The following is a 1,153,433-nucleotide window of genomic DNA, read 5'->3' as shown; positions in this document are numbered from 1 at the left end:
ACCATAGAAACATAGTTTCAATCATATAAACAGATGAATTCCCTCCCCATCCCCTCCCTCCCCCCTTCAGTGTTAATCTGTCCAGAATAATGTATGTATCCTCTCATTTATCACAGTACTGTTCATGTTCATCTTTGCCTACATTCGTCCATCCCCATTGCCTCCTTCCCCCTCATCTGCTAATGTGTTTTTGGAGTCAGTCCACCTAAACTATACCTTCCTAAATTTCTTGGGGGCCCCCCTCGCCTCATATGTCATCCTATACAAGGGTATATCTGCATTTATTATTTTCATCCACATTCCCAAAGATCAATTTTCGCATTCTGAAGTACAAAAGTCTGAGAAACAATTTTGTATACACATTCATCTCTTCTTGGTCAAAGACACCCAACAGACATCTTAAGGGAGAGCATATATTTGGAAGGTCAAAGTGGTCGGACATGAACTCAGTCACCTGAGACCATAGTGGCCTTATCTTAGGACAGTCCCATATCATGTGAAAGAAAGTTCCCTCATTTCCCTTGCATTTATGGCACTCTGCAGTGTCTCTTCTATGCATTTTGAATAGCCTGGTTGGAGTGTAGTACACCTGATGTAAATATCGAAGCTGTATCATTCTATCCATGGAAGAAATAACCGAGACAAGGTATGTATCGAGCATCTCCTGCCACATTTCCTCAGTCAGTTCTGGTATAATCGCTATTCATCTATTTCTAGTCCTAGCAGTCAGGTCGGGGCCTCCCAGTCCTATCCCCCTATAGTACCTGGAAATACGTTTAGTTGGTTCCGGGTCAATCAGGACCTTTTCCAAAGTCATGTTTTGCACTTTCACCTCCCCCCTCCCAAACTGGGCTGTCGCTGCATGTTGCAGTTGAGCATATCTAAATTGCCAGGTTCTAGGTATGCCAAACTGTTCCCGCAGACGTGTAAAGGAGGACAGCTTACCATCTTGGTATATCTGGTGAAGATATTTTACCCCATATTTGGCCCATCTATACCCATCCTCTATTTTGTAGAACTCTCTTAGGGATTTATTGCTCCACAAAGAACAATTAGGTGACATCCATAAAGGGTCATCCATTATTCTCTGCGCACATAGGTGAAACACCCTTCCTGGTAACGCCATAACAGACCCCACCTTTCTCCCCGGTATCTCCTTTCTAAACAGCATATTCAGTAGTGTTTCCTGAGATGTGGCCACCGCCGCCTCTAATAGAGTTGTGGCATTAGGTATCTGAGGGAAGCATCGCCAGTGCAAAAATGTCAGTTGAGATGCAAAAAAATAGGATCTCATATCTGGCATATCCAGACCCCCCCCCCGTGCTATCGGTAACTTCAGGACTGCCAGAGATATTCTGGGGGCCTTAGATCCCCACAAGAACTCCACCACAATAGAATCTATGTGTCTGAACAGTTTCACCGAGACATACACAGGCGAGTTTGAGAGAATGTACAACAACTTTGGAAGAAAGATCATTTTAATCATTTTTGGTTTATGCGATCCATCATTGTCAACGGCATGTTTCTCCAATGCTGTACCCTCTCCCGAAGAGCCCCCATGACTGGTCTCAGATTGAGGTCCAGATACCCAGAAATGGGGAGTTGAATCACCACCCCCAGGTATTTAAATGACTGGGACAGTTGAATAGGGCAATCCACTGGGACCGGTACTGTGCTGTCAATAGGGGTGATTTGGACCACGGAATCCAGAATAGTCTCCAAACTCCTGTATCAATTGAAAAGCCGTGGACAGCGAAGCACCTGGATCCTGTAGGTATAGGAGCATGTCATGTCATAAAGGGAGACTCGTTCCTCGATCCCTCCCACCCTAAGTCCGGTCATACAAGGATTGTCTCTCAGTTTTGCTGCCAGGGGCTCTATGGCCAAGGCAAACAAAAGAGGGGACAACGGGCATCCCTGTCTGGTCCCCCAGAGGACAGGGAAGGGTTCAGATATAATTCCATTTACTCTCACCCTAATTAATGGTTTTGTGTATAACAGCTTCACCCATGAGATGAATGTGGGTCCAAATACCATTACCTCCAGAAGCCCAAACAGGTAATCCCACTCCACTGATTTAAAGGCCTTCTTGGTGTACAAAGAGGCCACTACTCTCTCCCCAGAATTGTCATGCTCAGTTTTCAGGTTAACAAATAGTCTCCCTGCCAACACTTTTGCAAAAATTTTGGTGTCGACATTCATCAATGAAATAGGCCTATAGGACTCACATTCTTTAGGATCTTTTCCCCCTTTATGTATTAAGACCACTAGGGCCTCCCGCATAGAGGGGGGTAGTCTTCCCTCCCGCCTAGCAGCCGTAAACACACATAAGATTCGGGGAGCTAGTCCATCACCAAAAGTAGTATACCATTCCGAGGGCATACCATCCAGGCCCGGAGATTTCCTAGGAGCAAAGGAAGATATCGCTCCCTCAACCTCCACCACAGTTATGTCTGCTTCTAGGGTATTACAATCCTCGCTTGTTAGCCGAGGGAGATCAATGTCATCCAGATAATTTTTCAGTGTACTACCCCCGGGAGGGACGCATGACTTATAAAGTTCTTTATAAAAGTGGGTAAAGACCCTCAGTATGCCCTCGGAACTGCTCACCTCAACCCCACTCTGGTCATATATACTCATTATACAGGTGAGAACATAGTCTGGTTTTGCCAAGTATGCTAACAGTCTACTATTTTTGTCTCCGAACTCAAAAATGCGTCTACACTGCGCAAGTCTGAGCTTGGTAGTCTGGTCGGTCAGTATCTCCTTATATGCCTGCGTCTTATCCTGAAGAGTGCGTAGTCCTTCCTTAGTCGGTCGCCTAATGTATTCTGCTTCTGCTAGTGATACCTCTCGTTCCCTGTCCAGTATTGAGGAGGCCAGTTGCTTCTTGAAGCCACTCACCTCCGCTATAAATACCCCTTGTAGGGTAGCTTTGAATGCCTCCCACTTAAGTAGGTCAGATCCAGTGTCCTGGTTTTCCTTCTAGAACAGCTGGATAGCCTCTGTACATTTTATTTTAACATATTCTTCCTGCAACCAGCTAGCCTCCATCTGCCAGTGTGGGATCCCTTGTCTCTGTCCCAATGTGATATATAAGAGCATATGTGAGTGATCTCAGTGCACTCTGGGTATCTCATCTCGCCCACCATTTGCAGCCCCTCAGGTTCAACCAACACTGTATCTATTCTGGACAGCGTCTTATGCGTCTCAGAGTAACAAGAATATTCCCTATGCTCTGGATGTCTCACATGCCATGCATCACAGAAGCCATTAGCTGACAGCCATTTTGCCAGTGGTACTGGAGTCCCCGGTGGTGCCTCCAACCTATCCAGTGTCGGATCCGCCACCGCGTTCAGGTCTCCTAAAATGAAAATCCTCCCCTCCACTATCTCATAGACCGCGTGTAGCATGTCATTCAAATGAGACAAGGAGAAGGGAGGTGGTACATATACATTCACAAATGTCAGAAATATATTATGGACTTTTTTCACTAGAACAACATATCTAACCTTTGTATCAGTTTTAATTGCATGAATACAAATGGGCAAAGATTTTGCTACTAAAGTGGAAACTCCCCTAGCATATGAGAAGTAGCTGGCATGGTACACCCCCGCAATGTGTGCCCTTTTTAGAGAGAGAGTCCTGGAGCCCTGCAGGTGTGCCTCCTGCAACAAAATCAAATGCGGTTTATATTTTTGGAGGTAATCAAACACCAATGATCGTTTAAATTTAGAGTTAAGGCCTCGAATGTTCCAAGAGACTACTCTAAGGTTCACAGCCATAGTAAATAGAACAAGAGCTTCTCCTCTCCCTCCCCCCCCGATCATGGGATAGGGTATCTTCTAGGGCTCCACCACTCCCCCTCCCTGCCCTGCAGGGCAACAGCACAGAAGGTAGATGACATATATTTTTAAACATACTTGAGATCAAGAGCATACAGAGAACATAATGACAATTATCCCAGTTTCTTCCCCCTCTTGCCCCCTCCCCCCACCCCGCACCCGACCCCAACTTGCCAGGCACTTCATTCCCCAAACCTTAGTCCCAAAAAAAGGTATAACGGATGTGAGACTTAAAAAAGTCACACAGGCTCCAACACTGTGAAGAGTAAGTTCAACCTTGAAGAAAAAAACAACCAAAAGAAAAAAAAAACTTTTAAGAGGAGAGAAAAAAAAACTTTTAGCCTTCGCTCTCTCTTCGTCCTGTTTCAGTCTTCACAAAAAAAAAAAAACACATCCCAGAAGGAGAATCACCTGCAGATTCCATCAATGCTATAGGTGTGATTGAGCAATTAAACAGAAAAAATGGTCATAAACCATCCAGAAAACAAGATACTGTAGTTCCCTGGACTGCCAGTTGAGTAAGGCCACCCCTCATGTCACTAGTCAGTTCATCCTGAGATTAGGGAAATACATCAAGGGAAAAAAAAACGATAAAAAAATGGCCCATCAGTATTTCAGAGTTCTTCCTTGTACAACTTTCAACCTCCAGGACCTTTGCCATAGTTAGATACGTAGCTAAGGGGGTCTCGGGGAGCTCCCTCCTTTCGGTCGCCCTCTAGCATCCAGCCATTCAGAAGCCTCCGTGGGGTTGGTAAAGAAATGTGCCTTGCCATTATCCAAAATGCGCAATTTTGCTGGGTATAACATACTGTAGATCAAGTTCAATTCTCTAAGCCGTTTCTTTATCAGGTAGAAGGAAGCCCTCTGTTTTTGCGTGGTGGTTGAAAAATCTGGATAAATAGATATCCAGTAATTATTAAACTTCAGTTCAGGCCCTGTCCTGGCCCCTTTCAGGATATTCTCTCTGTCCCTGAAGTGCAAGATCTCTGCTATCATGGGTCTGGGGATTGCTTCCTTCGGTGGGGCTTTACCTGGGGCTCGGTGTGCCCTCTCTATAGCAAACATACCAGTAAAAGTTCCAGGGGTCACATGTACTTTCAGCCCCTCCTCCAAGAACTCCTCAGGATGGTTATCCTCCACTCCTTCAGGGAACCCCACCAGCCTTATATTATTCCTTCGCATGCGGTCTTCCATGTCGGCCATTTTGTGAGTGTGTTCAGAGAGGGGTTTTTTAATCACTTGGGTGTCTGTGCTCATAGGTCTGACAGTGTCCTCCAAAGCAGCAATGCGGTGATCAGTAGCCTGTGCCTTTTTTTCAAAGCTTCTGCATATCATGCTTCATAAAGGAGAATTCTACCTTCAGCTCCCCAAAATGATCTAGCAGCTTGTTTTGGCACCCCTGTATGGCAGCCATAATTTGCTTGAGGGACGGCTCCTCATCCTCTTCTAGGACCCTGTCAGCTTCATGATGTGTGCTCATCTCCCCTGTCCAGTGATCTCCCCCTGCGTATAGTGTGATCTCTCTGCACTCTGGGACTCACCCGATCAGGGGTAGCAGGCAGCTGTCTATCTGTGTCCTCATGCCTCTGGAGCGGTGGCCATTCCTCCTCCTCCTCCTTTCCCTCTGGCGTGGCGGCGCCATCTTGAGATCCCCAGGCATAACAAGCCAACCTCTCTCCTGGCGTTTTTGGCCAGGGTGGCCCATATTTCACCATCACCAGAGGCTCTTTCGAGGATCCTCCACTCATGCCCCAGCAGTCCAGGTCAAAATTCAGACTGTTAGCTCACTGGATTAGGTCAGGATCCAAAATCTGCAGAGAGAGCTCCTTCCCTGCCGTCCTCACATGCTGCGCGCCGGCTCCGCCCCGAGCATCCCACCTTACACTCCTGCTGGTACACATGTATAGGTCCCTTTGGCTTAAACATTGGGCAGCTGAAGCCTCATGCAAAAGATATTTAGCTGGGTTCCCGTTTCTTGGGGAACGCTTGTTTGGGGATGATCTGGATAAACACATCCAGAAGATTTCTAGTGGCAAGACCACCTTATTGCCAGTGAAAAAGAAAGATAAACTTCCTTCTTTTAAAAGTTCTCTTTCCCCACCCCAGAGCACCTAGGCAGTGGCAACAGCCTTCCCAGTCCAGTACAAGAGGAAAGGTCCAAGGCCAAGCCCATGAGCAAAAGAGGCCTTGGGGTCAAAGGTCTGCTAAGCAGAATCCCAAAGCCTCCTTATGAAGGGGCTCCCCCGCTCAGCCGAGTGGGGGGAAGGCTTCTGGGTTTTGCGGGTGTTTGGCAGAAAGAGATTCAAGACAAATGGGTATCCTCCACCAGCAAACTAGTACGCCATCACCTTTGCGGTCTGTGATTATATGAAACTTTTCCGGGACTGGTTTCTTCTATAAGTTTGATACCAGTTATATGTACATAAAGTATCTTATCTATTTCTATGCTCCTGAAGAAGCGTATCCCTACGCGCAACATGTAGAGCGAGATAGCAATTATTTTGTGCCTGGATTCACATTCTGACTCACATCATTCAATGTTTACATCCCTATCTGGATACTATTATGGGAATCTCAATCAGTGTCCTCTTTGATGCATCATTGTGATTTTTTACATTGTTAAGTGGTGTTAGAGCAATGGTTCTCAACTCCTATCCTCGGGACCCACCAACAGGTCAGATTTTAGGTATTACCTTAGTGAGATGCAGACTAGAATACTGCAATCACTAAGCAGAAAATTATATCACCTGTGACGTATTTCAGTTATCTTGCAAACCTGGCCTGTTAGTGGGTCCTGAGGACAGGAGTTGAGAACCAGTGTGTTAGAGTCTGTTTGTGGGCTTTACAATATCTATTCTAGTGATTTTATATATATCTATATGTAACAATGTTCCCTTCTTTTAATAATTTTCTACAAAAACTAAACAAAATATAATTATTTTTTATAGGGTCTACCTGTGTGCCTTTAAAGTCCACCTTCTTAGCTTCTTGTTCCTAGATACCCATTATAGGGATGTTGGCACACTAATACCTGTGTATTCACAGTGTTACCCTGTGAGAATACACATAAATGTTTGTTCAAATTTCTTTCAAGATACTTGGAGTATCTAGGCTGGGTCCTCAACCTGGAAAAATCACCATTATAGCCCCTAAGAAGGCTGGAATACTTGGGCATGGTCATAGACACACTCCAAAGCAGGGTATTCTTGCCCAAGGCAAAAGCCAAAGCCTTAAAGGATTTGATCCAACTAGTCAAGGACAGGAAGAATCCTTCCATTCGTCTCTGTATGAGATTATTGGGGAAGATGGTAGCCTCATTCGAGGCTGTTCCTTACGCCCAGTTCCACTCAAGGCCTTTACAGAACAGCATTCTGTCTGCCTGGAACAAAAGAGTTCAAGCCTTGGATCTTCCAATGCACCTGTTACCATCAGTGCACCAGAGCCTCAATTGGTGGTTACTAGACAAGAATCTACAGAAGGGAAAGTCCTTTGTTCCAATTCTTTGGAAAGTCGTAACTACAGATGCCAGCCTCTCAGGCTGGGGAGCAGTTCTGGAAGAAGCTTCGATCCAAGGCAAATGGTCCAGAACCTAAGAGTCCTTACCAATCAACATTCTGGAACTTCGGGCAATCCATTTAACCCTGAAGACCTGGAAAGGCAGGCTAAAAGGTTGTCCTGTCCGAGTTCTTTCCGACAATGCCACAGCAGTGGCCTATATCAATCACCAAGGGGGCACCGGGAGTCTGAGTGCCCAGAGGGAGGTGAATCATATTCTCACTTGGGCAGAGAAACATGTTCCTTGTCTGTCAGCAGTCTTTATTCCAGGTGTGGAAAATTGGAAAGCAGACTTTTTAAGCCGCCAGCAGCTGGACCCAGGAGAATGGTCATTACACCCCGCCATATTTCAGGCAATATGCCAGAGATGAGGTACCCCGGATGTAGACCTACTAGCCTCCAGGTTCAACAACAAACTGGATGTCTTTGTATCAAGAACAAAGGACCGGCTAGCACAAGGTTCAGATGCCTTGATAGTTCCGTGGGATCAGTTTTCTCTGATCTATGCATTCCCTCCAGTTCCGCTTCTTGCTCGGTTACTTCGCAGGATGAAGTCAGAAGGGAAATCAGTAATCCTAGTAGCTCCGGCATGGTCCAGGAGGTCCTGGTATGCAGAGATCGTGAGGAAGGCCATGGGTGCTCTCACTGCGACCAGACCTGCTCTCGCAAGGGCCAGTATTCCATCCTTCCTTATAAAGTCTGAATTTGATGGTTTGGCTGTTGAGACCCACGTCCTAAAAAAATGGGGGCTCTTGGGTCCAGTCCTAACCACTCTGGTTAATGCCAGGAAGCCAGCCTCCAGGCTCATCTATTATAGAATCTGGAAGGCATATGTCTCCTGGTGTGAGTCCAAAGGATGGCATCCTAGAAGGTATGCTATTGATAGAATTCTTGCTTTTCTTCAATTAGGGGTAGAGATGAAGCTGGCCTTGAGCACTATCAAGGGTCAGATCTCGGCTTTGTCTGTATGTTTTCAAAAAACGCTTGCCTTTCATTCTCTAGTCCGGGCCTTTATTCAGTGGCACTGCGTTTAAATCCACCAGTCAGGCCGCCCGTGTGCCCATGGCATTTGAATTTGGTTCTGTCTGTTTTGCAAAAACAGCCTTTTGAATCATTATGTCATGCTTCTTTCTTTATTTATTTATGTCTTTTGACCAAGAAGTTGTTTTTTCTTGTTGCCATATCCTCTGCCAGGAGGGTATCGGAGTTAGCGGCTCTTTTATGTAAAGAGCCATACGTAATTATTCACAAAGACAGGATGGTGTTGCATCCTCACCCGGCTTTCTTACCCAAGGTAGTATCAGGGTTCCACCTAAACCGAGATGTGGTCCTATCATCCTTTTTTTCCAGATCCGCAGTCCGCGGAGGAAATGTTGTTACACTCTCTAGATGTTGTTAGAGCAGTCAAAATATAGACTGTTTGTACTGCCAAACAGTCCCAGAAAGGGCCAGGTAGCATCGAAGTCCACTATAGCTAGGTGGATTCGACAAGTTATTGTTCAGGCCTATGGTTTGGAAAAGAAGATTCCTCCTTTTCATGTCAAGGCGCACTTGACTAGAGCAGTAAGTGCTTCATGGGCAGTGCATCACCAGGCCTCCTTGGCTCAGATCTCCAAGGCTGCAACTTGGTATTCGATCCATAAATTCACTAGATTTTATCTGGTGGATGCAAGAGCGCATGAGGATACTGCCATCGGGCGCAGTGTACTGCAGGCAGCAGTGTAGGTCCTCACGTCCTTTTTTCTGATCTGTGTCTCCCTCCCCTCAATTTGGGCATTGCTCTGGGACATCCCATGATGTAATGAATAGAGCTCTGTGTCCCGTGATGTATGAACAAGAAAATAGGATTTTTTAAAACAGCTTACCTGTAAAATCCCTTTCTTGGCATTACATCACGGGACACAGAGCTCCCTCCTCGGGATTTATGAATATATATATGCATCGGGATACTTATTGCTTTGCTACAAAACTGAGGTACTCTCCATATGGGATGGGTTATATAGGGGAGGAACTATCCTTACAATTAGAGTTGCCAGTGTCCAACACTCAAGTGTCCAAAACACTTCAAAGGTGGCTATCTAATCCATGATGTAATGAATAGAGCTCTGTGTCCTGTGATGTAATCCCAAGAAAAGGATTTTACAGGTAGGCTGTTTTTAAAAAAATCCTATTTTTGCATGTAGCTGCCCAGTGAGCAGAGCATTTAAGTCAACTTGCAAGCTAAAATGTAATGGTCCAAAAAATGAACCTTGGTGTGCACCTTATAAAAACCTATATATAAATATATAAAACATATAAATTATATATATATGTATGTATATATATATATATATATATATATATATATATATATATATATATATATATATAATATGAATGGTTTCCCCATGGGGTTTTGTGTTGCAGCAAAAATTTCAAAAGTAATTTAGAAAAATATAATTTTTTTTTTAAAAAAGTAATAACATACAAAAGCATGAATTGTGTTAAAACATGAGCTCTGTGGATGCAAATGCATCATAATACAGCCGTTAAAAGTACATGAAAAACATATCATGATATATATCATGATATAGGTATATGTATTCATACTGAAAAAACACTGATGCGTTTTGACCATTATCAGTAGAGGTCTTCTTCTGGGGGAAAGAGTAAAAGAACTTTAAAGAAAAATACATTGTGGACACGTTAAAGAGTCAAACAACAATGTGTATTAATATTGACACATTAGATTGTCTACTTTTGAAATTTTTGCTGCAATACAAAACCCCATGAGGAAACCATTCCTTTCTATAGTCTAATCGAGGCATGCAACAACTTCTTATCTCACAAACAGTATTGATTTTTCTAAAATATAAAATATATAAAAACCTTATATAAAACCTTGTGTCATTTATATTATGAAGCAATAATCAGAGGTCACTGAACCTAGATGTTCAGGTCAAATTTAGCACCGTAAGCATGTATTGGTTAACTAGACAATAACTCTGTGACTGATTTGCTCAATTATTTCTGGGCCTGTTGGTGTAAACTACCTGGAAATTGTTTCCTGACCACATTTTGAGCTACTGTGGTCCAATATTTTGACAATGGCAGAATTATAAGGAATTTACTGTTGCATGCCTTTGATTAACTGGTTGTCGCCCGCCCACTGTCAGATGATGGTGGGGCGGTGCGGCTCTTGTTCTGGGATGCCATCACATGACGGCGTCCCAGAACGGCTGCTCTCGCGGCTGCGCCATGTTGCTAGGACACGGCGCGACCCCGATCTGTGGAAAGAGACGCGTCCGCGGTTCTTTACACATGTGTCCAATCACAGCCAGTCACATGTAAACAAGGAAGTGCTGGTAATCGGAGCTCCTCGCCTCACACTGACAGAGTGTGTGGTGAGGAGAGCCGATCAGTGGCTCCTCCACACAGGGAAACATTTAGGAATGTAATCAGGGCACTGATCATCAGTGCCCAGATTACAATAGTGAAAAATAGTGTCACCATACAGTGCCTACCAATGCCCACCAATGACAGCGATCAGTCCCCACCAGTAGCAGCAATCAGTTACCACCACTGCCCACAGGTGCCACCAATCAGTGCCCATTAGTGATGGTCAGTCAGTGCTGGCAATCAGTGCCACCTATCAGTGCTGCCCATCAATGCCCATCACTGCTGTCAATCAATGCCCATCAGTGTCGCCCATCAGTGCCACCCATCAATTTCCATCAGTGCCCATCAGTACCGCCTATCCGTGCCGCCTATCAGTGCCCACCAGTGCCGCCTACCAGTGCTCACTAGTGCCACCTATTAGTGCCCACCAGTGCCACCTATCAGTGCCCACCAGTGCCACCTAACAGTGCCCATCAGTGCTGCCTAACAGTGCTCATCAGTGCCACATATCAGTGCCACCTATCAGTGCCCATAAATGCGGCATATTAGTGCCTCCTCATCAGTGCCACCTCATTAGTGCCCATAAGTGCTGCCTCATCAGTGCCCATAAGTGCCACCTCATCAATGCCCACCAGTTAAGCCTATCAGTGCCAACCAGTGCCGCCTATCAGTGCTCACTAGTGCCGCCTATTAGTGCCCACCAGTGCTGCCTATCAGTGCCCACCAGTGCCACCTAACAGTGCTCATCAGTGCCACATATCAGTGCCACCTATCAGTGCCCATAAATGCGGCATATTAGTGCCTCCTCATCAGTGCCACCTCATCAGTGCCCATAAATGCCACCTCATCAATGCCCACCAGTTAAGCCTATTAGTGCTCATCACATGAGTGCACATTAGTGAAGGCGAAAAGTTACTTAGTTACAAAATTTACTGACAGAAAAAAGTGAAAAACATTTTTTTTTCAAAATTTTTGGTCTTTTTTTTTGTAAAAAATGAAAAGAACCAGCAGTGATTAAATACCACAAAAAGAAAGCTCTATTTGTGTGAGGAAAATGATAGAAAATGTGTTTCGGTACAGTGTAGCATGACCGCGCAATTGTCATTCAAATTGTGACAGTGCTGAAATGGCTTGGGCAGGAAGGGGGTGTTAGTGCTTGGTAGGCAAGTGGTTAAAGAGAGTACTATAATATGTCTACACTTGCAGTTATACTGTAGGTAATGTTAAGTCTGTAGATTAAACAGCTCAGTGATGATGCTGTTTCTGTTGTGAGTTAGACCTCTGATTTTTGTGCATCCTGTTAATTTGTTTCTGCAGAATGTTCTCACTTACATTGTTTTTCCCTTGCTATGGCTATCCAGCATCCACATATTCTACAGATATTGAAAAGCTCCAGGATAACCTTTTAACATGTAACTTCAACATGTCACCTTCAAGAAGGCTACCTATTCCCTCCTATGCTACATTGTCAGGCTCTATTTAGCCTATATGGCATCCATCATCGTCCATTATCATCCAGACATCAACAAGGCCAACTGGGACCACTACCCCACCCAACAAATCCCCTGGACTACATTCTCGAGGTGTCAACATCACTAGTTGAAGTTTTATGTGACAGTAAAGAGAAAGTACAGAGAGCAAAGTAAGTAAAACATTTTTTTTGCATCTAAAGAAGAATTCTTTGGGAGGGTTAAGTCAATTGACCAGAGCTGGGCCTTACAGGACTACAGTTCGGCATTAGCATATTGTTTCCCTTCCCTTTCCTCCTTCCTTCTCCCTTTCCTTTACCCCCTCCCCCTCTTCCCCTTCTATTCCGTTCCCCTGTGTTTTTTAAAGTACTGTGACCCCAGTAAGTAAATGTATATTCTTACTGCCATCTTTGTCAGCTTAAAAATCGGTTAAAACACTTAGTATCCTACTAGTGATGAAAGTCTCATGAGAAAAGTGACATCTTCTGGCCAATTTGTGATCTTATGCCTCAGCCAGGAGAATTAAGGCAATGTAACAAGCCCCCCTGTCCTGAAGAAGCCTGATTCTATTGGCAGGCGAAACACATCAGCGTGATGTCATCACGCACATGACATCATCACGCATGCTGGCTGCTGTGAGCATGCACACCTACGGCTCTTGAGGCTTGAGATCTATGGCTGGCAAGGGCGATTGAGGTCAAGCACCACCTGCTGACCGGAGAACTGTCCTGGATCCTTTGGACTAAATAGCAGCAGATCTGTCACAGACCACGGTGGATTGGTGAGCCTCAATAGCTGGGTTACTGGCAGTTTGACTGTGTATGTTTAACCACACTACCCTAGTGGGCTACAATGCAGCTTTACAATACCACTAATGCCGCGTACACACGAGCGGACTTTACGGCAGACTTTGCCCGGCGGACTTTTCGGCAGACTTTATGACGGACTTTCTGAATGAACAGACTTGCCTACACACAATCCACCAAAGTCCGTCGAATTCGTACGTGATGACGTACGACTGGACTAAAACAAGGAAGTTCATAGCCAGTAGCCAATAGCTGCCTTAGCATGGCTTTTTGTCCTAGCATACAGACGAGCGGACTTTTCGACCGGACTTGAGTTCGACGGATTGATTTAAAACATGTTTCAAATCTGATGCTGCGTATACACGAGCGGACTTTACAGCAGACTTTGCCCGGCGGATGGGATTTCGTCAGGCAATTCGATTGTGTGTGGGCTCCAGCGGACTTTGTTTGCTCAAAAGTTGGACAGACTTAGATTTGAAACATGTTTTAAATCTATCCGACGGACTCAAGTCCGGTCGAAATGTCCGCTCGTCTGTATGCTAGTTCGACGGACAAAAAGCCATGCTAGGGCAGCTGTTGGCTACTGGCTATGAACTTCCTTATTTTAGTCCGGTCGTACGTCATCATGTACAAATTCAATGTACTTTGGTTGATTGTGTGTAGGCAAGTCCGTTTATTCAGAAAGTCTGTCGTAAAGTCCGTCGAAAAGTCCGCTGGGCAAAGTCTGCCGTAAAGTCCGCTCATGTGTACGCGGCATTAGTCCGTCCAACTATTGAGAAAACAAAGTCCGCTGGAGCCCACACACGATCAAATTGTCCGACGAAATCCCATCCGCCGGGCAAAGTCTGCCGTAAAGTCCGCTCGTGTGTACGCTGCATTATTGTCTTTAATCCCTATTGTTTACACCTGCCTCACGTGCCATGCCACGCCGAGCTCTAGCCCATGTTATGGTCCTTGGCTGGGTAGTGGGACTTACACTTATCAGGATACAATTGTTCCGAGTGTACTAGTGCTATAAGTGACTATGATCTTCACCTAATTCTCCTGATGTGATGGAGTTGCTAGTCATTTAAAGAGAGGACCTCATCAGCCCCTGTATTTCATTGAGGTTTGGGGCTAAATGATAGGATCACATACTGCAGGTATACTGCAGGTATATCTGCGTGATGACAACTGTCTGTCCCTGTTCTCTTTTGAAAGGAGGCCTACTTTCACTGTGACTTGTCGGTGTGTGCGGTATGAGCAGTTGCTACTTTTGCTTTTGACAACATTGTCATTTTAATTACAGACTTGATTGAGTTTTTTTTATCTTTTTTTGTATTTGATAAATTGTTTAATAAAGCCTTGTTTCTACTTACTGCTTGAATCTTGAGTGACTACCCTTTCAGGTTTTCTTTCAGACCATTTTTTTCCTATATACAATTGGGCATTGACTGTATTTTAAGGTTGCAAAATGTAAAAAAGAAGACAAATAAATCAGTCATTGTTGTTGATTTTATGTCAAATGAGTTCACAAATACAGAAATAGTCACTTTCATTTGGAGCTAATGTATTAAGATAGCGGCTAAAGTGTAACAGCCTGTCTTGCAACATCTTGTGATATCAGGTCTATTTCCAAGTATTGCTTCAATTATTGAAGAACTATTCTAAGCTCTTCCCATGTTTACTGCATAAGCCTTAATAAATAATCAGTGAATTTATAATGACTAAACTCAAGAAAGAGTGCCTACAGCCTATAACGCATAGGTCCTGAGTTACTACAGCGTGAAATGAAGTGGAGGAAAATGAACATGTTTCCACTTCAAACAACTAGTCATGTGCATTTTTTTTAATGAGCTTCTTTCATTTAATCAATTCGTTTGGATGTTTGAAAGGAATACAGGTATCCATCATATATGTATTACGCATGTATTACGCTGCCTTGGACAAAACATTGTTGGATCAAACATTTAACATTTAACTTTATCTTATCTTGAACTTTATCCTGTTGCCCCCTCTTGCATTGCATGCTGTCCAGGCCAGTTGTAAACCCCACCCACCCACGAGCCTGGTTTTATCAGCTCCTAATTAAAAAATTGTGAATCTTCCCCCCACACCATCCCTGTATAAATGTAGTTCATTGCTTGGGACGGCTGGCGAGGGTTTGGGCTGGTCACTTCTTGCGCAAAGTGTCACTCTGCCGACAAGTGTTTGGCACTTGTACACTGGCACTTTGACTAAGGCACTGCTACATAAAAGTAAGTACAAACATTAGTGTTCCACATCTATTTTACACAAAGTTTCTCTTCATCCTCTAATATTCCTCAGCCTTCCTTCTATCCCATCTCCCCACCCTCCAACATGCTCACACTAATCTTTGCTATAACGTCCTCTCTCCTCAAACTCTCATTTCTTTACCACCCCTCCTCCAGCCCCCAACCTGTACATATCTCCCTCTCTTCTGCCCACTCAATATTACTGCATTTATCACTTCCTGCTCATTCTAAACCCACACAGTATCACCACTTCCACCTCACCCTCCTACTACTCCTAATGTCTGGGGACATCGCACCAAACCCGGCCCTCCCACACCCAACTCCCACCCCCAAAATTATGTAAAAAACAGCAAGAAGCGCCAATCTAAGTGCAGTATCATGAAACTTTAATGAGATAATTATAAACGGACAAACAGCCAAATGGCTACTCACAAAGATGAAATAGGTTAAGGCAAGGACAAGTAATGGGTCCAGGGACGTCCTCCTCAGATGTGGGCAAAGTGCATGGTGCAGGTTCTCCTGGAAGCGCTGTCCACGTTAGGATGTGCAAGTAGTCACCGGGGTCATCGCTGGGTGCTGGGCTGCAAAACGATGGAGGTGTCCGCAAAGACAACCAGCGTCTAAGTGGACACGGAGAGCCAGAGCCGTCTCAGTAGACAGGAACCGGAAGACAAGCGTGGAACGCAAGGCACTTAGTCCAGGAACCAACAAAGCGGAAGTGACGTATGGACGTGTTGGATCCAACACGTCCATACGTCACTTCCGCTTTGTTGGTTCCTGGACTAAGTGCCTTGCGTTCCACGCTTGTCTTCCGGTTCCTGTCTACTGCGACGGCTCTGGCTCTCCATGTCCACTTAGACGCTGGTTGTCTTTGCGGACACCTCCATCGTTTTGCAGCCCAGCACCCAGAGATGACCCCGGTGACTACTTGCACATCCTAACGTGGACAGCGCTTCCAGGAGAACCTGCACCATGCACTTTGCCCACATCTGAGGAGGACGTCCCTGGACCCATTACTTGTCCTTGCCTTAACCTATTTCATCTTTGTGAGTAGCCATTTGGCTGTTTGTCCGTTTATAATTATCTCATTAAAGTTTCATGATACTGCACTTAGATTGGTGCTTCTTGCTGTTTTTTACATTGTTTTTTCAGAGTTGCCTGCTTCCACTCTCAAGTGAGCTGCCGCTGGTGCTTTTTATCAGATCTTTAATTTCAGTGACTTTTTTTATATATATATATATATACATACAATTTTTCTATATATATATAATTTTATTGACTATCACACCCTGGATGTTTTTTCACATTTACTTTGGACTCTTTATACGCATGTTTGTATGTTCTAGCGCCATTTATCCTTTTTTGCCCACCCCCAAAATTGGCTGTCTACCTCCTCCAACAGTAGTCTTAACTCCCACCTTCTCATCCCAATTCTCCTGATTCTACAAGTCAGCCCCCCTCTTTAATACGTCCTCTGGAATGCCCGCTCGGTCTTCAACAAACTAGCTTATGTCAATGACCTTTTCCTCTCCAAATCTCTTAATCTATTTGCTATAACCGAAACCTGGCTCCAGGAATTTGACACTACCTCTCCAGCTGCCCTGTGCCACAGTGGCCTCCTCTGGACTCACTCCACCAGACCCAGTGGACGAAAAGGAGGTGGCGTTGGACTTCTCCTTTCCCCACAATGCACCTTCCAGGTTCTTCCCACACCTCCCTCTATTTCCCCCTGCTCTTTCGAAGTACACTGCATTCGTCTTTTCGCTCCAGCTTGCCTGAGAGTCGCAATCATTTATCGGCCTCCTGGACCAGTGTCACACTTTCTGGATACTTCTCTGCATGGCTACCTTCTGACCTGCCATCATCCTAGGTGACTTTAACATTCCAATCAATATTAATACTGCAACCACTTCTCAACTGCTCAACTTAACCTCCTCTTTTAACCTAACACAATGGACACAAACCACCACTCACTCCAACGACAATATTCTCGACCTCGGATTCTCCCATCGCTGCACTCCCTGCAATTTCTCTAACACCCCCTTTCCTCTCTCTGATCACAACCTTATCCGTTTTACACTCTCCTTGTCTCCTACCTCCCATGCTGCCAACCCACAAACCACTACCCGCAAAAACCTTTGCAACCTCAACCCTTCCCTTCTTCATTTTGCTACTAAATTGCCCCCCTGTCCTGCTCAGACCTACCACTTCCATCTACAACAACAAGCTGTCATCCTCCATAGACGTACTTGCTCCTCTTTCTACATGCAGAACAAGACCCTATCTGCCACAACCCTGGCAAACAACGACACCAGAAGTCTCAAGAGATGCAGCCGTGCTCTTGAGCGAGCATGGTGTAAATCTAAGTCCCTGCAAGACTTTACCCTCTACAAATCTGCCATTCTCAAATACAACTCTTGCCTCCACACTGCTAAACAAACCTACTACAACACTCTCATCAAAAAACCTCTCATTCAAACCTCGTCAACGCTTTTCTACCCTTAATTTCTTACTTCACCCACCCACTGCTCCCACCCACCAACTTGCTTACCGCTCAACAGATTGCCAACCATTTCAAAAGCAAAATCAACACAATTCGCAAGGAGATATCCAGCATTCAACTTCCTCTCCTACCCAACACATCAGGTCCAACACCACACTCAATACTCTCCTCCTTCTGTCCAGTTACCACAGATAAAGCTGATAAACTCCTCTCCATAGCCCACCTCACCACCTGTCCCCTGGGCCCTGTCCCCTCACAATTACTGCAACCACCTTCCCACTTTATCCTAAACTCCCTAACCCACATCTTCAACCTCTCCCTCTCCTCCGGCACCTTTCCTTCCCCGCTCAAACATGCACTGGTTACCCCCATACTTAAAAAACGCTCACTAGACCCTACCTGTTTGAATAACTTAAGACCCATCTCCCTGCTCCCATTTTCCTCCAAGCTCATCGAACGTCTTGTCCATGACCGAATGGGTCACAACATCTTTCTCGACCCCCTACAGTCCAGCTTCTGTCCACAACATTCCACTGAAACTGCCCTACTAAAACTCACCAATGACCTACTAACTGCTAAAACCAATGACCATTACTCCATACTCATACCCTTAGACCTCTCTGCTGCCTTCGACACAGTTGACCACCTGCTCCTCCTCAGGAAACTACACTCCCTTGGCCTCTGTGATTATGCTTTATCCTGGTTCTCCTCCTATCTATCTCAGCGCACTTTCAGTGTCACTTAGAACATCTCCTCGGCTCCTCTTCCTCTCTCTGTTAGGGTACCCCAAGGCTCCGTCCTTGGCCCCCTCCTATTCTCCCTCTATACTTCTTCCCTGGGCAAGTTGATAACCTCTCATGGCTTCCAATACCACCTCTACACCGATGACACCCAGATCTATGTCTCCACTCCTCAACTCACCCCCTCAATCTCCTCACGGATCTCAAACTTACTGAATGACATCTCGGTATGGATGTCACATCACTTTCTCAAACTCAATCTTTCTAAAACTGAGCTTGTTATATTACCTCCTTTCCAGTCCCCCCCCATGACTTTACCATTAAGAGCAACAGCCCAACCATTGATCCCTCCACACATGCCAGGGTGCTGGGTGTAATCCTTGACTCTGACCTCTTCTTCAACCCCCACATCCAATCACTGGCTAAATCCTGCTGCCTTAACTTCCGCAACATCTCCAGAATTCAACCCTTCCTGACTAATGACACCACAAAGTAACTTATTCACTCCTTGATTATTTCCCACCTTCACCTACTGCAACTCTATCCTTAATGGCCTACCCTTACGCAGGCTATCCCCCTTTCAGTCTACTATGAATCCTGCTGCTTGACTAATACACCTCACTAATCGATCCGTGACTGCTGCCCCTCTCTACCAATCCCTTCACTGGCTTCCCTTACCCCACCGTATAAATGTAAAAATGCTAACCACAACATACAAGGCCATCCACAACATCGCCCCCAGCCATATCACCAACCTCATCTGCAGATATCGCCCAAATCATCCCCTCCGCTCCTCCCAGGACCTCCTGCTCTGTAGCTCCCTTGTTACCTCCTCTCATGCTTCCCTTTAGGACTTCTCCAGAGCCTCTCCTATCCTCTGGAGCTCCCTGCCCCAGTATATCCGATCAGCCCCTAACCTGTCCACATTTAGGAGATCCCTGAAAACTCACTTATTCAGGAAAGCCTATCCCACACCCACCTAACATCTGTCCTCGAGTCTGCATGCTCGGAAAAGGGTCTGGTATGGATTTTGTTGGGGACCCCATGCCATTTTTATTTTAAATTTTGTGTGGGGTCCTCCTGAAAATCCATGCCAGACCCAAAGGATTGCGGGGGGCCCCATACTATTTAAAGAAAAATGCATTGCTGGCAATGTTTTTTTTTCATTCAGCTGCCAGTAGGGAAGCCCATTGCCAGCTAATGACTCATCCATTGTTAAGGATGCCACAGCCAGTTTCCCTTCCCGCGCCTTAACAACCAGCTATTCACTGTGCCCTGATTGGGCAAAGCTTCAATGGGCCTATCAGTGCCCATAAGTGCAGCCTCATCAGTAACCAACAATGCAGCCTATCAGTGGCCATTAGTGCAGCCTATCAGTGCCATGAATGCAGCCTCATCAGTGCCCATCAATGCAGCAGAAATTGCAGCAGGAATTACAGGACGGAATCAGCAGGATTGCCAGCCAAATTACACAGAGCGGGGATCTCCCGCTGTAACACAGCTTGGAGATAAAACGCCAGCCGCTGTCAAACAAAGTCCTGTCTCTTGGACTGGCATTGGACCAGTGTGCTGCCTCTCATAGGAGCTGGTCCAGGAGGTGGGAATTTGTTTGACAGCAGCCAGCGTTTCATATCCAAGCCATGTCACAGCGGGAGATCCCCGCTCTATGTGATCTGGCTGGCTCTCCTCCTGACAGTTCCCTGGCTGATCGTTTCTGGCAGAATCATTCCAGCCCGGGGGGGGGGGGCAGGAGACAATTGCTCCTTGGGCCACACTGATGCCCTGTAAAAAAGCCAGAAAACTGTTGCCCAGTCCACCCCTGCTCCACAATCACCCCCCCCAGCTAATTTCCACTCATCAAATGTGAACAGGCGAGTGGAAATTTGAGGGCTGCTGTATATATTTGAGTTTCAAAATGCCAATTCAATATGAAGCCTACTTTTAAAGCAATGTGTTAGCTGAGAACTGTGGGACAAAGTCAAGATTAGACTATGTTACTTAATGGGTTTTCTGACCCTTCTCTGTAGCTCTCATGTCTGCTTGCCCCAATTTTGTTATTGGATTTAGCTACTAGTGTTTAGTTGAGACACGCAAGAAATAACAAGTAAAACCAGAGCACATATTTTACATGGGTGCTATTCTTTCAAACTGATGCCCAATGAGTTGACCATGACTCCTAAAGATAAATACAGGGCAGGCTCAGCTTCATATTGCTGGGCAAATTTCCATTAGAAGAAAACTGCAACAGATTGAAGATTTCAATAAATAGAGATTAGATTAGCAATCAAAAGTACTTAGTGTAAGCATTAGACACAGTGGAATTTAAAACCCAATTAAATTCTTATACCTTGTTTTTCCATTTATAGCCCTCTACTGCCATGTGTTATGATTTTAGATGCATTTCACAAAGACATTCTTTAACATACCTTTTTCTGTAACTGGAAGCGTTTTTCCTGTCCTCCCACTTCTGTGTGCTTTGTAGTTTAATAGATGAGTAACTGCCCTAGCTGTTATCACAGATATTCTTATACACGCTTTCATTGCAAAGAAACACTGGACAGCCTGAGCAAATTCTGTTACCTTTTGGATTGCACAATCATATATTGATGGTTCAAATGCTACAACTGGAAAGTAGGGGTCAAACTATTAATATAGAGGCTCTTAATATAATGTCTACTTGAGATCAAATGGATTCTAAAGAGGGCCATCCTTGTAACCTATAACATGTACATGTGTAAACAAGCACATATACCTCTCAACTTTGAACCTTGAGAAAGAGCGACACCTAGAGAAGGAGAAGACTTCTGTGGAGCATGCCATTGGAAAGAAAAGTGTGATAAAGTATGCTGAACATTGGGTGTGGTTTAAAAGAGCATGGCTAAATAGAGTCTAAAGCTGGCCATACAAAAATAAGAAGAATGAAGGAATCTCCCCTGTCGAGACATTGTATTCTGACAGCTGCAACCGCAGATGTCAGAATACACTGGTCAGCCGCTGATTGAGGAAACATTTCCAACATGTCCCTTCAAAAAAAGTAAATCAAACAAGCAAGGAGTGGCACCTAGTAATCGAATATCAGCTGTCCTTACTGAGCCTGATGGATTTCGATCAGTGTATGGCCAGCTTAAGCCTACATACTGTATAGGCAGCAATGGCATGTGGTCAGTGTTAGGGTTTATAGAGAGGTTAATGTGAATCAATGATCACTGAGAAGTAAATAAATGTACTAGGATCTGTGGGAGGAAAAAATGGCCAGTGCTGTGGTCAGTGGGAGGAAAAAAATGCCAAGTGTCAGTGTCAATAGGAGGAAGAATGCCCTGATGTCAGGGGTCAAAGGGGGAAAAAAAAAAGATGCAATTGTATCAGACAGGGGTGGGAGGAACAATAGTGCCCAATAGAGGGTTGGGAAGACTAATAACATCTAGTATAGTGTGTGGGTTAACACTAGTTCCCCCTTGGTGGTTGGCAGAGAACAACACAATGAAGGACTGTTGGGAAGGATGCATACACAAGTACACAGGCACATACAGTGAGGGAAAAATGTATTTGAGCCCCTGCTGATTTTGTACATTTGCCCACTGACAAAGAAATGATCAGTCTATAATTTTAACGGTAGGTTTATTTTAACAGTGAGACAGAATAATTACAAAAATATCCAGAAAAAACGCATTTCAAAAAAGTTATAAATTGATTTGCATTTTAATGAGTGAAATATGTATTTGATCCCCTGTCGATCAGCAAGATTTCTGGCTCTCAGGTGTCTTCTGTACAGGTAATGAGCTGAGATTAGGAGCACTCTCTTAAAGAAGCAATCAATCAGATACCAATCCCTCCACCATGGCCAAGACCAAAGAGCTGTCCAAGAATGTCAGGGACAAGATTGTAGACCTTCACAAGGCTGGAATGGGCTACAAGACCATCGCCAAGCAGCTTGGTGAGAGGGTGACAACAGTTGGTGTGATTATTCGCAAATGGAAGAAAAGCAAAATAACTGTCAATCTACCTCAGTCTGGGGCTCCATGCAAGGTCTCACCTCATAGAGTTTCAATGATCATGAGAACAGGGAGGAATCATCCCAGAACTACACGGGAGAATCTTGTCAATGATCTCAAGGCAGCTGGGACCATAGTCACCAAGAAAACAATTGGTAATACACTACGCCATGAAGGACTGAAATTCTGCTGCGCCCGCAAGGTCCCCCTGCTCAGGAAAGTACATGTACAGACCTGCCTGAAGTTTGCTAATGAACATCTGAATGATTCAGAGGAGAACTGGGTAAAAGTGTTGTGGTCAGATGAGACCAAAATCGTGCTCTTTGGCATCAACTCAACTCGCCGTGTTTGGAGGAGGAGGAATGCTGCCTTTGATCCTAAGAACAACATCCCCACCGTCAAATATGGAGGTGGAAACATTATGCTTTGGGTTGTTTTTCTGCTAAGGGGACAGGACAACCTCACCACATCAAAGGGACGATTAACGGGGCCATGTACCATCAAATCTTGGGTGAAATCCTTCTTCCCTCAACCAGGGCATTGGAAATGGGTCGTGGATGGGTATTCCAGCATGACAATGACCAAAAACACACAGTCAAGGCAACAAAGGAGTGGCTCAAGAAGAAGCACATTAAGGTTCTGGAGTGACTTAGTCAGTCTCCAGACCTTAATCCCATAGAAAATATGTGGAGGGAGCTGAAGGTTCGAGTTACCAAATTTTAGCCTCAAAACCTTAATGACTTGGAGAGGATCTGCAAAGAGGAGTGGGGCATAATCCCTCCTGAGATGTGTGCAAACCTGAGGGCCAACTACAAAAAAAGTCAGACCTCTGTGATTGCCAACAAGGGTTTTACCACCAAGTACTAAGTCATGTTCTGCGAAGGGGTTAAATACTTATTTCACTCATTAAAATGCAAATTAATCTATAACTTTTTTAAATGCATTTTTCTGGATATTTTTGTTGTTATTCTGTCTCTTACTGTTAAAATAAACCTACTATTAAAATTATAAACTAATCTAAACTACCCCAAACACACCTCCGAGACAACTACTGCCTTGCTAAAGAAGCTAAGGGTAAAGGTGATGGACTGGCCAAGCCTGTCTCCAGACCTAAACCCTATTGAGCATCTGTCGGGCATCCTCAAACAGAAGGTGGAGGAGCGCAAGGTCTCTAACATCCACCAGCTCTGTGATGTCATCATGGAGGAGTGGAAGAGCGCTCCAGTGGCAACCTTTGAAACTCTGGTGAACTCCATGCCCAAGAGGGTTAAGGCAGTGCTGGAAAAAATGGTGGCCACACAAAATATTGACACTTTGGGACCAATTTGGACAGTTTCACTTAGGGGTGTACTCACTTTTGTTGCCAGCGGTTTAGACATTATTAGTGTGTTGAGTTATTTTGAGGGGACAGCATATTTACACTGTTATACAAGCTGTATACTCACTACTTTACATTGTACCAAAGTGTCATTTCTTCAGCATTGTCACATGAAAAGATATAATATTTACAAAAATGTGAGGGGTGTACTCACTTTTGTGAGAAACTGTACTCTTGTGCTACAGTTGCCCGGTATTTTCAGTGGGCTCAGTATACTCTATTTTACTAGTGTCTTATGACATTCTGTTTAGTTATACTTTTGTTCTCTACTCCAGCTAGTGAAAGGTCATTGCTTTTTTCTATAATTACAGTACTTTTCACTAGTTTAACATACTACTTTCTGCTAAACTAATTGAATGTGGTGTAATTATGCCACCCCAGGAGATTGAATTATCTTAGGTATGACAGTTTCTTGTGACTAAAAGCTCAGAAGACAACTTGAAGCTTCGTTTTGCAAGTATATTTTTTTTTTGGGGGGGGGGGGGGGGTATGTTGAAAGTGTTGATTATACAGCATTAATAATATTATATAAGGTTTACATTTTTTATTAATGTACAGTAAATAGCTGTACTAATGTACGGTGATGTAGTAAACAAAATAAGTGTTTCTATGGTAAGTTTGTTTGTGGTTGTGTCTTCCTTTATTTTAAGTCTTCTAGATTGCTTATAGATGTTTGCACCTGGCAAATATTTCACAAGATCAGATGCTGACTATGAACCTTTTTAAGTCAATAAGAGCTGAATCTGTAAAACCAATTATCCTAATTGTCAAGGGTAATAGGCAAGGGATTTGCAAAAAGCGCATGTAGAGTTGGACACTACCGTGGGGGAACTAATGCAAAAAGAAATGCACTATTCCTTTAAAGAAACCTATAAATGGTTACATTCACAAGGAAAAAAAGACAATGCCATTTACAGTAATTTACATTTTCCTACAAGCTTCCTTTAGTGAAAAACAGCACGAGGATGCCCACAAATTACATACCAGACTTTGATCAAGGAGGATAAGGGTCTGGTATATATTTTGCGTTTGTTTATGTAAATTACTGGCATTTTTTTTCTGTCACTTTTTTTGTAAGAAAGTGTAGGACCCCTTCACAATTTATACCATGCCCTTTAGATCTGGTATTGTTTTTAGAGGGGTCGCTACAAAACAAATGGCATTGGGTCCCCTCTAAAATCACTACAATACCTTTCTGATCTGGTACAGATTCTAAAATTGGTGCAGAGTTTCCCAAAGGAGTTGGGTTCCCTTAAAAATCTATACCAGACCCTAATCTGAGTATGGAGCCTGGCAGGCCAGGAAAAAATGTGAGGGGCAGTGTGGCTTCTGACCCATGCCAGGCCAATATGTTCTCAATATGTGGAAGTGCGGATTTTGATTAGAACAAGTGCCTCTCCCCCACAACCCTGGCCTAGTGGGTATGGAGGGACATATAGGAACCCGGAAGCCATCTTTAGGATAAGATCCCTCTGCAGATATCTTCTCCCTTATTTTGTAATGTGTAAAGGGTTCTTAATATCAATATTTATTTAAAAAAAAGGACAATAGTAAATAAACACACATAAACGTATTAATTAAACCCCCCCCCCAAAAAAAAAAACAAAAAAAAAACAAATAATTAAAAAATATATATAATTGAAAAATAGCATTGTAAATTCAACATCAGTCACAAAGGATAATTCACACTGATCACCGATTGCCAAATGAAAAAAATACATACAATTCCTGCCAACCCATCAAGCCTCTAATGATAGCTCATGAGATGCACACAAAGGGACAGGGATAATGGCCAACATCATTGATTAGAAGGAAGCTATCATATATAGTAGCAGTAGAAATACAAACAAAGTTTGCACCAAACTTGGGTTGGACTAGAAAGTAGCAGATTTTTAAAATAAAAAAATAAATAATTTTTGCAAATAAGATGAATAGGATTATAAAGAATAAAATGTTTAATGCATGCTGTAGTTACAGTGTTCTGACACTCAGCTTAATTATAGGCATTTTAGCGATGCCAAAAATGAGAGTATACTACAATGTGTATGCCCTGCTGCAAGTATATACAAAATAGTTTTCTTTTTTTCTTTTTTTTTATTTTGGGATAACAGATATGTACAGTCTTATCTGTCAACCAGCTTTTCCTCCTTGGAAATGATTTCCTGATCTAAATGGTAACTCCACTTTCGTATAGAAAAAAGATATCAAATAAAGACAAAATAATATAGCGTATACAATTGAGACAAAAGTCATATTGTAATTGAATGTCATTAAAAACTTACCTTTCCTTTTTTATGTGCAGCCTCTGTAATTTGTGCTTGTGTGATTGGCTCACCAATTTTTCCAGAAGTCTGCACTAAAATACAAGTCAGATTTCCGGCATCCCCTGCAACAAAAATGTAATTTTTGGTAAGATACTTTCAATAGGAAATCACGGCTAAATGGATGCAGGCCCAGCACCCATTAGAGGCCTGCAGTTGCTCAAACCAGGCTTGCTCAATCAGCAGTTCCAGCTATTTGTCACTGGCTAGGAATTCATGTCTGTGGAAGATACATATTTTAAAATCATTATATGTCTGTACTTCTAAAATAGATCTTTGCTGTCTCAGTAGATACCTCCATGTACCTGTCTATTTCTGAGATTTGCCAAACTGTTGCATTATCTCCCTTTTTTTCAAAGCTGAAATTTTAGCAGATATAAAAGACAAATTATTGCAGCTGTGTAATTATGTGAATTTGACCTTGAGGTCCCTGTACAGAAGAGATGAAGTGTGAGAGGAAGAAGCAACACAAGAAGCCAATCAGTTTATGTGTTAAAAAGCAACATGCTGATAGGAAGAAAGAGCAGAGTGACAGAGAAATTAGGTAATCATTGTACTGCTTCTCCGTTCACTGTCCAGGCTAGGGCAGGTCCAGGATCATCAAATTGAGAACATACAGCAGGACAAGAAAATACTGTGGGGAATCTCTGTATTGAAGGTGAATACTGAAGCAAAATCTGGTTTGGTTATTTTATCTTTTAATGGACTAATCTTTTTCATCTTGCAATTTAAGCTAGAGGTCTGCTTTAAGTTTCCTAGCTCATAAACTCACACAGATTTCTAGGTCAGCCCCATAGTCTTTCCTTGTACCTGAGGAAGATACGCTTCACTTGCTGTAGCATACAAGTTATTGTCTTGATACAGCTATGAATTATTCATCCATGCCTTATCTTGTGGAATATTGTGTGTTACAAATAAACATGCACTTGCTGCTCCAGTAACCCCATGTAAAATCTTCCCTCAAGATAACCTAGTGAAATTCAAAGCAAATACAATACAATAAGGCACAAAATCAACACCACTAACAATAAGATCCATGTAACAAGGCAACAGTAGTTTTGTGTTTGCTTGAAGATTAACTGGGGGGCAGGGGGGAGAACGTGATGGGTGTCTCAGCTAAGTTTTGATATTGGCATTTGGCGAGCTGACAAAGAACCGCTTCAGTTTTTTTTTTTTCTTTCCAAAAAAGGCTTTTCTCCATTTCATTCAAGGCCCTAATCTCTAAACAACAAAACACACTCTAGAGCTAAAAATTCATAAGACAAAGCGCCTAGAGTATCTGTTAAATCAGCCTTTCCACTCTGCGGTGATTTCATTGTTTACTGCTCGATGCTGTAATGTTGAAACCAATCATTTTTTAATTTCTAAGTGACATCCATTGTTACGGTCCAAGGGCCTTTATCCTTCCCACTCATAACAGCATGTATTAAATGTTTTGAATTTGTATGTGCCTCATATCTATTGTTATATTTAAACATAAGAATCGACAAATGGTAGTAGAGGGTTTCGGTTAACGAGGTAGACACTGTTTGCACTAAAAGATTGAGACTGGGATTTTGTTTAAAACCATTTAGGTTTACATTAATCCTATCCTATTCCGGTTTACTTGTCAGCAGGAAGTCATGTATTTAGATTTTACAACACTTTTTACCTTGTGGGACTGCTGTATTAAGCTGCATATTACACAATTATGTGTTTATATTTATTTTTTTGCATTTAACAAGTAATGCTCTAGGTCATCACTTATGTTAAGAAAGTTGTAATACAATGCCTGTAAAATTGTAAGCTATTTGGAAAGTATTTCCATCAAAATAATTTTTGAAACAGTTACTGCATATAAATTATGTCGCAGTGTGCAAATGTTCCATGACAGATTCAAAACTAAATACTACATTATTATATTAGAGCACAAAAGCGCTCACTAACATACCTCTCCTCAAGCTTTGTTATCCGCCGTCAATCAAAACCCCATGTTCTGTCTCACCGCTTGTCAAAATAAAAATAACTAATCATAGTAAGCAGAACATGTAGCATGGGTCAAGAAATATGAAAATAGACACATACAGGGAGCCACAGCAGACAAGGTACCATACACAAATATGTACACTACAGCACAGCTTCTCAGACAGTGATGTGTTTGCCCCTTGGGATAACTCTTTCAGGCTCAGGTACACATTTGCTTGTACAGTTCAGCTCCGAATAAGAGTTTACAGCTTTTACAAATAATCATTGCAATTCAAATCATTAAGAAGTAATTTTATATTCTCCCACCAGTGGATACTTGGCAAATATTCAATGTTACAACAAGCTGTATAATTTAGGAACTCTCCATTACACGATACACCTGTAGTGCTTACCCCCGCAGGAGCCACTGGTGATAATGGGTTCTCTGTTCTGCCATGATTCCCAAAAAGCCCGGTCCCTACTGATACACCTGGTTATAGGATAGAGGCCGTTCACACGTGTGACTAAAAGAGGAAGCCTGCAAATGAAAAGCATAATGGGCTAGTATGCATCGCATACTAGCCCAATATGTGCCACTTACCTGCAAAAGAATCCAGCGATGTCCCCTGTGTAGGCAGCGTCCATCTTCTGGCCCCTCTTCCTTCTGGGCCGCGAACTCCGGCTCTGTGATTCGCCGGAGCCGCTTCACGTCACTACCGCGCATGCGCACGGGAGCCGCGATTAACAGCACAGGCTAGGGAAGAAACGGCACTTAGTTTCGTTTCTTCCCGCTCATGCGCCATTGGAATTTTCAGCAGACTACAAGTGAAATATCTTCAACGCACGTTTAGGAGATATTTCCACTACCTATAGTTAAGCTGTATTCTAGGCTTACCTATAGGTAGAAGTTCAAAAAGTGGGTTTACAACCACTTTAAGCATTAGTAAGCTACCACTCTATAATGATGCACAGAAATTAGGCCGCAAGCAACTTGGTGGTAGATGTATTATTGATTAGATGTATTATGGCAATGCTCGGGTGCCCTCACAGTAAGTTGCTCACTGTGGGGGGACTCTACAGGAGGGAGGGGCCAGGAGCAGTGATGAAGGACCCGAGAAGAGGAGGATCCAGGCTGTCCTGTGCAAAACCACTGCACAGAGCAGGTAAGTATAACATGTTTGTAATAAAAATAAACAAAAAAAACGAGAATTTACAATCACTTTAAACTATAACTAATTTAACTAAAGTTCAGGTAGTGGCATCAACTAACTCAGGAAAATAAAGGTCCCGCTGTACACACTATGGTAGAGTCCCAATAGCGGGGGGTTGGAATGTGCATTCCTATTGTCTCTATTGTGGTAACAGAGTGTGACAAGAGTTTAAGATGTGTAGTTCAGCTCACCACTCCAGGTAAGTGACAGGTCTGGGTCCGTATGCTTGGTGGTTCTCTGAAGTCAGGTCCCAGCGGCTCAGTCTCTTTGCTCTGGTATAGGCACTCATGGCAGCGGGTCTCCCAGCTCTGGTACCAAAGCACAGCAAGAGATCCCACTGCAGATCAGGCTACCATGAAAACAGCAAGAGCACCTGGTCTCTGTACAGACTCAGCAAATGTCCATTCAGCTCGACCTCTCTCTAGAAAAGACCCCAGATTTGCCTGGGAAAAAGTCCCCCTCTCCTCCCTTGAGTCCAGGGATTTGTGGGTAGAGAAGTGTACAGCCCATCAGCCTTCACTGACATGTATGGTGCAGCACCCCTTTAAGAACTATAGTACCCATGATCAATGGCTTCTGCATAGCAAGTCCACTGCTTGGTTGAAGCTCTCCTGATCCCTGATTAGCTTAAGCCCTCTGCCAGATGGAGGGGGGTGCAGCAGAAATGGGGAATCCACTCCTGTCAGCTGCAGTGAGAGAAGGGAGAGAAGCTGGCTCCACACACACAGCCCAGTGCTCCTTTCATGATATATAGTGTCTTGGTAGGGGATGAGGTGAGCAAGGAGGGTGGACACTGGCACACACACAGCCTGCTTGTCACACAGCTGGTGGCTCCAGCAGTGGGGGGTGGGGGCACAGAGAACCTCACAACTACTCGAGCCACTGCTACGCACTACATATATTGGGCCACACATTAAGCCATACATATACACAACTATGTTGTGAGGCAATTGCTGGTAAAGTTGTAGATGGTGTACATATGTCACCTAGGTTTCTCATCTACACATGATGAGGGGCTCTGGGGTATTTGTCTGCTATGGATAAAGCAAACTCTGTTGTTTTTTTCAAATCTTAAAGTGGTTGTAAAGGCAAAATGTTTTTTTTTTCCTTACTGCAGTCTATGCGGTAAGGTAAAAAACCTTCTGGTTGCAGTTTCCCTCACAGGTCCCCACCCAATATATACCTGAGCCCGCTCTCAATCCAGTGATGTACACAAGAGCTCTCTCACTCCTGGCTCTCTCACTCCTCATCTTGGGCACCCCAGAAGAGGAGGATCAAGGCTGCTCTGTGGAAAACCATTGCACAGAGCAGGTAAGTATAATATGTTTGTTATTTTAATTTAAAAAAAAAACAAGATTTGCAATCACTTTAATAAGTCTGGCCTGGGTCCCAGAGCCTGGGAGCTTTGTAAAGCTCTCTGAGTGAGATAAAGCCTCCAGTCCTAGGTCAGTTTTCTGGTTGGACTGGAGTTCAAGAATAAGCTCTCCATTTTATGCTAGTCCACCTAGAACAGGTACACAATTAAAGATGAATGGGTTTGCTCCACATACTATCTTGGCAGGCCATGGTGTAGATGATATGGGCAGTGCCTCATTTTTTATTGGAACTTACAGCAGCACTTAGCAGACTGCAGCTTCTGTGGACATACTGCAAAGGCCAGAGGCAGCAGGCTGGCATAAAAGGCTACAACAGTAAGAAGAAACAGTGAGGTTGAATTACTAAAGGCAAATAGAATGTGCACTTTACAAAGTGCAGGTGCAGTTGCCCCAGAGCTTAGTAAATGAGCAGAAGCTCAGCAAGTGTAGAAAGATGGTCCTCAATATTATGAGTTACTATTCCTATCCTGCTCACAGGCTATTTATCCCCTTTCCTTTAGGTGGGAAGTTATGCAGCATTAGATCTTGAACCATAATTTGGATATATCCGAATCTCTGAATAACGAGGAATTTGTCAGAATATTCATTTGAAACTAAAGGAACCGCACATGTCCACTTGCTACACATTTCCTTTTGTGTAACTCAACATGCAGCTAAACCCTCCTATTCTTCAACAAGCCTGAATGTAATCTTGATGCTTTATTGACAAAAACTTGGTGGGTGAAACTATCGGGAAAAACAGATGCAAAATGCATATAATCAATGTATTAAATATACAAAAACACAATGAAATAACTAGACCGTGGATAGACTTGCTCACCAGTGATGCTGCCTGTAGGGGATGTAAGTTTAGTCCGCAAACTGTGCTGCAGGTATGATGGCTGGTTTCCTCTCCCTCAGTTCATAAGATGGAGTCTGAGCTCCCAGGATGCATCTGTTTCCTTTTCTCAGATTGAGGGATGATGGGAGCTCTTATTAAAGATGAACAGTCTCTACCTTCTGTAAATCAGTACATTTATTTTGGGCTCCATCTAGTGGCCACATTTAATATTGTAGAGAGATCAAACATAATTAATTTCCTTCTAAAAGCAGAACAGGTAGTTTAAGATTATAATTTGTCATCATCACACATTTTTTTATCTATTTTATTTACTTTTTTGCCTTGATTTTATTATTGTTTATTGAGTCCTGAGTACCTTATTTCATTCCTTCCATGTATAACATGATTTTGGAATGACAATAAAAATATCCTTATGGTATATATAGTTTTCACCTTAAAGTTAGACTGTGCATTACCTATTTGTGAAGTTTGTATGCATAGAGAAATTGCTTTTTTTGATATTACAGCATTATTGTATCTTACAATTTGAATGTACCAAAGTAAACTGGAGTTGATTTTATTTCCAACATTTATATGGCAAATTCATAAAACATTGTATTTTACAGGTGTACGTAGAACCATTTACATCTGCCCCTGCTCCAAAAAAGCTTACAGTCTACTATCCCTACAACAGTCATATAAAGTCATTTGGTTAGAAGCTAAATAAAGATTCTATTTTTTGGGATTATAAGAAAAACATTTTTGCTAAGTACAAGGAGAGCTTGTAAGTAATGTCCCTGATGTAACTAAACCAAGGACCCTGACAGTGCAAGTGCTATTCAATATTGTTTTCACATACTGCAGATATGTGTTCTATGTTTATCTACATACATTTGTATCTAATTTAATTGTAAATCAATTGCTCCAGAACCTTGCCAAGAAATATTCAGAGAATCTCTCCAAATAGAGCACTGAACAGATTGCCTGGGTGGTGAATTATGTGATCCGTGAGAATCCTTTGCCATCAAATGCTTCAGTTAATTTTTATCCATTTGCACAAAACAATAAACCTTTAATTCAATCTCTTCAAACAGCAACTTTCAGTTGACTTAGCTTTGTTGCCAACATCAAAATGCTAAATATAGGGGGATTTTGTTTTATTTTAGGTCTGTAGTAATGAAAGTAGAAAGTATTGCTCAGTACATTTTTAAATCACTAAATATACAGATTAAATTTATATATGGGACTCGTTTTACCTACCAACTGAGTTGTATTTTTATCCATTTATTTAATTATTTATTTTTATTCCACAATATTGTATTGGTAAAAGGTTTACAATTAATATATATATATATATTTTTTTTTTGCTGCACGTAACACATACAGGTCTTGTCCCTCCCCTGGCCTGTTACTGGACAGTGAAAAGAAAGCAGAAGACTGATGAGCTCATCTATATGACAGCTCTGCTCTATTGGCAGCATGTACCTTATTAGCACATACTGTAAACACTGCAACACAACTGACTGACTCACCGTGCTGCTTCTCCCTTTCCCAGTTTGAATTCCAGGAATGCAAGATAAATATTGATAAATATATAGCTGCATTAATTTCTGTCTGCCTGGAGTTCATCTTTTGGATAAGGCTACAGGGCTAGCATTCTGATTCTTAGTCCCCTACCTAATGGGTCAGATTTGCTAAAAGAAATGTGAAACAATAGGGAGAAATTGCTATAAAGATACCGTATATACTCAAGTATAGGCTGACCTGAATATTAGCCAAGGCACCTAATTTTGCCACAAAAAACTGGGAAAACGTATTGACTCAAGCAGCTACTGGGTAAACAATGCCCATCTGCAGCCTCACTGTGCCCATTTGCAGCCTCACTGTGCCCATTTGCAGCCTCATTGTGCCCATATGCAGCCTCAGTGTGTCCACCTGTATCATCAGGGACCATCTGCAGCCTCATTGTGCCCATCTGCAGCCTCACTGTACCCATCTGAAGCCTCCCTGTGCTAATCTGCAGCCTTACAGTGCCCATTTACAACCTCACTGTGCCCATTTGCAGGCCTCACTGTGCCCATTTGCAGCCTCACTGTGTCCAACTGCAGCCTCATTGTGCCCATCTGCAGCCTCACTGTGCCCATCTGCAGCCTCACTGTGCCCATCTGCAGCTGTACCTTTGATAACTAAAACAGCCAGTGTCTCCCGCTGTGTCATGCAGTCTGTTCGGCGGCCGTCCATTGTAACAAAGTCCCGCCTCCTCCTCGTCCGTGATAGACAGAACACTGATACAGTTTCCCAGCATTGTATCAGTGTTCCATCTATCACGGACCAGGAAGAGGCGGGGCTTTGTTACAATGAATGGCCGCCAAACAGACTGCATGGCACAGCGGGAGACGCCCACTGTTTTTGTTAGCAAAGGTACAGCTTCAGATGGGCACAGTGATTGTCACTTTTTTTGTTTATAGCGCAAAAAAAAAAAAAAAAAACGCAGAGGTGATCAAATGCCACTAAAAGAAAGAGCTATTTGTGGGGAAAAAAGGACATAAATTTTGTTTGGCTACAACGTTGCATGACTGCGCAATTGTCAGTTAAAGCAACACAGTGCCGTATCGCAAAAATGGCCTGGTCAGGAAGGGGGCAAATCCTTCCGGGGCTGAAGTGGTTAGGGACCGGGCCTATTTTTCAGACTCTGTGTATACAAGTTAAAATCATTTTTTATTGCTAGAAAATTACTTTGAACCCCCAAATATTATATATATACTTTTTCAGACACCCTATAGAATAAAATGGCGGTCGTTGCAATACTTTATGTCACACCGTATTTGAGCAGCGGTCTTACAAGCACAATTATTGGGGAAAAAATACACTTTTTTAATTTAAAAAAATAAGACAACAGTACTCCACTATGCTGGAGATGCAATAAGGCCTGAGGCTCCCTATTCCACATATAGTGGAAATGCCATTATTACAACCCTACTGGAAAGAAATACACTGCCTTACTGTTAAACCTGTTAAAGTGGTTGTACACCCACAAAAAAAACAAAAGAAACCAAAAACCTGCAAGATAAAGGCATAATCAGCTAGCTCATTATGAAATACTCACCTTAGATCGAGGCCCCCGCAGCAGTCCTAGTACACAGCTCCAGCCGGCAACATTGCTCCTTGAGTTACACCTGGGTATCGCGGGCTCTGGGGCTGCGATTGGCCGGAGCCACAATGACGTCACGCTTGCGCGCACTAACTAAAGCAACGGCACGAACATGCCATTGCTTCAGTGCGCATGTGCCGATAACGTTGGCACATGCTGATACAGGGGATATCTCCTAAACCGTGCTGGTTTCGGGAGATATCTGGGTAGCTACAGGTAAGCCTTATTATAGGCTTACCAGTAGTAAAAAGTGGATTGTAAGGGTTTACAACCACTTTAAATTAGAAATCCCGGGTCAAAAAGACCTCAGATCTCATATTTACAGTAGGATGCAAAAAAAAAAAAATACATGTCTTTTGCCATCCAATGCTATGGAGATGAGTGAGGGCCATCTTTCCCTCACTTGGCATCCAACCTCACAGGGGAGCAGACGTGATCATCTCCACCGCTACTGACAGCCCCGGTAAGCGGCGGAGATGACCAGAGCGTGGTGGCAGGGCGGGGGCCCTCTCCCACCACCGATAAAAGTGATCTTGCGGTGAATCCGCCACCGAGACCACTTTTATTTGAAAGCCAGCCGCCTGCCGATTTTAAAAATGCCAGGGTTGTGGCAGCTAGCTGTGGCCATAACAACGATATTTAGCATCAAAGTAGCAATGTAAAACGACGCTCCCCCCCTCCGCGATCCCCACCCTGACAGATCACGGAACTCTGTGCAGGGAGAATATATAAAGCAAATAATGTGGCGCTTCCTCAATACAATAAATACATTAAAGTGCATGAACTAAAATAAATAAATAAATATACGCGTATACAATATATTGCAAATAATGTAATAAGTCTTCAGTGCAAAAATAAATGTTCCTATAGTGATGTCACTATCCAAAGTGCACACATAGATGCGCATGTGCAGAACGTCCGTGGTGGACGTCTGATCTTGGAGATCCGTCCCGCTCCGGTCTCCCCGGCCACACAGCAATCAATAGCAGCGGCACCTGCACCTCCCACAGGCCTCATCCGATACCGGAGCCCACTGGGAATACCCCCATTTCCTCAGACACAGTGAGGAGAGACCTCTCCCGGCTACCTGAATTCGGCCTGTCGGCTGAGGGGAATCCCAAGATGGCACCTAGAGCGCTGCACAATGAGGAGTAGGGGAGGATGAAATGGACGCGGGCACAGACTCAGCTGCACTGGCGATTCAGATGCAGGGCCCTAAGTCTGTCACAGTGAGTAACCTATACCCCACTATCCTATCCCCGGCATTCACAGAATAGTTTTTGGAAAGGACCCTGGATGAGCTCATAGCCACCCCATGAAAGGATATGCGGCCTGCCCCTGACATATCAATAACAAACAATGCTCAGCCCACAGTCTCCCTCAGGCCCTCTGGATTTGATAACATTAATGGATGCCTTCTCTAAGATGTTGTCCAAACGGCTGCCCAAATAATTTCTACAAAATTTGGGCACCAGCATTGAGGCAGCTGAACAAAAAGTGGAACAAACAATTTCCAGAGCTAACCAGAATACAGCCCATATCCAGGATTTACAGGACCAATTAGACACCACTATCTCTAAATTGATGACCTGGAGAATCGCTCCAGGTGTTATAATTTCCGCATTAGAGGGCTCTCGGAAGTAGTCAAGGACACCCACCTAGCAGTCAAATCTTTTATCAAAGGACTTTTCCCAAACATCAAGGACCACCGTCTGGAGCTAGACAGGGCTCACAGAGCTCTCCACCCCCTCGCTCAGATGGACTGCCCAGAGACGTGATAGTTAAATCACAGTTCTATGGGGTTAAGGAAGAGGTCATGCACCTGACCAGGAATGTGGAGCAGCTAAGCATCCAGGGACACCCTGTCCAAATTTTTGCAGACCTCTCTCCTCTCACTATACAATGCAGGAGAGCACTGAAACCACTTTTGCAAATCTTGTCTCAAAAAATAATTAAATATCGGTGGTCCTTCCCCTTTCGCTTGTCATTCTCCTACAAGGAAAAAACATACGGATTTGCCTCTATCCACGAAGGGAAGCGCCTGTTGGTGCACCTGGGTCTCATTTCACTGGACTCTACATCCTCTGCCAGCCAAAAGAACACAGGATCCGCTAAAGGCTCATCTCCAGAGAGCCCGATCGCCCCAGTCTGGAAGAAGCAGCATTCCAAGCGCTCAAAAGAATCTCATCCCTCATGAACAGCAGGGATCTGCACATCTCATACATTATTCCGGTTCTCTTGGGAGGTTCCCCTCTCGGTCACTTCACACATGCACAACTGGAGTGCTTCTTCCAAAGAGGGACATAAAATCTCCTTTGACCTGAGTCGGGCTGTCCATTAGGAAACCTAACGAATCTCTCCTGATCAAATGGACATTGCCTTCCCGAGTTTATCCTGACACCTACTGGGGATTCACCTGAAGGCCAAAAAACTTTCTACATGCATTGGGACAGAACTTTAGAGCCCTTGCATGGTGGTCCGGGGGGGGAGGTTTGGGTGGGTGGTCCGGGATGAGGCCCTTTCCGCTACCCCCTTGGCCGCCCCGGCCATCACGTTATTCACATTTCTTGGTTACTTTCATTTATTCTACTTGCTTTTGTGAAGATATGAAATATATGAGCCATATCTTTTTATGTATCCAGAGTTCCTCTTCAACATGAATTTGTATTTCTGATATTTCTTATTATTCTTGTTTTTCTCTAAGATGTTTCTGAATTCTTTTGGTATTGCAACACAAGTGGCTGACCAGCTGACAATTAAATGTTCTGCCAATGACATGACACAATTCTCAGAAAGGATGTGATATGGGAAGATGTTGACATAGAAAGTCCCTGTCTAAAAGTCAAATTAACCTTTCCCAAATAATATTCTTCCTTTTTTGTCAAAATAACTCGTCATTTAAAAATAGTCAGGTCAAGATGACCCAAAAGCTGGCCAAAAGCTGTGTTGAAATACTTAGTAAATTGCGTACATGTGATGTATAATTTTGGGCTTTTGCCCAACATAGAATGTAATGCTAGGAGTTTCTATAAAAGTCTGAACCACTCTGTAATCTGTATCACATTCCCTTGGAAGGTGTGATCCGCTGTATGTACAGTGCATATTCTGAAGTAAGCATAGATGAGACGAATGCAGCTCTATTGGCGTTGATGTCCTTTATTTCAAGGTTCAACTTAACACTTTTCATTAGTTCTGATTGCTACGGTTTAAGCTTATAGTTTATTCTAATATTTAGTTGCGCTTAATCGTCTTGTTTTTGTTTGTGGGCGCTCCGCTCCTGGGGGGCTCGGGGGGTGGACATTGCCCCTATCAGGGGTGGGTCTGCCCTTGTGGGTGCCCCAGGACCGGAGCGTCATCTGGGAGAAGGGAGAGGGGGTGGACCTATTCAATGCAACAGCTGAAAATGTTATAAACTAATGGGCCCTTTTCTCCCACTAAAACTACATAGGTGGTAGGCGGGGCCAGAGTGGCCATAGTGCACCTCCCTTTGCCCTCGCATGCAGGCAGGTACTCTGCGCGACGGTGGTTGTTGATCTGCCTCACTGGAGATCGCAGTGGTAAATATTTGTCAAGAGGCAGAGTGGTCGACTCTGCTCCCCTCTTATGGGCACTGAGGAGGTCCATGATAGGGATCCATCATGGCCATCTCGGCCCCTCTCGCCACTTTACTCTTAACCTCTCTTTATCCTTTTTCTTTGTCATCTCGCCCTCCCTTTACTTTAACCCTCTATTTTACAAGCATCAGAGAGGATTAGTACACAAGTACCTTTATAGAAGTGTACCCTCCTTACTGGGTCTACGAAGGTTTCCGTCTGGAATTATGTGGTGGAAGGTAGGTCTCCACTCAGAAAGCATCCAATCTCCCCTCTGATCCATGGCACCACATGATGGGAAATTAGCATCCATTTGAGTAGCTTCCCATAATGTACAGGGACTGAACTCCCCACTGAAACTTAGAAAATATTTCCAAAATGCCTCATCTATGCAGATGGAGGTGCTTCTCCTCCAGGAGACCCACTTTCCCCGATCATACAGCCCCTCATTTGTCCACACTAGGTTCCCGCGGTTCTTCCTACCAAACACGGAAGATAAAACTAAAGGGGTGGGTATCTTCCTGTCTAAAGCAGTCACCTTCTCTCAAGGAAGTCATTCAGGACCCGGAGGGCAGATACATCCTCGTCTCTGGCTCTGTGAATGGGACCCTGTATACATTCATCTCATATTATACACCAAATCACAATCAGGCCAGATTTTTCACCCCTATGCTAAAAGTTCTTGCCCCTCACTTCGTGGGGACACTAGTCATGGGGGGAGATTCTAACATAGCCTTGGACCAAATGCTAGATCAGTCAGGTAGAGGTCATTCTAGAATGCTCAGGCCCACAAAACAAAGCCTACATATAGCCAAAACCCTCCATACCCATGGCTTGGTGGATATTTGGAAAGTGCCTAACCCAACTAAGAAGGACTATACCCACTATTCGGCACCCCACCAAACCCTGGCAAGGATTTATCACATATTCGTGGCAGCATCCTCTATTCCTCAAGCAACTATTCCATCTGAAAAGGATGGTACTTTCCGTTGGCGATTGAATGAATCACTTCTTAGCGATCCGGTCCAATGCACCATACTGGACAATGAAATTAAAGAGTACTTTAAGGTCAACGACAATGGTGAAGTCTCCCCAGCAATGCTCTGGGCTGCACATAAAGCGGTCTTACAAGGTAAGATAATCCAAATATCCACCGAAACTAAAAAGGGAGTGAAGGGCAGACTTAGACAAACTAGAGCAGGATTTTCAGAAACTCTCCAAAACACACAGATGTAACAACCACGACTGCATCGTGGAACCTGTTGGAATCAGGTAGAGTTGCCCTAAACTTAGCGCTTACAACCCAAGCTGAAAAGAGCCTTAGATGGTCCAATGCCCGCTTCTATCTTCACAAAGATAAGATGGGGTCTGGTTTGGCCTCAAAACTGACGCCCAAAACCTGTATATTTTCCTTCCCCAAGATACGTGACTCTACAGGATCACTCACGCAAAATCCGAAATCAGATTATGTCAGCTTTCCGTGACTTCTACGCAGACTTATACAAATCAAAAGTGACACCCAGTCCCCAAAGCCTCACGGACTTTCTAGATGAAATCCCCCTCCCCACACTGACACGGGAACACATCATGTTGCTTGATAACCCAATTACTGAAATAGAAGTTTTTTGGAGTAATTAAAAACCTTTAAGAAGGGGGTCAGCCCCTGGACCAGGTGGTTTTTCCACCTGTTTTTATAAAACCTTTTCAACCACGCTAGCTCACAATTTTATGAGATTCTACAATTCCCCTCCGCGGTAGTTCCTCCCTAGATAGCACCGCCAACCTAGCTTATGTGTCTGTTATTCCCAAACCAAACAAAGATAGCTCTGAAGTGAGCAACTACAGACCCATTTCATTGATCAACAATGATCTCAAGATTTTAACCAAAATCATGGCCAATAGACTTTCGGAATGTATAGGGGGATATATCCACAAGGATCAGGTAGGCTTCATCCTGGGGAGGCAGGGTCTGCTGAACAATTCTAATATAAGCTTATGGTCATTGAAGTGACCATATACTTATAGGAGAGGGAGAAAGGAGGTCCATACGCCGTACTGACTTGGCCTATCTGCGGGCACTTCTGTAGGTCCATACGGTGTAAGGACTTGGCAGTGAAAGGGTTAAAGGAATTTTTCATTTTTATTGTTTCACTTTAAGCATCATTAAAATCACTGCTCCTTTAAAAACGATTGTTTTTTTTTGTTTTTTTAAATGCATTGATACATGCCCCTTGGGGCAGTACCAAGGTCCCCATAAACCTTTTATGGCAATAACTTGCATATAAGCCTTTAAAATTAGGACTTTTGATTTTTCATGTTCATGTCCCATAGACTTAATTAGAGTTTGCATTTTCGCTAGAACTTTCTCCCTGTTTGAGATGTTGAGAAGTGAACGTGGGGTTTTTCATCCCATCCCTGCTCCAGATGAATGATACAATGTCCAATTGCAGGGACCCCTGAGGATGATTATGATGCGTCATCTGTGTTGGTGTTGATGAGTATAATCCTCCAACCTTTGTCCAACTGGCCTGGAATGTAGCTTCTCAGCAGAAACTATGGTGTGACACTGGAATTCAGGGTCAGCTTATCTACTCTGTTTCTTAGTTCCTAGTAATGATTCAACCAGACCTCTAACTACCTGTGGACCATCAGAGGCCTAACCCGGGCTTATCCTATGCAGGTTACTAAGCTCTGAGCCAAAACTAGCTATAGAATCCAAGACCAGAAGGGACAGGGTTAGCTAAAATATTGGGAGCTGCATATACCTGTAAATGTTATTGCAATAAGCAAGTTCACCTACTAACAAACAGCAGGTGACCACTACATACTCATACTGTATCACAGTCTCAGGTATTTGTTATAGTGCAAGAGAAATAACAAGGGGGCAGATATACAGGTACTTCTGTCACTAGTCTTAGATATATACTACTTATCCACCCAGAAGCTATGGGCAACAATAGTAAACTGTTAACATAGGAACACTTGCCTAATAACCCCTTCTTCTGTCCTGGGCTAGCAACAGCTCTTCTATGGGGCATATGGTCTCAGCTCCTTTCTCTTTCTCTCCAGTTCTTTCGTCTGGGGGTTCTAACCCAGCCACACAGAGACAGGAAGTGATGTACATAAATATCTCCCTGTAAAGAGCAACAACTATTTACAAATACAGCCAGTAGAGAGCAGCGGACTTGTTACACTTGTTTCATGTCATTAACATGCTAGATAACCCAAGCTTAAAGTGGAATTCCAAGCTATTACTAACTAAACTTAAATCTGCTCCCATCCCCCTTCTAACTCCTTTAATAACTTCTCTGTTAAAGGAAGATGCTTATACTTATCTACTCTCAGAGTGCTCCATGACAGTCACATGATTTCACCAGCAGCTGGTCAGGGGAGAGAAGGGAGCAATGACAATGGATGCAATGTCTGGGCAGTGATGTCACAAAGACTTGCTATCAGCCGTTGTTGGCTTTCCCTCCTCTCTCCTGCTGTTGGAATTTGATAACATGACCAAGCCCTGAGAATAGGTAAGTATAAGCATCTTCTTCCTACAAGGTAGTTATTGTAGGATTTAGAAGGGTAGTGGAACCAGTTTAAGCTTAGTAATAGCCCTGGAATTCGACTTTAAATCAGGAATATAACCACTGAGCTTGCGCCTTCATAAAAAGCAAAGTCAACAGATGTTCACTTCAACATTCAGGCATTGATTTCTTGCGGTCGCAGATAAAAGCAATTTAAACTTTTTATCAGTTTTCGTGATAATAACTGCTTTCAGGTTAACAAAATACACTTTAAAAAAGCATGAAAAGAATAACATTTTTAGTGGTTATAAACCACAAGTCTATTTTCCTAGAGTAAAACATGTGAATTGTATTGTAAGAAATGCATTTCAAGTGGGAATCCTATTCTCTCTTTTGTGGCTTAGAATTTCATTTGCTTCCTCACAATTTTAACAATGTATGGCAAGCTTTACATACAGATAATAAAGTAAGAAAAAAATATAAAAGGTAAAAACTGTAAAAGTTAATGTTCCTGGAACTGTGCTTTAGGCCACTTTCACACTGAGTCGCTTTACAGGCCTTTGCGCAAAAAATAGCACCTGCAAAGCGCCTGTAAAATGCCTCTCCTGTCTCTCCAGTGTAAAAGCCCGAGTGCATTCACACTGGAGCACTGGAGCAGAGCGCTTGCGGGATGTTAAAAAAAGTCCTGCAAGCAGTATCTTTAGGGCGGTTTAGGAGCGGTTTATACACCACTCCTAACACACTGCCCATTGAAACGAATAGGCAGCGCTGCCGAAGCGCCTGCAAAGTGCTTTGGCAGCGGCACTTTGCAGGCACTTTTAATCCCTTTTTAACCTGTTCAGGGAGTTAACAGCTCACCACTAGTGGTGGCAAAGCTCCGCTTAAACAGCGGTAAAGTGCCACTAAACCTAGCGGTGCTTTACCGCTACCACCCTCACCACCTCAGTGTGAAAGTGCCAGCTCTCACTGACCACTGTATCTGCAGATAACAGTTGTGAAACATTTCATAATTAAAATTCACACGTGGTTTGGTGAAGTTATTCAAATCAAGTCTCAGCACTACCTACACCAGTGGTGTACCTAGACACATCAAAATTATTTTTATTAATAATCATGAAATTAAATAAATATTAATATAGACAGATTGTTTTTGCACTAAATGATTAAAATTGCAGGCAAATTGAACCCAGCCAGATTCATATATTACTGATTAGTAATACTAAGCAATTGAAATTTCATTTTAATTCATGAAATAGTTTAGAATGCTTGAGCACTACAGTTTTGTTTTATACTTGGACTGTTTACATTTTAAGAGCGATTTTACAAAGAGAGGCCTAAATGCACAATAATATTTCAATAAAATTTCCTTTCAAATATAAGTACAGAATTTTGCTATAGCATTGTTGTTGTACTACTCAGACTTCAGTATAAAAATCTACATTATTGTCATTCTATTATCCCAGTTACACAGTTTTTTAAAAGTTCATCATTTTAGCTTCATCATAATGAATCCTCTTGGTGGTGTCTTGCTTTCATGCATGAGAACCACTCATTAATTAACAAAATTTCCATTCCATGGAATTAAAATTTCAGCCATATATTTTTCTCAGGTCTATTGCAATTTAACTTTTTTTTTATATATTATTATTTCTAATTAAAAATTGCCAGTAAAGGAAAACCTGAAGGAATTTTTATAATGAAATTAAAAAGCTCAATTGGTTCATTTTAATTCAATAACACCTTTTTCATTACCTTGGCCAAAATGACACTTGAGGCTCCCTATAAATTAATTAGCAATGGAATCGAGAATCATGTTAAAGCGGAGTTCCAATAAAAAAGAATAAATAAAAGTCAGCAGCTACAACTACTGCAGCTGCTGGCTTTTAATAATCGGACACTTACCTGTCCCAGGATCCAATGATGCGGGGGAACGAAGCCCCGCTCATCTCCCCCTCCTCTCTGCAGTGCCAGCATTGTCACTGTGGGCGCCAGTCTGTGGCTTCACAGATGGGCATGCACAGTGCATGCGCGAACCGCGCTGCTCGCTGTGACTGGCTGGGGAATCATTTGGGACCTATGACCTGTCCCAGATGATTGCCGCGAGGGAGGGGGGAGAGGTGATCTTCCTTCTGGTGCCGCAGGTGCACCAGGAGGAAGTGGGAGCTGGAACCCTCTAAAAAGAGGGTTTCCGCTCCCCCCCCCAAAAAAATGACATGCCACATGTGGCATGTCAGGGTATCATCCATTGGACCAGCTTATTATATCAGGTAATGGTTCTTTAAATGAGAACCTGAGTAAACTTAGTGATGGCTATTTATGCCCTCATGTTCTGAGTATCCCAAGCTATATAAGCTATATATTCATCTTCTCCAAAACATTGATGGTCTGCAGGTTCCAAGCAATGCGATCCTTGCAGCCATCGATGTCAAAGCCTTATATAGCTCCTTTGGTTTCCTTACATCGATGATATTTTCATGGTTTGGAGTGGCTCCGATGAGTTGCTACATACTTTTGTGCAGCGGCTTAACACCAACACCTTTAACCCCAGTTTCACCATGTTCTGTGATCCAGATAAAATTGAGTTTCTAGATGTACATATCCAAAAAGACAAGGAGGGCCCTCTGTCACGTAGCCTCTACCATAAACCCACTGCCGGTAATGGCATTCTACATGCCACCAGCTTCCACTCTAGAAATCTGGTCAAATCTATTCCTTTTGGCCAGTACCTTTGTATTAGACGAAATTGCTCAAATGATAGAACATTTAAAAAAGAAGCAGACAAGCTTAGGTTGAGACTTTTAGCTCGTGGGTACTCACATAAGTGCCTTAAGCAAGCTTTCAAAAAAGCCACTATCAAAACTAGGCAAGAACTGCTATATAAAACCAAAACTCAGAAACCTGATAGGAACCAACTAAGAACCATTACCTGTTTCTCTAATCAACAGGAACATTTTAAACAAATAATCAACAAATACTGCCCCCCCCCGGTTCGGTTTGCACCAGAACATGCGAACAGGCAAAAAATTAGTTTGAACACGCAAACACCATTAAAGTCTATGGGACAAGAACTTGAAAAATTCTAATTTTAAAGGCTTATTTGCAAGTTATTACCATAAAAAGTTTTTGAAGACCCAGGTCTTGCCCCAGGGGACATGTATCAATGCAAAAAAAGTTTTAAAAATGGCCATTTTTTCGGGAGCAGTGATTTTAATAATGCTTAAAGTAAAGCAATAAAAATAAAATATATCTTTAAATATCATGCCTGGGGGTGTCCTTAATATGCCTGTAAAGTAGAGCATTTTTCCAGTGTTTACAACAATACTAACTAAATGACATTTCTAAAGGAAAAAAAGTCATTCAAAACTACTCGTGGCTGTAATGTATTGTCGGGTCCCAGCAATATAGATGAAGATCATTGAAAAAACGGCATGGGTTCCCCCCACAGTCCATTACCAGGCCCTTTGGGTCTGGTATGGATATTAAGGGGAACCCAAATTTATAATAAAATGGCGTGGGGGTCTCCCAGGCCCCCAGGCACTATATACTCTGAACAGCAGTATATATACTATATGGCCTGTCCTATATACTCTGCAGAAAATTGGGCCTTAGGTGTTGGTGGTACCAGAGCACTGTAAGCCCTCACAGTTACTCTTGGTGGGCACAGTAACCGGCCCTGCTGTGAAATACTATATCAAAAATTGTAATTACATGCCCCTGTTAAACAGGGGCAGAAAAATTGGGCCTTTGGTGGTGGTGGTACCACAACACTATAAGCTCTCACAGTTACTCTTGGTGGGCGCAGGAACGGGCCCTGCTGTGAAATATTATATCAAGAATTGTTATTACATGCCCCTGTTAAAAAGGGGCAGAAAAATTGGGCCTTGGGTGGTGGTGGTGGTGCTACAACACTGTAACCCCTCACAGATACTCTTGTTGGGCACAGGAACGGGCCCTGCATTGAAATATGATATCAAAAATTGTAAGTACATGCCCCTGTTAAACAGGGGCAGACAAATTAGACCTTAGGTGGTGGTGGTGGTGGTGCCACAACATTGTAACCCCTCACAGATACTCTTGTTAGGCACAGGAATGGGTCCTGCATTGAAATATTACATCAAAAATTGTAATGACATGCTCCTGTTAAACAGGGGCAGACAAATTGGGCCTTGGGTGGTGGTGATGGTGCCACAACACTGCAACCCCTCACAGATACTCTTGTTGGGTGCAGGAACGGGCCCTGCTGTGAAATATTAGATCAAAAATTGTAAACACAAGCATCTGTTAAACAGGGGCAGAAAAATTGGGCATTTGGTGGTGCTGGTGCCACAACACTGTAAGTCCTCACAGTTAAAAAGGGGCAGACAAATTGGGCCTTGGGGGTGGTGGTGGTGCCACAATACTGCAACCCCTCACAGATACTCTTGTTGGGTGCAGGAATGGGCCCTGCTGTGAAATATTAGATCAAAAATTGTAAACACAAGCATCTGTTAAACAGGGGCAGAAAAATTGGGCCTTTGGTGGTGGTGGTGCTGGTACCACAACACTGTAAGTCCTCACAGTTACTCTGGGTGGGCGCAGAAACGGGCCCTGCTGTGAAATATTAGATCAAGAATTGTAATTACATGCATCTGTTAAACAGGGGAAGACAAATTGGGTCTTTGGTGGTGGTGGTGGTGCCACAACACTGCAACCCCTCACAGATACTCTTGTCAGGCACAGGAACGGGCCCTGCTGTAAAATATTAGATCAAAAATTGTAATTACATGCACCTGTTAAACAGGGGCAGAAAAATTGGGCCTTGGGTGGTGGTGGTGCAACAACACTGTAACCCCTCACAGATACTCTTGTTGGGCGCAGGAACTGGCCCTGCATTGAAATATTATTTCACAAATTGTAATTACATGCCTCAGTTAAAAAGGGGCAGAAAAATTGGGTCTTGGGTGGTGGTGGTGGTGCCACAACACTGTAACCCCTCACAGATACTCTTGTTGGGTGCAGGAACGGGCCCTGCATTGAAATATTATATCAAGAATTGTAATTACATGCCCCAGTTAAAAAGGGGCAGAAAAATTGGGCCATGGGTGGTGGTGGTGGTGCAACAACACTGTAACCCCTCACAGATACTCTTGTTGGGCGCAGGAATGAACCCTGCATTGAAATATTATATCAAAAATTTTAATTACATGCTCCTATTAAACAGGGGCAGACAAATTAGGCCTTAGGTGGTGGAGGTGGTGCCACAACATTGTAACCCCTCACAGATACTCTTGTTGGGTGCAGGAACGTGTCCTGCATTGAAATATTGTATCAAAAATTGTAATTACATGCCCCTGTTAAACAGGGGCAGACAAATTGGGCCTTGGGGGTGGTGGTGGTGCCACAACACTGCAACCCCTCACAGATACTCTTGTTGGGTGCAGGAATGGGCCCTGCTGTGAAATATTAGGTCAAAAATTGTAATTACATGCACCTGTTAAACAGGGGAAGAAAAATTGGGCCTTGGGTGGTGGTGCAACAACACTGTAACTCCTCACAGATACTCTTGTTGGGCGCAGGAATGGGCCCTGCGTTGAAATATTATATCAAAAATTGTAATTACATGCCCCTGTTAAACAGTGGCAGGAAAATTGGGCCTTGGGTGGTGGTGGTGCAACAACACTGTAACCCCTCAAATATACTCTTGTTGGGTGCAGAAATGGGCCCTGCGTTGAGATATTATATCAAAAATTGTAATAACATGCCCCTGTTAATTGGGGGCAGACAAATTGGACCTTGAATGGTGGTGGTGGTGCCACAACACTGCAACCCCTCACATATACTCTTGTTGGGTGCAGGAACGGGCCCTGCTGTGAAATATTAGATCAAAAATTGTAATTACATGCACCAGTTAAACAGGGGCAGAAAAATTGGGCCTTGGGTGGCGGTGGTGCAATAATACTGTAACTCCTCACAGATACTCTTGTTGGGTGCAGAAATGGCTCTGCATTGAAATATGATATCAAAAATTGTAATTACATGCCCTTGTTAAAAAGGGGCAGAAAAATTGGGTCTTGGGTGGTGGTGGTGGTGCCACAACACTGTAACCCCTCACAGATACTCTTGTTGGGCGCAGGAACGGGCCCTGCATTGAAATATTATATTAAAAAATTGTAATTACATGCCCCTGTGAAACAGGGGCAGAAAAGTTGGGCCTTGGGTGGTGGTGGTGCCACAACACTGTAACCCCTTACAGATACTCTTGTTGGGCTCAGGAACGAGCCCTGCTAAGAAATATTAGATCAAAAATTGTAATTCCATGCCCCTGATAAACAGGGGCAGAAAAATTGGGCCTGGGGTGGTGGTGGTGGTGCCCTAAACCAAAAATATTGTTGGAAGCTAGCATCATCAAGATTGAGGAGGAATAGGATAGTCAGTATTGGCAGTCTTCAAGGGATACCACATCATTAGCAAATTCAGTTAGCTTCATCAGCATCAGGTGCTTGATAGCTGCTGATCCAAGACTGATTAATTTTTATGAATGTGAGCCTATCAACGGAGTCTGTGGACAGGCGCACTCTGTGATCGATTACAAAGCCTCCAGCAGCATTGAATGTGCGTTTAGAAAGCATGCTGGATGCAGGACAGGCCAGTAGCTCAATTGCATATTGAGCTAGTTCTGGCCAGTGGTCCATCCTCAAGACCCAGTAACCCAGTGGATGCTCTGTTGGAAAGGTCTCCAAGTCTGCTCTTGCCCCTAGATATTCCTGCACCATGTAATGCAAACCCTGGCGATGGTTGCTTGAACTGATCAGACCTTGGCGCTGAGGACTGAAAAATTGTTTAAAGGCATCGGTCAGCCGGCCACCTTCTCCACCGCTCTTCCTCTGACTGAATGAAACCTCAGCAACATGTTGTCCAGCACCAGGAAACTGTAACCTCCCAGGGTCTGGAAATGCAACAAACCTTTCTTGAAGGCCTCCTAAAGATGTTTCATCCTCTGCTATCTCTGCGAAGACAGGATGAGTTCTGCAACCTTACCCTTGTAATGTGGACCAAGAAGGGTTGCCAGCCAGTAATGGTCCTTCTCCTTGATACCATGAATCCTAGAGTGCTTTCACAGGCTTTGCAGAATCAGGGAGGCCATTCAGCGTAAGTTTGCAGAGGCATTTTAATTCTGAGTCTGGGTCACTAAGGAGCACATGATCTGTAACTACCTCCTCCCAGCCACGTACAACTACTTTGATTTCTGGGGACTGAAAACCTTACCTTGAAGACTGCTGCTGAGTGTTATCCTTTACATCCATGCTGACACAATCCTCCTCCTCTTCTTCTTGTGTGTTTGTCAGGCCCGCAGGAATGCTATCTGGATAAAGGGGGCCTTGAGAGGTAATGAAGTCCTCCTCTTCTTCCCGCTGTTCTGCCTCAAGTGCCCTGTCCATGATTCCACAAAGCGTTTGCTCCAACAGGAAGACTAGAGGGACAGTGTCACTGATGCATGCATTGTCACTGCTCACCATCCTTGTGGTTTTCTCAAATGGTGACAGGACAGTGCATGCATCCTTGATCAGTAGCCACTAGCGCGGCGAAATGAAGCCAAGCTCCCCTGACCCTGTCCTGGTGCCATGCTCGCACAAGTACTCATTGATGGCCCTCTGCTGTGTGTGCAGTCACTGCAGCATTGCCAATGTTGAGTTCCACCTGGTGGGCATGTCACAAAAGAGGCGGTTGGTGGGCAGGTTGCATTCCCTTTGAATGTCAGCCAGCAGAGCACTGGCATTGTATGACCGGCAGAAATGACCACAGACTTTTCTGGCCTGCCTCAGGAGATCCTGTAAGCCTGGGTACCTGCTCAAGAACCTCTGCGCCACCAAATTCAGGACATGTGCCATGTGGAAAATGGGTCAATTGTCCCTGTTGGAGGGCGGGGAGAAGGTTGGTGCCATTGTCGCATACATCCATTCCTGGCTGAAGCTGGCGTGGCGTCAACCACCTCCTACAAAGCTGACATAATCTCTGCCCCAGTGTGGCTCCTGTCCCCTAGGCAGACCAACTCAAGCACCGCATGGCATCTTTTAGCCTGACAGCTTGCGTAGCCCCCTGAATGCTTACGGAGCACCGCTGGTTCAAAGGATAAATCTGCACAAGAGGCCATAGAGGAAGAAGAAGAGGAGAGGGTGTGGTGGTGGAACAAGCTCCAACAACACTGAACCCTGTCCTGCATCCTTCCCAGCTACCAGCAGAGTTACCCAGTGCGCCATGAAGGAAAGGTAATGTCCCTGCCCATGCCTGCTGGACCATGAGTCAGTGGTAATATGCACTTTACTACTGACAAAATTCACGAAAGGGGCAGAGTCTACCAGCTGAAAAAGCAGCAGTTGCAGTGCTAGCAATTTGGCCAAGCTAGCATTTAGATGCTGAGCATGTGGATGGCTGGGACCAAATTTCTTTTTACAGTTCAGCAACTGGGGTAGGGAAACTTGCCTGCTAAAATCAGATGGTGCTGTACCGCCAGCAGATTGGCTGCAAGTACTTGGGGACACCTATTACTATACCTTCATTCCTCTCAGTGCAGGTTTTTGAGAGGACTGGAGGTATAGTAGGGTTGGAGATCCCAGATGAGGAGCAAGGAAAAGTCCGCCTTTTTCTTTGATGTGGGTCTTTCAAGTGCTGTTTCCAATGGACTGCATGGCAGGTCGCCATATGTCTGGTTAAGCATGTGGTGCCCAAGTGGCTGCTGTTCTGGCCACGCTTGATCCGCTTCAGACATAGGTTGCAAACAGCAAAGGTGTGATCTGCTGCACACATGTCGAAAAAGGCCCACACCAAGGAACTTTTAGAAGTCAGTGGGAAGTCAGCAGCGTGCTGCACCTGTGGAGCTCTGGGGTGTGATGCAATAGGGTGGCTGCCCTTAAGCTGCCCCCTAGAGGACATCCTGCCTCGTTGGAGTTGTGCCTCCTCCTCCACTCTTCTCTCAGGCACCCAAGTACAGTCAGTGACCTCATCATTCCCTCCCTCCTCATCACTGGAGCTAACTTGGCAGTATGCTGCAGCTGGGGGAACATGACTACCAGTTTCTTGTCCTTCTTGGGAACCCCTTTTCTCTAGGCTCACGTTACTCCCTTCCTCAACCTGGGAACCAACATTGGAGCCTTCAAATCGCTGCACATCCTCCAGCAGCATGTACCCAACACTGTGGTTGAATAATTCTGGGGACTCCTCCATGCATGATGGTGGGGCTACAGAAGGAGTTACTGTGGACAAGGAGAAGGTGGAATAGACCATTTTGGTAGTTGTGTTGGAAGGAAAACTACTCTAAGCCTGGGTGACAGAGGATGAGGAGGATGAGGATGGCTTTGTTATCCATTCCACAAACTCTTCTGCATGTTCTGGCTCAATAACAAGGCCAGCAGCAGAAAAAAAGGACAAGCGTGCACCATGGCTTTGTTATCCATTCCACAAACTCTTCTGCATGTTCTGGCTCAATAACAAGGGCAGCAGCAGAAAAAAAGGACAGGCGTGCACCATGGTGGACATGGTGCACCAGAGGATGCACCATGTCCATGACCAGCACTGTTACCTGTAGACACAGAGGCTGCTTGCCCTCTTTTTAGTGGCCTGTGAGCATCTGCCTACAGACGCTACATGATATATATTTTGTTTTGGAATACCACACTACACTGTATTAGATATCGTCCATTTACTGTATACCAAATATTTGAGTGGAAGATACCCATTTACAATGACCTATCACACCTAACATACTTTATCAACTTCTGTTCATTGTCCTTATACTTGGCCATAACAGTGTTCAGCAATTTGTTATTAGATTCATTCCCTATTTCCAATAGATGCCATTATTTCCCTATGTTTTATCTTCGACCCATTATCCTTTCCAGACCACTTCCCAACCCCTTGTCCGGTTCAGCTTGGGTTTGAGAGGGGTCGGGTGTTTTCTCTGTCTCTGGGGTGGCGATGTGTAGCAGCCCACTCCCCCACCCTTTGTTGGAGGTGGGGCTTGTGTTCCTGCTCATCGGCGTCATGCTTCGACGCTGCAAACAGCGGTGGCATCGATGTTGATTTAACGTCTTTTTTCCATCCTTTCCACGCACGAGATGGGTGGGAGACCCACTGCTGATGGCTCCTCCACATGCAGCTGGGAATCCCCTTCCCAACTCTCTTGTGCAGATTGGCCAAACAGGCATGACGTTGACGGGGCCCTTCCCTGGGAATGGGAGTATATAGTAGCCGTGGAGCAGCCGATGGTTAATTTGCTTGACTCAATCACAAGGAAGCACACACTGATCCCACACACAGGTTACCCTCTTCGCTGGGAGATCAGTCATCCTCTTTTGGTATGTTTTTTCTTCCCTCTACTTGGTTTTATCTCACATACACCCACTTATGTAGACCCCTTGTGGGAACACATAGACATTTTGTCACATTATCTTTACACTTTTAGACATTTAATTAATCCTTTTTTGACACATTTTTTTCTAGTAACACTATGCACTTTTCGTGCACACATAGTCTACTGGATCATGCTGTGACCACTGTTTTGTGCTCCAGGTGCTGTTCTTCGTCCTTGGAGGGTTCCCTGTCTCAATCCCAGGGGAGACATCATGCCTGTTACCCCATCTTCCTTGGCGGATACCGGACCTGGCCTTGAGGCTGTGTAGTAAGTATCCCAATCTGTCTCCACCTTGTTGGGATATAATCCCTCTGTCCTCCCTTATTCTAAGGGCATTATCATTAACCCCTGTTCATTTTCCAGTATATTACTTCACAACACTCCTGATAAATGGCTGTAATGCCAGGAATCGCGCTGAGTGCCACTAGATGCCAACAGTTACTTGTCTCTATTACATATGTTTTTCAGTCGATTTATTATACCATGTATATTTGCCATGTCTATTTTCTATCTGTATTGCATGCTATGAGCAGTAGGGATGAGCCGAACACCCCCCGGTTCGGTTCGCAGCAGAACATGCGAACTGGCAAAAAATTTGTTTGAACACGCAAACAGCGTTAAAGTCTATGGGACACGAACGTGAGAAATCAAAAGTGCTAATTTTAAGGGCTAATATGCAAGTTATTTTCATAAAAAGTATTCGGGAACCTGGGTCCTGCCCCAGGGGACATGTATCAATGCAAAAAAAGTTTCAAAAATTGATGTTTTTTCAGGAGCAGTGTTTTTAATAAAACAATAAAAGTGAAATATTCCTTTAAATTTCGTACCTGGGGGGTGTCTGTAGTATGCCTGTAAAGTGGCGCATTTTTCCCGTGTTTAGAACAGTCCCTGCACAAAATGACATTTCTAAAGGAAAAAAAAAATAATTTAAAACTACTCGCGGCTATAATGAATTGTCTATGGGAGAAATCAAAAGTGCTAATTTTAAAGGCTTATATGCATGGTATTGTCATAAAAAGTGTTTGGGGACCTGGGTCCTGCCCCAGGGGACATGTATCAACGCAAAAAAAGTTTTAAAAACGGACGTTTTTTCGGGAGCAGTGATTTTAGTAATGCTTAAAGTGAAACAATAAAAGTGAAATATTCCTTTAAATTTCGTACCTGGGGGTTGTCTATAGTATGCCTGTAAAGTGGTGCATTTTTCCCATGTTTAGAATAGTCCCTGCACAAAATGACATTTCTAAAGTAAAAAAATTCATTTAGAACTACTTGCGGCTATAATGAATTGTCAGGTCTCGGAAATACAGATAAAAGTAATTGAAAAAAAACGCATGGGGTCCCCCCAAAAATTCATGCCAGGCCCTTTAGGGTCTGGTATGAATATTAAGGGGAACCATGAACCAAAATTTTTTAAAAAATTGTGTGGGGGCCCCCCCAAATTCCATAACAGGCCCTTCAGGTCTGGTATGGATATTAAGGGGAACCCTGCACCATTTTTTTTTTTAAATGGTGTAGGGGTCCCCCTCATAATCCATACCAGACCCTTCAGGTCTGGTATGGATTTTAAGGGGAACCCCGTGGCAAAATAAAAAAAAAACTGGCCTGGGGTCCCCCCAAAAATCCATACCAGACCCTTATCTGAGCACACAACCTGGCAGGCCGCAGGAAAAGAGGGGGGGCGAGAGAGCGCCCCCCTTACTGAACCATACCAGGACACATGCCCTCAACATGGGGAGGGTGCTTTGGGGTAGCCCCCCAAAGCACCTTGTCCCATGTTGATAGGGACAAGGGCCTCATCCCCACAACCCTTGCCCGGTGGTTGTGGGGGTCTGCGGGCGGGGGGCTTATCGGAATATGGAAGCCCCCTTTAACAAGGGGACCCCCAGATCCCGCCCCCCCCTTTTTGAAATGGTAACGGATACATTGTACCCCTACCATTTCACAAAAAAAGTGTCAAAATGTTAAAAAAACACAAAAAATAAAAAAATAAAAATGTCCCACGAAGTCCATTCATCTTCTTCTCTTGCTCCGCCGTTGGACCGAAAAAAAAAAAGGCACGCCGCCACCGATCCGCAATACCAAGCATATAAGGCTTTAAAATTAGCACTTTTGATTTCTCCCATAGACCTTTAAAGGGTGTTCCGCAGCTTTTGAATTTGCCGCGAACACCCCAAATTGTTCACTGTTCGGCGAACAGGCGAACACCTGATGTTCGAGTCGAACGTACATGGGGCTCATCCCTAATGAGCAGCATATTTAGTGTAAGCCTTGTGACTATCTATCTATTTGATACAAAATATCTGATATGTATTCTAGATTGTAATAAATAAATCATGTACTGTAACTCCAATTCTATGTTGTTATTTTCTCCTGACATGGCGTTCCCTCATTTAAAGTCCCACAATCTCTTCCTTTACCTACCAAATCAGGGATGGAGGCCACCATGTGTTTTATATAGTGTGTGTGTCAGGTCAAGTCCATTTACTGTATACTGTATTAGATACTGTGTACACCGCCTGCACTGTATTAGCAACTGTACTACGGCTGCACTGTATTGTGTACTGTGTACACCACCAGAAGTGTAGTAGAAACTGCACACACTGCATTAGATACTGTGTACACCGCCTGCACTGTATTAGAAACTGTACAATGGCTGCACTGTATTTTATACTGTGTACACTACCAGAAGTGTAGTAGACACTGTACACACTGTATTAGATACACCACCATAAGTGTATCTAATACAGTGTGTATTAGATACACACTGTATTAGATACACCACCATAAGTGTAATAGAAACAGTACACCATGAAATTCACTGTAGATATAGGTTACACTGGATGCAGAGTATATATATATATATATATATATATATATATATATATATATATATATATATATATATAACCTGTCTGCTTAATTTAAATCAAGCTATCTCTCTGTCCACACCAACAACACTACACACGGCCGCCGTGTAAGCAGCCTTATATAGTGTGGGGCGTGGACTTAGTCCCCATGAGCCATGATTGGTCAAAGGCACCCTGCTACACTGCTACAGTGGGAACAACGTTGGATCTTCAGACTAGACATGTGCACACGGAATTTAGTTTTTGTCTGAAAAATACATTTATTTAGTTACTCCCGAAATTCATTTTTATTTATTTTGATTCATTAAAAAATGCATTCGGCCGAAAATCCGAAATAATTAAGATTGAATCTGTCATTGAAGGCTTATGGTGTCTGTCGAATGTTTTAAGAAGATTTGACGGAGCAGCTAAACTGTATGAATCCGCAATCGTACATTTCCGGTTGAATGTTCTGCCTACAAGCTATAGTAGAATTCTAATGTCGTATGACACTAGTAATAATTATATTTATTCATTATTATTACTAGTCAACCAACATTAGAATTCTTCTATAGCCTATGGGCGGAGCATTTGACCATAAATGTCCGCTCGCGGCGACTGCTTAGTCAAATCTTCATGTCGAATCTTTTCTCTCTATGTCGAATAATCTTGGACTAATAGAGTTAGGTTAGACACAATTGACCTTTTTTTCTATTTTCTCTATATTGTTGAATCTTTTCTCTCTATGTCGAATCTTTTCTCTCTATGTAGAATAATCTTGGACTAATAGAGCTAAGGTTAGGCACGTTCAACCACAGGTTCGATGGACACAGATCGCTATTGTCAGCGTCATGTCGAATCTCCTATCTATATCGAACTGTTGTCGCAACGAAAATGAAAATAAAGCATTTGTTTATGTCGGATCTTTCGGTTTTTGGATTCTGCACGTTCGTTATCGTTTGTTAAAACAATAACAAAAATACCCGAAATTCGGACGAAAATGCATTTGGAAGAAAACTAATGCACATGTCTACTTCAGACTAAATGCTACCACGTTTCCTGGCCTGAATGAGACAATATCCTACAAGCCCTTTTTGGAGGGATTCGTCTTGGGGGGACCAGAGAATGATTAGTCCCCTTTGCAGCCAACCATAAAAAGAAAAAAATATTACCGCGCTAACACAAAAATAAAAAATACATAAATTAGCAGCAGTTCTAAATTGTGGGATATACACAATCAAATAGAATAGTGGGTGGGTAGGAACCGCGCTGTAACCAAATTGTGTATGGATCTCTGAAGGATCACATAAATAATAGATAATAGATAATATAATAATATAATATATAATAGATAATAATAAAAAGAAAAAACACAAACATAACTGTGTATAGAAAATATTAAGTCAATAAAATAATAAAGTCCAAAAGTGAATTTTCAAAAAAAGTCCCATAAAATGCAATGAAATGGGCAAATCCTTCCAATAACACCACGTGAGAAAAAATCCGCCACCAGATAAATTGAATGCTTACCAGCAACAAGCTGGGAAACAGCTTATATATAATCAGGCACACAATCGCAATGGTGTCCTATTAGGATCAACAGTATGGAGAGAGGATGACCAGAATAACCAGGCAGCCAAGCACATCAGGGTAGCTCCATCCGAAAGATCAGTAAGATGTGGATGATGGATCTGGCAACCTCTGAGTTAGCTTGCGGCAAATATCCATCCTACCATTAAGGGCTTTTGTACCTCTGTGGTACTATCATAGATAAAAAAGTCTGATTCCCAGGATGGATGCTCAGGCACAGACTGTTTGTAGCATTTATTTTCTGAGTTACAACTCAGGTCAAGGAAGTTGTAACTCAGAAAATACATGCTACAGACAGCCTTCAGAGATCCATACACAATTTGGTTACAGCGCGGTTCCTACCCACCCTTTGCAGCCAAACCCTTCCTGTCCCACCTACCAACATTTCCATCGCTAGCTCTCCATATCAATTTTAATATCTGTTTTGCACTATACTGCTGTTTTATACGTTATGGGTTTGTGAGTTTATTTCATAGTGGTGATGCTTAGTATATAACTATCATGCCTATATATATATATATATATATATATATATATATATATATATATATATATATATATATATATATATATATATATATATATATATATATATATATATAAAACACTGCTTTTATAGGGTTAATATACTGACCTCATGTCTGAGTCATCACTTCATGATAATTCTTTACTTATATTTTTTCTTCTTCCTTTTCTATCCCAGTCCTCCCCCTTTTTCCCCCCTTGTTTCTCTTTTTTTTCTTTATTTGAACTTTGTTTTCCGGGCATCTACTGCTGGGATTCTTGTGTTTTTTCACAACATTCCGTGCATATTTTTTTTTGTAAGTTTTGTTTGCTCTGTATTCTTGATGGCCGGTCTGCAACCTTCGCAGCCTCGTGTTTTTTCCATAGCACAATTGTGTGCCTTCCCCCTGTGTTCTGTTATGTGCTCTCCCATCTGGTGCACCCAGGCCGTGTGGTCCGCCCCCTCGTGGTGCGGTGATGGTGCCCTATCTGGGTTCTGGTGCTCGGGGATTCCCTGTGCGCCTGCGTGCCCCATGTGCGTCAGTGGGTGGATGATGCAACTCGCCGTCATGTGGAGGGGTCCGGCGCTCATTCGCGATGATGTCATTTGCGGGGGTCGCTCACAATGATGTCATTTGCAGGCGATGCCGAGGCCCAGCCTCACCGCGATCAGGTACACCTGTGTTGGCGGCGTGGCACGGTGCACTATTGGCTCAAGGGGACGATTCCAGGAGCAGGACTGAGGGACTGCCACAGGATAACATCACTGACCACACCCCCTTTCCATTATGGCTACTAGATAAAAGCACACAGGCCTGCTATGCTCCTTGCATCCTCTGGAAACATAAGGAACTGCTGCACTGATGAAACCTATAAGGTAGGATATACTTTATTGACATGTGGGGCCTGTTGGTACCCAATGTCTTTTGCACTTATGGGATATCTTCCCCTTTGTAATATCCATTTTTACCATATCTGACTTTAGGTCTGGTTGTTGACCGTTCAGACATTTCATAAAGACCTGTTAAATAGATTTTTAGCATGGCACTCTCTCATGGCCATGTCTGTGGTACAGCCCTGTTTCAATCATAGTAGCCATTATGAGTTGGATTAGGTTTCTGGAAAAGCACCTCTATAGAACTAATTGCATGGTATTGTATGACTGGTTCCATAAACCTCAAAGCTATAGGTATGCTTATCATTGCATATTTGGATAACTTCACAGAGCGTTCACTCGTGTGTATTATTCTATGCCCTGTATATTATAATCCATTAATTAATTATATACTTCTTCTTCCATGTATCTAGATTCTCTGTGGCTTGTCCCTCTGCACCGCTCCTGCCCCCTTTTGGGCAGGCTCATTCAGATACAGGGGTCTGTTGGACACGGTCCATACTCATCATGCTCTGGCCTCATGATGCTGTATTAGTGTTTCAGTTTCCTTTCACTTGTCGAGTTATAATCTCTCCTAATTGAAATACATAAAACATGAGATCAGTATCTATACTTATCTTAACGTCTTTTCTCTTGTCTGCAAATGCCTTGAAATATGATCAGCTTATGAACTATGTGATATTATGATATTGTAGATTGCATGTATACATCTGTAAATCCTCAGCCCATTTTACCTGAAGAAGACTTCTACCTCACTCGTTGAAACGCGTTGGGTTTCCTCTGTCTCCTCGACATGCAATTTGGGCTTTTCCAGCTGTCTTTCCTGTTTGTTTATTTCATCATATGTTCACCCTTATAAGATTTTTGTATTGTTCAATTTTTTGTGACAACAATAAATTTGTAATTTCATTTATAAATATCACATTATTCATACTGTTCATGGTTCATTAAAGTCCCACCTTTTGAGGAACCTGGTTTTTACACTTCATATTAGGGATGCGGACCTGAACTAGTCTTATCCAAACAGTTGGCAAAAACTTTTGTATGAAGGAAAAGGAATAGTCTGCAAGCAAGGAAAGTGCTGAACGAGACTGAAATGGTAACTTGTACAGAGAAGTGTATATACAGTTGTGCTCATAAGTTTACATACCCTGGCAGAATTTATGATTTCTTGGCCATTGTTCAGAGAACATGAATGATAACACAAAAACTTTTCTTTCACTCATGGTTAGTGTTTGGCTGAAACCAATTATTATCAATCAACTGTGTTTACTCTTTTTAAATCATAATGGCAACAGAAACTACCCAAATGACCCTGATCAAAAGTTTACATACCCAGTTCTTAATACCGTGTATTGCCCCCTTAAAAATCAATGACAGCTTAAAGTCTTTTTGTGATATTTGTGGATGAGGCTCTTTATCTTCTCAGATGGTAAAGCTGCCCATTCCTTTTGGCAAAAAGCCTCCAGTTCATGTAAATTATTGGTCTGTCTTGCATTAACTGCACCTTTGAGATCTCCCCAGAGTGTCTCAATGATATTGAGGTCAGGAGACTGAGATGGCCACTCCAGAACCTTCACTTTATTCTGCTGTAGCCAATGACATGTCGACTTGGCCTTGTGTTTTGGATCATTATCATGTTGGAATGTCCAAGTACGTCCCATGCGCAGCTTCCTGGCTGATTAATGCAAATGTTCCTCCAGTATTTTTTGATAACATACTGCATTCATCTTGGGATCAATTTTGACCAAATTTTCTTTGCCTTTGTAGCTCACACATCCCCAAAGCATCAGCGATCCACTTCCGTGTTTAACTGTAAGCATGGTGTACCTTTTATCATAGGCCTTGTTGAGTCCTCTCCAAATGTAGCATTTATGATTGTAGCCAAATAGCTAAATTTTGGTCTCATCACTCCAAATGACTTTGTGTCAGAAGGTTTGAGGCTTGTCTCTGTGCTGTTTGTGTATTATAAGTGGGATACTTTGCAGCATTTGCATAGTAATGGCTTTTTTCTGGCGACTCGACCATGCAGCCCATCTTTTTTCTTTCTTTCCATATGTTTTCAGAGAGTCCTGTATTTCACCTGAAGTTATTTGTGGGTTTTTCTTTGCATCCCGAGCAATTTTCCTGGCAGTTGTAGCTGAAAATTTAGTTGGTCTACCTGACCGTGGTTTGGTTTCAACATAACCCCTCATTTTCCACTTCTTGATTAGAGTTTGAACACTGCTGATTGGCAGTCTCAATTCCTTGGATATCTTTTTATATCCATTTCCTGTTGTATACAGTTCAACTACCTTTTCCCACAGATCCTTTGACAATTCTTTTGCGTTCCCCATGACTCAGAATACAGAAACGTCAGTGCAGCACTGTATGAAAGAAGCAAGGATCTGTCAGGAATCCAGAAACTCATTGACTTTTTATACACACACACACACTAATTACAAGCAAACAGATCACAGATGAGGATGGTTACCTTTAATAGCCATTCAAACCCCTTTGTGTCAACTTGTATAGATGTTTTCAGGTCAAAAACACCAGGGTATGTAAACTTTTGATCAGGGTCATTTGGGTAGTTTCTGTTGTTATTATGATTTAAAAAGAGTAAACACAGTTGATTGATGATGCATCGCTTCAGCCAAACACTAACCATGTGTGAAAGAAATGTTTTTGTGTTATCATTCATTATCACTGAAAAATAGCCAATAGATCATAAATTCTGCCAGGATGTGTAAACTTATGAGCACAACTGTAGTTGTCCCAATTGATTGAATATCAATCAATTGGTAGATTGTATATCAATCAATTGGCGGATTTTATATCAATTTACTAATTGACTGATATACAATTCACCGGGCATCGCATATTTCCCTTACCCCATCCAAGTTAAATTCCCTCAATAAAACAAACAAAAAACAAGCACATGGGCTGTTTTCTGCATGAGAGTGACTGCGGAGTGAACGCCTGGCTGGGCAGAGTGACAGGTGGACCACAACACTCAGCAGCTCCTACGGGGGCACCACTACACAATCAACAAAAGGGTCAGTCAATGGAAAGAGTTCCCTATCTTTCAATAGATATAGAGTGCTCTGTTTTCACCACAGCCACTGATATAGTAATAAGAATTGGTTATGGAAACTCCCAGCTCATGGTCCCAGATTTGCATCATGAGCAGTTCAGAGAGAGGACAGTAGGCCAAATCCAGAGGAAGAAATATCACAGCTTAGTAATGGATCAGGCCAATGTAAGCAGCAGAAGTTACAAATTGCAGTACCAAATTAGCAGGCATGAATGAGGGGAGGAAGCAGACCAGTATCGTCCGCAGAAGACTGATAACAAGATACAAGACAAGAATGGAAGAAAGATGAGCCAAGAACATAAGCTGGTTAACAATAGGGAAGCAGGACAATAAGTATCATGGTATCATATAAAGCAAAAGACTGGATCAGGAACAAGTTTTGTTAACTCCTTGCATTTGGTGTGAGGATGTACAGAATAAAGGTTGGGAGATGTATTATTGCAAGACAGGTGCCAAAGTTTTTTAAGGCTAATGGGGTCTGATATGTGCTAGCTTAATCAGTGCTAGCTAGGGGAACTGATGGCATCAGCTGTTATCTAAGAAAAAATGAAATAAGTACATTTAAATTAGAGAACAGAATAAGAATCTAGGAAACACTGTGACAATACTGCTTAAAGTGAGAACAGCCATGCTCAGTCCCAAGGCTAGGGAGGATTGTTTCTGTTGCATACCCCTGATGTAAATCTTTTTACAGACTTTTATTTTTCTTGAAGGAGTAATCATAATTGCCAATAATTTATGCTTAGGTATTTTTGTGATCATCTTTAATAGCCGTTAGAAATTTTTATTTCCCTTTTCAGACTTTCTATCGTGATGTTCTTCCTCTTTTACAGACTTTTGGAATAGAATGAATTTAGTTGGGGAAGCTAAATGAAAGCAAATTGATCAGTCTAAGAAGCTTTGTGTAATAAAGAAATGTGGAGAGTATTGGGATTAGGATTTAGCAGCTAAAATAAGAGGATAGTGCTGTAGATGCTTTGACTGTATGTGTTTGGTTCCCTTAATGACTCCTAATAACATCTTACGTTAAAGGTTATTGGTGAAAGGCACCAGAATTTGTTCTAACTGATCAGTTCAATGAATAACAGTGTTCAGCATAATTCTGATGTTTGATTTTGATGAAAGAAAATGAATAGTGGTTTTGTGAATATTTTCTTTCTATATTAGGACATAAAAATAAAATCCTTTTTATTTTAGTTAGAAATGTATTAAATATTGCATAATAATATTTTGTATTGTCATTTTGTGCTGTCAGGTAGAGCTTTAGCTTCCCTGTCACAGATAGGGGTAGATATAGAAAAAAATGGAATTTACAACATACATTCAGAGCAGGTGTTTAAAATAAAAGTGATAAGGGGGGGCAGGAGGCGGAGCCTAGCGGAGCAGACATGCATTGTTAGAGCTCCACACCGCTGAGGAGAGAAGAGAAGGACAAAGCGGAGCCTGCAGGCTCAAAAGGTATCCGTTTGAACCTTTTTGCCCCAGGGAACAAACAGTGAAAGTTTGGGCAGGAAATATGGTACTGGGAGGAAACCGTGGCAGAAATAAAAATCACCTCACAAAGAGCTCACAGGCACTCACTGCAACTAAAGCAGCTCCAGTCACCTCACAAGATACAGCACCAGGGCGCTCTCACAGACAGAAAATGTCACAGCAAGACTCTCCATTTGAGTCAGATACAGAACAAATCCTCTCACAAACTTCTCCACAAGCCTCCTCAGCATCCCCAGTAATATTATTACAATTTGAAAAGATGCTTCATAAGGCTTTAAAACAAACCTCAGACCAAATAACAAAAAGCCTAACCAAAGAAATAAGAGAGCTGGGAAACCGCACCGCAGCCTTAGAAATAAAAATGGATGAAATTGAAATTACAACCCAAGAAAATATAACAGAATTGGAACAATTAAAAAAAGAGAATTTAATACTTCAAACTAAGCTCGAAGATTACGAAAATAGAGCCAGACGTTCAAACTTGCGCATAAGGGGAATACCTGAAACTGTGACAGACCTGCAATCTACTATTACTGCTCTATTACAAGAACTAAAGCCAGATATCCCTATTGAACGTTTAGAACTGGACAGAGTACACAGAGCCCTCACAGCCAAAAAGAAAGATGGACCCCCACGTGATATAATCACAAAATTTCATTATTACAGAACGAAAGAACAAATACTAATTGCTGCAAGAGAAAAAAAGGAACTTAATTTTCAAGGACACAATTATCAAATTTTTGCTGACCTATCCCAACTTACTATTACTAAAAGACGATCCATGAAACCCCAACTAATGGAACTGCAACTCCACAACATTATGTATCAATGGGGCTTCCCCTTTTCAGTCAGATTTAACCACCAAGGTACAATTTACAGAAGCAGATCAGCAGATGAACTACAACAAACCCTTTTAAAATTAAATCTGACAGAACCCACAAGCAGCAACACTCCCACACGCAGAAGAATGGCATCATCTTCACCTTCAGGCAGCACCCAGAAAATTTCAGAACAAAATGGGAATCATCATTCTCACAAAAGAGGCCGTTATGCCACATCATCCATGGACCAAGAAGATTCAATGGACTGACATCCTAATTCCTGATATCTCTTCATTTATTATACTAAGAGATGGTTCTCTATAAAAAACCTGTATTTATAACTGAATGTAACTGCATTCTGATAGTCACACACTGTGTGGGATCATGTTACATTCCAGTTATATTTCTTATTACTTCTGATTCATATAGCCTTAGAATATATAAGTGAAATAAGGAAATTCTTGTTCAGTTATATATTATCAGGTAATAACAATAGATTTATTACTTTTTAGGACAAATATGTTCAATAATCCAGAAGTAATGGAAGCTTTTTCTTTCTTTTCTTAAAACAAATATATTATTACCTAACTAGTTCCTAGAATTATGTTTTTGTTTATTCTAATCTGAAGCAATACAACCTCAATTTTATGAGTTAACATATCTAAACAGTTACATATGAATAAAATATGTAATTGTTTACTCTAAAAGGGTTAAAATCCCAAAATAATTCAAACTATCTTCATCAATACCAAAGTTATTAACAGTACCTTTCTAACTGAATTATTTAGCCTAGGGCAAGACTAACCATATACAACCACCCTGGAATAAATAATTTCAACAAAAACTATATTCTGCACTCCAATTAATGAAACATCATTTTGATGTCTTTTGACATAGCACTTCTCTCCTGTAAGCAGAAGATCCGTGTACCCCCATTAGCCCTCCTCATTCTCCCAACCATATTATGTGGGAGTGTGACGAAGGCACTTATTCCCCTGAGAGAGATATTTATTCTCTTTCACGGGTAAATTGTGATTACTTGCAAAAAATAATTTATACAATGTATCATCTAATCTCATATGTTTTTTGTTTACTCTTTACTCCAGAATTCACTGGTTTCTTTTCTATCTATACATCTCTTCAGTCCACACAGGTTGATCTGCGCAGTCAGCTCTGCATAACAAAAAGTAAGTCAAAACTATTTGATCTATTGCCATGGCACCACTGAATATACTTTCCCTGAATGTTCAGGGAATAAATGTCCCTCAAAAAAGGACCAAAGCCTTCCGTACTTTCCATAACAAGAAGGCTCACATAGTATGCCTCCAAGAAACACACTTCACTAAAGATTCTACTCCAAAATATATTTCTCCTTTTTATCAACAAATTTACACGGCTTCTGCCTGTACCAAGAAAAGGGGAACTCTAATTGCATTTTACCGATCCACACCATTCACCTTATCATCAGAAATTAAAGACCCAGAAGGTAGATACCTGATACTCATGGGTTATATAATGGATACAGCAATCACTGTGATTTCCTACTGCGCTCCTAACAAACAACCTACACCATTCCTCTCACATATATTACAAGTGATTAATACACACAAAATAGGAACAGTGATAATGTGTGGGGATTCGAACCAGGTCCTCCTCCCATTTCTAGATAAATCACCTTTTACACCATCCAAAATAACCTCTAGATTACCTTTTTCTCAACTTCTTTCCAAATACAATCTGGTAGATTCGTGGAGAGAAAGTAACCCAATGAAAAAGAAATTCACTTATTTCTCGCACCCTCATCAAACCTTCACCAGAATAGATCATATTTTTCTAACAATAGGAATGATACCAGAAATTATTGCATCAGATATAATTCCGATTCCGTGGTCTGACCATAATGCAGTATACACTACTATAGCCTCAGCCATACCAAAAGCGCATGACCCAACGTGGTACTTACCGGACATAATGCTCAAACACCCACTACATCAGATGGCCATTGAACAAGCTTTAAAGGAATACATATCAATTAATAATACAACAGACATCTCCCCAATAACACTGTGGGAAGCTCATAAGCCTGTCTTGCCTGGTACAATACAAAGACAAATGGCACTATTTAAACGGGAACGCAAAAATCTAGCAAAAAAACTGGAACTCAATTTTAATGCAGCCTACATATCATTTCAAGATAATCCATCTCATAGTACAAAATCTCATCTGGAAAAATCTAGATTGGAATACGATCTATTTCTCACTGAGTCAGTTGATAAATCCCTCAAACGCTCCAAACACAATTTCTACATGAATACAAACAAACCAGGTACATATTTGCCTCGGTTATTAAATTCAACTAACAAAGCTTTCAAACCAATACGTTTGAAATTATCAAAAAATGTTTACACTTGTAATCCAGTTAAAATAGTCCATAAATTTCACTCACATCTCGCAACTTTATACAAGACAAACAATGAATTTAATCCTACAGAGGCTGAATCCTTCTTCTCAAAAATAACCTTACCTGAGTTATCTCAGAATCAAAAAAGCAGTTTGGATGAGCCTATAACTATAGATGAAGTTGCTAACGCCATAAAAGACCTAAAACTTAACAAAAGACCAGGCCCAGACGGCTACTCGGCTTTATACTATAAAACATTCTCAGAAATACTCTCTCCCATTCTCACTGAAACTTTTAACAAACTTCTAGATGGACATTCTTTTCGGCAAGAAACACTAATGGCAATTGTTTGTATGATCCCAAAACACCTTTCTGATGATACTTCCTGTGTGAATTATCGGCCTATCTCTCTGTTAAACCTCGATATTAAATTATTAGCAAAAATAATAGCAAAACGCCTCAATAGCATTATAGGAAAATTAATACATAGAGATCAAGTAGGCTTCATGCCAAATAGACAGGCAGGCGATAATATACGCAGGGCAGTGTTATTGGCACATATTGCTAAAAAACGGAAAATCCCTTTATGTTTTCTATCTCTCGATATTAAGAGGGCATTTGACACAGTATCCTGGCAATATATGCAATATTCATTACAAAAATGGGGTTTTGGACCCCACTTTTTAACATGGATCAAAGCATTATATAATAAACCCAAAGCCTATATAAAATATGCTGGATACAAATCTGAAGCCTTTAATATCGAAAGAGGTACCCGACAGGGTTGCCCATTATCTCCCTCATTATTTGCCCTTATACTCGAACCCATGGCCCAATACATCAGAACAAACCAAACTATAACTGGCATTGAAGTAGGAGGTATTACACACAAATTATGTATATTTGCAGACGATATATTACTTTTTCTATCATCACCACAGGTCTCTGGTCCTAACTTAATACCAGCTCTTGATGGATTTGCAGCCCTATCCGGCCTTATGATTAATCCTAAGAAATGCCTAGTGCTTAATATTTCACTCACAAACATGGAATTGATCCCGGCTAGGGCTGCACTCCCATTCACATGGGCAGAAAAATCAATCCCATATCTTGGAATTCATTTAACAGCATCTCATTCTGACTTATTCTCAACCAATTATCCTCCTGTATTAAGACAGATCACAAATCTAATAAAACAATGGTCGCAACTTCCTTTATCCTGGATAGGGAAGATTAATGCAATCAAAATGACTATTCTACCCAAATTGCTTTATCTATTCAGAGTCCTCCCTATTCCAATTCCTTCCTATTTTTTGAGAATAGTACAAAAAAGAGCAACTTCGTTTATATGGGGCTCTTCTAAACCACATATACCTATACACACACTACATCTTCCCAAAAATAAAGGAGGCCTGGAATACCCTAATTTTACTAACTACTACAGAGCAGCACATTTGGCCAGTCTGTCCAAATACCATGCAAAACAGGAAATCCCATTATGGGTATTTATAGAGGCTTCAGAAAATGACCCTCTATTAATATTAAATTTATTATGGCTTGATCCTAAAGACCGCTTTAAAATTCATAATCCCATAACTAAACACTTCTTATCTCTCTGGGATAAGCTAAAAACCAAATATCAGTTACAATCTCCACACAATCCTCTCCTTTCTTTTATCAGAAATCCGGCCTTTTATCCGGCATGGATCTACCCAAATTCTTTTAAAGCTTGGACAACATTAGGCATTCAGACACTAAATGACTTCATAGCATCTAAATCATTCCTTTCATTCCCATCGCTTACAGAAAAATATGATCTACCAAACTCTGAGATATTTAGATATCTCCAAATCAAAAATTTCTATACACCATTCCTAAAGGGGGATACACCATTATCCCAATTATCCATTTTTGAATCAATCTGTACAAAAGATCCATTTGCTAAAGGTACAATTTCATCACTTTACAATCAATTCTATGGAGTAGTAAATCTTAATAGACCCTCTTACGTTCAGAGGTGGGAGGGGGACCTGGGACGAACTTTAGAAGACACGGACTGGTCTAACATATGGCTCACATCTAAGTCATCTTCACCCAACATCTTAGCACTGGAGACAAATTATAAAGTCCTAACTCGCTGGTACCTTGTACCCGCTAGAGTGGCAAAATATTCACCTAATACCTCAGCTCTTTGTTTTCGAGGATGCCCAGAAATAGGCACATATTTACACATATGGTGGACGTGCCCAGTAATCCAAACCTTCTGGAAGGAAGTCTTCGTGATTGCATCTAAAATATTTAAAAAAATAATACAACCAGATCCATATTTAACTTTACTTAATCTAAAACCGGAATGGTTAACACTCTCTCAATTCAAACTTATGATCCAACTAATAACGGCTGCAAAACAAACAGTGGCCAAGGCATGGAAATCTCCTACATTGGTACTAGCAGAAACAATTCACAGAATGAATAATACAATGTCCCATGCTAAGATGGTAGCCATCGATCAAAATCAAATTCCAAAATTTGAAAAACTTTGGCATCCTTGGATAAAACAACAGTTCCTGTCAAACTTCAATGACTCTGTCCTGTTGCCATGGTAACGGATTAAATGACTTACAGAGACACCCATTCTAAGGCTTCAAAGAGAACTAAAAAGAATAATAAACTGACGAGCGGGACAACCTTGTGGACCATACCTCTACCTTTCTACCCTTTTTCTTCTTTCTCTTTCCTTTTCTCCACCTTACGATTAAAGCTCATTATCAGAATTTATTTGACCTATATACACTCTACTTGTAAACAATATGTATAGTAGGTATAAATCATTTAAATACCTACAAAAGTAACTAAGGAAATTATATATATCTTTAATTTAGGTTTACGTGAACCCAATGTTTAATATTTGAAATTTCATGATATTTACCAATATAAACCCTACTGTAAAACAATGAGCTTACTTTATAGATCCTTGTAAACTTACTTTATGTATCTTTATAACATTGTATACTCAATAAACTTCTTTTGACAAGGAAAATAAAAGTGATAAAACAGACATTACCTCATTACTCCTTTGCCCTAGAGACTAGAAAAGGAAACTGGAGGGGATATCCACAGTCAGCTTCTGAACTCAAAGAATATGGACAATAATTACATTTCAGGCATCTGACTATATGCTGTTTAGGGTTAAAATACAACCCCTTCCCAATGAAATGTGTGGGTTTGTCATGGCATGCTAACCTTATTTCCATAGGCAAGGCAAATCTTAGCAAATGCTTTAAACCTACATTTATATTCAAAGTAATTTTTTTATTACAAATACTATATGTAACTACATACAAGCTCTCCCCTATCTCAAGATTTTTTAGAGTTGGGGTGCCTTTTTTTTTTTGCTCTTTTAAAAAAAAAATCTCTCCATGCAACCAATCTTGTGTGTTACTTTTCTAACTGTATAATGCCAGGTATGGAAGTTATGAGTCATTAAAAAATGTGTACCCAGAATTTTGGATCATGATGAAGAAATGCATTTGGAAAAACAGGATGAAAGCAGTGACATCTCATGAGCACAGAAAACTTTTGGATGCAGGTCTAGGTTAATTGTCTCATTCTATGAGTACATCCACCTTTGCTTAGCATAGTGCTATTTAATAGTTATTTACATGGTAGAATTGCAACTGCAGTAATGAACAACATTTTTAAGATGCATCTCTTACTTCCACCTTCTTTCCCCCTGCCGCTTCTACTGGCAATTATTGACAATTACCGGCTGTCAAAATGACAGCCTTTATTACCCATTAGTTAACTCCAATCAGACCTAATTAACTCCTACCCCCTCCCCCTTTCTCCCATTAACTATTATTTTTCTGCTAATTTACTTGTATTTCTACTTGTTACCATGTATATCTTTCTTTAGTGACACAACACATAATGAGAAAATGCTAAAAAGAAAAAAAAAAACTTTACCATGCTTAGTATCAGGAACATTATATTTTGTCATTTAAACAGGACAAATTATAGAATAAAATGTGTACTTTTTATTTACAGTAAAACTACTTTTTTAAATGAACACTGGTCAAAATAAAAAATAATGCATTTTTTTTCTTTTATATGCCCTTTTGTCTATAGATTCCACAGAAATTAAAATCATGTTTTTCAAAATAACATCTGCCAAAAGTAAGTCTAATTTTTCCCTCTCAAAAAAACAAATTATGTATTAATTTAGTATCTTAAGCAATGATAAAGTAATTGCCAAATAAACAGTTCTATAGTGAAAATGTAAAAATTGCTCTGGTCCATATTGGGTATATGGGTATGTGAGCAAAATAGTTAAAGAGACCTGGTCAGACCTATAGCACAAATGTACTATAGCCAAGAAGGTTAATTCAGTAGAATAAAAGACAGTGTGGGCTATAAAACTAAAAGAAACTAAAAGAATCAGCCTGGCTGTACTGAAGGTGATTATTAAAGTAATAGTTGCTATGCAAGCATTTTATAGTTATAAAAATCACTCTTCATACAGGATACTAACAAGTAACTGTGTATTTAATGTTTTTGCTTTTCCAAATGTGCAGCAGTTAAATACAAAAAGATAATATGAGTCTTTTAAGTGGCCAACCAAATGAAGACAGTCGCTTTTACTTCAACAATCCCAATTACATGTCACACATTATTCCTTGCACAGAGCTGTAATTGCTAATATGCCAGAAAATATCAATTTGCTGCGTCTACTTCCCGTTTTAATTGCTAGTTCTTGAAGTGACATTCTCCCGTCCTCAGACCATCCTCAGCTAATTTTGCAGGCCCTTGAAGAGTTTATCTACCATGTTCCCACATAGATATGTAGGTTTCCTTCTCTTAAGATGTTAAGCAGAATGATTAATGGGTCGCTGTACATTTTTCATAATGAGCTTTATCTTTGACAGTTTGACTGACTTTCTTCCTTCTGAAAAGCTTTGAGAAACCCAAGAAACAACTCTTTTTTGACAAAAAAAGAAGACATTTACCCTGGTTCCTCATTGTGCTTATTTTTGAATAAAAAAAAATCCTGTGTTTTGCAAAATAAACACTACTCTCTAGCAAAGAATGTTAAATAAAGGAATTGTGTAAAATGAAAGGTTAGTTTTGGTATAAAGTCTATACTTTTCTTAAACTGCCTATTCACAGCAATATTCTAAATATTTAAAGGGGGGGGGGTTCTCTTTAGTAACTGAATGTAACTAAGGATGAGCTTTGGGTTTGGGTTGAAAGACTGTTCGCAGTTTGGCAGAATGGCAAACTAACTGACCAGATTTGGCTAAATCACATGCCAAATTGAATAATTAAAAGCAAACATAGTATCCACTTTCCACAAGTTGCTGAGGTCAACATGTATAATTACTAATTACCGATTTGTCGATTTGACGGGATACCTGTGGATCTGCTGACTTTTGATGGTTTCCAGAGGCTGCCTTTCCACCCGCGGATATATAACATAAAGTGAAAAGTCATTGGATGAGTAGTATGTGATTCAAACTGTTCATATAGGGATGGACTGGTTGTTGAGCATATTATATTTGGTTTGACATCATTATGGGTATGTACTGACCCATTACTTTTATCTATTTGAACATTGCTATAAGCTCCTGAAGAAGCGCTTAGTCGCGGAACATATCAAGCTGGATCTAGATGCCTGAGGTTGCTGCACCTCCCCTACCAAGTGATATTTTTAAGTCTGTTCACACCATTTACAACGATCATGTGTGCAAAATGCATTGACATAGGCAGCACCAACTCTGCCCCACGCTCCACCATGGGTTCCAGCAACAGTGCGAGTTAATCCCACACCGCCATCTCCAAAAGGACTGACCGGATAAGCCTGCTTCACAATTTACCTACGGGCCACCATAGCCAGCAAACTTGACACCTGACCGGATGCCTAGAGCATAGACACTCTATACAAGACTGCCGTTGCAACACGCTAACGGACCCTATAAGCGACCATCCATATGCTGATTCAGCATCTATCTACAGGCTGACTCTGGAGGGGAATGGACTTCACGTATCATGGCCATCTTAGCCATCATCCTGGAGTGGTGAGAGCCTTCAGGCAAACAACATCCTTTCTCCCCCCATCCTTCCCCTCCACCTCCTGTTGATACCTAGTGAACTTACCATAAGTGTGCACTGCTTGAGATAGAATACTTAGTCAAGGGACACCGTAGCTGATGCACGCATATCTAATATGCTCAATCACCAGTCCATCCCTGTATGACCAGTTTGAATTAAATACTACTCATCCAGTGACTTTTCACTTAATGCTATATATCAGCCCTCAAATTTTCCACTCACCTACTCGCATTTTGCGAGCGGAAAATTGTGGAGCTTGGCTGTCAGGGAGTGGGGGCGAGTACCGCCGGCATGCGGGGTTGAAAGGAAGCCGTTCTACCATTGATCGCCCTGGGGGAAGAGAACATGGATCACAGAGCGATTGCCTGCTGTTACAGTTTACATTGCAATTGCCTCCGCTCGTGATTACACACAGCCCCGCCCTCCTCATCCGGCACCTGTGATAGACAGAACGTCAGTACAATTCTGGGACATGTTCTGTCTATCACAGTGTCTATCACAGGTGCGGGGTCAGGAGGGCGGGGCTGTGTGTAATCACAAGCGGAGGTAATTGCAATGTAAACTGTAACAGCAGGCTATCGCTCTGTGATCCGGCGGCTTTCCTCATCCCCATGATGATCCTCTGCACAGGTGAGCTGAGACTGCAATGGTGGGCACAGGTGAGGTGAGGCTGCAATGGTGGACATAGTGAGCTGAGGCTGCAATGATGGCATAGGTGAGGTGAGGTTCCAATGGTGGGCACAGTGAGCAGAGACTGCAATGGTGGGCACAGACGAGGCTGCAATGGTGGGCACAGTGAGCTGAGACTGCAACCGTGGGCACAGTGAGCTGAGACTGCAATGGTGGGCACAGGTGAGGCCAGGCTGCATTGGTGGGCACAGTGAGCTGAGGCTGCAATGGTGGGCACAGTGAGCTAAGACTGCAATGGTGGGCACAGGTGAGGTGAGGCGAGGCTGCAATGGTGGGCATGGTGAGCTGAGGCTGCAATGGTGGGCCCAGATGAGGTAAGGTGAGACTGCAGTGGTGGGCACAGATGAGCTGAGGCTGCAATGGTGGACACAGTGAGCTGTGGCTACAATGGTGGGCACAGTGAGCTGAGACTGCAATGGTGGGCACAGTGAGGTGAGGTGAGGCTGCAATGGTGGGCACAGTGAGCTGAGGCTGCAATGGTGGGCACAGTGATCTGAGACTGCAATGGTGGGCACAGTGAGCTGAGGCTGCAATGGTTGGCACAGGTGAGCTGAGGCTGCAATGGTTGGCACAGGTGAGCTGAGGCTGCAATGGTGGGCACAGGTGAGCTGAGGCTACAATGGTGGGCACAGGTGAGGTGAGGTGAGTCTGCATTGGTGGGCACAGGTGAGCTGAGGCTGCAATGGTGGGTACAGTGAGCTGAGGCTGCAATGGTAGGCACAGTGAGCTGAGGCTGCAATGGTGGGCACAGTGATCTGAGACTGCAATGGTGGGCACAGTGAGCTGAGGCTGCAATGGTGGGCACAGGTGAGCTGAGGCTGTAATGGTGGGCACAGGTGAGGTGAGGCGAGACTGCAATGGTAGGCACAGTGAGCTGAGACTGGAATGGTGGACACAGGTGAGCTGAGGCTGCAATGGTGGGCACAGTGAGCTGAGACTGCAATGGTGGGCACAGGTGAGGCGAGGCTGCAATGGTGGGCACAGTGAGCTGAGGCTGCAATGGTGGGCCCAGATGAGGTGAGGTGAGACTGCAATGGTGGGCACAGGTGAGCTGAGGCTACAATGGTAAGCACAGTGAGCTGAGACTGCAATGGTGGGCACAGTGAGGTGAGTTGAGGCTGCAATGGTGGGCACAGTGAGCTGAGGCTGCAATGGTGGGCACAGTGATCTGAGACTGCAATGGTGGGCACAGTGAGCTGAGGCTGCAATGGTGGGCACAGTGATCTGAGACTGTAATGGTGGGCACAGTGAGCTGAGGCTGCAATGGTGGGCACAGTGATCTGAGACTGCAATGGTGGGCACAGTGAGCTGAGGCTGCAATGGTGGGCACAGGTGAGCTGAGGCTGCAATGGTGGGCACAGGTGAGGTGAGGTGAGTCTGCAATGGTGGGCACAGGTGAGCTGAGGCTGCAATGGTGGGTACAGTGAGCAGAGGCTGCAATGGTGGGCACAGTGAGCTGAGGCTACAATGGTGGGCACAGTGAGCTGAGACTGCAATGGTGGGCACAGTGAGGTGAGGTGAGGCTGCAATGGTGGGCACAGTGAGCTGAGGCTGCAATGGTGGGCACAGTGATCTGAGACTGCAATGGTGAGCACAGTTGAGCTGAGGCTGCATTGGTGGGCACAGGTGAGCTGAGGCTGCAATGGTGGGCACAGGTGAGCTGAGGCTGCAATGGTGGGCACAGGTGAGGTGAGGTGAGTCTGCAATGGTGGGCACAGGTGAGCTGAGGCTGCAATGGTGGGCACAGTGAGCTGAGGCTACAATGGTGGGCACAGTGAGCTGAGGCTACAATGGTGGGCACAGTGAGCTGAGACTGCAATGGTGGGCACAGTGATCTGAGACTGCAATGGTGGGCACAGTGAGGTGAGGTGAGGCTGCAACAGTGGGCACAGTGAGCTGAGGCTGCAATGGTGGGCACAGTGATCTGAGACTGCAATGGTGGGCACAGTAAGCTGAGGCTGCAATGGTGGGCACAGGTGAGTTGAGGCTGCAATGGTGGGCACAGGTGAGCTGAGGCTGCAATGGTGGGCACGGGTGAGGTGAGTCTGCAATGGTGGGCACAGGTGATCTGAGGCTGCAATGGTGGGTACAGTGAGGCGAGGCTGCAATGGTGGGCACAGTGAGCTGAGGCTGCAATGGTGGGCACAGGTGAGGTGAGGTGAGTCTGCAATGGTGGGCACAGGTGAGCTGAGGCTGCAATGGTGGGTACAGTGAGCTGAGGCTGCAATGGTGGGCACAGTGAGCTGAGGCTGCAATGGTGGGTACATGTGCTGAGGCTGCAATGGTGGACACAGTGAGCTGAAGCTACAATGGTGGGCACAGTGAGCTGAGACTGCAATGGTGGGCACAGTGAGGTGAGGTGAGGCTGCAATGGTGGGCCAGTGAGCTGAGGCTGCAATGGTGGGCACAGTGATCTGAGACTGCAATGGTGGGCACAGTGAGCTAAAGGCTGCAATGGTTGGCACAGGTGAGCTGAGGCTGCAATGTTGGGCACAGGTGAGCTGAGGCTGCAATGGTGGGTACAGTGAGCTGAGGCTGCAATGGTGGGCACAGTGAGCTGAGGCTGCAATGGTGGGTACAGTGAGCTGAGGCTGCAATGGTGGACACAGTGAGCTGAGGCTACAATGGTGGGCACAGTGAGCTGAGACTGCAATGGTGGGCACAGTGAGGTGAGGTGAGGCTGCGATGGTGGGCACAGTGAGCTGAGGCTGCAATGGTGGGCACAGTGATCTGAGTCTGCAATGGTGGGCACAGTGAGCTGAGGCTGCAATGGTTGGCACAGGTGAGCTGAGGCTGCAATGGTGTGCACAGGTGAGCTGAGGCTGCAATGGTGGGCACAGGTGAGCTGAGGCTGCAATGGTGGGCACAGGTGAGGTGAGGTGAGTCTGCACTGGTGGGCACAGGTGAGCTGAGGCTGCAATTGTGGGTACAGTGAGCTGAGGCTGCAATGGTGGGCACAGTGAGCTGAGGCTGCAATGGTGGGCACAGTGATCTGAGACTGCAATGGTGGGGACAGTGAGCTGAGGCTGCAATGGTGGGCACAGGTGAGCTGAGGCTGTAATGGTGGGCACAGGTGAGGTGAGGCGAGACTGCAATGGTAGGCACAGTGAGCTGAGACTGGAATGGTGGACACAGGTGAGCTGAGGCTGCAATGGTGGGCACAGTGAGCTGAGACTGCAATGGTGGGCACAGGTGAGGCGAGGCTGCAATGGTGGGCACAGTGAGCTGAGGCTGCAATGGTGGGCCCAGATGAGGTGAGGTGAGACTGCAATGATGGGCACAGGTGAGCTGAGGCTGCAATGGGTACAGTAAGCTGAGGCTGCAATGGTGGGCACAGTGAGCTGAGGCTACAATGGTGGGCACAGTGAGTTGAGACTGCAATGGTGGGCACAGGTGAGGCGAGGCTGCAATGGTGGGCACAGTGAGCTGAGGCTGCAATGGTGGGCCCAGATGAGGTGAGGTGAGACTGCAATGATGGGCACAGGTGAGCTGAGGCTGCAATGGGTACAGTAAGCTGAGGCTGCAATGGTGGGCACAGTGAGCTGAGGCTACAATGGTGGGCACAGTGAGCTGAGACTGCAATGGTGGGCACAGGTGAGGCGAGGCTGCAATGGTGGGCACAGGTGAGCTGAGGCTGTAATGGGTACAGTGAGCTGAGGCTGCAATGGTGGGCACAGTGAGCTGAGGCTAGAATGGTGGGCACAGGTGAGCTGAGGCTGCAATGGTGGGCACAGTGAGCTGAGGCTACAATGGTGGGCACAGTGAGCTGAGACTGCAATGGTGGGCACAGTGAGGTGAGCTGAGGCTGCAATGGTGGGCACAGTGAGCTGAGGCTAGAATGGTGGGCACAGGTGAGCTGAGGCTGCAATGGTGGGCACAGTGAGCTGAGGCTACAATGGTGGGCACAGTGAGCTGAGACTGCAATGGTGGGCACAGTGAGGTGAGGTGAGGCTGCAATGGTGGGCACAGTGAGCTGAGGCTGCAATGGTGGGCACAGTGATCTGAGACTGCAATGGTGAGCACAGTGAGCTGAGGCTGCAATGGTGGGCACAGTGAGGTGAGGTGAGGCTGCAATGGTGGGCACAGTGAGCTGAGGCTGCAATGGTGGGCACAGTGATCTGAGACTGCAATGGTGAGCACAGTGAGCTGAGGCTGCAATGGTGGGCACAGGTGAGCTGAGGCTGCAATGGTGGGCACAGGTGAGCTGAGGCTGCAATGATGGGCACAGGTGAGGTGAGGTGAGTCTGCAATGGTGGGCACAGGTGAGCTGAGGCTGCAATGGTGGGCACAGTGAGCTGAGGCTACAATGGTGGGCACAGTGAGCTGAGGCTACAATGGTGGGCACAGTGAGCTGAGACTGCAATGGTGGGCACAGTGAGGTGAGGTGAGGCTGCAACGGTGGGCACAGTGAGCTGAGGCTGCAATAGTGGGCACAGTGATCTGAGACTGCAATGGTAGGCACAGTGAGCTGAGGCTGCAATGGTGGGCACAGGTGAGTTGAGGCTGCAATGGTGGGCACAGTGAGGTGAGGTGAGGCTGCAATGGTGGGCACAGTGAGCTGAGGCTGCAATGGTGGGCACAGTGATCTGAGACTGCAATGGTGGGCACAGTGAGCTGAGGTTGCAATGGTGGGCACAGGTGAGTTGAGGCTGCAATGGTGGGCACAGGTGAGCTGAGGCTGCAATGGTGGGCACAGGTGAGGTGAGTCTGCAATGATGGGCACAGGTGAGCTGAGGCTGCAATGGTGGGCACAGGTGAGGTGAGGTGAGTCTGCAATGAGCTGAGGCTGCAATGGTGGGTACAGTGAGCTGAGGCTGCAATGGTGGGCACAGTGAGCTGAGGCTGCAATGGTGGGCACAGTGAGCTGAGACTGCAATGGTGGACACAGCTGAGGTGAAGCGGGGCTGCAATGGTGGGCACAGTGAGTTGAGGCTGCAATGGTAGGCACAGTGAGCTGAGGCTGCAATGGTGGGCACAGTGAGCTGAGGCTGCAATGGTAGGCACAGTGAGCTGAGGCTGCAATGGTGGGCACAGTGAGCTGAGGCTGCAATGGTGGGTACAGTGAGCTGAGGCTACAATGGTGGGCACAGTGAGCTGAGGCTGCAATGGTGGGCACAGGTGAGGTGAGGTGAGGCTGCAATGGTGGGTGCAGTGAGCTGAGGCTGCAATGGTGGGCACAGTGAGCTGAGGCTGCAATGGTGGGCACAGGTGAGCTGAGGCTGCAATGGTGGGCACAGGTGAGCTGAGGCTGTAATGGTGGGCACAGGTGAGGTGAGGCAAGACTGCAATGGTGGGCACAGTGAGCTGAGACTGGAATGGTGGACACAGTTGAGCTGAGGCTGCAATGGTGGGCACAGGTGAGCTGAGGCTGCAATGGTGGGGACAGTGAGCTGAGGCTGCAATGGTGGGCACAGTGAGCTGTGGCTGCAATGGAGGGCACAGGTGAGGTGAGGTGAGGCTGCAATGGTGGGCATAGTGAGTTGAGGCTGCAATGGTGGGCACAGTGAGCTGAGGCTGTAATAGTGGGCACAGTGAGCTGAGGATGCAATGGTGGGCACGGGTGAGCTGAGGCTGCAATGCTGGGCACTGATAAGGTTGTTGTCAATATTTATTTTTGTAACTTAATTCTGCATAGAACATTTAGGTATAATTTCATGAGATCATTTACGAGGGCGTGTAAACAGACGGAATTAGGGGCAGTGCATGGTAGGGATTGGATGGGGCAACTCGTGGCGAGTATCCCTTAAGGCCTGGCTAGTAGCTGAGGACTTGAAATTTTGAGCCCTACTATATATCCACAGGTAGAAAGGCAGCCTCTGGAAACCATCAAAAGTCAGCAGATCCACATTGCAACTTAGGATATGGCTTCCCTTCATAGCTCCACGTGTTTGACTTACCTGTTAATACAACCTCTCTACACAATAACCGCATTAGCCCGGTATACAGACATGCAGCATTTGTAGTTCTGGTACTCTTGATTATACAGGATTAAGTTCTTATACTGGCTTAATTATATATAGCAGCATTTTTCCCCTTTTTCCCTTAGCTGGTTCATATATGTGTATGTATGTGTGAGGCCCCGAGATTGGCGCCATATTGTGACAACGTTGTTATATTTTTTACTGTATGTGTTTTATATTGATATATAAGTGTTTCACCAGGCCTGCAGAAACACCGCTCAGCGCCAAACACCCAAACAGACCCAAGATGTAGATATATTAATATTAAATAAAAAAGAATAAGTAAATATTCAAAGGTGCATAACCGTGAATAAACATCAGTATGCAATTAAAAGTTAGAAATAAATAAGATTGAACTCCACTGTGTCTGTCTAGGCAGAGAGACAATCTAGTGAGCAGCAGCCGTCTCAAACCAGAGAAAAAAAGAAACAAATATAAAAGCAGTGTTATAAAGTAATCACCATTTAGACTAAATTATCACACTAGACAGCGCTAATGTTGAGCATTTGAAACTTGTGGCCAACAACACATATATGGACAGTCTTATATCAGAGAAGAGTCCTTTAAAAGAAAATCCCTTATAAAGGGAAGTGATGAAAAGTTCAGGGTGTAATTCAGATAATCAACAGGTGATCTTGAAAAAAACAATCCTCCACATGCACCTTCCACCGATCACTGTGAAATCCACCCGGTGACAAACACTCTCCCCCTAGGGGGTTAAACTCACCAGAAAAGGGGAGTAATAAAACCTTCAGAGTCAGCACTCTTTAGAAGTAGTATGTTGCCATCATTACTATACACAGGGTCACAGGTTTGCAGGGCTCATAATGAATCAAAAAAACAGAAAGAATGGTGCACATAGCGTAATCCTGTTTATTGATTCAAAACCCCTTGCACAAAGACAGACAGAGAACCCCCCTTCAATAAAAATACGTACATCAAATAAAACAAACAGTGAGCAATCAATCAAACAGGCAGGTATTGCCAGTGTGTACACTTCACCCAAAGCTGTCAGCGCCGCTACACAGGAAAGGCTCAGTACTTCCTGGTTTTGCAGATGATTCAGGTGGAGCGCACACGTCACTTCCTGCGTCGTGTTGGCCACGCTCTGACGCGTTTCGTCATATCATTGGCCCTCTGTTGAAGTCAAAGGATATGACGAAACGCGTCAGGGCGTGGCCAACACGACGCAGGAAGTGACGTGTGCGCTCCACCTGAATCATCTGCAAAACCAGGAAGTACTGAGCCTTTCCTGTGTAGCGGCGCTGACAGTTTTGGGTGAAGTGTACACACTGGCAATACCTGCCTGTTTGATTGCTCACTGTTTGTTTTATTTGATGTACGTATTTTTATTGAAGGGGGGTTCTCTGTCTGTCTTTGTGCAAGGGGTTTTGAATCAATAAACAGGATTACGCTATGTGCACCATTCTTTCTGTTTTTTTTATTCATTATGAGCCCTGCAAACCTGTGACCCTGTGTATAGTAATGATGGCAACATACTACTTCTAAAGAGTGCTGACTCTGAAGGTTTTATTATTCCCCTTTTCTGGTGAGTTTAACCCCCTAGGGGGAGAGTGTTTGTCACCGGGTGGATTTCACAGTGATCGGTGGAAGGTGCATGTGGAGGATTGTTTTTTCAAGATCACCTGTTGATTATCTGAATTACACCCTGAACTTTTCATCACTTCCCTTTATAAGGGATTTTCTTTTAAAGGACTCTTCTCTGATATAAGACTGTCCATATATGTGTTGTTGGCCACAAATTTCAAATGCTCAACATTAGCGCTGTCTAGTGTAATAATTTAGTCTAAATGGTGATTACTTTATAACACTGCTTTTATATGTGTTTTATATTGTTGGGTACACTGGGGGATGTTTCCACTATTTATGTCGTCATGACATTCTAAGTGGACCTATTTTACATTTGTAACTTTAATAAAGTGATTTTTCTATATCATATACCGTGGTTGATCCTCCCTATTGCTACTTTGGGGACATCTCTTTGTTCCACTGCCATCAATTTTTTCATATTAAATCACATGCCAACCTGTCAAAACTCTGGCTGATGCAGCCGGAAGTCTGAAATTTAGAGGCAGTATCACTCCCATCTCTAAATGATAGATTGCTGCTGGCTTTTGTTTCAAATTCAAGCTGGTGCGGATTCTGAGTGATGCCATTGACCAATTATTGCTACCAAGGACCTGTATCGGGGGGCCCCCTTATTCTAAAGAGAGCTTCCAAATTTTGATAAGTCACCCCCACAGTCCCCATCATGTTTTTGGGGGACAGGATGTGAGTATGAGACCCTTGTCCCTGTTAACATGGTGACAAAGTTTCTTGCAAGGGTGGGGGGCTTTACAATTCTCTTGTACATTACCTTCTGAATAATGTTGAGAGCATGTGGTTGGGTATGGTTTAGGAAGGAGATTGCACAGTTGATGTTCCCCACTTTCCTTGACCAGACAGACTAATTGATCTGCAAAAGGGTCTGGTTTGAATGCCAAGGGAAACTCCATGTGTGTATTTTGTGTTTTTCTTTATATTCTTAAAGGTACAGAACACGTTGTTGCCAAAAATGGGTACTGTACCCTTTAAGGCATGCACTCTAGGTGGCCAGAAAAGGGGAAGCAGCAACCATGTGCCCCCCTCTCCTGTCATATACTCTCAACATTTGGATGGTACCTTACAAGGGCTGTGGCCAAGCCTCTCCAGTTAAAAAGTTACCTTGTCCCTATGTTGATGGGAGAAGGGGCCTTATTCACACATTCTGTTTCCCAAAATAGATGTGGGGGTCTGAAAGGAGGCCCCAGCTATCCCCTAGTTGAATGAGTAAACCATTGTTTGTGCCTATCTCATATCCATATTTAATATGAGCAACTCAAGATGATGTGTAGACCCACTAGCAAAAATGCCCGCCACCATCATGATGCTGCCCCACCACTTCTGCCATTGCAAACAACATAAATCTGGATTATTAATACATGTGAGTTAGGGGTGAGTGGCGCTGCCTGTAAGTTAAAAAGTGATCTTGGTGAATCACTCTTCTCATAGAGCGTGCACTTAAGTGAGTTAACACCAGGTGTGAGAATTGGGTGTGCACAAATACTCCACCTTCTAAGGATAATAGAGCCTTGTGTAAAAAAATGTGCATTCATCAAAATCTCATTATGTATATTTTCAACAAAATTAAATATTCCTAGAGTTTCCTTTTCGACATAAATTGTAAACTGATAAAAAACAACACATGCAGGTGTTTTTAGTTACACACAAAGTGGTAAGTGTGACCTTTTTAAAAAACTTAAACTAAACACAGTGCAAAAACAAGACCAAAAGAGAAGAAAGTCAATGTATATATCAAGTATTAAAAGGCAGCCCAATCTTATATGATCGCTGATAACACAATTTTCAAGTGACTTGTGCAATATTCGTAGTGACTTGTACTGGAATTTGTTTCCAATCCTTGAGCAGAGTGATGGGTGACTTTTGTGCTCCCCTTTTGAATCCCTACTAACCAGATCCTAGCACCACTGCAGGGGTAAACCGCATGTAGTGAGTATGTGGTGGTTGCCAGACCGATCACTCCCTCCTTCCGCATATCCTGAGAAATCCAAGGCTTCCAGCCTCCCAAAGGATCATTGGAGTGTTCTTTTAACCCTGGATCAGAGCGTGGTTGTCTCCTTCTCTATACCCCCGATATTGTATCCTCATACAGAAAAGAGATGAGCTCTCATAGTGTAAATCCGAAAAGTTGTTTTTATTAAAAAATAGATTTCAAAACAATAATCTCCTTTAAAACAAAAATGGGTGATAGTCTCCAACCCAATACAGCTTAAAAAGCAACAACAAACCCTCTAGGTTAGCGTACGTTCCACAGACCGAAACTTTGCTAAACCAAAAAAATTACGTGGATTTGCACCAATGTAAGCAAGAGTGCAGGTGAACTTTGGTGAAGAAATTGATTAAATATGGTCATGATCTTATCTGGTCATCTGTCACCCTGGATCCCACCAGCTTGTTTACAATTTCAGACATAAGCCAGGAGAATCTGTCAAATAGAGGCCTGTCATATAGAACTGGAGGTTCGAGCAGACATGTAAACTGGTCAATTTTGAACTTCAAACAGGTTGGGTTCATGGTTGCTTATGTTATTTAGTACAGTATAGGCATAATACTCATCGTATAGGTTTGTATTAATAAAGTTGTTCAGAAGACTTCTGTAATACTGTACACAGAAACCCATTAATAATGTATTTATTATCTTTGTAAATGTATTTTTTCACAATGAAGGAATTGGGTTTACAGTAAAATGTGTGCTTTAAATGTGTGCATAGAGTCTATATTTACCTTCCACATTAAAAGTGCATTTGATGAACATTGTTACACAGAAGCAGATTTATAGTTTCTCCCGTACAGAGCACCTGGAACACTGTGTATGAACACCAGAAATCAATGTGTCTGTATCACACAGCTAGGCCCTGATCAGTGTACTACAGCATAGCTGCAGAATATAAATTATTTGGAGGATGAGAAAAAACTGTGTACCTTGGTTACAGTTCCTTGGGCTATTGGAATTTCTATCAGGCTGCTGCTTTATTGCTTTTTTGCAGACGTATTATGAGTGCCCACTTCATCAGTAGTGTTAATGTACTATTTGACATTGGTCGGAATGAACTGGTATTTCCTCAGTGTAAATATATTCCCGCGATATGAATAGGGCTACTATGTAAGTAATTTTCTAGCCATTTAGGAAATATTTTCTACATCTTAAAGAAAGAAAATATTACCCTAGTTAGCCAGGTAATGCTTGTTTTTTATATTAGCCAGAGTTTAAAATTTAACTCATAAGCAGTTTGACATTTAATGCAGAATGAAAACCATTAAATAATCAACAAAAAAACACACAAAGGAAAATGGAATTTGAAGGCACCACAACTATAATTTGATTAAAATCAACTGTCTTTATTTCACATGTTATTAAGACATATACGTATTATAATAACAATTCCACTAGGCATAGAAACATTAATAGTAAAATGATCTGCCCTGTCTATGGTTGTCTGGGCCACCTAACTTAACCGGTAAATGATGTGAACAGACTTAAAAATATCACTTGGTAGGGGAGGTGCAGCAACCTCAGGCATCTAGATCCAGCTTGATATGTTCTGCGACTAAGTGCTTCTTCAGGAGATTATAGCAATGTTCAGATAGAAGTGATGGGTTAGTACATATCCATAATGATGTCAAACCATGTACCGTATATTATGTAGTATTCTCAATACTTATTGAAAACGTACAAAATCAATATACACCTATAACGCACAAACAGGCGGAGGTAAGGATCAATCACATGCAGTATGAGCCTCCAGGTGAACATGGGGGATAACCTAGGGGCAATGATCAGGGAGATGTTATAAGGAGGACAGAGGATCACATGTAACCAGACTAAGAGCATAGTACTTATAGACCACACATACAGGTGCATTACAGGTATGTTAGCGATTCTATCGACTGAAAAGGCCCAGCGTTAAAGGGTTAATTCCTATATTCTAAAACTTAAAAGGTCCACTTATAGAAAGGGGAGGAAAACAACACGTAATCAACTCATGAATTGTAACTGCTGTAAGTCCTCCAAAAGGGGGATTAAGTCAGTCAGTAGTACCATAAGCTCACCTGAATAATACCTGAATAAATCCAAGTACTGCTCCTCTTAAGCTCTTGATTACCAAAGAGAGCCCATCTAGGGAGCTTAATATGTCAAATAGTCCCACCAGGAGTAGATACCAGGACCATCTACCAACAATAGGTTGCATGAACTGTGGATAATAACAATGAAATACTATTCAATTCTGTACACCAACAGGTGACAAGTTTTGTCTCACACTCAGCTGGTCTACTCACCACTAGTGGGGTACTGCAAAAAGAAATTGCCTGTGAGGGGTGGGCAGTCCTGCCCTGTTCTGTCACCTTCTGCCCATGACCCTGGCAGCCTCTCATATAGTAAGCCCTGTGAGCCAGTACTCTGTTATTCTCCTGCAGAGATGATGCCTTCTAGCCAGAGCAGTCAACAAGAGTAGGATAGACAGCCCAGCATGCACTGTACATAATGCAAAATAATATATATATATATATATATATATATATATATATATATATATATATATATATATATAACATAAGAGTTTATACTGTGAACCTAAACAAACTTTAGGGTCCTTGTTCCAACATCTATGTCCTCCATTCGCAGGTGCAGGTCAGGCTAGAAGTCCGCCCTGACCCCATGTAATCCCCAGAACAATTAGAGAAAAATCTCAGCACACCATACAAGCCCAGCATGTAATAAGTGATAGCAGCCTCAGGCTAACTGGTCACTGGTAACTGGTCCATCAAGGTCACGCCCCCAACATGTTTCGCCCCATCCACGGGGCTTAGTCATGAAGGTCTGTGACTATTTTGCTCTATTTGTTCTGTGGATAGCAATGTACAATAAAAATAACTTTCAAATGTTGTGTATACATACATGGTTGTATATGTATATTTATTTAGTATTATTTATATAGGATTTATTTAATGGTGGTATATGTAACAGAGGAAGTAGTAACGTTGCATTTAAAGGTATATACCAGAAAGTGCACTGCTACTGTATATCTCAGGAGCAATTCAAGATAAACTGTAACTTTTTCAGGATACTGCTTAGGCACAATTTATTTTTTCTAGATGTTCCCTGTAAAACAGGAAAACTTCACTTTTATGAGTTTGGGTCCATATTAAGAATGAATAATCTTTATTAATAAGCCCTAAAGTCTGATTAACTATCATCCAGTGCATTACATTTTTTTTTCCAATACATTTTTATTGAGTTTTACATATTACAGGTTATGAAGTCATAGTAAGGAACAGGAACATGTAAGTTTACAGACTAAATATTGTAAGTATAGTCTGAATAGCGATTTTATGAATAACGTTCTATGAGAAAGAAAAAATCGTTAACAAAGTGATTATAAACATAGGGTAGAACAGTTGACCTGGAATGATAGGAGGAGGGGTGTGGTAAGGAGGGGAGGGGTGCAAGAGGAAGGAGGGGCAAGGAGGGATAAGGGAAGGGGGGGGAGGAGAGCTTCAAGTGGAAGGCGAGTAGAGAGACAGGGCATTCAATTGTAAAACCTTACTTCAATCGTTAATTCTTTTTTGAGTACCAAAGGACCCATGGGTTCCAGCGAGTTAGTGTCTTTGTATGGGATTGTTTGCTGCGTGACAAAAGGGTTTCATAAGTGAAATGGGTTTGTACTAAGTTAGTAACTTCCGTAAGGGAGGGAATGTTGTCAGATTTCCAGTTTCTAGTGATCAAGAGTTTGGTAGCTAGGAGGACGTGAGTAATCACTGTTCTTTGGTGTATGGGAAAATCTTCTATTGTCAGATTAAGAATGGTTAAGTGTGGAGTAATTGTAACCGAGCTATGGAGTATGTCTTGAGGTATGGATTCCACATTTTTCCAAAGCTGGGTTACATTTGAGCAAGACCAATGAATGTGGAGGAGGGTGCCCGTATGGCCACAGTTTCTCCAGCAGTCATGTGAGGCATGTTTGTGGAATTTGGCCAGTCTGGACGGAGTTAGGTACCATCTCATTAGCGTTTTTTGGGTGATTTCCCAAAGGGAGGTGCAAGTTGTTGCTTTGTAAATAGATGTGATTGCCTTTTGCCATTGGGCATCTGTGAATTGTGTCTGTAGGTCAGTTTCCCAGTCAAGGAGAGGTTTGGTTTTGCTGAACATGTTTTTTTCCTGTAGGAATGAGTATATGAGGGAAGTCCCTTTAGTGTTAGAGTGTTCTGTAAAGAAGTAGTTCCATAGTTTCAAGGGTAGTTTTCCTTCTAGAGATGTGTGTGCCTTCAAGGAGTTTTGTAATCTGAAGTAGCTGAGGAAGTATTTGGAGGGTGCATTAAGGTCTTTGCCTATTTGTGAGAAGGATTTGCAGGTTGTTAGATCGCGAAGTTCTTGTGTGTATGTTACCCGGTCAGTAATCCAGGATGGGAGTGTTAAGTCAGGAGTAAGAAGCTTTAAGGTGTTTAAAGGAATGTGTAGTGGTTTCGTCAGTACGTGTGACCATTTGGTATTGTGTAGTGTACGCCACACTTTAACTGAGGCTTAGACAGTGGGTGAGTAATGGAAAATGTGAGGATTATGTGTAGAGGTACAAATAACCAGTTGGTGAGGTTTGTGCCCGGTGTCTTGTGATTTTCTATATCGCTCCAGAGAGTTTTGGGTGAGGTATTCATCCATTCTTTCATTTGTGATAGAATGGAGGCATTGTAGTAGTCTTTGATGTCTATGTATCCCATTCCCCCCGCGGATCTGTGTTTAATAAGTTTCGTGTGACTACATCTAGATTTTTTCCCTTGTATCAAGAGTATATTTTGCGCTAACCTTATGTAAAAAAGCAACAAAACGGTGCAGCTGCTCGTGTAAGTCAAAAATACAAAAAGGACCCAAACAAAGTAACAAAAAAATACAAGCGCGCCACCAATAACTATGTATCTGATTACAATGTATACAACTACATTTCCGTGATTTACCACTATTCTCGTGAAGAAATGTTTTAAAAAAAATAGATACATTTTTCAAACTAGCTGAAATATCTTGTTTATGCAAAGTGTTTATATGTCATAAATAAGGAGCAACTAATTTACTCCATTTACTTTTACTTATACCAATGGGTTAAACGAATAACTATTCAAATGGTGAAATATAAGTAAAAAGTTACCAAGTGCCTATTAAAACTGGTGCTTGTGTGAAAAAAATCAATTGTATAGATCTATGCGTTCATAATCTTTCAACACACCAATTAAATTACTTGTTCCTCTTCCTCAAAAAATGACATGTCTCCGTTCCCAGTGGAAGCCTGTTGAGGGGAAACGCGCGTCGGATGGAGCAAGTGGCTGTGATGCCATCACGTTTTATTCATTTTTTCCCTATGCAGTGAGAACCCTCTGCTGCCTGTGAAACATTTTTATCCAGTTGCTTTTGCTGTGCACTATTTGCGGTGATGTTGCTGTGCAATTTGATTTGACTTTTTGGCTTGCAGTTTCCGAAATGCTGTGTTCTTAGTGCTGTGTGCAATTGCTGTGGAATTACAAGTGACTTTTAATACATTTTTACATCTACACTATGGAGTTTCCCCCTTATTGTTTTCATTGAGGGGTCTGGATGTGTGGAGGATTGAGGGAAGATAATTGACCTTCCCTCCCACAGCTGTGGAAGTTTAACACCTGAACCCAAAGAAAGTGTCTTTTGGTTATTCCATTGAAGAAAAATAGGAAAAACTTTCTGGATTACTACCCAGGTGGAGATCACAGATCCGGCAGGCAAATGCAACAAGCCTTTAAGATCTCTATAATTTGAGATCCAACAGATTCGGTAAGCGAGCATTTCTACTTTACCTATAGCGGGAAGATCATTTATTTGTTTGTTCTAAAGCAGAAGATTCATGATTGATCTACAATACAAGATATCCTCATATGGACTTTATCTTTTATGACACATCACAATGTTGTTTATTTCTGCTATTTTTTTAAAGAGGAACAAGTAATCTAATTGGTGTGTTGAAAGATTATGAACGCATAGATCTATACAATTGATTTTTTTCACACAAGCACCAGTTTTAATAGGCACTTGGTAACTTTTTACTTATATTTCACCATTTGAATAGTTATTCGTTTAACCCATTGGTATAAGTAAAAGTAAATGGAGTAAATTAGTTGCTCCTTATTTATGACATATAAACACTTTGCATAAACAAGATATTTCAGCAAGTTTGAAAAATGTATCTATTTTTTTAAAACATTTCTTCACGAGAATAGTGGTGAATCACGGAAATGTAGTTGTATACATTGTATTCAGATACATAGTTATTGGTGGCGCGCTTGTATTTTTTTGTTAGATTTTTTTCCTTGCCAAACAAATTGGCTTAGGATGGATTGGAGAGATTTCAGGTAGGTAGATGAAAGTGGTATAGGAAGCGTGCGAAATATGTAGAGCAACCGAGGCAATACCATCATTTTAAAGACTGCCAGGCGGCCTGACCATGAGAATTCATGTTTGGAGAGTTTTGTGGTTTCAGTAAGCATCATCTGTTTGGCGTCTGTGTAGTTGTGTGCGAAAAGACCTCTAGTGGATTTGGTGAGATTAATGCCGAGGTAGGGAATACTATCCTCCGCCCATGGGTAAGGATATTGAGTCTGGAGTAGATTACTAGTGGTTGCATTAATGCCCAGGTCTAGAATGTAGAATTTATGTTCATTAACTTTGTAGTAAGATAAAGTACTAAACCTTTTCAGTAGCGACTGGACTGAAGCCAGGGAAGAGTGAGGGTTTGTGGTCATCATTATCAGGTCGTCTGCAAATAAATTTATTTTGTGTTCTGTGGTACCAATGGTGAAGCCTGATATTGTAGAGTGGGATCTGACATGTTCTGCTAAGGGTTCCATATTTAGGTTAAAAATGATTGGTGAGAGCGGACAACCTTGTCGGGTGCCATTAGTGATGGAGAATGGCTTAGACAGCATCTCCGACATATAGACCTGTGCTGATGGGGAGGAATACAGAGCCATTATGGCTGCCAGAATGGGGCCCTGAAAACCAAATTTGCCAAGGGTTGCTTCAAGATATTTCCAATGGACCCCATCGAACTCCTTCTCTGCATCCAAGGATAGGAGCAGAAAAGGCGTTCTAGATATTTCAGCGTGATGGATTATGTTGATAATTCTGCGAGTGGCATCAGTTGTCTGCCTCCCTTTTGTGAAGCCTGATTGGTCCTTATGTATTAGAAGGGGCATTAGGTTGAGTAATCTGTGGGCTATTAGTTTGGCATAGATTTTTGTGTCCACATTGAGAAGAGATATGGGTCGGAAGTTTTGTGCAGAGGTAGGCTCTTTCCCCAGCTTCGGTAGTGTAACAATTAAGGCACTTAGCGTTTCTGGGAGGAGAAAGGAGGAGGAGGCAGCGTCATTTTTACACTTTGGTCAGATATGGAGTTAGCACAGTTCCAAATTGTTTGTAATACTCTCCTGTAAGACCATCTGGGCCAGGAGATTTGTTAGAGGGAAGTGATGAAATTATATTTTTGATTTCTAGATCTGTAAATGGGGTGTTCAGGGAGTCTAGTTGTTCTGTGGTCAGTTTAGGGAGGTTGATCTCATTGAGAAATGCCTCTATGTCAGGTAGAGATGGCTGTGTGACAGATGTGTCATCTTTTAAATTATAAAGTGTATTGTAGTAACTAAATGCGTCTGCAATAGCTTGTGGATCTTTCCGTTTCTGTTTATTAGCTGGGTGGAATAGATGGGTAATTTTGGTTTTGGAATAGTAACCTTTGATTCTATTGGCCATTGCCTTTCCGGCTTTGTTACTAGTAGAGTAGTGTTGAGCTCTAAAATGCTTATGTGCTCTTTCAAAGGATTCTAGAAGAAGAGATTTTAATTCCTGTCTAAGGGAGTCTAATTTAGTCTTGGTTAATGGATCTGGATTAGTTTGGTTTTGGTGTTCTAGCATTTTAATATCAGCAGTAAGTGTGTTTAGACGCTGTGATCTCCTCCTCTCTCTAGCAGTAAGTTGAATAAGGATCCCCCTTATGAATGCCTTATGGGCATTCCAAAGAACGGTATCATTGCTAACAGATCCAGCATTAGTATTAAAGTATTCTGTTAAACGCTCTTTAATATAAGAAGAATGGATCGGTGAGTGGAGAATCGCAGCATTCGCTCTCCATATCCGTGTATGGGAAATCTTCGGCGAGTCTTCTATGGTCATTGTAACCGGAGTGTGGTCAGACCACGTAATGGTGGATATCTCCGTGGAGGAGATTTTGGGCAAAGTCCATTTATCCACTAGGAAGTAGTCAATCGGAGTGTAAGACTTGTGTCTAGGGGAGAAATAGGAGTAGTCCCTTTCGGTGGTGTGATGGCATCTCCACACATCAAAATGGTCCCATAGGGGATGTAACTCTGGTTGAGTGGGAAGAAGAGTCGATGGAGTTGTCAGGTACTATGTTAAAGTCCCCACACATGACAAGGTGTCCTTGTTTAAAGCGATTGATTTTTTTCATCAATTTGGACAGAAAGTGAATCTGTTTCTTGTTGGGGGCATATACTGATACGATGGTGTAATTATCTTTGTTTAATGTACAATTCAATGCCAGATATCAACCATCAACATCCTGAAGGCTGTCATGTAGGGTGACTGAGCATGTAGATTTAATGGCTATCATAACTCCGTTTTTTTGTCAGGACCCGAGGCTTTAAAGATATTTGAAAAATTCTTATTGGAGCACTGAGGTTCGGCGTTGGTTCTAAAGTGCGTTTCTTGGACGCACAGGACATCGCAGTGAGAATCCTGTGCAGTTCGCCACAGAGATGTCCTTTTGGCAGCGTGATTGAGTCCTTTTACGTTCAGTGACAGAAATTTGGGCATTTTGAAAGTGGTGCGTATAGGTAGTGGAGTAAGGTACTACTTACAGTTACTCAGATGGGTAAATTGCTCGAGGAGGTTGGTTGTTGTTAGAAGTCCTGGATCTGATGGACTTGAGCTCTCGTGGATAAGGAAGGAAGGGAGAAAAACAGCAAGGTAGTTAGTGATAAACAAGAGGGTAAGGGAAAACAAGTGTCAGCAGTGTGTTAGGGACTGCTGAATGTGGCTGAGGGTAAAGTTCGTAAACTAACTGCAATGAGCAGGCACTGAATCGGAGTGCTTATCTTAGATTGGATTCACAGCATCACTGATTTGGAAGTCATTTGTTCTAGTGGTGAGAATGACCGGAGTTGAAGGATTGCGTGTTTGATTTGTGGGTCCCTGGGGTTGGAGGGTCGCCGTCAGGAATGATACCCCATGTTTTGAGCAATTGTATGCCCTCTTCGACGGTATGGATATTGTGGCGTGTTCCATTTCTGGTAACCATCAGCTTGGTTGGGAACCCCCATTGATATGGGATCTTATGATTATTGAGGGGTTTTGTGATTGTTTGCAGTTGACGTCTCTGTTGACGAGTGTATTGAAAGATGTCAGCAAAAAGTTGTAGCTTTGCGTATGGATGTGGGAGCTGTCCCAGGCGTCTGGATTGTGTAAGAAGCATGTCCTTCGTGTGGTAGAAATGGATGCGCATCAGAGTATCCCGAGGTACTCCTGCGGGTAGGTGAGGAGGTTTTGGGAGACGATGGATGCGATCGATGATCGTCTCGATCGGTGAGAGATCTGGGTGAAGTGTTGAGATCAACTTCCTAGCGTAGGAGTTGAGATCTGCTGGTAGGATAGTTTCAGGGATTCCTCTTATCTTGATATTTTGGCGCCGTGAGCGATCTTCAAGATCCGCCATTTTGGCTCGCACCCAGCGCTGTTCTTCCCTGGTGTGGTCATGTGCGTCTACCAGGTCATTAACTGTTTCTGTCATGACGCTCATCTGCTTTTCAATAATCCCCACTTTCTGCCCTGTGTTCAGCATTTCTGTTTTAAATGCTGTAAACATTGAAGGAATGTCAGACTGGAGGGAGCTGTGAAGTGACATCAGCATTTCTTTCAGCATAGCGTCTATGACAGGCTGATTTGTAGTAGGGAAGGCTGCTATGGGGGAAGCTGCAGAAGGCTGTGTGAGGAGATTTTCTAATGCAGGCCTTACCTCCTGTGACTGATCTGCTGTATCCAGTCGCATCCTTGCTTTTGCAGGGCTGTTGGAGGTGGATGAGGAGCCTGAGGATAGCTGGGAGCCCTAGGAGTTGTGCTGGGCTGAAATGGAGGATTCTTCATCATCAGGCAGGTCAGTGTAGGAATCCTCTGTGTGCTGTGCAGTGCCGTGGTGGCCATCTTGGATTTTATCTCCCTGAGGGAAGATGAGGAAATCTGTGATTTTTGTGGGAATCCTGTATTCTTTCCTGTTTCTAGAGGTTCTGGTCTGGTTCCCCAGGTTGTGGGGGTCTGAGGATTGCATTTTGTGGGGTCTGAGGCAGTGATTTGAGGTCTGGTTCTCCGTTCAGTGCAGAAGCTGTGAGATCAGGCTTCCATTCAGCTTGACAGCTAGCCACGCCCCCCTGCATTACATTTTTTTGTACGTTGTAATGAGGCTGCATCAATTAAGGGTCCACCTAAAACTGACATGTTAGTTTTAAATGAACACTAGGGTGTTGAGGCTTCAGGAGGCTACAGGAAAAAGAAAGTACAGGAGATTTTCTTAGGGTGATCTCATTGTTGAAGTCCTTGTGAGGTGTGAGAAGCTACTGGGTGAGTCAAATTGTGATTTACCCTCAATTTTTTTCACCATTGCTGTTTCCCAGGAATAATCAACTGCTGAAAAAAAATATGTTAGGCAACACATTCTTTTTAAATAATACAACAGAAAAACACAGAATTAGAAAGGTTAGATGGTTTACTGTTCTCGAGCAAGACACATATTACATTCTGAGTCTCTTGTTAATGCTTTGATTTGACTACTGTAAAAGTGCTCACTATAAGATGGATCTTAATTAGAGGATTTAATTCCACAGTTTGCAGCGTCATTAATGCTTTTTGCTAAATGTCCTTTTCTATTGATGCTGCGTGGTGGCCTTGCTGAGCAGCCTAATTTACGCTGCTCTTATTAGTAACAGTTTTGTATTTAAAAGGGAAATGATATTAGAACTGTGATAGCTAAAAGTATATTTATGTAACTGTGCCTTACATATCAGGCTGATCTGAAACATATATCTCTCATGCTGCGGGTGCTTTATACTCAATTTCACTCATGGCTGCTGGTTTCTGCGGGCATGCAGAGACTTTTATGAGGAACCCTAATGAGTGATTGCTCTGGATGCTACTGAGTCATGACTTTAGGGCTTGTGTACAAAAAAAAAAAAAGAAATAAAAAGATTTGATAGTAAGAACATGTGTCTGCAGTAAAATTATTATCACCATTTATACTGGACAATTGATCACTACTCTTAAGTCTCTAAGGGACCCTCATTTGGAAATGATACCTTCTTCCACTTGAACCTGTAACGTGCATTGTGCCTGTAGATACCAGTTAAAGCTGTGGTAGTGCCTTACTGCACTGTGCTGAAAACAGATGTGAGATGCTTTTCATGTTGCAGTTCAATTAATTTCTTTTACAGCAAGTGTGTATATGGGGTACCCATTCCTAGTTTATGACTAACTGTTAAATGGTTCCTATTAAAAGCCCTGGCAGAAAAACTGTGTGCATGCAAACATGCAAAGAGAGCAGTTAGACAGCTGCTGCACAAGTAACATGTTAAAAGGAACCTCACGCCTGCTACTATGACAAAGGCAGTGCCAAAGGTTTAGAGATTAGTTAAGATTATGAAGCACAAGTCTTCAGTTCACATTTACTGCCATTCTAAAGACATGGAATTTTTGTTAAAGGAGAAGGACAACCAAAGTTTGTTTGGCTATACTTCTCCTGTAGATCACAGGAGTGCAGTTCATTCTGGACTCCTGTGACCCATTTTCAGCTGACAGTGGGCTGAAGCCCCCTGTTGGCTGACATCACAGAGCCGGTCCAGACTTTTGCAAGATCGCAACAATGAAGCTGGGTTTGTCCACATGCCTGGACCTGCACCCTGCTCAGCCTCTCAGCGAGCCGCTGAGAGGCTGAGCCGGTGGCTCCCACCCCCTCCACAGTCCAGCACTCCAGTGAGCGAGGGGGGCAGAGCAGACAGCAGAGACTGACAGCCACCAGTAGGGATGAGCTTCGAGTTTGAGTCGAACCCATGTTCGACGCGAACATCGCTTGTTCGACCGTTCGTCGAATTGCGAATGATATGGGCCGTTCACGCCAAATTCGAGTGGCGCGTCACGGCCCATAATTCACTGAGGCATCGCAGTGCATTGCTGGCTGATGATTGGCCAAGCATGCACTATGACCCGCATGCTTGGCCTATCACAGCGCCTTGTGTAGATAGATAGACAGAGAGACAGTGTCATTTGATTTAAGTTAGAGTAGGCAGGTCGAGTCAGTTAGCTGCACTTACAGTGTATTGTGTATATATATGCATCCCAGGTGTTGTATATATATATGTATATGTATATATATATATATATATATATATATATATATATATATATATATATACACTGTATTCAGTTTAGCTAGATCCATTCCTGTTATTCTCTTCCTAATATACTGACAGGCAGGCAGGTGTTTTTACAGTATTTACAGTTAGTGTACTGTGTACCCTGCACAGTTGCACCTATATCTACCTGAAGACAAGTGCTTGTGTGCTTCTTCTGATCCTATTAATAGCACAGGCAGGCTCTTGAAGTATTTACAGTTAGTGTACTGTGTACCCTGCACAGTTGCACCTATAGCTACCTGAAGACAAGTGCTTGTGTGCTTCTTTTGACCCTATTAATAGCACAGGCAGGCTCTTGAAGTATTTACAGTTATTGTACTGAGTACCCTGCACAGTTGCACCTATAGCTACCTGAAGGCAAGTGCTTGTGTGCTTCTTCTGATCCTATTAATAGCACAGGCAGGCTCTTGAAGTATTTACAGTTAGTGTACTGTGTACCCTGCACAGTTGCACCTACAGTATAGCTACCTGAAGACAAGTGCTGGTGTTCTTCTTCTGAGCCTATTAATACCACAGGCAGGCAGCTTGAAGTATTTCCAGTTAGTGCACTGTGTAGCCTGCGCAGTTGCACCTATAGCTACCCGAAGACAAGTGCTTGTGTGCTTCTTCTGATCCTATTAATAGCACAGGCAGGCTCTTGAAGTATTTACAGTTAGTGTACTGTGTACCCTGCACAGTTGCACCTATAGCTACCTGAAGACAAGTGCTTGTGTGCTTCTTCTGATCCTATTAATAGCACAGGCAGGCTCTTGAAGTATTTACAGTTAGTGTACTGTGTACCCTGCACTGTTGCACCTATAGCTACCTGAAGACAAGTGCTTGTGTGCTTCTTCTGATCCTATTAATAGCACAGGCAGGCTCTTGAAGTATTTACAGTTAGTGTACTGTGTACCCTGCACAGTTGCACCTACAGTATAGCTACCTGAAGACAAGTGCTGGTGTTCTTCTTCTGATCCTATTAATACCACAGGGAGGCAGCTTGAAGTATTTCCAGTTAGTGTACTATGTACCCTGCACAGTTGCACCTATATACCTGAAGACAAGTGCTGGTGTGCTTCTTCTGATCCTATTAATACCACAGGCAGGCATTCTGCTAGCTGCTGTATAATCAGTATATATATACATCCCAGTTTTGTGCAGCTACATCTCACTGCAGTGCAGGCCATTAGTATGTCTGGAAGGCCAACAAAGAGAGGCAGACAGTCACAAGCCAATAAAAAAGGCAAGCAGGCTCTGTGTCTAGAGGCAACAGTGCTGGTCGTGGACAGGGTGCATCCTCATCAGCACGTGGCTGTGGGACACGCTTGTCCTTTTTTTCGGCAGCTGGCCGCGTTGAACCGCAACATGCGGAAAACTTGTTAGAGTGGATGACCAAGCCATCCTCATCCTCTCTCACCCAGGCTCTGGGTACGTTGTCTGGCAAAGCAGCTGCCAACGAGGCCTCTTCCCTCGGCTCAATGGCATCAGTCACTCCTTCCCTAGCCCCACCATGTCCTCCTGAGGAGTCCCCTGAACTGTTTGACCACAGTGTTGGGTACATGCTCCAGGAGGATGCCCAGCATTTTGAAGGCTCCGATGATGGTACTCAGCTAGAGGAAGGCAATAATGTGAGCCCAGACAGAGGGGGTGCCCAAGAAGGACAACAATCTGGCAGTTATGTTCCCCCAGCTGCAGCATACTGCCAGCTTTGCTCCAGTGATGAGGAGGGAGGGGATGATGAGGTCACTGACTCCACGTTGGTGCCTGATAGGAGAGAGGAGGAGGAGGCACATTACCAAAGAGGCAGGATGCCCTCCAGGGGCCAGCTTAAGGGTAGCACACCGACTGCATCACACCGCAGAGCTCCGCATGTGCAGGGCGCTGCTGTCTCTGCGCATTATTCCAAAAGTTCTTTGGTGTGGGCCTTTTTTGAGACGAGTGCATCAGATCCCACCGCTGCTATTTGCAACATATGTCTCAAGCGTATCTCGCGTGGTCAAAACATCACCCGCTTGGGCACCACATGCTTGACCAGACATATGTTGACCTGCAGTTCATTGGCAAGTGTACCTAAAAGACCCACATCAAAGAACAAAGAGGACCTCTCCTTGCTCCTCATCAGCTGGGATCTCCAACCCCACTATACCTTCAGTCCTCGATGAGACCTGCACTGAGAGGAATGAAGATGTAGAATTAGGTGTGTCACAGCCAAGTACTTGCGGGCAATCTGCTATCGGTACACTGACGTCAGATTGTACTAGGCAAATTTCCCTGCCCCAGCTGCTGCACCACCGAAAGTTTACTCCCAGCCATTCACATGCCCAGCGGTTGAATGCTAAATTGCTAGCACTTCAACTGCTGCCTTTTCAGTTAGTAGACTCTGCCCCCTTCCAAGAATTTGTGGAATGTGCGGTTCCTCAGTGGCAGGTTCCCAAATGCCACTTTTTCTCATGGAAGGAGATTCCAGCTCTCTACCGGCATGTGGAAGGCAATGTCTTGGCCTCGCTGGACAGGGCAGTCAGTGGTAAGGTGCATATTACCGCTGACTCATGGTCCAGCAGGCATGGACAGGGACGTTACCTATCTTTCACGGCGCATTGGGTGACTCTTCTGGCAGCTGGGAAGGGTGCAGGACAAGATGCAGTAGTGTTGGATGTTGTACAGCCACCATGCCTTCAAAATGCTACTACTGGTGATTCTGCCACACCTCTCTCCTCCACCCCCTCCTCTTCTTCTTCCTCCATTGCCTCTTCCTGTGATTTGTCCTCGGAACCAGCGGTGTTCCGTAGGCGTTCAAGGGGCTACGCAAGTACGCAGGCCAAAAGATGCCATGCAGTGCTTGAGCTGGTGTGCTTGGGGGACAGGAGCCACACTGGGGCAGAGATTCTGTCAGCACTACAGGGGCAGGCTCAGAGGTGGTTGACGCCATGCCAGCTTCAGCCAGGAATGGTGGTTTGCGACAATGGCACCAACCTCTTCTCCGCCCTCCGACAGGGACAACTGATTCATGTGCCCTGTTTGGTTCACGTCCTTAACATGGTGGTGCAGCGGTTCTTGGGCAGGTACCCAGGCTTACAGGATGTCCTGAGGCAGGCCAGGAAAGTCTGTGTGCATTTCCACCGGTCATATAATGCCAGTGCTCGGCTGGCTGACCTCCAAAAGGAATTTAACCTGCCCAAGAACCGCCTAATCTGTGACATGCCCACCAGGTGGAACTCAACGTTGGCCATGCTGCAGCATCTGCACAGGCAGCAGAGGGCCATCAATGAGTACCTGTGCGACTATGGCACCAGGACAGGGTCGGGGAGCTTGGTTTATTCCCCACGCCAGTGGGCCATGATCAGGGATGCATGTCCTGTCACCATTTGAGGAGGCCACAAGGATGGTGAGCAGTGACAGTGACACTGTCCCCCTTGTCCACCTGTTGGAGCACACGCTGCATGGAATAATGGACAGGGCACTTGAGGCAGAACAGAGGCAGGAAGAGGAGGACTTCCTTACCTCTCAAGGCCCCCTTTATCCAGACAGTGTTCCTGCATGCCCGCCTGTTCCTGGACGTGTTGCTGAGGCTCCGGTCAGTCAAAGAAGGAGCGGTGGAGAAGGTGGCTGTCTGACGGATGCATTCAGACAATTTTTTAGTCTGCAGCCCCAAGGCATGATCGGTTCCAGCAACCATCGCCAGCATCTGTTTTACATGTTGCAGGAATACCTAGGGGCAAGATCTGACTTGGACACCTTTCCCACCAAAAATCCTCTGGGTTACTGGGTCTTGAGGATGGATCACTGGCCAGAGCTTGCACGGTATGCAATTGAGCTACTGGCCTTTCCTGTATCCAGCGTTCTTTCGGAACGCATTTTCAGTGCTGCTGGAGGCTTTGTAACCGATCACAGGGTGCGCCTGTCCTGTCCATAAAAATGAATCAGTCTTGGATCACCACTAGCTACCAAGCACCTGATGCTGATGTAACTGAATAATTTTTTTTGAAATGTCAGATCCCTTCAAGACTGCCTATGCTGACGCTGAGTGACTATCCTGTTATGCTGAGTGACTATCCTCTTCCTCCTCAATGATCATGCTAATAGCTTGTAAGAATATTTTTGGTTCTGAACACCACCACCATTGGCTAAGGCCCAATTTTTCAGCCCCTGTTTAACAGGGGCGTGTAATTACAATTTTTGATGCAATATTTTGCAAGGAGGGTTCATTGCTGCGCTCAGCTAGAGTATTTGTGGGGGGTTGCAGTGTTGTGGCACCAGCACCAGTGCCTAAGGCCCAATTTTTTCAGCCCCTGTTTAATAGGGGCATGTAATTACAATTTTTAATGCAATACTTTGCAGCAGGGCTCGTTCCTGCACTCCAACTAGAGTATCTGTGAGAGGTTGCAGTGTTGTGGCACCAGTGTCTAAGGCCCAATTTTTCTGCCCCTGTTCAACAGGGACATGTAATTATAATTTTTGATCTAATATTTCACAGCAGGTCCCGTTCCAGCACCCACCAAGAGTAACTGTGAGGACTTACAGTGTTGTGGCAACACCACCACCAAAAGCCAAATTTTTCTGCCCCTGTTCAACAGGTGCATGTAAACTGTGAGGGCTTACAGTGTTGTGGCAACACCAACACCTAAGGCCCCAATTTCTGCAGAGAATATAGGGCAGGCCCCGCCTTTCAAACATCCAACTTACAAACGACTCCTACTTGCAAATGGAAGGAGACAACAGGAAGTGAGATGAAATCTACCCCTAGGAAGGGAAATTCTCTCCTGTAAGAGTTAATATGGGAAAAACGTGTCTCCTCTCCATTGATGCTTTATCAACAATCCTTGTTTCACTAAAAACCTCAAATTGTCAAAAAACATTTGTCATTGGGACAAAAAGTGAGGTGAAATCATCTGAAGAGGTGCACAGACAGCAAAACAAATGTCCCAGGGGTGATAACCCTTCCCTATGTTTTCCAAAAAGCTTAAAATAGATTTTTTGGCTGGAGCTACACTTTAAAAATGTACCAGTTCAAAATTACAAACAGATTCTACTTAACAACAAACCTACAGTCCCTGTCTTGTTTGCACCACCTGTATACTGCTGTTCAGAGTATATAGGGCCTGGGTGCCCTACGCCTTTCCTTTTTTAAATTTGGGTGCAGGGTTCCCCTTAATATCCATACAAGACCCAAAGGGCCTGGTAATGGACTGGGGGAGGGGGGGTACCCATGCCATTTGTCACACTGATTTTCATCCATATTGCCGGGACCCGACTATACATTAAAGCCGCAAGCAGCTTTAAATTACTTTTATTCCTTTAAAAATGTCATTTTGTGCAGGGACTGTTCTAAGCATGGGAAACACGTGCCACTTTACAGGCATGCTGTAGACACCCACCAGGTACGATATTTAAAGGAATATTTCACTTTTTTTTCACTTTAAGCTTAATTAAAATCACGGCTCCCAAAAAAACGTTTTTAAAACTTTTTTTTGCATTGATACATGTCCCCTTTTTAGGACAATATCATGCAAATTAGGCTTTAACCACTTAAGGACCGCCTCACGCCGATTTAAGTCGGCAAGGTGGCACGGACAGGCAGAATCACGTACATATATGTGATCTGCCTTCCGCGGGTGGGGGGTCCAATCGGACCCCCCCCTGGTGCCCAAGGCGGTCCGCTTCTGACCAGCGACGATCAGAGATGAGGGGGAGACCATCCGTTCATGGCCCCCCCCTCGCGATCACCGCCGGACAATCAAATCATTCCTTTGCTGCTGTATGCTAAACAGCAGCAAAGGAAATAATGTCATCTCTCCTCGGCTCAGTATTTTCCGTTCCGGCGCCGAGGAGAGAAGACTGCAATGTGAGTGTAAAACACACACACAGTAGAACATGCCAGGCACACAAAACACCCCCCTTTACCCCCCGATCACCCCCTAATCCCCCCTCCCCCCCCCCCCCGTCACACTGACACCAAGCAGTTTTTTTATTTTTATTTTTTATTTTTTTTCTGATTACTGCATGGTGTCAGTTTGTGACAGTTACTGTGTTAGGGCAGTTAGTATTAGCCCCCTTTAGGTCTAGGGTACCCCCCTAACCCCCCCTAATAAAGTTTTAACCCCTTGATCACCCCCCGTCACCAGTGTTGCTAAGTGATCATTTTTCTGATCGCTGTATTAGTGACGCTAGTTAGGGAGGTAAATATTTAGGTTAGCTGTCAGCGTTTTATAGCGACAGGGACCCCCATATACTACCTAATAAATGTTTTAACCCCTTGATTGCCCCCTAGTTAACCCTTTCACCACTGATCACCGTATAACTGTTACGGGTGAGGCTGGTTAGTTTGTTTATTTTTTATAGTGTCAGGGTACCCGCCGTTTATTACCGAATAAAGGTTTAGCCCCCTGATCGCCCGGCGGTGATATGCGTCACCCCAGGCAGCATCAGATTAGCGCCAGTATCAGATCTATACTAGCGTCCCCAGCAGTTTAGGGTTCCCAAAAAACGCAGTTTTAGTGGGATCAGACCAGATACCTGCTAGCACCTGCGTTTTGCCCCTCAGCCCAGCCCACCCAAGTGCAGTATTGATTGATCACTGTCACTTACAAAACACTAAACACATAACTGCAGCGTTCGCAGAGTCAGGCCTGATCCCTGCGATCGCTAACAGTTTTTTCGGTAGCGTTTTGGTGAACTGGCAAGCACCAGCCCCAGGCAGCGTCAGGTTAGCGCCAGTACCGCTAACACCCACGCACGCAGCATACGCCTCCCTTAGTGGTATAGTATCTGAACGGATCAATATCTGATCCGATCAGATCTATACTAGCGTCCCCAGCAGTTTAGGGTTCCCAAAAACGCAGTGTTAGCGGGATCAGCCCAGATACCTGCTAGCACCTGCGTTTTGCCCCTCCGCCCGGCCCAGCCCAGCCCACCCAAGTGCAGTATCGATCGATCACTGTCACTTACAAAACACTAAACGCATAACTGCAGCGTTTGCAGAGTCAGGCCTGATCCCTGCGATCGCTAACAGTTTTTTTTTGGTAGCATTTTGGTAAACTGGCAAGCACCAGCGGCCTAATACACCCCGGTCATAGTCAAACCAGCACTGCAGTAACACTTGGTGACGTGGCGAGTCCCATAATTGCAGTTCAAGCTGGTGAGGTGGCAAGCACAGGTAGTGTCCCGCTGCCACCAAGAAGAAGACAAACACAGGCCCGTCGTGCCCATAGTGCCCTTCCTGCTGCATTCGCCAATCCTAATTGGGAACACACCACTTCTGCAGCGTCCGTACCCCATTCACATTCCCAACCAAATGCAGTCGGCTGCATGAGAGGCATTTTCTTTATGTCCTCCCGCGTACCCCTACCCAGCGAACCCCCCCAAAAAAGATGTTGTGTCTGCAGCAAGCGCGGATATAGACGTGACACCCGCTATTATTGTCCCTCCTGTCCTGACAATCCTCGTCTTTGCATTGGTGAATGTTTTGAACGCTACCATTCACTAGTTGAGTATTAGCGTAGGGTACAGCATTGCACAGACTAGGCACACTTTCACAGGGTCTCCCAAGATGCCATCGCATTTTAAGAGACCCGAACCTGGAACCGGTTACAGTTATAAAAGTTAGTTACAAAAAAAGTGTAAAAAAAAAAAAACACAAAAAAAAATATACAAAATAAAAAAAAATAGTTGTCGTTTTATTGTTCTCTCTATTCTCTCTCTATTGTTCTGCTGTTTTTTACTGTATTCTATTCTGCAATGTTTTATTGTTATTATGTTTTATCATGTTTGCTTTTCATGTATGCAATTTTTTATACTTTACCGTTTACTGTGTTTTATTATTAACCATTTTTTTGTCTTCAGGTACGCCATTCACGACTTTGAGTGGTTATACCAGAATGATGCCTGCAGGTTTAGGTATCATCTTGGTATCATTCTTTTCAGCCAGCGGTCGGATTTCATGTAAAAGCAATCCTAGTGGCTAATTAGCCTCTAGACTGCTTTTACAAGCAGTGGGAGGGAATGCCCCCCCCCACTGTCTTCCGTGTTTTTCTCTGGCTCTCCTGTCTCAACAGGGAACCTGAGAATGCAGCCGGTGATTCAGCCAGCTGACCATAGAGCTGATCAGAGACCAGAGTGGCTCCAAACATCTCTATGGCCTAAGAAACCGGAAGCTACGAGCATTTCATGACTTAGATTTCGCCGGATGTAAACAGCGCCATTGGGAAATTGGGAAAGCATTTTATCACACCAATCTTGGTGTGGTCAGATGCTTTGAGGGCAGAGGAGAGATCTAGGGTCTAATAGACCCCAATTTTTTCAAAAAAGAGTACCTGTCACTACCTATTGCTATCATAGGGGATATTTACATTCCCTGAGATAACAATAAAAATGATTTAAAAAAAATGAAAGGAACAGTTTAAAAATAAGATAAAAAAGCAAAAAAATAATAATAAAAAAAAAAAGCACCCCTGCCCCCCCCCTGCTCTCGCGCAAAGGCGAATGCAAGCGTCGGTCTGGCGTCAAATGTAAACAGCAATTGCACCATGCATGTGAGGTGTCACCGCGAACATCAGATCGAGGGCAGTAATTTTAGCAGTAGACCTCCTCTGTAAATCTAAAGTGGTAACCTGTAAAGGCTTTTAAAGGCTTTTAAAAATGTATTTAGTTTGTCGCCACTGCACGTTTGTGCGCAATTTTAAAGCATGTCATGTTTGGTATCCATGTACTCGGCCTAAGATCATCTTTTTTATTTCATCAAACATTTGGGCAATATAGTGTGTTTTAGTGCATTAAAATTTTAAAAAGTGTGTTTTTTCCCCAAAAAATGCGTTTGAAAAATCGCTGCGCAAATACTGTGTGAAAAAAAAAATGAAACACTCACCATTTTAATCTGTAGGGCATTTGCTTTAAAAAATATATAATGTTTGGAGGTTCAAAGTAATTTTCTTGCAAAAAAAAATAATTTTTTCATGTAAACAAAAAGTGTCAGAAAGGGCTTTGTCTTCAAGTGGTTAGAAGAGTGGGTGATGTGTGACATAAGCTTCTAAATGTTGTGCATAAAATGCCAGGACAGTTCAAAACCCCCCCAAATGACCCCATTTTGGAAAGTAGACACCCCAAGCTATTTCCTGAGAGTCATGTCGAGTCCATGGAATATTTTATATTGTGACACAAGTTGCGGGAAAGAGACAATTTTTTTTTTTTTTGCACAAAGTTGTCACTAAATGATATGTTGCTCAAACATGCCATGGGAATATGTGAAATTACACCCCAAAATACATTCTGTTGCTTCTCCTGAGTACGGGGATACCACATGTGTGAGACTTTTTGGGAGCCTAGCCGCGTACGGGACCCTGAAAACCAAGCACCACCTTCAGGCTTTCTAAGGGCGTAAATTTTTGATTTCACTCTTCACTGCCTATCACAGTTTCGGAGGCCATGGAATGCCCAGGTGGCACAAAACCCTCCCAAATGACCCCATTTTGGAAAGTAGACACCCCAAGCTATTTGCTGAGAGGTATAGTGAGTATTTTGCAGACCTCACTTTTTGTCACAAAGTTTTGCAATTTGAAAAAAGAAAAAAAATGTTTTTTCTTGTCTTTCTTCATTTTCAAAAACAAATGAGAGCTGCAAAATACTCACCATGCCTCTCAGCAAATAGCTTGGGGTGTCTACTTTCCAAAATGGGGTCATTTGGGGGGGGGGGGTTTGTGCCACCTGGGCATTCCATGGCCTCCGAAACTGTGATAGGCAGTGAAGAGTGAAATCAAAAATTTACACCCTTAGAAATCCTGAAGGCGGTGATTGGTTTTCGGGGCCCGTACGCAGCTAGGCTCCCAAAAAGTCCCACACATGTGGTATCCCCATACTCAGGAGAAGCAGCTAAATGTATTTTGGGGTGCAATTCCACATATGCCCATGGCCTGTGTGAGCAATATATCATTTAGTGACAACTTTGTGCAAAGAAAAAAAAAGAAATTTGTCACATTCCCGCAACTTGTGTCAAAATATAAAATATTCCATGGACTCAACATGCCTCTCAGCAAATAGCTTGGGGTGTCTACTTTCCAAAATGGGGTCATTTGGGGGGGGGGGGTTGTGCCATCTGGGCATTTTATGGCCTTCAAAACTGTGATAGGTAGTGAGGAGTGAAATCAAAAATTTACGCCCTTAGAAATCCTGAAGGCAGTGATTGGTTTTCGGGGCCCCGTACGCGGCTAGGCTCCCAAAAAGTCCCACACATGTGGTATCCCCGTACTCAGGAGAAGCAGCTGAATGTATTTTGGGGTGCAATTCCACATAGGCCCATGGCCTGTGTGAGCAATATATCATTTAGTGACAACTTTTTGTAAATATTTTTTTTTTTGTCATTATTCAATCACTTGGGACAAAAATAATAAATATTCAATGGGTTCAACATGCCTCTCAGCAATTTCCTTGGGGTGTCTAATTTCCAAAATGGGGTCATTTGGGGGGGTTTTGTACTGCCCTGCCATTTTAGCACCTCAAGAATTGACATAGGCAGTCATAAACTATAAGCTGTGTAAATTCCAGAAAATGTACCCTAGTTTGTAGACGCTATAACTTTTGTGCAAACCAATAAATATACGCTTATTGACATTTTTTTTACCAAAGACATGTGGCCGAATACATTTTGGCCTAAATGTATGACTAAAATTGAGTTTATTGGATTTTTTTTATAACAAAAAGTAGAAAATATCATTTTTTTTCAAAATTTTCGGTCTTTTTCCGTTTATAGCGCAAAAAATAAAAATGGCAGAGGTGATCAAATACCATCAAAAGAAAGCTCTATTTGTGGGAAGAAAAGGGCGCAAATTTCGTTTGGGTACAGCATTGCATGACCGCGCAATTAGCAGTTAAAGCGACGCAGTGCCAAATTGGAAAAAGTCCTCTGGTCCTTAGGCAGCATAATGGTCCAGGGCTAAAGTGGTTAAAATTAGCTTTGATTTTGAATGTTCAAGTCCCATAGACTTCAATGGGGTTATAAAGTTCAGGCGAATTTTCGGTCCGCGTTCGCAGGTTCTGGTGCGAACCGAACCAGGGGGGTGTTCTGCTCATCCCTAGTCACCAGCTCTCTGCTCAGGGAGCACTGAGCGATGGGCAGTGTTTAATTGCTCAGTTCTCAGTGTTAGACCTGGCGGGGGACAAATGCAGCATCGGGCCAATGCTGCATCCACCTAGGTAAGTATGATTATGCAAAAAAAAAGCCCATACTTCTCTTTTTAGTATTGCTGATGTTTATTATTGCCCTCTATATAAATAAAATACATGATTAAAAATACAAAATAAAATTGTATTTTGTTCCTCCCAATAACCAGACCCTCATCCAAGCATGCAGTCTGGATTGCCAGGAAAGGGTCCTCAACCTTTCTGCATCAAACCAGAACACAAGCCTTTCAATATTGTGTGGGTATTTTGCAGATAGGATGGCAAAGCCTCTCCCCCTTGCAAAGTACTCTTGTCCCAATGTTTAAGCACACTTCCCCACCTCCGTGTGGCTCAAAAATGGGGATGGGATTAATAGAAAAATGGGAGTTTAGGGTAGAACCTAGAAGCCCCTATTACAATAAGGGAATGACTTGATAGCTACCCCTTGCCAAAGGAATGAGTACAGACATAAATTAGTATCCCTTACCCATTCCCACAAAGAGTTAAAAGTAAACAAACACACACATTTTTCTTTCCATGTGACTGGTTGTGGTAAGCAGGAAGTTAGGGCAGGGCTGTAGCCATGGATATCTCTTCTAGGTTCTAGAGTCATGTGGGGTAAGAGCATTGTTTTTCATGACTGGGAAGTTAGTTTTTGCATCATACCCTCAGTAGTTTTAAAGTAAATCCAAGATAACTAGGTCGATCTAAACTTTTCTTCAATTTTTTTTGGTGGGTGTCAGTGCTTTCATATGTAAGACTGAATTAATTTTCAGGAACTAGAGTTGCTTAGAGGGTGGGTTTGCCTCCACAATAGAGGGATTCAACTTTTTGATGCATTGACCAGATGCCTTGTAAGAGATGATTTGTATTTTTAGAGGGGTTTGTCTGTTAGTTGTAGGTAGGTCACTGGGTTTTGTCCCAGGTCTACTTTAAATAGATGGCAGACTATGTCATGGACCGTATTCCAAAACATGTGACATTTTACACAGGAACAAATGGGTCATTGTACCTGGTGCTTCCCGCCATGGCCAACAGGAGGCAAGGCTCTAGTCGTTTATCTTATGTAGTATGTAAGGGTAGATATATATATATAATATATTTGAGCCTTGTTGTCAAAATTTTTTTTGGATTTATAAAGTATAGCATACAGTCTCATTACTGTAATGAAAATTAGTAGTAAAGCTCAGCTTTCCATATTTGGATAAATAAACGGTAGAAGTCTATAGAAAGAGTGCAAGATTTACTGCATGTCTGTATGGAATCTTACCACTACAAAGTTGTTAAAGAGCGACATAAGTTTTGAATTTCAGGCACAGAGCTGAGGAAGTGTCTGAACTGGTATGAGCTCTGGGTGTCCAATGGGGAATCAGGTATGTTTTAAATGTCTGTCTGGGATCAACATCAAATAGTTTGAATTTGTTGCCAAAGAGTAAGTGGTTTAAATGTTTGTTGTCTAAACCTGGGGAGAAGTCTGGGTAACCTACCACAGCAATTAGTGGGGATGGGAATGTAAACAGTTCAGTGGCAAGAAATATTGTTCTTTCTATCTGGATTGTTGTTTCAATAGTCAGATGGGAAAGGTTATTATTTGGGGGCAAGGTAGAGAAGATCCATGAAAGACCAGAATCTGGCATGGAGAATAATTTTGAGGCTCAGTTGCAGTACCAATCCATGACTCTGATGAGATGAACTGCTTTATAGTAAAAGTAGGTGATTTGAAGGCCCACTTCACCCAACTGTTAGGGTGCTGCTAAGAGTGCTTAATTTTTTTGTAGGACAAGTGCCAGGTTGCCTAGTAAACAGGGTTGATTGGACTGATTTTGTCTTTGGTAAAAATTCAAAGATGTGAAAAATCTCAAACTTGTGCATTTGCTTGAAAAAAACAAAAACTATTGTTTTCCCTTTATTTAGAGTGTGTGAGTTTTGGTGAAAAAATCTGTGTATATTATTTAGTCTGTATTAAAGCTATCAAGTGTGCAAACTATGGTATATACAGTATCTCACAATAATGTGTGAGTACACCCCTCACATTTTTGTAAATATTTTATTTATATTTTTCATGTGACAACACTGAAGAAATGACACTTTGCTACAATGTAAAGTAGTAAGTGTACAGCTTGAATAACAGTGTAAATTTGCTGTCCCCCCTCAAAAAAACTCAACGCACAGCCATTAATGTCTAAACCACTGGGAACAAAAGTGAATACACCCCTAAGTGAAAATGTCCAAATTGGGCCCAATCAGCCATTTTCCCTCCCCAGTGTCATGTGACTCGTTAGTGTTACAAGGTCTCAGGTGTGAATGGGAACCAGGTGTGTTAAATTTGGTGTTATCAGTCTCACTTTCTCATACTGGTCACTGGAAGTTCAACATGGCACCTCATGGCAAAGAACTCTCTGAAGATCTGAAAAAAAGAATTGTTGCTTTACATAAAGATGGCCTAGGCTATAAAAAGATTGCCAAGACCCTGAAACTGAGCTGCAGCATGGTGGCCAAGACCATACAGCAGTTTAACAGGACAGGTTCCACTCAGAACAGGCCTCGCCATGGTCGACCAATGAAGTTGAGTGCATGTGCTCAGCATCATATCCAGAGATTGTCTTTGGAAATAGTTGTATGAGTGCTGCCAGCATTGCTGCAGAGGCTGAGGGGGTGGGGGGGTCAGCCTGTTAGTGCTCAGACCATACGCCACACACGGCATCAATTTAGTCTGCATGGCTGTCATCCAAGAAGGAAGCCTCTTCTAAAGATGTTGCACAAGAAAGCAGAGGCTGAGGGGGTGGGGGGGTCAGCCTGTTAGTGCTCAGACCATACGCCACACACTGCATCAATTTAGTCTGCATGGCTGTCATCCCAGAAGGAAGCCTCTTCTAAAGATGTTGCACAAGAAAGCCTGCAAACAGTTTGCTGAAGACAAGCAGACTAAGGACATGGATTACTGGAACCATGTCCTGTGGTCTGATGAAACCAAGATAAACTTATTTGGTTCAGATGGTGTCAAGCGTGTGTGGCGGCAACCAGGTGAGGAATACAAAGACAAGTGTGTCTTGCCTACAGTCAACCATGGTGGTGGGAGTGTCATAGTCTGGGGCTGCATGAGTGCTACCAGCACTGGGAGCTACAGTTCATTGAGGGAACCATTAATAACAACGTGTACTCTGACATAATGAAGCAGAGCATTATCCCCAACCTATGAAGCTCTGGTGAACTCCATGCCCAAGAGGGTTAAGGCAGTGCTGGAAAATAATGGTGACCACACAAAATATTGACACTTTGGGCCCAATTCGAACATCTTTACTTAGGGGTGTACTCACTTTTGTTGTCAGCGGTTTAGACATTAATGGTTGTGTGTTGAGTTATTTTGAGGGGACAGCAAATTTACACTGTTATGTGAGGGGTGTACTCACTTTTATGAGATACTGTATATATATGAAAATTGATCAATCCTGATGTACTGACGGCCTACCTCATTTCTTGAGGCCCAAAAATGCCAGAACAGCACAAATATCCCCCAAATGACCCATTTTTGAAAAGTAGACAGTCCAAGGTATGTAGTAAGAGGCATGGCTAGTTTTTTGAAATTGTCATTTTTTTGTCATAAGTTTTTGGAAAATGAAGAAATGTTTTTTGTTTTTCACATACTGTTACCGGTGCAGTACAGCTTCATCATATAATGATAATGTATGTGGCGGTAATCAGGGGCACTGACAAATGACAGTAGAAATAAATATATATATATATATATATATATATATATATATATATATATATATATATATATATATATATATATATATTTATATATTTTTTTTTTCTCTTCTATTATATTTGTTTTCTTTTTTTACAATTTTTTTTTAACACACTCTGACCAGAGCAATATTATGTTAACACAGTAACATTGTACTACTCCGGGAAAGTGATCAGTATTTTCTTTTTCTTTTTTACACATTTCATTGCTATATGATTCATTCAGTTGTTTTGCTGTGATTGGCCCAGTCTGTACCTTTGATCACACTGACCAATCACAGCTAGCAACACAATTGTATACAAGGATGGCTTAAAAGGAAGTCATCCATTGTTTATATCTGTCATGTGATGTGCTGTGATTGGTTACAGCAGTCACATGGTACAGTGATCAGTCATTGGCTATGTGCAGGGTGTGATCCGGGAAAATGTCATATGTCGTCCACCCAGATCGACCTGCCGTCGTCAGCTTGCTATAGGCCAGGGGAGAACAGGTTAACGCATTTCATTAAGTGCTCTTTATTTTATTTTTATTTGTTTGATTAACCACCTGGACCATTTGGCTGCCTAAAGACCAGAGGACTTTTTACAATTTGGCACTGCACTGTTTTAACTGGTAATTGCACAGTCATGCAATGTTGTACCCAAAATTTGTGTCCTTTTTTTCCACAAATAGAGCTTTCTTTTTATGGTATTTGATTGCCTCTGCGATTTTTATTTTTTGTGATATAAATGGAAAAAGACCGAAAATTTTGAATAAAAAATTATATTTTCTACTTTTTGTTATAAGAAAAATACAATAAACTCAATTTTAGTCATACATTTAGGCCAAAATGTATTCAGCCACATGTCTTTGGTAAAAAAAAAGTCAATAAGCGTATATTTATTGGTTTGTGCAAACGTTATAGAGTCTACAAACTAGGGTACATTTTCTGGAATTTACACAGCTTTTAGTTTATGACTGCCTATCTCATTTCTTGAGGTAATAAAATTGCAGGGCAGTACCAATTGCCCCTAAATGACCCCATTTTGGAAAGTAGACACCCCAAGGAAATTGCTGAGAGGCATGTTGAGCCCATTGAATATTTAATTTTTTTGTCCCAAGTGATTGAAAAATGACAAAAAAAAAATGTTTACAAAAAGTTGTTACTAAATGATATATTGCTCACACATGCCATGATTTTATGTGGAATTACACCCCAAAGTAAATTCTGCTGCTTCTCCTGAGTACGGGGATACCACATGTGTGAGACTTTTTTGGAGCCTAGCCGCGTACGGGGCCCCGAGAACCAAGCACCACCTTCTGGATTTCTAAGGGCATAAATTTTTGATTTCACTCCTCGCTACCTATCACTACCTATCACAGTTTTGAAGGCCATACAATGCCCAGATAGCACAAACCCCCCCAAATGACACCATTTTGGAAAGTAGACGCCCCAAGCTATTTGCTGAGAGGCATGTTGAGTCCATGGAATATTTTATATTTTGCCACAAGTTGCGAGAATATGACAAACCTTTTTTTTTTTTTTTTTTTTTTTTTTTTTGCACAAAGTTGTCACTAAATGTTATATTGCTCAAACATGCCATGGGCATATGTGGAATTACACCCCAAAATACATTCTGCTGCTTCTCCTGAGTACGGGAATACCACATATGTGGGACTTTTTGGGAGCCTAGCGGCGTACGGGGCCCCGAAAGCCAATCACCGCCTACAGGATTTCTAAGGACGTACATTTTTGATTTCACTTCTCACTACCTATCACAGTTTCGAAGGCCATAAAAAGGCCATAAAATGCCAAGATAGCATTTTTTTTTCTTTTTTCAATTTTCAAAACTTTGTGACAAAAAGCGAAATCTGCAAAATACTCACCATAACTCTCAGCAAATAGCTTGGGGTGTCTACTTTCCAAAATGGGGTCATTGGGGGGGGGGGGGTTGTGCCATCTGGGCATTCCATGGCCTCTGAAACTGTGATAGGCAGTGAGGCGTGAAATCAAAAATTTACACCCTGTAATTTCACATATGCCCATGGCATGCTTGAGCAATATATCATTTAGTGACAACTTTCTGTAAAAAAATAAAAAAAAATAAAAAAGAAACATTTTTCCAGAAACTTGTGGCAAAATATAAAATATTCCATGGATTCAACATGCCTCTCAGCAAATAGCTTGAAGTGTCTTCTTTCCAAAATGGGGTCATTTGGGGGGGTTTGTGCTATCTTGACATTTCATGGCCTCCGTAACTGTGATAGGTAGTGAGGAAGTGAAATCACCATTTTACGCCCGAGGAATGCCTGAAGGCGGTGATTGGTTTTTGAGGTCCTGTACACGGCTAGGCTCCCAAAAAGTCTCACACATGTGGTATCCCCATACTCAGGAGAAGCAGCAGAATGTATTTTGGGGTGTAATTCCACATATGCCCATGGAATGTTTGAGCAATGTATCATATAGTGACAACTTTGTGCAAAAAAAAAAAAATGTCTTTTTCCCGCAACTTGTGTGAAAATATAAACTATTCTATGGACTCGACATGCCTCTCAGCAAATAGCTTGGGGTGTCTACTTTCCAAAATGGGGTAATTTTGGGGGGGTTTTGACCTTTCCTGGCATTTTATGCACAACATTTACAAGCTTATGTCACATATCACCCACTCTTCTAACCACTTGAAGACAAAGCCCTTTCTGACACTTTTTGTTTACCTGAAAAAATATTTTTTTTTTTGCAAGAAAATTTGAACCCACAAACATTATATATATATTTTTAAGGCAAAGGCCCTACAGATTAAAATGGTGGGTGGGTGTTTTTTTTTTTTTTTCACAGAGTATTTGGGAAAAAACACACTTTTTTAAATTTTAATGCACTAAAACACACTATATTGCCCAAATGTTTGATGAAATAAAAAAGATTATCTTAGGCTGAGTACATGGATACCAAACAGGACATGCTTTAAAACTGCACACAAATGTGCAGCGGCAACAAACTTCATACATTTTTAAATGCATTTAAAAACCTTTACAGGTTACCACTTTAGATTTACAGAGGAGGTCTTCTGCTAAAATTACTGCCCTCGATCTGACCTTCACGGTGATACCTCACATGCATGGTGCAATTGTTGTTTACATATGACGCCAGCCGACGCTTGCGTTTGCCTTTACATGAGAGCAGGGGGGACAAGGGTGCTTTTTTTTTTTAATTATTTATTTTGCTTTTTTATTTTATTTTTAAACTGTTCCTTTCATTTTTTTTTATCATTTTTTATTGTTATCTCTTATCTATTATTGTTATCTATTGATAGCAATAGGTAGTGACAGGTACTCTTTTTTGAAAAAATTGGGGTCTATTAGACCCTCAATCTCTCCTCTGCCGTCAAAGCATCTGACCACAGCAAGATCGATGTGATAAAATGCTTTCCCAATTTCCCAATGGCGCTGTTTATATCCGGCGAAATCTAAGTCATGAATTGCTCGTAGCTTACGGTTTCTTAGGTCATAGAGATGATTGGAGCCATTCTGGTCTCTGATCAGCTCTATGGTTAGCTGGTGGAAACACCGGCTGCATTCTCAGGTTCCCTGTTGGAACAGGAGAGGCAGAGAAAACCATGGAAGACGGTGGGAGGGGGGACATTCCCTCCCACTGCTTGTAAAAACAGTCTAGAGGCTAATTAGCCACTAGGATTGCTTTTACATGAAAGCTGACTACTGGCTGAAAAGAATGATACTAAGATGATACCTAAACCCGCAGGCATCATTCTGGTGTAACCACTCAAAGTCCAACAACATACCAGTACGTTGCTGGTCCTTGTTGGGCATATATTGTAATCTTTTTTTTCATGTAGCCTGTCAGCTGAAAGGAAAGAATGAGATTGATCGGTGGGTATGCCTACCATTAGAATACCTCCCTTCATCCACCCACTTCTAATGATGGGCATACATGCACCATTTTGTTTTAAACTGTGGTGGTGAAATCACCTCCTACAGCGCTGGAGTCACGGCTTTATGTATCGTGGGAGCAAACGCTGTTGCTGTCAAGATAAGTAAATCCGCGCTGCAACTGAATGGCGTACCTGCTAAGTAAATGATGATTAACAATAAAACAAAGTAACATTACAGTATAACAATAAGACATACCATACCTGCAAAGCAAATTAAAAAAAACAGTACAAAATAAAACATTTTTTAACGCAATCTGTGCCTAAAATATATATGCCGAAGCATGGGGACATCCGCCCCAAAAGTTAGGAGCAAATCGCTCCTCCACTCCTGCTGCCCCCATGCTTCGGCATATATGCTCTTTTTTTAACTGTGGTGGTGAAATCACCTCCTACAGCGCTGGAGTCACGGCTTTATGTATCATGGGAGCAAATGCTGTTGCTGTCAAGATAAATAAATCCGCGCTGCAGCTGAATGGCGTACTTGAAAACAAAAAAATGGTTAACAATAAAACACAGTAAACAGTAAGTATAAAAAAATTACATACCTGAAAAGCAATCATGATAAAACATAATAACAATAAAACATTTCAGAATAGAATACATTAAAAAAGAGCAGAACAATAGAGAGAAAATAGAGAGAGAGAGAACAATAAAATAACAACTATTTTTGTTTTTTTATTCTATATATTTTTTTTTTTACACTTTTATTTGTAACTGTAACTGTAACTCTAACGGTTCGGTTACAGGTTCGGGTCTCTCAAAATGCTATGGCATCTTGGGAGACTCTGTGAAAGTGTGTCCTATTCTGTGCAGTGCTATACCCTACGCTAATACTCCACTAGTGTAGGGTAGCATTCAAAATATTCACCAATGCAAAGACCAGGATTGTCAGGACAGCGTGGACAATAATAACGGGTGTCATGCCTATATCCGTGCTTGATACAGACACAACATCTTCTTTGGGGGGCTCGTTGGGTAGGGGTACCAGGGAGGAAAATATCTCTCATGCAGCTGGCTTACTGCATTTTAATTGTGATGTGAGGTTAAGCACTGTCTGGAAACAGAAGGGCTCTGACGATCTCTTTCTGGAATTTAAGGAAGGATCCAGTCCATCCTGAAGCTCTGTATAGCACATGAGTGTTCAGCAAAGCCAATTGAAATAAGTATACAGACACTTTTTTGTACCAGCGTCTGGCCTTACAGGCAACTAGGTACGACGCCAACAACTGGTCGTTGAGGTCCACCCCTCCCATATTTTGGTTATATTCGTGGACACAGAGGGGTTTCTCCACAACACTAGTCGCCATGTGAATTTGGACCGTCGTGTCAGCGTGGAGGGAGGACAGAACGAAAACATTCTTATTATCCCTCCACTTCTCAGTGAGCAAATTATTACACTTCAAGCAGGCTCTCTCCCCCAGCCTAAGACGGGAATCTACAAGCCTCTGGGGTAAGCCTCGGCAATTAGATCGCACGATGCCACATTTGCCAAACAAGGCTGCAAGTGGTTTACGAGGGGCCGAATTTTGTAGAGCCGATCATATCCAGGGTCTCCACAGGGATCACAGAGTTCATTGTCGTTGAAGTGCATGAACCGCAAGATCTGCTCATATCGTGCCCTGGCCATGGAGGCAGAGAACAGGGGCATATGGTAAATTGGGTCAATGGACCAATATGACCGCAACATACTCATTTTAACTATGCCCATGTCGAGGGATAGGCCCAGAAAGGTCTTAAATTCGCAAACCGTAATTGGTTTCCAATCTCTGGCAAGGGAGGACTGGGGATTAGTGATGATGCATTGACCAGCATACAAATTACTTTGGTCCACAATAGATCTATAGAGATCTTCTGTGAAAAACAGCGAATAAAAATCAAGTGATGTAAAATCAATGGTTCCCACCTGAATTCCGTGTTGGCCAGTGAATGGGGGAAGTACCAGAGCTGTAGAAGTGGTGGGTGTCACGAATTTGCACCCCAACGGCGACTAACTAACCGCGACGTGCTTTCCGTGACTGGGGTATATGAGGAACTAAGGGAATAAGGGGGAACTTATACTGCGAATGTAAGACTGGCTGTAGTATTTTCACAGCCTGCACTACCTTTGGCCACCACTAGAGGGAGACTCCACTCCAATCCAGCTAGCTGACCACACACAGGCAGATACAAATCTTACATACAATCTGGTGCACTCTAAGGGTTGGGGAGCAGTCTAGCAATTACTATACACTTCTAGGGTTCCTCCAGCTATCCTGCAAGCTTGAACCCCGGTGTTAATCACTCTTCCCACTGTCCCCACACCCACACACCAGACACACAATAAACGATAGCCTGCCACCACCCAACAGTTTGTCCGCAGACTGGTCTGCTGAGCCACCACACACACAGATCTCCGTCTGGAAGATCTGTTAGCTTACAATCTGCATGCAATCTGCCAACACACAGTGCAATTGCATACCGATTGGTACGTAACTTAAACCGAGTACTTAGGCACTAAAATACAACAACCTCTCCAGAGATATGAGTCCTAGCTTAGTACACAGAAGTCACTTATTAATTTTATCATTTAATATCCCGAAAGTGGGCAGTGCATATAAGATATACAAAGAAAAAAGATTTACCAAAAAAGATACAAAGAATGCAGAAAGACACACCAATTGGCAATTTGCTATGAAAATAAAAAGGGATAAAAACAGAAATAAACTTTACCAAGAAAATCTATCCGTTAGTAGAAGCATACTGGAACATGTGGGAACTCCCCAGTTTCGAACTGGCTTCGTGGAAGAACCATGTCCATATCTCAGGCTACCCAATTTATTGAAATATGGATGCGGGCTGGACTTTAGCCCTTGGCCAATCAACCCTGGGGGGTGTTCCTGTCTCAGCCCACAAATGTTTTGTGTTCTGAAATGACCAGAGTCAAATTGGCCCAGAACGGCACTGATTGCTGGGTCATGGATAGGATTTCCTATACCAGCGCATCATGCCGATCGCAACAGTACCAATCATTGCCTGCCTGCCGCAATCAGGCGCCATATAACGGTTTTGTGTGGTTCTCTAGGATTCCACACCTGCTAAACATACCGAGTTACATGTACACGTAACCCATCAGGTGTACGATCAAAAGGAATTATTTTCATCTCTCTGTCGTTAATATTTTAGCTTTTATGAGAGATAAAAATGGTTCCTTAGATCTCTTGATATTAATCAAAGCTTACAGACTGTCCGGAGCCTTGTGAATGCCCCCTGCAGATCCGTGTGGCCAAGATGACTAGCAGATTTCTTTGAGCCTCAGGAAGCTGGCAATCTATGTTTACTGTAATGGGAGCTTTTATTGGCATCTAGGTGTCACATTGATCCTAGAAAAAATCTCTGTCCTTTTCAAATGCTAATGACAGAACATATGTGCATGACTGACATAGAATACTATATTTCTAATAACCCAGAATTAAACTACATCTACAATTACACTACTACAGATCACACCACATCTAGTTAAGGCAAAACTATCCTACGCTTATATTTTCGTCACATCTCCCCCTTCCAGATGACGCACAGCTGAGCCTAAACGGGTCAGCTAACGCGTCTGCATGGAAGATTCCCTAAGATGGGGGTGAAGGTTCCCCCAACTGAAGCTTGGCACCACCGACATTTCAGCCTGTCCCTTTGCAGATAGGAGAGGGCGACCGCACCCCTCTCTGACTGATCCTAACGGGTCTGGATCAGGATTGGCCAGCAGATTGCCCTGCGGATCCACTTCATCCACTGGCCACTGACTACCTACTGAAAGGGTACAGACAAATTTGTCATTGTGTGTTGTCAGCATTCTCAGCCATTGGCCCTGGCCATCTGGTGGTACTCTATGAGCTACCACAACCAGATGTTTGAGCCTGGCATAAGGCCGTCCCTGGGTGGTCCGGGCCTGGTTCCATGACTTGGGTACCAGGGCCTCCACTCTTTGGCCTGTCTCCCACACTTTTTCTCGTTCTGCCTCAACAGAAGGCCTGCCAGCACAACCCCTGAATTCCTCTACGCTGACACCAAACATATCAGCCTGTAGGAACGCAGTGCCATCAGCTGCAGCCTCTGAGAGAGCAGATTTAGATGGGGTCAGTTTTCCTCCATAATCCTGCGGTTCTTCCCCTGTTATGCACAGCAACGAATCCTCAATTATGATACTCATAGCTGTGGGGACAGAGGATAAAGCCACAAAACACTTTATTCTGCCAGGGGTCATGCTCTGACCCGTGTCATACTCTCCTACTCTGTCCTCCTCAGCAGAAGGCCTGCCAGCACAACACCTCAGTTCCTCTGGGCTAACATCAGACTTATCAGCCAGAAAGTACCCGGTGTTGTCAGCTGCAGCTGCTGAGATGGTAGGCCCTGATGGGGCCAAATTTGCCCTGTCACCCTGTAATATTCCCTCAGTGACACACAGCAATGAATCCGCAATAGCAGTACTCGCAACTATGGTGACAGAGGAGAAGATCACAGAAGACTGAATTCCACCTGGGGTTGTCCTTTGACCCACATCCCATACTCCTACTCCATCCTCAGCAGAGCATCTGTTGGCACAACACCTGAGTTCTTCTGGGCTGGCAACAAATGTATCATCCCCTAAGAAATCAGTGCTGTCAGCTGCAACTGCCAAGGGAGTAGAGTCAGATTGGATCAGATTTGCCCCCTCACCCTGTGGTCCTTCCTCTGTGATGCACAGCCCAGAATCCACAATGGAAGTACTGGTAGCTGTGATGGCAGAGGAGCAAGCCACAGAAGACTTTGCCTCACATAAGGTTACAAGCACACCTTGCTTGTCCTTACCAGGATCTACTGAAACACAGTTTTCCTTTTCAGCAGGTACTTCAAAACATTCCTTTTCTTTACAAGTGGTTACAGAGTCACAGTCCTGTTCCCCATACACCCTCATCCCGCCATCCCCAACTGGCAGTCCATCAGCCAGACCTCTGTACTCCTCCAGGCTGATGTCAATTTTAACAGCCTCAGGGGACTCAGAGCGATCTGCCACAGACGCCAGGGAGACAACAGGGTGAGGGGACCTCAGGCTTGCTTGACCAAGTCCACAAGGGTCCGACCCAGTTGGATTGGGCCCTTTCACAGACAGTCCCTCTGTAGCAGTGGGCAATAACCAGTTCGGGGCAGCCCGGTGGGCCCCGGGAGTCACCACTGCAGTAGAGGGAACGTCTGCACAGCACAGATCATGACTTTTTACATCACACAAAACATTATCAATTTCAGAGTTCATTCTGACTTTAGTTTCCTCTCTGGGCCTTGGCTCCAGAAACCCATTAGGGCCTGGACCTGGCACACAGTCACTAGTCCCCTGACCCTCCCCAGAGTTCCCAACGTGCACTGAGTCACCCAACAGTACTTTACGTGAATCCGGGGCTTCAGGTGGAGATGCAGGTTTCAGGGGGGATGAATTTGGCTCATAGCGGGCTACCAACTGCACCCGGTCAGTACCCAATAGTACATTACTGGCATCTGCTATGCCTACTTCTCTCACTTTGCTTTTTGATCCTCTGAGCAAAGCAACACAAGCTGTTGGTAACACAGGGATGACTCCTCCAACCCCTGTGATAACTGTGGCTTTCTTTGGGACCACATCCTCATGGCTCCTCGATCCTGAAAGAGCTAGGACATCCGTGGATCCCGTATCTCGGAGTCCGACTGAAACATTATTACCTGCGGTAACCAGCTGCAGGGTATCCGCATGGCCTCTTACATTTGTGGGATCTGCTCTGCCCACTTCTTTCACCTGGCTTTCAGATTCCTGGTTCAACGAAACACAAGCCATAGGCATGGCAGGGATGGCTCCTCCACCTCCTGTGACAACCATGGCTTCCCCTGGGATCACATCCTCACAGCTCCTCAATCCTGGAAGAGCTAGGACATCCCCTGATCCCATAACTTGGAGTCCAACTGTAACACTGTTACCTGCGGTAACCAGCTGCAGGCTTTCCGCATGGCCTCCTACATACGTGGGATCTGCTCTGCCCACTTCTTTCATTTGGCTTTCAGAGTCCAGGTTCAACGAAACACAAGCCATAGGCACGGCAGAGATGGCTCCTCCACCTCCGGTGACAAACATGGCTTCCCCTGGGATCACATCCTCACAGCACCTCAATCCTGGAAGAGCTAGGACATCCTCTGATCCCATACCTCGGAGTCCGACTGTAACGCTGTTACTTGCGGTAACTGACTGCAGGTTATCCGCTCGGTCTCCTACATTTTCCCCAACAAGCAACACAGTAGGGAGAGCACTTTTCACACTTGCTGGTGGGCTAGGCCTCCTCCTCTTTGGACAAAGGCTTGAGTAATGTCCACCTTGGTTACAGACAAAACACTTCAAGGTTTCCACAGATGTAGGTCTGGCTCTTGTAGTTCTTGATGCAGATGGAGGTGATGTTGCATTTCCAGGCTGGATTTGGGGACTGTTCAGTTTGTGCTCTCTCTCTCTTTGCTTCATCTGCTGTAGTGATTTCTTCCGCTGAGAGGGTTTGAGAACAGAATCATGCTGTCTCACACAGTCATCTGGAATGGCACAGTCTCTGGGTTTAGATGCCATGGTGAACTGTTCATGGTCATCCTCTATCAACGCACATAAAAGCTGGGTCCTCGTCTTGCCGACTGTACTGATGCCTCTTAGCTCACAGAGGTCAATCGCGGTCTCTTCGGATTGCCTCTTGTACCAGCATATCATCTCGTGGGTTACCATCTCCAAGTTTTTTGTCCAAATAAAAGATAGAAAAGAAAAACAAGAGGGGGTGGGGAGCAAATAGCCAAGTATGTCTTCTACAAAACAAAAATTATGCACTGAGTGAGCTTCTGTAGGTCAGTTGCTTCTAACAAGCTTCCAACCTTTAGTACATAGGTTAAATGAATAAACCATGTACTAATGTACTAAGCAAATTCCGCTCGCTGCCGCCAATCTGTCACGAATTTGCACCCCAACGGCGACTAACTAACCGCGACGTGCTTTCCGTGACTGGGGTATATGAGGAACTAAGGGAATAAGGGGGAACTTATACTGCGAATGTAAGACTGGCTGTAGTATTTTCACAGCCTGCACTACCTTTGGCCACCACTAGAGGGAGACTCCACTCCAATCCAGCTAGCTGACCACACACAGGCAGATACAAATCTTACATACAATCTGGTGCACTCTAAGGGTTGGGGAGCAGTCTAGCAATTACTATACACTTCTAGGGTTCCTCCAGCTATCCTGCAAGCTTGAACCAATGTGTTAATCACTCTTCCCACTGTCCCCACACCCACACACCAGACACACAATAAACGATAGCCTGCCACCACCCAACAGTTTGTCCGCAGACTGGTCTGCTGAGCCACCACACACACAGATCTCCGTCTGGAAGATCTGTTAGCTTACAATCTGCATGCAATCTGCCAACACACAGTGCAATTGCATACCGATTGGTACGTAACTTAAACCGAGTACTTAGGCACTAAAATACAACAACCTCTCCAGAGATATGAGTCCTAGCTTAGTACACAGAAGTCACTTATTAATTTTATCATTTAATATCCCGAAAGTGGGCAGTGCATATAAGATATACAAAGAAAAAAGATTTACCAAAAAAGATACAAAGAATGCAGAAAGACACACCAATTGGCAATTTGCTATGAAAATAAAAAGGGATAAAAACAGAAATAAACTTTACCAAGAAAATCTATCCGTTAGTAGAAGCATACTGGAACATGTGGGAACTCCCCAGTTTCGAACTGGCTTCGTGGAAGAACCATGTCCATATCTCAGGCTACCCAATTTATTGAAATATGGATGCGGGCTGGACTTTAGCCCTTGGCCAATCAACCCTGGGGGGTGTTCCTGTCTCAGCCCACAAATGTTTTGTGTTCTGAAATGACCAGAGTCAAATTGGCCCAGAACGGCACTGATTGCTGGGTCATGGATAGGATTTCCGATACCAGCGCATCATGCCGATCGCAACAGTACCAATCATTGCCTGCCTGCCGCAATCAGGCGCCATATAACGATTTTGTGTGGTTCTCTAGGATTCCACACCTGCTAAACATACCGAGTTACATGTACACGTAACCCATCAGGTGTACGATCAAAAGGAATTATTTTCATCTCTCTGTCGTTAATATTTTAGCTTTTATGAGAGATAAAAATGGTTCCTTAGATCTCTTGATATTAATCAAAGCTTACAGACTGTCCGGAGCCTTGTGAATGCCCCCTGCAGATCCGTGTGGCCAAGATGACTAGCAGATTTCTTTGAGCCTCAGGAAGCTGGCAATCTATGTTTACTGTAATGGGAGCTTTTATTGGCATCTAGGTGTCACATTGATCCTAGAAAAAATCTCTGTCCTTTTCAAATGCTAATGACAGAACATATGTGCATGACTGACATAGAATACTATATTTCTAATAACCCAGAATTAAACTACATCTACAATTACACTACTACAGATCACACCACATCTAGTTAAGGCAAAACTATCCTACGCTTATATTTTCGTCACAGTGGGCACCCAATCAGGATTGGCAAATTCTGCAGGGAGGACACTATGGGCACGACGGGCCTGTCTTTGTCTTCTTGGTGGCAGCAGGACACTACTTGTGTTTGCCACCCTGCCAGCTTGAACTGCACTTATGGGACTCTCAACGTCACCATGTGATACTGCAGTACTGGATGTACGGCCAGGATGTACTAGGCCGCTGGTGCTTGCCAGTTCACCAGAAGGATGAGCGGCACTAGTACATCTCTGCTCCATACAAGAGCTCTGTGGTTCTTGCACCTCAGCAACAGCAGAATGGGGTGAGGTACGCCTGATCTTGGCAGGGACCGCAACTCTGTCATCAGAGCTATCTGTCATGGAGCCGCTGTCGTCTACAGGATCATATTCTGAGCCTGAATCTGACAGATGAGTGACTTCCTCTTCACTATCTGTCATGCTCAGAAACTTGTAGGCCTCTTCACTAGTTTACCTTCGATTTGCCATTTTGGGCTCTAAATTTACTGGTACAGTAGTAAGATTCACAGGAAAAAAAGCTCCTAGACTGTCAGCAACTGTATCAAACGCTGCCAAAAAACTGTTAGTGATTGCAGGGATCAGGCCTGACTCTGTGAATGCTGCAGTTATGTGTTTAATATTTTGTAAGTGACAGTGATCGATCGATACTGCACTTGGGTGGGCTGGGCTGGGCGGAGGGGCAAAACACAGGTGCTAGCAGGTATCTGGGCTGAATCCACTAACACTGCATTTTTGGGAACCCTAAACTGCTAGGGATGCTAGTATAGATCTGATCAGATATTGATCCGTTCAGACACTCTTCCACTAAGGGAGGTGTATGCTGCATGTGTGGGTGTTAGTGCTACTGGCACTAATCTGACGCTGCCTGGGGTGACGCCAACCCTAACTGACCCTAAAACCTAACTGATATCACCCACCGGGCAATCAGGGGTTAAACCTTTATTGGGTAATAAATGGCGGGTATAAAAAACAAAATAACTAACCAGTGTCACCCGTAATACAGTGATCACTGATGAAAGGGTTAACTAGGGTGTTAAAACCTTTATTAGGTAGTATATGGGGGGTACCTGACGCTATAAAAAGCTGACGATGAACCTAAATAACTGGCTAACTAGCGTCAGCTGTGACACTAATACGGCAATCAGATATAAGATCGCTTAGTGACACTGGCGACAGGGGGTGAAAGGGTTAACTGGGGATGATCAAGGGGTTAAACCTTTGTTAGGAGGGGTTAGGGGTGTACCCTAGACCTAAAGGGGCCTACCACTAACTGCCCTAACACTTTTTACAGTTACAAATGACACCAAATGCAGTGATCAGTAAAAAAATGAATACTGCAATCGGTGACACTGTGACTGGGGGTGCAGGGAGTGATCGTGGGTGATTTGAGTGCCAGGGGGTGATCGGGGGGTGAAGGGGGGTGATGTGTGTGCCTACGTGTACTAATGTCAGTGGTCTGTTGGTGCACTTACTTGTGATGTCTTCTCTCCTCGGGTGCCGGACGAAAAGACCGACATGATGACATCACTTCCTCTGCTTCTGTTTACAATTTCAGAAGCAGAGGAAGTTTCTCATTAGTCAGGAGCGATCGTGAGGGGGTGGCCATGAATCAGTGGCCTCCCCATTCGGACGGATCGCTCCTGCCACGATGCCAACCGCCTCGGGGGGGATTAACGTATATATGCGTTACTCTCCCTGCCCGTGCGATTCTGCCAACATGGTAATTAATGATAAGGCTAAAAAAGGCACATTGTTTTGGCACAATAATAGGTCCAGGTTAGTTGAAATAAGCTTCAGTAACCCTGTGTAGCTATTTACATTTTGTAGCACGCTTAAAAATCAACACAATGTATTGCATCTTCTCTACTGAGTCTTATGTACTTTGTCAAAATAGTGAAATTTCATCAAAATCTTTTTTTTTTTTTGCCAAACTTTCACAAAAATAAGCCTCTTCAGGACACCAGTCACTCTTTCCCTCCAATTATATGTTTTGTCTGTGGCTCCACTGGGAGAACTCTTCTAATTTTCCGTCACCATTACACAAAGGCAAGACACAATCTTTCAATCTTTCTCCACTTTACTTAAAAAGTGTTTAGGGCTAGTTCTCACAACAAAAAAGCACTCCAGATCCATTCTGGATGCGTTTCTGGATGCGCATTTTTAATGCGTTTGACACGTTCTGGGGCGTTTTTGATGCGCTTTCAGATGCTTTTTTCTTTTTTTTCCACTGTACTGGGGTCCAGTGCATTTTTGATACGTGTTTGATGCGTTCCAGTGCATTCCGGTGCATTTTTGATGCATTTTACAGTGTTCCAGCACCGGACACCCTGGAACTGACCGCACTGGTATGTAGTATACCATTGGAAACCATATACTGTTACCCACTTTCCATGCGTTTTTGATGCAAAAAAAATGCACTGGACTGCATGAGGCCCTAAAATGGCCCTAAAATTTCAACTTTATACATTGAGGTTACAGTGGAATTGGGCTTCAAAGCTCTTCACCTGGCTTCCATCACAAATCCCTTTTCTCCCTCCAACCCCTCTAACTAATCATTCCCATAGTGTGAAAAAATCCAAATACCCCTTTTACTCACATAAATCCCTGGTCATGCGGCATTCTGGTTCAGGGTAGAGCAGGGAAGCAAATTTTTGCTAAGAAATGGGCGTTAAAAGATAACTTTAATTAGCCATAAAGAGTACATCACTTAACAGAGGCTAACAATGATTAAAGCTTAGGCAAACTAGTCAAACCAGGTTAGCTTATACTGTTATAAAAGATGCTGCAAAAGAAAGCCCTTTAATATTTGCAAATATATTCATGAACTCTCTACATTTTGAACTGAGTAGGTGACAAGAGGACCTCCATCGTGACAGGAGGAAAGAAATGTCACTGCCAGCATAGAAAGGAACCTTTGGAGTTCAGTTGACAGTCTGTGGAATTACTTAATAAGTGATAAGTAGTGAAAGATTAACGGGTTGTAATAATAGGTTTGATGCATTTCTTAACAAGTTTTGACTTGAGCTGTAATTAGAAAGAATGACAGAGTTCTGGGGTTATATGTGGTCCCACTGATCACAAAATTTGTTTAGATTTTATATTAAAAAATAATTATTTATTATTGAATACACTATGGTTGTTATTATTATTATTATTCATTATTAATATCATAATAATAACAATAATAAGGCTGTATGCACATGGATGTATCCACCCATGCAGCATAAAGACACTACGCATTTCTGGTGTCCTAGATGTCCTAGAGCTGCTTACAGCCTCCCATAGACATACAAAAATGTAGTATCTTTATGCTGCATGGGCAAATGCACCCGTGTGCATGTAGTCTAATATAATATTAATAATAACACCAACAAAATGGTTTTTAGACTTCTTGGGGACAAATTGAGCTTGCTGCATCTGCATGCAGCCTTAATACCCATTAAAACTTACATCTACATTCCTAGATAAACTGCAAACCTGACATATATTTATATATAAATTATAATTTACCTATATTACCTATTAAAATTATATGCACATATTTAAAAACACAATATTAGAACATCTTCAGTGTATGTTATTAGTGTTTGCACAAGTTCTCACTTGGAATAGCACCCTCTTAATAGACTGCTTCTCTCATTGATTCCTTTCTAGAAGTAAAGTGTTGCAGCAAAGGGGTATATATACTTTCAGCCCTTCCTGCCATCAATACTGTGTTTCAGTAAGCCTGGAGTTCCCCATAGGTAAAGGGAAAATGATATTACAGAAGTGTAACCATATTGAAGTGAACAGAGTCTGAAGCATCACTACAAATTTATGCTGGAACTGCATTCATTTTTAATTATTACACTTTTGCATTGACTAAGCATGGGTCAATTTAATTGTATATAATGCTAAATATATGGTCCTCAGAAAATACAGTACCTAAAACACAGATATGCTGCTTCAACCTGTAAAATGAATGTATTTGAAAAAATGAACAGCAGATGTGCAATGAATGTGACATTCCTTACATTATAAATAAGGTGACTAGTACAGTAAACAACCTTTCCCACTGAGCAAAGATGCTGGTAAATGCTGGCAGGGAATGATTTACAAAACAGGCAGACATATTAACTAAGGTGCCAATTTATTAACATTTTCACCCAAGATTTAATTTTTTTTTTAGCTAGGACCCACTATGTTTTTGATTAAATATAAAAACAATTAATGAATGGGGGTAAAAGTTGTGAGAATCTCAGGTGCAAGTATAAACAGATAAGTATATAAGAATAAATAGAAAATTAATGAATAGACCCCTAGGTCTGGCACTGAAGATACTGGCACTGGTCACAACCATATGTGAGTAAAGACATCGCCAGTGTCCCTGTCTCCTTTGTATATATTTAGCTTTTGGCTGGGGAATCTCCTGGCTTACAGCTGAATAGTGTCAGAGATAGAGACCTGTGTGGGAAGCTGTAACATTATTGACAGCTTCTTAGCACAGACATACCCCACTCTGAGCACTGGTGAACTTCTGCACGCCAGCTCAAAGCTGGTCTTATAGTGGTTCAAAAATCAGGACATTTTTTACCTTAATGCATTCCCTGCCTTAAGGTAAATATGCCCAAGTAATTGTATTCATCCCTCACTTCCCTAAATACTTACCTTAATCCCTGTACACACAGGCAGAATGTCAGGAGAAAGAAATGTGTATGTCGGTCTGTTGGACATGCATGCTGGAAAACCAGCAGCCAACCGACTACCGATTAGCACTCTCAGCCAATAGTAGACAGTGCTGATCAGAGTGTTCTGGCGGGGGGCCGTCCCCTTGTCAGAACACAACAACTCAACAGGGGAGATCGCTGGACTAACCTCGCATTGGTAGTACAGTGTCTCCGACCAGAGCCAACAGTTTTTTTTTTCATGCAACCAGTTGGGTTGCACAAAAAAAACTAATAGTGTAACCCGACTTAAGTCATGTATCGATTCAGCGTTGTGCCCAGCTGACAGTCTTCTGTCCCCTCTCTCTGCTCTCAGTACACTACACAAATGCCCTGTACACACGGTCGGACATTGATCGGACATTCCGACAACAAAATCCATGGATTTTTTCTTGATGGATGTTGGCTCAAACTTGTCTTGCATACACACGGTCACACAAAGTTATTGGAAAATCCGATCGTCCTGAATGCGGTGACGTATAAACAGGGCAGTAGCCAATAGCTTTCGTCTCTTAATTTATTCTGAGCATGCGTGGCACTTTGTGCGTCGGATTTGTGTACACACGATCGGAATTTCCGACAATGGATTTTGTTGTCGGAAAATTTTATAGCAAGCTCTCAAACTTTGTGTGTCGGAAATTCCTATGGAAAATGTGTGATGGACCCTACACACGGTCGGAATTTCCGACAACAAGGTCCTATCACACATTTTCCATTGGAAAATCCTATTTTGTGTACAGGGCATAAGAGTAGAAGTGTCAGTAAAACCCTGTGAGCAGGGCTGAGCTGGTCTGCGTGTGTCTATGGACACATACAGCCCAGCTCAGGAACAAGTCTGCATTTCTTTCCCCACAACAAGTAGCTTGCTATGGTGGCAGGCACAGAAGAGGAGGAGCCAAGATTTCTGGCAGGGGCCCCAGAAGAGGACATTCAGGGCTGCCCTGTGCAATACCAGTGTATAGAGCAGGTAAGTATAACATGTTTATCATTCTAGGGGAAAAAAATTGCTTTATAATTACTTGTATTGCTGACAGTTTCTTAACCCCTTCCCACCAAAAGCTTCTCAAGCCTTTGAGGGTGCCAAAAGCTGGGAGGCGGAGGCAGGTAATCGGTTCATGTGACTGCTGTAATTGGCTTTCACAACAGTCACATGATCGGAAAGCTTTTGATAGCTAGTATGCATTGGGAGATTTCCAGGACATGCTGGCTACTGCGCTGAGAGCATGCAGGGACCACGCTCTCAGCATTGAAAGAAGTTTTAAGAGTGACAAACAAATGTGGCTGCTTAACATTAAGGCATAGGGGTGTAGGGGTTAACCTGCAAACTGGCAGTAATACTTCAAGAATCTGTTGCTGCCATAGTTACAGGTTCTTAAAGTGCTAGCAGTTAGAACTACCTGAATTTGTCGCTAATGTCAGTAATGTTATTGCTAATGCTTACCTGACTTAGATGCAGCTAGTTCCAAAAGGAACTACCACCAGAAAAGGGACATGAGTGCTTTATTTAATTCCCCTAAATGTGCTTGCCAAAGTACATTAATGCAGGAAATGCTGCTCCTCTCTCCCTTCACATTCTATGAGTGAAAAGGCAAAAAAAAAACAAAATACGTATTTGTTTTATGCATGTATTTTCATTACCAATGCTATTCCTTGCAGAGGTGGTATATTCATATGTTTAGAATCCTGACTTTGTGAGTGCTTAAACCAGACTTTAAAGCTGAAAGTAGAAAATTGGATTGAGGCACTGAGGACTTTGTGAACTCACAACACACTAATGCCGCATACACACGGTCGGAATTTCCGACAACAAATGTTCGATGTGAGCTTGTTGTCTGAAATTCCGACCGTGTGTAGGCTCTATCAGACATTTGTTGTCAGAATTTCTGAGCTGGTTCTCAAATTTTCCGACAACAAAATCCATTGTCGGAAATTCCGATCGTGTGTACACAATTACAACGCACAAAATTCCACATATGCTCAGAATCAAGCAGAAGAGCCGCACTGGCTATTGAACTTCATTTTTCTCGGCTTGTCGTACGTGTTGTACGTCACCGCGTTCTTGAAATTCAGAATTTCCAACAACATTTGTGCGACCGTGTGTATGCAAGACAAGTTTGAGCCAACATCCATCGGAAATAAATCCAGGATTTTGTTGTCAGAATGTCTGACGTGTAAGTTTAAAAAATATACAAAATTGTATCACATCAATCAATATCATCAATCAAATTAATTGTCCATTTACGAACATAAGGACAGTTCTTATGTCCGTCAATGGACAATTCATTTCCTTGATTCTTATTCTGGTCCTGCGTGCACTTTTTTTATATGTTTATTGATGTAATAAAATTTTGTATATTTTTTAAACTTAGTGTGTTGTGAGTTCATAACATACCATGAAAGTCCTCAGTGCCTCAATCCAATTTTCTACTTTACATTTGAATTGATATGACAAAGGTATAGTTTCTTTTTGTATTTCGTATAGCACTTATCCCAGACTTTAAAGCTTTTTAAGTGGACCCACTCTGCCTTTAGAAAAGAAAAAACAGTGAGGGGTTGATTACATACTCACTTTCCCCCAACTTCTGCCCATGGCACCTAGGTGAGGGTGATGTCACCCTTCTTCCATCAATTGCTGGAGAAAGAGGTAGGGTACGCCACATATTACGGGGAACATGCTCCCAGCACTGTGTCGCAGTATCTTCTCATGAGATTTGTAGTACTGCTCATTCACCAGGATCTCATTGGCAGGAGAACCACAGAAGTTGGAGGAGCTGCCCCATGGAAGCTGGAACCATCGACATTCAGTCATTGCTTGAAGAAGGAACCAATTTGCTGTTCCAAAACGCATTGCAGTTTAATGACATCACTTCCAACTTGCGGTCCACGCTAGTTGCTGGTCCCTTGCCCCTGACGTCATTTCCGAGATCCGGTTTCCATGTTGATGGATTTGATTTCCATGCTGTCTCCCCAGTATCTAGAGAACTTTGGCTTCCATCCGCTGGTCTCTTCAGAACATGCTGCCTTAGAATTACACCTTCGGATATTCCTGGGACTCCTTGGGACTACCAGAACGTTGGACCACCTGCCAGATTATTAATATGATGTGCTCCTACCTATCTACCCTTTTGTAAGTGTTTTAACCCTTTTGGGATACATAAAGTTTTACTTCTGCACTTAGAGGCACCTTCTTTTATCTTTTTATTTTTCTGTCAGATTGTTTGTGCCCTATGTGCTGTGTGTGCTCTCAGATTGTGTTAGCCCTGCATGCTGTGTACTCTCAGAATGTGTGTGCTGCATGTGTTCTATGATTGTGAGTTCTGCAGATACATATTCTCTGACAGTGTGTTTTCTGACTGTGTATCGTCTGTATGCATGAGCTGTATATGCTTTGTCACTGTGTTAAATAACTGCTCTTTTTGTGTGTACAATTTGTTTGTGTTTGTTGTGTGTGTGCTTAATGCACGTGTTATTCATGCACATGCTCTGCATGCATGTGTGTCCTCTATATGTGCACTTTGTCTGCATGTACTTCCTGTCTGCATGTACTCCCTGTCTGCATGTACAAAGACAGCATGCAATTACCTATTAATGTATGTACACCGACAGGGGATACAACACTACAAAGTGGAAGAGAAGTAGCCACAGAAGAGGATAATGGCAGGAATTTACAAAGAGTTATGCAAGCATAATGCTAAACTTAAGACTGGTACACATAGGCAGAATATCAGCTAGTATTGGCTGGTTTCTGTTGTTATTCTGCCCGTGTGTACAGCAGCCTGTCAGACAAAAGCCAGTCTAACGTAGCACCCTCTAGTGTGTGCTACTATTATTATTATTATTATTATTATTCAGGATTTATATAGCGCCAACAGTTTACGCAGCGCTTTACAATATAAAAGGGAGACAATACAGTTATAATATAATACAATACAATACAATAGGATTAAGAGGGCCCTGCTCAGAAGAGCTTACAATCTAATAGGGTGGGGCAGGTGGTACAAAAGGTTGTAACTGTGGGGAATGAGCTGGTGGAAGTGGTAGGAGATTAGTTGGAGACGTGATAGGCTTTCCTGAAGAGATGAGTTTTCAGGGATTGCCTGAAGGTAGCAAGAGTAGGGGCTAGCCGGATAGATGGAGGTAGCGAGTTCCAGAGGATGGGAGAGGCTCTGGAGAAATCCTGGAGACGAGCATGGGAGGAGGAGATGAGAGAGCTTGAAAGCAGGAGGTCTTGAGAAGAGCGGAGAGGACGATTTGGGTGATATTTGGAGACAAGATTAGTGATGTAGCTTGGGGCAGAGTTGTGAATGGCTTTGTATGTTGTGGTTAGAATTTTGAATTTAATTCGCTGGGTGATTGGGAGCCAGTGTAGGGATTGAAGTAGAGGGTTGGCAGACACTGAGCGGTTGGTAAGGTGGATAAGTCTGGCAGCAGCATTCATGATAGACTGAAGAGGGGATAGCCTATGGAGCGGTAGGCCAATGAGAAGGGAGTTGCAATAGTCAAGGCGAGAGATAACAAGGGAGTGAATGAGGAGCTTGGAGGTTTCATTTGTTAAAAAAGGGCGAATTTTAGAGATGTTACGGAGGTGAATTCTACAAACTTTTGACAATGATTGGATTTGAGGCTGAAATGACAAGTCGGAGTCTAGGATTACACCTAGTACCCTGGCGTGAGGGGAGGGACTGATGGTTGCATTGTTGATTTTGATGGAAAAGTCATGGAGGGGGGCACGGGCGGGGGGGAATATTAATAGCTCAGTTTTAGAGAGATTTAGTTTAAGGAAGTGGTGCGACATCCATGCTGATATGTCAGTTAGTAAGTTAGTAATGCGAGAGGAGACTGAAGGAGTGAGGTGAGGAGTAGACAGATAGATTTGGGTGTCATCAGCGTATAAGTGGTATTGGAAGCCGTGGGCAGTTATTAGGTGACCAAGGGAGGTGGTGTAGATAGAGAAGAGAAGGGGTCCAAGAACCGAGCCTTGGGGGACCCCCACAGAAAGGGGCAATGGAGAGGAGGAGACAGAGTTGTAGGTGACACTGAAGGAGCGCTGTGATAAATAGCCAGAGAACCAGGATAGAGCAGAATCTCGGAGGCCAAGGGAATGTAGTTTATTGAGAAGGAGCGGGTGGTCAACAGTATCAAAGGCCGCAGAGAGGTCAAGTAGTAGGAGTATGGAGTACTGGCTGTTGGTTTTAGCAGTTAGTAAATCGTTAGTGAGTTTTAGTAAGGTAGTTTCCGTGGAGTGCTGCGAGCGAAAGCCAGACTGTAAGGGGTCAAGAAGGTTATTTTCATTGAGGTAGGAGCTAAGACGGTTGTAGACTAAGCGTTCTAGAAGTTTAGAGGTGAATGGGAGTAATGAGATGGGTCTTAAGTTGTTCAGGTCGGTAGGGTCCAGTGAGGGCTTTTTAAGAATGGGAGTGATCTGTGCATGTTTTAGAGGGGAGGGGAAAATGCCACTAGAAAGGGAGAGATTGAAGATGTGGGTGAGGGAGCATAGGATAGAAGAAGAGGGTGACCGTAGTAGTTGTGAGGGAACAGGATCCAAGGGACAATTGGTTAGGTGGGCATTCGAGAAAATTTTTGTAACCTCTTCCGTAGTAGCCAATTCAAAAGAGGAGAGGGTTGAATGTGCTGCTGGGCAAGGTATGATGGGTGGGGAAGATGTACGCACAGTGGAGATGTCCTCACGAATTGCATTGATCTTGTCTTTGAAGTGATTGGCAATCTCTTGGGCAGTGAGTGAGTTAGTGGGTAGAGGGGGTGGTGGACGAAGCAGAGAGTTAAAGGTTGAGAAGAGCCGACGGGGACTGGATGACAAGGAATTAATAAGAGAGACAAAGTAGGCTTGTTTAGAATTAGAGTAGGCAAGCTATAGTCTGGCCCAAGGATAAACCTAAGTCACTGAATCTGGGTCAGAGTTATTAGAGGCCAGGGCTGGATGACGCAGCTCTCTGGTGCCTCCCCCTGTTTTGGAGAATGTTCTGGAAGATAGTGGGCACAAGCTAGGAGGGGTTGCCTTGAAAATTTAGTGGCCCTTAGCCCAACCCCAGGTTGGGGGCCTGGCAGGGAACTAAGGAGCCCTTAAATAGACATGAGCCATGCCAGAGGGGGAGTCGTGTGGAATATGGAGAATCAGTGCTGAGGGAGTCTGTCAGTGGCCATTAAAGGACCCCTGCCAGGGCGGGGCTTTACCTCTGGCTGGAGCTCGGCAGGCTGGCCTGGAAAGATCAAATAACAGAAGGCAGTTGGAGGGACCCTAACTGGAGAGGCAGTGGATTGAGCAAAGAGAGACAGTGAGTAGATCAGTACAGTGCAGGAACAATCAAGAGAGAGACTTCCAGCTGCAGCAGGTCTCTCTTGAGGACAACAGTGCCAAGTCTTCATCCAACCTTGCCCTGGGGAATCTCTGTGTGTGTCAGTCAGGAGGACTGGAAAAAGACAGCAGCCAAGTGGGCTGGTGGCAGATAGGCGGGCTACCATTTCTGCAAGCAGTAGAACTGGGATCAGTGTCTACGGAGAGGAAGAAGGTGGTGAGAGATGCTGTTCACATGTGCTACTTTCCTAGCCTGTAATGAGCCTATCTGTTGCTGAGCTAACAAGAGACTGTTGAGCTGGGTTCACACAGGTCCAGCTGTCATATGCAGTCCAGTGACCTGTGCGTGTGTTCACCAGTTCAGGTGCGATTCAGGTGCAGATTTTTCTCTGAATTTGCACCTGACTTGGACCCAAAAACACAAAGGTCCCTTTTCAAATTCGCATTGCAGCCACCCCGGACATGTGTGAACTGGCTGTGTGAAAGCAGGTTACACTTACATGTTATGCTATTTGGATGCTGTGTAAAAGCATACAGTTCGCATATGTGTGAACCCAGCCTTAGTTCCTCCAGGAGTGATCCAGCAGAAGCTGTACAAAAGGGAACCAAGTTTGTGCAGGAGAAAGGAAGAAGAGGAATCTGTAAATAGGGAGGACGTTGTCCCTGTTTAATGGATATTTGCAAGTTGGGCATCCCATAATCCCTTACACCATCCAAGTTATCATCCCCTAATAAAACTACAAAAACAAGCCAAAGGACTGATTTCTGTGTCTTATGCAAGAGAGAAATGCTTTGTTACTGGCTGTGTAGCAGTGGTGAACCATGACTCCTACGGGAGTAGTGCTACAGTAACAACCGGCTTTTATTAACCACTTCAATACTGGGCACTTTCGCCCCCTTCCTGCCTAGGCCAATTTTCAGCTTTCAGCCCTGTCACACTTTCAATGACAATTGTGCAGTCATGCAATACTGTACACAAATGAGTTTTTTTTATCATTTTGAAAAAAATAAAAGTTTTTCATAAATTCCCCTAGAACATAGGTGGCATTGTTAGAACTGATGGACAGCACTGATGGGCACTGATGGGCAGGCATTGATGGGCACTGAAAGGCAGCACTGATTGGCATCACTGATGGGGACAGATTGGCTTCACTGATGGGCACAAATTGGCATGATGGGTAATGACTGGTGTCACTGATGGGTACAGGTTGGCATCCCAGATGGGCACAGATGGGCACAGAGTGACATCCCAGATGGGCACTGTTGAGGCTGCACTGTAATCAGGGCACTGATGATCGGTGCCCTGATTAACTATACATGTCTCCCCTGTGAGGAGACGTGGCTGATTGGCTCTCCTCACCTCACACACTGTCAGTGGAGAGTGAGCCATGTCCCTTTTCCGAGATTGTGGTCACAGCGGGCGTGCAATCACAGCAAGACTGAGCAATGACGTTGGTCTCAAACGAGTGCTGCCCCGCCCTGCCATCATTTTACTATATGGCGGGCGGGAGGTGGTTAAATAGAGAAAACCTTTAGTAACACTTTAATAAATTCCATGGTATGTAACATTGTAAAAGAGAGGGTGAAGGTGGGAAGGGGAGGGACTCATAAGCCCTGAGGGTGTAAAGATGTAACATACAATGCTCCAGCTGAAACCTGGAACCTTTTTTTTGACATCATATGCTGGTTTGACACCATTTGTGGTTGACCTAAGCTGAATATACACTGTGAGATTTTTTTTTTTTTAAACCAGCTGGTTGAGTGAAAAAAACTCACAGATCTCTGCATCCACATACGTGATGTGTATGCAGGGTTCTACCCAGCTGTGCTATTGTATTCTGACAGCAAGACTCGCCTCCCCCATCAGAATACTATTTTAAAAATTAAATGAACCCCTATTGCTCCATTACACACCCAAGTGCAAAGGCATGCAGGGAATGCATGTGTACGTTAATATAAATTGCATCACACTTATGAGCCATCACCATGAACGTCAGAGAAAGAGTCATAATTCTAGGGGCATAATTCATGGTTAACTCTAAACTGACAACCTGAAAAGGCATTTAAAGCATTGCTTATAGAAAAATTTGGATGCCATATTTTTTTATTAAAATATCAGCACTGTCAGCACTGTTGTTATTTCATGTGTGGGAAATTTTAAGGCTTGACATGTGTGGTATTTAGTTACTCAATGTAACCCTATCTTGTATATTTTACAAAAAAAAAAAAAAAATGGGTGTTATATTGTGTTTGGAACCTTTTTTGACAGCATATCCTTCTCTTTGTGGTTGACCTAAGCTGGGTATACTGTACACCAGCAGGTTGAATGAAATAAAACTCACAGATCCCTGAATCCACACACGTGATGTGCAGGGTTCTTCTCAGCCTGGCTATTGTATTCTGACAGCAGGATTCCCCTCCTCCATCAGAATGCACAGATAAATGCTGCAGGGGCTGATCGAATGCTGGTTTTCAAGCCGGATGTTTCAACAGAAATTGGTACAACAACCGGCTTCTGTTAGGCTGCTTTTACACTGATGCAGTTTTCAGGTGTTTTAGAGCTAGAAATAGCTAGAATTAGCCTCTAACTAACGCCTGAAAACCGCCTTCCCATTAATTTCGGTGTGACTTTTCACACGCTTGTGGGTGGTTCTGAAAAGTCCTGCAAGCAGCATCTTTGGGGCTGTGCGCGAGCGGTGTATATAGTGCTCCCAAAACGCCCTGCTCACTGAAATGAATGGGCAGCGCTGCCGCAGCACCTGCTAGTGGGAGTTAAAAGTGCCCCGCTAGCAGTCAAAAAGCACAGCTAAAACGAGGGTAAAGCGCCACTAAAACTAGCAGAGCTTTACTGACAACTCCCGGCGCTGTCAGTGTGAAAGTAGCCTTAAAGCGGTTGTAAACCCTTACAGACCACTTTGCGCTACTGGTAAGTCTGTAATAAGGCTTACCTGTAACTACCCAGGATATCTCCTAAATCTGCACGGTTTAGGAGATATCCCCTATTTTTGCATGTGCTGACGTCATCGGCATATGCACACTGACACAAACTGAAGCAACGGCATGTACATGCCGTTGCTTCAGTGAGTGTGCAGTTACCGCACGCATGCGCGGGAGTGACGTCATCGCGGCTGTGGCCAATCACAGCGCCGGAGCCGCGATACTCAGAAGTAACCCCCAGGAGTGATGTCGCCGGCCGGTGCTGTGTACAGGCACCGCAGCGAGGGCTTCGATCGCAGGTGAGTATTACATAATGAGCTAGTGTGCTATGCATGCTAGCTCATTGTGCCTTTGTCTTGCAGGTGTTAGTTTCTTTTTTTTTTCAAAGTGGGTTTAAAACCACTTTAAACAGACAGGGCTACACATACATGGATCGAAATTCATCTGGTTCCTGCTGAACTGTACAAATTTTGATATGTGTATACCCATGTTGACTAAAGTGAGGCTGTTTGCATATCATACATGAACATGCTGAAATCTTTTTTTCTTATTTTGCTCATGATTGTTCCTTTGGAGTGGATACAGTACAGTTTCACTTCCTTCACTGTGCTAAGTGAATATTCCCTTTAAAAATATTCTTTATTCTTTTAGTAAATCAAGCCTTTTGACTTTTGGAAATGCCTGGCTTGCGACATAATGCTAAACATCACAGAAAGAACCGGTGCAATCAATAAAAATGATACATATTTCAAGACATTTGTAATCTCCGCTGTGATATACGGTACAGCAGTGCTGACATTTTAAGTCTGGACTTTTTCATACAGTGGCAGCGTTCTGTGTCAATTAGAAACAGTGACCTGGTTTTACTGCTTCGTGTTTGTGAGAGGATAAACCAGAGCAGCTAGTACTGAGTACTTGACACATTCGGAATGTGCGAATGTGTAATCCTTGCTTTTTTTTGTTCCCTGTCTCATTTACTCTGGCACATGACAAACACTTCGCACTCTGAGCTTTTCTTTTTTCTTTTGATGCCAGAAGGTCAAGGCTAGGGTAACCAGCTTCAGAGTCAGTTTCATCTTACTAAGGGGATTAGAGCTTGTTAGTGGGAAAGAAGAGTGTGTTCTGACAATGAACTTGTTGCACTTCATAATAAGAGACGAGTACAGTGCAGTGCAAGTTTTCTCAGAGAAATATTTCTATAGCTTGCATTGATCACCCTTCCAGCTATTACCACGTGTCTGCCACCTATTTAGATTTTATACGTGTGGTTACATCCCTGTAAAGAGACCAAACCAGTAATGCTTTCCAAGAGTAGCCATTTGGTCCAGTTATACTAAAGCAGACTTTACTCATCAGGGAAATATCTGAGAAAATATTACAGTATGGCTAGTCCCTGCAGACCAGCTAATGCTGGCTCTTAACCCCTTGTCTACCAAGGTATGTTTACAAATATCCTGGTATTTAATAAGGGGTTACATCAAACTCATGGATGCTGATGAAGCTATGAGCTTAGAAAAGATTTTTTCAACTGGTGCTCAGCTTTCACTTAAAAGTGATTCTGGCAGCTTCAGATCACTTATTTGGGGTTCTGAAGGAGCTTGTTAGCCCCCTGTGATAACAATAAAGTTTGATGAAAAAAAAGCCTTACAAAAACAAATAAAAATAATAAAAAATTTAAAAGAACCCCATTGCTCCTTTACACACCACACAAGTGCAAAGGCATGTAGTGAGTGCATGTGTACGTAAATATATTATTGCACCACATTTATAAGCCATCATCACCATGAACGTCAGAGAAAGAGTCATAATTCTAGGACCATAATTCAGGCTTAACTCTAAACTGATAAACTGTAAAGACCTTTAACCACTTAACAACCGGCCCATAGCCAAATGACGGCTACAGGGCGGTTGTTTAACTCTGGGAGGACGTCCAGGGACGTCCTCCCAGAATTCTGCTCTCGCGCGCCCCCTAGTGCGCGCACTCGAGAGCATCCGTGATCGCCGGGTCCACAGGACCCGGCGCATCACAGATCCCGGTAAATGGCCGCTGATCGCGGCCGTTTACCATGTGATCGCTCCGTCAAATGACGGAGCGATCACATGTAAACAAACCGGCGTCATCTGATGACGCCGGTTCCTCTCCTCCCCCTCTCCTCCCCTCCTGTGTACCGATCGGTACACTGTGACCGAAGAGGCGGATGGATGGATGGCTGCAGCGTTGTGGGCTGCATCTGTAGTGCCCACAGCGCTGCACAGAGACATCCAGCCATCCATCCATCCATGCTCAGCCATCCCTACTACTCTGCATGCCCTGCAATGCTGTGCAATACTCTGCAATTCCCTCTGCAATACCCCGCAATACTCTGCCATACCCTGCAGTACCCCGCAATACTCTGCCATACCCTGCAGTACCCCGCAATACTCTGCCATACCCTGCAATACCCCGCAATACTCTGCCATACCCTGCAGTACCCCGCAATACTCTGCCATACCCTGCAATACCCCGCAATACTCTGCCATACCCCGCAATACTCTGCCATACCCTGCAATACCTCGCAATACTCTGCCATACCCTGCAATACCCCAAAATACTCTGCCATACCCCGCAATACTCTGCCATACCCTGGAATACCCCGCAATACTCTGCCATACCCTGTAATACCCCGCAATACTCTGCCATACCCCGCAATACTCTGCCATACCCTGGAATACCCCACAATACTCTGCCATACCCTGCAATACCCCGCAATACTCTGCCATACCCTGCAATACCCCGCAATACTCTGCCATACCCTGCAATACCCCGAAATACTCTGCCATACCCTGCAATACCCTGAAATACCCCGCAATACTCTGCCATACCCCGCAATACTCTGCCATACCCCGCAATACTCTGCCATACCCCGCAATACTCTGCCATACCCTGGAATACCCCGCAATACTCTGCCATACCCTGCAATACCCTGAAATACCCTGAAATATCCCGCAATACTCAGTGATACCCAGCCATACTCTGCCATACCCAGCCATGCTCTGCAATACCCCACAAAAATCTGCAATACTCTGCCATAACCCGCAATACTCTGCCATAACCCGCAATACTCTGCCATACCCAGCCATACTCTGCCATACCCAGCCATACTCTGCAATACCCAGCCATACTCTGCAATACTCGGTGATACCCAGCCATACTCTGCAATACCCAGCCATACTCTGCAATACTCGGTGATACCCAGCCATACTCTGCAATACTCGGTGATACCCAGCCATACTCTGCCATACCCAGTCATACTCGGCGATACTCTGCAATACCCAGCCATGCTCAGCCGTACCCAGCCTCTGTATGTGGCCAGGCTGTGGAAGTCTCACACATGTGGTATCGCCGTACTCAGGAGGAGCAGGAGAATCTATTTTGGGGTGTCATTTTTGGTATGTACATGTTATGTGGTAGAAATATTGTATAAATGGACAACTTTGTGTTAAAAAAAAAAAAAGCGTTTTAACCACTTCCCGCCTTCCGTCATACGACGTCCTTGACTTTGTGCGGGGATATCTGAATGATGGGTGCAGCTACAGGCATCATTCAGATATCATCTTTTTCAGCCGGCGATTCCCTACACCATAAGAATGATCGTAGCGGCTGTTACACTGCTTGATCGTTCTTACGGGAGGCGAGAGGGGACGCCCCCCCCCTCCCGCCGCCCTCCGGTGCTTCTACCGACTCACCGCTACGATCGAAGCCAGGATCGTTTTTTTTTTTTTTTTTTTTATTTCAGGAACAGCCTAGAGGTGAGATGTGGGGTCTTATTGACCCCATATCTCACTGTAAAGAGGACCTGTCATGCCATATTCCTATTACAAGGGATGTTTACATTCCTTGTAATAGGAATAAAAGTGATCAAAAATTTTTTTTTTTTGGAAAAAAGTGTCAAACTAAAATAAATAAAGTAAAATGAACAATAAAAAAAAAATAAAAATTTTTTTAAAGCGCCCCTGTCCGTGTGCTCGCATGCAGAAGCGAACGCATACGTAAGTCCCGCCCACATATGAAAACGGTGTTCAAACCACACATGTGAGGTATCGCTGCGATCGGTAGAGCGAGAGCAATAATTTTGGCCCTAGACCTCCTCTGTAACTCAAAATTTGTAACCAGTAAAAAATTTTAAAGCGTCGCCTATGGGGATTTTTAAGTGGTGAAGTTTGGCGCCATTCCACAAGCGTGTGCAATTTTGAAAGGTGACATGTTAGGTATCTATTAACTCGGCGTAACTTCATCTTTCATATTATGCAAAAACATTGGGCTAACCTTACTGTTTTGTTTTTTTTTAAAGCAAAAAACATTTTTTTTCCCAAAAAAAACACGTTCCAAAAATTGCTGCGCAAATATCGTGCGAGATAAAAAGTTGCAATGACCGCTATTGTATTCTCTAGGGTCTTTGCTAAAAAAACATATATAATGTTTTGGGGTTCTATGTAATTTTCTAGCAAATAAATGATGATTTTTACATGTAGGAGAGAAATGTCAGAATTGGCCTGGGTGCTCCAGAACGCCTGAAGGTGCTCCCCTGCATGTTGGGCCTCTGTATGTGGCCACGCTGTGTAAAAGTCTCACACATGTGGTATCGCCATACTCGGGAGTAATAGCAGAATGTGTTTTGGGGTGTAATTTGTGGTATGCATATGCTGTGTGTGAGAAATAACCTGCTAATATGACAATTTTGTGAAAAAAAAAAAAAGAAAAAAAAAAAACTTGATTTTGCAAAGAATTGTGGGAAAAAATGACAACTTCAAAAAACTCATCATGCATCTTTCTAAATACCTTGGAATGTCTTCTTTCCAAAAAGGGGTCATTTGGGGGGTATTTGTACTTTTCTGGCATGTTAGGGTCTCAAGAACTGAGATAGGCCGTCAGTACTTCAGGTGTGATCAATTTTCAGATATTGGTACCATAGCTTGTGGACGCTATAACTTTCACAAAGACCAAATAATATACACTAATTTGGGTTATTTTTACCAAAGATATGTAGCGGTATGAATTTTGGCCAAAATATATGAAGAAAAATTACTAATTTTCAAAATTTTATAACAGAAACGAAGAAAAATTTATTTTTTTACAGATTTTTCGGTCTTTTTTCTTTTATAGCGCAAAAAATAAAGAACCCAGCGGTGATTAAATACCACCAAAAGAAAGCTCTATTTGTGTGAAAAAAAGGACAAAAAATTCATATAGATACAGTGTTGCATGACTGAGTAATTGTCATTCAAAATGTGAGAGCACCAAAAGCTGAAAATTGGTCTGGTTATTAAGGGGGTTTAAGTGCCCAGTGGTCAAGTGGTTAAACAACATTTCACATATTACTTTTTACCTGTAGGTAAGCCTATAATAAGGCCAGGGCTGGGACAAGGGGTGGGCAGGAGGGGCGGCTGCTCTGGGCACTGTGAGGTTGGGGGGGCACCATAAGGACATTGAGGAGGAGGGGATTTGTGTTGGAAGGGGAAATTTGGGGGTAAATATTGTTCTAGGAGGGGATATTGAAGAGGGGTGGGGTTGCTAAAAGTGGTGTGGTGATTTAGGGGGATTTGTGTTGGAGGGGGGAGAAGATTTGTGCTAGGAAGGGGGGATTTGGGGGGAATTTGTGCTGTGAGGTGGGGGGATGTGTACTAGGAAGGGAACCTTTAGGGGTAGAAGATTTGTGATAGGAGGGGTGATTTTTTTTTGGGGGGGGGGGATTTGAGCTGGGGGGTATTGGGGTATGGCAATGATTTCTGCTGAAAAGGGGTATTTCAGCACGGGGTGGATTTGTACTGGGAGGAGGCAGAATTTATGCTTATGCTTAGGGGGTAAGCATGCAAATTAGTGCTCAGTGTTTTTGTGGGGGGATTTTTGCTGACACATAATGTGCATACATCTTGGAGGGGGGTGTGCAGTTTGGCATGTTCGCCCTGGGCTCTAGATGACCTTGTCCCAGCACTGAATAAGGCCTACCTATAGGTAGTGTAAATATTTCTAAAATGTGCACCGTTTAGGAGATATTTACATTACATGCAGCCAGTAACATGACTGGCGCATGAGCTCTGAAGGAACGGCCACCCGTGCCGTTCCTTCCGAACCCTGTGCTGTAATTAGCGGTTCCTGCACACATGCACAGGAGTGACGTCATCGTGGCTCCAGCCAGTCACAAACCCGGAAGTAAGACAGGTGAAGATGGGAGCCTGCTGCAGTTCTGAGATCTCAGTGCAGGAGGGCTTCATTTTAAGGTAAGTTTAACATAATGTGAAAGTATGCGATGCATACTAGCACAATATACCTTTACCTTGCAGGGAGTAAAAAAAAAAAAAAAAACCTGCGGTTTACAACCTCTTTAAAGCATTGTCTATGGAAGAATTTGGGTGCCATTGTTTTTTATGATTTCATGAGTGTGGGAAATTTTAAGGCTTGACATGTTTGGTAACTATTTACTCAATGTAACCCTATCTTTTATATTTTACAAAAAAAAATAAAAAATGGGTATTATACTGTGTTGTGTTTGTTTGCACTAAAATTAATTTTAGAGTATTATTTTCCTGAAAATATTTGCTTGATATACATATCATGCAACTAAAAAAATTGCAACTGTCACCATTTTATTCTACAGGACCTTTCCTTCCAGAAAACATACACATGTTTGGGGAGTTTAAAGCGGAGTTCCACTTAAAAAAAAATTTTAAAGTCAGCAGCTACATATACTGCAGCTGCTGACTTTTAATAATCAGACACTTACCTGTCCCAGGGTCCAGCAATGTGGGGGATCAAAGCCCCGCTAGTCTCCCCCTCCGCTCTGCGGCGCCGGCATTGTAACTGTTGGAGCCCGGCTGTGGCTTCACAGCCGGGCACCCACTGCGCATGCGCGAGCCGTGCCGTGCGCCATGACTGGCCGCGAAATCATCTGGGACCTGTGACGTGTCCCAGATAATTGCTGAGAGAGAAGGGGGCTGCTGAGGGTGCACCAGAAGGAAGTGGGAGCTGGAACCCTTTGAAAAGAGGGTATCCGCTCCCCCCCAAAAAAATGACATGCCAAACATGCAGGGGTCACCTTCTCTTAAAGCGGAAGTTCCATTTTTGGATCAAACTCTGCTTTAAAGTAATTTTAGCAAAAAATGCAGATTTTAAAATGTGTGCAAGTACCCATAGCTATTTGTATCCTATTGCAACAAGACAAAACAACAGGGATCTCTCTGTGTAAATTCAGATCTAATCAAGAACCTTTTCCCAAAATATCTCAGGAGAGGGTTGGTGGTATCTCAGCAGAAACACTACTGGTGCACAGGTAGGGCTACCTATACATTGAACAACAGCTAGAAAGACACCTTACTTAATACATCATTCAATGTACAGTGCTACTGATTTGACTTGGTTTTAGTCTTCTAGAGCTCAGAGAGTGGGGAGAAGAAGCAGCACTAGGAGACAATCAGGTGTGCTTCACTGCAAAGATCATACTAATGGAAGGAGAGAGAAAAGTGACAAAAAAATTAGATCATCTGTTTGATGATTCCCCTTCCACTGCCCAGTGAAATTTTTGCACATGTAAGTGAAAATGAAACTGCAGCAGAGAAACATCAGTTAACAGGATTGCCAGGAAAAATAAAGAAACAATTCAGAACATTTTTTTGGTGGCCAATACGATCGCTTCTCCTCTCTCTTCTCGGCCAATCGTGTCTCAGGACCCACTTCCTGATTGGCCGGGAGTAGAATCAGGAAGACGATATTGAATATTAATTCACTATCATCATACAACTGGGTGGACTCAAAGCGCAGTGCTCTGTGCCCAGAGCCCAACCTTTTTTGAAGCCAATTAGAGCCTCAGGCTCTTATCATGTGCTTCAAAAAAAAAAGAAACCCCCGTTGGAATCCATGTGTCTGGTGCCCTGCATGTAGATTTGTGGCAGAACACATGGATTAGAGGGCAGTGCCCCTGTGCCCCTAATGGACTGGCCGCCACTGGTTTAGACATGTTTTAAGTACATACTATATTGTATGCTACAAATTCTTGACTGCTGCACTATATACACTAGGTTGTATGTTACCTAGCCCTACACTGCACTCTTTACACAGTATTGTGCATTACAAACTCCTGCATATTTTAAGCTATGTTGTACATTGCATACCTATGACTACCACATCCTTTATGTTTTATTGTACTTCATACAGTCTTGACCCCTGTAACTGATTATGTAATGTAACATTATGTTGTGCATGTAATAATTCTGACCTAAGTGTTCATTGTCTCAACAGTTGCTGGTTACCAAGTGAATTCCATCTGATTTGATTGTTCCATTTGTTTTTTGATTGTTTTGAAAAAACATCCAACACATTTCAAGGGCCAGTAAACACTCCCCCTTCACCCGGGCTTTAGTTAAATTAGGAAAATTGAATGGTTTAAAAACAAGGCATTCCTGTGTCAATCTATGTAAGCACATATGAATTACTGGACTAGGAGTGGTACTAGTTAGCAGCATTCTCGATTGCTCACACAGATGCCTCTGGCTAGTAAAGCCGGCCATAGACAGAACAAATTTTGTCCAGTTTAATAGGAATGGGATGGATTTTGATCCATGTATGGGCAGTCAGGTTGTACTGAAATCATAGTTACATAGTTACATAGTAGGTGAGGTTGAAAAAAGACACAAGTCCATCAAGTCCAACCTATGTGTGTGATTATGTGTCAGTATTACATTACATATCCCTGTATATTGCGGTCATTCAGGTGATTATCTAATAGTTTCTTGAAGCTATCAATGCTCCCCGCTGAGACCACCGCCTGTGGAAGGGAATTCCACATCCTTGCCGCTCTTACAGTAAAGAACCCTCTACGTAGTTTAAGGTTAAACCTCTTTTCTTCTAATTGTAATGAGTGGCCACGAGTCTTATTAAACTCTCTTCTGCGAAAAAGTTTTATCCCTATTGTGGGGTCACCAGTACAGTATTTGTAAATTAAAATCATATCCCCTCTCAAGCGTCTCTTCTCCAGAGAGAATAAGTTCAGTGCTCGCAACCTTTCCTCATAACTAAGATCCTCCAGACCCTTTATTAGCTTTGTTGCCCTTCTTTGTACTCGCTCCATTTCCAGTACATCCCTCCTGAGGACTGGTGCCCAGAACTGGATAGCATACTCCAGGTGCGGCTGGACCAGAGTCTTGTAGAGCGGGAGAATTATCGTTTTATCTCTGCAGTTGATCCCCCTTTTAATGCATGCCAATATTCTGTTTGCTTTATTAGCAGCAGCTTGGCATTGCATGCTATTGCTGAGCCTATCATCCACTAGGACCCCCAGGTCCTTTTCCATCCTAGATTCCCCCAGAGGTTCTCCCCCCAGTGTATAGATTGCATTCACATTTTTGCCACCCAAATGCATTATTTTACATTTTTCTACATTGAACCTCATTTGCCATGTAGTCGCCCACCCCATTAATTTGTTCAGGTCTTTTTGCAAGATTTCCACATCCTGCGGAGAAGTTATTGCCCTGCTTAGCTTAGTATCGTCTGCAAATACAGAGATTGAACTGTTTATCCCATCCTCCAGGTCGTTTATGAACAAATTAAATAGGATTGGTCCCAGCACAGAACCCTGGGGAACCCCACTACCCACCCCTGACCATTCTGAGTACTCCCCATTTATCACCACCCTCTGAACACGCCCTTGTAGCCAGTTTTCAATCCATGTACTCACCCTATGGTCCATGCCAACGCACCTTATTTTTTACAGTAAACGTTTATGGGGAACTGTGTCAAATGCTTTTGCAAAATCCAGATACACCACGTCTACGGGCCTTCCTTTATCTAGATGGCAACTCACCTCCTCATAGAAGGTTAATAGATTGGTTTGGCAAGAACGATTCTTCATGAATCCATGCTGATTACTGCTAATGATATCATTCTTATTACTAAAATCTTGTATATAGTCCCTTATCATCCCCTCCAAGAGTTTACATACTATTGATGTTAGGCTAACTGGTCTGTAATTCCCAGGGATGTTTTTTGGGCCCTTTTTAAATATTGATGCTACATTGGCTTTTCTCCAATCAGCTGGTACCATTCCAGTCAATAGACTGTCTGTAAAAATTAGGAACAACGGTCTGGCAATCACCTGACTGAGTTCCCTAAGTACCCTCGGATGCAAGCCATCCGGTCCCGGTGATTTATTAATGTTAAGTTTCTCAAGTCTAATTTTAATTCCGTCCTCTGTTAACCATGTAGGTGCTTCCTGTGTTGTGTCATGAGGATAAACACTGCAGTTTTGGTTACTGAAGCCCCCGATTCACTCGTGAAGACTGAGGAGAAGAATAAATTCAATACCTTTGCCATCTCCCCATCCTTTGTAATCAGATGTCCTTCCTCATTCTTTATGGGGCCAATATGGTCTGTCCTCCCTTTTTTACTGTTTACATACTTAAAGAATTTCTTGGGATTTTTTTTGCTCTCCTCCGCTATGTGTCTTTCATGTTCTATCTTAGCCATCCTAATTGCACCCTTACATTTCTTATTGCATTCTTTATAAATTCTGAATGCTGAGGATGATCCCTCAACCTTGTATTTTTTGAAGGCCTTCTCCTTTGCTTTTATATGCATTTTTACATTGGAGTTAAGCCATCCAGGATGTTTGTTCGCTCTTTTAAATTTATTACCCAATGGGATACATTGGCTAATGCCCTTATTTAATATGCTCTTAAAGCAAACCCATCTCTCCTCCGTATTCTTTGTTCCTAATATTTTATCCCAATTTATGCCTTTTAGCAAGGTTTGTAGTTTAGGGAAGTTGGCTCTTTTGAAATTCAGTGTCTTTGTGTTCCCTTCATGTTTCCTATTTGTGTGATTTATACTGAAACTAATTGACCTGTGATCGCTGTTACCTAAATTGCCCCGTATTTCCACATCTATTATCAGGTCTGTATTGTTGGTAATCAGTAGATCTAGTAATGTTTTATTTCTAGTTGGTGCGTCTACCATCTGACCCATAAAATTGTCCTGCAAGACACTAAGGAACTGGCGAGCCTTAAATGAATGCGCGGTTCCCTCCGCCCAGTCTATGTCTGGATAATTAAAATCCCCCATTATGATAACACTTCCCATCCTTGCTGCTAATCCAATTTGTGATAGGAGATCCGTCTCCACTTCCTCCCTCAGGTTAGGGGGCCTATAGCATACTCCCAGTATTATTTTCCCCTTAGCTTCATCCCTTTGGAGCTCTACCCATAAAGATTCCACCTCCTCCCTAGCCCCCTCAGTGATGTCATCTCTCACATTCACTTGTACATTATTCTTGATATATAGGCATACCCCTCCCCCTTTTTACCCTCTCTATCCTTGCGGTATAGGGTATACCCTTGAATGTTTGCCAGCCAATCATGAGAGCTGTTGAACCAGGTCTCTGAAATTCCCACAAAATCCAAATCCTCCCTGTACAACAGTATCTCTAGTTCACCCATCTTGTCCGCCATGCTCCTGGCATTGGTGAACATGCCACTTAGTTTAGACCGGTCGCATATTGTCCTCGTATTGGGTGTTTCAAGATTGCAACTAGGACTTGCTACTATACTCACCTTATGTTTTTGTGCTTTGGTTAACCTACCACTAATTCCCACAATACTACCCTCTGGAATATCTTCCGCGCTGGCTATCACTGTCTCTGGACCCTCCCCCCCATCGCCTAGTTTAAAAACCCCTCTAACTTTTTGGCCATCTTCATTCCCAGCAGATCTGTACCCTCCTCATTTAGGTGCAGTCCGTCCCTTCTATAGTACCGGTTACCGACTGAGAAGTCGGCCCAGTCCTCCAGGAACCCAAACCCCTCCTTACTACACCAGCTCTTCAGCCACTTGTTTACTTCCCTAATCTCCCTCTGCCTTTCTGGTGTGGCTCGATGTACCGGTAGTATTCCTGAGAACACTACCTTGGAGGTCCTTTTCCTCAATTTAGCTCCTAAGTCCCTAAAATCGTTCTTTAGGACACTCCATCTGCCTCTGACTTTGTCATTGGTGCCAACGTGCACCATGAGAGCCGGGTCTTCCCCAGCCCCTCCCAGTAATCTGTCCACAAGATCCGTGATGTGCCGAACCCGAGCGCCCGGTAGACAACATACTGTTCGGCGCTTCAGGTCTTGGTTACAGATTGCCCTCTCTGTCCTTCTAAGAATTGAGTCCCCTACCACCAGAATCTGTCTTTCCTTTCCCTTTGCTGCCCCCCCACTCTCACTGGAGGAGTTCTTCCCCTGGCAGCTATTGATCAAGTTCAGAATAACTAGCCTGTATGATTTTTTGCAATCACTGCTAGCGGCTATAGCTGCCAGCAGTGATCATTGAATTCTGACAGCTGGGAAACCTCCCGCTGTAGGAATAGAATAGCTTTATGGGAGGTTGATGAGTGTTGATAGGGGAATCAAGCAATTTTCTTTCCTTTTAAATCTAATGCCGCGTATACACGATCAGACATTCTGACAACAAAATCCTGGATTTATTTCCGACGGATGTTGGCTCAAACTTGTCTTGCATACACGCGGTCGCACAAATGTTGTTGGAAATTCCGAACGTCAAGAACGCGGTGACATACTACACGTACGACGAACCGAGAAAAATTAAGTTCAATAGCCAGTGCAGCTCTTCTGCTTGATTCCGAGCATGCGTAGAATTTTGAGCATCGGAATTGTGTACACACGATCGTAATTTCCGACAACGGATTTTGTTGTCAGAAAATTTCAGATCCAGCTCTCAAATTTTTGTTACCGGAAATTCTGACAACAAATGTCCGATGGAGCCTACACACGGTCGGAATTTCAACAACAAGCTCACATTGAACATTTCTTACTGTAAATTCCGACCGTGTGTACGTGTCATTAGTCCTACAATTGACTTCCCTACATAGATTCACACATGAAAGCACTCTATTGAGTTAATTCAAGCTTCTTATTTTAGCCAAAACCCTTATGAAGGGGACGTGCTCTCTGGTCCCTGAAACACGTTGGATGTTTTTTAGTGCAAATTAACAAATTAATTTGGGTTCTTTTATCATGTGTTCTGGAGCTCCTTCCATTGGTGCTTATTTTTTCTGGTAGCCCTGTCTGTTGTGAGCAGCCTAATCTGAGCCAGTGAACTCTTCAAATGTATTTTTTTTATCTCACTACTTTGTATGAACTGACACGAAAGTCCCAGCTTCTTTTGAATACTTCTTTTTTCACTGTGTATTGTAGCCCCAAACCCTTGTATATGAGCCTTTCCATATTTGGGAATATATAACAATATTTTGAGGGAAGTTATGCTTGGGGACCCATTCTTCCTTAAACTGAGGGCAGTTATGCCTGACGTTAGCCATACACAAGAAGCCCAGCACAGCACAATGGCAGCTGAGGGCCTCCAATATGGCCCCACACCAATTTTAGCCATTTTAATACAAGTTATTATTGAATAAGTTGAACCCTTCCTTATTAGATCATGAGTCATTTATTGATGTAACTGCTCCAATCAATTTATAACCAACTTTTAAAGTAAGATGCACAGGAAGGGTTTTGCAAAGAACAAAGAAAACAAGAATTTTCCAAATTAGTCATAAAAAAAAAAAACACTCGCCCATGCTTTTTGTCGGTTCCAGTGCGCAATTCATTATGTCACCAGGCCGATTCCTAAGCTCACTTCATGTTTGTGAGTCCATTGTTCCCGAATATAGTGTGTTGCGATTGCTTTATTTGTGGTTTTCGATCAAGTCTTGCTCACTGTCGCAGGTAGGATTCGTTACTATGTATTCGTATCATGTTCCAATCGTTGCCATTCATTGTAACCCCCATGTCATGTGTTCAGTTCCCACACCTCGACCATGGTTCTTTTCCCGTCTACTTGCCAAAACCAAAGTTGTTGTCATGTGCGTCATGCACGCTACACCACACTTCTCCTGATTCATACCGGATACATTGCACACCCGCTACAGTCCAGTTCAAACCTAGTTGCACTGCTCACTGTTGCAGGTAGGATTCGTTACTATGTTTTTATGTCAGATCAATTCTTTGCCATTCGTTGTGTCCCCATGTCGTATGTTAAGTTCCCACAGAGGAACTTACGAATGGCACGAACACTGTCCTTATCCCATCTACTTGCCTGGAACCAAACGTTTCTTCAGATGTGTCATGCACAGTGCTACACCGCACTTCTCCCAGTTCACACCGGACATGTTGCTCACCAATTACAGTCTGATTCGAACCTAGTCGCACTAGCGGCACAACGGTTACACATCGGATGCTTTGCACACAATGAATCACATCAGGTCGTGTCTTTTTCCCTAACTACCATTTCGCATCGGCCTACCTCATTTACCCTGTTTAGGCATCCACCCCAACTACTGTTATACCCCACAACCATTCATATTGGATCCATTTGTTCATCATAGACACTTGCAGTCATTGCAATCACGTCTACTGTAGTACAGGCACTTGCAGCAGTCGCAACCACGTCTTCAGCACTCCTGACACTGTTAACATTGAAACCACGTTTCCTGCAGCACAGACACTTGCAATCTATGTGACCACGTCTCCTGCAGCATAGACACTTGTAACTCATTTGCAACCACATCTCCTGCAGCACAGACACTTGCAGTCTCTGTAACCATGTCTCCTGCAGCACAGGCACTTGCAAACTATTGAGACATTTGCAACCATGCAACCATGTCTCCAACAACCAGTCACTCATAACCCTTTGCAACCATGTCTTCTGCAGTGTAGATACTTGCAGTCTGTAACCACGTCTCCTGCAGCACAGACACTTGCAAATCATTGATACACTTGCAACCACATCTCTAGTAGCACCTACGTGCAAGAACGCATACAAGCTTAACTTCTTGTTATCATGGGGCATCGGGTTGGTGCCGATGCTAAGCCTGAGAGGCCTGGCATCTCCCCCCTTGTGATGTCGGCCTTGGCTTAGACATAGGCCGTGCCTTTACTCTCCACTGACCCCACAAACACCCCCCAGCCCGGAGCGCATGTCCCTCCGACATCTCCGCCGTTTAGCTGCAGTGGGACTGAGCAGAGCAAGCACTCGATGCACATGCGCATGGCAGACAAGCGAAGCACGAGGCTAATAGGCACGCTGGGCGGTATGATTGGATTCCTCCTTGACATAGCCAGCTGATTATTTCGAACACCTGATGGGGTAAGTAAGAACCAGGTTTTAAATTGCATATTTTGAAGTGACCCTTACTGGGTCTATATGGATCCATAGTCCATTATTCTGGTGGCATCTGGAGACATTAACGTTGTGTTAATCTTCTACCTATATAATCAGAGGTAGCTGTATAGCCCATAGGAGGATACATAAGCCCGAATCTCCACTCTAGTAAAAGTGGGTTCCCCTGGGAGACTACCCTCACACAGCAAGTTTTTAACACCTAAAAGCCTTCTCTATTGTAGGGAGTACTAGGAAGTGTTTATTTGTGACTGTGGGTCGGGAGAGGGGGCTGAGGTGAGCAGGAGGAAAGTGGGAACTGGTTCTTGACGTTCTAAACGTTTTAACGTAGGCATAGGTAAAGCGCAGAAGGGGGCATCAGCTAACTTGCCTAGAACAAGTGTAAGCCCGGGAACCATCAGAAAATATATGGTACATGACAGCGGCAAAGAAAGCCCGGGAAAATCAACAGGGATTAAAAGTAAAACCCCCGAGTGTCCATCCAAAATAGGGACAAGAAGACAGCTGGCTGAAACAGATATTCACATCATAAGTAGGGAGCAAATTGAAGATGTAACAATGGAACCTCAACAAAAAAAAACAGCTTCCAACAAAGGGAGAAATGGCAGAAATGTTTGCGAAGCTTGAAACATCTATAAAAGGGGAAATTGAAACTTTGCGTGAAAATATGAATCATATTCTAAAAAGAGTTGAAGACGTTGAAATAACGATGGACAGGCAGGGTGCGGAGATAACGGGTAATAAGAACCAGATGGAAGAGATTCAGAAAGAACAGAGAAACATACTGTATAGATTGGAAGACCAGGAAAACCGGAATAGAAGGAAAAATCTTAGGATTAGAGGTCTACCAGAAATCCAAGGAGAAAAAGAGGATGTAATTTTTGGAGGCCTATTAAATCCACCTAATACTGATAGCAAAATAAAACTTGAAATAGTGCACAGGATTAGAAAACCTGCTGAAATAAGGGGGGACATCCCAAGGGACGTCATCAATAGATTCCATAACTACCAAGATAAGGAGCAGATCAAGGTTAACATGAGAAAGAACCAACCAGTGAAGTTCGGTGACACTAATCTGCAGATCTTTCAGGATCTGGCAGCTGAGACACTATCCAGGAGAAGAACCTTGAAACCATTACTAGCTCTGCTTAAAACCCACGATGTCCAATACTCCTGGGGCTTCCCAGCCTGCCTAATCGGACGCAAAGAAGGTCGCTCAGCAACATTAAGATTCCCTGAAGAAACCCCAAAATTCTGCCAAGGCCTAGTTGTGCCATTAGCTGAAATCCCGGGCTGGTGGGAAAGAACAGTAAACGCAGATACTACTGAGGAACCACCAGTCTGGAAACCCGTTTACTTAATGAAAAGACCAGTAATGAGGATGAATTAGACGCAATAGGACTTAGAATACATGTATTAGATTTAAAAGATTTAAAAGTATACTAGATGGGGTTGTCGGGGGGATGTGAAGGAGTGGGGGGGGCGGGTGGGGGGGATGTGAGGGGATGGGGGGGGCGGGTGGTGGGTTGGGGACAGGGGGGTAGATGTTGGCCACAGGAACCTCCCAATTCCCAGGGGGGAGTGTCGGACCCGAAGATGATCACTACGAGTTCAACCTCCAGGGGGTCAACCGAGGGGCCGAGTGGAGCAAGTGGGGCCACAGTTATTTGGGCCAGGGGGAGGCCCGCTACCCCTATCCGAGTAGGGGGGTGAGGGGGGCGTGGGAGGGGGGTGGGGGAGTCAGGGTAGATCGAGTTATCAAGATACGGGCTCCTACTTCTTGGATTGGTTAAAAACTCCAGAATAAGGGAAGATGTCTAGTCTAAATATAATTTCCTACAATGCAAGGGGCCTGAACTCTCCCATAAAACGGGCCAATATATTGAGAGAATTGAAATTTCTGAAAGTTGAGGTGGCAGTGCTCCAAGAGACATACCTTTGTCTTAGTAAGTGTCAAAAAAATTTTTCTAGAGATTTTCCAGTATGGTTTTACGGAGACTCCCCGACCAGGGGTGCAAAAGGAGTTGCCATAGGTTTTGCCAAGGAGGTTAGGTTCGAGCTTGAAGAGAGAGTGACTGACCCTGAAGGATGATATCTCTTTTTGAGAGGCAAAATAAATGGCTCAGATTGCTCACTGCCAAACATCTATGGCCCGAATAAGAATACAACTAGATATATAATGGGAGCTCTGGCAAAGTTTGAAGAATTTAAGAAAGGGGGGCCATAATAGCTGGGGATTTTAATTTATGCCTGGATCCAGTGAGAGACAGTACGTCTCATGCACGGGGGACAGGTGGGGATTGGGTGAACAAACTGAAAAAGAAGTTGCAACAATTCCAACTCGTGGATGTTTGGAGGATGCAACATAACAATGTAAGAGACTATACATTCTATTCCCCCATGCATGCAACATACTCGAGAATAGATTTCTTTCTGGTAGAACACCGGTTACTGGAGGCGGTCATTGGTACAAGTATTGGTAACATGACCTTCTCAGACCATGCGCCGGTGAGTCTACAAATGAAAATAGGGGAACGCCAAACCCAGGGCAAAAGTTGGAGACTGAACGAGGACCTCCTTCAAGATAAGGATATTGATAAGAGTATTAAAGAAGAATTAGATCTGTATTTCAAAATAAATGTGCCCGGGAGATCGCAGAGGCAGTTTGGGAGGCCTACTAAGCTTATATCAGGGGCATCTTAATGATGGTGGGATCTGAAAAAAAAAATGGTAAAAGAGAAGATTGCCCTGTCAAATGAAATCTATGAGTTGTGACAGCAACATAAGATATCGGGGGACGGGGAGGTGTTAGCAAGGCTACATAGGAGAAGAGAAGATATGAGGGACCTAATTGAGCAAGAAACGCGTAAGGCTTACAACCTCATGAAAAAAGAAAGATATATAAACGGCAACAAACCGGGTAAATTCCTGGCAAGGGCCTAGAGAAAAAAGAAAAACATCAACTATATTGAGAAAATAAAGACAAAATCAGGGGAAATCAGATATAAAACGAGGGATATTGCGAAAGCATTCCAAGAATATTACGGAGCGTGAAACGCAATTAATAAAAACAACTCGGGGGGTGTGGCTTAGCGATGGCCGAGTAAAGACGTGAGCTGAAGGAGCTCCCGGCCCGATCCGCGCTTCACCGGCCACACAACCCACTTATACCGCAGGTGAACATGGCATGACCACCCCTAAACATTACAGGACAAGAGCGACGGCAAGAGGGACAGGAACCCCAAATTTACAGCTCGGTATAAGACGATACCTCAGAGACAGGCAGGAGCTATCCCCAGGCGCCATTGTATCCGTGCCACATGCACTCCACACTGAAAGGAACCCCGCTGAGTCACAGATACTTTCCATGGCCAATACTATGGACACTGACCCACACATGGGGACCCCGGCCGCATTCCGGTCCGAGATGGCAACTTCTCCACACAGCCAGATACGGATAGAGGATGACCTCCATGCCATGCTGCAGGCTCTACCTACCAGGGCAGATATCGAGGCCTTGATACAGCGTGTGGAGGAAGCACACAGCAGGGACATACAAGAGATCAGGTCAGAGATACACACGATTAACCACCGAGTGTCCGCAGGGGAAAATCTGACCTCTACACTGGAGTCCCGGGTTTTATCTCTAGAGAAAGCCCATGAGTCCCACAATATGGAGATACTGGAGATGCAGCTCCATCTTGAAGAAATGGAGGACCGTAGCCGCCGCAACAACCTGCAGTTACGGGGGATCCCAGAGGCGACGGGACCGGAGGACCTAGCGGAGACGGTAACAGCCATCTTTCACAGACTTTTAGAAAAACCCCCACCTTCTCTGGAAATTGACAGGGTCCACCGAACTCTAGGTCCAAAGTCTACAGACCCGGCAAGACCCCGGGACGTCCTCTGCCGCCTACACCGGTATGCTCAAAAGGAAATCATCTTGCGCAACGCTTGGGACAACGGAGACATAGAATTCGACGGAGCACAAATACAGATGCTTCCAGATATATCCAGAGCCACGCTCCAACGCCGAGCTATGTTAAAACCTCTATTGAAAGCTGCTAGACAACATGGTTGCACATATAGATGGGGGTATCCCCTGGCGGTGATATTCCGCTCTAACCAGTCTTCATTCACGCTGCGATCGCCGGCGGATCTCCCTGCCTGTTTTACTTTCCTGGGGTCTGACCCGATCCCAGTACCCAACTGGCTGCTGAAAATACCGAGACCGACGGGCCGTTCAGGACCACTTACGTTCAGATCCAACCAGCCGGCCAGATCTCAGAGGAACCGGGGACGCTCTAGAGCCTCCAACAGCAGCGGTGCACGTGAGTCTTAACTTTTGAGATATACTAGTTAATGATGTGTGGGATGCAGGCATGGACATTGTGATACCTTTTTCCTGTTAAACCCTGGGGGTGGTCCCCCGCTTTCCGGCACCCTGGACTCCTTGTCTGCCACCCGCTCTGTTTGCCACCAAGACCCAAACAGGGCGGGAGGTCCGCATACTTTGAATGGGGAGAGGCGGAATGATTTGGAGTTGATTTTCCCCACTACTGGCTCCAATACATGGAATGAAGGCAGACGCACTGGGAGGGGACAACAACCTCCCATTCCATTGTCAGGTCACCCTGAGTTATAAGGGGACCATGTGACTGTTGCTGTCTCGGGACCATGTTACGGTTAAGGTTGGTCTATGCAACTCCACAGGGCCGGATGGTGATGTGCATGGGTGGACTCTCACCCCCTCCCGCACAAGGAGCATATATGGAATGTGTAAAGGGACACTACTTCTAGAACATAATATGTGCACCCAACCCACCGGAGTACTGTTTCCACCCCAACATGAGCTGCGAGTCAAGGCAGAAACTCTCAGTGACAGCATACTCACTGAGAACATGCCAGCCCATGACGCACAACGGAGGGACACATGCAGAGGAATTAGCTCCTCCCACCCTGCAGCTGGACTAACATCACATAGCCGGTCAGTACACCAACTTGAGGACTGGTAAGGAAGTCATACCCCTAATGCCAATGTGAACTCTAGGCCTTGGAACTCCGATTATATTACTTAATCTAGGGAGATGTTTAATTGCAACAATTGAGACTTTGGCAGAGAGGGGGAACCTTTGCACAGATAAGTTGATGCCTCATTGCCAAGAACATACATGGTTGGGTGGTGGTGTGGTGGCTGCGGGGGGGTGGGCCCGTCGGCCCCTGACTCGCGGTCTGTCCCCTGTCACATACGGAGGAGTGATGCTGGTTGATTATTGGTTTGGTTCCGGGGGGTCGGGGGGGGATGCCCCATCGGGGAGATGTTCCAGTTTTCGTTTTAACTGCATGTCCAGCCTGCTCTTTAACCATACACATGATGCCGTTTGTGTTAAGATGCGCAAGAACTGTTGTATAGGAATGTTGCTTTATGAGGTTCCTACACCTGTTTATCTCTTGCCTACTGTATAAATGCCAATATACCACCTGCCCTACCTTATATATGAATCAGGGCCGGGGGGGAGCGGACGGTGTCCGGGTGTCTCCCAGGCCCCTCGCTGACCACACTCCCACTTAGGTCTGCGCTCAATACGCAGGTTCTCCTGTAGAGCGTATAAGCAAGATTTTGCTGCTTTATTAGAAACTTGAAATACTGTCAGATGGATCCTTACCCTCTTTTCTATTCTTTTTCTGATTTTTCTTACTTTCCTTTCATTTTCCTACTGTCCTTCTGATTACACCTTCCCCCTCCTTTATCTCCCTGCCCCCACTCCCCAGGATCATGGACAAACTTCACATTGTAACCTTAAACGCTAAAGGACTTAACGTCCCCGAAAAAAGACGAATGCTACAAAACGATATGAAACGCATGAAGGCAGACATTGTTCTGCTGCAAGAGACCCACTTCCGGGAAAATGCTTTTCCCATCCTGAAAATCAGATACTACCCGACGGTATATCACTCAACGTACTCAGAGGCCAAATCCAGAGGTGTCTCCAATCAGATATTGGCTAAAATCCCCTGGTCCCTGACTGCTATACAGACAGACCCGGAGGGAAGATACCTCTTCCTCAAGGGCACAATAGGTGACATGAAGGTGACTATAGCCAATTTATATGCTCCCAATTGCCACCAAGATGTTTTCATCAGGAAGCATCTGAAACTACTTCAAAAATTCTCAGAGGGCCAGCTTATTGTGGGTGGAGATCTAAATATCCCCCTTCTCCCTTCAGAGGAAACCTCGACGGGATCATCTTCCACACACAAAGGAACACACAAAGCTATTTACTCGGCTCTGCATACGGCACAATTAATAGATGCCTGGCGTCTATTACACCCCGGAGAACGGGACTATACATTTTACACCCACCCACACCAAACCTACTCACTTATAGATTATCTCTTGATACCCCATAGACAACTACAAGCAGTCAGGAGCACCACTATAGACTCCATTACATGGTCAGACCATGCCCCAGTCATGATGCGCTATCTTTTGACAGACTTCTACAAGGGACAAAGAAGCCCTTGGAGACTGAACGAGAGCCTACTACAGGACCCAGAGACGCTAGCAGCTGTCACCAGAGAGATAACACAATATTTCCAAACCAATCACACTACGGACAGCGACAAGGGTCTTGTATGGGAGGCCCACAAAGCAGTGATACGGGGTATCCTCATACAACATGGTTCACGACTTAAAAAACAGAGGACTGAACAAATGACCTTACTGATAAATAAGCTACAGACACTAGAAATCGCGCATAAACAGACCCAGACCAGACAATTGGAGATTGAATTGGACACGGTCCGTACACAGATCACTGACTAACTTCATTATAAAGCTAAGGCTGCGATGCAAATTACCAGGAAAAAAATATACGAATCTGGCAACAAATGTGGCAGAATGCTGGCACAATCCCTACAGACTCAAAGGTCAGCATCTTACATACCTCACATTACCTCACACACGGGCCATAAAATGACCCTTCCCCAACAAATTACAAATGAATTTCAATCTTTCTACGAAAAACTATATAACATCCCCACGACATGTCCACCAACAGAGCGTATGAGGAACTACCTGACTAACTCACGGATGCCCACACTGTCCACTGAAACACGCGACCTTTTAGAGGAACCTATAACACTACCTGAATTACAAGCGGCAATAGGTAACACCAAACCGGGGAAAGCTCCAGGCCCAGATGGCCTAACAGTTCAATACTATAAAACTCTTTTGCCATCCCTGGGAGCCCACATGGTGGAGCCGTTTAATAGTCACACGGAGGGGGGCGGGTTCCATGGCTCTACCTTGCAGGCTCAGATCTCGGTCATCCCAAAAGAAGGGAAAGATCCAACCCAGTGTGGAAGTTACCGGCCAATCTCCCTGCTCAACACAGATATCAAACTGTTCACCAAAATAATAGCTTCCAGACTACAGCTACACCTTCCTCACTTAATACATTTGGATCAGGTAGGTTTCATGCCCACTAGAGAGGCGAGGGACAACACCATTAGGGTACTGAACCTAATTCATACAACCAACCACACAAAAACGCAGAGTGTCTTCGTCAGCACAGATGCTGAAAAAGCACTCGACCGCGTAAACTGGGCCTTTATGTTCGAAACGCTTAGACACGTGGGAGTTGGTAGTAAGATGTTAAGATGGATAATGACAGTCTACACAACACGGACCGCCAGAGTCAGGGCAAATGGGACGCTTTCGAACCTGTTCCCAATCACCAATGGGACGAGACAGGGTTGCCCTCTTTCCCCCCTCCTCTTCGCTCTATCTCTTGAACCCTTTCTATGCCACGTAAGACTAAACCCCAACATTAATGGGGTGGAGATAAATCAAACCCAATACAAACTGTCCGCATATGTGGACGACCTCATGTTCTCACTTACAAATCCATCAACATCCCTCCCGAATCTGCTTAAAGAGTTTGAACTATACGGTAATCTTTCTAATTTGAAGATAAACTTCGCTAAATCAGAAGCTATGGGAGTTGGAATACCACATACACAGCTACTACACCTTCAATCCAGCATTCATTTGAAATGGAACAACACGGCCCTTAAATACTTAGGTACACAGATTCCCCACAATTTATCACAGCTTTATGATCTAAATTTTCCACCACTACTTAAAACGATAAGGGAACTTCTAAACAAATGGGGCGCGGGCTTGCACTCCTGGGTAGGACGGTGCAACATACTGAAAATGTCCATACTCCCTAAATTCTTATGCAAGCACTACCTGTGAACATACCTGCACCTGTTTTCAAGAAGGTACAATCGACTTTTGCGGAATTTGTATGGGCTAAACAAAAACCGAGACTTGCTCACAAAATATTGGTTCTCCCCAAACAGTCCGGTGGCCTAGCACTACCAGACGTTCGTGCCTACTACCAGGCAGTTCATCTGGGAAGATTGATTGATTGGTGTCGGCACCAAGACACCAAGCTCTGGACTAGTCTGGAACAAAACCAAAGCCAAGTTCCTCTTCGGAGGGCTCTTTGGTGTTACTCGGCTATCCCGGCAGAGATTAGGAGACACCCATTAATAGGAAACACTATACAAGTCTGCGCTCGACTTCTTACACGGGCAACCCTGTCTTCGTTGAACTCCCCTTTATACCCAATACTAGGAAACCCGCTGTTTACACCAGGACTACAAGATACGGTATTTGGGAACCTAGTTGGGTTGGACCTTAATCAAGCCTCCCACTTTAGTGCTGGAGGATGCTGGAAAACAACTGCAGAACCTACTGATCCAACAGGTACATATAGACTGGACTTTCTGAGGGCACTTCAACTGAGTCATTTCCTCAAAACTATTCAACCCCCTACGAGCGGACAGATACTCACCACATTTGAAGACATATGCTCAACCCTGGGGATCCTACCACACACACTTTCTCTGACCTACAGTATCCTCAATACACCCCCATCAGACTTTGTTCCACCAGGACTAACCAAATGGGAAAAGGAACTGAACTGTAGCTTTAGCTTAGCCAAGAAACAACAGATACTGAAACTCACACACAAATCCTCCATATGCGCCAAAACTCAAGAGACGAACTACAAAATTCTATCGCATTGGTACAGAACCCCAACACAGTTACGTAGATTCTTCCCGGCGGCATCTGACTCTGTTGGCGATGCCAAACGGAAAAAGGGACACTATTACATGTCTTTTGGTCATGTTCTAGTCTGACGAATTTTTGGCTAACTGTTAGACAGACGATACAGAAATTTACAGATTACACCATTACTGATGATCCCACCTTCTTCCTCCTGCATGCAGCAAATATTCCCATAAAAACATATAAAAAGTCAGTGCTTCGTCATCTGCTAGATGCAGCTAAGGCCTGCATTCCATTACATTGGAAGTCTAAAACTCCACCATCCATAGCATTATGGATCAAAAAAGTAGAAGAAATTAAACATATGGAAGACCTCATCCATACGGCACAAAATAGACAGGAGAAATTCTCCAAAACGTGGCAGTTGTGGAACATGTTCATATACTCTAATGAAGGTCAAGCTCTAAGAGAGACTACCCCGACTTAACTTAGTTTGCTGCATGCTGGACACAAGGAAATCAACAATACTGTTGCATTACAACATATACTCAATACGCTCCATGATCCTGGAGACCTTCCCGTCCCCCCCTCCCTACCCTCTCCCATCCCTTATACTTCTCTCACACTATATTTTTCCTTTTCTTTCCTTTCCTGACTACAGGACCTTTCTATAATTTTTTGAAAAAAGGAAAAAGGAGGGAGGGAACACATGGGACTGTTCTAATCAATTTGCCACGATTCCGCAAACACAATGGCCTTGTAGTAACAGGGTCTCACGATACTAACATATACACTCCCAGGTGGAAAAAAAAACTCCGGGATGTCATATGGTACCTGAGAGTGATCCTATTTTATTTTATCTGTCAATAATAAGGATTGTTGTACCATGGTAGTATGTTATGTAATAATCCGTGGTGAAGATATACCGTATGTAGTATTATGTTGGTCTGTGTGGGCCCCCTCTGTCTGTTATAAATAAAAAATTAAAAAAAAATAAATAAAAATAAAAACAACTCGCAAGAGGCCGATGGGAAAAAAGAGAGAGAATAAAACATTTTCTGAAAGATGTGCGACTACCTAAAATTGCGGAAAGCGATAAAGTCACCTTAGAGGCCTCTTTAACAGACCAGGAGCTCAGGAAAGCTCTCCAGGAAACTCCAATCGATAAAAGTCCAGGGCCCGATGGGTTGACAGTCCTAGATTAAAAAAAATATCAGGACCTATTGATCCCCAAAATGTGTTCATATATGAACGGGATAGGGGAGAAATGGGAGATGAGGAAGGAAGCACTAAATGCCAGTATTGCTATCATATTGAAAGAAGGAAAAGACAGCACGCTATGCTCCAGTTATAGGCCCATATCACTCCTAAACGTAGATACGAAATTATTCGCTAAAATTCTAGCCGATAGGATGAAACAGATAATTAATGAGATCATACACCCAGACCAGGTGGGATTTGTACCAGGTAGAGAGGGGAGGGATAATGGTATCAAAACGTTATTGGTTGCCCAGAAAATCAAAGATAGTGGAGCCCCAGGACTACTCCTGCCAATTGATGCTGAAAAAGCTTTTGAAAGGGTAGACTGGGGCTTCATGTGGGGCACACTAGAGGAGATCGGACTGGGGGATAGAATGCTTAGCTGGATAAAGGCCCTATATACCCACCCCACAGCAAGAGTGAAGGTGAATGACACTCTCTCTGAATCATTTAAAATGTGCAATGACACAAGACAGGGGTGCCCACTTTCCCCACTGTTGTTTGTGATGGCTTTGGAACCCCTCCTATCTAAGATAAGGCTAAGCCCAGATATTAGTGGGGTTAAAATAGGTGAAGAGGGGTACAAATTAGCCGCCTTTGCGGACAACATATTATTTTATGTCACCCGCCCGAGGACTACCCTTCCGAATCTGATAGCGACCATAAAAGACTACGGGAGGCTGTCCAACTTCCGGGTCAACCCGACTAAGTCGGAAACGTTAGACATCAACATAGGTAAATTAGGTGACGCTGCATATCAAAAGTTTTTCCCATTTAGATGGGGGATAAAAGAGCTTAATTACTTAGGAGTCAAAATATCCTTATCAAAAGAGTCATTAATCCAGGTCACTCCTTAACGAGATCAAGATTGATTTGAACAGAATCTCACAAAGCCGACTTTCACGGGGAGGAAGAATTAATTTATATAAGGTGACAACCCTGCCAAAAATAATTTACAAGATGCAAATGCTTCCAATCCCAATCCCACAGGTCTACTTTAATAGTTTGCACACCATGTTTTTAAGGTTCATTTGGAGAGGGAAAAAACCCCGAATAAATTTTACACAATTAACTAAAGATAAGAGGTATGGGGGATGGGGGGCACCTGACATTATAAAATATTATGATGGTGAAAATAGAGAATACAATGAGTGAAGCAGAGCTGGGTAGGATAGTATGGACACCTCCACAGTGTAGAAAATTGAGCACGGAAATAAAGGAGATCACAAAACATGCACTTAAAATTTGGGATAATTTGCACAAAAGGGAGCACTGGGAGTTTAATTCACCATTAATCCCGTTTAAGGACACAGAATATTTTGCACCGGGGAAAGAAGACTTGTTTGGGAAGTGGATATTAAAGGAAGACGCCCAATTAAAAGATATCATGAGACAGGGCAAAATGTGTACATTTCAAGAACTAAAAGATAAGGATGAATGGTTTGTCATAGACTTATGGCGGTATAAGAAATTGAAACATTTCGTTGACTCACTCCCGCAGCCAATTAGGTCGACGGAGAACCTGCTCCCTCTGGAGAAAATATGTATGGAGAAAAAAGGGAAGGGGGGAGTTTCCAAGATGTATAGAGTACTGAACGAATCAGGGGGTGCGGTGATTCCACCATATATTGAGAAGTGGGAGAAGGAATTGGATATCAAGATTAACGAAAGGGAGGTGTGGCTGATTTTGATAAGGGTGAACGCCACCTTGGTTAGCTGTAAGTTATCTGAGATGAATTATAAGTGTTTGGCGAGAATGTATATTACCCCCGATAGAACACATAGAATCCAGAAGGAAACATCGCAATTATGTTGGAGGGGATGTAAAGAAATAGGGAAAATGGCGCATATTTGGTGGCAGTGTCCGGAAATAAAAAAATACTGGGGTGAGATAAGGAGAAACATCAGTGAGATTACTAATATCGATATCCCAGACGACCCCTGGGTGTGCTTACATCATGGGAGCAAAACCCCCACGAAGATATACCTGAAATCGCTATTACCACAGCTCCTTAATGCAGCCAAAAGCCTCATTCCTAGATATTGGCAAGATAAAAGGAGACCTACAGTGTGGGAGTGGTTCAACATAATTAATGAAATTTATTGTCTAGAATATTTGAGGTACAGTGAAGGGGTGGAAATGGAATTCTTCGAGATGAAATGGAGGGATTGGGTAAAATATAAGTACTCACCCCAAGCGGCCAAGGCATGGGGAATATAGTTTGATGCCTCATAGTAAACATAGAAACTAGACGATCAACATTAGAGAAAATGTGAAGAACGAAGACTGGATTAGACAGGAGTAATGGTAATAGGTGTAGGAGGCGGGAAGGTAACAAGAGATATGAGGGTTAGGATTGGGGGGGTGGGGGATAACTGGGTTGAGTAGGGGGCATGGTATAGGAGGGTAGTAGGGAATAGACAATCTAAAGGGGTTGATTTGAATTTTTATATTATCATGAATAACTGGTTAATAAAGATCGATGATAATGCCACAATGATGTGATAATGTAAAGGGATGAGATTGAACTGTAAAGTTGAAACAACAGCCCCGGAAAATACTTCGCTGAAGTGGCAAAAAAAAAAAAATAAATAAAGGAACTTCTTGTAATCATTGAAAGCACAATCCAGTAACACACAATCAGCCACAAAAACATGTAGTGGCACTCAGTTGGCTATGGACAGCTGGACTCAATTGAAGGTGTAGAACTATCTCAAGGATGATCAGAAGAAATGGACAGCACCTGAGTTAAATATATGAGTGTCACAGCAAAGGGTCTGAATACTTAGGACCATATGATATTTCAGTTTTTCTTTTTTTTAATAAATCTGCAAAAATGTCAACAATTCTGTGTTTTTCTGTCCATATGGAGTGCTGTGTGTACATTAATGAGGAAAAAAAACGAACTTAAATGATTTTAGCAAATGGCTGCAATATAACAGAGAGTGAAAAATTTAAGGGGGTTTGAATACTTTCCGTCCCCACTGTATATTATTTGAAGATGTTCAGCCCCTGATCCAGTTATGTGCAAAACCAGCCCTGTCATGCATTCCTGAAGGAAGCGATGATTTTTCTCCCCCCTTCAATTATGGCCATGTTGAATCCCTGGTATGGTTATTAGAAGATGATCCAGCTTTCTTTATGGAACATTATTCCGCTTGTTCACAGCAGGTGTTGTCTGATTGCATCCATTCAGTGCAATCCCTGGTTAGTCAGGCTGGGTGTGAATCAGCGTTTGTTCAACCTGTGCTACAGACATGGTCAGATCTCTTGCACTTAACTAAGCCTCAACATTCCAGCCCTGCCATTAATCACCTGCCTTCCCAAAAATCTATCTACCCGTCACCTATGGCAACCTCAGCTGCAGCCCAGTTTACTCAGCTCCCTACCAAATACTATTACCCAGTCTCCAAGTGTAGCACCTATCCTGCCTTTAATCCACCTGCCTCTTCTTCTCCATCTGTGACAACCCCACAGAACCCTCCTCTAGCCACTGTTCCTCGGTCTTCCTTTTGCCCAGCTACATACTTTTCTTATGACCCTGCACCTACGTACAAAGCTGCAGTGGCTAAACCAAAAAAGAAACTAAAGTTCTTCTCGACCCACACCATCCTGCCAGTAACCCAACCTGCTTCCACACCAACCAACCTGTTTCAGCCTGCATTCATGCCAGTTGAACTTGATGAACCACCTAAACCTGTAAACTCAGTGCCTGCTATCCAGTCTGATGTGCCTGCCTTCCAGTCTGATGTGCCCGCCTTCCAGCCTGATGTACCTACCTTCCAGTCTGATGTGCCCGCTTTCCAATCTGACGTCTTGATGCCTGCCATCCAGCCCAAAGTCTCGGAGCCTGCCGTCCCGCCTGATGTGCCTGCTTTCCAGTCTGATGTGCCTGCTTTCCAGTCTGATGTGCCCGCTTTCCAGTCTGATGTCTTGATGCCTGCCTTCTAGCCCAAAGTCTCGGTGCCTGCCTTCCAGCCTGATGTGCCTGCCTTCCAGCCTGATGTTCCCGCTTTCCAGTCTGATGTTCCCGCTTTCCAGTCTGATGTGCCCACCTTCCAGCCTGATGTCTCGATGCTTGCCTTCCAGCCGGTTGTCTCGGTGCTTGCTGCCCAGCACGATAAACTGGAGCTTGCTGCCTAGCTCGACGACCAGGAGCCCGCTGTCTGCTCTGATGTGCCCGCTGTCTGGTTTGATGTATCCACTGCCCAGTCTAAGGTGCCTGATGCCCTGCCTGAAGTACCCAATGCCCAGCCTGATGTGCCCTCATCTGTTGTTTGGTTTGAGGCTATAAACTTTGGACAATTTCATCTAGTTGGAGCATCTGAAGGCCGCTCCTTTGAGGGGGGGTACTGTCATGAAAAGGTTCACACATTGAAGGTGATATCGGTCTCTTGGATCGCAGTACCAGTGTCCACCAGTGGGTGTCTTCCAACACCTAGGACCTGTAATAAGAGGACTCACCTGCTGGTTGCACTGTTGCTTCCTTGGGCTGTAGTACCGGTGTCCACCAGCGGGTGTATTCCGGCAGTTTGGAGCAGACGGCACCCTCTGCTCTCAGGTGTAACGTGAGGTCAATTACTGCAGTCTTATAAATACCCGGCAAGCCCTCACATGCTTGCCTTGGTATCTTTCTCCCTGTGCCCTGACCTCGCTGCTTGTATCCTGACCTTGAGCCTGTTTCTGATCTGATCTGATCTCATCCGATCCCTATCCCGAACCCATCCTGGACCTGTCCCTCCTGTGTCCTGATTTCCTTGTATCCCTACCCTGCAGCCTATCCATCCATCCTCTACCTGTCCTGTTGGTTTCCCATCCTTACCCATCTGCTGACCTCCCTGTGTATGACCTCGGCCTGGCTTGTTTACGATTCCGGTATCTCCAGTTATTTGTATATATTATTTGTAGTTTGTGGGTCTGTGGTTGGTTTTGCACTGTTTATATTTCACTTATTTTTCACCTATTTAATAAACACCATTTCACTTACATACCTTCCAGTCTGATGTGCCCGCTTTCCAATCTGACGTCTTGATGCCTGCCATCCAGCCCAAAGTCTCGGTGCCTGCCGTCCAGCCTGATGTGCCTGCTTTCCAGTCTGATGTGCCTGCTTTCCAGTCTGATGTGCCCGCTTTCCAGTCTGATGTCTTGATGCCTGCCTTCCAGCCCAAATTCTTGGTGCCTACCTTCCAGTCTGATGTGCCCCCTTTCCAATCTGATGTCTTGATGCCTGCCTTCTAGCCCGAAGTCTCGGTGCCTGCCTTCCAGCCTGATGTGCCTGCCTTCCAGCCTGATGTTCCCGCTTTCCAGTCTGATGTTCCCGCTTTCCAGTCTGATGTGCCCACCTTCCAGCCTGATGTCTCGATGCTTGCCTTCCAGCCGGGTGTCTCGGTGCCTGCCTCCCAGCTTGATGTCTCTGCTTTCCAGTCTGATGTGCCCGCTTTCCAGTCTGTCCTGATGTCTGCCTTCCAGCCCGAAGTCTCGGTGCCCGCTTTCCAGTCTGATGTGCCTGCTATCCAGTCTGATGTGCCTGCCTCCTAGTCTGATGTCCCGATGCCTGCCTTCCAGCCCAAAGTCTCGTAGCCCGCTTCCCAGTCTGATGTGCCCGCTTCCCAGTCTGATGTGCCCGCTTTCCAGCCTGATTTGCCCATTTTCCAGTCTGATGTCTTGATGCCTGCCTTCCAGCCCGAAGTCTCGGTGCCTGCCTACCAGTCTGATGTGCACGCTTTCCGGTCTGATGTGCCTGTTTTCCAGTCTGATGTGCCCGCCTTCCAGCTGGATGTCTCGGTGCTTGCCTTCCAGCCAGATGTCTCAGTGCCCGCCTTCCAGCTTGATGTCTCTGCTTTCCAGTCTGATGTGCCCGCTTTCCAGTCTAATGTGTCCGCTTTTCAGTCTGATGTCCTGATGCCTGCCTTCCAGCCCGAAGTCTCAGTGCCCGCTTTCCAGTCTGATGTGCCGCTTTCCAGTCTGTTGTCCTGATGCCTGCCTTCCAGTTTGATGTGCCCGCTTCTCAGTCTGATGTGCCCACTTCTCAGTCTGATGTGCCCGCTTTCCAGTCTGATGTGCCCGCCTTCCAGCCTGATGTCTCTATGCCTGCCTTCCAGCCTGATGTCTCCTGCCTGTCTTCCGGCCAAATGTCTGTGGGCCTGCCTTCCAGCTTGATGTCTCCATTTTCCAGTCTGATGTGCCCGCTTTCCAGTCTGATGTGCCCGCTTTCCAGTCTGATGTGCTTGCTTTCCAGTCTGATGTGCTCGCTTTCCAGTCTGATGTGCCCGCTTTCCAGTCTGATGTCCTGATGCCTGCCTTCCAGCCTGAAATCTTGGTGCATGCCTTCCAGTCTGATGTGCCTGCTTTCCTGTCTGATGTGCCTGCTTTCCAGTCTGATGTGCCCACCTTCCAGCCTGATGTCTCTGTGCTTGCCTTCCAGCCTGATGTCTCGGTGTCTGCCTTCCAGCCTTGTGTCTCGGTGCCTGCCTTCCAGCTTGATGTCTCCACTTCCCTGATGTGCCCGCTTCTCAGTCTAATGTCCTGGTACCTGCCTTCTAGCCTGATGTCTCGTTGCCTGCCTTCCAGCCAGGTGTCTCATTGCCTGCCTTCCAGATGAATGTCTTGATATTGGTGTGTCAGCCTGAAGTTTCGGTGCCCGTGTTCCAGCCTGAAGTTTCGGTGCTCATGTGTCAGCCTGAAGTTTCGTGCCCATGTGTCAGCCTGAAGTTTCGGTGCCCGTGTGTCAGCCTGAAGTTTTTGTGCTCGTTACCCAGTCTGTAGAACTGGTGCCCATTACCCAGTCTGCGGAACCGGTGCCCATTACCCAGTCTACTGAACTGGTGCCCTTTACCCAGTCTGCTAAAGTCCGTTAAGCTAGTGCAAGTTATTCGGCTTGCTGGACCAGTGCCCTGTGTCCAGCTCACTGAACCAGGGCCCATTACCCAGCCCACTGGCCCGGGGCCCGTTACCCAGTTTGTTGAGCCAGTGCCTGTGATCCAGCCTGCCCTTATGGTGCTAGCTGTTTGGCCTGAAGACCCGGAGCTTGCTGCCCAGCTCAACGACCAGGAGCTTGCTGCCCAGCATGATAAACTGGAGCTTGCTGCCTAGCTCGACGACCTGGAGCTTGCTGCCCCGCTCGATAAACTGGAGCTTGCTGCCTAGCTCGACGACCAGGAGCCCGCTGTCTGCTCTGATGTGCCCGCTGTCTGCTCTCATGTGCCCTCTGTCTGGTTTGATGTATCCACTGCCCAGTCTAAGGTGCCTGATGCCCTGCCTGAAGTACCCAATGCCCAGCCTGATGTGCCCTCATCTGTTGTTTGGTTTGAGGCTATAAACTTTGGACAATTTCATCTAGTTGGAGCGTCTGAAGGCCGCTCCTTTGAGGGGGGGTACTGTCATGAAAAGGTTCACACATTGAAGGTGATATCGGTCTCTTGGATCGCAGTACCAGTGTCCACCAGTGGGTGTCTTCCAACACCTAGGACCTGTAATAAGAGGACTCACCTGCTGGTTGCACTGTTGCTTCCTTGGGCCGTAGTACCGGTGTCCACCAGCGGGTGTATTCCGGCAGTGTGGAGCAGATGGCACCCTCTGCTCTCAGGTGTAACGTGAGGTCAATTACTGCAGTCTTATAAATACCCGGCAAGCCCTCACATGCTTGCCTTGGTATCTTTCTCCCTGTGCCCTGACCTCGCTGCTTGTATCCTGACCTTGAGCCTGTTTCTGATCTGATCTGATCCGATCCCTATCCCGAACCCATCCTGGACCTGTCCCTCCTGTGTCCTGATTTCCTTGTATCCCTACCCTGCAGCCTATCCATCCATCCTCTACCTGTCCTGTTGGTTTCCCATCCTTACCCATCTGCTGACCTCCCTGTGTATGACCTCGGCCTGGCTTGTTTACGATTCCGGTATCTCCAGTTATTTGTATATATTATTTGTAGTTTGTGGGTCTGTGGTTGGTTTTGCACTGTTTATATTTCACTTATTTTTCACCTATTTAACAAACACCATTTCACTTACATACGCTTCTGGTTTCCTCTGTGCAGTCCACACAGTCTGGTCTACTAAATTCCTTGACAGAGACATTTGCACCATGTTATATCATGCAGGTGTAGCTTTAAAAAAAAGTCAAAAATGTCTAACAAAATGTAATAATAAAAAAAATAAAAAACTATAGAGATGACCCCTTTATTTTAGAGGATTGTACTGTACTGCTATTCAGTAACATTTTGAATATACAGTACCTAGATTGTAATAGTAACCCATGAGCTCAGCAATACATTTGGCAGACATTTCAAAGCTTTAGCAACCTGTTTACCTGCTGCAAAGGAGATTCCTATCCTGATGAAAAGTCCATCTGCACAAAGTTTTAATCATACACGTTTGCATGAAGTCATGGAAAAAACATATTGTTCTTCATAGTGTATATAGTACAGCAGATGCTAACAGACACTCAAAAATTAATTACACATAGAACTAATCATTTCAACTTCTAGCCTTGCAGAATAATTCCATAACATACAGGAAAATTACTCTCAGTCAGTAAAAGCACAGCAAAACACTCTGAGATTCTATTTTAGCAGTATCTAAAACCACTTAATCTTAAATTGGAATGACACATTGATCTAGTATGCTTGTATTAAAACATTGTTCCAATTTGTCACATGACTGCCTCCTCTCCGCCCTATTTGCTAAATGAAGCTTATCCTGTGAATCACTCAATGGGTTCCCATTAAACTATACAGCATTCCACTTTGAAACTGCAACATAAAACAGGAGACGCCAATTATCATTCAGCAACTAGTTGTAAACAAATTGGCTTTGCCACTAATTACTCAGACAATCTAATAAAAAGATGTTATCTCTGGGAAAAAAGGAGAGGATAAAAAACACAGCCCTCCCCAAGATACACAATTAACCAAATTATTTTCGGCAAGCTGGTAAATGTTTGCTTTTAATTGTGTCTTGATGTGAAATTGGAATTGTCCTGTTGCCTCCACTGCCTCCCTGCAGTCTGCATTTTATGCTCCCTATTGGAAATGTGATTTTACTCTGTTGGCTTTCTTCTCACTAAACTTGCCTCTTCTGGGACATTTTGGAAAGGTATTGTCTTTGTCTGTATCTTTCTCTTTTTTTCTGTGTCTGCATATGCTGTGTTATATGTAGGAATCTTAGGATTCCTACATATGTATAATATGACAACACGTGCTGGGTGACCAGAAGTTGACAGATCCCATATTACAATAACTGACCTACCCAGATAGCAAGCAATTGTGCTGCAAGTTTGAAAATGGCTTGCTAAGCTATTGCTAGACTTGCCAGGTTCACAAGTCTGTTGCACAAGTCCGCATTGCATGACTCCAAATCAATTTTCTATGCAAACATTCTGCAAGTCTGCTGCAAGTTCTGGTTCAGTTATGTTGTGCAATAGTCATTCCACCACAGGGGGTCACTGTGGATGATTTTTCATGCTGTAGACTTGCAGAGCTCTTGCTGTAGACTCACCACTGAAACTTTGCTCTTGCTAGAGACTTGCCATGCAAATTTGCTACAAATTGGAAAAGTTTCAACTAGAACCTGTGCTTCAAGTGCTCTGTAAGTGTTCAACATGCCAGTGAAAATGTGCAGCAAGTTAACAGACTCACAATTTAACGCTGCCACACATTTGTGGCAAGTTATCCTTACTATCTGGGTAATAAACTACAGCTAATAGACTGCAGGGTTTTGAATAATGTTGTCCTACTTAAGTAATGGCATCATGCTTGGTTATAGACATAACAGTAAAAATTTTCTGCAGTTAGATAATGCATCCACAATCCCATCACATGTTTTCTATTGCCAGTTGTGTTCTTTGCTAGTAAACCATATATTGGTCATTCAGACCACTTTACATTCCCTTCTTTTTATGACCAGTAATATTTTTGGCTATCTCTATTTTAAAATAAATGTATGTATTACATGCTAACACCAAAAGCGAATATTGTGCAACAAGATTAGAAGTGGCCATACGAGAACCACATACAAACAACAAAATAACCTGGTATTGTTCAACCTGGAAAGTTGTCCAAAGCAGAAAGACAGGGCAGTTAACAACTTAAAAGTGTTAACCACTTGAGCTCCAGAAGGTTTTACCCCCTTCATAACTAGGCTATTTTTTGCTATTCGGCATTGCACTACTTTAACTGGCAATCACACGGTCATGCAACAGTGTGCACAAATGAAAATTTCACACATATAGAGCTTTCTTTTGGTGGTATTTTTCACCACTTGTTTTTTTTTATTATACAAATAAAAAAAGACTAAAGATTTTGAAAAAGAAAAAACAATATTTTCTACTTTCTGTTATAAAACATATCCAATAAAATCAAATGTCTTCATAAATTTAGGACAAAATGTATTCTGATATATGGCGTTGGTAGAAAAAAAATCCTAAAATAAGTGTATGCTAATTGGTTTGCATTACAGTTATAGCGTCTACAAACTATATACTGGAATTTATGCAGCTTTTACTTTCAGACTGCCTATCACATTTCTTGAGGTGCTAAAATGTCAGGACAGTACAAATACCCCACAAATTACCCCTTTTTGGAAATTAGACAGTTTGAGGTATTTAGTAAGAGGCATGGTGAGTTTTTAACAATTTATTTTATTATCACAATTTTTGAAAAATTACGAAATTACAGTGGTTCTAAAGCCTAAACATTTTTTACCTTAATGCGTTTAATGCATTAGGGAAAAAATGTAAAATGTTTTGACATCAGCATCCCCCATTAACCCCCCCTATGTACCTGAGCCCTCATTCAATCCAGGGCTTTGCACGTCTTTAGCTATTCTCTCCCTTCATTTCTGGGTCTCATGGGCTTAGCTGGGACTCCAGGAGCCATTGGCTCCAAGTACTGTCAATCAAAGCCAGTGACAAGGGAGCGGTGGTGGGCAGGGCCAAGTCCCGATGTCTATGTCAATATGGCTTTCAATGGGGGCACTGCACAGAGAAGAGGGGCGAGGAGTGCCAGGGGGGTACCAGGGAAGAGGAGGTTCATTGCCACTCTGTGCAATTCCATTTCACAGAGCAGCTAAGGATAGACATGTTTGTTATTTTTTTTTTAATTACCTTTACAATTTTACAGAATCATCATATGACTGGTGACAGTATGTTACAAGAAAAAAAAAATGTATTTCCATTAAACATGTGTTTCTTTTAACTATCTTTTTACATATGCTCATCAGAGCAGTTCAGTGTCACCATGGTTAACACTCTACTTCTCTGGGAGGGGTAAATCAGGATATTTTTTTTTTAACTTTGACTGCTGTTACAATGATCATCACTGTAACAGCAATGTTTTGTACTGTTATGAATGGGTTACATTCATAACAGCTGTGATTACTAGTAATCTGTCATTGGCTACCGCTAATCACATGTTACAGGGTGCTGTGATTGGCCCAGGTACCATGTGATAGCTGTAAACCAATCACAGCATCAGTTGTTCTAATAATTCCCTATTAGGGATGAGCTTCGAGTTCGAGTCGAACTCATGTTCGACTCGAACATTGGCTGTTCGCAAGTTCACCGAACAGCGAACAATTTGGGGTGTTCGCGGCAAATTCGAATGCCGCGGAACACCCTTTAAAAGTCTATGGGAGAAATCAAAAGTGCTAATTTTAAAGGCTAATATGCAAGTTATTGTCATAAAAAGTGTTTGGGGACCTGGGTCCTGCCCCAGGGGACATGGATCAATGCAAAAAAAAGTTTTAAAAACGGCCGTTTTTTCAGGAGCAGTGATTTTAATAATACTTAAAGTCAATCAATAAAAGTGTAATATCCCTTTAAATTTCGTACCTGGGGGGTGTCTATAGTGTGCCTGTAAAGGGGCGCATGTTTCCTGTGTTTAGAACAGTCTGACAGCAAAATGACATTTTGAAGGAAAAAACTCATTTAAAACTACCCGCGGCTATTGCATTGCCGACAATACACATAGAAGTTCATTGATAAAAACGGCATGGGAATTCCCCAAAGGGGAACCCCGAACCAAAATTAAAAAAAAAAAATGACGTGGGGGTCCCCCTAAATTCCATACCAGGCCCTTCAGGTCTGGTATGGATATTAAGGGGAACCCCGGCCAAAATTTAAAAAAAAAAATGACGTGGGGTTCCCCCTAAATTCCATACCAGACCCTTCAGGTCTGGTATGGATTTTAAGGGGAACCCCGCGCCAAAAAAAAAAAAAAAAAAACGGCGTGGGGTCCCCCCAAAAATCCATACCAGACCCTTATCCGAGCACGCAACCTGGCAGGCCGCAGGAAAAGAGGGGGGGACAAGAGTGCGGCCCCCCCTCCCTCCTGAACCGTACCAGGCCACATGCCCTCAACATTGGGAGGGTGCTTTGGGGTAGCCCCCCAAAACACCTTGTCCCCATGTTGATGAGGACAAGGGCCTCATCCCCACAACCCTGGCCGGTGGTTGTGGGGGTCTGCGGGCGGGGGGCTTATCGGAATCTGGAAGCCCCCTTTAACAAGGTGACCCCCAGATCCCGGCCCCCCCCCTGTGTGAAATGGTAAGGGGGTACATAAGTACCCCTACCATTTCACGAAAAAAGTGTCAAAAATGTTAAAAATGACAAGAGACAGTTTTTGACAATTCCTTTATTTAAATGCTTCTTCTTTCTTCTATCTTGCTTCATCTTCTGGTTCTTCTGGCTCTTCTGGTTCTTCTGGTTCTTCCTCCGGCGTTCTCGTCCAGCATCTCCTCCGCGGCGTCTTCTGTCTTCTTCTCCTCGGGCCGCTCCGCACCCATGGCATGGGGGGGAGGCTCCCGCTCTTCTCTTCTTCTCTTCTTTTCTTCTTTTCTTCTTTTCTTCTCTTCTTCTCTTCTTCCTATTCATTTTCTTCTCCGGGCCGCTCCGCAATCCATGCTGGCATGGAGGGAGGCTCCCGCTGTGTGACGGCGCTCCTCGTCTGACAGTTCTTAAATAACAGAGGGGGGCGGGGCCACCCGGTGACCCCGCCCCCCTCTGACGCACGGTGACTTGACGGGACTTCCCTGTGGCATTCCCCGTGACGTCACAGGGAAGTCCCGTCAAGTCACCGTGCGTCAGAGGGGGGCGGGGTCACCGGGTGGCCCCGCCCCCCTCTGTTATTTAAGAACTGTCAGACGAGGAGCGCCGTCACACAGCGGGAGCCTCCCTCCATGCCAGCATGGATTGCGGAGCGGCCCGGAGAAGAAAATGAAGAAGAAGAGAAGAAAAGAAGAAAAGAAGAAAAGAAGAAGAGAAGAAGAGAAGAAGAGAAGAGCGGGAGCCTCCCCCCCATGCCATGGGTGCGGAGCGGCCCGAGGAGAAGAAGACAGAAGACGCCGCGGAGGAGATGCTGGACGAGAACGCCGGAGGAAGAACCAGAAGAACCAGAAGAGCCAGAAGAACCAGAAGATGAAGCAAGATAGAAGAAAGAAGAAGCATTTAAATAAAGGAATTGTCAAAAACTGTCTCTTGTCATTTTTAACATTTTTGACACTTTTTTCGTGAAATGGTAGGGGTACTTATGTACCCCCTTACCATTTCACACAGGGGGGGGGCCGGGATCTGGGGGTCACCTTGTTAAAGGGGGCTTCCAGATTCCGATAAGCCCCCGCCCGCAGACCCCCACAACCACCGGCCAGGGTTGTGGGGATGAGGCCCTTGTCCTCATCAACATGGGGACAAGGTGTTTTGGGGGGCTACCCCAAAGCACCCTCCCAATGTTGAGGGCATGTGGCCTGGTACGGTTCAGGAGGGAGGGGGGGCCGCACTCTCGTCCCCCCCTCTTTTCCTGCGGCCTGCCAGGTTGCGTGCTCGGATAAGGGTCTGGTATGGATTTTTGGGGGGACCCCACGCCGTTTTTTTTTTTTTTTTTGGCGCGGGGTTCCCCTTAAAATCCATACCAGACCTGAAGGGTCTGGTATGGAATTTAGGGGGAACCCCACGTCATTTTTTTTTTTAATTTTGGCTGGGGTTCCCCTTAATATCCATACCAGACCTGAAGGGCCTGGTATGGAATTTAGGGGGACCCCCACGTCATTTTTTTTTTTTAATTTTGGTTCGGGGTTCCCCTTTGGGGAATTCCCATGCCGTTTTTTATCAATGAACTTCTATGTGTATTGTCGGCAATGCAATAGCCGCGGGTAGTTTTAAATGAGTTTTTTCCTTCAAAATGTCATTTTGCTGTCAGACTGTTCTAAACACAGGAAACATGCGCCCCTTTACAGGCACACTATAGACACCCCCCAGGTACGAAATTTAAAGGGATATTACACTTTTATTGTTTGACTTTAAGCATTATTAAAATCACTGCTCCTGAAAAAACGGCCGTTTTTAAAACTTTTTTTTGCATTGATCCATGTCCCCTGGGGCAGGACCCAGGTCCCCAAACACTTTTTATGACAATAACTTGCATATAAGCCTTGAAAATTAGCACTTTTGATTATTCATGTTCGTGTCCCATAGACTTTAACGGTGTTCGCATGTTCGAACGAACTTTTTTCCTGTTCGCATGTTCTGGTGCGAACCGAACAGGGGGGTGTTCGGCTCATCCCTATTCCCTATGCTATCCAGAGCTAAAAACGTTTTGATTTTATAAATGTGTACTTTATCATTTACCTCTTTACTACTTTACTTTTAAAGCCAAGCTTTGGACTTCCCAATACAAGACTCAACATCCAAAGGAAATCATACCCTGGTTCTTTCAGATACTTAATATCCTTTTTTATCCAAAGTACACAGAGACATAAATACACCTTACATCAACATTTTTCATATAATGTGCATTGCAGGTAGATATGGGCCGTCTGTATTAATTAGCTATTTGACTAATATTAAAATGTATTTCCAGACAGTAGTTCTGCTTAAGGTGAAATGCTGATGGTATTACTGTGTTATATGGAAGAAAGAGGATCCTGTGGTCTCATTTATTACTTCAGCACCAAGAAGAGATTAGATTGAAGGTCAGCTGGATTTCTGCAAACATCTTGTGTCTGTATTGTTTCCTGCTACCAACTCAATAGGTGTTAGAACAAATAATGTGTCTTTAGCATCTTCCCTGTCTTGAAGCTCTCTATATCTACCCTATGTGTTTATGGCTTTTAAACAATAAAACTGTTAATGTAGCAATCATAAAAAGAGCAGAATTTCCTTTAATAGTATCATAGTAAGTTGATGGAAACTGGTAGATCTTTGGAATAAAACTGCTGAGAAAAAAGTTTCTAGTTATATATTTTTTAGTTGTAAAAAAAAACATGTAAACATATATTATGTAAAAAGGTATATAGTATGTCACCTACAGTAGGTATATAAAAGCCAATATATACATTCTTTTTTTAAGCATACAAAGTTCCCCATCAGGGACGTGCAAACAGGGGAGGCAGGTGAGGCTCTGCCTCACCTGCAATGAACATTAAAAAAAAGCAATTGGAGGGAGGAGTCTGAAAATGGCACCATCAGGCTGCATGCCGTGAGGAGTCCAGGATCTCTCCCTCTGCCTCCAGGATGAATGACTGCTAAATGCCGTTATCCCCCTGTTGTCCCCCCCACTGTTCCTCCTCACCTGCACTTTACACATGAAGATCTCCCCCCTCCCTGTCGAGAGAGGAGACGCCGAAGAATTGCTGGTAAATAAGTACGGGTGATGGTGAGGGAACGAGTGGACGACCTCTCCTGCTGGCCCCGGCTGTCTGTTGCGAATCTCGCTTAGCGTTCGGCTGCCGGGGGAGCCGACAGAGTGCAAAGAGCAAAGAGAAGGACGGAGGAGAACGAGGAGAGCCAAAAAAAGCCAAAAAGAGCCGAAAAGAGCCAAGCGAGGGGACGGATAGAGGAGAGTGAGGCTGCAGGCTTGAGGTAACAGACGACGGTGGATGTGCTCTCCCCCTCACAGATAAGTAAAGCTCTATTAAAGATAAAGAACAAGGGAAAAAGAAAACCTGAAAAATGTGATTGTGCTAGAGAAAAAAAAACACCTGGTTAGCCTGATTAAGGCATATCTGTGCAATAATCATGCTGTCTAATCAGCATTTTGATATGCCACACCTGTGAGGTGGATGGATTATCTTGGCAAAGAAGAAGTGCTCACTAACACAGATTTAGACAGATTTGTGAACAATATTTGAGAGAAATAGGCCATTTGTGTACATAGAAAAAGTCATAGATCTTTGAGTTCAGCTCATGATAAATAGGGGCAAATACAAAGGTGTTTCATTTATAATTTTGCTCAGTATATATAATGTATATGTATACACTGTATATCTATGTAAATCTATATATCTATATAGATCTATATATATATAGATAGATCTATATAGATCTATATATATAGATCTATATATAGATCTATATATATATATATATATATATATATATATATATATATATATATATATATATATATATATATATATATATATATATATATATAGACATAGAAGAGCTTGTGATATTGAAGGAAAAAAGTTTATAGAGGAGACATGGAAAAGAAAATACAGTGTACTAAATTATACTAAAAATTCAGATGCTACTAAGTGATGCAATATAGAAGTACATAAGATAGTACACAAGCTGCAGCAATATATTTGTAGGGTACACGCAATTAGTAGCAGATTATTTAAATGATCAAACAGAGATTGATGGATAACAAATAAACAATCGATTAAGGATTCGATGAATAAAAGAGTGGTGCTTTAAAAGGATTTTTTTTTTCCTTTTTTTTTCTGTACTGGAGGTCTCACAGGGCTGTGTGTATAAGGAAAACGGAGACACAAGGGAAAATATTTATATCTTAGAGATATTACCCAAGACATACTCTGTGAGGATGGGTTTTTTTTTTCCTCTCTCCCTGTCATTCCGCACTAAATGAGGGGTAAAATGGCAAGAAGTGGCGGTGTGATAGCTAAATCACCACGGCCTAGCTTAGGCCCCAGCCCCGGCCCCATGAATAGATATTTAACACAAGAAGATGGTGAGGGTGAAAGACAACAGAGTACAAGGGGTCGGAAGACAGATATCAAGGAAAAGAAGGAAAAAAAGGAGAAAAAGGGCCAGAGCAAGACTACAGTGGAAATCAGCCTACTCTCAGAATCCAGAATGGACCAAAACTTGGGAGTAGATGGAGAAGGAGCTATTAGAAGCGAGGAAGATCAACATGCAGCTCAATTACCAACAAAATCTGATATGGAAAAAATGTTTGCAGCCCTGGAAAACTCTTTAAAGGCAGAGATGACAACAATTCATAAGGATTTGGGCCATATGCTCTCAAGAGTCTGAAGATGACATTACAGGGGGAATCCGCTGGGAAAGGTACATGGAGAATAAATGAAGACTTAATTGAAGATAAGGAAATGGAAAAAATTATAACAGAAGAGATCGATAAATATTTCCAGGAAAACAACACCCCAGAACTGTCAAAAGCAAATATCTGGGAGGCACATAAGACCGTCATTAGGGGTAAATTAATATTCATTGGAGCAGAAAAAAAGAAGGAAAGAGTAATAAATATGATTAGAACTATAAAGAAAATACACGAACTGGAACAAAGGCATAAAAAGCAAGCAGAAAAGGAAATATATCAGACCCTAATCTTAAAAAGAGAACAACTCAAGGAGTGGATGGAACTCGAAGAGAGGAGGGAGTTCAACAGGGTATTACAAGAGAGATTTAAATGGGGTAATAAACCAGGAAAATATCTTGCAAACATGGTAAGAAAAAAGAAGTCTCTAAATTATATTGAGAAGATCAAAAACAAGAAAGGAGAACTACTAAACAAGACATCGGATATTGCAATAGCCTTTCAACAATATTTCAGCTCATTACATAATATAAAAAAACAGGAATCACAACTAGAAGAAGAAACAAGAAAAAAGAAGATACAAGTCCATTTAAAAAAAAGCTAAATTACCAAAAATTCAACCTGAACAATTAAAAGAGCTGGAAAAGAAAAAAACACAAGAAGAGATTAAACTGGCTATAAAAGAAACGCCAGTAGGAAAAAGCCCAGGACCAGACGGGTTTACGATCAAATATTACAAAAAATTTCAAGAACAACTAATCCCAAAGCTATATGAATATTTGAACAACATAGGAGAAAAAGAAGAAGTAAGATGAGAATCATTATTAGCCTACATTACAATCATACCCAAAGAGGGAAAAGATAAAACCAACTGTTCGAGTTATAGGCCAATTGCCTTACTAAATGCCAATACAAAACTGTATGCAAAAATTTAGCCACTAGATTAAAAAAAATAATACCACTTTCGATAAACCCTGACCAGACTGCATTTGTGCCAGGCAGAGAAGGACGGGACAATAGTATAAAAACAATTTTGATGTTACGTAAGGGGAAACCAAGAGGATCCCCAGCTCTACTCCTGTCATTAGATGCAGAGAAAGCATTTGACAAGGTAGACTGGGAATTCATGATGGACACGCTGCGACACCTAGGAATGGGTTCAAAAATTGTGAAGTGGATAAAAAACCTATATAATGGCCCAACAGCAATGGTAAAGGTCAACGGGAAACTCTCACCTGTGTTTGAGATGTTCAATGGAACACGGCAAGGGTGTTCGCTTTCCCCATTATTGTATGTACTGGCAATGGAACCATTCTTGGCGACACTCTGAAATAATCAAGATGTAGGAGGTGTGAGAGCTGGAGAAAAAGAACACAAAATCGCAGCATACGCGGATGATATTCTGATGTTTGTAACCAACCCAAGAGTGACTTTGCCAAATATAATTAAAGAGGTGAAAGAATATGGGGAACTCTCAAATTTTAAAATAAATCCAGTAAAAACAGAAATACTAAATATTGGAGTAGGAAAAAGCGAAGTACAGATCCTCCAAAAAGAATTTCCATTTACATGGGCAAAAGAAGAACTAAAATACCTGGGAATTAAACTAACATCAACAGTCAAAAAAATATATCCAGCAAATTTCATACCATTAATTAATGAGATCAAAGAAGAAATAAAAAACTAAGTACACAACCAATATCATGGATTGGTAGAATAAACATGTTTAAAATGATATTATTACCAAAAATAATATACAAATTTCAGATGTTGCCAATCGTTATTCCACATAGTTTTTTCAAGATAATTAAAACAATATTGATATAATACATTTGGCAAAACAAAACGCCGAGAATTACATTTGCACAAATCACGAGGAAAAGGGAACATGGATGGCTAGCAGCACCAGACATAAACAGGTATTATAAAGCAATAGTTTTGTCACGAATGATTGAGTGGACGAATGGAAACAGTGAAAAAAAGTGGGTGGAGATGGAAAACACAATAAGTAGGACCACATTGCACAAAAATATATGGATACCACATAAGTTTAGAATAATTGACCCACAAACTCACAATTTGACTAAAAATGTTTTTAAAATTTGGGACACAGTACACGGGAAAAATTAATGGATATATAATTCACCGTTAATGGCTCTTACGGGAACAAATTTTTTTATACCAGGGAATGAGATATTTGCTGGTCACGAGGGAAGAAATCCACAACTGAAAGATATTATCATAAAAGGAAGGATGAAAACATGATTAGAATTAGAAGAACACAATGGTTGAAGATAAGTGAATGGAAATTTTACTAATTAAGGCACTTAGTAAATACACTACCACATCCAATTAGAGGCGAAGGGGAATTAAGCCCATTGGAAAAACTCTGCTTTACCCAAATGCCACTGAAAAATGGAATATCAAAAATTTACGGAATATTGACAGACCTAGAAGGACAAGGAAGACCAGCCTATATTGAACAATGGGAAATAGAACTGGAATTAAAGTTAGAAGATCACCAAGTGGAAAAGATGATAAGAATGGGATACAATAATGCATGGGATATGAATACCATTGAAATGAATTATACATTTTTAGCAAGAAGGTACTTGACCCCAGAGAGAACCCATAGATATCAACCAGAGAGTTCACCATTATGTTGGAGAAACTGCAAGCAAAGGGCAACGGTGGTTCATATATGGTTGGAGTGTCCAAAAATAAAGGAGTATTGCAAAAAATACTGAGTAATATAAAGGAGATAACTGGTGAGAAAATAGAACAAAATATATGGACTTATGGACTATTTCATGATTCTAAAACCCCAAAGAAACAATACATGTGAACAATAACCCCAAAACTTCTGAATGTCGCAAAAAGCTTGATTCCAAAAAAATGGCTAAGTAGTGAAAAACTAGGAATAAGAGAATAGTTTGAACAGATAGATTAATACTGTAAAATGGATCTATTGAGCAGTAGGGATAGAGGACACCATAGGAAGCATACTAGCTCCTGGGAGGGTTGGAAAAACTTTAAAGCCTTGGATAATTATTTGGAAAAGATGAAAGAAGGTAAAGGGCCGCGAGTTAGAAATTGAAGGGACCTAGAAAGAAACAAACCAAATAAGGGGGGACCGGAGGGATAACGGGAAGAAGGAAAGAGAGATAAGGAATAGGTAAGGTAGTAGGAGCAGTTTTATAATATAAGTCTTTCAGAAAATTTCATTGAAGTGGAAAAAAAAAAAAAAAGAACATAAAAAAAAAGATTGAGCTTCGAGGGTTGTAGCTCAGTGACCTGGGGTCACAGAGACCCTAAATTTGGGGGGTGGGTCCTACCCCACTACTGGTCAAAATTTGGGGCTCCTGCCACCTATGGTTCCAGAGATAGGGAGCTCCTTGCACAGCCTGTCAGAAGCTACATACAGAGAGGCCAGTTTAAATACAAGCTGGTATACTCTCTTTGCAACAGACAGAGAGGATGAGCTCACAGAGCCTCTGATTTCTTGTCAGAGGCACTGAGCTCAATGGACAGGTCGGAGCTTTGGACCAATAGTAAAGTACCATTGGCCCAAGCTGTCCAAAAAAAAATGCTGCGGTGGAGGCTCTCCTCTCACCGTAGTGTCATAGAAGGGGGCATGTGTCTAAAAGGCACATGCTCCCTTTCCAGCCCAGCCCTTTTAACTGCAAGGAAAAAACATGGGTTTATTGGTATAAGATGTACCCATAATCCCATGTTTTTCTCACACAGTTAGGAGGGAGAATGAGAATCTTCTGCTGCTGAAAAGGTACTGTTTTAATCAAGCTAAATCATATATTATTATGCTATATGTTTTAAGATAATAATTTATTATTTATCTTTTTACTGTGAAAGTAATGGGTTGGAAGTTATAAATTTAAACTTCAGTAATTTGTCTGTCAAGCCACCTGCTTGAGTACAGTTTTTGAAAATATAGTAAATTACCTGAAAACAATACCAAAAAAGTGGGGAAATGGCAGTGCATCTTAAGGAGCGAAAATAGAACAGGCCCCCAACCCCCCCCCGCCGCCGCTAAATACCGGGCCGGCCGCTCGGCTCCTCAGCTGTAGGTTGCCTGCTTCTCCCTGTCGGGACCGGATTGTCTGTTAGTCTGTGACAGGTAGTGAGGCAGAGTGGGCTCCTTGTGTTCCCCCTCCTTCTCCGGGGCAGAGCAGGCCTCTTTGTACCCCCTTCTTCCCTGGACAAAGTGGGCTCTTTGTGCCCCCCCCCCCCTTTTCTGGGCAGCAGCACGAGCCGGGAGATCAAAGACACACAGAGCAGGCTGTGTTTGCATTCTATTTCCTCACCCTTCCTCTGGCAGGGGTGGGGATTAATAAAGCAGTGGCAGAACTGAGCAGCTTGCAGAGGGGGACACTGAGTTGCAGGCAATTAGTGTGCAGTAACCTCTAGCAACTGAATGGTGAGTGGCAATGTGTAGTAACCTTTAGCAACCAATCAACGTGCAGTAATATGTAGTAACCTCTAGCAACTTAATGGTGAATGGTAATGTGTAGTAACCTCCTCAGAATACTTTTTCTTGTTTCCCTCCCCTTAAACCTAGGTGCATCTTATGGTCAGGTGCGTCTTATGGAGCAAAAAATACCGCAATTATTTGTATATTACTTACTTATGGTAATTAACCACTTGCCACCCAGGCCAACTCTGACACTTCTCTCCTACATGTAAAAAGAACCTCCAAACATTATATATATATTTTTTGTCAGACACCCTAGGGAATAAAAAAGTGGTTGTTGCAACTTTTTATGTTACACGTTATTTGCACAGCAATTTTTCAAAATTTTTTTTTGGAAAGAAACTGTTTCATGAATAAAAAAAAATAAAGAAAACACTAAAGTTAGCCTGATATTTTGCATACTATGAAAGATGATGTTTGGCCGAGTAAATAAATACCTAACATGTCATGTTTTAAAATTGCACACACTTGTGGCATGACGCCAGACTTCAGTACTTAAAAATCTCCATAGGCAACGCTTTCAAATTTTTTACAGGTTACACGTTTAGAGTTACAGAGGAGTTCTGGTGCTAGAATTATGGCTTTCGCTCTAACGTTTGCAGTGTATGTAACCTGTGTTAATCTGGTTCTGATACTAGCCAGCGCATCACCAGCCACTGACCTCACCACACGTTCCTGATCACCGTATACTGTACCTTACAAAAAAGCTATAGAGATATGTTGTCATTATAGAAGAATTACGATTTTCATTCTAACAAATTATATGTAGTTAAGTATACTTCAAGCAAGCCATTGATGTACTAGTTCTGAACAGAGATGGGCCGAACAACCCCCTGTTCGGTTCGCACAAGAACTCTTGAACATCGAGAAAAGTTTGGAGCCTATTTACAAACCACATTGAAGTCTATGGGGCCCGAACTGGAAAAATCAAAAGTGCCCATTTTGAGGGCTTTGATGCAAGTCATTGGGCATACAAAGGGGTGGGGGTCAGGATGCTGCCCTGGGGAATATGTATCAATAAAAAATACTTTTGTAAAAAACATAATTTTTAAATGAGCAATGATTTACTGATGCTTAAAGTGAAAGCAGAAAAATGAAAAATTTCTTTAAATATAGTGCCTGGGGGTACCCCTTAGTCTGTCTATAAAGTGATGCAGTTGTATCGTGTATAGAACCTGCTGCAGCAAAAATTACATTTATAAAGGCCAAAAAATTACATTTTCCCTGCAAGCTGTCTTCATTTTATAAACAACAGCTTGGAGAGCCAGTCTGTATGATGAGGCCACAATTTAGTGTACTCGGAACAAGATTCAAGATTTTTTGGCTAAATTCCAGTGTCTGTTTCCCAGACTTTGGATAGAAGTAACAGGTGCAGAAAAATTAGGCTTTGGGTGTTGGTAGTGCCTTCACACCGTAACCCTATAGAGGTACTGTTGATGAATCAAGTAATGTATTGTCAATGGAACAGCTGATTCCTCCATGCATGATGCTGGGGCTATGGCATTAGTAGCTGTGGACAAGGAGGCAGAATAAGCCGCTCTGGCATCTCCTGTGGACTGAATAATAGTCTCTGCTTGGGTGAAAGAGGATGAGGAGGATGAGGATGGTTTATTACGCCAGTCCACCACCTCCTTTGCATGCTGTGGCTGGATAGCATGGGCAACATCAGTAAACAGAGGAAATGGTGCCCTGCCTGAGGACAGACCACATCCACCTTGTCTGTGGACACAGATTCTGCTGGCTCCCTTAATTACAGTGCCATGGGAAGGTCTGTATCTCATTTTTGGCCGCCCAGACACGATGGGGGGGGCTTATTACCGAAATGTAAAAGAGAATGGGAAATGATGCACTTTAATCAATTGAAAGTGGTGTTTGGTACACTTTAACTTGAGTACTCACTGCACTCAATATACTGCAGTAAAACTGCACTAACGCACTTCAATATACTGCCATATACTGTAAGTGCACTAATGCATTTCAATATACTGCCATAGAAGTGCTCTAAGGCACTTTAATATACTGCAGTCAAAGTGCACTAGACTTCTATATGCTGCAGTAAATGTGCACTAATGCATTTCAAGATACTGCAATAAATGTGCACTAATGCACCTCAATTTACTGCAGTAAATGTGCACTAACGCAGTTTAATATACTGTAATAAATGTGCACTATTGCAATATACTGAAATAAACATGCACTAATGCACCTCAATATACTGCAGGAAATGTGCCCTAATGCACCTCAATATACTGCTCTACCCTAAAAAACTAAACTGACACTAAAGTAAAACTGGATAGTCGCACTATGCTGCACCAACACTATATTCACACTACACTTACACTCTACACTAACAATAGAATAACAAAAGCACACTATAGCACACTAACTTGCTTGTAGCAATGAACTGAGCCCTGTTCTATCTATCGCCACTCCAATATCACACTGCAAATGACTGCTCTGGGAAGGATTCTTTTATAGTGAGGAGTGGGTCTATGAGCAATGAGCCATGTTTGGGAACAGTCATCATTACTTTCTTCAACCATGGCTCTGATGTTGTTTTGTCCCCTGATTGGGCAAATCCTTCATTGCTTCAGCCAATCAGAGCTTCCAATGCACTATATGACGCGCAGTGCATTGTGGAGCACTTGGCGGGCCGAACAAACAGTCGAACGCCCTGACAATTCGAGTGTTTGACAAATGGCCGAACAGCCAATGTTTGGCCCGAATTCAAAACTAGTTCTGAACTGAAAACTTTTTTTGTGGTTTATAGATGGAAAGGTTCAAATGTATACCATTATTACTGTTAAGCAGGAAACTATTGCCACTTCATACAAGGTCCAATTTTTTTAGTGTGTCCCCCTCTCCCTGGCTGGAAGGCCACACTAAAATTAAAAAGACACCTGCAGAGTAAAAAAAGGATAGAAAATATACTTACCTTTCCACTGGCTTCCAAACGGCAGGGGATGATGCCTCAATTTTGCACAAAGCAAAAAATTGTCATCTCATTGAAATTTGGACTATTCAACCTCTCTGGGGATCTTGCTGGAATTATGATGTTGTCACTTTCATATCGGCACTGAAAACATGAGAAGGGTGCATTATATACTCAGGAATTAGAAAAAGAATACTCTTGTGTTTCTTCCTGCACCACAAGGACTTGGGGGTGTGGGAGATGAGACATAAGGTGTAATACTGACCTTATACTTACCTTCATCTATGCTACTGGTCCCCCAAAGCCTCTTCAATAAAGACCTCTGGATTGCAGTTGCATGATGACATCATCAAGTACAATGCATGGCCAAAAGCCATGCACTGTAAGTGAAGATGATGAGGGGCCACCCACAGGCCAGAGCGGATGAGAGCACCGAAGCCTGCTAAAGTGAAGAATAAGGTAAGTAATACACCTATCAAGCATTTGCAAAGCAGGGTGTCCCAGCAGCAAGGATAATTATTTTGTAATTTTGTAGTTCCTTGAGTTCCAGCAAGAGGGAGAGGGACCATATTAAAAACAGACCTTGCTATTAATGTGTATGTCATATCTATGACTAATGATGATTAAAACATGTTTCCAGTGGATGTAATTTATTGGACCAATTCTATAACCTTTATTAACCCCAGATACTGTATATGTCTGCTATTGCCAGCATATAATGATTACAAGCAGTGTTGTTTGTTGGACCAAAAATTATTTTACCCAAATCTAGTCAAATGCCTATTTTGATGACAGTACATTTATTTAATGGACTGAAAAATAATTTAGGGGTTATGTTGCATGGTTTGTGTGTCAGTGGATGTACTTTAAGGATAATCAGAATACAGGAACATTATGTCTGGCATATGAACCTTAAGGGTGAAACATTGTCTCTTAACCTCCCTGACGGTAATCCCGAGTGTGGCTCAGGGTTAAATTTCAGTCCCATTAGCAGTAACCCCGAGCCACACTCGGGACTACATTGCAGGATCCTGGTGCAGCGTTACTTACCTTGTCCCCAGGATCCTGCGATGTCCCCCGCTGTGTCTGCAGGCTGTGTCTCCTCCAAAACCTCTCCGTGCCAGGCTCCGTTCCCTGCGAGCGGCGCGACGCACGGGGGCGGAGCCTGGCGGCAAATTCAAAAAAATTTTAAAACCATAACACATACAGTACTGCAATCTTACAGATAACAGTACTGTATGAAATTATTTCACATCCCTTTTGTCCCCAGTGCTTTGGCCCATGCCCTGCATGCAGTTTTATATGATATATACTGTTCTTTCTACCTGGAAACTGGAGATTGTCCATGGCAACCAAAAAGTGTCCCTTTACGTCAAAAGTGGCTTTAGATCAGCTAGAAAACAGCGATAGTAAATTAGAACACTTGCAGAATTGAGCGATAGTGAATGGTGGGGAAATTTATTTTATTATTATTATATTATTTTTTTTTTTAATTATTTATATTTATTTATTATATTATAATTTATGTTTTTGTGTTTCAAACTTCATCATACCCGGGATATCTACTAGACTCTTGTTTGGACAGATTTAAGTGTGTTATTGTTAAGAATTACAGGCCTACAATATAAAACGCCAAATTTCCATGCAAAATAATTGTACAGCTTTCAGCACCTAAAATCTGAAATAATCATACTGCCAGGGAGGTTAATGGCAACTTGGTGCTTCACGAATGTTCCAGTGAATGGAGTGGCACACAGTAATAAACGACCAGGAAGTGATTGTCATCAGAAGCATAAAACTAATGTGTCATACTGCAAAATGTATCTCGATGTGCTCGAAACAGCACAACGAGATAAACAACGTCATCCGTAAACACTGGTCTATACTTTTAGATGACCCGAAAGTCAGTAGGTTCATTTCAAATACCCCCTCCATTACTTACAGATGAGCTACATCATTGAAAGATAAGCTGGTTCAGAGTGAGTTCAAAAACGCACAAAAAAGACGGAAACACTGTTCTGTTCTGGGATCTTTTCCCTGTGGGCACTGTTCGTATTGCCAATATATTAGACGTGAAAAGGTCTTTCATCTTCCAAATGGGTCAATTTTTAAACCCAGGCATTTTACCAATTGCCAAACAAGAGGGGTGGTATACCTTATGTCCTGCGAGTGTGGAGCGCATTATGTGGGCAAGACCAAGCAAGAATTCCATCAGCGGATATCAAAACACATCTACCATATGCAAATTAGTAATCCATATTTACCCCTTGGACGCCATGTAATGGAAATCCACAACTCTATAATGCCTAAGGTATCCTTCGCCGCACTCGATCGAGTTCATATACCCGTTCGAGGCGGCGATTGGAACAAAACTTTGTTGCAACGCGAACAGAGGTGGATCTTTATGCTCAATTCCACCTCGTTCCCAGGACTCAATGAGGCTATCTCATTTGCCCCCTTTTTAAAGGGTTTCGTTTCTGGAAAAACACAATAGTTAGTTTCCAATGAAACTATATATAGCTCACAAAAATTGGTGACAATAAGCCTTGCCCTTTATTGTTCTGTTTTATTTTGTTTTGTTTCATTTTATTTTATTTTATTTCATTTCATTTCATTTTATTTTATTTTTGTTGGTTCTTTTTTCTTATGCTTCCTATTCCCCGGTTATCTCTTTTAATAATTGGATATTCTATTATATTAGTATGTGTTATCAATTCATATACCCTACTTATCCATTATCACTTTTTCCCTTATCGGGATGTTATGTAGATGCCAACATATGCATTTGAAGTTTTCCTCCTGTACTGATGCTCCTTACGTATAGATATACATGCCAATGTTAGTATGAATGACATTGCTATGAATCAACAGATATATGTTATGTACAATTTTTCAATCGTTTTTTGTATACTCTTTTCCACTTGGAACTGACCCCCCCCTCCCCTCCCGATTGAGGGAGTCCTGCGGTGCTGTCTCCGCCCCCATCTCAGGATCGGGGGTGATCCGCGATCTGGCTTCCCGGCAAGGTGGGGGGGGGGAATGAGCCGGCCCCTATAGGTGGCTCCTCCCCCCCATGTTTCCCCATTGGATGCCCGGATGGCCACCGGGCGCTGCATTGGGGATTACTTCCTCCTTGCCGGCGGCATTCCGGAACACTCTCGGATGCCGCTCGCCACTGCGCATGCGCGGGGCCCCGCGCGTGCGGCGTGACGTCATCGGCATCGCGAGATTTCGTCGAGAGTGACGCTGAGCCGGAGCTATGCTCTTCCGGAATGCCGGGGAAGCCACGCTCGACTGCCTATATGGCGGTCACGCCGCCCACCGCAGAGCAATCAGGGATGGCGCACACACCTGGATTGATCATAAGTGAGTACACACCCCCAGTAGGCAGTATATAAGAGGTATACTCGCAGCACACCCTCAGTCTCTCTTCCTCCCTGGTGAACAGCAGGCACTTTTCAATTTACACCAAGTAAGTATCACTTCTATTACTCTGTATTTGGTCCTCGTCTAGGCACTACTTTTTGTCCTATACAATGGGGGCTCATGCGAATATTATTTGATTCTGCATTGACCCCCGTTTATTCATAGTGGCCTTGCTGTACAATGACTTGGCCACCACTCGTTATCTACAACTTACACTTTGATGTTTACCTATTTTTCAGACTGGTGGACTCAGTGTGGGATACCAATCCACCGAGCCCGCTATACCCTATGACCAATCCCGGGTTTGGTTAACAGGCACCAGTCTTGTATATGGGGCAACACAGTGCCTAAACACGTGTCCTTTAGTACCCCTTGAGGTAATTAATTCATTTTTAACTTTTTGTGCAATCTCTTTTTCTTCCCCTTTTTACCCCTAAACACCCCAAACCCCCCCCTCCTTCCCCTCCCTTTCCCCCCCCCTCCCCTTCCCATTTTCTCTCCCCTTTTCCCCTCTCTTTTTCCACATCTTTTCTCCCAGCAATTTCGGTGCATTCACTTCCTTTCACCATATTCCTATACTCAGTCCTCACTAGCCATTACCTATTTTTCATCCTTTCACTCCACTTTGGTCTTCTTATATTTCACGTTTTCACACGGATCGTCATCACATTGAGCACACACTGAGGTGCTGCCCATAACTTATACTGCCTCTGGAAAATTTCATATATATATATAATTTCTGTTTTCTTGTCCCTTCTTGGACATATAATCAGTACCATGTAAATGACTGAGTTTATTATGAGGAACTTTTTGATTACCCTCACAGGTGTAACCCTCTGTGCTCCCTGGTTGTTTTTGTTAGTCTGGTGGGTGGTATCCAAGAGTGTGACCTCTCGCAAGCCACGTCGCTGCTTTCACTACCCCGGCCTGAACCGCGGTTGGCGGTAGGGGTGCCCGGTGTCCTTCTCCTGGGGGGGACAGGAGGATAGTCGTTCCAAGGGATCTCCATATGGGAGGCCTCGTTCTCCTTTCTGCCGAACATATATTACTGGGTAAATTATTACTATTGTATCCATATTCTACATGGTAAATGTAACTACCATTATACTAATGTAATTTATTTACATGTATCAATTTTCATCTATGTATATTTCTCAGCAGACCAATCCTCTGAAGAAGACCCCAAGTACAGCGGTTGAAACGCGTCAGGTTCAAATATTCATGCTACCGAGTGTTGTTGTGAATATATGTCTGCCAATATATGTTCAGCCTATTAATATGTAATGTAATTTTATCTCAAATGCCCCCCACTGGAGCTCATTGTTTTAACTTTTATGGTATACTTTAATAAATTTGTTATATTTTTGATACTGAATTTGATTTCCTTTATCATTGTGCTGCCAAAAAACCCCATTCTGGGGGAACCTCTCTCTTGTTTATAACTTTCAAGGGGTGAGCAGCAAATTCCTGGTTTCCCCTCTGGTGTCTCTCTATACCCTAAAAAACTAAACTGACACTAAAGTAAAACTGGATAGTCGCACTATGCTGCACCAACACTATATTCACACTACACTTACACTCTACACTAACAATAGAATAACAAAAGCACACTATAGCACACTAACTTGCTTGTAGCAATGAACTGAGCCCTGTTCTATCTATCGCCACTCCAATATCACACTGCAAATGACTGCTCTGGGAAGGATTCTTTTATAGTGAGGAGTGGGTCTATGAGCAATGAGCCATGTTTGGGAACAGTCATCATTACTTTCTTCAACCATGGCTCTGATGTTGTTTTGTCCCCTGATTGGGCAAATCCTTCATTGCTTCAGCCAATCAGAGCTTCCAATGCACTATATGACGCGCAGTGCATTGTGGAGCACTTGGCGGGCCGAACAAACAGTCGAACGCCCTGACAATTCGAGTGTTTGACAAATGGCCGAACAGCCAATGTTTGGCCCGAATTCAAAACTAGTTCTGAACTGAAAACTTTTTTTGTGGTTTATAGATGGAAAGGTTCAAATGTATACCATTATTACTGTTAAGCAGGAAACTATTGCCACTTCATACAAGGTCCAATTTTTTTAGTGTGTCCCCCTCTCCCTGGCTGGAAGGCCACACTAAAATTAAAAAGACACCTGCAGAGTAAAAAAAGGATAGAAAATATACTTACCTTTCCACTGGCTTCCAAACGGCAGGGGATGATGCCTCAATTTTGCACAAAGCAAAAAATTGTCATCTCATTGAAATTTGGACTATTCAACCTCTCTGGGGATCTTGCTGGAATTATGATGTTGTCACTTTCATATCGGCACTGAAAACATGAGAAGGGTGCATTATATACTCAGGAATTAGAAAAAGAATACTCTTGTGTTTCTTCCTGCACCACAAGGACTTGGGGGTGTGGGAGATGAGACATAAGGTGTAATACTGACCTTATACTTACCTTCATCTATGCTACTGGTCCCCCAAAGCCTCTTCAATAAAGACCTCTGGATTGCAGTTGCATGATGACATCATCAAGTACAATGCATGGCCAAAAGCCATGCACTGTAAGTGAAGATGATGAGGGGCCACCCACAGGCCAGAGCGGATGAGAGCACCGAAGCCTGCTAAAGTGAAGAATAAGGTAAGTAATACACCTATCAAGCATTTGCAAAGCAGGGTGTCCCAGCAGCAAGGATAATTATTTTGTAATTTTGTAGTTCCTTGAGTTCCAGCAAGAGGGAGAGGGACCATATTAAAAACAGACCTTGCTATTAATGTGTATGTCATATCTATGACTAATGATGATTAAAACATCCAGTTTCCAGTGGATGTAATTTATTGGACCAATTCTATAACCTTTATTAACCCCAGATACTGTATATGTCTGCTATTGCCAGCATATAATGATTACAAGCAGTGTTGTTTGTTGGACCAAAAATTATTTTACCCAAATCTAGTCAAATGCCTATTTTGATGACAGTACATTTATTTAATGGACTGAAAAATAATTTAGGGGTTATGTTGCATGGTTTGTGTGTCAGTGGATGTACTTTAAGGATAATCAGAATACAGGAACATTATGTCTGGCATATGAACCTTAAGGGTGAAACATTGTCTCTTAACCTCCCTGACGGTAATCCCGAGTGTGGCTCAGGGTTAAATTTCAGTCCCATTAGCAGTAACCCCGAGCCACACTCGGGACTACATTGCAGGATCCTGGTGCAGCGTTACTTACCTTGTCCCCAGGATCCTGCGATGTCCCCCGCTGTGTCTGCAGGCTGTGTCTCCTCCAAAGCCTCTCCGTGCCAGGCTCCGTTCCCTGCGAGCGGCGCGACGCACGGGGGCGGAGCCTGGCGGCAAATTCAAAAAAATTTTAAAACCATAACACATACAGTACTGTAATCTTACAGATAACAGTACTGTATGAAATTATTTCACATCCCTTTTGTCCCCAGTGCTTTGGCCCATGCCCTGCATGCAGTTTTATATGATATATACTGTTCTTTCTACCTGGAAACTGGAGATTGTCCATGGCAACCAAAAAGTGTCCCTTTACGTCAAAAGTGGCTTTAGATCAGCTAGAAAACAGCGATAGTAAATTAGAACACTTGCAGAATTGAGCGATAGTGAATGGTGGGGAAATTTATTTTATTATTATTATATTATTATTTTTTTTAATTATTTATATTTATTTATTATATTATAATTTATGTTTTTGTGTTTCAAACTTCATCATACCCGGGATATCTACTAGACTCTTGTTTGGACAGATTTAAGTGTGTTATTGTTAAGAATTACAGGCCTACAATATAAAACGCCAAATTTCCATGCAAAATAATTGTACAGCTTTCAGCACCTAAAATCTGAAATAATCATACTGCCAGGGAGGTTAATGGCAACTTGGTGCTTCACGAATGTTCCAGTGAATGGAGTGGCACACAGTAATAAACGACCAGGAAGTGATTGTCATCAGAAGCATAAAACTAATGTGTCATACTGCAAAATGTATGTGTAATAAAGGTCACCTAAGAGTTCTGATTTTACAAAAGTATAATGACAAATGCTTGTATACAGCTCATGGTAGTCCAAGGTGACTTCTAATATCTTTTTTTCCTCTGCAATAGAAAGGTATGTAGCATTCCATGTTAATGTTTCAAGTTAAAAACATACATGAGCCAATATCAACATGACTATTACTCCTAATGAGAATTGTGACCTTCACAAAGGAATGCATAAAATGAATCAGATGGCAAGTCATGACCATTCTTGTCCTGATTGGATTGAAAGCATTATTACACTAAATAAAAAAAATTTAAAAAAGATCCGCAACTTTAGGAAAATTATTTTATATGCAATCAGTTAATGAATTACTGATTGTTTTTTTATGTAACTCAATTTCACTTCATTATATAATACTGATATTAAAAGAAATGAATACTTTCTAAAGTGAATGGAATTAATAACTCAGGCCCTATGTTTAAGCCCAACTCCAGGAAGTAGAAAAAAGTCAACCCCTGCAGTGAGTCCTTATCTCACACTACAAGGGTGAAATGCTTGGTAAGGCAGGCCATACACAATTCAAATCTCAACTGGTTCAGCAGGAACTGGACGAGATTTGAACCATGTATGGGTTGGCTAAATGTAGAAAGTTGATTGATCAACTTGGGTACACCTAGCATGCCAGGGTTTACCTGTCATTATTTCTAGCAGCTGCTATGCTATAGTTGCTAGCATTAATCATGGTCTTCTCCTGGCAGGGATGGCTTTCCATGTCATAAGAAGACAATAGCCTGGCAGGAGGGATTCCCACATCAACACTGTCTGTGCTGATGGGAGAATCAAGCACATTTCTTTCCTGCAAACACTGGTTGCAGGAAAGAAATGTGCTCCATGGCCGGCTTTAGTATAGGGGGGAAAAAAAGTGACAGTATTATTTACCTTACAAGCCTCTTCATCCCATAGCTCAGATCTGTAGGTCCCACAGTTTCATCACATACAATGCAGAGCTATTAACCCTGCATTATACATAATTGGGGCAAGTGTGTGACCATGGCCATAAGCAGCTTAGAGAAGAAGCTTCAGGAGACCAGTTGCACTGCTGTAGCACAAATATGATATTTCTTCGTATTCGGAAACCCTTAGACATATTAAAGCATTTAGCCATTTTTTAGGAGACACTGCTGATTGGCATTCTCAATGTATTTTTATTTTTGTTGTGCCCAGAGTTGAGTTTAAACCCCTTCCCATTGCTTCCTTCCAGCCCTTTAAGTGGATCTAAATACTGGGAGGCGGAGGTGGACTTTCCCATCATGTGACCACTGTGTTTGGCTGTCACAGTGGTCACATGATTGGAAATCTCCCGATATCAAGTATGCATCGGAAGCTTTCGGGTACCCATTCATTACTGTGCTGGGAGCACACAGGGAGCATGCTCTCAGCACAGTAAAGTGTTTACCTAGGGCTGCATATGTGCACCAGGTCGGCAGGAAGTTAATAACTAGAGGTAGTAAAAGTGAAGGTGTTGTTGATATTAATAGCCGTGCATTTTTTACTTTTCCCAATCTTATGCCCCGTACACATGGTCGGACTTTGTTCGGACATTCCGACAACAAAATCCTAGGATTTTTTCCGACGGATGTTGGCTCAAACTTGTCTTGCATACACACGGTCACACAAAGTTGTTGGAAAATCATTCTGAACGCGGTGACATAAAACACGTACGTCGGGACTATAAACGGGGCAGTGGCCAATAGCTTTCATCTCTTTATTTATTCTGAGCATGCGTGGCACTTTGTCCGTCGGATTTGTGTACACACGATCGGAATTTCCGACAACGGATTTTGTTGTCGGAAAATTTTATAGCCTGCTCTCAAACTTTGTGTGTCGGAAAATCCAATGGAAAATGTGTGATGGAGCCTACACACAGTCGGAATTTCCGACAACAAGGTCCTATCACACATTTTCCGTTGGAAAATCCGACCGTGTGTACGGGGCATTATAGTGATTTTGAAATATATAATATGATAGGATGATTTGATTTGTACACTTTGTCTTGCAAGTGTGGGAGGAACCATGTTCCTGTATACTTTGCACCTCTAGGTTACAAGAGGTGTCACAAATTAAGTGGAGTTCTTTTGCCAACCCTTAGAATTAACCTATTATTAAACCTAACACTTACAATGAATCAGTGGGTACATATAAGAAATACCAAATCTAGGAGAATGCCAGGCTGGAGGTATAGTGTGGCATTTTCACCCCATTTAATACTAAGAAATATTGGGCTGGTGGCCCTGAGTAGATACAGTTGTGCTCATAAGTTTACATACCCTGGCAGAATTTATGATTTCTTGGCCTTTTTTCAGAGAATATGAATGATAACACAAAAACTTTTCCTTCACTCATGGTTAGTGTTTGGCTGAAGCCATGTATTATCAATCAACTGTGTTTACTCTTTTTAAATCTTAATCACAACAGAAACTGCCTAAATGACCCTGATCAAAAGTTTACATGCCCCAATTCTTAATACCGTGTATTGCCCCCTTTAACATCAATGACAGCTTGAAGTCTTTTGTGGTATTTGTGGATGAGGCTCTTTATCGTCTCAGATGGTAAACCTGCCCATTCCTCTTGGCAAAAAGATCCTGTAAATTCTTGGGCTGTCTTGCATGAACTGCACATTTGAGATCTCCTCAGAGTGGCTCAATGATATTGAGGTCAGGAGACTGAGATGGACACTTGCTGGGAGGAGAAGTACAGAGTGTAGACTCTGCAGTTCTCCTCCCAGCAAGCCACCACAAAGCTCCCCTTTTTCTCTTTCCACGTTTCTACACTGAACTACCATCTCCGGATCACCCCCCCCTGAAAACGGGGAATGTGAGGGGCAGCCGCTCAACTCCCGCCTGTGTCTACCATCATCCATCGGGGCTCGTGGCCCACAAGACACCGTCTGGTTTGGACATCACGGGAGATCCTCACTATACCTTTCTGACGCACTGCTATAGGGTATGTGCGTCCTACGGATCTGGTAAGGGTATCCATTCACTTTCATTGGATATCCACACGTCTTCTGGTGTTCACTGTTGTCTTCCAACTTGAGGAGATATCCCTTCACCATTTTTCACATGGACTTTTACTATTTGCTGTTCCATATTTCACATAAGGACATCTGATTATAATTTGTTGTTTGTATTTTTTGCATTTGAAAGGGTGTTTATTTTATACTTACACATTTATTATCACATGTTAGATATTTTTAACGCTGCACTTTTTGTTGTCATCACTCCAACTGACTTTGTGCCAGAAGGTTTGAGGCTTGTCTCTGTGCTGTTTGGGGTATTGTAAGCGGGATACTTTGTGGCATTTGCATAGTAATGGCTTTCTTCTGGTGGCTTGACCGTGCAGCCCAACTTTCTGCAAGTGCCTCCTTATTGTGCATCATGAAACAGCCACACCACATGTTTTCAGAGAGTCCTGTATTTCACTTGAAGTTATTTGTGGGTTTTTATTTGCATCTCAAACAATTTTCCTGGCAGTTGTGGCTGAAATTTTAGTTGGTCTACCTGACCGTGGTTTGGTTTCAACAGAACCCCTTATTTTCCACTTCTTGATTAGAGTTTGAACACTGCTGATTGGCATTCTCAATTCCTTGGATATCTTTTTATATCCCTTTCCTGTTTTATACAGTTCAACTACCTTTTCCTGCAGATCCTTTGACAATTCTTTTGCTTTCCCCATGACTCAGAATTCAGAAATGTCAGTGCAGCACTGGATGAAAGAGGCAAGGATCTGTCAGGAGTCCAGAAACTCAATGACCTTTTATACACACACAATAATTACAAGCAAACAGATCACAGGTGAGGATGGTTACCTTTAATAGCCATTCAAACCCTTTGTGTCAACTTGTGTGCATGTTATCAGGCCAAATTCACCAGGGTATATAAACTTTTGATAAAAGTCATTTTGGTAGTTTATGTTGTTAATATGTTTTAAAAAAGAGTAAATGTTGATTGATAATAAATGGCTTCAGCCAAACACTAACCACGAGAGAAAGAAATGTTTTTGTGTTATCATTAATATTCTCTGAAAAATGGCCAATAAATCATAAATTCTGCCAGGGTATGTAAACTTATGAGCACAGCTGTATGCTCTCCCATTCAGGCATCAATCAGACTGTGACCTACAGTCCAATGTCACACATGCTGAACATTACATGGATACCTACCTACTTACTCTTTAGACCTGTAGTCATAGAATTTGTCAGAGGAAACCCTTCCAGCACAAAATTCCTTGTAAATTGAGGAATTGCTACCAGATGCTGAGAGTCAAAAAAATATCCTGAAAAGGTGTGTCACAATGAACCTTTCCTTTGGAAACATTCATCTTTGATCAGGTACACTAAAAAATGCTGCACCATGATACAACTTTGTGTGGTATCATTTAGCCAACATAAATCTGTCCTTGCCATGAAAGTGCTTGTTGGTTGTGTTTGGCCCCAGTTTTCCCCTGACCAAACCACTTTATTTTTCTGAGTTTTAAAAAATGCACTTCTTTCTTGCTGTGAATAAAGAAACATGGTGCCTGGCTATCAATTATTAAAACAGAAAACCTGTTTCTTTCAACATACAATAAAGTAGGAGGATAGAATTGGCTGCCTCCAAGTACATAGATACATTTAAAGTGCAAAATCAAAGCTTTTTAATACAGGCATTGATAAAATTGTTCAAATGGAGCTGGTCTGTAAACCATAAAAAGACAACAGCTTTTACTTTAAAATGTTTCATTAGAAAGAACAAAATAATTTACACCCACTAGGAAACTCACACATTTAGAATATTATTTAAATAGTAACATTTCACAAATCAAAGTAATGCCTAAAGTCTACAGCTCCTATACATTGTTTCTGGAAGAACTTTTTTGCAAATGTAAAATGTTTAAACTAGCAAGCTAAAAATTTCTAACACTTGCCGCATATTGCACTCACACGGATAAATCCATAACACTTAACTAGCATACCTCTGCTAAATTTTGTGGCCTTTTTTTTATAGTCGACAGAAGGTGCTACATAACCTATAGTGATGGTATAGTCTCAAACATATAGTTAAAAGAAATGACAAAAAAGTTCAAGCCGACAACTGAACCTTTATAGTATAACAGCTGCAGCAAATGAGAAATATATCTGTGGAGAAATCTGACAGGTCCATAAATCGCCCGCACTGTGTACCCTCGACAAGTGGCTTATGAACTTGTCCATGAAGGGAAAAGATTGCCCCCCCAGGTCTTCTTGTAATGGATAGGTTGTAATTCATAACCAGTCGTCTACAATGGAATGAAGCCAGCGAGCAGTAAATAAGAGATGCAGGCACACAATGTGGGGGCGGGTAAAAGGGGCTAGGTTAACTTTCCCAAGTCATTGCACAAAATAAACACATAGCAATAGAAAGGACCGTCAAGAAGAGATATATAAAATTCCACTCTGCTACAGCCTATTATCAAGAGTGTCTGCTGAACTCTAGTAATCTTCTGATTTTAACAATAGTGCTGCTGATGTATAGCAACTACAGGAACGGAAGAAACAGGAGCATTGCTGCAATTTTCTGACATGCTCTAGAAAATAACATGGGGATCCAACTGGTTGCTTTAGGAAACATGATTACATATTGAATAATCTTTAAGCACATTCCATAATATAATCTAGGTTAGTGCCAATTAATGCCAAAGAAATACTTAGTTTTTGATTTTTCTCAGATATTTCCTTTTAATACTTTGATATTTTGATATTTACAGAGTAGCGCCATAAACAGGTTGTACATATCCTCTTACAAAATACATTTAAATAACAAAGTTAGCATGATACACAGTAGCATGTCTGTAGTCTTTAGGGAAATTCTTGGTTGTCAATGACATCCATACAATGTGCCGTTTAGTTGCTTTATTTCCAATGTTTGCTATTTCATCTATTCATTTGTTATCCTATTTTGTGATAATATTGGAACCATTTCTTGTTAAGTTATTTTTTTTATTGCATGTTTGTTTCAGTCATAACGTATTTACATTGATCATTTTCTCTAAAAAAAGCCTACAATAGTCAGTTTGCTAAAAATGCTTTCCATTCGACCTGCATTACATTCTAGCAGTAAAAGTTTATTTTTTTTGTCTTTGTGCACATAAAGGAAAAAGTTTTAATGTTTTCAATGTTTAGAATGGGGAAGAATTAGACCCTCTGTTAACTTTTAAATGCTGTCTATGTCACTCCTAGGTAGATCCATTCATTTATTTGTCCTGGTGAGCATTGTCACTAAGACAGAACAATGAGAAAAAAATCCAGAATTTAACAGTTGTCCTAAAAAAAAGTCAATTTTTAAGAGGGGAATTCCTTAATTTTTGTGAGATATTCCCTCACTGAGTGAAGGAAAATTTCCTAACAGGACACAGTCAACAAAAAAATAACCCAGTAGGAGTTTTACTCCTTCCACACACAATCCAAAACAGAATAAAAAAATTGGTTAAAAATACACTTTAATATATCTAATTTATTAGATGGTCTTACATTTTAGCTTTCTTTTCTGTCATCGTTATAACAGACTAGGGAGAATAAGCAATCTAATTTACTAATGTTATATTATAGCATCAGTGGATCAGAAGGTACTGTCAGCCTTTGTAAAAGTAATTCTACAGGAATAAGATGAAAAAAGGATTTTTTTTTTATTTTCTAGAAAATCAAAAGTACATAGTAGAAATGCAGAAACAACACCGAGTCTTTGAATACAACCTATCCATTATTAAAAGCCAGAGAAACTGTTTGACAAATATCTTTTTGTAAAATAGATGCATCACTATGCTTTATCATATTTTTTCTGTTTTCTTATTGTAATGTAGTATTTAGTTAAAGATGAATGAAGGAACATGAAACTATTTCCTTAATACCACATGCGAAGAGCTAGCTAGAAAGTCACTTTTAAAGTAAATGCATTAAATCTTAATAGAAGCTCTGCAGTGAGTAATAAACGGAAGAGAGTAATGCAGTACATACTAGCGGCCATTTGTATCTTGCATCACAATTCTTAGAGTTGAGCAAAATGATAGTTAACTTTAAACAATAGTGACTGTGGCAGTTTTTACTTCATTAACTATGATTATGGGAACATTTTGACATTTTATAGTTGGCCAACCACATTTATCTTTTACAAAAAGATAGCCATTGATTGACACGTGGCTTAGTTTGGATCATATTTATAGTCGCTACTGCCATACTTACTTATCAATACCACTGAGAATTCTAATTCTTGTGACATAGCAAAATATACTTATTTTCAAGAAACTGTCAAAAAAGTGTGTTATGTACCAATTTCATCTCATTTTTAAGGAAACCAGATTGCACTTCTATAATTAGCAGATGGCTTATCATGTGATATATTTGAAAATACTTGTGTTGTAATACTAACCCCAATTCCAACTTAAAATATTCCTCATCCAGGTTGACTGATGTCCAACATCATTCAACCCACTTCCTACAAGTTCAGGGCATCAAGGACCTGCCCTAGGTCTCTCTCAGCTCACAAGTATGTTCTGCGGGGAACAGTGCCACATGAAGAATAAAAAAGATTTACGTGCAATTTTTTTTTTTTAGTTATTAAAAACAGCAAGGAAGGAGAACCAAGGCATGGGCTTTTGCCAATTTGATCCTATTGTGCAAAGTCACAGGTTTTCTTTACATACCTTACCTTTTCTGTGCTGTCTTCCATCAGTATTTCTTGACAGCAAGCCATGATATCCGCCCAGTGTTGAATTGTTAAGAAAGCCAAAAAACCCTATACAGTTTTGCTCAGTTCACCTGCCTTCCTGAAACCTCTGGCTGTCACTAATTTAGTAAAGGTATTACTGCTGTCACAAAATGACAGCTTCCAGTACCAAATTTTAAGCAAGCCAGCGAGCATCCCAGGTGATTTCATTTACCAAGTTAGGCCATGGTCTAATTTGTTTGTGAATGAGTAACAGGGGGTACTAGGTACCTCATAATCATTCATTTAGGGAGAGGGTTTGATATTTGAAAAAAATAATAAGATTTGTCTTACATAGATTGTAATAGATTGTAATAACTTTATGTTAGGGGATTGTGAATGTCAGGCTGGGTTCGTAGATCATCCCGTGAACAGAACCCAGTCCAGTTCACTCTTCACAACTTATGATTCCATGAACATTCTGTGTATATTAGGATTCTGCAACTATTGCATCTAAATGAATATAGAGTATAGTATAAAAAATTCTGCAAAATACTGGGTTTTTAGAAAATACATTTAGGTCTCCTCCACACTGGCACTGTCAAATGTACATTTATATACATTTAGAGGACATTTATAGATGTATAAAAAAGGGGAAGTAAACTCAATTTTTGAATGGTGCCAGTTGAGCCAGTAGGTGTGGTCACTAGGTGTGGTCAGTTTAGCAGGAAATTCCTAATGCAGAAAAAAGTGATCTGGGAAACATAAAAGTTAGTAATATTTCCCACATAACTTCTGCATTTAAAAGTTAGTTGCAGAAGTGCAAGTGTGTATGTACCCTTAGTGCCCATTCACTTGGGGGCTCAACCCTATTCAGGGTGAAAAGCCCACTGTTTACTTTTCTATCTTTGAACTGAGCTGCATACAGGCAGCCGATATTGGTAAATGAACATGCATCATCTAAATCACCTATGCAGCTGAGTTTGACAGGTAAGCAAGGACAGGTGCATGGCCCTGGATGCACATGCTCTGTGTCGGGGTCTGTGCACCTATACCTGCATACCTGTCAAACTTGGCTGTGCAGGTGTCCACTCACTAATATAGGATAGCTTCACGTAACTAGGACAGAAAGTAAGCAAAGGCTTTTCACGCTGTATGGAAATGAATGCTTGTGCGAATGAGCCCTTACAGTGAAAACTATCAGCCTTATAATGTATATTTCTAAATTTTTAATCTGTTGTTTATATGTTGATTTGTGTTCCATCTTCTCTATGGCAATGCTGACCTGTAGCAATTGCTCTATTGATGTAATTTGAGCTAAATTATTTCACAACTGCTTTGTGAAATCTTCACAAAAAAATCCATATTTTTAATAAATCTCACAATTTTCAGAGATACTGTACATGAATGAAGGAATTGAACTCATGACTTTAAAGCTCATCTCTGGGCAGATACAAAAGACACAATTAAAGCAGCTCTCTGTATTCATAGCATATTCAGGATTCTCCTGCTGTAATTCACCACTCCATCACCACAAGCCACTTCCCACACCACCATCTTCCCCTCTGACAATGTTGGCAGCTAGCCCCAGATGATGCACACCAGATCTGCTCTTCTCTGGTTATTGTATGGAAGCTATTCCTCCTGCATATCCCAAAAGGCATCAGGAGAGGAATAATTGGCATGAAGGTAGGGAGTGGGTCAATTATGAGTTAAAGAAAAAAAGAAGAAAAAACTTTTTTTGTAAAAGGTCTGCTATTTTATGCTGCGGAAGGGAAAGATTGGGATAAAGGAAAGTGTATTTTTTGAGTGAAGGTCCACATCAATACATTTACATCAATACATTGTTTTAAATGCAGGCAATGTAAGTATCTGAATTTGAATTGTGCTGTGTGATGGAGCTGTACACATTTTAGAACTGGTTGATCAGAAATGTAAATTACTTGGCAGATTAAACAGCTGCTGTCTATGTATTTTATCTGTGTATTAAGCCTTTTGCCTTGAGTTAAGCCTTAAACAAGTCATTAAAAATAATACATGTACAGTTATAGTTTTAAGTTTTAAGGTGATGACATGCAGCCTCTAATGGCTAATCCATAGCTCTTTGACACGTAGGCACTACCCAGTTGCATGTTTGGCTGATTTTTATGATATAAATATAGGAAAAACAGTTTTGGGATGCAGATGTACCTTGCACTGTTTCCCTGCTATCCATAAAATCTGGTGAAAGCTGGAGGCAAGATGGCAAACTCATCTCACGTCAACCATAAGCCACGTAAGGCATTTTCCTCCTTGCCTCATGATAAGGATAGTCCATTTCACAAAGACATTGGGTTGATTTATTAAAGGCAAATAGTCTGCTTACTTTTTAAGGGAAGTTGAACTTTGCAAGGGAATTTTCTAGCTTAATGAATGAGGTGAAGCTCTGTTGACTTCCATCATCCAATTATGTGCAAGCAAAAATGCTTTTTTTTTCCTGTGATTAGGTATTCTTTGCAAAATTAAATTTAACCACATTCACTAATCTCTGGGAAAAATGTCCTGGCAAAGTTAAATTTCCCTTGCAAAGTGAACAGCCTGTTTGCTTTTAGCAAATCAATCCCATTATGACATTCTAGTGTTCTGGCGTGGGGCAGCATCTACTCCCTTCTCCTGATTTGGACTAAATGTATTGGTGTTACTAAGGGCCTGTTCACACTAATGCATTACTGTAACACAATTGCTTTTAATGTGAGGTATTTGCGCTTTACTCTGCATTAAGTTAAAAGCCTATTCCTTTTGAATGGGCTGCCAATGCAACACAATGCACTTAACACTTGACATTAAATATTTTGTGTATTGTGCTCTACAATGCAAGTTTGCCATGGTTCATGATGTTGGTGTGTTAAGGTGCCATTCAAAAGGAATGGCGTGTTACTGTGTTGCTACAATTCACTCATTCATTCAATTCACTCATGTGAACAGGTTACAGTATTACTGTACTATAACCTTTTTTATATATATATATATATATATATATATATATATATATATATATATATATATATATATATATATGCTTGTGAAAGAATATGGTAGAAAAAGTAGAATTGTTACTCACAGTGATCAATGAAGTTTATGTTTAGAGACCCATTTACACTTGTGAGCTGCAGGTAACATGCACATGTTACATGAGTTGCAGTGCAATACATTTGAATGGCACTCTAATGCACTAATACAATGCACCTGCAGTGCATTACAAAATTTAGGTCATGTCCAATTTTTGGGACTTTTTTGAGGTGGAAGTCCTCATTTCAATGGGCTGCCTTAATGTGATTCATATTAACACACATCATAACATGCATTAATGTACAAGCAATAACACACTGTAAAAATGTGACGTGTCCCATATACATTAGGGTGCTGAACATGGAATCTAACTGGCCCTTAGTAGCAGAACTTGTGCCGGAAGAGGCAGAAATGTCTGAAAGAATGGTGCTTGAAATTATTGGAAGCTGAAAAGTCAGTTTATAAGCAGTTTGTCACATCAACTTCTACCCAAAACCAAATTCAATAAACGTAGAATTTTTGACTGTATGTACAATTATAATTTGGCTATGAAAATAATACATGAATGCAATTTTTTATTGTGGTGGATCTGCGTATGGTCCACAATAATACTAAACAAAAAAAAAAAAAAAAAAAAAAATATATATATATATATATATATATATATATATATATATATATATATATATATATATATATATATATATTTATTATGTAGTAAATACTACATGAAAGTCTCTGTATCATTTGAGGGTGCAGGAAAAAGCTTTGTTAACTTTATTTGAACTTTGATGCATTATTTCTTCAAACTAAACCACTGGCACAGGTAATAATTTAGTGTATATTCAATTATACTTACAGTTCCTCCAAGAATATAAAAAAACAAAAGCTCTTATCAATGTTAAAACAATAACTTCCTTCCAAAATGTATTCTAAGGTCAGTCTGTCATTTCATAATTAGTTGTTTCAAAAGGCCTAATATGATTTCCAGTGCTGTCCTGTATAGGAATCTAATTTTCCAAGCAACAGCAATAAGATTTGGGAGTTGAAGAGCAACAAATAAAATGTCAATATGAGACTTCTGCTTTAACGAAATCTACTGGAAATCACAATAACAAGACCCATCAAACTGGAATGCAATTGATTAAAACGGATTAGGTTTTTGGATGCGTCAAACATCTAATAAAATGTAATTCTTTCTAAAATTCTCCTTAAGGAAACTATTTAATGACCAAAAAATGTATATAGGACAACAAAATCTTTCCATGGCCCTGACCAATTACAATTGTCTCTAACAAATGATGCAACTAGCCAGCATAACATTTTTTCCCCCACCTAAAGGAAATGTATATTGGTGCATCCAAGCTAAAAATGCTGCCCATTCTGGCTACTGAGGCCTTGTTATTTGACTGTTAAAGGACAATTTAAATGACATCAGAGGGGTTGATTTACTAAAACTGAAGAGTGCAAATTCTGGTGCATCTGTGCATTGTAGCCAATCAACTACAAACTTCAGTTTGATTATTTAAGCTTTAACAAAAACTTCTGGAAGCTGATAGGCTTCAACCAGAGCTGCACCAGATTTAGCACTCTCCAGTTCTAGCAAATAAACCCCACAGTGTGAGGGCATAGTCAGTGCTGAAGAGATTTTTTATGTCAGGTTTAAAACCCTGGAGGAGGCTACAGCTCTGGTAAGTAACCAGTCATGGCTAGATGGGCAGAGGTTGTGTACTTTAGGATGGGGAGTGGTATTAGCTATAGTTAATATAAAGGCAAAGCTGCTCTTTAAATGTTGGCGGCAGGATTTAGCTCCAAGTCAGGCTTAAGTGAAGATTTTGGGGTTGATTTACTAAAGGATGAAAATGTTTACTTAAAGGATAAAAAAAGGCAGGTTTGCAGGTTAAAAATATGCATTTATTATTTTTTTATTGGGAGGGTGGAAAGCATTGCACCCACGATCAGAAGATCGTGGGTGCTATGCAGGGCTCTTGCAGACTCTGTGTGTAGGCTGTCTGCCCCATACATCGTAAAGCCAGGCAATTACACACAACCAGGAAGCATCAATGAACTACCACAGCAACAACGTGTGGTAGTTCATTGAGAACCACAGGCCAACAGCCGCAAAGGCTGCTGGACCTTGTAGTTTTCCATTCATACAACACTGTGAAAGGATGTTGTGGCCAGGCAGACAGAGCCCTGCATGGCCACGTTCTTTTCAGATTATGACGGGGGGATCTTCCACTCCCTATCACAATGGGGAGCCTGGGGGGCGCAGGAGCTGGTGGATTTGTAACATGTTACACCCTGGATATGGGTCTAACATGTGTCATGTTACAAAAGATGAACTGATCCTTTAACTTAGGGAACCTGTCTTAACATCAAATGGGCAGGGGAATTTAAAAAAGATGGGAATTTACTTCACATAAGATTGAGTGATTGAAGTGACACAGCTTTACATGGCTAAGTGACCAGTATACTTCTTTAACAAACACCTCTGTTTATAGTGAACACCTAAGATCCAGGTGATCTAAAATTGCTTGGAGGATCATTTGCTATTTACAAATAACACAATATTACTGAAACATAGCATATTCAGAAAAAATGATGCAATGGTTACATTGATTTGACCAGCAAATATAATATCTAAAAAATAAAATGATCACTTTGACCAAAATTCACATAAGAGAAACATCTATTACCAAAATATAAATAAAATCTTCTCTTGGGTCTGGAGTTCCTGGTAAAAAAAATCAACAGTTAAACCTTCTACAGGCCACCTTCAAAAACTACTCTCAATTTATATAAAAATACATGTAGATAAAAAGAAAATATTAATAATTAACAATATTATTAATAATAAAGATTTTAAGGCAAGGAATGTAATCTCCTTTAAAAACCTGATTTATTCATACTCAAAAAAAAAAAAAAAAAAGAAGAAAACTATCGACATTCCAATAGCATGTTTTTACTTTTATGATTATGACTAAAACAGCTTTAAAAAAGGGATTGCACCCCTAATCTTTTGGTTTATAAGCTTTATTATTATTTTCTTTGTATATACTGTCTATTGAGAGTAATTTTTCAAGATGGTTCATAGAAGTCTGAAAGTCAGAGATTTTGTAACGTTTAACATAAACATCAAATTGGAGCCTAGAGTGGTACTAAAATCCAAATAAAATGAACTTTATTGTAGCTTACCATTCCTTATGTGTGGTGGATACATTTGTTTTTCCTTTTTTTTTTACTTTTTTTCTATATGTTTACTATCCAGCCAGTAAGTCTGTTATTTTCAACTTCCTTTACCAACCCAAGCTGTCCAGAAAAAGTGATAGTTAGAGGGTTGAGAAAGATCATTTACCACTGACAAGGGTGCTTACAATTGTTCAGATTTTGTTAATTTATTTAAAACTTTTATCCAAAAAGGGAAAAAAATAACTTTTCCTCTAACTTTTCAAATAATGTTATCTGGATTTCATTTTTAATTTGTTAGTCAAGTTCATCTAAATTTACTAGTGCATATAACACTATCTTTTCTACTAATTGAAAATGCTGCTGTCCAAGAGAGGCTCCGCTTCTCCTTCATAGAGTGGAGCCACCCTAAAGCCCTGTACACATGGGCTAAATGTCGAGCGACATATGGCCCAGTGTACTGCAGCTGGTTTGACAGAATCCGGCCATTCGGCCAGGTTCTGTTGAAGAGGCATGACCGAAAAAGGTCTGCTGACTGGCTCACGGTCAGCGCTGACTGGAGTGTTCTGGCGGGGGAGCCGTCCTCCTGTCAGAAAACAACAGAACAGCAGGGGAGACACCTCTACTAACATTGGATTGTTAGTACAGCGGCTCTTACCTGAGCTGTCAGGTTTTTTTTTCATGTAGCCCACTGGGTTGAATGAAAAAATTAGCAATGTGTACTAGGCTTAAGACAGGAAGTGTGTTACTGGCTGCATCATTAGGTGAAAATAAAAGGAAAATAAATCCACAAAAAGAAAACAAATTCAGTCCTCAGATTTAGATTTAAACTGCAATATCTTACATTTTTGTTTTTGAGATTAGTATCGCTTTAAATATGCTTTATGTCAAAACATGTTAAAATTACTTTTTTTCTTTAAACCAGAAACTAATAATGAACGAATTTGTTCAATAAAATAACTTTTGCAACATGGATAGCAGGATTATCACAGGTCTACCCATTCATGCAGTGTCAATGAAAGATGAATCCCAATAGGGATTATACAGCATGTTTTTTTTTTAAATTATGGGAGCAGCTTATTTTTTTGCCTACCTTTAGCTGAGAAACTGCACATGGATGTTTTGATAATAATAAAAAAAAATCAAACTTACTTTTAAGTAGTTTTCCTAATTTTTTCAAAATTTATTTTTACGCATATAAGCTATAACACAGGCAGACAATGTATTCTGAATGGCATTTACGACAACCTGATTTTATTACACTGCAGGAAATCAAGTTCTTTTGGAGAGTAAGTGAATAAGTGTTCTACAAAGTAATAGGATGCAGTCTGCTAGTTGCATTACCCTGCATGTGTCATGTGAAGAGCAGGAATCTGATGTTATGTGCATATGCTAATTATTGTCATTTAATGGTAGAGAAGCAATTTTGCCAAGATGAAAACTCCTCCTGTGACACAACTTGTTTACTGCCCAGTTAAGAGCTAGCACCAATACGGCATCTACATTCGCAGCCAGCAGCAATTAAAGCAAAGAACACAAGCACAGAATTTTTTGTACATATTTCCTTTTTACAATTTCTTTGGAAAAATTGCACTCTTTCACTCAAAGAACTGAAAATATTGTTGAGCAGGTGCTGTAAATGTAACTTTAGTCCTTACATGTTGATTTGACTATGAATGAGAGAAGGATTTAGATTGAAGCTTCCTTTACCTTGTTATGTGTGGCTTTGAAAGTACGTAGTGCATTGTCCTGCAGTGCACTCAGCGGACCTTGACTGACAGGAAAAAGCAAATTGAACCTTGGTCCCTATGGTCAATGCTTTAATGATACCCATTTCTAGCAAACACAGGATGGACAATTTATGCTGCTGGCCAAGTTCCTGGTCCATACAGCCTGCATTAAAACATGTGTCATGAGATTTAAAATTACTATTTTATGTAGATCCAGCTGTGGCCATGAACTATTAAATGTTTTGTAAGGCAAGGTAGATATAAAACCTGCAGGTAGACTAATTTGAGTTGATTTACTAAAGAGAATGTTTGTTTGTTTATTTAGCTTAGTGAAAAAAGTGAAACCGCGTTCACTTTAAATACTCAATCATGTGCAAAATGAAAAATAAAAACATAAAAAAGCATCTGATTGGTTGACTGAAATAAACATGGTCTTAAGATATTTACTATGCTAACTGAACAGTCACTACTCCTTTAGCAAATCAACTGTATTGATTCAAACATCACTAATTATTAGGACATTTGATGTAGATTTTAACTAAAGATAACTAGTAAGAATTTGATGCTAGCTCGCCAAACCCTAAGCAATTCACTATAGATATCACGTGCTATGCTATAACTATTTTAAAGTCCAAGTTAGCTTTTAGTTTAAATCAGCTAAATACATTCCAGGTGCACCAAAACAAAAGGTACACAAAGTCCTAAAGTTCCTTTTCTTTAAAAAGCAGCCGCCATTTCAGTAGAAAAGCCTGTCTTCTCCTTGCAAGAGCAGAGATGGACCTCTGTGGGGAAGCAGTGGTCCAACTCCAAACTAGAACTCACCAATCAGCAGGGAGGATCATGAGCACAACTCTAGCTCTAATTCAGCACGCAAGGGTCTTTCTCTCCAGCATCCTGGCAGGGGCAGACTTTTATAACCAGGATTTAGATGCTTTATAAACAAAATCATCCATATGGCTTTAATAACCTTTTGTTTTGATACACCTGGAATGTATTCATCCAAATTAAGCCAAGAATTCAACTGAGCTTCAACTTTTGCTTTTATATTGATCCTGGGCATTCAGGATTTTGTTAGCTAACCAAATACATGTGTCTGCTAAAAGAGCCACTAAACATTGATTTTAGGCGAATAAGCCTGGCTTATGTAAAAAACATTTACAGGAACCAGTCAGAAATATTCATAGCGAAAGTAATAGAGTAGAGATTGAGTTCTTCCAATGCATAGTAGGCTTTCTGTACAGTTATGTTGTTGAAGAATAGTCATTTGTCAATTCCAGTCTTCTTTCAGACTAAAATGGCAGCTAATAGAAACAGAAACTGTGCAGCAAATTATATCATTTTCAAGTATCATATTGAGTATGAGTACAAACTCTTTTTATACTTATTTGTGAATGTGATCATTATATTCTTTCCCATCAAGTAACTATTTTTGAATGCTTTTGTTTTAGATTAAGTGGTCATTTACATACTTTTAACAATTGCTTACGAGTTTATATTTAGAATTCTTATGTATTTTATAATAAATCAAAATTTTTAGGCAATGTGCTTCCATTTTTATATGTATCTAAATAAAAGAACTAATGCAGTCAGGTTAAAAAAAAGTATTTGCTCTTGTAAAATGCAACTTATGACCCAGTTAATTACATTTGAATAAAACATGTTATATAAAAAGAATAATCTATATCCCCCCATGCTATAGTCTGAGACTGTATATTTAGCACTTTGGAATTAAGAACATTGATATGGAAATAATATATTGCTATTGGCCAAAACATTTTACATATATAACACGCGCTTCCTTAAAATCATGATATGTTTCAAGAATTAGCACATCCTAAAATTCATACCATACAAACGCATTGAAATAAAATATATACGTGATGTGTAAAACATTCGACCCAGCTTGCTTTGCCAATCACTCCCTGTTAATCAATTTCACAACATTGGGACTGCAAATTATCATATAATAAATTGTATTTTCTTCGGCTTTCACTTGACAGAAGGGTAAAAAGTCACAATTCCAAGTCATAAACTGTAGACATAGTGAGATAGAACTAAATAGCTTCTTGGAAAGAATAAAATATCAAAGGTCAAATAAAGTAGTTAAATTACAGCTAAATTGGGTGTTGGTATACTGCACACAAACTGTCTCTTGTAATACGCATATTTTATTTCAGAGTAGTCCAACATGTTTGGAAATCAATTCATATGATCCATGTTGCAACTAATTAGTCCATAGGTTCTGTTGCAGATTTCTTGCACACTTTAAATGTCATCAAGTTGGTCCTCTGTTTTACTTTGTACATGATTATTGTCCTCCTCTTTAATGTCAGTTAGGGCTACTATCCAAATGTATCCACGCATCAGAACAAAGATACTTTGCATGGGGATATACAGTATGCCAGTGTAGAACTTTGGCCTGTCACAGCATTTGTACCCTCTGGGTGTTCGCTGCGTATACTCCAGACACTATCGTGTAACCTGTGTAGAAGAGAAAAAAAAAACAGTCTAAATAAATGATCTCCAGAATTACAGGACATTTCAGTAATAGTAGATAACACGTGATCTATTTAATTTAACTTCAACACCATATTATATTTAGCAAATGATAACGTAGTTAACCATGGCATCAAATCAGAATTTATCTTACACTAATGTGTAAAACCAGTTTACTACTAGTGGCCACATCATTATTGCTTTTTGGTTGGATTATTAAAATGAATGTTTAGCCAGGCTATGGACATAAAGTATTTTAATATTCTTGACAAACAATACATGAGCTTTAAGACAAGTCCTTCATAACTCATGAAGCTGCAGTGGAGCAATTCATCATCAAAGTTCACATCTGAAGTACCAAAGCTATCTTTGGGCAGCTCTGCTCACATTACTCATTCCTCCCAGAGAGCTCACGTGTACAATAAAGCTTAGACGGTTGCTGTCTTACTTTTAGAAAATGGAGCAGGGGGAGTTTAGCTGACTTAGAAAAGACTTCCATTTTTCTGTTGTGAATTTTTAAGATTAATTGCTCCACTACACTTGCAGCTGCTGAGGTCAGCTTGTTTTAAAACTCATATACTGCTTGACAAGAATATTTAAATACCTGAATGTTCATAGCCTAGCCTCACATATACTTTAAGCAAGAAAACACTTTGTTATTGCTCATCATCCCCAGGGCAGCCATCAGAAATGTTTGGGCCCCTTACCCAGCTTTAGACCTGAGCCCTCACACCCCCCCCCCCCCCAGCCTGACCACCAACATTCCCCAGGGCTTGCCAATGGGCCATCTTACCGAATAAAAACAAAACACCGGACACCTCACCTGTACGCACTTAGCCCCCCTCAATCCTGTATATGTCAACCCCCTCACACCTGTATATTTTTCAGCCTCCCAAGCCTATATATTTGTCAGCCCCCTCACACCTGTATATATGTCAGCCCCCCCCCCACACACACACACTTATATATATGGCAGCCCCCCTCACACACACCTGTATATATGGCAGCCTCCCTCAATTACACCTGTATATATGTCAGCCCCCCCGCACACCTGTATATTTGTCCGCCCCCCCCAACCTGTATATATGTCAGCCTCTCTCACACCTGTATATATGTCAGCCCCCCACACACACACCTGTATATATGGCAGCCCCCCTCACACACACACCTGTATATATGTCAGCCCCCCATACACACACACACACACACCTGTATATATGTCAGCCCCCCATACACACACACACCTGTATATATGGCAGCCCCTTCACACACACCTGTATATATGTCAGCCCCCTCATACACACACACCTGTATATATGGCACCCCCCACACACACCTGTATCTATGTCAGCCCCCCATACACACACACACACCTGTATATATGGCAGCCCCCTCACACACACCTGTATATATGTCAGCCCCCCATACACACACCTGTATATATGGCAGCCCCCTCACACACACCTGTATATATGGCAGCCCCCCTCACACAAACCTGTATATATGTCAGCCCTCCCACACACCTGTATATTTGTCTGCCCCCCAACCTGTATATATGTCAGCCCCCCTCACACCTGTATATATGTCAGCCCCCCCCCACACACACACCTGTATATATGGCAGCCCCCCTCACACACACCTGTATAAATGTCAGCCCCCATACACACACACCTGTATATATGGCAGCCCCCTCACACACACACACCTGTATATATGTCAGCCCCCCATAAACACACACACACCTGTATATATGGCAGCCCCCCTCACACACACCTGTATATATGTCAGCCCCCCCATACACATGCCTGTATATATGTCAGCCCCCTCACACACCAGTATATATGTCAGCCCCCCCATGCACCTGTATATATGTCAGCCCCCTCACACACCTGTATATAGTTCAGCCCCCCCAGACACACACCTGTATATATTTCAGCGCCCCCCCACACACCTGTATATATGTCAGCCACCACTCTACCCACCTTTATATATGTCAGTGCCCCCCCCACACACCTGTATATATGTCAGCACCCCCTACACACACCTGTATATATGTCAGCCCCCACACACACACCTGTATATATGTCAGCCCCCCCACACACACACCTGTATATATGTCAGCCACCCCTCCACACACCTGTATATATGTCAGCCAACCCCTCACACACACCTGTATATATGTCAGCACCCCCCACATATGTCAGCGCCCCCACACACACTTGTATATATGTCAGTGCCCCCCCCCACACCTGTGTATATGTCAGCACCCCCCCCACACACACCTGCATATATGTCAGTGCCCCCCACACACACCTGTAGAAATGTAACCCACCCCCCCACACACACACACACCTGTATATATGGCAGCCCTACATACACAAATGTGTACACACACAAGCCTCTGGCCCCTCCCTGTACACAAACAGCCCCCCTCCCTTTCCTTCACAGCCCCCTCCCTTTCCTTCACAGCCCCTACTTGTAACCTCCTACCTGGTCCCAGCTCATATTTACAAAGCTGACATGTTGCTGTGAAGCATAGTACAGGCAGATCACCGTCACATGAGGGGTGCACATAGTAGCCAGAGGTGGCAGTAAAGAGATCAATATCTAAAATCAATGACACGAGAACTGTAGAAACTGTGAGATCGTTTCTATACTGCACAGCATGGAAACCCTTCACCTGTCCTGCCTTCTTTTGGCCTGGGCAGGCCCCCTGGGCCCCAGGGCCCCTTACAGTTGTAACGGCTGTACCCCCCTGATGGCTGCCCTGATCATCCCTTAACATTTTTGTACATTTTTGTGAATGCTCAATATAGCATCTTTGCTTCCGATGGCAGAGAACTCAATTTTTTTTTAGCAAAATTCTACAACATGTCTTTGTTTTTTGAAAACACGCATATATGAATTAAAGCTGAGCTCCAGGAATTCAATCACTTTGATAAACATGTAGGTACACTATGGGGTTGATTTACCAAAACCAGAGAGAGCAAAATCTGGTGCAGTTGTGCAGGGTAGCTAATCAGCTTCTAACTTCAGCATGGTTGATTAAGCTTTGACAACAAAACTTGGAAGCTGACCAGATTTTGCACTCTCCAGTGTTAGTATATGAATTATGTCTACTGATGTGCATGTCACCTGATAAACTTATCTCTTTAATTTAGATCTGATAGTTTTATGGCACTCCTGAAGGGTACACTTTGGGGCTCTGAGAAGAGAGATTCTATGTCCTTGCACACACACAGCATCTCTGCCCGCCCCTCCTCTCTGCTGCCTATTCATGGAAGCCTTTGTATTTTGTGAATGAGTTCACAAAATGAAAAAGGCTTCTGTGAATGGGCAATAGAGGGGAGGGACGGGCACAGCAGCTGAATGTGACTTACTGCTGAAGGAGCAGAAACTAGAAGGTCCAGTGATGAAGCTCCAGAACTAGAGATCTGTGAAACAGTCAGATAAATTAAAGGTGGGATTAACCTCGCTGGACATACAGTAACTCATAGGGGTTGATCTACTAAAGGCAAATAGACTATGCACTTTGCAAAGTACAGTTGCTCCAGAGCGTAAATGAGGTAAAGGTTTTCTTTACAAAGAATACCCAATCACATGCAAGGAAAATAAAAAAAAAAAGCATTTTTACTTGCACATGACTGAATGATGGAAGTCATCAGAGCTTCTGCTCATTTGCTAGGCTGTAGAGCAACTGCCTTTATTTGCCTTTAGTAAATCAACCCCATAGTGTGCCTGCACATTTATCAAAGGTTTAAAATTCAAAGAATTCAGCTCTAACACTGCAGGTGTGCGTTTATTATTACAATATATCTAGTCAAATGTAGTGCCATTGGCTCTGATGGCACATGTTTTATCCAAAGTTCTAATATTGCATTTTTTTTAGTTTGAACATTATGTTGAGAAATGTTTAAGCTTTGGACAGTGTGCAGAAAGATCAGGACCCCTTTTAGGATTTACTGTTATCTGAAAGTTGTTAGAGAGATTTCCTCTAATTTCCAGTCCCATTCATAATGGTTTCCTAAGGCAGGAAAAAAAGCAAAATCCTGCAACACAAAAAAGCTAGAATCCCTGTCAGCTTTTTATTGTTGTATGTGCACTGGTTACAGATTTTTCTCTTACTTCTTGGCTGCTAAGGCCAATGCTGCCACGAAATTTTCAAAATCTCTCTAATAGGTCACTCTATTCATAACTGAAAAAAAAAGTTTTTGCTTCACACAAATTGGAGAAGTTTTTTTTTTTTTGATTGCTTAAGTAGTTTTTCTGTAGTGTTTTCCACAAAGTAACTTAATTTGACCTTCACAATTTTTACATGATTCCTCTTTCATATTTTTATTGTATGTAATAATTATAATGATTTGTCATGAGAGGGAGCTTTCAGTGGCTTATTGCTTCCATATAAGTTTTGATAAGATTAGGGATGAGCTCAAGGTTCAGTCCAAATACAAGGTTAGAATTCCCATCTTTTTGCTCATTCAGAAGGAGCCAAACATATGTATTAGTGGTATTTCTACTGCTACTGTGCATGACAGTTTCCTTCCTGTAAATGATTGTTAAGGAAGCAGTCATTTTCTGGCACCCATCTTGTCCTTAGCAACCAGGGATGTCTCACGGCCCATTCAAATACTGATCTTGGATATTCTCAACCAGGTAAACAAAAGAACATATAGCCATGACCATATATGGTCAATGACTTCACCCAGAAGACCCCACCCCCTTGTTTACATTTAGTCATAGAGACCAGAAGATGCCATTCAGTGTGAGTGAGGGACAGAAGCAGATCCTGATGGTGATTAATGGGATCTATAATTTCGGTGAGTCTGCTGTTCATTATGACTAATGTGGATCTGAATTGCTGGATGACATGATTGACGTTAGATGTACAGTGCATGGTGGGACTTTTTGTTTTTTTATTTTTGATTAAAGGACCTGTTATCACTTGCGGTTTACATTTTTTTTTAATGAGTAGTGGTACTGTACACCCATTACTTATTCACATGTGGTATAGAATCTGGGGTTCCCCTTGTGGTTAAGGAGGGGGTGCAATTCCACCCTTCTCTTTCCTGACCAGCCAGGCTACATGCTCAGCTAAGAGTTTGGTACCAATTTTTGGGAACCTCACTTTCTTTTTTTTTTTTGCACGGGGCTCCCCCCTAAAATTCTTACCAGACCTGAAGTCTCTGGTATAAAATTTGAAGAGAACCCCACTCCATTTTTTGTATCGGGTCCCCCATTAACATCTATACCAGACCCTCATCTATGATAAGGGTCTGAGATAGTTACATAGTAGGTGAGGTTGAAAAAAGACACAAGTCCATCAAGTCCAACCTATGTGTGATTATGTGTCAGTATTATATTGTATATCCCTGTATGTTGCGGTCATTCAGGTTCTTATCTAATAGTTTATTGAAGCTATCAATGCTCCCCGCTGAGATTACCGCCTGTGGAAGGGAATTCCACATCCTTGTCGCTCTTACAGTAAAGAACCCTCTACGTAGTTTAAGGTTAAACCTCTTTTCTTCTAATTTTAATGAGTGGCCATGAGTCTTGTTAAATCCCCTTCTGCGAAAAAGTTTTATTTCTATTGTAGGGTCATCAGTACGGTATTTGTATATTGAAATCATATCCCCTCTCAAGCATCTCTTCTCCAGAGAGAATAAGTTCAGTGCTCGCAACCTTTCCTCATAACTAAGATCCTTCAGACCCTTTATTAGCTTTGTTGCCCTTCTTTGTACTCACTTCATTCCCAGTACATCCTTCCTGAGGACTGGTGCCCAGAACTGGACAGCATACTCTAGGTGCGGCTGGACCAGAGTCTTGTAGGGTGGGAGAATTATCGATTTATCTCTGGAGTTGATCCCCTTTTTAATGCATGCCAATATTCTGTTTGCTTTGTTAGCAGCAGCTTGGCATTGCATGCCATTGCTGAGCCTATCATCTACTAGGACCCCCAGGTCCTTTTCCATCCTAGATTCCCCCAGAGGTCCTCCCCCAGTGTATAGATTGCATTCATATTTTTGCCACCCAAATGCATTATTTTACATTTTTCTACACCTCATTTGCCATGTAGTTGCCCACTCCATTAATTTGTTCAGATCTTTTTGCAAGGTTTCCACATCCTGCGGAGAAGTTATTGCCCTGCTTAGCTTAGTATCATCTGCAAATACAGAGATTGAACTGTTTATCCCATCCTCCAGGTCGTTTATGAACTCTTTCGGTTTTGCTGCAGTATAATGTATATATATTTTATACGTATTTGCACGTTTAACCGTTAGGCCCCTTTCACACTGGGGCGGTAGGGGCGTCGGCGGTAAAACAGCGCTATTTTTAGCGCTGTTTTACCGCGGTATTCGGCCGCTAGCGGTGCGGTTTAACCCCCCGCTGGCGGCCGAAAAAGGGTTAAAACCCCTCGTATAGCGCGGCTATAGCCGCGGTATTACCGCGGTATAGCCGCGCTGTCCCATTGATTTCAATGGGCAATAGCGGATTAGGAGCAGTGAATACACCGCTCCTTCACCGCTCCAAAGATGCGGCTTGCAGGAGATTTTTTCTTCTCCTGCCAGCGCACCGCTTCAGTGTGAAAGCCCTCGGGCTTTCACACTGAACAAACAGCGGAAGCTGTTTAGGGGCGGTTTGCAGGCGCTATTTTTAGCGCAATAATGCCTGCAAACCGCCCCAGTGTGAAAGGGGCCTTAAGTTAAGGGCAAATTAAGGTCATACATACAGGATGTTCTTTGTTTTTAAAGTTTCACATTTTCAAAATCCCTACCCCCCACCAAATAGATTTTTTTTTTTTTTTTTTACAATTTCTTCCTTTTTTTGTTTTAGTACATGTTGGCAGTGCCCAGCCCCATACCTTCTTGCCTATTATCCTAAAAAAGTGGTGGTTACTGTTCTATGATTAGAGCTCTTTGGCCGGCCCCATTGCTCACCTCTAATGTTATAAACACACTGTTTTCTACATAATACCTACACATAGGCATGCTCAGGGGGTGTGCCAGGTGTTCCCCCTATTGCTTAGGCTTCTTCCCATGTTGGGTCAGCAGTACTGCTGGCTTTCCTCCTCTCTTCTCCCCGGGCTAGTAAATATGTAATTTACCCATGCCTTCCCTTTCTAAATGAACACAGTGAAAACACTCTCTCACTGTGTTCATTCATAACTGAATCATAGTAAACTGTGTTTACTATGTTTTAGTTTCTGAATGAACAGGAAGCCGCTCATCACAGAGTACTTTACATTCATTAACTGTCCCATGCCGCTGAGGCTGCAGAGAAAGACATGCCCACTGGCTGACGTGTCCTCGCAGGTGACAGTTCTTATATAACTGAGGGTGGGGCCCTCTGATGCCACGGGGAAGCCATTGGGAAGTACTTCACCATGTGGCCCCGCCCTCACTTATATAAGAACTGTCACCTGCGAGGACGCATCAGACAGTGGAAGCCTCCCATGAAGGTGGATCGGTGGCGGCCTGTGGGTTTTTTTTTTTCTCGGTCCATCGGCGGAGCGAGAGAAGAAGATGAATGGACTTCATGGGACATTTTAATTCTTTTATTTTTTAACAAATGACTTGACCCAAAGTGTGTCTTGTGTTTTTTTTTAACATTTTGACAATTTTTTTGTGAAATGGTACGGGTACAATGTACCCTTTATCATTTCAAACAGGGGCGGCTGGGATATGGGGGTCCCCTTGTTAAAGGGGGCTTCCAGATTCCAATAAGCTCCCCACCGGCAGATCCCCGACAACCACCGGGCAAGGGTTGTGGGGATGAGGCCGTTGTCCCCATCAACATGGGGACAAGGTGCTTTGGGGCCTGGTATGGTTCAGGAGGGGGGAGGCCGCTCTCTCGTCCTCCCTCTTTTCCTGCGGCCTGCCAGGTTGCATGCTCGGATAAGGGTCTGGTATGGATTTTTGGGGGGACCCCCACGCAATTTTTTTAAAAATTTTGGTGCGGGGTTCCCCTTAAAATCCATACCAGACCTGAAGGGCCTAGTATGGAATTTGGCGGGACCCCCACGCCTTTTTTCTTTTAAATTTTGCTTCAGGGTTCGCCTTTGTATTCATACCAGACCCAAAGGGCCTGGTATTAGACTGGGGGGATCCCATGCCATTTTTTTCAATGACTTTTATCTGTATTGCCGGGACTGACAATTCATTATAGCCGCGAGTACTTTTAAATTACTTTTTTTCCTTTAGAAATGTCATTTTGTGCAGGGACTGTTCTAAACACGGGAAAAATGCACTACTTTAAAGGCATACTATAGACACCCACCAGGTACAAAATTTAAAGGAATATTTCACTTTTATTGTTTCACTTTAAGCATTATTAAAATCACTGCTCCCGAAAAAACTTTTTTTCTGCATTTTTACTGTACATGTCCCCTGGGGCAGGACCCGGGTCCCCAAACACTTTTTATGACAATAACTTGCATATAAGCCTTTAAAATTAACACTTTTGATTTTTCATGTTAACCACTTGAGCCCTGGACCATTATGCTGCCTAAGGACCAGAGGTCTTTTTCCAATTTGGCACTGCGTCGCTTTAACTGCTAATTGCGCGGTCATGCAATGCTGTACCCAAACGAAATTTGCGTCCTTTTCTTCCCACAAATAGAGCTTTCTTTTGATGGTATTTGATCACCTCTGCGGTTTTTATTTTTTGCGCTATAAACGGAAAAAGACCGAAAATTTTGAAAAAAAATGATATTTTCTACTTTTTGTTATAAAAAAAATCCAATAAACTAAATTTTAGTCATACATTTAGGCCAAAATGTATTCGGCCACATGTCTTTGGTAAAAAAAATGTCAATAAGCGTATATTTATTGGTTTGCGCAAAAGTTATAGCGTCTACAAACTAGGGTACATTTTCTGGAATTTACACAGCTTTTAGTTTATGACTGCCTATGTCATTTCTTGAGGTGCTAAAATGGCAGGGCAGTACAAAACCCCCACAAATGATCCCATTTTGGAAAGTAGACACCCCAAGGAAATTGCTGAGAGGCATGTTGAACCCATTGAATATTTATTTTTTTTGTCCCAAGTGATTGAAAAATGACAAAAAAAAAAAAAATATTTACAAAAAGTTGTCACTAAATGATATATTGCTCACACAGGCCATGGGCCTATGTGGAATTGCACCCCAAAATACATTCAGCTGCTTCTCCTGAGTATGGGGATACCACATGTGTGGGACTTTTTGGGAGCCTAGCCGCGTATGGGGCCCCGAAAACCAATCACCGCCTTCAGGATTTCTAAGGGTGTAAATTTTTGCTTTCACTCTTCACTGCCTATCACAGTTTCGGAGGCCATGGAATGCCCAGGTGGCACAAAACCCCCCAAAATGACCCCATTTTGGAAAGTAGACACCCCAAGCTATTTGCTGAGAGGCATATTGAGTCCATGGAATATTTTATATTTTGACACAAGTTGCGGGAAAGTGACACTTTTTTTTTTTTTTTTTTTTTCATAAAGTTGTCACTAAATGATATATTGCTCACACAGGCCATGGGCATATGTGGAATTGCACCCCAAAATACATTTAGCTGCTTCTCCTGAGTATGGGGATACCACATGTGTGGGACTTTTTGGGAGCCTAGCCGCGTACGGGACCCCGAAAACCAATCACTGCCTTCAGGATTTCTAAGGGTGAAAATTTTTGATTTCACTCTTTACTGCCTATCACAGTTTCGGAGGCCATGGAATGCCCAGGTGGCATAAAACCCCCCCAAATGACCCCATTTTGGAAAGTAGACACCCCAAGCTATTTGCTGAGAGGCATGGTGAGTATTTTGCAGCTCTCATTTGTTTTTGAAAATGAAGAAAGACAAGAAAAAACATTTTTTTTTTCTTTTTTCAATTTTCAAAACTTTGTGACAAAAAGTGAGGTCTGCAAAATACTCACTATACCTCTCAGCAAATAGCTTGGGGTGTCTACTTTCCAAAATGGGGTCATTTGGGGGGGTTTTGTGCCACCTGGGCATTCCATGGCCTCCGAAACTGTGATAGGCAGTGAAGAGTGAAATCAAAAATTCACGCCCTTAGAAAGCCTGAAGGCGGTGCTTGGTTTTCGGGGTCCCGTACGCGGCTAGGCTCCCAAAAAGTCTCACACATGTGGTATCCCCGTACTCAGGAGAAGCAGCAGAATGTATTTTGGGGTGTAATTTCACATATTCCCATGGCATGTTTGAGCAATATATCATTTAGTGACAACTTTGTGCAAAAAAAAAAAAAAAAAATTTGTCTCTTTCCCGCAACTTGTGTCGCAATATAAAATATTCCATGGACTCGACATGCCTCTCAGCAAATAGCTTGGGGTGTCTACTTTCCAAAATGGTCATTTGGGGGGGTTTTGAACTGTCCTGGCATTTTATGCACAACATTTAGAAGTTTATGTCACACATCACCCACTCTTCTAACCACTTGAAGACAAAGCCCTTTCTGACACTTATTGTTTACATGAAAAAGTTTTTTTTTTTTGCAAAAAAATTACTTTGAACCCCCAAACATTATATATTTTTTTAAAGCAAATGCCCTACAGATTAAAATGGTGGGTGTTTCATTTTTTTTTTTCACACAGTAATTGCGCAGCGATTTTTCAAATGCATTTTTTGGGGAAAAAACACACTTTTTTAAATTTTAATGCACTAAAACACACTATATTGCCCAAATGTTTGATGAAATAAAAAAGATGATCTTAGGCCGAGTACATGAATACCAAACATGACATGCTTTAAAATTGCGCACAAACGTGCAGTGGCAACAAAATAAATACATGTTTAAAAGCCTTCAAAAGCCTTTACAGGTTACCACTTTAGATTTACAGAGGAGGTCTACTGGAAAAATTACTGCACTCGATCTGGCCTTCGCGGTGATACCTCACATGCATGGTGCAATTGCTGTTTACATATGACGCCAGACCGCCGCTTGCGTTCGCCTTAGCGCGAGAGCAGGGGGTGACAGGGGTGCTTTTTTTTTTTTTTTTTTTTTTTTCTTTATTATTTTTTTGCTTTTTTAATCTTACTTTTAAACTGTTCCTTTCATATTTTTTTTTTTAATCATTTTTATTGTTATCTCGGGGAATGTAAATATCCCCTATGATAGCAATAGGTAGTGACAGGTACTCTTTTTTGAAAAAATTGTGGTCTATTAGACCCTAGATCTCTCCTCTGCCCTCAAAGCATCTGACCACACCAAGATCGGTGTGATAAAATGCTTCCCCAATTTCCCAATGGCGCTATTTACATCCGGCGAAATCTAAGTCATGAAATACTCGTAGCTTCCGGTTTCTTAGGCCATAGAGATGTTTGGAGCCACTCTGGTCTCTGATCAGCTCTATGGTCAGCTGGCTGAATCACCGGCTGCATTCTCAGGTTCCCTGTTGAGACAGGAGAGCCAGAGAAAAACACGGAAGACGGTGGGGGTGGGGGGGGGGGCATTCCCTCCCACGGCTTGTAAAGGCAGTCTAGAGGCTAATTAGCCGCTAGGATTGCTTTTACATGAAAGCCGACCGCTGGCTGAAAAGAATGATACCAAGATGATACCTAAACCTGCAAGCATCATTCTGGTATAACCACTCAAAGTCGTGAATGGCGTACCTGAAGACAAAAAAATGGTTAACAATGGTTAACAATAAAGCACAGTAAACAGTAAAGTATAAATAATTACACACCTGAAAAACAAACATGATAAAACATAATAACAATAACAATAACAATAAAACATTGCAGAATAGAATACAGTAAAAAAGAGCAGAACAATAGAGAGAGAGAATAGAGAGAGAGAGGACAATAAAACGACAACTATTTTTTTTTTAATTTCATATTTTTTTTTTTTTTTACACTTTTTTTGTAACTAACTTTTATAACGGTAACCGGTTCCAGGTTCGGGTCTCTCAAAATGCGATGGCATCTTGGGAGACCCTGTGAAAGTGTGCCTAGTCTGTGCAATGCTGTACTCTACGCTAATACTCAACTAGTGAATGGTAGCGTTCAAAACATTCACCAATGCAAAGACCAGGATTGTCAGGACAGGAGGGACAATAATAGCGGGTGTCACGCCTATATCCGCGCTTGCTGCAGACACAACATCTTTTTTGGGGGGTTCGCTGGGTAGGGGTACTCGGGAGGACATAAAGAAAATGCCTCTCATGCAGCCGACTGCATTTGGTTGGGGATGTGAATGGGGGAAGTATGGGCGCTGCAGAAGTGGTGGGTTCCCAATTAGGATTGGCGAATGCAGCAGGAAGGGCATTATGGGCACGACGGGCCTGTGTTTGTCTTCTTGGTGGCAGTGGGACACTACTTGTGCTTGCCACCTCACCAGCTTGAACTGCACTTATGGGACTCGCCACGTCACCACGTGTTACTGCAGTGCTGGTTTGACTACGACCGGGGTGTACTAGGCCGCTGGCGCTTGCCAGTTCCCCAAAACGCTACCAAAAAACTGTTAGCGATCGCAGGGATCAGGCCTGACTCTGCGAATGCTGCAGTTATGCGTTTAGTGTTTTGTAAGTGACAGTGATCAATCGATACTGCACTTGGGTGGGCTGGGCCGGGCGGAGGGGCAAAACGCAGGTGCTAGCAGGTATCTGGGCTGATCCCGCTAACACTGCGTTTTTGGGAACCCTAAACTGCTGGTGACGCTAGTATAGATCTGATCGGATCAGATATTGATGCGATCAGATACTATACCTCTAAGGGAGGTGTACGGTGCGTGCGTGGGTATTAGCGGTACTGGCGCTAACCTGACGCTGCCTGGGGCGGGTGCTTTCCAGTTCACCAAAACGCTACAAAAAAAACTGTTAGCGATCGCAGGGATCAGGCCTGACTCTGCGAACGCTGCAGTTATGCGTTTAGTGTTCTGTAAGTGACAGTGATCGATCGATACTGCACTTGGGTGCGCTGGGCTGGGCCGGGCGGAGGGGCAAAACGCAGGTGCTAGCAGGTATCTGGGCTGATCCCGCTAACACTGCGTTTTTGGGAACCCTAAACTGCTGGTGACGCTAGTATAGATCTGATCGGATCAGATATTGATCCGTTCAGATACTATACCACTAAGGGAGGTGTACGGTGCGTGCGTGGGTGTTAGCGGTACTGGCGCTAACCTGACGCTGCCTGGGGCTGGTGCTTGCCAGTTCACCAAAATGCTACCAAAAAAACTGTTAGCAATCGCAGGGATCAGGCCTGACTCTGCGAACGCTGCAGTTATGCGTTTAGTGCCTTGTAAGTGACAGTGATCGATCGATACTGCACTTGGGTGGGCTGGGCGGAGGGGCAAAACGCAGGTGCTAGCAGGTATCTGGGCTGATCCCGCTAACACTGCGTTTTTGGGAACCCTAAACTGCTGGGGACGCTAGTATAGATCTGATCGGATCAGATATTGATCCGATCAGATACTATACCACTAAGGGAGGCGCATGCTGTGTGCGTGGGTGTTAGCGGTACTGGCGCTAATCTGACGCTGCCTGGGGCGACGCATATCACCGCCGGGCGATCGGGGGGCTAAACCTTTATTCGGTAATAAACGGCGGGTGCCCTGACACTATAAAAAAAAAAAAAACTAACCAGCGTCAACCGTAACGGTTATACAGTGATCAGTGGTGAAAGGGTTAACTAGGGGGCAATCAAGGGGTTAAAACATTTATTAGGTAGTATATGGGGGTCCCTGACGCTATAAAACGCTGACGGCGAACCTAAATATTTACCTCACTAACTAGCGTCACCAGCGACACTAATACAGCGATCAGAAAAATGATCGCTTAGCGACACTGGTGACAGGGGGTGATCAAGGGGTTAAAACTTTATTAGGGGGGGTTAGGGGGGTACCCTAGACCTACAGGGGGGTAACAGTAACTGTGCTAACACAGTAACTGTCACAAACTGACACAGCAGTAATCAGAAAAAAAAAAAAAAAACTGCTGGTGTCAGTTTGTGACGGGGGGGGGGGGTGATTGGGGGGGGATCGGGGGGCGATCGGGGGGGGATCGGGGTGTAATGTGTGCCTGGCATGTTCTACTGTGTGTGTGTGTGTTGGTGCACTCACTCACATGTCGTCTCTCCTCGGGCCGGAACGGAAACTACCGACCCGAGGGGAGATTACATCACTTCCTTTGCTGCTGTTTAGCATACAGCAGCAAAGGAGTGTTCCCATTGGCCGGCGGCGATCGCGAGGGGGGGGCCACGAACGGATGGCCTCCCCCTCGTCTCTGATCGCCGGGGGACAGAACGGGACCGCCTCGGGCGGCGGGGGGGGTCCGATCGGACCCCCCACCCGCGGAAGGCAAATCACGTACCCTGTACGTGATTTTGCCTGTCCGTGCCGCCTTGCCGACGTACATCGGCGTGAGGCGGTCGTCAAGTGGTTAATGTCCCATAGACTTTAACGGTGTTCCGGCGGCTTTCGAACTTGCCGCGCACACCGCATATTGTTCAATGTTCGCAGAACATCCAAACAACCAAAGTTTAGCCCAAACTTATGCTCGGGCCGAACCGTTCGCCCATCCCTACTTATCATCAGTACATTATGCAATGCCCAGTCCCTGCAGGTGCAATGAGAGGACATATTCACTGTGTTGTGTGCCTATGGTCAACATACGAGAATCTGAATATGTTATTTGATTGAGAAATTAGTGCACAGCAGCATACTCCCCTTACAACTGGATACAATCCATCATGATTGCTAAGTTTCCCATCTCAACAGGATCTTACCACATGACACTGTAGTAAGAAATGCATATTTAGGATCAAAGAGCAAATTAATATCCGATCATTGGGGTGTCAGTGCATTAACATTTGGGACATAAACAAGGAGTAGAACCCTTGATGATATCAATATCCCATCATCAGTACACCTTTTCCTAGTCATTCCTTAAGATGCAGTGAGACTTTTTTACTAATGGAGTTTAGAATACGGACTCAATAAATAGTGTGAATATTCAATTTTTCAATCATGCAAGAAGCGAATTCCTATTTACGTCACCTGCATACGATTAGATGTTCAAAGTAAACAGGAATTGCTTTTCACTGAATGAATAAATGAAATGAACATTCACACAATCCACTATGTAAAGATTGTCCACTCCATTAGTAAAAATCAGCTCAAATATGTCTGCCATATAGAAGATAACTTGTGCCTGTATGAGTTAGCATAATAAAAGAGGTTGTAGCAGATCAAGCCAGAACCAGACCAGTGGCTCTTAGCATTTTAGGTGGTTAAACAACAATGATGAAGAAAAGCACTTCCACTATTACAGTTATTAAAATAGAGTTTAAAAAAAGTGATCAAAGATTCCTCTCTACCTTGTAATCTCCACCTTGTAATTTTCTTACATCAGACATATTAAAGGTGACTGCATCTAGAAAGCAAGTCTTTGCTGTATGTACAGTAGCTGAGATGTGCATGCTGTAAGCAGGAATGCCACATATGGTAGTTTTCAACAGAATTGGGCTAATTTGAAGAGCCGCTGGCTATTTATTGCTAACAAGCTAGCAAAAATACTTTCCATAAATCTTTAGAGACCATGGTACAGCTAACATATTAAGCCTTTATTTCATCAATCAGTAGCCTGTCTCACATGAGCTAGAAGATGTCTTCTTAATTAAATTACTCATCTTGGCATTATTTAAATTTTAGGTGATAACATTTGGAAAAAAATAAAAAATAAATAAAACTTGTCACTCTTTGGGCATAAGTCGTAGAAGTCACAAAATTAGGAGCTGTATGAGCCACACCTTCTCCTCAGCCATAGCTGTAAATAATAGGGGCAGAAATAGAGACAGTATACCTCTATGACCCAGTTCCTTTAATCAGGACAGTCTAAGTTTACGTAATTTTTTTTTTTTTTTTTTTAAATCCGCACAAGGGACAGTGCTTATATTTAATACAAAGTCGGGTTGATGTACTAAAACTGGAGAGCGCAAAATCTTGTGCAGCTGTGCAGGGTAGCCAATCAGCTTCTAACTTCAGCTTATTCGATTAAGCTGTGACAAAAAAACCTGGATGCTGATTGATTTCTAAGTGTAGCTGCACCAGATTTTGCTCTCTCCTGTTTTAGTAAATCAACCCCGGTGTTCCTTGTGCTGGTGCTGACTGTCATAATTGAAATCTTCTATCGATCCTTCCACTACCCTCATACCGTGCAGTTGTATTTTTCCAGTGCTGCAGGAGTTAATGGAGCCGAGGGACATGTCACAGGCACTCATCAAGACTGCTAATTGAGCCTGCCCTTTTGCCAAAACTTAGGTTTTAAAGTGGATGTAAACTCAATGTCATACTTTCTAAACTACTGCCATAGGGGTTATCTATAAGGATATACATGCCTCCTGCATGTATCTTTACCTGTCAAATGTCTCCCCTCTGTCTGTTATGAGACCCAAAAAACTGCATTTTCTGTGGGTGGGTCTGTTGTCTGGAGCTAGGTGGGTGGAGTCGTGATGTCAGTAGACTCCCCGCCCACCTCTACACTTCCCTGTGTATTTCTAACACTGAACTTCTGCTATGATCTCTAACATCCAGTGAAAAGGCAGGAAAGTAACCACATGACTTCAGCATGCCAAATCATGCTGAGGTGTGGAACAGCCAATCCTTGCAGAGCTGCTGAAGAAAGGAGTGGGGGAGGGAATTAAAAAATACTGCATGTATCTTAGGCTGTCACTCACAGCAAGGGGGAGTATTTGACAAAGTTTTTCTCAGTTTGTCAAGATTTATCTCACTGAACAATAAAAGGGGATTGCTCAGAGATGGATTAACACTGTGTGACAAGACTGGGCTCAAATGATAGGAAATCTTATACTCTACAGTATGATATATATATATTAAAAAAATTTCAGGTTTACATCCACTTTAAAGTATTTCTAAACACTTTTTTTAAATACAATAGTAAAAATTGTATAATTAAAGTGATTGTAAAGTCTAGTTTTTTTCCTATAACAATAACAAACATGTTATACTTACCAGTGGATTTGCACAGAGCAGCCCAGATCCTCCTCTTCTCGGGTCCCTCTTCGGCTCTCCTGGCCTCTCCCCCCTGTTGAGTGCCCCCACAGCAAGCAGCTTCCTATGGGGGCCCCCAAGCCAAGCTGCAGCTCCGTGCCATTCAGAAACAGAGCTGCGGTTCAGACCTTCCCCTTTCCTGATTGGCTAACTGACTTTGATTGACAGCAGCGGAAGCCAATGGCATCGCTGCTGTGTCTCAGCCAATCAGGAGGGATAGTCCCAGGTGGCTAAGACACTCGTTGACATCACAGTACAGAGATGGGATTTAGGTAAGTATTAGGGGGGCCGAGGGCAGCTGCATAGAATGCATTAAGATAAAAAAACCTTCTGACTTTACAACCACTTTAACCACATGCTGACCGGGCCATAGCCGAAAGACGGCTACAGCGCGGTTGGGTTATCCTGGGTGGATGTCCGTGGGACGTCCTCCCAGAATCCTGCTCTCGCGCGCCCCCTGGGGCGCGCACCCGAGAACATCCGTGACCGCCGGGTCCGCATCACGGATCACGGTAAATGGCCGCTGATCGCGGCCGTTTACCATGTGATCGCTCCGTCAAATGACGGAGCGGTCACATGTAAACAAACCGGCGTCATGTCATGACGCTGGTTCCTCCCTCCCCTCTGTGTACCGATCGGTATAGAGGGGGAGGAGAGGGGGAGGGATCAGATGGTAGCAGCGTTGTGGGCTGCATCTGTAGTGCCCACAACGCTGCTCAGTGACAAATACAGTCACATGCAGCCATCCCTCCATACTATAATGCGATGCAATACCCAGGAATACCCTGCAATACTCTGCAATACCCCACAATACTCTGCAATACCCCACAATACCCTGCAATACCCCGCAATACCCTGCAATACTCTGCAATACCCTGCAATACCCCTCAATACCCCGCAATACCCCGCAATACCCCACAATACCCCACAATACCCCACAATACTCTGCAATACTCTGCAATACCCCGCAATACTCTGCAATACCCCACAATACTCTGCAATACCCCCACAATACTCTGCAATACCCCCACAATACCCCGAAAAACCCTGCACTACTCCAAAACACCCCGCAATACTCTGCACTACTCCGAAACACCCCGCAATACTCTGCACTACTCCAAAACACCCCGCAATACTCTGCACTACCCTGCAAGACTCTGCACTACTCCGCAACACCCCGCAATACTCTGCAACACCCTGCAATACTCCACAACACCCCGCAATACTCTGCAATACCCTGCAATACCCTTCACTACTCCAACACCCCGCAATACTCTGCACTACTCTGCAACACCCCGCAATACTCTGCAACACCCCGCAATACTCTGCAACACCCTGCAATATTCCGCAATACCCTGCACTACTCTGCAATACCCAGTCATACCCAGTCATACCCAGTCATACTCTGCAATACCCAGCCATACTCAGCCATGCCCAGCCATGCTCAGCCATGCCCAGCCATGCTCAGCCATGCTAAGGCATACTCTGCCATGCTCAGCCATACTCGGCTGTACTCGGCCTCTGTATGTGGCCAGGATGTGGAAGTCTCACACATGTGGTATCACCGTACTCAGGAGGAGTAGGAGAAACTATTTTGGGGTGTCATTTTTGGTATGTATATGCTTTGTGTTAGAAATATTGTATAAATGGACAACTTTGTGTTAAAAAAAAAAATGTGTTTTAACCACTTCCCGCCCGCCGTCATAGGATGTCATTGACTTTGTGTGGGGATATCTGAATGATGCATGCAGCTACAGGCATCATTCAGATATCAGCTTTTTCAGCCGGCAATTCTCTACACCATAAGAATGATCATAGCAGCTGTTCCACTGCCTGATCATTCTTATGGGAGGCGAGAGGGGATGTCCCCCCCTTCCCGCCACCCTGCGATGCTTCTACCGACCTCTACGATCGAAGCCAGAATCGTTTTTTGGGGGTTTTTTTAATTTCAGGCTTCCCAGCCTAGAGGTGAGATGTGGAGTCTTATTGACCCCATACCTCACTGTAAAGAGGACCTGTCATGCCATATTCCTATTACAAGGGATGTTTACATTCCTTGTGATAGGAATAAAAGTGATCAAAAATTTTTTTTTGGGGGGAAAAAAGTGTCAAACTAAAATAAAGTAAAATGAACAATAAAAAGAAAAAATATTTTTTTAAAGCGCCCCTGTCCGTGTGCTCGCATGCAGAAGCAAATGCACACATAAGTCCCGCCCACACATGAAAACCGTATTCAAACCACACATGTGAGGTATCGGTGTGATCGGTAGAGCGAGAGCAATAATTTTGGCCCTAGACCTCCTCTGTAACTCAAAACATGTAACCAGTAAAAAAATTTAAAGCGTCGCCTATGGGGATTTTTAAGTAAAGAAGTTTGGCACCATTTCACGAGCGTGGGCAATTTTGAAGGGTGACATGTTAGGTATCTATTTACTGGGCGTAACTTCATCTTTCACATTATGCAAAAACATTGGGCCAACTTTACTTTTTTTTTTTTTTTTAAACCACAAAACTGTTTTTTTTCCCAAAAAAAGCGTTCAAAAAATTGCTGCGCAAATACAGTGCAAGATAAAAAGTTGCAACAACCGCCATTGTATTCTCTAGGGTCTTTGCTAAAAAAAACATATATAATGTTTTGGGGTTCTATGTAATTTTCTAGCAAATAAATGATGATTTTTACATGTAGGAGAGAAATGTCAGAATTGGCCCGGGTGCTCCAGAATGCCTGGAGGTGCTCCCCTGCATGTTGGGCCTCTGTATGGGGCCACGCTGTGTAAAAGTCTCACACATGTGGTATCACCATACTCGAGAGTAATAGCAGAATGTGTTTTGGGGTGTAATTTGTGGTATGCATATGCGGTGTGTGAGAAATAACCTGCTAATATGACAATTTTGTGAAAAAAAAAAAAGAAAAAAAAAATCTTGATTTTGCAAAGAATTGTGGGAAAAAATGACAACTTCAAAAAACTCACCATGCCTCTTACTAAATACCTTGGAATGTCTTCTTTCCAAAAAGGGGTCATTTGGGGGGTATTTGTACTTTTCTGGCATGTTAGGGTCTCAAGAATATAGATAGGCCGTCAGTAATTCAGGTGTGATCAATTTTCAGATATTGGTACCATAGCTTTTGGACTCTATAACTTTCACAAAGACCAAATAATATCCACCGATTTGTACTTATTTTTACCAAAGATATGTAGCAGTATAAATTGTGGCCAAAATTTTAGAAGAAAAATTACTAATTTGCAAAATTTTATTTTTTTTACCAAATTTAGAGTGTTTTTTCTTTTATAGCGCAAAAAATAAAAAACCCAATGGTGATTAAATACCACCAAAAGAAAGCTCTATTTGTGTGAAAAAAAGGACAAAAATTTCATATGGGTACAGTGTTGCATGACTGAGTAATTGTCATTCAAAATGTGAGATCACCGAAAGCTGAAAATTGGTCTGGTTAGGAAGGGGGTTTAGGTGCCTAGTTGTCAAGTGCTTAACTGCTCTGTGCATAGCACAACTTGGTCCCACTCATCACTCCCTTCTCACAGCATTTGATTGACAGCAGCAGAAGCCATTGGCTTCTGCTGATTGCTGTAAGTAGTGGGAGAGGGAAGAGAAGATATGCAGCCGCACACAGCGCTAGATTGATTAAGGTAAGTATTTAGGGAGGGGGCACACAGCAAGTTGATTTTTTTTTAAATGAATGCAGGGATATTAGCATAAGAACCACTTTACAATATGAACCTGTTGTTTCATGATGCGTTTTGATTTTTATCATTTTCTAGGAAAGTAAATAAATAAATATCTACATTTAGGCTCGGTTCACAATGGGGCGACCTGTCAGGCGATGAAACTGTTCTAATTGGAGCTACTCCAGTCGCTCCAGCTTAGAAAAAGGTTCCTGTACTACTTGGGGGTGACTTCAGAGTGGCTTGCATTGACTTCTATTAAAGAAGTAATTTGCAAGCTGCGCTGAAGTCGGGCCGTGCGGGACAGATTCAGAGTCGGCGACTTTGAAGCTGCCCGAGTGTGAATCGAGACTTACTGTGAAATAGTTTGTGCTTTGCCCCTTCATGTTTGTGTATTTTAGCTAGATTTGGACCAGGGTTGACCAGTTATATAAATGATACACCTAGAAATTCCTGCCAGAGGTTTGCATATCCTCTTTAACCACTTCAGCCCTGGAAGGATTTGCCCCCTTAATGACCAGCCCATTTTGGGACTGCGACGCTTTAACTGACAATTGCGTGGTCGTGCAAAGTTGTACCCAAACAAAATTGATGTCCTTTTTTTCCAACAAATAGAGCTTTCTTTTGGTGGTATTTGATCAACTCTGCAGTTTTTATTTTTTGCGTTTTAAACAAACAAAAAGTGACAATTTTGCAAAAGAAACATTTTTTTAACTTTTTGCTATAATACATATCCAAAAAATATATAAAAAAACAAATGTATTCATCAGTTTAGGCTAATATATATTCTTCTACTTATTTTTTGTAAGAAAAATTAGTATATTGATTGATTTGCGCAAAAGTTATAGTGTCTACAAAATAGGGGATAGATTTATGGCATTTTTATTTTTTTAATTTTTTTTATTAGTAATGGCGGCAATCTGCGATTTTTAGCAGGACTGCGACATTGCGGCGGACAGATCAGACACTTTTGACACTTTTTTGGGCCATTGAAATGTATACAGCAACCAGAGCTAAAAATAACCACGGATTACTGTGTAAATGTCACTGGCAGGGAAGGAGGGGGCGATCAGGGGGTTAAATGTGTTTCCTAGGGAGGTGTTTCTAACTGTAGGGGGGATGGGCTGCCTGGGACATGACAGAGATCACTGTTCCTGATCACTGGGAACAGTAGAACCCTGTCATGTCACCTGTCAGAATGGGGAATCGCCTTGTTTACAAAGTCAGTTCCCCATTCTGCCTCTGTAATAGGCGATCGCAGGTCGCCGGCTAACAACGGCGGCTAGTCGGCAAGTGGTTAATGTGACCTCACTGTGATCTGTTTAGATTGAAGATAAATGAAAAATTAATTTAACCTTGTAAGAAAAGATCTGTACAACTTTGAGCTATGACAGCTACTATGTGACTCAAAGTCCCAGCATAGTGAATTTTTAAATACCATATTAGCCAGACACATATTTGCTCATGCTTACAATAAAAAAATGCTTTAACCATTTCAGCCCCGGAAGATTTTCCCCCTTAATGACCAGGCTATTTTTTGTGATACGCCACTGCGTTGCTTTAACTGACATTTGCCCGGCCGTGTGACACTGTACCCAAAAAAATTTCCACATCCTTTTTTTTCCCCCACAAATAGAGCTTTCTTTTGGTGGTATTTGATCACCTCTGCAGTTTTTATTTTTTGCACTATAAACAAAAAAAAAAAAACAACAATTTTGAAAAAAAAACAATATTTTTTACTTTTTACTATAATAACTATCCAAAAAAAAAGTAAAAAAACTAATTTCTTCATCAGTTTAGGCCAATATGTATTCTTCTACATTATTTGGGTAAAAAAATAGCAATAAGCGTATATTGATTGGTTTGAGCAAAAGTTATAGCGTTTAAAAAATAGGGGATAGATTTATGGAATTTTTAATTATTTTTTTTTTCACAAGTAATGACAGTGATCAGTGATTTTTAGTGGGACTGCGACATTGCGATGTGACAGATCGGACACTTTTGACACTTTTTTGGGACCAGTGACATTTATACAGCGATCAGTGCTATAAAAATGCACCAATTACTGTATAAATGACACTGGCAGGCAAGAGGGTTAACACTAGTGGGGATCAAGGGGTTAAACGTGTTCCCTGGGAGGTGGGGGGAGTGGACTGACTGGGAGTATAGAGAGATCGCTGTTCCTAATCACTAGGAACAGACGATCACTCTGTACTTCCCTGTCAGAACAGGGTTCTGTTTGATTACATTGACAGATCCCGGTTCTGGCTCTCTGTGGAGTGATCGCTGGTGGCCGGCGGGCAATGCAGTAGCCAGCCATGTGCCTGCTATAGCTGTTAAAGGAACCGACATACAGCTATGGCGATTTGTGGGAAGGAGCCGACCTGCTGCAGCATAATGACGGCAGCTGGTCGGCAAGTAGTTGAAGAAAACGCCAGTCCAAAAAATCTGAGCGGAAACTATTTACTGTTTTAAGCAGATTTAACCACTTGTCGCCCGCCATATAGCAGAAGTAAAGTGGTTTCAATATCCTGACTGGACGTCTGACACCCCGCAACACCGATCTAGGTAAAGAGCCTCTGACGGAGACTCTTTACCACGTGATCAGCTGTGTCCAATCACGGCTGATCACGATGTAAATAGGAAGAGCCGGTGATCGGCTTTTCCTCACTCGCGTCTGACAGACGCGAGTAGAGGAGAGCCGATCGGCTGCTCTCCTGACAGGGGGGGTCTGTGCTGATTGTTTATCAGCACAGCCCCCCCTCGGATCCTACCCAGGACCACCAGGGAAGCCGCCCAGGACCACCAGGGAAACCAGCCACACTGGACCACCAGGTATGCCCCCTAGACCCCCAGGGAAATACTAATCTGTGCAAAGGCAGCTGCCAATCAATGCCCAGGCAGCTGCCAATCAGTGCCCACTCCCATGCCTACCACTGCCAGTGCCACCAGGCATGCCCATCAGTGCCATGTATCAGTGCCCATCAGTGCCACGTATCAGTGCCCATCAGTGCCACATATCAGTGCCCATCAGTGCCGCCTATCAGTGCCCAGCAGTGCCGCCTATCAGTGCCCATCAGTGCCACCCATAAGAACCCATCTGTGCAGCCTTTCAGTGCCCATAGGTTTTGCTTAACAGTGCCCATCAGTGCCCACCAGTGCCACCCAGTGCCACCCATAAGTGCCCATCAGTGCCGCCTATCAATGCCCATCAGTGCTGCATATCAGTGCCACCCATCAGTGCCGCCTACCAGTGACCATCAGTGCCGCATATCAGTGCCCATCGTCAGTGCCCGTCAGTGCCCGCTCATTGGCGCCACCTCATCGCTGCCGCCTTATCAGTGCCCATCAGTGCCGCCTTATCAGTGCCCATCAGTGAAGGAGAAAACTTACTTATTTACAAAATTTTTAAACAAAAACAAAAGCAAAACTTTTATTTTTTTCAGAATTTTCTGTCTTTTTTTATCTGTTTCGCAAAAAATAAAAACCGCAGAGGTGATCAAATACAAACAAAAGAAAGCTCTATTTGTGGGAACAAAATGATAAAAATTTAGTTTGGGTACAGTGTTGGATGACCACGCACTTGTCATTCAAACTGCGACAGCACTGAAAGCTGAAAATTGGTCTGGGCAGGAAGGTGTCTAAGTGCCCTGTATTGAAGTGGTTAAACCTTAACTAGATGATATGTATTTTACGTAAGCACTGGATATCATAAACAATTACCATTTTTAATGAAATACAATTTGTTAAATAAAAGAAAAAAAACTCAGTGCTCTTATTCTTCTACAACCTTTTAGTAACCACTTCCTCTATACTTGCACTCCAGCGATGGATGCATGCTATGTCTAAGGCCAAGTTTCCAAATAATGACAATAGTGGACCATGCTTAGACAATGTGTGTGGATTTGGTATGCAATTACAGTTGGAAAATCTGACAGCCTCCTAGCAACCAGTGATGCTGCGGTAGGTAGATCTTGATGGGGAAGCTAAGACACTAGTTCCCCATCAGGTCCACTCTCTCCTTGTAATTGACAGCAGACAGTGTGTGGATTCTATAGCCAGTATCAGGCTGTCTATTGGTTAATGCTCTGACCTCTCAAGGGGAGCTGACCTGATGGGAAACTAGAGTCTGTGTATCCCTATTAGGCTCCACACCCCAACATACAAAACTCCTCATCACTGTACTGTTTGTATGACAGCTGCAGCAGTGAGGTGAATGCACAGTTGCACTGATGCTGGAGTGTCCATAGAGACACACTGGCCTGGTGTGTAACCCCAGATTTGCATACCAGCTTACAACAGGTACAGGCTTCTGTCACCCACACCGACATTTGTCATGTGGGGGTACATAGGAATTCTAAGGAGTGTCTTAGACACTCTTTATGAATTTGCCTGTTTGCGAACATGTATCCTACTTCTAGGGAATAGAGCAATACAATATCCATTTTTCTGTTCCCAGCCAATCAGATTCATAAATTCTACATCAAATGAGAGCCTGAACTGGTTATAGAGAATGTATGGTCTTTTCAATGAATTTTAGATATGTGTGTATAGGAGATCAGCTTGATGTAAATCATCTTATCAATGCTTGAAGTTTGAATAACTTGTGTTTCTGTATAAATATGTATGTGCATGGTGACAGTCTTTTCTGCTTTTTACATGTGTGTGTTCTTGTTTCCTGCTTTGCAGTGCTTCACAAAAGTTTGGTGTTACCGTTCTTCCTTACACTGTAGATCAATGAATCAGCCTGCCTTGTGATTTTCTTATCTCTACAGTTCGGCAGAGGAAAACAGTGTGATTGCAAATTGAGTGTTTGCTCCATCCAGTGGCTAATATACAAACCACTATATTTAACACAAAAATAACTATATAGAGTAACAAATACATAAAAAATATTAAAGTCACATCACAAATGACTTGAGAAAAATATTGCAATAATACTTGACTATTTGTGCTTGCTGAAAATTCCTTCTACTTTCCCTTTGGAAATCAGTTCAGATTGCCGCTTTAACGATGTAAGCTCATTATCAGTTGACAAGTATTTAACTCATTTTATCTACATACTAGACACCAGTCATGCTGCATATATGATATGGCACCTTTCAACTTCTCTCATTGTTACCAAATAACAAAAGCAGAGACCTGTAACAATATCCAGTGTAGCTTGCAGCTAATTAAGTACATTTAGGTCACCTCTATAACACATATCTCAGTTTGCAGGTTTGCAATGTAATGTGTACTGAGGACTAATCGCTTCTATTTAAATGTAAAATTAAACTCATGTCACTTTCACCATCACTCTTAATTCTGATGTTACAAAAAGCTTTCTCAATTACTTAAGCCATGTATGTCTGCTAATCCAAATGTGCACCAGTTGCATTTCTATTTAATAAAGCAAATCCAAAACCAAACTTAGATGTAATGGCTTTTTTTTTTCAGGCTTTTCCACCTTTAATTTCACCTGACGATCCTGCCAACACAATTCTATTCTAGGCAGACATCACACTTTCAGTACAAAAACCTTATTTTGTGGCGCAAAACACTGAGAACTATCTAGAAAGGGATGTCATGTAAACATCCAAGAGATGCGGTGATTAAAATAAATAACAGGGAGTCCAGAGTGGAGGAGATGGACGTACCCGTCACCAACTTCAGTGTGTATAAACAACAGCACTCTCCACCATGTAAACCATGTCATGTAAACAACAGTCACTTTTTCTAGATGTCTGGTTGCTCCTCCTAGCCCAGAGTAAGGGTAAATCCTCTGAAGTACATGACTTAAAGTGAATGTAAAGTCTCATTTTTCTCAATAAAAATAAGAAACATCTTATACTTAGCTGCTCTGTGAAGTGGATTTGCACAGAGCAGCCCAGATTCTCCTCTTCTCGGGTCCTTCTTCGGCGCTCCTGGCCCCACCCTTCTGTTGAGTGCCCCCACAGCAAGCAGCTTGTTATGGGGGGCACTCGAGCCGAGTCAAAGCTCTCCATGTCCATTCAGACACAGAACTGTGGCCCGGACCCACCTCCTCTCTCTCCTGATTGACTTACTGACTTTGACTGACAGCAACAGGAGCCAATGGCACGGCTATTGTGTCCCAGCCAATCATAAGGGAGAGTCTCGGACGGCCAAAACACTCAAGGACATTGCTGGACAGAGATGGGGCTCAGGTAAGTATTAGGGGGGCTGAAGGGGCTGCTGAATGCAGAAGGCATTTTATGTTAATGCATAGAATGCATTAAGAAAAAAAAACCTTCTAACTTTACAACTCCTTTAAACAAAAGAAAAATACAGAGGGTGCAACCATCTAAGTGTAGAAATTCATCGTACTATGGTATTAAAAAAAGTAAATGCAGTCACATGCAATTGTAAAACTATAGGCACATCATCATAATATTCCAAGGGAACACCACTAAAGGGATCTGAAGATAAACATACTACATCAAGGAAGCAGCCAGGTACTGCAGAGAACACCTGGAAGAGGCTAAGGTTATTGCAAAGTTGCACAAGAAAGCAGTTGTAAGTGGATGGAAACCAGTAGAGCCAGCTTGGAATGCACAATGGGATTGGAAGTTGGGTAACGATTCCAGTTCCGGAAGGACGGATAGTTGGGTAACGATTCCAGTTCCGGAAGGACGGATAGAGTCAGACACAGGGGCCAAAAAGCTGTCTGTCCCTGTATGTAGTGTAAAAGAGCAGTATATCTGCATATTTGTTTTTTGGCTTGAGAAATGGGTATATACAGCTTTGAAATCCGTAGTCACACCCCCTGAATCTGCCATCATCTGCTCCTCCGGAACTGGAATCACTATCCAATTTCCAATCCCACTGGCATCAAGCTGGCTTTACTGGTTACAATTAGGGATGAGCCCGATGTTCGACGCAAGTTCGACTCGAACATCGGGTTTTCGCCTGTTCGCCCAACAGCGAACAATATGCAGTGTTCGCAACAAATTCAAAAGCCGCTGGAACACCGTTAAAGTCCAACGGGTGACCCCGCCCCCCCTCTGATGCCACAGGGGTTTCCCCGTGGTGTCAGAGGGGGGCAGGGTCACCCGTTTACGTCACCGTTTATGTCACCGCACAACCGCACAATTGTTAGTTAAAGCGATACAGTGCTGTATAGCTAAAAATAGCCTGGTCATTGAACAGCCAATTCTTCTGGGGCCGAAGTGGTTAAATGACAATTACTCAGCCATGCAACACTGTACCCAAATTATTTTTATATCATTTTTGAGACAGGTAGAGGTACAACCCAGGGTTTCTTTTGGGTTTTTTTGCTAAAAAAAAATTTAAAAATGTAGATCTATCTATCTATCTATCTATCTATCTATCTATCTATCTATCTATCTATCTATCTATAGATAGATAGATAGATAGATAGATAGATAGATAGATAGATAGATAGATAGATAGATATAGATAGATATAGATATAAATGTATATCTATATCTATCTATCTATCTATCTATCTATCTATCTATCTATCTATCTATCTATCTATCTATCTATCTATATAGATAGATATATATCTATATCTATCTATCTATCTATCTATATATATATCTATATATATATAGATATATATATATATCTATATATATATATATATATATATAGCCTTGAAAAAGTATTCATACCCCTTCTTAAAATGTTCCACATTTTGTCATGTTACAACCAAAAACGTAAATGTATTTTATTGGGATTTTGTGTGATAGACCAACACAAACTGCCACATAATTGTGAAGTGGGAGAAAAATGATAAATCATTTTCAGAATTTTTTACAAATACAAATCTGAAAAGTATGGCGTGCATTAATATTTAGCCCCCTGAGTCAATACTTTGTAAAACCACCTTTCGCTGCAATTACAGCTGCAAGTCTTTTTGAGGATGTCTCTTCCAGCTTTGCACATCTAGAAAGTGATATTTTTGCCCATTTTTCTTTGCAAAATAGCACAAGCTCTGTCAGATTGGATGGAGAGTCTCCGTGAAAGGCAATTTTCAAGTCTTGCCACAGATTCTCAATTGGATTTAGGTCTGGCCTTTGACCGGGCAATTCTAACAAATGAATATGCTTTAATCTAAACCATTCCATTGTAGCTCTGGCTGTATGTTTATGGTCCTTGCCCTGCTGGAAGGTCAACCTCTGCCTCAGTCTCAAGTCTTTTGCAGACTCTAACAGGTTTTCTTCTAAGATTTCCCTGTATTTGGTTCAATCCATCCTCCCATCAACTCTGACTAGCTCCCCTGTCCCTGATGGTGTGCTGTGCAGTGCTGTGCAGTGTTAGTTTTCCGCCACACATAGCGTTTTGCTTTTAGGCCAAAGATTTGTGGAGTGCGCGACTAATAGTTATCCTATGGACAGATTCTCCCACCTGAGCTGTGGATCATTGCTGCTTCTCCAGAGTTACCATGGCCCTCTTGGCTGCATTTCTGATTAATGCTATCCTTGCCTGGCCTGTCAGTTTAGGTGGACGACCATGTCTTGGTAGGTTTGCAGCTGTGCCATACTCTTTCCATTTTCTAATGATGGATTGAACATTGCTCCATCAGATGTTCAAAGCTTGGGATATTTTTTTATAACCTAACCCTGCTTTAAACTTTTCCACAACTTTATCCTTGACCTGTCTGGTGTGTTCCATGGCCTTCATGATGCTGTTTGTTCACTAAGGTTCTCTAAAAAACCTCTGAGGGCTTCACAGAACAGCTGTATTTATACTGAGATTAAATTACACGCAGATGGACTCTATTTACTAACTAGGTGACTTTTGAAGGCAATGGGTTCCACTAGATGTTAATTAGGGGTATCAGATTAAAGGGGGCTGAATACAAATGCATAACACACTTTTCACATATTTATGTGTACAAAATTTTGAAAACCATTTATCATTTTCCTTCCACTTTACAATTATGTGCCACATTGTGTTGGTCTATCATATAAAATCCTAATAAAATACATTTATGTTTTTGGTTGTAACATGACAAAATGTGGAAAATTTCAAGGGGTGTGGATACTTTTTCATGGCACTGCATATATTTGAATATTGATCAATCCTATCTAATTTCTAGAGGCCCTTAAATGCCAGAACAGTGCAAATACCCCCACAATGGCCCCTTTTTGTAAAGAAGACAGTCAATGGTGCTTAGTACCACCCCTCCCCACATGTTAGGGTGCTACAGTAGGTGTTATCCTGGACTCTGAACTCTCCTTTCGGCCCCACATCCAATCACTTTCAAAAGCTTGCTGCCTCAACCTCCGCAACATCTCCAAACTACATCCTTTTCTAACCGATGAAACCACAAAGCTCCTGATTCACTCCCTGGTTATCTCTCGCCTCGACTAGTGCAACTCCCTTCTCATTGGCTTACCTTTAAATAGACTATCCCCCCTTCAGTCCATCATGAATGCTGCTGCCAGACTCATCCACCTTACAAACTGCTCAGTGTCTGCTACCCCTCTCTGCCAATCCCTCCATTGGCTGCCACTCGCCCAACAAATTAAATTCAAAATACTAACAATAAGTTACAAAGCCATCCACAACTCTGCCCCCAGTTACATCACTAGCCTAGACTCAAAATACCAACCTAATTGCCGTCTCTATTCCTCCCAAGACCTCCTGCTCTCTAGCTCCCTCATCACCTCCTTCCATATCCGCCTCCAGGACTTCTCCCGAGCCTCGCTCATACTCTGGAATTCCCTACCTCAATCTGTCAGACTGTCTCCAAATGTATCCACCTTTAGGCGATCCCTGAAAACTTTCCTCTTCAGAGAAGCCTATCCTGCCTCCATCTAACAACTGCACTATTTTCTCCATTAGCTCATCCCCCACAGCTATTACACTTTTGTATAACTTGACCCTCCCTACTAGATTGTAAGCTCTAACGAGCAGGGCCCTCTGATTCCTCCTGTATTGAATTGTATTGTAATTGTACTGTCTGCCCTCATGTTGTAAAGCGCTGCGTAAACTGTCGGCGCTATATAAATCCTGTATTATAATAATAATAATAATAATAATTTAGTAAGAGACATAATGAGTTTTTCAAAATTATTTGCCAACATTTTTTTGAAAATGATGAAAGTAAATAAAATTAGTTTTTGTTTTTCTTCACAAAGTTGTAATTTTAACAAGTTATTTTTCACACACAGCAAATGCATACTTTAAAAAACACCCAAAGAAACATCCTGCTACTCTTCCTGACAGTATTGTCACCCTAAGGAGGCATCTATAACACTGAATGGAAGTGTTCTATAGTCCAGAAAAAGACTCAGAAACAATGCAAACTGATAACACTAAGCAGTGGTTACAACACTTACACACAGTGTGTATTATTCATTCCCAAATGCACCAAAAAGGCATCCTAATTGTGTTGGTAATTAACAATCTTTTTTTGCAATCGAAAATAATAATAACAATAACATAAGGAAGGATGAATGATAGTCTAAAATAGATATAAATGCATCAAAAGAAAGCTTACACAATTAGCATTAGCTGTAATAACAATGTAAGAAAACCTTACACAGATAAGGGAAGGCAAATCATTTGGTAAAGTTTCTGGTGATGCTTCTTTACTCAGTAATTTACCTCATTAATATAATATTCCACAATTACCTTTGAAATAAAGCAGTGCAGCAAATTATTTGTATAATAATTAATACATGAAAAATTCAGAACTATGTTAACACATTATTTCAATGTATCATTTGGACTTGGTGTTTAGTCTTCTTCTAACCATACTTAAAGTAAACCTGTATTACCAAAAATAGGTAAATAAATAAATAAAAATAAGGCCCAGTCTAAGGCAGACATCCTTCAGTACCTGAACTAACCTTAAAGCGGTAATACAATCCACTTTGTGATTTTTACGTATAGGTAAGCCTATAACAAGGCTTACCTGTAGGTAAAACAAATATCTCCTAAACGTGCACCATTTAGGAAATATTCACACTGGATGCCGCCGGTAACGTCAACGACGCATGCGCTCTGAAGGTCCGGCATGCCGTGCCAGACCTCAGAGCACTGTGCCGTAACTGAGGACTCACTCGCACATGTGCGAGAGTGACTTCATCGCGGCTCGAGCCATTTACACTGCTGGAGTCCGCAAACCCGGAAGGAAGACTGGGGGAAGATGGAAGCCCTCTCAGCAGTGACAGTGCGCCATATGTGATGTATGTATCATGTAACGCATACTAGCACATTATGGTATTATTTTGCAGGGGAGAGGTTTTTTTGTTGTATTATTGCAATGGTTTACTTTCATTTTAAGCTTTCTTCCATGACCAGAATTCTCGCTATTGCCACTTAAAAAAAAATTACATGTATTTCTTGATATAGGGGAACATGTAACCCTTCTCATGCTCTTCCACAGTGCAGTGCTTTGAGCCTATTTGAACAGTCAGCATATCGGACTGTTTACACATGGAAGGGTGGGGTGGGGGGTTCAAGCCTGGCAGCGCGCAGGCACTGCCCATCAGGCTATGGTTGGTATTTGCCTATAATCTGTACAGAGGATGTAGTGAGGATAAGGACAGCAGATATGCAACTGGGATGTTTAAACAATATCTATTATTATACTTTTTTCTACAATTTTGTCCCCTATGGGGAAAGTACACTTAAGCACTTTAATTATCAAGGATGTGAAATAGTGGATTATAATGGAATGGCACAAGGAGCACATGCACTTTATGTCTTGATTTGTTTGCACATATGTTTGTATATACATATGAATTTGTTTTAGGTAACTTTTTTTTATACATCTCCTTGGTCTTAGCGCTGCACTGTTTTCTGGTTTGTTTACATGTAGTACTTTGTCCCATGTTTCTAAGTGCTTTCCAACCCTAGTTATGAGGTTTAAACTGCTCCCCTTCCCTCTTGACATGCCCAATCTGACAACAGCTATGAAGGAGCCAGCTGATTCGTAGCAGCTTTGCCCATGCATTTTTCCTACCTTTGCTTGTCTTGAAAAAATGCTTGCAGCTGAGACAAGCTGCAGCTATGAATCAGTCATCTCTTTCATAACTGTGGTCAGATCAGTGACAGGAGAAGGAGGTGGGGGAAGGTCAGACCTCATAACCAGAGTTAGAAAGCACTTAGAAACATTACTACATGTAAACCAACCAGAAATCAGTGCAACGCTAAGTCCAAGGAGATGTATAAAAAGAGTTACCTAAAACTACAGTAATTCATGCGTATATACAAACATAAGTGCAAACAAATCAAAACATAAACTGCATATGTGCTCTTTGTGCCATTCCATTATAATCCACAATTTCACATCCTTGATAATTAAAGTGCATAAGTGTTTCATGTAACACACTGTGAAAACTATTTCAAAACGCAGTTCTCCTCTGTGAATCCCCACTGTTTTTCACACACTCTGGGGTTGATTTACTAAAACCAGAGAGTATGTAAGGATTGAGAATATATCTCAAAGAAACAGCAGACTTTTTAGGCACATCATGAGGCAAAATATGTACAAAATGATATACTTTTACAAAATAATTTAAAAAAATATACACATTGAGACAATACTCTATTATTTGACAAGGTCAACAGATACCCAATAAGGCAAACATGAAGGTTGGATCCTGTTGTATATGAGTAAGTACTTGTGAAAAATATATAGATGATTGTATCTGTATAGAAAGATATGATCCAACACCACCTCCACTCTTGCTTGTCAATGCATTTCACAATTAAGTAGCTTCCTCAGGACATACTGGGAAGGTGCTGATAGGCCTTGGATTCAAACATAAGGGGACACCATATATCACAGACTATGACTCAAAACAGCAATCCTGCCGGGGACCAGATTCAAAATGTAGTAAATGGTCAATATATATATGTATATGACTCCTCCGTGTAAAGGACTCACTGGACTCACTTGTGATTGTGGTCTCTGTGGAGGCTGCATATGCCTTTCCGTCCATTCCTTCACACGGATGAGTCATATACATATATATATTGACCATTTACTACATTTTGTATCTGGTTCCCGGCAGGATTGCTGTTTTGAGTCGTAGTCTGTGATATGTGGTGTCCCCCTATGTTTGGATTCAAGGCCTATCAGCACCTCCCCAGTATGTCCCGATGAAGCTAATTAATTGCCAAATGCGTTGACAAGCAAGCGCAGAGGCGGTGTTGGATCATATCTTTCTATACAAATACAATCATCTATATATATTTCATGAGTAGTACTGAGTATTACCAGGGAGGTGGACTTTTTAGGCTAAGAACCAGTGGAGAAGATATAGCAGTATAAAAAATATAAATGTATTGAAAAATACAATATCTAAAAAACAATGACAATTGTAACATATAGCATCTATGATTATTGTGCAGTGAGCCCTTGTATGTTTACACGTTTCACTGTTAGGCTTCCTCAGGACATGGCCAAGGTTCACAGATGAGACAGTGAAGGAAATATGTCTCTCTATCTCAAATTGGAATGCAAAATTATGCAAGTCACGGTAGCATGAGAAAGTTCAATCAGCAGTAAGAAAGTATATTAGATATAGCTAAATATCTCAGCATGGGCATGTAAACCATATTCCTAATTAAGGGAGCAGCCATTAGAGGGAGGAGGGCCAACAACGGATTCACCACTTAGATCCTGGATTTAGTATCAGCAATGCTGGAGGCTCAATACAATCCTATCGCTGCACATTCAGGATACAAATAATCCAACGTGCCCCTGGGAGACAGCAATACACAGCGTGTATTGCGTGCAGTGTATTGCCGTGAAACGCGTAGACATACAAGGGCTCACTGCACAATAATCATAGATGCTATATGTTACAATTGTTATTGTTTTTTAGATATTGTATTTTTCAATAAATTTATATTTTTTATACTGCTATATCTTCTCCACTGGTTCTTAGCCTAAAAAGTCCGCCTCCCTGGTAATACTCAGTACTACCTTATTTTGTATCCCCAATGATTTATGGACATGGCTTATTTTTGGTGCACTTTCCTCTTTTTTTTTTTTTTTGTGTATATTTCATGAGTACTTACTCATATACAAAAGGATCCAACCTTCATGTTTGCCTAATGGGTATCTGTTGACTAGGGATGAGCCGAACACCCCCCTGTTCAGTTCGCACCAGAACATGCGAACAGGCAAAAAATTTGTTTGAACACGCGAACAATAAAGGAATTGTCAAAAACTGTCTCTTGTCATTTTTAACATTTTTGACACTTTTTTTGTGAAATGGTAGGGGTACTTTTGTACCCCCTTACCATTTCACACAGGGGGGAGGGCTGAGATCTGGGGGTCCCCTTGTTAAAGGGGGCTTCCAGATTCCAATAAGCCCCCCGCCCGCAGACCCCTACAACCACCAGGCAAGGGTTGTGGGGATGAGGCCCTTGTCCCCATCAACATGGGGACAAGGTGTTTTGGGGGCTACCCCAAAGCACCCTCCCAATCTTGAGGGCATGTGGCCTGGTACGGTTCAGGAGGGGGGGCGCTCTCTCATCCCCCCTCTTTTCCTGCGGCCTGCCAGGTTGCGTGCTCAGATAAGAGTCTGGTATGAATTTTTGGGGAGACCCCACGCCATTTTTTTTTAATTTTGGCGTGGGGTGCCCCTTAAAATCCATACCAGACCTGAAGGGTCTGGTATAGATTTTAAAGGGGACCCCACACCATTTTTTTTCTTTAATTTTGGCCGGGGCTCCCCTTAATAACCATAACAGACCTGAAGGGCCTGGTATGGAATTTACGTCATTTTTTTTTTAAATTCTGGTTCAGGGTTCCCCTGTGGGGAATTCCCATGCCGTTTTTATCAATGAACTTTTATGTGTATTGTCGGACCGGCAATTCATTAATAGCCGCGAGTAGTTTTAAATGATTTTTTTCCTTTGAAATGTCATTTTGCTGTCAGACTGTTCTAAACACAGGAAACATGTGCCCCTTTACAGGCATACTATAGACACCCCCCAGGTACGAAATTTAAAGGGATATTACACTTTTAATGTTTCATTTTGAGCATTATTAAAATCACTGCTTTTTAAAACTTTTTTTTGCATTGATCCATGTCCCCTGGGGCAGGACCCAGGTCCCCAAACACTTTTTATGACAAAAAGTTGCATATAAGACTTTCAAATTTGCCGCGAACACCCCAAATAGCTCGCTGTTCAGCAAACTGGCGAACAGCCGATGTTCGAGTCGAACATGGGTTCGACTCAAACTCGAAGCTCATCCCTACTGTTGACCTTGTCAAATAATAATGTGCTGTCTCAATGTGTAAATGTTTTTTAATTATTTTGTAATAAAGTATATCATTTTATACATATTTTGGCTCATGGTGTGCTTACAAAGTCAGCTGTTTCTTTGAGATCTATTCTCAATCTTTACATATACTTATTGAATGTGAGCATAGTGGGGGTCCTCCCTTTCTATAAAACCAGAGAGTGCAAAATTGGGTAAGCTGAAGTTAGAAGCTGATTGGCTACCATGCACAGCTACACCAGATTTTGCATTCTCCAGTTTTAATAAATTAACCCCTTTGTGTTTTCCACCCTTTGTAACATCCACTTTAATGCGTGAAATCATCCAGATTTTATGCTCACCTCCTTTGCTAGATTGCTTGATTCCTTATACAAATGAAGGTCTGCACACACTTTAAATACCACCATGGATTTTTTTAGTTAACCCTTGTGTCTCCTGGTATAAGGTACTACTCATTTCCTTATACACATTAGTCCCATGCAAACATAATGTAGATCGATAGTGCTTTCCATCACAAAAACCTTTATTAAAACAAATACACTCACATAGTAAGGTGCATATCAACCTGTGCATTTGATACAATCACCTGTGCCAATCTGCCTCAGTGTCTAACTACAGATACTGCTACTTCCATCCTTGGAAAAACTTCCTCTCAGCCTGCTGTGCAGAATGACTTCACTTTGGCTCCACCCTATATTTGTTGTCACTGGACTTTCGTCAGGGGCTCCAATATCCCAGGACAGCAGTAGCAGTATCTGTACCTGCAGGTAGACATTGAGGCAGGTTAGCTCAGTCAGCCCCTGACTTTTCATGAAACGTTAATAGCACGATCTACCTGCTAAAATTCTTAATACTCCTTGTGTCCTTTTTTAGTATTTCCACCTAAATGTACATGTTCCAGCTGCTCTCTATGCATGCTTTATGGCACTAAATACATGAATAATCCAGTAGGGAGAACAATACCCTTTTATGGCCATGGGCTACAGCAATTGGGCAGACACAGTGGGGTTGATTTACTAAAGGCAAATAGGCTGTTCCTCTTGCAATGGAAGTTGCACTTTGAAAGGGAATTTTCCCCAAGAGCCTATTGAATGTGGTAGCATTTCACTTTGCAAATAATAACCAATCACATGCAAACAAAAACAGCATGTTTGCTTGCACAGGATGGCGGAAGTCAGCTGAGCTTCACCTCATTTTCTAAGGCCTGGGAAAAATTCCCTTGTAAAGTGCAACTTACCTTGAAAAGTGAAAAGCTGATCTGTCTTTAGTAAATCAACCCCAGTCACTCAAGCACAGAATTCTCACCAACAGAATTCCTGAGAGATATAAGAAACTGTAAGGTATTTTACCTCTCCGTATCCATAGAAAATAAAAATATAATTTTAGGTGGAATTGTCTTTTACTTGAGTGCAAAAAAACCCCCAAAACATTGCTATACATATCCCTTTGACTAAATCTGTCACGGTAGATTTAATTTCTATTGCATACATTGTCAAGTTTAGATGTTTCTCTAATTAAACCCCTACCACCACCAGAGAACCTGCCTGCAAGTTACTGCTGTTTGGATCATGTATTAAAGGACCACCAACTAAGCAAAACATATGCCACAGATCAACAGTAACAGAACTTCACTCTCCATGTTGTTTACAATAGAAAGACGGCATGATCAATACGGTGCTGGCAGGGCTAACCAACTTTCTTAATGTATTTAAAAGAGCTAGTAAAAAACAATGGCGCAGAGGTTCAAACATGTTAATTGTTCCTAATTAAATCTATTAATTGGAATTTTCTTCTGTAGACTGCACTTTTCTTTAGGAGTATGCACTTGTAATATTCTATATTGTTTATTTCCTACCAGAGCATTTCTATTTTTTTGATTTATGCGTAGAATTAATGATGCAGATCTTTTAATGGAGTGGTTTACCATCTGGTCAGATGTCTTAGCTAGTCAGATCATACTGAGAATGAATGTAAAATTAAAATCAACAATGATGCTGTGAACTCAACGGAACAATCACTTCATTTTATCTGAGTGAGCAATCCTTAACATTTCAAATCAGTACCACCTCTCCTGCCAGAAGGACTTGAATCAAATTAATATCTAACTGCCGTAAAGATGTGCCTATTATTGTGTAAAGACAACAACCAAAGAGACTGGGCATGTCACTCCACATTTACTTATATTTTATGGAATGTCTGCAGAACTTTCTCCTTTTATGCGATCAATAGAAAGTACACTCCTGTTATTTTGGTGAAAGAATCTTTCATATTGTCTTATGGCAATTGCTGTCATTGCTATACATTAGAAAAAAACAAATCTCTCTACATGCTATTTTAGGTATCCAAAGGGACGTGTGCAGTGAATAAACAACAGCTGAATTTACAGAGTATAAGGGGTTGGTTTATTAATGATAAATAGGTTGTTCATTTTGCAAAGAAAGTTGCACTTTTCAAGAGAATTTTCCCTAGAGCCTAATAACTGTAATGACATTTCACTTTGCAAAAAATGGTCAATTACTGGCTGGAAAAATGAAAAACAGCACGTTTGCTTGCACATGATTGGATGATTGAAGTCATTTGAGCTTCATCTCATTCACTAAGCTCTGGGGAAAGTTCCTTTGCAAAGTGCAACTTCCCTTGCAAAGTAAACAGTCTGTTGTCTTTTAGTAAATCAGCATATAAACCACTTAGAAAATACAGTATAAACATTTTTCAGAACACTGCTCTTAATATTGTCAATTGATAATGAGATTCTCTTTAGATTAATTTGTTACCGTTGGCTTAAATTTTAAGGCAACACACACTTGGCTATAGATCCCTATTTTTAAAAAGTTCTTTTAAGCTGAGTCTAATGAAATGTAAAATTACAATCACATGGCTGAAAAAATATCCTTTTCTTTGTATAAAGCTTTGTGAATTGAGTCCTTCTAAGCACATATATCATACCAGTGGTTCTAAACAGAGAGCTCCGTGGCTGCCTGGAGGCCCTAGTATATTTCAAGGGTCCAGAGTTAAAAAATGATAATAAAGGTCATGGCACATACCAAGGAGCCATAGAAAGACAACATGTATAATACTGCAAAAATTGTCATAGTAATCGATTTGAAGTGAATGTTGTTGACATTACAATTCAAGAGCTGCTTACGCTACATTCACATGGGTGCATACTTGTAGATAGTTTGTTGTGTTCAAAATCAGCTAAATGCTACCCCTATATGCAGCAATACTTTGTGCTATGGCTGCATAAAAACTGGCCAATTAGCTGCAGCTAGTTTGTGTGCGACGAGAACTCTGCAGAAATGCTGACCCTGGCTGGGATATAGGATCTGTATTTAGGGTCAGCCAGAGGCTCTTTTGGAATGTAACCACTTAAGTGTTTACATGTGAACAGCAGTGGTGCCGGCCATTGATTCTTACAAAACAAAAATCTGACAGCTGTTACTGGTCACATACAGCCTGTGCAGGCAGAATGTACGAAAGCCATCAAGAAACAATAGGTTATGCATACTGCATGCAAACACTGTGTTGGCCTCCCTTGAACACTGCTATTTAGCCCTGTGAATGCATCTAGGCCTCATTTACATGAACATGCAATTATATAAATGCTTATAATGATTTTAAATGGTATAATACTAATACATACTGTGAGTTTACTTGCATTCAGCTTCATTCACTTTAGCTGAGTTTAGAAAAAACAGAAATCTATGCATCCAGTGACAGATTAGATACCCTAAATGAATGTCATTGCAGGTACATTTGGTGCCCATTTACACTATGTGCAGTGACTGGTGTTTTTGTTCACAGGATCAATTCCAGTCACTGCAAGGCACAGGGAAAGCAAATGTTTTCTTTGTGCCTGTTCACACCACAACACTAGTGTTATGCCCGGTAGCTCACTTTATGTGAGCACCAGTCACCTCATTACAGCTCCACTGTGGTAGATAGTTGTGAATGGAATGTCACTTTGACATGGCAATAAATAAAAAAAAAAAAAAAAAAAAAAGATAAACAGTACCATGTGTTGTTACAATGCAAAGCACTTCTCCCGACTACTGGCACAGAACAAGGCAGGTATGTGTGAAAGGGGCTTTTAATGCAACAGAAATTGGTCTGGGAAGTATACTGTCTGTGTATACTTGCCAGATCAATTTGGTCATGGATTTAAATAAAACTAATGAAGGAGGCCCATATGATAATGCACATTTTAATACTTACTACCTAATATAACAAAACATGCATCTGCTTTTGCTGATTCTTTTTTTAAAATGTTCCCAGGTCGCTGTGGCCAACGAAGGAGCTTATGAAAAGCAATCTGTGCTCCATTAGCTTAAATAGAGGACAAGTGTGACATCAGGGGTCAAAAAGATCCCTGATGTATGATTAAAGACAACCTGTCATGACAAAATTGGATTGCATAGGAGAATGTTGGTCCTCTATGCAATAATAAAATACATTTTGGAACAAAAAAAGTGTAAAAAAAAAAAAAACATTACACCCAAGCATTTAAATCCCTCCTAAAATGTTTGAGCCTCCACCCCTAAACCCACATACAAGCACATGCATACAAGTGTAAAAACATCTGTTGGGGGCACCTACATATGAAAACATTGATTGAGCTACATGTGGTACATGTCACCATGCACATCTGAATGAGAACAATATAGGACCATTATGCCTGGGTAACTCTAAACTGATAATCTGCAGGGGGCTTGAAAGTGACACTGAACTCTAGTTTTACAAAAAAAAGTATGCAGTATCTCACAAAAGTGAGTACACCCCTCACATTTTTTTTTATATTTTATTACATCTTTTCATGTGACAACACTGAAGAAATGACACTTTGCTACAATGTAAAGTAGTGAGTGTACAGCTTGTGTAACAGTGTAAATTTACTGTCCCCTCAAAATAACTCAACACACCATTAATGTCTAAACTGCTGGCAACAAAAGTGAGTAAGAAAAGGAGAGATTTAGGAGCTTACTTCTCATTGTACAAGAAGCAAAAAAGACACAATAAGAAACAATTAGGTGAAAAATAGATTACAGTAGTGGATGCGTATGGATTATTTTTGAAAGTAAGGATATTGTTTATTGTCACTTTTAAGCATCTGAAGTTTGTCGCCATTTCACAGGCATGTGCAATTTTAAGATTTGACATGCTGGGTATTTATCTACATAGAACAACCTCATCTACGATATTTTACCATAAATAATTTTTGTGTGCCCTAAAACTCATTTAGGTGTATCTTCTACTGAAATTTTGATAAACTGTTGCTCTAATATCACATGGCAAAAAAATGGAATATCACCATTTTATTCTCCAGGGTCTTGACTTTCATAAAATATGTAATGCTTTTGGTGGTAATGTCCAGTCCTATAATGATTTTTTAAACATGTGTATAAAAAACACAAAAATGGCTTTGGCAGCAAGAGGGTTAAAAGTTTGTGTATATGACAAGAAATAAATAGCTGTTCCTTGAAGGATGTATATATGGCATCAACCTACATCTTCAAATATATCCTTGCATCTTTATATGCATTAGCCTAAATATAAAACATTGTTTAAATTAAATTTGTACTTGTCTGAATTCTGAAAATAAATTTGAAATGGCTGCCATGCAGTTAACACAATTTGTCTTCTTCCTTTTTTTTCATTGCATTTTATTGAATGAACCCAACTATGTAATTATTAAAAATGTAAGTAACTATTTCCTGAAACAAACATAAAATATACCCAATCCTGCTCATTCTTTACAAAATGCTGAAACAGTTTTTAGATTTGATGAATTCCACTAAAACGATGTACTTTATAAAAGCTGATAAACTTGTATGCCCTTTTACAATGTAGTTAAATGATTCAATGTTTAACATTCACAAATCTATATGCTGTTCAACTTTATAGCAAAATCTTTTCCAGACTTCTCAGAGACTGCACTGATTATTTAAATGAATGTGCCAGCATCCTGTGGATTGATAAAATATGAGACACATTTAAAAGCATTTGAGGATAGTAATTTTAATGGGTACAGTAACATGGTTTTTCAAACTTACGAGCAGATAGAAAAAATCACAATGGCATAAAATGTTCAAACCATTTCTTTGGGCATTTTTAGAAAGAATGCAAATTGTAGGGAAATATATCCCAGTATTAAATTATTAAGAGGTCATGCCTGAGACACTTGTGCCCATAGTTCCATAAAAAAAAAAAAAAAAATCAAAGAAAAGACACTTAAGAAAAGCAAGCAGTCAGTCAACAAATAAAAATTAATTGGCTGCTACAGACAACAAATTCCTTGAGAAAGTCATGCTAAATAACGTTGTGTCATTTCAAACCAATTAAGATAAAAATTCCATACTATTTGTTCAATTTTTTTATTGGACATTATAATTCTTTGTTTTAACCCTTTCACAATTCAAGCTATTTTTTTTTTGTTAGCTTGTTTTTTGCACGCATGCTAAAATGCACATTTTATACATAAAAAACGCTAAAACATATATTTTCTGAAATCAGAGGACCCATAGAATAAAATCATGGTATTTGCAAATGTCTATGTTACACAATATTAACATTACTGTTTATCAAATCCATAGTTTCAGTGAAATTAATTTAAGTGGAGACCAACACAAAATCTCCAAATTTTCTATAAATTATAAAAGGTGAGACAGAGTCCAGTAAAAAGATATCAGACATGTCAAGACTCAGAACTGTGTGTGCCTGTGACATGACAACAAACTACTATGCCCAAATTTTTCATTCCCAGCACTTTAAAAGCCTTCACAAGTCATCAAATGAGAGTTAACTGTAAATGATGGCATGGTATTATTCCTCTTTTTTATGCCATATGTATTTAAGGGGAATTTTTAAAATGTATTTTATAATATAATTTTTTTTATTTTGCACTTTGTTCACTTTAAATGATTGTGAATTCTAATTTTGTTTTATTAAAGAAAAAACAGGTTTATAACTACTACTATACTAATAGTATTGCACAGAGCCGCCCCTTACATCCTCTTCTGGGGTACCCCTCTGGCGGCTTGGTTCCTCCTCGTCTGTGCGGGCTCATTCCAGAGCCAGGCTGTGTGTGCTCATAGACACACACAGTGCAGTTTGGCCCTGCCCCCCCCCCCCCCCCCACTGTCTGCTTACTGGATTTGACTCACAGCAGCAGGAGCCAATGATAGCATTTTTGAGAAACAAGTACCCTTAACAGAGACATCAGGGGTCTTATGCCCCACTGTACTCAAATAACTCAGACTGAGGACACAACATCCTCGATCTCTGCTGCACCCGACTCGCCCAGCTGGAAACTGATAGCTCCTAATGCAGAAGTGCACATAACTGAACACTTCTGGGTTTGTACTTCACAAGAGAAATGGAGGAATTAATATTTTTAATCTCTCTCTCAGCTTGTCATCCTGATCTGTTTCTTTTTGGTCTTGGTCTCCCAAAAGAAGCAAATTAGCCCAGGGACCAAGGAGGGGGTGCTGAAATGGAAGGGGCATGAAAAAGTGATCTGGCAGCTTTCAAAGCATTCTCTTTTTTCTCTTTTTTTGTTTTCCTTTTCCTCCTCCTTCTTAAGGGTGGAGAGCAGCAACTTTCCTTTCTTTCCTTTGAAGTAAAGGATTTTTTTTTTATTATCATACATGTCATATACAACAATTTTATAAAACAACAGTGGTGGTACAGATACAATCAAGGGTCAACATATAGTGCTAGTGATATTGTGCCATAAGACTTAATTGTTTCAAATAAGGCACATCAGCAATAAACAGCAGTGTCAGGGGAAGGAGGGGGGTCCAAATTTCCTTTCTAGTGCTGTTTTTGCACCTTTTTTCTACCTCCTCCTACTCCTTCAGTTATCCCCAGGGCCAGTCCTCAGACCTTTGCAGTGTTGCTGTGGGAGTGGAAAAAACAACTTTCACAAACACTTTCATCCACATGCCTAGTATCCTCATGCCAGCAATGCCAAACACTCTGTTTACATATTTTTTGTGTGGCCTGTGCTTCATCACAGTGTCAGGTATACAGCCACCACTACTACTTTTCACAGATGCCATCCCTGCCCTCCACCAGCATGTGGAATGCCATGTGGCAGGAGGAAAAAAATAGGCATATAAGGAGGGGAGGGGGTTAGGGGTTGGAAATCAAGAATATGAGGGTTGATGTGCAGGTGATAAAGATGAGGAATGTTGGTGTGCTGGTGGTCAGGAGAAAAAGCAGGAGTTTAGGGGTGATGGCAGTTAGGGGGAGGAGCATTTGGGGGCTGGTTGAAGAGAAGGAGAAAACATGTTGTGGCTTGAAGAGGGATGTTTCACCCCTCCTTGATATAAGGTGAAAATTGGTGGACCTACTGCCACCATCTCAGAGAAAGCCCAAAATGTGGCACTCTGAGGATATGCTGTGACAATCTCTTTGTCAGTTTTCTGATGGTGAACGGATCTCCCAAAATGTAGACATAATTGTAGGGCTAAAACCTGTGACCATAGCCTGCCCGTCCCCCCCTCTGTTAAAAAAGGTCAGCCTTGCTTAAAGTGACATGCGGAGGTTCTGCACATAGAAATATAGTTTTTTCCAGTATTTTGTAATTATTAACACATACTGCAGAGATGTAAAACAGATTGATGAGATTTGTCTTATAGAAGCCAAAAAATATAAGTGTTTACCCAATGTTGATCTCAAAAAGAATAATTTAAGTGAAAGCTGCATATTCTAAACATTTGTTTATAATGACTTCTAAAATTACATTACCAAGTTAAAACTTACAGTATATGAGGTCTTAGAGATCATGTGGGCAAATACTTTAAATATTGCATTGGCTAATCCCAATGAATCCTGACCTGATTTTCTTGTTTAATATTTTTTATTCAGTGACAAATAGAATTATTGTTACATCTCAGAACATAGGATAGTAGCACCCCGTAATAATAATAATTAATGTCTGAAACCTGCCAAACCGGCCCCCATCTGGGACTTCCACGCTATATACAGTTGAACCATGAGGGATACCTGGGTGCACTTCGCAGTCCCTGGGGGAAGGGTCTTGGCATGGTATGTGAAATTATGTGATATTGATATGACTATTCATTTAAAATACATTTGTCACTCTATTTAGATGGTAGCAACAAAAGTCTGTTAGCTCCTGATGAAGAGGACCATGTCCAAGAAACTCATTGGGCAGAAAGACTATGTTGTAGAAATTACTGCTGTAGTTGAATTGTTTTATAATTGAATTTTACTATAAATCTGTCATTATTATATGTTTAATGTTAAGGAAGGATGTTATATTTTTTACTAAGATGCTATGCCTCAAAAGTCCCACACTTTTTTACTATAATTATAGTTTCGATGCATCAATCCAGTGATGGTGTACGAGAGACTCAGCTGTCCAGGACTCTCCCTCCTGAATGGCTGAGACGCAGCAGCGGGCGCCATTGTCTCCCACTACTGTCAATCAAATTCAGAGAGGCAAAGAGTAGAGAGAGGGGACAGGGCCGAGTCACAGCTCCGTGTCTAAATAGACACACGAAGCTGAGGCTTTACTATGGGTGCCCCCATAGTATGCTGCTTGCTATGGGGGCACTCAGCAGGAGGGAGGGGCCCGAGAAGAGGAGGATCTGGGCTGCTCTGTGCAAAACCACTGCACAGAGAAGGTAAGTATAACATGTTTGTTATTTTCATACTATAAAAAACAAGACTTTAGTATTACTTTAATGTATGGAACCTGATTTTCTAAATAAGGACGTGAAATAAAGAATTATGAAGTGAACATGGAGCATATTCTCTGGAATGTAAAATAAAGTGATTTGAACCTGTGTTCATTTCAAACATCCAATTATTTGAACAAGAACACAATTACAATCAAAACAAATTTGCAGACATACCTGTTTATTCCTAATGCTATGGTAATGGTATATTATTTAGATGAAAAAAAATAATGTTTAAATTAAAACATACTGTATTTAAAATAGTATTGCCCATGAAATAAAATCAATGACCGAATGGATAAAAGAATTCCAAAACCCATAGGACAGTGCACTTAGTCCTGGACAGTTATTGGAGGTGCGGCCAGGCTAAGTGCACATAACTGAACTGGCTATATATTTTTTGGTCCTGCTCTAAACTCTCAACCCTATGGCAAGGAGTAAACAACATATCACAGCATTTTACTGACTATCATGTCCCATGTGAACCCTCCTTTTTGCTCCCTCATAACAATCTAATCCTAATCAAAATATACATGAAATGGATCCTGAGACATTTTTTGAATGTGGCTAAAGCTTGCATCCCAACTTGCTAGTGAGAGGAAATGCCTCCCTTGATCCAGCTATGGCTAAACAAACTGGAATAGATCAAGAGGGTGAAAGATATAACACACGCACAAAACAATGTGTCGAATGTGTTTAACAAAATCTGTTTTTACAGGCATACATTTGCCTATTCAAAAAAAAGTGCCTCCTAGCAGGGCAGGAGTAACCTACTGACCCTACCTATCACAGATAGATCTGCTCTAAAGACTCACTCTCATTCATTCCTTCTCCCCCCAGGAGACAGCAATAGCTAATTTCCCCAAGGGTTCTTTCCCCGTCCCCTCCCTTCCCCTTTTCTGTTCGTTGTCCCTAGGACCGAACCACCAGACCTTCACCACTGTTCACCAAACCCCCTTTCTCCCTGTCCCAGCAGTAAGAGCATTTTTACCTGCCTGGTAACAGGCTTTAGAGCCTTTTCCACATCATTTCCACAGATGCGACATTTCCGTACCATTTCTTTCTCTCCTGTAACCCTATCATCTTATTTATAATAGTAAAACTAAACAATCCAGAGAAAACTTTATTTATAAGAGTTTTTATTTATATTTATATTATATTAGCTTCTTGTGGTCCCTGCACACTAGGACTTGGAGTTTGTCTTGGCAGCAATGTGAGCTAAACAGACTCTAGGGCTTTACATACTGGTGTTGTAAGTTCAAATGTGCAGCGCAAGGACTCAAAGAGTTCAAGTAATATATTCACTGGGCCACAAGGCTCCTAATAGAATGCATGGTATATGTCACATTAGCAGATTGACCAATCCATCCAAATAATCATAAAATGCTTTAATAAAGTTCAGGAAATAAAATTAAAGGAAGTCCATTCAGCCCTGTACACAGACGTGGCCTCAGGGAAGTGGGTCTTTACCCCTGAGGCCACATATATGCGTACCTGTGTTTGTGCTGGGAGCGCACTGCACTGCATTGCACACTCCCAGCACAGAGACCAGCATCTCACTGAGAGCCTCAAGTCTTGTACTAATGATCAGGAACCAGGGGTCCTGGTTGCTAATCACCTGATTGAAGTGATAGCCTTTAGGACTTTACATACTGTTGTCAGTCTAAATGTGCGAGCTTACTGGCAGAAGGTACAAGAAAAATCCTCAGCGCAGGGATTCAAAGGGTGAAAGTAATAATCTCATTGGGCCATAATGCTCCTAATAGAATGCATGGTATATGTCACATTAGCAGATTGTCCAATCCATCCAAATAATCATAAAATGCTTTAAGCACTTGCCTACAGGGCACTTACACCCCCTTCCTGCCCAAGCCATTTTTCAGCTTTCAGAGCTGTCACATTGAATGACAATTTTGCGGTCATGCTACACTGTACCAAAACAAATTTTTTTATAATTTTCTTCAAACAAATAGAGCTTTCTTTTGGTGGTATTTAATCACTGCTGGGTTATTTATTTTTTTACTGCTGGGTTTTTTATTTTTTACAAAAAAAGAGACCAAAAATTTTGATAAAAACTTTTTTTTTGCTTAGTTTCTGTCAATAAATTTTGTAACTAAGTAATTTTTCTCCTTCACTGATGTGCGCTGATGAGGCGGCACTGATGGGCACTGATAGGCTGAACTGGTGGGTATTGATAACGTGGCACTTATGGGCACTGATGAGGCGGCACTTATGGGCACTAATGAGGAGGCACTAATATGCCGCTCTTATGGGCACTGATAGGTGGGCACTGATAGGTGACACTGGTGGGCACTGATAGGCGGCATGGATAGGCGGTACTGATGGGCACTGATGGGCATTGATGGGTGGCACTGATGGGCAACAATGATGGACATTAATCGACAGCATTGATGGGCAATGATGGGCAGCACTGATAGGCGGCACTGATAGCCAGCACTGACTGGAATCGCTAATGGGCACTGATTGGTGGCACTTGTGGGCAGTGGTGGGCACTGATTACTGCCACTGGTGGGCACTGATTGCTGCCACTGGTGGGCACTGATTGCTGCCACTGGTGGGCAATGGTGGGCACTGATTGGTGACACTGTTGGCACTATATTCTAATTAGGGCACTGATGATCAGTGCTCTGATTACATGTGTAGATGTCCCCCTGCGTGGAGATGCCACTGATCGGCTCTCCTCGCCACACACTCTGTCAGTGTGAGGTGAGCAGCTTCAATTACCAGCATCTCCATGTTTACATGTGACCAGCTGTGATTGGACACAGCCAATCACATGGTTAAAGAGCCGCGGATGCAGCTCTTTACAGAGATCGGGGTCGCGCCGTGTCCTAGCAACACAGCACGGCTGCGATCGCCGCGTGAGAGCGGGCATTCTGGGATGCCGTCATATGACGGCGTCCCAGAACGAGAGCCGCATTGCCCCACCATCATTTGATGGTGGGCGGAAACTAGTTAAAGCAGTAGTAAACCGCAGTGGATGGGAAAAAAAATGCATCGCATACTAGCACGTTATGAGAGACTTATCTTAGAACAAACCCCTCCAGTGCTGCGCTGTCAGTGCTGAGAGGGCTGTCATCTTCCCCCGCGTCTTCCTTCAGGGTTCGCATCCTCCGGCTACATAAGTGGCTGGGCACTGTACACCTGACCTTCAGAGCACATGCGTCGGTAACATTACCGGCTGCATGCACTCTGAATATCTCTTAAACTGTGCACGTTCAGGAGATATTCACAGTACCTACAGGTAAGCCTTACTATAGAACAGAGTTTACTACCACTTTAATGAAGTTCAGGAAATAAATTTAAGGAAGTCCATTCAGCCCTGTACACATAGATGTGGCCTCACAGAATGGGTCTTTACCCCTGAGGCCACATATATGCGTACCTGTGTTTGTGCTGGGAGTGCACGGCGCGCTCCCAGCTCAGAGACCAGCCTCTCACTCAGAGCCTCAAGTCTTGTACTAATGATCGTTAACCAGGAGTCTCAGTTATTAATCACCTGATCAAAGTGATAGCCTCTAATTAGTCACTGTATAGCCCACAATGTGTTTTTTTTTTGCTCTTAAAAAGAGAAAAAAATCCATTGTCTCAACCACCAGACCTTCATCACTGTCCACCAAACCCCCCTGTCTCCCCTTCCCAGCAGTAAGAGCACTTTACCCACCTGGTAACAGGCTCTAGAGTCTTTTCCACATCACTTCCATAAATGTGACATTCCCATATCATTTCTTTCCCCCTGTTAACCCTATCATCTTATTTATAATAGTGAAACTAACAATGCAGTAAGAGAAAACTCCAGTTCTGGAATATTTGCTTCACTGCAAGGATTGCATTATATCATATGATCTACACTATATTACCAAAAGTATTGGGACACCTGCTTTTACACGCACATGAACTTTAATGGCATTTCCGTCATAGTCCGTAGGGTTCAATATTGAGTCGGCCCACCCTTTGCAGCTATAACAGCTTCAACTCTTCTGGGGAGGCTGTTCACAAGGTTTAGGAGTGTGTCTATGACCATTCTTCCAGACGCACATTTTTGAGGCCAGGCATTGATGTTGGACAAGAAGGCCTGGCTCGCAGTTGACGCTCTAATTCATCCCAAGGGTGTTCTATCGGGTTGCGGTAAGACTCTGTGCAAGCCAGTCAAGTTCCTCCACCCCAAACTCGCTCATCCATGTCTTTATGGGCCTTGCTTTGTGCACTGGTCCAAATAATTTGGTGGAGGGGGGTTAATTGGTGTGGGGTTGTTTTTCAGGGGTTGAGCTTGGCCCCTTAGTTTCAGTGAAGGGAACTGTTAAGGCATCAGCATACCAAGAAATTTTGGACAATTTCATGCTCCCAACTTTGTGGGAACAGTTTGGATGGCCCCTTCCTGTTCCAACATGACATGATTGCACATCAGTGCACAAACAAGGTCCATAAATACATAGATGAGTGAATTTGGGGTGGAGGAACTTGACTGGCCTGCATGGAGTCCTGACCTCAACCTGATGGAACAACTTCGGGAAAAATTAGAGCAGAGACTGTGAGCCAGGCCTTCTCGTCCAACATCAGTGTCTGGCCTCATAAATGCGCTACTGGAAGAATGGTCAAACATTCCTATTGACACACTCCTAAACCTAGTGGACAGCATTCCCAGAGGAGTTGAAGCTGTTATAGCTGCAAAGGGTGGATCAACTCAATATTGAACCCTACAGACTAAGACTGGGATGCCATTAAAGTGCATGTGGGTGTAAAGGCAGGCATCCCAATACTTTTGGTAATAGTTACATAGTAGGTGAGGTTGAAAAAAGACACAAGTCCATAAAGTCCAACCTATGGTATGATGGTAGTGTATCCCTTAATATGACCTCAACATCATTGGTTATTTCTTGTACCTTGTGTCCCTATTCAGATAACGCTAACAATGTAATGCTTTTGGATAAAAAACGTCTTGTACCTTTCCTGTACTGTATATCTGCTGAAAAATAAAGAATTTAAAAAAAGAATACTAAAACCCTTAAAAATGTTAATATTATGCATATAATTCATAATAAAATGGAGATAACTGATAAGGATGGTGTTTCTAAATGCATTCATAAGTATTTTCTGAAAGTATATTAACAAAGCCAGCAGTCAGTTTACCAGCAAAGGACCATAAGTCAATTATAAGTCTATTCATAGGCATTTTTGCTTGGCTAGGTCATAGTTCAAGTCATTTTCCATCAAATAAGATGCATTTTCTAAAATCAATATGACTTTCTAATGCCATTACAAAAGATAACACAAGTCATAAAGCTTCCAATTAAGGAGTCTTTAGACTACAAATAATTTTAGACTGGTGTAGAAGTCACAAACAGCAAAAAGATCAGATTCAGGTATAACAATTTAAATTAGTTTTCTTACAATCTTTATCCTATTCAATAAACCAAGCTTGTAGTATGGAAAATGCCAATTAAAATGGGATGGTGGTGTCTGACAGTTCCAAAATAACATATTTGGTATAAAAGAACAGCCTTTTATGCATTTAAATGTTCCTTAGAATAGAATTAAAAGCAACTTTCATACAGCTGACATATATATGTGAGGTTTTTTTTTAATATATAATATATTAGCTTCGTGGGGTCCCCTGCACACTAGGACTTGGAGTTTGTCTTGGCAGCAATGTGAGCCAAACAGACTCTAGGGCTTTACATACTGGTGTTGTAAGTTCAAATGTGCAGCGCAAGTAATAAACTCACTGAGCCATAAGGCTCCTAATAGAATGCATGGTATATGTCACATTAGCAGATTGTCCAAGCCATCCAAATAATCATAAAATGCTTTAATAAAGTTCAGGAAATAAAATTAAAGGAAGTCCATTCAGCCCTGTACACATAGATGTGGCCTCACAGAAGTGGGTCTTTACCCCTGAGGCCACATATATGCGTACCTGTGTTTGTGCTGGGAGCACACTGCACACTCCCAGCACAGAGACCTTGTACTAAGTCTTGTACTAATGATCGGGAACCAGGAGTCCCGGTTGCTAATCACCTGATCAAAGTGATAGCCTCTAATCAGTCACTGTATTTTATTTTCTATTATTGTACACACATTCATGTGTTTTTTTTTCTCTTGAAAAGAGAAAAAAAAAACATTGTATCTTTTTATCCCTGCAATAAAAGAAGAAAAACAAAGGTGTGGTACAATAATAAAAAATATAATAATAATAATAATAGTGAAAAATAAGCTAAATCAGGGTTTGATCTAGGTTAGTGCCAGGATTAGGATTAGGGTCAAAGGTCATGATCAGAGTCAAAAGTCAATGTCAAAGGTCACAGTCAGTGAATTTTAGGGGTAGGATTAAAATAAAATTAAATAAGTATCACTGTCAGTTAATGTCAGTGTTAGCTTATTGGGGTGCCGTTCAAACTTAATTGCGCTGCCCCACTCGCTTTGTACACTGGTGCACAGTCATGTTGGAACAGGAAGGGGCCATCCCCAAACTGTTCCCACAAAGTTGGGAGCATGAAATTGTCCAAAATGTCTTGGTATGCTTCACTGGAACTAAGGGGCCAAGCCCAACCCCTGAACAACTACCCCACACACTATAATCCCCCCTCCACCAAATGATTTGGACCAGTGTACAAAGCAAGGTCCATAAAGACATAGATGAGCGAGTTTGGGTTGCAGGAACTTGACTGGCCTGCCCTCAAACCAATAGAACACCTTTCGGAGGAATTAGAGGGGGGACTGCGAGCCAGGCCTTCTTGTCCAACATCAGTGCCTGACCTCACAAATGCTCTTCTGGAAGAATGGTCAAACATTCCCATAGACACACTCCTAAACCTTGTGGACAGCCTTCCCAGAAGAGTTGAAGCTGTTATAGCTGCAAAGGGTGGGTCAACTCAATATTGAACCCTACGAACTAAGACTGAGATGCCATTAAAGTTCATGTACATGTAAATTTGGCAATACAGTGTATGTACAGTATGTTGCCATATGCTGTGATAATTCATGAGATAATATGTGTTCCAACACGTTATTGTGACAATATCACACTTTTGATGTGGCACTTTACACAGAGATGATACATGGCAGTAAACAAAATATTTGTCCTACAATCATAATGTGATTTAAAAAAAAAAAGGTGGAGAATCGGGGGCGTGGCCTGACCGGGGTCTGAATAGGACGTGCTGCTGCAGACCTCCTGTATTCCTCATGCAGAATCCTTGGCATCCATCCTCCAGCAAGGCAATCCTGCTCCCCACGAGGCATCCAGGGCTAACCAGACATCCAGTGAGCCGTTCGAGACAGTATCGCGGCTTTCTTCAGTGTTCGAGGTCACCTGGGAGACAGGCCACGGCTCTGGCCTAGCTCCGGGAGCGGCGGCCATCTTGCTACACCCGGCCACGCTCCCGGTGCCGAATCCTGGCCCCCCCAGACCTCCCTTTAAGCGGCTCATCCTCCACACGGAAACCGGAGACCACCCACCACCCACTGAGGCCTCTCCACGGTGGCTTGCAGACAGGAAAATGGCTTTGGCCCTGTGAACGGTGGCCATCTTGCTGCACCCGGCCACGCTGCTGGAGCCTAATCCTGGCTTCCCAGACCTCTCTATCCACGGTTAGTCCTCCCCACGGTAACCGGAGACCACCCACCACCTGGGGCACCCACTGACACCCCTCCACGGCGGCCTGCAGGCGAAAAAACAGCTCCGGCCCTGTGAACAGCGGCCATCTTGCTCCACCTGGCGGCCATCTTGCTGTACCTGGCGCTCACCATTCTGATTCCTCTGAGACCAGTAAGCCGCCCCTGGAAGCTGGAGCACTCTGGCCGGTCAGGCTGTGAGCCCCCCAGGGATGGACAGATTGATTCTACCCTGTAACGAAAGCTAAAAAATCGCAGCCCTAGGGGGTGCATGCGTGTGAACAGGGAAAATGGCTGTCTGATTCCCCTGCTCCGCGCCAACGGAATGGCAAACCTCGGCTGGCATAGCACAACCCACACCCGGCACACACTGAAAGCTTCCTGCAGCTCCGGAACACATCAGACATCCGGCGGTTATGTACCGCTCGACGAAGAACCGTCACAAGTGTAACACACAGCCCAAATCAGCTCTGGCCACAGGGAAGGGGAAAAGGACAATGGCTCCAAATCCACCGGAACCTGATGACTCCTCACAACACTCGGCAGTGGACCCTGCCTCCCCAGCCGACAGCCTGCACCAGTTCCCTACGGACCTGGTAAGTCCCCTGCATGCAGACTCAGATGCCCTGCTGAACAAATTTCGCTCAATTGTGAGAGATGAAATCACACAGGCCTCACGCAAGCTCTCCTCTGACCTTGTAAAAGGATTTAAAGAGATAGGCCACCGCACTAACCAGTTAGAGCAAATAATGGACTTAACAACCACTGTGCTTGAAGGCCATGAAGAAGAGGTGGATAAATTGTCTGCAGAGCTGGAGTCCCTGCGAGATAAACTAGAGGATGCTGAAAATAGGGCCCGCAGGCATAATCTCTGTATCCGTGGAATCGCGGAACAAATCACTGATTTGCAGGGTATCCCTGGAGAGACTGGAATTTTACCGTATACACAGATCCCTAGCACCCAAACCATCAGAAGGCCCCCCAAGAGATGTCATCATCAAGGTCCATTTTTACCGCACCAAGGAGCGGCTCCTCCAAGCTGCACAGGAACGGCAAGACCTCTCTTTCCCGGGTAACCCCCTTCAGCTTTTTGCGGATCTCTCTCCAGCAACCACTGCAAGGAGAAGAGGCCTGAAACCCTATCCCCAGATCCTGCAGACCCAAGGGATCAAATATAGATGGGGGTTCCCTTTTAAGCTCTCATTTTCGCATCTCGGCCGCCAGTTCCACGCATCCTCCCCCTCCGACCTGAAACGTCATTTTCAGGAACTGCAGCTGGATATACCACCTTCCCAGGGAGATGCACCCTCTTCTTCCTCCTGGCCCAGATCCTTCCAGCCTCCTCGCCAGGCCCCTCAGCCCCTCCAAAGGTCTCAACCCGGCTCATAGGCCTCGCGAGACCTGCAGGCCCAAAGGTTCATGGCAGGCCCTAAGGGCTGATGGCATATAACCCTTCACGTGGACGGTTCTTCACAGAAAAGTTACAAATTACTCCATGAAACCCTGAGCCCTGGTTCACACTGGGACGACTTGTCAGGCGACCTAGTCGCCTGACAAGTAGCGTCCCGTTCTGTGCAATGGAACCATTCTAATCGGAGCGATGCAAGTCGCTCTGACTTAGAAAAAGGTTCCTGTACGACTTTCGGGGCGACTTGCATTGACTTCTATAGAAGTCGTCTTGCAAGTCACCGCTGAGTCATGTCCTGAGTCGCCTGAGGCAGTCGCGCTGTAAGTCCTGCTGCCTCAATGTGAACCGACCCTAAGCCTGCCTCTGGCTGCTATCGGACTTACATTATGTCTAGCACCCGCTGATACCCAGCATGTTGTTACTGAGTTGGTAATAGGCAGAACTGACCTCACAGATGCTAGTTTTTTCCATTCAATTGAACCTGATCTGACACTCAACTTCTTGCAAGAACTTCACAGGACTGGGCCCCCCCTGAGGTGCCCCAACTGCAAGATGGTGCCTCCGGGACATGACGGCCTCACTGAGGCAAGACATTGAGCCCTCAGTAAGGCATGTCACTTTGGCCTCCCTTACAGGGGTCTTACGTGGTGGCCACGGAGTGTTCAGCTGACTGCTTACTGCCGCCTCCGTAGCGGGGTGCACTCACACCCTGTTACACAGCGGGATAACAGAATTTTGACAGGTTCTACTTTGTTTTTTCCTGCTCTGTCGAGTTTTTTTTTTTTTTTCTGATGAAAATATGCTGTTTCCCTCAGCTCTCAGGCAGCCGTCAATGTGCTGCGGACTGGTGACAGTAGTTTCCCGTCCCCGCGGGGAGGCGGGTGGGTTTCAAAATATGTTGTTATTTTCTCACCCTGTTAGTGTTGTGATTTACATTTTATTTTATTTATTTATTTTTTTAGATTGATTGCCTCTCCCTCTCTATATATTTGGTAGCCATATGGGACTACCTCAATGTCATTTTGGTCGCTTGCTTGCCATGGGCCCCCTCAACAGTGGAGGGGAACCCAGGGCGACTTAGAGACCTATGATAAAAGGCAACCACATTATTATTATTATACGAGATTTATATAGTGCCAACTGTTTAAGCAGCGCTTTACAATGTATAAGTGGGACAACACAATTACAGTACAGTTCAATACAAAAGGTACAGGAGGGCCCTGCTCATAGAGCTTACATTCTAAAGGGAGGGGGTGGTGGTACAAAAGGTAATAGCTGCAAAGAATGATTTGATGGGGGTGGCTCAGGGACAGTTATGTGGGTGTGGGATAGGCTTCCCTGAATAAATGAGTTTTCAGGGATCTCCTAAAGGTGGACAGGATAGGGGCTGATCGGACATACTGGGGCAGGGAATTCCAGAGGATGGGAGAGGCTCTGGAGAAGTCCTGAAGGTGAACATGGGAGGAGGTAACAAGGGAGCTAGAGAGCAGGAGGTCCTGGGAGGAGCGGAGGGGGCGATTTGGGCGATATCTGCAGATGAGGTTGGTGATGTAGATGGGGGTGATGTTGTGAATGGCCTTGTATGTTATGGTTAGCATTTTTAATTTTTCACGGTGGGGTAGGGGAAGCCAGTGAAGGGATTGGCAGAGAGGAGCAGCAGTCACGGATCGATTAGTGAGGTGTATTAGTTTAGCAGCAGCATTCATAATAGACTGAAGGGGGGATAGCCTGCTTAAGGGTAGGCCATTAAGGAGAGAGTTGTAGTAGTCGAGGCGGGAAATAATCAAGGAGTGAATAAGTTGCTTTGTGGTGTCATTAGTCAGGAAGGGTCGAATTCTGGAGATGTTGCGGAGGTTAAGGCGGCAGGATTTAGCCAGTGATTGGATATGGGGGCTGAAGGAGAGGTCAGAGTCAAGGATTACACTCAGGACCCTGGCATGTGTGGTGGGACCAATGGTTGTGTTGTTGATATTAATGGTGAAGTCACAGGAGGGGAGCTGTGAAGGAGGAAATATAACAAGCTCAGTTTTAGAAAGATTAAGTTTGAGGAAGTGGTGTGACATCCATACCAATATGTCATTCAGCAAGCTTGAGATCCGTGAGGAGATAGAGGGGGTGAGTTGAGGAGTGGAGAGATAGATCTGTGTGTCATCGGCATAGAGGTAGTATTGGAAGCCATGTTGTGGGCGGAAGCCAGACTGTAGGGGGTCGAGAAGGTTGTTGTCCATGAGGTAGCGACTCATTTAGTCATGAACAAGGCGTTCGATGAGCTTGGAGGCAAACAGGAGCAGGGAGATAGGTCTTAAGTTATTCAAACAGGTGGGGTCTAGTGAGGGTTTTTTGAGTATGGGGGTAACCAGTGCATGTTTGAGTGGGGAAGGAAAGGTGCCGGAGGAGAGGGAGAGGTTGAAGATGTGGGTTAGGGAGTTGAGGATAGAGTGGGAAGGTGGTTGCAGTAATTGAGAGGAGACAGGGTCCAGGGGACATGTAGTGAGGTGGGCCATGGAGAGGAGTTTATCAACTTCTTCTGTTAGCTGGGCAAAAGGAGGAGAGTATTGAGTGTGGTGTTGGACCTGATATGTTGGGTAGGGGAGAAATTTGAATACTGGATATCTCCTTGCGAATTGTGTTGATTTTGCTATTGAAGTGGTTGGCAATATGTTGAGCGGTAAGCAAGTTGGTGGGTGGGGGAAGTGGGGGGTGAAGTAAGGAATTAAGTGTAGAAAAGAGTTGACGAGGTTTGGATGAGAGGGTTTTGATGAGAGTGTTGTAATAGATTTGTTTAGCAGTGTGGAGGCAGGAGTTGTATTTGAGAAGGGCAGATTTGTAGAGGGTAAAATCTTGCAGGGATTTAGATTTACGCCATGCTCACTCAAGAGCACGGCTGTGTCTCTTGAGACTTCTGGTGTCGTCTATTTGCCAGGGTTGTGGCAGATGGGGCCTGGTTCTGCGTGTAGAAAGAGGAGCAAGTACATCTAGGGAGGACGACAACGTGGTGTTGTAGATGGAAGTGGTTAGGTCTGGGCAGGACAGGGGTGTGATTTTGTCATAAAGGCCATCAGTAGCAGAATGAAGAAGGGAAGGTTTGAGGTTGCGAAGGTTCCTGCGGGTAGTGGTTTGTGGGTTGGCAGCATGGGATATATGAGACAAGGAGAGTGTGAAACAGATAAGGTTGTGATCAGAGAGAGGAAAGGGTGCGTTGGAGAGATTGCAGGGAGTGCAGCGATGGAAGAATACAAGGTCGAGAGTGTTGCCGTTGGAGTGAGTGGTGGTTTGTGTCCATTGTGTTAGGTTAAAAGAGGAGGTTAGGTTGAGTAGTTTAGAAGTGGTAGCATTATTAACATTATTAACATTATTAACATATCTCAGGATGTTTGTGTTACTCTTTAGTGCCTTAAGCGGTGCACCAAGTGTTGTGCTTAAAGATTTCAAGTTAATTTTACTATATAACAATGCCGAGCAGTTCCGTTGGGTCACTGCTCCCCCCATGTGTTGGCTCTTGGTTCGGACGTTAGTCCCGACCAATATTCAACCCCCCTGTGGGCCTTTAGACCCACAACCAGTTCCACTCATACGTTTTCAGTACTATATGCTACAATTTTTACTGGCCATTATATGTACTACAGTATGCCCTTCTACCTTGTTCTTTTCTTTGTTTCACTCCCTCTCTACCTCCCTTTTCCCCTTTTCAGGTCCTCGCGGTGGGTGAGTAAAGTAGTTTTATGGCTAACTTCCCATGTACCATGACACTTAATTGGTTATCCCTGAATGTGCAGGGAATGAACTCCCCCCAAAAAAGGGTTAAAGTTTTTAAATATCTTAAGCAACAGAAAGTGAACATAGCATGCCTACAGGAGACCCATTTCTCATCTTCTTCTTGTCCTAAATACTTAAATGCCATGTACCCTCAAGTTTTTCTGGCTAATGGCCCGACTAAACAGAAGGGCGTTTTGATTGCCATACACAAGTCGGTCCCCTTCAATTGCAGTAGAGAGATTACTGACCCATATGGTAGGTACCTTTTACTACACGGCACTATTCAGGACACGGAGGTCACCATCCTAACATATTATGCTCCAGATAATAACCCGGGACCCTTCCTCTCCCATATCTGCTCCCTGTTGCAGTCCCACCAGTCAGGCACTCTCCTCTTAGCGGGAGACTCCAATGTTACCCTGAACCCTGCTCTGGATAAGTACCCCTCGGAACACAAAGCCCCATCACCCGATGCAAAACAATTCACGCATTCTTTACAAAGTCGTGACCTGGTAGATATCTGGAGGGAGCTACACCCCATTGGCAGGGACTACACCCATTACTCCCATCCTCATCATTCCCATTCTAGAATTGACCATATGTTTGTTCTGAGGAAACATCTCCCCCTGGTTGTGTCTGCTTCCATTTTAGCAGCTCCTTGGACAGACCACGACCCTGTTTTGGTTATATGCCACTCACTGCTCAGCAAACCCCAATATTCCCCTTGGAAATGAATGACTCTCTCTTATCTTTTAAGGAAGTCCTCACCGATATTACTCAAGTCTCAGTGGAATATTATAGGCTTAACGCTGGGTCGGTTTTCTCCAAGGCTCTACGCTCCTCTCACGAAATCCCGTTACGCGAACACTACAGCTACCTACAGATTTATCACTTTCTCCAGGGGCTTATAAAATCTCAACCGACCCCTTATATTTTGACCCCCTTTGAGAACTTCTGCAGAGCAAGACCCCAAACCTCGGGTTTAATATTACTGATCTATTCCATCTATTATTACCTCTAAAAACCCACCGACACAGCTCTGTCACCTTCAATGGGAAAGGGAACTAAGAAAACAGCTTGATCCGGAGGACTGGCAGGTCATGACTTTAGCAATATCCAAATGCTCAAGGAATGTCATCTTTTTAGAAAATGCCTAAAAGGTACTTTACAGGTGGTACTGCACACCTTCTAGACTGGCCCGGTTCATCCCAGCCTACTCTCCCTTGTGCTTCCGAGGGTGCTCCCAGGAGGGCACAATGTCACACATCTGGTGGACCTATCCGAGGGTACGCAGGTTATGGATCAGAGTTTACTCCCTCCTCCGAAACATACTCCATGCTGACCACAAAAAGGATCCGTTCTAGGCACTTCTCTGCAACCCAATTGCGCCAGCTGGTTCTGCATCTCTTTACTGCAACCAAACTAACGCTAGCTAGGGCATGGAAGACACAGACACTAAGTTTTGAGGCAGTTAAGAATCGCATGGACGATATAATGGTTAATGAAAAGCTGACTGCTGTCCTTTCGGACACTCATGATAAGTTCCTGAAGGTATGGAGGCCATGGGTCGAATATACTAAACCCACCAGATTTGATACCACCCTTCTTCGGATTTAATGCACTCTTGCTCCCCACCGCGAGGACCCACCCTCCTCCCTTTCTTCCTCTTCTCTCCTTTCCCCCTATTCTTTACTCCTCCCTTCTTAGCTAATCTCTGCCCCTAGTTCTTCTTTAACCTCCCTCTCAAAACTGTTTTCAGCCTCTGTTATATTCTTATTGTTTTGTTTTTCTTTGATTTACTAGCATACTTATTTTATTTATAAGATGCTAAACTTTATGTTATGTTTATTCATGATGCATTATCTACACTGTTAAACTGTGAAATTGCTATGATTATCAATAAAACCCTTCGTAAAAGAAAAAAAAGTGGAGAATCAAGTCAAGATAAGAATCCCAAATGTACATAAGATATATACTTGCTGTTTTTTTTTTTTTTTTTTTTTACCATGAAGGGCAGTACCACCTGCAAAGAATAGTGCTTCACAGAATTTCAGAGCTTCTTCAGTGCTCATAGAAAATGGATAGTGTGGATTTAGTGCTGCATTAAAATGCTATGTGTATAATGGGTGTGTGTTGTTCATAGTCTAAAAAATCAGGAAATTATATTAAATCTATTTTATTCCAAGCTACAGGCTAGGGTTGCCACCTGTCCGGGATTCACCCGGACCGTTCGGGTTTGGAATCATGCGTCCGGGTTTGAGATTGCCTGAAACCTGGACACATTATTCAGACTGGACTATGGCTTCCCAGCATGGTCTCTGGCTACAGTTGTTTAAGCTGAGAGTGTCTGTTTTACACACTCTTTCATGCTGCCCAAAGCCAGCACTAACAATTCCCCACACAGATGGGGAGGAGAGAGGGCTTGATCTGCACCTCTTCCTCTCAGCCCTACCCCTCTGTGTTTGCCCACACTCCTTAGAAAAGGAAAGTGGGGGGCTGGAAATTTGAAGTCCAGCAGCCTCAGATACATCTGGATGAGAGGTGCTGACTGCCAAGGGGTCCAAGGGGTGAGTGAGCTCACCATCCATCCCTGTCTGTGACTGAAGTCTCCCCCTTCTATCTCCTGCCTCTGAGTGACTACACTAAGGTAAATTAGGGTTCTCAGAGCATCCTCTTTATACCAGAGGTCATAGGTTTTCCCCCTTCAATCAGAGTCCTCTCTGTACATCAGGATTCTCAGTGTTCCCTCTTAAATAAGGGTTCCCAGAGCATCCCTTATGTTAGAGTCCCCAGTGTTCTCCCTTACATCAGAGTCTGCAGAGTCCCCCCTTACAGTGAAAGGGAACTCTGTGAGCTCAGTAGAACAGAGGAACTCTGGACTCTGATGTAAAGGGTTACTCTTGTTATTAACTTCATATGATTATCACAACAAAATTACAACAAAATGGTTGCCAAATCCTCTTCTTTGAGGACAACGAAAGTGATAATCTTTTAAGGTATCCTTAAAGAAGAAGGTTCAGTGGCCATTTTGATGTAGCCCAAGTGTGCTTGCTACTGTGATGCTGGGACTGAGGGCCCGATGACTGCCATGCCCTTAAAATAAACAAGGATGTAGGAATGTAAACAATGGGAATATTTTGGCCAAGCTTCATGAGTGACAGAAAAGGCCTACAAGTATGGCATTTGCATTAAAAAATATTTTTACAAATGGCACAGTGTACTTTTAATCTACTGGATTCCCTTGTCTGCATGGACTAGTTTATGTAAAAGGTGAACTTAGTAATGAAACATTATTTCGTAATACAAATGACGCATTTAAAAGTGGAAAAAGACAACTGACTATTCATACTGTATATACAGTAGATAACAAGCAGTGAGGGGGGGAAACTAATGAGAAAAAAAAAGCCCAGACCTCTTCCCTTCAAAGGCAATAAATATGCTCTATATGTAGTTTAGGTTTACACATATAATACAAGTTTATATGTATCACTCTGTTGTTGTTTTGGAGGTCTCTTGTTACTGCCAGAATAAGCTCTAGAATGATTGTGTTACAGTGGGTGTTAATGTGAGTAGGGATATGAGTACTGTAGTGGAATAACTGATTTCACTACAAATGTAGTGCTTTTATTTGTTATTTTGTTGTTATGTTTTCATTTTATTTATGTAAAACCTTTATCCCAAAAGGAACAAAACTGTAATGCCCTGTACACACGAATGGTTTTGCCGTCGGAATAAACTATGAAGGTTTTTACGACGGAGTTCCAACGGAATTCTGCTCAAGTGCACACACACGGTCACACCAAATTCCGACCGTCCAGAATGCGGTGACGTACAACACGTACGACGGAACTAGAAAACGGAAGTTCAATAGCCAGTAGCCAATAGCTTCCGTCTCATACTTGCTTCAGAGCATGCGTCGTTTTTGGTGCGTCGGAACAGCATAGAGACGAGCGGTTTTTCCGATAGTAATTTGTTCCGTCGGAAACATATAGAACATGTTCTCTATCTAATTCCGTCTGAATTTTCAACAGAAAAAGTCAGATGGTTCATACACACGGTCGGAATATACGATGAAAAGCTCCCATCGGACTCTTTCTGTCGGAAATTCCGCTCATGTGTACGCGGCATTACTGTAACTGCTTAAAAACTGTGAGTTGGAATTTGTGTGAAGATAGAGGGAAAAAGCCTTAAAAAAGAACAGTGATGCTTTTAATGATTAGTAAAATGCAATATGTTACACTTTTGGTATTGGGTTCAATACTGCTTTAACCTCCCTGGCGACGTGATTATTTCAGATTTTTTGATGCTCAAAACGGTACAATTATTTCGCATGGAAATTTGGCGTTTTATATTGTAGGCCTGTAATTCTTAGGAATAACACACTTAAATCTGTCCAAACAAGAGTCTAGTAGATAAAGTTTGAAACACAAAATCATAAATTATAATATAATAAATAACTATAAATAATTATAACAAATAATAATATAATAATAATAAAAAATATTCAATAATGTAATCAAATCAAAAACACTGAAATTTGCTCAATTGCAGAATTGTTGCTGTCATTACTTTCAGTGTTTGATGATGGATTTCCCCACGAATCACTATTGCTCAATTTTGCAAGTGATTCTAATTTATTATCGCTGTTTTCTAGCTGGTCTAAAACCGCTTTTGATGTAAAGGGATGGTTTTGGTTGCTATGGACGATCTCCAGTTTCCAGGCAGAAAGAACAGTATTTATAATATAAAACTGCATGCAGGGTACTGGACAAACCAATAGGGACAAAAGGGAGGTGAAATTATTTGATACAGTAATGTAATCTGTAAGAATACAGCGTGCTGTATGTATAGTGTGTTTCACTTTTTGAATTTGGCGCCGTTCTCCATCCCCGTGCATCGCAACGCTTGCAGGGAACGGAGCTCGGAGCTGGGATGAATCGAGCGGAGAGCATGGCTGGCACACACAGCGGGGAGACATCGCAGGATCCTGGGGGCAAGGTAAGTAACTGTACCTGGATCCTGCAATGTGATACCGAGTGTGGCTCGGGGTTACCGCTTTTGGTACTGAAAATTCACCCCGAGCCACACTCGGGATTACCGCCAGGGAGGTTAAGTTCAAGTAGAAAAGGAATAAAATAATACAGCTCTATATAAACTAGATGCAGACCACCCTACGTACATTTACTGCGACAGGGTGGCCTTTCTGGGCAGAATCAGGTACCTGATTGTGCAAACCAATCAATATATGCTTAGTGGGATTTTTTTTTTACCAAAATAAATGTAGCAGGATACATATTGGCCTAAATTGATAAAGAAATTTGATTTTTTAATTTATTTTATTGTGTATGTTTTATTGCAGAGAGTAAAAAAAATATAGTTTTTTTTTTTTCTCAAAATAGTTTTTTTGTCTTTTCTTGTTTATAGTGCAAAAAATAAAAGGTGAGGTGATCAAATTAAAAAAACGACATACATTTTATTTGGGTACAGCGTTGCACAACCACACAATTGTCAGTTAAACTATAGCAGTGCCGTATCGCAATAAAATGACCTGGTCATGAATGGGGGGGGGAGAGACTTTTCTGAGCTGAAGTGGTAATTAATACATTATATATTTCTTTCAAATGTAACTAGTGCAACCAAATTGATTTGACTTGGTATCAGGCTCTTGCAATTCCTTATCACTGTACCTAGGCTAGGAGGGGGATAGACAGGACTCGAAGGCAATCAAATATGCTGCTTTAAAATGTGTTGACAAGGAACATGCTAACATGAGGATGCAAAAAATGAGCAAAGTGAGCAGAAGGATGACTTTATAAATCTGCTGCTGTTTTTGTTGCTGCTATTCTGCAGTCAAAAGGCTGCTGTGGTGAGAGGACACCACTGTATTCCATAAATGTGGTTGGTTCCGGCTTTCAGGCTTTTCTGTGCAAGGGGGCTTTGTAAATCTCATGACTGAATGAACAGAAATGCAAAACCTTTGGCCAGTAAAACTCATATCTATTTCATCTTTGTATTTAGTTGTCTGCCTGGAGCAGTTGTAATGCTGTATACTTGTTCTAGGTAAGGTTGCAGGAGGTCAGAAGTATTTCACGCATTGCATTGTGTTTACAGTTGTTCTGTGGTTTAAAGATATTGTTTCCTTTAATATGCAATAACACAATGCATATGTTTCATATTATAATTATTCATTTAGATTTCCATGCAAGGATAAAGGTGCATCCACCCTCAGACAATGAAATAAGCCTAGGGGGCTTTAGTTTTATATCTCTGTTCATTTTCATTAGTCTCAGGAAAATTTCTTAAGCTCCTTGCCTGTAAAAGTATTACTGTTAAATGAATATTCTAATATAGGAAATACATCTTTTTGTCATCCATCTGTCTGGTCCTTTTAAACTAAGGAAATCTACATTGCTCAACCAAAACTCCATGTCTTTTCAATTGTGTTTCAAAAAAATGCTCATGAGTGCATTTTCATAAAGATAATCAAATGTATCTAGCACAAAACGTTTGCTGCTTCCTTTCTGTAATATGTGCTTATAGGATATTTCAATATAAAGGTACAACAGACCAGCTGGCCTATCACACCAAGGTAAATATTTTTTTTATTTGCATTTGCTTTCATTTGGCTGTTTAAAGTAAAAATCAGATTTCCATTATAAAAGCCTTTTCCCCATGAGTAAACTCCAGTGGGCGGAAGGTAAAACACATTGAGGGCGTGACCTGGCGAGGGTCCAGGCTGAGACTGCCACTTGTCTACACACAGCAGGTCTTGTTATGATGTTCAGCTCCTGGGATCTTCTGCTCTTATCTGTCATTTAAAAAAGCCTTGTCAGTGCTAGTTACCATCCAAAACTCAGCACTGCCGTTACTCCTTTGGCATGAGACCATTCACAATTTCTGGTTTTACCCAAAGATTATGGCAACAGTGGAACATGCAACCAATCAGAAGGTGGGCTTCTCTTCCTGTCAGACTGCAGTTAATCAGAGCGGCCACTTTATCTGTCCCACCTTATTTTATGCTTGTTACCAACTAGCTGCCGAGCACTGTTAAGTGTTTCAGGTGTATCTAACCTATACTCTTTTGACCCCTTTTTACCAATATTTGGCTTATATCCTGATTATCCCTGTCTGCTACCTGGCCTGAACTTTGGCTTGTATCCCAACTTTCCCTGTCTGTTCCAGTGTATCTCTACTTGGTGTGCTCCTGATCTGAGTACTCCATGGTCCATGGTGACTAGAGCAGGGTGAACCCAGGGGCTGTGACCTGGGGTCATCATGGAACTAAATGCAAATTCCTTTGAGATGGTCCCTGGTGAACTCCAGCTGGCCCTTGAACTCAATGCCCTGGGGTATACCATGTCACCTGCTCTCTCAAGCACCTTGTATGCTGTCTTGTGTTTGCCTGTGTTATTGATTTTAGTGTATTTGTATAAAAAATATTATTTTGATAAACATTTGCACAATTATCATGGGATATACAAAATCAACAATACCATCTTTTTATTCTACTGGTCCAGTGAATTCATAAAATGTAATTCCAAAGCTGTTAGTACAGTACAGTAAAACCTAAAAAAAAAACACTGTTTAAAAAGAAAAAAAAATGATTTTTTACTTGTAAATAAAATCTGTTTTTTGAAATACAGTATGGGACACAGGATCTTTAGTCTTTAACCCTGGATTATATACAGCTACCTTCCAATGATGAAACATTGGCAAAAAAAAGAAAGCTGCAAAAACAGACCCCTATATAACACCTTCCACTTCCATCTAGCCTCAGTTTTGTAGCAAGTTATAGGGAGATCATAAGAACAGAGGGGAAGAATCTGCATTGTGTACTGTACTCCGTGAAAATTTACTGGTAAGTCAAAAATCCTATTTTCCTAGTCTTACAGTACAGGAAATAGGATCTGTAGCCTTTAAGCATAGGGTGTCCAAAAGGAGTCCAACTGAGGGGTGGGCAATAGGGCAAACAACTCCAACAGGGCCACATAACAAAAAGATCTGGAAGGGCTCCACAGAATTTGAAGTAGAAGACAGAATTGATTCAGACCAGACTAGATAGAACAGGATGGGGGTTATTTACTAAAGGCAACTTCACTTTGCGCTACAAGTGCACTGAAAGTGCACTTGGAAGTGCAGTCGCAGTATATCTGAGGGGGACATGCAAGGAAAATAAAAAACAGCATTTTAGCTTGCACATGATTGGATGATAAAATCAGCAGAGCTTCCCCTCATTTCAGATCTTCCCCTCTGATCTACAGAGGACTTTCAGTGCACTTGTAGTGCAAAGTGGATTAGCCTTTGGTAAATAACCTTCCATGTGTCTCAAGGAGTGCATCCAAGGATTGAATTTCCTAGCCTCACACCACACAAAATACATTTTTCCTGTGGGATGACAGACTTTCCAAAAAGTCAATTTCCTAGCCTTCAAGAGGGTAGGGATGACTGCATCTGATAAGCCTCTTTCCCTCAGTACCTGGGCTTCAAAAGTCATGCCTGTATATGAAGCTGAACTAGCGAAACATAACCTCCTGCGCTCAGGTGTTGTGCTTATGGGGGTAAAATGGACTCACCTCTCAGCTCCATCTTGCAGGTACAGAGCACACACGTCTTGCTGCCCTCTTAGGACTGTCGGTATCCTTGCACAAACTAAAAAACAACAAGAAAGAGGGCGCACCAACCTAGTGCATTATCATAACTAAATCTTTATTAAGAAAGTAAAACAACAATTGGGTATTCACAAACACGTGTTTGACACAAGCATGTCTAGAGACACAGATGAGACCGTCTCCAATATACCATACTCAACTGATGGCATGGGAAGACCTCTAAACGTCCATAGATGGCCAACGTGTTTTGAGGGTCAGGCCCTTTTCCTCAGAGCAAAACTCATGGATCATACACCACCTACTTATATACCATATTGTGTCATCAGCCATACCCCAATGTCCCTCCCCCAGCCAGGAAGAGGTGGGGAGGAGGAGAGGGGACCATGGAGGGGATGAAAAAGACAAAGAGGGTGGAGTACCAAATCGCATGGACACCATATCAATATCAATATCTCAAAGTTAAAACCTTGAATGCCTTACGCAGTGTACCAGCGTGGATTTAAGAGTGCAATGTTATATATACAGGTCATATCTTTATTAATAATAATTATTTAAAAAGATAAACCTCATGGTGGCCATTACCTTCAACCCAGCCAAACGTGCTCTGGTTGTATGTGGAAAAAATGGCTCCTGGCGGGCTGCTGCAACACTGTAAGCAGCTGAATAATAATAATAATCCAATAATAATCCAACCATGGCAGCTTCACTCCGCTCTGGAGCGCACGCCAAACAGCAGAGCCATGTGCTGGAAGTGTGGGTGTGTTTGTGTTCCATCCGACACTTCCGGAATGAATGACATCACACGTGACTCCCCTGTATTACTGCAAATGATCGCCCCGGGTACTGGGAACCAATCAGAGCAGAGCTGGAGCCAGGAGAAGCAGTGTCCCCCTGTGGTCGGCCGGTGGCACTGCAGCTCTGAATACAATGAAAAAGAGAAGAGGCATAAACTATTGGCTCCACGTGGGACCATGTTCCTAGTCTGCACACTAAAAATAATAACAATAATAATAATATTATTAAATAAATAAATACATTCAGGCTGAACTGATCCCACTAAGTCACTAGAGCAGCCACTAAGAAAATCCAAGGGTTTGTGGAACTGGCGACAAATTTGTCCAGTTTGTTGTTGAATCTGATGTCACAAGGTCCACATCTTCCATCTGCAACAAAGGGCTTGAAACACCTCCAGGTGTAGAGCCTATTTCCGTGGATTCCGACATTGACAGCTGAAAAAGTCTGTCTGCCAATTTACTATGCCTGGGATGTGAACATGGAATGGATGGGAATATGAAGTTCTGCCCATGAGTGGATCTACTTCTTTTTAAGTGGCATAACGTCTGGTGCTTCCTTGATGGTTGATGTCTTTCATGGAGAATGCATGTCTGATTGGGAGACCTCCCAAATGAGGGGTCTAGTGATGGAGGAACAACAAACTTGCCCTGAATTCCAGGATCTTATTTTGAAAAAGCCTTACTTCCTCCAATGACCAAGTGCCTTGTATAGAAAGGGCATCAAGACATCTAAGACTCCTCCCCAACCCTACAGGCAGGCATCCATCATAAGAACTTCCCCCATCTTTAGAGGAAAAGTTTTCCCTGACTCCAGTGTTGGTTTGGAAATTTACCATGCCAGGGAGATTCTGACTTTGCAGGTTAATTGCATGGGGTGGTGCAAAGGGCCATGCCTGTTTATCCCACAATGCCAAAATGTTGAGTTACAATGGGCATATGGCATTTTCTCCAAGGAGGTTACCATCAGGCCCAAGTTTCTCATGCAGACACAAATTGAGGGTCAGCACTGGGACCAGAGGGCCTGGCATGAGAACAAAGAGACAGAAGTTTTTCCTGGACAGGGCTGTATCCAATATCAGGCCCAGGTACTCTAAATGATGAGTCAGTTCCAGTGATGACTTCCAAAGTTTGAAGACCCAACTGAATCTCTGCAGGGTCTGCTCTGTCCCCTGGATATTGGCGAAATGGAGAAAGCACCTTTATAAAAAACCAGATGGGGGAATAAGGGTGAGACATGAACAGGACAAAAAGAACAGTGATAAATTGGTAATACTGATTATCCACCACAATATGCAGATGGTGTTGATGAGGAGGAAAGATGGTAATGTGCAAGTAAGCTTCTCGGCTGTCTACTGATACCAGAAAATACTCCAGAAGGAGGGAGGCAATGACCGACCTGACCAAAAATGTAAAAGAAAAAATTAAATTTCACTTACATGTTGTGCTGAATATAAAATGTATAGGAGGGAGGTGATTTTTTTCAAACAAATAAGTGTATATGTGTAAAATATTTTGGGAAATTTCGACAAATATCCAAACCATGAGTATGTATGCAACCATTCTAGGGTGTACCAGTTCTGGGGTGGCAATTCTAGTGGCAGCAGTGGAGGTAATGTTCAAGTGTGCCCAGCATACTTGCAGATTTTGACAAACTTTTCCTTGGTTTACCATGTGGAATCTATAACATCTCCATGCCCTACACTGTCACTCGAATCATGCCATCTTTTCTGATGATTTTTCCACAATCTTACCCATTCAGAGAGCATACACTACACTGTGCATGCTCCTCAGGTAGTGTAAGGCAGGCCATACACGGTGCACATTTCTTTCCTGCAACCACGGGTTACAGGAAAGAAATTTTCATGATTCCCGCAACAACACAGACAGTGCTGACAGGGTAATCCCTCCTGCCACGTAATTGGGAGAAGACGGTGTATTGCTAGAGGCTATAGCAGCCACTAGCGATAATTGCAAGATAATCAGGCAGGCTGGTTGTGCCCAAGTTGATACATTCAGCCTGCTCATTAACGGTTAGATTTGAACCGTGTATGGACGGCCTAAGAAAACAATGCTAATAGAAAGGCAAAGGTGTTTTTTGCCAGAAGAGATATACAAAGTCTCTTTTACTGCAAAACTCTGGCAATTAGCATTTTATTTATTTATTTATTTTGCTTCTGTCCCATTATAAACAAATGAATGCCTTGCTATCTCTTACTAGTCCTAAATATTTCCATCCTTGTTTGTTCAATATAATATATATATATTTACAGTATGATTCACAAGTGTATATTAATTCCTAACGTAGTTATTGCTGATTAGGCTCATAGCTTAAATGTAAGAACAGCTCTGGAGTTCATGTAGCTAAGATATACATAATATCTTCATAGTACATGCAACAGTTTACTTTACTGCATCTGATTATTTCTTTTACCAAAAATCTATATTCAGTGGTATACATATAGTATGGTTCTAAGGATATAACCACATGCAGTGCCTGTATAGCTTCCTACATCAATTCTACTCACTTGTTGCATAGAATGCAGTCTCACTTCAGTTCTGCCACAAAACCGAAAAAAAATACAACCAGCTGATTGTTTAATATCCTAAATATTGTATTAGATCGATCATTCAGGTAGATAGCAGAAGGTTGAAGGATAAGTCTTATGACAAAGATTATACTGAAGCAAATTTCATAAATAAACTACGCTGCTCTAAACCTTCATAGACAAAATATAAAGCATGGCCATAACAGACATGCTATTGCAATACAAAATAACATTAAAACTAATTAATTATATAAACAGTGAATAAGTCAAAGTAAGAAGTCCCAGATTAAAAAAGTGCTTGTGCAGATGTAAACAAAGCAAATGCTCCACTTCTCAGTGCCTCCAGTGTTCCCATACAGACAGACAGACACTCACCAAAAGTTGTTGGCCTACTATTGCTAGTCAGGTCAGTAGTGCTTGTGTTTGGGTGTATATCCCTAAGTCTCCAATGGCTTGTTCTTATGGGTCCTTCATGGTGCACTGTCATACATGCAAATAAAATATCAGGGAGGATCTCACACTCACATGTGTAGGTGCCTATAAGAACCAGCACTGGGTACGTATGGCTTGCATAGGGTGGAAAAAATGTCCGTGACTGTGCATGTACAGAAAATCAGTGTGTGCTCCAACAGGAGGATATGTCGTTGCCGGAAATGACGTCAGCACATAGACCCGGAACTTTTTACTTGGACTTATTCACTGTTTATATCATTACTTAGCCTTATAACATGTCTGTTATGGTTATGCCTTATATTTTGTCTATGAAAGCTTAGAGCAGTGTGATTTATTTATGAAATTAGATTTTGAATTCAGTGTTTTGATTATATAGCACTTGTTTTAATCAGCAGCAGCTAAATTCACAGCAATTATTTATTTACACATTTTATACACTTTAACTTATTAGTTCCAGGGTGCGAGATCTTTTTAGTTTTTTAAAGATTATACTGATAGTGATAGGTGTCATCTCATCTGCATACAACTGGAGTTGTCATAATGGAAATACCAGAAAATTAAAACCTTCTACTGTAAACTGCTAATGGGGCTACCTCATACAACTATAAATGTAATCACTTTCAAAGTATGTTATTACTTTTTTTACAGACATTTTCCCATTAATACAATACATACTGCTTTAATGATTTTATCAAATCACTATTTAAACAACAAATCCTTTATACATTTTTTTACTAAGCTTTATCCCAGCTTACTATACTATTACTTTCAAATGCGTCATTTTTCTCATCCTGTGGGACAGCCTCATTATTTTGCCAGGGGGGAATTGTAACTTTTCCTTTAAACAAAATGTATACATTCTGTATATCTTGATAATAGAATGTACAGATGTACACACGAGTATTTCTAAAAGTGTAATCCATGTAGGTCAGAAGGAAAAAAAATCTTTCAAGAATGTAAGCACCTCAGTAATTGCTATATTTTCCATATAAAAACTTTTACTTGGACATTTATGAACAAGATAATAGAAGTGCACCTCTTCCTTCCCTCTAAAGAAGTGCCACTCAGACATGCTACATATTAAGGCAAGGGCTCCAACAGCCACCTCCTTTTACCCACATTCTGCATCTAATTATTTTCCTGTTACACCACTTTTTTTGCACTATGGATCATGTGTGAATCTATAGTCTTTGAATTCTTAAAGTGTTTTATGTTTACTGCACTCTATATTTTTATTTTATTTTTATTCACAGTTTCATCTGTTTCACATTATCTCAAACATCCTGTATATGTACTGTTAATGTTTTTTTTTGTTTTTTCTATTATCAGAAATAGATGGGAGATGATTGAGAACATGTTCTGGCCAAATAAAAGAAAGAAATTGCTATAAAAAGTTATTTACTATAAAAAATAATTTGGCTAGCCTACAATATTCACTTTGGATGAGACTAGGGATGTGAGTTGGACACGTAGTATTCTCCTCAGCATGATGGGAGATCAAATCCCGCCTGGCATGGTAAAAATCTGGGGGTGAGAGAGAGTCAGTTGACTCCCTTTAGCCTGCCTATGGTGGTGGAGTCGAGGTGGTAGCGTCAGGAGGATTCTCCCCTCCCTGTTTTTTTTTTCTTTTTTCCTTTAGATTGATTTTTTTCCCCCTTCTAAGGTCAGGATCTGGACGAGGCTAATACAGACTTGGATTGTTTTCCACTAATGTACAGCGCACTGCCTTCTCTGTATTTGTGACCGGCCGTGATAGGAACTTAGGACCGTCCGAACGCTTGTGCGCATGCACAGGGTTTCAGTTTCGTTTTCGGCCGGCGGAGGGATTGTGCTTGCGCTGTGGCATCCGCCTGTCAATATATGCATCCTGGAGGTTAAACATCTTCCCTCACGCTGCCCCAGCTGGTGCTATGTTAGGTGCTGATTTGAGATTGATTTGATTTGAGCGCCAAACTGACTATATAAACAGTGTGGGCTTGGTCTGGTAAGTGGTGTGTGGTCTAGGAGTGAGGCACATACATGGTAAGTTATGCCTGAGCTGCCTTTTATCTATATGAGGCTATTTGTGTTTCTGTCCCCACTGGTACAGTGTTATGCTTTATTTATTTCTCTATTAGTATGGATTGTTTTTTCATTTTAGTGATGCTTTCTGGCTCAGCTGGAGACTGCTTATCTGCCATACCAAGCACATTGGATTTAAAGCAGTGTTTGTTTGGACTTCAGAACGGCCATCATCCTGTGTATCAGCAGCCATTATTCCCCCCCCCCCCCTTTTCTCTGTGTGGAGCATATTGGCTCCCAGATGTGTTTTGCACAGGTATTTTACTTGGTTCTCTGATCATATGTCATATGTAAATGATTCTGAGGAAGCGATTATGTGAAACGTGCCAACCATCTTTACAGACAGAAATTTGAGAAACATGTATTTATGAATTTCAAGAAAACATCTAAATGCATTTATAAATTTTTTTATGTATATTCAATTTTGTATAAATAAAATTATTTAACCACTTGAGATCCGCGCTATAGCCGAATGACGACTACAGCGCGGACCTGCTTTGCCGGGACTACGTCCATTGATGTTGTCCCATGCAGTAGTGGCCTGCGTGCCCCCTGCAGGGCATGCGCGGCGTACTCTGTGATCAGCGAGTCTATGAGACTCGCCTGATCACAGATCGGAGTAAGGGGTCGATCCTGACCCCTTAACACGTGATCAGCTGTCAGCCAATGACAGCCAATCATGTGAAGTCAACAGAGCCGGAAATGGGCTATTTTTTCTCCTCGCACTGACAGCGTGAGGAGGAAAAAAAAGCCGATCACCGGCGGCCATGAGATGGACATCAGTCCCGATCATGGAGATCTGCCGCCAGATCACCAGTGCCCACCTGTGCCACCTGTCAGTGCCACCAAGCAATAGGAAGCAGTGCCGCCTACCAGTGCCCATCAGCGCCACCCATCAGTGCCCACAGTGCCACCTATCAGTGCCCACAATCAGTGCCTCAACAACAGTGCTGCACATCAGTGCCACCTATCAGTGCCCATCAGTGCCGCCCATCAGTGCCCATCTGTGCCACCTATCAGTTGGACCTATCAGTGCCCATCCGTGCCACCCATCAGGGCCCATCAGTGGCCGTCAGTACCGCCTTATCTGTCCCCATCAGTGCCGCCCTAACTGTGCCGCCTTAACTGTGCCTATCCGTGCCCATCAGTGCAGCCTATCAGTGCCCACCAGTACCGCCTCATCAGCGCATATCAATGAAGGAGAAAAATTACCTGTTTGCAAAATTTTATAACAAACTATGAAACACGATTTTTTTTTTTCAAAATTTTCCATCTTTTTTTGTTTGTTTTGCAAAAAATAAAAATCCCAGCTGTGATTAAATACCACCAAAAGAAAGCTCTATTTGTGGGAAAAAATTATAAAAATTTAATTTGGGTACAGGGTTGTATGACCGCGTAACTGTCATTCAAAGTGCGACAGCACTGAAAGCTGAAAATTGATCTGGGTAGGAGGGGGATTTATGTGCCCAGTAAGCAAGTGGTTAAAATTACTATGTATAACTCCTCACTTGGTACCGTGATAGTTCGTTATGCTGGTTTGGTTTTGTGAATTTTATATAGGATGAGGTACCCCCATAGCCTTTATATATTTATTTCCATCCTGTATATATACCGTGTGTGTGTGTGTGTGTGTGTATATGTATATATGTATATGTGTGATATGTTGGTGGTCCGGATCACCAGTGAGTTGTATTGATAAAACAATTAGTGTTTATTTTCAAACGATACAAGAAAAACAGCTTATTTTAAGTGTGAAAATGAGAGTATTTCATACTGTTTCTTGCCGCCCCCCCCCCCCCCCCCCCCCAAAAAAAAGGACCACAACCCAAATAGCAGAGACACAAATCTCCCATCCAAGATCTATCTCTGTACAACAAACAAAAGGCAGGGGGTTGGCAGCAGAGAAAGTACTATTTATTGCTCACTAAATTGAAATATAATCCAGCAATGTTTGAAAAATCACTGCCCTTGACTTAATTTTACAATATTACACTTAATTTAGATACTGTATGTATGTTGATGTATGTCATATGTACTGCTTTATAGTGTACACAGTATACCATTATGTCATAGGTACTGCTTGATAACTGTATACTTTTATGCAGGGCTTTTTTTCTCAGAGGATAGGTGCAGGAACTTAACCATGCCCCCCACTTTCCCCTGAGAGGGGCAGGATAGCACACCACAGCAAATGGTGGGTGTGGCCAAATTGCACTAAGAGTGGGAGAGTCTTAAAGGTGCAATAAAGGGGGGGCGTGGCTAGCCGGCAGAGAGTATGGACGCTCACTAACACAGCTTGTCTCCGCCACGGACCAATAGGGGGACATACAGTGGCTAGAAGCCTCGTTTCACAGTGCCACCGAGCTATCTTGGAGCGGGGACACACCAGGATGCGTTCCCGCAAAAGAAAAGAGGGCTCACAACTGGGTAAATTACCTGATTACTTTATGTTACAGTGCCGTTATGTGGACCAAGATGGTGGCGGTAAGCAGATAGAGCGCACATGTGGCTCTCACATTCAGAGTAGCGCAGCCTCACAACCACATTCAGGACACCACAACGGCAGCCTGGGGAGGGGACCAACACCTCCGTCAGCATCATCCAGCCCAGCCAAAAGCAGGCAAAAGATGGACAACCCGGCAGCAGAAGGCCTGTAGTCACCTCTGCATGATACTAGGGAATTACAGGACTCAATCACTGACTTCCCCACTGCTAACATGCCAGTAATGGACACAATGCTCAAAGACATGCTGGTGTCGCTGAGGTCCACATTGCATACTGATATCCTTACCCTGACCAGACAATTTAAAAATGAAATATTCACTGTTAATGAAAGGGTTTTGCATGTGGAGAAGAAAATGGGGGAATTTGCTTCTACCTTCAATGAACTAGTAGATGCTCACAACAACAGAGATGATGAAATGATGCAAATGAAAATTAAGTTAACAGATTTAGAGGACAGGTCTAGGAGGAATAATATTAAAATCAGAGGAATCCCTGAGACAGTGAAGCCCCGATGACCTGAAAAAATACTTTACTGATGTCATAAAAGCAGTCCTCCCCGATGCACCCCTGGAAGATCTTCTGATAGACAGGATCCACAGGTTGCCCAAACCTAAACACATTGCATCCCATCTGCCCAGAAATACTATTGTCAGGATCCACTTCTACCACACAAAAGATCATTTTATGCAGACCATCAGACATCATGACTCACTACCATCTGACGTGCAAGACCTGTCCTTCTTTGCGGACCCGTAAACCATCACTATGCAACAAGGCAGGCAATTGGCCACCATAACGAAGCCCATGAACAACCACAATATAGCCTACTGCTGGCTGTATCTGGAAAAGCTACTAGTAATGAGGGAGGGCAACAACCATGTGATCATGAATATAAAAGAAGGCATCCGCCTTCTGCGAGAATGGCAAATTATTGCCCCCGAATTAATGGCTGTTAGTAACACCAGTTCACCTGTGTCCACCCGTGAAAATTCTGATACTGAAACAGGCTGATCATCTTACATGTGCAATGCACACTTGTTCACTCCCTGTTGGCCCAGTAGATTGCCGCATTACTCACAGTTAACCCCTCAAGTTGAGCGGTTGTTCTACCGCACAGATTCTCTGTAGAATCGCAAGTTGTTTTCTATTGATTTTATCATTTTACTTCCTTTGTCTTTTACTAACTGTTTCCTTAAAGGGTTTCTCCAATGGATCCAATCATTTTTGCCTCATCACAGAAGGTTCCCTCTCACCCTCCAACAGACATCCACATACTGGGTCTGCACCCGCAGCCACTCAAGAGCAGGTAAATTCACACAACATGCTGCTCAAAATCTCTTCACTTAACGTTAAGGGTCTGAACAGCCCTTATGCCGCGTACACACGGTCCGACTTTTCGTCTACAAAAGTCCGACAGCCTGTCCGACAGACTTCCGACGTACCTTCGGCGGACTTGCGGCAGACTTTCTTACGAACGGACTTGCCTACACACGACCACACAAAAGTCCGACGGATTCGTACGTGATGACGTACACCGGACTAAAATAAGGAAGTTGATAGCCAGTAGCCAATAGCTGCCCTAGCATGGGTTTTTGTCCGTCGGACTAGCACACAGACGAGCGGATTTCGGGGTCCGTCGTACTTACGACGTAAAGATTTGAAGCATGTTTCAAATCTAAAGTCCGTCGGATTTGAGGCTAAAAAAGTCCGTTGAAAGTCCGGAGAAGCCCACACACGATCGGATTACCAGCCAGCTTTAGTCCGTCAGCGTCCGTTGGACTTTTGTAGACGAAAAGTCCGACCGTGTGTACGCGGCATTACAAACGGCAGATGGCTTGGAAAGAGGCGAAAAGACTCCATAGTGATGTAATATGTTTCCAAGAGACCTACTTTGTTTCTCACATGCCTCCTTCTTTCCAACATCGCAAATACCCACATATCTTTCAGGCTAATGGCACATCCAAAAAAAGGGGAGTGACAATTGCCATCAAGTACTCGGTTCAATTTTAAAAATTGGAGATTTTCCTGGATGATACAGGCAGAAACATAATTCTTGTAAGCGAGCTCAAAAACTCCAAATACACACTGGTTAATGTATCCCTTCCCAATATAAAACAACTAACTTTTTTGAAAAAAATCTGGAAGAAAGTGTCTAACATGAGGCAGGGAAATGTAATTTTATGTGGTGACTTCAACGCAGTTCGTGACAAAGACTTGGATCTGTCCAGCCACACTAGGGTCCAACAGCGCAGAGTGACTCTGGACAGCTTTATCTCTTCCTCAGGCTTATATGATGTATGGAGATGTCAGCATTCGTCAGAGAGGGACTTCACATTCTTCTCTAATGTTCACCATACATACTCTCAAATAAACTTGTTCCTAACAGACAAATTCCTTTTGCAATAGGTTGTTAAGTCGGAAATACATTATATTACGTGGTCAGACCACGCACCAATTTCCATTAGTGTGGGGGATCATCGTGCCATGACCAGGGCAAATAGATGGCACAATGACATTTACACTTTATCGCAACCAACTCACTTGGACCAAATAGGCAAAGCACTTACAGAATTTTTCATTATTAATGCCCCCTCGGTCGATGATCCCTTCACGCTATGGAATAGTCATAAAGTCTATATAAGGGGACTGCTCATACAGCTGAGTGCAAAGCGTAAGAGACAACGCTCAGAGTGACTTAATGAATTACTAGCTAAAATCCGCTAGTTAGAAAACCTTAACAAACAAAATACAGCACAAAAAACAGGGAATCACTGTTCATTAGGGATGGGCGAACAGTTCGGGCCGAGCATAAGTTCGGGCCGAACTTTCGTTGTTCGGAGAACAGCTGAACAAACGGGATGTTCAACCATTTGTTCGCCCCCCCTGAACTGACCACAATGCATTGTGGTGTTGAACAGTGCATTGCAAGCCCTGATTGACTGAAGCAGTGAAAGCTTTAGCCAATTGGGGCACAGAGCACTGTCAGAGTCATGATTGGACACTGTCATCATGACTTTATCCAATCATGGCTCATTCCCGACCCACAGTATAAAAGTATTCTTTCAATGGCAGCCATTTTCAGTGTGATTTTGGTGTGGAGAGAGATAGAACAGGGCTCTGTTCAGTGCTATTAGTTAGTGTGCTATACTGTGCTATTTTGCTTCAATTGTTAATGTAGAATATTAGTTTAGTGTCAGTCTAGGGATAGTGTGAGTGTAGTGAGGAGGATCATCATTCAGCTTTTCATAGTGTGCAGCTAGAGTAGGGACAGATCAAATAGTTTCAGTGTAGTGTAGTGAGACCGTGTCAGTAATCTTTACATTAGTATAAAGCTAGAGTAGGGACAGTTCAGATAGCTTCAGTGTAGTAACAGTTGAATACCGTCTATTTGATTGCGCTACTGCCAGTTTAACGTTATATAGTTTTGCGTGCATTACTTCCAGTTTAGTTCTGTGCATCACTGTACATTTAAATTGCAGTATATTATATTGTATCCATGGAGTGTGTCTGTGTATTGTGAGTACTCAAATTAAAGGGCACCAAACTCCTCTTTACATTAATTAAAGTGCATCTACGTACAGATTTCAACTTCTCCTTTACATTTTCTTATAAGCACTGCCCCTAACTCCCAATAATTTCTGGGAGAACAACAAGGAGAGGCAGATGTTCCCTTGGCACTGTAAGGGGGCCAGCAAGCTGCCTAGCTTTGAGGGTGTTCAATCATTTAACCTGGAAGAATGTTTTTGATATAGGTTTCATGGGCACAATTAACACCCAAAGATCAATTTTTCTGACAGGTGCATATCATTGTAAATTTCTTTGCCTTCATCAAGGCCACCTATATGGGGTTACGGTGGGAAGGCGCCCCGACACCCAAAGAGTAATTTTTCTGCACCTGTTTGACAGGTGCATATCATTGCAATTTTTTACAACAAGGCAAATTCTTGCTTTCATCAAGATTATCTCTATAGGGTTACGGTGGGAAGACACCACCGACACCCAAAGACCAATTTTAATGCACCCGAATGTATCCAAAAAATCTCTAATCTTGTTCCCAGTGCACTACATTGTGGCCTCATCATACACACTGGCTCCCCAGCTGTTGCTGAGCAAAATAAAGGCAGCTTGGAGGACAAATATCATTTTTTTGGCTTTATAAATTCAATTATTGCTGCAGCAGATTCTAGACATGGTACAGATCTGCCACTTTACAATTAGACTAAGGGGACAACCCTGGCACTATATTTGAAGGAATTTTTCATTTTTAGGCTTTCACTTTAAAAATCAAAAAATCACTGCTCATTTAAAAATGACGTTTTTCACAAACTTTTTTTTATTGATCCATGTCCCCAGGGCAGGACCCAGAACCCTCTAACCATTGTATTGTATGCCTACTTACTTGCATTTAAGCCTTCAAAATGGACACTTTTGATATTTAATGTTCGGGTCCCATTGACTTTAATGGGGACTCGGTATTCGGGTCAGAACGTTTGCGGTGTTCAGAAGTTCCGGTCCGAACCGAACAGGGGTCCGTTCGGCCCATCCCTACTGTTCATTACTAGACAGGAACTACAAACACATCTGATAGCCAAACATGACTATCAGATGCGTTCTTTGAAGGCCCAATCATATAGATGTGGAAACAAACAGGGAAGCTACTAGCAAGTCAACTAAAAGAAAAAATTGCTAAACAAAAAATCCTGTACATTATGAATCTGAAAACCAAGTTAAAGGTCACAAATCCCAAAGAGATCGCAGATGCATTTAGTGATTATTACGAGGAGCTTTATAATCTTAACAATGATCCTAATACCTATCAACCTAATGAGGATATTATTACAAAATTCCTAACCTTGGTAAACCTACCTACATTATCTCAAACTGACCTACACTTTCTGAACCAACCTTTCACAGTACAGAAAATAGAAACCGCAATTAAAAACCTTCCCCACAATAAATCTCCTGGGCACAATGGATATTCTTCTGAATATTATCAACTGTTTAGCCACATATTATCACCGTACTTATACTGAATCTTTGAAGCAGCAAAGGATACTACAAGTTTCCCCCAAGAAACGGCCACTATAATTACTCTCCCTAAACCAGGCAAAGAACCCAACCTAGCGCAAAACTTTAGACCAATTTAACTATTAAATGTGGATGTGAAATTGTATGCTAAATTGATAGCACATAGACTGATGACTTTGCTGCCTAAACTGATCAATTATGACCAAGTGGGATTTGTAATAGGCTGCCAAACCACAGATGCCACCAGAAGGATGGTAAATCCTCTCCACATGATAGAGAGCAAAGGAGAGCCTTCTCTGCTTCTTACGTTAGATGCAGAGAAGGCTTTCCATGGAGTTCACTGGGGGTATCTCAGCAAAGTTTTGTAGAAATTTGGATTGTCCGGCCCAATACAAAATGCGATAATGGCATCATCTCCCTCAGCATTTGTATTTACAGAAGGAATGTTCTCTAAAACATTCAGAATAACTAATGGGACCAGGCAAGGGTGCCCCCTGTCCCCTCTAATTTTTGCACTCATTATGGAACCCCTTGCGGTAAAAATAAGATCAGATCCGGACATTCAGGGCATTATAACCCACAAATATCAGCATAAAATATCCTTGTTTGAGGATGACGTGATTCTATCTCTATCTAACCCGACCAAGTCATTACCCACAGCCCACGACATATTGCAAATGTTCGGTAGAGCGTCCTTCTACAAAGTTAATGCCATAAAATGCAACATATTAGGAATAGCCATGGACAGAAACACGGAAAATATCCCTGAAAAAGAATCTTCCATACCCATGGACTAATGATTCCATCACCAACTTAGGAATAAAATTAACTTCTCACCTTTCGAGACTATATCACGCTAATTACTTACCACTCATTAACACCTTTCAACAGGAATTCTCTAGACTCCAAAAATATTACTTAACCTGGTCAGGGTGGCTGGTGGCGTATAATAACAATGGGGAGATAAGTACAGCGCTGCGCTAAATCAGAAAAAACACAAAAATAGCAGCTAACACAGCTATAGATTTAAGGTAGGGGATAACAGCAAAAATAAAAGTGTAGCGCTATATATTATACAAACATTTTAATCAAAAAAATCCATAAGTGTATACAGACAGTAAGTGGAACCTTATCACACCTTGTATGATCAAAAATGTGAGATGCATAGTAAAGTAACACTGTATTAATCAGTGAAACCGTTAAGGTGAAACATTAAATAGTAGAATTAATTAACAATTATGAGCAATAACTTAAATTTGAAAAACCGTAAAGGTTCAGCAAATCAGCCACCCAATTTACACAAAAAAAGAAGTCCACAATGTAAAATATATAGCGCTACACTTTTATTTTTGTTGGCTGGCGGCGTATAAAATGTTGCTACTACCAAAATTGATTTACTACTTCAGAGCATTGCCTATTCCTATATCCGCATCTTTCTTCACAACAATGCAGAAGCAACTATCGAAATTTATTTGGGCAGGGAGAAAAGCTATATGTTCTCCTCTCATACAAAACAGGCCCAAATCTGTTGGGGGTATGGTATTACCGGTATTGAAAGACTACTATAGAGCAGTGGTTATAGATCAACTCAAAACTTGGTTCCAGAAACCCATTATAAAACCCTGGTGTCAAATAGAACATATGTAGTTGAACAACAAATCCCCACTCTCCCTTCTAATGCCCACCAAGTTACCAAAAACAGGTGATTTAGCGGATCCCCCTACCATACAAGCTGCAGTCCAGGCTTGGACTGTTCTAAGCCCAAAAGGAACTGAAGTATACCCAACCACTAAGATTCCCATCCCTCTCGAGTCTCTTTGGTGGATGATTCCCAACCTAAGGTTGAATACATGGATAGGGAATGGCATTCTGAACTTAACAGATATATTTAGTGAAAATAAATGACTGCCCTTTCAAATGCAACCACCAGTTCTCGAGATGTTCAAATTACGAGGAACTAGCACAAACTTACGCAGAGGTGGTACTTTACTCCCTATATAGTCGCTAAATTCTCAAAAGATAACTCGAACCTATGTTGGAGAGGATGTGGGCAGGTGGGTACCTTAACACACATGGTATGGTCCTGTGCCAATCAACGTACCTTCTGAGCAGAAATTTTCACATTAATTTCAAAGGTGACAGGTGTTTATGTTAAACTGAATATTGAGCAGCCCATCCTCAGTATAAATGTGTCAAATCTTCCTACTGCTGTTAGGCCTATAACAACCAATATCTTAATGGCAGCTTGCTCTGCTTATGTACAGATGGAAATCTACAGACATCCCCAGACTAAGGGATATAACAGCTAAACTAAACATGATAGCTGAATATGAAAGAATACTGGCGATTAGAGATGGTAACACATCTAAATTTGAAACCAACTGGTCCACTTGGAGATCCTTCTCTCTTACTTGTTAAACATTTAGGTAGCTACATGCTACATCTTTGTTTTTTCCTTTTATTTGTTTTTTTACACTAAGTGTTCTTAGCCCCTGATGATACATGTTCTGCTTTAGTGATGGGGGGTTGGCTCATCCCTTCTCCAGGGTGTTCCCATAGGGGTGCCTGGGGGTGGGTTCCCTCACCCAGCGATCTCTTTAGGTGCGACTCCTGTCCTCTCGAGGAGCAGGGTCGAATACCTCTATAGGGGCAAGTATTACCTAATCATATGCACAGCAGAGACAATGGAAATTGATATGTGAATGGAAATTGTTTTGTGAATTATTTGCTCTATTGTCACAACAGAACAGTTAAATGTGATTTCCTTTGTAACACTATCCTTTAACTATTCAATAAAAATGATTGAAACTAAAGGTGCAATAAATACCAGGAGTGTGCTTAATACAGAATGCAGAGTGTGTGGTGTGCAGAGTGCAGGGTTTAGGCGTGTGCGGCGTACAGAGTGCATAGTTTAGGAGTGCGCAAAGTACAGAGTGCAGGGTTGAGGAGTGCATGGAGTACGGAGTGCAGGGTTTAGGAGTGCGCGGTGCACAGAGATCAGGAATGCATAGTGTACAGAATGCAGAGTTTAAGAGTGTGCGGTGTACAGAGTGCAGAGATCAGGAATGAGCAGTGTATAGAATGCAGCGTTTAGGAGTGTGCAGTGTACAGTGTGAAGGGTTTAGGAGTGTGAAGTACAGAGTGCAGGGTTTAGGAATGCATGGTGTACAGAGTGCAGGGTTTAGAAGTGCATGGTGTACAGGGTGCAAGGTTTGGGAGTGCATGGTGTACAGAATGCAGGGTTTAGGAATGCGCGGTGTACAGAGTGCAGGATTCAGGCATGTGCGGTGTGCAGAGTGTAGAGCTCAAGAGTGCGCTATGTACAGAGTGATGTACGTGGTGTAAAGAGTGCAAGGTTCAGGAGTGTACTACATGCAGAATGCAGAGTTTAGGAGTGCGCAGTGTTCAGAGATCAGGAGTGTACGGTGTACAAAATGCAGAGTGAAGGGTTTAGGAGAGCGTGGTGTACAGAGTGCAAGATTTAATTGTGCGCAGAGTGTGGAGATCAGAATTGTGCGGTGTAAAGAGTGCAGGGTTCAGGAGTGTGCTGCATACAGAGTACAAAGTTAAGGCGCATGTTATGTATAGAGCAGTGCAGTTCAGGACTGCATTTCCTACTTGCCACTTTAAAACAAAAATGAATCCCCCCCAACTTGCCTCCCACCCCCAAACCCCAATTCTAGAAGGGACTGACAGCCCTCTTCTAGCACAAGCCCCCCCCCCATCATAATAAAGCCTTTCCCCCTGCCATAAATCCTTTTGTTTCTCCTCTAATCAAATCTCCCAACCCAGACCTCAGATACAGCATGGGCTTGGTCTCCATGCGGGTGGAAGATGTTCTTTCACCCAGGCTCCTTCTCGTGTGGTCTGTCATAGGACAGAGCTGAGGAGGAGCCTGGGGTAAGCTTTCTCAGCTCTAGGGTAACAAGGGGCAGCTGGCAGGGGAGATGTTGTGGGTGCCAGCAATTGCAGCAGGGAACACATGGATGGATGCCTGGCACTAGTGATGTCATTGGAGCCCCTCCCGTTACGCCAACTGCACCTGGGCAGGGAGGGTTCAGTGCAGCCACCTGGAGAGTTGTGGTGTCACTTCTAAATGCAGAAACCAGGCCTCTGCATTTAGAAGTGACAGCAGTAAGCGGAAAGCACAGGGCTAGTGCCAGAGGTGGCGGAACTCCGTTCCACCACATTCTGGCTGCTAAAAAACCCTACTTTTATGCAATGGTATGCCTGTTGCGCTAAGCACTTTATATGATCTCAGCATTTTCTGGTACAGAACCAGATTTGATCTGAATGGAGTCAAATTTACTACATTTACAAGTTAAAGGGTAAAACAAGAAGACAATGGACTCAGAAGAAAAGAAAAATAACATGGCTCCAGTAGGGGCAGAGCAGATGTGGGGGGCTCAAACCTCACATCACTAGAAGAGAGCAGACTATAAGGGGTAAGTGTGTCATAAGGTACAAGAGTGCTGTTCATGCTTGCACTCTATGGCAAATTCTGGCCATCCACATCAATTATATTTTAAAGAGGAGCTCCAGACTTCCCCTAAAAAAATAAAGGTCAGCAGCTACAAATACAGGAGCCGCTGACTTTTAATATAAGGGCACTTACCTATCCAGGAAAACCAGTGATGTCCTCACCCAAGCCAATTCTTAAATTGGCTTCGGGTGCAGGCGCCGACATCGTAAGTAAAGGAAACCAGCAGTGAAGCCTTCCTAATGTGCATGCCATGCTGTACTTTGTGAATGGTTCTGTTGTCCTGTGATGTGTCCCAGAAGTAGGGTCGAACTTCTGGCTCAGATCGCTGCAGTGCATCTGACTGGATGTGGGAGCGGGTACCTGTCAAAACCAAGCACCCTCTCCCCCTTTCACCTAAAAAGTACCAAATGTGCCAGTGGAAGGGGGGGGGGTTGAAAACAAGCGGAACTTCCCCTTTTGGGCTTTACTTGTTCTGTAATGATGATGTTTCACCACCTATCGAAGTAGGTCAGACTGGAATTCAACAGAACATTACAGAATAAGTCTAGTTAAAGATAACTAACTACTACTAGCTAAGCAATTAGCAAATATATATTTTCTGTTCACTTATCTGGACTATGCATGTTACTTTTATATCAGGTATTGGAATCTTTAGGGCAATAAAGATGTGTAATCATAGGAGGGATGCTGAGAAGTATGTTGATGAAACCACATATTAGTAATCTGTGCATATTTTATTCCTCAAATGAAATTAATACAATACAATGCATAATACTAATGTCACTTCTTTCTATGTCAATGACCAACCCAGTTTGACAATCAACTAGTTATTATGTGTCAAACATAAGGCATGCTTAATAAAACCACTATATTTTAGTACTGAAGAAATATTGCTTGTCTGTTTTGATGGAAATGGTAATAAATGCTAAAAACTGATTAGGAGAAATCACGCCTCTAGTTGAATTAAGAACAATGATTGCAGTATTACACAACTGATTAACCGTGACACATCAGTCATTATTTATTTCATCTCATTTAATTGCACCTTGTCCTGGAGGACATCTTGTAAGCCCACAAGAAGAACACAGGCACGTCTCTTTCTGATGAATGTGTGTATGAATCAAACACACCGTGAAGTTGCTGAATATCTTTGAGATAAATGTGTTCCAGGATCTAGTAGAACAAATGAGGAAATGAATATGTACCGCTGTTTAAAATGGATATCATGATGTCACTGTAAAATATGCATTAGCCTATTAAACGCTTTTTTGGCTAACATTATAAGCTGCATTTAATAGATATGTAAACCCTACAAGCTAAATACTTTAGTATCCATTTTTTTTCATTGAGTGACCTTTGGTCTGGTAAATACAGCATTTAAGGTGTTTTATGTCTAATTAACATATTCCTCAAAAAAATCTTGTCAGCTGATTTATCAAGCAGATAAATATCCCAGATATCTCAGACAACAATAGAAGACTTCCTCTCCATATTATGTAGAAGAAGATAGAGGGAGGTTATTGTACTCCTGTCTATAGGTGACAATGCTGCTTCTCCATAGACGCAGTGCAGTGAGGGAGTGTTGACATCCTAGGAAAGGTAGTGTGGTAATGGCATTATCACAAAATAAAAAACAATGGGGAAAAAAACAAAAAAAGAACAAACAACAAAAACGACTAATGCAACATCCATATTTCAGGATTGGTAAGCTGCATATATTGGTTGTGTTTTTAAGTATTTTTAGGTCACTACATATTTCTGAGTACTGGCATCCTTATGCCACTTGTTTTTTTCACCAACACTGGCACCTAATTTGATTAGTGGCACGTACAATACAAAAGTTAGACCCATTAGGCTTGAATACGCAGTTAGCATGTAAATAGGCTTGCTCATATTTGGCATATTGGTTAAAATAATTTGATGTTTGTTACCAGACCCAAAATGATTCACAACAGATTTAAAAGTTCTTCATTCATTATTGCTCATTATTTTTGTTTTGAGAATTTATGTAAGGCAACAGCAGGCATTGATGGCCAGCTTTGTTGCACATTTAACTTGGCACATAACTTCAAACACTGAGAGGCTGTTTTACTAAAGGATTAAGAATGTTCACCCAACAGTCACTTTAATTATAAAATCATGTGCAGGTGAAAACAGGGTTTTTCTTGCAGATGATTGAATAATTGGAACTGAAACTTTACGCAATTTGTTGTAAACCATCTTCTGAATTTTGTACTCATTGGGAGTTCTTTTAGAACATTTGGTCATTTTTAGAGAAATACAGCAGCTCATCATAGATACCATAGGTAAAATAAGATACCTTTTGTCTGATATATGCAACTTTTGGAGGGCTTTAAGCCAATGCTGCAGGAAGTAATATCTGGAAAGTGCACAAATGATGGATCTGCTGTATTTTCACAATAGAGAAATAAGTTAGTTGGCATGGGTCACAGCACATTATAGTTTGAATTTGCTAAGGTGCTTCTCCTGGGAAGCAGCAGGGATGTATTTGCGGGATTTACTGTGCTTATAGTCAATCCCTATGGACTAAACAGTCCTTTACTGGGCTTACGCTTCCTCACCTAAATCAGATGTTTTAGAAAATTGTAATAAATAATTTTTACAATGCTTTATGTGGGGGGGGGGGGGTAAAACACATACACTAAATGTAATCATGTTGAATTATTGGGTGGCAAAGTGGTGTAGTGGGTAGCACTCTCACCTAGCAGTAAAAAGGGTTGCTGGTTCAAATCCCAACCACGACACTACCTGCCTGGAGTTTGCATGTTCTCCCTGTGCCTGTGTGGGTTTCCTCTGGGTACTCCGGTTTCCTACCACACTCCAAAGACATGCTGGTAGGTTAATTGGCTTCTGTCCAAAAATTGTCCCTAGTATATGAATGTGAGCTGGGGACCTTGGATTGTGGTCTCCTTGAGGGTAGGGATGTGAGTGTGCAATGTATGTGTAAATTGACGGTGTTATATGGGTACCTTAAATAAATAATAATATAATAGATGAGCATCTTAATGAGATGCAATGTACAGGGTTAGGGATAATTGTAGACACGCACACTCACTCAGGTTGAACTGGATGGACTGCTGTCTTTATTCAACCTTACTAACTATGTAATTTACAGAATTTGTTTATTAAAGCGGAACTCAAGTGCCAAAAGGGAGTTAGTACCACTTTAACATTCACCCCTCCTCAAGCTGAATTGCAGTAATCTTTTTTGTATTTTTTTTTCTAGCCCCTACCCCTACTGCCATTAAAGCCTAAGCCAGAATGACATGTACCTGGTCCTGCAGCCTCCCGGGGTACTTACATTATATATCCCAGGAAGATGCAGAATTGGCACCCAGAGGGGGGCAGTCTGGAGGGTGGACCAGGGGGCATCATCGGAGCTGTCTGCCTAGACCCAAAAGAGACTGCCAGCTAAAGAGGACCAAGATGGTGGTGTGGTACCCGAACAGTCGATCACAGAGGGACAACTCTGAAATTTATTCAGGTAAGTATATGATTGAAAGACACTACAGCACTACAGGTACTTGGGAAAAAAACATAGGGGGGGTGCAGAGATTTGAGTACCGTTTCAATCTATGCCCAGGAAAAAAAACCTGTCCAAGTTTGCAGACACCTAAGCAGATCAATTTGTATGTGATTCCAAGGCTTGCTTGCCAGCTACTAATCACAGGTAGGGAATAGGGATGAGCCAAACATATCTGGGTTCAGTTCAAGGTGGGTTTGGCAAACTGTACTGAAATTTGGGTGCTCATTGAAGTTATTAGGAGCCAAAAAAAAACAGTAATGGATATTTCCATCTTGTCAGAGTATTTTCAAACAATGGCATGGATGCCTGAGCAAAAAAAAAGTTAAAAAAAAAAAAAAAACATTTGGTGGGGAGATTCTGTCATTTACAAGAGATTTAAACTGCATTATTTAAAGTGTCAGTTTTGCTGCAGTCTAAATCTTCTGTAAATGACAGCATTGGCCTTCTGTTTACAAACAAAGCAGCTGAGGATTCCATTCATCTATGCCAGACCTTTATCCGAGATGAGGGTCTGGAATGTTAATTAGACATCTCACAAAAAAGGCATGGGGTTTCCCCTAAAAAAAATACAGCAGACCCTTATCAGTGATATGGATCGGGTATGGATGAAAAAATAAAATGGCACGCAGACACAATCCATTCTTGTCACTTACTTGCATTAAATGACATCTCCTGGACCCTGCTGCTAAATGTAAACAAAGGGATGGAGTCTCCTGGGTAATGTCATTTACCAAATATGGCTATGTGGCCATCTTTGATCAGTGATGTCAGTGCTATCCCCAAACCTTTGTTTACATGAATTTGTTTTCTATTTTCAGACAAGAAAACTTTAGGCTAGTACAGAAATATCTGTTGATCTTGTCTTAAATGTGGTAAAGTTGTTGCATCCTATAGGCTGAGCTGAAAGGAAAAATCAATGTTAAGTTTCTTCCGTAAGGCACCAAACCATCCACTAGGGATGAGCTTCGAGTTCGAGTCGAACTCATGTTCGACTCGAACATTGGCTGTTCGCAAGTTCACCGAACAGCGAACAATTTGGGGTGTTCGCGGCAAATTCGAATGCCGCGGAACACCCTTTAAAAGTCTATGGGAGAAATCAAAAGTGCTAATTTTAAAGGCTAATATGCAAGTTATTGTCATAAAAAGTGTTTGGGGACCTGGGTCCTGCCCCAGGGGACATGGATCAATGCAAAAAAAAGTTTTAAAAACGGCCGTTTTTTCAGGAGCAGTGATTTTAATAATACTTAAAGTCAATCAATAAAAGTGTAATATCCCTTTAAATTTCGTACCTGGGGGGGGGTGTCTATAGTGTGCCTGTAAAGGGGCGCATGTTTCCTGTGTTTAGAACAGTCTGACAGCAAAATGACATTTTGAAGGAAAAAACTCATTTAAAACTACCCGCGGCTATTGCATTGCCGACAATACACATAGAAGTTCATTGATAAAAACGGCATGGGAATTCCCCAAAGGGGAACCCCGAACCAAAATTAAAAAAAAAAAATGACGTGGGGATCCCCCTAAATTCCATACCAGGCCCTTCAGGTCTGGTATGGATATTAAGGGGAACCCCGGCCAAAATTAAAAAAAAAAAATGACGTGGGGTTCCCCCTAAATTCCATACCAGACCCTTCAGGTCTGGTATGGATTTTAAGGGGAACCCCGCGCCAAAAAAAAAAAAAAAAAAACGGCGTGGGGTCCCCCCAAAAATCCATACCAGACCCTTATCCGAGCACGCAACCTGGCAGGCCGCAGGAAAAGAGGGGGGGACAAGAGTGCGGCCCCCCCTCCCTCCTGAACCGTACCAGGCCACATGCCCTCAACATTGGGAGGGTGCTTTGGGGTAGCCCCCCAAAACACCTTGTCCCCATGTTGATGAGGACAAGGGCCTCATCCCCACAACCCTGGCCGGTGGTTGTGGGGGTCTGCGGGCGGGGGGCTTATCGGAATCTGGAAGCCCCCTTTAACAAGGTGACCCCCAGATCCCGGCCCCCCCCCCCCCCCGTGTGAAATGGTAAGGGGGTACATAAGTACCCCTACCATTTCACGAAAAAAGTGTCAAAAATGTTAAAAATGACAAGAGACAGTTTTTTTTTGACAATTCCTTTATTTAAATGCTTCTTCTTTCTTCTATCTTGCTTCATCTTCTGGTTCTTCTGGCTCTTCTGGTTCTTCTGGTTCTTCCTCCGGCGTTCTCGTCCAGCATCTCCTCCGCGGCGTCTTCTGTCTTCTTCTCCTCGGGCCGCTCCGCACCCATGGCATGGGGGGGAGGCTCCCGCTCTTCTCTTCTTCTTTTCTTCGTTTCTTCTCTTCTTCTCTTCTTCTTCATTTTCTTCTCCAGGCCGCTCCGCAATCCATGCTGACATGGAGGGAGGCTCCCGCTGTGTGACGGCGCTCCTCGTCTGACAGTTCTTAAATAACGGGGGGCGGGGCCACCCGGTGACCCCGCCCCCCTCTGACGCACGGTGACTTGACGGGACTTCCCTGTGGCATTCCCCGTGACGTCACAGGGAAGTCCCGTCAAGTCACCGTGCGTCAGAGGGGGGCGGGGTCACCGGGTGGCCCCCCCCCCGTTATTTAAGAACTGTCAGACGAGGAGCGCCGTCACACAGCGGGAGCCTCCCTCCATGCCAGCATGGATTGCGGAGCGGCCCGGAGAAGAAAATGAAGAAGAGAAGAGCGGGAGCCTCCCCCCCATGCCATGGGTGCGGAGCGGCCCGAGGAGAAGAAGACAGAAGACGCCGCGGAGGAGATGCTGGACAAGAACGCCGGAGGAAGAGCCAGAAGAACCAGAAGATGAAGCAAGATAGAAGAAAGAAGAAGCATTTAAATAAAGGAATTGTCAAAAACTGTCTCTTGTCATTTTTAACATTTTTGACACTTTTTTCGTGAAATGGTAGGGGTACTTATGTACCCCCTTACCATTTCACACAGGGGGGGGGGGCCGGGATCTGGGGGTCACCTTGTTAAAGGGGGCTTCCAGATTCCGATAAGCCCCCCGCCCGCAGACCCCCACAACCACCGGCCAGGGTTGTGGGGATGAGGCCCTTGTCCTCATCAACATGGGGACAAGGTGTTTTGGGGGGCTACCCCAAAGCACCCTCCCAATGTTGAGGGCATGTGGCCTGGTACGGTTCAGGAGGGAGGGGGGGCCGCACTCTCGTCCCCCCCTCTTTTCCTGCGGCCTGCCAGGTTGCGTGCTCGGATAAGGGTCTGGTATGGATTTTTGGGGGGACCCCACGCCGTTTTTTTTTTTTTTGGCGCGGGGTTCCCCTTAAAATCCATACCAGACCTGAAGGGTCTGGTATGGAATTTAGGGGGAACCCCACGTCATTTTTTATTTAAAATTTTGGCCGGGGTTCCCCTTAATATCCATACCAGACCTGAAGGGCCTGGTATGGAATTTAGGGGGACCCCCACGTCTTTTTTTTTTTTTTAATTTTGGTTCGGGGTTCCCCTTTGGGGAATTCCCAATGCCGTTTTTATCAATGAACTTCTATGTGTATTGTCGGCAATGCAATAGCCGCGGGTAGTTTTAAATGAGTTTTTTCCTTCAAAATGTCATTTTGCTGTCAGACTGTTCTAAACACAGGAAACATGCGCCCCTTTACAGGCATACTATAGACACCCCCCAGGTACGAAATTTAAAGGGATATTACACTTTTATTGTTTGACTTTAAGCATTATTAAAATCACTGCTCCTGAAAAAACGGCCGTTTTTAAAACTTTTTTTTTTTCATTGATCCATGTCCCCTGGGGCAGGACCCAGGTCCCCAAACACTTTTTATGACAATAACTTGCATATAAGCCTTGAAAATTAGCACTTTTGATTATTCATGTTCGTGTCCCATAGACTTTAACGGTGTTCGCATGTTCGAACGAACTTTTTTCCTGTTCGCATGTTCTGGTGCGAACCGAACAGGGGGGTGTTCGGCTCATCCCTACCATCCACCCTCCATGTACATTAAATAAAGAGAAGAAAACACGTGTGAAGTCTAACCTGGGTGATAAACATGGCTTCCCTTATGAATCTATTGGAGGAGTGACTGTAGCCCCCTAAAAAGGCAGTATTTTATTCCTAAGATTAACAGGTGAAGAAAATGGAAAAAACACCTAATTTAAAGACTGGTAAGCTGCAATATAAAAAAAATGTTTGCTTTCAGGTTTAAATACATTTTAATTGTGTGATGCATGTATAAATCATCAGGCAGATCAAAATATATGAGCTGCAGATTCTTTTGATCACAACTAACAGCAGACTTTTTTTGCAGAATAAATGCAAATGTAGCTGTCATTATTTCCAAATGACCTAAAAAGTGAAGGTTTGATGTATGCTTTGCCAAGTTTGGCTCCACTGAATTAAATTTAACAGATAGAAAGAGAGGTAGGATTTAACACCTTGTCAAAGACAAGTCTCTGGTAAGTATTACATACACTTGTGTTCTGCAATTGATTCGAGAATGCTGCCCAGCCAATCAGAGTATAGGTGTTAAAGAGAACAGCTAGCATATGTCAGGTGGTTAATTGTGTTAGAGAGGACATATTAAGCAGTTGCCCTTTTATTTCAACACAAATAGCAATACAAACCTGACATGAATTACTATTTGTTTAGCCTGCGGGAGTGTATTGTAGAGGAATATTTACCTTAATGCTCACTCCTATAGCAGTGATCTTCCTGGCTTCCACTCCAGCCCAGCAGGCCCTTAACATAATCATCACATACAATGTAGGACCAGCAGTGGCATTGTACAGTAAGTGTTACATCTATCAGGGGGCAGCTGCATGATTGGGACAAAAGGAGTGGCTTTGCAGGACTTGTCATCCATCCTTGAACTGGAGGGGAAGACAAGAGTGAGGAATAAGGTAGGTATTTATATGCATTACACCCCTAAGGATTAAACACGTAACAATTCATTAAAAACATGAATATATTTGAGCAGAATTCAGCTTTAATGTACCTAGAAATGTAAGAGATCATTGGCCCAAACTGGTTCCTCTCTATAGGCATAAACATGGACACTTACTCATCATTTCAGAAGTTGGTAAAATGTTTTGTAATCAACTTTAAGGACTTGGCAATAGGTAATATGGCACAAACAGTATGATACAATGTATTTCTTTGGAGCCAGAGCTATCCTAAAATGCGCTGCATGGTTGATATAGTGCTTTGTTTACAAAGATGGCTTGAGATACCATGTTATAAAGAGCAAACTGATGCCTTTTCTATATTGTAAAATTCCAAAACAGTGCTGTGTTACCAGAGGTGTCATGCTGAAAAAAAATCTGAAGGAATATAATGGCCCATATTTATAAAGAGTCAAATTATAAATTTTACAAATAAAGTGCTGCTCTTTTGCGGGTTACTGAGGTTAAGCACATCTGCTGTCTAGGTTTGCCTTAAGGATACAGTGTATGTTTTAACAAACATATGAATAGTTAGTCAGATTAAAATCAAATAAAAAGATACAAATCTATTCAGTTCAACCAACAGAAACAAATAACCCACAGTTGACCCAGAGGAAGGCAAAAGCCCCTCATAAAGCATTGTCCAGTGTGCTACCAAGAGGGGAAAACATCCTACCTGAACTTCTAAGGCAGTGGTTCTCAACCACAATCCTCAAGCTTACCCAACAGGCCACATTTTGAAAATTTACCTTAGATAAAATAGCTGTCATAAATACCAAGCAATTGACAATGGAAAGGTGAAGGAAATCCTGAAAACATAATCTGCTGGAGATACTTGAAGACTGAGGTTGGGAACCACTGCACTATGGCAATCAGACATTCCCTGGATCAGCAATCCCTAGTGTTATTACTTATGAATGTTAATATCTAGTTATATTCTGTGCATTTAGGAATGCATTCATATGAAGAATTTTAATAAGTGTATGACCAGTTTAAGAACTGTGGAAATGTGGAATAAGCTCCCTTGTGAACAAGTTTTAGTCAGCTCTATTGATTGGATGTGGCCACCCTTGCTCAACAGAAGTTGATCATTTGATTGACTTCTGTCGAAGGGACATGCTGGAAAACTTATGTTGATCAGCAGCTTCGGTGTATTCTGCCAGCAGCAGGTCCAGCTGTCAGAATACAATATCTTGACAGGGGGGATTCCTCTACCAAAATTTAAAAAATATAAACTGTTTATGGCCAACGTTTGCTGTGAAGATGCCTTTCAATATGCAAAGGTTAAACCTCCTTTCCTCCAAAAGCAAAGGGTGCAAGCTTGTCCCTTTGCTTTTGGCGTAGTGAGTAGTGAGTAACTTTGCACCAAGTTCACTATATGGACCATTTATGTATTTATACATGTTAATCATATCCCCTTAAAAAGCCTCTTCTTAAGGGAGAATACATTCAGTTCAACTAATCTGTCCTCATAGCTGAGCTTCTCCATGGCTCTTATCAGTTTGGTTCCCCTTCTTTGCACCCTTTCCAGTTCCCCAGCATCATGTTGTGAACTGGTGCCCAAAACTGAACTGCATATTCCAGATAAGGTTTATTAATTCTTTGTACAGGGGCAATATTACATCCCTCTCTTTCTTGGGTTTCTACTTCTTAGAATACAATAAAGTATTTTGCTTGCTTTAGAAATTGCAGCTTGGCATTGCCTATTATTATTATTAAGTCTATGATCTACCAGAACACCTACATTCTTTTTTTATTATTGATTCCCCTGGTTGTACCTTCCTAGAACATTTTATGCATGTATGTTTTTTGGGCCTCAATTGCATAACTTTACATTTATTAACATTAACCATTTGTGTACAATCCTATAATACCCCTTTGTTACCAGGCCATTTTTCAGTTTTCTGTAGTTTGACCGACAATTACTTGTTCATGCAGTGTTGTGCCCAGATTATGTTATACCATTTTTTGGGACAGATAAGAATTTCTTTTGGTAATATTTAACAACTACATTTTTTTACTATAATAAGAAAAAAAAGACCATGTTGTAAAAATAGCAAATGAGAATACCAGAACAGTACCAAAACCCCCTTTTTTGAAGTAGATGCCCCATGGTGATCTCATTTTTTGCCACAATCTGAAGAAACATGCCAATATTGAGGGGATTAAAACATGGAGCTTGGTAGAGGTGCATTAGATGCATTATTGTACAGGCCATACACAGAGAAGAGCTAAAAGTGTTAATATATAGATCACAGACAGTGGCAGGATGGAGTTAAAGTGGAGTTCCGGACACATTTTTTATTTTTTTTAATTGATCCGAGCATAATGCATTATTAAATAAAAAAAAAAACGACTATACAAGGTTAATAGTGGATGTCGCTAAAATAAAAATGTAATACTCACAAGTTTGTCCCTCCTGTTGTGGTCGTTGCCATCATGATTGTGGGCATGTGAAGCCCAATCGATAACTCTCCCGATTTAAGCGCTGGAAAGGTGCATGCTGGGTAACCTGGCATGCGCGATTTACTGGCAGCCATAGCGCTGATTGTTTCTAAAGTTGCCATAACAATAGGCGGTGAGGGAGGAAGGTCCTGCCCCATTGTTTATATCAACATAGATAAACACATCTCAACATAGTAAAACAAGGAATCCCTAACCTTCCAAGCAGCTGAGATCGCAGCTCCTTCAGCTAGGCTGCTCTGTCTAGGACATCCACATGTGTTCTGGCAACAAAGGGCATTCTTCCCTTTTTAAAAATGGCGCTGTGATCCGCCTTAAATCGTGTTATCTCCTGTCAGGAAATAACACAATTTTTGATCACAGTACTGCCCACAGACTCCTGGGAAATGTGTCACAGGCGAGGGAAGAAGTCACGAGGAGCTCCATGGACCAGGAAGTGGCAGATTAGGAGGACTACATAGCAACAGGGCGTTTCTGGTAAGTATAAAAAAATCTTTTTTTCCAAATGTTTCTTTATAGGTTTAAAGGGGTCTGATTATGGAAAAAAAATTCAGAGTAGAACTCCGCTTTAAATAAGTTAATGTGCAGATGTGCAGGAAAATGGAGATGATGGGTTAATATATTGTTTAACTACAGAGCTAGCATTTAGATCAGATGTGTAGGGGAAAAGGAGTGGAGAAAGGGTTAAAAAAATCTCCAAATTGGTGAACCTAAATGGATGGATCTACACCTGCTGTTAGTAATCCATTCATTATTTCTGAGTTCAGAAATTACTAGGGTTGCACCGATACTACTTTATAAGGGCCGAGTACAAGTACTGATACTTTGGCACTTGTACACGTGTTTGGCACTTGTACACGGGCACTTTGACTAAGGCAATGCTACAAAAAAGCAAGTACAGACATTAGTGTTTCACACCTATTTTACACGAAGTTCCCCTTCATCTTCTAACTTTCCTCAGCCTTCCTTCTATTCCCATCTCCCCACCCTCCAACATGCTCACACTAATCTTTGCTATAACGTCCTCTCTCCTCAAACTCTCATTTCTTTACCCCCTCTCCAGCCCCCAACTTGTACATATCTCCCTCTCTTCTGCCCATTCAATATTACTGCACTTATCACCTCCTGCTCATTCTAAACCCACACAGTATCACCACTTCCACTCCACTGCCCTCCTATAAATCCCACTCTCGCCTTACCACCCTCACCCTCCTACTACTCCTAATGTCTGGGGACATCGCACCAAACCCCAGCCCTCCCACAACCAATTCCCACCCCCAAAATTGGCTGTCTACCTCCTCCAACAGTAGTTGTAACTCCCACCTTCTCATCCCAATTCCCCTGATTCTACAAGTCTGCCCCCCTCTTTCATGTGCCCTCTGGAATGCCCGCTCAGTCTTTAACAAGCTAGCTTCTGTCAATGACCTTTTCCTCTCCAAATCCCTTAATCTATTTGCTATTACCGAAACCTGGCTCCAGGAATTCGACTACCTCTCCAGCTGCCCTGTCCCACAGTGGCCTCCTCTGGACTCACTCCACCAGACCCAGTAGATGAAAAGGAGGTGGCGTCGGACTTCTCCTCTCCCCACAATGCACCTTCCAGGTTCTTCCCACACCTCCCTTTCTTTCCCCCCGCTCTTTCGAAGTGCACTGCATTTGTCTTTTCTCTCCAGCTTGTTTGAGGGTCGCAGTCATTTATCGCCCTCCTGGACCAGTGTCATGCTTTCTGGATGACTTCTATGCATGGCTATCCTACTTTCTCTACTCTGAAGTACCTGCCATCATCCTAGGTGACTTTAACATTCCAATCAATGTTAATACTGCAACCACTTCTCAACTACTTAACCTAACCTCCTCTTTTAACCCAATGAACACAAACCACCACTCACTCCATTGGCAATACTCTTGACCTAGTATTCTCCCATCGCTGCACTCCCTGCAACCTCTCTAACACCCCCTTTCCTTTATGACAAAATCGCACCCCTGTCCTGCCCAGACCTAACCACTTCCATCTACAACATCACATTGTCGTCCTCCCTAGACGTACTTGCTCCTCTTTCTACACGCAGAACCAGGCCCCATCTGCCACAACCCTGGCAAACAGACGACACCAGAAGTCTCAAGAGACACAGCTGTGCTCTTGAGCGAGCATGGCATAAATCTAAATCCCTGCAAGACTTTACCCTTTATAAATCTGCCCTTCTCAAATACAACTCCTGCCTCCACACTGCTAAACAAACCTACTACAACACTCTCACCAAAACCGTCTCTTCCAAATCTTGTCAACTCTTTTCTACCCTTAATTCCTTACTTCACCCCCAACTGCCCCCACCCAACAACTTGCTTACCGCTCAACAGATTGCCAACTATTGCAAAATCAACACAATTTTTAAGGAGATATCCAGCATTCAACTTCCTCCCCTACCCAACACATCAGGTCCAACACCACACTCAATACTCTCCTCCTTCTGTCCAGTTACCACCGATGAAGTTGGTAAACTCCTCTCCATGGACCACCTTACCACCTGTCCCCTGGACCTTGCCCCCTCACAATTACTGCAACCACCTTCCCACTCTATCCTAAACTCCCTAAACTCCATGACTGAATGAGTCGCTACCACATGGACAACAACCTTCTCGACCACCTACAGTCCGGCTTCCGTCCACAACATTTCACTGAAACTGCCCTGCTAAAACTCACCAATGACCTACTAAATGTTAAAATCAATGGTCATTACTCCATACTCATACTATTAGACCTCTCTGCTGCCTTCGACGCAGTTGATCACCTGCACCTCCTCAGCAAACTACGCTCCCTTGGCCTTTGTGATTCTGCTTTATCCTGGTTCTCCTCCTACCTATCTCAGCGCACTTTCAGTGTCACTTACAACTCCATCTGCTCCGCTCCTCTTCCTCTCTCTGTTGGGGTACCCCAAGGCTCTGTCCTTGGGCCCCTCCTATTCTCGCTCTGTACATCTTCCCTGGCCCAGTTGATAACCTCCCATGGCTTCCAATACCATCTCTATGCTGATGACACCCAGACCTATCTCTCCACTCCTCAACTCACCCCCTCGATCTCCTCGTGGATCTCAAACTTACTGAATGACATATCGGTATGGATGTCACATCACTTTCTCAAACTCAATCTTTCTAAAACTGAGCTTGTTATATTTTATCCTTCTCGGTCTCCCTCCATGACTTTACCATTAAGATCAACAGCACAACCATTGGTCCTTCCACACATGCCAGGGTGCTGTGTGTAATCCTTGACTCCGACCTCTCATTCAGCCCCCACATCCAATCACTGGCTAAATCCTGCTGCCTTAACCTCTTCAACATCTCCAGAATTCAACCCTTCCTGACTAATGACACCACAAAGCAACCTGTTTACGCCTTGACTATTTCCCGCCTTGACTACTGCAACTCTCTCCTTAATGGCCTACCCTTATGCAGGCTATTCCCCCATCAGTCTATTATGAATGCTGCTACTAGACTAATACACCTCACTAATCGTTCAGTGACTTCTGCCCCTCTCTGGTAATCCCTTCACTAGCTTCCCCTACCCCACCGTGTAAAATTCAAAATGCTAACCACAACATACAAGACCATTCACAACATCGCCCCCAGCTACATCACCAAACTCATTTGCCGATATTACCCAAATCGTCCCCTCCACTCCTCCCAGAACCTCCTGCTCTCTAGCTTCCTTGTTACCTCCTCTCATGTTCGCCTTCATGAATTCTCCAGAGCCTCTTCCATCTTCTGGAACTCCCTGCTCCAGTATATCCGATCCGCCCCTAACCTGTCCACCTTTAGGAGATCCCTGAAAGCTCACTTATTCAGGGAAGCCTATTCCACACCCACCTAACACCTGTCCCCGAGCCACCCCCATCAAATCATTCCCTGCATCTATTAACTTTTGTACCACCATCCCATCCCATTAGAATGTAAGCTCTACGAGCAGGGCCCTCCTGTCCCTTCTGTATTGAACCAAACTGTAATTGTGCTGTTCCCCCTCTACATTGTAAAGCACTGTGTAAACTGTTGGCGCTATATAAATCGTGTACAATAATACTTTTTTCAAGTACTCACTGATACTGATTACCAGTACTTTTTTTATATGTCATGTGACAGTGGACTACGTCAGCAGTTTTTTATTTTATTTATTTTAGGAGGAGTGGATGTGTCAGTGTTTTTTTTCATTTTTTTGAATTTTTTTACAATTTTACTTCTTAAATATTTATTTATTATTATTTTTTTATCGGTCCTGTTGTGGGGGCTTTGGTGAGATATCAGGGGTCTAAACAGACCCCTGACATCTCCCCTTTGAGACAGGGAAAGGGATTGAGGACACAGATTCTCAAATCCCTTCCTCTGCAACCTCAGCTGCACTTAAATTGAATGGACAGGAGACAGCGGCTCCTGCCCATTCATAAACTAAAGCATCATAAACACAGTTTTTTCTGCTCAGTTATGAATGGACAGAATCAGTGATTACTGACTGTGCATTCAGAAAAGGACAGAATCAGTGATTACTGACTGTGCATTCAGAAAAGGAAGGAGCCAGTAAATGACAGATTTATCAGCTCCTTCCTCCGCTCCCCATCCTGACAGATCTGGGACAGGGGGGGGCTATAATGGGACCGGAGGAGCATGGAGGACATGGAGGGGGACTGGAGGAGCATGAAGGACACAGAGAGGGACTGGAGAAGCATGGAGGGGGACTGGAGGAGCACAGAGGAAACGGAGGGGGACTGAAGGAGGACCGGAGGACCACAGAGAGGGGGACCGGAGGAGCACACAGAGGAGGAGTATGGAGGAGGACATAGGAGACAGTAAGGGATGATCGGTGCAGTGGTGGGGGAGTTACAAGCACAGATCTCCCTGTATAGATTTCAATAAAGCAGCTGAAAGCCGCGGGGGGGAGCGGCTGTCAGCTGCTTTATTGAAATCTATACAGGGAGATCGGTGCTTGTAACTCCCTCTAACACCGCACCAACCACCACTGACTGGCCAGTTATCGGGTTAAGCATCAGAGCTTCTGCATGAGTACAAGTACTCGTGCAAATGCTCGGTATCGGCACCAATACTGATACTAGTATCAGTATCGGTGCAACTCTAGAAATTATGATTACGACCTCTCCTCCCCCTGTAGAAAGAGAAAGGAAAGAGATCACTATCCCTATTACGAACTTTAAGGCCACCATTTTCCTTTTGTAATACACAGATTTGAAGAAGGTATTTAATCTATTTTTTTATCTTTGTTCCCAGTCACCAACTCTGAGTTGTCTTGTAAGGGGCCTACATACTCAGACCTAATCTGTTTCCTATTTAAATACATGTTTAGGGTTTGTCTAACTTGATTTCATTTTTACATGTTTTCTTTTAATCCTTTCAAATGCCCTTCTCCTATTCTTTGTAGCTTTTTTAACATTGAACATGAGCCATATAGGTTCTACTATTAGCCCTTTAAACTAATCCATGAGATATATTTTGCAGTGTGTTTGCATACAGTTGATTTGAAACATTCCTATTTTTGTTCTGTGTTTTTGATGATAATATTGCCTTCCTTTCCAAGTCTTGGGATTCAGCCCTGATCATTGGCAAATTTGCTCTCTAAAATTAGGTGTTTTTATCTTTCCAGAGTGTATGTTTACAGCTCAAACTGAAATGAAACATAAAATGGTCACTACTACCTAGGTTTGCTTTATATGATCATTGGATATTGAACATCCAAATATTTTTTGTTTTTCAATCTAAGGCACTACATTTACTTGCAGCATCTATTTACTATTCTCAACGGGCAAATTCTCAATGTTATCAATTTCCAATAGAGATGCCCATGCTTTATAATCTAAATTCAAGTTTTCTACACTTTCACTACACTGTAAAGGAAGATTTTACCTTAAAATTGTAATTTGCATAACTACCTTTGCCTTCCATAGTCACTGTTCAAAATCTTTTTAAATATAATCTTACCTTTTTCTGAGAAAAAAAAAAACATTTCTTCCCCAGTCAGTTTTAGAAATGTTAAGGATTTTAGTAAATTTCACTGATCAGTCTCACCTATTAACTTTTATTTAAAAAACACACATGTACTCCCCTCACATCCTACATCTTCCATTATTATTATTATCATACAGGTTTTTTTTTTACAGCGCCAACAGTTTGTGCAGCGCTTTACACAATGAAGGCAGACATTACAGTTACAAGACAATTTGGTACAAGAGAAATCAGAGGGCCCTGCTCGTTAGAGCTTACAGTCTAAGAGGGAGGGTCAAGTGATACAAAAGGTAATAACTGTGGTGAGGGGGAGCTGATCAAGAAACTGAGAAAGTAAGCATAGTGTATTAGAATCAGGATATATTCCTTTAAAGAGAAGGGTTTTTAGAGATCGTCTAAAGATGGATAGATTTGGAGATAGTGAATTAGTAGCTTTGTGGTGACATTAGTTAAAAAGGGGTGTATTCTAGAGATGTTGCAGAGGTTGAGGCGGCATGATTTGGACAGGGATTGGATGTAGGCCTGAAAGGACAGTTCAGAGTCCAGAGTTAGCCCTAGCACCCTGGCATGACACAGAAGTCAGGGGAAAAGGCACGTGGGGAGGAAATATTATGTGCTCAGTTTTAGATAGATTGAGTTTTAGATAGTGGTGTGACATCCAGTCTAATATGTCTTTAAGTAAGTCAGTGTTACATGAGGAAACTGATAAGGTGAGCTGAGGGGTCTGAGGGGGATGGGGGATTTGGGTGTCATCGGCATAGAGATGGTATTGGAAATCATGGGAAGCTATTAGCTGACCCAGTAAAGAGGTATAGATCGAGAAAAGGAGGGGTCCAAGGACAGAACCATGGGGTACCCCAATTCTAAGAAGAGTAGGAGAGGAGAAAGCAGAGCTGTAAGAGACACTAAAGGTGTGTGAGATAGGTAAGATGCAAACCAATGGAGAGTACAGTCACGGAGACCAAGAAAATAGAGTTTTTTTTTAAAGAGGAGAGGGTGGTCAACTGTATCAAAGGCAGCGGAGAGGTCCACGAGTATGAGTATGGAATAGTGACCGTTGGTTTTAGCTGTTGGTCATTTGTGAGTTTTAGGAAAGTAGTTTCTGTGGAGTGTTGTGAGCAAAATCCAGACTAAATGGAATCAAGAAGGTTATTCTCAATGAGGTGGAAGCTCAGCTGGTTGTAGACTAGATGTTCAAGCAGTTTGGAAGCAAATAGCAATAAGGATATAGGTCTTAGGTTGTTAAGATTGGTGGGGTCCAGTGAGGCCTTTTAAGTACGGGGGTGACTAGTGCATGTTTTAGAGGCTTGGAAAAGAGGCCAGTAGAAAGGGAGAGATTGAGGATATGAGTTAAAGAGTGTAGGATAGAGCCAGAGGGTGACCATAGTATTTGGAGGGCACAGGGTCCAGGGGGCAGGTGGTTAAGAGAGCGTTAGAAAAAAGTTTAGTGACTTCCTCTAGAGTAGCTGGGTTAAACAAGGGAAGTATTGATTGTGCAGGTGGACAAGGAGTGTAAGGTGAGGGAGATATCTGTATAGTGGAGATTTTGTCATGAATTGTATCAATCTTATTGAAGGACAAAGTAGAGAGTTGAAGGTAGAAAAGAGTTGATGGAGACTGTGTGGGAGGGTGTTAATGAGAGTGATAAAATAGGTTTGCTTGGCAGTGCGGAGGCAGGAATTGTATTTTGGTTGAAGTCTTGCTGGGACAGATGCTCAACAGCGTGGCTATGTTTTTTGAGGCTTCTGGTATTGTCTGTTTGCCAGGGTTGTAGCGGGCAGGGCCTGATTCTGTGTGTAGTGAGGGGCCAATGTGTACAGGGTGGATGACAGAAGTGGCCAGGTTGGGACAGGACAGGGCTGAGATTTTGTCATAAAGACAATCTGTTGCAGAAAAAAGAGGAGGGTTAAGATGGCAAAGGTTTCTATGGGTAACTGTTAGGTAGTTGAAAGGCAAGGAGGAGGAAGACAAGCAGAGAGTGAACCTAATAAGGTGGTCATCAGAGAGAGGAAAAGGATTGTTGGAGAGTAGAGCTTGGCGAAAGGTTCAGGCCGAGCAAAAGTTTGGCCCAAACCCATTTGGCGAACACCTGAATTAGTTGTATTTATTCACTAAAAAGTATCACAAATAAAGAAAAACAGTAGAAGTAGGTTTTTGACAAGTCCTTTATAAAAAAATAAACAATATCCCAATGCAGATCCATCATCAATAACGCCGCCCGCCACACCGCAGGACCGTAAAAAAAAAGCTCCGTCCGCATCAAAGGCTAACCACCAAATGCCTACTCCACCGGGTGACAGTTCTTAAATAGGTAAGGGCCGGGGGCCACCTGGTGACTTTCCCATCAACATGGGGACAAGGTGCTTGGGACTGCCCCAAAGCACCCACCCCCCATGTTGAAGGTATGTGGCCAGGTATGGTTCGTGGGTGGGGGGGGCGCTAGCTCGCCCCGCTTTCCTACCAGGCTGCATGCTCAGAGAAGGGTCTGGTATGCATTTTAGTGGGACCCCTTACCATTTTCATTTTTAATTTTGGCATGGGGTTCCCCTTAAAATCCATACCAGGCCCATTTTTTTCTTTATTTGTTTTAAATACCTGGGCCGGTAGCTGAAACCATGAGTCAGGTTAAATGTGATTTGATTCCTTTTTTTTTTTTTCTTTAGAAATGTCATGCCACTTTACAGGCAAATTAAGGGGACCCCCCAGGCACTAGATTTAAAGGAATTTTTCATTTTTATTGTTTCACAAAAAATTACAGTCAGTGTCCCTGATTACTGCCACATCAGTTAAATGATGATGCTATGCTGCTCTGGTGACAGTATGTTAAAAAAAAAGTGAACAAAAAACATTTTCTAAATGTATTCATTTTAATTTAAAAAACCTTGCTATGCCTCTTACGAAATACTTTGGGCTGTCTACTTCCCAAAAAGGGGTCATTTGTGGGGTATTTGTACTGTCCTCCTTTTGTTCAGGCCTCTAGAAATTAGATTTTCAGAGATATTTATACCATGGTTTATGGACTCTATAACTTTCCTACAGATTAAATAATATACACAGATTTGGGTTATTTTTACCAAAGAAATGTAGCAGTATACATTTTGGCCTACATTTATGAAGAAAGATAATTTTTTTGCAAAAAATAAAAACAAAACGGGGGGCGTGGCAGGACATTGAACAGAGCAGACGTGTGTGTGTGAGGAGCTCCAGCCTTCCAGAGGCCTTTGAGAAGGGGTAGCGACCCCCTAGCAGCCTTACCTGAACCTCGGCTCAGACCCCTGTGTCCTTCAGCCTGTCGGGGGACCGCCGGGTCTCGAGAGCACAGATCGCGTCTTTGCCCCAGCCATCTGTAGGAAAGTCAGCGGCTTCGGTCTACTTGCGGGGAATGGTGGCCATCTTGGTCCACCCGGAGGCTACACCACTGCCGCATGCAGACATCCCGGACTCTTCAACACCTGTATCTCTCCCCGGGGGCGGAACGTAGTGGCTCAGCCTTACACCCGCGGCCGGTGGAATCCACAAAATCTGCTCCTGAGCCCACTGAACAGGTCACCAGAGACACAGGTGAGGAGTGGCCATTTTACTACACCCTGATATAGGCCAGCAGCCTCCTCTTTCTCTCTCCTTGGCCCGAACCGCGCTGCACCGCACAGCCAGAACATCCTGACCATACAAAACCAGACACTGGTCCGGGATTACAGTGGTGCCTACACTTTCATTAACATAAATGGAGGTCGAGGCCTAGTCCCCATAGCCACATGCAGCGGCCATCTTGCTCCACCCGGCAGCACGATTATTAGGACCTCTCTAACACCCCTGAGCTTGGATCGCCCCCTGCGAAGATTCTAGCACTGAGGGGCTCGTGTGCAGCATGTAAGATGAAGATCATGTAGAGCTCCGGTCCCCGTCTCCCTATTCATGGCTCCTGCACAGCATCCGCAGTCTCATTAGATCCAGGAGTGACATTATAGTCTGTCAGCTAATCCCGGGCATCTTATTAGAAAGATTGGCCTCCAGAAAGCAATTTATCATGGATTTGTCCTGCCGCCATCTAACCAAGTCATGCAGTGTTACCTGTATAGATCGCAATCCCCGGCCTCGAATACTGTGGCCGGCCCACCGGACCCGTCGACTCCTGCCTAACGGCCGAAAAAGCACCTCCGTCGGACCATGGGTCCCAGCAATCCAATACTACAGATGTGGTAACAGTAGCTCTGCAATCACTGCTCCAAGACCTGACCCACAATATAGCTAAAGAGGTGGGGAAAATAGCACATGAACTCCGAGGGGAAATAGATCAACTTGGGGAATGTACAGACACCTTAGAGAACAAATTTGACAAGTTGACCCAATATGTACATGCTCTGGAGGAAGATAATGCTACTATGAAGCACACAGTCTCCCAACTCCAGTTGCAACAGGAAGATTTGGAGAACAGAGAAAGATGCCAGAACCTAAGAATCCGAGGGGTACCTGAATCTATCAGTGACAAGGAGCTCCGCCCATACCTCCTAGGCCTATTTGTCACTCTAGCCCCCCACATCCCGGACATTGATTGGCACCTTGACCGGGCTCACAGATCTTTGGCTCCTAAACCTCCACCTGGCTCTAACCCCAGGGACATTATTGTCCGTTTTCATTATTATGAGAGTAAGGAAGCCCTCACCGTCACAACTCGCAACAAATCTTGCATTGACTTTAAACAAGCCAAGATCCAAATTTTCAGTGATCTCTCCCCTATTACCTTGGCCAAAAGACGCAGCTTTCGCCCGATTACCACCCGCTTACAAAACCACCAAGTGCCTTATCACTGGGGATTCCCCTTTCATCTGTCTGTATCTAAAGATGTCGTCCAATTCTCGCTATGAGACCTTTATGAAAGTGAAGCCTTTATCCACAACCTAGGTCTCCAACCCATCCCTGAGGAGGATCTTCAGCTTCCTGCCCAGAACCCAAAGCCTCTCACGACACCAGCCAAGATCTGGACCCCCATTCAACGGAGATCGCAGAAGACCTTCTCTACTCCTCAACGAGCTAACCCCACCAGATTTCCTACCTGAAATGGCTCTCTCCTCAATGTTTTCCTTTTTTTTTTTACCACAGCCGGACGATATTTCATCTGGTTGTGCGAGTGACCCTATGGAACTGGGTCATTCTATTTTCAATAGGGACTTTTTTCTAAATCCTGTCTTGAAGCATTTATCAACTTTGCTAATCTTACAGTAGATTACATCCCTTTTGTTATACTACTGGCTAGGGCTGCAACTAACGATTATTGTCATAATCGATTAGTTGGCCGATTATTGTTTCGATTAATCGGTTAATAACTTTAAAAAAAAAGTGTGGTGTATAATTTAGTTAATATGTAAAGTTTAAAAAAAAAGCAATTTATTCTTAAATATCTCTATGCAGTGGTGAATATAAGTAACCAACTATATGGTTAGGGAGCAAAATATCTAATCCACTCTGAGAATAACAGACAGAAGAGATATTCTGTACATACTATTAGAGGAGATATACTGTGTATATACTATTAGAGGAGGTATACTGTGTATATACTATTAGAGGAGGTATACTGTGTATATACTATTAAAGGGTGAATCTGGTAAATATCATCAGACTCAGAGATCTATTTTTTATTTTAAAAAAACAAACAATGTCTTCCCCGACAAATGACAAAAAATGTCATTTTAAGAACGTTCGTTCAATTTTCTAATTGTTAGTGGGGTCAAAATCGAATTGTCAAAGGATCTGCGGGAAAAGGTAGTTGAACTGTAAAAAAAACAGGAAAGAGATATAAAAAGATATCCAAGGAATTGAGAATGCCAATCAGCAGTGTTCAAACTCTAATCAAGAAGTGGAAAATGAGGGGTTCTGTTGAAACCAAACCACGGTCAGGTAGACCAACTAAATGTATTTATTTAATTTATTTACAGTAGAGATTATTTGCTCTATTTGTACTATAAAGAGCTCATTTTAGTTTTTTTTTTAACCCCATTATGTTATAGGCCGATTAATCGATTATGAAAATAGTAATCGATTAATTTCATAATCGATTAGTTGTCGATTAATCGATTAGTTGTTTCAGCCCTACTACTGGCCCTCCACTAAACAGTGTTGACTGCTCTCTTTGAAGAGACGGGAACCTACCGTCAGATCATGCAGGCTGCCATGCCCCTCACAAAAACCCCGGGCTTTTGCCTGGGTTCCCTGAAGTTTTCTTTTTCTTCAGGGTTCTCAAATATTCCCAAATATTTTTTTCAATTTTTTTTTCTTTTTTTTTTTTTTCTTTTATGTTGTTGTTTTTCAATATATCATTTCATTGGTCCTTTTTCTGACCTTTATTTTGATTACTAGTGCTTTTTTTTGGCACCATTTCAACTTAACTGCTTACATGTTTCTATATATGTTGCACCGTGGTTATATTACTGTTGGTTTAATGTTTATGTTACTTTAGCTATAGACACATTTGATTTAGTATGGCTCTTAAAATATACTCCTGTAATGTAAAGGGGCCTGAATTCCATCAAGAAGAGATGGCAAGCTTTGAGAGAGTTCAGGACCTCCAATGTGGAGGTGATTATGGCTCAGGAGTCCCACTTCAGACCGTGTGGATTCTTTAAATTTGCCTCTAAACATTTTCCCTCGGCCTATATGGCTTCTGACCCCTCTGGGAAGGCCGGTGTGGCAATTCTTATTAAATGTTCCTGCCCGTTACTTGTCCTTTCTACCTATCAGGATCCCCGCGGTCGTTTTGTGCTCCTGAGCTGTAGTCACCTGAATACTCAACTCACTCTGGCTAATATATATGCCCCAAATGTGGGACAGATCAGTTTTATTACAAAAGTTTTAGAGAAACTACAATCATTTTCTCAACCCTTTATGATTATAGGAGGAGATTTCAATGTGTGCATGTCCCCGGCCAAGGATAGACAAGTCCACGTGTCGCTGTCCAGAAGCTTTCCACCTCCTTTCATAAATTAACTAGATCACATAACCTCTTCGATATATGGAGAGTGAAACATCCTACTCAGAAAAGTTATACATTTTACTCCCCCTCTCACAAATTATATTCCAGATTGGACCATTTCTTTGTAACTGCCCCTCTCCTTCCTTGTATTGTCTCTTCTGAGATCAACCCCAATACTTGGTCGGATCACGCACCCATTGAACTTGACATTGTCTTGACAGCTTCTACCCCCAAAACCTGTCACTGGCATCTTAACGAATCCCTGATCAAAGACCCAGTGATCCAAACACAATTGCAACAAAAACTATCTGAATTTTTCCAACTGAATGACGGTTCGGTTGCGGAAGTTTCCACCTTGTAGGAAGCCCATAAGGTTTTTTTCAGGGGTGAATGCATATCTGCGGGGTCTCGCCTTAAGCGGGACTCCACAAAATAAAAAACTGATCTTCTCGCTCAATTGAAAGTCGCAAAGATGCACCTACTTCAATCCCCCACCGTGGAATGACTGAAAGTAGTCACCTCAATCCGTAACTGCATCAAATCATTTGACATGAATAGGATATCCAAATCTATGCTATGGGCCAGGCAAAAGTTCTACGAATTTGCTAACAAACCACATAGAATGCTTGTTAATAGATTGAAACCATGCCCCTTCCTTTCGATACCTGACCATTTGATGCAACCAGATGGTATTCCTACATACTGCCCTAAAGCTATGTAACAGGTATTTGGTGATTTTTACAAGAAACTTTATAACTGCTTAAGTTCAGATTTGATACCCCAGTTTTCACAGACGAAATTTGATGATTTTATGTCTTCCCTAGATCTACCCAAATTGTCCATCGCACAAAATTCTATGCTCAACACCCCTGTCACTGTAGAGGAGATAGCGGCAGTGATTAAAGCTCTACCGGCTCACAAATCCCCAGGCCCGGATGGGCTCCCTTATGTTTATTACAAAATCTTTTCCCCAATTCTAAACCCCCATTTGCAGACTTTATATACCTCTTTGCTCAAGGGTTCCATCCCACATTCGCAGTTTCTACATGCTCATATAACTATCATCCCTAAACCAGCTAAAGACCCGTCACTACCAGATAACTACCGCCCTATCGCATTATTAAATTCAGATTACAAGATCTTTACTAAAATACTGGCCAATAGACTTTCCCCATTACTAACGATGATAATTCATAAGGACCAAGTAGGTTTTGCCCCAATGAGACATGCGGGTGACTATAGACCTGATAGATCTTCTCACTAAAACCAAACAACCTGCCATTGTCCTAAGCTTGGACACACAAAAAGCATTCGACCGCCTAAGCTGGCCTTTCATGTTTGCGGTTCTTTCCAGATATAGATTCTCAGGCCCTTTTATACAAGCCTTACGGGCTCTATATTCTATACCTTCCTCTCAGGTTCAGTTGTCCTCATACTTGTCGCAGCGGTTCCCCCTCAGCAATGGCACCAGGCAGGGGTGTCCTTTGTCACCCCTGTTGTTCATTATTAGCTTAGAACCTCTGGCATCGGCCATCAGGTCCCATCCAGATATCCAGGGGTCTCGCTGCGACAACAAGACTATAAGCTATTACTTTTTGCTGATGACATTTTGTTGACGCTCATCCGCCCCTTCACCTCTTTACCTTCTTTACAGGACACTCTCTCCACCTTTGGATCTCTATCGGGGTTTAAAATTAATCAGTCAAAAATGGAGGCCCTACCCATTAACATTTCACCAGCCCTGCTTAACACTCTCCAACACACCTTTAAATATCGTTGGTGCACTTCTTTATTGAAGTACTTGGGCGTTCATCTCACACCCTCATATTCTTCCCTCTATCAGGCAAACTTTCCCCCTATGTTCACCGAAATAACCCGTCCTTTAAATCTTTGGACTCCCCTTCCTATCTCTTTTCTCTGTAGAATTAATGTCCTCAAGATGTCGACACTCCCTAAATTACTGTACCTATTTGAAACACTTCCAATCCCAGTCCCACTGTCACAATTGAAACTTCTCCAGAGAAAATGCCTCAAGTTCATATGGAATAATGCATCCCATAGGATTGCACGCTCAGTAGTTTACGCTTTAAAGAATAGAGGAGGACTGGCTGCACCAGATATCATCAAATATTATTATGCCTCTCACCTTCGGGTATTATCTTCCTGGATCTCTAGAAAAGCTCCAAGTAGGTGGGCTGAGATTGAAATGGGGATTACTGCTCCGGTACATCTGTGCTACATGCTATGGCCTTCCTCAGCTAAGTTTATGCCTCAACTGAGATCCCTTTGCTTGGCACCGATGCTTTTTACCCTTGCTATTTGGAAGAGATGCGCGGAACGGTTTTCCCTATCCTCTAAATGCTCTCCACTCTTCAACCCGGGCATACCTGATGGACTGTCCTATACAAGGATGCTTCCTTGGACTCAGGCAGGAATGTTTCAGTTGCGACATCTCGTACACCCAGCAACCCGCAAACTTATGTCTTTTTCAGATCTGCAAACTAAATATGAACTCCCTACCACTCTTCTATACTCATATATACAATTTAAACATTTCTTCCACTCTAACTCCCCCTTACTCTCATTGGAGAAACCTACTGATTTTGAGACCCTGTGTGCCAATGGCCCCTACGAACCCAAACAGATTTCCTCTACAACATTTTGCATGAAACCCCACCTTTAATGGAACTCACACATAATTACATGAAAAAATGGTCTCGCATACTGCAAAGACCAATCTCTCTATTAGACTGGGGAAAAATTTGGGAGTCTGCATCCAAATTTTCACGTTGTGTAGTGCAGAAGGAAACTGCCATTAAGATCTTGCTGTTTTGGTACAGGACCCCGGACTTGCTGCATGCCCGCAACCCAACCACCTCCAATATTTGCTGGAGATGCAGTGAGTCTATAGGTTCTCATTTTCATATATTTTGGGATTGCCCTCTCATTGGCCCTTATTGGACTAAAATCCAAGATCTTCTACAAACGTTATTATCTACACCCATACCTTTGAATCCCATGCATTTCCTTCTACGCCTCCCTTTCCCGGGAATATCTAAAGCATCACAGAAACGTATGTCCTTTTATCCTTCTGGCCGCTAAGAGAGCTTTCCTTAGACACTGGCTCTCCACTTCTCCCCCCACATTCCATCATTTTCTTTCCATAATGGCAGATATACGTAGGATGGGACACTTGACTGCTAAAACTGAGGACACACTACCCTCCTTTTATAAAATATGGAAGACATGGGACGACTCTGTGTACTCCCTTGAATCTGATAACCCTTAAGCCTCCTGAATCTCCTGGTGCCATCTCACGGTTATGTTGTACCTTGCTTCCTTTTCTCTTTTGTATTGTTATTATTCAAAACTATATATCCCTTTCCCTCTTTGTTTACCATACGATACAGTATGATAACTATACTTGAATAATCTATAGTTGGAAGACGCTTATTTATGAACATACCTGTATCTACGTTCAGTTCCACGAGTTTATATATACATTACTCTGTACCATCAGAAGTTGAAATGCTTTCTCTTTACATTGTCGTGTATAATTTTTGAAAACTGTTATAAATAAACAATTAAAAAAAAATAAATAAAAACAAAACAGTGGTGATTAAATACCACCAAAAGAAATCTCTATTTGTGTGAAAAAAAATGACATCTTACTTTATATAATCTACTCTGTCTCCTAATAATATGTCCCCCTGTGTGTGTTGTATAAAAAATAAGCCGTATATACCTTATCTGTGAGCGCTGATCAGCAGTCACGTGCTGGCTCTCTCCTGTTCTCCCCTCCTCTCCTGCTCCCCTCCTCCTCCCCCCCAGACTAACGTCAGCAGGGGAATCTCGGCCCCTCCCACTGCCTCTGTCAGATGGGGAGAGGAGAGATGTGCATAACAAACCCACTAAGTCCAATTCAAAAGAAAAATATGATTATGCGGTATTTACCAGAAAAAAAATGTGCCAGTAAATATTGCATAAAAAGCCCTTAAGTCCAATTCACAAACAGACCAGAGAGTAAACAAGCATGCAGTATTTACCACCAGGGTATTGCTGAAGGTTTCACATGCAGTGTATGTAAAAAAAAGTGTGGGGTCGAGGGGACCCCCACGTTGTTTTTTGACAAATATCTAGTTGCTAAGGAGCTGGCTGGGAAGCTCATCAACATGGGGACAAGGTATTTTGGGGCGGGGGGGTAGAACCTCCCCCTGCCCCAAAGCACCCACCCCCCCATGTTGAGGGCATGTGGCCTGGTATGGTTCAGGATGCTTGATATCTATTGTATTATTAAATGTAAATAATTAATTGTTACCTTAGAATATTTGGTACTTTCCATTACTTTTACCATTGTACATGAGTACAGTGTACTTACTATTATGAGAAATAGAAAGCTTTTTCTTTGCAAATCAGATCAAAGCTTATAATGTTTTTGCTTAGAGAAATGCTGCCTATTTAACTCTAAGAACATTGTGCCACATTAACCTATACTCTTTTTTGCTAATTAATGCATTCTATTATTATTATCATTTTTTATTAAATGCTTTATTAAGCATGATCAGTTTGAACCACACTGGATATATTGAGAATATAAATAATACAAATATATAAAATGTTGGCAGTGACAAGCTAGAAAGCAAAATCCATACAGTAGTAACAAGATAAAACAGAGTAGAAAGCCTTGCGCATACAATCTTACAATCTAGATGGACAATGAGAATTAATTCAAAGGAAATGTAAAAATTGTAAGCAACTGCTTAAAATGCTAAGGAATTCAATGCACTAAATGGAATATATTTAAAAACATCATAAGATTCTGAGTGTGGCAACTAGCAACTATCCAGTTCTTTTTTCTTTTTGCATTTTATTGTTTTCCTTCTTCCTTCATTGTTTTCCCTTTCTTTTTTTTTTTCCTTTCGTTTTTCACACAAAATCTCAAAATGCAACCTAACCTGAAGTTTTATTTATTTAAAAAAAATCTAAATACATAATTGATGCATGAAAATAAAAGGTGTCTAAAGTTTAGCAGTTGATTTTCTTCAGAAAGCAGCCACTACATGACTGGAAAAGGCTATCCCCTACCAGCATGCTGCAGGGAATGACCCTTTATTTCTGCCCGAAAGAAACAGTTGTCCCCTGCTGTATAAGAGCTAGAGCATTCCCATCAGCAAGGAGCATGAGCTTTGCTGCATGGGAAACTATATATCTGACTACACCGGGTGTTTGTTGGACCTCTGCAGGGAGACTAATGTTTCTATACAAAGAACAATGGTCCTTCATGGCAGTATGCCGCCAAGGTACACACTTTTCTATTCAGGCTGTGGCTATTTTTTTACAATCTACAAGACTTTGCATACAGTTTGTTTTTATGTACCTGGAATGCCCAACATTTATCTGGTATCTACAAAGGCGCAATCAGGCTTCAATTAATGCATAGTGAAAATTGCCGGTTGGTTCATGCCCTGCGTTGTTATTTCCAAAGTAAACTTGATTTGTAAATTTTTACATTTGTTACTGTATCCCTCTGGCCATGTTATTTTACCTGAAGCAAAACCAAACTTACACTTGTCCCCTTAGGTATATGGATAAAATAATTGGTTTTGTCACACAAATGCTAAGTAAGATGCAATCTACCTTATAAAATGTTAACAGAAATTTCTGGCTCTTAAAAGAAAAAGTGTGCTTTCCACTTGATGGGACAAATATTCCCCTACTGTATGCTGAGACACTATTACACTTTATACAGATTGAGAAAAAAGAAAAATATCAAAAGAAATTCTTTACAGAACTTAAAAAATGCCTCCTACTGTTGTCCCAGCTTTCTAGATGTTTTTGTGTTTACGTTCCCCTCAGAGGCACAGATGAGTGTGGAAAATAAAAGAGGGAGTAAGAAGTTTTTCAGTGTCATTTCATTTTTACAGTGTTTTATTTTAGATCAATACACAGCACAGTAAAACAAAAAAAAAAGAAAGTTATATAAAGAAAGCAGATTAAGTGAAATATTTGTCTAGACGTTAGCTCACAAAACCTGTTCATTCGTCCTACAGAAGCAAAAAAAGTTGGAAACAAAAGGGTAAAAATTGTCAAGAGATCTCTGCTTACTTAGTGTAATTTAAGCATTTAACGAAAGATAATGTAACAAAACCAGCATTTGCTGCAATATTCATCTTCAGTCCAACGATTTGCACCATAGTACTTTTTTCCACCACTAGATATCCTCATTCTGATGGCCTTAATTCAACTCGCTTCCTCTAAATCCAGGTCATCCTTGACCCACCTCAGCCTCTGACCGGGCAATGAAAGAAAGAAACAGCACAGTGTTGAGCTCATCTTTCTGTCGCTCCTTTTAGTATACTTTTTGTCAGCACATGAACTGATTCTGTGCTGCTTCTTCCCCTCATACCCCAGCCCTGCTGTTCAGGGACTACAAGATTTCAGCTTTAACCTAAAACCAGCCACTACTGACGCAAAGGCTGCCATGGAGATGAAAAAGTTTGATGTTAAGGTTTATGTGAATCCTACATATTTAGTGGTCATAAATCAATAGTTATAAGCACATCTATTAAAATATGGTTTAACCCTATTTTGGCAAGTTAAAAAAAATCCAAACTCAAAAAAATGTAACCTAACCCCTTGATGCCTGCTCCTCCTGACCCTTTAAAGGGTTTGAGATGCCAGCAGGCAAAACAGATGTATGTATGTGTGGAGTGCTGCGTGAATTGGCAGCGCTATATGGGTACCTTAAATAAATAGGGATGATTGTAGATATGCACCCACACTCACTCAGGTTGAACTGGATGGACTGGTGTCTTTATTCAACATAACTAACTATGTAACTATGTAACAGGGTTTATGATCATGTTACCGCCATGATTAGTTGTCACAGCCGTCACATAATCGGAAAGCTCCTGATTGCTAGTATGCATCGGGAGCTTTTAGGTACCTGCAGGCTACCGTGCTGGGAGCGCATAGGGAGCACTATCCCAGCATGGTAAGTTGTTTTAACAGGGCCATATACATGTGGCTGCTTTGCGTTAATGCCCACTGATCAAGCAGGCACATATATGTGGGTGGCCGGACAATGGGTTAATATGCATTAAAGTTGATGGTAGACCATTTTTCTGTTTCACCTTTTAGCCAATGGAGTGCTGCTAGGTGAGCTTTAGGTATCCAGCTGGCATATGGATTTTTACCTCCTCCCTGCACCTGGTTTATTAACCAGTTCACTAGGAAGGGGATTAATAAGGTACCTGCTAGCACCAGAATACTGCATAAAGACCCACACATTTTCTCCACATGCCCCTAGGTATCAGAGGTGCAAAAGAGTCAAGTGCCTAGTAACAAAGAGTTTATTTTTTGGGAGGGGAGCACTTTACTTGACCCTCCTCTTGAAATATCTAGCTGACATTGATGGACATTTAGGCTAGGTTCACACTGCTGCAGTGTGAATTTAGCACGATTTTGATCCGATTGCGTTGCAAATTTGCATTGCGAATTCTTTGTGTGTTCTTGCGATTCTACTGCAAATTTTGCAATCTATGGAGCTGAATTCGCATTGCACACGGATCAAACTCGGACAGGACCCTTTTTTTACGCAGGTTAAATTTGCAACGCATTGATGTGAACAGCACTCATGGAAAACAATGTTATTAAAATGACTTGCGAATTTGAGCGATCGCAGCGGCTCAAATTCGCAATAAAATTCGCAGCAGTGTGAACCTAGCATGAAGCTGCTTTTGACAAAATAGGGTACTCATACATTTACCATGCACTAAGTTATATTTTTGGAGGAGAAAATACATGAAAACTTTTGAAAGTTATATTTTAAAAGTGTTCATAAAAAAATAAATATAGTCTGCTCCAAACTCTGCAAACAGGATTGCAAGAACATATCATGTCAACTGCTGTCAGAGCTTATGTCTTTCCCAGACTGAAAGATACGCACATCGGGTATATGTAGTAGTGCAACTCTTCCTCAAAATGTCTGCACAGTGGATTCAAACACTCAAACCAGCTGGGCAAAAAAAAAAAAAATGAAATGTTATGTTAAAATTGTACCCATTATTCTACTATTATATAACTTACCTTAGTTTTTTTTTTTTTTTAGAAATATGTATAGCGTATATACTCAAGTATAAGCTGAGTTTTTCAGCACATTTTTTTGTGCTGAAAATGCCCCCCTCAGATTATACTCGAGTCAAGCACTTTTCTGCAGCACAGAATGACATTTTCTGAACTGACTTTGGGACCCAGTATCTCGGGGTCACTTGGTGCTAGGAACCCCAAATTTGGTGTGCAAACCCAGTGGAACTATCACTACAAGTGGCCCCAAGACATGGGGCCCCAAAGTTGGTTCGGAAAATGTCATTCTCTGCTGCAGACGTGCTTGACATTTTCTGAACCAAATTTGGAGCTCCGTATCTCGGGGACACTTGGTGCTAGGAACCCCAGCTTTGGATATGTTGTAGTGCTATTTCCACTGGGTTTGCACACAAATTTGGGGTTCCTAGCATCAAGTGGCCCTTAGATACGGGGCCCCAAATTTGGTCAACTGTGTCCATCTGCAGCAATGTCATTTCGGGACCCTTTGGGTCCAGAGACCCCAAATTTTGGCTGCAGCTAGGGGGCATCTAGGAACCCTTAACTACCGAGTTTGAAGTTCGGGGGATCTATGGCTGCAAATGGGCACAGTGAGGCATGCAAATGGGCACAGTGAGGCTGCAAATGGGCACTGTTGACCCTCTTTTCCACTTACAGTAGCTACGCATTTCTCACCCTATGCTTATACTCGAGTCAATACGTTTTCCCAGTTTTTTGTGGTAAAATTAGGTGCCTCGGCTTATATTCGGGCTGGCTTATACTCGAGTATATACGGGTATATTTATTGTGATCTATTTAAAATAAAATGTTTTGCTATGAATTTACAGTATTCACAAAACATATTTATAAATTCTAAAACTATTTATTTTTTTTAATGTGATTGTTTGACTGACAATTACTCATCCAGCACAATAGAGCATCCATACAGTTTAGTTTAAGGTTCCAATACCACATATTCAGAATAAATAATAGTGTTTAGATTGTATAATATCGCTATTGCTTTTACGTGTATGGCAACAGGATGTTCATAAATAAATCAAGTACTTCACAGAAAACAGAACTTAACAGTAAACTAAAACATGGAGTGCATTGTTATTTCCTTTATAACCAAATCCATAACCAGAGTATCACTTCCACCAGTGCACCTATGATGAGTACTTATATGTGTAGAGGCAAATATGGTCCCCAACCTGCCACTCAACACTGAACTGATCCTTGCCTTCCTCCCTGTATTCAACCCTCTCCTATGGTAGCCTGTGTGGCCACCCACCTATACCATATGTTGTTGAATTTGTGGGACAACCCCTTGCTCCATAGGTCATTCTATATAATGGCAGATCTAAGTCAATCAGGTTTTTCCATGCCTCAGTACGAACCTGGACCCACTGGATCACTATCAATTTCCTGGCATAATAATACAATATTTAAAGAAACCATTTTGTTGCAGCATTCATTTAATTTTCTATGATTCCCAGTAGGCATCTCTCTCGGCTGCAGATATTGGAAAGGTCAAAATTGCTTGCTACGAAAGTAGTTACTTGAGACCAGAAGGGTCTTTTCCTGTCACATGACCACACCATATATATAACCTCCCTGCCATATTCATATATTTGTGACTTAAAGAGTTATTTCTTTTCCTTATCTTGAATAGTCTCTTTGGCATGTAATATGTCTGGTGAAGAAATATCATTTGAATCATCTTATCTTTAGATGATATGACTGTCTCTAAATAAGTATTTAAGACTTCCTGTCAATCTTCTAACATATCTGGGAGGGACTTAGCACATCTATCTCTGGTTTGTCTACTCTTGTAATCCTCGATGAGGGTAAAAAAAAACATAATATCAGGATGTTAATTTGGAGTGATCTGAAGACACGAGGAGCTGTTCTAGCCTAAAAGTCTGTAGAGTCTCTCCCATCCCAAACTGTGTGGCAGTCATATTAACTGAATATACTGAAATGACCAGGAGGTCAGGAACCCATACTCTAGCTGTAATATCTGGTGGGAGTTAAGGGTATGACTTCTACATAATTAATGAGCACATTTAATGCTCATATAAAACTCCTTCAATTGTGGGTTAAACCATAAGGATGCAATCGGTGATTGGGTCAGAGAGGAGTCCTCCACTACCTTAAAAGCTTTTCAAAGACAACAAGGGTGTCCTCAGTCCCACTTTTCTAGGCATGTCTTGTCTATATAAAGAATTCAATAAGGATCCATAAGAGAACACCACTGCTGAGTCACTACATTGTTCAGTAGTGGAAACATCCACCAATGTACATAAACCAGTTGTTTTGCAAAATAGTACATATGCAGATCTGGAAGAGCTAGCCTTCCTCTACTAGTGGGCAATTGTAAGGTCTATAACAAAATTCTTGGGGGAGAGGACCCCCACAAGAAAGAAGTAAGCACTAAGTTAATCAGTTGAAATGTCCCTTTTGACATAAACCGAAGAATTGGACAAAATAGGAATTTAGGCAGGAAAATAATTTTGAACGAATTTATCTTAAGCCACGACCATAAGCAGAAGGTATTTTCAATTCTGAACCCTGTTTATAAAAGCCTGAACAATCAGCGACAATTTATTAGAAATGTATGTGGAAATGGAAAGCTGGATCACAATTCCTAGAGATCACCATTGGGCATGAATATGGCAAAATTAAACCCGGTTGGGGTTCAATATGAAAAAAAATTTATTTAGCCTAATAAATACAGAAACTAGAGGAATCATTGAATTATTTAATAATAGAAAAGGCATTAGCCAAAGATGAGTAAGGATCATTCAAATACTGGAGCATATTGTCTGCATTTAGAGTTCCCCAGTCTCAGCCCTTTGTATGCTCTCAGCTGTTTTTCTGCTGAAGGCTCAACCACCAGTCCTAATAGTAGTGGAGATAATGAGCACTACTGGCAGGTCCTCCATAGAGATCTGTAATGTATCAGAGATGATTCCATTAATTTGGAGTCTCACTCCTGGGTCTGTATAGAGTAATTTAATCAATTAAATAAAACTAGGTCCAAAGACAAATTGTTTAAGTAAGGGAAATGGGTATGGCCATTCGACTGACTCAAATGATTTTTGACACCAGTATTCTAGTTCATGGGTTGTCATGTGTAAACTGTAAATTGACAACCAATTGGAGAGGATTAATAAGGGCACATCTACCTGGCATAAACCCGGTCTGGTCAGAACTAATCAGAGAAGTAATAATATATTGTAACCTTCTAGCCACAACCTTTGCTAATATTTTTATATCATAATTCATCAGCAAGATAGGTCGGTAAGAGTCACAGTATAGGAAATCGTTTGCTTTGACAATAAAACTATGAGTGCCTCTCTCATGGAGAGTAGTAACACTCCCTCCATTTTAGCAGCGTTAAATAATCGTAACAAAGGTGGAGTAAGAATTTCCCCTTATCAATATCATCTATGGTATGTTCTTGTTCTATAGATTCCTGTTAGGCAGCAGACACACATAGGAGTTCAACGCAGGATAAATATGTATTTACTGCATCCTCAGCAAAGGAAATCCTAGATGTGTATAATGTTTTGTACATTTTGTAAAAAGGTGTCTAAATCATCTTTCTCTGAGAAAACTAGAACACCCTGGTCTGGCCATAGTCTAACAATGGAGATTGGAGTATAGTATTGACTTACCAGCCAAGAGAAGTGCATGTTATACCCATACTCAATGATTCTTCTATGTTGGTACATTTGCCTCATGCTGGATTGATCATTTAACCACAACAAATAAGAGCAAAGCTGTTCCTGCCAAATTAGGTATCTGGTTAAGGATGGGTCTCTCACATATGTTGGCTTTGCTTGAGTCACTTCTCCCTCTTTGGTTACTATCTTTTCATATAAAACCTTTGCAAAACCTTTAACCTCTTTGGAGAAGACCCCATCATAGTAGACTTGAATGCATCCCACTGAACAAAATCAGAAACCTTTCTGTTGTTTTATAGCCAGTAGATATTAATAGCCATCAAGCAACCATATTTTATGTAGTCCTCCTGTAGTGAGCGAGCATTCATTTTCCAATGTTTGATCCCAGGTTTAGGGCCCAGATCAAAACACACATCAATGGGGGAGTGATCGGATATTGCCCTCGGCAAATACCAAACCTCCTTCAAAATCTTCACACTATTAGTGATTGAGAGTACCATGTTTAGTTGCAACAGAATGGCAGAAGTAAATCTGCTTGGTTTAGCTAATGCCATAAATAAATTTAACCATATGTCCCCATCCAGGAATGAAGAGGAGACGGGCCAAAAGAGGCTCACCCCTGTCTATCCCAGGATGGGTCAAGCTCTGCATTAAAATCACCCTCCAGAACCAGGCCACCCATGGACAGGGCTGCCATCATATTTGAGATCAAATGAGTAGAGAATGGAGGTAGCATATACAGATTCACCACAGTTAGAACAGTGTTGTAAATTTTAGGGTCTGTTTTAACTGTGTGGACACAGGCATTTAGGGATTTAGCAAGTAAGATAGAGACCCCTCTGGAATAGTTTTAACAGTTAGCATTAATGACATGATATGTTTGAACAATATTTGGACATTTCATCGCCATAACCCTGGATTAATGCAGGTAGGTTTCTTGCAACAGAATATGTTGCAGCTTATACCGTCTTATATAAAAATAAAGTAGTGATCTTTTGCTCCTAGAATTAAGGCCCCCAAATTCTAGGACATCATATTAAACGAGTAGGCCATTATTAGAGGCATATTCGCAACCAAGGAACCTTTCCTCGCCTGGGTCCAGGTCCATGGTCCACAGTCAAGGAAACAGGGCCAAGGCCTAACCGTGCATGGAAGACTTATATTCAAACAAAAAGGAAAAAAGACCAAAAATGAAAGTAAAAAAAAATCCCCTTATTTAGTGTAAGTGGAAGGATCAGCACTATAAATAGCACCACGTGATCGCTGTGATGACCAATCAGAGTAATCACATGATATTCAGCCACTCAGATCAGCTGAGAACAGTGTCTCTTAGCTCCCAACTGTCTAATGACCACAGTGATCACCTAGATTGGCTGCCTGACAGCTATTTATCCAGTGCCATTCATAAACATGTATGCTCATTCAATTTGTGTGCTGATAGATATCAAAATTAGAACATGCTTTAAGAAAATATATAAAAAGGGAAGGTGTTGACCAACCCCTTGATGATTACAACTGTATCAATTTTATTTTCCCTAAACTGGCTGCTGCAAGGCAAAAAAAGAACAGGTTAGATAAAATCTATAAAATTCCTTCAGTTGTTAGACAGATTATCTTTACTACAACAGCCCATACCGTCATAAACTGCTCACATTTTCAAAGCCTTTAATATTCCAACCATTAATACAGCATCCACCTGCGTTCCTATTTTAAAAAAATGTGTGTGCCACTGTGTGAAAGCTCCAGTGATAAACTACTGAGTAAGTAGTACAACAGCTGCCCTGATCTATTGTTACTGATTCTCGGTAATCTGCGGCTCTGGGTATTATAATGCCGTGAAATCAATGGGCTTAATAATTCTTACCCTTGTGCTGTAGAAAGACTTGTCTTTTTCCACCCACCCTGTTTTTCCATCCCGTTCATGCTGAGATGATAAAAACATTACTATTTATACATCCCTGGCACTTCCATGAAAAGCACGAGTAGAGAAAAATATTTCTATTTTCCCCCATAATATGTTTTTTTTATAGGTTCAGCTGGCTTTCTTTTCCAAGAAACAAATTGGCTCTTCCTACTGGGAGGTATTCTAGAATTATGTATTTTCCTCCTACTCATTAGAAACTGGACTCTATTCAAAAAGGTCTGTTTTTCATGTTCTTATGGTTTTGTTTCCTATTTTATTACCTATGTATAACTGTTTGATTTCAACACTTTTTTGGTATGTTTTGCATCACGTTTAATGACCAATCTAAAATAAATGAATATGGTAGTAAATGCAACATTACAAATTTAGACCTATATTTAAAAATGCAAATACATCTTTTATTAGGCAAAATATGCTGTTGATGCATCATAGAAAATTGTATTGCCCCTTCCTCCTTGCACATCATATCTCCTCTTCCGGGAGTGTCTAATTATGACCCAGCTCTTCTACCAATCACTTCACCTCCCTACATACAGTATCCTTGTATGCAGTTGCTGGGAGAGAAGCAAAGGGTAACATTATAGATTGTCACTTGAGTCACCTGAGAGTCTGCTGGGACTGCTGACATCACATTTAAGCAGCAGTTTCAGGGATTTTGGGTGCCTACAAAAGAAAGGCTTGCACTCCTAAATATCATAAATAAAATATGTTTAATGCAGTTATAATGGATTTTTTTTTGCTGTAAGAAATGTACTAATGACAGGGTCTCTTCAAAGAAGAATTTAACAGTTGTAAGACAGACAGAATTTGCCATAATGTGCAAGTATGCATAATGGTCTCCATTGCATTTATCTTTGTGGGTGGTGCCCACAGAGCCAGTGCAGCAGTCCAGGATTTTGCACTCCATTCTTCTTCCTCTTTGGTATGGCTTCCAGGACAGATCAGAGATCAGAGCAATTCCGATTGGCCAGTGCTAACACATGAAAAAAAGCAACTACTTCTTTCAGAGGTCCTCCACAGTGGGATAGGACTGGGCATCAACAAAACTATAAAAATCCAGAAAGTCTGGAGGCTGCAGCCCTCCTTGGATGGAGAATCCAAAGAAGCTACAAAGAAACAGACTGGAAGGCTCAAGCACCAATAAATTATTTTCGCTAATGCACTAGGTGCTTGTGACTTCCTGTCAGTTTCTTTTTAGTGCTAGCACATGACTGTTTTGACCAATTAGAATCATGGTGATCCATCCCAAAAATCCTACAAAAAAAGGAGGCAGAAGAGCAATCCACTATACCCACAAAAGGTAAGTACAGCAGGCATATAATGTGCTAGTTCACCTTTTTAATTGTTTGTGAAAAGGTGATCTTAGACTTTAAAGTGGTTGTAAAGGCTCAAGGTTTTTTACCCTCATGCATTCTATGCATGAAGGTAAAAAAACCTTCATTTGTGCAGCTCCCCCCTTTAGTCCCCCTAATACCTAAGGCCGATCTTGATCCAGCAATGTGCACAAGACCTGGTGCTCTCCCGGGTCAATCCCTCCTGATTTTTTGAGATGCAGCAGCAGGGGCCATTGGCTCCCGCTGCTGTCAATCACAACCAGTGAGGGGTCGGGGCTGAGTCGTGCTCTCTGTGTCTTATGGATGCAGAGAGCCAGTTCAGGAGCGAGCACACATTAGTGCCATCACAGCAAGTGGCTTGCTTGAAGACACGCAGCAAGGGGGAGGGGCCCATTCCACAGAGCAGGTAATTATAACATGTGTGTGATTTTTTTTTTTTTTTTTTTTTTTTTTTTTTTTTTTATAAAAAAAATTCCTTTACAATAACTTTAAGTGTAGATTCTAGTGGACCGAATCTTAAGCCGTGTACACACGCTTTGATTTTCGGACGACAGAATGTCCGATTTTTGTGGCATGCTAGTCTCAAGTCAAAAGTGAAGAAGTTACTAACAATACGAGAATTTTCGTTTGACAGAATACAACGTCAGAAGTGACGTAACGTGTTGAATAGTTTTGTATGTATTCTTCCATTTCTGAGCATGTGTAGTCTTTCTCTTATGATTTTTTTCGTATGAAAACCATACTAATAAATAGAAAATCATACGTTGAGTTCACATCCAACAAAAAATTTATAGTCTGCATAACTAGCTTTTGTCTGACGAAAAAGCGAAATCGGTTGTCGAAAGCACTGTACTAACGGTGATATTTCCAGACGATCGATCGTCGTAACACGATTGATGTTCGAAAATCAAAGCATGAGTATGGGCCTTTACACTGGCTGCTAATAAAATCTACTGCCACTTTGTTCCTAGCCCTGCTGAACTCTAAACTCCCACATCTACATACTGCAGTAAGGTAATCAATTTCCTTAATGTATTCTCTTGGATTTAAAATATCTGGAAAAAAAATTGTGTCAGAAACTGAAAAGTTGGTAGCTGATTTAAGCTCCAAAAACCCAACTGTAATTAAGTAAGCAGACTGACTTTTTAAATCAGTAGGCATATATATTGTTGTCAGTTCTTGGAGGCACAGAGTCTGTTTTTAAGCACTTAGTGTTCTGTGTTCCTCCAGGTGCAGATACATGTGTCTTCCCTTAGAAAGCAGATGGCGGTTTTCAAGTCTTACACAGCACAAGGTGCTGTTCATCAGCAGAATGCCTAAATACCACAATGTCCTTTTTCATAGCTTGTTCTTAGCTATTTTCATTTCACACCCTATAAATAACTGTCTGCTCCCGAAGACAGTGCTTCATTTACAAAAAGTCAAATTTACACTGCAATACACTTTACACTCCCTCCCACGCAAACAGAATGATCTTTATTTTCTTATGAAATCCTGAGCATGTACACACTTATTTACATGGGTAAAAAGGGCCATACTCAATAGGCGATCTCTGGGATGTAGGTTATTATGGACAATTCACAAACAATTTATTAAAGCAGAACTCCTAATACTGGGGAATTTTCACAAAAAGGTATGCTTGAAACAATCTAAATACAGAAATAATTAAAGCAGCTGTATAATATATATAATAGCCTAAAAAAATAATAATCTGCTTTAGTCAGCCAAATTCTAATGGAAATGCAGCCAAAAGTGTGTGTGTGTGTGGGGGGGGGGTTCAAGCAGCACAGCCAATTTTGCCAATCTAAGAAGCAGTAAGCAGGGCTAGGTGTGGCCAGCTGTTGCCTGAAAAGCTGTAGGCCACACCCACATCAAAGCAGGCACGGGGTAACAATACTGCTTTTAATTCATAAGCAGTGCAGCAGTGTTGTACACCATAACTGGAAGGTGCAGGAGGTGGATTTCACCGGCAGGAACAAGTATTTGTGATACTGTACTAGGCAAATAAAGGAAGATGTTACTTACAACTACTGTTGTAATGCCGCAGCATTTGTATTTTTTATTTTTTTTGGAGGGGGGGGGGGGGGCATATTTCTACTTTAAAATAATACCTGATACTTTTGCCATGAAGAGTCCTATCAGGCCTTCCTTAGGGTTACAGGTAGAGATGTCCCTGTCATCTAACTGTGTGCCTGCCTTGTCATTCTGTCACACAAGATTGGTTTTTATAGGTGTGCTTACTTATCTGTCTGCTGCCTGTTGTATTGATTTAGAGTGTTATTCATCCAGGGTGATGGTGAACTGTTCCACAAAATTATAGAGGAAATGCTGATCAGTGATGACTGGCAAGCAATATTTATGAGTGTGTACATGTGCATTGCCAACCAGGATTGGGAGCACACATGCTGCTAGAATATTTTCAGGTTAGCTAGCTCTGATCTGTCTCATACATATGTTCATGTACACACTTGCCGGCAGAGTCTGGCTTCATAAATTAATTAGTGCTCTGTTTAATATTTCGCACTTATGATTTTCCATTGTAACTGAGGAAAAAATACAAACCTGTTTATTAGCCTATAAATAAATGCTTTGAATGAATGATGTAATGCAAACACACACACACACACACACACACACACACACATATATACTGAGCAAAATTATAAACGCAACATTTTTGTGTTTGCCCCTATTTATCATGAGCTGAATTCAAAGATCTACGACTTTTTCTATGTACACAAAAGGCCTATTTCTCTTAAATATTGTGCCTCACGAGTGTAAGGCTGACCGCAGGTCAGCCTGTAATTGTAGGAGGAGTCAGGCTGCATAAAGCCTGCCCTCCTTTGCCTCCTTCCCTGTGGTCGTAGGATCTCGTGTCTGACTTGGGATGGTCAGAAGGGGGTGGAGGTGTGCCTCATTTCACATCACTTCCGGGTCCATTGCGGAGCGATAGTCGGCTGCTACAGTGGTTGCGGCGGTGGTTTTGCTCTCGGTGTTCACACCAGGCACCACCTGGGAGACCGCCCGCCCACCTTTGTATCACCCCATGGATATCTGGCTCCACGAGGGGGACACCTGCCTGCTTCTCCCGGTGTTCACACCGGGGGGGAGGGGGGTGTTCAGCCACCCTCTGCTCCTCTCCTTGTGCTGCTCTGATTCCATAAGGGGGCCGCCTGTCCGCTCCTCCCGGTGCTCATACCGGGGGGGTGATCCGCCATCTGTCTGCTTCTCTCCCTGTGCAGATCCAGCTCCACGCGGGAGCCGCCATCCCGGTGCTCACGCTGTGGGGGAAGGTCGGCCGCGTGCCTGCCTGCTCCTCTCTCCATATTGGCGGTTATGAGCACAATGGGGATTATGTCACTGTTTTTTTTACAAGGTAACAGCTGCTTTTGCAAAGGTATTTAATGCATTAATGTGGATGGGGGTGTCCATGGTAGTAGAGTTTGCAGACAGGGCAGCCTGCGGGTGCTGCCTTTTCACCTGCATGGGGCCACGCTACTAGTGCCCGGTTACCTCATGCCACGCATGCATAAGCACAGGGTTCAGGGCTTAATTCAGGCTGTGGGGTTGTCGTGTCACTTGCTCATTGCCTGTCATCTCATTATATTCTGTGGGGGTCCTTTGGGGGCATGCAATTTACGGTTTCTCATGTAATTTATGGTTTCTCGTGCATTTTACGGTTTTCATGCGATTTACGGTTTCTCATGCATTTTACGGTTTCTCATTCATTTTACGGTTTTCATGCAATTTACGGTTTCTCATGCAGTTTACGGTTTCTCATGCAGTTTACGGTTTCTCATGCAATTTACAGTTTCTTATGCATTTTACGGTTTTCATTCGATTTACGGTTTCTCATGCATTTTACGGTTTCTCATGCATTTTATGGTTTCTCATGCATTTTACGTTTTTTCATGCAATTTACGGTTTCTCATGCATTTTACGGTTTTTCATGCAATTTACGGTTTCTTATCCATTTTACAGTTTTCATTCGATTTACGGTTTCTCATGCATTTTACGGTTTCTCATGCAATTTACGGTTTTTCATGCAGTTTACGGTTTCTCATGCAATTTACGGTTTCTCATGCATTTCACGGTTTTTCATGCAGTTTACGGTTTTCATGTGATTTACGGTTTCTCATGCATTTCACGGTTTCTCATGCATTTTACGGTTTTCATGTGATTTACGGTTTCTCATGCATTTTACGATTTTTCATGCATTTTACGGTTCTCATGCGATTTACGCTTTCTCATACATTTTACAGTGTTTCATGCATTTTATGGTTCTCATGCATTTTACGGTTTTCATACAATTTACGGTTTCTCGTGCATTTTACGATCTCTCATGCATTTTTACGGTTTCTCATGCTATGTTACGGTTTCTCATGCAATTTACGGTTTCTCATGCAATTTACGGTTTCTCATGCAAATATGGTTTCCCATGCAATTTGTCATTTCTTATGCCTATTCATGTTTTTATTACATTTCCGATGTTTCTCACGTTTTCCCATGTTTCTCACGTTTTTCCATGTTTCTTACGTCTCTCACGTTTTCCCATGCTTCTCATGTTTTCCCATGCTTCTCACGTTTTTCCATGTTTCTTATGTTTCTCACGTTTCTCATGCTTCTGTCGTTTTCCCATGTTTCTCTCGTTTTCCCATGTTTTTGCTTTCTTACGTTTTCCATGCTTTCTTACATTTTCCCATGCTTTCTCACGTTTCATGTCATATGGTTTTTTTTTTTTTTTTTTTTTTTTTTTTATATCATGGCCTTTCGTTCGCTGCATTTCCGTTAGCTAGTGCTCACATTTAGGGTCTGTCACATCTACTGATCCATACTGGCTGAGGTTTCGTTTTAATTGATTGTTGTCCCACAATCTTCCCGCCTGTTTTCCATACGTCATACGTGCACGTTCACCATTACACCTTTACTACCACAGTCTGTGGGTACCTTAGCCCTGAGTGTTCGTTTTAATTTCCTGTCCTGGCGTTGCAGGTTGCTCTGGCTCGCTTACTGCATACAGTAGGGTGGTGTCGTCATTAGGTTCACATTCTTGCGCTTTTGGTCTTGTCATTTCTGCACCCACATCATCATACTTGTCAGGTATCAGGGGTGTTATGTCATGGGCTGGTTGTCTGTAATGTTATCTGGTTGCTTTCACACAGCTGGGTTGTCCATGTTCTGCCACTGCAGGTTACCCATCACGTCTATGGGTTTAACAGATTGAGCTGTTTGTTTTTAATTGGCTTGTTCGGTGGCAAGTCTCCTCATCTGTTCTTACGCTGCTTATGTATTTCATACAAACTCACGTTTCTCATGCAATTTTCATTTCTCATGCAATTTACGTTTCCCATGCAATTTCCGTTTCTCATGCAAGTTACGTTTCTCATGCAATTTGTTTCTATGCTAAACTCACATTTTTCATGTTTTTCTTGTTTTCCCAGGTTTCTCATGTTTTCCCAATGTTACTCTCGTTTCTCAAGTTTCTCATGTTGTTCATCAATTCACGTTCTCATGCTACCGGCGTTTCTCATGTAGTTTGTGGTTTTCTTGCAGCCTCGGTTCTCATGCTGCTCACGTTTTCGTCAGCTCGCGCCATACATGTGTTTCGTTCCTTCACGCAGCTTACGTTCCTGTCACAGGTTTCTCAGTTTACTCACGTTTCTCTCGCAGTTCATGTTGCTGACCCAGTGGTGTGTCATTTCCACTCAGTTCATGGTTACTATTTTCATCATTTTGTGGGGTACCGTTCATATGTTTTGTCCTCTCGGTTGAGTTGGTCCGTTTTAATTGGCATGGGCAGCAGCAATTCTTCTCATCCAGGTTACTTTCTTATCTCGGTTCTGTTTTATAAATTTACATCTTACAACTTACTTCAGCACCTGGATACGTTTTCAGGTTGCAAATTCCGGTTTTGCAGGACATGTCTCAAGCAGCGGATATTGGGGACTTTGCTTCTATCCCTCCTTCTCCAGCTGGTTGGGTCGGAGCACAGTAGCTCACCCTCTCTCAGAACCTGGTTCGTCCCAAGGCTTCATTTTTCACATGACCCGATGGCAGTATTCCTACACAGTGGATTGCTTTCCCGACTTCGGCACGGAAAGCCCATTTTTTTTTTTGTTTTCTTTTAAGTTACTGTTCCCTTGCTCGTCGAGCGCAAGTGCGGAGCAGGTTACCCAGCTGACTGCGGTTCTTCCCTGTCCCAAATGCACACTACCTTTTATTTCCTAGCTACGTCCAGCCAGGATTGGCAAAAGTATGGAACTATTGGTAAGTCAGCCTATGGCAGCTCCAGCAGCCTCTACGGGCTCAGGGGCTTTAGTGGATTCCTGAACATTCTCAGTGCCTAGGCCAGTACCAGTAGGCTCAGATCTTGGAAGCAGATGCTGGCGTCACGCCTTCTCTTCGGTTTCCAGTATTTGTGATGGATTGGGTTTCTATTTGGCTGACGCAGCAGCCTTGATCGTTAAGTCTTTATTTTGAATACCAGGAAGGCTCATGACACTGCTTGGGATGTTTTCCAGTCAAAATTTTCCCAGTCCTGATGGTTAACATCCAGTTCCTACTTGATTTTTGTTTTTTGCCTCTTTTAACTCATATCGGCCTACTAGCACGTATTTGGCTGGGACTCAGCATTCCATGTTGTTGGTAGACCCCGACAGGCCTTTCTTTATTTTCTGAGCACTCTATTTAAGCCGTCCTCAGGGATCCTGAAGAGTAGCCCTCCTGCTGTGCTCAGCAGACTTCTCATCATGGGTCATATTTTCGTGTCGTATCTGTCATGCTCTCAAGGTCTCCTTTGCGTTGGGTACCAGCATGGTGCTCAAGGCAGCGCTATACCCGGCCTTTTGGGGATCCTGAGGCCAGGGAAGTTGCTCTTCTGACCCAGGGTCTCACTTACTTGTGGCCAAATCAACGGGTTTTGCGCCCTGGCATTTTCTGTTTACATCTGCATGCTCGCAAGATGCAGCAATCGGGTGGCGGCACTGTCATCAGGTTTTTGGAGCCTGGCAAGGCATGGTGCCTGGTGTTGGTTTAAACCAGCTCGGCAGTGCTACAACTAATTAACCTAGGGATGGTCCTCGGTTGCCTTTTCCTAGCGCTCCCCTCTCCGTAGCTCAATGCATACTTCATTGCTGCCCCTTTTTTGGCCAATCAGGGTCTGGACCCTAAGGCATACTTTGGCATTCATTCAAGATAGGAGCAGCTTCTGTGAATTTGCGCCAGGGGGCCCCGGCCCTTATTTGGTATTTGGGTAGGTGGAGGTCATCTTGTTTCTCTGGGTATGTCCCAGAGCCACTTTTAAGATGCCACAAGCGGTTGTCAATTTGGCAGATTGTACGTTAATTCAGTGGGTAATAAATCTGGCTGTCAAAGCTTTCATCCTACTGGGTTTATTTTTGCCCCCTTTTAGGCATACTGACCACGTGACCCAGGCACACTTCAGGTCTATGTTCTCTGTTGCTCTTTGTTCCTTTCCTACACTATCCACAAATTGACTCCGAGTACAATGGCAGACCACGTGTAACCAAACCAGCCCAGGACCTTCACATCTAGCATCTTCACCTCCAAGATCATCTGAGACCAGCCACCCAGACAGCTGCTGCAACAATCGGTTTGCATAACTAAAGAATTTCTGCAAAAACTGTCAGAAACTGTCTCAGGGAAGCTCATCTGCATGCTCGTCATCCTCATTGGGATTTTTACCTGACTGCAGTTCGTCGTCGTAACCGACTTGTGGGCAAATGCTCACATTCGATGGCGTCTGGCACTTTGGAGAGGGGTTCTCTTCACGGATTAATCCCAGTTTTCACTGTACAGGGCAGATGGCAGACAGCAAGTATGGCGTTGTGTGGGTGAGATGTTTGTTGATGCCAATGTTGTGAATCAAGTGGCCCGTGGTGGCGGTGGGGTTATGGTATTGGCAGGCATATGCTATGAACAACGAACACAGGTACATTTTATTGATGGCATTTTGAATGCACAGAGATGCCGTGACGAGATCCTGAGGCCCACTGTTGTGCCGTTCATCCATGACCATCACCTCATGTTGCAGCATGATAATGCACATCCCCATGTTGCACGGATCTGTACACAATTCCTGGAAACTGAAAACATCCCAGTTCTTGCATGGTCAGCATACACACCGGGCATGTCACCCATTGAGCATGTTTGGGATGCTCTGGATTGGTGTATAGGACAGTGTGTTCCGGTTCCTGCCAATATCCAGAAGCTTTGCACAGTCTTTGAAGAGGAATGGACCAACATTCCACAGGCCACAATTAACAACCTGTTCAACTTTATGCAAAGGAGATGTGCTGCACTGTGTGAGGCAAATGGTGGTCACACCAGATACTGACTGGTTTTCAGACCCTCCCCCGATATAGTAAAACTGCACATTTTAGACTGGCCTTTTATTGTGACCAGGCACACCTGGTTAGCCTGATTAAGGCATATCTGTGCAATAATCATGCTGTCTAATCAGCATTTTGATATGCCACACCTGTGAGGTGGATGGATTATCTTGGCAAAGAAGAAGTGCTCACTAACACAGATTTAGACAGATTTGTGAACAATATTTGAGAGAAATAGGCCTTTTGTGTACATAGAAAAAGTCATAGATCTTTGAGTTCAGCTCATGATAAATAGGGGCAAATACAAAGGTGTTTCATTTATAATTTTGCTCAGTATATATAATGTATATGTATACACTGTATATCTATGTAAATCTATATATCTATATATATATATATATATCTATATATATATATCTATATCTATATCTATATCTATATCTATATAGATAGAGAGATAGAGAGATAGAGAGATAGAGAGATAGAGAGATAGAGAGATAGATCTATATATATATACTATATTTTCAAAAGTATTGGGATGCCTGCCTTTACTTGCACATAAATTTTAATGGCATTCCAGTCTTAGTCCATAGCGTTCAATAATGAGTTGGCCCACCCTTTGCAGCTATAACAGCTTCAACTCTTCTGGGAATGCTGTCCACAAGGTTTAGGAGTGTGTTTATGGGAATGTTTGACCATTCTTCCAGAAGTGAATTTGTGAGGTCAGGCACAGATGTTGGATGAGAAGGCCTGGCTCACAATCTCCACTTTAATTCATCCCAAAGGTGTTCTATTGGGTTGAGGTCAGGACTCTGTGAAGGCCAGTCAAGTTCCTCCACCCCAAACTCGCTCATTCATGTCTTTATGCACTGGTGCACAGTCATGTTGGAACAGGAAGGGGCCATCCCCAAATTGCTCAAAGTAGGGAGCATGAAATTGTCCAAAATATCTTGGTATGCTGACGCCTTAATAGTTCTCTTCACTGGAACTAAGACGTCCAAGCCCAATCCCTGAAAAACAACCCCACACCATAATCTCCCCTCAATTGATCTGGACTAGTGCACAAAGCAAGGTCCATAAAGACATAGATGAGCGAGTTTGGGGTGGAGGAACTGCACAGAGTCCTGACCTCAACCCGATAGAACACCTTTGGGATGAATTAGAGCAGAGACTGCGAGTCCTGACCTCAACCCGACAGAACACCTTTGGGATGAATTAGAGCAGAGATTGCGAGCCAGACCTTCTCGTCCAACATCAGTGCCTGACTTCACAAATTTGTTTCTGGAAGAATGGTCAAACATTCCCACACTCCTAGGACACACTCCTAAACCTTGAGGACAGTTTTCCCAGAAGAGTTGAAGCTGTTATAGCTGCAGAGGGTGGACCAACTCAATATCAATATTTACACTTTGCAAAGTGCACACTCTTTTTGCCTTTAGTAAATCAACCCCTTTGTGTCTTGTGGCTTTTCTGGCTGCTGTGCAGCACAGTGTAGAACCTGGGATTCCCTCTAATTTATTTCTTATTTTATACAAGTGGTATAACAATGCATGGTTGAGCTGCATTTTTCCCATTCCCAACAGCTCCCCCATAGCTACAAAGGCAGTCATACAGGGATAAACACATACAGCAACTGCAGTGGCCAAAATACTGTCCACCAAATGTGACCCATTCAAATGAATAGGACTGCTCTGCAAACTGCCCCGCAGCCACCTGCATTACATGCAGTTGCGCCATGGTGGTGTGGGCTTTTACAGGTTAAAACAGGTGGCGAGAAGGTGACACAAAACCTCCTCACCTCCTGTAAGACGTCCTCTGAAAAGCGACTCACCATGAATAGCTCTTTAGTCAACCATTACTGCACAGAATATTTTGGCTCCTCCTAGTTCTGTTCTGTGTTCCCCTTTCTCATTTGTTGAAAGCTTCATTTTTTTAAATCAAGTAACAGAAGCGGATAAAAGAGCAGAAGAGGGCAGGATTTGAGAGGAATAGAGCTGTCCTATTACTCTGTTTATGGCAAAGAATAAAATAGTTGCTGCAGAAAACTTCCCGTGAGAAGATAATTACATCACTTCCCATACTGTAGCACCCCTTCATCAAATCCCACTATTTTTATATTGTATATCAGGCATACGGTAGCATACGGTAGCACAGATTTGTAAGTATACATGAATGCACATTTTTTTAACTTGCCGTTTCCAAGGTTTTGCATTAAAAGAAAAAACATAATTTAGTTCTGTTCCAGCTTATTCTAACCTATATATCTGAATATTTGTCTTATCCTAAACTGGGAGCAGCAGCAACATAAATATTAATACTCATATTTATTTTTACCAAATCAGCGTAAAACATATCTGCTCTGTCTTTGGAGACTTGTAGCTTAACAAGCCAGCCTACAAACTTTGAAGTATATGTAAACTCAATCAGCAATATGTTATTATAGCTTTATCATGTTAAAATAATTTAAAATATCATTCTAATTATTTTATGAACCTGTAGCTTTCATTAAAAAAACAAATTGTGGTGATCCTGCCATGAAGATCCCTGTGCAGGCACTTCCTGTCCCCTAATTTCTCTCTCGTGTAATCACAAACCTAAAACACACTTTCCCAATGCAGACTACAACCTGCAATGCCAGCACACATTGCACAGGCTTGGTTGACTGTTGTCTCTCTCAGCAAACATGCCCTGGGAAAAGTTGCATACCTCTCAACATTTTGAGATGGGAATGAGGGACACCTACTGGCAAATGTATGTAGGCATAGGACACGCCCCCTGCCACACCCCCTTAAAGGTGAATTAACCAAAAACAGGTTAATTAAATTTACAAGGGCTTTTTTTTTTACCACTACTATTCCTTTACATTGCCTTTTAAAATTTACAAATGCAGCCATTTAGAATTTGGATAAAAGGTTTAGCACTGGGAAACACTTTTTTAAAGATAAAAAGTGCATTTAATATAAAACTATATAGATCAGACCAAAATGAGAGACAAATGAGAAGGAAAGAGGGACGAGAAAGGGGCAATACTGAGAGTACTCCCAAAACCGGACTTTATGGGCCAGGAAACAATGGATAAAGGAATATTGCAAAAAAAAATCATCATATTTATTGAAAAATTACAAAATATACACAAAATAATGAAGATAAAAACCATCATACATATGCATTTTAATATTGTACAGTGAGCCCTTGTGCATCTACGTGTTTCACCATTAGGCTTCTTCAGGACACAACCAAGGAGTACAGCGTCAGGCTGTCTCCCAGGGGCATGCTTCCTCAATATATGCTTTATGCACAGCATGGCTTGTCAGTTTTTGCCAGCTTCAAGCAGCATTTAATCCCGTTTAATCCAGTTTTTTGTGATATACACTTTATATCTTTGCTCTGTTGGCCGCCTTTATTCTTGCAGTGAAGCCGTTACTTGCTCCTGCTATTTACTGTGCTACTTTAGCGATGATTTTGAATTGTGAATATCCATCGCCTACCCTAAGCTTTTGAGAGATATATATATATATATATATATATATATATATATATATATATATATATATATATATATATATATATATATATATATATATATATATATATATATATATATATATATCTCTATCTATCTCAGTATACTCCAACTCAAGATAGTGAGATTTTTTCTCTTATCTGTTGCGTCTTTGAACCTTGGTCATGTCCTGAAGAAGCCTAACGGCGAAAGACGTAGACGCACAAGGGCTCACTGTACAATATTATAATGCATATGTATGATGGTCCTTATCTTCATTATTTTGTGTATATTTTGTAATTTTTCAATAAATATGATGATTTTTTTGCAATATTCCTTTCTCCATGGTTTCCTGGCCCATAAAGTCCGGTTTTCGTAGTACTGCCAGTATTGCCCCTTTCTTTCCCCTATATTATGGATGCGGCTTGGAAGCGCCTTCTCTCTATTTAGGGACAGAGGGACATTGCTCCAAATCAGGGACAGTCCCTCCAAATCAGGGACAGTTGGGAGCTATGAAGTTGTGCAGTTTTTCTGGAGTGTATGCATGTAGACAGGAAGTTGAATAAAAGAACCTGCAGATATAGAATCAATGTTAAACCATGCTAAAAATGTTAAGTATTCTATTAGGAAAAATATGGCATTTGTTATATAAGATTATTTATATTAAATATTATTAAAAAATGTCATAAAAAGAAAATGATTATAACAAGTGCCATAAAAAAAGACACTTTTATAAAAGATTATTTAGTGATATAAAATTATTTAGGTAGACCCTCTCATAGTTGTCAGTAAATCTAAAGGAAATCTTACGTTTGATGATTTTTTTTTTCTCCCAGTAGTAAAAAGGGTGGGATTTCGATGATCAAGTATAATTTTAAAGCCCAACTATGCTTTCAGTTTTAAACAGTTAAATACATTCCAGATGCATCAAAATAGAGGTCAGACAACACCCTTGTAATTATCTAATGCTCCATGCTGATTGGCTCTGATTTAGCAAGGACCATTGCATGGAGACTACTGATTCCCTGAAGTGATCAAGGGTCCTTCTTTGCAGCATGCTGGTAGAGAACAGGCTTTACTACTCGGGCCAGGGTGCTTTCTAAAGAAATCCAACTGTAATGCCCCGTACACACGGTCGGATTTTCCGACGGAAAATGTGTGATAGGACCTTGTTGTCGGAAATTCCGACCGTGTGTAGGCTCCATCACACATTTTCCATCGGATTTTCCGACACACAAAGTTTGAGAGCAGGATATAACATTTTCCAACAACAAAATCCGTTGTCGGAAATTCCAATCGTGTGTACACAAATCCGACGGACAAAGTGCCACGCATGCTCAGAATAAATAAAGAGATGAAAGCTATTGGCCACTGCCCCGTTTATAGTCCCAACGTACGTGTTTTACGTCACCGTGTTTAGAACGATCGGATTTTCCAACAACTTTGTGTGACTGTGTGTATGCAAGACAAGTTTGAGCCAACATCCGTAGGAAAAAATCCTAGGATTTTGTTGTCGGAATGTCCGAACAAAGTCCGACCGTGTGTACGGGGCATTAGACTTTGCATACCTTTTTGTTTTGATGCTTCTAGAAAGCAAGAAAGTTTAGAACAGTTTTATAAAGAAATATATTTAAAATAAATAAGAGTGTATTTAATGGTATGGCAGGAAATTAATAACATTTTCTTATAATTATAATACATTTGGAATGACTAGTTGCAAGCACACAAACATTAGAATGATCTGGGTTACATTTTGATTAGTTATTCATATTTCCTCATTATAGCATTTTGGCAAACCTTTAGGTTGGATACACACTAATGCGAATTGGATGAGGGTTACCCTCATCCAATTCACAATAGCAGGAGATTTTGACCGGCTCTCTATGGGGCCGATTCACATATCTCCGCCGTGGCTCTGGTGCAAGTTTGCATAGGAGCCCTGTGTGTCTTTTGGTCCGTTTCAGGTCTGAATTCAGCCAAAAATTCAGGTTCAAATTGGACCTGAAACGGTGAACGGGGATGCACCGGACCCCTGCTGTTAGCCGCATGCGAAGATAGTGTGAACCCAGCCTTAAAGGAGTCAAGTAAAGGGGAACACTCTAGGGGAAAAAGTCAGCCTGTCTGCTTTGCTCATATACTGTATAAGCAGAGTTTTGTTTAGTATGACAAATGGTTTAGCATTCTTTCAAGCACCACATTGATAGTATTTTTGTGCTCCATAATACAACTAAAAATATAGCATAATATATTTGACCATTCAGATTCAACTCATTTCTGATCTCCAGACAACACAGCCTGCTACATAAAACGTCTACTACTCTATGAAATGTAAATATTTGAATATACTAACCAATCAGAAATATTTGTTACTAACCTTCATTACCCATATAAAATGATTGTTTTGTTTTAGCAAGCATATTGGACTTTCCATAGCTAGCAATCACCACAATCCAATCCATATTTACATATTATATTAAGACACAGAATAACTAAAACAATGTATGGATGTATAGAAACATTGCCATATATCTAGGTATGAGATTCAAGTTGAATATGAGTTTCATCTGAACCCAGCCTGTTTGCAGTTCTGCAAACCACCAAACAAACTGGCCATAACTAGCCAGTTCACCCACCTGAATCCCTTGCTACTAGATTGCAAGCAAACAGATGGGGACCCCAGGTGATGTCATTGACTAAATGTAGCCATTGCCATTTTTGGGACAATGACATTAACCAACATTGTGCTTACATTACTGCAGCACTGATGATTCTATCGTTTGTGATATGCATGTGATGGAGAAGCATCACTGGGCAGAGAAACATCACCAGGCAGCAGTTTGTGGTGATTGGTGTTAGATTCACACCAGAGGACATGGAGCCTGGGTGTTGATTTACTTTTCACTTTTTTGGGTAATGAGTAATAAAGAGTACTAATGCAGCCCTTTTACCTCAATACTGGGACAAGAAGCAATGCAAGCAGGAAAGCTTTGCTTTGCTGCATGCCTGGATACAGGTCTAGTTTTAAATTTAAGGGGGAACCGTGCTGTTTTTTCCATTCTTATAATGTGTACTGTACCCTTTAAAAATACGAGAAAAAATGTTCTGGGGTTCCACCTAAAATTTAAACCAGATCCTTATGCAACCTGGTGGTGAGGAAAGAGAAGTCACTGTTCTGCAACTTCATTTGCAGCTTTAAGGTATGTTATTCAAAGGATGTGTATATTTATAGTACTGCCCTTTAAGCCATATGAAAGCACATTCACACTGCTGAATAGTATTTTTAACTGGGCCTCCCATGAACTGCTCGGCTTGCTCATCCCTACATATAACAGAGACATGCAGACAAATATATTTTGTTCTCCAGTGGGACTAGTAAGGCTACTGTAAGTACAGATTCTGGGCCAGCAGAGCATAATTGTTCCCAAGCTGAAGATCCAGGGCCATCTTTAATATTGGTTGGACCCTGGGCAAACATTTTCTTGGGCCCCCCCTTCCATATAATTTCGCTTCTCACCTGCTCTGAGACATACAATAAATAGCAGCTAGACTCAAAATCAGTTTACTGAATCAGATCAGGCAGCGATTGTGATTGGTTGCCAGAGGTTACAGTGTATCATTACCGCTCACTGACTGGCTGCTAGAGGTTACAGCACACATTATGGCTCACTGATTATTTGCTAGAGGTTACAGCACATGACTTCTGCTTGTTTTGGTTGCTAGAGATTACTGTACATCAATACTGCTCACTGATTGGTTTCTAGAGGTTACTGTACATCTAGAGGTTTCTAGAGGTTACTGTACATCCTTACCACTCTCTAATTGGTTTCTAGAGGTTACTGCACATTATTACTGCTCACTGATTGGTTGCTAGAGGTTGCTGCATATCCTTACCGCTCAATGATTGATTGCAAGAGGTTAGTGCACATTATTACTGCTCACTGATTGGTTGCCAAAGGTTACAGCACATCATCTCCTCACTGCCTGCACACCATGAACTGGGCAGGGGAAGGGACCCATCAATAACAGTAAACTCCTAGGGATCCTAGGACTCCTGGGATCAGTGGCAATGCTGGGGGAGGGAGGTGTATTCAGTGGCAATGCTGGGGGGTTGATGGGATCTGTGGCAGTGGTGGGGGGATAGGATTAGTTAACAGGCAGTACACTGCGGCAAATTCTGAATCATGTAGAGCAAAGCTGGAAATCTTTGGCAAGTATATAGTGGGAGATTCTACACTGACTACCAATGTGAGGGGGGAATTACACTGATCACCAATGTGAGGGGGAATTTGCACTGACCATCATGTAACGGGGATGTTACGCCACCCACCAATATAAAGAGGGATTTCTACACTAACACCAATGTAATAGGAGCATTTACACCAACCACCAGTGTAAGGGAGAATTTACAATGACCTCCATGTAAGCAGAAATTTAAACTGACAACCACAGATTTGTACTTACCACCAATGTAAGGTGACACTTCTACACTGACCACCAATAATTAGATTGGGTTTACACTGACCACCAATGTAAAGGGGGATTTACACTGACCACCAATGTAAGGTCAATTCTGTACTTACCACCAATGTAAAGGGAAATGTACACTGATCACCAATGTAATGAATAATTTACACTTACAACCAATGTAAGGGGGACCTTCACAATGACCACTAGTGTGAATGAAAGGATTGTACACCAAACCCCAATGTAATGTGACGATTTACACTGACCATTAATGTAACTGAGATATTTAGCCTGCTTTCACATTTCTTTGTGTCGGGATCGCATGCAAAATTGCTTTCCTGACATCACAGAAACGTGCTGCCCTTTAGCAGATACACAGCAGTGGCATTAATTGTTAATGACACCCTTACACATCTGCTGAGATGTGCTTATTCACATCCACCAAAATGCACAGTGCTGTGGCACCATGTTATTTTGAAAAAGGGTTCCACCTCCAATTTGCTTACCTTTGCAGAACAGGCTGATGTTAGGCTTTATAAGTACAGTTGTAGGCAGGACTTTCAAGCATGCCCCTTTACTACCCAGTGGGCAGCAATCAGCAGAAGTGATGGTGGATATGATCTCGGGGGGGGGGGGGGGGGCATGATATACATATGAATGCTGCCTCTATTTACATATCAATGCTGCTGGTCGACAGATATTTACACATTACTGCTGCCACTATTTACATATCAATGCAGGATATTTACATGTAAACACAGGGTCTGCAGGTGAGTCATCTGTACATGGCAATAGGGCAGAGCTGGGCAGCATTAGTAACATAACTTCACACTGAGATATCGGGACACAGCACGGGACTAAAATTTCAAGGGACAAGGACATTTAAACTGGGATAGTTGGCAAGTATGAGGCAGCTGCTTTGAGCCCCACATAAATGATGGGGCCCAGGGCAGCTGCCCCTTTTGCCCTGCCTTAAAAATGGCTCTGTGAAGAACTATAACGAAATATCTACACATTTGAGTCATTTTTTAACCCTTACCTGGGATTCATTTTCTTTATTTACAGGTGTCAGTTTTTTTATATACAGTAAATAATTCAGTGAAAAGTTAATTCCCACTACCTAAACACCTTGTTCCTGGGTATCTAGGTTTCTTGTAGCACCATAACTTTCTTGATTTATTTAGGCTCTACAGTTACCACACCCACTCAATTATATTTGATGGGTCTGAGCAGCCTTTGGTGTCTTCCCAACAATTTGCACTGATCCTAGTTTCCTATACAGTCCCCAGCTTTATCATTATATTGCATCTTGCACTGCAGTAGGCTCCTCACTGCTTCTAAACCTCCCTGCATTATCCCACATGCTGCACCTAAAAAGGATACCTGCACCTTTAGTAATAAAATAATAAATGCACATGATTTTACAGGTAAAAACATGGCATTTATTATATTTTTTTTACCTCAGAGCCTACAAAGCATTGCATCCCCAATCAGTGGGTTATGGGTACAATGTCATGCTAGCATAGCACTGCTGGCATCACCTCGATAAGGGCATATTGTTCCTCAATTGTGGGAAGTGTCAGTGAATTACAAGGGTGCTGATGAGCGTCCTGGTAGTTCATTGAGAACTACAAGCCATCTGCTGCAGTTGCAGGAGGAACTTGTAGTTAATTCATCCACAGATCACTGTGAATGAATGACAAGGCTATACAGGAGGAGCCCTGAATGGTTGTTCTGTTTTTAAAATGTGACAGTGGGTGTGGGAGAGGATCCCCTGCCTGCTATCACGGAGGGGTGAGGGGGTAGGCGGCAGTGCTGCATATTAATATTTTACATGTTACACCCTAACTACAGTTGTAACATGTTATATGTTACTAAAGGTGAACTTACCCTTTAACCCTTTCCCTGCCAAATCTGTACACCGTACGGACCTACAAAAGGGTCTGCAGATGGCCAGGTCAGTGCGGTGTACGGATCTCTTTTTTCCCTCTCCTATAAGCTTATGGTCACTTCAATGACTACAAGCTTATTTTAGAATTGTTCAGCAGACGGATTACAACCCGCTGATCAGAGTTATTAACCCCTAATGTGACAACCCCCTCTCAATGCCATCGCTTCCTTGTCCCCAGCCTCTCTACCTCCTGCAGCTCCATTCCACCTAAAACTACTACCTCCACTCTCCTCTCCTATCCCCTTCAACCCCCTCCCCCCCAGCACTGACCCCTCCCAGACCCGACCTGACCCGCCCAAATTCGATCCTCCTGCAGCCACCATCATAACCCAGCATCCCTCCTCTGCCGCTCCCACCAGCTTCAGGTTCTGCTTGGGGCTGGGGGGGTCCAGATGTGTCCCCCCATCACTCAGATAGCCCCCAATTCTGGCCTCCGCACACCGATCCATCTCTGCTCCGGCAGCATCCCCCCTTCTCCTCCCGCAGCCTGCAGCTTCTGCTCCAGTAAACTGACAGGCTGGGGATTGCGGCGGGGGAGGGGGGGAGTGGTGCGAGTGATGTCTGGGCTTAGGGGGGCTTGGTAAACATGTGTTTACCACCCTCCTAAGTTTGGCACCCTGGGCGCATGCAGCGATCACTGTGATTGCTGCTATGTGCCCACTGACATCTGATAATAGTAACTGCAAGAGTTACTATGTATCAGACTGTCAGTTTATAAATGAATTGAATCTCTCTACAGATTCCATTTTAATTAAGGTGATACAAAGAATACGACTATCTTCTTCAGTCCCTTTCTCTGTCTCAAAATAAGAGATATGGGGGTCTGTTTAAACCTCCGATATCTCACCAAAGACCCCCCAAAAAAAAATTATCAAATGACTAAAAAAAATGTGAAAAGTTAATATATTAAAAAAAACCCCACAAACATAGTAAGACCCCCCAGGTCCACCCACACTCACCCCACCATGGTGACACCCCCCCACACCCACCCCTCAATGGATACCTCAGATTCTCCTCCCGGCTAACCTGATCCCTCCTGATTGGCCAGGAGGAGAAGACGGAAGATGATAGCGAATATTAATTCGCTATTGTCACAAGTAGGTGGGCTTGGGGTGCAATGATCTGCGCCCCGAGCCCAACCATTTGTAAGCCAATTAGAGCCTCAGGCTCTAATCATGTGGCTTGAAAAAAAAAACTCATACAAATGTATGAGTCTGGCATCCTGCAGGGGGGCCCCCAATGGACTGGCCGCTCCTGGACATGGAGCGGACTCTGTCAAGCAGATCTGCCTGCTCAGTGGGGGATTTGTCTGCTGATCCTCCACTGAGCAGGTGGATGACAGGTCCATGTCCGCTCCATTGATGCAGATCGGACACGGACACAGCCCGCTGTTCTCTATGGGGCGGTCAGATGGAAATGGACCGCCTGTCAATTTCCATCAGATGCCATACGATCCAATCTGCTAGATGGATGGGTAATGGAATCCCCATCCATCTGTTTTTAGCGGACTGGACTGGATGCAGGCTGGTGTTAACGGACACATGTCAATTTACATCAGTCTCTCCATAAAGAACAATGGGTGGTCTGATTTGGGCGGCCTGAAAAATGGACAGGCAGACCCAATCAGTGTGCTTGTGTGAAAGGGGCCAAAGGCCTTGTTCACACAGGGAATACACAGAGTACCTTTACAGGGATGCACAGGTGTTCTGTGCATCTCTGTGCAGGCAGTCCCATTGATGTCATTTGGCATGTAGCAATTGCACGAGCAGAGCCGTTGCTCCCAATTTTATATCATCCATGTAGGTCCGCATGCATGTCCCTGAGCTCACACTGTCTGAGTTCCGGGTCATGTACCCACACCCACACAGATGTCAGATTGGGAACAGCAGCTATGCCTGTGCAGTCGTTGCATCTCAATTGACATAAATGGGACTGCCTGTACTGGGATGCACTGAAACATGGCCCTCCATGGGAGTACACTTTAGTATGCCACATTTGAATGATGCTTTAGTACTAATTTATCAGGAATTTTGTAAGCTACGTTGTGTTTATGTGCAATATTAATGATTTTAGTGTGTTTTTAGTGAAAATAGAGATATGATGAACATTTACTCAATTATTGCAGGGCCTAAAAAATCTGTAGCACTTTTTTTATTCTACAGGTCATGTGCTTTTAGAAAATGTCTAGTTTGAGGGGTCTTTTCAAATTCTTAAAGCTGTAAGTGAAAAATTAAAACCTCCAGATTTTTAGAGAAATTTTTGGGTACGTTCGATTTTCACAATTTTGCAAAAAAGGCGCAATTTAAAATTTACAAATATTTGTTATTTATTAACTCCATGCAGGTTAAGCTTTTATATTTAGTAAGGATTTAGCAGGAATTTTGTAAAATTAGCTGTATTTTTATCTGCTAATAATTGTTTTAGTGTATTTTTTTGAATACATTGGTTTGATAAACATTTGCGCAAATACTGTGGGGTATAAATAATAAGTAGCACCTGCTTTTTATTCTAGAGGTCATATGCTTTCAGAAAATATATGGTTTTGGGGGTCTTTCACAAATTCTGAAAGCTGTAAGGGAAAAATTAAAACCTTCAGATTTTTAGAGAAATTTGGATATTTACATTTTTGCGTATGTTCGATTTTCACCATTTTGCAAAAATTCGCAATGTAAAAATTAAAACTTTTTGTTATTTATTGACTCCATACAGGTTAAGCTTTTATATTTAGTAGGGATTTAGTAAAAGTTGCTGTGTTTTTATCTGCTAATAATGGTTTTAGTTTATTTTTTGCAAATATATTGATTTGATAAATATTATATATTTATATAAATAATACCGTGTGGTCTAAAAACTCAGTAGTACCTTCTTTTTATTCTACTGATCGTGTGCTTTCAGAAAATATATGATTTGGGGGGGGGGGGGGGGGTCTTTCACAAATTCTGAAAGCTATAAGTGAAAAACCAAAAAGCAAAGGAAAAAGTGCAAAAATGGACTGGCCACATTTTTACTTAGGGGTGTACTCACTTTTGTTGCCAGCGGTTTAGACATTAATGGCTGTGTGTTGAGTTATTTTGAGGGGACAGCAAATTTACACTGTTATACAAGCTGTACACTCACTACTTTATGTTGTAGAAAAATGTAATGTATTCAGTGTTGTCACATGAAAAGATATAATCAAATATTTACAAAAATGTGAGGGGTGTACACTCACTTTTGTGAGCTACTGTTACTGCACATGTCTGTCTTTAATTTGTTGTTTATCTATACAGTTTGTCTAACCACTTACTTCTTTTGGCAACACAATATTACCCCATTGCATTCTTAATATCTTTCTGAATAATCAAACTTCAAAAACATATTTTTTTTTTAAACAATTACAAATACCATGCCCTGAGCATATCAACATCATATCATACTGACACCAAGCTACTTTTGAAGGCTGGAAGAATCATTCCTGCCTTCCGAACTATTAACTCATTCTATTTCTTTCTCTGCTTCATGCCCTTCACTGCTACTAAATCTCCAAACAAGCTCCCATTATGCTGTGTGCTCTTTAACATCCACAGGGCAGCTGGGAGTTGGATGAAGTCTTAACCTTACTGGAGATCAGTCAAGCTGCAGCAGCCTTATTGTTTAGTTTTAACCCCCTGAAAAACAGTCCATCTAAACACAGCTGAAGGTCTCTGCTATGGATGAGACCCAAAACATCCTTTAGTATTCATATGAAAGTCACAAAGCTGCAGGTTTAAATTGCCAAGCATACCAAGAGTTTAACTACTTTTTTTAAGAGTACCACCTTGTCATTCAAATGGGACAACACAGTGGATTAGCAAGCACAACAATACAGCTACAATCACCCTAACCATTCCAATGTGACAAATAAATAATCTACATTTGTACTTTTTTAGCCTTACCTTTGTTGTTTTGACTTTGTTCCCACTACTACAACTCCAACCTGTCAAGTCTGGTAGAACTTTGCAGTCTTCTCCTTCTAAACAAGGCTGCATCTGACACCACCATTTCTGGATAACTATAGAAGCTTAAAAACATAACACATGGTAATGATTACTGAAACATAGAAGTAAATGTGATATGTAAAATCTGCTGCAGCTTATGTGAGGCATGGTTTAGGTATTGGTATTTTTATTTATTTTTCTTAATGGCAAACTATAATGGGTTTTGGTTAACAGGCAGTACTGAATGGGGTGGGGAGAGTTTTTAGGGGTTAAAACGAGTAGTGAGGAGTCAACATAAGGCCTCCTCACCACCTGTCAAACACCCTCTGAAATGTGATCCACCATGGATCATTCTTTAGAAGGTAACACTTGTATAAATAAGACTTTAATGCAGCCACCACATATACTATATTACCAAAAAGTATTGGGATACCTGCCTTTACATGCATACACATGAACTTTAATGGCATCCCAGTCTTAGTCCGTATGGTTCAATATTGAGTTGGCCCACTCTTTGCAGCTATAACAGCGTCAACTTTTCTGGGAAGGCTATCCACAAGGCTTAGAAGTGTGTCTATAGCAAAGTTTGACCATTCTTCCAGAAACACTTTTGTGAGCTTAGGCACTAATGTGGATGAGAAGGCCTGGCTTGCAGTCTCCACTCTAATCCATAGGAGAAACAGAAGAGAGAGGCGCCTCTGGGTGTAGACTAAAAACAGATTTTATTCATAAAAAGATAGTGATGGTCAAACTCACATGTTGGAGGTCATCAGAAAGGCATAAAATTGTGAGCAGATACTGGAGAAGACATCATCCATCAAGAAATCAAATCAGTCAAAACGCTCCTGGCTGGGGGCTCTGCCTGTGTGTGAGGAGAGGTACCGCTGAGATGTATGGCCGGCCGCAGCGGTGACAGATCACAATACAAGGCAGAGAGCATGGAAGAACGAAAACATCCGGCGAGGAGTGATGACGTCACAGATCGAGCGACGCGTTGCAGGGCGTACGGGCTGTGGTGACGTGACAGCCGCGCCCCTTCATCAGGCTCCACTCTAATCCATCCCAAAGGTGTTCTATCAGGTTGAGGTTATGACTCTGTGCAGGCCAGTCAAGTTCCACCTCAAACTCACTAATCTATGTCTTTATGGACCTTGCCATTCCCATAGACGCACTACTAAACCTTGTGGACAGTCTAAAGTGACAATGCTGTTCCTTCATAGATACAGTACAGTGAGTGAGCATTTTCAACAGGAAGTGTGTTATTGGCAGAATCACCAGGTGAAAATAAAGTGGAAAAAGTGTGAAAAAAAAAAAGGACTGTCATCCCCTTGTACAAATGTGGGCAGTTGGTGCAGGGTGAAAATAAGTACAGGGGGTCCCCGGGTTACGAACGAGATAGGGACTGTAGGTTTGTTCTTAAGTCGAATTTGTTTGTAAGTCGGAACAGTACCTTTTTTAAGTACAAATCCAGTCTCAGAGTCAGGAAGTGAGATTAAATCCATCTAATGAGGATACAGACAGTATAATTTTTTTTATTTTAATTATTCTTTACTTTTTTTAATTACTTTGTTATTTTTTTTTTAATTTAATTAATACTGTATTTCTTATTTTTTTTATTTTTTTATAAATTTTTTTTCACTTAACTTTATTGCTATCACACAGGAGAAAACAATTCCCTGTGTGATAGCAATTGGAGGTGACAGGTTCCCTTTATTGACCCTGTCACCTCCTAGCACTGCTAGATTTTCTGTCAGAGCTGAGAGGGGAAGAGCACAGCTCTCCCCTCTCACTCTTTACATGGCGGCAGGGACAGGAGGAACAGGTACAGTACACTGCATATTACAGTACTGCTCACAGGCTGTTACAGGCTGCTCACCTGATGGCACAGCAGGGAGATGGATAGATGCTGTGTCCAGGCAGGCCGGCCGCGGTGCACCTCCGCGGGGCAGCGCTCGTAGGAAAGACCGGGGATCCTGGAGGCTTCACTAGGCCGGACAAGGCCGCGGTGACGTCACTCGGGCCCCGTTCGTAAGTAGGGGTCGTTCGTAAGTCGGATGTTCGTAGGTCGGGGACCCCCTGTATAGAGCAAAGCATGCATTCTCGCAAGCAATTTTATCTTCTTTAATAAAAAAGCTCTTAATTCATTAATTTATTGATTTATTGATTTATTTGGGCAGATAGTGGATTTCCTATCTCCTGTTCCTGTATTTTATTTTATCTTTTTTATCTCAATTAGGACCCAAGCAGGTGGCAAGTGGAAGTATACATCCCAGATTCCAGTGATGGACCACACTTTCTCGGAGAAAGTCTTTACGGCCAACCCTTACTGCCCTTTGTTCATGTAGAGAGATTTACTGGTGTATAACCATCCTAATTTTAAACTGCACAAAACTCAATGAAAACTAGCTTATTCTGCATGGAAATGCACTGATCGAAAATGATGTGCAAAGTCAGTAACAAATAGCAACCCACCAGATTTACTTAATTATAATATAAGCCACTATAAGACCACATTTATGATTGATTGCTCTGATTTACAGCTTTTCACATCCTTGTTGTTCTTTTCTTTCTTTCCTTGCTAGATACATTTGATAGTGATCATAGATAACATCCACAAATTATCAACTGCAAGTTGGTACCTAATTTTTACACTTTGTTTTATCTTTTTCAGTTCAAGAAAAAACATATTTAATGCTGCTCTTGATTTACATTGATGTTTACAGTGTAAATAATGGTGGGTGTACGTGTTAAAAAGGATTGATATATTGCTATGTGGAGTGCTAATGAGCACATGGATGTTAATTATGCATATGAACTAGCTTCAGGAAAAGGATCTGTTACATGGATGGATCAGTAATGGGTACTGCATATGTAATGAAACATAAAAAGCATTTTCACATTGCTTTACCTTGTTCTACTTACTGAAAAAAAACGTGATGTCATAATACCTTTAATGCACTGTAATTATTTCCACTGGGCTAGCTAGATTTAATTAAGGCTTTTGTACATGTGTATATGAATATACCGATGTAAGTTTATTTTATCTAGTAGCATTCAGATGTCCTTATCCTGCAGTGCAGTATTATTTGTGGTGCTAGGTGAACATGAAAAAATACTAGCATGCCATATAGTAGCAAGAGCAGAAACATCAAATGACAACAAAACTCTTTTTTGTATCAGGCCATTATTAATATTTGTACATAGACCCCATGCAGACAGTGAATGTGGTACACATAGCAAAAAAAAAAACATATTACACAAAACAAGACAAAGTGAAAGCTAATGCTGAACAGCTTAAATCCTTCATAAGGACCTCAACTTTAGAAGCTGTAACCAAAAAAAGAAGGAAAAGATAGACTAGTGCCAGCATTGTCTGAGAACTCTTGGTAGCTGATCATTATCCCATTATTGAGTTATTATGCATTGGTCTGCATTGTGTCTCTCTGTGACGATCTTGGTAGAAATGCAGGGCCTTTGCTTTCTTGTGTTAGAGCTGTCACTGCTGACCTGATTGGGTATTATTTAAGACTCAGGTGCACAGAGCACGGCTCCATACAATGAAATAAACATACAAAAAGATGCAAACAGTGCAGATTTTTGTCCAGCAAACAATAGTGACATCATTAGATCTCACTCCAAACCTTGTAGAAGTAGCAGTCAGTCAGAAGCAACAGTGCCTTAGCTGATCTCACACTGCAAATATGCAAATATGAAGGTGTAGGCACAGAGCACTGCTAAGGCACAATTAAAGATGTAATTTAGGTAAAACAAAACAATAACAAAATGGCAAAAGGGATATTACTTACCTTCAATGTCATGTGTAACTTAGGCTGCTGTCTTTTGTGGAAATCTTCACCCTCTGATGCCCCTTACCCCCATTACCATAATCTTCCAGTGTGGTGGGGGTTGACAGAACTGGTACCCAACTATGTCCCCCCTTTCTGCCTAGCTCTCCCATTCATAGTAGCCATAACTTCATCCATTCATAGATCACGTTTCATTCATAGAAGCTGTAATTAAGGCTTTAATGAATGGAGGAGATGGGCAGAAAGGGTGGGGATAGTCAGGCACACCAGAAAATTATGACAACAGGGTGTTATCAGAGGAGGAAGATTTCTACTAAACAAAAAGACAGCAGCACAAGGAGTACATTAGATTGAAGGTGAATAATGTCCCTTCTGATAATTTTTATATATTTAATCATTTATTTATTTATTTTGCTTTTTGCTTTAACTAAACTTAGTCTTTAACAATTCTAAATGTTCCCTACAACATAGCACAGCTTTTCTTTTTGAGTTCAGGTCAAATTAGTGCAAAAATAAGTATTTATAATTTAGTCATGTGATTTTAATTCCTCATTGAACTTAGCTGAAAATAATGTCATAGTTGTTAAATAAGTATCTTGGTGGATTAACATTATGAATTGAGGTTTTTTTTCATAAACAAAATCTTATAGGGACAGAATTTTAAAATCTATGAGTGTAGACGGGACATAGTGTGTTTGTTTCTGCTAGGTCTTGTCCTAAAATATGGAACAACCTCTGTAGCAGTTAATATGGTCACTAACCTCCTTTCCTTTTTTCACTTAGTTTGTCATAGTCACTGATAATATATACATTTCTTCAAGCAACTGACCACTTTGTAAGAAACAAATTAAAGAGATGCACCTTTTTTTTCTAGAGACCTTAACGTGAGCCTGTGAAATATGTTTGGACATTCAAGTATTTACATATTTTAGTAAATCAGGTTTAAAACAAACCCTCACTAATTCTCTAGCTGCAGGCACTGTGTCACAATGTATCCCTCAAATTCCTTCATTCAATCCTTCATTCAAATTTCACAGCATAAGCACTAAAGTCCTTCAAGTCTAATCTCTCCACAGTTCAGCTTGCCCCGAATCTCCCTCCCAAAGCGCTGGCTCTGTGTTTACCTTAGAGATCGGAATACTTGAAGAATTTCTAAATCACGGTTGGGTAGGGAGAGCAGGGTACTTGTGAAGATCATGTTAATAATTAAATGACATGGTGACCAAATGCTCATTTTAAGGTTTACAATCAGTAAAAAGTATTGTGCCTTAATATACAGCATAGCTATTTATAAAATTTGTATTTTGAATTCATTCTTACCATCTACACAAGATGGGGCTGCTCTCGTAGTCCCTGCAACTTGGCCAGGAAAACAGGAACATTTTACTGTTTGTGACCTTTCTTCAATCTTGTTCTTATTGCAGCATCTGTGAGCAGCAATCACTTCACATGTGCCAGGTTGTACATGAACTGCAAGAACAAAAAAAACAACAGATATTTAACAAAGCAAAGAACTACAGTGCATCTCCAGAGTGTCTATGGTTAAAATTCTCCAAAAAAATTATGTAAAATATTGCATTTTTAGTATTCATTTTATTCAGAAAATTAGCATAAAGGGCAAAAATTGTATAGTAGTATAGTAAACTGAAATCTGATTATTATTCTGGACAGCCTGATTACTTTTTTAACCTATTAAAAAAGCAAGCATATGTCAATCTACAAGCTGGCAATTGTTTAATTCTGTGTATCATATCTGACATTCAAGCAATGCCTAAGAACCTACAACTTTTATATAATATGCTCAAAGTACAGTGGTTATATATCAGTACATAAATGAAACTGTTTATTACAGTGAGCTGGGTCATGCTATTACCTTGTGTATGTATGCCTATGACTTTGTATACCTGAGTACAGCTTTGTATACCTGGGCAAAATTAAAGAAAAACATATGCAGTGCATTTATCAAATACATGCATATTTGTCTCTTTATAAACCTTAAAAATAAAGAAAATACCTGGTAATGCTGCCGGGTATCCAGAAATAGGCTGACAATGTTGCCTCTGATACACTGAAATCCCAAGCAGTGTTGTCACTTCTACTTAAGTTCTACTCTGCAGGACTCCAGAATTTCTCCACCTTATGCTATGAAGGTAAGTAGGATGGGAGGTTTTAACAGTCAGCAGAAAATAATCCATTTAGGCCTGAAATGTTGCTTAGGACTTTAGTGTTGAGTAAGTACTGTGTACTGAGGAAAAAAATGTGTAGACTGCTATATGTGGTTTCCGATCAAAAATGCTAGCTGCTTGGTTGTCTATGACTTCAATACTATCTAAGTCACTGACATAGAACAGGTACAAAGCAACTAAAGCTGGCCAAAAATGGATTCAAATTTGTCTGGTTCAGCTGGGACCGGACAAATTTCATTCCATGTGTAGTTGTCCATCTGTAATTAAACATACCAAATATATTGTAATATTTAGCGCATAACTAGCATAGACTGTGAACTTTGCAAGTCCAGTTGCACTCATTTTTCCCAGAGCTTAGTGAATGTGGTGAAGCTTCACTTTGTGTAAGAGAATCATCTGCAAGGCGAATAAAAAAACAGCATTTTTGCTTGTACATGATTGGATGATGGAAATCAGCAGAGCCTAGAGCTTCACATTTAATACTCTCTGGAGAAAATGAGTGCAACTACATAGTCGATTTGCCTTTAGTAAATAATTCCCACTGTGTACATTTTTACAGCACTATGGGTTGTTCCTGTGTCCTTCTTTAGCTAAATGGAGAATAAAAAGAGATTGTCACTGACAACTTTAAAATGACAATTAAAGCATCCATTTGAGTTTTATTTCCCATATTAATACAATACAAACATTATTAAGGGTTTTAAAGAATACATAGAATCATTGCTTTCAGGCTCTCCCTCCTAAAGGATCTTCCTAACATACCTACTATACTTACATTAACGTTGTCTTACATTACATTGTCTTGAATGGGAGCCAATTATCCTACTATATTTTTCAGAAGTAATCAGAAGAACAGAGGAACCAAATAAACAATGAGAAAACATGCAAATAACCAAAAGATAATGCTCTTGGTGGAAGTCAAATTCCAGACATAACGCTGAAACACCAGAAAGCAGCCAATGTTAAAAAATAGTACTAACAGTTCTATTTACTTGTATATATTTTTGTGTAAAATTAATTGTTTTATAATTTTTCCAAATGTTGTAATTTCTTTGGGAGGTCCTTTAATTTGAGCTGCTCTCTCCACTCTGTAGAAATGTGTTATTCTTGAACATTTTTAGTTATTGGAGTTTACATTATTCTCCAAAATGAAGCATCACAGGGAGACACTGGGATTCAATCTCCCCAAAACTATTCACTCTTCCCATCAGGTTGAGGCATTAATATTACGCTGTGAGGCTAGGTTCACACTATTGCTGCATGTGGCTCACAGCAGGGGTTCGGTGCGTTCCTGTTCACCATTTCAGGTCCGATTTCAGCCTGAATTTTGGGCTGAATTCGGACCTGAAATGGACCAAAAAAAAAAAACACACAGGACACCTGTGTAAATTCGCTCTGGGGTCGCAGTGGAGATATGTGAACCAGTTCCGTAGAGAGCCGGTCACAATCTCTTACCATGCAAATTGGATGCGGGGATGCAGCACTGCTGTTTAGCACTGCTTTCAGTGCTCTCAACAAACATAAACCATATATACAGCTATTATATTCTCCACAATGGAGTCTGCCTCTCTTGCCAAGACTATCTCCAGCTAAGCCTGTGAAGGTTCCAGGTTAAAGGTGATAGCAGGTATGGTTAGTGATCAAAATATTGATCAAAAGAGGGGCGATTTTAAAGGAAATTTGTAAGTTCTGTATATAATTGTATTCTATTTGTATGTACTACACACTGCACTCATTGTGCACATGGCACTAATAATGCTTTCATTACATGTCTGCATTCTTCCAAGATTAGAATTAGCCTGCCTATGTTACGCCCCTTGTTGCCATAAAAGTACAATTGTAATATTAATGTGATATCTACATAATCATGTGTATAAAAACCTTCAATTGCGTCATAATGAAACAGAACAGTTATTTGGAAAGATGCTGAGTGTATCCTTTGTGTCTGTTCCCTACTGCAGTAGCTATTATTAATTTGGAACCACTAATCAATATGAGGGTAGGAGTTACCTATCTGTAAAATACCCAGAACAATCTTAAAAATAAAATGCATCAAGTTTCAATTAGGTTAAAATCAAGTTCTTATAAATTCTGTTTTTTCACAACTTTACTTACAGTATTTTCTCATTACCTTCACATGTGCTGGTGCTCACCCTTTTTGTATACCTTCCTGTCACAGAAAAATATACAGGCTTCATAGACTGAAGGTGAGGGTTGGTCTTGGGTGATGCATAACATCATATCTTGTTGATGATTTTGTTTTGTTTTTTGCTCTGTTTGCATGTGTTTTTTTTTTTTTTTTTTTTTTTTTGCTACTGTAGAATTTTTTGACCTCTTGGCTCCTGATGAAGCAGAGTTGTCAGTAAGGGGAAACGCATAAAGCTATTCCCATCCATGACAACCACTATAGGAGTGTAATACTTTAATGTGAAAGGGACTGTGTCCTCCTACATTTTGATATATTCCAATTAAGTGGGTGATTTGGATATGTGCAATTTATAGAGCTCTCTATTGTATGAATATGTGTTATTTCTTAGAAACATTTTGTGTATGTGATTTTACATTTTGTAAAAATAAAGATATCTTGTTTAAAAAAAAGTGTTTATTGTGGTACCTTTTCAAAAATAAGTCTTCTATAGGCAATTGTTGGTATGTGGCACCTATAGTGAGAGCCTTTCTCAATATTTTCTGCATAGACTGAAGTTAAAAAATCAATTTATGTTAGGTGGAATGATTTTTAACCACTTCAGCCCAAGAAAATTTGGCTGCTGAATGACCATTTTTTGCGATTCGGCACTGCATCGCTTTAACTGACAATTGAGCGGTCGTGCGATGCTGCACCCAAACAAAATTGACGTACTTTTTTTTCCCACAAATGGAGCTTTCTTTTGATGGTATTTGATCGCCTCTGCGGTTTTTATTTTTTGTGCTATAAACAAAAAAAGAGCAACATTTTTAAAAAAAAATCACAATAGTTTGTACTTTTTGCTATAATAAATATCCCCATTTTTTTTTTTTTTTTTAAAAAGCTAATTTTTTCTCAGTTTAGGCCGATATGTATTCTTCTACATGTTTTTGGGAAAAAATCACAATAAGTGTATAAAAGTTATAGTGTCTACAAAATAGGGGATAGATTTATAGTATTTTTATTATTATTTTTTTTTTTACTAGCAGTGGGGGCGATCTGCGATTTTTATTGGGACTGCAACATTATGGCGGACACATCGGACACTTTTGACACATTTTTGGGACCATTGGCATTTGTACAGCGATCAGTGCTATAAAAATGCACTGATTACTGTAAAAATGTCACTGGCAGGGAAGGGGTTAACACTAGGGGGCGATCAAGGGGTTAACTGTGTTCCCTGTGTGTGTTTCTAACTCTAGGGGGAGGCGACTGACTTAGAGGAAATGACAGATCGTGGTTCCTAGCTACTAGGAACTCACGATCTGTCACTCCTCACAGAACAGGGATTTGTGTGTTTACACACACATGTCTCTGTTCTGTCTCTCATGCCCACGATCGCTCATGGCCGGCGGTCATCGCCACCATCGGCCACGAGCACCGGCACCCCCCACAGTGCAGCAGCATGCGCACGCCTGCTATCCGATCCCGCGAGCCGACGTATAGCTCACGGGATTGTGCCGACCTGACGCAGTATAATGATGGCGGCTGGTCAGAAATACAAAGCTCTACCACTGTATACCTTTGGAAATTGCTAGTTTCTGGACCAACTCTAGTTTCAAAACGTTTTAGGTATGCAGATAAGGGTATTTTACTTTCCTGTTGCGCTTTCTGTTTCCTGTTGCATTTTCCTAACTTGATGTGCTAAAAGTGGGTGAGTTGGCACAGCAGCCATACAACATTTTCAGAATTGGAACAGCAATGGAAGCTCCTAACCCCTTGAAAGTCTTTTGGTCATATTGGCAAACATCTCTATAGCAGTCTCTTTATTTTGGAGTTTGGAGAGGGAAACATGGACACTGGAGACAAAATACTTGTACAGCATATTTGTTTGCAGTGTTTGGCACACACAGGAGTGATCTTAAACTTTTCAGGAGATTTTATGGAACTGTAATGTGTTATTGTACTTCTTAGTTGGAGTGACATGATGGCAAGGCTTATTCCATTACTGTCCATGGTTAGCCCCTTTTTCTCCTAGTAGAAGACAAAGGGTCTGTTCAACATTACTTCCTGTGGCATGTGGCGCCAATGAATCTTGGAGCATTTACAATGTATGATAGCATTTTCTTTCTTAGCCAACTGCCACTTCCATTAGAAGATTTTCCCTCATCTTTTGTTCTGGTGATAAATGTAACATTTTGGATTTCCCATTACTTTCAGAAAAAATAGGGACACAGACATAAGGAAAAACCTAACAAAGATTCTAGCCAGTTCGTTCTCTATCCAAAACTTCGAAAGTATGATTTGATTAGACACATAGTTTAGGTTCACTTACAGGAAGTCATTGTGCAGTATATTTATTTAGTAGAAATATTTTTTTAACTGCATGACAAAAAACACAGCCAAGATTAATCACATATTGGCTACACACTGGGAGTGCTACCAAGCAGATATAGGAGTACATGTTTAATATTTGTTATCTAATGCCTGCATAGTTATATGTTCTAGAAATGGGTTCCTTCTTGAAAATTATTTTCTCCTGGTCGGGTAGCACATTGTGTATGATCAAGGTAAAGGTGTCCAATGACAGAGGATGATTGTTCTCTGGTCAAGATCAGGAAACAATTGTATGTCTAACAGCTATATACCACTCCCAGGCTCTTAATGCATGATTTTATTCTACATTATACCATAAATAAATCACTAAACGCACACTATTTTTAATTAAATACTGTCAAGATACATACACTAAGGTGGTGATATATTTCAAGAGGCGGAGTGATATTGGGTATGCATTTCTGAAAATTTAGCAAACATCAATAATATGCTCTAACAAATAGTCAAATGTGAACAGTCAATAGTATGGTATAGCCAGAATATAATCAGACAAATTCTGCTGTTGACTGTTGGTGACTGTATTGTTGCACATTACCAAATTAATTTCCAAATGTATTTGTGTTTGATTTTGTAAATATGGTTCATTAAAACCATCATTAGCATCATGTGCTGAATTTTTGCCTAATAATTGAAGTATTTATATTTTTCCTATCATAGGAAAGTGTTCTGCACATTTTTTCTGGGAATTTTGGCAACTGTGTTACCTCCTCCGGGGAAAAAAATAATAAAATGAGCACAGATAAACGTTACTATTCATACATTAATTTATAAAAAAAAATAAGAAGAAATGCTTTTTATATTTTTTGCATCGGTATAAGAAGTTGTACTTTACACCATTATCAAGCTCTCAGGATATGAGTAAAAAGAGGAAAGAAGCATAATTTTACAACTCAGACATTAAATGAAAACTGTATTCTATGGTGATAAACTGAGTACAATTATAAGCTGATTTTATGTTGCTTTTGACCCAGGAGTAAATTCACCCTTCATCTAAGTCTCTCTGGCATTCAGATCAGGAAGCGTGCCTTCATTTTATGATCTGATCTTCTTGTCATTAAAATTCTTGCTGTGTTTTCACTATGTGCCATAAAATAATGATGACCTATGATAGCATAAGGAAAGCACAGCAAACAGCGCATACAATGGGCCTGTCCGCCAGCTCTGAAGGTACTGATCCACATAACAAATTGGGACAGAAGAGCACTTAAATGAAAAAAGCCTCTTTGCCAGATTTTAATGGAAGTCGCAGACATTTGGAGATATAAAGATGCAGCAATAAATAACATATTGGAAAACACATAACGCACAAAATTGAGTTAAGAAAATTTCATGGCATTCTGTATTAAGAAGCTTTCTGCTGCAGAGGTAATCTTTAAGCTGGCCATACACTAGACAATGGTCAGTCATTTGAAAACAATCTCACTGCCAAATACTCTCTTTTAACACATTGTGAGCATATTATGTGAACATTCATCTGCTTGCACACCTAACACTGCTATGGCTGTTATTTTGGAAAAATTCAGAGAATAAAATTACTTACACTGAACAATTATTATGTCCCAAGAACTGTTAGGCAGGGTTATTTGCTGAGGTCTGAGGATGTTTACAGATATTCAGATGAATTCCTATTCATACCATGATTGGTGGTTCTGAGAAACAATTACCTAATGTTTATGGATACCTACATTTATACTACCTGGAAATATTGCTGTAAAAACAAGTATACTGTTATCTGTAATTCAAAAATTTTTGCAGATGCAGAAACCTACTTTTTTTCTAATACAATCTTTTCCAATGCTATTTTGTAATGAAAGCCAGGGAGCTATGCAGGCAGAATAAGTTCCATACACAGCTTGTCAATTAGTATGGAAACTATCCTAATGTCAGTTTCCCCCAGTGAGGACTTTTTCTTAGGGACCAGATATGAAGCTGAGGTCCTTGTTCTATCAACATGGGAGCAACAGGCAAAGGGGAGGCTCATCCTCCCTTGCAAGGTACACTTCCAATATTGAAAGGCATGTAGCCTGGTATGATTCAGGAAGATGGGGTCTGCACATTCACTGCCCTCCCTTTCCTGGTTACCAAGGTTGCATGCATGGATAAGAGTCTGGGTAAAATTTTAAGGGGAGCCTCCATGCCATATTTTTTTCCTTTTTAAAGGTATAGTACAAAATCAGCAAAAAATAACACTGGGTTCTCCTTAAAGTTCATACCAGGGCATTATCCAGACATGCCCCTTGCAAAGTACCCTGTCCCTGTGTTGGAGGTCAGTGATGTCACTCAGGATCCTCATCCAGCTTTTTTACAAAACAAAGCAGGGGATCTGACTGTTCAGTAGTGGTTGGGAGGTCATCAAAACATTAGGCAAACATCTTTAGGCAACAGAAAAATATCATTGGGTGGCAGATTATTGTGGACACACTTCTGGATGACATGATTGATAACACATTTACATCTGGGGACAATGTTTTTTTTTCCACAGTCGAGGGCTTTAATTTACTTTTTTTTTTACAATGAGTAATAAGGAGTACTAATGTACCCCATAATCAGTTAGCTGGAGGCAGTGGCAGGCTCTCTGGGGGGGGGGGCGGCGACTACTCTAAAGGGAAATTCCCAATTCTTATAATTCCCCCCCCCCATATATTTGTGTAGATAAGATATGGGGAAGAGGTCCTAGTCCCCTAACATTGAGACAAGGTCCCTTGCAATAGGGGGAGTCTCGTCTAACCCCTAGCAAGGTAACCCTGAATGTTGAAAGGCATGTGGCCTTATTTTTGTGGCCTTATAGGAAGGAGAAATGCACACTTGCTGCCCTCCCTTTCCTGGCCACCAAAACCAAATGTCTGCATTAGGGGTCTAATTGGGATTTTAAGGGGAACCCCATGCCATTTTTACACCCCTTAATAAGCATAAAAAGACCATCTTTGCACTAAATAGTATTTTAAAAAATTTGCATTGGTGCATGGCTCCCTTAATAGTACCCTTTAATATCAATAGCTTGCATATTAACTTTAAAAAATGTCAGAAAAATGGCAAAGTATGGTTCCTAAAGACTTTATTAAGGTTTCATATTCAGAATTTGTGAACTTCCCACTGGGTGTGCCAAACCGCATGTAAACTGGTTCACTTATCCATACTAATTGGCAATCACAATATGTACAACTGGCAAAAATAAGCTATATAGAGAACAAATTTATTAATAATTTTAATTTTAATATTAAAAAAATGTGAACGTAAGCTCTGCTGTAAGAAAATTACTGGACATATCATAATTCATATAACAATTACGAACTATAGCAACATACTGAAATAAATGTTACAATTCCATAATCATATTAAATAATTCATAACCATTCATACCCATCAATGCTTTACATTAGATTGGTTTGATAATTGTGCGTTAACACTCTGCAACCACCGTTTTCCTTAAGCACTAACTACTCTTCCTGGCCCAACTTCCATCATGTAAGAATGCATTTGATATGATCCAATAACATTAGCTGCTTACTACTTGACTGTGTACTTAAAATGTATTGAGATTTTTTTTTTCATTTGCTTGCACAGCTTATGAATCATGATTGTTTGGATTCAACAACTGTGAGCTTTTCTCTACATCTGACAAATATATGACTCCGGTGACTCTGCAGAGGGTACCCCCTGAGTTATACGCACACCTTACCATATTTTACTTGCCACTGCACTGAAATGACTGTCACTGCTGCAATAAACCTGGGTGGTGGAGGTCACTCCCCAAGTTATGTGATAGTGTTTAGTCGTAGAATATAATTTCTAGACCTAATCACTGTCACAGGGGAGGAGGTCACGTGCTCTTCTATACCTGGAATATGCCTGATATTGTCACCAACTGCTAAGAAGAAAGAAGCAGAAGTGAAGTGGAGAGTTGGTAAGGTACTGTATGTATTACAGGGTAGGGGGTTCCTTTTGTAGATGCACTGCCACTTGTCTTGCACATGCAAGGTGACAGCATCTCTTCAAGTAGAAAAGTAAAAACAAAAAAACCCCAAAAAGTATATATATATATATATATATATATATATATATATATATATATATATATGTATTAGGGTTGCACCAATACCACTTTTTTGACAACGAGTATGAGTACCAATACTTTTTTTTAAGTACTCGCCGATACTGATTACGAATGCCTATCACCTAGGAAGAGTAGGTAAAGGGGTGGTTTGGGGGGAGTTGGGGGAGGCTGGGGTGAAGATGTGCTAGATGAGAAAAAAAAGAAAGGCTGATAAAGTAGGGAGGGGAGTCACAATCCTGGCTACTGCTCTCTATTCAAATAAAACAAAACAAAATGTGTGCACTGCCACGTAAATAAACATGATTGAAAACATTCAGCTGGTGCAAACACCCAGTGTATGTTCCCCACCAAAAATAAGTAAAAATATACGTGTTGCGCTGCTGTGTCAAATTCTAATTATATAATAAACTAGCAAATGAGGATGGTGCTGCGCTAATAAAAAAAAATAAATAAATAAATAAAAAATAAACGACGCTCTACAGTGCTCAAAGTGTGAATGTATATCCAACTAGCCCAAAGGCATGGGCATAGGGTGTATTGCCAGTGGATGCAATAGTATAAAGTGGTATGAGGTCTAAGTTACAATTGGATAAAACTAATCTCAAAGAGTGATCAATCAATATATCCGGACTTGTGCATATAAGTAAAATGCAATATCATCATCATAAACAATATAAGAGATGCAGTGTCAGTCAAAACGTGCATATAAGGGTGTGTGGATTACACAAAATAAATAGCCCAATATGCGGCATATATAATATTAGGAAAAATACAATGTTACACTGTACGTCCGGGGAGATCACGGAGCGTACTTGATGATCTAAAGTGTCCAGTGCAAACAAATCAGTGCTCAGACGGTAAAACACATACAGGCATGCATACAATCCAGAGAAAGTGACTTGTGCAACAAATAAATAAAAGTCTTCAAAAGCTCATCAGTCCTTAAGGTGCCAATCAGTGCAAACAGCAAACTTTCTTCATAGACCAATCACTTGAATGGGTGGGAGAGGACCCAGTAACCCTTTCTGGTCTTTGCACTTCACAACTCCCACCCATTCAAGTGATTGGTCTATGAAGAAAGTTTGCTGTTTGCACTGATTGGCACTTTAAGGACTGATGAGCTTTTGAAGACTTTTATTTATTTGTTGCACAAGTCACATTCTCTGGATTGTATTCATGTCTGTATGTGTTTTACCGTCTGGGCACTGATTTGTTTGCACTGGACACTTTAGATCATCAAGTACGCTCCGTGATCTCCACGAACGTACAGTGTAACATTGTATTTTTCCTAATATTATATATGCCGCATATTGGGCTATTTATTTTGTGTAATCCACACACCGTTATATGCACGTTTTGACCGACACTGCATGTTTTATATTGTTTATGATGATGATATTGCATTTTACTTATATGCACAAGTTCGGATATATTGATTGATCACTCTTTGAGATTAGTTTTATCCAATTGTAACTTAGACCTCATACCACTTTATACTATTGCATCCACTGGCAATACACCCTATGCCCATGCCTTTGGGCTAGCTGGATATACATTCACACTTTGAGCACTGTAGCGCGTCGTTTATTTTTAATTTGATTTATTTTTTTAGATTAGCGCATCACCATCCTCATTTGCTAGTTTATTATATCAATAGGGGCCGTCTAGGACCCTATCCAGTGCAAGCGGCTTTTCCTTTGCTAGCATATTTCTCACATGGTAGCGCAGGAATAAAATACTTTAGATTGTCTAATTATATAGTTTTAATAACAAAAAACAAAAATTACTGGCAAAGAAAAGTGAATATCGATGCCTAAATATAGCTTGGCGTGTTAATATTCTGAAAATTAGCAAATATATAGTGTCCATACATAAACAAAATATCATACATAATACATATTGTTCAATTTCCAACTTCCCACTGGTTGGTGAAACCAAAACTCCAGTGCAAACAGTCCAATTTGCTGCAATTACATAGACAATATAGATGCTAATTTTCAGATATTAAAATGCCAAGATATATTTAGGCATTGCTATTAGACTTCACTTTTCTATGTCAGTTTCATGTATTTAACACTATATAAATAATTTAGTATTTGACACATGGGGGGATCTAATCACACACTGACCTGCTGCAGTGGTGCTGGCCGTGTGTCTGTGAACCTGCTTGCTGGAGAGGGGGAGAGGGGGGCTTCACCAGGCTGAGTATGGACACACAGGTCACGGGGAGAAATCTCACTGTGTGCAGAGCCGTGCAGCTGACAAGGAAAGGACAGATCTGTTCGGAGGTCACACAGAACTCACTGTTGCTCACCAAACTGTGACAGAAATAACAGAGCGGAGCAGAGCTTATTGTGAGAGCTGCACCCATCAGGAGGGGGAGGACAGTGGGATGGGGGGAGCTGGGCTTGCTCACCTCTAATGCAGGAAGTTTCCACAGACCTGCGGTCCCGAGCCTGGTAATAGCTGGCGAGAGGGAAGGAGGAGGTGGGGAGGGAAATCCTGAGGACACGTGATTGGTTGTTAAGGACACGGCAGCCTCCGTTCCTTAACAGCCAATAATTGCCAGCATTTTTTTCTTTACTTTTCAGCTGTTAGCAGGGAATTCCTGTTGACAACTGAAAGTACCGAGCCTGAAGGTATCGGTTTTGGGTATCGGGGCATTTGCACAAGTACCGATACTCGTGCAAATGCTTAGTATCGGCACCGATACCGATACCAGTATTGGTATCGGTGCAACCCTAATATATATCTATATATATAGATATATATATCTATATATATAGTATCTCACATGAGTGAGTACAAACCTCACATTTTTGTAAATATTTTATTATATCTTTTTATATGATAACACTGAAGAAATTACACTTTGCTACAGTGTAAAGTAGTGAGTATACAGCTTGTATAACAGTGTACATTTGCTGTCCCCTCAAATTAACTCAACACAGAGCCATTAATGTCTAAACCGCTGGCAACAAAAGTGAGTACACCCCTAAGTGAAAATGTCCAAATTGGGCCCAATCAGCTATTTTCCCACCCTGGTGTCATATGACTCGTTAGTGTTACAAGGTCTCAGGTGTAAATGGGGAGCAGGTGTGTTAAATTTGGTCTTCTGTTCACATATTTTCTAAACTTTACCAGGTCGATTTTTAGGCCTTATCTGGTGCCAGCTTCCAGCATAAGGCCCTCCAGGCAGATCAGTGAGCTGCAAGCAGATCCCAGTTCCATTATGTGGGCCTGTTAGTGTTTTTTGCTGTTGCCCATCCCTTAGCTGGACTGTTTTTGGATGTCCCAAATGTCTCTGAACCATGTGGTCCTTAACCGCTTCCCATCCAGCCAATGTACATAAACAGCTGGGTGGGAGCTTCCCCGTTCTGAGTTGACATGAGTTGCTCAGAACAGGTGCTGGCGTGCGGTCGTGAGGCCATGCAGTGGCGCAATCCTGTGATGGCTGTGATCTTCTGCCATAGCCAATCACAGATTGGGATATGGGCTCCATGACTGGCCTATGACTTCCGATCATGTGATGACTGTGTCCAATCACAGCCTTCAAAGTGTAAACAGAGACACGCGTCTCTGTGTCAGCAATCCCCTCTGAGCTCAGTGAGAGCTCATTGCGGGGGGAGCGGGGGATGCTGCAGCCTGTACTTCTACTGTACTACTCTCTGTGTGACTGATGATTTTACACAGAGAGCTGTCACAGATCACACAGACTGCAGCCATCCCCACACCACAGTCCCTGCCCCAATGACATATGTCCAAGTACCCAATGCACCAGTACCAGTGCACAAAACATCTGTCAGTGTACCATCAACATCTGTGCCAGTGCACAAAACATCTGCCACAGTGTACCAGTGTCCCCATCAACATCTGTACCAGTGTACCAGTGTACAAAAACTTCTGCAATAGTGAAGTAGTGTTCCTATGCAAAATCATCTGTCAGTGTCCACCGGTGGACGATCAACATCTATCATAGTGTATAAGTTCACAAAAACATTTGTCAGTGTACCAGTGTCCCACCAATAAATAAATATCCCTCCCCCCTCCCGTGCTCACATAAATGAAAGCACACATTAGTCCTGTACGCATACATAAATGCCAATTGCACTACACATGTGAGGTATCACTGCAAACATCACAGTGAGAGCTCCTGTGCAACATATAACTGGTTACCAATAAAAGCTAATAAAGTGTCACCTGTGGAGTTTTTTAAATGCCAAAGTTATTTCACAAGCTTGTGCAATATTAAAGCTTGACTTGTTTGGTATATATTTACCTGGTACAGCACCATATTTTATATTTTACCAAAAATGTGGGTATTATATTGCCTTTGTGTGCATTGAAATTCATTAAAATGTATTTATGCCGGTAAAATTGTGTTCTAAAAACTGTGTGACACAAAAATTTGCAAATTCCATCATTTTCTTCCCAAGGGCCCCTGCTACAAAAATGTATAATGTTTGGGGGTTTTATGTCATTTTCTAGCAAAAATATGGATTTTTACTTATAAACAAAAGTGTCAGAAGAAGGCCTGGTCCTAAAGTTGTTGTAAAGTCAGAAGGTTTTTTTATCGTAATGCATTCTATGCAATAAAGTGGGTGTAAACCCTCACATATACACATAAACACCTCATATGATACCTCACATAAACAGCCTCGTATGATACCCAGGGATAAAACAAATATCCCTACATAAGTTTTACATGTATATCTACTGTCTTCATCTTTATATACTGTTTAGAAAGTGCCCATCGTGTTAGGAGAGTGTCTCTTCCTGGTTAGCACTGCGGTGAAGCCTGGGCATACAGCCAAGACAGCTGATTGGAGGAAAAGCACACACCCCCTCTCCTGATAGGTAGAGACTTTCAGCTCTGTTTGTTGAATAGTTCAGCTAAGTGCTAATCTATTTATAGCATCCTCCCCAACACAAAACTCAGGCTGCTTTTATCATATGTGACGGAGAACTTGTCCAGAGTTATAAGGGGCTGCACATACAGGGGGTTCTTCCAAAGAAGTGGGGTTCTTTATATAAGTTGCACTTCTGCTCTTGCACCATCCATCTGAACATTTTCTGCTCTCTTCACAGGTAATCTGCTTTTATATTCCCATGTGCAGCAAACTGAAAATTGACTGACCGCTTATATACATTTTTGGTAATCTGTGTTTATATTCCCATGTCCTGCAAACTGAAAATTGACTGACCGCTTATATACATTTTTGGTAATCTGCGTTTATATTCCCATGTCCAGCAAACTGAAAATTGACTGACCACTTATATACATTTTTGGTAATCTGCGTTTATATTCCCATGTCCAGCAAACTGAAAATTGACTGACCGCTTATATACATTTTTGGTAATCTGCGTTTATATTCCCATGTCCTGCAAACTGAAAATTGACTGACCGCTTATATACATTTTTGGTAATCTGCGTTTATATTCCCATGTCCTGCAAACTGAAAATTGACTGACCGCTTATATACATTTTTGGTAATCTGCGTTTATATTCCCATGTCCTGCAAACTGAAAATTGACTGACCGCTTATATACATTTTTGGTAATCTGCGTTTATATTCCCATGTCCTGCAAACTGAAAATTGACTGATCGCTTATATACATTTTTGGTAATCTGCGTTTATATTCCCATGTCCTGCAAACTGAAAATTGACTGACCGCTTATATACATTTTTGGTAAATCTGTTTGTCACCACTGTCTCAACTCCATCTGTAGCCATGCTCACATTATTTCAATGTTTATTTAGCCATTAAGTCTTACCTAAATTTTGCAGTTTGATTGTGGTGTGAAAGTTATGCCCTGCTTGCTGTGTTCCTAATATGCCCTCCTAATTGATTAATTGCCAGATTCCATCCACACCCAACACAGTATATAACAAGGCTTTCTTTACGGGGGAACATACAGGGGGCTACACATACAGGGGGTTCTTCCAAAGAAGTGGGGTTCTTTAAATAAGTGGCACTTCTGCTCTTGCACTCCAGGAATTTGCACAAAGCTAACTATAACAGACTGCAGGTGACCTCATTTTCATATTATCTCACCTTCTCTGAAACATGCACTCTTTACCTCTCCTCCTCTTCACAATTGCAGCCTCTCTCCTCAAACTCTCTTTTCTACATCCCTCTGCTCCACCACACAATCTGTACACATCACCCTCACTTCTCCCCTCCCGCTATTACTGCACTCATCACCTCTTTCTATCTCTAAGCCCACTTGCTAACATACCCCCCAGGATACTGAAGCATGTCCCCTCATACAAATCATATTCTCATATTACCTCCCTCACTCTTCTGCTTCTCCTAATCACTGGAGATATTTCCCCAAACCCTGGGCCTCCCTTATTTAACTGTGCCCAACACACCCATCACCATCACCCTACACCCTCTGGTAATAGTCGCAATCTACACAATTTAGTCCTCTTCTTCCAAACACCAGCCTCTCTCTCTCCTGCGCCCTCTGGAACACCCGCTCTATCTGCAACAAACTCACTGCTGTTCATGACCTCTTTGTCACTAATTCCTTTAATCTGCTTGCTGTCACCGAAACCTGGCTCCACGAATATGACACCTGCTTCCCTCTCCCAGGGTGGCCTTCACTGGACTCACTCCCCTAGGCCTAATGGATGCAAGGGAGGTGAAGTGGGATTCCTCCTATCCCCCCAGAGCACCTTCCAGGTTATTCACCCTCCTCCCTCTTTTTCCCTCTCATCATTCGAAGCCCACTGTATACGTCTGTTCTCTCCTACTTCCCTAAGAATTGCTGTGATCTACCGGCCCCCTGGACCATTATCAACTTTCCTTGATGAGTTTTCTGCCTGGCTACCCTACTTTCTCTCTTCGGATCTTCCCACAATCCTTCTCGGTGATTTCAACATCCCTGCTAATACAAACACTCCTGCTACTTCTAAACTTCTTAGTCTAACCTCTTCATTTGACCTGAAGCAATGGGTACAGGCTTCTATTCACTCTGATGGCAACACCCTTGACCTTGTATTCTCCTACTTATGCACTCCATGCAACTTCTCAAACAATCCTTTTCCTCTCTCCGACCACCACCTTATTAGTTTCTCTCTCCCCCTGTCTTCCACCACCTTTCCCTCCAATCGCCTAACCATCACCCGTAGAAACTTTCGCAACTTCAACTCCTCTATTCTGCTACTGACCACCTCTATGACAAAATCTCTCCCCTGTCCTGCCCCAACCAAGCCACATCCATCTACAATAAATCTCTGTCCCCCGCCCTGGACAAGCTCGCTCCTCTCACTACACGCAGAATCAGGCCTCGACCTCTACAACCCTGGCAAACAGATGACACTAAAATTCTCAAAAAACGTAGTCGCGCTCTTGAGCGTCTGTGGCACAGGACTAAGTCTCTCAAAGACTTCAACCAATACAAATCTGCCCTCCAAAAATACTATTCTTTCCTCCACGCTGCCAAGCAAACCTATTTTACAACTCTTATTAACACCTTCTCATCCAATCCCCATAAACTCTTCTCTACCTTCAACTCTCTACTTTGTCCTCCACCGCCTCCACCCACTGACTTACTCACTACCCAGGAAATCGCTAATCACTTCAAAAACAAGATTGATACAATCCGTGAGGAAATCTCCATTCTACAGGTATCTCCCCCAGCTAAGACCCCATGTCAACAGGTACAACTGACACTCCCCCTATTCAAATCTGCTACTACAGATGAAGTTGCTAAACTCCTTTCTATCGCCCACCTAACCACCTGTCCCCTGGACCCTATTCCCTCTCAAATGCTACGGTCACCCTCTGACCCCATCCTACACTCTCTAACCCACATCTTCAATCTCTCCCTCACCTCTGGAATCTTCCCCGATGCTCTAAAACATGCAGTGGTCACCTCCATACTCAAAAAGCCGTCCTTGGACCCTACCAATCTTAACAACCTACGCCCTATCTCCTTGCTCCCCTTTTCCTCTAAACTCCTTTACAACCAACTGAGTGACCACCTCATTAAAAACAACCTTCTTGATCCCCTTCAATCTGGATTTCGCCCTCAACACTCCACAGAAACTGCTCTTTTAAAACTCACAAATGACCTACTAACTGCAAAAGCCAACGGACACTATTCTGTACTCCTTCTTCTGGATCTTTCAGCTGCCTTTAACACGGTTGACCACTCCCTCCTCCTCAAAAAACTTTACTCCCTTGGTCTCCGTGACTGTGCTCTTCAGTGGCTCTCATCCTACCTATCCCAACGCACCTTCAGTGTCACTTACAATTCTACTTACTCCACTCCTCTTCCCTTCTCTGTTGGGGTCCCCCAAGGTTCTGTTCTTGGACCTCTTTTATTTTAAATCTACACCTCTTCCCTGGGTCAGCTGATAGCCTCTCACGGCTTTCAATATCATTTCTATGCTGATGACACACAAATCTATCTCTCCACCCCTCAACTCACTCCATCAGTCTCCTCACGCATCACTAACTTACTAACCAACATATCTGTATGGATGTCACACCACTTCCTCAAACTCAACTTGTCCAAAACCAAGCTTATAATATTTCCTCCCCCAAGTGCCTCTTCCCCTGACTTCTCTGTCAAGAGCAATGGCAAAACCATCCACCCGTCCCCACATGTCAGGGTGCTAGGTGTTATCCTGGATTCTCTCCTTTCAGCCCCACATCCAATCACTTTCCAAAGTTTGCCACCTCAACCTCCGCAACATCTCTAAACTACGTCCCTTTTTAACCAATGAAACCACAAAGCTCCTGATTCACTCCCTGGTTATCTCTCGCCTTGACTACTGCAACTCCCTCCTCATTGGCTTACCTTTAAATAGACTACCCCCCCTTCAGTCCATCATGAATGCTGCTGCCAGACTCATCCACCTTACAAACCGCTCAGTGTCTGCTACCCCTCTTTGCCAATCCCTCCATTGGCTACCACTCGCCCAAGGAATTAAATTCAAAATACTAACAATAAGTTACAAAGCCATCCACAACTCTGCCCCCAGCTACTTCACTAACCTAGTCTCAAAATACCAAACTAATCGCCATCTCCGTTCCTCCCAAGACCTCCTGCTCTCTAGCTCCCTCATCACTTCCTCCCATATCCGCCTCCAGGACTTCTTCCGAGCCTCGCCCATCCTCTGGAATTCCCTACCCCAATCTGTGAGACTGTCTCCAAATTTATCCACTTTTAGGCGATCCCTGAAAACTTTCCTCTTCAGAGAAGCCTATCCTGCCTCCATCTAACAACTGCACTATTTTCTCCATTAGCTCATCCCCCACAGCTATTACCCTTTTGTATAACTTGACCCTCCCTCCTAGATTGTAATCTCTAATGAGCAGAGCCCTCTGATTCCTCCTGTATTGAATTGTATTGTACTTGTACTGTCTGCCCTAATGTTGTAAATCGCTGCGTAAACTGTCAGCGCTATATAAATCCTGTATAATAACAATAATAATAATAAGGCTGATAACAGAACAACAGAGCAGGAGACAGCTACGGGACATAGTGATTTGATGAGAGATAACAAAACACTGCAGATATATGTGCCCAGCTCAAATTTCATGAATCGGGTTTACATTCACCTTAACATAAAAAGCCATTTGTGTGCAGCAGCAGCCCCAGCACCCCCTAATACTTACATGAGCCTCATCATGGGTTGTTATGCCTGTCTTGCCACCATTTGATTCTAGTGCTTTTTTATATTATTTTACACCTGACTCTTATCTTCAAGCCAGTGTGTGTTTTATTGCTTTGTTTTTAAATAAAGCTTTTTAAAAAAGCTGATTTACACTATGGGGAAGTCTTCTTTTTGATCCCTATCTCATTTGAGGACCTATACCCACCTATACCCACTTCATGGAGCCAGTGCTTTTGTGAGCAGTTCCAGTCTTTGAGACCAGAGAGGTCCGGTTGGTGAGTGCCACAGTTTTCCTCATCGCCTCCAGCAGCCGTGGAATCAGCCCTCCTGCTCCATTACAAGCTTGTCTGACTCCCAAGCCGCTGGCTCGGGAGTCCACCATTTCTGGTAAGGGTATTTCTTCCTATCCCTCTCACATATAAGTCGGATTCCGTATCCTGTGGACGCCATCCCTGGATCCAAGGGCCCTACACTACCGCTCTCGGTCACTGTTGATGGTCCCAGTCACATCCTCATATGCCTATCTTCCTATACATGTTTGACTTTTAATTATGTCAGTTACCCATACGTTCATGCTGGGTTTTTAGGACGGATAGCAATCCATGTTACTAATGTGTCTTATCACGTGTTTATTATGTATTTTTGTCACTGTATCTTTTGAGATGATTTAGTTAACTCACCGTTTGATTACGTCCTTCAACTATTTCACAGGGACTTCTGTTAGTGGTTAGCTATCAGATTACATACGGTCCTTTTTTAGTGTTATATTAACACACTTCATCACACAGATTGCTCTTATTCCCACTTTGCACCTCTCACCTTTATTGGTGCCTAGCTATGAGCTTATATACGATTAATTTCGTGTTTCATTAATACACTTTGTTGCGCATATTGTCTTTCAGATGTCCATTCTGTCAGGCTTTGCTCAATAATGCACAAATAGATTTCTTTTAGCACCACACTTACCTACATTATATTTTTGTTACAATTTGTCTGATTATTGTGTTGGCTGCTCTTTTCACATTTTTTTGGTTGGCGCATTATTAATTTTTAATTTTAGGTTCTGTTCAGCGATGTCCACAAGTGACTCGGCCATCCAAGACGCTCCCTCCTGATTGACTGAGACACAGCAGCGGTGCCATTGGCTCCCGCTGCTATCAATCAAAGTCAGCTAGCCAATCAGCAGATTGGGGGAGCGGGCCAAAAACAAGGGCTCCATGTCTGAATGGACACAGGGAGCTGTGACTCGACCCGGGTGCCCCAATAGCAAGCTGCTTGCTGTGGGGGCACTCAACAGGAGAGAGGGGCAGGGAGAGCCAAAGAGGGACCTGAGAAGAGGATGAGCCGGGCTGCTCTGTGCAAATCCACTGCACAGAGCGGGTAAGTATATACTGTTTGTTGTTTTTTTTTTAGAAAAAAACTGCACTTTACAATCACTTTAAAGTGGAAAGTCTATGGTACTTTTTGGATGTTGCGCCTCTCACACAAGCAGTATCGCCATACTCAGGACGAGTAGCAGAATGTGTTTTGGAATGTAGTTACAAGTATGCCTATGCCGTGTGTGAGAAATAACTTGTTAATATGACATTTTTGTTAAAAAAAAATTTAGTTACTTTAATTTCCAAAGAATTGTGGGAAAAAATGACAGCTTCAAAAAATTTGCCATGCCTCTACCTTGGACTGTTTATTTTCCAAAAAGGGGTCATTTGGGGGGTATTTGTACTTGTTAGGGCCTCAAGAAATGAGATTGAGGCTGTCAGCACATCATGTGAGATCAGATGTGATGAATTTTCAAAAAATCACCCCAATATAACTTTCACATAGACCAAATGATATTCACTGATTTGGATTATTTTGATCAAAGAAATGTAGCAGTATAAATTTTGGTAGCAGTATAAAATTTATGAAGAAAAAATACTTATTTTACAATAGAAACTAAGACAAATGCGTTTTTTTCAAAATTTTCAGTCTTTTTTCATTTGTAGCGGAAAAAAATGAAAAACCCAGCAGTGATTAAATACCACCAAAAGAAAGCTCTATTTGTGTAAAAAAAAATTAAATAAACTTTTATATGTGTACAGTGTTGCATGACTATGCAATTGTCATTTAAAGCGTGACAGCACTGAGGGCTGGTTTACACCACAAAAACGCACTCTAGATCCATTCCAGGAGCCTTTCTGCATGCACATTTTTAGTAGGTTTTTGACATGTTTCAGTGCATTTTTGATGCATTTCTGGATGCATTCCAGATGCTTTTTTAGTCTTTTTTCAGTACAGTACAGTGCAGGAAAAATGCAGCAGGTTCTACTTTATTTTCTGGAACTGGAACATCCTGGAACTGACCAAACTGGTGTGAACTATGTTAATGGAAACCATTTAACCTACTTTCTATGCATTTTTGATGCAGAGAAAAATGCACTGGACTGCATGTGGTGTGAACTGGCCCTGAAAGCTGAAAATTGGCCTGAGCAGGAAGGGGTGAAAGTGCCCAGTATTAAGGCAGTTATGAGGAGATTCATCCTCCCCCAAAAAAATTCATGTCAGCAGCTACAAACACTGTAGCTGCTGACTTTTAATATAAGGACACTTACATGTACAGGGATCCAGTGATGTTCTCATCTGAGCCGATTCTCCAATCGGCTTCAGGTTCAGGCACTGACATCTTGGGTTAGGAGAACCAATAGTGAATCCTTCACAGCCAGTTAACTACTGCACATGCGTGAGCCGCGCTGTGCTTTGTGAAGGGTCCCGAAGTCTTCTGGGACTTGTGGTATGTCCCAGAAGGCTGCAAGGGGAAGGAGGAGGTGGGCAAACTCCTGCACAGATTGCCACAGTGATCTGACCAGAAGTGGGAGCTAGTACCTGTCAAAACCAGGTACCCACTCCCCCTTCCCCCTCAAAAAGTGCCAAATGTGGCAGAGGAGGGAGAAGGATGCAAACAAGCAGAACTTTCCCTTTTGGGTGAAGTTCTGCTATAGTGCCAGCTTTCAAATCCTCTTGTAGGTGGCAGTATAACCGGATTATCTTTGAATCCTGTGTTGTTCGATAAACTCATGGAAACAGATTTTACAGTAAGTACAATAAATGTTTAGCTATCATTGAATAGCTAACACAACATCATTTTTCTTTACTGTTATTCAACAGATGGTGACTGTAGGCAGACTTGGCTTTATTTAAATTTAACACATATATTAGACCCCTTTCACACTGGAGGCATTTTTCAGGCCCTAAAGGGCTAAAAATAGCGCCTGTAAAGCACCTGTAAAGTGCCTGAAACATGCCACTCCTGTAGTCCCAGTGTGAAAGCCCGAGTGCTTTCACACTGGTGCGGTGTGATTGCAGGACATTCGAAAAACTCCTGCAAGCAGCATCTTTGGAGCAGTTTAGGAGCGGTGTATACACCACTCCTCCACCACCCTTGCCCATTGAAATCAATGGGCACCGCTGCCGAAGCTCCTGCAAAGAGCTTTGGCAGCGGTGCTTTTTGGGCGCATTTAATCCTTTCTTCGGCCACTAGGTTAAAAGCTCCCCTCTAGCAGCTGACAAAGCACTGCTAAAACAATGCTAATGAGGGCCTGTTGACCCCCCCAGGGAAAGTGAGCCTTGACTGATGGGGGCATGGCTAGGTGCAGGACACGGTAGCTAAGTGGTCACCAGGGATTGGTTGTTATGGGGGATGGGCTGGGCCTGAGCTCAGGAAAGCTTGTTCCCAGGGAATCCTGGGTCTTTCGAGGAACGTGGCTGGAAGAGCTGCCCACCTTCCCACCCCTTTTTTCTATGGTATGTCACAGCTTGCTGCGATTTCTTGACCTTGCCAGCATAAAAGAGGCTGTAATGGGCTATGCCAGTGATGGCGAACCTTGGCACCCCAGATGTTTTGGAACTATATTTCCCATGATGCTCAACTACACTGCAGAGTGCATGAGCATCATGGGAAATGTAGTTCCAAAACATCTGGGGTGCCAAGGTTCGCCATCACTGGGCTATGCCCTTGATGGAAATTGGAAGTAGGCAGTCTGTCCAGCACTTATGGTAAGGACAGCCCCCCCCCCCCCCTTTGGAATTGTGTGCATGCTATGTTTGGATTTTTGGATTTTAATAAAGCTGTGGCCTTGCCCTTTCCAACCTAATGGTTGTAAGTGTGTTGATTTAATAGGGTGAAGGGGCAAGGGTGAAGGTTTTTCTATACATTATGTTACATTTAATTCGTACAGGGCCCATTGCGCCTCAGCAAAAACTAGCGGCGCTTTACTGCTAACGTGGCCAGCTGGCAGTGTGAAAGGGCTCTTACTGTCTAAATAGGTTAGGATCAAGAGTCTACCTTGCAAAATGTTCTTTCAAGACTCCTTTTTAACCCTTGAAGTCAAAAGTTAAGGCAGAACCACCTGCCTTAATATGTTAGCTAAGGTCATTTTTATCTGCCACAATCCATACATATATTTGCATGTAACCTGGAATCTCAACACTCAACCATGGAATCTCAACACTCAGTTGCTATAATCAATGTATCAGCACTCAGTCACTGGAATATGCACTCATTTACAAGTGAGAGACTTCTGCTTCTACTACTGAATTTGATCAGAAAAAGGCTATGATCCTGAGATATTGTGTTGTCATCAGGGGTCTTTTGTGCAGCAACATCCCATGCATGCCCTTTGCATTCTCTCTCATGCCTCTTCTGGGGTAATTTAAGGTCTATGAGGGGGCTGAGCAGGAAGACCTTAACTGTGTACAACAGACAGGGGCCTGAGCTAAGGAAGGGTTCTGTCTGCAGAAATACAGGTACACTTAGCACAGATCTTAAAGTTTTGACCACTCCTGTAACACCCCGGCAAGATAAAATCATCAGCAATAAAATGGCAGAAATTTTGTGACTTCTGCCTTGAAGGTTTTTGATGAACATCCAAGACACTTCTCTAATGAGCCATGTTTTTAGACTAGTGGTTTGACTTTCATGTTCATGTGAATGGTCTTTTATAGTAAGATGAGCTTACTGTACAAAGACTGGTCTTGAGAAAAGTGTATAAACCTTAAAAAAGTTCCTAAAGATGTCAGATCTCCGCCCATACAGATTTATACAGGATATAGGAATTTGTTGAGCTAGCACTGTCTCAAATCTTTTTAGAAACACATGCATGTCCATGCATGCCTCTAATAACGTATGTGGAGATCAATATTTAAAGAAAAACATTGTTCACAGACACACTGTAATTTATCAGTTGAAAATTGATGTCCTTGTTTTATTTTTATCATTGTCATTTTATTTTCCAGTGTTTGACCAGGGAGAACTCAAAACTGAACTAACAACAACTTACCATTTCAGGCAATTACATTTGACACTAGTCAGCTCTAGTCATTTGCAGTAAAGTAAATCTATATAGCTCATAGATTTTTTAAGCTTTCTGCACAAGAATACCAAGTGCCTCTTCATCGTAATTTGGGATTTGGAAACCTTGATTTTTTTTTCCCTAATCCTACTATACTGTATTTATGGTGTTGAGAATGAGGTGCCATTGTTTATCAACATCCACTCATGATCACCAGGTCAAGGGAAGATATGGTGATCAGCAATGGATTGCGTATAAACAAACATTGCTTGCTGTGATCACAAAAAGGAAAAAAAATATTTTTTATCAAAAAGCATTTTTAGCTATTTTACAATTAGCAGATTTAATCAAAATGCGTATCATTTTTAAATTAACTACTTAAAGGATATCTAAAGGTTTGGTTTAAAAAAAAAAACAAACAAACATGTCATTCTTACCTCCTCTGTGCTGTTGTTTTTGCACAGAGTGGCCGATCCTCCTCTTCTGGGGTACCTCAGCGGCGTTTCTGTCTCCTCCTCTTCTCGAATACCCCGTTGGAGAGCCGCTTTCCCTCGGGGCACTCATGCAAGCACGCTCTCTCGTGTCCTGCTGCTGCGTTTATAGACACAGATGGCAGGACTCGGCCCCGCCCCCTCAATGGCTGTGCTGCTATCAATCTATTCAATCAGGACCCGAGACACCAGCTGAAAATGGTGTGCTCGTCACCATCGCTGAAAAGACCGGGTTCAGGTAACTAAAAGAGGGCCTCTGGGAGGCAGCTGCATCACAGGAGGTGTTTCACCTTAATGCATAGAATGCATTAAGGTGAAAAACCTTGAGGGTTTACAACCCCTTTAAGATCTACCCTATATCAGTTTTAGTGCTACAGGGTGGTACCTGTGTATTTATATGTGATCCGGCTCTTCCAGGTAGGGGGAGTGCATACATTCTGCAGCTGGCTTGCTTAATGTCTGCCAACACCTGCCGATGATCAAGCAGAGAGGTAGAACGGTGGTCTGCCTATGTAAACAAGGCAGATGGTCGTTCTGGCAGGAGGGAAGGCATGGATCCTGTGTCTTTGCAAAGCAGGGACTAGGATCCATGTTTTCCCCTACTAAAAGCACCTCCCACAGTTTTAAAACAACCCAGGATAGGCACACAGTTAACCGCTTGGTCGCCCCTGATGTTAACCCATTCCCAGCCAGTGTCATTAGTACAATGACAGTGCATATTTTTGATCACTGTATTAGTGTCCCTGGTCCTCAAAAAGTGTCAGTTAGTGTCAGAATGTCCGTCACAATATCCCAACCCCGCTATAAGTCACTTATTAGTCACCCATTACTAGTTAAATAAATAAATAAAAATATCCCATAGTTTGTAGACGCTATAACGTAAGCGCAAACCAATCAATATATGCTTATTAGGATTTTTTTAACCGAAAATATGTAGCAGAATACATTTTGGCCTAAATTTATGAAGAAATTCGATTTTTTAAATGTTTTTATTGGATATGTTTTATAGCAGAAAGTAAAAAATATTGTTTTTTTTTTGTTTATAGCACAAAAAATAAAAAACACAGATAATCAAATACCAACAAAAGAAAGCTCTATTTGTGGGGAAAACAGTACATACATTGTATTTTTTGTACAGTGATGCATGACTGCGCAATCATCAGTAAAAATAATGCAGTGCCGTATAGCAAACAATGGCCAGGTCATCAAGGGGGTACATTTCTTGAAGGGCAAGTGGTTAAAGTAGATTTATATCATAAATGGATAATATTTTACTTCTTAAAGCACTCTATATCCTAAAAAACTGTATTTTTCATAAAATATTTTCACCTTTTCTCACTTTTTTAACACACTATCTTAGTGCTAGATACCATTGGTCTGGTCAGTCTACCTGATGTCTGCACAGTGTGAACTGATACTTTCACTAGACTTCATCATCAGGGCACATGTAGCAGGGTGACAATGCAGTAGCACAGCTGAAAAAAAAAGAGTACCTTTATTGCCGGAATACCAGATATTATTTTAATGAAAGCTGTATGTTTAGAAAGATGGAAACAGATTTTGAAACTACATTAACATGTTAAAACTATTTATGAGATTTTATTTATTAGGTTTAGATCTATTTTCTTTTGCTTTTTCTATTTTGTTATTTTACTAACTATAGTACATAGTAGCAGTTGAAGCAGAAGGTCTGAGTGTAAACAAAATGCATGTTATTACTGTGATTGGCTAGCATGGTGACCACTTGATAGGGAACAATACTAATTGGTGTCCGATAATTAGTATAAATCAGCAGCCATCAAGAATAGCATAGTCTTAGAACTTGGGGTGCACACAGCTATGTGCTTCTTTTCATTTTTGAGGTTTATAGTAGAGATTTTGACCCCAAGATAGATGTTTTCTAACAGCACCAGGGAACCTTAAAGCCAATCTAGGGGTTTGAATCTTAGTAAACCACCTATGTGATAAAATAAGTAGCACCTGCAGGATCTTTTACATAACTTCAGTTATGTATGAGTGCTAGTTCACAAAGACTTTTGGTATTGCAGTAGTACTGTTATCAAAACCAATACAAGTTCCACAGATCTGAAAAAAATACACAGAGAACACCAAGATTCAAGTAAACATACACATGCTTCTAGTATTTATACAATATTTTTTTAGCCCAGAGTTCAACTTAAAGAGGTTTTGACTACTATGCAGTTGGTATTTTTGTTGTGGTTTTTAGCAGTTTCTTAGGTTTGTATACTTTCCACTGATATTAAGGTTGGTCCTTCTAGTTCTGCTAGCCCCACAAAGGATTACAGAATAGATTGCAATATAAATAATTCCCCAAATAAAAGGGAATCAACATCAGATTCTTCTGAAACACTACCCCTTAATGCTGTACAGGCATTAAGGAAGCATGTCAATTGACTTCTATTACAGGCAGCATAAAGTGTCCACATGCTTCAGTACCTGACAAATGTTCCTTGCAGCATCCAAATTAAAGTACAACAATTCAATAGGTGCAAATGCTTATCAGAAACAAGGACATATATTAACACATTCAATTACAAATTCAGTACACTGGCAAGATCAGGCAAAACATTGAAAATCACGTTAAATGTTTCCAAACTTAACCCCCACTAATAACACTCTAGCAAAAACTATATTGAACTACCTCATTTATCCCAAAACCAAATATTATTTTATGTGAATGCTAACATGATCTATGAATTTGCCTCTATGATTAACCCTCCCACACCCCCTTCTACCTTACTACTGGTCTGGTAATGTGATATATAGTCATACTGACCAATAGTGAGACATATGAGTGAAAACCCAGAGTTCAAGCTTCCTAGCTGAAGGTGTTATTTGCATAAGACTGAATAAATGAAGATTTGTGCCTTCCAAAAGCAGTTTGCTAGGACTAGAATCATTACTGCCACACAAAGTAATAAACATTATGGCTTTACGTCTTGCACAGGGATATTTATGACCATTGCTGTCTATTTATTTAAAATGTTTCAAGAATCATTTAAAAGAGAACAGAAAATATTAGAAGAGGAAGCTATATTGATTGTAAGAAAATGAAAAATAAAAGGTAAGTGGTCATTAAACACAAGAGAGCAGGATGTGGCATGTCATGTGGTGGTCAGAATGCACAGACACTGCTAAAATATTTAATAAAGGAAATAAACAATATATTCATAATCACGATTTCTTAACAACCCACTTCCTTGTAAATGATAAATCTACCTTTAAAATGTCTCAATGTTTTTATAATCTCAGTATTCTTAACATTTTTAAAGGATTGCACTGTTTAATATTGATAACGTATTTTTTGGTAGACGCTGGTCAATTGATATTAAATCACTTAAAATGCTCTTATATCACACTCTTTATGTTCCAGTGCTGCACTATGTGACCTCTTCCATTATCTTCAGAGTTAAATAACCCCTGTGTCATTCAGCCCACTTCATGAGAGCCTAGACTGTCAAAGGCACACCACCTGAGGTATGTTATGAGGCCACTCTAGGCTTACAGGAGACTGAACCCACCCACCCCAAACCCTCGGATATCCCATAACCAAGTTGAAGATAGCTTTGAATTAAATGCACAGTCATTTAAATACATTTAACAAAGAGAAATGTGGGGGGGGGGGGGGAGGGAGAAAGCAGTTTCCGTAGTGTTTTATTTCATCCCGTGAAATAAAGCTTTAAGCTTGTTTAATCATTTGGGAAATAAACAAGCCAACAAACAACGTGTCACTTATAGTTCAAGATTTTTTAAAAAATTTTAGAATTTTTGTAGAAATAAAATTGTAGTAGCATTTATCAAAAGTAGAAATGTATATGGAATTATTATAGAATCAAGAAGTACATTGTTGTAATAATGCCTAGCATCACATGAGCAATAGCATTTCTATATACAAAATATAGATGATTAAGTATTAATTGTACACTAGTTCTATTCAGAATGAGTCATACTTAATGCCTTAAATTCTGATATAACTGAGTGGAAGGAGAAAGTCACACTACCCTACCTGCCAGTAAAGCATGCAATCACTAAAACTTCAAGGACCGCCATTCACAGTCATTACAGCTGACATAGTTTCAAAGTCCTCCCACCCAACAATACATCACTGCTGAAATTTTCTCAAGTTCCGAAGCATGTGCTTTAACCTAGCAATGACCTGTTTTGGCAGAACACATCATCTAAAAATCCAAAACCTATAGTTCTACACTTGGTGGATGCAAATGAATCATTTTATTAGATGTTTGGTTATGAATATATACAGAAAATATAAACTTGAAGATATATACTTTTACAAGTCCTTAGTGTGCATCTATTCAGGTGCCGATGGCTAGATGGCCTGTTATGTGGTTAATCGCAAGACAATATCATTTTAAAGTGACTCTTGAAACAACCACAGTTGTGTTTGCTGGAGGGCATAGCTGGAAGTAATATGCCTGATTTCATTTCTGATGCAGATTGAACATCACATAGATAGTGATATTGTCTACCATATGTATAATTTCTTTTAGTTTTATTTAGCCACATGCAGCTGTATCAGTAAGAAAGAAAAACCTGGTGACATAACACTTTTAAATCAGAGTAAGTCTGAATGATATCAAAAGATACTTGATTTATTAATCATCAAGGAAAAGCTGTTCTGACCATATTTTACAAAGATAGATTAAAAATTCATGACTGAAAAGCAAAAAGCGAGAACCTGAGAGCGATTCCTACTACCTGCAAGGAGTCAGAAGCCAAATACTAAAAAACACTTTTATTAAATTCTTATATTTACCTATGACACTGACAAATGCTACAGCCTTGTCTGTTTTTACTATATTAGATTAAGCTGGCATGTGCTTCTGCAGCACAGTTTAAAAAATTCAGATAAATTGATTTATGTTCAGTTATTAAAGCTAACATCCACATTTTTTGGAGATTTCATTAAAGGGGTCTAATCTGCAAGTATAATATTGTTCTGAATCTAAGAATTTCTTACAGATACAGTATGCCACAATGAAGTAATAGGTAGATAGCATATGTTCTGTTGACTAAGAGTGTTTCTAGGATCCTAAAATGCACAGGGCATCTTTGGGCACCCCACATTGTATGAAAAGTTGTAGAATTCCACTGTAAGCAGCACTCAATTCCTTTTATATTCTACCTATCTTGTCTCTTAATCGTCTCTTTGTCTTTTCCCAATTGCATTCTACTAGTGTTTCTTCCCCTCCTGTAAGCATTGTTCATCCCTAGGAGAGACAGACCTACTGTTTGGCCTACAGTAACAGACTTGAAGCCACTAATTAACTTTTTGTATCAACATTGGAGGCATTCAAGGATGTTTGTGCACAACTTAAATGGAAGGATGCAAGCACCCTTCACCCCCTCTAGGAAGTATTTGCAGTAAGCCTGTGACCCGAGGCACTTGGCTGAAGACCTAGGGTCTGTACCCCAGGTACCTGGGCTTAGTAACACTGTTGACCTTCATTTGTATGGACCTTTTGCTTTAAGATGAATCTGGCTAGACACAACAAATGAAAGCCATGAAATAGTTGAGCCCAGGGCACTGATAAAGTCAGTTGCCCATCCTTAAAAATCCACGTAGTGTTTGTAGACAATTGCTTCATATTTCCTAAGCGAAAAACACGGATATATTTAAATATTTACTAATAAGTTAGTATGTGTTTTTCATAATTTAGAACGTTTTAGAGGGCTGAAATGCATTTACACTCTCAATAATATTTTTGCCCACAGAGTTTGACATCTTCACAGGGTTCCAAATGTTCCCTGTTTTCTGTTCTATTCTGTGTCACAAATCTACTATGCCCTCCAGTGTGGATGATGCACTGAAAAAATGAGCAGGAGCACTGATAAATTGCTAATGAATGCATGCACTGCAGGCTGGCATGTGGATGTATGCAAACATAGCAAATGCAATCCATGCACATAGCAAATCATGCCCTAATATTCAAAGCATACAGTGTGGTTTCAGCTTCCATTGGACATTTAGACAGCTTTCATTCTTTTAATCTATGTTTAAACCTAAAGTCAAACTTAATTTTTCAAGATTTATTGTTCTGGATCAGTTTACGCAAGCACATGCACCCTTGCTTCTGGAGCAAGCTCTATTTCTGCTATGTCCCCAACACTGCACTCTATCCCGCTGGAAGTTACAAAGTCCTAAAACTGCAAAAAGTGGCCCTGTTTTTTTTGGTATACCTTGGTTTTGTTAACAAGTTCACATAATCATATTATACCTTTTTTTTTTTTGGTAGCTTTACAACAGCTGTGGCATAATTTTTAAAGATCAGAAACAAGAGCCATCACCAAACTGCCATATGTTCAGACACTGAAGTTAACACTTCATAGCAATCAAACTTTATGGTAAATTTACCATATGTACAGTATGCTACAGCCTTCTAAAGCCTCATACACACGATTAGATTTTCTGACGGGAAATGTGTGATGACAGGCTGTTGGCGGAAAATCCTACTGTTTGTACGCTCCATCAGACAATTGTTGGACAACTTTCCATGGACAAATGTTGGATGGCAGGTTTATACATTTTCCGCGGACAAATGTCTGTTGTGGGATTTTCCGGGCATGTGTACACAAGTCCGTCAAACAAAAGTCCAATGTACAAACACGCATGCTCGGAAGCAAGGATGAGCCAGAAGCGGTCGGTCTTGTAAACTAGCATCGTAATGGAGAATTAACATTCGTGACGTGGCAAATTATGAAATCTCGAAATGCAGTGCACATTTTGTTCTTCTTTAATGGGATAATAATGAAGCTGCTTTGCTGGTGATACTGATGGAGTTATTGCAAACGCATTTTCAAAGGCTTTTTTTTCTAGTGATATCAAGAATAATATTATTATTATTTTTTTGGGGGAGGGGCAAGTTACTACAACACGATTATCCCGTAGTTTTTAAGTTCAAAGATACAACTATGTTGCTGTCCCTTGTCAATTTTACATTGCGTTTTTTTTAAATGTAACTGCCTACTCCCAAACTGTAATTTGAAGTGAAACACATAGCCAAGTATTATTCTCCACAATTTTTTTATTGTGCATTAAAAAAAGAAAAAAAATAAAATTAGACATGCTATCTGCCAATAGAACTTAACCAAAAAGTGCACTCTATGCATCCATACATATAGAAAATATAACAAATCAAATCATTATTATTCAACCAAAAAATAAAATAAAAGCCTCATGCATGTGTCCTGCTTCTTAATTTAGGGGGTCGACAATCCTAAGAGTTGGTGAAAGCAGGGGCCCGTCATCCGGAGATAATTCCAAAAAACATCTGGATTAGTCTCCTAGAGCTCCTGCAGCAAAGGCATATGACATAATTGGTCAGGATTAATAAAGCAACCAATTTTTGGTCCAAGAACTCCTCCTCCTTCTGTTCCTGGACTGGACTTGGGTCAAAGCAATAACTCCAAGGCCAATAATAAATAACACATTATCTCCTCCGATTCCGCAACATGACTGGTTGATAAACAGCCGTTCAGAAACAGAAAATGAAAAGCGCAAACTGAAAAGCGCAAAATGAAAAGCGCGAAATGCAAAGCGCGAAATGAAAAGCGCGAAATGAAAAGCACGAATCAACACTCACCAAACTTCTACTAAAACGAAATTAGCAGAAGGAGCCCAAAGGGTGGTACTAAAGAGCTGAAAAACCACGTAGTACGTCACTATGTTCGTGTTTGTTGGTTGACAATTCCTTTCCATTTGTATGTAAGACAAGTTTGGGCCTTCGGACAAAAGTCCACGGTTTTGTTGGCGGAAAATCCGATCGTGTGTATGAGGCTTAACACAGACCCAAACATGTTGAGATTGCATAGTAAATACTATGAGACTGAGACCCGGTTGTCTGTGCACAATTAATGAGTAAGCATACACACATAAGATTTAGTAAACCAGGCACAATGCATATAACCAACCCGAGTTACTTCCCCATCCTTGCCCTATAGGTGTTCTCTTAGAGCGTGGCCTGAATAATCAGTCCTTGACAACATTTCTTTGATGACCTTGACAAATTTTACTCATATTGGACATGAAACCACTTAAGGACTGCCCTATAGAATATATACTGCTACAGGGCGGCCCTCCTGTGCAGAATCACGTATATATATTCGTGATTCTGCACTTCTGCCTAGGGGACGCACCAATGATCACCGTCATTACTAGTATAAAGAAATAATAATAAAAATTCAAGTATTTACAGTATACCATAGTTTGTAGATGCTATAACTTTTGCGCAACATTAAAAAAGCAGTGGTGATCAAATACCACCAAAAGAAAGCTGTATTTGTGGGGAAAAAAGGACATCTTTTTTTTTTCTGAGGGGTACAGTGTCGCATGACCGCACAATTGTCAGTTAAAGTAATGCAGTGCTGTATCGCAAAGACTGGCCTGGTCATAAAGGAGGGTAAATCTTACAGTCAAGTGGTTAAACAAGGTCTTTAATTGTGGCCTGTAATTTAGCAAAACTATAATGTATTCAATAGGCATACTACTTTGTTCAAAGTTAATAATAAGTATTAAGTCTGGTATGTTACTAGGTAAATATACCACAAGTACGTTTTTAACAAATTCAGTCACTAGGTCTTTGAGTCCCAATGTTTTTTTTCTTTTCTTTTTTTTCTTTTTTGGCAATGTCTCTGATGTAGAGTCAATTCTTTTTATTTTCTTTGCTTTCATCTTGAATATATAACAAAAAAAAAGAAAACAATGAAATTTCCTGTATATTTAGCCCAACACAGTATTTATGTAATTTGTGTACCCCACCATATTTATTCAAAAATATAATCAACAACATTTGCTGATTAAAGCAGAGTAGTAAAGCGAACAAAGCAAAGCAAAGGGAAGTGAGCATATGTGTTTTACTTTAGGAGAGCTTTATTCCCCTTTCAAGGCTACATTGCGACACACAGGAAAAAAAAAACATATTTGTGTAAATTGTTAGCACAACATTACCATGAGATTACGTTGGGTTAATACTTTTTTTTTTTTTAAACTTTTTTACATGAGGGGACTGGATCTGGTCAGTGGAGATCAGATCCCCAGATCACTATATCAACATCAACAGATCATCAGTATCAACAGATCAGTTCTAATAGTCATCCTTTGCTGGCTGCAATCAGCAATCAATAGACCACTAGAGCAGCGATCTATTGCTGCAAGGAGAGGAGTGACAGAGATAGATCTGTCCTGGCCTCTTTATGTGAAATTATTAACCACTTGTATACCAAGGTACCTTTTTAAATGGCAGAGTAAACAAGAGGTAAATTAAGCTCACAGCTGCTACTCCAGCTGTGCCATGGTAGTTTCCAGGTTCTCCTGTTCCTCCGGGAGCTCAGGACCATGGGAAACTGCATCCCTATCAACTACAGGAGGAACTCAGAGAAAATCTGTTCCCCAATCCCTCCTGAAACTAATGACCCCAGAAGCGATGTGTATTACGTCACTTACGGGGTCACAGTTGTAATTTGTCGGCTAGCGTAACCAAGGATGCAGCTATTCCAGCAGTATCCATGTAGGAATAGTTGCAGCAGAGGTCAGGGAACAAATTGGGGGCTAATAGACCCCCAATGTCTCTATAAAGAGGGCCTGTCACCTGCCTATGTAATCACATAAATGGATAACAAGCAAAAAAAAGCATAAAAAAGAATTGTACAAATGAAATAAAAATAATGAAAACACTTTTAAAGCACCCCTGTCACCCCCACACACACCCCATAAAAAAGCAAGGGTAGGGAGAGCACGTGTATGTAACATTATTTGCATTACGCATGCAAGGTATGATAAACCAATTTGTAATCCCATGCTGTCACTCTAAAACCTAAGAGTAAACAGTGTGACCGTTGCAACCAAATATTTGTGTTCCCACAACTCCAAAGTTAATATAATATTGCTTATTGGGTGTGCTTGTCCAAAATAATTTGCAATCCCTGAGGACCCCTGAGGAAGTCACGTGTTAGTGACAGCATGTGTTGGGCAGAGTCGGGTGATGGAGTACATCGGTATTTGGGAAGGAACGAGTACACACTTTGTCTTGATTTTAAATGTAAGTAGATACTTTTCAAAAAATGTCATAAGGTTTTAATACTACACAATGGAAGCTTATTAATTTTGATTGAGGGACAGTGGAGGAGAAAGGAGGAGATTTTTATACAACCTCTTAACAGCTCTAGCTAAACCTGAAGAGGGCAGAGGAGGAGAGGATATCATACCATTCATTGGAGTATACTCCAGCTGGGGAAGGCGCTGTCAGACCTTTTAGGTCTGTAATCAAGGTGAGCGCAGTGGTGAACTGGTGGTGGACATCATCATGTATGCATGTTTAAACCAACATATGGTGAAAATTGAAAGAAGAGTCACAGTTTTAAGGAGAAAAGTGTGAAGATTGATGAATTGTTTTATCACATATGAACTTTACCTGAATATCACTAGACAGACTTTATATAAAAAACTTTTTAATAGATGAGTGTACATATTCTTTTTTTTTATTTCAATCATTTTTATTGATTTTTTCAAGGTAACAACAAACAGGGAAATACACACATTTGCAGCAGTGTACATTTGATTATCACTTATATATTCAAACATTTATATCATGACAACGTTGGTGTGTAATATTTATAACATTAACATTTTTAGTAACCTAGCTACTATGGACCACTGTAGCTGTTCGTCCAAATTTTCCAGTTCTTATAGAATGATGTACATGAGAAGGGATTACTAACTGTTCAAGGGTGTAATTTTGATGGACTAACTTTAGCATATCTGATACATTGAGATTGGGCATCCTCCCAGTTTCTGAGTACTAGAGTATGAGCCGCTAATAGTTCATGGGAGACTACCTGTCTAAAGTTGTGGGGGAATCGTTCTACTCCTGTGCAGTATTGCCAATTCGGGGTTGGGGGGAGTTATGACACCTGTGAGTGATGAAATTACTTGAAATACTTGTTTCCAAAAACTTGTTAGGCTCCGTATTAGATCTTTTGATGTTACACATTATTTTGGACAAGTGCAACCAATAAGCAATATTATATTCACATGCAAGGTATGGTCCTAAACGTCAGAGAGGGAGCAATAATTCTCCAGCCATAGTTCATGGTTAACTCTAAACTGATGACTTGTAAAGGCTGTATAGGTGTTGTGTATGGAGAATTTCGAGTACCATTGCTTTTTGTGATTCCACAGGCGTGCAAAATTATCAAACTTGACATTTTTGGTATCTATTTACTTGATGCAACCCTATATTTTATAAAATAGGTAAGAATTCCTGTGCTTATTCCTCTACCACTTAAGTAAAATAAATGAATGAATAAATGATTAATAGCCTAACCACACATGAATAAACGAATGGTCATTGGAAGATATATGTGAAAAAAGAAAAATAATCTTTTAAGGAAAATGTGTCCATACATAAGTCCAAAGAGTTAAGATAGATAACACCCAACCCAGTAATAGGAAAAAAATGTGATGAATTATTAGTATTCCTAATGCAAGCCAGATAAAAATGGCATTCTGATATTTTCCTTGACCACAAACACTCGCCTCTTACCAGAAATAGTGGATCTCAGGTAATAGAGATCACATGCGCTTGTTTAAATTCCAATGGATTCAACAGTCAGGCAGGAGGAGAGATCCAATTCAAATGGACTCAGCAGTTAGGCTGGTGGAGAGATCTGATTCTCGGGTGGTGATAATGCCAAGGCAACCAATGCTTGGGAATCCAATAGCAATACTCCCAATATGTGCGGAGAGAAGAGGAAATCCTTGTAGTGCAATATGTTTAAAACATTTATTGAAAAATGTAATATACACTTACAATTAAGCAGCTTCAGATCGGCATAAAACAAACAGCACCTGCCTGCCCATGCGGGACGACGTCACACATAGTGGCCCCGCCCAACGCTTTTCCCAGTAACAGGCTTCAATTGGGAAAGGAGACTTACCCCATATTTTATATCTTACCCAGAATTTTGGTATATCATTGTGTTTGTTTGCCCAAAAATGAATTTAGTGTATTTTTTTCCTGAAAAAATGCATTTGATAAATAACCTTTGCAGCCATTGTGCTATTGCTGGGTGTTTGGTGTGCTCCTGTACCTTTAGGGAGGGGTGGGCTCCCCTCCAGTCCACCTGCTCTCATTTATCCATTAAAATGCATGTGCCTCCACTGTGGGGACACTCATAGTTTAGTGTTAGGACCACAGATACAAGGGTGCCATGACGTGGCTCTGTGGCTCACGCATGCGTTTGCAAATACGTGCAGACTAAACCCCTTTTTTAACACTTACTGTTAGATAGGTCAATTTGGTTGTCTGCAAGCTGGTGGTATGTAGACTTTGGCTTTTTCCTGGGCATTCCCCAGACTTTGTTGATAAATAACTATGCATGACATAAAAACTTTCAACTATTACCATTTTATTCTCCAGGGTCTCTACTTTCAGAAAATATAATTTTTTGGGGGAGTTTACAGTAATGTCTATCAAAAATGCTGATTTTAACATGTGTGCAAAAATTTTTTAAAAATTACACCAGTAGATAAGTGGTTAATCTTTGCCTGGAAATAGTTTTAAAAAATAAAAAAATTGTAAATGCCAACTGAAAAAAAAAAAAAATCAGCATTGCTGTAGTATAGTAGTCAGTAGTATAGTACCCTATGAAACATCTGTTCGGGCTTATGCTGAGAAGGGTTCATTTAGACTGGTATAACATCATAGTTGCAAGGGCAAGCATGCCAGCTGTTGTTTCATATTTATTAGTTCATACTTCATGCAATAAATATCAAAACTGTTTTTCTTTTACATTTTTCAGGACTCTCGATAAGAAGCGGGATTATTTCTGCTGGAGAAAAATCAAATGACCACTGAGGGAGAGAGAAGAGAGGCTTACCAGAACGATATGGCTCCCAATTAAGAGTGGTCAACCAGTGATTGTGTATTAATCCAAGTTATCCAGCTTTCCCTAAAACCACACGTCAAACGATGGTACTGCTGTGTTGTACTAGATCTCTGTGCATATATACTCAGTTGGACATAGTATCATGAAAAAGAAAAAGACACGCTCACTATAGTGTAATGCCAATTAAAACACCAAGTGAATGTGGTAAATGCACTTACAATGAAAATATGACAATCAGGCACTTCATATCATATAAACAACTCATATTCCAGAATCCAAGATGGCTGTGGCAGGATTGCATATTCGTAGTGTTGTGTGTTTTGTCTCTGCCCAGTGCATTTTTGCCCAGAAGAGAGGTATGACAAAAAGGCTTTGCCCATACATCTCTTTTAACTCTGGTGCCTTTCAGACTGCCCAGTTATATTTAGACACCCTGCACAACTGCCGAAACAGAAATGTGGAGGTAACACTGTGAAGCTGGGGGTTACTAGTACAGTCTCCTTTTAGTTGCATATACTTCCATTTCTTTAAATGGGTTAAATCTCTTACTCTTATCAGTTAGCTCTACTATTAGAGCCAACATACTATATATTTTTACTTTTCACTATCTACACCAATGGGGTTGATTTACTTACCACTTCAGCCCCGGAAGGCTTTACCCCCTTAATGACCAGAGCATTTTTTGCGATACGGCACTGCGTCACATTAACTGACAATTGAGTGTCCGTGCGACGCTGTACCCAAACAAAATAGATGTCCTTTTTTCTCACGAATAGACCTTTTTTTTGGTGGTATTTGATCACTTCTGTGGTTTTTATTTTTGTGCTATAAACAAAAAAAGAGCAACAATTAAAAAGACAAAACAATATTTTTTACCTTTTGCTATAATAAATATCCCCAAAAATGTTTTTAAAAAACAAAGTTCTTCATCAGTTGAGGCCAATATGTATTCTTCTACATATTTTTGGTAAAAAAAAATCGCAATAAGCATATATTGATTGGTTTGCACAAAAGTTATAGCGTCTACAAAATAGGGAAAAGATGTATGGCATTTTTATGGGATTATTATTATTATTTTTTATTAATTTTTTTTTCTGGTAATGGCGGCGATCTGCAATTTTTAGCGGGACTGGGACATTGCGGTGGACAGATCGGACACTTTTGACACTTTTTTGTAATCATTGACATTTATACAGCGATCAGTGCTATAAAAATGCACTAATTACTGTGTAAATGTCACTGGAAGGGGTTAACACTAGGGGGCTAGCAAGGGGTTAAATGTGTTCCCCACTGTGTGGTGATGTGACTGACTAGAGGAGGAGCCAGATCGTTGTTCTTACTTAGTAGGAACAGACAATCTGTTTCTCATCCCCTGTCAGAACAGTGATTTGTGTGTTTACACACACAAATCCCCTTTCTGGCTCTCGTGCCCGCGATCGTGGGTGGCCAGCGGCGATCTTGCCATGGCTCTTGAAGGAGCTGCCGTACATATACAGCCATTCTCACAGGAGAGCCATCCTGCTGCTGTATATGTATACAGGAGGCGGTCTAGAAGTGGTTAAAAGAGAAATATGGCTTTTCTACAGAATCATACTTACCTAGGTAGCTGCATCAGTCCAATTCTGCATCTGTCCCGTCCCCCCTGGCTCTAAGACTGAGAACTGAGCTATCAAACACTGTCGATCACTCAGTTCTCAGGGCTCCCTTAGCAGAGAGGTGGTGACTGTCAGTCACCACCTCTCTGCTCTGCCCCTCCCACGCACTCACTGGAGCACTGAGCTGTGGAGGGGGTGGGAGCAGCTGGCTTAGGCTCTCAGCAGCTCACATGTGGGTGGATCCCCACTTCATTGTCGTGATCTTGCCTGAGCCTGGTCTGGCTCTATGATGTTAGCCGACAGCGAGCTTTAGCCCACTGGCTGCTGAAAGTGCATCACAGGAGTACAAAACTAACTGCACTCCTGTAATCCATAGAAGTACAGCCAAACGAGCTTTGGCTATACCTCTCCTTTAGGACAAATGGGCTGTTCACTTTGCAAGGATACCTGCACTGTGCAAGGAGATTTGTCATAAAAATTTGCAAATGTGGTGAAAATTTACTTTGCCATGAATTTCCAATCACATGTAAATAAAAAAAAAAACATAATTTTTATTTGCACTTGATTAATTGATGGTTATCAGCAGAGCTTTAACTCATTCACTAAGCTCTGGGGTAAATTACCTTGAAAAGTGCAACTTCCCTTGTGAAGTGAATAGTCTAATTGCCTTTAATAAATCAACCCTAGTGTGTCCTGCTGGATCTGTCAGCCATCACGTCTTATGAATACATTTTTATACACCCCTTTCTTTTTAGAAAAAAGAGGAAGTATTAAACAGCGCTACAAGTAAATTGAATTGATCACCCATATGTCATGCCGCGTACACACGGTCGGACTTTCCGGCATACTTGGTCCGGCGGACCAGAGTGTGCCGGACAATCCGCCCGTGTGTGGGCGGCGGCGGACTTTTCCGGCGGACTTCTTCCCAAAAGCCCGCCGGACCTAGATTTTAAACATGTTTGAAATCTTTCCGTCGGACTCAGTTTCGGGCGGAAAGTCCGCTCGTGTGTGTGCTGGTCCGACGGAAAGCCCGCTCGTGTGTAGGCTGGTCCGACAGACCAAATACGACACGAGGGGATGGTATTGCATCTCGCGCTCGCTGCAATAGGAAAAACAAATCTTCCTATTGCGGCGAGCGCGGGGCATACCAGGCCCTTAGGTCTGGTATGGATTATAAAGGGGAACCCCGCTACGCCGAAAAAACGGGAGAAGATGAAGCGGAGGGACCCCCGAAGCCGGAAGAAGACCCCCGAAGCCGGAGGAAGATCCCCCCCCCGGAGCTGTTTAATAAAATATTTTAAAAACCTGTGTAGTGTGTTTTATTACTTACACTTTTTTCCTAGGTAAATGGGTAGGGGTACCATGTACCCCATACTCATTTACATAGGGTGGGGGGCCGGGATCTGGGGGCCCCCTTATTAAAGGGGGCTCCCAGATTCCGATAAGCCCCCGCCCGCAGACCCCGACAACCAACGGCCAGGGTTGTCGGGAAGAGGCCCTTGTCCTCATCAACATGGGGACAAGGTGCTTTGGGGGGGGGGGCGCAGGGCGCCCCCCTCCCCCAAAGCACCCACCCCCCATGTTGAGGGCATGCGGCCTGGTACGGTTCAGGAGGGGGGGGGGCGCTCGCTCGTCCCCACCCCCTTTCCTGACCGGCCAGGCTGCGTGCTCGGATCGGGGTCTGGTATGGATTTTAGGGGGACCCCACGCCGTTTTTTCGGCGTAGCGGGGTTCCCCTTTATAATCCATACCAGACCTAAGGGCCTGGTATGCCCCGCGACGGGGCTAGCAAGGTGTCAATCTCGCCGATAAAAGCGGCAAGATTGACATCCTTTTCTAGTCCCGTCGCACCTGAGTCACGTTCAAAATGAACGGACTTGTCCGTGTGTGGGCAAGTCCGTTCATTCTGAAAGTCCGCCGGAACTCCGGCGAAAGTCCGTCGGAAAGACGGGCGGACTTAGCCCGCCGGAAAGTCCCGGCGTGTGTGGGCAAGTCCGTCCGTTTTAAAGTCCGGCGCACCTGGCGGACAAAGTCCGTCGGAAAGTGTGCCGGACCAAGTAGGATAGAAAGTCCGCTCGTGTGTACGCGGCATCAAAACATATAGTGCTTGAAAAAAAATATATATAGTGCATGAAAAAATAATTATTGAGTGAATAAAATAAAATTAAAATTAAAATTGAACTGTTCCTTTCTAATGACAGACCACCTGCCAATGGTGGATCTGATATATTTGATCCGGAACAGCCGTATCAGATGTGCTAATTATACACTATCCTGGTAGCTACTAAAGTGCTATTGCTCATAACACAGAAAGTATACATTAAAATACAATAAAATATGTAAAAATAAAATATAATAATAAAAATGTAAACAAGTCCAAAACACTCAGTCAGCGTGACTATGTAATCAATACAGAGGGTGATGTAACAAGTTCTTTGTGAGAAAGCAACGTTTCATGCATATAGTCTCTAGCAGTTCAAGACTTCAAAGTAAAACGGAGTACACAATCCTAGGGCTGCTACACCATCACCGGATCACCTCATGAAAACCATTTAGGGTATCTGCTTACCAGAGGTAACTGTCAACAAAGCCCGTAGTGGTAGCTTCCTGGTGGTAATCTACTCCTCCACCACTACATGGATCTGCTCTCACCAGCATAAGATTTCTTAAACATATAGATGTTCAGCGTGTGTCTCTCCAACTGGTCTCATGTGAACAGGTTGCATCACGTCTTATGGCAGAAAATATAAGTCAAGTGCCTTAGAGCAACTCTTATGTTTTTAGACACACTCCTCTAGACTTGGGCAACTTGTCTATGTTCCTTAGTAGCTATCAGCAGCTATCAGCATAACAACATCACAATATGTGTGAAATCATATCACACTATACTTACTGTGATGTAGTCAATGTTGAAAAACATTACTATTTGATTTTGAAATCATTTGAATTAGTCAGTTCAGCTTCTGAACTATTGTTCTTGTTACAATAAGGTTTATGTGAAATTGCCTTTAACAGATGTATATAATCACTTACATAACTATATCATTAGAGTTTGATTAATATGTGTGTAATCTATGTGCCTATCTGGGCTATCTTTCTGTTCTTGGGTTAAAGAGGGAGTCCACCTGAAAAAAAATTATTAAAAGCCAGCAGCTACAAATACTGCAGCTGCTGACTTTCAATAAACGGACACATACCTGTTCAGGAGTCCAGCGATGTCGGCAGCCGAAGCCGAGCAATAGCTGCCGCCGCCATTCTCGGTGAGGGAATAAGGAAGTGAAGCGTTGTGGCTTCACTTCCCGGTTCCCTACTGCGCATGCACGAGTCGCGCTGCACGTCCTAAGTGGTCCCCACTATCTCCTGGGATCTGTGTGTTTCCCAGGAGACAGCGGGGGGTGCGGGAGGGGGCGTGACTCCCGCTGGAGTATATTCCCGGAAGTGGGTGCAGATACCTGTCTAATACAGGTATCTGCACCCCCCTCCCCCCTGAAAGGTGCCAATTGTGGCACCGGAGGGGGAGAGAAATCAGATGAGCGGAAGGTCCACTTTTGGGTGGAACTCTGCTATAATGTCAATGTATCTGAATGCGAAACAAATGCCAGAGTGGATAAAGTTAGGTCCATATAATATGCTAAATAAAAGACAATAGGCTTGGAGCTATCTTACAGCCTGGTCAGTGCCCGATTAGTTTATCTAATCAATGGGAGCAAACTTGCCTTTCTTGTCTCCGGATACCAACTTAAAGCAGTGGTAAAAAGGGGGCTTATAATAAAGCTTACCTGTAGGTACAAGTAATAACTCCTAAATGTGCACAGTTTAAAAGATTTTCTCTGTTTCTTCAGCCAGTGATGTCACCAGTGCATGCACTCTGAAGGGACAGCATACTCATGCCATCCTTTCAGATCTCTGAGTTCCGGCTGTGACTTCTGTGCGCATGTGTGGGAGTGACATCATCGCAGCTCGGCCATTTTAATGTCTAGACCCCACAAACCTGTAAGGAAGGATATTTTTTTTTAATTGGTGAAAGTTTATTACCACTTTAACCTCTTGCCAACTGTGTAACACATATTTGTGCGGCAAGAAAGGTGAGCTTTCACATCCAGCCATTGCACATAGACATCCACACCAGTGGTATTCAGAGGTTAAAAGCCTTCCTTTGTTTACATAAACAATAGGGATAGCTGGCTTCTGTCATACATAAATTGACCTGGTTATAACTTGTACCACTTATGCATCATTAGTTTATCCTTGAAAACGGAGCAGTTAGCTCATTAACACTTCAAATGAAAATGGGCAACTTTATAGTAAAGACTTTGAAAGTAACTAATCCTTTGGGGACTAGTCTTATGTGATTAGGCCAGTGATAGTTGGGCAATCAGAGCCACAAAGTATTAATTTATGGCAGTTGGTTCTATATTAATGGAGACACCTAAGGTTCAAAATATTTTTTTGACCACCAAAAGTTAACAAGAGGGGCCCCTACACACAACTAACTGGCAATTATTGGGTATGTATTGGTACTTTGTTATGTATCTTGTCTATTTCACTGTTCCATACTCAATATGTTATAGCGATCATGATAACTTCCTTTTATATAAATAGGTTTCTGGTTTGCCATATTTAAGTACTTTTAGTATGTATTTTTCTCAAGTATCTGAATTTTATACCTGTAGATCTGTTGGCTTAAAAAGTGTTCAAATCTCTAGGTAAATCACTTTGGCTAACAGTTTTAGGCTGGGTTCACACTATGGCAAATTGGATGCGGGTTATCTGCATCCAATTCGCAATAGCAGGAGATTTTGACTGGCTCTCTATGGAGCCGGTTCACATTTCTCCGCTGTGGCTCCGGTGAAAATTTGCATAGGGGCCCTCTGTATCTGTTGGTCCATTTAAGGTCCGAATTCAGCCAAAAATGAGTGGGCTGAAATCAGACCTGAAACAGTGAATGTGGATGCACCGGACCCCTGCTGTGAGCCGCATGCGAAGATAGTGTGAACCCAGCCTAAAGGTAAATCTAAAGCCATTTTTTTTTCATTTTGGGTACAAAATTGTTAAAACCCCTGTCAAGGTTTTTCTTTACTGTCTTGGGACATTTTTCTTTACTTTTTATCGTGTAAACACAACATGAAACAAGAAGCAATCTCTACATTGTGAGGGATAATCCCCTCTTAGAAAGCCGTGACTGGAACACGTGTTTGCAAAATTTCAACTCTTTTCTGTACTGGTTACAACTCAAAATTCTGTATTTTTCTTTATTTTCAGTACCAGTGAGAGTGATCACCAGGACAAATAGAGGAAGTTAATCTCTCTAGTGGGGACACCAACAGCAAAAAAGGTGTTCTAACCGCTTACCATTGTATAAAAACTCAAATAAAACCTTAAAATATAATTTAAAATGCTACCCAAGAGATGCAAGCGACTAAAAGCTTGCTTTGTGTCTAATAACCAGCTTTTGCCGTCTTAAACTGCATTACCACTTTGCAGTATCTCAGACTCGAGCCTGAAGTGTGAAATTCTATGGCTGATGGTTACCTACCTCCAGGCAGAGCCACCAACGCATCCCTCTAATTACAGACTTTAGTTACAGCTACAGTTTCCAATTCAGATTCAGTCAGTGTGATACCTGCGTTTAATTGGTCACAGAACATGTGTAAACTATATGTGTCAGTAATTAAAGTGATAAGTTGACAACCCTGCCTCCAGGGCTCTAGTGCAATAGCTAAATGGTTAGTATGTCTGCTTTACAGTGTTTGAGTCCTAGGTCCAATTTGCAACAGAGATACTATAAGATTTTTGCTTTACCCATATTTGTGCGAGTTTCCTCCCATGACCTAAAAACATACTGGTAGATTAACTGGCTTCTAACCTGGCCAATCCTTTACTGAGTGTGCTTGTATGACAGCCCAGCAGTAGTGATATTAGATGGTAAGCTCTTCTGGTATAGGTAATGTTGTGAATGGTTTTATGCACACTAAAAAATGCTGAAGAATATGTTTGTGTTAATAAAAATAAGGGCTATAAATTGAATGCATTTGTAGTTGTATATTCACATATTGGTTTTGAAAACTCACACTTATATTAAATATAATGAGCTGAAGCTGCCACAAAATACAGTGGAATAAAATTGTTTTTGAATATTATCCTCCTTTTTTTCCTGACTGTGTTAAAGTTAAGTCATATATTTCAGCAACATGCAGCCTTCAATCTGTTTTTTACCTCAAACACAATTTACTATGTATCATTTATATATAATATAGTACGTGTGTCTGCAGCAACTAGATTTCAATTTGTAGTTCTCTAGCATATATTCTATGTATTTCTGTAAATAAATTTGTAAGTATAAAACAACACAGCTTTGAAATATGCTGTGTGAAATTGCAGCCAGAGAGGAGAGGTAGTAATATATTGGTAACTGTAGTGAAAATTGCCACTATCCATCCAGGGTTGGAAATGCACACAACTAAGCTTATATGGCTTCTGAAAAATGAAGAAAAGATTTGTAATGTGGAAGGAAGGTAGGTGGGTCAATATCAAATGTTTCTTGAGGTTTTTCTAAAGGGAAAATTAACTTTATCACGAGAAAAAATAAAAAAGCACCCTTCTAAAGATTAACCACTTGAACTCTGGAAGAATTACCTTTATTTTTTTTTTTTCTCAAAAATAGAGCTTTCTTTTGTTGGTATTTGATACCAGTATGTTTTTATTTTTTGTGCTATAAACAAAAAAAGACCTACAATTTAAAAAAAAAAAAAAAAAAAAAAAAAAAAAAAAAATATATATATATATATATATATATATATATATATATATATATATATATATATATATATATATATATATATTTTTTTTTTTTACTTTCTGCTATAAAACATATCCAATAAAAATCTAAAAAGTCAATATTCCTAATAAATTTAGGCCAAAATGTGTTCTGCTACATATTTTTGGTAAAAAAAAAATTCCCATTAGGCGTATATTGATTGCTTTGTGCAAAAGTTATAGCGTCTACAAGCTATGTGATATATACTGGAATTTGTATTTATTTATTTATTTTTTACTGGTAATGGTGGCAATCAGCAACTTATAGCGGGACTATGATATTGTGGTGGACATTCGGACACTAACTGACACTTTTGATACTTTTTGGGAACCAGTGACACTAATACAGTAATCAGCGCAAAAGACATGCACTGTCACTATACTATGAAACTGATTGAGAAGGGGTTAAGCAGCTAGGGCAATCAAAGGGTTAAATGTGTGCCTGACCAGTGTTTATGTGTATTTTGTGTGGTGCTTTCACAAGGGGAAGTAATATATTTTATTACCTGCTTTGCGGGGAAAAAATATGTATCACTTTTCCAATGGCAGGACAGGGCTCTACCTTGTTTACATAGGCAGACCCTGTCCTGTGTGAATTCATGATGATCGGCAAGTGTCAGCAGTAATCCATTGGCCGGCACCCAGCGATGGACATCTGCTGTGTTTAATCACAGCACGGCAGGGTCGTCGGCAGTGCAGCTGAGCAGCATTGCCGCTGTATATCTAAGTTATACAGTTGGCAAGCAGTTAAAATGAACATGAGCTCAAAAATTTAAGATTTGCTATGTTATAGTGAACATTTTGGAATGTTAACCTGACCTAAGCAGTGCCCTGAAAAAGTATCGTTTGTCCTGAATTTCTCCTGAAAAATGCACCTGTGCCTATAGACTCATTGCTGTTTATCTGCAATGTGAGATGTATGGCATCTACTGCCTCTGACTGCTAGTCTCACATGATTTGAAATTAGACTTGGCAATGTCATTACTGTGCTATTTACTGTTCTCTTTGCTGGAGAGAAAGCTGTACCTGAGGACATGCAGTGCAGTGCTTTATCATAACCCCACCAGTCATCAGATCACCAGTCATAAGGGCACAGCTGGGACATAAGGAAGCAAAGCTTTGCAAATATGAAGATGGCCACCTCCACATAGCTCTACACAGCATCATAGTGGTTGATTTACCAAAGGGAAATAGGCTATTCACTTTGCAAGGGAATTTTCACTTTGGAAGATAACTTTTACCTTAGTTAGTAATTGTGGTGAAAATTCACTTTCCAAAGAACACTTATCACATGCAAGGACAATAAAAAACAGTATTTTTGTTTACACATGGTTGCATGTTGGAAGTCAGCAGAGCATCACCTCATTTACTAAGTTAAGTTAACCACTTAACATACGCCCCATAGCAGTTTACTGCTACAGAGCTGCTTTTCTGTGCAGAACCATGTATATATATATATATATATATATATATATATATATATATATATATATATATATACATGATTCTGCACTTCCGCCTGCAGGGGGCACGCACGAACTGCTGGTGGACAGCTTCTGCTTTGATAATTCACAGCAGAAGCCAATCAGCAGGTGCTGGGCACTCGACGTCCACCGATCGTCTGCAACACACAGAGTACTGAGATATGCCTATGTAAACAAGGCATTTTGCAGTTCTGACAGGGGGGAAGGGATGTATTATGTGTCTTTGAAAAGCGATAGAATCTCTTCCCCTAGTAAAAGCAGTACACTGTGTACACATACACACTGGCTAGGCACACAGTTAACCCTTTGATCGCCCTAGATGTTTAACCTCCTCCCAGCCAGTGTCATTAAATTAAAGTAAATTGACAGTGCATATTTTTAGCACTGATCACTGTATTAGTGTCACTGGTTCCTGCAAAGTGTCAAAAGTGTCAGTTACTGTCCAATTGTCATATAACAAAATAAATATTACCCAAAATGTATGAAGAAATTTCATTTTTTAATTGGATGTATTGGATGTATTTATTGGATGTTTTTTATAGCAGAAAGTAAAAAATATATATATATTTTTTCAAAATTGTCAGTCTTTTTTGTTTAATGTGCAAAAAATAAAAAACACAGCGGTGACCAAATAACACCAAAAGAAAGCTCCATTTATAGGAAAAAACTTACGTACATTTTATTTGGGTACAGTGTCGCACAACCGCACAATTGTCAGTTAAAGTAACGCAATGCCGTATCGCAAAAATGGCCTGGTCACAAAGGGGGGTAAATCTTTTGGAGGTCAAGTGGTTAAAATTCACTTACTGTTTGCTAAGTAAATCAATCCAACAGTGTAATACAACGCAAGCTAAGTCAGGGTGCCTTTACTCAATACTAGCCGGTCACAATCTCCTGCTATGTGAATTGGATGCAAGGAAGCCCGCAACCAATTTGCATAGGTGTGAACCCAGCCTTAAAGTGTTTGTAAACCTCAGACATGAAAAATGAACAAAGCATATCACAGTATAGTGTGAACTAACCTGACTCCAAACCACCGAGTCTGGTTGCACTCTGATCCCTCCTCTCTCTGCTATCTGCTTGACTCACGTCTAATAAATTAGGCCAACACCACAGCCTCCCGGGAGAGGATGTGTCTCCTCTCCTGCACACAGCAGACCCATACCCTCATCTCTTTGTTTCTATGTGAAGAGGGGGGTGTGTCACTTTCCTCCACTCAACTCTCAGATTACACTCAGCTCTGTGCTCTTGTTCTACAGTGTGCATTACATCAAATCCCTGCCCCCTGCTTTCTGTTGCTAAGTAAAATCATTTCATCAGTGTGCTGTAGAATTCTGTACAGGAGAAATGGCTGCAGATAAACAGGTACAGTATATAGTAGGATTTGTTTCATCTCTATGTATCACCTGAGGCTAATCATTTCACTAGGTATATGTGAGGCTTTACAACAACTATAATGGTATACATGTGTTCTCTTTCAATAGCAATTATGTGCAGCAAAAAAAAAGAATCTTTGCAAGTATGTGATTGTGTATTTAAAGGGAACACAAGTTTTATTTAGTAACATTTACTTTGCAAGACAAACATACACTTTGCAAAGTGAACAGCCCCTAATATTTTAGTGAACCCCATTCAGCTTCTTTAGGTCACACATGGTAAAATGAGTCTTCTGTGACTGCTTATATGGCCTTTCCAAAAATCTGGGCCCATAGTCTTTTGACACATTGGGGTTGATTTACTAAAGACACCTAGGCTGTTTAATTAGCAAAGTGAATTTTCCCTTTACAGGAAAACTGCCCCCCTTACTTAGTGAATGAGGTGAAACTGCTCAATTCTATCATCCAATTATGTGCAAAAATGCTGTTTTTTTTCCTTGCTCTTGATTGCATATTCTTTGCAAAGTGAATTTTCACCACTTTGTTAAAAGCAACAGTGAAAATTCCCTTGCAAACCATATAATGCCCTTATCATTGGCCTGCAACTGCCCAGGCGAACTGCTTAACTGCTTCAATACTGGGACTTTTACCCCCTTCCTGCCCAGGCCAAATTCTGTCACACTTTGAATGACAATTGCGCGATCATGCAATGCTGTACCCAAATTACATTTTTATATTTTTTTCATACAAATAGAGCTTCCTTTTTGTGGTATTTAATCACCACTGGGTTTTTTATTTAAAAACCAAAAAAATACCGAAAATATTGAAGAGGTTTTTGTCAGAAAATGTTGTAAATAAATAATTTTTTACCTTCACTGATGCTGATGAGGCGGAACTATTGGGCACTAATAAGCGGCACTGATAAGGCGGCACTGAAGGGCACTGATTAGATGGCACTGATGAAGAGGCACTAATATGCCGCACTGATGGGCACTGGTAGGTGGCACTGATATACGGCACTGATGAGCACTGAAAGGCAGCACTGATGGGGACTGATAGGTGCCACTGATGGGCACTGATAGGCGGCACTTATGGGCAATGATATGCGGCATGGATGGGCGGCACTGATGGGCATTAATGGGCACTGATGGGTGGCACTGATGGGCAGCACTGATGGGCGGCACTGATGAGCAGGCACTGGTGCACACTGAAATGTAGCACTGACTGGCATCACTGATGGGCACTGATTGGTGTCACCGATAGGCACTGACTGGTGTCCCTGATGTCACTGATGAACTGCCATCACTCCTGGGCACTGCTGGGGCTGCACTGATGATCAGTGCCCTGATTACCTATACAGGTCTCCCCTGCGAGGAGATGCCACTGATCGGCACTAATCGGCTCTGACAGAGTGTGAGGCGAGGAGAGCCGATTAAGAGCCTTTCCATGTTTACATATGATCGGCTGTGATTGGACACAGCCGATCACATGGGTAAAGAGCCACATAATTGGCTCTTTACCAAGATCGGGGTCCCTAGGATGCGGTGCGCCCACGATCACTGCGCTGCGTACCCCCGCGGGTGCTAGAAATTGGTGACACTGAGGCAACGTCATATGATGTCTTCCCAGAACAAGAGGGGATCCCGCCCGCCATCATTTTATTATACGGCGGGCGGGAGGAGGTTAAAGAAACAAATTGGAGTAATCCTTCACATATGGCTGCAGACCTGCAAACCTTTTTTAACCGAAGAATGTAACACAACTTAAAGTATGTACTTATAGATTTTTGTTACCTGCAAGAGATGGCACATTGCTCACAAAATGTATCTCTGTTAGCAGGAACATCAAGGCAGTAAAAGATAAAAATAATGAACATAAAGCCACCACACATTAAATTGCTATAACATAGTAATGCATGACTAACGCATTGATTTTAAATTAATTAGAAAGTCAGCAGCTGTAGAATAGCTTGGTTCAATATCAGCCAGACAGTTACATTACACATCTAGCCCCTAGTTTTAGTGGCAGCCTTCAATCGAGTTGAAATTCTCCCCTGAGGAAAATATTTTTCCCTTAAGAAATGTACAATTTTCAGTGTGTAGGAGTTTAGCTAGTTGGCCTAGGCCCCGTGTTCAAGGGCAGTCAATGACATTTCAGCCAATTAAGGTGTCAGGACTGTGGGATGAAAAGATGTAATTGAGACGATAAAGGCAGAGAATGTTAAGTAATTACCACTACCTTTTAGCTACGTAAGACCCAAGAAATCTAAAATGTGGCATAGTTAGTGGTAAATGTCAACAGCCATGGCAACCGTAACGCAACTATAATGGGTTTTGTTAACCTATGCATTGCCAAAAGATAAATGTAGTCATTGCATTCATTAAGGCTTGAGTTGCAATTGAGCAAGCTTTGATGGAACTGAGTCTTCTAAATGTTTAATGATAATGTTTGAAGTAAAATTATACTCAATTTCCAAAGAGACGATTCACTACACACTAATAAACAGGCCTTCTCTCTTTTTTTGCTTTGAGTTACTTATCTTATTTATTATAGTACTTTAAATGAGGACCATCTCTCTTAACCCAGAAAAAACAAACAGATTGAATCCTTCAGTGGAAAACAACAGCTGTAATATCTAAGTTTAAACGTGATGTTATGGAGTAACACAAAAATAATTTTTCATTTCAGAAACTTTGATAAATTAGGTCTACTTCAGTTTATAATGGGTTTGGGTTAGTTTTATCCTATTTTGTTTCTTTTAAGTTTAAAGCTGTAATCAAAATAAGATGACATGTATTTTCAATAATTTTTCAATCAAATTTTTTAGTGACATAAAAGTTTCACAAAAAAGAGTTGAGACTTATTTTTGCTAAAAAAAAATATTATACATTTAGAAGTAAATCACATTTTCCCTAATATATAGGGGTTTATTTACTAAAGGCAAATCCACCTTCTACTACAAGTGCACTGCAAGTTCACTTGGAAGTGCAGTCGCAGTAGATCTGAGAGGGACATGCAAGGAAAATAAAAAACAGCATTATGATTAGATAGTAAAATCAGCAGAGCTTCCCCTCATTTCAGAGCTTCCCCTCAGATCTACAGTGATCTACAGTGACTGCACTTACAAGTGCACTTTTAAGAGTACTTGTAGTGCGCTTGTAGTGCAGAGTGGCCACTGGCAGAGGTTTCTGTGCTACGAGTGCAATAAATCTGGCCATACATAGAACTGAACTGACAATGAACCAATTCCCCCATGCACACATTTCAGATGGATGGGGGAACCTTCCCCACTGTGCTATTGTATTGTGACATCTGGGAGACTCCCCCCACCCCCCGCTGTCAGAATATACAGATCAGTGCTGCAGCCTATTACAGCTTTTATCTGACAGGACATTTTTAAACATAAGTCAATTAGTACAACTCAGTGGCCTCATATAAACCTAAATTCCACCGGTCTCCACTGATCCGGCCTAATTTTGATCCATGTAGTGTAGCTTAACTGTGCTTTCCCAGCACATTGGCAAGCTGTCAAAGGCAGCTTCTGGTCTCTAGCAATGATTGTGAGACAGTAGGACCGGCTCCTGATCATGTATCCACTGTGGCAGGCAATCACAGTGGTCAAATTATAGGGCAGACCTTCCTGCCCCTGGGACATAATATGGCATTAAAGGGGTGCTGGGACTGGACAGGAAGGAGTTAAGGGTTCACTGTGATGCAGGCAGGCTTTTATTTCTTTTTTTTCTGTGTCTGATATACATGTAAAATTCAGGTCAACAGATAACCCTTTACTTCAAAGGTGTAGTATAAATGACAATTGTGTAGCTGCGTTTGCCCTGCTTTGCATCTATTGCCTCTACTGAGTTGAATTTACATTGCAGTCAAAGTAAGTCAAGCAAAAATGTTGTCGCTTCTTGCATTTAAATGTATGCCTTGGAGCAGCAATACATTCAAATGCAAATTGCGTGATTTCACAACAGTCCTAAAATGTAACAATTATAATATACAAGATAGTCTCATAAATCTAATTTCTTTATTGTTCATTGAGGGACACAGAAATTCTGAAAAAGTTGGATTATATTGCCACCTAAAGGAGTTTGAGACACTGGCAAACAGAAATAAAACATTGTAAGCCAGCCCCCCATATAACTTCTATTTTAATCAGTATTTTTTATATTACCTTCTTTAATGCCTGCAATCCAACAGCTGTGGTGGCCATACTAAAACCACGCTGGACTGTTAGAAAGTTGGGCTAGCCTGGAATGTGATCTTCAGGCACTGGACTCTGTATTGTGGTGCTCTCCAGACTTCTGTGTACTGTGTTAGCTGCAGAGTGCTTTCCAGGTCCAGATCTGTTTCACAGCCTCTGATGTGACACTATCTCTCAAAAATAATTTAGTGAGTAAGGCTGGTTGAGCTGAAGCACTAGGGGCTACCTCACAGTTGGGCATTTTTTAAATTTACTACTATTGCTAGTTTCACCACAGTAAGGGTTAAGGTTGGTGAAACTGAGGGCTGATGATATTCACTAACTTGAGTGTTGCATGTACTTGCTCGCAGCTTCTTTTCCTGCCATTCAGTCTAGAGAAGGCACCATTCTGCTTCTCCTGAAGCAGCATGTAGATCATCCAGTTTTGTTTCACTGCCCACCTGCAATGACTTAGTATGTAAGTCCATAAAAGAATGGAGGTTCAGATATCTGCTATTTGTGTAGCCACATTCCTAGGATATATGGAAAGACAACATTTCCCTCTTTGTAATGGGACTTTGAAGGCATACAAGAGTGGTCAATATTTCCATTAAAATTCAAAGTTTGTAAATTAATTTGGAACTATTAAACTTTGAATTTTGTCTTTCCATAGTAAGTAAGGCCTTGCCTTACTTACTTTAGTCATTTTCTGCTATGTGGTGCAGCATGTCTGGGCTCTTCCAGGGAATATGGATGAGCTTTTCCCCTTTGAGAGGGAATGTATTGCTCGGTGTTCTCTCCCCACCATAAATGTTTCAGTAATACACGTTAACAGGCATTCTACCAAACAGGTTGATGGTGTTCTCACCTTCTTGGAGTTCACTGATCAGTATTTGGATCTCAGTTTGAAGCAACTGGAGTGACTCAGTGTTGGCAGTAAATTTGATATGTAAAACTGTGTCACAATGGATTAAAGCCTAGTACACATGGGCCGAATGTCGGGTTAAATAAAAATTGCCCGACATTTGACCCGTGTATATGGCAGCCGGTCCAACAGGAGCTGGCCATTTGGCTGGCTTCTTTCGAAGGGTCATGACCGAAAAAGGTCTGCCGACCAGCTCCCTGTCAACATTCTCAGCTAATGGCTGAGATCACTGACTGGTGTGTTCTGGCGGTGGGGCCGTCCCCCTGTCAGAACACAATAGCTCAGTAAGGGAGATCACTGTACTAACATTAGATTGTTAGTACAGAGGTTCTGACCTGAGTTGTCAGTTATTTTTTTGTTCTCGCTGGATTGAACAAAAAACTAGTAATGTGTATGAGGCTTAAATATCTTACAGAGGACCTCCATCATCAAGGTAGGCCATCATTTCATTGGGGTAGATACAATTTTTTGTTCTTGGTGAGATACTTTAAAAAAACATTAAAGGGATTCTGGGGTGGTTAGAATAATGATTAAACAATGGAACTCCAGGAGTTTAAAATGTATGCATTCTTTCCTAGCTGTCAGCTTATCATGCTAAGGCGTATGTTAGTTTCATCAAAATAAGGCATGAATCTGCAGTGTACTGTAGTTTCTTAAAATAATTGCAATGTAAATAGTAGCCTGGGATTTTTTTTCAGCAAAACTTATTGCATCAGTTTTAACTTTTTGTGAATCTGCAGTGTCATCAGTGATAAGCATATGAGGCATTTGAAGAATGTATCCTGCTTTTATTATGGATTACTGCTTACAAATGCAAAAAAAGTAACTGATAAATGTAATTTTTATGCCCTGCAATTTTAGTTTTTTTTCTCTCCTCTTGCAAAGTGTACAACAGACAATTCAGTCACAAGGTCTGTTTAACTGCTGAGAGCTGAATGTATTGAAAAATTATTGTACAGCTTTCATAATAACATTACCCAAAAAGGTCAACATCACTCACACACCCAGCACAAAAGGACAGAACACGAGAACAGGAACAGTAAGTCCCCCCGCTCACTCTGTCCACAACCTTCAAGTCAAATTCTGTCCTGTTATTTTTTATTTTTTTATACTAAATTCTCTATGTTGTGAGATTTTATACCATTGTACAGTTCTAAGGCAGAGTTTACAACCCTGAAAATCTCACTTCCGACACTGTAAATATTTATTATGTTAGTATTACACAGTTTAAGGTACAAATTAGCACAAATAGTTAATTCATGAGCAAATTCAAAGTATGCAAACAATTTTAAATACATATGACAGGTAAAATGACACAGTTTGTGTTAGAGCTGTACTTCCCATTGTGTTCAGCCAGTGTAGCAAGTGGGTGCACGCACATCACATATCTTTTGGAAAGTGGGTGCGGGCTGCAATACGTGGGCAGAACAACCAGAAGATTGAGGATCAGACTTAGAGAACACATCAACAATATAAAGAAGGGATTCAGACAACACAGCCTCTCAAATTATTTCAGAATACATCACAACAAAAATCCGGCAAGTCTGAAATTTTTTGGTATAGACAAAATAGAGAAACATTGGTGGGGAACTAATCTGAGAACAGCAGTCTCACAAAATGAGACAAAATGGATATATCAGTTAGGGACAATGACGCCGAAAGGTTTAAACGTGGAGTTGGACATCAACTGTTTTATTTCTAATTATTAGGTTTTATAGTACATGAAAATAATCTATAAGAGAATTGGGCTTATGTAACATGGCCGCTTATGGATTGAAGCTGCTTACATCAATAATATCTATAATGGCTGCAAAAGGAAGTTAACATGAGACTGAGGCTTGGCTACATGGGACTGAGTAGGGGGAGGAAATAAAGGAGTGGGAGGAGTGGTAGCATACATAAAAGAGACCCTATCCACTGCAGCCCAAGCTTCTAAAGATGCCCTTTGGGAGGGGTGAAACGTGTAAGGCAGGGTCTATACCGGTGACAACAGATCACACACGTGAGGCGCTTCCGGACTGTTTATGCTTTGTGTGTTAAAAGACCCTTTACAAGTGAGTGCAATCTTTTTTTAAGAATTGTTTTGAAATAAAGTGTATTTACACTATGAGAGCATTCCCTTGTTTGTCTATATATATATATATATATATATATATATATATATATATATGAGACACAAGGGGCTTCCACACAATCATGTTTTTGTCAAAAACATGGAAGGAGAGAGTGCCAGCACCTGCCTAACGAACTTGGATTATACGGACCGCTATTAGATGCCTTTTTTCCCCTTGTCTCCTATCATATTGCATTGGATTTCCATGTGTGTGTGGAGAGTCACTGGTGGGGAATCAGTGATGTCAACCAGAGGATCGGAGCAGTGGGGACCCTGAGTGTATGGAATCCATGCCTGTAAGATTCTACTATCTGGTAAGCATATCATATACACCTTTAGCGGAGAAGCTTTCTGTTCCATAATAAGAAGAAGTTTTACTGAAGGAAGTTTTTACCTCAGGAGGATTGTGCTTCTTGTTCATATGGACTATCATTTCCAGTACATATCATATAGTTTTATAATATAGTTTTATAATATTTGAGCTGCACTTAATTTAGTTTTTTAATACATATGTTTTTCAAATGTCAATAAATTGTCAACTATAGGAAGTTTTTATGTTCAATATTTATGAGGTTGTATAAACATTTTTATGAGTGGTTTTAGTAGATCTGCTGCATAAGTATAGTTTAGATTTGAGGTTTACTGATCAATTTATTAGAATTTCCTGTAGGGCGAATCCCTAGGGAGAACAAATAATTGTTTGGAGATGCAAACTAGAGCAAAATAGTAAAGTTATTCATCTCCCCCATTCCTCAATCACAAATAAATACCTTCTGTTTTCAAGTTAAAACACTAGAGCTTGATAAAAATGACTGTTACATGGATGAACATAAACACACAAAGGTTCTATCATTACGGATTTCAAACGGGCTCATCTAACACAAGAAAGGTTTAAGGTCTCCCGAACCAGAGATCCCTTGGTGTATATTTAATTAATAAGAGGGCTAGCACTTTGAGGGGCCCTTTAATTTTTGATTCAACAAGAACTCCCCTGTGATCATAAAAGAATACTTTCTCTTTCTGTTATTCCTGGCGTTTTTTATTAGTCATGTCCCAGGGACCATATAAGTCTGTTAAAATATTCATTACAAGCAGTACAGAAATAATGCGTGACAAGAGGAATTTTCTTTGGTAGAAGACAATCATAAATGTCAGATGATGCCTACAATGTTTTCTGAAATGTAAAAAATCTACATTTATTAAATTCTACCCACAAACAATAGCCCTGCTTAAATCTAAATGATACTTTACATTAGTGCATACTTACTTGTATAAAAAGGTTATGTTAAATTATGAACAGTATATTGAAGAGATTTTTTTTTCACAGAAAATAGAAAATGAACTCATTTAACATGTTTTGTGAACACAGAATATAGCTTTTAAGTAATAAGGAAAAAAACACTGTACAAAGAACACCCTTGCTAGCAATTATTCATAAATTACATTGCAATCGTCTTGCAATTCAAAACTTGCAAAAACTGCATTTTCAAAATACCGGTAACTAGCAGAGCAGATTTTCTATTGCGTGTACATTTGTAATGCTGAACTAGAAGCTAAATACAATATACCAACCTAGGGCTGTTAGTGGATTAATGTTTAGCTCTGTTCAAGTTGCTTCTCATTGATAGTTGATAGGGATATGTCTGAGGCAACAGGTCCTTTCGGTTTTGAATATCAAGGAGACAGAAGCTTGGTCTTACTAAGGACATTTTTTCACCTTCATAAATAGCTGATTTGACCAGTTCAGTCCTCTACATAAGGATGTAAGCCCAAATAAGGTTCAGTCTCATGAATAATTTCTTGTGGCCATAGGTCCACAAGAATGTGTTTTAAACCGATTCAATAACTCAGACACAACTGTAGAACCAAAGACAATATATATGTTGTAAGTAGATAGATGAGTAAATGTGGCCCAACTAGTTAGAATGAAGGATCTGGAAGCAAAAGCTAAAAAAAGGGACAGAACATGTCACGCCAATGCTTTAAGGATAGGTTCACACCTGTGCGGCCGTGCAGGCCATGGTTTGCGTGGGCACAAGAGCCCATTTATTTGAATGGGCTGCCATGCCCCAAAACACTTGGGAAAGAAGTTCCTGCACTATTTTTGAAATTGCAGTCTGCACGGGAACCAAGGTTCCCAGTATGGGTGCGATTTCCAGTGCTGGCAATGTGCCATTAGGATTTATGGCACCTGCCCATGGGTACCGCATTTCTCTGTGTGGGTGGTTGCAGCTGCTGGTATTTGTGCGGGTCCTGCAGCAGCACCATCCGCACAGATGTGAACCTAGCCTCAATAGCCCCAAAGTTCTCAAAGAGTAATGCCCTGTACACATGGTCGGATATTGATCGGACATTCCGACAACAAAATCCATGGTATTTTTCAAATGGATGTTGGCTCAAACTTGTCATGCATACACACGGTCACACAAAGTTGTCGGAAAATCCGATCGTTCTGAACGCGGTGATGTAAAACACCTACGTCAGGACTATAAACGGGGCAGTAGCCAATAGTTTTCCTCTCTGAATTTATTCTGAGCATGCGTGGCACTTTGTGCGTCGGATTTGTGTACACACGATCGGAATTTCCGACAACGGATTTTGTTGTCAGAAAATTTTATAGCAAGCTCTCAAACTTTGTGTGTCAGAAATTCCTATGGAAAATGTGTGATGGTGCCTACACATGGTCGGAATTTCTGACAACAAGGTCCTATCACACATTTTCCATCGGAAAATCCTATCTTGTGTAAAGGGCATTACACCTTCAAATGTGTCTCAAGTATAACTCTTGCACATGACATCTTGTTATCGCTATAACAAAGTTTGCTAAGAATTCCCTCTTCAGCATAACATAGGTCACAATTATGCGTCACCCCTTGCCATTCTTATAGGGCGTACACACGGTCGGACTTTGTTCGGACATTCCGACAACTAAATCCTAGGATTTTTTCTGACTGATGTTGGCTCAAACTTGTTTTTTCTACACACGGTCGCACAAAGTTGTCGTAAAATCCGATCGTTCTAAACGCGGTGACGTAAAACACGTACGTCGGGACTATAAACGGGGCAGTGGCCAATAGCTTTCATCTCTTTATTTATTCTGAGCATGCGTGGCACTTTGTCCGTCGGATTTGTGTACACACGATCGGAATTTCCGACAACGGATTTTGTTGTCGGAAAATGTTATCTCCTGCTCTCCAACTTTGTGTGTCGGAAAATCCGATGGAAAATGTCCGATGGAGCCCACACACAGTCGGAATTTCCGACAACACGCTCCGATCGGACATTTTCCATCGGAAAATCCGACCATGTGTACGGGGCATTAGAGAAATCCTCACAAATTCCCAAGATCTCTATCGCTTACAAATGTCTATTGTGCTACGGTCAATTCAAAAATTATATTTTCCCAGCGCCTGACACCCATGACTGGTACAACCTTTTGCACCAGAGGTCCTCAAAAACTGTTGTACATAGCAAAATATGGATTCCACCCAATATTCCAGCTTAGGAACAGATCAACTTCTTCTTATTTATTGGCCTATTCTCAGGAACTCCACATTGCTTGAAAACTTTTAGTAGGCACAATGAGGGAGATTTGCTAAAATTGGTGAACTCAGAGTCTGGTGCAGCTATGCATGGTAGCCAATCAGCTTCTTACTTCAACTTGTTCAATTAAGCATTGACAGTAAAACCTGGAGACTGATTGGTTTCTATGCAGAGCTGCACAAGATTTTTCACCATGCTGTTTTAGTAAATAACCCCCAATGAGCTTGATTTACTGAAGAAGGAGAGCATGTTCACTTTTAAAATGAAATTTCTCCTTCATTTCTTTAGGGAACGTATAGACCAGCACAGATCTCTCCAACAAAATGTTCTTTCTTTTCTTTTCTAGATATTTGCTGATGCATCACGCTATACAGACTCAATTTACCACTCTAACTCCAACGTAAAACCCCTTTCCATGGAGCAATCATTTTTCACAACAAATCAAACAAAATTCTCCATTAGCCCCTACAAATGCTTACAGCTGAAAGAAATACTGCCATTTGCACACTATTTTACAAAATGGCAAAAGAAGGGTTATACCAGTATTGTGGCACACCCATGTAATTCAGTAATAACCTGACACAACCAAAAACTTGTCTGCAGAGACACAGTCAGTTCTGCAGAGACACAATCAGAAACATCCATAGAGACAGAATCAGTACCACAGTGACACAAGAAGAAACATTTCCACAAAAGCTGAATTACTACCATACTGACGCAAGCAGAAACATGTTCACAGAGACACAATAAGTACCATACTGACACAACCAGAAAAATATTTGCAGAGACACAATCAGTTCGGTAGTGACACAGTCAGAATCATGTACAAAGAGACACTAAAAGCCTCTTACTGACATGACCACAAACATATCCAGATGGGCATGATTGGATAGACAATCTTTAACTACCTCCTGCACACCGTATTGTGAAATGACGGGTGCAAGGTGTCTCTCTTATTCTGGGATGATGTCATATGTCGCGGGGCTATGCAGCGTGGCGAACAATCTCGATAAAGAGCCAATGATGAGACTCTTTACCCATGTGTTCAGCTGTGTCCAATCACAGGAAAAATCCACTAAATACTTATGTCTTAATTTCTTAATCTTCCATCACATTGGGTAACTTAGGACCAAGGCGAATCAAAGTTACTACAATAAATGGATCCAAACTACATAAATCCCTGAAGCAACCAGGTAATGGAGCCTCATAGAGGGAGAGTGAAATACAATCAGGGAAAAATATTCCGGATTAATAAAAATATTTTAAAGACTCATCAATTAGATAATGTGCCTAACCATAATTAATGACACAATTGTGTATATAAATAAATAACATAAGCCGGGTTAATATAAGATCACAATAAGTATATAAATAATAAATGTAAACGATAAAGTGCAGATAGTGCAAATTGTGCAACCTAAATATAAATAATTCTAATAAATCTCATGTGACACTTCACAAATGTGAAAATCAATAATAAAAATGAATGTGTTTAATAGTGAAAAATAATTTTAAAGTCCCATAAACAATGCAATCTAGATTGTGACAATATAGAGTGAAAAAATGAGTGTCAAAAAGCGACAAATCCCATACATAATGCAATCCAGATTGTGACAATTGAATTGAGTGAAAAAATAGTTCATCCAAGATTCCCAGTGTCAGCACTCAATCATAAGTGTAGATAAGGTGAATCCAGATATAGCTCCCCCAGCCTCTCACCTCAGGGCTGAGCGATAACAGCCTTATGGATGAATTATAATAATCCCCTCTGTTTCACAATCTCCTTAACGGTAGTTTTCCCAGGGGTTTACTGTCTAAGTTCTCCGCTCTCAGAATGCCCCAGTTAGACAATGTGAATCATGTAAGAAAAGGAGAGGACGCACTCCATAGTGAAGTAGTTTAAAACCAACAATTTAATAAAAGTATCATACTAGTTACATACTAGTTTGTACAAGCAAGCAAAACATTTGATAACAGCGCAGCTGTTTCCCGAACCCAGCCGTGATCGGGAAGCTGAACCACGTGACCCGCCTCTCTTCCCTCACGCGTAGCGTGACCGTCACGCCACTTTATCAAAGGGTATAAGGATGGGTATGGCGAGGATAGCTTATTATAGCAGAAGGGTTACCTTGGCAACCACTGCTCGGTATATAATCAACATAATAGCCAATGACGCTTAGCATAAAATAGCATACAAATATCAGATACCGGCATAATTAAAACAATAATAATTATTTCATTTAATAAAAAACAATCCTAAATAGTACTAATGTATTAAAAACGGCAATATATATGTTAAAGACATACACCCTCCAGTGGGCAACTGAGTTATTGTAGACAACGCCACTTATACATTTCTTAATTATGGCATTACAACTGCCATCTAGTGGACAGAATAAAAAATTCTGAAACATGGCAAAAAATATAAAAATTATTAAAAGATATGTTTAGGTTTACACTAATTGGCTCAATAAGCCACAATAGAATTATAAATGAAGTGATATTAAAAATAATGCTAAAAATATTTATGGTTTATCTAAAATTAGGACGATCAATAAAATCACTTTCTAAATAGCTACATAAGGACCAAATACATTAAGGTTCATATCAAACTAACATTACATGTAATCTCATAATCTGCACTTTATCGTTTACATTTATTATTTTTTTACTTATTGTGAATTTATATTAACCCGGCTTATGTTATTTATTTATATACACAATTGTGTCATTAATTATGGTTAGGCACATTATCTAATTGATGAGTCTTTAAAATATTTGTATTCATCCGGAATATTTTTCCCTGATTGTATTTCACTCTCCCTCTATGAGGCTCCATTAACTGGTTGCTTCAGGGATTTATGTAGTTTGGATCCATTTATTGCAGTAACTTTGATTCGCCTTGGTCCTAAGTTACCCAATGTAATGGAAGATTAAGAAATTTAGACATAAGTGTTTAGTGGATTTTTCCGGTTTTTGAACTTTCATATATACTTAGTTGTTTTACATCTTTAATTGTCTTGATTGAGCGCCACTTTAATTATTTTGATTGATCTCCTGATTGGTGTGGGAACACCCTTATGGTGGCAGCTTTTTCATTTACTTTAGTCTGATGCTTTGAATAATTGGTCTGAGATTTGTGGTTTGCGCATTAGTACTTGTCATTATTTGTGTCCAATCACAGCTGGTCACATGTGAACCAGGAAATTCCGGTTATCCGCATTCCTTTCCTCCTCTCACTGACAGCGTGTGAAGATAAGAGAGCCAATCAGTGGCATTTCCTCACAGGGGAGCTCTACACAGATAATCAGGGCACTAATCATAAGTGCAGCCCCAACAGTGCCCAGAAGTGATGCCAATCAGTGCCCAGCAGTGATGCCAGTCAGTGCCCAGCAGTAATGCCAATTGGTGCCCATCAGTGATGCCAGTGAATGCTGCCTTACAATGCCCTTCAGTGCCTGCTCATCAGTGCCACCCATCAGTGCTCATCAGTGCCCATCAGTGCTGCCAATCAGTGCCCATCAGTACCGCCAATCAGTGTCGCCAATCAGTGCTCATCAGTGCCACCTATCCGTGCCACCTATCAGTGCCCATAAATGTCACCCATCAGTGCTCATCAGTGCTGCATATTAGTGCCTCCTCATCAGTGCCACCTCATCAGTGCCCATAAGTGCAGCCTATCAGTGCCCATCAGTGAAGGAGAAAAATTACTTACTTACTAAATTTTATAACAGAAACTAAAAAAATTATAAAAAAAAAAAAACCCAGTGGTGAATAAATACCACCAAAAGAATGCTCTATCTGTCTAAAAAAAAGATACAAATTTCGTGTATGACCTCGCAATTTTCATTCAAAGTGCAACGGCACTGAAAGCTGAAAATTGACACGGCCAGGAAGGGGGTAAAAGTACCCAGTAGGCAAATAGTTAAAGTACTGGCACAATCACAACCATGTCCACAGAGACAAAATCACTACAACAGTGATGCAAGAAGAAACAGATGCAGAAAAGCAGAATTAGTGCCATATTGACACAAGTAGATGACACATGGAGAAACATGATGGCAGAGACAGAACCCATACCATACTGACACAAATATGTCCACAGTGACAGAATCAGTATGTTGCCGGCACAACTAGTAATATGTCTGCAGCTTGTTGCATATTTAGCTTATATCTATATATATTATGTTCATTTAAAAAAGATAGATGCAAAAACAGTCAAGAAAATCTATCATATTTTTATGTTTCTATATGTTTGACATGTCATGGCTGGCATACAGTATGTGTGAATGTTGGTGTGTGCATTCCACACCAAACCACACCTGTTAGTTAATTCTGCATATGTATGCTGTACACATATCATTTAATACATTTGGACATACTGGGGTTGATTTACTAAAACCAGAGAGTGCAAAATCTTGTGCATCTCTGGATGGTAGCCATTCAGCTTCTAACGTCTCTTGTTCAAGTAAGTGTTGACAGAATAAACTGGAAGCTGACTGGTTTCTATGCAGAGCTGCACCAGATTTTGCACTCTCCAGTTTTAGTAAATCAAACCCACTGTCTAAGTTACTGTAGCAAGGTCTTAAAACACTGAAAACATTGAGAGCACATGAATAATGTGCTCTGCAATGCTTTCTAAATGGGGGTTGTGTTAGATAAAATAACCACATATAAACCACATATAAAATGCATGTTTACTCTAGAGAAAAAGGGCAGGAGCTACAGAAGCTAGAATAGCTAATGAAGAAGCTGCACCCAAATGTCACGGGGCAACTAGTAAAAATATGTGTACAGTACATCCACTTGAGGCTATTTAGTAAATTCTGGTTTGGTCATCTCTATTACCTAAACACTAAATGCATAAGACTGGCCATAGACAGATCGATTCAAACCATGTGTGGGTAGCCTGAATGTACCAAGTTGAACGATCAATCAACTTGGGTACAACCAGCCTGCCGGATTCAGTTGCGATTATCACTAGCTGCTGCTATAGTCTCTGCAATATTCACTGTATTCTCCTTTAGGGTATGGCTTCGTATCCCCCCCCCCCACACTGGGAGCAGAAAATTGCTCGGCAGGAGGGATTCCCTTGTCAGCAAGGTCTGCGTTAATGGGGAAATCATGCAATTCGCATCTATGGCCTGCCTTAGTTAGGTGAATGAAGCATTTATTGATTGTCACACCTTTGTACAGAAATGACCAAGCTCAGGGTAGGTACAGGAGGTTGCAATCATCCAATACTCAATCATCTTTTTATCAAGAAAGTTTCTGATGAATTTAGAAATCACAGGTGAATATGTTGCTTGTTGCGATATTAAAGCTGAACTCCAACCTTACCTTTAGTCTTGTACAGTTGTACAGGCGCCTTTGCTCTACTGAAATAGCTTCCTCACTGCACACTGTGAGCAGTAAACTAGCCCACTGCTTGCATCAGGACTGAAAACCCTGCAGGGGAGTACTGAGGCAGGATGCTGTGATGTTTTTAAGAAGCAATGCACAGCATTCTGCAGGCTCCTCTGATTAATTGGCTGTATTGCAAATAGAATAAATAAATAAAATAAGTTGTAAAAAAAAAAAAAAAAAAAAAGAAAAATTAATTGGAACATTTTATTTGTTTGTTGATGAAAAGAGGAATATATATATATATATATATATATATATATATATATTTATATATATATATATATGTATAAGCAATACACACTTCATCTTTGTACACTGTGAAGACCTCTTTGCGCCCGCGCTATAGCCGAAAGACGGCTGCAGCGTGGACGCTAATTGCTGGGAGGCCGTTCCTGGACGCCCTCCTGTTTACTTCCGCAATGCGCGCTCCTGCAGGCGCACTTCAGGGAAGTTCTGTGCTGGCCGTGTCCCTTGGACACAGCCAGTCACAGATCGCTGAAAACGGCCAATCATAGCGGCCGTTTTCAGTGCGATCGGCGGTGCCAATAAGAGTTGATCTCATATGTAAACATATGAGATCATCTCTCATCGCCGGCTCTCCCTCCTCACACAGAGACAGCAATACACACTTCATCTTTGTACACTGTGAAGACCTCTTTGCACCCGCGCTATAGCCAAAAGACGGCTGCAGCGTGGACGCTAATTGCTGGGAGGCCGTTCCTGGACGCCCTCCTGTTTACTTCCGCAATGCGCGCTCCTGCAGGCGCACTTCAGGGAAGTTCTGTGCTGGCCGTGTCCCTTGGACACAGCCAGTCACAGATCGCTGAAAACGGCCAATCATAGCGGCCGTTTTCAGTGCGATCGGCAGTGCCAATAAGAGTTGATCTCATATGTAAACATATGAGATCATCTCTCATCGCCGGCTCTCCCTCCTCACACAGAGACAGCAATACACACTTCATCTTTGTACACTGTGAAGACCTCTTTGCACCCACGCTATAGCCGAAAGACGGCTGCAGCGTGGACGCTAATTGCCGGGAGGCCGTTCCTGGACGCCCTCCTGTTTACTTCCGCAATGCGCGCTCCCGCAGGCGCACTTCAGGTAAGTTCTGTGCTGGCCGTGTCCCTTGGATCGCTGAAAACGGCCAATCATAGCGGCTGTTTTCAGCGCGATCGGTGGTGCCAATGAGAGTTGATCTCATATGTAAACATATGAGATCATCTCTCATCGCCGGATCTCCCTCCTCACACAAAGACAGCATGTGAGAAGGGAGAGTGAACCGCTGCAGCGGTAAGTGTAAAAAAAAAAAATGAAAAAAAAGTGTCCCCACTGCCATCTGTCCCTGCCATCTGTCCCCACTGTCATGTCCCTGCCATATGTCCCCACTGTCATGTCCCTGCCATCTGTCCCCACTGTCATATCCCTGCCATCTGTCCCCACTGCCATCTGTCCCCAGTGCCACGTATAAGTGCCATCTGTCATCAGTTCCATCTGTCATCAGTGTCACATATTAGTGCCATCTGTCATCAGTGCCACCTGTCAGTGTCATGTGCCATCTGTCGTCAGTGTCACATGTCATCAGTGCCATGTATCAGTGCCATCTGTCATCACTGTCATGTGTCATCAGTGCCACGTATTAGTGCCATCTGTCATCAGTGCCACATATTAGTGCCATCTGTCATCAGTGCCACGTATTAGTGCCATCTGTCATCAGTGCCACATGTCATCAGTGCCACGTATTAGTGCCATCTGTCATCAGTGCCATCTGTCATCAGTGCCACGTGTCATCAGTGCCACATATTAGTGCCATTTGTCATCAGTGTCACGTGTCATCAGTGCCACATATTAGTGCCATCTGTCAGTGCCACGTATTAGTGCCATCTGTCATCAGTGCCACGTATTAGTGCCATCTGTCATCAGTGCCACGTATTAGTGCCATCTGTCATCAGTGCCACATCAGTGTCATCAGTGCCACGTATCAGTGCCATCTGTCATCAGTGCCACATCAGTGTCATCAGTGCCACGTATCAGTGCCATCTGTCATCAGTGCCACGTCAGTGTCACGTGTCATTGTCCTAGTGCTCTAGGGCCTTCAAAAGTGTAATAGGTAGTCAACAAGTTAGATGTGTAATTTATGCTCCTAGAACACCTGATGATGCTCCCTGCATTTTGGGCCTCTCTATGTGGCCAGGCTGTGAAAAAGTCCCACACATGTGGTATCGTAATACTCAGGAGGAGTAGCAGAATGTATTTTGGGGTGTTATTTGTGGTATACACATGCCATGTGAGAGAAATAACCTATTACAATGACAATTTTGTGGGGGGAAAAAAAAAAATCTTCATTTTGCACAGAAGGAAAAAAATGACAACATCAAAAAGCTCACCATGCATCTGACTAAATACCTTGGAATGTCTACTTTCAAAAAAAGGGTCATTTGGGGGGTATTTGTACTTCCTGGTTTGTTCATGTCGCAAGAAATGAGATAGGCCACCAGTACATCAGGTGTGATCAATTTTTTTTGTGATTTGCACCATAGATTGTAGACTCTCTAACTTTCACAAAGACCAAATAATATCCACTAATTTTGGTTATTTTTACAAAAGATATGTAGCAGTATAAATTGTGACCAAAATGTATGAAGAAAAATTAATAATTTGCAAAATTTTATCACAGAAACTAAGAAAAATTCTTTTTTTTTCAAAATTTTCGGTCTTTTTTCATTTATAGCGCAATAAATAAAAAACCCAGAGGTGATCAAATACCACCAAAAGAAAGCTCTATTTGTAAAAGGACAAAAAATTAATTTAGGTACAGTATTACATGACTGAGTAATTGTCATTCAAAGTGTGAGAGCACTGAAAGCTGAAAATTGGTCTGGGCAGGAGGGGGGTTTAAGTGCCCAGTTGTCAAGTGGTTAAAGATAATTTTCTCACCCTCCTTACAGTATAATTTTGTAAATTATTGTTTTGTCATTCTGGTTTCTTAAACAAAGAAAGAGGGCTAAAATAAATTTGAATATTGAAAGAAAATATAGCCATTTCCATTTTGACTGTTAACATTGTGCATGTTATCAATAGATTTAAATAGGGGCAGTACTTTTAAAGTACAGAAAATTAACCAAACTGAGGGAATGGGGTTGTTATATTGTATCAAAATATATAAGAAAAAGTGTTTGTTTTCTGCTTCGGGGCAAATGAGGAATGGATTATAACCTCTTGGGTTTTCGTAGCTGTATGTGTCCCTAGTGGGGAGATTTGCCCCCTTGCTTTCTATCCTAGTGACAGGAATTTGCAGTCTTTCTAATGACAGCACCAACATTTTTAGCAGCTTAATTCCTTTGCTTGTCTTTTATTACTATCTGTGACATACTGTCTTAGCCTTACTCGTTCTGCCGATTTCTTATTTCATTATCAAAGGGATAGAAAAATGTAGGTTATGTAGGTGCATACACGACCAAACTATAAAGTTCTAACATGCTGGTGTCTTGTTATACCTGCAAGAGACAACCTTGCATATATTGAGCGATCCTGGACATTGAAATTCTGGCGGAATCAACAGGTTTCACCTTAACTTGTAGAAAGTGTACTTAGCCTTAAAAGAGAAAATGAATGCAAGTGTCACATTTACAGACTGGTAAACAGCAATATATTACATTTATGTTTTTGGGTTTAGTTCTTCTCTAGAGCTATACCATTTGTACATCGTATTGGAACACTTAAGCTTTGCTGAATCATACATAACCAATCTGTCTCTACATGTAAATAATTTTCACATACAAATATATAGGATCAAATATCTCACATTTGAATGAAGGAAATGTCTTCATCCTAATAAGGCAACTGCATATTCCAGTTTAAAGTAAACCTACTTTGAATGGCTACCAATATAAGCCCTCATTGAAAAGTCTTGTTGCCTGGGTATTTTGCTCACTTAGGCCGGCCATACACGGTTCAAATCTCCACCATTTGACCAGCTGAGATTCAAAACAGTAATGGGCAGGCTGAATGTACCAAGTTGATTGATCTCTTGTAATTATCGCTAACGGCTACTATAGCCCCTAGCGATAATCACTGTCTTCTCCCAGCGGGAATGGCTCTCTGCCCGCCCCCACGCCGGGAGCAGACAATTGCAGGAGGGATTCTCCTGTCAGCACTAACTGTGTTGCAGGAAAGACATTTACACCGTGTATGGACTGCCTAACTGGCTTGAATACTGTCTGAGTTGTTAATCACAAACAAGTATTTAGATAAGAAAGCTCTGAATAAAGTCAACAGTATTTCGTTGTATACTGGTCTTGGATCAGTGACTTAAACTATTGAAGTCTGACAGATGGCAATTTCAATTAGAGAGGTCAACAAAGGTAGCCTTCATGTTCCTCTTATGACAATTCTTCTTTAACCAGCCAGGTAACAAAAAAAATCCAATATGTATGGGACTTTGAGGGTACACAGATTGAATTTTTAAAGATATTGAAATGTCAATCACATTCATGACTTATTTGTGAATCCACTAAGCAATCAGCAATAAAACGTAATAAATTGTTTCACACAAGCTTGTTGATCTTCCCACCCTACTATGCTGATATCTTTACTTGCATTCACCCCAATGATTTCAAGGATATAATCAGCTGGCAATTTCTGTTAAAGAGGTCAGCAAAAGTAGCTTCAATGTTTCTCTTGTGACAATTTTTCTCTAACCAGCCAGGAACTCTACCTACTGTAAATACCTAAATACCTTGGGTGTACTCTGCTGTTGGGTTGAGCCGAACCCCCCCCCCCCCCAGTTTGGTTCACACCAGAACTTGCGAACAGGCAAAACATTCGTACGAACACGTGAACACTGTTAAAGCCTATGGGACATGAACATGAAAAATCAAAAGTGCTCATTTTAAAGGCTTATATGCAAGTTATTGCCATAACAAGTGTTCGGGGACCTGGGTCCTGCCCCAGGGGACATGTTTCAATGCAAAAAAAATAGTTTTTCAGGAGCAGTGATTTTAGGAATGCTTAAAGTGAAACAATAAAAATGAAATATTCCTTTAAATATCGTGCCTGGGGGGTGTCTATGGTATGCCTGTAAAGTGGCGCATCTTTCCCGTGTTTAGAATAATACCACAGCAAAATTAAATTTCTAAAGGAAAAAATGTACCGTATATAGTCGTGTATAAGCTGACTTTTTCAGCACATTTTTTATGCTGAAAAAGCCCCCTCGGCTTCTACTTGAGTGAGGGTCTCCCGCTGTGTCATTCAATCTTAACTGTTCAGTGGCTATCCACTGTAACAAAGCCCTGCCTCCTCCTCGTCTGTGATAGATGGAACACATATACTTATCTGAATGTGGAAGCCCCTTTAACAAGGGGACCCCCAGATTCCGCCCCTCATGTGGATGGGTATCGGGTACATTGTACTCCCCCCAAAAATTGTCAAAATTGTAAAAATGACAGTAGACAATTTGGGACAAGTCAGTTATTAAAAAATAAAAGTGTCCCGCGATGTCCATTCATCTTCAATCACAGCGTCCGACGGACCGAGAAAAAAAAAAAACTTAAAAAAAATCTGCCTCCATGGGAGGCTCCCGCTGACTGCAGGCTTTCTGCATTGACAGCTGTTATATAGCTGAGGGCTGGGCCACCCAGTGACGTAAACGGGTGACCCTGCCCCCTCTGACGTTACGTGACGTCACATGAAGGGGGCAGGGTTACCTGTTTACGTCACTGGGTGGCCCCGCACTTTCTCATCCCCCCTTTTCCTGCGGCCTGCCAGGCTGCATGCTCGGATAAGGGCCTGGTATGGATTTTGGGGGGACCCCCACACAATTTTATTTTAAAATTTTGGTGCGAGTTTCCCCTTTATATCAATACCAGACCCAAAGGGCCTGGTAATGGACTAGGGGGGCCTATGCCTTTTTTTCAATTATTTTTTTCTATATTGCCAGGATTCTGCAATACATTACAGCTGTGAGCAGTTTTAAATGACATTTTTTTCCTTTACAAATGTAATTTTGCTGCTCTCATCATTTCGTTCATAAAACTATGTACGGCTGCCGTGCAAGCAGACTTACACAGTGTGGGGCAAAGCATGCAGGTCAGGTGCATTCTTTGGCCAATCAGCAGCCATCAAAGCACTGCAATCTCCTTATGGCGCGTTCCACGGGCGCTCAAATTTCCCGCGAATGACCCATAATGGTCGGTATTTGGCGAACACCCGATGTTCGAGTCGAACTTATGTTCGACTCGAACCGGGCGCTCATCCCTACTCTGCTGTGGCCATTTTGCCACTATATTCGGTAATACAGTTGGGTCCTGCTCAGAGCTCTACAAACACTAAAGAAAAAAAAAATGTGGTTTGTTTTCCTTTTTGTTTGCTCAAAAACTAGAACTAACTAGTTAGTTAAAAAAAAAGTTTTTCCCTTACTTTGGTAATCTTTTCTCTCCTTACACTATTCACATCTTCTGGGCTCTTTCTATGAATGCCTACTTGTATAAACTACAGTTTTACTGCAGCGATTATGGCTATTTGTAATCCAACTCAGGAGTGTGCAGGAAAGGGTGATAACCTGTAGCTAAACTGAATAAACCCTAGGAGATTATGGGGCTGAATTACTAAAAATGGAGAGTGCAAGTCTGATGCAGCTGTGCATAGTAGCCAATCAGCTTCTAACTTCATCTTGTTCAGTTAAGCTTTGACAATAAAACCTGGAAGCTGATTGGTTTCTATGCAGAGCTGCACCAGATTTTGCACTCTCCAGTTTTAGTAAAGCAACCCCAAAGTGTTTGTGGATACACCTTGCTTGTATGTTTTAATTTAATGTAGGATATATAAATAATTCAACCATTCTTATACAGAAACTTTTTTAATTTCTATTAATTAAATTCCAAGTTTGAAAATGTACATTTCTGGCAAAAAGCAAGTTATTTTGTTGTCATAAACAGGACAAATTATAAAATAAAGTTTGCACTTTTTTTTTATATTTATTTATTTGTAAGGCGCCATGCACACTAGCATTTTTTAAGCTCCTAGAAGCTGTCATTGGCAATTTTTTTGCTCCTAGAAGCTAAATAGTGTTATCCTATGTGTCCATGCACACTACTTTAGGCTATTAGCATTTTTTTGAGCTTCTGCAGCTAGGAGCAGAAAAAATGTTTTTTTTGTTTTTCCAGCAGAAACGCTGCTAAACCCTCCTAAATGCTACTAATAGTGTGGTCTGAACTTTTTTTCTCTTTTACTGCAAAAACGCCAATAAAACGCTAATGCTGCTAAATGCTCCTAAACTCTCTAAGATGCTGCTAAAATGCTACTACAAAAAGCTGTTACCAGCATTTCTGTTTTTTTAGCTTAACCACTTCACGTACCAGGCACTTTCGCCCCTTCCTGCCCAGGACAATTTTGAGCTTTCAGTGCTGTCGCACTTTGAATGACAATTGCGCAGTCATACAACACTGTACCCAAACTAAATTTGAATAAAGCTTTCTTTTGGTGGTATTTGATCACCTCTGTGTTATTATTTTTTGCGAAACAATCTAAAAAATACAGTAATTTTGGAAAAAAAAAGTTTTTCTTTGTTTCTGTTATAAAATGTTGTTTTCTCCTTCACTGACGGGCACTAATGAGTCGGCACTGATGGGCACTGATGAGGCGGCATCTATGGACACTGATGAGTTGGCATTCATGAGGAGGCACTGATATGTAGAATTGATGGGCACTGATAGGCGGCACTAATATGCAGCACTGATGGGCACCGATAGGTGGCACTGATATGCAGCACTGATGGGCACTGACAGACGGCACTGATGGGCACTCACAGACAGCACTGATGGGCACTGACAGGCAGCACTGATGGGCACTGACAGGCTGCACTGATGGGCACTGACCGGCGGCACTGATTGGCACTGATAGGCGACATTGATTGGCACTGACAGGTGGCATTGATGGACACTAATAGATGGCACTGATAGCCAGCACTGATTGAGCAGGTACTGACAGGTGTTAATGCTGGACACTGATTGGCACTATGATGGGCACTGATTTGCACTGTGGTGGGCACTGATTGGCACTCTATTGGGCACTGACAGGGGGTTATCATGGGGAACTGATTATCAGCACAGACCCCACCGATGGCTTTCCCTGTCAGCGCGAACCGTGGACTGGGACTTCCTGGTTCACACGATGATCAGCTGTGACTGGTCACAGCTTATCACGATCGGAGATGCAGAGTGTCAGACTGACACACTGCACTCTCGATCGCTGCACTGCGCGCCCCCGCGGGCGGGCGCCGGCATGTTATCCTGCTGGACATCATATAACACCCAGTCAGGATAACAGAACCACTTCCCGGACGTCAATCTGTTATAGGCTTGTGGTTTTTCCCCCCCTTTCTTCCCCCACTCTCCCCCCCTTTCCCTCCAGAGTGGGCATTATCTGCCACCAGTCCTGCGGGCGGTTGCTTCCCTTCCCTGCCATCATGTCCCACTTCCACAGCCGTCTGGCTGTCAAAGCGATCACACACAATTCCTGTGTGTGCGGCTGTTTTTCAACAGCCTGAGGAGACCCTTCACCATCCTTTCTGCCCCCTCGGCGTGCTGAGTGGTTTCCCGGGTGACCGCGCATGCATGTCAGTGGGGGCGCGGTGCATGACGTCACTCCTCCCGCATCGCCATCTTGTATGTGGGCAGGGGGTGGCATCGTGTACCGCGCTCCTGGGGGACCGCGTTGTAAACTCTACGCACGTGCGAGGTGCTCACCATTAGGACAGATCACCCACACCTGCAAGGAGGCTGGGGCCGGCCTTGGGAGTCTGTGTATTTAAAGCCATTCCAGCAATGGCGTATCCAGCGCTGTGATCTCCACAGGACGGTGTGTTCTTGGAAGGGCACTTTCAGGTAAATAATACTTTGCATTTAGGGTGCTTTGGGCTCCATGAAGTGTGGATTTTGTTTATACCACCTTCTTTATCTATTTACAGATGATTCTTTGGGGGATGAGTGCATATGTGGGATATTTGTAAGGCTTGTTCTGACCTCCTCTAAGCTTTATTCATATATATGCACTCCAAAACGAACCTACTATGAATTTCTACTCTTCCTGACTTGGCACCTGTCCATCATCTACCACCTGTGCCTATGCACACACAGCACCTTGCTTGAGGTATATACCGCATATATTGTGTATATATACTCATTATATATACTTGGGATATAGATATTATTTCTATATTATTATTATTTTTTTTTTTTATATACTTCATATGATGTGGTTTTTTTATGACCTCCTTATATTCTACTCCTCCCCATTTCCAGCCTCCTTATGTTGCGGTCCCGGTTTGCGTCCGGTTGTTTTCCGTGTCCACCTTCTCCATCTGACGGGAATCTCCTTTCTTTTGCTATTATTCAAATCTGATTGTCTGGGCTCTGGTTGCTTTTTTGATGCATAGGTACAGTAGTTTGACTGACGTGATTTTTATATCATCTGTTGTCTCTGATGGATATAAGTACTGATCTATCTATGTTGTTGATAATATGTATATATTTTTACATTTTAGATAGTTAAACGCACAATATGCATGCATATCGAATTATCCCTGAAGAAGTGTGAAACACTTCGTAACATGCAGGATTTATCGAATGCTCACATGTTACTATATTTTGGGTGTTTTCTGTCTTTTCTAGTCTTTGAAGACACCAGGCATTCCAAAAGCTTTACTCAGTAACAATTTTATAAAAATTTGTTTGTATTTATCAACTTTCTTTGCTAATACTTTTTAATATTGTTCAAATAAAATATATTTTTTATCAATTTTTGTTGACAATCTATGCCTTTAAAGTCCCACTCGTTTTTTGGGGGAAAACCTTGTCTATACCAATTTGGGATGTTGGCTAACTCCAGCAGATGAGTTGTTGTATCTACACCTCCAATTCTTTAATATGTTATAGGCTGGGCGGGAAGTGGTTAAAATAAAAGCTAGTGTGCATGCAGCCTAAAAGCAAACCTGGTTATATCCATGACATATGCATTCCCTTGGTATCATTATTTTCTCAGAATTATCTCTGTATTCCACAGATAACCCCAGCAACTTGCTTGATAATAATAAAAAAGGCAGTATCTTAAAGTTAGGAAACACATAAATAATACAGATGCTTGTGTATTTTAGTGTAACTTGATTTACTTGCTATCCCTTCAAAAATAGTCCAGCATTCTTTATAAAAATAGCAACATTTTTTAAAAGGGCCCTGATTCATTATTACTTAAGAAGAGAAAATAATAAAAAACATAGATATGTTAACAAATAAGCAATAAGCATGTAAATTGAAAGTTAAATCTGACTGCTTGCTATTGGTAACAGATCTTTCTGTTTAAATTTGTTTTCCCAGTTTTTAATAAATTAGTTGTTAACCAGACTGCCAGTGATTCTGTAATCTGACAGACAGCAAAATTCACTAAGCTTTCTGCCATAGTTAAGGATAGATTCATTTTTTTAACGTTTAGTTAATATGCCAGCTCAAGCTTTGCATATCACTAAGTAATTTTAGAATTTAATAATGATTAAATACTAAATTACTAAATACCAATCCTTCTAAACTCAAATCTTCTTATTCAGATTTTCTAGCTTTTATTAAATCTCTTGGTTTGTATTTGAGGCCTATATTTTATTTATAGGTAGACCTGGTTGGCCTGTGTCAGCTCCTTGCTTCTTGTAAGTTTTGGGTACTGCAACACTGAGATTTGTCCACAATTAGTTATCAACTCTGTTCCAAAACATCTGAACATTTTAGGTGGTCCCTGTATACTTTTGAGGGCATTGCGTTCTCTATAACTTAAAACAAATAAAAAATCCATTGCGGAAAGCGGGAACCCCAATGGCAGGGTTGCAAATCCCAGAAAATGATGGAAAATTCACTGCAGAGTTCTTATGAGATACACAGTATGAAAGCATTGATTGGATTAACTTTCTATCATCTGCCCCCCCAAAAAAACCTCTGTTACTACTGAAAGGGATGCTGGAGTCCAAGCCCCTATAGTGGTTGTAAACCTCAGATATGAAATATGAACACATCATATTCCTCTACAGTGTGTACTTGTCTGAATTAAGAACACTGAGTGTCATTTCTGTCTGCTGCTTCATTCTTCTGCTATCAGCATGAATCACTTATAAGTTTTCCCAACACCAAGAGAAAAAAGGGGACAGCGGGGAGCTTCAGCACACAGCCCATGGTTGACAGCCTCAGCTCTGTTCCTGTGTGCTGTGTGAAGGGGGTGTGTCCCTGCTCTCCAATTAGCTCTCAGAGTTTTCACTGTAATTTCAGCTCTCTGCCCCTGTTTTCTGAAAACTCAGACAAGCTTTATAAATTATTGACTTTAAATGGATGTTGAGGAGAGAAGACTGCAGGAACATCTTATGTAGGAGGATTAATTACATCTCTGTGTATCAACTGAGGCCAGTCATTTCACTGGGTATGTGTAAGATTTTACAACCACCTTAAAGAGGTACTTAATCCCTGTAATATTAGTTTATTACCCTCATCTTCCATGTTTTAAAAATCTCTGCGCACATGGGAAATCCACTTGATGTGCAAACCTGATGCAGGTCTCTGCCAGGTCCCAAATATCTACACATCTACAGATATCATGGTGGGAATACACCCCCTGTGAAAAATACTACCTCCTGGGATGTGACCTGGCAATTCTATGTACCGTATTTATCGGCGTATAACACACACTTTTCCCCCCTGAAAATCACGGGGAAATGATGTGTGTGTTTTACGTCAATTCCTGCTGCCTCGGAGTGGAAGGAGGGTACAAGCGCCACTGGATTACACAGAGCCGCGATCTCCTCTGTAATCGGCGCTCAGTTACACACAGTCCCGCCCCCCTGGCCTGGTATTGGACCCCTATTCTGTCTATCATATGAGCCGGGCAGGACTGTGAGTGACTGATCATATGAGCCGGGCAGGACTGTGAGTGCCTGAGCACCGGGAACACAGGAGTTTGCAGATCTGTGTAATCCATCACTGGCAAGGCTGCAAAGATCAGCAAAGGGGAGGCTGTAGATGGACACTAAGCAGGCAAAAATGATGGGCATGTTAGAGGCTGCAAATGGGCACTAAGCAGGCTACAATGATGGGCATATTAGAGGCTGCAGATGGGCACTAAGCAGGCTACAATGATGGGCATATTAGAAGCTGCAGATAGGCACTAAACAGGCTGCAATGATGGTCATATTAGAGGCTGCAGATGGGCACTAAACAGGCTGCAATTATGGGCATATTAGAGGCTGAAGATGGGCACTAAGCAGGCTACAATGATGGGCATATTAGAAGCTGCAGATGAGCACTAAGCAGGCTACAATGATGGGCATATTAGAGGCTGCAGATGGCCACTAAACAGGCTGCAATGATGGGCATATTAGAGGCTGCAGATGGCCACTAAACAGGCTGCAATGATGGACATATTAGAAGCTGCAGATGAGCACTAAGCAGGCTACAATGATGGGCATATTAGAGGCTGCAGATGGGCACTAAACAGGCAGCAATGATGGGCATATTAGAAGCTGCAGATGGGCACCAAACAGGCTGCAGTGATGGGCACTGATCAGGCTGCATTGATGGGCACTGGTGAGGCTGCAGATGGGCACTGATAAGGCTTCATTGATGGGCACTGATCCTTATTTTGCTTCAAAGATCTTTATTTAAAATTTAAGTTTTTTTCCTATAACTTCCCTCTTAAATTTAAGGTGCGTGTTATAGCCTATAAATACGATAATTCTCATCTAGGTGAGAAATCCAGAAGTGCTGTGCTATAGCACAAAAAAGATAACTGACTTTTGTATAAACATTAAAAAAAAATCCAGTTATGTTGGGAGGAAGCTGGAAGGAACCAGAAAATGAAAAGTTAATGTAATGGATTAAGGTTCACTTTGATTTGACCTACAAATGTATTAATTATATTATACCGCCAAAGAAACAAGTGTCGTTAACAGGGATGAACCCAATGTTCGACTCAAATGTAAGTTCGAGTCGAACATTGGGTGTTCACCGAACAGCGAACATTATGCGGTGTTCGCAGCAAGTTCAAAAAAGCCAAGGAACACTGTTAAAGTCTATGGGACACTAACATGAAAAACAAAAAGTGATAATTTTAAAGGCTTATATGCAAGTTATTGCCATAAAAAGTGTTTGGGAAACCAGGTCCTGCCCCAGGGGACATGTATCAATGCAAAAAAAAGTTTTAAAAACGGCAGTTTTTTCAGGAGCAGTGACTTCAATAATGCTTAAAGTGAAACAATAAAAATGAAATATTTCTTTAAATATCGTGCCTGGGGGTCCCCCCTTAGTACGCCTGTAAAGTTGCGCATTTTTACAGTGTTTAGAACAATACCACAGCAAAATTGCATTTCTAAAGGAAAAAATGTCATTTAAAACTGTAATGTATTGTCGGATCCCGGGAATATAGAAGAAATTCATTGAAGAAAATGGCATGGTGCCCCCCCCCAGTTTTTTACCAGGCCCTTTGGGTCTGGTATGAATATTAAGGGGAACCCCTCACCAGAATTAAAAAAAATGTGTGGGGATCCCCCCAAAATCCATATCAGGCCCTTCAGGTCTGGTATGGATATTAAGGGGAACCCTGCACCAATTAAAAAAAATGGTGAAGGGGTCCCCACCCAAAATCCATAACAGACCCTTATCTGAGCATGCAACCTGGCAAGCAGCAGTAAAAGAGGGGGGGACGAGAGAGCACCCCCCTTCCTGAACCGTACCAGGCCACATGCCCTCAATATGGGGAGGATGTTTTGGGGTCCCCCCAATAAATCTCTTTCGCCATGTTGATGGGGACAAGAGCCTCATCCCCACAACCCTTGCCCGGTGGTTGTGGGGGTCTGAGGGTGGGGGGCTTATGGGAATCTGGAAGGCCCCTTTAACAAGGGGACCCCCAGATCCCGGTCCCCCCCATGTGAATGGGTATGGAGTACATTGTACCTCTACCAATTCACCAAAAAGTGTCAAAAATAGTAAAAATTACAGGAGACACTTTGGAAAAAGTCCTTTATTAAAAAATGTTTTTTAAAATGTCCCGCAATGTAAATCCATCTTCGATGACAGCACCAGAAGGACCAAAAAAAGAAAAAAAAACAACTCCTCCTCCATGTGAGGCTCCTGCTGACTGGCCCTTCGTCCCGATGACAGCTGTTATATAGCTGAGGGCGGGGCCACCCGTTGACGTAAATGGGAACCCCACCTTCCTCTCATGTCACGTGGCAGCAGAGGGGGGCAAAGTCACCTGTTTATGTGACCAGGTGGCCCCACCTTCCTCTGATGTCACGTGGCATCAGGGGGGGCAAGGTCACCTGTTTACATCACCGGGTGCCCCTGCCTTCCTCTGACGTCACATGGCATCAGAGGGGTTCGGGGTCACCCGTTTGGATTTTGGAGGGACCCCTACGCCTTTTTTTTTTTTAAATTGACGCAGGGTTCCCCTTAATACCCATACCAGACCTGAAGGGCCTGGTATGGATTTGTGTGGGACCTCCGCGCATTTTTTAAAAATTTTGGTGTGGGGTTCTCCTTAATTCTCATACCAGACCCAAAGGGCCTGGTAATGAACTGGGGGGAACCCATGCCATTTTTTTCTTTTTTTTTTTTTTTTTTTTTTTTTTTTTTTTTGAGTTTTAAAGAAGTTTTATTGAATAACAGTACATTACACTTCATAGATTGAAAATGCTGTGGGGCGCAGCCCACATCTGTGTACAGGCTCAAATAATGAACATAAACAGAGAAGTTGATCAACAACGTAGGATAATACGAAGTGATAGGGAGAGAAAAAGAAAAAAACAAAGAAATAGGCACCCTCAGGAATGGCAAGGCAAGACCTGGTGCTGGATGAGGACTCGACACCCCTAACGGGAACAAACTGTGTCGAGAACCGGGGAGTGGCCTTCGATAACCATAAGGTGAGTGGCCAATATGTTGAGGCCCGTCGCACTTTCCGGGAAATTAGATGTCCCAGACTGCGTGAGGGATCCTTCCCAAGCTCTCTCTGGCCAGAGGGCCAAAGGGGCTAGGGGAGCCATAGAGAAGTCCCGAGGGTTCCAGCTTGGAAGATCGATCCATGGGGAATGGATCGAGGTACCGTCTAAGTACAAACAAGTGCATATAAGACTGGAAAGAACCGTGCAAAACCATATGTTAACAGTAAGAATTTACTAACAACTTCCTGAGATTTAAGAAGAAGGAGAGAAAGGAAAAGTGGGAAGAAAGACAGAGGAGAAGAGAGGATGGGGGTAGGGTGTGTTGACAGACTGCGAGAATACAATAGCGCCAGGTCATACTTCAACTCCCGGTGAAAGAGAGATACCTACATGCCGAGCCCAGGGTTCCCAAACCGCCAAAAAAGCTTTATTTGAGTCTGCTATGGTACTAACTAAATTTTCCTGAGACATGATCCATGAGATCTTTCTCTTGGCAGACGCCAGAGAGACCCCTGGTTGTTTCCAAGCCTTTGCTATGGAAATTTTGGCGCCTGTCAGAATAAAAGCGATAAGTTTAGCAGTTGTTTTGGAAATTTTGGGAATATTACCATTTAATAGAGCTATTTGGGGGGATTTTGGAATGGGAGTGTCCGTGATTTTCCTGATCAAGTGAAAGATACCGTTCCAGAACCCCCTGATTTTCGGACATTCCCACCAAATGTGTAACACGGTACCCTGGGCTTGGCAGTTTCTGAAACATAAAGGAGACGAGGAGGGGAACATCAGTGCAAGTTTGGAAGGAACCAGATACCATCTCGTAAGGACTTTCGTGTTAGCTTCTATTAGTGCAATATTAACCATACCTTTGTAGGCTCTTGTGTTCATTCTATTCCAGATCTCCAGGTCCCAAGACTCGCCCAAGTCCCTCTCCCAATCTGTCATGTATGTGAGTTTGGATGTGGGGGTTGATAGTGCTTCATAAATCAGGGATATGCCTCCTTTTTGTTCTGTTGCTTGTCCACACCATTGTTCATAAGGTGTGCACACTAGGGGGACTGATTTGACTTTCCAAATGGTGTGAAGGAAATGGGAGATTTGATGAAATCTAAATTTCTCGGAATCTGGAAGGTCTAGTTTATCAATGCACATTTTCAGGGAGATAGGACCGGAGGCGAGGAGGTAATGTCCGATACGGTACATTCCTTTATCAAGCCACCATTGAAAGGATTTGATGTCTAAGCCTGGCTTGAAGAGGGGGTTGCGAAAAATGTGTGAGAGAGGGCGGAGCTGTGAGGTCAGAGCTGAGTTTTGAATCAGGGAGTCCCAAAGTCTGAAGGAGTGTGAGAGTGTGGGTGCCATGATGGGCGGTCTACATGCCATTTTTTTCAATGATTTTTTTCTATATTGCCGGAATCCAACAATACATTACAGCCACGATCGATTTTAAATGACTTTTTTTCCTTTAGGAATTTAATTTTGCTGTGGTACTATTCTAACCACGGGAAAAATGCGCTACTTTAAGGCATACTGAGGACACCCCCCATGCAAGATATTTAAAGCAATATTTCATCATTATTGTTTCACTTTAAGCGTTATTAAAATGTTATCCTAATGTTGTAAAGTGCTGCGTAAACTGTTTGTGCTATATAAATCCTGTATAATAATAATAATAATAATATTAATAAAAATAAAATAACTGCTCCTGAAAAAACGGCCATTTTTAAAATGTTTTTTTGCATTGATACTGCATGTCAATAACTTGCATATAAGCCTTTTGATTTTTCATGTTCATGTCCCATAGACTTTAATGGTGTTCGCGTGTTCTTACAAATTTTTTGCCTGTTCGCAAGTTCTGGTGCAAACCGAACCGGGGGGTGTTTGGCTCATCCCTAGTCTTTAACATGAGTAAATAGAAGCTATGGCTTTAAAGTGCATCTAAACACAACATACTTAAAAAAATTTGTTGTTTCACATCATTCTGTAGTTTTAAAAAGGGTAATTTTTTTTTTGTATATCTTTCTTAAAAAGAAAATAATATTGTGCCCACAAGCTCTTCCTTACCTAGAATGACAATGCTTGCTCATCTGGAGCTGCAGCGCTGTCACCTTTTCCTGTGCGCTCCTACGTTGGACTATAGGCAGCTGATTTAATGCACATTCTGCCATAGTCAACGTAGTAAAACTATAATGTTTGCCCTTTGCTGCAAGAGTGTTCACAGGAAGTTGATACAAAAAGTCTACAGAATCCTATTTAATTTACAGTGCACTACAAAGCAAAGCATTCTTTTGTGAGCGTCTAGTCCTACTTTAGCTTGTGCCAAAAAAAAGGAAACAACCCAAATTTTCGTTGCCTCCGTTTATCATCAATGACCGCACACTACGACCTGGTGACTTGTTTATAGATTTTTTATCGACTTTTATTGTTTTCTGCTTTCCTCATAAAAGTGTCACCTTCGTTGTGACTTTTGTGACAGATGTCCCTATGATTTCATAGAAATGACTCCACTGGGAGATCCTGCAATATTTTAGAACTAATTTACTGTATCCAACGGGCAAAATCTCTTTTCTTTCACGGACGTGCTGTCAGTAAATAAGCACCTACTGCGCATAAAATGAAATATTTACATCCTCTTGACCAGGGACGTGTACATATGCATCATAACACTGTGCAGAATACTGCGTTAAATTGTGGCTGGGATAAAGGAATAAGTGCTGCACAACAATGTGCGCTGAGTTTGTAAGTGCTGGAAACTTTATGGACCATATCTATTAAGTAGAAAAACATCTTCCCTTCAGAAAATGTATTCAAACACAGAATTTACCTTCCATATGTTTGGCAAGATTGCCACTTTAGACTATATTGTAATATAAATTGTATATACATGTCTAGCAAATGAGAAATTTCTTCTTTAGAAAAAAGTACTACTTCCCAAGTTGTTTTTATTTTTTTTACACTTAGAGAATTTTACTTTTTCAAACTGATTGATAGGTACTTAAGACAGAGTTCTAGGGAAACAAACACACAGCTGAAATTCACATATGTGAGTCTAATCTGCCAAAAGATTTGTAATTTTGTTAAGTCTCCATTTTTTTTAAACCACCAGACAGCACAGCCAAGTGACACCACTTCCCCTGTCAGAGGTAAAGAACACAGTAATGTCAGCTTCTTGCCTGCAGCCTGCTGATTGGACAATGAAGGAGCAGCATCAGGCTGAGAAGTCATCATCTTTGCTCACTCTGCTCCCTCTTTTCCCTGTTAGTACATGCTGAGTCTGATTAGATTCTACTGTCCTCTCTCCTAATCTGAGGCTAGGTTCACACTGGTGCGATGCGGGAACCACAGTTATTCCTGTGCGGATCCCCGCACCGCGCCAGAATCGCAGGCAGTTCACTGCGCTCTGCGGACTGCTGCAGGTGTCAATATAAAGTTAATGACACCCCCAAATCGGTTCGACGAACGCAGTGCGAACTGTGGAATTGGATGAGATTGGATTGCATGGGTCTGAATACCCATGTGATCCAATTCCAGCGCAGACAAAAAAAGGATCCTGCTTTATTTTGGTGCAAATACGATGCGATTTCAGCCATACAAACAAGCAATGTCTTGATATACAGGTAGCGTCATGTCACAACTGAGTAAAAAAGAGAAGAGTGGCGCCACTAAGGGTAGCAGTATGGTTACACGGTCTATGTGGACAGCTTTACCCCGGATGCCTGCATAATTAGATGTGCCTTTTATAATCATCAACCATGTGAGATTCTAAATGTTGTACCTTCATTAAATGTAACCATATTGTTACACTTAGAGGCGCCTCTCTTCTCTTTTATACTCCGTAGCTCCTGCTGGATTTTGCTTCTAATCCCCTTGTGGAGGCTTCCATTTGTGGATGGACATTTTATGGTTACACAACCTATCACATTGCTATATTCTTTTTGAAATGGACTATAAACCGAAGGACTTATAAATAAATGGTTGTAGAACGAATCATTTGAGTTTCCATTATTTCTTATGGGAAAATTTGCTTTGATATAAGAGTGCTTTGGATTATAAGCATGTTTCTGGAACAAATTATACTCGCAATCCAAGGTTTTACTGTATAGAAATGTATATGGGACTATACGAGATCATAATTGACACGGAAATTAATCATCTATTAAAAATAACTAATCTGAAAATAAGAAAATGGTGTAATAATAACATACAGAAACTATACCATATTTACCAGTATTGCACACAACACTAAAAATAATAAAAACCATGAAAAAATTAAAAAAACAAACTAACTGGAATGCCGTGAACATAGCTAGAACCAGAGCATAGATGCTTTTATCTGACCTGAATTAACATAAAGAATGCCATAAGCATGACTAGAAAAGTTTCTGATGATATGACTAACAGTTCCAAAAACACAAGAACACAGTTTAGTACTATATTAGCCAATTATCACTTAAAAACCATTAATACACAATAATACTAGAAGCACAAAAAATAATGATACCAAAACAGAAAAGGAAGAGAGAAAAAAAGATGCCTCGAGTCTCATATCAATAAAGTATGTAAAAATTGGTGCTGCGCTGCTCTTTAAGAAAAAAAAAAAAACTATGCTGCTAGAGGTAGTAGTACAAAGCTAAATGAACACGAAAATGATATAAATATATAAAAAAAACAGAAACAATATAAGAATAAGTACAATCAATATAGAGCACTTCTATACCAATCGCATTGGACTACATTCCCAGTCCCATTATATATTTTGCACACGTTTGCCTTTGTTTGAATTTCTACAAGTTCTACAGTGGACTTATTTTGGTTATATGTTTATTATACACTGCATTTGCAATTTTTGCACATATTGATTGCACGTTGCACATTTAATTTATTAATTGCTGTTTTTTGCACAATGTTTTTTGCCTATTTGCACGATCCATTGAGGTCTTTAGTAATTGTATATTGATTTTAGTGTTTCCAGTAAGATACTTATCACATCTGGCCTTAAGTCTTTATTGAATGATTTTCTTGCACATTGCACTTTGCTATTACCACCGATTATTGTGGAATATCACACTGTACCTATTAGGTATAGAAGTGCTCTATATTGAGTGTACTAATTCTTATATTGTTTCTGTTTTTTTATATATTTATATCTTTTTACATGTTCATTTACATTTGTACTATTACCTCTAGCAGCATAGGTTTTTTTTTAAAAGAACAGCGCAGCACCAATTTTTACATACCTTATTTCTATTGCTGTATGAGCTGAGTTTGACTTATATTCGGTGCTTGCAGCAGTTCAACGTTCATTGCCCTTCATTTACATGGTAGCGCAGGAATAACTATACATTTCGAGTCTCATATCACCTTAAATATGGCTAGACTCATTTGGATTAACAATAATAATTGTGATCTGGAGGGTGGTAAGAAGAAAAAAAATATACAATTATGCATCTATAAAATGAATAATGAAGATAAATAATGGAAAATAAATGCACAAAACTATGTTAACAAGAACACTTACATCTATGTGGTAAGAGCTAAACCACAGGCAGCTTATGCAGCATGGAGCTAACTTACAATGAGTATGGCACCATTTAAAACAAAAAAAAAGGTGCCAGACTAAACATGAGAACATGGCTATTGGAGAGAAGACCAAGGGAAGTGGAGGAAAGAAGACTGACAAGTGGGAGGAGTGCATAGATAAAAGTTACTAGTTGGAGGTATGGCTAAGTTACAAGTGGGGGGAGTAAAGTTTGACAGGTGGCAGAAGCTGGAAGATGGGGGAATCAAAAAAGGATGGAAGAGTGAAAAGAAAGCAATGAGACTTCTGCCACAACCTGGACATCCAGACCATTTATTTATAAGTCCTTCGGTTTATAGTCAATTTAAAAAGATTATAGCAATGTGATAGGTTGTGTAACCATAAAATGCCCATCCACAAATGGAAGTCTCCACAAGGGGATTAGAAGCAAAATCCAGCAGTAGCTATAGAGTATAAAAGAGAAGAAAGGCGCCTCTAAGTGTAGCAAAATGGTTACATTTAATGAAGGTATAACATTTAGCAACTCACATGGTTGATGATAAAAAGAGGCACATCTAAGTATGCAGGCATCCGGGGTAAAGCTGTCCATATAGACCATCCTTAGCACAGCCGCCTCTCACCGCTGTCAGTCTGCAAACGTGACCGGGAAGACTACCCTGCAGTAGAGCGATCTGAAAGCGAGTCTTGAAGCGCTTATGGAGCACAGAATGAAAGGGTTGACGTTGAAGGCAGTGCGGAGGATGGTCTATGTGGACAGCTTTACCCCGGATGCCTGCATACTTAGATGTGCCTCTTTTAATTTCTTGCCGACCACCCACCGTCTTTTGGCAGGGGAGAGGAAACAGATTGTGTGTTCCTAGTATATAGGAACAACAATCTGTCTCCTCCCCCAGCCATTCCCCCACCCTACAGTTAGAACACACTGAGGGAACACATTTAAACCCTTGATCGCTGCCTAGTGTTAACTCCTTCCCTGTCAGTGACATACAGTAATTAGTGGCTATTTTTAGCTCTGATCCCTGTATAAATGTCAATGGTCCCAAAAAATTGGCCTAAACTGAGAAATATTTTTTTTTTAAATGTTGGGATATTTATTATAGCAAAAAGTAAAAAATATTGTGTTTTTTTCAAAATTTCAGTCTTTTTGTTTATAGCGCAAAAAATAAAAACCGCAGAGGTGATCAAATACCACCAAAAGAAAGCTCTATTTTTGGGAAAAAAAGGACATCAATTTTGTTTGGGTACAGCGTCGCACGGCCGCGCATTTGTCAGTTAAAGTGATGCAGTGCCATATCGCAAAAAATGGCCCAGTCAGGAAGGGGGTAAATTCTCTCAGGGCTGAAGTGGTTAATCATCAACCATGTGAGTTGCTAAATGTTGTTCCTTCATTAAATGTAACCATATTGCTACACTTAGAGGAGCCTCTCTTCTCTTTTACACTCATATGTGACACAGCACTACTTGTATATCAAGACATTGCTTGTATATCAAGTCAAAATTAATTGAAAAATTTAGCTTGTCTTGCAAAACGCTCTCAAACCAAGTTACTCTCAAACTGATGTTTTACTGTACTTTGTTCTCTTAGTTCTCTTAGATAATGTTATTCTATATTGTGCTGCCACCTAGCAGCCTTTGAGGAAACTGCTCCTAGGAGGCCCTGTACTACAGCAGTGGCACTGCTTGGTATACTTTGCCTAATGCGTGTTACCTTTACCATTTTATTGGCATTGTCCATTTATCTTGTATTCATACAGTCAATTTTAAATAGCACTTTACTGTTTGTCTGATCATTTGGCTGATTGCTCTGCATAACAGTGACAAAAAAACAAATGTCTTTTAGGTTAAATGAACCACATCATTTGCATTTTGTGATGTATGAATGTGGCAGTGCCCATTACTCTAGGTAGGACTAGTCAGTGAGTTCCAGCAGCCCAGCTAAAGCTAAAGCTAAAAATTCACATTAGCTTCTAAAGTGTGAGAGGCGTGAGATATAAGGCTGCTACATCTACCAGCAGATATTAATTCAGCTAATAAATAATTGTCACAGAAACTATAGCAGCCAGCTGGGGCTGAATGAGTGAATTCCTGTGAACTACTTTTTTTTTTATTCCTGCCACAAAAGAACTGCTACAGATCATACAGTACAATATATTTCTGTTCTTGTTCCTATAAGTAGCTTTTATTACAAAAACAATGACAAACAAAAACAATGATATCTGCCTATTAATTTATAAGAAAAATCAGCCTTCTTTTATAGCTGGTGTTGTTTATTGCTTGCTGTATTACCAGTGCTATCCTGCAATTCTACCCAAGCAAACACAACCAATGCTTATACATTGAAAAGGCTAGATTTACATTATTCTCTATGTATGTAGCTTGGATGGTAACACAAAGGTTTAGGTATTAGGTATGGATGGGCCCAAGGTGTTTGCCTTTGTCTTTTACACTAAACTGCAGGGCATAGAATTGACCCAACCACATAGGATGGAACAGGATTTCTACTTGACACACATTTTCCTGCAGAAAAATGTAAGTGTTTTGCTACATCAAAATAGACAATGGGGGTTATTTACAAAAGGCAAATCCACTTTGCACTGCAAGTGCACTTGGAAGTGCAGTCGCTCTAAATCTAAGGGCCCTTTCACACTGGGGTGGGGGCGGCATCAGCGGTAAAGTGCCGAGAAAGGGTTAAAAACCACCGTAAAGCGCCTCTGCAGAGGCGCTTTGCTGGCGGTATAGCCGCGCTGTCCCATTGATTTCAATGGGCAGGAGCGGTAAAGGAGCGGTATACACTCCACTCCTTCACCGCTCCGAAGATGCTGCTAGCAGGACTTTTTTTCCCGTCCTGCTAGCGTACCGCTCCAGTTTGAAAGCCCTCGGGCTTTCACACTGGAATCAAAGCAGCGGCACTTTCGGGTCGGTTTGCAGGCGCTATTATTAGCGCAATAGCGCCTGCAAACCGCCCCAGTGTGAAAGGACCCTAAGGGGTAGATCTGAAATGAGAGGAAGCTCTGCTGATTTTATTATCCAATCATGTGCAAGCTAAAATGCTGTTTTTTATTTTCCTTGCATGTCCCCCTCGGATCTACAGTGACTTTACTTCCAAGTGCACTGCCAGTGCAAAGTGGATTTTCCTTTAGTAAATAACCCCCAATGTGTCTAGGCAAATATATTTTTGCTGTTGCTATTATTTGCTGCATTTTTTACATTTCAACATGCTTTCTTTTCCTTTTTATTAAATGTAGACATTTTAAGATTCACTTCTAGAAGAAGGGTAAATGACAACAACCCTAACTTCTAAGCAACTTCAAAAATCTCAGCTACACAGTGGAGGAGATTTACTAAATCTGTACACAGAATCGGGTTCAGCTGTGCAGAGTAACCAGCTTCTAATTTCAGCTTGTTCAATTAAGCTTAGGCAATGAAACCTAGAAGCTGAGTGGTTACTATCCACAGCAGCATGAGATTCTGTGTGCATGAGTTTTAGTAAATCTCCCCCAGTGAGATTTCGGTGAGTTGACTGACTCTTGGGGCTTTATTTATTTATTTATTAAAAAAAAGTGCTTGTACATTCATTCACAGTGAATAGGGGCAAAAAAAAATGTTATTAGACTATTTCCTGTGATGGTCGATTGTTTTTTTTTTCGATTTAAAAGGGAAAATACCACATATGACCACTAGATAGCACTAAGCATCTAAAAAATGTCCTAGGATACTTAGCATCATCTACTGGCTACAATCTGTATTCTATGTCTATTAATCAAAAACAATTGGCAAGCACAGGAAATAGCCTTATATTTGTTTTTGCCCCCCATGCACACTGAACAAATGTACATGCACTTTCACTGGCCAAAATGAAAATTGTTTAATAAATATACTCTTTAGATTTGTTTTATGAAAGGAGCTGTAAAGCACAACGAATGTGTAACACTTCAAATCACACATACTGTATGTAATGGCCAAATATGGTTGCTCATGAAATAACCAGTTATCCATAGATTATTTATATCAATCTCGTTTTGTTTTATACCTTAATAAACTGAACAAGCTATACATTCCCGTTAAACTATACACATGGAAGTGTTTTTTTTTCATTAGGTGTTTATATTTGATCATAACATGGGTTTAGCGTCTTCTGCATCCAAAGTCCACTAAGCTACCCAAGCACAGATCCCATGAATCAGAATCATTCAACAGCTAAATAGGCATGCAAGGCAGTAGGGTATTTTTTCAGGTTGGAATTTTGAGCTTTTTTTATTAAAAACTTTCCATCTTCAATTTATTTTAACATTAAAGGGATTGTAAACCCTCATGTTTTTTCATCTTAATGCATCCTATACTTCTGTCACTGACAGCCCCCCCAGCCCCCCCCCGTTTTACTCACCTGAGTTCTGCATTCCCCTGCCAGAGATGCACTCTTCCCCTCTCCCCGTTGTCTTGGCTCTTGATTGGATAGATTGATATCAGTGCAGCCATTGGCTCCCGCTGCTGTCAATCAAATCCAATGACGCAGCGGCGGGGGCCGAGTCCTACATTTGGCATCTATGGATGCCAAATGCTGGACTCAGGAGTGCACCTGCAAGGTAACCCCCTGGGAGAGCGCTTCTCCTAGGGCAGCGATGGCGAACCTTGGCAACCCAGATGTTTTGAAACTACATTTCCCATGATGCTCAACTACACTGCAGAGTGCATGAGCATCATGGGAAATGTAGTTCCAAAACATCTGGGGTGCCAAGGTTCGCCATCACTGTCCTAGGGGGTTATAAGATGCGGGGAGGAGCTACCAGCGCTGCAAGGGGACCCCGGAAGAGGAGGATCAGGGCCACTCTTTGCAAGACAAACTGAACAGTGGAGATGAGTATGACATGTTTGTTATTTATAAAAAAAAAAAACAAAACCCTACAAAATTTTAATATTGTGAATCTTACTTCACTGTATTAACTGTGAACAATGATTGTGTTTTAGAAGCTCTAGTGGTTATCACACTTGGGCAATTCATTAGAAAAGTAAGAATAAAATGGCTCTGTCAAAACCTGCATTTACTAATTCAAACCATGGTGTCTATTAAATGAGAACAATAGCTTAAATAGACTGCCAAATCTCTTCCCAGATTGTGGGTCACTGCTGCTCACAATGTACAGTAAACACAAAACCAAAGCCAAATGTTCAGCTTATGAACAACTTTATTTGTTCTTAGGGAAAACCTGTCAACACATATTACCCTTGGGGCAATTATCTAATTGACAAACACAGAGGAAATGTCAACAGAGGTAATTGTGAATCTCATCTCTTTTACATCAGTCACATAGCAGTCAGAGTTCAACAGACTAAATATAAGCTTTTATTAAAGTTGAACTCCAGACAAAAATGAAAAACCAACAATGAAAAGTGCAGGTTCTATTTAATGGTGAAAGTAAAGGTTCAACTGATAAGTCCGTGCACTTGAAGTATAGCACTGTAATTTTCCTGTTATCCCCTGTACATTTTGAAGTCCCTAAGTCATTTTAAAGTCCAATAATCCTTTCATTGAATTACTATACAAAACACCTGAGCTTTCCTATGCTGCTAGTGACAGAGATAAGCACTGTGTAATGTGGCTGTACTACCGATCTGGGCAGTTATATGTGCAGTACTGTTGTCGCTCAAAGCGCCACTTAATGTATGTAAACCCTAACAATGAACTTCTTTTACTTTTCCCTTTTGGAATGTTAAATAAACCATTAAAAGTGATTTTTTATATCTTTTCGATAAGTGCCAACATATCTGTGCTATCTCAAGGAGAGGAAATAGCCTCTTCGGTCCTGATATTAGGAATACAAAATGATTAGCCTTTATGTAGTGGAGAATGGAGAGAACAGTGATACCTCGGTTCACGAACACTTTTGTTCATGAACTCGGTTCTCGAACAGAAGAGTACACAAAAATGTGCTTCGGTTCATGAACTCCGCTTCAGTTCACAAACACGAGCCGCGGCCATCTTCCCTGCTCTGACACGTTCATATTGAGAAGAGCAGTAGTGCAAGATGAGAGTCTAAGGCGAACCAGTTCACTCAGATAGGGGTTTCTACCCCCTGACTACCATGAGGGTGCGCTCACTTGATTGGGAATCATGGAAAAATAGTTCATATGAATGCTACAACTTTATCATGCACTCAAATGATCGTTTCCTGGATGCACAGTGCTGTTTTCTGGCCCATAGATTAGGAATTTAAATTGGAGCTTAGGATTGTTTCATACAAGTATTAAAGAGGAGATATAGTTTTTTATTTTATTTTTAGATGTACAAATGAAAGAGGTCAGCTTAATTTAAAAGACCGTATGTAATATATGTTTAAAATCCTTTTTTAGTACATACATTGAACCCTATAGGAAAATTTGCCTCGGTTCACAACCAATTCTTTTCACGAATTAAGTTTGTGAACTGAGGTACCACTGTATGTGAGTGTATCACCCAAATCCCACACCCACCTAAGAACTGTACCCAAGCCACCCCCATCTGACCATCCCCTGCAGCTATTACCTTTTGTACCGCCTCAAGCCCTCCTGTCCCTTCTGTATTGAACTGTACTGTAATTCTGCTGTCCCCCCTCTACATTGTAAAGCACTGTGCAAACCTTTTGCGCAATATAAATCCTGTATAATAATATTATAATAATGTGAGTCTGAGTAGTTTGGCAAAAGAAAAGTAGGCAGGGCTAAAAACACTCCACAAAAGTGCTATGTGTTGTTAGCCTATAACATGAGTTTTGAGTGCATTTTCAGGAGGTATTTTTCAATATTTGCAGGGTCCTTAAAGGTATAAAACATGGGGAAACTGGGGGGGACTCGAAAATAGGAGGATCTGGGCTGCTCTGTGCAAAACCATTGCTTAGAGCAGGTAAATATAACATTTTTATTATTTGGCTGACAGCGCTGATCAGGAGCCTGTCAGCAGACCCCTTTTGGTCATGACCAAAGCCAGCTGAATGGTCGGCTTCTGTTGGACCAGCTGCCGTACACACGGCCTGAATGTCGGCCGGTTTCTATTGAACCGGCCGATTTCATCTGTCATTCACCCCCTGTGTACTAGGCTTTGGGGATTGAAACCACCTTGTGAATATTCTGTTTCAAACTCTGAAAACTCTTCTGAAAAGAAAGCACATCATTCTGGTACCAAGTCATTAGTGTCAAGGTGCACAACAACATCAACACTGCACTCTTGACAAGTTTTCTTGACAATATTTAAAATGTGCTTTTATATCTCTTAACAGTAGCACCAGGTAAACACTTAACTTCTTCATACACTTCCACACCAATTCCTAACAAAACACCTATTGCAATAGAATCACCACTAAGAAGATGACTTCTATTTTTAAAAACCACATCAGTGACAACTGCCTGTTTTGAACCACAGATACAAATTTACCTTTGGCAAAGCAATTTCTTTCTCAGGGACCTCCCTCCCATCTCCAGAAAGGTGGTAATTCTCACAAAAATCTGTGCTTGCTTATCTAACCTCTGTATTGCCATCTAGTTATGGCCTCCGTGTTTATGGCCCACAGTCCTTACTCTTCCAGCCCCCAATGACTAGAATAAAGTGACTGAGTTACCTATGAGGCTTGCAATGCTGTTTCTAGCACACATTAAAACAGAGGAAGTTACTTCAATAAGCAACAAGACATCTTCAAGCAGCTGAATGTGACTAACTACTACTGTATATACTGTAGAATGGCGATAGTAGTAAAATATTCAACAGAAACATAAAAAAAAGACCAAAAGGAAGAAAATGTGAATATTTCAGAGAAAAAAAGTGTAAGTCTATGGCATCAAGATTGAGAAAGGTGTACAAACAGATAACTAATTGCAGACTCTGGACAATGCACAGAGTTGGATGTTGTCAGTTAATTCAAGGTGAGATGATTAAATTGACAGCACCATGCAATCATAATGGATTTAATAACAGCATTTAAAAAAGTATTTTTGCCCAGACACTGGAAGACAGCCACTACGCCACCATTATCCTCCTGGGCTGCAGTCATGAACGACCTAATACATACAAGGGGCCTGATTGCAGGAGAAACAGATAGAATGGACCACATGTGGTCAAACTCATCATTGTTTAGAAACCTTTCAGGTTTTCCAAACCTTTTGACACCTTAATCAGCAAAACCGTTACCGCTTGTTGGTGATTACTTAAATCCAGGGCTTTTTTTCAGCTGGGACGCACCAGAACTGCGTTCTGGAACCTTTGGCAGCCCTCTCCTCTCCTCTCCAAGCCTGTCATTTAATACTGAAGCCAGTAGAGGAAGTTTTCTACTTGGCTTCTCTGTGCTAGCACTGGGTACTCAGGGCTGCTGCCCTCGATCACTGGGGAGGTCCCAGGTCCCAACCTTCAACTGCTGCAGTGATTTGGGAGGAAGCTTCCATCCCTGCTTGACGCCGCTACTCAGACTTTGTAGTACGGAACCGAGGAGCCCTGAAACACCTCCTCAGGTACACAGAGGAGAGCTGGGGAAATTTGTGCAGAGATGAGAGCTGGGGAGATTTGTGATGAGAGAAAAGCTGGGGGAGATATGTGATGAGAGGAGAGCAGGGGAAATTTGTGCAGAGATGAGAGCTGTGGAGATTTGTGATGAGAGAAAAGCTGGGGGAGATTTGTGATGAGAGAAAAGCTGGGGGAGATTTGTGATGAGAGGAGAGCTGGGGGAGATTTGTGATGAGAGGAGAGCTGGGGGAGATTTGTGACGAGAGGAGAGCTGGGTAGATTTGTGATGAGAGGAGAGCTGGGGTGATTTTTGATAAGAGAAATGCTGGGGGGATATGTACAGAGAGGAGAGCTGGGGGGATTTGTGATGAGAGAAAAGCTGGGGGGATTTGTGATGAGAGGAAAGCTGGCAGGAATGTACAGAGAAAAATAGCTGGGGGGTGTGTACAGAGAGGAGAGCTGGGGGGATTTGTACAGAGAGGAGAGCTGGGGGGATTTGTACCTAAAAGGGAGCTGGGAAATTTGTACAGAGAGGGGAGCTGGGGGATTTGTACAGAGAGGAGAGCTGGGGGGATTTGTACATAAAGGGGAGCAGGGAAATTTGTACAGAGAGGAGAGCTGGGGAGATTTGTGATGAGAGAAAAGCTGGGGGAGATTTGTGATGAGAGGAGAGCTGGGGGAGATTTGTGATGAGAGAAGAGCTAGGGGAGATTTGTGATGAGAGGAGAGCTGGGGACGTTTGTGATGAGAGGAGAGCTGGGGTGATTTGTGATGATAGAAATGCTGGGGGGATTTGTACAGAGAGGAGAGCTGGGGAGATTTGTGATGAGAGAAAAGCTGGGGGAGATTTGTGATGAGAGGAGAGCTGGGGGTGATTTGTGATGAGAGGAGAGCTGGGGGTGAATTGTGATGAGAGGAGAGCTGGGGGAGATTTGTGCTGAGAGCTGGGGACATTTGTGATGAGAGGAGAGCTGGGGTGATTTGTGATGAGAGAAATGCTGGGGGGATTTGCACAGAGAGGAGAGCTGGGGGAATTTGTGATGAGAGAAAAGCTGCGGGGATTTGTGATGAAAGGAAAGCTGGCAGGAATTGTACAGAAAGAAAAGCTGGGGGGATTTGTACAGAGAGGAGAGCTGGGGAGATTTGTACAGAGGAGAGCTGAGGGATTTGTGCAGAGAGGAGAGCTGGGGAATTTGTACAGAGAGGAGAGCTGGGAGATTTGTACAGAGAGGAGAGCTAGGGGGGATTTGTACATAAAGGGGAGCTGGGAAATTTGTTCAGAGAGGGGAGCTGGGGGATTTGTACAGAGAGGAGAGCTGGGGGATCCATGTAAATTTGTAGCATTTATTAACATAATACCTAGTCATTTTGCCATGGAGATATTTGTTCAAACACTTCTACCTAGGGTAACATTGTCTCCCAATTGTGTTCCTATATTGTAATACCTGCCACACAGGCTTCCAGTGGCTGTTTCTACACATATTTTTTAGGCATTATACACTGCTATCACCATCAGGAATTCCACCCTGAGAACTGTCATGCAGCCATTCTGTGTAGAAATAAAATGGTAGCAATGTAAATTCAGGAGATCAGCAGCACTAGCTGCAACAAAGGAGAAAAAAAGGTAAAACAAGTATTTTATTAGAGGCCCGTATGCACTGCCCTGTAGCTGTAAGCTCTGCTACCCAGGCTATTTTTTTCTGTGTGTCATTCCAGTCATTTGTGTTTTTCCTTGAGGAAAAAAGCTGGTAACTGCTAGGGATGAGCCCAATGTTTAAGTCGAACGTAAGTTCGAGTCGAACATCGGGTGCTCGCCTGTTCGTCGAATAGCGAATAATTTGGGGTGTTCGTGGCAAATCCAGAGCCACGGAACACCCTTTAAAAGTCTATGGGAGAAATCAAAAGTGCTAATTTTAAAGGTTAATATGCAAGTTATTGTCATAAAGTGTTTGGGGACCTGGGTCCTGCCCCAGCGGACATGTATCAATGCAAAAAAAAGTTTTAAAAACGGACATTTTTTTTCGGGAGCAGTGATTTTAATAATGCTTACAGTGAAACAAAAAAAGTGAAATATTCCTTTAAATTTCGTACCTGGGGGGTGTCTATAGTATGCCTGTAAAATGGCGCATGTTTCCCGTGTTTAGAACAGTCCCTGCACAAAATGACATTTCTAAAGGAAAAAAAGTCATTTAAAAGTACTCACGGCTATAATGGATTGTCAGTCCCGGCAATACAGATAAAAGAAGTCATTGAAAAAAACGGCATGGGATCCCCCCAGCCCATTACCAGTCCCTTTGGGTCTGGTACGAATATTAAGGAGAACCCCGAATCAAAATGGTCTTCAGGTCTGGTATGGATTTTAAGGGAAACCCCTTGCCAAAATAAAAAAAATTGCATGGGGGTCCCCCCAAAAGTTCATACCAGACCATTATCAGAGCATGCAACCTGGCAGGCTGCAGGAAAAGAGGGGGGACTAGAGAGCACCCCCCTTCTGAACTGTACCAGGCCACATGCCCTCAACATGGGGTGGTTGCTTTGGGGTAGCCCCCAAAAGCACCTTGTCCCCATGTTGGCCACATGCCCTCAATATGGGGAGGATGTTCGGGGGCCCCCCCAAAACATCTTGTCCCCATGTTGATGGGGACAAGGGCCTCATCCCCACAACCCTTGCCCAGTGGTTGTGGGAGTCTGCGGGCGGGGGGCTTATCAGAATCTGGAAGCCCCCTTTAACAAGGGGACTCCCAGATCCTGGCCTCCCCCCTGTGTGAAATGGTAACGGGGTACAAATGTACCCCTACCATTTCACAAAAAAGTGTCAAAATGGTAAAAATAACAAGACACAGCTTGGGACAAGTCCTTTATTAAAAAATAAAAAAATAAAAATGTCCCATATGTTTACGTAACTGGGTGGCCCCGCCTCCTCTGATGCCCCGGGAAAGCCATAGGGAAGTCCCCATGTGTCAGAGGGGGGCGGGGTCACCCGGGAACGTCACGGTGTGGCCCCGCCCTCAGTTATAAAAGAACTGTCAAAGTGAAGATGCGTCATACGGCGGGAGCCTCCCATGGAGGCGGGTGGGTCATGGCTTTTTTTTTTTCTTTTTCGGTCCGTCGGCAGAGCAAGAGAAGAAGAATGGACTTCGTGGGACATTTTTATTTTATTTATTTATTAATAAAGGACTTGTCCCAAGCCATGTCTTGTCATTTTTACCATTTTGACACTTTTTTTGTGAAATGGTAGGGGTACATTTGTACCCCGTTACCATTTCACACAGGGGAGGGGGCCAGGATCTGGGGTTCCCTTGTTAAAGGGGGCTTCCAAATTCCGATAAGCCCCCGCCCGCAGACCCCCACACCCACCGGCCAAGGGTTGTGGGGGTGAGGCCCTTGTCCTCATCAACATGAGGACAAGGTGCTTTGGGGGGCTATCCCAAAGCACCTTCCCCATGTTGAGGGCATGTGGCCTGGTACGGTTCAGGAGGGGGGGTGCTCTCTCATCCCCCCTCTTTTCCTGCAGCCTATTTTTTGCCTATTCGAATGTTCTGCTGCAAACCAAACCGGGGAGTGTTCGGCACATCCATAAAGTGGAGTTCCACCCACTTTTACAACTCTTCAGCATCCCTCACTAAGCTGTGCACTGTAAACAAATTGGATATTTTTAAAAAAAAATTCTCAGCACTTACTGTATATCTGCTGTATTCATTTTTCACTTCCTCCTCTCTGGCCGCGGCCCATCACATCATTTCCTGTTTACATTGCCTTCTGGGAAGGGGGTGGCAACTTCCTCTGACACTGCCGTTGCTATGGAAACCTGACCTGAACCCTATTACACTGCTTGTGCTGCACTTAGCATGTGCAAGATCTGCAAGGATGAGATCCAGGAAGAAATACAGTCTGGCTTCAGATGCCCAGACTTAAGATGGCCACGGCCTGCTGTAAGTTTATAAAATAACAAACTACTCCTATAAACTAACAAAACAGACCTTAGTTTACAGACTAACTTTAATAGAATACATTAAGCTTGTGTATTATATGGGTATTTTTATTTAAAAAGTATAATTTCGGCCGAAACACCACTTTAATAACTGCACGTAGAGTGAATGGACCCTTAAAAATAGACATGGCTATATACCTACACACTGGGAATATATCTTTGTTTCATTATTTGTACTTTATAATGTATATGGAAGCTCAGATTGCATTGAGCTGTGTAAGCAAATAGATGTCTTCTAACCTGCACAATTATAGTGTTTCTTATTCTGTTCTTCCTAAATAATTTGGTTTGTAAATTGTTTTTCTGTAAAGTATATGAGGTACTCCTTTCTTTAAATAAAGAATGTTAAAAAAATAGACATGGCTATAATTTATGGCACCCAAGTTCTTTAGCAAACTACATTTTAAATTTAGATAGGATTTACATCAACTTTAAATATACATTGCTCATTGGAAATGTTTAAGGGTGCACTTTCATTGGAAAATTTAGCAAATAATAAAAAAAAACATATAACATATACAATTGCAACACAAGTCATATTGTAACTGAATGCTATTAAAAATGACCTTTCCTTTTCAATCTGCAGTTCTGTAAAATGCAATGCAATATGGTTACCTGGTGGTGTTCTGTACACAGAATGTGCACTCACCACTCCCCAGAAATGTCATTTCATGCTTGTGTGATTGGTTTACTCATTTTCCCAGAAGTCTGCTCTAAGATACAAGTCAGATTTTGAGCATCCCCCGCAACAAAAATGCCATTTTTGGTGTGATACTCTCAAAGGGAAAACACATCTAAAGGGATGCAGACCATACCACTTTCCTCAATAGAGCCCTGCAGGTGCAGTAGCTGATTGATAATTATAAAACCACTCCCATACAGATTCACTCAGCACATAGGCACAGACAAACAAACAGCTATTCAGAATAACAAAAGGTAGGAATCTGCTACAAAAGTTTGGTAAAATCCCTGCACTGTAGATAGATCCCCGAGAGGGGAATGTTTTTTTTTTCCACTCTTTAACACTTTAAGAGCTACTCTTTAATTTCATCTTCACAGCTGAATATCATGCTATAAATGACTGCATTAGTTTTGTTTGCATGTGGAAAACTTCCAGCTAGTTGAAAGTTGGGTAAATCTATCATATCTGTACATCACTGTCAAAGACAAATTATTTAAATAACTGGATTTTTAGTGTATTGGACCAAGGAGAATTAGTTTTTAATGGGAAAACTCACATTTCAAGTGATGAACTGTACGTTTATGATAGCACTTAAAATGAAGGAGGTTATCCTATATTCTGCATAAACTGGGATTAATAAGGCTATCTAAGTAATGGCTCACCTTTCATGGCACAGATTTTAATAAGGTATTTATCAGTCGAGCTGGCTTACCAAATGAAATGAAGAGAAAGAAGAGAAAGCAAATAAACCACATCAAATATCCAGCAAACACACCATGACTTCACCAGATAATTAAAAGTATGCTTGTGTTGTTTAATCAACTGGCTAAAATAGTCATATTAAGCAATTATGTTTTAAGTGGTTATTAAAAACAATGGCATTTATAGCTATTAAAGCTAGCTAGTAAATGCCCAAGTGATCAAGAGAAGATGAAAATTACAAATGTTACCAAAATATAACAAAATGTAATATAAATACTGTATTATTAAACATACAAGAGTATCTATGTTAGAGTCTGGGTATGTGCAATTTTGTGGATTCAACAGACTTTCACCAATGGATACATTTGAAATGCTAGAATTCATGCTTTATTTCATGTATACAGACATGCAATAATATTGGGCTGCATATTCATGGTTAAAGTGATATTAAAGCTTCCACGTTTTATTAAAATACCAAACATGTTATCCTTATCTGGTCTGTGCAATGGTTTTGCACAGAGCAGCCCCGAACCTCCCACCGTCGATGGTGCTTCTGGATCCTCCCCCTACCCAGTCCCTCATGTGGGCTCGCTCCCGAGCCACCTTGTCTGCATCTATTGACACAACCAGTGGGGCTTAGCTCCATCCTGCTCCCTCATCATAGGATTTTATTGACAGGAGCAGGAACCAATGGCTATCAATCTCCTCAGTAAGCAGGGACAGAGACAGGAGAGCCACTGCTCTCATGCACGGCACTGGATAGAGATTTCTTTTTTACCTTAAGGTAGAAACTTTAAGACTTTAGAACCACTTGAGGATACACGCAGGGTCCATTTAGGTTTAAGGGGTTTTAAAGTGGATAAAAAAGACTAAAGATATGTTGATATATATGTTATGATATATAATATTAATGATTACTCAATAATAGATATAGTTGTTTACCACTGGTATACATTTCTCTTTGGGGCAAAGCTCTATTACATCCTCTGCTGTAAGTGATATTTTTACATCATTTCAAGATAATTTACAGTATGCTCCCAATAACTAGCCTTCTCCTTTGCACTGGGCCACAGCGATACATACGCATATTATACAGTTACCTCATTTCATAATTAAAGGGTGATATTTATGTGGTACACAATAGCAAGAGGTGATGTTGATAATGCAGTCCTAGAGAATGTCAGATTGTTAGTGACCCAGAATTTAAATCAGGATCTGGTTGACTGTCAAGTAATCTGTGCATTATTTTATTAAGTATGTATATTTTTTTCTAACGTTCTTTCTACTATTCTGTCAGGTGAATAATTTGCAAGGTTTTAGCAAATGCTAGAAATTGTCTGGTATCCAGGCTGCTCTGGTTTTACACATGTCCTATAGTGTGACTCCTGCGTGCACCATGAATAAAAAAATACACTTTAAGTCATAAACAAGTGAAATTTGCATATTCCTAAATGTCATTTACAGTCATGGTTCACAGCGGACAAAAATATGCATACTCTAAATACTAATGAACACAATGACCTCTACTCAGTAAGCTGGTTTATATTTGCATGCTTTAAACCTGCTGTATACAATGTGTCAAGTAGTAGTTTTGTGTTTGGCTTACCATCTGGAATAAAATTTAAAAAAATCACGTAAAGGAATAAAGCATATATGCGCATGTATACTCACCAGCACACAATAGGTAGTGTATGTGTGTGTGTATTTTATTATCTTCTTGAATTATACTGCAGCTGTTATTCTCTTTGTATCACCTCACCTGGGTGCTATGGCCTGTCTCCCTCTGGACAGAAACAGCAATGTAATGCATCCTACACTGCCAATTATGCTTCATAAAATATTCAGAGATCTGTGTAGCTCTTAGTTTGTGTGCAAAATGTGTTTTAAAGAATGTCATAAAAATAGCTACCATGCCATCAGCGGGGATAATCTTACATCTCGCCAACTCTAAGCACTGTAACAACATCTTAACACTATACCTCCTGTTTAGTTTATTATTTTTCATACTAACATGTTTCGCCTTTTTTTCCCCTAAGTTTTGTTCTTTTTATTCAAAACTGCTGACACAACGCGCCCCAAATAAGGAAAATTCAGGAGGTAGTTAACAGAAAGAATTTTGATATACAGGGGTTGATATACAAAAGGAATGTGAAAGATTTATGTTTAAAAAATACATCTTGCCAGTGGCGGCCCATCCATAAGGGGCGCATGGGCGCCGCTCTCTCTACCCATGCGTCCGGCCCCTAATCAACAGTATCTCCCAAAAGTGCGTACACCCCTCACATTTTTGTAAATATTTTATTAAATCTTTTCATGTGACAACACTGAAGAAATGACACTTTGCTACAGTGTAAAGTAGTGAGTGTACAGCTTGTATAACAGTGTCAATTTTCTGTCCCCTCAAAATAACTCAACAGTCATTAATGTCTAAACTGCTGGCAACAAAAGTGAGTACACCCCTAAGTGAAAATGTCCGAATTGGGCCCAATTAGCCATTTCCCTCCCCGGTGTAATGTGACTCGTTAGTGTTACAAGGTCTCAGGTGTGAATGGGGAGCAGGTGTGTTAAATTTGGTGTTATCGGTCTCACTCTCTCATACTGATCACTGGAAGTTCAACATGGCACCTCATGGCAAATAGCTCTCTGAGGATCTGAAAAAAAAATTGTTGCTCTACATAAAGATGGCCTAAGCTATAAGAAGATTGCAAAGACCCTGAAACTGAGCTGCAGCATGGTGGCCAAGACCATATAGCGGTTTAACAGGACAGGTTCCACTCAGAACAAGCCTTGCCATGGTCGACCAAAGAAGTTGAGTGCACGTGCTCAGCGTCATATCCAGAGGTTGTCTTTGGGAAATAGACGTATGAGTGCTGCCAGCATTGCTGCAGAGGTTGAAGCGGTGGGGGGGTCAGCTTGTCAGTGCTCAGACCATACGCCGCACGCTGCATCAAATTGGTTTGCATGGCTGTCATCCCAGAAGGAAACCTCTTCTAAAGATGATGCACAAGAAAGCACGCAAACGGTTTGCTGAAGACAAGCAAACTAAGGACATGGAGTACTGGAACAATGTCCTGTGGTCTGATGAGACCAAGATAAACTTATTTGGTTCAGATGGTGTCAAGCGTGGGTGGCAGCAACGAGGTGAGGAGTAAAAAGACAAATGTGTCTTGCCTACAGTCAAGCATGGTGGTGGGAGTGTTATGATCTATGGCTGCATAAGTGATGCTGGCACTGGGGAGCTACAGTTCACTGAGGGAACCATGAATGCCAACATGTACTATGACATACTGAAGCAGAGCATGATCCCCTCCCTTCGGAGAGTGGGCCGCAGGGCAGTATTCCAACATCATAACGACCCCAAGCACACTTCCAAGACGACCACTGCCTTGCTAAAGAAGCTGAGGTCAAAGGTGATGGACTGGCCAAGCATGTCTTCAGATCTAAATCCTATTGAGAATCGGTGGGGCATCCTCAAATGGAGGGTGGAGGAGCGCAAGGTCTCTAACATCCACCAGCTCCATGATGTCGTCATGGAGGAGTGGAAGAGGACTCCTGTGAAGCTCTGGTGAACTCCATGCTCAAGAGGGTTAAGGCAGTGCTGCAAAATAATGGTGGCCACACAAAATATTGACACTTTGGGCCCAATTTGGACATTTTCACCTAGGGGTGTACTCACTTTTGTTGCCAGTGATTTAGACGAATAATGGCTGTGTGTTGAGTTTTTTTGAGGGAACAGCAAATGTACACTGTTATACAAGCTGTACACTCACTACTTTACATTGTAGCAAAGTGTCATTTCTTCAGTGTTGTCACATGAAAAGATATAATACAATATTTACAATTAGTGAGGGGTGTACTAACTTTTGTGAGATACTGTACATGCAGGGTGCTGGACGTATGAATTCCAATGGGGGGGTTAAGCACATGATTAGAGCCAGAGGCTCTAATGAGCTTCAAAATAGGGTGGGATCGGGGCACAGAGCACTGCGCACGAAACCCACCCAGTTGCGTGACACTAGCGAATGAATATTCGCTAGTGTCACACTAATTCCCCTCCCGGCCAATCAGGAAGCGGGTCTGAGACCTGTTTCCTGATTGGCCGAAAGGAGAATCTACACTGGCCGCCAGGAGGAGGAGGAGGGTGGAGACGCAAGGAGATGCAGGGGAAGCTAGCCAGCCGCCCGTCCATCACCCAGAGGGAAGCCTGAGGAGAAGCTACGCTGGCCACCGGGAGGAGGAGGAAAGAGACGCGAGGAGAGGAGGACAGAGGGGAAGCCAGCTGCCTGGCATATAGTCCAGGGTAAGTGTTGCGGCTGGGTGGCCAACCAAACCCCCCCAAAAAAATACCACCGACCGCTATTGTTTCTGGCTAACATTATATAAGCAATAACACTATAGAATGTTGATTGATGGAGTGCCTAATTGCCTTTGAAGTTCAGTAAGAGTTGTTTTCCATGTCAGAGCAAGTAGGATAATGCTTTCTAAGAGGTTTTAACTTCCTTTGGATCAAATGTGGGTATATGATTTATGTTTCTAAGTATGTAAGTTGTTTTTTCTTTCTTTCATTTTTTATGGCTAAATTAAGGGGGGCATGCTTCTTTTTTTAACCTTATTACACATGTAATTATGCAGAGAACACAACTATATGCAGAATAAGGTATACTATCTACTTTATTTAAGTGTAAATGCTGTTTAAAGTGATATTTTGGTTCAAGTTGAAGTCTGCTGGTCTAAGTCAGCCCCTGGCTTTTTGCATCACTTGGATACTCCAACAGCGAGATCTCCCTGTCACCTGGGAGTTTTTAGTGAGCCCACTGACCTCTGCTACTAAAGAACAATAGAGAACAAATCCCATTGACTTTAATTGAACAGTACACATGACAGCTCAAATGTTGCATTTGATCTGTGCTGTACTGCATTTCTTGGGAGCAACATGTCTAATTGGGGTGTGTTTGAACTTCAGGAACAACAGGTCAAACACAGAGGTAGATTTACTAAAACTGGAGCACTCAGAATCTGGTGCAGCTGTGCATGGTAGCCAGTGGTGGCTGGTGCTAAACTTTTTTTTTGGGGGGAGGGGGGCAGCAAACATATTCTGCCCATGGTAGCCAGTGGTGACTGGTGCTAAACTTTTTTTTTGGGGGGAGGGGGGCAGCAAACATATTCTGCCCCCGGGTCCGCACTCACCCCTTCACGGTCGCAGCACCGTGGCTTCCTCAGCTTCTCCTCCCGGCCAACCCGATCTGCCTCCTGTCCTGATTGGCCGGGAGGAGAAGCTGGAAGGCAATAGCAAATATTGATTCGCTAGTGTCACAAGTGGATGGGTTTGGGGCGCAAAGCCCAACATTAAGCCCAACGTTTTTCAAGCCAATTAGAGTCTCAGGCTCTAATCATATGGCTTGAAAAAAAAAATCATAGAAACCTATGAGTCCGGCACCCCGCATGCATCCCCTCATGCAAACTAGGGGGGCAGCACTCCTGCGCCCCTTTTGGACCGGCTGCTCCTGATGGTAGCCAACCAGCTTCTAACTTAAACTTATTCTACTAAGCTTTGACAATAAAACCTGGAAGCTGAGTGGTTTCTATGCAGAGCTGCACCAGATTTTGCATACTTCAGTTTTAGTAAATCCCCCCCACAGTCTTTTCCTGTCAGGCACTCCTCATGTTTAAACATAAAATGGATTAATTGACAAGAATACCAATCCAAATGAACCCTTAAAGCAGGGGTCTCAAACTGGCAGCCCTCCAGCTGTTGCAGAATTTCAAGTCCCATGAGGCATTGCAAGGCTGAGAGTTACAACGATGACTCCCACAGGCAGAGGCATGATGGCATAGCTCCCAACTATCCCTAATTTTGAGGGACTGTCCCTGATTTGGAGCAATGTCCCTCTGTCCTTATTCCCCCTCATTTGTCCTTCATTTTGGTCTGATTTATATAGTTGTATACAGGGCTTTTTTCTCAGAGAATAGGTGCAGGAACTCCCCCTTTCTGAGTCACCCCTTTTCTCCGCCTCTACCCACCTCCGAGCACCCTCTACCTACCTCCCATTACTGCCCTTTTAGAGACTACAGAACCAAGTATCATTTTGAGGTGATAAGTAATTTGTATGGAATTTGTAAATAACAAGAAAACAAGTAAAATAGATCCCCTGTAGCCAGTAACAATAAAGCCCCCTCTAGCAACAATAGATCCCAACATTAACATTAATGGGCCACCTGAAACAAAATCCCCCGGCAGCAAAAACAGAGCTCCTCATAGCCAGCATCAATAGACTCTCCAGCAGCCAGCAACAATAGTTTCCTCCCTCAACAGTAGATCTCTCCCAGCCATAACTGACCCCTCAGCGATATAAGACCAACCCCCAGCAACAATAAGTCCCCCACCAGTAAGAATAGACCCCCTGCAAAAATAGAGCCCCTCCAGGTAAAATAGATCTCTCAGCAGCCAGCATCAATAAACCCTGCAGCACACCCCAGCACCCCTTACCATTACATACAGTCAGTGCTGGAGGTGCCAGAACTGCATTCCCCTGTGTTCCTGCTGAAAAAAAAGTCCTGTTGTATATAAAATTCACTTTTTATCTTTCAAAAAGTGTTTCCCAGTGCTAAACCTTTCATCCAAATTCGTAATTGCTGCATTTATAAATTTTAAAAGTCATTATAAAGGAATAGTAGTGGTAAAAAAGCCCTTGTGGATATAATTAACCTTTTATTTTGGTTAAGTCTCCTTTAAAGGGGTGCAGCAGGAGGCAGGTTCTATAACTACATACGTTTGCTAGTAGGTGTCCCTCATTCCCATCTCAAAATGGTGGGAGGTATGATAATGGGACTTGTAGTCCTGCAACAGCTGGAGGGCCGCCAGTTTGAGACCCCTGCCTTAAAGTATATGTAGCCAAGAATTACATTTGGTTTGATAGACTATTATTTATCATAAATATACATGCAGTAAATATATATAGATATATCTAGATCTAGATATATCTATATAAAACAAAAGGCAGCAAATTTGAGGCAACTTTGGACTTTCATGGTACAGTAAAGACTCAAATACGTAATTATATAAAAATATAAATTTATTTAAGACAGAACATGATTAAAATAGCCCTTTAGGGAGAAAATACATTTCACATAAGCTTGAATCTCTGAAAAAGAAAAGAAAACAGATAATAAAAGAACCAATATACTCTGCGGTCAAATGTTATTAGGACAGACTAAAGGTGCTATTAACCACGTCTGTATAGGTTAGAGATAATTGCTAACACCGACCGTATGTGGGTGTGTTCCTCTGAATTCAAATGGCATATGACAAAAAACAGAAGAGAAAAGAGAATTCTTCAATGAGGAACGCGCAATGATCAATATTAAAAAATATAAATACTAATTTTATTGAAAAAATCACAATAATCACCAATCCAAAAATATACTGTAAAAACAGGTACCATCACCAATTAAAAAGGACAACATTGTCATGGACAGACACAGATGGCCACCTCTCACAGCCAAACTCTCACACCAAGCAATTAAATTCATTCAGAAATTTGTGCATGAATGGTTACAACAATGAATTAGATGCACTGATATGCTGAAAGTCCTTGATAATCAGGAGAGGGCAGCAGATTGAGGCAGATGAATATTGCTTGGGTGATGGGGGAGTATGAAGACCGACCTGGTTATCAAGGTGGAAGACTCCTGAGATCAGGAGACCCAGAGCGGGGAAGGAGGGGAGGTGGGGGAAGGGTAGGGGGGCCTATGGTGGGGAGACCACCAACAGAGGGACCCAAGGCTGTTTCAACAGCAGCTATAGTGAGTATACACGCCTGTGTATTGAGTGTCTCTCTAGGCCTGTGGTGGCTCACAATGTTGGAGGCCAAATGCACATGACTTGGAGCTGAGCTGGGTGACTGTCTCTGTTAGCTGGATGCAGTGTGGTGGACACAAGGTGCTAATATTAATAACTGTCCCAGAGCTGGGATGTGTACAGGTTGAATCTCACCCAGTGTCGACTGCAGTCCTCTCCAGGAGCACGAGTTGTAGCTGTCACCGTCTCCAGCAGGTGGATTAATACGATTGCAGATTGCTGTATCTTCCACAGGGTCATTTAATGTGCACGTCCGTTGGCGGTCCCGTGGAGGTAGGGATGGTGGTAAGCCTGGAGGGGTACCGCACCGGGGCCGGGTAGACTGGCGACCACGTTCCTCCCCTCGTTCCGTTTCCGCGGATATGTACGGGCAACCGTTGTGGTTCAAGCCGGTGGTTATGGGGCTGGTGGGTGGGTCTGCGAGGCTGCCGGGACGCTATGGGCAGCGTGATGGCGTCATGCTGACGCGTTTCATCCGTGATTTGGATTTCATCAGAGCATGCGCAGTAGCAGGTAGTGTCGTCTAATATAGCGTCAGAACGGAACCACATAAGGGCTTCAGCGTCTGGTTGTCATAGCTACAGCGTAATTTCACTGACAGCCACGCACACATGTAAACAAGACTTAGAAACATGAATAGCAGAAAGAAACCGTAAATACCAATACCCCCTAGGGGGGATAAATAAGGTTATAGCCTACACACCGGAGCCAAAGGTGAACAGAGTAGAGGAAAGCTGGGAACAGGGGAGTTGGGAAAAGGGGGTGGGGCCACGTGAAAAATAGAGGAAATGGTAAAAGGAACAGAAACGACACAGGGGAAATCAGAAGAAGTGGAGGAAGAGAGAAGAGACAGGAAGGTAAAACAAAAAAGGGGGGAAAGGGGTGAAGGAAGGAAGGGGGGGAGGGGGGGAAGGGGAAAAGGGGGGGAGGAAGGAAAAGGGAGGGGGGGAGGGGGAAGGAAAGGAAAAAAGGGGGGGAGGGAGGAAAAGAGGAAGGAAAGAAGAAGGGAAGGGAAGAGGGGAGGGGAGGGGAGGGAAAGGGGGGGAAAAAAGAGAAAAAGGGGGGGTAAACAAGGATATAGTTAGTGCACCGTCATAGGGACACTTGAGAGGATGATAAAAAATTAATCTAATATTAATATTAAGGCCTGGGTTCAGTGGATATCACGGATATCACTAATACTGTAACACGGGAGTTTATGGTGTAAGGAATACAGCAAGATTGCATTCATTGTTTAACCCCTATTGATGCATACTGTTAGTATTATATATCCACATTTTCTCCTTTTGGTACAGTATCCTGTCAAAATCGCCTCTTCTTTGTGGAAGATTGAGCCTGTAAATACCTTTGAACGTGAGCCCAACAGGACTTCCACCGTGAAATTGGAGGAAGTGTAGTGGAATAGGTCGCTCGTCATCCTTACTGAGGATGCTCTGGACATGTTCACCGATTCTTACCTTCAACTGTCTCTTGGTCTTACCAATATAGTGTTTGCCACAGGGGCAAGTGAGCATATAAATCACTCTGGTAGTATTGCAGTTGATAAAATTATCAATTTTAAAGCATTTTTTGCCTTCAGAATCGGTGAACATGTCCGTACATTCAACGAATTTACAGACCGAACAACGGCCACATCTGTATATCCCCTTCAGGGGAGGGAGTTGAGTGAGCCAATTAGGAGTAGGAGATCTTTTATACTCTGAGTGGATAAGGCTGTCTTTTAAATGTCTAGAACGGCGGGCAGTCAGGAGGGGTCTTGTACCTACAATTTTGCCCAGGATGGGCGAATCTGACAGAATGTGCCAACGTTGATTAAGTATGGACCTAACTTGGTCCCAATGAGCACCAAATTTGGTGATGATCCTCAGAGGTCCCTGTGACTCCTTTTGGAGCTTATGGTCTTTTTTCTCAAGGAGTGTTGGCCGATCTGTCTGATTCGCCCTCCTTCTGGCCTCCCTAATGCAGGAGTGAGAGTAGCCTCTCTCTCTAAATCTGTTATAGAGCTACTTTGATTCAGCAGAAAAATCATCTTGACTAGAGCAATTTCTACGGGCTCTGAGAAATTGGCCTACTGGAATAGCCTTTAACAAGGATTTGGGGTGGTCACTGGAGGCCTGGAGGAGGGTATTTGCTGCTGTGGGTTTTCTGAAGGTCTTCGTCTTGATCATACCATTATCTACTTGTATAGTCAAGTCAAGGAATGGAAGGGAATGGGGATGAGAGGAAAAAGTGAGTCTTATGTTCCTGTCATTAGTGTTTAGCTCATCCATAAACATCTGGAGCTCATGTTCGGAGCCCCCCCAGATCATCAGAACATCATCAACGTACCTCAGCCACATGTGGCAGTGGCCGAGGTACATTGATGCAGGATAAACCATCTCCTCCTCCCACATACCAAGATGTAGGCATGCATATGAGGGCGCCCATGGGGCTCCCATGGAGGTCCCCCTTATTTGCTGGTAGAAGGTTCCCAGGAATTGGAAGCAGTTATGTTCGAGTAGAAAGGCAAGGATCTTGCCAATGAATTCATTCTGCTTCCCAAGAGAGGGGAACCTCCTCTCAAAGAAAAATTGAACTGCCCGTAGGCCCCATGTATGGGGTATTGATGTATATAACGATTCAACATCAATCCCTACCAGAAGTGCCCCAGGTGGCATGACCACAGTGTCCAGTCGCCGCAGTACGTCCCTTGTGTCCTGCACAAATGAGGGCAGGTCGGATACTAGATCCTTAATAAGGGCATCAACGAACTTGCCGATTTTCTCAAGGGGACCATTGACGGCGGAGACTATGGGTCTGCCGGGTGGATTCTGCAGGGACTTATGGAGCTTGGGGATAATATAAAATGTGGGGGTATTGAACTGTTGTATCCGTAGATAATTAAACTCTTTTTTGGTGATCAATTTTTCTTCCAAACCTAGGCTAAGAAGGTGGTTAAGGGCATTGACAATGGCAGTGAAGGGGTTGGAGTGGAGCTTCCGGTAAGTGGATTCATCCATAAGAAGTCTTTTAACTTCATTTTCGTATTGATTCTCAGTTAGGAGAACCACATTATCCCCCTTGTCACTGCCCTTGATGACAATGCCGGGGGCTTCAACAAGTTCCTTCAGGGCTTTTCTTTCTTCTCGTGAGATGTTATCCAGTCCCCTGTATTTCCAATTTACTTTTGAAAGGTCCCTCTTGACTTGTGACAAGAAGAATTCAATAGGTTTGTATTTAGAGAGTGGAGGCATTTTAGTAGACCTAATAGGTAAGTTTGCCGAACGTGTCAATGCATGTTGGTGATTGGAAATCTCTGTGTCTGAATCAAAGTCAGGGTTCTCTTGTAAGAGGGAAACCAAAGCGTCAAGGGCCTTTCTTTCTTCCGCAGCTATTGGTGTGAGTTGAGACTCATCCTGTTGTGATGCGTGCCAGTATTTGAATATGACCTTTCTAAGATAAAGGGAGATGTCTTTGTAAACTTCAAACTCATTCATCCCAGATCTGGGGGAGAAGGAGAGGCCTTTTTTAAGTAATGATAGATGATGTTCATTAAGGGGAAATTGAGTAAGGTTAACCACCTTCATGTCCAGGGGAGAGCTCAGGGAAGTTGGATCAGGCATTTTACTATGATATATTATGTTCTGTGTGATCTGTTCCTGAGTTGTCGCTGGCTCCTGCGTGTTTCTCTTGCCCTTCCCTGATGAGGTGGGGACTGATGTGTAGTTTTTTGTCCCTTTAGATTTGGCTTCACTTTTCCCGTAGTTGTGATAGGATTGTCTGGGGGAAGTGGATGCTTGTCTAAAAAAGTCACTGAGAGTTCTTTATGTTCACTATCGCTTTCAGAAGAAGAAAAGTGATTGCGATTGGTTTTAGAACTATGGTGTCTTCCCCTGCTTCTACGGGATCTACTTCTACCTACATGGAATGTGGGATCAAAAAGATCACCACGCTCCAGGTCTTGTAGATTCTGTTTGAACTTCTCCTGTTTATGACTTTTTAGATTTTTTTGTGTTTTTTCTACTTCTTTTTTAAGGAGTTCGTTATGTTTGTCAAAAGCGGGGTTTGTTTTAAAGGGCTCAAGTAGCCCGGCACTTACTTCTATATCTGCCTTAATTTCATTCAACTGAATTTCTTCCTCATCAACTATCATTTGCATGATTTCAAGGCCACGTTTGACACAGCTGGCCTTCCATGCCTCAATAAATCGAGGAGTATGGAGGTGTCCGACTGGTGTGACCCGTTCTCTCAAACCACGTGGTATGATGCGGTTCTCAATGTGGGATTTTAAGGACGAAATGTCCCACTTTCTATTTAAGAACTTAATAGTTGATTTTTTATGGTTTCTAAACAGAGTCTGAAGTGAATCAACCATCCTTCGGGGCGGATTGTTCACTAGAAAAGGCAGACTGAATCTCTCGTTCAATGTCGTCATCCAGTTGGTAGGCCATGTCCCAGAGGGTGGGGGTAGCAGTAGAGGGGTGGTCAATGACCGAATAGAAAAGAAATAGGAACAACAGGAGTTAGAAAAGGTAGTAAATGTGAAGGGGTAGGTATTTACGGACCCTCCTGCAAGTTAAAAAAGAAGAGTGAATGGTACGGATTGGCGAAAGTGGACGCAGAGTGCGGTTCAAGAATGGAAGTTTAATCCCACAAATGTATACTCAAAAGAAAACAGATAATAAAAGAACCAATATACTCTGCGGTCAAATGTTATTAGGACAGACTAAAGGTGCTATTAACCACGTCTGTATAGGTTAGAGATAATTGCTAACACCGACCGTATGTGGGTGTGTTCCTCTGAATTCAAATGGCATATGACAAAAAACAGAAGAGAAAAGAGAATTCTTCAATGAGGAACGCGCAATGATCAATATTATAAATATAAATACTAATTTTATTGAAAAAATCACAATAATCACCAATCCAAAAATATACTGTAAAAACAGGTACCATCACCAATTAAAAAGGACAACATTGTCATGGACAGACGCAGATGGCCACCTCTCACAGCCAAACTCTCACACCAAGCAATTAAATTCATTCAGAAATTTGTGCATGAATGGTTACAACAATGAATTAGATGCACTGATATGCTGAAAGTCCTTGATAATCAGGAGAGGGCAGCAGATTGAGGCAGATGAATATTGCTTGGGTGATGGGGGAGTATGAAGACCGACCTGGTTATCAAGGTGGAAGACTCCTGAGATCAGGAGACCCAGAGCGGGGAAGGAGGGGAGGTGGGGGAAGGGTAGGGGGCCTATGGTGGGGAGACCACCAACAGAGGGACCCAAGGCTGTTTCAACAGCAGCTATAGTGAGTATACACGCCTGTGTATTGAGTGTCTCTCTAGGCCTGTGGTGGCTCACAATGTTGGAGGCCAAATGCACATGACTTGGAGCTGAGCTGGGTGACTGTCTCTGTTAGCTGGATGCAGTGTGGTGGACACAAGGTACTAATATGCCCCCTACCCTTCCCCCACCTCCCCTCCTTCCCCGCTCTGGGTCTCCTGATCTCAGGAGTCTTCCACCTTGATAACCAGGTCGGTCTTTATACTCCCCCATCACCCAAGCAATATTCATCTGCCTCAATCTGCTGCCCTCTCCTGATTATCAAGGACTTTCAGCATATCAGTGCATCTAATTCACTGTTGTAACCATTCATGCACAAATTTCTGAATGAATTTAATTGCTTGGTGTGAGAGTTTGGCTGTGAGAGGTGGCCATCTGCGTCTGTCCATGACAATGTTGTCCTTTTTAATTGGTGATGGTACCTGTTTTTACAGTATATTTTTGGATTGGTGATTATTGTGATTTTTTCAATAAAATTAGTATTTATATTTATAATATTGATCATTGCGCGTTCCTCATTGAAGAATTCTCTTTTCTCTTCTGTTTTTTGTCATTGAATCTCTGAAAAAGAACTGAAAGAGTAAACGTATATCCATCTGTGAAGGGGGGATCAGATTATCGTCCTTTATCAGTTCAGCCTCCATAGTTGCCTCAAATTTGCTGCCTTTTGTTTCTTCAATTGATAGGAGGAGGGTACATTACTATATCTTTATTTCTTCAGTAATATATATATATATATATATATATATATATATATATATATATATATATATTATTGTGTATCATGTGCTGTATATACCATATATATATATATATATATATATATATATATATATATATATATATATATATATATATATATATATATATATTTTTTTTTTTTTTTTTTTTTTTTTCAATCTTAGTGCTGGTTATTTCCCCCAGTCTCTTTCAGCTACATCTTGTCTTTATGAACTCACTCCACCATAGGCTGCACATTATTGCTTAGAACCAGATCCCTGAGCCCCGCTTCACGCATATGCAGATTCTATGTAGATCAGGTGCGATCCGAAAAGCATAGATTTGCATGTTATGTAAAAAAAAGCATTATTCCAATGAAGGCTGTTCACATATATGCGGTGCGAATTTGATCTGGTAAAAAAAGGGTCCTGTGCGAGTTTAGTGCGGTGCCGTTTAAATTTCAGCTCCATAGACTTCTAAGGGACGGAATTGAAATTGCAGTCCAGTGTTCACATCATTGCAAATTTTTAATTTTTTTTTGCCTAGATTTTATAGAAAATAAAATTGCAAATGTGACCACTCCCCTCACAAATTTGCATTAAATTTGCATGGAAACCGCACATGCTAAGCAGAATTTGCATAGCAATTATAAAAAGAAATGGCAATACAAAGTTGTCCTGTACTATTTTAAATTTACACCCAAACCCCACCACATCAGGGCTAATAGTGACATTGGTGAACCAAGCTGGTGGAATGTATGTTGGCATGGTTGCTTTTAGTTTAAAATGGGTACATGTGACAGGGTGACAATGCAGGGGTACAATTGGGAGACAGCTGTTGACCCATTACTAGACATGCCTTAACAAGAACCTTCATAGCAGGATCACCAGCTATTTTTTAGGAAGTAGTAAACCCCAAACCAAAAATGTAATATATTGCAGCTTACCAATCATTAGTTGTGGTGTCGGTACTAGTTTTCTTTTTTTCCTCTGTTTTCTTTCACTAGGTAATCCAGCCAGTGACACACCTCCTGTATTAGAGTGCCCTCCACTCTGGATGAATGAGCACAATGGGCACCTTTGGAGTGTTAAATGTAATAGCAGGTTTAAATACACTAACAAATTGAAGCCAAACTCCCGCTGACTCTTTAGAATCAGTTACAGCAAACTTTTGTTTTTCCTTTTGGGATAAAAATGTCACTGTACATAAATAAATAAAAGCCTGTCATTGTTAGTACCCCTGCCATCGTTGAATGGATTGTCAAATGCCTGTAAACTGATACATCAAAGAAAGCCTAAAAAGAAAACGAATCACATTTAAGAATTGGTAGTCTGCAATATAAGAAAAATGGGTTTAATATTGCTTTAACCACTTAAGGACCGCCCCACATACATTTACTGCGGCAGGGTGGCCCTTAAGCCACCTGTATTTGATTTTCTTCTTCGACTCCCACTGTGATTGGACACAGCGGGAGCCAATCAGCGGGTTCGGCAGATGCCGGCCACCCCCGATCGTTCTGAGGAGAGGCAGAACAGTGGTCTGCCTATGTAAACAAGGCAGATCACCATTCTGCCAGAGAGGAAAATGGAGATCTTGGAGAACGGATCCCTGTTTTCCTTTAGTGAAAGCACATCCCCCACAGTTAGAAAGCACTCATAGGGAACACACTTAACCCCTTTGATTGCCCCTGATGTTAACCCCTTCCCTGCCAGTGTCATTAGTACAGTAACAGTGCATTTTTTTTAGCACTGATCACTGTATTAGTGTCACTGGTCCCCAAAAAGTGTCAAAAGTGTCAGTTAGGTGTCCGATCCATCCACCTCAATGTCACTGTCCCGCTGAAAATCACTGATCGCTGCCATTACTAGTAAAAACAAATAATTAAAAACTCCATAAAAATTGTCCCATAGTTTGTAAACGCTATAACCTTTGCGCAAACCAATCAATATACGCTTATTGGGATTTTTTTGTACAAAAAAAAACTAAAAATGCTTCATGTTTAAAAAGATCGAAAGCAACATTTTACATTAATTTAACATGTTAAAGATTGTATGCACTTTAGTGATTGAGTTTAAATACATTCTCCCTGTTTATGTCCAAAAGCTCATGCATGGTATGGTTCAGTGGACCTGAAATGTAGTGAACAACATTAGAATTCCACTACACATCATTAAAAACATTATGTGTATTTAACTACATTTTACGCTTTAGTAAATCGGGCCCAATGAGTATAGATGTGTGTTTTCAGATAAAGTCTCATCTATGGGGCCCACTGAAATCATTTTCCACCTCTTCTTTACACATTATAGGTTTGCCTGAATAAACATACAATTTAACCCGCTTCTACAAATGGTATCACAACTTTCACAGATTCGCTTTTTCACCATGCCCATTAGAACCAATACAGCTGTGCAAGGCAGAGGCATTTAAATGGCTGTAAACTAAATTTAGTCTTACTTACTGCTATTTCATGGTCAGTTTGTCCTAATGAACCATACCTTTCATCCTCGCCTCAAATAATTACACAATTACCCATCTCTAAAGTATTTGGTAATCACAACTCTTGAAGCAAATATTGCTTTCTGTTAAACGCTATCCAATTTTACATGTAATGAGGCTTCTCTTGCTAGAATCTCAAATAGAGAAGTTTCTTTAAAAACACAATACTTTGCGACTTTGCGTACAAGTTTGTGCATGTGTCTGTGTGTTTGGCTTACTTTAAAACAGGCTTACTTTAACAGATGTCACTTGGTTTTCAGTATATTTTTTATGATTGAAGTAGGCTAAAGACTTAACGGGAAAGCAATTGAAAAACAATACACACTAATTTAATTACGGCGTGGGACCTTCAGGTGCGTTAACACTTAAGCCTTTTTTAATTTCCTTGCTCAGGTTTTGATGAGAAGGGGAGAAATTAAACTGTGTTTGTCAGGGATGTCTAATTACTTTTATAACTTAACTGAAATGTGAGCCTTACAAATCCATTACTGTGAACCTATTTTTTTTTTTTAATCGTATTTTTTTTTTCCATTACTGACACCTCATTAGTAAAGAGATAATGCTTTGCTCTTTGATTCTCTCTCACCACCTTAATACATTATGGATGGATTTGGGTGACCCTTACTTTTAAGCTGCTTGCCTAGTCTGCCTTCTTTTATCACCATAGCAACCAAACGTTAGACTATTTTTACCATTGTATTAACACATCAGCTGTAAAGCAATCAGTTAAAAGATCCCACACCTTTCTGCCGAGACTCCATTTTTGCGAGTAATACTGTAGTTGGTTTAGGCACTACCAATGAATAAGCTAAAGTTTCTGAGAAAAATAGCTTCTAATTAAAGAAATTATAGCCACAGGCTTAGCTATTTAATCTTTAAGATGCCACTTGCTGAAGTTGAATAGTTATAACTATGAAAAAGGTGTAAAAAGCGAAGTTTTTTTTTTTTTTATCTGATCTATTGCAAAATGTGTGGAAGGCACTTAATGAGGGATTCAAAAACATCAGCCAAGAGTAAATTTGTTTTCAATGTATAATTTTTTACTCCACATAATTACACATCCATTTTAATGCAGTTGTAAAAAGGAGAGATGTCCACTCAAACCAATTTCACACTGCTCTGACAAAGGGAAACATTTAGGTCTAGCTATCGACTATCTGAAGATGCTCTTCTGTTCAATCAAAACTACTTAATTAAAGAAATCCAATCTGAAAAAGAATATTCAGGCAAAATATCAACCATAACCAAAGGCTCTTCAGTAGACCACAGGCTCAATTAGAGCACAAAGGCAAGATCTACTAATGGTAAGGCTTATTAAATTGTAAATGTAATGTAGCAAAATATAAAAAGGTTTCAGTGCTTACATAAAAAGAAAGTCGCTTGCAATTGCAGTCTGCTTTGAGCTAGAAGGGAAATAATCCAAAATGTCATATGGGGTATTACATTTCCATCTATTCTCCAATCTACAGTAACTAGAACTTACATAAATCATGGCATAGCATTACTGACTACAGCAGAAAGAATACATGTATGATTAGAAGAGAAGTAAAAAGTATTGTCTTTCCTAGTTGTTAATTTAACCAACACCCTCAGATATGTTTTGTCAGATTTTTTTTTTTATTTATCTTAAAGTGGATGTAAACCCCAATTTTTTTGTAATTAAGACTTCTACCTGGTACAGTAGAGGATGTCATGTCATCTATGCCCTGTCTTGCCACGAAGAGTTAATCCAGCAATTCTCTTATTTTTTTTCAGTAAGAAAATAAATGACACACAGATAAATGTGTGCCGTTTCTTCCCCCATGCTGTGAGTGACATAGCATTTACTTATCTGATGCATGAGCAGTCCCAGCTTCACATCCCCCCTCCTTTCTTCTAACAGTGTATAGCACATGCACAGGTGTGACAGGTGGCCGTGAGCGCACTCTGCTTCTTTCCAGAACATGCTCTGTTAATATTGTGCATGCACTTTCACTGAACAAGCACAAGGTTCATCCTTGCGATGCTGCCTTGCCAAGGGGAGTGTAGAGGTGGGCGGGGAGTCTGGTGATGTCAGTAGTCTGCCCACCGAGCCCCAGAAAATAGACACTACCATCAATTTCAGAGATTTGTGGGGCTCATTGTGCAGAAGGGGTGACATTTCAAAGGTAGGGATACATGCAGGAGGTATGTATACACATGTAGAGTAGTACTGTGGCAATGGTTTGTAATGATGAGTGGTGATTTTACATCCACTTTAGGTGGGGTACACACTATAATAAAATTGGGCGAACAATTATTCGACTTTCCTCGTTGTTTTACAGCAAATCGGAACCGATTAACGAAAATTTGTACGAAAGTTCTCGTACAACGCTTTTTTTTTGTTGTTTATTGTTGCTGATCATGCGCAGTCTCTCTTTTCTGATTTTTCCTGTACAAAAATTGGATGAAAACAAAAATTAAATGAAAATTGTTCGCTCTGTTCCCGTACGAGAAAAATTTTATAGTTTGTCCCTTCAAGACTTTTCATACGAAAAGTCAAAATTGGCTTTTGAAAGTTGTGTACACACTATACGAAAATCATCTGAAAATTCCTTGGATTAAAATGTTCACCCAATTTTCTTATAGTGTGTACGAGCCTTTATTAATCAAGCAACAATTTCAAAAATGAATTATGGAAGTACAAATTCAAGGCTCTGGCATGTACATAAGGGTTTTCAATGGGTACATTATAGTGCCTGCAAAAGTGAGGGGTAAATGGCCAAAAACCGTAAAATAAAATGAGCATCTAATATAATTTCTAAAACTAGGAATTTTTTAAAAATGTTTTCACACAAGATCCGTAACATTTCTACCCAGAATTCACATATTTTCCCAACTGAATCCAATTCGAAAAATGTGTGAATTCTTGGGTGAAAACATTTACAATTAGACTCCATAGTGTACGGGTAATAAATAAGTTAAAACTTACAGGTATCCATTGTCTCCAGAGAAGAGGGGCATTTTAAAGATGCGTCAATGTTTATTAAAGTAGAAATACAGGCGCTATTTTTCATTTTGGGTAAAGTAAGGGAGGGCTATAACCCTTGCCAGATTTATTTTTTGCCATCTGTGCCCCATTGAGGAGAATTCTCAAGGTCTTAAGTTATACTTTTATAATATTTAAGATGTAAATAATACATTGAAAAATCGTAATATTATGTATAGATTTCAGAGGCGTTGAGAGTCTCAATTTCTTCATATAATAAAATACATAAAAGTGAAAAAAACAAACAGTCCCACTGGAAAATTAAGTGTGATAAACGTAGGTATCATAAAAAGTCCCACGTGAAATTCAATCTCTTTTTAAATCACCAAATAAAGTGCTCCACCCTATCCCCTTTGTCTGTCAAACTCACCAGAGGGATTTGCCTCACATGAATGTTCAGCAAATATTGCTTAGGTGTATGCTAATCACAATATTTCATCTGGCTGCAGGAAGGTCCAAGTATTACCAACATTTCACCTTCATATATTCCTCAAATATAAAAGTGCTTCCATAGTTCATTATTGTAATAAAAGTTGCTGGGATGGCGCATGACGTCACCACTATTCGCTGTGCAGCTACACACTGATGCAACGTTTCCTCCACTGACTTCAAAAGGGCAAAGCTGCACAGCTAGGTGACAGAGTGTTATATAACCATTCCCTCCAGAGAGTCAACACCTAAGGCACTGAAAACTCAGCGCTCCAGTGCAATCGCCCCTCACAGATCTTACTTTGGGAGTGAACTCGCAACAGGTGTGTATGAGCTTATCCCACATACTATTAAAAACATGATAAGCAATCCTATTAACAATGCACTTGGGAATCTTATAAACAACTCAATATGTACTTCTAAAACAGCAATCTCATATTTGAAAAAAACACTAAATGTTCAAAGCTCATTGTCATTAATCACTAGACGGTTATACCCATGACACTTATGTCAGAAATCTACTCAGCTCACTTAAAGCTAATATTAATAACAGTTACAATCTTTCCAATATTAGTTAATATAAAAACATTAATAAAACAATTTAGATCTGGTTCAACATTGATACCTTCTGGGGTAAGGGACCTCAAAGTGTAAATCCACTTTGTTTCCATCCTGGAGAGGTCCCTGATGAGATTGGATCCTCTCCAGGAAGGATAAACAGTATCAAGAGCCCTTAATTCCAGAACTGAAGTGTCCCTATTGTGTATATTCCTGGGGACCTCAATCATTGTCATTGGAGGTCATATATTTAGTTTGTTAAAATGCTGTGTATCATAGGCACTTGTCATATTGTAAATCAAATGTAAAATTAAATATGTGTTTCTACCTTTTTTATCCTTGCATTTCAATGCTTCTAAACTTTCGGTCTACACAAATGCACTCCATTTATGGCTGCAATTGATTTCTTTGGGTGAGTTTCCTAACAGTAAGAAAAGTAGACCATGCCTTTGCAATGTGTGTGGAAACAACCACTTGTAGTCTCCATCAGAAGACCATGTGACATGATGACAATACAGGACCAAAATTGTGAGGTTGGTCAAAACATCTTCACCTTATAACAGGAAGTGCCTGAGCAAGGAACTTCATGGTAGGACCATTAAGTATTATTTTAAGGAAAGCTGCAGATTTACCTGCTTGCCGACCAGCCACCATCATTATACTGTGTTAGGCTGGCAGGGCTGTGTGAATCGCAATAGGTGTACATCTGCCGCTTTAAGAGCTAGGAGCCAATGCGCATGGCCGGCGGCCGCGATGTCCACCGGGACCCACGATCACTCCTCAGAGAGCCAAAACGGGGATCTGTCAATGTAAACAGACAGATCCCCGTTCTTTCAGGGAAGTAGAGAGAGATCTGCTGTTCCTAGTGATCAGGAACAGCGATCTCTCTCTACTCCCAGTCAGTTCACTCCCCCCACAGTTATAAACACCTCTCTAGGGAACACATAACCCCTTGATCGCCCCCTAGTGTTAACACCTTCCCTGCCAGTGACATTTATACAGTAATCAGTAGCTATTTTTAGCTCTGATCGCTGTATAATTGTCAATGGTCCCAAAAAAGTGTCAAATGTCTGATCTGTCCGCTGCAATGTCACATTCCCACTAAAAATCACTGATCGTTGCCATTACTAGTAAAAAAAAAAAATATATAATAAAAAGCCACAAATATATCCCCTATTTTATAGACGCTATAACTTTTGCGCAAATCAATCAATATACGCTCATTGCGATTTTTTTTACCAAAAATATGTAGAAGAATACATATTGCCTGAAACTGATGAAGACTTTTTTTTGGGATATTTATTATAGCAAAAAGTAAAAAATAATGTTTTTTTTCAAAAGTGTTGCTTTTTTTTGTTTATAGCGCAAAAAATAAAAAACGCAGAGGTGATCAAATGCCACCAAAAGCAAGCTCTATTTGTGGGAAAAAAGACATCTATTTAGTTTGTATACAACTAAATTGCTGCGCAATTGTCAGTTAAAACGACGCAGTGCCGTATCGCAAAAAGTGCTCTGGTCAGGAAGGGGGTAAATCCTTCCGGGGCTGAAGTGGTTAACTGACAATTGCGCAGTTGTGCAATGCTGTACTCAAATAAAATTGACGTCCTTTTTTTTCTTACAAATAGAGCTTTCCTTTGGTGGTATTTGATCACCTGTGCGTTTTTTTTTTTGCGCTATAAACAAAAAAAGCTTGACAATTTTGAACAAAAAAACAATATTTTTTACTTTCTATTATAAAACACATCCAATAAAAAAAATATAAAAAATCGAATTTCTTTATCAATTTAAGCCAGTATATATTCTGCTACATATTTTTGGTACAAAAAATCCCAATAAGCGTATATTGATTGGTTTTGTGCAAAAGTTATCTTGTCTACAAGTAATGTCAGTGATCAGTGATTTTTAGGACGACTGCGACATTGCGGCTGATAAATCAGACATCTAACTGACACTTTTGACACTTTTTTGGGGACCAGTGACATTATTACAGTAATTAGTGCTAAAAATATGCACTGTTACTGTACGAATGACACTAGCAGGGAAGAGGTTAACATCAGGGGCGATCAAAAGGTTAACTGTGTGCCTAGCTGGTGCTTGCTATCTGTGTGGGGGTTGCTCTGACTGAGTGAAGACAGAAATCGGAAGCAGGAACACCGATCTCTATCTTCTCCCCTGTCCAAACAGCGATATGCCTTGTTTTCATAGGCAGACCGCTGTTCTGCCTCTCTCGGGAATGATCATGGGTGGCCGGTGGACATCGGGTCCACTAGACCCACTGATTGGCGTCCCCTCTGTCCACTCAGCACGCGATCGTGCCTACATCTGTGCGCACATGCCCCCCCAGTGTCTATTGCATGAAATTATGCACAGGTACGTGATTTTGCGCAATAGAGCCGACCTGTCGCAGTACAAGTACGTTAGGGAAGTTTCACTTTGCTAGGGAATTTTCTCCAGAGTTTAGTGAATGAGGTGAAGCTCTTTTTACCTCTGTCATCCAATCATGTACAAGCAAAAACATTGTTGTTTTCCTAATTTTGTTTGCATATGATTGAATATTCTTTACAAAGTGAAATTGCATCACAATCACTAAGTTCAGGGAAAAAAATCACTTGCAAAGTGCAACTTCCCTTTCAAAGTAGACAGGTGAGTTTGCCTTTAGTAAATCAACAAACTGAAAGAACAAACTTAAACTCTATATATTGCTTTTACAGGTTTTGACATTAACATGTGTCCTTAGTTATTCATGGGTACCTGAATCCTTTTCAAATCAAGGTTTGATTGGATTCCAATGTTTTTTATTAATATTTATTTTATAATAATGTATCATATCTGATATAACTGTGTGTAAATTTAAATGCTTTTTTTTGTAGTGCTAGATAATATAAATGTGGAGTGTTTTTTGTAGAGCTATACTATATTGATTGCATGCATTAAAGTGGTTGTAAACCCACTTTGAGAAAAAAACAAAAAACTAATGCCTGCAGGACAAAAGCATAATGAGCTAGTATGCATAGCATACTAGCTCATTATGTAATACTCACCTGAGATCAAAGCCCTCGCCCACAGCACCGGCCGGCGACACCACTCCCGGGGGTTACTTGTGGGTATCATGGCTTCGGCACTGTGATTGGCCAGAGCCCCGATGACGTCACTGCCGCACATGCGCGTGGGAGCCGACGGTAACGGCACACTCACTGAAGCAAACGGCACATACATGCCATTGCTTCTGTGCGCATGTGCCAATGATGTCGGCACATGCAAATATAGGGGATATCTCCTAAACCGTGCAGGTTTAGGGGATATCCTGGGTAGCTACAGGTAAGCCTTATTATAGGCTTACCTGTAGCACAAAGTGGTCTGTAAGGGTTTACAACCACTTTAATGTTTGTATACACAATATGTACAGGGGACATATTCTTCCTTCTAGAACAACAACTATAGTGATACAGATGTGCTTAAGAGCCATAAAGGACAGCCAACACTTCCAAGCAGATACATCACTAAGTACTTTCACATGAATACAGGATGGCATTATTTATGCCTCCACTAATAGGGTCAAAATAATCACACACAGTTGGTTATTTATTAAGAAGCAGCTGCTAGAAATAGCCCCTGTAAAAAGTCCTTAAGCATTTTCATTAATGACCCTTTTAGTGTAACAAGCATGAAGGAGCTCTAGCAAGTACGACGAATATAGCACACACCAATATAAACAAGAGGATTATATTTTTTATGATGATTTGCCTTAAAAGCTTACCACATTTCATCCATTACCTCCGCAGACTAGCATTATTGAGCATTGAGGCAGAACTCTCCAATGGAGAAAATAACATTTCCATTTGATGTACTGCTCATCTCACATAAAAGCATGAGAATTAAACATTTTTGAAGGCTTAAAATGTAGATACGCTTTACTATTTTAAGTTATGTGAAAGCAACTATGCTCTTTATACTTTGATTTCCAAAGCGAAAAACAATAAGGAGAATAGTAAGCCTCATGAGAATTTCTTTGTAACTATTGTGAACCTTTTCACAACCAGGTTCTGTGTATTTTGTGCCAGCTAGAGTAAAAGCTATCATACTGAACTTAAGCCTAATGCCAAGAACTGCAACTAATATATAGTGTTCCAATTTTGAAACAGAACATAGCATTGGGTTTTCATTAACTGTAGCAATGAGACTGTCAACCAAGTGGAGGTATCTGGAATTGCCATTTGCTTGAACATAGACTTCCCAGCTGTGTTTGTGTAACTTTCTTTTTGATTGATGCACAAACTTTTCTAGTTTCTCCAAGGGATTTTACTGTTATAGTAAAGCCATACATTTCTCATGAACTAGAATAGATGTTCCTCCCATTCCTTTGTTAAGAATTACCTAGTCACATTGCACTTCCACTACGTAAATCATTTAATTATGAGGATACCATGTGTGCCTCAGAGGAGCTTTACATATCAGAACCAATCATAAGCTGCAATATGCAAAAGTATAAATATTCATTATTAAATTTGTATAACTGTATGGTCTTACTTATGACAGATTTATATTTCTCTCTTTACGTAGCTTTACTTACTAAAATAAAGTATGTAATATGTTCTCTTGGGTACATTAAATTGATATTATACTTTTTTTTTATTTTTATAGACTTGGTGATCATGCCAATATTATTGTTTCAGGATGAAACCATCAATGACATTGTCATGAAGCTGATCGATGATTTTCAGGCATCCCTGGAGCAAGAGCATGTAGGGTTTTGGATGAAAAAGGCTGAAGGAGATCAGCAGCATTTAGATGCAAAGAAACCTCATAAAAGGTCAAAACTGTACTTTATGACTTGCCATGGAAATTGTTTATAGCACACAGTGCCTCAAAAAGTGAAATGCCATTAGTTAGGGTTCAGATTTACCAGGGAGTGATATGTTTAGTTCCTAAAATGTATCCAACCCCAAAAACACAAACATTTCAAACACCACCTTACCTATTCCTGCGGGGTTGATTTACTAAAGCTGGAGAGTGCAAAATCTGGTTCAGCTCTGCATATAAACCAATCAGTTTTCATTTTTTTTTATTTTTGCCAAAGCCTAATTGAACAAACTGAATTTAGAAGCTGATTGGCTACCATGCACAACTGCACCAGATTTTGCACTCTCCAATTTTAGTAAATCAACACCTTTGTGTCTACATTTATTTATTTATTTTGTACTTATGGAGGGAGTCATTGTTGTCACACAGGCTGGACTGCCTTTGTTCATCGCCTTTACATGGTGGACAAAGGGGAATAGTAGTTTACACAAGAAAGTCAATTATATTTTTCCTTTTTTCAGCTGACAGGAACTGACAATGATTCTGCAGTTATGGTAGGATCAACAGGTATTTTCTGTACTTGCAAAAAAAGTTTATTAGCCTGAAAAATGAAAATGATTACAGCTATCATATCTAAGGCTTGGTAATCTGCAATTGATTACATTTTTGGTTTTAGGTTTATATAGACTTTAAAAGATGAGTGTTAGGCCTTATGCGTCCTGGGTGTTTAACTATGTCAAACTGCCGGCAAACTCTACGAGAGGCAGAAATCTGCTGCAGCTCAACTGACCTGGATGGTGCAGCAATTGGTACTTAAGTTTAGGGCACTGTGCACCCAGGGATGAATACCTGAAATGCAGACTGCTTGCATGAGGCCTTATTGAGAGATGGCAATCAAAGAAAATAGGTGTTTATACAATAAATCAACATTTTCAGCCCCAAAAAAGCTCCATGTCCATATATACTGCAGTGTCCCCCTAGCGCCACAACTGAGCATTTAAAGAGAGAAGGCAAATGTAGACTGGTGAACAAACAACAAATAAACAAAAGAGCAAAATTAAAACAATTCTTGCCTGTGTAAATGCATGCAAGCTAATATTTAAAGACAAATATTGTGTCAGTAAATTCATAGCTATATATGACTGTATAAGAAACTATAAAGCTATTACATTATTTTAATGCACCCTTTTTATCCTTCTTATTTCTTTTTTTAAGGATCTTAAAAACTGTAATTAAAATTGCAATAATGTATATTTCTAATTCCTGTACTTTTCAGTTCTTTTTCCTACAGTGATCATTTATGCCACACAGAAAGGGGTGAGTGTGTCTGGAAAATATTTTCAGTGAGTCTCTTTTGACAATAATCTCCTTCTTCATAAATGCAGTGAATCTTCATTTCACACTGCAAGACAGCTGGTATCAAATAGCAGGGGAAAAGAGAATGCATAGTTTGAAAAATGAAATCAAAGTACAGTATATAAATCACTCAAACAAAAAAGGAGCAAAGAATTGATAAGAAAAGGTGAAAAGGATAATTCAGTCACTGTGAAAAGGAACTATAGTTTCCATGCTACTGAATGCCAGAGTTCTACAGAAAAGCTTTACCACAAATGTCATAGTCAGGATGTTTTGCAGGGATCTCACCAGAGGGAGAAGACCCAGAGGGCACAGAAGACTTTCACTTTGACCCCAAGCTCTTACACAACTACAAGACATGAGATGCTGCCCTACTCTTGCATTGTAACAAACATGTAAATTGAAGCCCCACACCACCACTAAGAGGTCCAGATACAACTTTATTCAAATAAAAATCTGCTTTGGCAGCCAAACCAGCAGCTAACAATGCCTATGCTTGTAATCACACTGGAAGAAATATTGTTAAAGGTCCAACTCACTTCTAGTCCATTCACCTTGTCAAGTCTGGATGAGCAGGAGTGTTTTGGACCCATTGGACATATTGGTTATTCTTTAGGTTGTCCCCCAGACCTTTATTGGAATAAAGTTTTGCCCGGACATCTTAGCAGCATTGTTAGGCTTCAATTTAAGTTTTTGTTGCAGTACACTACAAGCCAAAGAGACCATGGAATTCCTCTGGAGTGTAGAAGCTGTCTGTCTGGGAACCAGATTATTTACACCAACATTAATACTTAAAGCTAGCAATACCAATAAGATAACTTTATGGGTTCAGGACTATTTTTCCACTTTCCGCACCTCCTTTTGCTTTGACTGTGCTGCATTGTCTTCTTTTCCTTGCTAAAAAAGTCTCCAGAGGTAGTTACTGATAGATATACAGAGTACGATGAAAAGGTAAAAATATATGAGCAGCAACAGCAGAGAGTACTGTAAGTGGTGCAGATAAGCTATGAAGGGCACAGATAGTAGTACTAGGGAAAATAACAGGTAACAGTCCACACTTCAACTTCAAGGTTCAGGGGAATGTGTTTTGTATTTATAGTGGATGAAATGTGCAAATAGCATGCATAGCTAAAAATTATTGTTTGGTGTTTTATCTCAGTGGCTAGAAATTGCTTTTCTATTGACATACTTTTTTGAAAAACAGATGTTTTTTTTAACCCTTGTACAAATACAATTCTAAAATATCAAAAACCATCATTCACATACGTTGTACAAACCCAAATCAGTGGAGCTTGCAGACACCTTGATGCCCTGCTCCAATATTTCTTCAAGCTCTTCAAGTTCAACAAATAGATTTGTGTAGTAAAAACAGCAATAAGATACCGTAGTAGTAAAAACAGCACAATTCCATCTACGTATAATTAATAAATGTTCGTTTCCCAAACCCAACAGCACCGCCGTTCTCATTCACAATCTGGTCACTTCTCGCGAAGATTACTGCAAATCCCTTCTTTTTGGTCTCCCTTTCAAGTCCCTCCATAAACTGGTTCAGAACTCTGCTGCTTGCATCATCACCAGAACCCCTTCCTTTAATCACATCACTCCTGTCCACCACCTTCACTGGCTTCCGGTCAAATATAGTATTGATTTCAAGATTTTGTTAATTACCTTTAAGGTCATTCATAACCTTGCTCCTCTGTACTCTGAACTCCCGCACTCTTAGGTTTTCTTCTGCCATTTATTTCAACGTTCCATCCACCAGCCTGACCAATATGCAACTAAGAGCTTTTAGCTGCTCTGCCCCCGACTTTGGAAAATCCTGCAACCTGACATCCGCAATATTGATTTCCTTCCATCTTCAAATCATGTCTCAAAACTCATCTTTTTAAACTAGCATACTCTGTCTGACTTAATTTGTTGGTTTTTGTAATTTAATGGTTATGTAATGTATGTTTATTTTATTTATTAACATTTTTGTTGCTCTGTTGCTATCTTTGTAAGGTGACCTTGGGTGTTCTGAAATGCGCCTATAAATAATATGTATACATATTATAACTGCATGTGTGATTATAAAGCACCATCATCATTAAACAACTTTATATACCACCTACCAGTATATTACTCTGTGCTTTCAGAGAAGTTCTGGAGAGGTGTCAATGTTGCTGATCAATCACTCAGCTTGCACCAAAATTGATTTCTGTAAAATGTTACAGAACATAACATCTGTATATATTGAAAATGTCTGTAACAAAATCACCTGCTGTTGGCTTTTCTACTCAGCCTGCTCATCGGGTACTCATTAATGAATTATTTGCTTCATATAGTTTCCTTTTTTACAACTCTGCAAAAAAAGTGGACCATCTATCTATCATTCAGATTTAAAAGTTCACATAGACATGCCATTGGGTGCTGTCAAAAGAATAGATATTCTCTCCCTACAATAATCTCTCCCTCTCCTCCATGGCTCAGAGTCACTGAAATCTTGATAGTTAGTAGATAATGTTTTGTTGAAGTGTATCTTAACCATGGAAAAAATGTATATACACTATACAGTATATAATATATAAAATATTATTGCAGCTTAACAGTCCTTAGATGTGGCGGCTGCAATATTTTCTTTCTTAACGTTATTTTCATGCTCTGATCCTGTCAGTAATACACTTTTTGTCCTAGGGTGGCACTATTAAAGGGGTTGGAAACCCTCATTTTTTTTTTTTTTTTAAATAACAAACATATCATACTTACCCCCAGTGTACAATTTGTTTTGCATAGTATGGCCCCGATCCTCGTCTTCTGGGGTCCCCCAAAGGTGCTCTCGGTTCCACCTCGCATAGGTAAACCCCCCAGGAGTGGTGCTCTCCCTGGGGGTTAATTTGCGGGGATAAGATGCATTAAGGTGAAACAACACAAGGGTTTACAACCCCTTTAACTCACTGTACTGCATCTATGCAGGAGTTGCATTTTCACTTTTCACTTCGAGGGTCATGCAGGATGAAAAAAAAAAATCTGTTATTTTTTTATAGCAGCAGAATAAAATAGAATTTGACAGGCTACTGGCAATTGGGCTGGATGGCACACCTGTATCCTCCACCTACACCTAAACACCAGAGCCTTATGCACTGGGTCTGCATAGAACCTTACATCTGTGTCCCCATCAGAGCCCCTCCACGCATTTGTGTACCCATCAGGATCTCACCGCACAGTTGTGCCACCTTAACCCAACACAGCCTCCCCACAAATTGGTCTCCCCATCTGAGCCCTCCCCACACATCTGTGTCCCCTCAGAGCCGAGGGGGATGCACACTTATGTCCCAATTAGAACATCCCTGCTTATTTGTGTTCCCCTCAGAGCCCTCCTGCACATGTGTGTCCCTCTCAGAGCCCCCACTTATTTGTGAACCCCCTGGGGGACACCACACACACATTTTTGCCCCCATCAAAGCACTATGCACATTTGTGTCCATATCAGAGCCCCACACACACAATTGTGTCCCCATCAGAGCCCGCATACACATTTATGTCCCCTTCAGAGCCCTCCCATGTACATTTGCGTCCCCATCACAGACCCCCTGCACATTTGTGTCTCCTCAGAGCCCTCACACACAAATTTGTGTCCTTCCCAAAGCCCCCACACAATTTTATGTCCCCCTCAGAGCACCCCTATGCACATTTATGTTCCTCTCAGAGCCCCGTCGCTTATTTGTGCACCCCTCAGAACCCACCATGCTCATGTATGTCCCTATCACAGCCCCCCTCAGACAAATGTGTGTCCCTCAGAGGCTGCCCATGCACATTTATTTGTGAACCCATGGAGCCTCCCATTTATTTGTGTCCCCTTCAGGGCTCCCCATGCACATTTGTATCCCTCTCAGAGCTCCCTCCCTGCACATTTGTGTCCCCATCTGAAAAAACACCCTCCCCCCGCACATTTATTTCTCTATCAGTCTCCTCCACATTTGTATCCACCTCACATTACCCCATTACATCAGTTTTAACACTGTACAGTGTGCCTCTTAAACAGCTAGCGACTGGCTTTGCAGATCATTACACAGCCATGCTGTTTAAAAGACCCTTATGTTAACAGCGGGTGGGAGTCAGGAGGTGCAGCGAGTCTGCACTGAAGTATTTCATTGGTTTCTAGGATGCCAGCTTGAGCAGAGACCGTCCCTGCAGTAATTCTGGGGACTTAAGCTGCAGGCTGGAAAAAATGTTCTAGTAAACAAGATGTGGCCCGAGGGTTGTATTTTGGAGACCCCTGTCATAGGGGTAGATGTTCTGTAGTTCACAGAAGAGAACTGGTAAAAGTTGGTAGCTTTGAGATTTCAGATCAGTGCACAGGATGTCACAAGCACACTTAATGTCTAGCAGAATGAATGGGTATTTTTCTGTATTTTGTAGAAAATGTACTTAGTTTTAAAAAAGGAAAACAAATGGCCCTGTTTACGTCTCTTTGTGTACACAGTCATGCTTTTTGCTTGCTTTTCTTTGAGGGGGGCTGGAACATGTTACACCCTAAATACGAGAGTAACATGTAACATTTTTTGTAGAGGTGAACTTTTACTATGTGTGGCACTTCTTGGATAGCAACTATGAGAAGCTAATTTGATATGCTGTATATTAGAAGGTAAAACAGTCATTAAAAAAAGAAAACATTAAAACAACCACATGTCCATTTGTGTATGTCAGTAAACAGGTTTATCCAATAGGCTAAGTTCAAATGCACCATTAAAGGGAATTATATATCATGCTCCACTGGTATACCTTTAACAATCTAATTAGACGCTATAGGTGATTGCTCAAATAATATTACCATTGCTTTTTGCTTTACCTTATTATAGAGACCCATTATCCGTATTTATAAGGCACTTACAAAGAGGAATTCATTTCTGTTTAAACTGTAAGGTTTGAGGTATTTGTAGCTTTAGGAAGATTGCTTCATTTGTGTTTGATGGCTCCCTCATTGATTTTAAGGCATTGGAGACTTTGATATATAACCTGAGTATTCACTACATTATCAGTAAACAGATGATCTTCTTAAATGCACTGGCTGTGTGTGCAGGAAATGTTTGTAACAGAACCAATCTTCCTAGGGATTCCAGTGTAATGATTTAGGGTTAACACTAAGACGCAGCTGAGAGGATTTGTGTGTGGGATTCTCAGCCTTGCAGAATACTAAAACCTGCTTAAATTGCCTGGCAAACTCTCCATGTCCTGCTTGTTTAATGTAATCTGCCATGTGCCTATCAGAGTTCAGTTTTAATAACCTGTGAGAGATTTAAAGCTGATACAGCCTCAACAGGAAGGCACCCATTTTTCACAGCTTTGGATTCTCTCCAGTTTGGATAAATGTACATTCCCTGGCTCTTTCCCCCTGTTATAAATAAAGATGAGTAGCAGTACAAAGTTCACTAAATAAATATTCATCTGTAGTCACTGTTCTTTTCTTCGTAAATTTGCACAGGTCATTTCTGTCTGCTCTCCTTTATGTGTACACTGCGAGAAATGTATAGGAGTCATCTATGATACAAACAGGTATTTGGGATTTGATGGTGTCTGAAGAAGCTGGATTGAAGATCATGTCTTATAAGATAATATCTAAATACACTATCGCAGGTTTACTGCATTTTCTGAATAATACAACAAAAACAGAAAAAGCTATCTGTATGTTTAAAATGACACTAAACATATTCACCTAAAAATAATCAATGTACATCTACTACTTAATGTCCCTGTAAACGTTTTTTACATGAAATGGTTTCTAAGGCCAGCCATACGCGGTTCGAATCTCTAAACCATATGTTCAGACACTGGAGTTAACACTCCATAGCAAAACAAACTTATTTGTAAATTTACCATATGTATGCTACAGCCTTCTAACACAGACCCAAACATGTTGAGATTGCATAGTAAATGTTATGAGATTGAGACCTGATTGTCTGTGCACAATCAATGAGTAAGGCAGGCCATACATGGTTCAAATCCGTGATTCGAACCGTTAACGGGCAGGCTAAATGTATCAAGTCTAATTTTACGATTATCGCTAGCAGCTGCTGCAGCCGCTAGCGATAATTACTGTCTTCTCCTGGCGGGGGTGTATTAGGGTGAATGGCCTAGAGCCTGGAATTTGTCTTAATAGACTCGCACAATAAGGCTAAGCTAAACGTAGCATTATTAATGTGTGGCTGTTTGTTTAACCTCCCTAGCGGTATGATTATTTCGGATTTTAGGTGCTGAAAGCGATACAATTATTTTGCATGGAAATTTGGCGTAATTCTTAACAATAACACACTTAAACCTGTCCAAACAAGAGTCTAATAGATATCCCGGGTATGTTGAAGTTTGAAACACAAAAACATAAATTATAATTTAATAAATAAATATAAATAATTAAAAAAAATAATAATATAATAATAAAATAAATTTCCCCACGATTCACTATCGCTCAATTCTGCAAGTGTTCTAATTTACTATTGCTGTTTTCTAGCTGATCTAAAGCCACTTTTGACATAAAGGGACACTTTTTGGTTGCTATGGACAATCTCCAGTTTCCAGGCAGAAAGAACAGTATATATCATATAACACTGCATGCAGGGCATGGGCCAAAGCACTGGGGACAAGTGATTCAATTTAGAAATATTGTGGATGACATATTGTAAATTTCATTGATTTCCATGAATATATTCATGCAGTTTGTCCAAACAGTAATCAATCATATAAAATTTAAAACACCAATATTTAGATTCCTGATTGGGTTGATTCTTTGCACATCAGGCAATACTACCGGGCAATATTACCGATTAGAGAATCTGAAACTTTACAGATCCCAAATTTCTGTTTTGCCCAAATATTTCCATGCAGATCTCTCTGGAGTGTGGAGAATCAAGCAATTCATGAACCCAAACAATTGTGAATTGTAAAGTTTTGTTTTTTTATAAATTCACTCATCACTAAGTGTCTATGTTCTCTTTCTGTAGACAAGTGGACACATGCATGCATTAGTTTACACTGGCACACATACTGTAAAGGAAAATCTCCAAATGGGGACAACTCTCCTGGTGACAACTGTCAAAAGTAGAATTTCTTACTTCAGGAAAATTTTCACTATCCTCCTGTTGTGTCACTGGGAGAAGAAACAAAGGGAATTTTTGTGTTCCGTAAAGTAACAAACACATAAAAATGTGTTCATTAATCATTTTCACTGAAATAATAACAGTTATCTGAATATGTTGAAAACAGTGTCACATTAAATTATAAAGCAAAAGAATCTTAATTGAAAGTATTAAAAACCCTACTACTAATCGGTGTTTTAAAATAAATATATTGCAATGTCACAGTGCATAATTTAACCACTTACGTTCATGGTGCCATTTTACAATTGGATAGGGGACAGCAGGAAAGTCCTAGCACCAGTTTAAAACCTTACTCAGACTTCTCGGTTTCTGTGCGTCCCGGCAGCGTCTAGCACTGAGACCACAGGCTGTCAATGACAGCTGGGGTCCAGTGCTAAGCACAGGAGCTGAAGTGATCTGTTCTTGAGCTTCTGGTTCTTCTACAGAATGTACAGAGACTCAGTCAGAGCTGTTGCAGCCCAATCCAAACACTCCTCTGTCACAGTACATCACTGTAATTGTGATCTGTTGCTGGCTGATTACAGTTAAGGTGTAAAAATGAATATAAAGGAAATAAATAAATAAATATAACATGTGTGTGTGCACATGGGTATATAGCATATATGTTCTAAAAATACATAAATTATATTATAGATAATCTATATTATAGATTATCTCTCAGTTTCCAACAAGGACATTGAATGTTCTGGATGACATTTGTGTTTACTGTGGATATGCTCGCATAAGTAAACGCAAAGTCTTTAGAATTTGTTAGCAATTGCAAGCCTGTGAAAAAGAATTTGTTTTGCTAATTAGTGCTTTCGACAACCCGTCTGAATCTAATCGTAATGTTACACTAACAATTTAAGCAAACATTTCCCCCCCTGCATGTGTCACAATGTAGCATTAAAAGTTGAGCTTTTCTAATGTAAAATGTTTACTTTAACTTTGAGCTTTGCCAATCTGCTGTGCTACATAAATGTCACACCCATCTGAATCTGCAGACTTTGTTGTTATATTTTGGGACAGGGTGTGCAAATTATGTAAATGTTACTTTTGGAAAAATGACAGGAAATGCATTTATTTTAATGTATTCTTATTCATAGTCTTATTGGTTCCCCAAAAAAGATGTATAATATGTTAAGGTAGACTACAAATGCTAACATATATAGTGTGCACAGCTGAGAGAATGCCTGAGAAAAAGGCCTGGGGACTAAAGAGGTGCAATATGTAGCATACTTAAATAAAACAAAAAAAAAACTGTTTTTACTTAAAGCTGATCTTTAGGCAGATATAAAATACACACATGAATGCAGTTCTGTAATCAGTAATACATTATTAAATGTATGTTTTAAAAACAAACAGTGTACATACATCAATATGACCTGGTTTCAGCCTCCTCTCTGTATTGCAGAGCTGGAGTGTGAGAGAAGGAATCAAAACGAGGAGTCAATCACTTTATGTGAAGTGTAGTCGAGGTAGATCTAAGGGGACATGCAAGGAAAATAAAAAACAGCATTTTTGCTTGCACATGATTGGATGATAGAAATCAGCAGAGCTTCCTCTCATTTCAGATCTTCCCCTTAGATCTACAGTGACTGCAGTGCACAGTGGTTTTGCCTTTAGTAAATCAACCCCTTTGTGTTATTTAGACAGACTTGATAGGTGTTAACATGTTGTACTCCAACTAATACCCATATTATCACAGTTAACACTAAAAGTGAGGCAATAATCTGTGTGAATCCTTAAAGCACAGATTCAGCACACTATACTTGCAGTGTTTACTGTCCTAATCTGTCAGCCTGTCTGATAGCATGACATACATCTTTCCAAAAGATGGAACCAATGTTGCTGGCTCTCTAACTCAATCCATTATCTTTCACCTTTGGGGAAACACAGAAATCTGTTCAATATTATTGGTTTGGTACTTTGTGTTCATTGTTAAAGGTTTGCATCTGCAGGAGACTGAGTTCCAACCTTCATGAGCCTGTTGCAGAGACCTGCAAGCTGGATTAAGGTTGCGACTTTTAAATAATAGGAAGTATTTATTCCTGCCCCACAATTCAACCCATGCTCCCTGCAGTTGTATTCATCTTACTGAGAATGAATCTGAAGGTACCTTAAAAAAGTTCAGCTACAAGGTAGCTGCTTAGTATCATATTTAAAACTTATATGCTTTACATAGCTTAGTGAATTCATTTTCCAGCTGCAGGCTCATAGTCACATAACAGTTTCCAAATGCCAGCACTCACCATTGCTATCTAAAATAATAAAAAAAAAATCTTAATTAAATAACAAGGAATACAAGTTACAAAAGCCAACACCTTGTTGATGCATATTAGCTGTACCTAACCTTAGTCTTAGTCAAGACCCCTTGTCAATAATAATATAACACTCTCATTTCAAAACACATTATACCCCATAATACGGGTTGAGTTAACACTTTCTAGATATGTGTTTTAGCCAAAACAGTATAGGTAGCTTTTCCATTGTTTTTAATTAAAAAATGGTAATATTCATTTTAATAGGGGAGAATTCATGATTTGCTTGGAATAATTCAGACTACGTGGTCAAATTTTGCAAGGTTCGTTCATCTCTGTTGCCCCTTTGAAGTAAGCATATAAATACAGGAAAAAAAAATAACATCATGGAATACTTCAAAATCTATTTACCTATATTATTAATGAAGCTAAATGTTACATAAGCAGAAAGACACTGAAGCTGGTAATTATGCTCATGACGAGGATGTTTGCTTAGAACTAGTGTAGGCATCATACACACACAAGATATACCCACACTCTGTACCCATATGCATATTGTTCATGCATTTATAGAATCAGTGTGATATCCTGAAATGATTAGCCCAGTGAGAGAACACATCTTTAGTAAATAAAGCTCCTTACAGCACACTTTTGCAGAATACACGTTCCACATTGCAGTTCATCCACTAAATGTGAAACTTAATAAATAAGCCTATTTTATTTGTGCATCATTTAAACTGCAGTGGCAATCCTATTACTAATGAATAGTATGTACTTAGTAATCATATTAAAAAGAAAATTATATTTGTTACTCCTTTACATACTGACCTATTGCAATCTGAACATTTACTGCATCTGCAGCAATACTGCTTTGATTAATCAACCCTGGATGGTAAAGATATTGGTGTGTCTTATTTGGAGGAGAAATATCATTAGGAAGAACAGATGGTACCCTTTATTACAGTGAATTACAAATATACTCCAATGAGAACTAACAAAGACAGAAGCATATTGGAACAGATGTTGGTCAGCACAAGGCTTTCTTTAAATAAAATAGATGCATTCCCACTGAAAGTGAATTAGTTAAGTTCAAGTCAGTCAACACTGCCTACAGATTTTGCTAAAGCGTGATGTAATTTAAAGCAGACAAAACCTACTCAATGCAAGTCACGCTTCTCTAACTTCAAATAGCTGAAAATTGTGGCTGTTCTTTCCACCTGATTTTTAAATTTAGGATTTATCACTTTTTTTTACATTCTGACAGAGGTAGAAGATGCATTATTTTTATGGAAGAAAAGCACAGGACTGGTTACAGACACAAGTAAAACTAAAACATCACACACACATCTTCTGGAGAACAGTCACAAATATATACCTATATATGTATTTTAGGTATATTACCAAACTTAGGTAACTACAATGTTCTAATTGCCAAAACATACCACACAAAGCTAAAATGTAGACTTTTCTTTTACTGTTGATTTATTTTAATAGTACCTAATGAAGAGGAAAACAATGGCAAGCAAATTCACACAAGCTAAGCTTTAGAGATTGAGAAAACTGGAGAAAGCCACATGTAAAATGCAGAAATTAATTATGGCATCTGAGATTTTTTTAATACAAAACTTCTAATGTTAATCAAGACTTACAATGTCTTAACCTCGTCCTATTCTGAAGAAGCATAAGTGTTGGAATAATAATGTGGTGGTAGCAATAGGAAAAAGATTTAAAGGAACAAATGGTCCTTTTACATGTTCCTACTTACATATGTGAAAACATTTTTTCTGCCCTGAAGTTATACAAGGAGCAATGGAGCAGACTTCTAAGCTTTACAAATTAGTACATTTTTTTTCTGTAAGCAGAGCTGCAAGCAGCCACAATTAAGGATTGTGATGATGCTTCAGGTAAAGCCTAGAACGCACGTGCCGAATGTCAAGCAACATTCGGTATGTGTGTACTGGAGTCGTTCCGTCAGAAGCCGGTCTGACAGCCTGCTTCTGTCGAAGGGGCATGATGGAAGAAGGTCTGCTGATCGGCTCCCGATCAGTGCTTTTAGTCAATGGCTGGAGGGTTCTTGCGGGGGGCCATTCCCCTGTGAGAACACAATAGCACAACAGGGCAAATCACTGCACAAACATCGGATTGTTAGTACAGCGGCTTCAACCTGAGCTGTCAGTTTTTATTTTTTTCGTTCAACCCTCCAGGTTGAACGGAAAAAAAAACTAGTAGTGTGTACCAGGCTTAAGAGTAGATATGGAACACAGGAATGAGGACTAAGATTTACAAGAAAAAAAGGAAGAGTCCATGATCTCCTAGCACAGATCTGCATTGTATTTGTCACAGTAATCTTTGTATAGGCTTTTGTCTTACACAGGGACGACTTGCGATTGTTTCGATTCAAGGCTGCAAGTAATAGTAGTAGGACAGAAAAATTACCACTGTTGTCCAAAAATAGGAATTATGATCATACTTCTGTATGCAAACAAATTATGAAATCACATACAAATACAACGCATTATGAGGATCTGCATCCCCTTCATTAGGGCATTAAAATATGTGATCAAGAGGAACATTTGAATTGAGCAACTCAAGAAAGTGACCGGGCTCTGAAAGACTGAGGGCATGCAACAGCTTTGGCAGACCAGATAGAGTAGGAGTGCTTTTATGAATAAAATATTCTCTTACATTAAGTTTGAGACTGTAAATGTTGGAAGGTATTGGAAATGCACCTCAACTCGAAACATGAATGCTATCTGTGAATGCCCTACCCTTGTTAAATGGTTGCAAAAAATGTACAATGCCATAATTCATTATACATTTTAAGTACTCTTTATTGTTTTCAGAATAATGTGAATCTTGATTTAAAGGGCTTTGGTAGAATTGTTGTATAGTGTTATATTCAGGAAAAGAAAAAAAAAACATGATAAAGCATGCAGTTCTTCCTATATGCAGATTCCTTTGACAAGCTAATAATTCTTAATAATATAAAGGATCTGCCATTAATCTATGACTTTTTTTAGGACTTCTCAAGGTAAATGCCACTCATATATACTGTATTTATTGGCGTATAACACTCACTTTTTCACCATGAAAATCGGGTGCAAATAGCGTGTGCGTCTTATACGCCAATACTTCAATTTTAGCTGCCTCGGAGGGGACAGGGAGGGGGGCGGGACGAGCGCCATCAGATTACATACAGTGAGAATCTCCTGTTTACTTGGCGGCCTCTGTAATAGGAAGTCCCGTCTCCTGGGCCGCCATTGGACCACTGTTCTGTCTATCATAGGAGATTCTCACTGTATGTAATCTATGGTAAGGGTGCTACATTGATGGCAATAGTGAGGCTGCACATAGGCATTGATCAGGCTGCATTGATGGCAATGGTGAGGCTGCAGATGGGCATTGATCAGGCTGCATTGATGGCAATGGTGGGGCTGCAGATGGGCATTGATCAGGTTGCATTGATGGCAATGGTGAGGTTGCAGATGGGCATTGATCAGGCTAAAGTGATGGCAATGGTGAGGCTGCAGATGGGCGCTGACCCTTATTTTGCTTCAAAGTTCCTTATTTAAAATTTAAGTTTTTTTCCTGAAACTTCCCTCTTAAAATGAATGTGCGTGTTATACGCCTGTGCGTGTTATATGCCGATAAATATGGGTAAATATTTACGTGCTTGAAATGTCCTTATTTTCTAAATAGCCCTAAATCTGAGCCAGTAAAAATGCAGGACAGGTGTTCTCAGAGATCGATGATCCACAGCTTCACAGCACATATTTATGTGACAAGAGACCACTCTTGGACTCAAAACCCATGTGATATTCCTGCCAAGTCAAGCTACACTGGATTATTTAAATGCATAGTTCACCTAGGTCCAGGCTATAGATGCAGCCTCAATTTCTGCTGAAGACAAGAATAAGCACACTTCTTGCTATTCAACCATCAATTACCAGCACCTCTATCACCTCCTGAATGTCTGTCATTTGATAAGTGATAGTCAGGAGCAAAAGTAAAAAAACACCAGAAACATTTATGACATATTCTTATGTTGAACAGATGTTGACATCCTATTCACAGACTGGGCCTGACATCCAAGGGGATCCAAATCCTAGAAACCAAAGTGCCTGCATGCCAACACAGTTGTTAGCTAAACCATTTTAGGCAAGCTCCAATTTACTTTAAAGTACATTTGATATGTTTTCTGAATTTGCATTTACTCAGTTAAAGAAAATACTAATTTTACTAAAACATTGATATAACATACTGTATTTCATTGGGTCACAAGCAAATGTTATTAAATATGATCCTGCCATTTCAATTTGCAGCAGCTTTTAGAGTAGTCAAATAATTAAAATTTCTCTCTCTTTCAAGGATGATACATTCAGAATTTTACTCACAGTAATTCAATTCTCCTAGGAATACACTTCCCTGCTCATGTGATTGTCTTGTTGATTTACTCCAAATCCTGCACAGCACCTGACCAAGGTTTGAAGATACCATCAAATATGTCTGGTTAAAGAAGGCAATGGTTGCTCCTTTGCTATTTATAACACCAAGCATGATTGTGTAGTTATAATGAAATATGATCCTGCCAATTAGTAAGCAGTTAAAGGAAAAATAATTTCTGGTGTGATGTTATCAAAGCGGAACTTTTTGACTTTTTGGCACAACATTTTATGTGTGGAATTTAGTACTGCTCAATTCCCTGACAACACCATCCAAAGGGTGGTAGCATCTTGCTGAGGGAATGCATTTCTTCAGAAGGTTCTGGGAAACTGGACACAATGACAGGTAAAATGCATAAAGCCAAATGCAGGGCAATTGTAGAGTAAAAAGACAAAGTAAGCAATTAACCCTTGCAGTACAATGGGATGGGGCACTGCCTTGATCATTTTTGAAAGATGACTGGTATCCAGCTTTACTCATACTATGGACAACAAACATGGTAATATTTCAAAATGTGAAACAGTCCAACATGGTAAATACGTAAGCAAAGCACTGTATAGCATATCAAGTATTTACTTACAACATAATAGTCCATATTTTCTTTTAGGTCTCCTATAACTAAATATGTGTATGTACCATATATTAGCTTGCACAGTGTTTACTGAACTGCAGCCTATATAATGACCAATTGATTTTATTCCATGTTAGAATTTAAATCAATCGTCAGGACAAAAAGGTAATACAGGACATAATTAAGCCATACAATATTTATACTACATAATGACTTTTGTCAACCCCTCATGCTACCTAAATTCGTTTTTGTTCAGAGAAATATCCAAGAAGCATTATAATTGTATTGCTTCAGAATGTACAATATATTCAATTAAAATTGCTGTGTGTTTTGCATTTATATGACACCAAATAATTTTATATACTTTTTGTACTGTTTACCAAACTAAAGTTATTTATAATTTTTCATAAATATTCACCTAAAAAATGCATTGTTTATTCTTTTTTTATATATAAAACAATACAATTATGTTTTTAGGCATCCCCTGCAATAGCAGGTTCATGTTTTGTAAGACACCTTTAAATAAACTGAATGTGTAAAAGGATGCACTTTTTAATTAAACTAAAGAGGATCCTGCCACTTAGCAAGCAGTAATGTAATTGTTGACAAGGCTTATATGAATTAAAATATTGGTTTACATTTGCTAAAATACAATAAATGGATAGTATACCATATAGTTTACTTTGATTAGACCATGCTTTCCTATATTGTATAAAACTATTAGAATGTGCTAAAATCAATTAAAGCTAAGCTTTTTTTTTTCTTTGAGTTTTTGTTAAATTTATTTTTTATTGATAAACAATATACTGTAGCTAAAGTGGCTTGTGACTATAAGCCTACATTTAGCAAAAGTCCTGGACCTCCTTTCTCAATTATGCAACTATGGATTTAAATAAAATGTGAATGATAATTGTAAAATGATGTTTAATATGCCCTATTAAAAATATTGTGTTTGTTAGTGTATAAGGTTTTTTAATAGACATTTTTACCAAGATATAGCATGAATACTAGTGCATAGCCACTTTTTCATAAAGTGAACTGAACTGCCTGTATCCTCTTCTGTTTAATCTTAAGCTATGATATTTTAGATCAAAAGACATATTTTAAAAGCCTTGGTATGTGGTTTAGTCCCATAAAATAGAAGTACAGATATTTTTCAGAATACTTTGCCAGTCACCTTTAATAATTTAAGAATATGGATTTAAAAGAGTGCCGTTTTTTAACTAGCAATTAGTGCATTGCATAATCTCACTTGATTAGTTAGACTTAATTCATGAAAGTATATTTTTAAATTAAAAACAGCCTTATCTCAGTCTCATTAAAACAGACATTGTAAAGTTAAGTCACAATTAAAACATTTCTTTCAGCTTTATAATATGAGGAACTGCCCCATCCAAAATTAAGTTTATTTTAAAAGTCTGTTCAGTCTTCAATAAATGTTCAGTTTCAATTTATACTTCTAGGAGATTTGAATGACTCTGATCCCAGGTCCATCCATTTACCAACATATGTAATTTCCTTTTTTCTTTATTTAATTAATTTACAGAAAATTGGACTGATACTTCCAAAAGAGCTTTACCAATAGAAGGCACACCAGACTAAATGATGAATGAGTTCAAATAATTTTTTTAGTTTACACTAAAAACAGCCAATGCATTTCAGGGGCCAGAAAGCCCTGCCCTTTCATCAAGTTCAAATAAGAAACTTGAATGGACTCAAAATAGGGCTTTCCTATGTGAATCTATGTGGGGAAGCTAATTGCTGGACTAGGAGAGTGACCATCCAGCAGCATCTGCATGAACAATCAAGATGCTGAATGTTTTTGTCCTCTCACTACTTTGTGTGAGCTCACATCAAAGTCCCAGTGCTTCTTGAAAGCTTTTTTTCTTCATTGGACTTCCAAAAGAGCCGACCTGTTGGTAAGGCCAGGAATCCAGGTGACATAGACCCATTACTAAAGTTTCAAAAAGATAGTATTCGGTAAATTGATCCACCATCAAACATGTGAGCCACACATTATAATGAAAGATGTGACTCAGCTGATAAATTGATGCATCTTTCTTTTAAAAAGGTAAATTAGCAAAGAAATTACCATAAGTGTTTTCACATGTTGGATGATAGATTACCCTATTGCGACGCTCTCGGTGGAAATGTCTAGTAGAACTGTAAAGCACATCATGGGTGTGGTAGAGACCTAGCTACACAGTTTAATACTGGGTTGTGCTTTCCCTCTGTTTCTTGAACTATAAGGAAAAAAAAACAAGTATCCAGTTCTGAAAATGTGTCTGAAGTAAATGTATGTACTATTTTGCCTGAACTTGAAAAGAATGTTGGCAACCCTTTACCAGAGGTACTTGACAACTAGGGATGAGCTTCGAGTTCGAGTCGAACTCATGTTCGACTCGAACATTGGCTGTTCGCAAGTTCGCCGAACAGCGAACAATTTGGGGTGTTCGCGGCAAATTCGAATGCCGTGGAACACCCTTTAAAAGTCTATGGGAGAAATCAAAAGTGCTAATTTTAAAGGCTAATATGCAAGTTATTGTCATAAAAAGTGTTTGGGGACCCAGGTCCTGCCCCAGGGGACATGGATCAATGCAAAAAAAAGTTTTAAAAACGGCCGTTTTTTCAGGAGCAGTGATTTTAATAATGCTTAAAGTCAAACAATTAAAGTGTAATATCCCTTTAAATTTCGTACCTGGGGGGTGTCTATAGTATGCCTGTAAAGGGGCGCATGTTTCCTGTGTTTAGAACAGTCTGACAGCAAAATGACATTTTGAAGGAAAAAACTCATTTAAAACTACCCGCGGCTATTGCATTGCCGACAATACACATAGAAGTTCATTGATAAAAACGGCATGGGAATTCCCCAAAGGGGAACCCCTAACCAAAATTAAAAAAAAAAAATGACGTGGGAGTCCCCCTAAATTCCATACCAGGCCCTTCAGGTCTGATATGGATATTAAGGGGAACCCCTGCCAAAATTTAAAAAAAAAAATGACGTGGGGTTCCCCCTAAATTCCATACCAGACCCTTCAGGTCTGGTATGGATTTTAAGGGGAACCCCGCGCCAAAAAAAAAAAAAAAAAAACGGCGTGGGGTCCCCCCAAAAATCCATACCAGACCCTCATCCGAGCACGCAACCTGGCAGGCCGCAGGAAAAGAGGGGGGGACGAGAGTGCGCCCCCCCCCTCCTGAACCGTACCAGGCCACATGCCCTCAACATTGGGAGGGTGCTTTGGGGTAGCCCCCCAAAACACCTTGTCCCCATGTTGATGAGGACAAGGGCCTCATCCCCACAACCCTGGCCGGTGGTTGTGGGGGTCTGCGGGCGGGGGGTTTATCGGAATCTGGAAGCCCCCTTTAACAAGGGGACCCCCAGATCCCGGCCCCCCCCCTGTGTGAAATGGTAAGGGGGTACAAAAGTACCTCTACCATTTCACTAAAAAACTGTCAAAAATGTTAAAAATGACAAGAGACAGTTTTTGACAATTCCTTTATTTAAATACTTCTTCTTTCTTCTATCTTCCTTCATCTTCTGGTTCTTCTGGTTCTTCTGGCTCTTCTGGTTCTTCCTCCGGCGTTCTCGTCCAGCATCTCCTCTGCGGCGTCTTCTATCTTCTTCTCCTCGGGCCGCTCCGCACCCATGGCATGAAGGGCCTGGTATGGAATTTAGGGGGACTCCCACGTCATTTTTTTTTTAAATTTTGGTTCGGGGTTCCCCTTTGGGGAATTCCCATGCCGTTTTTATCAATGAACTTCTATGTGTATTGTTGGCAATGCAATAGCCGCGGGTAGTTTTAAATGAGTCTTTTCCTTCAAAATGTCATTTTGCTGTCAGACTGTTCTAAACACAGGAAACATGCGCCCCTTTACAGGCATACTATAGACACCCCCAGGTACGAAATTTAAAGGGATATTACACTTTTATTGTTTGACTTTAAGCATTATTAAAATCACTGCTCCTGAAAAAACGGACGTTTTTAAAACTTTTTTTTGCATTGATCCATGTCCCCTGGGGCAGGACCCAGGTCCCCAAACACTTTTTATGACAATAACTTGCATATTAGCCTTTAAAATTAGCACTTTTGATTATTCATGTTCGTGTCCCATAGACTTTAATGGTGTTCGCGTGTTCGAACGAACTTTTTTCCTGTTCGCATGTTCTGGTGCGAACCGAACAGGGGGGTGTTCGGCTCATCCCTATTGACAACTAGTGATTATGGTCAGAGTTAACAGATATACCAAGGAAGATTTTGAGGCAGTATAGTTGCAGGATCCCAGTGTGGGCAATGCATGAAAAAGTCAGGACAGGAGTATGAGTGACAGACAGTGAAACCGTGGGAGTGGGGTGCAGGTTTTTTCTTTCAGCAGGTGATGTTCATTATGATTTATGCTGAATTTACAATGCTGGATTTTTTCTTGGAGGGGGGGTTGTAATAAAGAACTTTGTATGTGTTTATTTATTTTTTTGTGAATTAGTAAGGGTACTATGTACACTTTACTCATTTACAAAGTGAGAGTGGATAGCTGGGATCCCCTGCACCCCCACAACCAAGGTGCCAGGGTTTAGTAAAGATGTGCTTGTTCTCATCAACACCACCTCCCTCCAAAAAACAGGGGGTTGAGGGCATGTGACCTAGTATCGTTTAGGAAGGGGGAAAAAGTTCTCAGATCAAGTGTCTGATATGGCCTTGGGTACCCAGGCTATTACATGCTTGAAATCCCCCCTTAAAATCTGTACCAAATCCAAAGGCTCTGACATTGATTTTGTGGGGACCCTGTGTCTTTTTTTTTTACATGTATAGCAAACATCACATATAGAAAAAACGCAGTTAGTCAACATTTCCCTGAAAGCTTCCTCTATTTTGCAAATAGTGTAATGCATACCAGACCTCCTTAACCACCTCCAGTCTGGGCCAAATCTGACATTTCTCTCATACATGTAAAAATTGGCATTTTTTGCTAGAAAATGACTTAGAACCCCCGAACATTATATATTTTCAAATGCAAAAATTCAGGAAAAAAAATAATTTTAATGAATATACTAAAGGTTACAAAGCTACCCCTCTTAATATATCTCTAGATATATAGATATATATATATATATATATATATATTGACACATAATAATGTTCACCCATAGGCTAATATTCTCCTATATATCGCCTGTGTGTTTCTTTAACTACTTAACGACTGCGACATAGCCGAATAATGGCTACAGTGCGGCTCGATAACTCTGGGATGGCGTACATTGATGTCCTCCCAGAATTGCGCTCCCGCACACCCACTGGGCCATTAATCGGGGAATATCCATGACCACCGGATCCGGAGGACCCGGCGCATCACGGATCATGGTAAATGGTTGCTAACAGAGGCAGTTTACCACATGATCACTCTGTCACTGACTGTTTGGTAGCACTGATTGGCACTGATAGGTGGAACTGGTGAGCATTGATAGGTGGCACTGGTGGGCATTGATAGGTGGCACTGGTGGGCACTGATTTGCACTGGTAGGTGGCAATGGTGGGCACTGGCAGCTGGCACTGGTGAGCACAGATGAGGCGGTGGCAGCGGCTCTCCATGATCGGGACGATGTCCCTCAAACAGAAGCCGGTGATCAGGTTTTTTTTTCTCAAACAAATAGCCGCTTACTGGCTCTGTTTACATCACCTGATCAGCTGTCATTGGCTGACAGCTGATCACGTGGTAAGGGGTGGAGATTGGCCTCTTACTCTAATCTATGATCAGCCAAGTCTCATTGACTCACTGATCACAGTACTCGCCATCAGTGCCCCGCAGGGGGTGCACAGGCAGCTCATGCACAGGAGGACGTACACGGACACCCTCCCGGCAATTTAGGCCCGGGCTGTAGCTGTCTTTCATCTATAGCGCTAAGGGGTTAATGAATATTAGTGCATACAAACAATATAATCCCCAACTTTGTAAAACATAAAAGATGACATTACACACAGTAAATAGATACATAACATGTCATTCTTTAAAATTGTGCATGCCCGTGGAATGGCAGCAAACTACATTCAATTTTCTATAGGCAACACTTTAAAACCTGTTACAGATTACCAGTTTAGAGTTAAACAGGAGGCCTGGTGCTATAATTATTGCTCTCATTCTGCGGTTTGAGGCAATACATGTGTGGTGCGATTACTGTTTACATAAGGATGAGGGACCTATGTACGCGCTTGTATTTGCCTCCTGTTTCTTAAATTTTTCTTTGGATTGAACTTTATTTCTATACCAATAGCATGGGCCATAACAGGTCCAGAGATCTGAGTCTATTGGACCCCAAATCTCTCCTCTACCCTCAAGAGCAGCTGATCAAACCAAGATCGGTTTGATCATCTGCTTTACAAGCCGGTAATGGCTTGTAAACAAGAAACAAAAACCGGAAGTAACTAAACCCTCATTTCTGATGTCACAGATGGGGAGGAATAACAAAAGTTCCTCCCATTATGTCTAGTGCTTCCAATGTGACAGGTCGGATTGGTACAAGGCACCCCAGTGGAATAGGACAGCCTGGTATAGGTGATTGGTGGTGGTGAGGGGGCTTTTGCTACCTGTAAAAGTGATCAGATGGCTGTATACAGAATCACTGGCAGAAAAAAACAATATCAGGATCTTGGCTGGTAAGGAGTCCATATTACATTATTCACAAAATAGATGTAGCTTGCAGTGAAAAGAGAATTAGCAGCAATTTAGGCAACTTTTTCCCTCTGTAAATGTCACTTTTTCTATACTACTTTGCTTACATGGTAGAGATGTGCTGCTTCATATGCAGGTTTAAGTGTGGGGGGCTGCCCAAGCATGTTTTTTTTTTTTTAAGGAATAGGTTTTTTTTGGGGGGGGGCACTTTTTTCCAATCCCTTGGCTATTAGATTTTGACACCTATTAACTTCAATGGGGTTCAGATTTGGCATCCAGACTTTTGATTATGTTTAGCCAAACCTCCACAATTTAAACCCAGGCGTGTCCCTTCCTCCCTATTTATGAAACACAGTGCTTTAGAAAAAATGTCATTCATTAAAGGTTTAAATCTACTTGATTTGCTTTCCATTATAACATATTTAAGGTTAAATAAAGAAAGCAGATATCCCAAAGACCATAAAATCCCCCCATCTGGAAATGATTATGCTTTGCTTTCCTTTCCAACATTTGACACCTGTGCAGGTAAAGGTTATGTTTAATTTTTACATACAGTCTATAGTCCAAATACTGCATGCAAAAAATATAATGATACAATAATAAATAATAATTATACTAATAAAATAATATGGTAATAGATAAAGTGTACACCAAATGAATGACTCTGCTATGAAGAAAGAGATGTGATCAAAACAAGAACAGGCACTAATACAACTTACAATGTAAGCCCTTGCTCGCACTGGCATTAGCAATAGGCATTGAAATCTAGTTTTTGCTGATACCCAAACACCTAGCAAAGCAGCCTACAATGTATGATATGGACAATGGACAGAGCTGTTTACACTTACAAAACATGTAGCATTTGCATCACTTGCATCACACAAGTGTGGAGGAGTCTGGAGAAGTTTATGTGTGAAGTCTGGGAGTTATTGAAGCTTATTAACTCCTTTCATTCAAGTCTATGGTACAAGCGCATTTACCATGCATTAACAGGGCATTTGAAGAACGTTTATAAAATAAAAACGAGGTGGAAAAAACACCCCTTGAATAAAAAGAAATGCGCAGGGCATCTGAGGTGAATTTGTAATGTGCCTTTATAGGTGCAATGATTTACCTTAGGGTCAGCATTAGAATTTTTTGCAAGTGTGAATACCTACCTTAATAGAAGAACACCCTTATTATATCACAAACTGTGGTTTGCAGCCAGTACGGCAATGAAGATGAGCCCAGTACTTGTCACTGATTCTGACAATAAGAGGTGCCTCCCTTGCTACACATCTTGAGAACAGAGTGTTAATGAAGTGTTGTTCCATCATGACTTAATTATGTTAATTCAAATTTGCAAATCAGTATACACAAAATTAACACTGAATAGTTATTTTACCTTCAACAAACATGTGCGTTTTAGAATTAGTTTAAACCAAATAACATTGGTGCTATAGATACAGAACACAGAGTTATGATAACGCTGACATACATTTAAACTGTTGCTCAAAACTAGAACAAGTGACTGCCTGCAAATGGCAAGATCAGCATTTCCCACTAATTGAGTATAGCAGTGATATCTTCTTTTTTTTCAGTGGCATTTGAACATTTCAAAGCACATAGCACCATCAAACCAAGCTAGTCAATTATTTTAAGAGATAGTGGTACAGTATGAATTGCATTGTTTATACTTTGTTCTGCAATGATTACTTAGCAGATAATTAATGAACTGTTTACTTTATCCATTCAAACTTCTTTTTTAACTCCTTTCCACATCTGGACTGCTATGCAATCCCAGTTGGCTACATCCTGGTATAGAAATAGAGTACATTAAAGCTGAACTCTAAGCAGATATAAATACACAATTAATGTAACTATGTAATCATTATTGTGACATTAAAAGTATTTTTAGGTATATTTAGGTACCGAAATTAGAGCTATTATTCGCTTCTTGCAGTCACTTTACAGTGGGGCTGGACTGAAAGCGAATAAGGCAGAATAAGGTGCCAGTAAGTTCATGGGCTGACAAGGAACATGGAGACAGAAAAAATGCAGAGAGACAGAGTGATAAACTCATTTGTGTGCTACTTCTCCTTTCACTGATTAATGACAGGTTGGGGCGGGTGCAGCAAGACTTGGGCTCAATGAAAGTCCATTGATTGAAGCTGGTCAACAAATTGAGGACATTTAGTGGCTGAAAAAAAATTGCAGGGGAATCTCTGGAAGGATCAAAGGTGGATATTGAATTTGTTATTTTATTTTTATTATTTTTATGTTATTGTTTATGGCTGCTTTAACCTCTTATAATTCAATGATCATCAACACTTTCTTTTCAGTACAGTTAAGTCTTGTATACAAAAGCAATCAGTACTCCTGCTCTTGTATGATAGAATATACCACTCAACCAAGAGGTATATTACGACTATGCTCACAGTAAAGATACAAAGGGGTTGATTTACTAAAGGCAAATAGACTGTGGACTTTGCAAAGTGCAGTTACATGTGCAAGAGCAGTTGCTCCAGAGCTTGGTAAATGAGTAGAAGCTCTGCTGATTTCCATCATCCAACCATGTGCAAGCAAAAATGTATTTTTTTTATTTTCCTTGCACGTGATTGGCTATTGTTTGCAAGTGAACCTTTATCTCATTTACTAATCTCTGGAGCAACTGCACTGCAGAGTGAAACTGCACATTGCAAAGTCCACAGTCTCTTTGCCTTTAGTAAAGCAACACCATAAGGTCAGCAAAAATGATCTGTATCTGTTGATAAAATGTTGTGGACATTGCTGTGGTCTTACTGCTGGTATATTCTCCTTCCTTTATTCCCAGTGCTTTTTTTTTTTTTTTTTTTTTTTTTTTTACTGTCTTTAGCTACGGGTCGCTTTTGTACACTCAGACACAAGTTTTGGAAGCTCCACCAATCTGTATGAAAATCCCACGTTGTTGATCCAAGAGTGATGAGAGTCTCAATGGGAGAAATAAGAACAAATGGAGACCACTCCATCAACATCCAAAGATACTGCAGTTTGCATTCATTTTAAAACAGCTCAGAGGTTATGTTTACTTTTACCAGTCCTAGGTGTTGGGTAGAACTTGGCCTCTACAATGTATAAAGAATAAGCACAGCGGGCTCCTTTGTGACATTAGAGCGACAAGACTAATGTTGTCTGTACTGAACAAAAAACATTTATTTATAAAGGTAGATAACTTTTGAGAAAATTCCAGAGCAGGTCACATGTTGCACAAGTGTCCCCACATGCAATCCAGTCTAAATAAAACCTAAATATATATGAATTTAGGCATATTTATAATGTAATATAGAACAAGTACCCGTTTTAGTCTGAACACAGGTTTGAATTGAAGTTTGCTTGTTCTGACGTTTGTCCGATGGGTGAACTTTTAGCACATTCCCCAAGAGGATCATTTATAGGAGTCATTTATTTGATAATCCCTTTCCTATTAACTTAACACATGGCCAGAATTGATTTTTAATATTCAGCTCCCATTGAATTCAATGGAGTTTGGATTTGGCACCTGAGCTTCTGCAATGCTGGCTGAACCTGCCTCAAATCAAACTAGGGTATGTTCCTCTCAGTCCTATAATTTAAACAGAGATCTTAATTTCATATGTACACTTAGGCAAAGTGTGGCCCCTAACTGTAATCGTTGTCACCCAAACTGGAACTTATACAGTATAAAAATGAATAAATCCAGAAAATATCATATACTGTATACTTTTTCAATAAATAAATTCCTAATGCCCACTGTTCTAAAGCAAAACTTTTTTTTTGGACAAATCAAACTTAGTATACACTAAACCTAAGGGCTTGTTTACTCAGTGTGCCCTCTGAAGAGAGATCTGTGGTGGATCACATTTCAGAGGGCATTTAACAGGCAGTGAGGAGGTGACATTTCTCAACCTCAACCGCACCCTATTTCAGGATACTTGTGGCACAACCCCAGTGAATTTATTGGGTTGTGTTAAGCTGGTGGTACTGTCTGCCAAATGTAATAGGGGGGGGGGATTAATTTTTGCCACACATTGCAGCCTTGGCATGTGTATGCTCCAATATGGCTTCCTTTGCAGCTTGGAGGTGATTGAGGGGGAGGGGCGGTGAAAATGTGTCTCAACTGCCTAAATTTCTGACCATTCAACCTCAAGTGTAAACCAAGCCTTACTGTAAGGCCCCTTTCACACTGGGGCATCGGTGCCTTCAGCTGTAAAGCACCTCTATTTTTAGTGGCGATTTACCGTTGTTTTTGTGGGGGTTTTCAGCCACTAGCGGGGTGCTTTTAACCCCCGCTAGCAGCCAAAAAAGGGTTAAAATGACCCCAAAAGTGCCGCTGCACCGGCGCTTTGCCGTGGTTCGGCAGCAGTGCCCATTCATTTAAATGGGCAGGATCGGTTTAGGAGCAGTGTATACACTGCTCCTTCACTTCTCCAAAGATGCTGCAGGCAGGAGGTTTTTTAACATCCTGCCAGCGCATCGCCTCAGTGTGAAAGCCCTCCGGTTTTCACACTGAGACTGCAGGGGAGCCGTTTTTTCAGGCGCTTTACAGGCGCCATATTTAGCCCAAAAGCGCCTGAAAAATGCCTCAGTGTGAAAGGGGTCTTAAAGCAGTATTAAACCCAAAAGCAAACATTTATTATATTTCAGCTTACCAACTCTTAGATGTGATGGGTGTATTTGTTTTCTTTTTTAGGCTTTCTTTCTTCTATTTTCATCTGGTAATCTAGACAGCAAATCTATTGTTTTTCACAAGCTCAAGCTCTCTAGCAGAATATATCATTTTAAATGGGTGAGACAAATCATTTAACACTGGCAGGGTGATGAAATCGACCAAGTTTTATTTATTTATGCAAAACATTTCCCAAAAGGAAAAAAAAGTTTGCTGTAACTGATTATAAAGTGTGAGTTGGAGTTTGGCTTTAATTTGTTAGTGTACCCCCCCCCCCCAGACGAACAATGTTGCTGTCTGCTATACCTTCGCTGCTCATTTCTTCAGGGTTGTGTTTTACTAATACAGGAGGTGTGTTGCTGGCTAGATCACCAGGTGAAATCAAAGGGGAAAAAAGCCAAACAAAAAAAAAAATATAACGCAGTCACCACATCTAATGATTGGTAAGCTGCAGTATAATACATTTTTGGTCTTGGGTTTAACCGCTTCCGGTCCACCCACCGCACATTTACTGTGGCAGGGCATCCCAGCTGCGTGAAACAACATGCTTGAACGTTGTTGTTTGTTCCGGGTCTGGGGCACTCCCTAGGAGCACACTTAACCCTTTAATTGCTCCAGATGTGAATCCCTTTCCTGCCAGTGTCACTAGTACAGTGAGAGCCTTTTTTTTAGCACTGATCACTGTATTAGGGTCATAGACAGACAATGAGAGCTAATGTGAGGAGGGTTGAGGTAGTGTCTCAGTCCCAAATTGGTATGTACAACACAGAAAAAAAAAACATTTTGCCCCTGGGACTTTTAAAGAGTCACACCTCAGACAGTAGATGTAAAAATGTGAAAAATGTATTATCATACATTTAAAAACATGTGTACCACAATAATAAAGAAGACATAATTGATGAGCATGAATGTTGCTGCATAGAGTTCATATGAAAAAATTAAATATGCGGGACCTGAAGGCACTATACAGATACCCCAATTGATCTAGAGCTGCTGCTTGACTGATCTTTACGTGTTTCGCAAGGTAATTCTCCAGTTGTGCTTCCAGCAGTGCAGAAGTTGGCTGTCCTGTGTTGGTCTTTCTTCCCCTAGGGGTGTGTGGCTTTTTTTTTCCTTCCTTTGGTTGCATTTACATTGACCACCAGGATGTCAGATCTGTAAACACACCACGTTGTTACCATCTCCCCACCCCTTCCCAGCTCCCATGGGGAAAAGGAGTTGACTTCTGGATACACCCGGGGGAGACCCTCTGTATGTTACCATAAATATTGCTACACATAAGCTTGCCTTCTTTATCCAACCGGATTACTTTTCCGGCGAGAGTTGACCAGCATTTGTCACTACTTATACCTACCTGCGCCTCTCCTGAGGAAGCAAGAATTACCTCACGAAATGCATAGAGATCAGTCGCTCAGCAGCTCTAGATCAATTGGGGTATCTGTATGGTGCCTTCAGGTCCCGCATATCTAATTTTTTCATATGAATTCTATGCAGCACCATTAATGTTAATCATTTATGTCTTCTTTATTATTGTGGTACACATGTTTTTAAATGTATAATAATACATTTTTCATATTTTTACATCTACTGTCTGAGGTGTGACTCTTTAAAAATGTCCCGTGGGAAAAATGTTTTTTTTTTTCTGTGTTGTACACTGTATTAGTGTCACTGGTATGCAAAAAGTGTCACTTAGTGTCCGATTTGTCCGCCGCAATGTCGCAGTCCCGCTAAAAACCGCTGATCGATGTCATTACTAGTAAAAATAAAAATGCCACAAAAATATCCCATAGCTCGTAGACACGTTACCTTTTGCACAAACCAATCAATATATGCTTATTGTTTTTTTTTTTTTCACCAAAAACATGTAGCAGAATACATATTGGCCTAAATAGGTCATATGATGTCCACCCATTCTTGTCGTACAGAATGTGTCCATAGGACACAGCGCATCACCGATCGGGTTAAAGAGCCAATGACGATGGCTCTTTACCATGTGATCGGCTGTGTCACAGCAGATCAGGATTTAAACACACTTGCCGGTTATCGGCATTCCTTTCCTCACACTGCCACAGTGTGAGGAGAGGAGAGAGCCCGTGACCGGCTAGTCTGAAAGGGGACATCTGCCCTGATAATCAGTGCAGCCCCAACAGTGCCCATCAGTGCTTCCTATTAGTGCCAACCTGTGCCCACCAGTGCTGCCAATCAGTGTCTGTAAGTGCTGCCAATCAGTGCCTGTCAGTGCTGCCAATCAGTGCCCATCAGTGCTATCAATCAGTGCCAATCAGTGCACATCAGTGCTGCCAATCAGTGCCTCCTCATCAGTGCCACGTATAAGTGCTCCTCAGTACCGCCTATCAGTGTTGCATATCAGTGCAGCCTCATCGGTGCCTCCTCATCAGTGCCCACCAGTGCCGCCTCATCAGTGCAGCCTATCAGTGCCCATTAGTACTGCCTATCAGTGCAGTCTTATCAGTGCCCATCAGTGTCGCCTCATCAGTGGCCATCAGTGCAGCCTTAACACACATCAGTAAAGGAGAAAAATTACGTGTTTGCAAAATTTTATAACAGAAACTAAGAAAAACTTTTGTTTAGCAAAAAATTTAAAACCCAGTGGTGATTAAATACCACCAAAAGAAAGCTCTATTTGTGTGAAAGAAATGATAAAAATATCATATGAGTACAGTGTAGCAAGACTGCATAATTGTCATTCAAAATGTGACAGTGCTGAAAGTTGGAAATTCGTCTGGGCAGGAAGGGGGTAAAAGCACCCAGTAGGCAATTAGTTAAATAGTGTAATAACAGCATGATATAGACTTTCAAAAAATTGAAAAAGAATTCATGTATGCACAGAAAAAAAAAAAATATTTTCTGAAATGTTACTCACAGCAAAAACATCATTTTAACAGGTGGCATGGTAGATTGCTTTAAGTAAGACAACAACAGTGTAAAGTTCCTGCGAGGTGCTGAGACAAAAAAAGAAACCAAGTACAGTAAGTGGTGACATATTACTGATTGAACCCCGTCCAGAACAGATGTTCATACTATCCCATAAGAATCATATAATGAGAAAATCTTGTGCTTCAGTTTGCTAATGGACATAAATTGTTGACAGTAACTAGGGAAAGGTGAAAAATCTGGTTATAATGTTCATGCTTACTTTAGTAGAAGCGTTCTTTTATAGCCTGCAGTTTACTGCTCAGTAAAAGCATATTACAGGCTCCAAACTGTATATATTTTTTTTTCCGCTAAACTGTTCACAATTCACAGGTCCCTGTTGGTAATTATAATACTCAAACTACCAGACCACAGGTGTTTGACAAGTCACTTCGTGATTGCCCATGACGTACACATTATTTATAGCACATGTGGCAAATTGTGTCTGCAATGTCACAAGGGTGTCGTGCGTAGTAATGTTTGTGCTCTTTTTAGCTACATACTATACATTTTAATTTCTTCCTTCTACTTTTAGCAAAGGAATGCAACTACAAATTCTAACCAAAAAAATATAGTTTGAAAGAATACTTTACCACATTTCATCATCAGCAGGGTCAGTTAAACCTTAACTTTACCCATAAAAAATGATGTTCTTTAGCAAGGAACATACATTCCACATTAATATGTATGCTACCAAAATGAGTGGTTTTGTAAATTGCCTCCAGCTCTGTTCCCCTATCTTCTTGCAGGAGGCTGCCATTTTGCTGAAGCCCAGAGCCCCTGAGCAGCAGTAAATCTTTAGGCTGTGAGCAGATCGGCCTCTACAAATTTGTAGAATTCTGTACAAATTTGTGGCACAGTGCTGAAAAATAGAGAGCAACTGAGCATGTGCAGAGCAGGGTGACAATGTGTGCTACTGAATTCTAAACAGTATAGGCACTTATTTTTAATGTTTTACATAGCTATACCTGCAAAAAGGGGCAAGCCTAAAGTGATCTAGTAATGCCGCGTACACACGATCGAGATTTTGGTCGGAAAAAGATATGATGGCTTTTCCGACGGGATTCCGCTCAAGCTTGCCTTGCATGCACACGGTCACACAAAAGTTTGCTGAACTTTCGACCATCAAGAACGCGGTGACGTACAACACTAAGACGAGCCAAGAAAATTAAGTTCAATGCTTCCGAGCATGCATTGAATTGTTTCCGAGCATGCGTAGGAATTTTGCGCGTCGGAATTGCTACAGACGATCGCATTTTCGGATAGGAACTTTTTCCCACCGAAAAATTGAGAACCTGCTCTCAGTCTTTTGCTGGCTGGAATTCAGCCAGTGAAAATCTGATGGAGCATACACACGGTCGCATTTTCTGACCAAAAGCTCACATTGGTCTTTTGCTGGCCGAATTTCCAATTGTGTTGTGTATGCGGCATAAGACTTAATTTTCTGACTAAAGCTCCACTTTAAACTCCATGGACACCATTGTGCCACTCAATCATTCTGTCCAAAGTGGTCTTCATCAAGCTAAACTCCAGACAAACAGCCTACCAAAGGATTTGCAATTCCTTTCAGCAAATCATGTTACTCAAGGACCCCTTCTTGACAGCATAGCTATGTCGGTGACCTATCTTTTCTCTAATGCAATTAAATAATATATCTTGGTCACCAATCTTCTCCAGACTTATGAATTGACATTAAAGAAGCAAAATAATGAGGAGGCCACTACTCATCATTGAAAATCTATTATTTCAGTGGAACACAGGATAAGTGGTTAGCACTTCTGCCTAGCAGCATTATGTCCCGTACACACGGTCGGATTTTCCGATGGAAAATGTGTGATAGGACCTTGTTGTCGGAAATTCCGACCATGTGTAGGCTCCATCACACATTTTCCATCGGATTTTCCGACACACAAAGTTTGAGAGCTTGCTATAAAACTTTCCGACAACAAAATCCGTTGTCGGAATTTCCGATCGTGTGTACACAAATCCGACGCACAAAGTGCCACGCATGCTCAGAATAAATAAAGAGATGAAAGCTATTGGCTACTGCCCCGTTTATAGTCCCGACGTACGTGTTTTACGTCACCGCGTTTAGGACGATCGGATTTTCCGACAACTTTGTGTGACCGTGTGTATGCAAGACAAGTTTGAGCCAACATCTGTCGGAAAAAATCCTAGGATTTTGTTGTCGGAATGTCCGATCAATGTCCGACCGTGTGTACGGGGCATTAGAGTTGTTGATTTGAATGCCAACCATGGCACTGCACAGAGTTTGCATGTTCTGCCTGGCGAGTTTCCTCCCATGCTTCAAAGACATGCTACTAGGTAAATTTATCCTTGTATGCGTATGCATGAATGTAAGTTAGGGACCTTAGATTGTTAGCTCCTTGAGGGCAGGCTCTAATGTGAATGTACAGTATATATGAAAAATCAATGATGTAATAAATAGTGTTTTTTTTTCCATGTGCGTGTAGTTAAGATTTAATAGTCTCTGTGCTTAACACATACAGTGCATATACACTGCTTTGAGGTTATAACTGCCCCTGTCCACCAAAAGTAATAGGATAGCTAATGCAGACCAAGTATTATTCCTCATTGTCCATAGAGATAGAAAGTAGTTGATAGTATAAGATACGAAATAGAGGAGCTCATCTCTTGCCACTTCTAGATGTTACTCTCTGAAACAAATTTCTAAGCTTTTCTAAAGGTTGGGAGAATGCGGTATTCTAAATTACTGTTTTTTTACTGAATAAATCACATAATGCTAAGTACTAGCACAGAGTTAACTGACTGCAAATGATTTATTGGTGTCTGCAGATAAGCAGAGGGTGGATTAAGCCACTCTCTCTTTTTTGTGTATCTTATTAGCTATTTTGATATTCATTAGCACAACAGGCAAGCCTTATCTTAGCAGATAAACTATTGAATAGTTTGGCAGTTAGTACTAGTACATACTCCTTAACATATTTCAAGTATTTGCCTAGAAAATTCTGCATTCAGTAGTGACTCATACAATAGTTTTCAAAACCATTACTCTCAAGTTTCCCGACTTTGTAGCATGAGAATGCTTTAAAGCTGAAGTTTAAATATTGACTATTTTGCATGGTTATATTGATCCAGCTTGGACCAATGTAAGTATGCATGTACTATACCTGGCCAAACCCTGTGGAAGTTGGAAATCACTGTAGTAGTCACTGCTACTACAGCGATCACCGCTAGCTTCTGGGTCCTCTGCCAAGCGACTGCCCTGCTACTTAGTGAACACAAGAGTTCGCTTGCTTGGCACTGGCCTCATTCAGTGAATACTTTTTTCAATTATTACAAAACATTTTCTAAATGGACAAGGTGGAGATTGTGATGTCACCACTCCTCCTCACCACCTTGTCCAACCAGAGAACACTTTGCATTATTTAAGAGAATGCAAAGTATCATCTGAATGGTGCCCTGCTGCATAGTGAACACAGGAGGTCGCACATAATACAGAGGATAGCGGCTACAGTGATTTCCAGCTTCCTAGGAGCTTCAAAGTAAACCCAATCACAAATATCACATATACATTTTGATATATTAACATAATTTCAAAAGTTATTTTCAATTGGGCTCCTACATTGACGCAATGTCACATCATGTGGCATGGTCCACTGTTGCTACTTTTAATGAACCAGTGTAGAGCAATTATGTGCAGACAATGCTTTAATGCATGCATGTGGAAAGGAAATTGCAGAAAAAGACTGGATGAAATTAAGATGCCAAGCAGAAAAAAAGGTAAAAACGCCACTTTATTTAAAAAAAAATGACAATTGCTTATAATACACAGCACTTGAGCAAACTAAATGTCATCCAGTTAGGGTTCAAATACACTCTAAATTCTTCAGTATGTCTTACCTATTGAAGCTCCATGTCAGTTAAAGTCATTACCATTATAAGTCATTGCCTGTACGTTTTCAGTAAACTGAAATCTAATTTGGTTTTTATCGACTATTGCATTTTGCACACCCTAATTTTTTTTCTGCATTATATGGACAATTATTACATTGTGCATAAAAACATGCATGGCTGTATGCATTTATGTATAAGCTTAAAGAATTGCTTGGAGGACATTTTTTTTTTTTTTACAGTACTTACATAGCAACAACATACTATGCATTTATAACTATTCATATTTGTCCCTGTCCTCCAAAACAGCTTAAAATCTGGCGCTACCAATAAATTTAGGCAGGGTGACCCAGAACAGGCTGTATTTGACAAAAATTCATTAATTTTACAGGGTATCATTCACATGTCCAGTTAAGAGGCTGACTATGTTTTATTGTGGTAAACTCAACAGTCTGTAAACCCCATAAAAAGCAATAATAATCCAACATCTCCTACTGCTATTAATGGCCATCCACATGTAATCAGACATGATGCAGCAATTACTTGTGAATGATCAGCCCAGTCCGCATACAGATCTTCCACAATGAGCCAGCCTTTTATTGCTTTGTATGGGGCTTCCCACCTTCAACTCTCTGCACAAATCCCTATTGAATCTCCTGCAGGAAATCATAGTTGGCCCCTAAGTGCACATGTGAATAAGTCCTAAAGTAGGCCATATATTAATGTTGCGAAATGCTGGAATAAACCATATTTGTAGCATTTCTTGCAGCAATCTTCTCTTAGCTGCATAAGTTAATATTTAGGCCAGCACTTCCAGGATCAGCCACCTATTACGTTCTGTCCTACTGTGACCATTGCGACAATGTAACACCTAAGTGACCTTTTTTGTAGAAAAGTGAAACTTCTTCGTTTCTTTTTATAAAGGCATTGCATGAGAAATACGGCTTTGGATGGCTGAACCAGGGAAAATGGAGCTTCAAACACTATCTCTATAGATATTTGGAAGCATGCAAGATGAACATAAAATGCATTTAAAGTTACTTTTGTTTGTGAGACCCTTCCATTTAAAATGACATTGCACAGTTCTCCGTATGTCTTATATACAGTAGGGATTATTGTATTTGCTCAGCTCTGTTAATGTGTCAGGAAGAACCATCCTATGTGAAATTTCCTACAGGCTTCTTACATTGTTTAGGTTTATTCAAAACAGCAATGCAAATAGTGAAATAGCAATGGTGATGTGCAAGTGCAAACCCACAACACCCAATTAGAAGCCATCACTAATATGATCTGACTACAATAAAAATGAAGTCTTATGGTTCGCTCTTAGTTACTGAGCTTGGAACATCATCATTGCTATGTGCAGCTTCTATTCCCTACCACAATATAACTGATACATTTTTCACTATTGCTGCTATTGTTCTAATAAAACAAGCAATAAATCTTTTTCTAAAACTCAGAATGATTTTTTTTTTTTTTTTTTTTTAAACAAAGGGTGAAGGAAGTGGAGAAGCAAACAGAAAAAAAAATAGTTAAGTGCTGTAGAGAACTCTGTGTCTTCACAGCACAAGTTATTCTATCTTAGCTCAGTTTCCTAAATATAGAATTTAAAAAAGAGAAAAACATAGAGAGAAGAAAGACTTTCACAAATAAAATATCTGACAGGATATATCCCGTTTAGACATATGCCAAGGCACCTGCCTTTAAATCCCACGCGATATATAAGACTTTATATAATATGCGGGTGGCACTAATGCATAGGATGACAAGGGCTGTGAAAATTTGTCAGATGTCAGCAAGGCACTCATATCATTTGGTATGTGCCAGTTTATACTCACAGAAAGCAAAGCAAGAGCATATCCAGATAAATCTATTTTTGGTGTTTTAAATGACACCTGGACAAGTACAACAGAGTCAAAAGAATCTGTAATTGGTCATAAAAAACAAGCCACTAAAAAAGTCAAACCTTTTTCAACTCAGAAACTTTAGAGCAGATGAACATATATGAACTTATGTGATAAAAACATCATGATATCATTAACAAAAAAAGGAAAAAGAGATGACTACACTGGATCAATAAAGATGGCATGCTAGTTCTCAGCAGTGGTAGAACAGAACAGGTTACTTGCATAGAGTATTTGGCACCAAAAGCAAATGAAAAAGTGAAAATCACCAAGGTACCTTAAGTGATCATACAAGTCAAGTGACATCCTAACACTTCACCTTCCCCCTACCTCAAATTGTACCCATATACAATTCCTGAAATAAAAATTAATTAATTAATTAATTAATGTGAAATTCTACTTTTGTAAAAAAAACAAAAAAAATCCAATTAGCCGACACAGCTGTGCCGAGAGTGTAAGTCCTACGTGCTTCTAACGGAAAGCTTTCCAATCATGTGATTGCCATGACAGCCAATCACAGCAGTCACATGATCATAAACCTTGCCTCGACTCCCGACATCTGAAACCTCTTAAAGGGCTGGGTGGCACCGGTGCAAAAGGGTTAACAAACTTTGTTGCAGAGCCCTACCTTTTGTTTTTTGACCATACCCTGTGCAGACTGATTCTACAAGGGAGAGTCTGGTTCATTATAATTGACAGGTGCATTCTCAGTTTTCCAATGAGAAAAGCTGAACTGTTACCATCCCTTTATAAGTATTTAACCCTTGAGGAATATCTCACCAAAAATGTATTTTCTATTGTCGGGGGTGTCTAAAATTTGACATGTAACTTAGTGCAGACTTCCGGGAAAATCATTGAGACAATCACACAAGCAGAAAATAACATCCTTTGAGGCCTTCTGTATACCAACGGTAACAATTGCCATATTGCACTGCATTTTACAGAATACAGAAAATGACAGCAGTTGCAGATTGAAAAGGACATGTATTTTTTAATAACATTAAATTACAATATGACCTGTCTATCAATTTCATGTGTTATTTTTTTTTTTTATTTGCTATATTTTTTTCCACAAAAGGGGATTTATCTATTGATTTATCTATTGAAGTACAGTTGCCTTCCAATTATTCCCCCACCTCTTTAAAGGCAGCTCACCTGGTCAACTACTTACTTTCTTTTCAGCTTCCGCAATTTTCACTATGTAGTCCTGTTCTGCACAGCTTACCAGTAAAAACATCACTGCCAGATCCTCATCTTACTGGGCATGCATGCCCCGTAATGAGCCTGAAAATTTGAAGGCTGTTCCAAAGTCATACCCGTTAAGATCACTGTTAAAGTTAAGATCACTGAAATGGATAGAAAGGTAAATATTTTACCTGTCCAACTGAACTCAGGGGGTTTGGGGGTTAAATAAAGGAAAACTGTACCATGGCTGTGGTTGTTTGTTAACTCATTAATACATCATTTCAAACCTAGCTCTTATGACTTATCTGCGAACACTTCCAACATTTAACCCATATGCTAAAACTAACACTTAACCTTAGCCCTAAAATTATCCATCAACTTCCTAACTCCTGATTCTAACACTACCCCTCTAAACTAAGCAACTGCCCAACTCCAACAAACATTTTGTTCTTGTACAAATACAAGGGAGGGGAAGGGTTAGCAGCTCTGTCAGCTTTTCATTTCTATCTACTGTATATCCTCACTGGATGATTTACCACCATTTGCTGTTCCAGAGACAGAGAGGTTGGCTGATCACTGCACAAGGGAGTTTTCAATTTGCAAAGGAATTTTCCCTTAGCATAGTAATTATAGTGGATACATTAAAGGTTCACCCCTTCATTCAAAGAATTTTCATTGTGGAAAGCACTACAACAATTTTTATGAAGGGAGGAGGTTGGGGGACAGAGAGGGCAGGCATAGTTGTCACTCTTGATGGGTGCCTATTGGTTAATTACACACCTGAATTTCAAATTTAGGTTGAAACACAGTCATTAACTGAAACAGCTGTGTAGAAGGCTTAAAACTGTGTGAGGAGCAGTCAAACTCTGCTACTAAGGTGAGGTTTTAGAAGACAGGTTCACGTCACAGGACATGGAAAGGACTAAGCACAGCAACAAGATACAAGGCAGTAATACTGTATTATCAAAATCTCTCCCACGCAAAGATTTCAAAGCATACTGGGGTTTAAGGGTGTGCTGTTCAAGCTCTTTTGAAGAAGCACAAAAAAATGGGCCACGTCAGGACCGTAAACACAGTGGTCGGCTAAGGGATCCTAATGCACCAGATGAAAGACACATCATGCTTACTTACCTTCCTTATCAGAAGATGTCCAGCAGCGCCATCAGCACAGAACTGACAGCAGAAACCAGTTGGACCCTAGTACACCCATCTATTGTCTGGAGAAGTCTGACCAGAAGTGGTCTTCATGGAAGACTTGCAGCCAAAAAGCCATACCTCCAATGTGGAAACAGGGCTACTCAACAACTCAACTCAGCAACTCAATTATGCATGAAAACATAAGAACTGAGGTGTATAAAAACGGCAGCAGGTGCTCTCGACTAATAAGTCAAAATTTGTAATATTCAGCTGTAGCAGTAGGCAGTTTATTTGCATAGGGCTGGAGAGCGGAACAGTAATGAGTGTCTGCAAGCAACAGTGATGCAAGGTGGCAGTTCCTTTCAAGTTTGAGGCTGCATCAGTGGTGTCCGTGATGCTGAGAAATACAGGCAGATATTTATCCATAATTCCATACCATGAGGGAGGCATGGGATTGACCCCAAATTTGTTCCACAGCAGGACAATGACCCTGAACATATAGCCAATGTCATTAACGTAATGAACTATCTTTAGTGTAAAGAAGAACAAGGAGTCCTGGAAGTGAAGGTTTGGCACCCACAGAGCCCTGATCTCAACATCGTTGAGTATGTCTAGAATTATATGAAGAGATAGAAGGATTTGAGGTTTGAAGATCCGTGGTTAGTTCTTCAAGATGTTTGAATTAACCTTCCTGCCAAGTTCCTAGACAAATTTATGCTGTTTTGAAGGCAAAGAGTGGTCACACCAAATATTGATTTGATTTGGATTTCTCTTCTGTTCATTTACTTTCCATTTTGTTAATTGATAAAAATAAACTATTAACACTTCTATTTCTGAAAGCATTCTTAATTTACGGCATTTTTTCACCTGCCTAAAACTTTTGCACACTAGTGTACAGTATATAATCAGGGCCGTCTTTAATATTGATTGGATCCTGGGCAAACTTTTTCTTGGGGCCCCCCATGAAATTTCGCTCTCCACCCCAACATCTCAAAAAAACTTTAATAGTGTAAACGTAAAGAACTGGTCCACACTCATGTATTACTTGCTAGAGGTTACTGCACTCCCTTACTGCTCACTGATTGGTTGTTAGAGGTTACTACACATCATTACCACTCATTGATTGGTTGCTAGAAGTTACTGCACATCATAACCGCTCATTAATTGGTTGATAGATGTTACTGCACATCATTACTGCTAACTGGTTGCTATAGGCTACTGCTTATCATTGCTACTCACTGATTGGTTTCTAGAGCTAACTGCACATCGTTACCACTCACTGATTGGTTGATAGAGGTTACTGCACATCATTACTGCTAACCAATTAATTGCTATAGGTTACTACTTCTTATTGCCACTCACTGATTGGTTTCTAGAGGTTACTGCACATCATGCATGCCTGTGGAGAAATAATAAGTAGCATACTTATGCACCAAAATAAGTAGCATACAAGTACCAAGTAGCATACTTATGCACACACAGGAACATGTCCGCAAGACAAAGAGTCAGTACCATACTGACACACCAGAAACATGTCATAGATTACAGACTTAGCAATAACATACAATGCCAGGCCGCAGCTAACAACGCCAGCAGACTACTCTCATGCAGTAAAAAGTGCATACATTCCAGAGGTTAATCAATTATTCTACCCTTTTACAAAACACTGGTTCATGCTCATCTGGAATATGCAGCTTAGTTTTGGTCACCAGGTCACCTGCGGCTGCATTTTGAAAAAGGTGGAGGCACCTTTTATTTTTTTGCAGAAAACGCAGGCAAAAAAACCCATTCAAATCCGCTCAAGTGTGAACCTAGCCTTAGGATATAGAGCAGTCTATAGAGGTCAGTAGTATGTAGGGCAATGTACAGAGGTCAGTAGTATGTAGGGCAGTGTACAGAGGTCAGTAGTATGTAGGGCAGTGTAAAGAGGTCAGTAGGATGTAGGGCAGTGTACAGAGGTCAGTAGTATGTAAAACAGTGTACAGAGGTCAGTAGTATCTAAGGCAGTGTACAGAAGTCAATAGTATGTAGGCAGCGCACATAGGTCAGTAGGATGTAGGGCAGTGCACAGAGGTCAGCAGGATGTAGGGCAGTGTGCAGAGGTCAGTAGGATGTAGGACAGTGTACAGAGGTCAGTAGTATGTAGGGCAGTGTACAGAGGTCAGTAGTATGTAGGGCAGTGTACAGAGTCAGTAGTATCTAGGGCAGTGTACAGAGGTCAGTAGGATGTAGGGCAGTGTACAGAGGTCAGTAGGATGTAGGGCAGTGTACAGAGGTCAGTAGGATGTAGGACAGTGTACAGAGGTCAGTAGTATGTAGGGCAGTGTACAGAGGTCAGTAGTATGTAGGGCAGTGTACAGAGTCAGTAGTATCTAGGGCAGTGTACAGAGGTCAGTAGGATGTAGGGCAGTGTACAGAGGTCAGTAGTATGTAAAACAGTGTACAGAGGTCAGTAGTATCTAGGGCAGTGTGCAGAGGTCAGTAGTATATAGGCAGTGCACAGAGGTAAGTAGGATGTAGGGCAGTGTACAGAGGTCAGTAGGATATAGGGCAGTGCACAGAGGTCAGTAAGATGGAGGGCAGTGTACAGAGGTCATTAGTATATAAGGCAGTGTACAGAGGTCAGTAGTATGTAAAACAGTGTACAGAGGTCAGTAGTATCTAGGGCAGTGTACAGAGGTCAGTAGTATGTAGGCAGTGCACAGAGGTCAGTAGGATGTAGGGCAGTGCACAGAGGTCAGTAGGATGTAGGGCAGTGCACAGAGGTCAATAGTATGTAGAGCAGTGTACAAAGGTAAGTGGGATGTAGGGTAGAGGTCAGTAGGATGTAGGGCAGTGTATAGAGGTCAGTAAGGGGGGCAGTTTACAGAGGTCAGTAGGCTGTAGGGCAGTGCACAGAGGTCAATAGTATGTAGAGCAGTGTACAAAGGTAAGTGGGATGTAGGGTAGAGGTCAGTAGGATGTAGGGCAGTGTATAGAGGTCAGTAAGGGGGGCAGTTTACAGAGGTCAGTAGGATGTAGGGTAGTGTACAGGGGTCAGTAGCATGTAGGGCAGTGTATAGAGGTCAGTAGGCTGTAGATGCAGTGTACACGGAACAGTAGGGCAGAGGACAGGGGGTCAGCAGGGCAGAGGGCAGGAACTGACAGGTCAGAGGATAAGAAGTCAGTAGTGCACAGTACGGGGGGGCGGGAACGCAAAATATGGGGGCATGGAGGGCACAGTACAGGGGACAGTAGGACACATACGAGGAGGGCACACACCATGGGGGGGCACAGTATGGACGTCAGGAGGTCACATACTACAGGGTTGGGAGGGCACGTACCAGGGGGTCAGGAGGACACAGTATGGGGGTCAGGAGGGCACACAGTATGGGGTTAGGAAGGCACACACACGGAGGTCAGGAGGGCACACACTATGGGATTGGGAGGTCACACGCCAGGGGGCAGTGAAAACCTGGAGGCAGTGACAATACTTTAATTATTGCTACATAAAAAAAAACTTCTCATTTGTCAGCTAGCAGGCAACATGCTATTGCTACACTGTAGTAGCTCAACAGACTTAGCATAGAAGTGTCTGCAAGCCAATCCACAATGAACTGCTAGGTGATTTTACCTCCAGGCACACTCCCTTGGCTCGGCTCCCTCTGCCCAGCTACTGTCACACCACCCTCTTCCAGGCAGGCGTGATCTCGGAGACCAGGCACATCCCCATCCTGCCCACTCAAGCAGCTGAAGCCTGGAGGCTACACCTCGGGGATGGTCCTTAGTTCTGCAGAAGAACGATAAAACTACTGATGAGTGATGTAGGGCGAGGTGCAGGGGGTGGAGATGTGTGAGAAGGTGGGCAGCAAAACTTAATACAACAATAGCAAAATAAAAAGCAAAAAGTGAAATGGCTGTAAGCTGTCCCGATCACGGCCCTGCTTTCTGGAATGCAGCTGGGGACAAGAGCATGGCGGGACAGGTGGCTCAATAAATATGTGACTGTTGGCAACTTGGCAAGTATGGAACGTGGGCTAATGGGACATCAGCTGCTTTGGGCACCCAAATAATGACAGGGCCCAGGGCATCAGCCCCGTTTATCCTGCGTTAAAGACGGCCCTATATATAATGATGTAAGATATGCCCCCCGTTTGTTTGTTTTTAAGCAGTAATATCAAGGACAGTTGTATAGTGAAATGGTGAAAGAAACTGCGCTAAAAACCCAATGTAAATAGAATACTGTGAAAAGCAGCAATCCTCACAAAAACATCAATTGTAAACAAGCATAAGAAAAATAAGAGGTTGCGCTAATGCTAATAAAACATAGTGAATAATTTACAATGAAGAAAAATTCATATAGTGATCATAAATAAATCAATGTGCAGAACTTAGTGATAAAAAAGAAAAGTCCATAAAATGAAACATCAATTAAGTGTTATAAAAAATCCATAAAGTAAAACATCAGTAAAGTGTTATGAAACGTCCAAATCACCAACAATAGGTAAAAAAAGTCCAAGTGATAAAAAATGGAGATCTGTGACAGCAGGGAAGGGTCCACCACCAGATATGGAAGGGGTTGCTCCTTACCAGAGCGGAGCCAGACGACGCACTGACGTCACCCCCAAGCGAGTTGCTTCCCAGTAGGACGGGTTTGTCCGAGCTCCGGTGGCCACGGAGCCGGACTTAAGGCTGTTTATCCATTGACACTCTGTAAGTGTACATCTGTATTTTAATCTATTTTATTAAATGTAAGTGGTTTTACACTATGTGAGTCCCTTTTATTTTATGGTATCTATGCCCCGGGTCGTTGGAGTGGCTGCTGACGAGATGACCTCTGGTGGACACTGCTGATAATTCCCATTTTGGCTTTAAAGATCTCTGTTTGCTGTGATCCTCTGTAGTGGGGGGTCATGGCCTTCTGGTAAGGAGCAACCCCTTCCATATCTGGTGGTGGACCCTTCCCTGCTGTCACAGATCTCCATTTTTTATCACTTGGACTTTTTTTACCTATTGTTGGTGATTTGGACGTTTCATAACACTTTACTGATGTTTTACTTTATGGATTTTTTATAACACTTAATTGATGTTTCATTTTATGGACTTTTCTTTTTTATCACTAAGTTCTGCACATTGATTTATTTATGATCACTATATGAATTTTTCTTCATTGTAAATTATTCACTATGTTTTATTAGCATTAGCGCAACCTCTTATTTTTCTTATGCTTGTTTACAATTGATGTTTTTGTGAGGATTGCTGCTTTTCACAGTATTCTATTTACATTGGGTTTTTAGCGCAGTTTCTTTCACCATTTTCCTATATTTACCTGTAAACATCCTAGTAACTGCTGCTCTTAACCTTTTAGACTTTAGTAGTTTAAACACATGGATATTTTTGAGTTTAGGGCGCAGAGGGTGGTTGACACCACCGGGGTTTTTGACTCTAACCCCTCTTCTGTCGACTCAGGAATAAGTGGTCTTTTTGTTCGTTTAAAGAATTTAACCATATCTGAATTACACACACAATGGGACATAGCCTATCTTGAGACTTACATCAGGGAGGCTATGGTTCCCAGGAGTCTGAGGTGGGAAATACCCCCTCAAAAAGGAGACGTTGATCTAGAGGGGTGGTTTAAATACTTCAATGACTCCGGACTTGGCCTCCTGCGTTTCCTCGTCCAGAGGAAGACTGATAAACTAGCCCGTCTGGACGATGAGATCAAGATGGTCAAGGAGAAATTGACACCTTCTACCTCTAGTGATGAGTATAGGGATTGCTCTAAAACCCTTCTCAAAACATTAGAGAAGGAAGAAAGAGACCAAAAGGTCAAAAAAAAGAAAAAATACCTAAGGGACAAGGAAGACTACCGGGCGGGTCTAGTCTTTGTCTGGCAGAAAAAACTTGCCTCAGAACAGGCAGAGGATACAACTATGGACACTCAACCGGTGAATGGGGGGGGTTTGATACCCATACCGAAACCTACCCCTGTCCACAGAGAAAGGGGGTATCAACACTCCCCGGTGAGGAATACTTCCAATAGGAGTAAAGATAAGAGGAATAATAGAACTAAGGGCAAATTCCCGGTACCTACACCTATGTATCCTCACTCAGGTTTAACCCCCAACACACACAGTAATCATTATGATTATAGCTACTCCAACCAATTTAATCGTCAGAGGGTCAATTCACCACGCCCTTGGGGTACCCCAAGGGGTGGACCAAGACCAGGTGCTTTTCAGCGTCAACCTGGTCCCGACTACAACAACTACACTCATTATCCGATTCAAGATAGGGATTTTGGGTCCAATATCCCTATTCGAAACCGCTTTTTCCCCCTTTCTGACGCTGAGGCTCCGGGCTTTTATGACCAGCAGTCCCAGGGATACACCTACAATGAGGCTGAGAGAAACGGGGGGCCTCACTACCCCGCTAGGCATGTAGGTGACTATGATCAACCAAGACCGAACCCCGTCCCCGGACCACAAGGGGCACGGGATAATTCGGATTTGGGTTTTTCCAGGACCAATCAAGGCCAAAAAAGGCCAGGAGAACGAAAAGAGGAGTCAGAGGGGGGAGGCGGACCCAACAAACCAAAAAGAAGGCGCCCTTAGGAACCGGAGTGTTTAACTTGAGCAAACAGACATTGACTGATTCTGAGTTACAACTATTAGATAAAGGTTTGAAATTTGCTCCGCCTAGAAATCTGAGCAAGTTCCAAACTTATATGGATATACATAAATATATACGAAAAATCAATATTAAGAGGTATATATTAAATAACCCCATTGCGAGCAATACGAGTGGTTCAGGCTCAGGTTTTAGGCACTCAGACCTTGCTAATGCCTCACTCTTCAACCCTCCAGGTTCGATTGCCCCAGCTGTTAAAACCTTTAAGGAGGTGGTTTTGAGGGATTTGGAACACATTAGAGTTAAAAAAACAAAAATGAGTGCGACTTTGGAAGCAGGTTTAGACTCTCTGTGTAACAATAAATCATTGGTTATCCGCCCAGCGGATAAGGGTGGGGGAATAGTCATCCTTGACCGAAGCGATTACCTTGAGGAGATGCATCGCATCGTAGATGACCCGGACACGTATACCCCCCTTGCTAGGGATCCTGGGGCTAAGTATAAGAAAGAACTGGAGGTAATAGTGGACAGGGGTTTTCACCAGGGTATCCTGGATAAGAGAGAGAAACTCTTTCTAATACCGAGGGCCCCTCGTACCCCAGTAATATATTATCTCCCCAAGGTTCATAAAAGTCTTACTTGCCCCCCGGGACGACCGATTGTCAGTGGTATTGATTCGGTAACGTCCCGGGTGGGCAAGTATATAGACCACTTCCTACAGCCCCTCGTTCAAAAGGTTCCTTCCTTTATCAAGGATACCACACAGGTTATAAATATGCTGTCCCATGTTGTGTGGAAACCAGGTATAAGGCTAGTCACTGCCGATGTGACTTCACTTTATACCATCATACCCCATGAGTTGGGGTTTGAGGCAGTAGAGATGTACTTAACTCGAGACTCTGATCTCGTCCCGCCTCAAAGGAATTTTATCATGGAGTTACTCTATTATGCGGCGAGCCATAACTATTTTTGGTTCAATCACCAATTTTTTCGCCAGGATAGGGGAGTGGCTATTTGGGGCTAAGTATGCCCCCAGCCTGGCCAATCTCTTTATGGCCAAGTGGGAGGAGGATGTCGTCAAGGCCTGGACTAGACCACAGGTGGTCCTGTGGGCCAGGTATATTGACGACGTCCTCCTCCTATGGGATGGCAGTGAGATTGAGCTTGAGAATTTTATGACCTTTTTGAACGATAACGATAGGGGCATTAGGCTGAACTTTGAGATGAGCACGGAGGAAATTAGCTTCCTTGATCTTAGGGTTAAGGTTCAGGGTGACAAACTGGTGACGTCTACTCATTTTAAGGCTACAGACAGAAATTCCTTTATTCCCCTTGACAGTTGTCACCACGAGTCTTGGCTGAAGGCGGTCCCGATGGGGCAATATACACGCCTCTGGCGTAATTGCACCGAAATCCAGACCTTCGACAATCAAGCAGCTTCCCTAACCAAGAGGTTTGTTGAGAAGGGCTACGATCAGGCTGTATTATTAAGATCGCTGGCACAAGTTAGGGACAAAGATAGATCCCTGCTACTAAATACAAGCCAACGACGTGACAACGAGGGGGACTTTAGTTTACCTTTTATCACCACTTTCTCCACCCAACATCGCCAGATCAAGGACCTAATAAAGAAACACTGGCACATTTTAACCACAGACCCAGTTTTGAGTACGGTCCTACCTAGTAACCCTCGTATTATATTCAGGGGTGCATCCACGTTGGGCAACAAAATTGCCCCAACGGTGCAGGATCCACCCATTACTGACAGGTCCTTTTTCCATGACCTCACAGGGTACTATAAATGCAGGAATTGCCAAGTCTGTTCCCTTAACAGTGATAGAGGTAGAAAAATAAGTCAATTCACGTCTACCAGTACCTCACGGGCCTATCAGGTTAAACCCTTCATAACCTGCACGTCCGAGGGGGTCATTTACCTTATTCAATGCCCCTGCGGATTGCAATATGTGGGCAGGACTAAGAGGGCCCTCAAAGTGAGATTGTCCGAGCATATTGGTAATATCCGCAGGGGTTTTGATAAGCACCCTGTGTCGAGACATTTCGACGAGATGCATGGTAGGGACCCCTCCAATACTCTGTACGTTGGGATTGATAAGTACAGACCACATTGGAGGGGGAGTTCTCTCGTAAGGGAAATTTCCAAATGTGAAATGTCTTGGATTTACCGACTTCGAACTTATACCCCTTTTGGGTTAAACGTTGATACTGACGTCAATGCGTTTATTAATAACTCTTAACGCACGTTGACGTCAGTACCTGTGGGGTCATATTGTAGATCATATATATGCACAATTTTCTGTCTTATCTTATGGTGTGTTACCTCCTTGCACATCATATAATGTTTATGGGCTGAAGGTTATTCCTAATTTTGTTTATGTATATCTTTTTTATTTTTCATTTTTATTTTTTACCTCACTTTATTTTTTAATTTCAAATTGACATATTTTTAGATATACCTCTTTGGGAGTATATGATATCCACCTGGTAGTGGTTTACACCAGTGGGATATATTTTGATATTCCCATTTAGAATATGGATTTTGTTGTATTTTCTGACATATCCACTAGATGGTGCTATCCATTAAGTGAAGTTGGTTGGTGACTACAACCATCATAATACTCCACTTCCGGCTCAACCACTCCGGTGTTTAAGGTAGAGAGGAACAATTTTGGAATCACTAGATTGTGTTAGAGCCACCGGATATTGGTTTTTTTGAGGACCCCCTCCGCTCTAGTTCCTATCTAACCACCTGGAGTAAATGAGTTTTATTTTGTAACTCATGTTGTGCTATTTTTTATTTTTATATTGGTTAAAGTTCACTTCTTCCTCTGATCACTAGGGAGAACCACATACGCCTTCTGGCGCTGTCGTTCGCAGAAGATGGGATCAGGTTGGAGGCCTTTATTGGCCCCACACTAACCCCTCTTTTAGAGGCCTTTATTGGCCCCTTACTAGCCCCCCTCTAACTTTATTGAGACTCGGTTGGTCCATGGCCCCGATTGGCCCAACCTATTCAACCCAGATCGTTTGTTGTTGATTGGCCCAACCTATTCAACCCAGATCGTTTGTTGTTGATTGGAGAGTCTATGGCGGTATGAATTGGAGGGATTTTTTATTTTTATTTTTATATTTTTTTATTTTAGTATGTTCTGTCCTCTTTGTGTTGAATTGTGCATATATGTGTATATATATTGGATATGGGATTCATCCTGCACTAGGCACCATGTTGGGCAGTTGTTTAATGTACAATATTTTATAGACATGCATCGATTTGAATGTGCTGTCTGGGCTGTGTGGTCTCCGTTGGTCGCTTGCACTGTGGAGCGCACTTGGATACCGGAAGTGTGCGCGGCGGTCCGTGCGGTCCATCGTGTACAGCGATCCAAAGCGAGGCTTGGTCCCATCCGGCATTACTTAAGGCGGGTGACGCAGCGCGCCGCCTGTGCCCCTGGAAGACGTGATGATGTCACGAAACGCGTAAAAACGGGCGGAGCCAGACGACGCGCTGACGTCACCCCCAAGCGAGTTGCTTCCCAGTAGGACGGGTTTGTCCGAGCTCTGGTGGCCACGGAGCCGGACTTAAGGCTGTTTATCCATTGACACTCTGTAAGTGTACATCTGTATTTTAATCTATTTTATTAAATGTAAGTGGTTTTACACTATGTGAGTCCCTTTTATTTTATGGTATCTATGCCCCGGGTCGTTGGAGTGGCTGCTGACGAGATGACCTCTGGTGGACACTGCTGATAATTCCCATTTTGGCTTTAAAGATCTCTGTTTGCTGTGATCCTCTGTAGTGGGGGGTCATGGCCTTCTGGTAAGGAGCAACCCCTTCCATATCTGGTGGTGGACCCTTCCCTGCTGTCACAGATCTCCATTTTTTATCACATGGACTTTTTTTACCTATTGTTGGTGATTTGGACGTTTCATAACACTTTACTGATGTTTTACTTTATGGATTTTTTATAACACTTAATTGATGTTTCATTTTATGGACTTTTCTTTTTTATCACTAAGTTCTGCACATTGATTTATTTATGATCACTATATGAATTTTTCTTCATTGTAAATTATTCACTATGTTTTATTAGCATTAGCGCAACCTCTTATTTTTCTTATTACAGTTGTATAGTGCCATAGGAGAAATGGTCATACTTGAAAAGATGATCCAGATGCAAAGACACTTTATGAAAGGATGTGCAGCACAGACAAGCATCAAGTCATCCCTCTTGGAAGCACTGAACTTTATGAATTGAGTGAGGTTAGGTAAAGCATTGACATGTGATCTCTTTAATGTGACCCTAGAGAACGGTATTAACTAGACATGCATACAAACCACAGGTCACATCTTTAACCACATGAGTCCCTGTGCCTATTATCTCTAAATCCCCTAGAGTTCCAGAGCGTTTTTTTTTTTTTCATTTTGGTGATGTCTCAGTTCTGTACATATATACACATAAACCTTTTAGTGTTTTGTAGTTTTCTCCAACATATTTTTTTGAAACATATAGTGCTATATTTTGGTAGAAAAATTGGACACATATGTTTTTATTTACTTGATGTTTATAGGACATCAAAATTAAAACAAAAAAAAAGTGCATCTTCCTGTAATTTTTTTGGAACGTTTATGTAATTTGAGAACCAATATATTTATTGAAAAATATAATCAACAAAGTCTACTGATTTAAATATTATAATATTTGTGTGACTTTTATATAACATAGCAGCATAATAAACCTCAAAGTGACTGCATGTGCATTACTTTAGAAGAGTTATGCCCTTTCAATGCTATATTAAGACACATTCAGGGTGGAAAAGTTTGCCTAAATTGTTAGAGCAACTTTAAAATAAATGAAGTGAGCTTGATGTGGTAACAAATTAGCACAATGGTAATTTTTTCACAGGTTTGCAATTGATAAAAAAGTAAATGATATTGTGACATTACGTGTGTAAACACAAATGTCATCCAGAAGTACAATTGTTGGTCTAGAAGGTATGGAAATATTTAGATGACCATCACACCATCTGATCGCTCCCAGAGGGGGAATTGATTTTCTGCTTCAATCAGAAGGGCAAGTGGGTGTAACCTTGTGAGCTGCCTAACTCCTAACCTGAAACTAAAAATAAAATAAATATAAAAATAAAATAAGACTACAAGAAAAAAAAAACAAATGAAAAAATAATAAATGAAAGAAAAATAAATAGATAAATGAAAAATAAATAAATGAAAAAATAAACAAATAAACTTAAAATAAAAATAAAATTAAAAATAAAAATAAAATAAAAATAAATGTAAAATAAAATAACAAAAATAAACAGCTGCCAACACTGCCCACACTTCCCAAATGTGATAATACAAATTGATATACCAATTGTGCGGCGCTAAAAGTAAATAAAATAAAAAAAATGAATATTTAACTAATAACTTATGCATAAAACCTATAATGTGAAACAAACCAAACATAAATAATATAATTAAAGTGCGCGTGCTCTGTGTGATGCACACAAATCCCCAGTAATGTAAAAAGTCCATAACACAAATATAAACATTAGAACAAGATGATAAAACCGTATCTGCAGATTCGCTCTCCAGGTGACATTATCACCCACCTTGTTTTATCCATAAGCATATCAAGGCTTGTTTTTATTGTGCTAAATGTGAGTGTACATCTATGTGGGATTTTAAGTTTAATAAGCCTGTTTTAAAACGTTATCACACCATTGCAAGTTTCTATTGTCTTTCACATGTGTGATATATGAGGAGGTAGCCAGATTGTGATCAGGAGGAAGGAGTGATCTATGTAGCAGCATTTAAGCCATAACTAACCACTACAAAAAAGAGGAGCCATAGGAGGATCTTTCCAAGCTGATAATATTATTTATCACAGGCTTTTTTAAAAAGCCCTTAAGGTAAGGGTACACGTGGTGGGGGGGGTGTGCCCACCGCATGAAGAAATCACCATCACGGTTTGTTATGTTTGAACCGTTGAAATATTAAAGATTTCCTGTGCAATACACGGAGCACGTGTACTTTCTTTATATGCAGTATCTCACAAAAGTGAGTACACCCCTCACATATTTGTAAATATTTTATTATATCTTTTCATGTGACAACACTGAAGAAATGACACCTTGCTACAATGTAAAGTAGTGAGTGTACAGCTTGTATAACATTGTAAATTTGCTGTCCCCTCAAAATAGCTCAACACGCAGCCATTAATGTCCTCACCGCTGGCAACAAAAGTGAGTACACCCCTAAGTGAAAATGTCCAAATTGGGCCCAAAGTATCAATATTTTGTGTGGCCACCAATATTTTCCAGCACTGCCTTAACCCTCTTGGGCATGGAGTTCACCAGAGCTCCACAGGTTGCCACTGGAGTCCTCTTCCACTCCTCCATGATGACATCACAGAGCTGGTGGATGTTAGAGACCTTGCGCTCCTCCACCTTCCATTTGAGGATGTCCCACAGATGCTCAATAGGGTTTAGGTCTGGAGACATGCTTGGCCAGTCCATTACCTTTACCCTCAGCTTCTTTAGCAAGGCAGTGGTCATCTTGGAGGTGTGTTTGGGGTCATTATGTTGGAATACTACCCTGCGGCCCAGTCTCTGAAGGGAGGGGATCATGCTCTGCTTCGGTATGTCACAGTACATGTTGGCATTCATGGTTCCCTCAATGAACTGTAGCTCCCCAGTGCGGGAAGCACTCATGCAGCCCCAGACCATGACACTCCCACCACCATACTTGACTGTAGGCACGATACACTTGTCTTTGTACTCCTCACCTGGTTGCCGCCACACACGCTTGACACCATCTGAACCAAATAAATGTATCTTGGTCTTATGAGACCACAGGACATGGTTCCAGTAATCCATGTCCTTAGTCTGCTTGTCTTTAGCAAGCTGTTGTGGGCTTTCTTGTGCATCATCTTTAGAAGAGGCTTCCTTTTAGGACAACAGCCATGCAGACCAATTTGATGCAGTGTGTGGCGTATGGTCTGAGCACTGACAAGCTGACCCCCCCCACCCCTTCAACCTCTGCAGCAATGCTGGCAGCACTCATATGTCTATTTCCCACTCATATGACGCTGAGCACATGCACTTAACTTCTTTGGTCGACCAGGATGAGGCCTGTTCTGAGTGGAACCTGTCCTGTTAAACCGCTGTATGGTCCCGGTCACCGTGCTGCAGCTCAGTTTCAGGGTCTTGGCAATCTTCTTATAGCCTAGGCCATCTTTATGTAGAGCAACAATTCTTTTTTTCAGCTCATCAGAGAGTTCTTTGCCATGAGGTGTTATGTTGAACTTCCAGTGACCAGTATGAGCGAGTGAGAGTGATAACACCAAATTTAACACACCTGCTCCCCATTCACACCTGAGACCTTGTAACACTAACAAGTCACATGGCACCGGGGAGGGAAAATGGCTAATTGGGCCCAATTTGGAAATTTTCACTTAGGGGTGTACTCACTTTTGTTGCCAGCAGTTTAGACATTAATGGCTGTGTGTTAAGTTTTTTTGAGAGGACAGCAAATTTACACTTTTATACAAGCTGTACACTCACCACTTTACATGGTAGCAAAGTATAATTTCTTCAGTGTTGTTACAAAAATGTGAGGGGTGTACTCACTTTTGTGAGATACTGTATATGTTTTGGACATTGCATGCAGATTTTATCATCTTGTTCTAACGTTTATATTTGCATTATGGACTTTTTACATTACTATGAATTTGTGTGCATCACACAGAGCACGTGCATTTTTAATAAATTATTTATGTTTGGCTTGTTTCACATTATAGGTTTTATGCTTAAGTTATTAGTTAAATATTCTTTTTTTTTTATTTCATTTACTTTTAGCGCCGCATATTTGGTATATCAGTTTCAAACAGAAGGGGCTACTTTGAGCTACTAAGAGACATTAGTTAATAACGAATGATATATGCACTGTTCCCTCTGTCAATGGGACATTAAGAAGATCACCTCTGCCCCTGCAGCAAGGATTCCAGGGGTGGCTTGGTTACAAGATCATGGTTGCTGAATTGATTTTGATGTTCTCCTCAGTAAGCCTTGAAAAAACATGGGTCTCACTCTGCAGCTATTGGCAGGGGACAGGATGTTCTACTCTATTTTACAAAGAGAAAGTATTGCAAGAATATGAACATCTTTTATTTTCATGCACCTGGAATGTGTTTAGCCAATTCAAACTAAGCCCCATTTACACTGAAGGCGGGTTTGAAATCGTTCAGCTGAACTCGCACGATTTCAAACCTGCAACAAACCTGCAACTCTTCTGTGAGAGTTTAGGGGGAAGGGTTTGGGCAATATGAAAGACATCTGGGCTGGTTCATACACAGATGTCTATTGAAATCTCCCCGAAGTCGCCAAAAGTAGTGCAGGAACTACATCTGGGACTACATTTTAGGACCGATTGGGACAGTGCTGTCAAATCACATGTCAAATTGCTCCGATGTGTCAATGGATACAGTATAGAAATAAAAGTATACTGATATATGATTAAAAGTGTACTTTTTCACAGCATTGTATATATATATATATATATATATATATATATATAGATATATATCGATATATATCTATATATATATATATATATACAATGCTGTGAAAAAGTATTTGCTCCCTTTCTGATTTTTTTTTTTTTTTGCATATTTGTCACACTTAAATGACTCAGATCATCAAACAGATTTTATTATTACACAAAGATAACTCTAGTAAATACAAAATGCAGTTTTTAAATGATGGTTTAATTTATTAGGGCAAAAAAGCTGTCCTGGCTTTATGTGAAAAAGTAATTGCCCCTAAACCTAATAACAGGTTGTGCCACCCTTGGCGGCAACAACTGCAATCAAGCGTTTGCGATAACTGGCAATGAGTCTTTCACATTGCTGTGGAGCAATTTAGGCCCACTCTTCTTTGCAGAATTGTTTTAATTCAGCCACATTGGAGGGTTTTCCAGCATGAACGGCCTGTGAAAGGTCATGATACAGCATCTCAATTGGATTTAAGTCTGAGCTTTGACTAGGCCACACTAAAACCTAAATTTAGCTTTGTTTGAACCATTTGGAGGTGGACTTGTTGTTGTGTTTTGGATCAGTGTCCTGCTGCATAACCCAAGTGCACTTGAGATCACAAACTAATTGGCCGGACATTCTGCTTATCAATTGTGGTAAGTCGTCCAGGTCCTGAAGCTGCAAAGCAGCCCCAGATCATCACGCTACCACCACCATGTCTGACTGTTGGTATGATGTTCTTGTTATGAAATTCTGTATTAGTTTTATGCCAGATGTAACGGGACACATGCCTTCCAAAAAGTTACATTTTTGTCTCATCAGTCCATAGAATATTTGCCGAAAAGTCTTGGGGATAATCAAGATGTTTTTTGGTAAATGTGAGATGAACCTTTGTGTTCTTTTTGGTCAGCAGTGGCTTTGGCCTTGGAACTCTCCCATGAACGTCATTTTTGCCCAGTCTTTTTCTTATTGTTGAATCATGAACTCTGATCTTACCTGAGGCAAGTAAGGCCTGCAGTTCTTTAGATGTTGTTCTGGGTTCTTTTATGACCTTCTGGATGAGTTGTCATCATGCTCTTTGATGTAATTTTTGTAGACCAGCCACTCCTGGGAAGGTTCACCACTGTTCCAAGTCATCTCCATTTATGGATAATGACTCTCCCCGTGGTTCACTGGAGTTTCAAAGCCCTAGAAACGGCTTTGAAACCCTTCCTAGACTGATACATGTATAGTACTTTGTTTCTAATCTGTTCTTGAATTTTTTTAGATTGTGGCATGATTTGTGGCTTTTTGTGATCTGTTAGCGTGCTTTATTTTGTCAGACAGCTTCTATTTATGTGATTTCTTGATTCAACAGGTCTGACGGTAAACAGGCCTGGGTGTGGCAAGTGAAATTTAACTCTGCTTTCCAGAAAATTGTGGTTAATCACAGTTCATTCATGATTCAGCATGGGAAGGGGCAATTACTTTTCCACATAGGGCCAGGCAAGTTTGAACAGTTTTTTTTCCCCCTTAATAAATGAAATAATAATTTAAAAACTGCATCTTGGATTTACTCGGGTTATCTTTGTGTAATATTAAAATGTGTTTGATGATCTGAATCATTTATATATAATATAAAATCAGGAAGGGGGCAAATACTTTTTCACAGCACTGTGTATATATATATATATATATATATATATATATATATATATATATATATATATATATATATATATATATATGTTCTTACATGTATGTCATATAGTTTACTTATTTCCAAATAAGTTGCAGCATCTCCTATTTATGTGTTGTTCTTTCCTTCACTTGTATGCACAGCATAACAAAGACTTTAAAAACACCCTAGACAGCATTTGTCTTATTCATGCTGGATTGAAAGCCTAGCTCAGAGAAACACATTGCTAAGATGCAGAGGCACGCGCAGTGCACAGAACATGCTGCCAGCTGTCTGTGCCCAGTGGACTCTAGTAAGCAGGATCCCAGGGGCCCTTTGTGGATAGAGTTTTGATGCATGGTCATGAGACAAGACAAGCTGTGCTACCTCAGATACTGTTGTACTGATAACAACATTGTTTTTTTCTGAAGGAAAAAAAATACAACGTCTGTCAGAAATTTTATGGATTGCACCTTCTAGATATTAAAGGTTAAACAGAACTAGAAAGATATGGAGCTTTTTCTTATTGCATTGCATACAAAGGATGCCAGGCTAGTTTCATATCATTTGAATGTATGCTATCCCATAATAATAGTAAACTTAAAGCAGAACCCCAGCTGAAAATAATGAGATAAAAATAAATAGCCCAAACAAAGATAAAATAGAAAACCAGTCCAGGCAATCTTGAACTCAAGCCTGTGAGTGGACAGTGAAATGAGTGACAGCACAATGATTCTCTAATGCTCATTTCACTGTCACTCTGCTTGTATTTTGGCCATGTACCTCTCATTTTCAAATCTCATTAGATGCAGCTAAAACTGATTGTCACTTTTTTAAAATATGTATTCCTACTTCGGTGTGTTAGTTTTAACTTTGATTTTGGATATTACACAAGTTGCAAGTAAACTGACAGGTAATGCACATTTAAATACCAAGTAAGAAAGTTTTACCCTGTTCCTTTTATGACTCTTGTTCCTTTTAAGACTCTATACAAGCCACACTTCGAAATGTCTACACTTGACAAGTTAAATTCTCTTCTAACAGAAATAGCTGGATATACAGTAACAAAGGGGAAATTACACATTGGATCTGAATTTTTGCACTTTTATAAGGATTGATGTAGACAGGTTGTGTTTCTAGAGTACAAATAAGACATAAATGTGTCTATAAAGGTTCTCAAGTGCTGGGGAACGTTCCTGAAACTCATTAGAACTGAAGAAGCTGCTTGGATAAGCAGCAAAATGCTATAAACATTACAGAAGTTTAGCTGAATGTGACTAACCACTACTAAGCCATAAATACAATAAATGCCATAGGTGCTCCATGCTTTCAAAATGTATTAGTAACTGTACATTATACTCAAAGCATAGACATCAAGCTATTAAGTAAGATACCAATTGCCATGAAGTTTTCATGCATTAGCACACTAACTGTAAATTTTTGTATTTATTTTTTTCTTTATGTGGGCTTTTTAAAAGTTGGTATTGGTCAGAGGAAAAAAGTTCACCCTCTTATTACTAGTAAGGTGTCGCCAGCTGGCAAATTGCAAATCATCTTGATCGCTAGACATATGCATTTGTTTTCGTCCGAATGCATTTTTGTCCGAATTTCAGGTATTTTTGTTATCATTTTAACAAACGATAACAAAAGTGCAGAGTCCGAAAAACGAAAGATCACACGTCTGCACATGCACATGTCTATTGATCGCCTTTAAAGAAGGGTGTACATATTTAATACTTAATAGTTTATTAGATAAGATCAAAGCACTCTTTTTACTCCCTATGCGCAAATACCCTCTGCAGAAAAAAGAAAACTGTTTATGGTTAAGGCCTGTATATAAACATTGTGGTGTTACACAACAGGAATGTTTTCTAGAATGGTGGGTGTGTTTAATACGATCAAATGATGTCCTCCAATAAAATTCCATAGGGGCTACGTTTTATAAAACATGTACTATGATGTAATTGGAACTTAATTGAAAAGTTTTCTTATAATGCCATCTTCGGAAGATCAGATATTTCCATTCTATTTTTCTGTTTTTTTTTCAATGTATTGCAAACAAAAACTACTCCAATTAAGATCAATAAAGGTCACATTTCTAAAAGTCTATAAAATGTAGTAAACAAATTACTACAGATTAAAGTAGCAAACACCTGAACTCATTGACTGCAACCCAGACTATGGGAGTCATTTGCTGCTTTTGGCTTAAAGTTTAGAGAAAAATGCAGAAAAGTGGCCAAAACTTGTAGCCTGCAGGCTCCAATTATGAAAATCTGACCAGTGATTTTCCAGTGTCTACAGTTTGGCTGCTTAAGCAATTAGCACTGCTGTTTGAGAGGAAGGGCAGAGAGTAAGGTTGGCCATACATTGTTCCATTTTTTCAATTAGTTCAAATTTAAAAAATTGATCTGATTCCCCCATCCACACATTTGAGGTGACTAGGGGAATCCTCCCCACTATGTCATTGTACTTTGACATACATATCAGAGCTGCAGCCTATTGCCTGAAATTGTGAAAATATACTTACAGGGCGGTTGAACAGAAATCAGTCAGAAGAATGACTTCTGTTCACCCACAGTGGTAACACATGGATCAAAATTTTGCTGGTCCTAGCTGAACCGGACAAATTTTATTCCATGTATGGCCAGCTTTACATGGCTCTCAAGTCTAATAATGTATGACAGCAGTCTCCAACCTTTTTGGCACCAGAGACTGGTTTCAGGGCAGCCAATTTTCCCAAGGACCGGGAAGGGGGGGTGACCTGGAGGATGATAGTGGTAGTGATGGATGGGTCAGGGGATGGCATATTCATGAAGTCTGTCCTCAGCCCCCTTCACACCACAACCCCCCCTTTACAGCACAGTCCCCCCTTTATATCAGCGGGGACTGCACTGTAAAGGGGCACTATTACAGCCTGCAGTTTGCCCCTGCAGTCTGCCCCATCTCCTCCTTTCCTCTATAACATCAATCTCTGCCTCCCCTGCTCAGGACTCCTACCTGCAGGGCAGAGGCTGTTAACAGTCCATGTGTCCTCTCCCTGCTCCTTCGCCCACCAGGATGGCAGACTATGTCATCCTATGAGCAGGGCAGGGGGCGGGAAGATCTCTCTATTCTGATCTGCAACTCCTCCCGCCCCCTGCTAATAGGATGACATTGTCGGTCGGAGTAGTCGGGAATGGACACGCGAGCATGGCTGCACAACAGGAGGTGAGCGGCGACCGCTGTTTGTGATAGCCCTGTGCGGACCACAGTTGCCGCTCATCTCCTGCTGTGTGGCCTGGCCATCACCAGTCCACATGTTTCTTTACCCTGTATGGCCAATGCACAGATTAATTTTAATTCAGCCCTGCATTGCATATCGCCTTATTATCCTATTTCAGATAACATATATTTTTATAGTACAACATTTGCAGCAAACCCACCTTGCTCCCAGAAAATGACAAGAAAAGATTATTCAGTCTGTGTTGGAGTAAAGCTACAAAACTATCAAATTAATTACAGTGCCTCTTTCATCCTAAAACACAATAAACATAGGCACAATAAAAAAAATTACACAGCACCTTTACAAAGCTTACACTAATTAATAGCTTGCATGGTTGTGTGGAGAAGGAAGAAATCCTTTGTGCAACCATGAAAAAGAGTCAAAACCGTGAGGTTTCTGGTATTGTAAAAATAACACCCATTAAATCATTAACTAGCCAGACATGTAAAAAGACACATGTACAACAATGGCATTAAGTAGTTAGCACAAGCTAGGTAGGGACTGCAATAAATATACCCATTTACAAGGGCACTTGAAAAGTGAATTGTCACTTATACTTTCAATTCATGTCACGATAAAATTATTGTTCTGTCATTGTTATAGGGTTAGAAGACAAAAGAATGGCAGGGATATAGATGAAAAAGCTTGACAAGTATACTGTAAGAGAAAGAGGGGAGTAGACATATTACAAATTATTTAAAAGTAGGAAATAATGATGTATTCTTAATAAATATTGTAGTTCAGAGAACACCGCAATTTACCAAACTTTTATTCTTTTGAATCATTTGCAAAGTCTGTTTTTTTTAAACTTTGAATATGGGGTGTCTATCCTTAATTGTTATGGAAGCAGTGCTGTTGTTTTTAATGTTCCTGTTTTTTAGACCCCTTTCACACTGAGGCAGTTTTCAGGTGCTTTAGCGCTAGAAATAGCCTCTGCTAAGCGCCTGAAAACCACCTCCCATTCATTGCAGTGTGTCTTTTCACACTAGGGCGGTGCGTTTGCGGGATGTTACGAAAAGTCCTGCAAGCAGCATCTTTGGGGTGGGTTGGGAGCACTGTATTTAGCACTCCCAAAATGCCCTGCTCATTGCAATGAATGTGCAGCACTTCCAAAGCGCCTGAAAAGCGCTTTGAAAGCACCACAAAACGGGAGTTTTTATCCTTTTTTTGGTGCAAAAACCACCCCGCTATCGGCCGAAAAGCGGCACAAAAACAGAGCTAAAGTGCCGCAAAAACGAGTGGCGCTTTAGCTCTAACGGCCTGGCGGCTCAGTGTGAAAGTAACCTTACGGTTTCAGAAATAAAAGATGCAGGCCCACCCCTTCCTCAAGATACCATCCCTGCATATCAGTCTGTTAAGTCTTTAGCTAAAGGACTATAAATGTACAAACCCTGTGCTAAGCTAATGCCAAGTTCATCTGTGAAAACATCAGTCAACGGTACTTTTGCATCAGTGGTGATCTCTTGTTAAACTAGAAAAGGGGTCCTTAGGAACCCTTAAACTGTTCATCAGTTTTATAAATGACAGTAGAACCTCGGATTACGAGCATAATTCATTCCAGGAGTATGCTCGTAATCCAAAGTACTCGCATATCAAAGCGAGTTTTCCCATTGAAGTCAATGGAAACTAAAATAATTAGTTCCCCATTGACTTCAATGGGATGCAATACCGCAAGCGGCCAGAGGCGGGGGGCGCCGTAGAGCCTCGGAAATGGCCGAAAAGGCCCGAGGACACTTTGGCGGACCTCAGCAAACCTCAGTAAGATTTCCTACCCGAGATTTGCTGAGGTCAGACGTGCTGTACTCGGGCCTTTCTGTGCTTTTCCAAACGTGACGTTTGGCTCTGCTCGGCTCTGTTTGGCTCCGGCGTCCCCCAACCTCAGGCCAAAAGCGGTACTGCACACCGCTTTGGCCTGAATCGTGCTCGTTTTGCGAGACAACACTCGCAAACCGAGTTACGATTTTTAAAAAATACAGTGCTCGTATTGCGAAACGCTCGTTAACCGCGTTACTCGTAATCTGAGGTTCCTCTGTATTGCATATACATATATATATATCGCATGTTTTCTTATCTATCTCCGAAGCCCTGAGTCCTATATGTATTTATGCTGCTTTGTTCTTCTGTTATCAGTGTAACTCATAACTTTTGATAAGTTCTCCAACAACCGAGATAAAGCCAGCCTGAAATTTGTGTCGGGTGGGTGCTATAAATAGATTAGCAGAGAGCTGGTCTATTCACAGCACAGCTCTGCAATTCCTTCCTGCCTTTGCCTATGTGGAGAGGATGTGTGTGCCTTTTCTCCAATCAGCTGTCACACAGTGTATGCCAAGAATCCACACCCAGTGCTGAACAGGAAGAGAAAATCTATAACACGATGTGCACTTTCTAAAGAATATAGCAAGCTGAGGACAGTAGATATACATGTAAAACTTATGTAGCACCCTTGTCCCAAAGCAGGGCTACAGGTAAATTTAGTTGTGCTGGGTGGTAGCCAGCCTGGCTAATTTGTAGTATTTAGTGGTCAAATGGCTTTCTTCCTAATAGTGTTTAGCTGAGGTTTCTCCCTTTGTCAGTAGGTGGTGCTGTTGCCTTTGACATTAGAGTGATGAGCTACAGTGAGTCCAGGTTATGAATAAACATACCTTTCTCAGCCAATAAGATTTGGTGCAAAATCTCAACCTTGTCCTGCCCCGACTTGGCCACTTCTGTCTACAACAGTTCACTGTCATCCACCCTGGATAATTACGCCCTCCCTCTACACACAGAATCAGGCCCTCCAAAAATACCATTCCTGCCTCCACACTGCCAAACAGACCTACTTTATCACTCTCATTAACACCCTCTCACACAGTCCCCGTCAACTCTTTTCTACCTTTACCACTCTACTTTGTCCTCCATTACCTCCACCCACTAACTTACTCACTGCCCAGGAGATTGCTAATGACTTCAAAAATAAGATTGAAACAATTTGTCTCGAGATCTCCGCTCTACAGATATCTCCCTCACTTTACACTCCTTGTCCTCCTGCTCAATCAATACTTCCCTCTGTTAACCCATCTACTATAGAGGAAGTCACTAAACTTTTTCCTAACGCCCACCTAACCTCCTGCTGACTGGACCCTGTTCCTTCTCAAATACTACGGTCACCATCTGACTCTATCCTACACTCATTAACTCATATCTTCAACCTCTCACTCTCCACTGGTATCTTCCCCAACCCTCTAAAACATGTGCTAGTCACTCCCATACCAAAAAAGGCCTCACTAGACACCACCAATCTTAATAACCTCAGACCCATCTCTTTACTCCCTTTTGCCTCCAAACTCCTTGAACATTTAGTCTATAACCAACTGAGCGGCCACCTCATTAAGAATAACCTTCTTGATTCCCTTCAGTCTGGATTTCGCTCACAACACTCCACAGAAGCTGCCCTCCTAAAACTCACAAATGACTTACTAACAGCCAAAACCAATGGTCATTATTCCGTACTCTTACTCTTGGACCTTTCTGCTGCCTTTGATACAGTTGACCACCCCCTCCTCCTCAAAAAACTCAATTTGTTTGGTCTCCATGGCTGCACTCTCCGTTAGTTCAAATCTTACCTATCTCATTGCACCTTTGATGTCACTTACAACTCCATTTCCTCCTCTCTAATTCCTCTTACCATTGGGGTCCCCCAAGGTTCTGTCCTTGGACCTCTACTATTCTCAATCTACACGTCCTCCCTGGGTCAGCTGATAGCCTCCCATTGCTTCCACTACCATGTATATGCTGATGATACCCACATCTATCTCTCTGCCCCTCAGCTCACCCCATCAATCTCCTCATGCATCACTGATTTACTAACAGACATATCAGCCTGGATGTCAAACCACTTCCTCAAACTGAATCTATCTAAAACTGAGCTCTTAATATTATCTTCCCCACGTGCCCCTTCCCCTGACTTCTCTGTCAAGATCAATGGCACATCTATCAGTCCATCCCCACATGCCAGGGTGCTAGGGGTAACCTTAGACTCTGAACTGTCCGTTCACGCCCACGTACAATCCCTGTCCAAATCATGCCGCCTTAGCCTCCGCAACATTTCCAGAATACGCCCGATTTTAACTAATGACACCACCAAGCTTCTAATTCACGCCCTGGTTATTTCTCGCCTCGACTACTGCAACTCCCTCCTCATTGGATTACCTTTACATAGACTATCCCCCTTCAGTCCATAATGAATGCCGCTGCAAGACTGATCCACCTTACCAACCATTCAGTGTACTCCACCCCTCTCTGCCAATCCCTCCACTGACTTCCACTCACCCAACGAATAAAATTCAAAGTACTAACAATAATTTACAAAGCCATCCATAACTCTTCCCCCAGCTACATCACAAACCTAGTCGCAAAATACCAGCCAAGGTACTCTCTTCGGTCCTCCCAAGACCTCCTGCCCTCTAGCTCCCTTGTCACCTTCTCCCATGCTCGCCTCCAGGATTTCTCCAGAGCTTCTCCCATCCTTTGGAACTCCCTACCCCAATCTGTCCGACTGTCCCCTAATTTATCCATCTTTAGACAATCCCTGAAAACCCTTCTCTTTAAAGAAGTCTATCCTGCTTCTAACTAACACTGTTTTACTTCCTCCATCAGCTCATCCACCACAGCTATTAACTTTTGTATCAATTGACCCTTCCTTTTTAGTTTGTAAGCTCTAATAAGCAGGGCCCTCTGATTCCTCTTGTACCACATTGTAATGTAACTGTAATGTCTGCCTTTATTTTGGAAGGGATGCGTAAACTGTGGCGCTATATAAAACCTGTATAGTAATAATAAAAAAGTAATAATTTATATTGTCGGGATGAATTCAATGAATTGTAATAATAAAAATTATTTGATAAAATGTAGAATATCAATAAATGTGTTTTTATATGTGTTAGAAACAAACTAATATAAATGAACCATTTATAAAAGCTAACCTGTACATATCTTATCTTTCAAATGTTCACAATTCACTCTGTTATTACTTGGCTGTATGATAACACCAGCTCAGTGATGGCCTTATCAGACTCCAGATTTCTTAATAAAAAAAATGTCTGAACAGCTTTGTGAATCTGACTTTCTTTCAGCTGCCACTGATAATAAGAATAGGCGTTGATAAAAAATTTGTTTGCATGGTGTAGACAGGTGTGTGCCTGTGTAGACAGGTACATAAATCTGTTGGAGACTGGGACTTAGGTCAGAGTGTCCATACTGGACATTTTTTCCTTGGTGTGTTCCCTCCCTGGCCAATGCACCATCACATTAACAAGTGCACGGTCGAAGAACTTTGTATTTTGGTGGGCAGAGACTAGTTCACCATCAAGTCAATCTTGCTGATGATTGACAGTGGAAGGATCCATAGCCACTATTTAGTTCAATAGTGGCTTATCAATCTGCCCACTGCCACTGAAGATTCCCTGGCTGAAAGCAAAATGTAAGCCAAGGGCCAGGTGAAAAATGGTGCTAGAGAGAGAGAGCTCTGTGCACATTCATGACAGCTTCCCAGCACAGACATGTCCCCTACTCTGAGAACTGTTATACCTCTGTTAATTACTGCCAGTTTGCTAATCTGTGAACTGCTGGTTATTAGAACTACATGAATTTGGTTCACATGTTGGTAATGTTATGAACTGGTGCAAATACTTGCCTGAATTAGGTCGTTCTAAAGGAAACTACCACCAGAAAAGCTACTTTGAAGCTTTACTGAATTCCCAGACATAGTTGTTCATAGTTTGGTACTGTTTTTGTTTTTACCCTAAAATTAAGATAATGCTTTTACTCTTTACAGGATTTGATTTATCATTCAGTGCCTTGAAAAAGTATTCATACCCCTTGACATTTTCCACATTTTGTTGTGCTAAAACTAAAAACATAAATGTATTTTATTGGGATAGACTAACACAAAGTGGCACATTATTTTGAAGTGGAAGGAAAATGATAAATGGTTTTCCAAATTGTTTACAAATAAATATCTGAAAAGTGTGGTGTGCATGTGTATTCAGCCTCCTTTACTCTAATATCCCTAACTAAAATCTAGTGGAACCAATTGCCTTCAGAAGTCACCTAATTAGTAAATAGAGTCCACCTGTGTGTAATTTAATCTTAGTATAAACACAGCTGTTCTGTGAAGCCCTCAAAGGTTTGTTAGAGAGCCTTAGTGAACAAACAGCATCAAGAAGGCCAAGGAACACACCAGATAGGTCAGGGATAAAGTTGTGGAGAAGTTTAAAGCAGGGTTAGGTTATAAAAAATATCTCAAGCTTTGAACATCTCACAGAAGAACTGTTCAATCCAGCATCCAAAAATGGAAAGAGTATGGCACAACTACAAATCTACCAAAACATGGCCGTCCACCTAAACTGATAGGCCAGGCAAGGAGAGCATCAATCAGAGAAGAAGCCAAGAGGCCCATGGTAACTCTGGTGGAGCTGCAGAGATCCACAGCTCAAGTGGGAGAATCTGTGCACAGAACAACTATTAGTCATGCACTCCACAAATCTAGCCTTTATGGAAGAGTGGCAAGAAGAAAGCCATTGCTGAAAGTCCAGTTTGTAGTTTGCAAGAAGCCTTGTGGGGGATACAGCAAATGTGGAAGAAGGTGCTCTGGTCAGATGAGACAAAAATGTAACTTTTTGGACTAAAAGAAAAACACTATGTGTTGCGAAAAACTAACACTGCACATCACCCTAAACACATCATCCCCACCGTGAAACATGGTGGTGGCAGCATCATGTTGTGGGGATGCTTTTCTTCAGCAGGGACAGGGAAGCTGGTCAGAGTTGATGGGAAGATAATTGGAGCTAAATACAGGGCAATCTTAGAAGAAAACCTGTTAGAGTCTGCAAAAGACTTGAGCCTGAGGTAGAGGTTTACCTTCCAGCAGGACAAGGACCATAAACATACAGCTAGAGCTACAATGGAATGGTTTAGATCAAAGCATATTCATGTGTTAGAATGGCCCAGTCAAAGTCCAGACCTTAATCCAATTGAGAATCTGTGGCAAGACTTGAAAATTGCTGTTCACAGACACTCTCCATCCAATCTGACAGAACTTGAGCTATTTTGCAAAGAAGAATGGGCAAAAATTTCCCTCTCTAGATGTGCAAAGCTGGTAGAGACATCCCCAAAAAGACTTGGAGCTGTAATTGCAGCGAAACGTGGTTCTACAAAGTTTTGATTCAGGGGGGATGAATATAAATGCACACCACACTTTTCACATTTTTAATTGAAAAACATGTTGAAAATAATTTATCATTTTCTTTCCACTTCACAATTATGTGTCACTTTGTGTTGGTCTATCACATAAAATCCCAATGAAATACATGACAAAATGTGGAAAATTTCAAGGGGTATGAATACTTTTTCTGTATACATGTGCATATAGGCAGCAAAGGTAAAGAAGCAGTGTTTCCCTGTATAGTTATCACATCACATGCCCCACAGTCCTGCCTGAGAGAAAAGGGAACATGATCCTACTCTGTTGCAGCTTTACTTTCATCTGCAGGTCTTCTTTCCACTCATGCCTTTTGACTAGTTCATTAAATGAGAATCAAGACACTGGGGGGAATTTACTAAAAGTGGAGCACTCAGAATTTGGTGCAGGTACCTTATGTAGCCTTCCAATGCTGCTTACTGCGATGGTCAGCTGTAGATGGGGGCAGTGGCGTCTTTTTTGTAACACTGTCGTGTATATTCGTCAGGCAGCGCACTGACACCTTCGCAGTCATTGAGCTACATGCTGGGTGTTTGGTGTGCTCCTGTACCTTTAAGAAGGGGTGGGCTCCCCTCCAGTCCACCTGCCCTCAACTATCCATCAGAATGCATGTGCCTCCACTGTGGGGGGCACTTATAAGTTAGTGTTAGGTACCACAGATACCAGGGTGCCTTGACGAGGCTCTGTGGCTTACACATGCATTTGCAAATACGTGCAGACTAAACCCCTGCTTTTAACGCATACTGTTAGACAGGTTTAATTGGTTGTCTGCGAGCTGGTCCATAAGTAAGCTTGTTTTTTTCCCTTGGATTTATCCTTGGCCCTGTTTATACCAAGTGTGCATAGTAACTAATCACCCTCTAACTTCAGCTTGTTCAATTAAGCTTTGACAATCATGTAACTGTAAAGTACATCTTGTTATCTTGTATTTGTCTCAATAAAACTTGTTTGGAATGAAAAGCTTTGACATTAAAACCTGGAAGCTGATTGGTTTCTATACAGAGCTGCACCAGATTTTGCACTCCAGTTTTAGTAAAGCACCCAATTGTTTAGCTCATCTCTCTGTCACTCATACCATATTTAAAGCCTATTTCCACTTTTGCAGGGACAGCCAGACCCAGAAAATTTACATAGCTACAAAAGACTACACATGTATTCATGGGAATTTCATATGTTCATTCTTTAAATATTTACCTTCCATTCTCTTATAGCGTATATTTCCACAGTTGCATATTATTTCTTATGCCCCGTACACACGATCAGACTTTTCGACAACAAAAACATGGATTTTTGTTCAAAAGGATGTTGGCTCCAACTTGTCTTGCATACACACGGTCACACAAATGTTGACCAACAATTACGAATGTGGGAATGTGGTGACGTACAAGATGTATGACGAGCTGAGAAAAAAGGAAGTTCAATAGTCAGTGCTGATCCTTCTGCTTAATTCTGAGTGTGCGTGAACTTTTGTGCGTCGGACTTGTGTACACATGATCGGAAATTCCGCCAACAAAGTTTTGTTGGTGGAAAATTTGCAAACATGGTAGCCAACATTTGTTGGCGAAAAGTCCAACAACAAATGTTCGATGGAGCATACACACGGTCGGACTTTCCGCCAACAAGCTCACATCCAACATTTGTTGTCGGAAAATCAGATCGTGTGTACGGAGCTTAAGGCTTGATTCACACCTGAACATATCAATTTACTGAAGTTTTTTGGTTGTTTTTGTAAGCATGTTTGCATCTTCTACAAGCTTTTTTAAAGTGTTTTAGACATGTATTACAAGTGTTTTATAGCTTCAGGCATTTTTGTTTAGCCAAAAGGAAGCACTAGGGGGAGGAGAGGGAGAGGAAATTGGGGGGGGGAGCTGCTATTTGAGCAGAAAATGCCCGTAAAACGCTTGTAAAACACACAACTCAGCTATTTCTATAGAAGTCTATGGGGCCAAAAATGCTTGTAATCAGCCAAAAAGAAGCTCATGTACTTTTTTGAGCCTCAGGCATTTTGCTTCAGGCGACAGAACATTTAGATGTGAATAGGGGCCATTGAAATTAATGGGATTTGGCTTGTTGAGCGTTTTAGAGCTACAAGCGTCAAGCAGAAAATCACTGGACCTTACTGTTTAGCTGTTTCTTGGGAGAAGGTGTCATGGCTGTCTGCAGGGTTTTTTTTTTGATTATGTCAAAGTGAACCTGTCCCAAAACTGTCCTCATTAACATACAATGCAAGAAGCTCTGCCTCTACATCGTTAACCCTTTCTTAGGACAGATAGTGTTCAAATCTAGTTACAGTTAATAATGAAGATATTTCTGTACAGTACATACAGGGTAATTTCGCAAACACAGCTGGTAAGCCCCCTTATAAACAATGAAAGTATTTAGGATTTTTCCTTGCTGAGGGGTCCAGAATAGAGCACAAAAAAAGGAAAGCTGAGATTAAAAAAAATAAAAAAAAATAAAAAAAATTAAATTAAAAAAAAAGTTATGTTATGTGAATGGCTACATATAACAAATATGAAGTAGGTATTATCCCAGTTTGGCTGCAAACATGGAAATACACTTTTGTGATTATAGAGCTGCATTCACTTGTGTATGTGTGTTACCTTCTTATGTGTGTTACTTTCTTTTTTTTTTTTAAAGGCATACAACATAAAAAAGAAAAGAAAGGGATAGGCAAACGAGTACCCTGCTGTAAGCTGACTGTATGAAAGATATACTTTTTTAAAAAAAGATGTAAATACTGGGATTAAAATAAGTACCATCTAAACTACCTACACATCATCTATGTGCCCAAGAAAACACACCAAAGACAACATCACAGTGTATAACATTAATATAAAACTGTTTTACAACCTTGGCGGTCAGTATATCATTTTATAAGCAGACATTCACATGTAATGCAAGGTATAATTGTACTTTTCTTTCTAGAGGGATAAACTTATCATAATCGGGAAATAGATCAACCAAAAGTGTTTGTTTTTTTTGGCAGTTCCAAATAAACATAATAGTTGATTAAAATGTGTAATAATCATTCTCTGTCTGTAAATTCAGTGTTATTTGAACACTTTCAAACAATCTTTGATATCGAGATGGTCTCCACCTCTAGTGGGATTCATTCATCTCTCTTATTGTAGGAATACAAAGCATGAAATCCCCCAGCATTTTAATCGATAGAGGTGGATCAGTCACCCTATATCTCATTTTGAATATGGGATGCTGCAACAGTCATGTATCTATTCACTGACCCTTTTATTTAATTACATATCATTAGTTCCATAAAATAGCAACTCCACCTTAAATAGCATTAACTTAATAATCTGTTTAGAAAGTAATCAACTTACTCTTTCTAAAAGGTCTCAGTATTACCAGCAACTTCAGCAAACTTACATGCCCAGATCTTTACCTATAACAAGTCTTTCTTGTTTCAACAGTACAAAACATAAAATCCCTCATCCTGTTGATTAATACAAGCATGTCACTGCATACCTCACTATATTTATTGAACATTGCAATAGTAATGCATCTATTTACTCATCAGTCCTTTTACTGTCACTGAACATCATAGGAACCATATAGCAGCAAATACACCCTAAATGGCATACTGAGATCCTCCACCTTGTAAAACATGTAAATCAGCTCATGTAATATCTCAGTTAATTCATTCATACAGCAGAACAGAGGGATTACAAAACTCAGCTGTCACAAGATCATAGCCCAAACAATTCAATCCCAAGAATGGTCCTGTATTTCATGATTCTGTCCCATTCTTCCATGCATATTTGATTTCTGCTTTCAGTTCTGTGAACATCATTCCTCATGTCTCCATTCATCCCATTGTGGCAGGGACAGCCAGATCCAGTAAATGTGCATAGGTAAAAAGGACTACACATGCATTAATTACAATTTCATGTGCTCATTCATTATCCATTAACCTTCCATTTTCTTAAAGAGTATAACATCTTTTCCAGTCAAATTTGAAAAATTCTTATCTGTTCCTATTCACATAGCATGTCCAACATTTTTTTTTTTAATATTTCTTATTTTTTAGAAGTTTCTCAGGGAAGGCTTCATGGTTGACTGCAAGACTTTTTGAACAATGTCAGAGTGTGTCTGTCCAAAGTCTGCCCTCATTACCATGCAATGCAAGAAGCATAGCCTCTAAACTGTTAACCATTTGTTAGGACAGACAGTGTTCAAATCTAATTGCAACTGATAATGAAGATCTGCCTGCACAGCACAGACAGGGTTAAAAACACAGCTGCCCAGCCCCCAATAATAAAGCAAACTAGTTTGATTTTCCTTGTTGGAGGGTCCAGAAAATCCATAAAAAAAGGTAAGCTATATTTTTAAATATATATATTTTTGAATGGTTCCCGACCGTCTCATGCAGATTTACACCAGCTCTCCTGGGCAAAATCCCATATATATATATATATACAGGTCTCCCTTTAAGAGCCACCAGAGGGTGTGTGTGTGCCACCGGAAGCACTCACGCACGCCCGCTGAACGACGGGGGACCCGATGCCAGTGGAGAGGAGACAGATCGTGTGTTCCTACTAAGTAGGAACAATGATCTGTCTCCTCTCCTAGTCAGTCCAATTCCCTCACAATTAGAACACACCCAGGGAACACACAGTTAACCCCTTGATCTCCTCCTAGTGTTAACCCCTTCCCTGCCAGTGACATTTACACAGTAATCAGTGCATATTTTTAGCACTGATGGCTGTATAAATGTCAGTGGTCCCAAAATTGTGTCAAAAGTTGCCGATCTATCCATCGCAATGTTGCAGTACCGCTAAAAATTGCAAATTACCGCCATTACTAGTAAAAAAAATAAAATAATAAAAATGCTATAAATCTTTCCCATAGTTTGTAGACGTTATAACTTTTGCGCAAACCAATCAATATACGCTTATTGCGGTTTTTTTTACCAAAAATATGTAGAAGATTATATATTGGCCTAAACTGATGAAGTTTGCTTTTTAAAAACATTTTTGGGGATATTTATTATAGCAAAAAGTAAAAAATATTGTTTTTTTTCAAAATTGTCACTCTGTTTTTTTGTTTATAGTGCAAAAAAATAAAAACCGCAGAGGTGCTCAAATACCACCAAAAGAAAGCTCTATTTGTTTTTGGAAAAAAAGGATGCAAACTTTTGTTTGGGTACAGCGTCGCATGACCACGCAATTGTCAGTTAAAGAGACGTAGTGCCAAATTGTAAAACGTGCTCTGGTCAGGAAGGGGGTAAAATCTTCCGGGGCTGAAGTGGTTAAGGTATGTGTATGGGGACATGTAACAAATCTAAAGTAGGTATTATCCCAATTTAGCTGCAAAACAGGAATCCAGGAACGTATGTATGGTAACAATTATTAATGGATATAACTACACTTTTTTCTGTCCTATTAATAAATAACACTTATGTCAAGTCAAAGTGTATCACTTGGTAAAACACTGAATAATCAAAATTACTTTTAATTAACTGATGAAATTACTTGATGAAATTTTATTTTAAAGATAGTTTAACAGTCCAATTAAAGTGGCAGTCATCTTCCCAACTGAATCTAAGTTTGTTACGTGGGTGGCCTTATGAGCTCTTTTGCATGTGTTGCATTTGTGTGTGAAGTGTTGTCAGGCTTCTGTCAATCAGCTACAATTAGCATTACCGTTTGAAGCTAATTTTCTCATTACGATTGACAGTAATGCCCACATTAATGTTACACACTCTGTAGTATAAACATACAGTGGGTGTGTTCTAGATGTCCAAGACTCAAAGAAAATCATTGGATCAAGAGTAGATGTATGTTGCAGGAACACTGGACCCGTGAGTTCATGTGGAGCAAAGGTCGAAAGTCTATTTCTTTGAAGGCAGCTCTCAATTGGTGGGGGGTTATCCCAAGGGGTTACAGTAAAAGCCTGTAGATTATTGGAAGAAATAGAGCACCACAATGATTGGATAAGTCCATTAAATGTTTTTATCAAGCACACTATAAAACAAGTAAAAATGTATATAAAAAAAAAACAAGTATAAAAAAGGTACAGTGGGGAAAATAATTATTTGATCGCCTGTAAATTTTGTAAGTTTGCCCACTTACAAATAAATGAAGGGTCTATAAATTTTTATCATAGGTGTATTTTAAATGATAGAGACAAAATATCAACCAAAAATCCAGAAAAAACACAATATAAATGTTATAAATTTAGTTGCAGTTCAGTGAGTAAAAAATTTGATCCCCAAGCAAAACATGACTAATGCCCCGTACACACGGTCAGACATTGATCGGACATTCCGACAACAAAATCCTAGGATTTTTTCCGACGGATGTTGGCTCAAACTTGTCTTGCATATACATGGTCACACAAAGTTGTCGGAAAATCCTATCATTCTGAACACGGTGACATAAAACACGTACGTCGGGACTATAAACGGGGCAGTAGCCAATAGCTTTCATCTCTTTATTTATTCTGAGCATGCGTGGCACTTTGTGCGTCGGATTTGTGTACACACGATCGGAAATTCCGACAACGGATTTTGTCGGAAAATTTTATAGCCTGCTCTCAAACTTTGTGTGTCGGAAAATCCGATGGAAAATGTGTCATGGAGCCTACACACGGTCGGAATTTCCGACAACAAGGTCCTATCACACATTTTTCATCGGAAAATCCGACCGTGTGTACAGGGCATTAGTCCTTGGTGGAGAAACCCTTGTTGGCAAGCACAAAGGTAGGGCGTTTCCTCTAGTTAGTGACCAGGTTTGCACACATCTCAGGAGGGATTTTGGTCCACTCTTCTTTATAGATCTTCTCTAAATCCTTAAGGTTTTTTGGCTGTCGCTAGGCAACTCGCAGTTTCAGCTCCCTCTATAAATTATCTATAGAATTAAGGTCTGGAGACTGGCTAGGCTACTCCATGACCTTAATGTGCTTTTTCTTGAGTCACTTATTTGTTGGCAGTATGTTTTGAGTCATTGTAATGCTGGAAGACCCATCCACGACCCATCTTCAGTGTTTTGGCTGAGGCAAGAAGGTTCTTATCTTTTATCTTCTTCTTTTACAATACATGGCACCGTTCATTGGCCTATCAATGCAGAAAAGTTGGCCAGTACCTTTAGAAGAGAAACAGCCCCAAAGCATAATGTTTTCACCTCTGTGCTTAAATGTAGGGATTGTGTTCTTAGGATCATAGTCAGCATTTTTCTTCTTCCAAACATGGCGAGCCGAGTTAATGTCAAATAGCTCAATTTTGGTCTCATCTGACCATAGCACTTTCTCCCAATCCTTCTCTGAATCATTTAAACATTCAATGGCAAACTTCAAACAGGCCTTCTTGAGGATGGAGACCTTGCAGGCGCAGGATTTTAATCCATGACGGTGCATTGTGTTACCAATGGTTTGTTTGGTGACTGTGGTCCCAACTGCCTTGAGATCATTCACAAGCTCCTCCTATGTAGTTCTAGGCTGATCCCTCTCTTTTCTCATGATCATCCTTACCTCATGAGGCAAAACCTTGTATGGAGCTCCAGACCGAGGGTGATTGATGGCTATTTCGTGTTTCTTTCAGTTGCAAATAATCACTCCAACAGTTGTCTCCTTCTCACCAAGCTTCCTGTGATGATCTTGTAGCCCATTCCAGCCTTGTACAGGTCTACAGTCTTGTCCGTGATGTCCTTTGACAACTTTTTGCTCTTGCCCATGTTGGTGAAGTTTGAATGGAAGGAAGATTCTGTAGACGGGTGTCTTTTATACACATAACGAGTTGTTGTTAGGAGCACCTAAATTGACAGGACTAATCTGTGTACCACATGAGCATATGCTGTAGCTAGTCTGTGGGAGCCAGAATTATTGTTGGTTGGTAGGGGATCAAGTACTTATTTTATTCACTGAACTGCAACTCAATTTATAACATTTGTATTGTGTTTTTCTGGATTTTTGGTTGATATTCTGTCTCTATCATTTAACTACTTGCTGACTGGCCGCAGTACATATACTGCAGCAAGTCAGCTCTATTGCTGTACCTGTGCCTCCGGTGGCACATGCACGCTGGTTGGCCAGAGGGGGAGCCAATCAGCCGGTCCGGCGATTGCGATGTCAGCCAGCCACCCATGATCACTGCCTAGAGAGATAGAATGGCGGTATGCCGATGTAATCAAGGCAGACCGCCATTCTGTCAGAGATAAACTCAGTGATCTTGTGTTCCTGCTAATCAGGAACATGGATCTCTTTGTTCATCTAGTGAGTCCATACCCCACACAGTTAGAAATGATCCCCTAGGGACACATTTAACCCTTTGATCATCCCTGGTGTTAACCCCTTCCCTGCCAGTGTCATTAGTAACTGTGCATTTTTTAGCACTGATTACTGTAGTAATGTCACTGGTTCCCAGTGACATTAAAGTGTCAGTTAGGTGTCTGATTTGTCCACTGCAATGTCGCAGTACTGCTAAAAATTGCTGATTGCCGCCTTTACTAGTAAAAAAAAAAAAAAAAAGAAATGCCATAAATCTATCCCATAGTTTGTAGAGGCTATACCTTTTGCATATGTGGCAGAATACATATTGGCTTAAATTGATGAAGACATTCGATTTTTTACATTTTTTATTGGATGTATTTTATAGCAGAAAGTAAAAAATACTTTTTTTGTTTGTAGCGCAAAAAAGAAAAAAAACTGCAGAGGTGTTCAAATACCACCAAAAGAAAGCTCTATTTGTGGGGAAAAAGAGGACATCAATTTTAGTTAGGTACAGTGTCGTACGATTGTCAGTTAAAGTAACGCAGTGCCGTATTGCAAAAAATGGCCTAGTCAGGAAGGGGGTAAAACCTACTGGGGCTGAAGTGGTTAAAATACACTTATGATAAAAATTATAGACCCTTCATTTCTTTGTAAGTGGGCAAACTTACATAATCTGCAGGGGACCAAATAATTATATTCTCCACTGTATATGTAAAAATCATACATATGAAATACTTTTTTATACTACTTTGTTTTTCTGCCCTAATGAAGAGGGAGCTGTTATCCCCAAAACACATTTACATTGTTTTACATATACAACATTTTTATTGGACTTATCTAACTATTTTGGTGCTTTCATCTGTTGATCCAGGAGGTGGGAGGGTAGTACAAGAATACTTCACAATTATGTAGCAGCTCCGCAACATATACAAGGTAAGTAATTATAGCAGGGAAAAAGATCAGAAAAGAGAATAAAAAAAAAAAAAAAAAACTAAAAAAAAAACCAAAAAAACAAGTGGGCTTTAAAATATACAACTTATTTTTGGTTTTCTGCTCTTCTGCTCTGGAAACACAGGGCATTTTTTTAAATTAGCTCTCTACATGTAATGATCATTTTCTCTCAGACACAAAAAAACTGTGCTCATTGAAACTTATCAGTGAAAAGTTCATAATTAAGGACTATAAAATAAAAAATTGAATTCACCATATTTACAGTATTAGATATATTCTGTGGTTTTGTCACAGTAACTTTCCCTTATTTCAATGAAATGTTTGTGATGTGTGCCCATCTCTTCATCTTAATTATAAAATTGTTTTATAAAAATCAGCAGTAGAGCCTGTGCTGGAATCTTATCTGGGCTCCCTGAAATTTTATGTAAATTTACCTTCTCAATTATCTTGTGTTCTTACATTTATGAACCTCTGAGCCACTCCATAACCTCATCTGCTATGCTTGCTATGCTAGGAATATTAAACCTACATTACTTACAGCTATAACAGGCAGAATATTTACCACATATATATTCCACATTGGGACAAATATCCTATTAAGGGAGGTTTGTGTACAAGCCATAAGGGTAAAAGCTGCTGATATAGTGAACATAAAGCGGAACTAAATCCATCATTTCAACGGTTTCAGAAAAACAGTTACATTCCCAGCATTCTGGGGATGATAAACGTCACATTTGCTTGTGTTTTCAACCAAACCGTAAAACCATCAAATGGCTGAAGTCATAACTGATCACATGTGCAGCGCCAGTTACAGATCAAACAGGGGCTAAAATGGCAGCCTCCTTGAGTGAAAAGTATAAGAGGGTTTAGTTCCACAGTAGTAAGAGAAGAGAGATGGCGGCACTTCCAGTGTGTAAAATCAGTTCTTTATTATAAATACAATAAAAGTAAAGACATGCCATACACATGCTTAGTACACATATTTACTTTAGTTCCACTTTAAGCTAGCCAAAGATGGATTCAAATTTGGCTTCTTCAGCAGAGACTGTCCAAACTTTGATCTATCTATGGTCATTCCCGTTCAAGAGTAGTCAATCTAAGGACCCACAGCTCTTGAACTGGTTTGTTTAAATGCAAGCAGTATCAACGTTTTACCCGTTAAAAACTTCTTACAGTCCTTGTACAGATGAGCTCAGACAAGGAAGCCAGAAGAAGCATAAGGAGCCAATAAGCATGTTAATAGGGGAGAAAGCAGAGAGACAAAGAGATACGCTTGCCAGTGAGCTGTTTTTTTTTTTTTTTACTGGGGAAGGGAGGGGACCCTAAGGGAAAGTGAAACTGCAACAGGGAAAGATCCCATCTACTGCCCTGCTAGACAGGGCTTCTGGGCTAGACGGGGCTTTGCTGTGTAGCAGAGCTGTGTAAATCGCAGGACTGTGTAAATCGCAGGACTGGATCAACAGTAATACCAATTCTTTGGCAGGTGTAACAGGTACTATATATGTTTTTCATCTGTGTATTTATCTGTTGGCTTGGAGATCAGATTTACCAGGAAAATATTCAAATGCCCTCTTGGCACAATTTAACACAGACTGTTAGAGGGTATGGTATGGAACCTTAAAAGAAGCAGTTTTCATTTTTTTTTAGCAGAGAGACTGAGGTAAGAAATATTTAAAAAATTTTTATACTAAAGCCATGCCACACAAGCAACTCTGTTGTTGGTTAAACCTCTGCCAGTAACCGAATGACTAAACTGCAGCTTTAGGCATCCTTTAGATTCAACTATTTATAGTGTATTTAAACCCCAAAACAAAAATGTATTATAGTACAGTGAATATAAGCTATGGTCTTTAAATGTGGTGGCAGCATTAGTTTTCTTTTTTCAGACTTTTTTTTTTTTTACATTATTTTCACTCAGTAATCTTACAAATAACACGCTTCCTGTCCTTTTATTTCTATACTTTTTTCTCTATTGTATCTGTAAAGAAGCCATGGTTGTCACATGGGCTAAACTGTGAACAGCCACCACATCTAAGAACTGGTAAGCTGCAATATATTCCATTTTTGGTTTTGGGTTTAGATATACTTTTTTTACACAGTCTTCACTGGTTCCTCAGTAGCAATAAAATATCATCACTGTTTATGTAACTATTAACAGTAGTGATAGTTAAATTACATTTTGGTGGTTTTAAGGCTCGCCTAACATGGGACTAATGCCCCTACACACGGTCGGCTTTGTTCGGACATTCCGACAACAAAATCCTAGGATTTTTTCAGACGGATGTTGGCTCAAATTTATCTTGCATACACATGGTCACACAAAGTTGTCGGAAAATCTGATCATTCTGAACGCGGTGACGTAAAACAGGTACGTCGGGACTATAAACGAGGCAGTGGCCAATAGCTTTCATCTCTTTATTTATTCTGAGCATGCGTGGCACTTTGTCCATCGGATTTGTGTACACACGATCGGAATTTCCGACAACGGATTTTGTTGTCGGAAAATTTTATATCCTGCTCTCAAACTTTGTGTGTTGGAAAATCCGATGGAAAATGTGTGATGGAGCCTGCACACGGTCGGAATTTCCGACAACAAGGTCCTATCACACATTTTCCATCGGAGAATCCGACCGTGTGTACGGGGCATAAGATTGTTAGGACCCCTTTCACACGGGCGCCTCCGCTAAGTGCAATCCACTTGTTTAGCGGGGAATCTCTCCACTGATCCCCACTGAGCAGGCGGATGACAGGTCCAACTCTTCTCTATGGGGTAATCGGGTGGAAACAAACCACCTGTTCGTTTCTATCCGATGCCATCTGATCTGATCCACCAGATAGATGGAAAATAGGACCACCATTCGTCTGTTTTTGGCAGACAGGATCGGATCAGATGGCGGTGGGTGTCAGCGGATATTTTTTGTGTCCACTGACATCCGTCACTCCATAAAGGACAATGCAGTGTCTGATCAGATCCGCCTGAAAATCTGACAGGCAGACCTGATCAACAGGCAGGCATCCCATATGAAAGGGGCCTTAGAGCTTCTTGAACTTTACAAAAAGTCCATTATTTTACAGGAGGTAAACAAAAAAAATGATTTCTCTCAGGAATGATTGAAAGCGTAACCAAAGTTTAGTTGGCCAATAGTGCAAAATCATAACCGGATGGATAGGATTCATGGAAAAGATAGAAGGAAAAATGAACGAAAGTTGAGATGTATACCAAAAATAAATTATGATATTAGTAAAACAACCAAAGAAATATGTCAAGCAAATAACTGACAACATCACCTTTTCTTTCTGGATTTACTCCCCTTCATGACCAGGCCATTTTTTGCGATACGGCACTGTGTTACTTTAACTGACACATTGCGGTCATGCAACGTTGAACTCAAATAAAATTTATGTCATTTTTTTTCACATAGAGCCTTCTTTTTGGTGGTTTTTGATCACCACTGCGATTTTTATTTTTTGCACTATAAACACAAAAAGACTGACAATTTTGAAAAAAAAACAAAAACAAAAAAACAATGTTTTACTTTCTGCTATCAAAACATATCCAATAAAAAAATTTAAAAAAATGACTTTCTTCATAAATTTAGGCCAATATGTATGCTGCATGTTTTTGATAAAAAAAATCCCAATAAGCATATATTGATTGGTTTACACAAACATTATAGCATCTGCAAACTATGAGATATACACTAGATTTTTTTATACTAGTAATGACGGCAATCAGCAACCTATAGCGGGACTGCGATATTGCGGTGGACAATCGGACATTATCTGACACTTTGCAGGCACCAGTGACACTAATACAGTGGTCAGTGCTAAAAACATGCACTGTCATGGTACTAATGACAATGGTTGGGATAGGGTTAAACATCTAGGGTAATCAAAGGGTTAACTGTGTGCCTAGCCAGTGCTTGTGTTTATTATGTGTGCCGCTTTTACTAGGGAAAGAGATGGCTTTTAGTCTCTACTTTGCAGGAACACAAAGTCTATCCCTTCCCCCTTGTCAGAATGGTACTCTGCCTTGTTTACATAGGCAGGGCTCCGTTCTGAGTCTCTGCCTGTCAACTGGCGGGTGCCAATGGACTTCAAGTGCCCTGCACACACAGATGAGCTTCTGATGTAAATAATCATAGCAGAAGTGGCCCGCCAGCGGTGCGCGTGCACCCCTTGCAGGCGGAAGTGCAGGATCACGTATATACATGATCCAGCGCACAGCTGCTGCCCTGTAGCAGTAAAACTGCTATAGGGTGGTCAACAAGTGGTTAAACAAAAGTATACAAATAAGCATTTACTTTGAAATTATTGTAAAGAGCAAAAATGCAAGCTGCTAATCTACCTTTACAAAAGTGTCCCCCATTGACATAAAATTTCAAATGAGTGTTAAAATTAAAACTACCAGACATTGTTGATTCTTAAACAGAACAACAAGCTGTTTGTTGATCAGGCAAAGGTTAGTTATTACAAGATAAGTGGCTAGAAAGTTATTTCCAGCTTTAGACACAAATGTTCTGGACTCTGTAGCTGACAACATGAAATGCAAAATTCTTTACAAATGTGCCTAAGGGACTCCATTTACTTTACAGCTTCTAAGCCTTTAATAGGCTAAAAAGCTTACAGGCAATTATTATTTTGCAGTTTTCCTACTGTTTTCTACAACCCAGTTCTACAAAAAAAAAAAAATCACTGACAAAATCTGTTAAAAGTTTTTTTCAGTATCAAAACTTAAAATAATGTTGAACAAAAATTACATAGAAAGGCGCACGGCACTTGCTGCAAGATATGAAAATATGGATCATTTTCAAAGTGTTGAATTTTAATGAAAAAAATGCAAATCAAACAAACTGTCAATGTACAATGCAAGCAGAGTGACATGGTGATTAATCTACACCAGAATTATGTATATTTCTAAGTAATTTGGATACACATGTAAAGAAAAGAAAAGTGAAATGGTATTTAAATGAAGTAACAGTGAGCAATAACAAAAGATAACACTTTCCTATAACTTAGCATTAAACAGAAGGTAACTTTTCAACTGACATATTTAAACATAAGCTAATGCACAGCTGGGTGGATTTACTAAAAGCAAATAAACTGTGCACTTTGGAAGTGCAGTTGCTAAAGCGCTTAGTAAATGAGGGGAAGCCCTGTTGATTTCCATTATCCAGTCATGTGCAAGCAAATATGTTGTGTTTTTTATTATCCTTGCATGGGATTTGGTTATCTTGGCAAAGTGAATCTCATTAACTAAGCTCTGGAGTAACTGCATTTGCAAATGCATAGTCTATTTGGCTTAAGTAAATCCAATGGGTCCTAACTGTAGACTAGAATTAGAAGTTTGAGTAGATGCAAAGAATGTAATGTTTGACCACAGATGCAACATACACATTGGCAACAGTATGGTTGTTGGAGCAGGTTTGGCATCAGTCATTCACAATGCAAGACATACAATAATATAAATATGTTTTGATTTCCATGCTTCCTATTCCACAACAAAATGTAATCAGCTGCTGTTACTACATGACATTATCACTGCTTAAAATATACAGTATACAGTAAATATTATAATCAGCTTATAAATGTAAATAGTGCACTGTAGATTTAAAGTAATGCTAGATATAAGGGTTGACTTACTAGGAAAATAGGCTGTTCACCTTGAAAGGAAAGCTATACTTTGCACAGGAAAACACCCCTAAGCATATCAAAGGAATTGAAGCTGTACTGGCTTCTGTCATCCAATCACGTATCAGCAAAAATGCTGTTTTATTTTCCTTGCACACAGTTGTGCATTATTTGCAAAGTGAAACTTCATTACATTCACTAAGCTCTGGAGCGACTTAGCTTGCAAAATGAATAGGGTATTTGCCTTTAGTAAATCAACTCCATAGGCTCCTTTGAGGTGTAGAATTTTTAACATGCCCAGTGTTTCCCAAGGACCCTAGCATAGGGGTTTGGATCCTGCTGCATGACCCAGGTCATCGCCTATACTCCATGGCTGTTGGCTGAGGTTCAACAGCCAATGATCTGATAGGCAACTGACCTAGTGTACTAAATCATCTGTATCAAATAGAGCAGGTATTACTAAATGGCAGACCGCTGTCCGGATCTGGACCAAGTCACTGTCCCATCCAGACCCAGGGGGCAGAAAGCACTACTGGGGGGGTTAAGTAAAAAGCAAAGGGGCACTGATTTCTACTGTGGGGGGTTTATGTAAAGGGGCAGAGAGCCCTACTGAAGGGAAGAGGGGTGATGTAAAGGGATGGAGAGCCCTACTGTGGGGGGTGATCTGAAGGGATAGAGAGCCTTGTTGTGAGGGGGGTGATGTAAAAGGGGCAGAGAGCACTGCTGTAGGGGGGGTGTAGGGGGTAATGTAAAGATGGGATGTTGTGAAGGAGGACACTACTGTGGAGGGCAGAGGACACTACTGTTGGGGGGTGATGTGAGAGGGGAAGAGGAAACTACTGTGGGGGGGTGATGTGAGAGAGGCCGAGGACACTGCTGTGGGGGGGTGATGTGAGAGGGGCAGAGGTGATGTGAAGGGGGGTATAGAACACTACAGATGACACTGATGTAAGAACAGGATTGTTATATACGAGGAGGGGGCCTGTGATGTGAACTACCTGAGGCAATGGACAAACATGCAATTCGGACCTTTGCTGGATGAAAACTTTAATGATTGGACCTCCTTGAATTTTTATTCAATACCCCTGAGTTAGAGATTAGTTAACATGGTGTTCTATTAAAGTTCATCAATATATAATAATAGGATATGACAGTAAAAAGGAATCCATAAAGAATCCACTTAAGAACTTCAGTGATAGTGACTCTCAGTGTTGCTATTCATTCACTGTGCAACCAAAGTGCTGTGATCCTTCACCCTTATGCAGTCACCAGATAGCTAATGGGTATATAATGTCAGTCATTCATACAAGCACTTGGAGTCCACCCTCAAAGCCCTACTCCAGATCGTTTCAGTTGAAACAGGCCCTATGCAGAAAGCGCTCACCACATGGAGCCCAAAGATAAAGGTATACAGTGTAGTATTTATTTATTAAAATTAGCCACATAAAACCTTATACAGCTTCCACGTGGAGACAAACAAAATAAAATTAATCTGGACTTACTAATATGGCTGCCGACCTGGAAATCGAAATGTCAGCACATAAGGCCCCACCTAACATGTTTTCATGCACACGCACGTCCTCAGGGTATTCACAGTGGTGTATTTAGGTTTTGTGCTGCCCTAGGCCTAACTAAAATCGTGCACCCCCTAAAGTGGTAGTAAACCCTGTACTACCACTTGTACCTACAGGTAAGTCTATAGTAAGGCTTACCTGTAGGTAGTGTGAATATCTCCTAAACTTGCACCGTTTAGGAGATATTCAGAGTGTGTGCAGCCATTGACACCATCGACGCATGCACTCTGCAGGTCCAGCTTACAGTGCTGGACCTTCAGAGCCTTTGCCAGAAATGGCGGCTCCCGCGAACAAGATCGGCAGTGACGTAATCGCGCCCCTGGCCACTCATGTAGCCGGAGGCTGCGAACCTGGAATGAAGACCAGGTAGACGTCAGCCGTTTCAGTGGTAATATCACGGTACTGTTGGGCTTCGTTCTAGGGTAAGTTTCTCATAACCTGCTAGCAAAAAACAGATTTCTCCATTTACATGAAGGTCAGGCTAAAAAAACCCAGCACAGGGTTCTTCTTTACAATATAAGGGGGAACTCTTTGGACCCCCGATGTAAAGCAGAACTCTGACAATTCTGATGTAAAAGGGACTGCTGCAGACTCTGGTGTAAAGGGAAATTCTGATGTAAGGGGGTCTCTGGTAACCACAGCCCTTTCTTTACACAAGAGTCCATAGGGCTCCCCCTTACATCACAGCCCACAGAGACAGCGGGCATGGCACAAGGGACGGTCAGAGACTGCGGGCATGGCATTAGGGATGGTCAGAGACTGCGGGCATGGCACAAGGGTCGGTTAGAGACTGTGGGCATGGCACAAGGGACGTCAGAGACTGCGGGCATGGCACAAGGGACGGTTAGAGACTGCGGGCATGGCACAAGGGATGGTCAGGGACTATGGGCATGGCACAAGGGATGGTCAGGGACTGCGGGCATGGCACAAGGGATGGTCAGGGACTGCGGGCATTGCACAAGGGACAGTCAGAGACTGAGGGCATTGAAGTATATAATAATGGTGCTGCGCTGTTGAATATCGGCCAGTGTATAGTATGTGACAAAAACTTCTATAAAAAGGGCCAGGGTATAGTATGTGACAAAAACTTCCATAAAAAGTGCAAGTGCAGTGCTAAAAAATATGCATCAATACGTACAAGTAAATATAAATGTAAAGGTATTCCTGCAGTAAGCTTGATATGTGCAAACAGTCTAAAACTGAAGGTGGGTCAGCGTATAATAGTGAGAAACATAATAATCATGTGCAAGCACAGCAAGTAAAAAGTATAGATTAGTAAAGAAAAAACTAAAGTGAAATAAAATCAGATGTCCCATATAGCACTCAGAGTGCCTGAGTGGATAATTGCAATCAAAAAACAAAATATGAGTCCATAAATCAATCAACAGTTGATGGATGGGTGGTGGATCCCTTCACCATAAAAAATAGTGAATAAATAGCTGGTGCCTGGCCAATCCAATGTGATAACTCAGTGTGCACAATATTTACTTGTATGTATTGATGCATATTTTTTAGCACTGCACTTACACTTTTTATAGAAGGTTTTGTCACATATGATACAGAGCAAGCTGTCCCTGTCTGTCACCTCTGTGCTGTGCTTGTCAGCCTCACCTGGTGCTGACAGTTTTTTTCGTGACCACTCTACTCGGCTTCTTCCTCTCCTCCAGTAGATCTCCCCCCTGACCTCCGCACAGAGAGCCAGAAACTCTGCCTCCCGCCGACTTGTACAGTGCCTCCAGCATCCTCATCTGCCGGGACTTCAAGCTCATACAGGCCCCTCTTCCGCCGCTGCTAGTGACATTATGCCGCCTCTGGATTGGTGCAGGACCCAGCCCACTGGCGGAGCTGCTCCTTCTGCCTGCCCTGATGAAGGTCGCGCTGCACTGATTTGCAGTTTGGCAGCGTAGTGTGAGGTGGTACTTTTTTCATGCGGGGGGCAGCTTATTTGCCGCCCCCCGTGAAGTGCCGCCCTAGGCCTGGGCCTTGTCGGCCTAGGCCATAATACAGCGCTGGGTATACACCTGCTGCTAACATCAATTCTTTCATCCTTAAAATGCCTGCGGGCACGGGAAAGAGCCTAGAATCAGAGGTACCATTTTGTTGTAGACAATGCAGCAGAAATTTTCTCATAGTCAGAATTACCAAACCATGGAGAATGGCACAAAACAAGAAATGTAAAAACATCTCTTTCAATCAATAAGCGGTTGCCATGGAAACAACCAAATGTTCTGAAAAGGTGAACTAACCCTTCAAAGGATAACTAAACTCAAGAACAAAAATGTAATATATTGCAGCTTACCAGTCCTTATAGTCATGGGTAAAAATAAAAAAAGCCAAAAATAAAACACAATTGCAGCTATCACATTCAAAAACTGGTCAGCTGTATTATATTACATTTTTGTTTTTTAACGTCTTTTTAGTCCTTTGCTCACCACACTGTTTTACCATGACATGGGTAGTATATAGAAGGGTTTTATGGCCTCACATAGCAAGGTAGGATATGTTACAAAGGGTAGAATGTACCATCATCCAAGTTTAGTTAGAATAGAAATTTGGGCGTAAGGACCCCAACTCCAGACTCACCAGGATAAAGTGTAAGCAGACTATCTTGATACATATAGAGGGAGATATACAGCAAAATACAGGAAATATATCTAAAACAAGGTTTATTTATACAACAGTCAAAAATGATACAAAATATGTTAAAATATGCACAGATGACATGGAATTTCGACTAGTTTCGCGGAGTAAGCGCTTCATCAGGAACTATGTCTGTGAATAAAATACAATACAATGAGATATACAAGTTTTCAAAAGAAGAGAAGAATATGACATGGTAGGTTGAGGGAGCATAAGGCATGAAAGGTTTAACTGTTAGTCAAACGTTCCACCACCTAATATTATAACATTAATATGCAAAGGGAAAAGACCTGTAGTGTACCTTAGCTGATGTGGTTGGGCATTGCTCAATCTGTACATGAACCAGAGTATATTATTTGCTTTATAATACATCTTTGTAACAAGCTAGAGTTTTCCACCTACAAACTGCTAAAGCAGCCAGTGAGCATATTCCTGCATAGCCAGGTCCTGTCCAGCATGTTTCTTGCTTACATGCTACAACTGCACCAACTGCTTACTTTAGTGAGTATATTTTGCTGAAACTAATGTAGGATTCCTTTTGATCCTTTGAGGTACTTTAGTACCCTGATCTACATCTTTCTAGTTATGACTCTGCTTAGAATGTTTTAACATTACATCACAGGTCTATTGAAATCTTTTTTTAAATATTCTTTCCAAAATATAGAGGCCTGCATTCTATTATTATCTGTTTGCAAATTTACTCCCTTCTCCATTTAATTGCAACCTTCTTTATCTTGGAATAAACTGACACACTATTAAAGGTAAAAAAAGTAAATAACATTTAGCAAAAAGAACTGACTACAAAAACAATTTATGTTGACTTTATTGGAGCTTTACAGACTGTACTGTAATCTTAAATTGGCCTTACAGAATTAACGTAAATGTAAAGCCATGCAAAGAAAGTTAAGAAAACTAAGACTACACTGGACAAATGAAACCCTCATACAAGGGCATTACAATCATTGACATTTGATACTTGACCAGATCTTTTTTAGGCTACATATTCTAGGATAGCTAGCCATCAAGAACCCGTTACGGCAGCAAACAACCATGTTATTTTATAATTAGGCAATGTTTGGGTTGTGTTTAAATTCAGGCTTTACATTTCATTTCAAATTGTAAAAATGTAATGTAAAATGAAAAAAAAAATTACATTTTAGTCTTTATCTTCAGTGTTAAATAACTATATGGCCTACTGTGTTTAATTAGCAACTTCAACTGATAACTTATTATTATGAAATCATTTTATTTCTTAACATTCCATTCTAAAAAAGCATATTCAACTTTCAAGCTATTTTAGAGCCATACCCATTTGATTTTTTCACAGTAAACACAAATTAGATGGTTTTATTCCATTCTAAATTTCACCTGTGTATTAGTAGATCTATTTGTCATAGCCATCTAAAATTGTATTTTATATATTTAAAATATGCCTATTTGAAATAGAATCATGCTCAGAATCTTTTTTTTACTACTGGGGTAAGCTTTCAAAAATGAATCATGAAGGCAGCTTATTAACCAATGATCCATATCATATCTGACTGCCTGGGCTGATAATATTATTTCATCTCATATAGATATCACATTCAAATAAGATGTTAATCTAGTTTGCTGACTTTTCAACCGCAACATAAAAAAAGTAATTGTTTTTTTTTTTATTATTATTTTCTATTTTCATAATAGTGCAGATAAGGCAGTTATGTTTATTGTGTATCTTTTTAAAGTTTAACAGATGATTTTACAGAAGGGTTACAGGACCAGTAAGAATAAAGTAGTTATCTATGTACAAACCAGACGTGTTTCCAAATAAACCACCAAAATAATTAATAAATAATATAAGAGGGTTACAGCATAGAAAGCATAAAGGAATAGCTTCATCGAAAACTACAACTTCATATATATATATAGATATATATATATATATATATATATAGATATATATATATATATATATATATAGATCTAGATCTATATATATATATATATATATATATATATATATAGATCTAGATCTATATATATATATATATATATATATAGATCTAGATCTATATATATATATATAGATCTAGATCTATATATATATAGATCTATATCTATATATATATAGATCTATATCTCTATATATAGATCTATATATATATAGATATAGATCTATATATATATAGATATATATATGAAGTTGTAGTTTTCGATGATATATATATATATATATATATAGATCTATCTATCTATCTATATATATATATAGATAGATAGATCTATATATATATATATATATATATATATATATATATATATATATATATATATATATATATATATATAGTCAGGGGTTAGCTCAAGGGGGATCACCTTCCCTGGGAAAAAAGGTGGTCCAAACGACAGGTTTTCTTAAAAATCTGACTTGTAGCCTGTTGTAATTTGAAAGGTTGCATGAAAATTAAACAAAACAGAAAATAAATCCTTGCCATCCAGGCACTAACTGAACAATGCAGGTTCCTAACTCAGAAGGTGAAGGGCTTCTCCCAGTCCCCCAGAGAACAAAGATAATGCAAACCTTTTCTTTCTCTCACACAACAAACTTCGCATAAGCAGCTCTCTCAGGTTTTTAGCTTCCCAAATCTCAGGCCAAGATCAATTATTTGCGCCAGTCCTGCTTTAATTATATCCTCTGTTGGTGGACACAAGCGGACCGGAAAATCTGGTTCGGGACCAAGCCCTGCCAAGGTGGCTGGTAAAGCCCGGACCTGATTCCACCTTAGTTCTCAGCAAATGAACGCATGTGAGGTGAAACATAATGTCCATCAATCACCTCACCTTTCATAATGACACTTGACACTATATATATATATATATATATATATATATATATATATATATATATATATATATATTATCCAATGGTTTCCACTGCACACATATCAGAGATAAAAAAAAAAAATGGGCCCCGGGTGCACAGCAAAGTGTGTAGTGCATATAATCTAAAAGAAAGAGCAGCACTCACAGGTCTTGAAAGGTGAACGCACAATGAAGGTTTTATTTCGATGTTTCGATGACACACAAGCTCCTCTTCATCAGGACAACAAACAAGTGAAGAAACACAACATATATACCCTAAAACCCCTCCCATCATTATCACCCACTCTTCATTGATGTCTATTTTGCAGGATTTTTTTGTTGCTGTTTTTCTGTTCTCCCAAATTTGGACATTTTTCCATCATTACTTTTAGCTGGAACTTTGACATTTGCACTTGCTGATGTGTTTGACTAGGTGCAATATATCTAAGCTAAGAATTCCCATTTTAGAAGCAACAGTTTGTTATATGTAAGAATGGTTAATAAGTGGTTATGACTCTTTAGTATCCCTTGTGTTGTATGTATGGAAGACATATAACTTTGGATTTTACAATAGGATGTCAAATGCATCAATTATACACATTGCTATATAAATATACCCAAAATTTACAACTTACGAATTAGACATCCTATTGGAAGATCACAATCTATTAAACGTCACAAAGATTTTCATGCTGATAAAAAAGAATGCAACCAATGTTTAGTAAACTAGGTTGGTTGACGTCCACTCAGAATGACAAAAGTCCCTCCCGGCCATTATTTTGCTATAGCCCGTCGTCCATCGTTCTGAGTGGACATCATATGACACGGACACAGCTTATGACTGATCACTATGCTGGCCCACTGCTAGTACCATGTGATCAATGTGACCAATCACAGCAGATCACATGACAATTGTAGACAATGGATGGCTTCCTTTCATGTCATCCATTGTATACAATTGTGCTGCTAGCTGTGATTGGTCACAGTGATCACATGGTACAGAGAGGGCCAATCACAGCCTATCTGTATCATGTGTTTAGTGTTGGCCAATCACAGCTAATCACAACAAAACACACTGAATTAATCCTTCAGTAAAAATGGTTGCTTATACCAATAAAAATTAACTGGTATAATCAATCATAATGTGTAAAAAAAAATAAAAATAATTCTTATCACTTCCATAGAGTAGTACAGTTTTGCTATGGTAACACTGTATTGCTCTGGTCACAGTGTGTTAAAAAAAATCGGAAAATAAAGAAAAAAAAATAATAAAAAGAGAAAAAAAATTGAGAAAAAAAATAGAAAATGTTGTTCTTTTTTGTTAACTTACTGTCATCAGTCAGTTTCTCTGATCATTGCCACACCAGTTATATGATAACACTGTACTGTACTGGTTACAATATGAAAAAAAAATGATTTTTTTTATTTACTTATTTTCCAAAACAATTTGACAATAAATTACATGGTCAAAAAATTGTCATGCCTCTTACTAAATACCTTGGACTGTCTACTTTCCAAAAAGTATTTGAGAAAGGTTTTTGGGATTGATCTACTAAATGAATAGAAGCTGTTTACCTAGCAAAGTGAATATTTACTTTGGAATGTGGATTTTCATTTTGCTAAGTAACGTTAAGGCTGCATTCACACCTGAGCCTTTTCAGCTCATAAAACACTCGTAAAACGCCCAAAAAATGCCTGAAAAACTCCCAACAAGCAAAATCCCATTCATTTCAATGGCACCTGTTCACATCTGAGCGTTTTGTCACCTGAAGCAAAACGCCTGAAAAAGGCCTTAAGCTCAAAAAAGAACATGAGCTTATTTGGGGCAGATTACAGGCATTTTTCTGCTTTTTACATTGGTGACCTGTACAAAATCTCGACAAAAACTTAGCAAAAAACGCACGACTTTGAAACTCTCAGGTGTGATTGCAGCCTAATGATTATTGAATAAAGCAAGGCCCCTTTCACAAATGTGGACCGTTCAGGTCCGCCTGAACGGACGCTCCAGTTCTAGCGATGCGATGGATGTCAGCGGTAACATGTTCACTGACATCCGCTCTGCTCCGATTCACTAAATTCAGATGGAAACCCTATTTTCCATCCATCTGGCGATTGAATCAGATGAAAACAGACAGGCGGATTTCATTTTAACTAGTTCCAGTCCAGGCTAATTCTGACACCCCTCATCTACATGTAACCATCAGCATATTTTTGCTAGAAAATTACTTAGAACCCCCAAACATTATATACTTTGTAAGCAGTGACCCTAGAGAACAAAATGGTGGGTGTTGCATATTTTTATGTCACATGGTATTTGTGCAGCGTTTTTTCAAAAAAAAAAATTGGGGGGGGGAAATACACTTAAATTTCAAAGCACAAACAAAACATATAATGCCCAACTGTTTGGTAAAATATAAAATATGCTGATATATCTAGTAAATAGATACCTAACATGTCACACTTCAAAATTACGTGGAATAACACCAAACTATGATACCCAAAAATCTCCAAAGGTGACACTTTAAAAAGCCTTTACAGGTTACCAGTTTAGAGTTACACAGGAAGTCTGGTGCTAGTATTATTGTAGTGGTGGTGTGATTACAGTTTACTTATGTGTGCGGGACCTACATGTGAGTTTGCATTTGCATGTGAGCATAAGGGGGGCACTTTAAAAAAAATATTTTGTTATTTATTTTATTTACATTTTTTTTTGCGGGGGGGTCAACTTTATTGCTTGTGATAGCACTGGCCATGACAAGTCCTCTTTTTGGAGAGATCTGTGGTCTGTTAGACACCATCCTCTGGCTTCCAAAGCATCTGATCAAACTGAGTTCAGTTTGATCAAATTCTTTCACAATCTGGTAACAGCTTGTTTGCATGAAACCAAAATCCAAAGTGATGAAAGTGATGAAATCCTTGTCGCTTCCAGATCCTGACGTCACACTGTGGGAAGAACATCATCAGATCTTTGTCCCAGGAAGCGGATGCCACCAGTCACATCCTTACTAGGCTCACCCATTCAATCAGTGACAGCGATGGGAGGGGGGTCTATAGCCGCTTGGATTACATTATAGGGAATCCTCCGCTGAAAAAAGAAATAATACCGGGATCTTGGTTAAAGTCTCAACCATGATCTCAGGATAATCACTTAAACCTTAGACCATTTGTAAACGGCCTAATGACGGGGAGTGGTTAAATACAAAATCAAGTGCTATGGAAGATATTGTCCTCTGTCATTTATTTGTAGGTATTCTGTTGTCCTCACACGCTTCCAGAGCACAATGTTTGGGATAACCCTGCAAAATGTCCGGGGTAGCACTAGATTTCCAGCGTGATCACCAGATTTTTGCTATATCTATCAGAACAAAAGGGAACAAACAAGAGAAGCACATTTTAGAATTTACAAATACTTGTGTAGAAAAATGTTATCAAATACTGTACCTAAAAAATAATATGTTTTATATGGATATTATACAGTTAAAATACAAGCCCCCCCAAGAGATGAGAACTTTCAAAACACTAGACTATTTTAGTTGTGATTGTTTAAGGCACAAAATCTGCCCTGTACCTTGTATATTTCACAAGGTGGCACATTTCTAGGATTTTTTTCCCCTAAAACAATGCTCTAGTAAGGGAAGTAAAACAAGCTCTAAGGTGTATTATGTATGCATAAACAAAGGCAAAGATTAATGCTGAATACTCATTAATATATGGGAGTTACTATGATAAGCACTAATGAGTTCAATTTAAAGTTCCTGTCAACATCCCACTAATGGGCCTATGAGAAGATACAAACTCCAAGCACCAATTACAGCCTGTCAACTTGTGTGGAATTAATTTCCAGATGAGTCATTCTGGAGCGAAGCCTTCCCCTGTTTCATCTCAAAATGTCTTAATCTCCGATCTGCAGAGACTCTTTGAATACGGAAGCCAAATTAAAATACGCGCTGCTAATCAGGACATTTAAAATCCTTTGTCGATAAGAAGGAAGAAAGGAGGAGATAGGTTGGATGTTAAGAGTACACAGAAGTTTCCTGCTGGGTTTTGATGTGTAATAGGCTTCAAGAAAAGATTGTGGCTAGAATAAATTGTGTTAACACTTTAAATGCCAAAGTGGACACCAGTAAACAATAAACTTGGAACAAATTAAGGTTTACATTTGATGCAGTTATATACTACATAGAACCATTCTGTTATTAACCTTCCCACTAAACTTTGCTTATTGTTTAAGTTCCCATTGGATGAGCATATTCTAGCATATATGTCTTAACACAATAAGATGGTTATAAAACTGTCTATGGAGTACAGCATATTGCTTTCTCAAGGGACCATCATTAGAAAAAAGATCATTAAAATATGATGGACTTCTAGTCTAATGCCGCGTACACACGGTCGGACTTTTCATCTACAAAAGTCCAACGGACGCCGACGGACTAAAGCTGGCTGGTAATCCGATCGTGTGTGGGCTTCTCCGGACTTTCAGCAGACTTTTTCAGCCTCAAATCCGACGGACTTTAGATTTGAAACATGCTTCAAATCTTTACGTCGTAACTACGACGGACCCCGAAATCCGCTCGTCTGTGTGCTAGTCCGACGGACAAAAACCCATGCTAGGGCAGCTATTGGCTACTGGCTATGAACTTCCTTATTTTAGTCCGGTGTACGTCATCACGTACGAATCCGTCGGACTTTTGTGTGGTCGTGTGTAGGCAAGTCCGTTCGTTAGAAAGTCTGCTGCAAGTCCGCCGAAAGTCCGCCGGAAGTCCGCCGGAAGTCTGTCGGACAGGCTGTCGGACTTTTGTAGACGAAAAGTCCGACCGTGTGTACGCGGCATAAGAGACGATTGCCACCAGATAACTAACATACGGTCATAGTCTTGACATCTAATTCCAGTTTGCTCTTTAACTTTTTTTGCTTGTAAAGTATATCTACAGCCTAATAGTTTATATATATATATATCTATATCTAGATATAGATATATATCTATATATATAGATATATACTGTATATCTATATCTATAAATAGATATAGATATATATATCTATATATATATATATATATATATATATATATATATATAGATATATATATGTGTGTTTAGTGATACCCCGGAGGGAGCAGCTTAAGTTTGTTCAGTCCATTACTCTGCCTCTCAACCCTAATAATAGCCTCAGCCCCCTCTGGCACACCTGGCAGTAGTGTAAGTGCAATGACCAATGAGAAACACACACGTTATAATAAAACACAGAAATTGTCTTTACTGCAATATTACTGTGGAAGAATAACAAACAGTAACAGTATATAGTCAAGTAATTGACAAGATATCAATAACTGAGATTTAAAAGCAATACAACTCTCAATCCTATATTCAAGGAATCCTATATTCCTGAAACAGGCAGGCTTTCATGGCGACCCGACCGGTCCCCTCACACTGAAACGGTTCACTGTTAGTGGAGATGTGCCTCAATATTCACCTGGGATCCCCTCTCTCAGGCTGGAAGTCCCAACTCATCATAGAGGCCTGAATCGTGCAGGGAGATCATCTGAGAGACAACACCTCTCCCTCAGGTCTTGTCTCTTTACTCCCTCATCGCTGACCAAACTTTACCTCAGGACATAAAATGGAGTCTTTTACTTACCTGTCAGCAAAGCCTGCTGGGATTTGTATTTCTCTCTGTATACCAGTCTATGGGGCCATTTTACGTGGGAACTGCATGTCCCAGAATCCATTGCTGCTCTCCCTGCAGTTCAGTACAATCTCTTCCATTAGCTGTAACAGTGCCTTTAATTGTTTTTCCTCTTCCGGCCAATAGGGGCACAAGAGAGGCCACTGAATGCAGAGCTCTGTGTGTGTCAGCTCACATTACGTTAACTCAGTCAGTAAAAAACAGGGAGAAGGAGGGGGGGGGGAATCTTCCTTACAACTGTGAGCGGGCAGTTCTCCCTTACTCAAGCTGGAAAGCTTGTGGTGTACATCGTTCCAGCCAGCTTGGCGGGATTGCAAGTTATAGAATAAGACACCCTGCAAATGGCTTAAACATCTATCATGCTTTTCTTGTCTGTGTCCCATTAGATAGATTTCCCTTTATGTCTTGCCTATTAGACCCAACAGGAAGGAGAGTCAATTTGTAATGTAAGGAAAATCCTCATTAAGATGGGAGGGACATCATCACGGCTCCGCCATTCAAGCGACCAGGGCCCACAAACCCCGAAGGAAGATTGGGAGAAGATGGAAGCCCTGCCAGTGGTGACAGCACACCAACGGAGGACTTTGTTTCAAGTATTTCATAATGTGTTAGTATGCGATACATACAAGCACATTATGACTAGGGATGAGCCGAACACCCTCCTGTTCGGTTCACAGCAGAACATGCGAACAGGCAAAAAATTTGGCAGAACACACGAACACTGTTAAAGTCTATGGGACACGAATATGAATAATCAAAAGTGCTAATTTTAAAGGCTTATATGCACGTTATTGTCATAAAAAGTGTTTGGGAACCTGGGTCCTGCCCCAGGGGACATGTATCAATGTAAATTTTTTTTAAAAAAAAACAGCCGTTTTTTCAGGAGCAGTGATTTTTTTAATGCTTAAAGTGAAGCAATAAAAATTAAATATTCCTTTAAATATCATGCCTGGGGGGGTGTCTATAGTATGCCTGTAAAGTGGCACAGTTTTCCCGTGTTTAGAACAGTACCGCAGCAAAATGACATTTCTAAAGGAAAAATTGTCATTTAAAATTGATTGCGGCTGTAATGAATTGTTGGGTCTCTGCAACATAGATAAAACTCATTGAAAAAAAGAGCATGACATCCCCCCAGTCCATTACCAGGCCCTTTGGGTCTGGTATGAATATTAAGAGGAACCCCAAATCAAAATTAAAAAAAAAATGTGTGGGGGTCCCCCTTAAATCCATACCAGGCCCTTCAGGTTTGATATAGAAATTAAGGGGAACCCTGCGCCAAATGAAAAAAAAATGGCTTAGGGGTACCCCTCAAAATCCATACCAGACCCTTCAGCTCTGGTATGGATTTTAAGGGGAACCCTGCGCCAAAATTTAAAAAAAAGCTTTGGGGTCCCCCAAAATCCATACCAGACCCTTATCTGAGCATGCAACCTGGCAGGCCGCAGGAAAAGAGGGGGGACAAGAGAGGGCTCCCCTCCTGAACTGTACCAGGCCCTATGCCCTCAACATGGGGCGGATGCTTTGGGGTCTGACCCCAAAGTACCTTGTCCCCATGTTGATGGGGACAAGGGCCTCATCCCCACAACCCTTTCCCGGTGGTTGTGGGGGGTATGCAGACGGGGGAGCTTATTTGAATCTGGAAGCCCCCTTTAACAAGGGGAACCCCAGATCCCAGCCTCCCCCCATGTGAATTGGTAATGGGGTACATCGTACCCCTAGCATTTCAAAAGAAAGTGTCAAAATGGTAAAAAAGACAAGAGACAAGTCCTTTATTAAAAAAATAATAAAAAAAAATGTCCCACAATGTAATTTCACGCCGCCCGATGGACCGAAAAATAAAAAAATAAAAAAGAAGCCGCAACCGATCCGCCTCCATGGGTGGCTCCCGCCGAGTGATGCATCTTCTCTGTGACAGTTCTTATATAACTTCCCCATGGCTTCCCCGTGGAATCAGAGGGGGGCGGGGTCACCCGTTTACATCACCAGGTGGCCCCGCCCTCAGTTATATAACAACTGTCACAGAGAAGATGCATCAGTCAGCGGGAGCCACCCATGGAGGCGGATCGGTTGCAGCTTTTTTTTTTCGGTCCGTTGGGTGGCATGAACTTACATCGTGGGACATTTTTTTTTATTTAGTTTTTAATAAAGGACTTATCCCAAGCTGTCTCTTGTCTTTTTTACCATTCTGACACTTTTTTTGTGAAATACTAGGGGTACGATCACTTCATTACCAATTCACACAGGGGGGGAGGCCGGGATCTGGGGGCCCCTTGTTAAACCCTACCCTCCCCATGTTGAGGGCATGTGGCCTGGTATGGTTCAGGAGGGAGGCACTCTCTCGTCCCCCCACTTTTCCTGCAGCCTGCCAGGTTGCGTGCTTGGATAAGGGTCTGGTATGGATTTTGGGGGGACCCCTATGCTATTTTTCAAAAATTTTCGCGTGGGGTTCCCCCTTAATTTCCATATCAGACCTGAAGTGTATGGATTTTAGGGGGACCCCCATGCAATTTTTTTTTTTATTTGGGTTCAGGGTTCCCCTTAATATTCATACCAGACCCAAAGGGCTATGGGGGATCCCATGCTCTTTTTTTTAATGAGTCTTATCTATATTGCCGAGACCCAACAATTCATTACAGCCACGATCAGTTTTAAATGACAATTTTTCCTTTAGAAATGTCATTTTGCTATGGTACTGTTCTATACACGGGAAAAATGTGCCACTTTGCAGGCATACTATAGACATCCCCCAGGCAGGATATTTAAAGGAATATTTCATTTTTATTATTTCACTTTAAGCATTAAAAAAAATCACTGCTCCTGAAAAAACGGCTGGATAATAAGGAGCCAATATATGCAATAGATATTGGATTTTATCCTTTTCACCCTCAACTCCCTTCTCTAAGCTGTGCTGTATGTGACATCAGATTCCTGCCATTTGAAGCTCAGAAATGCTGTGTAAAATGTGTGCTTTAGGAGGCTGTAAAGGAGAGAGGTACAACTTACATAGCAGGATTTGTTTTATCTCTTTGTATCACCTGAAACTAGTCACTTCAGTTGCTATATGTAAGGGTTTACAACCACTTTGGGATAAATCAGAACATCAGTGGATCAGTAACCACCAATCAATAAAATAAAAGATATAGAGATAAAAAATTAACAATAAGTGCTCAACTTTTTCATCACATTATGCATAGGGGGTTGAGTTATGAGCAAAGTCTCAGCTGAATCAAGAACTGATTAAAGCAATATATACTTACCAAAACTATTATTTGTACAGCAATCACTTGAACAGTTTATTCATTGTTGTAAAATAAGGTTACTATTACATGTTTAATTAGGATGTTCACTGTGAATATAAATGTATGCTGATTGTATTGGAACAACTTAGAATCCAGAGATGAGCAAACTGGATATGACAAATTGGGATTTGACCTTCATCAAGTTCTTTTATCTCTACCCCTGATTATAATAGGAATAGATGAATCACGGTATTACTATAGGTCTGGATTGCACCAATCTGTCTGCATGCAAATCAGTCATGGAGTGGATTTTTTTTACGTTTAGAACCACCATTATTTTGTCACTTTTGCATTGACATTTTTTTAGGCATTATTTTATATTAGTATGATCTTTTGAATGTGCACTGGGCTAGCTATACCATCATACTGCTGATTTCTTAAAACCAATAATCTGAACTGATTTTCATAGTTTTTTACTGGCGACAATGGACAAAAAAAGGAGTTTTTCCAGAAAATTGCATCAATCAAAAAAAAAAAAAAAATAGACCTGCCACCTGCTGTGACTTTCACTGTATGTTTTTAGATAATTATTATGTGTTGCAACAAATGTCCATTGTACCGTTAATTGTATGTCCCCAATGAGCAAAGTGCTGAACCACATAGCAATCAAGACATTTCAGCTTGCTCTCAGTGAAACAGAAGGGAAATAGAGTTTGAATTGATTGCTTTGGATGATTCCATCTTTCCAATTATCGTCATTTTAATCTGAAATGTTTTACTGAATATTCCAAGACTCTTGTGATGCTATACAAAAAGAGATAAGTTTCATCTGGTATAAATATTAAAAGTATGTTAACAATAGTAATTGTAAATAAAGTATTTTTCACTTTAGCAGGAGATATACTAGTAGTGTCACCCCAGCCCAAGTTATATGAGCTTCTGGTGTACAGTATTTTACTTTTAGCATTCAATTTACCAGGTACTATAGGGTGCCCGCAAATATATTGAAATATTCCAAAAAAACAATTAAGTAAGGGTTTAACCTGGGCTCTGACTTCTAAGTTTTGGTACGCATTCCATTAACCAATGGTAAACCTTTATTTTTTTTTTATTTTCCACAGAGGAGCCTCATTTGTTAGTCTGATGTCAGGAGCATGCAAGAGCTCTAACGTTGGAGCCAAGTTGAGGCCTCTGCCTTCTGTATATGGTTAGTTCCAGACAACCCCAGGCTTTAGAAAAGATGATATACAGTATATACAGCGGGTAAAATAAGTATTGAACATGTCACAATTTTTCTAGGTAAAAAGATTTCTAAAGATGCTATTGACATTACATTTTCACCACATGTCAGTAACAACCCATGCAATCCATACCCACAAAGAAAACAAAACAAATAAGTTCAGAAATGAAGTTATGTGTAATAAAATGGAACAACACAGGGAAAAATTATTGAACCGAAATGTATTTAATACTTGGTACAAAATTGTTTGTTGTTAATGACAGCTGCAAGGCGCCTTGAGAAACTAGTATGGAGAAACTAGTCAATGTATTGCTCGGGTGTGATTTTGGCCACTCTTCCACATAAACAGTCTTCAAATCTTGAGGCTGTGTCAGGGCTGGGCTCAGCCCTGCCTTCTCTGAGCTGGCCGCTCAGCTGTTGGCTAATTGCCAGCTCCCATCTCTCTCCACAGTTACTCAGCTGTTGATGATATCCTGCTCACCAGTCCTGCCTACTTAAGTCATCCAGTCCAGGAGAGCTATGCCTTTGCCTTGGTCAACATCACAGAAACGCTCTCCTGCGATCCTGTTCAAGACTTGCTTTACTGACATTCTGGCTCCAGATCCTGCTTGCTGTTCAACTACATTGATCCCTGACTTCTGGCTTGGCTGACTATCCGTTCTGGTTACTGAACTTTGGCTATGTTTTGACTATGTTTGTTCTTTTTACTTTAATCATTAAACAAGTGTGATTTAACTGTACTTCTGTCTCGGCCTGATTTCATGGTTTCTGACAGGCTGGGTTCAGATCATCACCGCATATGGCTCACAGCAGGGGTCAGGTGCATCCTGGTTCACCATTTCAGGTCCGATTTTAGCCCCATTTTAGGCTGAATTCGGACCTGAAACAGACCAAAAGATGTACAGGGCTCCTGTCCAAATTTGCACCAGGGCCACAGAGGAGATATGTGAACCAGCTCCATAGAGAGCTGGTAAAAATATCTTGCTATTGCAAATTGGATGCAGGGAACCCCGCATCCAATTCGCAATGGTATGAACCCAGCCTTATGGTTCTGTGGGTCTCTTTTATGAACTCTGATCCTTAGTTCTTTCCATAAATTTTCTATTGGATTCAAGTGAGGTAATTGGCTGGGCCATTCTAGCAGCTTTATTTTCTTTCTTTGAAACCAATTGAGAGTTTCCTTGGCTTTGTGTTTGGGATCATTGTCTTGCTGAAATGTCCACCCTCGTTTCATCTTCATCACCCTGGTAGATGGCAGCAGATGTTTATAAATAATGTCTTGATACATTTTTCCATTCATCCTTCCTTCATTGATATGAAGTTTGCCATTACTGTATGCTAAAAACAGACCTTCATCATGTGCAGTGCCATTTGATCTCCAAACATGGTGTGTATTATAGCATCCAAATAGTTTCATTTTGGTCTGACCTGACTAGAATATATTCTCCCAGTATTTCCCAGGCTTGTCTAAATGTTGTGCAGCAAACTTTAAACAAGATTTAACATGCTTTTTCTTCAATAATGGAGTCTTGCGTGGTGAGCGTGCATACAGGCCATGGCAGTTAAGTGCATTACTTATTGTTTTATTTGAAACAATTGTACCTGCTAATTCAAGGTCTTTCTGAAGCTCTCCACAAGTGATCCTTGGTTCATGGACAACTCTTCTGATAATTTTTTTTCACTCCTCTGTCAGAAATCTTGTGAGGAGCTCCTGGTCATGGCCGGTTTATGGGGAAATGATGTTCTTCCCACTTCCGGATTATGGTCCCTAACAGTGCTCACTAAAACATTCAGAAGTTTAGAAATCCTTCTGTAACCAATGCCATCAGTATGTTTTGCAACAATAAGGTTGCAAAGGTCTCGAGAGAGCTCTTTGATTTTACCCATCATGAGAAGTTTCTTGTGTGACACCTTGATAATGAGACACCTTTTTGTAGGCCATCAGTTAAGACTGAACCAGCTGATATTAATTTGCACTGACAAGGGGCAGGATTACTTTCTAATCACTGATAGATTTCAGATGGTGTCATGCTTTTTTGCACCTCCCTTTCTTCATGTGTTCAATACTGTTTCCCTGTGTCATTCCATTTTATTACACATAAGTTAATTATTCGGAACGTATTTGTTTTGGTTTCTTTGTATGTGTGGATTGCATGAGTTGTTACCGACATGTGGTGAACATTTCATGTCAATCACATCATTAGAAATATATTTACCTAGAAAAATGGCGACTTGTTCAATGCTTATTTTACCCGCTATATATTTAAAGGTATATTAATATTTGATTTTTAGCCTTGGTTCAAGATTAAAGTGAAAAAAATATTAGAACTAAGAATATGATAAATTCAAAGACCTTGACAATAGTTTAAAAAAAAATATGTAAGGTAGAAGAGCAATATTTGAACAATGGCTTATCTAACAGCTTACAGATGAAGGAATTGATTAGTAAGCAATATTATTTTTATTTATTTCAGAGAAGGACATTAGATCACAACTCATAAATTGTTTTACATTGTTGAAATAAATACACATAATACAAGCTCTCAAAATAGTATTGTAGTTCTGAGGGCTAAGTTTCAATGAAATCTTAATTGCCAATATTGCTGCTGATTTCCAATATCTCTGTTTTATGCTAATTTTAAATGTGTCCAATATGATGGCTTGCTCAGCAACATGTATGCTAATTAAAATATAGATGGATTTCTCATAAGAACATAAAGGTTCATTTACACTTTAATCTCTGTCTTGCGTTTTCTTGGGTAATATAATGCTGTCATGGTCGAAAGACACAAATGAGGGAGTTTTCAGGGTTCTGGACCAAGAAATGACATTTTAATGGAATGGTTCTAAGTTCAATGAATGGCACTCCATTAAAGTCTATGGAGCTACTGATGCAAGGAATTATTAAGGCAGCCTTCCACTCTAGCAGGTTTGACTTTGCCAATGTAATACCAATGCAGTGTTTCAGATGACAACTCTCTCTGCAGAAAAGATGTGATTCTAATACTCTTAGCAACACTTAGTATTACAAGCATCATGCATGTTGTTAAGGATAAGCCTGGTTTATAATAGTTATATTCCAAAGTCACAAAAACAATGAAAATAGTAAGAAAATGTAGCTTCCCCATTAATAGGACAGGGACACTGATTATAAAGGTTAATGCAGAGAGACAAGGGTTTTCAGTAATAAAATCAACTTAAGAATCACAAGATAATCATATATTAACTCAGTCTGTACATTTCTGGCCCATTAAATGTTCTAATATCAGAAGTGTGGGTACTTATCTACTCTAATTGCTGAGCAATCTTTTTATTAACTAATATGTCTCAATTATGCCCACTTACTATATATCACTCAAGCATACCTGCCTATGCACTGACCACACAACCCCATGGCAACCCACAGAATGTAGAAAACCCATAAAAATAGTCAATAAAAGCTAACACTGACAACCAGCTTTTCTTGTAAAGAGAAAGCTAAGAATGCTAGGAGGCTAAGTAGAACAAGGATTGTTTCACCAGGTAAATGTAGACCAGAGTGCAGAGATGCATGCTAGTATAACATCAAATAAAATAAAAGCATTTTAGAAAATATAGATTGCACTAATCCATTTGTGTTGCAAAAAAGCAACAAAAGATGTCTATGCAGTTTTTAGTGTTACATGGGAAGCACTTTTGTAATGAAAGTTCTGAAATTAAACGATAAACCACTGTTACTGTTATGGTATGCATCTATATCTTTAGGCCATTGGGCCCATGTGAATTATGGTATTCTTTATCCAATCATCTCTGTATATATACGTTGAATAGCCTTAATAAAATTTAATGGAAACAAAATTTCAGAAATGTAATTTGCCAGGAGGTGGTCCAAGGTGAGAAAAGAAATTTGGTAGAAAGGAACTCCACTGAAGAAATTAAACAGACATGGATTATGCTGTAAGAGTTTAATATATTTAATAGAGTCATCCCATTTTATTCATCCTTATCCTCCATTGGCAACTAAATGAGCTTTTGGATAGAGTGTAGAAGACCACATTTTAGAACTTTTGAATTTCAAAATATTACACTTTACCACATATAAAATGTTAGTGTTTTATTGTATACAAGTATTAAAATAGTACTGTTTTCATAAAAATCTATGTGAGCAGAAGAATATCACCTCTCACTCATATACAGTATATATGTATCCAAGATGCTACTTAAAATGATAACTTAGAGGTCTGTGAGAAACCTTGCGTCTTATACCTCCAGTCAGTACATTCTGCCTTCAAGACTGATATACAGGTTTTTGAAGACCTAATAAACATTGCTCTCAATGGCAGTTACAGGTTTTGCTAAATCATGCAATAGAGTTAGCACTAACATTTACTCACAGGCTCTTCAGATTCATGCATTTAGAGCAACCAAAAACCAGCTTATTCATTTTATATTTAATTTTTCCAGATGGGCAGTGCATAGAAAGTTACAAAAATTATAAAACCAAAAAGATAATAAGTAAGACACAAATGAGCAAAGAGCATTCAAAATTAAATTCATAACTCACAGAAAATTTAAAAAAAGCCACACCCAACACAGCCATTAATGTCTGAACCGCTGGCAACAAAAGTGAGTGCACCCCTAAGTGAAAATGTCCAAATTGGGCCCAAAGTGTCATTATTTTGTGTGGCCACCATTATTTTCCAGCACTGCCTTAGCCCTCTTGGGCATGGAGTTCACCAGAGCTTCACAGGTTTCCACTGGAGTCCTCTTCCACTCCTCCATGACGACATCACGGAGCTCGTAGATGTTAGAGACCTTGCGCTCCTCCACCCTCCATTTGAGGATACCCCACAGATGCTCAATAGGGTTTAGGTCTGGAGACATGCTTGGCCAGTCCATCACCTTTACCCTCAGCTTCTTTAGCAAGGCAGTGGTCATCTTGGAGGTGTGTTTGAGGTTGCTATCATGTTGGAATACTGCCCTGTGGCCCAGTCTCCGAAGGGAGGGGATCATGCTCTGCTTCAGTATGTCACAGTACATGTTCCCATACATGGTTCCCTCAATGAACTGTAGCTCCCCAGTGCCGGCAGCACTCATGCAGACCCAGACCATGACACTCTTACCACCATGCTTGACTGTAGGCAAGACACACTTGTCATTATATTCCTCACCTGGTTGCTGCCACACACACTTGACATCATCTGAACCAAATAAGTTTATCTTGGTCTCATCAGATCATAGGACATGTCCTTAGTCTGCTTGTCTTCGGCAAACTGTTTGCAGGCTTTCTTGTGCATCATCTTTAGAAGAGGCTTCCTTCTGGGATGACAGCCATGCAGACCAATTTGATACAGTGTGCAGCGTATGGTCTGAGCACTGACAGACTGACCCCCGCTTCTTCAACCTCTGCAGCAATGCTGGTAGCACTCATACATCTATTTCCAAAAGACAACCTCTGGATATGACGCTGAGCATGTGCACTCAACTTCTTTGGTCGACCATGGTGATGTCTTTTCTAAGTGGAACCTGTCCTGTTAAACAGCTGTATGGTCTTGGCCAAAGTGCTGCAGCTCAGTTTCAGATTCTTGGCAATCTTCTTATAGTCTAGGTCATCTTTATGTAGAGCAACAATTCTTTTTTTCAGATCCTCAGAGAGTTCTTTGCCATGGGGTGCCATATTGAACTTCCAGTGACCAGTATGAGAGAGAGAGAGCGATAACACCAAATTTAACACACCTGCTCCCCATTCACACCTGAGACCTTGTAACACTAATGAGTTACATGACACCAGGGAGGGAAAATGGCTAATTGGGCCTAATTTGGACATTATCACTTAGGGGTGTACTCACTTTTGTTGCCAGCAGTTTAGACATGAATGGCTGTGTGCTGAGTTATTTTGAGGGGACAGCAAATTTACATTGTTATACAAGCTGTACACTCACTACTTTACATTGTAGCAAAGTGCCATTTCTTCAGTGTTGTCACATGAAAAGATATAATAAAATATTTACAAAAATGTGTGAGATCCTGTATACAGATCATACCCCATGGCATGGATGGGGCTCCTCAGATATGACCAGGATTTGATTGCAGCGGATGTTTGCTCCATCTTACCTAATTAGCATAGGTAAGATTGTTGTGATCAAACTCTTCAAATACTGTGTAGAGGTATAAATTATGAATCCCAAATTAAGAATAATTGTCTTCTTTTCTGATATGCATAGAGACTAAATACGGGTTTACACCTAGCAGTACCAGTACCAATGTAAAAAGACCCGAAAAAATAATAACTCTTATTCACATAATCACAAACAAAAAAAAAAACTGGCATGTTTGCAGTCAAACATCGTTTCTCTTCGCAACCAAGTTCTTGCAGTAAGTTTTATAATTGTACACTGCAAGGGATGAGAGGTATGAGATTAAATGCTCCAGAACTCTCTAGAATTGAATTACACAGATTTGTCTCAGAGACTACTGTGCTAATTTTGGATGCAAACACATAGATTGGTGTCCAGTGAGAACACACTTAAGGTCTAAATGGATCCCTGCTGTAAAGTATACAAATTAAACTTGTTGTGTACAATTTAAATAACCCTGCACTAACTGGATCATGACAGATCTGTACTGTGATTTTCAAAATGTTTTTTAGAAATATGATCCAGACCTACTCATTTTGCTGGCTCAAGACATACTTCCACCTGTCCTCATCTCCATAACATAGAGATTAGGTGTTCTTGAATCCACAGAGAGAGATGCTAACTGAATACAGTACATTCAACAGAGGAAGAGGGCACAGGAATTTATTTGCTCAAAATATTTTTCGTAGGATCAACAGGCATTTTTTGTACCTATTGAACAGAGATAACAAAACGCTTGGTCTATATTTAACAAATCAAAAGGAAGCAAATACAAGAGGTTCATGGTTAGGGTTTACACTCCACTTATTATAAACATTTTTAGTGAACAAAACCTTTATAGTTTTTAGAATAGCAAAACTGCCTTGCCGTAGCAATCATGTAGGATAATAATAACAGTTCTTTCTTGTGTGTCGTTGTCAGCTTGGATCACACATGTAATCAGCTGGAGTTATGTATTACTGGCTGTGAGATGTCACTAGTTTTAAATTGCAGGTGATGTGAAGAAGCAGCAGGAAACTATTATCACATGTAATAACACAAACGCTAAATGAAAAAAGATATTAGTGTATATATGTTATAAAAGTAAATTATAGTATCACTTCAGTTCAAAATAGCTTTGTTTTTTTCTGCTACTGACATATGTTACAGGTAATGCCCCGTACACACGGTCGGATTTTCCGATGGAAAATGTCCGATCGGAGCGCGTTGTCGGAAATTCCGACCGTGTGTGGGCTCCATCGGACATTTTCCATCGGATTTTCCGACACACAAAGTTGGAGAGCAGGAGATAAAATTTTCCGACAACAAAATCCGTTGTCGGAAATTCCGATCGTGTGTACACAAATCCGACGGACAAAGTGCAACGCATGCTCAGAATAAATAAAGAGATGAAAGCTATTGGCCACTGCCCCGTTTATAGTCCCGACGTACATGTTTTACGTCACCGCGTTTAAAACGATGGGATTTTCCGACAACTTTGTGTGACCGTGTGTATGCAAGACAAGTTTGAGCCAACATCCGTCGGAAAAAATCCTAGGATTTTGTTGTCGGAATGTCCGAACAAAGTCCGACCGTGTGTACGGGGCATATTTCTGTGCCTATAAAGATAATACATTGCATTTAAACTATGCAAAATATAAGAACACATTGTAATAAAGTTTTTCTAAATAGAACATAATCTTACTACTGATTTTATCAATGTGTGCATCCCATGGTGAATAAATGCCAGGTTGAATTAGGGTTGGGGGGAGAAAGATAAGTGACAGGGGTTATTTGGAGCCCTGAGAAGAATCCCAGTGGGCAACAGTGCTTAAAATCTTAAATCTAGCACTGATCCTGCAGAATATATATATATATATATATATATATATATATATATATATATATATATATATATATATTAACACACACTCACTGACCACTTTATTAGGTACACATTGCTAGTATTGGGTTGGACCCCCTTTAGCTTTTAGAACTTCCTAAATTCTCCATGGCATAGATTCAACAAGGTGTTGGAAACATTCCTCAGATATTTTGGTCCTTATTGACATGATGGCATCATGTAGATGCTGCAGATTTGTCTGCTGCACATCCACGATGTGAATCTCCTGTTCCACCGCATCCCAAAGGTGCTCTATTGGATTGAAATCTGGTGACTGTGGAAGCCATTGGAGTACAGTGAACTCATTGTCATGTTCAAGAAAAGAGTGGTGAGATGATTTGAGCTTTGTGACGTGGTGCATTATCCTGCTGGAAGTAGCCATCAGAAGTTGGTTACACTGTAGTCATAAATGGATGAACATGGTCAGCAACAATACTCAGGTAAGCCTTGGTGTTCAAATGATGCTCAGTTGGTAGTAAGCCCCCACACCATTACACCACCACCACCAGCCTGAACTGTTGATACAAGGTAGGATGGATCCATGCTTTCATGTTGTTTATGCTAAATTCTGAGCCTACCATCTCAATGTCACAGATGAAATCGAGACTCATCAGACCAGGCAACTTTTTTTCTAATCTTCTATTTTTATTTATTTTTATTTCCAATTTTGGGGAGCCTGTGCGAATTGTAGCCTCAATTTCATGTTCTTACTGTAGCTGACAGCAGTGCCACCTAGTGTGGTCTTCTGTTGCTGAAGCCAATCTGCTTTAGGGTTCAATGTATTGTGCATTCAGAGATGGTATTCTACATACCTTGGTTGTAACGAGTAGTTATTTTAATTACTGTTGCCTTTCTATCATCTTGAACCAGTCAAAGTAAAGTGGCCTGTGAGTGTGTCTTAAAAAATTTGAATCTCATCAAAAAGTTAATTTATTTCAGTAATCCAATTCAAAAAGTGAAACGCATATATTATATAGATTAATTACACACAGAGTTTTATATTTCAAGCCTTTCTTTCTTTCAGCTTTGATGATTATGGCTTACAGTGAAAACCCAAAATTCAGTATCTTAGAAAATTAGAATATTGTGAAAAAGTTTATTATTGTAGACTCATGGTGTCACACTCTAATCAGCTAATTAACTCAAAACACCTGTAAAGGTTTCCTGAGCCCTTAAATCAGGGGTCTCAAGCTGGCAGCCCTCCAGCTGTTGCGAAACTACAAGTCCCATGAGGCAATGCAAGGCTGACAGTTACAAGCCTGACTCCCACAGTCAAAGTCATGGTGGGACGTGTAGTTTCGGAAAACAGCTGGAGGGCCACCAGTTTGAGACCTTTGCTTTAAATGGTCACTCAGTTCAGTAGGCTACATAATCATGGGGAAGACTGCTGACTTGACATTTGTCCAGAAGACAGTCATTGACACCCTCCATAAGGAGGGTAAGACACAAAAGTGCATTGCTAAAGAAGCTGACTGTTCACAGAGTGCTGTATCTAAGCATATTAATGGAAAGTTGAGTGGAAGGAAAAAGTCTGGTAGAAAAGGGTGCACAAGCAACAGGAAGAAGGAATGGGCTACAGCTGGTGTCAGTGCTTCAAGAGCAGCCACACACAGACGTATCCAGGACATGGGCTACAACTGTTGCACTCCTTGTGTCAAGCCACTCCTGAACCAAAGAAAATGTCAGAAGTATTTTACATGGGCTAAGGGGAAAAAGGACTGGACTGTTGCTCAGTGATCCAAAGTCCTCTTTTCAGGTGAAAGTAAATTTTGCATTTCATTTGGAAATCAAGGTAGAGTCTGAAGTGAAGAGGTACAGAATCCAAGTTGTATGAGGTCCAGTGTGAAGTTTCTACAGTCAGTGATGATTTGGATAGCCATGTCATCTGCCAGTGTTGGATGACTGGGCCAATGCAGCCCTCCACCAGGAAATTCTGGAGCACTTCATGCCTCCCTCTGCTGACCAGCTTTATGGAGATGCTGATTTCATTTTCCAGCAAGACTCAGCACCTGCCCACACTGCCAAAAGTATCAGTACCTGGTTTAATGATCATGGTATCATTGTGCGTGATTTGCCAGCAAACTCGCCTGGCCTAAACCCCATAGAGAATCTGTGGGGTATTGTCAAGAGGAAGATGAGAAACACCAGACCCAACAATGCAGACAAGCTGAAGACCGCTATCAAAGCAACCTGGGCTTTCATAACACCTCAGCTCTCAGCACCTCCATGCCACGCTGCATTGATGCAGTAAATCATGCAAAAGGAACCCAGACCAAGTACTGAGTGCATACTATACTGTACATGGACATACTTTTTAGTAAGCCAACATTTCTGTATTAAAAATCCTTTTTTTTTTATTAGTTTTATGTAATATAATTTTCTCAGAACTGCATTTTGGGTTTTCACTTGCTGTAAGCCATAATCATCACAATTAAAAGAAAGAAATGCTTGAAATATATCACTCTGTGTGTACCGAATCTACATAATATATGAGTTTCATTTTTTGAATTGAATTACTGAAATCAATTAACTCTTTGATGATATTCTAATTTTTTGAGATGCACCTGTATATATATATATATATATAGATATATATATAGATATATATATATATCTATATATATATCTATATATATATATATATATAGATATATATATAGATCTATATATATATATATATATATATATATATATATACACACATATACATTATATGTCATGGTACTTGCAAATAGTTAATTGTATAATAACCAATGCTGTCTTTTAAAATGTGTCAAACACCCCTTTTAATTAGTTTGATTAATTATAACCAGTAAATTGTTCTAAAGTTCCAATTGCTTGTGAAATAATAACAGAATATAAATAAGCTTTAAAGCCTTGTGCGCAGAAATCTCAAGATACAGTCTGCATCCCTTACTTGTTAAGTCAACCTACAGAAGCCGATGTGCTTCACAGAATACCAACATTATGCTAAATCTGCTTTTCAATTCCTCACTGGAGTTGGAAATGAAATGTCCTAAAAACCAGAAGGGTGTTTGCAAATCACATTTTCATTGACTTTTGTATGTGCATCTCGAAAGACAAATAAGTCTGCAACGATTCAGCAAAATGCTGCTGACAATATTAGAACCAATATACAAGACGATGTATGATGCTTTTATTGATATTAAGCTCAGTTTTCTGCCTATGTGAGTTGATTCTCTTGATACACTGCGGCAGTACACTGCATGGGAGTTTCTAAAATATGCTTTGTGCTTTTTGTAGTAGAAATGGCAGTACATGCATCGCTTGATGCTTACTGAGTTATACATTTTAATTTCAGAATCATAAAAAAAATACTGATTACATAGTTTAGGGAATTCTTTCTATGAACAATGTTTACAATAGATTTTAAGGGATTAGGATGATGTGCGCGCTGAAGAGAAGGCAGTCACATATGCAGGTGTTATAAATTCAGCAAACAAACATCCACAATCTGCCAATTAAATTGAAACAAGTAACAAGGGACATCAAATTCACACAGGTTCTGTGTTTCCATTCAAAATAAGTGATATAGGTATAGTATTATTCATCATCTTCTGTTGTATCTGTCAGCCATATTCCTTAGTTAAATGAGTTCTTGAATTATATCATTGCCTTATGTCAATGTAGGTAACATTTCTAGCTCTCAAGACAATCTTGGCATATATAAAGTTGTCAGAATGAAGAATATGGCTTGGATTTGTGGAAATACACATAGGCTTTAGAATTACTAGTCATTACCAGTGAAATCTCCATGAATAAGAAAAATATCCTAAGCTGAGATATATGGCTACCTTCATTTCTTTATATATAGTATATAGCTTTAGGCAGATGCACTAAAAGCAACAAAAGCATTAGAAAAACTACTAGATATGAAATGATTCCTCAGTGTGCATACTGGTACCAACTCAGGGCTGGACTTAAGTTATCTGCTCCCTATGATTGATCTCCTTATACCACAACCCCCACCCCAACCCTTGAACGCTATACAAATATATATACACTATAATACAAATAGCGCTCTTAAAGCACAAGGGACATACTGTAACTTGCAGTCAGTAAAATGTGTCCCTTGTGCTGATTCTTTTGATGTTAGTAGTAATTCTCTATTTTGCAGCCATACTACAGCTTCTACGAATGGAATAGAATCCAAGAATAGAGGCTAGACGGATTAATGTTAGCTCTGCCCCTTCATTCTTAGATCCTGTTCCATTCATTGAAGTTGTAGTAAGGCCGTGAATGGCGGAGTTGGGTAGAAAGGGCAGGCATAGTCAGACCTTCTTGATGAGAGCCTGTGACAGTCCGCTAGTTGTAATAACTTTTGAAAAAATGGAAGATTACAGAGGCAAGGATGGAGCAGAATTACTACTAACAGTAGAGGAATCAACACAGTGGACACATCTTACTGACTGTAAGACAAAAACAGCAATAGTAAGCACAGTTGTACAAACATTTTAAACAAAATACAGGTTTACAGGTAGATTTTACCATTTGATTAAACATACAAATCAGTGTTGCAATAGCTTCTCTGCCACCTGCCCTATGCTACAACATTATAACATATTTATTAGCTCATGATGTAGAAGAGCAGTTTGTGTAATAATGGGGAAGAGGTGAGCACTGACCAATGCCTACACCAGAGTGGTTAGAATAGCATATTAGCAAAGGTATGGTACGTGGAATGGTACAATATTACCATAGCAAAGACAGAGTTTTCTTACAAGGGAAGTACCATATTTTCTGACTACAGTTAATGTCATGCAGAACACACCACCAAATGATGACATGATAACATGACAAAAGAAAAGTGTTCAAATGTTGCTTCATTTTAAAAAATATCACTGTGAAATTCAGTCTACACTCTTTCAGCTAGATAAAAAAGAACTTTAACAAATTTCAAACTGGTCATGCATACAGATATTTGATAATATGGGACTGAAAAAACAAATTCTCATAAGACACCCTTTTAAACCAACATGTCCATCCACATGCTTGTTGTGAGGTCTTCAAAATACTGACCATTTTCTGTTGTCTCACATTTTAGCACAAATTAACACAATATCAATAAAAGAAAACTCCAACCCTGAACTGTGAGCTTTCAGAGTTTTCATAGACTGAATATTGAACAATACCCTATAGTGAGTGGTGTGTCTATGTTTTCCTGATTCTACTCTTCTTAGAATAAATATACCGTATAAGGAAGGACTACTTTTATGCTAGCCATCAGAGAAAGTTTTTATTTGACACTAAAGTGGCATTCTTATTTTTTTTTTTTTACTCCTAGGTACATCTTTAGGGGGGGGCAAAGAAAAATAATATATATGTAGCGGGCACCTACTTTTATGTAGGTGACTTTTCTTTCATTGGCTTACAATTTTAGGTAAATTTAGACAGGCTTGTATCATATAGCAGTCTTGTTTGTTCATTTGGGATTTGAGTGGCAGGTAGTTTGTATGCGAGTCCCGGCCAATCATTAATTTGTTGAGCAATGCCCCGGGACTCTCATATAAAAGCCGGGTCACATGGTCAGAGAGTAGTTGTTTCCTGTTTGAGCTTGGAGAAGCCCAGCCTGGTTTTCAGAGGGGAGAGGTTCTCCCTCCAGGGAGCCAACGGAGCCCCCCCTTGCGAGGAGGGTGGGGAACCGGCATCCGTGGAGGAGTGGATGACAGCATACAGCATGTGGTCACTGGTGTCATTGGCCGCCCTTGCGGGGAAGGGAGCGTGCCATAAAGAAGGAAAGGGAACAAAGAATCATTGCGGAAGAAGTAGCAACAAAGCGGAAGGAAACTGGGCGATCGATCATTTATGAGTGGCACATGAACTATTGATCATGTGAGTGACAGCCCAAGGGAAGGGTACTACCAGAGGCTGAGGGATGTTGGTACGCAAGTCAGTGAGACAGGTGGTTGTGGCCTGTGACTTTGGGTTCAGCAATGCCCCAGGATTCCAATCAGTCAAGCGGGAGGAGTTATTCAGAGTGACTTTTCTTTAGCTCAACTTGGAAGTACCATGCAGATGGGAAGTAGTGGTAAAAAGGTAGCGGTAGAGCTGCAAGCACACATATAAAGATACAGACTGTTCTTAAAAAGTCCTGCAGATGAAGAGGTTATTCAGAGTGACTCTTTATTGATTATTCTCTATCAAATCTACTTCCATCTTCCCTGATGAAGAAATTGCATAAGTGATTTCATATTATCCGCAATGATTCTAGGTCCTTGCATAAGACAGTGAAAAGATGATAAAGCAACAAAAGAGCATCTCAAAAGAAACCCTTCTCCTGTCCCAGTTCATGTTACTTAATAAAGCAAGAGAAAAATGCAATGTGGACTGTTTCTGGTTTTATGGGCTGCGATGAGTTAGACGGTAAATGTGAATTACGGATATAACAATTAATTAGTCGCTCTTTCGGGGGTAAGCGATACACACATATATATATTTTTATATATATATATATATATATATATATATATATATATATATATATATATATATATATATATATATATAGTATATACTATGTGCTGCTCCCCTAGAGATATTAAATATAAAATGAATAAGCTGTTTTTGTGGCTCTAAGGAATGCATGAATCTGAAAAGACTGTGAGTGGGTGTTAGTACTAACTCTATAAAGAGTATTGGTTTGTTTAGTTAATCTGTACCTGCTGAGAGCAATGTGTATGTGGTCTTCAAATACCTGTGTATCAGTATGCTTGAGGGCAGAATGTACTGACTGGAGGTGCCAGAAGCCAGGTATCTTATAGGTCTGTAAATTGAAAGTGGTAGTATCACACATATATATATATTTATTTTATTTTATTTATTTCAGGTACTTATATAGCGCCGTCAATTTACGCAGCGCTTTACATATATATATTATACATTCACATCAGTCCCTATACCCTCAAGGAGCTTACAATCTAAGGTCCCTAACTCACATTCATACCTATACTAGGGCCGATTTAGACAGGATCCAATTAACCTACCAGCATGTCTTTGGAGTGTGGGAGGAAACCGGAGTACCCGGAGGAAACCCACGCAGACACAGGGAGAACATGCAAACTCCAGGCAGGTAGTGTCGTGGTCGGGATTCGAACCAGCGACCCTTCTTACTGCTAGGCGAAAGTGCTACCCACTGCGCCACTGTGCCGCCCGTTGTATATATATATATATATATATGTACACAGAAGGGCCCCAAAAAAGTATACGCACTTTAACAGTTGTTATCTATGTCCTTTTTTAAGACCCACATTTAATTATGGCAATGTGTAATATTATGTTTCCCGTAAAGATGTCAGCAGGCGCCCCATTGTTGATGTCATCATGTGACCGAGACATGAGAGCCTATCTCGATAACATTCTGCTAGGACGTTGGCTAGGATATAGAGGTGCTGTTGAATTCCTTCTCTGTTCCCTGGACTTAACACCCCTCAATTTCTATCTGTGGGGAACACTAAAGGATGTGGTGTACTGTAGAAAAACACCTTTACTCTGATACCCCTAACTAAAATCTAGTGGAACCAATTGCCTTCAGAAGTCAACTAATTAGTAAATAAAGTCCACCTTTGTGTAATTTAATCTCAGTATAAACACAGCTGTTCTGTGAAACCCTCAGAGGTTTGTTAGAGAACCTTAGTGAACAAACAGCATCATGAAGGCCAAGGAACACACCAGGCAGGTCAGGGATAAAGTTGTGGAGAAGTTTAACCTCCCTGGCGGTATTCCCGAATTGTGTTCGGGGTTAAATTTCAGTACCATTTCAGGTAACCCCGAGCCACACTTTGGATTGCATCTCAGGATCCTGATGCCTACCCTGCTGTGTCTGCGGCCTGTGTCCTCTGCCCGATGCCTCTGTGTGCCGGGCTCCATTCCCTGAGAGTGCTGCGACGCATGGGGGCAGAGCCCGGTGGCAAATTCAAAAAGTGCAAATTTCATAAAACACACAATACACTGTGATCTTACAGATTACATTACTGTATCAAATCATTTCACCTCCCTTTTGTCCCTGATGCTTTGTCCATTGCCCTGCATGCAGTGTTATATTATATATACTGTTCTTTCTGCCTGGAAACTGCCTGGAGATTGTCCATAGCAACCAAAAAGTGTCTCTTTGCGTCAAAAGTGGTTTTAGACCAGCTAGAAAACAGCGATAGTAAATTAGAATTACTTGCAGAATTGAACGATAGTGAATCGTGGGGGAAATTCATTTTATTATATTTATATTATTATTTTTTTATAATTATTTATAGTTATTTACTATATTATAATTTATGATTTAGTGTTTCAAACTTGATCATACCCAGGATGTCTACTAGACTTTTGTTTGGACAGATTTAAGTGTGTTATTACTAAGAATTACAGGCCTAAAATATAAAACGCCAAATTTCTATGCAAAACAATGTACCACTTGTAAAGTATTGACTCAGGGGGGATGAATACAAATGCACGCCACACTTTTCACATATTTATTTGTAAAAAAAAAATTGAAAACCATTTATCATTTTCCTTCTACTTCAAAATTATGTGCCACTTTGTGTTGGTCTATCACATAAATTTCCAATAAAATACATTTATGTTTTTGGTTGTAACATGACAAAAGGTGGACAATTTCAAGGGGTATGAATACTTTTTCATGGCACTGTTTGTGGTTATATAAAGGATAAAAACATTACACTGTCAGGCCCATATTTACTAATAAAAGAACCACTCATGCTTCTGTGAGGATTTACAGAAGTGTCCAATTTGGGTATATTGAACACTAGGGAGCAAAACTCAGTTAGGAATTGTTAAATGTCTTCTGAACCCAACCAGATTAAATTATAGGGTACAGAAAATACAGCGGTCATCATAACCTATAATAACTGAACTGTGAAGACTGTTCCATAGCTATTACTTGTCTATAAGTAAAAAAAAAAAAAAAAAACATAATAGCATGATCAAACGCACATGTAGCCAATTTATGTCTACAGCTGCTAAATATGTAGGTTTATTAAGAAATATTAGTGTGAGATTGGCTTTTCTACTCTATAAGACAATAGTAGCAGCTGACTTTTGCTGCATTTGCCAATGAGAATAGCTTTAAATTATATCATTTGTCAGTCGACAGAACAGATAAAATGAAAAAAAAAATCATGATGATTTCTATTACTTTTTTTCTTTCATAGGATGTGGATGAAGCAAATGTGTAAAGGCATACAGCATACTGTATAAAGGTACAGTGGGTCTAAAAAGATTCAGTGGGTAATGTACTAAAAGGTGCAGGTTTAGGTAAATATGGAAAACATAATCCCAGATTTCAAACAGTGAATAATAATATGCATATGAAATAAATCATGTTTATGTTAGGGTATGTTAATCTTTTTAGGGTGCCCGTTGTATAGTACAATAATCAATATTAACAAACATAAATAAATAAATAATTCTAGCCAATCAGGCAATAGCTAAACATTTACAGGAACCTCTCTGTTAGTTGGTGGGCTAGACCCAGCCATCTCTAAACCCAAGGTCTTAACAACCTTAACCACTTCAGCCCCAGAAGATTTGACTGCTGAATGACCAGGCCATTTTTTGCGATTCGGCACTGCGTTGCTTTAACTGACAATTGCGCAGTCGTGCAAAGTTGCACCCAAACAAAATAGATGTCCTTTTTTCCCACAAATAGAGCTTTCTTTTGGTGGTATTTGATAATCTCTGCGGTTTTTATTTTTTGCACTATAAACAAAAAAAGAGGGACAATTTTGAAAAAAAAAAAAACACAATATTTTGTACTTTTTGCTATTATAAATACCCCCATTTTTTTTCAAAAAAGCTAATTTTTTTCTCAGATTAGGCCGATATGTATTTTTCTACATATATTTTCTAAAAAAAAAAACGCAATAAGCGTATATTGCGCAAAAGTTATAGCGTCTACAAAATAGGGGATAGATTTATAGCATTTTTATTATTATTATTTTTTTACTAGTAATGGCGGCGATCTGTGATTTTTATCAGGACTGCAACATTATGGCAGACACATTGGTCACTTTTGACACATTTTTGGGACCATTGGCATTTATACAGTGATCAGTGCTATAAAAATGCACTGAATACTGTAAAAATGTCACTGGCAGGGAAGGGGTTAACACTAGGGGGCGATCAAGGGGTTAATTGTGTTCCCTGTGTGTGTTTCTAACTGTAGGGGGAGGGGACTGACCTGGAAGAAATGGCAGATCGTGGTTCCTAGCTATTAGGAACTCAGAATCTGTCTCTCCTCACAGAACAGAACAGGGATTTGTGTGTTTACACACACACACATCCCTGTTCTTCCTTTTGTGCACGGGATCGCTCATGGTCACAAGCAGCGGCACCCCCCAAGTGCAGTGGGCGCGCGCGCCTGCTATCCCGCTTAAAGGAGCTGATGTATAGCTACGACAGCTCGCGGGATTGTGCTGACCTGCGGGCGGCAGTATGACGGTGGCTGGTCGGCAAGCGGTTAAAGAGTAACTCTGGGTGATCTATGTACATTACAAGGATTTTAACAAACTTTGTTGCAGATTCTTACCTTTTGTTATTCTGAAGAAATCCCTGTGTGTCCATGTGGAAAGTGAATCTAATGGGCGTGGTATTATAATTATCAATCAGCTGCTGGACCTGTAGGACTCTAATGAGGAAATTTGCAGGGTCTGCATGATTTCCTATCGAGAGTATCTCATCAAAAATTACATTGTTGCAGGGGATGCCTGAAATCTGATTTGTATCTTAGTGCAGACTTCTGGGAAAATCAGTGAGCCAATCACACAAGAAGGGAATGATGTTTTTGATGGGCATGCTGTAGACATTCTGTGTACTGTGCAGAACAACTCCAGGTATTGCATTTTACAGAACATTACAGAGCTGCATATTGAAAAGGAAAGGTAATTTTTAATAACATTAAAGTGGTGTTCCGGACGAAATTATACTTTTTAAATACAAATACCCCTATAATACACAAGCTTAATGTATTCTAGTAAAGTTAGTCTGTAAACTAAGGTCTGTTTTGTTCGTTTATAGCAGTAGTTTGTTATTTTATAAACTTACAGCAGGCTGTGGCCATTTTAAGTGTGGGCATCTGAAGCCAGACTGTATTTCTTCCTGGATCCTTGCAGATCTCGCACATGCTCAGTGCAGCACAAACAGTGTAATAGGTTTCAGGTCAGGTTTCCATAGCAACGGCAGTTTCAGAGGCAGTTGCCACCCCTTCCCAGAAGGCATTGCAAACAGGAAATGATGCAATGGGCCGTGGCCAGGGAGGAGGAAGAGAAAAATGAATACAGCAGGTAGGTGCTGAGAAAAAAAAAATAAAAATATCACATTTGTTTACAGTGCACAGTTTAGTGAGGAATGCTGAAGAGTTGTAAAAGTGGGTGGAACTCCACTTTAAATTACAATATGATTAATGTCGCAATTGTATATGCTATATTATCTTTTTTTATTTGCTATGTTTTTTCCCCACAAAAGTGGAGTTACCCTTTAACTATACAGTCTTTTGCAACTATCACAATATCAAAACCTGGCCTGTATTAGAAAAAAACACAAACAATACAATTAAACCAAGTACATATTTATAAGCCCTAATCTCTCATATATGACAGAAGATTTGGAGTAATAAACCTGCCCTCAATGATCAGTGCCTTTGCATTGTCACTAAATATATAGGAGCAATCTTTAATAAATGTCATTTTGCTAATAGATCTAGGCCAGGGTTGCTGGGTGTTCCTTGAGCAACAAACTATTTCTGCCACTCAGATAAGTAACCACTGACACCAATAATATTTTTAGGCAAGGCAGAATTCTTCTCAGTGACCACAAATGTAAGAAATATTATTCACACTGACCATCACTCTAGTGTACTATAAGCTGTACATTTAATAATTATTAGCAGGGATTCCCTGAAGATAGTTGAACATCTTGAAGAAGTTGTTTCATGGGTTCCTCCATATTAAAAAAAGATAAAGAAAGGCAGATCTAGACATTCATAAAAAAAAGCTACGTGCAAGCTAAAAAACAAAACATAACTTACAGTACATGCTTGTCCGAAATGTTAAACATTTTACAATTGTTTTACTATATGTTTTTTAGGTTTCTTTACTGTCAAACATGTGTAGCACCCTGGGGTTTAGTCAGGGATGCTCCTCACAAAATGACTTGCCAGGAGTAGTTACCCTGGTCAATTGTTAAAGATCCATTGATTTCTCCCTAAGCTTGGCCTGGTTGTACTTTTCTCTTCTACCACTAGGTGGCCGGGCACATGGTGGTACTAGATATGAGGAGGACAACTCAAGGTCAAGTTATGGGTATATGGGGTATCTTAGCTAATGGGCAGTGGTTTTCTTGAATCCCTTGGCCTGCTGGGAGAACCATATATATTCAGGTGAAGTCAGGTGATCTATGTTCTGTGCCACCTCTATAGCTCTCTAGGTGGACGTGTGTTGTGTGCCCCGGGTTGCTAGGCTGGAGATTGGGCCTATCCCAGTAGCATCTGGCTGCTAGGCTGTGTGAGGGCCTATCCAGAAGCAAGAGAGCAGTGCAGGGTTAGGATTGTGGCTTGCAGTCCAACCAGAAGTGACGGTTCTGCCAGCCAGAGAACCTGTCATTGGTCAGAGGTAGAAGGGAAGTTGTGACCACAAAGGGACCAACCACGTTATTACCAGGGACCACAGTAAGTAACTGAAGCAAGAACCAGAGCAGCTATAAATGGTGTAGTACCTCTCTTAAATACTTGGGTATTCTACTTACCCCTCACTACTCCTCCCTCTATAGCACTAACTTCCCTCCTCTGATATTGGATATAAATAAGTCCCTGTCGTCCTGGACCAAATATCCCTTGTCTCTATTGGGCAGAATTAATGTGTTAAAAATGTCTATCTTACCCAAGCTACTTTATTACTTCGAAACTCTCCCAGTAGCTGTACCCGCCTCACAATTAAAAACACTTCAAAGATCCTTTTTAAAATTCATATGGAATGGCGGTGCCCACCGCATAGCAAGCTCCGTGATGTTCTCCATTAGGTCCAGAGGAGGCTTGGGAGCCCCGGACATCACTAAATATTATCATGCAACGCACTTAAGGGCCATCACCTCTTGGACTTCCTTAAATGCACCTAACCAATGGTCTGCCATTGAGAAGGGGGTACTTTATCTGGTCGTTCCGAGCTCCTTGGTTTGGGGCGCTCCCCCTGTTTTAGACCCTATCTATAAACGTCAGTGTACTGGCCCAATGGCACTAACTTTAACCATTTGGCGCAATTGCCTCAAACGTTATCCTCTCATGTCCCCCTGCTCCCCTCTTGTAAATGTACTACTTAATCCCCTCATTCCAGATAGTATGTCCCTGGGCAGGATCTTTTCATGGATAAATGTACATCTCTTCCAGCTGCGGAACCTAGTTCATCCCATAACGAGGAAGCTATATTCCTTTGACGTTTTAAGAGAGAAATTTGATTTACCATCACATTCCTTCCACTTCTACTTACAGGTTAGACATTTCTTTCATTCTAAATCACCATCCCTGACCCTAGATAAACCAACTACTTTTGAGCACTTGTGTGCTCAAGGCCCCAATCAATTGCACTTAATTTCATGTATCTATCGTATCCTCCATGAGCCGACCCCAATTTCGGAAACATTACACCATTACATGCGCAAGTGGTCTCAGTTGGTGGGCCATTCTGTCACAATACAAATGTGGGATAGGATCTGGTCCTCTACCTTTAAATCTTCTAAATGTGTCACTCAGAGGGAGACAACCGTTAAGATCCTCATGTTTTGGTACAGAACTCCCGATGTAATCCATAAGTATGATCCTTCAGTTTCACAGCTCTGTTGGCGGTGTGGATCTGATATAGGCTCACTATTCCATATCTTCTGGCAATGTTCTTTGATACAACCTTTTTGGAATAATGTGCATTTGCTTATACAAAAGGTAACTGGGGTGTCTCTTCCGTTAGATCCTTTGAATTACCTTTTGGGCCTTCCCCCCTCGGGGTAGCAAAAAAGACAAACAAACTGATATCCTATATAATGCTAGCCGCCAGGAGGATTATCCCATTGTTCTGGTTATCCAATACACCTCCCCCATGGTCCGGGTTTCTACATTTAGTGGCTGAGATTCGGACAATGGAGTTCTTGACGGCTTCGGTACATGACTGCACCCCCCAATTTAACAAAATATGGGAACCATGGGATCTTTCGGAATTCGGGACCCCCATACTACCAAATATGCCCTATTCCTAACATAATTTAATTCTACGTTGCCTGTGTATATACTCTGAACTACTTGCGGGATTTTGGGTACTTTCCCACAGTATGTTTATCGCATACATCATAAAGATTTGATTTAATACATATATGTGCCTTATTCATGTGAACACTCTTTTATCACTTATATTTGTTTGTTTTTTGTTTTTGTTTTCATTATGTTTGTTTATAATGCACTTTTGTTGATAGTGCAATGTACACCTTGATACAATTTTGTACCTATTCTTTGATACTTCAATAAAAAATACAATTAAAAAAAAAAAAAAAGAACCAGAGCAGCATTCTCACCAAACCGGCACGGTGGAGAATCGGGAAACTTCAGGTGGTGATCAAGGCAGGGACCCAACCAGCAAAGATGACATTTGCAGAGGAGCCTTGTGCGTCAAGCCACGGACCGAGCCAGTCAGCAGGGGTGAAGCTTGAGAAGTATCTGGAGTGCCAAGCTAGGGACCCAGCAGGGAAGCGTGGGTGATGCTTGAGGGAGATACCACCGCAGAGATTGGAGGAGCTCAAGGGATTCAGAGTCAGTGAATCAGAGGGTCTAGTGAGAGACTGGGAGCTCAGTGTTGAAGAACTGCAAGAGGCAGTTGTAGTGAAGCTGAAGGAACTGTTACGTTTGAGTTATTAACTGTTGCCATAGGTGACAGCATTCCTGCATTTGCAGATGTGGCATCTTGCTGGGGCCTTTCCTGCACCGCTGTCCTCCTATTAAAGTCTCGGAGTCTGCCAATTAAATCTACAACTACTTAAGGGTGTCCTGGCCCTAACCCTCTTTCCCCCCAAAATTAAAAAAGGACTGTTAAGAGATATAAAACCTCTTTTACATCCAAGAAGTGTCTGGCACCCAATAACTTTGTCCACCTTGCACCCACTATGCCTCTCAACCCACCACATACAGAAGGATGTAGCTATCTTTGGCCTGGGAAGTTCTCATTAGAATGAACAAGGCCAGAGACTATGCTACACATGAAATTCACTGTGTCTTTAATTTCCCATATTAGCTTTGAATTCATAATATATTAATGTTTTAGTTTGTTTCTTATTATACTGTAAATACCTGTTGATCCTACCAGGTATCTGTTTAGTAGGAGTCTCTGTGCAGGGTCAATATTTCTATGCAGCTGTCATTCTAATAGGTAATCCTACAGCATTGTGGGAGCCCAGAAGCATCCCTACCTCACTGACTCGGTATGTAGAACTCTTCCTGACAATCGTGAGCTATGATTCTAGAGGAATATCCAGCATTGCTCAGTCTGGACTGGCCCTGAAAGCTCTTCTCCTCCTTCCTGCTTTGAAGTCTTGAAGGGTTTGAAGGAAACTCTTGAAGGGTTTGTGGTCACCTGACACATAGCTATAGACAAATATGGTATTTATTCAGCAATTTTTAATGGTTTAATAAAGAAAGACACCAAGCAAGGTTTGAAGTGCCATGGGGACAACGGATTCATTTTATCTCTTCTTCTACATTTAATGTGTTTACGACCTTTTTCTACTGCTGTTCTCCTGCACATAGGTCATGCAAAAACACTGCAGTAAGGTTTTCTGTCTGTACCAGATGTAATATTTTCCTTAGGATTTTTACCACAGGCCTGGGGAAGTTATATCCTTGTTCTATAACCTGATGTGTACAAAGGTTTATGTCAATGCATTATTCAGTGGATAAAGTAAACAGCAGTCACTGGGTAGACAGCTGCCCTTTGATTTGCCCTGTTAGACAAATAAAGCTTACTAGCTATGACTCCAAAACCTTTATGTGAACAAGTCTTAACAGACACAAAACAAAATTTGAGAAGGGTAAAATATATTGTATCGCCCCCAAAATAACATATTTTTTTCCTTAATAAGTCATAAGGATCGATCCACTAATATTCTATTGCAATTTTGGGTAAATATCAGCTTCAGAAAATGCATGTGTTCTTAGTTAAGACATGCGTCAGAAAGGAGTATGCAACTTTTTTTTTTTTAAAAATAACAATTTCAAACTGGGTGGAAACTGGCTGAAAGACTCTACAGCATTTAAAAAAGACATTGGTATTGATCTACTAAAACTGGAGAGTGCAAAATCCGGTGCAGCTGTGCATGGTAGCCAATCAAATGTTAACTACAGCTTGTTCAATTTAAGCTTTGACAAAAAAAAAAAAAAAAATGGAAGCTGATTGGTTTCTATGCAGAGCTGCACCAGACTTTGCACTCTCCAGTTTTAGTAAACCAACCCCATTGTGTTACTAAAAAAAAAAGACCATTTACCAGAACTGGAGTAAAAGGTAAGCAGCTATCGACAGCAGCCAAAAATATATATTGCCTACTTGTTGGCAGCTGTACAACACTGCTGTTATTTTCTACTTATTCTTCCTTTTTTTTCTTATCCCATTTTCATAAAATCATATATGCTGTCTACTAAAAGAGTTACCTTTCAGATAAATGTAAACACACTAGAGAAACTGGTGCCACTGGCTCATTCACACACTGGGGTTGACTAACTAAGCAATGGAGGCGGTTTACCTAGCAGACTGAATGTTTACTTTGAAATATATAAGTTCACATTGCAATGGGAAAAAAGGTGAAGTTCTGTTCGTTTTAATACCCATTTATTATGAGTGAAACAGGCAAAGTTTGGGATGTGAAAGGTTCAGTAAACCAAGTGGGAAGTGGGCAACACCAAACACAGTACAGACCCTATTAAAGTCTAAGTTGAATCTTGCTATCGTTTCTGTCCTTTTTCAAAGCTAATTTGCAAGCTATTGTTAAAAAGGGCATGGGTAGTTGGGCACTGCCATGGGTGTGACATATACAAATGCAAAGCAAAACAAATTAAAAGAAGTTCAGCAGGGATAGGTTATTTTCATGTGGCAAAACTGAAAATACACAAGCCATTTAAAGCATAACTCCACTTTTGTGGAGAAAAAAAACATTCCCCTCTGGGTGATTTATGTACGTTACAGGGATTTTAACTAACTATGTTGCAGATTCCTAGCTTTTGTTATTCTGAAGAAATCCCTGTGAGTCTCTCTGTGTCCATGTGGAAACTTAATCTAATGGGAGTGGTTTCATAATTATCAATCAGCTGTGCACCTGCAGGGCTCTAATGAGGAAAGCTGCTGGGCCTTCATCCCTTTAGACGTGATTTCCTATTGGGAGTATCTCACCAAAATGACATTTTTGTTGCAGGGAATGCCGAAAATCTGACTTGTATCTTAGTGCAGACTTCTGGGAAATCCAGTGAGCCAATCACACAAACAGGAAATTATGTTTCTCAAGGGAGTAGGCAGCCATATTGCAGTGCATTTTCAGAAAATTACAGAGCTGTAGATTGTAAAGGAAAGGTCATTTTTAATAGCATTGAATTACAATATGACTTGTGTCGCAAATGAATACGCTACATTATTTTTTCTTTATTTGCTATTTTTTCCCCACGAAAGTGAAGTTACCCTTTAAATAACATAGTTGGGGGAAATCTTAAAACTACAAATTAAGTTAATGAACAGTATTGAATAGTCCCTACCTTTTTTGGCTTTGGGTTTAATACCGCTTTAAAATTCAAACTAGATCCTTTTGCAGGCATGAAGTCTGGGTGGCCAGGAAAGGAAGGACAGTGATCCCTCCCTTATTCTAAAGAGAGCTTTCAGATTTATATAAGTCCATCCACAAAACCATACATCACTTTGGGGACCGGATGTGTGGAAGAGGCCCTTGTCCTTTCAGCATAGGAAAAAGGTGACCTGCAAGGGGGAGGCTAAACTGCATGTCCTGTGCAAGGTAACCATCCAATGTGAAAAGAATGTAACTTTATATGGTTCAGGAAGGGGGCGCACATACTTGCAACCTGCCTTTTCATGGCCACCCAGGCTGCATACCTGAATAAGTGTCTGGTTTGAATTTTAGAACAAAACACCACAATGCTTATTTTTCTGAGTTTTATTTTAAAGCCTAACTTCAAGTTTTGATGAACATTAAATATGAAAGCCGTGGAACACCCTTTAAAAGTTTATGGGAGAAATCAAAAGTGCTAATTTTAAAGGCACGGTATTGTCATATAAAGTGTTTGGGGACCTGGGTCCTGCCCCAGGGGACATGTATCAATGCAAAAAAAAAGTTTTAAAAATGACCATTTTTTCGGGAGCAGTGATTTTAATAATGCTTAAAGTGAAACAATAAAAGTGAAATATTCAGGTCTGGTATGGATATTAAGGGGAACCCCACGCCAAAATTAAAAAAAAAACGGCGTGGGGTTCCCCCAAAAAATCCATACCAGACCCTTATCCAAGCACGCAACCTGGCAGGTCGCAGGAAAAGAGTGGGGACGAGAGAGAGCCACCCCCTCCTGAACCATAGCAGGCCACATGCCCACAACATGGGGAGGGTGCTTTGGGGTAGCCCCCCAAAGCACCTTGTCCCCATGTTGATGGGGACAAGGGCCTCATCCCCACAACCCTTGCCCGATAGTTGTGGGGGTCTGCGAGCGGGGGGCTTATCGGAATCTGGAAGCCCCCTTTAACAAGGGGACCCCCAGATCCCGGCCACCCCCCTGTGTGAAATGGTAACAGGGTACAAATGTACCCCTACCATTTCACAAAAAAAGTGTGAAAATGGTAAAAATTACATGACACGGCTTGGGGACAAGTCCTTTATTAAAAAATAAAAAAAACTGTTCCACGAAGGCTTCTTTTTCTTCTCTTGCTCCACCAACAGACCGAAAAAGAAAGAAAAAACGTGACTGACCCACCTCCATGGGAGGCACCCACCGTAATGACCATCCTCTCAGGTGACAGATTGGTCATTATGGCGGGTGCCTCCCATGGAGGCTGGTCAGTCACATTTTTTTTTCTTTTTCGGTCCATCAGTGGAGGAAGAGAAGAAGAAGAAACCTGCGTGGGACAGTATTATTTTATTATTTTTTTAATAAAGGACTTGTTCCCAAGCCGTGTCATGTCATTTTTACCATTTTCACACTTTTTTTGTGAAATGGTAGGGTACCCCGTTCCCCCCGTTGGGGGGAAGCCAGGATCTGGGGGTCCCCTTGTTAAAGGGGGCTTCCAGATTCCGATAAGCCCCCGCCCGCAGACCCCCACAGCCACTGGACAAGGGTTGTGGGGATGAGGCCCTTGTCCCCATCAACATGGGGACACCGTGCTTTGGCTACCCCAAAGCACCCTCCGCATGTTGAGGGCATGTGGCCTGGTACAATTCAGGAGGGGGGGCGCTCTCTTGTCGCCCCTTTTTTCCTGTGGCCCACCAGGTTGCATGCTCAGATAAGGGTCTGGTGTGGATTTTTGGGGGGACCTCCACACCATTTTTTAAAAAATGTTGGCACAGGCTTCCCCTTAATACCCATACCAGACCTGAAGGGCCTGGTATGGAATTTGTGGGGACCCCCAAGCAATTTCTTTTTTAAATTTTGGTTCAGGGTTCCCCTTAATATTCATACAAGACTCAAAGGGCCTGGTAACATGACTTTTTTTCAATGACTTTTATGTGTATTGCCGGGACCGACAATTCATTATAGCCGCGAGTACTTTTAAATGACTTTTTTTCCTTTAGAAATGTCATTTTGTGCAGGAACTGTTGTAAACACGGGAAACATGCGACACTTTACAGGCATACTATAGACACCCCCCAGGTACAAAATTTAAAGGAATATTTCACTTTTATTGTTTCACTTTAAGCATTATTAAACTGCTCCTGAAAAAAGGGCCATTTTTAAAACTTTTTTTGCATTGATACATGTCCCCTGGGGCAGGACTCAGGTCCCCAAATGCTTTTTATGACAAAAACTTGCATAGAAGCCTTTAAAATTAGCAGGTTTGATTTTTCATGTTCGTGTCCCATAGGCTTTAACGGTGTTCGTGTGTTCAAAATGTTTTGCCTGTTCGCATGTTCTGCTGCGAACCAAACCGGGGGGGGGGGTGTTCGGCTCATCCCTAATCACTGGGAGTGCTGTATAAAATGCATGTAGCATCGGTGCTGTTTTCCGGCAAAAGGAAGGATGGGAACTTCCTGCCACATTCTAGGAACAAAGTCAAGCGGGGTTGTGCACTGTTCAACCAATAACAGGACAATTTGTATTTTATGAATGAATACAAGGCTTACTCTGATTGGCTGATATTGAGATCATGATATCATCTTCCTGCTTCTCCACCTCACCCAATCAGAGTAAGCCTTGTATCCATTCATAAAATACAAAGCTTCCTGTGAATGGAAGAGCAGCACTCAGCCAACTCAGTTTTGTTCCAAGAGGGGTTAAGAAAGTTCCCATTCTGCAGAACTGTATACTGTATGTAGCTAATGCTACATAGAATTTATACAGCGGGTGCATCTATTTAGCCCAAACAAATTATTTACAGTTAAATTAAACATTAAATTAAACATTTCAAAGTGAACATTTACAGTACATTGCTAGGGAAACACACTCTACTTTAGCAAATTACCCCCATTGACTGCACTTTCTACAGTATGTACATGATATTTCAAAGATAACATTTTTGAGCAGCCTTGTTAGTACTAGTACTAGTAGCATCACATTTCTCCTCAATGCCTCTGAGGTCTGGTAAGAAGACAGAGAAATTGTGCAGTAGATCTCAGGGAAGCGATATTGCTGGCTTCACACATGAAAAGTAGGGCAAAAAAAACAAGTTGAGCTCAACATTGTGTAAATGACAGGGTTAGGCTCTCCACACCATCATAAAACACAGATAATATTTTTTACACGTTTCAATAGCTTTACAAAGCAGAGAAAACAATTCACATTACAGTTTAAGTCATTTTTCATGCCATGTCTGCTATAAATTGTTCAGTTCAAATAAATTAGAACACTGAAATATAGCAGTGAGACATATTTATGCTCTGCTCAATCTACCAAAAATATTTCCTGACTAGATTCACATTTCATCAAACCACACCAGCATCTTACAGTTAGGAGGCTAAGCAATGTTGACAGACTATAATAGGTGAAACAGCTTTTTCATAGGACATTGTTTCCCTCCCCAAAATCACCAAATACTACTATAAATAAATGCTCTTAATGTTTTAGACTGATGAATTCATTATTATTTAACCATTTAAAGGGAACCTGTCATGAAAAAAGTAATGTACACATTGTATGTCAATGTGTGATACGCACGTGCTGGTTCCATTACAAAGGTTGCTTCCAGTTCTGCTATAAACTACATATTATAATTTTAATGAGCTTTAGTACTTTTCTTTAGTACCCTTTGCTCCAATAACAACTACTTTTAGAATTAGGAAATGGTGTTAAATATTCTTTCCCAGTGACAGACAACTAGTAGATCTCCAGCTACAAGTCTCAGGCACCTCCACCAGCTGGAAAGTAAGTCAGCTAGGCAGGTTGTAGTGCATTATGTTGCCATGTAGTTCCATAGCCTCTACGTTTCCTCTGAGAGAGGTTCTTAGCCAATGAAAGGAGTATTTGGATTACTTCCCACAGGTACAAGAGGCATTTTTTGTTGTTAAGGACATGTAATTGTTACCATTTTAAGCTGATAGTAAATACCATTTTCATTTAACAAGCAATTAATAGGTAAACACTGGACTTCTGCAACATGGACTGTAGTCGAAGACACCAGATCTACTAGAGGGGAAAGTGTGGGCACATTAAAATTGCTATGTTTTTAAAAGGTTTTACTGAAGCTTTTGCCAGCAAACTATCTGTTTCTTCATTGTTGGTGACTCTTCACAGCTTGTTAATTTTTGTTGGTGGCATAATACAGTATATACAGTTCAGCTGCTCAGGATGAACTGTCAGTGTCTCTATTTATCCACGCCCCCAGCATGTCCTGTGTGGCTTTGGCATCTGATCCTATTTCTGTGTTTTAAGGCTAGCCCACTAGGGTTGGAGGGAGGTAGCACAAGATAACTGGCCCAGGGATGCAGGAAGTCTAAATTTGGCCATGGTCCATGAAATAGAGGAACTTACTCCCATGAGAGGTACAATATCAATACAGTCAAGAAACACTGCCCTTTGGCAAAAAAAGAAAGGGTCTTAGTTAAAACTAATAGGATATCATTATTAAACCACAATCAACTCTCAACAGAGAAGTGAAAACAGTTGAAAAGCATTCGTCAGGCACATTTCCAAGTCTTTTTCAAAATGCATTTTGTTACAGCTTTAAACATACAGTATCTTCATTGCAGGGGAACATAGCTATAATCAAAACATTTCTCAACCTTATTTCCATTTGCACAAAAGAAGAAACCACAGCTACATGATAATACAATTATTGCAACATGACTAGTAATATCAAGCACAGTAACTATCAATGATATACTCGGTAAAATTTCCTTAGTTCCTGGATGAGCTTTTGTTGGTAGCGAACACTGAAAATCAGAAATAAAACATTATATTCTATGCTATGAAAAAAAACTTGCTATGAAAAAAACTTGAAAATGAATATTACTTAGCAACACTGAAATCGTACATACCATTTGGTAAAGACAAAAAAATAAAACAAAAACTACCTATGCAATGCCCATCCACCCACCACCCCCTACACCCCCCCCCCCCCCCGTTCCCCATCACTGGAAGCATTAAATGTTTGTTAAGTCTAGGGGTAGTGGAACAAGCTATAAAACTTTATTCTGCTCTCCAGCAGGCTCCCTCCACCTGTATGACTGTTCCCCGAAAGCCTCTTCCCTAAGACACTCCTACATATGGACAGGGATAGCCTGCCCTCAGCCTAAAGCATCAGAGGGAAGAGGTTAATGCCCAAATCCTACCAGGGTGAGGTGTAAAGTAATTATTACACCATATTCCTTTACCCCTAGACTTATTATACATTTAGCCCTTGCAGTGCAAGGGCAGTTTTTGTGTAATTCCTGGAGTTTGGCTTTAATATAAAATATGCATGTTTGGTAGGTTTTCCTAACCCTTTCCATGAAATCCTCAAAGCAGACCGTGCAGTAAAATGCAGGATTTGCTCACATTGCCTGGGTTCCCTCCCAATTAACAAAGTGCCTTGTGTTAGTAGGTGTATAATAAAAAAAAGATTACATTTACTTTACCGCTGTCCTCTTCATCACTGGATGTGACATCACCGTTCTTCTGGGTTGATTCCTGGGAAATTCAGAGCAAGTGAAATCTCACGAGAAGACAGGTTCTATGCAAAAGTGTTTTCTTGCAAGATTTCGACTGCTCTGTATTCTCCAGGATCTAGCAGGAAGGGGTGTGATGTTATCCTCCCTTTGAATACAAGGAGTGAGGTAAATATAACCTTAACCTTTTTCTTTAAAGGTACATTTTTATACCCATTAATAGTATTTGGTAAGATAAGTGTACCTTACAAGGTCCACTTTAAGTTGCTGAAAGAGGTCAATTAGGCTTTTTAAATTGTCAGTCTGTGATTAGCGTTATATGACTCGGCATTAATCTGCTAAAAAGGCCTACCTGAATGAATTCTGTGATGTGTTGATGCTGATGTTATCCTTCCCCATAGGGTTAAAAGGCAAAGCGTGAGAACCAGTAACCATCTGATAAAGCTTTGTATCTCTCTTTTACCCATTCTGTAAAACAAGAAAAAAAGACATTAATTTAACCCAAAATATCATACAAATCATTCTTACTCACACACCTGTTACCTATAAAAAATGTTTACAACAGTGATATTATAAATCTGAGTCATGAAAACAACAATTTATAGATGGTAACAACAAAAATGTATTTTTATTGCAATAAGTTAAAAAGTAACTACTACTAAAGATGACCAAAACAATTACCATATTTATCGGCGTTTAAGAGGCACAGGCGTATAACACGCACCCCAATTTTAAGAGGAAAAATGTTTTCACAGCCCCCTTTACAGTACACAGTCCCCCTCCCCATACACAGTACATAGCCCCCCTCCCCACTACACAGCCCCCCATCGAGTACACAGCCCCCCCCCTGCACATTACACACACCCCATCCAGTATACAACCCCCTCCCTCTGCACAGTACACAGCCCCCCCTCCAGTACACAGCCCCCCAATCCAGTACACAGCCCCCTCCCCCTGCACAGTACACAGCCCCCATCCAGTATACAGCCCCCCTGACACAGGAGGAGCAGTGTAGGAGAAGGTGATTTTTTTTCAGAGAGGAAAAGTGTGTTATACGCCGATAAATACGGTAACTTAATATGAAATTCAACTTGGATCTGTCTGATTTGTAACTGTTGTATATTTTCAAATAACAGTTTTTTACAATTCTAAATAAAAAAAAGTAATAATAATAATAAAAAGTGCATAACCATTACAGATGACCAAAATGATTTACTCTATATAAAATTCACTTTGAATCACTCTGATTTGCAATTGTTGTATAATCTCAAATAAATATTTTTGACATTTATAATTTAACTAGTTGCCGCCCGCCCACCGTCAAATGACACGGGTCGGTGCGGCTCTTGTTTAGAACGGCTGCTCTCGTGCGCGTGCGGGGGTTGTTGTGCTTGGTTCTCCTAGTTATGACGTCACTTCCGGAGAGGAGGTGTCCTGGCCCACACTGTGTCCCCGCTGACCGACCAACCCTCCAGCTGCCGCTGCTTCTGAGTAAATCCCCCCCCCCCGTGATCTCCTGCACACTCACTCTGTACCCTTCAGCCCTCCGATCCAACCCCCAACCTTGATTGACAGTGGCCTGTTGAGAGAAGCCAGAGCTGGAGCACAGCCTATGCTGACACAGCAGAGAAATAGGTGAGCACTGAGCTGCGGTCTGAGGAAAGTTTGTGCAGATAAGCAGGTAGCCGTTCATGTCAGGATACAGGACGGATTTGTTTGCAGGGGACATTAAATACTGACAAGTAGGGTCAGAAGAGTAGGGGAGTGTGTGTATGTGGGGTGGGGGGAAGGGGAGAGCGGGTTACTAAGTCTGCAGTCTCCCCATAGCTGATATACATCTCTCAAGCTGGCACACATTCACTATTAACAACTTGCTACCCAAGCCAATTCGGACACTTCTCTCCTACACGTAAAAATCATATTTTTTTTGCTAGAAAAATACTCAGAACCCCCAAACATTATACAGGTTTTTTTAGCAGACACCCTGGAGAATAAAATGGTGGTCGTTGCAACTCTTTATCTCGCACGGTATTTGCGCAGCAATTTTTCAAAAGCTTTTTTTTGCATTTAAAAAAAAACTAAACAATAAAGTTAGCCCAATTTTTTTGTATAATGTGAAAAATTGTGTTACGCCGAGTAAATAGATACCTAACATGTCACGCTTCAAAATTGTGCACACTTGTGGAATGGCGGCAAACTATGGTACTTGAAAATCTCCATAGGCCACGCTTTAATTTACATGTTTAGTGTTACAGAGGAGGTCTAGAGCTAGAATTATTACTCTCACTCTAACGTTTGTGGTGATACCTCACATGTGTAGTTTTAACACCGTTTACGCTGACAGGTGAAGAGAGAAAAGCCAGGATTACCCAGTGTCCTACCACCAGTATGCTCTAGTGGCAAAAAAACAATGTATTCTGAACCGTGGTGAATTAAGCTCTCGGGTACACAAGGATTTCCGTAGGAGTCAGATGACCCTTTTTGGAAGACTAGCCAGCCAATCATATGTAGGGTTCTGAGAACTCACTCTGTATTCTTGACAGGAATCTTTGTCTAGCCACTTCAGCCCCAGAAGAATTTACCCCCTTCCTGACCAGGCCATTTTTTGTGATAGGGCACTGCGTTATTTTAATTGACAAGTGCACAGACGTGCGACGATGTACCCAAACAAAATTTACGTCCTTTTCTTCCCACAAATAGAGCTTTCTTTTGTTGGTATTTGATCACGTCTGTGGTTTTTATTTTTTATGCTATAAACAAAAGAAGAGTGACAATTTTTAAAAAAACACAATTTTTTTTTACTTTTTGCTATAATAAATATCCCAAATTTAAAAAAAAAATAAACAATTCTTCATCAGTTTAGGCCAATATGTATTCTTCTACATATTTTTGGTAAAAAAAATTGCAATAAGCGTATATTGGGTGGTTTGCCCAAAAGTTATAGCATCTACAAAATAGGGAATAGATTTATGGCATTTTTATTATTATTTTTTTACTAATGTCGGTGATCAGCGATTTTTAATGGGACTGCGACATTTTGGCTGACAGATTGGACACTTTTGACACTTTTTGGGACCATTGACATTTAGACAGCAATCAGAGCTAAAAATAGCCACTGATTACTGTATAAATGTCACTGGCAGGGAAGGGGTTAACACTAGGGGGCAATCAAGGGGTTAAATGTGTGTTCCCTAGGTGTGTTCTAACTGTGAGGGGATTGGACTGACTGGGGGCGGAGACATATCGTTGTCCCTACTTAGTAGGAACAGACGACCTGTTTCTACTCCCCTGATAGGACAGGGATTTGTGTGTTTACATACACAAATCCTCGTTCCTGCTCTCGTGCCCACAATCACGGGTGGCCAGCGGGGATAGCGCCTGCAGGCCATGCACAATTGGGTCCCCTGCCGTACAGTGGGCACACCTTCTATGTCTCTTAAAAGAGCCGCAGTATATATACGGCTATTCACGCATCAGAGCCATTCTGTCGCTGTATATATACAGGAGCTGGTCGGGAAGTGGTTAGAGAAGGAGTGAATCAAGAATCCAACCAGCAGACATGTATGCTGCATAATGTCTTGACCCAGGTAGAAACAGAGGTACATCAGAAAAGACAGCTCTGGGAGTTGGAAATAGGCATCCCTCTGAGTACTCATCCTAAAATCACATCTGCTGGAATTGAAATTGCCATTCCTAGAGACGGTAAGATGGACGTTGGCTTGCAGAATTTGTCTATTATTGTTGGAGCAAAGGATTCTTCCTGGCACAGTCCGAGGCTTGAAGGTGACTGATTGTCCAACATGGTCTGAAGTGTTTGTCCTGAGGGTCCAAATGACTGAGACCAAGGCTGTACCCTCCTATTAGAAGTGGTAAACAAATTAGAGGTTAATTTTCTACTTGATATGGCAATGTCCCTGGGATTAGTAAAAAAATTATGTACCTCCTACTAGAAATGGGACTTTATAGGCTCAAAAAGTGTACACTTGTATTCAGTATTTAAAACATACAATATTTATAAAATATCAAAAAGATTTGTGTGCAATATTAAAATATACATACATATAAAAAAATATATTGTAAAAATGGAGAGTATAATATAACACAATATTAACAGAAGTCAGTTGTACTATCATTTACACATATGCATAAACTAATCCAACACGTTTCAGAGTCCTTGGACTCCTTCCTCGGGGAAAGTTTAAGAATTGTTGTGCATGTGGTCTATAAGATGAAATAGGTATTAGAACATATATCAACATTTTTGTACACATGGCATCATTCAAGAGCCAGAATGGGAAAGGCCACATTACTAACAGTGTCTCCATGAACAGTGAGGAAAGAGTGTTACTCCAGCAGAGTCAGCAGAGCCAGGGAAATGTGTTAAGTAGGAAAGTGGATGGCCTCCTCATGCAGTGGTTCAAGATAGCGCACACTGGGATCACCTAGCATTGGCGGAGAGAGACACACATATAATAATAATTAAGCCGGGAACTGCAGGAGCAAACCTCTTTGGAGTTAGACACTGACTCTTGAACTGCAGTCTTCTTTCATTTGGCAGACATTTACTAGACATGTGCAGTTCGTCTCATTCTGAATTGAAATTCGGACAAATTTTCGGAAATTGGCGTGTATACCGAGTTTAAACAAATCCGAAATAACTAAAAAAAAATTCGGAAGAAATTCGAATTAGAATCGATTCGAATAGTTTTCGAATTCAAAAAGTTTTTGAATTTGAATAATTTTCAAATAGTTTTCAATTTGTTTTCCAATTTCCAAAGAGAGTAAAACAGAATAGAAAATAAAAGAATAGAATAGAAAAAAATAAAATAGCATATACTAGAATAAAAAAGATATAGAATAAAATAGAAAGAATATAACCATCTTCTGAAATTCAAATTTAAAATAGAATAAAATAGAATTTGAATACATAAGAAAAGAATAGAATAGAAAAGAATATAAAAAAAGAACGGAATAGAATAGAATAGACTATAATGGAATTGAAAAGAATATAATTAAAAAATCAATAGAATAGAATAGTATAGAAAGAATATAACCGTTTCCCAAAATTCAAATAGAATCAATTTGAAAACTATTCGAATTCGAAAACTATTATCTCAGCGCACCTTCAGCGTCACTTACAATTCTACTTCCTCCACTCCTCTTCCCTTCTCCGTCAGGGTCCCCCAAGGTTCTGTTCTTGGACAATTTTATTTTCAATCTACACCTCCTCCCTGGAAAACCTCTCACGGCTTTCAATATAATTTCAACGCTGACGACACACAGCAAATATAACTAAACAAATTTATGTAGATAACGAATCGAAACAAACCAAATGTTTTGGTTCTGCACATGTCTAACATTTACTCTGAGGCAGGAGACCAGACTAAATGCAATCCCAGCTCTTTGCTATCAAGTGAAGCTACCTCTTGAAGGTGACAGTTTAAACTCTTGCAATGCAGACAAGATTGCCCCACTTGTCAGGATTATTCCCAGCTCTATACTGTCAAATGAAGCAAGCCCTTGAAGGGGACAGTTTAAACTCCCACAATGCAGACAAGATTGTCCTACTTGTCAGAATTATTCTTTAGGGTAGAATGAATATTCTTCATCTCAACTCCATTGCATTGGAAGAGAGGCAAGGGTTGTGGCAGGTTCACAGGCTGCAACTAGGGATAAGCCCAATGTTCGAGTCGAATGTAAGTTTGACTCGAACATCAGGTGCTCGCCTGTTCGCCAAACAGCGAACATTATGCGGTGTTCGCGGCAAATTCGAAGGTCTATGGGACATTAACATTAAAAAAACAAAAGTGCTAATTTTAAAAGCTTGCATGCAATTTATTGCCATAAAAAGCATTTGCGGACCCGGGTCCTGCCCCAGTGGACATGTATCAATGCAAAAATAAGTTTTAAAAACTGACGTTTTTTCAGGAGCATTGATTTTAATAATGCTTAAAGTGAAACAATAAAAATTAAATATTCCTTTAAATATCATGCCTGGGGGGTGTCTATAGTATGCCTGTAAAGTGGCGCCGTTTTCTTGTGTTTAGAACAGTACCACAGCAAACTGACATTTCTAAAGGAAAAAAAGTCATTTAAAACTGACCGTGGCTGTAATGAACTGTTGGGTCTCGGCAATGTAGATAATACTCATTGAAAAAAACATCATGGGTTCCCCCCAGTCCATTACCAGGTAATTTGGGTCTGGTTTGAATATTAAGGGGAACACCGAACCAAAATTAAAAAAAAAGTGCGTAAGTGTCCCCCCAAATTCCATACCAGGCCCTTCAGGTCTGGTATGGATATTAAGGGGAACCCTGCACCAAATTATTTTTTAAAAATTGCGTAGGGTCCCCCTAAAATCCATGCCAGACCCTTTAGGTCTGGTATGGGTTTTAAGTGGAACCATGCGCCAAAATTAAAGAAAAAAATGGCATAGGGGTCCCCCCAAAATCCATACCAGATCCTTATCTGAGCACGAAACCTGTCAGGCCGCAGAAAAAGAGGGGGGACGTGAGAGCACCTCCCCTGAACCATATTAGACCACATGCCCTCAACATGGGAAGGATGCTTTAGAGTAGCCCCCAATGCATCTGGTCCCCATGTTGATAGGGACAAGGGCCTCATCCCCACAACCCTTGCCCGGTGGTTGTGGAGGTCTGCAGGCGAGGGGCTTATCAGAATCTGGAAGCCCCCTTTAACAAGGGGACCCCCAGATCCCGCCCCCCCATCTGAATTGGTAACGGGTGCATTGTACCCCTACCAATTCACAAAAAAGTGTCAAAAATAGTAAAAATGACAGGAGACACTTTGGGACAAGTCCTTTATTAAAAAATAAAAAATTAAAATGTCCCGCGATGTAGATCCATCTCACGCTACCCGACGGACCGAAAAAAAGAAAAAAAAGCGCAACAGCTCCGCCTCCATGGGAGGCTCGTGCCAAGTGAAGCTTCTTCTCATTGACAGCTGTTATATAGCTGAGGGCAGGGCCACCCGGTGACGTAAATGGGTGACCCCTCCTTCCTCTGACATCACGTTTATGTCACCGGGTGGCCCCGCCACCCTGTCTGCTAGGTGAGAAAAACCCCTAAAGGGTTAACTACTGCTAAAGGTATACTGGCACTGCAGCTTCTCACATCAGAGCACCATGACTCCAGCAGGTGATTAATGAAACAATTATCTGCTCAGGACAGAAAAAAAAGACAAAGATAGGTGACTGCACCAAACTTTGATAAAATGTTGCAATTCACATCAATCACTCAGAGAGTATAGTCATCTCCATATGTTTTTGTTTTTTTTTTTTTTTAACATAAGTGGAGTTACCCCCTAACAGCTCGCATGGCATCTGGTCCCTTCTGCTGACCTCAGGCCAAAGATACTCACATATCCTAGACCTCTTCTGCAGTGCAATCGCTGCATCTGCAGGGCGACCCAGATCCCAGCGGAAGGATTGCAGCTGCTGTATCTACGCTGGGCAGATTTAACGGCCACCCGCTAATAGCAGGGCTCCAAGCCAATGCAATCACCCACCGATGGCAGGGCCCACTCTCTAGGTGCCATAACACCCACCCGCTGGGGACTCAGTGACCACTCGAGCCATCCTGGAAGACTTCTGGATACCACATAGGATGCTCCTGACATCCGCACGATACTTCCAAAAGGTAGGAAAACTTCATACAAAATTGGTCCTATGAGTGAAGAGGACAAAAAAGGAATGCGGCCTCTGTCTCAGCCTGAACATTTATGGGAGTGGGGTCCTATGGGAGAGGAGCAAGTGTGGGGCTACCCAAACGTATGCTGCCATGGAGTCTGTCAGGAACTTTAAGAAAGCTTGTAAAGTTAATCAAAGTATATATTCTAATTCTAACTCTAACTGTATGTGTAGTCTGCTACACATAAAGACAGCATACTTGTTTTCAACTTGACTGGCAACTAGCCCATCAGACACTTTCATTACAAGTAACATCCACTTGCTGTCAAAAAACAATATCAATAAATTAACATCTACAACAAAGAGAGTAATCCCAGCCCTGCCGACCTGTGCAGTCATTAAGCTGTAAGTAACTTGCTATCTTTTCCCCGTCCCTGCACAATATCAATAATTGTCGCTTCCTCATTCTGCTGGACTGAGCTTTGCCGAAAGGACTTATTAGTAGAAGCTACTGGGAAACAAAGTTCCTTCTAATGTGCTGGTTTCTTATTAAGTCAACACACCTGGGAGTGTGACAAAATCTTCTTGTAACATGCTGGGTAACTTTTAAAGAAATCGGCATATTGGGAATTGCTCAACAAATGTCAAAGGTGAAAGTAGTCAACATTTGCAGGAGAATAGTCAGTTGCTTTTCTCAAGTAAACATACATGTGTGTGTATATATATATATATATATATATATATATATATATATATATATATGGATGAGCCCAGGGTTTGAGTCGCTTGTTCTAATACGAACCGAACATATGGGGCGTTCGTGGAAAGTTTGAGCACCGCAGAATGCCCCATAATGCACTGCAATATCACAGTGCATTGCTATATGATGATTGGCCAAAGCATGCACCTGACCTGCAGCGCACTTTGCTGAGAGAGCCATAATTGGCCAAAGGCAGGGTGCCTTTGGCCAATCATGGCTCAGGTGGACTAAGTCCACGCCCCACACAGTATAAGGCTGCTTACAGAGTGCTGTTGGCGTGGACAGAGTTAGTGGCACTGTATTTGATCAGTGCAGGCAGTGTACTAATATATACAGTAGATACAGTCTCTTGTGTGTATATATATATATATATATATATACACTCTGCATCCAGTGTAGCCTATATCTACAGTGCATTCCATGGTTTACAGTTGCTAATACAGTGCAGGCGGTGTACACAGTATCCAATAGAGTGTGTACAGTTTTTAATACACTTCTGGTGGTGTATACAGTTTATAATACAGTGCAGCCATTGTACAGTTGCTAATACAGTGCATGCAGTGTACACAGTATCTAATACAGTGTGTACAGTTTCTAATAGACGTCAGGCAGTGTGTATATATATACTCTGCATTCAGTGTAGCCTATATCTACAGTGCATTCCGTGGTGTACTGTTTCTAATACACTTCAGGCAGTGTGGACACAGTATCTAATACAGTGTGTACAGTTTCTACTACACTTCTGGTGGTGTACACAGTATACAATACAGTGCTGCCGTTGTACACTTCCTAATACACTTCAGGTGGTGTACACAGTATCTAATACAGTGTAGTGTGGTGTTGCAAAACAAAAAATACATCATGTCCAGGAAGGCCACCAAGGAGAGGCAGATGCTCACAGGCCACTAAAAGAGGGCAAGCAGCCTCTGTGTCTACAGTTATGAGTGGTGGTTGTGCTTGTCCTTTTTTTGCTGCTTTTTTTGCTGCTGTGTTATTGAGCCACAACATGCAGGAGAGTTGGTGGAGTGGATAACAAAGCCATCCTCATCCTCTGTCACCCAACCTCAAAGTAGTTTGCCTTCCAACACAGCTGCCAAAGCGGCCTATTTCACCAGCTCCTTGTCCACAGTCACTCCTTCCCTAGCCCCACCATCATGCACGGAGGAGTCCCCAGAATTATTAGACCACAGTGTTGGTTATATGCTGCTGGAGGATGCGATTTGAAGGCTCCGATGTTGGTTCCCACATTGAGGGAGGGAGTAACGTAAGCCTAGAGAGAGGGGGTTTCACAGCAAGGCCTGTTCCTGTGCCCAACAAGAGTATCTGTGAGGGGTTACAGTGTTATGGCACCACCACCACCCAAGGCCCAATTTTTCTGCCTCTGTTTAACAGGGCCATGTAATTACAATTCTTGATATAATATTTCACATCAGGGCCAATTCCTGCACCCAAGAGTAACTATGAGGGCTTACAGTGTTATGGTACCAACAACACCTAAGGCCCAATTTTCTGCAGAGTATATAGGGCAGGCCATATAGTATATATACTGCTGTTCAGAGTATATGGGGGACCCCCACACCATTTTTTTTTAAGTTTGGGTGCGTGGTTCCCCTTAATATCCATACCAGGCCTGAAGGGTATTTGGTATTTGGAATTTGTATCTATATTGCTGGGATCCGACAATACATTAAAGCCGCAAGCAGTTTTAAATTACATTTTTTCCTTTAGAAATGTAATTTTGCTGTGGCACTGTATTTTCTTATAATATATATTACTGCCATGTGAAGATAAAGGGCAAACAGGTTTTTCATACAGGCATAGTTTCCTACTACATACTGGTCACCATTTATGTCATTTCTACCATGGTTTTGTTTTTCAACATCTGTGTCATTGCTACTGCTGTTTTCATGTCACTACCTATGTCCAATACCATCATACTTTGGGATGATGGGCGCCACCTTTTTCATCACTATCACAGGTACTGTTTCCATGTTAGAAATTTTTGCTTCCACAGCACACTTGGGTAGGCACTGTTGGTTCCACTCAGGTATGTATCACTTGTTTCCCAGGGGTGTCAGCAGGTGCACCCAGTAACAAGGGGAATCAGGGGGGGTTGGGTGGGCTGTTTCGGGTGGGTTACTTGGTTGGGGAGTGTTGCCTCAGAGCAGATGCTGGTCAGCTCGGCCGGGGCTGTACAGGCCCGGGGGGGCCTCTGCTACTGCCACAGGGGGGTTCACATATTTCAAGGGGCATGTGTTAATTTCAGGGGGGAACTTTCTCACATTTTTTGTTTGTTTGTTCAGGTCCCATCAGACACCATGTCTCACTCCTCCTGCTGCTTTCATGGTTTTGTGGTTTTAGTTTGATTTACATTCCAGGATATGGCCAGTGGGGCACCCCAGTTCCGGGGTAAGGGGTCATGAGCATGTACGTCTCCACTGCATACATAGTGTAGAGGAATCCTGGTCTTTGATTAGTCACATACATGTCGCATGCATTCATACTGAGTGATAGTTTTGTATGTTTATGTGCCTTTTCCAGAGTTGGCTTTCTACACATCAACAGGACTCAAATGTTTTGCAGTTTCAGCAACTTTTTCAGGTATATATAGATTCTTTTCCTTACAACGGATTTTCAGGGGTGGTTATGTTCATTTCTCCTGACTCGTTGGTACATACGCGTGGCTTCTAAGTGGTAGTTTCGTGTTTTGTTTTCTTTCCATAGTGGTTTTATCTACGATTCAACATATTTTCGGAGTTATTTTGTTTTTTGTTTTTCTTCCTGGATCAGTTAATTCCAGGTTGGTTTCCTGTTTTACCATTTCACGGTACATATCATTTCTTACAGCTTGGGTCTCATGGCCATACACAACTCGAGGTTCACCCATCACGTCTATGGGTGCTGAACGGATTGAAATTATCATTTTTAATTGGCTTGTACTGTGGAAAGTATCTCATCCGTTCAATGCTGCTTATGTTAGTTCTCACGTAGATACATTTCGCTACTCGTGTCATTTGGCTGAGCACATTTAGGCTCCTCAGGCTTAAGTTTATGTTTGAGAAGCCTACTAGGTTTCAGGGGTGTCACAAAGCGGACTTGTTAGTTTCAACACATACTTCCCAGCATTACGATTAGGTCATGGCATTACCACTGCAGCACTACCTATCACGGTTATAGGTATGTACAGGTTGAGAAGATGGTCATTTCTAATTGGCTTGAACGGTGGTTTAGTCTCCTCATCTGTTCTCACACGTCTCATGCTACGATCATTTCTCTACTCACATCGGTAGCCTGACATGTTTTCAGGTTTCAAAGGCCTGAGTTCTCGTTGTTAATTTGCCTGATTATGCTTCAGGTAACTGGGCCTGGTTAAATTCACAAGGCTGTCACATTTCAGTCCTGTTCAAATGTACCCTTTTCATTTCACAGAAAAAAAAAGAGGGCGGGGCAGCCGGTTGGTCTAAGATAGGTGATGGGTATGGTTAATTTATTTTTCTTGGCTTGCGATGTTGTTCTCGGTTTTATGCAGGTCATGTCACAGGCTGTGGACATCGAGGACTTTGCATCCATCCCTCCTTCTCTGGCTAGGGGTTCCAAACATGGTAGCACACACTACTTGAGAACCTGGACTGTCCCTAGACTCAGGGCTGAACTGCAGCGCAGGGGTATTTCATACCCGGCTTCAGCGCACAAGGCTGCACTGTTCAGGTTACTGTTCCCCTGTGCTTTAGGCTCTAGCTCGGAGCAAGTTACACTTCGGACTGTCGCCTCATCCCTTTCTCAAATCCACGCTACCCTGAGTTCCCTGGCCTCTTCCTGCCAAGAATTGCGTGCAAGGATGGAGGTGTTGGAGGCTCAGCCGAACCCAGTGTCAGGACTGTCTACCACTCCAGGGACATCTGCAGGTCCCGGGACCCCCTTTGTACCAAGCCCTGTACCTGTAGGCCCAGGTAATAGTATGGGTGTTCCTCCCATTACCCCGGCTCATCATTTTATTCCCGCAAACATCAGGAAGGACATTCTGGAGGACAAAGATGTTAATTTAGCATCACTATTGATAGCTGCCCACGATGTTGCCGATAATAGGTCATACGCTTGCAGTGATGATTCGGTGGTTGTTAAGACCAGGGATTATAGGCTCAGCTGCAAACTTTCTTTCCCAGAGTTTGGCTTTTAGTTTGTTCAGAGAACTCATTTGCTCGGTGAGTCCACTCAGGAGGGAAGAGCTGGACCATTACCTTTACACAGTGGTAAAGTAAGGTCAGAAGTATGGGGGGGTCAAATTTTTATGACTATCATCAAGGCCGCTGCCTGTTTTGCTCAGTTCCAAGTGGTGACGGTGTGGAGTAACATGGACACGGAGTTATTTTGCTGGCATTTCGCTGGGCTTAGATCCCCAGTTTGTGCTACTTGCCAATCATCCATTCACACTGCTTACTTGGGCCCCAATTCGGAACTCCCCCTGCTACCAGGGACATCCAGGGATTCAGGCACTGCACTCCCGACCCCAGTCCATCCTGCACCTTGTGACAAGTTAGGCCAGCCCATTCATTTTCTAGGCAAAACACAGATATGAAATAATTTCAATCTTGGTTCATGTAATTACAGCCAGCGCCGTCTTTTACATATCTGTACCAGTTGTTTCAGGGCTCACCCCAAGTTGGCCTGTACACTGAGACAGAACAAATCCATGTGACTAAGTCGCATCAATGTGCCTTTTTTACAGGCTTGTTTAGCCTCCCATCCATCACCATGGTTGAGCAAATTTTTGGTGGAGGGTTTCACGGGGGGATTCCACAATGAGTTTGTCTCCTTGCCAACAGGCACTTTTGAGTGTTGGAATCTGAGGTCATCTTCCAAAGATGTAGAAGCGGTGGATGTGTTACTCCAGTCTGAACTCAGGAACGGTTTTGTCATTGGTCCTTTTCCAACATCCCCTTTCCAGGTTTGGAGCGTCAACCCCTTGGGCCTTGTTAAAGGGAAATTTTCTAATAAATTAAGGTTAATTTACAATTTGTCAGCCCCTCATTGTTTGCAGGTGCCTAGCCTTAACTCTTTAATGCCATCAGAGGAGTTTTCACTTAAATATGCTTCAGTGGATCAAGCAATTCAGTGTATCATTGGGGTAGGTGAAGGCGCTTGGCTGTCCAAAGCTGACATCGCAGGCGCCTTTAAACTTCTTCCAATTCTGCCATCACTCTGGCAGTGGCATGGTATTAAGTGGAGGGGAATTTATTATTTTGCCACCAAACTTACTTTAGGCTTCAAGAGTAGTCCCTGGCTGTTTGATTGTTTTGCACAAGCACTCAGTTGGATCCTCAAACACAGAGAGAGTTGTCAGGAAGTTATCCACTATTTGGACGATTTTCTCCTCACTGAGAGTGGTGAACCGGCCCCCGCCAACCTTCAAAAACTGACATCAGTTTTTGGGGCTTTAGACATCCCACTGGCAGTTAAGAAAATAGAAGGTCCAGTTACTAAATTCACTTTCCTGGGGATCGTGCTTGATACTCAGTCCATGCAGGCCAGTCTTCCCACAGACAAACTGGTAAGGATCAGAGAATGCATACATGCATCAGTCAGTGCTGGGAATGCTGAATTTTGCGATGAGGATTATCCCCCAGGGGAGGTCTTTCATTTCCAGGTTATTGTCTTTGTTACCTTCAGCTCCTGACTCTGATTCTCGTGTCAAATTAGATCCTTTCACTTTGTCAGATTTACACATGTGGGATGAGTTCCTGCAACATAGGAATGGTGTTACTATGTTTATTCCTGCAGTGTCAGGGTTTTCCCCTCAGGTTGTTACAGATGCAGTGGCCACAAGGGGCTATGTGGCTATTTGTGGCTCACACTGGCTGGCGGGACCTTGGCCAGATGAGGTTTTATCTATTCCGGGGTTCACAGAGACGTCAGCCTTGTTCGAAATCTACCCTATTGTTGTGGCAGCACAGGTGTGGGGTCACTTGTGAGCAAGTCAGACTGTGTTTTTTTCCATGGATAATCAAGCCACGTCAGAATTTGTCAACAAGGGCAGATCTAAGTCTTTACTTATAATGTCTTTTGTGCATAGGCTCATTTGGCTCTCCCTCTGATTTAAGTTCCACATACACTGTAGATTCATCAATGGTGTAGAGAATGTAGCGGCAGATGCCCTGTCCTGGTTTAATTACCCACTGTTTTTCCAGCAGGTCCCAGACGCCGACGCTGGCGCCACTCCAGCCCCACATTTTCTTCAATTAATGATGGACTAGATACCCACTGGGCCTTCGCGGCAGCTTTGATCAGTCATTGTCGGTGAACACCAGGAAGGCATACGTCACAGCCTGGAATGTTTTCAAGGCCTTCCAGTCACGGTATCCTGGGGTTGATCACTACAGCATTCAGTATTTACTAGCTTTCACTGTCTATTGCCAGTCTCAGCTTAAGTTGGCCCATGGCACCATTAGGACATAATGTCAGGGTACCATTGGCGCCGGACCTGGGCGTCGGCGTACGCCTATGCACCGGCGCGCTCTATTACGCTCTTTTCAGCAGGTCTCTGTTGTTCCCAGGCGTCAGCGCGGCGCTAGGGCGCGCGGGGGTACGCGGCGCTTGTGCACGCGTGCGTGTGCACGTGTGCGCGTACGGGCGTGCGCGCGTTCGCGATAGCGCCGGTTTGGCGCCAAAGTGCACATAAAAGTCCCTCTGTGCCTCTGGCACATTGCTGCTTCGTCTCAGCTTCGTGATCCGTGTTATTTGAACTTGATTATTTGCTACTCATCTGACCCGGCTTGTCTGACCATCTGCCTTGCTCCAATCCGACCCCGGCCTGTCTGACTACTCTTCTTCTGCCTGCCTGATACCATTGCCGACCTCTGCCTGCCTACCGACTCTGCCTCTGCCTGCTGTTTGCCTGTCTTATACCCCTGCTGACCCGGACCGTCTGACTCTGCTTGTGCCTGCTGTTACCCACGCTGTTGCACCTTCAGCTTCAGCTCCAGTGATCTCTGCATCTCCAAGTGTTCCAGCTTGCTGCCTCCAGCCTCACCAGATCTGCAGTCCAGCCATCCCTGAGGGATCTCTCATCACTTCTGCATCAGAGACTCTGCTCTTCAGGCACTCCTACCCCACTGTGCTCAGGAGACCACTGTTCCCACTCCAGTGGCTCCTGAACCAGCGTTGTATGAGAGGTCTTCTCCTACAAGTCGGGCTCTACTACCAGGTACCTAACAGTACGAAGCAGCCATGTCTGAGCCTGCAGGAGATACCTCTCCCATGAAGGAGATATGCACACATCTGGCGGCCCTCACTCAAGCAGTGCAAGCCCTTCAGGATAATTATAACAGACTGGAGGGACAAGTCCAGAATCTTGCAGGGCCAAACCCTTCAGCCTCTTCTTCAGCTTCTGCCCCAACACAGACTGTTCCAGGACCTTCAGTTGTGATGCTTCCGCCTGAACCACGAGTCCCCATACCTGAAAGGTTCTCTGGAGACCGGGCTAAGTTTCGAGCCTTCCGCAATGCTTGTCAGCTCTTCTTTGCCCTACAGCCCAGAACCTTTTCACTGGAAGCCACTAAAGTTGGATTTGTAATTTCCCTCCTACAAGGGGAACCGCAAACTTGGGCACATCGTTTACTTGAAGGGGACTCTGCTCTAACCCAATCCTTATCTGCTTTCTTTGAAGCCATGGCACAATTATATGAGGATCCTCAACTGACTGCCACGGCTGAATCTGCCCTGTTCGCGCTCCAACAAGGCCACAGACCTGCGGAGGACTATGTTACTGAATTCAGACGTTGGAGCGCGGACACACAGTGGAATGACGCGGCTCTGCGTAATCAGTTCCGTATTGGACTGTCTGAAAGTTTGAAAGATGAACTTGCTCGAGTAGGTATTCCAGATACTTTGGAGGCCTTGATCACCCTAACCATTCAGATCGATCGTCGTCTCCGAGAACGCCGATCTGAACGATCAGTGCAACCTAACCGCCCAACCTGGATGACACCACGAGCTCCGATTCCTGCAGCACGCTACCCACCTGTGCCCAGTCCAAACTCTGTCAATACCACACCAGATACCTCCGAACCCATGCAGCTAGGTCTGATGCGACCTGCCCTGTCTTCTGAAGAGCGTGCCCGACGTCGACAATTAAATCTGTGTCTGTACTGTGGAGGAACCGGGCATTATGTCTATAATTGCCCAGTCAGAAGTAGTAAGTGTCCATCTTCTATACCTACCAGTCTCTCTGCTTTATCTACAAATTCTACCCATCTTGCCATTCCTCTCTCGTTACAGCTTCAAGAAAAGACACTTCAAGTCAACGCAATTATTGATTCCGGGGCATGCAGTTGCTTTATAGACTTAAACTTTGCCAATCAGCACAACATTCTTTTACGAACTAAAGCCCATGGACTGTCTGTCTTTCTTGCCGATGGCTCCCGTATCAGATCCGGACAAGTGACACAAGAGACCCTGCCATTATCCACTACAATTGCTTCTCAACATAAGGAATGGCTGATCCTTGACGCTATCTCCTCCCCTATGTTTCCCATTATCCTGGGCATTCCTTGGCTACAGGCCCACAACCCACACATCCATTGGGCCTCAGGAGAAGTAAAATTTCTGTCATCTTACTGTCAGGAACACTGTTTGACGAAAGATTTGGATTCTCAAGCTACCCTGCTTTGCCTGGACTCCGACCAGAAAAATTGTCAGGTCATTCCCAAACAGTATCATGACTACATTGATGTCTTCAGCAAAAAGGGGGCAGACTCTCTTCCACCTCATCGTCCCTACGATTGTCCCATCGAATTGCTACCAGGATCCGAAATTCCCTTTGGACGCATCTTCCCCCTATCTGAGAAAGAACAAGAAGTGTTGAAGGCATACATTGATGAAAACTTGGCCAAGGGATTCATTCGCCATTCTACTTCTCCAGCAGGTGCAGGAATATTCTTTGTTGCTAAGAAGGACAAATCTCTCCGCCCGTGTATTGACTACCGGGAACTGAATAAAATCACGGTCAAGAATCGCTATCCCCTACCCTTGATACCCGAACTATTCCAGAAATTAAGGACTGCCGTCATTTTTACTAAGCTCGATTTAAGAGGTGCCTATAATTTGATCCGCATTCGGGCTGGGCATGAGTGGAAAACAGCTTTCCGGACCCGATTCGGGCATTATGAATATTTAGTCATGCCTTTTGGACTCTGCAATGCCCCTGCGACTTTTCAACACCTAATTAATGATGTGCTTAGAGATTTTCTAGACCTGTTTGTGATCGCATATCTAGACGATATTTTGATCTTTTCAGAATCCCTGGATCTTCATCGGAAACATGTTTGCCAAGTGTTGGATCGTCTTCGCTTACACAGACTGTATGCAAAAGCGGAAAAATGCGAGTTTGAACAACAGAGCATTCAATTTTTGGGCTTGATTATCTCCTCAACTGGTATCAGGATGGATCCACAGAAAGTTTCTGCTGTTCTGGAATGGCCGGTACCCCTGGATAAGAAGGGGGTTCAACGATTCATCGGGTTTGCAAACTTCTACAGGAAATTTATCAAGGGTTTTTCTGCAATAATCGCACCAATCACACAACTAACCAAGCAGAATACCCGTTTTTCTTGGAATCATCTAGCCCAAGAGGCCTTTGAGAACCTCAAAAGACTTTTTACCTCAGCACCTATTCTCAGTCACCCTGAACCATCTTTGCCATTCATTTTAGAAGTGGATGCTTCTGAGATAGCGGTCGGTGCGATACTCTCGCAACGAAAGGGCAGTAAAAATGCCATGCATCCTGTGGGATTCTTCTCCCGAAAACTTTCCTCTGCGGAAAGAAATTATGATGTCGGTGATCGGGAACTTCTTGCCATCAAGACTGCATTAGAGGAGTGGAGGTACCTGTTGGAGGGGGCTGTGCATCCAGTACTGATTTATACTGATCACAAAAATTTGGAGTATTTACGATCTGCTAAAAGACTAAAACCCCGTCAAGCCCGTTGGGCGCTGTTCTTCTCATGCTTTTCCTTCCACATTACCTATCGGCCAGGTTCAAAGAATGTCAAACCAGACGCACTATCACGAATGCATGACAACCCAAGGGACTTATCTGCTCCTGACACCATTTTACCTGCAAACAATTTTTTACTTATACAGACTGATCTTCTCTCTCAGATTAAGGAAGCATCCTCTGAATCAGCCAGACCCATAGGGGTTACCTTAAGTGAGAGGGATGGACTATTCTGGAAAGGGAGTCAAATTTTTGTTCCTAAAGAGGTTCGGGTCAAGGTCCTGGCACTCCTTCATGATCACCCACTGGCAGGTCACTTTGGGGTTCGTAAAACCCTGGAATTGGTACAGCGTACCTTCTGGTGGCCCGATTTAAAGGACTTTTGTGAGAAGTATGTTAGATCTTGCCCTACCTGTACCCAGAATAAGACCTCTAGGAGTCGAGCTTGGGGCCTGTTAAAACCTTTACCTGTACCCGATAGGCCCTGGAAGATGATCTTCATGGACTTTATTGTTGAGCTTCCATGTTCTGAGGGGTGTTCTGCTATCTTCGTGGTAGTAGACCGCTTAACCAAGATGGCCCACTTTCTTCCATTAAAAGGAACTCCGTCAGCTATTGAAACGGCTCACATTTTCATCAAGGAAATCATTAGACTTCACGAAATCCCTGTAAACATAACCTCTGACAGAGGGGTACAATTTACCTCACGGTTCTGGAGAGCCCTGTGTGAGATTTTAAAAATCAAACTGGCCTTGTCTTCAGCTTATCACCCACAGACTAACGGTCAGACGGAAAGGACCAATCAGACTCTTGAGCAGTATATTAGATGCTTCACTTCTTTCTCACAAGATGACTGGGTATCCTTGCTGCCTTTGGCAGAATTTGCCTACAACAATGCCAAACATTCGGCCACCGGTCAATCCCCCTTTTTCGCTAATTATGGTTTCCATCTAACCTTTTTACCTGATTTCATTCCAGAGTCCTCAGTTCCGGCAGTTCGGTAGACTTCATCAATCATAACAACCAGATGTTACAGGAGGCAGTATCCAAGGCTCAGGCGGACAGCAAGAGGATCTTTGACCGGAAGAGAAGAGGGGAATTGAAGCTTCAGCTTGGCGATCAGGTATGGCTCTCCACAAGTAATATCAAACTAGCTTGTCCTTCTAAGAAGTTGGCACCTAGATTTATGGGGCCGTTTCCAGTTAAAAGAAAGATCAATGAAGTGTCGTATGAACTGACTTTACCTGACTCTCTTAAAATACACCCTGTATTTCATGTGTCATTGCTCAAACCTGCTGTACCTGATCCCTTCCCCGGTAGAGGAACTAGACCTCCTGAACCTGTTATGGTTGATGGCAACGAGGAATTTGAAGTTGAGGCTATCCTGGATTGCAGGAAGAGACAAGGGCAGATCCAGTTTCTAATCAAGTGGAAGGGCTACGGGCCAGAGAGTAATTCTTGGGAACCAGACAGCAATGTACATGCCAGGCGTTTAGTGCAGGCCTATTTTTCTAATCATCCTGAAAAGAAAAGGCTTTTGGGCACCCGGAGGTTGCCCCTTGGGGGGGCAATGTCAGGGTACCATTGGCGCCGGAACTGGGCGTCGGCATACGCCTATGCACCGGCGCGCTCTATTACGCTCTTTTCCGCAGGTCTCTGTTGTTCCCGGGCGTCAGCGCGGCGCTAGGGCGCGCGCGGGTACACGGCGCTTGTGCGCGCGCGCGTGTGCACGTGCGCACGTACGGGCGTGCGCGCGTTCGCGATAGCGCCGGTTTGGCGCCAAAGTGCACATAAAAGTCCCTCTGTGCCTCTGGCACATTGCTGCTGCGTCTCAGCTTCGTGATCCGTGTTATTTGAACTTGATTATTTGCTACTCATCTGACCCGGCTTGTCTGACTATCCGCCTTGCTCCAATCCGACCCCGGCCTGTCTGACTACTCTTCTTCTGCCTGCCTGATACCATTGCCGACCTCTGCCTGCCTACCGACTCTGCCTCTGCCTGCTGTTTGCCTGTCTTATACCCCTGCTGACCCGGACCGTCTGACTCTGCTTGTGCCTGCTGTTACCCGCGCTGTTGCACCTTCAGCTTCAGCTCCAGTGATCTCTGCATCTCCAAGTGTTCCAGCTTGCTGCCTTCAGCCTCACCAGATCTGCAGTCCAGCCATCCCTGAGGGATCTCTCATCACTTCTGCATCAGAGACTCTGCTCTTCAGGCACTCCTACCCCACTGTGCTCAGGAGACCACTGTTCCCACTCCAGTGGCTCCTGAACCAGCGTTGTATGAGAGGTCTTCTCCTACAAGTCGGGCTCTACTACCAGGTACCTAACACATATCTAGCGGGCATTCAGCACTTTTTGTCTTTACGGGACCCCAGCAGGCCATCCATTTTTTAGCACACCCCATTAAAGCTATCCTCAAAGGGATTTAGAAGAGTAGCCCTCCTGCCATAGCTAGCAGGCTGCCCATCACAGGGCAGATATTCCATGGCATGTCTGATTTATTTGCCAGTTCTTCCTTCGGGTTGCAGCCTAACTTAGTGCTTAAGGCTGCTATGTATATGGCATGTCATGGTTTCTTGAGGCCTGGGGAGTTTACCTTTTCTGGGTTAGGATCCAGTATTCTTTTGGCCAATCAGCTAGTCAGGTACCCTGACCACTTTCAGTTGCATCTGCATACTTCAAGACGCAGCAGTTGGGATTCGGCACCGACATTAGATCTTTAGATTTTTTAAGACCAACAATGCATGGTGCCCAGTTTTGGTCTTAGGGACAGGCCTAGGGACAGTCCACTATTGCCTTTCACTAGTGCTCCCCTCTCTACAGCTCAGTTTATGCATCATTTCCGCACCCTTCTGGCCAATGTGGGTTTGGACCCCAAGACGTATTCGGGCAATTTTTTCAGAATTGGGGCAGCTTCCGCAGCTTCTCGCCAAAAGGTCCTGGTTCATGTGATGAAAAAGTTAGGTAGATGGAAGTCATCTTTCTTCTCTAGATTTATCCCGGATCCTCTGGTCGAGATGTCACAGGCGTTTGTTCCATACTCAGAGTACAAGTGTAAGGCTGACCTCAGAATAAATTAAGAGATGAAAGCTATTGGCTACTGCCCCGTTTATAGTCCCAACGTACGTGTTTTTTTTTCACCGCGTTCAGAACGATTGGATTTTCTGACAACTTTGTGCGACCGTGTGTATGCAAGACAAGTTTGAGAAAATATCCGTCAGAAAAAATCAATGGATTTTGTTGTCGGAATGTCCGATCAATGTCCGACCGTGTGCATGGGGCAAAGAGTTTAGTGAGCATGTGAAAGACCTAATAATTTGGCCACTGGGAATGACTACCAGATGTGGAAGAAAATGGCAGTCTGCCCAAAACAATGAAAGCATCTTGATAAATATCCCAGTACATAGCTATTCTAGAAGGTACAAGGTAACAAAGAATATGATTTTTTTTTGTTGCTTTCTATTACAAAGGCACTGCAAGAACATATCTTTTTGTTGCCCATTTATGGGGCCAATTGTCTTCCTACAGATCTATTCCTAAGTCTAGAAACCATTTCTGGGTATAAGAGGGGTTCGTTGCCATTTCTGTTCAAACATGGACTGTGGTAGGATTCAATTCAGTAAGCATAAACATTGGGATTATACATTTTTTTTTTTTGGACATATTGGAATCTGTGCTTGGAAGTTCTAATTGGAGATCTCAGTGAATGATTTCACTCCATTTTTTCAATAGGGTATGAATTTAAGTAGCATAGTCCTGAGGTTCTTCCAAAAAAGCCAAATGAGCATATAACATAAGGGGTCTGTATGAGGAAAGTCATCAGCAAATAACATTTGTGGTGGGTATCAGCTATTGTAATCCCTGAAATTCTGATCATAATTGCTAGGGGCTCAATGGCAAGTGCAAACAGAATTGAAAATAGTGGGCAACCTTGTCTTGTACATCACCTAGTAGGACATAGAGCTTGTTGGAAGCCTGAGTAGGCAAGATATGTGTATGGAGAAACACGAAGAAAGGATATTTGGGTATAGATGTGTGGGCCAAGGTCCCACTTAAGAAGAGGACTTGAGAGGTATGGCCAGGCACCTGAATAAGAGGTTTTTGAGTGATAAAAGCCAAAGTGTGCTTAATAAATAAGGTATGTAATGCTGCAGATGTTATTTCTTGCCTGACTGTTTGAAATGCAGCCTGATCTCTGTGACTACAAAATAACTGAAGAAAAAGAATGTATGTGGACACACTAGGGACACTGAGAGTAACAAGGGATGCCAAACACACAGATAGGCTAGGAAATGTGAGAGAAGGAGGGGAGGGCTGCTCACTTACTCAAGGCTTGACAAAAAGGATGCTTTTTATGACATACATTGCTTAGCAGCACAATTCCAGCCAGAAGTAGATGCTGCCTTCTTCACTGAGAGATCACTGCTCAGCAAAAAGAATGCTGCCAATAACCAGCTCTGAGCACAGATCTAGAAATTTCCTCTTGATGGCCACAGGAAAGGAAGGGAAGGGAAGGGCAGCATCACCCTGGACTTTTTTCATGCACCACCACATCAAATGGTCACTATTGAGTGTATTTTATGCTTATTAACATTTTAATTTTGCAATTTGTGCCCTGTACTTATGGTGTGGTGTTCTTTGAACCCTGTTCCAACAGAAAGTATTTCAGTGCTTGAGGAGTGTGGGACTTGTAGTAAGTGAAAGAAAAAGGGACTCTGATCATAAGAGGAGCATAGTAGATGACAATCATAACTTTAGGGTCTTGTAGTAGGCCCTGTAGAATAAGGTACTGTCCCGTTGGGCCTGCTATGACATGTTGAGCAGTGAAATAGGCAGAGGGACAAAATACTATTAGTATTCTCCTGTGTTTTGTTTGAGGGGGGGGGGGGGGGGTTAAAATAATTTACTCTTATAAAGTGAAAAAGTACTGTGGGTTTCAATGACATAGGAGAATAAGAATCTAAGGGGCTATAAGTGGGTAGGTAGAGAGAGTGCAGTTATTGGAAGACAAATTAAAGAACAATATATCTCAAGGTGCAGTTAATTTTACTGATGGTGCACAAGCACCTTTATTTAGTGGTGGGAGGATCATAGCGATTGCCTTGTAGGTACAGACATAGTACAGTAATACTAGGTATGGTAAAAAAAACTAAGAAATAGCACCTTTCAAATTTAGTGCAGAGAATATAGGACGTCAACATTAAATTAATAATAAATGGTCAGCCTGTCAGTTTGAACCCTCTTAAAATTTCTCTAAAAACTTGGAATGGATTAAAATCATTCTATGAGGGGTTAATCCCCACAGAGAGAACCCTCCTCTTGCCACAGGGCTGCAAGATCATGGGCATGGCACTCCACTGTGGAGTGAAGGGGACTCCACTCTATCCTCTAGGTCAGAGGTCTACTGGCTAATCTCTTAGGTCTCTTTGGAGAGATATTTTGCAGTTAGTCTGGATGTTGAGTTGGCGATCCTTTTGGAAAATCACATACATTTTCTGGTGAGAGTCATCTGCTGAGAATCTAGGCTGGATCTTGGCTATGGTGTCTTCACTTTCAGATGGTATATTCCGACTTGGAAAGGAACACAGGGCAGGTGAGGGAGGTGATGGAGCCAGTGCTTTACTGGTGCCGGGGCTTCTATAATGTTTTCAGATTCTACTTGATGTTTAAGCCTGCGTTGATCATTGTGTTCAGTGCATGGGGTATTTGTGATTCTGCAGATCTCACCAATTTAAAGATTGCAGGTATTTTTGAGCTAGTACACCTGCCATTAGTGATCTCATGCATGAGCTTTCCTTATACTTTTTAAAGCAACAATATGAAAATGGTATAGCCATAAAGCTGCTTTTTAAATGTACCATTAAATGGTAGTTAGAGTTTAGGTCTACTTTAACTCAAAGTCACATTTATAAAGAAAAGCAGAAATGAAAAGCAGATGTGTTATTATCAATGCACTAAGTACTGTTTCCCCATGAAGGCAACAGATGCTGTATTTGCATGTTTGCTTAAGCATAAGGATTGCAATGATCCTGATAATGACTTGTTTCACCTACTGGTGACACTGCACCTGCAGACCTATGGGAATGCGATTTCTGTGGCTCATGCAGAAGTTATATGCACCTATAAATCCCTACTGAAATCAAATGTGAAAAGCTGATGGGTAACTTTTTAATACCCTTAAATATTGCCTAGTATAATTACCAAATGAAACTTAGAGAAACTCCAAAATATGTAATATTCTTTTCTCTCCTACATCTAGTCAGGTTTTATGGTCTCTCTGTTCTTGATGATAGCGCTCATCTATTTGTCTGGCTTTCTCCTTGTGCTTTAATCCCAATGATATTTATAAAACACAGGTGCTGTAAATTCAAGAGCCTTGTGGGGAACACACACACAACATTCATATAAATCATATACAAAATTAGCACATTATTATTCAGATGTAGTGCATGTTATTGTAAAACATAATTATAGGGATAACATTAATCAAACTATGATCTTACACGTAAATTGCACTGATGCGAGCATACGCCAGCAAATTAACTTAACTTGCAGACAGCAATCAGTTGTTTCTCCCCCCTTTCTTCAGTCTCCTTCACTTATCATTAGTGGCAAACTGACTGATTTCCCATTCAATGTATACATCTGTCTAACGTAAATGGTTGAGTTATAAAAAAAAAATAGAGACTTTTATAGAAAATCAGTTCATTCAAATCATTTTAATCGGTTTAATCTGCTTTATTACAAAATGCAGATATGATCAGATTTTAAGTGAATGGAGCTACAAGCTACAGCTGTAAAAATACATTTGTGAACGCTTTAAAAGTCCCCTGAAGTTGTTTTAGATCGAGCCATATTGCACACCAGCGGTTGTGAAAATTGGGTAAGCAGAATAAATTCAGAAAATCCATATGAGCTCACAGTCTTTTTCTCACAAACGTAATGCACCTGCATCATCAGAGAATATATTTATGAGGGCTTTGAAGTCCCTCACCATATGTCACTTGCATAGCAGCAATGTGCAAAGAGCATCTCCCAATGCAGAAGAATGTTTCCATAAAGAAATGTATTATTAGAAAGGTTTCGATGAGAATACCATTTTAGGATAATTGTTGTCAAAAGTCATTTTGTCTTTTATATACTGTAAGTAGTGTTCAACTGCAGTCCAAAATGTCTGCTACTAGTGCACACACACACACACACACACAAACACACACAAAACCAATTGTTCCCATATTTCAGTCTGATCTGCAAAAGAATATTGAATTAAAATGGTGGGAAAAGTACAGTTATTTTTAAGGCCTTTTAGCTTTCATTGTATAATCACATAAATGTATTTTAGTTTGTTTTACTAATTTAAAGTATGCAAACATTTCCAATTACAGAAAATCTATACAAAATTATTCCTATTTTGGATCAGAATTGTAATTATAAATTTCAGTAAATGGAAAAATATGTAACAAAATATGCAGCTAAAAATTACAATAATAAAAAAAGAAACATTGATGCATGTGTGGCAAACATACATTGTGCATTTTATGTCTCTTTATAGATTCACAAGTAAGCCAATTAGTAGTATTTTATTGCATGGATTGAATTATTGCCATGAAAGAAACATGAAAGCTGCCATTTCTGTTTAGAGTTCACGTTAAAAATGCAGTATCTGTACTTCGCCTCACTTAACAACAAACTGACTTACTGACCAGAAACAACTATGTTGGTCAGGTGTCCAAACAGTTCACTAGCTACAGACTTGGTCCAGGTTAGTTAGTTACGTTAGTTATTTTAATAACTTAAGGATAATAGTGACATCAATTAAATATAGTGATAATAAAATGACTCCCGTTATATTTCAAAAGGTTCCTTTTAAAACAACCCTGTCAGCTTTCAGTAACAATGAACATGGGATTGTTCTGCAAAAGAAGGGTCTTATACTCACCTCTTATACTCACCTCTTCAGTGGTCCATGTTTCCTACCTTCCTTCTGTTTCAACACCGTAGTCATTGTCCGTGTCATCATTCAACACTTCCAGGAGTGTCAGATGCCAGTGTCCTGCAACATGCCATAATTCCATTTTCCAATCCATACCCTACGTCACTGCTGGGTCCTGTAGTGCTGTAGAAGTCAGAGGATGTAATAGCACCAAGTGGTGGGAGAAAAAGGCAACTGATACTCCTGGAAGTGTCAAATACACTAATTGAGGCTGCAGCACTGGGACACAGGGAAGGTGGGAGACATGGTCTACTGAAGAGGTGAGTATAAGAACTCTTACTTTGCAGGAGAGATTAAATAGTTAGAAAATGGAAATTGATAGAACTTTTGGCATGGAGACTTATTATATCATATATGTCAGAAGTCAGACATTCTAAAACAAAAAATATTAACCCCTTCCTGCCTAAGGGTAAAACAAATGTTAATGCCTAAGCACAATTTTGCAGCTGTGTTACGTTAGTAAAACGGTACATATCATCATAACTATTTTGTGTATCTAGGTGGATTATCTTCAGGAAAAATCTGGCTTTCATTTGGTGGTAAATGGTAGTGGATATCTCTTGATTTTTTTATTATTTTTTTTCATGATCAAAGGAAAACTGGCCCAAAATAATAAAAAAAATTAGCTGGATATTTCTTGTTACTACCATAACCTACCACCAAAGAACAACCCAAAATACATTTTCCTTCTCCTGACGATTGCAGCTGACACTAACTGACACTGATCCTAATTTAAAAAATGTTTTATTTTGTTTTTTAAATCCTGCCCAAAATATACTGACTTGAACTTAGACCCTTACTTGACCCATGTCACTGACCTAGATCAAACCTTGATATAGATATTTTTTATTTATTATTATTATTTTATTTTTTTTTTTTTTTTTACGCATACTTGCTTTTTTTTTCTCTCTGCAAGGATGTATCTTTCCTCTTCATTCACAGCGAGAGAAACACAGGGGCGGGCTTCACAGTGACTGATTACTATGATAGTCAATCCAGGTCCCGATCATTAGTAGGGACCCGAGGCTCCTGCTGAGCCCCCGGTCTCTGTGCTGGGAGCGCGCTGTGTGGTGCACTTCCAGGACAAAAACAGATACGCATATATCAGTGAGGCCGCATATATTGTACAGTATGTATACCATTGGCGTCAAGGGGTTAAATTATATATGTCATGGGAAAAATATAGGGGCTTTCAATGCTTTCTGAGTCACTTACCTGAAACACATAATCATATTAAGAAAATCACATTGAAGTCATAAGCCCTTAGCTACATAAAATCACATAAAATCACTGATCAGTACTGTACCTGTGAAACATAGCCTTTTCAAAGGAAATGTCCTCTTCCTAAAGTGTATAGCCTCTGTGGCCTTATTCATTTCTATGGGTAAGCTACATTTATGGTGGCTTCCAGCAGTTAAGTGGGATCAAGGAGCGAGGTATGTATTAGAACTGATGGGTTGCACCGATTGGAGGAATCCATTAAAAGACAACTGTACCTATAATTGTATTTGTAGTTGCAAACTGTTTATAAGTGTTGGCCGAACTGTTCGGCCAGAGCATGCGTTCAGGCTGAACATTGGCTGTTCGCCCCATTCAGCAAACACCCGAAACTACAGGGCACTCGGCTGGTGTTTGCTCCACTGAATGCCCTGCTATGCACTGCGCACTGCACAGTGCAATCTAAGCATTGATTGGGCTAAACTTTGTCCAATTAAGGTGCAGTAAAAGCCAGGAGCTGGGAAGCTGGCCACGGCATCCTTACCAATCGATGAGTAATCAGCTGTCAATGGGCTTCCCTGCTGACAACTGAAAAAAAAATTGCTGGTAAAAAAATTTGTAAAAAAAAAAACGGCCATAGACTTCAATGGAGTTCGCGGTTCGGGGCAGAACCTTTTCCCCTGTTCGGTAGTTCTTGTGCAAATCAAACAGGGGGGTGTTTGGCACTTCTCTACTGTTAATGCTTGTTGTCTTTTAACCACTTATGGACGGCATTATACGGCGGTACTTTGAAGAGTACTATCGTTGTTATGGCAGCAACTAGCTGCCATAACCTCAGTATCCTCTTCTTCAGCGGGCGGTCCACTTTTAGATAAAAGTGGTCTCTGTGGTGGATTCACCGCGAGATCACTTTTATCTGTGGCGGGAGAGGGCCCCCCCCTCCAGCCGCTTACCAGTGCCCTCCGCCTCTTACCGGAGCCGTCGGTAGCGGCGAAGGTGATCGGATCCTGTGTCCTCTGTGGTATGTAGCTGAATGAGAGGGGAAGATGGCCCCCACCCGGCTCCATACCAATGCAGGGCAGAAGCAACGTCAAAACATCACTTACGCCCATAGCTCTTAAAGCAACATTTATTTTTTTTCAAACAAGATTTTTTTATTTTTTTACTGCATTTTAGTGTAACTATGAGATCTGAGGTCTTTTTGACCTCAGATCTCATATTTAAGAGGTCCTGTCATGCTTTTTTTTCTATTACAAGGGATGTTTACATTCCTTTTAATAGGAATAAAAGTGACACCATTTTTAAAAAAAAAAGAACAGTGTAAAAATAAAAAATAAAAGGTAAAATAAATAAGAAAAAAATGTTTTAAACGCGGCCCGTCCCGCCGAGTTTGCGTGCAGAAGCGAACGCGTACGTGAGCAGTGCCCGCATATGAAAATGGTGTTCAAACCACACATGTGAGGTATCACCACGATTGTTAGAGCAAGTGCAATAATTCTAGCCCTGGACCTCCTTTGTAACTCAAAACATGCAACCAGTATAATTTTTTAAATGTCGCATATGGAGATTTTTAAGGGTAAAAGTTTGTCGCCATTCCATGAGCAGGCGCAATTTTGAAGCATGACATGTTGGGTATAAATTTACTCGGAGTAACATCATCTTTCACAATATAAAAAAAAATTGGGCTAACTTTACTGTTTTCTTATTTTTGAATTAAAAAAAGTGTATTTTTTGAAAAAAAAAAACGCTTATAAGACCGATGCGCAAATACAGTGTGACAAAAAGTGTTGAAACGAGCGCCAATTTATTCTCTAGGGTGTTATAAAAAAAAAGTAATTTTCTAGCAAAAAAACCCCATGATTTCAAGTTTGAAAATTAGGCTTGGTCTTAAAGTGGTAAAAGGTCAACTTCAATGTGGAATGGTTAGGACTTCTGTTAACATTTTATTGCTGCCTGTGTAATCTTTTGGGAAATTCATTTCATTTTCTTTATTTCACAGGTGTTAGACAGAACAGGAACTAAGGGAAATATCCCTGCAGAGGATAGAAGTCCAGATGAAAACACATTTTAAGGATTTTTATTCTTTGTACGCATAAGAGGGGGATTTCCCCTTACTTCCTGTGTTGGTGATGGGAGCAAAAATAGAAGAAGCAGAAACAACATTTAAAAGCTGACAGAAGTTATATCGCAAACAAAAAGGTCTTGGCTGGAATTGGGCCCTTTAGTGTTGAAGAGGGTCAGCCTGAAAACCGCACTACTAGCTTTTTTAGAACAGGAGATCAATAATGCTTCCATCTTTCTCTCATGACAGGTTTCCTTTAATGCAGTATGCCTATTATCTTCTGTCCTTGGAAAATGTTTAGGTCAAAAAACATATCACCATATTTTATATTTCTAATTTGTTTTAACTGTTTATAAAATGTTAATTTTCCTACATTTGCATTTTAATGCAGTTGAATTGACCAGTTTATGTACTGTATATTTCAGTTCATTATGATCACACATGTCTTTTCAAACCTGTTTTTCACACTATTAATACTGTATATTAATCATTTAATGGCCACCCATAGCAGATTTAGGGGAGGCCATTGTATCACACATATATATATGTGTATATATATATATATATATGTATATATATACAAATATACATATGTGTGTGTATCATCACGTGTATATATATATATATATATATATATATATATATATATATATATATATATATATTTGATTTGTCACCGATGAAGTCGATCATCGAGAACAGAGGCTGGGCAGAGCTCTGCCTATTTAAACAAGGCAGATCTTCGGCCTGACATAGGGGAAGTAATAGATTTTCTGTCCCTGCAATGCGGGGAAAGAAAGTCCATCACTTACCTTAGTAAAAGCACCACACACAGTACACTTAAACACTGGCTAGGCACACATTTAACCCTTTGATCACTCTAGATGTTTGACCCCTTCCTAGTCAGTATCTTTAGTACAGTGACAGTGTATATTTTTAGCACTGATGACTGTATTAGTGTCACTGGTTCCCACAAAGTGTCAAAAGTGTCAGTTAGGGCTCATTTACACTTGCTTCGGCTTCAACACACATTAACGGCTAATTTACACTTGCTTAAAAACAAGGCTTCGGACACGCTTTGTTAAAGCTCTCTGAATGCCAGTCAAAGCTCCTGTCACTAAATAAAATGGTTAGCTTACAGTTCTGTTTACACCTTGCTTTTGCTTTGCTTTGCTTCGGCTTCGCTTCATACCCCATGTAGATTTAGGGGTGCTTCAAAGCGTCTTCAAAGCCTCCATAGAAGTCTGTGGCAAAGCTTGCTTGAAGCCTCATGGAAGCCCCATGAAGCCTCACTGAAGCCCCACCAAAGCCCCAATGAAGCTCCACCAAAGCCTCATTGAAGCTCCACCGAAGCCTCATCGAAGCCTCATCAAAGCACCAAGCAAAAGTAAGATGTAAACAGGACTGTAAGCTAACCATTTTATTTAGTGATAGGGGCTTTGACTGGCGTTCAGAGAGCTTTAACAAAGCGTGTCCAAAGCCATGTTTTGAAGCAAGTGTAAACTAGCCCTTAGTGTCCGATCGTCCACCGCAATATTGCACTCCTGCTATAAGTCGCTGATCGCCTCCATTACTAGTATGAAAAAAACAAATAAAAAGAAAAATTCCAATATATGTATCATAGTTTGTAGACGCTATAACTTTTGCACAAACCAATCAATTTATACGCTTATTAGGATTTTTTTTTTTTACCAAAAATATGTAACAGAATAAATATTGGCCTAAATATATGTAGATTTTTTTTTTTTTTTTTTTTTTATAGGATATGTTTTATAGTGGGGTAAATCGTCCAGAGGTCAAGTGGTTAATATAACCAAATGAATTAACTTGTAGCTGCTTTGATAGAGAAGTTACTTTTAGACGGCCTCAGTTGAAAAACAACAGTCGTGAAATACAAAGTAGGAAATACTAATACTTATTTGTGTTTGTCTGAAAGTGAGTGTATTATATTGGAAAAAGAAAATGAATGAACAAAACATTAGAAGCAACATTGGCAGCCAGGCATGAAATCTAAAAATAACAGCAATTTTCCTCCAACTATTATTGTTTTGTATTGTAATGTCAGCTGCAGTACACAGGGTAGGCAGGATAGGTGGGAGGAGGGGGGGGGGGGAACATTTATACGAATAGATAGTTTTAGGCTTTAATTCTTATTCACCTCTACTGATTAAGCTAGAAGTTTAGGGCTGGTTCACAATGGAACCCGCGTTTTCAATCACACTTATTCTTGTGCGATTGCTGCACGTTCCCATCTAGTGCATTTTGATAGCCCATTTATTTGAAAGCAAACACTACTTTTTCGAAAAACAGTGCGCTAAACTGCCAGATACTGCGGTACCGTGCACTTTAGTGCCCACAAATGCACTGCATTTGTGATCTGCCTTTGGGGGTGCTATTACCAATACATTGGGACCCACACACAGAGCGTAAGGGCAGCGTGTTCACCTGTGGTCCGGAAAACGTGCAAAGAATATGCATTTTTCCAACCGTGTTTTAATATGAGCCGGCCCTAATAAGATTTATTAACCTTAGTAAACCAGGATTTGCAACAAATAGCATTCAATACCAGCTTTAAATACTTGAGTGAATAAAGTTTAGGTTTTTGAATAATAAGTGCTGACAGATTACTCTTCCTTTAGCTGCAGTATTAACCACTTCAGGACTTCAACCATAGGTGATACACTATATTAACAAAAGTACTGGGACACTTCCCTTTACACGCACATGAACTTTAATGGCATCCCAGTCTTCGTCCGTGGGGTTCAATATTGAGTTGGCCCACCCTTTACAGCTCTTCTGGGAAGGCTGTCCATAAGGTTTAAGAGTGTGTCTATGGAAATGTTTGACCATTCTTCCAGAAGAACATTTGTGAGGTCAGGCACTGATGTGGAAAAGAAGGCCTGGCTCCACTCTAATTCATCCCAAAGGTGTTCTATGGGGTTGAGGTCAGGACTCTGTGCAGGCCAGTCAAGTTCCTCCACTCCAAACTCGCTTATCCATGTCTTTATGGACATTGTTTGTGCACTGGTGTGCAGTCATGTTGGAACAGGAAGGGGCCATCCCCAAACTGTTCCTACAAAGTTGGGAGGATGAAATTGTCCAAAATGTCTTGGTATGCTGACACTTTAAGAGTTCCCTTCACTTGGACTAAGGGCCAAGCCCAACCCCTGAAAAACAACACCACACCACAATCCCCCCTCCACCAAATGATTTGGACCAGTGAACAAAGCAAGGTCCATAAAGACGTGGATGAGTGAGTTTGGGGTTGAGGAACTAGACTGGCCTGTACAGATTCCTGACCTCAACCTGACAGAACCCTTTCAGGATGAATTAGAGTGCACAATGTGAGCCAGGCCTTCTCGTCCAACATCAATGCCTGACCTCACAAATGCGCTTCTGGAAGAATGGTCAAACATTCCTATAGACACACTTCTAAACCTTGTAGACAGCCTTCCCAGAAGAGTTGAAGCTGTTATAGCTGTAAAAGGTGGGCCAACTCAATATTGAACCCTACGGACTAAGACTGGGATGTCATTAAAGTTCGTGTGCGTAGAAAGGCAGGTGTCCCAGTACTTTTGGTAATATAGTGTACATACTAAAAAAATTCAACAAGGTTTCTTGGACGTATCTCCTATGTGCTGCTTCTATCCCCCTGCTGCTATTACTGGCAATTACCTGCTTTCAAAAACACAGCAAGAGCAGCTATCAAATGCAGCAGTTCCTTTGTAAAATGAGACTTGGAGATAGTCTGCAAGTGTCATTAAAATGGTTATAAACCCTTACATATACTCAGTGAAGTGACTAGCCTCAAGTGATGCACAGAGATGAAATAAATCTTTCTACATAAGTTGTACCTGTTTATCACACAGGTCAAAATATTTTTTTTCTCAGCTTTAGCAGCAGGGTACAAGGATCTGATGTTACACACACAACGTAGCACAGAGTTCCCTGATATCTGACAGCCGATTAGAAGAAAGGAGCACACCCTCCTTTACACAGGCTTACGGGCTTATACAAAAACACACGGAGCTGAGGGTATGAGTCACTCGCTGTGTGCTGGAGGGGTGAGCAGTCTCTTGGGAAGCTGTTGTATCAGAAAAATCATTCAGAAGTTGCTCATAGGGATAGCAGAGAGAGGAGCATCCAAGAGGAGCCACACGTTGTTCTTTGGATTAGGTATAGCACACACTAAAGTGGAATGTGCTTTGTTCATTTTTCATGTCTGAGGTTTATGACCACTTTAAGTAATACAGTGTAACAATGTATTGCTACATTGTATTTACGATTTGATTCATACATAGACCAAATGTGTGACCTTTGACCTGCATATGACATAAAGAAACCTTACAAGTAAAAAGTAAATAAAATCATAATTAACAGCCCTTAATTATGAGTTTAACCAATTGTATTTCTATTTTTATATCATTAAAGTGGTTGTAAACCCTTACAACACACTTTTTGCTACAGGAAAACCCTATAATAAGGCTTACCTGTAGCTACCCTGGATATCTCCTAAACCCGAACAGTTTAGGAGATATCTCTGTATTTGCATGTGCCAACGTCATCGGAACATGCGCACTGAAGCAAACTGAAGCAATGGCACGTACATGCCGTTTGCTTCAGTAAGTGTGCCATTACCAGCGGCTCCTGTGTGCACGCGCGGGAGTGACATCATCGCGGCTCCAGCCAATCACAGCGCTGGAGCCCGCAATACGAAGTAACTCCGATAGCGATGTTGACCGCCGGATTGGTGTACGAGGACAACTGCAGGGGCTTCGATCTCAGGTAAGTAAGTCATAATGAGCTAGTCTGCTATTCACACTAGCTCAGTATGCCCTTGTCTTGCAGGTTTTTTTTTTTATCCTAGGGTTTACAACCACTTTAAAGGAGAAGTAGGGCCAACAATTTTTTGGTTCTACTTCTCCTATGGATCACGGGAGTGCAGTTCGTTCTGCACTCCTGAGACCCGATTTCTGCTGACAGTGGGCTAAAACCTGCTGGTGCTCCTGTGTGTACAGGGGGCAGAGCAGGGAGCTGGTGACTAACAGCCGATGGCTCTCTGCTCACTGAAAACTGAGTGATCAGTGGTTTTTGATAGCTCAGTTCTCAGTCTTAGAAGCAGTGGGGGACAGCATCAGGCCAATGCTTCATCCATCTATGTGATGCAGACCCCATACTTCTTTTTTAATATTTTTTTTGTTTGTTTTTTTTCAGTGTTGAGATGATAAGGCATACAATATGTTCGCAATAATTAACATGAAGTTCTTCCAAATAACCCTATGCCCACAGCAATTACCATTCCCCCAATACTCAATGAATTAGCTGAGATTACCAAAGGATATTACCCTCTCTATCCCTCCTTAGCTCTCCCAGGGATACTTGATGATACAATCCTTCATGCAAATCAGCTTTTCACTGAATCAATGAAACCTACAAAGTAGCTTGTCCTATATTGAAGTGCAGAGGAATGATGTACAAAATACAGTAATCTTTAAAACCTAAAAAAACCTTCTAATTATTTGACACCAGCACACTGAAATCTGATTAGTTTCTGTGGGTTACCTCCTTTTCTTTCATTGTTGCCAGTTTTTCTGGGAGGTCATTTGCTGCAACATGGAAAATTTGAAGTGGACTCAAAAATGCCACAAACCATCCTGGGACATTCTGGAGGACATAGGGGTCCAGGTGACAGTTTGCAAAATGAGAGACAGTAAGAGTAAGATAGACATTTAGAGACATGTGAACTTACACATCTCTATTGCTCCCTGCATTGTTATTTAACAAAGCTAGAGAATCTGTGTTTAAAGTATAACTAAAGGATCATGAATGGCAGTCTAACCAAGTACCAAACTCAGTTACCATGTAATGTACAAGCCACATAAGCGTTAAAGAAAACTTCCTTTACCTTCCTCCTTCATATGTGACTCAAACACTTTCCCACTCAGGCACTGTAGCTCCCTGTTGAAGAGCTTCAGCAACAGGTAGTGCTTTCAATCCATAAAGACATGGGAGGGGCTAGGTGGGACAAGCACCACAATCTTGTAAGTTACTCTTGTAGTGAAGGGGTGGTGTGTTTGTACCCTTCATTAATAACCGGCTCCCTGCATTCTGGGACTGGATTTACCCCCATTCAAAAAAAGAAAAAAATTCATCCCACTGTAGTGCAAGAAAGCACAGCCTACATTAAAGTGGCAACAGTGCTCTGAATTCAGGAGCAGTGCAGCATCGTTGCCATACCATTACAGGGAGCTGCATTAGGTGGACTGGACTTGCAGGTTCCACAGGTATTTTATATGAGGAGTAAGAGAAAACTGTAAATGCAGATGCACTTATAATAAAGTGCTGCAGCTCATATATTTTAAAGGAAGGCATTAATTCTGCTTTACCCTGCAGGAGATACAGCTTTTTTCAGTACATCAGTTTCTATGGCATTGCACAGTAGTTCTCTAACCAAAGAGCAGGCTGTACCAGACCAATATCATGTAAAAACATACATCAGACACCCTGAGGACTAATGATACTGCCAGATAACTGAGCATGTGCGGAAACACAACCATATTTTTTTTACAGCAGTAAGAAAATAATCATAGATTTCCAGGGCATGCAATATATATTGGATCCAACGCCATATTTACAGACTTCTTATGGGGATAAAGTTACTTGTAACACCTTAACATAAATGCTTTTCAGGAAAGAACAATTATGGGCATTGTAGGTAGTAAAAAAAAAAAACATAATAAAACTAAGTGAACCAGAACTGCCGCAGAATATAACTCCCTTATTTCACACAACTGTAAAGCTAGGTCAAAATAGGTTTTACATGTTTGCTTATCTCCACCAATAGATTTCATATTGTACACCGGATCTTGGAAATTAGGGTGAAGATGATATGTACAGTAAATGACCTTTATTGGTTAATGCCTTATGCTGTGTACACATGACTGGACTTTCGATGGACTGAATCACGTCAGACTTTTCGACATGGCTTGAATGGAGGAGAAGATTTGGACTTTTCGACATGTCTCCATCGAATCGGACTTGTCTACACACAATCACACCAAAGTCCGATGGATTCGACCGCCATGACGTACGACCGGACTAGAATAAGGAAGTTCATAGCCAGAAGCCAATAGCTGCCCTAGCATCGGTTTTCGTCCGTCGGACTAGCGTACAGAGGAACGGATTTTTCGACCGGACTCGAGTCCATCTGAAAGATTTGAAACATGTTCTAAATCTAAAGTCTGTCACATTTTCGACAGAAAAGGTCCGTTGCAGGTCCGATGAAGCCCACACATGGTCAAATTGTCTGACGGATTAGTTCCGTCAGACAAGTTTGGTTGAAAAGTCCGGCCGTGTGTACATGGCATAAGTCCATTTGCCAGGATTTATACATTTGTATAAATGTATAAAGACTGACAATGAAATCACAGGCATGAAAACGCGTGTTTTTAATAACGTATGTTAGCTAATAAAGGATACCCCTTAATTTCCACGTATAGCATAGTACTATACTCCACTATTGCTCTAGTAGACTCCAAAACTGTAGGTGTAAAGAGAACCCCCTGTACTGCAGATGTTCTAAATACATTCTTGTTTCCCTGTACCTGTAATGCAAAAATAGCTAATATAAGAACATCAAAGTGTACACCACTTACATTAAAATTCAGTTTTACCATATCTCTAGGTTTCACAGACTCATCAGTATGTGTCTGTATGCAACCAGAAATAAGAGGATTTATATTTTGTATGCTGGCAGTGTAAGAACGTTCTATGTATACTTCAAACATTAAGGATTTGTTTGGTGTATTTCCATAATGCATGTAGTGCTGTCATAAGGTGGGCAGTAGAGCATTGTAATATACACCAAAGTTAGGGTGCCCTTTCATTTTAGAGGTGGATTATGATGGACACTGAAGAAAAAGTAGTAGTGCTGTACATAATTGATGATAGTTTATATAATTCTGATAATGATTCCCAAATGTATTGCACACAGACTTTGACGATCCATACACACAATAATCCCTCCTTATATACAGCAGCAATGATGTGAAAAAATCCAATGTCTGGAGCTTCATTTATTACTGATCTGTACTCAACAAGAAGGACTTTGTGAACATTGGACACGCTAAGAGATAGAGAAAACAACCAAATTAATTTTATTCCCCTTCAACACAGCTTGTTGGTTTCATTTAAAAGTTACAGAAGGTCGAACACAAGGACAGGGTTCAGGCAACAGCCTAACTGGTTTCACATGTATAGTGCATCTTAACACAATTTTTATCTCACCTATTAGGTCTGCAATGACATTTCAACTAATATGGCTTTTGCCAGAAGGCTGGTATTTCTAAGTTTATGTGGGAGTTAGTAGGATTGATTCGAGCTTCTCAGTTTTGGTACTTGCTTGAATTAAAGTATAACTAAAGAAAACATTTATTTTTTTTAGTTTTCGACAGAGTGGAGAGGGATTAGAACATCTGTCAGGTTTTAATTGCTGTCTGTGTCCCCGTTAGGGAGATTCACTCTTTTTATCTGTACTGTTTACCATTATCATTGAAATTGAAAGTAAAAAAAAAAATCCCAAACTTGGGTTTTTTCCCAGAAAGTAATAGGGGGGAATCTTCCAATGGGGACACTAGCGCTGGTGACCTATGGGACCCCAAACAATTCTCTTATTTTGCATGGATTTCCTCTCACTCCCTAATTTGGCTATGGGGCAGAAAGTGAAGGGAAATCTCACAAATGGGACACAGCTGGCAAAAAATAAAAAAATAAGAGAGGTTATAACCCTCCTTTATTCTATCCGAAATGAAAAAAAAAGTTATGCCTATAGTTTTACTTTAAAAAAACAGCAATATTAAAAAGGTATTGCAAAACAAAGAGAGGGGAAGGGAGGTAGACAGCATGACCACTCTGGTGTAGTAAGTTCCAAGAAAGTTTAATTACAAAGAAAAGTTAAAAATTGATACTTCCAAATGTATAAAAAACCCACACACACATATATACTGTATATATATATATATATATATATATATATATATATATATATATATATATACTAGGGGTGCTGCAATTAGTCGCTGCATCACGATTTGGGTGTCCCCGATGCGGCATGGATGCATGCGACCCGGAAAAACGATTTCTTGCCCCGCCCTTTCCCGGGAGAGCGCTCCGTGCGTAAAGCTGTTACTAGTGTGTGCATATTCCGCTCATGTGACTCCCGGCCGCGCCTTCCTCCTCTCACATCTCTCCTGATGTCAGCCCCGCCCGCCTCTCTTCTGACCTGATTGCTCCAGTCACAGGGTGGGGCTGACATCAGGAGAGACGTGAGAGGAAGGAGGCGCGGCACAGGAGCGGAATATACACACACTAGTAACAGCTTTACGCAAGGAGCGCTCTCCCGGGAGAATTCCCTGCTGACCTAGTCAGATGAGACGTGAAACCACTGGCGGCTGGAATGGAGATCGGGGGGAGATGGTGAGCAGGCAGATTGTCCTTTTTATTACAGGATGCCTGCCACCAGCCCCGGCAGAGCAGCATGTAAGTACAGAGGGGGAGGGGGGCGCTGTGATCCCAACACAAGTCCATATCATAGAATTGTCTTCTATGTGCCTTCATCACATCACAACTCTGCATTATTGTCCGCAATCTTTGACCATCTCCTGTGCCATGTCCGCAGTCTTTGACCATCTTCTGTGCCATGTCCGCAGTCTCTGACCATCTCCTGTGCCATGTCTGCAGTCTTTGACCATCTCCTGTGCCATGTCCGCAGTCTCTGACCATCTCCTGTGCCATGTCTGCAGTCTCTGACCATCTCCTGTGCCATGTCCGCAGTCTCTGACCATCTCCTGTGCCATGTCCGCAGTCTCTGACCATCTCCTGTGCCATGTCTGCAGTCTCTGACCATCTCCTGTGCCATGTCTGCAGTCTCTGACCATCTCCTGTAGCATGTCCACAGTCTCTGACCATCTCCTGTGCCATGTCCACAGTCTCTGACCATCTCCTGTAGCATGTCCGCAGTCTCTGACCTTCTCCTGTAGCATGTCCACAGTCTCTGACCATCTCCTGTAGCATGTCCGCAGTCTTTGACCATCTCCTGTAGCATGTCCGCAGTCTCTGATCATTTCCTGTAGCATGTCTGCAGTCTCTGATCATCTCCTGTAGCATGTCCACAGTCTCTGATCATCTCCTGTAGCATGTCTGCAGTCTCTGATCATCTCCTGTACTATGTCTGCAGTCTCTGATCATCTCCTGTTCTATGTCCACAGTCTCTGATCATCTCCTGTAGCATGTCCACAGTCTCTGACCATCTCCTGTAGCATGTCCGCAGGCTCTAACCATCTCCTGTAGCATGTTCGCAGTCTCTGATCGTCTCCTGTAGTATGTATGCAGTCTCTGACCATCTCCTTTAGTATTTTGGAAGAGAGCCTGGAGCTCCTCTGCTGTCTCTTTTTTTCTTAAGAACAGATAGAATAAAAAAAATGGAGTTCTCCTGACTACGTGAATTTTTTTTAATGAAAACCATGAGCACTTGCGGACTTGCGCTGTAATCGTGATGCATCGTGATGCATTGCGGAATCGAATCAAAACGAATCGTTGACTTGATAATAGTAATCGAATCGAATCGTGAGGCCAGTGAAGATGCGCACCCCTAATATATACAGTATCTGACAAAAGTGAGTACACCCCTCGCATGTTTTGTAAATATTTTATTATATCTTTTTCTGTGACAACACTGAAGAAATTACACTTTGCTGCAATGTAAAGTAGTGAGTGTACAGCTTGTATAACAGTGTAAATTTGCTGTCCCCTCAAAAAAACTCAACACACAGCCATTAATGTCTAAACCGCTGGCAACAAAAGTGAGTACACCCCTAATTGAAAATGTCCAAATTGGGCCCAAAGTGTCAATATTTTGTGTGGCCACCATTATTTTCCAGCACTGCCTTAACCAACTTGAGCATGTAGCTCACCAGAGCTTCACAGGTTGCACTGGAGTCCTCTTCCACTCCTCCATGACGTCATCACGGAGCTGGTGGATGTTAGAGACCTTGCGCTCCCCCACCTTCCGTTTGAGGATGCCCCACAGATGCTCAATAGGGTTTAGGTCTGGAGACATGCTTGTCCAGTCCATCACCTTTACCCCCAGCTTCTTTAGCAAGGCAGTGGTCGTCTTGGAGGTGTGTTTGGGGTCGTTATGTTGGAATACTGCCCTGTGGCCAAGTCTCCAAAGGGAGGGGATCAGGCTCTGCTTCAGTATGTCACAATACATGTTGGCGTTCATGGTTCCCTCAATGAACCGTAGCTCCCTAGTGCCGGCAGCACTCATGCAACCCCAGACCATGACACTTTCACCTCCATGTTTGACTGTAGGCAAGACACACTTGTCTTTGTACTCCTCACCTGGTTTCCACCACACACGCTTGACACCATCTTAACCCAATAAGTTTATCTTGGTCTCATCAGACCACAGGACATGGTTTCAGTAATCCATGTCCTTAGTCTGCTTGTCTTCAGCAAACTGTTTGCGGGCTTTCTTGTTTAGAAGAGGCTTCCTTCTGGGACAACAGCCATGCAGATCAATTTGATACAGTGTGCGGCGTATGGTTTGAACACTGACAGGCTGACCCCCCACCTCTTCAACCTCTGCAGCAATGGTGGCAGCACTCATACATCTATTTCCCAAAGACAATCTCTGGATATGATACTGAGCATGTGCACTCAGCCTCTTTGGTAGACCATTGCGAGGCCTGTGCTGAGTGGAACCTGTCCTGTTAAACCACTGTATGGTCTTGGCTACCGTGCTGCAGCTCAGTTTCAGGGTCTTGGCAATCTTCTTAAAACCTAGGCCATCTTTATGTAGAGAAAGAATTCTTTTTTTCAGATCCTCAGAGAGTTCTTTGCCATGAGGTGCCATGTTGAACTTCCAGTGATCAGTGTGAGATAGTGAGAGCGATAACACCAAACTTAACATATCTGCTCTCCATTCGCACCTAAGACCTTGTAAAATGAATGAGTCGGTGAGGGAAAATGGCTAATTGTGCCCAATTTTGACATTTTCACTTAGGGGTGTACTCATTTTTGTTGCCAGTAGGACATTAATGGCTGTGTGTTGAGTTATTTTGAGGGGACAACAAATTTACACTGTTATACAAGCTGTACACTCACTACTTTACATTGTAGCAAAGTGTCATTTCTTCAGAGTTTTCACATGGAAACATGAGGGGTGTACTCACTTTTGTGAGATACCATATATATATATATATATATATATATATATATATATATATATATATATATGGAAGTCAACAAGAGAGTCTAAGCATGTAAGCATGTGGTGAAGGCACAGTCCTCAAAGGGTGCAGCTGGATGGATGGATGATGAGCTGCTACAGGCACAAAGTCCGGGTATCTGTGCCTCTGGCTGTTAATGGGGAAATGGCTCTGACAGCCCAGTAAGCATGTGTAATGCCGCTGCTTCCTCTTTCCCAGTGTCACTGGCCGATGGATGGTAATGTCCACCTAAAATCCAGGATCACAGGACATGTTTCTAGGGACCTCCCTCTTCCTCAGCTGAACCCAAATGGGACGCCTGCTCTGTTTAAATAGCCCCCAAAAGGAAACAACCCAGGCCACCAGACACATGAACGAGGGTCTGGAGCAATCCATCCTAAGAACAGCCTTTCCAGGCAGCCATCTAGTCTCCCTATATCCTCGGCAGCCTGAAGCTGACAGAGAGCAAACCAACCTAAGCACAGCTGAAACCTAGTCACCAGTGTGGTTCCCCTGCAGCTGATCGTTCACCATTACTGGCATACAGTGCCATAATAAAAGCAGAGTTTTTTTCTCATGTCAGGGCAAAAACAGTGAGTACATAGCAGTGACACCACCAAATCACACTCTTAATCTTCTGAGACTAGCAGTCAGAGGCAGAGACCCAGTGCCTTAGATCTCACACTGCTCAGATAAGTCTTTGAGGCAGCAGAGGGCCTGAGCGCACACGCTTAGGAAATGCAATGCTACATTTCAGGAGCAATTTAAGACAAAATGTACTTTTTTTCACTATGCTGCTTAGGCACAATTATAGTTCTCATTAGTATAACAAATCTTTACTTTTTGAGTTATATTTCCACTGTAAGAGAAACCTATAATTTAAATACTGTTTTTAATATCAGTGATGACACTGCATTAATACAATTGATCCTCTGGGCTTAAAAAAGAGGGTCATGTACACAGTTATGGGTTGATATGTTAAATTAGCAAGGAAGCTTTTAATTTTCAGTCCCATACTGCCATCTTCATATTGTTTTGGGCATATTCAAAATACCACTTTCTACAAGATACACAGGATTCAACAAACAAGGAAAGATTTCAAATGCTAGCAGAAAAAAAAATATAGATGTTAAAATTGCTTTTTTTTGTCACTTGTATGAAATAGTGTGTCTGTCTTATATGGTCTGGTAGTGTTTCATGTCACAGAAACATTTCTGGTCTAGTAGAAAAAAATTATTATTAAAGGAAGGTGCTTACACTCACTCGCCCCAAACATACCAGTCCCAGACATAAGGCATAAAAGATAGTATCAATATGATTCAAAAGGTAGTGAGCATAAGTTTCTATCCAGACTACAGCCCATACACTCTTCAGCATCAGAGGCTCTTTTAGAATGGTCTCTTACACCTAATCCAAGTATCATTGCCAAATGATGCCAGGCACTTTGTTCTTCTTAGTCCCAATACAATTTATGTATGTGCTACCCACTGTCAAGTGATCTGATTATGGAGGCCCTTTGGTGCTGCTCCACAAAAACAACATTTTGCTTCTCAACAATAGGTACCAAGTGCCCAGCATTGTAATTATAATTATTTGAAACTATTCCTTGCTTCTTCACATGTCTAGGAGAGAGGTTTGCTGTTATTACAACGGGGATTCAATGGGATTATAAATGAATCAATCCCAGTACCAATCCTATACCAATACAGAATCAGGGCTCTGGACAGATCCTGCAATACCATACCATATAGGCAAAACCTTTTTTTTTGCATTTTGTACAGAGTATGGGTAAGAATCCCCTTTGTTTCCTTTTTTCTTTTTTTTTCTTTTTTTTTTACATCTATGTCCAATTAGGGAGATTTACGTTCATTTGCTGTCCCATAGCTGAAACATGAAGTGATAGGAAATCAATGCAAATTAAGAGAATTCATTACCCCCCACCAAAGTCACCAGAACGAGTTTCCCAATTGGAAAATTCTATTAATGTTCTGGGAGCAACCCAACATTTGGGATTTTCTTTTACTTTCACTTTTGATGATAAAGGTAAACAGGGCACATAGAGGGGGTGAATCTCCCTAACAGGGGAAGAAGCAATAATAAGAACATGTGATCTTATCCATATCCACTTTGTTCAAAACTTGCAAAACAATGATTTGCCTTTAGTTATACTTTAATGCCTGGTAATCCTATTGAAATGAAAGCTAACTTAAAAAAGCAATAACTAGTTATTGTTTTGTAATCACATAACAAAGCAAATGTCCAAAGATTTAATGAATGATGATAAAAAGAAGCATTGAAATAGGTACTAGTTGTGACAAACCCTGATTTAAAAGTCGTCAATGCATCATGTCCAATACCTCAGAATTCTGGAAAATGATCTAATAGTCATATATGTAGGATGTTTTAGAAGCTGCAAACTCTTGCAGCTCTAATCTATTTGTTTTTCAGACATCTCATGCAGCTACTAACTGTCTGCTTAGAATGTGATGAGTGTTGTTCCTTCCTTCAGGGTGGGGGGTAGTGCTCATTGCTTATTATCAGCAGCCTAGCTACAATGCATAGGAAAATATTATTGATTTTCACCCTCATGTAGATATTAGTTGTAGAGCTTTCATCAAATAAATCTCAGTTGCTTCATACAGCATCTGGGATATGTTCCCCAAATCTCTTTCAACCAATGTATAAATCTAGAAGTAATTAGGACATCAGCTAAATCCCACCAAGCATTAGAAATGGGATGTGATTAATATGATCTAAGTGCAGCCCCCCTTTGTGAATACACCTGCAATTCTCTGTAGGTGTGGGACTTAGGGTACATGTAACCTAGTAATTGGCCTTTTTGCTTGCCATCAGTCACTAGAAATAAATAGATTTATTTGCGTATGCAGGTGCATTTTACACTACCTTGCTGATTGAAGGTGCAGTATTCAGGACAACACTGCTTTTACAGTATTCTTCCTCTAAAACAGCCTTTCCCAGGCCATGGTTGTCAGGCTGTTGTGGAACTGCTGTACATGTTTTAGAATGCCTTGCCAACCAGATACTGTATGTATAGTATGTGGGCAGAGTATGCTGGGACATGTCGTTTTGCAACCGCTGGAGAGTCACCAAGGTGTTACAACCTGATTCCCAGTAAGCCAATCACAACAAAAGTCAAGTATAGGTTACCTGGAGTTAGCAATTAAAAAAACCTTTTCAGCAGCTTAAAAAATCTGAAGTAAAAGCACATAAAAATCAAAAATGATACACCCTTGCAGTGTTTTTTCCATAAATTATTTTTATTTATTTGCAATGTGCCTTTAAACTTGCTAGAATTTTAGACTAGTAGATTTACTAACACAACCCTCCCCTTATCTCCCTACATACCTACATAACCTTTTGTGTAGAGACTATATAATGTCACTTGACCGCATGAGAATTTGGAGCCCATTCACACCACGTGCGGTGGGACTGCATTGGGTGACTATTCAAGTGTAGTCCCACCAAACTGCCTTGACTCCTGTGTGCCCAGTAGGGATGAGCCGAACACCCCCCCCCGTTTGGTTCACACCAGAACTTGTGAACAGGCAAAAAATTTGTTCGAACACACGAACACCGTTAAAGTCTATGGGACACGAACATGAATAATCAAAAGTGCTTATTTTAAAGGCTTATATGCAAGTTATTGTCATAAAAAGTGTTTGGGGACTTGGGTCCTGCCCCAAGGGACACGGATCAATGCAAAAAAAAGTTTTAAAAACGGACATTTTTTCGGGAGCAGTGATTTTAATAATACTTAAAGTGAAACAATAAAAGTGTAATATTCCTTTAAATTTTGTACCTGGGGGTTGTCTATAGTATGCCTGTAAAGGGGTGCATGTTTCCCGTGTTTAGAACTGTCTGACAGCAAAATGACATTTCAAAGGAAAAAAAGTCATTTAAAACTACTTGCGGCTATTAATTAATTGCCGGTCCGACAATACACATAAAAGTTCATTGATAAAAACGGCATGGGAATTCCCCACAGGGGAACCCCGAACCAAAATTTAAAAAAAATGACATGGGGGTCCCCTAAATTCCATACCAGGCCCTTTAGGTCTGGTATGGATATTAAGGGGAACCCCAGCCAAAATTTTTAAAAAAAAGGCGTGGAGTCCCCCTCAAAATCTATACCAGACCCTTATCCGAGCATGCAACCTGGCAGGCCGCAGGAAAAGAGGGGGGGACAAGAGAGCCTGAACCGTACCAGGCCACATGCCCTCATTATTGGGAGAGTGCTTTGGGGTAGCCCCATAAAACACCTTGTCCCCATGTTGATGGGGACAAGGGCCTCATCCCCACAACCCTTGCCTGGTGGTTGTGAGGGTCTGCGGGTGGGGGGCCTATCGGAATCAGGAAGCCCCCTTTAACAAGGGGACCCCCAGGTCCCAGCCCTCCCCGCTGTGTGAAATGGTTGTACCCCTACCATTTCACAAAAAAAGTTTCAAAAATTTTAAAAATGACAAGAGACAGTTTTTGACAATTCTTTTATTTAAATGCTTCTTTCTTCTATCGTCTATCTTCTATCTTCTATCTTCCTTCGGTTTCTTCCTCCATCTTCTTCTTCTTCTGGTTCTTCTGGTTCTTCTGGTTCTTCCTCCGGTGTTCTGGTCCGGCATCTTCCTCCGCGGTGTCTTCTTTCCTTCTTCTCCTCGGGCCGCTCCGCATACATGATGGCATGATGGGAGACTCCCGCTGTGTGACGCTTCTCCTCTTCTGACGGTTCTTAAATAATGGGAGACGAGGCCACCCCGTGACATCAAAGGGGGCGGGGTCACCCGTTATGTAACCCCGCCGTCTTCTGACGTCATGGGGAATGCCACAGGGAAGTCCCCATCAAGTCCCCGTGCGTCTGAGGGGTCACCGGGTGGCCCCGCCCCCCGTTATTTAAGAACCGTCAGAAGAGGAGAAGCATCACACAGCAGGAGCCTCCCATCATGCCATCATGTATGTGGAGCAGCCCGAGGAGAAGAAGGGAAGAAGATGCCGCGGAGGAAGATGCCGGACGAGAACACTGGAGGAAGAACCAGAAGAACCAGAAGAAGAAGAAGATGGAGGAAGAAACCGAAGGAAGATAGAAGAAAGAAGAAAGAAGATAGAAGAAAGAAGGAGCATTTAAATAAAGGAATTGTCAAAAACTGTCTCTTGTCATTTTTAAAATTTTTGACACTTTTTTTGTGACATGGTAGGGGTGCTTTTGTACCCCCTTACCGTTTCACACAGGAGGGGAGGGCCAGGATCTGGGGGTCCCCTTGTTAAAGGGGGCTTCCAGATTCCGATAAGCCCCCCCGCCCGCAGACCCCCACAACCACTGGGCAAGGGTTGTGGGGATGAGGCCCTTGTCCCCATCAACATGGGGACAAGGTGTTTTGGGGGGCTACCCCAAAGCACCCCTCCCCGCTGTGTGACGCTTCTCCTCTTCTGACGGTTCTTAAATAATAGGGGCGGGGCCACCCCGTGACATCAGAGGGGGCGGGGTCACCCGTTACGTAACCCCGCCGTCTTCTGACGTCACGGGGAATGCCACAGGGAAGTCCCCATCAAGTCCCTGTGCATCTGAGGGGGGTCACCGGGTGGCCCCGCACCCCATTATTTAAGAACCGTCAGAAGAGGAGAAGCGTCACACAGCGGGAGCCTCCCATCATGCCATCATGTATGCGGAGCGGCCCGAGGAGAAGAAGGGAAGAAGACGCCGCGGAGGAAGATGCCGGACGAGAACACTGGAGGAAGAACCAGAAGAACCAGAAGAACCAGAAGAAGAAGAAGATGGAGGAAGAAACCGAAGGAAGATAGAAGATAGAAGAAAGAAGAAAGAAGATAGAAGAAAGAAGAAGCATTTAAATAAAGGAATTGTCAAAAACTGTCTCTTGTCATTTTTAAAATTTTTGACACTTTTTTTGTGACATGGTAGGGGTGCTTTTGTACCCCCTTACCATTTCACACAGGGGGGAGGGCCAGGATCTTGGGGTCCCCTTGTTAAAGGGGGCTTCCAGATTCCGATTCCGCAGACCCCCACAACCACCGGGCAAGGGTTGTGGGGATGAGGCCCTTGTCCCCATCAACATGGGGACAAGGTATTTTTGGGGGCTACCCCAAAGCACCCTCCTAATGTTGAGAGCATGTGGCCTGGTACGGTTCAGGAGGGGGGGCACTCTCTCGTCCCCCCTCTTTTCCTGTGGCCTGCCAGGTTGCATGCTCAGATAAGGGTCTGGTATGGATTTTTGGGGGGACCCACGCCCTTTTTTTTTTAAATTTTGGCGGGGGGTTCCCCTTAAAATCCATACCAGACCTGAAGGGTCTGGTATAGATGTTGAAGGGGACCCCACGCCATTTTTTTTTAAAATTTTGGCTGGGGTTCCCCTTAATATCCATACCAGACCTTAAGGGCCTGGTATGGAGTTTAGGGGGACCCCTCACGTCATTTTTTTTTAAATTTTGGTTCGGGGTTCCCCTGTGGGGAATTCCCATGCCATTTTTATCAATTAACTTTTGTGTGTATTGTTGGACCGGCAATTCATTAATAGCCGCGAGTAGTTTTAAATGACTTTTTTTCCTTTGAAATGTCATTTTGCTGTCAGACTGTTCTAAACACTGGAAACATGCGCCCCTTTACAGGCATACTATAGACACCCCCCAGGTACGAAATTTAAAGGAATATTACACTTTTATTGTTTCACTTTAAGTATTATTAAAATCACTGCTCCCAAAAAAATGTCAGTTTTTAAAACTTTTTTTTGCATTGATCCATGTCCCCTGGGGCAGGACCCAGGTCCCCAAACACTTTTTATGACAATACCATGCATATAAGCCTTTAAAATTAGCACTTTTGATTTCTCCCATAGATTTTTAAAGGGTGTTCCACGGCTTTCGAATTTGCCGCGAACACCCCAAATTGTTTGCTGTTCAGAGAACTGGCGAACAGCCGATGTTCGAGTCGAACATGAGTTCGACTCGAACTCGAAGCTCATCCCTAGTGCCCAGTTCACCCCACTGTGTGGCAATCTACCATCTTGCACCATGTAGTTGCCAATTGAACTTAATGAAATGATTGTGTGAAATTTCAACAAAGTTTGTTTAAAAAAAGTGAACAGTGTGATGCGCCGAGATCCGCGCATCAGACCTGCAGCAATTCCGAAATGCAGCAGCTGGTTTGAGTTAGCCTTCAGTCTGCTGACCTAACATCTAAGATGATGGTGCCCAGCAGCAGTCTCGGAACAAAAAAATGTTAAAGAAGCTTTTTGTTGAAATTAATGGTCATGTAACAGGGTGCCTTTAAACTTTAAGACACCCTGAGTTTGATTTACAAAGGAAATAGAATGTTCACCTATTCCAATCAAGCTGTGATCACTTCAATCAACCAACCTTGTACAAGGGACAACTCCCTTGCATGTCAAGATATTTGAAGTGAGCACACGTTCACTGAGCTAAGTGAACTTTCTACTCTTTAACTAAATCCACTGCAGTGTGTGCAGCTCAAGCTGTGAAGTTCAGATTTCAAACACATACTGACTGTCAGGTGCTAGGGTTCAGCATGAATAGAACAGTTAGAACAATGTTGTGCAAAAAAGAATAAAAAAGAATAGAGCTAATTGCTTTCTCAAAGACTGCACTGACATTCTAAGCCATAATTTTGAGATATTATGTCAAAATTCTAAGATATTATATCAGAGCTCTGGGACATTATCTCAGACCTCTTTTTTTTTCACCAGAAGTCTTTTTGTAGAATGCATAGTACCCAGCTAAAATATTATTCATTCATAACTATGGAAACAGAGTAAAAACAGGAGAGATCAGGATTAGACTACCTTTATGTGCTTAGGAGCTTGGTTCCAAATTTTAAAGTTAGCTCATTTACAAATATCCTTTGTATCCTTTACATCTATATATATATATATATATATATATATATATATATATATATATATATATATAGTATATATATTATTGTTAGCTCATTTCATTAACAGATAATAATGAAAGAAAACTCAGACCAAATAATGCTAAAATGGGATTCAGCATGCCAGTTGGATACAGAACACATTTAAAATTGTGTTTGTCTTTGAAAATTATATTTCTGCGGGCTAATTGTACATTTGCTAAATGTTCAAAAGCTCATAAATGTTTTTCAGTTTGTTTTTTTTTAATATATAATGTATATATATAATTCTGTTTTTTTTTAATACTGGGGGCCCCTTGTCTCTAAATTGTTAAACCTGTAGTATCCTGATGCCTATGTTTACATCTTATGGCTCCCACCCCTAGTTTGCAGTGGAGATACTGTCCAGGGTTGTATAGTCATGTTATATAGCAAAACAGCCCAGTACAGAGCTGCCTCCAGATTGTAGGCACATGTCAGTTTCAGGAGCCATAAGATACAGGATCTGGCCATCAAGACACTACAGACAGGCTGGTTGTAAATAGGGAGTACTGAATTATATTAAACAATTGAAAATTAATTAACTGTTAATCAGGTAGTAACATTAAAAAAAAAAGTTATGCCATTAGAATCCAAAATGCGAAATAAATAGACACACAAATTCCTTCAATTATGAGGGAACTGCAATCAGGTGTGAACAGATACACACAAATAAACCCTTTCCTCTCAAGGCTGGCTTTCAGAAATAGGTATTTTTTTTTAGTTTAGGTGAGCATATTACATTATATATTCATTTGAAAATGCTTTAACAAAGGATGTCTACTAAAGAGAAAAACCTTTATACTACTAGGCTGCTATAAATTTAGGATAAGTCGATAAATGTGGAAAAAACAACCATAATACAGGGCATGCATGTAGGTTAAATGTACTCTTGTTTTCAGTTGAGATTCATTGGCACAAGGCATTTGCTGCTATTTTGCATCTGGGGTTTTGTTTTAAATAGCACCCAGCGTGTTGCATAGTTTTTTGGCAGCAGAAGAAAAAGTCATGTCCACACTTATTCTACACATGTTATGCAATAATTGTTTTTCCTAATCGTTTTCATAATGTGTCTTTTTATTTTCTTAGTGGTTGACACACAAACAACCACACACAGAGGGAGACTTACTAACACTAGGGCACTCAAAATCTGGCACAGCTGTGCATGGTAACCAATCAGCTTCTAACTTCAGCTTGTTCAATTAGGTTTTGACAATAAAACCTGGAAGCTGATTCTATGCAGAGTGCACCAGATCTTTAATACTCCAGTTTTAGTAAACCAACCCCACAGTCTTTTTATACTGGTGTTTGGTGTTTTTTATTTTCTCTTATATACTTTTCAAGTTACTTATATACTACAGTATATAGTATTCAAGTTTATATACTTTTTCTATAAAAAAGGGGGGTTTTGTGTTTCAAGATTTTTGGTGGGAGGTATATTTTTTGGATCCACAGCATGCACTTGTTACTGATGCCCCACTTCTTGTACCTTGGTGGCAGTGATAGCGCAGTCACCTTTAATTTCCCCCACTCAGTGGTCTAATTCCTTGTAGTGTGCAGGTGAATCATTTCATACAATTAGTTCAACACAGGCTCCTCCTCGGGGATGTTCTTAGCAAGAGTGAGCGAGTCCCTGAGGGAGCCTGATCTGCTTCTGGGGGAGAGGTAGGGGGATGGATCTCTTTTCCGGCATTTGTACAGTGCCCCCATGTGAAACTTCACACTGTTATCTGCGGGCACCTGCAGCAGTGTCTCTGCCCCAATAGTTGGCAACTATGTTCCTGCTGTCTTGGGGCTCCCCGCGGCGGTGAAACACCAGGGCCCAGTCACAAGTGTGACCTTTGCAACCCTGGTAGTTCTGCCACTGCCTCATTTTGTGACTCCTCAGAGCCACTAGACCCCAGCATGTATGGGGTATGAAAGAGTGGAACTGTTACTGGACATCCTTTTGGATCCCTGATACCATGGGGGACATTTCACCCCCCTGTCCTAGGTAGATGTATGCAAGTGCTGTGAAATTGTTAAATAAACTATTGTCTTCAGCAACACTAAAGACTTGGGGTCCTCTGCTGCATGCATTTTGGGGTGAAATGGGTCTTTCATGTTGAAATGCATGCATAAGGACCCTAGGATTCAGTCTATGAAAATGGCAAGATTGCTACCCATGTCCCAGAGGGAGCACCAAATGTGCTACCTCATGGAGATGCTGTGAAATAATCTCTTGGCTGCATTTCCTGACAGTGGCAGGATCCATGACCAATGTCCCTCTGATCCTTAGAACAAAATATTTATTTCAACTACAGTGGGCAGACCCATATGCAGTGCCACAACCTCATGACCATGACCATTTTGGTTGCAGGGCTGTTGTAGACATTCTTAGATGTGAGCACACAATTGATTATTGGGTCCACAGTATGTGCTGGAGCTTCTTGCTTACCCTGCAGCCAAATCTTGTACTGCATCTCAAAGTTTTCAATTTATTCTTGTACTTCTCCACTGTAAAGATGCCATACATTGTTTCTGGTGTTGAACCTTAGCAGCAAAATTTCTAATGTTTTCTGCAGTAAATCTTGATCTGTGTGTCCACATTTTGGCCTATTTTGGTGCTCCATCACTGTAAAGTTGCCACGCAATGGGGGAGATTTACTAAAACTGGTGCACACAGAATATGGTCTGGCTGTGCATTGTAGCCAATCAGCTTCTAACTTTAGCTTGTTCAGTTAAGCTTTGACAATAAAACCTGGAAGCTGATTGGTTTCTATGCAGAACTGGACCAGATTTTGCACGCTCTCCCCCAAAGACTTCATCTGCCAAATTTCTAATGTTTGCTGCAGGGCAAGGCTGCATTCACACTTGTGAAAGCACCCTGCGTGCGAATACATGTGAGAACCCCAGTAGAGGTTCCCATGATTAGCTGCAAGAAGGCAGCCCCATTAAAAGCAATGGGAGGCTGCCGGTTCTCACAGTTAGTCGTGCCCATTCACATGTAACTGCTCATGCTGCAAGAACTGGCAGCCTCTCATTGTCTAGTAGGGCTGCCTACTTGAAGTTAATTGTGGGACATCCTGCTGGTGTTCTCGCATATAATTGCAGGCAGGGATTATTCACAAGTATGAATGCACCCTTAATCCTATTTTCTGTCTCAAAGTTTGCTGCCTTTTCCAGTGCTCCAGTACTCAAAAATATTTGTGGCTATTATCTCTCAAATAATGCATTCTAATGTTTATTTCAACATAAAAATACCTTCCTTATCTTTCACTCTTTTAATGCAGCATTACTGTTACTGTATACCATCTCATCAATATGGACCTTGCATTCGCTTTACAGAAAGACCCATTGGAAGCCCCCCTAAATAAACCCACCCCTACTGTCTTTCACAGTGAACATATTCTAATCACCCACACCGTCACAGCTACCAAACAAATTGCAATGGCCTGGAGGATCCCCACTCTCAGCTTTGATTAAGTGATACAGAATCCATAGTACCATGGTTAACATAAAATTGACAGCATTACCTAATGACAAACATGATAAGTCCATACATTTTGACACCAATGGATATCATACACTAGTCTGTTGGACTTGGATTGGAGACACCTATCCCTGGATGGGAGACATCTGTCCTTGGATGGGAGATACCTATCTCTATGGCGTGATGTACACTATTAATACTTCCTCTTTGATCCATCAGACCAAGAAAAGGATGTCTAAACTTGGACATGTGTCACCATTTATAAGATACACTTATAACATCCAGTATGATATCTTAGAGGAAAAATATTGCTCTACTGGGTTAATAGCAACAAATAGTAACCTTTTCACTTTTTTTCAAGTCGTAAGCATTGGACTTTATTTTTGAATTTAATTAGAAATATTTGGCTCATAAATATGGCACATATTTTATTCATTAAATCAAGTTCAATATATCTATATGAGATATAGATATATGGGAATGGGCATATCTGTCTAAAATTATATGCATATATGTACATCTCTTTGGACTTTGAAGTATACTGATGATTAGCAATTTCCCCTCATTTCAAGGCTGTAGTTACCTTCAATCATGCAAAGCAGCAAAAGAGAAGAAAACTGCTTATGAAAACATATTTTCTTTGCTCTCTGCGATATAGCCTTTCTTCTATAAATGATTCATCTGTGGCTTAATGCAATAAACATCTGTAATCTGAGAAGTTCTTTCACATATATTTATATTTGCAATGGTCACTAGGGACGGATCTGGTTTGTAAAACTTATTTTTGCTGTATTTTTTCCTCTAACATAGTTATTAAAGCACTTTTTGCTCTGTGTAACAGATTCATTTATTGTGCAAACAACCCCAGGGACCTTCCCAGTTCATAAATTGCTTTGCATCTCTTAAAAGTGAGGAAAGGCATGCTTTTCATTGTAATCTGCCTATTAAACATGTAGTAGACATATTGTAAGGGTAAAAGCACCACAGAAAGTAACAGGGGAGCAATGCATATTATGTCTGTGCTTAAAGCATCTTCTGGTGACTCCTCCTGTGTATAGGGGTCAGCAATAGATTTCCTGCACACAAGACTTTGTTAAAATTCATAATTTGCTTAAAGTAGACCCGTCAAGAAAGTGACATTACTGATATCTTTTTCTGAAAATTACAGTTGTCTGGCTATAATGCTGATCCTACTACTTCAGTACAGCTGAGCTAGTTTACTAAAGGAGATGAGAATCTTTACACTACAATTATCCAATCATGTGAAGCTCAAATAAGTAAAGAGGAATTTACTTTGACTTATATAGTGACTGGATAACTGAATTTTATTGCATGACAGTTTTCAACTCCTTTAGTGAATCAGCCTCATCACCTATTGCAAATTTTTCTCTGAGGTTTAAAGTGTATATACTGGATGCACTTTAATGCCTGCCCCTACAACTGTGTACACTCCATTCATACCCTTGGTGCTCCATTTGGCATTGAAAGTGAAGTGACACACCCAATATTTCCAGATGTGGGATTCACTTGCCTTCCTATTGTGTGATAGCACCGATACTTTGCAATTTATCACTCAGGCATCCAAAGGTGTAACATTAGAGTGGAAACACAGTCCTTAGCCCTGTGAAAGCTCCAGCTAGACTGACTTGGAGCTTACAATGGGCTTCATTAACTTTGTTCCTGCAGGTGAACGGGGAGGCAGAGGAGCACAGGGAAGTTCAGTGCAAGCAGATGCTGGGACCAGCATCAATGTGAACCTTTTAGCCCTCTTTCAGTGTTGCGGGACTGCTTACCACCCACTGAAATGTGCTCTACCATGGACTGATTTTCAGAGGGTGGTATAGCAGCAAATGACAAGCATTCAGAAACTGATACTGCCACCTCCTGAATTACTGTTTTTTTTTTAGTTTTTTTTTTCTAAATTGCTGAACAGCAATTCTACACTGTGGGACTGTGCCACAATTGCAAGCTGAGAATTTGGCTCATGGTTGCCAGGCAGCTCTATTTCATTTTATAGGCAAGTTTGACAGTCAGTAGCACTTGTAAGGCTGGATTCACACCTATGCATTTTTAGTGCTTTTTAGATTTTGCAGATTTGCACTACAGAACTTGTTCCATGGGAACCCATGTCAAATGGACTGTAGTACAAATCTGCAAAATGCAAAAAGCACTAAAACTGCATAGGTGTGAATCCAGCCTTAAACTCTGCACCCTGAGTTAAAAATGCTGCAGCCAACAAGCAAAGCATCTTGAAAGCGGCATGTGTACAGCCCTCTCCAGGCAGTATTATTACAATGCAGGTTGGTGGCCAGGGGTGGTTAAGCCTGTTTTTGTTGCCCCCTGGCTACCAGTCTATATTGCTTCCCTTAAAGTGATCTTTACCCTGGTCATGCCCCATATTGTCACTTGTATTTGAGAAGATTGTGAGGCAGATGATTTGCCCCTTTATTCATATACTGGTATAAATCTTAACAAGTGCATTGCTTTACTATAAGTTTAGAACTTAACCTATGACTTTTGGAAAACATAGATGCAAGCTGACAAAATAGCTATTTGTTGTGTAGAATTGAGTTCTTATGCAACAAATCCTCAGTATGTGATGTTTCAACTAAACCTAAACATCCAGTGTATTAAAGGCATATTTCACCACTTGCAAAAATGTATTAATTGCACCCTTAATAATAAAATAAAAATGTGTATTTATTAAAAAAATGCATTGGAGGCTGCAGAGCATTGCAAACGCACATCTTGGGTGCACTGCTTAGGTTCCTTTAGGCTCTCACCACAACCCCAGCTCCATATGAGGTTGCAGACCTTTGGTTTTGGGTTTGAATGTTTGATGTTACCACACTTGTCCTCTACTGAGGTCTATGAGTCCCTCTGCAATGATGGCAGATGGTAATTGTGGTCTTCCATTTATGAATGGATCTGTGAATAGATGAGGTGGTTGTGTGGTAAAAGGCACACACAGCCACACCAAACTCAAATCAAAATATGTGAGTGCAGGGAGAAGAACCGCACAATTCAGTTAAGGGGTTGTTTAATAGTGGGGAGCTGTGGAATGTGACCTTATTCATGTTACACCCTAAATGAGGGTGTAACATGAACCATGGTCAAAGCAGGGCTTTGCTTTAAGAGCAAATAAAAACCTATGGATGTTTTTTTTTTTTTTGTTACTTAAAATTTTCACTGCATCTTTGAATGCATCTATATATGTGCATGCATTTGTGTGTATATGTGTGTGTTTGCTGCACATGGTAAATACGAAATAATTTACCAAAAAGGATATGTGCAGTATGACCCCCTTGCTCATTGATCGTTTTGTCTCTGTCTATATTCTATTGCTTGTTATTCAGCGGAACACAAATCTTATATGTTTTAAGTTGCTTTAAACATCACCAGCACATCCGTTATTTCTTCCCAGACAAATCCCCTGCATGCTAATAATGTAGAATGACTATCAATGCAAAGCAATCAGTAAGGGTAGACCAAGTGAAATGCAGCATACACGTAGCAGGCAGCACTCTCTGTAACAAGGAATTATTTCCCCCTGGTGGTATGAAAGAAAACGTACGTCTTTCATGTACTACATCTCTCTGATGGAAAAGCAGGCATTTGTGCCTTGACAGAGTTTCCCAATTTTTTTTTTTTTGGCAATAGGGCTTATTAAATTATTTCAGCTGTTTGTGCAGACAGGATATTTCTTGTTTCTTATAAGACCTACTGCAGTTTGTTTTGATTCTTAATACCTGCTCATTCACGCTTCAAAGCTAGAAGAGTTAATTCCCAATTCTAAACAGGAAAAGTCTTATGCCCCGTACACATGGTCGGATTTTCTGACGGAAAATGTGTGATAGGACCTTGTTGTCGGAAATTCCGACCGTGTGTAGGCTCCATCACACATTTTCCATCGGATTTTCCGACACACAAAGTTTGAGAGCAGGCTATAAAATTTTCCGACAACAAAATCCGTTGTCGGAATTTCCGATCGTGTGTACACATGCCACGCATGCTCAGAATAAATATAGAGATGAAAGCTATTGGCTACTGCCCCGTTTATAGTCCCGACGTACGTGTTTTACGTCACCGCGTTCAGAACGATCGGATTTTCCGACAACTTTGTGTGACCGTTAGGGATGAGCTTCGTGTTCGAGTCGAACCCATGTTCGACTCGAACATCGGCTGTTCGATCGTTTGTCGAATTGCGAACGATATGGGCCGTTTTTTTTTGCATTGATAAATGTCCCCTCGGGTAGGACCCGGGTCCCCAAACCCTTTTTAGGACAATACCATGCAAATTAGTTTTTAAAATGAGCACTTTTGATTTCGAACGTTCGAGTCCCATAGACGTCAATGGGGTTCTAACGTTCGTGCGAACTTTCGGTCCGTTCGCAGGTTCTGGTGCGAACCGAACCGGGGGGTGTTCGGCTCATCGCTAGTGACAGTGTGTATGCAAGACAAGTTTGAGCCAACATCCGTCGGAAAAAATCCTAGGATTTTGTTGTCGGAATGTCCGATCAACATCCGACCGTGTGTATAGGGCATTACAGTTATTTATCATAAAGTTTTAACATTTTTCTACCAGTATTATATTGTACTGTAATGTAATTTAAGCCTAATTCTCACTTAACCCCTTGACCTCTGGAATATTTACCCCATTCATGACCGGGCCATTTTTTGTGATACGCCACTGTGTTAGTTTAACTGTCAATTGCAGGTCATTAGACGCTGTACCCAAATAAAATGTATGGCTTTTTTCCCCACAAATAGAGCTTTCTTTTGGTGGTATTTGATCACCTCTGTCTTTTTTTCACTATAAACAAAGACTGACAATTTTGAAAAAAGAAACAATATTTTTGTCCAGTAAAAAATTTGAAATAAATCTAATTTGTTCATCAGTTTAGGCCAATATGTATTCTGCTGCATATTTTTGGTAAAGAAAATGCCAATAAGCGTATATTAATTGATTTGCGCAAAAGTTAAACTTTGGGATACATTTATGGAATTTGTATTTATTTATTTATTTTTACTAGATATTGCGCCGTTTAGCGACTTATAGTGTTGATGACACTAATACAGTGATCAGTGCTAAAAATATGCACTGTCCCTGTACTAATGACATTGGTTGGGATGGGTTAAACATCAGGTGTGATCAAAGGGTTAACTGTGTGCCTAGCCAGTGTTCGTGTACTGTATGGGAGGTGCTTTTACTAGGGAAATATATGGATCCTGTCCTTGCTTTGCAGGAACACAGGATCCATGCCTTCCCTACTGACAGAATGGCAATCTGCCTTGTTTGCATAGGCAGATCGCCGCACTGCCTGTGTACCGAACAATCAGCTGGTACCAGGGGACATCGAGCCCGTGGTACCCGCTGATCGGCTCCTGCTGTGTATAATCACAGTTGGAGTGGGCCGTCATCAGTGCCCGCTACCCGGAAGAGCCTGATCATATATATATCTGCTATCTGCTTTGTTTATGTCTATTTAATAATTACTGGTATATGCTAACTGAAACATCTCCACCCAAAAACTGAAACACTGCTATCTGCTTTGCTTATGTCTATTTAATAATTGCTGGTATGTTATTTTTGCTTAACCATCTGTAGACCTGTCCATATTACAATGCTTTATTATCTCCCTTGTCTTACTCAAAATTATGGCCTGTTAACTTTAGTGCCCTCTTGCTAGTCTGTTTCTGAAGTAAGAATTTTGCCCTGTTAACCAGCCAACCTTTATTACTTCCTGATTGAAAATGCACCCACCCCACCCCTATCAGTATAAATATAAGCTTCTTTTGGGGGAAGCATTTGCAGGGGGCACATTTGCAATTGGGGCTCTTTCTCAAAGTGGGGCTATTTCTATAAGTGGGAGCACTTCTGACTCTGCACTTCAGCGAATGCACAAAGCAAATGAACACAAGAAAATACTTTGAAAAACACCACACAGACATCAGGTGACCTTCAGCTCTTTCGCCTTGTAACATGTACTCTCTACCACTCCTTTTGACAGCTCTGTCCTCTATCCTTAAACTATCTCTCCTTCACCCCTCTTCTCCCCCCACAGCATATATATCACCCGCACTTCTGTCCTCTCCTTATTACTGCACCCACCAACTCCTGCTAATTCTAAATCCACACATACAAAAAATCTCCAGGATCCTGGAACATGTCCCTTCATATAAATCCCACTCCTATATTACCTCCCTCACCCTCCTGCTTCTCCTAACCTCTGGAGATATATCCCCAAACCTCGGGCCTCCATCATTTAACTGTACCCCATGCACCCATCACCCTGCACCCTGTGGCAGCAGCTGCAATCAACACAATTTAGTTCCCATTTCTATTTTTTCCAAGACCAGACTCCCTTCCTCTTGTGCCCTTTGGAACTCTCGCTCTGTCTGTAACAAACTCACCTCTCTCCATGACCTCTTTATCGCCAACTCATTTAACCTACTCGCCATTCCCGAATCCTGGCTTCACTGTGTCTTCTGCTGCCCTATACCATGGTGGTCTTCTCTGGACTCACTACCCCAGATCCAGTGGACATAAGGGAGGAGGTGTCGAAATCCTTCTAGCCCCACATAGCACCTTTCAGGTACTTCAACCACCTCCTTCTCTGTCGCTCTAGTCTTTTTGAAGCACACTGCATACGTCTTTTTGCTCCAAGATAGCTGTGATCTACAGGCCCCCTGGACCAGTATCAAACTTTCTTGATGACTTCTCTGCCTGGCTACCCTACTTTCTTTCTTCTGAAATCCCCAAAATCATTCTCTGGGACTTCAAACATCCCTATTAATACTAACACCCCTGCCACTTCCAAACTTCTCAGCCTAACCTCCTTCTTTGACCTGAAGCAGTGGATACACGCTCCTACTCACTCTGAAGGCAATACCCTTGACCTTGTTTTCTCTCACCTTTGCACTCCATGCAACCTCTCTAACTATCCATTCCCTCTCTCTGATCACCACCTCATTAGTTTCACTCTCTCACTCCCCTCCACCTCCTCTCCCTCCAACCACCTAAAAGTTACTCGCAGAAACCTACGTCATCTCAACCCTTCTCTTCTCTACTCTGCTATCGACAACCTCTACGACAAAATCTCACCCCTATCCTGCACCAACCTAGCCACTTCTACAATGCTTCACTTCTAGCCTCACTGGACTCACTGCCCCCCCTCACTACACACAGAATCAGGCCCGACCCCTTCAACCTTGGCAAAAAGATGATACTGGAAGTCTGAAATAACATTGTCATGCTCATGAGCGCCTGTGGCATAAGACTAATGCCCCGTACACACGGTCGGATTTTCCGACGGAAAATGTGTGATAGGACCTTGTTGTCGGAAATTCCGACCATGTGTAGGCTCCATCACACATTTTCCATCGGATTTTCCGACACACAAAGTTTGAGAGCAGGATATAAAATTTTCCGACAACAAAATCCGTTGTCGGAAATTCCGATCGTGTGTACACAAATCCGACGGACAAAGTGCCACGCATGCTCAGAATAAATAAAGAGATGAAAGCTATTGGCCACTGCCCCGTTTATAGTCCCAACGTATGTGTTTTACGTCACCGCGTCTAGAACGATTGGATTTTCCGACAAATTTGTGTGACCGTGTGTATGCAAGACAAGTTTGGGCCAACATCCGTAGGAAAAAATCCTAGGATTTTGTTGTCGGAATGTCCGATCAATGTCCGACCATGTGTACGGGGCATAAGTCTCAGAGAGATTTCAACCAAAATAAATCTGCCCTCCAAAAATACAATTACAGCCTCCTTGCTGCCAAGCAGACCTATTTTATCACTCTCATTAGCAACTTATCATCCCGTCCCCCTCAACTCTTCTCTACCTTCAACTCTCTACTTCATCCTCCACCGCCTCCACCCGCCAACTCACTCACTGTCCAGGAGATCGCCAATCACTTCAAACAGAAGATTGATACAATTCGTGAGGAGACCTCTACTGTTCCAATACCCTCCACGCTTTACACTTCATGCCCACAGGTACAATCATTACTTCACTCTTTCAACCCCACCACTATAGACACGGTTGCTAAACTACTTGATAATGTCCACCTTACCACCTGCCCTCTGGATCCTGTTCCCTCACAAATGCTACGTTCACCCTCTGGCTCTATGCTACACTCTCTAACAACACATCTTCAATCTCTCCCTCTCCTCTGGCATCTTCCCCAACTCTCTAAAACATGCACTTCAGAGAAGCCTACCCTACCCATACCTAACAACTGTATTTTCATTTTCTCCATCAGCTCACCCCCCACAGTTATTACCTTTTGTTTCCACTTGACCCTCTCTTCTAGATTGTAAGCTCTAATGAGTAAGTATTGTAAGTGTACTGTCTGCCCTCATGTTGTAAAGTGTTGCGCAAACTGTTGGCGCTATATAAATCCTGTATAATAATAATACTAATAATAATAATATATACATGATCTGGCACAGAGGTGCCACCCTGTAGCAGTAAAACTTCTATAGGGCAGACCTTAAATGGTTAAAGCATATGTAAACCAAATAACTGAAATTTCAAACAAGCATAAAGTGGACCTTTACAAGTGTGCATCTTTTTCTTTCCCAACAATCACATTTTTCTTCTTTTTTTTTTTTTTTTGGCAGCAAGTACATCTAGATGAGAATCTGCCACCCCCAACTTGTTCCAGACCCCCTACAGTCTCTTGAGATACAAATCACAAATCTCAGGAAACTTCAAGACCAGTTTCCTTGCAGACCGTGATCTTATCCATTCATAGTAGGGGATTGGTTGTGATTAGGAAGTAACAGCAGGATGCCAAAAGTAGGATGGTGATGTAGAAGATCAGAAGCCCTGCGAAGAATGGGGTGCATTGAAGACAAAGCTAGGCCTAAATGGACCGGAAAATATTTGTTTCTTAAAAGCCAGCAGCCACAGTAGTTGTAGAAATGGTTGGGCAAATGCAGAAAATGTAAAAACCCCCACACATCCATACATTTGACCCACAAACTTACATGAGTGTATCCGCACATAGGGGGGGGGGCAGTCACGAGAGTCAGACCAGCCAAAGAAGCCACATCACGGAGCTGAGGGGGCATGTCCGGGCAGCACAAAACCAACAAAGGCAACATCCCAAATTGGTCAAAAAGTGGAAAGGTGAAATTGGTGTGTAGTGAAGGAGTACCCCAGGAGGGGGAACCTGCTGTAGGAAAAAAAAAAAACAGAGAGTGAAGTGGAATGAGGATGTTTGAGGGATAGGATAGAAAGGGAAGTGGTAAAGAGTGAGGAGGAGTGAGAAACAGAGTGAAAGGAAAAGCTAGAATCGTAGAGGGAAACCATGCCCTCTGTGTCGGCTGTTTGGCTTCCTCGTGGCACCTATAAATCAGCTGGCTGGCTCACCAACCCCAGCAATAGGGAGACACAGTTGATGCCCCTGGCTGGTCACGCTTGGCTGAGCTGGCGGCCACATCCATGGTGTGTCCCCCGTCCCCCAGCCTGCTGTTGCATGACGTTGGAGGCTGGTCCTGGGCTGCGCTCCTTGCATGGGCTTCCCCCATAATTGAGACTTGCACCTCCGTCTTTGGTGCATATCTCCCTTACCACATCACTTCTCTCTTGGCTCCCTTGTCCAACCTACATTGCAGCAGGTATAGATTTTTCACTAGTTTTACGCTCACCATCTTTCCTTCCCCCCATTTCCTTTCTCTCCCCTCTTTCCTCGTTACTTTGGTTTCCCTCTACCATTCTAGCTTTTCCTTTCACTCTGTTTCTCACTCCTCCTCGCTCTTTACCACTTCCCTTTCTATCCTATCCCTCAAACATCCTCATTCCACTTCACTCACTGTTTTTTTTTCCTCCAGCAGGTTCCCCCTCCTGGGGTACTCCTTCACTACACACCAATTTAACTTTCCACTTTTTGACCAATTTGGGGTGTTGCCTTTGCTGGTTTTGTGCTGCCCGGACATGCCACCTCAGCTCCGTGATGTGGCTTCTTTGGCCGGTCTGACTCTCGTGACTGCCCCCCCATATGCGGATACACTCATGTAAGTTTGTGGGTCAAATGTATGGATGTGTGAGGGTTTTTACATTTTCTGCATTTGCCCAACCATTTCTTACATTACCATTATGTCATTATCTCTATTCATAGATGATTATCACGGTCTTGCTCCTGACGACTGACTTTAAGGTTCCAAAACGCGTAGAGCTAACAACTACCGTTATAACAACATATTCATGAATTCCCTATGGCCGTCCCTCTCTACCAAGTTTATTTTCTCCTTTATCTTCAAATGATGTTTTAATGCATCAACTATCCGTTTCAGTATTATTTATACTGCAATTAATCAAGTACTTACGTGACCTGTGCAAATGTATAATACTGCCTTACACTCCTTATTAGAGTCAAGATGTATGTTTTTTATATTACTCTTTCTACTTATCTTACCTTAACTAGTACTTCTATTGACGCTTTAATGCGTCAGCTATTTTTATGAGTATTTTCTACAATGCAATTAATCGTGTTATTATGTAACCGGTGTATTTGTAAAATACTGTTTTAAATTCTGGTTGGATTATGTATCTATGTGGGGCGATTGATTTTCAAGTACTGATATGTATTATGTAATGAATTGTATACCCCCAACCTTTGTTCTATGAATTGACTCAAATAAAAAAACAATTTCTAACTAATTCCTCAAATTGCATCCGTGTGCTTCACTCAAAGTCCCGCCCCTTACCTCTCTTTTAAACCAATCGGGATGGAGGATGGGACTTATACGGCCCCCTATCCTCAAACAAAGTCCCACAAATATCCAATCAGAGAATGTTTTGCATTCATCGAGAAAATGCAAAGTGATCTCTGAATAGCATCTCTGCCAACTCCTTGTGTTCAGGACGCAACAGGGCAGCTGCTCATTATGCGGCCCAGAAGCAAGTGCAGATCAAAGGAGTAGTGGTGTCTAATACAGTGATTTCCAGCTTCTAGAGGGATTACACATATGTGGTATATGCATACATTGATCCAAACTGGACCAATGTAACTGTGTAAGATTATCCATACCTGGAATTGTTCTTTAAAATGAACGGACTTGGAACAGCTTGTAATCAATGCTCCTCACTGCATGGAGTGGATCAGCTGGCACCCCTTTTTATGATTAGTCACGATTACCCTCTGAAAGTAAGCAAACTGAGGTTCTGGCTTTTCTTCAACGTCGCATATCTGTATGAATGTTGACTCAGGGAGTATTAAAGCCAGAGGGTCTTCCTGACACACAAGTTTAAGCATATAATGCCAATACACAATGGATTTTCAAAATAGTTTCCAAAAGTTTATTAGAGTGATCACATCACAACAAAGAATTGCAAATTTTCAGGACGACGTTGGATCCCTTCATCAGGCATGTGATATAATTTTTGGTTGATGTTTTGAACATCCACAGTGTGCTGGCAATGTATGATTAAACCTTTTGCTGATATTAATTCCTGGCCAACAGTTGCTACAGTACCCATCAGTCTTTAGCCATTTCCTCAAATGTGTGTGAAGGGAATATTTCACTGGACCTTGACAGAGAGGGTAACAACATTTTCAAAAGCAGAAAGCAGCCTTCAATCTGTCTGGCACTGTGTATCAATCTACTGCAAAGTCTTCTATTGACCTCAGATACTTTCTTGCATGTGCACAGAAGGATCCACTATTTTGCTGTAAGAAACAATAAAGTCTTTCCCAAGGGTATCATAGAGGTTGCCATTTAATGACTTCCCTCTGAAAATGCTTGTCCCCTGGCTATTATGCTGATCAACTTGTTTCAATACATTATAAATCAATGACCAATTTTGCAAAAGAGGAAAGTGAGCCACAGAGTGAAGTAGGATCTGTATACTGTACATTTTATAGGTCAGTCATTTAAAGTATCAAAACAACAGGGTAAAATGATAGCCAGGCAACTAGCATTTAAAGAATGGGCAGTCCATGATTTCAAAGGTTGTGATTCTTTTTATCATGGTGGAGGATAGCTGCAAGTCAAATTATTTTCTTTGTTGCCTGAAAAGATTTGGTTTTCTGTTGTCCCTGTGATTCGTAGAATGTTAAGTACATTCTTAGCTAGAACTGGGCATCTTATGGCCAGAGTTAAGCTGGCCATGCACTGATAAAAAAGTGTGCTTGGCATGACCCTGTCACCACAATTCCCCATTTCACTCACTGCTTGGTACAAAGGAGCAGGTCTAAAAAATTGTTAGCTGAACAGTGTTTTCATCCAACAAGATACAAGCAATGTTCAGGTATTCTGGGCAGGCTGAATTATAGACATTTAACACATCTATAGCCAACTTTATAGTGCCTGTATATGTATATTACCAGAAACCTGCGCTAAGAGAATTATAGCCATTTGCTGCTTTTCCTTATGAAAATTCAAGCTGCCTGACTTTCATACTGATGCAACACCATTAAAGCTGAACTGTAGATACAGAAATGTAGTTGAAAAAATCTCCCCCCATAACTGCAAAGGATATAAATCCACCTTGTGTGCACCAAGTGCCTTTGCAAATCTGGATTTTATCTTGTAAAAGTAGAGGTGCATCATAACTGTGCTGAACATTGCCCATGCGGAGAGCAGAGCTGTGGATAAAGGCAAACGTGTATAGAATTCACCTGGGTTTAGCAGGGACTAGCAACATTTTGATCTATGTATGGGCACTGTGTTTTTACAGAAGTCAGTCTACAGATTAACTTCTGTACAAGTGCCCTGTTGGATTTTCCCCACTCGATCAGTGCTGCAGGATATAGCCTGTGATGCTGGTAAATTGAAAAAAAAAACTGACTCGTCTATGGGCTGCCTAAGACTAAGCAATTACTTTCAATAAAGGCTGCCTGCAGAAAACTATGGGGGGAGCAGATACAAGATGGGTCACCTTGCACAAGAGGAGAACAGCAGTGAGTGGAGTTTATTACAGGAAGACGTTATACAGAGGAAAAGTACAGGAGATGTTATCATGCTGGGTTATTGCACTGATCTGGGAGAAATACACAAAGAACAACATGTTGAAAGTAAGAATTCACATGCTTCTTGTATCTAAGTGGCATTTGTTTTCCATACTTCAGCTTTAAAGTGTTACTAAACCCTGGAACCTGCGTTTGCAATATCTGGTCTCCTACAGTACACAGAACATGGAAATGCAATTATTTTAGTAAATATGAACTCCTAAATATCTTTTCTCATCAGCAGTTAGAGCAGTCCTGTGACTTCTATCAGTGTCCAACCAAGCACTGGTTAAAGCTTGTAGGAGGAGTTTTCTGACTGTGCTGTGAGACTGCAGAACCCCTGACCTTCTGTCTGGACAGTGCTGATTGGCCCTGTGCGGATCACATACATCCTCCCAAGAAAAGAAAAAACCTCTCTAGCAATACACGCCAAACTGAGCATGTGCAGCCTGACTCTGTATTATCAGGAAATTATCAGGGGACAGTGGAAGGAGGGGATGATCAGAGAAGACAGGATCAAACAGACTTTTTACACAATGCAGAGGATTAACCCCTTAGGTTTCACAGTGAGTATAGCAAGCATGCTTTACTGCATACACAGACTGATATTACTGTTGTGGGTTTAGTAACACTTTAAAGCTCAGCCAACTCCAGGAAATTTAAAACTTCTCCATTACAGTAGGGCTGTGCTTGTACTGGAATGGGTTAACTGCTCATTTAGGTTTAGGGGGAGAGTAAAAACATTATTTTTTACCAAATCCTGCTGCTCCCTTGGCAGATGGTGGTCCCCATGCTCTGGCGATGAACTGTCCTTTGGCTAGCTCATGTTCAATGCAGGGCTATCACCTTAAGCCCCATACACACTATCAGATTTTCTGCTGATTTTCTCCTTCAGATTTACCAAAACCATATAATATGAGGTCAAACCTTAGGAGTTTCAGTATGTAAGCAACCAGGCGTGTCTTTGCACTTCATGGTTTTGGTAAATCTGAAGACAAAAATCAGCAGAAAATCTGATAGTGTGAATGGGGCTTTAGATGGCTGAAGTACGGGGGTGAAGACCCTGTGGTGACTGGTGTAGCAGCATGTAGGAGCACAGGATCAGTAAGTGAATCTACTTTTGCATGGCCTAGACCTAAAAGAGCAGTTAGCTCCTGCAGTGCAGGCGCAGTCAACGTGCGTGGGGGAAATTTCATGTTTCCTGGAGTTGGACTTTAATAACTTCTGTGTATGTGTGCAGATCAGGAGTATGCAGATCAGGAGTATTGATTTTCCTTCCTGCATGCTTGTTCTGGGTAAGTGCCTCAGGCAGTACTGAAGTAACTGACAACTACCATTTGCATTAGGATGTCGGCAATAGCATTCTACATATTTCCCTCTGTACAGGTTTTCTTTAGAAACAGCTAGACACAGTAGTTAGAAAGAGAGATGCATAACAATATCAGACACAGCATGTTTGTGTGTGGTTCCTTTTAAATAATTTCCATTGTAAGCACTAAGCTATGGTGTAAATAATTCAAAAGTATATATGCAATGCGTGAATGTCTTCACCCTACTGCACATAATCCTTGGACATGCGAAACCGCTGTGATACAAGCTTTCTGCTGATCACCTCCCATTTCCTATCATCAGCTCTGACCTGAAAACTACTACACCCCATGCTGAATACTGGGTGAGAGCTCTATGCATACGTTTCATGCCCACTGGAGTTCTGTCTTGTAATAGCCTGTCAGCATGATGGCTATTATATCAAAGAAATAGAAAACACGGGAGACCAAACCAGTGCTAAGATATCACATTAAAGGATTTAGTTTACATTTGCCTTTTAAATTTGATCCATCTACAGTAAGTATAGTGTCCTTGGTATCCAACTGCGCATATAAGGCTCTGCCAACAGAGAATGCCATTACAAGAAAACACAGGCAGAAATGGATATTGATGATCCTATGACAATAGGGCATCCGAGACACTTCTGAAATTGCCATGGCAAGCCCATGTGGGGAGACAAGCAATGTCAGGATCGTAAAATTCAGAGTTAAAGCTGCACTTTCATAACTTCCAGTGGCATCTTTATATGAAAAAGGATTGTCCTTCAAAATGTCATTCTAATGCCCTGTACACATGGTCGGACATTGATCGGATATTCCGACAACAAAATATATGGATTTTTTCCGACGGATGTTGGCTCAAACTTGTCTTGCATACACGCGGTCACACAAAGTTGTCGGAAAATTCGATCATTCTAAACGCGGTGACGTAAAACACGTACGTCGAGACTATAAACGGGGCAGTAGCCAATAGCTTTCGTCTCTTAATTTATTCTGAGCATGCATGGCACTTTGTGCGTCGGATTTGTGTACACACGATCCGAATTTCCGACAACAGATTTTGTTGTCGGAAAATTTTATAGCAAGCTCTCAAACATTTTTCAACCATTCCGATGGAAAATGTGTGATGGAGCCCACACACGGTCGGAATTTCTGACAACAAGGTCCTATCACACATTTTCCATCGGAAAATCCGACCATGTGTACAGGGCATTAGGGTAACTTAACATTCTCAATAGCCTGCCAACTTACATAGTTACATGGTTAGTAAGATTGAATAAAGACACCAGTCCATCCTGAGTGAGTGTATACAACTGTCCCTATCCCTGTACATTGTGTCTCATTAAGATGCTCATGTATTATATTATTATTTTATTTAATGTACACATATAGCGCCGTCAATTTACGGTGCTATATGGCGCTCCACACATACATTGCACACTCACATCGGTCCCTAACCCTCAAGTAACCCACAATCTAAGGTCCCCAACTCACATTCATATACTAGAGCCACTTTTAGACAGAAGCTAATTAACCCACCAGCATGTTTTTGGAGTGTGGGAGGAAACCAGAGTACCCGGAGGAAACCCACGCAGACACAGGGAGAACATGCAAACTCCTGGCAGGTAGTGTCGTGGAGCACATTAGAGCTTTGACTAAATGCTCCACCTATATATACACCTGTACTTTAGTTAATACTGGACCTGTGTCTAGAAAAAGCTGCCACGAGAGACACCATGAAGTTTAAAAATAAGCATGGACTACGCTTGATTTTCAGGGCTGTCCTCCCACCTGGGACTGTGGCTTGGGCTAATATTTACACGGTTACTTGATTTGTCTTCCATATCCAGCACCTCTGTGTCTGAGCCATTAATGTTAACAGCAGGTAGCAAACACATATATAAAAAAATAACTGATGCTTTCAGTCTTTTCACATGTTTGGCCCATACACAGTGTTAATTTTTTATTTATTTTTTTTTTCTCAATTGCTTTTAGATTTCCTTCCTGTGTACAAGAAATGGTTACATTCCAATAAAATAAAAAAGTACTTTAACAATCTAATTTCTGTAAATACTAATGCTATGACTATTGTACAACTGGATGGGAACATAAAATTGGCGTACGCCTGCACATTTCACCCTGTAAAATCAAAATCCCCTTTTAAACCTTCCAATCAAGGTTTCCTACTGTGAGACCACTTGTTACAATTGTGTGTTATCTTTAATAGCCATCCACACATTACGGTTAACTCCTTACACATTGAGAGTAACAGATTTTGGACAATTACATTGTAGGGTGGTTGGTGAGTGAGAAATTGCAAAATACAAAGAAGTAAAGAGATACAAATCTGTTTCCAGAATATAGGTTGTGTATAATATTTCTTCACTACATATCTCTGGGAAAACAGACTCAATAAAAATAATTGATATGTTCACAGAGGTGTTACCCTTGGTGACGCACTACATTCTACCACTTATTTACTTATATCAAGTTCAAAAAATGAAAGCATACTTTATTGGTTACTATATTACATTTCCATCCTTCTTTTAGTTTTTTTTATACATATATATATTTATGCATATATATTTTATCAAGTTCATTATCGAGCATTGGTTTGTCTTAATTTTAAATTCCTCACAATACAAGAAAGTGTTATTTAGAATAGCATTCTCATTTTTTTCTTGGCTACAGTTTTCTGTAGTGATACTTTTCTATTGCTATTTGTAATAAATAGTATGTTTTAGAGACCTGCTTTCTCCTTTTCCCCTCCTATATGGATTTATATCAGATAAATTATGGTAACCTTCTGCAACAGACTGCTTCTGATCAAGAAGGTTGAAAATGCTCCATAAATAGTGCAAAAATAACCGTACATGCACAGGGCCAGAATTGTTTATCAAATCAAGCAGAGAGAAAACCGGTACTAGAATTAAAAAAAATAAAAAATAAAAAAAATAAATGATTGTAGCTCACACAGCCAGGACCAGATGTATCCAATACTAGACAGCGCCAGCAGCTCTGCAGTCTAGAAAACATTATTTTTCTGTACAAGAGGTCAATTCACTTGGTATATTTATAATAGTAAACAGAACGTGCCTCTGTGATTATAGCAAGTTGCTCTTCTGATATGTGTGCTGTGGGTTTCATAGCCAGGTTACAGAGACATATAAATAATGTATAAAGAAAAGTATTTTTTTTCAAAAGAACCCAATGTCAGAAAAAAAGTACCATTTAACCACTTCAGCCCCGGAAGATTTGGCTGCTAAATGACCAGGCCATTTTTTGCGATTCGGCACCGTTTTAACGGACAAGTGCGCGGTCGTGCGAGGCCGCACCCAAATAAAATTGACGTCCTTTTTTCCCCACAAATAGAGCTTTCTTTTGGTGGTATTTGATCATCTCTGCAGTTTTTGTTTTTTGCGCTATAAACAAAAAAAGAGCGACAATCTTGAAAAAAGCTCAGTATATTTGCTATAATAAATATCCCCATTTTTTTAAAAAAAAAAAGCAAATTTTTCCTCAGTTTAGGTCGATATGTATTCTTCTACATATTTTTGGTAATAAAAATTGCCATAAGTGTATATTGATTGGTTTGCGCAAAAGTTATAGCGTCTACAAAATAGGGGATAGATTTATAGCATTTTTATTATTATTTTTTTTTTTACTAGTAATGGTGGTGATCTGCAATTTTTATCGAGACTGCGACATTATGGTAAACACATCGGACACTTTTGACACATTTTTGGGACCATTGGCATTTGTACAGCGAACAGTGCTAAAAAATGCACAGTTTACTGTAAAAATGTCACTGGCAGGGAAGGGGTTAACACTAGGGGGCGATCAAGGGGTTAACTGTGTTCCCTCTCTGTGTTCTAACTGAAGGGGGGATGGGACTGTGTAGGGATGACAGATCGCTGTTCATACTCTGTATAATATAGGAGGGGTTAGAGGCTAACTTGGGTTATTTTGGTAGTGCCACATCCAATGAACAAATTATATATAAAGAGAGGTTCCCCTGAGTGGACTTTAAAGCCACATAAATGTATTCAAGAGAATATGACAGAGTATGTAACATTATAAAAGTAAACAAATTTTATTTAAAGACAAAGTTTAAAAACAATTGACGAAACATTTACATACCCATTTACATTACTGTCATCATAGGGTAGAGTGTATATAGGCACTCTTCTTATAGAGTGCCTATATACACTCTACCCTATGACAACAATAATGACTTGTATGGATATGTAAATGTCTCGTCAATTGTTTTTAAACTTTGTCTTTAAATCAAATTTGTTTACTTTTATAGTATTACATACTCTGTCATATTCTCTTGAATACATTTAAGTGCCTTTAAAGTCCACTTAGGGGAACCTCTCTTTTTATACTCTGTATGAACAGACGATCAGTCTCTTCTCCCCTCAGAGAACTGGGATCTGTGTGTTTACACACACAGATCCCGGTTCTCGGTGTGTCATGAGCGCTCGCAGAAGCGCACTTGCATCGGCTCCGAGAGCGAGCAGCGGGCGCATGCCCCTAGTGGCCACAGGGTGAAGCGATGTTACATAATGTCGTTTTGCCCAGCTGTGCCATTCTGCCACAGTAAAACTGCGGCGGCTGGTCAGCAAGTGGTTAAGCATGTATCTTTCAGATACATTAGAAAATATAAAGAACTACAGACACAAGGAAAATATGAAAAAGGAGCAACCAGAACTGATAAATAATGCCTGAGACTGCCCATTCAATACATTTTTTGCAATTAGGCATATTCACTTTGAGCAATGAAAAGTCGTTCAACCTTTAAAGTGCATGTAAACCCCGAATCTATTTCTAGTATATTTGGCATAATTTATCACTGTATACATTTTTCAAGCAAAACATTTTTGTTAATCTGTTGCCAAACCTGATAATTGTTATGCTTGTTTCCCTTTTTCTGACTAGACTCAACATACACAATCCTATTCTATCTAATTGTCCCCATTCACACTTGTACACTCAGATGCCCTATGCTCAATTAGCTTTTTTTTTAGCATATTTAGGTATTTTTGGTTCTACAGACTTCAATAGGGTGCTTTAGAAATGTGTGAAATGCTCATTTTTACATGCGTTTCTACACCTGAAGAGCCCCTGTCCTATAAAACTGCTCTCCTAATAGACATGTGCAGTTAGTTTCGTACCAAATTTAAATTTGGACAAATTTTCGTTTTCTTGGAAATTTGGATGTATCTTTTTGACCCCAGATCTCATAGAGGTCCTGTCATGCTTTTTTCTATTACAAGGGATGTTTACATTGCTTGTAATAAGAATAAAAGTGACACCATTTCTTTTTAAAGAACAGTGTAAAAAAATAAAATAAAAGGAAAAATAAATAAGAAAATTTTTTTTTTTTAAATGCGCCCGTCCCGCCAAGCTTGCATGTGAAGATTGTGTTCAAACCACACATGTGAGGTACCGCCGCAGTTGTTAGAGCGAGAGCAATAATTCTAGCTCCTTCGACCTCCTCTGTAACTTAAAACATCCAACCTGTAGAATTTTTTTAAACTTCACCTATGGAGATTTTTAAGTGTAAAAGTTTGTCACCATTCAACGAACGGGCGCAATTTTGAAGCGTGACATGTTGGGTATCTATTTACTCGGCGTAACATTATCTTTCACAATATAAAAAAAAATGGGCTAACTTTACTGTTGTTTTATTTTTTAATTAAAAAAAGTGTAAGACCGCTGCGCAAATACGGTGTGACAGAAAGTATTGCAAGGACTGCCATTTTATTCTCTAGGTTGTTAGAAAAAAATATATATATAATGTTTGGGGGTTCTAAGTAATTTTCTAGCAAAAATACCTGTTTTTAACTTGTAAAAACCAAATCTCAGAAAGAGGCTTGGTCCTTAAGTGGTTATAAGAGTAAAGTTTTGCCTGGAATTCTACTTTAAGAGTTAAGGTCCTCTAGATTAGATTATACTATCTGATGAATGTGAGCATAGTTGTTTTCTTGATGTGCTGGAAAAGGAGTAGCAGGAAAAATCGGATATCTGGTATCCGGAATATAATGTTACAGACCCCAAACCCAGTTATCATTTGGATGTTTTTTGACATAGATAGCTTAAAATTCTTTCCAAATCTTTGACATATGTTCATATAACAATCTAATGGTTCTTCTAGAGTTTTAAAACACACACAGCAGCCTGCTATGTGCAAAACTATTCCCACAGTTCTCACATTCAAGAAGCAAAAAATATCTGTTGTGTTAATTGCATGTATTATTTTATTAATAAAGTGTGTTCATTTTAGTCTTTTACTGCCTTTGCAGTTAATGTAGATCTCTTTTGAGTTTTCATCAGACAGCTACTGTAACAGTCTAACTGTATTAATGAGTAATAACATCACCACATACATGTAAGTATGCCATTTAAATACTATAAATGCCAACGCCATGAACTTATAAAGAGAAAAATATATTATTTTAATGTGATATTTCACTAAAAGTCAATGATGATTTATTTTACGCAGACTTTAATTTTCTTCATGTTTCGTACAGGCACTTGCTTTCATACAAAGGGTAAGCCATGTAATATGAATATTCACTTCAGTTATTCAATCATATAAAAAGAACGCAATTCCCTGTTTACTTATTTCATCTGCACATAATTAGATATTCAAAGTGAATAGGAATTTGCTTTTCACATGGTTGGATAATTAAAGTGAATATTCACACAATTTATTATGTAAACTCCATTAGTAAATCAGTCTCATCCTATTAGGTTATGTCATTAAACTTACTAATTCATCCTATTAGGTTATGTCATTGAACTTTCTAATATTTTTCCAAATCAGCACTCACTGCAAGGGTCTGTATCCACTATAATCACATGGTTGGAGCCAGTGTTATAATAACCAAGATTATTTTTTACAAACCTGAAGATGAGATTTAAGGATTCTTAAAAATATGCAACTCTGTGCAGATGTCTGTGGAAAGCATTGAGCCAATTACAGGGAGTATAGGGAGATGAGACTTCTGTGATGTCCTGTCTACAAATTAAATACCGCTGCTGTACTTGCAAAGAAGCAATGTTCAAATGTTTAATAGTACTAGAAATCATTGCTTGATTGTGTACCAATAAAGCATTTTATATCAATGTGTTCAGTTTGCTATCAATTCATTTGCTTAACAATTACTTTTTAGTAGCCTATAGTTGATTTGGGATCTGTAATATAAGACACTAGTTAGTATGGTGACAATGGGCAATATGTATCAGAGTGTCTACTCCAGAAATTGAAACAGCTGAAAAGAGTCTATATGAAGAGGTTTGTTTAATTTGCTCTATTTTTACTGGCATTTCTTTTTGCTTGATTTTGTTTCCATATTACTGGGAACTCCAGAATAACTGTACTTGTTGAAGAATTTTACAATGACATATATGGGTCATTGGTGGCTATGTACAAAGTACTATAACACCATAAATTTTTCCATATTTGTCATGTTACAACCAAAAACGTATTTTATTGGGATTTTATGTGCTAGGCACTGTATATATATCTATATTTATATAGATATATATTTGTACTTGTACTCAGGCAAATGTTTCCAATGCTTCACCAGATACCTTTACATGAAAGAGGCTCCTGGAAGTCAGTGGGTGGAGAGGGCGGAGCGTGAGTCCTGGCACAGTGGAGAGCGAGTCCTTGCAGCGGAAGGTAAGATTGTTGGGGCAGGGGTAGAATCGGTGACCTGGGCCGTCAGAATCATTAAGGAAGTGACGGCCCATGTCTCCGTCGGCGCCGCTCATCTTGCTACACCCTGCAATCTGCCTCAGTGGTTAAATGTGGTACTTGGTAATTGTGCACTAGATCCAGAGCATCAAAAATATACAGTTTATACACAGGGGAAAGAGGAGGTGAAGGGGTTAATGTACCTGCCACATACAGTGGGAGAATGTAGAAAAGGGGGTTAACGTACAGTATATGGGTCACTACAGAGACAGGATGGAGATAAGATGTACAGGAGGGGCGACAAGGTGAAAGGGTTAAATATAATCCCACAATCCAATTAATTAAAACCCCACCTTGTATCTGCCGATTCCTGCAATCCATGCATTAATTAAATCCTTCTATCCATCTACTCTATCTATCTATCTATCTATCTATCTATCTATCTATCTATCTATCTATCTATCTATCTATCTATCTATCCATCTATCTATTTCTCTTTCCACCAGGAGATTTTCTAACATAACTAACATTTTTTTTTTTCAGCAATTTTTTTAAAACTCTGAATATAGTGAATGGCTCACACTCACATTGTATGATTCAGTCTTTACCCAGTGTAGTAAATTGCAATAAACTACATAGAGAAGTCCTTATTCTACTTGACAGCTTTGTGAGGACATTAAGGAAACAGGATATGAAACCATGCAGAGTGCTGTCAGAGCCCCTAACTGCTTTGCCTATGTATAAATAACAACTAGTGGCACATGCATAAGATAACTCTCACAGTTCTCATTTAACATCACAATATACAAACCCTTATAGAGCGTGAAGGAACTTTAAATTGGTAGCTAAAATAAATTCCAAAAGGCAAATATACAGAACATATAAAGATTGCTTCAAACTATCTTATGCTTTAAAATATTTTTTCAACACAATATAAAAAAAATATATATATATTTTTTGGGGTTAAATGTGTTTTGAATTTTTGGCAGGACAGATTGCATATGATCATCTATTGCTTAGATTTTCAAAGTACAATTGGTCTCTGAAAGATAGCCAACATAAGACATATAGCTGTGTAAAGGGCATTCTTTCAGGTGATATACTAAAGGCAAATAGACTGTGCACTTTACTTAGTAATTGTGCAAAAGCTCTGCTGACTTCTATCATCCAATCATGTGCAAGAAAATGCTGTTTTTTTTTTATTTATTTTGCTTGCATGTGATTGGGTATTCTTTGCAAAGTGAAGATTTACCTAATTTACAAAGCTCTGGAGCAACTGCAAAGTACACAGTCGTTTTGCCTTTAGTAAATCAACCCCTGTGTGTCTGTTAGACAGCGGTATCGAAACATTCAGTACCTAAAGTTTTAATTTTAGTTGAAGAACACCCAAAAATATAACTGACCTACATCACCATGATTCACCAATCACACAGCACATTTATGAGCAAAAACAAAATCTAAGCTTGTATAAAAAATTGCTATACTAACAAAATGGAACACGAGGATATAATTATTATTGTTATTATCATACAGGAGTTATATAGTGGCAACAGTTTGTGCAGTGTTTTACAACATGAGGGCACACAGTACAGTTACAAATCAATGAAGGAGGAATCAGAGGGTCCTCCGTATTAGGCTGCTTTCACACTGAGGCGCTTTACAAGTGCTATAGCGCTAAAAATTGCGCCTGCATAGCGCCTGTAAAGAGCTTCTCCTCTCACTCCAGTGTGAAAGCCCGAGTGCCTTCACACTGGAGTGGTGCACTTGCGGGACGGTAAAAAAAGTTCTGCAAGTAGTATCTTAGAAGCGCTATAGGAGCGGAGTATACACCGCTCCTAAAGCACCCCTGCCCATTGAAATCAATGGGCAGCACTGCCAAATTGCCCGCAAAGTGCCGCTGCAGCGGCGCTTTGCGGGTGGTTTTAACCTTTTTTTTCGGCCGCTAGTGGGTGTTAAAAGCGCCCCGCTAGCGGCCGAATATCGCAGCTGAAACGACGGTAAAGCGTTTTACCGCCGATGCCCCCAATGCCCCAGTGTGAAAGCAGCCTTCGAGCTTAGAATCTAATAACCTATAATAAACATATTATATTCTGGCACCCTATGGCAACTAGCCACATGATTCATGTTGAAGGGGCTTGATGGATATTTATGGTACAGTAGACCAATCAAGGCTCTGCCTGAATAGTGGTTTTATAACATGTATTAGCGTAATTGTGCAATGTTTTACAGGGGTTCAGAATAAATGTTTGAGACTAAGCCTAGTGTCTCCTAGAACAAAGAATTTAGAACAAAGAATGTATCTGTTAGAAATGCAATCCTGATACTCTCTCTGCAAATGCATGAAGGACTAATAAAAACAAAAGTGCAACATATAGATTTTTAAGAACAGAGTGTAATGAAAATAGGGGTAATATTTTTGCCATAATATTCATATAACACCCCCCCCCCCTCATCATTATGCTGTGGAATTCGTCATTTATCCACTGTCAATGTCTAATAAAGATTGCTGGCAGTTGAGAAGTACAGGTTGTTGATAGGTTCTTTAAATCAAGCCTTTACGTATGCTATTAAATGGAACATACTTAAAATGGGTCATTAATTTGGATTGATTTTTTAATATGCATTTTATTCACTGTTCCAATCAAAACTCAGATGAATAGATTGTAAAAATAAAGTTAACCAATTAATTTCACCAAATGGCTAAGGAGCTAAGAATCCTGTTATCACCATGACATTTGTTACATATACTAATTATTAACAACACAATATACAAGGTTTAATTTAAAATAAACCTGTGAGTTGCTTGGATTAAACAACATGTTTATTTGATAGCAAAGAGTCTATATTTACTTTTCTCACATTTCATCACCTCCCTATATCACCTAGGCAGCCCCTGAAAATTTCTGTCTAAGTTTTAAGTGTCACAAAGTCAGAATTTGATAAGGGCTATGCAGGCTCTCTGTTGTCACCACATGGGACAGTACAAAGAAGCTAATACTAAAATAAACGAGAATGACACCAAAATATATTTATTTGGTCATATAATGGCCATGGTGTTTATTCAAGGGGTAACCCAAATTTAACACGTTGAAATTAACCAAAACCAACTTTCAGCATAGCATTACATTTTAAACTTAACATAATGATCCAATACCAGATCTTAATCACTATGTCCCTCCAGACTTATACTGGAAAACAAACTCCCACTAAATAGCACCGTGACATTTAACATCAATAGATAAAAGGGGAGGGGAGGTAAGAGAGCAGACCGGTCCTCTTCAAGTGCCTGGCAGCTGTGACAAAATCCGGCTTTTTATAGGCAAGCAGAGGGCATAAAGAACAGCCCGCCAAATCCCTCCAATGGCAGCTTGTTGCGACAGGAGATTCCATCAATTGTATCTGCCGAGAGAAGGGAGAGAACAGAATAGGGGAACAGCCCTTTGCCCTGTCCCATGCGGGCACCCGGATAAAGCTGAGGAACATTAGTGTGCTCAGGTCTAGTGAGCGACAACTCAGGAGACTAGGTGTAAAGAAGGGTGTTGTGTTATCCCATGCCAGCAATGCTGGTTTGCTGTTAAGTTCTAGTAAAATCAATGCTGTGGGGTAGTGTGAGGAAGTATAAAATTTTTTACATACACTATAAATATATACATTGTGTATGTATATAACCTGCACGTGAAGTTGTGTAGCAGTGCAGTGTACTCTATTAAAAGTAACATTATTTGTTTACAAACAGTGGGAATCTGTAATTTAGTGGTGGTAGCACTATCGCCACAAAATGACAAATCCCCAGCCAGCTTCTGTTTGAAAACAAACTGTCTGGGGATCCTGGGTGACGATGACCTGATTTCATTGATGATGTCACACAGCATGTCTGGTTTATTTTCTAACATACAGAAGATGTAAACCAGGGATCTTCAAACTACGGCCCTCCAGCTGTTGTGGAACTACACGTCCCATGAGGCATTGTAAAACTCTGACATTCACAGATATGACTAGAGTGCATAATGAAAATTGTAGTTCCTGAACAACTGGAGGGCCATAGTTTTAAGACCCCTGATGTAAACAAACTGGCCGGAGATCCTGGGTGACAATGACCAGATTTAATTGATGATGTCACACAGCATATCTGGTCTATTTTCTAACATATAGAAGATGAAAATAAACTGGCTGGAGATCCTGGGTGACGATGACCAGATTTAATTAATGATGTCACACAGCATATCTGGTCTATTTTCTAACATGTAGAAGATGAAAACAAACTGGCTGGAGATCCTGGGTGACAATGACCAGATTTAATTGATGATGTCACACAGCATGTCTGGTCTATTTTCTAACATATAAGCCCGGGTTCACACCATAATTTGCTGCGGACCGCACAGGAGCTCTGTGAGTCCCTTTTCACCGTTTCAGGGATGAATCAGGGCCGATTCTATGCCTGAATTCGGCCCTGAAACGCAGCCAAAGACGCACAGTTTTTGTGCAGTGCGCACCGCAGCCGCCCCGGAGATATGTGAAACGGCTCCATAGGGAGCCAGTCACATTCTCCTGCTAGGCGAATTAGATGTGCGGAAACGCACATCTAATTCGCATAGGTGTGAACCCAGGCTTAAAGATGAAAACAAACTGGCTGGAGATCCTGGGTGACGATGACCAGATTTAATTAATGATGTCACACAGCATATCTGGTCTATTTTCTAACATACAGAAAATGTAAACTGCAGAGTGCAAAATCTGGTGCAGCTGTTCATGGTAACCAATCAGCTTCTAACTTCAGCTTGTTCAATTAAGTTTTGACAAAAAAGAACCTGTAAGCTGATTGGCTTCTGTGGAGAGCTACACCAGATTTTGCACTCTCTAGTTTTAGTAAATCAACCTCCAGTGTGTCTGCACTTAAAATTGAGTTCAGCTTCAATTTGTTAGTGTATCTAAATCTGCTAGTGCATCTAACACCCCCCACCACCACCACATGTACACACACACCTAAACTGACAATGCTGCTGTCCAAAGGTGCCCCTGTGTTCCTTCATCCAAAGCGGGAGCACTCTAATATAGTAGGAGTGTTACTGGTCAGATCACCAGGTGAAAACAGAGGGGAAAAAACTAAAAAAGAAAAGGAATGCAGCCACCACATCTAATTAATGGTAAGCTGCAACCTTGAGGGCGTGGCCTGGTGGTGGTCCAGGCTGAGACTGCCACTTGTTCACACACAGTGGGTCTTACTCTGATGTGTGGCTCCCAGGACCTTCAGCATGTATCCACTATTGTCTGGAGTGTGGGCGGGCTCCTTCCCGGCCATCACTCACAGCAGCAGACACAGAATTACACTTCCTTGCAGACTGAGCAGCTCACATACACACCATAGGTTCACGGTACGCTGCAACATATTAGACTTTTGGTTTTAAGTTTAATACTGTTTTAAGTCATTTATATCACTGTGAATTAATTCCTTGCCTCTAGCCAGTGTGATCAGGATACCTGATCCTATACAATAGTAACCCCCCCCCCCATCATCCAATGCTGTAAAATATTAGGGCAAATCGGTAATAAAAAAGCATAGCACAATAATGCACAAAATACATTTGATAGAATAATACAAAATCTTATCACGGTAGCCCGCTTTTCCCAGAACATTTCTATTTTAGAAATTTGATGCAAGCTAGCTGACTATAGTATTGAGAACAAACACCTACCCACAAAACAGTTTTACTGCCTTTGGCACAAATATTGGTAATGACTTACAATAGGGTTTCTTTTTTCAGTGATATTAACGTTTTAGCTGCTAATGTCATGTTGACTGTGCCTCTTGTACTCCCAACCCCATACAGTGTATTGCATGCTTCCTGATTACACATGGAAAACTTACAAAAAACAATATTATTATGATCTTCAGCTACAATGTTTGTTTAACATCACATTTCCCATAGAGATTGTGTTAAGGCAGAGTGTGGTCTCATAAAGAAATGAAATACATAAATCTTTTTACACACTTTCAGTCTCTTTTTTACAACACAGTTTAAATCATTGCAAAGCTTGAACAGAAGTACAATTAGTCATTTTCCTTTAATGACTTTAATATCTTATACAATCATTTCTAAGCAATGACACAGTTTGTTAAATAACTCTGTTGGGTATAGCCAATCATGCAGTGGGAATTGACAGACTTGTGTAGGTGTACAGAGATCTCTTTTTTCATGTATACTTTAATATTCTGCCAATTTTCTCATTGATTGCACTGAACCTGCAGTGAATTCCTAATCAGGGCAAACTTGTTACAATCAAGCAATATCTAACATCACCCTTTCATAAAACTGTTTGCTGGGAATACAATTACACATAAAAGTTTGTTGTTGTTTTATTTTTTAATAAAGGCTCAGAATAGAACTATATTATCCCCTGGCTATCTTCTCGATTTCCTCTCTGCTATCGGCAGGATTGTAAACAGAATTTACATATGTGAGAATAATGATTTGTCAGCATGGGCCACTTATTTTCTGCAAATTATGCATCAGATAAACATTATATTTTATCATCTGGAACGGCGAAAAGCAGCTCAAACTGAAGTGTCAAATATTTTTGCTCTAGTGTTAAAATATACTTGAGCTGCTGCATCTGTGCTTTTTACAAGACAGGAAAATGCTTGGCTTTTCATAAAAACTGGATTGGATGCCTTTTTAGCCAGCAAGATGATTGCAGATGAAAATGGTTCAATAATATATTTATATTCAAAATCACTGAAAATACTATACAAAGGTATTAGGCTCAGGGCAAGGTTATTGCATTTCTTGTTTTAAAGTTTGTTCCTAATGCATAAACGAGATTGGAAATTACATATATACTGTAAAGTGTTGATTCTATTGAGCAGTACAAAACATACATTTATCAGCAGTCCATCTTTACATGTGACATCTATATGTTGGAAGTCCAAATTTGAAAATCCTTCCTTGCAGGGTTAACTGCTTCTCATTTAGTCAAGAAGAGAGTAACAACAATTTGGAATTGATTTACTAGAACTGGAGAGTGCAAAATCTGGTGCAGCTCTGCATTGAAACCAATCAGCTTCCAGATTTTTTTGACAAAGCTTATATGAACAAACTGAAGTTAAAAGCTGACTATCTACCATGCACATTTGCACTCTCCAGTTTTAGTAATTCAACCCCTTTAACTTACCAGATCCTCTTCTCCTTCAGCAGATGGTGCTCCTCATGCTTTGAAGATGAACAATTCTCCGAACTCTACATTGGTTTCAATGATGTTAGTACCTTAGACCACTGGAGCATGAACGAGAATACCTTGCAGGGACTGGTCTAGCAGCACAGAGGATCAGGTAAGTAGATCTTCTCTTTTATGCCCCTAGATCTAAATGAGCAATTAACCCTCTCAGTGCAAATGCAGCCCCACTGCAAGGCATATATTTTATGTTTTCTTGAGTTGAGCTTTAAATACAGTGTTAGCTATATTTGCAACAAAATAAAGGTGAATGTCTGGAGCAGGCTCTGCTAGGGTCTGAAACAAGGTGTGGCATATGGGTAACAAGCCTCTTATGGATGTACTCAATTGTACCCAGGACTCAGCACTGTATATTCATACCTAGTCAAAAGTGCTGAAAGTGGAGACAAAAACTTGCAGGGCAGAAAGAGCCTAGGTCACTTAACCAGATGAGTAACAAAAGATAGCAGGAAAAAAATGGAGTTGGATTGGAGTTGGGAAATTAAGAAAAAGGCATACTCAGAGTTGGGTTGAAATTTGAAACTAGTAGATCAGGATTGAGAAGTTACCTAACACCACTTCCATCTGAAAGCAGGCACCTACAGCCAGATTCATTTCTGTCTTAAAAAACTCTGGATATCAATGTACTGTGCTATGATGCACTAAGATTGTCTACTCTCCAGCCCCTTGCTCTGGTCTTTATTAAAATTAAGTTACCAAACTTGTTGCAGAGTTAACCACTCAGATCTTTACACTCTGTGAAGCAAACTTCAGGTTTATGCCTTTAATATAGTTAGATTTTGGAGAAACATCAGAATGCAATGTTATTTCTAAAGTATATGGGCAGCCTAAAAGTATATCTTAAAGAGGAACTTTGGTCCCACCTTTAGTGGCTCCAGTACCCCTCCAGCACCACCATTATGGCATGTGCACAGATGTGCTGAAGGGCTCTTCCTGGCATGTGGGTCCTTTGGCACATCTAAGCATGTGCAGGAGCTTACCCAAGAAGGCTCAAAGACTGCAAATATTTGGGACTTTCATAATAGTCTGTGCACATGCATGAGGAAACTCACACATGTGCAAATGTGCCACATGGCTCACTAAAGGCCCAAAGCCCAGAGGAACATCTGTGCACATGCAGAATCCGAGAGGGAGCAGGTGACACAAACTTCATTCTCAACTAGGTTAGAAAAGGTTAGAAAGAAAGAAAGAAAGAAAGAAAGAAAGAAAGAAAGAAAGAAAGAAAGAAAGAAAGAAAGAAAGAAAGAAAGAAAGAAAGAAAGAAAGAAAGAAAGAAAGTGGAAGTGCTGCTTTGCAGCAGAATAAAAACAACTCTTTAATAAAAAACAGTAAGTTCCATATCCAATTGTGAGAAAGAGAGGAGGCAGGACATTATGACACTCTAGCATAAGGTGACCAGACTTCCCCAGTTTTCAGGGACTGTCCCCAAACTGTGGACACTGTCCCCAGACCAAGTCTGTCCCCGGTTCTGTCCCCGGATTGAATTTGAACAGGGGCCAGGCAATTTCAAAGATTCAGTTTCAGATTTTTTCAGATACATATTCAGTTCAGAATTAAAAAAAAAATTCTGAATTACAAACCCCCGCTCCGCCACTCCTGCTAGCCTAGGGGGTGTATTTTTTCCATTATCTGTGCCCCTTTCTGATGATCATGTGCTGGTTGGAGGAACAATTTTTTCAGTTTCAGGCGCATGCCCATTCCACTCCCGCTCGCATGTTCTTCTGCCTTGGCTCATGTCCCGGCCAGCTGCCTGCCTGCCTATCTTCTTGCCTTCCCCGGTGGAGTGATCTTCCTCCACTCAGTTCCACTCCCCGCCCAGTAGTAGCCGAGGCCCAGAGAGTGAGACTTTTCAGGTTGTGAGGCAGGCGGGCAGCGGCATCAGGCAGAGAGAGGCTGCTGAACTCAGCTGACAGTGTCTAGCAACAGAAACAGAGAGGAAGTGGATCCAATTGTAGGGCTGCAAGTGCCTTCAAGGCTTCAACACAGGTGTGCTTTGGGGGTGTCTGTGAAAAGACTACATTGCACTGGGTCTGTCTCTCTGGCATAATGGTTGTATCATAACTCACAGACAGCAGGCACTCTAGCATGGCTCTGGCTGGCAGTGTGCTGTCACAGTGTGTCACATAACATGGCTACTGGGTGCTGATATTGTTAACTTATTGGTCATAATTATCAGCACCCAGCAGCCATGTTATGTGACACACTGAGACAGAGCCAGCCAGAGCCATGATAGAGTGCCTGCTGCCTGTGTGTTATCATAATGCTGATGATCTTTGCCAGTTTTCGACTGCCCCATAGCAAATTTACTGCTACAGGGTAGTTGCACTGCGCAGAATTATATATATATAAGTGATCTTGCATTTCTGGGTATCGGAACCGATCAGGGGGTCCGGCGGACTCGATGTCCACCGGTGCCCACCGATCATTCTGTACACAGGCAGAACAGCGGTCTGCCTATGTAAACAAGGCAGATCGCCATTCTGTCAGTATGGAAGACATTGATCCTGTGTTCCTGCAAAGCAGGGAGAGGGATCTATCCCTTCCCCTAGTAAAAGCACCCCCCCCCCCCCACAGTGAGAAAACACTTGTTAGGCACATATTTAACCCTTTGATTGTCTTAGATGTTGTCATTGATACCAGTGCCAGTTGCCAGTGTCATTGATACAGTAAGAGTGCATAATTGTAGCACTGATCACTGGTGTCAAAAGTGTCACTTAGTGTCCGATTTGTCCGCCGCAATAGCGCAGTCCCACTATAAGTTGCTGATTGCCACCATTACTATTAAAAAAAAATATGACCCTGAATTTCATTTAAAAAATGTGGTCACTTTACTCTAGGGTGAAGGTCCACTTAAAACATTAAGACTTTTGTCATGTTTTTACTGTTACCCTCACCATGAGAGACTACCTCTATTTGTCCTGCTGACCACTGTCACCAGAACAATAAGTCACAAAAAATTTTGAGTTAATATCGGAACAAAAATATAGCAGAAATCTTCTGATCACCGACTCCGGCCTAGCACTCTGCCCTAGCCCGTCCTGTTGCCTTCCTCCCCCAGCCTCCCCACCCCGATCGGCAGACCCCGCACCCCCATCCTCCCGCACTCTACCCACCAGCTGCTGATGTGATCGTTGTCGCACCAGGGATCCTTTCCATCTGGACAGACCGCGTCTCGGGCCTAGTCTGGCGGCCATCTTGGGACACCCAGACGCGGCTGCAGCACTCCCTGGCCACCCGGAGCGCATCCTCGGACTCCACAGCAGGACCTAGGGGGACCCGGTCCCCCACCCCCGCCCAGACCCCTGCCCTCCAGTGCACTTCCCAGCATCTGATCAGGCTCGGGCCTAGCTTGGCGGCCATCTTGGTATTCCCAGACACAGCTGTAGCTCCCTACCAGCCGCCTGGAGCCCCCTGGACTCCACAGCAGTACTCCACAGGGATCCACTAGCCCCTGCTCACCAGTGCACCTTCCACAGCCGCCGTCTGGTCACCTCGTCCCTAGCTGCTAGACTCGGGGGACAGACCGCGGCTGCGGCCAGCTCTGGCCCACCTCCTCAGCTCACCCCTCTCTGTCTCTAGCGGACAGTGTGCCCTTCCCACCCCTGAATACCACCTCAATCGTACCAGACCTCACTGCAAGGGCACGGGATACTGAGAGCAGGACAATCCTTGGCTCAGGCCTTGCACCGGTGTTCATCTTGATCCTTCCAGACGCGGCTCAGTACCAGTAAGTAGTAGCCTAGGTCAACCCTAGTGCCCTCTCCTTCGGTCTGACATCCCCCCCTCCACCCCTCTCCTTTCTCTACTCATCACCGACCAACCCGGGTCAGGTAAGTACGCGGTGCCACCTACTAGCAGTTGATACAGGGACCTCGGTCCGATCGCCTCCGGGGGTCAGGAAGGAATTTTTTCCTCCGCTGCAGCAATTGGCAGCAATCTGGATCAACGGGAGGGCGGTTGGGCCTGTGTGGCACCCCCTCCACCACCACCAACAGTTCCATTCGCACCATCATCAACGCCACCCCTGAAGCAGCGGCATTCTTCAGACCATCATCTTCTCAGCAACAGAAGCAGTGGCACCCTTCAGGACCACCATTTCCTCAGCAACCTCACCATCGCTACATCAGTATCATCACCGCATCATCCTACCTTCAGCAATTTTTTTGCCATGTGCAACTTCAAATACTCAGCGGATGCTCTCCACAGGCTAAGAAATACCACCTCAACATTAACAACATCCATTCATAAAATACTACAGAAAGAACAATTACTACGGACCAACCTACAATCAACCATCAAATATAGGAAGACAACAATTCAACCACAACAATTAGCATGTGCTCTGATCAACACCAGATCTGCAGTCAAGCCCAGACTGTAAGTACACGACTTCATCACCCAAAACAACATAGATTGCCTCTTCATTACGGAAAGCTGTCTAACACTCCAACTGCAACGCCATCCTAACTGAATTAGTGCCTGAAAACTACAGGATCCTAACGGAGCACAGAACAGGAAAAAAAGGAGGAGGCCTAGCAGTGATCTTCAAATCTCACCCCGCGCTCTTCAAACCAACTGTACAGAACTCAGTGCCTTTCATGGAGACACTCACCCTACATCTTCAAACAACACCCCAAGAAACTATCCACATACTTCTATGTTACAGACCACCAGGACCGAAGACCAATCTCCTTACACCCTTCTCAGAATTCATCTCAACTCACACCCTGAAAACCAAAAACTTTTTGGCACTTGGAGATTTCAACCTCTGGGCAAACTCCACCCAAGATCCTATCGCCACCGCCTGCATTAACCAACTGAAAGAATTAGGTCTTCAGCAACTGATAGATGCTCCTACGCATGGTTCAGGGCACATTCTGGACCTCATCTTCAAACAAAATATGGACGTCAACATATTCGGCAACCTACCGCTACCATGGACGGATCACCACGCTATCAAATTTAAAATCGCTACCAACACCACCCTCCAAAAACGGAAACACGCAATAACAACACGCTGGACAAAATCTCAGAAGAAACTACATTCCAAACTCTTCAAAACCACATTATCAAACAAAATAGCAATGGTAAACTTAAACCACTCAACGGAACAAACACTCAACTCCTTAAACAAGGCATTACTACAAACAGCGGACTCAGTAGCTCCATAACGTAGAACACACATCCGCAAAATAAACTCTGGATGGTTTAATGGCACACTTACTTTACTAAAGCAGGAACGCAGAAGAGCTGAAAGAGCCTGGAGAAGAAACTCCACAAAGGAAAACCACACAGACTACAAAGCACTCTTGGAGAAATATCACAAAGCAATCTTCAAAGCAAAAAAGGAACATTTCTCAAACACCATCTCAATAGCCTTAAACTGTCCTCGGGAACTCTTTAAAATAGTCGCCAAGACTATGAACCCTACCTGCCTAGAGCCCCCAGGAAACGAAACCCAAGAATTCTGCAATGAGTTATCAGATTTTTTTATCGACAAAATCGACAACATCCGGAAAACAATTCAACAGAAAAAAAAAAAAACCTCATTCAACTAAAGCAAAAAGAAAAAATCGATACGATCATCACACAATCACCGAATTTTTCGCTGATTCCAATCACCACTGACACCACCAAAAACATCATCAGAAGCCTCAGAGACAGCACATCACCAAACGACATAATTCCCACAAAACTCCTGAAAGAATGTTCCGACATCTTGGCTCCTACTATAACACACCTCATAAACCAGTCATTCAAAGAAAGGACTGTTCCGATCGCCCTCAAGCATGGCATCGTAAAACCCCTGCTAGAGAAACCCAACCTCAACCCTAAGGACCCTAACTATCGCAGACCGATAACAAGCTTTAACATCATCTCCAAGATTATGGAGAAAGCAGTAGTACAACAGCTACAACACCACCTGGACACACACAAACTCTTGGACCCTCTGCAATCAGGCTTCCGCCCAGGCCATGGCACAGAAACGTTATTTCTCAAAATATGGGACGACACCCTCAAAGCAGCTGATGATGGAGAATCATGTCTCCTGGTACTGTTGGACCTGAGTGCAGCGTTCGATACAGTGGACCACAATACTCTACTCATCCGCCTCACAGAAGTAGCAGGAATCGCAGATTCAGATCTACAATGGTTTGTATTCTTCTTAGGAAATCGTTCTCAAACAGTGAAACTAGGAGCATTCACCTCTGAAACCCGCGCAATCTCTTGTGGAGTCCCTCAAGGTTCACCCTTGTCACCAGTGCTCTTCAACACCTACATCCGCCCACTCAAAATCATTAGAAAATCGGACCTCTGCTTCCACTCATACGCTGATGATACTCAATTCTACTTCAGCACCACCGGAGAAAAAGACCATCATCAACGACTAGAAAAATGCCTCACTTTGATAGATGACTGGATGACCACTAGCTCTCTCAAACTCAACGGATCAAAAACAGAGCTTCTTCTCCTACACGCAAACCAAAATTTCAAAACTAAAACCCCATGGACACATCCCACCATCTTTGGACAGACCATCTCTCCAAGCACCAAAGCCAAGAGTCTTAGAGTAATTTTTGACTCAGAAATGTCAATGGATGCACAAATAGGATCAGGAGTCAGCGGATCGCACCATCTCCTCCGACTGCTATGTAGACTCATCCCCTTCGTCCCAGAAGAGGACAAAGCAGCAGTAGTTGGAACAATCATCAATTCCAGACTTGGCTACACAAACTCCCTCTACATAGGACTACCCCAATATCAGCTTGCACGCTTACAACTCATCCAAAACATGGCGGCAAGACTGTTAACAAGAAAAAAACCCTGGGAATCCATCTCCCCTTCCCTGAGGAGCCTACATTGGCTAACCGTAAAGAATCGAATCACTTTCAAGACCCTGTGTCTCACCCACAAATGTATACAAGGAAACACCCCTCAATACCTATGCAAGAAAATAAAACGCTACACACCCAATCGCAGTCTTTGATCTTCTAACCAAAACCTCCTCCTTATTCCAAAACCCCGCTACAAAACAAAGGGAGAACGAAGATTCGCAGTCCAAGGACCACGGCTATGGAACGCTCTACCTACTCACATTCGCATAGAAGAAAACCATCAGGCCTTCAGAAAAAAACTCAAGACCTACCTCTTCTAAGAAGCTGGACAACACAGGACAGATCTAGCGCCTTGAGGTGATTCAGTTCGCATTTGCAGCTCTATACAAATCATTCATTCATTCATTCAACTGGACACAGATGACAAAAAATGTGATGTTACCCATTCCCTACTGAGTACTTCTCCCTGGAATCAGCTTCTAGCTTCAGTTTGTTTAGTTAGGCTTTAAAAGGAAAGCTAAAAGCATATTAGTTGCTATGCATGATTGCTCCAGATTCTGGCTGCTCAAATCTTATTTGTCTGCTTTTAGTTTTTTGTGGTAGGGAGCACTGACATATAAAACGTTATAACTGTGGTACTATACACAATTCTCAGCAACATGTACTATAGAAGTGGGGCACCTTTGCTATATTGCTAGCCATCTTTGAGGTCTTCAAAATGTATTTATTTTCAAACTATTGACTAAATAAATTCTCGTTTTGTGGACTTAATTGTCTGTGTCTGTTCAGGCGTTGGCTTAATTTAAAGTACGGAAAAGATAATGGTTTTGATTTATTATCTCATCTTTCCATACAGAATGACTGGGTAGCTAACCAAACAGGACTATTTTCTTTTATCTCAGTAAACGTGTATTCACTTCAAACATAAGATAATGTGCAGTGGAAACTCCCTATACAAGACTGAATCTTTGTAGCAGACATGTGGAGTACAAGAAAATAATTCAACTCCAGTACTTTAACTAAGTCTTAAAATCATTGTAAAGGTTCTTTTTTTTTTTAAATAACAAACATGTCATACTTACCTCCTCTATGCAAGGGTTTTGCACAAAGCGGCCCTCGAGCTTCATTTCATGGGGTGCCCTTCATCGAGTGCCCCCACGGAGACCCATTTTCCAAAGGGGGGACGTGTGTGGGGGCACACCCGAGTCCTGTTGCTGCATCCATTGACACAGATAGCAGGACTCGGCCCTGCCCCCCAGCTCCCGTGCCACTGGATTTGATTGACAGCAGCGTGAGCCAATGGCTTCTGCTGCTATCAATCTATCTTATGAGGACCCAAGACAGTGGCTGGAGCTGCTGCGCTCGTTCTTGTTGCTGGAACGATCAGGTTCAGGTAAGGAAAAAGGGGGTGGGGCTCTGGGGGGGCAGCTGCAGCATGGAAGATTTTTTATTTATTATTTTTATTTTCAAAATCAGATAAAAATAACATGACTTACATTGCATCACTACATTGCATTTTTTTTAATTGCCTCTTTGAAGCTTCTTTTTTTTATTGTCCTCACTATATTCCCCTTTTCTGTGTGCCCACTGTATACTACAAATCTTCATGCAGACATTTAGAGCTCTGCACACACAACCAGCGCAAGAGGGGCACAAAGCAAACTCCACATCTCTCCTTTCCCTCCACAGTGGTGATTGACCAGTGGCTCTGTGTTCCTCTCCCATTGGCTGTGTGCGTGGCACCCTTAACAACTGCATGTAGAGTTTTAGTGGAGTGGGAGCATGCACAGTGCAGGGACTCACACAGGATCCCATAAGTCCCAGCAATACTGGGGGCATAGAAAGGGTGGAAATATAGCAGTATTGGCCATGGGGCCAATCGAAAAAGGAAGCTGTTGGGACACACATGGATCTTTAGTCAGAAAAATAAAGTTAAAAAAAAAAAATAACCCAAAAAATGTATAAATTAAAAAAAGAGGCAGACTTGATGGACCACTTGGTCTATTTTCTGTTTTCACTCTTCTAAGTTTTCATGTTTCTATGAAGCTCTGAAGAGAGAATTTAAAACAATAACAAATTCAAATGTATGTGAGTTATACAAATTTTTCTGATTTAGGAAATTAATATAAATTAATTCTTTGCAGAATCAGAGTAAATAGCATTTCAATATAGCAAGTAAAACACCACTTGAGCCGTATTTATGAAGACACCAATGTAACATTCCTCAGATATTCACAGTTTATTTATTGCCTGTATTTTAAAACAGATGCTCAAAGAAAATTCACCTGCAGGGAATATTTGGTGAATGTCACATCCACTTCTTTATAAATGTGCCCTTAAATATGTTTTGTGTATGGGATCAGTTAGGAAATGCCAGAGTTGGTTCCATGTCCACCAGCTATTTCATAAATGATCCAGGAAGATGACGAATGATCCACTGTTGACAAATTGTACTGTATATAGTACATAGGGTATATACTGTATATAAGAATGCGTTTTTTTGCATCACAGATGACAGTGAAATAATAGGATTGTAAAGCTGATCAGGCAACGTGCAAATGCTTCTCGGCTTTAAGAGGGTATAAACACTAATTTACCAAAATATAATTATATTCATTCCATTTAATATTCATATGCAGAAAAACTTCAACCTGACCGGTTGTACTATTTTTTCTTTCTTTATTTGTATTTATTTTTAAGTAATAAAGTGTCAAATGTATTTACTACGAAAGCAGCTGCTGAAATATCTGATTAGGAAATTAGACTCATACAAGCATGTTGATAACAGTCTCTGGCAGTTATATTCTTCATAGTTTTTTGCTTGAAGCTAAACAGTAAATCTTAACTGCTCTGAAAAAGTCCATTTGTCTTAAAAATGAAAAGAGATAAAGTGTAGTGAAGGATAATATGCAGTCACAGAAAATAAACCTACAACTAGTTACTGAGCATAATACAGCACATAGGAGAAATCAGAATAGTTTAAGATGGACTGGCGCAAAGACTTTTGATGTCAAGAAGCTTACCCACCCAGGAAAAGGCGGCAGCATCCCTTGTTAACCAATACCGAACAATATTAAGGATGCTTATGACCTGATTGTATGCAGCTGAATATCTAATACCTGATGTCATGGATGCTCAGAAATTAATTTTATGATTGAGGCATGTAGGCTCAGTCCCAGCCAGAGTCACAGAATGGCAAAGAATGCTCCACACAAAACCTATTGAAAATAATTGAAAAAAGTACGTGGCCATGTTTTAAATTTGGACTGCAGGCAAATATTAAACAAATTAAAGTCTAAGTGCATGCAAAATAGAAAAGGACAGAGGAGTATTTTACCTAAAAGAAGAGGCATCAGCACAAGGGGACACATCATACTCATTCACCCTTATGTGAATGAGTATCGGGTGCATAGTACCCCTACCCATTCACCAAAAAAGGGATACAAGATTTTGACAATTCTTTTATTAAAAAATAAAATAAAAGTGTCCCTCAATGTAAATCCATTGTCAGTCATGCCACCCGCCGACTAATAACACCAAACAATTCTTATATAGGTAAGAGCGGGGCCACCTGGCAATGTTACCTGCTGGCCTTGCCCCCTTGTAACGTCACTGACCGATGCATGCTGGTTGTGGGGATGTGGCCCTTGTCCCCATCAACATGGGGACAAGGTTCTTTGGGGCAGGGAGGGCAGAGCCCCTCCCTGCTTTAAAGTACCCACCCCCCCATGTTGAGGGCATGTGGCCTGGTATGGTTCAGAGGGGGGCGCTCTCTCACTCCCCCTTTTCTGACCTGCAAGGCTGCATGCTCGGATAAGGGTCTGGTAAGAATTTTTGGGGGGGGCACACTGGTTTTTTTTTTTTTTTTTTATTTTGACGTAGGTTTTTTTTTTTTTTTTCAATTGCTGGGTGCCGGTAATTGTAACCAGGAGTCATTTTAAATGAGATTTGACTAATTTTTTTCTTTCTTTGGAAATGTAATTTTTGCTGCAGCATGTTATATACAATATATGCTACAGATGTGCCACTTTACAGGCAGACAAAGGGGGCCACCCAGGCACTATAGTTAAAGGAATTTTTCATTTTTATTTTTGCACTTTAAACATAATTAACCACTTTCCTCCCAAGGCCATAATATGACGTCCTGGACTTTGAGTGGAGATATTTGAATGATGCCTGCAGATGCAGGCATCATTCAAATATCTTTTTTTTTTGCCAGGGATTCCCCGCAAAGTAAAAACAATTATAGCAGCTGTTCAGCTGTAAGACCTCCCCCCTCCCACCACCCTCCAGTACTTCTACTGGCTCGCCCAGGCGATCAGTGAGCCGGAGAATGAATTGACCAGCGGCAGCTATTTACCACAGAGCTTATAACCTTCAGAGGCTGGGAGTGATTTTATGACAACCACAGATCTCTCTGTAAAGAGGACCTGTCATGCCCTATTCCTATAGATGTTTACATTCCTTGTAATAGGAATAAAAGTGATAAAAAAAAATAAAAAATAAAATAAACAATAAAAAAAAATAATGAAAGCCCCCCTGGCCCTGCATGCTCATACACAGAAGTGAATGTATACATACGTCACGCCCACATATGTAAATGGCATTCAAACCACACATGTACGGTATTGCCACGAACGTTACAGCAAGAGCAATAATTCTAGCCTAAAACCTCCTCTGTAATTATAAACAGTTAACCTGTAAAAAAGTATAAAGCGTCGCCTATAGAGATTTTTAAGTAGCAGAGTTTGGTGTCGTTCCACGAGTGCATGTAATTTTAAAGTGTGAAATGTTATATAACTATTAACACAGCGTAACACCATCTTTCACATTATACAAAGAAATTGGACTAACTTTAGTGATTTTTTTTTTCATTCAAGAAACAGTTAAAAAAAAAAAAAACGTGTTTGAAAAATTGCTGTGCAAATACGGTGTGACATAAAAAGTTGCAATGACCGCAACTTTATTCCCTAGGGTCTCTGCTAAAAAAACATATATAATGTTTGGGGGTTCTGAGTAATTTTCCAGCAAAAAAAAATATGATTTTTACATGTAGGAGAGGAGTGCCAGAATTGGCTTGAGCTGGAAGTGGTTAAAATCACTGCTCCGGAAAAAAACGATTGTTTTAAAAATTTTTTCCATTGATACATGTCTACTAGAGCAGTGCCCAGACCCCCATACCCCTTGTATTGCCAATTACTTGCATATAAGTCTTCAAAATGGGCACAATAGGGTTCACTGTTGGGGTTAGAACATTTCTCCTGTTCGGGAGTTCAGCTGTGAGGTGGTGTTCGGCCCATGTCTAGCTGTGTATTTCTATTGATGCACATGGTGTATAGAGACACAAATCTAGTCCCTGCATACAAGAGTGGCTTGATAGGATGCTGCAAGAGAAATGAGCCACCCTGAAACAGGAAACCTGGGACAGCAGGCATGGTAAAAGCTTAATCTGGAACATAGGCATAGATTAAAAGATAAAGAAGTTTCATACTCAAAAAGTAATTAAATCAGCTGCTGAAAGTGCTTAAAAAAGCTAAGAATAATATTACTTTAATTTAGGTCCATGACTGTTGTTATTTTACGAAATATGCTTATAGGTTTATACTGAATAGAAAGTGTACAGTATACAATTTTTCTTTTTTGTACAGTATGTTTTATTACATTTATGTGCTTCAGTTTACTGGTCTACTGGGCAGGAAGACATAAACACCATTTTTTTCACTTTATAAAATGGGTATGTGTATGGGTATCTCTTTCCAAGAGAGATTTTGGGAAACTTCAGGAGCTTTTTTAGAAAAAGCAAGAAATATGTATAGTCCACAAGATCATCTTTATAAGTCAGCAACAGCAACACAGCCCAGATGCATAAATAGAACCTTCAGGGCCCCAGTGTAAGAAATTATGAAAGGCCCCCTGACCGCCGGGGCCCTTTTTATTGGTCCTGGGGCTTTTTCCTCTGGTCCTGGGCCCCTTCCCTTTGAGCCCTGTGCCATTCCCAAAAGGAAACCTTCTCCCCAATTCCCTCCAGTGCAAATCCCCCTTTCCCAAACATCCCCCACTAGCATAAATCCTCTACATAGTTCTATCACAAATCCTCCCACCCAAAACTCTCTCTCAGTACAAACTCTTCTCCCCAAACACAAATTCTCTCCTCCCTTCTAGTACAAATCTATATCTCCTAACTGTACCAGTTTAGGAGGAACCTCCTCAAGATTTGAACATTATCCTGCAGTCCTGTGAATCCAGGCTGAGTTCTAGAGGTCAGTGCCAGAACAAGTACAGACACTTGGCTCCACTAACTTGCCTGGCATAGGTGCACTAGTGTGGGTACCCAGGGCAATTGCCCTGCATCTCTTGCAGGGTACCTGAGGTTCCAGATGCTGCAAATGCCCCCTCTGTGGTAGGCTACACCTCTTTTATTTGGAGGGGGGTATGTGCTGTGGGGTGCTTTGGGAGGGGGTCGGACTTCTGATAGAAGGTGGGGTGGGGAAAAGGTTAGACACACAAATCCTCCCCCCCTTCTAGTATAAATCCATATCTCCCAACTGTACCAGTTTTGGAGGGACCTTTCTGAGATTTGAACAAAATCTTGCTGTCCCATGGATCCAGGTTGGTTCCAGTAATTTTCCTGACAGGGGTTCGCCAGAGTGGGCACCTGGGGCACTTGCCCTGAATGCTTTATGGGTGCCAGACGCCACCAATCGCCCCCTTAGTGACGGGCGGCATCTCTTAGATTTGGGGAAGGGGGGTAAAAGGATATGTGCTGGAGGGGGTCCTTTGGAAGGGAAGACAACTTGTGCTACAAGATGCTTAACACAGTCCAGTTCAAGGATTAGAGAATATTAAAAATAGTTGCACTGCATTATTGTTATAGTACAGTTTAGAAAATGAATATAATGGGATTGTCATGGAACGTGTAAGTGTGTTTTTAATAGGGCTCTAAGTGGGGGAGTATGCATATATCATATTACATCTTAGTAAACATTTGGCAGCAGTTGGCAGCAGGCTATTTAATGTAGATAAAATAGATATAACAGATGTAACAATGTATTAAAGCCTCCATGTCTATTTTCACTATTTCCACGTTGGTTGTATTACTGTAAAACCATTTGACAAAAAATGAATTCTACTGTTGCATAGAAAAATCTAACGGTGTACAAATGAACCATGAAACAAAGCTATTATTTGAATATGCCCTTGATAACGCAAAACACAGGAAAACAACCATGAACAGACAACTTTAACTGTTTTACTAATTTTCACAATAGCTTATGTTCATTTAAACCTTTGGGTTCAGGAGAATTTAAAAAAAATAACTAAAAAAAATACTTGGACTTAGGAAGAAATCTAAATGAAATCAGTATTTTTAAAGAGAGAGCCACCAGAGAAGGCCATAAGGTTTTTGTCAACATCCCCATTTTATATGTTAAGGAAATAGTAACCCCCAAGCATGGAATAGGACTTTAACCACTTAAGCCCTGGACCATTTGGCTGCCCAAAGAACAGAGCACTTATTGCGATTCAGCACTGTGTCGCTTCAACTGACAATTGCGCGGTCATGCGACGTGGCTTCCAAACAAAATTGACGTCCTTTTTTCCCCACAAATAGAGCTTTCTTTTGGTGGTATTTTATCACCTCTGCATTTTTTTTTGCGCTATAAACAAACAAATAGTGTAAATGTTGAAAAAAAACGCATTATTTTTTACTTTTTGCTATAATATATATCCCCAAAAAATATATAAAAAAAACATTTTTTTTCCTCAGTTTAGGCCGATACAAGTTCTTCTACATATTTTTGGTTAAAAAAAAATGCAATAAGCATTTATTGATTGGTTTGCGCAAAAGTTATAGCGTCTACAAAATAGGGGATAGTTTTATGGCATTTTTATTAATAATTTTTTTTTACTGGTAATGGCGGCGATCAGTGATTTTTAGCGTGGCTGCGACATTATGGAGTTCAGATCGGACACTTTTGGCATGATTTTGGGACCAGTCACATTTATACAGCGCTCAGTGCAATTAAAAATGCATTGATTACTGTGTAAATGTGACTGGCAGTGAAGGGGTTAACCACTAGGGGGCAGTGAAGGAGTTAAGCATGTCCTAGGGAGTGATTCTAACTGTGGGGGGCGTGGCTATGTGTGACACGACACTGATCACCGCTCCCGATTACAGGCAGCGGTGATCAGTGTCCTGTCACTAGGCAGAATGAGGAAATGCTTGTTTACATTAGCATTTCCCCGTTCTTCCCCCCCATGAGACGATTGCGGGTATCATCGGGTCCGCGGGACCCGCGATCACACTCACGAAGATCGCAGCGGGCGCTCGCGCGCTCCCTTATAATGCTTCTTAAACGGCAACGTACAGGTACGTTAATCTGCCTGTACGTGCCCTTCTGCCGACATATATCGGCATGAGCCGGTCGGCTAGCGTTTAAAGGCAACTTTAAAACCAACTAGTACTATGAATTTTATTGCATCTATTTAAAATCTATAGCAGCAGTGCAAGCATTCAAATTGTCATGAAAAATGGACAAATGTATACAAAAATTGACAATATAGCCTCTTTATCCCAACTTGTTTTAGGAAGAGTTAAATCCTTTCATCGGGGGTATTATAGAGAGATGACAAAATGTTTCATTCACTATGAGTGAAATTTGATACAGTCGTTTATAGTGTAAAAGCAGGATTCACTTTTGCCAGAAGATGGAGATGATCCAAGAGCCTCCCGGAGTGGGGCCCCAAATGACCCACACTGAGGTTCCCCAACAACGACCAGCCACATCAAAGATGGGAACAAGCGGTCTATATATGCTGCTGTGTGCTCTTACAAAATAGCAAAAGTGCTATTTCCTTTTCATTATTTTTAAAGATCGGCCTTTAAGTAACAAATGTAGCCTCAGCTTTTAGTAGCAAATGTATCCCCCTCAACAAATCCCTATAACATGTTTCATATTGCTGGTTTTAGCTTCAATGTTTGCAGGTCCAGCAAAAATCTACCAGCAGCCATTGACTACAGAAAACTTCACAAAGTTTTGAACAGCAGAGCTGGAGACAGGTGTCCAGTCTTCTAAGGACATGATGCTAAAACTGAAGCATGCTGGGAAATGGAAGGGGTTATATACCTTATGTGGGCTAGCTTACAATTTTTTTGCCAAGTATCCAGTTCACTTGGGGGTGGCCCTATATAACACATGGTTACTGAATGAGTTCCTGTGTCCCTCATTTAGCTACAAAGAAATTATATTTTTCTTCTTGGGTCTAGTCAAGCTATAACATCTTTCCCTAAAGAAAAGTAGTAAGAAAATGAATCAAGTTCCCTGCTGCTTTCCTAACATTTTGACATCCTGGACATGAACCACATATTTTTCCTTATACCTAATTGGTTCTAAAGAAAAAGATTGCCCAGTAAAAAAAACTCCTCTGCTTTTCTTTCAAAATAAATCTCTGTCATACAAAAAGGTTTTCTAGGGACACTTACCACTCTATATTTACACACACCCTAATAAAACACAGGACTAATATAAATTAGGTCAAATTACTTTAGTTACTAAGACCATAGGGATGTCATATTCTGACCTACTAATAATTTTGTTAAAATATGAACGCTGAGGAAAAGACAAAGGAGAGTATTTGCTGCTGTCTAGGTAGAGTAAAATGGCTTAGAATCTAAGCTCAATGGCCACAACTGGACTCATTATCTAACAGTCTCCATTCTTAGATTTAGCTTTCAAAAATGATGACACTTTAAATTGGGTAATATCAAGGTATCCATAGACATAAGAGGGCAGTCACATCCAAATCCACCATGCCTCCAACAGCTCTAGCAGGGGCAGCCAGCACAGTCAAAGTCCTAAACGATCAACCCAGTTGAGTGCATGTGTCAACTTATTACAGAGAAATGGGAGTAGACAAAAACACAAAGTGGGAGTAGGCAAAACAAAATATATGTATATACAGTATATACTGTATATATACAGTGATCTATTAATCAAAAAAATCATGCAGTGCATAACATAAATTAACAAATAATTTAGAAATCTATAAATAAGTTAGCATATTCTGATAATTATGAAACATGTATGAATAAAAAATAAAATAAAAAAACGCATGCATAAATTTATATGACAATAAGAATTATAATTATAACAAACACCTTACAAATGATCACAAAGTCTCCATGTAGTTGAACATATAAAATAAAATGCCCACTTAAAAATCTGCCAATTGTCATTTTTCTTGTCATATAAACCTATGAATGCTATTTTTTTTTAATTTATGCAATTTATGCATGTTTCATAATTATCATAATATGCTAACTGATTTATGAATTTCTACATTATTTGTTCATTTATTTTATGCACTGCATATTGTTTTATTTACAGTATATTGATTATTGTGTTGGTCACCTTTTAGTGCTAGCAGCTCTATCCTCTAAGTGCTTACTATTTTTGTTTCATTAATATATATATAGGAAAAAAACGAAATAGACTAGGTTCAGCGAGATTTGTTAGAAAGCCTGTCCTATTGGCTGCAGTTCCCAACCTACAATATATGTGTGTGTATATATATATATATATATATATATATATATATATATATATATTGAAGGTTGAGAACTGCAGCCAATAGGACAGGCTTTCTAACAAATCTCGCTGAAACCTAGTCTATTTCGTTTTTTTCCTATATTTTTTGGAGCAGGTTTGAATTTGTAAAGAGATGGCTTTTTATTCATCTCTATAGCACCTATAAATGCACTTACACACTGCTGCATAGACATCTAATGGATATAAATACTGCTTGGCATGGCACAGAACCAGGCAAGTGGAAGGAAGTTGATTCTATATCTGAGATCATTGTGGGGGCATACTAGATAGGGGGCAGGTGTGGGGAACTCTTAAAGGTTTTTTATTGCAAAGTAAATTTGTACTTCACTATGTTTTCTATAATGATTAATTTGAGTTGTTAGTGCTATTGCCTGGAATGCTATTGCCTGGAAGTAAGATTTGAGTTTGTATCTTACAATTATTGCCCTAAATTTTAATTGTATAATTGTATTTCATATAGCTATTTGGATATTATGCTGTTCAGCCAGGATTAGTAAAGAGCAAATCACTTTGAAAACCAAGTAGATTAACAAATCAGATTTTTTTTTTAGATTTTTCCTAATATAAGCACGTGGAGCTATCCAATCTGCAGAGAATTATACATTTCATTAATCATTATTGCCTTGATTTCTAAATTGTCTCATGCACATATCAAGAGCTACATGCAAATGTGCTGAATCCATTGCACTTTATTCAATCATGCCTAATTAACACCCAACATCAAGAACTAGTACAATAACAATTACAGGACAACCCACCTAGACTGTGTGTGGCTTTTAGACAATCTGAGAAGACCAACTAGCTTTTACTGAGAAAAATGTATACTAAAGTATAGTATTATATATTACAGATTGACATTGAACTTCACTGTAAGGTCCACTTTAAACAATATAACAACAAGTCAGGTCACACCAGCAAAGAAAAGGGAATTTGGAGATTTGGAGGATGCTGAGAGCAATAGAATGTACTGTTCTGTGTTAAGAATATATACGTGAATAGAATTTTGTGTTTTTTTAACAAAAGTAAAGTGTCACTTTAAGCAGGCCATGTTTGTAAATATATTTGAAATAAACTTCAGAAAGACTGTAGCCTACCTTAAGAGACACTGTCTCTTTGCTATGTTTCTTTTTAATCACTTTAGTCTTTGTTTAGCTTAAGGGTTTAATACTTTTCATTCCATCCTCTCCAACCTTATTGTGTCTGTGAGATTTAGACCTTGTTCTCTAATTTTATAAACTCAGTAACTCTCTTTGCACACTCTGTGTTCCAGTTGCTAAACAAAGAGGCGTATGTCAGGAGGATTCTCTTAACAAATTACTAAATGGCCTGTAAAAAAAACAAAACACATATTTTCAAACGTTCATCTACAGTGCTGCAAATGTAGAACGCCATCTCAGCTCTAATATTGCCTGTTTACATCAAATGCATTGTCTTGCATAGTATTACCCTTCCAGCACAAGCAAAATGCATTGGCGCAAGAAATGCTATTGCGTTCATTGAAATCTGATCAGATGTGTGCATGGCCAACACAGGCGTTATCAGTTACACATTTTGGTGACTAGAGGTAACATGTGTATGAGAAAAAGTTTCCATGTTAGCAGCAGGGGCGGATCCAGAAGGCAACGGGGCAATTTCTCCCCTGAGTTAGGGCTTGATGTGTACTTTAATTCTCTGTAAAAACCTTAACAAAAAACACATTTAATGCAAGCTTTTAACAAAATTCATTATTTCACTTTCTTGCTTTATAATATTAAGTTAAACCGGTAGAGTCATGCTTTAAAAAAAATTAGATTTAACTTAAATGCATTAAATGAAGGTATAAAAACTAGTATAAATTATTTAAATGCTCATTTTTTTAATAGAGATGGCCACTGTCTGAGCTATAAAGAAAGACTAGAACATTGTAGCAGCCAGGAGGGTTTTAGCAATATATTCTTTTATTATCCATTGAAATCAGAAGCCGGAACCCAGATGTGGGATGTTTGCTGTTAGTGTAATAGAAATTCACTCAGAGTCATTACACTCTGCAGATTTGATCTTGTGGAGTTTGCTGACACAGGGTTAACCAAGCATGTCACTTTCATGAAGTAACTGATCAGAGGAGATGTCTCTAGTCAGTAGTACACCGAGTGCACCTGTGTTTTAAAGATTTCAGAAGTGATCTTTTATTTAAGTTATGCTCAGTATATAATGATTTTCCTTTCAAAATATGTAACTGATTTACTGCAAGAAACTGATGCTTTAGAGCATTAGTTGAACAGTGTAGCAGCAAGAAAAGCACATCATGGTAAAATGGGTTACATGTCATTATGTGTTCCCAAGCTTACTGTAAACTAAATCAATTGGTTGATAAAGAAGCAACTGATTCACAAAGGCACACAAATAGGGTAAATTAGCCAGTTGTCCTGGGTTATGAAGTAAGATGATAGATGAAGAGATATGTAAACCCTAACAATGAATTTCACTCTTTTGTTCTGCTAAATATACCGTTTAAATAATGTTTTTCAATGTTCAATAGGTGCACAAATTACTTGTTGACCTTCCCTCTTCCACTGGAGTTATGTCCTGCATTGCTAATCAGTGATGTAGCTATGTAAGGAACAGGACCAACTGAACTGCTTCCATTAGTACTCTCTCCACCAACCACATAAAACCAGCTGCTGGAGCTGCTGGAGACTGTTTTACTAAACCGGATGGCTAAGTGGGCTGGGCATCCAGGAAGAATGGAAGGAATGGATATGTGGCATGGTATCACGCGGCTATTCTCTAACAAGAGAAACAAAAAAAGTAATCTCAAAAACTGACTTAGCAAAAGTCAACAACTGTATACTGGGAACTGCGGGAGGATTGTATCATTTATTTGGGAGTCAGTCATCCTCTTCTGGATTGTAATGCTGGAATTTGTGGAATTTGGGTGGCCATCGTTTTTATTAGGTGAATCGGAAAAGCTTAAAATAATCTCAATAACTGACTGACCTAAAATTAATGAACTATATCCGGAGGCATAGTAAAAATGTTATAATTTGGGGGTCAGTGACTTACTTCTTGACTGGCAATGCTGAGATTTATGGGATTTGGTGAACAAAAGAACTAAAATAATCTCACTAAAAATGAACAAACTTTATTGCGTAAAAAATTGTAAAATTTATTTAGGGGTAACTCACTGCTGGGAAAAGGGAACAGGGGGATTGAGGCATCCAACATTGCACTGTCAGTGACCAGCTTCTCTAAAAATTTAATAACAAAGGCAAGCCATAGATTAATCGATTTCCTTGAAAACCACTCAATTACCCCATCAACGCAGTATTGATGAGGGAATGCCTCCCTCAGAGCTATTGTATTGCGGCGGGGGGGTCAGCAGTGGGGGGTGCCAGGTGGGTGCCTTCCCAGTCAACAGAATACAATGATTACTGTTAGCAGCTATAGCTGCTGGGAGTAATTGCATGTAGACAAATCCAACAGGCTAGTTGTACCCAAGTCGATCAATGAGTCAACTTGGGTACAATCAGCCAGCACATACATGAATTGAAATTCAGATGGTCCCTGCTAAACCAGCCGAATTTCAATCCATGTATGGAATTAACTATATTTTTGGACTGTCTGGGATATTATTTTGGGTCAATCACTTGCACTATATAAAGTTTTCTAAAAAGACCTTTTTTCAGCCACATGAGCTAAATGAGCTGTGAACTCCACCTGCCGGCTGAATATATTGTTTACAATCATAGGCGCAAAGGGAAGCCTGTACAGCAAGTGAAAAGGAGCATCAAGCTTCCCCTGCTAGTTGCAAAAGGAATTAAATTACTATTTGCACTTTTGCATGTTCACATGACTAAAAATATTTTTTTAAATGTTGTAGTGAGATCAAAGATAAACATAATGTACGCTAAAATAATGCAACTTTGTTACACTGGATTGACTAGGGGGAGAAGCTGGGAAAGCCGCCGAAGCCGCCTGGCACCTAGAAGGGGTAAGTGCGGGGCTGGCAGGCAAGCGGGGCTGCCGAGCGGGTGAGCAGGGCTGGCAAGCTGCACTGGCGGGAGGGGTAAGGGGTTTGTTTGCCGCCCCCCCCAAAAAATGGAGCACCAGCCACCACTGGTGATGTCCCCCAGCAGCATTGCTCCATTCCTGATGCCATTCCCAAGTTAACATACACTGAGCATTATGTAACACAGTGCTTTCCTTCAGAGGCAATGCCCCATTAATGATACAATTCCAATGCTCATAGTTGCCAAGCATAATATAACAGAGAGCCATTCCCCAGAGTTTGACAATGTGGAGTCTTTGTTTGAGGCAGCCTTACTAGATTTCCTAAAATGCACCCAAAATGTATCCCTGCCTTATAGCATAGTAATTTTTTTTTTCTCTAAAATACTGATCTCCTGGTCTCCAAATGCCATTATCAGGTCAATAGGTGGCAAGCAGAACATAGCACAAAAAAGTCCTTTGCCTTTTAACAGTGTTGAGGTCTAGCCTGAGGTAAATACCAACATTTCCAAAAGTTTGCTACTACACTTGGATGCTAAATTTTGTATAGGCATTTCAGTAAATAGTATGTTATCTATAGATCACTCTCACGTGTCTCCTAGATTAGAGGCCACTGGAAAAGAACTGATTGAAGAAGGATCCGTTTTTAGCAAAAATTATGCAAAAACATTGGACTATTTCTAACTCTGCACAGTGTCACGTTTGTCGGCCAGTGAGCAGCTGACTGAATGGGCATGTTTAGAGGAAACTATAGGTGGCAACACAGGCTGACATGTGAATGTAACAAACCTTCTTAATGAATGGACAAAGTCCATTCATTACTGAAAGAAAGTTGAAAAAGAACATATCAATGCACGTGTCAGAAACATGAGCAATGCATACAGCATCAGGCAATGGCAAATGCATATCAGTCTGCAGAAAACAGCATAGATACTGAAACTCTAATTAATGCTAACCTGTAAAATAAACAAAAGAAGGTACTTTACAGCTGTGAGATTGTTATTAGACAAATTGATTTCATTCTGTGCATTGCCAAACTATACCTGCGTATAGAGGAAAGGATGAAGCTGCTCATACTTTATTTAACCCTGATCTAAATCATGGTAATTTTCTTGAGCTTCTTGTATGATATCAATCTCCACACACATATAGAAGATGCATGGGCCTTAATTGTAGAAAAAGAAAGGTGCATCACCCAATAGTATAGGAAGAGGTGATCTTATAACATTTTTATGCAAAACTTCCGTAAATTACATGTTTTCCATCATGGGCAAGATGGTGAATCAACAAATAAGCCAGTATACTAAAGAGGCTGTGAACCCACTTATACAGAGCTCACACATTTATGTGACACACAGGAAGCGGGCCTTCTTCTGAGGTGTCGCAGATAGGCATTCAGCGTTTGTGCATTGTGGTCTTACTATAGGTAAAAACAACAAATAGTATATACATGCAGGTATGTCTCACCGTGAACATCAGAAGCACAAAAATTTATTTCAGGGCTTTTTTTATTTGCTACTGGGTCATGGTAATGACATACAATGCACAGTAGCATTTCAAAAATATATATATTTTTTTAATTTTGGGCCAATTTCCCTTTAATAATAAAGAAATCAGGAGATATCTATTATCATCACATAAGGCCCAATTTGTCTGGAAAAAAAGAAGGGTTAATTCACCTGGATACACTAAGTAGTTGTGATGATTTGTACGGTTTTACTGACACATGTAAAAAGTTGCAAAACTGGGTTTAGGCGTTAAGATTTGTTTTACCTTTAGGCATTAAGGGGTTAAATTCACTGTGAAAATCGACAGTACACAGGATGTTGCAGTGAAAAACAATGCAGCATAATTCTTCAATTTGCCAAAAGGAGAACAATACCGGAGAGGCTTAACTCTTTAATTAATTTTAGCTGCAAACTGGAGAAAAACAATTTTCTGAAAGAGCAGTTGAAACAGTTTTATGGTTGCTCATTTAATGGTGCTGCAGATCTAAGTGGGAGCTCTAATGGAGTGCAGACCCACATCAAAACAATGTCATGCAGTTCTGTATACACATGGTGCTATGCTTACATTCTTAAAGGTTAACTCTGGATTAAGCAGGTGGATTTACTAAAGACAAATAGACTATGCACTTTGCAAGCACAGTTGCTCCAGTTTCTCAATCTGCTTCATTAATGCACAATGCATTATTTAAATTTTATTTAATTCTGGATTTGGGCTTTAAAACTGCAGATCTCACTGATGGGGAAAGTATAGCATGCAGAAACTGTCTTACTGATTGTTACAGGGCTGAAACTGGAAGGGGGGCAGGGGGAGAATCTGCCCCCGGCGCTTCATTGAGGGGGGCGCCACCACTGACAGGAGTAGTGACAGCGATATTAGAACTTCTGCGGTCAGTACGTCTGGAGGGATGCTGGGGATGTCAGTGCAGTGACAGCTCAACCAAGTAAACAAAGAGCAGCAACAAAGAAAGACTTCCACCACTGGCTTCCTCTGCTGGGCTCTGCATTAGATGATGTCTTCAGTTGAAGCCCAGCAAATAAATGAGCAGAGGAAGTCTTCTTAGTCTTCTTTTGGCTCTTTGTTGACAAGTGGCAGATTGTCTGAGTTGTTGCTGCACTTGCATCCCCAACATATCTCCAGATGAGCCAGGGCCTGTCACTGCATTTGTCTGGAGAAAGATCAGCAGATAAGAACTGTGAGATAGAGGATGATTTTTCTTCAGGATTAGATCCAAATGGATCAAGCAGCCAGGTATTGAGCAACAGTCACCCATCTCCCCGCCACTGAGCACTAGTGCCCCCGCTTACTGGCAGCACCCCCAATCTGCCCCCACTAAGCACCAGGACCCCATCTCCCCAGACTGAGCACCAGCACCCCCTTGTCCCCCATTGAACACAAGTCTCCCCTCTACCCCCCACTGAGCACCAGTGCCCCCTAGTTTTCCAACTAAGCACCAGTGCTCCCTGTGTCTCCCCTACTAAGCACCAGGACCCCATCTCCCCTGACTGAGCACCAGTGCCCCCTTGCCCCCCCAACTGAGCACCAGTACCCTCAAGCTCCCACCTCTGGAGAACCAGTGCCCCCTGGTTTCCCCATTAAGCACCAGTGACCCCTTGTTTCCTCACTGACTACCAGTGCTCTCTTTATCCCTACACTGAGTACAGTGCCACCCTCTCCCTGGGCTGAGCACCAGTTCCCCCTTGCCCTCCAATGAGCACCATTGTACTTCTTGTCCCCCCACTGTGCATCAATGCTCTCTTTGCCCCCCCCACTGTGTATCAATGCTCTTTATGTCCCCCCACTGTGCACCAATGCCCCCTTGTCCCTCCACTGTGCATCAGTGTACTCTTTGTCCCCCTCACTGAGCACCAGTATTTTCTTTGTCTCCCCAATGAGCACCAGTATTTTCTTTGTCTCCCCACTGAGCACCAGTTCCCCCCTTGTCCCCGCACTGAGCATCAGTGCTCCCCCATTTCCCCCACTGAGCACCAGTGCCCCCTCAGTACCAATAACTTTCTGTGTGAATTCACAATTTAAGCAAAGTAAACTGAGCTACATATTTCAATCAATAATTTTTCTTTTTTTTTTCTGAACACTCTAATCCCAATATGCATTCCCCCGAAGTCAGTAATAACTACACCTAAAACTATTATAAATGGGTTAGGGTTGCCATTTTAGCTGAAAACATTGTGGGTAGTATTAAAAATCATTCTAAGGCTCTACATTCTGCTAAAGTCTATGTAACTAATGCTAACATCTTGCAATGAAAGAGGCCAAACTAAATTGGTATTCAGATTCAAACTTCCTGCGGCAGTGGGAGATGAAACATTTAGGACCAGTATTACCGGTATTAACTCAAGCTGTTGTTTTAGGAAGCTACCAGCTGTTGGTCTCCTAACTACAATGAGTCATCCCCGCCCAGCCAATTCTGCTGTCAGCCGGAGAGTCCCACTTGGCAGTGAATTGTAGAAAAAGGGAGGATTGGTCATTGACCAAATATGTACCCCTTATTCATTCACAAAGGGGAGCAGTATCTGGGGGTCACCTAACTGTTTAAGAGGACTTCCAGATTCTCATAAATCTCCCCTCCCAAAAACTCAACCTAACACAGCAGGGGGACATGGTATCTGGTATAGTTCAGGGGGGCCCATGCTCATCACTCTCTCCCACCCACCTCCTGGCCAGTCAGGCTGTGTGATTGGGTTTAAGTGCTACTAAACCCACAACAGTAAAATCAGTCTGTATATGCAGTAAAGCATGCTTGTTATACTCGCTGTGGAACCTAAGGGGTTAATCCTCCGCATTGTGTAAAAAGGCTGTTTGATCCTGTCTTCTCTGATCCTTCCCTTCTTCCACAGTCCCAAACCATCTCCTGATAGAACAGAGCCTTGGGGGGCAAGCTGCACATGCTCAGTTTGGTGTGTGTTGCTAGAGAGTTTTCTCTTTCTTGGGAGAGTGCATGTAATCATCAGAGGGCCAATTAGCACTATCCAGACAGAGAGTCAGGGGTCCTTCAACCTCATAGGACAGTCAGAGGAGAATGAAAACTCCTCCTAGAAACCTTAACCAGGCACTGATAGAAGTCACAAGACTGCTATATACTGCTGATGAGAAAAGGTATTTAGCAGTTTATATTTACTAAAATATTTGCATTTCCATGTTCTGTGTACCGTGGGAGACCATGTATAGTGAATGCAGGGTCCTGGGTTTAGTAACACTTTAAGGTTACACATTTTTCTTGTGTTATTGTGTTGGGTTCCTAAAATTCAGCAAATAAAATTCAGTCAGTAAAGTTTACATCACCTGATTTGTACAGTTTTCGGCAGATAAAATGACCATCTTATATACAGACACCAGTAGGTACTGCCAACTTATCATTCTTGGGGGTTTATAGATGTTTTTAGCCAAGCTCTTTTTTGTGATAAGTTCTGGGGTATCTGGAGGTTAACCCCCTTGTGCACATTCAAACACTTGAAAAGTTCTAATTATCTGTGTTAGAAAAAATATATTCATCATAGAAGATTGTGGTTTACCATAAGGCCTTTGTTTTTTTTTTAGGAGATCGGTGTAATATATTCCCTGCCTATTACTACATATAGAAGTAATGAAATCTGCAACTAACAGTGGCCAGTGTATCTACCAATATCAGATACATAAAAACTACAGTGGCTGTGTCTTTACTAATACTATTCAGGGGATCTGAAACAGTTTATGGTCAAACAATCATAAGTTAGCGTTATGCCCCGTACACACGGTCGGGTTTTCCGACGGAAAATGTGTGATAGGACCTTGTTGTCGGAAATTCCGACCATGTGTAGGCTCCATCACACATTTTCCATCAGATTTTCCGACACACAAAGTTTGAGAGCAGGATATAAAATTTTCCGACAACAAAATCCGTTGTCGGAAATTCCGATCGTGTGTACACAAATCCGATGCACAAAGTGCCACGCATGCTCAGAATAAATAAAGAGATGAAAGCTATTGGCCACTGCCCCGTTTATAGTCCCGACATACGTGTTTTACATCACCGCGTTTAGAACGATCGGATTTTCCGACAACTTTGTGTGACCATGTGTATGCAAGACAAGTTTGAGCCAACATCCATAGGAAAAAATCCATGGGTTTTGTTGTCGGAATGTCCGAACAAAGTCCGACCGTGTGTACGAGGCATTAGAGTGGAGCATTTATTACACAAGTATAACAATAATAAGAAAATTTTAAAATATTATTTTTGTATTTTTGCCCTTTATAATGTAGTTGAATTAAATTCACTATATAGAAAGCAAATAACATACAATTTATGCCTTTACATTCATTTAAAAATTGCATTTTACAGTATTATCTGGTGCTATGCTATTATGGAACTATTGTATTTAAATGATTATCTGTCATGTGGATATTTACAGAAATTACAGTGGTAATATTTCCCTAAATATTAATTATATAAAACTCTGCGATTTCGGTTGTTGTATTCATTTGCTTTCTTTTTTGTTCTGTTGATTCATAAAAAAAATAGAGTACATTAGAAAATAGACTTCTTTTCTAATTCATAGACCACACAAGCTATTAAACGATGCACAATCTCAAACATTATTTAAGTAGTAGCAGAGTATGCATACAATCACACACTTTCTTTCAGTTTCATGTTTTTTCACATGGCTGAATCCGAATTGAGACAGCCTGTTACTATTTAATTAGCACTAAGGAGTATGTTAAGGTGCATGTTGCCTGGAGAGTTTGATTTGAATCACTGAAGCTTGAGAACTGCATAGACCTTTACAGTAATTATTTGTAATACCACATTTATCATTTGGATGTGATCGGTATATTCTCAGCACAGCACATGAAGTAGACAGAGCTCATTACGGGATTGCTTTTTTTAGTCTGATTTGGTGGATGAGATCTTTTGCAAGGTGTCAACTACTAACCGAACCTCTGGGATTTACAACAAAGTATGTTGTTTAAAACATGTAACTATAAAAATGCAGGCGTCTCCTTACTGCACTCATTTTTTTTTTCTATCAGGGGTTTCATTTTACCCATTGTTAGCAGAAATGTATTCAGAATAAAAGATACAATGCTTCCTACAACCTGCCACAGATCAAAATGAGTACTTTTTCTAGTGGATGTCATGCATTAGGGACAAGAGGTACAGCACCTTACAATGCTATACAGTGCTGTGACACCAAGGCTGTCTGCAGACAACAGATTAAACCGCCTGCCATGATAAACCCTGCACCTTGCCGCTTGTGATTGATTGGATGAAATAAATCCATCAGTTTCTTGAAAAGGCAGCCAAGGTTTTAAAATGAATCCTCGACAGATCCAAGTGGAGAAGCCAAAATTTAAAACAACTCAACTTGGCTCAGATAATGTAAAAAAAAAAAAAAAAAAAAGCCACAGGCACAGAACCAAGCACATTTCAATTTGTGTTAGATATAAAAAGTGCTGTTATGTCAGTCCATAGGTGGAAACTTGCAAAGTCAAATAATAATCAAGGTGTTATGCAGCCATACGGAGAATATTCTTCTGCGCTATTACAGAAGCCAGCTATCTGGAAATGTTTATCAACTGCTGATTTTCGCCTTATCCTTTTATGCCTATCAGCTATAACAGAAAACATTTCTTATGGCTTATGTTCATTACATAGCAGTACAAGATTTACAGGATATTAGACTAGGGGAAACTGTATTAAGCAGTGTAGCTTTTTTTTTTTTTTTTTAACTTGCAGTTGTTTGCAATTTTGTGCATTGACTTGCCTTATCAATGTGCCTTTTTGCTGTCTCTGCACGCATTTAAAAAATAATCATCTGTCAGTTGTATGGTATACAGCATTAAAATGCAATTAAACATGCAATCTGTGTGCTTTACTGCAAAGCCATTGGGTTCCATGGGCCAAAAAAAAATTGTTGGCGCTGTGAATTTGATGCAGCCTGCATTTTTCATAACCTATCATACTGCAGCACAATGGACCTGGTTAATTTGTATTTTTGTTGTTTTTTCTGGTATCTGACTGTTATAATGCTGTAAATGCTGCCCGAGTTTGTATAGCAAGTAAATGAATGATGCCCTACTTAAATCTAGGTCAGTATGATAATAAGATAAATATAACTTTATTTATAAAAGTAAAATGTTATGTTATTTACAGCAACCATCACTGTTTTGTTACATTTATTTCCTACTTTAAAGGTGCAGCTACACAATGTTATAATTACAGCTTAGTGTTAAAACCACTTTAACACCAATTAGCTTGGTTGCTAGAATTGTCTGCCATTTCCACCACTAAAGGTAGAAGAGACAGAAAATATAACCACTAGAGACAAAGAGTGAGCACATATAAATTAACAAAATGAACTGGAATGGTGAACTACGTGCCAGTTCATCAAGGACTGGCTGGATTTTGATTCATGTATGGGCAGGCTGGCTGTACTGAAGTTGATCTACCAATCAACTTGTGTACAACCAGCCTGTTGGGTTTTTTCCCAAATGATCAGTGCCGCCAGCTATAGCCGACAACACTGATCAGTGTGTTCTGACAGAGGAGAAGGCTTCCCACAGTCAGAACACAATAACACAGCAGGGGTAATTTCCCCATCCACCTTAAATGTGTGGATGGGAGAATCGGGTAATTTTCTTGTTCAACCCACTGGTTGAACAAAAAAAAATATTAATATATGACCATCTTAAGAGTACTGATGTTGATACCGTGGGGTTAATGTTTTAAAGGAGTAAAAGCTGTTCACTCAGCAAAGTGAATGTAAGTAAAGTTAACCTATGTGCACTTTGAATACCCAATTGAGTGCTGTCAGGATTGGTTTTTAAAAGCCCAATTCAAGCTTAGGCAACAAAAGACACATTTAAAGCAGCTCTTAAAAAAGTTCTGCCCAGGTATTTCTTGTTAAAAAAAAAAAGTCCTGCCCAGGTCACAGAAAAATTCCAATATTATGCCCTACCATAGCACAACTTTAGCAACATTTAGGATTTGAAAACCCCCGGTGGAAGAAGAGTGTAAAAATGACCTGTAATGTCACCAATTTAAACAGAAAACAGCTGGATAAAGTTTTGGGTGCTCTAGTGGAGGAAGGGGACAAATTGTGGACAGGACCTGAGACTAGTGTTGGGCTTTAAATTCCCTCACAAACATTTGGGTATTCCAAATGAACACATATTCATCTTAATAATATTTCATTATTCATATATTAATATCTTTTAGCAAATCAACTACATTTTGTCACACATCTTGTTCTAAATTTGAAAAGAATTATAATTTGAATTCAAGGTAAAGGGGAAATTAGCAAGCTATACAACAGTGCTTAAGTAGGTAAGTGTAATCTTGAAGTTACAGTTACTTCCATGTTGCCTTTCACTGGACATGCTGCAGACAAACCTCCTTGATCCCTGTAGTTCACCTGCTTTACATACCTTGGGGTTAACTGTTTCAAATAATCAAATAATGCAGAACACCAGGATTATAAACTTGGTAGAGGATGGGCAAATTGAAAATTTTACTGCAATGTTAAAGTAAAATACGCCAGAGTAAATTTAAAATACAGAACTTTGCAAAGTTCATCATGAATTGTTCTGGATCTCATTATAAACCCCATAAATTATCTTATTAACAACAAAGATGTGAAGGCAAACAATACAATCTTTTATCTGGCAAATAAAAATAACTCATCTTTTATCATATGCCACCAAAGAAGCTGACATTGTGACCCCTGTGTATCAAATATGTGATAGGTTGCCCTGGCATCATTAAATATGAGCAAGTACAGCAAAAAAAGACGCCTCTTGTTTCTCTGCTTAATGTGAAATTAATGTTTTCTCTACAAACAGGGATAGAGTTAACTTTCTGTTTTATTAATATGTCATTATACCTTGTAATGACAGTAGTTCTGGGAATTCATTTGAAAAAGAATGCCTGATTTATGATTCATATATTATATCTCCACATTTGTCTGAAGAAGACTAATGAGATTATGTGACTGCAATGGAGTGACATTTTTATTATTTTTGTATTATTCTTTTCCAAATTGTATGTCTTAATTGCTGAGTTGAGAATTAAATATGATAGATCAAGTCCTGATGGATCCTCTATAGAATTAAATATTATGAAATGATTTTACATGGCTCTTTGATGTAATTACAGATGGATCACTCCTACAGAAGCTTATAACAACAATGTAATAATAATAGGGTTGCATTTACAGAACATTTCTCAGTTACAAAGTGTTTTCTAATTGTGCTATTGTGGTGTGCCGCTGCAGCTTGCCTGATGCTAGAAGAACATTTCTACACAAAGCATAAACACTCAGTAAAAAATATGATGTCCTGTGTCTGCATTTTTTAAAAACTGTTTGGCAGAAAAGTACTAATCCATCACAGTTTTTAGCCTGTGTATGTGCCAACATTCTCTCACTGACACCAGTCTGGTAATCAATAAATGATAGGTTAACCTAGGAGCTGCAGACAGTGAGGTTCTGGACCACCACTACATGTTGTGCCTGATTTACTGTACCATTGTGAGTAGCCCTATATTGGGGTATATTAAAGTATCCAGTCTTGTTGCACTTAGAGGTGCTTCTCTTCTTTTGTTATATTCTCCCCTGCTCCCCTGGCAAGGTAACCCCTAGTGTTGAGGGTTTGTGGCCTAGTATGGTCCATCAGTGGGAGGACAGCCATTATTTCCCTTTCCTGGCCAGCAAGGCAACATACTTGAATAAGGGTCTGGTTTTGGGGGGAGCCCATTCTTTTTTTTTTCTTGCTTTTTTTTTTTTGTATTGACTTCCCCCTTTAAAATCCTGAAGGGCCTGTTATTAATGTTGGGGACCCCACACCATTTTTAATTTTTCACATTATCTCTGCTGTTTGTTTACATTTGCCTGTCATCCTGGATAGAAGGGGGGCAGTCAGGGGGGCTCTGAGATGGGGTATAGGGCCCTTGGTGAAGTCAGACCAAGGGATCAAAGGTCAAGTAGACAACGATCAAAATGATTTGAAAGGCAATGGGAAATTCAAGGATCCCAAACCCTCTTAAACTTAAACTAACAAGCAATTTAACCGCAAGTTTCTCATTATCCAGACCCAGTGCATACGAGCTTCAACTTCAGCTATAGGAATTGTTTCAGATAACCACACCTTTACGATCGCCTGCTTTGCCGCTGTCAAGACAAACTACAAAATTTTTATAAATAGACTCAGCAGGTGTGTAGAATACAGCCAAACTCACATTGAATAAAACACATATCATAAAGTGCATTGCGCTCTCCACCTCAGAAAATGTAAAATCTACACTGCTGCAGACTTTACTCTCTATTTCTCTCAGTTGCTACTCCAGTTAATCCAGTAAAAGTTTGTTATTGTGGTGTCTATGATTCTATAGTGTCAAAGTGACTGTGTCTGGGGAAATTAGTTGACACTTAGCATAAACAGTTAGATCAGAGGTGGGAAACTTGGTTTGATTTATGATAGGCAGCCCATATTCTCTTAAATGTAATGAAAGAGTTGATATGTTAAGTGTTACAATTTTAAGTATAACTGACAGTGTTTATCTATCTCAATACAATAGGTGGCAGGGTGATATCTATTTCTGTGTTATCAATGTCCTTGCTAAGAATCTGGCTTAGTTGCGTAAACATATGTGAAAGTATACCATCAGTATGACAACTTGTAATATTTCTGTCCACAGATCATTATTTAGTGTACCAATCCTGCCACTTAACTCTGCCCCTTACTGGGTGCTTGCTCAGGTACTTGGAGAGTAGTATGTTATATACTATATATGGTTTAGAGTAATGCTCTTGTAGATTTGGATGACAGTACTTGTTCTAGTTCTAGAAATAATCTGTAATTTTTTTAAATCCTTTAGCCTCCCAGATTTGCAACTGTGTTAATTCTTTGCATATTGAATAGTTTTATATAAAAATGTATAACCTTCCTATTCAGAATGGGAGGGAGGTCATGTATCTCTAGTTTAGCACTTCAAAACAGCTTCCCTGTCCCATCTTGTTAATACAATACAGAATACAGAATACTTACCAAAGGGAAATTGGGAAATTGTTACGATATAGACACACTTACCAAAGACTGAACAAGATGCAAAAACACAAGAGAATTACCAATAACAGCCATTAGCACCAAATAAACAAAATTAAAACTACACTACAAATAAAACATCCATTCAATTAAAATACACCATAGAATAAATAACACAGATTAAAATAACAGACAATCAAACTACCAAATACAAATAATATACCACTTTCTCTAACACCACCCCAAATAATAACCAACACAATACCAACATACTATAAAAACAACACAAAATCCTGATCATAAACCAGAATTAAATCCTCACCTCCAGCCCTTACAGAAAATAATTCTATATCTTGATTGCCACAGGCAAAAATTATTTCCCGTGTCGCTCTGTGGTGCATTGTGGGTATAACAATCTGTCACTGCTGGTACTCTGCAGACTGACCAGTGTATTGTGGAATGGGTGGGAGGAGTTGTCCAAGATTGAATGTAACTTGAACAACATTCTCCTCTCCAACACTTTTGTAATATAGCTGTAAGCATGAATTGAATGACATTTAGCTCACAAAAGTAATAATTATCACAATAACCATTTTGTTTCTAAATAAAATATTTGTTTAAACATGTTTTGATTTGTTGCATCTCACTACTGATGATCTCTTGTGACCTCTTTGCAGCCCCCTTCTGACTACATACACTACAGTGATGAAGGCTTCATAGGATTTCTAAACTTTTTTTTTCTGATGGTGACAAGTGTTGACTATGCCTGGGTAATGTGTGTTGTAATAGCTATTTGTAGTCTCCAGTGTGACAGGCTGATGTCAAAACAAGAACAGTATAGCCCAGTGTTTCTCAACCCTTTAAACGTATATACAACCTCAAGGCACCCCATTCTAAAATGCATCCATGCAAGCGGGTCACTTAGCATTAGAAGTGGTTTGTTCCTCCACTTTTGCAAACTGGTAGTATTTCTCTTCTCCCTCAGTTTCAGTTTCTTTTCCTTTCTCTGCCAACATGATCCCAGTGCTGACGGGGGGGGGGGGGGCAAGCAAGGATGCTATGCAGGTGTCCAATGTCCTACTTATCAAGCAATTACATCATTGGTTGTTAGGGTCTCAGTAGCTGGCAATATCGTTGCCCAAGGTTAAAATGCTGCACTATAAAAACCTGTGGCTTTGTGTAACAAAAAGATGGGCTTGATCCATTTGCTGGCTTGTTGACAATTTTTGGGCAGCTTGTGGCAATTTTTAGGCACCCTGGTTGAAGAAGGCTGCTATAACCTACAGTATAGACCTATAACAGGAAGTGCCTAAAGAAGAACATTCAAAGTAGGATCACTGGGTTAAATCCTAAAGAAATCTTCAGATTCAAAAATATTCATGTTTTTTATTGATTTTTTCATATACATATCATAGAAAGCAAATAAGTCATGGAATAGTCAACAATATAGCACAGACACACTTGTCTGAATATGTTGTGTTTATGATATTGTTGTCCAGCATCAGGTTGCTCAATGATTGTATATGAAAACTGCAAATATGCGGTGACCTCAGTATATGTACTAGTCAGACAGGGGGGATTACAAATTAAGAAATATTTAGAGAAATACAAAAATATTTTAGAAATTACATTAAAATGTTAAATCTTATGATATTTTATTGATTGGGTTTATATTTATTTTAAGTGTTGGGACTGAGCTGCTAGAAAATAAATCTAAGGGCTAGAGGTGGAAATACCACCCCCATCACCCTCATCTCTTGGATGTTGTAGCATTTCCAGTTTTACCCTAGGTATTTTTTCCTATTTTGGGTTCCCTAAAAATGTTGTCTAAATTGTTTCTGGGGAACCACATTGTGGATTTTCTAAAGTGGAACTTCACTCTACATGGACTATTTATAATCCTTATGCTGCTAGCATTAGTAAATTAATAGGAAAGTATTTCTTCAGTTACTTCCTGGTTTCTATGCCTAGGCAAATGATGTCATTCATCCCAGGAGTCTTCAGGAGGGAGGAGGGTTCTCAGGTTAGCCTATGCCTGAGCTAAGGGCTGATGGATTCAAAGAAGGAAATGCTACATGAATAATTTGCCCTTACTCAAGATGGCCACTGCCAGAAATGCCAGGGTGTGTTTGTGAAGGTGATTTCTCAGCAAAATAAAGCATGGAGACATGTATGGATTGGGGAGTTGGCTTTGAATATTAAAAATTAATTATATAGCATTTTTGGTTTGTGGTGCACAGATGCAGTGCAGTTCCACTTTAGGAATATATAAGAGTAAAGGCATTACACCATTTTAATCAAATTTGCCTCCCCACCCCCTTAGCGATAGGAGCAGTTTACACCAAAAAATTTAATTTAATCTAAACATGTGAACAAATGGAGTTAGGTTTTGGTAGAGAAAGGCATCTGGTTTTGAGGGTATACCCACATAAAACTGTGGTTCATGAAGTTCATATTTCAACATATTTCTACATGCTGATAAAAACTGTTCTTCTGTTTATGAAGCCTAAATCAATGCTGTGACCCTCAAAGACAGATAGGAACTCATATTTCTACTTGATACAGACTATATCCAGCACCCATAAATGTTTAATTTCTCTCATGTTTTGATTGGACATAAGTTGATGTGCAATGTAGAGTATTATAGTATGCTGACCTTTTACAAATACAGTAAATGAAATAGCTTGGTACAATTGTGATTTTGTTCCTTGTGTAACAAAATTGGCTACCAACTAATGTCAAAAATTAGTCACTGAATTTGTCCTTCTGAAAAGGGAACTAATAATCTTGTTTCACATGCAGTGAAATGTCATCTTTATAACTACTTCAGCATTTCATCAAAAGAACATTAATTCAAGTTGACCCCAATATGTTGTTTTCTTTAGCAGATTTGCTTATGTTTCAGAAATACATATCATTTCTCATTTGATAAGTGTCAGTTTGCTTCTTTACGGTGAGTACAAAACCACAGCAAGGAGGATTATATTTTCCTCATAAGTAGCATAAAAAAAGCTCAAGAATAATTTTTACAGAGAATTGTCTTTGTGTTACACTTGGGAAGAAATGGCATTGGAAAGGTTTAAAATAAACACTGAAAAATGTTTATCCCGTCAGCAAAAAGTCGGATTTACATGTTTTTGGTGACTGGAGAAGAAAGGCTTTAAAAGCTGTCATATTTACACAATTAGGGACTTCATGAATGGAAATGGATTAGATTTTCACTCCTCATATAAGCCACTTCACTTTCTCGTCTTTTTATGACAGGATCCTTCGATCTGCACAAGGGAAGTTTGGTACTATTAAATATACAACATAAACATTTAGGAGGTAAAAGTCTCATAAGTAAAATATGAGGCAGAAACTTTAGTAAATTTAGGCCAGAGAAAAAGCCAAGATTTTTGGAAGCTATATGTTTCAAACTAGCTACATATTTCAGCAACCTGTCAAAACAGGCTTATCACTCACACACCATTACAGGCACCATCTTATAGGTATACATTAAATCAAAAGAGCTTTATATAGTTTAGCCAAGCTGGGTATGCTTTCATGCCTAGCATTGCGCTGTGCTGTCAACTCTGAAGCAGCATGATCTCTTTAACCAAGAAAATCATATTGGGACTGACTGACAAGTCTATTGTGCTTTCTGCTAGACATAAGTAACCCACAGATACAGATGTCTAATGACTCCTACAATCACTCCTAATCAATGAATTGGCACTGGCTTAGTTGAGCATGAACAGATAATGATATAGAAAGGGAACACTATAGGGAATGATATATAATGAATGATATATAAAGTTGCACATTGCAAGGGACCTTTCCCTGAATGTGAATGAGGTGAAGCTCTGCTGGCATCCATCATCCAATCACATGCAAGCAAAAATGCTGTTTTTTTTAAATGTTCCTTGCAAGTGATTGTGCATTCTTTGCAAAATGAACTTCACCACATTCACTAATCCCCAGCTAATTTTCTTGCAAAGTGCAAGTTCCTATTTATTTTAGTAAACCAATTCTGAAGTACTGTACATCCTGACAGTACTTGGTCTTTTATGTTTGCTTGGCAACTGGTACATGGTCAAAAAGCACTGCAATAGCAAGAAGTGGTAAAAAGTGTGCTAATTTTTTTTTCCTTTTTCTTTTCCTCCATCATGTCTTCCTCACCCGCAATTACAACATGTTCAGAAACTCTCAGCAAGTGTCTTCATTCATATTCTATATTAAAGGAATTACATTCTATATCACATCCTATGCACCCAGATTAGTGCCACATAGTGAAAATGTTGGTGGAATGCACCCACCAGAAAGTTTCTTGCTGGTTTCCCTTTGCTTTCTTCAAGTGGGCAGTGTGGTTACCATTGAACAATCATTTTTGACACCAAAACATATTTGAAAGATATGTCCCTTTATGTTTTTGGCCCCTAATCATGCACTTTCTGTATCACTCAACCATTTTCTCATCAAGTCCAAAACGTAACCCTTAAAATTTAAACCCATAACACTTCCCTTCCGTTGAGTTTAATGCCTAACCCAGTTATAGAATGTAACCCTTAAAGTGGAAACAAGACATCAAATACAGAACATTTAGTAGTAAAATTTGGTATATGGATTAAAAATATTCATGGTAAAAAATTAATAATTGTGAAAGCACCATAAAACCTTCTAAAATTGGTGGAAAAAGTTCCGCTGGTTTGCTTCCCATTTTAAAAAATGCGCAGTAAAAAGGGAGAATCGCTGCAAATGTTCAAGATCTTAACACCTAACCTCATCCTTAATGTATCTCTTTGCAGTTAATATTAATCATCACTACCTATCCTTAATGCCAAAATCCAGGCAAACAACTAAATACATGGATGAAATACATATAAGAGTGCGGTTGTTCCCGCCAAAAAATTGTATTTCTATCTATGCAGCCCTGAGATTTACACAGTTCTGCCAAAGGCATAGGTCCTGTCACTTCCTCAGCCTGTGAATAGACAGTGAATATAGAAACAATTAACTAGCCTATGTGCTGCTTATTCCATTCTCACCCTCAGCTTTGCTATGCAGGAGGCTCCAAGAGGCTGTTATCAAGTCAAAGCTGAACTCCAAAAGGGGAAATTCAGCTTATCCGCCTCCTTACGCCCACTGAAAGCGGCAGGGGATATAATTCCTGCCACGGCAACAAAACACAGCATTGTGGCATGTGTACACCCCAGGCCACTGCCTCTGCGGCTAAAGAAGGTAGGGGTTGGAAAGCAGAAAAAATGCAGCTCAACCGTGGGGTTTTATTGATCCTCAACCACTAGTGTACAGCCGTGGCCAAAAGTGTTGAGAATGGCACAAATATTAATTTTGACAAAGTCTGGTGCCACAGTTTTTATGATGGAAATTTGCATACACTCTAGAATGTTATGAACGTTATTCATTCATTCACGTCATTCATTCATTCATTCATTCAGAATGTTTTGAACAGTGATCAGATGAATTGCAATTAATTGCAAAGTCCCTATATGCCATGAAAATTAACTTAATCCCATAAAAAAAAAAACATTTCCACTGCATTTGTAAAGAAGGCTTCAGGGCGCCCAAGAAAGTCTAGCAAGTGCCAGGACCTTCTCCTACAGTTGATTCAGCTGTAGGATTGGAAGACAATAGTGGTTTAACTACCTGAAATGGAAAGGATAGGAAACCCAAGCCTCATCCCAAATTATTGGAGAAAAAAAATGGAATGGTATGCCCCAGGGATTGTGCAGGCAAGGGATAGATCCAGTAAAAAAGTAGAAAAAATAGTAAGCAGATATGAAAAAAGTATCACAATTTTATTACACAAACACATTACATATAAAATCATATTACACATAACAATAAAGATTTTATATGTAATATGTTTGTGTAATAAAATGTTGATACTTTTTCCATATCTGCTTACTATTTTTTATACTTTTTTACTGGATCTATCCCTTGCCCGCACAATCCCTGGGGCATACCCCTTCCATTTTTTTCTCCAGCTGTGGGATTGGGGCACCACCAGTGCAGAGCTTGCTCACAGGTGGCAGCAAGAAGGTGTGAGTGCATCTGGAGAATTGCCTGGGGTCAAGAAGGGCAGCAAAGCCACTTATCTCCACAAAAAACATCAGGAACAGACTGATATTCTGCAAAAGGTACAGGGATTGGACTGCTGAGTACTGGGGTAAAGTAATTTTCTCTGATGAATCCCTGGTCAAGGGAAAAAAACGTGAGTGCTACCATCAGTCCTGTGACATGCAAACAGTAAAGCATCCTGAGACCATTCTTGTGTGGGATTGCTTCTCACCCAAGGAAGTGGGCTCACTTACAATTTTGCCTAAGAACACAGCCATGAATAAATAATGGTACAACATCCTTCGAGAGCAACTTCTCCCAACCATCCAAGAACAGATTGGTGAGGAACAATGCCTTTACCAGCATGATGGAGAACCTTGCCATAAGTCAAAAGTGATAACTAAGTGGCATGGAGAACAAAACATTGAAAATGTGGGTCCATGGCCAGGAAACTCCCCAGACCTTAATCCCATTAGGAACTTGTGGTCAATCCTCAAGAGGCTGATGAACAAAAAAAACCCCACACATTCTGACAAACTCCAAGCATTGATTATGCAAGAATGGGCTTCCATCAGTCAAGATGTGGCCCAGAAGTTGATTGACAGCATGCCAGCTTGAAGAGGTCTTGAAAAAGAAGGGTCAACACTGCAAACTCTATGCATAAACTTCATGTCATTGTCAATAAAAGCCTTTGACACGTATGGAATGCTTGTAATTATACTTCTGTATACAATAGTAACATCTGACAAAATGATCTATAAACACTGAAGCAACAAACTTTGTGAAAATTAATATTTGCGTCATTCTCAAAACTTTTGGCCATGGCTGTATACAAGCCCTTAGCAATGTGTTAATGAATATATGGCTGCATTAATTGCTATTGCTATCTGCCTGGAGATCAGCTTTAGCTCTAACCTAAACCCCTTAATCCTTGCTTTAACCTAACATATTATTTATTTATTACAGGTACTTATATAGTGCTGTCAATTTATACAGCACTTTACATACCTATTGTACATTCACTCCAGTACTGCCCTTAAGAATCTTACAATCTAAGGCCCCTGTCTCACATTCATACATACTAGGGCCAATTTCCTACCAGCATGTCTTTGGTGCATGGGAGGAAATCAGAGTAATCTCAAATCCCACACAGACACAGGGAGAACATGCAAACTCTGTGCAGGTTGAGATTTGAACCAATGACCCTAGTGCTGATAGGCAGAGGTGCTAACCACTTTGCCACTGTGCTGCGCCTATACAAACCAAATTCAAACTCAAAGACAGACAAGTCCACCCATTTACAAGCCACGCCCACTCTGTAAGAAAAAAATCTGGAAGCAATGAAACTTCTTCAATTACTACATTATACATCACAGCGGTAAAGTACAGAGCATGCATAGAGAGATGTTTCATCAATATGAGTCAGAGCAGAATAGAAAATGTTTAATCACTTGTCCCTGATGCCAGTGAATAGATCCTACACTAATAATAATATATTCTATCTATTGACCACCATGCTAGGCTGTCGTAGACTCAGCAAAGGAGATTGCACTTCTACTATCTGCTTTAGTTAATTCTCTTTTCCCTGTTATTCCTAAGCAATCCCTTAAACAAAAAGCACAAGTGGGAATATCTAAAAATGATTATGCCACAAACAAGATTGCGGGGTTAAGTAGCTGAAGGAACAGATTTTAAGAAGTTCACTCTTTCCCTAGTGTAAATTCAAATGGAGCAATCATTTCAAACATGCAAAACAAAATTGTCATTTTGCTGAAGTCTGTCAGAAACAAGGGTCATAAAACATCACATCTGGTACTTGGAAGCCAGAGGAATTTACATTTCACAATGCCTTACGTTACAAGTGGTTCATTGTTTATGTGTGAATTAAAAGGTTTTTAAAGTGATCTTTGCTACTTATTTTTATAACTGTGGCTTTTCTATTCAACAGCCATAATTATGTTTGTGTTCATGCCATGCATTGCTGCAAAGTTACTCTGTAATACAGCTATCTTCTAGGAGGAATATTGTGAAAATTTGCAAGGGTGGCTTGGACAATATCACTTTCCCCCTTTATGATGCAATAATGTTGCTTAGCCAACTGAAACCTATATTTTCTAATAAGGTGTCCCACATTAACATCAGATGATAAGAAACATGTTTACAAGAAGAGAATGGGAAAACCTCATCAATTTTTCTGCTCCTTCACTGGCCAGTCACAGACTGGGACAGAGCAAAGATCTATCCGTGTTGTTAACTGCAGCAGAGAGAAGTCGGGTCACAAGTTTGGCTGAGCTATCACGACTGTGTTAATTTTACAAATTGATGAAAATAAATACAAGCCATTTTGGCATGTAAGTGACAGTAATTAGGCAGATGGTGTCTTTTATTTTTTATAGTTGTAGAACTGGGATGGGGATTGGGAAAAGCTTTGGGATGTCCAGAACTAAATGACATGAATGAAGACACTATCTTGAAACAGTTAACTAAAGTAAAGCAAAGTTTTTGCACAAAAAATAGCAATGGCTCAGTGCAGTGTTTCCACTATAGACACAGTCCTTGCAGCAGGTCTGGAACAGTCCCCCTAACCAAAAAGAGGTGTACACGCAACAGTCTCTCTCCTGAGAATTTTCTAAGGTCTACTCACTGTGATCCAAACAGTCTGAAGGTCTTCTTTCAGCTTCAGCTGACACTGACACAAAAATATCCCGGGAAGATCCTCTTTGGGTGTTGCCCTGGTGATCGCGTGACTTTGGGGTGATCCTTTATGCTCTATATTGAGCTAGAGCACTTCCAGGCTGGGTAATTTGCCAGCAGGCAAAGGACCCAGCTACTCTCTGCTCTAGCCTCTATATACCTCTCTGGTGGTCACTTTCCTGATTGTCTGAGGCTGTATACAGGACCAATTCAAGCTCTACCCTCTTCACCCACTATGCTCCAGGGATTTCTGAAAAGAAAGGGGGGGACAGGCAAGCCTGCAGTTGCAGAACCCAGAGTAGGCAAAAAGGAATCCAAAAGCTCCACTGGCTACAGTAGAGCCCAAAACAACTAAATGTGCCTTTCTACTAACACCTAACTAGGAGGGTGCTACACATATAATGATATAATTCAGTATTGAATGTATTCCTTTTTTATTTGTTATGCCTTTATTTATATTTTCTCCACACGTGCAGTAAATACATTACATAACCAAGGCACTAATGAGTTTAACTTTGCATTTATAGCAAAACATGACAATAGATTTATAAAGATCTCACAAGTATGACTACAGTATAATTTCTCTGTTTTGCTTGTTTAGCAATTGTGAGCTATTTACAACATTTATAGCGTTGTTTTTTCTGTGTTGATAGCTGTGCGAGTTCCCCTTTTTATACTTTTTTATTGCATAGGTTTTACTCATAACTGTGTGTGATTTACAATAGCTAATGTGCATTTTAAATGAATTCCTGTACAGATTTAATAAGGTAGTTATACAGCCTTGGGGATTGTTAGTCCCGTCCTTCCAATTTCCATTTCCGTGTTTTATTAAAGGTTTTATAATTATAAAAAAAACACCACTTTAATGTATTTTGCAGTGGATAGCGTTTCTTTTTTTTTTTTTATTATCCAGTAAATAGTTAGCAGAGCAAAGACTAATTATATTTGAAGACACAGAATGCTGAAGTTCAGTCTTACTTTCATGTTATCTTTTCACATTCATCTTTGTAGTCACATGGGAACTGATTCTCCACACCTCTCCCACAGTATCACAGCTGAAACATCTTGGGATATGATCTTGAGCTTTTGTAATGACTAACCTGCACACATCTGAGCTCTGATACATACTCCCTTGATATAACGCAATTTCACACTTTTGCTCTTTCTCTGGTAAACCTCAGCCAATGGTCCCAGGAGGGCAACAAGTTAGTAAGTAACGTAGGCTAACAATCTGTTAACAAGATTTCTCAGGCTTAGAATATGGAGAATGAATGCTGTTAAAATTGTGCAGCTATTACACTATCTAGTAAATCCCATCTGAATATGTGTAACATGGTAGCATTCTGTGCTAGTGTTGTCCACCCTTCTTATGACAAATTTGATGTACTCTAATGTGGTCTGAGTCTAATGTAAGTGAGGCAAGATTAAGTGAATGGGCTCTAATGGTTGTTGCCATGAAGAACAATGAACAGAGATTACTTCTTTTTAAAATATGGACAGCCTAAAACAATGTCTAATAGTATAATCTAAATTGCACCCTTAGAATATTATAGTAAATTAAATTTGTAAAAACATGACCTTGCTTATGTCCATGCATAAATAACTTGACCCCTGTAACTGCACATTGATGACTATACCTCAACACTAAGCTGATAAGACAACCCACACTCACTTATTCATCAGACGTACTGAGGAAAAAATAAAACCTAGGAAGCAAACTCTTTTTATGAAATCTATACCTAATAATGTTTGTGGGGGAGTGACTGACCCCCTCTCCTTTTTCTGAGGATTCTGTGGTCTGGTTTGGGTGGACAATGCCAAGGCTCAAAATGTAGGAGTTGTTTAGCAAAACTGGAGAGTGCAAAATCTGGTGCAGCTCTGCATAGAAACCAATCAGCTTCCAGGTTTCATTGCCAAAGCTTAATTAACCCCTTCATGCAGACTGTATGCAAATATGCGTTCATGGCTTGAAGGGGTTATACCGGGGTGATGCCAACAGCTCATCACCTCAGAGCCAGCGGTTGGCTTGGCTTTTATCCTAAAGGAGCGGGAAGCAACGTCACTTCCAGTTTACTCGGCTGCCACTGGCGCGGATTTTAAAAAAATGACAGTACAATGGAACCTCGGATTGCGAGTAACACGGTTCACGAGTGTTTCGCAATACAAGCTATTTTTTCTTTCAATCCTGACTCCCTTTGCAAGCTTTGTCTCACAAGACAGGCAGGATTCAAGCCACTGGGGTGTGCAATGTAATAAGAATATTCCTGCGCTACCCAATTGGAAAAAGAAAACAAGAACTCAGAAAAATAGTAAAAACGCACGTATGCGACTGGACAGCTGCATGCACCGAAGCAAGGGTCAGACATAAGCCCAAAATCAAACTGAGGTATAGGGGGGGAGGTGCTGCGCTAACCAGAAGAAAGCTGTAAATCTCTGTCTGTGGTCAATTAATAAAATGAAATAAAATCGCATAATAAATCGCATAAATAAGTGTTGACACTAAAAAACATTCAAGTCTTAATAATCAGCATCATGTGTATGTGAAAAAAAGTGCATAAAAAATCCTTTTCAATTGGTATATACTAAATGACAAAAAAATCGCATGTTAAATCGCATAAATAAGTGTTGACACTAAAAACATATAAATCTAGATAATCATGTGTTGGTGCACAAAGGGACATAAACACTACTTCATGTGAATAATTCTAAATAAAAATACATAGAATAAATCAGAAATAACCATCAAAAACATATCCTTATAAATGGTGCAAAACGTACAAAGTGCCAGTGCTTAAAGGTGATCTAGATATCGCAAATAAAACACATCAATCCAACGCAATATGGATAATAAATAATATAAATAAATGTCCCAATAATAGTGATATAAAATATATTGTGCTGGCCTGCGAAACAAATGACCAATGACATGCCAGTAAGTGCAGCAAACTTAAAGTGCCAGTGTAAAAGTCATTGAAGGTGCAAAAGCAAGTTCTGGTGTATTCAATAAACCAACAGTGGGGTGTCTGGGATGCAATTCACTCAGTGTCCTCTTTGTGCATAAAACACTAATGTAAGCAGTGGCCCCTTACCTAGCGGTGCTAGGTCAACCGCATGAATTGTAGCTAAAACGCCAGGTCCTGAGCCTCAATCGCGTCCCTATATCCACGCTTGCCGGTGTTGGGTTATCCTAATGGCAGCTGATTACAAGTGGCTATGGTCCTATCAGGGGTCCTGGACCAGCGTGGATCCTAGCTTAGCCTCCACATCTCAGGTATGTATGTACAGGAATATGCAGGACAAAGGTACTTGATAGTGAAGTATGTATTAACCAGGTAATGCTTTATTAAAAAATCTTTAAGTAGATGTACTCACATAAAAACAATGAAGAGAAAACCTCTCTCCTACGAGCAGCGAACTCGTTCTGTGTCTAGCAATGTGAAACAGCCTATTTCGTTTCACGAGTTCGCTGCTCGTAGGAGAGAGGTGGGATGGAATAGGCTGTTTCACATTGCTAGACACAGAACAAGTGAAACATCTATCCCAATGAACATCTGCCACATCTGTCCCACTGAACATCTGTCCGTGACCATCTGCCAAATCTGTCTGTGATCATCTGCCACATCTGTCCGTGATCATCTGCTACACATGTCACATCTCTCCATGATCATTTGGTACACATCTGTCTGTGATCATCTAGCACAGCTCTCTGTGATCATCTTGCACATCGGTCCGTGATCACCTGGCACACCTGTCTGCGATCATCTGCGCACATCTTTCCATAATCATATGACGCACATCTGTCTGTGATTATCTGCGCACATCTGGCCGTGATCATCTGTGCACATCTGGCGCACATCTGGTGCACATCTGACTGTGATCATCTGTCAGTGATCATCTGCCACATATGTCTGTGATCATCTGCCACATCTAATTCCATTGTCCTGGTGCTCCAGGGCCTTCAAAAATGTGATAGGTACTCAGGAAATTAATTAAGTATCGCCATACTCAGGAGGAGTAGAAGAATGTATTTTGGGTGTAATTGCAAGTTTATCTATGCCATGTGTGAGAAATAACTTGTTAATATGACAATTTTGTGAAAAAAAATGAAAATCTTCATTTTCCAAACTATTGCCTCACTATGCCTCTTATTAAATACATTTGACTGTCATCTTTACAAAAAGGGGTCATGTGGGGGGATATCTGTACTGTCCTGACATTTTAGGGCCTCAAGAAATGAGATAGGCAGTCAGTACTTCAGGATTGATCCATTTTCAATCATACGTAGCATAATTTGTAGACTCTATAACTTTCACACAAACCTATTGTCGTGCACTTATCAGACATGTAGCAGAATACATTCTGGCCTAAATTTATGACGAAATTTGACTTTATTGGATTTCTCACAAAAAATAAATAACCCAGAGGTGAAAAAATACCACCAAAAGAAAGCTCTATTCGTGTGAACAAAATGATAAAAATGTAATTTGGGTACAGTGTAGCATGAGTAATTGTCATTGAAAGTGCGAGCACGGAAAGCTGAAAACTGGTCTGGGGAGGAAGGGGGTGAAAGTGCCCAGTATTGAGGTAGTTAAACAAGCTGAAGTTGTTTGGCTACCATGCACAGCTGCATCAGATCCTGAGTGCACCAGTTTTAGTAAATCTACCCCAGAATCTCTTTAGAGACAGAACTGAAACTATCTCTGCAATATAAAAAAAGGGAACTACATCCACCTATATCAAGACACATATGTAGCAGAGATGTAAATTATGACAATTTTTTGGAATGGATCATTTATACAGATTTTTTTAACTGTTTAGGCTCCTGCACCGTATGTGACAGAAATGTTGTCATTAATTTTGACAAATTAATAATACAATAATACTTTTTGGGGACAAACAATTTATAACTATATTTTGTTCAAAAGCTACTTTTCCTACTCTACAGAAAAAAATATGCAAACTTTTTTTTACACTTGCAAGATTGATGAAACTCACATTGAATGTAGATTTAAATCGTTGTATACCCGCACAAATTATTATATTTTTTTTAAGGCAAAAGGCATAATGAGCTATTATGCACTTACCTTAGAATGAGGAGTCGGCAGCTGATCCTGGTCACCGCCGAGGAAGCTGACATTTCCCCTTGGTGTGTCTTCTGGGTTCGCGGCTCCAGCGCTGAGAGTGGCTAGAGCCACGATGTCGTCACTCCCACGCATGCGCACGGGAGACTTCTTTCTGGCAAGGTCCGGCAGCGTCTGCTGGACCTTTAGCCGAACCTTCACAGTGCATGCACCGCTGACATCAGCAGCTGCATGCAAAGTGAATATCTCCTAAACCGTACAGGTTTAGGAGATATTCATTTTACCTACAGGTAAGCCTATTATTAGACTTACCTGTAAGTAAAATAATAAAAAAGGATATACAACCACTTTAAGGACAACCTTTTGATCTGCACAAAAATATTGATGCAATGTACTTATCAATGACACCAGCAATCAGTGCATGCAGAAGCTGGTGTCAATGCACCTCAGGCACAGAGCAGAACCCAACAGTCAAACATACAGTCAGTTCTAGGAATTTTTTCTGGGTAGATACCCAGGGGCAGATACAGTGGTAGAAGTACACCCACGGTATATAGGTGCTGTTTTTTTGCCATACTTTATATGATAAAGTAATATCTAAAACCGAAACTTGTTTCACTTTGGATAGAGAACTAGAGAGTGTTAAAACAGCAGGCATCAGTTCTCACAAGACAGACTAGACTCCTTCTTGTCATCTGTACATCTTCCAAAACTGTCATTAGACCAACGCTCCTCAGTAAATCAATCTATTTCCGTTGAAGAATTAACTGAAGTAATTAAACACCTTCCCTCACATAAAGCCCCAGGTCCAGACGGTCTTCCATATTCCTATTACAAGACGTTTTTACCGACCCTAACCCCGTATTTGCTATCCTTGTTCTCCTCGTTACTCCGGAGCAAATTACCGCACTCTTCGATCATACACGCTTTTGTAACCATTATCCCTAAGCCAGGCAAAGATTTATCCCTTCCCGATAACTACTGTCCCATCACCCTATTAAACTCAGACTATAAAATTTTCACCAAGATCTTAGCGAACAGACTCTCCCTGCTACTGCCAGCACGAGACATGCGGGCGACAACACGCGTCGCACAATTGACCTTATAGACCTACTTACCAAAACCAAAAATCCCACTTTGATACTTAGTTTAGATGCCCAAAAAATGTTAGATCGCCTTAGTTGGCCATTCATGTTTGCAATACTAACTCGTTATGGATTCTCGGGCCCCTTTATCCAAGTTCTTCGGGCCTTATATTCGAAGCCCACATCACAAGTGCAACTCTCCTCCCACCTATCACGTCCATTTTCCCTCAGCAATGGAATGAGACAGGGATGCCCCTTATCACCGCTGCTCTTTATTCTTAGATTGGAACCCTTGGCTGCGGCTATATGGGAATGTCCTGATATTAGAGGCGTTCATCTTCGATACACGGAATATAAATTAACCTTATTCGCAGACGACGTTCTTCTAACGCTCACTCACCCACACACCTCCCTGCCACACCTACATAACATATTAACTCTCAGGTTTTAAAATTAATGCTGCTAAAACGGAAGCATTACCCATAAACATTCCCCCTTCCCTCCTATCTTCTCTCCAAAGCAAGTACAATTATCATTGGTGTTCTCAGTAACTTAAATATCTGGGGGTTCAAATCACTGCCTCTTATGACTCTATGTATCGGGCCAACTTCCCTCCCCTGTTTTCGGAATTTAACCATCTGCTGACTCACTGGACTGCCCTACCCCTATCCCTGCTGGGGCGTATTAATGTCCTTAAAATGTCCATCCTTCCTAAATTATTATATTTGTTTGAAACATTGCCAGTGGCCATCCCATTGACACAGCTGAAAGCCCTTCAAAGGAGGAGCCTCCGCTTTATTTGGAATAATGCCTCCCACAGGCTGGCAGGGTCAGTGGTCCTGGCCCGGAAGAGTAGGGGGGGATTGGGAGGCCCAGACTTCATCAAATACTATTGTGTCTCACACCTGAGAGTTCTCGCCTCCTGGACCTCCTGAAAGGCCCCAAATAGGTGGGTGGAAATAGAAATGAGTGTCATGACCCCGGTCCATCCTTGCTATATGCTCTGGCCTTCTTCTGCCCTTCATATGCCCCAATTACGGAGAATCTGTTTAGCTCCAATGCTGTTCACGTTGTCTATTTGGAAAAGATGTTCTGAGCGTTACTCCCTGTCCTCACCGTGCCCACCACTCTTGAAAATCCTATTCAATCCAGACATTCCAGATAGCCTTTCTTATGAACGTATGCTACCATGGACCCAGGCAGGAATTTTCCAACTATGACATTTTGTTAACCCAGTGACATGACACTTATTGACTTTTCCTGATTTGCAAAGAATGCATCAGATTCCCCAAAAGCTTTTACATTCATACTTACAGATTAGACATTTTTTCTCCACCAGATCCCCTTCTTTGACTTTGGAGAAGCCAACAGACTTTGAGGCCCTATGCACTAAAGGTCCTTATGAGCCTCAAATGATCTCTACCATCTATAAAATATTGCACGAGGCTGTTCCTATGATGGTTAATAACCACCACTACATGAGAAAATGGTCCCAGATCTTGCAGCATGACATCGCCTTGTTGGACTGGGGGAGCATCTGGGAGCACACTTCCAAGATTTCTCGATGTGTGACCCATAAGGAAACTGCATACAAAGTCCTGATGCACTGGTATAGGACCCCAGATATTTTATATGCCTCGCAATCGATCAATCCCAAAACGATGTTGGAGACGTAATAATGCTGTAGGCTCTCACTACCATATTTTTTGGGAATGCCCCTCCATTCACCAATTTTGGCTCCGAGTCCAGAAATTGCTAGAAACACTGGTTTGTAACCCCCTCCCTTTGACGTCCGTGCACTATTTGTTAGGTCTCCCTTTTCCTGGTGTCTCTAAGGGTCTGCGCCGACTGATGTCTTTGATTTTATTGGCTGCCAAACGGGTTATTCCTAGGCTATGGTTATCCACCTTACCCTCAACTCTCCCACAACTGCTCACTACTGTGGCTGACTTACGTAGAATGGAACATCTGACGGCTGTAGTGGAGGGTACGGAGCAGAAATTTTCTAAAACATGGTCAGCATGGGATGATTCTGTATATGGTTCTGAAGGAAATAAACCATATTCTTGTGAGATTTACTCTGATTACTTTTCTTTTTGTGCAGATCTTTATGTGAGGTTATACAGTAGGTTTATATTGCCTCTACAACTCCTTCACGGATAGGGTAGGAAAGTGTTTCAACTTTTTTCTTTATGGGTTTGAATATCTCTCTCCTCCTCAAGTCAACAGTTTAATCACATCACTATTCCTTTATTTGTACAATTTATGTGTGCCTTGTAGTTCTCAAAAACAGTGTAGACCTGCATTACTTCAAAATGTCAATGTTTTACATGTATTTTCTTTTGTATGACTTGCAAAAAAAAAACAGCAGGCATTTTTTTTACATCTGTGTCTAATTTGGAAGATTTTATTTCACGACATGTTCTGTAGACCCAAAAGGAAGTAGGATATTTTTCCAACAAGAGAACAATCCTCTTAAACAGTTGTCACAGGAACAAATGTCCCCACTGGAATATTTTCCCTCAATAATGTTGGATTTACCCTCACTTTAATTCCTATTAACTTTGGTGATTAGAACAATTAGAGAAAGTGAATCTCCCTAACAGGGACACAAACAGCAATAAAAACCTATTTATACAAAGTCCAAAAGGAGCACCAAACCAATGCGCCAACGACTTTTAATAACAGCTTTTCCCTTTTTCTTCAGGTCTCCAGGGCTGTAAAAAACCTTAATACACAATGCTTGCAAAAAAAAACATAACAATTGCCACTAAACTCATAAAAGACACAATGCGGAAAAAAATACTTATACATTTTAATCTCATATAGCTAATAATAAAACACATGGGGAAAATAATCTTTAATGAAAAATAAAAAATATGCTTTAAAATTGTAATTATAAAACTATAATATTTATAAAATATTGTGTTCATTCATAATTTATTAATAAATAATACACGTTCTTTTATAATTGTTTATGTAGATAACCCTTAAATAGCATGATTGACATACAGCAAAATCATTAATCGCAGACATATCTGTGAGAATCAATAAAGTTATTTGATGTATCACTGCTAAATAAAATGGTTTTGATAAACCTTATTTAATGTAACTTTAAATAGCCATGGGTGGCTATAACCACTAAATAACCCACAGTAAATACCTTATATAAGAGGATCTATTATTAAAATACTGTACATTATTAGAAAAATTGAAAGACAGTACATGCATAAACTTTCAGTTGTGAAACATGCATAAACTTTAATTGCCACAATCAATCTGAATGCAAAAGAACACAGCAATGAATGCAAAGGTATAAAAACAAAGCTCTGTGGAGCATTTTGTAATAAAAGTGGAAGCCAGCTACATGGCTGGGTAAAGTGTAATTTACTGTTTGAAAGATAAACAATTGCAAAATTGGGAGCAAAATTGCATCAGCATGCTGCCAATTCTGAGAAAGATTGATTTAAATAGATGAATGGGTGCAAGAACGATGGGGGAGCATGGAGAATGAGGAAGGGCTTACAGACATATGGCAGATAATGGAACCAGAACAATAGAAGGAGAGGACAAGTAAAGCAACATTTTCATTCCTGCTCCTGTCATCCAGAAGTGATACATCAAGTACCGTAACTCTCTTTTGATTCATGCAAATAACGCCGCAGGTAATGGTTTTGCTGTATGTTATTCATGATATTCAAGGGTTATCTGCATTGACAGTCATAAAAGACACTGTATTAATTATTATTTCTTAATTCATTACAATATATATAGTATTATTGTTTTAGAACTACAATGTTCAACTATTATTTTTATTTTCTAATAAGATTGTTTTTCTTCATGTGTTTTATAATTAGTTATATGAGATTAGATTTTATAAGCTTTTTTGATTATATAAGTTTTAGCTAAAAATATTTTGTTTCCACAACCATTTGTGTACCAGTTCCATACTTGATTTATAGTCCTGAAGAAAAGGGATACCTTTGGACACCCAAACTGTGTTCACTGTTTTATATTATCTTAGTGAATGAACACCAAAATGAAAAGTTTTTTAACTCTCACTTCATCGGTCTGGCATTGTTTTTAGACTTTGTATAGGTAGCTTCCAAACTTGAGGTCCCCTGCTTAAGGGGCATCCTGTTGGTATTTAAGGGTAACCTCACCATAGTGTCTCAATTCCATATTTGTTTTAATGCCCAAAAGAAGGGGTATACTTTTTAAATCCCAAAACATATTGACAGTTTTTTTATATTGTCTTGCTAAAGGAACATCAATATTAAACAGTTTATTGGTCTGGTGCTATTTTGAACTTCCAAATCTGAGGTCCCCCGTTTAAAGAGCACCCTGTTTGTGTTTAAGAACAGTTTTACTGGAGCCATTGTGTGCCCTTTTTAATTTGATTTTCTTCAGTAATTAGCCATTGATGAGTCCAATCCAGCACCTAAGCTATACATATTCGAGCGTTAAAATCTGACACTGGTTCTAACCCCTCAACACTCTATCCAAATCTAAATAAAGTTTTGCTTTATTCATATCTATTATTGGTTTGGGGTAAATTGTATTGCAATTGAATCCGACTGGCTGGTTGTACCCAAGCCATCAATCGATCAACTTGGCACATTTAGCCTGCTCACACATGGTTCGAACCTCGACCAGTTACTGCTGAACCGGCCGAGATTTGAACCTTCTATGGCTGGCCTTAGACTTGTTTACTCTCTTGAGGCCTCTTAACTATACCATTGATAGGGTTTTTTTTTATATATTTCTGATAAGTGCAAAGCCATAGCTGTTGATTGGAAAATTTAAAAAAAATGCATTTTTGCTTGCACATGATTGGATGATGGAAGTCAGCAGAGTTTCTGCTCATTTACTAATCTCTGGAGCAACCGCACTTTGCAAAGTGTACAGTCTTTTTCCCTTTAGAAAATCAAGCCCATAGTCTTTAAGTATTTGCTATGTTCCCCTGCCCTGCAGTGAATATGTACTGGATATTGTGATTGCTTGGTTGGCACAATACCAGGATGGGGGGGGTCTGAAGATAGATACATTAAAATCCAGCCCTATTTCTGTGTAGAAATCCTAAAAAGTAGCATCCAATCATATAAGAACTATGATGTTTAGAAACTGATGCATAAAGGGTCAGTTATGAGGCAGAATCCCTAAACATTAATGTAGAAACAATTCTAAGAAATTCTAAGAACTTTTTTGCAAGTCTCAAGACAATGCCTGCAGTAATCCATACTAAATATCATTCAGATTATACCATGATCCTAATGTTCATCTTTGCATTTTGATCCCATTTCTCATTTCTGAACTCTCAATTAGCTTAGTCCTGGAAGAATTCCAGTGAAAGAGAAACAGTTTTAGTGATATACTTTTTTAAATGGTCACTTCTATTACATTTAATGAGGCTGATTACAATATTATTTTCTGTTGTTGCTCAGTAGGTTTTTAGAAATAATAAAAGTTCCATATTTACATATTGAGATTTTCTTTTTTTGAGATATAAGGGCTCCTTCATGTCACCGTTCCTGTTTTTACTTTTTCAAATCCCACAGCCTTCTCCTGTGCTGTTCCTCCTTACAAATTTCAACTCAACTGTTCAACAAGAATGTACTTTCTACTGAATTAAGTTAATACAACCTTTGATTGTTCCACAGGCATGTTGAACCATCTAGTGATTTTAGTCATTGCTATTTGTTTGGAACTTCCAAGGTGCACCCATGGACAATATTTTAAAGAAATGCTCAGCTCATCAAATAGGTTCCTAGCAACTATGGGCTTGGTCATGTTTCAACTAGGATCAAACCCCATGTCTGAGAGCCCGCAAGGAAGCTCTCAGACATGGGCCAATCACCTGAACCTGGGACATTATTTGCCCCAAAGCTGCATATGACAGACTATCCTGGAACAGAGGCTTTTGGAGGGGACTGAATGCTGAATGTGTATTGTAAGTTGTAAGTAAGGAGATGGCAAGTCTACCCTGAACGGTCATATCTCTGAGTCACCAAGTCTGGGTAAATGATTAGATAACTAGCTCATGTTAATTAGGTTTCTGGTTACAGGTGTATTGTTAGAGTAATATGAGCAGGAGGACGGAACCTCCTCTTCAACTGTATATAAGACTGTATTCTTGTTCTAATAAACAGTCTATGTTCAGCAACCAAACGAGTATAGCCTTGTTGTTGGAATATCTGATATCTATATTCAGACTGGGAGGATGCTCTATATGACAAAAGCACTCAAGCCGAGTGTGGGATGTTTCATTACACTGCATATATATGTATAGTTTATGCCCCTTGTATACCTGCGCCTGCAAGGAGAGGGATGCCCTGGATGCAGATGATTGGCCCAGTACAAGTGACAGCTACCTGATGGGCTTACAAATGTGGTTTCAGGTCCCAGAACAAACACATCCAAGCTAGTTCCTAGCCTTCCTGTGCCTTGGTAAAGACCTGACTTGCTTTCTTTCATTCCTGGTTAAGCCTGCAGGAGATACAGCAGATCCACCTCCAAGCTTGGTACATGACATTCAGCTTGGTTAAGATATTATAGCACCTCCTATGGGCCATGTACAGTTGGAATAACAATGCAAAAATGTATAGTGATATCATGGTTAACTGCCCATTGGTCTAGGGGTGCATGAAGGAGTAATGCTTACCTTATTCCCTGCTTCAGCAGGCTCTGTTGACTCAAGCAACCAGTCCAGTGATGCTTCTTCTCTAGGGCACTCCAGCCATGTGCACACTCATCACCTTCATATACAATGCCGAATAGCTCTGCATTGCATAGGAACTGCCCACAGACTTTGGGGACAAAAAAGAAGAGTACAGAATAGCTTTAACATATAGGAAGTGTAACTCTAATTCAGTTAGGTTCTATATTAGTTGAGACACAGGTTTACTAATATGTCTGGCACACTATTGTTTTTGAAGCGTATGTAAACCTTAAAGTGGTAGTAAACCCTGTGCCTGAGCACTCTGGAGAAGGTTTTCGTCCAGGATATCCCTGTACTTGGCCGCATTCATCTTTACCTCGATTGCAACCAGTCGTCCTGTCCCTGCAGCCAAAAAACACCCCCACAGCATGATGCTGCCACCACCATGCTTCACTGTTGGGACTGTATTGGATAGGTGATGAGCAGTGCCTAGTTTTCTCCACACATACTGCTTAGAATTAAGGCCAAAAAGTTCTATCTTGGTCTCATCAGACCAGGGAATCTTATTTCTCTTATCTTGGAGTCCTTCAGGTGTTTTTTTAGCAAACTCCATGCGGGCTTTCATGTGTCTTTCACAGAGGAGAGGCTTCCGTCAGGCCACTCTGCCATAAAGCCCAGAAAGCCCAGACTGGTGGAGGGCTATAGTGATGGTTGACTTTCTACAACTTTCTCCCATCTCCCGACTGCATCTCTGGAGCTCAGCCACAGTGATCTTTGGGTTCTTCTTTACCTCTCTTACCAAGGCTCTTCTCCCCCGATAGCTCAGTTTGGCCGGACGGCCAGCTCTAGGAAGGGTTCTGGTCATCCCAAATGTCTTCCATTTAAGGATTATAGAGGCCACTGTGCTCTTAGGAACCTTAAGTGCAGCAGAATTTTTTTGTAATCTTGGCCAGATCTGTGCCTTACCACAATATTGTCTATGAGCTCTTCAGGCAGTTCCTTTGACCTCATGATTCTCATTTGCTCTGACATGCACTGTGAGCTGTAAGGTCTTATATAGACAGGTGTGTGGCTTTCCTAATCAAGTCCAATCAGTATATTCAAACACAGCTAGATTCAAATGAAGGTGTAGAACCATCTCAAGGATGATCAGAAGAAATGGACAGCAAATATATGAATGTCACAGCAAAGGGTCTGAATACTTAGGACCATGTGATATTTCAGTTTTTCTTTTTTAATAAATCTGCAAAAATGTCAACAATTCTGTGTTTTTCTGTCAATATGGGGTGCTGTGTGTACATTAATGAGGAAAAAAATTAACTTATATGATTTTAGCAAATGGCTGCAATATAACAAAGAGTGAAAAATTTAAGGGGGTCTGAATACTTTCCGTCCCCACTGTACATACTAACCTAGATGGCTACAACATCGATCAGCTCCCCCGATGGCTCTACACCGAGAACTGAGTGATCGAAGACTAGTTCTTGGTCTTCAGTGAGCAGAGAGTGCTGACTGTCAGTTACTGACTTGCTGCTCTGCCCTTCCGGCACTCACTACCGCGTCGGACAGAGGAGAGGCAGGAGCAGTTGGCTTAGACTCTCAGTGGCTGAGACATCTGCAGGTCATTATTGTTGGGATCTCTGCAGAGCTTGGACCAGCTCTGTGATGTCAGCCAACAGCAGACTTTATCTTAATCTGGGTTACAGGAGTGCAGAACTAAGTGCTTTAGCTTAGCCATACTTCTCCTTTAAACTTGTGTTCTTGGGTTTAGGACAACTTTTCCATATTGTTGTGATCCACTACAAATATTTTGCCTTTTTAAGAGGCACATTCTTCCTTGTTTTAGTAATGACAAGTTTACTTGGATATTTGCCTAATAAGTAAATATGTCTATTTAAAAGCAGCACGCAGGGATAAGTGTTAATGATTGCATATAAGATAATGTAAACAAGGGTTTAAACGTATATACCATAATGAGCATTGCGTTTTTACCAGTGTTGTCATGTCAAGTGTTTAACTACAAACTTCAAAATATAGATACAGTACTTTTAGAATATCTATTTTATCTTTGACCCAGAAATGTAACTTTATATGGTGGCATACCACAGCAAAATCATTATATGCCTCTTTGACTTTACAAACTCTATCTTTGAGGCTGTTGAAGTAATAACTACAGCACAGTAATTACATTCATAGCAGTGTGCTAAAGACGCCTAAATTGTATATGCATAAATTGTACCCTAAGTGCTGGCCAAATTTCTGTGCTGCTTTAATAAATCAGTTCCAGCCAGACAGTGCTGGCCCCCACTCCACTAGGCCTTATGGCAGTCATACAATAAGAAATGGCTATATTTATTTCCTTACCCATAAAAACTGTAGCAGCACTAATGAAAAAATTGTTTTAAAAAATGTTCAAAAGTCCTACTGCAGGGCTCAAAATTTAAAGTCCTGAGCTACTAGCCAGGCCTCAAGGGTTACTCGCTACCAGTTGCCCCACCCAACCCTGCCCTGACCCTAAACACACCCTCATAAATTATCTCATAGAATGACACTTACATGTTTTATGCAGAATTAAGTTATAAAAATGAATATTAACAACAATGCAGCCTATCTGTGTCCATCAATGCTGCTTCCCCTGTGTCCATCAATGCAGCCTAACTGTGTCCATCAATGCAGCCTCACCTATGCCCAACAATGAAGCCTTACCTGTGTCCATTAATTCTGCTTAACCTGTGCCCAACAATGCAGCATACCTGTGTCCATCAATGTTGCTTTACCAGTGCAGGGGAAGAGAAGAGAAGAAGAGGATTGCCAGCAGGATCATCAGGGAGCGGGAAACATAGCTGTAACAGCTTTCATTTGAAATGCCGAGTGTTCCCCACGCTCTCAGTCACATACAGCCCCGCGTCCTGGCCCAGGTACTTTGATATACGTCACACGTCCCGGGATTGGATGGGTGCTCTGTCTATCGAAATACCCGGGCCAGGAGGTGGGGCTGTATATGACAGCGAGTGCGGAGAACACTCAGCATTTCAAAAGAAAGCTGTTCCCTACTCGCTGATGATCCGTCCAGCTCTCTCTTCTCTCTTCCCCTCAGCGATCACTGGGAGAATGGCTCCCATTCAACCCCACCTGTTGGCGGTGCTTGCCCCCCCTGCTCCCAGGCAGCCCACGTTCTCCAGCCATAATTTTCCACTCGCAAAGTGCGAGTGGAAAATTTGAGCGCAGTCCTACTGTATATATCATTTAAAGAATTTAAGATGCAGGCCAAATCCAAATTTATGTGTTGATTTATTAGATACAGATTTACCAGCTCAAGTGTTCACAATTGAGGACTCTCTCTGCTTTACTCCCTGTGTATTTGTTTACATATGGACTTTCTCTCTGAAGTTTTAAAAGTATACATTTATTAATCCTTATTGATTTTAGTTTTGTTTTTAATTAGCGCTGCACTATTTATTTGTTGTTGTTTTAAAAAGTTTTACTGAGGATTTGTATTTTTACCTTGAGTGTTATAGCGGCTTTTTAGGTTAGGTTATTTGTTTGCGCCAATTGATGTTACGTCACCGGGTGACCCCGCCCCTCTGATGCTACGGGGAAGCCATAGGGATATCCCTGTGTGTCAGAGGGGGCAGGGTCACCCGGCGACATCACCGCATGACCCCGCCCTCAGTTATAAAAGAACTGTCACCTGAGAGGACAGTCGGCGGAGCAAGAGAAGAAGAAGACTTCAGGGGACATTTTAATTTTTTAATTTTTTTAATAAAGTACTTGTCCCCAAAGCACCCTCCCCATGTTGAGGGCATGTGGCCTGGTACGGTTCAAGGGGGGGGCTCTCTCGTCTCCCCCTCTTTTCCTTCAGCTTGCCAGGTTGCGCGCTCGGATAAGGGTCTGGTATGGATTTTTGGGGGGACCCCCAAGCCATTTTTTTAAATTTTGGCGCGGGACCCCCACGCCATTTTTTTTTTACATTTTGACGCGGGATTCCCCTTAATATCCATACCAGACCTGAAGGGCCTGGTATGGAATTTGGGGAGACCTCCACGCAATTTTTTTTTTACATTTTGGTTCGGGGTTCCCCTTAATATTCATATCAGACCCAAAGGGCCTGGTAATGGACTGTGGGGGAATCCCATGCCATTTTTAAAATCACTTTTATGTGTATTGCAGGGAAGGACAATTCATTATAGCTACGAGTTCTTTTAAATGACTTTTTTTCCTTTAGAAAAGTCATTTTGTGCAGGGACTGTTGTAAATACGGAAAACCACTTTACTGGCATACTATAGACACCCCCCAGATACAAAATTTAAAGGAATATTTCACTTTTATTGTTTCACTTTAAGCAATATTAAAATCACTGCTCCCGAAAAAATGTCAGTTTTTAAAACTTTTTTGCACTGATACATGTCCCCAGGGGCAGGACCCAGGTCCCCAAACACTTTTTATGACAATACCATGCATATAAGCCTTTAAAATTAGCAATTTTGGTTTCTCCCATAGACTTTTAAAGGGTGTTCCGCGGCTTTCGAATTTGCCGCGAACACCACAAATTGTTCGCTATTCGGCGAACGGGCGAACACCCGATGTTCGAGTCGAACTTACGTTCGACTCGAACATCGGGCTCATCCCTAGTTGCCATGCTGCACAGACTATGCAAGACTTATCTTAGGAAAATCCCAGTCAACAGTATTTTTGTACACCAGGGACCCAATCGTATACCTCTAAGTGCCAATGCAAGTGACTGAATGCAATTTCCTAAATAGGATTTATCTATAAATAATAGTACTTATCTAATCACCCTTTTGTACACTGCTCGGACAAAAATTATATGACCATTTTGCTGGAAGCATTTGGCCACAGGAGAAGTTTCCACGGAAGTCAGGGTTTAGCTATCGCAGGACCCATCCTATTTTATCTTAATAAACCCAAACTATGGAAAAAATAAAATGGCTAAGGCTAAAGCGTCAAATATTGCCATGGACAGGTAGATCACACACCATTTTTGAGCATATTATACATACTTTCAAAAGTAGAGCCTCCCAGTGGTATTTGAGGTCATCTCATAGGTCTTTTAGACTAGTTAGTGGTCTGTGCAAACAGCTCTGCAGAACTCTCACTTGGTCCAATTTTCACATGGTTGTTCCACATAAAGTAGGCAGTAAATTTCTCTGATGGAGCCCCAGGTAGAAGTAAAAACCCAACAGGGGTTCTAACCCTTTCTTACTCTATTCAAGAATTCATAGAATAAAAAACTAATTTTTGGCTCGACATACAACTTAACAGCAGGATCACCAGGTATTATTTTAATGAAAGCGACAGATTTTAAAATATTGAAATTATATTTGTATTCACTTGAACATGTTAAAGCTTACCTTAGAATTTAGTGATTTAATTTACTAATTTTTTAACTTGCTCTGTTTTTTTAAATATTTGCCCCTTATTTGCACTGCCACACAAAACATTTGTGTGAGCTGGTTGTCTATTTTTCTTTTGCAAAGAATGTTTTTATTTTTTTATTTTTCACTAGAAAATAACCTAGTAAAAGAAGTAAAAAAAATGATTTGCTGCCATTAGAAAGGTTGAAAGGTTTAGACACCAAATGTGTTTTTAATTTGTGATTATCTGCCGAAAAGTATTAGGCTGAAAATGTGTTGGATCATCTAAATGTTCAAGCTTTAGTCAGCAAAATGCCTCTTTATTGCTGTATTAAATAATGCAATAAAATGGCTCTAAACATACCGAGTCAGGATGCATTAAGAATTAAACATTCATCGGTGCTAATTCCAATACATTCAACTGGCTTAAGTCCCCAGATGTATTTATAATTTTTTTATGTTTACAACACTGTTAATGGTTTCATGTACTTAAATCTTTTCAAATAATACTGGAATTTTATCATTGGAAATTTTACCATATATTACAACAACGGCAATTTTTTTTTTTAATACTATTAAATTTCTATTTCATTTTACAAAAGTTTTCCATTGAATTTTTATTATTAGCAGCATCTGAAGTTGGAGGAGTGCCTACTTAGTGAAGTGAAGCCAACTATTTTTGAGCATAAGATAGCAGTTCTGACACCATAAACTAGAAAGCAATCATTGAGGAGTGATGGATGGTGATGCACCTCACTGATCAGTAATGTGTATGGTTCCTAGTGATCTGAATGACTTCACATACTGCATGCTAATTAATACCAGCTCAATTAATAGATGTCTAGGTAAAATATTCAATTTCTCTAATACGACATTTTCTGCTTCTAATTTAAAACTAAACTCTCACAAAAGAATAGGTAGTTTTGTAGATCATTAATAATAAGTTATTACATTTTCTTTATTAAAAAATAGCAGTGTTGCCATTACTTTGTACATATTTTCTTTCCCTGCTCTGTGGACAAGGTAGACATTTTATATTAATTTTTTATGAACATATATTCTCTCCAGCTGTTGCTGAACAGTAGAGCTTTACTGTGGTGCCTATAGAAGAACACATCAGCAGGCTGTGCATTAACACATCTACTTGTATCCTAATTCAGGAAGCACAACACCACAGATGAACTGAGAAAGTGTTGTCAATGTAGGAAAGGATGTGTCTTTTTTACTGGTAGGATTATCAGGTATGATTTAGTTGGAAGCAGGAAATATAAAAATAATACAATTTCTGACATTGCAGGAATATGGGCAACAACATATTTATTTTAAATGCATGGGTTTAGATACACCTTAAAAAGCATCCCCATCCAGACTGGTCAAGGAGGTCAAATGGTGAGAAGTGAGTATTATGTGAATTATTCATATATACATGTGTTTGATTTACTAGTTGTATTATTCAAACACCAGCACCTTTTCTAACATGTATTAAACAAAAAACTGGAACCGGCGTTAATAACACACGTTAAATTAACTTAAAAAGTCCATACTTTGATTACTAAATGTTAATTTGACACTAAATCATTATAACAATGTTGTTTATGTCCAATCTGATGTATATATGTTGTAAAACATTTGCGATTGTATGTGAAATACAAAATCTCATGTATGTTTAATATGTTTCAAAAAATGTTTAAAAATGTATTGTGCCTAAAAAGTCCATAAATAAATGTGGTACATCCCACACCAACAAATGCGTGATCTTCTATATTCTGGTGAATGATTCCCCAATGGAACACCAAATGCCACCACCAATGTAAGAACTGCACACTCAACGTCACACTGATGACCATTAAATAAAGATCAACAAGTGCTTTGGGGTAATTAATGAGTCCTCCAATGCGATTATAACCTCTCCTTTAGATCCCCCAAACGGTATCCTAAATGCATCATCCTCTTCAAAGGATATCACCACATTGAACAAAAAAACTTCTATAGTGTAGTATTTTGTTGTATCAAATTGATATTGTCACAAATAATATATTCCACTCACTATTTTTTGTGCTCTGGCTCGTCACTAGTGTATACATCCTCACAGGTATTGTGCACTGCCTCTTTCCCCTCCCGGGATCACGTGTAGAGCCGGAAGTGATGACACCCATGGGGCTTCCTACTAGTTTCATAAACTGCATCCTCAGGAAAGCCACCAAGGTTTATTATTTTTCTAACATGTGGTCATTTTTATGCCCAGCAAAGACTGGTGGGTAAAACTGGAAACAACTGAAAATAAAATAGACTCCACAATAGCAAAAGGCAATGAGAATACTAATTCTGTAACTGAATTACAACATCTTGACCAGGCTAATGGTGAATGCAAAGATCTTGAAAAATGAATAAGCCAATATAAGTTTTCGGATTACAGGTCTTCCCACAAATATTTTAGACTTTTACATACTATCCAAGAATTTATAAGGAAACTCCACCCTGACATTTCTAAACATCCTCTAGAAACAGACCGCATTCACAAAATGTTTTCAGATGGTCCACCAAGAGATATTATATTTAAACCCCATTTTTTCAAAACTAAGAATTTGTCATGCTAACTATAAGAAATCAGTCTAGTTTAACTATATTGGCCATCATGTTCAAATCTTTGTACATTTTTCTCCCTTAACCACTTCCCGACCAGCACACGCCGATGTATGTCGGCAGAATGGCACGGCTGGGCAAATGGGCATACCTGTAAGTCCCATTTGAATTCCCCGCTGTGCCATTGTGTGCATGTTGCCGGCGGCGCGCGCCAGACAGGAGCTCCGTGAGTCGGGTCACGGGTCCCGCGGACTCGATCGCCGCGGGGATACCCACGATCGCCTCACGGAGAGGACGAACAGGGAGATGCTGATGTAAACAAGCATCTCCCCGTTCTGCCTAGTGACAGTCTCACTGATCTCTGCTCCCTGTCATCGGGAGCAGAGATCAGTAACGTGTCACAGCTAGCCCATCTCCCCTACAGTTAGAAAACACTCCCTAGTACTGACTTAACCCCTCCCCGCCCCCTAGTGGTTAACCCCTTCACTGCCAGTGTCATTTACACAGGAATCAGTGCATTTTTATAGCACTGATTGCTGTATAAATGACAATGGTCCCAAAAATGTGTCAAAAATGTTCGATGTGTCCGCCATAATGTCGCAGTCACAATAAAAATCGCTGATCGCCACCATTACTAGTAAAAAAAAATGTATTAATAAAAATGCCATAAAACTATCCCCTATTTTGTAAACACTATAACTTTTGCGCAAACCAATCAATAATCGCTTATTGCGATTTTTTTTACCAAAAATATGTAGAAGAATACTTATCGGCCTAAACTGAGGAAAAAAAATGTTTTTTATTTTTGGGAGATATTTATTATAGCAAAAAGTAAAAAATAATGCGTTTTTTTCAAAATTGTCGCTATTTCTTTGTTTATAGTGCAAAAAATAAAAACCGCAGAGGTGATCAAATACCACCAAAAGAAAGCTCTATTTGTGGGAAAAAAAGGACGTCAATTTTGTTTGGGAGCCACGTCGCACGACCGCGCAATTGTCAGTTAAAGCAACGCAGTGCCGTATCGCAAAAAGTGCTCTGGTCAGGAAGGGGGTAAATTCTTCCGGGGCTGAAGCGGTTAACAATACATAATACATAGGTTTTATCTTTTAAACATTTTCTTATCCACTTAAATCGTCAGAATATAAAATACCGCTGAACCTTTCTTTTTGGTCTCCTTTTTACATGTAAACTCAAATCACTCTCTTTTTCAAACTTTCAAGAAGGAAATTATAATTTACTTCCCCTGGGCCCAATAAACTGAGAGCTATCAGAATCCTCTTTTCCAAGAGCTGGAAATTAATGTATTTTTCCCAATTATGTCTCAAACTCTCCAAAATACACCAAATGGACATTTCTTTATGACTTGTGTGTCCGAACTCTGCTTGGACCTTTCAGCTAGACATTCTGATCCATGACACCTCCTATCCCCAATAAGACAGAATTCTCATTTTTGTGTCAGTGGTTATTCTACACATCAGACCTCCTCACACACAGTGACCTTCTTTTAACCGGTTCAATACAGGGCATTTTTACCCCCTTCCTTCCCAGGCCAATTTTTAGTTTTCAGCGCTGTCACACTTTAAACGGCAATTGCGCGGTCGTGCCACATTGTACCCAAAAAAAATTGACGTCCCTTTTTTCCCCACAAATAGAGCTTTCTTTTGGTGGTATTTGATCACCTCTGCGGTTTTTATTTTTTGCGCTATAAACAAAAGAAGAGCGACAATTTTGAAAAAACACAATATTTTTTACTTTTTGCTATAATAAATATCCCAATTTAAAAAAAAGAAAAAACACATTTTTTCCTCAGTTTCGGCCGATACGTATTCTTCTACATATTTTTGTTAAAAAAAATCGCAATAAGCGTATATTGATTGGTTTGTACAAAAGTTATAGCGTCTACAAAATACGGGATAGATTTATGGCATTTTAAAAAAAAATGTATTTATTTATTTTTTTTACTAGTAATAGCGGCGATCGCAATTTTTTTTCATGACCGCGACATTATGGCGGACACATCGGACACTTTTGACACATTTTTGGGACCATTCACATTTATGCAGCAATCAATGCTATAAGATTGCATTGATTACTGTGTAAATGTGACAGGCAGTGAAGGGGTTAACCACTAGGGGGACACAAGGGGTTAAATATGTTTCCTAAGGGAGTGTTTCTAACTGTAAGGGGCGGGGACGTACAAGGGGAGGAGACCGATCAGTGTTCCGCTGTACTAGGAACACAGATCGCTCTCCTCACAACTGACAGGACGTGGATCTGTGTGTTTACACACACACAGATCAGTGGCGTAGCGTGGGGGTGCGAGGGGGGCGTAGGCCCCAGGCGCAACATTTGGGGGGGCGACATCCTTCTCCAGTATGTGTCACCCACTCTCCATACAGTTAAATTCTGTTCTGTGACCCCACGCTCCGGCCGCCATGATAATTCTCAGGCCGGCCCCTGGCGCCCTGTGATTGGGCGAAAGGGGTCATGTGCGGCAGATGGGGCTGGCCTGTCCTCAATCGCAGGGGGGAGCGGGGCTGGCCTTCGTTGTGGCCGCCCTCTTCTCCTCCTCCTCCTCTCCGGCCCGGGTCACCAATCATGTCGGCCGTCGCGGAAGGCAGTCTGTGGCCGCTGTCTTCTCCTCCTCTCCTAATCTCCTCCTCTCCGGCCCGGGTCACTGATCATCATGTCCCCGCCGGGGCAGGCAGTGTGACAGTCGGCGGCGCAGAGGCAGAGCAGATAGAAGAAAGAAAGGTAAGAGACTCACTCAGCCTGGGGGGAGTAGATATGGTCTGAGGAGAGGGAGCAGCCAGAAAGTTAGTGTATAGTGTAATGCATAGTGTTGTAGGTAGCGTATAATGTATTGTGTGTAGTGTATTGGTCTGTGGGTAGAGTGTTGTGTAGCAGTCAGTATGTAGTGTATTGAGTAGTAGTGGTCTGTGGGTAGTGTATTGTGTAGTGGTCAGTGTGTAGTGTAGTGGTCAGTGTGTAGTGTAGTGGTGTGTAGTGGTCAGTGTGTAGTGTAGTGGTCAGTGTATTGTGTAGTGGTCAGTGTGGTGTGTAGTGTAGTGGTGTGTAGTGGTCAGTGTGTAGTGTAGTGGTCAGTGTGTAGTGTAGTGGTCAGTGTGTAGTGTAGTGGTCGGTGTGTAGTGTAGTGGTCAGTGTGTATGTGTAGTGGTGTGTAGTGGTCAGTGTGGTGTGTAGTGTAGTGGTGTGTAGTGGTCAGTGTGTAGTGGTCAGTGTGTTGTGTGGTGTGTAGTGGTGTGTAGTGGTCAGTGTGGTGTGTAATGTAGTGTAGTGGTCAGTGTGTAGTGTAGTGGTGTGTAGTGGTCAGTGTGGTGTGTAGTGTAGTGGTCAGTGTGTAGTGGTGTGTAGTGGTCAGTGTGTAGTGTAGTGTGGTGTGTGGTCAGTGTGTAGTGTAGTGGTGTGTAGTGGTCAGTGTGTAGTGTAGTGGTGTGTAGTGGTCAGTGTGCAGTGTAGTGGTCAGTGTGTAGTGTAGTGGTTTGTAGTGGTCAGTGTGTAGTGTAGTGGTCAGTGTGGTGTGTGGTCAGTGTGTAGTGGTGTGTAGTGGTCAGTGTGTAGTGTAGTGGTCAGTGTGTAGTGTAGTGGTGTGTGGTTGGTGTGTAGTGGTCAGTGTGTAGTGTAGTGGTGTGTAGTGTAGTGGTCAGTGTGTAGTGTAGTGGTGTGTAGTGGTCAGTGTGGTGTGGTGTGTAGTGGTCAGTGTGTAGTGTAGTGGTTATTGGTGGTCAGTGTGTAGTGGTCAGTGTGGTGTGTAGTGGTCAGTGTGTAGTGTAGTGGTCAGTGTGGTGTGTGGTCAGTGTGTAGTGTAGTGGTGTGTAGTGGTCAGTGTGGTGTGTAGTGTAGTGGTCAGTGTGTAGTGTAGTGGTGTGTAGTGGTCAGTGTGGTGTGTGTAGTGTAGTGGTGTGTAGTGGTCAGTGTGGTGTGTAGTGTAGTGGTCAGTGTGTAGTGTAGTGGTGTGTAGTGGTCAGTGTGGTCGGTGTGTAGTGTAGTGGTTAGTGTGTAATGTAGTGGTGTGTGGTTGGTGTGTAGTGGTCAGTGTGTAGTGTAGTGGTGTGTAGTGGTCAGTGTGGTGTGTAGTGTAGTGGTCAGTGTGTAGTGTAGTGGTGTGTACTGGTCAGTGTGGTGTGGTGTGTAGTGGTCAGTGTGTAGTGTAGTGGTTAGTGGTGGTCAGTGTGTAGTGGTCAGTGTGGTGTGTAGTGGTCAGTGTTGTGTGTAGTGGTCAGTGTGTGGTAGTGTGTAGTGGTGTGTAGTGGTCAGTGCGTAGTGGTTAGTTGTGTGTAGTGTAGTGGTCAGTGTGGTGTAGTGGTCAGTGTGTAGTGGTCAGTGTGTAGTGTAGTAGTCAGTGTGGTGTGTAGTGTAGTGTGGTTAGTGTGTAGTGGTCAGTGTGTAGTGGTCAGTGTGTAGTGTAGTGTGGTCAATGTGTAGTGGTTAGTGGTGTGTAGTGGTTAGTGGTGTGTAGTGGTCAGTGTGTAGTGGTTAGTGGTGTGTAGTGGTCAGTGGTGTGTAGTGGTCAGTGTGTAGTGTTTAGTGGTGTGTAGTGTAGTGGTCAGTGGATAGTGTATTGTGTAGTGGGTAGTGTAGTAGTATAGTGTAGTGGTCAGTATAGGAATCAGGTAGGTTGGTGTGGTGTGTAGTGTAGTGGTCAGTGTATAGTGGATTGTGTACTGGATTGTATAGTGTAGTGGTCAGTGTGTAGTGTAGTGTAGTGGTCGATGTAGGAATCGTGTAGGTTGGTGGGGTGTGTAGTGGTCAGTGTAGGAATCAGGTAGGTCAGTGTGTAGTGTAGTGGTCCTTGTAGGAATCGGGTAGGTCAGTGTAAGTGTCAGTATAGGAATGAGATAGGTCAGTGTATTGTGTAGTAGTATAGTGTAGTGGTCAGTATAGGAATCAGATTAGTGGTCTGGTAGGTCAGTATTATTGTAGGAAGGGAAGGGACTCAGGGAGTGCGAACTGTCCGCAGGTTAGGGGGCGCAAATTACTTGCCTTGCCCCGGGCGCTGGCAACCCACGCTACGCCACTGACACAGATCCACGGTCCGACCCGGTTAACGGGCAATCGCGGGTGCCCGGCGGACATCGCGGCCGCCGAGCACACGCACCGGGTCCCAAGCAATGCAGCGGGCGTGCGCGCGCGCCCCCTAGACGGCCGGGAATCCCAGGCCGTCATATGACGTCCACCCAGGATGGGAGATCCCATCTGTGGACGTCATATTACTATGGCTGGGTAGGGAAGTGGTTAATCAAATTAATAATAAAATACCTCAGTGGTAATTATTCATCCCTCACCACTCTGTCACACAGCAGTGTTATATAATAGTAATGCTATAATGTGGAATTTAGAGTTATACTTATTAAATAGGATCTATAATAATATATTTACTGTAATAATCTCTTTACTGCTTAACTGTAGTAAATATATAAGATATTTACTTTTTACAGCCATATAATATATCTCCTATAATCAAGGTGAAATATTGTATCTTAAGCTATAATGGCTCTGAGGGGCAAAACATGCATCCCAAAATAGACCTATTTTCATAGTTAAAGAAAATTACTCTAGACTTACTACTTCAAGCATTTGGGCCTATAAGTACTATTGCTAGTAAGCTACATTTACATTTGCTATCCCAATATTATAACTTCATGAAACTTAACATTCTGTTACTTGAAGAAACACATTCTCAAAAATATTTGTACCAGCTTACCTCCACCATAATTATTCTACCTAACAGCCCAAGAGAAAGAAAGGAGTCAAAATTAGAATGTTTAAAATGTTCCCTTCATGACTTTTGAACATTGGAAATATCCATCCACAACCAAACAATATCCATAATTTCATATTATGCTCCCAATACTAAATAGATTGAACGTTTCTATTTACTCTTTTTCATTCTGCTCATACAGCAGGTCAACATATTATATGAGGGGAATCTAAATTAACATTAGATCCATAGTTAGATAAATCAGTCCCTCGTCAACCTAAAATTAAACAACCCTCCAAATAATGCCATTAGCGCTTTTTTTTTCCCCAGTATGACATCAATGATTTGTGGAGGGATGTTAATCTTAATACAAGAGATTACTCTGATTACACATATGAATGAAACTGTTATTCACGTATAAACCATATATTAATTTAGTTTAATAATGAAGAATGAGTAGATTGATAAGTTCTGTGCTACATTGAGTTAGACTTTTTTCCCAAGATACCTTAACGTCAGAGCCAACATTCTGGAAAGAGGGAAAGAGTTGGATCCTCAGTCCAATAGGGCTGATATTTTCACGGGCATATTGCTGGAAGAAGTCCATGTGCCAGTGCAGGTTGGACTTCTTCTTTAACAATCTTTTCATTTTGGTGATATATTGATTTAGCCCTAACTCCTGTCCTGTGTTAGTTTGACAATTAGTCTGAATCTCATTCATGTATTCTAGCCAGGCTGTACCTACAAAATCCATAATGGAAATGTACTCTAGACTATTGGGGTATGGGTACTTTATTTAAACAAAATAATTTGTATTATAAAAATTCACCAACATAAGGGAAATGGGTGCTTCCACCCTGATATTAATTGAGAGAGATTTTACGAGTTTAACGTGTATTCTCACAGGGTGACACTGTGAATTCACTGGTAACAGTGTGCCAACGCCCCTATAATAGATATAGAGGAACCAAAGGCTAAGAAGGTGGACTTTAAAGGCACACAGGTAGACCATATAAAAATAATTATATTTTTTATTATTTTGTAGAAAATTGTTAAAAAAGGGGGAAATTATTACATATAGATATATATAAAATTCATGAAACTAATATTGTATAGCCCACATACAGACTCTGACACTACTTAGCAAAATAAAGAATTACAATGATACATCAAAAGGGCAATGGTTGAGATTCCCATAATAGTCTCCAAGCAGAGATGTAAACATAGAATGATGTGGGTCAAAATATGAATCCAGGCACAAAGCATTCGCTAATTCGCTCTACATGTTGCGCGTAGGAATACGCTTCTTTGGGAGCATAGAAATCATATAGTCATAAACCGCAGAGATAGTAGCATAATGGTTTGCTGGTAAGCAAAGTTATATGGATATAACCAAGGAAGAGTAGTCACTCACACACAGCTAAAGAGACACAGGTGGTGGTAATCTGGACCAACCAGTGTGTATTCAAGTTATAAAGCCTGTTCAAACATTGTATGGAACAGGCTGGAGGCTCAAAAAGGCTGATACCTCAAGGTTTAAAGCTGCACTGTGTAGCGTGTGTCTGGCCCCTGGTGTCCAATTAGTGTCTGCTGATATTTATTTAACCATCACTTTTTCACTTTGTCTCCTAAGCTTACATTTTTTCTGTGTCTCAGTTGGTCCACCAAACAGTACAACTTCTTATTTGTGAATGAAACCAATACGTTTCACTGGTGTTAAAATTAATCCTTATTCAATGATGATATTTTCCCCATGTCTATTGAACATGAAATTCTAACATTCTTTAAAAAATAATAATCCAGAAGATATAATAGCCCAAGTCTGCACTTCAGCAAAAAATATGCCCCAGGGAAAATCATATATAATATCCTGATATAGGATATCTAACATTGCTGCACTATTTTCAGACTGTGCCCCGAAAGGGGATGCCTTGCCCCCTTTAAATTTACATAAACAACACAAGTGTAGATAATGCATACAAAAATAATCAATTTCGGCATGTGGGAGCTCTTGCATAAAAAAATAATCTCTTTTCTGCATGTGGGAGCTACAAAGGGAAAAGTGAAGGAGACCCTTATATCTCACACCGCAAACACGGAAACAATCAGCTGACACAGGAAAAGGTCCTCTCTTTGCTTCACAGTGGCAATACCCCTGCGCAGGGTGAAGGGTTTTGGTGAGTGCTTTACCTATAGGGCACCTATAAGAAGCACAGTGTACAGTTTATGAAGAGCACCTGTCACTTTTTATTTTTATTTTTTATTTCATTATTACGGCATATGGACTATTTGTGCACATAGCATTTTTTTAGCATAACTTGTTAACCAAAAGTGTTATAAGTATATCACCCAAAGGACATCTTTTTTTTATACCTTTTTAAAAAATTTTATGTCGTGGTTCACATATTTTTTGCACGTTGATCTTACAAGTCACGCAGAGATTTTTCAAGCAGTGACACATCAGATTGTTGCATCAGGATATAGGTCATTTGCATTTTGGGATCGCTCTTTATATTGTGTTTGCCTTTGTTTGCATATGAATTGCTCTGAGGACATTTGAACAGTGGCATATCAGATTGTTGCACAAGAAAGCAGGTTATATGTATTGGGTTTACACTTTTTATTTTTTATGTTCTCATCAGAGATGTATTTTATATACTAATTTAGGGGTGTAAGACATTTCACCCTAGAACAGCGCCACTTCTACCCTTCCTTCTTTACACACCAATAAAAATAATGTGCATAACTATAAGTGTCCATGTCTTACGTTCAAGTTCAACATGAAAAATATTTAACTGAAAGGAATCAAATCCGTAACCTTACATCATCATTAGAAGGATCAAAACTTACAAGAAAGTGGTAAAATAGTGTTCAGAGATGTATGTATTCTTCTATGGGAATGATGGGATATCCTCCAGCTTCTCAAGGGTCGATAACCCTCAGATTAAAAACTCACATGGCAAGCAACAAATAAGCTGTCTGTACAATGAAATAGTGTATTTGAGTCTCAGTCTGCAAACACTGTGTGCGGTGACATCATTGCTCCTCCCAACGTGTTTCATCACAAATTGACATCATCATGGATCATGCCATCCCTTAATTATCCCATATGACTAACTGAAAATTGGACCTAGGAGAAATAATTAATCTTACTGATTGGCATACATTTACAAAACAAATTCCCTCAATCGATACTACAATCATACTACTAGCTATAAAGTTAGGTAGCTAAATATGTGGCAAATCGATTTCCTTTGTGTTTTGGAAAATGCACCCATCTTTTCATCATAGTCTTGTCCAATAGTTCACATATGTTGAATCAAAATGTACAAATTGGTATTCTCTTACAAAAAATTCCATTACAGGCATACCTTACTTTTAAGTACACAATGGGGTTTATTTACTAAAGCTGTAAAGTGCAAAATCAGTCTGACTTCTGCATAGAAATCAACGAGCTTCTAACCTCGGCTTGTTCAATTAAGCTTTGGTAATAAAACCTGGAAGCTGATTGGTTTCTATGCAGAAGTGAGCCTGATTTTGCACTTTCCAGCTTTAGTAAATAAACCCCATTGTGTACTTAAAAGTGGGGTATTCCTGTATCTGCATCAGCTTCTATGGTTCACCTTTACCACACTGTCCCCAATGTTCCTAGACATTCTAGTAAACAAATTTCTTACATTTTCTTTGCAGCCAAAATTACAATTGCTAGGACATGTAACTCACCGTCAATTGTTTTTGATTGGTTTATTTCAAAATTGAACTGGATTGACTAATGATTAATGGGTTGATTAATAATAACCTCTCAGCTACTGAAATGAGAAAATAGATGATTTTCAGAAGGTCTGGGATCCTTGGCTTAATTATACATCGGCACAAGCATTACATGTTTGAACTTTTTAAATCATGGTAAATACCCCAAAGTCCTTTACCTTTCCTTTTTATCTTCTTCTTTTCTCGTTCAATTAAATATTTGTGGAAAAGGCTATAGAATTTTGACACATTTATGTAACAAATGTCTGTTTTCATCTGTACTTTTACTTCAAATGCAATAAATATCATTGAAAAATGTAAAAAACTGATTAGCACATCCAAGGTCAAGAAGTTCAGCAGTTTAACAAATGTATACTTCTATGTAATTTTAGGTTTGTGACATTGTATCACTATCTAGCATTGCTGTTTGATGAAATGGTTACTTGTTATGTTTTTGTACTTTTTTTTCTTCATTTCATGCCATATATATATAATTTTATTTGGTTACCCTCTTCCTAAATAATATAGTTCCGTATAGTAATAATACCATAGGTTATTTCAATCACAATAGCATTTTATATACTTAATCTCCTACACTCATAGCAAGATAGGCTGGAAAAGGGTTGTGACTCTGAAACACATCACTGTCATAGCAACAGACCCGGAAGCAATAGCGCCTCTTTTCCTGAGGTGCTTTTACGCAACTGATGGCCCCCTTGTTCTACACTACTAAGCATTTTCTTCCAGAGGATGTAGACAGTCAGCTGGGTAGTCAGACTAACAGGCCTGTTGCTGGCCTCAGTTTGCATGCTAAAGCTGTTGACCTTCATTGCCTTGGGTTTGTCACCATTTACCTTTGTGAATAAATGACAGTTAATTTTTAAATAATATTTAATGTTTATTTTAATTTACTAGGTCTACCTCTTTCTGCTCTTCTCTGCTCATTCTGTAAATCCCTACACCAATAACTTCTGTGTATTTACCTCTTAAAGGGTAACTCCAGATAAACAACACATTTCAATAATAAATATTCACACAATTTTGATTCATTATTTGAATTTCACTGTTATTAGGCACTATATTTTGGAGATAAAACAATTGTATGATGTTCTTAGTCCTTATTGGGATCTTTAATTCATTCTTCACTAGTATTGTGTTTGTTCTACTTTTCTGCATGCTGCCTGATACCACTGCTGTGTTTTATATTGGCTAATCAGTGTGTGGTCTCATCTAGCAAAATAAACTGTACACGTACATGTTGCAGAACCACAGTGATTCATTTACAGCACAGTTCAGTGTAAGTTTGCATGTGCATATGCATGGTTCATCTCAGTGTTTGTGGGCTGCCAACAAAGTGCTGCTGGGAACTGTATAAGCTGACTATTAGGGCTCCTCCTGTGTCAAATAAATACTAATATGTCCTAGATATTTGCATAAGATTAAATTAAATCAACACTGACTTAAAAATGCTCAGCCATTTAATTTAAATACATTATTAAAAAACTAGATAATCTATGTTTAAATCTAACTATAACATAAAAATTGCAATTGGCTGTTTACAAATGGTTCAAACACAAAACACAAGCACAAAAGCACAAAACTATACTGTATGAGCATGCATTTTTACAGCAGTGCCACTCCTATTTCTAGCAAAGAAAGGTATTTATTCGATAATCCCAATTCCAACCCAGCTTTAAGCCTTTTTGTTGACAGAGGCCCGCCAACATGTCTGCTGCAGTGTAAATTACATGCAGATATCATGATCATTATTCTTTGTCAAAATGTTGTTTCTGAATGCCTATTTTTTCACTTAAATAGAACAAAGTTACAGCATTATTCTGAAAACAACTGGTGCGTTGCATTAACCTCTTGGCACTGGTGCCCACGGCCCTTTGGGAGGAATAGGATACCAGGATGCGGGCAAGGTTTATGATTGTGTGACCACCATGATTGGCTGTCACAGGAGTCACATGATCAGAAAGCTCCCGATTGCAAGCAGAGGACGGGAACTTTCAATTAGCCACTGGTCGTGTGCTCTCGGCACAGCTCTATTTGCACTTCCTCACACAAATATGCAGCCTCTGGGTGCCAAGGCCCACCTGCCGAGAGGCTGCAAATTTGCATGCACCTGGGGTCAAGGGGTTAAAAGAGAAGTGTGGGATTCAAAAACAACAGACATACATACTCACCTTTGTAGATGCAGCATCAGTCCGATGCTGCAGCTGTCCCTGCCGGCTCTACACTGAGCAATCAAAGACCACTGATCGCTCAGTTCTTGGGTCCACTCCAAGCAGAGAGTGGTGACTGTCAGCCACCACTCTGAGCTTTTCCCCTCCAGCGCTGGGTTGTGGGGGGCAGAAGCAGCTGGCTCAAGCTTTCAGCGGCGCTCTGAGAGGCTGAACCAGCTGCTGGTCAGGAATCTGCCTGTACTGGCTCTGTGAAATCAGCTGACAGCGGGCTTTAACCCATTGTTAGCTGAATCTGGATCACAGGAGTGCACAACTTAATGCTTTGGGCATACTTCTGCTTTATTGTCAAAGCTGCATTTTCAGTCAGATATATAAGAAACAAAGGAATGCAGTTCTGTTTTTTTTTTTTTTTTTTTAATCATTAAATAAATATTTTACATGCTGACGTTCAGTACTGATTTTGATTCTTGCAATATCCTGTACAGCAGCATTCAGACTGGAAGAGGAAGGGTCCTGCTACTCTTTTACTGTCTGCTCCGGAGCATGGGTGGAGCATGGACACCACTGTATTCCTTAATTGTAATGAACGAATTAACAGATATACTAATCATTTAGTGGGTAAAATGACTTGTATTTAGATGTTAGCCTAAAGTTCAACTTTAATAATGTGCCTTAAAGTGATATTAAACTTTTTTTTATAATAAACATGTTATATTTTGTAACCTGGGGGACAGGTAGCTGGTACAAAAGCTCCCTGGGAAAAGCAGGCTTTCAGGCATAGGTACCAGAACAAGTGAAGTAGTGACAAACAGTGACGTGTTTAATGGTGATATTTACAAGTCTATAGAGGTGCTGTACAGTGTTCAGAAAAAATCAAACAGAACAAAATAGCCAAACAAAAACCTAGCCGTGTCTCGGCTCTAACTACACTCTATGCATGCCCTAACTACCAGGCTGAGCAAGCCTACCGCTTGTCAGTTTCCACATAAACTGCTTAACAGCTTTTTTCAACCTTTTTGCTCTCACAGACCAGTGTTGTCTGTGTTTCCCAGGCAGAGAGCAAAGGCTGTCTACTCAGGTGAGCTTAAATTAGCCTGGGGAAGAGGACCAAGACCCAAACTGGATTATGGATCAGAGATTCCTGAATGTGTACGAGAGGAGCCTGGGAGATGTATAAACCCCGAACAGGACTTTTCCTGGCTCTCTCTGGGATGCTCTGCTACATATCCTCCCATCTTGTTTCAACCCCAGGGTTGGAACACCTGTGGCCCAACAGGACTGAACAGGGGACAGGACATCTACATTCCCCATCTCAAAACCTGGCCTGTGTTTTACAGTGAAGGAGTAATCTTGTAGAGCCAAAAACCACCGGTTCACCTGTCTATTAGTCTCCTTCTTTTGGGCCATCCATTTCAGGGGAGCATGGTCAGTTATTACCTCAAAGTGCCCTATCAAATAATACCTGAGTGCATCCATGGCCCACTTTATAGCTAAACATTCCTTTTCAATGACTGCATACTTTTTCTCATGGTCATTGAGCTTTCTGCTTAGGTACACCACAGGGTGTTCTTCCCCATTGTGTACCTGTGATAGTACTGCCCCAATACCAACATCAGATGCATCCGTCTGAACCAAAAAATCTTTGGAGAAATCGGGGGAGTACAGTACTGGCTGTGCACAAAGAGCCTTCTTCAGGACTTGGAAAGATTCCTCTGCTACTGAGGACCATTTCACCATTACAGAGTCTTTCCCTTTCATAAGGTCTGTCAGTGGGGTAGCTATAGTTGCAAAATTTGGAATAAACCTTCTATAATACCCTACAATGCCAAGAAAGGCCCTGACCTGCTTCTTGTTTGCAGGACATGGCCACTCCTGGATGGCTTCTATTTTACTCACTTGAGGTTTTATGACACCACGGCCAATAGTGCAGCCAAATACTTGGCTTCCTCTAGACCAATGGCACATTTTTTTGGATTCGCCATAAAAACTTCTTTGAAGAGGAAATCAAGGACATTCTGGACATGGGGCAAGTGAGACTCCCAGTCAGTGCTATGTACCACTATGTCATCTAGATAGGCTGCTGCATATCGTTGGTCTTAGGGTCCTGTCCATGGCCCTCCGAAATGTCACAGGGGCATTTTGCAACCCAAAAGGCATTTTTTGTGTATTGAAAGGAACCCTCCAGGGTCACAAATGCAGTCTTCTCTTTGGCACTACCAGTCAGGGGTATTTGCCAATAACCTTTTGTCAAGTCCAAAGTGGTCAGATAGCGAGCCTTGCCAAGTCGGTCTATAAGTTCGTCCACTCTGGGCATTGGGTACATGTCAAACTTTGTCACTGCATTAAGCTTCCTGAAGTCATTACAGAACCTCCAAGTGCCATCCGGTTTTGGGACTAACACAATGGGGCTACACCAGTCACTATTGGATTCCTCAATGACATCTAGCTCCAACATTCTTTTAACTTCATCGCTGATGTCCTTTATCCCCGCTTCAGGAATTTGGTACGGTTTGAGCTTGACACGGACCCCAGGTTTAGTAACAATATCATGCTGAACTGCTGAAGTTCCAGGTGCCAGGTAACTCTGAAAATTTCTCTCTATTCCTTATCAGGAACTCTCTAGCTTCCTGTTTTTGGGAATATGACAGGGTGTCTGGAACCGTGACCTCAGGGATCAGAGGGGACTCAGTACCCTTAGGCATTACCGGGAGGGACCTCGCAGTTAACGCCAGTCTATCCTTCCAGGGCTTTAACAGGTTTATGTGGTAAATCTATTCGGGCTTCCTTTTTCCTGATAGATATACCTTGTAATTGACATCCCCAACTCTTTCAATTACTTCAAAGGGACCCTGCCACTTAGCCAGGAACTTAGTCTCAACATTGGGAACTAACACCAGGACCCTGTCACCAAGTGAGAAAACATGGAGTTGGGCCCCCCTGTTGTATATCCTCTGTTGGGCTGCTTGTGCCTGCAGTAAGTGCTCTTTTACCATCGGCATGATTGCTGCAATCCTGTCTTGCATTTGAGCGATATGCTCAATGACACTTTTATGGGGTGTCTGCTCCCCCTCCCAAGTTTCTTTGGCTATGTCTAAGAGTCCCCGAGGGTGTCTCCCATAAAGCAACTCAAAGGGAGAGTACCCCGTAGAGGACTGGGGAACCTCCCTGATGGCAAACATCAAGTATGATATCAGGAAGTTCCAGTTTTTCCCTTCCTTGTCAACAACCTTTTTAATATGCTCTTCAATGTCTTATTGAAGCGTTTCACTAAGCCATCCTTTAAGGATGGTACACCGAGGTTCGCAACTACGTCACCTCAAATAACGTGCACAGCTCCCTAGTTGTTGGTGACATAAATGGGGTGCCCTGGTCTGTAAGGACTTCTTTAGGGATGCCAACATGACTGAACACCATAAACAGCTCTTTGGTAATGTTTTTTGCAGATGCGGTGCGTAAGGGGACTGCCTCTGGGTAACGGGTAGCATAATCCATGATTACAAGGATATGCTGATGACCCCGGGCAGACTTGGGGAGTGAATCCACAAGGTCCATGGCAATCCTCTAAAAGTGCACTTCAATAATGGACAAGGGCACTAAAGGACTTCGGAAGTGGGGTAGTGGGGCTGACATCTGACACACAGGACATGATTGACAATAATTCTCAATATCTTTCTGTATCCCGGGCCAGTAAAACCTGCACAACACAAACAGGGCCTGTCCTCTGGTTCGACAGGTACATCATTAATCACTATTACATTTTCCCAGGCCCTGGCAAGGGTAGGGTCTTTTCTCTGCTCAGTATCAACATTTTCCTTGTGCACATTAAGGTCAGCAAACTCAATGTAGGCTCAGATTCAGCAAACGGCTGTCCAGCTCTACTGGTTGTGGAGACTTCCTCAGGTTCCTCCAGCTTTCCTGAAAAAAACTGAGAAAGGAAAACTCGGGGAGCCCTGAGAGGAGTCCCCTGAACCCACATTGTCAGTAATGGCCAGGAGTTCTGGCTCTGCCACTGAGTCAGCTACTGCGACCAGGTCGGGACAATCCCACAGTTCCCAAAACTTAGGGAAGTCCCTACCAACGATGGCCTCGTGCACCAAGTGGGGCACAAGTCCGACTGGAGGGGTCACCGTACCTAAGCCAGTTTTAAACTGAACAGTGCCTATAGGATACTGCCAGGTATCCCCATGTACACAGATCACAGCAACTTTTTTAGCATGAAAATTCACAGTTTCAACCATCTCAAATGTAACCAAAGTCACTAGACTTCCAGAGTCCAGCAAGGCCCTAATAGGCTTATTATTAACTGTCATTTGGCACATGTGTTTTCCCATATTTGGCGCTGCAGCACATGAAACAGCCGCAAACATAGACTGCCTTTTAATAGATAGATCACACTGCATTGGTTCATCTGTCAATGGACAGTTTGCCGCAACATGTCCCAGTTCTTGGCTGCAAAAACACCTGACATTTCCCCAGTTTGGTTTGCTGACAGGCAGTGGCTTCCCTTGTTTGGGATGCCAAACTTCAGTCCTGGCACCAAAAATCCTCCCCCTATTTCCTTGCCATGCTTACCACCCACTTCCCCTGGAACAGTCTTACTGGTTGCCTGGGGAGACCGTGGCTTTGGGTGGAAAGTCTGTGCGGTTGTAGGGGTGGTGACCAGGCTCTCTGCAGCAAAGTACCTTTCAACAAGTTCCACCAGGTTGTCTGCTGAGTTGGGGTCTCCTTGACTCACCCACTTCTGCAGGGGAATTGGTATTGACCTCAGGAACCAGTCCATGACCACACGTTCCACTATTTGTAGCCCAGCCAGGGACTCCGGCTGTAGCCATTTCCTCACCAGGTGAATTAGGTCGAACATCTGCGATCTTGGGGGCCTCCTGTCTTGGAAGAACCAGCTGTGGAACCGCTGAGCTTGAACTGCCAAGGTGACACCAAGTCGCGCCAGGATTTCCCGCTTGACCTTTTCATAGTCTCCCGCTTCTGCTGACTCCAAATCATAGTAGGCCTTCTGCGATTCTCCAGAAAGCAAGCGGGTGACCAGTCCTGCCCACAGGGTTTTAGGCCAACCTTCCCTCTCAGCGGTCCGTTAAAATGTTAGCAGAAAGGCCTCTGAATCATAATCTGCAGTCATCTTAGAAAGAAAGCGACCCACATGGATGGCTGAGGGCTTGTCTCCAACATCATCAACTTTAGCAGGTGACCACTGTGCTAGCATCTCCACAGCCTCAGTCAAGGTTTTACTCTGCTTTTGCATCAGTGGCTAGCTGTTCAAAAAGCCTCTGCGATTGCTCCTATACAGCACCAATCTGATGGCACAGCACCTAGGTTTGCTCCTGTGGGATAGCGTTGGCTTGCTTTAGTGCAGCGTTTGCTTGCTGCTGTGTAGCGTTGGATAACACCAATTGTTTTAGGATTTCCTACATGTTTAATCACTCTAGGTACTGGCCTTTTAAATAGTAACTTACTACAGCTGCCCGCATTCTCCACCATTTGTAACCTGGGGGACAGGTAGCAGGTACAAAAGCTCCCTGGGATAAGCAGGTGTTCAGGCACAGATACCAGAACAAGTGAAGTAGTGACAAACAGTGAAGTGTTTAATGATGATATTTACAAGTCTATAGAGGTGCTGTACAGTGTTCAGAAAAAAAACAGAACAAAATAGCCAAACAAAAACCTAGCCATGTCTCGGCTCTAACTACACTCTATTCAGGCCCTAACTACCAGGCTGAGCAAGCCTACCGCTTGTCAGTTTCCACATAAACTGCTTAACAGCTTTTTACCAACCTTATTGCTCTCACAGACCAGTGTTGTCTGTGTTTCCCAGGCAGAGAGCAAAGGCTGTCTGTCTGCTCAGGTGAGCTTAAATTAGCCTGGGGAAGAGGACCAAGACCCGAACTGGATCATGGATCAGAGATTCCTGAATGTGTATGAGAAGAGCCTGGGAGACGTATAAACCCCGAACAGGACTGGCTCTCTCTGGGACACTCTGCTACAACTTACATGCTCTGTGCAATTGTTTTGCACAGAACAATCCTGATCCTCATCTTCTGGGGTCCCCCCCAATGCTCCTAGCTCCTCCCTCTTCTGTGTACCCCCCTTGACAAGTTGCTTGCTAAGGGGGGTACTATTGCCGTCTTGCTTCCAAGCCCACCCCCTCATCATAGGATTTGATTGACAGCAGCAGAAGCCAGTGGTGCCCGCTGCTATCAATCTGCCCTGTGAGGAGGGGGAGAGTGGAGAGAACTGCTGCTATTGTGCACTGTTCTGGATCGAAATCTGGCTAAGGTTTGTGTAAGGGGATTGGGGGGGGGGAATCTTGCAACACTGAAGGTTTTTTTACCTTATTGCAGAGAATGCATTAAGGTAAAAATAAACTTAAGGTTTTAGATCACTTTACACTCCCCTTTAAAAGAGAAAAAACTATGTACTGAAATATTATTTTTGCTAGATAGCTGATTGATAATATTGATTTGTAATCAATCGCTAAAGCCTGACAATGCAGAACAAAGCACTTAAGATCACTCTTTGAAATAGTGATGCCAGTGAACTGAATTAGAACATATTAAAATATTATCTTATGGTCATTGAGCAATGGCAGCAGAAGGTTTTACAATAAATTTGACGTGTGTCTGATATACAGTACAGCTACCTATTATATGTTGCATGGGTAAATACAAAGTTCAAACCCTAAAGCAAGTTTTTACCTTCTGAATGGGCTTATAGCATTAGCTAGAGTTTGTGTGCGTTATCATTTGGGCACCTGCCTCCTTCATAAGATCCTAGCCAACTCTCTGAAAAATATTAAAGGTGAGCAGCCAGCTGCTCTTAGTAAACTGCTTAAGGCATGTAGGCAAAATAGAGGACTTCAGAAAAAAGATTTAAAATCCATTAAAGTATGATAAGGTCATAGAATATACACTTTTTTATATGTTTGCAATAGTATGTATGTAGTGTTGTGTATGAGATTTTACTCTTGCTTGCTTATTTTATGAATGTTGTCTTGGTTTTTATTGTGATGTATTGTATTTGTAAATCTCTTTTCTAAAAATGAATAAAAAGAATTTAAACTAAAAATCCATTAAAGTATATGCTGTAGTTGTAAAATAATATACCCTCTTTAACGTTAGCAGTGCCATCAAAGGCATTTGTGTTCTTTTGTTGTAAAACCAACAAGTTACATATTTCCAATAAATTTGATTTTAAAAAATTACTTTTAAAAATTTACTACGCATAAACCATTTTACAGAGTAACCAGTGAGCAAGCTTGATAATCTGCTTGCTTGTCATAACTTCAAAGAATCCAGTTAGGCTTGAAACAGAGAGTTATGGACTTAAGATGTGTTAGGCATTCATGGCTTTTTGGTTTTAAAATGGGACTAGGTAGCTAAAAGGGTAAAGATTAAGGGTAAAGTAGAGTGGGAGGAGCAAGCACTTACCCAACAGATTATCCAATTGGTGCAAGAAACAGAAATAAAAACAGGGGCCAGTGGATGGGTCAGCAGGCGGTCAGAGATTGTCAGGCATGAGGAAACCACCCTATAGCATTTTTGTTTGTTTTAGTTTTTTGTGAGTAGTGACTTATAGCAGGGTAGGGTGATGAGAGTCTTTGAAGGTGATGTTCATAATTAAGTTGGGATGGCATTTGGTACCCATCTTAATTATAGATCCCCTACTACTTTCAACTTAGTTGATGAATTTGGATGACCTGTTTTTGCAGCTAGTCAGATAAAGTCCCAAAATGCTATTTGTGCTGTGGCTGCAGGCATTTTTCTATCGAGGGCAAAAATATTTTTAGTACCCCACAGATCATCAAGGATCTTACTGTATACATGACTGGAGCTGATCTTAAATCTGTTTTATGGTGTTCTGTAGCAATGTTTTATTAAGTTTATAGATGTTTTATATTAATTTTTAAAAATGTTTATATGTTTATATGTTTTTGGATGCATGGTTACTAAAATGCAGTGTGTTCATCCTTTTTAGAGGGGTAAAGTACACTATATTTGTCTTTATATCCAACACCTCCAAAATATCCTATTTATGATGGGGTGATACTACTTTTCAAGAACCTGCCCTTCACATTCCTGCTATAAACCAACTTTATTCCAACTGTCTTTATCCTGTATTCTGTTGTTATTCGAGAAGTGGCCAGGCTTTTCTGACATAATTCAGTAACCCATTATTATGCTATAAAAATCTTTATCTGGCTAATATTGTAGAAATAAGTTGTTGGAGGAATAAGGGGCATGTGTTATTTTTTTTTTTTTTTTATTTGCACCCAAAGAAAGCATGCTGACATGCATAATAGTGTATAAAACATTATCAATATTAACCTGTTCTTTGTTTTTTTGTTTAATGCTTTACCAAATAAGAAACTGTATTCATGTTTATTTGCTTTTTTTCTAATAAAAATATATGTAAAAATAAAAGATTTACTCAGCCCTTCGGTATAGAGTCTTTATTCTAAATTTATTGTAATGATTTCATTAACCCCTCTTGCTATAGCATGGATTAAGACAAAAGAGTCATGCTATGAAAAATGAGTTTGTGAGTGAGGTTGACAGAAGTTAATGAGCATTTATGAAAATTATTATCTCAACACTGATATGCAGTTTTCCTCTTTCCCTTCTGTCTTTTTAAGGATGCAGGATGATATAAATAGGATAACACTTGTATTAATCTTGAGTGAAGACCACCAATGTAAGCTATAAAAGAAGCATTAGCACATTTTTATTCCTAACAATCATTTAGTTCTTCTGACCCTAGATTTTTATGGTATTATTATTATTAGGCTGGTAGAGCTCAACTTATTATATTTTGGTGTGAGATTGCGTTCACCATTTATCTCTCCATGTATAATAAGTCTTAACTGCAAATGATGCAAAAGGGTTGATTTACTAAAACTGGAGAGTGCAACACCTGGTGCAGCTGTGCATGGTAGCCAATCAGCATCTAACTTGACAGAAAAACCTGGAAGCTGATTGGTTGCTGTGCAGAGCTGTACCAGATTTTGCACTCTCCAGTTTTAGTAAATGAACCCCAAAAAGTTATGTTGATCTCATAATAACAATAACTATAACTATTTAGTACTATTGTACTTTATATGATTTTACAAGGCACATAAAGTAACTAATGCACTCTTTGTCTTTTAACAGTAATCATTTTCAGTAGTTTCTAAAAAAAAACAAATAATGTCATGCAAATCTTTATACTTACTGTATTTGTGTGTATTAAGATGCAGTATTTGTAAACCTATGCAATCAAATCTCATATATACTTGTCATGTGAGGGGAAATGTCAAAAGTCATATTTAGTATAATTTAAAACCTACAGTTTTCATTAACCACTTCATGCAAATCGCCGTACCCGTATGTCAATACTTCGACGCTAAATACCGGGGTTATGGCAGCAGCTAGCTGCCAAAACCCCAGTATTTTCGAGAATGGCATTTGTTCCTCTTTACTAACCGGTAGCGGCGGAGATGATCGCGTCCTCTCTCGTGGATGCCTGGCTGCTGACTGAGGGGAAGATGGCCCCTGCTCGGCTCCATGACATGGGAGGGCGGAAGCGACTTCAAACGCCACTTCTGCCCATAGCTCTTAAAGGAGAAATTTATTTTATTTTTTTTCAATCATTTTTTTATTACATTTTAGTGTAAATATGAGATCTGAGGTCTTTTTGACCCCATATCTCATATTTAAGAGGTCCTGTCATGCGTTTTTTCTATTACAAGGGATGTTTACATTCCTTGTAATAGGAATAAAAGTGACCCAATTTATTTATTTATTTAAAACTGTGTCAAAATAAAAAACTAAAAGTAAAATAAATAAGAAAAAATTTTTTTTTTAAAGCGCCCTGTCCTGACGAGCTCACGCGCAGAGGCGAAAGCATACGTGAGTAGTGCTCACATATGAAAACGGTGTTCAAACCACACATGTGAGGTATCACCGCAATAGTTATGCCCCATACACACGGTCGGACATTGATCGGACATTCCGACAACAAAATCCTAGGATTTTTTCCGACGGATGTTGGCTCAAACTTGTCTTGCATACACACGGTCACACAAAGTTGTCGGAAAATCCGATCGTTCTGAACGAGGTGACGTAAAACATGTACGTCGGGACTATAAACGGGGCAGTGGCCAATAGCTTTCATCTCTTTATTTATTCTGAGCATGCGTGGCACTTTGTGCGTCGGATTTGTATACACACAATCGGAATTTCCGACAACGGATTTTGTTGTCGGAAAATTTTATATCCTGCTCTCAAACTTTGTGTGTCGGAAAATCCAATGGAAAATGTGTGATGGAGCCCACACACAGTCGGAATTTCCGACAACAAGGTCCTATCACACATTTTCCATCGGAAAATCCGACCGTGTGTACGGGGCATTAGAGTGAGAGCAATAATTCTAGCCTGAGATCTCTTCTGTAACTCAAAACTGGTAACCTGTACAAATTGTTAAACATCGTCTATGGAGATTTTTAAGGGCAAAAGTTTGTCGCCATTCCACAAACGGGTGCAATTTTGAAGCGTGACATGTTGGGTATCAATTTATTCGGCGTAATATTATCTTTCACAATATAACAAAAAATTGGGCTAACTTTACTGTTGTCTTATTTTTTAATTCAAAAAAGTGTATTTTTTCCAAAAAAAGTGTGCTTGTAAGACCGCTGAGCAAATACGGTGTAACAGAAAGTATTGCAATGACCGCCATTTTATTCTCTATGGTGTTATAAAAAAATCTATATAATGTTTGGTGGTTCTAAGTAATTTTCTAGCAAAAAAAAAAATATTTTAACTTGTAAACAACAAGTGTAAAAAAGAGGCTCGGGGCTGAAGTGGTTAAATCATTCCTGGAGATGCTGCCATGAAGGTCCCTTTATAAGCACTTCAAAGTAAATGGTGGCAAACCTCTGTCCCTCTTTCCAAGTTGTGCTCCTTATCATTATCAGAGAACCTGCCCTGAGAAATGGCTTGCAGCAATCGTGGAAATGCATGTATGCAGGCAGGAAGGGGCTACAAAGAGTTCTCAGCACCGAGACCCAAAAAGGGTGATAAAATGTAAAAACAAGTCATTTGTAGAGTTTTTTCTGACTAAGGTAAACACTTAGTATTTAGCACCTCATCCCAAATGGTCAAATATTCAAAAAAGAGGAGAAGTTGGGAGGGGATTATCACGGTGCTTGCCGTAGAAACTGTATATATATTATAGATGTAGTTTAATAAAGACAAGATTAAAAACCAAACAAAGCAGTTTGTTGAGTAGTGTTTAACATTTCATTGTGATGGTGGTCATGTGGCGAAAGTGCATGTTGAACAGGGATCTCATATTCGTATATTAACCCGACATGTTTCGTCTTATGGCTTCATTAGGGGATATACGAATCAACCAATGACTACGTGAGACTGTACAAAAAAATAGAAAATATAACATAAGCAAAATATATCAAATATAGACATACATCAATGCGTGTAACAAATAAATTGACATAATTTGCCAATGTCCACCCAAAAAGGGTATACGAATATGAGATCCCTGTTCAACATGAACTTTCGCCACGTGACCACCATCACAAAGAAATGTTAAACATTACTCAACAAACGGCTTTGTTTGGCTTTTAATCTTGTCTTTATTAAACTATATCTTTCATATATACTGTTTCTGTTATTATTTGCAAGCACCGTGATAATCCCCTCCCAACTTCTCCTCTTTTTTGAATAAGTAAAAACAAGTGTGTTGATAACAAACTTAGAAATAAAAACCTGTAAAAGCTCAACCAGCCCTACGGTAGTACATATCTATGAAACTTCACTCACCATACAAACATGATTAGCAAAACAAATTTATTGAGGTCAAAGTTAAGAAAAGAACATTAAAAACAACATACATACATAGCATTGGAGCTATAAAAGCAATAACAAAAGGACCATCTCTGGATAGGAGGTGTAATTCCACCCAGGTTTCAAAGGTTGTTAATGCTGTAATACAGCTAGGATTATATCCCCAGGTCTGATTACCTATGAAGAGTGACCCTGATGTTGAATCAAGGTTGAACCAGTAATCAAAGGGGGAGGATGAATGAAGTCAAACCACAAGGTTGGAACTATGAAGGAATATCAATAGTTCTCCTGATCTGCATTGGGAAACTGTGGACAAGAGGATGATTGTATGCTGAAGTAGAAAATGACTGTGATGAAAGGGGGAGCCTTGCTGGGTAACAGTGGTCAAGAGGAAGTATACAAGTGGGATGGTGTTTGTGTTTAAATGCCCATTAAGGTGATGTGTGGCTCGCTGGAACCATAAATATGTGAACACAATCTTCCTTAACCTCCCTCTCACTCTACCAATCAGAGTCCCTTTGAGACTCGCTCTCCAACCCCAAATGAGACAGCCATATGAAGAGGTAGATATTTCCAAAAGGTGATAGTCCTTTCCAAAAAATGATGTATACTTATCAGCTTGTGATCAAGTCCACAAATCCAAATTCCCAGGGTGTGTTCCTCCCTTATCTTTGAAAACGACAGCCTTGTAAAGTATGTAATACCATAAATGGGTCAAAAGCATTTAGTCCAAAGATGGGCCGTGTTGGCTTGACTGGTTTCACTGATCCCTGTCGGCTGCGTCAAAGGCTGGTTGCCAATGCAGTCCTGTTTGTTTCTAACATTTTTGAGGGTATCCAATCCCCATATGTTAGTATTGTGTTCACTTTTTCTGACTTATTAATAAGGTAGGCAGTACCTTGAGGGTCTGGTATATAAAATTTTTGTTGTGTACTACTATACAAAACTGTATATGATACACATTTATGGAGCAAACTAAATGTCATTCAATTAGGGTTTACTGTACTTTAAGTACAGTACAGATTCTCACCAAGCCATCCATAACTATATTTACTTTAACAGATCAAAGCACTGGCTCTACTGAAAATAAAAATATTTTATAGCAAGGTATTGAACATTATACATGCTTGAAATTATTTTGTTTATTGACTACAGTGTCTATTAAAATTGTTTTGTTGACTTTTTTTTTTTTAGTAATTGCATTTTTTATGTTTAACTGGTTTGGCTCTTTGACTTTAAACTATGGTGTCGCTGTCCTTTTTTTATCTTGGTGAATCATAGCTGTGATAGAAGTGTATCAGAGTATAATTCATAGAAAACCCATCATACAATTTGATTCATATACCAGTTCCTTAAATAGAAATGGAATTTAGAGTAGAATGAGTTTCCTATCATACCTGGCCTAAATCACTATAACTAGGAGTGTCTTCAGGGATGCTTTGTCAAAGTAAATTCTGCTTGAGGTTTGGAAGCCTTGAATATTGCTTGCAGAAGTCCACACAAGTGGAATAAGCCAAGTAAAATGTCAAACACAAGTGTTAGGAAGTGTGAAAATATATATTCTGGAAAAGGGCTGTGTGACCTTTTTGGCTGCATATTTCTCTCTTTCCTAGTGGTTCCCTCAGGTGAACAAAAACAAACACAATATTATTACAACGAACTGGAAACTAACCTATTGTTATTTTAAGTGCATACTTTTGAGGTAATTAATATCATCGTGCTGGACTCAATAAATTTAAGAGAGAAAACTGGAGCATATATTTCCACAAACACCTAGTTTTTTTTTTAAGGAAACAAATAATATTGTTGATTCCCACAGGCCTTTAGTTAGAGGCTATCGTATGATTCATTATAGTTGATCTTAAGACAGCTATATGTTGGTGCTTATATTCAGGCTCTGGGTGCCTTAGACTGAATTAGTGCCTGAAACAGTGCTCCAACTGAATTTACTTAAGCTTGGTGGTCTTTCCCCAAGATTTGAATGTTTTTTATAGACAAGACATGTTCATATTGTATGAAATACTTTTTTATCATTTTGCATTTCATTACTTAATCAGACATTGGAATTAGCTTCAGGTTTAGCTTAAGCATTGGTTTACAGCTAATCCAGTCAGTTTGTGGTTTTCTGACAGGGCTAAATAATGTGGCCATTGCCATAGCACCCAACTCCCAAAAATGCATTACCTGGCCTCTAAACTTAAATCAGGTTGCTTAGAATGTCCAGAAAGGTGCCAGCCCCTCACTATAAGAAGGGTTCCCAGGCGCCATATTGAAATGGGCTTAGCTTTGATAGAGAAAGCATAGAAAGTAAAATCCATAATTTTTGCATCTGTTCATGAATGCCCATTATGGACAAACAGTCTGCATGTTCATAATGGACGTTCATGGGCAGATGCAAAAATTATGGATTTTACAAACTGTTCTTAAATTTACTGAAAGTTGGCAACCCTGATAGAGGCAGATTAGTCAATACAACAAAACAAAAACTCTTGTGCATAAATGTGTTGGCCCGACAGTTCAAGGTTCAGGATGGACAGTAACTTTTAGCCTTGCTGCCCTCCAGGATAGGGGTGTCCTAGCAATCAAACAAGAAAACAGAAAAGAGAGCGCGCACCGGCCTTGTGCATTATCCTTTAACAAGTTTATTTAAAAGAACATGTAATAAAAACTACTCACAAAGGTAGATGAGAATCACGTTCAGATAGTCTTAAACTTTTGACAATCTATTCGCTGGTAGCAGTCTCCAAATCCTACGAAGAGGACGTACAACCGCTGCTGGCTGACACGTTTCGAAGGTAGCACCTTCTTCTTCAGAGCCTAACAGTATTCATCTCTTACAGCTACTTAAATATATGTGCTCATCAAGGAGGCACAAATCAAACTGACTCTGGTGCCCCTCCCTTGTAAGTGGGCGGCCCAAAGGCGGACCCTGACACAGGACCTTGGAAACCCCTGGTGTACACATATACACACACACACATATAGAGGCAGATTAGGTAGGACTTGAGGCACTGGTATCTTAAATTAGATGTAAACCTTTACTGAATGTCCTGTATGGAGAAAATTCCATGTATCTCAAATAATTTTTGAAGTGAGGGAAGGGAGGGATTTTTACTTGTAATGCTGCTTGATGTGTGCCATGCAGTCTTTTTATGGCCTCACAACATGCACTACAGTCTTGACTGGCTTAATGTGTGTTATTAAAAGGGCATATTTAATATTTTTTGTTGTCTGTAATGTGTAGACATGTGCAATTCTTTTCGGTCAGAAAAATTCTTTTCGGTCAAAAAAATTCAGATACATTTGCACAAATTTATGGTTATTCAGAGTTTCGAATGTATCTGAATCTCCAAATGAAATAGTAACGAATAGTAATGAATTTCGTTGAAATCCGTTAAATATATTTTCATTTATTCTTTTTCCAAAGAATTCCAGCTTTTCAGAATGATTAGAATTTGGAACGTTTGAAAAACAATCGACCAGTTTGAATTCTGTGTGAAGAATACCTGGTTGTTAATCAGCAGGAAGCCAGCCGCCCACATCCTTAACCCCTTGCCACCAAGCATACGCAGATGTGCGTACTTGGCTTTCGGGGGTTATACCAGGATGATGCCTGCATCTGCAAAGTCATGACGTCACTCCCCGTTTACGCGGCTGCCAATGGCGCCGGTTTAAAAAAATATGCAGTATTCAGAATCGCTGAAAATGGCGATCTGAATACTTTGAAGTGCAAAGGAGGGATCGGGGGTCTTTTAGACCCCTGATCAGTCCATAAAGAGTACCTGTCACCACCTATTACTGTCACAAGGGATGTTTACATTCCTTGTGACAGCAATAAAAGTGATCAAAATTTAAAAAAAAACAAACAATTTATTAATATTAAAATAAATAAGGAAAAAAAAACATTTTTTGTCGCCGCGAGCTCGCGCAGCAAAGGAAATGCATATGAAAGTCGAGCCCGCATATGTAAACGGTGTTCAAATCACACATGTGAGGTATCACCGCGATCGTCAGAGTGAGAGCAATAATTCTAGTACTAGACCTCCTCTGTAACTCTAACCTGGTAACCGTAAAACAAAATTTAAAGCGTCGCCTATGGAGATTTTTAGGTACCGTAGTTTGTCGCCATTCTACGAGTGCGTGCAATTATAAAGCAATTATAAAGCATGACATGTTTGGTATCTATTTACTCGGCGTAACATCATCTTTCACATTATACAAAAAAATTGGGCTAACTTTACTGTTTTGTTTTTTTTAAATTCATGAACGTGTCCCTTTTCCCAAAAAGTTGCGTTTAAAACACCGCTGCACAAATACCGGGGCCCTCCAAAATACATAATAGACCCTTATCCGAGCATGCAGCCAGGTCAGGAAAGGGGGCGATGAGCAAGCCCCCCCCTCCTGAACCATACCAGGCCACATGCTCTCAACATGGGGGGTGGGTTCTTTGGTGCAGGGGGGTGCAGGGGGGGCTCTGCCCCCTCACCCCAAAGCACCTTATCTCCATGTTGATGGGGACAAGGGCCTCATTCCCACAACCATGGCTGGTGGTTGTGGGGGTCTGCAGGCAGGGGGCTTACCGGAATCTGGAAGCCCCCTTTAACAAGGGGGCCCCCAGAACCCACCCTCCCTTATGTGAATGAGTATCTGGTACATTGTACCTGTACCTATTCACCAAAAAAGTGTTAAAAAGTAATAAAAACAAGAGACAAAGAGTTTTTGACAAATCCTTTATTAAAAATTAAAAAATAGTGTGCCTCAATGTAAATCCATCGTCAATCACACCGCCCGCCGACTCACCTACCCGAAGAGGCGGAGTGTTTTTTTTTTTCAGCGGGCGGTCTGATTGACGATGAATTTACATCAAGGCATCAAGGGACACTATTTTTATTCATTTTTTAATAAAGGAATTTTCAAAACTTTGTCTCTTGTTTTTATTACTTTTTGTATTTTTTTTTGGTGAATGGGTAGGGGTACGACGTAACCGATGTTCATTCACATAGGGGGGGGGCGGGATCTGGGGGCCCCTTGTTAAAGAGGGTTTCCAGATTGCGATAAGCCCCCTGTCCGCAGACCCCCACAACCACTGGCCATGGTTGTGGAGACAGGGCCCTTGTCACCATTAATATGGGGACAAGGTGCTTTGGGGTGGGGGGGGGCAGAGCCAAAGCAAAGCACCCACCCCCATGTGAGGACATGTGGCCTGGTATTGCTCAGGAGGGGGGAGGGCGCTCGCCCCCTCCCCTTTCCTGACCTGCCAGGTTGCATGCTCGTATAAGGGCCTGGTATGGACTGGAGGGAGGACCCCACGCTGTTTTTTTAAACATTTTTCTATTGCCAGGCAATGCCGGCATTCTTTTCTTAGCATTCCTCCGTCAGTGGGGAAGCCAGCTTTCCGGCCTGCTGCTTAGCAACCAGCTATTCATCACACAGAATTCAAATTGGTTGATCATTTTTTGACCTATCCGGAATTCTAATCGTTCTGAAAAGTTGGAATTCAATAAAAAATGAATAAACTAAATGTATTTTAACAAAATGCAGTTTAATGAAAACTAAATGAAACTAAACGAATTCCGAGACCAAACTAAACAAATTCCATAATGAAACAAAATTAGTAACATAATGAATCTATCTGAAATTAAGCAAAACAAATTTTTCCGTTCTGCACATGTCTAGTATTGTGCTTTTTTCACAGCCTGTCCCCGAGTTCTCATGAGATTCATTCCTAAGTGGCTGTATGTGTATTTTCAGAGGTCAAGGCCTTTTTTGTAAAAAAAAAAAAAAAAACTGTGTAATTTTCCCAGAACATTTTCTGTTCTTTTGGGAAGGCATTTGGCAGGGTGACTTGCAGGTAGAATATTCTGGGAGACAGGGGCAGAGAGTTTTCACCCAATAGCATAGCAAATGCCTGAACATGGGTCTATATCAGTATCACTAGCTGTTAAAAGGTTATTTTTACCTTTAAAGCAGCCCATAGTCTACTCAATTTCCCTTTCTGCTTGGTTCCCCCATCAACACAGTCAGTGTTAATGAGGGAATGCATCCCACAGCTCTATTGCGTTCTGTCGGTGGGGATGGGGGAGCGCAGGAAGCTGGCAGTAATTGAATATACAAAATCAGACAGGCTAGTTGTACCCAAGTTGTTTGATGGATCAGCTTGGGTACAATCAGCCTGCCCATACATGGATTGAATCTTGCCCAGTCCCTGCTTAACTGGCCGAATATCGATCCATGTATGCCTTACTTTTGGTTTACATCTACTTTAACAAACTATGTTTGAGTTTGTTCAATTGCAAAAGTTAGATATATTTTCTCATGTGTCTTGCCTGTGTACTTGGTCTCTACACCCAAAAAAAATGTTTATCGGTCTGCAATAACTGATTGATAGCTTGCTCGAGTTACCAACAATTGAGCTACTTTTTTTTCTATTCTATTAGGTCATTGCCCTTTTTTTATTTTTTACATGATAAATTTTGGTTTGGGGTGAATAGAGCACATCAGGTGTTGCTGACAGTCCATCCACGAGCTTATGTTTGTTTGCACCTCCATTATTTGCACCCCCTGTACCCATATATAAAAAAGAAAAAAGTTAGGCATATATCAGTTAGCTTTAGTAAGTCTGTATAAACTGTTCTACTGCTGGCTGATTTTATACTACTGTATCCTCTAAAGTGACCTCATTTTTTTTATTTATTTGAAAACTCTTTTTGTGATTACTATTAGGTGAAATAGTCATTATGACTTAACAGCATAACATGCAAAATTTTGCAACTATTTTAGTAGAGTTCACAAAACAGTAAGTTGCAGTCAGTAGCTGCTTATACCGTTCAGCTTTACACAATGAGCTGCATAAATAGAAAAAATATTTTTTGTTCTTTCCTTTTCCACAACAAATAAAAGTTGATTCTGCTGCAAGCTTTGGATTGTTTAAGCAAAGTCAGCTGAGGCATTCTTAGCAAACTCTTCATCTTTGTCAGGTAAGAGTGTAATGTCTGCTTCAGCAATCAGAAAATCTTCATGAGATTTGAACTACTTGGCCTCCTTGCCTTTATCACAACAAAGTAAGCTGCACAGAAGATATTTTGCTTTAGCATCCACATAAATCTGGAGTTCCATTTGTTTTAAATGGAATATCTTTTCTAGGGATGCAGAGCCATATAAACATTACACCATTGGTATACATGTCTGTGTCCACAGCAAAAGGCTGTCCTGACTCCTGACGTTAATTCAGGGAATATTATTTCTTGTAAGAATTTCACTTGTAGTCTTGATGTCCCTGCCCATTGCTTTTATTTAAGCTGGGCAGGAATGATCTTACATGGAAAAAATGCTAAATGAAAAATGCTAATCTGCAAATACATAAAATTAAAACATGAAACATAGCGGAGAGTTGGTTGAGATTGGACCAGGTTTTGGATCTCAGCACTATCAAAGCTTAGCTCTCTGCCTTATCTATCTTATTTAAAAGACCAATAACCTCCCATTTCTTTTTAAAGAGACCTAATCAGTCTCACAAATAAGCAGCAACCAGTTCTGCTAACCATGCAGTCTCTCCTTCTTTGCTACAGCATGCTTTGTTCCAGGACTGGGAGGTATAGGCATTGTTGGAACTCTTGTCTTCAGGATAAGGCAATGGTGTTCGTTTATGAAACTGTAATCAGTGGTGATCCCAAGGATCACCACTGATCACAGTCCATTAACGGTTTATGAAACAGAGATGATCAGGGGAGAACATGTTCTCCCCTGATCATCTCCACCCACTGAGAATCTGTGATTGACTGACAGAAACGGCCAGTTTATGAAGCTGCAATCTCAGCACTTCACTGGCGATCTGAGTCAGAATTCATACTCCCCGATTCACCAGCTCAGAGGTGATGAATCACAATTTTGAAAATATTTTATTATATCTTTTCATGTGACAACACTGAAGAAATTACACTTTGCTACAATGTAAATTAGTGAATGTATAGCTTGTATAACAGTGTATGTTTGCTGTCCCCTCAAAACAATGCAACACACAGCCATTAACCACATGCCGACCGGGCCATAGCCAACAGCGCTACAGCGCGGTCGGCTTATTCTGGGTGGGCGTCCGTGGGATGTCCTTACAGAATCACGTTCCCGCGCGCCCCCTGGGGCGCGCACCCGGGAACATCTGTGACCGCAGGGTCTGGGGGACCTGCCGCATCACGGATGACGGTAAATGGCTGCTGATAGCAGCCATTTACCATGTGATCGCTCCGTCAAATGACGGAGCATCACTTGTAAACAAACCAGCGTCATATCATGATGCCAGGAAAAAGGGGGAAGGGGGAAGTGGGACTTTAAATGAGGCACACGACGCGGAGCGGGGGGAGGGGGGGCAGGGGGGACACACAGGGCGCATCGCAGCTCCCGACACAGAGCCAGCAATGGATGTAATATAGTCACGCCTCATCCCTGAAGGGGATGACATGTCAAACGGCTGTGCTGCCTGATCTCATGGACACCTAAGGGTGTCAAGGATCAGCAGAACCTGAATATGGAAATTAACCATTCAGGTGCAAGGATACCTAACATGTGGGTGGCAAGGGAACACTGCCGCAACCTATCCAAGGGCCTCCATCCCTAATTGAAATCAAGAAAAAAGGGGGAAGGGGGAAGTGGGACTTTAAATGAGGCACCGGAGGTGCCTCCATCCCTGTGTGCGAAAATTAATAAGAGTTGGGACTTTAAATGAGGTCATGGAAGAAATGCAGGTACCAGGGGTAACAATGCAATTTTATTGGTCAAGTAACATGCATGAAAACAATTCAAAACAGGACCACATCATGTAAAGAAAGACATTGTGATAAATATCATTCCAAAATCACAGCACATGTATTTGTGCATAAGCGATCGGCATCAAGGATACAATCAACTTGGCGCCACATGGTGATCTCATTGAGCGATTTGATACATGTACAAAGAATGCATAAAATATACAAATAACAATACCACAGCACAACAAGAAAAACAAATATGTAAAAACCATGTTGATTGTTCCTGAAATGTTGCAATGTAAACATATGTTGGTGTCCCAAATGTCCGACGCGTTTCGTGTGGAATACACTCATCAGGGGCCAGATGGTCAGGGATTTCTACAAAAGTAATGCAACAAAAAGTAAGTTTAGCTGGTAGCGCATACTCACAGCGAAAAAGGGGTTGATTCACCCTAAAACACTTACATGTGAGTAATGCGGTAGGACATGACAGATACAGAGCCAAAACCAACAGGCATCTCTCCCGGGAGCTGAGGTGCAGCGGCATGCGCGCTGGCGAGCCAGATACACAGAGTCCCCCCCGGAGAAACAGCGCGGGACCCCCAGAACCGACATGGATAAGATATCAAAGAGGAGTGCCAATATGGTCTGCCTGGGGAGAAATTAATAGAAGCAATGTATAAAATTGAATGTGGGTAAGAGGACCAATACTGTCTCTCTAAAAAGCATGGAGAAATAAGGGAGTCTAAGCCAAAAGAAATAAATAAATATAATAAAGGTGTCACAAGTATCTACATCCAACCATCGTGGACTGTGCTATATGATACAATTAAAAAAGAAAATTAAAACAAACAGCAAAGGCAAGACCAATTTCAACCAGCCACAAGGATGGTAAAAAGTGACAATATATGGGCTTACATGTATCCCAGGCAGGAGGAAAGGCACTGTGGATGGGAAGTAATGATGATGAACCATCTCGGAGCAGAGGCGCCCACGCTGTGTCGGGGGAGACCAGATATACCCGCCGAACACCACGTGCACGATGGCCGCGTACACCAGCGTCACCCGAGCACGGCAGAGGAAGGGGAGGGGCTCTGGTCCTGACGACAGACTGCGTCAGTGAACAGAGTCCGCACTCCCCATCTGACTGGCTACCTGGAGGAACTCAAGCACCACGCTGTGACGCCAGTATGGAATCCGACGTGGGGCAGGGGGGGGTTGACGCCGATGCGCCGTGGGCGCCCGCCCAATCCCCCTAGAAGCAACGGAGTGCACTCCCCACCGCACACGACGCGGAGCGGGGGGAGGGGGGGCAGGGGGGACACACAGGGCGCATCGCAGCTCCCGAGTGTTGGACACAGAGCCAGCAATGGATGTAATATAGTCACGTCTCATCCCTGAAGGGGATGACATGTCAAACGGCTGTGCTGCCTGATCTCATGGACACCTAAGGGTGTCAAGGATCAGCAGAACCTGAATATGGAAATTAACCATTCAGGTGCAAGGATACCTAACATGTGGGCGGCAGGGGAACACTGCCGCAACCTATCCAAGGGCCTCCATCCCTAATTGAAATCAAGAAAAAAGGGGGAAGGGGGAAGTGGGACTTTAACTGAGGCACCGGAGGTGCCTCCATCCCTGTGTGCGAAAATTAATAAGAGTTGGGACTTTAAATGAGGTCATGGAAGAAATGCAGGTACCAGGGGTAACAATGCAATTTTATTGGTCAAGTAACATGCATGAAAACAATTTAAAACAGGACCACATCATGTAAAGAAAGACATTGTGATAAATATCATTCCAAAATCACAGCACATGTATTTGTGCATAAGCGATCGGCATCAAGGATACAATCAACTTGGCGCCACATGGTGATCTCATTGAGCGATTTGATACATGTACAAAGAATGCATAAAATATACAAATAACAATACCACAGCACAACAAGAAAGAGTTATCATGATGCCAGTTCCTTCCGCCCCTCTCTGTACCGATCAGTACAGTGAGAGAGGAGAGAGGTAGAGATAGTTTGCAGTGCTGTGGGCACTACAGATTGAGCCCACAGCGCTGCTCAGTGCCCATACTCTGGCAATACTCTGCAATACTATGGCAATACTCTGCAATACTATGGCAATACTCTGCAATATTCTGCAATACTATGGCAATACTCTGCAATACTATGGCAATACTCTGCAATACTATGGCAATACTCTGCAATACTATAGCAATACTTTGCAATACTCTGCCAATACTCGCCAATACTCTGCCAATACTTGCAAATACTCTGCAAAAAATTTTAACAGAAACAAAGAATTTTTTTTGTTTTTTTTACCAAATTTTCAATCTTTTTTGATTTATAGCGCAAAAAATAAAAAACCCAGCGGTGATTAAATACCACCAAAAGAAAGCCCTATTTGTGTGAAAAAAAGGACAAACATTTCAAATGGGTACAGTGTTGCATGACTGAGTAATTGTCATTCAAAGTGTGAGAGCACCGAAAGCTGAAAATTGGTCTGGTTAGGAAGGGGGTTTAAGTGCCCAGTGGTCAAGTGGTTAATGTCTAAACTGCTGGCAACAAAAATGACTACACCCCTAAGTGAAAATGTCCAAATTGGGCCCAATTAGCCATTTTACCTCGTGACTCATGTGACTCGTTAGTGTTACAAGGTCTCGAGTGTGAATGGGGAGCAGGTGTGGTAAATTTGGTGTTATCACTCTCACTCGGCACCTCATGGCAAAGAACTCTCTGAGGATCTGAAAAAAAGAATTGTTGCTCTACATAAAAATGGCCTAGACTATAAGAAGATTTCTAAGACCCTGAAATTGAGCTGCAGCACGGTGGCCAAGACCATACATCGGTTTAACAGGACAAGTTCCACTCGGACAGGACTCACCATGGTCGGCCAAAGAAGTTGAGTGCACATGCTCAGCGTCATAGCCAGAGGTTGTCTTTGGGAAATAGATGTATGAGTGCTGCCAGCATTGCTGCAGAGGCTGACACTGCCGCACACTGCATCAGATTGGTCTGCATGGCTGTCGATCCAGAAGGAAGACTCGAAGAAAGAAAGCCCGCACACAGTTTGCTGAAGACAAGCAGACTAATGACACGGATTACTGGAACCATGTCCTGTGTTCTGATGAGACCAAGATAAACTTTTTGGTTCAGATGGTGTCAAGTGTGTGTGGCGGCAACCAGGTGAGGAGTACAAAGACAAGTGTGTCTTGCCTTCAGTCAAGCATGGTGGTGGGAATGTCATGGTCTGGGGCTGCATGAGTGCTGCTGCATTGGGGAGCTACAGTTCATTGAGGGGAGCATGAATGCCAACATGTACTGTGAAATACTGAAGCAGAGCATGATCTCCTCCCTTCAGAGACCGGGCAGCAGGGCAGTATTCCAACATGCTAACGACCCCACACACACCTCTAAGATGACCACTGCCTTGCTAAATAAGCTGAGGGTAAAGGTGATGGACTGGCCAAGCATGTCTCCAAACCTAAACCCTATTAAAGCAGAGTTCCGCTGTTTTTGTTTTTTTTTAAAGTCAGCAGCTACAAATACTGCAGCTGCTGACTTTTAAAATATGGACACTTACCTGTCCAGGGCCCCTGCGATGTCGGCACCCAAAGCCGATCTGTCCCTCAGCTGTTGGGTGCTGCCGCCTCCATCCTCAGTAAGGGAATCAGGAAATGAAGCCTTGCGGCTTCACTTCCTGGTTCCCTACTGTGCATGCGCGACTCGCGCTGCGCTATCCCACGGGTCCCTGCTGTTTTCTGGGACCCGCATGTCTCCCAGAATACAGCGGGGGGGAAGTGGCGTAGATACCCGCGGATGGCACGGGTATCTATGCCCGGAAGTGGAGCAAAATACGGTATTTGCTCCCCCCCTGAAAGGTGTCAAATGTGACACTGGAGGGGGCGAGGAACCGTAAAAGCGGAAGTTCCACACAAAATATTGACACTTTGGGACCAATTTGGACATGTTCACTTAGGGGTCACTTTTGTTGCCAGCAGTTTAGACATTAATGGCTGTGTGTTGAGTTATTTTGAGGGGACAGCAAATTTACACTGTTATACAAGCTGTACACTCACTACTTTACATTGTAGCAACGTGTAATTTCTTCAGTGTTGTCACTTGAAATATAGAAGATATAATAAAATATTTACAAAAATGTGAGGGGTGTACTCACTTGTGTGAGATACTCTATATATAATGTGTGTGTGTGTGTGTGTGTATATATATCTATATATATATATAGATAGATAGATAGATAGATAGATAGATAGATAGATAGATAGATAGATAGATAGATATAATGCATGTGTGTATATATCTATCTATCTATCTATCTATCTATCTATCTATCTATCTATCTATAATGTGTGTGTGTGTGTGTGTGTGTGTGTGTGTGTGTGTGTGTGTGTGTGTGTGTGTGTGTATATGTATATATAGTGTAGAGGGACAGATATTTTGTTAACTAGGTGGGTGCTCTCCTCCAGGAATGTCCGTGGACTGAGCAGTGATAATTTATCACTGCTTAATAAATGGACACCTCAATGTTTCTGTGAATTTCTGGTACTGTAATCTCGTAAAGTCTCATGAGATTCCAGTATCAGGGACCATTCCAAAAGATTCCAAAACGTTTGTAGATCACTTCACTCCTCCAAAGGAGAAGCGATCTACACTGCTGTATAAACTGGCATCCAGAGGAGAATGATCTGCTCTGTGAATGCCAGAGAATGGAGCAGTGAAATTTTTTTTCTGCTTCATAAACGACACCTATGTTCAGCCAACACCCATTACCGGAGCATTAGGTTAATTTCCTAGCCCCAATCTATGTTATTTCCTGCATTCCTTTTTCTCTGTTTACTGACTTCAGCTTGTATCTAATTACACTGGTTCACCAGCCACCCTAACCTTTTGACTGTCCTTTTTTCTGATATTACCCATCAACTGTGTACCACACTCTAGGTCTATTCTTGTTCAGTTGCCATCTGCACAGGTGTGTCTGAGAGCCATAACTTGCAGGGTTTGTGTGCTTAGACTCTATGCCTCTGCCATTTTAAGGGCTCACACCCTTTCCAAAGTGCAGGTATCACCAAGGGTCCATTATTAATTTTTCCCATGATAATCTAATTTTCTTTGTGCCTATTTAACCCAGTATTCCCCTCTACTCTAACTTTCAGAGTAGCATTTCCTGTAGTCAATGCCTTCACCTCTGCCAGTCAAGTGTTATTGGTGCAAGGCAATGGACTATCCAGAGTTTCATTGTACTCATCATGCAATTCCATGTTGCTGCTTTCTAGCAGTTTTCATCTCAGCTGACTTTACAGTCCTTTAATTGTTTTCTTGACTGGCTGACATTAAACCATCTATATTTACATTTTTATTGATACACTGTACAATGTTCTGTAGGAATTTAATATTGGATAAAATCTTTGTTTTGATGACTTCAATAAGACACATTTATTCACTGATCTGCTTCACAACGTTGTTGTATGTGTTATGTATTTTTCCTGTTCTCTTAAATGAGGTGAGACTCTAAACTCCAAACTCTTTTAAAACATCAGTATCTACCTTTTCTAATATGCTATCAATACCCTCCACATTGACAGAAGAGACCAGGGGTGTGGTGGAGGCCAAATTGAAAAGCTGTTTTGCATCAGTGAATCATGTGCATATGAAATCAAAAGAACTCTTTGTATCTATCATTACCTCTGCGGTGGCCCTATCATACAAAGAACTTATTTTTTTTAATTTTTGCATAGTGATAGGTGGTGTTTAGGTCTTGGACTTCCTTTTTTTTTTTTAAAGGTAGTACCCAGGTTGCATTGCTGTCCCTGTCCTTGTTTGCCTCAACAAGGCAAGGATGGCACTACAATGTAAAAAAATGAAATAAAATGAAATCTTTAGATACAACATACTGCCTAAAAAGCATGCAGAGCCACTGTCTCTCACTTTAGGGCTGCCTGCCTTTGTATTTAAATAAAGAAGATTCACAAAATGTAATGGAAATTATAGCAAAAGGCAAGATAAATATGCTGTGCGTTGGTGCACACCACTGTACTGCGTAAGTATTCAATGTTATGCTGCAAACAAAGGGAAGCTTTCCCTCTGTTAGTAATAAATGTCAAGCCAAAGCCTTGATATAGAAGGATGGCCAGCCTATGCTCATAACTTTTACCTCTGCAGCTATGCCTACAGTGAAGGGGATCCAGTCACCATCAGAAAATGCAAAAAAATATTTTTTTCTGCAATCTATCCTCAAAGTGAGTCATTTGTGACCCATTATTGGATGGTGGCAGTAGATTCCCCAGAATGTTACTCCTTTATCTGTGAGGGAGGAAACACCCCCTTTGAAACCTCAAAAAATAAAATTTCCTCCTCTTCACTACCAGCACTGCTAATAACAATTGTATGCTGCCAAAGGCCTGGGAAAAAATAGGCCATAGTAAAACAAATAACAGTTTCCCTTACTCTCCTAGTGGCAGTGCAGAGTGGCGTCAGCTTTCTGAATAGCTGTGCATGCGCCCTGCAGGTCCTGGCCAGCTGTCAGCATTACCACTTGTTGATCAAAATATAAAATATTGGGGCGTGGCTTGCATAAGCTGGTAGCTCTCTCAGCCGACTGGGGTTAATCCAACATATCGATCCTGTGTCCCCAGAGACCGCACACAACTCCAAGCTACCACCGAAGCCTGCTCCAACGATGTCCCACAAGAGGAAGGAGGAGCGTTACCCAAAAAAGCTCACAGCCTTCTTCGTGCACTCAGCACCAGGCAAAGGGAAGCCTCAAGATGGCGGCATGGCCTCACAGACCTCATCATCCAACACTGACCTCCCAGATGAAGATCATGGAGACTGGGATACCACACCAAAACCTACAGCTATCCTGAGATCACCCCCTAGCAGTCTGATCCTAAATAGCCCAGCCAAAGCGAGGATGTGGATGGATCCTTCTCTCCAGGCCCCAGGCACAGTGAGTACAACTGAGCACCCAGATCACATAGGCCTCAACCTACAATCATCTATTGCGGCCTTACATATCTCAGGACAGCCAGTCCTTGACACAACAATGAAAGACATGCTTCTTTCCTTACAATCATTCCTCATGGCAAACTTCTCCTCCCTTATACACAAATTTACATCTGAAATGAACGGTATGGGAGAGAGGGTGCAGTACATTGAGAATAGGATGGATGAATGCACCACTACAGTAAATGATTTAATAGATACTTACAAAGAATAAAACGATGACAATAATTGAATAAAAGCGAAGCTCACAGATCTCGAGGATCGCTTGCAACGCAACAGTGTCAAAATATACGGGGTGCCTGAATCCATCCCTCCATCAGACCTGCATAAATACACCAGCGATATGATCTCCAAATTACTCCCTGAGGTGCCACCAAACGCACTATCGATCGTATCCACCGCATTCCCAAGCCTAAACACCTGGATGCATTAATTCCCAGGGAAATTTTAATGAAGATTCATTTCTTCTCAACCAAAGAGCAACTCCTTGCTAAAGCTAGATCAACCCCTGATCTCCCAGCACCATATAATGACATGTATCTATATGCTGATCTTTCTCAATATACCCTTACCTGAGAAGACAAATGAAAACAATTACAAAAGCCCTCAATAATCACAAAATCCCATACAAATGGCACCACCCGACTACTATAATGATTACTCGCAATGGGACAACCTATACAGTATTAAAGCACAAAGACGGCTTACGGCTCCTACACTCCTGGGATATAATCCCAGAGCTTGCCCAGGGGTGACTTTGCTTCCTCCTCAGGTCCTCTGCAATATGGATACCAACGACGGGAGAACCAAAACTCCAAATTTACATGAATTGTCCTGCTGCATCATATCCTAGCTATAACCTATATCCCCGGTCGGGCCTCCAGCTAGATGACACTTGTTACTGAACTCAACCCCCACATACGGTCAGCTTCTTGCAGAATTCTTGTTGTAATTCTGTTCCTCATTTTTACCTTTTTTTGTTTCTCTGTTTACGGCTCGTTCACCAAGACGGATAGGACTGGTACCCTAAACCAAGTTATAGTTTCAGATTGCAAGGGTTAATTCTATTATCTATCTATCTATCTATCTATCTATCTATCTATCTATCTATCTATCTATCTATCTATCTATCTATCTATCTATCTTCTATTTTCCCCTTTATCACAGACTACCTTACTATAGAAGCACGGTATTAGACTTTTCACTTCCAGGACTGCCAAGAACAAAGTCCAAGTATCACCGACTGAACATCTAAACATGAATCTACACCATCACCCACACTAACAGCCTTCAACCACTATTAGGGATGGGCCAAAACATTCTGGTGTCACTTTGACTTTGGATAGAAGTAACGGGTGCGTACAAATTGGTCTTTGGGTGTCGGTGGCCCCTTCCCACCGTAACCCTATAGAGGTAATGTAATAAGAATATTCCTGCGCTACCCAATTGGAAAAAGAAAAGAAAACAAGAACTCAGAAAAATAGTAAAAATGCATGTATGAGACTGGACAGCTGCATGCACCGAAGCAAGGGTCAGACATAAGCCCAAAATCAAACTGAGGTATAGGGGGGGAGGTGCTGCGCTAGCCAATAGAAAGCTGTAAATCTCTGTCTGTGGTCAATTAATAAAATGACATAAAATCGCATAATAAATCGCATAAATAAGTGTTGACACTAAAAAACATTCAAGTCTTAATAATCAGCATCATGTGTATGTGAGAAAAAGTGCATAAAAAAACCCTTTCAATTGGTATATACTAAATGACAAAAAAATTGCATGTTAAATCGCATAAATAAGTGTTGACACTAAAAACATATAAATCTAGATCGCTGCTCGTAGGAGAGAGGTTTGCTCTGCATTGTTTTTATGTGATACATAAAACACATCAGAACTTGCTTTTGCACCTTCAATGACTTTTACACTGGCACTTTAAGTTTGCTGCACTTACTGGCATGTCATTGATCATTTGTTTCGCAGGCCAGCACAATATATTTTATATCACTATTATTGGGACATTTATTTATATTATTTATTATCCATATTGCGTTGGATTGATGTGTTTTATTTGCGATATCTAGATCACCTTTAAGCACTGGCACTTTGTACGTTTTGCACCATTTATAAGGATATGTTTTTGATGGTTATTTCTGATTTATTCTATGTATTTTTATTTAGAATTATTCACATGAAGTAGTGTTTATGTCCCTTTGTGCACCAACACATGATTATCTAGATTTATATGTTTTTAGTGTCAACACTTATTTATGCGATTTAACATGCGATTTTTTTTTTGTCATTTAGTATATACCAATTAAAAAGGATTTTTTATGCACTTTTTCTCACATACACATGATGCTGATTATTAAGACTTGAATGTTTTTTAGTGTCAACACTTATTTATGCAATTTATTATGCGATTTTATGTCATTTTATTAAATGACCACAAACAGAGATTTACAGCTTTCTTCTGGCTAGCGCAGCACCTCCCCCCCTATACCTCCTATAGAGGTAATATTGATGAAAGCAAGAATTAGCCTTGCTGTAAAAAATTGCAATGATATGCACTTGTCAAACAGGTGCAGAAAAATTGGTCTTTGGGTGTCGGTGGAGCCTTCCCACCATAACCCTATAGAGGTACTCTTGATGAAAACAAGAATTGGCCTTGTTGTAAAAAATTGCAATGATATGCACTTGTCAAACAGGTGCTGAAAAATTGGTCTTTGTGTGTTAATTGTGCCCATGAAACCTATACCAAAAACATTCTTCCAGATGAAATGATTGAACACCCTCAAAGCTAGGCAGCCTTGGAGTCCTGCAGAGATTCCACATCCCAAAAAGACTTAATCAGTGTCATCGGCATCAGGGGCTTCATAACTGATTCATTTTTATATTGAACGGTCCACGAAGTCTGTGGACAGAGGCGTTCTGTGATCAGTAACGAAACCTCCTGCAGCACTGAATGCCCATTCTAAAATCATGCTGGATGCAGGGCAGCCCAACAACTCAAAAGCACATTGGGCAAGTTCTGGACAGTGGACTATTCTCATGACCCAGTAAGTCAGTGGATGGTCAGCTGGAAAGCTCTCCATCTCTGTTTTGGCCCCGAGGCAATCATCCACCATGTGATGCAGACGCTGCCGATGGGATGTGGAAGCTGACAGCCCTGGGCGGTGAGGACTATAAAAAATCCGAAATGCCTCACTTAGGCGGACGCCTTCTCCAACACTCCTCTCTTGACCAACAGAAGGCTCAAAACTATGTTTTCCACGACACTGTAACCTACTGGAGTTAGGAAAAAACATTTAATAAAATCATCTTTAACGTGTCCTCAAAAGATTTTATCTTCTGCACTCTCTGTGGGGACAGGATGAGTTCTGAGACCTTCCCCTTATAACGTTGGTCAAGGAGGGTTGCCAACCAGTAATCATCCTTCTCCTTTATGTCACATATTCTTGGGTCCTTTCACAGGCTTTGAAGCATGAGGATGCCCATGTGCCTCAAATTTGCCGAGGCTTGAGAAGCAGACTCCTCAAGGGTCACTCAGAATGACAGCATCTGGAACTTCCTCCTCCCAGCCACGTACTACTCCCAAGGGTCCTAGGGTTGAAAAGCCATCGCTTATAGATTGCCGCATGTCTTCCTCTTCTTCAAAGCCTATGAAAGTGCCCGAATCCTCCTCCTCATCCTCCTTCCCTCTCTCCTCCTGTTGTTCCATGACATTGGAATGATGGTGTCTGGATAAAGTGGGCCTTGAGAGGAAAGGAAGTCCTTCTCTTCCTCCTGCTGCTCTGCCACCAGTGCCCTGTCCATAATACCACGTAGAGTCGGCTCCGGCAGGAACACAACAGGGATTGTGGCATTGATGCATGCACTTTCACTGCTCACCATCTGTGTGGCCTCCTCAAATGGTGACAATACAGTGCATGCACCCTTAACGATCAGCCATTGGCGTGGGGAAAAAAGCAGAGGCGGCCTGAGCTTGTCGTCGTGCCATACTTGCACTGGTACTCGTTGACGGCCCTCTGCTGCATGTATAGCCGCTGCAGCATTCCCAAAGATGAGTTCCACCTGGTAGGTATGTCACAAATCAGGCAGTTTATAGGCAGGTGGAATTCCCACTGAATTTCAGTCAATTGAGCACTGGCTGTGTATGACCGCCTGAAATGGCTACAGACTCTTCCGGCCTGCTTTAGTACATCTTGCAACCCTGGGTACATACTTAGGAAATGCTGCACCACCAAATTGAGGACATGTGCCAGGCATGGCACATGCATTAAATTTGCCTGTCTAAGGGCGGACAGGAGGTTTGAGCCATTATCGGACACCATTCCTGGCACCAGCTGGCATGGTGTGAACCATCTCTGGGCCTTTTCCTGCAAAGCTGCAAGGGGTTTAGGGGTTGCTGTCCTCTAAACACACCAGCTGAAGCACTGCATGGCACCTTTTAGCCTGACTTTGGGAGCAGCCCTTTGAATGCTTAGGGGGTACCTGATGTTAATAGAACAATTCTGCAGAGGAGGGCATTAGGTGGTGGAGGAGGAGGGGGTAGAGCTCACAGGTCTGGCATCCTCACCACCAGCTGTAGGTAGACATGGGGGCATAACAAGTTGCAGCACTGAGCCCTGTCCTGCATCCATTCGAGTTGCAAGCAGCGTTACCCAGTGTGCTGTAAACAAAATATATCGTCCCTGCCCATGCTTGCTGGACCACATGTCAGCAGTAAGGTGGACTTTACGGCTGACTGCCTTGCCCAACGATGCCAGAACATTCCCTTCCACGTGATAGTAGAGAGATGGAACGGCCTTATGTGAAAAGTAGTAGCAACTGGGAACCTGCCATTGCGGTACAGCACATTGTGCGAATTCACGGAAGGGGGCAGAATCCACCAGGCTGAGCCAACAGCTTTGACAAGCTTGCATTCAGATGCTGAGCATGTGGGTGACAGGGATGTATTTTTTTCCTGCTGCAGCAGATGGGGCAGAGAAATTTGCTGGCTACAGTCTACAGCTGGTGGTGTGCTGCTGGCAGATGTGCTGCTAGGACCTGGGACACCCTGTGCTATACCATCATCCCTGTCAGTGGAGGCTGCTGAAAGGTAATGACTCGGTATCGCAGGGGCAGACTGAAGTGGGTAAGAAGGAGAAGGAGGGACAGATTTGTGCCCCTTTTGTGTGGCTTTTAGGTGCTCTTGCCAATGGGCTGAGTGGTTAGATGTTAAATGCCTTGTTAAGCATGTGGTACCCAAATGGTTGGTGTTTTTGCCACGTTTGATGTGCCTGAGACACAGTTTGTAGATAGCAACAGTGCGATCTGATGCAGATGTGCTGAAAAAAGCCCAGATAGCTGAGCTTTGGGGAGCGGGCCAGGAGATAACAGCTGCAGAATCTAATGGAATTGGGTGGCTTCTCTCTACTCTTTCTTGATGTTGGCCTCCTTGGGGTTGTGCCGCCTCACCTTCAGTTTCCTCCTTTGCTCTATCTGGCACCCAAGTCTCATCAGTGACCTCATCATCATCATCATCTCCATCTCCCCCATCTTCATAATTACCATTGGAGACAACTTGGCAATACGCTGCGGCTTGGGGAACATGAATGCCAATTATTCTACCAGTGTTCCTCCCTCTCTCCAGGCTCATGTTCCTGTCATCCTCAACCTCAGAACCAACATCTGAATCCAGTAATGGCTGGGCATCATCAAGGGGCAAGTGGCTGATGCTGTGGTCAAATAACTCAGCTGACTCCTCAATGGCTGATGTTGTGGCTATGGCAGGAATAGATGTGGACAAGGAGGCAGGTTTATCCACTCTGGCAACTGCAAGGGACTGGACACTTGACTCTGCTTCCGTGACAGAGGATGAGGAGGGTGAGTAAGGTTTAGTAGCCAGTCCACCACCTCCTCTGCATGCTGTGGCTGGATAGCATGGGCAAACTCACTAAACAGAGGACATGATGCCCTGCATGAGATCCGACCACCACATCCACCTTTGCCTGTGGACACATTTGTTGCTGGCCCCCTGACAGTGCCAAGGGAACGTCTGCCTCTCCTTGTTGTCCTCACAGACATTATTGGGAAGGAGGGGCGGTGCTTACAAGCAAATGTAAAAAAGAAGTTGAAATCTGTACATAGATGCACTTTAATCAACGTAAAGAGGTGTTTGGTGCACTTTCAGTTGCATACCCACACTATACAGACACATTCCACAGATACACTATAATATACTGCAATATAATGCGCCAAACGTACAGTGATGCACAAAACTACATGGTGTTAAAATGGCCTGGCAGTAACGCACAAAACTATATGGGGTTAAACTGGCAGTAACGCACACAGAACTATATGGCGTTAAACTGGCAGTAACGCACACAAAACTATATGGCATTAAACTGGCAGTAATGCACACAAAACAATATGGCGTTAAACTGGCAATAACGCACGCAAAACTATATGGCGTTAAACTAGCAGTAACGCACACATAAGTAAATGGTGTTAAACTGGCAGTAACGCACACAGAAGTATATGGCGTTAAACTGGCAGTAATGCACGCAAAACTATATGGCGTTAAACTGGCAGTAACACACACAAAACGATATAGCGTTAAACTGGCAATAATGCACAAAGAACTATATGGCGTTAAACTGCCAGTAACGCATGCAAAACGATATGGCAATAAACTGACAGTAACGCACACAAAACGATATGGCGTAAAACTTGCAGTAATTCACACAGAAGTAAATGGCGTTAAACTAGCAGTAACACAATCAAATACATGGTGTTCAACTGTCACTACACTGACGCTATCTGAACTGTCTCTACTCTAGCTATACACTAATGTCAAGATTACTGACACCGTCTCACTACACTACACTGAAACTATATCTATAAACAATGTCTGGAGGTGTTGCCACGCAAATGAGAGGTACTACACATACCTGTCCCCGTGTCACAATACATATTCTCGCATAGACCTATTTTTCTCTGATAAATGGCTACTGCAAAATATTCACACTTCTCAAATCCACATCATCACCTGGTCAGACCACGCACCTGTAAGCATTAAAATCACAAATAAACCATCAAATCCACAAACCTACGTATGGCGTGTGAAAATTTTTCTCCTTCAAAATTCAATCAATACTGAGCACCTATCCCAAAAATTAGAAGAATCCTTCACTATAAATGCAGGATCAGTGTCTGACCCGGCAATCCTGTGGCATGCTCACAAGTCCTCATTAGAGGATTTTTTATTCAACTAGGCTCAAAACTCAAGAAAAGTAGGATGCAGTGCTTAGGAGAACTGACGGCAGCTATTGCAACCGCATATCTTCAAAACAAATCACACCCCTCTCCATCTCTGCAAACTCAGTTATTCAGGTTATACCATGAACTTATCTCTTTGTTACTTGAAAGCTTTGAAATAAAGCAACGCAAGCTCAAAGCTAAATCATATGTAACGGGTAACAAAGCAGGGAAGGCAATGGCCCTCTGCATTAAAGGGCGCTGTCTAAAATCCAAAATAGCATATCTCTACAACCCGACCACCCGTGACAAACTGTTAAACCCTCAATCAATAGCCGATGCATTCAGCTGCTATTACAGAAACCTGTACCATCTCAGTGCTAACAAAAACACACACCAACCATCTCAGGAAGAAATTCAGTCCTTCCTTGACCACATTAACTTTCCCTCATTATTGTCTGACCAAATCTCGTTTCTAAACACACCATTCTCTACAGACCAAATTAAAAAGGCAATAGAAAAGTTACCGAACTCCAAATCCCCTGGTCCTGATGGATTTACTGGAGAATACTTCAAAATCTTTCAATCAATATTAACCCCATATCTGTGTGATCTGTACAACCACACTGCCTCCTCCTCTTCATTTCCAAATGAAATGCTATCTGCACTTGTGATAACCCTGCCAAAACCAGGAAAGGAGCCCACATCCCCCAAAACTTCTGCCCCATATTTCTATTGAACTTTGACCTCAAGATATAGGCCAAAATGTTAGCTAATAGACTGATAGATATTCTTCCCTCTTTGATCCATAGGGACCAAACTGGTTTCACTAAAGGCCGACAGACCTCAGATGCCACCAGGGGATTAATCAATATCCTTCACCATGCTAATACCACTGGGACACCTTCTCTGCTTCTATCTCTAGACACAGAGAAGGCGTTCGAGTCAATTGGAACTACCTCTCTCTGATCCTAAATAAATTTGGATTTGAAGGCCAAATTTCCAAAGCCCTATATACTAAACCCTCAGCACAAGTTTACACATCCAACCTTCTCTCTACCCCATTCCAAATCACAAACGGCACAAGGCAAGGGTGTCCCCTATCCCCTTTGATTTTCGATTTAGTGATGGAACCTTTAGCTGAACATATTAAATCCAACAACAAAATAACAGGTATCAACATTGAACCACTTGAACACAAAATAAGCCTATTTGTTGATGATGTGATATTAATGCTATCTAACCCCTCATCATCCCTCATAGAAGTCCAAAAAACCCTCACGTGTTTTAGCAAAGTCTCATATTACAAAGCAAACGAAACCAATTCATACATCCTTCATCTGGGAATTGACGCTGTCATGGGAAACCTCCCAACAATTTCCATAAACCTGGGCAGATACAAGTATATCCTACCTAGGCATACAGCTTACAAGATCCACAAAATCACTCTTGCATCATAATTACCTTCCCCTCCGTACTAAATTACAACAAGATCTCCAAAATATAGCCAAATGCGAATTCTCATGGATGGGTAGAATGTATTCAAAATGATGCAACGCTCTCAAATCATCTACCTTTTTAGAACACTTCCAATCCCGATACCCATCAGCTACTTTTAATCCCTACAATCCCTTTTGTCGAGATTTGTTTGGAATGGGAAGAGGTCCAGATGCTCACACTCCAAAATAATTAAACATAGACTTAGTGGGGGTGTAGGATATAAACTTCCACAACTATTACTCTGCATCAATCTTGACGCAACTTAAAAAATGGTTCTTACCTTCCCTGACAACAATCTGGGGATCAATAGAATCAACATATAGCCCTCAATACCCTTTAACATCATGGCTATTCAGTGCTCAACTAGGAGCACGAGTCCCATCCTTCCTTCCTCCAACTATGATAGCAACACTCAAGTCTTGGAACCGGCTGCTCCAGTAGGCTCACACATACCCAAAGAACACTACCCTCAAAATCCCTCTATCAGCACTGGCCCCCCTCATAGCCCAAATATCCCTCACATCCTGGATCAACAAAGGGTTAAAATTCCTTCACAACCTATCCGGGAATTCTCCTAAAACCTTTCCTTCTCTTCAAAAAGAATTTAATCTACCACAAAGCGACATATATGAATGCATGCAAATACGACACTGCCTCTTAAAAATCTCCTACGATCACCAGACCATCCAAGCCCCAGCGTGGGCTTTTCTAACATCCCCTAACTTACCCCAGAAAAGAATCACAACTTTTTATAACATTCTCCAGCAGAAATGTACCTTCACTAAATCTCTTCCTTATGTACAATGGGGAGCTGATATATGGCAGACCTTCACGACACACCAGTGGATTAAAGTGTGCACAGCCACACAGAAGGCTACCTGCTGCTCTACACTATGGGAACTAACCACAAAAATGTCACTAAGATGGTACCAGACCCCAGACAAAATCTCAGGATACAGTCCCCAACTATCCTTTGGGGTTGCCCTACACTCTCAACATACTGGAATGCTATGTTTAACGTTATCTCGGAAATAACTCAACATCAAGTCCCTATGAACCCAGGACTAGCAATCCTATCCCTGGGCATAGAAACTCTCCCACCTAAATCACAACATACAATTACCCACATACTCCTAGCAGCAAGATTATTAATCATGAGTAAATGGAAAAACCCCTTACCTCCTTCCCTAACAAAAGTGATAGATCTAACGCATTTACACTGCTCCTATGAACAGATGATGGCGTCCTGCTCAGGGCGGCTACAAACCTCCCTCCTTCAATGGTCGCCTTGGAACTCTTGGTACTCAAAAAATTGGTAAACTTCTATATGTATGTAGCGCTTACCCCCGAAGGAGCGGCTGATTTTATTGGGTCTTTGCCGTCACCCTCTTACCTGTATTTCCACCATATATGGGACTTAGAGTCTATATTAGGCCTTACGCCCACCAATGTATGCACCAGTCACTTTGTTCTGTTTCCAAAGCTTTACTGCAAAACTTTTTTTTAGGAAGTAGCAGTAAAGAGGTAGAAAGGGAGTTGCAGGAGAGTTCAAATACCTTTTGCAGTTCACTGAGGAATTTAAGATCCTGAAGACAAACACACTTTCAGTCTACAGATTTTTGCCCACCCGAATAGGTCTCTCTCACTGACCTCGCAGCTGGAATGGCATACGGATGAAAAGTCTCTGCCACAGACTTGAGAAGAACAAAAATGGTTGTACGATCCTCTGCCACAGGATGTAGTATTAGTTGAATGATCCTCTGCCACAGGATTTAGTATTAGATGTACAGCAACACAGTACCAGAACCTTTAAGCCGACCCTGCAGTACTGTCCGGTAGGTTAGTTAGGATGCATCCTCCAATTGAGTCACCAGGCTCTTCTTGAGATACCAGCCTTTCGCACGGTCCTCTCCAAGATGAGTCCTCCCCTGGATCTTTCAATTGCTTTGCTTCTTCCCGCAGGATAGACAGCACAGGACCACCTCTGAACCAGGAGGTCCCAGACGACTTCTGGGCCTACTTGCAGTAACATAGCCTCGGACCATGGTCCCGAGACAGGAAAGAAGTTGTCACATACCTTAGGCCAGGAGGGCCAGGAGGCAAGAGAGAATGCACAGAATGCACATCGGTGGACCACCTCTGCTGGGTTACTTCTGAGAAAGAAGAGCACTCAATACACTTCAGCCTGTTGCTCTTCCAACACTGCCGTGTGGTGACAACGACACCTACAGACAACAGTGTGGAACTACACGCAACACAGCCAATGCTGGAACAGAAGCAATTTAGCCACAGATTAAATCTGAACTATATACAGAACAGATAACCCCTAAATTTACATGCAAGGGCCTGATCAACAGGAGCAGGGTGCTACGTGTATATATATCTTTAACCACTTGGCGACCAGCCGCCACAGTTTCACTGTGGCAGAATGGCATGGCTGGGCAAAACTACGTTATGTAACGTCGCTTCGCACAACGACCGCCGGGCTCCTGCGAGCGCTCATGACACACCGAGAACCGTGATCTGTGTGTGGAAACACACAGAACCCGGTTCTCTGAGGGGAGAAGAGATTGACCGTCTGTTCATACAGAGTATGAACAGTGATCTGTCATCTCCCCTAGACAGTCCCATCCCCCTTCAGTTAGAACACAGAGAGGGAACACAGTTAACCCCTTGATCGCCCCCTAGTGTTAACTCCTTTCCTGCCAGTGCCATTCTTACAGCAATCAGTGCATTTTTATAGCACTGATCACTGTATAAATGCCAATGGTCCCAAAAATGTGTCAAAAGTGTCCAATGTGTCCGCCATAATGTCAAAGTTCCGATAAAAATTGCAGATCACCGCTATTACTAGTAAAAAAAATAATAATAAAAATGCTATAAATCTATCCCCCATTTTGTAGACGCTATAACTTTTGCGCAAACCAATTAATATAAGCTTATGGCAATTTTTATTACCAAAAATATGTAGAAGAATACATATCGGCCTAAACTGAGAAAAAAAATTGCTTTTTTTTTTTAAAAAAATGGGGATATTTATTATAGCAAAAAGTACAAAATATTGTGCTTTTTTCAAAATTGTCGCTCTTTTTTGTTTATAGCGCAAAAAATAAAAACCGCAGAGATGATCAAATGCCACCAAAAGAAAGCTCTATTTGTGGGGAATTTGTTTGGGTGTGGCCTTGCATGACCGCGCACTTGTCAGTTAAAACGACGCAGTGCCGAAACACAAAAAAATGGCCTGGTCATTCAGCAGTCAAATCTTCTGAAGCGGTTAATGACTTTATGATGGATGAGGTCGAGGTCCCCCAGGATACAGCTTGAACCCACTGGGGTGTCTGGGGTGAACTCAACCTCCGTATTTCTCTTCTTCATATATGTTGACTACATTAGCTGCATACCTACCGACTTACTGCTTTCCGTGTACGAAACATTTATGTCCTAACCTTGTACTTTCTGTATATTCATTGTCATTCTACCATACCATGTAACAGATATGTTTATTTCACATTTATTGCTTATCTTTCAAAGCTCAATAAAAAAAATCTATTGAAGAAAAAAAATATATATATATATATAAAATATCCATGCTTCTTAGTGTAGTATAACATCAATTAAAGCACGTATATGCAATGCATTTGGCATAAAACTTTTTAAACACCACCAAAGTGATAAAGTTCAATAAGCAAAAGAAAAAAAATATTTGTGTAAAATTTTAAGTTCATAGCAAATCCAAAATGGTCCCAATGTGATAAACATGCACCGTGAGTAAAGATAATGGTATCCTTTCCACCAGCATGCAGATTCACCACACACTGACGAACTCTATTGACCCCTATTACAGAGTCAAATGTGCAAGAGGAATAATCCCAAAGGATCACAGTTTGGTCACCATATATCTGAATCCAAATCACTGCTGACATCCATCCAAATATCCAAGTCTGACTGCACTTCAGCACTCTAATATACTGTAGATCCATAAAAGTGTCAGAGTAAGGAGGGAGAGAGAGAAGAGGGCTCTCACTGTCACTGTCAGTAGTAATTTGGATTCAACTACATGGTGACCAACCTGTGACCCTTTGGGATTATCCCTCTTGCACATTTGACTCCCTGTAATAGGGGTCAATAGAGTCCGGTGAGTGCATGGTGCATCTGCATGCTACTCACGGTGGATGCTTATCACATTGGAACCATTTTGGAATTGCTATGGACTTTATATTTTACACAGAATGTATTTTTTTTGTTTATTGAACTTTATCACTTTGGTGGTGTTTAAATGTGTTGCATATATGTGCTTTAAATGATCTTATACCACATTAAGAAGCGTGGTTATTTTATATTTTGATCATTTGTGCAGGTGTTGTTATACTTTATAACGAGCAGCTTCTTCATTTATTCTATTTAATTTCACTTTTTAATTTTTAGCATAGACAGTCACCAATTTCACATTTATTAGCACATCCATTTGCATGGGTGTAGGAGGCTATTTCAGGTTCTCCTTGTTTTACATTACCGATTGTTGAATAGGGTGCTGTCTTGGCTGGTCTCTTCCCGTCCACCACAGAACCACACAGGAAGACTGTTAGGCCCCTTTCACACATGCGGACCGTATGTCCGTATTTCATCCATCCGTTTTCGGATGAAATATGGACATACATGCATCCCTATGGGATAGCGGGTGTCAGCGGATGTACATCCGCTAACACCCGATGTTGTCCGGCTCCGCTCTCGTCCAATTCTGCGGACGGAAGAAAATCCTATTTTTCTATCCGTCTGCAGAGCGGATCGGAGGAACACGGACAGACGGTCCGTGTTCCTCCGATCCCCCATAGGGGAGAGCGGAGATCTGACAGGGCGGTCCCTGCACAGTGTGCGGGTCCCGCCCTGTCATCTGCCTGCTCAGCTGGGGAAAGCGGATGAAACCCGCTGAGCAGCGGATAAACACGGGGCGGATCAACACGGATCCGTCCCGTGTGAAAGGGGCCTCAGGAGTTTCCTTCTCCCTGTAAGGCTCTGACAACTGTGTGGAGGCCAGAGCTGGAATTTATTTGTTTGTAAGTGCATAATATGATTGCTATTAATGTGTTTAGAAAGAGTTAATTGCACTAGGGGCTGTGTGCTCTCTGTTTTGTCTATCATGTTTTCACAGTGCCTGACCCCATGGGCACATTAAGAGCTGCATTGACCAGATGCAATTCAACCCTTGTTTACCACTGATGACTGACAGGAGCCTTTTATGTGAACTTATGTAGGTTTTATTTTGGATGTGGAGCAGCCCAATCACTTTGATATTTATGTCTCATAGTAAAATAAAATAAAATAAAATTTACCTCCCCAAAATAAAAACCCTGATTTGGGGAAGGATGAGAAGAATATGGCCATATAATTGTACACTTTTGCAGCTCCTTGCACTCCCCCCTTGCTGTTAAATGTTGTATCTCCATTTGCTGCTGCCCGACCTTTCAACCAGCCTATTGTTTTTTTTACCTGCTGCTATGCCTCTAATGTGGCGGATCCTTGCATCATCAGGATGGCAGATCATATCCTCAAAGTGGAACATGTTCAGCTCATTCTGGGATGGTAGCATTAGATCCTTCAGGTTTTCCTTTTGGGGACAGGTGAAATGTTTGCCTCAAAGCCTCTTGTGACGAAAATGTAAGCGTAGGATAGTTTTGCCTTAACAAGATGTGGTGTGATCTGTAGAAGTAGTGTAATTGTAGATGTAGTTTAATTCTGGGTTATTAAAAATATAGTATTCTATGTCAGTCATGCACATATGTTCTTTCATTAGCATTTGAAAAGGACAGAGATAGTTTTTTCTAGGGTCGAAGTGACATCTAGATGCCAATAAAAGTTCCCATTAGAGTAAACATAGATTGCCACCTTCCTGAGGCTCAAAGAAAACTGCTAGTCATCTTGGCCACACGGATCTGCAGGGGGCATTCACAAGGCTCCGGACAGTATGTAAACTTTGATTACTATCAAGAGATCTAAGGAACCTATTTTATCTCTCATAAAAGCTAAAATCTTAACGGCAGAGAGATGAAAATAATTCCTTTTGATCGTACCCCTGATGGGTTACATGTACATGTAACTCTGTAGGTTTAGCAGGTGTGGAATCCTAGAGAGCCACACAAAACCGTTATATGGCACCTGATTGCGGCAGGCAGGCAGTGATTGGTACTGTTGTGATCGGACTGATGCGCCGGTATCGAAAATCCTATCCATGACCCAGCAATCAGCGCCGTTCTGGGCCAATTTGACTCTGGTCGTTTCAGAACACAAAACATTTGTGGGCTGAGACAGGAACACCCCCCAGGGTTCATTGTCCAAGGGCTAAAGTCCAGCCCACATCCATATTTCAATAAATTGGGTAGCCTGAGATATGGACATTGTTCTTCCACGAAGCCAGTATGCTTCTACAAGATAGACTTGGGTAAAGTTTATTTCTGTTTTTATCCCTTTTTATTTTCATAACAAGTTGCCATTTGTGTGTCTTTCTGCATTTTTTGTATCTTTTTTCGTAACTCCTTTTTCTTTGTATATCTTTTATGCACTGCCCACTTTCGGGATATTAAATGATAAAATTAATAAGTGACTTCTGTGTACTAAGCTAGGACTCATATCTCTGGAGAGGTTGTTGTATTTTAGTGCCTAAGTACTCGGTTTAAGTTATGTACCAATCGGTATGCAATTGCACTGTGTGTTGGCAGATTGCATGCAGATTGTAAGCTAACAGATCTGCCAGACGCAGATCTGTGTGTGTGGTGGCTTAGCAGACCAGTCTGCGGACAAACTGTTGGGTGGTGGCAGGCTATTGTTTATTGTGTGTCTGGTGTGTGGGTGTGGGGACAGTGGGAAGAGTGATTAACACAGAGGTTCAAGCTTGCAGGATAGCTGGAGGAACCCTAGAAGTGTATAGTAATTGCCAGACTGTTCCCCAACCCGTAGAGTGCACCAGATTGTATGTAAGATTTGTATCTTCCTGTGTGTGGTCAGCTAGCTGGATTGGAGTGGAGTCTCCCTCTAGTGGTGGCCAAAGGTAGTGCAGGCTGTGAAAGTACCACAGCCGGTCTTACATGCGCAGTATAAGTTCCCCCTTATTCCCTTAGTTCCTCATATACCCCGGTCACGGAACGCACGTCGCGGTTAGTTAGTCGCCGTGGGCATGTGAATCCGTGACACCTCTAACCAACTTCTTACTGTTCACTTCATGGATTTACACAGACACATAGGGGCACACCTCCAGCTCTGCAGCCCTGCGGCTCTCATTAACCCTCTTATGACTTATCCCCCCTCCTTTCCTAGCAAACTCTCATGAGAGTGAGAGAGAGAGCTGTGCATGATGTCATTAGCCTACGCTAATGACCAGATAAGAAACAGGAAGTGGGCTGTATAACCCCTTCCCGACCAGCCGACACAGTTACATTGCGACAGGTTGGCACAGCTGCGCAAGCCGTTGTAGCTGTACATTGGCTCTTTAGTAGGCGTGCGTGTCCCCAGAGCCGAGGAGCATGTCCAGCGGGCACGATGACTGCCGAGCACCCGCGATCGCTCATGAGAGAGGCTTATTGTGATTTATTTTACCAAAAATATGTAGAAGAATACATATCGGCCTAAACTGATGAAGAAATGTGTTTTGATTTTATTTTTTTGGGGATATTTATTATAGCAAAAGTACAAAATATTGTGTTTTTTTTTTCAAAATTGTTGCTCTTTTGTTTGTTTATAGCGCAAAAAATAAAAACCGCAGAGGTGATCAAATACCACCAAGAGAAAGCTCTATATGTGGGGAAAAAGGACAATTTTGCAACATCGCACGACCACGCAATTGTCATTTAAAGCGACGCAGTACCGTATCGCAAAAAAATGGCCTGATCAGGAAGGGGGCAAATCCTTCCAGGGCTGAAGTGGATAAGATATTTACTGACAGAAAAAAAATGTTTTACTATCCAAAGTTAAAACAACAAGGGCAGAAGATTTAATAGATTGAAAGTTGAAAAAATTACTGAAGGTCCACTGTAAGGAGCAGGAGGAAAAGAGCACATGAGCCATAAAGAATAATAATAAGAAGAAGAAGAATAAAGAAGACAAAAAGGAATGTTTTGTAAACCTTGGCAGAGGTAGGGTAGTATATGAGGAAAAAGCGGGAAAGGAGGAAGGAAAGGGCACATTATAATCACTTAACAAATCGTGGCTGCTATGAACCTGTAAAAAGGAGGAGAAGGAGGAGGAAAAGCACGCTCCAAAATGGCTACTATGCACAGGAGGAGGAAAAGGGTACAAATGCATACCCCACAAAATAGATTTGATTAACTCATAAGGTGGAGGAGGAAGAAGCCCGGAGGAGAAAAAGAGCCAGAAACGTGTGGCTAGACTGAGTTACAGCGCAAAGAACGTGGGCAAACAAACAAAAAAAATGGCTGCTATGTACCCTTGAGGAGGACAAGAAGGAAAAGCAGCACTTTAAAAGAAAGTGGCTGCTATGCACTCTTAACGAAAAAGAGTGCAAGCCTTTTGCTGCTGATTTGTTTAATTGAGGTGCTGCTCACACTGAGCTCTTTGGTGCATAGCATCATCATGTATTTCCTCATGCATATGGTACCCAAATGGCTGGTACTTTTACAATAGCTGAGACACTGTAGTTATAGGCTGCAGACCACAATGGTGCTGTTGGCAGCAGATATCTTAAAAAAGGCCCACACTGCAGAGCTTTTTCTATTTACTGTCTGTTCAGGTACTCATGTATTGTCTTGATGCTGAATTTGTATGAAGCTAAGGGCTTTAGCTTTACTTTTTGTAAGAGTAAAGTTTCAGTAGCTTTTAGATTTGTTGTGGTTCCTACGTTAATTCATACCTATTACCACTAGATAAAATCTGATTGGGGTGTTGTTGTATTTAGGCTAAACAATAATTTAAAAGTAATTAAATAGAGTACACATGCAAAATATGTGATGCTAGAATATGGCGTCACTGTCTGTGAGAACTGTACTGTTTTGTAACACCTTAACACAGCTTAAAGTGGTTGTAAACCTTTCCATATATCCAGTGAAGTGACTGGCCTCAGATGATACACAAAGATGAAATAAATCCTCCTATATAAGTTGTACCTGTTTACCTACAGCTGTATTTCCCCTACATCCATTCAAAGTGTAAAATTTACACAGGATTTCTCAGCTCTGAAAAGCAGGGATGGAGTGATGAAGTTACATCAGTGAGAAGAGCTCTAAGAGCTGATTGGAGGGAAGAGGCACACACCCCTCCACACAGCACACAGGAACAGAGCTGAGATATGTGATATTTTATTATAGTGTGATTTTTTTTTATAGTAACACTGGGAACACACTTATAAATGTGATACACACTAATTATATGATATGTGGATAGGAGACACACCGTGATGTAGCAACAACATTGGATGGATTATGAATGGGGATAGTTTGAATTTTATATTGATACAAAGAAACAAGTTTGTCCTCACAGTGTTTCTCAATTAAAAGATCAGATTTTTTTCCTGAGGCATAGAGGAAACAATTATAAAAAGACAACAAACTTGGCAATTGTTCATAACGTAGTGTTTTAGTAGACTAGGCGTAAAATTAAAAAAATGCATACTATGCTTTTCCGCTTTGTAAGACTTGTGCCTGTAGCTGTAGGACTATTAGATATTCATTTATATATAAGGTCTTAGTTTGGGGGGGGGGGGGGTATGTGGATCTCAGTTAATACTTCCTTTGTAGATTGTAGTCCTACAGGGAAAAGTATTGACTAATCAAAAGAAATATTTCTTCATTGTGCTAGAGCTCTGCCACTAAAGTCTGTATGCTTCCAAATGAAAGCAATATAAGAGCACATACAGTATAATGTGTGCTATCTTTTTTTTTAACTGAATGTTGACCAAAAGATGTACAATTTGTTAAAAAAATCATTAAGATGGTATATCTTCTTGGCTATTGCAAATTAATGCATTCTAAATTATTAAGAGATACAATGAAAAATAAGCCGTATAATAGGATCTTAAAGTGTGTGTATATATATATATATATATATATATATAGAGAGAGAGAGAGAGAGAGAGAGAGAGAGGGGGAGAGAGAGAGAGAGAGAGCCTTGAAAAAGTGTTCATACCCATTGAAATTTTCCACATTTTGTCATGTTACAACCAAAAACGTAACTGTATTTTATTGGGATTTTATGTGACAGACCAACACAAAGTAGCACATAATTGTGAAGTGCAAGGAAAATGATAAATGGTTTTCAAGATTTTTTACAAATAAATATGTGAAAAGTGTGGTGTGCATTTGTATTCAGCCCCATTTACTCTGATACCCCTAACTAAAATCTAGTGGAACCAATTGCCTTCAGAATTAACCTAATTAGTAAATAGAGTCCACCTGTGTGTAATTTAATCTCAGTATAAATAGCTGTTCTGAAAAGCCCTCAGAGGTTTGTTAGAGAACCTTAGTGAACAAACAGCATCATGAAGGCCAAGGAACACACCAGACAGGTCAGGGATAAAGTTGTGAGAAGTTTAAAGCAGGGTTAAATTATAAAAAAATATCCCAAGCTTTGAACAGTTCACAGAGCAATGTTCAATCCATCGTCCGAAAATAGAAAGAGTATGGCACAACTGCAAACCTACCAAGACTTGGCCGCCCACCTAAACTGACAGGCCGGGCAAGGAGAGTATTAATCAGAAAAGTAGCCAAGAGGCCCATGATAACTCTGGAGAGGTGCAGATATCCACAGCTCAGGTGGGAGAATCTGTCCACAGGACAACTATTAGTCGTGCACTCCACAAATCTGGCCTTTATGGAAGAGTGGCAAGAAGAAAGCCATTTTTGAAAGAAAGCCACAAGAAGTCCCATGTGCAGTTTATGAGAAGCCATGTGGGGGACACAGCAAACATGTGGAAGAATGTGCTCTGGTCAGATGAGACCAAAATTTAACTTTTTGGCCTAAAAGCAAAATGCTACGTGTGGCGGAAAACTAACACTGCACATCACCCTGAACACACCATCCCCTCTGTGAAACATGGTGGTGGCAGGATCATGTTGTGGGGATTCTTTTTTTCAGCTGGGACAGGGAAGCTGGTCAGAGTTGATGGGAAGATGGCTGGAGCCAAATACAGAGCAATCTTAGAAGAAAACCTGTTGGAGTCTGCAAAGGACTTGAGACTGGGGTGGAGGTTCAACTTCCAACAGGACAACGATCCTAAACATACAGCCAGAGCTACAATGGAATGGTTTAGATCAAAGCATATTCATGTGTTAGAATGGCCCAGTCAAAGTCCAGAACTAAATCTGATTGAGAATCTGAGGCAAGACTTGAAAATTGCTGTTCACAGACACTCTCCATCCAATCTGACAGAGCTTGAGCTATTTTGTAAAGAAGAATGGGCAAAAATTTCACTCTCTACATGTGCAAAGCTGGTAGAGACATCCCCAAAAAGACTTTCAGCTGTAATTGCAGTGAAAGGTGGCTCTACAAAGTATTGACTCGGGGGGGGGGGGGCTGAATACAAATGCACACCACACTTTTCACATATTTATTTGTAAAAATAAATTGAAAACCATTTATCATTTAAAAAAAATTTTTAAGGGGTATGAATACTTTTTTAAGCCACTATATATATATATATATATATATATATATATATATATATATATATATATGATTATTACAGATATGCAGTATATACGATTGTTGTCCAGTGTCTTCCTATCATATTACAGGTACAAATGCAAGAAAACACATTTTATGTGATATAACTGCCTTTGTTGTTCAGTCAACAAGGCAGTTCTAGCACAACAGATATGATGAATAACATGACAGTTCACCCATGTCTGAGACCCTCTAGGGCAGTCAAGTGCTGTCATTGTGGAGTTAAATCCCTACACAGATCTAAAATGTTAACTGGATTCATAAACACTTCATGCACCTGTCAAGCTTCTTTAGCATGCAAAGCCCCATCCTTTTTTAGCTTAAACTCAAAAGCTGTTGTTATGAACACAAGACATAAACTTGATGTGACATAAATGAGGACAACAAGTAGTGTAGTGGTTTTTCTACCAATAAAAGTTAGGAATACCTGTTTATACAGGCTTCCATACCTAACAGTGAACTGTTAAATGTTGTTTAATGGACAGAGCTTCACTCAGTGGATAGCATTGCGGATATACTCCACCAGGTTGGGAGCTGTTGATACAAAGTCCCCTTAGATAATGTAGAGAAGCCGTGATTGGTTAGTGCTGCGAGAAATAACACATCTCCTGTCATGTGACCTATGATATCACACAAGAACTATAGATAACTGAATTATTTCTTCCAGCACCGGCTGTTGGAACACAGCTTTCCTGCACACTTACTAGTAATACTGTGATAACACCATGCCTGAAAAAGAGAGTGTTAACTAGCTTAAAGTGTTACTAAACCCACAAGAGTAAAATCAGTCTGTATATGCAGTAAAGCATGCTTGTTATACTCACTGTGGAACCTAAGGGGATAATCCTCTGGATTGTGTATAAGGGCTGTTTGATCCTGTCTTCTCTGTTCCTCACCTTCTTACATTGTACCCAAAACATCTCCAGATAAGACAGAGTTAGTGGAGTCAGTCTGCACATGCTTAGTTGGTGTGTATTGTTAGAGTTTTTTTTTTTTTTTTTTCTTGGGAGAGTGCATGTGATCATCACAGGGCAAATCAACACTGCCCAGATGGAGGGTCAGGGGTCATGCATCCTCTCAGGACAAGCAGTGCAGTATGAAAACTCCTCCTACAAACTTTACCTAGGCACTGATAGAAGTCACAAGACTGATATATTCTGCTGATGAGAAACGGTATTTATCAGTTTATATTTACTAAAATGATTCCATTTCCATGTTCTGTGTAGTGTGGGAGACCAGATATAGTGAATTCAGGGTCCTGGGTTTAGTAACACTTTAACTTTATTGTTTATCACCATAACAATATTTACATAAACATACCTAAATCTGAGGATTCTTGGACACATATACACTTAATGTAGTTAACACTGTGAATGTCAAAAGCTTGTGTAATAAATTATATTTAGCACATCAGCACAGGGTATTGGGCAGCCTCTAACTTTTTTTTTTTTTTTTTTTTGTTAACAAACTAATAGTTTTCTTAAATATGGGGAATTACAGTCTGGTGTCTCATGATACAAAAGACGGAAGAGTCTATTGTATGATGATTCAGTTTTAAACGTGAAAGTCTCTTGCAGCTCTTTCCTGCTCTAATGTGTATATAGGGCTGCAGTGGGTTCTGAGACATGGTAGTGCAGAAGCACAGAACACATTTTCAAAGGCTTAGGTTCAGGACAGTTCAAACGCTGTGAATATTAACTACTGCAATTTAACTAGCAAAGCAGCAATGAACAAAGAATAAACACCAGAATAAAACAGACAGCCTTTAGCAGGAACACTGTATTTCTGAGTGAACTCAATTTCAGCATCTACATGTCTGTCTGAAGCATGCCTTTGGTTTGACAAATAGTAATTTTCAATGAATTTTCCAACCATTTTTTATGCATGAGATTTTCTTTTTTCTCCTACATTACTTAATTGATGTGGTCACAAAGAGATGTGTAACACCCCTTGTTCAAGGTGTTTTAATGACAAGCTGTTTTCATTCTCCCCATCCATCATGTTCTTCTTGCGTACCTGTGCATTGTGCTTATGTCTCTATCTCCTGTCTGTAATGTGTCAGAAGATAGAACGGGTTCAGTTAGCAGTCCTGAATGCTCAGTACAAACATCAGGGATTAGAGCTGTGAGAATAGTTTGTGCAGATTGTCAGTGGACATGACAAGCTCACACAGTGCAGGGTTTCTACAATCCTAAATAACATTTTGCATTTCCAAGAAGGCAGGAAAGCCTTGCATGACAGGGATTCTAAAATACTTGGAAGACACACACATATCTACATTCATAAATTTGGAATGACAAAGAGTGATACTGAAATATTAACGCAACTCAAAACTGGAGAAATTCAGTGGCAATGTACCTAGCATGAATGTCTTCAGACACTAAGGATTTGAATATAAAAGTTAACAGGACCTTACATATTTGAAATGTATACCTACTAACAGGGCCGCTGATAAGAGGTCTAGCACTTGCCCTCCTGTACGGGGCCCAGGCCCCATAAGATCAACAGCGGGGCCCGGAGCAGCAGGAGTGGGTGCAGATACTGGAACCAATCCCCCTGTGGCCCTTCCTGTGTTTACAATGCTTCAGTTTGTGAATGAACAGGGAACCTCTGTACAGAGGCTGCAGAGAAAGGATTGAGGAATCTTTGTGCTCAATCTCTTTCTGTCTCAAAAGTGAGACTTTGGGTGTCTGTTTAGACCCCTGATATTTCCTCAACTCCCACAGGGCTGTTAAAAAAATGTAAAAAATACTTTAAAAAAAAAAACATATTTAAGGGCTCATTCTCATAGATAGTCTGGTTGCATGAACAAGTAGTTTGCTCATGCAGATGGTAGCCGCCTATTAGGCTTGGTTCACTGTTCCTGTCAGCTAGACTGTACAGGGCCCCATGACTTCTAACAGCAGCCCTGCCTACAAATACCTGTCTGATATTCTGATCATTATATAAAAACATTGTAATAACTTGAATGCCTTATGACCAATGAGACAGTGGAACATGAAAGAACATATTGCTCCAGAATTTAGGAGCCAATCTGTCCAAATATTGAGCCTGAAAATTATTTTTTTTAAAAGCACAAACTACCAAGATAATTAATTGTGTCCAGCAATATTGTAGAAAATATAGTAATTGTATAGTAGGGGTATAAGATTATAAGTAATTTGGGTATGTTTTCAGTGCTATATAAATAGAATTGTATACTGGGGTTTATATTTATTTAAAAAAAAAAAATCTTACTCCTGTAGCTTCAGTTACAAGGTTAAAAACATTTGACTACCAGGAAATGATGTACACAATCCAGAAACCCCCTGAGCAAGAAAAGACTTTGCTACTATTCACTGGCCTTCATGTTTGTCTCATTTGCATCTAGTCAGCAAACCCCATTTTTCCGGAGCTTCATGTGCCATATATATCCACACAACCTCTACTACCTGCCATATATTGCCACTGGTTACCCAATATCAAATAGATGAAACCTTACTGGCTTCATGAGCTTCAAAATCTTAGTTATTAGTACCAATTAATAAATATACGGGCTACTAGGAAAATTAAGAACTTTGATGCATGTCTGGTCTCGTTGCAGTGCTCACATAGTTTTGCCAAAAAAATTGAGGCTTACCATGTAACATGTCTACAAACGAACAGTTAAACAATGTAAGTATGGGGATTTTGATGAAGATCCAGTCAGGCAAGAAATATTAGAGCTGACATCAGTGACTTGTTTTGGGGTTGTTATCCATATTCTTTCTACTACTTTATGAGTTACGGACCAAGAATAAGCAAAATCATATCAGTTGTAAGCATACATAATATGTACATGCCTGTTCCAGGTCAATGAATCACTAAGTAATGCAGAATGAATATGAATGATAGCTCCAAAACATCCAACAATAAAAGTGACCAACAGCAGCTCTAATATTTCTGTCCTGGCTAGTTTCCTAGATTTGTGAAACTGAGTTGAATAGCATTGCAAATCAGAGTACACACATTTTGGTAACCCAATTTTTGTCTGTAAATGTAATGATGGCCTAAGACAATATAAATTTTAATTTATCAACTTACAGCAGATTTAACATAATAGAACATGATGGGAAACTGTGTTTTATAAATCCCTATATTAAAGTATCTTATTTGGAAAAAACTGTGCAACTCTCTAAAAATAAAGTACATGACAGCAAGTGAAGGACACTTTGCCTATGATTTTTCCACTATTATCACTCTTATAAATGGTACTTCCCAAATGAATGCAACTGACAAAATGATCTTGTATGGCAGGCTTGGCATTTTGTAAAAGTACCACATTGCTCAGAATACTTGCAAGGTTTCTCTGCCCTATTGTTTCTGTGAAACATTTCCTGCCACAGGATTTAAAAAAAACGCCAGGGGACTCTGTATGTTTCTCTTATCTTGCAAGGGCTCATGTATTGTCCACAGCATGAATGGTGCCTAATTTCTCTGCCAGTTCTGTCACAAACTGTCTTGGGTGGCATGTCTGGCCTCTTCCCTTCCAATGGATGATCTCCTCTAACATTGAGCCAGTACACCCAAAGCATAGGCAAATATTCAGTGGGGGTTATTTACTAAAGGAAAATCCACTTTACACTACAAGTGCACTTGGAAGTAAAGCTGCTGTAGATCCAAGGGGGACACGCAAGGAAAATAAAAAACAGCATTTTAGCTTGCACATGATTGGATGATAAAATCAGCAAAGCTTCCACTCATTTCAGATCTACCCCTTAGATTTAGAGCGACTGCACTTCCAAGTGCACTTTCAGTGCAAAGTGGATTTGCCTTTCGTAAATATTCCCCAGTGTCACTTTTAGATACTTACCCCCATGTTCCAAGTGAGAATCAAGGCCAATTCAACTATGAACTGGGAGTTTTTCCTACAACACAAAAGTCTTGTATGTTTTCAAAGCTTCCACCCCTTTTACTTCTTTGTATATGCTAAGAAATATTGAAGAAATTATAAATGCATTCTTTAAACTGTAAGTTCACTTTTCACAAAAAATAAAAAGGTAAGCTACTATCTTTTATCCCCCCAACCCATCACTCCAAGCCCCTGCTGCTTTTACCTGTGGGTGATGAGCTTTCAAATCTAAATGGTCAGTGATGGCACATGACCATTTTGACTAATCGGAATCTCGCTGATCTGTCCCAGAAGCACTACAGAAATAGGGGCAAGAAAAGTGGGGATTTGAAATCCCTCAACCACTGCACCCTCTTTGTGGACAGTGACACAGAGGAAAGCACAGCAAGGGCTGGTGGGGTGGGGAGGCTGTAGGGTGTTAGTTCAACAATTTATTTTTTGTCAGTAGTGTTGTAATATGTTGGCCAATTTATAATGTATAATATTGGCCAATGTATAATATTGTATTGGAGTATGGGTTGAGCAGAAATTGCCCAAGCCAACTCAATTTTAAGATAACAGTTGAAGATCCTTTGATGTGCAAGTCTCATGCAAGTCTACCCAGGGGTGTGAGGTATGGGCTGTTAACCTAATTGAACATTTCAAAGGGTACATTGTTTAAAGGACCATAGAAGAAATATTTATTGATGGTAATTAGACCTGAGGGGGTAACAATGGGATCAGGGAGTGTTTTGGGTTGGCCTAGCAGAGGCTCCCTCCTGTGGGGCTAATTTATCAGGAGGGCTTGTTGATATGCAGGAATGTAGGTATTCCAAGGGCTCAAAAGGGTGTTCTGTTTATCTAATTAATATATCTAAAGGGGACTTGTTGATGTTGATATGCGGGAGTGCAAATTGGGGTGGTTCACGGCTGTTCAAGTCCTAAATTGGAACGGCCAATCAAATTGCTCAGCCATTCAATATTTAGTGAATATAACACGGCATTCAGTCTATAGGTTTAGTAAGTGAGGCTTGTGTGTGGAAGTTAGGCTTGTCTGTATGGGGGAAGTGAGGCTTATCTGTGTATGCACACTCGGACCTAAGACATGGGGTTCTGAATTATATCTCCTCTGTTGGATTTCTTTGTCATCTGTGGACTTTGGACTTTGTTCTGTGTTGGAAGTCAATAAAGTGCATCTCTCTGGAAGAATTGGGTTGCTGCGGAAGAGTACTTACATCATCATTATAATAATACCTAAATATTAATTATCTATACACCCAATATTAATTATATATTCGATCACTACAAGTAGGTGAACTTGAACTTTAAACACGCTCATATTTTTTGATAGAAAGGTTTTATCGATTGGAAAGGATAGGAGATAAACCCAAAGGATTAATATCTGGGAAAACAGAAAATAAATAATTCAATTAAGTTTACTCATTAAAACCCTGAAAACACCTTTGTGTCTGCTGGAAAATTAAGATCACAGGGCATTTGGTATCCAGACTGCTATAATATATAACTAATATCTAATATCCATGCTAAGTATAATTATAATCTTTCTTGACTAGACAAATACATGCATAGATACTTACCCTACTGTACCTGAAAAAACAGACAGATTTCTGGCTTCCTTTAAATGTTGGTTCTGTGACCAAAAGCCTAGACAAGTAGAAACCAGGTACATTGTGTTTACTTCAGTTTACTTAAAGTGGGTTGTAATCTTGAAATAAAAAAAAAAAAAAAACACATCACAGGCTCCAAAATAAAATTGTGCCTTCTTGAATTTAGCTTGCACCTGCTATAACTATGTAACTATATATAAATATAGCTATAACCTGGTAAACCTTCCAGTGATTTACTCTGTCTGCTTTGTGGTGGCAACAATACGTAGGCTCCTTTAGCCTCTGTAGCATTACCACTGCATTGAGCATGCTCCAGGTCTGTGTTGAAAAAAAAAGTGTATCTATGGGTTACTGTGCCTTATTAAGCTCACATCTAACTAAATCACAGGCAGCAGCAGTATGGTAGAGGTTGATCAAAGCAAGTGAGTGATACAGACTCCTTCACAGAGCCTGCCTGTGATTTGTTCTAATAATATTCCTGCATAAGCAGATTGTGACTACTAGGCTTCCCCACCCTCAGTGTTATATATATTGTAGATAGCAGTGAAGTGACTGCTCATAATTATTGACACCAAAGGTATTACCAGACATTTTTTAGAAAATAATGTTCTATTACATAGGCTAAATGAAGCCATGTAAAGTTTTTTTTTTTTTTATTAATAGTCTCTGACATGCTCTTCAAGTGAGCCTTTTATTGAGATTACCAGTGTTTGGAAAAATTGCCAACTGTACAAAATTCCTTGTAGAGCTAAAAGGTAGGGTATAGATATCAAGGCAGTGCATTTTTATTCCTGGTTTTAGATAGTAGAGTCATAACATCAGTCCCCCTGTAGAGCTCAGTGATTGCATCTACTTCTTCAGAGCATAACGCAGCATAGAAAGCTGCATTAAAGCTCCTTCTACCATATCAACACTGAATCGAACAAGTACAGGGACCAGCATAACGTGTCATTGATATTTTTACCACAAAAGTATACTTATTGTCCAGCACTGAAGTTCCAGAAAACTAATGATCACATGCCAATTGTTATAGACAAACTGCACAAGTGAAGACAATGCACAATAAAGACCTGCTGAAGACTGTAGCAAGAGTTTATTTCAAATGACTTTTTGCTTAGCGCAGTGTTTTACAGTGCAAGCTGCTAATGAGATCTCTTGAGGCTTCAGTGACGGATGCCACATGCAGAACGAAAAGTCCGTGTACATGAGTTCCTATTACAAAGGAAGAAAACAGCCATATGGAGGGAAAACAATCCATTCTACATAAAGCCAGCAATACTTTTAAATTTCAAACTTGGCTTTCATCAAACATAGCGCTATTTAAAAAATATTAAAGTCGTTTTTAAGTAGCGGTACCTTCTGTTCTGTTACTATATAAAAGTTTCCTCCAAGAATAGTTTAAAGTAATCTGAATTCCAGGGAGCCATGGTTATCAACTCAGCTGTTACAGGGATTTACTGTGCTGTCAAATTCAGATATTAAATCAAATAGCCATAATTTTATGTGCTAAAGTGAAGTGTTTTTTGGCCAGGATAACCTAACACTAAAAGAACATAAAAAAATTATTTTTACAGGGGAGCACCCAGTTTAATCACACTCTCCTGTCAGTTGTGAATTACTTTTACTTCACTACAGCCTCTTTAAAAAAAAAACTTGCTCCTTAAAAACTCAGTTAATCAAAAAAAAAAAAAGTATCATCTGTATCTAGCCATTTCTGTTTTTTTTCTCTCTCCTTTTGACAAATTGCAGCTTATTATCTCTTGCTATTTCAGTACAAAGGTATTGCCTTTGGAAATTGCTTCCAAGCAACCATTAGCCTTTAGTGGCAATGTTAAAACAGCAGTTGAGCCTTTTCAGTTCAAATTATACTTATTTTAATAAGTTAAAATGGTAGAATGCCGAATAGAGATTAATGTTCTGATGAATGCTAATCATCAGCATGTAGGCAAAATAAAAAGCAGCTGATGTCCTTTAGAAACTAAAGGAAATCCTTATTATCTTGTTTGACTCTGCATTATATAGAATGAAATTAATAGTAAACAAAGCCATTTATGTAAAAAAAAAAAAACAAAAAAAAAAACCTTAAAGCAGAACTAAACTCCTTTATCCTTTACAGCTCAGAAAGGTACTATCTTGGATTCTATTTAGAAATGCAGTTCCTATGGTGCCGCACGTTTGATCAGCTATAGCACTTGCCATTTGAGGGCTTCAGAGTTTCGTTGAAGTCTGATATAAGTACCAAATCCAGCTACTATGTGATGCACAAGCTCATAAAGTAACCAAAATACTTACTTTCCCTTACCTGACTAATCCAAATCCTCCTTTATTTGTGTCTTGTATGTATTTCCTCCCATACACGGCAGCTCACAGTGGGTTTCAGCAACAGAAGCAGCATTTTCAATCCAGAAAACAATTGGCAGGATGAAGTGGGGCCAGGTGCTGACTGATGGGCTACAGTAGGGGTCTCAAACTCAAACTCGGGCTGTTGCGAAACTACAAGTCTCCTGAGGCATTGCGAGGCTGACAGTTACAAGCATGACTCCCACAGGCAGAGGCATGGTGGGACTTGTAGTTTGGCAGTCTGCTACTATTTTCATCCCACTGTAGTGCAAGCAGGTAGAGCCTACATGAGAGTGACAACTCTGCTCTGAATACAGGAACAGTGCAGCATTGTTACCACGCTATTAAAAAGAAGCTGTATTAGGTGCACCTCACCAGTGGGGTCAACAAGTATTTGTAGGACTTGCAGGATAAGAGAAAACTGTAAGTGCTGCAGAACATATTTTTTAAAGGACAGCCATAGCTCTAGTTTATATTAAAAGATTTAATTCTGCTTTAATATAATAATGTTCTTCAGACAAAGACTATTAAAGCTGGCAGGTCTGTAATATTGTATTGTATAAAATGAAGGATCACAATTGATCTCTTAGCAGAGTTCAATATTAAGGTTTATTGACTTAAATGTATGTTAAAAAAAAAGTTAAAGGGGTGTTAGACCTATTGCCAATTGTATGAAGAGTTTTAAGTCTCTGCATAGAGAAGTCTAGAAGGTTGTCAAAGATGTCTTGCAGCACTTTGGATTGACTGGGGTGCTGTATTGATGGCTTTTTGCATAATTTCTCATATTTGCCTTGGTTTCTTCTTTGTTGAGTTTTCTTTTCATATGCCTTTCCATGTTACAAAAAATACTGGTAGGTTAGCTGCCTTCTTCCCTATTTGACTGCATAATATGTGTCTGGTACCAGTGTAAATATGCTAAGGACATTCATTTGTGAGCTCCACTAGGGCAAGATGCTTTATTGATTTAATAAAAGAATAAAATGTACTCTATTTGGCACATCAGATTATACTAGCCATGATAAAATCTAAGAGATATGTAGGAAGGCCAGTATGGTGGCCTGAATTTATGGGAGGAGCCCGGTGGGTATTTAAGCAGCCCGCTCACCTGTGGTGCTTGTCGGTTTCCTGTGCGCGATACGTTACGTCACTAGGCCGACTATCCGAATACCAAACGTCCGTAAATCGTTGTCTCGCGAAGTTCCCGCATTTGCTATTTCGTGCTCGAGAGTGTCAGTGTTTACCGATCCGTATCGTTCGTACCACGCGTCTGGCTTGGCTGTCGCAGGTAGGGTCCCGTCGGACTTTTCGTTTTTCATATCATGTCACTAAACCGTGAGTTCAAATTTCGTTTCACCCGCATCTCACAAGCTGCAATGTATATCGCTCGTACTTTCGATATGTTACAAATTCGATAGCACAGCGACGCTGACGTCGCTTCATTTCTAGCATGTCGGTATCAGTAGACAGCCATAGCCAGTCGCAATTTTGTAAAAGATCAAATCAAGTTAGTTCGATACCAATCATTTCTCATTTCTGAGACATTTCTAAACTCATTTCGGACATTTCAAATCATTTCTCATTTCTGAAAACATTTCTGAACTCATTTCTGACGTTTTCAAATCATTTCTCATTTCAGTCACCTACCGCGCTCCGATTCGAATCCAGTCGCACCAAAGATGCGCCGATTCGTTCCGGTGTGCCCCAGTTATTACGGCCTCATTTCTATACATGCTCCAGAGTTACGTTATTGTCAGTCAATTGTACCTCTGTCATGGTTATCATTTCATTTCCATGTATCACGTCCCGACATGAATTCAGTCGCATGAAAAATGCACCGATTCGTCTCGGCGTGCCCCAGGATTGGCCTCATTTCTATACATGCTCCAGAGTTACGTTTTATCAGTCATTCGTACCTCTGTCATGGTTATCATTTCATTTCCATGTATCACGTTCCGACATGAATTCAGTCGCATGAAATGCACCGATTCATCTCGGCGTGCCCCAGGATTGGCCTCATTTCTATACATGCTCCAGAGTTACGTTTTATCAGTCATTCGTACCTCTGTCATGGTTATCATTTCATTTCCATGTATCACGTCCCGACATGAATTCAGTCGCATGAAAAATGCACCGATTCGTCTCGGCGTGCCCCAGGATTGGCCTCATTTCTATACATGCTCCAGAGTTACGTTTTATCAGTCATTCGTACCTCTGTCATGGTTATCATTTCATTTCCATGTATCACGTTCCGACATGAATTCAGTCGCATGAAATGCACCGATTCATCTCGGCGTGCCCCAGGATTGGCCTCATTTCTATACATGCTCCAGAGTTACGTTTATCAGTCATTCGTACCTCTGTCATGGTTATCATTTCATTTCCACGTATCACGTTCCGACATGAATTCAGTCGCATGAAATGCACCGATTCGTCTCGGCGTGCCCCAGGATTGGCCTCATTTCTATACATGCTCCAGAGTTACGTTTTATCAGTCATTCGTACCTCTGTCATGGTTATCATTTCATTTCCATGTATCACGTTCCGACATGAATTCAGTCGCATGAAATGCACCGATTCGTCTCGGCGTGCCCCAGGATTGGCCTCATTTCTATACATGCTCCAGAGTTACGTTTTATCAGTCATTCGTACCTCTGTCATGGTTATCATTTCATTTCCACGTATCACGTTCCGACATGAATTCAGTCGCATGAAATGCACCGATTCGTCTCGGCGTGCCCCAGGATTGGCCTCATTTCTATACATGCTCCAGAGTTACGTTATCAGTCATTTGTACCTCTGTCATGGTTATCATTTCATTTCCACGTGTCACATTCCGACATGAAATCAGTCGCATGAAAATGCACCGATTCGTCTCGGCGTGCCCAGGATTGGCCACATTTCTGACACATGCTCCAGAGTCCAGATCATAGCTAATCGCAGACATCGGGGGATTGATCCACATCTCTGTCATGCAATTTCTACCATTTCACTCCCACAACGCATCACCGTTTCGAAACCAGTCGCATCTGAGGTGCACCGATTCGTCACGGCATGCATCACTGGTTCCGATCGCATTTCATACCTATACCAGAGCTCGGTTAGTTGCCAGTCGCTAACACGGCACAACCAATTCGAGCCGCGGTCAAAACAATCATTTCTCTCATTTCATTTAATACTGCACTCCTATTCGAATCCAGATGCATCAAACAAGCACCGATTCGTCCCAGGAGCACCAATATTTTCAGTTGCCCCATTTCAATACATGCTCCAGAGCCCGGTTCACGGTCGAACAAATCGTGACACGACCAGGCCGCACCTCTGTCATGCAGTTCATTCATTTCACAATCAAAGCAAACATTTCGAATCATTTCATTGTCACAAGATTGCAAGCATCATACAAATCATTGCTTCAAGTTACTTAGCAATCCCTTCACGAATTGTCACCTTTTCATTTTCCTCAAAAAAAAAAAAAAAAAAAAAAAAAAAAAATCCATACCTATACCAAAGCTCGGTCGGTTGCCAGTCGCAAAACACGGCACAACCAATTCAAGCCTCGGTCAAGGTAAACATTTCTCTCATTTCATTTCATGCTGCGCTCCGATTCGAATCCAGATGCATCAAACAAGCACCGATCCGTCCCGGTGTGCACCAATGTTTCTTCTGTTGCCTCGTTTCAGTGCATGCTCCAGGGCCCGGTTCACGGTCGCATCAGTCACGACACGGCCAGGCCGGACCTTTGTCATGCAGTTCAGTCATTTCAAACATCAAGGCAAACATTTCGAATCATTTCATTCTCACAAAAAAAAAAAAAAAAAATATACGAGCTCAAAAACAGGATATTCTCATCAGATCAAATCATGTCACAGGCCGGCAGCGAAGACTTCACGGCCCCTCTGTCGGCTTTCACACAGGCCTCATTTCACTACCTCACAGTACGTACGAATGTGGGAATATTCGTTCAGCAGCCATCGACGAACAAACCATAGATCGGCTCTTACAAACAGAACTAGACCGAGAGTACGTTATAGGCCTTTCACTCAGCCCCCTTTCAGCACTTGGAGAGTCAGCCCTATTTGGGGCTCGTCAAGGGCAAATTCACAAATAAATTACGTTTGGGGTACCACCTGTCTGCGCCTCATTCTTCCCACATCCCCAGTCTCAATTCCCTGATTCCCTCCGAAGAATTCTCCCTAAAATATTCCTCCGTAGACATGCCGATACAAGCAGTCATCAAAGCAGGTACAGGTGCCTGGCTTTCCAAAACCGACATCTCGGATGCCTTTAAGCTCCTGCCTATCCATCCATCCCTTTGGTGCTGGCATGGCATCAAGTGGAAGGAGGCATATTATTTGGCCACAAAACTGACGTTCGGTTCGAAGAGCAGCCCTTGGCTCTTCGACACATTCGCTCAGTCTCTTGCTTGGATACTTTTACACAAGGCTCAGTGACAAAAGTCATCCATTACCTGGACGACTTCCTACTAATGGAACCTCCCAGCAAGCCCCCAGGAGACCTCGACAAACTCAGAGCGATATTCGGAAAACCCAATCTTCCCATCACCAAGCACAAAGTAGAAGGCCAGCACATAACATCACCTTTCTCGGGGGCCAACTTAGACACCTGCGCTATGCAAGCCAGTCTCCCCCTTGACAAACTAACCCGCATTAAGGCGGTCCTTCACAAATTCACCCACACCAAGGGGTGTACCAAGAAGCAGTTGCAATCTCTCCTGGCAATGCTGAATTTCGCCATACGAATTATTCCACAAGGCCGCACCTTCGTGTCACGCCTGCTGAGATTCCTGCCAGAAACACAAGACCCCGGTCAGATCTTAAATCTAGACTCCGCAGCAATAGCGGACCTATCTATGTGGGACGAATTCCGTCCTCCCGGAATGGCATATCCCTAATTATACCCATGGTTTCAGCCCTGTCACCCCAGGTGGTGACAGACGCTGCAGCCACCACAGGTTTCGCTGCAATTTTTGGCCATCATTGGTTTTCAGGACCCTGGCCTCAACAGATACTGTTGATACCCGGCTTATTCAAAACATCTTCCCTCCTCGAACTCTACCCCATGGTGGCAGCTGCACAACTCTGGGGTCACCATTGGACAGGGCAAACCGTAATCTTCACCACCGACAATCAGGCCACGGCAGACATCAACAAAGGCAGGTCCAATTCCCCAGCAGTCATGTCCTTCCTGCGCAGATTGGTACAACTGTTCTTACAGCATCAGTTTAACATACACTGTGCATTATTCCAGGCAGACACAATTAGCTGCTGACGCACTGTCACGTTCTAACTACACCTCCTTTCCAAACAGGTTCCCGGAGCCGATCCAGTGTCGGCCCCTATCCCTGCCTGGTCACAACTGACCCTGGACTAGTTTAACATTTACAAGGAGCAACGCAGCTCATCAATCACTCACTCTCTCATAACACACTCAAAGCCTACCAGACAGCTTGAAAGGCGTTCAATAAATTTCTCACATCCTGCCGTAAAGGACCAATAGATGTCAAACAGGTATTGGCCTTCATTTCATACTGCCACACTCAGCTGACCTTATCTTACAATACCATTCGGCCATACCTAGCCGGCGTACAACATTTCGTGACCCTGGAAGACCCCACAAAATCTTCACTGTTCTCATCACACGCTATACGAGCCATCCTAAGGGGCATCCAGAAACAACAACCAGTGATTAGTACTAAGCGCTTACCCATTACGGGGCCCATCTTCAGGGATATGTCGACTATTCTGGCTACTTCGCCATTCGGTCTCCTGCCCAGCACGGTCCTACAAGCAGCCATATAGTTGGCTTACTACGGGTTCACCTATAACCACCCCACAGACCAAGTATTACGCAGACGGCACTTGCTTCGCCACCAAGACCATTTCATCCTTCACCTCGAGGTTTCTTAAACCCAGGAAACAGGCTCTGGAGTGGACATTTCACCTCTACAGAACCAATAACAGCTGGTGTCCAGTCACCGTACTTAACCGTCTCCTCTCACTCCTGCCTGAACAATCGGACACCAGTCCTCTTCTACCATTCCCAGTTAAACCCTTAAACGCCTGTCAGTTTGTAAAACACATAAGGATACTTCTCCGCAATCTTCACCTTAAACCCAGTCAGTACTCCGGACACTCCTTCCGCATCGGAGCAGCCTCCGCAGCAACCCGCCAGGGGGTTCCAGACCACATCATCAAAAGACTAGGCAGATGGAAACCAGCCTGCGTCGCCCGGTATATACCCAATCCTCAAGTAGAGATGGCACAGGCATTCTCCAAATTGGCTCAATGAATACCTGAAAACCAATTATATATTATATCCCTACCTGAATGTTTTTGCCCCCTTATTTTGGCATACCGGCCATTAGACCAAGGCACACTTTCAGGTCCATTTCATATGGTAAGTCCACACTTCCAGGTCTATTTCCGATGGTAAGTCTTATCTTTATTATTAAGTGTTATCTATGTCCATATCGGACATAGGGCTCCGACCATAAGTAGGAAGGCCAGTATGGTGGCCTGAATTTATGGGAGGAGCCCGGTGGGTATTTAAGCAGCCCGCTCACCTGTGGTGCTTGTCGGTTTCCTGTGCGCGATACCCACCCTCCCATCCCCATTTCAAGGCATTCATTTCATTTCATTCATTTCATCTCATTTCTCTCTACAGAATAATCATTTCTTAAAACCAGGGTATGCCCCCTTATTTTGGCATACCGGCCATTAGACCAAGGCACACTTTCAGGTCCATTTCATATGGTAAGTCCACACTTCCAGGTCTATTTCCGATGGTAAGTCTTATCTTTATTATTAAGTGTTATCTATGTCCATATCGGACATAGGGCTCCGACCATAAATATATATATATATAAAATTGTTGCACTAGTGAGAATTTCTGGAGAACTGACAATAAAGATGACATATCTCTATGCATAGGAACAGTGTCCCCTGTGTATTGAAGTATGTGCCATGAAAATGAGGCACGTCAGGCAGAGACAAGAAAGAGAAACGTTAATGTAGGTTTGCCTAATTTTTTTTCTTATTGCAAACCAAAAGTAACAGAAACAGTGCTTTTCAGGAGTCAAAATGCACCCATTTTGTCAGGGCTACAAATAATATTAAAGGCAATACAAGCAGAAGCAGATAAAAAAATAACTATGACATTAGCACTCAGTCCTTCTAAGAAATAAAATAAAATTTGTTGATCACAAACAAAGTATTAAAAATTTAAGCAGCGCTAAATATACATCAATATAACAATGCATAAATGTCCATGCAAATCTTTGGACAACACAAAGTCTTTGGACAATACATTTATGTATTGTTATATTGATGTATTTTTAGCACTGCTTATATTTTTAATAAAAGCAGATAAAATATCTTCACTTTTGTAATACAGAAAACAAACTGAACTGAAGAATCCAAAAGTTTCAAGTAAAAAGACCTGTACTGGACATTGGAAACAACTACCAGCAGGGTAGGAGTGTTTGGGCTTAGGGGGGTTGATATGAAAGGATTGAGTAATAGTCATGCTTCAGTATAATTACACTGAGCAAAATTATAAACGCAACACTTTTTTGTTTGCCCCTATTTATCATGAGCTGAACTTAAAGATCTATGACTTTTTCTATGTACACAAAAGGCAGATTTCTCTCAAATATTGTTCACAAATCTGTCTAAATCTGTGTTAGTGAGCACTTCTCCTTTGCCGAGTTAATCCATCAACCTCACAGGTATGGCATTTTAAGATGCTAATTAGACAGCATGATTATTGCACAGGTGTGCCTTAGACTGGCCACAATAAAAGGCCACTCTAAAATGTGCAGTTTCACTGTACTGGAGGGGGCCGAAAACCAGTCACTATCTGGTGTGACCACCATTTTCCTCACGCAGTGCAGCACATCTCCTTCGCATAAAGTTGATCAGGTTGTTGATTGTGGCCTGTGGAATGTTGGTCCATTCCTCTTCAATGGCTGTGAGAAGTTGCTGGATATTGGCAGGAACTAGAACACGCTGTCGTATACGCTGATCCAGAGCATCCCAAACATGCTCAATGGGTGACATGTCCTGTAAACATGCTGGCCATGCAAGAACTGGGATGTTTTCAGTTTCCAGGAATTGTGTTCAGATCCTTGCAGCATGGGACCGTGCATTATCATGCTGCAACATGAGGTGATGGTCGTGGATGAATGGCACAAGAATGGGCCTCAGGATCTCCTCACGGTATCTCTGTGCATTCAAAATGCCATCAATAAAATGTACCTGTGTTCGTTTTCCATAGCATACGCCTGCCAATACCATAACCTCACCGCCACCATGGGCCACTCGATCCACAACGTTGACATCAGAAAACCGTTCACCCACACAAAGCCATGCACGCTGTCTGCCATCTGCCCTGTACAGTGAAACCTGTGATTCATCTGTGAAGAGAACACCACTCCAAAGTGACAGATGCCATAGAATGTGAGCATTTGCCCACTCAAGTCGGTTCCGATGATGAACTGCAGTCAGGTCGACACCCTGATGAGGACAACGAGCATGCAGATGAGCTTCCCTGAGATGGTTTCTGACAGTTTGTGCAGAAATTCTTTGGTTATGCAAACCGATTGTTGCAGCAGCTGTCTGGGTGGCTGGTCTCAGATGATCTTGGAGGTGAAGATGCTGGATGTGGAGGTCCTGGGATGTTTTCAATTTCCAGGAATTGTATACAGATCCTTGCAACATGAGGTGATGGTCATGGATGAATGGCACAACAATGGGCCTCAGGATCTTGTCACGGTATCTCTGTGGATTCAAAATGCCATCAATAAAATGCACCTGTGTTCATTGTCCATAGCATACGCCTGCCCATACCATTACCCCACCGCCACGATGGGCCACTGGATACACAACGTTGACATCAGCAAACCGCTCACCCACACAACGCCATACACGCTGTCTGCCATCTGCCCTGTACAGTGAAAAACGGTATTCATCCGTGAAGAGAACACTTCTCCAAAGTGCCAGATGCCATCAAATGTGAGCATTTGCCCACTCAAGTCGATTACAACGATGAACTGCAGTCAGGTCGAGACCCCGATGAGGACAACGAGCATGAAGATGAGCTTCCCTGAGATGGTTTCTGACAATTTGTGCAGAAACTCTTTGGTTATGCAAACTGATTGTTGCAGCAGCTGTCCGAGTGGCTGGTCTCATACGATCTTTGAGGTGAAGATGCTGGATGTGGAGGTCCTGGGCTGGTCTGGTTACACGTGATCTGCGGTTGTGAGGCTGGTTGGATGTACTGTCAAATTCTCTGAAACACCTTTGGAGATGGCTTATGGTAGCGAAATGAACATTCAATTCTAGGGCAACAGCTCTGGTGGACATTCCTGCAGTCAGCATGCCAACTGCAATATCTGTGACATTGTTCTGTGTGATAAAACTGCACATTTTACTGTAGAGTGGCCTTTTATTGTGGCCAGCCTTAGGCACACCTGTGCAATAATCATGCTGTCTAATCAGCATCTGGATATGCCACACCTGTGAGGTGGATGGATTATCTTGGCAAAGGAGAAATGCTCACTAAGGCCCCTTTCACACTGAGGAGCTTCTAAACTGCCAGTAAAATAGCTTTTCAGGCACTTTTGAAGAGCTTTTCAGGCGCTTTTGAAAAGCTTTCCATTCATTTCAATGGAGAGGGGCGTTTTTGTCAGCGCACTGCCCCAGTGTGAAAGCATTCATTGATTTTAATTGAAATAGTTTTTCGTGAGCTTTTCAGTTGCTTTTTTTAGCGTGAATGCACCTGAAAAGCGCCTCAGTGTGAAAGGTGTCTAACACAGATTTAGACAGATTTGTGAACAATATTTGAGAGAAATAGGCCTTTTGTGTACCTAGAAAAAGTTGTAGATCTTTGAGTTCAGCTCATGATAAATAGGGGCAAACACAAAAGTGTTGCATTTATAATTTTGCTCAGTGTATCTTACAATTTATAATTGTACACAAGAACCCCAGAAATATACAGTATCTACATATTAAGTATCAATTATCCTGTTACTCATGTGAGGTAAATGACATTACTAATATCTATACACACGTGAATATATAAATAGTGATAAATATCAATCTGGCAAGTGACACAAAATATTGATATTGTACTGAAAGCAAAATATCAATAATAGTAAATGTGAAAAATAATAAAAATAGTCCCAAACGAAATCAAGTATTGAGCACCAAATAACAAAAGTGACTGGAAATGGAATAAGGATGGTCAGAGGAGAAACAGTCCTTGGAGTCAAGGCAGATTCAAATGGTGATCATGAATGTTAAACAACAAACACCCAGTGAGAGATCCTCCACCTTAATAAATGCGCGCTTACCAGAGGTAAGCTAAAAATCAGCTTATCTATGAGCATCCACTCAGGGGAAACCGACACCTCCAATCTCCTCACAGGGAAGGGGCAGACAGGATCTCTCCGTCCGGTGGTTTCAATCGACAAGCCGGGGGGACCCAGAGAAATAAAGAATTTTCTCCATAGTGTAAATCAGTTAAACCATTTATTTAAACAAAGGGATATTCGCACTTACATTAAAAATCACGGATATAGGCACATAAGAAGTAAAACAGCTGGCCGGCCTGCATGCACCCGTTCGGAACGAGATAGGATAAAACGGGTAAATGGTTTAACTGCTTTACACTATGGAGAAAATTCTTTATTTCTCTATATTCCCCCCGGCTTGTCGATTGAATCCACCGGACGGAGAGATCCTGTCTGCCCTTTCCCTGTGAGGAGATTGGAGGTGTCGGTTTGCCCTGAGTGGATGCTCATAGATAAGCTGATTTTTAGCTTACCTCTTGTAAACGCGCATTTATTAAGGTGGAGGATCTCTCACTGGGTGTTTGTTGTTTAACATTCATGATCACCATTTGAATCTGCCTTGACCTTATTTGGTGCTCAATACTTGATTTCGTTTGGGACTATTTTTATTATTTTTCACATTTATTATTATTGATATTTTGCTTTCAGTACAATATCAATATTTTGTGTCACTTGCCAGATTGATATTTATCACTATTTATATACTCATGTGTCTTTTTGGATTATTTTTGTATGTATTTGTCCACGCCTCACATTTAGGACTGCAGCTTTAATTACCTAGATACTGTTTAGTAGTATATTATTGTTTTGAGAAGCGCGGTAATTTTTGGTGTTTACTCATGTGAGGTACTAACAAAATAGAGAAGATCAAAAAAGTGTTATGGAACGCTTATGGATATGAAACTTCTGATGGGAAAATTTTTAATGTTTTACTCATTAGTGTATACAAGGACAATGGGGCTCATTGTAGCATGTAATCAGACAAAGCTGTCACTTGTCTTTGACAAATTAGAAAATCAAAGCAAACATCCAGCTGGTTGTTTTGGTAGATCCTGCTAGTTTTCATTTACAGTGTTTTATACATAGGACTGACAATATCTAAAAGACATGGAAATAAACTAGCTAAAATATGATCTAAAGAAAGTAAAACATGCTGATCCATCTGGATAGACAAGAACCCACATAGCTTCCGCCCTGAGTAATTTGCTTTGTTTATCAGCTAACTTAAATATTGATATTTCCCCTGAGTGCAACTTCTACATACAACAGAATATTCATGAGAAAAATGGAAATCAATGGGTGAGAATCACTTTTTAGCCCTTTTGTGCTCCTTCCTGTTCTATTGCTGACCCTTTGCTGGATGATGAAGGCACTTCATCAAATACTGTAAATGACATAATAATTTAGGTTGTTTCATCTTAATTTATTAATCAGCTATCAATGTACTGCTACCTAGACTATATTACACATACAATAAAATAGACTTATTTAAGGGGAGTTGATTTTGTAAAACATCAATTCGTTTCATGCAGGTTTTATATTTTTCATAGTTTTATTGTGCTTTATTTACCAAATTACTATTGTGAGAGCTACCTGTTTCCACGGAAGCTACAAACACATTGGGGTAGAGTTACTAAAACTGGTGCACAAAGAATCTGGTGCAGCTGTGCATAGTAACCAATCAGCTTTTAACTTCCGCTTGTTGAATCATGCTTTGACCATAAGCTCACGTTCATACTGAGGGCGGGTTTGAAATTGTGCGAGTTCAGCTGAACTCGCACAATTTCAAACCCGCATGTCACGGGGAGTCCGGGGGCGATTTGACAGACATCTGTGCGGTTTCATGCATAGATGTCTATTGAAATTGCTCCCGAAGTCGCCAAAAGTAGTGCAGAAATCACTTTTGGGAATCGGTGTGGGGTCGCAAAGTCAGTGTCGCACAGGCTCAGACAATGGCATTGCCGGCAATAGGCTCCGATTTGGCATGCGATTTGACATGCCAATTCGCATGTCAAATCGGTCCAATGTGAACGGGGGCTTAAACCTAAAACCCTATTGGTTACCATGCACGGCTGCACCAGGTTCTGTGTTTTAGTAAATCTCCCCCTGTGTTTAGCCCCAAACTGTCTTGTAGTAAGATGCCTATATAGTATGGCTCTGGTCTACATCAATGACTGATATCAAGATATCACTGTGAAGTCCACATGACTTCCAGGAACACATAAAATGCAGCACATTTGTATTCATAGTCTCTTTCCCCAACACCTCTCTTTAAGGAAATGCAAGTGATATCAAACAGAAAAGAAGTGAAGAAATGTTGAGCATCAATGTTGTCATTTGTACCAGAGCACTGTGGCTGTGGTAGTGAAGCATACCAAAAGGCAAAAGGTGTTTTCATTTTGGGTAGAGTATGGGATGGTGAAAGTACCTTTTAATTTATTTTCCATCTATGTCTAAATGGGAAAATTTCCCTTCACTTCATGTTCTATAGAGGCAACAAAAAGTGCAGCTGGAAAACGCAAACCACGGCAAAACTGTGGCAAACAGCGGCAATGTGTTTTCCCCTGGATGGTGGTCATAATGGACTGTGTGTACATGGAGCCTAAAGCTGTCTACACAAAGATCATCATTTGGTCAGTTCAGCAGGGACTGGCTGAATTTCGATCTGTGTGTAGCCCTCCCTGTTCAACAGAAGTGATTTCTGTCCAGCAGATCTGCCGGAAATGTTTCATTTGAACTATAGCTGCAGTCAATCAGCTGCAGTGCTGATCAGTGTAATCTGACAGGTAGGAGTCCCCTCTGTCAGATTACAATGCCCCCAGGGGGGGATCCACCTTGCTTATGTGGATGGAGATATTATTTTTTTTTTTTTATTTCATAAATTTTTTATTGATGAAAGATAAAATGTACAAAACAGGTAATGGTATTTCTCCAAGGTGTACAGAGATACATCGTCAAGTTACAGGTTTCATACATTTAACAAGCAGATGTAGTGATACATATAATAATGTTGAATGTAAAAGAACATTTGGGTGTGTGAAAGCATCAATATGCAAACAATTAAGACGTTTAAAACATTCATAAGTAAATATTTGAGGTGTCCAGTCACCTTAGACAGTTGTTAGCCACTCTAGAAACATTGAAGTCAGCAGTTGAAATCTTAAACATCCCATGTCGTGATTGTGGTGTGGAATTCAAAAGAGGAGCGTGGGATAAGGACCTTTAACCATACCTCTCCCCAACTCAGTACCCCAATGGGAGCACACTGTACTGGGGGGGAGGGTCAGAAAGACCAAATATATGGAGGTAGTGAAAAAGGTCTTTTACGTGGATTAGTGTTTCTTAGAGGTCTTATAGTGTATGTGGTGTATTTGATTTCAGAAGGTGTGGGGCGTATATAGGGGGAGAGATGTTGGATTAAATATGCTCTACTTTGTATATATTTAATATGATGGGGTGGAGACTAACTTGGGTGGGTATGTGGTTATGTGAGCACACGGGTGGGGGTGGGAGTGTGGGTGGGGGTGGGTGGTGGACGCTCCTACTTCGGTCCCCGACCAGTACCTGTTATGAGGATCAACGTGGTGTCAAGGATGTTCCGGCTTGTGGTTCAGTAAGTAGTGTGTGAAATTCAATCGAATTACGAAAGTGTGTCCAGCAAGCCCAGGTATGACTGTATTTTGTGGGGTTATCTTTTGCTTGATGTATTAAGTCTTCCATGACTGCTATTTTTTCCACACGTTTTAGCCAATCTGATAAGGTGGGAGGGTTAGTGTCCCTCCATCGTAACGGAATACATTGCTTGGCCGCATTTATGAGGTGAAGCATTAAAGATTTCCTATAAGTGGATTGATGAAGTGAGGTGTGGTGTAGTAAATATTGGGCAGGTGTAAAGTCTAGAGTATAAGTAGTGATTCGAGTGATCATGTTGTGTACCTTTTCCCAGAATGGCTTTATGAGTGTACAATCCCACCATATATGGAGAAGAGAGCCCACTCCAGAGTTACATCTCCAGCACAAAGGAGAAACAGTTGTATGAAACATATGAATGCGATAAGGGGTACGGTACCATCTAGAGTATAATTTGTAATTGGTTTCTTGTGCTGAGACGTTAACAGAGCCTTTATGGATATGAGAATAGATATTTTCCCAGTCTTCCAGAGACAAGTTCAGGTTGAGCTCTCTTTCCCATTTCTGGTTAACTGCGGTAGATGTGAGGTTAGGTTCACCGAAAAGCAAGGAGTACACAGTTGAGATTAAGTGGTGTTGAGGATTTGTGTCAGAGCATAGTGCTTCAAGGGGAGTCATATCTCTGCACCATTGAGAGATGGGATTGGAACTGTTGAGAAAGTGTCTGATTTGTAAGTACGTGAAGAAGGAATGTTTCCATTCTGGAGTTTAGTGAGTAGATTGGTGTAAGGGATAATTGACCCATTATGGAAAAGGTGATGTGCTCTCAATGTAGATATCATGGAGACCAAACTCGGGTTATTTTCTGGAAGGCCAGGAGGAAAGGCGGGGTTGCCAGTTAGGGGGGTCAATGGCCCTGGAGATGGAGTCATTTTAAGAGAAGAACAAGTGTTCCTGAAGCAGTTCAATGTAGGTCCCGTTAGTGGATGCGATAAGTGTTCGTTAGGGGTCGCTTTGGTGTCAATCCATGGCGAGTGGGAGAGGGGTGTTTGGGCACAAGAATCTTCAATTTTAATCCAATCTTTAGAGTGGGAATGTATGTGCCAGTCTATTAATCTGGTGATATGACAAGAATTATAGTATTTATGAATATCAGGTAAGCCTAGTCCACCTTTAAGCTTGAGGAGGACCATCCTGCTCCAACTGAGTCTTGGAGGTTTATGGGCCCATATAAAGTTCCTGCATATTCTTTTATAGATTGTAAAAAAATTTGAAGGGAGTTTGATCGGTATTGTTTGTAAGACATAAAGTATTCGGGGTAGAATGTTCATTTTTAAGATGGAAATTCTCCCAAACCAGGAAAATTGAGCTGAGGACCATTTCGTAAGGTTCTTCTGTATAGTTCGAAGAATGGGAGAGTAGTTTCTTTCGTATAGTTCAGTAAGTTTAGATGGTATTTGAATGCCAAGATACGTAAGGGGATGTGGTTCCCATTTGAATGGAAAGTTAGTTTGACATTGAGAAACTATCTGTGAGGGGAGGGAGATGTTTAGGGCTGTGGATTTCGTAAAGTTTATTTTCAAGTTGGATAATTTGCGGAAGAAGGTGAAATCTTGTAATAGGTTTGGAATGGTGATTAACGGGTTGGAAAGGAAAAGAAGTATGTCGTCAGCATAAGCTGCTAGTTTGTAGTGTTTTTGTCTAATATCAATGCCCATGATATCCGGGTTGACTTTAAGTTTGTGTAGGAAAGGTTCTAATGAAAGAACAAAAAGAAGAGAGGATAAGGGGCAACCTTGCCGGGTTCCATTCGACACTGGGAAGGCGTTCGGCAGGTGGCCATTAACCCTTATTCTGGCTGTGGGGGACGTATATAGAGCCAAAATTAATTGGGTGAAGCGTGCTGGGAATCTCATTGCCTGTAGAACTGCTATCATGTAGTCCCATGCCACCCTGTCGAACGCCTTTTCCACGTCAAGGGACAGAAAAAAACCCTGTTTGGGTGAAGTGGAGAGCCAATGGTGAATGTTGATTGCTTTTATGGTATTATCCCTTGCTTCCCTCCCAGGGATAAAGCCAACTTGATCTAATGAGATCAGTTTGGGGAGTAAAGGAAGCATTCGGTTGGCAAGGATTTTGGCATAGATTTTCACATCAACATTGATAAGGGAAATGGGTCTATAATTAGTCACTAAAGTTTCATCTTTACCTGGTTTGGGAATGAGCGTGATGTGAGCTTCTAATAGATCCGTATTTACTGAAGAGGACGAGGAGAGGTCATTGAAAAGCTAGTTGAGGGGTAAGTATATCCTGGAAAGTTTTATAGTAACTTATGGCCAGACCGTCAGGGCCAGGGCTTTTACATGTTTTAATTTGTTTCAACACTGATATAATTTCGTCTGCAGTAATGGGATTAGAAAGATTTGCTGCATCCTCAGACAAAATAGAAGATGGGCAAAAATTATTCAGAAAGTCTGAGATTGTCGCTTGTCTTTCAGGAGTATTGCCCAGTTCGGTGGAGGAAGGTAAGTTGTAAAGAGCAGAAAAATATTGAACAAATTGGTCGGCAATAGCTTCGGAAGAGACAAGAGAAGTGCCAGACGAGTTTTTAATAGCGTGTATGGTATTCATTGCTTTTCGGGATTGTAATGCTCTGGCAAGCAATTTTCCGGATTTGTTGCCAAATTCATAGAATAGTTTTTGTGTTAAGACATATTTGCGTTTTAAGGATCTACCGAGTTCTTCTAGGAGTTCTTCTCTAGCTTTGATCAGTTCAACAAGGGATTTTGTGGCTAATGAGAGCTTGTGAGCTTGTTCCAGCGTGAGGATTTTTTCAGATAGTGTGGTAATGCGATCGCGTTTGAGTTTACGTCTGTGTGCAGTCAGGGATATGATTTCTCCACGTATTACGCATTTGTGCGCTGCCCATATGCTGGATTGTTTTGAATCCTTGGAGGTGTTTTCCAAAAAGTAATGTTTGAGTCGTGTGATAAGTTTGGTAGTGGTGTCTATGTCTGTCAAGATGGAATTATCTAGACGCCAGATCATTTTGTGGGATCTAGTTGCCGGTATATCTAGAGTGATGGATATGGGGCTATGGTCCGATAACACCATGGGATTGATGGAGGCCTTTGAAAGGAGAGATAAGTCTGATTGGGATATGAAAAAGTGGTCAATTCTTGTGTATTTATTGTGAGGTGCAGAGTAAAACGTGAAGTCTTTCTCAGTCGAGTGTAGTGTTCGCCAGGCGTCATGAAGGGTCAGATCTCTAAGGTGTTTTTTAATGGCCCGAAGAGCTCTGTAAGGCATAGAGGATGTGCCTGTGGATGTATCTTGTGATGGAGAGAGTGCTACCTTAAAGTCCCCACCCACAACAAGAATGCCGGAATAAAATTCAGTCAGTAGTTGTAGGGTTTCGCGAAAGAATAGAACTTGCTTCGTATTAGGAGCGTATAGGTTTGCTAACGTTATGGGTTTGTTGTGAAGAGTCCCTTTGAGAAAAAGAAATCTACCTTTAACGTCTCGTTTAATTTCTGAAATTTGTAGAGGACAGTTTTTTGCTATTAATATAGCCACCCCTTTTGATTTAGAGTCATCATTAGTGGCATGATATACCGTAGGGTAGTGTATATTGTGTAGTTTCTGAATGCTGTCTGAGCGGAAATGCTTTTCTTGTATGAAGGCAATCTGCGTTTTGTTTTGTCTTAAGGTGTGTAGCAATTGTGATCTTTTTTCAGACACATTAAGGCCACGCATGTTTATGGAGCATAGTTTTACCTGTGAAACGTGGGTTGTTCCAGTACCAGTCTTTTGTCGCGTGTAGGAGCGTCCGCCATCCTTGGAGCTAAAAAGGATCTCAGTTGTAACTGGTAAAGTAAAGGAGGGTATAGAAAACGTGTGTAAAGTTGGTGTCTGTTCAGGATGTAAAAGGATGGGGAAGAAAGGGCGGGGTGTATTTAAGTATCTTCCCCTGTTAGGAGAGGAAGATAGGGTACGGTGTGACGTCAGGGGAATCAGCCTGGAATTAAGAACCAGACTGCTCCACTGCACCGTGTGGGGTCGGGTAGAACTTAGCAAAGAGGATAGAGTCTCAAGTGAGCTAGCCCACCGTTACCAGTCTTAGTAGCATATGAGTGGAGGTTGGCAAATATGAGGTATAGGAGGAGATGGGGCAATGGGAGGTTAGACATGAGAAGGATTAACAGGAGATTATATGATAAGCACGGAATTCACCAAAAAAAAAAAAAAATGAGGGAGGGTAGTGGAGTGTGAAGACGAGGTTGAGTTCAAGTGCGTCAATTATTGCACATGGGAGCGGAGGGGGTCACATATTTAGTGTGTGTGTGTCAGTAGTAGTGTGCGTAAGTTAGATCTAGTGAATATGCTTATGGGAATAATATAATGTGAACCAGGCTTCTTGAGTATTGGAGTGAAGGAATAGTATAGTTTTGGAAAACGAAAAAATGCAAAAGTGAAACAGCATATAACACAATTCAAAACTTATACCATACATTCCTCAAGCTGATGTAGTGGGAGTTGTTTGTCACAAAGAATCTGTATCTTTCAAAGACTCCAAAAAGGAGTTGAGCACGGTATATTGCGTAAGCAATGCAGCACATCTATCTTCCCGCCATCACCCCCTCCCCCCACCAGCCTATGTGATATATGTGATGTATGTGATATATGCCCAAGCGACATACGCGGTATAGAAGAGTGGATAATAGTCAATTGTTTATAGCCATTACCTTATGTGTGGGGACAGGAGATTAAGGATTCCCTATCAGCTATTTAAGGAAGGAGTTTTAAACCCATTAATGGGTAATGGTGGGAGGGGGAGGGAAAACATTTCCAGCTGATCTGAGAATATGAGCGTTAAGTGAGGTAGTTTCATCTTCATGGATACACCGCCTCCATGTTCATGCGGAATATATATAGCCCGCATATTGTTCAAGGGAATGAACTGTTGTCGCATGTGGTAACTAATACAAAAGCGTATCAAGCTAAAGTGTAAACAGGGGAAGAGAGGTAGTAAAGCTGGCATCCATAGTAGCCAAGTCCCTCATCAATGTTTCAACATCGACAGGTTCCCTTGAGGTGCTGTGTTAGGGTGGTCTATACATAAAGTAAGATGTCAGGTTCGGGCAGTTGGAGCGGTTAGTGGAGAGAAGGGATAGATGTCAATCTTCAGTAATAAAATCGTAAGACTTGTGTTCAGACGTAGACTAAACAGAAGTGATCTCCTATTGCTGCATAAGTGGAGTGCATTTAGCATACTCGAAATGTAATTGTGTGGGGCATACTGGGACACCTAGTGCTTGGCCATAGTGGGGGCACATCTTCCTATCATTGTGTACAGTATATTAAACAGAGCAATATGGAACAAATCTGTAGAACACATCTTGTCATACGTTACCCAGATTGATAATTGTTAGTAGGGTTAGTAATACTGTAGTTCATGTAGGATCATGTAAGAGACAGTGTTCAGGGATAGGAGGCGAGGTGGTAAGCAGTGTGAGTATACAGCGATCCCGTCTGTAAAGGCAGAGTATCCATGACGGTGAGGATGTTGGTCCTGGTAAGCATGGTAGTGAACGGTGGAAGATCTATAATGTTGGGCATACTGTAGATCACGGAGGTCATCAGTGGATTGGGCGACTTGATGTCCTTTGTCTGGTGAGAGGGGGGGGGAGAGAGTGCTGTAAAGGCAGCATCGTGCACGGTGTCCAATGTTATTTTAGTGAGAGTACTCTCCTTCATCAAGTGACATGGTGCGACAGTGAGAGAGCGAATGTATGGATGTAAATCCAGAATAAAAGGTAGATATTAACCAATAGATCCTGAACATGGCAAACACTGACGGGAACGGTGTCAGTAGGGTGCTGTTCAGTAATCTCTCCTGGTTCTCCGGGACCTCGGGGAATCCGAGGGGTAGGAGCCAAGTGGAGGATCACGTTGCGGATTTCGCCTCCTGTATCCAGATGAAGATCTTCGTCTGCGGTTTCGTCCTCCCTGGTTTTCCATCGGTTCTGCCAGAGGCGTTGTTTTCTTTACCGCCGTGTGGCGGAATTCCGCATACCATTGTGGAACGTCCACTAGAGGGATATCCAGAGTGTCACAAAATGAACGTAGATCCTCCGGGACTTTTAGCAGGGCAGTGTGCCCCTGATGAGTAGCTGATAAGCAGAAAGGGAACTTCCATCGGTATTGGATTCCCTTTGTGCGCAGCACATCCAATAGTGGTTTGAGATCTCTGCGGTGCTGCAGTGTTATACTGGATAAGTCCTGAAAGATTTGGACTGGAGTTCCTGCATATTGCAACTGCCGCCTGAGTCTGGCTTGTCTGAGAATTTCTTCTTTTAGCCTATAGTCCACAATGCAGCATATGATATCTCTTGGCGGGTCTGTATCCCTACCCTTGGGGCGTAGAGCTCTGTGGATCCTTTCTATAGACATTTGAGTTTGAGGCGGCCTGTTGAGAAGATCATTGAATAGGCTAGTCACTGCCGATGAAATGTCTTCTGCGGAGACGGTCTCTGGTATACCTCTGATCCTAAGATTGTGGCGGCGGCCCCTATTATCGAGGTCTTCAACGTGGCGCTGTATGTCTCTTAACTGGATGGTGTGGGTGTCGATCCGCCTGGTAGCTTTGCGAAGGACATGTTCATGCTGAGTTGTTCCCTGTTCTACTTCATGGACCCTGTCAGTCAGCGTGTGTATATCTATACGCAGCTCAGCAATTGCAGCTGATAGGGTATCCTTGATGTCCGCAGCTATGGACCGGAGATCATTGATGTTCAGATACGGCTGAGCGGGAGCTGCTCCGGTATCGATAGGCGGTGAGGTGTGAGTTTGAGATATAGGAAGGAGAAGGGGATCCGGTGGCTGTGATTCCACGGGTTGCAGCGGTCTGTGGCGGGAGGATGCCAAATTGCCCCTTTGTGACCGGAACATCTCCGGGATATTGTGGCTGATTCCTCCTGGAAGCTCTCTCGGGGAGCAGGATCTTGAGGTAGAGGATTGTCTGGAGGCTGTTCCCATGGTAAAGAGCGGGTTATGTCGTTAATAAAAAAAAAAAAAGACCTCTGGTAGTGAGTTGCAGGACTGATAATGGTGGGAGTTTTTCCTTTACATGGCCATCTTCCACGTATAGTGGTATGTGGGTCAACTGGGTGGGAGGGAGAGTGGAAGAAAGGTTAGCTGAGGTGTTCCTGGATTGGCAAGATGGCCACTGTCATCCACAGGTAGGCCAGAGCCTCCTTCTTTCCTGGGCTGTGGCCTGAGTATGAGGCAGGCTTTTCCTGAATTTCTTTCTGCTCTTAGGGGCTGTGTATTTAGCACCTACCTTCCGGAGGTGTCTGCAGTAGCAAGGGCCGGATTAGCGATCGCTCCTATCGTCGATTGCGGTACTCGAGCCCGGGGATGCTGGAGGCTTTACAGGCCGCAAGATGGCGGTGGGCCGCGAGCGTTTGGAGCTTATTGCACAGCTTTTATTAGCTTTCACAGTGCCTGCACACCGCCCGATCCTCCCCCGCAACGGCAGCAGCAGATGTGGGGTATTCTGCTTCCCTGGGTTCGGCCGATCACCGCACTGGAGCCTGGGGATGTTGAGGGCCTGTAGGCCGCAAGATGGCGGCGAGTCTCTTGTGATAAGGAGCCGGCCGCAGTCTGATCGGCCAGGCAAACTTTGAAATTTCCCCAGAGCTTGGTGTGTCAGATGCCCAGTAATGGTTGGGTGAAGTTTTGAGGCTCACCAAGGTTTAAAAGTCACAGGATGGCGTTGGATTGCAGATGTCTCTGCGGAGCTGTCAAGCAACATGTCCTATCACTGCAGAGTCCGGACACGCCCCCTATTATTATTTTTTTTTAAATTCAACCTGCTGGTGAATAAAAATAAAAGGTCTGTGTATACCCAGCTTAAACCAATTAGAAAGGCAGCTCTGCTGAGCAATTACAGAGTCAGTGCAATATTCTAGAAGTGTGGTAGATTAATTACTGGGTGCAGAAAGGTGGCAATGAGTAGACTGGTTGGTACCAAGTCTGGAGCATGAGTGGAGAGATGATGATTACTACACACAGAAAGCTCTTTCCCTTCCTCCTCCTGTTATCAGCTTCCATTTTCCTAAGTACAGCTACTCTGATCTGATCTTTCATGCTGCTGCTGGATGCCTGCATTCAGTATCCCTTAAATAGACTATAACATTGTATGGGTCAATGGAAAGGAACCCTAATACCTATCAGGCTCAGTTCATGCTAGTGAAGGCTGGGCGTTCCAGGTTGCAGGTGCAGGAATCTCACCCGCAACCACACACACAGCCAAATCGCACTGCTCTTGCGAGAAGTGTTGGCCTGCCATTTATTTTGAATGGCAGGCCCACGCATCTCAGCAATCAGCGCGAACGCAGGTGCGGGAACTGCTGTTTCCCTGTGGTCACGCTTTTAAAAAGGCGCATGCACCTTTTTTGTTGTGTTCACGGGTGACAGCAGCCAATTCAAATGAACAGACTGCCATGCCTGAGCAAGCATGGGACGCATGGCCCACAGTAGTGTGAATCGAGTCTCAGAAAGTGTTGGAGCTTTATAAAGGCCCAGAATATTGACAGAGCAGAGGTACTGAATGTTGCTGCAGGTGTGTACAAGCTTATCTAGGTGTACTAATTGCTATTCCTTCTCCCCAGCCAATTGAACAATTAACCCATGCAATGCTGTGGGAACCTTCCTGCATGTGTACATGTAAAAGCAGCCTGAATTTGGGCTTTGACTTCTAGTTTTTGTTCTTTTTAATGATGAGTTCTGTACTTTTTATATTCTGTATATGGCTAGAAGAGGGGGCTGTATATATCATCTGAATAGCTACAAGGGGATGTATATACCATGTTTTTATAGCTGCTAAACTAAGCTCAGAGATGTGGGCATGGAAGGGAGATGGACAACTAAACAAAGGGGAGCAATAAGAGAAAATCCACTGAGCAAAGAGAAGAAATAAAGAAATGAAGTGAAGAGCAATGACCTGACCTTTTTCCTTTTATTCCCAGTACAAGGAGAGATAAATAAAGCTTATATATACAAGGGAAGGAGGCAAAGATTTAGTGATTCCTTTGCTTTGTTCTGTATATTTATTTTAAATATCAGTATATTCTTACTAAGAACAATTTGTTTTTCCCAAACATGTTACATTTGAATTTGAAGGGTAGTTCAGAATTTCACTGGAAGACAAGATTGTACATCAGTCCCAAAGTGCACATGTTTACGTGTCATGCACTGTTAATAACACAAGCTACCCTACCTATGGCCGTATTACATCCTCTAAACACGGTTCTGAAAAGGTTAAAGAAAACAGTGCTCGTCTACAGCACATTATTAACCAGCACAATTTTTTTTTTCTACCGGGGTACATAAAATGGATTCATCTCCCTGTAGGAGGTTATTATACAAAATCCTATCCTAGAAATTACTGTTTATTTAGCAATTTAGTACATAGTAATTTTGTTCAATTCCCCTAAGAATGTAGCAGTCTTTTCTCTATATTTGCGGGTTATGGATTTCCCATAGGAATCAATGCAAACTGATATCGCTACATGTCACAGTAGACTTACATTGCCGCACAGACTTGCACATTGGCATGCAAGGAAATAACTTACCTAGTTTAATATGCACAGAATATATATTTGCAAACAGCAGCATACTCCTGTTCATAGCGAAGTGGAAGGAATAAAACAAGTATCGCCCTCCTAATTTACTTTACACGTGCTGTGAATGCGAAGGTGAGACAGGCCCCTAAGGCATAGGTGTTTCCACACTGAAATAGGAATGTGACACATAATAATGTACTGTAAGTGCTAAAAATACATAGAAATGTTGAAATGAAATAAGGTCATTATTGTAAACATACATTACAAAGATGCAATCATATGACATCATGACATGTATGTAAATCTGCTCCTTGTGATAATATGATGATGTTTTTGTGAAGAGAGAACAATGCATGTTTGCATTTAAATATTGTAACTGCAAGTTCCTAGAGCAGTGTTTCTTAACTACTTCCCGCCAGCTCACAATAGATATACTGCGAGCGAGTGGCACAGCCAGGCACCTTGTCGCAGTGTACTTCCTGGTTTCATGGTACGCATGCATGCACCCCCTGCTGACCCCAGCTGTGATTGAACACAGCTGGAGTTTCAGCAGATTTCAGCCAATGATTTTGGCTGAAACCTGCTGATCGGCTGTGACACAGCACAGAGTGTTGTGTTGACAAACAGACAGACAATGATCTGTCTATTTCGTCTCCCTGAATTCCACTTTTAGTTCAGGGAGGAAAAGCGGATAGATTTCTTAGTAAAAGCAACACACATTACACTTGTTAGGCATACAGTTAACCCCTTGATTTCACCTTGATATTAACCCCCTTCCCAGCCAGTGCCTTTAGTACAGTATTATTACTGATCACTGTATTAATGTCACTAACGACGTTAGTGTCAGTTAGTGTCCCTCCCAGCCAGGATCTGTTAGCGCTAGATTGTCCGCCACACTATTACAGTCACACTATAGGTCAGTGATCACTGCCATTACTAGTATAGTGGAGGTGATTTACTAAAACTGGAGAGTGCAAAATCTGGAGCAGCTCTGCATAGAAACCAATCAGCTTCTCGTTTTTTTGTTGCCAAAGCAACAAGCTGAAGTTAGAAGCTGATTGGCTACCATGCACAAATGCACCAGATTTTTCACTCTCCAGTTTTAGTAAATCAGCCCCACAGTCTGTACAGATCAGTAGATCACAATCAGAACAATACTAATGTCCCCAACAGTATAGTGCCACCCGAAAAATCAGTTTGGTTTTTACCAAAGACATGTAGCAGAATACATTTTGGCTTAAGAAATGTAATTTAATTGGACATGTTTTATAACAGAAAGTAGAACTTTTTTTTTATTTTACAGCATTTTTCTATTTACTAAAGAATAAAAAAAACCCAGTGATAATGAAATACCACCAAAAAAAAGCTCTATTTGTGTAAACAAATTAAATAAATTTAATTAGCATACATTGTTGCATGACCGCGCAATTGCCAGTTAAAGTAACACAGTGTGGAATAGCAAAAAATGCCCTTGTGATAAAGAGGCTAAAACCTTCTGGAGGTCAAGTGGTTAACATAGCTGTATCATAAACTCTTTCATAGCTACAAATAGAAAAAACTTCTGTGACTACACTTGTGAGATTTCCCTTATATTCCTTTACCTAAAATGGGGTTTTGAATTGGACTTGAGAAGGGTAAGAACTTCTAAAGGTTTCTTTATTGTCAAAACACAGTGAAGAAAAATGTCCCTAGGGAAGTCACTGAGGAAAGAGATTCTTTATTTATTTTTCATTTTTCATTTTTCTATTTTTTTTAGGTTCTTTATTGAGATACTTAGTCATTGTACAACAATTGTAACATAGATGTTGCAAAACAATACAAGGAAATTGACAATATCTGACCCAAAGTAGAAAGGGTTTAGTATGCAGGGTATTATTTTCTTAAAGGGAGAGGTAGTAGGAATAAGTGAGGGGAAAGAGAGAAATCGGGAAAGTGGTGCGGGAAGGGATGGGGAAAGCATGTAAATGGTTTAGCAATATCAGGTTATACTCTACAATGAAAAGTAAGTAATGGTCATTCTCGGTTGGCTCAATTTGGGGGGGAAAATTAGGCATACAGATGACCCTCTACATGGAGGGTCATCAGACAAAAAAAATGGTGGCAATGCAAGTGGTTAGGAACAAGCTGTAGCACGGGGCTCTGATGGCCAGTATTGCCAGTGATCATAGAATTTATTCACTTTTATCTGTGATTTCGCAAATAGGAGTTCCATAGATAAATGATCATTTAAGATATCAATAGTACAGTTCAGAGTGGGTGCACTGGTCTGTTTCCAGAACCTAGCAATGGAAAGGCGAGCGAGGAAAAAGATTTTAACTCACGCTATACAAAATTGAGGGGGAAAGTAAATCTGGTTTTCTATCAAGCAAATTTCCACTAAGCAACTTATGCCGCGTACACACGTTCTGACTTTTCGTCTACAAAAGTCCGACAGCCTGTCCGACAGACTTTCGACAGACTTTTGTCGGACTTTTGGCGGACTTTTGGCGGACTTTTTGCGGACTTGCGGCAGACTTTCTTACGAGCGGACTTGCCTACATACGATCACACAAAAGTCCGGATTCGTACGTGATGACGTACACCGGACTAAAATAAGGAAGTTGATAGCCAGTAGCCAATAGCTGCCCTAGCGTGGGTTTTTGTCCATCAGACTAGCACACAAACGAGCGGATTTCTGGGTCCGGCGTAGTTACGACGTAAAGATTTGAAGCATGTTTCAAATCTAAAGTCCGTCAGATTTGAGGCTGGAAAAGTCCGCTGAAAGTCCGCAGAAAGTCCGGGGAAGCCCACACACGATCGGATTGTCAGCCAGCTTTAGTCCGTCGGCATCCGTCGGACTTTTGTAGACGAAAAAGTCCGACCGTGTGTATGCGGCATAAGAAGCACATATTTCTCATTCCTATTACCGAATATATGATAAAAAAAAAAATCAGTGTATTCATAAAGTATATTCCCACATATTCAAATGCTGCTTTACAGTGGTTGTAACCCCTTACATATACCAAGTGACTGGCCTCAGGTGATACACAGAGCTGAAACAAATCCTCCTACATTGGTTATACCTGTTTATCTGCAGTCTTCTCTTCTTTACAGCCATTCAAAGTGCTGAATCTATAAAGTTTGTCAGAGCATTCAGAAAAAAAGTGGCAGAGAGCTGAATTTACGCTCTGCTGAGCTCAGTGAGGAGAACTCTGAGAGCTGATTGAAGGGAAGGGGCACACCTTTATTCGCACAGCACACAGAAACAGAAATGAGGCTGTTGATCAACTGGTCCCTCCGCTGTCACCATTTTTCTCTTGGTATCAGGAAAACTTGTCAGAAGAAACTCATGCTTATAGCAGATGAATGAAGCAGAAAGAAGTACACACTATAGAGCAGCGATTGCGAACCTATGGCATGCATTCCACAGCTGGCACGCAGAGTCATCTCTGTGGGCACACGAGAGAGTCCAAGTTCATGACGGTGAGAGCGTGACAGCAAGCAGCGGAGAGGTGGGAGAATCTATGTACATGAGTGAGTAGGCGGTCCTGTAACCTCCGCAGCGAAGTTTACAGGTCTGAGAGCACGCGAGGGAGAGAAGAGCTTCACCGCCTCCTTGAACCTCAAGCAGCCGGCGCAGCATCCCTGGCACCTCCCAGAGCCTGGACTCCTCAAACCTCCTCTTCAACAGTGAGGCCCAAAGAACAGGCTGACTGGTGGCCCGGAAGACAAGGACATGTGGGAGGCACAGGCTGCGAGGGAGCCGCTGGATGGAACAGAGCAGAGAGCTCCCGAGGATCAAGGACGGAGACTGGCATGGAAGGTACTGGGCACGATCATACACTGACTACCTGCAAAGACTGGGACAGGGGGAGAGAGCAGGGACTGCAGAAAGGGACAGAGCTAGTGGTCTCACTCCCATCTCCCCCCTCACTCACCTCTCAGCCCTCTGTCTCTCTTAGCCCGCCTTTCTCTGTGTCCCCCCTCTCTCTCACACCCCACTCTCTCTCTTTGCCCTCTCTCTGCCCTCTGACACTCAGCCCTCTCTCTCTCAGCCCCCTCTCTCTCTGCGCTCTCTCTCAGCCCTCTCTCTCTCTGCCTTCTCTCTCTGCCCTCTGTCTCGCAGCCCTCTCTCTCTCTGCCCTCTCTCTCTGCCCTCTGTCTCTCAGCCCTCTCTCTCTCAGCCCTCTCTCTCTTTTAACCCTCTCTCTCTCTGCCCTCCCTCACTCAGCCCTCTCTCTCTATCTCTGACCTCTCTCTCTCAGCCCTCTCTCACTCAGCCCTCTCTCTCTATCTCTGACCTCTCTCTCTCAGCCCTCTCTCTCTTCTCTCTCAGCCCTCTCTCTGCCCTCTCTCTCTGCCCTCTGTCTCTCTGCCCTCTCTCTCTCTGCCCTCTCTCTCTGCCCTCTGTCTCTCAGCCCTCTCTCTCTCAGCCCTCTCTCTCTTTTAACCCTCTGTCTCTCTGCCCTCTCTCACTCAGCCCTCTCTCTCTATCTCTGACCTCTCTCTCTCAGCCCTCTCTCTCTTCTCTCTCAGCCCTCTCTCTGCCCTCTCTCTCTGCCCTCTGTCTCTCTGCCCTCTCTCTCTCTGCCCTCTCTCTCTGCCCTCTCTCTCTGCCCTCTGTCTCTCAGCCCTCTCTCTCTCAGCCTTCTCTCTCTTTTAACCCTCTCTCTCTCTGCCCTCTCTCACTCAGCCCTCTCTCTCTATCTCTGACCTCTCTCTCTCAGCCCTCTCTCTCTCAGCCCTCTCTCTCTTCTCTCTCAGCCCTCTCTCTCTGCCCTTTATCTCTCAGCCCTCTCTCTCTCCTTCTCTCTCTGCCCTCTCTCTCAGCCCTCTCTCTCTCTCCTTCTCTCTCTGCCCTCTCTCTCTCAGCCCTCTCTCTCTCTCCTTCTCTCTCTGCCCTCTCTCTCAGCCCTCTCTCTCTCTGCCCTCTCTCTCTCTCTGCCCTCTCTCTCTCAGCCCCCTCTCTCTCTCCTTCTCTCTCTGCCCTCTCTCTCTCAGCCCTCTCTCTCTCCTTCTCTCTCTGCCCTCTCTCTCAGCCCTCTCTCTCTCTGCCCTCTCTCTCAGCCCTCTCTCTCTCTCTGCCCTCTCTCTCTCTGCCCTCTGTCTCTCAGCCCTCTCTCTCTGCCCTCTCTCTCTGCCCTCTCTCTCAGCCCTCTCTCTCTGCCCTCTCTCTCACTGCCCTCTGTCTCTCAGCCCTCTCTCTCTGCCCTCTCTCTCTCTCAGCCCTCTCTCTCAGCACTCTCTCTCTCAGCACTCTCTCTCAACCCTCTCTCTCTCACGCAGCCCTCTATCTCTCTCCTTCTGCCCTCTCTCACTCAGCCCTCTCTCTCTTTTAACCCTCTCTCTCTGCCCTCTCTCACTCAGCCCTCTCTCTCTGCCCTCTGTCACTCAGCCCTCTCTCTCTCTGCCCTCTCTCTCTGCCCTCTGTCTACCAGCCCTCTTTCTCAGCACTCTCTCTCTCAACCCTCTCTCTCTCACTCAGCCCTCTCTCTCTATCTCTGACCTCTCTCTCTCAGCCCTCTCTCTCTTAACCCCCTCTCTCTCTGCCCTCTCTCACTCAGCCCCCCCTCTCTCTCTCTCTCTCTCTTAACCCTCTCTCTCTCTGCCCTCTCTCACTCAGCCCCCCCTTTCTATCTCTCCCAGCACTCTCTCTCACCCCTCTCTCTCAGAAACCCTCTCTATCAACTCTCTCTCTCTCCCTCTCCTCGCTTCTTTCTCTCTCTCTCTGCACTCTTGTTCTCTCTCAGCATTCTCTTTCTCTCTCTCTCTCTCAACACTCTTTCTCTCTCTCTCATCTCTCTCTCTCTCTATCTCTGACCTCTCTCTCTCAGCCCTCTCTCTCTTAATCCTCTCTCTCTCTGCCCTCTCTCACTCAGCCCCCATCTCTCTCTCAGCACTCTCTCTCACCTCTCTCTCAGCCCCCTCTCTATCAACCCTCTCTCTCAGCCCTTTCTCTCACTCTCTGCACTCTCTCTCTCTCTCTCTCTGCTTCCTCTCACTCAGCTTTCTCTCTCTCTCAGCACTCTCTTTCTCTCTCTCTCTCTCTGAGCACTCTCTTTTTCTCTCTCTCAGCACTCTCTTTCGCTCTCTCTCTCTCAGCACTCTCTCTCTCTACCTCTGACCTCTCTCTCAGCCCTCTCTCTCTTAACCTTCTCTCTCTCTGCCCTCTCTCACTCAGACCCCATCTCTCTCTTAACCCTTTCTCTCTCTCTGCCCTCTCTCACTCAGCCCCCCTCTCTCTCTCACCCCTCTCTCTCACCCCTCTCTCTCAGCCCCCCTCTCTATCAACCCTCTCGCTCAGCCCTTTCTCTCACTCTCTGCCCTCTCTCTCTCTCTGCCTCCTCTCACTCAGCTTGCTCTCTCTCTCTCTCAGCACTCTCTATCCTCTCTCTCAGCCCTCTCTCTCTCTCTTAACCTTCTCTCTCTCTGCCCTCTCTCACTCAGACCTCCTCTCTCTCTTAACCCTCTCTCTCTGCCCTCTCTCACTGAGCCCCCTCTCTCTCTCTGCACTCTCTCTCAACCCTCTCGCTCAACCCTTTCTCTCACTCTCTGCCCTCTCTCTCTCTCTCTGCTCTCTCTCTCTCTGCCTCCTCTTACTCAGCTTTCTCTTACTCTCTCAGCACTCTCTTTCTCTCTCTCTCAGCACTTTCTTTCTCTCTCTCAGCACTCTCTTTCTCTCTCATCTCTCTCTCTCTCTCTCTCTCTCTCTCTCTCTCTCTCTCTCTCTCTCTCTCTCTCAGCACTCGCTCTATCTCTGACCTCTCTCTCTCAGCCCTCTCTCTCTCTGCCCTCTCTCACTCAGCCCCCCTCTCTCTCTCAGCACTCTCTCTCACCCCTCTCTCAGCCCCCCTCTCACCTTTCTCTTACTCTCTCAGCACTCTCTCTCTCTCTCTCTCTCTCAGCACTCTCTTTCTCTCTCTCTTTCTCTCTTTCTCTCTCTCTCTCAGCACTCTCTTTCTCTCTCTCTGCACTCTCTTTCCCTCTCTCTCTCAGCACTCTCTGTTCCTCTCTCTCTCTCAGCACTCTCACTCAGCCCTCTCTCTCAGCACTCTCTCAACCCTTTCTCTCTCTCTCTCTCAGAACTCTCTCTCAGCACTCTCTCAACCCTCTCTCTCTCTCTCTCTCTCAGAACTCTCTCAACCCTCTCTCTCTCTGCCCTCTCTCTGTCCTCTGTCACTCAGCCCTCTCTCTCCCGGCACTCTCTCTCTCTTTCTCAACCTTCTCTCTCCCAGCACTCTCCCTCTCTCTCTGCCCTCTGTCACTCAGCCCTCTCTCTCCCGGCACTCTCTCTCTCTGCCCTCTGTCACTCAGCCATCTCACTCAGCCATCTCTCTCCCAGCACTCTCTCTCTCTTTCTCAACCTTCTCTCTCCCAGCACTCTCCCTCTCTCTCTGCCCTCTGTCACTCAGCCCTCTCTCTCCCGGCACTCTCTCTCTCTGCCCTCTGTCACTCAGCCATCTCACTCAGCCATCTCTCTCCCAGCACTCTCTCTCTCTTTCTCAACCTTCTCTCTCCCAGCACTCTCCCTCTCTCTCTGCCCTCTCTCACTCAGCCCTCTCTCTTAACCATGTCTCTCTCTGCCCCCTCTCTTTCTGCCCTCTATCATTCAGCCCTTTCTCTTAACCCTCTCTCTCTCTGCCCTCTCGCTCTCTTGACCCTCTCTCTCTGCCCTCTCTCTCAGCCCTTTCTCTCTCTCTGCCCTCTCTCTCAGCCCTTTCTCTCTCACTCAGCCCTCTCTCTCTCACTCAGCACTCTCTCTCTCTCAGCCCCCTCTCTTTCAGCCCTCTCTCGCTAATTGCATTGTTGGCACTTGAAATAAATAAGTTGGTTTTGTGTTGCAGTTTGGGCACTCAGGCTCAAAAAGGTTTGCCATCACTGCTATAGAGGGAGATGCTTTGTTCTTATTTCATGTCTGAGGTTTACAACCACTTTGAGTACTGGTACATGTGAATGCCAGGGAACATAACCAGAGCAAAGTTATGTACAATGCAAGATCCAGGATTGTGTCAAACATATACATGCTCATCATTTTAGTGAACATGTGCAGACACTAAGCTTGAACGAAACAGGCAATGTTCAATTCACAAAGGAAAAAATCCACTAAATTAGAACATAGCGCTGAACCTTGTTGAAGTCTATGGGAGCCGAATCTTGTTGTTTTCATCTGTTTATTTTCATCTGGACTTTTTCAAAGCCAGTTTGAAAAATGTTGTTAAAAGGGCACAGGTACCCAGGCACTGCATGGGGGACATGTACCAATGCAAAAAAAAATGCTGTTAAGGGTAGATAGGGACTTTTACTCATTACATTCATACACTTTTCTTGATATGCCTGATCAATGTCTATCCGGTGTGGGCAAACCATGGCTTGTTATGATTCTTGAAACTTCAATAAAAATATTGAAACAGAACAACAGACTTACTATCTAGATCACCAGGTGAAAATAAAAGAAAAAGCCTAAAAAAAGAACCAAACACAGCTGTAACATTTCATAATTGGTAAGCTGTAATATAATAAATGTTTGCTTTTGGGTTTAATATCACTTTAAGAAACAAGCTCACATTTATTGGTACCAGGTTAATGACAATATTACCTTACATTCTAAATGTATTAATATTTACTTGGATCTAAGACTGCTCTGTTATGAGGAAGAAAGAGTTTTGCTTTCAGAGAAACGATGGCCCTCAGAAAAAGTTGTCTTTCTTTATTAAGAATCTACATCAATACACACATTTCTACCTCACTGCATATCTGCTAGCAAAGCACACTGGAAATCGTAAAATGCAGAGAACACGATGTGGACAGACTTTTAAGGATAATTAACCAACGCTAAGCCGACTTAGAGCAAATGACTGCATTTCTTTTACAAGGTTAACAAATAGCCAAGGGTACAATAAATTTGGCCAATGTGTTTGCCAGACTGAACAGTACCTGTAGAACAGCCACTGCAATAGTTAGCTAATCTGTCACTGTGCAAACTCAGGTTTCTTTGCCTTTAATGACCTATCACTAACTGGAGCCTGGGGAGTTCAAGATGCATGCCAGCATTCTGCCGGCTTTGGGTAATTCATTTATTTTATTGCTTTGCTTGTATTTTTCTTTTCGGGACTTTTTAAAAAGAAAAACTAAATCAAGTGCTTCATTCTGGGAAAACTAGACTATTTTTCATTGGCTCACAAACTGTCTTGAACGAGTAGCGCCTGTTAAAAAAAAATGACAGTGTGATTTGTACTGAATAAAAAAAGATAAAAGGATGTGTCATTGTCATATCAACAAAACAAAAGAACGGACCTAAGTGGTTGCTAAGAGCAACTGAAATAAACCTTTTCACATTTGCAATATCATGTCTGTGATCTTTTTCTCTTCCATAATACATGACTGCGGCATTTTCCATTGGTTTCATGCTGAGATAATACAGCAATCATTGGCTCACTGGAGGATTTTCATGCTAGGATTTTCTATCTCAAACATCTTTGACATGAAAAAACTGCTGCATGAACCTCCTAGCCCTTAAAGATGAACTCCTGAATCCCCCTGTTTCTTATCCTGTAAGAACAAATACCGTTCCTGTTGTACCAATGTTCAAAATGCATATGTATGTTTTTCTTTACAATAGAATTAAAACTTTTGAAATAAAAAGATGAACTCCTGAATTTCAAAAAGTTCTCCCTTGCAGTGGGGCTGCGTCTGCACTGCAAGGGTTAACTGCTGATTTATTATTATTATTATTATTATCATACAGGATTTATATAGCGCCAACAGTTTGCTCAGCGCTTTACAACATGAGGCAGACAGTACAGTTACAATACAAATCAATACAGGAGGGATCAGAGGGCCCTGCTCGTTAGAGCTTACAATCTAGAAGGGAGGGTCAAGTGGAAACAAAAGGTAATAACTGTGGGGGGTGAGCTGATGGAAAAAATGAAAATACAGTTGTTAGGTGTGGGTAGGATAGGCTTCTCTGAAGAGAAGGGTTTTCAGGGATCGTCTAAAAGCTAACAGAGTAGGAGATAAGCGGAAAGATTGGGGTAGGGCATTCCATAGGATTGGAGAGGCTTTGGAAAAGTCCTGGAGGCAAGCATGGGAGAAGGTGACGAGGGAGCTAGAGAGCAGAAGGTCTTGAGAGGAGCGAAGAGAACGAGTAGGTTGGTATTTAGAGACTAAGCTAGTGATGTAGCCGGGGGCTAAATTGTGCATGGCTATGTAAGTAGTTGTTAGTATTTTGAATTTATTTCTTTGGCCGAGCAGAAGCCAGTGGAGGGATTGACAGAGAGGGGTAGCAGACACAGAGCAATTGGTAAGGTGGATGAGTCTGGCAGCAGCATTCATGATGGATAGAAGAGGTGATAGACTATGTAGAGGTAAGCCAATGAGTAGGGAGTTGCAGTAGTCCTAGGGGATCAGTTCAAGCACTTTTAACTGACTGATTTACAGCAACATCAGGCTATTCTGCTCTGCTAGACTGGTGCGGGTAGCTTCTTCTCCCCTGCAGTCTGGCAATCTAAGGTTCTCTGACATTATCAAGACCACTGTAGGGATCATAGCCTTGCATTGGACATGGGGATGCCGAGGGACAGTCCACTGCTGGAGCAGAAGGAAGAACCATTTGCCAGGGGAGTTTGAAGGTCGGGTTATAAAAGTGCTCTTACCATCTCCTAGACCAGGTATCTCCAAACAACGGCCCTTCAGCTGTTGCGGAATTACACGTCCCATGAGGCATTGTAAAACACTGACATTCACAGACATGACTAGGCATGATGGGAATTGTAGCTCCTGAACAACTGGAGAGCCATAGTTTGGAGACCCCTGTCCTAGCAGTTAACCCATGCATCACAGACACAGTTTTCCACAATTCAACTTTATTTTTCCATCATTTAAAATAAATGTCCTGCCTAAGAAAGAACACGCATTGCAAGGTGCCTGCTATTACCTTTCATGTATCTCTAAAGCCTAGTACACACTATCCGACATTAGTACAGCCATCTCCCCTGCTGTTCTCTCCCCCCCCCGCCAGAACACTCTGGTCAGCGCTCTCAGCCATTGGCTATGAGAGATGATCAGGAGCCGATCGGCAGACATTTTTCAGTCATGCCCCTTTGACAGAAGCCAGCCGAATGTCCAGCTTCTGTCGGTCTGACTGCAATACACACAGGCCGGATGTCCAGCTTCTGTCGGTCTAACTGCAATACACACAGGCCGAATGTCGGCTGGTTTCTATTGAACCGCCCGATGCCACCTGACATTCAGTCCCTGTGTAATAGAGCTTAAAACTAGTCTTCCATTGTTATTTTGACCTTAAGCTTCCCTAAGCCTAAAAGATAATGATAATTGTAGATGCCTTTTGTTGTCATAGGCAAGACAGTTATTATTAGCCACTTAAGGCCTGAAAGGTCTTACCCCCTTCATGACCAGGCTGTTTTTTGCTATTCGGCACTGTGCTACTTTGATAGGTATAGGCTGCGCTGTCATGCAAAATTGTACCCCAACAAAATTTGTATTATTTTTTTTTTCACCACTGGGTTTTTTATTTTTGCAATATAATGAAAAAACAACCTGAAAATAAAAAAAATTTTAAAAAACAATATTTTTTACTTTCTGCTATAAAACATACCCAATAAACAAAAAGGTAAAAATTTAAATGTCTTCATGAATTTTGGCCAACATGTATTTTGCTATATGTCTTTGCTAAAAAAAAAAAATCCTTATAAATGTATATTGATTGGTTTGCGTGAAAGTTATAGCGTCTACAAACTATGGTATATATATTGGAATTTTTGTTTTACACTAGTAATGGCGGTCATTAGTGACTTATAATGGGACTGCGATAGTGTGGCGGACAATCTGTTACTAACTGACGCTGGAGGAGAACTGACTAACTATCACTGATATCCCCAGTGAAGCTAATACAGTGATCAGTGCTAATAATATACACTGTACACTGGCAGGGAAGGGGTTAACATCTAGGGTGATTGTGGGGGTAAATGTATGCCTAACAATGTGTAATGTGTGCTGCTTTTACTACAGATCTCTTTGTTTCTTATCCCTTCTTGTCAACACAGGGCTCTGGGCTGTGATTGGACACAGCCGATCAGCAGGTCCCAACCATGAATCATTGGCCAGGACTTGCTGACAGACTCCCACTGTGTACAATCACAGCAGGTAATGATGAAGGTCGGTGGAGGTGCGCATGGGTGCACCCTAAACCTGCAAGCAGGCAGTGACGTACAAGTCAGAAAGTGTTTAGAAATGCCTACTGGTTTGTTTTAAGCTATGGTCAAACAATCATTTTTAATTTTTTTATAGAAGGAAGTGCAGCGCAATAATAATAAAAAAAAACACAAAAGAATAATATGTAAAGATGAATAAATATGGCATAAAGTCCGGAAAAAAGTCCTTATTAAAGCTGGTGGACTACAAGTCTCAGAAGATTCAGCAAAAAGGCTCCACCGGTGACAGTCGGAACAAACAGTGAGTATATGGTCACAGACCCTCCACCTCTGGTAGTATATCTACGCTCACCTCACTAAATGGACTCCTAAACTAACAGGCAGTCAATGCAAGCAGATCCCACACAACAAGGTAGGTAGATGGTAAATCAAAAGGGACAATTCCTCCAGGGTTTTCACATCAGATAACGATTTCCAGATATATATGAAAAAAGATGGAAGGATCTAAGTGCTCACTGTGCAATCATGACAATTACATTTATTAAAAGTCCAAAATGGGCTACTCACATGGTACAGATAAAATACAGGCTCTTCTTACAAACACAGTGTACAAGTATCGTGTCCAAATGTGGCTCCTCCCCTGTACGCGTTACGTTTGAATGAACTTCCTCAGCCCCGCTGAGGAAGTTCATTTGAATGTAACGCTACGGGGGAGGACCCACCTAATAAGTAAATAGAGCCCGCCTGTGTGTAATTTAATCCCAGTATAAATACAGCTGTTCTGTGAAGCCCTCAGAGGTTTGCTAGAGAACCTTAGTGAACAAACAGCATCATGAAGGCCAAGGAACACACCAGACAGGTCAGGGATAAAGTTGTGGAGAAGTTTAAACCAGGGTAAGGTTATAAAAGAATATCACTATTAGTCGTGCACTCCACAAATCTGGAATTTATGGAAGAGTGGCAAGAAGAAAGCCATTGTTGAAAGAAAGCCATAAGAAGTCCCATTTGCAGTTTGGGAGAAGCCTTGTGGGGGACACAGAAAACATGTGGAAGAAGGTGCTCTGGTGAGATAGGACCAAAATTTAACTTTTTGGCCTAAAAACAAAACGCTATGTGTGGCGGAAAACTAACACTGCACATCACCCTGAACGGACCATCCCCACCGTGAAACATGGTGGTGGCAGCATCATGTTGTGGGGATGTTTTTCTTCAGCAGGGACAGGGAAGCTGGTCAGAGTTGATGGGAAGATGGATGGATCCAAATACAGGGCAATCTTAGAAGAAAACCTGTTAGAGTCTGCAAAATACTTGAGACTGGGGCAGAGGTTCACCTTCCAGCAGGACAACCGCCCTAAACATACAGCCAGAGCTACAATGGAATGGTTTAGATCAAAGCATATTCATGTGTTAGAAAGGCCCAGTCAAAGTCCAGACCTTAATCCAATTGAGAATCTGTAGCAAGACTTGAAAACTGCTGTTCACAGACGCTCTCCAATCTGACAGAGCTTGAGCTATTTGCGAAGAAGAATGGGCAAAAATGTTACTCTCTAGATGTGCAAAGCTGGTAGAGACATCCCCAAAAAGATTTCCAGCTGTAATTGCAGTGAAAGATGGTTCTACAAAGTATTGACTCAGGGGGCTGAGTACAAATGCACGCGACACTTTTCACATATTTATTTGTAAAAAATGTTTAAAACCATTTATCATTTTCCTTCCACTTCACAATTATGTGCCAATTTGTGTTGGTCTATCACATAAAACCCCAATAAAATACATTTCCATTTTTGGTTGTAACATGACAAAATTTCAAGGGGTATGAATGCTTTTTCAAGGCTCTGTAAACATTTATAGTATATTTCCTGTGACAAAGAAAGAAATATAACTAGTCATCTGGGAGCGTCTGTATTATTTACTTTTCTCTAGCAAAATTAAATTTAAAATATTGCATGGATTTCATCATTTTTTTTTAATATATATTTTTGAGCAGCTATATTCAGTAAACTGCACCGTCTTTACAAAGATCAATGGCTTTTATTCCTGATAAAAACATTAGATTTTTTTTTCTCCCTTTCAACTCTACTGTATCTGATATTTTGCATTGGTTTGAGATGCTGTGATTAATGATCCTATATTTCTGACTTATTTAGCAAAGTCTCTTGGCTTCACAACCATAAATTACTATAGTCAAGCTGTAACCTTTACTATGGATTTAGCTGCTCTTAGCTATTTTTTGGAAGCCCTCGTGAGTACCGAGTTTAATGAGAGGAAGAAACTGTAAAATACTTTTCTTGCTTTGGACCTGTCACATCAATTGGATAAGTAATAACACATTTATCACAACTATACAGCTATTGTGTAAATCTTACTGTAATTGTACCACCTGCCCTATTTGCTTACTGTCACTGGAACTAGGTCTTGTAAAAATATCCATGTACTGTATTAGTGTGGTCTATGACCAATATTAATAAATTACTTTATGATGCAGGCATACAGTATAGGTCAAAAGCATAGTAAATTAGCTGGTGATGTTACTTCTGTGTAAAACACTAACTAACCAATTACATCTTTATAACCTGTACATTATTTAGCAGTACATTTGCTGAGATGTGTTGTTAAAACTACGCATCAACAATCTTGAAGATCTTAAACCAAAGTAGTCTTAAACCAAACTCCAGTATTAATCAAAAATACTGTAATTAGACTTTTTTTTTTCTTTAATAGTTTTTTTTTATTGAAATAACATTCATTTTACGAATAAAAAAACACACACATTAAACACTTCAATACCGCCTATTGTAATATGACACCCGCAGACGGGATCTCCCATCCTGGGCGGGCGTCATATGACGTGCTCGGCTTCCCGGTGGTATAGGGGGCACGCGCGCATCGTCTCACCGAGGAGCCGATGCGCATGCCTAGCCAGCCGCGATGTCTGCCGGGCCCTCGCGATCGCTCATGACAGAGCAGGAACGTGGATCTGTGAGTGTAAATACACAGATAAATATCCTGTCAGGGGAGAGGAGACAGATCGCGTGTTCCTATTATATAGGAACACAGATCGTTCTCCTCCCCTAGTCAGTCCCATCCCCCCACAGTTAGAATCACCCCCTAGGTAACACATTTAACCCCTTGATCACCCCCTAGTGTTAACCCCTTCCCTGCCAGTGACATTTATACAGTAATCAGTGCATATTTTTAGCTCTGATCACTGTATAAATGTCAGTGGTCCCAAAATAGTGTCAAAAGTGTCCGATATGTCCACCGCAATGTCACAGTCATGATAAAAATCATAAATCCCCACCGTTACTAGTAAAAAAAAAATAATAGTAATAAAAATGCCATAAATCTATCCCCTATTTTGTAGGTGCTAGAACCTTTGCGCAAACTAATCAATATACACTTATTGCGATTTTTTTTACCAAAAATATGTAAAGGAATACATATTGGCCTAAACTGAGGAAAAACTTTATTTTTTTTTAAATTGGGATATTTATTATAGCAAAAAGTAAGCTCTTTTTTTGTTTATAGTGCAAAAAATAAAAACTTTTACTTTTCACCATTAATCAAATGGTGATCAAATACCACCAAAAGAAAGCTCTATTTGTGGGGGAAAAAATGATAAAAATTTTATTTGGGTACAGTGTTGCATGACCGCGCAATTGTCATTCAAAATGTTACAGCGCTGAAAGCTGAAAATTGGCCTGGGCAGGAAGGGGATGAAAATGCTCTGCATTGAAGTAGTTAATAACCACTTCATCCCCAGAAGGATTTACCCACTTCCTGACCGGGCCATTTTTTGTGACACGTCACTGCGTGGCTTTAACTGATAATTGTGCGGTCGTACGAATTTTGTACCCAAACGAAATTGATGTCCTTTTTTTCCCACAAATAGAGCTTTCTTTTGGTGGTATTTGATCACCTCTAAGGTTTTTATTTTTTGCGCTATAAACAAAAAAGTGGGCCAATTTTGTAAATAAAACAATATTTTTTACTTTTTGCTATAATAAATATGCCCAAAAAAATGTAAAAAAAAACAAATTTCTTCCTCAGTTTAGGCCAATATGTATTCTGCTACATATTTTTGGTAAAAAATCCCAATTAGTGTATATTGATTTGTTTGCGCAAAAGTTACCGCGTCTACAAAATAGGGGATAGGTTTATGGCATTTTTATTATTATTTATTTTTTACTAGTAATGGTGGTGATCTGCGATTTTTAACAGGACTGCGACATTGCAGCAGACAGATCAGACACTTTTGACACTATTTTGGGACCATTGACATTTATACAGCAATCAGTGCTCGCTCTTCCCTACCCCCTTTCCTGACCGGCCGGGCTGCGTGCTCGGATAAGGGTCTAGTATGGATTTTGGGGGGACCCCCATGCCATTTTTTAGGCGTAGGAGTTCCCCTTAAAATCCATACCAGAACTAAGGGCCTGGTATGCCCTTGGAGGGGAACCCATGCCGTTTTTTTATTTAAAATTTGGCGTGGAGTTCCCCCTCAAGATTCATACCAAACACAGTACCTGGCATTGGCGGGGATCCAAGTCGGATCCCTGCACCAGTGTGAACCCGGCTCGCAAGGTGTCAATCTCGCCGATAAAAGCAGCGAGATTGACACAATATCAGACAACAATACAGAAGTTGACCAAAGGGTGGTGGTAAAGAGCTGAAAAACCACGTGATTTGGTGAAAGTTGGCTAGAAAAGTCCTGCCGTCTGTATGCAATACAAACTTATGGCCAACGTCCTTTGTTCAAAAATCCACAGGAAAGTTTGTACAAAGTCCTATCGTGTGTATGGGGCTTTAGTCTCAGAGACAGATCCTAGGAAAGTCATTGCACTTGTCATTAGACTTCTAAAGATTGGAAAATTGCCACATTTATCTGCACTGTGCTAAGCTTGGTGCATACCTCTGCACCCTGCCAGGGAGGTTTAAAGATAAGAGACCTTTCCAGGTTCAAGCAGACCTGCCTTGCAGGGAAATTTGTACTCGTCATTGATAATGGCCAATGCCCCACAGAACCTTTCTTTCAACCAACAATGGGAAAGAGATTTACAAATCACTTTCTCGCAAACTCAAAAAGATAGAATTTCATTATTTGCTCATAAGTCCTCAGTGGCGAGCAGATATCAAGAAGGAGGGTATAAAATCCTCACTAGGTGGTACCAAACTCTATCAGTGTTACATCATATGTTTCCTCAAAGCTCCAATGTCTGTTGGCACTGTCGGGAATCGGAGGGTACCTTGTTTCATATTTTTTAAGTTGAATGACTTTTGGGATATGGTTGAACAAACGGTTAAATCGTTAACTGGTGTGTCTCTTGAGAGGAGGCCTGTAGCATGCTTACTCCATGGTACACCCTTATCTAATAAAAGTTATAAAAGCTCATTGTTGAAACACCTCTTAACGGCTGCAAAAGCATGTATACGAGCACTTTGGAAGAGCCCAGTCATTCCAACCAAATGTCATTGGTTGGCTAGAATTATGGAAATTCAGGAAATGGAAGAGCTCACAATGTCAATGGAAGAACAAAGTGAGAAATATTGCAGGACACGGACTCTGTATTTTGTATATAAAGACCAATCTCCTTTAGTGTCAGAAGGTTAATTTAATAGATTCTATGTGCGGTGTGTAAAGATTTGAGACCGCAGCAAGGCGAGGGGGGGGTTGTTGTTTTTTTTTTTTGTTTTTTTTTCTTTAAATTAATAAAAAAGAGTATAGGAAGTATGAACTTATTGTGCTGGTAGGGTTTGAAATTTTGGGCTAAAACATTTATTGTGGATAGCAGTTAGAAAATATACTGTATAGTAGACTTGTATATGTCTTAAATTTTAACATTCATATAAACTACAGTGGTGCAGTGGGTAGCACTCTCGCCTAGCAGTAAGAAGGGTCGCTGGTTCGAATCCCAACCACGACACTACCTGCCTGGAGTTTGCATGTTCTCCCTGTGTCTGCGTGGGTTTCCTCCGGGTACTCCGGTTTCCTCCCACACTCCAAAGACATGCTGGTAGGTTAATTGGATCCTGTCTAAATTGGCCCTAGTATAAGTATGAATGTGAGTTAGGGACCTTAGATTGTAAGCTCCTTGAGGGTATAGGGACTGATGTGAATGTATAATATATATATGTAAAGCGCTGCGTAAATTGACGGCGCTATATAAGTACCTGAAATAAATAAATAAAATATTTGCAATATATCTATATTTTTTTCTACCCTGCTGAACTAGATGGCGTGTTGTTGTCTACATAATATTGTGGTTGTTTATTATCTTTTTGGTGATATAGTAATGATGCTACTATATGGTATATAAAGTCTTGGAAAAAAAAAAGTTGCAACATATTTGTCTTATTGAAAAGTTAAGCTTCCTGTGGATAGTGCTGAGTCAGCAGGTGACCATACTGTCTAGATCAGTGTTTCTCAACTCCAGTTCTTAAGGCGCACAAACAGGTCATGTTTTCAGGCTCTCCATTATTGTGCACAGGTGATTTGATAAGATTCACTGCCTTAGTAATTACCACAGCCATTTCATCTGGGGGGAAATCCTGAAAACATGTTGGGGCGCCTTGAGGACTGGAGTTGAAATACACTGGTCTAGACAGACTGGGTTTATGAAAGTATGTCAATGCGCAAAGCAGCATTCTAAACATAACAAAATCATTGTTACAGAATGATTACTGGTTATTCTTTTTTTTTTTTTTGTATGTGGGGGGGGGTAAAAAAAGAAACAGAGACTTGTGTAGCACCCTTTAGTGTGCTAGTAAGTACAGGAAAATGTATTTGGCCCGTGGTAAGTGTGAGTCTTGAATCTGGGTCAGGGTTTATTGCAGGTCAGGCTGGATGCAGGTCTCTGGTGCCTCCCCCTGGTTCTGGAAGTTTGGAGAAATTTCTAGAAGTGGGCAGAGGCAAGGGGGGGGGGGGGGTTGATCGGCATACTTAGGGGAACTTGGCCAATCTTCAGGCAGTTGACCTGGCAGGGGGGCTGAGTCAGCCCTTAAATATGGATGAGTCATGGATGAGTCAAGGCAGCAAGGGAGTTGGGTGGAAGATGGAGTGCTGAGCAGACTGTCGGTGGCCTAGAAGGGGTTTCCTAGGTCTAGGGGAGACCCCAGCTCCAGTCTGGGCTCGGGCTGGCTCAGGGGGATCGTTTCAGCAGAGCGGTTTGACATGGAATCTTGCCTGAGAAGCAGTGGGAGCAAGGAGGACATTGTGAGTACATGAGCACACCCAGGGACACCCAGAGGAGAGACTGTCATATGTAGCAAGCTTTCAAAAAGGACAGTGCTCTGCTTAACTCTTTTATTACCTTGTCCTGGGAGATCTTCAGAGCAGCCAGGGGGGCTGATAGTGCCTGCAAGCAGTGTACCTGGGGGCAGATCTACACAAGGAGAGGATACACTCCTGCATGCAGTTTTCTTCAAGTTATTTTGTGCTATTTGCAAGAGGGCTGAGAGCTCCTAGTCTGTAATGGACTTTTGCTACTAAATCCACTAAGAACTGTGTGTATATAGAGGAAGGAAAGCAGTCCAGGATCTTTTGTACAGAGGAAGGGGGTTGTCCCCTGTTGTTGCTTTTGATTCAATTTGGGCATCCCATGAATCATTTTACCCATCCAAGTTGTTACCCCTAATATAACATAAAAACAAAGTCAAGGGACTGACTTCTTGTGTCTGGATACAAGCGGGGAATGTGTATTACCTGGTCGCGCAGGAGCATGAGAGCCAGTTACCAGCAGCCCCTGTGGGGGTAGTGCTACACTTCGAATGCTAACAAAGTTATAGATGGGGTCTTCCATGCTTTGAGAAGAGTCAATCTTGCAGCAGCTTAAGTTTAAGTAACTCATTTAAATTGACATCCCTCAGGTTTTTTGCCAAAGAAAACATTGTATGAGTTCTTTTAAGGGGTATGCCCTAGGACTGTGTGAATGATCTGGTACACTCAGATCCAAAGCCGTTGCACCTTTGGATGTGCCCATATGGGTAAATGGATTTTTACTAGTATATGTATATGAATTAACCTTGATATCAGTCTCCTATAATCCCCTGCCCAGTACACTCAGCCTGATAGGATGGGGCCGCACTTTGAACTATTTAGCAAACTACTGCTTTGTTGGGTAACCTAATCAGTGTGCTGAAAGGCTAGGTTATGTGTTGGATTATGCTATATTCTATTTCGTGAGGTCAGGCACTGATGTTGGACGAGAAGGCCTGGCTCACAGTCTCCACTCTAATTAATCTCAAAAGTGTTCTATCAAGTTCCCTCACCCCAAACTCACTCATCTATGTATATGGACCTTGCTTTGTGCACTGGTGCACAGTCATGTTGGAAAAGGAAGGGGCCATCCCCAAATTGTTCCCACAAACCCCTGAAAAACAACCCCACACCATAATCCCCCCTCCACCAAATGATTTGGACCAGTGCACGAAGCAAGGTTCATAAAGACATGAATGAGCAAGTTTGAGGTGGAGGAACTTGACTGGTCTGCACAGAGTCCGGACCTCAACCCGATAGAACACCTTTGGGATGAATTAGAGTGGAGACTGTGAGTCAGGCCTTCTCGTCCAACATCAGTGCCTGACCTCACAAATGCGCTTCTGGAAGAATGGTCAAACATTCCCATAGACACACTCCTAAACCTTGTGGACATCCTTCCCAGAAGAGTTGAAGCTGTTATAGCTGCAAAGAGTGGGCCAACACAATATTGAACCCTACAGACTAAGACTGAGATGCCATTAAAGTTCATGTGTGTGTAAAGGCAGGTATCCCGATACTTTTGACAATATAGTGTATTTGAAGATTTACCCTCACCTATTTTAACTGCTCTGTAATTTGCAGACAGCTCTAGGACTTGGCTATCTGGCAGAGGAACCTGGATTACAAGACCAACTGAATAGAATTATAAAGGGTTTAGAGGGCAAAACAGGACACGTGTATGCATTTCAACTGTGTATGCAGCTGTGTGCTTGGAGTACATTTTCAAAACTGCAATATTCTATTACTCCCTTTGTTCTATGTGTTGTGTACAATGATCAGCTTGACTGAATTTATATTGCTAAAAGCATTCTGTTAAGCCATGATTGGAGCTGTAAAAGGTATGTTTGCAGGACAAAACATGCACACATGGCTTTAGGCATGCACGTTTATGTGCCTGTCAAAGGGCAAACACCTACCATCAATAGACAGCTTTATTTGCTAGATATTATGCAATAACATCTTAACACTCTCTGTCTACGTTTTTACTACGATATAATAGCCCCCTGTTTTTCAGAGCCACATTTCAGTTATGTGATTCCCTGGGCTATTTTTGCAGTAACTATAAATATTTCCGGTTGCACAGTTTCCAATATCTTGCACGCAGTAAACGTATATTACATTTATTGTTTTGTGTTTGGTTACCACCCCCTAGAGATTTTGTTTCCCAACACTAGTGCCTGTGCGGCCTTTGCACAAGTCTGTCTGTTTGTGTGCAATCATTTTCTATTTCCTTCTGAAATATTGAAATATCCATGAGGGTGGCCTGAAAATAAAGCAGCACTTCAGTTTGATGAGACAGTTGCAGCTTTGAGGAAGTAGACAAGCAGATAAATCTAGTCATAAGTATGCAGTGTGGCATCATATTGTAATAGAAAATTGCTATAATTCACACCTAGAATGGATTCATTAGTTCAGCTTTAGAAATTGGTAAACTGATGCGGTCAACTCTTCACTAGATTGTGTCAATCTAATGTATTTATTTCTATACCCGTTTTCTTTCATGATCACATTCCGGTGTTGAAGGTCAGTTACTCCTTTTATTTGCCTCATGTGACTAAAGCACTGACAATAAAGCTACAGTCAGGGCCATATTTTAGTATTACAAATAGGGAAGAGCTTTTCTTTTGGTCAAAACACAGGTTGAGACCAAACCGTACCTATTCAAGAGTTCTTCAGAACACCATCCTTTTTGCTCATTGGATAATAGCCAACCATGATATATAGCAGTGGTTATTCTTCTGCTGCTATTAATGACAGCTTCCTGTCAATGATCATTAAGGAATCAGCAGGTGTCCTAAGCAACCAGTGAAGTCACCCAGCCCCATTTTATTGCTGTTAACAAAGAGGCAGGGATAGTATTGACATAACCAACAAAATATGGACACAAGGCCATATCTAACCAATGACATTGACCAAATATGGCCATGTCCATATTTGGTTAATAACATTACCCAAGGACCCCCAGTAACATCTATACTAGACCCTTGTCTAGGATAAGGGTCTGGTATAGATAAAGGAAATCTTTGGCCATTTGTTTACAAACAGAGAGAAGCAAATGTTAGTTTTGCTGCAGTGGGTTGTATACACTGCACAGGTGTGCAACTTCATAAGCAGGTTCAGGGTCTTACCTAAACATGTTAGTTAAAGGAAGTTTGCATTTTTATTGTTTCTCTTTAAGTATTACTAAAAATGCTGCTCCCTCCAAACATAGTTTTTTAGATTTTTTTTTTGCTTTGGGATATTTTCCCCAGGGCTGTGTACAGCTCCCCATGGTATTTGTTTGACATTCTCTAGTGTATTAGTGTATTCTCTAGTGTATTAGTGTATTCGCTAGTGTAACAGTGATGGCGAACCTTGGCACCCCAGATGTTTTGGAACTACATTTCCCATGATGCTCAACTACACTGCAGAGTGCATGAGCATCATGGGAAATGTAGTTCCAAAACATCTGGGGTGCCAAGGTTCGCCATCACTGGCCTAGAAAATGTCCATTACCATTTTTTAATGTTTGATTCCCCTTGACTTAAATCCAATTCCCACAACTCCCTGTGTTTCAGGAAATGTCCAGGGAGTATAAGTGATCTGCAGCCAGTTGGGCATTCCTCCACTGTCAGAACCAGTGTTCAGAGAGCTGAGCAGGAGCCTAATAGCATGCAGCTGTTTCAGGAGACCTAGCTACTGTGGGGATCTTCTTCCCAATTGCTATTAGAGTACTCCAGTTCCAGTGGGGTGACCTTTTGGCTTTGAGCCTTGGATCCCTCCAGCTGTTTCCCTGTGTTACCAGAGCTACTCTGGACCTCCTTGAGAGGTATCCTGTTTATAAGGATAATTATGAGTAGCTGTCTATGTTTTGTTTTATTGAAGTAATGATATTCAGTTAGACTTTCTGTTATTATAGAGTCTTACAGAAACCATCCTATGCAGCCATATGCTGCCATGCTGCCCTGATTAAGTCACAGAGACAATGTTTTGAAGAGTCCATATTTTTGCTGCTTTTATAATCTGTTTCTGCTGTGTTCATCTGTTTCTGCTGTTTCATGCTCTTTTCTATCCTGAACTTGTTTTGCATTATTGCTTCTAACGTTGTACTTGTTTAGGGAACTAAACTGTTAAAGTGGCACTAGTGAAGAGGTGTTGATGTGGGGTCCAAGGGGTAATTCCGTCCACATTTCAGTGATTGAAGTTCATCGCTCTCCATGGCCAAGGATGGCTGGCTCTCCAGTGGTAGCCTCCATTTATGTACACTTTAAGCGGTTGAAAGGAACATTAAAACTTGTTGCCCCATACAGTACATCACTGCAAACTCTCTGCATATTTACGTATAATGTCTTTGTATTGCACTTTTCTTAGTGGCATAACGTGTTATAATAACAATTAACACAATCTCGTTCCATATGAGTAAACACATTTTTAAAAAAAATTTAATTGTGCTTCAAAGTTTTCCAGGAATGAAGCATAAAATCTATAGAATGTCAGGTATTTTATCATAAAACTATAACATTTTGGGTTCCATACACCCAATATCTGATTTTTCTATAAGCCCTTTTAAGTTGTCTGCTTTGATCCCATCTCTGTAAGCCTGTTTCTGGTTCTGTCAACATTGTTCTGATTCTACCTCTTCAATCATGCTTCTGAATTTGCTTGCAGTATAGTAATGTATAATAATTATTGATCTGAGTATGGACCTGCCCGTATTCCATTGATGTAAGCTCTGTATACATGATTCAGATATTGTTAGTATGATGTGAAGACTAGCTACAATCAGAGATGGCAATCCTAAGAACTGACCCCGATGAACGATCATTTGGCAATGCAAATATTGTGTAAACATGCAAAATACTTTATAGTAAAAATAACTAATACAAAATAACCAAATGTGTCGGATTATGCCGTGAGCTGCTACTGGCTTTAAGAAAATGGAGGTAATGGTTGACTGTGAGAGAAGAGGTGACAGAGGTGAGGCTCTTGGAAGTAGAAAGTTCAAATATGGTCCTGGATATTATATATATATATATATATATATATATATATATATATATATATATATATATATATATATATATTATAGTATATAATATATTCCCAATGTGTGCCAAGGCTAGTAGTAAAATCAGAATCTGAAAAGGTTACATAGTAAAGGAACAAAGAGGAAATACCCAGTACAACATCTATATTATGTGCAGTAGGGAAAGAGCACCAGAGGTAGGTTACCATGTAAGACACCGGGTTAGGTGACACCGTGGCATGTTTGTCACCCTTGTGGTCATGGTTAAAGGAATATTAAAGACATACATCATACGCATTAAGTGCAACAGGAGAGATTTACTAAAACTGTAGCACTAAGAATCATACTACAACTACTACAACAGTGCATGATAGCCAATCGTCTTCTCCCTTCAGCTTGTTCAATTAAGCTTTGACAATAAAGCCTGGAAGCTAATTTATATGTAGAGCTGCACCAGATTTTGCAAGCTCCAGTTTTAGTAAATATCCCCCCCCCCCATGTCAAATAATAAAAAAGTCAGTTTGACCTCAGGGTTCTGCAGCACTGGTTGCAGGCTTTATGCATAAATACATTGTAATAATTGTGCTACAATGATGTACTTAGTGCAACCAAATAAAAGTCAAACAGCCTGCTCACAAAGTCTCCCAGCAGGGTTACGCCTGTGAAATTGACTTCCCATTAATTTCTATGAAAATGCTGTCTACCACACTTTGACATGCTATAGGTGCCAAAGAACCAGGCTCCTATCAACCTATAAACCTATCAACTCATAAATACGTTGATGAAATAGCCCTCTAATCACTTAAAATACACTGTATCTGAGCACCACAAACCAAAAAAATTACTTAAGTATTTTTAATATTTAAAGAACCCCCATCCATTTATTTATGTTTCTAAGGTTTATTTTGCTTACAAATAACTTTGAAAAATGCCCCCTTATCATTTCTGGCTGTGGCCATCTTGAGTAAGGACAGATGGTTCATGTAGCATTTGCCTCCTTGAATCCATCTGCCCTTCACTTCATCATGCGTGCAGAAAGGTATGCTTTGCTGAGAAAACCCCTCTTTCTCTCCTGAAAACTCCTGGGATGTATGACATAATTTGCCTAGGCCTGAAAATCAGGAAGTAACTGAATAAATGTAGAAACAGTTAAAACAAGTAAATTGCATATACCTTCCTATCTGTTTTCGAATGCTAGCAATATAAGGATTAAAAAATAGTTGATTGGTGGTAGCAGAACTAGATGTTTTCGGAATTGCGGTCAGCGAGGGGATGTCATACATATATGGTGGTCATGCCCACGTCTGATCAGCTTCTGGCCCAAAGTCTTTGGCCTATTGCAATCCTTATTTCATGTAACAGTCCGTAAAGATGCCCGACTGGCTCTTTTACATTGTCCTTTACCAGGTCTTTTAGCGCATCAGAGGAAATTGGCCTTATACCTTTTTATATCTGCCAAGCGAACTATAGCCCAGGCCGGGAAGACTCCGTCTGTTGCTTTTCAGGGAGTGAAAGCCACAAAGACCGCTCTGATGGTGGATGAGCAGATGTCTAGTATTTTGAAGGATTCACATGCACAATTCTTAAAAGTTTTGGACCCTTGGATGATGTACTCTCTCTGTCCCCGTCTAGCTATGGTCGACTTTAAACTTTGCTTGTGCAGGTTCCGCCTCCTTGGTACTTGCCCTCTCCTTTTTCTCTCTTTCTTTTTCTTTTTTCCCCCTTTTTATTTCTCCTCTGTCTTTCTTTTTCCTCTTCATTCTTACTATGACGGCTATTACATGGAGACTGATTTCCCTTAGGGGACAATACAGTATAACTTGTACTATTTGCCTTTCCTCTACCCTGACCCTTTTGGGTCCTGGCAACAGTTTATAGTTATGTTAATCATTCTACATACATACGCTTTTTCTTTTGTGTGTGCCTGTTTAATATTGCCCCTGGGAAAACCATGGCTTGTCATACTCTCTCAAAACTTAATAAAAATATTGAAACAGAAAAAAATAGTTGAATGGGAGACTGAAGTTCTACTTTAAATTATTTTACACATTGAAAATTCTTTACCAATGTGGTCAAATCACTGATAGATTGGATTTTACAGGATTGTCACCCTGCACACTTTAATTTCTGTATTGTTCACTAACCTTATATAACTTATTTTCATATTAAGAGGATCAATAGCAAACAAGTAAACGGAGCAGAGTGCAGTTAATGTAAAAATGCAATTCTTTATGTACATGTTGTTCTTGTATTTTACACTTTTGTTTGCATTTTAAAGTTTTGACCAGTACATTTGGTTATGCAAAGCGCAATAACTCATCAAAATAAGATAAACAATCCTGCTACTTTCATTGATTTAATGCACGTCATTCTGCTATGCTGTTTGAGTACACTGAAGAAAGCCTTATATATAAGAGATGTGGAAAAGCCCTAGTGAGTCATATAGTATACTGGCAGGCTACAATGCTTCCTACTCCTCTGCTGGCCCACACTATTAATTTTTCATAAGCATCCTGCATTAAAGGCTGGAGGTTTGCTTACCTTATACAACACGACAATGCTGGGTTGTGATTTTTCTGAGAAGTAATTTTAGGCGCTAGTGAACTGCCAATCCTGACGTGAACTGAAAACAAAGAAGTAGGGGATATTTTACAGTTACTGCAGTGGCTGCTATTCTTTCTCATCTACAAGCACACTTGGGTTGCTGCTAATATTCTGCACTTTGTTTACCTAACATATCATGACTAATGTAGTTATGCATGAATGAATGTTTTATTATCAAGTATTTCCTACAACAGCCAATGCTATTATAACTACAATACTTGAGAACTTGTATAATGGAGCTGATGAGGTTATCACCCAACTGTTTTCAGTGACAGGACAGCGAACAATGGCTAAATACATGTTTGTCCTTCTGTACTTTGATGTCTCATTGTGTGTGTGCACATACTGGAAAATGCACAGATAGAATGAAAGTGTAGCAAAGTCCCGGGGCCCCTGAAGCCCAATGGTGACCTCCAGAGTTAAGGACAGCTGACATCTTTCAGTGTAGAGTGGGTTACAAGGCATGGTGGGTGTAATGCAAGTTGAACAGGTGGGCGCCAGACACTTTTTTGATGCAAAGACATTTATAATCTCTTAAACAGAACTGTGGGAGAGAGGGTTAGGGCCAGGACACCCTTAGGTAGATGTAATGTTAATTGGCAGAATCCAAGACTTCTATAGGTAGACGGCTATACAGCTGAAGGCCTCCTGACAGACACCACTTCTGTATAAGTAGGATGCTGTCTCCTAAGGCAACAATCTTGTAGCTGTTACTAACGGTAAAGGTATTCAAATATCTGCAACACGAACAGTCCTCTTTACCCCACACTCACTCACTGTGGGTCTTCACTCAACAAGCTCCCAGTCTCTCTCACTAGGCTTCAGATCCACTAGCCACTGGATCCCCTGAGCTCTATACTGTAGCACTCAGTATCATCCTCAAGCGTCACCCCCACTTCACTGCTGGGTCCCTGGGCTTGGCACTTACAGATACTCCTCAAGCTTCACCCCTGCTGACACGTTAGGTCCCTGGCTTGGCACTCCACAAGCGTCACCTCGGCTGTCCTGCTGGGTCCCTGACTTGGCACTTGCTGATGCTTTCCCTCTTCTTTTCCGTCCCCGGTTGGCTTGAAGTCTGCTCTGGTACTGGCCTCAGCTCACTCACTGTGGTCTCCGGTAGCAAGGTGGATGGTCCCTTTGTGGCGACAGCTTCCCCTCTACCTCCGACCATAACGGGTTCCCCGGTCGGTGGAACTGTTACTTCTGGTTGGACTACAAGCCCGCAGTCCCAACCCTGTCACTACTACTGGATAGGCTCTCAGCCAGTCTAGCAGCAAGAATTCCCTGGGATAGGCCTTAGGTTTCTGGCCTAGCAGCCCGGGGCAATACAACACACGTCACCTGACTCCACCCAAATAAAAAGGTTCTTCCAGCACGCCAAGGGACCCAAGAAAATCCCTGCCCATTGGCTGAGACACCCCATTCATTCCTAATCTGTCCTTGCAGTGCCCTTGTCTTAACTAATGTCACCAGATACCTGGCCATCTAGTGGCAGAAGAGAGAAGTGCTGCAATTCCAGAATTATGGTGAAATCACTTGACCTCCTAATAATTGGCCAAGGCAACTATCACTTGGCAAATACATTTAATAGCAACCCTGCCTAAACATCAGGGTGCTACAAAAGTATTAACTAACACATGGTCATTGTATAGATATAAGAGTCAGGATATAAAAACCATTGTCTGTGTGATCAGCAGGTGTCAAAAAGTCATGCTTATGTGGCCTATGACCATTACAACACACTGGATATGCTGATATATTTTTATTGACTATTTGTGGGATTATGGAGAAACTATGTATACAGATTGGGTTATCAAAAAAGCTTTTAAAAAATATAAAAATGAAGGAACGTTACCATCATTTAAATGTTACAAAGAATATAACAGAATATGTAAAAAAGAAATCAAGGATGCAAAAATTCTAAATGAACGACAGATTTCAAAAGATAGTAGGACAAACCCCAAAAAAGTCTACAAATATATTAATAGTAAAAAGGTCAGGTCTGAGCATGAATAATACAAGTAAAAAGGCGCAAAGCACAGTTACCTTGAAAGTAAAACCGATTAGTCCAGAAACTGAAAACTGTAAAAATGCATGTGTAAGTTCATGCATATATACTGGGAGTATATACAAGAGGTCAGTCAGGGCGGCCACCAAAGGAACCAAAAGCAGGGTCCAGCAAGCTAAAAGGTCTCAGCATGAAGGCCCTTTACAAAATAATCTAGAGTGGATGACTGGGGACAAAGAGAAGGCAAATTTATTAAATACTTTCTTCTGCTCTGTTCATCCAATGGAGCATGGGGTAGCTCATGCCCATAATTGGGGCGGTAGTGACATAGCCCCCAATGATCTACAATGGCTCAAAAGTGATATGGTCCAGAAATATTTAGACATAATAAAGGTGGATAAAGCACCTGGACCAGATGGCATCTACCCACGCATCCTAAAAGAATTGAGCTCTGTCTTTTCAAGGTCATTGTTTCTAATATTTAGGAACTCGTTAATGGTTGGAATGGTACCACTGGATTGGCATAAGGCCAATGTGGTGCCCATATTTAAAAAGGGATCAAAGTCTTTACCAAGTAACTATAGACCTGTTAGTTTAACTTCTATAGTCGGGAGGATACTTGAGAGTTTAATAAAAGACCACATAGATGAGTTCTTGCTGGAAAAAAATATTTTAAGCAACAGACAGCATGGATTCCTGAAAGACAGAAGTTGTCAAACATACCTGATTTCTTTTTATGAGGAGGTAAGTAAAACCTTGGACAGAGGGGTGGCGGTGGACGTGGTATACTTAGATTTTGCAAAAGCGTTTGACACACGTCTAATGTGTAAGGTAAAGTCTACAGGCTTGGAAAGATCAATTTGTAAATGGATAGAAAACTGGCTAAAAGACAGAATTCAGAGAGTAGTGGTAAATGATTCTTACTCTGAATGGTCTAAGGTTATCAGTGGTGTACCGCAAGGTTCAGTGCTGGGACCCTTACTTTTTAATATCTTTATAAATGATATAGGGACTGGGATTAAAAGTAACATTTCTGTCTTTGGAGATGACACTAAGCTATGCAGTGGAATAACGTCCTTACAGGATGTCTCCAATTTACAAGCCAACCTCAATGCACTGTCTAATTGGGCAACTAAGTGGCAAATGAGGTCCAATGTTGATAAATGTAAAGTTATGCACTTGGGGGCTAAGAATATGCATGCATCATACATACTGGGGGAGTACAACTGGGCGAATCAGTGGTGGAATAGGATCTAGGGGTTTTGGTAGATCATAAGCTTAATAATAGCACACAATGCCAAGCTGTGATTTCCAAAGCAAGCAAAGTCCTTTCTTGTATTAAGAGAGGTATGGACTCCAGAGAGAGAGATATCATTTTGCCCCTGTACAAATCATTAGTAAGACCTCATCTGGAATATGCAGTTCAGTTTTGGGCACCGGTTCTCAAAAAGGAAATCAGGGAACTGGAGAAAGTGCTGAGAAGGGTAACCAAACAGATAAGAGGCGTGGAAGAGCTCAGCCATGAGGAAAGATTAGAGCAACTGAATCTATTCCCTCTTGAGAAGAGAAGATTAACTACTTGCCGACCAGCCGTCGCAGTTGTATTGCGACAGGTTGGCACGGCTGCGGTACTTCGGCACTTTAAATGGATGTGGCAGGCACGTGCCTGCCGCGTGTCTCTGGAGCAGATGCACGTGGCAGGCAGGCGCGATGTCCGCCGCCCGCGATCGCTCCTGACAGAGCCAGAACAGGGGTCTGTGTGTTAACACACAAATCCCAGTTCTGTCAGGGGAATAGAGACAGACTGTGTGTTCCTACTAAGTAGTAACAGCTATATGTCTCCTCCCCAGTCAGTCCTATCCCTCCAAAGTTAGAACACACTGAGGGAACACACAGGTAATCCCTTGATCACCCCCTAGTGTTAACCCCATCCCTGCCAGTGACATTTATACAGTAATTAGTGGCTATTTTTAGCTCTGAGCGCTTTATAAATGTCAATGGTCCCAAAAAAGTGTTAAAAGTATCCGTTCTATCCGCCACAATGTCGCAGCCTTGACAAAAATCACAGATCACCGCCATTACTAGTAAAAAAATCACAATAATAAAAATGCCATAAATATATCCCCTATTTTGTAGACACTATAACTTTTGCGCAAACCAATCAATATACGCTTATTGCGATTTTACCAAAAATATGTAGAAGAATACGTATTGGCCTAAACTGATGAAGAAATTTGTTTTTATTATAGGTTATTTATTATAGCAAAAGTACAAAATATTGTTTTTTTAAATTGTCCCTCTTTTTTAGTTTATAGCATAAAAAATAAAAACCGCAGAGGTGATCAAATACCACCTGTGACAGACCTAGCCAGAACAGAGGCTGTCGGAGAGGACTGTATGCAAGCCTGTTGCCTTTTGATTATGGGCCCTGGATTTTCAATGGATTCATTCTGTTGGGACACATCCTGTGAGGAGATGCTGGTGTCATCAACCTGTGTTTATGTTAATTGAATGAGCTAATGACATTGTCCTCTATACAATGTAGGAGACGGGACGACTGCTATTATGTTGATATAACTGTGTGAAGCTCGGTGACCACAAGTCTGGGCGAAAGGTCATGTCTCAGTCACCTGGGCTGTATAAAGAATTAGATAATTAGCTCATGTTAATTAAGTTACAGTTGTATTGTTAGAGGAGGTTCCAATGGCATATAAAGTCTTGTAACGTTGATTCATAATAAACAGTCCATGTTAGCAGTGAAGCAAGTGTCGCCTTGTTTTCTGCTCAAAAAATGTAAGGGTGGCTAGATGGTACCAAAGGATGCAGCACCTCATCCCCAAAATAATCAAATATTTAATGGGTATGTGGACGGGGGATTATGGCGGTGCTATAGTCAAATAGATTTCTCAAAGAGGAATAAACAAGAAAAAGTGTAAGAAGCAAAAAAATAATAAAAAATACAAAATTTATTGATAATCTAACATAGACAAAATATACATTACAAACAATTCATGTTATACTTAAAAAAAGAGATTATGGGTACATGTACTGTAAGTGACCCTAGGGATGGTAGAATGGGCCAGATGGAAAATGGCCGTTTAAAGGAGAAGGGCTCGATTTCCTACATGTTTCGCCAAGACATTGGCTTCTTCAGGGAACAGGAGCTCATAAGATAGATAAATAAGACAGTTCTGTGTAATAAACATGAAAAACATAGTAAGAACAATAATTTAACCAAACACTGCATGGTGTAGACAGTAAAGAGTTAAAATCGTGGCTGGACATTTATGCGACCATAGGCTCCACACAAAATACCGATAATGCAAACATACCTGGGGCGTCAGTGCCCGAGAGGGGAAGGAGGAAAGGGGAAGGGAAAACACAGCCACCCGAGGGGATCCCCGTAAGGGAGCGGGCAGGTCGCGCCGTAAATTATGCCTGCAGGGGGCATACAGTAGACCTGGCAAAGGAATGTAAGGATAGCCATAAGTCATAATGCACTTGTAATAATACTCTAGAGATAAAGGATTGCACAACTGTGCATTATATTAAAAAGAATACGTAAAATGTATATATATAAATATGAAATAAATATATCTATATCTCTAGAAGGGAGAGTGCAAACTTACATGTATGTTTAAAAACCGTAGAGAAACAAGGTCACGAGGTGCCTGTAGTAAGTGTGTGCACACAGCCAGGGAGAAAACATCAAAATTGGACCAGGTCTGCAATCCAATTAGACCAAGCCTAATTAAAGGAATGAATAACATTAGGGGTGTTGCTATTGGTAACTAGGGTCATATAAGGTAGATATGCCTGTACTTACTTAGTAATATCGGCTGTAGAGAGAAATTCTCATAGCAGCACATTCACAGGTAAGTAATATCTGTCCTGGGGTTAAAAGGGATGGAAATTACGATATGTCCTGTATAGGATGTAAAAGGACAAAAGGGAAAAAAAAGGGGAAAAAAAAATCAAGAAAACGAAAGAGATGAATGTTTTAAGATGTATCTAAGCATAGGCAAGACTGCTGGAAAGAAGTCTGTTACCAAATCCATCATGGTGCAGACAATGTTGCTTGAAAGGATCAATATTGACCAGCAAGGTAGAAGGCAGGTATCGAGGTGGATCCTAAGAGATGTGTAAAAGCATAATAAGTAATTCATGTAGAGAACATGAAGTACAGGTATTTTGAAAGACAGGAGTTTACCTTGTAGCTGTGTGCAGAGCATATGCAGGCACGTCCCTCGTCCATCAAGGAACTGAGGGACTGGCCGGTTACTTGTATGCCCCCCACACCCGATCAGATAATGATCAGGTGTGCGGACGCTTAACGAGGGGTATCCACAGCTGCGCACTGCACGGTGCCTCGGAACTACGTGTTCCATCATGCACCGCGCGCGCATGCTCAGAACGTACGGACCGTGTGGCGAATGGGGAGGCGAACAACCCTGGAATGGGAGGTGCCAAGGTGTCGCCTCATCCAATCTGCCGATGGAGAAAGGGGGCCGAAAAGTCTGAGAACAGACGTGGGCACCCAGGGGCAGACAGAGGTCTGCGCCTTGGCGTCCGTACAGGCAAAAACAGCGCTGGCCATGTCAGTCCCAAACGGGGAGAGCCCATACAGTGACTGCCCACCCCTCACACATAAGCCTCCTCCCCCAATCAGGAGCTAGCCAAGGCGCCAGAGAATGAGTGCAGGACGGTGGTGGGGCACGACGGGGCATGGGGGGTAGTGTGCTGAGACACAGGGTAGGGGGACAAGGCCTATACTGCCCGACGATCCACAGGGGTCGCTGGGGAAAGTGGGAGGTACCTGTGTGTCAGCCCACGACGTCCAGCCACAATGTGTGTAGTGTGCATAGAGAACCACTGGGTCCTAGTATACCAGTGGGATTTGTAACCAAAAAATTGAGAATACAAGACAGGATAAAATGCATCAAAAAAAACAACAAAAAAACAAAAAAACACAATCCTATAGCGGAGCTTATATACTGCGATAAATATGTCAAAAGATGTTATTCAATACTGACAAAAAGGGTTTAGTATAATAAATGAATACAAACGAGATACACTTGTATGTTAGACAGGGTATCAAAGATATTAAGTCAATATAAGAACTTATAAGAAAAAATAAATTTATAGCAAATGCAGATAACATACTATTAAGCATTTGTTTCAGGGGGGGACTTTATGGAGGAAACCCCAGATGGAGCCATGGCAACAAAAAAAGAGAAGAAAATCAGGAGGCTCGGAAAAATAAAGAAATAGAAAGGGGGTAGGGGACAGAGAGAGAGGGAGACAGGTAGGGATGAGATGAAAAAAGAGAACCACAAACGACGTTGTCTAGGGAGTGGGCATAGGAAAAGGAGAATATATGATGTGTAAAAATATTTTTACTAATAAATATTAAAGAAAGGGCTTGAAGCTGATATATTCGTTGAGTCCTGGGAAGATAGTGGCATTTAATGTATGAATCCATTTAGTTTCAAGTCGTAGTAATAGGTTATCAGTACTACCGCCTCTTACATGTGGAGGAATATGTTCAAGTGCGGAAAACAAAATGACGTGGGGATCAGAGTTATGTTGGGCAGCGATGTGCCTATTAATGGCTGTAGTAGTGATGTTCTTGTATAGTGGTTTTATATGATCCCGAATGCGAATCTGAAAAGGGCGCTTAGTTTTGCCAACGTAGAATGAGCCGCATTGGCATTGAGCCAAATATACGACCCCAACAGTGGCGCAGGTAACGTAGTGTCTGATGGTGTGTGTATTTCCATCAGGTAAGTTAACAACTTGGGAATTGGCAACAAATGCACATATGTCGCATTTACCACATTGATAGGTGCCGGTGGCAGTAGGCCTATGTGCAGTGTCGGTAGAATGGTGGCTGTGAATCAAACGATCACGAAGAGAGGGAGAACGTCGGTAAGTGATATCAGGGTATGTGTTAATGTGTTTAGCAATGATAGGGTCAGATGTGAGTAAAGGCCAAAATTGTTTGAGAACATCTTTGATTTGGGTATGCTGGTTAGAGAACTGAGTAATGAGTCGTGTGGGTTGTCTGGAGTCCAATGGTTTGTCGGAAAAAACCAAATCTTTCCGGTTAAGTTTCTTTGCCTTATGGAATGCTTTTTTTAACAAAGAATGGCTGTAGCCTCTGTCTAAGAGTCTATTATAGAGGTCATGTGCCGCCCTAAAGAAATCATCCTCACGGGTACAGTTACGTTTAATCCTAACATATTGGCTGTATGGAATACTTCTAAGGAGAGGCTCAGGGTGGGCGCTCTGGGCGTGTAGGATTGTATTGCCCGAAGAGGGTTTGCGATATAGAGTAGTGTAGACTTGACCGTTGGGTTGTTTTCTGCTCAGAGAGGTTGGAATATCTGATATCTGTATACAGACTGGGAGGAAGTGGTATATGACGGAAGCACTCAAGCGGAGTGTGGGACGTTACGTGACATTGGTGACAAGCAGCGGGAAAGCTTCCTGAAGTCTGGGACATCCAAACCTCCAACTGGATCCAAGATCAGCATAGCAGACTTCAGTCATCCCAGCGGAGATATGGACCTGGCATCAGAATTCCCGGGGCTGCTGCGGATCATCCTTTCAACATACACCAGGACTGTGTCTGAGGATGAATACCTGGAGCTTAGGCAGCAAATTCGGGTGGAGCTCTGGATTGCAGCCCTCCGTCTCGCTGGTATAAAACAGGGCAAGTGCTTTCCAACCCAAGAGCAACGGGCCAGTGACCAACGGGCATTGCGGATGGCATTCCCTGGGAGAGCAGCCCCAGGAGCAATGGGTGACTGAGTTGGACAGGTTGGTCCAGCAGGAGATAGAGCTGGACAATCGTTATCGGGCTCTGCAATGGCACTCAGAGGAGGGATATTTAGGGGAGACAACAGAATGCTCTCCGGAGGGATATGACTTTGGCGGCCCTGGATTGCTGTGGGAGAGCCTTACAAATCTTTTTATGTTTGGCGATGAAGGGGAACCTGACATTGAGGACCTGAGAGACTATAGAGAGTCTATGCTCGGTCTTGCAGGGGTCTCAGAGCTCAAACCTGATCTGGACCATTTGCTAAGGAAGGAACAGCATCTGGAAAGGGCATACAGGAAACTGCTAGAACAAGTTCAGCAGCATGCCAGAGAATCGGCAGTGAAAAATCCGGAGATTGCCATCCCCGAACCTGAAGTGCTGACAACAGGGCAGAGCTCTGCTAACCTCTGCCCAGAAATGATAGCATCTTCTGGGTTCCATGGACAGGAGATGGTGAACCTCTATCCCCAGACATCAGTTGCAGAGACATGGGATTTGATAGACTTTTCTGCTGAGGAAGAACAACCTGATGAGCCTCCAGCAGAAGAGCTGCTATCAGGGCCAAAGTTCACTGTGTTCTGCCCAGCACCAACAGTGGCTTCAGCCTTCCTGAGAGAAGAGGTAGTCGGCCTTTCTCCCACAACACTGACAGGGACATGTGATTTTCTGCCAGCAGCATCTATGGAGTTAAAACAAACTTCTCCAGCTGAAGATCTGGTAACTGAACAGAGGGTCCAAGACCTCTGTCCCAAACTTTTACCAATTCCAGAGACTGGGGATTTAATAGACGTTTCTGTAGAGGAGGAACCACCTGGCAAACCCCCAGCAGAAGTGCTGGCAACCGGACAGAGGGTCCAAGACCTCTGCCCCACACCTGCAGCAATTGTGGAGGCTCAGGCTGAGAAGATGGCAATCACTTCCCAGCAGCAGATACAGGGGGAGAAGGGAGAGGAGGTGTGTGTTGTCCCTTCCCAACAGTTGGCCAGGGTGGAGGAAGTGGGCTTTCCTCCCCAGCAAAGATCCGTGTACCTGGGAGACAGTACCATCGACATGTCGTCTCAGCAGCCAGATGAGGGAATGGAAAAGGAAGCAGCCGGCTCACCTCCCCAATGGCAGCTACACAGTTTGGGAGTGGAGGAAGCCAGCCTCCTGCCCCAACAGTTAGCCGGAGCAGAGGATGTGGAGTCCCCAGCAGAAGTGCTGGCAACAGGGCAGAGTGCTACCAACCTCTGCCCAGCACCGGCAACAACTACAGAGTTCCAGGGAGGCGGGGCAGTCGGCCTCTCTCTCCAACAGTTAGCCGGAACAGATGGTGTGGGGTTTCCAGCAGAAGGGCTGGCAACAGGGCCGAGGACTGCTGGACTCTGCCCTCAACTAACAGAGGATAGATTTCCTGTGAAGGTGGATGGGACTTCAGTCTCCACCTGTATACCCCAGGGATGCTGGGCAGTGGGCCCCGATCCCCAACAGCATGACAGAGTGAGCCCAGACACCCTGTCTTCTCTCCAGCGGCAGAAAGGATTCCAGGGAGAAGAGCCAGTCCAGGCCTCTCCCCAGCGGCAGATATGTTCTCTGAGAGAGGCAGAGGTTGGCTGGGTGAGTAATACTCTGTTTGGAACAATTTGTTTGGGGTACTGTGTGGGTACAGGCAGTAGAGGACTAGAACTATGGACTAACTTCGGAGTCAACCCGTCTGGGGTCTCCTCCTGTGTTAGTCTCCTGCCAAAAGGGGAGAAATGTGACAGACCTAGCCAGAACAGAGGCTGTTGGAGAGGACTGTATGCAAGCCTGTTGCCTTTTGATTATGGGCCCTGGATTTTCAATGGATTCATTCTGTTGGGACACATCCTGTGAGGAGATGCTGGTGTCATCAACCTGTGTTTATGTTAATTGAATGAGCTAATGACATTGTCCTCTATACAATGTAGGAGACGGGACGACTGCTATTATGTTGATATAACTGTGTGAAGCTTGGTGACCACAAGTCTGGGCGAAAGGTCATGTCTCAGTCACCTGGGCTGTATAAAGGATTAGATAATTAGCTCATGTTAATTAAGTTACAGTTGTATTGTTAGAGGAGGTTCCAACGGCATATAAAGTCTTGTAACTTTGATTCATAATAAACAGTCCATGTTAGCAGTGAAGCAAGTGTCGCCTTGTTTTCTGCTCAGAGAGGTTGGAATATCTGATATCTGTATACAGACTGGGAGGAAGTGGTATATGACGGAAGCACTCAAGCGGAGTGTGGGACGTTCCGTGACACCACCAAAAGAAAGCTCTATTTGTGGGGAAAAATTTTTGTTTGGGTACAATGTCGCATGACCGTGCAATTGTCAGTTAATGTGTCACAGTGCCTTATAGCAAAAAATGGCCTGGTCATTAAGGGGGTAAATCCTTCCAGGGCTTAAGTGGTTAAGGGGGGATATGATCAACATGTACAAATACATAAGTGGTCCATATAGTAAACTTGGTGTTGAGTTATTCATCACAGAAGACAAGGGGGCACACTTTACGTCTAGAGGAAAAAAGAATTCATCTCCAAATACAGTACGGAAAGGCCTCTAGAGGTGGTTCTGGCAAGCTCAGTAGATTGCTTTAAAAAAGGCCTGGATTCCTTCCTAAATGTACAGAATATACTTGTAATTGGGTACTAACATTTATAGGTAAAGTTAATCCAGGGAGAATCCGATTGCCTCTCGGTGGATCAGGAAGGAATTTTTTCCCCTGCAGTAGCAAATTGCAGCATGCTTTTCTGGGGTTGTTTGCCTTTGGATCAACTGTGGGTATAGGTTTGTGTATATGGGATCGTATTATAATTTTTTTTTTTTTGGGTTGAACTAGATGGACTTGTGTCTGTCCAAAAAGTGAAAGAAGTGAAGCCAGAACTTGTGTTGGGTATACTTGTCCTGGGTAAACAATTCAAAACATATTGTAGATAGAGGATCAGCATGACATTCAGACAACTATTTATACAACGAGGTCAGCAATTATAGCCTAAATACAGCTATCATGATCTGTTTCCTACCTCATCACCCCCCCTCTCATTTCCGCCATGTGCCCCAGGAATACCTGTGCTCCCAGGGTACCCAGGACCATCATGGCAGGTGTCAAGATTGAGAGGGTTTGCTAATTTCCCCTGTGAAGTATGAATCTCGAAGTGCTCGGCTCCAAACACATGGGTTCATAGCTGTCAAATCCTGGCTGCTCTGTGTTTAATCAGTTTCAACAGAGTGCGGATGAATTTTGGGTCTTTAACATATTTGATATCTATAATTATAGTTGAATTGGGAGCAATACTTCAAGGATCATCGTTTAATGTTAACTCTAAGATGTTAACTCTAAGATGGAGAATTTTGGAACCATAGTTTTGCAATGTTTGGTAGGCCTATGCAATTTTCAGGTTTAACAAGTTTTGTATCTAAAAGTATTGCTACTGTGAAAGCAATATTTCAAGATCCATCATTCACAGGTTCTTCTAAATTGAGTTATAAAGGTTTTAAAGCATTGCCTATGTACAGTTTTGGCACCATAGTTGTTGGGGGTTAACATAATTAACATCTATTTACTCAGCACGACTTCCTGTTATATATTTTACAAAAAATAAATAAATAAAGATAAGAGTGTGGTTGTGTGCACTAAAAAATAGTTTGAGTAGCACAATATCATGTAACAAAAAACATTGCAACTACCACCATTGCATTCTACAAGGTCTCAGCTTTCAGAAAATATATATATATAAATATATATATAATAAATATATAATATACTCAGCACGACTTCCTGTTATATATTTTACAAGAATAAATAAATAAAGATAAGAGTGTGGTTGTGTGCACTAAAAAATAGTTTGAGTAGCACAATATCATGTAACAAAAAACATTGCAACTACCACCATTGCATTCTACAAGGTCTCAGCTTTCAGAAAATATATAATGTTTGAGGGTTTAAGTGCATTTTTATGTACAAAATATGCATTTTAATATGTGTGTGCAGTGAAAGGGTTAGAAATACATACAGTATATCATATCCCACAATCTATTATATTAATTTACAAACTGAACCAATGTTTTCTGCACTTTAATATCCAATGCAATTTTTTTAAGCACTGTACACTTATCATTTTGTATTTAAGCAATCAATGCAATACAGGTTTTTTTCTAGATGTGCATCAATAAAATAATGACAAAGCGCATGTTTCTTTGCCTTGCAGTCAGCAGCCTGGAGTTCCATAGCAATGCTTAGTTTTCTGTTGCGCTGTTCATTCATTTTGCTAAATATAGCCATTTTAGATCCTTTATTTTATCCTTCAGGTACGCTAAACATTAATGTGGTGATTTACTAAATGAGGCGGGTATTAAGACATTACTGTTTTCAATATTTCTAGGCTATGTGTATTTATTATAGTTTCTCTATATACTATAATATCTTTCACAGCACTATACAAAGTGCAGACATACAGAAGATCGAACAATGTCAAACAAACATCATAAATACATGAAACCATAAACATAAAAACCAAGGTATGTCTTTATGATTTTATTTGCTTGATAGAGGAAGATGACGCTAGTGGCAAAGTGTTCTACAGTTTATTTCATTAATGTATTTTTTAAATTTCTGCAGTATTTGTCTAGCTGTAAAATTCTACGGGTATGTGTGACTTTAGGCAACAAACTGCATCATGTTGTGTTGCTTTTCAGAATCCAATACACCTGAGGCATAATGGATTTTTCATGCTGTTTTCAGACTGACTTTAAGTTGGTTAGCCTCCTATCTTACAAGTATTTCAATAATATCCACAAAATAAAAATCTATGTATGTATAAATGTCAGAAGCTTATCAGAGCTAAGTATATCTGTGATGCATCATTGGGAGGCATGCTTTACTACACATTGCAGACTCCGAGCAACTATTCCAGGGTACGCTATAGGTATTGGAAATAATAGAGTTCCTTGTGAATGAATGGACCTGAATGAAAAACAGGGCTTGAAAGAAGAAAAAAAATAACATTTGAGCACACGGATAAAACACACGCATATATATACTGTGTGTATATATATATATATATATACACACACACAGTATCTCACAAAAGTGAGTACACGGATAAAACATGCATATATATATATATATATATATATATATATATATATATAAATATACATATACACAGTATCTCACAAAAGTGAGTACACCCCTCACATTTTTGTAAATATTTTATTATATCTTTTCATGTGACAACACTGAAGAAATGACACTTTGCTACAATGTAAAGTAGTGAGTGCACAGCTGGTATAAAAGTGTACATTTGCTGTCCCCCTCAAAATAACTCAATACACAGACATTAATGCCTAAACAAAAGCAACACAAAAGTGAGTACACCCCTAAGTGAAAATGCCCAAATTGGGCACAATTAGCCATTTTCCTTCCCCGGTGTCTTGTGGCTTGTTAGTGTTACAAGGTCTCAGGTATGAATGGGGAGCAGGTGTGTTAAAATTGGTGTTATAGCTCTCACTCTCTCATATTGGTCACTGGAAGTTCAACATGGCACCTCATGTCAAAGAACTCTCTGAGGATCTGAAAAAAAGAATTCTTGCTCTACATAAAGACGGCCTAGGCTATAAGAAGATTGCCAAGACCCTAAAACTGAGCTGCAGCATGGTGGCCAAGACCATACAGTGGTTTAACAGGACAGGTTCCACTCAGAACAGGACTCACCAAGGTCGACCAAAGAAGTTGAGTGCACGTGCTCAGCGTCATATCCAGAGGTTGTCTTTGGGAAATAGACGTATGAGTGCTGCCAGCATTGCTGCAGAGATTGAAGGGGTGGGGGGTCAGCCTGTCAGTGCTCAGACCATACGCCGCACACTGCATCACATTGGTCTGCATGGCTGTCATCCCTGAAGGAAGCCTCTTCTAAAGATGATGTACAAGAAAGTCTGCAAACAGCTTGTTGAAGACAAGCAGACTAAGGACATGGATTACTGGAACCATGCCCTGTGGTCTGATGAGACCAATATAATCTTATTAGGTTCAGATGGTGTCAAGCGTGTGTGGCAGCAACCAGTGAGGAGTACAAAGAAATGGGGAGCTACAGTCCATTGAGGGAACCATGAATGCCAACATGTACTGTGACATACTGTACCAGAGCATGATCCCCTCCCTTCAGAGCCTTGGCCACAAGGCACTATTCCAACATGATAACGACCCCAAACACTCCTCCAAGACGACTACTGCCTTGCTAAAGAAGCTGAGGGTAAAGGTGATGGACTGGCCAAGCATGTCTCCAGACCTAAACCCTATTGAGCATCTGTGGGGCATCCTCAAACAAAAGGTGGAGGAGCGCAAGGTCTCTAACATCCACCAGCTTTGTGATGTCGTCATGGAGGAGTAGAAGAGGATTCCAGTGGCAACCTGTGAAGCTCTGGTGAACTCCATGCCCAAGAGGGTTAAGGCAGTACTGGAAAATAATGGTGGCCACACAACATATTGACACTTTGGGCCCAATTTGGACCTTTTCACTTAGGGGCATACTTACTTTTGCTGCCAGCGGTTTAGACGTTAATAAAATTAGTTATTTTGAGGGGACAGCGAATTTACAATGTTATACAAGCTGTACACTCACTACTTTACATTGTAGCAAAGTGTCATTTATTGAGTGTTGTCACATGAAAAGATATAATAAAATATTTACAAAAATGTGAGCGGTGTACTCACATTGTGAGATAATATATATATATATATATATATATATATATATATATATATATATATGTGAGAGGTGTACTCACTTTTGTGAGATACTGTATATAATATTATATATGCATTATATATGTGAGAGGTGTATATACAGTGAGATACTGTATATAATATATATTCTCTGCTGTGGGAGCCATTTGCTTGGTGAAAAGGCTGACTGCTGACACTAAAAAGGTACATGTACTGGTAGAAAAACCCTGTTAGCCAGAAACGGACACAAGTTTATATAGTAGCCTAGGCAAATCAAAGTCTTTTTTGTTTTATGCCATGGAGCTTATGTTCAAAGCTCTCCTGCATGAACAGATTATTAACTGCTTTTCTGAATAAAAGAGCAGGATAAACCTGCTTCAACTGTTCTTGGGTGCCCCCACCACATGCATGGTTAACCCTCTCATTGTAAAGCAATATCCCCTGCCTTTCATATAACATACTAAGCACTCTATTGGTCTTACACTGTACTTTTTACCAGTATCTGGATCTAAATGGAACTGATTTGACGAGCTAATCATCAGTGTATTTCTTTTGTAAACCCAAAGGAAATTATTCATTGTAAACAATAAACAACGCTCATTAGGTCTACAGTACACAATAGTGTCTACACAATCAATCTTCATATAAAAGAGTAAATTTCAGTGACTTTAAATATTGTTTTCACACACTTAAATGGGCGTAATTAAATCTGACATGTTGTATACATCTGGTTTCAACAAAACAACATGCAAAGGTGTATATAATGCGCATAATCATGAGATGATTTAGTGGTACTATGTAGGAGCAAGAAGAGTGTGGTACAATATGGTTGCTGATAGTGAGTTTATACATGGTGATAGTGTAGGTTGGATTAATACATAGGAAGTGTATTCTGAAACTGTGGAACTTCTCTCAGCAAGTACTCAGTCTCTGGATGTGCTTTCTAATATATATTAGATTATGATAAGTGAGAAACAGCATTCTGCTTTGGGACTTGGTTATTAAATGATCTGTAATTCACAGGAAGAGCCTGGAAAAAAATCTATAATGGACCAGACCATACAAATACACTTAAAAACATTAGGTGTACTCTGGAGACCTGAGAGCTGATTTAGGTAGTTTATCATATTTCCTCCAGTTACACCTTTCATTCACCATACAGTGAGTCATTATACACAGCCTTGAATTGAACAGACATTCACTTACATAGCAACCGCACACATTTTAAGGTGGCTGTAGACATAATTACACTTTGGATATGGCAATGGTTTGAATATGAGTATGGCTACCTTTAGAATATTCATACAGTACTGTATATTTCTATGCTCAGTGAAAATAACTGGATTGGGTTGTCCTTTCTGTTGTCTTAATCTGACATTGGTGGGAGTCTACAGAGGCATCTACTACTGTGATACAGATGCCCATGTCTGTTAATGTATATCTTTATTTTCAGGTCCTGCTACTGTCTGGAATTATCATACTATGCAGCTTTTGAGACTGTCAGAGTTTTTGCTGTCAGCTGTTACTACAGATTTGCAAAATGCTACTGTATACAATGAATTGTTTTCCAAGTAATAAACTGTAAAACCAAGTAGGCAATGCATTGCAAGAGCAAAAAGATTATCACTGTTTCATTGCAGAACATGGATCCTGCATATCTCCCTGTCTACATGCAGTCTGTATGTCCTCCCCAAATTTCTGGTGGCCTCTCCCAAAACTCCCAAAAAAATACGTTATATTGAGACACAATGGGGCTTATGACTATGATGTGCAAAATGCAACAGTGACACATAGCAACCATCCAGAAATCATATTTCACAGATTTAACTACAAGAGATGCATAGGTACATAAGGCAATAAGTAATGTTGATACTGTGATGACTAATTTAAACATGTAAAACGCAAGATTTAGGAACACTTACGAATGCTTAAGAGATCCGAACATACACTGCCTTGTGCACATCCCCCAAAAGTGATAAACTCCAAGATAAGTATTCATCAGCTTTGAAGGGTTTTCACATGCAGTCCCTATTGGCATTCTAGAGGTATGACAGTGTGTCCGCAGAGGACACAAAAACAAATGCACATTTTTATTAAATAATCAGGAACTGACTTTTATCTAAATACTACCCCTCCATTAGGCATATTAAATATGGAAACATAAAAATATATGCAAATAGACTATAAAATATACACACATTTTAAACAAAAACACTATGGGGTTGATTTACTAAAATTGGAGCGTGTAAAATCTGGTGCAGCTGTGCATGGTAGCCAATCAGCTTCTGACTTCAGCTTGTTCAATTAAGCTTTTGACAAAACCTGGAAGCCGATTGGTTTCTATGCAGAGCTGCACCAGATTTTACACTCTCCAGTTTTAGTAAATCAACCCCTCTATACTGATAAAATACAACCATGATAATTAAAAATAGACACATATTAATGGTAATAGATTACTAGTACCAACTCGACGTGAAAAGAACAGAAGTAGGGTTTTAGTACAACATACATCAAAGCAATTAACGTAGTGACATGAATTCTTTACCCATACGGAACTCTTCTTTAGTGCATTAAACTTTACTTTCTATTCCCATATTTTAACTTTGTTTTGATTTTTTTAAGTTTCCTTGTATTACTTTCACATGCACCATGCTATGGACCAGTTTGTAGATGTGCTTTCCAACTGGTATGTTGCAATGATTTGTATTGATTTTAAACTGTTGGTGCTTCATTCTTATGCTCACTTTGTGTTCTGTTTACTCAATATATAGTCATCTGAAGGGGTGTTTGTTTTTGTTTTTTTCATTATAATAAGGCAGGGAGAAATAGCCTAGGTTGTGCACCACTGGGAATCTGATTTTTGTATTTTTTCTATGCCTAAAATGAGTGGGCATAGCTCTCATCTTCAATTTTTAATTTACTGTGCATAAAGCACCTATGATGATATCTTTCCTTATATCAGAAGGTTGTTTGTAGGAAGCAAGACGCACAGTTAAGAAGTTAAAATATTTTTCTATTCAGTTTATTGTTCTTGTAAATTATGGCCTGTTTTTAGTAGAGCATTTAATTGTAAGTAATACCCAAACATAATTTGAAATGGTCTCTGAATGTCTAAGTGACTCTGTAGATCTGTCTATAAGCGAACTATGAACAATACCCTTGATAATAAGCTTAATAAATAAAGCCATCATTGTTATGTATATTGAATGAAAGCTGTCCCAGATTCGCTAGATTGGATAACAGCTTGTTTTGTGATACAACTAGTCTGTATTTTCCTGGATGGAAAATGTGATGTTCAGGACATTTTATGTGACATTGAAAAGGCTGTAGTAAGATTTATGGTCGGGTAACGTTTGTGAATTTTCTTAAATGTTACTAATTACTCTTGTGTTGTTTTCCAGAGTAGAAGGATGTCATCTATGCAACAGACATTGCTCTGTGGTTTCATGTTAAAGGTAGAATTGAATCTTTTCTTCAGTTTAGACATAATTAAACTAAGGAAATAACTAAGAAACTGAGAAACTGAACTCTTCAGGCTGTGCCCAAAATAGGCAGACAGAGGAAAAATGGCTAGTTAGCAGGCAGCAGGGCTTTAGTTGTATTACAACATACAGCAATGAGACTGTGGACACAGGAGTGCCTAGGCACCCTCACATATCAATAGACATACTGGTAGTTTTTAGGAGGAATTTCAGAAAATGGTAACTCTTTCAGGGCACAAGTAACACTTCTAAATGTTACCTACAGCATAGCCAATTTTCACTTTCTGAGTTCAGTTTCACTTTAATTGGTATGCCGTTAGTCCATCCTATTTTTGGTAGAAGCTCCTATAAGCTGTAGATAGATCTTCTCCCCAGAAATAAACTGGAATCAACTGGTCACTGTACCCCACTATGACTTTTAGCAGCATTGCCAACCTACCAGATTAAAATTTACTGACACAACACCCCAAATTTACTGGCACAGCCAAGTTTTTACTGACATTTCCAAAAGTCACAAAATTACAGTTTTAAGTGCAAATTCCAGTATTTACTATTAATATTATAACGGGATTTATATAGTCCCAACTGTTTACAATATAAAGGGAGAGACAATAGAGCAACAACATAATAGGGTTAAGAGGGCCCTGCTCCTGCGAGCTTACAATCTAATAGGGAGGGGCTAGTGAAAAGGTTGTAACTGTGAGGGATGAACTGACAAGGGAAGTAGAAGATTCGATTGTTAGCTGAAGACAGGAAAGGCCTCCCTGAAGAGATGAGTTTTCAGGGATCGCCTAAAAGTGGATAGAGTAGGAGATACCTGGACAGATTGGGGTAGGGAGTTCCAGAGGATGGGAAAGGCTCTGGAGAAGTCCTGGAGATGAGCATGGGAGAAAGAGACAAGGGAGCTAGAGAGCAGAAGGTTTTGGGGGGAGTGGAGAGGACGGTTTTGGTGATATTTGGAGATAGGATTGGTGATGTAGCTCAGGGCAGATTTGTATATGGCTTTTTATGTTATTGTTAGTGTTTTGAATTTGACTCATTGGGCGTTTAGGCTGCAAAAAAGTATAATATGCAATTAGCAATGCGATTTAAGGTAATGATGAAGACAAAAAACATATTTCTTAATTTTTTTTCAATATAGTAAGTAACTTCAGATGGGTAAGAAATGAAGAAAGAATATGCTGGCACGCACATATGAAATTGACACTCACAGTGACACTGACAGCAGTATGCAGCAGCACAGACGATGATGACACCTTACTAACTTGACACATCCACTCCTGAGTCACAGTGACAGTCTCTCTCCATGTCAGTTGGTCCCTTCAGTCCACTCCAGTCCAAACAGCACTGACAGTCCCTCTCCCATCTTGCCTCACTCCCATCCCACAAACCCACACACAAGGTTCCGGGGGCTCTGCTCGGCATCACACCCGCCCCGGGCGGGTGCCACCTGAACACACTGTAGCATGCACTTGGATGGTCTCAGCTGGCTCCAGACCGAGACTGTGCATGCCGAGCCTCACAGCCATATTTTTTACTGGCAACATTTTCCTATCACTGGCATTTACTGTCAGGAGAAACATGCTTGTTTTTTACTGTCTGCCAGTAAAAATACTGATGGTTGTCAACACTACCTTTAAGACCATTGATCCTTTCAATGTGAGAGCTGCAGTCCCTGTACTGCAGTCTGACATGTCCCTACTAAAAATATTCAATCAGTATGGAGCAGGAATATTGCTGATTGTAGAACAGTGGTGACTCAAGGGCAGCGATGCCTTACACTGGTATAGAGAGAATGTTGCTTTAACACAGAAAGCAGTTGTTTCTTGTCGGTAGCTACTTGTCAAAAGAAATTAGCTAAATTAAAGTACAACAAACCTAATACATTTAAAAATAAGTTTTTCATCACTGTCAACGATTAGATTTAATTTTAAAATGATAATATGAGTTTAATACAGGTATTTGGCAATAATTGCAACAGTTCTCAAATCTTTTACTGACAGTTCATCTTGAACACTGTCATGCTTCTCTGAAAAAGCAGACAAATGTGAAAAGTGAATTAACCCACAGCAACTAGGATGTTAGAAATTAAAGTGTCACTAAACGCAGGACTCTGCATTCACTTTATCTGGTCTCCCACAGTACAGAGAACATGGAAATTCAATTATTTTAGTAAATTTAAACTGCTAAATACCTTTTCTCATCAGCAATATATAGCAGTCTTGTGATTTATTGGTCTGGTTAAAGCCTGTAGGAGGCGTTTTCATTATACTATGACTGTCCTATGAGGCTGCATGACTGTTTACCCTCTGTCTGGACAGTGCTAATTGGCCATATGTTGATCACATGCACCCTCCCAGGAAAAAAAAAAAAAACTAGCAATACACACCAAACTGAGCATGTGCAGAGTGACTCCAAAGGCCTTGTCTTATCAGGAGATGGAATGGAGACAGTGGAAGAAGGGGAGGATCAGAGAAGACAGGATCAAACAACCTTTTTACACAATGCAGAAGATTACCCCCTTAGGTTCCACAATGAGTATAACGAGCATGCTTTACTGCGTATGCAGACTGATTTTACTTTTGTGGGTTTAGTAACACTTTAACTTTCATTGGTCTTACTATAGTAAATAAAATATGGTTTACTGCTGTGAAAATTGCTTACTGCGCTATCACTATAAGCCTTCAGCCCTGTACATACGATCAGAATATCGTACAAAAAATACTACTTTCAAATCGATCGTATGATAATCTGATTGTTAGTACACAGCTGTCGTCCGAAATTTTCTGAAGGGACAAGCACGAAAATTTTTCTCGTACGATACCAGATCGTACGATTTTCGATCAATCAGTACAGGTTTCATCTGAAAATACAATATATATATACACAACAACACATTACATCACTTCCAACTTTTTTATTCCGTCGTGCAAGAATTTTCATACTTCGGTAACCTATTTGTTTTCGCTATGGAGACTAGCATCCCCCCAAAAAATGGACGCTTCCTCGAATGTATTAAATGTATGACTCCCTAAAGACGCTGTATGATGCACAATGAAAAACTGAGATTTTGGTCCTTTGTACTCTTGAAAATAAAAATTATTGAAAATAAAAAATGGACGATCATTCGTCCGATAATCTCATCGTGTGTACTAGGCATAAGTCTAAGTAAAATCTCAGAAGGCAGTGACCACAAAAAGATCTAGTTAAAAAAAAATGCTTATAAAGTATTCATTTCACATTATATCAAACTTCTTTTAGATTTGTTTACACAATTTATTTTACACCATATCCTTATTCTGATGGCAAAAGCCTCCTTTGATCTCAGGAAAGCATTTGTCCTACAATACATAGTACAGCTAACGTATGCATGGTATCACCTCCAATTGCTCTGGGCCTTAGAGTCTTTAAACATAAAATGAAATGCATCCTTGTTTTATTTCTTTATTTATGTTCTGTTCTGACTTTTGCATTTACGACTGATCATTAATTTAGCCAACATGGCCATCGTACCAGTTTCAAAGCAACACTACTAGATAATTTGTAAATAATTTAGAAGGCAGTTAGAACAAACAAACATCAACACGTCCCCTGTTCCATCCGATTTTACTCCATTTACAGGGTGGAAAAAAAAAGAGGTTGAAAGAATGTTGTTGTTTTTTTGTTTGTTTTTTTATTAATTTGTTCTACAAACAACAGATTCAGTGTTAATAAGTAAAGCTGTAAAACATGAGAGAATCACATTTTCATAACTATAGTTTTAAGTTCCAAGCCTAAACATTTTTTTGTTATGTCCCTCTGTTGGTGAAGTAGTAAAATAAGTAATCTACAGATATGAGAATTTGTTAGTTATTTTTCATAAATGTATTTCCTTTATCTCATCATTGTACACAATTGAGTGAACAAAAGAAAAATCTAAATCGAATCATTATTTGGCATATTTACCCATTGACTTCAAACCAGCATCAGTTCTTCTAGGTAAATTTGCACACAGCTTTTGAAGGAACTCAGCAGGTAGGTTGTTTCAAACATCTTGGAGAACTAAACACAGATGTTCTGTGGATGTAAGATGCCTCAAATCCTTCTGTCTCTTCATGTAATCCCAGACAGGCTCAATGATGTTGAGATCAGGGCTCTGTGGGGGCCAAATCATCACGTCCAGGACTTATTTTCTTTATGCTGAGGATAGTACTTAACCACCTGCCAACTGCGCTATAGCCGAATAACAGCTGCAGCATGGTCAGCTATTTCTGGTACGCTGTCATATGACGGCGAGCCATGATTGCGCCCACCGCCTGCCTGCTGAGGACACTGCTGATCACAGACTTAGGTAAAGAGCCAATCAGCAACTCTTTATCATGTGATCAGCTGTGTCCAATCACAGCTGATCACAGATGTAAACAGAAGCTGGTTATCAGCACCCCTTTCCTCATGCTGACAGCATGAGGAAAAAAGAAGAAAGCTGATAACCAGCGTCTCTATACTACACTGTATATATACACTGAAAATGAGGGCACTGATAATCAGTATCATGATTCTTAGTCCAGTTTCAACAGTGCCCACGAGTGCCTATCGGTGCCTCCTCATCAGTGCTGGTCCTGACCAAATCTCTAACTCCATTTGCAGAAATGCAGCCCCATACTTGCAAGAAACCTCTACCATGCTTTGCTGCTGCCATTGTTCTGCACCCCAGTTCCTATGTTTTTGTACATAGTTGAGTTGCTTACCCCTGTTTCCACATTGGTGGTATGGCTTTTTGGCAGCAATTCTTCCATGAAGACCATGACTGAAGTGGCCAGACTTCTCCGGACAGTAGATGGATGTACCTGGGTCCGACTGGTTTCTGCCAGTTCTGTGCTGATGGCACTGCTGCACAACTTCCAATGTCAAAGGAAAGTAAGCATTATGATGTTGAGCCCTGATCTCAACATCATCAAGTCTGTCTGAGATTATATGAAGAGACAGAAGGATTTGAGGCAGCCTACATCCACAAAAAATCTGTGGTCAGTTCTCCAAGATGTTTGGAACAACCTACCTGCCAAATTCCTTTAAAACTGTGCAAGTGTACCTAGAAGAATTGATGCTGTTTTAAAGGCAAAGGATGGTCACACCAAATATTGATTTGATTTGGATTTCTTCTCTGTTCATTTAGTTTCCATTTTGTTAATTGAGAAAAAACAACTAATAATACTTCTATTTCTGAAAGCATTCCTAATTTGCAGCATTTTTTTCACACCTCTCTGAAACTTTTGCACAGTACTTTAGCTCTCCAAAGCATGTCTCTTTTTGGTTTATGCCTCATGCACACTGAACATTTAGCCCTGGTGAACAAGACTCCAGCATTTCAGTGCAGAAGGCACATGCACACCATCCAGCCTTGCTTCCAGTAGCCTGTGAGATGCCTGGGAGGCTGAAAGGTGCTGTGGCTGTACGGAGCTTGACAGTGCATCGAGTACTACTAATGCTTAGGGTAGTATGCACCCAGAGATGAACAATCACAACACAGAATGCTTACGTTCAGTCTCTCATAGAGTTTTACAGGCTGCTGGCAGGAGGACTGGATAATATGCCTGTGCATTCTAACCACACCTAAACACCCAGTATGCATGAAACCATAGACAGGATAGGGAGTAAGTAAAAGTAAGCAAGTAAGTACCTAAGTAAGTATGCAGCCTGTAAAACTCTATGAGAGCCTGAAAGCAAGCATACTGCATTGTGGGTATTCGTAACTGGGTGCATACTACCCTAAGCATTACTAGTACTCATTGCACTGCCCATCCCTGTACAGCTGAAGAGATGAAAATATATTTTACAATTTTTTTCCACACATACACACTTTTGAAACCCTATCCTTAGAGATATACAAATACTACCATTGCTGGTCTGCTTCTTATAATGATAGTTTCTCAGTTGTGCCTGGCTTTAGTACTTTATAAGGCACCAACCAGAAGAAGAATGGCAAAAACTTAAGTCATAATTTCTGATACACATATTTTATTCAAGTCAGTGGCTTAGAAAGTATTGAAACCATAGGATTAGCATGACAGCCTGGCAAAAAAATAGTTTTAGAACAAAGAGGCAGAATTCTATATGTCTCTCAGAACAGGTTCTATAGGAAGAAGAATGTGCTAAAATGTACTATTTTTAAAAGTTTTATATGACTATGTATAAAACTTGAGAGAGCTAAAGACAGGTCAGTGCCTTTAGTTTATTGTGGTATGCAATTTAGCTAAGTATTTATCCTAATGTAGTTTTTCAGATTTTTAAGTACTGGAATTCACATTTTGCACACAGAATTTTGTGTAAAAGAGGTTCATAAAGGACTCCATTGTCGATTACCAGAGATGCATGCTAAGAAAAGTCAAAGAAATACATATTTAGTTGGATTGACTTGCACTAACAACTCCCATTAGTCTTACTTCCACTTCCCCTTACTAACAGTTACACAGTGGGCCTAAGGCTTTGTTCACATGGACGATGATATCTGCAGAGTGTGAACAAAGCATAAATGTGACAGTGCAGTCAAGTACACATCAGAGTCTGATCATGCCTTCCAGTGCATTCTAACTTATCTGGTGAGACACAATTCTTTCTTTTTCCCCAGTACAACTGTACATGAGGACAAATGTTATGATGCTAGAACATAGCACTGGAGTGTGAGGGCAGGAAACACATTTGCTGAAAAGGGAATTTAAGGCATTTCCAAGCAAACATTAGTTAAAAATCATAACATATGGTGCTATGTGATAATGCAGAAAAATGCTCTCCAGTCTCTTTTGAATACTGTCTACTTGCATTTGCTCCATTGTCAGCTTCCTGACCCGACCATGCCTGTGTGTGAATCTGACTACTTGTAGTCTGCAGCAGGGACACATGTGACAGGGTGACAGTGCACTGGATCTTTAAACCATATGTCACTGCATAATGCTTAGTAATATAACTGGGTAGTCACCAAGTACTATGTTCTAGTGAATTCTGCATATTGCAGCAACCAGCAAGAAGTAGATCTGGAAATAGTAGCATCAGTGGCAGAACCATGTGTAAAGCCGTCAATGATATCATTTTCCCATTACCAGAGTTAGGGGCATAGCCCACTAAACCAATTAAATAAAAAAATATATATGTTTCACCAAATTATGCATTTGGAGATGGCAGTTATGCTTGCCATGGATGGTCAAAATAATAGAGAAGTTGAGTACCATATTAGGCCAGAAATGTCAAAGAAAAAATTTTGAGGATAAGACTTAGGCCTTGTTCACTGGGCGAATAACACAGGTGCTCATCCATGTGAGGACTGTGCCCGCACAGGGATGCACATGTGTTTCTTTCATCACCTTGTAGACAGTCCCAATTATGTTGATTAGGATGCAGCACCTGCACAGACACAGCCACTTCTCCCAAGTTGCCAAGCGACAGCCAAGAAACCTTAAGGATTTAGAGAAGATCTGTAAAGAAGATTGGACCAAAATCCCTCCTGAGAAGTGTGCAAACCTGGTCACCAACTACAAGAAACGTTTTACCTCTGTACGTGCCAACAAGGGTTTCTCCACCAAGTACTAAGTCATGTTTTGCTTGGGGATCAAATACTTATTTTGCTCACTAAACGGCAACTTAATTTATAGCATTAAAGCATTTTTTCTGGATTTTTGGTTGATAATCTCTCTGTATCATTTAAAATACATCTATGATAAAAAAAAATGATAGACCTTCATTTCTTTGTAAGTGGGCAAACTTACAAAATCTGCAGGGGATCAAATAATTATTTTCCCCACTATATATATATATATACACACTGTATACTGTATATATTCATATATATTCATCCTATTAGACCAAACATCTTTTTTCACACCAGCCTAAATATGTTCAATGGACAGAATGTTTATTTCACAATACGCTCTAAGATGAAGCATAAATCAGCACTCATCACTCATCCTTCTGACTGTTCTAAACATGTGAAATGTAAAATCTCATTGTTGCCATGGTTTTGGGTACTTTGCACATCATAACCCCTTGCAATGCCCTTTTTAAGTAGGCTCAAATGTTTAAATTTAAAATTTAGATTTAGAATAATGAACTAATATTTCCTTGTTATTTTCCCATCAATTAAAATTGCCTTTTAACTCCTACTATCTGTTTGGTGCTGTAATGTAATTATAGTCTGCATAATTGCCTTGTCCTATTAAGTAAAGCAGAGAATGTGGGAGCTTGGCTACAAAGGGTTAAGAAATATTTAATTTCTCTCCACCTTTTTCTATGAAACAGTCTCAAGAGCAGAGCCTTCCTATTTCACAGCTAGATATTTCCTCCCTGTAAAAATGTATTGGTTATACAAGACAGCCGTTGGAATCCTTATTACACCTGCACTTTTCACTATCCCTTTTCAAGGTCACTCCAGCTTTTGCTTTATAATAACAGGCCTAGCATTCCTTATTTCAGCACCTGAACAGCTCCCTCCACAGCTGCTTAAATGCAAACCACCCATCAGTGACTAGCAGAGAATTCTGAGAAACTGAGCAATACAGTAGTTAAGGTAAGTAAGCCTTAAAAAAAGTTTTTATATATATATATATATATATATATATATATATATATATATATATATATATATATATATATATATATATTGTATATATATATATATATATATATTGTATATATATATATATACATACACACACAGTATATACTATAATATAGCTATGTGTGTGTGTGTGTGTGTGTATATATTAAAAACAATGGTTGCCATTGCACACATATAAGAGAAAATGGGCCCAAAATTAACCTTATCACTAAATGTTTACCTTTTAAGTCCCATGAGTTCCGCCTTTTCTTTTAGATTATCTATAAAGTCACTACTTGTTCTCCTCCAAGTGATCAATACAGAGTTTCAGAGGTATTCAGCACCTTTATTAGTGTAAAAAGTTTACCAGACTCCCTGATGTTCTGTGTTACAAAAATATTCATACAAAGATAATGGAATGATCTTTTGCATTCACTACAGTATCACCTTTTTTTCACATATCAAACACCCTATTATGTGATCAAACATTTTACCCACCATGCAAACACATTGTTCAATGCATGCCAGATGACCTTTAAGTAGATCATAGCTTTTAGCAGCAGCTCAGAAAAAATAGCTATCCAGCCAAACTATCATAACGTGCCCAAATTAAATCTCAGCACTTGGCAATGATCCGTTATAAACATTATCACTGTGTACTATGTTGTATTCCATTTATGCCATCCAACGGTTTTAAAATAATTTGTGTAAAGAACAATTCAACTTTAGGTATAGCATCTTTTGAAGTTTAGAAGTCAAGTTTTTTAAATGGAGCATCTGACAAAATAGTTATGTCAGGATTGCACTTGAGATTGTGTTATCTTGACAGGCATATGCCCTTTCTCTTGCTGATCTTACATTAACTTTGGATTTGTGCAACTCTTATTTAATCAGGAAAAGTTGTGTCAATTGAGATAATGCGCTCATTTCTGTATGTTTGGAATAAACTTTACTTATTGAGCCCATACATGACCAATACTAAATATGATTAGGAAAACCTTAAACCTTTTTACTAAATACGGACAAATTGGTATATCTTTTACAGCTTAACCAAATTTCCTGTGATGATAACGTTTATTATCAATTATGCCTGAGTAGAAGAGATAATCTACTTAAAAGGCCTGGCCCCTTTGTACTAATGCACAATGTCAGTTTAACCTTTAGGCGATGATGACTAAACAGCATCAGCTTTATTCTAGGCCTATGCACCTAGGTTTTTCCATTTTTTTATCAAAGAGCCAAGAGGACATAAAGGAAATGCAAACATTTCAATTCTTGTTAACTTTTAAGAGAATACAATATCCTAAAGTAACCTAATGGTTTCCTTGGTAAATGATTGGGGCTCATTTACAAAAAGTTATTTCTTGTGCCATTCTGTATTTTGGTTGTATGTGTGCTCTATATACACTATACATATATAACTTGGTTTTTCTTTTTTTTTTGGTTATATATGTGCTATGTATACAGTATATACACATATATAACTCGTATTTCTGTATTTTGGTTGTATGTGTGCTATATACAGTATATACATATATATCTTGTTTTTTCTTTCTTGTAAGTCAACTACTTAATTCCATAGAATATATTTATTTCATAGTAACATATCTTGCTAAAACATGGACACATTCAATATATTTTGTATATAGGAGGGAAAAAGTAATGCGCTAAGTGCATTAAGCCATTGCAACCAATCAGAAACAGCCTATAATTGTTCTGAGTGCTCTAAACTGATGAAAGGTGATTAATGGTTGCTATAGGTTACTGCATCTTACAAATCACTTAGCACTTCTTTAAAAACAACCAGTATTCATATTTACATTCATATATTGCAGTACACTATCAATAGGGAGATCATACTGTAAAATATGCTGCACCTTGCCAGATTCAGTGTGTAGTACAAACCTGTGAAGTTTCCTTTTATGTGATATTTTCTACTTCTAGCTGAAAATGCCCTGCAGCTATTAAGGAACTCCTCATTAGGAGACCTGAAGCTGGGAAGAGCTTAGTATTGCAGTGCTCACATCACCCCATGCACTGCGATAAATGGAAAAAATTAGTTTAAGCCAGCAAAAACTAATCAACAGTTACCATAAGGAAGTTATCAATGCATGCTACTGGGGCAGAATTAAATTGTCATTTGTTCCTGAAAAAGCTACTGGATTTCCACTGGGATTCTGCAAATCTTGGCCTGGCTGTAAGATAACGAGGAACGATTCAGACACATTCCCAGGTATAAAAGGCCTATAATAGACTTTCCCTGCAACTAACCACAGAAACCGCAAAAAATCTGTCTAAAAGGAGAATGCTGACTAGCCGAATAACAAATCACATTTCAAATGTCCAGATATGTCATTCAGAACACAGTTCCATCCTGAAATAGATTTTAAACAACTTACACCATCGAATGATGTAAAGTCGTATAACACTAAAATCACACACAAAAACAAAAACTTTCCTATTAGTAGTTCTTATTCATTTCACAAAAGTTTGACCATGGGGTTAAAAACATAAAACTATAAAATAGTCGGTGCAGCTATAAATATAAAATTGTCAATACACTTGCAATATTGGCCCATAGTACACTTCCAAATACTCATACTCATAATAAATATAATATTATATATATATATAATATATATTATATATATATATAAACCTCACCTCATTTGATTCTTATTATTGATTCCATCAATAAGGGAGATGTCCCATCTTAATCTCCCAGGAGTATATAGACACACATACGTGTGAGGTGTGTGCTTTCTGCATAGATAGATAGATAGATAGATAGATAGATAGATAGATAGATAGATAGATAGATAGATAGATAGATAGATAGATATTTTTTTAATTAATTCTCAGTTTTAATATATATATATTATAATATATATATATTTAATATAATATAACAATTTAATATAATATAATAATATATAACATTACATATATTACATATATATAATGTTATTTTTTATAATTTTTTTTTTATTGCCTCTCAATTTCTGGCAGGAATATAATACAATGTATATTACTGTCACTGTATTTTGATACATATGTTTATATTGTTATTGCATATGTATGTGTGTATCCTAAAAGCAGAAATGACGCTCATCAGAATAAATCAGCTTTTCCCTCACAATTTGTATACCACATGCATTTCTTTTTAATTGGACAAGCACTTTTTGCTAGACTGGGTCCTTGAAAATGTGGAAGGCATTTTAATATAAGACAGCTATGAGCCAGAGGCATAATACATTACAATGTCGAGAATTTTACATACAATCTGCAGGACATCAAAGTACCTGAACTGCATACCACATACACCATAACATCAGGAATTCAGCTGAGCTGCTTAAAAGCCATGGATAAAATGCTGGCTTTGTGTTTTTTTTTTTCCTTGCCTGGTTATTCAAAGAAATTTCAGATATTCAATTCATTCACCCAATTAACCAGATGCTTTGATTCCTGAACAAGGCAAATACAGCAGAGCATGAAAGTACTGTTCAATGTGAGCCAGTGAGCCAAACTTTATCCAGTAATCGTATGCTGATCTCCCCCTCCAATCACCCCTTCAAATCATTAACACGTCTGAATGATCGATTACAGCAAATATATTGCTCTTCAGATGAATTGCAAAAATTTTAAAAAAAAGTGCGGGGGAGCAGTACGTTGTCATTTTTAATTTTCATTCTTTTCTTATACTATTGCTATTGTATGCTGAACATTTTGCCATGCAGACACCTGTGTTTGATTAAAACAGTGATTGCTAGCTAGAATTGATGAGCAGTTTTGAGTGAATCTCAGTAAGAATAATAAGGCACATAAAACCTACCTGTAGCCTTTCTTTAGAATCGATATCCATCAAATATCCAAGTTACAATTCCATAATTGTGCATGCATGCATCTTGCTGCCTGATGGAACTCAACAAACTTAGCTCATTCTTCAGCACCAAGGTTGCATTGACCCATCCATTAGCAATCCAAAATAGAGGGACAATCATAGGAATCAAAAGAGAGCAGGTGGCCAAGGTGGGTCCCCCCCTCCAGAAACTCCTGGCTGCTGTGCTTTTTGGAGAGAGAATTTTTTTTCTTAGAGTTCCCCCCTAATCCAAAGTGGTGAAGAGCTGATGTCCCTGGATAAAGCAGGCAGGTACTTTGCTGGACCTCAGATGTGCACAGTGTTGTGTGTGTGAGCAGAGGAGTCCCGGAGATGCTAATTCAGAAAATGCTGTCTGGTCCGCCTGCACTGTAATTTGAAAGAGATGCAGCCTGTGGTACCACAGAGAAATGCATTAGGCTTTGACTTCATTGGCAGCCTTAGCTTAAGCAGAATCCTCAGGGACTGTGAAGGAGGTAGGATGGGGTGGCTGTGCTATGGAAGAGGCACAGTGTCCCCTAGTGCCTTCTCTGGTTATAACATACAGAACTAGTAAATAATAGGATGTGCAGCAAAGGTAGAGTCTGCAAAATGGAATTCAGCAAATAAGCACCTTTGTGTTGGCAGCAGCAGCAGAGTGAAAATGTGTACACAAAAATCGGAATCTCTATAATTCGACACAATTTATGGAGCTTATTTATGTAGTTGTACCCTATCTGATAAGGGAGGTGGAAAACAGAGCAGCAAGTACAACATAAGCACTATTTATAGGGTGTTTAGAGATGAACAATAGGGATGAATGGTAGAGAATACACAGGAAATTGATTTTCCCGTTTAGTTTTGCTGAACAGAAACTCTTTATTTTACTCAATGAGCCACTTAGGCTAAATTTGCTTATATAACAAAAAATGATCTATTCTTTTTTTTTTTTTGTATTTATAAGGTGTGCTTTTTTAACAGTGGGGATATATACCTAGTAGTTTATATTACTTCACTTAAAGTTTTATTTATTAATGTTTTCACCTAAGATTTGCATAGCTTTCACACAAGCGTTACCCTTTTGAATCTTATGTGTAAAATAGGTGAATCTTGAGTGACACCATTTATAAATAGACCCTTAGCCCTGATTCACACTGATGTGATGCGGGAAACACACAAGGTGCATCGCACTGCATAGCAATCGCACGGCGTTCATGCAATCTGCTGCGGGTGTCAGCCCTGGTTCACACTGACACGATGCAGGAAGCTCACAAGAATTGCTGTATTTCCCCACATCACATCGCACTGCACAGCAATCGCACGCCGTCCATGCAATCTGCTGCAGGTGTCAATGTTAGACTAATGACACCCCCGGAACAGATCGCAAAACGCAGTGTGATTGTCAGAATCGCATTGCATGGGTGTGAACACCCATGCAATGCGATTCAGGTACAGGGAAAAAAAAGGTCCTGCACCATTTTGGTGCAGATGAGATGCAATTTGAGCCATACAAAATGTATAGCTCAAATCGCACCGCACAGACATTGCATGTGATGTGCACAGGAATGCAGTGAAATTCCTGTGCAAATCACATGCAGCGTTCCGCACGCACCAGTGTGAACCCAGGCTAAGGAGGAGATTTACTAAAACTGGTGCACACAGAATCATCTGGTGCAGCTGTACATAGCAACCAATCAGCTACTAACTTCAGCTTGTTCAATTATGCTTTGACAATAAGCCCTCGTTCACATTGGAGGCGGGTTTGAAATCGTGCAAGTTCAGCTGAACTTGCACAATTTCAAACCTGCATTTCATTGTGAGTTCAGGGCAATTTGAAAGACATCTGTGCGGGTTCATGTCCAGATGTCTATTGAAATCGTCCCCGAAATTACCAAAAGTACTTTTGGAAATTGGTGCGGTGCCGTAAAGTCAGCGTCGCACCAATTCGGGTGGTGCCTTTGCTGGCAATAGGCTCTGATTTGGCATGGGATTTGGCATGTCAAATGGCATGTAAAATCATCCCGATGTGAATGGGGCTTAAACCTAGAAGCTGATTGGTTACTATGCACAACAGCGCCTGATTCTGTTTTAGTAAATCTCCCCCATTGCGTTATTTTTGTGGGGGTGGGGGGGGGTTCTTTTTTTTTTATTTTATTTTTTTTTAGTGCTTTTGTGTTCTGTTACTTTACATTTTTTATTAATCTTTTTCCCACTGTATATCTTTATTCATTTGGAAAAATAATAGTGAGGCTAATGGGGGCAAAAAAACAGGTACAGGGTAGTTGAGAATAGCTTCCATAGAGCTCAGGGGCTTTTTAAAATCCACTGTCCACATGAAGACCAGGAAAAAAGTTAATTTTGCCTTATGCATGGATGTTTTTTTTTCAAAATGTCCTGACTTACCTAGAAATTTGGGGCAAGTAAAAAGTGAGTAGCAATCAATGTGATTATATTGCACGCTGATCATTATCAATAAGCTCATCACTTTATAACCTACTATACAGTAGATGTAGATTAGCATTTTTTTTTAATCTGCTCTGTCAGATCCATCCATCCAGTCTGGTTCTCTCATCATTGATATTTAAAGGTTATCTAGTGATTATATTTTCCTTATTAGACTTCAGGCATTTTTAGCCAAATACATGAAATGTGTAATCATTTTCAAAGGGAACCTGTACAAGGGGCTGCCATTGTCCACCTCCTTAGGGAAATGCCAATGACCTGGCAGTGTCCGAATTTAATACATGCAGAGTCGTGAATTTGGAACACTCATGCAGCCAGCTGAGTCAAAGTGAAGTCAAACATCCTGATCTAGATGCTTGTTCTGTATCAAAAAGAAAGATTTATTGGACTGGTATAACAGTTCGGAAATTAGCATTTTCAGAAGGAGAGGTCAGCGATGACAACCTTCAAAATGTTCTCAGTAAAGGTTTCCTGAACAACATACACACTATTATTTTTATGCAGTCACAGGGTCTTGAATGCAGCACAGGTGCTTTCTATTGTCATGCAACACACATAGTAGAACAACAGGCAACTGACCAAAAAAAACTCCAGCTTAGCTAAGCTTTGATTATATACAATATAAAAAGAATAAAAAAAACATAGAAAAGCAAGTTCAAAGTCGAAAACATATTCTCCTCCACCATAGTGTGTACACCTCCACCCCTAACTGGAATATCATGTAAAATCCATGTGTCCACCTTTAATAAATGTCACACAGTGCAGCCAACTGGATCAAACGAACTCAAACACTAAAGAGGTCATTTAGCGCTTGTGGGGTAAGAATGTCCAGGTGCCTCCACGGGCCCCCTGGAGACCCCCCTCACCCCATGTGTTGTACTTCTTATTTTGTGCAGTTTAGTAGAGACACATCCAGGATCATTAGCTCATACTGAAGGTGGAAAGAGAAAAGAATAAAGGTCACAATGGGTACATTTCCCCAGTAGATTCTTTATAAATGTATCTCTTATTTCTAGAAAAATATAAGTCTGTAATTTACAAATTACATACACTATATTACCAAAAGTATAGGAACACCTGCCTTTACGCACAAGTTGAAGCTGTTATAGCTGTAAAGGGGGATAACGCAATATTGAACCCTATGGACTAAGACTGGGATGCCATTGAAGTTCATGTGTGTGTAAAGGCAGGCGTCCGAATACTTTTGGTAAAATAGTGTATGTGTATGTTATATAAGTCATACAATCAAGGTTGCTGTGTTTAATAATCATTAAATGCTGGTCCACTCAGATATCAGTGGACCAAGGTAATTTGTTCCATTTCTAATTATATAAACCAGACTGAGGGGTTCCAGACTGGAAGACTCTTCACACAATCTAACACATATGAATTCTGTGTACAAAAAATAACTTTTTTAAGCCCCTTTTACACCTGCCGGCATCTGATCCGGTCCACTAAAAACAGACAGATGAGGATATGTTCACCATCCTTCCAACGGATCGAATCGGATGGAAATGGACAGACGGTCAGTTTTCCTCCGACTGCCCTATAGAGAACAGCAGGCTGCGTCCGTGTACACTCTGCATAGTGGAGTAGACACGGACCTGTCATCTGCCCACTCAGCGGGGATCAGCGGAGACAGGGGGCAGGGCTGAGCTGCATTCTTTGTGTGAATGGACACACAGAGCAGCAGCTCAGGAGCAAACCTGCTTGGGTGCCCCCTGGGAGGGGCCAGGAGTGTCGGGGGACACAAGAAGAAGAGAATTGGTGCTGCTCTGTGTAAAACCACTGCGCAGAGCAGGTATGTGTCACATGTTTGTTATTTAAAGAAAAAAATCTGCCTTTAATATCACTCTAAATACAAAAATGTAGTTAATAAACTGTGAAGAAGTTAAGTGTTAGGCCCCTTTCAGACAGGGGCTGCTGTCTCAGCCAATGGTGGAGAAAGAGACCTGGGAGAGCCGCTGCTCTCGTGCTCATCACTGGATCAAGCTGGGGCTCAGGTAAGTATTGGGGGGGCTGCTGTACACAGAAGGCTTTTTACTTTCATGAATATAATGCATGAAAATAAAATAATCTTCAGCCTTTACACCCACTTTAACTTTTATATTTGGAACCGTTCTTTGTATTTTATTATTATTAGTTTGTGATTTGAAAGCTCTGTGATACAAAAATGTTACACTTATTTTTCAGCCTACTGGACCTTTTTTGAGATCATCCAAAGCATTAAAACAAGAATACCCAAGTACTTAAAGAGATTTGGGACCCCAGTTGGCGCTTCTGGGTCCTCCGCCCTGCCAGGTACCCCCATAACAAGGGGCTCACTCCTGAACCAGCTCCGTGTGTTCATTGATACACAGAGCATGGCTGGGCTCCACCTCCCACCCCTCCCTCGCTGGCTGTGATTGACAGCAGCAGGAACCAATGGCTCTCACTGCTGTGTCTGAGGAGGAGGGAGAGAGTTGAGAGAGCCTCTGCTCTCAGGCAAAGCACTGGACCGAAATTGGGCTCGGGTAGGTATAAGGTGTGGGGGAGTTGCATAAAGAAGTTTTTTTTTTTTAACTTAAGGCTAGGTTCACACTGCTGCGAATTCTATTGCGAATTTGAGCCGTTGCGATCGCTCAAATTCGCAAGTCATTTAAATTACATAGATTAACATTAGTGCCGTTCACATCGACGCGTTGCGAATATAACCTGCGTGAAAAAAAGGTCCTGTGCGAGTTTACTGCGTTGCGTTGCGAATTTAGTCTCCATAGACATCAATGTAAATCGTTCTTGAATCGCATTGATTGGTTCACATATGTGCGAATTCCACCACACTACTCTCCACAAAAACCAGGAAGTACACAGGAAGTTAAGACCCTTTTTTTTTTTACATTATGATTCCATTGGCTAGACTATCAATCGCAGCTATATCCAACTCCTGAAATTCGCGGTAAAATCGCGGTAAATTCGCGGTAAAATCGCGGTAAATTCGCGGTTAAATCGCGGTAAATTCGCACTGCAGCAGTGTGAACCCAGCCTAAGGCTGGGTTCACACTGCTGCAGTGCGAATTTACCGCGATTTTACCGCGAATTTACCGCGATTTTACCGCGATTTTACCGCGAATTTACCGCGATTTTACCGCGAATTTCAGGAGTTGGATATAGCTGCGATTGATAGTCTAGCCAATGGAATCATAATGTAAAAAAAAAAAGGGTCTTAACTTCCTGTGTACTTCCTGGTTTTTGTGGAGAGTAGTGTGGTGGAATTCGCACATATGTGAACCAATCAATGCGATTCAAGAACGATTTACATTGATGTCTATGGAGACTAAATTCGCAACGCAACGCAGTAAACTCGCACAGGACCTTTTTTTCACGCAGGTTATATTCGCAACGCGTCGATGTGAACGGCACTAATGTTAATCTATGTAATTTAAATGACTTGCGAATTTGAGCGATCGCAACGGCTCAAATTCGCAATAGAATTCGCAGCAGTGTGAACCTAGCCTAAAGCGGAGTTCCACCCAAAAGTGGAACTTACGCTCATTTGTCTCCTCTCCCCCTCCGGTGCCACAATTGGCACCTTTCGGGGGAGAGGGGGGACAGGATACCTGTCTTTGACAGATATCCTTTTCCCACTTCCAGGAGTCCAGGCCACGGCCCTTGACATCACCGTGGGGCTCCATTCTCCTCCCTCCTCCTCTCCCTGTCGCCGGACCAGTAGGAGAGAGGAGCAGGGGCCTCGCGCATGCGCAATAGGGTTCCCGGCTGAAGCTGTAAGGCTACACTGCCAGGTACCCTTACCCGCAATGGCGGCGGCAGCACCCGACAGCTGATGGAAACATCAGCTGCGGTGCCGACATCGCTGGACTCCAGGACAGGTAAGTGTCCTATTGTTAAAAGCCAGCAGATGTGTAGCTGCTGGCTTTTAATTTTTTTTTTTTTTTGGGGAGGAACACCGCTTTAATGCAGAGAACGCTTTAAGGTAAAAAGCCTTCTGCCTTTAAAACCACTTTCAATGTTTTTAACACCAGTCCAAATGTTGACCCTCCATAAACAAAATTATAAATATACAAAAAACACTCAAATCTACATATTAGTTATTCTAAAAAATTCAGTGCACTAGCCCTTAATAAAGCTCAGCACACGATATTATAAACCAATGTTACAGTAACTGTACTGTACTATAGCTATTGTTTATTGGTAAATACTAGAGATGTAAAATTTCCGGAAATTTTGAAGCTCGGAAAAAAAACATTTTTTTCCGTTTTTTTGGGGAAAAAAATGAAATTTTCGAAAAAATTGAAAAATATGCCACACTTTTTTGTCTTTTTAAGATTGAAAGCCATTCTGTTACGAGAACATTGAGAAAAACTATGTGCATTGTCATCATTGTCCTCTTCACTTTGATCCATGAAGGATTTTTTAATATCTACAGGACACTTGTTACATACAAGAATGTGTTTTGTCATCCTGGTAGCATTTGGAAATGCATATTTCATCTGACAATATTTGCAAATCACATTTTTCTTTTCAGAAGAACTTGTAATGTGAAAATGCCTCCATATGCTAGATGTTGGTCTCACCAAGGGGAGTAGGAAATAAAAACAAGAAAAAATGACTACTTTGCAAGAAGACACTAATCTATGGTTGTGTGTGGGGGTGGGGGAAGAACCAGATTACTGGTAATTAAATTATTATTTACACAAAAGTTTATAAAGATAAACTAATGTAGCTAAATGATTCAGTTTTCTGGATTCAGAATCAAATAAATGTAAACTCTTACCTTTTTTAATTAAGTATATACTTTCAGGTCCTTTTTTGTTGCTCTGTATTTTCTTCCAATGCTTTTGAGGCCTAGTGAAGAGGACAGAACAAACCAAACACACCCACTAACATGCAAAAGCAAAACTGAAACCTTTTTCTTGTTACAATAGCAGCACAGCACCTCCTAAAGGAAGAAATGTATACTGTTCTTGCATTGGAGGGTTCAGTTTGTTACCTAGGACTTGCTTGTCCTCAGAGCACAGAAATTAGAATAATCTGATATCATACATTTTTTTTTGGAAAGATTTGGAAAATATTTGAACACCCTGTCTTAAAATATTTTATTCATCATGTTAAAATAAAATATTCCACATTTTTTTTTCTTTTTTAAATTTTTCCAATTTTTGGGAAAAAAACAAAAAAGCCTTCAGGAAAGTTTTTCTGCTTTTTTCCAGGCCTTCACACCTCTAGTAACTACCTTGGCATTCATTGCATTCCTAGCTTTTTTTGTATTTCTAGTACTCAAAAAAAAAAACATTCAGTGATGTTACTGACTAATTAACCTAACGAATGCTATGGCATGTATGTCATGTGTCCAAATGTATTTTTTTTACTAGAAATAACATGTAGAAATAAAATGTATTATGTTAACTGGAAATAGTATGTACATATAAAACAACATCAAATGTACATAGGTATCATTAATGGTATCATTAATGGTAACTGTAAACCCTAATATTAACACCTTTGGAGCTAGTGTCTCCTGACCCTTTAAGGGTTTAGGATGCCAGGAGGTGGGGCGGGGTTTATGATCATGTGACCAATGTGATTGGCTGGTAACTGTGCCAGGGCACGCATTCTCTGCACAGCTGTATTTGCACTAATGCACGCAAATATTCAGCCACTCGGCTTTAAGGCTAATCTGCAAAGAGGCTGCATATTTGCATGCAGCCTGCGCCAAAAGAGGTTAAAAAATCTCACGCATTTGGTTATGGTACTACACACCTGCATATGTTTTCCGTATGGACAAGCCAACATACACTGATGCTTGAAATAGAGATTCCATTTATAAATACCTGTATTAATATGTATTATGTATTAATAAAGATAAAATGGCTGTTCACTTTACAAAGAAAATTGCACTTTGCATGGGAATTTTTCCCTAGAGCTTAGTGAATGTGGTGAAATTTCACTTTCCAAAGAATACTCACATGCAAGGAAACAAAAAACAGCATTTTACTTGCACATTATTAGATGATGGAAGTCAGCAGAGCTTCATCTCATTAAGTAAGCCCTGATGAAGATTCACTTGCAAACTGCCCTTGCAGAGTGAACAGTCTATTTGCTGTCCTTTCCCTGCAGTAGGAGGCAGTGTGGTGCGTGATTCAGCATTTTCTTTTTTTTGTTTAGGGCAAACATTATTTGAAGTGTACAAAACGTATCCTTCATTCATAGTGCTGTACAGTGCCATGTGCTTTTTGCTGCTGTACAGTGCCATGTGATTCTGTATAGTGCATTGCGATAAAATACAGAATGTCTGCATTTTATCGCAGCATGCTGCAACGCAGCTCCGAGCTGCATTGCAGTGTGAATGGGACACATGGGAAACAATACTTTTCTGCTTGTCCTTGCAGTGACAGGTGTTTTAAAATGCAGTAAAATGTCTGTCACTGCACAATGTGTAAATTAGCTATTACCGGTATTCACAATTAAAATGTTTGCAAAAGCACCCTATGAAAACAAAAAGCACAAAATCAACAATAGCTGCTAGATGTTCAACACACATTATCTGTATGGTCAACATGCACAGCACACTGTAAGCACATGTTACATTTTCAACATCAGTGTACTGTTCCTTCAGCTAGACAGTTTTAGTAATGGCGATCACGATGCACACATACACCTGCATGTGTCATAATGATTCATTCCTCCTCTTGTTCATTTGCCTTAATAAATCAACCTCATAATGTCAGAATTATTAGCTAGTACATCATTATTTCAGATTTTTTTTTTTCAATTGGGTTGACCGAGTAAAGGAATTGAGAATCTTCGCTCATGAGCAAATTAAATAAATAAACTGAATTTGCCTTTCATATGACTGGATAATTGAAGCAAAGGTTTTTAACTCACTTAGTATTATCAGCCTCTGAAGTATTAAGACATTGCAGAAAGAAAAAAAATAAGTGCTTGGGACTTATTTAAAGTGTAACTTGGGACAAAATAAAAAATGACATATATAATGGAGTCTGTCAATAGCATTAACACAACAGTTTATGTTTTTCTCAGTCCTGTAACATTTATTACCTATTGATCCTGTGAGTAAATTAGTTAGTTTTCCACTTACTTTTATCAGTTCAAGCCTTTCAGCAAAAGTGGCGGTTACGAGGTTGGAAAAACCATAATACACCAATGGGGGTGCTTACAACGATCACCTTTTATGCATATACTGTAATTTAAACCTTTATCTCCAAAACAAAATACCATTGATCTAACTGCTTAAAAATTATTAGCTGAATTTCACTGCAGAACAGGGTTGTCACCCTGTAAAATGCAGAAAATGGAGTATGGCTGGAAAATCCTCAAAATGTAAGGCACCTCATCCCAAAGTAATGTACAAAATGGAAAGATAGGAAGGAGGGATTATAACGGTGCCAAAAAACTTGTGAATTAGAACAAACACGTAAAAGATATATATTGTTTTATTAATACAAAAATCAAGACATACAAATGAATGCACAGGTGTGTTAATGGTCACAGAGCAAAATAGTGTAACATACAAATAGTAGATTACAGGCAGTAAGTCTCTACATGTTTCGCCAAACATTAGCTTCTTTAGGAGATAAGATGTTATTGACCTGTACGTATGTTAGTTCTCTGAAAGAGACACAGAATAAGATCTTAATAAAAACTTAAAAATATATACATACAGTACATGAAAAATTAAATCATGAAATATATATATTGAAAAAAGCTGGAAGCATGACATGGCTTAAAGAGCTGCCCATGACTGGTAACCCAACACACTCCAATACCTACCCAAACACCCCCAAGGTGAAGTATGGGACCCGGGCCACCCCGGAAATCAGCAACCAAAATGCCGCAGCTAAATGTGGCTGAAGGGGGCTGACAAAGACCTAGAAGATATAAAGAAAGAAATTATATCAGTATATTACAAAGCGACAAAAAAAATGGCATAATACATATCCCAAAAGGGGCTAACATAGCCCCTTTAAGATCTTTAAGCCATGTCATGCTTCCAGCTTTTTCAATATATGTATTTCATGATTTAATTTTTCATGTATGTATATATTTTTTATAACTTTTTATTAAGATGTTATTCTGTGTCTCTTTCAGAGAGCTAACATACGTACAGGTCAATAACATCATATTCCCTGAAGAAGCCAATGTTTGGTGAAACATGTAGGGACTTACTGCCTGTAATCTACCATTTGTATGTTACACTATTTTGCTCTGTGACCATTAACGCACCTGCGCATTCATTTGTATGTCTTGATTTTTGTATTAATAAACCAATATATATCTTTTACGTATTTGTTCAAGTTTTTTGGCACCGTTAAAATCCCTCCTTCCTGTAAAATGCAGTGGAAAGCTAGCGGATCTACTGGCAGGATCAACATGTAATAAAATATATGTTACATGGGGAACTAAGAAAAACAAAAACTGCTGTGTTAGAGCTAGTGACAGACTGTATCATGTATGTCACTTTTTATTTTGCACATGGTTTAACCTTAAAGTGATTGTAAACGATCACCTTGTAAAACAACCCATTCAGTTTAGAAGTGAAAGGCAAAACATCTTTGTATAGATATAAAAAAACATTATAAATACCTTTTTTTCCCTTTTTTAGAAGTGATCACAGATCCTCTGTTCTCAGCTGCATAAGAGCTGGGGGAGGAGAAACAGTAGCACACTGATCTTCCCAGTGAAATGCTGTGCTTGGGGTGGGGGGGGTGGGTGTTCTTCTGCTAAGGCTTCATATACACAGGACCAGTGGCGGCTGGTGCTCCAGCCGGGGGGGGGGGGCGGGGATAAGCAAACAAACCACCAGACACCCCCTCCTCCAGCCCCCTCAACCCCCCCACTGGGTGGTACTTATGCAGTCGGGATCTCTAATCTCCCCTTACTTCCTCTCTGGCTTCTGTGTGTTTGCGGCGATGCAGATCGAGATTGCTCTGATGTGGACAGCCATCTCCCAGATCTCCCCGTACATCCTCCCCTAGTACCAGCCAATATGGTCGCTTCTCCTCTAGACCAATGGGATCTTAGGACCCACTTCCTGATTGGCCAGGAGGAGAAGCAGGAAGACAATAGCAGATATTAATTTGCTAACGTCACACAACTGGAGGGGCTCAGGGAGCAGTACTCTGCACCCCGAGCCCACCCTTTTTTAAGCCAATTAGAGCCTCTGACTCTAATCATGTGCTTCCAAAAAAAACCCATAGAAATCCATGTGTCCAGCACCCCACATGTAGAATAGGGGGCGCATGGATTAGGGGGGCAGTGCCCCTGCACCCCAATGGAGCGGCCGCCACTGCACAGGATGTTTAAAAACCTCTTCTGAATGCTGGAGAGTTGACAGCTAGTAACTGACATTCAAAAACATCTGTTTTGTCACGTTTACATGCCGCATTTCTGCACGTTTAGCAAGTAATACAAGTAGAACCCAACAGGGGCTCTAAACCCTTCCCCATGTTATCTTAACCACCTCAATACCCGCGTATAGACATATGACGTCCACAGATGGGATCTCCCATCCTGGGTGGACGTCATATGACGGCCTCGGGTGCCCGGCCGTCAAGGGGGCGCGCGCGCGCACCCGCCGCGTTGCTCGGGACCCGGTGCGTGTGCCCGGCGGCCGCGGTGTCCGCTGGGCACCCGCGATTGCCCGTTAACCGGGCCGCACCGTGGATCTGTGTGTGTAAACACACAGATCCACATCCTGTCAGGTGAGAGGAGAGCGATCTGTGTTCCCAGTACAGCGGAACACTGATAGGTCTCCTCCCCTTGTACGTCCCCTACAGTTAGAATTATTCCCTAGGAAACACATTTAACCCCTTGTGTCCCCCTAGTGGTTAACCCCTTCACTGCCTGTCACATTTACACAGTAATCAATGCAATTTTATAGCATTGATCGCTGTATAAATGTGAATGGTCCCAAAAATGTGTCAAAAGTGCCCGATGTGTCCGCCATAATGTCGCAGTCATGAAAAAAAATCGCGATCGCCGCTATTACTAGTAAAAAAAATAAATAAATAATTTTTTTTTAAAAATGCCATAAATCTATCCCGTATTTTGTAGACGCTATAACTTTTGCGCAAACCAATCAATATACGCTTATTGCCATTTTTTTTACTAAAAATATATAGAAGAATACGTATCGGCCGAAACTGAGAGAAATATTGCTTTTAAAAAAATTTATGTATTTATTATAGCAAAAAGTACAAAATATTGTGTTTTTTTCAAAATTGTCACTCTTTTTTTGTTTATAGCGCAGAAAATAAAAACCGCGGAGGCGATCAAATACCACCAAAAGAAAGCTTTGTTTGGGTACAACGTCGCACGACCACGCAATTGTCATTTAAAGTGCGACAGCGCTGAAAACTAAAAATTGATCTGGAAAGGAAGGGGGTGAAAATGCCCTGTATTGAACCGGTTAAACTGGACTGTACATACACTTTAAGAGCTATTGTGCATAGGCACCCTGGGCTCATAAATACCAGTGTTTTCCCCTTGCCTAGGAAGCTCCATTGCTGCCTAAAGCTGTCCATAGACATAAATGGCTGTGCATGGTCATATTCAGGTATATGCTGGTACTGGTATAAGCACTTGTAGAGCATACAGGCATATTACAAATATAGAAAATGCTACAGCTATGCACAGCCATTCATGTCTATGAGTAGCTGTAGGCAGTGTCTGGTTGGGGAAATATTCTGGAATTTACACTGCAGGGGCTCAGGGCACCCGTATACAAGATCCCTGAAAATCTGTGGAAAAAGATGTTATATCCTCCCAGAAAATCAATTTTGCTTAAAAAAAAACAAACAAACATGCTTTTAAAGAAAATTCCTTAAATCATCACCGAATAAAGTAAAACATTCCAGATGTATTGAGCCAACACTAGCAGTATAAGGCAGCTCCATCCATCCGTCCCTTTCATGCAGTGAAGTTGTCATGTCCCCTTAGCAGAAAAACACCCCCAAAGCATAATATTTCCACCTCCATGTTTAATGGTGGGGATGGTGTTCTTGGGGTAATAGACAGCATTCGTCCTCCTCCAACACAGCGAGTTGAGTTGATGCCAAAGAGCTTGATTTTGGTCTCATCAGACCACAACACTTTCCCCCAGTTCTCCTCTGAATCATTCAGATGTTTATTAGCAGACCTCAGACAGGCCTGTACATGTGCTTTCTTAACTAGGGGGACCTTGCGGGTGCTGTAGGATTTCTGTCGTTCACAGTGTAGTGTGTTATCAATTGTTTTCTTGGTGATTATGGTCCCCGCTGCCTTGAGATCTTTGACAAGGTTCTCCCATGTAGCTCTGGGCTGATTTCTTACCATTCTCATGATCATTGAAACTCCACAAGGTGAGATCTTGCATGGAGCCCCAGAACGAGGGAGATTGACAGTTATTCTGTGTTTCTTCTATTTGCGAATAATTGCACCAACTGTTGTCACCCTCTCACCAAGCTGCTTGGCGATGGTCTTGTAGCCCATTCCAGCCTTGTGTAGGTCTACAATCTTGTCCCTGACATACTTGGCCATGGTGGAGAGATTGGAATCTGATTGATTGATTGCTTCTGTGGACAGGTGTCTTTTATACTTGTAACAATCCGAGATTAGGAGCGCTCCCTTCAGGGGAGCGCTCCTAATCCCAGCTCATTACCTGTATAGAAGACACCTGGGGGCCAGAAATCTTGCTGATTGATAGGGGATCAAATACTTATTTCACTCATTAAAATGCAAATCAATTTACAACTTTTTTGAAACTCTTTTTTCTGGATATTTTTGTTGTTATTCTGTCTCTTGCTGTTAAAATAAACCTACCATTAAAATTATAGACTGATCATTTCTTTGTCAGTGGGCAAACGTACAAAATAAGTAGGGGATCAAATACTTTTTTCCACTCACTGTATATATTCAGTATATATTTATTGCTCACTTAAATTTTTTTTCACTATTGCAATTTACTTACGTTATATCACTTTCTATCCTATTTATTTCTAGGTGCTGCACTTTAAGTTGTTTTAAAGTCAAATATTGTCCCGTCTATGGCCAGCTCCACTACCTCAAGTTAGATCAGATTTGTCTTGCAGGAGTTGAAGAACATATATAAAAGATGATGGGTAGAAGTGATCTATGGTGTATTAGCTCTGATTGCAGGGTGGTCCAGGTTTTTTTTACCATAAACATTTAATGTTTTCTTCATGAGCAATGATGTACATATGCAGATGATCCCAGATAAAAGGTAAACACGGCGTATTTCTTGCAATATTTACATAAGATCAGTTTTAGGATAAATGTTAGTGAAGTTGTTTTTTTTTTTTCTTGGCATTGTAGAGCCGTACCTTTTAATAAATGTGTGACAGGAAGGTGATAGTGTACAGTCTGACAGCTTGAAAATCTGAAAGTAGAGCATAAACTGCAGAAAATGCCATTCATTGCAGGCAAAGGACCAAATCTAGATAAGTATCCACTTACAGCGATACTCCCATAATCCCATAACACTGCAGAATGAGAATGACAACCATTTTACCAAGGATGACAAATGCAGCCTGTGAAACAGCGGATGTATTTATCATAGGATAGCAAAGTTGTAATACAAAGCACAAGGTCCTTGCGTTGTTCTGGGGCATAACTACAGAACAGCAGGGAGATAAGAGGAGCAGAGGTGACTGAATTAAACATACTCCTCTGCAAAGATAAGTTCATGGGCAAGCATGACAGCAAAAGTTTGCCTTGAAACTGGCTTGAAAAGAGAATGTTCATTGCCAGTTTACAGGCATCAATTACTGGAACGCAGGGTCAACACTCCCAAAAGATTTCAATTGTTAAAAAAAAACAGGTAAATGTCCTTATCAAGCAAATCATCAGCTAAAGAGCTGCAGACAAAAATAATAATTACACTTTGAGTCAAAGGATATTATTGAACTATTTGGTGGATATTATTATAAACTCAAATGGTGGTTTGAATGCATAGTAATCAAGATCCCATGTAAAATACCACAGCCTAAAAAATGACCGTATTCATCGGTGTATAACACGCACAGGCGTACAACACGCACATTAATTTTAAGAGGGATGTTTCAGACAAAAAAAAAAATTTTAAATAAGGAACTTTGAAGCAAAATAAGGGTCAGTGCCTGTCAGCCTCACCATTGCCATCAATGCAGCTTGATCAATGCCTATCTACAGCCTCACAAGTGCCATCAATGCAGCCTCACAAGTGAAATCAATGTAGCAGCCTCACCATTGCCTCCAATGCAGCAGCCTCACCATTGCCTTCAATGCAGCAGCCTCACCATTGCCTTCAATGCAGCAGCCTCACCATTGTATCAGTGCAGCCTGATCGATGCCCATCTGCAGCCTAGAGGGGACAGGGAGGGGGATGGGACGAGCGCAGACAGATTACATACAGTGAGAATCTCCTATGATAGACAGAACACTGGTCCAATGGCTGCCCAGGAGACGGGACTTCCTATTACAGAGACCGCCAAGTAAACAGGAGATTATCATTGCATGTAATCTGACGGTGCTCGTCCCGCCCCCCCTACCTGTCCCCTCCGAGGCAGCTAAAATTGAAGTATTGGCATATAACACGCACACGCTATTTGCACCCGATTTTCAGGGTGAAAAAGTGCGTGTTATACGCCAATAAATACAGTATCTATGTCTGATCAAATTAAAATGTAATCATTGGAATGCATGACATGTACAGGAAACTACGATAATAAAGAAAGATTGCTAGAATAGTATAATTTTCACCAGACATCAAAATCTATAATATAATTACATATATTGGGTATATTTACTTATTTGGTCGCACAGCAAGGTAATGCTAAAAAAAGAGCAGTGAGATAGATTATTAAACAGATTCAATGTAGGAATTCAGCTTAAAACCCAACTCTGGACACAAGAAAAAAAAAAAAATGACCCTATTGCTTGCATCGATGGATTGAATATTGGTTGGTTCAGCAGGGACCAGCTCAGATTTGATCCATCTATGGGCAGGCTGATTGTACCCAAGTCAAAGGGTAGGCTGATTCTACCCAAGTCGATCCATCTATAGACTTGGGAAGAACCAGCATGTCTTTAGCATGCGATTATTGCCAGTGGCAGTAATCACTATGCTCTCCTGGAAGGGATGTCTCCCCACACTCCACTGCCCGGAGAACATAATAGCGCCACGGGAGGGATTCTCCTATCAATACTGACTGTGGTTGCAGGGAACAAAAATGCATATTCTATGGTCTGCCTTGCTCATTTTTGCCTAGTGGTAGAGTAATAGGCTATAATACAATGTACTAACTTTATTCTTCTTCTCTAAGTTGTTCTGGTCATGTTTGCAGGCTTGCCTACTCAGCATTCAAGAGGCAAAGGGACTTTGAAGTAAGTTCATACAAAGTAGTCAGAGGACATAAACATTCGGAGAGCTCACCCCCCCTAGGTAGGCTGCTTATAACAGACAGGGCTACCTTCCTGTGGGTACCCAGCATGTTACCAGAAAAAAGCATACACAAATCTTTATTGCTCATGCAGATGTTGCTGGCTAATAGCTCTTCTAGCAATTAGCTTCCCTACATAAATTCACACAGGAAAGCGATATTTTGAGTTCATTCAAGTTTCTTATTTTAAGTAATGCCCTGATGAAAGGAAAGTTTTTCTGCCCTCCAAAACATGTTATATGTTTTTTAGTGTAAGCCAATAAATTAATTTGAACTCTTTTATAATTTGGTCTGGTGCACCTTCCATTCTCCGGGTACCATGTAGGGTTAATAGTCCTGCATTGTAATTAATGATGCCAAGGGACTGCCCACAGCCCAGAGTGCCAGATGGGAGGAGGAGAGTGCTGGAGCCTGCTGGAGCTGGATAAGGTAAGTAATGCAGCCTCTTCATCTCCCCCTAGACCTAATGAGATTTAAAGTGGTTTTAAACCCAAAATGTATTATAACGCAGCTTACTAATTCTTAGAAGTGATGGCTGCATTTGTTTTCTTTTTTAGGCGTTTTTTTAATATTTTTACCTGGTGATCTAGACAGCAAATATATTGTTTTATGACAGAATAAGGTGCCCTGCAGATTTGGCAGTTAGAGGGTTGAGACAAACAATTTACTACTGACGGGGATGCTTAAAATGGTCAGTTTTTCTTCATTTATGTAAAACCTTTATCCCAAAAGGAAAAAAAACTGTTGTTGTAACTACTTATAAAGTATTAAGTAGAGTTTGGCTACAATTTGTTAGTGTAACTAAATCTGCTGGTACATGTAGCACTACCCTACCCCCAGACTGACAATGCTTCTGTCCAAAGGTGACTATGTCGTTTCTTTATCCAGAGTGTAGGGACTGTAATACCGGAGATGTGTTGCCAAACAGATCACCAGGCAAAAACAAAGGGGAAAAAGCCTAACAAAAGAAATCTGGTGAAGCCACACAACAACCTAATGATTGGTAAGCTGCAATATATTACATTTTTGGGGTTATTACCATTTTAAATACTTGAAGTGCAGGGGTCCACTACAAAGTTTTTTTTTCTATCGGCCTGGATCTTGGGTTTTACTAAAATTCCTCCCTCTATTGCTGTAAAGCAGGGGTCTCCAAACTGTGGCCCTCCAGTTGTTCAGGAACTGCAACTCCCATCATGCTTTTATCATGTCTGTGAATGTCAGAGTTTTACAATGTCTCATGGGATGTGTAGTTCCGCAACAGCTGGAGGGCCATAGTTTAGAGCTCCCTTGTCTAAAGCATGGGTACTCAACCAGTGTCACTCCTGCTGTTGCAGGACTAAAATTCCCATCATGCCTTTGCCTTTTGGGAATCATACTTGTAACTGGTGGCGGCTTGCAATGCCTCTTGGGACTTGTAGTTCTGCAACAGCTGGTGGGCCACAGGTTGAGCACCCATGCTCTACAGTATCACTGTGACAGTATAAAACCTGCCTCTGACCACTTCTTAATTCTGAATTTTGCATCTTTTTGGTGCAAATCTGTCTCATCTTCATTGCCAAGTCTTTCTCAGACCTTAGCAAATAACACGCACAGGGGTCACAGATACACAGAAAAATTGTTATACAGCGGGTAAAATAAGTATTGACATTTTTCTAGGTAAATACATTTCTAAGGGTGCTATCGACATTCACCACATCTTGGTAGCAACCCATGCAATCCATACATACAAAGAAACCAAAAAAAAATAAGTTCAGAAATGAAGTTATGTGTAATAAAATGGAATGACACGGGAAAAAGTATTGAACACGCAAACTGAAATCTATTTAATATTTCATACAGAATCCATAGTTGGTAATAATAGCTTCAAGATGCCTCCTGTATGGAGAAACTAGTCGCCAGCAATGCTCAGGTGTGATTTTGGTCCATTCTTCCACACAAACCTTGAAGGTTCCGTGGGCCTCTTCTATAAACTCTGATCTTTAGTTCCTTCCATAGATTTTCTATTGGATTCAAGTCAGGTGATTGGCCGGGCCATTCTAGCAGCTTTATTTTCTTTCTTTGAAACCAGTTGAGAGTTTCCTTGGCTTTGTGATTGGGATCATTGCCTTGCTGAAATGTCCATTGTCATTTCATCTTTATCATCCTGGTAGGTGGCAGCAGAATTTTATCAAGAATGTCTTGGTACATTTTTCCATTCATCCTTCCTTCATTGATATGAAGTTTGCCAGTACCATATGCTGAAAAACAACCCCACGCCATGATGTTCCCACCTCCAAACTTCACTGTTGGTATGGTATGGGGGTGTTTTTGGGGTGATGTGCAGTGCCATTTGACCTCTAAACAAGGTGTGTATTATGGCATCCAAAGAGTTCAATTTTGGTCTCATCTGACCAGACTATATTCTCTCAGTATTTCACTAAATGTTGTGCAGCAAACTTTAAACAAACTTCAACATGCTTTTTCTTCAGCAATGGAGTCTTGTGTGGTGAACATGCATACAGGCCATGGCGGTTGAATGCATTACTTATTGTTTTTTTTTTTTTAAAATTGTACCTGCTAATTCCAGGTCTTTCTGAAGCTCTCCACAAGTGGCCATTGGCTCTTGGACAACTCTTCTGATAATTCTTTTCACTGCTCTGTCAGAAATCTTACGAGGAGCACCTGGTCATGGGTGGTGTATGGTGAAATTATGTTATTTCCACTTCCAGATTATGGCCCCAGCAGTGCTCACTGGAACATTCAGTTTAGAAAGTTTAGAAATCCTTCTGTAACCAATGCCATCAGTAGGTTTAGCAAAAATAACGTTGTGAAGGTCTTGAGAGAGCTCTTTGCGTTACCCATCATGAGATGTTTCTTGTGTGACACCTTGGCAATGAGGCATCTTTATATAGGACATCAGTTGAGACTGAATCAGCTGATATTAATTTGCACTGACAAGTGGCAGGATTGCTTTCTAATTACTGATAGATTTCAGTTGGTGTCTTGGCTTTCCATGCCTTTTTTCACCTCCCTTTCTTCATGTGTTCAATACTTTTTCCCTGTGTTATTCCACTTTATCACACATAATTAAATTTCTGAACGCATTTGTTTGTATGTATGGATTGCATGGGTTGTTACCGACATGTGGTGAAAATTTAATATCAATAGCACCTTTAATAATATATTTACCTAGACAAATGGTGGCATGTCCAATTCTTATTTTACCTGCTGTATATACTTTGTTTGCTATATAAGTTGTAGACTTCTTTGCATCTATGTGTGTCACTAATTTACTTAAAAGAGAAGTATAGGGTATTTTAAGATTCATACTTACCTAGGTGGATGCATCTGTCCCCCGACAGCTCCAATGCTGAAAACCGAGTGATCGAACACCACCGATCACTCGGTTCTCACAGCTACACGAGCAGAGAGCTGCTGACTGTCAGTCACAGCTCTCTGCTCTGCCCCCTTCTCGCTTACTGACAAAAATACATGGGGTTCCCCTAAATGGACTTTTAAGGCACTCAATTTGTATTATATGTGAGAAATATATAGCAAAGTATGCAAAAATTTATAATAATAAACAAGTTTTATTTGTAGAAAAACATTTAAAAACAATTGTAATGAAACATTGATTTGTCTAAACAGTGCGTTTATATCGCCATAGAAAATATACACAAAAAGACCTCCTCACACCCAACGTGTTTCGGTATATATGTCTAGTAGGGATAAGACGAAACACCGTTAAAGTCTATGGGACAAGAATATGAATAATCAAAAGTGCTAATTTTAAAGGCTTATATGCAAGTTATTGTCATAAAAAGTGTTTGGAGACCTGGGTCCTGCCCCGTGGGACATGGATCAATGCAAAAAAAAGTTTTAAAAACGTCCGTTTTTTCAGGAGCAGTGATTTTAATAATGCTTAAAGTGAAACAATAAAAGTGTAATATTCCTTAAAATTTCGTACCTGGGGGGGGTTGTCTATAGTATGCCTATAAAGGGGCGCATGTTTCCCGTGTTTAGAACAGTCTGACAGCAAAATTACATTTCAAAGGAAAAAAAGTCATTTAAAACTACTCGTGGCTATTAATGAATTGCCGGTCCGACAATACACATAAAAGTTCATTGATAAAAACGGCATGGGAATTCCCCACAGGGGAACCCCAAACCAAAATAAAAAAAAAATGACGCGGGGGGTCCCCCTAAATTCCATACCAGGCCCTCCAGGTCTGGTATGGATATTAAGGGGAACCCCGTCCAAATTTTTTTTTTAAAATGGCGTGGGGTCCCCCTCAAAATCTATAGCAGACCCTTCAGGTCTGGTATGGATTTTAAGGGGAACCCCGCACCAAATTTTTTTTTAAAATGGCATGGGGTCCCCCCAAAAATCCATACCAGACCCTTATCTTTTTTTTTTAATTTTGGTTCTGGGTTCCCCTGCATTATTAAAATCACTGCTCCCGAAAAAACTGCCCTTTTTAAAACTTTTTTTTGCATTGATCCATGTTCCCTGGGGCAGGACCCATGTCCCCAAACACTTTTTATGACAATACCATGCATATAAGACTTTAAAATTAGCACTTTTGATTTCTCCCATAGACTTTTAAAGGGTCTTCCGTGGCTTTCGAATTTGCCGCGAACACCCCAAATTGTTCGCTGTTCGGCAAACTGGCGAACAGCCGATGTTCCAGTCGAACATAAGTTCGACTCGAACTCTAAGCTCATCCCTAATGTCTAGTCCTTCTTCAGGGGTTTAGAGATTTAAGAGGAGTTCATATATGGTTAGTTGGTAGGATGATTTCACAATGCTTTGTTAATTCACATAAAAAGCTTGCAATTAGAGTAGCACCAAATATTTGAGCTGATGGGATGGCTGTCTTGAGGCAAATAGTAGAGCATCAAAGTGGTCTATGCGTGAAGGATGAGTATTGGTATCCTTGGGAGGAAGAGGTCCCTCCTGCACTCCACAGCATCAGTACGGCCAGAGGAATACACTGAGGCAAATGGGATCCCTTTAGTTAGAGAAGAGTTGAAGAGACCAGCCGCACATCCCAAATCCAGCAAAATAGTGGAGCCTTCTCGCTCACTGGAGCGCTGGGCTGTGGAGAGGGTGGGGCGGCTGGCTCAGGCTCTCCGCTGCTCGCTGAGAGGCTGAGCTGTGTGTCCGTCCAGGGATCTGGCGGATCCAGACTCCGTGGTTGTGATGATGCAGAGTCTGGACCGACTTCTGTGATGTCAGCAGACAGCGGCCTTCATCCCGCTCTCTGCTGAAAACGGGTCACAGGAGTGTAAAACGAACTGCACTCCTGTGATCCACAGAAGTACAGCCATACAAGTTTTGGCTGTACTTCTCCTTGAATAAATGTCCCCCATTGTGTCCAGTACTACTGGCTCTAACTGTCTAAAAGCTACATTTTCCAAAACCTGCTATGTTATTAATGGCAGATATAGAACTGCCATTAGAGATGCCCTTACAGGATGATGTTTTCATCACCTTACTCACTAGAGCATGTTATTGTAGCAAACCTTCTGACTTCTGAACATGACAAAGTAGGACATCTAGGAATGAGGACAATATCTGGAGCATGAAGAATGCTGCAGTAAGAAATTGCAATTGGTAAATTGTAGTAAATATTGGGCACAGGGCACTTGGTGCCCACACTATAGCCAAAAGATGGCTACAGTGTGGGCTTAAAATGCCGGGAGGGCATAGATGGACATCCTCCCATGCTTGCATTGCCCATGTGCGCACTGTGGCACACAGGTGGCGTGCTCTGTGATTGCCAAGTCCTTGGGACCTTTACCATGTGATCAGCTTTTCCTTCCCTCAAGCTAACAGCGTGAGGAGAAAAAAATAAAGCCGATTACTTGCTTCCGTAAAAGGGACATCGGCCCCACACAGTGACCATCAATGCTGCTAACCAGTGCCCACCAGTGCTCCTAACCAGTGCCCACTAGTGCCACCTACCATTGACCATCAGTATTGCTAACCAGTGCCCACCAGTACCACCTCTCAGTGCCCTTCAGTGCCGCCTATCAGTGTGCATCAGTGCCATCTATCAGTGCCACCTATCAGTGTCCATCAGTGCCACCTATTAGTGCAACCTCATTAGTGCCTCCTGATCAGTGCCCACCAGTGCTGCCTCATCAGTGCCCTTCAGTGCCACCTATCAGTGTGCATCAATTTGGTTGGTAGCAGACTGGTTGGCGAGTTGAGCTGGAAATTTTCTAGGTTTTGTTTTGTATGCGTTGCCCTTCCAAGTGCTCCTTGCTGTGAAGGCCAGTTATAGGTGGGGGCAGTGACCATTTGTTTGTTACTGATGTTATACTGGTGAGGTGACACACTGGAAACCTATGTTGCCATTGTGCTATGTGCTGGGTGTCCAGTGTAGTGTACCCCTGTGCCTTTTAGAAGGGGTGGTCTACCTCCGGCTCACCTGCCTTCCATCTATCCATAGAATGCATGTGCTTCCACTGTGGAGCCTCTTACAAATATACAAGAGTTAGGACTGCAGATATATCTGGGTGCCATGGAGTGGCTCTGCAGCTTACGCATGTATTAGCAAATGTGTGCTAACTAAACCCCTGTTTTTAATGCAAACTGTTAGACAGGTTAATTCGGTTGGTAGCAGACTGGTTGGCGAGTTAAGCTGGGAATTTTCTCTGGTTTTGTAGAGATTCTTCATTTGCCTTTGATTAAACATAGATATAATGTAGACATCTTGAAGTGCACAGCATATACACAGGTATCAGGAGTCTATAGCCTCCTGGCATCTGCTTCAGTATCTTTTTTGTGGTATAGAAGTCACTTGCCGGCATCAGTAAAAAACACTATTACATGTTGAAGGAAAGTCCTGGACTGAGCACTCTCTAGTTATGGTTGGCTGAGGCTTCCTCGTGACAAAAACTCATAATGATGTGTATAATATAATGTGTGATTTCAAGTCAAGAGAAAGATTGATATTAGAATGATTTTTTGAATATTTTTGAGTTATAACATTTTAACAATGGCATAATGTTATTTAATAGAACTTTAGTTAAACCTAAATTAATAGACCCCCCCCCCCCCCCCGCCTCACTGTTTCAACATTTGTTCAACAGAGAACACATTGTTTGTATGTCTAAGGCACCTTAGTTAACTCTTTATCACTTCAGGGAATATTTATTAAGCCATAAACGTGACATTACCAAACATTTACTGCAGGTGTAACTTCTTCCCACAGCTGTACAGGGACACAATGACTTTGCAGCAATGAGTTACTCATATTTAAACTGAAAGTTTTGCAAATCTATTTTGGAAAGACACCATCCCTTAAAATGGTTTAGCTTACCATATCATGTTATGTAATTAACTCATTAAAAATGTTTGATGACAGGCTACAAAGTACCTTAAGTAGACACTGGCATATTACAAGTGCATGCATTTTGGGCAAGTAGATCTCACTGTATTAGAAATAGGATAAATATCTGTTGTCATCAAAGAATGAATATATTAATTGAATGACATGACGTTGTTTTTAGTGTAATTTCAAAGGTTCTTCTAAATGAATGAAACTATTAACTATGACAGTGTGGGAAATAGAGCGTTAGTTTGCAATTACTACTACCAAAATTTTCCATAAGAATAAAGTGTTATCAAACTGTAAGCTCCATGGTACAGTGGTTAATGAATTACATTTAGTGAAACTTAGTGAAGTGAAACTGAGCATGTTCTTTCAATTACTACAGCACAATGTTAAGCAGAGAGGGGTGCCAAAAGGTTACCACTTCACCAAGGGAAGTTTTCTTCCTGAAGCGTTTAATTTGCAGCTATTCCTACACTACCTTCTCCTGGGGCACTGGGGGTGCTGAAAAGTTAAATTTCTATCAGCAGTAAACTGGTGCTTTGGAAGAGGGACCCCATTCTTTGCAGGCACTTGCTTTGAAGGTTTTATGTCCTCTATTAGGAATGTGATAGGAGTCTGAACACTTGCAGTCTTTAAGCTGGGATAACAGCAAGCCTGCCCTATGTTCTAAACTCGTACCTTTGTCATAGACCACTGTAATATTGGGGTGTTTAGCTCAAGTGGATAGATGCTCTTTTGGTGCAGTGAGTCCACATCAGACAGGCATTATAGTTAAGGGCCTGTTAGGCCACATTTATTAAGTGAAAAAAACAAAAGCAAAAGGTCCATTCAGGATTCCCATGCAGGGGTTTAACTTCATTAAGCACTTCAAAAATAAGAAAAACATACCGAGCCACCTGGCTCTATTGTCAGCAGTTCCTCTGCTTGCTCTCAACAGATTTGGCGATTCTTTCCAGCCCCCTGGACTCACTGGCTTCCTCAGTCTCCCCGACTCTCAAGGCTAGCCAGCCTTTCCCAGTCCCTGGGCAAAGAATTCCCTTTACACAGGCTATAGTCTCCCACAGGGCAGACCGCTCTCCAGACACAGGTCTGTCTTCACACAGCAGTAGCAAGTTTCTCACTCTCCACCATCCTCCACCCTCTGCTCTCACCAGCCCCTCGTTATATGGGCTGTGTGCACCTGAGCACACAACCTGCTGGCTATCCATAAGACCTGGACACAGGGTTGGAGATCCCATCCCACCCAAGTCTCTGCGGGATCTCTAAACTACAGAGCCCCATCCGAACATAGCAAAATCTGGAGAAAGCTGCCAAAATAGTTTTCTCCATTTCAAAGTTATGCTCTGTAACTCTGCAGTCTGCCGACATGCAGACTCTGTGTCCAGTTTTGCTTCATTTCCATAGACTGGGACTCACTATTACACCACATACATATTTATTTAAGGCAAAATAAGATCTGTCAAAAAACACCAAAAATAAAAAGGAAAAAGAAGATCAGTGTATCAGAAACCTGACAAATCGGAGTATAAGGGCCGATCACCTGAGGTAGCCCCAGTTTTTTTGGTATTTGCTCCAATGCCAAAAGACAAATAATTGTTCATATCTTCTCTCATTTAATGTCAATGCCTTGTCGATCCCTTTAAATGTTGTCATATTTTTATTAGTTCTACCATGAACCATAAAAAGAAAAGATTAAATTAACATTTGATTGACAAGCACCTTGAGAATTTGTAGCAACAATCTAAGAAAATCTTTACTTCAAGTATAAAAACAGCACAGACAGATGTTTGCTTAAAAGACTAAGTAAATGAATTTAAGAGCAATAATTGTTCTAAAAAAGCTGTTCTTAAACATGTTTTCCATCTATTACTGTTGACTAAATTCAAATGAAAGTATTCCGGTAAACATTTTTAAAATGATGTTTAGTTTCTTCTGTGGTTTTGGTTGCTGTTTTAGAATTAGACAAAATAATTGTGTAGTTCTGTCTTTTAGATCTCAACTAGGTGCTGTACCCAACATTTCTCCAGGAAGTGTATCTAAATTTTCTCTAATGGTAGCCATATATACCTTGATTGTATTATCCAATTGATGTGCGGTCCAGTCAAATGATCAAATTGCCAATCGAAAAGCCATCACGTCTTAGCTGATCAATATAGATTCATTTTCAAACAAATTCAATCAAACTGAGTCTATCCACCAAAGTGGACGATTTTGCATAAATTGGCAGCATTAGGATGCTTTCTTTGGTCATGAATTCAATCATATTTGGATAAACCAGATTATAATTTTACATGGTGGAGACAGAGATGCAATTGATAACTTATAATCAAATCTTACTGGGTTATCAACTAAATCTTATTGGGTTTTCAACTAAATATTGATCATTCCTGCCAGAAGAGAGTAACTGAAAAAGATAACTTATCGAAGAGTGTATTGCCAACATTAAAGATATTCATGCTGCACATGGTATACCCGGACAACCCTCTTTTCTAGAGGAAGAATACATATCACCTGTATTGCCCCAAGCTCCCTGCAGCTAATCTTTTCTCTACTACTGACTGCACTGTGTGGAGGCATCTGGAATGCCACCCTATAATACTAGTGATGATGACTGCTGAGAAATATTCAAAAAGCAACAGGAGAAAAAAAAAAACACAGATCCACAGAATAGATGACATGGAGGCATGGAGGTCCTTGTACTGCTGGTCTTCAGCGTAGCACTCCTCCTCCCTGGGTAGTTCAGTATTTCAGTATGACTACTGGTGTGGCAGGCTAGTTTTTCACACTCGGGGTGTAATCTTAGACTTACAGTAGGGTAAAAGAAGATGGGTGCCAGGCACTTTAGTCTTTTTACTGTTGTATTTTCTAAACAAACTATTTAGAGAGAGGGTATGGGGCACAGGATACTCAACAATGAAACATCAGCAAGTTCCACAGGTTTCTTGATAACAGTAAATGTTTTTGGGCCTTTAGGAGCAGCCAAGTCGAATGAAATGACCCTGTGATAGCAATCACTATTGAAATCTATGACTCATTAAGAACAGTCACAGTCTTTTGTTTATGGATAATGGATCTTTCTTTTTCTCTAAATTAATTCTAGGCCCTTGACCCCTTGAACAGCCACACGTACCTTAATTGCTGAGCAGTGAGAATTAATTTTTGTCTAAAAAAGAGCCGCGCTGAGAATAATAGTGAGAATTTCTTGCAATGTCTAGCCTAGCAGTTTTATTTCAGCTATTCTCTGGTCACTCTGTAGCACTGAAGATTTCTTTGAAATGGTCTATCCAGGCAAACCATCTTCCAGCTCATCTCCCTCTGGATATATCCCCAAGTAGAGCAGCTGAAATTCCAATGACCCTTTAGAAAAGACTCCCAGCTGGGGCGAGACCCAGAAGAGAAAAAACCCACTGGAGGCTTGCACCAAACATTTATCACCTTCCGTCAGTCTTCACCACTCCACCAAAACTCTGAGTGATTGGATAAGATGGACACATTTTCATAACTCATACATTGGTAACTTTCCCACAACATACTGGAAACAATACAAGAGCTGCAGGCAGAAATAATAAATTGCGGTTAGGAAAAACCTACAGAGCATAAAAAAGTAATGAAAGCTCAGGCTGACTACAGCTTAGCTGCAAAACAACATAAAATGTACTAAGAATATTCTACCATAAAAGGTAACTCCATTTTTGTGGGAAAAAAAAAACAAATAAAGAAAAAAATAATATAGCGTATACAATTGCAACACAAGTCATAATGTAATTGAATGTTAATAAAAATCACCTTTTCAGTCTGCAGCTCTGTAAATTTCTGTGAAATGCAATGCAATATGGCTACCTGGAGATGTTCTGTACATAGAATGTATAAAGAACGCCCCCTAGAAACATCATTTCATGCTTGTGTGATTGGCTCACCAATTTCCCCAGAAGTCTGTACTAAGATACAAATCAGATTTCAGGCACCCCCCTGCAAAAAAATGTAATTTTTGGTGAGATACTTTCATTAGGAAATCACAGCTAAAGGGATGCTGACCCTGCAAATTTTCTCATTAGAGGCCTGCAGGTGTACAACTGATTAATAATTATGAAACCACTCCTATTAGGCTTACTTAGCACATGGGCACAGGAAAAAACTATGATTTCTTCAGAATAACAAAAGGTAGGAATCTGCAACAAAGTTAGTTAAAATCCTTGCAATGTACAAAGATCATGTTTTTTTCACAAAAAGGATCCCCACATCAGGTATAGCTTTTTCTCCAGCAAGAACAATGAGCAGTACAGTGGTGTGATTTAATAATGTGCTGAGCATACCTGAGTTCGAGTTATGTTTGCAAAACTTTACTGAAATTCAGGTGCTGAATCTGAATCCTTTTACAGTCAATTAGGGATGAGCTTCGTGTTCGAGTCGAACCCATGTTCGACTCGAACATCGGCTGTTCGATCGTTCGCCGAATTGCGAACGTTATGGGCCGTTCGCGCTAAATTCGTGTGGCGCGTCACGGCCCATAATTCACTGCGGCATCGCAGTGCATTGCTGGCTGATGATTGGCCAAGCATGCACTATGACCCGCATGCTTGGCCAATCACAGCGCCGTCAGTAGAGAGAGCTGTAATTGGCCAAAGCCAGGGTGGCTTTGGCCAATTATGGCTCAGGGGATTTAGTACACACCCCACACTATATAAGGCCGCCTGCACGGCGGCCCTGTGTAGTGTGTGTTCCGGTGTGCTGAGAGATAGAGAGAGAGAGAGACAGTGTCATTTGATTTGAGTTAAATAGATTAGGCAGAACAGTCAGTCAGTTAGCTGCACTTACAGTGTATTGTGTATATATATGCATCCCAGGTGTTGCATATATATATATATATATACACTGTATTCAGTTTAGCTAGATCCGTTCCTGTTATCTTCTATCTAGACTATTTACATTTAATGCAGTGCGTCCTGCTCACAGTGTTCAGCTAGATCCGTTCCTGCTATTTACATTTAGTGCAGTGCGTCCTGCTCACAGTGTTCAGCTAGATCCGTTCCTGTTATCTTCTAGACTATTTACATTTAGTGCAGTGCGTCCTGCTCACAGTGTTCAGCTAGATCCGTTCCTGCTATTTACATTTAGTGCAGTGCGTCCTGCTCACAGTGTTCAGCTAGATCCGTTCCTGTTATTTACATTTAGTGCAGTGCGTCCTGCTCACAGTGCTCAGCTAGATCCGTTCCTGCTATTTACATTTAGTGCAGTGCGTCCTGCTCACAGTGTTCAGCTAGATCCGTTCCTGCTATTTACATTTAGTGCAGTGCGTCCTGCTCACAGTGTTCAGCTAGATCCGTTCCTGCTATTTACATTTAGTGCAGTGCGTCCTGCTCACAGTGTTCAGCTAGATCCGTTCCTGTTATCTTCTAGACTATTTACATTTAGTGCAGTGCGTCCTGCTCACAGTGTTCAGCTAGATCCGTTCCTGCTATTTACATTTAGTGCAGTGCGTCCTGCTCACAGTGTTCAGCTAGAGCCGTTCCTGCTATTTACATTTAGTGCAGTGCGTCCTGCTCACAGTGTTCAGCTAGATCCGTTCCTGTTATCTTCTAGACTATTTACATTTAGTGCAGTGCGTCCTGCTCACAGTGTTCAGCTAGATCCGTTCCTGCTATTTACATTTAGTGCAGTGCGTCCTGCTCACAGTGTTCAGCTAGATCCGTTCCTGTTATCTTCTAGACTATTTACATTTAGTGCAGTGCGTCCTGCTCACAGTGTTCAGCTAGATCCGTTCCTGTTATCTTCTAGACTATTTACATTTAGTGCAGTGCGTCCTGCTCACAGTGTTCAGCTAGATCCGTTCCTGTTATCTTCTAGACTATTTACATTTAGTGCAGTGCGTCCTGCTCACAGTGTTCAGCTAGATCCGTTCCTGTTAAATTCCTACTGACAGGCAGGCTTGTCTGGTTACAGTATATAAAGCTACCTGAAGAAAATTACAGGTGTTCTATTTGATCTATTAGTACCACGGTCAGGCAGCTAGACTATTTACATTTAGTACAGTGCGTCCTGCTCACAGTGTACAGCTAGATCCGTTCCTGTTATCTTCCTACTGACAGGCAGGCTTGTCTGGTTACAGTATATAAAGCTACCTGAAGAAAATTACAGGTGTTCTATTTGATCCTATTAGTACCACGGTCAGGCAGCTAGACTATTTACATTTAGTACAGTGCGTCCTGCTCACAGTGTTCAGCTAGATCCGTTCCTGTTATCTTCCTACTGACAGGCAGGCTTGTCTGGTTACAGTATATAAAGCTACCTGAAGAAAATTACAGGTGTTCTATTTGATCCTATTAGTACCACGGTCAGGCAGCTAGACTATTTACATTTAGTACAGTGCGTCCTGCTCACAGTGTACAGCTAGATCCGTTCCTGTTATCTTCCTACTGACAGGCAGGCTTGTCTGGTTACAGTATATAAAGCTACCTGAAGAAAATTACAGGTGTTCTATTTGATCCTATTAGTACCACGGTCTGGCAGCTAGACTATTTACATTTAGTACAGTGTGTCCTGCTCACAGTGTTCAGCTAGATCCGTTCCTGTTATCTTCCTACTGACAGGCAGGCTTGTCTGGTTACAGTATATAAAGCTACCTGAAGAAAATTACAGGTGTTCTATCCCAGCTTAGTGCAGCTACAGGCCATTAGTATGTCTGGAAGGCCAAGAAGGAGAGGCAGACAGTCACAAGCCAATAAGAGAGGGCAAGCAGGCTCTGTGTCTAGTGCTGGTCGTGGAGACGGTGCATCCTCATCAGCACGTGGCCATGGGACACGCTTGGCCTTTTTTTCGGCAGCTGGCCGTGTTGAGCCGCAACATGCGGAAGACTTGGTCGAGTGGATGACCAAGCCGTCCTCATCCTCCTCATCCTCTCTCACCCATGCCCAGGGTGCTTTGTCTGGCAAAGCAGCGGCCTCTTCCCTCAGCTCAATGTCATCAGTGACTCCTTCCCTAGCTCCACCATGTCCTCATGAGGATTCCCTCGAACTGTTTGACCACAGTGTTGGGTACATGCTCCAGGAGGATGCCCAGCGTTTGGAAGGCTCTGATGACGATACTGAGCTCGATGAAGGCAGTAACATGAGCACGGACAGAGGGGGTGCCCAAGAAGGACAGCAATCTGGCAGTCATGCTCCCCCTGCTGCAGCATACTGCCAGGTTTGCTCCAGTGATGAGGAGGGAGGGGATGATGAGGTCACTGACTCAACGTGGGTGCCTGATAGGAGAGAGGAGGAGGAGGAGGAGGAGGAGGAGGAGGAGGAGGCGGCGGCACATCACCAATGAGGCAGGATGCCCTCCAGGGGCCAGCCTAAGGGCAGCACATTGACTGCATCACACCCCAAAGCTCCACATGTGCAGGGCGCTGCAGTCTCTGCGCGTTATTCAAAAAGTTCTTTGGTGTGGGCCTTTTTTGAGACGAGTGCATCAGATCGCACCGCTGCTATTTGCAACATATGTCTCAAGCGTATCTCGCGTGGCCAAAACATCTCCCGCTTGGGTACCACATGCTTGACCAGACATATGTTGACCTGCCATGCAGTTCGTTGGCAAGCGTATCTAAAAGACCCACACCAAAGAACAAAGAGGATCTCTCCTTGCTCCTCATCAGCTGAGATTTCCAACCCCACTAGACCTTCAGTCCTCTCTGAGACCTGCAGTGAGAGGAATGAAGGTGTAGAATTAGGTGTGTCACAGCCAAGTACTTGTGGGCAATCTGCTTTTGGTACACCGACGTCAGATTGGACCAGACAAATTTCCCTGCCCCAGCTGCTGCACCGCCGAAAGAAGTTTGCTCCCAGCCATCCACATGCCCAGCGGTTGAATGCTAGCTTGGCAAAATTGCTAGCACTTCAACTGCTGCCTTTTCAGTTGGTAGACTCTGCCCCCTTCCGTGAGTTTGTGGAATGTGCGGTTCCTCAGTGGCAGGTACCCAAACGCCACTTTTTCTCACGGAAGGCGATTCCGGCTCTCTACCGGCATGTGGAAGGCAATGTCCATGCCTCGCTGGACAGGGCGGTCAGCGGTAAGGTGCATATTACCGCTGACTCATGGTCCAGCAGGCATGGACAGGGACGTTACCTAAGTTTCACGGCGCATTGGGTAACTCTGCTGGCAGCTGGGAAGGATGCAGGACAAGGTGCAGTAGTGTTGGAGGTTGTTACGCCACCACGCCTCCAAAATGCTGATTGTGACACACCTCTCTCCTCCACCCCCTCCTCTTCTTCTTCCTCCATGGCCTCTTCCTCGGAACCAGCGGTGCTCCGTAGGCGTTCAAGGGGCTACGCAAGTACGCAGGCCAAAAGATGCCATGCGGTGCTTGAGCTGGTGTGCTTGGGGGACAGGAGCCAAACTGGGGCAGAGGTTCTGTCAGCTCTGCAGGGGCAGGTTCAGAGGTGGTTGACGCCACGCCAACTTAAGGCAGGAATGGTGGTTTGCGACAATGGCACCAACCTCCTCTCTGCCCTCCGACAGGGACAAATGACCCATGTGCCCTGTTTGGCTCACGTCCTTAACTTGGTGGTGCAGCGGTTCTTGGGCAGGTACCCGGGCTTACAGGATGTCCTGAGGCAGGCCAGGAAAGTCTGTGTGCATTTCCGCCGGTCATATAATGCCAGTGCTCGGCTGACGGACCTCCAAAAGGAGTTTAACCTGCCCAAGAACCGCCTAATCTGTGACATGCCCACCAGGTGGAACTCAACGTTGGCCATGCTGCAGCGGCTGCACACGCAGCAGAGGGCCATCAATGAGTACCTGTGCGACTATGGCACCAGGACAGGGTCAGGGGAGCTTGGTTTTTTTTCCCCACGCCAGTGGGCCATGATCAGGGATGCATGCACTGTCCTGTCACCATTCGAGGAGGCCACGAGGATGGTGAGCAGTGACAGTGCATGCATCAGTGACACTGTCCCCCTTGTCCACCTGTTGGAGCACACGCTGCGTGGAATAATGGACAGGGCACTTGAGGCAGAACAGAGGCAGGAAGAGGAGGACTTCCTTAGCTCTCAAGGCCCCCTTTATCCAGACAGTGTTCCTGCGTGCCCGCCGATCACACAGGAAGAGGACGAGGAGGAAGAGGAGGAGGAGGAAGATTGTGTCAGTATGGAGGTGGAGCCTGGCACTCAGCATCAGCAGCAGTCTTTAAGGGATCAGTCCCAAGAAACACATGGACTTGTACGTGGCTGGGAGGAGGCGGCTGCGGACCATGTCGTTCTTAGTGACCCAGAGGACTCCGGACCGAATGCCTCAGCAAACCTACGCTGCATGGCCTCCCTGATCCTGCAAAGCCTGCGTAAGGATCCTCGTATTCGTGGTATCAAGGAGAAGGACCAATACTGGCTGGCAACCCTCCTTGATCCACGTTACAAGGGTAAGGTTGCGGACCTTATCTTGCCATCGCAGAGGGAGCAGAGGATGAAACATCTTCGGGAGGCCTTGCAGAAAGGTCTGTGCAACGCGTTCCCAGAGACTGGGAGGTTACAAACTCCTGTTTCTGGACAACGTGTTGCTGAGGCTTCGGTCAGTCAAAGAAGGAGCGGTGGAGAAGGTGGCCGTCTGACCGATGCGTTCAGACAATTTTTTGGTCCGCAGCCCCAAGGTATGATCGGTTCCAGCAACCATCGCCAGCGTCTGTTTTACATGGTGCAGGAATACCTAGGGGCAAGATCAGACTTGGACACCTTTCCCACCGAAAATCCTCTGGGTTACTGGGTCTTGAGGATGGATCACTGGCCAGAGCTTGCACAGTATGCAATTGAGCTACTGGCCTGTCCTGCATCCAGCGTTCTTTCGGAACGCACATTCAGTGCTGCTGGAGGCGTGGTAACCAATCACAGGGTGCGTCTGTCCACCGACTCGGTCGATCGGCTGACCTTCATAAAAATGAATGAGTCTTGGATCACCACCAGCTACCAAGCACCTGATGCTGATGTAACCGAATAATTTTTTTTGAAATCTCAGATCCCTTCAAAGACTGCCTATGCTGATGCTGAGTGACTATCCCTGAGTAATTATCCTCTTCCTCCTCAATCATCACGCTGATAGCTTGTAAGAACATTTTTGGTTCTGGGCGCCACCACCAGTGCCTAAGGCACAATTTTTCAGCCCCTGTTTAACAGGGGCGTGTAATTACAATTTTTGATGTAATACTTTGCAGCAGGGCTCGTTCCTGCATTCCAACTAGAGTGTCTGTGAGGGGTTGCAGTGTTGTGGCACCAGCACCAGTGCCTAAGGCCCAATTTTTCTGCCCCTGTCTAACAGGGGCGTGTAATTACAATTTTTGATGCAATACTTTGCAGCAGGGCTCGTTCCTGCGTTCCAACTAGAGTGTCTGTGAGGGGTTGCAGTGTTGTGGCACCAGCACCAGTGCCTAAGGCCCACTTTTTCTGCCCCTGTCTAACAGGGGCGTGTAATTACAATTTTTGATGCAATACTTTGCAGCAGGGCTCGTTCCTGCGTTCCAACTAGAGTGTCTGTGAGGGGTTGCAGTGTTGTGGCACCAGCACCAGTGCCTAAGGCCCAATTTTTCTGCCCCTGTCTAACAGGGGCGTGTAATTACAATTTTTGAAGCAATACTTTGCAGCAGGGCTCGTTCCTGCGTTCCAACTAGAGTGTCTGTGAGGGGTTGCAGTGTTGTGGCACCAGCACCAGTGCCTAAGGCCTAATTTTTCAGCTCCTGTTCAACAGGGGCATGTAATTACAATTCTTGATCTAATATTTCACAGCAGGGCCCTGTGAGGGCTTACAGTGTTGTGGCCACAGCAACACCTAAGGCCCAAATTTCTGCTGAGTATATAGGGCAGGACCCTACTTTCAAACATCTAACTTACAAACGACTCCTACTTGCAAACGGAAGGAGACAACAGGAAGTGAGATGAAATCTACCCCTAGGAAGGGAAATTCTCTCCTGTAAGAGTTAATATGGGAAAACAAGTTCTCCTTTCCACTGATGCTTTCCAATCCTTGTTCCACAAAAAAACCCACATTTTCAAAAAACATTTTTCATTGGGACAAAAAAGTGAGGTGAAATCTTCTGAAGAGGAGGAAAGACAGCAAAACAAATGTCACAGGGGTGATAACCCTTCCCTATGTTTTCCAAAAAGCTTAGAAAGATTTTTTGGCTGGAGCTAAACACGTTAAAAATGTTCAAAATTACAAACAGATTCTACTTAACAACAAACCTACAGTCCCTGTCTTGTTTGCACCGCCTGTATACTGCTGTTCAGAGTATATAGGGCCTGGTGGCCCCACACCTTTCCTTATTTTAATTTGGGTGCGGGGTTCCCCTTAATATCCATACAAGACCCAAAGGGCCTGGTAATGGACTGGGGGGTACCCATGCCGTTTGTCTCACTGATTTTCATCCATATTGCCATGACCCGACATGACATTAAACCCGCAAGCAGTTTTAAATGAGATTTTTTCCTTTAAAAATGACATTTGGTGCAGGGACTGTTCTAAACATGGGAAACACGCGTCACTTTACAGGCATACTATAGACACCCCCCAGGTACGATATTTAAAGGAATATTTCACTTTTTTTTTTTTACTTTAAGCATCATTAAAATCACTGCTCCCGAAAAAACGGCCGTTTTTAAAAATTTTTTTTGCATTGATACATGTCCCCTGGGGTAGGACCCGGGTCCCCAAACCCTTTTTAGGACAATACCATGCAAATTAGCCTTTAAAATGAGCACTTTTGATTTCGAACGTTCGAGTCCCATAGACGTCAATGGGGTTCTAACGTTCGTGCGAACTTTCGGTCCGTTCGCGGGTTCTGGTGCGAACCGAACCGGGGGGTGTTCGGCTCATCCCTACAGTCAATTAAAGTCAATGGGAGTCGAATTTTAGGAGTTAGTAAGGGCCATTTTCCAGGCTAGGAGGCATTGCCCTGGGGACCATTTACCGAAGAAAAAACAATTTAAAAATATTCTGTTTGGCAGGGAGAAATAATGTTAATATTGCTTAAACAATAACTCTACAATCCCTTTTGGGTGATCTATGTACATTGCAAAGATTTTACCATGTTTTGTTGCAAAGAGGGGTGTGGCCAGCCACAGACCGAGATGGTAGCTTGAGAGTTCTGCTCTGGACATACAGGGGACACCAAACGGCCCACCAATAGCTGAATTTATCACCCCCACAGCAGCGACCCGGCTCACAAACACCTACAGGCCATGTCCAGAAAGAGGAAAGATGATAGGAAGCCTCAAAAGCTGACTGTCTTTTTCACACAGTAGCATCATGGTGGCAGGCAAGGTGGCATCGGCACCTCTTCCTCCTCGGCCTCCTGTTCTCCTCCACCAGCCACACAGACAGCACCTCCAGTCATAGGAGCAACTCATCATAGAATCCACATTCCTTTTCCTCCACTCCAATGTCTGGCGTCCTGAGAAAGCAAGATTCAAGATGGATGGATCAAGCCACAGAATTGAGGGGGGCCCTAATGATAATAATAATGTCCCTAGGAAGGACACAAGGGAACTGCCACAAGCTTTGTTGCAGATTACTAATTGTTTCTGCTCTGAAGGAAAAGCTGTTTGTTGCTTGTATGGTGAATCTGAATGGGAACAAATGTTTCATTATTAATCAGTTGATACACTTGCAATGCTCTAAAAAGGAAAATGCAGGATATGCATCCATTTGGAAGTGATTAACCCTTTGGTAGTATGTCACCAAAAATGAAATGTTTGTTGCAGAGGATGGCTAAAATCTGACTTGTATATTTGTGCATACTTCTGGGAATATTAGTGAGCCAAAAACACATGCAGGAAATAACATTTCTGTGGGTGTACTGTATACCAATGGTATAGGTTGCCATAATGAGTTGAATTTTATAGAAAATTACAGCGTTACAGATTGAAGAGGAAAGGTGATTTAAAAAAAAAAATATTCATTTACAAATATGTCTTGTAGCAATTGTATACGATTTTTAAATTTTATTTGCTATTTTTTTCCCAAGAAAGTGGAATTACCCTTTAAAGTTTTTACAGGCAACGGAAGGGGGTATGATTGGAGAGCCCGGTAAAGATGCGGGTGGCACCGTCCAGCACTGGGTACACAGTGAGAGGAATGGATTTTGTTCCTCCTACTGTGTGATGTCAAAACAGGAAGCAATGAGGATTTCACCATCCTATCAGACCGATCTGTGTCTGATCAGCTGCATAGGAGACCAGAGGAGAGATCTGGGGTCTAATAGACTCCATAAAGAGGACTTGTCACGGCCCATTCTATTACAAGGGATGATGTTCATCCCTTGTAATAGCAATAAAGAAAAAAAAATTGTTACAAAAAGGGTACAAAAAGGGTAAAAAAAATATGTAAATAAAAAAATAAGTAAAGCAACCCCGTGCTCACGTACAAATGCAAACTTGCACACAGCTCCCACACACAAATGTAAACAGAGATCGCATACACACATGTGAGGTATCACCATTGCCTATGCAGATTTTTTGGTACTGTAAATTGGCGATGTTCCATGGGCGGACACAATTTTTAAACATGACATGTTTGTTATCTATTTACTCGGCATAACATAATCTTTTAAATTTTACCAAACAATTTGATAAAATATTGTGTTTTTGTGTATTAAAATTCATTAAAGTGTATTTTTTCAAAAAAAAAATTGCTTTGAAAAACTTATGCTCAAATATTGTGTGACACAAAAAAAACCTGAAAATTTGTAAAGGTTTTCATTTATGTAGTGAGGTGATGGTATAGCTAGCAGGAGTTAGTCCCATTCAACCAGGGGCGGATCCAGAGCCTAGTCTCGGGAGGGGAACTGCCTGAAAATATGGTTTTTTGGGGTAAATTTATCGAGGAAATGGCTGGTGTTAGCGCTTCAATCATCATGGCACCATGGTTTTTATGGTGTCAGGATGATTGAAGCGCATTATTACTATAATTACATTGTTATAAAAAATGAAATGGTTGAACTCACCATAATGCAGAATCAGTGGGAGCCCCGAGCGTGTCACTTGCCACTGTCATCTGCCACACGTTGCGGATTGTCACTTGCCACGTCGCCTGTCACCAGATGCAGATTGTCACTTGCCACGTCACCTGTCAAACGTTGCAGATTGTCACTTGCCACGTCCCTTGTCAAACGTTGCAGAATGTCACTTGCCACGTCCCATGCCACACTGATCACTTTATTAGTGTCACTGGTCCCCAAAATGTCAAAAGTGTCAGTTAGGTGTCTGATCTGTCCGCTGCAATGTTGCAGTACTGCTAAAAAATCACTGATCGCCGCTATTACTAGTAAAAAATAATTAAATATAAATGCCATAATTCTATCCCATAGTTTGTAGACACTATAAATTTTGTGCAAACCAATCAATATACGCTTATTGGGATTTTTTTTGCCAAAAATATGTAGAAGAATACGTATCGGCCTAAACTGTGGAAGAAATTGTCGCTCTTTTTCGGTTTATATCGCAAAAACCACAGAGGTGAGCAAATACCACCAAAATAAAGCTCTATTTGTGGGAAAAAAGGACATCAATTTTATTTGGGTACAGCGTCGCACGACCGCGCAATTGTCAGCCAGTCAAAGTAACACAGCGCAGTATCACAAAAAATGGCCTGGTCATAAGGAGGGGTAAAACTTTTTGGAGCTGAAGGGGTTAAGATCAAGACTAAAAGGGCATTTTTTGTTTCACACATAATGGCACACATGTATTTCGCGATTTGACTTGTGAAATTCATTCATTCTTTTACTCACGTTTAGTCAATTGGTGCTCTGGTGAGGCCGGTAGGGGTTCCCAATTCCCAAGCAGGAGCAATGGTGGAGTGGAGTCTGTGGAGATGGATCGGATGGATCCAGTAATCTCAATAAGTCTTCTTGACTTATTTTCAATTCACTCCGCTCTGCAGACTGCCCAAGGTGGAGAAGATGGAGGAGGTGGGTGGAGCCAACACTAACTCAGGGGCGGCGGAGCCGAGGCCTGTAGTGTGGACAACATGGAGGGAGGAGGGTGCCTGTGGGTGGGGCCAACACAGTCAGGGGCAGAGAAAGAAGAATGCTGGTGCTCTGCCACCACTGACTGTGGACACTGGCTATTCTGGACTGGACATGTTAGTGCAGTTACTGTGGGTGAACGGAATAAACTTTCAACAGACTAAAGTGCAGTGCAACTGGGCCATATTTGAGGCTCCAGCAGCTCCTCTCACTGTCAGCGTCACATCGCCTCTGAGACTCAAGTCCAACTCGACTCACTGACGTCACTCGTTGCTAACGCCTGGGCTGCCTGGCGTCTAGCAATGAGTGCAGGGAAGAGGCTCCACCCACCTCCTCTTTGTCAGGCAGTGAGTGGCTGTAACATAATATTAGACGCAAGTCTCTCTCTTGGCGCCGCTGATCGGCTGATGTGAGAAAGAGACTTGGAGTCGGGCAGAGGCAGCGGCAAGCAAATGAGTGACTGTTATTACAATATCAGTGCTATTATTTCGGGGGGGGGGGGGCAATTGCCCTGTTCCCCCCCCCCCCGGATCCATGGATCCGCCCCTGCATTCAACTGGACTTGTTCTATAATATAAGAGATGATTTGATCATTTATCTATGTAGCTTTATCAGGTCTAATGAATGTCAGGAATATACTGATTGATAGAGCATGCTGTTGTTATAGTACTGTCATGTATTAGAACTGAGAAAGCTACATGAAAGACTGGTGAAATGTCTTCAACATTGAAGAGTCTAGTGCAAGGGTCCTTAACCTGGGATCCATGGATCTCTAAGTAGGCTATGAATGGGTTTTAGGGGGTCCGTGAGGGTCAGATAAAAAATAACATTTACATTCACGATACAGCCCCTTTTCCCAATCAATGATTTCCCATTGAAAAAAAAAGAAAAAAATGCACCCTGACATATCAGGCTTATAGCGCTGACTGTTAAAACCTCTTTTGATTTGTTGTCTGTCCATGTTTACTATTTAAATTTGTCTCATCTCTGTACAACCTCCATCTTGTGATATTCCATAATATGAATGTGTTTTGATTGTTTATTTTATTCAAACTTTGTGTATGTCAAATATATATACAGGGCTTAAAGTCCTGAGCTACTAGCCAGGCCTCAAGGGTTACTCACCACCAGTTGCCCCACCCAACCCCGCCCCACAACACGCCCTGCCCCACCCATAAACGCTCCCCGCTCCACCCCTAAACATGCCCTCATAAATTATCTCATTAAATGACACTTAAATGTTTTATGCAGAATTAAGTTATAAAAATAAATATTAACAACAACAACTTTATCCGTGCCCACCAATGCAAGCTGCCTGTGCCCACCAATGCAGCCTGCCTGTGCCCACCAATGCAAGCTGCCTGTGCCCACCAATGCAGCGTGTGCCCGCCATGCAGCCTGTGCCCACCATGCAGCCTGTGTCCACCATCCACCATGCAACCTGTGTCCACCAGTCACCATGCAGCCTGTGTCCACCATCCACCATGCAGCCTGTGCCCACCATGCACCATGCAACCTGTGTCCACCATGCAGCCTGTGTCCACCATCCACCATGCATTCCGTGTCCACCATGCAGCCTGTGTCCATAATCCACCATGCAGCCTGTGTCCACTTTGCAGCCTGTGTTCACCATCCACCATGCAGCCTGTGTCCACCATGCAGCCTGTGTCCACCATCCACCATCCACCATGCAGCCTGTGTCCACCATGCAGCCTGTGCCCACCATACAGCTTGTGTCCACCATCCACCCTGTGCCCACCATGCAGCTTGTGCCCACCATGCAGCCTACTTGTGCAGAGGAGGAGAGGAACAGGAGAGCAACCCGGATGGTCATAGCGCAGCGCGGGGAACACAGCGATATTATCTTTCATTTCAATTGCTGTGTTCCCGCTGCTCAACGTCATATACAGCCCCACCCCTTGGCTGGGGAACTTTGATTGACAGAGGTGTGATCTGTCTATCAAAGTCCTGGGACCAGGGGGCTGGGCTGTATCTGGCAGCGAGCGGCAGGGAACACGGCAATGTGAAATGAAAGCTAATATCGCTGTGTTCCCTGCGCTGCGCTCTGAACATCCGGGCCGCTCTCTCCCATCCATGATCGCTGGGAGGACTCCCATTCCACCCAGGCTGCCTGCGGTGCTAGCCCCTCCTCCCTGCTCCAGGCAGCCCCTCCTCACCAGCCCTCAAAATGCACTCGCAAAATGTGAGCAGGCGAGTGCAATTTTTGAGGGTTGATATATATATATGAGGTATTCAAATAACAATAAAATAAAGTATATATTCATTGCATGCAAACTTTTCTTTATATAAATAATTCTGGGGAGGAAGTCCATAACTTTAATCTAATTAAAGGGATCCATGACTCAAACAAGGTTAAGAACCACAGGTCTAGTGGAATCCAGTTGAATGTTACTAACTATAACTAGCTTTACCAAATGCAAACAAATTATAATATGGACTATAATATATGTGTTTTAGCTAAGGCACACAAACATAATTTAAAAGGTAAATATAGTAGTTTTCTTCTTTTATGGAGGTTCTGGGGAACTAGGTGAATAATACCTTTCTTGTGGAGTCTATATTATTTTAACTTGTGTGTGCAAAAACACATGTTCAATTTTTAACACAAAAGACTCACCCCTTAAAAAAGGGGTGAGTAAGGACACTCATTTCCTGGGGTGCTACCATCCCAAGTTTACGTAGCACAGGGACGATCCTGGCCGGGGTGCATGGGGTGCAGCGCACCCAGGCGCCACAGAGGTGGGGGCGCTGAAGCACCAGAGTGCTCCCCTCCCTCCTCCTCCTCCTCTCCTTGTCCATAGCATAGGCGGCTCTTTCCACCGGTCACCGCCGCTGTGTCTCTTGCCGAAGTCCATCCCCCCTCCCTCCCCCTGTCAGAGAAGGAGAGTGGAAACAGCTGGAGATCGGAGCGGCTGTGTCAGAGTCCTGGATGTGAGGCCGAATTGCAGAGGGGGCGCCCCTTGCGGCTAAGTGCAGCGTAACCCTGGGAGTGAGACAGGGAGTATGGTGCCCAAAGGTGCACGGGTTGCCAGATTGCTGTTGCTGAGTAGCAGATAGCAGGGAGCTGCTGGGGTGCGCTGGTAAGGTTGAAGGGCAACCGTGCAAGGAGGGATTCCAGGTATGGAGCCGTGGAGCAACCAGGAGCGGAGTCAGAGCCAGGCCAATGGTCATTCAGCACAGGAATCAGTCCAAGGTGAGGTACAGCAGGATAATCAGGAACAGAGAAGGTAGCCAAGCCGGGGGTCAAACACAGGAGGACGATCAAGGTACAAATGCGGAGCCGAAGAATAGTCAGGTACAAGCCGGGGTCAATGCAGGCGGAATACTGGAGCAGTCATGCAAGCCGAGTAGTAACAGGAAGCAGATATCACAACAGGAACAAGGAACACAGGAACAAGGAAAACAGGAAGCTGGTGATAATCCAGCAACCAGCATGAACCAGCAGCAGGCTTAAATAGGCAGAAGGGCGCCACTATGAGGAATACTGGCAGAATTACCCGACCTACGGTTATCACCCTGACAGTGCCCCCCCCCTAGGGGCAGCCTCCGGATGCCCAATCTGGCCCATTTTTCAAGGTATCGGGCTTGAAACCTCTGCAACAGTCTAGGGGCATGAATGTTATCTGCTGGTTCCCAAGAATTATCTTCTACAGAGTAACCTTTCCATTTAACAAGAAATTGAACAGTCCTACCTCTCCGACGGCAGTCCAGAATGGCTTCTACTTCGTATTCTGTTTCATTGTCCACCAAGATTGGAGGGGGCAGAGCTTCTTCTCTCCCTGGAAAAGGACTGGAGACAACAGATTTTAATAAAGAAACATGGAATACTGGGTGGATTTTATAGGAACTTGGTAAAGACAATTCAAATGCCACTGGGTTAATTTCCTTCCTAATTGTGAATGGACCGATAAACCTTGGTCCTAACTTCCGGGAGGGGCAAGGAAGCTTAAGATTTGTTGAGGAAAGCCACACTCTATCTCCAACCTTAAAGACGGGATCTCTCCTCCCCTTGTCATAATGTTTCTTATAATTCTCTTGGGCCTTCTGCATAGTTGCCTGGAGAGTTAGGTAATTAGCCTGAATGGCGTTTATCCTGTCCTGGACTGCGGGGACTGAGGTCTCTGGTATAACATTAGGCAAGAATGAGGGATGGAAACCGTAGTTGGCCCAGAAAGGTGACTGATTGGTGGAAGCATGGATTGAGTTGTTGTATGCAAACTCCGCACATGGGAGTAGCAAGGACCAGTCGTCCTGGGAGAAGGAGCAGAAGCAACGTAAGTATTGTTCTAAAGTTTGATTAGTTCTTTCGGTTTGGCCGTTGCTCTGAGGATGGTAAGCTGAAGATAGGCACACTCTAATGGAAAGCGTTTTGCAGAGCTCCTTCCAGAACTTAGAGGTGAATTGCACCCCTCTGTCGGACACAATGTTGCTCGGTAGGCCGTGAAGTCTGACTATCTCCTTTATGAAGATCTTCGCCGTGTCAGCAGCAGATGGTGTACCCATCATGGGCAAGAAATGCGCCATCTTGGACAGGCGGTCAACGACTATCAAGATGGTTGTAAATTTCTCCGAGGGTGGTAAATCTACTATGAAATCCATAGATATTTCTTTCCATGGTTGCTCCGGCACAGGCAATGGGCGTAGTAGACCCCAAGATCTGACGTTAGACCCCTTGTTACGTTGACAAATGGTGCAGGAACTGACATATTCCCTGCAGTCAGGCTTTAGAGTGGGCCACCAGAAAGATCGTTGAACAAGCTCCAAAGTCTTTCGTACCCCGAAGTGACCAGCAAGTTGGTGGTCATGTAAAGTCTTTAGGACCTGGGCTCTGGCTTGCTGCGGAACAAAAATTTTGTTCTGATACCAAAGAAAACCTTCCTGGTTTCTTAAAGACAGTGCTTCTGGTTCAGAGCATTGGGAGGAAGCTTGTTTCAGTGAGGAACTCAGGTCGGTCTGAATCATGAGAAAATTCTGTGGAGACAATATAGTGCTAGGAGTAATTTCTTCGGGGGTGTCAGGAAACATCCGGGACAAGGCATCGGCCTTCCCGTTCTTAGACCCCGGGCGGAAGGATATATGAAAATTGAATCTGGCAAAAAACAAGGCCCATCGAGCTTGTCGGGGTCTCAATCGTTTAGCCGTGCGAAGATACTCTAGGTTTCTGTGATCCGTGAATATCATGATGGGATGCTGAGCACCTTCAAGGAGCTACCGCCATTCCTCCAGGGCAGTTTTAATAGCCAAGAGCTCTCGATCTCCCACATCATAATTCCTTTCAGACGGACTCATCTTCCGCGAGGAGAAGGCCACAGGATGGAGTAACGACTTAGAACCCTGACGTTGGGATAAGACTGCTCCTGTGGCAACTTCAGAGGCGTCAACCTCTAAGATGTAAGGGAGGGCCGGATCAGGATGTTGCAGGATAGGTGCGGAGGTAAAGAGGGATTTGAGCTTATCAAAAGCTGATTGGGCTTCTGAAGACCACAGGAACCGAGTATGTAAACGGGTAACTTGGGTGATTGGTGAGATGATGGAGGAAAAGTTCTTTATAAACCTCCTATAAAAGTTTGCAAACCCCACAAATTTTTGTACTCCCTTTTTATCTGATGGAGTTGGCCAGTCCAAGATTGCCTGTACCTTTTGCGGGTCCATGGCAACACCACCAGTTGAGATAATTAGCCCCAGGAATTGTATTGACTCTTTTTCGAAATCACACTTCTCTGCTTTTACATAGAGTTTGTGCTTACGTAGAGTGTGCAGAACTGTCCTTACATGTGTACGATGGAGCTCCAGGGTGGTTGAAAATATCAGGATATCATCCAGGTAGATGATGACGAAGTAATCCAGAAATTCTCGAAAGATATCGTTTACAAAATGTTGGAATGTGGCCGGGGCGTTGCACAATCCAAATGGCATCACTAAGTACTCGAAATGTCCAAAGCGAGTTCTAAATGCTGTCTTCCATTCGTCACCCTCTTGAATGCGAACGAGATTGTAGGCTCCTCGAAGGTCAAGCTTAGTAAATATACGGGCAGTACGGAGTCTCTGGAAAAGTTCCGGAACTAGAGGAAGAGGGTAACGTTTTTTTATAGTGATTTTATTGAGCTCCCTGTAATCCACACATGGTCTTAGGGATTTGTCCCTTTTTTCGACAAAAAAGATTCCGGCTCCAGCAGGAGAAGAGGAGGAACGGATGAAGCCTTTCTCCAGGTTTTCATCAATGTATTGTCGCAAAGTTCCTAGTTCCACCTCCGAGAGGGGGAATATGCGACCGAATGGGATTTCGGCTCCTGGGAGTAATTCAATTGGACAATCGTATGACCGGTGTGGTGGCAGGACATCAGCCTTTTTCTTGTCAAAGACATCTGCAAACTCCTGGTAGGCCGGTGGAATACTCTGGTTGTTGACAGGTACAGGTTGAACTGACAGGCAACTGGCTACATTACTGGTTTCAGGGGCAAGACAGTGCTATAGGCAATAAGGTGAAGTGAATGAAATTTCTTTCCTGATCCAGTTGATCTGGGGGTTGTGGGCTTGGAGCCATGGGGTACCCAAGATGACGGGGAACATAGGTGAGCTTAGAATGTCGAAACGTATGAATTCCTGATGACCATCAGGAGTAGTAACCAAAAGAGGAGTGGTCTCTTGTGTCACAGGACCGGAACTAGGCAGGGTGCCATCAGCCAGGAGAACTTTCAATCTACGGTTCTTGGGAAGTAGGGCCAGACCGAGCTTTAGTGCTAAGTCCAAGTCCAAGAAACAACTGCATGCCCCGGAGTCGACTATGGCCTGAAGCTGAACCCCCTTGTCGGCCAACTGTAGCGTGATGGAAAGGATAAGGTGAGAAGTGGAAGTTCCGGACATCTGGAAGTACACTGGAGAGTTCTTGGGTACCTTGCTGGGCCTTATGGGGCAGTTGCTCAGGAAATGTCCGTTTCGGCCACAATAGAGACAGAGATTGGCTTGACGCCGACGCTGCTTTTCCTCAGGAGTCAGTGCGGATCGCACCAAACCAACAGGCATAGCGCCGATCTCTGGTACCTGCACCTTGGGAGTCTGAGAACGTTCAGCCTGGCGCTCCCGAAGGCGTCTATCCAACTGGATGGATAGTTGAATGAGCCCCTCGAGGGTAGCAGGGATGCCGACCCTGGCCAACTCTTCCTTAAGGGATTCAGAAAGCCCCAGGCGAAACTGGTATTTCAACGCAGCCTCATTCCAGTCTGTATCGGCAGACCACCGGCGGAAGTCCACAGCATAGTCTTCCACCGGGCGCCGTTTCTGTTGAAGAGAATGCAGAGCGGCCTCAGCGGTGGCTGTACGCTGGGGGTCATCATACAATTGCGACAGGGCCGTAAAGAACGTTTCCACTGAACTAGTAGCTGGGTCCTTCTGTTCCCATAACCTATGGGCCCATGCCTGGGGTTCATTGGTCAGCAGGGAGATAAGAAAGCCAACTTTGACAGTCTCAGTGGAAAAGGTACGGGGTTGCAGAGCCAGATATAACAGGCAGGCATTCTTGAAGGATCTGAATTTCTGCCGGTCTCCAGAGAAACGTTCAGGGGTAGGTACCCGCGGTTCTGGGGGCAAAGTCAGTACCGAAGAGGCCGTAGCAGGGAGATTGGTGGAGGAGGAACCAGGATCCAAAAAGGCAGATGGTAGCATAAAATGTTGGAGTTTTCCTTCTAATTGAAGGTATCTTTCCTGAAGAACTTGGACCACTCGTGTAAGGGTAGCGGCCTGTTGGCATAAAGTCTCTATTGGGGACGCACCTCTGCCGGCCTCAGTCATGGCTGGATTATACTGTCAGAGTCCTGGATGTGAGGCCGAATTGCAGAGGGGGCGCCCCTTGCGGCTAAGTGCAGCGTAACCCTGGGAGTGAGACAGGGAGTACAGTGCCCAAAGGTGCACGGGTTGCCAGATCGCTGTTGCTGAGTAGCAGATAGCAGGGAGCTGCTGGGGTGCGCTGGTAAGGTTGAAGGGCAACCGTGCAAGGAGGGATTCCAGGTATGGAGCCGTGGAGCAACCAGGAGCGGAGTCAGAGCCAGGCCAATGGTCATTCAGCACAGGAATCAGTCCAAGGTGAGGTACAGCAGGATAATCAGGAACAGAGAAGGTAGCCAAGCCGGGGGTCAAACACAGGAGGACGATCAAGGTACAAATGCGGAGCCGAAGAATAGTCAGGTACAAGCCGGGGTCAATGCAGGCGGAATACTGGAGCAGTCAGGCAAGCCGAGTAGTAACAGGAAGCAGATATCACAACAGAAACAAGGAACACAGGAACAAGGAAAACAGGAAGCTGATGATAATCCAGCAACCAGCATGAACCAGCAGCAGGCTTAAATAGGCAGAAGGGCGCCACTATGAGGAATACTGGCAGAATTACCCGTCCTACGGTTATCACCCTGACAGGCTGTGTCTCTGTGTGCAGAGAGACCAGCCGTGCAGTGACATCATGGGGAGGCGGTCCGTTCCCGACGTGTTCCAGCTCTCCTCCTGTGTAACTCCCGCCCGCTGCCCAAGCCTGACATGCTCTGTTCTCCACCCGGGCGACGCGGCTCTACACTGTCCTCTCCTCTCCAGCTGCCACCGGGTGTTTTTTAATTAGCTCAATGGAGGGGGGCTGGTTTGTCAGGGGTCTATACTAATGAAGGGGAGGTTTGTCCTGGGGGGTCTATACTAATGAAAGGGGGGTTGTCCTGGGGGGTCTATACTAATGAAGGGGGGGTTTGTCCTGGAGGGGTCTATACTAATGAAGGGTGGGTTGTCCTGGGGGGGTCTATACTAATGAAGGGGGGGTTTGTCCTGTGGGGGTCTATACTAATGAAGGGGGGGTTGTCCTGGGGGGGTCTATACTAATGAAGGGGGGGTTGTCCTGGGGGGTTTATACTAATGAAGGGGGGGTTGTCCTGGGGGGTCTATACTAATGAAGGGGGGGTTGTCTTTACTAATGAAGGGGGGTTGTCCTGGGGGGGTCTATACTAATGGAGGGGAGGGGTTTGACCTGGGGGGGTCTATACTAATGAAGGGGGGGTTGTCCTGGGGGGAGATCTATACTAATGAAGGGGGGTTGTCCTGGGGGGGTCTATACTAATGAAGGGGGGTTGTCCTGGGGGTCTATACTAATGAAGGGGGGTTGTCCTGGGGGGTCTATACTAATGGAGGGGAGGGGTTTGTCCTGGGGGGTCTATACTAATGAAGGGGGTTGTCCTGGGGGGTCTATACTAATGGAGGGGAGGGGTTTGTCCTGGGGGTTCTATACTAATGAAGGGGGGGTTGTCCTGGGGGGTCTATACTAATCGAGGGTGATTTGTCCTGGGGGTCTATACTAATGGGGGAGTTTGGCCTGGGGGGGTCTGTACTAATGGAGGGGGTGGTTTGTTCTAGGGGGTCTGTACTAATAGAGGGGGGTGGTTTGTCCAGGGGAGGTTTATACTAATGGAGGGGGGGTGGTTTGTCCAGGGGGGTCTGTACTAATGGAGGGGGGGTTGTCCTGGGGGAGTCTGTACTAATGTGGGGGGGGTTGTCCTGGGGGGGTCTGTACTAATGGTGGGGGGTGGTTTGTCCTGGGGGGTCTGTACTAATGAGGGGGCGTGGTTTGTCCTGGAGGGTCTGTACTAATGGTGGTGGGGTTTGTCCGGGGGGTCTGTACTAATGGAGGGGGTGGTTTGTTCTGGGGGGGTCTGTACTAATGGAGGGGGGGTGGTTTGTTCTGGGGGGTCTGTACTAATGGAGGGGGGTGGTTAGTCCTGGGGGTCTGTGCTAATGGAGGGGGGTGGTTTGTTCTGGGGGGTCTGTACTAATAGAGGGGTTGGTTTGTTTTGGGGGAGTCTGTACTAATGGAGGGGGGTGGTTCTGTACTAATAGAGGGGGGTGGTTTGTCCTGAGGGGGGTCTGTACTAATGGAGGGGGGTGGTTCTGTACTAATGGAGGGGGGGTGGTTTGTCCTGAGGGGGGTCTGTACTAATGGAGGGGGGGGTGGTTTTTTCAGGGGGGGTCTGTACTAATGGAGGAAGGGTGGTTCTGTACTAATGTAGGGGGGTGGTTTGTTCTGGGGGATCTGTACTCACGGAGGGGGGTGGTTCTGTACTAATGGAGGGGGGGTGGTTTGTCTTGAGGGGGGTCTGTACTAATGGAGGGGTGGTTGGTTTGTCCTGAGGGGGGTCTATACTGATAGAGGGGGGTGTTTTGTCCTGGGGGGTCTATACTGATGGGGGGTCTGTACTGAGGGAGGGGTTTATACTTAGTGGGGGGTCTGCACTGACGGAGGGGGTCTATACTTAGTGGAGGGGGATCTGTACTGAGGGGCGACTATACTTGGTGGAGGGGGGTGATACCATGTTTTACTGCACCAGGTGACACCCCTCTCCCTCTCCTCTTCGCGCGCTGCTGTACTAGTGAGCAGTGCACTATGTTTCTTCCCCCGCCTTCATATCGGCCAGGGAAGAAAAAAAAGGAGCAAAGAAGAGGATTGTGGGACATGTAGTCCCGAGGACTGGCAGCCCCACTGTAACACGGAAACTTTGGCCCACACAGCATGCTCAGCTGAATGGGAGAGAGAGAGCCAGGAGCCCGGGAAAGCTTTCAGGGAAGTACACCCAGGACTCCAGAGGGAGAGGACAGTGCTGAGGGAACACCATCAGAGAAAGAACCCCGCTGACCTGCACCACCAGAGGGAAAACCACACAGCCTGGCGCCATCCCTGACGGAGAAAGGAATGGAGTCATTGCCAGAATACAGATCTGGGTGCTACCCAGCGGAGTCGCCACGGGCAATTCAGAGTGAGCAGACTCCTCATCAGGGGAACCGTTGTTGCTGTATCACTGGGTCAGGTGAGAGGGCCGATAGGCCTTTATTTACTAACATCCATAGGAACTGCAGTCTCTGACCATCTCTCGTATCATGGCTGCAGTCTCTGACCATCTCCTGTACTATGTCTGCAGTCTCTGACCATCTCCTGTATTATATCTCCAGTCTCTGACCGTCTCCTGTAGTATGTCTGCAATCTCTGACCATCTCCTGTAATGTGTCCGCATTCTCTGACCATCTCCTGTACTATGTCTGCAGTCTCTGACCATCTCTTGTAACATGTCTGCAGTCTCTGACCATCTCTTGTAACATGTCTGCAGTCTCTGACCATCTCTTGTAACATGTCTGCAGTCTCTGACCATCTCTTGTAACATGTCTGCAGTCTCTGACCATCTCTTGTAACATGTCTGCAGTCTCTGACCATCTCTTGTAACATGTCTGCAGTCTCTGACCATCTCCTGTAACATGTCTGCAGTCTCGGACCATCTCCTGTAACATGTCTGCAGTCTCTGACCATCTCCTGTACTATGTCTGCAGTCTCTGACCATCTCTTGTAACATGTCTGCAGTCTCTGACCATCTCTTGTAACATGTCTGCAGTCTCTGACCATCTCTTGTAACATGTCTGCTGTCTCTGACCATCTCTTGTACCATTTCTGCAGTCTCTGACCATCTCTTGTAACATGGCTGCAGTCTCTGACCATCTCTTGTAACATGGCTGCAGTCTCTGACCATCTCCTGTACTATGTCTGCAGTCTCTGACCATCTCCTGTACTATGTCTGCAGTCTCTGACCATCTCTTGTAACATATCTGCAGTCTCTGACCATCTCTTGTAACATGTCTGCAGTCTCTGACCATCTCTTGTAACATATCTGCAGTCTCTGACCATCTCTTGTAACATGTCTGCAGTCTCTAACCATCTCTTGTAACATGTCTGCAGTCTCTGGCCATCTCTTGTAACATGTCTGCAGTCTCTGACCATCTCTTGTAACATGTCTGCAGTCTCTGACCATCTCCTGTAACATGTCTGCAGTCTCGGACCATCTCCTGTAACATGTCTGCAGTCTCTGACCATCTCTTGTATCATGTCTGCAGTCTCTGACCATCTCTTGTATCATGTCTGCAGTCTCTGACCATCTCCTGTAGTATGTCTGCAGTCTCTGACCATCTCCTGTAGTATGTCTGCAGTCTCTGACCATCTCCTGTAGTATGTCTGCAGTCTCTGACCATCTCCTGTACCATTTCTGCAGTCTCTGACCATCTCCTGTAATATGTCTGCAGTCTCTGACCATCTCCTGTAGCATGTCTGCAGTCTCTGACCATCTCCTGTAGCATGTCTGCAGTCTCTGACCATCTTCTGTATTATGTCTGCAGTCTCTGACCATCTCTTGTATCATGTCTACAGTCTCTGACCATCTCCTGTATTATATCTCCAGTCTCTGACTATCTCCTGTATTATGTCTGCAGTCTCTGACCATCTCTTGTATCATGTCTGCAGTCTCTGACCATCTTCTGTATTATGTCTGCAGTCTCTGAACGTCTCTTGTATCATGTCTACAGTCTCTATCTCCTGTACTATGTCTGGGGGCTCTTTCTAACAGACTCTCTAACAGAAGCCCTCTCTGTGTGCATCAGAGAGACTCCCCTCCAGATCTCATTAGTGTAAGCTCTTCCTGTATTTTCTTTATTGTTAAAAGATCATGGGAGGATCCCAGGGTAACGAAGACTTCTTAGGGGATCATCTCTGTGTTTGAGTCATTGCCATAGTAACATTTGTAAAGGGGAGGAGTTGGTAAGATGACCACGCCCACGTGAGGGCACCAGAAATATTTCTGCACCCAGGCGTCTGTGACCCTAGGATCGGCCCTGATGTAGCAAGTACATTATATTATAGTAAAGAACTTTAAATATAGCACTCAAGAGCAAACCAACACATTCAAAAGTATTGAATATTAAGATACATACATTGAACACAAATTGAATTATATATTAATACAAAAAAAAATGAACACAAAGGTCTCACAGTCCAAAAGCATTTAATATTGATATTTGCTCAAACACAAAACAGCCAATGCATTTGGGGATCAAGTATCTCCCCCTTCTTTAGGGCTTGAGTGTGATGAAGAGATTGGGGAACTCTAAAGTAGCAGAATCACCAGGGTTTAATTAGTTTAGTTTGCTGCTTTTTAGTGGATATCTTACCTTGTGCCTTATTTTTTTGAGATGCCTTTCCTTTTAACACAATTTACTATATATATGATTTCTCTACCTACCGGCCTATCTGTTATACAGTATTTCCAGATGCCAGGAGCATTTACTGTGTTTAATTAGTCTAGAGGTCTAAGTTTTCCTCTGCCTGTGGCGCTTTTTTGTAAGTATACAATATAAAATATGTGGTTTTGTATGATGCACAGAATGTCTATGGGGACTACTGTTTGACATTTTCTCATTTCTTTGTGGAATTATTATCATTGTTTTGTATTTGATGTTGTGTGTTACCATTGCAGACTGAGTGTCAGACCCTTACAATGCTGTTGATAATCGATATATTTCACATACTATTTTGCTTTGGGGCACGCTGAAGAGGATTCATCCATGAAACTCATTGGGCGTTTACTAATTGGTGAAATGGAGATGCTAACATAAAACTGTGAATATTATAGTGGTCAGGATAACATATGATGTGTTCTTTGCTTGAATGTGCCAAGAAATTATAATCTAGCTGTGTCTTTTGTGAAAGGATATGTGTGTAAACTGTATGTTGTTTTTTTTAATATAAATTATTAGATTTTTGCTGTTTTAAGTGTGTTGATCGGCTTGGCTCCTGGGTGTTCTAATTTAAATTTCCTTATTATAATACTGTATACTGTTTATTCTAAAGGGTATTACTTAAAACAATGAAATGTACTAGAGCAGAGAGAATTGCTATGAAGATAATTGGCATGCTTGCACACAGATGTATGCATACTTAGCCAGCGTGATACCCTTACAGCTAAAGCGTACATTCATGTTCAGTGCTTACGATGCAGTCCCAGTTTGCAGTGTGCATTAAACATCTAAATAACGCTGCATTTGTAACATGTGTTTCTATAAGGTTCAATAAGGTATGTGTATATTTAAAAAGCAGTAAATGAGACATTCACCATACATTCACAGATGGATTAAAGGAGAATTTTGGAGTAGATAAAGAAACAAACATTTATACTCACCTCTATGATTCTGCAGCTGTCTCACATCGGCTCTAAGCCCGAGAACTGAGTGATCAAATGACTGCTGGTCGCTTAGTTCTTGGTCAGCTCGTGGTGGAGAGCAATCACTGCTCTCTGCTTTGCCCCTTTAGCACTCACTGGAGCCCAGGGCTGGAGAGGGGCGGGTGCAGCTGACTTTGGCTCTCAGCCACGCACTGAGAGCTGGAGTTAGCTGTCAATCAGGCAGCTGAATGGATTGCCGACAATATGGTTGGGATCATTATAGAGCCTGGAATTTTTTTTTATTAAAGGATATTACCTTTAAAAAAAAAAAAAAACATGCACCAGGAATAGCCACATGCAGCAAATGTTTGGTAAATGTCATATTCACTGCTTTATATATGTCCCTCTATGTAAATAAAAAAACTGCAATATGACAGCTCACTGAGGTAAATAATGCACATGTCCAAAACAAAGGAAAAGACTTATTTGCCATGCCGTAAATACCACAGCTCATATACGGGAGTATAGAGTGTATGGATATGTATGGAGTTTCATGCATGCACAATTTGTTACAGCGTTTATTTTTTATTTTTGTTTTACTGTGATCTTTAGGCCTGGTTCAAACTATCCTACCTTGTAAAATGCAGAGTTTTGCCATGTTGGCAGCTCAAGTGCAAGCTCCGTCAAGGATTGGTGCAATGTGCTGAAACGAATTAATGGGATATTAAAAGCAATAAAAAAAAAACATGTTATACTTACCTGATCTGTGCAATGGTTTTGCACAGAGCAGCCCAGATCCCCCTCTTCTAGGGTCCCCTGAGGTGCTCCTGGCCCCTCCCTCCTGCCGAGTGCCCCCCAGAGCAAGCAGCTTTCTATAGGGAACCCAAACAGGCTCACTCCTGAGCCAAGGCTCTGTGTGTCCATTCACACACAGAGCCTCGGCTTGGCCCAACTCCCAACCTCTCCTCGTTGGCTCACTGGCTGTGATTTACAGCAGAGGTGGCTCTCGCTGCCGTCTCAACCAATGAGGAGAGAGAGTCCCCGGAGAGCCGAGGATCTCGTGCAAATCGCTGGATTGCAATGGGGCTCAGGTAAGCTCCACACAGAAGGTTTTATACTTTTATGCATAGAGTGCATGAAGGTAAAAAAAATCTTGAGCCTTGACAACCACTTAGGTTCTTTTTCTGTTTTTTTATTTTATTTTATTTGAAGTGTTTAACATAGTGACACTTTATTCATGTCTCTGCGCAGCAGTGTGGTGCATCATGCTGCAGTGCAGAAACATGTGGTGTCATTCAATGCACTGCTGAAAACTACTGGCATGCTGCATTTCAGCATAGTGAACGGTCACTATGTTTTCTATGTGCCTTAGCAATTTCCTGCATTTATCCAATGTGTAAAATTACATCTCCCCAGACATATCCCTTAGTGATATCGGTATGCATGCATGAAAGATTGCATGTATGCAGAGGTAAGATTGGTTGCCAGCTATCTGGTGCTTCACTATTTTATCCAGCGTGTGGGCAACCAGTTTGGGGCACGCAGCTTCAGGACAAGACCCAGTCACTGCAGAAGGCACTGCTTCAACAGTCTTCAGAGTGCTGAGCTTCCAAATGGTTGGCCCTACCCCATTTGCTCAGGTTTGTATCCAAACCACAGACCAAGGATAACCAAATGGTAGACCACGGTCCAGACCCAGACCAAGTGACAGTCCTATTCAGACAGCGATCATACCACTTAGCAGCTGGGAGTCCTCTACCAGATCTGACACTCAGCCGCCGCTGAAATTCTCACAGCACGGCAGAGAGTGGGATGAGCTGCAGATTGGGACAGAAAGTGGCAGGTAATTACCAGCTTGTTAACATAATAAGATGGGCACCTCCCACCCTCAGCCCAGGTATGTAACTCTTCCCACTCCCTGACCTGCTGTGAGGATTACAGCAGCGGTCAAGTAGGAGACCCAGGAAAGGACACCTCAGGTTGTCTCTAAACTGCTGAAGGTAAGGCTGTGCAGGGGATGCTTTCAATGAATGGGGCACTGTTATATAAAGGGGCACTGTTATGAGAGGGGCACTGTGATGTAAAGAGACACAGTGATGTAAAGGGGCACTGTTATGTAAAGGGGCACTGTGATAAAAAGGAGCTCTGTTGTGTGAGGGGAACTGTAATATAAAGGAGCACTGTTATATGAGGGGCACTGTGATGTAAAGAGGCACTGTTATGTACAGGGGCACTATAATGTGAAGGGCACTGTTATATACTGTAAATGAGTACTGTTATGTGAGGGGCACTGGGATGTAAAGAGGCAATGTTAGGGACAGGGGCACTATGATGTGAAGGGCACTGTGATATAAATGAGCACTGTTATGTGAGGGGCACTGTGATGTATAGAGGCACTGTTATGTACAGGGGCACTATGATGTGAGGGGCACTTTGATATATAGTAAATGAGCACTGTTATGTGAAGGGCGCTATGAAATAAAGAGGCACTGTGTCAGAGCTGGCTCAGCCCTTCCTTCTCAGAGCAAGCTGCTCAGCTGTTGGCTAATTGTCAGCTCTAATCTTTCCACAGTGATTCACCTGGTGATGATATCCTGCTCGTCAGTCCTGCTGGCTACTTAAGTTGCTCAGTTCAGATCCTTTGTGCCTTCGCCTTGGTCAACATATCTAGAGACACTCTGCTGTGTTTCTGTTTAAAGACTTGTTTGGCTTTACATCCCTTCTGGTTCCTGAGCCTGTCTGCTGTTCCACTATGCTGATTTCTGGTTTCCTGATTTCCTGGCTTGTTCTGAATTACGCTAATCTCCAGGTCCCTGATGTCCTGGCCTGTTCTGACTACCGGAATTGACTGCTGGTCGCTTAGTTCTTGGTCAGCTCGTGGTGGAGAGCAATCACTGCTCTCTGCTTTGCCCCTTTAGCACTCACTGGAGCCCAGGGCTGGAGAGGGGCGGGTGCAGCTGACTTTGGCTCTCAGCCACGCACTGAGAGCTGGAGTTAGCTGTCAATCAGGCAGCTGAATGGATGCCGACAATATGGTTGGGATCATTATAGAGCCTGGAATTTTTTTTTATTAAAGGATATTACCTTAAAAAAAACATGCACCAGGAATAGCCACATGCAGCAAATGTTTGGTAAATGTCATGTTCACTGCTTTATATATGTCCCTCTATGTAAATAAAAAAACTGCAATATGACAGCTCACTGAGGTAAATAATGCACATGTCCAAAACAAAGGAAAAGACTTATTTGCCATGCCGTAAATACCACAGCTCATATACGGGAGTATAGAGTGTATGGATATGTATGGAGTTTCATGCATGCACAATTTGTTACAGCGTTTAATTTTTATTTTTGTTTTACTGTGATCTTTAGGCCTGGTTCAAACTAGCCTACCTCGTAAAATGCAGAGTTTTGCCATGTTGGCAGCTCAAGTGTAAGCTCCGTCAAGGATTGGTGCAATGTGCTGAAACGAATTAATGGGATATTAAAAGCAATAAAAAAAAAAAAACATGTTATACTTACCTGATCTGTGCAATGGTTTTGCACAGAGCAGCCCAGATCCCCCTCTTCTAGGGTCCCCTGAGGTGCTCCTGGCCCCTCCCTCCTGCCGAGTGCCCCCCAGAGCAAGCAGCTTTCTATAGGGAACCCAAACAGGCTCTCTCCTGAGCCACGGCTCTGTGTGTCCATTCACACACAGAGCCTCGGCTTGGCCCAACTCCCAACCTCTCCTCATTGGCTCACTGGCTGTGATTTACAGAAGAGGGGGCTCTCGCTGCCGTCTCAACCAATGAGGAGAGAGAGTCCCCGCAGCGGTCAAGTAGGAGACCCAGGAAAGGACACCTCAGGTTGTCTCTAAACTGCTGAAGGTAAGGCTGTGCAGGGGATGCTTTCAATGAATGGGGCACTGTTATATAAAGGGGCACTGTTATGAGAGGGGCACTGTGATGTAAAGAGACACGGTGATGTAAAGGGGCACTGTTATGTGAAGGGGCACTGTTATGTAAAGGGGCACTGTGATAAAAAGGAGCTCTGTTATGTGAGGGGAACTGTAATATAAAGGAGCACTGTTATATGAGGGGCACTGTGATGTAAAGAGCACTGTTATGTACAGGGGCACTATAATGTGAGGGGCACTGTTATATACTGTAAATGAGTACTGTTATGTGAGGGGCACTGGGATGTAAAGAGGCAATGTTAGGGACAGGGGCACTATGATGTGAAGGGCACTGTGATATAAATGAGCACTGTTATGTGAGGGGCACTGTGATGTAAAGAGGCACTGTTATGTACAGGGGCACTATGATGTGAGGGGCACTTTGATATACAGTAAATGAGCACTGTTATGTGAAGGGCACTATGAAATAAAGAGGCACTGTGTCAGAGCTGGCTCAGCCCTTCCTTCTCAGAGCAAGCTGCTCAGCTGTTGGCTAATTGTCAGCTCTAATCTTTCCACAGTGACTCACCTGGTGATGATATCCTGCTCGTCAGTCCTGCTGGCTACTTAAGTTGCTCAGTTCAGATCCTTTGTGCCTTCGCCTTGGTCAACATATCTAGAGACACTCTGCTGTGTTCCTGTTTAAAGACTTGTTTGGCTTTACATCCCTTCTGGTTCCTGAGCCTATCTGCTGTTCCACTTTGCTGATTTCTGGTTTCCTGATTTCCTGGCTTGTTCTGAATTACGCTAATCTCCAGGTCCCTGATGTCCTGGCTTGTTCTGACTACCGGAATTGGTTAACGAACCTTGGCTATGTTTTGGCTACGTTTTCTATTGTTACCTTTTTACCATTATTTTAAAAGTGTTATTTTTTTTTTACTGCATTTCTGTCTCAGTCTGATTCATGGTTCCTGACACACTGTTATGTACATGGGCACTATGATGTGAGGGGCACTGTGATATAAATGAGCACTGTTATGTGAGGGGCACTGTGATGTAAAGAGGCACTGTTATGTACAGGGGCACTATGATGAGAGGGGCACTGTGATATACAGTAAGTGAGCACTGTTATGTGAGGGGCACTGTGAGATAAAGAGGAAGCGTTATGTACAGGGGCAATATGATGTGAGGGGCACTGTGATATAAATGAGCACTGTTATGCGAGGGGCATTGTGATGTAAAGAGGCACTGTAATGTACAGGGGCACGATGATGTGAGGGGCACTGTGATATACTGTAAATGAGCACTGTTATGTGAGGGGCACTGTGATATAAAGATGCACTGTTATATACAGGGGCACTATGATGTGAGGGGCACTGTGATATAAATGAGCACTGTTATGTGAGGGGCACTGTGGTGTAAAGAGGCACTGTTATGTACAGGGGCACTATGATGTTTGGAGCACTGTGATTTACAGTAAATGAGCGCTGTTATGTGAGGGGCACTGTGATGTAAAGTAAAGAGACACTGTAATGTAAAAAGGTACTGTTATGTAAAGGGGCACTATAATGTGAGGGGCACTGTGATGAAAAAGGAGCTCTGTTATGTGAGGGGAACTGTGATATAAAGGAGCATTGTTATGTAAGGGACACTGTGATGTAAAGAGACACTGCAATGTGAAGGGGACTGCAATGAAAAGGGGCACTGTGATGTTAAGGGGAACTGAGGACACTGTGGGACTGCTTTAAAAGGGGGACAGTGAAGTAAAGGGGAGTGGGAATGTGAAAAGTGTCTATCATGTGAAAGGGGGACCGAGGACACTGACATAAAGAGGGGACTGTGATGTAAAGGAGGCTATGATATAAAGGGTAGGCTAAAGAGACTGATGTACAGGGGAAACTGTGATTTGTTACAGCACAAAATCAGCTTTGGTCCTCTGCTGAAATAAAATTTTACTAACCAGACCTCGAAAATTTTAATTCAAGACCCCTGCCATAGATGCTCATAGTGTCTCATATGAAGAATAAAGTGCAGAGCTGTGTGGAAATAAATGTGCAAATTTGCAAACAATTAAAGTGTGAATATCATGGAGCCAGCACAATATGCCCCAATACGTGCTGGCTCCATGATATTGCGTTCTTTACTACCCTTTGTGATCACATCATATACAGTGCCTGTATCCATCTACATTGATGTAAGTGCATTACTTTATTCAATAATACCTTAGTCAAGGATTTTACTCTATGTGGAGATTTTTCCTCCTATGATCCTTTCTATGAGTGGCGGAACCTAACACTTTTCCAATGCTGGGACAGTGTTGCTGCGCATCCCTCATGCTGGTTCCTGTAGAGTCAAAGTCTCCCCAGTTTTTCCGCATGTTTGGCTCCTTGCCATTGGCAGGGGGCCCACACGATTTGATGAGTACCTGATCATTTTGTTTGGTGGTGGCTGCACAGTGGATGGTGAATTCTTTCCATGGTGGTTTAATTTTACAGAGGCAGAATACTCACTTCCCACCACCTTTGAACTGTCTTCCATTTTTAAGTCACCTTTATTTGTTTGGACTCACTGCAAACGTATCACATTTCTTCAGATTCATGATTGATGGACATTGTGGTTTGCACATTTTTTCCTGTAATATATATATATTTGCACATTTATTTCCACACAGCGCTGCACTTTATTCCTTATTTACATTACACAATTTGTCTAAGTCTATTGCCAGCAGCTCGCTAATTTTAATTGGTGGCGCTGTAATTCCTACAATTTTCATAGTGTCTCATAGGCTGAACTGTGCTGCCACCTATTGTTCTTATTGGAAAACTTCTCCAAGATAGCTCTTGTTATTGTATTGTTGCGTTTTCCGTTATTTGTTTTGTGCTTATTGCTTACCCTTGTTACCATCTTGGCCACATTGTCAATTGTGCCGATTCAGTAAACTTTTAGTTGCACATTATTTTTTTTTTCTGATTATTTTGTTAATAATCCTGCATTACACTTGAACTCACTCAAAGCAGAACTCATAGCTCTGTTGAAAAAGCACAAAATAAGGAAAAATTAATTAAAACAAATATTTCCAGTAAAAATATGAAATATTAGGCTATCGACATTTCCATATTAAAGCCTAAGTCTTGAAGAGAACAGTATTGTAATATGAGACATGATTTTTTTTCATGCCACTGACCCACAAAGGTAGTGACATTTTTTCCTTCCATCAACACATTACTCAGAGGTATTTTTCCTTCTAGTGATACCACAAATGCAGAGGCATTTTTTTTTTTAATCCAGTGACACCATGGATGCAGGGGCATTTTTTTTTTCATTCTAGTGACACCATGGATGTCGATGCATTTTCTTCTTCCAGTGACACACCAACACAGGGGTATATTTTCCTTCCAGTGACTTCATTAATGCAGGGACACTTTTCCTCACATTGATGCTATGGCCTTTCTCCCTTCAGCACTGTTCCCCTCATATTTTTTTTCTGTGGCACAGAATGCATACTGCTATTACACCCTTCATTTCACTGCAGTGCAAGCATTGGAACTATTTCAGTACGTCACACCCATTACATAAATTTCAGCTTGGCACTGCACACACCACTATTAGCCCTGTCCTTACTCCACGGAGGTGGTGCACAATTTGGAATCTTCGCCCTCGCCATGGGCACTGAATGACCTTGTCCTGACACTGTGACCTAAGGAATGTTGTTATCACTCCCCAACAATCCCAAATTTAGTGCTGACTGCAGGGAAGGAAGGAACAGCAAGGGAGCACTGGTATAGTAAATATGGGGAAGGTGTGGGGGGGTCATTGAGGCCCATTTCAGAGAAACTGTTACTTTGCCCTGCGTAGGCAAGGTGACAGTGTCTTTTGAAACCACAAGACTGGCTGACAGAATTACAAAATCTTTGGTAGGTAAAACTGTAAATAGTATTTCTGCTGTGGATTTAGTTGTCTGAAATTTCTCTTTTACAAATGTAGTCTTCAGAATGGATATGTTATTCTTAATTGAGGAAATTTATTCCAACCACCATGATAAACCTATTAAAACTCTGAGACACTGTACCCAGGGATGTCTGAACAATTTTACATTTACCATTTTCAGCATTAGTGTATGAAATTGTCTCATCCACCACAGAGATGGATGCTCTGTGTGGTTAGTTCAGGTGTCAGTATTCATTGACATTTTAGTCTGTGCTGGACAAAACCTGAATACTGCATGCTGTGATTTTTGGCTAAGCAGTGCTGAACAAATATTCAGTGAGGATTCACATCTAGAGTCGCTGTACTAAAACAGTGTTTCTGGTAGTCACACATACTGAAGTAGCCAGATGGCCCAAATAAACAGTCAGAGGAGCTTGCGGGTGAAAGCACAAACTCAGATTAATTGAAGGAGTCAAAGAAACATAAACAGTACAAAATGGCAAATGAATGACCCTGAACAGGTAACAGAGTTAACTTTTAATAACAATCATTTTTAATAAGGGAAGAACAGCGTGATTTGGTAAATTAATTTTACTGCAGAAATACCACTTTCACTCATTGAGTAGCTCAGGCGAAATTTGCTTAAAATAAAAATAAAAATATTCCTTTTTTCATGTTAGGAGAGTGTGGAGATTAGCTGGGGTATAAGGGCTAATTTAATTTATTTCATTTAGCTTTCTTGTGTTTTTTTTTTTTTTTTTTTGACCATTGTGTATTGTCACTTTGAAAAAGTGGAGGTCCCGTTTTATGATACAAGAACAGCTCCAGTTACAGGGAGCATCCAGAAATTTAAAGTGATTGTGAAGTCTTTTTTTTTTTTCTTTAAAAAAAACAAACATGTCATACTTACCAGCTCTGTGCAGTGGTTTTGGACAGAGCAGCCCAGATACTCCTCTTCTCGGATCCCTCACTGACTCTCTTGGCCCCTCCCTCCTGTCGAGTGCCCCCGCAGCAAGCAGCTTGCTATGCTATACAGAACCACGGTTCGGCTCGCCCCCTCTCTCTCTCTTGATTGGCAAACTAACTTTGATCGACAGCAACAGGAGCCAGTGGCACTGCTGCTGTGTCTCAGCCAATCAGGAGGGAGAGTGGTGGATAGCCGAAGCACTTGTGCACATCACTGGATAAAGATGGGCTCAGGTAAGTATTAGGGGGACTGAGGGGGCTGCTGCACACTGAAGGTTTTTTAGTTATAATGCATAGAATGCATTAAGATAAAAATCCTTCTGCCTTTACAACCACTTTAGAAATAAATCCAAATCCCATTGCACCCTTAAAAATCAGCAAATCATCCTTAATTTTTCCTTTTCCATCAACTAAAATTAATTTTGTTAAAATTGCAATATTAAGCCAAAATCTCCCAATTTTTGGTAACGTTTAGGGGAAATGAAAAATTTGCATTTTTTACTTATTTCTATTTCCAATGTTTCCAAGATACATACAAACAAGCATTAAAAACATACATTGGGATTTTCTGGAAGTAAGATATTAATATTTGGTTTGATACTTTTAAGATGCATCTCCTTATGCATTTTCCTTCCATGCATTCTGCAATTTGTAAAAAGACCTCTAATACATCTTTCTTTGAGTTTTCAAGTTAAGTGCAACAAAGTAGCTTATCGTTCTACGATGGAATACCAATATCTTTCAGTCTACCCAATTACCAAACGCAGTAACTCTGCTAGCCATTAATGTCTGCTTCTCTGCTGATTAATTATTGGAGGTGCTCACAGCTACTTGCTGAGCCTTACAGTATTACACTAATTATAAATTAATATATTGGCCATTACATGCTAAGGAAATGTAGACAGCTAATGCATTCAAGCAAGACGTCTGTTTTAGAACAGCTGTACCTTATTTTTATCCCATTTGTTTTAATTTCTTGCTTAGCTGTCCCTCTGCCAGAATTGTGCTCAGCAAGTATGTCGAAGCATACAGGATTTGAAGCCGGCAGCCTTGGTTTGCTTATCTTGTTTACAAATTAATCTGAGCCAGGTGTCCCAAGTAAATGTAATCAATGAGTCTATGTCTGGATCACCTTTTGCTGGAATGTCTGTAGAATTCCAGCACTCCATGCCACATTAAAATCTGCAATTATTATATAAAGTATATCACATTGATCTTGTTCTGCATTTTAAGCCTTTCTAAGTGGTTATTACTGGTGTGTGTAAGACACATGTTTTTCTCGCCTACCTCGTTCTTTCCCAAAGTGTAAAACTAGCCTAATCATGTGCCCATGCCCATTAGATGGGTATTGTCCAACTTTTAGTCTTTCTATAATAAAGGTTCGTTCGGAAAACAATAGCTGGCATTCACATTGACCAAGCTAGAATATTTCGTCATTTTAGTTATTTTCCCAAAAAATCCAAGCCTGGTCATGAAGCTCTCTACATATCAAAATAACAGTTACAGCCAAGAGATATTAAAGTGGCTTTTCAGTCCGTCTCTCAGGTGGCCCCTGCGCTGCCATATTGGTACCTGCGCAGATGTGCGGAAGGGGTCTGCCCAGCTTTCAGATCCCGGTAGAGCCCTTCTGCACATCTTTGAATACACAGGGGATTTCTCATACACAGCAAAGATATGGGACTTCTCTAATAGCCATATTTTGCTTGGGACTTAAAGACCCGCAGCACATGTGCACATGAGCAGGGGGCAGGGGGAAAAAGTAATTATTGCCTAGGCAAGAAATTTGTAAGTTCTACTTGACAAATAAGATATTAGTTAAAAAAATATATATACATGTCCATTTGTAAAAGAGGGAGGGGGCAGAGCAACATGGCATAACCTTCAGAGCAGTGGCGGCTGGTGCTAAACTTTTTGGGGGGACGGCAAACAATGCCCCCCAGGTCTGCACTCACCCCTCCATGGTTGAGGCACCACAGCTTCCTTGGCTTCTCCTCCTGGCCAACGCGATCCGCCTCCTGTCCTGATTGGCCGGGAGGAGAAGCTGGAAGACAATAGCTAATATTGATTCGCTACTGTCACAAGCGGGTGACACTAAAAAGCCCAATCTTTTTCAAGCCAATTAGAGCCACAGGCTCTAATCATGTGGCTTGAAAAAACAAAATCATAAAAACCTATGAGTCCGCATGCAAACTAGAGGGTGGCGCCCCTGCGCCCCTTATAGACTGGCCGCTCCTTAGTACACGCCAGGTGGTAAGTCATGTAGTGGCAAGGCAGTTAGTCTATCACTGCAAGTCAAGGATGCTTATGGATCAATAGTAGTGACATACAAAATGAGAGCGTGTTCAATATTGCCAAGTAATAAAAAGAATAGGGAAGCTTGCAGCAGTCTGCAAAGGAGTCCTGTGTCCAGGTATACAATATAGCTTGAGGCAGCTCTTTGAACTTGTGATATTTGGTATATTCACAATTAAGGGTACTAAGAGTGTGATGAAGCACGATTCTGGACAGGCTAAATTAGGTATTCAGTTCTGGGGGAACAGAATAAATCAAGGTATCAGGAGACACTGCTGGGAATTGCAGAAGATATGGTAGATATGGCAGGCAGTCATGTACTCACAGGTTCCCAAGGAAGCTGAGTCTCATCAGTCCAGGTCCACTCGATCTGCAGCCCTCCATTCCAACCAGGCAATCGCAGTCTCACAAGTGGGTCATGGCGCCGAGGCTGCCTCAGCTTTTCCTTATGGCCAACACAATCCACCTACTGTCCTGATTGGCTGGGAGGAGAAGTCAGAAGAAAATAGCGAATAATGATTCGCTAGTGTCACAAGTGGGTGAGTTTGGGGCGCAGAGGACCCAAGCCCAACCTTTTTCCAGCCTCAGGCTCCAATCATGTGGCTTGAAAAAAAAAAAAAACTCATAGAAACCTATGAGTCCGGCGCCCCACATGCAAACTAGGTTGCGGCGCCCTTGCTCTCCTTGCTCTGACCGGCCGCTCCTGCTTTAGCGTGAAGGTCCACTTTGGAATTAACCCTTTAGTGACATTACAAGTCTAGTCTGCATGAATAATTTCATGGCATGTTAGAATATACAAAAGAGGCCTCTTTTACACGGGTGGTCTGGGGGGCAGTAAAAATAGGTGGTTAAACCATGGTTTTGTCATCCCAACCGCCAAGCCCCTGCCATGTTAGTGCACAGTGCAGCGGTTGCAGTCATAGTGTGTAAAAATGTTACAACAGCTTGTATTGACAGTACTGCCAAAAGTGACCCATTCATGGGGTATTTCAATAGAAAACCCCTCATCAAGGATTGCTGCTCATATAAATGAGCCCCAACAGTATAATTTTTCAAAAATGCTGCACCTTATAAAATGTAATCCTTCAGTTCCAGTCCTCTTCCTAGGCTTATTATTAGTCTGCTGCAAGAAAGAAGAAACATTTCCTTAGTCTGCTCTCTCCCAGTGATTAGATTGCAACCCTGTAATTTTTTAGTAAGTTACAAGGTGACAGGTAGTGGCAGAGACTAATCTGTGGCAGACATGTGCAGCCACAAACTGCATGGGCACCAGTGTCGACTCTGAGCTAGGATTTCAGTCCAGGAAATAGATGCTGACCCTCCTAGATAATGCCTAAACAAAAATGGCACTGTTCTTATGGAGAGAAAAGCAGTTGAATGCAGTATTCATGAAAAATACTGTAATCTCTGTGAAAGGTAATAAAAGCTTGTTAGTATTACACATATACAATACTTAGTATGCAAACACTTAATCACTTAAGTACCTTTACTTCCAGGTTGAACCAAGTGAGCTAACAATACATTTCAAACCCCTGTAGCTGTACTAAAATTAGAAAATTCACACATTTCATCAAATTTTAATTTGACCCCCTGCAGTCACAGCACATGCAGACTGGCTCCCTAGTTAAGTAGAAGGTCAAAAGGAGTGTACTTACTGAAGGTCCAAATCTGGCCATAGATGATTCGAATCCTGGCCAGTTCAGCAGGAATCGGCCAAGATTCAATCCATGTATGGGCAGGATAATTGTACTCAAGTCAATCCATTGATTGCCTTGAGTACAGCCAGCATGCCAGATTTTTAGGATGCAATTATTGTTAGCGGCTAAAGGCACTAGCAATGATCACTGTGTTCTCCTGGCTGGGGCTCTACTCCCTACGCCCACCAACACACAGACACCTGCACACACACACACACACACACACACACCAGAAGAACACAATTGCTCCATGAGAGGCAATCAGTGTTGATGGGGAATCAACCCATGGTTGCAGAAAAGAAAATCACATCATCTATGGCCTGCCTAAGGATACATTGATGACATGGAGATCAGTAGACCAGTGATAGCTGTGAGGAAACCAGAAGGTTATGCTGGCTGTACTAAAACAAAACTAACCTTGTATGGCCAGGTTGACAGGTATAACATTTTCAGTGCGGTCTTCAACAGAAGATTTTTCCGGATATTAGCAACTTTCGGTTGTGTAGGCAGTAGGAAAGGTGAGTATGTACTGTATCATTTTTCAGGTATGGCTTGCTTTAAAACATTTTACATAGCAGTAGGATCCCTTTAAAACACATCTTCAGGCAAATAGATCCACCCTAACCTGGAACAAGTATAGTGATAATGGATTGCAACATTTATTCACTGCATTCTTGTTTCAGGTCTCAGACATATTTAAGTGGTTCTAAAATCTAAAGGTTTTTTACCTTATTGCATTCACTGTAGTAAGGTAAAAAAAACTTCTACTGTATGTATCCCCCCTACCCCTCCCTAACACTTACCTGACTCCTGTATTGATCCAGTAATGCGCCCGGCTGCAGCTAGTCTATACATCTCTTTTTGGTCTCGCAGGCTTTGCCACTGGCTTCTGCTGCTGTCAGTCAAATCCAGTGAGCAGAGAGCTGGTGGTGGGGCCAAGCCGCACTTTGTGCATCTACAGACACACAGAATGGCTTGGGAGCAGGCCTGCATGTCTTCACCAATAGCAAGCAGCTTGCTATGGGGGCAGACAAAGAAAAGGAGGAGTAGAGGGCACAGGGGGGCCCTAGAAGAGGAGGTAAGGAGCGGCTCTCTGCGTGTAGAGGAGGTAATGGACGTGCTTACTAAATCCTCCTCATCTTCCTCATCCTTTATGACCCAAGCTGACATTAGTATGCAGTCCACCGCAGCTGCTAGAGTGGCTTATTCTGCCACATTGTCCACAGCTACCCCTGCCATAGCACCAGCATCATGCATGGAGCATTCAGCTGAACACAGCATCAGCCACTTGCTTCTTGAGGATGCACAGACATTACTTGATTCTGATGTTGGTTCTGAGGTAGAGGAAGGGAGTAATATGAGCTTACAGAGGGGAGAACACTGATAAACAACAAATTGGCAGTCATGTTCCCTCAGCTGCAGCTTATTGCGAAGTTGGCTCCAGTGATGCTGAGAATGGAGGGCATGATGATGATGTCACTGAAGTGACTTGGGTGCCGGATAGAGCAGAGGAGGAAAGTGAGGGGGAGAAACAACCCCAATGAGGCAGGATGTCCCCCAGAGGCAGCCTTCATAGAAGAGTAGAGAGCAGTCACCCTATTCCATCAGATTGTGGAGCTGTCTCCTGGCCAACTTCCCACAGCTCAGCTGTCTGGGCATTTTTAGCACATGTTCAGCCAATCGCACTGTTGCGATTTGCAATCTCTGCCGCAAGCAGATCAAGCGTGGCAAAAACACCAGCCATTTGGGTACCACATGCTTGACAAGGCATTTAACCTCCCACCACTCAGCACATTGCAAAGAGCACCTGAAAGCCACACACAAGGGATACAATTCTTTTCCTCCTCACTCCTCACCTTTCATGTCTATCCCACTATATTGCATGACCACTCAGCAGCCTCTACTAAAAGGGATGAAGGTATAGCAAAGGGTGTTACAGGTCCTTGCAACATGACTGCCAACAGGATACCACCAGCTGTAGACTTTAGCAGGCAAATTTCTCACTCCCTGCCACCCACATACCCAGTGTCTAAATTCAAGCTTGTCCAAATTGCTGGCTTTACAACTCTTGCCTTTCCGTCTGGTGGATTCTGCCCCTTTCTATTAATTTGCAGAATGTGCTGTACCACAATGGCATGTTCCCAGTTGCTATTTCTTTGCATGTAAGGCCATTCTAGCTTTGTACCATCTTGAAGAAGGCAATGTTTTGGCATCATTGGGCAAGGCAGTCACCCACAAGGTCCACATTACTGCTGACACGTGGTCCAGCAAGCATGGTCAGGGAGGATATATTTTGTTCGCAGCATACTGGGTAACTCTGCTTGGAAGGATGCAGGACAGGGCTCAGTGCTGGAGCTTGTTTTGCCCCCACGTCTCCATACAGCTAGTGGTGATGATGTGAAATCTGTCAGCTCAACCCCCTCCTATTCCTCCTCCTCCTCCTTTATGCACTCCTCTGCTGGATTGTTCTATAAACCACCAGTACCCCCTAAGTGTTCAAGGGGCCATTCAACAAGTCAGGCTAAAAGATGCCATGCAGTACTTCAGCTGGTCTGTCTAGGGGACAGGAGCCACACCGGAGCAGGGATTCTTTCAGCTCTGCAGGGATTGGCCCAGAGGTGGTTCATGCCACAGAAGCCTGAGCCAAGAATAGTGGTATGTGATAATGGCAAGCCAGAAGAGACTGTAGCCATTTCAGGCGGTCATAGACAGCCAGTGTTCAGTTGGATGAAACTCAGTGGGAAGTCTACCTGCCCGTAAACCACCTGATTTGTGACATGCCCACCAGGTGGAACTCAACTTTGTCAATGCTGCAGTGGTTGCACATGCAGCAGAGGGCAGTCAACAAGTTCCTGTGAGAGTATGGCACAAGCACAGGCTCAGGGCAGCTTGGCTTTTTTTCCCTACGCCAATGGCTGCTGATAAAGAATGCATGCACTCTACTGTCACCATTTGAGGAGGCGACAGGGATGGTGAGCATGACAATGCATGCATCAGTGACACAATCCCTCTTGTGTTCCTGCTGGAGCATACTCTGCATTGCATTATGGACAGGGCACTCAAGACAGAGCAGCGGGAGGAAGGACTTCCTTTCCTCTCAAGGCCCTCTTTATGCAGACACCATTATTGTGATGCCACACAGGATGAAATATCTTGAGGACACCTTATAGAGGAGCTTATGTGATGCCTTTCCAGACTCTGGTAGGTGACACTCTCAATAAAAAGCTAGTTTTGAGGCTTCTGTTGGTGAAAGGGGAAACCGTGGAATAGGGGGCCACCTCAGTGATGAATTTAGTCCTTGGCTCCCAGGGCTGTCAGCTTTAAGATTCCATTGACAGCATCTTCATCATATGGTGGAAGATTATCTAGGGGTGAAAACAGACATGGAAATCTTTCCAGTAGACGACCCACTGGGTTTCTGGGTCATTAGAATAGATCACTGGCCAGAACTTGTCCAGTATGCAAAAGAGCTGCTGGGCTGCCCTGCAACCAGCGTGCTTTCTGAATGGGCATTCAGTGCTGCTGGAAGTTTTGTGACAGATAAAAGAGCGCATCTGTCCACAGACTCCGCTGACCGGCTGACATTTGTCAAGATGACTCAGTCCTGGATTAGCAGCAGCTATCAATTCCTGATGCCGATGTCCCTGTGTTGTGGAAAATGTTATATTAATGTGTTGTCATAAATCTCCCAGTGTGTCTGATCTACCACAGCCCGTTCTAAAGAACTGGCTGGGGCAGATCGATGCTGGCTGAGACCTGTTAGGTAATGGAAAACTTCCTGGTGTTTGGAGAGAAGTGTTTGCGGAGAGAGGACATGTCCGCCAGTAAAGGGCCCCTGTGCAATGCACAGAACGATCGTCTGGTGGGGATGCGTTCACTCTGCAAAGACATTATCGGTTTAGAGGTGTTTTGCTCTTGTCACCCCTGGTGTGCCTGATCAACATGTTTGGGGTGCCATGACCTACACCTGCAGATAATCTCTCATCCATGCACGAGGAACTTTAGTCATCGTCATTTAGTATATTGTATCATGTCCTGTAGTCATTGTTCATTGGTTGTTTTGTACTCTGTTGTTAAATCCTTATATGGTCACTTACATCCTGTGAGGTCACACCCTGTGAAGGAAACGATTGGCTGTTGGGGCCAGGGCTTCCTGTTTGTGATTGCTTTTGTGGTCTTTTGAATAAAGGAGGCAGACAGAGCTGTAAAGGGCAGTCTTGCTGAGATGGGAATGTAAGAACCATGTGTTTTGTCTTATTGGATGACTGGGGCACACACCAGAGGATGGATACGATCAAAAGGTGAGATGCACTGGTATTATATCATTAGACGAAATTGCTATTATGATTAGAAACAGGAGATTTGGCTGTGTGCTTTGCGTACAACCAAATTTCCATAACAGCATGGCGAGCCAGAACGTAGGAGTGAACAGAACCTCCTTCAGAATCGGATCATTAAGATGTGCTAGGGAGGGTCTGCTTCACAAAAAGAACAAATTTTTCGTCTTTTGAAATAATGCTGGAAGTTTGATCGTATGTCTGGTGTGTGCCTCTGTGTGTGTGTGTGCCTGCTTGTGTGTGTGTGTGTGTGTGTGTGTGTGTGTGCCTGCTTGTGTGTGTGTGATTTGTATTTCGAATCTTTGTGTAAGGAGAGTGTGTGTGTGTGTGTGTGTGTGTGTGTGCGACTGATGCTGTGTAACAAGTTTATAATGCAGATGTTTGAAATAGAAATGTATGAATTGATATTATTTGCAGCCTGCAATGTGTGTGTGGAGTAGTTTTGTAAGTAGCTGAACCTGTTTGTAAAGATGAGTTTAGTGAAGGGGCAGGCATTGTTGTTTTTGTATTGAAAGGGGCTACGCCCTGGGGGAAGGGAACTCTAATGTTCTGAACAGACATTGCAAGCATTCACTGTCTGTATCTTTCAATGTCTTGTTCCTGTGAAAGCTTATGTGAACTGAGTTTGAGGGTATGTTTCAGCCGTGTAATTGTGGGTTATGTGGCTTGGTTGTTTCGTTGGATAGCATGTGTTCCGAAGTTGTGCTTTTTGTAACTTTAACACTTTTAAATGTTTGTCTAAGCGTTCATTTAGTATCTCAAATGTGTACGTTTTTGGGGAGAAATTTTTGGTTTTGGCAGGAAATTGGTTTTTGTCTGCTACTTCCTTTTGTTCTCTTGTTGTTGTTGTCTACCATGTGACTACGGTTGGCCATTTTCTTTTCCTTTGTGTGTGAACTTTAAAATGTTTATCCATCTTGGTCAGTTTTGGCGGGAAAATGCGCCATTTTGTTGTGGTCACCATGTGCATCGGTGGCCATTTTGAAGACCTGTGAGCTCCTCCTGGAGCTGCTCCATTGTGTATTCATTTGTGTGTGCAAAGCCATGTGCTTTAAGCTACAATCTGGCTTTTAGGCACCATTTTGTGAATTCTATTTTTGTACTGTTTACATACTTTTCAAGGAAACTATTGCGTTTTCTGTATTGAATATTGGTTTTAAGTTGAAATGCCTGTCGCATATCCAAGTGCCCATGCATTGTTGGGACATCACAATAGGAGCTGTTTACACACTGTGGGGGTCTCAGGTTTCTAGGTAATAGCATGGGGGGAGTTCTACCTCTCAGAGTAGATAGAGTGTAGTGTTTAAGAAATCCTGGTTTGTCTTGTCATTTGTTAATGTCGGCCATTTTTCTGTAGTCCTGGTTTCATTCACCATTTTGCCATGGACCGATTTTCGATTGCTGCAACTGCCTTCTTGTTTCTGCTGATTTTAGTATCGAGCGAAATATCTCTGGTTTTGTACTGAATTCCATTTCCAATAGAATCATTTAGGTTTTTATTCCAGTTGTTTTAAAGAAGTTTGTTTCTAGTGAAGAAATCTCGATTTTGGCGGGATCAACAACTAAATTTCATGTGTTAATGGCACCATTTTGTTTGTGGCTGCTGTGGAAGGAAAAAGAACTCCTTCAGCCATCTTTTTGCAGGAGTTTCAGTTTTTGGCTTTTGTTACACTGTTGTGTGGTATTTCTGTCAAAACTTTTGGTTTTCCTAGGGGATATGTGAGTCAAGGGGGATTCCCTCCCATTTGCAATATGGGGGCTTATTCCAACCACTCCAGGACAAAGAGTTTTTATCTGTTGATGTTAGCCATAGATTTTTCTAATGTTTTGATAGACAAAATATGAAGCTATTTGAGGCTTCCCCTCCCCCTCCCTCTTCCTACTCAGGTATGCAACAGGAAGTTGGTGGGAGGGGCTTGGCATCTTTTGACTTGTGTTTGGAAAGACAAAATCATTTTTATTAAATTAAATGAAGGTTTATACTGTAATACAGTTTTGGGTAGAGAGCAAACAGGAGGCATCCAAGTTATTGTTGTAATATCTGGGTACAGATAGAAGCCATAAGTTTGTTTTTGTTTTGAATAGCGGAGGATTTCATGGTGTTTTTGTAGTTGTTGGACGAACACGTTTAGAGGGCTGTATATTGTGAGACTGGTCGGGCCGTGTATAATAGTCGGAATTCCAGTTCGCGATTGTATTAGCATAAACGTGAGGAGTAGTACGCTAACAGCCCCGCTCAGGCCATGTATAATAATCGGAATGCGGGGGTCAATTATGGTGACAAAGGCGCAAACTATAATCGCTCCGAAAATAAAGCGCAGGGTTCTCTGGACGCAGAGTTCGCCAAAAAAGCGATTTGAATCGTCATGGGCAATAGGTCGTCCATGCACCCCAGTCAGACTGCTACATAATACATGAAATCTGAGTTCTGAGGAAAAGGCCATTAAACCCCAGAAAGATTGACATAGGTGGTCCAAGGATACTATTTTGGGTATCCCTCTGGAGTTGATGTAGCGTGACTGTGGCTTCAGAAATCTGTAATGTTGAGTGAGTTGATGGATGCGTAGTATACATTTGTGTGATTAAAAATACACAGGCCTGTTTCTGAACTTTGTGTGGCTGGTCCATGCAAAGATTTTGAAATGCTCTCATGCCTTTCAAATTGTATTCTTTTCTATCGCTAAAAGAGTGAAGGCAGCATTCCATCTGGTCGTTTTTATTTTTTCATTTTTTGTTTTTGGGAACTATGAAATATCTCCCCCACATTTGTATCTAAATGTTTTTCTTTGTCTCATTGTTTGTATGTGGTAACAAGATGTTTGAACCTCCCGTGACAGCCCTCTTGCGTGTCGCGGCTGTTGTATTTTAGGAAAGAAAAAACAAAAAAAAACGTGAAAGTAAGATTTACAGAAGGTTTACTTATTATCGGTTTTGTGGAATGTCGGTGACAATTTACCAATGTACACGAATGTTGTATTGTTTACCATTCTTTGAAGGATAGAGTAATAACCTTTGTTTATAAGTATCTTTTCAGGTCCAGTTTCTGGAAGTGTGTGTACAGGTGTATAAGAAGGTAAAAGTATCATAGGCTATTTCACTGTTTTATTCTGCACCATTCTAAACCCTACATGTCTTCCTCCAGTTTGTAATGAGGAGGGAAGAAAAGGGGGGATGAGAGTGGTGAGAATAACACATTTTCAAACCAACAATACTAACCGCTCTAATTCTAACCAAGTTTGTGCCAAGACTGTCTTTCTTTGATGGAATTTGAATCAGCAAGCAGCAGTCTGGTGAAAGAGGCTCCCATCCCAGATGCTAAGAACCTTTTTGTCACTGGTTCCAGGTATTACACCCCGGATGGTAAGCCACACACAGGTTATACAGTGACCACAGTCCCGATGTCTGGGTTATTGTCATATGAGGTTTGTTTGAAGGTCAACCAAAAACAGAATTGTACTTTCCTCATTAGCTGTCACCTACATTCTCAGCTGATGGGGTGGGTGCAATCACTGTAACATGAACTTCAAAAGGTCCACCACAGGGTTCACGAGTCCATCCTGGACCCTGACACAATAACCAGTTTACATTCTTTCCAACCAGGTGACTGGGTCATTGTAAAGAAGCTTGAGGGATGAGACCACGCCAGACACTGCAAGAAGCGGATCAACTACAAAGAGTAGAGGAGTATCTTTGTTCATTTATATTTTTTTGTTTAATAAATTTTGGCAAGGGTAACGATGAAAAGCATCCCAACTAGCTAAGAAAGAGAACAGGACACATGGTCGGGTCTACTAGTGCCCCAGCGATGAAGGCGGTACATGCTACGTGACGTTCATATTGGTGTGAGGAGTTTTGACAGACTAGTAAAATCCAAACAGACACCTGTCAAAAGAACTTAACAACAAAACATTTCTAGAGGGTAAAATTAGTTATAATTTTAACAATAGCTCTGGTTCTTGCCAGCTTTGGTATCGGGATAACGAGGTAGTCCACAAGTGTGCTACAACTGAAGTTTGGTATTAATGCGGATCTACAGTTTATAAGGTAATTTCCAGTAAGGCAAGAGGTTCATGTGTGCTGATGAAACTCGTCCCAGCATCTTATGTCGTGGCCGATCGTGAGGATCTGATGGCACGAGAGAAAGTAAGAATGGCAGGGACAGCTGGAAGGGAATTGCTTATACACGGTGGGGGCTTGAGCTTATGAAACGCTTGAACAATTTCTCATCCATTGAGGATGGGATGTTTCATGTAACTGTTGAAGCTACAAGGAAGTTCCTACATTCCAAGGGGGTTTCTGGGAATTCATAAGTAAAGATTGTTATATCTGGATCGGGGATAGTAGTGACAAAGTTCAGGCCCATATGGAAAGGTTTAGATCCCTGCAAGGCAAAGCCAGAGCTATAGATAGTGAAGGTTGGAATCCTTTTTAAGGGTTTGGGAATCGTTGGACATTTAATTTTTACCTTGCAGCAGATCATAGTGAAGGAAGTAGGGGTATATATACTTATGTTGTTTTTGTTTCTATTCCTTCTATATGCCATGATGAGGTGCTCCTGTTGCCTGATTGGACACGTGACCAGAGCCTGAGCACATGACCACATCTTCCCTGATGAGATGCCCCGAAGCCCGACCCACGTACAAGACAGAGGATCCCAGACCGACCAGAGACTACTACAGCTCATCACGTCATCTCCAACAGAGTCTACATGTCAAGCCGTGTTTTACTTTTTATGGACTATGAAGAAGATCAGGATTCATCGAGGGACACATGGGATCATATGACAAGAGGAGGGACTGTTGTGGAAAATGTTATATTAATGTGTTGTCATAAATCTCCCAGTGTGTCTGATCTACCACAGCCCGTTCTAAAGAACTGGCTGGGGCAGATCGATGCTGGCTGAGACCTGTTAGGTAATGGAAAACTTCCTGATGTTTGGAGAGAAGTGTTTGCGGAGAGAGGACATGTCCGCCAGTAAAGGGCCCCTGTGCAATGCACAGAACGATCGTCTGGTGGGGATGCGTTCACTCTGCAAAGACATTATCGGTTTAGAGGTGTTTTGCTCTTGTCACCCCTGGTGTGCCTGATCAACATGTTTGGGGTGCCATGACCTACACCTGCAGATAATCTCTCATCCATGCACGAGGAACTTTAGTCATCGTCATTTAGTATATTGTATCATGTCCTGTAGTCATTGTTCATTGGTTGTTTTGTACTCTGTTGTTAAATCCTTATATGGTCACTTACATCCTGTGAGGTCACACCCTGTGAAGGAAACGATTGGCTGTTGGGGCCAGGGCTTCCTGTTTGTGATTGCTTTTGTGGTCTTTTGAATAAAGGAGGCAGACAGAGCTGTAAAGGGCAGTCTTGCTGAGATGGGAATGTAAGAACCATGTGTTTTGTCTTATTGGATGACTGGGGCACACACCAGAGGATGGATACGATCAAAAGGTGAGATGCACTGGTATTATATCATTAGACGAAATTGCTATTATGATTAGAAACAGGAGATTTGGCTGTGTGCTTTGCGTACAACCAAATTTCCATAACACCCTGATAAAGTACTATTGGAGTCTTGAATCTCTTCCAGACTTTCTTGGCTGCCTAGCTTTGTGGGTATTGATGTTATCTTGAAGTAATTTTTTTTATATAGGTTTTATGGGCACAATTAACTTGTTTGACAGGTGCATTAAATTTCAATGTTTTACAGCAAGGCCAAACCTTGCTTGCATCAAGGATACCTCTAAAAGGTTATGGGGTGAAGGCACCAGCGAAACCCAAAGACCAATTTTTTCGCAACTGTGTGACAGGGGCATCAAATTTCAATTTTTTACAGTAAATCCAATTCTTGCTTTCATCAAGAGTACCTCTATAGGGTTACAGTGTGAAGGCACCACCAAGACCTTAAGCCCAATTTTTCCGCACCTGTTACTTCTATCCAAAGTCTGCGAAAGAGACATCAGACTTTATTTAAAACAAAATTGTTAATCTTGGCTTGAGTGTACTATAATTTGGCTTCTTCATATAAGGCTTGCTCACTGTGGTGCAAAATTTTTTTATTTCCATCCAAAGTCTGCCAAAGAGACACCAGAATTTACTTGAAAAACTCTAATCTTGTTGTGCACTAAATTGTGTCCTCATCATACAGAATGGCTCCCCAAGCCATTGTTTACAAATTAAAGAAAACTTGCAGGGAAAATCAATTTAAATGTAATTTTTTTTTCTTTATAAATGTCAGTTTTGCTGCAGCAAGTTCTATACACGGTACAGATGTGCCACTTTACAGGCAGACTAAGGGGACCCCACAGGCGCTATTACCCAAGTACCTATCACAAGCCCATCAGAGTACCTGAGTACCTGTCACCAGCTCATCAGAGTACCGGAGTACCTGTCACAACCAATCAGAGTATCTGTTACTAGCCCATCAGAGTACCTGAGTACCTGTCACCAGCCCATCACAGTACCAGAGTACCTGTCACCAGCCCATCAGAGTACCCGAGTACCTGTCACCAGCACATCAGAGTACCCAAGTACCTGTCACCAGCCTATCAAAGTACTTGTCACCAGCTCATCTGAGTACCTGTCAGCAGTATCCAAGTAGCTTTCACAACCCATCAGAGTAGCCGAATACCTGTCACAACCCATCAAAGTACCTGTCACCAGCCCATCAGAGTACATGAGTACTTGTTACCAGCCCATTAGAGTACCTGAGTACCTGTCACCAGCCCATCATAGTACCCAAGTACCTATCTGGAGCCCATCAGATTACCCGAGTACCTGTCACCAGTCCATCAGAGTACCTGAGTACCTGTCACCAGCCCATCAGAGTACCCGAGTACCTATCACCAGCACATCAGAGTACCCAAGTACCTGTCACCAGCCTATCAGCGTACCAGAGTACCTGTCACCAGCCCATCAGAGTACCAGAGTACCTGTCACCAGCCCATCAGAGTACCCGAGTACCTATCTGCAGCCCTTAAGAGTATCCGAGTACCTGTCACCAGTCCATCAGAGTACCCGAGTACCTTTCACCAGCCCATAAGAGTACCCAAGTACCTGTCACCAGCACATCAGAGTACCCAAGTATCTGTCATCAGAGTACCAGAGCACCTGTCACCAGCCCATCAGAGTACCTGAGTACCCATCTACAGCCCATCAGAGAACCCAAGTACCTGTCTCAAGCCCATCAGAGTAACCAAGTACCTGTCACCAGCCCATCAGAGTAACCAAGTACCTGTCACCAGCACATCAGAGTACCCGAGTACCTATCTGTAGTTCATCAGATTACCCGAGCACCTGCCTTCAGTCCATCAGAGTACACGTGTACCTGTCACCAGCCCATCAGAGTACCCAAGTACCTATCTGCAGCCCTTAAGAGTATCCGAGTACCTGTCACCAGTCCATCAGAGTACCCAAGTACCTTTCACCAGCCCATAAGAGTACCCAAGTACCTGTCACCAGCACATCAGAGTACCCAAGTATCTGTCATCAGAGTACCAGAGCACCTGTCACCAGCCCAGCAGAGTACCTGAGTACCCATCTACAGCCCATCAGAGAACCCAAGTACCTGTCTCCAGCCCATCAGAGTAACCAAGTACCTGTCACCAGCCCATCAGAGTACCCGAGTACCTATCTGTAGTTCATCAGATTACCCGAGCACCTGTCTCCAGCCCATCAGATTACCAGAGTACCTATATGCAGCCCATCAGAGTACCCGAGTACCTATCTGCAGCCCATGCCTCATAGAATATACCTTGGGGTGTTTGCTTTCCAAAATGGAGTCATTTTGTGGGTAATTACACTGTGCTGGTGCTCCAGGACCTTCAAAAGTGTGATAGGAAGGAATGAAATTATGTGTGTAATTTATGCTCCTAGACGACCTAGAAGGTACTACTTCTGTGTTGGACCTCTCTATGTGGCCAGGCTGTGTAAAAGTCTCACACATGTGGTATCACCATACTTAGGAGGAGTAGCAGGATGTATTTTGGGGTGTCATTTTTGCTATGTACATGCTATGTGTTAGAAATATCATATAGAGTAGAAATAAAAAGTCTACATGCCCCTGTGAAAAAATTCAGGTTTCTGTGATGTAAAAAAAGAGACAAAGATCATTTCAAAACTTTTTCCACCTTTAATGTGACCTATAAACTGTACAGCTTAATTGAAAAACAAACTGAAATCTTTTGGGGGGGAAGTAAAAATAAAAAAATAAAATAATGTGGTTGCATAAGTGTGCACACCCTCCTAACACTGGGGATGTAGCTGTGTTCAGAATTAAGCAATCACATTCAAACTCATGTTAAATAGGAGTCAGTACACACCTGCCATCATTTTAAGTGCCTATGATTAACCCCAAATAAATTTCAGCTGTTCTAGTAGGTCTTTCCTGACATTTTCTTAGTCACATCCTACAGCAAAGCCATGGTCCGCAGAGACCTTCCAAAGCATCAGAGGAATCTCATTGTTAAACGGTATCAGTCAGGAGAAGGGTACAAAAGAATTTCCAAGGCATGCGATATACCATGGAATGCAGTAAAGACAGTCATCACCAAGTTAAGAAAATATGGCACAATAGTGACATTACCAAGAACTGGACATCACTCCAAAATTGATGAAAAGACGAGAATAAAACTGGTCAGGGAGGCTGCCAAGAGGCCTACAGCAACATTAAAGGAGCCGCAGGAATATCTGGCAATTACTGGCTGTGTGGTACGTGACAACAACCTCTCGTTTTCTTAATGTGTCTGGGCTATGGGGTAGAGTGGCAAGACGGAAGCCTTTTCTTACAAAGAAAAACATCCAAGCCTGGCTAAATTTTCCAAAAACACATCTGAAGTCTCCCAAAAACATGTGAGAAAATGTGTTATGGTCTGATGAAATCAAGGCTTTTTGGCCATAATTCCAAAGATATGTTTGGCGCAAAAACAACACTGCACATCACCAAAAGAACACCGTACCCACTGTGAAGCATGATGGTGGCAGCGCCATGCTTTGGGGCTAATTGACTAAGGGGCCTTAGGTAGGGGGAATTATGAACAGTTCCAAATACCAGTGAATATTGGCACAAAACCTTCAGGTTTCTGCTAGAGAGCTGAACATGAAGAGAAACTTAATCTTTCAGAATGACAACGACCTAAAGCATAAATCAAAATCAACAAAGGAATTGGCTTCACCAGAAGAAGATTAAAGTTTTGGAATGGCCCAGCCAGAGCCCAGACCTAAATCTGATTGAAAATCTGTGGGGTGCTCTGAAGAGGGCTGTGCACAGGAGATGCCCTCACAATCTGACAGATTTGGAGTGTTTTTGCAAAGAAGAGTGGGCAAATATTGCCAAGTCAAGATGTGCCATGCTGATAGAATCATACCCAAAAAGACTGAGTGCTGTATTAAAATCATAAGGTGCTTTAACAAAGTATTAGTTTAACCAATTCAGCCCCGGAAGAATTTACCCGCTTCCTGACCAGAGCACTTTTTGCGATACGGCACTGCGTCACTTTAACTGACAATTGCGAGGTCGTGTGATGTTGCACCCAAACAAAATTGACGTCCTTTTTTCCCACAAATAGAGCTTTCTTTTATCCCCAGAAAATATATATTAAAAAAAATCAATTTTTTTCCTCAGTTGAGGCAGATATGTATTCTTCTACATATTTTTGTTAAAAAAAAAAAAATTGCAGTAAGTGTATATTGATTGGTTTGCGCAAAAGTTATAGCATTCACAAAATAGGGGATAGATTTATGGCATTTTTATTATTAATTTTTTTTATTAGTAATGGCAGCGATCTGCTATTTTCATAGTGACTGCGACATTGCGACAGACACATCGGACACTTTGGACACTATTTTGAGACCAGTGACATTTATACAGCGATCAGTGCTATAAAAATGCACTGATTACTGTGTAAATGACACTGGCAGGGAAGGGGTTAAACACTAGGGGGTGATCAAGGGGTTAAGTGTGTCCTAGAGAGTGATTCTAACTGGGGGGGTGGGCTCACTACAACATGACAGAGATCACTACTCCCGATGACAGGGAGCAGTAGATTCCTGTCATGTTGCTAGGCAGAACAGGGAAATGCCTTGTTTATGTAGGCATCTCCCCGTCCTGCCGCTCCATGTCATGATCGCGGGCCCTAGGCGGACATCGAGCCCACGGTCAGCTCGCGGAGTAAGCGGTGGGCTCGTGCGCACCCATAAGCCGTGTCTTAAAGGGGACGTACAGGTACGCCCATTTGCCCAGCCGTGCCATTGTGCCAAAATACATCATCGCGCTGGTCGGAAAAGGGGTTAAGGGTGTGCACACTTATGCAACCATATTATTTTAGTTTTTTATTGTTACTTCCCTCCATCAAAAGATTTAAATTTTTTGTTCAACTGAGTTTTTTTTTTTTTTTTTTTTTTTTTTTCTTTTTTTCTTTTCCACTTCAGCGAAAATTTTTCTGAGAGACATTATTTCAACTTTATATGTCAAACTTTATCTTTTCTCATTTTTCAAATCATTGTGGATTGTTTCCGTCACATCTTTATTGTTTTTCCCTTCTAGGATATTATTTAATAATTTTAAAAATCGACGACAAAACGCCTCCTATAAATATGAACCCACTATTATCTTATTCTCTCTCAGTCCCTCTTATTTCCCCCCACCCCCCTTCCCCCTCCCCTGTGTTTGGTCTGTTCCTTTATGTTATTTATTTATCCACTTGGCTCTGCACCTATTCTTTCTTCGGAGAATTATTATAAGCTCAGGAGAAATTGCTCAAACACAATGTGATTGGTAATTATACTGTTAAACATATATATATTATATTATATTTTTATGGTCACATCCATGAACTCTAATACATAAATTTTGTCACAGCGCCTCAATCCTCTGAAGATGACCCAACGGGGTCGAAACGCGTCAGGATTATCACCCTATTATAGCACTTGATCATTGTATAAACTTGTGCCAGCTTCATTTGTGTTATCTCCTGTAGCACAGCTCTTATTTTAACCATTACGGTTAAGTCCCACTAATTAAAAAACCCTTTCAAGTAACAACTTATTATTTTCATAATTTTTTGCTGCTTTAAAGCCCCACGGGGGATATCTTCTTTTTCTTTTTGACATTAATCGGGGTGTGCAGCACTCTATATCTTCTCAGTATGTGTCTCTCCCCTTTTCAGGTTTAGGAAATTTTATGTGTAATTTATGCTCCAAGAATGCCTAACGGTGCTCCCTGCATGTTGGACCTCTCTATGTGGCCAGACTGTGTAAAAGTCTCACACATGTGGTATCGCCATACTCGGGATGAGTAGCAGAATGTATTTTGGGTGTAATTTTTGCTATGTACATGCTATGTGTTAGAAATTTCTTATAAATTGTCCACTTTCTGTAAAAAAAATAAAATAAAAAAAATAGGCTTTCATTTTCTTTCCACGTTTTCCAAAGACTTGTGGAAAAAAAAAAACCCTTTAAAAGGCTCTTATGCCATATAGAATATACACTGGGATGTTTGCTTTCCAAAATGGGGTAATTTTGTGGGTAATTCCATTGTCCTGGTGCTCCAGGGCCTTCGAAAGTGTAATAGGTCATTAGGAATTTGTATGTGTATTTTATGGTCCAGAACGCCTGATGTGCTCCCTTCATGTTGGACCTCTCTATGTGGCCAGGCTGTATAAAAGTCTCATATATGTGGTATTGCCATATTCTAGACGAGTAGCAAAATGTATTTTGGGGTGTAATTGTTGCTATGCACATGCTGTGTGTTAGGAATATCTTATAAATTGACGACTTTGTATAAAAAAAAATACTTTTTCATTTTCTTTCCACATTTTTCTAAGACTTTTGGAAAAAAATGAACCGTTAAAAAGATTCATTATGCCTCATAGAATATACGTTGGGGTGTTTGCTTTCCAAAATTGGGTCATTTTGTGTGTAATTCCATTGTCCTGGTGTTTCAGGGCCTTCAAAAGTGTGATAGGTTTTATGTGCAATTTATGCTCCTAGAACGCCTGATTGTGCTCCCTGCATGTTGGACCTGTCTATGTGGTCAGGCTGTGAAAAAGTCTCACACGTGTGGTATCGCCGTACTCGGGAGGAGTAGCAGAATGTATTTTGGGGTATTATTGGAAGTGTGCATATGCGTACTTGGACTCGATGTCTGCCGGGTGGGGCGCGATCGTGACATGGAGCAGCAGAACAGGGAGATGCCTATGTAAACAAGGCATTTTCCCTGTTCTTCCTAGCAACATGACAGGGATCTACGGCTCCCGATGATCTCTGTCATGTTGTAGTGAGCCCATCCCCCCACAGAATCACTCCCTAGGACACACTTAACCGCTTGATCGCCCCCTAGTGTTTAACCCCTTCCCTGCCAGTGTCATTTACACAGTTACTTGTGCATTTTTATAGCACTGATCGCTGTATAAATGTCACTGGTCTCAAAATAGTGGCAAAAGTGTCCGATATGTCTGCCGCAATGTTGCAGTAACAATAAAAAGATCTGCGCCATTACTAATTAAAAAAAATAATGATAAAAATGCCATAAATTTATCCCCTATTTTGTAGACGCTATAACTTTTGCGCAAATCAATCAATATACGCTTATTGCGATTTTTTTTTTAATCAAAAATATGTAGAAGAATACGTATCGGCCTAAACTGAGAAAGAAATTATTTTTTTTTATATATTTTTTGGGGATATTTATTATAGCAAAATGTAAAAAATATTGCTTTTTTTCAAAATTGTTGCTTTTTTTTGTTTATAGCGCAAAAAATCAAAAACGCAGAGGTGATCAAATACCACCAAAAAAAAGCTCTATTTATGGGAAAAAAAGGATGTCAATTTTGTTTGGGTGCAACGTCGCACGACTGCGCAATTGTCCGTTAAAGCGATGCAGTGCCACAAAAAGTGCTCTGGTCAGGAAGGGGGGAAAATTCTTCCGAGGCTGAAGTGGTTAAAAACAATCTTTTTCTAAAGTTTTTTTTGCATTGGTACATGTCCCCCAGAGCAATAGCCGGGACCCTATACCCTTTTTATGGCCAATAACTTGCATACTGCATAAGCCTGCAAAATGGTAGTCCAAACTTTTGCGATGTTCAAGAGTTCTGGCGTGAACCAAACTGGGGGGGTGTTTGGCCCATCTCTATTTACAATCACTTTAAATACATAAACAGCCAGGGAACTAGCAGTCTTGGACGAAGGCCAGTGATTGAAGCCTCTATATTTCTCTTGTGATAGAAAATCTGATATAGAAACAGAGCAGGGCTTTGTATGTATCATTTCACTATCCCATGAGTTTATTAATAACATTTTATTGTCAGAGAAAGCTTTGTAGGTATGGGATTATATTATGTAGTGAGTATAGGTGTTAGTTAAGTTATTTATTACTTTAACAAACTTTATAAAATATGTGATTTTTTTTTGTATAATTTCTGTGCTGAGGCTGACACTAATTTGATTGGGACGCTTTTCTAGCAGGTAAGGCTATTAAGAGATTACAGAACTGTGAAGAAATGTAAATTTCAAGATGCTATAATATGTTTTCCACATAAATGTATTGTTTTAGCAAATTTGTATTTTTGCTATATTTATCAATGCATTTTCACAGTCAATGTTGTAAAGTTGTGGCACTGCAATGTCCTGATTATTCCTAATGCTTTTAAATGGTATTGAATTGTAATTGTTGTTATCTATGAGCAGGGCTGCTGATAGAAATTGCGGGGCCCCGTACAGACTACCTGACAGGGCCCCCCCCAACAAGATATTAAAGCTATATTTCGCTAAAAATACAGTAAAACTATTAGCAGACGCAAATACAACATAACTCATAGAATTCCTGCTAAATCTAAAAGATAAAACTGATATAATATGAAATAATATGAAAACTGATAAAATATACAGGCTGCGGGATCAGAGGGAGAGAAACAAAGTTAGGCTCTATGCACACTGGGCTTAAAAAAAAACTCCAACCCACCTAGCAGAAAAAAATGCTCATATAGTGCATTTTTTGTACGAAGTTTTGACGAGTTTAGGAGAGTTTTACGTTTTTTTCTGCCAGTAATCTCCAATCAGAGACGCAAACCAGAAGGTTTTTTTTTTTTCTGCCTCTAAACGCTGAGCTCAAAATACGCCTGTAAATGTCCTAATGTGCATGGACACATATGGATAACATTGAGCTGCTTCTACAGACAGAACACAAAACTCCTGTAGAAGCAGTGAATTTTAAATTACTGTGCATGGAGCCTAAGTTAGAGAGATAAACTCAGGAGCAGAAATAACCTTAAAAACCAGTGCTGAGAGGAGGGGGCCCACACAGGGAGGGGATTAGTGAAGGACGACTGTCTCTTTCTTAGCAGATAAAAGCTGGCAGCAGGGAAAAGGGAGGAGAGCAGCTTTCATCTAATGGAGGAAAAGAAACACAATTGTCGTCTGTCACTAATCCCCCTCCCTGTGTGGGCACCCCTATGTTATCGGGCCCCTTACACCAGGGCTGGTGCCCCCCCCCCCCCTATCAGTGGCCCTGTCTATGAGTTCTCCATATTTAAAATTAAACTCTGGGCTGGAGAAAATGTTACCTTTGGAGTGAGGTCCCCTCCACACTGCAAGAGTTTAACGCTTAATACTTAATGTTTAATGCACCCACTCCCACGCAGATGTCATAGTGGAACACAGCAGCTTGTCCGTGCAGCTCCTGTGCCTCAATTGAAATAAATAGGACTGCCTGCACAGAGATGCATACCTGTGCATCCTCATGAGGATAAACATGGCCCTGTGCTTGCTTACTGTATAGTATGCCCTGTGTGAGGGAGGCCCAAAATTATATAGTAAATCATGACGCAAACTTTAAAATTCAGTTCTGTAAAATATGCTGTAAAGTACACAAACTTTTGAGACCACTCAAGTTCATTTTCAGTAAAGTTTAAGTTTTGCTCCATACAAATCTGTGTGAAATCAAATGATCTCCATCAGTAAAGTAACAGATTTGAACAGTTTGAGGGGAATTTTTAGGGAAATAATAACAACAAAAGATCCAGAAGATTGTTCCATTCAGATTTCCATATAACATAACGTATCCATAAATAGCATGCCCACAATGTGCCAAAGTGTGCTGCCACTTTAGGTTCAGCTATGTGGTCTGTACCTAAAACAACTGCTGTGATACTGAAATCTGCTAAATATAAAATCCACTATGTACCTATGATATTACTGTTCTGCAGTAGCATAACATACAACCACAATCCTAGTGTGTCCTCTGGTTAACTATAATATACATAGAAATATCAAATGACAACCCAGGGTACACCATTAATTACAACAGCAATCACAGAAGAGTTTGTAGAAACACCACAAATTATCAGAATTAACCTTTTAGCTAAGAAAAAAGTATATTTATTTGCCACCAATAGTGGCAAAGGCATGCATAATGCTAATGCTAATTTTTTGGCCTATACATGGTGCAGCAGTAGTTATCCCACTCACCAATAGAAGATGAAAAATGGGAACAGCAATGGTTGAAGCACAGAAGACCCAACATATGAGTTAAGCGAGAGCACCTTAAAGCTCTGTAAATATTCTCTCCCCTGATGGTGGAATTTCTTCAACAGGGCAAATTGCAGATATCCACTTCAGCCCAAGAAGGATTTGCCCCCTTCCTGAACGGGCCATTTTTTACGATACGGCACTGCGTCGCTTTAACTGACAATTGCGTGTTGTACCCAAACAAAATTGATGTCCTTTTTTCCCCACAAATAGAGCTTTCTTTTGCTGGTATTTGATCACCTTTGCAGGTTTTATTTTTTGAGCTATACACAAAAAAAGAGCGACAATTTAGAAAAAAACACAATATTTTGTACTTTTTGCTATAATAAATATCCAAAATTTAAAAAAACAAAAACAAACTTTTTCCCCAGTTTAGGTCGATATGTATTCTACATAAAAAAATCGCAATAAGCGTATATTGATTGCTTTTCACAAAAGTTATAGTGTCTAAAAAATAGGGGATAGATTTATTGCATTTTTATTATTTTATTTTTTTACTAGTAATGGCGGTGATCAGCGATTTTTATCATGACTGCGACATTCACGATAAAAAGATCGGACACTTTTGACACTGTTTTGGGGCACGATCTGTCTCTAGGCCCCTGAGAGAACCAGGATTCGTGTGTTTACACACACAGATTCCGGTTCTCGCTCTGTCACAAGCGATCACGGGTGCCCGGTGGTCATCGCGCCCGATGGGCATGCGCGTCGGCTCTGGAGACGTGCGCATTTGCTAAAGTGTCTTAAAGAGCCGACGTTTAGCTACAACGGCTCGCACAGAGGAGCCAACCTGTCGCAGTATAACTGTGGAGGATCTTCGGGAAGCGATTATGAACCCAGTATGTTTACAGTCCTCTAACACTTTTAAGCACTAAGTTAAACCTATTGTACTCTGATAACTAAGCAGAGATAACAGTATAGAAAACTTAAAGGATGAGTTTGTTCTGGATAGAAATACAGTATAAGCAGCCTTCATGTATTTAAAAAACTGTAGGTCGCAGGAAAATAAAATATTTACACAGATTTGATATTCTTTTTATACCATACAAATATTATGATAAAATTGAAACGTAGGTTAAGTTTCCATTAAGAAATATTGTAGAATGTGCACAATGTTCATATTTTTAATCTTATACAGTATCTCACAAAAGTGAGTACACCCCTCACATTTTTGTAAATATTTTATTATATCTTTTCATGTGACAACACTGAAGAAATTACACTTTGCTACAAGGTAAAGTAGGGAATGTACAGCTTGTATAACAGTGTAAATTTGCTGTCCCCTCAAAATAACTCAATACATAGCCATTAATGTCTAAACCGCTGGCAACAAAATTGAGTACACCCCTAAGTGAAAATGTCCAAATTGGGCCCAATTAGCCATTTTCCCTCCCTGGTGTCAGTGTTACAAGGTCTCAGGTGTGAATGGGGAGCAATTGTGTTAAGTTTGGTGTTATCACTCTAATGCCCCGTACACACGGTCGGACATTGATCGGACATTCCGACGACAAAATCCATGGATTTTTTCCGATGGATGTTGGCTCAAACTTGTCTTGCATACACATGGTCTCACAAAGTTGTCGGAAAATCTGATTGTTCTGAACGCGGTGACGTAAAACACGTACGTCGGGACTATAAATGGGGCAGTAGCCAATAGCTTTCGTCTCTTAATTTATTCTGAGCATGCGTGACACTTTGTGCGTCGGATTTGTGTACACATGATCGGAATTTCCGACAAAGGATTTTGTTGTCGGAAAATTTTATAGCAAGCTCTCAAACTTTGTGTGTCGGAAATTCCTATGGAAAATGTGTGATGGAGCCTACACACGGTCGGAATTTCCGACAACAAGGTCCTATCACACATTTTCCATCGGAAAATCCTATCATGTGTACAGGGTATTACTCTCTCATACTGGTCACTAGAAGTTCAACATGGCAGCTCATGGCAAATAACTCTCTGAGGATCTGAAAAAAAGAATTGTTGCTCTACGTAAAGATGACTTAGGCTATAAGAAAATTTCCAAGACCCTGAAACTGAGCTGCAGCAGGGCGGCCAAGACCATACAGCGGTTTAACAGGATAGGTTCCACTCAGAACAAGCCTCGCCATGGTCGACCAAAAATGTTGAGTGCAAGTGCTCAGCATCATATCCAGAGGTTATCTTTGGGAAATAGATTAGTGCTGCCAGCATTGCTGCAGAGGTTGAAGGGGTGGGAGGTCAGCCTGTCAGTGTTCGTACCATACGAATCAAATTGGTCTGCATGGCTGTCGTCCCAGAAGGAAGCCCCTTCTAAAGATGATGCACCAGAAAGCCCACAAACAGCTTGCTGAAGAAAAGCAGACTAAGGATATGGATTACTGGAAACATGTCCTGTGGTCTGATGAGACCAAGATAAACTTATTTGGTTCAGATGGTGTCAAGTGTGTGTGGCGGCAACCAGGTGAGGAGTACAAAGACAAGTGTGTCTTGCCTACAGTCAAGCATGGTGGTGGGAGTGTCATGGTCTGGGGCTGCATGAGTGCTGCCAGCACTGGGGAGCTACAGTTCATTGAGGGAACCATGATTGCTAATAGGGATGAGCCGAACACCCCCCGGTTCGGTTCGCACTAGAACCTGCGAACGGACTGAAAATTCGCACGAACGTTAGAACCCCATTGACGTCTATGGGACTCGAACGTTCAAAATCAAAAGTGCTCATTTTAAAGCCTAATTTGCATGGTATTGTCCTAAAAAGGGTTTGGGGACCTGGGTCCTACCCCAGGGGACATGTATCAATGCAAAAAAAACTTTTAAAAACTGACGTTTTTTCGGGAGCAGTGATTTTAATGATGCTTAAAGTAAAAAAAAAAAAAGTGAAATATTCCTTTAAATATCATACCTGGGGTGTGTCTATAGTATGCCTGTAAAGTGGCGTGTGTTTCCCATGTTTAGAACAGTCCCTGCACAAAATGTCATTTTTAAAGGAAAAAATCTAATTTAAAACTGCTTGCGGGTTTAATGTAATGTCGGGTCCTGGCAATATGGATGAAAATCAGTGAGACAAACGGCACGGGTATCCCCCAGACCATTACCAGGCCCTTTGGGTCTTGTATGGATATTAAGGGGAACCCCGCACCCAAATTAAAATAAGGAAAGGTGTGGGGCCACCAGGCCCTATATACTCTGAACAGCAGTATACAGGCGGTGCAAACAAGACAGGGACTGTAGGTTTGTTGTTAAGTAGAATCTGTTTGTAATTTTTAACGGGTACATTTTTAACGTGTTTAGCTCCAGCCAAAAAATCTTTTTTAAGCTTTTTGGAAAACATAGGGAAGGGTTATCACCCCTGTGACATTTGTTTTGCTGTCTTTACTCCTCTGCAGAAGATTTCACCTCACTTTTTGTCCCAATGACAAATGTTTTTTGAAAATTTGGGGTTTTTTGTGGAACAAGGATTGGAAAGCATCAGTGGAAAGGAGAAATGTTTTTTCCCATATTAACTCTTACAGGAGAGAATTTCCCTTCCTAGGGGTAGATTTCATCTCACTTCTTGTTGTCTCCTTCCATTTGCAAGTAGGAGTCGTTTGTAAGTTAGATGTTTGAAAGTAGGGGCCTGCCCTATATACTCAGCAGAAATTTGGACCTTAGGTGTTGTTGTGGCCACAACACTGTAAGCCCTCACAGGGCCCTGCTGTGAAATATTAGATCAAGAATTGTAATTACATGCCCCTGTTGAACAAGGGCAGAAAAATTGGGCCTTTGGTGGTGGTGGTGCCACAACACTGTAAGTCCTCACTCGCTCTTGGTGGGTGCAGAAATGGGCCCTGCTGTGAAATATTAGATCAAGAATTGTAATTACATGCCCCTGTTGAACAGGGGCTGAAAAATTAGACCTTAGGCACTGGTGCTGGTGCCACAACACTGCAACCCCTCACAGATACTCTAGTTGGAACGCAGAAATGAGCCCTGCTGCAAAGTATTGCATCAAAAATTGTAATAACATGCCCCTGTTAAACAGGGGCTGAAAAATTGGGCCTTAGGCACTGTGGTGCTGGTGCCACAACACTGCAACCCCTCACAGATACTCTAGTTGGAACGCAGAAATGAGCCCTGCTGCAAAGTATTGCATCAAAAATTGTAATTACAGGCCCCTGTTAAACAGGGGCTGAAAAATTGGGCCTTAGGCACTGGTGCTGGTGCCACAACACTGCAACCTCTCACAGATACTCTAGTTGGAATGCAGAAATGAGCCCTGCTGCAAAGTATTGCATCAAAAATTGTAATTACATGCCCCTGTCAAACAGGGGCTGAAAAATTGGGTCTTAGGCACTGGTGGTGGTGCCCAGAACCAAAAATGTTCTTACAAGCTATCAGCGTGATGATTGAGACGGAAGAGGATAACTACTCAGGGATAGTCACTCAGCATCAGCATAGGCAGTCTTTGAAGGGATCTGAGATTTAAAAAAAAATTATTCGGTTACATCAGCATCAGGTGCTTGGTAGCTGGTGGTGATCCAAGACTGATTCATTTTTATGAAGGTCAGTCGATCGACCGAGTCGGTGGACAGACGCACCCTGTGTTCGGTTACAAAGCCTCCAGCAGCACTGAATGTGCATTCCGAAAGAACGCTGGATGCAGGACAGGCCAGTAGCTCAATTACATACTGTGCAAGCTCTGGCCAGTGATCCATCCTCAAGACCCAGTAACCCAGAGGATTTTCAGTGGGAAAGGTGTCCAAGTCAAATCTTGCCCCTAGGTATTCCTGCACCATGTAAAACAAACGCTGGCGATGGTTGCTGGAACCGATCATACCTGCGGACCAAAAAATTGTCTGAACGCATCGGTCAGACAGCCACCTTCTCCACCGCTCCTTCTTTGACTGACCGAAGCCTCAGCAACACGTTGTCCAGAAACAGGAGTTTGTAACCTCCCAGTCTCTGGGAACGCGTTGCATAGACCTTTCTGCAAGGCCTCCCGAAGATGTTTCATCCTCTGCTCCCTCTGCGATGGCAAGATAAGATCCGCAACCTTACCCTTGTACCGTGGATCAAGGAGGGTTGCCAGCCAATATTGGTCCTTCTCCTTGATACCACGAATACGAGGATCCTTACGCAGGCTTTGCAGGATCAGGGAGGCCATGCAGCGTAGGTTTGCTGAGGCATTCGGTCCGGAGTCCTCCGGGTCACTAAGGACGACATGGTCCGCAGCCACCTCCTCCCAGCCACGTACAAGTCCATGTGTTTCTTGGGACTTATCCCTTAAAGACTGCTGCTGATGCTGAGTGCCAGGCTCCACCTCCATACTGACACAATCTTCCTCCTCCTCCTCCTCCTCCTCCTCCTCTTCCTGTGTAATCGGCGGGCACGCAGGATAAAGGGGGCCTTGAGAGCTAAGGAAGTCCTCCTCTTCCTGCCTCTGTTCTGCCTCAAGTGCCCTGTCCATTATTCCACGCAGCGTGTGCTCCAACAGGTGGACAAGGGGGACAGTGTCACTGATGCATGCACTGTCACTGCTCACCATCCTCGTGGCCTCCTCAAATGGTGACAGGACAGTGCATGCATCCCTGATCATGGCCCACTGGCGTGGGGAAAAAAAACAAGCTCCCCTGACCCTGTCCTGGTGCCATAGTTGCACAGGTACTCATTGATGGCCCTCTGCTGCGTGTGCAGCCGCTGCAGCATGGCCAACGTTGAGTTCCACCTGGTGGGCATGTCACAGATTAGGCGGTTCTTGGGCAGGTTAAACTCCTTTTGGAGGTCCGTCAGCCGAGCACTGTCATTATATGACCGGTGGAAATGCACACAGACTTTCCTGGCCTGCCTCAGGACATCCTGTAAGCCCGGGTACCTGCCCAAGAACCGCTGCACCACCAAGTTAAGGACGTGAGCCAAACAGGGCACATGGGTCATTTGTCCCTGTCGGAGGGCAGAGAGGAGGTTGGTGCCATTGTCACAAACCACCATTCCTGCCTTAAGTTGGCGTGGCGTCAACCACCTCTGAACCTGCCCCTGCAGAGCTGACAGAACCTCTGCCCCAGTGTGGCTCCTGTCTCCCAAGCACACCAGCTCAAGCACCGCATGGCATCTTTTGGCCTGCGTACTTGCGTAGCCCCTTGAACGGCTACCGAGGACAAAGCACAGGAAGAGGCCATGGAGGAAGAAGAAGAGGAGGGGGTGGAGGAGAGAGGTGTGTCACAATCATTAGCATTTTGGAGGCGTGGTGGCGGAACAACCTCCAACACTACTGCACCTTGTCCTGCATCCTTCCCAGCTGCCAGCAGAGTCACCCAATGCGCCGTGAAACTTAGGTAATGTCCCTGTCCATGCCTGCTGGACCATGAGTCAGCGGTAATATGCACCTTACCGCTGACCGTCCTGTCCAGCGAGGCATGGACATTGCCTTCCACATGCCGGTAGAGAGCCGGAATCGCCTTCCGTGAGAAAAAGTGGCGTTTGGGTACCTGCCACTGAGGAACCGCACATTCCACAAACTCACGGAAGGGGGCAGAGTCTACCAACTGAAAAGGCAGCAGTTGAAGTGCTAGCAATTTTGCCAAGCTAGCATTCAACCGCTGGGCATGTGGATGGCTGGGAGCAAACTTCTTTCGGCGGTGCAGCAGCTGGGGCAGGGAAATTTGCCTGGTACAATCTGATGTTGGTGTACCAAAAGCAGATTGCCCACAAGTACTTGGCTGTGACACACCTAATTCTACACCTTCATTCCTCTCAGTGCAGGTCTCAGAGAGGACTGAAGGTATAGTGGGGTTGGAGATCTCAGCTGATGAGGAGCAAGGAGAGGTCCTCTTTGTTCTTTAGTGTGGGTCTTTTAGATACGCTTGCCAACGAACTGCATGGCAGGTCAACATATGTCTGGTCAAGCATGTGGTACCCAAGCGGGAGATGTTTTGGCCACGCGAGATACGCTTGAGACATATGTTGCAAATAGCAGCGGTGCGATCTGATGCACTCGTCTCAAAGGCCCACACCAAAGAACTTTTTGAATAACGCGCAGAGACTGCAGCGCCCTGCACATGTGGAGCTTTGGGGTGTGATGCAGTCAAGGTGCTGCCCTTAGGCTGGCCCCTGGAGGGCATCCTGCCTCGTTGGTGATGTGCCGCCTCCTCCTCCTCCTCTCTCCTATCAGGCACCCACGTTGAGTCAGTGACCTCATCATCCCCTCCCTCCTCATCACTGGAGCAAACCTGGCAGTATGCTGCAGCAGGGGGAGCATGACTGCCAGATTTCTGTCCTTCTTGGGCACCCCCTCTGTCCGTACTCACGTTACTGCCTTCATCGAGCTCCGTATCATCATCAGAGCCTTCCAAACGCTGGGCATCCTCCTGGAGCATGTACCCAACACTGTGGTCAAACAGTTCGAGGGACTCCTCAGGAGGACATGGTGGGGCTAGGGAAGGAGTCACTGATGACATTGAGCCAAGGGAAGAGGCTACTGCTTTGCCAGACAAAGTACCCTGGGCATGGGTGAGAGAGGATGAGGAGGATGAGGACGGCTTGGTCATCCACTCGACCAAGTCTTCCGCATGTTGCGGCTCAACACGGCCAGCTGCCGAAAAAAAGGCCAAGCGTGTCCCACGGCCACGTGCTGATGAGGATGCACCGTCTCCATGACCAGCACTAGACACAGAGCCTGCTTGCCCTCTCTTATTGGCTTGTGACTGTCTGCCTCTCCTTCTTGGCCTTCCAGACATACTAATGGCCTGTAGCTGCACTAAGCTAGAATATATATATATATATATATATATATATATATATATATATATGTACTGATACTGCAGCTAGCAAAATCAACTGCCTGCCTGTAGTATGAGAACACCACCAACCTTCTACAGGTAGCTTTAGCTGAACACTGTGCAGAGCTCGCAAAAAACTAACTTGTAGCTTTTTTAGCTGCCTGCGGTAGTGATAGGATCAGGAAAACACCACCAACCTTCTACAGGTAGCTTTAGCTGAACACTGTGCAGAGCTCGCAAAAAAATAACTTGTAGGTTTAGCTGGACACTATGAGGAGGACGCACCACACTAACTTGTAGTTTTAGCTGAACACTGTGAGCAGGACGCACAGCACTAACTTGAAGTTTTAGCTGTACACTGTGAGCAGGACGCACCGCACTTACTTGTAGGTTTAGCTGAACACTGTGAGGTGGACGCACCACACTAACTTGTAGGTTTAGCTGAACACTGTGAGCAGGACGCACTGCACTAACTGTAAATAGTCTAGCTGCCTGACTGTGGTACTAATAGGATCAAAAGAACACCAGCAATTTTCTTCAGGTAGCTGTAAATACTGTAACAAGACAAGCCTGCCTGTCAGTAAGAAGATAACAGGAACGGATCTAGCTGAAAACTGTGAGCAGGACGCACCGCACTAACTTGTAGGTTTAGCTGAACACTGTGAGGTGGACGCACCACACTAACTTGTAGTTTTAGCTGAACACTGTGAGCAGGACGCACTGCACTAACTGTAAATAGTCTAGCTGCCTGACTGTGGTACTAATAGGATCAAAAGAACACCAGCAATTTTCTTCAGGTAGCTGTAAATACTGTAACAAAACAAGCCTGCCTGTCAGTAAGAAGATAACAGGAACAGATCTAGCTGAACACTGTGAGCAGGATGCACTGCACTAACTTGTAGCTTTAGATGAACACTGTGCAGAGGTCTCACTACGCTAACTTGTAGGTTTAGCTGAACACTATGAGGAGGATGCACCACACTAACTTGTAGGTTTAGCTGAACACTGTGAGCAGGACGCACCGCACTAACTTGTAGGTTTAGCTGAACACTGTGAGGTGGACGCACCACACTAACTTGTAGGTTTAGCTGAACACTGTGAGGTGGACGTACCCCACTAACTTGTAGTTTTAGCTGAACACTGTGAGCAGGACGCACTGCACTAACTGTAAATAGTCTAGCTGCCTGACTGTGGTACTAATAGGATCAAAAGAACACCAGCAATTTTCTTCAGGTAGCTGTAAATACTGTAACAAGACAAGCCTGCCTGTCAGTAAGAAGATAACAGGAAGGGATCTAGCTGAACACTGTGAGCAGGACGCACTGCACTAACTTGTAGTTTTAGATGAACACTGTGCAGAGGTCTCACTACCCTAACTTGTAGTTTTAGCTGAACACTGTGAGCAGGATGCACCGCACTAACTTCTAGGTTTAGCTGAACACTGTGAGGTGGACACACCGCACTAACTTGTAGTTTTAGCTGAACACTGTGAGCAGGACGCACCGCACTAACTTGTAGGTTTAGCTGAACACTGTGAGGTGTACGCACCACACTAACTTGTAGGTTTAGCTGAACACTGTGAGCAGGACGCACCCCACTAACTTGTAGGTTTAGCTGAACACTGTGAGCAGGACGCACCCCACTAACTTGTAGTTTTAGCTGAACACTGTGAGCAGGACGCACTGCACTAACTGTAAATAGTCTAGCTGCCTGACTGTGGTACTAATAGGATCAAAAGAACACCAGCAATTTTCTTCAGGTAGCTGTAAATACTGTAACAAGACAAGCCTGCCTGTCAGTAAGAAGATAACAGGAACGGATCTAGCTAAACTGAATACAGTGTATATATATATATGCAACACCTGGGATGCATATATATACACAATACACTGTAAGTGCAGCTAACTGACTGACTGTTCTGCCTAATCTATCTAACTCAAATCAAATGACACTGTCTGTCTCTCTCTCTCTCTATCTATGAACGCCGGAACACACACTACACAGGGCCGCCGTGCAGGCGGCCTTATATAGTGTGGGGCGGGTGCTAAATCCCCTGAGCCATAATTGACCAAAGCCTCCTTGGCTGTGGCCAATTACGGCTCTCTGTTCAGACGGCGCTGTGATTGGCCAAGCATGCGGGTCATAGTACATGCTTGGCCAATCATCAGCCAGCAATGCACTGCGATGCCGCAGTGAATTATGGGCCGTGACGCGCCACACGAATTTGGCGCGAACGGCCCATATCGTTGGCAATTCGGCGAATGGGCGAACAGACGATGATCGAGTCGAACATGGGTTCGACTCGAACACGAAGCTCATCCCTAATTTCCAACATGTACTGTGACATATTGAAGCAGAGCAGTATTCCAACATGATAATGACCCCAAACACACCTGATGGACTGGCCAAGCATGTATCCAGACCTAAACCCTATTGAGTATCTGTGGGGCATCCTCAAATTGAAGGTGGAGGAGCGAAAGGTCTCTAACATCCACCAGCTTTATGATGTTGTTATGGAGGAGTGGAAGAGGACTCCAGTGGCAACCTATGAAGCTCTGGTGAACTCCATGCCCATGAGGGTTAAGGCAGTACTGGAAAATGATGGTGGCCACATAAAATGTTGACACTTTGGGCTCAATTTGGACATTTTCACTTAGAGGTGTACTTGCTTTTGTTAGCAGCGTTTAGACATTAATGGCTCTGTGTTAAGTTATTTTGAGGGTACAGCAAATTTACACTGTTATACAAGCTGTACACTCACTACTTTACATTGTAGCAACGTGTCATTTCTTCAGTCTTGTCACATGAAAAGAAATTAAAAAAAAATTACAAAAATTTGAGGGGTGTACTCACTTTTGTGAGATACTGTATATCATTTTTATTTTATGTTTAGTATACATTATAGTGACCAGTGTGGACAAACTTAAACTTACCCAGATCATATATTCTTGGAAGCTTTACTGAAGAACATATACATACAGACAATTCTGGAAAAAATTACTTCACAGTAGCAACACAAATTTTACAGGTCCCTAGCAGATAAAAGGCCCATAATTACATTTCTCCTAGTAATTGTTATGCCGCGTACACACGGTCGGACTTTTCGTCTACAAAAGTCTGACAGCCTGTCCGACAGACTTCCGGCGGACTTTCGGCGGACTTGCAGCAGACTTTCTAACGAACGGACTTGCCTACACACGACCACACAAAAGTCCGACGGATTCGTACGTGATGACGTACACCGGACTAAAATAAGGAAGTTCATAGCCAGTAGCCAATAGCTGCCCTAGCGTGGGTTTTTGTCCGTCGGACTAGCACACAGACGAGCGGATTTCGGGGTCCGTCGTAGTTACGACGTAAAGATTTGAAGCATGTTTCAAATCTAAAGTCCGTCGGATTTGAGGCTAAAAAAGTCAGTTGAAAGTCCGGAGAAGCCCACACACGATCGGATTACCAGCCAGCTTTAGTCCGTCGGCGTCCGTTGGACTTTTGTAGACGAAAAGTCCGACCGTGTGTACGCGGCATAAGAAGTGTAAAAACATGCTGCTACACAGCCCACCACTCAGCTGGTCTCTGCCCCAATATCCCCTTCGCTGACAGTTCATGGACATCCTCATTACTAGGCAGCAGCTCAATGCTGTCTGTTCCTTCTGAGTCCTTGGTGGTGCTGTTGTGTCCTCATTGCTAGGTAGCAGCCCAATGCTACCTGGTAAGTGGTGCTGGAGTGCCCTATAGCACATCACAAGCCAATGGTCCTGGGCTTATAATAGCAATTGCTTCTTGGCCTCTGTCCCCTGAAGCCTGCCTTACATCTAAATTTTTTTGTTAGTGACCCTTTGAATATGGGGTAGCTGGACTAAAAGCTGAACACTGGAAACAGGCTGAGGGACCCAAGGAGTGGAGGAGAGCAAAGGAAGGCGACTAAACCTTGGGAGATTGGCTTATCCCTCTTTACTGTGATATGCTTTCTGTCATCCCTCGTCCCCCTCCCACTTCCCACTGCTAATCTCCTGTCCCCTATGATCCCCCCCCCAGTATAGGAAGATCATTACCATCTATTGTCAGACTTGGAAATCGCTTGCAATAAAAGGGGAATACTTGTATAATTTAAACTCACACAATCTAACACTGGTTCCCCTTTGGTTCCTTTTCAAAATATTACTGACTGCATTATTTTATACCTAGTACCTGTAGTATATGACCTGGAAGAATTATTGTACATTGTATTTTGTGTTAAAGTATGTTTAATGCAATGTTAATTTGTATGCAATGTTTCTCCTTTTGGAGACAAATAAGAACGTACATGTTAAAAAACAAAAAACAAAAACGATTGTATGATCAAGCTTAAAAAAAATCAGGAAACCCTGGATGTGGCTGAATAGCTTGGTGATCCATAGGAGTGGGTATCAATTGTGAATGGGTAATCTGATTAAGACCTATAAAGTCAATGCATGGTCTCTTCTTTTACACAAAAAGAAGCTTGCATCAGCATGTTAGGGTAATGTGCAAATTAACCTTTTTTCTGGTTTTCCTTCATGTAGGTCAAGGGAAGATTTCTACAGTAAAGAGCAGTTAGGTCTGGCATACATTTTATTACAGGTAAGCTATATGACTGAATCTATTCTCCAAAAAAAAATGTAATTAAACCTTAGCTTTAGGGCATATGTTCTTTCATGGGGCTTTGAACATTGCACTTCTTTCCACTGTGAGGAGAACATCATCCTGCCTTAAGCTCAGATCATTGCCATTCTCCTCTCCCATGATCTTTCCTCTCAGCTCTAGACAGCTAAGAACTCTGCTCCTTACAATGCCCCTACCAACCGTTTTTTATTTCCTCCTCAGTTCCAACTCAAGGTACTTTAACATCTACACAATGCCAAGTCTGATGGCCATCCTGGCATTTACAAGATCATTTCTCTTCTCTCCTATTCGGTCTGGTGGCCTCTCTCAGAAAGGATGTTATGGCTTATGTCAGGGCCTCAAGATCTGTACAGTGTCAAAGTCTGCTAGAAATAAGCCTATGGCCCACATTTACTGCAACCTGCACCTGAAAATCTTTGAACCCATCTTGTCATGGATTTTATTGTTGACCTGACTCACTTCAAGGGCAATACTATCATTTTGGAAATGGTGGACCACTTTAGTAGCATGGCTCACCTTGTGGAATTACCCAAGTTGCCTTCTACAAAACAACTGTCCACTTTTTAATACAAGTGGTCATCAAGCTTTATGCTGTTATAGTAATCCTCCTTTAGGCCTTCTGTTCTCAGTTGGAAATTAACTTATGCATCTCTTATGCGTATCAACCTCAATACAACGAGTAAACTGAGCACAGCAATCAGTCCCTTGAAGTCTTCCTCCATTGTTTCATTTCTGACAGACAACTCAAATGAGCTTTCTTCCTACCATGGCCAAATTGTGCCTATTACAATAGGACCCACTCCTCCTGAGGGGTTTCACTGTTCTTCTGTGTTTATTACCTCCACCCAAGGTTCTGCTCCTTTTCATCTCACAATTCCAAATTTCCAGAGTTCAACACACTTGTGTACCATTTTCCTGCCATTTGGAAATATGTGTAAAACTGTCATCTCTCTGTCGAGGTTCATTCTCAGAAACTGGCACAGAGATTTATTGGACCTTTAAAATGATTAACCCTTTTGCAGCCGGAGCCATTTTTTAATTTTTTGCACATTTTAAAAAAATTATGTTTGGCCTGAAGATTACTTACAACCAACAACAATGGTATATTTTCTGAAAGCAGAGAACCTAGAGAATAAAACAGCGGCAGTGCCATTTTTTTTATTTCACAAATGCAATAGCTTCTTCCTTGGCCACAGCAGATTCCTGGGTCTGCAAGTGGGACAGCATCAGACATCTCAAGTCTCCTGCAACTCGTGGGATACTCCCGCATTTGACAGCGGGCTCACGGACACCCGCGAGTGTGGCGTGATCTCCCGACTGAGCCCGCACTGCCACTCAGCCTGGAGCCACACAGCAGCTCTGTCATGTGAGGATTGCGGTGGGGTGTGCAGCTAGGTATGACAGAGAGTCTGCTGTGTGTAAGCTAGTAGGCAGACTCACTGTGCAACAGCCTGCAACTGCCAGCAGTGCGAACCCGCTCAGTGGCTTATGAGTCATCCATGTCTGATGATGACAGATGTCCTCCCCTTGCCAGGAAGACCAGTCTGTGTGAGGAGGGAGGAGTCACATTGACTCTGGTACGCACAGGCTGGCCCTCCAGAGTGTGTGAGTTCTGCAGAGTGATGCTGAGCATCACTGTGTGTCACTCTCTCACCACATCTCTTAGCTCACGCATCATCATGTGTCACTCAGGATGATCCCACAGCAGTGTGTGACAGCACAAATCTAAGTAGGGGCCATTTTAAGAGCAGGGGTCAGATTCTCTCCACAGGGGCCATTTACTCAGCAGGGGATGTCCACAGGGACCATACTTAGCAGGTATACATATAAATTTGTTACAACAGCCTGGTGCCACAGTTACTACACAGGCAGGGCCAGGGTTATCAGTGGCAGTGCAAAACCATCATCACAGAGTAAAAAAACAAGAAGTACAAAACGCACTTCACCCCAGACTACACTAAAGTGTACCCATGCATAACAGGGGTAAAAAACAATGACGGTGTAGCTCGCTGCACTGTTTGGATTCTCCGTAGCCCATGGTGGGTTAAATGACTGTAAAAGACATATTGAGATGAGTATGCCACAACGTTATCTTTTAAAATATTATTATATTATGACATTATATTATTAATTCTCTTTAAAGTATTATATTATGAAGGGAGGGGGTTGTTGACGCGGAGCGTGACCTCCCTGAAATGAGCTTGTCACCTCCCTGAAATTAGTTTGTGCAGGTTGGGATGTCTGCAGCATAGCCTGGGAAACATGGTGGGAGGCCTACGTGTAAGTGGTGCACATTACCGGTCGTGCGCTGCCAGGTATAAAGCGACATGATCACTTCCACCTAACAGCCAATAGTCGGTTTGCCAAATGTACTGTATACAAGTGTGTGTGTAAAACCCCTACTACTGCCAACATATTAGAAAAAATAGAATTGTAGAAAATACGCCTCTTACTACTAAAACAAGCGCTTCTGGATTAGGTGAAATAATCAAATTCCTGAATAGGTATATATAATAGCCAATTAAGGCTGAAGCAGCTACCATAAAAACCCACTTTGGGCAAATGAACATAAATATACAAACACGAAAGGCAGCGCTACAAACTAAATGACACACTACAAATATTTAAATAGTGCTATCATACAGTGCATATGTAAAGTGAAAAAACACACAGTCCGCACTATATTGCAGCTAAATTCTCTATATATTCTGTGGTGTATGGAAAGAGACTGTCCAAATAAGAGAAGTTCAATTTCCACTTTCAAGTTGATAGGCTGTCACTAGGGATGAGCTTCGTGTTCGAGTCGAACACATGTTCGACTTGAACATCGTGTGTTCGGTCGTTCACCGAATTATGAACGTTATGGGCCGTTTGCGCCAAATTCGAGTGGAGCATCACGGCCCATAATTCACTGCGGCATTGCAGTGCATTGCTGGCTGATGATTGGCCAAAGCATGCACTATGACCCGCATGCTTGGCCAATCACAGCGCCTTGTGTACAGAGAGCCGTAATTGGCCAATGCCAGGGAGGCTTTGGCCAATTATGGTTTAGGGGGTTTAGTACACACCCCATACTATATAAGGCCGTCTGCACATGTAGTGTGTTGCGGTGGAGAGAGATAGATAGACAGAGAGACAGTGTCATTTGATTTAAGTTAGATAGAGTAGGCAGGTCAAGTCAGTTAGCTGCACTTGCAGTGTATTGTGTATATATATGCATCCCAGGTATATATATATATATATATATATATATATATATATAATATATTCAGTTTAGCTAGATCCTGTTCTTCTCTTCCTAATATACTGACAGGCAGGCAGGTGTTTTTACAGCATTTCCAGTTACTTTACTGTGTACCCTGCACAGTTGCACCTACAGTATAGCTACCTGAAGCCAGGTGCTTGTGTAGGCTCTTGACGTATTTCCAGTTACTGTACTGTGTACCCTGCACAGTTGCACCTACAGTATAGCTACCTGAAGCCAGGTGCTTGTGTAGGCTCTTGACATATTTCCAGTTACTGTACTGTGTACCCTGCACAGTTGCACCTACAGTATAACTACCTGAAGCCAGGTGCTTGTGTAGGCTCTTGATGTATTTCCAGTTACTGTTCTGTGTACCCTGCACAGTTGCACCTACAGTATTGCTACCTGAAGCCAGGTGCTTGTGTGGGCTCTTGACATATTTCCAGTTACTGTACTGTGTACCCTGCACAGTTGCACCTACCTGAAGACAAGTGCAGGTGTTCTCATACTAATAGTACTACAGGCAGGCAGTTGATTCTGCTAGCTGCAGTATAATCGGTGTATATATACATCCAAGTTTTGTGCAGCTACATCTCACTGCAGGCCAATAGTATGTCTGGAAGGCCAACAAGGAGAGGCAGACAGTCACAAGCCAATAAAAGAGGGCAAGCAGGCTCTGTGTCTAGAGGCAATAGTGCTAGTCGTGAATACGGTGCCTCCTCATCAGCACGTGGCCGTGGGACATGCTTGGCCTTTTTTTCGGCAGCTGGCCGCGTTGAGCCGCAACATGTGGAAGACTTGGAGCACCCCACTCTTTCATTAAGTGCCTCTCATTAGTGTCCACTTGTGTCATGGGTGGAGACCTCAAAGTTCTCCCATATAGAAGAGCGTTTGCTCTCATGGTTCAGAGAAGCAGGATCTCCCAATCCATGGATAGTGTAGGACCCACTAATCATGGGGTACTTTGTCGCAGTAAGTGGGCTTAGCACCATATAGCAATATGGTGTGACCAAATCCCCATATTTTTTGCTAATATTTTTTAGATTGTCTAGGTGTTTTAAACTAGCCCTGCTGGAGGTAAATGTCTTTTTTGCATGTGTGCACTGTAATATTTTGCTCTGTTGTATGGTCTTATGGCTGCCCCAGCTTTAATGCATCTTTTAGGGTGTGCCCCCCAAATATCTAGTTTGTTTGTTTATTGTATGGATTCTGACCAAATCCCTTTGGGTGCGGAGCATCCCACTCTCTCATTAAGTGCCTCTCATTAGTGTCCACTTGTGTCATGGGCGGAGACCTCAAAGTTCTCCCATATAGAAGAGCGTTTGCTCTCATGGTTCAGAGAAGCAGGATCTCCCAATCCATGGATAGTGTAGGACCCACTAATCATGGGGTACTTTGTCGCAGTAAGTGGGCTTAGCACCATATAGCAATATGGTGTGACCAAATCCCCATATTTTTTGCTAATATTTTTTAGATTGTCTAGGTGTTTTAAACTAGCCCTGCTGGAGGTAAATGTCTTTTTTGCATGTGTGCACTGTAATATTTTGCTCTGTTGTATGGTCTTATGGCTGCCCCAGCTTTAATGCATCTTTTAGGGTGTGCCCCCCCAAATATCTTGTTTGTTTGTTTATTGTGTGGATTCTGACCAAATCCCTTTGGGTGCGGAGCACCCCACTCTTTCATTAAGTGCCTCTCATTAGTGTCCACTTGTGTCATGGGTGGAGACCTCAAAGTTCTCCCATATAGAAGAGTGTTTGCTCTCATGGTTCAGAGAAGCAGGATCTCCCAATCCATGGATAGTGTAGGACCCACTAATCATGGGGTACTTTGTCGCAGTAAGTGGGCTTAGCACCATATAGCAATATGGTGTGACCAAATCCCCATATTTTTTGCTAATATTTTTTAGATTGTCTAGGTGTTTTAAACTAGCCCTGCTGGAGGTAAATGTCTTTTTTGCATGTGTGCACTGTAATATTTTGCTCTGTTGTATGGTCTTATGGCTGCCCCAGCTTTAATGCATCTTTTAGGGTGTGCCCCCCCAAATATCTTGTTTGTTTGTTTATTGTGTGGATTCTGACCAAATCCCTTTGGGTGCGGAGCACCCCACTCTTTCATTAAGTGCCTCTCATTAGTGTCCACTTGTGTCATGGGTGGAGACCTCAAAGTTCTCCCATATAGAAGAGTGTTTGCTCTCATGGTTCAGAGAAGCAGGATCTCCCAATCCATGGATAGTGTAGGACCCACTAATCATGGGGTACTTTGTCGCAGTAAGTGGGCTTAGCACCATATAGCAATATGGTGTGACCAAATCCCCATATTTTTTGCTAATATTTTTTAGATTGTCTAGGTGTTTTAAACTAGCCCTGCTGGAGGTAAATGTCTTCTTTGCATGTGTGCGTTGTAATATTTTGCTATGTGGAAGACTTGGTCGAGTGGATGACCAAGCCGTCCTCATCCTCCTCATCCTCCTCATCCTCTCTCACCCAGGTTCAGGGTACTTTGTCTGGCAAAGCAGCTGCCAACGCAGCCTATTCCCTCGTTTCAATGGCATCAGTGACTCCTTCCCTAGCCCCACCATGTCCTCCTGAGGAGTCCCCAACTGTTTGACCATAGTGTTGGGTACATGCTCCAGGAGGATGCCCAGCGTTTTGAATGCTCCGATGATGGTACTCAGCTAGAGGAAAGCAGTAACGTGAGCGCAGACAGAGGAGGTGCCCAAGAAGGACAGCAATCTGGCAGTCATGTTCCCCCTGCTGCAGCATACTGCCAGGTTTGCTCCAGTGATGAGGAGGGAGGGGATCATGAGGTCACTGACTCCACGTGGGTGCCTGATAGGAGAGAGGAGGAGGAGGCACATCACCAATGAGACAGGATGCCCTCCAGGGGCCAGCCTAAGGGCAGCACACTGACTGCATCACACCGCAGAGCTCCACATGTGCAGGGCGCTGCTGTCTCTGCGCGTTATTCCAAAAGTTCTTTGGTGTGGGCCTTTTTCGAGACAAGTGCATCAGATCCCACTGTTGCTATTTGCAACATATGTCTCAAGTGTATCTCACGTGGCCAAAACATCTCCCACTTGGGCACCACATGCTTGCCAGACATATGTTGACCTGCCATACAGTTCGTTGGCAAGTGTACCTAAAAGACCCACATCAAAGAACAAAGAGGACCTCTCCTTGCTCCTCATCAGCTGGGATCTCCAACCCCACTATACCTTCAGTCCTCTCTGAGACCTGCACTGAGAGGAATGAAGGTGTAGAATTAGGTGTGTCACAGCCAAGTACTTGCGGGTAATCTGCTATCTGTACACCAATGTCAGATTTCCCTGCCCCAGCTGCTGCACCGCAGAAAGAAGTTCGCTCCCAGCCATCCACATGCCCAGCAGTTGAATGCTAGCTTGGCAAAATTGCTAGCACTTCAACTGCTACCTTTTCAGTTGGTAGACTCTGCCCCTTCCATGAGTTTGTGGAATGTGCGGTTCCTCAGTGGCAGGTTCCCAAACGCCACTTTTTCTCATGGAAGGCGATTCTGGCTCTCTACTGGCATGTGGAAGGCAATGTCTTGGCCTCGCTGGACAGGGCGGTCAGTGGTAAGGTGCATATTGCCGCTGACTCATGGTCCAGCAGGCATGGACAGGGACATTACCTAAGTTTCACAGCGCATTGGGTGACTCTTCTGGCAGCTGGGAAGGATGCAGGACAAGGTGCAGTAGAGTTGGAGGTTGTTCCACCACCACGCCTCCAAAATGCCACTTCTGGTGATTCTGACACACCTCTCTCCTCTACCCCCTCCTCTTCTTCTTCCTCCATGGCCTCTTCCTGTGCTTTGTCCTCGGAACCAGTGGTGCTCCATAGGTGTTCAAGGGGCTACGCAAGTACGCAGGCCAAAAGATGCCATGCGGTGCTTGAGCTGGTGTGCTTGGGGGACAGGAGCCACTCTGGGGCAGAGATTCTGTCAGCTCTGCAGGGGCAGGTTCAGAGGTGGTTGACGCCATGCCAACTTAAAGCAGGAGTGGTTTGTGACAATGGCACCAACCTCCTCTCCGCTCTCTGACAGGGACAACTGACCCATGTGCCCTGTTTGGCTCACGTCCTTAACTTGGTGGTGCAGCGGTTCTTGGGCAGGTACCCGGGCTTACAGGATGTCCTGAGGCAGGCCAGGAAAGTCTGTGTGCATTTCTGCCGGTCATATAATGCCGGTGCTCGGCTGGCAGACCTCCAAAAGGAATTTAACCTGCCCAAGAACCGCCTAATCTGTGACATGCCCACCAGGTGGAACTCAACGTTGGCCATGCTGCAGCGGATGCACATGCAGCAGAGGGCCATCAATGAGTACCTGTGCGACTATGGCACCAGGACAGGGTCAGGGGCGCTTGTTTTTTTTCCCCACACCAGTGGGCCATGATCAGGGATGCATGCACTGTCCTGTCACCATTTGAGGAGGCCACGAGGATGGTGAGCAGTGACAGTGCATGCATCAGTGACACTGCCCCCTTGTCCACCTGTTGGAGCACACACTGCGTGGAATAATGGACAGGGCACTTGAAGCAGTACAGAGGCAGGAAGAGGAGGACTTCCTTAGCTCTCAAGGCCCCCTTTATCCAGACAGTGTTCCTGCGTGCCCGCCGATCACACAGGAAGAGGACGAGGAGGAAGAGGAGGAGGAGGAAGATTGTGTCAGTATGGAGGTGGAGCCTGGCACTCAGCATCAGCAGCAGTCTTTAAGGGATCATTTACAGTCCCAAGAAACCCATGGACTTGTACATGGCTGGGAGGAGGTGGCTGCGGATCATGTCATCCTTAGTGACCCAGAGAACTCTGGACCGAATGCCTCAGCAAACCTACGCTGCATGGACTCCCAGAACCTGCAAAGCCTGCGGAAGGATCCTCGTATTCGTGGTATCAAGGAGAGGGATCAATACTGGCTGGCAGCCCTCCTTGATCCACGTTACAAGAGCACGGGAAACACGCGCCACTTTACAGGCATACTATAGACACCCCCCAGGTATGATATTTAAAGGAATATTTCACTTTTTTTTTTTCAATTTAATCGTCATTAAAATCACTGCTCCCGAAAAAAAACGTTGTTTTTAAAACTTTTTTTTGCATTGATACATGTCCCCTGGGGCAGGACCTGGGTCCCCAAACCCTTTTTAGGACAATACCATGCAAATTAACCTTTAAAATTAGCACTTTTGATTTTGAACGTTCAAGTCCCATAGGCTTCAATGGGGTTCTAACATTCGTGCGAAGTTTCGGTCCGTTCGCAGGTTCTGTTGCGAGCCGAACCGGGGGGGTGTTCGGCTCATCCCTAGCTGTCACCAACACCTCCACACCTCCCGCTTCAAATTAAACTCTTACCAGATTCAACTGGATCAAAAGCATGAACACTGTAGACTTGGTCTCTCTCATTCTCTCCAATCACCAGGGAAAGCTGCACCAGGAAGTTTGAATCACGCAGTGATAAGCTCGATCCATTTTGCTATTTATTTGTGTAAGTGCAATTCCTAAGAGGGGGTTTTTAAGTGTGGAAAACAATAAAGTGTTTAAGTGGGATTACACTATGGAGTTTTGTTTTCTTTGTCCCGGATCAAGCTTTCAAACCACCTGGTGCAGCTTTCCCTGGTGATTGGAGAGAGAGACCAAGTCTACAGTGTTCATGCTTTTGATCCAGTTGAATCTGGTAAGAGTTTAAGTTGAAGGGGGATGTGTGTACCCCCCCCTCCCGCTTCTTCACGTGTGGAGGTGTTGGTGACAGCCTATCATCTAGAAAATGGAAATTGAACTTCTCTTATTTGGACAGTCTCTTTTCATACACCACAGAATATGAAGCCTATCCCACACCCACCTAACAACTGTCCCCGAGCCACCCCCATCAAATCATTCCCCACATCTATACATCTATTACCTTGTGTACCATCACCCCCTCCCTTTAGAATGTACTGTACTGTAATTTTGCTGTCCCCCCTCTACATTGTAAAGCGTTGCGTAAACTGTTGGCACTATATAAATTGTGTATAATAATAATAATATCGAGATATTAGCTGCAATATAGTGTGAACTGTGTGTTTTTTCACTTTACTTTGTGCACTGTATGATTTAAATATTTGTAATGTGTCATTTCGTGTTTGTATACTGCCAACATATGAAAAGACTAAACAGATCAACCCTGTTTGTTTTTGTCTGAGACTTCCTCCCGCCATGAGGATGCCCAACTCTGTCTCTTTGCTGAAACCAGTCAACCCAGATGTCATTGTCTCATTTAAACCCTTAGGTTATTTTCAATGCTCAGGAGGAGTTTGTGGATAGAAGTCATCTTAGGAATATTCAGAATTGGCTTTTGTACCTCATTCACTGGAGGGTTTTGGGTTTGAGGAATGCTGCTGGGTGCTGGCCTCCTCCCTTCATGCTGATAGTCTAGGAAATGAGTTTATATTACCTTCATCCTGATCCTGATTCTTTGGGCTTGCAGACCCCTTATTGATGGAGGAGTGGAGGTAAAATTAGAAGCATGAGACTTGCTCCTACACACTTGTTGCTAGACAGAGGCTCAGTGCTGCCTGTTCCTCCCATTTTGGCCAGAGGAATCCTACACCGACATTTTTTAACCAGGCCACATACCCTCAACATGGGGTGGGTGCTTTGGGGCAGGGAGGGCTCTGCCCCCCTTAAGGGCCTGGTACGGTTTGGGGGAGAACCCCACGCTGTTTTTGCCAGAATTCTCTTATGCCGGCATTTTTCTGTTTACATTTCAGCTCTCAGCGGGAAGCCTGCTGACAGCTAATGAGTCATCGGTTGTTAAGGATGCGGCAACTGGCTTCCTGGCCTGCTCCTTAACAACCAGCTATTCTTCACACAGAATTTGTCGATCATTTTGAGACCGATCCAAATTGGAATTGTATCGAAAATTTGGAATTTGTTAGAAAACGAATAAATGAAACGAAATTTAATGAATTTCAACTAAATTCATTACTATTTCATTCAGAGATTCGGATACTCTTAACTGGGTGATGTTGCTGAGCTGAGCAGTGACTGCATGCTGCTTCTCACTTTATGTGTATCACATGTTTATTACGCAATACCCAGCAGGCCTCTACCCAGGTTTGGTGGATCATTGACAAACACCTCCCACAGCACAGAAATGTGGCCAGCTTCATTGAAGCACTGCTGTCTTCATCACTTACACAGCTGACCACTATTCTCTACGTCTCTTCTTTGTTTACAGAAAGGTCTCCTATTAGTCCTTTCAGGGTGACCTCACATGTGTTTAGGATATATACTGTATTTATTATGTGCCCAGCCTAACTCTATTCTGAACTTTTTTCTGTAGTGTTTTCTTGGTCTCTATCCTGCAGCTTTCTTCTGCCAAGCATTCCAATAGGGATCCCCAAGAACCACTTTTAAATGTAGAAATGTAGAAAGGTACATTCTTTCACATACAGGTCTATATAAACGGTCTGGTCTCCAAATATGTCAAGCTCTACCTTGTTCAGTGTTGGCAAATTCAGTTTTACTTAGTGCAGCCTTTTTCAACCAGGGTGCCCAGGCACCCTGGGGTGCCTTCAGGTTTCCTCAGGGGTGCCTTGACAAAATGTCTAAAAAATGCTCAAAAACCGTATGCAAGCCAGCAGGTGGATCAAGCCTGCCTTTTAGTTACACAAAGCCACGGGATTTTATTGTTCACCATTACAATCTTCTACCTGACGGCATCCCAACAACCAATGATGCCATTGGTTGATAAGGAGGAAATTGGGTGCCTGCACAGCATCCTAGTTTGCCACTCCTCTGCCACTCTCTGTCAACACTAGGATCACATAATCTGGAATAGGGGAGAAATTGAAGCAGAAAATTTGAATACTAGTCAGTATGTGTGCAAAGGTGTATTTGTTTTGGAAGAATAAATCACCTCTAATGTTGGGTGTCATGCGTGTGTGGATGTTGCTGCATTATGTAAAACTATTAGTTTAGTTTTTACATTTTAGAATGCCTTGAGATTGTGCAGAATTTTAAAGGGTGCTTTGACCGAAAAAAGGTTGAGAAACATTGACTTAGTAGATAGTTTGCAGGTCTGATCAGAAAACAATGACCTTCATACATCAGTAAAATTAATAGAATCATCTTCTTTTTAAGCATGTGTTTATTTTTCACAGACTAAGTGACAATTCCCCTTCAAAGTAACCATAAACATTCTGTAGAACAGATATTGCAGGAATTTTGTCTGCCTCAATATAGCAAAGATAATTTCTTGTGATAGTTAGTGATAGATGTTAAAGCTCCAGGGCCCATGTCCTTTGTGATTGGTAATATTTAATGAGCAAAACATTGCGATAGAAAGAGGAAGCCTGATACAAGGAATACACAAGTCTAAAACAGATTGCTTATTTATACCAGACATTCAGTTTTTTTAGCTCTGCAGCAAGATATCCCTATTTATTTACTGTGAGTGCCATACCTGATGCAAGAAAAAAATAAAAAAATAAGTAAATGGATATATGTTCCTTCAATCCTTGAATGTTATTAATTCAAGTGTATTCATGACTTCACCTTGTAGTATAACAGGCTGATTATATTATTCACTATCACAATAGTCATCTCAACAATCTTTGTCCTTGTTTCACAGAGGTGTCAGATTGCCATCAGCATAAAACATTTACCATTAAAATGTCACCCAGAAACAAAGCAGAAAGGAAGATGCGATATGAGCCAAAAATGTGACATTTCACATCTTCCCAACTCCTGTACGGATGTGTCTCCGCACAGAACTGCTGCAATATTATTACCACAGTTGGAAATACCATCAGGCACTTGTAAGTACCTAACCACATGCTGACTCTTTAGGAAAATCAATGCATAGAAAACCAGTTAATGCATTTGTTTTTTTCATCCTTTCATATGTCTCTAAAAATGAAAGGTCTATATTTTTTATTGTTGCTAAAAGCAAAGTAAATAAATAACCAATTAAATTCTGGAAAAGTACAAAATCAAATACATTCTCTAACACATGTCTAAAGCACAGTGGATTTTTGGTGAAATGTTGTTGACCTTTGTTTATTATTAGAAACTACAAAAAAAAGGAGAAAAAAATGGTGATACAGCCAGAAAAGTTTATTTTAAAGTTTTTTTAAAGATCACTACACTCTAGACTATATAACAATAAAATTCTGAAAATGCAATACATTCTATATCATTTCCATTTCCCTTGATTCTGTCAAATATTGAAATATGCTAGCAAGCAGTATATATTATTCCAAATATACAAGTCCATTCATTCTGTATGGATTCCACTATGACAGCAGTGCTCTGCCAAATAGACATAAAAATGGAATGGAGGTTGTACAGTAGTAACAACAGTTAATGTGTTTTTCCTCACTGATGGCAGAGTTGACTTAATGCTTAGAACCCCTAATTTCTATGCAACGTCAGGGACCCAGGATCAGTTAAGTCCCTGTTGAATTTTTATACTCAGCAGCTGCTTTGAATTAAAAGAAATTAAATGGCTAATTGTTTTTCAAGGCCTTGGAGTCCCAATGAGATCATACAGGCAGATGAGATGCTAAATATAAAAGTAATTTGCCATGATTTAGGTGATACCTTAAAATGTTTATCATTTCCTTCCTCTCAACAGATGTTTGTATAATGCCTCATATTATCTCAGGCCCTTCTAAGGCGCCATTAATAACTCAGAACTGACCTCTGAAAATAAGTGCATAATTCAACAATCAATAACTCTATAATGCATCGCAGTGAAAGTGTGATAAAGAAGTGTTCTTCAGCTTTGTGCAATAGTCACTAAGCTAAGCAGTGCAGAGTTTGATCTTACTGTGAAATAAGTTTCATATAACAAAAGTCTATTGAAGTCTATTTCTTTATGATGTATGTAAAAAATAGAATTAAATAACTCACTGCAAGGCTTCTATTACAGGGAAAATTCTTTTACTGCTTGCTTAAAGTGGTTCTAAAGCCAAAACATTTTCCCTTAATACATTGTCTGTATCAGCCCTCAATCACAAAAGTACGACTTCAGGCATGATTTACGATTTACAAATCATACCAGAAGTAGCATCTAATGTATTTCTATGGCAATGTCTTAATATATACGATTTCAAGTAGTATGATTTGAGAAGTAGATCATGTATTACTTTTTCAGGACTTCAGCATGACTTCACTGCCATAGACCGTAATGTAAATTGTGCTGCAAATTGTGCCTGTGTCCTTTTACACTTGTACGACTTGTCCTACGACTTGGGACTGCAAAGTTGCATGACTAGTCGTTCCCCATGATTTCCAATGACAACCATTCATATTAGTACGACTTCAAGTCGTGCCAACTTCAAAGTAATCTCTGCACTATTTTTGGCCGACTTTGATCCTACTTCAGCCCATTAAATATCACTGAAGTCGGATCAAAGTCGGATCGCTGTCTTAATCCGACTTTGGCATGTGATTTGTGCTCTGATGATCTTGAAGGGGAACTCCACGCCAAATAAAAAAAACCAAAAAACGGCATGGGTTCCCGCTCCAAGAGCATACCAGGCCCTTCGGTCTGGTATGGATTTTAAGGGGAACCCCCACGCCAAAAAAACTGTGTGGGCCCCCCCTAAAATCCATGCCAGACCTTTATCCGAGCACACAGCCCGGCAGGTCAGGAAAGGGGGTGGGGACGAGCGAGAGCCCCCCCTCCTGAACTGTACCAGGTGGCATGCCCTCAACATGGGGGGTTGGTGTTTTGGGCCCCCCACCCCAAAGCACCTTGTTCCCATGTTGATGAGGACAAGGGCCTCTTCCCGACAACCCTGGCCGTTGGTTGTCGGGGTCTGCGGGCGGGAAGCTTTAACAAGGGTGCCCCCAGATTCCGTCCCCCCACCCTATGTGAATGAGTATCGGGTACATTGTACCCATTCACCTAAAAAAAGTGTCAAAAATACAGTACACAGGTTTTTAAAGTAATTTATTCAGCTCCGCTGATATCTTCTAGCCCTCTCTGGTTCTTCTCCCTCTGTCTGCTGTCTTCTGCCTCTGCTGGGTCTTCTCCGCTGTCTTCTGCCTCTGCCGGGTCTTCTCCACTGTCACTGAGGGAGAAGAACCGGAAAGGTCTAGAAGACATCAGGGGAAAGCGGAGAAGACCCGGAGAGGGGAGAAGAACCGGCAGAGGCAGAAAACATCAGCGAAGGAGGCAGAAGAGCCAGAGAGGGGAGAAAAAGTTGGAAGAGATGCCTGAGCTGCTTAAAAAATTACTTTAAAAACCTGTGTACTGCGTTTTATTTTTGACACTTTTTTTAAGTGAATGGGTAGGGGTACAAAGTACCCGATACTCAAAGGGTGGAGGCCGGAATCTGGCAGCCCCCTTGTTAAAGGGGGCTGCCAGATTCCTATAAACTCCCCACACGCAGACTTCGACAACCAACACCCAGGGTTGTCGGGAAGAGGCCCTTGTCCTCATCAACATGGGGACAAGGTTCTTTGGAATGGGGGGTGCAGGGCCCCCCTGCCCCAAAGCACCCACCCCCCATGTTGAGGGCATGCGGCTCAGGAGAGGGGGTGGGGACGCTCGCTCGTCCCCACATGCTTTCCTGACCTGCCAAGCTATGTGCTCGGATAAGAGTCTGGTATTTTGGGGGGGGACCCCGCACCATTTTTTCGGCTTGTAGGTTCCCCTTAAAATCCATACTAGACCGAAGGGCCTGGTATGCTCTTGAAGGAGGAACCCATGCCGTTTTTTTTTTTTACTTTGTGCGTGGAGTTCCCCCTAAAGATTTATACCAGACAGTGCCTGGTATTGTGGGGGATCAAAGTCGGATCCCAGTTCATTGAAGTCAGACGCATGTTGGACTTCAAGTCGCACAAGTCGGATCCACAGTCGTACGACTGTCAGTGTCAAGTCATACCAGTGTGAGAGGGGCCTTATCAGCACTACTTGAGCCTGAAAGAAGTGAAAGACCAACCCTTTGCTAGTTAAAATTTTGTATATAACATCACTGTTTCTTCTTGTGACATGGACAGCCCGTATCATAAAGTAGCACTGAAGTCATATTAAACTGTTACAAATCTTACAGAAGTAGTGCTGAAGTAGTAGTATATATTAACCTGAGTCCTATTTCGATCCACAGCTGTGCCGATCTGCATGGGTCTGTGTTCCTCTCCTCACAGGACACAGAGGATGCCCACTGTGAACCTGCATTTGTCCCCCTATAGCAAGCGACACACACAGAAGAGGAGGAGCAGACAGAGCTGGCAGGGGACCCCCATAAAAGGTGGTTCAGGGCTGTTCTGTGCAATACCATTGCACAGAGCAGGTAAGTATAACATATTAGATAGCTGTGATCTACAGGCCCCCTGGACCAGTATCAACCTTTCTTGAAGACTTCTCTGCCTGGCTACCCTACTTTCTTTCTTCTGAAATCCCCACTATCATTCTCGGGGACTTCAACATCCCTATTAATACTAACACTCCTTCCACTTCCAAACTTCTCAGCCTAACATCCTCCTTTGACCTGAAGCAGTGGATACATGCTCCAACTCACTCAGAAGGCAATATCCTTGACCTCGTGTTCTCTCACCTTTGCACTCCATGCAACCTCTCTAACTATCCATCCCCTCTCTCTGATCACCACCTTATTAGTTTCACTCTCTCCCTCTCCTTCACCTCCTCTCTCTCCAACCACCTTAAAGTTACCCGCAGAAACCTACGTCATCTCAACCCTTCTCTTCTCTACTCTGCTATCAACAACCTCTACGACAAAATCTCACCCCTATCCTGCACCAACCTAGCCACTTCTGTGTACAACGCTTCACTTCTAGCCTCACTCAACTCACTTGCCCCCCTCACTACACACAGAATCAAGCCCAGACCCCTTCAACCTTGGCAAACAGATGATACTAGAAGTCTGAAAAAACGTAGTCGTGCTCTGGAGCGCCTGTGGCGTAAGACTAAGTCCCAGAGAGATTTCTACCAATATAAATCTGCCCTCCAAAAATACAACTCCAGCCTCCTCTCGGCCAAGCAGACCTATTTTACCACTCTCATTAGCAACTTATCATCCTGTCCCCGTCAACTCTTCTCCACCTTCAACTCTCTACTTCGTCCTCCACCCGCCAACTCACTCACTGCACAGGAGATCGCCAATCACTTCAAACAGAAGATTGATACTATTCGCGCTGAGATCTCTACTGTTTTTTTTTTTAAATGATCTTTATTCATTACACAGTGTTATACAATAATTACCATCAACGGTAGACATTACAAAACTCATATGCACAACACTCCAAATATAAAATATCCTAAAACGTTATTCACCCGTTTTACCCCTTTTTTTCCCCACTGTACCTATCCCCTCCCCCCCCCAACACAGGGATTTAACTAATACTCCTTCGATAGTTTCTTGGCACTCTGTAAACACCTACAGCTCCCCTTTCTACACACACTTTACATAGGGTACCCTATTTCTTCTAACCATGGGTTCCAGATTTTTTTGAACTCCTTCAGATTTTTCCTCCTTACATATACTACCTTTTCTTTCCAAACCGTTTCTGTCACTGATCTAATCCAGTCATCCTTTGAAGGGGGTCTCTCCGCCTGCCACCTCAGAGCTATTAATTTCCTTGCCTGAAAAAGGCATCTCACCACTGCTTTGTTTATATTGTTGCCACTGCCTTGGCATTCCCCAACGCCCAATACACATAACTTTGGGTCCATTTTCAAACCTAATTTGAAGATCTTATTTATAAATTCTAATATTCCTGTCCAGTACCGATGTAATTTTGGGCATTTCCATATCATATGGATCAAGTCCCCAGTATTCTGGCATCTTGGGCAATTAGCATTCACCCTCCGCCCGAATTCAAACAGTCTCTTTGGTGTATGATATGCCCTGTGTAGGAGCATTAAATGTGAAAACTTCTGTGCGGGTGATACCGAGACCTGGTGTCCTCCCTCCAGCATCTTTTTCCACTGTTCGTCTGATATGTTGCCCACATCCCTTTCCCATTTACTTCTACACTTAAGCTTCCCTGGTCTCTCCATGCTACCTCTACATAATAATGGATACATTTCTGCTATGGAGCCCTTAGGTCCATCCAAACTACCCATTCTGCAAAGAATAGGGGAGAGACTCCACCTTGGGCCCTGTTCCCCGAATTGAGCCTTTAGGGCATGCCTTATTTGTAGATAGTTGTAGTACGTGTGGTTCGGAATATCAAATTCCTCCTTTAGTGAGGTGAATGTTTTAAGTATGCTACCATTATACAATTGAGCCAATTTTACTATTCCCTTTATTTCCCAGGACTTTATTTTCCCCATTGGTATTAGTTCTTGTAGGTTCTTATTATCCCAAAGGGGGGCATACCTAGCCATTCCTCCCCCGCCTTCCAGAGTTTTAATGGATTTCCAAACTTTCATTATTAATTTAACTGTGGGGGGTCTAGAGGCAAAAGAATTTGCCTCCAGAACCTCCACTAGTGTTTCATGTGGCGCTCCTATGGCCATTATTCCCTCGTTGTTTTTATCCCCTGACCCTATATGCTGTAACTGAGATGCCAAAAAATAACATCGGGGGTGTGGAACCGCCATACCCCCCTCTCGTATTGATAATTGTAAGGTTTGTAGGCTTATCCTAGATTGTCCCCCTTTCCATATAAATCTCTTAACATTGTGTCTATTTTTTTAAACCATTTCTTATAAATCCATATTGGTGAATTCTGCAATATGAACAACATCTGGGGCAACCACAGCATTTTGATCAAATTGCATCGTCTACTGTGCCGACACCCTCCATGCTTTACACTTCATGCCCACAGGCACAATCATTATTTCCCTCTTTCAACCCCACCACTACAGACGAAGTTGCTAAACTACTTGCTAATGTCCACCTTACCACCTGCCCTCTGGATCTGGTTCCCTCACAAATGCTACATTCACCCTCTGACCCTATACTACACTCTCTAACCCACATCTTCAATCTCTCCCTCTCTTCTGGCATCTTCCCTAACTCTCTAAAACATGCACTTGTCAGACCCATACTTAAAAAGCCCTCACTGGACCCATCCAATCTTAACAACCTACGCCCCATCTCCTTGCTCCCCTTCTTATCCAAACTCCTCGAATGTCTGGTCTACAGCCGACTGAGCGTCCACCTCGCTGATAATGGCCCTCTCGATCCCCTTCAGTCTGGATTTCGTCCTCAACACTCCACAGAAACTGCTCTCCTAAAACGAACAAACGATCTACTAACGACCAAAACCAATCGACACTATTCTGTACTCTTACTCCTGGACCTCTCTGCTGCCTTTGATACGGTTGACCACCCCCTCCTCCTCAAAAAACTACACGCCTTTGGTCTCCGTGACTGTACACTTCGCTGGTTCTCTTCCTACTTATCCAACCGCACCTTTAGCATTTCTTATAACTCTACTTCCTCCTCTCCTCTTCCTTTCTCTGTTGGGGTCCCTCAGGGTTCTGTTCTTGGACCTCTACTATTTTCAATCTACACTGCCTCCCTGGGTGAACTGATAGCCTCCCATGGCTTCCAATACCACCTCTACGCTGATGACACCCAAATCTATTTCTCTACCCCTCAGCCCACTCCCTGTGTCTCCTCACGTATCACTAATTTACTATCAGATATATCAGTCTGGATGTCTCACCACTTCCTTAAACTCAATCTAGCCAAAACCGAATTTATAATTTTTCCTCCTCCCTATGCCTCTTCCTTTCTAACCAATGACACAACAAAGCTCCTAATTCACTCGCTGGTCATCTCTTGCCTGGACTATTGCAACTCCCTTCTCATTGGCTTACCTCTACATAGTCTATCACCTCTTCAATCCATTATTAATGCCGCTGCCAGACTCATCCACCTTACCAATCGCTCTGTGTCTGCCACTCCTCTCTGTCAATCCCTCCACTGGCTTCCGCTCGGCCAAAGAATTAAATTCAAAATTCTAACAACTACATACAAAGCCATCCACAATTTCGCCCCCAGCTACATCACTAGCTTAGTCTCTAAATACCAACCTACTCGTTCTCTTCGTTCCTCTCAAGACCTCCTGCTCTCTAGCTCCCTTGTCACCTCCTCCCATGCTCGCCTACAGGCCTTTTCCAAAGCCTCTCCAATCCTATGGAACTCCTTACCCCAATCTGTCCACTTATCTCCTACTTTATTAACTTTCAGAAGATCCCTGAAAACCCTTCTCTTCAGAGAAGCCTATCCTACCCACACCTAACAACTGTACTTTCATTTTTTTCCATCAGCTCATCCCCCACAGTTATTACATTTTGTCTCCACTTGACCCTCCCTTCTAGATTGTAAGCTCCAACGAGCAGGGCCCTCTGATCCCTCCTGTATTGATTTGTATTGTAAGTGTACTGTCTGCCCCATGTTGTAAAGCGCTGCGCAAACTGTTGGCGCTATATAAATCCTGTATAATAATAATAATAATAATAATAATTAGTTTAATTTAAAAAAAAATCCTTTTACAACTGCTTTGAGGATACGTTCTTAAATACCCATTTTTACCTGCCAACACATTTTGTAACTTGGGGTACTTGGAATATATACATAAAAGTGATGTGAAATAACATACACCTGGCACTTGCATAAAAATTAGATGCTTCAGGCACTTTCACACCAAGACTAAATAGTAATACTCATAATACTACAATTTTTATGCACACCACCCTTCCTGGTTATTGATTAGATGTGCTATTGGATTTACCACAATATTTAGTTCAGGTGTTAAGTAGTATTGAACCCTTGGCTTTTTTTTTTTTTACATGTACTTTGTATTTGGGTTTTGTCAAGCAGTGCAACATTACCCAGTACATTTTTTCTTAACCACTTGAAAACATAATGTTAAAACCCATTCAATTCGAGGCTATTTTTCATTTTTCAGTGCTGTCAATTTGAGTGATAATTACTCAGTCATGAAAAACTGTACCCACATTAATTTTATATCATTTTTTGAGACAGATTGAGATTTATTTTGGTGATATTAAATCAACACTGTTTTATTTTATATATTTGAAAATTGATCAATCCGGATGTTCTGACTGCCTATATCATTTCCTGAAGCCATAATATTCCCAAAAGTATCCCTTTTTGGTAAGTAGACAGTCCAAGACATTTAGTAAAAGGCAAGGTTTTTTGAAGTTGTATTTTTTGCCAAAATACTTAGGAAAATAGTGAAAGTATTTTTTTCACAAATCTGTTGCTTTAACAAGTTCAGTGTCACACACAGCACAGACATACTAACAATTACACCCTAAAATACATTCTCGTCTTGAGTATGGGGTTACCACATGTGTAAGGCTTTTTCACAGCCTAGTGTAGCACGGGCCCCGTGAGGGCTGCTGAGAACTACCTGCTCATCTGCATGGCCATGACCAAGTGAACCTTCCAATCCACCTGACACTCTGGGTTCAGAAATCATGTTAGTACTATGAAGCAAGAATCAAACAACTCAGTAATATAAGGTTCTTAAATATTTTATTTGATCAAAATAAAGAAAAGGTATTTCACAAAAGGAGGGAATAAATCTGCTGAGCCAGGATAACAGCGCCAACTCAGCAAACAGATTCCTCCCAAAGACACAACAATGGTTAAACAATGAATAATACTTTATAAATAATTGTACACTATATTCAGATCCCAAGTCACCTCCTAGTGGATGTTTCAGTCAACTACTTCTGTGGTCACACTGAGATAGATGTAATATAGACAGCCTATGCTATTCTAATGAAAGAGCAAATCTCCTGATGATGACACATATATGCAGTATCTCACAAAAGTGAGTACACCCCTCACATCTTTTCACGTGACAACACTAAAGAAATTACACTTTGCTGCAATGTAAAGTAGTGAGTGTACAGCTTGTATAACAATGTAAATATGCTGTCCCCTCAAAATAACTCAACACACAGCCATTAATGTCTAAACCACTGGCAACAAAAGTGAGTACACCCCTATGTGAAAATGTCCAAATTGGGCCCAAAGTGTCAATATTTTGTGTGGCCACCATTATTTTCCAGCACTGCCTTAACCCTCTTGGGCATGGAGTTCACTAGAGCTTCACAGGTTGCCACTGGAATCATCTTTCACTCCTCCATGACGACATCATGAAGCTGGTGGATAGTAGAGACCTTGCACTCCTCCACCTTCTGTTTGAGGATGCTCCACAGATGCTCAATAGGGTTTAGGTCTGGGGGCATGCTTGGCCAGTCCATCACCTTTACCCTCAGCTTCTTTAGGAATGCAGTGGTCGTCTTGGAGGTGTGTTTGGGGTCGTTATAATGTTGGAATACTGCCCTGCGGCCCAGTCTCCGAAGAGAGGGGATCATGCTCTGCTTCAGTATGTCACAGTACATGTTGGCATTCATGGTTCCCTCAATGAACTGTAGTTCCCCAGTTCCGGCAGCACTCATGCAGCCCCAGACCATGACACTCCCACCACCATGCTTCACTGTAGACAAGACACACTTGGCTTTGTACTCCTCACCTTGTTGCCACCACACACGCTTGACACCATGTGAACCAAATAAGTTTATCTTGGTCTCATCAGACCACAGGACATGGTTCCAGTAATCCATGTTCTTAGTCTGCATGTCTTCAGCAAACTGTTTGCGGGCTTTCTTGTGCATTATCTTTAGAAGAGGCTTCCTTCTGGGAAGACAGCCATGCAGACCAATTTGATGCAGTGTGGTCTGAGCACTGACAGGCTGACCCCCCACCCCTTCAACCTCTGCAGCAATGCTGGCAGCACTCATACGTCTATTTCCCAAAGACAACCTCTGGATATGCACGTGCACTCAACTTCTTTGGTCGACCATGGCGAGGCTTGTTCTGAGTGGAACCTGTCCTGTTAAACCGCTGTATGGTCTTGGCTACCATGCTGCAGCTCAGTTTCAGGGTCTTTGCAATCTTCTTATAGCCTAGGCATCTTTATGTAGAGCAACCATTCTTTTTTTTCAGATACTCAGAGACTTCTTTGCCATGAGGCGCCATGTTGAACTTCCAGTGTCCAGTATGAGACCAGTATGAGAGAGTGAGAATGATAACACCAAATTTAACACACCTACTCCCCATTCACACCTGAGACCTTGAAACACTAGCAAGTAACATGACACCGGAGAGCGAAAATGACTAATTGGGCCCAATTTGGACATTTTCACTTAGGGGTGTACTCACTTTTGTTGCCAGCGGTTTAGACATTAATGGCTGTGTGTTGAGTTATTTTGAAGTGACAGCAATTTTTCTCTTTTATACAAGCTGTACACTCACTACTTTACATTGTAGCATTGCCATTTCTTCAGTGTTGTCACATGAAAAGATATAATAAAATATTTACAAAAATGTGAGGGGTGTACTCACTTTTGTGAGATACTGTATAAGACTACAAATATGAACATTGTGCACATTCTACAATATTTCTTAATGGAAACCTAACCTACTTTTCAATTCGGATTTCCCCTTAATAATCATACTTATCATTAATAAGATATTTCTAGTACATAGCATAGACATACATAGTGCAGCCCCAAAATGCATTCTGATACTCCTCTCAAGTATGGCGTACCACATATGTAAGACTTTTTCACAGCTTGGCCACATAGAGAGTAAGGATGAGCCGAACACCCCCCCCCCCCCGGGTTTGGTTCGCAGCATAACTTGCGAACAGGCAAGTGGCACCATTTTCCTGTGTTTAGAACAGTACCACAGCAAAAGGAAAAAAGCCATTTAAAACTGATCTTAATCAATTGTCGGGTCTCAGCAGTATTTAAAAACTCATTTTAAAAAAAAAACGGCATGGGTTCCCCCCTAGTTCATTACCAGGCCCTTCAGGTCTGGTATGGATATTAAGGGGAACCCTGCACTAAATTTTAAAAAAAATGGCGTAGAAGCCCCCAAAAATCCATACCAGAACCTTCAGGTCTCTTATGGATTTTAAGGGAAACCCTGCACTAAAATTTAAAAAGAAATGGCGTAGGGGTCCCCCCCAAATCCATACCAGACCCTTATCTGAGCACGCAACCTGGCAGGCCGCAGGAAAGGAGGGGGGACATCCATGATGTCAGAGGAAGGCGGGGTCACCTGTTTACATCACCAAGTGGTCAGCCCTCAGGTATATAACAGCTATCATCGAAAAGAGGCGTCACTCAGCGGGAGCCTCCCATGGAGGCGGAGCTGTTGCAGCTTTTTTTTTCTTTTTTCGGCTCATTGGGTGGTGTGGAGATGGATCTACATCGCGGGACATTTTTATTTTCTGATTTTTTAATAAAGGACTTGTCCCAAAGTGTCTCCTGCCTTTTTTACAATTTTTGTCGCTTTTTTTATGAAATGGTAGGGGTGAGTATGAGGATACCACATGTGACATTTTTCAATGCTGTGAATGATTATGTACCCGACATTACATCTTCTGTATCACAAAATTCAACAACTCTGTATGGAAAACAAGGTACTGCAATGGTCGCCTCTGTACAAGTGGTCAGGAAATATAATTTAGTATAGCTTCACCTACAACAGTCTTCAGTTCAAAAAGCCAAGCATACCTAACCTACTGGTATGTGATTGCCTCCAAAGCACAATGCTATGTTCACTGGCCAGGAAGTACAGGAGGCTAAACAAAATGTGAACAAAAGACTGCCTGTGGTCCATCCTGGGAAGTTGTCCTCAGAGGATGGGTGGGACTGGTGTCTTGCAGAAATCAGTGGAACATGCAGTTGGGTTAGTACTGGTGGCAGGCAGAGACATAGTCAATAAACAGGCAAAAGGATTAGTCCAGGCAGCAGGCAGAAACATATTTGATAAACAAGTCAGGGTCAGTACAGGCAGAAGGCAGAGACATGGTCAGCAAAAAGCCAATGGATAAGTCTAGGCTGCATAAAATATCTTGGTCAATTAACAGGTATGGGTCAGTTCAGGCAGCAGGCAGGCACGTGGTCGGTATGCAAGAAAAGGATTAGTCCAGGTGGCAGCCAGAAATGTGAGCAATAGACAGGCTTGGGTTAGTTCAGGTGTAAGGCAGAGATGCGGTTGCTATGCAGATAATGAATCAGTTAAGGCATCAGGCAAAAACTAAACAGGTGGCTATCGAATAGGGGGTCTATCTCTTTTTTGACCCAAAAACTGGAGTTCTTGTACAGAAATGTAAGCATAAATGATTCCTTCCACCAAAAATTGGTTGCAGCAAAGGACTTTGGGTGCAGGGCTAAGCAACTTGGGATGCAGACTTGAGCAAGGCTGGATGCAGAGTTAAGAAGGCTGTGTTCAGAGCTGAGAAAGCCAAACACAAAGCTGGGCAAATCTAGGTGCAGAGCTGAGCAAGGCTGGGCACCAGAATAGAGAAGTCTGGTTACAGAGCTGAGAAGTCTGGGCGCATCTGGGTAGTCTGGGTACATCCTACCTGCAGGGATTGGAGTACATTGTGTCCAACCTGCTGACACTCATCTCACCAGACCATACCTTCCTCTGCTTGGTGATACTGAGCTGAGGACGCCCTATATGCATACATCCTCATATTTACCTGTCCACCTACCCGCTCATACTTGACCTGTCCAATTACCTCCTTCATACCTGACCTGTTCACCTACCTTTCCATACCTGACCTGTTCACCTATCTCCTCACACCTAACCTGTTCATTGTGAGCCCCCAGTATGACTGCATTTTTTCTGTTTGTAGTACGTAATGTATTTGGACTTTGTACTTTTGTCCTCTGCTCTCTGTATTGCTTTCTCTTGACCTCTAAACTATTTGCCTTATGAGCTCTTGAACTGGAGCAGAATAGACTCAAATGTTTATTTAACCATACTCCTTTAAGTCACTCTTAGTATTTGACGTGAATAACTATGCATATAACTATTACCCCCGCCTCCACTCCTTCCTTATCCCACCCCTATTAAAAGGGGACATGGTCAGTAGGGCATCCCTGGATTTTTGTTTGAAAATGTGAGAGGAACAAAAGCCAGAATATGATTCAACTAGGGTCCATGTATCACTAAAATAGTAAGTTTTTGCCCACCGGACTGTGGCCCAATGTTTGAAATAACAAACTCTGGATGTTCTCCTGTATATATGGTCTTAATAAAAAAAAATGAATTAGACCAGCGCCTTACAAAATTCCAAGGCACAGTTCGAATCCACCTTTCCCTCCCCCCTCTGGTTTTCCTTTAGCTTTCTTTTTGTGTGATGGATATTACCAGTTCACATTTGTTGCGAACAGACTTTATGCTACGTATATCAATGCAGTTAGATTGATCCCATTATAAAGTGCCTCAACCTTCCATAGGAGCCAATAAGAAATAAGCTCATATAATCTTCTCCACCGAGGTGTGATATGTTTGTTTATAGTCTTGGCCGCGCTGCGGGGGTCTCAGGGGGACTCCCTCAGCACAGTTTGCTCCCATTAGGGGTGCCGGGGGGGCCTCACGTGACAACTGGAGCTAGGCTCGAGTATGGTAAAAAGTAACACGAGGCATCCTGTGGATTCCATTGGCCATTTTGGGTTTTTTTTTGTCTTTTTCCGATCATATTACTTCTTGAGGTCTCATACTCCTCAGTCACTTTCAGGGCCCCTTCTATATCTTCTAGAAGTTTTCTTGATCGGATAATATTTGAAGCATTTTATTATGTCATGTCTGTTTGCAACGTATGTTCTTGTATTTATATTGTTAAAATTCCAATAAAATCTTTGAAAGTAAAAAAAATGAATTATCTGTCACTTTTTGTAAATGACCCCTCATAAAATTCACACAGCTTTTGATATCCTACAATACAAATAAATGTAGAGACAATGCAAGGTTAACTTTGGCATATTTAGCTACTGATAAATGTTACCACCATGTAGCCTTACATTCTGAAAGGGCACAAGGGGCACAGAGATAATAGATGCAGAATTGTTTCCTCTCACTGGGAACCCAGACAAGCTCCACTGACAATCCAATAAATTTGTTTTTTGTATTGAGAATACTGGACTACTACCAACGTTGTTCTCTGAAGCCTGCCAGCAATGCTTTTAAATGTTAAAATACCTGTTTCTTTTACCTCATCCAAAATGATATTATCACCAGTTTCTCCTTTATTATCTCAATGATTTATTAATCCAATAGTGGAAGCACAGATGTCAGGTGTAGGGGGGGTATTCATTAGAGACAATTAACTTTGGACTCAGAACTCACATAATTTTAAAAACTCTAGCATCACTACTCCATCACATTAAAGATTATGGAATAATATTTTTGGTTGTATGTAGGGATAAGCCGAACACCCCCCGGTTCGGTTCACAGCAGAACATGCGAACAGGCAAAAAATTTGTGCAAACACTGTTAAAGCGGAGTTCCACACAAAAATGGAACTTCCGCTTTTCAGAACCCTCCCCCCCTCCGGTGTCACATTTGGCACCTTCAGGGGGGAGGGGGGTGCAGATACCTGTCTAAAACAGGTATTTGCACCCACTTCCGGCATAGACTCCCATAGGAGTCTACGCCTCTTCCCGTCCTCACCGCGCTGTCTCCTGGGAAACACACAGCTCCCAGGAGAGAGCGGGGACCACTTGGGACGCGCAGCGTGACTCGCACATGCGCAGTAGGGAACCGGGAAGTGAAGCCGCAATGCTTCACTTTCTGATTCCCTCACCCAGGATGGCGGCGGCAGCTGCCGAGAACCGAGCGGGTTCTCGGCGTCGCCTGCCGACATCGCTGGACCCTGGGACAGGTAAGTGACCATGTATTAAAAGTCAGCAGCTGCAGTATTTGTAGCTGCTGGCTTTTAATATTTTTTTTTTTTGGCGGTGTGGGTGGACCCCTGCTTTAAAGTCTATGGGACTCGAATGTGAAAAATCAAAAGTGCTAATTTTAAAGGCTAATATGCAAGTAATTGTCATAAAAAGTGTTTGGGGACCTGGGTCCTGCCCCAGGGGACATGTATCAATGCAAAAAAAAGTTTTAAAAAAAGCCATTTTTTTCGGGAGCAGTGATTTTAATAATGCTTAAAGTGAAACAATAAAAGTGTAATATTCCTTTAAATATGGTGCCTGGGGGGTGACTATAGTATGCCTGTAAAGTGGCGCATTTTTCCCGTGTTTAGAACAGTCCCTGCACAAAATGACATTTCTAAAGGAATAAAAAAAGTCATTTAAAACTGCTTGCGGCTGTAATGTAATGTTGCCCCCCCCCCGCACATTATCAGGCCCTTTGGGTCTGGTATAGATATTAAGAGGAACCCCACACCCCACAAATTTAAAAAAGGCCCTATATGCTCTGAACAGCAGAAGTATACAGTCGGTCCCCGGGTTCCAAACTAGGTAGGGACTGTAGGTTTGTTCTTAAGTTGAATCTGTTTGTAATTTGGAACAGGTACATTTTGTAAGTGCAGCTCCAGCCAAAAAATCTATTTTTAAGCTTTTTGGATAACATAGGGAAGGGTTATCATCACCCCTGTAACATTTGTTTTGCTGTCTGTGCCCCTGTTCAGAAGATTTCACCTCACTTTCTGTCCCAATGACAATTGGATTTAGAAAATTTTGGGTTATTAGGGAAACAAGGATTGGTGATAAAGCATCAGTGAAGACACCTTTTTCCCATATTAACTCTTACAGAAGAGAATTTCCCTTCCTAGGGGTAGATTTCCTCTAACTTCCTGTTGTCTCCCTTCGTTTCTAAGTAGGAGTTGTCTGTAAGTCAGATGTTTGAAAATAGGGGACCGCCTGTATATACTATACGACCTGCCCTATACACTCTGCCTAAAATTGGGCCTTAGGTGTTGGTGATACCAGAACACTGTAAGCCCTCACAGTTACTCTTGGTGGGTGCTGGAACGGGCCCTGCTGTGAAATATTAGATCAAAAATTGTACTTACACGCCCCTGTTAAACAGGGGCAGAAAAAATTGGGCCTTAGGCAGTGGTGGTGGTGCCCTGAACCGAAAATATTCCTAGAAGCTATCATCATGAAGATTGAGGAGGAATAGGATAAGCACTCAGCATAATAGGATAGTCACTCAGCATATGCAGTCTTCAAGGGATCCCACATCCATAGAAAAATCAATCGGTTACATCAGCATCAGGTGCTTGGTAGCTGGGGATCCAAGATTGATTAATTTTTATGAATGTGAGCCGATCAACAGACTCTGTGATCGATTACAAAGCCTCCAGCAGCACTGAATGTGCATTCAGAAAGAACATTGGATGCAGGACAGGCCAGTAGCTCAATTGCATATTGAGCAAGCTCTGGCCAGTGGTCCATCCTCAAGACCCAGTAACCCATTGGATATTCTGGTGGAAAGGTCTCCAAGTCTGATCTTGCCCCTAGATATTCCTTTACCATGTAATTCAGACACTGGCGATGGTTGCTGGAACCGATCAGACCTGGGCGCTGAGGACTGAAGAATTGTCAGAAGGCATCGGTCAGCCGGCCACCTTCTCCACTGATCTTTCTGTGACTGAACAAAGCCTCAGCAACAAATTGTCCAGCACCAGGAAATTGTAACCTCCCAGGCTCTGGAAACACATTGCACAAACCTTTCTGCAAGGCCTCCCGAAGATGTTTCATCCTCTACTCCCTCTGCGAAGGCTGGAAAAGTTCTGCAACCTTACCCTTGTAACGTGGATCAAGAAAGGTTGTCAGCAAGTAATGATTCCTTTCCTTGATACCACAAATCCTAGGGTCCTTTCACAGGCTTTGCAGAATCAGGGAGGCCATGCAGCGTAAGTTTGCAGAGGCATTCGATCCTGAGTCCTCTGGGTCACTAAGGATCACACGATCCTCAACCACCTCCTCCCAGCCACGTACAACTCCATGGGTTTCTGAGGACTGCAAACGATCCATTGAAGACTGCTGCTGATGCTGAGTGTTATCCTCCACCTACATGCTGACACAATCCTCCTCCTCCTCTTCTTCATCCTGTGTGATCAGTGGGCCTGCAGGAATACTAGTATCTGGATAAAGGGGGCCTTGAGAGGTAAGGAAGTCCTTCTCTTCCTCCCGCTGTTCTCCCTCAAGTGCCCTCCCCATTATTCCATGAAGCATGTGCTCCAACAGGTAGACAAGAGGGACAGTATCACTGATGCATGCACTGTCACTGCTCACCATCCTCGTAGCCTCCACAAATGGTGACAGGACAGTGCATGCATCCTTGATCAGTAGCCACTGGTGTGGCAAAAAAAGCCAAGCTCCCCTGACCCTGTCCTGGTGCCATACTCACGCAGGTACTCATTGATGGCCCTCTGCTGCATGTGCAGCTGCTGCAGAATTGCCAACGTTAAGTTCCACCTGGTGGGCATGTCACAAATGAGGCGGTTCTTGGGCAGGGTGCATTCTCTTTGAATGTCATCCAGCTGAGCACTGGCATTATATGTCCGACGGAAATGACCACAGACTTTCCTGGCCTGCCACAGGAGATCCTGTAAGCCAGGGTACCTGCTCAAGAACCGCTGCACCACCAAATTCAGGATGTGAGCCAAACAGGGAACATGGGCCAAGTGTCCCTGTGGGAGGGCAGAGAGGAAGTTGTTTCCATTGTCGCATACAACCATTCCTGGCTGAAGCTGGCGTAGCGTCAACCACCTCTGAGCCTGCCCCTGCAGAGCTGACAGAATCTCTGCCCCAGTGTGGCTCCTGTCCCCTAAGCAGACCAACTCAAGCACCGCATGGCATCTTTTTGTCTGAGTGCTTGTGTAGCCCCTTGAACACCTGCAGAGAAAGAGGCCATAGAGGAAGAAGACGAGGAGGAGGTGGAGGAGAGGGCTGTGGAAGAATCACCACTAGCATTTTGGTGGTGTTGTGGTGGAACAAGCTCCAACGATACTGAACCCTATCCTGTATCCTTCCCAGCTGCCAGCAGAGTTACCCAGTGCGCTGTGAAAGCAAGGTAACGTCCCTGTCCATGCCTCCTCCATGAGTCAGCAGTAATATGCACCTTACTGCTGAGCGCCTTGTCCAACGAGGCCAAGACATTGCCTTCCACATGCTGGTAGAGAGCCAGAATGGCCTGCTTTGGCAGCTGCATTGGCAGGCAAACTACTCTGAGCCTGGGTGACATAGTATGAGGAGGATGAGGAGGGCTTTGTTATCCATTCCACCAACACTTCTGTATGTTGTGGCTCAATAACACAGCCAGCTGCAGAAAAAAAGGACAAGTGTGCCCCACGGCCATGTTCTGAGGATGCACCGTGTCGACTGTAGACACAGAGCCTGCTTGCCCTCTTTTAGTGGCCCGTGAGCATAGTAGCAACTGCACTAGGGGTGCACGGTACTGTGTACACCAACAGAAGTGTAATAACAACTATGGTTGCACTGTATGTATTGTGTACACCACCAGGAAATTAGTAGCAACTGCACTAGGGGTGCATGGTACTGTGTACACCAAGAGAAGTGTAATAACAACTATGGGTGCACCGTATGTAACAACAGTGTAGCGCAAGCCGGCGGGGACTCTTTCCATGCTGCCCCCCTACAAAGTGCTGCCCTAGGCCTGGGCCTTGTCGGCCTAGGCCAGGATACAGCGTTGACTATGGGTGTACTGTATGTATTGTGTACTGTGTACACCACCAGAAAAGTAGTAGCAACTGCACCAGGGGTGCACGGTGCTGCGTGCACCAACAGAAGTGTAATAACAACTACTATGGGTGTATTGTATTGTGTACACCAACAGAAAAGTAGTAGCAACTGCCCTAGGGGTGAACGGTATTGTGTACACCACCAGAAGTGTAATAGCAACTATGGGAGTACTGTATGTATTGTGTACTGTGTACACCACCAGAAAATTAGTAGCAACTGCACTGGGGGTGTACAGTACTGTGTACAGTGCACCAACAGAAGTGTAATAACAACTATGGGTGTACTGTATTGTGTACACCACCAAAAAAGTAGTAGCAACTGCACTATGGGTGCACGGTACTGTATACACCAACAGAAGTGTAATAACTATGGGTGTACTGTGTACACCACTAGAAAAGTAGTAGCAACTGCACTATGGGTGCACAGTCCTGTGCACTAATATATATTAAATACACTGCAGCTAAGTGAATAACCTGCCTGAAGTATATTAGAAAAGGTACACCAGGAACGGCCTGCAGTCAGATATAGCTAAACTGTGTGCAGTGGACATATATATATGAGACTGACTGTATATATATATTAAATATACTGCAACTAACTGAATAACCTGCCTGCCTGCTCAATCTAAATGACACTCTCTCTCCCTCCACGCCAACAACACACTACACGGGGCCGACATGCAGGCAGCTTTATATAGTGTGGGGCATGGACTTAGTCCCCCTGAGCCACGATTGGCAAAAGGCACCCTGCCTTTGTCCAATTATGGCTCTCTTAGCTGAGGGTGCTGGGATTGGCCAAAGCATGCAGGTCATGGTGGATGCTTTGGCCAGTCATCATACAGCAATGCACTGCACTCCCGCAGTGCATTATGGGCCATTATGCGTCTCTCGAATTTGTCGTGAACGGCCCATAATGTTTGGTTTTTGACGAACAGGCGAACAGCCAATGTTCAAGTCAAACTCATGTTCGACCCGAACAGAAAGCTCATCCCTAGTTGTACAGCACTACTGGGACAGAGTTAATAGTTTAATTTATTTAAAAGCAAAACATCTTATTGTCAGGTTATCAGTTCCATAAACAAATTGTGTTAATAGCATCAGTCTGACATCAGTGTGACATCTTCTGAGAGCATTCAAAATTCTCAGGCTGGTGCAGTTTACTTGCAGTTGGCATGCTTCAACTGGGTTTTGCATTCACATTGATGTTACAATTGAAATCTCCTGGAGGTTTTCATAAACGTATTTTAGATGCTTTGCTACTCTCTGCCTATTTGATGTTCCTGCTGAACACTGTTTTAACAAGAGCCCCGTCTGCTTAATCATAACTTTCTCAAAACTCTTGGGTTCCAGATTCCTGTTCTGTCTGATCATTTCAGCGCCTACTTGTCAGCCAGAATCAAGGAAGCACTGATGTGATCAAGCAGGCTCTGTCAGATTTAGCTGCAAGTCCCCTGAGCTCTGCCTATTCCTGTCCTCTTTTGGCTCTGCGAGACACATTAAGGGCTCTTTCAAAGGGGCAGCAGAACAGTGGCTTCCAGGCATCCAGGAAGCGATCCTGATGAGAACGGGGAGCGGGGCACTGTATAAACAGGGTAGCTGTGAAAGAAGAAAGGGTGGAGTGTACACACTAAACAGTCTGGGGATGACTTTTACGTTTATTAAAGTGGAACTCTAAATACAAGATTGAAGTACATATATAGATAATCATACTCATGATTCCTTGATCAATGAGCAGGCAGGTGATACAGAAAACTGCAAAGCTAGAACTGGAAGGATGCAACATGACTGGATGTCAGTTGGCAGAGGTATATGTATCCCCAGACTGGATGGACACAATTACAAGTTCTTTTGCAGGTAAAATAGTTTACCTTTATGTACCTAGCTATTTGTTCATGCCAAGTTGACTTTTTTAAGTTTTGTTAATTTTAATATATCTGACCAGTGAAAAATTACCCCGTTTTCATGAAATATACTTACATCGATGCATGCTCATAACATGAAGTAAAAATAAATATAACAATGAAACATCTTTAGTGTAAACTGCATCTCATGCCGCGTACACATGACCGGACTTTCTTTCAGAGTAGACTCTGACGGTCTTTCTGATGGAGTTCCGACGGAGTTCCGCTAAAACGGACTTGCCTACACATGATCACACCAAAGTCCGTTTGTTTAGAACACGATGACGTACGACAGGCCTAGAAAAGGGAAGTTCAATAGCCAGTAGCCAATAGCTGCCCTTGCATTGTTTTTGGTCCGTCGGACTAGCATAAGACGAACAGTTTTGCCGAAAGGAATTGAGTCCGTCAGAAAGATTTGAAACCTGTTCTATTTCTAGGTCCGTCAGAATTTTAGAAAGAAAAAGTCCGATGACACCCGCACACAATCGGAATGTCCGACGGAATGATTCCGTCTGACATTTTCTGCCGGAAAGTCCGGTCGTGTGTACATGGCATTGGATATTGAAAGCATAATTCTTTCATGATAACCTAATGAAGCCCCATAGAGGAAAAACTCTCACTGGGTGATCCTTAACCACTTCACCACCAGGCACTTTCACCCTCTTTCTGCACAGACCAATTTTCAGCTTTCAGCACTGTCTCACTTTGAATGACAATTGCGCAATCATGTAGCACTGTACCCATATAACATTTTTTTATCAAATAGAGCTTTCTTTTGGTGGTATTTAATTACCACTGAGTTTTTTATTTTTTACTAAACAAAGGAAAAAAAACAACCTTTTTTAGTTTCTGTTATAACATTTTGCAAATAAGTAATTTTTCTCCTCCACTGATGGGCGTTGATGAGGTTCCACTGATGGGCACTGATAGGCTGCACTGATGGGCACTGATGATGCAGCACTGATGAGGCAGCACTGATGAGGCAGCACTGATGGGCACTGATGGGCACTGATAGGCAGCACTGATGGGCACTGATGGGCACTGATAGGCGGCACTGATGGGCAATGATAGGTGGCACTTATAGGCACTTGGGCAGCACCGATGGGCACTGATTGGCACTAATGGGGCTGCACTGATAATCAGGAAGCTGATTGGAGAGAAGGGACACACCCCCTTCACTCAGCATACAAGAACAGAGCTGAGGCTGTCAACCATAGGCTTTGTGCCAGAGCTCCCTCCCCTGTCATATTTTTTCTCTTGGTGTCAGGAAAACGTGTCAGATTTCATGCACATAGCAGGGGAATGGAGTAGCAGACAGAAATTACACTTAGTGCTCTGGATTAGGACAAGTACACACTATAGAAGGATATGCTTTGTTCATATTTCTGAGGTTTACAACCACTTTAATCACACTACAAGGTCATAATAAGCCTTTATTTGCCTAAAACAAACATTATACTAAAGTGCAATGTCACTTATTTCATGATATTAATGCATCGTTTGAAAACAAATGTTCAATCCAACGAGAAAACTATTTTTCGCACACAACACTTCTCTTATTGATTATAAGCACATCAAGTTCATTTGTCTAAAGGGCCATTTTAAATGCTTTAGAAAAAATATTTATTTTATTAATGCTATAATCAAACCATGTGGGGTTTGATATACCTCCTTAATACCCACTGTAAGAAAACTGAGAGCAGAACAATATTTTGATGTTCATTTCTCTTTATGGCTATGCCTTTTATCAAGATACTATGATTTCTTGTCCTTGATTCCCTCAGATGAAATAAACGGTGTTATTGACAACACCTGCCTTGCACACCCTCCTAAATGTTTCTATTGTAGTTGCTGTGTTGAGGTGAAAACACTGAACTCCATTAAATGAATTAGAAATGTTTGTGAGCAGACTAGCTGGTAATAAACTTAGCGTGTTTACTACATAAAAGTTTATTGTGCAGGCACAAAACAGATTACCACTGAGTATTTATTCACTGTTACCTTGGTTACCATTTGCCCATTTCCCTTTAGTGTCTATATGTTTTATTAGCTAGCTTTGTTCACATCAATGGCAAACTAGAAGCAAAGTATCATTTGGCATAAAATATACTGATATTTAATTAATTTCTCTATTTTCAGTAATAATTTATTGATGTTTTTAAGCCATAGGTGTAATTCACATGTTGATTGCATTTTAAATTGAATCTCTTCCAGCAACTCACACCTGTGTAAGAAGCAATCTTAAAGTGGTTGTAAAGTCAGAGAAATTTGCCGACCCCTCTGTTCAACCAAGCTATACTACACAGTGTAAATGTTTTCATAAAATTATGCCGCTAAATGCCTTATTTCAGATCGTTTCTGTTCAGTCACGTGACCTCTGGCCACTCTCCTTCCCCAATCTAAGGGCTACAGTGGAAGGGGCTGTGATCCCCCTCTGACATCAGCCAGGAGATCAGGTGACCGCTGTGCTATCCACTCAGCCCCTCCCGCTGTAGCCCTCAGTTTGAGGGGGGAGAGTGGCCGGAGATCACGTGACCAACCAGAAACAATCTGAAATAAGGTATTTAGTGGCATAATTTTATACAAACATTTTTACTGTTTAGTATAGCTTGATAGAACAGAGGGGCTGGCAGTAATTCTTCTCTGACTTTAATGTCAGCTACTATTAGCGGCAGGAGGGGAGGGGTGGTGAAGAGATTGGCTCACACACACAGGAGAAGGCAGGCAGGAAGGGAGGGGGAGAGGGGGGAGAGAGAAGAGCAGTGGGATAATGGAGGCACATAACCTAACCACAGTAATTATGGATCAGCAGCCATGGTTACCTTATTCAGTTTACATAGGGGGACACAGGAACAGGTAGGATCAACCAGGTTTTTTACAGCACAAAAAGGGACAGATTAGACAGCACAAGCACTATGCTGTTTAACCTGCTATAAAAGAACAGGATTTCTTTTTTTTTTCATTTTTTCTTTTTTTTGTTAGGGTTGCAACCTCTTTAATTCTAACATAGTAGCTACCACTCTTTTTTCCCATACAGGAGGTCAGGTGCAAGACTTTGGCCAATGATGGTTTTTAGCCAAATCCCAGCCCATACACTATAAAATGCTGCTTTCCCGTTAGGCCTTTGCCAGTGTGTTGGAGTTTAGTGAGAGAGGAACATAAGACAGTATTACAGGGAGAGAATGAGGTTTGTACTGCAGTGTTACAGAGCTATAAAGTGTGGTATATACAGTGCTATGTTCATTGCTGCTGTATATTCCCATTGATTCTTTTCAGTAAATTGCAGTTTGTGGGGCTAGGGAGAGTGGAGTATAAGCCCACCTGCATTCAATGTAATTTGAACAGGCCCAACAGTTCTTCTTAGAATTATTTTTTTTCCTTTTCTTCTCAGCAACCACTTCTATTTCTTTTTTTTTTTTTTTTTACTTAATGTTTTTTTGTACTTTAAAATAAAAAATGTAATAAAAAAAGCATTTGTGCCTTCCTTTTCAGTCCTTATGTGCTCTTACAGCTAGAGCCTGCAAGTGATGTGGTGACGTGGCTAACCAAGCCTTCAACATCTTCCCCCTCTGTCTTCCAGGCCCAGAGTACCATGAAGTTATCTTCAGCTGCAAAAATGCCTTGTTCTTTCTTCTCGTCCAAAGAGACAATGGCCCCATAGACTGGCACAGAGAAGTCTGCTGAATTATTTGAGCACAGAGTCAGCCACTTGCTTCAACAGGATTTGCAGTGATTAATTGCATCTGTGGTTGAGGAGCTACATAGACGGAAGGGCAACAGGCAAGGAGAATCAATTGGCACTGTGTTCCTGATGCTGCAGCTTACTGGCAAGTTGGTTCCAGCAATGAAGGGGGGGGTGATAATGAAGTCTTCGATAATACCTTGGTGAGGAAGAGACACAACATCAGTGAGGCAGGAATCCATCCCAATTCCACCAGATTGCAAAAGCTGTTAAACTGACTGAATTTCGATCCATCTATGGCCACCTTTACACATTTTACACCAATCCACTCTACACACTATGCTGCATACACTTTTCCTTGTCAAATTTGTTTATTGTTTTGAAGAAAATTAAGGAGAACAATCTTAATTTTACAAAGATTGTGGTACATATTCAAAGGGTAACAAACTAATTACTTCAATTGGAAAGAGACAAATAAAAATTCAAATGCAATATCGCACTATATAAGCATCAAATAGATCGTCAAAGTCAAATGTCAAAAATGTCATATAATTGAAAAGAAAGAGAAAGGTAGATTGTTGATTGTCAATCTCATTAAAAACAAGGTGATTAACAAATCCGTAGAGTAAAAGTACATTTCAATGGGTCTGAAAAACAACCCTGTGAGTATCACATAAGAACTGATAAAAGGGAAAGGGCCATAAAAAAGGAGTACAAGAATAGAAGAAGTAAAGAAAAGGGAAAAAACACAGCAGGAGAAAAGGGTAAATTTGATAGAGGTAGTACGGCTTCAACCAAATGAAGGGTGATGAAAGGGTAAATGAAGTGTTATTACCATGGCAATAGTAAAGTGTCATCAAAGTCTAGAGGTAAACAATGTTTAACCCAAGGTCACCAAAGTTTTTCAAATTTGCAGATCTGATCACTCTCAATTGCTTCCATTTTAGCATGAACAAGGGCTCTATTGGTTCTGTGAATGGTTTTGGCTACAATCAGATTTTGAGTTTTCCATGCCTTAGCTATGGTTTGTTTTGTGGCTGGTAAAAGCTGTAAAAGAAGGCGAAATTAATTCCGTGTAATTCCGTCAGGTTTTAGATTCAAAAGAGCTATTAGAATTAGGGTGTATGGAAGTTTTGAACACTTTAGAAGCTAAATCAAAAACTGCCTTCCAAAATTTTTGGGCTATTGGGCAATCCCACCATATATGGAGTTGGGTGCCAGGATATGAACAGCCACAAAAACAAGCTGCAGGGTAATCGGGAGCATATTTCGCTATCCTAGCAGGAACTAAATACCAATGAGAAAGCACCTTATAATTTTTTTCCACAGCAACAACATTAGAGGAAGCAGATTTAGTGGCTAACCATATACTGGACCATTAGGTATCATCAAATGAGCTGTTTAGATCTTGTTACCATTTAGAAACATAGGGAGGGGGGCTAGTATCAAAACTAGCTAGAATTTGTTTATAAGTAATCAAAACAAGTCCTCTGATATGTGGGGCATAATCACATATATGCTCAAAATGTGACACCTGGGAAAACAGGTATGGTTGGAAAAAAAACGAAATCTGTAAATAATGGAATAATTCCGATTGGAGAAGTCCACAAGTTTCACATAGAGTAGGAAAGGAGTGTAAAGAAGATTACAAATTTATATAATCTAAATAGATTAGCTGCACTCCATGCATTAAAGGAATTAGGGGAAATCCAGTCAGGGAAAAAGGCAGGGTTTTTAATAAAAGAAAGATGTGGTACATGGCTATTGAGAGCCGAGAGTGGTTTTGAATCTATCCCACATGGATAAAGAGTGTTTCGTGATAGGATTGCGGATAGAGGTACGATCAACTGTACGTAACTATAACATATTAGTTACTAAGATAGGGTCACAGTCAACAGACTCAATTGCTACCCATAGCAGAACTTTCTTTATTGCATGGTATTTAGGTAAATGTGCAAGCTGAGCTGCATGATAATAGGAAAAAATATCGGGGAGACCTAAGCCTCCGCGTTGTTCTGGAAGACAAAGAGTGGGTTTATAGGTAAAGGGTTTAGCTGTGCCCCAGATAAAGGAGATAATTCTACGCTGAATAAGTCGTAAGAAACGGGATGGTACTGAAATGGGCAGGACTCTAAAAAGGTATAAGAATATGGGTAAAATTGCCATCTTGATTAGATTATATTAATTTTGTTTATTAAGGATAAGGAGATAGAGGACCATTGTGTTAACAATTCTGTAAACTGTTTCAGAAACGGAGGGAAGTTAGCTGAATATAAATCAGTTATTTTAGCATTAAGTTGTATTCCTAGGGGGAATGAGTTTTTAGCAAGTTGAAGTTCAGCAGGAGATAGGGAGATGTTGAGTGCAGTGAATTTTTGGTAATTAACAGTCCTGAAATTTGTGAAAACGGCCTAAGATAGAACGGAGATTAGGTGCTGTGATATGGGGAGAGGTCATAAAGAGTAAGATATCATCAGCAAAAAGGCAGACTTTATGATGATATCTACCTAATTTAGCAGATTTAAAACTGGCATATTTGATATATACTTTTGGTTTATCATACAGGGATCAATCCACTTCAAGAAATCGGGTCCAAACCCCCATTTTTGAAGAGTGGACTGAAGATAAGACCATGAGACTGTGTCAAAAGCTTTTCTAATATCGAGGGAAAGAAAACATGCTGGTAAACATTTAGACTTGGCTGCATGAGCAAGTAACAAAGCTCTGCGAACATTGTCACCTGCTTGGCGTAGGGGGCTGAACCCAAGTTGATCATGATGAATAAGTTCACCTATTACCTGATTTAAACGAGTCATTAGTATTTTGGCTAAAAGTTTTATGTCAAGATTAAGGAGTGAAATAGGACAATAATTTGTCCAGGAGATTGTATCAGATTTAGGTTTAGGTAACATAGAGATTATAGCCATTAAAGATTCTGAATAAAAAGAGCGCCCCTTCAGCCATGAATTAAAGGCTTCAGTCAGGATAGAAGTTAAAATATCAGAAAATTTCTTGTAATAAGAAGCTGAAAACCAATCTGGGCCAGGACGTTTATCGGGTTTTAAAGCTTTGATAGCAATACTAACTTCTGCTGCAGAAATTGGGCACTCAAGTCTTTCATGATGAGTATGGGAAATTGTGGGAAGTGTGATATGGAAAAAAGGGCATCAACAGCTGTGTGATCAAAGTTATAGTTTGAAGAGTATAATTTAGCAAGATTTGAGCAAAAGGTGTGTAAAATTTGGACAGGATTACTTGTATAATTATCTTGATTTAGCTTAAGTCACACAGATGTTGTGGGTTTATGCAGTGAACATAAAGTTCGAGCTAATAGAGTATCAGGTGTGTTTGCCTTGAGATAATAGATTTGCATAAAAGTTTATCCTGCGAAGTGGGCGTGGCTTGGTGCACAATGGAGATGGACGCTCACTAGCAGAGCTCCATGAAAAAACCTGGCCTGCAGCCTGATACCCTGTGCATATCACCCTGGAAATGAGCAAAAAGCTGTACCAGACCCCGCAGACTCGCTCCAGACACATAACGGTGATATGACTGATTTCTGATTGGGACTCTAAAACAAAGTTAATACTGCAGCTGCAGGAACAGATTCACAGGACTCAATCACTGTGTTTAAAATGTCCGTTCAGTGAAAAATTTATTATTACATGTTATTTTATACATAGATAAGAAAGGGGTGGTGTGAGATGTTATTAAAAAGTAACAAATAGCAATATGTTATTAAAAGCTAACAAATAGAAATATATTATTAAAAACTAGCGAATAGAACAATTGCAAAAGTTAAACCTTGAAAAGGGAGGGGGGAGTAGAGAGCGTTTAGTAGGAGAAGTGTCTGTGTGTTAGGTGAAGGTTACAGAACACATTTCAACAGTGAGAACAAAATGGATTCTCTTGTGCTTAAATGAACAGTACAATGAATGTCCATGTCATTTCCCCCCTTTTGTTTATTTGACACCATTCTTCTCCGCGTTACGTTCAGCCGATTGCTGGTAACTCCTGTTACATTGGCGCAGAGAGACGGTGTCCTGTTCAGCTCTCTCCTAGCTTTCTCACAATAATGGGTTCATCAGGGCTGGTGGTACATTTGTTGGTACAGCGGGTAGTCACACAGAGGCATAGCCTGATGAGGAAGTAAATAACAAACATGAGAAATAGAAACATCACAATGTAAGCGCCTAGTTTCTGTAACCATGTTGCTATGCCATATAAAAAATCACCAAAACCTCCTAAACCCTGAAAGGGGTTCCATCCATCTTTAGCAATATCTCTGGCCTTATTCTGTAGTTCTCTTATCTTAGCAAGATGCCCTTTAATAATGTCCTCATTATCAGAAATGTATATACAACAGTCAGTGTGAAATATCTTACACATCCCACCTTGAGCTGCAGTGAGATAATTTAGCGTTAATCTGTGCTCTAATACTACTTTTTTAAGCTGAGCCATTTCTTCATTTAATAAACCTATATCAGTGGTAGTAAGGTTAATAATCTCATCTACAATTCTAGTGTAATTATTTAGTCTTTTCATTGCTTCAATTCCCCATCCTGTCCAGGAAGGGAACCATGACCATGTCATGTCACCTTCAGTGAACAGCTCTCTTTTGAACACTAAAGGGTATTCTGGACTTTGATCTGGTCGCACTGTATCTTTGCGAACAGCCAAAGCAGGTACTAACTTCCCAATATAACATGTACCTGTGACATTAGTAGGAAGCCAGGCGTAAGCTTTATTTCCACATATATAATATAACCCTCTACGTATGGACGGTATGCCTGCTCCTAAAAAACTGGAAGCAATAACATGGAATCTCAGGAAACCGATATTTTCACATATTGGAAACTGTGAGCAATTTGTACTATAAAGGGTTCTATTTAGTTCTGGATCTGGGATATAATAATATTGACCATAGTTTCCTCCATAAACTGTAATTTTTGCTCCAGTGCAATCTGAATTGCCCAACCGTCTACATTTAGTGTTAAACGGGCATGTGATGTTTAAACAAATCTGTGGAGTGTTTATCTGTTTCGAAACCATCAAAGTTACTGATCTGTGCTCATTGGCTGTGGAGACTATGTATGAGCCATTTATTCTGGTCCTGTTTAGATCAGTGAAATTGAGAGGCATTGCTATCATGGGTATTGTTCCTGTTTGGGGATGTAAGTGAGAACACACCCAGCAGTTACTAGCGTTGCTATGGGTTGCATACAATTTTAACATTTGGATGAAAGGGTTATTTTTCCATGTCTCAGTTCTCACAAACAACAAAAAGAAAAGAAACATTATCATCTTTTTTTCAAAGGATATCATCACTTCAGGATTTTCTTGCAGTGACTGGCGTGAATCCAGGTGGGTTTTCCTTCCAACTTGACAGCAGAACCGGTTGTCAAAAGCACCAAATGTGGTCCGTCAAATTTTGGTTCTAGTGGCTTTCTGACGTGTCGCTTGACCACCACCCAGTCACCTGGTTGGATTCTGTGAATACCTGAAACAGAATCTGGGTCGGGGATAGATTTATAAACACCTTCATGTATTTTATTCAATGTTCTTTGCAAAATCTGAACATATTCTAACAGATTAGAGTGAGAAGCCTGCAACTGTTGGGGAAAATATAGCCCTGTTTTGGGTGGCCCTCCAAATAAAATCTCATAGGGGGACAGCCCATGTGGTTGTTTAGGGGTAGTTCTTACAGAATATAGGGCTAATGGCAAAGCTTCCACCCATCCTTTTCCTGTATCTGCTTTAATTTTTGCACATCTGTTTTTCAAAATTCCATTAAGTCTCTCAACTTTACCACTACTTTGTGGATGATAAGGTGTATGGAAAGCTTGCTGTATGTGAAGTGCTTCCATTACCTCTTTCATTACTTCCCCAGTAAAATGGGTTCCTCTGTCACTCTCAATAGTTTCAGGAACTCCATATCTACAAACTATTTCATTCAAATTTTCTTTGCTGTTGTTTTTGCATTTGCTTTGGCTACTGGCCAGCTCTCGGGCCAACCTGAAAACATGTCAACACACACTAAAGCAAACTCATAGGTGCCTATTCTGGGCATCTGAATGTAGTCTATTTGAATTCTTTGGAAAGGGAAATCTGGCTTTGGAGAATGCCTTTGGGGAACATGAACAGGCCTCCCTGCATTGTACAGAGCACAAGTGAGACATGAAGCACAAAACCTGGCTGCAAATGCACTAAATCCAGGTGCTATCCAATAGCAGTCAGTAAGTGCCACCATCGCGCCCTTACCAAGATGACTGACGCCATGTGCCAGCTGTGCTAAAACTGGGTACAAACTCCTGGGTAGACACCACCTGTTGTCAGCGCTCCACAGGCCCTGCTGATTTTGGGTAGCATTACATTTGATCCACTTATCCTTCTCTTCATCAGGGGCCTGGTTCTGCAACTGAATTAGAGTTTCTACATCCCACTGCTCTTGATGAGGGGAATCTGTCCCCGCTACCTGGGCGACCCCTACAGTGGATGTGACTCCAAATGCCATAAGGGCAGCATCCTTTGCCGCTTGGTCCGCTAAAGCATTTCCTCTGGCTGTCATGTCACTTCCCCTTGCATGCCCTTTTACCTTCAAGATGGCAACTTCTGCTGGTTTCTGAAAGGCCTCAAATAGCCGCTCTATGAGTTTTGCATGTCTCACTGGCTTCCCTGCACTAGTCAGAAAGTGCCGTGCTTTCCAGATAGGCCCAAAATCGTGGGCTATTCCAAATGCATATCTGCTGTCAGTGTAAACATTTCCCCTTTGATTCTCTAGGAGATGACATGCTTTGACTACAGCATACAACTCCGCTTCCTGTGCTGACATCTGGGGTTTCAATGCTTCCTGATGTAAAATGGTGTCTGTAGTGGTTACAGCAAACCCTGTGTGTGGCTGACCATCGTCAGTGTAAAATCTGGAACCATCTACGAATAAGTGTGTGTCACAATCTGATAAGGGCTCATCTTTTGCTGGTGTGACAGAGGCCCTTTCTACCTCCATAAGAGCCATACAATCATGAGAAAAACTCTCAGGTTCTACATCAGTACCATTTGTTGCATCTTCCTCATCAATTATAGGAAGAAGAGTAGCCGGATTTAAAGTAACACATCGTTTGATTGTTAAATTCGATGGAGCAAAAAGAGCAGACTGGTACTTGTCAAATCTACTGGCAGACACATGTCTAGTATTTACTTGATTCATGATTTCCTGTACTGCATGTGGTACATACAGGATCAGAGCAGAATCTAGTACAAGCTCCGTTACTTTGTCTAGCAGCAAAATGCAGGCTGCTATGGCTCGCATACAACTGGGGGAGCCTTTGATGACAGGGTCTAATGAGGCTGATACATACATCACAGGCCTCTGTTTGTCTCCATGTAGCTGGGTGAGTACACCTGCAGCAAATCCATTGACTTCATGACAGAACAACGAGAAAGTCTTAGTATAGTCAGGAAGTCCAATGGCGGGAGCTTCAGACAAAATTTTAATAAGCTCCTTCATCTGCAATTCATTGTCCCATGTGAGTTTGAAAGGGTTTCTAGTGGTAGCCTCATATAGAGGAGCCATAAGTTCTGATGCATTTGGAATCCAGTCCCTACAATATCCCACTAACCCCAGGAAGGCACGTAGTTGCCGGACATTTCTTGGCTTTTCAAAGTTTTGTAGAGTTTTAACTCGATCTGGGGTTAGGTGACGGATTCCATGTGAAATGCAGTGACCCAGGAAGATCACTTTCTCTTGGCAGTATTGTAGCTTATCTTTGCTAACTTTGTTGTTACTGTTATAGAGAAACAGGAGAAGGCTTACTGTTTCTCTGCTACAAATGTCCTTTGTATCAGAACAAATAAGCAAATTGTCTATGTACTGAAGCAAAACTGTGTTTGGGTGTAAGGGGGACCATTGGTCCAATACTTGCTTTAACGCAGTATTATATTCAGAGGGGCTACTCACACAGCCTTGGGGCAATCTTGTCCATGCTAACTTTTGGGCATCATGGGTAAATGAAAAAAGGTGCCAGCAATCTGGGTGCAGGGGCACCGAAAAGAAAGCATTTGCAAGATCAATCACTGTAAAGCATGTCAACGGTAACTTCCTCCGCCAGGAACGTACCAAAGCTGTTCTAATTACAGTCGGCCACCCGTGGCAGCATGGCAGGGAACAAAATGGTGCGGTCACAGAGGGAGGAAGAGGACTTCAGCAAGGACTCACAATCAACAGCAAAGGACACAAGTAGGGGATAAAAACACACAGACCATCCCCTAACCTACGCTGACATGTCAGGCTTTGCAGGCTGACATCAAATCCACCTTCTCTGCAGTTATAGACACAGCAGACATCAGTAGACACAGCCCAAATCATCCCTGCCCTGCAGAGAGTGTTAAACTGCCTCTTCGAGAGACAGGAGGACATTGAAATTGAATTTGTGTGGGCTCACAGAGCACTCAGAGCCAAAGGTCCTGACACTGCTCCCCCCCAGTGACATCATTTGCTGCCTGAAAAGCTTCCAACTGAAAGAAGCCATAATGAATAAAGCAAGGAGAAATGATAGCATTGTTTTCAATGGGGAAATCATTATGCTGTTTCAAGACCTCTCACAAATAACTTTGAGGAACCGTAGGGCACTTCACCCCCTGCTGGACAAGCTCAGGGAAAATGACCTGAAGTACACATGGCGCTTCCCCTTCGCCCTTATTGTCACCCAGGCAGGCAAGCAACATGTCCTGCTAACCGCGACAGATTTGCCAGGCTTTTACGACTCCTTGAATCTGGATCCCATAGCTCTCCCGGAATGGTACCAGGAATTTGCACTCCCTTGTGCTGAAGGAGGCCAAAACAGATCCCCACTCCCCTCCCCTGAAAAACGATTGTCAAAAAAGATGAAACATAACTGCGGTGCCAGCTCGCATGGGGGGACCCCCAATCCGAGACCGACCCCCTCCAGGGCTCTAGATGAGGAACTAATGGGAGCCCACTTCTGCTAATTGAAGTCTACCACATATGCCTTTGGTCATATACGGTATGCACCAGGGTGATGTGACACACAATGCCTGCTGAGTTGTGCAAGGAAGGACATTTCCTGTTAATCCTGAATGGCTTTCGGCCCACTGTGCCTCTTACATTAACTCCTATATTTTTGCCTGGAGAACACTTTGAGGCACACAGACTCAGCCAGTCAGAGACCTGAGACTGACAATGTGTGCATATGTATCTCCCACAACAGACAGGCACTGCAGATACTCTCAGGCAGGAACCCTCAGTGCTATGATATATAGCTTGCACTAATAATCAATGCAATTTAGCAAAATGGGAGACATGAGTGAGCTGCTAACAGCAAGGCCAACAGCAGGAGAATGTCTGCTCTTGCTCTACAGTGACCCTGGGCCATTCATACTTACCATAGTACCCATTTTCAGGATTGATTGTTCTACAGTTATTTTTTTTTTTTTTTATAGGGTTAATACACCTGCATTCCAGTTTATGGTTTATTGTTGTATTATGTTAACAGAACTTTGAGCTACTTACAGGCGACTAGGTTTCTTCTATTCATGGCTGTGCTATATATACCTTATTACTTGGTCTCTCTAAAACTAGGAGCCTAACATCTCCAAAGCAACTAGGTGATAGGATCTTTATTTCCACTCCTCTGTTGCAGCCTACCCACGTTACCACGTTACCTAGACTTCTCGTCCCTCGACCCACTGATTGCTTACTTTATTATAAGTTGATATTTTCTAAAGTGACCTGATAAATCTCCCTCTCTCTCTCTCTTAACTCCTTTTCTTCTTCCTATCACCATCCCTCTTCTCCCCCACTCCTCCACGTTTGTATTTTAATGGGCTGAATTTTGATTAACTTTAGGCTTTATCTTTCAGGAAAAGATTTAAAATTATGGAACGCAGGCTACTTTTCCTGGTTTGGGAGGGCTGCCATTCTGAAGATGGTCATCCTACCCAGGTTGTTATACCTGCTACGTGCACTACTAGTACACACAATCCTCCTGCAATTCTTGTGGTCACACAAAGGCCCAGGATCAAGTTTACCCTATTGACCAGACCTATGGAATTGGGGGGGATGGCACTCCCCGACTTTAGGAAGTATTACCTAGCCTCACACCTAACAAGATTAGTGGACTGGCACTGCTACGGGTACACTAAAGACTGGGTGATCTTAGAGACTGGCAGACTGGCCTGAGCCCCTACCCACTACTTTTTTCACCATGGAACCCGGGGCTTCAACACAAACAGATTTTACAACAACACCCACTAATGTAGACCATGCTGACTGCTTGCATAGAAGCTGCAAAGCATCCCAAAGTGACCTCCTCACTTAGCCCCTTAACACCGATAAACGACAACCCAGACCTCCCCCTGGGATCAAGAATCGCTCACTCTGCCACCTGTCTACCAACAAGCCCTTACTAGCTGGTGAGTGTTTCCACAAAGGAAAGCTCAAGGATTACATGGCACTGAAAAGGGACAGTGGAATCCCTAATCTACCACTCTGGATGTACTTCCAATTACGTAGCAGAATATGGGCAGAACAGCCAAACAAGGTAATTACACCAGACAGTTGACAGAACTAGAGAAGATCTGTGCTGATGGCAAACACGTACAGAGGGTGACTTCCATGGCATACACATCTCTACAATATACAAACGCAGAGGATAGATTCAGAAAACACTGGTCTAATGCACTTGGGATGAACATAACGGACAATAAATGGAAAAAGGCTAGCATTCTCACACACAAGTGCTCAGTTAGCACTAAGACACAGGAAACATCCTACAAATTATTGACTGACTGGTATGCCACCCCAGCAAAACTCCACGTATGTGTAGCAATCCCTTGTTTCTACTCTCTCATTCAGGTAGCTACTTAATATTTTCTTGGGCTTACAGTTACCATCTTCTCAGTGTCCATCATAGGGGAGTCCCAAAATAGATGTTCATTTGAAAAAACACTGGCTCAAACACTTAGTCCTTTTTCCAAGTTTTATTGAAGACACAACATATGCGATAGCAGGGTAAAAATGTGAAAGGATTCAGGTATATTGAAATATCGCGGTTGGAGGTAATTTCTAAGTCCAGCGAGCAGCACTTCCCCAGCTGGATTCAGCAACCATGGGATAGGTTTCTCTCACCAACCTAGCAGCCGATGCAATGCTCGAGTACGGTCTCTGCCACAGACCCAACAATCCTGAATAAACAAATAGTTGTTTCCGATATGGTCTCTGTCACAAACCTTTCCAATATGGTCTTTGCCACAGACCTTACAATCCTGAATAAACAGATTGTTGTTTCGGATATGGTCTCTGCCACAGACCCGACAATCCTGAAAAAAACAGATTGCTATGATTGATCCCAGATGCGTCTCCGACTGAGTTCCCAGGTTCTTCTCAAGTTACCAGCCTTATGCCCGGTCCTCTCCTGAAGAGTCCTCCCCTGGTTACTACAATCCCTTGTTTCTTCCCACAGGCCAGACAACAAAGAGACCATCCCTTGGACCAATAGACCCCTAAAATTTGGGCCTTCTTCTGAGTAGCTGAACCTCGGGTCTGCCGACCCCAAGGCAGGATTTTAAGTAGCAGTAATTTCCCCAGGCCAGGAGGGCCATGAGGTCAGGAAGCGCCAACCCTCTAAAACGGTGTCTGCCCCTTAAATACTCCTACCCAGAATACAGGACGGATGAACCACTCCCACTGATCTGTCTCTGAGCAAAGAGTATTCAGTATGTCCAACCAGACTGTATTTACAACATCCACCAGTGGTAACAGCACCACCCATGGTCGGATGGAAATTTGCATAGTCCAGCCAAACTGGTACAGAAACCAACAAATTTAAATAACAATAAACTGAGCCTGAACTGTAGCTCCAATTAAACTCAATTTGAAAGGATAGCATCTGCTCTTCAGGAGCAGGGTGCTACATATGGAATGCTCAGATATCAAGCACATGCTGGAGATGTGGGAATGACACAGACACCCTTATACACATTTGGTGGCACTGCCCTCCCCTGGCCTCATTTTGCCGTCAGGTCAGGGAGCAGATCAAACAAATCACAGAGACCAAGTTGGTACTTAAGGCTGCCTGCTGTTTTCTACACATCTCAAACTTCCCACTCAAACGCTACAAAAATTCATTAACCAAACATCTGTTAAATGCAGCTAAGGCATTGATCCCAGCCCTCTGGAGAACTACACAAGTGCCTTCTGTATTGCAGTGGCTGGCCCGGATAGCTGAAATATGTGAAATGGAAGAGATGCTAGCACAAGCCACCAACAGAGTACACAGATTCCACAAAACTTGGGCACCTTGATTTGAATTTCGATACTCTGATGGTTACAAGGAACTGAAAGCAGGCAGATAACGTATACTAATACTCTCACAAATGACGAGCAGACAGATTAAAGTACATCTGATCGCACTCCAGCTAGTCGCAATGCCCTCTGCTATCAATGCAAAGGTCAATCAAAACCAAGTCGGACACAACTGAAACGCACACATGTTTAGCCCCATAATCCCCTTTTGGGACCTACCCAAACCCTCCTCCCACTATTCTAACCTTTCATCTATATATTTCCTCACTTCTGATTAGTCTTTTTCTTTTAATTCTTTTGTATAGACCATCTTAAGAGTAACAAAAAGAGTACTTCCGCAAATGGATAAACTGTATAGATTGTGATTGACTTAACTATACGCTCCCCCAGATAACGGGTATAATATGAGATTACTTCTCAATGTGTAGCTGATGCCGTGGTATATTCTCACTTTCCCACCAGAGATAATTATATACAATACCATTACCACTAAGTACAATATCTAGTTGATATGCCATTTTACTCTTTTATGTGATTTCTATACATGGCTGTACACACTTTGTATCATTGTGGAGCTTAAATAAACTCTGAACAAATATTTAAAAAAAAAGTTTATCTGCAGAGTCGGTAAGAAACAAGTCAAACTCTAAATGCGTTGTGACAAGAATTAAAATCCGTTTCTAATTTTTGGTGGAGGAGTTTGAGCTCACGTTTGAGAAATGATGCCTGTCGGATAAGGGCACCACGTATTACAGGTTTATGGGCTTCCCAAAGAGTGAGTGGAGAAATATCTGGAGAAGTGTTATTAGTGAGATAGTCAGTGAGTGTGAGCTTGATATCTAATGAGTGGGATGGGTGAGTTAAAATCGAATAGTTTATACACCAGGATGTATCTCATGCTTTTGGGACATGAGAGCAGATGGTAGTACAAACTGCACTATGATCAGACCAGGTAAAGGGTATAATGATCGAGGAAAGGACTTCTGGTGCCATACCTATATTTGGAAAAATATGATCAATCCTAGAGAATGATTTATGTAGATGAGAGTAGTAGGTAAAGTGTCTGCGAGCTGGGTTAAGCTCACGCCAGGAGTCAAACAAGTTATATTTAAAAAGAAGTTGTTGAAATGAAAGTTTAGAAGGACTGGAAGAGGGACAGGGTGGGGATTTTTCTAAAAAGTGAAAGAGGACTTGGTTTGAATCTCCGCATAGTATCACAGTCAGTAGCGGTGCTTTCATTAAGGGCGCACAGGCACCGCCCTCTCTTTCCAGCCACCCCCCTCTATGACTAATAGATAGATTCATGCATAGCATGAATCAATCCATGGCCGCCACTGACACCTCCTATTCAGGCATCCTGACCCTTTTCTGACACCAGGCGCCTGAATTACAGCGTTGGAGGTGTATTTTTGAAGCACCTAATTAGAGCCATAGGCTCTAATAGGCTTCAAAAAGGGTCAACTTGGATCGCAAAGCATTGCACTCGCAGTCCATCCAGGTATGTTAGAAAATCGAATGAATATTCGCTTTTCTAACACTGGACCACCTCTTCACCAATCAGGTAGATCGTGTCTTATACTTGTCGCCTGATTGGCTGGAAGGACAGGCGCTGCGATTGGATGCCTATCAGGAGGAGGGGAGGAGACACATGGAGGACACAGGAGCCGCTGTCTGAGCCACGGCAAGGTCCCACAGCTCACCGCCGTCACCCGCTGCCTGAACCGCCACCAAGATAGGGTAAGTGCCGGGCAGACAGCGAGCGGACGGGGGGTCTTAGTGGCAACTTTTGATGGGCACAATGGCTGCATTTGATGGGCACAGTGGTTGCATTTGATGTGGCACAGTGGCAGCATTTAATTGGGCACAGGGGCAGCATTTGATGGCACAGTGGCAGCATTTGATGGGGCATAGTGACGGCATTTGTTCGGCACAGTGGCTGCAATTGATGGGTACAGTGGCTGCAATTGATGGCACAGTGGCTGCATTTTATGGGCACAGTGGCTGCATTTTATGGGCACAGTGGCTGCATTTGATGGCACAGTGGCTGCCTTTGATGGCACAGTGGCTGCGTTTGATGGGCACAGTGGCTGCGTTTGATGGGCACAGTGGCTGCGTTTGATGGCACAGTGGCTGCGTTTGATGGCACAGGGGCTGCAATTGATGGCACAGTGGCTGCATTTTATGGGCGCAGTAAGGCTGCAATTGATGGGGTTTTTTTTCAGAATTTTTCAGCTTGCTTGCGCCCCTCCAAAAATTTTGAGCACCAGCCACCACTGATCACAGTACCTAATTTATGGTTGTCAACTACATGGAAAAGATGGAAAAGAAAAGAGGTTGGGTGTTTATTAAGAGCATAATATGATGCTATGGTTATCGCTACATCTGAAATGTGTCCAGTAAGTATAAGATAACGACCCTCTGGGTCTTTAATTTCAGATATTGGTACAAATGGGGTTGTACGGTGGAAAGCTATTAAAGCCCCTCATTGTTTAGTAGCTGCTGAGGCTGTATATACTTAAGGATAAGAGGTACTATAAAAATGTAGGGGTGGCTTGAGCTGTAAAATTAGTCTCTTGTAGACAAAGAATATGGATTTTGGCTGCTGCAAAAGAGCGAAATGCCTTGGTACGTTTATGTGGTATATTAAGACCTTGAACATATAAGGTCAAAACATTTAGGGGGGCCATAATAATGATGTTAGGAACTGAATAACAGATGATTTAATGATATATAATGGGACTGCGACTACCTCAGGAAAAGAAGTAGGAAAAAAAGAAAAATAGAAGAAAAGAAGGAGAATTAGCTCTTGTAGAGCAAATGTATTTCAAATTTGCAATATGTTATAGAGAGTGGAGGACAAAACACAAGGGCATACTGGAGGAGCAACAATCGGTCCACCAGAGGCCAAAGGGCTACTGTCCGATACCCACATAATATTAATGGGGATCTGAGGGTAGCTAACTGGGGGTGCAAATACACTTTCAAAGGGAGCACTGTCAAAAATAAAAATATAATACATATAGAAAGTTGATAACTACATCCTGGTATTTTCCATACCTTAAAGTGCGCTATAAAAGCCCAAGAGGCGGAGCGTAAATATTAGGGTAAGGAGCAACCTTTTAACATAAAGCATCAAATATAACAATATAAACAGAAATAATAGCACAAGGCTATGTAATAAAGTAAAGCTGGTAGCATACTGCTTTCAGTAAAAGGGAGACCAGCAGTTGAAGTATATGAGTCAAATAACAGTTATGTACTTGCAAAAAAGCAAGAGAAAACAAATAAAGCAGGATAACTTTCTAGCCATCTGAATGACTGGCTGGGCCAGGTATATTGACAACTGGCATTGGATCAAGAAATGAAGATTATCAGTCCATAGAGACTTCAGGAACTGGCATAGGAGAAGCAAAACGACCACGCTTTGATTGCCCCTGGAGACTTCTATCACTTCCATTAGCCGCTAGTTTTTGCAGAGAGTGGGAGGCTAATCGACTTTGCATGCTATTTTGGTTGAGAGGGCGTTCTAAAAAAGCTGCATGTCTTGTAAGAAAAACTGAAGTTCTTCAGCAGAACGGCAGACATATTTAGAGCCTTGGTGCGTGAAACAAATTGAAAACGGGAAACCCTATTAATATGCGATTTGATGTCGCTGTAGAACTTGGAGAAGCAGCTTCAAAGCCTGTCTATTAGAAATAGTGAGGTGAGAGAGGTCAGCAAATAACTGATAAGTATGTCCCTGGAAGGTCAACGTATCTTTCACTCTAGCTGCAGCCAGGAGTTGTTCTTTGGTGCGAGAATAGTGAAATTTGGCAATTATATCATGCGTGTCAATCAGCTTTATGTGGTGTGAGGGCTCTATGAAGCCTGTCCATTTCCAGTCGTTCGGCTGGTATACATGACTGTAGTTCTTGAAATAGGGCCAGCATGGTAGCTTGTAAATTAGTGACAAATTCAGAAATCCCACGAATATGTATGTTAGAACGCCGAGCCCTATTTTCATAATCCTCTAAATGGGATGGGAGGACTAAATTTTCCTCTTTGAAATTTTAGATTTCAGTCATATAAGCTAGTGTGCTATTTTCCAGTTCATCAACCCTTAACTCAAGGTTAGCAGTGCGTTGGCCCAATTCTCTGCTTTCCCTTGTCGGACTGTCTGTAATATGATCTGAAGTCTGTTTAAGGGTTTTGTGAAGCATTTTCTCAAATTGCCTCAGTACAGTAGAATGAGCAGGGTCTGTTAAAGCGGAGTTCCACCCAAAAATGGAACTTCTGCTTTAAGAGAAGGTGATCCCCTGACATGCCACATTTGGCATGTCATTTTTTGGGGGGAGGGGAGCAGATACCCTCTATTCAGAGGGTTCCAGCTCCCACTACCTTCTGGCGTACCCTCGGCATCGGAAGGAAAATCACCACTCCCCCCTCCCTCTAGGCAATCATCTGGGACATGTCACAGGTCCCAGATGATTGTGCGGCCAGTCACATCACGGCGCACGCATGCGCAGTGGGTGCCCTGCTGTGAAGCCACAGCCGGGTGCCCACAGTTACAATGCCGGCGCCGCCGAGCGCAGGGGGAGATGAGCGGGGCTTCGATCCCCCGCATCGCTGGACCCTGAGCCAGGTAAGCGTCTGATTATTAAAAGTCAGCAGCTGCAGAATTTGTAGCTGCTGACTTTTAATTTAATTTTTTTTTTTTAAGCAGAACTCCGCTTTAAAGATGTCAATTGTGGCGCTTGTGTTGATGAATCAGAGTCAGATTCCTCCTGTGTTATAGATATTACCTTAGAGCCCTGAGAGGGTTTCACAGAGCGTGAGGTACCAGAAGAAGAGGATTGAGCTGGTGCCATTTTGACTGAAGCCCGGGCAAACGCATCTTTGACATTTTTTGGCTTCATTCGAGCACCATCACCTGAGGTAGCGAGGGTTTATTACTGGTCAGGCAGCAAATTTTTGACAACGGATCTGAGCTGGGACGTAAGAGAAAGTGGCAGAAGCATCCTTTCAAAAGTGGAGCACTAAGACCCCTTTCACGCTGAGGCACCTTACAGGTGCTGTAGCGCAAGAAATAGCGCCTGCAAAATGCCTGTAAAGCACCTCTCCTGTCACTCCAATGTGAAAGCCCTAGGGCAGTGATGGTGAACCTTGGCACCCCAGATGTTTTGGAACTACATTTCCCATGATGCTCATGCACTCTGCAGTGTAGTGGAGCATCATGGGAAATGTAGTTCCTAAATATCTGGGGTTCCAAGGTTCTCCATCACTGCCCTAGGGCTTTCACACTGGAGTGGTGCACTGGCAGGACATCAAAAAAAGTCCTGCTAGCAGCTTCTTTGAGGCACTTTAGGAGCGGTGTATATAATGCTCCTAAAGCGCCCCTGCCCATTGAAATCAATGGGCAGCCCCGCCGAACCACCAGCAAAGTGCCGAAGTGCCAGCCGGCGCTTTGCCGGAGCTTTTAACCCTAGCAGGGGTTAAAAATGCCCTGCTAGTGGCCGAAAAGCACCGCTAAAATGATGGTAAAGAGCCGCTAAAAATAGCGGCGCTTTACCGCCAATGCCCAGATGCTGTGAGTGTGAAAGTGCCCTAAGCTGGCATGTCTGCTCAGTCAGGCTTCAAGCCCCGCCCGGATTGCTGCATACACTTTTCACAGCACATTGCTTTACTCTCATATACTTTGCACAGCACATTGCTTCACTCTGTACGCTGTAAATTAATTACTTCACACCCATACCTCCCAACTTTCTGAGATGGGAATGAGGGACACCTATTAGCAAAAGGACAAAAATAGTTGGGGGTGGGGATTTTTGAGGGTGCAAAATACCGTCACATGTATTCAATAAAAGATATTATTTTATTTTTGTTTTAAAAGGTTAAACAAAAAATATACATAAAACCAAAGGACACAGGCATGTACAGTGCAAATGACAAGATGTTTATGCAAGACAACCAGACTACACACATTTGGGTGTAGTTTTTGTTTTACCTTTTAAAACAAAAATAAAATAATATCTTTTATTGAATACATGTGACGGTATTTTGCACCCTCAATAATCCACACCCCCAACTATTTTTGTCCTTATACTTACTTGGGGATTGGTGCTAACAGCTGGCTGTGTCCTCCACGACCAATTATTTGTTCACCTATTTGCAAAAGTTTGTAACTATAGGACACCCCCTGCCACGCCCCCTTAAAGGAGAATTATGAAAAAAATATATATTGTTTAAACCCACAAGTGTTTTTTTTACCACCACTATTCCTTTATATTGGCTTTTGGAATTTACAGATGCAGAAATTCAGCAGTTGAATGAAAGGTTTAGCACTGTAAAACACTTTTGGATGGATACATATTGCATTTTATACACAACTATATAAATTAGACCAAAAATGAGGGACAAATGAGGAGGAAAGAGGGACAGAGGGACATTGTTCAAAATGAGGGACAGTCCCTCGAAATCAGGGACAGTTGAGAGCTATGCACACCGTCCCAATCTGTATGCTTAACAGAAACCACTTTATATACTCTGCTTTATGTTCTATATTCTATACTGCTCAATTGCGTATGCTCTGCTGCACATAATCTATCTTGCCAGTGCCATTGTCTTGCCCAGTCTGACTTGCCAAATGATGAGCTGCATTCATCATTACTGTAGATCCTGTACCCAAATAGATGCACTTTTGCTACTTGTTAAGATAAACCTATCCATTTTTACTGAGAATATTGTGATTGCATTGGACTAACATATGGCTGAATGAAAGAACTAATGCAGGGAATTGAAGCTTCTTCTCACACAGGTATGAGTTGTTGGAAAATATTCCCCTTAAAAAGCATTTGTCAGGTAAAATAAAACAAAATAAAAAGAAATACCCCATCTGGTGCAGAAGATGGCCAGAAGGTATACTGTACCTTCTAAATTATGCAGAACAGTGTTGATTAATTATTTTTTCCAAAAGTAATGCCTTTGTTCTGGAAAACTATAGGCATAAACTCTGCAACGCTGTATCTGCAGAATTGCATTTTTCTGCTGTACCTAACTAAGCAATTGTCAGTGATGAGCTGTGTATCACGCTATATTAGAGCATGTAGGTCTGATTCATTGCAGTACTTTTTGTGAAAAGACAAACAAAAGCAAATGCAGGTTCTGTACATGTTAAAGCACATTATAATTAGCTTTCACTTGTTTTATTTCACTTCTTCTCATATGCATACAGTAAAAACAACTGAAATCAATACCTCAACTGAGTTGTGTGCTGAGTCTCTTTTTATGGACCACATGAAGATGAAAGATCTGCACTGAGAAGTAGGTCAGGTGTCTGCATTGATCACAGACTGGTCAGCATGCAGCCCACTCTACATTCTTAAGTCCTTTTTTTTTTCTCTGATGTTTTTCACTTTTTCAGCATTGGGAGTTCGTATCTAAAGGACGCAATTATATTAAAACAGCATCCACAGTGAGTTTGTTTGTGTGTTGATTGGAAAATTCTCTTTCATCTGTATGCCCCTTTGTAGAGTTCTTAGAATAATAAAAAAAAAAAACATATAAGCTAAATCTGCTTATTAACACTCAATATATTTAAATACTGATGGCAAAACTGTTGTAGTGAGGTGCTGCATGCATTTTAACATGTTTGTGAATTAATGAGTGTTGCAGTAAGGCAGTTTATTCATATCGATAGAAGGACTCGGGCAGAGCATTTCAAAGTTGCCTACAGTACAAATGAGATAAAGGTGTTTTTCCATTTTTTTTAAATGTTAAACTATAAAAAAGTAACAAAGCTAATAAAAGTTAAAGTAAAAAGTTTAAATATTATATGTTAAAAAAAAAAAAAAAAAAATTCAGCAGAAAAAATAGCTAATGTGAGAAGAGGAGAAAATAATTAATCTGAGTAATTTTTTTTAACATTGTAAGATTGCTTTAAAGTGATACTAAAGTCTCATTTTTTTTTTTTTTGGTTAAAAATAACAAACATGTTATACTTACCTGCTCTGTGCAGTGGTTTTGCACAGAGCAGCCCAGCTCCTCTTCTTCTTAGGTTCCTTTCTGACCCCTCCCTTCTGCTGAGTGCCCCCAAAGAAAACAGCTTGCTATGGGACACCCGAGCCGAGCCACTGCTCTGTGTGTCCATGGAGCTGTGGCTTGGCACGCCCCGCCCCCTCTTTATCCTCATTGGTTTACTTGATTGACAGCAGTGGGAACCAATGGCGTTCGCTGCTGTGTCTGAGCCAATCAAGAGGGAGAGTACCAGACAATCGAGTCTCTCGTGCAACATTGTTGGATCGAGATGGGGTTCAGGTAAGTATTAGGGGGGCTGAGAGGGGCTCACACAGAGGGTTTTTTTTATCTTAATGCATAGAATGCATTAAGATAAAAAACTTTCTGCCTTTAGAACCACTTTACCTAACATAATATGCAGATCAAAGGTCATCTCTTTGATCTGAAAATAAATGTAACAGAGTAAATACAATATAACAATAATGCTACATTGTATCACTGAAACACTCTTCTGAACAGTGTTTACAAACAAAAGCTCCACAATGCTGTATTGCACAGCAAGTCATGGCTGTTAATTTGACAGTCAAGAATTGTTGGCAAATGCAGTGTGATAAGTGGTAACAATGGGAGAGGAACGTGGTGTTATGTACACAGTGGGGTTTATTTACTAGCAAAATCCAGCTCCCTTTTGCAGAGAAATCAGCTTCCATGTTTATTGCCAAAGCTTAATTGAACAAGCTGAAGTTAAAAGCTGATTGGCTACCATGCATAGCTCCACCAGATTCTGAGTGCACCAGCCTTAGTAAATTTATCCCCCTGTGTACTTTCATGAAGCTTTTTTTGGACGTACATTGTACCCCCAGAAGTACCACTGAATTGTTTTGTGATTTGTGTGCACATGTGAAGATGACACACCTCGCTCACCCAGCATTTACCGATAGACCTTGAAGTATTTCAAAAAATTCCGCCTTTGTATGTGGCCAGGTTGTTTAAAAGTCTCCCACATGTGGTATCGCCATACTCAGGAGGAGTAGCAGAATACATTTTGTGCCATAATTTTTGTTATGTACATGCTATGTGGTAGAAATATCTTACAAATGGAAAACTTTGTGTAAAAAAAATTTATTTTTATTTTATTTCCACATTTTCCAAAAATGTTTGGAAAAAAATGACACGTTCAAAAGACTCATTATGCCTCATAAAATATACTTTGGGGTGTTTACTTTCCAAAATGGGTGTTTCCATTGTTCTGTTCTTCAAAGTGTAATGCCCCGTACACTGATATGGTTAACCAGTTGCCGGCCTGGCCATAGCCAAATGACGGCTACAGCACAGTTGGATAATTCCAGGAGGGCGTACTATAATGTCCTCCCAGAATCATGCGCACCTGGGAATGTCCGTGACTGTCAGGTCTCCCAGACCTGGTACATCATGGATCAGGGTAAAGGGCCAATAACAACATGATCACTTCATCCACTGATGGAGTGATCACTTGTAAACAAACTGGAGCATGTCCGGTTTGGCTCCCCCCCCTCACACCGATCAGTACAGCGTGTGAGGAGAGGAGGGAGCTGGTACAGCAGCACTGTGGGCTGGATCTGAAGTGCCTACAGCGCTGATCTGTGCCCATCCCTGGCTCATCCATCCATCCTCATTCATGCTCATACATCCTCATCCATGCTCCATCCCTGGCTCATCCATCATCATCTATGTTTCATCCCTGGCTCATCCATCCACATTCATGCTCATCCATGCTCCATCCCTGGCTAATCCATGCATATTAATGCTCATTTATGCTCCATCCCTGGCTCATCCATCCTCATTCATGCTCATCCATGCTCCATCCCTGGCTCATCCATCCTCATTCATGCCTCATATATCCCCATCCATGGCTCATCCATCCTCATTCATGCTCATCCATCCCCATCCATGGCTCATCCATCCCCATCCATGGCTCATTCATGGTCATCCATCCCCATTCATGGCTCATCCTTGCTCATCCATGGTTCATCCGTGCCACATCAGTGATCATCCCTGCCACATCCATGCCACATCAGTGCACATCCATGCCACATCCATGCTACATCAGTGCTCATCCGTGCCACATCAGTTCTCATCAGTGCCACATCCATGCCACATTTGTGCCATATCAGTGCTCATCCATGTCACATCAGTAGTCAGTCATCCATGCCGCATCAGTGCTCATTCGTGCCACATCCATGCCACTACAGTGCCCATCAGTGCCTCACAAAAGTGTTATAGGTAGTCTAATTAGATTTGAAATGTATGTCCCTAGAACATTTGATGGTGCTCCCTGCATATTCCGCCTTTGTATGTGGCCAGGTTGTTTAAAAGTCTCCCACATGTGGTATCGCCATACTCAGGAGGAGTAGCAGAATACATTTTGGGCCATAATTTTTGTTATGTACATGCTATGTGGTAGAAATATCTTACAAATGGAAAACTTTGTGTAAAAAAAAATGTATTTTTATTTTATTTCCACATTTTCCAAAAATGTTTGGAAAAAAATGACACGTTCAAAAGACTCATTATGCCTCATAAAATATACTTTGGGGTGTTTACTTTCCAAAATGGGTGTTTCCATTGTTCTGTTCTTCAAAGTGTAATGCCCCGTACACATGGTCGAATTTTCCAAAGGAAAATGTGCGATCAGAGAGTGTTGTCGTAAAATCCGACCGTGTGTGGGCTCCATCGGACTTTTTCCATCGGATTTTCTGACACACAAAGTTTGAGAGCAGGCTATAAAATTTTCCGACAACAAAATCCGGTCGCGTCAATTCCGACCGCGTATGGACAATTCCGACACACAAAGTGCCACGCATGCTCAGAAGAAATTCCAAGACGGAACAGCTCGGTCTGGTAAAATTAGCGTTCGGAATGGATAGAGCACTTTCGTCAGGCTGCAATGTTAAAAATTGTTTAATGCAGCGCACTCTCTTCTTCTTTATAATGCTAGAAGAATGAAGTAGTTTTGCTGCTCATATTCACACAGAGTTCTTACAAACTTATTTCTTTATTATTTATCGTGATCCCCTCAATATATTTTGATTTGTCACATCTGAAAAATTATTTTTTGGTTATTTTCTTTTGGTTTTGTATTTTTTTCAAGGCTGATTTTTATTTTTTTATTTTTTCGTTGGGTTTGCATTTGTTTCAAGGCTGATGTTATTTTTTTTTTTTTTTGTTTTACTCCAGAATATTTTTGTGTGTGTTTTTTGTGTCAAGTTACCATAACACCATTACTATCTTGTATTATTTAATCTCAAGGAGATTGTTTGGTGTTGGTGTCCCTTGTTAATTTCACATTGTATTTTTGAAATGTACCTGAATCCTCACAAACAAACTGTCCTTTTTGAAAAGAAACACACATAGGCGAGTATAATTGAAACAAAAATTCCTTTATTAAGGGCTCAGAACCAAACAAAGAGGGAGGCAACGCTGGAGAAACAGCAGAAATTGGCGAAGCCTTGGACCCCAGGGCAGACATCAATTATTTTACGGCAAAATTGGTGGCCTGAGGAGTCCATATCTAAGGGAGTGCAGTCTGGTCCAGAAGTCCCAGAGATCCGGAAAGCAGCAGATGACATCTATGTCCCCAGGCTGTGGTACTACAAGAGCCTGCATATTTTGCCAGACCAGACTGAACCCAGGTCATCACTCTCCGGTCTTCCTTCCACACTTCCTTCCCGGCTGTGGCTCTGGTGTTGGAGATGTGGCAGGAGGAGGAGTAGGACCTGAAGGAGGAGGAGGAGGAGGAGGAGTAGGACCTGGAGGAGGAGGAGGAGGAGGACCATGGGTGAGGTGACAAATGTGGGTTGCACATGTGAGTTGGCCCCTCAACCCCTTATTTAGAGCTTCCAAAATTAAAAACTCACATAGGAGTCGTTGGCCCTCCTCCATCTGCATCATTTTGCATGCAGTTATGCCAGCAAAGTCCTCCTCCACACTGTGGGGTGTTCTGAGGGCCTCAGTAGCCTTCCAAAAGAGGCCTATGGCACCCTCCTCCAGGTTTCTCCTCTTCCTGCCACTTTGTCTTTGAAGGCAGAGGGTAGGGACCTGGGTATCGGGCAGCCTGCTTGGCCCGGCCACCTCCTGGCTGAGACTTCCCTGTGTATGAAAAAGGGACATGGTTTTAGTTTTTGCATCATCAATCACAATCATAAATTAGTACTCCTAACTAACATATATTCAACATCATTGATTGGACAACAAGAAATATTTAGAAGAATGCTATACCTGGCTCAAGCTGGGCTCCTCCACATGTTGCTGCCTGGAAGGCCCAGGTTAGACATCAGAAGCCTCAGCTGGGGGGGAAGGAAGTGTGGAAGGAACAGTGGAGAGTGCTGGCCTGGGTTCAGTCTGACCTGCCAGAAAATGCAGCCTGTCATAGTACCACAGCCTGGGGACATAAATGTCATCTGCAGCTCCTGATCTCTGGGAATCCTGGACCTTCTTGTGCTCCCTTAGATAAGTGCTCCTCAGGCCACCAATTAGGATCTTCAAATAGATGATGTCTGCCGTGGGGATCACCGACTTCACAAATTGCAGCAAATTATCCAGCGCTGCCTTCCTCTTTGTTTGATTCTTATATTCAGGGTGGTTTATCTGCCACAGACAGGGCAGCTCCCTGAACATATCAATGAAGATTGGCATAAAGTTCTGATCCTTCAAGATATCCATTTTCACGGCAAGACACAACACAAGAAAAAAACCCTAATGTCAGCCTAAAGTCTTCTAAACTTGTGCAAATACAGGCCTCAATCTAGAAGCAGTATAGGCCCAATGTTAAATCTTACCTTTGCTATCATGATCGGCACCTCCGTTACTCCTTCCTCCGCTCACAGATCGTAGTACTACGCACGCGTGTTACGCTTTATAGACACTGCGCATGCGTGAAACTCCGCCTGCCCCTGACGTTCTTCCTAGTCTATTCCCCGCCCCTTCTCGTTCGGGGGAAGAGCACATGGCGGAGACACAGCAGGTGTCAGATAATTACAGCAACGAGGAGGAGGAGGAGGAAAGCCCGGAGCCTGAAACGTCCCGATCCCGAAAGAGACGATTTAAGGCCTCAAATATATCCTTTGGGGAGATGTTGGAGATGGTGGACATCCTGAAGAAGGCCGACTATGACGGGAAGTATGGACCTTACCCCAACCCCAATGTCAGAAAGGCCAAGATAATGGCGAAAGTGGTCAAAAGTCTGCACCGGAATTTTGGGGTACGACGATCGAAAGATCAGCTCAGGAAGCGGTGTTCGGACCTCAAATTAAGGGAGCATGAGCAGTACAGAAGGATCCGGAGAGTGCTGCAAAAAAGTAAGTAGTTGTCCTGTGTTCCTATTCTTTATGTTTTTTTACGTTCGTGCTGCTCCATGTGCTTTTCTTTACTGTTGTACAGTTTAAAATGGCAACTTTCATGTTCATGGGCACATTATTCGTTCATATGAAACATTGTTCGTTCGGCCTAGAACACACCATTGTTTTGGCCATATGCATTTTAAAACATTTTTTATGGCCTACTTGTCTGAAAATAATTTGGTTGTGTAGATGGGTTTGTAACTAGAATGAAATGCAAACTAGATTCTGTGTAAGGAGGGGACACTCAGGAGCAGTTTTCACATCTGGACTCTGGAGTACTAGTGTGGGACACAAGAACACCCTTTTTATTAAGGGGCCCCACACAGGTGCTCCAGTATATACTATAGGGGTGTCTTCCTCTGTGAAGCTTGTACTAAACAGGTAAGTATTTAAGCTTGACAAAGGACAATAAAATTTCAACATCTTGGAACTCAGCCAAAATAGACAATTGTACCCCACTTCCAAGCAATGTTTCATGTTTATAGTTCTACCATCAAATATCTGTGTGCTAAGTATACCTATTTGTTTTTACATAGGGGATAAAAGACTCGGAGGACACCCCTCATCCGAGACCACAGACCCCCCACCTCTGGAAGAAGAGGAAATCCACCCAAGCCAAGCAGAGCAGGAGGAGGAAGACGTGGTGGAAATTGTCACCACAACAGGCGAGTGTCTGCGACCACAGGCTCAGGTAAGAGATGGATGCCGGCATATTTATAATACATGGTGTGTTTTTGTTTCTATCTTTTTAGGTGATCGTGATGTTGTGGATCCAGGGCATTTCACCTCTGAAAGTGCACAGATCCTGATTGGGGAGATCATAGGGTGTAATAGGGACTTGGAAAATATCCAGAAAAACATCAATGATGTTCAAAAAAAAATGAAGAACATCATTGATGTTTTAGGGAGAGTTTAAAACAAATCCAAATCCCTTTTTTTTGTGAGCTAAAAATGTATACAATTTTTTGACATATTTGCGAAAAGCCAAATTTTGAAGATGCACACATTGTGTCAACATGTGCTATCTGCCATCACGGGAGATCAATGGACGCATTTTGGGGGTGCAACCCCTTCCTCAATAATAAATTAGCTGTGAGGAAGGGGTTGCACCCCAAAAACACGTCCCTTGATCCCCTGCGATAGCAGGTAGCACATGTTGACATTCGGCAATTTGTGTGCATCTTCAAAATTTGGCTTTTCCTGGGGTGACTTCACCCCATATGAATGCAATATCAAACACAGTTTGTAAATATCATGTCTGAATACTCATGTCTGAATACTCATGTCTGATATTGCCTTCAAGTTCTACCAAATGTAAACTTTGTAAATTCAAGATTTGTGTCTTTCTTGTTGGTTTTAAACATGCCTGTTTTACCTTAAATGGACATTGCTACTTTTTCTAATGTGACCCCAAAAATTGTTATACAGCAAACATGTTGGTTTGTTTTAAAAACCTTTTCTAAATGCACATGTGATTGTGCTATTATTAAAAAGATTGTTAATCAAGAATGTGTGGATTATTGTTTCAACGCTCCAAAACTTTTGTTGCGCTCTAATTGGTGTTTTCATTGACAATGGGGGTTATTTCCTAAGGGCAAATCCACTTTGCACTACAAGTGCAGTTTCAAGTGCAAAGTGTCTTCGCCTTTAGTAAATAACACCCAACAGTGCTTTGTAATGTTACACAATCACGCCATTTTCAGGACTCACCACATTTCTGTCAGGGTCAGCTAAAAGAAACACAAGCAGTAAATTTCAACAAAGATTTTAGTAGTTATTTTTTTTTATTATTTTAAAAAGGTTTCAGACATTGTCTGGCATATTGATAGCCCCCCTACCCGCAAAGTAATCAAGGTATCTTAGCCGGACATCACGGGCACTCAGGGGGGGCAAGCCAGGACGGCCACTTTCAGGCGCCGTCAGGGTTGTTTCATTTAGAATTCCGGCCTCAGGCCCAACTGAGCCAGCATAGTTGGCAGAATGTTGCCATAAAAAGTTGTGTAGAACACAGCACGCCAAGATGATATGATTCAGTTTGTACTCCGCAATGTGTATGGGGGTAAGAAATAGGCAGAACCGGCTGGCCATGATTCCAAACATGTTCTCCACCACTCTTCTGGCTCTGGCCAGCCGGTAATTAAAAACCCTCTGGTCCGGGGTGAGGGTCCTCATTGGGAATGGCCGCATAAGATGGTCCCCCAGCGCAAACGCTTCATCTGCAACGAAGACGAATGGGAGTCCTTCCACATTGTCTTCTGGAGGTGGCAAGTCCAAGCTGCCATTCTGGAGATGCCTGTAGAACTCCGTCTGGGCGATGACTCCACCATCTGACATCCGGCCATTCTTCCCCACGTCCACATACAGGAACTCGTAAGTAGCCAACACCACCGCCAACATCACAATACTATTGAACCCCTTATAGTTGAAAGAGTATGACCCCGAGTTGGGTGGTGGGACGATGTGGACGTGTTTCCCATCAATTGCCCCTCCGCAGTTAGGAAAGTACACCGCTGGGCAAAGTGGGAGGCCACAATCTGCCATTCCTGTGGGTTGGAAGGAAACTGTGGAGTCAAACAACAACAAAAAATTAGTCATTTTGCACATAAACAGGGAAAGCAGATTATACACAAACATTCTTGGCCAACATCAAGATAACATTTACTTGAGGGAGTTTTGAAAGACCAAAGTATAAGGTACACCTATCAGATTCCCCCCCCCCTCTCATGGGCCATTTCTAACATTTTGAGGGGGGAGCTCTTGGAAAGGTAACCCTCTCCACTTCATTGAGAGATGAATGCCTAAATAATGTGTATTACTTTGGCCAGCCCCTCCTTAGTTACACTATTGACAGCCCACTGGACAGGTAAGAAGTGTCATAGTACAAAGATATAAATACACATTGTACACATTTGAGCACATTTGGAAATTCTGCTACTACCTATCAAGATAATAATAGGATACAAAAACTTTAAACAGTACCATTTGAAAGTATACAGGCAGGCCCTTGCATTACATGCTTTGAGAAATTCATCCATACATCTGACCACAAAAGAGGTGGGTATAGTGTGTATGGGTTTGGCAAAGTCAGCAGATAGATGATTGAGGATAGATAGAGAATTTGTATCAGCTGACTTAGCAGTTGGAGGGAGGGAGGGTTCCAAATGATTTGGGGACCCCCCAAAAAAAGCCTCTGGCACTCTGCCAGAATGTAAAGCACGAATCAAATTTTAAAACATTTTAGGGGGTGTTTGGGGTAAAGCACTACTATGGAGCTGATAAAATACATTGTTAAGTGACTACATGAGGTGAATATAGGGCCAGGAGACCATGCTGGGGAGGTAAGTGAAGGCAAATATGTATGAAGGAGAAAAAAAATAATTACAGAAAAATCCAGCATGCACGAGGACAAAGGGGACATTCACAGCATATTACAATCATGGTAATTAGGGAATGAGGAAAGAAATACTATATATGATCAAACATTAAATACAATAAAATGTGATGTTAAAGGATAAATCTTACCTTAATATACTCCTTCTGCAGGACCTGGTTGATGGCAGAACAGGTCTCTGGGATAATGATCCCTAGAGCCTGGGGGGAGATGCCTGTCGAGAACTTGAGGTCCTGCAGGCTTCTCCCCATCGCCAAGTTCCGCAGGGTGGCGACTAGCCTCTGCTCCGGAGTGATGGCTTGCCTCATGCAGGTATCCTGCCTGCTAATATAAGGGGTCAGCAAAGCCAACAAGCGGTGAAATACAGGGTCCGTCATCCGGAGAAAGTTCCTGAAATCATCAGGATTATTCTCACGGATCTCAGGGAGCAAAGGCATATGACAGAACTGGTCACACTGGAGCAACCAATTCTTGGTCCATGAACTCCTCCCCACCCTGTTCATGGACTGGACTTGTGTCAAGGTAAGGACCCCAACACCAAGCCCCCGCACAGCACGAACTCTACGAGGAGTACGTATACGCAACATGGCTAGAAAACGGTCGGCTGCTCAGAACGAGGTAACAGAACGCACTGAAGAACAGCAAGGCCTGTGAAGAGTGACCTGAAAATCAGTAACGAACGAACAAGAACACAATGATAAATCAATGCAAACTGACTGCATGCACTGAAGAGCAGATACAAACCCAAAAGCACAAACTGAACAGCAAAAAACGATCTGAAAGCCACGTTTCTGAAAAAGTGTGAATCGTCTCTCACCAAAGCAATTAGCAAAAGGAGCCCAAAAGGCGCCGCGCTTGGTTCGGACCTGCCCTTTTCTAGTCTCGTCGTACGCGGTGTACGTCACCGCATTCTTGGCGATCCGAAATTCCGACAACTTTGTGCGACCGTGTGTATGCAAATCAAGTTTGAGCCAACAGCCGTCGGAAAAAATCCATGGATTTTGTTGTCGGAATGTCTGATCAATGTTCGATCGTGTGTATGGGGCATAAGAGGTAGTCAAGAAATTAATGCCGTGTACACACGACTGGACTTTTCGACCGAACTGGTCCGACGGAACGCATCCGTTGGACAATTCGATCGTGTGTGGGCTTCATCGGACCTTTTCTGTCGAAAAATCTGTCGGACTTTAGAAATAAAACATGTTTCAAATCGAGTCCGATTGAAAACTCAGTTCGTCTGTATGCTAGTCCGATGGACAAAAAAAGGACGTAAGGGCAGCTATTGGCTACTGGCTATAAACTTCCTTATTCTAGTACATCATCACGTTCGAAACGATCGGACTTTGGTGTGATCATGTGTAGGCAAGTCCGTTTCATTGGAACTCCGTTGAAAAGTCCTTTGGCGTTCAGTGCGACGAAATGTCAGGTCGTGTGTACACAGCATAAGAGTTTAATTTATGTCCCTAGCACCTGATGGTGCTGTAAAAGTCTCACACATGTGGTATCACCATACTCAAGTGGAGTAGCAGAATGTATTTTGGGATGTAATTTGTGGTATACATATGCTGTGTGTGTGTGATAAATAACCTGTTAATATAACAATTTTGGAAAACAAAAAAAAGAAAAAAAATCTTCATTTTGCAAAGAATTGTGGGAAAAAATGACAACTTCAAAAAACTCACCATTCCTCTTACTAAATATCTTGGGCTGTATACTTTCTAAAAAGGTGTCATTTGGGGTATTTGTACTGTCCTGGCTTGTTAGGTTCTCTGAGATAGGCCATCAGTACATCAGGTGTGATCAGGTGTGATTAATTTTCAATGATTGGCACCATAGCTTGTAGGCTCTATAACTTTCACAAAGACCAAATAATATGCACTTATTTGGGTTGTTTTTACCAAAGATATGTAGCAGTATAAATTTTGGCCAACATTTATGAAGAAAAATTACTAATTTGCAATATTTTATAACAGAAACGAAGAAAAATGCACTCATAAAAAAAACCCAGCTGTGATTAAATACCACCAAAAGAAAGCTCTATTTGTGTGAAAAAGGGAAAAAAATGTCATATGGGTACAGTGTTGCATGACTGAGTAATTGTCATTCAAATTGTGAGAGCACTGAAAGCTGAAAATTGGTCTGGTAAGGAAGGGGGTTTAAGTGCCCAGTGGGCAAGTGGTTAAATATCTGTTGTACCTGTAGTATTCTGACTAACAGTAATTAACAGAACTGAACTAAATTTACCTAGAAACGGTATACAAGAGCAGTCCTAAGTTGCTATAACAGTGCCAGTTTTATCCCACTAAATCAGTGATTTAGCCAGTGATTGATGGAAAAAAACATTGGTTGACAGTTGGGGCCCTTGAAGAAAGCATGAGGTTAGTCTCCCACCAGTCCCAGGGCACCGTCTTCTGAGTCTACAGACACATACTAAAAATCCAGTTGAAGTCAGACAGGGATAGAAGCTGCTGATGATCTCTCTCTTTCAATCCTGCTGAAACAGTACCTCATTTCCTTCACTGGTGGTGTGAGTACTCTCTAGTACAGTCTGATCTCACCAGGCATCCAAATCACATACTCCCAGGGAAAAGCTTCTCAGTCTCTTTGATCCTCTGAGTTCTCACCTGATTGTGGTCAGCATTGGCAGAGATCTGTTCATCCAGCAGCAGCTTAGGCTCTTTGCCACACTTGCTTCCAGGACTGCCCCCTCACATTGCACAGATTATTATGGCAGCAGAAGCAGTCTCTGATCAGCACTCTTCTGTGCAGCACAGCATCACATAGCTCTAACAAACTCTGATCACAAACCACACTGTAACCTTTTGGCCATGACAGCACACGTTCCCCACAGTGGCTTTCCCCCTGAATTCTTCAGGCTGGTAGTACAACAGACTTTTCTTTCTCTAGCAGCCCAGTTCACTGTCCTCTTGCTTTGTTGCATCAGCCAATCACTGTTCTCTAGACCGAGCCAAGATGGCTGCAACCTGCACTGGATAAGCTCCACAGACAAGCATTACAAGGTAGTCTCCTACTTTGATGGCTGCTACACTTTTGCATTAATGAATATTCAGTTTAACCTTGTCTACACTGCAAAAGGATAATACAGCAGCAACAAAGGTAGAATTTTCAAAGCAGGTAACAGCTACAGTCCAGGCTACAGTTGCATGCCCAAAGTTCACTACTGGTTAAAGCTGAACAGCAATCAAAGAGGTGAAATTCACCTGTTTTACCTACCAAAATGTAGTATTTCTATACAGCTATATATGACAAAGGCCTCGGTCATGTTCTGGACCTTTTTGCACCCTACTGAAATAAAACAATGAATGATAGCTTCTTTTGTGCTCTTCCTTCCTGAAGGTAGGCCTGTATAATTCAATAAAACTGTAATCTGTTGTTTAGAATGCTGACCCCCCCCCCCCTCCCAAAGTCAGTGCCACTGTACAGGAGATCACAGCTGATATAAAAATAAGTTCTTATTCTTATGTTGTAAAAAATACCTTTTATAATTTTTTTGATAAATGTGTTACTGGATTTTTTCACTTATGCATGAAATTCAACTTTAAAAATATGACTGTAAAGGTCACAACAAAAACCGAGGAAAAGCATTTTTTTTTCACCTAACAATCAAGAAATCTAGCTTATGAAGCATGTCACTGATGGTTTGCAGGCTCACCTTTTACATATCTAAATTTCTCTTTCATGTCTAAAACTGAATCTGACATTTTGAGCTTAGACCCCCTTCACACTGGGGCCACTGCCGTGCTAAAGTGCCGCTCATTTTAGCAGCGCTTTACCACTGTTTAAGGAGCTCTTTTCGGCTGCCAGCGGGGCGCTTTAAAACCCAAAAGAAGGGGTTAAAAGCATCCGTGTTGCGGTGCTTCCGAATCGCTTTTCAGGCACTTTGGAAGTGCTGCCCATTCATTTCAATGGACAGGGCGTTTTGGGATCGCTAAATACAGCTGCTTGCAGGACTTTTCCTAACGTCCCGCAAGTGCACCGCCCCAGAGTGAAAAAACACACTAAAATGAATGGGAGGTGATTTTCGGGCTCTATTCAGAGGCTATTTATAGAGCTAAAATGCCTAAAAACCACCTCAGTGTGAAAGGGGTCTTAGAGTCAGCTCTAAGAGGTTTCCTGATGTTTGACAGCTGATGTCCAGTCAAGTTTTTATATGTTACTGCAATCTATAGTAATCATCGTTCACTTGACAGTCACACTAGTGGTGCATCATCTAGGTTTGCATTACCTCATCTGCATGCCTCCCAGTGGGATCACAAGGATAGAAGACAAACTTGCATGCTTTGATGACCTTGGGAATGTGCCTGTAATTGCCAAAGGTTTACTGGGCAATAGCTGGGGAAAGTCATCTATTTTTATGTAGCGCCCTCCTAGTTATGCCTGCTAGAGGAGCAGTATTTTTTTTTGGTCTGGTCTGTTCAGGACTACACTCGCTATGAGTCTGATTGCTTCCCCTGCTTCTAGAAAAAGTTTCTGGAGCTCAGGGAGGGATATGACCAGGCTGAATATTAAGCAAGGTCTATCCAATCCCTAGGGAGATGTGCCCAATTGGTGGCTGGAATGCAGTTAAATAGTTTGGAGCCCTGCGGAGATTCTCTTTTTCCCTCTTGAGGGAATGGATCTGTGAGCTGAGAGGAGGGGGCTATTTAATATAATAAAGACAAACCAATGAACTGTTCAGTGAGCCAGAGTGAATGGACTGATGCTGTGTGCCTGGCTGTTTCTGTACTGTCTTGGGAAAGAACCTGTTAAATCAATGGCAGCTCCTGTGGGGGTAGCACTGCATTTATTTAGTGTAGAACAAATGGCATGAAAGTTGAGGTTTATAGGTTTTTATGCCCAAATACTTTAAGGACCTTACACTTTCACTCAACATTTTAACATTTTAACATTTTAACTTGCTCAGCCTCACCCTACAATCCACCTAACCCTCGATTTCCCCATCAACACAGATAGTGTTGTTGCAGTAATCCCTCCTGGCGGGCCATTTTCTTCTGCTATAGCCACTAGCAATAATGACTGTCTTCTCCCTGCAGGGAAGGTTGGAGGAAGCCATCACCGCCAGGAGAGGACAGTGAATCCAGCAGGCTGGTTGTTCCCAAGTTGATCAATATATCAACTTGGTACATTCAGCCTTCCTATTAATGGTTCAAATCTTGACCGGTTCCTGCTAAATCAGGACAAACATGTATATAATGCAAGCGCACAAGGTGAATAACCCATGCAAGGTCAAATGAAAGGCCAGTCCAATAGTCCTTTAAATAATTCAAGGAAATGTCCTTAGTAGTATAGAGAGTTGGCCAGGGAGTGGACCAAGGGAAAGTCTAAAATACTGAAGCACTTAGGGCAGAAGCTCTTCTCAGGAGTGGAGTCAACTCTGTGAGGTTGATGCATAAGAAAAAACAGAAAAGCGCCTCTAAGTGTATCTGTTCTCTGTTCCTGCTAAATCGGCCGAGATTTGAATCATGTATAGCTGGCCTTACACACATTCATTTTTTTCCCTAGCTCTGTTGCCATGAAATAAAAGCAAATTTACAAAAACTAAGCTTTTGTGTGGCCATCTGGACATGTTGAGAACTGCACTTTGAGACAATATAACTGATTTCTTTAACCCAAGAAGGATTTATTCTGTCAAGTTAGTCAGTGCTAACCAACTTGTTAGGACAATCAGTGCTAAAAAAAAAACACAAAATATGTAGCTTTTAATTTTTTTAAATTTTTTTGCACCTAGTGGAGTAGGGCTATAGTCTGCATCATGTTTTTATTTGTGATCTGTGTTCCCATTGGGGAAATTTCCCCTCACCTTATCTTAGAAAGAAGTGGTGGGAAATGTCTAAGTGGTGGGAAATGTCTCCAGCGGGGACACAGACTGCAACAAAAAAATTTTTTTTAAGTAAACTGGAGAAAGGTTGGAATCTCAGACTATTCAACTAATTTTTGGTCACGCTGTCACAGGGACAGAAAATATGTTAATATTTCCCCATTGCGTCACAGACAGCAAAAGGAAAAAAAGGAAGAAAAACTTGAAAGAAGTATTTATTCTTCCCATGTCCATCCAAAAGAAATTAAAACAATTGAGACTGATGTTAGGAATTATAGAAATATGTGATATACAGTATAGTTGTATTTACAGACAAGCTTTTACAATAATCAGTAATATATTAATGACAAAAAAAGTGAGCCTCCTGTGATCTTGTTTCTCTTTTTTGAGGATTGTTAAGACCTTCCAGGTCCTAGGTATAACCAATCCCCTTTATTGTTCTTATCCAACTTCATATTTCTCATATCTACATGTCCTGAAATAGGTGTACGAGATGTCGCTAGGAACTGTATGCCATAATTTATTTTGGGCAAAACAAAAACCTGAAACATATTGCATTTGAAGTTGTATATAAGTTGCAATATCAGAACACTGGCAATTTTTTAAATCTGGGGTGTCAGAACAAAAGGACAAGAACATTCACTGTCATACCTACAACAAGATTGAGTTGAAAAGACTGCAGCATCACAGATGGGACAAGGTATAAACTAGGTTAGTAGATAAGGCTTGAAAAGTGACTAAGGGCTTATTCACACGCATTAATAAATTAATCCATTGGACACAAGGCAGATTTCCTTGTCTATGCATTGAGACAGTGTTGGGCAACGCTGACCAGCCCAACGTATATGCTGTGCATGGGTCATGCGAGGCTCTCTGGCTGCAAAACTTTAGACTGAATTACTGTTCAGTGCCTCTACAATTTGGATTTAGAGCAATCTTGTTGGAGAGATATTTGCATGCATGTCAAGCGCACTTTTTTCCACATTTTGTTATGTTACAGCCTTATTCCAAAATGGATTAAATTCATTATTTTCCTCAAAATTCTACAAACAATACCCCATAATGACCACTTGAAAGGAGTTTGTTGAAATCTTTGTTGAAGCACCTTTGGCACCAATTACAGCCTCAAGTATTTTCGAGTATGATGCTACAAGCCTGGCAAACCTACTTTTTGGGCAGTTTCTCACATTTTTCTTTGCAGGACCTCGCAAGCTCCATCAGGTTGGATGGGGGTCGGCATACAGCCACTTTCAGATCTCTGCAGAGAAGTTCAATCGAATTGATGTCTGGGCTCTGGCTGGGCACCCAAGGACATTCACAGATTTGTCACATAGCCACTCCTTTGTTATCATGGCTGTGTGCTTAGGGTAATTTTCCTGTTGGAAGATGAACCCTCACCTCAGTCTGAGGTCCAGAGCGCTCTGGAGCAGGTTTTCATCCAGGATGTCTCTGTACATTGTGGCATGCATCTTTCCCTCAATCCTGACTAGTCTTCCAGTTTCTGCCGCTGAAACACATCCCCACAGCATGATGCTGCCACCACCATGCTTCACTGTAGGGATGGTATTGGCCAGGTAATGAGCGTGCTTGGCTTCCTCCAGACATGACGCTTGCCATTCAGGCCAAAGAGCTCAATCCTTGTTTCATTAGACCGGAGAATTTTGTTTCTCATGGTCCGAGAGTCCTTCAGGTGCCTTTTAAAAAACTCCAGGCGGGCTGTCATGTGCCTTTTACTGAGGAGTGGCTTCCGTCTCGCCACTCTACCATACAGGCCTGATCCTTGGAGTGCTGCAGAGATGGTTGTTTATCTGGAAGGTTCTGATCTCTCCACAGAGAAATGCTGGAGCTCTCTCAGAGTGACCATCAGGTTCTTGGTCACCTCCCTGACTAAGACCCTTCTCCACCAATCGCTCAGTTTGGTCGGGTGGCCCACTTTAGGAAGAGTCCTGGTGATTCCAAACTTTTTCCATTTATGGATGATGGAGGCCACTGTGCTCACTGGGACCTTTAATGCTGCAGAAATTTTTCTGTACCCTTCCCCAGATCTGTGCCTCGATACTAACCTGTCTCAGTGACATACAGACAATTCCTTGGACTTCATGGCTTGGTTTGTGCTCTGGCATGCACCGTTAACTGTGGGACCTCATATAGATAGGTGTGTACCTTCCCAAATCATATCCAATCAACTGAATTTACTAACAATAAAAAAAGAGCTTTTAAAAAATATAAAAATGAAGGAATGCTATCATTGTTTAAATGTACACAGAATATAACAGTATATGTAAAAAGTAAATCAAGGATGCAAAAATTCAAAACTGTCAGAAACCATGAAATCAGACCGAGGCAGAAGTACAGTTAAATCACACTTGTTTAATAATAAAAGTAAAAAGAAGAAACGTAGTCAAAACATAGCCAAAGTTAGTAACCGGAGCGGATCGTCAGCCAAGCCAGGAGTCAGGGATCAAAGTAGTGGAACAGCAAGCAGGATCTGTAGCCAGAAGGGATGTCAGCAAAGCTAGTCTTTAACCACTTGCTTACTGGGCACTTAAACCCCCCTCCTGCCCAGACCAATTTTCAGCTTTCAGTGCTCTCACACTTTGAATGACAATTACTCAGTCATGCAACACTGTACCCAAATGATTTTTTGTCCTTTTTTTCATATAAATAGAGCTTTCATTTGGTGGTATTTGATCACCTCTGGGTTTTTTAATTTTTGCGCTATAAATTAAAAAAGACCGAAAATTTTGAAAAAAAATGCTTTTTTCTTCTTCGTTTCTGTGATAAAATTTTGCAAATTAGCAATTTTTCTTTATAAATGTTGGCCACAATTTATACTGCTACATATCTTTGGTAAAAATAACCCAAATTAGTGGATATTATGTGGTCTGTGTGAAATTTATAGAGTCTATAAGCTATGGTGCAAATCATAAAAAAATGATCACATCTGATCACACCTGATGTACTGAGGCCCATCTCATTTCTTGAGACCCTAACAAGCCAGGAAAGTACAAATGACCCCCAAATGACCCCTTTTTGGAAAGTAGACATTCCAGGGTATTTAGTAAGAGGCGTGGTGAGTTATTTGAAGTTGTCATTTTTTCCCACAATTCTTTGCAAATTAAGGTTTTTTTTTAAATTTTTTATATTTTTTTCAGAAAATTGTCATTGTAATAGCTTATTTCTCTCACATGGAATGTGCATACCACAAATGACACCCCAAAATACATTCGACTACTCCTCCTGAGTATTACAATACCACATGTGTGGGACTTTTTCACTAACTGGCCACATACAGAGGCCCAACTTGCAGGGAGTATCATCAGGTGTTCAAGGAGCATAAATTACCCATCTGACTTGTTGACTACCTATTACACTTTTGAAGGCCCTAGAGCACCAGGACAATGGAAATGCCCACAAAATGACCCCATTTTGGAAAGCTAATACCCTAATGTATAATCTACGAGGCATAATGAGTCTTTTGAATGGTTCATTTTTTTCCAGAAGTTTTTGGAAAATGTGGAAAAAAATGAAACTGCATTTTTTTTTTTTTACACAAAGTGTATTTCCAACACATAGCATTTACATAGCAAAAATAACACCCCGAAATACATTCTGCTACTCCTCCTGAGTAAAACGATACCACATGTGTGAGACTTTTACACAGCCTGACCACATACAGAGATCCAACATGCAAGGAACACCATCAGGTGTTCCAGGGACACATAGCATGTACATACCAAGAATTACACCCCAAAATACGTTATGCTGAGCAAAGAGAAACAAAATATTACCTGTGGTTTTAGTAGTACAGTTGTCCACAGGAGGATAGCACTGGTCCAGGCAGCAGGCAGGGACTTGGTCAGCAACAGCGAACACAATTTTTCAGGCAGCAGGCAGAAATACTGTCCATAGTCAGTACAGGCAGCAGGCAGGGATACTGTCCATAGGTCAGTGCAGTGCAGGGTCGGTGCAGGTCTTGGTAGTAGGCAGGAACATGGTCCATGTGCTGTGGTCAGTGCGACAAACAGAGGCATGACGGCAGTAAGTCCTACGGGCAGCAGGCAGAAGTAGGGCCTCGTTCAGGACAGAATAGGGACAGGGGTAGAGGCTTCTCCCACCCAAATCTCTTTGAAGCCTCCGAGTCTCCAGACCCTAATCTAGGAATGAGAAAACAAAGAAAATTGTTTTCTTCATCCAGAAAAACTATTCTGGAGCCCCTCACATATTTGAGACCCCTGTGTTGAATCCCACTAGTCCAGTTGCAGGGTACAAGATCAGTCCAAGAGGCAGGCAAGAGGGATGGTCAAACAGTCCAAGGCAGTTCCAGATCAGGCAGAGGTATGTACAGAATCGTTAGGCAGAAGCATGGTCGAATAACAGTCCAGGGTCAGTTCCATATCAGGCAGAGGTATGTACAGAATCGTTAGGCAGAAGCATGGTCGAATAACAGTCCAGGGTCAGTTCCAGATCAGGCAGCGGTATGTACAAAATCGGCAGGCAGAAGCGTGGTCGAATTACAAGCCAGGGTCAGTTACGGAGCAGGCAGTGGCATAAAGGGTGTGAAGGCAGGAACTGAGGATTACGTTTACCATACTTCACTAATAATTTAGTGAAGTATGGTAACCGCGGAAACATTCACCTATGCAGAGGCCTGGTTGGGAAGGACATTGTGCACAATAATAAGATGTGTCTCTTCTGACTCCTGCTCTGGTACACACCTTACATCTTTTTGATGTCTTTGGCCTGTTGGTTTGGGAGGGAGTTTATCTGGAAAGTGGCATTCGGAGAGTCGACTAACAACATCTGATCGGATGTTTTCTGGTGGGCCGTTAGGGAATATAAGGGCAGTGTAAATTTCCTCCTGGTAGCCAAGGAAGGGTTGGGGGTTTTGGGTGGAGTTGCGGTAAATGATATAGGAATTGAATATGGCCAATTGAAAAAAATAAATTGCTACTTTTTTGTACCAATGGTATGTCCGTCTTGTGGCTAGGTATGGTTCCAACATTTGATCGATGAAGTCGACTCCCCCCATAAACAAATTGTATTCATGGATGCATGTGGGTTTCTGGATGGGGCCATTCCTTCTGGGGATTTCCACATAGGTGTTATTGTGGATGGAAGACAACATGTACACATCCCTTCTGTCCCTCCACTTCACTGCCAGAATCTCTTTGTTATGCAGACTTGCCGTTTCTCCTATTCTCATTTCTCTCACTTCTTATTAACAAGACTTTGAGGAAAGCCCTTCCGATTCTTTTTTACGGTACCACATGCTGGCATCTTCTTCTGATGAAGGTTGTGGAACGGGGCAGAGAAGTGTAGAAGTTGTCTACATACAGGTGGTATCCTTTGCAGAGTTGGGGTATATGAGGTCCCAAACAACTTTCCCGCTGGATCCCAAGTAGTCCGGGCAATTAGGGGTCTGCAGCTGGGTGTCCTTCCCTTTGTACACTATGGAGGAATATGTGTACCCTGTGGCTCGGTCACATAGTTTGTACACCTTCACCCCATAGCGGGCCCTTTTGCTGGGGATAAATTGCTTAATTTTAAGCCTGCCGCTAAATTTAACTAGGGACTCATCCACACATATGTGTTGGTCCGGGGTGAACAGCTGGGGGAATACTTCAGAAAATTAATTTAATATTGGCCGAATTTTGTAAAGCCTGTCATAATTTGGATCATTTCTGGGAGGGCACTGGGTATTGTCGCTGAAATGTAGGAACCTCATTATCATCAGATACCTGGTTCTGGGCATTACCGCGGAGAAGAGCGGCATGTGGTGGAGGGGGTGGGTTGACCAATAGGAATGGAATTCGTTTTTTTTGGTGAGCCCCATATTAAATGTGAGGCCCAAAAAAACATTGAACTCCTCCACTGTCAGGTCTCTCCACTCATAGGGACGGGCATAATATGATGTGGGATTTTGCAAAATAAATTGCTGTGCATACAGGTTGCACTGGGTAACAGTTGACGCCAACACGTCCTCCGTAAAAATTAAATTAAAAAAATTAATTGGGGTAAAGTTCTCTGTATCCACCTGGACTCTTGGCTGGGCAGTGAAAGGGGGAACGCTAGCTTCTCTTGAATTAGGAGGAAGCCACAAGGGGTTCTGGAGGGCATAGGGAAGGCTGGCATGGGACCTAACCCTTTGGGGCTGAGGAGACACCCCACTGGTACTTGGCCTTTGCGGTGCTGGTGGATGGCACTGCGGTGCTAGTGGATGCCACTGCGGTGCTGGTGGATGCCACTGCCTCCTCACCAGAACGCCTTTGTTTGGCGGGCAGAGTTTCTTCCTCCTCTGAGTCTGTTAGTGTTCCGAGGACTGGCTCGTAATTTACACCAGAATCCGAATTGGAAAGGGAATCCGAAAAAGAAAGCTCCCCGTTGCTCTCGTTGGCCGTGGAAAGAATTTGGTATGCCTCCTCGGCGGAAAAGCTTTTTTTGGATATGGCTGCTGGTGGTTATGAGATTGCACAGGTGTGTGCTAAGCCTGCACTGATGAGGTGGCACTGATTGATGGCACAGATGTGCACTAATGAGGCAGCACAGATGGGCACTGATCTCACAGATGGGCACTGATCGCACAGATGGGCACTGATAAGGTGGCACAAATGGGCACTGATGAGGCGGCACAGATTGGCACTGAGGCAGCACAGATGGGCACTGAGGAAGCAGCACAGATGTGCACTGATTGATTGCACAGATTTACACTAATGAGGCGGCACAGGTGGGCACAGATATGCACTGATGTGGCACTGGTGAGGTGGCACAGATGGGCACTGATGAGGCGGCACAGATGGGCACTGATAAGGCAGCACAGATGGGCACTGATAAGGCGGCACAGATGGGCACTGATGAGGCGGCACAGATGTGCACTGATTGCACAGATGTGCACTGAGGTGGCACATATGGGCACTGATTGGTACAGATGGGCACTGATGAGGTGGCACAGATGGGCACTGATGAGATAGTACAGATGGGCACTGATGAGGTGGCACAGATGGGCACTGATGAGTTGGCACAGATGCGCACTGATTGCACAGATGCGCACTGATTGCAGATGGGCACTGGTGGGCACAGGCAGGCACAGATGGGCACTGATGGGCACTGATGGGCACAGACGGGCACTGATGGACACAGATGGGCACAGACGGGCACTGATGGCACAGATGATGCACTGATGGCACAAGTGGGCACTGATGTGCACAGGTGGGCACAGATGGCACTAGATAGATGTCACTGTGGGCACTGTTGGGCACTTTTTGGGCACACTTCACTTTAATACTGTCACAAATTTACTCACAGAAGCTCTCTCTCCTCACACGCTGTCTCTGTGTGAGGAGAGAGAGCCGGCAATGAGAGATGATCTCAACTGTTTACATTTCAGATCATCTCTCATTGGAGGCGGCGATCGCGCTGTAAACAGCCGCTGTGATTGGCCATTTACAGTGATCTGTGATTGGCTGTGTCCAAGGGACACGGCCAACACAGATTTTCCCTGAGGCGCGCTTATGAGAGCGTGCTGGGAACGAGGAAAGGGGACGACGTCAATAGACGTCGTCCCGGTAATGTAGATCCGCGCTGTTGCCGTCATTTGGCAATGGCTCAGATCTGAAGTGGTTAAACAGGAATGCAGGAGATAGTTTCTTGTGATGTGACCAGGGCGAAGGCAGAGCTCCTCTGGACTGGACGGCTTAAGTAGGCAAGACTGACAAGCAGGTTCATCAACAGCTGGGTAACTGTGGAGGGAGATGGGAGCTGACAATTAGCCGACAGATGAGCGGCCAGCTCAGAGAAGGAAGGGCTGAGCCCAGCCCTGACAAAAACGAACTACAGATTGCAAAAGATATTAGGACAAACCCCCAAAAATTCTTCAAATATATTAATAGTAAAAAGGTCAGGTCTGAGCATTGTAAGAGAATGTATAAACAGCTGACTCTATCTTAGATTCCCCTCCATTTTACATAAAGTAGAATTGAACTTTTTGTATGTATGAGTTTTGCTTCAGCTTAACTAAAATGTTTTCATAGAACCACACCCAACGAGCTACTGTGGTTAAGCTAATTCTTGGAGCAGCATCCTGTGTCAGCAAGTCATCAGCTATTTCTTGTTATCTAGTCAGCAGTCTTATGCCGCGTAAATTCGGCCAGCAAAAGACCGATGAGAGCTTTTGGTCGGAAAATGGGACGTGTGTATGCTCCATCGGACTTTTGCTGGCCGAATTTCCGCCAGCAAAAGATTGAGAGCATGTTCTCAATTTTCCCAACAGAAAAAGTTTCCATCGGAAATTCCGTTCGTGTGTATGCAATTCCGACGCGCAAAAAAACATGCATGCTCAGAATCAAGTACAAGACGGAGCCGCTCAGTCTGGTAAAACGACCGTTCGTAATGGAGATGGCACATTCGTCACACTGCAAATTTTTAAATCTTTCAATGCAGCGCACTCTTTTTTTCTTTATAATGCTAGAAGAATAAAGTCGTTTTGCTGCTCATATTCACATAGACTTCTCACAAACTTATTTCTTTATTATTTCTTGTGATCTTCTGAATAATATTTTTGGTTTTTAAAGGCAGATCTCCATAATAATGTTTATAATTAATTTTTATAGTCATCTTTTATTTTTTTTGGAATCAAGATCTCCTGTTGTTTTTTTTTTTTATTATTTTATAGTGATCTCCACTTGTTTTTTTTGTTTTTTTTTTAAATTATTTTATAGTGATCTCCATTTTTTTTGTATGTCACGTTTCCACAACACCATTATTATCTTGTCTTTGTAAATCTCAATGAGGTTGGTTGGTCTCCCTTGTTAATTTGACATTGTATTTTTTAAATGCACCTGCCTACTCACAAACAAACTGTCCTTTTTGAAGTAAAACACATAGGCAAGTATTTTTGAAAACAAAATATCCATTTATTCTGGGTCATAACAAAATAAAGAGGAAGGCAACGCTGGAGAAAATGGTGAAATTTGCCTTTGTACCCAAGGCAGACATCAATAATTTTACAGTCAAAATTGGTGGCCTGAGGAGGCCTTATAATAGTGAGCACAATCCGGTCCAGGACTACAAGAGATCAGGAACAGCAGCAGATGACATATCTGGCCCTAGGCTGTGGTCATACAACAGCATGCATCTTTTACCAGACCAAACTGAACCCAGGCCATCACTTTCTGGTCTTCCTTAGACGCTTACTTCCAGGCTGTGGCTGTGGTGTTGGAGGTGTGGCAGGAAGTGGAGGAGGAGGAAGAGGACCTGGAGGAGGAGGAGGAGGAGGACCATGGTTCAACTCACAAATGTGGCTTTGACTTTTGAGTTGGCCCCTCAAGCCCTTGTTTAGGGCTTGTAACATCACTTTCTCATATTAGAGGCGTTGGCCCTCCTCCATTTCCAGCATTTTGCAGGCTGTAATGTATGCAAAGTCCTCTTGAACACTGTGGGGGGTCCTGAGGGCCGCAGTAGCCTTCAGAAATAGGCCAATTGCTGTCTCCTTCACGTTACTCCTCTTCCTGCCACTTTTTGGTGGAAGGCGGAGGGGAGGGACCTGCAATTCTGGCAGGCTACTGGGCCCAGGCACCTCCTGGCTGCCACTTTCCACAGCCTGGCTGAGGCTTTCCTGTGTATGAAAAAGGGACATTGTTTTAGTTTTTGGTTCATCAATCAAACACAATTTTCAACTCATGACTGTTGCAAATTTAATGTTAATAAATAAAAAAGACTATCATTCTGACCCCAGCATTTTTCATTTTTTCTTGTCCCAATCATTTGTGGCCACTACTGTCTATTGTTATGTAAAATACTTTGTGAAATCAGAAATTAGTTATCAAAACTAACATATATTTCACATCATTAATTTGACAACAAGAAATATTTAGAAGAATGCTATACCTGGCTCAAGCTGGGCTCCTCCACATGTTGCTGCCTGGAAGGCTCAGGTTGGACGTCAGAAGCCTCAGCTGGGGGGAAGGACGTGTGTGGTTATGGGAATCCTGGACCTTCTTGAGCTCCCTATTATAAGTGCTCCTCATGCTACAAATTAGGGCCTTCAAATAGGAGATGTCTGCCGTGGGGATCACCGGCTTCACAAATTCCACCAATTGATCCAGCGCTGCCTTTCTCTTTGTTTGATTGTTATAATAGGAGTGGTTTACCTGCCACAGACAGGGCAGCTCCCTGTACATATCAATGAATATGGGCATAACGTCCTCATCATTGAATAGATCCATTTTCTCTGCAAGACACAACACAAGACAAACCCTAATGTCAGGCAAAACTCTCCTAACCTTGACCCAATATAGGCCTCAATCTATAAGCAGTATAGGCCACTGATGCACCAACTTAAAATTGTACCTTCGTTATAACGATCCGCGCTTCGCTACACCTTCCTCCGCTCACAGATCATAAGTACGACGCACGTGTGTTATGCTTTATATACACTGTGCATGCGTGAAACTACGCCCGTGTTGCCAGCCCCTGATGCTCTTTCTAGAATATTCCCCGGCCTGTCTCTTTCATTGCAGTGGGAGAGGAACATGGCGGAGACACAGCAGGTGCTTAATAGCAGTAACGAGGAGGAAAGTCTGGAGCAAGAAACGTCCCGATCCAGGAGGAGAAGATTTAAGGCCTCAAATATGTCCTTTGAAGATATGGTGGAGATGGTGGACATATTGAAGAGGGCCGACTATGATGGGAAGTATGGACCGTACCTAAACCCAAATGTGAGAAAGGCCAAGATCATGACTAAAGTTGTAAAGAGTCTGCACTGGAATTTTGGGGTATGACGAATTGAGGAAACGCTGGTTGGACCTCAAATTAAGGGAGCAGGATCACTACAGAAGAATCAAGAGAGTGCTTCTAAAAAGCAAGTAGTTGTTGTGTGTTCATATTCTTATTATTACTTGCATGCTGTGCCATGTGCTCTTCTTTACTGTTGTACAGTTTAAAATGGCTACCTTCATGTTCGTGGACACAGTAATCAGTTGTAGTAAACATTGTTTGTTTGCAAATAAATACGCTGTTTTTGCCAGATACAGGGTTAACTACATTTGGTCATGATAATTTGTATTCAAAGAAGTTTAGGACATTGTTGTCTAGATGTGTTTCAAACTAGAATGAATTGCAAACTTGATTCAGTGTAATGTAAGGAGAGGACACTCAGCAGCTGTTTACACATCTGGACTCTGGAGCACTAGTGTGGGACACAAGAACAAAGTTTTTAAGGTGTCCCACACAGGTGCTCCAGTGGATACTTGGGGTGTCTACATGTGTAAAACTTGTCCAAAAAAGGTAAGTATTCCAGCTTTGGTAAGGGAAAAAATCATGTCTTCAGCTTTGAACTCTGCCAAAACAGACAATTGTACGCCACTTCCAAGCAATGTTTCAGATTTCTATTTCTGGCCTCAAATATCATTGTGCTAAGTTTACCTTTTGTTTCATTCTCATAGGGGAGCAAAAACTCGGAACATATGAGGATACCAGGGACCCCCCCACCTCCTGAAGAAGGGGAACAAAGGTCACAACTTGAGGATGTGGAGGAAAAAGATGTGGTGGAGATTGTCACCACAACAGGTCAGTGTCAGACACCACAGATTCAGGTAATAGATGTATGCCTGCATATTTATAATACATGGTGTGTATTTTTATTTTAGGTGATGTTCCGGTTGTGGTACCAAAATCCAGTGATTTCACCAGTGACAGTGCATAACAGATGATCCAGGAAATCATGTTTTGTAGTCGTGATTTGGACATTATCAAAGAAAAAACCAAGGAGATTGAACAAAGACTGAAGAACATGATTGATGTACTAGGGAGAATTTAACTCCTAAAAAGATTCCTGTTTTTTTTTTTTTTTTACAATAATTTTATCCAAAGTTTTAATACAGTTTAAAAGCCTAATTTGGAAGATGCACACAGTGGGGGTCATTTACTATACTGCCACGGCGCTAATTCGAGCTAATTGCCGCAAATTGGCACTAATATGGTATTCACTATAGCGTTGGTGAGAAAATACTCCCAAAATCGAATTTACTATAGTTCCCTGAAACCAAATAGCGCCCAAACCCTGCTAAAACCTAAAGAATTGCACATGGAAATAGTGTTTAGAGCATGATATAATTGCCTAAATGGTACTGAAATATGCGGTATATTATTTAAAGATAATCTGCTTTTAAACTGTGTGAAAAAGTGATTTCTACACTGAAATATCTTTAAAAGTCTGAGAAGTGAAAAATTCCATTTTGGACAACTAGGTCCCAATACAACTGAGCATGCTCAGACCTGCAAATAGCTCTCATTTTAGCTCCAGTGTCTTTTTTACCCGGCGCTATAGTAAATACCAAAATGAGAGCTAATTAGAGAGCATTTTTTGGAAGTGAAAATCTGCTCTATTCTAGTCCAATGCAAGTTTTAGCCATTGATTCTAATGGAACAATTGTAACTTTCACAAAAAACCTTTTAATGTTGAGATGAAATGTATCTTTCTCTGAAATAAATTTTCCTTTGCAACATTGTTGCTTCTACTTAAAATATTTTGTTTTTAAGAATGCTAGAATGTGGAATGTTTTGATGTTATGGTAAAATATATTTTTCTCTGTCATTTTCACTTGTTACTCTCCATCTCGCAACAATCTTTACCCAAACTCACACAGATGTCTTTACAATCCACAAACAATACTGTGATGGAAGGGCCCGTGGAACTCAGAATCCCTTGGAAAGTAAATACCATTGCTGATGCAAATTTAAAATGAATCACAATTTTTTGTACTTTTTATTATTTCCAAATATTCATAATTTGAACCCAAAAAATGTGATATGTGTACCAACGTCAGAAATTAAAATGTAATTCCCAAAAATTTGAGGGTAATATTCTACTCTCACACACAAAAAACACCAAATATCACAGAATAAATCAAGAAGAATAACTCTTGAGTAATGTATTTCCATCACCTGTATGTCCAAAGAAATGTAGTATTTATGTGTTTTTATTTGTAGTTATGTGTAGGAGATTCTCACACGTGGCAGCTCTGTGGCTTAGAGGTTAGAACTTCTGCTTGGTATCCCTGAGCGTCTGGGTTCAAATTCTAAACATGCTGCTTCATGTAGAGAAGTTGTCTCATCTCCCAGGTCCTGTAACTATGTCTAAATGCAGTATTTATGTGTAGGAGGGTTCCACCACCATTGTAAATCTTTTCCAGATACACTATTTAGCCAAAAGTATTGGAACACCTGCCTTTACACACACATGAACTTTAATGGCAGCCCAGTCTTAGTCCGTGGGTTAAAATTTGATTTGGCCCACCCTTTGCAACTTGAACAGCTTCTGGGAAGGCTGTCCACAAGGTTTAATGTGTCTATGGGAAGGTTTGATTATTCTTTCAGAAGTGCATTTGTGAGGCCAGGCACTGATGTTGTATGAGAAGGCCTGGCTCGCAGTCTCTGCTCTAATTCAGCCAAAGGGTGTTCTATCGGGTTGAGGTCAGGACTCTGTGCAGGCCAGTCAAGTTTCTCCACCCCAAACTCCCTCATCCATGTCTTTATGGACCTTGCTTTGTGCACTGGTGTGCAGTCATGTTGGAACAGGAAGGGGCTTTCCCCAAACTGTTCCCACAAAGTTGGGAGCATGAAATTGTCCAAAATGTCTTGGTATGCTGACGCCTTAAGAGTTCCCTTCACTTGAAGTAAGAGGCCAAGCCCAACCCCTGAAAGACAACCCCACATCATAATCCCCCCTCCACCAAATCATCTGGAAGCAGTGCACAAAGCAAGGTCCATAAAGACATGGATGAGTGATTTTGGAGTGGAGGAACTTGACTGGCCTGGACAGAGTCCTGACCTCAACACAACAGAACACCTTGGGGATGAATTAGAGCGGAGACTGTAGGTCAGGCCTTCTTGTCCAACATCAGTGCCTGACCTCACAAAAGCACTTGGAAGAATGGTCAAACATTCCCATAGACACACTCCTAAACCTTGTGGACAGCCTTCCCAGAAGAGTTGAAGCTGTTATAGCTGCAAAGGGTGGGCCAAATGAGTTTTGTGACCCAATACTAATACTGGGATGCCATTACAGTTCATGTGCGTTTAAAGGCAGGCATCCCAATACTTAGGCCAATATATTGTATATTGCTTGTGATACAGAGCATGGCTATGGACTTAGGGCTGGTTCACACCACAGAGATGCAGAGAACATGTGAGAGGCTGCCTGCTGGCTAAGTGGGTAGCAGTTCTGTCCAGCAGCACTTGGGATGTTGGTTCAATTCCCCAACATGCTAATGCTTGTGTTGAAGTTTATATGTTCTCCCTGTGTCGGTTTCTCACCACAATCCAAAGACATGCTGGCATTTTATTTGTCTCTTGTGGAAATAGGTTCTAATGTAAGAAAGTTACTTCTGGGCTTTAGATTGTAAGCTCATTGCAGCCAGAGACTGATGTTAATGTTTGTTAGCACTAATCATGCCCAGGGGCTTGGACAGTTAAAATTTAAGGGTTTACGCTGCACAGGTAAATATGCTTAGAAAACTGTTGCTTTGTTTATGTGGATGCAAATGGACTTCGATCTTTGGCCTGCAGTTGGAGATTTGATGCACATAGCCAAGGGCTAACACAGTTGCGAATAGTATTATGTGTTCCTGCTCATCAGGTGCAATCACTTTAGACATACATGAAGAGATTGATTGAAAGATACTGGTGGGCGTGTACTTCTATTGGGTGTGTCATTGTGCTAACAATACAACCTCTCTTATATAAAGGCCTGCAGTTGGGGGGGTTTGTTTGGCCTGAGATGGTCAGGTTTTTTGCTGTGATTTGTGGGGGAGAAGGAATGATATTGTGCCTATTGACAAATGCCCAACTAGAGATATTTGCTGAAATTCTTGCGCATTTTTTCAATCAAAAGTGAGTTTATATGGCCATGCTGTCAATGTTGTGTGTGTATTGTTCCTGTCTGATCATGCAAACATCGTTTGGAAGCATCTGCTGACCTTCTACTCTTTTTGAACTTGTTTAATCGTGTACACCGAAATGCAGCTTTCAGCAGAACATGATCACCAATGTATGTATGTGTGGATTGTGGGCTGGTAGTGGGAGTTTTGAATAAGTCTTTTTTAATATGTTGGAATGCTTTGTAAGAATAATGACTGTTAAGTATGTTTCTATAATCTTGCAGATGTGATGTGTTGTCCGTTATACACTGAAATTAAAGCTGTGTCCACTCTAAGGTCTTTTTCAAATTTTATTTCTCCATCTACAGTAGGTGTACATGGCAAGGTCCCTTTTTAGCAAAGAGGAGGTGCTGCTCATTTTCCGGGTAAGGGTAGGATATGTACTTGTGCTTAATTAATGTGGGGTGGATGTGGTAGTTAGATTTGGTGTGGGTGGGGTTCATTGATTTGTTTGGCATCCCCACACATTTGCTTCTGGCCCATGTGCACACATCACTTCCTGCAATTGTTCTTCTGATGTAAATGCAAGTATAAATGAGAGCTCCGTTTCCCCGTTGCGTCAGAGGGGACAGAGTCACCCGCGCATGTCACAGGTGGATCCGCCCTCAGCTTATTAAGAACTATCATGGCAGGTCTAGCGTCATTCCACGGGCTCCTCCCATGGAGGCGGATCGTGTCGTGGCAGCGTCTTTCTCCATATCCTGGAATGAGGAAGGATTACATCGCTGGATTTTTTTTTTTTTTTTTTAATAAAGGACTTGTCCCATGCTGTGTCTGTGTGTTTTTTACAATTTTTTGCTAGGAGTACAATGTACCCATTACCATTTTACACAGGGGGGCGGGATCTGGGGGTCCCCTTGTTAAACGGGACTTCCAGATTCTGATAAGCCCCCCGCAGACCCCCACAACCACCGGGCAAGGGTTGTGGGCATGAGGCCCTTGTCCCCATCAACATGGGGACATCCTCCCCATGTTGACGGCATGTGGCCTGGTACGGTTCAGGAGAGGGGGCGCTCTCTCATCCCCCCTCTTTTCCTGCTGCCTGCCAGGTTGCGTGCTAGGATAAGGGTCTGGTATGGATTTTTAGGGGACCCCACGCCATTTTTTTTTTTAATTGTGGCGCGGGGTTCCCCTTAATATCCATACCAGACTTGAAGGGCCTGGTATGGAATTTGGGGGGACCCCCACGCCATTTTTAAAAACAATTTTGGTTCGGGGTTCCCCTTAATATTCATACCAGACCCAAAAGGCCTGGTAATGTACTGTGGGGGATCCCAGGCCGTTTTTATAAATTAACTTTTATGTGTATTGTCGGGACCGACAATTCATTAATAGCCAACACTAGCGCTAGCACTTTTAAATGACTTTTTTTCCTTTTAGAAATGTCATTTTGCTGTAAGACTGTTCTAAACATGGGAAACATGCGCCACTTTACAGGCATAGTATAGACACCCCCCCAGGTATGAAATTTAAAGGAATATTACACTTTTATTGTTTCACTCTAAGCATATATATAATCACTGCTCCCGAAAAAACAGCCGTTTTTAAAACTTTTTTTTGCATTGATACATGTCCCCTGGGGCAGGACCTGGGTCTCCAAACACTTTTTATGGCAAAGAACTTGCATTTAAGCCTTCAGTGAGAACTTTGGATTTTGCAGGTTTGAGCCCCATTGACTTCCACTATTCCAGCATATGTGATCTGACAGGCATTATTGCCGGCAATAGTGTTGCTTTCCATTTGTATTAGCGCTCAGTTTCTGAGAGTTGAAGTCTTTCTGGCCTTTTTTGAGAGCTATTTTTTGGCACTGCAGGATATTTTTTTGGCGCTATAGTAAATAACCCCCAGTGTGTCAACATATGCTATCTGCCATCAGGAGATTTCAATGTACGCGTTTTGTGGGTGCACCCCCTTCCTTCCAACTCTAGTAGGTGAGAGAAAGTGGTTGCACCCCCAAAACACGTCCATTGATCCCCCATGATGGGAGATAGCACATGGTGACATTAGGTATGGGATCAGAAAGGAAATCCCCATTTTGACTCACAATTGGTGTGCATCTTCTAAATTTGGCTTTTACAGGGGTGACTTCACCCCATCTGATGAAGGCAAGATCAAGACCTTTTTCACACTATAAAATGTCTGATATTGCCTTCTTTTTTGCAATGTTGAACTTTGTAAGTTCCAGAGTTGTGTATGTTATGTTTGTAAGCATGCCTGTTTCTGTATTTTTTCAGAAATTTCAAGGTAAAACTTTGAAAAAAATAAATGTGTTTTTTTTACCGCCAAATGTTTTATAAAACACACATGTTGAATGTTCACGGAGTAAAAGGTTTTATACTCAACAATGTGTGGCTTCTTTTTTCAATGATCAATACCATTTTTTGTGTTAAGTTGGTGTTTACAGTGACAATAGGTGTTATTTAATAATGGAAAAACCACTTGGCACTACAAGTGCACTAAGAGAACCTAGGAGACAGCAAAAATAAACCCAAGCAGTAAATGAAAATCAAGATTTGATCTGATAAAAGAGAAAATTTATTAAAAATGTGCTGGCATAGCAATGGCCCCCCTACCCGTAAAATATTCTACATATTTTTCTCGCACTTCATGGGCGCTTTGGGGGGGCAAGCCAGCACGGCCAGCTTCCAGGGCCGTCATTGGAGTTTCTGAAAGTCCGGCCTCAGGCCCAACTGAGGCAACATAATTAGGATTATTACACCAAGCCCCTGCACAGCACAAGCTCTACGACGAGCACGTACCCGCAACATGGCTTCAAAACGATCGGCTGGTCAGAACGAACTAAACAGAACGCACTGTAGAACAGCAAGGTCTGTGAAGAGCGAGCTGAAAATCAGTAACGAACGGACAAGAACACACTGAAAAACAGATAGGAATTGACTTCACGCACTGAAAACCAGATACAAACCCACAAGCACAAACTGAACAGCAGTAAAACTATCTGAAAAAGCAGGAGTCTGAAAAGCGCAAATTGTCTCTCACCAAACTTCTACTAACAAGAGATAAACACGAGATTAGCAGAAGGAGCCCAAAGAGTGGCACGCTGGCTATTAAACTTCCCTTTTCTAGTCCCGTCGTATGTGTTGTACGTCACGTTCTGGACGGTCAGACTTTGGTGTGACCGTGTGTATGCAAGACAAGCTTGAGCGTAATTCTGTCGGAAAAAGCATCATAGCTTTTTCATAGCATCAAAGCATCATAGCTTTTTCCGACGAAAATTCCGATCGTGTGTACGCGGCATTACTTTTGATAAGAAAGTCTTGAGTGTAAGTTTTTACTGGTATATATAAACTACTGTTGTACTCAATAAAGACAGACACCTTGTAAAAACACTCAAATCTTGTTTCCCATGTCTAATGTGGTGTTTCACGGATCCGAGGGTCCCGGTGGTCTACCTGCATTAACAAGAGTGGTCATCAGGGTGTATAATTCCTTTTGAATGGGGGCTCGTCCCGAATAAAGCAATCATCCATGGTAAGTAAACTTTTGTCTTATTTGACAAATTATTTTTTTTGGCTCGGCTCTGATAAAGCTTTAGTCCTTTAAAATTTATATAGAAAGGAGACAGACCACGCCTTAAAGATCTTTGGGAGACCCGAGTCCTAGAGAGAGGATTCATTAACATTAGGCAAAACAGTACTGTAACTCCTTGTGGGAAGGAGAAAACAAGCTAATGAGGTAATCACCACAATGACCCAAACCTCTGTTTGCTTTGTCTTTCTGTCACATAGAAGTATAAGATAATTTGTTGTGTGCAAGAAGCTGTAAGGTAAGACAGCATCTCGTTCACTGTAATATGGGTCAAGAACATGGTAAAGAGGCTCCGTCTCCCCCTAACCCCAGGGAAACTTGTAAGGATTATGTTGCTTGGGTTTGTGGTACTGATTATGAATTTAAAAATCATTGAGTGTCAAATTTAGCAGGGTGAACTGAAACTATGCATAGTAGTGATCCCTTCCCCTGAGATGGAGATAATGATGAATTTCATTTGGATATGGTGAAAGGCTTATATCTTGGTGACAAGAAGGCTTTCCCATGGTTTTCAGGAGACCCTCAGTGGGATATGAAATATATGAAAGAGGGAGGGGAAAATTAACTTAAGTTTACCTTACAACACCCCTATAAATCCAGTTAAAAAGCCAGATGGCAATTATACATTTGTTCAAAGCCTTAGGGCCATAAATAATCTTGTAGTGCCCATAGCAGCCTATAGTCACCTGATGTGCCATCACTCCTTACTTCCATACCATCCGATGCAGAGTATTTCACAGTAATTGATTTAGCAAATGCATTTTTAAGCATCCTGGTGGATGATGAGACACAGCCTATTCTTGCATTTTGTTTTATAAATCGCCAGGTGACCTGGTGCAGAATGCCCCAAAGGTTTGTAGACTACCCTGTTGTCTATTCAGTTGTACTCCAGGCAACCCTGTGGTCCTGGACTTCCCGCCATGGTTCAGTCCTATTACAGTATGTTGATGATTTGTTGTTATGCAGTCCAAGCCAGGTTTCCAGCAGAGAGGATGGCAAAGATTTATTGTACTGGTTAGCAGAAAATGGTCACAAAGTCTCTAAAAAGAAATTGTAATGGTGTCAAGAAACTGTTGAATACCTTGGTTTTACTCTCACAAAAGGACAAAGAAGAGTCAGTCACAAGAGGGCTGCGGCTCTTGTGGGTCTGCCCCGCCCACTGACAAAGAAAGATATGCTATCTTTTCTTGGTATGATTGGTTACTGCCGCCAATGGATACCTGACTGCTCTTTTTATGATAACCTCCTGAGGCAAGCCACAGGCTCAGACATGCCAGATTATGTAAAATAGACAGATGAAATATGTGATGCATTTGTGTACCTTAAGACAGCAATGGTAATGGCCCCTGGCATCAGATTGCCCAATTATGGCATGATGTTTCACTTGTTTGCCAGGGATAATTGTTAAACAATGGCGGGAGTCCTGGCGCAGGAACACGGAGGAAAACTATTGCATTTTTTTCAAGAGTAGTGCCAATGCCGATACAGGGCATGTCGGCGTGTCTCAGAGCTTTGGCATCCTGTACTATAGTAGTAGAAAAGGCTACTTCTTTTACTCTAGGACATCCAACCACCTTACATACTACTCATAATGTATCAATTTTATTGAAAAATATTCATACCCAACATCTGTCAGCCCAAAGATTGAGTGGATATGAGGTTATTCTCTCAAATCCAAATCTTGAAATAAAATATGCTTCACCCACTTCAGGCCCAGCCCCAATCCTAAATGCGTTACTAGGTCTAAAAGAAGAAGAAGATGAGGTAGTTCCTCAATATGAATGCATTGAAATAATCCACCAGGACACATGCCCACGTGCAGATTTGTCTTCCACTGCAATCCCTGGGGCACAAAATGTTTTTGTTGATGGTTCTTGTTCTAGACCAAATGACAACACATATCATGCAGGATATGCTGTAGTCCAGTTGCCTGATGTAGTGCTCGAAGCAAACCCAATCCCATTTCAATCACCACAGGCTGCAGAACTGATTACCCTTACAAGAGCTTTGAAGGACAAGCTGCGAACATTTATACTGATTCTAAATACGCATTCGGTGTAACCCATGATTTTGGTATTTTCTGGTTAAGAAGAGGGTATATAGAAGCAGATGGCAAATCAATTTCACATTCAACATTAGTGTCCAGCCTTTTGGAAGTGATTAAATTGCCTCGACCTATAGCTATCCTCCATTGCAAGGCACATACCACAAACCAAGATGATGTTTCAAAAGGAAATGCCTTAACTGATAAAGCAGCAAAGGAAGCAGCCTCTAAACAAGAAGCTACCATACAAATGCCATCACTTGCATCTGAAATACCCCTGTTAGAGCAAACCTTGTCAGATCTTCAGACATATGATACAGACACAGATATTAAACAATGGAATATTGCAGGAGTGCAGAAAAGCCCAGATACTGGACTTGTCTGTCAAAAGGGGAGACCATGTATACCTCTAGCTAGTGCACCTTTATTTATTTCTCAGTATCATGGGGTAGGGCACAGAGGCTGGCAGGTTACATGTGAATGATTGAACAATGATTTCTTTATCTCCGGTCTCCCCTCTTTGGTCAAATCATATGTTGCCAGATGCATCACATGCATCCGAAACAACCCAAGAAATCCACACAAGGCAAAACATGAACACCTTACATATCCAGCCACACCTTTTACACATTTACAGATTGACTTCACCCATATGCCTAAATTAGGTAAAAGACAGGAATATTTACTTGTGATAGTAGACATGTTCTCAAGATGGACAGTTGTAAAAATCCTCATTCAGGAAATTATCTTAGATGGGGATGCCCGCTCCAAATAAATTCTGATAATGGTCCTGCCTTTATTTTAAATAAATTGGTATAAATAAATAGGTATTGTTGAGAGAATGAACAGAACCATTAACCACTTCAGCCCCGAAAGGATTTACCCCCTTCCTGACCAGAGCACTTTTTACAATTTGGCACTGCGTCGCTTTAACTGCTAATTGCGCGGTCATGCAATGCTGTACCAAAACGAAATTTGCATCCTTTTCTTCCCACAAATAGAGCTTTCTTTTGATGGTATTTGATCACCTCTGCCGTTTTTATTTTTTGCGCTATAAATGGAAAAAGACTGAAAATTTAAAAAAAATTATTTTTTCTACTTTTTGTTATAAAAAAAATCCAATAAACTCAATTTTAGTCATACATTTAGGCCAAAATGTATTCGGCCACATGTCTTTGGTAAAAAAAATGTCAATAAGCGTATATTTATTGGTTTGCGCAAAAGTTATAGCGTCTACAAGCTAGGGTACATTTTCTGGAATTTACACAGCTTTTAGTTTATGACTGCCTATGTCATTTCTTGAGGTGCTAAAATGGCAGGGCAGTACAAAACCCCCCCAAATGACCCCATTTTGGAAAGTAGACACCCCAAGGAAATTGCTGAGAGGCATGTTGAGCCCATTGAACATTAATTTTTTTTGTCCCAAGTGATTGAATAATGACAAAAAAAAAAAGATTACAAAAAGTTGTCACTAAATGATATATTGCTCACACAGGCCATGGGCTTATGTGGAATTGCACCCCAAAATACATTCAGCTGCTTCTCCTGAGTACGGGGATACCATATGTGTGGGACTTTTTGGGAGCCTAGCCACGTACGGGACCCCGAAAAACAATCACCACCTTCAGGATTTCTAAGGGCGTAAATTTTTGATTTCACTCCTCACTACCTATTACAGTTTTGAAGGCCATAAAATGCCCAGATGGCACAAAACCCCCCCAAATGAGCCCATTTTGGAAAGTAGACACCCCAAGCTATTTGCTGAGAGGCATGTTGAGTCCATGGAATATTTTATATTTTGACACAAGTTGCGGGAAAGTGACAATTTTTTTTTTTTTTTGCACAAAGTTGTCACTAAATGATATATTGCTCACACAGGCCATGGGCATATGTGGAATTGCACCCCAAAATACATTTAGCTGCTTCTCCTGAGTATGGGGATACCACATGTGTGGGATTTTTTGGGAGCCTAGCCGCGTACGGGACCCCGAAAACCAATCACCGCCTTCAGTATTTCTAAGGGTGTAAATTTTTGATTTCACTCTTCACTGCCTATCGCAGTTTCGGAGGCCATGGAATGCCCAGGTGGCACAACCCCCCCCCCCCAAATGACCCCATTTTGGAAAGTAGACACCCCAAGCTTTTGCTGAGAGGCATTGTGAGTATTTTGCAGCTCTCATTTGTTTTTGAAAATGAATCAATCTAAAGTCCTCACAGATAGGTTTGAAGCCAGAGGTTATGACCCGTTAATATTGAAGAAGGTGGTTGAAGAAGTGGCAACAATACCTAGATCCACATGCTTACAAGAAATACGTCCAGTAGGATCTGAGGTATCACAAATTCAAACAAATCAGAATAAAGAATGGGGTTTTATTTCCCAATTCCATGTTCAATACAAGGAAGTGGAGGAAATCTTTAAAAGACACTGGCACATACTTTTCATGGATAAGAAACTCACCACAGTACTACCTCCTGTACCCCAATTTATCTATAGGAAAACCATGAGTTTTGGGGACAGAATAGTAAAAAAAGTGATTGATCCCCCTAAGCGACATTTTGGGACCGTAATGGCTTCTTTGCATGCAGGAAATGCAAAGCCTGCAGAGAGGTCTCGAGACCCCTTAGAGGTGTTGACAATTTCCATTCTCCAGTGAATAATCTCAGCTTTGAAATTAAACAGTTTATTACATGCAACAGTACCTTTGTAGTGTACGCATTAAAATGTCCATGCGGTCTAATTTATATAGGCTGCACCAAAAGATTATTGCGGGTGAGAATAGCTGAACATATACACAACATAAAAATAGGCTATAAGGATCATAACGTCTCACTGCCTTTTAAATTAAAACATAATAGGGATCCGACAGGATTAGAATTTTGGGGGGTAGAACACCTCCAACCCTATTGGAGAGGCATAAATCGCATCCGGGAGTTATCCAAAAGCGAAACTTGGTGGATTTACTCTGTGGATGTGATTTCGCCCAAGGGCCTCAACATAGAACTCGACATTAATTGCTTCATCAGCGACACTTAGACCCCTTTCACACTGGGGCGGTTTGCAGGCGTTATTGCGCTAAAAATAGCGCCTGCAAACCGCCCCTAAACAGCCTCCGCTGTTTGTTCAGTGTGAAAGCCTGAGGGCTTTCACACTGAAGCGGTGCGCTGGCAGGAGAAGAAAAAATCTCCTGTCAGCCGCATCTTTGGAGCGGTGAAGGAGCGGTGTATTCACCGCTCCTAAACCGCTCCTGCCCATTGAAATCAATGGGACAGCGCGGCTATACCGCGGTAATACTGCGGCTATAGCTGCGCTATACGAGGGGTTTTAACCCTTTTTCGGCCGCCAGCGGGGGGTTAAAACCGCACCGCTAGCGGCCGAATACCGCGGTAAAACAGTGCTAAAAATAGCGCTGTTTTACCGCCGACGCCCCCTACCGCCCCAGTGTGAAAGGGGCCTTAGGTACACCTGGGGTATATAATTTCTGTGTTATTTAATATTTAATATATACATTTTAACACTCTCTAACGCTTTCTAATCTCATTTGATGGACTCTATATTGATTATTATTGTTTTTTTTTAGCATTGATCATTTTATTAAGGATCGTTTTATACGGCCATTTTAAATGTATTTACTAAGTGCAATCTATTGTATGTAATTGAGATATACTATTTTTGTATAATCTTCAGTTAGTAGTATGGAGTTTACTTTTGATCTGGTTGTAGATGTAATTCACCTTTTTGGCTTGATAGAATTCTGTATATCCAACAAATTGCTATGCATTTTACTCATTTAGACATTATGTCATTATGCTGAAAGAGGGTTCAGTATGATGAATTAATGCTATGTAATGCTATTGTGGATGATTGCACTATATAGGAGAGAATATGTGTATGGCAATTGTAAAGAATACCTATAGTGCTCCCGTTGGTGTTCCGGTAGTTGCGCTGCGGAGCAATACTGGGTGACTCCGAGCATTGTAGGCACTTGTTTTATATGAATGGGTCACCTTCCACACAAAAAACGGGTATGATTATGTTCAGTGCAAGCTAGGGGAGGGGCCTAAGGACCTTCCCCGGACCTAAGTCTCTGCTGATCGGTAGCTGCACCCATCACACACATAAATACCGGCTTCCTGTCTGGTGTGTCGCGCCCTCAGAAGAAGTCTGGGATAGGACGAAACGTCAGGGATGTGACGCACTGGAAGTGACACATGCGCTCCATCGACCGAGGAATCAGGAAGCGCACAGCTGTAACTACACACAGTGAGCGCTCTTGTCATCCCTGGCAGATTGAAGGACGCAACAGGCACAGTGCACTTAATTTTCTTTGCTCTTATCTAATGATTATCTGGTACGCATGTTTTTAAAGGGAAATGTTTAGATGTTTTAATAAAAGTGTTTAGCGGTATCACACTATGTGGACATTTATTTCTCCCACATATTGCATTGGAACTACCGAGAATTAGACTGACATCTGGTCGTCGTTTGGAAAGTGGTGCAGACCAACTAATACTAATCAAGGCTCATATTGGTTAAATTTCTGGTGAGTGAGTTTTTCATTGGGGATCCCAACACGTGGTGTATCGCTTGGTGAATGGATTAACTACCCTCACAGAACACGAGAATATTGACTAGGGGGATTTTTATCATCTGTTTCTCGTCTATGCACTTTATGAACTTGATTGGAAAAAAGGACCTTATTTATAGGGGACACACAGCGCTGCTGCAATACTGAAGGAATGCTACTATTGACTTAATTGACTCATTATTGTCTACATATATATTACCTATTAGTTAAGCAGCTGCTATTTATTCATTCATGTGTTCATTTATATATATATGCTATATATACTGTTGGGTATATCGTTCTAAGCGTGGAGCATTGTTGTAGATAGGGCGGGTACATACAACATTTATCTTGAAAATGAAGAAAGACAAGAAAAAACTTTTTTTTTTTTCTTTTTTCAATTTTCAAAACTTTGTGACAAAAAGTGAGGTCTGAAAAATACTCACTATACCTCATAGCAAAAAGCTTTGGGTATCTACTTTCCAAAATAGGGTCATTTGGGGGGGGGGTTTGTGCCACCTGGGCATTCCATGGCCTCCGAAACTGTGATAGGCAGTGAAGAGTGAAATCAAAAATTTACGCCCTTAGAAAGCCTGAAGGCGGTGCTTGGTTTTCGGGGTCCCGTATGCGGCTAGGCTCCCAAAAAGTCTCACACATGTGGTATCCCCATACTCAGGAGAAGCAACAGAATGTATTTTGGGGTGTAATTTCACATATTCCCATGGCATGTTTGAGCAATATATCATTTAGTGACAACTTTGTGCAAAAAAAAAAAAATTGTCTCTTTCCCGCAACTTGTGTCACAATATAAAATATTCCATGGACTCGACATGCCTCTCAGCAAATAGCTTGGGGTGTCTACTTTCCAAAATGGGGTCATTTTGGGGGGTTTTGAACTGTCCTGGCATTTTATGCACAACATTTAGAAGCTTATGTCACACATCACCCACTCTTCTAACCACTTGAAGACAAAACCCTTTCTGACACTTTTTGTTTACATGAAAAAAATTTTTTTGTTTGCAAGAAAATTACTTTGAACCCCCAAACATTATATATTGTTTTAAAGCAAATGCCCTACAGATTAAAATGGTGGTTGTTTCATTTTTTTTTTTCACACAGTATTTGCGCCGCGATTTTTCAAACGCATTTTTTGGGGAAAAAACACACTTTTTAAAATTTTAATGCACTAAAACACACTATATTGCCCAAATGTTTGATGAAATAAAAAAGATGATCTTAGGCCGAGTACATGGATACCAAACATGACATGCTTTAAAATTGCGCACAAACGTGCAGTGGCAACAAAATAAATACATTTTTAAAAGCCTTTAAAAGCCTTTACAGGTTACCACTTTAGATTTACAGAGGAGGTCTACTGCTAAAATTACTGTCCTCGATCTGACCTTCGCGGTGATACCTCACATGCATGGTGCAATTGCTGTTTACATTTGACGCCAAACCGACGCTTGCGTTCGCCTTAGCGCGAGAGCAGGGGGGGACAGGGGTGCTTTTTTTTTTTTTTTTTTTTTCTTTTTTATCTTATTTTTAAACTGTTCATTTCATTTTTGTTTTAAATCATTTTTATTGTTATCTCAGGGAATGTAAATATCCCCTATGATAGCAATAGATAGTGACAGGTACTCTTTTTTGAAAAAATTGGGGTCTATTAGACCCTAAATCTCTTCTCTGCCCTCAAAGCATCTGACCACTCCAAGATCGGTGTGAAAAAATGCTTTCCCAATTTCCCAGTGGCGCTGTTTACATCCGGCAAAATCTAAGTCACGAAATGCTCGTAGCTTCCGGTTTCTTAGGCCATAGAGATGTTTGGAGCCACTCTGGTCTCTGATCAGCTCTATGGTCAGCTGGCTGAATCACCGGCTGCATTCTCAGGTTCCCTGTTGAGACAGGAGAGCCAGAGAAAAACACGGAAGACGGTGGGGGGGGCATTCCCTCCCACTGCTTGTAAAAGCAGTCTAGAGGCTAATTAGCCACTAGGATTGCTTTTACATGAAAGCCGACCGCTGGCTGAAAAGAATGATACCAAGATGATACCTAAACCTGCAGGCATCATTCTGGTATAACCACTCAAAGTCGTGAATGGCGTACCTGAAGACAAAAAAATGGTTAGCAATAAAACACAGTAAACGGTAAAGTATTAAAAATTACATACCTGAAAAGCAAACATGATAAAACATAATAACAATAAAACATTGCAGAATAGAATACAGTAAAAAAGAGCAGAACAATAGAGAGAGAATAGAGAGAGAGAGAGAGAGAGAGAACAATAAAACGACAACTATTTTTTTTTATTTTATATATTTTTTTGTTTTTTGTTTACACTTTTTTTTGTAACTAACTTTTATAACTGTAACCGGTTCCAGGTTCGGGTCTCTCAAAATGCGATGGCATCTTGGGAGACCCTGTGAAAGTGTGCCTAGCCTGTGCAATGCTGTACCCTACGCTAATACTCAACTAGTGTATGGTAGCGTTCAAAACATTCACCAATGCAAAGACCAGGATTGTCAGGACAGGAGGGACAATAATAGCGGGTGTCATACCTATATCCGCGCTTGCTGCAGACACGACATCTTTTTTGGGGGGGTTCGTTGGGTAGGGGTACTCGGGAGGACATAAAGAAAATGCCTCTCATGCAGCCGACTGCATTTGGTTGGGGATGTGAATGGGGGAAGTACGGGTGCTGCAGAAGTGGTGGGTTCCCAATTAGGATTGGCGAATGCAGCAGGAAGGGCACTATGGGCATGACGGGCCTGTGTTTGTCTTCTTCTTGGTGGTAGCAGGACACTACTTGTGCTTGCCACCTCACCAGCTTGAACTGCACTTATGAGACTCACCACATCACCAAGTGTTACTGCAGTGCTGGTTTGACTACGACCGGGGTGTACTAGGCCGCTGGTGCTTGCCAGTTCACCAAAACGCTACCAAAAAAACTGTTAGCGATCGCAGGGATCAGGCCTGACTCTGCGAACGCTGCAGTTATGTGTTTAGTGTTTTGTAAGTGACAGCGATCGATCGATACTGCACTTGGGTGGGCTGGGCTGGGCCGGGCGGAGGGGCAAAACGCAGGTGCTAGCAGGTATCTGGGCTGATCCCGATAACACTGCGTTTTTGGGAACCCTAAACTGTTGGGGACGCTAGTATAGATCTGATCGGATCAGATATTGATCCGTTTAGATACTATACCACTTAGGGAGGTGTACGGTGCGTGCATGGGTGTTAGCGGTACTGGCGCTAACCTGACGCTGCCTGGGGCTAGTGCTTGGCAGTTCACCAAAATGCTACCAAAAAAACTGTTAGCAATCGCAGGGATCAGGCCTGACTCTGCGAACGCTGCAGTTATGCGTGTTTAGTGTTTTGTAAGTGACAGTGGTCGATCGATACTGCACATGGGTGGGCTGGGCCGGGCTGAGGGGCAAAACGCAGGTGCTAGCAGGTATCTGGGCTGATTCCGCTAACACTGCATTTTTGGGAACCCTAAACTGCTGGGGACGCTAGTATTGATCTGATCGGATCAGATATTGATCTGTTCAGATACTATACCACTAAGGTAGGTGTACGGTGCGTGCGTGGGTGTTAGCGGTACTGGCGCTAACCTGACGCTGCCTGGGGCTGGTGCTTGCCAGTTCACCAAAATGCTACCAAAAAAACTGTTAGCGATCGCAGGGATCAGGCCTGACTCTGCAAACGCTGCAGTTATGCGTTTAGTGTTTTGTAAGTGACAGTGATCGATCGATACTGCACTTGGGTGGGCTGGGCTGGGCCAGGCGGAGGGGCAAAATGCAGGTGCTAGCAGGTATCTGGGCTGATCCCGCTAACACTGCATTTTTGGGAACCCTAAACTGCTGGGGACGCTAGTATAGATCTGATCGGATCAGATATTGATCCGTTCAGATACTATACCACTAAGAGAGGTGTATGCTGCGTGCGTGGGTGTTAGCGGTACTGGCGCTAATCTGACACTGCCTGGGGCAACGCATATCACTGCCGGGCTATCAGGGGGCTAAACCTTTACTAGGTAATATACGGCGGGTGCCCTGACACTATAAAAAATAAACAAACTAACCAGCGTCACCCATAACGGTTATACGGTGATCACTGGTAAAGGGTTAACTAGGGGGCAATCAAGGGGTTAAAACCTTTATTAGGTAGTATATGGGGGTCCCTGTCGCTATAAAACGCTGACGGCGAACCTAAATATTTACCTCTCTAACTAGCGTCACCAGTGACACTAATACAGCGATCAGAAAAATGATCGCTTAGCGACACTGGCGGCAGGGGTGATCAAGGGGTTAAAACTTTATTAGGGGGGTTAGGGGGGTACCCTAGACCTAAAGGGGGCTAACACTAACTGCCCTACCACACTAACTGTCACAAACTGACACCAATGCAGTAAAAAATCAGAAAAAAAAAAAACTGCTTGGTGTCAGTGGGACGGGGGGGGGGGATGGGTGATTGGGGGGTGATGGGGGGGCGGTCGGGGGGGATCGGGGGTGTATTGTGTGCCTGGCATGTTCTACTGTGATGTGTTGTGTTGGTGCACTCACATTGCAGTCTTCTCTCCTTGGCGCCGGAACGGAAAATACAGAGCCGAGGAGAGATGACATCATTTCCTCTGCCTCTGTGTACTATACAGAGGCAGGGGAATGATCTGATTAGCTGGGAACGCGAGGGGGGGCCATGAATGGATGGCCTCCCCCTCATCTCTGAACGCTCCCAGTCAGAAGCCGACCGCCTCGGGCACCGGGGGGGGTCCGATCGGACCCCTGCCCGCGGGAGGCAGATCACGTACAGGTACATGATTCTGCCTGCCCGTGCCATTCTGCCGACGTACATCGTCGTGAGGCGGTCGGCAAGTGATTAAAGATAAAATAAGAAAAGCAAAAGAAGGCACATATAATAAGTGGCAGAAAGTCCTACCAGCAGTTTTGGCCGAAATAAGAATGACCCTCTCTAAGAAAACGGGATACTCTCCATTTTAGGTCCTTACGGGTATGCAATTTTCTACCCCGTGGGCCAGACAACCACTTATGTTAGAAAGAGGGAACCTAGAAGTAATTGTCAGGGAAATGGCCGTAGGACTGGCGACCCTGCCAGTAACAGTCATGGTCGCACCGTGCGAATCCCCGTGCGCATGCGCGCACACAGGGGTGCGACGACAGGTGCACACAGGTGCGCTACGGCGGGTGCACACAGATGCGTGCACACACAGTAACAGCTGTTGGCGCCCTCTGGCCTATTTAAGCCTGCTGCAGATGCATGAAGGTTGCTGGATTATCATCAGCTTCCTGTGTTCCCTGTACCTGCTGCTAGTATCTGATTCCTGTTGACTACTCGGCTTGCCTGACTCTTCCTGCTCTCTGCCTGCATCGACCCCTGGCTTGGACCGGACTACTCTCCAGTCTCCGCACCTGTACCTTTGCTTGTCCGCACGGTGTTTGACCCCAAGCCTGGCTACCGACTCTTTTCCTGGTTTATTCTGTTGTACCTCTTCTCGGACTGATCTTGTTGTGCATGACCCCTGGCCTGGCTTAACCTTGTTCCTGGTTGCTCCACTGGGATCCTTCCTCGCACGGCTGCCCAGTCAGTTTATCAGCGCACCCCAGCTGCCCTCAACAACCTAGCTATCCAGCGAATGGCATCCGGCAATCTGTGCACCTTTGGGCACCACATCCCCTGTCTCACTCCCAGGGGTGCGCTGTACTTAGCCACAAGGGGCGCCCTCTCAGCAATCTGGCCTCACTCTTAGGACTTGACAGTAATACAGGGAGAATATATTAGGAAACTCATTGAAACTCTGGACAGAGTTGAAAGAAATGTTGCTCGCACCTCTCCTTTCTCTTCACTGGGACCTACACACTCTTTCCAGGTAGAAGACGTAGTGGTGGTCCAACAGCTGGATCGTACTAAGAAGCAAGAGTACCTGTTCGGACCCCCGACCACTGTGATCTCAGTCACACGCACCGCAATCCTTACTGAGGGACAACAGTCCTGAATTCATGCCAGTCATGTGAAGAAGGTGAACCAAACACCTAAGAAGCAAGCCATGGATAAAGGAGGTGAAATAAATCCTTGAAAAGAGAGTGAAGCAGGTGAAAGAGTCTCTGAACAAGATGACCTCGCTAATTGCACCACAGACTTCTGGGAAGGCATTTTGCACCCTGTTCCTAATCTCTCTGATAGTGTTCCTACCTACATGGATCATAACTAATTGTATTTATCATCTTGAGGACTTGGGAGCCCTTTATGGCATATGTGGGTCACCCAATAACACCATTGATAATACACATACCAGACACAAGAGAGATACACAATCAGATAATGAAGGAGTTAAAAACGATAGTTTTACAGACAAAATGTTGCTGCTGAAATTCGAATATAATATTGCCGGGCCAGAAATCAGGGTATGAGAAATGTTGGATATGCAGTTAACTGCATCCTAGTACAGCCCGTATTCCCCTTATGGCTGTACCTTTAAATATCACCCTTTTTCTAAATAGAACTCCTCCCATTGTTTTAACCAACATATCAAGTTTATATGTTAACAACATTGTTACTTTTCAACTTTTTGTATGTATGAGTTATGCCATAATCAGCTTAACTAAAAAGTTTGCATAGAACCACACCCTATGAGCTACTGTGGTTAAGCTAATTCTCAGAGCAGCATCCTGTGTCAGCAAATCATCAGCTATATCTTGTTATCTAGTCAGCAGTCTAACTCTTGATAAGAAAGTCCTGAGTGCAAATTTTGTATAACCCTTAGACACTTAGTTTTGTATAACCCTTAGACACGTATATAAACTACTGTTGTACTCAATAAAGACAGACACCTTGTGAAAACACTCAAAGCTTGTTTCTTGCGTCTCATGGATCCGAGGGTCCCAGTGGTCTGCCTGCATAAACCAGAGTGGTCGTCAAGGTGCATAATTCCTTTTAAGCATGTAGGCCCTTGGGTGACTGGGGACAAAGAGAAGGCAAATACTTTCTTCAGCTCTGTGTATACAAGGGAGCATGGGGGAGCTCATGTCCATAATGGGGATGGTAGTTACACAACCCCAAATTATTCACAATGGCTCAAAAGTTTTATGGCCCAGAACTGCAAATTTTTGCAGATTTGTCCCCCTCCACCATCCAAAAACGAAGAGCCCTAAAACCATTGCTCAAGATCCAAGACAAAGACAAAGAAATCAAGTACTGGTGGCTCTTCCCATTCCAACTTAAACTCCTCTTTAAAGGCAAAGCATACACATTTGGATACCTCGAGGAAAGAGAAAAACTGTTGCTAAATCCAGGCCTCATCCACCATGACCCGAACCATCCTCAGCCTGGACCGACCACCAATTCAGCAAAGAGACAACTCCCTACTAGCCCTTTACACCCAGTCTGGGAGTCTGCCAGATCCAAGAAGTCCAAGGAAACTGTCCCTTCTTAAGCCACCTCAGATAATGGTTCACCATTTTCTCTTTTTCTTTTGTTCTTCCCTGCTATTTGTTGGAAGGACATCAACTCCCTAACAGAGCTCCGTGAGATGAGTATGCTTTGTGCGTACATTGGCGCACATTGGCGCCTCTGCTGAGGTGGTCTCATGGGGTTCCTGCCCTTGGGAGGACATTGACTCGGGTTTTCCATCATGTGCTCTACCATGTTGCCTTAATGTACATGGAGGGATGAAGGGGTGGGCTAACCCTTGCGCTTGACCAACCCCTTGATCCTAACCACATAATTTGAAATGGTTTGACCTGCCTCGCTCCCTACGACCCCACATTTCTGCCTTTCTTCCTCTTAATGAATTAATGGAGGCACCCTGTCCCAGAACCCCCAACGCATTATGGGGGAATTTCAAAGCTTCTATAAATCACTATACAGCAGAGAGAACCACCCATCCCAACACGCGGTAGATCAATTTCTTGATAACACTCAGAATCCCACTCTGGAGGACAGACACCACCTAAAACTGGAAGCCCCAATCTCCTCTGAGCAAGTTTGTGCGGACATTTAAAACTTAAAATCACACTCGGCGCCTGGCCCGGACGGATTTTCAGTACCCTATTACAAAGCCTTTTCCACAACTCTCGCCCCCTTACATGGCTCGCCTCTTTAATGCTCTGCACCAGGGTGGCCAACTAGATAGCTCAATTAACACGGCATATATTACAGTTCTCCCCAAACCAGGCAAAGACCCCAGCTCGGTGAGCAATTATAGACCGATTTCACTCATGAATAATGATTTAAAGATTCTGACTAAAATCCTAGCAGACCGCCTAGCCTCCTTCATTAGCTTATACATTAATAAGGACCAAGTGGACTTGATTCCTGTGAGACAGGGCCCAGATCAGACTCGCTACGCGATCATTTCCCTCCTCAAGTCCAACTGGGACAATGGCTGGGCTGTCTTCTTTCCCTAGACCTCCAAAAGGCCTTCTACTCATACTATTGGCCATATATTTTCTCCACCCTAAAATGCTGGGGATTTGGTGAAACATTCCTCAATATCATGCACGCTTTCTACTCTTCACTATCGGCTCAGGTGCGTCTGCAGGGATTTTACTCGGAATCTTTCCCCATATCTAGGGGCACCAGGCAGGGTTGCCCGCTTTCGCCACTGATTTTTGCCATAGCAATCGAGTCTCTAGCGATAGCTATTAGAAATAATCCAGACATCCAAGGCATTCAATGTGGATCCCGATGTCACAAATGCGCATTGTTCACAGACTACATCCTACTCTTTGTTTCGTCTCCGCTAACTTCTCTCCCTAACATATGTCAGCTCCTAGACAACTTTGGGGCATCTCGGGACTCCTGGTTAATTATTAGACATGTGCATTCGTTTTCGTCCGAATGCATTTTCGTCCGAATTTCAGGTATTTTCGTTATCGTTTTAACAAACGATAACGAAAGTACAGAGTCCGAAAAACGAAAGATCCGACATAAACAAATGCTTTTTTTTCTAAGTACACGCGTACTTTGGCTTATGGTGTCTGTTGAAAGTTCTAAGAAGATTCGACGGAGCAGGTAAACTATACGGCATCGTACAGTTTAGCTACTCTGTGGAATCTTCTTTGAACAATCGAAAGACACCATAAGCCTTCAATGACAGATTCGACCTTAATTTGGATTTTCGGACGAATGCAATTTTTAATGAATAATGAAATAAATAAAAACGAATTTCGGGAGTAACTAGATAAATTTATTTTTCGGACGAAAACGAAATTCCAAAACAAAATATTTCAGTGTGCACATGTCTATTAATTATAATAAACATTAATATCCCAGATTCTCTGCTCACTAGGCTTAGGGAGAGCTTTCGATTCACCTGGAATGAATCGTCTATTACTTATTTGGGGATCAAGCTAACCCCCAGGGATGAACTCCTCCACCAAGCAAACTACGGCCAGCTATACAAAAATTGGAGGATGACTTTTCCCGGTGGTCCTGGCTCACCCTGACCTGGTTGGGCAGATTTAATACATTAAAAATGAATTTACTCCCTCACATTTTATATTACTTCAGAGCACTTCTTATCCCCATAGACAAGGCCCGCCTAAAAGTTTCAAGCTAAGCTCATTAAATATATTTGGGGCAAAAGGGGACACAGGCTCTCTAAGGCGGTCCTTTACTGGTCAAGAGAAGAGGGGGGCTTAGGTCTTCACAATTTACTATGGTACTTTCAAGCAGCTCAACTGTCTCAGATATCGGCGGTCTACTCACTTTGGGAACAACCTGATTGGATACATATCGAGACACAGCGGTCCTGCTGCATACCCTGGACTACCTCCTATGGTGCCTCAGTTTTATCCCCAACACTTTCTCATTCGTTCGCCCTTTGGGACTAAAGGGTAACAACCAACTGACCTCCCCCACAGAAGAGCTACAGCACCTATTTTAAAACCCAGCATTTCCACCAGGTCTAAACATCAAAGCCTTCAGGTAGTGGCTAGACAAAAGGCTATATAGAATAGGACACTTCCTTAGGCCCATGGGCCCGCTCTCCAAAGCATTCTGTATTAGTAACCTAGACATGCCACCTTCAGAGTTCTTTCGATTCACCCAGATCTCCAACTTCTTGCACAAACTTTGTAAAATGCTACCCAATGGTCCTCAAATCACTGCCTATGAACAGTGGTATGGCCGGGCTGATGAGCAGAGGGGGGGGAATCACAGTGATCTACAATGTGCTGTCCTCTGCGCGCTTCAAGGCACCCCACATGCTGGCCTCGGAGGAGGATCTATCCCACCACTGGAAACTAGAAACTTGGCACAGGAATTTTTTCCAATCATACAAGGGCATCCTCAATTCTAGTCTCATAGAAGCAAGTATAAAAGTGATATCCAGATAGTACGTAGTTCCATCGAAACTGGCCAAACTATACCCAAGATCATCCCCCCTATGTTATCGGGGGTGTGACCTCAGAGGTGATATGTACCATGTGTGGTGGGGTGGTGGGGTTGCCCTAGTATACGGAACTTCTGGAACAAAATCTTCTCTTGGATTCGTAAGATCACCATAATCTCCATCCCAACGTCCCCTCAATTGCTCTTCTCAACTTTCCAGTGAGGGAAGCCTCCAATAGTACACAACGCCTCATTTTCTTTATCCTCCTGCGAGCCAAAATTACTCTAGCTAAAGCTTGGAAAAAAACATCTGTCTTGATGCTACTAGCGAAAAGAAAGATTTCTTGGATTATGAATCAAGAGAAACTGGCGAGTGTACTCCTGGACCGCACTGAAAAATTCAACAAACCTGGGACCCCTGAGCAACCTTCATAGGTGTTACTCTTTACTCATGACCTCGAGTTAAACAAGCTCGCTCACATTCTCCCTCAGTCGGCACACCTTTATCTGTACCCCCTCCCACCTCTCCTACTCTTTCTTCCTCCTCTCCTCTAAGGCTCCGGCCTTATCCTCTAAGGACCTAGCCAAGGTTAGGGTTCAGTCTCATCTTGGGACTGGTTATTCTTTACTCCTCTTTATATGCATGTTGCCTGGTTGTCAGAAGATCTTATTGTTTCCTTGCATTGATTTAGTCTTTCCTTACCTGATATCCGTGTATTTTGCAGTACATCCCTATTTTTGTTTTGTTTGTTCCCTGTTTGTTTTGGGCCTAGATCTAAACTCTTAGAACGCTGAGCAGCATATAGATATCCTTTGGGTGGTGGGGCAGGGGAGCGGGGAGCTCCGGCCACAGTGTGATCCCTTTTAGGGTGGCGGAGTAGCTCCCCGGCTCCTCTTGGACCTTCCCCCTCACTAAGTTCAGTTGCTCAGCATCATATCATTATACCAATCCCGAAGACATTAATTATACTGTACTGCAGGTTACATGTTCAAACTGTGATTGTTATATGCACTACCCTATATATTTCTCCGGATGTTTTAACGACCATGTTGGTCGCTGCAGGGCTATTGGTCCATCTTGTATTCTTGTTCATTGAATTTTATATTGCATAAAAACATTGAAACATAGTTTTATGTCACATGTAATGGGACGCACACCTTCCAAAAAGTAAAATTTTTGTCTCATCAGTCCACAGAATATTGCCTAAAAGTCTTGGGGATAATCAAGATGTTTTTTGGTAAATGTGAGATAAGCTTTTGTGTTCTTTTTGGTCAGCAGTGGCTTTGGCCTTGGAACTCTCCCATGGATGCCATTTTTGCCCAGTCTCTTTCTTATTGTTGAATCATGAACACTGATCTTACCTGAGGCAAGTGAGGCCTGTAGTTCTTTAGATTCTGTTCTGGGTTCTTTTATGACCTCCTGGATGAGTCTTCATCATACTCTTGGAGTAATTTTTGTAGGCCGGCCACTCCTGGGAAGGTTCACCACTGTTCCAAGTTATCTCCATTTGTGGATAATGGCTCTCCCCATGGTTCACTGGAGTTCCAAAGCCTTTGAAATGGCCTTGAAACCCTTCCTAGACCAATACATGTACATTACTTTGTTTCTAATATGTTCTTGAATTTTTTTAGATTGTGGCATGATGTGTGGCTTTTTGTGATCTGTTAGCATGCTTCACTTTGTCAGACAGCTTCTATTTATGTGATTTCTTAATTCTACAGGTCTGGCAGTAATCAGGTCTGAGTGTGGCAAGTGAAATTTGCACATAGGGCCAGGCTAGGGTTGCCACCTTTTCTTCAAGTCAAACCCGAACACTTTAGCGGTGCACAGCAATTTTTTTTTTATAGTATAAACTATATATACTGTATATTTTGCAATGAAATAACATTTCTAATCATATGAAGTTAATCACAAGAGTTCCCCTTTTACGTCTGAACCCACAGAGTTCCCCTTTTACATCTGAACCCGCAGAGTTCCCCTACACTGTAAGTGGGGACTCTGCAGGCTCTGATGTAAGGGAGAACTCAGGGGACTCTGACATAAGGGATGCACAGGGAACACTGGGAACTCTGATGCACAGAGAGGACTCTGATGTAAGAGGAACACTGTGGCTTCTGGTGTAAAGGGGAACTCTGATGTAAGGGGTGCTCTGAGAACCCTGATTTCCCTTAGTGTACTCACTCAGAGGCAGGAGAGAGAACGGGGAGGTGGGAGACCTCAATCACAGATAGGGATGGATGGTGAGCTCACCCACACCTTGGCACCCCTCATCCAGATGTATCTGAGGCTGCTGGACTTCAAATTTCCAGCCCCCACTTTCCTTTTCTGAGGCACAGCGCCAGGGATTGGTGGGCAGACACAGAGGGGTAGGGGTGGAAGGAAAAGGAGCAGATCGAGCCCTATCTCCTTTCCTGTCTGTGTGGCAAGAGGGGTTGGTTTGTTAGTGCTGGCTTTGGGCAGTGTGAAAGAGAGTGTAACAGACACTCTCAGCTTAGACAACTGCAGCCAGCAACCCTGCTGGGAAGCCACAGTCCAGTCTGAATAAAGTGTCCGGGTTTCAGGCAGTTTGAAACCCGGACACATGATTCTAAACCCGAACTGTCCGGGTGAATCCCGAACAAGTGGCAACCCTAGGCCAGGCAGGTTTGAACAGCTTTTTTCCCTTAATAAATGAAATAATAATTTAAAAATTGCATATTGGATTTGAAAAACAAATGAATACAGCACTGATAAAATAAAAAATAAAAAATATATAGATCCACACCATAAATGAACTAAATATAAAGTGCTAAGTGCAATAATAACCAATAAATGTGAATGATGACGAAGGTAGGTGCAATACACAAATCAGCTAATAATTACCAATATACTACATATCTAGTGCAGTTTACAAAAAATATTGATATACGCAATTGTTGCTATAAACACAAATACCATGAATGGTGAATAATGGTATATAGTGGGTGCAATACACAAATAAGCTGCTAGTTGCCAATATGCCATATAAGTGAAGTGCAAATTGCAAAAAATAGGCCGTTGGTACTACCCAATTGCTAAAAAGGTGAGCGATAGATATATATTACCACAATAAAAATGATAAATGCTTTCAAATAATCCCAAATAAATACCACCAACTGGGCTAGCACAGTTGAAATAATAACTACTTGCAAATAGTTCCAAATAAATACCACCAGCTGGACTAGTACCCAAAGCTCTTTAACAGACAACCTTGCTGGACAGCAAACCACGACTCTTCAGCCTGTGCTGTCAGTCAATCCCCATAGGTGTTTACAAGGCGGTACCTCTGGCGTGGATCTGAATGTGAAATGGCTGATGTTCAAATCGGAAAGGCCATAAGCTTGCAGATGTCAACCCAAAAGCAAAGAAAGAAGCAATATGGTGAAATATTGCGGAGCTATAGGATCACTTGCGCATCAAGGCGCTACTCACAAAATCCTCGGTTGCAATCAGGCATGTCAGAAAACTTCCTCGATCGCCGCTAGTAGCGTGCGTTCCACGGAGACAGGAGGAAACGTCACTTGGTTAGGCGTAAGCCGAATGTTTCGTCGATGCGTTTCGCCCCTCCCCCAGGGCGTCATCAAAGGATGCCCTGGGGGAGGGGCGAAACACGTCAACAAGACATCCGGCTTACGCCTAACCAAGTGACATTTCCTCCTGGCTCCGTGGAACGTACGGTACTAGCGGCGATCGCGGAAGTTTTCTGACATGCCTGATTGCAACTGAGGATTTTGTGAGTAGCGCCTTGATGCGCAAGTGATCCCATAGCTCCGCAATATTTCACCATATTGCTTCTTTCTTTGCTTTTGGGTTGACATCTGCAAGCTTATGGCCTTTCCGATTGTGCGCTGCCAGCCCTATCAAGATGAATAGGCTCCCTTTTACAAAGTTCATTAACAAGTGATACAACGCATGTTAATGCAATGCACAGTAACAAAGAAGTGTGCATTCAGCCTGAGAGAGCTGCATGACTTTGGATGTGTAATCATTTCTTCCAAAATCCATCCAAGGCTGAAATATAAGTATCAATGGATAGACCTTTTTAAATTTAATGCTGATGAATTCACCCAAAGAATATATTTCTGCTGCAGTTTAACTTGTATATTACCTGTCATGTACAGGTGATAATCTGCTGTATATACGCCAATATAATAATTCAGAATAGCCTCGGTTTACAAGTGTAAAGGTTTAAAGGTTGTATAAGCAAATTTCAACACATTCTATTTTTTCTACCCTATTCAAAATTTCAGATACTATGAACCCAAAGCCATAGATATAAATAATTAGATGTTGCAAAATGTCCTACATTTGATGAGTCAATTTGATATGCTATGATTTACACTCTTGTGATTCAGTATGATTTTATATTAAAACAATGGCTCTAAAAATGCATTAAGACTAAATTAGCCTGAGCCAGGGAGTGAGCTGCAATACCTACCTCTCTGTGCAGACAAGCCATCTGCTTCCCAGAGTGTCATTGCCTTTATCTTCCTACCATTCATTCCAGATATAGCTATTTCAAACAGTAATGTCCCTCCTGCCACATTTGCCTGGGAATTAAATAAATAGTATAATGGGTCAATTGCAGCTCTCTAATTTGCAAAGCCAGTTTAACAGCTTCAGAAAAAAAAAATCACATGGGCCATATGCGGCAGCAAAAATATAATGGCTTGGATGTGGAGAGCATGCAAAAGTGTTGAGGGGAAATATATGAAGATGAGACTGTTTGCCTGGAAATAGTCATAAACAACTAATCATAGAGCACATAAAGGAAATGCTTATGCTAATATGTGCTGCAAACTGAATATTGCCTGCAGCGAAATATGACAGCCTTACCATATAGTCATGTACGCATTAATTAGATATTGTTCACTGCTCCTGAGATCAGTTGTGCCATATATTTTTGGACTTCATAGAGTTTATGAATTTTCATATTTTATATGAACAAAACAAATTTGGTACACAACATAAAGGAGATAAAAAGAACCAAGCACGGCACAGTACAAATAATTTTAGCACAGCTGTGCCACATTCTCCTAATGTGTGGGGGAAATTTTCAGTTGTTCTGGAACAGCTAGTAGTAGTTCAACAGTTCTGTGCGGTAGTAATGCAAAATTTCTACATATCAATGTAAGGGATAAAAAAGGGAGGGGGGGGCGTGGTTTGCCTTTGAGGAAGATTGCTGCTTAAACCTCGAGCTCCTTCAGATGACAGCCAACACTCAGCTCTACTGAGGAACAACACTACGAGGCAGCCACTCAAAATGGGGACTTCATCCCACGGAAACTCTGCAAACAGATCCCGCTCTCCACAAGACCTTAGCGAGCGCATAAGCCAGAACATCCCGGAGATATTCCAGACACAGACAGCCAACATCGCGGTGTCTTCCCCAGCCTCTGCTCTCACAGAGCAACAACGGGATCAGCCTAATGCCCACTGGACCACCTCCCTCCTCTGCTGTGGGAAACCCATCACTCCAAAAGTCTGAACGATCTCCGCACGATAGCAGCTGATATCAAAGACACGCTGTTTGCGGCCATCACTGACCTCCGCCATGAAATACAATCAATAGTGGGCAGAGCTCATGATGTAGAGTGCACCGCTGCACAACAACACACAGCGATACGGAGGATTCACCACACTATGGATACAAACATCCTGCAGCTCCGAGACCTTCAACGACATGTCGCAGGCCTGGATAACCGAGGGAGGTGACACAATTTGAGGGTGAGAGGCCTCCCCGAGACAGTTGAACCTGAACAAATACTCCCCACAGTCACAGGCCTATTCAACCACCTACTCGACAAGCCCCCCACAGACACCCATCAATATTGAGACCATACACAGGGCCCACAAGGCAGAGACACAGACCCACCGCGGGACATCGTATGTTGCCTAACCGACTTCTAACTCAAGGAAGAAATCCTCAGGGAGGCCCGCAACAGAACACAACAATCCCATGAGGGATATGACCTACACATCTACCAAGATCTCTCGGCCATCACTCTCAAGCACCGCAAAGACCTGCATCCCCTCCTGAACGTCCTGCAGACCAGAGGAATCCACTACCAGTGAAAGTTCCCATTCTGCTTGTCAGCTACCCACCAGGGCCACACATTCTTTATTCCTTCGCCCTTGTCTGCTACTCTACTGAGCCTAAAAGCTGCACAGCTTATTACTACAGCCTTACCAGCTTCAATAGAACTGACTCTCACCCACAATCTCATATAATATAACACACCCACAAGAAGCCGTACCCGCAGCTAGTTGGTATCCGTTCCCAGCATGTCCCCCACATTGTCACCTCCTACATCATATTCGCTTAATCCCGGGGAGACCAGCTATTCTTTGCTCCAGAAGCTACTCTCCATTGTGCATACATGAGGGGACAGCACTTAAAACTCACCCCTGCTTCAGGCTCCCTTATACCTATTGAAATGCATAAGCCTTCACATGAAGAATCCTAGGCTTCACACGAATCATACCATCCCCTTTGCCGGCCCTCACATCCTGCCAGGTCTGTTCGTATCTAACATTATTAAGACCTGCAGCACCTCTTAGAAAGATCACGGCCATGCTTTCCCACCCGAAGACACCACCGACCTCACCCTCCAGGAAAAAGCCAAGGAAGAAGCCAAGCACAGGTGAGGTAGCCTATAAGAAGGTGACTACTACATTAGTCTGCAAATCTCAACAACCTGAGAGCCAGGTAACTTACAGTTAATAGTGGACATACCTCCTCCCGTGGGAGGATGAGCCCTCTAATCCTATGCATCAAAATAGACGTCAATTAACCTATTACATGCTGAAATGATTCATACAATCTAACAAATGCCACCTATATATCTTTTATGGGTCGGTACTATGGTTGTGAACATCAATCTCTAAATGCATGATGCTATCACTATTAAATGCTGGTAAAGGGATATATTGTTGCACATTTATGCTACCGCAGTCTCTAAATTGCTCTCCAAGTCACAATGGTCTGGATGTTGTTTGAATTTTAGCTCAAACGTTGTCCTAGGGTGTCACCTACAGCTACTGGCTGTTTTCCACCAAAACTCTCCCTAGCAACAGTAATATTGGCCTAAAACAATTTGACTGCCAGCCAAATGCAAGCAATATACACCAGATCTACTATGCATTGTTTCCTACACCTGACTTGCATATCAGAAATGTGACCCCTAACTACCTGACCTGTAGAGGCTTTTAGAATGTGAAATAACATCTAACTGTATATACGATGACTAAATATCATCGCCAGCTAATACCGACAAGTCAACGAATGAAACACATACTCCTATCCCCCTGGCTAGCTAAACCGGCATATCCACGAACATTTTGAAAGTATCTTGCTATATGGCATCGCATAGAACAACAGCCTGCTGATACCCCCCTGCAGGGGTTACGCTACAACAGAGTAATCTATTATAAGGGCTTAGAAACGACAGTATATATAGATACCATGATCTCTAATTACGCTCCCCAATGACATTAGACTGCCCAGGTGCAACAATCCACCCACTAAACTTTCCTCCCCGAAAATGACAGGACCCACTTTTCCACAAGCCCCCCCCAACAAAAATAATAACTAATATCTCGCGATCACATACCAACCTGCCAGAAACCAAATCATATATTTTTAATTTGTAACCGGCCATGTTCTGACAATGCGAAACATAAAAGTCATAGGCCTCATCAGGGTACTCTCAACCTTCTACATGTTTTCTTGTTACAATGTTAACTTTTTTTTATGTTTGTTTCCGTTTTTTTATTTAATTACTGTCTTATCTTACTGGGTCATACATAACTATTGGTTAACATGTGCATCTGTTTAGTTAACTGTAAGCTCACAATGTTTTGTTTAGCGACAAATGTTACAAGATAGATTAAGCAACCTGACACAGACAATCCCACCAACTACTTTCTGAAGCAATAGCCTCTCAGGAAGCAACCCTCCCATAGCACCCCCACCACTCTTATAACATTTAACTCCAAACCCGCTAACCTACCCACACATGTCCACCAGAACAACCTCCTCCTCACTTGCTTACAAACAAGCCCAAAATGGCTAATCATCTGATGAAGTACCTAGACTACTTCTTCTCCCTCGACAGACCACCTCCCACACAGTGGTAGCCTCTTGTGACACATTTTCTAAAACCGATTTATCTCCCACATCCCACTGATCTCTTTTGGCTATACCGCATTTGCAGTACTTCCCACACCCGGACAAGTGAGCAAGTTCTCACCTGTCACTGGACCACCCCCTTCTGCACTTCTCCCTCTACACCTTGATTCCCTTTTCCCCCCTACCACCCCCCTGAATTAACTCCCTTTATACCCCTCATCCCCACCCCATTTCAGCAACCTCCCAAGCATAAACCCCAACTCAGTCCCTGTCCCCCTCCCTGCCACAGCTCTTTGGCCTAACTACTCACAAATTACAAGGGCTTACACTGACCGTCCGTAGTACCCTCCACAACCAAACTAAACATAGCTTCCACTTCCCATACTGGTGACAAACTCCTTGTCAAGATCATTTCACTTAACACAAGAGGACTTAAAGTGGAGTTCCACCCCCAAAAAAAAAATCATTAATGTAAATAAAAAAAATTAAAAAAAAAAAATTTGAAGACATTTTTTTTTTTTTACTCACCTCTAAATACCTGTTGCTAGGGGTCCCTCGTAGTCTGCCTCCTTCAGCGCCTGGGCTCTTGACGTCACGTCCCTCGGTGCAGGAAGGGAGATCAGGTTTCCCCCCTCCCTCTAGGCAGTCATCTGGGACACGTCACAGGTCCCAGATGACTGCATGGCCAATCACGGCGTGCGGCTCGCAGTGGGTGCCGGGCTGTAAAGCCACAGCCGAGCGGAGGGGGAGGCGAGCGGGGCTTCGATCCCCCGCATTGCTGGACCCTGGGACAGGTAAGTGTCTGATTATCAAAAGTCAGCAGCTGCAGTATTTGTAACTGCTGACTTTTACATTTTTTTTTTTTTTTAGCGTAACTCTGCTTTAATATACCAGAAAGACGCCCCCAACTCCTCCTCACGATGCAACGGAATAAAGCTGACATAATATTCTTGCAGGAAATACACTTTTACGCCAATTCTATACCAAAACTACAGACCTGATACTATCCTACTGCATATCATGCAACCAACCGAACATCCAAATCAAAAGGTGTCTCAATACTCCTGGCGAAACATTGCCCCTTCCAACTCACTGACACATTAATTGACAAAGACGGTAGATTTCTCTTTCTGAAATGGTCATACTTTGGTAGAAAGATCACCTTAGCAAACATATACGCCCCGAACAGCCGCCAGGTTACCTTCTTTCGTGACATAACCAAAGCACTTACCGTATTTCAAGAGGGCACCTTTATCCTAGGAGGCAAATTCAATGTCTCTCTAAACCCTCTCCAAGACACTTCCACTGGCGCATCCTTCCTTCCCTATGCCGCTTTACGATTCATCAAATCTCAACTACGAGACCTGTTTCTGCACGACTCCTGGTGCACATTAAACCCTGACGGCAGAGACTTCATCTTCTTCTCAGTCCTGCTCAACAGATGCATGAGAATTGATTATCTATTCATCTCACAGAACGAATTTCCCTTCCTTCAGCGTACATTCATCGACCCCATGTTCCTATCCGACCACCACCCCGTCTCCATGATCATATCATTCCCAGAGATGCATAATTGCCCACAGTCGCCCCCTCGCTGCTCACAGATCTTTCTATTGCAGAAGAGGTTAAGCACTGCATTAAACAATACTTCATGGAAAATAAACCCACAGACACCTCTCCAGTCATTACCTGGGAAGCCCAAAAATGTGTGATAAGGGGTATCCTAATTACAGCAGCTGCAAAACGAAAACGAGAGAGACAGAGACATTTCACTGAACTTACCACCCAAATCCAGAAGCTGGCAATAAAGCTGGAAAATTACTGGCTAGGGCCCTACAAGCTAAGAGAGCTGCCTCGACGATACACTCCATGACAAATGTATGTAAACTAAACTCAACCCCTGACATAGCTAAGCAATTGGTTGATTATTATTCACAACTATACAACCTACCCCCAACGGACCCATCAAAGGACACTACATCAAGGAAACAATTAACTACTGATTTCCTGAAACAGTATAGCCCTGCCCCAATATCAAACAACCTGGCTCAGGATTTAGAAGGCCCTCTGACAGGTAAAGAAGCTAAACTGGCACTGAAACAAATGAAACCGGGCAAAAGTCCGGGACCTGATGGTCTGACAGTAGGATATTATAAAACCACTACTCAGAGCTCCTCACCCCCTTCTTTATCTCAGCTTTTAACTCTTTTGCATCACCATCTGAGCCTCCACGGGACCTACTGACAGCCCACATTGCGGTAATTCCGAAACCAAGGAAAGATACCTCCCTGGTCACCAGCTATAGACCAATCTCTTTACTGAATGTGGACTCTAAGTGGTTTGCCAAAATGCTAGCCAATTGACTTCTCCCCTTACTTCCCCAGCTGGTCTGTCTTGACCAAGTTGGCTTCATTCCTGACAGAGAAGTAAGAGATAACACACTCAAGGCCATTAATATTCACCATTGGCTTACATCCAACCATCGCCAAGGGTTTCTCCTTTTCCTCAATGCAGATAAGGCATTCGATAGAGTCTGGGACTAGGCCTGGAACTATATGATGGAAGCACTAAAGACCATTGGTCTCCCCTACCGATTGCTAAACTTTATACTCACACTCTACTCTAATCCCACAGCAAGAGTCCGTGTAAACAGCCACCTATCGAATGCCTTCTCAGTTTCGAACAGAACACACTTAGGATGTCCCCTATCCTCAGTGATCTTCATCCTTACCCTTGAACCACTATTAAAACGCATTAGAGCAAACCTAGATATTAAGGGAGCACCATACCAACAAATTAGCTGCCTTTGCGGATGATATTCTTCTTTTTCTTACCGAACCGCTCACAACAATCCCAAACCTACTCAAAGACTTTCAAGTCTCTAACTAACCCACAAATCTATTTTACGAAGTCCAATGCCCTAAATGTCACACTACCCTTAGACATCTGCCGACAATATCCAATCAAATTTCACATTCAAGTGGATTAAACACATGATCACATACCTAGGCATACAATTACCATCTTCCCTCTCAGACTTATATTCCACAAATTACCTACCACTAATATGAAACATAATAGGGGATCTGAAGTCGTGGTCCATGGGGCTCTTCTCATGGTTTGGCAAAGCTGCCATCATTAAAATTAACATTTTACCCAGAATTTTGTACTTACTACAAACTGTCCCGATAAAACGTCCACCTGTCTTTTTCTCAGCGTACCAGAAAGTATGTACAGACTTCATTTGGGGCACATTACATCTGAGATTAAGCTACTCTAGACTTACTATCCCTAAACTCAAAGGAGGCATAGGTCTTCCAGACCTACAGAAATACCACCAAGCTTCCCATCTAGCTAGAATTATTGACTGGAACATCCACTCCAAGGTTAAAGGTTGGGTTTAGCTAGAACACTCTATGTCCTCTCTCCCGCTGTCCCAAACCCCTTGGATAACCCCAAAACACACCCATTTGACTTGCAAAAACCACCCACTCATTCACCAGATGTTAACCTCCTTCCAGGAATCTTGCTGCAAACGTAAAATATCTTCAATTTTAGGCCCCATGACTCCACTACGCCACAACCCAGACTTTTCACCAGGAGTCTCCACATCCTTTCTGACAGACTCATGGCCACACCCTACCGTTCGAGCAGAACACTTCTTCGAAAACGACCACCTCATCTCCCAATCCAAACTAGCTACACAGATGACAAATGGCACATTCTCTTTCTGGACGTACATACAAATTAGACACTTTCTTGAAAAACCCAAGCCATGACCTGAATGGTCAAGATAAATATTCCCCTTTGAAACGCTATGCTTAAAATCTGAACCCCAATGCCACTTAATTGCTATTCACAGGCCCGAATCCCAAATCTAACTGGGCCAGCCGCAAATGGGAACAAGAACTTTCAATCAATCTATCAGACCAAGACAGGGAAAACATATATACATGTATCCACAAGGGAACGGTAAATGTATATGCACAAGAGAATGCATTCAAATTATTCTCAAAATGGTATAGAACTCCCCTTAGGTTACACAAAATCTATCCTTCACTCTACTCACAAATTTGGAGATGTGAGGGAGAGCTGGGATCACTGTTACATATTTGGTGGACATGTCCTAAATTACAACCTTTCTGGAATGAGGCTCACCGACTTACAAACCAGATTACCACTTACAATCTTGACTTCTCACTAGCGCAATTTTTGCTACACCACTCCTCAATCCCGAAAAGTGCTTACCTTGGATCACTTGCCATGCATATGCTAAATGCAGTGAAGATGTGTGTTTCAGCTAAATGGTGCTCCCCAGAACCCCTGTCTGTAACAGACTGATTTAAACGCATACAAAAATACGTGGAAATGGAGGAACTAATACATCAAGCAAAAGACACCCCTCTAAATTTAGCAAACTATGGTCTTGCTGGTTACACTTCATCACAACGGATGAATACAAAAATGCTACAACCTGAAATGGCCTCGGGAGTTATGGTTAGAAAGATAGGAGATAGGTAACTCTCCAGATCCCCCGCTCCCCCATTCTCCTCAGTATACTACTAGAAGACAACTAGTCATCCTCCTTGACAAATTACCACCCCCCTCCTCCTCCCATATACCCCCACTCTTATACCTCTATCCCCATGTCCCAGATCTCCACATCAGAATCTAGCTACAAAATCCATTATATAAAAATGACTATATTTCATATCACCTGTCGATTTCTGGGGAAAAAAACCAAAGAACTGTTGTTTCTTAATTGACCATTTGCCTATTGACAAGCGATAAACATTATGTTATGTCATATGTATTTTACCATTAACAGATATGTTGTTCCATCCGTACGTTTATTGCAGTGGCTGCATCCGCGCTTATGCTTTTATCTGTTATGTCTTTCATATCCACAATAAAAACTTAAAAAAAAAAAAAAGGGAGTACAGACCTTGTTGGCCCCATAAAGAATGAGGAAGGACATCTGGTTACAAAGGATGGGGAGATGGCAAAGTTATTGAATTCAATCTTCTCCTCAGTCTTCACAAGGGAATCGGGGGGCTTCACTAACCAAAACTGCAGTGTTTATCCTCGTGACACATCACAGGAAGCAACCTCATGGCTAACAGAGGACAGAATTAGAATTGGACTTGGGAAACTTAACATTAATAAATCACTGGGACCGGATGGCTTGCACCCGAGGGTACTTAGGGAACTCTGTCAAGTAATTGCCAGACCATTGTTCCTAATTTTTACTGAGAGTCTACTGACTTGAATGGTACCAGTGGATTGGAGAAAAGCCAATGTAGCACTAATATTTAAAAAGGGCCCAAAATATATCCCTGGGAATTACAGACCAGTTAGCCTAACAACAATAGTATGCAAGCTCTTGGAGGGGATGATAAGGGGCTATATACAAGATTTTAGTAATGAAAACTCATCAGCATGGATTCATGAAGAATCAATCTTGCCAAACCAATCTATTAACCTTCTATGAGGAGGTGAGTTGCCATCTAGATAAAGAAAAGCACGTAGACGTGGTGTATCTAGATTTTGAAAAAGCATTTGACACTGTTCCCCATAAACGTTTACTGTACAAAATAAGGTCCATTGGCATGGACCATAGGGTGAGTACATTGATTGAAAACTGGCTACAAGGGTGAGTTCAGAAGGTGGTGATAAATGGGGAATACTTGAAATGATCAGGGGTGGAAAGTGGGGTCCCACATGGTTCTGTACTGGGATCAATCCTATTTAATTTGTTCATAAATGACCTGGAGGATGGGGTAAACAGTTCAATCTCTGAATTTGCGGACGATACTAAGCTAAGCAGAGCAATAACTTCTCTGCAGGATGTGGAAACCTTGCAAGAAGATCTGAACAAATTTTGGGTTGGGCAACTACATGGAAAATGAGGTTTAATGTAGAAAAATGTAAAATAATGCATTTGGGTGGCAAAAATATGAATGCAATCTATACACTAGGGGGAGAACCTCTAGGGGAATCTAGGATGGAAAAGGACCTGGGGCTCCTAGTAGAAGATAGGCTCAGCAATGGCATGCAATGCCAAGCTGCTGCTAACAAAACAAACAGAATATTGGCATGGATTAAAAAAGGGATTAACTCCAGGGATAAAATATTAATTCTCCCACTCTACAAGACTCTGGTCCGGCTGCACCTGGAGTATGCTGTCCAGTCCAGTCTTTTTTCCTTGTCAAAAGAAGTTTATTGAGTATACAATGTTATAAAGATACATAAAGTAAGTTTACAAGGATCTATAAAGTAAGCTCATTGTTTTACAGTAGGGTTTATATAGGTAAATATCATGAAATTTCAAATATTAAACATTGGGTTCACGTAAACCTAAATTAAAGATATATATCATTTCCTTAGTTACTTTTGTAGGTATTTAAATGATTTATACCTACTATACATATTGTTTACAAGTAGAGTGTATATAGGTCAAATAAATTCTGATAATGAGCTTTAATCGTAAGGTGGAGAAAAGGGAAGAGAAAGAAGAAAAAGGGTTGAAAGGTAGAGGTATGGTCCACAAGGTTGTCCCGCTCGTCAGTTTATTATTCTTTTTAGTTCTCTTTGAAGCCTTAGAATGGGTGTCTCTGTAAGTCATTTAATCTATTACCATGGCAACAGGACAGAGTCATTGAAGTTTGACAGGAACTGTTGTTTTATCCAAGGATGCCAAAGTTTTTCAAATTTTGGAATTTGATTTTGATCGATGGCTACCATCTTAGCATGGGACATTGTATTATTCATTCTGTGAATTGTTTCTGCTAGTACCAATGTAGGAGATTTCCATGCCTTGGCCACTGTTTGTTTTGCAGCCGTTATTAGTTGGATCATAAGTTTGAATTGAGAGAGTGTTAACCATTCTGGTTTTAGATTAAGTAAAGTTAAATATGGATCTGGTTGTATTATTTTTTTAAATATTTTAGATGCAATCACGAAGACTTCCTTCCAGAAGGTTTGGATTACTGGGCACGTCCACCATATGTGTAAATATGTGCCTATTTCTGGGCATCCTCGAAAACAAAGAGCTGAGGTATTAGGTGAATATTTTGCCACTCTAGCGGGTACAAGGTACCAGCGAGTTAGGACTTTATAATTTGTCTCCAGTGCTAAGATGTTGGGTGAAGATGACTTAGATGTAAGCCATATGTTAGACCAGTCCGTGTCTTCTAAAGTTCGTCCCAGGTCCTCCTCCCACCGCTGAACGTAAGAGGGTCTATTAAGATTTGCTACTCCATATAATTGATTATAAAGTGATGAAATTGTACCTTTAGCAAATGGATCTTTTGTACAGATTGATTCAAAAATGGATAATTGGGATAATGGTGTATCCCCCTTTAGGAATGGTGTATAGAAATTTTTGATTTGGAGATATCTAAATATCTCAGAGTTTGGTAGATCATATTTTTCTCTAAGTGATGGGAATGAAAGGAATGATTTAGATGCTATGAAGTCATTTAGTGTCTGAATGCCTGATGTTGTCCAAGCTTTAAAAGAATTTGGGTAGATCCATGCCGGATAAAAGGCCGGATTTCTGATAAAAGAAAGGAGAGGATTGTGTGGAGATTGTAACTGATATTTGGTTTTTAGTTTATCCCAGAGAGATAGGAAGTGTTTAGTTATGGGATTATGAATTTTAAAGCGGTCTTTAGGATCAAGCCATAATAAATTTGATATTAATAGAGGGTCATTTTCTGAAGCCTCTATAAATACCCATAATGGGATTTCCTGTTTTGCATGGTATTTGGACAGACTGGCCAAATGTGCTGCTCTGTAGTAGTTAGTAAAATTAGGGTATCCCAGGCCTCCTTTATTTTTGGGAAGATGTAGTGTGTGTATAGGTATACGTGGTTTAGAAGAGCCCCATATAAACGAATTTGCTCTTTTTTGTACTATTCTCAAAAAATAGGAAGGAATTGGAATAGGGAGGACTCTGAATAGATAAAGCAATTTGGGTAGAATACTCATTTTGATTGCATTAATCTTCCCTATCCAGGATAAAGGAAGTTGCGACCATTGTTTTATTAGATTTGTGATCTGTCTTAATACAGGAGGATAATTGTTTGAGAATAAGTCAGAATGAGATGCTGTTAAATGAATTCCAAGATATGGGATTGATTTTTCTGCCCATGTGAATGGGAGTGCAGCCCTAGCCGGGATCAATTCCATGTTTGTGAGTGAAATATTAAGCACTAGGCATTTCTTAGGATTAATCATAAGGCCGGATAGGGCTGCAAATCCATCAAGAGCTGGTATTAAGTTAGGACCAGAGACCTGTGGTGATGATAGAAAAAGTAATATATCGTCTGCAAATATACATAATTTGTGTGTAATACCTCCTACTTCAATGCCAGTTATAGTTTGGTTTGTTCTGATGTATTGGGCCATGGGTTCGAGTATAAGGGCAAATAATAAGGGAGATAATGGGCAACCCTGTCGGGTACCTCTTTTGATATTAAAGGCTTCAGATTTGTATCCAGCATATTTTATATAGGCTTTGGGTTTATTATATAATGCTTTGATCCATGTTAAAAAGTGAGGTCCAAAACCCCATTTTTGTAATGAATATTGCATATATTGCCAGGATACTGTGTCAAATGCCCTCTTAATATCGAGAGATAGAAAACATAAAGGGATTTTCCGTTTTTTAGCAATATGTGCCAATAACACTGCCCTGCGTATATCATCGCCTGCCTGTCTATTTGGCATGAAGCCTACTTGATCTCTATGTATTAATTTTCCTATAATGCTATTGAGGCGTTTTGCTATTATTTTTGCTAATAATTTAATATCGAGGTTTAACAGAGAGATAGGCCGATAATTCACACAGGAAGTATCATCAGAAAAGGGTTTTGGGATCATACAAACAATTGCCATTAGTGTTTCTTGCCGAAAAGAATGTCCATCTAGAAGTTTGTTAAAAGTTTCAGTGAGAATGGGAGAGAGTATTTCTGAGAATGTTTTATAGTATAAAGCCGAGTAGCCGTCTGGGCCTGGTCTTTTGTTAAGTTTTAGGTCTTTTATGGCGTTAGCAACTTCATCTATAGTTATAGGCTCATCCAAACTGCTTTTTTGATTCTGAGATAACTCAGGTAAGGTTATTTTTGAGAAGAAGGATTCAGCCTCTGTAGGATTAAATTCATTGTTTGTCTTGTATAAAGTTGCGAGATGTGAGTGAAATTTATGGACTATTTTAACTGGATTACAAGTGTAAACATTTTTTGATAATTTCAAACGTATTGGTTTGAAAGATTTGTTCGTTGAATTTAATGCCCGTGCCAAATATGTACCTGGTTTGTTTGTATTCATGTAGAAATTGTGTTTGGAGCGTTTGAGGGATTTATCAACTGACTCAGTGAGAAATAGATCGTATTCCAATCTAGATTTTTACAGATGAGATTTTGTACTCTGAGATGGATTATCTTGAAATGATATGTAGGCTGCATTAAAATTGAGTTCTAGTTTTTTTGCTAGATTTTTGCGTTCCCGTTTAAATAGTGCCATTTGTCTTTGTATTGTACCACGCAAGACAGGCTTATGAGCTTCCCACAGTGTTATTGGGGAGATGTCTGTTGTATTATTAATTGATATGTATTCCTTTAAAGCTTGTTCAATGGCCATCTGATGTAGTGGGTGTTTGAGCATTATGTCCGGTAAGTACCACGTTGGGTCATGTGCTTTTGGTATGGCTGAGGCTATAGTAGTGTATACTGCATTATGGTCAGACCACGGAATCGGAATTATATCTGATGCAATAATTTCTGGTATCATTCCTATTGTTAGAAAAATATGATCTATTCTGGTGAAGGTTTAATGAGGGTGCGAGAAATAAGTGAATTTCTTTTTCATTGGGTTACTTTCTCTCCACGAATCTACCAGATTGTATTTGGAAAGAAGTTGAGAAAAAGGTAATCTAGAGGTTATTTTGGATGGTGTAAAAGGTGATTTATCTAGAAATGGGAGGAGGACCTGGTTCGAATCCCCGCACATTATCACTGTTCCTATTTTGTGTGTATTAATCACTTGTAATATATGTGAGAGGAATGGTGTAGGTTGTTTGTTAGGAGCGTAGTAGGAAATCACTGTGATTGCTGTATCCATTATATAACCCATGAGTATCAGGTATCTACCTTCTGGGTCTTTAATTTCTGATGATAAGGTGAATGGTGTGGATCGGTGAAATGCAATTAGAGTTCCCCTTTGCTTGGTACAGGCAGAAGCCGTGTAAATTTGTTGATAAAAAGGAGAAATATATTTTGGAGTAGAATCTTTGGTGAAGTGTGTTTCTTGGAGGCATACTATGTGAGCCTTCTTGTTATGGAAAGTACGGAAGGCTTTGGTCCTTTTTTGAGGGACATTTATTCCCTGAACATTCAGGGAAAGTATATTCAGTGGTGCCATGGCAATAGATCAAATAGTCCAGTCTTTTTTCAACCTCACCTACTATGTAAGTATGTAAGGAAAATGATAATTGTGCAAGAGCTGTAATATACTGGTAAATCAATAAGTATATTTCAACTTTTTGCTGCTGGGCACTTCATCCCATTTTTCACCCCAGGTGGTTGAGAAAATTTTGCTATATTTTGCATACATATTACCTCATCAATTGTAAAAGATTGTATAGAACCACCTCAAACTTTATACTTTTTAAAAGTGCTCGAACCTGTTGAATTAAAACTTTGTACTGAGGTGGCAATCAATCTTGGCTGTTTGATACCAGAACCCTACCACTGCCTGCAACTAATTCCTCCCTTACAGCTTACTTAAGTGACCAGAAGTTCAGGAGATCATTGCATTGTGAGCCCAGAAACCCCCTAATAGTTTGAATGAATAAAATAGGCAAGCAGAAAGAAGATTGGAAAATTCCCCCAGAGGGTTTTTTAGCGGCATAATAATATATGGATCATATGGTGAAGGTATATTAAAATCATTTATTGATACAAACGGCAACATACAGATTATTCATCAATTATACAAAAGAATGTGTACTCTGGTTACAGGCATGTCTCAAAGAATATTATATCAATGTATGGAAATACAGTACATCTAAGATATTAAATGTTAAAAATTATTAATTGATATCCACATGAATACCCTGACATTATTCATTATTCTAACACTTTGTAACGTACTAGCATCTATGTATATGTAATGTTCTATTGGTATAACTACCACTTAAAAAATGGATTCCAAAAAAATTGCCACATATCCAGAGATTCCTAAGTAGAGGCACTAATCCAGGGATCCTCATATGTCAATTCTCACCCCTCCAGACGGGTGCCAACACCAAGAGGCTTCCAAGGAGTCACACGTTATTGTAACAACAGAGGGGGAGGGGATGGAAGGCATCTGGAATATATTCCAATGAATAGTTGGATATTAATATGTGTTTGATAATAATCCTGACCCCCAATGAGCTCATCCCCACCTGTATGTACAAGTATATTGATTCTTTAATAAATATATATTAAAGGAATATAGTCTATTGAGATGTATTGTATGGTTTAGTATTAATGTTATAATGTCATGCCAAAAAAGAGTATATTGAGTAAGATGAATGGCATAATATTATCAAATAACGTATTGGGATGTGATGATGTCAAAATAGGCAAGCAGAGATTGACTGCCTCCTCGCAGAATGAAGAGAGGCCTACCCATGCTCCAACCATGGTAAGGCACCTATCTCAGTCTCCTTCCACACTCCACATACTGTAGATCAGGGGAAAAGCACTATTTCCACTCAATATGTGTCCTCGTTGCCCCCCCCTTATCTGACGATGACCATGTTGGGCAATCGATTATATGTGCTGCTCCAAAAAAAATTATGTGCACAGTCTCAGCAGAGCAAATAAGATTGCTCAGAAGTTTAGGGGTGAGAATGTCCAACAGTAAAATCAATGTGTATATGTGGTAAAGCATGCTTGTCGTACTCACTGTGGAACCTAAGGGGTCAATCCTCTGCATTGTGTAATAGGCTGTTTGATTCTGTATGCACAGATCTTCCCCTTCTTCCTCTGAATCCAATGTCAGGGTAAGGCAGAGCCTTTGGAGTCAGGATGCACATGCTCAGTTTAGTGTGTATTGCTATAGAGTTTTTTTTTTTTTCTTGGGAGAGTGCATGCGATCAGCACAGGGCCAATCAGCACTGTCCAGAAAGAGGGTCAGGAGTCATGCAGCCTCATAGGAAAGCTCAGTGCAGGATGAAAACTCCTCCTACAAGCTTCACCAGGAATAGATAAGACTATTATATACTGCTGATGGGAAAAGGTATTTAGCTGTTTATATTTACTAAAATAATTGCATTTCCATGTTCTGTGTACTGTGGGAGACCAGATATAGTGAATACAGGATCCTGGGTTTAGTAACACTTTAAGCATAATTTCTTTCAACCCCAACAAAAAGTTACTGAAAACAAGGATAGGCATCAAAATCTTGGCATTCATGGGGCCTCCGAATCCACTGAGGACTCTGACCTTACTGCTCACCTTGACGAAATGGATACTGGACAGCCGCACTCCGATAAAAGCCTTTATTGCAATGAATAGTCAATGTTCGTGTGACAACAGAAGCAGGACGAACAGCTGACGCATTTCACAATATAATTGTTGCTTGGTCATAGCTGAGCGTCAGCTGTCTGTCCTGCTTCTGTTGTCACATGAACGTTGACTATTCATTATGATAAAGGCTTTTATCGGAGTGCAGCTGTCCACAATCGATTTCTTTAATATTGCTCGTGCTGAGCCTGCACCTGGCTTCCACTTTGAGGAGGGCGTTTTCCTCAGTACACCACCTGGAGCAGTTCACCCTTTTGTTCTCTTACTGCTCACCTTCTGGACATTTTTATTTACTTGGTCCATTCCAGACATTTATTAACACATGGATCATGCCCATAGATTGTTGGGTCCCAAACTGCCAACCAGGTCTCATCCCAGGGACATTTAAACTTGTTTTTACTACAGTATCCAAGAAGCCATTCTTACTACCACCTGCAATAATTGTTTCAATAAATATGAAGGTATCAAGCTTAAAATGTTTAGTGATTTATCTTGAAAATTTTATCAACCACCTTGATGAAACATAGGTAGCTCAAGCTGATTACGAGCAACCTACACAAGCACAGGATCCCAGATCATTACACCCCTTTCAAACATAGGACTAGAAGCCAACCACAGACTTCATATAAAACTTTACAAACTTGAAACAACAGTGTCACAATCAGCAGTCAGGCTCGAAGACCAGTTGCTAAAGCACTTGCGTGACTACCACTGACCAGCAGGATAGGTACACAGGCAGTCACCTGTACTAACTGGTGTTCATTAGAGCTCCTGATGGTGGATATGGATTTTGCTGCATGTTTGTACCAGGTCGCGGTCCTCAGGGTCCTCCACCAGGTAAGCAAGCCGGGGTCCAGTAGTGGATAAGCAGGTAACGATCAAACAAAAGTGTAGTCAGTAAACAAGCTAAAGGTCAGTAACAAGTAGGTGCAGGTAGGGATCAGGCAGAAGCGTAGTCGAGGTACAAGCCATGGGTCAATAACAAGTGGTAGCAAAATATGGACGGCAGCGGGGAAGAGCGGGATACTGGTTGAAGTCAGCACAATAATCGGGCAAACAGGGAGTGCAGAAACATGGCTTAAATCAGGAAGTGGGAGGAGCAAAGAGTTCAAGGTTCAGCAGAAGTTAAGGCACAAGGCAGGGTTATCCAATGGATCAGACAGGGTGCTGTCCAGCATCTCAGGTAGCTTGGCGAAAAGAGTCATTGCCTGACACAGCAGAGGTTCCAGGTTCAAGTCCAGGCCCTGACAAACAGAGCCTTCAGTGGTAATTATTTATCCTTGCTGTGCCTAGCCTTCATCCTTTGAGGGCACCTTTCTCTTTTGCCAACTGACATTGTCTTGGTTTGATTGTAAGCTTTCATAAGCTTTTCTTGTACTTACTGCAGGAAGTGGCTTCTGCAAAGGTTTCTCCACCTTCATATTGCTCCCCATTTTTAGTGGATCATACAATGCCTCCTGGGTCAAACCAATTTTCCAGGTAACTATATGTTTGCTCTTTGTGATCAGCAAGTCTCTTTTAGGCTGGGTTCATACCTATGCGAATTGGATGCGGCTCACACAGCCTCCAATTGGCATAACATTTTGAATTCTATTAGTTTGAATGCATCTGGTTCACATATGTGCGTTGCATTTGCACTCCACATTGTCCAAAAAACGTGTGCGTTTTGTAGACATTGTGAATTGCAGGCACATTATCTTCTATGAGAACTAATCTGATTCGCAGATGCGTTCCGTTCTGAACACAAATTCTCTCCCTGCTCACTACACCTCCCCCCTCTCCAAGGTCAGCTGATCCGCAGCTACAATGGAGAGGAACCGCTGAACAGCTGTTTTTTCCTTGTCAAAAGAAGTTTATTGAGTATACAATGTTATAAAGATACATAAAGTAAGTTTACAAGGGTCTATAAAGTAAGCTCATTGTTTTACAGTAGGGTTTATATAGGTAAATATCATGAAATTTCAAATATTAAACTTTGGGTTCACGTAAACCTAAATTAAAGATATATATCATTTCCTTAGTTACTTTTGTAGGTATTTAAATGATTTATACCTACTATACATATTGTTTACAAGTAGAGTGTATATATGTCAAATAAATTCTGATAATGAGCTTTAATCGTAAGGTGGAGAAAAGGAAAGAGAAAGAAGAAAAAGGGTTGAAAGGTAGAGGTATGGTCCACAAGGTTGTCCCGCTCGTCAGTTTATTATTCTTTTTAGTTCTCTTTGAAGCCTTAGAATGGGTGTCTCTGTAAGTCATTTAATCTATTACCATGGCAACAGGACAGAGTCATTGAAGTTTGACAGGAACTGTTGTTTTATCCAAGGATGCCAAAGTTTTTCAAATTTTGGAATTTGATTTTGATCGATGGCTACCATCTTAGCATGGGACATTGTATTATTCATTCTGTGAATTGTTTCTGCTAGTACCAATGTAGGAGATTTCCATGCCTTGGCCACTGTTTGTTTTGCAGCCGTTATTAGTTGGATCATAAGTTTGAATTGAGAGAGTGTTAACCATTCCGGTTTTAGATTAAGTAAAGTTAAATATGGATCTGGTTGTATTATTTTTTTAAATATTTTAGATGCAATCACGAAGACTTCCTTCCAGAAGGTTTGGATTACTGGGCACGTCCACCATATGTGTAAATATGTGCCTATTTCTGGGCATCCTCGAAAACAAAGAGGTGAGGTATTAGGAGAATATTTTGCCACTCTAGCGGGTACAAGGTACCAGCGAGTTAGGACTTTATAATTTGTCTCCAGTGCTAAGATGTTGGGTGAGGATGACTTAGATGTGAGCCATATGTTAGACCAGTCCGTGTCTTCTAAAGTTCGTCCTAGGTCCTCCTCCCACCTCTGAACGTAAGAGGGTCTATTAGGATTTGCTACTCCATATAATTGATTATAAAGTGATGAAATTGTACCTTTAGCAAATGGATCTTTTGTACAGATTGATTCAAAAATGGATAATTGGGATAATGGTGTATCCCCCTTTAGGAATGGTGTATAGAAATTTTTGATTTGGAGATATCTGAATATCTCAGAGTTTGGTAGATCATATTTTTCTCTAAGCGATGGGAATGAAAGGAATGATTTAGATGCTATGAAGTCATTTAGTGTCTGAATGCCTGATGTTGTCCAAGCTTTAAAAGAATTTGGGTAGATCCATGCCAGATAAAAGGCCGGATTTCTGATAAAAGAAAGGAGAGGATTGTGTGGAGATTGTAACTGATATTTGGTTTTTAGTTTATCCCAGAGAGATAAGAAGTGTTTAGTTATGGGATAATGAATTTTAAAGCGGTCTTTAGGATCAAGCCATAATAAATTTGATATTAATAGAGGGTCATTTTCTGAAGCCTCTATAAATACCCATAATGGGATTTCCTGTTTTGCATGGTATTTGGACAGACTGGCCAAATGTGCTGCTCTGTAGTAGTTAGTAAAATTAGGGTATCCCAGGCCTCCTTTATTTTTGGGAAGATGTAGTGTGTGTATAGGTATACGTGGTTTAGAAGAGCCCCATATAAACGAAGTTGCTCTTTTTTGTACTATTCTCAAAAAATAGGAATGAATTGGAATAGGGAGGACTCTGAATAGATAAAGCAATTTGGGTAGAATACTCATTTTGATTGCATTAATCTTCCCTATCCAGGATAAAGGAAGTTGCGACCATTGTTTTATTAGATTTGTGATCTGTCTTAATACAGGAGGATAATTGGTTGAGAATAAGTCAGAATGAGATGCTGTTAAATGAATTCCAAGATTGATTTTTCTGCCCATGTGAATGGGAGTGCAGCCCTAGCCGGGATCAATTCCATGTTTGTGAGTGAAATATTAAGCACTAGGCATTTCTTAGGATTAATCATAAGGCCGGATAGGGCTGCAAATCCATCAAGAGCTGGTATTAAGTTAGGACCAGAGACCTGTGGTGATGATAGAAAAAGTAATATATCGTCTGCAAATATACATAATTTGTGTGTAATACCTCCTACTTCAATGCCAGTTATAGTTTGGTTTGTTCTGATGTATTGGGCCATGGGTTTGAGTATAAGGGCAAATAATAAGGGAGATAATGGGCAACCCTGTCGGGTACCTCTTTCGATATTAAAGGCTTCAGATTTGTATCCAGCATATTTTATATAGGCTTTGGGTTTATTATATAATGCTTTGATCCATGTTAAAAAGTGGGGTCCAAAACCCCATTTTTGTAATGAATATTGCATATATTGCCAGGATACTGTGTCAAATGCCCTCTTAATATCGAGAGATAGAAAACATAAAGGGATTTTCCGTTTTTTAGCAATATGTGCCAATAACACTGCCCTGCGTATATTATCGCCTGCCTGTCTATTTGGCATGAAGCCTACTTGATCTCTATGTATTAATTTTCCTATAATGCTATTGAGGCATTTTGCTATTATTTTTGCTAATAATTTAATATCGAGGTTTAACAGAGAGATAGGCCGATAATTCACACAGGAAGTATCATCAGAAAGGGGTTTTGGGATCATACAAACAATTGCCATTAGTGTTTCTTGCCGAAAAGAATGTCCATCTAGAAGTTTGTTAAAAGTTTCAGTGAGAATGGGAGAGAGTATTTCTGAGAATGTTTTATAGTATAAAGCCGAGTAGCCGTCTGGGCCTGGTCTTTTGTTAAGTTTTAGGTCTTTTATGGCGTTAGCAACTTCATCTATAGTTATAGGCTCATCCAAACTGCTTTTTTGATTCTGAGATAACTCAGGTAAGGTTATTTTTGAGAAGAAGGATTCAGCCTCTGTAGGATTAAATTCATTGTTTGTCTTGTATAAAGTTGCGAGATGTGAGTGAAATTTATGGACTATTTTAACTGGATTACAAGTGTAAACATTTTTTGATAATTTCAAACGTATTGGTTTGAAAGATTTGTTAGTTGAATTTAATGCCCGAGCCAAATATGTACCTGGTTTGTTTGTATTCATGTAGAAATTGTGTTTGGAGCGTTTGAGGGATTTATCAACTGACTCAGTGAGAAATAGATCGTATTCCAATCTAGATTTTTCCAGATGAGATTTTGTACTCTGAGATGGATTATCTTGAAATAATATGTGGGCTGCATTAAAATTGAGTTCTAGTTTTTTTGCTAGATTTTTGCGTTCCCGTTTAAATAGTGCCATTTGTCTTTGTATTGTACCACGCAAGACAGGCTTATGAGCTTCCCACAGTGTTATTGGGGAAATGTCTGTTGTATTATTAATTGATATGTATTCCTTTAAAGCTTGTTCAATGGCCATCTGATGTAGTGGGTGTTTGAGCATTATGTCCGGTAAGTACCACGTTGGGTCATGCGCTTTTGGTATGGCTGAGGCTACAGTAGTGTATACTGCATTATGGTCAGACCACGGAATCGGAATTATATCTGATGCAATAATTTCTGGTATCATTCCTATTGTTAGAAAAATATGATCTATTCTGGTGAAGGTTTGATGAGGGTGCGAGAAATAAGTGAATTTCTTTTTCATTGGGTTACTTTCTCTCCACGAATCTACCAGATTGTATTTGGAAAGAAGTTGAGAAAAAGGTAATCTAGAGGTTATTTTGGATGGTGTAAAAGGTGATTTATCTAGAAATGGGAGGAGGACCTGGTTCGAATCCCCACACATTATCACTGTTCCTATTTTGTGTGTATTAATCACTTGTAATATATGTGAGAGGAATGGTGTAGGTTGTTTGTTAGGAGCGTAGTAGGAAATCACCGTGATTGCTGTATCCACTATATAACCCATGAGTATCAGGTATCTACCTTCTGGGTCTTTAATTTCTGATGATAAGGTGAATGGTGTGGATCGGTGAAATGCAATTAGAGTTCCCCTTTGCTTGGTACAGGCAGAAGCCGTGTAAATTTGTTGATAAAAAGGAGAAATATATTTTGGAGTAGAATCTTTGGTGAAGTGTGTTTCTTGGAGGCATACTATGTGAGCCTTCTTGTTATGGAAAGTACGGAAGGCTTTGGTCCTTTTTTGAGGGACATTTATTCCCTGAACATTCAGGGAAAGTATATTCAGTGGTGCCATGACAATAGATCAAATAGTTTTGACATACTTTTTGTTATGCAGAGCTGACTGCGCAGATCAACCTGTGTGGACTGAAGAGATGAATAGATAGAAAAGAAACCAGTGAATTCTGGAGTAAAGAGTAAACAAAAAACATATGAGATTAGATGATACATTGTATAAATTATTTTTTGCAAGTAATCACAATTTACCCGTGAAAGAGAATAAATATCTCTCTCAGGGGAATAAGTGCCTTCGTCACACTCCCATATAATATGGTTGGGAGAATGAGGAGGGCTAATGGGGGTACACGGATCTTCCGCTTACAGGAGAGAAGTGCTATGTCAAAAGACATCAAAATGATGTTTCATTAATTGAAGTGCAGAATATAGCTTTTGTTGAAATTATTTATTCCAGGGTGGTTGTATATGGTTAGTCTTGCCCTAGGCTAAATAATTCAGTTAGAAAGGTACTGTTAATAACTTTGGTATTGATGAAGATAGTTTGAATTGTTTTGGGATTTTAACCCTTTTAGAGTAAACAATTACATATTTTATTCATATGTAACTGTTTAGATATGTTAACTCATAAAATAGAGGTTGTATTGCTTCAGATTAGAATAAACAAAAACATAATTCTAGGAACTAGTTAGGTAATAATATATTTGTTTTAAGAAAAGAAAGAAAAAGCTTCCATTACTTCTGGATTATTGAATATATTTGTCCTAAAAAGTAATAAATCTATTGTTATTACCTGATAATATATAACTGAACAATAATTTCCTTATTTCACTTATATATTCTAAGGCTATATGAATCAGAAGTAATAAGAAATATAACTGGAATGTAACATGATACCACACAGTGTGTGACTATCAGAATGCAGTTACATTCAGTTATAAATATAGGTTTTTTATAGAGAACCATCTCTTAGTATAATAAATGAAGAGATATCAGGAATTAGGATGTCAGTCCATTGAATCTTCTTGGTCCATGGATGATGTGGCATAACGGCCTCTTTTGTGAGAATGATGATTCCCATTTTGTTCTGAAATTTTCTGGGTGCTGCCTGAAGGTGAAGATGATGCCATTCTTCTGCGTGTGGGAGTGTTGCTGCTTGTGGGTTCTGTCAGATTTAATTTTAAAAGGGTTTGTTGTAGTTCATCTGCTGATCTGCTTCTGTAAATTGTACCTTGGTAGTTAAATCTGACTGAAAAGGGGAAGCCCCATTGATACATAATGTTGTGGCGTTGCAGTTCCATTAGTTGGGGTTTCATGGATCGTCTTTTAGTAATAGTAAGTTGTGATAGGTCAGCAAAAATTTGATAATTGTGTCCTTGAAAATTAAGTTCCTTTTTTTCTCTTGCAGTAATTAGTATTTGTTCTTTTGTTCTGTAATAATGAAATTTTGTGATTATATCACGTGGGGGTCCATCTTTCTTTTTGGCTGTGAGGGCTCTGTGTACTCTGTCCAGTTCTAAACGTTCAATAGGGATATCTGGCTTTAGTTCTTGTAATAGAGCAGTAATAGTAGATTGCAGGTCTGTCACAGTTTCAGGTATTCCCCTTATGCGCAAGTTTGAACGTCTGGCTCTATTTTCGTAATCTTCGAGCTTAGTTTGAAGTATTAAATTCTCTTTTTTTAATTGTTCCAATTCTGTTATATTTTCTTGGGTTGTAATTTCAATTTCATCCATTTTTATTTCTAAGGCTGCGGTGCGGTTTCCCAGCTCTCTTATTTCTTTGGTTAGGCTTTTTGTTATTTGGTCTGAGGTTTGTTTTAAAGCCTTATGAAGCATCTTTTCAAATTGTAATAATATTACTGGGGATGCTGAGGAGGCTTGTGGAGAAGTTTGTGAGAGGATTTGTTCTGTATCTGACTCAAATGTAGAGTCTTGCTGTGACATTTTCTGTCTGTGAGAGCGCCCTGATGCTGTATCTTGTGAGGTGACTGGAGCTGCTTCAGCTGCAGTGAGTGCCTGTGAGCTCTTTGTGAGGTGATTTTTATTTCTGCCACGGTTTCCTCCCAGTACCATATTTCCTGCCCAAACTTTCACAGTTTGTTCCCTGGGGCAAAAAGGTTCAAATGGATACCTTTTGAGCCTGCAGGCTCCGCTTTGTCCTTCTCTTCTCTCCTCAGCGGTGTGGAGCTCTAACAATGCATGTCTGCTCTGCTAGGCTCCGCCTCCTGCCCCCCGAACAGCTGTTTTTTCTTTTCGCACAGAAAATGGAGCTGGATTTCACACCGCACATGTGTGAATCCAGCCTTAGACTGTTAATTGTTTTTTTTTTTCTAATTTCTTCCCTGTGTATTACTTTTTGCCTGGTTGGCGATGTTATACTCCAGTTCAATGGTAACGATAAGTCTTGCTTTGCTGTGTAGCATCCATGGGTTTGTTAGGCTAAATATACCTTGCAATTGAGACTATTACCATACAATGTCAAAGGCCTTAAAGAGTAAAGGCAGAAAGTTCTTTACCTAACTGCATTCTATGCAGCAAGGTAAAATACCTTCTGCATGCAGCCCCCCCAAATACAATATATTGTCAAAAGTATTTGGACACCTAACTTTACACACACATGAACTTTAATGGCATCCCAGTCTTAGTCCATAGGGTTCAATATTGAGTTGGCCTACCCTTTTTAGCTATAACAGTTTCAACTCTTCTGAGAAGGCTGTCCACAAGGTTTAGGAGTGTGTCTATGGGACCATTCTTCCAGAAGCGCATTTGTGAAGTCAGGCACTGATGTTGGATGAGAAGGCCTGGCTAACAGTCTCTGCTCTAATTCTTCCCAAAGGTGTTACATCGGCTTGAAATCAGGACTCTGTGCAGGCCAGTCAAGTTCTTTTAACCCAAACTCACTCATCCATGTCTTTATGGACCTTGCTTTTTGCACTGGTCCAAATCGTTTGGTGGAGGGGGGATTTTGGTGTGGGTTTTTTTCAGGGGTTGGGCTTGGCCCCTTAGTTCCAGTGAAGGGAACTCTTAAGATGTCAGCATACCAAGACATTTTGGACAATTTCATGCTCACAACTTTGTGGGAACCATTTGGGGATGGCCCCTACCTGTTCCAACATGACTGTGTACCAGTGCACAAAGCAAGGTCCATAAAAAGATGGATGAGCGAGTTTGGAGTTAAGGAACTTGACTGGCCTGCACAGAGTCCTGACCTCAACCCGATAGAACACCTTTGGGATGAATTAGAGTGGAGAATGCAAGCCTGGCCTTCTTGTCCAACAACAGTGCAAAGATTCCCATAAACACACTCCTAAACCTTGTGGACAGCCTTCCCAGGAGAGTTGAAGCTGTTATAGCTGCAAAGGGTGGGCCAAGTAAATATTGAACCCTATGGACTAAGACTGGGATGCCATTAAAGTTCATATGCGTGTAAAGGCAGGAGTCCCAATACTTTTGACAATATTGTGGATTTATTCTTGAAGCATGCACCCAAAATATATTTACAGTACCTGAGCAATGTGCATGAGAGCCGAGGCCCCCCTGAGTCTTTTGTTTCTGATTGGCTCAGATACAACAGCAGGAGCCATTGGCCAATCAGAGCCAGTGAAGAGGGAGAGGGGGGGCAGGGCGGAGCCCCGCTCTGTGTGTCTTTTGGACACTCAAAGTGGGGCCCGGGAGCGAGCATGCACGAGTGCCCCCATAGCAAGCAGCTTGCTATGGGGGCACTTGGCAGGAGGGTGAAACCAGGAGCTCGGGCAGGGGACCCCAAAAGAGGAGGATTGAGACTGCTCTGTGTAAAACCATTGCGCAGAGCAGGTAAGTATAACATGTTTTCTGTTTTAAGAAAAAAACAAAAAAACAATGCTTTACAATCTCTTTAACTCATTCTGAAAATGGTGGTTAGCTCTGTAGAAGTTTAGGGCTTAAGTGGTTGATGTCATTTTTCTCCAGGAGACCCATTTCCTTAGAGGCAATTTCCGCAAGTTTGCCTCCAAACACTTCCCTACTTTTTATTTGCCTGTAGATACATCTGGTAAAGTGGGAGTTGCCATTTTGATTTAAAGATCCTGCCCTCTTAAAGATACACTACATTCAACAGTTTTTATATGTGGTACATTTGTTTCTTTTTTCAAGCCAAGAACAGTTAACAAATATAGAAAATACCTGTTGATCTTGCCTGAAATGTAGTATTCCTTGTCACTTCCTATTGGATGCACTGAAGAATATCTTTCTCCTAGCTACAGTATGTTCTGTAAATTACCAATTGCCCTGCCCTCTATATAATGAAAATAAAGAGATATGGACATGTTTGGACTCCATATCAGGATAGCAACCTAAGGTGACAATCCCGATTCCTTCCACAGATACAGTGGAGGAGTGATGTAGCCACTCAGGGACAGGAAGTGTGTTATTTTCAGAATTACACAGTAAAAGTAAAAAGAAGCAAAAGAAGCTTGGAAAAAAAGAAATCAAATGCAAACTTCACACCAAGCACTAGTAACCTGCAAAATATTACATCTTTGGTTTGGGTTTAAATACACTTTAGGTTCTCTCATCTGTTACTGTTATTTCTTAACTGCAGTCTTGCAGGAACCCACTGCTAAATGCATATGCACTGAATTCAGTTCAGAATCCTTTCTTATGCAAGACTGTAGAAAATTTCACCTTTTCTCAACTTTTTCTCAAAGAAGAAACTGTTTCTAAACATGTGATTAGGTTAAAGTGTTTGTAAACCCTCACCTTGTAAAACACCTCATTCAGTTTAAAATTGAAGTGAAAGGCAAACCATTTGTGTATAGACATAAAAAAAAAAACATTATTAACACATTTTTTCCCTTTTTTATAAGTTATCACATTCCCGCTGTTCTCAGCTGCCTAAGAGCTGGGGGAGGAGAAGCTGTAGCACACTGATCTTCCCAGTGAAAGGCTGTGCAGAGGGTGTCGGAACAAGTCTGATCATTGGAGGAGAGCAGGCTGAGTTCCCAGCATAGCTAGAGAACTGACCATGGTGTGTTCTCCTGCTTAGTGTGCTCAGTTTTAAATAGGCAAGCAGAAGAACTGGCAGGAACACCAGGGATTTCACACAAAGGAAGCAATACAAAGAGAACAGGAGACTTTTTCATACAAGCACATGATACAGCAGGCAAATATCTTAAATATGAAATGTTGGGTGTACAAACGCTTTAACTACAGCCTTTAGGGAAGCAATTAGGGAATTTCATCTGTTTAACCCTTAGAAGATACATCATTATCTTTATAAACAATTTTTGTTTTTCTCTTCTGTCCATGAAGTATATTCTAAACTATATCTGGACTAGGCCTAGTCTCCACAAGACTAGCTTAAAGCTAGTAGAATCTATCACATGATCTGATCATGCCTCCTTATGTCTAGATCTGGTTTGACTGATACCCTCTCTAAGACTTCCCACTGGCAATTAAATGATAACCCTAGAATCAGGCAAATTTATAGGAGCTTCTTGCAAATGTCTTACTGGATTTTTTTAAGCTTAATGTGGGTCCAGTTGCTGTATCCCAGGAGGATCCCATCAAAAATTAAATAAAATCCACCCTAAAACTACTTTGATTCAACAATTTGAGGCTGATTAACTCTTGAGTAGGGATGGGTTGAACATGATTCAACAATTTGAAGCTGATCAACTCTTGAGTAGGGATGGGCCGAACACCCCCCCCCCGGTTCGGTTCGGTTCACACCAGAACACCGCGAACAGGAAAAAAGTTCTAGCGAACATGCAAACCCTAATAAAGTCTAAGGGATACAAACATGAAAAATCAAAAGTGCTCATGTTAAAGGTTTATATGCAAGTTATTGCCATAAAAAGTGTACGGGGACCCGGGTACTGCCCCAGGGGACATCTATCAATGCAAAAAAAAGTTTTTAAAGCAATCGTTTTTTCAGGAGCAGCTTTTAATAATGCTTAAAGTGAAACAATAAAAATGAAATATTCCTTTAAATATCGTGCCTGGGGTATCCTCTTAATCTGCCTGTAAAGTGACGCATCTGTGCGATGTGTAGAACAGTGCCGCAGCAATAATGACATTTCTAAAGGAAAAAATGTAATTCAAACTTGCTCGCGGCTGTAATGTATTGCCAGCTCCCAGCAATATAGATGAAAAATCAAGGAAAAAAATGGCATAGGGTCATGGTGTAGGGTCCCCTCCAGTCCATACCAGAAGGGTCTAGTATGGATAATAAGGGGAGATCCACACCAATATTTGAAAAAAAATGGGCGTGGGGGTCCCCTCCAAAATCCATACCAGATCCTTATCCGAGCATGCAGCCTGGAGGTCAGGATATAGGGGGACTAGTGTGCACCCTCCCCTGAACCCCCCCTCCTGAACCATTCCAGGCCACGTGCCCTCAAAAAGACCCTCTTCCCGACAACCCTGGCCATTGGTTGTCGGGGCCTGCGGGCGGGGGGCTTATCAGAATTTGGAAGCCCCTTTAACAAGGGGACCCCCAGATCCTGCCCCCGCCCCCCTATGTGAAAGGATATCGGGTACATTGTACCCCTACCCATTCACCAAAAAAGTGTCAAAAAGTAAAAACCACAACAGACAGTTTTTGACAATTCCTTTATTAAAAAAAAAAAAAAAAAAAAGTGTACCACGATGTTAATCCATCTTCAATCACGCCACGCGACAGAACAGAAAAATAGAAAAAATGAAAAAACTCCGCCTCCATGGGAGGCCTCCTGGCAACTGCTGTCTTTTGGCTTTGACAGCTGTTACATAGGCAAGGACAGGGCCACCCGCTGATGTAACCGGATGACCACGCCCCCTTTGACGTCACATGACATCACATGATGTCAGAAGGGGAGGGGGGTGGCCCCGTCCTTGCCTATATAACAGCTGTCAAAGCCAAGAGACAGCAGTCACCGGGAGGCCTTCCATCGAGGCGGAGCTTTTTTAATTATATTATATTTCTATTTTTTGGGTCCATCCGGCGGCGTGATTGAAGATGGATGCACATCGCAGGAGAGGTTTTTTTTTTTTTTTTAAATAAAGGAATTGTCAAAAACTGTCTGTTGTGGTTTTTACTTTTTGACACTTTTTTTGGTGAATGGGTAGGGGTACAATGTACCCGATACCCATTCACATAGGGATGGGGGCCAGGATCTGGTGGCCCCCTTGTCAGCAGCCGTCACTGCACTGCGACCTCACAGTGCATTATGGGGTGCATCGCGGCGGGCGAACTTCCCACGAGCACCCTATATGTTCGTTTGCTCTACGAACAAACGAACACCCTACTCTTGAGGTGTCTCCCAATGGTGCAGACTTTACGCAAAGTGCTGACTATAAGAAATCAAGAAAGCCTTAGACTAGCCATGTGGAAAAATCTCTCCTCTAGTCTAGACGGAAAGCATTCCAATAAATCCCATAGGTTGCTAGCTAAAAATCTAAAACATAGGATAACCAACTCCACTTCTGAACATATATTACTACCATAGTCATCAGGCTATAGCTAATACGTTTGGACTGTACTACCACAAACTCTGTGACTTTGCCCCCTCCCCCCCACATCCACCCTTTTTGGTCACGCCGCTTGCACCAATTTATGTCAAATGGAGCCACTTTTTTCAGGCGCTATGCAGGCACTATTTTTAGAGCTGTAGAGCCTGAAAAACGCCCGCAGGGGTCTAAAGATGGTCACTGATAACCCACCTGTGCATAAACCACCAGGCTGGGGCAGATTAACCGTTCCCTATTATATACACTTTTCACCTATTCTACTTCCCTACATGCTCTTCCTTTTTATCTCCTTGATCAAGGGGACAGTGCTACATCCTCCTCATTCTCTTCACTCCTATGTATCAGTGATACCTACACCTGGGAAAAACTTGACCTCACCTGCCAACTACAAGCCAATCATTCTACTTATTTGGATAATAAAATCTTTACTAAAATCCTTGCCAACCACTTAGCATTGTTACTTCCCCGCCTCATTAACAGAGATCAAGTGCATTTTAGTTTTGCTAGGCAAACAGAATATAAAACAAGGCAAACTATAGATCTTAAATATCTGGTAAAAATAACACAAACTCCAACTCTCCTGCTGAATCTAGAAGCCCAAAAGGCTTTTGGTAGCTGCAGTTTGTCAGACATGCAACATATCTTGTAAGATATGGGCTATCAAGGTCCATTCTACCAAGCTGTCATTAACTATCCAGGAGAGGGATAGCTATAGCCTCTAGTAAATGTCCATGGTAATCAAAATATTCAACTATGAGTGTGCCATAAATTACATCTCTGCAATTTTTGCTGCACAGATGGTGATTTATTAATCTAAGTACAGTAGTGATGTCTAGTTCTTTTAATTTCTGGGTAATTTTTAAAAATGGCAAGTTTAGTACACATAATTTTACGTGTATGGGACCTTTAGGCAAATAGTAGCCATGCTTATTTCTTTGCCAAAACCTATAAAGTAATTTATTAACCCTCTGTATAATTATGGATGTACAGTATAATAACAGTGGTTATATATTATACTATATATATATATATATATATATATATATATATATATATATATATATATATATGAATTGGAGATGCAATCTCAGTTTAACGTAATTGTAAAGCTTCGTTTTTGTTTTTTTTTAAATAACGAAAATGTCATACTTACCTCCTCCTGTGCAGTTCGTTTTGCACAGAGTGGCCCCAATCATCCTCTTCTGGGGTCCCCCGGAGGTGCTATCAGCTCCTCCCCACATCGTATAACCCCCTAGGAGAAGCGCTCTCACGGGTGGGTTACCTTGCGGACGCGCTTCCGAGTCCAGCATTTGCGTCCATAGATGCAGATTGTAGGACTCGGCCCCACCCATTCCCGGCGCTCGCGTCATTGGATTTGATTGACAGCAGTGGGAGCCAATGGCCTCGCTGGTATCAATCTATAAAATCAAGAACCGAGAACCCCGGGCAGAGAGGTCTAGCGCGTCTTTGCCGAGGGAACGAAGGGGGTCAGGTGAGTAAAACGGGGGGGGGGGCTGGGGGCCGGTCACTGTCAGAAGTTTTTTCACCTTAATGCATAGGATGCATTAAGGAGAAAAAACATGAGGGTTTACAACCCCTTTACGTTGAATTTCTTTATGCATATAAAAGTTACAAGTGTATTACAAGCAACTGCACAGTTTCGGACAGCACATGTCCTTCATCAAGCTGCATGTATACTACTAAATCTTTTACCCACATTTATAGCTTCATGCACATACAGAGCATCAGAGTTCACACAGGTGTATCCCTTCACCAATCTGCTTGTTAGCCCTTCCATTAACCCATTCCTTTCCTAAAGTTAATGATAATAATAAGTGAAGAGCACCCATATAAACTGTTTAAACATTTACTATCTCTCATGTCAATCCACATGCTAAGATGTGGAAACGATTAAACAAAAAATCTGCTTTACAAAACCGAAAAGGGTAAACCCATTAGATATCAATAGAAAACTGTGGAGACTATTCTCATTTTTTTCT

At 41.6% G+C, this 1,153,433-nt stretch overlaps 1 protein-coding gene across 3 annotated transcripts; it reads right to left on the bottom strand.

Annotated features, from left to right (window-relative positions):
* Nucleotides 1-211,329: 211,329 nt before the first annotated feature.
* TAFA3 (TAFA chemokine like family member 3) lies at nt 211,330-912,760 on the bottom strand. Of its 3 annotated transcripts, XM_073615718.1 has the most exons (7): nt 912,264-912,760; nt 880,767-880,848; nt 616,946-617,061; nt 363,011-363,160; nt 357,843-357,967; nt 278,844-278,919; nt 211,330-211,854 (listed from the first exon to the last, which is right to left on the bottom strand). In XM_073615718.1, the coding sequence occupies exons 3-6, from the start codon at nt 617,058-617,060 to the stop codon at nt 278,893-278,895; spliced, it is 417 nt and encodes a 138-aa protein (XP_073471819.1). In that variant the 5' UTR covers nt 617,061; nt 880,767-880,848; nt 912,264-912,760; the 3' UTR covers nt 211,330-211,854; nt 278,844-278,892. The 3 variants fall into 3 exon arrangements, with proteins under 3 accessions (XP_073471819.1, XP_073471818.1, XP_073471820.1); XM_073615717.1 differs by lacking the exon at nt 880,767-880,848 and having other exon boundaries at nt 912,264-912,759; XM_073615719.1 differs by lacking the exons at nt 278,844-278,919; nt 880,767-880,848 and having other exon boundaries at nt 912,264-912,758.
* Between the last annotated feature and the right edge of the window lie 240,673 nt (nt 912,761-1,153,433).

Source organism: Aquarana catesbeiana, linkage group LG02, assembly GCF_042186555.1.
Source record: "Aquarana catesbeiana isolate 2022-GZ linkage group LG02, ASM4218655v1, whole genome shotgun sequence".
Lineage (NCBI taxonomy): Eukaryota > Metazoa > Chordata > Amphibia > Anura > Ranidae > Aquarana > Aquarana catesbeiana.
The sequence above is the reverse complement of the archived record's forward strand: the minus strand, read 5'-3'. Positions and strand labels throughout refer to the sequence as shown.

Bases quoted from the DNA above. Each gene is read 5' to 3' on its own strand.
- TAFA3 (XM_073615718.1), bottom strand. From the start codon at position 617,060: ATGGGTAAAAGAGAGATACAAAGCTTTATCAGATGGTTACTGGTTCTC. The intron at 357,968-363,010 runs GTAAGAATGAAT...TATGTTTTTAAG, and splicing joins AGCCCCATCTTGTGTAGATG to CTTCTATAGTTATCCAGAAA. The intron at 278,920-357,842 runs GTAAGGCTAAAA...GTTGTTTTTTAG, and splicing joins ACAAAGTCAAAACAACAAAG to TTTGTGCAAGGATACCGACA.